The sequence below is a fragment of the Dendropsophus ebraccatus genome, chromosome 1 (assembly GCF_027789765.1).
Source record: "Dendropsophus ebraccatus isolate aDenEbr1 chromosome 1, aDenEbr1.pat, whole genome shotgun sequence".
NCBI classification, from domain to species: domain Eukaryota; kingdom Metazoa; phylum Chordata; class Amphibia; order Anura; family Hylidae; genus Dendropsophus; species Dendropsophus ebraccatus.
This window is the reverse complement of record NC_091454.1, coordinates 119,486,195-120,377,553: the sequence shown is the minus strand read 5'-3', so window position 1 is coordinate 120,377,553 and position 891,359 is coordinate 119,486,195. Positions and strand designations below refer to the sequence as shown.

Here is an 891,359-nt window from a genome sequence, read left to right as displayed (position 1 = left end):
TTAACACATATCAATTTACGATAGGTATTAAGGAGTCTGACACAGGACTTGCGCCTCCAGCCCTGTGGGATTTGGCTGCAGATAAACAGACTCTTCAGAGCGAGCAACCTCTTCAGGTGGCCAGGTACCAATCTCTTATCTGTTTATAATGTGGAGATGTAAGTACATTACCTCAACACAAGGAAATTACCTGACTAACCTTGCTAAACACTGTAGGGCAATGTATACCCCAACCTTGCACACCCAGCACCCCTCCTATTCAGCTGGTCAAAGAGGCTGGTGGTGCAAGGAACGGCTGCATTGTCCGATTCATGTGAAGTGGACAACAATACTAATAGTACAGTGCTGGGACTAGCACAAAAAAGCATTAAAAAGGCTGCAATGCTTGCATGAGAACTGTGGCCTTTTCAAATAGCTGCTGATATACCAGTGATTGCCTAACCAGAGGATAGTGAGGATAGGATATGAGAAGAGAGGAAACAACAGCAGCGCTCAAGCGTAGGGTTTAGGAAAGCCTTGCTGCTGAGATGACAGAAGACTTTACATTGTTTGGACAGTGCAGATCATTTTGAGGCTCACAACTTGCAGGCGCACAGCTCAGGCCCTTTCTCTGTCTTGCCGCCCCTCTCCTGCACAGGGCACTGCTTATGCCTAACCCCCAGTGCCGGTAATCTGTCCTGCTTAGTATGTTTCTGCCGACAACAGATTGCACAGAAGGGAGACACCTAGTGGTCAAGACTTTAGAGCTGTTTTTGTAGGGTAAGAAGTAAATGAAGTGATTTACAAAAATGTTAGGAATCACATAGGCTGTCGATCGGAGAGATGATGTTTGAAACCAGTGACCATCCAAAAGGGTACTGCGGAGGAAAAACATGTTTTCAGGTCAACTGGTGCCAAGAAATTCTTACAGATTTGTAAGTTACATAAAAAAAAAACACTCATCCTCCAGTACTTATCCGCTGCTGTATGTCCTGCAGAAAGTGGTGTATTCTTTAAAGTGACATGATGCTCCCTGCTGCCACCTCTGTCAGCAAATCCCCATAGAAAACCTCCCCTGTGCTAGAAAGTTCATGTAGTACCAGGCATGTACACCAGTTGTTTGGCACAAATTGCACCAGAAATCAGGAGCATTTACAACAGTAAATCTGCCTCATTTTCTCTTTATGCTGCTGTAAATGTGAATAACGTATAATGCAGCCATTAGTATTGTGGGTAACATGCATATTATGGGGAAGTTCCTTGTGCTGCATGAGGCTCATATACACTGCAGTTCCTTCAGCTGCCTATGTTATAGTTTTTTTTTAAGTGAGGAAGTCTATATACATTTTACAGTGTTTTGTTTTTTTCTTTTGTTCTTCATTTTTCATCTTCGCAGTGGACAGCTTCCCAGAGTCAGCCTGCAGTCAGAACTATATTGGTGTTTTTGCAGCTGTTTGGGGACTGTGCAATAAGTCTGCATGATCAGACATTAAAGGGGTAGTGCGGCGGTAAAGAATTATTGACAGAATAACACACATTACAAAGTTATACAACTTTGTAATGTATGTTATGTCTGTGAATGGCCCCCTTCCCCGTGTCCCACCACCCCCACCCATGTACCTGGAAGTGTGGTGCGCTATACATACCTGTCACGTGCCGACTTGTCTCCGATCTTCAGTCTGCGATGTCGTCTTCGGGCGGCCGGGCCGAATTCCTCCGAGCGTCCTGAGTGCCGGCTGCCCTCTTCAGCGTCATCGGCTGCTCAGCCGCGATTGGCTGAGCACAGTTATGCATAACTGTGCTCAGCCAATCGCGGCTGAGCAGCCGAAGACGCTGAAGAGGGCGTCATAATAAGATCATGTCTGGAGTTTAAGCCACCAGGAAATCTGCTCCCTAACCTAAAGATCCAAAATGACTCTCTATTGAGTAACTTTCTTCTTAGGGAACCTCCTCTTTTAGATGGATACATTTTTTCAATGCCCATAACTTTAAGATATTGCACATTGCCCCCATGTACCTCTCTAAAGTGTTTTGTTAGGGATGAGACATTTACCACCTCATTTCTACCTCATTTCTACAGTCAGAAATATGTTTACGTATTCTAGCCTTGAGGCTGGTAGATGTGCATCCCACGTACTGCAGGTTGCATTGTGTGCACATAACCACATATTCCACATATGTAGTGTTGCAGTTAATGTAGCTATGTATCTTATATGCGTTCCCATTTACACAAGATTTTATCTCCTTAGACACCGCAACATGTGAACATGTTACACATCTTTGGTGTCCACATCTGTAAGATCCCTTGATGTCCAGCCATGTTCTTTCTTGATCTTTGCCTCCTGTGTGCAAAGATGGAGATAGTGTCGATCCCAGAGTAGGGGCTCTTCTGGATACGACCTTGACTCCATTTTTGGTCATACTGTATAAAGTCTCATCTTGCCACAATAGTGGTAGATGTTTGTTAATGATGTTCCTTATCTGTGAGAACTGTTTGCTATACGATGTAACAAATATTATGTCATTAGTGCCATGTTTATTGCGTTTTTTGGAATGTCTCCTAGTGTGAGTATGTTCGGCCAATAGTTCTTCTCTATTTACCCTAGAGATTTTGTATGCTGCCTGATCTAATAACTCCTGCTTATATCCTCTCTCTCTAAACCTTTGCTGTAGTTTTTCCATTTCTGCAATATAAACATCATCTCTACTGCAATTACGTTTCAATCTAAGGCATTCACCATAGGGTATGTTATTAACTACATGTGGTGGATGGCAAGATGTGGCCATAAGGATACTGTTTCCAGCACACTCCTTCCTATATGGTAGTACCTCTATACATCCTTGGTTGACATTGGCCACAAATCTTACGTCCAGAAAGGTAATTTCATTATTGCCAAAATGTGCAGTGAACTTGAGCCCAAATTCATTGCCATTAAGGTAATCCACAAAGTTATGGAAGCAACTCTCACCATCTCTCCATATAATAACCAAATCATCTATGTACCTTCCTATCCATTGTATAGATCCAAAGAAGGGATTATCCTCCGAGAATATATATTTAAGTTCCAAAACTGACATAACGATGTTGGCGAGAGATGGTGAGAATTTCGCTCCCATACTAACTCCCTGTATAACTTTGTAATGTGTGTTATTCTGTCAATAATTCTTTACCGCCGCACTACCCCTTTAACAAAAAGGTGTTTCTTGCTCATGGGTATTCGCTGGTGCCATTAGAAAGCAACACTAAGCAAGCAAACTTACTGGACTGTGGACTAGCAAGGAAGATTGACGTTTAGTCTGCCACCTTGGCAGAATGACTGATGCCCTTTAAACAAATGCAAATTGTAACTGTTTCTTTTTACAATTTCAGATGTACAAAGATAATAAATGCTGACTCAGAGGACCCCAAATATATCATCAATGTTAAACAGTTTGCAAAGTTTGTGGTAGACCTGAGTGACCAGGTTGCACCTACAGACATAGAGGAGGGAATGAGAGTTGGGTAAGGGTTTTATTTTGTTATTTTTTGTTTGTTTGTTTTTTTGAATGGAAGTCAATGGAGAAACAGATGCACACAATTGCATTTTTTTCACCCATAAAATGTATGTGTTACATGGACTGCAAAAACGCAGTGTGAACCGAGCCTACCTTGTAATTTATTGATTGATATCTCTGTTTCTATGGTATGGAGTCCAGTGAGTGATCCTATCATTGAGTGACACTATTTAGTGGACTCCTTAACACAGAATGAGCAGGGATTTTAAGCAACATGTTACAAGTTATACTGAATCTTTTCCCATAAAGATGGTGACAGGTTCAGAATTCAGAAACTTCTCTGGGAGATGAGATTTGTCAGAAAAAGAAAACTGCACAGTGCGAGCAAATGTGGAATTTTTTTTACCATAGCAGCTCTGCATTATGTGTAACCAGTTAATTTGAATTCCTGACCTTCCTTAAAGGAGAAGTCCGGCCAAAAGTATTTTTAATATGTTATTACTTATGGAAAGTTAGACAAATTTTTAATGTACATTAATTATGGGAAATGCACATATACTGCTTTTTCCCTTAATTTATTAGATCATGGAGTGTTTGCATTCTCTCAGAAAGTGTGACATCACGACGAAGGGTGTAATTCCTATGGAGTGTCCAGCAGGGGACGCACTATATATAGAAGTCAATGAGTACCATTGACTTCTATATATAATGCGCTCCTGCTGGACACTCTATTGCATGGGTCTCCAAACTGCAGCCATCAGGCTGTTGCAAAACTACAACTCCCATCATGTCCGGACAGCTAAAGCTTTGGATTTGGCTCTGCAGGCATGATGGGAAATGTAGTATTGCAACAGCTGGAGGGCCACAGTTTGGAGACCCATGCTCTATTGAATTAATGGATGTGTATGTAAAAATGTTATGTACAGTACATTTTGATTAAATACATTTATGGAATACCTTGCGGTATACATTTGGAGGGCACCGAGCAGGGAGGGAGGGAGGTGCCTGTGCATCTACCTCCCCCCTCCTTCCCTGCTCGGTGCTGGACACATATACACAGTACTACTCCTCCCATCCTCTGCTCATAGTATGAGCAGAGGATGGGGGAGTAGTACCTGTGCTATCCCCATTATGCCGCCGCACAGCTGCTCATCACAAGGGCTTCATCATGCCCCCTCCGCCGCTCCCTCTCCTCCCAGCTTCCAATTTCTAACTATCCCGCCGCCAGCCACTGCTCTCTGCTCCCACACACCGCCTCCCGGTCCGCACTGCATGCCGGCCGGGGACAGGAAGCACTGGGAGCGCAGTGCTCCCTGCGGGGTGGGGGAGGGCTGACTTCTCCTTTAAGGGTCTTCATCATTACAAATTCCATTTAATGCTGGAGTTTACATTTATAAACTATGATGAAGGTGCTGCTAATTAGTAATAAGGGTAGTGTTCGGGTGTAGATAAGCCAGATGGCTTATGATACTTTTTATTTAATCGTATTATTCTTTATTTACAGCGTGGACAGAAATAAGTACCAGATCCATATTCCATTGCCTCCAAAAATTGACCCCACGGTGACCATGATGCAGGTAACTGGTTTTTATTGAATAAATTATACAGCTATTAGGTTCTGTTCACACCTATTTTTTTACTTCCATTTTACTGGATTTATCATAAATCCGTTATGATCTGTCTGGTGAATTTTCCTATGCTATGGCATTCTTAATGGTAAAAAGCAGAAAACTGATGAAAAAAAAATACCTGATTTAAATAAAGCCCTGGACATCTTTTCCTTCTTATTACAATTTTTTATATATATATATATAGGTGGAAGAGAAACCTGATGTTACATATAGTGATGTAGGAGGCTGCAAAGAACAGATTGAAAAATTAAGGGAAGTTGTTGAAACTCCATTGCTTCATGTAAGTACCCATATGGTAATATCTGTTATCATAGTTTTAACTAAACTGCTAATGTGGTTGTCCCATCTCCCAAGAATTCAACTCTGTACCCCTGCGTCCCTGTTCACATCCCAGTTCGCCGTGGGGGGAACGAGAATGGGACACAGCGACGCTGAGCTGAATCAGTTCGGCCATTGTGAATATTCATAAGGAGGCATGCTGCAGGAGTCTGCAGGCAGATTAATGCACAAAGCCTGCTGCTAAATTGCATTTACATCCTATCTAGATATCTACATGTCTAGCCATACTTTTAATTAGTTGTAAATTTCTTTCCACAGCCTGAACGATTTGTTAATCTGGGTATTGAGCCCCCAAAAGGAGTGCTTCTGTTTGGACCTCCTGGTACAGGAAAAACTCTTTGTGCTCGAGCTGTTGCTAACAGAACTGATGCCTGCTTCATTAGAGTTATTGGCTCAGAACTGGTCCAGAAATATGTTGGAGAAGTAAGTTGTTGTTTACCTGTCAAACTGTGATTACTGTATTTTACTTCCCTGACCTTTTTTCAAAATTATTATTTTTTTTTCTTCTCAGGGTGCACGAATGGTTCGTGAATTGTTTGAGATGGCTAGAACAAAGAAAGCCTGTCTTATTTTCTTTGATGAAATAGATGCTATTGGTGGTATGTATTGCTAGTAGCCTGTAACCATTGCAACATAACATACTACCAAAATCTTTGTTACTGTTTTGGTAGGACTTTGCTGACTTTGGGACATATTAGGAAAGTCTAATTGTTAAAAAATGTAAACTTGTAGACTAGACAGTCTAAAATGTGTCAAATTTATAATGGTGGCTCAGCTTGTTTAAAAATCTGTAGACTCTAGACTAAGTTTACACCATTTATTAGTTGGCTTTTACACCAAAAGAGCCTAATGCAGTAGTAGTGTCTGTTTTTGAGTTATGAAATCAAGAAACCTTGCAGATGTGAGCAGGTTGTAAGTGGTGTGGTATAACTTTTGGCTTAGTTTTAAGACAAAGGCACATATAGGGCTGCATTGAACTTCTTCAGCCACCGGTAATCAAATGCAGAGCATTTGGTTTGCACAAACCTGAGCATGCTAGAGGTTCACTCATCCCTAGTTTTAAAGCATAAATATCAAAAGAATTTTAATTAACTGCATGACAACACTTGCACCTCTCTGCTATGCCACTGACACTGTGCACCTCTCTGCTATGAACACACTGACACTGTGCCTGGGGATCATTTACAGTATAGATGGCACGTAGGGGCTAATAAAGGGGTATTCCGCTCAGAATGTGTTTTTTTTTTTTTTTTTTTTAATATGTTCAGTTAGTTATTGACTCTTAGGGCAGCACTGTGGGCAGTGATTGGCTGAGTGGGCTGTCACTGCCAGGCAAGTTCGTCTCGAAAATGGAGGCAGTCGTTCAGCTGGGGACCAAAGATGGCGTGGGAGAACACCAGGGCAGCACGGAGAGCTAAGAATAGGACTTTTTAATATGTTTCTGCCTAGGTACAGAACGGAAAGGAAAACAGCAGCAGGGCAGGGGTTACTTAACAAAAACAGCCCTGGTCTAAGCAGTTAACTGCTGCTGATAGCTAAAGGGGAACAGGAAAATAGCTAAAGGGGAACAGAAAAAGGGGATTACATTCAGGAGGAGCCAGCAGCACTATGTAAATGGTAAAAACATAAGTATTTTCACAAGTTAAAGTGGAAAGCTTTGATCTGTCTTTTTTTTTTTTTTTTCTTTCTAAAGCTTTACTGTCATTAAAATGTCATTTTTCTGGAATCAATAAGTATCAGTAGTACAAAACAATTTACCAAGACCTATAAAAAAATGTCCAGTCCAAATAGATATATAGTGATGAGGACTACACTGTCCTCTCAGAGGCAGAGGGTAATGGCTCTAGCTGCCCTTGCAATGCTGTGCTGATATATTATGGAATTGAGAGCAGATTTGAAAGGGGGAGGATGCAGTTTACCATCTGAAAGCCAAGAAGATTTCATCTTGTGCCATGTCAAAAGTTTTGATCTCTTAGGGTCTTGCTGCTGATCAGAAGAATGAACAGGGAACAGTATGCAGTAGACTGCTTCACATCCTCCTTGTCAGTCATCTTCATTTACCCACCTCCTTGACTTAAAAAAAAAATAATGAAAATGTATATTTTGAATATTATTATTGCTATTTATATATTTATTCATTCAGTGGTGCTGCCAGTCTTGGTACGTGATCAAGAGGTGACAGATTTACTTTAAAGAGGAATTCCGGTTGGGGGTAAAATAAAAAAATAAAAAAACACTACAGGCAGGGCGTGGGTGGAAATTGAAAAAGACACTATGCTTACTGGTCCCTGAGCCCGCGCATCCTCCTACTCTATTATATATGATCTACTGGTGCTGCTGGACCCCTTCTATTACCTGGTATATCAATATTGTTTGTGTCACTACTGCCATTTTGAATAGCAAAATGTGAGCAACATCAAATCTGTTTGACAGACAACAGTTACCCTAACAGAAAAAGTTATGGTGGAATATCTGCAGTACATTGATAAATCTGCCTGATATATGTTTCAATCAGTGTTCTGTTCTTTTAGCAATACATAGAATCACTTTGCTGCATGATTCAAATGAAAATTTAAAAAATGCAGGTAATGAATCTGTTAAGAATGTGATGTCTCCTTGCCTCCTTAGGTGCTCGCTTTGATGATGGAGCTGGGGGTGATAATGAGGTTCAGAGAACTATGCTGGAACTCATTAATCAGCTGGATGGATTTGATCCTAGAGGAAATATTAAAGTATTAATGGCCACAAACCGGCCAGATACCTTAGACCCTGCCCTCATGAGACCTGGAAGGTTGGACAGAAAGATTGAATTCAGTTTACCTGATCTTGAGGTAAACATAAGAAAACATTCCGGCACCGTATACCTAGCTTTCTCTGGCATTCTTAAATTGATATTCCAGAATACAGAATTTGACTGTATTCAAAATTATGTAACAAAGTAAAATTCCTCATTGTGTACTATACTACATCTTTTCCCATAAACACATATATCAATCCTCTCAGCGCATTCTGCTTTATAACATGATGACAATAGCTTACCTGCGGAAATTATCTAAATTATGAGACTGTGAGCTGTCAGATTAAATGAAATTCCCGGTATTTATTGTATCCTAACCAATTTATTTGTTTGCTTTTTAAGGGACGTACACACATATTTAAAATTCATGCCCGGTCAATGAGTGTAGAACGCGATATTAGATTTGAGCTGCTGGCACGTCTGTGTCCAAACAGCACAGGTAAGTCTTTTCTTACCAATATTTTATTATTGAGGTGTATTCACTAAATATTTTCATATGTCAAGCACAAAACTGTGTGGTGGTGGTCTGTTTTGCATTCGACAGCCAATGTCCATTCATTCAATGAAGCAGAAAACCTGATGCTGCCATGAAAATTTAAGCCAATGCGACTTTGTTTGCAGAGGTGCATTGATCATCTTTTAGCTTCAGAGCTCTATACACAGTAGGGTTTGTTGAACTATTTTATGGCATGTCTGGTAGTTCCCCAGTTTAATTTTGGCAGTGAGTTTTTCCACTGTAGCATGTTGTCTGCACATTTTGCAGTGGTGCAATTTGTCCACTCACAATATACTTTCATCACAGCAGCAATTTACAAACTGCGCAGTTCTAGAAAGCCAGCGACTATCCCTTCTTGCAACTTGCCCCTTTTACCCATAACAACATCAAGGATGTGTGCAGACAGCCTATGGCACTCCTTATATACTCACTAAGCCAGCCCTCGACACGCAACTTCATTTATGAGCTAAATGCTGCATCAGTTACAAATATAATGTGACTTGACTGTGTATATGTACCTTTTTTATATAGTACCAGCATATTCTGCAACACTTTATTTAAGACTATTATTACTTGCTACCTAGGTGCTGAAATCCGCAGTGTGTGCACTGAGGCAGGAATGTTTGCAATCAGAGCACGTCGTAAAGTGGCAACAGAGAAAGACTTCTTGGAGGCTGTAAACAAGGTTATCAAGTCATATGCAAAATTCAGTGCTACACCCAGATACATGACCTACAATTAAACCTTTTGTGACAGTGTGTTGCCAGACCCTGATTTGTGACCTAATTAAAACTGCAGATATTCCCTTTAGCATTTTCAAGTGTTACTGTATTTGCTCAAAATAAAATAGCTAAAAAAAAATTGTCAATTTATATTGCATACATTTTGACTTGTCACTAATAAAAACACAAACAAAAACTGTTGCCAAATGATTTTTATTTTGATTTGAGAAACAATTTTTCCATAATCTGTCATCTGAGCAAACAATATCATCATCTATGAAGGCAAATTCACTTGTAGTATTTAACAGAAAAATATATATCTAGAAAAATAGACTATTGGCAAATAACATACACACAGTTCAAATAATATTCCAGTAAACACAATATTTAGAATATTTATTAAAATGTCATCTTCAGCACTTTCATGTATGGTTGGCTGCTTGTGAGTGACTAAACTAACTGTGGCATGTAGAGCTGGATAGGCTTACTATTTTCTGGAATAGGACTGTTTTTCTGAAGAGTCTGTGCTGATCAGTGAGGCTTTTTACTGTGCTATAAGATCATGACAGTCATGTGGGATGCCTTAAGAACCAGAGCAGGTAATGTAGAAAGTTGAAACTTTAAAGCAAGCATCAACCTCTTAAACTACAAAAGAAAAAACTCTACAAAATAAGTCTTCCAGAGGACTATTAGCTCCTGCCTTAATTTCTATTATAAATATGTAACAGAGAATAAGACATTAATACTGTATTATTCACTTTAGAACAGATATTTTAGTAAGCAGCCTATGTAACATGAACCATTTTAATGCACCACAAAGACAAAGGTAGTTTAACAAAAAACCTTTGTATTCAAGAATTTCAATGATGCCAACTAGAGATGAGCCCAACTGGAGCACGCTTGAGTCCGATCTTTCGGCATTTGAATACTGGTGGCTGAAGTTGGATGCGGTCTTAGGGAGTCCGAGAAAACATGGATACAGCCTATGGCTGGTATTCAAATGCAGAACAATCGGACTCTAGCATACTCACCCTGCGCACCTCTCTAATACTGGCATTTGTCAGTAAACATGTAGAGAGTAATGGCTGCAAAATTAGGCTAGTTTCACACTGCATTTTTTTTTTTTTATATAGTGAGCCTGTCAACTGCTTTTTTTTCCCAAAGTGTGGCTGCTGGCAGTGCGTTGTAGGTAGCTAAAGGAAATCTGTCAGCTGTAATTCATGTTCCAAACTGCTGATGCTGTTAGGACAAGGAGACCATTCAATTGTCTATCTGTGCTTCCAGAATGTGTAAAAAAAAAAAAAAAAAAAAAAAAAAAACTTTCTCTGGTACAAGAAGTCAGAGGCTTTTCTAGGCTTCTGAATAGCAGCAGGCCCCCCTTCTTTATTGACACCTGAAAGAGTCCCAAGCAGGTTCTGGTGTGGGAGGGGGAGTGAGGAGGTGTTACAGCTTTCTTGCATTTAGAACCTCAGGAAAGTCTCTTTGACTCTTCTTGCTATATAATAAAAGCATTTTCTACTTTCTAGATATGAAAGGTACCATGTGTCTGCCTTATCTAACAGTGTCAGTAGTTTGAAATGTGAATTGCAGCTGACGGATTCCCTTTAAATAGTATATATATATATATAATCTCTATATATATCTGAGATGACTGCAGACATTACTTCTTGTGTAACATTCCAAAGACTCCAAATACTTCTTTTATATACAGCACCTCTCCTCCGTTTGGGTGTACATTTATAGCTCAGTTACATTGACGTGAAAGAAGCTTTACACACAACATGGTGTCAGGATGGTTCTGGTTTTTACAAGTAGCTGTGCTTTATCTACTTTATCAACTGATGTCAGAAAGGTATAAAGATTTGTAATTTACTTCTATTAAAAAACCTCAAGTATTCCCATACTTATTAGCTACTATATGTCCTGCAGGAAATGTTTTTGTTTTTTTTTCAGTCTGACACAGGGCTCTCTGCTGACCTCTGGCCGAGATAGGAACTGTCCAGAGCAGGAGAGATTTTCTATGGGAATCCATTTAGAAAACCTCTCCTGCTCTGGACAGTTCCTGTCCTGTCTGAGATTTTTTTAATAGAAGTAAATTACAAATCTATAGCACTTTGACACCAGTTAATTTGAAAGAAAGATTTTTGGTGGACAGCCCCTTTAAGAGATCTAGCTCTGTAGAACAGCACAGACATCTGTGCTATTCCATCCAGAAGACCCCAGCACATATGCTCCAAACCCAAAGGCCACAATTACACACTTTTAGCTGTTGGGTAAATGTGCCTGTATGGTTCCATTAAAGGGGTTATCCAGCACTACAAAACATGGCCACCTTTGCACCACTCTTGTCTCCAGTTCAGGTGTGGTTTGCAATTATGCTTCATTTACTTCAATGGAACAGAGTTTCAAATCCCACCCAATCTGGAGACAAGAGCAGTGCAAAAGTGGCCAAGTTTTTGCAGCACTGGATAACCCCTTTAAATGCGTGTACCAGGACCTGTAAATAAATGAATTTGGCTGGAAATTGCTTAATGCAGTGTGAAACCAGCCAGGCAATATTTCTTGTTGCACACAACAATGCAGCATCCCTTTAAAACTTTGATTTTTTAACAGCAATGTGAATTTTACTAGACCACCACTGCAGTAAATGGGATTGTAAAGTTACCACAGCTGCAAGCACCAAGCATACATGCAAAATGAACAATTTTTGAACAAAACATAAATTATCTTTAGGCTATGCTCACACAATATAAAAATAAGTACACAGTTTTTATTTATCCATATTTTTACATTGTGTGAACATTAGCCTTAAAGTGCAAATATTTGGCAGTTTTGCTGAGTAGTGGATACTTAGCTGTTAGATCATGAAAATCCTTTCTTAATCTATAGTAAACAATCTTATAGATAGACAAAGGGGGCACATTTATCATGAATACACCTTTTCCGTGGGGTACACCAGCCACAAGCTCCGCTCTCGTAAAGCAGGTGTAGATTTCTACGCAAGCCCTGCAACAGTTGCAGGTCCTGCAATCTTTACTAAGAGGTGTCGTGGTGTGTGGTGACATGGCATTTTTTGAAACAGGCATCCTTTAAAGGGGTTGTCCTGGCATTATTTACATTATAATATGCTGCATAGAAAATAAGAGGTGTACTTACAAGTCCAACTTCCCAGTCTCTGTGCAACCCTCTTCAATACTTCTCTTAATGGGCAATGCAGACAGGAAATGCCCACTCAGCACTGACAGCAGAAATATTGTAATTACTGAGTGGGCATATTCTGTCTGCACAGAAATACTGAAGAAAAGAATTACGGCAGAGATTGGATGGTCTACAAACAGTCTGCCAGTCTGGGCAAATATACTGTTTTCTTATTTTCTATGCTATCTAATTAGCATATTTATATATAAAAAATTGCCCAGACAACACTTTAAAGGGAACCTGTCACCCCCCATGCCGGGGTGACAGGCTCCCGACCCCCCGTTAGATAGAGCCCCCTATACTCACCTAATGCCGCCGGGTCCCGCTTCTGGAGGTGGTCGGGTGACGGAGATCTCAGCCGCTGCAGCCCGGCGCGCGCGCTGAGAGATGAGTCCAACACCCATAGAGAATGACAGGAGAGTCCAGCGCTCCGTCATTCTCTATGAGCGTTGGACTCATCTCTCAGAGTGCGCGCCGGGCTGCAGTGGCTGAGATCTCCGTCACCCGACCACCTCCAGAAGCGGGACCCGGCGGGATAAGGCGAGTATAAGGGGCTCTAACAGGGGGTCGGGGCCTGTCACCCCGGCACGGGGGGTGACAGGTTCCCTTTAAAACAGATAAACTAATGATGTAATGCTTGGCTCTCAATAGACATAACACACTGCTACAGATACATGGCTCTTTTTAGTTAAAATGGTTGTCCAGAATGATGAAGGCTGCTAAACTCACACAACTGTGGTACATCGGTCTTGGACTGTGTTTTGTAGCTTAGCATCAATAGCATGTGAGGCTGAGCTGCAATACCACATACAACCAGTAGGCAGGTATGGTACCGTGTTCAGCATGAAAGCAGCTATTTTACTAATCACGAAAGACCAATGATGAGGATTATTGTATACCTGTCATTAAAAACCACTTTTGATATGTCATAGAGACATATACAGTGTTTTATTAGTCGCTTAGCACTGCCTCCTAGCTCTGACTTGGATGGACTTATAATGTAAGTCTATGGGGCTGTCCAGGTCTCAGTATAAAAAGCTGCCAAGTGCTCCTCTCAGTGCTGTGTCTGATTGGTCAGGGTTTAAAGTGACTGTACCATCAGGCCCGGACTGAAGCACTAGAGGCGGGCCAACCCACTCCCAGTGGGAGGAACCTATGACAGGGCTCAATTGATTCTAATGGAGTAGTGTCATAGAGGGGCAGGGGTTTGCTCCCACTGGGGGTAGGTCAGCCCGCCTCCAGTGCTTCAGCCTGGGCCTGATAGTACAGTTACTTAAACACTCAGACCCCAAATATTAAGAAAAATGTCAAAAGTTTGTTTAATAACAGGTACACTCTAAAAATCACAGCCATAAGTGGCTAGCTTAGAGGGATTATCCATTATTGAAAAAGGAAAGCTACTTTCTTGCAAACAAAGTACCACACCTGTCCCCACGCTATGTGTGGCATTACACTTCAGTTCCATTTACTACAATGGAATGAAACTCCAAAACCACACCCAAACTGAGGACAAGAGTGCTGCTGTTTCTGGAAGAAAGCAGCCATGTTTTTGTAAGCTTGGACAATCCCTTAAATAAATAACCTTCAACAGAAAGAAAAATTTATTGACAAACTTCAGTATTACCAACTAGCAGCACAAACTAAAGGAACCACTCTCTTTCCAGGATGACCCTCAGAATATTTGCATTGCATTGATAATGTACAGTCTACAGACACAATTTCCAGGAATGAAACAAATGTAAAAATAAATTTTATATTTTCTTAAATATCATTATTAAAGTCAATCTTGGGTTCTAATCACCTCTATATATTTTTGCATCATGAATCTATGTTTTAGTGAATCCTTTTAACATATAAAATCAAATTTTAGGCTTGTTTACTATGAGCAGATTTTTTAGAGACAAACACACCATTTTTTTTAACTAATCCACAGCAGAAATCTACATCCACAACCTTGATTTCCTCATTGTGACATTGTAGTTTTAGGGCAGGTTCACACTACGGAATCTGCGTGGAGAAGTTCCAGTGGGTTATGTTGCTCGTAGCTGCTCACAGCAGCGCGCATCTCCGCCCGTGCCACAGACATCAATCTATGGCCGGACCGATTCCGCCATCCGTTGAAAGAATTTACATGTCAGTTCCTTCGGTGGACGGCGGAATAAAGTGGATTGCCAGGGAACAAGAAAAGGTAAGATCCTGGACAACCCCGTTTGTGGGATACACTAGAGCAGCGCTTCTCAAACTTTTTCTATTGGAGCCTCACCTAATAGACTAAATAATGCCTGGGCCTCACCAGACTGACCAAGAAGATGCTGGGCCTCACCATCTGTGATAGAAGTCCATGCAAAGATTTACCCTTCATTTGTCTCCTAACCTCTGTATAACATTAAATAAGCACAAAATGAGTCAATAATGTTCCTTAACCAGAGATTTTTGCATTTAGGGAAAGAACTGTGCAGCTTATAGTCACTTTTGTGAATACTGACTCCTCAGCTGGGCCTCGCCAACAACTAGGGGGCGCCTCACTGGTGAGGCCCACCTCACAGTTTGAGAAGTCCTGCACTAGAGCACAAAGAACTAACACAAACCTAATATATACATGAAAAGTAACCTAAACAATCAAAAAATATATATATTCATAGTACATCATAAATCAATCATCTTCATTTGTATTTTTACAATAAAAGCACTTTCCCCATAATGCTGACTATCTAAATTTGGTTCACACACAAACTTCAATTACAACTGCTCTGTAACAAACCATATACTCAGTAGTAACAAACAGCATTTACAAGTTGAATCCCCTTGTAACAACACATACAGCTTATGGCTGGGTTCACACTACGTATATTTCAGTCAGTATTGTGGTCCTCATATTGCAACCAAAACCAGGAGTGGGTTAAAAACACAGAAAGGATCTGTTCACACAATGTTGAAATTGAGTGGATGGCCGCCATTTAATGGCAAATATTTGCTGTTATTTTAAAACAACGGCTGTTGTATTGAACTAATGGCAGTTATTTACTGTTATATGGCGGCCATCCACTCAATTTCAACATTGTGTGACCAGAGCCTTTCTGTGTTTTTAATCCACTCCTGGTTTTGGTTGCAATATGAGAACCACAATACTGACTGAAATATACGTAGTGTGAACCCAGCCTATAAGTGTGTGGTTTTTTTTTTTGTTCCCACATTATTTTTAACCAAGTTAATAAAATCATATTTTCAAAGCTACAACATGAACATGTAAAATGCCTGGTTTTGGTGAGAAAAGTCACAGTCACACGGTTTTAAGGCATGTTTTGTTTCTGTATATTAGCAATTTTAATAAAATTGTTACCTCATGGTGAGCTGCAGCAGTAAGGGGTGACACAGGGCTCTCTGCTGCCATCAACGTTGTCGCTCCTTATTGCTGCTACTCAACGTATAAATTAACCCCCCTCCCTGTGCACCAAAACAACCTATTTGCATAAGGATTAAACTCTGAATATCTTGGAAACTGTGGAGAGGATGAAGGTAAAAAAAACTTGCCTTCATTCTCAGTGCCCCATGCACTATAGGGAGGTATCAGCCAGTTAAATACTTGTAACCTGCCAATAGTTTTACTTTAATTCTTAGGCTGATAGATATTTTTGCACTTACATACCCCAGCCCATACTTCTTTCAGGGCAGCTTTACACACACCGTATCACAGCGGATCTGATCTAAATAACTGAACACAGCATGAAATCTGCACCATCAAATCTTCTGCAGATCCGGTGTGTGTGAAGGCACCCTTACAAGGAAGCCTGCGTCCAGCAGTGACTACTACTCAGAAATGGTGCCTCTATTCTTTACTACCAAGCTGAGCATGTTACTTGGTTAATTCTAATCTGAGCTACACAAATTTAGATTAAAACACATTTTATGGACAGGTAATGGGATAGCAATAAAGTCATTTTGTTTATACAAACAAAAACTAAATAATTAGTATATTGACCTCTCTTATACCCTATTAGGTAAAAACATAGAGTCCCCTATTCAGGATTCTTGTATCTTGAAAAAAACAGTAACAATAAGGATCTATCACATTGGAGGACCTGTTTTGCTTTACCAAGACAACACACTTTTAAACCAACACAGTGTAATGCTTTATTGCCCCTGTGTTGGTACTACAGAGAAACTGAACAAGAACTGCTAAGGTTTCTGAAAGATAACAGATGGCCCAAGCTAGGAGGAAATTTGTGATCTACTTTAAGGGGTTGTGTCACAAAGTTTTAAAAAAAGTAACATGTAAGTTAAAAGAAAACAAAAAAGCATATTGCTGTACGGCATACTGCAGAATCCATCTTCCATTGACACTGATGGGGATGATTTTTATGAATACAAAAATATGGTTGACAACATTTTTCTTTTAGTTAAAATGAAATGTACAGAAACAAACAGATGGGAAAACCCAGTATGAGCCAAGCCTAGGTTGGGCCAATCATGCTCAGTTCAACTGACGTTTCCCGATCGGTCCCCCATTAGTACTGGCAGTTGGTTTTCACTTCATATGAAAGCAAGGGGGATCGTGGGAAAGTGTCTGCACTGTGGCATGGCAGCAGCAGGGTCACAGTTCAGAGAAGAAACAAAGAAGTGAACATGTCCATGGGGAGAACATAAATAAAGCAATGTACATTACTTTACTAAAAACAGCATTTGTTGTCCTTTACATATATGTATGTGATACACATCTGATTTTACCTTATTTGCTTTATGACACCACCCCTTTAAGGCTGCTATACATCTTTAATAATTGTCATTTGGCCGACCGTATTCTTTCAAGACCTCCCCATAGACAAAGCAAGAAATTTCTGACATCAGCTAATTTCTTTCAGAATAAAAGATTTGGGTGGCAGAAATCCAGCACAGCCGACCCTCCAGGGTTAGGGAGGCCGCCATACACCTTATACAGTTGATCGAACCTGCTGGTGGCAAGAGAACTTTCTTTTAAGCAAGTGCAATGCAAATAATCCCTTAAAAGGGAACCAATCATCATCATTACGCTTGTGAAGGCACTAGCAGTGCCCAATAAATATGGTCATAATGTTTCCTACCATATTGTCCTTTCACAATCCGGTAACTTCATTATTGTAATGGAGTTCTCAGGTTGTGTCTGTGTGTGCTGCGTTTGATGTGATTTTTTATTAAAAAAAAAGAACATTGTGGTATGGATGAGGCAGCTTTCAAAACAACGCTTCATATAGTAACAGTCACGTGTCCAATAAAATCATTACAACTTCCTTGTAATTGACTGGTTATTACATGACAGAGGAAAAAAAAACAACAACAACTGTCAGCTTATTTTCAGCACTCTGTAAACACGTACCTGCTAGACATTAGCAGAGGAAACAGTAAGAAAGGGGGAAAGATAGATTGATCAAAATTCTAGAAAAAAAAACCTCGAAATACACACAAATAAACATGTCTTTTAAATGGGATTAACTTGCTATATCATTGATTGAGACTCAGTTCTACAAATGTATCTTTACATGTAGGAGGACCCTCAACTTTCAAATGTCCATTCATCATGTGGCCAGAATAGCATAACATGATGTTCTATGTGTTAAATAGCTACCGGAAACCTGACATAAGAAATAGAATCAATTAATCAGGAAGTTAAAAACACAGATCACATCAGATCCCTCATTGCCTCTGTGAAAATATAGGCCACAATACCAGTTTGAACAGAGACTTGAGTTACACCATTGTTAAAAATATTTACCCTGTTTGGGGTAAATATGTTTTAACATCTAGCAGTAACTGAACAATGTGTCAAAAAAATAAATAAATTTTGATTTAATTATACTGGTCTCAGCTCTTATACTGGTCTAAACTCTTAAAAGAGCTGGTGCTATTTTATAAAGGCAGCAGTGAATAAAGGTATTTCTGCAACTTCCATTGTTTCCCCTTTCTCTAAAGCCCTTGATTCCCATGTAGTACCAGAGGCACTGTACAGAACCTTACAAATGGGACATATGCTTTATAAGAATAATTATAAAGCAAGAACAAGGCGATTTCCACATGAATGCCTATGCACAGATTAAAGCATTTAAAATGAAATAATATATCCTACAGAACCTCTAATCTTACACACTTATTTTGTGTATAAAGTCATAGTTTAAGCCAGTGGGATCAGACCTTCCTAGGAAGCTGAGCGGCTCAAAGTGCTATAATGAGTAGAGGGGGAAGGGGGGTTCTAAATACTACCCCATTTCTGCATGTGTGGTTGAAAATCTGAGGAAATATCTAAAAAGTTTATTGCACCATTCTCCTTTTTGAAAGGAAATATCAGATCTGGCTTTGTGTATCTGAGCTGAGGATTTGCTCTTCAGAGGAGGCGAGAGCCAATGAGGATGCTTTAAACCTGCAGTGGATCACAGCATCATGAATACTGTGGAACAGAATATCCTTTCTTGTTGATTGGTCAAAGAAATTCAACCTGGTCAAATCTTGCACAACCAGCCCTGTGTAAAAAAAAACAAACAGAAATGCACATTATATTATCAGGTTACAAAACCGATGTCTATTTTCTTCTGCATACTTTACATTTCATGCAAAAAAGAATACATTTATAGGGACAGAACTAAAATCTAATTGTATAATTAGACTGTGCAGCACAACTTCTGGCCAGTATAAGCCAAGGGAAATGACAATACCTGTGAGAGTCATTAGGTCACAGAGCATCAGGTGTTGTGCTGTTTCTCTGTTACCCTAAGAGGTCTTTCACATGGCCGTAGAATTCCGTCCATACGTTTAAACTGTTTAGGAGCTCCCAACATCATACTTAATTATGCCTAATCTGCAGGACACCATCTTTGTATGGACAGACTTCTATGGACGTGTAAATGACCCTTTACTAGTAATGTATGACTAAATAGCGGGTGTTACCAGCTGCGGGCATGTCCCTAATATGAGCCCAACTGGTAATACCCAGTTTTTGAAGGGAGTTTATCCAGGATTAGACAAAAACATAGCTGCCTTCATTCAAAAACCTACTTTGAGTAGAAATAATCTTTAAAGGGGTACTCTATCTGGGACCCCTTTTTCATCAATGACTGGGGAGGGGGTGGGTGAAAACAACATCCACTCACCTACCCGGCTTCAGCACTGCTGCTCACATTTCACCTAGTAAGTGGATGTTATTGATTTCACCCACCACCTCCCCTGGCGTCGCTGAAAAAGGGGTCTCTGACGAAGTACCTTATTAAGTAGTACACATGCAAAAGGTACCCATACATATAAATAACTATAGCTAAACCCAAAAAAGTGCATATAAGCTACAAATGCAGTCACACAGTGATGGTACACCATAATAGAATTACCATTAGTACTACTAGTGAATGAATATTTTCTAGAGCATCATTTATGACTTACCATTACACCCAGACAGGAAAATATCAACACCAATTTCTTTGTATTCTTTGATTATCTGTAGAACAACAGGAGCAAAATGAGTATAATATTAAAAGTAGTAAGCCTGTCATGTCAGCCAGGACTCTAGCCAGCCAATAAAAACATTATGATAGTATTTACTCTAATCCATTTGTCACCTTACTTAAAGCAAGATGCTGAATTTATATGTATGTAAACTGACGTAAATTAATCCTTTTGCATTACCCATTTCAGAGCTTTTTTGCCTGTTTGATATCCCTATTATTCTACCTGAGATCTGAAACCTACATATCCCATGAAGCCATGACATTGTGGGAGACGCAGTGTGGTATTTTAAAGCTGACTACAATAACTTGTATCAACCAGAACAAGTAGTAGAAACTTACTTTTGGTTTAGACAACAGGTATTAAACCTGCGGCCTTCCAGAAACTGCAACATCACAATTCCCATCATGCCTGAACAGCCAAGGTCAACTGGTCAAAGCTGGTCAAGCTTTGGCTGTTGAGGCATGATAGGAATTGTAACTTTGCAGCAGTTGGAGGGCCGCAGGTTTGACAGCACTGGTCTAGGCGGAAAGAATGTTCGAAAACAGTAGTCACAATTCAATCACATGGCATGAAGAAAGACGAACAGGTTGAAAAAGGAGGGGAAAAAAAGTTAGTAGCTTGTTAAAAAAAAAAAAAAAGGATTTAGATTGTTTTGTGGCCTATCCCCTGGAAAAAGCCATTGTGTCTGATGAGCAGGGTACAGACACCTAGCACCCTTGCTAAGCAGCTGTTCGGTCAAGCTGTGGCTTCAGCACATGCACTGAAAGCCGTGCACTGTTCATTGTGTAATGGTGGCTTAGGGCTACTGCAGCTTAGCTCCCATTCATTTCAGAGTTCAATAAGGTGATTGACAACTCACAGATTTTAGTGTTTTCACTCCAACTGAATCTATAAAGTTCACAGGTGTGAAGTCCAAAATGACTGAATGGGTGGTGATGACTGGATTCATAAAATACTCTAACTCTTCACAAGGTGAATTATGCAGGTTTCCATCTGCTGATCCATTTTTCACATTTCCCGACTCTGTGATTGGATCATCATTCATCAGTTCATGTTTCACAGCCATTTCCACGTCATTAGTCTGAAAAACAAAAAACACATGTATTATAGTGATGTGGCCAATACTGACAAAGAACAAACTGGTTTATCAAATAGCATATTAGCACAAAAAAAAAAATAGCATATTAGCACAAAGCTGTTTTATGTCGTCCTACAAAGTCATTGTATTTCATTATGAGGCTAAAGGGGTTGACCCCCGATCTAAATGACTAAAAAACAAAACAAAAAGAAGCTTGCCCTGATCTTGCACAATTGCAGGCTTTCACATCGCTGTTAAGCCAGCTCTTTTCACAAGGTCTCACCACAGCATCTTGGTTCTTAAAGAACAACTCTGGTAAAAAAAAATTTTTTTTCCATTTATTGAAACACATTACAAAGGTATATAAATTTGTAATGTGCTTCAATCACCTATCTGCCCTGCTTCCCTTTCTTCTCCCCCTTGACCCCCCTTCCCAGAAGGGTAGGAAACTCATACATACCTAATTACTGTCGACCCCTGGCTCGTCTGTCAGTGCCGTCTTGTGACGATGTTGTCATCAAGAGGAGGGCTGGTCTAAGTCCTGTTAGTCCAGCCTCCCTCTCCTGCCTTGTCCGATGACTCAGCTTGCTCAGCTCCATTTGGCTGAACAAGCTGCAAGCCATCTGACATTGTGCAGCAACAGAAAAGGCTGCTTGCTGTCAGTAAATAATTTCTTCTGCTTTTCTTTACTGTCTGGTCGCTGACTTTTTCTAGCACATAAAAAACTAAAGGGACCCCCCTCCCCTCTCCTCTCTCCCTCAGCCATAGGGTCCTATTCCATGGGCCGAGGAGGGCCCGATCAACGATGTAAACGAGCGGCGATCTGCTAGATCGCCGCTCGTTTACTGGGCCTATTCCATGGCCCGATGATTGTTGAGCGAAAGCTGCAAGGACATCGTTACCGATGTCCTTGCAGCCCTTGCAGCATCATACATTACCTGTCAGGGCTTCTTCTCTGCGCTGTCTTCATCCCCGGGTCCCGCGCGCTCTATCTTCAGAATGGCCGGTCAGCTGACAGGCCACACTCTGAGCGCTCCGTCAGCTGACCGGCCATTCTGAAGATAGAGCGCGCGGGACCCCTTTCCCCTTCGTGACTGTCTCCCAGCAAGCTGTCAGCTACACGGGCCCCCCTCCCCCTCTAAAACCCAGCAGAGAGGAGTTAGTAAGTGAAGGAGTCTTCCTATCTGCTTCTCTTTCCTCTGCATCTTATCAGCTACAGGGGACCCGCCTCCCTCCTCTCTCCCCCGGCCCTACAGCCCTGACTCTCACATTGCAATGTAAAAGTATGTGTGTGCAGCCGCTGTGTAGGCTGAGACCCTGTGTTTTTGGGCATGATAGAATAGAGAGAGAGGACAGTGTTTAGTGCACCAGGGGAAATGATTGGAGGGATAGGTACTTTCAAGAGGGGCGGGACTTGGACGTCACAGGAGCCAAAGTGCATCATGGGAAGCCTAAACCAGGAAGTAAAGAAGAAATGAAGATGCAGACCTGAGCTCATGGGGTCCATGAACGGCGGGAAATTCAAACAGAGACGGACTTAGGAGGAATGGTAACTATGAAAACTGTGTTTGTAACAGTTTTTTTTTTTTTACTAAGCGCCAGAGTTGTCCTTTAAATTCTGATCATAGATTTTCATTGTGGCCGGAGCTCTATTTTCTGAATTCCAGTCACCATTACAGGAGCTTAAAGTGTCACTGTTGTGAATTTTTTTTTGCAGAAATCAATAGTCCAGGCGATTTTAAGAAACTTTGTGATTGTGTTTATTAGCCGAAAAATGAATTTTTATCATGAAAAAGCAGTTTGAAGCTCTCCCCCCGTCTTCCTTGTTCTCCTATGGAGAGAGCTAAATAAAACACCAAAACAGGACAAACAAAGAGTTAATCTACAAATCCATCGCCCTTTATCTCCTCTGACAGTCACCACTGACCTCTCTAAACTCTGATTACAGCGTTCACCCAGCTCTAATCCTCTGTTATCTGCTTTCTGCTGTCGGCTAACTCCCTCCCTCCTTCCTCCCCCCCTCCCCTCTCTATAGAACAGACAGGGTTGTGTCTGATGCAACAAGTCACAATTTCCTGATTTTTGGCAGTAAATGGAAAAGAGGAGGGAGGGGGGGGACCTGGGAAAAGGCTTTTTGAATGCAGATAATGGCATATTTGGTTAATAAACCCAATTACAAAAGTTTCTTAAAATCGCCTGTACTATTGATTTTAACATTTTTAAAATATGACAGTGACTCTTTAAAGGAGTTGTCTAGCCCAACAAAAATCATCTGTAAATCTGCCATAAATGTATCAGCCTACTATGTTCAGAATAAGCACTGTGGGTGGAGCCAAAATTTGCAAGCGCAACAAGAAGCAACTAAGTATCTGGGTATGGGAGTTTTGGACTGGAACCCTGGTGCCTCCAGGATTGGTTAACATCGTTAAGTCCAAAGCACTTGCCCCAGATCCCCAGACTTTCAACTATATGCACATAGTTGGGCGCTAGACATCTGGCATAGGCAAATGACACTTATCACCGCCTGGGGTTATCTACTTACCTTCTGGTTAACCAACTTACCTAATGGATGATGTAACTATTTACTGGGATTAGTATTTGTATAGTGACCTATTATAGCATATGTGACTTGTGCTATTAGTAAAATATTTCACCATTTGCAGCCCCACTTTAAAATTTTGCTCAGAGCCACAACCTTACCTGACTGTATTATGATATATGAGTAAAAGCGGTAATAAAATAGTATGCAGTAAACTCCTAAGCTTCCTCTAGCGGTGGCTACAGCTACTACTGGTGCTCTGAAATCAGACAAACCACTATAAAATACATATATCAATTCAACTGCAGAAAATGCTAGAGCCAGGGATGACAAGATTTTAAAAAGGAGAATATTCACCATTTTTTCTCCTACCAGGTCGTTCTGAAGATCCAGAATTATTCACAGGGCTTATTAGTTCCTGCAGTCCTAGACAGTATACTAAAGCAATTTGATATATTTGTTGTTATCAGTCTGGCTGGCATTGGGGCCCCTGTTCAGAATAACTCACTTATATATTATTGTATCCTTGAGTGTGTCTGTAACCATGCTAGGTACAAACTAACTGTACAGGGTCAGTTACATTCTTCCTTCAAATATTTAGCACAATAAATATTCTACATCCTTGACTTGTACAGCATGAATCTTCAGCCAGGCAGGTACATCAGTGACTTACAAGCTTTAAAACTGCTCTTCTTTCATTTCTAGTAGATTTCTTGACTTCTTTGGCATGTCTCTTCTGAGCCTTTTTCTTTGCAATCAGTATTGCACCAGGATCAATTCCAGTCTACAAAGAGTAATAAAATATTTATATTAAACCAGTGTTTTTGTAATCAAACGTATCAGATCTATTTCCTGGAGGCAAAATCCATCTATGTGTGTTACATTATACCTTTTTCCTAAGAGCAGAAACATAGAGATCACTGTTGGCAAAGTACAAAGATGTGTTGGCCTGGAATATCTTTATACCAGGGTATTCTTTCACCTAGAAAACATAAATATTCAGTTATAGACCTAGATATAGATATAGATCTTGTGTTAGATATTTTATTTAATGGTTTATAATAAACAATCAAAAATAGGTTTAAATACAGAAAAGGATAGTAGTGATGGTGGGTGGGATGGTACTAACAGCATGAAGTTTGATTTTACTTATTATTAACTTTTTGGGAGTTATCAATGTATATTTTATTTTTACAAAAACGTATTAAAAAACAAAATGCAATTACTCATTTTTCCCCCCCTATGTACTATGCAATTGCTCTAGGATACCGAAGTAGTTGCAGCCACCAAGGGCAGTCATTGTTCGCAGAGCAATGGAGACTCATTTTCAGCCACCAGAGATGTTGGAAGAAGTCAGTCATTTAAGGCAGCGATAATCAGTGGCACGAGTGATTCTTTACAGTCTAATTGATTTTTTTTTTAAATTAACAAAATTCAGGTGATTATGAAATTTTCAGATATATTTTACTTGGTCCCCCTCTTTATAAAAATTTGCTTGAACAGACATGTCCCCAGATCTCTGCTGTACAACCATAGTTATGTGCGCATCTGCTGTAGCAATTCTAGGCGATGCAGGTGCAATGACACCACACCAGCCTGGAACAAGAAGCCCAAGAAGTCTAGAATGGACAGTGAGCATTCACAAGTTGTAAGCAGCATTGTCCAGCAGAGATCTATACCAGGGCCATGCTGGGGGATGGGAGGGGCAGAGAAAAAGACCCAAGAGGCATTGCAGGCCTAGGGCACGGGCGCTCTAGTCCCCACGTCCTTGAAACCGCTGCTGCAGAATAAAGGATTATTTTTCACCCAAAAGACAGCACCAGGAGCATTTTCAAAAACAAATCTGGAAAGGACTTCAGTTCATCAAATGAACTGTACCTGTGGTTAGTACTGTACATAATTTATTTTATATTTTTAACTGCCTATAGACAGGGATCAGGATGAAAAATAGAAGAACTCCTGGACTCCCCTCAGTTTGCTGCCACTCTGGTGTTTCCTGTCTGGATGTGCTGCAATGATGTCCCGTACATGGAGCATGTGACACTGTCATGTTACATCCTCAAAGTACAGAACTTCATTGGAAGACTTTCTGCAGGCGAAATCAGTGGGAACAGCTGTGAGTACATTGTTTTTTTTAAACCTTTAGAAAACCTCTTTAACCCCTTAAGGTCCAAGCCAATTTTCGTTTTTGCGCTTTTGCTTTTTCCATTTTATGTTTAAAAGTCCATAGCGCTTGCATTTTTTCACCTAGAGACTTATATGAGTGCTTATTTTTTGCGAAACCAATTGTACTTTGCAATTACAGGCATAATTTTTCCATAAAATATGTTGTGAAACCGGAAAAAAATCATTTGCGCTGTCAAATTGAAAAAAAAAACGAATTTGTTTTGATTTCGGGGAGATTTGCATTTACGCCGTTTGCCCTGGGGTAAAACTGACTTGTTATGCATGTTCCTCAAGTCGTTACGATTACTATGGTATATAACATGTATAACTTATATTGTATCTGATGGCCTGTAAAAAATTCAAACCATTGTTAACAAATATATGTCACTTAAAATCGCTCCATTCCCAGGCTTATAGCGCTTTTATCCTTTGGTCTATGGGGCTGTGTGAGGTGTCAGTTTTTGCGCCATGATGCGTTCTTTCTACCGGTACCTTGATTGCGCATATACGACTTTTTGATCGCTTTTTATTACATTTTTTCTGGATTTGATGCGACCAAAAATGCGCAATTTTGCACTTTGGAATTTTTTTGCGCTTACGCCGTTTACCGTGCGAGATCAGGAATGTGATTAATTAATAGTTCGGGCGATTACGCGCGCGGCGATACTAAATATGTTTATTTATTTATTTATTAATTTATATTTATAAAATGGGAAAAGGGGAGTGATTTGGACTTTTATTAGGGGAGGGGATTTTTTATTAATAAAAACACTTTTTTACTTTTTTTTTTACATGGACTAGAAGCCCCCCTGGGGGGCTTGTATATACACAGCAATGATCTCTCATAGAGATCAATGCTGTGTATATACACAGCAAAGATCCATGAGATCGGTCATAGATTGCTATGGCCTGCTGCAGGCCATAGCAATCTACTGCCGAGCCGGGATCAGCATCATTCCGACGCTGAGGCCCGGCACGGGCAGAAGAACAGATCTCCCCCCCGCGATCGCATCGTGGGGGGGAGATCCGACCCACTAGACACCAGGGATGTGATGTCTAAAGCCCTTCAATGCAGCTGTCAGGTTTGACAGCTGCATTGAAGTGCTTAATTAGCCGGCGCGGCAACGGGACCCGCGCCGGCTAACAGAGGCACTGCCTGGCTGCACGTGTCAGCCGGGATCAGCGCCGTTCAGAGCGGGGTCCCGGCGGGACCCCGCTCTGAACACCCCCCGCGGCGCCATGACGTATTAGATACGTCATGGGTCGCTAAGGGGTTAAGAACCCTAAGAGACTAACTGAGAAAGCAAATAACGTCCCCCGCAGGGCTAAATTCCTATTAATAAAACTCCTGGTTGATCTAGGGTTTACACTACGGTAACAGCCATACCTCCTCATATTCTTCTATATCACAGTATATATCTGTATTTGGAACCTGTCCAAGAATTCTGTACTGTGAACTGAAAAAGAAAATAATGGCATATTCATCTCATATTAAACTTATATCACAGTTTTCCATTAGGGTACAAACACACATGCCGTATACGCAGCAGATACACAGCAGATCTGCAGCAGATTTGATGGTGCAGATTTGATGCTGTGTTCAGTTATTTAGCTCTAATCTGCTGTGTATCGCAGCAGAACATACGCTGTGATACGGTGTGTGTGTGTTTGTACCCTTAGGGTAAAAGTTCAACAATCCTAAGGACTCAAATGCTCATGTACAGTGGGGAAAAAAAAGTATTTAGTCAGTCACCAATAGTGCAAGTTCTCCCACTTAAAAAGATGAGAGGCGTCTGTAATTTACATCATAGGTAGACCTCAACTATGAGAGACAAAATGAGAAAACAAATCCCGAAAATCACATTGTCTGATTTTGTAAGAATTTTTTTTGCAAATTATGGTGGAAAATAAGTATTTGGTCACCTACAAACAATCAAGATTTCTGGCTCTGACAGTCCTGTAACTTCTTCTTTAAGAGTCTCCTCTTTCCTCCACTCATTACCTGTAGTAATTGCACCTGTTTAAACTTGTTATCAGTATAAAAAGACACCTGAACACACCCTCAAACAGTCAGACTCCAAACTCCACTATGGTGAAGACCAAAGAGCTGTCAAAGGACACCAGAAACAAAATTGTAGCCCTGCACCAGGCTGGGAAGACTGAATCTGCAATAGGCAACCAGCTTGGAGTGAAAAAAATCAACTGTGGGAGCAATAATTAGAAAATGGAAGACATACAAGACCACTGATAATCTCTCGATCTGGGGCTCCACGCAAAATATCATCCCGTGGGGTCAAAATGATCACAAGAACGGTGAGCAAAAATCCCAGAACCACGCGGGGGGACCTAGTGAATGAACTGCAGAGAGCTGGGACCAATGTAACAAAGCCTACCATCAGTAACACACTACGCCGCCCGTCTGAAGTTTGCTAGAGAGCATTTGGATGATCCAGAAGAGTATTGGGAGAATGTCCTATGGTCTGATGAAACCAAAGTGGAACTGTTTGGTAGAAACACAACTTGTCGTGTTTGGAGGAAAAAGAATACTGAGTTGCATCCATCAAACACCATACCTACTGTAAAGTATGGGGGTGGAAACATCATGCTTTGGGGCTGTTTCTCTGCAAAGGGGCCAGGACGACTGATCCGGGTACATGAAAGAATGAATGGGGCCATGTATCGTGAGATTTTGAGTGCAAACCTCCTTCCATCAGCAAGGGCATTGAAGATGAAACGTGGATGGATCTTTCAACATGACAATGATCCAAAGCACACCACCAGGGCAACGAAGGAGTGGCTTCGTAAGAAGCATTTCAAGGTCCTGGAGTGGCCTAGCCAGTCTCCAGATCTCAACCCTATAGAAAACCTTTGGAGGGAGTTGAAAGTCCGTGTTGCCAAGCGACAGCCCCAAAACATCACTGCTCTAGAGGAGATCTGCTGGAGGAATGGGCCAACATACCAACAACAGTGTGTGCCAACCTTGTGAAAACTTACAGAAAACGTTTGACCTCTGTCATTGCCAACAAAGGATATATAACAAAGTATTGAGATGAAATTTTGTTACTGACCAAATAGTTATTTTCCACCATAATTTGCAAATAAATTCTTACAAAATCAGACAATGTGATTTTCTGGATTTGTTTTCTCATTTTGTCTCCCATAGTTGAGGTCTACCTATGGTGTAAATTACAGACGCCTCTCATCTTTTTATGTGGGAGAACTTGCACTATTGGTGACTGACTAAATACTTTTTTTCCCCCACTGTAATACAGTCGACAGACAATAAACTGGAATTTATAGCAGTCTATCGCCTGTAAATTATGTATTTTAAAAAAAAAGCATATCTTAAGTATTACGGTCATTTCCAGTAACTTCTAACAGTGAAAAGTTAGTGATCACACTGTGTTTTGGTCCTAAGACCCCCTGTGATCACGAGATACAGCCATCTCATTTGATCAATTAGAGTATATAGAGCAAACAAATCAGATGTCCCTGCTGGTCAGGGAGTTGAGTTCACAGCTGCTGTTCTGGGAGATCACAACATATCCCACTTTATGTCTATTAGGGTGCCTTCACACCTACTGTATCACTGTGTATTTATCACACAAAACTCGCATGAAAGTAGCTGCGTTTTTTGTGGTGTTAAACCCGCATGTAAAAATCATGTGCAAATCAAAACTCGCATGTAAAATTCGCACCAAACTCGCACATAGTAATACACATACATTGACATACACATACATTGACTTGATAGCGATCAGTATCACTGTGGATTTATGTGCGAGAAACTAGCAGCGATAAATACGCAGCGATACGGTAAAATGGTATGAGATGCAGCCCAAGATATTTTTGCTAAATGTTCACTGTCACGGACCTACAGCCTGAGGGTGGAATCACACATGGCAGGTTTTTTTTTTTTTTTACAACTGCCACTGCAGTTTTTGTGCCAAATCCAGAAGTGGATTCAAATGGAATAGAAAATACAGGGAGGACTTGTGCATATCTTTTCTGTTCAATCCACTTCTGGTTTTGGCACAAAACCTGCAGTGGCAGGTTATAAAAAAAACTACCTGTGTGTTTGCAGTCTGATGCAAGTTTCAAGATTCTAATACTTAAGTTCTGTATTGTTTTTTTCTGTCTTATATTTACAAGCCTGGGCTGTGATGTATGGTCCAATATATTGATACAATGTTGCAGTGGCCAATTACAGTATGGCACTTAAATAGCATCAAAGGACATGACAATATAAGACACGTCAAAAACCAAAATTATAAACAGGACATTTCCTGGACGTTCTGTGCAGGTGGTAAAGAGGTGCATTACTTTTTCCTAGAGATGGCTCTAGATCAGATGTGTCAAACTCAGGCCCTCTAGCTGTTTTAAAACTTGTAATTTTGCAACAGCTGGAGGGCCTGAGTTTGACTTCCCTGCTCTAGATGCTGGATCCATGCTCTAGACCAGTGCTTCTTAATTCCAGTCCTCAGGCCTCACCAACAGGTCATGTTTTGTGGATTTCCTTAGTATTTTACAGGTGATATAATTATACACGGTGCATCAGGTATTATCACAGCTTTTCTTTGTATGGGATATCCTCAAAACATGACCTGTTGGTGAGGCCTGAGGACTGGAATTGAGAAGCACTGCTCTAGACAGCATTGTCTGTTAAAATAAACCTTGCTGCAAGCTAGGTTTTAATTTACTAATAGTGCTTCCTATATACAGTATAATTTTTTTTTTACCAGAGGCATGATCAATAAAAAAAAAATCAAGGGTTAAAAAAACCCTGTCTTCTAATTTCTCTTCTTCACACAATTATCATTACAACTACTCAGCAATGCATAATAAAAACTACTCAGTGTAAACAGGACTTTAGCACGAGCACTACACCAGAAGGGCAAATAAATGAATCAAACCTTTGTGTGCGGTAGATGACTGTGATGATGGCAAATGCCACTGCAACAAGCAGACCGTAGTCAAGACCTAGGGAAACCGAGGCCAAAAACGACACCACCCAAATTGCCTAAAAGAGCAAGAATGTAATAAACTTTGTTGTGAATTTTAAAAAGAAAAAAAGGTTTCTAACATGATAAATGGAAGTAACAGAATATACTTGCTGTGCAATCTGACATATCAACTAATGTGGAATACCATAATGTATAATCATGTTAAATATATTAGCACGTAAAAGTGCTTTCTGTTTGCTACTTCCATTGGGGTGTTGTTTTTTTGTTTTTGTAATTTTTATTTTATTTTTTTGCTTGAAAGGGAATGTGTCCTCATAAAATTATCTACTGTTTAAGTCAAGTTTTTAGGTTTTTAAATTAAACATATGTTTTAAGAATTTTTGGTAATTTTTTTTTCTTCTAATTTTTCATTTTCCATAAAACAATCCTGAAATCTTGCAGTTTTCATTCTCACCATTAGGTTTAAAACTATGCTGAGACTTCCTGTTCTGTCTGTAGTGGTACAAAGTGGTCTGTACAGCATTACAGTACCAGGTGACACCAGCAGATAGGCAGCACCAGTATAAGACAATAGCAGCTCCCTGTGGAATGACCTCTTCAAAGGTTACAGAGCACGCTCAGTAATGTTTCACATTCATTTCAAGGGGACAGACTCCGTCCATTGTCATCTATGTCCATGAGGCTTGCTGTAAATCATGTCACTAAATGCTGTTAAAAACAGCTCAGGCAAGATGGCAGCCCCCATAACAATGTACAAAAAATTTAATTAAAAAATGACAGCCAGAAAATAGAAATAGATTAGAAAAATAGAACGTTTTAGTATCTGTCTCTAGGGTGTGTTCACACGTACAGGATCCACTGCAGATGCGCAGCAGATCTGATGGGGAAGATTTGATGCTGCATATATCAGTATAACCAAATGACTGAACACAGCATCAAATCTGCACCTTTGAATCTGCTGCAGATCCTGTACGTGTGAATGCACCCTTAGGCAATGTTCATACAGTATTGCTATACTGTATGCTGTATTCAATGAATAGCGGACACAGAAAACTGACATGTCAGTTTCTTGCGGCGCCGCTAGGGATCCTGGCCGGACAGTATACACTCCGGGCAGGATTCCATATACGGCAACAGAGACTGTAGTTTTACGAAAATATACGTAGTGTGAACATAGCCTTAATCAGTGAAAAGAAAATCTAGGTGATATGGCAATATGTGAAGTAAAACAGACATGCAGAGTGGAATCAGAGGGTATGAAAAAAATGCATAAGGCAAGCCACCTCTCACCTCCCAACTAAGTCTATTTCTGACTGAATGTCTCTCTCTTATGTTCAAAAATACACAGCGAGTCATGTATAAAAAGACTAGTGCAGGCAAAAAGTTGCGGAGCTTTCCATATACAACAGGGTCCGGATAAGAAAATGTAAATGATCCCCCCTCTTCTGCTATGGGAAACTGCTCCATTGTTTTTGCCCACATTAGTTTTATATTTGGTCCAAAATGTTTGGTGCGTAGTGTTAGTAAATGTGTAAACTAAACTTGTAAAATAATATATATATGCAATACAAGGCAATTTTTAAGGCAATACCAAGGAGCTTACATTCTAAGTACCTGAGGCAAAGGGAGATAAAGTGACTTGCCCAAGGTCACATGGAGCAGGTATTGAAACCAGGATGCCTGGTTCACAGTCCAGTGCTGTAGAGCCACTCCTCCTCCCTATGACAATCTGCATAAATAAATGTTAGTTTCTGTGAGGTGTATAAAGCTCAGCTACAATGTCATTATATCTGCCAACAAGTCAGGTTAGTAAAAATGCACATATGTCAGGAAATGCACATTTAATTACTTAGTGTTCAATAATAACCCTCCACTGAGATAAATAATTCAGATTATCAATCCATGCAAAGTGCACTGACAATCTCATTAACAGTTCAGCAAGATACTGCATCCTTACATCACATACTTAAAAATAGACTGTTAAAGTAAATTTTAACAATCTCTCTAGCTGAGGACTAGTGGCAAAATGTCTGTGTGGAAATGGTTAAAAGCATGCTAATTTATGTTCACACTTACCAGTTCTAGTCGACTTGTTCTCCATAAATGTGGGATATCGGCAAACTGCTTGAACATTCCTTTTAAGTTCACCATCACTATAGCTGCTAAAGCTGTCTAGAACAGAAATATAATTTTTTCATTCACATTATCTGATCAGAGAAAAAAGTATAACAAATTACCCTTAGGGTATGTCCACATAGGCAAAACCTGTGCCAGAAAACACATTTTCCCCATTTAATTGGGGAATGTTCAAGAAAAGCAAGCAGTTTCCAAAATAAAAAAACTGCACTGAAAAAGAAGGTACATGCCACATTTTCGAGAAGTTTTACATGAAAGTTCATATTGAAATCAATGGAAGCGTATAAAAAAAGGCATGAAAAACTGCACAGCAAACTTCAGGAGGATTAAGGTGAGTTTTTGCCCATGCAAACATATCCTAACACAAGTAAATGCAGTAATGTATATAGCTGCAAAAGTCTTAGTCATTTACATACAAATACATATTACCCAAGTGCACATCGGCAGGGCCGTATTACCAGCTGCTGCTGCCCTAGACGCTAAACCCGCAGACGGCCCATCTTCACTCACCAATTAGCATCATGATTTTCTAGTTTCTGATCATCATATTGATCTTTGATCAGTCTTAGGCTGAGTTCCCACATTTACTGTACGTCACCACATGCAGCTGAAACCAGACCCTCATGGGGTAACCAATAGGCGTATGGCCAATAATCCTGATAACAGCACATGATTACTAGGGACTACCATAACACCCCCCCCCCCCCCTCAAAAAGGCACCAGATTTATTGGCAAGTCTGAACAGAAGGCGGGAGACTATAAAAAATAAAAACAAAAAAAAGTTTTTTCCTCCCCCAGGCACCGGACCACGTGTGCCTAGTGGTAAATATGGCCCTGCAGATCAGACTCTGCACATGGGAATTCCGACAAGCACATTGGTGACACGTCAAACGTTTTTATGACTGTGCCTATTTAGGTGTTAGGTTGGCACAGAGGGCTTTTCTGTAACCTGCAAACAATATATAGGACTTTCACATCATTCCTTCCACGGTCCTTTCACATGGTCTATACTTTACCTATATTTACACACATAATAAAGACAAAATTTTTTACACACATAAAAAAGACAAAAAAATTACATACCTGGGGTAATGGTTCAAAGAGGTATCCAATGACCAATATAACCAGCAGCACCACAAAAGAAGACAACAAACCTGCAACCTAATTTCATATGCCATTCATTAACAAAACCACTCTACCAACAATATGTAATAAAAGTGCTTTCAAGTGCAAAGGTTCAATAGCTGCATACTCTTCTGTATCTTGTCTGTGCATTTTAATACTAATTATTCATTTTAGAGAAATGTACATGAATATATCAATATATCTTTTTACAATGTGCGCACAGACTGACATTTCTTCATAGACTATTGCAGAGACACGGTGCAGCAATTAGATTAGGTTTGCAACTTAGAAAAAGGGGGGAGAAAAAGTTTCAGCTCTGGGGAGCAGAAGGCTTCAACCATTTTCTGCTCCTCGGACCACCCCTTTAAAGGGGAACTATCATCAGGTTACAACAATCTAACCTGCTGATATCTCCCTATTGTCTACTGGGTGCAGAGGATGAAAAGTATGTTTTTTTAACTTCATCTGTTTCCATGCTATGAGGAGTTAAATCTCTATCCTATTTATCCTAATTCATTGGAATTGCAGCAAGGGGTGAATCAGTGCACGGGTGGGTTGTAGTATTAAATTCTTAATAGCAAAAAAACCCACTGATGATGAAGGTAAAAAACTTACCTTCATTCTCAGCGCCCTAAGCCCTATAGGGAGATATCAGTGGGTTAAATTCTTCTAACCTGCACATAGTTTTCCCTTTAAAGGGGATGTCTGGGGAGCGGAAAAGAGCTAAAGCCTTCTGCTCCACAGAGTCACAATACATTTTTATTCAATTTATGTTCAGGATATGGGTGGTAACACTTTTCCCCCTGTTAATTATTTTGCAAATATGTCACCAACATGAACAACACATACCTGTGTATTACCCCCAGTGCTCTCCTGAACGAGACTACGGGACATTGAGCAAGTCACAGCAAACGTTTGGAAAAAAGAGCCAAAAGAATTGCACAATCCTAGAGCAATGAGTTCCTGAAAACGAAAAAGCAGTTGAAATGTAATTCCCTAACAGTAGAAGAAACTTATTGTTGATTTACAGTATGTTGCACCATCATATTATGCAGCACTTTGATGTCAAGTATAAAAAGAATGTATTATTCACAATATCACTTCTAGTGTTGAGCGGATTAGCCAAACTGTTCAGGTTTGGCAACATTTTGAACCCAAAAACTTGGCATTTATCTCCTTGCCCTAGGGATCCGCATGCAGAATCCAGCTAGTCTCTGCTTAACTTCTTCACGTCCACAATCAGTATATACACACACATTTGTACTGCAGATGCCCCATGCAGTAGAAATGTATATAAACATTCCTGCTGTAAAGGGGTTTTAAGGTGTGTGCAAGGATGCTTTAGTCCCACACACACACATTAGTGTCCCAGGAGCTGTACATAATGACAGGCAGCCACAATCACGCTGCTTGTCATTAACCCCTTAAAGGCTGCGATCTATAGCTGTTGCAGTGTTTAAGGGAGACTCTGACAGGAGAAGTAGCTGTCACTGACTGATCAGGACCCCCATAGCATGACTTTCCCTGACAAGCGAGGGTATAATACTTACCTCTGTCCTGTCGGATCGGCATTCTTCTCATAGAGAGTCTGCCTCAAGCATACTCTATGGGAAGATTATATGCTATGGCATAGTATTGGTCAGTATACCAAATGTATTAATTGTATGTAATAGTTCACCATGTTAATGTGAACCTCAGGGAGAGGGATCTACACTGAAAATGGCCTCTCTTGGGCTAATACTAAACCATACATGGAGAGATGGTGAGATAGTACATACTAATTTATCAAATGGTTTGCTTACAATCTCATTTTTTTTTACATTTTCTATAGCAGATTTGCCACTCTAAACTTCTACTTTCTTAAACTTTTTTGCTTATTAAAATATTGAATGTCTTTGGAGCACATCTTTTTGGCAGTCCATTAGTGTGCTCCCCTATCCAGCAAGTTGAACCTGCCTACAAGACCTTTGGGACCCGTGATACTCACAAAACCCAAGGGGCTATTAGGTGAGCAATAATACACAAGGCGCCTGTGCCTGGTTTTTGTTCCTTTTTTCTTTATGAACAGATTGTGGTAAGCACAATAATACCTAAAGGGGGTTATCCAGGAACTGAAAAAGCACAGCTACTTTCTTGCAAAAACAGCACCACTTGTGTCCTCAATTTGTATGTAGTATTACAGTTAAAGTGATTCTGTACTCACAATCTGCCCACCCTAAACCGCTTGTACCGTCAGATAGCTGCTTTTAATCTAAGATCTGTCCTGGGGTCCATTCGGCAGGTGATGCAGTTATTGTCCTAAAAAACAACTTTTACACTTGAAGCCCTGTGTCAAAATGGTGTGGCTTAGAATACCCATGCCCTAGGATTGCGACACCCCTCTGTCCCTCTTCCCCGCCCCCTTCATCATTAGGAATGCCCCTAGAACAATTTCTCCTATCCACCACCTGTGTGAACGCTGCATGTGCTGGGTGGTTAAGGCACCTGTGCAGTGTTCAGACAGATGATGAATAGGAAAAATCCTGCCTGGGGGCATTCCTAGTGATGAGAAGGGCGGGAAGGAGGGATGGAGGGGTGTTGCAATTCTAGGTCACACACACTCTAGGCCATGCCAATTTGACACAGGGCTGAAAGTTTAAGGGTACAAACCCACTTGACGTATTTGCTGCGTGAATCAGTCTTAAAAATAAGCAGGCAAAACGCAGGTTGGCTTTATAAGATTGTTCTGCGTTAAAATACGCAATTGCGTATTTTTGAAGCGTGAAGCTTGTTGTTAGCAAAGCATCAGTTGTTAACAACCTGTGCGAAAAACGCATGTAGCTTCACACTTCAAAAATACGCAATTGCGTATTTTAACGCAGAACAATTGTATAAAGCCAACCTGCGTTTTGCCTGCTTATTTTTAAGACTGATTCACGCAGCAAATACGTCAAGTGGGTTTGTACCCTAAAAGTAGTTTTTTAGGACAATAACTGCACCATCTGCTGAACGGACACCAAGACAGATCTTAGATTAAAAGCAGCTATTTGACGGTACAAGTGGTTGCGGGGGGGGGGGGGGGGGCAGATTGTGGGTACAGAGTTGCTTTAAGCTCAATTTACTTTAATAGACCAGATCTGCCAAACCACAGCTAAACTGGAGACAAAAGTGGTACTATTTCTAGAAAAAAAAGCAGCCATGTTTATTAAGCCTGAATAACAACCTTAAAGGAAATCTGTCAGCTGCAATTCAGCGTATTTTAACTCTGTATAATAAAGACAACAATCAACCGATCAAGCTGATCATCATCTCATCACAGTCATTTAAACTTGCTTAAAAATCATCTTCCAGCTGTGCATCGCTACCTGTAGGGGTGTGTGGCCAACGGCTGTAAAAATAATACCTATTCTTCCTGGTTGTCCTGCAGCCTTTTGGCAGTGTTCCCTACTCACCACTGGAGAGCAATCCATCAGGTTGGAAAAGCCTTTTTAATAGTTTAAAAATACAAAACTCATGACAGGTTTACTTTAATAATATTAAAGGGGTTATCCAGCGCTACTCTTGTCTCCAGCTTTGGTGGGGTTTTGCTGCACAGTTTCATTGAATTGAATGAAGCTTAAAGCGACTCTGTACCCAAAATCTGACCCCCCCCCCAAACCACTTGAATCTTCGGATAGCTGCTTTTAAACGTTAGAGGATCGGGCCAATTTGCATTTTTGCACATCCGTTTTTTTCCTCTTTGTGCTTAAAAGGCTATAGCACTTGCATTTTTTCACCTAGAAACCCACATGAGCCCTTATTTTTTGTGCCACTAATTGTACTTTGCAATGACAGGCTGATTTTTTTTCCTAAAGTACACTGCAAAAGCAGAAAAAAATTAAATGTGTGTGAAATTGAAAAAAAAAAACAACACATTTTTTTTATTTGGAGGGTTTTTGTTTTTACGCTGTTCGCCCTGGGGTAAAACTGACTTGTTATATATGTTTCTCAAGTCATTATGATTACAATGATATGTAACATGTATAACTTTTATTTCATGTGATGGCTTTATGTGATGGTAAAAAATTCAAACCATTGTTAACAAATATATGTTCCTTAAAATCGCTCCATTCCCAGGCTTATAGCACTTTTATCCTTTGGTCTATGGGGCTGTGTGAGGTGTAATTTTTTGCGCCATGATGTGTTCTTTCTATCAGTACCTTGATTGCACATATGTGCTTTTTGATCGCTTTTTATTACAATTTTTATTTTTATTAGGGGAGGAGGCTTTTTATTAATAATAACACTTTTTTTTTTTTACACTTATACTAGAAGTTCCCCTTAGGGACTTCTAGTATAAGTACACTGATCTCTCATTGAGATCTATACAGTATATACTGCATAGATCAAAGAGATAGGCACTGGATTGCTTTCGGCTGCTACAGCCGAAAGCAATCGAGTGCTGAGCCGGGATCAGCGCCTTTACGGCGCAGACCCTGGCCGGAGCCGGATGTAAGGATCGCCCTTCTGTGACTGTCGCGGGGAGGCGTTCCAACCCACTAGACACCAGGGAAGGCTCACTGCATGTATTCAGATGCAGCTGTCAACTTTGACAGCTGCATCTGAATACTTAATTAGCGGGCCCGGCGATCAGACCGCTAATAGCCGTGGTCCCAAGCTACATGCAGCACCAGGGACCGTGATTGTTCGTACAGGTACGCCCAGGGTCATCTTGGGGTTAATCCAAGATCTGTCCTGGGGTCCGTTCGGCAGGTGATTGTCCTAAAAAACAACTTTTAAACTTGCAGCCCTGTGCCCTACGGGAGTATCTGTGCCCTAACTTTGCACCACCCCTCTGTCCCTCCTCCCTACCCTTTCCATCATTAGGAATGCCACTAAAACATTTTCTCCTGTCTGAACATTGCACAGGTGTCTTAACAATCCAATAGGAGACAATCTGCCTGAAGTATTCTTAATGATGAGGAGGGTGGGGAGGAGGGACAGAGAGGTTGTGCCAGCCTAACGCATACACAATCTAGGCCCCGACCGTTGGGCACAGGGCTGCAAGTTTAAAAGGTTTTTTTTACCACAATAACTGCATTACCTGCCAAAAGGATCCCAGGACAGATCTTGGATTAAAATCAGCTATCTGTAGGTACAAGTGGTTTGGGGGGGGGGGCAGATTGTGGGTACAGAGTTGCTTTAATTGCAAACCGCATTTGAACTGGAGACCAGAGTCGTGTTGTCTCTGAAAGAAAGTGGCCATGTTTTTGTAACACTGGATAACCCCTTTAACAGCTTTATTGCGTACCCACCTGATTTCCACTAACTGCATATCCATGCTTAAGTGCAAATATTTTGGCCATTGAAATAGTCATGGAAAATCCAACAACTGCTATAGCCAATGCATCTACAAAAACTGCAGAGAAAAGACTAACATCTGGGAGAGCTGGGGGACGAAACCTGCAAAATAATAAAAAAAACAAAACTTTAAATATTGACACATTTCCTTCCAAGATGGACACAAAAGCAATGTCTTTGTCTTTAGATATGTACATATACAGTAAACACACAGTTAGCCATAGTATTAGGAAACCTGCCCAATATTGTGTAGGTTCTTCTCAGGATATAAAAACAGCTCTGAGCCATTAAGGTAAGGACCTCTGAAAGTGTCCTATAAATTGTTGTGGTCTCCATGGATCAGACTTGTTTTTTTCCAGCACATCCCATATATGCTCAATTAGAATAAAATCTGGAAAATGAATACCTTTTGCTGTGTAACAGAGAGCATTATCCTGCTAATAGAGGTTACTGACATTAGGGAATAGTGTTGCCATGATGCAGTGTAACCAGTTTCCAACAACATTTAGGTAGGTGCAGGGCCGGTTTTAGACTAAATGTGGCCCTGGGCAAAGTTGAAGGTGGGGCCCCAAATGCTGAAATATTGTAGCAGCAATTTAAGGTTCCCATACACTTTTTGGTGGTACCTGCTGCTCGTGGTGGGTTCGGTCATCAGTGTAAGGTGAATGGGGCTCTTTGTACAGTCCTCTGACATGATATCAGTGGACATATGGGGTTGGGCTTGATGGAAAATCAACATCCAACCTCTTTGTTCTCAGAGAGACAAGCCGTCATCAGATCTGTCTGGCTATGGCTTACCCCTCCTATAGAGAACACAGAAACGCTCAGCTGTGCCGAACATTCCTGTGTATGGGGAGGATGGGGCCAGATGAGATTTTATATATATATATATATATATATATATATATATATATATCATTAGTGATGTGTGTGCAGCCCTTGCTGTATATAGTGAACAATGAAGATATATACTACCTGACCACATTCCCTGGTGTCCTCAGGCCTTGTCTGTGGGATCCCCCAGTCCCAGCTTTCACTTCTGGTCCTCTCTCTGAAGTGATCGGCCATTCAGCCAATCACTGGCCGTAACAAACAGACAAGGCCTGAGGACACCGGGGAACGTGATCAGGTAAGTACCAGCTTTATTATGTTATACGCACAATCAGCAGACAATGATTTTTACACTTGCCAAAAGACAATGATCATTTGATTACTGTTGTCTCTATATACACAGAGCGATATCGGCCAGGTTAGGACAATTTTCGCTCCGTGTATTATGGCCCTTAGTCACATTGAGTCAATTCAGAAGGTTACATGCCGGGACTGCCGCTACATGCCGGGACTGCCGCTACATGCCGGGACCGCCGCTACATGCCGGGACCGCCGCTACATGCCGGGACCGCCGCTACATGTCGGGACCGCCGCTAGTGGTGTAAACACAAAAACTATCTATATGCATGGTTTTAAAAAATAAAATAAAAAAAATCACTATATCAGGACCAAATATTACCTCCATACCGTTATTGATGAAAACATACTATGTATAGGCCAATATTACCACCATAAAGTGACCGCCCCATAATGACACTATATACACGCCAATATTAGCACCACACCATGACCGCAACATAATGATTCTATATACACTATATACAGACCAATATTACTACTATAGACTGACCATCACATAATGACTCTGTATACACTATATACAGACCAATATTACTGCCATAGAGTGACCACCACATAATAACTCTATATACACTATATACAGACCAATATTACCGCCATAGAGTGACCAACGCTTAATAACTCTATATACAGACCAATATTACCGCCATAGACTGACCACCGCATAATGACTCTGTATACACTATATACAGATCAATATTACTGCCATAGAGTGACCACCACATAATGATCCTATATACAGACTAATATTACTGTCATAGAGTGACCACTGCATAATGACTCTATATACACACTATATACAGACCAATATTACCACTATAGACTGACCGCCACATAATGACTCTATATACAGACCAGCACACACCATGACCACCACATAATGACTCCATATATACACCATATACAGACCAATATTACCACCATAGTGTGATCACCACATAATGACTCTATATACACACTATATACAGACCAATATCATGTGGCGGTCACTGTATGGCGGTAATATTGGTCTGTATATAGTGTATATATAGTCATTATGTGGCGGTCACTCTATGGCGGTAATATTGGTCTGTATATAGTGAATATAAAGAGTCATTATGTGGCGGTCACTCTATGGCGGAAATAACTCTATATACAGACCAATTTTACCACCATAGACTGACCACTGCATAATGACACTATACACACTATATACAGACCAATATTACCGCCATAGACTGACCACTGCATAATGACACTATATATACACTATATACAGACCAATATTACTGCCATAGAGTGATCACCACATAATGACTCTATATACACTATATACAGACCAATATCATGTGGCGTTCACTCTATGGCGGTAATAATGGTTTGTATATAGTGTGTATATAGAGTCATTATGCATTATGTGGCGGTCACTCTATGGCGGTAATATTGGTCTGTATATAGTGTATATAAAGAGTCATTATGTGGCGGTCACTCTATGGCGGTAATAACTCTCTATACACACTATATACAGACCAATATTACCGCCATAGACTGACCACCACCTTATTTTTTTCTCAATAAAATACACTGTGTTGCCTTAGTGACATCATCATACACTATACATAGGAGCTGCAGCCAATCACCGGCCTCAGTGGTCACCAGAGAATGGCTGCAGCTCCTATTTACAGTCTATTCACCTCAACACTTGGAGTCAGCAGTGCTTCTTATATACACACACACACTAATATTATATATATATATATATATATATATATATATATACACACATACATACACACACACACTCTAACACATCCATAAAAACACATTATGCAAATCCAAACCATCCAGTCCACACACTATACACATGACATGTAACAGACACTACAGTCATCCATTATACACCTACATTCATACACACACTACATGTACAGTATACTTACCCCCTCTAACAGCATGCTGGGTGTAGTTGTCCTTGTCCATGGCAGCAGCAGCAGGAGGTTCTGCTCCTTACACTGCAGCCCTCTCCTCCATCGTCCCGACAGCTCCACACCAGGAAGAGAGAGGAAATCACATGGTACAGAAGGGAGGGGGAAGCTACACACTCCGGAGCAGAGCGTCCTGTAGCCTCTGTGTGACCCCTGATAGCAGCCATAAGCTGCAGCCAGAGATCACTGCCAGAGGCTGCAGGACACTGTCTGTGCGCTCCTGCACCTAACACTCACTGTAACTGGGGCAGGGGGCCCCCGGGGGATGGGGGCCCTGGGCAACTGCCCTCTTTGCCCCCCCCTAACGCCGGCCCTGGGTAGGTGGTATGTGGCAAAGTAACATCCATATGAATGCCAGGTCAAGCTTTCCCAGCAGAACATTGCTCAAAAGGATCACACTGCCTACCGCTGGCTTGCCGTGTGCTATCATAGTGCATCCTGAAGCCATCAGTTTCGAAATCCTGAAAACACCCCATAGGTCCGGTCATTTGGAGCTACTCTGATCTAATCACGTAACTACTACAGTTGGGCCCTTGTCATGGTTGCTTTCCCAGCAGAACATTGTCCAGAGGATCACACTGCCTCCTGCTGACTGGCCTTGTCTTCCCCTAGTACATGGCACCATCAGTTTCTGTATGCTGAGAACACTCCATAAGACCTGTCATTTGGAGCTGCTCTGATCTAAACATGTAACTATTACAGTTTGGCCTTTGTGATGGTTGTTTAGGTCCTTACACTTACAGGGTACTGCCTCTTATAAAAAATTCTGACAGTGACATGGCAAGATTTTTAATTAGCGAAATAGCAAAGGTGCAGAGTGCTGCAAAAACTACAAACAGATTTAAAGGAGTACTCCAGAGAGTTAACTTTTTTTCCCAATACAGTGGTTTAAGAGTAACTCGGTTTAAGGGTGCGTTCACACGTACAGGATCTGCAGCAGATTTGATGGCGCAGATTTAAAGTTGCAGATTCAATGCAAAGTAACTCTGGGCCATCAAATCTGCTGCGGATCTGCTGCAGATTCAAATCTGCGCCATCAAATCTGCTGCAGATCCTGTACGTGTGAACGCACCTTAAGGCTGGGTTCACACTATGTATATTTGAGGCTGTATTTGGTCCTCATGTCAGGTCCTCATAGCAACCAAAACCAGGAGTGGATTGAAAACACAGAAAGGATCTGTTCACATAATGTTTAAATTGAGTGGATTGCCGCCATATAACGGTAAATAACTTCCATTATTTCAATACAACAGCCGTTGTTTTAAAACAACAGCACATATTTACCATTATATGGCGGCCATCCACTTAATTACAACATTATGTGAACAGATCCTTTATGTGTTTTCAATCCACTCCTTGTTTTGGTTGCTATACAGCCTCAAACATACAGCCTCAAATATACGTAGTGTGAACATAGCCTGTGGCTGGGTTCACACTACGTATATTTCAGTCAGTATTGCAACCAAAACCAGTAGTGGATTAAAAACACAGAAAGGATCTGTTCACACAATGTTGAAATTGAGTGGATGGCTGCCATATAACAGTAAATAACTGCCATTATTTCAATACAACAGCCGTTGTTCTAAAATAACAGCAAATATTTGCCATTAAATGGCGGCCATCCACTCAATTTCAACATTGTGTGAACAGATCCTTTCTGTGTTTTTAATCCACTCCTGGTTTTGGTTGCAATGCTGACTGAAATATACTGACTGAAATATACATATACTGACTGAAATATACATAGTGTTAACCCAGCCTAAGAGCGTTTTTGTTTAAGAGCTCAGTGTTTTTCAAAATTGTGACTTGGTTTAAGTGCATTGCTTTGGTTTAAAGGACAAGTGCCATGAAAACCTTTTTCCCAGTAATTGAAGCACATTACAAAGTTATATAACTCTGTAATGTGCTTCAATGACCTATCTGCCTCCCTTCCCTGTCTTTTCCCCCCTCCACCCCCCAGCAGGAAGTGTCCTGACTCACACAGACCTGATTACTGTCGTCACCGTCACCAAGCTCTTCTCTCAGCTCCTTCTCCTGTTACACTAGCCTCCCCCCTCCCCTGCCTTGTCAGGTGACAGGCTTGCTTAGCTCCCATTGGCTGAACAACTGCAAGCCATCACTTGTCACATGTCATGCTTATCTTCCCTCAGACTGACTCCGGCACATAGGCAGCTCCCCCCTCCCCTCATACCCTCTCTCCTGCTGCCATGGACTCAGTGAAGGAGTCATGTCACTAGAGAAGATAAGCTGACGAAGCAGAGTCACCTGACAAGGAGGGGGAGGGGGAGGCTGGTGTAACAGGACCTAGAGCAGCTCTCCTGCTGATGACTCATCCTCACAAGAAGGAGCTGCCTGGTGACGGTGACGACAGTAACCAGGTCTGTGTGAGTCAGGACACTTCCTGGTGGGGGGTGGAGGGGGGAAAAGACAGGGAAGGGAGGCAGATAGGTGATTGAAGCACATTACAGAGTTATACAACTTTGTAATGTGCTTCAATTACTGGGAAAAAGTTTTTCATGGCACTTGTCCTTTAAGAGCTCCCTGTACTAGGTGGGGGCGCAAGTGGGGGAGGGGCATGGTCTGCATAGCGGGGTCTACAGCACTGTACTCTGACCCAGGAAGTCTCCCTCACCTTCCAAATCATAGCAGATCCGCAGATCCACTTCAGGCTGGGGCTCACATCAGGGGACAGGACTGTACAGGTAATCTCTCCATAGCTGTAACCCCTCTCTTCTTGGACAGAGTGCTGCATTATGTGCCCACATATGTCCTGCTCATTCCTTCATGCTCCCTGCAGTGTCTGTCAGCCCTTGTGTTTCCCATCATCTCCATTACTGGACAGTAAATTATAATATCACATATTCAGGGGTTCTAAATGTTTGTTTCATTACTTTTACATTTACATCTACATCTAAATTACATGTTATTCAGAATAATAAATCATTATTTTTGTGGTGTGGAACCAATTGTCTGCATTTCTATGATTTCTTATGGGAAAATCTGCTTTGGTTTAAGAGTGGATTTGGATTACAAGAACAGTGCCAGAACAAATTATGCTCGTAATCCTAGGCACCACTGTACATTGTTTTTAGAAAGTTATATTATTTCATGAATATTAATAATAATATTTGTTTGTATAACACCTACTGATTCTGCAGCACTAACATAAATATATAGTTTCTTTCTGAACTACTCAACTTCTGTTGGGTGGCAGCAGTAAGAGCTACACAGGCCCCTCTGCTGCCACCATTTGTCTCGGGTTTGTGTATTATATATTCTTACAGTGGCTGCGAGGTAGGCTGCCCGACACTATTGCTGTGTGCGGCAGCCTCTACACAGCAAGGGGCTATTGCTAACATCGCTCACTCTGCTAAGCAGTGAGCAGTAATACCTTACAGCATGCAGCAACCTACTCCCCTGGGTAGTGTAGGAATATACAGTACACGGGGTGGCTGACATTAACTTGCTCTGTATAATGCGGTCTGTAAACTGCAGGGCCTAGATAGCCCTGCAGTTCCCAACATGACCATTGGTGGCAGCAGAATGGCCCCTTATTGCTGCCACTCAAGAGCAGTTATTAAAGCAATGTATTAATTTAAATAAAAACCCTCCAAAGTACCCCTTTAATAACTTTTTGTGCCCATACACTAGCATGCTTGATGCTTCACATTATTGCGGCTGCCAAAATATAGTTATCCACCCCTGATGAAAGCCAGAGATTAATATTTAGTCTAAAATATCTTACCCAGTTGGGATATTGCCAACCACGTTTACGTCATAGGACTTTTCTAGATTTAGTCCAGCTGAAACTCCAGTTGAAATAATCACCTTAAAAATAACAAGATGAAATAAAAAAATAATTCAGCAGTTAAAACATAAAAAGGTTATATTATACCTCTACATTTAACCCTTTCAGGACCAGTCCAGATAGCACCTTGAGGACCAGAGCCCATTTTTTTAATCTGACCAGTCTCACTTTATGCGGTTATACCTCTGTGATATTGTAACTTATTCTAGCAATTCTGAGAGTGTTTTCTTGTGACATATTGTACTTTAGGTTAGTGGTAAACTTTGGCCGATATCCGTACAATTTTCATGTGAAAAATGCCCACACATTTTATGAAAGAATGGCAAAATTTGTCCACCATAGGGACATTACTATCTGATTGCCTGATTACAGGCACATTACATTGCAATGCAGATCTGCATTGTTTTGTAATGTGCCTGTAAAACAGGCAAAGCTGAACAGCCTTAGCCACTATAGCTATGACACAGGAGGCTTCAGGGAATCCTCCTGGTGTCAAAGCAACCATCGAGGCCGTGTGATTGCTTCTGCATGGCCCTGATAGGAATAGAGGGAAGATTGTCCCTCTATTCTCCACTATAGGTGCTGCGATCAGCCTGATCGCAGCACCTATAGGGTTAACTGCCGATATCCGCGCTCGGCACAGGGGATGGCAAAGGCGCAGCTCCTGCGCCCGTTTCATCAGAGGACGTTACTGTATGTCCTTGAGCAGTAACTCGCTAAAAAAAAGTAGTTACGTCCTAAGTTCTAAATGGGTTAAGGCTATGTTCACACACAGGAAAATAAAAGCATATCATTTTGAGATTAAAATACAGTTGTATGTTCAATGTAATATTGAAATCTTAGGGGAAATGACCAGTAGAGATCTCAGTAGAGAATAACGTCCGTAATTAAGTATGGGCACAAAAACAATGAATATGCTCATTGTTTATGATCTGTTTAGCAAAAACTGCTGTTTTTTTTTTAACTTTTCCTATATTGTTTTATTTGCAATAAAAAAATTATGGCCATATTTTGGTAGTTTACTATGTGCAAACATAGGCTAAAGTACACCTAAAGAACCGTTCTTTGTTTTTGCACCTGGTCCTGATGTTGGTTTGACGAAACAGGCTTGGAGTATAAGATAGAAGGATATGAAATCGGTACAATATTAATTAGACTTATGTATAGAGAGCAGTAGTATAGTAACAATGTTCTTGTCTATAGGGGGCAGTTAAATTGTTGTTATATTCTTGTGTATATAGGCATTTTTTTTTTCAAACTCAATAGAACAAGAAGTATAAGAAGGAGGAGAGATATGTGGAAACTGCACACTACATGTCTTTTTTATTGTAATATCAATTATATATTTATTTCATTTTGACTACTAAACACATTTGAGTCAAAGATTTTCAGATTTTCAGATACAATGAATCAGATGTAATTCTTTTTGAAAACTGCAACCGAACATCACAATGGTAGAAAGACAGCTTGTAATTTCTGTCTATGGCTGGTGGGTACAAGCACTAATATTCCACACTCCTGAGCTCCTTGCAGAAACAATAAAAGGGAATAAAGCTAAGTACTTTTTTTGCTTTCAAATCAAGCTTTTCTGTCAATTTGTGGATCACTTTACAATCAAAAGGCTCACTGGCAAAAATCCACTAATCAACGCTAGATGGGATTGAGATCGGGGGATCTGGAGGCCAATTATACAATCACAACTTATTCCTTCGAGGCCACTGCCATCAGAAAATAACATTACCAAGAAGAGGTGTTCTCAGCCTGCAACAGGGTTTGAGTACATTGAGTCCCATGCATATATTCCACCTTGTCCAATAATGTGATGACTTGAAGAGTTGGCACAGTCCCAGTAGCAGATGTCCCCAGTGCCTCCCTTGCTGAGCATATATTACATACTGTGAGCATAACTTTTGGTAAAGATCATTTCTGCTCTCCCAGGGAATCCATTTAACCAGTTTACAGCACAATACTTACAACTATTAACTCCATAGGAATGGGAACTGGCAATTTCTTCTTAAATCGATCATTAACTTCCTTAGCACCCAGCAATAATACCATACATATGATCCCGATAATCAAGGTGGCAATATTTGTTGCTCCGATATTGGACAAGACTGCAATTAAACTCTAAAATAGACAAAGAGAAGTTAAAGGCTCCCAGACAAGTCTATAAGTAAAGGTATGGTTCTGCTCTACTAAGAACTTAAATGTTTTTGATTTTTTTTTTTTTTTTGGTACATTCTGATACAGAAATGTTTATTTGTATATTTAAAGCAAGATATAATGGAGAACAAGGTCATGCTATTTAACTTGTTCTAATGTTAGTGTCATTATTATTAGCAGTACCAATCCTAATGCAAAATGTATTCCCCACACAGAATTAATACTCAACAAACTTCTATGTATTGCATTATCAATGGCTGTTAACTGCTCCTTCCTATTATTTATACCACAACATAATACAGATAAAATATACTGTAGCTAAATGTATTACAGATAAAATAAAACTTACATATAAAACTGCTAGAGGACCGCTGTATCTTTTTGTTTGAATTCCCAAGAGGTATTTCAGCTGAGATATAAAGACATGAACTGCTGCTGCTGTTGTGAATCCTCGTACCAAAGGTTCAGTCAGGTAGATGGCTACAAAGCCAAATCTAAGTATACCTAGGCACAACTTATAACAAAGCACCACATCAGTACACAACCTATATAGTTACTTTGCCACATCTTATGTGAATTATGAACAAAAGTCCAAAATTGGAGCACATATCCAGCCATGGCTGGCTAGCTCTGTTGATATTAGTTAGCAGGGACAGTAGTTCCGCCCCAAGTGCACCAAAAAGACTTTTTAGCATAAGGATTAAACTGCTATTAGCATGATAATGGTGCCAAGGAAGAAGGTAAGAAACGTACCTTTATCCTCAGCGCCCTGTGCACTATGGGGAGATATAAGCAGGTTAGATACTTCTAACCTGCTGATAGTTTCCCTTTAACCCTTTGAGGACCAGGCCCAAAATGACCCAGTGGACCGCGCAAATTTTGATCTTGGTGTTTTCGTTTTTACCTCCTCCCCTTCTAAGAGCTCTAGCACTCTCAGTTTTCTATCTACAAGCCATGTAAGTGCTTGTTTGTTACAGGAATAGTTGTACTGTGTAATGGCGTCATTCATTTTACCATAACATGTATGACGGAATCCCAAATATATTATTTATGAAGATATAAATAGGTGAAATTGTAAATAAGATTGCAATGTGGTAACGTTTGGGGGGTTCCTGTGTCTACGTAATGCACTATATGGTAACAGCGACATGACACTATTATTCTATAGGTTGGTCCGAACACAACCATATGCAGGTTACACAGATTCTCTAATGTTATATATGTATTTTTTTTATGAAATCCTTTTTTTTGGCAATTAAATATTAATAAAATGGGCCTATTGTGACGCTTATAACAGTTTTATTTTTTCACCTATGAGGCTGTATGGGGTGTCATTTTTTTTCCATGATCTCTAGTTTTTATTAATACCATATTTGTGAAGATCGGACGTTTTGATCACTTTTTATTGATTTTTTTTTTAATATATAATGTAACATAAAATCGGTAATCTGCGCACTTTCCCCTCTTTTCGCGTACTCCGTTTACTGATCACAATGACGCTTGTTATATTTTAATAGATCGGACAATTACGCACGCTAAGGTATATTATATGTTTATCTATTTATTTATTTTTATATGTTTTATTTATATAATGGGAAAGGGGGGTGATTTAGACTTTTATTGGGGGAGGGGCTTTGGGGTAGTGTAATAGTGTTTTGAACTTTTTTTTTTTTTACGCTTTTGAAGTCCCTTTGAGGGACTTCTACATACAGTACTTTGATTTCTACACTGATGATTGCTAGGCCATAGGCATAGCATTGATCAGTGTTATCGGCGATCTGCTCATTGAGCCTGCCTGTGCAGGCTCAGTGTAGCAGATCGCCAATCGGACCGCACGGAGGCAGGTGAGAGACCTCTGGCGGTCCGTTTCAACGATCGGGACCCCCGCAGTCACACTGCGGGGGTCCCGATCGGTAAGTGACAGGGGACTCCCCCTGTCACTTACACTTAAACGCCGCGATTGCGGCGTTTAAGGGGTTAATGACACGCGGCAGCGCAATCGCTGCAGCGTGTCATTACCGGTGAGGTCCCAGCTGCTGTTTGCAGCCGGCCCCCACCTGCTATGAAGCGCGCTCCGCTCCGGAGCGCGCTTCATAGCGGGAGAAACACCCAGGACATAAGGTTACGTCATGGGTCGTCTGGGGACAGACTTCCATGACATAACCCTACGTCCAGGGTCGTCTAGGGGTTAAAGGGGTTGTCCAGAGAGCTGAGGATGTTTAAAACCTTCTGTTCCCCGGCGCTCACCTCACGTGATTCCACATCTGTATATTCCAATCATGTCGCCAGTGGTGACATCATGCATCTATTTGGGCATGGTTTCACCTGCACATGATGAATGAGATATACACCAGCCCCCTCCACATCTCCGAAGGCTTACTTCCAAGGGACAGAACGTGAACACTAAAGAGCAGAAGCTGTTATTCTGCTTACTGAACAACCCTTTAAGTTGGCACAATGCATTTCTTTTATACCAATTCCTATACCAAAACTACTATAATAGGGTAGCATGATGTTGGTATAAAAATAGATATTATTTCAATACATGTAAATACTGAGCAGTGAACAGCTGTAATAAGCAGTAAATGAGTACCTGAATAAGACCAGAAAGCAAAGTGATTGCTACAGCTACTCTCACTCGCATTGCATCTCTTTCTTCAATCTTTAGTGAGAGCTCTGTGCTGTTGGTGACATTGGTTCCCACTATATTAAACATTTCATCTGGGGCTATTCGCAATGCAACTCCACCAACCATGAGACTGATAACAGCAAATGTTCCTGTAATGTAGCACAAAACAGATGTGAATCAGAACCAAGGAAAAAAAATAAAGAATGAAATAGCCTAACCTAAGGTACAATTTTCCTGTCTCACATAGTTTGTCAATGTAGCATCAAAGGCATTTAGGCTGTGGATACATGCTTGCATGCTTGTTGCATCATAGCAAATAGACAATCTCATCTGGTCTTTCCTGTTATCTCTAACTATGATACCATGAGACAATGACATAGGACTACAGAGACTAAGGGCACTATTACACAGAACGATAATCGGCCGAATTATCGCTCCATGTAATAAATACAACGATCAGCCGATGACAACGATCATCGGCTGATCGTTGATATAGGTTCTGACCTATTTTCGCCGGGCGCCGATCGCGCGCCGCTACGTGTAATAGCGGTGCGCGACCGGCAACTGACGATATACATTACCTATCCACGTTCCAGGGCTGCTTCTTCTCCCTGGGTCCCGCGCGCTCTAACTTCAGAGTGGCCTGTCAGCTGTGGTCCCGGCCTGTGATTGGCTGAGCGGCCTGTCACTCTGAAGTTAGCGTGCGTGGGACCCGGGGAGAAGAAGACCGCAGCAGCAGCCCTGGAACGTGGATAGGTAATGTATATAGTTAAGCAAGGGCATCGGTAACAATGTCCCTGTAGCCCTTGTTTAACGATTATCAGGCCGTGTAATAGGTCCAGTAAACGAGTGACGATCTAGCAGATCGCTGCTCGTTTACAGGTATTATCGGGCCCCCATCGGCCCGTGTAATACCACCCTAATTCTGGCTCCAACATCACATTGCACGTTCTCACATGACTCCGGGCTTCTGCAGACCTCTAGAATATGGTAGGCCCTGGGGGATTAGGGACAGAACCACTCTTTCCTTTTTGCTGCCATGAATGTCTCTAATATTACATGACTTAAAATGAACATGGTGGTCAGGGCTTGGTACTAGCATCATTATAAACAATCTTTGCTTCCAAATAACACCAGGGTCAAAGCTTTACATGTAACATTCAAAGAAAGACACCTGTGTGAAGTCAGAAAGGAAGAAATCATTTTTAACTTTCTGGTTGTATGCCTGCAGTGGGGCAGGGGTTGTATAGGCAAGCTTATAGAGAAAGCTGTCAGGCACCAAGCAGGCTTACCAACATGACTATTTAAATGACAAGTTATCCAAAAACTTCTCCAACAAAACTATATATTAGCAATAGCAATTTCTGCTTTAAAACATGATGCCTAAAGATTTAAGTACATATTCAATGTAAAAGGTTTGCTTTAAAAGGTTGAGAACATGAGAAGCCGCCCATCCCATCAGTCCTGCACCTAATGTCATTTGTCATCCAGTTAGTTTTAAACATCCCCTTTTACACATGAAAACTGAGCACATTTTTAGTGGTGTTCAAAACCAGTAGTTTGATATGCTGGATTCAAACAAACTATTCATAGGCTGCAGCAACAGATGGCTGTCATCACTCACCTACGTGAACTATCGTATGTTTTTGGAGTGTGGCAGTACAAATGTGGGGAGGACATACAAAACCTTGGTAAGATTCAAACCAAGGACCCCAGCAATGCAAGGCCACTGAACTACTGTAATTCCTTGTACCAGAAGAGAATTTTAAACCCTCTTATCTGCATGGGAACCATAATGTTCTTCCTGACCCATGAAGGAATGCCAGAACTACACTGAAAAGTAGTAAAAGATAAATAGATAAAATGTAATGTCTTTCAGGATCTGTTTAAAGCTGGGTAGCAGTATAATAGCATCTATTATTGGATGTCATCCATTCATCTCTAACTTTTGTAGGAGGTCAAGATAAATCAGAAACTAGATCGAACAACTGCGACAAAAGATATTAGTTTATGAATGTACACTACCGTTCAAAAGTTTGGGGTCACATTGAAATGTCCTTATTTTTGAAGGAAAAGCACTGTACTTTTCAATGAAGATAACTTTAAACTAGTCCTAACTTTAGACAAATACACTCTATACATTGCTAATGTGGTAAATGACTATTCTAGCTGCAAATGTCTGTTTTTTGGTGCAATATCTACATAGGTGTATAGAGGCCCATTTCCAGCAACTATCACTCCAGTGTTCTAATGGTACAATGTGTTTGCTCATTGGCTCAGAAGGCTAATTGATGATTAGAAAACCCTTGTGCAATCATGTTCACACATCTGAAAACAGTCTAGCTCCTTACAGAAGCTACAAAACTGACCTTCCTTTGAGCGGATTGTGTTTCTGGAGCATCACATTTGTGGGGTCAATTAAATGCTCAAAATGGCCAGAAAAAGAGGACTTTCATCTGAAACTCGACAGTCTATTCTTGTTCTTAGAAATGAAGGCTATTCCATGCGAGAAATTGCTAAGAAATTGAAGATTTACTACAACGGTGTGTACTACTCCCTTCAGAGGACAGCGCAAACAGGCTCTAACCAGAGTAGAAAAAGTGGGAGGCCGCGTTGCACAACTAAGCAAGAAGATAAGCACATTAGAGTCTCTAGTTTGAGAAACAGACGCCTCACAGGTCCCCAACTGGCATCTTCATTAAATAGTACCCGCAAAACACCAGTGTCAACATCTACAGTGAAGAGGCGGCTGCGGGATTTTGGGCTTCAGGGCAGAGTGGCAAAGAAAAAGCCATATCTGAGACTGGCCAATAAAAGAAAAAGATTAAGATGGGCAAAAGAACACAGACATTGGACAGAGGAAGACTGGAAAAAAGTGTTGTGGACGGATGAATCCAAGTTTGAGGTGTTTGGATCACAAAGAAGAACGTTTGCGAGACGCAGAACAAATGAAAAGATTCTGGAAGAATGCCTGACGCCATCTGTTAAGCATGGTGGAGGTAATGTGATGATCTGGGGTTGCTTTGGTGCTGGTAAGGTGGGAGATTTGTACAGGGTAAAAGGGATTCTGAATAAGGAAGGCTATCACTCAATTTTGCAACGCCATGCCATACCCAGTGGACAGCACTTGATTGGAGCCAATTTCATCCTACAACAGGACAATGACCCTAAACACACCTCCAAATTGTGCAAGAACTATTTACAGCAGAAGCAGGCAGCTGGTATTTTATCGGTAATGGAGTGGCCAGCGCAGTCACCAGATCTGAACCCCATTGAGCTGTTGTGGGAGCAGCTTGACCGTATGGTACGCCAGAAGTGCCCATCCAACCAATCCAACTTGTGGGAGCTGCTTCTAGAAGCGTGGGGTGCAATTTCTCCAGCTTACCTCAACAGATTAATAGCTAGAATGCCAAAGGTGTGCAATGCTGTAATTGCTGCAAAAGGTGGATTCTTTGACAAAAGCAAAGTTTGATGTAAAAACAATGTTATTTCTAACCTTGTCAATGTCTTGACTCTATTTTCTATTCATTTCACAACGTATGGTGGTGAAAAAGTGTGACTTTTCATGGCAAACACAAAATTGTTTGGTTGACCCCAAACTTTTGAACGGTAGTGTATATGTATTTTATTCGAGTGAAATGGTCTTTTACAAAACATGCATTTTAGGATAGTTTGGTTATACTGTGGGGCACACTCATACTAGGCCAAGGAAGTCATAATTAGATTCACAGCACATGGATTTTTGATAACATTCGCTTTTAGAAATTTGGGTAAGTATATTTTGTCTTTTGTATCAGACAAAGTGGTACTCTAAACATATTATAGTGTCATTCCTTATGCAGAAAACGTGTCAGAGGTAACACCAAGTGCTATAGAGCTATCACTTAAATATTAGTAAATTGAAGATTATCCACATTTCCTGCACTGTAATTGGTATGTGTCAGTATCCTGGCGAGGCTAATGATTAACTATGCCACTGTCCACATTATGTTTATATGTTATCTAGCAACGTAAAATCATTTGACCCTATAAAACAACTATTTTGCAATTTGTAGTACCAGATACATTACTCAATCTGTTGTACTAGCTACATTACTCAGTTTGTTGTACTAGCTACATTACTCAATCTGTTCTGGTGTCCTCCTGCACCTGCTTTAAAAAGCATATACCCTCTAAATGATTCTCACCAAGGTCTTTTCACTGTGTGCAGCAAACACTACAACACCACAAGTTATGTTATTTACATGAATCCCGGAGCCCTCAAGATAGGTGTGGGTCACATATCCTGTGGATATGCTATAAGTGTCTTAGAAGGGAATATCCCTTTAACATATAGATAGACTAAGTAAGACAAGAACAAATAAAAGCAATACATACATAGCATGGATGAAAAAAAAACACATGTCCATTAAGTTCAACCAAGTTAAATATATAAAATAAACATAGAAAATATATTGAAAAAAAGTTACAGGTACACATGCATTACCTATAGATACATGTCTTGATGATGCAAAGAAAGTGTACAGGAACACTGGATAAAATGAGGAATATAATCCAAACACAGGAGGTACAGCTGCCAGCAAGGCATACGCTAAACCTGAAAGGAAGAGAAAATGATAATTACAATTTGATTTTTGGAAGCCTATGACAGCACCCTTCCTATTCCCACTCTTCATTCTTGCTGTTCTGATCCACAGGGTGTGTATAAAAACAAAAAAAAAAACAAAAAAAAAAAAAAAAAAGGATGTGTTTATACAGTTTATCTAACTCCTGGTGCTGTCATTGGCGATAAGAAAACAAGGTGTTACTTCTGAAAAAAAAAATGACAGTAAGTGTAGAACAGCGGGATGAGACGTGGAAAGCAGCGGGAAGGGCTGCCTGGATGATCCTTAGATTGTTCTGGCTGCCCTGAAATATGGAACGTGTGAATGCAGCCTAAACAGTTACCAATAGTGTCTTTTAAAATGCGCCTGGTGCCTTGGTTAGAGCAAAAAAATTATGTCAAACTGTCAAAAGTCAAACTGGTGTGACCTGAAGCATCTGTGCACCAGGTCTGCGCAGCCTCTCCTTTCTTCCTTCTATGGCATGTGCACGGTTTAGACAAGTGATGAACAGAAATCCTGCCTGGGGGCGGTCCTAATGATGAGGGTGGGGAGGAAGAAAGGAGAGACCTGGGACAAAGACACTCTAGGCCACACCAGTTTGACATTGCTGCTACAAATCAAAATATCATTTTTTGCTAACCAGGGCACCAGGCACATTTTAAAAGACATGAACGGTAAGGATTTACTTTCATCAAACAGATGGTACTAGCGGTTTGGTGGGGTGGATTGGAGGTTACTTTAAAACAATAAATTGCATACTATTTGCAGAGCAAACGATAAGTAAAAAGCCTTGTGCTCCCCGTATATCTAGGCAAGTTTAAAAAAATATATATACTAACCCTGGGGTAACTGCATGACTCCTGTACTCAGTCCTGATATGATGTCTCCTGTAAGGTACCCTTTCACTGGATAACGTGGTAGCCATTTAAAAATTGGTAGAAAGCTGTATAAGTGAGATTTAGCTTTTTTTGCAGTACATCTGTAAGCAGAACATATGTATAGATAAAGTATAAACTTTGCACTTTAATTGTATTCCTAATAAGACCCATTTAGAACAGCAGCAGTCCTGTACTGGGTGGTTAGCCACTAATAGGAGTGTCTGTGTGTGGCTTTGTTATGGGGTCACTTCAGCTAGCTCTGTTACAAGATACAAGATGCTCTAGTACATGGCTACATTATATGTACAGTGTGTATTTCTTTTTTTGACAAAAACAAGCACAGATCTGTTGATGGAGATAAGAAAGAAAACCTTACTATATAATAAATTTTATATTTTCTCTAAAACTAGGATTCAACACTATTTTGGCAAAATTTACTACTTGACCAAAAGAACCATCACACCTATATGAAGTTTGGAGTTGGGCCCCCTTTTGCAGATATAACCGCCACCATGATATGGCCTAGTTTGCTATCTGTATTTCCATTCATCCCAGTAGCGTTTGATGGGGTTCAGATCAGGGCTCCATGCAGGACACTTGAGTTCCTGCAAACCAAACTTATAAAACGATGTCTTTACGGACACTCGTGCTGAATTAGGAAAGGGCCTTAAACTAGTTGTCACAAAGTTGGAAACATATAATTGTGTCAAGCTTCAGCATAAAAAGATGCTTTAACAGTGCCATTTGGTAGAAATAGGGAACCTAACCAAGCCCTAAGAGGCAGTCCTAATGACAATGCACATAAAGCATTTTAAGACTTTACATCAAAATGCAGAACATCTGCAGAGAAAATAAATATGAAAAATACCCAATCCACACAATGCCTTAATTTCTGTGCAATGATGGAGCCAATAAATAATGTATAGTTACATTGTTGTTGCATACTTTCGTAAGTTTAGTACAGCAGATTAATGTAAGAAACAAAACATTTGCTTTAAAGCGACTGTGTACCTAAAATCTGACAACCCCCCCCACCCCCCCAAACCGCTTGTACCTTCAGATAGCTGCTTTTAATCCAAGATCTGTCCTGGGGTCCGTTCGGCAGGTGATGCAGTTATTGTCCTAAAAAACAATTTTTAAACTTGCAGCCCTGTCCCCAATGGGCGTGGCCTAGATTGTGTATGCATTAGGCTGGCACACCCTCTCTGTCCCTCCTCCCCACCCTCCTCATCATTAGGAATGCTCCAGGCAGATTGCCTCCTATTCCCCACCTGTGTCAGCACGGCACATGGGCTGGATCGTTAAGGCACCTGTGCAATGTTCAGACAGGAGAAAATGTTCAAGGGGCATTCCTAATGATGAAGAGGGCAGGGAGGAGGGACGGAAGGGTGGTGTAAAATTAGGGCACAGATATTGTAGGCCACAGCCGTTTGACACAGGGCTGCCAGTTTAAAAGTAGTTTTTTAGGACAACAACTGCATCACCTGCCGAACGGACCCCAGGACAGATCTTGGATTAAAAGCAGCTATCCGACAGTACAAGTGGTTTGGGGGGGGGGGACAGATTGTGGGTACAGAGTCGCTTTAACCCCATGAGGGCTCACTTTTTTTTGTAAATCACTGTTTTTGAAGAGTCATAGTATGATGGGATTTTTTGCCTAGTTGTATTTTTTTTTCATGGCGTGAGAAATAGAAAAAAAAAAAAAAATCGTAGTTCTGCAGTATGTCTTTTCCTGTTCACTGAGTATTATAGGGTTTACTGTGCAGAATACTGTTTACTGTATAGAGACATCAACTTTATTCTCTGAGTTGATACAATTACGATACAATAATTTATGTGTTCTTTTATTTTTTAATCAACATATTTTTGCTGGACAAGCTACACCTTCACAGGTACTATTTTTGCATACATATGACTTTTTATCCTGTGTTAATGGGAAGCTGGATGAATTTTTAAAAATACAATTTCAGCATCTTTGTACTTTCCTTTTTTTCCTTCAATCCCTTCAGGACTGGGCTAATTTTCGTTTTTGTGGTTTCATTTTTTCCTCGTGTTAAAAAGGCCATAGTGCTTAAATTTTTTCACCTACAGACCCAGATAAGCCCTGTTTTTTTGCGCCACTATTTGTACTTTACTACGGCATACTTTATTTTTCCATAAAATATGCTGTGAAACCAAAAAAAATAATAATAAAAATATATATATATTATATATATATATATATTTGCAGTGAAATTGAAAAAAAATTTGTTTTAATTTTGGGGGGTCTCGTGTTTACGCCATTCACCCTATGGTAAAGCTGACATGTTATATAAGTTCCTCACGTCAGTACGATTACAACGATATATCATTTATATCACTTTTATTTTATCTGACTGCTTTTAAAAAATTAAAACCTTTAAATAAACAAAATCTGTTTAAAATTGCTCTATTGACAGCCTTATAACACTTTTATCCTTTGGTCTATGGGGCTGTGTGGGGTGTCATTTTTTGCACCATGATCTGTACTTTCTATCGGTACCTTGCTTGCGTAAATGTGACATTTTGATCACTTATTACAATTTTTCTGGATTTGATATGACCAAAAATTGTTTTTTTGCGCTTACGCTGTTTACCATGCAAGATCAGGAATGTGATAACTTAATAGTTTGGGTGATTTCACACGCAGGGATACAAAACATATTTATTTATTTAGTTTTATTTATAAAATAGGAAAAGGGGGGTGATTCAGACTTTATTTAGGGGAGGGGATTTTTTATTAATAAAAACACCTTTTTTTTTACTTTATACGTTAACCTGCGGGACTTTCAGTATTACTGCAGTAATCTCCCATAGAGATCACTGCAGTATACTTTATACAGCAATGATTGATTAGATCATTGTTGTATTACTCTGGTCTGCAGCAGACCAGACACATCAATTCCCGACTCAGACTTGGGGTGAATTATAGAAGCCTGTCTGAACTCACAAATGGGCTAAAACTCCCATACTCCAATCTCATGCAGAAATTTAGTGAAAGCTGTTGTAACTGTAATAAGAAGCTGTCCTGGTACTTTTTTTTCCTTTTTAAAGAAAGTAAAAGCTAAAGGTACACTTACCGGCAAGATTGTGCTGCTTTATGGAGAAAGGATGTTGGCTCTTTCTTCCTCAAATGTAAATGTTCTTGCAAATATTCCTGGGAATATATGGGACGATCAACATAATACTTTTGTCTCTGACAGAGACATTCATCTTCCCCTGAAGCTAATTCCATAGCACATTTCACGTCCTTGTTGTATCCGAAGATCACTGCAGAAATATACCAACTTTAGTTTGTATTTGCAAAATAAAAACAGCAAATATCCAAAAAAAAAAACAATAAACGATCATCCCTGATGACTAAGCCCGTTAAATAGCATATTCATAAGCGGACAACTAGAATGTGTGATGGACTTAAGGCCCTATTACATGGGTCGATTTGGAGCAACAAACGAGCGCCAACCTGTCAGGTCAGTGCTCACTTGCTTCTGGTTCGTCGCTCGCTGCCAGCGCTATTACACGCGTCAACATCAAGCGGGTAAGAGCGGGGGAGCTGCCAGACAGGCTTGCCATCTCAGGAGATAGGAGCCAATAGGAGACTGCGAGACTGCTGCCAACACTCCTATTGCACAGAGCGACCGCCAGCAGACCGTTGCCATCATTCTCGTTTTTTTCATGTTAAAAGACAACAGGAAATATTACACCAAGCAATTATCGGCCGTAACGATAATCGCTTGGTGTAATAGGGCCTTAACATTTACAGTACAATAGGAATAGTTTTTTCACCACAGTCCTTTATTTTAGAAGTAAATCCACCATACAGGCACAGGGTGGAGGTGGAAATAACATAATTAAATCAAATATAAATGTTACAAATTCTAAACAGAGCAGAACGGTACAGCTCATAAATCAGACATTAAATACCCCAGTTAGCCATAGACATCAGGACACTTGCCAGAGGGCAATGTTTGAATTTGAAAATAGCGCCTTACAAACAGCTTTAGGTAAATTGCAACGACCAACTTGAAGCTGAATATTATGAAGCCTTCTATAGGCAGACAGGATATAGCTAAAGCCCCTATTACACGGGGCGATCATGTCAGCACTCACTTGCTTCTCGTTCCCTGCCGGCACTATTACATGTGCCGACAGTAAGCAGGTAAAAGTGGGGGGGCCACAGGGAGCTGTGGGAGGGGCTCCCTGGGCGATCTTTAGATCGTCTGGGGAGCCCAAAGGATATAGTTGCGATCTGCTGCCGCCACTCCTATTGCACGGGGCAACGGCAGCAGATTGTTGAAATCGTTGCCATTAGTCTTTCAACATGTTGAATGACGTTGAAAGAAAACGATCAGCCAGCATTGCGCATGTCAGCTGATTGCTGTCTATTAATACTCCAGCATAAGGTCTCACAAGGCGTCTGAGACACATGACAAGTTATTGAGACATTAACGTTTTTGTTGGTGTATAACCACCACTGTTGGCCTTTGTTTCAATAAATTACTTGAGATGAGGAAATCACCACTGCATGCTTCTGGTTAAATGGCCTACATTTATTATGTTAAATCACTGTAGCTTGACGTTTTCACGTTTTTCATAAAATTTCACCCACAAACTTTTTGTGAGTAGTGTAGAATACTGAGCACATTGAATAATGTTTTTCTTTATCTTGACACTAATGACTGCTAAAGGCCCTATTACACCAAAGTGATTATCGACCCTACTTGCCCGATTGCCAACCGTTTCGGACAATAATCATTTGGTGTAATAGCTTATGTTAGAAGGCAACGATGAGCTGACATGGATTATCCCCTGGTCGGATCTCTTCTACTCAACGCTTGTCTAAACAGGGCTATGCCTCATGGACTCTAACCAAGGCACCGGGAACATTTCAAAAGACACAAACGGGATGAACTTACGCTCATCAAATAGACAGTACTGGTGGTTCGAGGTGGGGGGGTTGGTGGACACAGTATTCATTAAATGGTGGCTATGATAGAACGGTGTCAGAATGCACAATGCATTATGCTTGCTACCTAAGGGCAGCATAGTTGGCTTTATTAGCTTGTTAATGTAAATGCATTTCAAGACAAATATGAACAATAGTGGGCTGCACAGACACTGAAGAAGACCTGTAGCCAACCCCCTAAAAATGAGATTTTACTGTAATCACACACCCTGATTACACACCTTTTGACAAATTATTGATATACCCTACCAGTCCTGAGATATGGTAAGAAGGCAATACACTTTCAATAACTGTTATCTCTACCATCCTCCCCATACACAGGAATCTTTAACACAGCCAATCGTTCGTATGTTCTCTATGGGAACAGGAGAGGTAAGCTTCAGTCAGACAGCCCAACCCCTATCTCCACTGACATCATCTGTCTTGGTAGAGCCCCATTCACCTTCTATTGATGACTGACAGACATGTACGGGGACCTTTAGGTTAAAGTTTGACTGGCAATTCAGCTGCTAGTCAGATGGACATGAATTTTATAATGCATGTAAATATCATGTGAGGGGAGTAATTAGTCAGGGTGTGTAACTGTATTGCATTAAAGGAGAAATCCAGCCATTTTTACAAATGGGCAGCCCCATGGGGTAATGCAATAATAAGTCCTAACCTACATATTCCCCAGCCCGCGTCCCTCAGGACCCCCGCCGTAAGGACTCAAAACTCGGGAAAAATGCCGTGCCGGCGGATGGGCAGTCTGCTCTACCAATCATTGACTGGAGTAACTGACTGGAGCCACTCTATCAGCCAGGTTGTAAAGTGTGCAATTCCGGAGATCCTGGAGCGGCGATCCGGGGCTGAAGAGGCATGGGGACAGATGAGTTAATACTATTTGTTACTTTCCCCTGTGCCCCTGCCTTTTTTTTTTTTTTTTTAAGTAACTCCAAGAAAATTTAATAGTAAAATCTTATATCTTTTTTTTTTTTGGGGGGGGGAGGGGGGGGATTGGCTACAGGTGCTCTTTAAAAGATACTAAAAGACACACTACCACAAAGGAAAATCCCATGTTCACAAATGTAGCATTAGAATTGCAGACATGCACATAAACAACAGGAAGTTTAGTCACACACTACTCAGGATGACTTGTTTCCGACCATAAAAGTGGTATTGCTAACTAATGTACACACGTGTATTCCTTCAATTCTCCCCAGGGCCATCATTAAGAAATATTCTTCCTGAATGAAACAATTTGTTTATTATAGGAAACGGGCCTGGCTATATGAAGCACGCTGCAGGAAACGCTTCAACTGCCTCCTTTACTGATTGCCCAAGAGTGTGTCCGTTACAATACTTACTCCATATAATATATGGTATCTCGCTGCTTTCCTGTAAAATGCTCCAGAAAGGAAAAAGATACCTACGTGCTTTTGCATGGCAAACATAAAAATTTAGGAAACAAATAAATGTTTTAGTTGCTAAATAAAATACATATACAATTTCGTATAATACACTACTAAAAAAAATAAAGGGAACAATCAAATAACACATCCTAGATCTGAATGAATAAAATATTCTCATTGAATACTTTGTTCTGTACAAATTTGAATGTGCTGACAACAAAATCACGCAAATCATTAAAGGGGGTGGCCGCGTCATCAGCCGCTCAGCCGCGATTGGCTGAGCACAGTTATGCTCAGCCAATCGCGGCTGAGCTTCAGATGACGCTGCAGAGGGCGGCCGGCACTCGGGAAGATCCGCCGGCCGCCCGAAGAAGACGTCACTGCTGAGAATCGGAGACCGTGGTCGGCACGTGACAGGTGAGTATAGCACACCACACTTCCGGGTACAAGGGTGGGGGTGGTGGGACACGGGGAAGGGGGCCATTCACAGACATAACATACATTACAAAGTTGTATAACTTTGTAATGTGTGTTATTCTGTGAATAACTTTTTAGCGCCGGACAACCCCTTTAAAAGAAATCAAGTTTATTAACAATGGAGGCCTGGGTTTGGAGTCAACCACAAAATTAAAGTGGAAAAACACACTACAGGCTGATCCAACTTTGATGTAATGTCCTTAACACAAGTCACAGTGAGGCTCAGTATTGTGTGTGTGGCCTCCACGTGCCTGTATGACCTCCCTACAACACCTGGGCATGCTCCTGATGAGTTTGCGGATGGTCTCCTGAGGGATCTCCTCCCAGACCTGGACTAAAGCATCTGTTATCTCCTGGACAGTCTATGGTGTAATGTGAAGTTGGTAGGTTGGAGCAAGACATGATGTCCCAGATGTGATCAATCGGGTTGAGGCCTGGGGAACAGGCGGGCCAGTACACAGCATCAATGCTGTCATCTTGCAGCAACTGCTGAGACACTCCGGCCACATGAGGTCTAGCATTGTCCTGCATTAGGAGGAACCCAGGACCAACCGCACCAGCATATGGTCTCACAAGAGGTCTAAGGATCTCATCTCGATACCTAATGGCAGTCGGGCTACCTCTGGCGAGTACATGGAGGGCTGTGCGGCCCCCCAAAGAAATGCCACCCTACACCATTACTGACCCACTGCCAAACCGGTCATGCTGAAGGATGGTGCAGGCAGCAGATTGCTCTCCACGGCATCTCCAGACTCATGTGCTCAGTGTGAACCTGCTTTCATCTGTGAAAAGCAGTGAGCCAGTGGCTAATCTTGGTCCATTACAGGCATTTCACGCCAGTGTACTGTGCGAGGAGCCTCAGATGCGGCCGGAGCGTGGACGAGGAAAAGTATCTTCCCGACGGCGGTGGTTGGGGGGGCTTGGTTAATGGGAGCAGCACTTAAGTACACGCAGCAGGATGAAATCCCGCTGCGGGTATGTAATCACATTGACACTGAGGGGTGAGGTATCCGCAGCGGATTTCGCTGTAAACTTGCAGTGTGAAATCTGCTGCAGATTTGTTACGTGTGAAGCTACCCTTACTTGGAGTTATATTGTGTTGTTTATGGGTTCTCTTTATTTTATGTGCAGTGTATATAGTTATGGCCCCTATACCAAGGGGTTAGTTCTACAGTAGCTATATTCTTGTCTAATGGCAGCATTATTATAGTCGCTATATAGCTATAGGGGCAGCATCAAATTCAGAAATCGCAGCCAAGATTTAGGGCCATATAAGACAGCCCAATGTGCCGGGTAAGCTTACACAGTCTATTATACGCATTGATTATTCTGTGGCAAGGGCTGCACAAATATTGTTTACATTGTCATCACTGTAAATGATAAAGTTGTATACTTACCTGTACAGGCTCCGTGAAGTCCTTTTAGCTTTCCCCTGCTCACCCCAGCCACCCCTGAGGCTTCTACACCCATCTCAGAAGTGAGAGGCTGCTCAGCCAATGACGGGACAGCACTGCCGCCAGTGATTGACTGAGCGGCGTGTCACTTCAGAGACAGATATAGAAGCTTCTGCAGCAGCTGCGGCGAGCTCCGCACAGAACTTTAGCTGTGTAACTTTTAATGTATTATGATGCACGGAGTTCTGACAGTTCAGTCTGTGCCATACAAGCTGCCTACAGACCACATATACGGAACGTGGGAATGCAGCCTATAGGTATGTGGACACTGAGTAAATAGGACGGAAAGTCCGTCGCGTAAGCCGTTGTCTGCCCGTGCCATAGACTCAATTCTATGCACGGGCGGATTCCTTCCTCCGCCCAAAGAATAATCAAGTTCATTCTTTGGGCAGAGGAAGGAATCCGCCCATGCATAGAATGAAGTCTATGGCACGGGCGGAGACACGCGCGCCCACCGCGAGCATCAGATTACGCAACGGATTTTCCATCCTATTTACTCAGTGTGCACATACCCTAAGGCTTTTTTTTTCCACATTTGTGTTTGAAATGCGCTCTGAACACCTCCAGAACCACGTCCCCATTTCTTAAGCAATATCATTCTTTGCTATATTACTTATAATTACAGCAATAATGGGGGTGAGGCTTCGGCCATATTGGAAACATAGTCTTATTTCTTCCACAAGAATTAGGTAAGTAGCAGCCAGATGCTGCTAAATATTTATCAGAAAGTGGGGTTACATTCTGGAGTGTTTCAACACTTCAGAGAAGCAATTGTTGCTGTCCATCAATTTGGCAAAGCTAAGGCTACATAGCAACTCCGGTTGCATGACATCCAAGTCACAACTTGTTGTCACATGACCTTTTTAGGGTATGTGCACAGTATGGAATTAAGCAAGGAATTTCAGCAGGTTTCCCTTGAATTTCCGCCTTTCCCATTGACTCAATATGATTTCTCAAGTGCAATCCGCGATCCACCCAAAGAACTGACATGTCATACAAACATCAACCAGCATAATTTTCTAATGCTTAGGCTCACCATCAATCAGGACCTCAGGATGCACTCCAGAGGGCCAACAAGTTGGCACTCAGTAGACTTCAGAAATGGAGATCTGACAGCATTAATAGATTTCATTTGTAGTTTTGGCAAACATACTATGTGGGAACGCAGTCTAAGACAGACTATCCATTTTGTGTGTACAAGGCAGGGAGAGCATGAGCATGCCAACACAAAGCTAAACTGTGAAATTTCAACAAGGGCGATTTCAACATAGCAAGCAACACATGAAGACGTTGTAATAGAATTTGTGACAGGCTATCAGTGTGGATTATAAAATGCAAGAGACTTTCTTCCATCATACTTTATTAGTCCTAAATACTTACCTACACATAACTTCCCTTGGTGCTGGGAGAGGGGCTGTCCGACACAATTGTGGGGCCAGCACTGCAATCACGTTGGACATCCTCTCTCCCCTTGTGCAGCTCCCTACATAAACGTTGGTGACAGCAGAGGAGCAGTGTCCCCCCTTACTTACTACAAAGTAATATACCTTTATTAAATCAGTGTATCATTTATGTCAGCATTATGCTGACAGGCAATCTACTCAGCCATGCCTCAGGCATTTCCATGGCAGGCCTGGGGGTCTTCAGAAGACCCCCGGGATCGCTATGTAAATGGATCAGAAGCCAGAAGACGCTGCTGGACTTTTGATTGATAAGTATGACAGCACCGTAACCTGTTAAATGCCGCTGTCATGATCTGACAGTGGTATTTAAAGCGTTAGACTAACCAGAGCAAAGGATTGTGTCCCCCACAATAACCTATGATGCAGGGGCACGGCATATCCTTATTCCAATCCTGACGAAAAAACACGTTTAGTTTGGAATAAGGCCCATTAGTGACTGCTGTGAAAAGGCATACTGGTGGTCACTAATGGGTTAATCATGCTGCTGGGGCTGCGAGGAACATAACAAACATGTACACTTATCCATCCTGCTGCCAATTTCCTGACCACCCGGTATCAGTCACCATCCTTTTCTTCAAAACTTTCATTGACAAATCTATGTTGGCTTTCCTGTCATTTCCTGGTCGCATGGCACATCTATGGAAATTTTGAAGAAGAGGACAGCAGGGGCGGCGGCAGCAGCAATGGGATAGGCAAGTATACACAATCTCTGCCTGAACCACCATATTGGTGTTTGACCGCCCTCTAGTCTAGTCTCTGTACTGGCGCCCTTTATAGCTGGAGATTATTTGGTAGAAGGGGGCAGATTTATGAGCCTTAGTAATCACTGAAGGCACGGCTATTGTGGTAAGGAATTAAAGGGGCACTTGGACTGGTTACTATGGGAAAGAGGTCGTCTTATTGACTGTTTTACCTTCAGCAGTGGTGTAAAATGCTGTCAGGTAACAACGTACAGAGACAATACCATCCAGTGATTCCGCCAGATGGTAAATGGCGCAGGTGGCAGCTACAAACACCAGGGCACGGGGACCATCACGCCACAGTCAGAAAACATTGATAAAACACAAGAGTGACAGCTTTCTACTGGTAATGGGCTGTCTCCTGAGTGACACCTTCTCCTGAGTGGGGCTGTCTCCTCAGTGACATCTTCTCCTGAGTGGGGCTGTCTCCTCAGTGACATCTTCTCCTGAGTGGGGCTGTCTCCTCAGTGACATCTTCTCCTGAGTGGGGCTGTCTCCTCAGTGACATCTTCTCCTGAGTGACATCTTCTCCTGAGAGACATTTGCTAGGAGACAATGTTCCCTTGCTGCCCTGGTCTGCCTCACACACTGATATGTCCCATACAGCAGCAGTAAATGGCAGATGAGTTGTACTAATGTCACCTCTCACTTCCCTGTAGGAATGGCAGCAGCTAGCAGAAGCGGCTCCTGCCGGTACCCTTACCTCAGCCCCGGGATGAGACGCCTCCTCCGGTAATGTTCAGCCCAGCAGCTTAGTGCACTGGTTACAATATAACAGAACAGTAGCAGCAGTCTCACTTGTGACTTGGATAAGTATCAGCTCCTTGAAATGTGAGAAGCAGATGATAGGACACCAGTACGCCTGTGTAACTGACAGACCCCTCGCGAGGGCTCACGGGTAATGTGGTCCTCTGCTAGTGCAAAATAAGGAGCAGCGCGGCATCGGAACTACAATGACCATAATGCACTGCGGTAGCGTTAAAGGTTAACCCTGGGAGCTATATCCAGGCCCCGCCCTCGTATCTATAGCGCTATGTGCGGGGAGTGCGTGTGTAGCTGTGTCATAGTGACCAGGCGGGGCTGGCGCTGTCACTGATGCTTGGGGCTCTCCTCAGTAATAAGGCGCTTGAAGATAACTACCTCATAGCTGGGATTTATAGGGAAGTCCCATAGGTAGCAAAGAGGTGACAGTGGGAAAATGGGCAATTCTCTTAGGATTTGGGGCAATGCTAAGCAGGATGACACATGAGAGGAACATCCCTGTAAGGCAGACCTGGTAAGCCCTAGGGCACTGACAACCTTAGATCGTGTTCATATTGAATGCAGCATTATGTTTGCCTTCAAAAATACTAAATAGGATGTTAGTCAGTCAGGATGTTATGATGCAGTGTCACAAGCCGCACATGACCCAATGCAGGTAACATGACCCAATGCAGGTCACCTGAAACTTCAACCGCTGTGCGATTTGGTTTTTACACCTCAATGTAACTGTAACAAATTTGCATCACCAAGTCACTGACAAATCACACAAATACTTTGGTCACATGACTTAGATGGGATTTGCTGCCACTTGACCAATGTTGCGGTGTAGCCCCGGCCTAAATGTCCTTTTTATGTGATAGGTGATGTGTAAATAGGTGTGCTGGTAATGGTCTCACCATTGGCTTTATTTTCTATATACAATCCTGTTCTGGTCCTGCCATTAGCTCATGTGAGTGCTGATCAGGCTCAATCTCAATACCACACCATCTACTGTGTGGACTGGAAGTGACTTTCTATTGCCCTGTGTGCCAGACTGACATTGAGCATCTCATAGATGTGAATCGAGGAAGTGACTGACATTTGGGCAATAGGGATGATTGAACTGGAACCACCACAAACCGATACAGGAACAATAACGCATCTGTTCGTGTATCTGTTTGCTGTTCGCAAATAAAGTTTGTTGAAACTTTATTATGAATGCATCCAATCAGAAAGCTTGTATGCGTCATAGTTGCCCTGTTAATGCCATATGCCTGTGGGGGAAAGCCTTGGAGAGGCGGGACATGTGACCCTGGTGAATATTAACGTTGATCACACGTCCCACCGTCATTCTGCTGCTGGATAGTGTAGGGAGAGGTTGGTGCTGCAGGCAGGGAGATCTAGGTAGGCCAAAAAAGCTTTAATAACTGCTGAGGGGCTGGTGGCTCAGAACGTCAAGTAGTAGCCAACGATCAGCACTCCAGTAGCCAAGGCGCCCAGGGAAAAGTGAAACAATTCAGATAAGAAATCCCAGTTCTGTCGATAAAGACGCCTGCAGTCAGGGGCGGGCTGGGCCGGGGGGCAGGGTGGCATCTGCCCCCCGGGCCGGCCTTCCCCAGTACATTACAGGGCCGTGCTGAGGCTGCTCACAGCCCCAGCGCTCTCCTCTCTGCCTGTGCTGCAGGGCCGGTCTGTGATGCCAGTTGCAGCTGAAGCTGCTCCCCGCCCCCGTTAAGCCCCGCCCCCTGTGTACCGTCCCATGTTCCTCCTGGCCCGGGACTTCCTGTATTACACAGTGTGGAGAGGAGGAGGCTGCTGCTAACCTCCAGCTACACAGCGTCCTCCAGCTCCAGGCTCCTGCTCCCTGACCATCCCCCTCGTGTCCTGCTCTCTGCTCAGCAGCTATAATGCAGGTACTTCGGGTTGTAGATAGGAGGGAGGTCGGGACAGAGAGGAGAGGGCTGTCTGCTGAGCTGGGCTGACAGAGGCAAACACACACACTAGCATCTGTTCCCCCAACCCCCTGTAGCTGCTGCCCTTTACCCCCTATAGCTGCACCCTCTTCCACAGGCTGCATTGCCCCTCTGCACCTGTAGCTGATATGTACCTCCTAAGGCCGCTGTGTGAGCCTTCCCCCCAGACTGCTGTGTTCTCCCCTTCAGGCTGCTTTGTCTCTCCCCCCCCCCCCCCCCCACTCCATATACACACTTCAGACTGCTGTGCCCCCCCTTCAGGCTGCTGTGCCCCTCCCCCCCCTTTCAGGCTGCGGTTCCCCCCCCCCCCCCCTTTTCAGGCTGCTTTGCCCCCCCCCCCCCACACACACACACACACACACATTTCAGACTGCTGTGCCCCCACACACAGAATGATACACACTCATAGAGAACAATATACGGTCATACAGAACCATACAGATCAAAACGCACCCATACAGAACAATACGCACCCATACAGAACAATATACACCTATACAGAACAATATACACCTGTACAGAACCATACAGCACAATATACACCCATACAGAACAATATACACCTATACAGAACAATATACACCCATACAGAACAATTTCCACTCATACAGAACCATATACACCCATACTGAACATACAGTACAATATACACCCATACAGAACAATATACACCTGTACAGAACCATACAGAACAATATACACCCATACAGAACAATTTACACCTATACAGAACAATATACACCCATACAGAACAATATACACCTATACAGAACAATATACACCTGTACAGAACCATACAGAACAATATACACCCATACAGAACAATATACACCTATACAGAACAATATACACCCATACAGAACAATTTACACTCATACAGAACAATATACACCCATACAGAACAATATACACCCATAAAGAACAATCTGCACCCATACTGAACAATATACACCCATACAGAATATACACCCATAAAGAACCATGCAGAACAATTTACACCCATGCAGAACAATATACACCCATACAGAACCATACAGTGCAATATACACCCATACAGAACAATACGCACTCATACAGAACCATACAGTACAATATACACCCATACAGAACCATACAGTACAATATACACCCATACAGAACAATATACACCCATACAGAACAATATACACCCATACAGAACAATACGCACTCATACAGAACAATATACACCCATACAGAACAATATACACCAATACAGAACCATACAGTACCATATACACCCATACAGAACAATATACACCTATACAGAACAATATACACCCATACAGAACAATTTACACTCATACAGAACAATATACACCCATACAGAACAATATACACCCATACAGAACAATCTGCACCCATACAGAACAATATACACCCATACAGAATATACACCCATAAAGAACCATGCAGAACAATTTACACCCATGCAGAACAATATACACCCATACAGAACCATACAGTGCAATATACACCCATACAGAACAATACGCACTCATACAGAACCATACAGTACAATATACACCCATACAGAACCATACAGTACAATATACACCCATACAGAACAATATACACCCATACAGAACAATACGCACTCATACAGAACAATATACACCCATACAGAACAATATACACCCATACAGAACCATACAGTACCATATACACCCATACAGAACCATACAGAACAATATACACCCATACAGAACAATATACACCCATACAGAACAATATACACCAATACAGAACAATATACACCCATACTGAACATACAGTACAATATACACCCATACAGAACCATATACACCTGTACAGAACCATACAGAACAATATACACCCATACAGAACAATATACACCTATACAGAACAATATACACCCATACAGAACCATACAGTGCAATATACACCCATACAGTACAATATACACACATACAGTACAATACTCACCCATACAGAACCATACAGAACAATATACACCCAAACAGAACCATACAGAACAATATACACTCATACAGAACAATATACACCAATACAGAACAATATACACCCATACAGAACAATTTACACTCATTCAGAACAATACAGAACCATACAGAACAATATACACCCATACAGAACAATATACACCAATACAGAACAATATACACCTATACAAAACCATACAGAACAATATACAGTACACCTATACAGAACCATACAGTACAATATACAGTACACCCATACAGAGCCATACAGTACAATATACACCCATACAGAACAATTTACACTCATTCAGAACAATACAGAACCATACAGAACAATATACACCCATACAGAACAATATACACCAATACAGAACAATATACACCTATACAAAACCATACAGAACAATATACAGTACACCTATACAGAACCATACAGTACAATATACAGTACACCCATACAGAGCCATACAGTACAATATACACCTATACAGAACAATATACACCCATACAGAACAATATACACCCATACAGAACCATACAGTACAATACACACCCATACAGAACCATACAGTACCATATACACCCATACAGAACAATACGCACTCATACAGAACAATATGCACCCATACAGAACAATATACACCTATACAGAACAATATGCACCCATACAGAACCATACAGTGCAATATACACCCATACAAAACAATACGCACTCATACAGAACAATATGCACCCATACAGAACAATATATACCCATACAGAACAATATACACCCATACAGAACCAAACAGTACAATATACACCCATACAGAACCATACAGTGCAATATACACCCATACAGAACCATACAGTGCAATATACACCCATACAGAACAATACACACCCATACAGAACCATACAGAACAATATACACCCATACAGAACCATACAGTACAATATACACCCATACAGAACTATACAGTACAATATACACCCATACAGAACCATACAGTACAATATACACCCATACAGAACCAAACAGTACAATATACACCCATACAGAACCATACAGTGCAATATACACCCATACAGAACAATACACACCCATACAGAACCATACAGAACAATACACACCCATACAGAACCATACAGAACAATATACACCCATACAGAACCATACAGTACAATATACACCCATACAGAACAATACGCACTCATACAGAACAATATACACCCATACAGAACAATACGCACTCATACAGAACAATATACACATTTTGTTGGGTATTTTGGAGCATATTATATAGTAGTCAGTATGTTGGAGGTCACCCAGCTTTCCCAGCATCTTGTAGTCAGTAAAATGGAGGTCACCCAGCTTCCCCAATATCTTTCACTCAGTATAATATGGTCACCCAGCTTTCCCACCATTTTATACTCAGTATATTATGGTCACCCAGCTTTCCCACAATCTTATACTCAGTAAGATGGAGGTCACCCAGCTTTCCCACCATCTTATACTCAGTGGCTGGTAGCCTCGGGGAGCTGCATAGTATATCTATACTGTGCAGCTGAAAACCATATCACCACAATTGTGCTTATTGGTTCCCTTTAAGTAACACTCCAGCCCTTACCTATTATTACCCTCCCCACATCAGTGCAGGGACGGTAGATGGCACCCCGGACCTGTACTTCTGCCAGTGGCGATGTTCCAACAATTCGGGTAACGTCTCCTTCCCTTCTGGTCATTTGTGACAGGGAATTCCTACTGCTCTGTGTGAAGGGGCCAGAAGTCACCTTGTCAATGTAAGTCTATGGGATGGTTCCGTGTCAGCGCTGAGCCGTCCCATATACTTATACAGTAAAGAGATCCCCGACCCCGTCACAGCGAGCAGTAGGAATTCCCTGTTTACAAATGACTGGAAGGGCTGAATGTGTTATCCGAAGTGTGAGAACAGTGCTACTGGAGAAAGTATTGGAGTGGGTGGCATCTACCTTCCCTGCACTGATGTGGGGAGCGTAATAAGTGAGGGCCTAGAGTGGGCCTTGAAGGATGGGCCGCTAGGCGGCTACTCATGGGCCAGTGCTGTGTGCTTGCCCCCCAGGCTAAAATTTGCCAGCCAGCCCCTGCCTGCAGTGAACCATATGTGTGAATAACACAGTCTTCTTAATTGCAAAACTTGAGTGCCGGGATTTTTTATCTGGATTGGCTCAGGACGTCAGTGGGACATAAGGAGGGTGCGAAAAACGTCCACACAATCAGACCTCTGTGAAAAGGTTTTCTAGTGTACTGCCCAAAAAAGCATATGCTGCATGAGAATAACCACTTATGGGCTCATTCAATAGGGTCAGAAGCCAGTGACGTAGCTTTGTCCAGTGTGTATAAAAAAGGCATTCTTCTCTAAATTGAACCACAATTGGGCTTATTCTTAACAGTCGGAGGCCAGTAATATAGTTTGACTCTCTGTACTAAAAAAGAAAAGGATTCTTCTTTCAATTGAACCACAATTGGGCTTATTTAGACCTAGTGGGCCTAAATTTGTCAGCAACCACAAAGTTGTATCTGTCTTGGCTAAATGAATGTGTTATATCTGCATTTTTTTGTCTTTTACCTATACTAAAATGTCTACCAGCTGACAGTATTGTTCCGTTTGTGATAAATGTGTCCAAGCATTTTAAAAGCAGCAGATGATGTAAAGTGTCTGCACTGAACAACTGGAGTGTCTGTGCCACTTCTTAAAGGGAACCAATCATGAGAAAAATACTGATAAAGCTATAAATATGTATCTATATGTTCCTCAGCACTGTTCCCAGGCATATAATTAAATGCTATGAGCATTACCTGTATGTTCAAAAAACATACCTGGTAAAATCTACCAATGTAGGCATGGGGGGGGCGGTCCAGAGATCCTAACTAGTCATGGCTAGTGGGAAATCTTGCCGGCAATCATACCTTCCTGGGAGTGAAAAAAATCAAGTGGAGGGACTGTGGTGAAGTTGCTATAATACGTCTTATAGCCAATATTTATTTACACACAAATAGACATACATACATTAAACACAGACATGTAGTTAACAAACTACAAATGTTTTGGACAAGGGTAAGAAATATGTCTTCACTGTCTCACTCTGCCTATTACTAGGATGGAACCCCCTGGTTTTAGGCGTCCCCAAATTTACCAGGAGGGACTGACCCTGTTCTCGGGTTTTGTTTATCTGTCCCGTCACTGGAGTCTTTTTTCATTGATTAAGATATGTAAATAACGTGAGTGAAAAATGGCAGGTATTCATATAGATTATCTCTCTCATTTTCCCTACTTCCGTTTTCCGTTTTCCAAGGCGTTTCCCTTGATCTGTAGCGACAAGTTCCTTAGGGAATAGGAAGGATGTTTAAAGGGGTAGTGCGGCGGTAAACAATTATTCACAGAATAACACACATTACAAAGTTATACAACTTTGTAATGTATGTTATGTCTCTGAATCGCCCCCTTCCCCGTGTCCCCTCACCCCCACCCGTGTACCCGGAAGTGTTGGTGCGCTATACATATCTGTCACGTGCCGACTCGTCTCCGATCTTCAGTCAGCGATGTCGTCTTCGGCCGAATCCCTCCGTCCGTCCTGAGTTCCGGCCACCCTCTGCCGCGTCATCGGCTGCTCAGCCGCGATTGGCTGAGCATAACTGTGCTCAGCCAATCGCGGCTGAGCATCTGATGACGCTGAAGAGGGCGGCTGGCACTCAGGATGCTCGGAGGGATTCGGGCCGGCCGGCCGAAGACGACATCGCAGACTGAAGATCGGAGACGAGTCGGCACGTGACAGGTATGTATAGCGCACCAACACTTCCGGGTACACGGGTGGGGGTGGGGGACACGGGGAAGGGGGCCATTTACAGACATAACATACATTACAAAGTTGTATAACTTTGTAACGTGTGTTATTCTGTGAATAATTGTTTACCGCCGCACTACCCCTTTAACTGTATGATGTATAACTAGAATATGCCTTTGTCAGGTCAGGTGTCTGATCCAGCAGACATAAATGATAATAAGATAACAATATTCGTCGAGTGGTCGGCTGTGGGGGATACCCCCTAGGTCCTGTTTTTGGCCGGACAGGTGTTCCGAACAAAGTACTGCCCCTTGTTTACAGTAAGGTATTAAGTCCTTCACTGGTTAGATGTGGACGAGTATCCACAGGTCAGCAGGTCAGTATATCGTGCAAGGAGATGCGCTGTAGATAGCTGGGTTGGAGCGGAGCTGCGGTCTTAGGGATGCTGAGTCATCTGCAGGTTGTATGGAGTTCGTGCCAATGGAAGCGCGCCCTCGTGCTATTCTCTTCAGTGTCCCTGGGAGTGGCAGTGTCACAGAGGGGCTGTCCCCAAGCACCAACGCTCCCAGGGAGGCATGATATCCGGCAAGATTTCCCTGATCGCTCATTGAGATCAATGCTGTGTATATAATAGAGCAATGATCCATTATAATGCTCTATTATAATGGTCTGCTGCAGACCATCTACATGGATTGCCGAGCTGGGACCAGCGTCATTCCGACGCTGAGCCCCGGCCGGCTCAGTACAAGGGATCTCCCCTCCGCGATCACATTGCGGGGGTGAGTGGGGGGGGAATTCCCCCCACTAGACACCAGGGAGAGGGGCCACCACCACTATTCAAATGCAGCTGTCAGCTTTGACAGCTGCATTTGAATAGTTAATTAGCAGGCCGCGGCGGCTAATACCCCCCGTCCCTGGCTACACATAGCAACCGGGGACCGCTGGCTGCAGAGAGGGCACACCCCGGAAGCCCTCTCTGTTTACCGTTAACGGCCACATGATGGGTATACCCGTCATGCGTCGTTAAGGGGTTAAGCAGTTCCCAGAATGCAGTACTGGTTCCAGAATGCAATGCTTTCCCTCAGCTGTTTATCAAAGTCCACAGTCCTTGCAGCACCTGCTTTTGGCCGGTCAAAGATGGTGAATCACTCAGGGGATTGGGGGATCCAGCCAAGCCTCCTGTGACATCACGCCCTGTCCCCTGTCTGCATCATCAGCCTGTGCTCATCAAACACACACAATGTGAGACAGAGGCATGTATTTTTTTTGTCTCTTAAGGTGGGAGAGTAGTGGGAGCAGGAGACAATGTGAATTGGCACAGAGGCCATTTTTCTTCACTTCCTGGATTTCTATCAGCTACCAGTGTGGCAGAACCGTACAGATATGGTAATACATTATATAGCTACATCTATATAACTTTTATTGTACTTTTAATAGAGAACAATTTTTTATGTGGAGTTCCCCTTTAAGGATACTTTGGAAAACTGGAACATTCCTTTTGCTTCCTCTATTGGCAGGAAAAATATGGTGAAAAGCCTAATCATCTTGAAAATACTCTACTTCCTCCTAACACTGCCGATTTCCATCCCCTCAGCCTTTTGGACATCATTACGCAACATGATTTCAAAATGTATCTGGAAATCTTTGCGCCCCAGGACAGCTAACTCTACCTTTATCAGACCGGACATATTACCTGACCTCCTCTAACAAAGTCTAACCAGCAGAATCTGCAGTGTACTGCTAGTGGATAAGCATAAGGGGTGGCTATTTAAAAAGTATATATCTGCCCCTTACCGTTGGAAGTGAACATGCTGCGCATGTACTTCTCCTGACTCACTATCACTGTCATTTCAAACATTTTTCTTCCATGTGATAATCTATTTGATTCCTAACTAGAGATGAGCGAACCGGGTTCGGATCGATCGAACCCGAACGTTCGGCATTTGATTAGCAGTGGCTGCTGAACTTGGATAAAGCTCTAAGGTTGTCTGGAAAACATGGATGCAGCCAATGACTAAACCCATGTTTTCCACATAGCCTTAGGGCTTTATCCAACTTCAGCAGCCACCGCTAATCAAATGCCGAAAGTTCGGGTTCGGATCGACTTGAGCATGCTCGAGGTTCGCTTATCTCTATTCCTAACATATTTGTAAATCATTTCATTTAGCAGAAATTACTCACACCAGAAACATACATTTAAACTCATGGCCACTAGGTGTCTCGTTTACTTTTACAATCTGCTTTCCACTGCCTGTTATTAGGGAAATTCCTTGTCTAGTAACAGTTACAGCAAGACAGATTACAGAAAGTGGAGGCCTGGCTTGGCAGGAAAAGGGTAAAAGAGATACCTGTACCTGTGTACCTGTAATCTTTGTCCATTCTCCATCTGCACTCTGTCCATTGTTCATTCTCTATCTATGTAAGCTAAATCAAGGCTTCCTTCCCATCTCAGCAGCAGTATTGGTGCCTAATGCAACCCCTTCCTTGCTGTGCTGATTCTGTGTTCATACAGTCCTGCCTTCAGTGTCTAATCTACACCTTCCTTTAGTCTGCATGTTTGGTCTCAGCAGCATCTCAGTGCTTAGTGTAGCCTCCTTTTTCTTTTAGACACAAATGACATTGATTTATCATGCGGAGGATACCTTATGGGTTTCTGTTGCATTTGCCCTTATTGTTTATTGTTATTACTTTTGTAATAGTCACAATAACAGAAACAAGAAACCACAATATGTGCTGACCTGAAGAAAACAGCTACTCACAACAGGATCAGGTTCACACAAACCTGAACAATCAGCATTTGAATTTGTATCCAAATTTACCAGGCAGTCCTTGTGCGAATGCGGACTTTTACTTTACTCATCTCTACTCATGTGTATGAGCTTTGCACATAGCAAACCGAAAAAAGCAAAGACTAGACATCAATCCAGAGTGCACTCCACTTACTGATTATGAGAAAATACAAATATGTTTTATTAAATTATATTGGAAATCACACAAGACACTACAAAACACAGTTAAAAACAATTAAAAGTTCCAATCAGGAACACAGAAATTCATGGTCTACCCAAATACAAATAATTATCATTGGGTGTATGACCTACAGGGGGTTATAAGCAAATAATGTTGCTACCATGACCCAAAATAGAGATATATAAAAAGATGTATAATGATAAATTACCCAGGCACGACGTGCAGTCAGAACAAATGACTAAGGACACCAGTATCATACAGTGAAAAAATAAATGAAGAGGATCTGTGCCTAATAAATATTCTATCTAAATAATTCAAAAATAAATAATTGTGTTATAAAGCCCACAGAGGCACAGAGCACATATGTATATAAGTCACAATATCTGTAGAGAATGAGACAAAAAAAAAACTGCACAGAAAAGAAAACCATATCAATTATATCACCCAATCAAAGAAGTGATGAGTGGTGCCTGGGTAGAAAAAAAAAGGGGGGGGGGGGGGGTCATGGGGCAAACACCCCTGAGAGGAAAGCTCCACGCATATCGTCACCTCTTTTCTGTGCAGTTTCTTTTTTCTCATTCTCTACAGATATTGTGACTTATATACATATGTGCTCTGTGCATCTGTGGGCTTTATAACACAATTATTTATTTTTGAATTATTTGGATAGAGTATTTATTAGGCACAGATCCTCTTCATTTATTTTTTCACTGTATGATACTGGTGTCCTTATATATTTCTATTTTGGGTCATGGTAGCAACATTATTTGCTTATAACCCCCTGTAGGTCATACACCCACTGATAATTATTTGTGTTTGGGTAGACCATGAATTTCTGTGTTCCTGATTGGAACTTTTAATTGTTTTTAACTGTGTTTTGTAGTGTCTTGTGTGATTTCCAATATAATTTAATAAAACATATTTGTATTTTCTCATAATCAGTAAGTGGAGTGCACTCTGGATTGATGTCTAGTCTTTGCTTTTTTCGGTTTGCTATGGTCATTACCTAGGCATTTGAGTGGCACCCCGTTTCATAATTATTCAGGTAGAGCCCCCTGTTTTGTTTTTTCATATGAGCTTTGCACAAATATTTTAAACTTATTTATACCAAAAACTGGCATAATCACATTGATAAATCCTCCTTGAAGTTAAAAAAAATGTTACACTACTCTCTGTAAGTGCCTGTTTGTGTTTTTCCTAATACGAAAAGGAACAGGACTTTCCCAGATTTACTCGCAGAACCAGCTCTGAGGATGAGTTTGCAAAAATGTAAAGCTATGAAGCCTGGTCTTGTCACCTTCAAAGTGTTTTGTCAATTGCCAAGTATTGCAGGAAATGGCTTTGTATTTACAAACCTCACTTGTCTCAGGACATGCCAACCTTCTTTTTCTTTTTTTCTATCTTACAGCCAAGGAAAACACAAAGGGGGATATTTACTAACAAATCTAAAAACACGATTTTGTCAAAGATGTTTTGGCATAATTTCAAATCTCTGGTGTAAGAACTCTACCTCTAGTGCAGTTATGGAATGGGTGTATAGCGAGTGCACTACTTGGCTGGCACCAAATGACCTAATTAGTATGTATAATTAGTAGGCTCTCTAGCAATACCCCTAAAATATTATCTCGAAGTATAATTAAATCACAAGTAAATATGTATATATAACACTTTATCTAAATCAAAATTAAAATTCATAAAAACATATAAACAAATGAACATGTAACTACACGCTTACAAAAAAAAAATAAAAAATCTCTGTATATAAATCTCATGCGGTTGCAAATGGTATAATACAGGATATAGGCTTGATTATTTGTAGGTTAAAATACATATAATGCGGTTGAAATTAATATAGTACGGTTAAGTCCGCATGTAGTTGTTGCATACGGTACGGTTAAAACCGCATGCGACTAGTGCAGGGCCCTTGCAAGTCGCCGCGGTTTATTACTACTATATTTGATCAAGTCAGTTATCACTGTTCTGTTTCAGTTCAATATAAATTGCAACAGTTAGTGGCGCTTATTAGCGTTTTCACAGAAATATGGTAAAATAGATTCGGTGGAAATCCACCTCTCACCGGTCTGAAGACTCTGATTCTATGAGGTCTGCGGCACTGCTCAGCTCTTTCCTCAGTAATGAGTTGCAACTCATTACTGAGGAAAGAGCTGAGCAGTGCTCTGAAACGCGTATAAAGAGTTGCTACTACTATTGAATAGATTGCGGAAATATACTGCCATAACCACCTACCACCGGTCCCATAATTTATTAGCTCACAGCATAGTGAATGCATACAAATACTCCTATGCTGACAGAGAACACGGGAGCAGCTCTTAAGGGTAAACACCCATCTGATGTCAGGAGAGACAACCGAGCACTGAGCATTCAGCTCCAAACCGGACAGTACTCTAAACAAGACCCCGTGCACGCGACACGAGGAACACTGAACATGAGGAGAGCTCCTGACAACATCTTCAAGTAAATAACCCTCTGTCTGCTCCCACCAGTCTGCGGCCGCAGACCTCATAGAATCAGAGTCTTCAGACCGGTGAGAGGTGGATTTCCACCGAATCTATTTTACCATATTTCTGTGAAAACGCTAATAAGCGCCACTAACTGTTGCAATTTATATTGAACTGAAACAGAACAGTGATAACTGACTTGATCAAATATAGTAGTAATAAACCGCGGCGACTTGCAAGGGCCCTGCACAGATAAGGTGAAGACAGTCCAAGGATTGCCTGGATAACATGTAAACAACCACAGGCTTTATCCATGTTTGCCAGACAATCTTTGGGCGAAAGCACCCAAAAATGTTTTCATGTTCACACTGTAAATAATATTTTTGGGGTTTCATCATACTTTTATGGTAAATTGAAAGGTGCTATTACCATGTACACTTGTTCACAACAAAAAATAAGCCCTTACATGGTCCCATAGATGGAGAAATAAAAGCACAATGACACTTGCTATGGCGAGGAGGAAAAAAACAAAAATGGAAAAGTGAAAATTGGCCTAATCCTTAAAGGGGTAGTGCGGCGTTTTTCTATTTCTGCTTAACATACATTACAAAGTTATATAACTTTGTAATGTGTGTTAATAAGCTGCCTGGCCCTGTTCCCCCCCCGACCCCTAAATGTCATCACAGCAGGGGGTGGTCCTGGTCTCCTTCCTCTTCGCTGTCTTACACAGCAGTGAATGGGTGAGGAAAAGGCACATGGCACCAGCAGCCTTTTCATTGGCCGGAGCGCATCACATGGCTTCCAGCTTGCTCAGCCCTGATGGGGCCTACTATGGAGGCAAAGTGAGACCTAACTACTATATGGGGGCTCAGAGAGGCCTTTAAGGAGTATTTCAGCAAAAAGATGTTTTCTTTCAAAGCAGCTGGTGTCAGAAAGTCTAATTTGTAAAAGTGATGTGTAACTTACTTAGTTAAAAATCTCCAGTCTTCCAGTACTTATCAGCTGCTGTTTGCCCTACAGGAAGTGGTGTATTATTTCTAGCCTGACAGAATGCTCTCTGCTGCCACCTCTGTGCATGACAGGAACTGTCCAGAGCAGTAGCAATTCCCTATAGAAAACCTCTCCTGCTCTCCAGACTGGAAAGATTACACCACTTCTGATAATTACTGGGACTGGAGATTTTTTAATAGAATTAAATGCAAATCTGTGGCACTTTCTGGCACCAGTTGATTTGAAAGAATTATTTTTTACTGAAGTACTCCTTAAATATTATATGGGCAGCACAGTGAGGACTATCTATAATATGGAGACACAGGGATCTAACTATTATATGGAGGTGCAGAGGAGCCAAACTAGAATATAGTTGCAGAGAGGAGACCTAACTACTTTATAAAAGCACATAAGGTGCCTATATTGAGGCAAAGTGGGGCCTTACTACTATATGGAGGCACAGAGCAGGTTAACTGCACTTTTAGTGTCTCCCACTCCCACACCACCTCCTCTCCTCGTCCCCTTACTGTTGGTGTTCCCCAAGGCTCTGTACTCGGGCCTCTTCTCTTCTCCATCTACACCTCTGGCCTGGGACATATCATAGAATCCCATGGCTTCAGGTACCATCTTTATGCCGATGACACTCAGATCTACCTCTCTGGTCCAGATGTCACCTCTTTGCTATCCAGGATTCCAGAGTGTCTATCGGCCATATCCTCCTTCTTCTCCTCCCATTTTCTAAAACTCAACATGGACAAAACAGAACTTATCATCTTTCCCCCATCTCGCTCCACCCCGCCTTCTAATCTGTCAATCACTATCAATGGCTGCACTCTGTCCCCTGTCCCCCAAGTTCGCTGCCTTGGGGTCACCTTTGACTCTGCCCTGTGCTTTAAACCACATATTCAGACCCTGACCACCTCCTGCCGCCTTCACCTCAAAAACATTTCCAGAATCCTCTCTTTCCTAACCCCTGACTCCACCAAACTGCTGGTACATGCTCTCATTATCTCCCGCTTGGACTACTGTAACATCCTCCTCTCTGGCCTTCCAGCTAACTCCCTTGATCCCCTCCAGTCTATCCTTAACACTGCTGCCTGACTAATCCACCGTTCCCCTCGCTTTCCCTCAGCCTCTCCCCTCTGCCAATCCCTCCACTGGCTCCCCATTGCCCAATGCGTTCACTTTAAATTGTTGACCATGACATACAAGGCCATCCACAACCTGTCCCCCTCCGTACATCTCTGACCTGATAACCCGCTACCGTCCCTCACGCAACCTTCGATCCTCCAGTGACCTCCATCTGCGCTCCCCCCTTGTTCGTACCTCACACAACCGCCTCCAAGACTTTGCCCAAGCCTCCCCCATACTCTGGAACTCGCTACCCCGACACATCCGTCTCTCATCCACCATCAAGTCCTTCAAAAGTAACCTGAAAACCCACCTCTTCAAACAAGGCTACAACATACAATAACTCTGCATCACACTTGAATGGCTGCACTTTACCTCCTGTTTCTCTCCCTATACCCTATAGATTGTAAGCCCTCGCGGGCAGGGTCCTCTTCCCCCATGTACCAGACTATCTTTTGCCTTCATGTAATGTTTTCTAAACTTGTATTGTTCCTGCCTGTTGCCTATCTATCTATCTATTGTATAGCGCTCTGGCATTAAGGGCGCTTTATAAATAAATAATAATAATAATAATAATAATAATAACTACTATATGGAGGCATAGCAGGTGCCTATTCTTATGGAGCAAAATTGGGCCCTTACTACTATAAAGAGGCACTGTGCATCTTCTATATAGAGGCACAGAGAGGGCTTATCTACTATAAGAGGACACAGATGAGAACCTTTCAGCTATGTGAGGGCAGAGAGTGGGCCTAAGTACTATTTGAGGGCCAAAGTTGGGCCTAAAAACTATATGAAGACACCAAATGGGCACTGTTACTGTGTGGAACAATATGGATAGGGAGTTTGTAAAGAGGTGAGGATGGCGCTGGAGCAAAGAGCCTAAATTGTTTGAAAGACTCTACTGAGATAAAGCATTGCAAGGAGGAATCTTTTTTATGGCTGGGCCAGATGGAGAATTAAAGGAAAAGTGCGTGAACACTACAACTCCCAGCATTTACTGACAGTCTGCAGCCTCAGGATGTGCTAGGATTGCCGGCACTGTAGAAGGAATTATTGTTTTACCTTCAGGACTTATGGTTAAAATGTTCCTAAAAGCTTTTGAACCACACATTGCAACCACTTGGAGCCTGTACACAACCCTCAGTTCACCTTTTTGTGTTTATAAAGGGTTGTCCTCTTAGAAACTGTTATCATACCCTGAACGCTTCATGTGCTTAGGGCATTCTGAGAGTTGTAGTTTGACTAAAAGCTTATTATTCACTTTTTCAAGGGAGTTGTGGACACAGATACAGTTGAATCCGGGATAAAACCGGGTCAGAATGGTGTTTCTCACTTGTTCCTAATTAATGGGCCCCTAGGATCAGTTCCACTGTTAGGGCCTAGGTACCCCAGATTGACACTTTGAATTGACATATCTTTCTCTAGTCCAGGGCACATTAATGGGACACATCCCTGATGGTTTGTGGCAGGGGAGGGGTTTACTGCCTCTAGCTCTAGTGGTCTAGGGCAGAGATGATTAGCTACAGGGTGACCAACCCTTTCCCCTGCATTCCATCCCCTTGAGCTCCTTAGTGCAATGTAGTGTCCTGGTACCAGTGGCCCACTACGTTTTGTGTTACCTAGGTACTAGGTAACTCTGTCAGGTGTCACACAAAGGGGATGGGGTGTGCATTTTCACCACTTGTTGTCTCTCCCTTGTTTGTATGAGCATGGCTGAAGGAAAGAGGTAAACTTTGCTGTTTCAAATTTTGCACTTTGGCGGGTTTTTGCACTTACGCTGTTTACCGTGCAAGATCAGGAATGTGATACTTTAATAGTTAGGGTGATTACGCATGCAGCGATACCAAATATGTTTTTTTTTTTTATTTATAAAATGGAAAAAAAGGGGTGACTTATTAGTGGAAGAGGAATTTTTTTATTACACAGCACTGATCTCCTATTGAGATCAATGTTGTGTATATAATATGGTAAACATATTTTCAAAGCATTTTTGGTGACATTTTTTCTAATTTTTCATTTTTGTCTATATTATAAAATAATCCTGATAATTTATAGTTTTTATTCTCACGACTGTGGCTAAAACTCAGCTTCAATTTGTATCTGTAGTGATAAGGGGAGGCTGCTCTAAGGGGAGGCTGCTCTAAAGTGATCTGTACAGCATTGCAGCGACATGTGACACTAGTAGCTAGTGGAGACAATAGAAGCTCCCTGTGGAATGACAAATGGAAAGGGTGGAGGTTCAAAAAAGGACCGCGGCAACTGCATGCCTGTGTCGGGCTGTTGATGTTAAAAAACAAAAAAGCGATGTACTAGTAGAACATTCGCTTTAAGGATATGTACATTTCACAGTGGTATTCCTACCTAGTAATTTATAGCATGTACCATAAGTTTCTGACATATACAGATCCCACCTCATCCTGAAATAAAGGGTCCCCCAGGCCCTTAGCAAGCTTGCTTGCAGTTACTAGAGGTGGTGGAAAGCAGAAAACAGGCAAACAGGCTTTTTTACACAGTTCACATAACGCTCATGGGTGTTTATGGGAGTTGCATGAACATCACACTGCTATTTATGCTGTTTCCATGATTAAGGACTTACAGAAACAGTGTACCTTGTAGAACAACACTGTTTGTGCAACTCCCATGAACCTCTATGGGAGTTATATCACCTAAGAAAAACGGCAGCATTAGTGGCCAAAACTATGCCAATGAGGCCAGAGGGGCCCACAATTTCCAGAGTTAGGACCCACATTTATGGAATATTCTGTGGATGTGTCATAAATGTACAAATGGGAATAACTCTTTTAGAATCAGTTACCTGAGAGAGAGATAATGTTCTTTGTGCATTTTGTTTATTACAGAAGCAATGCTCCCAGGGTAAATAAAGTGATACAATCAAAAGAAGGGACCGAAAGAGAGAGGGACCCTGCTTTTATCTCCTACTCATATGATCTCCTAAGCAGTCCGGTATGTATATTTGGCAGTTTATCTATTAGGATGTGCATTCTCTGTTTTTGTACTACCCTAGTATATTAGCTATATTCCTTTATCCCAGCACAGATTTGTTGAATATTATTCTTCCATTATTGAACGTTGCAATTATTGGCTCTTCATGATCTTACAACATGTTGGTTCCTTTTCTGCATATTATGATGTGATTCAAATATATTTTTGATAATCACTAGTCTTGCCCTATGTATGTTGCTGTCACCTTTATTGTTATGACACTATTTACTGCTAATTTTGCATTCTATGTAACTGCACAATATGATTTAAGTATACCACCTAATATATATTTTAACATATGTATAGGTGAGGTTCTGGATTCATGTTTTCCCTTTATTTCTCAATATTTGTTTACTTTTTCATAGATCTCAAGATCTTAGAAGACTGAAATTTTTAACAATTTGATACAATTTGAAAGCAATTGTGGATTTAAAGAACTGACAGTTAATTCAGTGGACTTCAGATCAGCATCAGAAATTTCCAGGCTGAAATTATCATGTGTCAGATTTGAATATGTTTCCAATACAGTGTGGATTTATCCTGAAATTAACCTTTAGGCCATGTTCACACAATGTATGTTGAGCATAAATCACGGCCGTTGTTGCAATTTGCTAAACATATGTTGTATGTGAATAAATGGAATCCCGGTCAGAGTGTATACACACAGTATATGCTCCGGCCAGGATTCCATCCGGCCGCACGAAAAACTGACATGTCATTTTTGTGCAGCCGCTCTTCATTGAATAGCGGCCACACAGAATATGCTCCGGCCGCTATCTGGTGAATTGGGATTCAGGTGGATACGGGTGCGCCAGCATTCACATTCACCAGAAATTAAGATCATTCGGCCTTGATCTTCAGTAACACTGGCCATTCTGTGACTCGGCCGAGTCAGAGAACGGCCAGTGTTATACGGCATGTTAACTTTAAACCTTGAGGCTATGTTCATACTACGTATTTGACCAGCCATTTCGTGACTCCGGCCGGGTCACGGAACGGCCAGTCTCAGCCCGGATCATCACGGCCGGTACTTAAGTACCGGCCGGATGATCTTTCCTCCGTGGAGCTCTGATGCGGGCGCATCAGCGCGCGCCCGCATCAGAGCTTCCCATAGCACAGAGTGAAGCAAGCGGCCGGAGCCACTCGATTCACTGTGTGAACTGACAGATCCTTCTGCGGGCGGAATTCATTGAATTCCGTCCGCAAATAATGGACCTGTTAGTTATTTGCGACGCCGAATGGGAACCGGCCAGAGCGTATGCGATGTGTGTACGCTCCGGCCGGGATCACATAGCAAATAATGAGAACTACGGCCGTAGATTTACGTAGTGTGAACATAGCCTGATACTGTAAATTCCACTCCTGCTGAGGGTTGTCACACAGAAAGAGATTGTAAACTCAATTTGGTCACAGGACGGGCATACTCCATACTGTACAGAATGTACAAAAGAAACAAACATTCAGAACAGTTTATTTCTGTATTAACATTAACAGAACAAAGAATTATATTTTCTATCAATATGTTCAGAGGGTCATGGTATATACAAATTAAGTAAAATGAAACAAGAGGGCACATCATCATTACAACTGTATTTAAAATCTGCAAATGTTTTTAGGTGTTCCTTTTTTGGGGGGCTGTTCATGTGATTAATGTGGACATGTTATAAAATTGACATACAGATCAGAAACACAAACAAGTGGACTATATCACTGGTACGGCATAACAGCCTATAACAGCCATTTACACCTTATGTGTATTCTTTTTTTGACAGGAAAACTGTAAAAATGTAGATTACTGTGCATGAAACATATTAAACGCAGCCATGTTACTGTTGCTTGTGGTAGTTACATTAGCAGAAGATACATTAAACTGCAGTAGGGACAAATTACAAATGGAGAACAAAGAACACATCCACAGGTTACAAACCACTCTATTATGCCACAGACACCACTATGCAGTTACTGTTGGGTTTATTGGCCTTCAAAACTAAAAACACTATCACTGCCAATAATAGAATATTGAGGCATCTGTTAGGGATATATTCACAATTCCTATAGGAAAACTTTCAAGATCACATTTCCATATTCTTATTAACATTTCAGCTATAACTTTTCACCAGTTTTATGATGCCATAAATGGAACTTTCAATGTTATAAGATATATCTTTAGCTACAATTCAGGGTTGATGACAGCTTACATTCATTGGGACATAAATCACACAAAACATTTTTACTGTATTTAATGTGACAGATGCCAACAAGTCATGTTTAAGGAGAGTACATAATAGACAAAAACATGATAATTTAATGTTATAAAATATGATACATAGATGAAATACAGTGCACTTAATATGTAAGTGGCAACATTTTGTTAAATACTGTAAATACTGAGCTTTTTAATGTTCCAAGTCCTTGTGCTTAATGATGATTTCATGTTAAACAGATTATATTGCTTAACTGAAATACTTCCAATAAAACAAGTACAAAGATCACATACTTTCACAAATACATCAACATTATGACATTTACTGATGAGAAAATAGGTTACTTCTCATTAGTTCACAGTGCGAAAAGTGGAGTATGGTCAGTCTTAAAGGAGGTTCTTAGTTATTTAAGCCAACTGCAGGAATGTTTGGAGTCTTGACGCAGTGTTATAATTGGATACAATGAAAAGCAAACACTTCACATGATGGCAGGAATTTTACATATTTCACTTCTTCATGGGTAGCGTCTCAAAGCCCTCCTTCGTCTGTTGTAGAAATGCCTGAGCCCATGTTGCCGTGAAAAATTCATCATGTAATTTTGTTTACGAGTGCTGCAAAAAAAACAAAAACAACATAAAATAATGAAATAGTGCTGAAGAGTAGAGATGAGTGAACTTGCCAAAAGTTCAGATTCGCACAAACCCGAAAGATTTGTCAGGTTTGCTAGTCCCTACTGGAGGGATTTTATAAGAATAATTTTCAGCAAAACTACTAATGAATATTTTAGATAATTTCAAACACAGCAATATATGTTCCACCTCACCAGCCTGCAGGAAACACTAGCCTTCAGTTTACTGATGCAGGTACAAGAAGTATTTAATTAATTAAATAAATGTGGTACCGTAACGCAATAAAAATAAAATGTCATGGTTAAGGTTTTGTTCCTACAACATCTTTTTAGATAAAATAATGGCCATTGTTTTATAATTGCAGCGACTGTTAATAACGGCCATCATTATGAAACAACGGTCGTTTTGTTTTGTTTTTTTGCCTAAAAAAAACATTTTGAGAACATGGACAAACTGTTATAAAAATATTTCTTTTAAAAGCTATGAAGACATTGTCAGTGATTTTTTTGTTGTTGTTGATTTGTATCCTGAATACAAAATGAGGCAACTCTCTTTCAAATTTCCTACAATTTAGCTGCTATTAAGCAGAAATCTCAGACAGACTTTCTGCTCTATCACTGAGAAAGCAGTGAGGGTGGGGGTTACTAATCTGATCAGATTATGCACAGGGGAGAGAATCTTTGGAGGACAGAAATAGATCTCAAAGTTGTAAAGGCTGTAAAAAAAACAAAATAATAAATTTTTTTTAAAAAGGCATAAAGACCTATATTTACATAGTTGATAAGGTTGAAAAAAAAGACAAGAGCACATCACGTTCAACCTATAACCCTACTGTGTTGATCCAGAGGAATGCAAAAACCCTCAGCACAAATAAAGGGACGAGAACTCCTCGGAATGAATCCCTATCACAATAAATCTAGTGCCCATAACTTTAATATTTTTCAAGAAAAGCATCCAAGACTCCCTTGAACTTTTTTAATGAATCAGCCACCACAACATGATGAGGCAGAGTTCCATAGTCTCACTGCTCTTACAGTAAAAAATCCCCATCTACGATGATGGTGAAACCTTCTTTTCTTTTGATGTAGAGGAGTCGGGGAGTCAAGTGCATGTTATTTTTTTCCTCCCCCTTCCTGGCACTTTTGAAAAAAAAAAAAAAAATGCCCCTGCCTGACTTCTACTTTTATTACCTTGGTTGCCCTGTTCTGCACCTGCTCTAGTTCAGCTGTGTCCTTTTTATATACAGGTGCCTAAAACTGTGCACAGTATTCCATTATCTATACCTCTTTTGATGCATCTCTTTTGAAGCACATTTTTGTACATGTTATTTCTATGGCCCAAGTGCATAACCTTATATTTATCCACATTAAACATAATTTGCCATTTCTCAGCCCAAGCCTGCAGCTTCTCCGAATCTCTCTCTAATATTATATTATCCTTTTCTGTGGCAATTACTTTACCCACTTTAGCGTCTGCAAATATGGAAATTCTACTCTGTAGCCCCTCTACAAGGTCATTAAACATAGTAAAGGGAAGAGGATCCAACACTGACCCCTGCAGAACCCCACTTGTAACTGTGACCCAATTGAGTATGTTCCATCAAAAATCACCCTTTGTTTCCTATCACTCAGCCAGTTACTTTGTAAATTTACATATGTTTTCCCCTTGTCCCAGCAACTATTCAGCTACTGGTACCTATAAGCATGTATGTGCAAACCAAAAGCAATATGTTTAAAATGAAAGATAACTTTATTACTGTAATAAATGCAAATAGTTCAAATTTTAGTTATACAGTTCTTAGCACTGCTACTTTAATAAGAATTCAGCAGGTTAGAGAGAATATCAGTTGCTTGGAACAAACTTCCAGCTGATATAATTCCAAATGTAGGAGAAGGTGAAGTTAAAAGGGTAGTCTAATGTGAGGGGAAAAAAAGCATTGCTTACCTGTCCTCCCAAATTCAGAATCAATCAAATATTTGTTTTGCCCACAGGTCTCTTCCTATGTCATATCACCAATGTGCTTCCTGGGTGGGCACTTCCTCAGCACTACAATATCCATAGTATATTGCTTCCCCTCAGCTTTTTTGGCATTGCCCTCCCACCCTGCCTACTCCACTCCCACAGCTCTCCTGCCAGCCCCCCCCCCCCCCCCCCCAAACACACACAGAATTTGCAGAACACAGCAGACGGTCTCCATGAGGGTATGTGCACACTGAGGAAAAAAGGCGGAAATCCTGAGCGGAATCCCCACTGTGAAATTCTGCCTGCCTCAGTGTTAAGTATAGGGCGCCTTTGGTCTCCGCTGAAAGAATGGACATGCCCTATACTTAACATTAACACTTAACATTAACACTTAACACTGAGGTAGGCAGAAATCCGAGTGGAGTACATGGCAGGGATTCCGCTCGGGACTTCCAACTATTTTCTTCATTGTTCACGCACCCTTAGGCTATGTTCACACTACGTAAGTTCCGCAGAAATCACGGCTGTTGTTACAACGGCCATGATTTCTGTGGTTATTACATAGTGCTGCAGGCTGAGGGAGTCCCGGACGGAGTGTAATCACATAGTTTACACTCCGGCCGAGATCCCTAGCAGCACCGTAGAAAACTTACATGTCAGTTCACACAATGGAGCGAGCGGCTCCGCCTGCACGCTTCATTGTGTGATGGGAGTTCTGATGCGGGAGCGGAACTCAGCGGCGCTAAAGATAATCTGGCCGGTACTGCAGTACTGGCCGGGATGATCTTTTCTGAGACCTGCCATTCCGTGACCCCGCCGGGTCATGGAACGGCCGGTCCCATACTACGTGTGACCATAGCCATACACAGGGGCGATCCCTACATCCGGCACTGGCCGGAGGCTGCACCATAATGACACTGATACCGGCAGCAGCCAAAAGCAATAGAATGCCTATCTCATTGATCTTTGCAGTATAACTACTGCATAGATCTCTATGAGAGATCAATGTGCATATACTAGAGGTCCCCCAGGGGGGCTTCTAGTATATGTGTTAAAAAAAAAAAAAGTTGTATTATTAATAAATAATCCCGCTTCCCTAATAAAAGTTTGAATCACCCCCCTTTTCCTATTTCATAAATAAAAATAAATAAATAAACAAACAAACATGTTTGGTATCGCCGCATGTGTAATCGCCCGAACTATTAATTTATTTAATTTCTGATCCCTCATGGTAAACGGCGTAAGCACAAAAAAATGCCAAAGTGCAAAATTGCGCATTTTTGGTCACATCAAATCCAGAAAAATTGTAATAAAAAGCGATCAAAAAGTGGCATATGCGCAATCAAGGTACCGATAGAAAGAACACATCATGGCGCAAAAAATGACACTTCACACAGCCCCACAGACCAAAGGATGAAAGCGCTATAAACATGGGAATAGAGATATTTTAAGCAACGTTTATTTTCTGTAAAAGGTTTTATTTTTTTTATAAGCCATTAATTAATATAAAAGTTATGCAAGTTGCATATCGTTTTAATCGTACCGACTTGAGGAACATATATAACATGTCAGTTTTTTCATAGGACACACGGCGTAAAAACAAATCTCCCCTAAAGAAAGAGAATTGCTGGTTTTTTTTTTCAAATTCACTGCGCATATAATTTTTTTCTGGTTTCACACCATATTTTATGCAAAAATTAAGTCTGCCATTGCAAAGTACAATTAGTGAAGCAAAAAATAAGGGCTCATGTGGGTTTCTAGGTGAAAAAATGCAAGTGCTATGGCCTTTTAAGCACAAGGAGGAAAAAACGAAAGCGCAAAAACTAAAATTAGACTGGTTAAGAAGGGGTTAATCCCTCCTTTTAACATTTTTAAAATAAATCTAATAAATAAATAAGCCTATTGGTACTGGTAGTAATAGTCGTAGTATGGTAGTATTTAGTCCTGGTATTATTTAGTCAGTATTTATTATTATTTCAGGTAGGACTAATCTCTGTATTCAGGTTCTGGTAGTGGGGCGCATAGTGCACACCAATGACCTCTTGGACGTGGCAGTGTGCTAATAAGCAGTTTACATATTTATCAACTGAGACACTAATAATGGTTATTTTTATGGCATTACAGAAAACAATTTTGCAGGTAATCTTCGAGAATCCCCACTAATGTTGGGGAAAAGGGGGTGTCCTTTGTCCTATATATATATAAATAAAAAAACAACTTTGTCACATCCTGTCTGTATGCAAACACACAGCCCATCAGTCACTCAGATTTTTACAGCCAAATCTAGGAATGGATTTGAAAAGAGAAGAAATCTCAGTCTTTCCTTTATGACCTGTTCTCTGTTTATAGTCTGTTCCTGTTCTCTGTTTATAGTCTGTTTCTGGCTTTGGCTGCAAAAATCTGTCAGATAATCTGTCAGATATCTGTTAAATTTCGCCTTTAATAACTATGGCTACACAAATCACATGGGGAAAGATTTATAATGCAGTCTTACAGTAGGAATGTTCTATATTCCCCATTGGCAACCAATCACAGCTCAGCCTTCATTTTACCATGGCTCATGAATAGAGATGGCTGAGCTGTAATTGGTTGCTATGGGCAAATGGACATTCTTACTTGATAAATTTCCCTTATGGGTCCTGGTAAGTAGGATCTTTTTTTTCTGTTCTTGTTAAGCATACACTTAATAACACCCTTAGGGCTTATTCCCACATTCCGTAAACACGGATGGCACAGACTGGGAAGCCCTGTAATGGGGTCTTTCACAGAATGTGGAACTAAGCCCTTAGGCTATGTTCCCACATTGTCTTTTTAGGCACAATAACGTCCATTGTTCTCAAATTAATGACCGTTATTTTATAATAACGGCTGCAAATAATATTCATGAACGTTATTTGCAGTTGTTATGTATTGAAAGACTTACAGATATTTTGTGCCTGTCCTCTTGTGTGAACATAGCCTTATACTTAAATGTTGCACCATTTTCAAAGTTACATGTACATAAGAGTAAGACAAAGAACGCACTTACCTTACTCTAGTGTAGAACCAATGAAAGCAAATAATGAAATATAACACAAGTTAGAAAATGCCTTTCTATGCATGCAGCACTGTGATTACTCATAAAAGACGGATGAAGATTAGAGGCAATAAACGAATTTTCATCTCTTATAAAAAGAGAAATTAGAGATATTATAGTTGTGGTTGCAGACATTCAATATATACTTGTTACGTATGCCATGCAGTATTTGCTCACAATACAAAGATGTACTGAACATTTATGATGTAATGATACATGTCTGGAGGTGACAGTGACACTTTATCTTTTATTAATATAAAATCTGTGTACAATAACATCTTACACAATTATAATTTAGGGCACATTATACAATCAGCCATATATAGATAGAAGTAAAGATCTCAAACAGAATACGGCTGTAAATTATTAGAACTGTCTGGAATTTCAGCGGTATCAAAATATAGATACTTTTTTTTATCTTGCCCAGCTGATAACAAGGTCTACACTCATACTTAACATATATGGGTGTACAAATGTTAAGGGAACATGTTCTCTCAGTTATGGCTCTTCTACATTGCAATAACTCCAGATGCACATGCACACATTGCGTGACTTTTTTTCCCATTTGGTGCAGCAGACAAAAGAGGGTGTTTTTAAGAGGAGGTACAGGGAAGATGTGCAAAGAATACACACAGGCAGTTCCAGCAATTTACAAGTGCATATACATAAATAGTGGTAGCATCTAAATGGACCTGCTTTGTACATGACATCACATCAGCCTTTTTTCCCAGAACACTGTGTCGGGATATATAAAAGGGAGGAGCAAACTAGTGTTAACAGCAACAGCAATACTTTCTAGATGAGAAAATAGAGGAATCCATAGATTGTCTGAATTGCAAAGAATGATCTGAGTTCGACTTACTGTTAATGGCTAAACATGTTAAGCAACAAGCACCTCAATCCGGGTATTTGTTCCAAATACAGTATAAGTAGCCATGATTATATAAAATATACATAAAATAAAAAAATTAAGTATATGGTGTGCCCAAAATTTATTATGTATTTGTATCAATTTTTATGCCTAAAGGGTTTAAAGGGGTAGTCCGGGTTGTTAATAATAAGCAATACTTACCATTACCCCGTCCCCTGACCTCTGGTCCACACTGTTCCATCACTGTAGCTGCTCCTGAGATGCATTAGAGCTGAACCCACCTGATCAGCTAATCACTGACCTCAGTGTTATATAAAACCAAAAATGGCGCACAAAGGAAGTCCTGTATGTCTTACTAAGCTTTGTTAAAGCACACAAAAGTCAGGGTCAGGTATGGGAGAGGGAGTAAAAAAGAAATGAAGCATTACAGCTCAGCACTTCAGAGGCTTGGGAAAGCTTTTTTGATATTGGTACAGAAAATTAAAAGCATTTTTCTATGTCCTTGAAGCAAAGGCAGACATCTGAGAGGTACTGTGTGTCTCCTTGACCTAACAACTATCTAACAGCATCATCAGTTTGGAATGTGAATTGCATCTTACAGAATCACTTTAAGAATATCTAGCAGAAAGCCTCTGTTTCAGAGCTCCTATTGATCCCAATACAAGCAGCACAGTGAGGCTGCCTGCTGGGTACCTATAATGTAACATACATACTTACCGTATCAGAAGGTGTATGTTCCGTTTCAACTGTTGCTGCTCCCCTGTCTATTCTTAAAAAATTATGATATATAGTAACATCCATGTGATGTCATATGTCAACACATAGATTTTATAACTGAAAGACTTCTTTAGTAGTCCACCCTAGTCTTATGGCGGTGTTACAGATGATGTTAAAATTTGGATGGATAGTGTCACCCGGTAGATGGCTTTGCTTTAAAAGATGAATAACCCAATAAATGTTGATGTACATAATTTCTCACACTAGATTTGACAGTTGCCCTTGAAGCAGTTTGCTAAGCCAAAGTCACTGTCTCTAGACTATAATATAGAGTGTCCGGGTGAGTATGGAGCATGGACAGGCAGCACCACCAGCTGTTACGAGGGGGTGGCAGGGGTAGCATCCGCACTCGGCAAACCGGGGCTCACCCAGCCACAGGGCACTCTCTGCCTGGCCTTTTAACTGTAAGCTTGAAATGAATGCTCACAGTTAAATAATGCAGTGCTGTGATTGGCAGAGCGAAGAGCCACTGGCTCAAATCACTCTTGTAAGACAGCAGAGAGCATTATGCCTCTGGCTGCAAATGATTAACTATGGGAGGGGGGGATTCTTCATAGTGGATACTATCTTCTAGGGCCTACCTGCAGAGAGAGGCCTGCTTACTATGTGAATGCACAAAGGGGACCTATCTACTACATAGATGCACAGAGGGGGGGCCTAACTACTATATGAGAGCCCAAAGGGGGCCTAACTACTATATCCACAGAGTTGTATTTAAAGGAGAGGTTCCACAAACACTAAAATCGTCAGGGGGAGGAGAAAATAACAATAAACTCACCCCTCCTCACGTCCCTGACGCAGTGATTTCCCACTCAACCAATTAGTGACTGGGGTGGCACAGCCGGGCTCAGCCAGGCCATGACGCTTCTGCTGGAAGATTGTACCCTGGTTCCAGCAGAAAATGACAGCTGGCTGCTATGAACGGGACCCAGGAATGGCTCAACGGAGACGTGGGGACGGGTGAGTTTAATTGTTTATTATTTTCTCTTACCCCCCTGTCTGCCTGACAATTTTAGTGTTTGTGGGACTTCCTCTTTAACTACCATATAGGAGCAAAGAGGGGGGCATAAGTACTATATAGGGGCAAAGAAAGGGCCTAACTACATATGAGAGCGCATAGTTGGCTTAACTACTACATAGGAGCACAGAGTTGGCCTAACTACTATATAATAATAATAAGGCACTTTTGTGGCCTTTGACACCTCATGAGGCTGAGTTCACACAGCGTATGACCCGGCCAGGTCACAGAACAGCTGCTGTCAGTGAAGTTCATCCCAGCTGTACTGCAGTATCGGTCGGAGGAACTTCATTTGTGCTGAATTGGGATGCAAATGTATCTGTGTGTGCCCGCATCCCAATTCACCATAGCCGACAATGGAGAGTGCAGCCAGAGCTGCACTCTCCATTGTGTGAGCTGTCAGTGTTATTCAATGAATAGTCGTCACAAAAAACTGACATGTCAGTTCTTCGTGCGGCCGGTTGGAAAACCATCCAGAGCATGTACTACGTGTATGCACTCTGGACGGGATCCCATTTATTTTTAATTTAAAGTATTTTTTTTTAATTAATCACGGCTGTTGTTGCAAATTGCAATAACGGCCGTGATTAATTCAAAAGATAGGTTATGTGAACAAGGCCTTCAAATGACTCCACCAGCGTCTTAATGATTTCATGCAGATCTGTCACAAATACGCAGCAGAAAATGCATAATATGTGGATTTTGTCGCACATTAACCATGGATTACAATTATTTTCAAACAGGTAAGAGCCAACCTATACGAGGTGACAGTGCAGAGTGCAGCATATTATGTCATCTGAGCTAAACACACACACACACAAAAAAAATGATGCACGGAAAAACTTAATCTCCTTATAAATTGAGCAGTATCCATATACAACAAAATATATTCCATAGTGGGTAACCACACAACTGCTATGGGGCCCGTGCGCCAGGGAGGCCCTTGTTCCCCCTTAGCAAAATGTGGCATGCCTCCAAGGTAGCTACAGCCCTTCCGGCACTGACACCCAGTGCCCCTCTTCTGCTTTTTATGTTTTTTTTTGTGTTGCAGCATGTTAGTGAACTTAGGGTTACTCACACACTGCAGTACATAAGGGGTTCAGCAGAAGGTAGTTTGCTTCTGCACCTATGTATTTAACCAGAAGAGCTCTTAATGGGCACTGTAAGTTGAAATGTGCTTCTCTGCACAGACAATGACATCGCTTGTGAGCCCTCCACCAGAGTACGGAAGGAAGAGAATGCAACAAAGCAATTTGTTTGGTAGCAGTATGGAGGTAATATTTCAGCACTGTGAATGCTAAAGTCTGTTAATTGTTTACTTAGGGTTTTGCCCTATACTTGCACACACCACTTTTTTTGTAGAAGCTGCGCTTAGATATTGCACAAGCATGGAAAACCATGAGTGCCATTGAGAAAAATAAAGAGTGTGCAAGTGTATATTAAAATGAATTTTAGGGGGTACAGTGTGTATTATAATAAATTTTGGTGTACAATGTATATTATAATGAATTACAGGAGGCACAGTGTGTCTAAAATTTTAGGGTGTACAATGTGTAATATAATGAATGTCAGGGGAGGGCACTGTGTGTAGAAACACAGAAGACTCAACAGAAAAATACCACATGGTACATCTAGTCTACTTTGTGTTATTTCCTTTATTATTATTATCTTAGGATAGATATATGTTTATTGTGTTTATGCATGTTTACATTCAGTTATTGTAAATTTGCCAACCACATCTGCTGGAAGTTTGTTCCGATTATCTACTACTCTTTTAGCAAAGTAATACTTTCTCGTGTTGCTTCTGATCTTTCCCCAACTAACCTCAGACACCCATTGTGTTCATTTTTTTTTTTTATTATTAAAAACATATTCCCCCTGAAACTTATCCCTCCTGAACATAGTTAGACTTTGTTTCCACATCTTTTGTCTGCCGAAATAATGGCAGTTATTTTATAATGATGGTCATCATTTGTACAATAATGGCTGTTATTTGGATAACGGCCAAAACAAGGCGTTGTAAAAACATAGCCCTAAACGTTTTATCATCAGGGGACCTTTCTCTCCAGACTATATAGATTTCTAGACTATCCCCATTATTTCTTAAGTTTTTTATGCCTAATCAATGTAATAATGACTACTTGGAGTTTTTCCAGACTTCTGTTCATTTCTTGGTGACTTTAGACAAGACCCACCTGTTCTTGGGATCTATGAGGGTCCTACCTATTGGTCACAACAGATCTAACTTTTATGACACGTCTAAATTATGTTTTCTTAGGATAACACCTTAAAATTTGGTTAGTATAATTACTAGCACATACAGGTTAAAAATGTGTGTGAATGGTGGATACTTACATATCCACACAGAGATAGATGAATGGATTTAAACTCTAGCAATGGATTTGGAATGTTTCTGTTTAACAGATATATGACCATAGCAGATACTCACAGTACAACTTCTACATGATCCAAAGCCCACTGATCATGACCTGATCCATTGTGACGTGGCTGCCACCATCTTAATAGAACTCCTTTCATACGGGCTTCTCTGCAGACAAAGAAAAGCATAATTCACTGCAAATCATAATTAATGACAAAATCAATACAAGGTTGAAATAAAGTTACTGAATCTTGTACAAAATGACCCCAAATAGAATTTTTGAAATGCAAATTGATAGCCTATGCTTAGAATAAGCCAATGATGTGTGATTTGTGATGTCCCTGGCTAATCAGTAAAACTGCAACGCCTTCATGCCCATATAGTTCCTGCTGCATATAAAGCAGCTGGCCACTTTCAGGGCCAGACTGGGAAAAAAAAAAATCAGCCCTGGCACACAAAGTACCCCACCAGCCCACATAGCAACATTATAATGTTGACATAGAATGTTGGCGTAGAATATTGACATAGACTGTAGGCTTAGCATGTTGTCATTGAATGTTGACATAGAACGTAGGTTTAGAACATTATGTCAACATTCTAAGTCAAAATTCTAAGCCAGCATTCAATACCAACATTCTATGTCAACATTCTAAGACTATATTCTGACATAGAATGCTGCAATAGAATGTTGTTATAGAGTGTAGGCTTAAAATGTTGGCTTAGAATGGTGTAAACTTACTGTACATTCTATGTCAACATTCTATGGCAACATTATAAACCTACATTCTATGCCAACATTCTGTCATAGCATGTTGACATAGAATGTAGGTTTTTAATATTATGTCAAGCTTCTTATTATGTCAACATTCTAAACCTAAATTCTATGTCAAAATAGCGAAGCTTCCTAACAGGCGCTTATCCCATTCCTTTTTCTGATGCAAAGGTCCTTAAAGCGCAACTATAAAATATTTTGACCATTCAGTTTTAGTTAGCTTAGGTCATGATAAGAATTTTTGCAATATACATTAATAACCTAAAATGAACAGTTTTTTAAATACAGAAGGCTGATTAAGCCCTTATAGCCCTCTCTGGCTGTGACTTATTTCTGCATTCCTGCTGGACACGCCCCCTCCCTGGAGATCCGTCCTGAGTGTACGGACTCTGACAGGAGGATCAGATAACAGCCCTGACACAGAGAGAAACATAAACAAAACCTCCTCCCCCACCTCCTAGCAGCACGTTCTCCCCCCTCCCCTCACAGAGGTGACTAAGCAGAGCTGAGGGTGTTGTGTGTGAGGAGCAGCGCAGGGGAAGAGCTGGAGCTGACATTATCCTACAGTGTAATGAGAGCCGATGACTGTATCTAATCCCACTGTGTGTGATACCATCGGCTGGGGCTCTGAATCTAATCTTACATTGTGATACTGTATGCTGGGGCTGTATCTAATCCCACTTTGTGTGATACATCTGCTAAGGTGCTGGTCAGTGAATGGAGGGACGCAGCCAGAGAGATGAGGGATAGGCCACGCCCACATTCTCTCAGCCAGAAGAAAAATTCATTTATTCCTCTGAGCCAAACAACTGGGGATATCTCAGCGAGCGTACACACTATCAACGCAGTTTAGGGCTCTTTTTAAAGGGTAACACGTGGGCTTTTTATTTGAGGAATTTCATTTTTTGGCTACTGAAATTATAGATACGCTTTAAGCTTTTAGGTGCTGATTGGCTCTGCTGAGTTCTAGCTATTGCTCAAGAACTTTATCACAGATTCTAGCTGCTTATAAGCCTGTGTAGTTTTTACCATGATTTGCACAAAATAGAGCAATATTTGATTCACTGGTTGGGAAAAGAAGAGTGACCCACAGAGGGCACAGGCCATCTGGCATTTGCCAGAACTGTCAGATGGCCAGTCCAGCCCTCACCAATTTATACTAAAGTTATTCACTGTATTAGAACAGCAGGTTTATGTTATTTTCTTACTGATCTATGTTCCTGCTGTGTCCTGTAGTGCAGATAGAAGCTGCCATGCTTGCTTGCTGTGCTATTCTTCCCAATCCTGTGATTGGCGATCCTATCTATGATATGGTTGTGCAGGGAGTAGCATGTGACATGCATATCACTCTGTGTCCTCTATTTTTCCTTTGTATGCTTGTGGAGGACGTCGAGTGACATGCATGTCACATGCGTCTCTGTGCACGACAATATCATGTGCAGGGTCACAGATTATTGTAGGACAGCAAAGAAAAGGAACGTGATAGCTTCTATTTGCAGTACGGGACACAGCAAAAACAGATGTAAGTGAGTGACAAAAACCTGCTGTTGTAATACAATGAATACGCTTAGTATAAAATGGCCAACCCCTTTTTCCATATAGACCTGAGCTGCAGGACCAGACACAACATCACATAAAGAGGAACAGCTAATATTAAAGAACGGTCTCAAGTGTTACGTTCATAAGTGGGTTCTGTGGGTTAAGAATAAGACATTGATATGTTTACCCAGAAAACTCCTTTGAGAACATACTGAAAAATGGTTACTTACAGTGGAATATTGTAAGACACTCTTTGTGCTTGTATAAAGTCTTTTGGCTGGTGCTGTGCAATGACTTGCCATGTTATTCCATTGTTTACACTGTACTGTAATAGCACTGCCTTATCTACAGTATTTGCATCACTTAAGTTAGTATTGCAGCTCTCTGTTTGTGCAATGCTTCCGATCTGAAGCACAAACATTATTTTGCTGTTAAGAGAAGCAGAAACAAAAAATGGCTTAAATACCGTACTAATTATTTTGTTTTTAAAATTTTGTATATTAGTGTAAGTAACAATCTGTCGTACCTGGCACGGGTAAGGTCAAGTAGTTTTGTTATGGCTTGTCTTATTTGGCACCCATTAAAATACAAGGAGTCTCCGTGAGCATAAGGTGCAAGCTGACCACATCCATTTCCAATTGTGCCTCCTTGAATATTTTCCCAATTAATTTCTGTCACCTTTTCAGATTCAAAATTATCTTTAATGTAACTTGGGAGGTCATGGTTAAACAATGAGCAATCATCACCTGCAAAAACAAAAACATCACCATATATTTCTACAATATCCAGTTGCTTCCTCATTATTAAGGGTCCAACTGTAGGGATCCTGATAATACATGGCACAATGTGCGGTTTAACATCTCATAGACTGGTGCTCATTTAAGGGGTTGGCCACTTCATAGTTACATTGTTCAGTGTAAAGTATTAGTACACACATTACTGACAGGAGCTCCCTGTGTACCCCATAGAGATAAAATCAGACTCCCCTCCTGCAGCCAGTGCTGTCCTGCTTTGTAATCATTCTGTCCATAAGATGGTCGACATGGAGGAGCATGTGACCATGCCTCGCCCTCTGTGTCCTCCATAGGAATGTACATGCTCAGTGGTGGACACTGGGGCATATTCACACGCTCCTCCATGCTCAGCCATCCTTTGGACAGACTCACCACAGAGCAGGGCAGCCCAGCCTGGAGAAGGGGAGTCTGATCTTAGCTCTGTGAGGTACACAGGGAGCTGCTGTCAGTAAGTGCTGTGAAAACAATTACTAAGGCCTCATTCACACATTCCTGATACGTAATTATGGACAAATTTAGAGCCAATTATTTCTATTGGTCTATTCACACCATACTTAGTTTTATGGGTCTGCAATCCATTCCGCAAAAACATAGGACATTAGAAGTCTATAGGATCCACATTTTTTGTGGATGTTACAAATGTTACATTCCCAATGTCTGCAAAACATACAGACATACAGACATATTTTTTTGTGGATTGCAGGCGACGATTGCAGACATAATATACGGTCCTGAAAAATAACTGAACATGTGAATGAGGCCTTATACTGTACACTGAGCGATTTTACTATAAAGTGGCCTGAGCCTTATGCGGGACGGACCACACATACGATTGCAGGATCATTTGTGTGGCCTTTTACTTTCTTCATTAGTCAGCCATACATCCCCTACTACATATGAAGATGTGTGCATGGCAGGTTATAGTTTTATAGAAGGATAAAACAATGCAATCAGCTGACAAACAAGTTTTGCTCATTTATTGGTTGATCATTGGCCCTTTTATACTGGCAATATTCGTCTATTCAGGTGAAAATCCCCACATGTAATAGTGCCCTTAGAATAACGGGATTATAGTGCTAGTTAAAGGGAGGGGACAGGACCCTGATTTATATTTATAGCGCCGTGTGGCAGAATTTGATCAGAGCAGGGGATCGGGAACTACAGGGCTTAACCTCTTAAGGACATAGGACGTACCGGTACGTCCTATGTCCTCATTAGCACTTCAAAGCGGGGCCGCGCGGCGGCCCCGCTTTGAAGTGCCGCGATCCCGGGTGCCGCGAGTAGCCCGGGACCGCTGCTATTAGCGGGCACGGTCCGATCGCCGTGCCCGCTAATTAGCTAATCGGAGGCAGCTGTCAAAGTTGACAGCTGCCTCCGATTACCGGAGGCAACGTTTCCCTGGTGTCTAGTGGGGGAGATCGCTCCTCCGGGACCTTGTCCCGGAGGAGCGATCTCCGTTACTGATGCCGGCCGGGGACGCGTCCAAGATGGCGCCGTCCTCGGCTCGGCACTCGTTTGTTTCCGGCTGCAGCAGCCGAAAGCAAACGAGTGCCGATCTCATGGATCTCTGCAGCATATCTATGCTGCAGAGATCTCTATGAGAGATCAAAGTGTATATACTAGAAGTCCCCCAGGGGGGCTTCTAGTATATGTGTAAAAAAAAAAAAAAACGTGTTGTTAATAGTAAAAATCCCCCTCCCCTAATAAAAGTCTGAATCACCCCCCTTTCCCCAGGTTTTAAATAAAAGTAAACAAATAAATAAATAAATAAACATGTTTGGTATCGCCGCGTGCGTAATCGCCCGAACTATTAATTAATCACATTCCTGATCTCGTACGGTAAACGGCGTCAGCGCAAAAAAATCCCAAAGTGCAAAATTGCGCATTTTTGGTCGCATCAAATCCAGAAAAAATGTAATAAAAAGCGATCAAAAAGTCGTATATGCGCAATCAAGGTACCGATAGAAAGATCACATCATGGCGCAAAAAATGACACCTCGCACAGCCCCATAGACCAAAGGATAAAAGCGCTATAAGCCTGGGAATGGAGCGATTTTAAGGAATGTATATTGGTTAACAACGGTTTGAATTTTTTACAGGCCATCAGATACAATATAAGTTATACATGTTACATATCGTTTTAATCGTAACGACTTGAGGAACATGCATAACAAGTCAGTTTTACCCCAGGGCGAATGGCGTAAAAACACATTTCCCCCAAATAAAAGAAATGCGTTTTTTTTTTCAATTTCACCACACTTTGAATTTTTTTCTGGTTTCGCAGTGTACTTTATGCAAAAATTCAGCCTGTAATTGCAAAGTACAATTAGTGACGCAAGAAATAAGGGGTCATGTGGGTTTCTAGGTGGAAAAATGCAAGTGCTATGACCTTTTAAACACAAGGAGGAAAAACCGAAAACGTAAAAACGAAAATGGGCCATGTCCTTAAAGGGTTAAACAGTACCTGTCACTACTTACTGCTGCCACTCAAAAGAAGTGGCTATGCAAAGTAAAAAGCACACATTTACTTTAATAAAGTTATATTTGTAAATATATATTAACAAAAAACTTAAGTCTCCAGAGCATTTGTTCACACATTTTGGCTGTACAGCAAGAAACCAGCTACTGTACTGTCACAATTTGTAAGATGGGAATAACCCTTTAGTACTGGATTTTACTATAAGGCCATGTTCACAAATTGTTTTTATGTCTGTATTATTTTACTGTAAAAATACCCTTGGATTCATTTTAAGTTTGTCACTTTCATCAGCTACTGTTCACACAACATCTATTTTTTGGCCAGGCCCCAAAATGACGGTTTTTCAAAAACGGCCAAAAAAAGACGAGTGTGAACATATCCATCTAGTGATTTATCTTAATTGATCTGTTAGAAAATAATCTAACTTTTTTAAAAATGTTTTATGGTCGACAAAATAAAACCAGGCATGAACAATTGAAAACATTTTTTTTTCTTTTTAATAAAGAAAAAAACAGGTCATAAAGACTGTACTCAATTATGATTGTTATTCTCTACTGTGTGTATATTGATGGTCAATAGCCCATGGACTTCAATAGAGTACATCTTTACATCAGAAAAATTACAGTGTTTTCCACTCAATTTTAAGGATGTGGTTTGGTAGTAGTCGTTATTTCACAATAACTAAAAATACCCCCGAAAAAAGACATTGTGGGAACATACCCTAAAAGCTATGGGAAAGATTTATCATGCCTGCACCAGGTGAATACCTGAAAATAATCACACATTTTTGTGCAGAGCAGACAATGTGTGCACCCTGATATTTTTTTATTGACTTTAAAGTAGCACATTATTAGATTCAAGAACAGGACTGCATTTTATACCTATATTGCTGTTGAAATTGGCTTGTATTTTACTGTGGCTAATACAGTTTTTTTTGTATTTATTACAACTAAAACATTACCTTGATATCCTTCATCACATATGCAAACAGCTCCAGTTGTACAGTATCCATGTCCACCACAAAGCTTAGGACACGCTTCCCCAATATACACATGATCAACAGCCCAGCTCTGCCTTTCTGTCTCATCCCCTTTCTGAATCCAGCGGAATTGTGTAGCACTTTAAGACAACAAAAAGAAATAGAACTTATTAGCCAATGTTAGTCTTCAGTAAAGGTAATGAAAGTTAGTTACAGTAAAGTTTTACCCACACCAATTTATTTGAGAATGTTTTTTTTGTAAAGCTGTAACAAACCAGTAGAACATAATCATTAATATTTTTTAAAGAACAACTTTGATATCAGTTTGTATACCACCAATTACAATAAAATTCTGAAATGCAATAGAGACAAGGACAGAAAAAAGGAGCAGTATCCAATAATTTCAACTGAACTTTTCCTTTTTTTGTTGTTTGTAAAGTAGTTTGTTCTGTGCCATTTGGCACCAAGATGTTACCAGGAGATTTTTTAAGTTGAGGCAGAGTCTTCATGGATCAAAATTGTTTTTACATCACATCACACGCTACAGGTGTTCAATTAGATTGGGGTTTGGGATATTTAGAGGCTGCTTTAACACCTTGAATTTATTGTTATGTTCCAGAGAACATTATCCTGCAGAAAGAGGCCACTGCAATTGGGGAAAACCATTACTATAAAGGGGTGTACTTGGTATACAGTATAATGTTTTTTTTTGTGGCAGTACATGTCAAAGTATTATCCACAAGTATGACAGAGAGCATCATACAGCAGTTATAAAAATAGTTTTAAAGCAGCATCATACAGCAGTTTTAAAAAAAACGCATAGGGTCCCCCCTATTTTTATAACCAGCCGGGTTAAAAACCAAACGACAGCAGCCTGGTAACACCAGGGTGGGAAGAGCCATTGGGTTAGGTCCTCCCCAGCCTAAATCTTACCAGCCTGCTGCCACCCGGTCCAGGAGCGCCAATTTTGACGCTCCGGGACCACTGGCACCCGGCTCTTCCCAGTACACCTGGTGGCATTGGGTACTGGGGTAATAATAGGGGGTTAGTGTTAGCCATTTTATACCGGCTAACACTAGGCCCCAACTTAGTAATGGATTCCGTCTATTAGACGGCTTCCACTACTAAGTCTATAAAGTAAAGAAATAAAGACAAGACACAAGTTAAAAAAATTTTTTATTCAAATAAAACCCCCCCCACACCCCTCATTGACCATTTTATAAAAAAACAACAAACAACCGCTGGTCATCGACGTAGTCCACGGAATCCGACGTAATCCCCAGGATACCGATATCTGAAAAACAAAAAGGGAGAAACACACAAAAAACACACAAACAGGAGCACAACACCCATCATTGTGAGCGGTGTTGTGCACCTTACAGTATGCAGCATCTTTACAGATCGCTGCTTACAGTCTGGCCCCCAAGGGGTTAAGGGAGGATGTATTGTGTCCCCCTTAACCCCTTGGGGGCCAGACTGATGTCAGACTGCACCCATCCCAGCAAGGAAGGGGTTAAGTGACCCCCCCCTTCCTTGCTGGGAGGGGTGCAGTGCTGGTGAGGGGGTGGGGAGAGCTCTTTACTCACCCCAATGTGTCCTCTTCGCTGGTCCGCAGCACAATGAAGTCACTGTGCTGCGGACCCGCTAATTATACGTGCGCTCAGCCGATCAGCCAATCAGCTGAGCGCACATATAATTCTAAATGTTTCTTCTAATAATGCTATTGTGATAACATAATTAGAAGAAACATTTGATGTTTTAATTAAAGTAAAGTGATGATTAGTACAGAAAGCTCTATTGCCGGCAATATGAATTAACGGCTTACTGGAGCTTCCTGTACTAATTAATATTTAATTAATAAAACACATTTTCGTTGAAATAAAATCAGTTTCGTTGTTCAATAATTTAATTCTAACGAATCCATTATTGTGCAATTAAATATACTGTCAAAAAATAAATATATATATAAATATACATTTATTTATATATATATATATATATATATATATATATATATATATATATTTTAACAGTATATTTAATTGCAAAATGATGGATTCGTTATTGAACAACGAAAGGGACTTTATTACAAAGAAAATGTGTTTTATTAATTTAATATATTAACTATTAGAGGCATCGGCATTCGGCATCATTGCCGGCTATTTTTGAAGTACTCCGTACGGACCGCCTGTCAATCCACGGCCGCATTTCCAGCCGCAAACAATGGTCTTGTTCATTTTTTACGGGTCCGTTTACGATAGGGCCGTAGATTCATACATAGTGTGCACTGTGCAGCCGTATATCGTATACTTTCCAGCGTACGCATGAACCACCAAAAATACCGCCGCACAATTACAGCCGCACAGTTGCATCACATACATGATTTTATAGAAATACAACTTTGGGGTAAATCTTATGATACTTTACTTTGTTGCCTATTGTTTTAGTTGTTTGTTTTTAACTTATTTTGAACAACTTTTTATTCACTGCTATCAATATGATGGGCTATTATATGGTTCCATTCAAGATGTTTATTTGCACTTAGAAGTATTTAACTAAAGTATTTAACTAAAATACAATTGCCCAGATTTATCAAACGGTGTAAAACAGAAAATTGTGTAAACTGATGATAAAAACCAATCACAGCTCAGCATTCAGCTTTGGCAAAATAAAAGATGAGCTGTCAGTAAAATGCCAATCAAATGGAAATCGTAATCATGTTAAAAAAATTACAATTGAAAGGAAATTTCAAAAGAACTATTGTTTTAGTATCCCATCACTACTATTTCATACCTGGAGGAAACATAGTCTGGAAGTTGCAGTGTAACTCTTTTCCACACTGAACTGTTGATAGAGTTATAGACGGTGGCTTCATGGAATTGGAATGGGGAGCAACCTATGCTATTTGATGAGGAAGGAAGACACTGTGTCTGAACCAGCTGCCACAAATCCGTTCTGTTAGAAAAAATAAACAGAAGAAAAGGTCAATTAGAGAAACATGATTCTACTGGAAACTGTTGCAGAGACTAATAAACTGTTATTTCCAACAATGCTAATCCCATGAGAAAAACTTAATTTAATTTTAACTTTGCCTATTGGCAATACATTGACTAGGATAAAGATTCACTCATCGCTTGTACTGAATATCAGTACATCTACATTGTCCCATATGCCTTGACTAATGCAAAAGAACCTGCATTTTATAAATAGAAAAGCATGAATACAAATGCATAAACGTATAATATATACTGACTACAAAATTTGTGACTCAAAACACTGAATGAGAGGCAATAGGTGATTGCATATACACTACTCACAAAATTTGGCATGCAGATGAAATTTCAGGACGAGCCTAAACTGCACTCTAACCTTTACAGGTGAACTGACGTGACGTTCTGTGAACTAACTGTTCAGTGTTTTAGTACTTTTTGCACAACTTGCTGTTCTTTAACAAGGAGCCTATTAGGTGGAAATTGGTGGTAGTGTTACAGTGTAGGCAGGTGTTTCTAGTCAATAGGGAACTGCCCTACACTTTGTGAATTGAATGGTACAGTCATAAGCCCATACTGCTTGAATAACATCATTTATCCAGCCATTGTGCCTGCATGAACAACAAATGCCTAATTTCATCTTCATGGAAGGCAATACTCCAGCTCACCAAGGTCACTTAATTAGGAATGTCTGCTGGGGACTGGGGTGCCGCAAATGGAGTGGCCTGCACTTTCCCCAGACCTGAATCCAAAAGAAAACCTATAAGATCAGTAGAGTTCCCATGTTGAGGCGTATAACTCTTTACCCCAGAAACTTAATGACCTGATGGACGCCCTTCAAGAAGAGAGGGATGCCATGCCTCAGCAAACAATAAGTTGAGCTGTGAACAGCATGAGATGTTGTTGTCGAGCTGTAATTGATGCTAAAGGACACATGACAAGTTAATGAGACACTGTAATTTTTTGTTGGGGGATACCCATCACTGCTGTTGGCTTTTGTTTCAGTTAATTGTTTGAGTAGAGGAAATCACCATTGCATGCCCCTACTTAAATGCCCTACTTTCTTGATATATTACTGTAGCGTAAACTTTTTATGTTTTCCATCAATTTCACCTGTAAACTAAATATCCCTAACTTTTTGTGAGAAGTGTATATGGGCAAGACCTGACTTTAGCAATGTGTTCCAATAAAACTGATATGTAACTTCATGTTGGTAATCTGCATGTATATCTGTGGGGATTATTATAACACAGGGATGGGAAACCTTCGTCCCTCCAGCTGTTGCAAAACTACAATTCTTATCATGCAAAGGTTTGGCTGTCCAGGCATGATGGGAATTGTAGTTTTGCAACAGCTTGGGGGCCGAAGGTTCCCCATTCTTGTTGTAACAGTTCCACTGCTAATTGCTTTTCTTACCTGGCATCCTTTGTATACTCAAGCATAACTGAATGAAGATCAACACATGAATTTGCTTCACAACCAACCACAATCTGAAAAAAAAAAACATACGAGGAAGTTATTGGAATGGACACTAAGGGGGATTTTATAATAGGTGTCATTTTTTATACCAATCAATTTTTTTTAAACAGTTTTTATTGAACAAATCTGTGGCAATGTGTTTACATTTAAATAGCTTGGGATTACATTTGTTGCTATATTTGTACAGAAATATATACAATCATGGCAGGATTTCAAAGTCCCTAATAAGAACTAAACTATAAGAGAATATGAACATTATAAAGTTTTACAATTTTTTTTTTATGACTGATGCGTATTCTGCTTTGAACAGTCGGTTGGTGAACAGATACGAATAAGCACAGCTCTGTCACTGAGATATAGCAGATAGTCTTGACATATAAGAATCTGTTATAATTGCCAAAATTAAACTTATTAAAAATATTGGAGAGGAAAAAAAAGTGGGAAGTGGGGAGGGGGTTGGGAAGGAAGGGATTGCCTGTGGGTCTCTGTGTGCTCTGGTGTTGCCCTGGAAATTGTCTGTTTTTTGTTTATTCCCTTGTTTTTTTTTATACTAGCAGATTGCCTGTCAGTTGTCTTGTTAGATACTATGTGGTATCCTGAAAAGTTTAATCCTGGTTTGGAGAGGGTAGTGTGAGGATAAAAGTTTCCCAGACAGTAAAAAAATTTTTTCTACTTCCTACGTTCCTTATGGATGTACGCAGTTTCTCTACAAATAAGTGGCGTGTGTAAGGGGGGTTTGGGGATTTCCATGCCAATCTAAATTTAAATTCCCTCCATTGTTGGGTCTGCTGGACTTATAAAAAGGTGGCAGCCTCAAAAATCCAGACGTACATTTTAGCCATAGTTTATGCCCAGCTGCAGCCTTGGGGGCCTTGCGCAAAATGTATGAATTTTCAAAGGACTGTGCTAGGCAAATGTCTAGATGAATAGAAATAAAAAATGGCCATTCAAATCAGTGGGTCCGTAGTCTATCTGCAATTGCGGACATATTTTAAGGACATCTAAATGAGGCCAAGGGGGAAGGGTAGGAGCTAACCCTTCAATTCAGCGCATAATGTTGGAGTTACTGTATTAAGAATCTAAATTTCAAAGACCTGGACCTAAAAAAGAACATGGTTAAAACATGGACATTCACTACTACATGTATATGGCTGAATATAAATCTTACCTTGAACTGCATCATATAACCAGGCTGTATAATGAGCTCCCTGGAGGACAGTATATTGTGTGTTTTGTCCTTCTTTTTGTTTGGCCAATAAAGATGAAATGATGGGTTGCCACAGAAACCAGCTGTTCTCACAGCATTGGGGTAGAAACTCCAGTGTTCATCATGGGACGTACCTTCTAGTAGGAGAACAAATATGAATTATTTTCTGATATTGCAAGTAGTTTAACGTTGTGCTGAGCAAATGGCAGTAAAACACTACTGATGATTTACAAATGCTACATGCTGATGATTTACAAATGCTACATGCTGATGATATACAAATGCTACATGCTGATGATTTACAAATGCTACATGCTGATGATTTACAAATGCTACATGCTGATGATTTACAAATGTTACAATGAATTCAACTCCACACTGCATATTCAGATCTATTGGGACTAAAAGTGCAATCATGGTGAGAGGGTGAGTGAGAACACACCACCTGTATTGCACTAACACTAACAACAGTGACTACACCCACTGAGAGCCTTTTTTTCTGATTTAATACTGCTAAGTGAGTGCACTGCTATAGGTTGTATATTTGTGTGTATGTGTATATATGTGTATATGTGTGTGTGTGTGTGTGTATATATATATATATATATATATATATATATTGTTATAACATAGTAGGAGCACTAAAACATATTGATTAGAGAATAGAGGAGCGCGATCAGACATTATAATATAACTGATTTACAAATGCTGTCTAGCATTAGCACCACCAGTAGCAAAGTCAGTAATGTAATAATGGCAAAGCATTGAAAAAGGTGAAGAAAGGTAAAGCTGGCATAAGAAGAAAAGAACGGAATTATCTATTCACAATGATAATCAACACAGTTATAAACATACCATCATCAAATGTGTCAACAAGTTGACTAGGGTTGATCTCCGCTCCCCCAATTAATATGTTATCAAGGGCCCACTGAGACCGATCAGGACCTGGAACCACATAACCATTGCTTATGGTAAAGGGTTGCCACCATCGCAGGCGAGTTGTGTTAGTTTGGGCATGTTCAGGAAGAAGTATGTAATCGTAGCGGACTGCCAAGTATTTCTGATAATCCATCTCATGAAGTAGTGTCCAAGAGATACCTAAAAAAATAAAAGTATTATGTATTTACTTATTTTGGTAATTTATATAGTGCCAACACATTCCACAGTGCTGTACAGAGATATAATATATAGTTTTTAATTTTAAGTGACTTTTCCGTCTTTTCTCAATGTAAATACGCATTCAATTATAAGGACCTAGAAGTGATGCTGATTTAGTGTACTATATTGAAGTGTCACTGTGGAAAAAAATAGACTAAATGCAGGAAGTCCCAGCCAGTACAGTGTCACTGCCTAATAACTAAGCATAACTAAAAAAATAATCAATGTAAATTGTAAACATTCTCTAATTCCCCTGTTGATTTTGAAAATTATGACAACAGTGACTTTAAACATTAAAGGGGTATTCCACTCAAATATCATTTTTGATATGTTGCTGCTCATGGTGAAACTAACAATTCCTTTAATACTTGTTATTATCTATTCAGTCTCCTTCCCCCAGTTCTCAGCTGTTGCTTTGTGCAGAAAACACAAAAATCTCTGTGAGCTTTTATCTCTGTCTCCCCCTTCTTTCTCCTTCCTACTGAGGCAGCTTATAACTGGATTTATCTGCAACATTGTAGCTCCTTTTTGTAATGCTGGGTTATTCTGAGGTCATGTTGCTAATAAACTCACTTTGATACAATGTTGCAGATAATGACAGTCAGGGACTTGTTTACATCAGCTGTCTCAGAAGGGAGAGGGGAGGATGGGGAGACAGAGAGAGAAACTTAGCTGAAATTATAAAGAGCCAGGAGATAACTAATGGGAGCCATGTCAACAGAAATCAGGCAAAGGCAAAAAGGCCTTGACAAAAAACATATGCAGCTTTATATAACTTTTTTTTTAAATAATTTCCTTTAATAATTTTTTTTTCTAACATAACCAACAAAGGTTTGAAAAAGAGCTTTTTTCTTCTTTGTGGCAACATATTTTCATTTAATCAGTAAAAACCTACCTCCATCAGTAGAATAATCTAAAAGAACACCTTCTTTCCTACACGTTGGTCTATGGCAAGATGTTATATTTTCACTGCCAATTCTTGCCCAATATTGAATAAACCTAGGAAAATAATATTTGTTTAAATTATTATTAAGTGATATCATTACATATATATCTTCTCTGCTGAAAACAATACAATTATCATTGTTATTTCAACAATTTTTGCAAAAACAAAAAAACAGAATGTCTTTAGATGGGTAGAAAACTGTTGTGGTTGTCCCTTTTTGTTGTTAAAATGATAAAAAAAAAAAAAAATACTACTTAAAAATATTTCTGTAGTACAATACAATTTCTCTGAACCTTACTTTGCTCCCCTTAAATCTAGATCCTGGGTGACTGTTTGCCGAACAGCAGATGATGAAAAATAAAGGGCAGTGTCTTCAGCTAGGATGCCGCAGTCGGTACATGTTTTCCCCCCCTCCATGGATAGCCAAGAATCAGGTTTCAGTTCATCACTGTCAAAGCGCTCCTTTAGAAAAGTCTGTAAAGTATAACATTAATTTTACAATGTATAGGATAATAATAATAATAATAATAATAATAATAATAATAATAATAATAATAATTCCTTTTTTCCTTTAGTGTTATTAACAAATAATGCGATGTAAACTGAGTTCATAAGTTCATATGTATATATACAAATTTAAAATATCTGTAATTGCCTTCAGAATTTGCATGGTTCAGTATCTATGTATAATGTTTTCATTAAATTGAGGCAGTGATGTGCACACAGGATTTTAGGTACTTTTGGGCACATTTGATTCCTCCTATTTAAACATATATTGATGTAAAAAGCATCTAAAACAAATGCAAATCTTGGAACCTGCCATGTACCTCACATTTCTGCACTTTGCACCACATTTCTTTTGCCTAGTACCGTATGTCTCCACCAATGTATGTATCATACTCACCTTTACTGGATGGGACAGATAACAGTTTGGCCCAGAGTATCCTGGGTCACAAATGCACTGCTCCTTCAAGCAATCCCCATGACCGTTACAATTGTCCAAGCAGCCAGGTCCAATGTATAAATTGTCAATTCCCCACTGCATATCTGAATACTTTTGGTAAAATCGAAACCTGACAGGACTGCAAGAAAATGTTCTGTTAAAAAGGGGCTACAGAAGGTATGGCAAAATGCTAGGGTACTGGGAAGGAGAAAGATGACACTTAAAGCCTTATTACACACACAGATTATTTTATAGATATCTGACAGATTCTTGAAGCCAAAGCCAGGAATGGATTTGAAAAGAGGAGAAATCTCAGTCTTTCCTTTATGACCTGTTCTGTGTTTATAGTCTGTTCCTGGCTTTGGCTTCAATGATCTGTAAGATAAATCTGTGTGTGAAATAGGTCCCTAACAAGTGGCAAACTAAAACTATGATCTAGGTAAGTAAAAGACATGCTACAATTCTGAACTGTATAAGAAAAACATCCAAAGTGAGGGCTCTTTTACATGGATAGATTATTGTGCAAAAAAATAATTGTTAAATCATTCGAATTTAAGCGATATTTTTTGTGTGTGTATGCAGACAACGATTGAATGACTAATAAAAATTCATTCATATGTCATTGATCACATCTTTTAAACTGACTATAAAATAATTGTTAATCATTTGCAAATCTTTCGGTTTATGTACACATCCTAAGTAGAAAATGTTCTACAAACTAAATATTTAAGAAACAGCACATCAAAACACACACATATATTACCATATACATTTTATAAGGTACAGTACTATAATGAATCACTGTAGGCAATATACAATTAATTATATGTGAAGCAATAGTTGTAAATAGACCCACTTACTCTTGTGCTGCTTCTTGTTAACTCATAAACAGCTCTTCTTACTGTCTGACATATGGCTGGTGTGCAACACACCATGCTGATATTATTTGCTCTGATACACAGGCATAAATCCAAAAAGGTAAACCTCTTTTGGTTTGTTACACGATTAAACATACTAGCTACTAGCTAGTTCTACTTCTATACAAACCTATATATTACCTGGGCTTATCTCATGGAGACAACCTATATCCATAAGTCATTAGAGGGCATATGTATAGAATGTCATAGAAGGATAGCCAACCTCCACAATATAGAGAGCCACTAGACTGCCTTCAGATCACCTATGCTTTATAAGCACAGTTATTAACATCTATGGCTACCATATTATATTTTATATCCCCCCGAAAATAGCTTTCCTTACTGACAGCAGCTACATGCCCAGTATTAGGTGCTGTATATATGACTTTATTTTTTTTTTTTTAAAAAGGACATTGTCAGGATTGTGCTGTAACCTGGTGTGAACTGAACCTGTTTTTGCTTCTGTGTGCCACACCTGCTTGCTTATCAGCTATCTGGCAATGCGGGAGTTAATCTGATTTTCTAGGAGACTTGATCTTTCCAGCTGAGTAGGTCATTAGACTGACAGGAATCTCTGCCTATCTGGAACCTGGATATCTGAGCGCCGGTCCAATGGGGATTCGGACTGGGCTCTGGTTCAGTATAAAAGGAAGCTAAGACAAAGTTCCAGTGCTGGTTATTAGCTTAAAACCCTGATCCCAGCTTCCCTTGTCTACTTCTGCGATCCCCACTCCTAATCCCTCTGTTTTGCTTGACTTGATACCTGACCTCCTGCCTGACTTTTTGACTACCCGTTTGCTTGCTGATTTTGTACTGCATTGCCTGTTTGGATTTTTGACCCGGCTTGTTTGACTATTCTTCTGTGTTGTTTGTCCGTCTTGTTCCGTGTGCATGTTCTGTGTTACAACCTTCCTCCGGGAAGGTTGTAAACTATTTTTTAGACTGTGTCCTCGCTCCTCAGGTAACGAGGCTCAGAGAGTGGGTATTGTTATGTCTCTTCTCCTGGGGCCCCCTCAGGAGTGGGCTTTTTCTTTGTCACCTGACTCCCCTGACTTGCAGACAGTCAACCGGTTCTTCTCTGCATTGGGACTGCTTTATGATGACCTGAAAAGTGCAGCCAATGCTGAGCGACGCCTGACTATGCTACGGCAAGGTGACCGACCGGTTGAGGACTACTGCTCGGAGTTTAGGCAGTGGAGCGGTCCTTCCATGTGGAACGACTCTGTCCTCCGGTTCCAATTCCGGGCCGGGTTGAGCGACCGACTTAAAGACATGTTAGTGGCCTACCCGACGCCTGGCACCCTTGAGGAAAGCATGACCCTGGCCATTAGGGTAGACCGACGATTGAGGGACCGACAGCGGGAAAGGGGTACTTTAGACCATACCAGAACCTCCTTCCCTAAACCTTCCCCACCTGTGATACCCACTCTGGGAGAAACCATGCAAGCAGACGCCAAGACCAGACGAGCTAACCGTCTTCTGAGCAACCTCTGCCTATACTGTGGCAAGGCTGGACATCGTGTAAGAGGATGTCCTTCCAGGCCGGTGCCACCACCAGAAAACTCCAGGCGCCTGAGTGACTATCGAGGGGGTCACTCAGGCGCACAGGTAACCTTCACCAAAAAGAACAAGCTCTTATTGCCTATTTCTCTGATGTTGGGGGGAAAATGTATTTCTGGGTATGCCCAGGTCGATTCTGGGTCTTCTGCAAATTTTATTAACCCCATTTTCTGGTCAGGTTTAGAGGTATGTCCCCTGCTGCTCAAGTGTCCAGTAAATGTCACTGGAGCAGACTCTGCCCCGTTTGCTCAAGGGAATGTACAGTATGTTACCCCCTGCCTTGAAGTTAAGGTGGGGTCTGTTCATGTTGAAACCCTGGATTTTCTTCTCATTTTCTTCTGATGTGATTTTAGGTTTACCCTGGCTAGAAGCACATAATCCTGTATTTGATTGGTCCAGCAGGGAACTTGTTCGATGGGGGCCTAAGTGTGCTTCCTATTGTGTTGCTGTGTCTCTTGCAGAATGTTCCCCTGGGGAGGGAGAAATTCCTGAGTTCTTGTCTGATTATGTGGATGTGTTTGATGAAAGTGCAGTGGACGGATTGCCTACCCACAGACCATATGACTGTTCAATTGATTTAATTCCTGATGCCAAATATCCCAAGGGTCGTATCTTCAATCTGTCTTGTCCTGAGAGGGAGGCCATGCGGGAGTATATTAAGGATAGTCTCCGTAAGGGCCACATTCACCCATCCTCCTCTCCTCTGGGGGCGGGATTATTTTTTGTGGGTAAAAAGGATGGTGGGCTTCGGCCCTGTATAGACTACCGGGAGTTGAACAAGATCACTTTTAAGAACCAACACCCGCTACCCCTAATTCCTGACTTGTTCAACCAGATAGTGGGTGCTAAATGGTTCTCCAAGATTGACTTGCGGGGAGCATACAACTTGATAAGGATCAAGGAGGGTGATGAATGGAAGACTGCTTTCAATACCCCTGAAGGGCATTTCGAATACCTTGTTATGTCTTTCGGCTTATGCAATGCCCCAGCAGTCTTCCAGCATTTCGTAAATGATGTATTCCGAGAGTATCTGGGTCATTTTTTAGTTGTGTATCTTGATGATATTTAAATTTTTTTCTCCCAATTGGTCCTCACACATCCTGCATGTCCGTACAGTCATGGAGCTTCTGAGAGCCAATAACCTTTGTGCGAAGCTGTCGAAATGCCAGTTTGGTATACAGGAAGTTTCATTTCTGGGGTACAAAATAACTTCAAACTCGTTTGGTATGGACCCCCTTAAGGTCATAGCCATCGAAAACTCGGAGCGACCCAATAACCTGAAGGCTCTGCAGAGGTTTTTGGGGTTCGCCAATTATTATAGAAAATTAATTAAGGGGTTTTCGCTTATAGCCAAACCCCTCACTGATTTAACCAGAAAGGGAGCGGATCTGGTAAACTGGACCCCAGACGCTATCAGGGCATTCAACAAACTAAGACAATGTTTCTCAGAGGCTCCAATACTGGCACAACCGGACTTTGAGCGTCCTTTTATTGTGGAGGTGGACGCATCTGAGGTGGGGGTAGGAGCGGTCCTGTCTCAAGGGTCAGCTACTCTTACCAACCTCCGGCCCATTGATTTCTTCTCTAGGAAGTTCTCTAAGGCAGAGTGTAACTACGATATAACAGAGAGTTACTAGCTATAAAAATGGCATTTGACGAATGGAGACACTTCCTAGAGGGGGCAAAACATAAGGTGCTTGTGCTTACCGATCACAAAAATCTAGTATACTTAGATAAAGCTAAACGTCTCACACCAAGGCAGGCCAGATGGGCCCTGTTTTTTACTCGCTTCAACTTCGAGATCACCTATTGGCCTGGCTCTAAAAATGTCAAAGCTGATGCTTTGTCTCACAGCTTTGACCTCGAGAGCACTCATAGGGACCATCCCGATACTATTCTGAACCCTGGTGTAGTAGTGGCCGTCTTACAACCTGACCTGTTGACTTTGATCACAGAGTCTCAGTCCCTTGCACCCCAGAATACTCCAGAAACTCTATTGTTTGTACCCCCGAATCTTCGTGTCTGGGTCTTGGAGAAGATTCATGGTTCGGTGTTGGCTGGTCACCCGGGGGTGGCAGGAATTAAGTATTTGCTCGCGCGTCATTACTGGTGGCCTTCCTGGGCCCGAGCACGAGTCAGCCTACTCTGGCGTCCGGAAACTGTCAACGCGTCAGCGTGCAGAGTCTTCTACCGAGCCGGCTCCTTCCAAAACCGGGCCATATGGACTCCACCAGGACATATGGGTGATATCATCAGAAGGTGTTGTACACATTATACAATCTGAATAACCATTATTGAATTGCGATACCGCACCTGTCGATACGTGGATCTGACTACTACCTGATATCTATTATGTATCACATAAGTGTTTATCATATTTTACTGCCTGCATATGCTGTTGTGCCATCCCGGATTTTCCTTCTCACCTCCTCTCCTTGTGTTTTCCACCCCTTCCCCCTCCCTTTTTGTCCCTCCCCTTGGGCTGGCTTTTCCAATGCTTTCACATATATATATATATATATATCCTGTTAGCACTGTATCTGTATGCTTGACGAAGGCCTATGGCCGAAACGTTGCAATTTTGTGCCCTGATGTGTGAATAAACACACTCTTTTTTGAATTTTGGATCCTGTGGGAATCCTTTTCTCTGATCTCAACCAGTGCTCATACCAAGGATTGTGAGCCCTTCTGCGTGCATCCCAATTTTCTACCCTGTGGTCATATTCGGAGTATCTCCAAGGTGCTGTTGGTCTTTTGTTGATGCTTGTGCGACCTGTGCTTGGTCTAAGGTTCCCCGTAGGCCACCTAAGAGTCTCTTACGTCCTCTGCCGGTGCCTACGAGACCTTGGTCACACATTTCAATGGATTTTATCACTGACCTGCCGCTGTCTAAGGGAAAAACTGTAATTTGGGTTGTTGTGGATAGATTTTCTAAGATGTGCCATCTCATCCCTCTGTGTAAACTGCCTAATGCTCGCACCTTAGCTACATTGTTTGTTAATCACATTTTTCGCCTTCATGGTATCCCTGAAAATATTGTGTTTGACCGTGCGTTCAGTTTGTAGCGAAATTTTGGAGAGAGTTCTGTGGGCGGTTGGGAATCTCCTTGTCCTTCTCGTCTGCCTTACACCCGCAGATGAATGGGCAGACCGAGAGAATCAACCAGTTTCTAGAGCAATTTCTGAGATGTTTTGTGGCTGATGCCCACGACAAACAGAGTTTCTTTTGCAATTACGGTTTTAACCCTAGGTACTCTTCTACTCACGCCGCAGATTCAGTTAACCCTTCGGCTGAAGCCTTGTTCACAAAACTGTGCACAGTTTGGGCCCAAGCTCATCAGAGCTTAGTTAAAGCCCAAGAGTTATATCAAAAACATGCTAATAAAAGACGCATACCTGGCCATCAATACGTACTGGGGGGAAAGGTCTGGCTCTCTACCAGGAATCTAAGGTTAAGAGTACAGTCTGCTAAACTAGCACCCAAATATATTGGTCCATATACCATTGTGGAAGGTATTAATCCCCTTCAGCAGAAGCATCCAATCACAACCACATGTATAGGATGGGCACTAAACTGGCTACTACAAAGAGATAGCTGTTAGCTAAACAGTGTGTATATCTATTTAGATGAAGAAAAGAAAGATACACAGTTGAGTCACATTATTACGACCACTTCCTACTTTCAGTGTTTGCATTGCATAGCTCAGGAATAAAGTCATGTGTTGTGAGCTGGCTTGGTGGGTATGTAAGGTGTAAAACAGGTTGCCCTCACACATATCCCTTGTTGCTGTCATGGGTACAAGGGGCAATTTATCAGAGTTGCAAAACAGGATAATTGCCCTTTAAGCCAAAGGTGGATTGTATGATGCTGCACAGTTTGTGAACTATTTGTGTCCTGCTGTGGTGTAGAGAGTGGACAAATCATGGCATCATTGTAAATAAGCGAGTGGACACTGTGGAGCTCCACGTGTCATTGCTATGAGAGGTGAATGTCAGCTATGAATGTGTGCAAGGACAGACAAGCTACAGTGGAGCAGCTCACCACCAAGATACAAGATTTGTGGAAAATAACAGTTCAACAAACCCTAATACAAGTAGGGCATCCAAATCACACGTATGATCATCCATTTTTCCATTCTTCCATTTTTTTCTTGCAAACTTATTTTTATTTAACATTTTTCTCTTTTCCAAAATGAGTCATACAAATACAGATAATATGAAAAGTGTAACAAAAAGAACACATACAAGTAAATGATGCCATTGCTGCCAATTTCAGCATATCTGAGGGATCATATAGATCTCCTGGTACATATGATCCCAAGCAATATAGTCGCAGAGAACTATATGAACTTCGAAAAAGTAAACAACCCCCCTCTCACCATCCCTCACAGGAATGAGGCCCCACGTCCTTTATGGCACACAGAGAACACTCAAAAGCCTCAATCTAGAAATCTAAGGGCTCAGAGGGAGTCTGCAATGTCCGCCCTCAAATATTATGCTGTATTACAAAAGGGTTTGACCACCCTATGTATTTCTGATTAACAATACATTTCTTCCACTTTTTAAAAAAAAAATGATTTGCGCTTTTTTCTCTTGCTTGGCATCCAACTGAATCAATAAATAATGCTTCATTTGTTGGAGCACATGCTCATTAGTAGGCTTATCACTCTTCAGCCACCTTGCCAGCAAGCATAGCTTTGCCACCTATATGAATGTAGTAGAAGGTAGGCTGACAGCTCAGGGGAAGAGAGGTGTAATAAAATGAGATGTGGGTTTAGGGGAAGGAGACCCTCAGCTTCACATTAAGTCAATCAAAGATTTCCAGAATGTCTGCACCACTGCACTATTGGACAGAGCTCAGTCTCTGAGTGAGACAGGGTTCTGGGAAAGATAAATCTGTAAGTGGGGCGATGCATGAGACAGAATTGGGATTCTCTTTATTATTCACATATGACCCCAGTCTGCACCCAGCACCAGCCTTTCAAGATCTGACCAGACAAATCGGGCATAGGCCACTTCTCTTTTCAATACTTAAACATAGACAATGCTAGCCTCTTTGTGGCTGCATACGTCAACAATAGATAGAGAACCTATAGGGTGCTGAGTGGACACTGTTATAAAAGTGGTGATAGGGATAGAAAAGTCTTCCATTTTCACAGTGATATCATAAATGGACCTCTGCTTATGAGCAAAAAATTGCCTTCATGAGTCACACTTTTTGTTTTATCAAGCGGATAGATGTTGGTGTGTCAGCTGAGAAACATCAGAGAACAGACACCATGCAACTATTGCTGAGGGGAACACAAGCTATTGGGGCCAGGTCTATAGTTTAAGCAATGTTTTTGTGGCATTTTCTGGGCCCACTAATCCATACGTAAGGCATTCTCAGCCAATTTGGCCATGAATCTATCCTTGCAGATAACATAAAACCATGCATGTTGATTGTCTTGCCCGGGGTGGATGGGATCCAACAATGCGACATGTCACACAGATAGAAATGTTGGTTGAAAGAGCATGATCAAGGCCTTCAAATGTTACCCTTGTCACCTAATTCCCCAGACTTGAACAGAATTAAAGGGGTTATCCAGCGCTACAAAAACATGGCCACTTTTGCCCCACTCTTGTCTCTACTTCAGGTGTGGTTTGCAATTAAGCCCCATTTATTTCAATGGAACTAAGTTTCAAACCGCACCCAATCTGGAGACAAGAATGGTGCAAACGTGGCCATGTTTTGTAGCACTGGATAACCCCTTTAAGCATCTGTGGGTTTACCTTAATCGTTGTGTTAACCCAATAAAACCTCACACACGCACCTTTCAGCAGCCGTGGGATGCACTGCAGTCAGTATGGTTTTAGATACCTGTGACAACTTACCAAAACATTATTGAGTTACTCCCAGGCCATCTAGCTACTGTCCCTACTGAACACAGCAGTTACTGTGCACAATAATAGCTGCTGCTCAAAAATAATGTGACTCAACTGTGCACATTGTCTGAAAAGTTGTCTGATGCCTGGTCCTTGTTTTCAGCTGACAGCTATCTCGCCTCTTCTCTGAGAGTAGTTCAACATGCCCAATCAGTCTACCCCCCCCATCATGTCGGGAGAGAATCAGGAGGCCCTTATACACATCAGATGGTTGGGCAGTCTCACTAAAATTGTCGGGTTTGACCAATACATATCTAATGCACCAGAGAATTTAAAAGCTCTGCTATCTTTCAAGTTTTGTTTTAACTGATCTTCAAATATAGCTTTTATGGAGTACTTTCAACTTAACAAAGCTCATTGATTTTAACTAGATTAGATGGCAAATAAAATTGTTGATAAAAAAAGTTTTCAATTAATTTTGATCAAAATCTGTTAGTTTAAAAACAAAACATTAACTCTGATTTTCCTTATTTGTTCATATATACAGTATTATACATACAGATGTCGCCAGGCTTAACATGAGTTGTAGCCAGGGTAACTTGCAATAATAACATATTTAACGTGACTTTCTAATTGACTTAACATAGCTCCCTGACACAATTGTTGCATCAGGGTTCAAGTTAACCTTGGCTACAACTCATGTTAAGCCTGGCTACATCCCTGGCTACATCTGTATATATTATATAGGTTGGAAAAGAAGAGACATCATGCAGTTTTTCTAGGTTGCATATTCCTAATTTTTCACAAAAGTTAAAACAAATCATCCTTTAGAGACTCACTTTCCGAAAAGGTTAACAGGCAGAGGATAGATGACACGTTTCCATCCCTTAGTTGGAAAAAATACTGATGGCTGTGACACGATCCCAGAGCATTTAGGGTCAGCAGGTAAACACTGTGGAACTAGGTAGCTCCAGCTTACACCAAAGTCAGTGGAATACTGAATATGTACATTGTTTGGCACATTCTTATCTGAGGTCTTGCAGCCAACTGCTATCTATAATTAAAAAAAAAGTAATTATTTTCATTGAAGTAGCAATTTGTTGTCAATGGTCACTTGTGTTGTAATGGCGAGGTTAGGAAGAACCATTCATATTTATAAGATTGACAAGCCGACAGCCAAGCCTAGCCAAGTGCTTTGCTTTGTTTGTACTGTAAATTTGCCGATCCCTAAATACAACACAAAAGCAGGTAATGGAAAACAGAATCAGCACATTTACCTTAAACTGCATAATCCAGTTTTCTGCAGGTGTCAGATCATGGGTTACTGTGTATACTTCTCTGCCGTCATGACTTCCACAGATCATAACACCATCAGGTGAGTCACAGAATCTCTCAATACTGCAGTCATCATGGAAAAGCCAATGCTCATTCACTAATAAATAAATAAAAAGTATACTCCTTGTGAAATAGCAAAACTTTACAAACGGTTATATGTAATAGGAGAGGTCACATTTTGTTACATTTTATATCTGTGTATATATGATGTTTAATAAATGCTAAACACTGTTTCATTACAAGATTTTAATTTTTTTTTGCAAAGGGTTGATAACAAATAAGTGTTTTACTGCTAAAACTGTGAGAATGTACCCATTCACAGTGGTGGTGTCAATGCAGCCAATTACTATGGAGCAATGAGCACATGTTTTACCACTAGAGATAAGCCTGACTTGAGCATGTAGAAGTCTGATTGTTCGGCATTTGAATACCAGTGGCTGGAGAAGTTGGATGCAGCTCTAGGGAGTACGGGAAAACATAAATATAGCTTTAGGGTGGAATCCAACTTCTTCAATCACTGGTATTCAAATGCCGAACGATCGGAACCTAGCATGTTTGAGTTGCACTCACTCCTATTTACCACAAATTGCAGTGAGCTATTGTTTGCATGCTCTTTAAGGGTATAACACATTTCAGTTGCTTCACAGCAAAATCACAGTAATTTACATGCATTTTGCAGAGCAGTAAGGGATACTTGGCAAACTACTGTATCTCTATAAGTACACCCAGCCTCAGTGATGCTAAACAAAATGTCATGGAGTTTAAATTATTAACTTGCTTTTCAGTGCCTTCCATCCATCTACTGCTTTGCACATGGGGCATATACTTATTGCTCTTGCAATGAAATGCTTTAGAGTATGTTCACACACGCCGAAGTTTCATTGTGTTATCGCAAATAAGGAAGGCTGGACGGCAATTAAATGATTAATTACTACAATGAAGTGATGTAAAAATGTAATGAAATTATGCAGAACTGCAATAAAATAATTACTGCAATTAAATGATACGCTTACATTGAGTTGTTACTGCATGTATGGACACAGCCTAAAATAACGTATAAAAAAACATAAAACAAATGATGGCAGCTAAAATCATTATACTATACTATTATACATTATATGTTAAATTACCTGCAGTTTTTTCTTCACCATAAAAATCAAAGGAAATCCTCCCAATGGGGCCAGCATCAGCTGGTGTGCGCTCATGTTGTGGAAGTGGAGCACTGCTGAAAGTGTCTAACATCACTGTACTCTGATCTACAGAACCAGATATCAACACATTGTCGATTGCCCAATCATTTTGGTCTAAGCCATCGTGTTTAGGCTGCCACCAGCGGAATCGAGTGCCAACTGTCTTAGCAGTGGGAGGTAGGAGAATATTTACAAAGCTGCAAGGAAAACAGTATTATTAAATAGCTTACAGTGGTGTCACATTTTGAAGTGTAAGAAATAGCATTTTTCAGAAACAGTATTTAAAGTAATCCATACATATTAAAGTGTAACTTTTCATTTCATGTGACGTTTCAGGATAACTTGTCCATTGCATGTATATAAGTAGCAGGACTATATTCGGCCATTCTATCACTAGTATATGTCATTTCCCCCTGGTTACGTTCCTTAAAATTCCATCTCTCTGCTTTCCCTATGCTCACCTGTAGTGTGGATACAGACTAACCTCTGTATTGGCTCCCATACACTATGTGGAAACTAAAATCAAGATCCTGTAATCCTACCTCACTGTAGCAGAATTAAACAGCCAACATGTCAATTCAGCTTTTTCTTTGGTTACAAAGTCTACAAACTGCATATGCTGTTTCTCAGCTCTTCCTGCTCACTCATCCCCCTTGGCCCCTTCCCCCTCCATAGGCTTTCATGGGCAGTGTAAACCAGTCTTCACTCTGCGTTACTCCTTTGTAAACTGTTTTCTCTTGATAATGGTGGTTAAGAAACTGCCTTGTGAGTACAGTAGGAAGCTCTTTTGCCTAATAAAATCTATTACAGAATCTATTGATTTCTGCAAGTTGCATATGGGTATACACCTATAATACAGATTCAAAATACAGTTGTATTACAGATTAAAATGGCATCAGTATTTCATCAGTATTGCTTCAATATGGCATCTGTATTTCTGCACTAATGGGCTGTCTTCTCGGGAGAAAACTTAATTACACCTTGAAAAATGAATACAAATGAAAAATGCACATTAGTTTTTTTTTAAATATGTGCATATTTTTATATGTGAATGTGAATAGCCCCATAGATTAGCTCCATGTTTGCAAAATATAAAGGGTAATATAGATGATAAAAACTATCATATAAAAGCAGCCTAAGGGCTTATCCATTTTTTGTTTTTGTTTTGAAATGCATAAAAAAAATGCTGTGTCTGCTTGTACTACAAGATGGGTGGATTTATCATTGCTGTGCCTGCTGTACATCGGCCAAAAGTTACAAATGTTTGAGCAACCACCACGATTTGCATCAAAATTTTTTTGATCTACACCATGCTCATCTGGCAGGTGGACAGTGGGGCGCAGCAAAACATAGAGAGGGCATGGCCTTCATCTACTATGGTGACCACCTATGACATAGATTTATTGAGAGGTATAAGACATGGGGGCAGGGATTTTGTTAAGGCCGGTATACGGATAGGGGCTGGTCTTCATAAATCATAATAGTTTTGTCCTTTTCAGGTGGTTTCCATTATTCTGCTGGACAAAGTAGTGCACACCTCTCTACTATTCCCTACAGCAGGATCCAGTCATTTGAAATTCACTGCAAATGTCAAAATGGATCTAATTGAAACTGCTTAAAATGTAAGTAGACAGCAGTTTATGCAGTTCCCTGATATATTAGTAATAGGGTCATTAAAAGATGTGCTATTTTATAGAATGACAGTAGGGGGAGCTGTGATATAACAATACAGAAGTGTGCTGATCTCCACAAGCGCAAACTTTCCACTGCCAGAGGGTAATACAAAGTATAAGGATTGGTGGGTTTCTCGTTTGTTCTTCGATGCTATATTTTTCTTTAAAATAATATAATCCTATTCAACACCATAGAGGAAAATATAAATACAGTGTGTATACTGGATTTTATTAAAACCATATAGGGCAAACCTAAAATTGATGTTGTTTGCCCATAATAATGTATAAAATATTATCTTGTTTTAGCAGTAATCTAATACATGAACTAAAAAATGAGTCAGAACAACTGTCAATGAGCTCTACCAAAGCAGCTGTTAACTTAGACAACAACACAAAGTATTACAGAGCACCCAATTCACAAGGTACTGTTGACAATAGGGGAGACTTTTAAATATGGTATAAAGTAAAACTTGCTCAGTTGCCCCTAGCAACCAATCAGATTCCACCTTTCATTCCTCACAGACTCTTTGGAAAATGAAAGGTGGAATCTGATTGGTTGCTAGGGGCAACTGATCCAGTTTCACTTTACACCATGTTTGATAAATCTCCCCCAATGAATTCCTGTGCTGATTGGTGCCTGTGCATGGGACTCTGCCGCCATGGGATGCAACTACGGGAATAGGATTTTCCAGCGTCAGCTGCAACTCCATGTCGATCTGTACAGTTTTTCGGCTAAAATTTTAGTTTTTAAATAATGTATTGCCCCCCAAAAGGTATACGAATCACCAATATACACTTATTACAGGAAATGTACATAAAGTGCCTTTTTCCCTGCTCTTACTACTGCTTCAAGGCTTCACTTCCTGGATAAAATGATGTCACAACCCGACTCCCAGAGCTGTGAGGGCACAGGGCACTGGAGGGACACTGAGCATCCCCCTGCCATCATCCTCTCCAGCAGCCACAGCCCGCATAGCTCTGGGAGTCGGGTCGTGACATCACCATTTTATCCAGGAAGTGAAGCCTTGATGCAGTAGAAAGTGCAGGGAAAAAAGCACTTTGTGTGCATTTCCCATAATAAGTGTATATTGGTGATTTGTATAACTTTTGGGGGCAATACAATACTTAAATAAATTTTCACCTTTAAGCAAAATGCAATGTGTGTATTTGCCAGTTATGTAATATATGATGGATGCAATCATATTTATAGATACATGAGCCATAGAAGGTACTAATTAATTGATAATTAGAACAAGAATGCCTAACTATTATAACGTGCCTAGTAAAAAGCAAAGAGCATCAGGTAAGTAAAAATAACAATATTACCAATGGCAACAGCTGCTCTGGTATCCCAAGGATGGTGTTGACCTCTGGAATACTGAAGCAGCTCTTGCTATTGGTAAATTATGGAGGAGATTCACGCATGCTTACAGCAGGAATGCTGTCCATAGCAACCAATCGCACATAAGCTTAAAAAGCTGAACTGTGATTTTTTTTGGTATAGACAACATAAAACATTCCTACTAAAAGACTGCTTGATAAATTTCCTTGATAAATTTAATGTTATACATTACTATGGTCAAGCAACATTTCTACTATGTTTCATATTAATTGTATTAATATTGATATTTGATATTGATGATTTCAAATACATACCCCGGTTTGCTATACTGATCATAAAATATTTCCATCAATAGGTTCCAGGTGATGCCTCCATTTACAGAATACTCCAGCAATACACCTTGATTACGGCTGTGAGGTGTTATTAGACAGCCATACATGAAATAAAACTGAATAAATTCAGCACTAGTGAGATTCAGGTCCACAGTCACCAAGAGACGGCTGCAACCCTGTGGAAAAAGCATGTTCATTAGTCAGCAAGAAAGTCTATAGACTAAAAAGAGACTACAGATCCAGGTTTCTACCTATTATTTATACACTAAACATGACCTAAGTAAAGGACACTGGTTCATATCTCCAGTATACAGAACAGCTTCCAAAACCATGACCTTTTCCTCACTTACAGTGTCCATATAAGGACATAGTCAGAAGTCAGAGTAAAGAATCATTTTTACACAAGTGTGAAACTTGACTCTGATACTCTGAGTATTGACAACTGACTTCTGATTACTGACTTTGACTACTGACTTTAACTACTGACCCCTGACACCTGGCAACTGACTTTTGACTCCTGACTACTTATACATGACTTCTGATCAGATAATGTGTGATATCTGATCTCTGAAATGTCAATAGTTAGGTATTACAGTTTAAGTTTCACTTTAACTTCAATTGATAGGCAGCCCCTAGCTTGCAGTATTCAGGTAACAAAATCAAGTTATATCCGATCTCTGACTGAAGTCCTGTCTTACTTGTTCAGAGCATGGGAGACTGGGGACTGCACGGGGCACCTGTCGCAGTGATTTGCTTTAAAACTAAGTGATAAGCAACAAATTTCTACCTCCAGCTAGCAGCATCAAGCTGTGGAGAAGCAGGTCCAGCTGCACACATCCCATCCCTGGCAGGGTCATCCCCGCAGCTGCAGACAGAGCAGTGGTGTCGGTATCCACTGAGCTCTAGTATGCAATCACTGTCTCACCGTCTCAAACGGCAGTAAAATCGGCCCTGCACGGATTTTTCATGCAGGAGAGCTTCAGGGCTCCACACATTCAGTCAGTGCTTATGCTCCAGGTCAGCAATAGGTCAGCTATTTGCAAAACTGAAACGAATACAATCTTTGAAACTCAGCTCAGCTGTATGCTATGACAGGATTTCTCACTTATGACTTTTACTTATGACAAGTCAGAGATCAGATATCCCTTCATTTTGTTACCTGAATAATGCAAGCTAGGGGCTGCCTAGCAATTGAAGTGAAAGTGCATCTCAAACTAAATAGGGACTTGTAATACTTAACTACTGACATTTCAGAGATCAGCTATCACACATTATTTGATCAGAAGTCAGGTATAAGTAGTCAGGAGTCAAGTCAGTTGTCAGGTGTCATTGGTGAGTAGTCGAAGTCAGAAGTCAGTGGTCAAAGTCAGTAGTCAAAGTCAGTTATCAGAAGTTAGTTATCAGAAGTTAATTGTCAATACTCAGAGTATCAGAGTCAAGTGTCACACTTGTGTCAAAATGATTCTTGACTTTGACTTCTGACTATGTCGTAATATGGACACTGTACTCACTGTACCAAAGAATAATTGATTCAGGGTTAACCTATAGCTACAAGGATTTAAGACAAATAGAGATATTTTATGGGAGCAACTAAAATGTACACACTCACCCCACTAAAGTGAAGAGCCATTCCTGATGCTACTGCACCACAGACACTGCTGAGTTTTCCACCGCTTACTGTCAGCCAGTTCTGGCTAGCTGGAGCTCGATTAAAAGTGTCCTTCAGTTGTGTTGGTAAAGCTACCTCAGGTTCATCACAGTAAATCCCACCCCAGTAGTCATCACACCTGTAAAACAAAAGCAACCCCAAATCTTAAGCATAATTAAATAGACATCATTCAGATTTATATTTATATAAAAGTGCCACTATGACCATATAAGATGCAAGAAACCTCTTGAATGCGAAGCCTATTACAGAAGGGTTATGTGCTTAGAAGATTATTTTTCTTCTAGTGCTATGTTCACACACTGCATGAACAATGGCCGCTGTTCGGCACTCAAACAACATGAAAAAATGGCCATTGTTGTGAGTATGAAATAATGGCTGTTGTTGCACTGAATATTGCATTGATTTCAATGCACAACGGGCTGTTGCTCAATACACTGTGTGAACAACGGCAGTTGTTTTAATTGATTTCAATGCAACTTTTTTAAGACACGATTGGCCATTGTTTCATTAGCGAACAACAGCTGTTGAGTGAACATAGCCTTGTAATGTAATACTAAATATCTTCAGTATGCCATTTACATCCATGTAATGTAGGTACCTATAAACCAATTTTGTGTCTAAAAGATGTGCCCATCAAGAGTTCTATCCTTGATGTGCTCTCTAGGTCTTGAAGAAAGGTACATTTGGCAAAATTATGGCGTCAAAGTAAGCCCATGACCATAAAGGGCTTGCTCCTTCCCTCTAAGACTGAAACATAGAAAAAGTTGGCAGAAAAAGACCACCTGGTCCATCTAGTCTGCCCATATATTATTTCATTTATTTTTTATCTTAGAATAGCTACAGTGTATTTTTTATCACATGTATGTTTACATTCATTTACTATGGATCTACCAAACACATGAAGCACAGCTACATGCTTGAGTGTGAACATGGCCTTCGAGAAACTACTCCCTGGTCGACAAGGTAGGCAATCTGGCACGAAGGGGCCAATTCCTCCCTAGTGTATGTATCCAATATAAAGAGACAATGATTATAAGTTTGTACCATACTCTGGCCATGCTTTTCCTAACTTGTACTGGTGGTGCCACTATTTCCCTTGCCCAATTTTTCACATATTTTGGGATTGCTCCTTAAAGAGGTACTCTAGCAAAAAAAGATTTCTTTCAAATCTCCATGCAGGGGTGACAGGCTCCCGACCCCCCGTTAGAGCCCCCTATACTCGCCTAATCCCGCCGGGTCCCGCTTCTGGATCCGGTCGGGTGACGGAGATCTCAGCCGCTGCACCCTGGCGCGCGCGCTGAGAGATGAGTCCAACGTTCATAGAGAATGACGGAGCGCTGGACTCTTCTGTCATTCTCTATGAGCGTTGGACTCATCTCTCAGCGCGCGCGCCAGGCTGCAGTGGCTGAGATTTCCGTCCCCCGACCAGATCCAGAGGCGGGACCCGGCGGGATTAGGTGAGTATAGGGGGCTCTAACGGGGGGTCGGGAGCCTGTCACCCCGGCACGGGGGGTGACAGGTTCCCTTTAAGGGGTAGGGTGGGTTTATAATGCTCTGCAGTTCATGAAACCCTTCATTTAATATAGACCCATCCTTCGGGTCATACGGACGTGTAAACAGGGCCACTGTGCTGTCTCTGCTTGCATCATCTCTATTTAACTACATGATTTACTTCCACAGGAGTTTTAAAGTGACGTAAGTTACAATTGCTTTATTACATCAATACTTACACACAGTTCCCTTGTACACAGCGACCGTGTCCACTGCACATATCTACACAACCATCTCCAATGTAAACGTTATCAATAGCCCAGGTTTGCTGCTTATCAAAAGGTGATGGTTGATTCCAGCGGAACCTCGTAGCCTGAGATCTAAAAAAAAAAAAGAAATAGGTAAATAAATAAATAAATATTAAACTTTATATATGTTGTATCTGCAAATAAAACATCAGAAAATTGCTAAGAGCAATTTATAAAAAAATTTATAGTATGGTACGAGTAATTTATTAACAGAAGGCCAAAAAGCAACTATAAAATACTAGTTGTGACTATATAAAGTAAGATTACATTTGATAACCTCATCACCTTCTTATAGACTTTTAACACCAGTGTAGAAAAATGTGGCCCTTGTCATATTCACTTGGATACTATTGCTTGCCCAATCCCCTTCTTCCAACATATCAACTTCAAGCGCTGACTATTCTCTGGCTGCCTAACATACTTTTTATTCTGAGTCAATGGTTTGGCTCCAGGCAATGAAGCATGGGCTCTTATTGAGAGTGATCTTTATGAATACCACTTAACATTAAATATATGACTGCATCTATTTCATTCTGCTACTTACCTACTGCTGCTGGGGCTGCTGAACTTGGATAAAGCTCTAAGGTTGTATGGAAAACATGGATACAGCCAATGACTATATCCATGTTTTCCACATAGCCTTAGGGCTTTATTCAAGGTCAGCAGCCACCGCTAATCAAATGCTGATCATTCGGGTTCGGATGGACTCAAACCCGAACCCGGTGCGTTCATCTCTAGTCATAATGCTTTTATTTTTCCACCTACAGGGCTGGTTGAGGTGTCATTTCTTGGGCCATGATCTATAGTGTTTATTGGTATAGTGATTATTGTTGTAAAATAATTTTTTTGATTGCTTTTTATAAATTTTTTTTCTGGTATATAATAAAGTAATCCTGGTTTCCTCTCTTTGTTAACACTGTTCAATGTGCAGAAACCATATCATTTTATTTTACTAGATCACACAATTCCGCACACTAGAATACCAAATATGTTTATTTATTTATTATTTTACATATTTTTATTTGTATAATGGGAAAGGGGGTGATTTAAACTTTTCACTTTTTAAAAAAAATATTTTTTTTACACTATATATTCTCATAACATAGCAAAATTATGGCATTGTTCAGTATTATCGGCCATTGTTCAGTATTATCGGCGTTCTGCACATATAGGCGTTTGACATTCTATGAGAAGATCGTTAATCCGACAGGATGGAGGTAAGTAGTTCTCCTCTACCTGTCAGGGAACACTGGAGAAATACTCACCTCCATCCTGCTGCAGGGGTCCCAGTCAGTCAGTGACAGGTACTTATCCTGTCACTTACTCCCTTAAAGTGGATGTACCACTAGGTACATCGTTTTGTGTATTTTACATGAACAGACCGGCACCTGCCTGGCATGAAGCACTGGGGGCAAGCCTGACGACTCCAGTGAAATCATCTCCCCTTCCCTCTGTCACATGGCTCCAGTGCTTCATGCCGGGCTGGTGCTTGGGAATAAACCGTCACCGTGCGCGGGAATCCCTGTGCCAGTCTATTCATGTAAAAAACACAAAGGTACATTAGCTTTGAATTCAGCAATTACTGTATATCGCAATGTTTAAAGGAGTTAACTACAGGCAGCTGCGTGATCGTGGCTGCCTGTTATTATGTGCAGCTCAAGGGACACCAATGTGTGCAGGGCTGATCACATTGAAGTGGCCCTACACACATTGAAACCCCTTTACAGCAGGAATGTTTATATACATTTCAACTGCACGGGGCATCTGCAATAGGAACGTATATAAACGTATTCCTGATGTAAAGGGGTTGAACGTATATATGCTATTTAGCTCTACAAAATACCTAAATAACTTCCATATTTTTTAAATAAATACAATTTCCAAAATTAAGGAATGAGGTTCCATACCAAAATAATTATCAACACAGTTATGTTTCTCTGGATTAACAAAGGCTAAAAATAATATTAAATGAAAAATGTTAACGTATTTTAATCTTATAATGTGACACATGTGTAAATAGCAATGTAATTCATGTACAAGTGTACGGCCCCAAATCAATTTTTATGTATTAGCTGATATACTCTAGACTAGATTTAACATTAAATGGTAAGTAAAATCTTATTGTTAGCCCTTCGGGAGAAAATCCAAATTAGCTGCTGAAAGGGACAAATAAGGAGCTTGCACCACAGTGAAAAATGCTCCTGTCAGTACATGGAAATTTCACACCCTCATTATAACTCATGCATATTAATGTTTGGCTCCAAAGATCAAATGATTCTCTTTCCAACTAACAGCATACAGCAGACATGTACCAGGCGGAAAGTAACCAGTAACTACAGCATATTTATTACTATTACAATCTCTTCAGATACTAGTTTAATATACAGCTCAGCGATTAGCTTGAATCATACATTGCTAGTTGTATTTTTGGACTTAAACACTAATAACCTTACAAATACTGGGACAAATTTATTAAATTTGTTACCTAGCCAGTAGAGACAAAGTAAGTCTTTTTTATAATTTAAATGGTGTAAAAGAAGGATGCATTACTGAGTAATTTAGGTATAAGTACAGCATCATATAGGATATGAGCTGTAAAGCACATCTGAACTTCCTATGTACTATTCTCAGAGAATATTGGCCAAACTGATAGCTGAGTTTTAAGTATGAGAAGGATGTGAAGAAGGTTGAGATCTTGAAAATAGTCAATTTAAGTATAATTAAAACATTTCACACTTCATTATACAATAGTAAGCTTTATTTACAAAAGACTAGACAAACCCTTTTTTGGACAGAAATCTTATGGCAGGAATTTCCTACAGCCTTAGGCTATGTTCACATTGCAATTTTGCAATCTCTCTCACTGTGACTGCTGTATGTGTGAAGGCAATAAACAAAGTTAGATTGCATTTACACTTTTGAAAATTTTACAGACCTACGGACGGAGAATGGCTGTCCTGGATTGTTTCCTTTCCTGGGATGATGTATCAACATCATGCTGACGGGGGAAAGTGTTTGAATCTCTGCAGCACTGTAAAAAAGCAACTGTATGGCTCTGTCACCACAGTGCCGTGGTAATTCAAACATTTTTCAAGCTGCCAGCATGATGTTGTTACATCCTGCCGGGCAGGGAAACAATCCAGGACAGCCATTCTCCGTCCGTAAGTCCGCAAAATATACGAACGTGTGAATGCAGCCTTACCCAAAGTTATTCAAGCATTAATGGCTGAGAATACAAGTCTCACTGAAGGTTCAAATAAAGATGACCACATGCTTTTACCAGAAAATATTGTAAACAATAATAAGAATGTGTTTAATTCAGTATTTATTGTGTACCTGGTATATTCAGGAAGAGGCAGTATAAACCTTGTCCATTTATTGAATGTGTCAGACACCAGAACTCTCTGAAGCTGATACTTATTACACTCCACATTTGTTGGAAGACAGTCTTTAAGTACAGGATTCCACGTAAGTCCCAGATCCACAGAATATTCTAGTTCAATGGCTAGGAATTAAAGCCCGAAAAAAGAGAAGTAAATATTACTTTTTTCAACCTAACATTGACGATTATCAACGTGTACTTGTCGACGCGGCTGCTGCCAGATTAGCTGCAATTTCCTCTCTTAATTCAGAAGTTTGGGTCTCCATAGTTATGAACAGTCAATGAGACTGTAATGTGTGCAACCTCCATTCTGATCCAATGGGGGTCATGCACATTTTTCATTGCATGTTCATATACATAAAGACTTGAACTTTGGCTTAAGAGAGGAAAACACAGCTGATCTGACAGCGGTTGTGCTGACAGGTGCACTTTAAAATGTTTGCTATATAGTATAGTAAAGTAAAGTGTAGGGAAGTAGTGGCGTAGGGGGTCAGGAACTCATTGCATGCACTGCCTTCACATTACATTTCATGGTAAGGCACAAAAATACAATATGTGACATATAAATTATAAATAATGTCCTATTTTAGTGTAATGTTAGCCACTAGTTAGCATTAGCCTGATACACTGTGTAGTCCTGTTAAATGAATAACAGTAATCACACGGATTTTAAAATGACTGATTTACAAAGGACAAGTGTGCAGGTGTCTTAATGATAACCCCCCCCCCAATATATACCACAGTATATGTCAGCATACCAAATTTCCCTGAATGTAGGTTAGTTAGTAGAGAATTTCTATGATTTTATCTGCAACCATCTGACAGAAAGGTTACTGTAAGGATGGTATTACACGGGGCGATTTTTTGGTGATTAACGATTAATGATAAACTATCTCAAACAACCGATATGACGAACGATCTTAATCTTTCACCCTATAACGCAGAGCGATGATTGTTACTTCCGGTCGTTCTTGCGCTCGTCCTTTCCTGGCTGATAGACTAGGGAACGAGCGAACGATACGTTACTACACCGAATGATGTTTGAAGGATTTGTAAACGATTAGCTTCTCGTTGGTCGTTTAATAGTTGCCTGCTATTACACGTAACAGTTATAGTTCAAATGTGAACGATCTAACGATTTTTGGAACGATATTAGTCCTGTGTAATAAGGGCATAACCCATGTATTGTAGTTATAGCTTTTTTTCTTTATATGCACCATATTGGTTTGAAAACCGCATACTGCTATACTTGGGGCCACACCTAACCACTCAGAGCACCAATCCATCTGCCCGCACACCCACTGCCGTCTCATGAATATTCATCTGACTCTGAAGTAACGGGCAGCCAACAGCTACTTCACTGCAGCATGTTGGAGGAGGCACCATTGCAGCAGTGGATGGGGGGGGGGGGGGGATTGCTGCATCAGGGGGTAAAGTACAAGCCCCAGTGCACTAATGCCTTAATTAGCATATTATTAAAAAGTTATCTTACACAAAAACTGTGCAGGGGAGAGGAATAAAGAAAAGTACAATCTTACTCAGTGTCCTCTGCCCTATTAGTCAATATCAGCAGGTTAACATTCTAACATCCATCAATGCACATGTTGTATGAAACGACAGCCATGATTCCAGCGTTGGAATTTTTTTTATACAATGTGTGTACTGACAGACCCTTTTCTACAGACTTAAACACAACACATTATTAGATTTAACTTAAACACTGCTTTTTATATCTTTTATAGCTTTTTTGGCTTCATTTTGCTGTGTGTAAACATAGACTTACTGTGGCTCAGCAAAAAAATGTAGGTCACATAAGGGACTAATCACCTGTCAGCATGTAGAGGAAGCTACTAAATTATATATTCTAAGCGGGTAGAACAGGACTGAAACCCCTAATGAATATGCAAAAACATCCTGGTTTTGATATACAGATGTTCAGTGTTAATTTATTAAAGAAAAGTACAAAATATTCTTATCATATACCTGTAAAAGGTACAGATGTGGTTTTAAAGAAGAAGTCAGTTGAAAAAATACTGTGCAGACAGGGGGCTGGTGGAATATAATAAAGAATGTATACTTACCATCCCCGGGCCCACGCGGCCCCTTATCACAAGCTCTCTGATAGCCACCAGAACTCATTTCCCACCAGCTTCCTGCTACATCATGACTTGGGGGAAAGTACCCAAACCGGCTGATGAATTGCCTGCTCAGCCAGTCAGTGATGCAGCAGTGTCTCACCCCAGTCACTGACTGGCTGCACGTGCAATTCATCAGCCAGGTCATGACCTTGCAGCAGTCAGCCAGCAGGTTTGGGAGCAGTGTTTCTGCGCTGCGGGGGCATTGGGACAGGTAAGTATACAAGTATTATAGTAAGTATTCTTTATTATGTTGCCCGAACCCCTGCCTGCACAGGATATTTTGTTTTATTTTCACCGGACTTCTTCTTTAACTATAATAAATATTATATATCATTAACACAATATAAAGCTTAGCTACAGTATTTACTTCTTATGTTGATTTGGGATTTTAAATGGTATTAAAGAGGTATTCACACCTCAAACATTTGTAGCATATCCATAATATGATTGATTATCCACAATAAATGTCTCATAGATATGTGCTACAACTCAACCCACTTCTGCAGAAGTGCCAAGCAGGCTCAGTGGTTTATGTGCTCTGGCACTAGAGACAGGCAGCTGTAAACTGCATGCCTCAATGAGGGCAATATAACATATGTAAAAGGCTCTCTTTAAGGCTATGTTCACACAACGTCCAAAAAAGGAAAAAGGCATCCGCTTTTTGTGTTTAAAAAGACGTCCGTTATTGCATCATTTTAAGTGACTTGAATAAAATGAATTAAAGTCTATGGATTAACCGATGTCTTTTTCACACATTGTGTCGAATGACGGACGTCTTTTGAGGCGGACGCTTCCAATACAATGTGTGAAAAAGACATCCGTTATTCCATAGACTTCAATGCATTTTAGTCAAGCCAATCAAAATTATGCAATAACAGACGTCTTTTTAAACACAAAAGCAGATGCTTTTTTCCTTTTTTGGACGTTGTGTTAACATAACCTAAAACAGTTTTATTTGATTGATTTGCTACGAATGTACTGTATATCTAACGTATAAATCAGTGATGCCATACACTGGTAATCTGTCTGGTCTGCATGTGGCTCAGAATACTCTAGAAATACTCTATGTATTTTTTATCATAATTTGTGAGGGCCTCTTTTTCGTTAGAACTTCTTACCATAGCAAGAGTCTGTAACAGAGCAAGAAGCGGCAAAATCCAGCTGCATGAAAGAATCTTCATTTACCACAAGGTCTGTCGTTACCACATAGCGAGTACTGGCTTTCTCAATAAATACAAGTGCATCACCACTAGATCCACAAACTGCCATTTTTGTGCCTCCAGGATGAAGAAGCCATTTCTTGTTGTCTAAAGTGGTGAAATCATCCTCTAAAACAGTGTTTCCAGATATATTTCCACCAATAAGAATCTAGAAACATAAAAATACATGTCTTGTAACCTTTTATTCCCTTTTTTCAATATTTTCTTCATTTTAATTGGAATGCACTCCGATTAGCCATAGCACACAATGTAAAGTTTTGTGTGGCCGCTGTTCAGTAAATAGCGGATGCACAAAATGGACATGTCAGTTTTTTGTGCAGCTGCATAGCACACCAGCCGTAGTGTGTAGAGTGTATACTTCAATGTAATCAAGCACTGTTCATTAACAACGCCTATTGTTGCAAAGCTGCAGCAACGGCCATTGTTTAAACCATACAGTGTGTGAATGAGGCCTTATAATGTAAGTCAATGAAAAATGGATTATGCAATATGGCACACAGCAGCATTCGTTTTGGACATCCATTTTTTCCCTTTTAACTTTTACCTAAGACAGCAAAAACACAGTAAGAACCTAGCCTAATGCAAATTACACTTGGAAAAACATGCTAGATATGACCCTGTCTAGACAAACTTACAATCTAAGATGGGTAGAAGGCTCTGTAGTCATAGGCTTCAGTCACAGATTCTAGCCAACATATGAATAGAGACCAATAAAAGTGTATTAAAAAGACACTCCCCCCCCCCCCCCCCAAACTCAAATGTTTTAACCATGTCTAAAAATCATGGCAATATGACTATAAGAAAGTTGGGATTTTGTTTTAATGTTAAGTTGAATATTATACTTATTAAAAGAATAGACAAAATGAGTATGTAACGGTAAATGTCTATGCAACTTGACATAGTCCAAAAACATGAATTTATGAACGAATGCAAACGTGTGGCTCCCATAGAGGTCTGTGGTATAAAAGTGAATTGTCTGGTTAGAAAGAGAGGTTGGGGAAGAAGAGTGACTATAATTAGAGAAGATGTCAACTTAGGGTCACTGATTTTGTAGTTTATTCTGTGTCTGATCCGTAAATCAGTAAAATAGGGGAGCCTAAATAACCAGAAACACCCTATATTTTATCGACTGTACTCTACATAATAAATACACGATTAGCACTAAAACCAAAGGCAAAAAAACCTAAAGGAAACTAAAATCAGGAAGAGATTAAAACCAATATCAAATACAAGATTGCACACCTCCAATTAATACAGTATGTTTGTGTATAGAAACCGAACGAAGTAAACATTAATGTACATTGCTTACCTGATCAATGACCCAGGGACTATAGAAATGTCCATTTTCTGATGGCTGCCACCATCGAAGACGAGTAGAACTAGAACGAGCTTTAAGGGGGATTTCCAAGGCTATATACCGTCCAACATTACTGGAGTTACTAAAGAGGAATTCCTGAAGAAGGTTCCATGATAATCCACCATCCAGTGAGTATTGCAGCAGCACTGGTTGGCTCCTGGGATCTGGCACTGCCTTTCCACATCCTAACCGCATAAAAAACTGGACAAACCTAGAAGGCATAAATATCTTTGGTTTTTAAATATGTTTTTTTTTGCCACAGGCCATTTCTGTGGTGGTTCTGTTACTGGATGTTTTGCTATAGAAGCCAGATGTGCCATGGTAGCCACAGGGAATTAATGAACTCCCAGTTACATATTGCACTGTATAAATACACAATATAGCACCAACCTCAATGTTTGATTTTGCCCATGACTTGTAAGGCCAAATAAAACAAGAACAGCTGGGGTGTTTGCTTGTTGCATCCTGTTTCAGTATCTTAAAGTGAACCCGTCGCATTGAACAAACATTCCCGTCTGACAGCATAATGTTACAAGCAGAAAGAACTGAGCAATTTTATATACAGTATTTGGGGAAAAGATTCAGTATATTTTGTATTTTATATATTTGAACCTGTAGTTATTTTGAGCTTAGTCCTGTGGGTAGTCCTAATAAGTGATAGACAGCTTTCTCTGTATGACTGATCACTGCTCTGTATCCCTTAATGTATAACAGGAGGCCAGTGGATTATTGGCAGCATTTTCATGTCGACAGGTTCCAGGTAAACCAAATGTTGACTATCATTACAGGAATACTCTATGAATGTATGGCACAATTCAATGATTGTCCACTTGACAGATAACATGCTAAACTTTAGTAACAGATTCCTAAATCCCTTCTGGGGTACCGAGACAATTTTACGCATCTTTGGGACTTACAGAAATAAACCAACATCTAAATACATGATTATTATAGGAAAAAAATTTCAAAAGCATAAATCTTACCGAGCTAAAGATAAATCCAGGTCTCTTGTTATCAGCATTCTTAAACCTTCATCACTAAAAAATAGATTGTTTCCACTGGACAGTATTCCACATTTCCTGGAAGGCTTTCCTCCACTTACTAACAGGAATCTATCTGATTCTAATTGACCTAAAAGGATAGAAAATATAATGGAGTACAGTATTTATTGGACACTTTTATGTACACAGTAGCTCCCTGCTAACCAGCTAAGCCAGGGGGATCTATGCAGAAGATTTTCACTTTCAACTTCAGTTAGGGATCAGATTACACTGTCCATAGGAGTCTACGCCGAGGAGCAAATGAGAGAAGAAAAGGAGTGTAGGGGTAGCAAGAGAGGTAGAAACATGGACATTTATGCTGTTGGCTTACGGTCTAAACTCAGAAATGGGTTCACAGCTTATACTGCTCAGTACTACTCTATAATGTCCTCCATGCTGCTGCTTCTGAGGATATGTACTGTAGCAGAAATAGTGGTGGAAGTTGGAACCTGTGGATCTTGAGAATCAAGGGAATGTGCACAGTAAAGCATCTAAAACATCACTGAGAAAAAGCCAATAGGGCTATAGAGAGAAAGTCTGAAAGACTGTATGTGTGTGAAAGCTAAAGTTGACATATTGGAAGCCAAAAATATGTCAGTCTATAGGCAAAACAAGAAAAAACTAAAATATTTACTCAGAGTGTGTGTGTGTGTGTGTGTGCAGGTGTTTTTAGAGTGGGAGGTGAGGTTACACAGTAACAGGAGATAAAAGCAAAATTTTGGAAGTTCTCTGGGATATACCCTTGTAAAAAAAAGACTCCTTTGTGCCAGGTATCCAAACAAGAAGCTGGTGCAGGGCTGCAAGTTACACCTAGGCAGTTTAGGTTGGACGGGGAGCCCCCCCCCCTTCCCCAAGAGGCACATAATATGACACCCCCCACCACTAAGAATTTGGGTCACTTTTGTGAAAATTGTAAAGCTATTCCTGAGCTAAAAAAAGGTTACTCATACTTTCTAGTAGGTAGCCACCTTTCTTTCAATAATATAATTAATAGCTACAAATGCATCTCTAAAAATATTTACATGTGTACTTTTTCATATTTTATGAAAGAAAAATATGGCAGGTATAATAAATATATTACATGCACCATTTGCACTTATCAGAAGCCAAAGTATGGAGCACAGGGAGGTAAAGGGATGGAACAGGTACAGGGTTCTGCATTACTTGAAATATCTTGCCTCACAAAGGAAAACATATAATATTAATTCAATGAAAAGCTGAGCTGTGATTGGTTGTGTCTGAGACAAAAATGTGTCAGACTCCTGTCTCAGATCTGGGCCAGTATGTTTTACAGTGTGCCTGATCACTGCTTTCCTCTCTTTTACTTTGTTTAAATTAGTGAGTAGTCTAATACTACTATTAATAACATTAATTTTTATCATTCTATCATAATTTTTGTAAAAAATGTGTAGCACAGTGGTACCTCAGTTTTCAAACATTTCTGAATTTAAACAGTTTGGTAATTGAGTGAAAAGTTTCCTAAAATTTATATTCAGTATGTGTTGTATTGTTTTTTTTTCCCCTACTTTTAGATTAAATACAGTGGTTGGTATAGTACTCCTGGCAGTGTGGATCAGCAGATATATGCTCACAATGATGTATGACATTCTTACCTTCAAAGTCATCCTTCAGGAAGTCTGGATTCTTAGTACTGACTTTACAAGTAGGGCCAGAGTAGCCTGGATCACAAATACATTTGGTCCCATTGACACAACTTCCATGACCATTGCACATTTCCTCACACTGAGGACCAATATAAATGTTATCAATAGCCCAAGTCACAGGTTTCATAGAAGTTGGGTAAAATCCTTGATACCATCTGAATCTAATGGAGCTTAATTAGCACAAAAATAACATTGTTAGCTTTATCTTTATCACTTTATGTAGCTGAGCAAAACAACAAAAAAACTGTTTTTTTTCAACTAAAGGGATACTCTGGAGAGTAATTTTTATTTTAATATATTGCTTTAATAAAGTTATATTACTTTATAATAAAACTTAATTAAAATAAATGTACATTTTATACTTCAATTTCCATGAAGTGGCAGCAATAAGAGGCACGCTCATGTCGGAAACTGCAGAGTTGCCTCAGCTCCCATTCCTCTGTTCTGGTCATGTGCTGCTGCACAACGCTATTGATATGGAGCAAGATCCCCACCCTCCTTTGTACTGTACTGTGGTCCTACAACATACGTTTGATTGAACTAACAATGGCTCTGAGGCCATTAGAATTTGAATAGAGCATCAGCTTATGGTGCTGCTCAATCAGTATGCTGGGGCATCACTGTTCTGAAGCAGCAGGGACTCCAGGCAGAGACAACACTGATAATAGCATCCCTGCATAATCAGTGTAGGCTATGCAGGGCCGGGACAAAGAGTAGGCAGGGGTAGGCGATGGCCTAGGGCGCCAAACGTCAGGGGGCGCCATCTGGATGGGTAAGTAATTTATTTACCCATCCATCCTACCCCCCGCTCGCCCCCCTGCCTGTCTACCGGCCCGCCCTGCACTGTAACTGTTACATACAGCAGCAGGAATAGAGTGTCCAGGAGGTGTAAAGGACCTTTGATGACATCATGCCCATGTGACCAGTGTGGGAGGAGCTATCTTCCTTTGCTAGGCTCTATGAGGCAGCTAGTTTCCTAGGCTGTTTATGAGGCAGTGAGGGCAGTGTATAAGATCAGCAGGAGGTAAGCCACACTGAGGGCACTGGTCAGCAGGGGGAGGGGTAGGGGTGTGTGTGTGTGCATAGATATGAGATGTTCTGCAGGAGTGTGTGTGTGCATAGATATGAGATGTTCTGCAGGGGTGTGTGTGTGCATAGATATGAGATGTTCTGCAGGGGTGTGTGTGTGCATAGATATGAGATGTTCTGCAGGGGTGTGTGGGTGCATAGATATGAGATGTTCTGCAGGGGTGTGTGGGTGCATAGATATGAGATGTTCTGCAGGGGTGTGTGGGTGCATAAATATGAGATGTTCTGCAGGGGTGTGTGTGTGCATAGATATGAGATGTTCTGCAGGGGTGTGTGGGTGCATAAATATGAGATGTTCTGTAGGGGTGTGTGGGTGCGAGATATGAGATGTTCTGCAGGTCAGGGGTGTGTGGTTGCATAGATATGAGATGTTCTGCAGGTCAGGGGTGTGTGGGTGCATAGATGTGAGATGTTCTGCAGGTCAGGGGTGTGTGGGTGCATAGATGTGAGATGTTCTGCAGGTCAGGGGTGTGTGGGTGCATAGATATGAGATGTTCTGCAGGTCAGGGGTGTGTGGGTGCATAGATGTGAGATGTTCTGCAGGTCAGGGGTGTGTGGGTGCATAGATGTGAGATGTTCTGCAGGTCAGGGGTGTGTGGGTGCATAGATGTGAGATGTTCTGCAGGTCAGGGGTGTGTGGGTGCATAGATATGAGATGTTCTGCAGGTGTGTGTGTGTGTGTGTGTGCATAGATATTAGATGTTCTGCAGGGGGGGTGTGCATAGATATGAGATGTTCTGCAGGGGTGTGTGGGTGCATAAATATGAGATGTTTTGCAGGGGTGTGTGGGTGCATAAATATGAGATGTTCTGCAGGGGGGGGGGGTGCATAGATATGAGATGTTCTGTAGGGGTGTGTGGGTGCATAGATATGAGATATTCTGCAGGGTCAGGGGTGTGTGGGTGCATAGATATGAGATGTTCTGCAGGTCAGGGGTGTGTGGGTGCATAGATGTGAGATGTTCTGCAGGTCAGGGGTGTGTGGGTGCATAGTAGTGAGATGTTCTGCAGGTCAGGGGTGTGTGGGTGTATAGATATGAGATGTTCTGCAGGTCAGGGGTGTGTGGGTGCATAGATGTGAGATGTTCTGCAGGTCAGGGGTGTGTGGGTGCATAGATGTGAGATGTTCTGCAGGTCAGGGGTGTGTGGGTGCATAGATATGAGATGTTCTGCAGGTCAGGGGTGTGTGGGTGCATAGATATGAGATGTTCTGCAGGTCAGGGGTGTGTGGGTGCATAGATATGAGATGTTCTGCAGGTCAGGGGTGTGTGGGTGCATAGATATGAGATGTTCTGCAGGTCAGGGGTGTGTGGGTGCATAGATATGAGATGTTCTGCAGGTCAGGGGTGTGTGGGTGCATAGATGTGAGATGTTCTGCAGGTCAGGGGTGTGTGGGTGCATAGATATAAGATGTTCTGCAGGTCAGGGGTGTGTGGGTGCATAGATGTGAGATGTTCTGCAGGTCAGGGGTGTGTAGGTGCATATATATGAGATGTTCTGCAGGTCAGGGGTGTGTGGGTGCATAGATATGAGATGTTCTGCAGGGTCAGGGGTGTGTGGGTGGACTGTTATGTGATGCTCTGCAGGGTCAGGGGTGTGTTGGTGCACTGTTATGCGATGGGGAGAGCGGCCTCTTGTGACCGCAGGTAACTCTGCCACAAGAGTGCAGTGAAGAGAAGACGCATGGCCCAGGTGAGTATAAGTGGGTTTTTTTGTCTGTTTTGGAGAATTACTGTTATATGGGAAGGGTTAGGGAGCACACAGGGGTCTATATATAACTGGAAGAGCACACAGGGGTCTATATATAACTGGAGGAGCACACAGGGGGTCTATGTATAACTGGGGGCAGCACACAGGGGGTCTATGTATAACTGGGGGCAGCACACAGGGGATTTATATATATATAACTGGGGGAGCACACGGGGTCTATATACTTCTGGGAGAGCACACAGGGGTTCTATATACTTCTGGGGAGCACACAGGGGGTCTATATACTTCTGGGGGAGCACACAGGAGATCTATATATTTATGGGGGAGCATTCAGGGGGTCTATATATTTCTGGGGGCAGCACACAGCAGTCTATACTATATTGGGGCTGCACAGAGGGGCTTTACTACAATACTGGGGCACAGGGACACCTTAAAACTATGGGGGCACAGAGGAGTGTAACTACTATATAGGGGTACAGAGGGGGCTAACTACTGTATGTGTTGGAGCCTAAAATGTTTCTCTGACAGATTCTGGAGAGAAGATTCACAGCCAGAAGACGACTTCTAGGTGGCCCAGGCTGGATGGAGGGAAAAAGAAAATGTGACAGATCGGAGAAGACGGCCCATGTGAGTCACTGGATGTAACTGCACAGTTATAGGGTTGTAGTGATAGGGGTCATGGTGTGGCGGTATTACGGAATGGTATCATTGGGGACATCTTTCTGTTCTGTTCAGTGCAGTTTTCATGTAATATGTAATCACTGTATGGTGGAAATAGTGTTATAAGGTAACTACTGTATGTATTGGGGCTCTTAATACAGTGTGGGGGTACATTCAGGGCATTATACTGTGCGAGGAGAACCAATTCTAATGTGGGGGGGGGGGGGCGCCATTTGCCTTCTCTGCCTAGGGCACCAAAACTCCTTGTCCCGGCCCTGAGGCTATGTACTTAATAGAGTTGAAAGAGGTTGGCAACTTTATAGTAAAATTGCTCAGTGTACAGTATTAGTAATTGTACTCACTGTATATACTGACAGCAGCTCCCTGTGTACCTCATAGAGCGAATATCAGACTCCCCTCCTCCAGGCTGGGCTGCCTTGCTCTGTGGTGTTTCTGTCCATAAGATGGCCGACATGGAGGAGCATGTGACCATGCCCCGTCCCCTAGTGTCCACCATAGGCATATACAGGCTTAGTGGTGTACACTTGGGGGCGGGGCATGGTCACATGCTCCTCCATGTCGGCCATTTTATGGTAAGTGATGGGATCTACTTTATACCCTCAATATGCTGAAATCCACCCTCACAAAGTGCACCCCCAATACACTTTATACTACCAACAGTCCAGGAGGAGAACAAGAGCAGCCCGGAGCTCCTGCACGCTGACATCATCCCTCTCCAAACGGCCGGCGCACTCAGCTGCATAGGAGCTGTTTGTTGAGGGGTGCACTTGGAGGATGCTGTGGGTGGTGCCAGTATATTGGAGTTGACTCGAGTTCCTGCACAATGAAAGCCTCCCTCCCCAGGTGGCTGGCACGTCTCCAGTGCAGCTTAGGGCACCGGCCGCCTGGAGAGCGAGGATGTCACTGTGCAGGAGCACAGTTTAAAATTGGGAAACCCATCATTATAACAGGGATCTCCACTCCTGTGAGCCTTAGTTATCTCCCCCAATTTTGTTCAGACACCAAACAGTATTTAAATACCGAACAAAGCTTCAGGGGGAAATTTTGTTCGAAAACTCACACACACACAGAGGTGTTCGGAAACGGAGGTATTACTGTAATAACCGCACATGAAGTGTTACATATGGAATAAAGCTGCCTGTATTTACAATAAATTTGCTAAATGACAGTGTAGTTGTCTAATGTTATCTCTAAACACATTACTTCTAAAAGAAAAAAATGTTCAATTATCAGAGAATAAAACAAATATGCAGTACAACTGCAGTTTGCTGTGAATGAGATACTTTTTAAAGCAGTACTTTGAGATTTAAGCATAAAGGCATGCATAACTATACAGGAGAAAAACTAGTAAGCTTTTTAATACCTACCCACAAATATGTAGTTTTCCAAAATTGATGACTTCTCTCCTCCAGCCTTGCATAGTTCCAGCATAGTAAATACTACTAGGGTGGTGCTCAGTGGTGCATAATGAACTGACATGGCTGGTACTGCTGTAACACAGAGGTAGAAGCAAGTGCCACGTTGCACCAAAATCTCTTGAAAATTCCAGTCTCACTGGGTCATCAGAACTACTGTCCGTTGTGCAACCTACATTGATCTGCATTACATGAAAAATATTTTATAGTAGGAAGTTCTTTATTTATTTAGTAAATTAAAGGAGCATAATAAGTAATACCAGTGTACTGAACTGAAAAAAAATAAATAAAGGCTATGGACAACTTTGGAAGCTCTCCCTGCTGCCAACCTTAACACGGAGGGAGCAGAAAGTCCAGATGATTAGAAACTAAATGTTAGGAATTTTAATGAAAACTATTTAGAGAGTTGCTTTATTTTTCATACAGAAAACAAATCAACAATACAAAAGGTGTCCATAGCCTTTTAGATGTAACATACTACATACATGCAATTATTCGTAATATTGTATAAAATACTGCATTTGTAATTTTTTTACAGGTCTGTGAGAGACTAGAAACTAAAGGGGTTATCCAGCATTACAAAAACAGGGCCACTTTCTTTCAGTGACAGCACCACTCTTGTCTCCAGTTTGGGTGGGGTTCTGTAGTTTTAAAATAAGGAGGCTTTGTAGACTTACTTCAAACTGAATAATAGTATTCTCGTCAACATCTAGATCTCTTGTAGTGATGGAATGCTCCCCTACTTCATTTGAGACAAACACCATGGCTGAATCTTCCTCTCTGTTCAAAAGCAAAGAAATATTTAGAGCAACATCACAAGGATATGTGCTGCACTAGCAAAAACTTTGACTTGATAAGGCTAAGTGCACACTGCATTTACACTCTAGCAGGAAAAGCTCCCAATATAAATGTAGATGTATTACAGGAGAACTATCAGCAGGTTAGAAGAATCTAAACTGTCGATAGCCCCATATGGCGCCCGGCTGCTGAGGAGGAAGTTGTGTGATACCTTCCTCCTTAGTGCCAGTCGCGCGCTGGTAGTCGGAGTAATCTTCACGCTGGTGCACTATTAGGAGCAATGCCATGTCATCCGGTCTGCCCGCTCCATCAATTATTATTAGAAGAGGAGGGCTAAATGTCGCGGCAGTGCCTCTAACAGTGCACCAGACCGAAGATAACTCTGAATAAGGGTCCATTTACACAGAAAGATTATCTGCCAAAGATTTGAAGCCAAAGCCAGGAATGGATTTGAAAAGAGGAAAAATCTCCGGCTTTCCCTTATGACCTGATCTCTGTTTATAGTCTGCTTCTGGCTTTGGCTTCAAACATTTGGCAGATAATCTGTCAGATAATCTTTCTGTGTAAATGGACCCTAAAGTATGTTACACTGAGAAAATGTAGCAGAATTTCCGCCTGCATCAGTGTGACACTCCCGTCGCTTTCCGCGCAAGGAATTGACATGGCGTGAAATCCCTCCCACTGAGGCAGATGGGAATTCCCCCACATTTTCTCAGTGTGAACATACCCTAACAGTGTGGGACCGGTGAAAGGGAGGAAGGTAACACCTTCCTCCTCAGCATCCCGGGCGCTATAAGGGGCTATCAGCATGCTAGATTCATCTAACCTGCTGATAGTTCCTCTTTAGTATGCTCCGATTTACTAAATGGGGACCAAGGGATACTACTGTGGAGTAATTGCAGTGAAAATCATCCTGCAGAGAATTAACAGAAATGTTCACAGTACTTGACACAATTATCAAAATGGACATCCTTGAATATGTGATAGCACAGTTGACCAAAAACTGTACCTTACATATACAAAAGATATATTAAGGCCATGTTCCCACACAGTATTTTTTCTATGTGTATGCCCTAGGATTGCAACGCCCCTCCGTCCCTCCTCATCACTGGGAAAGCCCCTAGGCAGGATTTTTCCTATTCATCACTTGTCTGAACACTACACAGGTGCCTTAACAATCTAGCTCATGTGCAGTGTTCACACAGGTGATGAATAGGAGAAATTGTTCTAGGGGCATTCCTAATGGTGAAGAGGGCGGGGAGGAAGGACGGAGGGGTGTCACAAACCTAGGACTTGGGTACTCTAGGCCACACCAATTTGGGGGGGGGGGGGGCAGACTGTGGGTACAGAACACATACAAGAGTCTCAGAACAGATGTAAACCAACTGGGTATTAACTTCTGTTATAAGAGAAACATTGTGTCCCTTAATTATGAGTAGCAATATTAAAATAGCAATCATCAGTAATACAGACTTACGGTGCTCCTTTTGAAGAGTAAGGACAGTAAAGACCAATATTGCCACCAGGGTAGAAAAACCAATTATCTTCTTTAGGACCAAAATCAAATGTTTCCATGAGGATATTAGGGTTGTTAATGTTATTTCCATCTATGACAAAGTCTTCAATGATCCAGATTTCATCCTTCTTTCCTATGACATGAATAAATGTTTAGGAGAATAACTTACAAGGAAAAAGACAAGTTAGTCTTATAAGCCTTGTGTGGAATATTTTAAAAAGCCTTAAATTCTGAACTACACAATTGGAAAATTAAACCACAACGTTAACCAAAGCCAGGATCTGAATCCTCTGATGGCTTGTCTATTTATCTCATCAGGGCAGCACGGTGGAGTTTGTATGTTCTCCCTGGGTTTGCATGGATTTCTCCCACAACCCAAAACATACCGTACTGGTGGCACTGTGTAACATATTTGCACTATAGAAATAAAGGAATTATCATTATTATATTACTTATTCTGGGTGCCCCTGCACACAAACACCTGAAGCCAGCCAATATCATGGCCTTGGTTAGAGTTAGCAACATATGTGCCCATACCTGAAAGGACTTACACTGCCTTTAATTTCCAATATTAAGATATAAATGATCATGAACATCAGTATTAATAATTGTCCAGAGGCTTTCAACAGTAAAAAGTGGTATCTGCCCTATGCCATGTATGTTTTAGCTACTTTTTGGACATCTAAGGTGGAGTATTTATTCAATCACTTTTGTGGATTATTATTTATTAAAATCAAATAAAAACATTTAAAAAAAAATGTCAGCTCTCATGATCCATGTAAATCCGGTGAAAACTACTTTTATGCATAAAAATTACTGCATGCTTTTGAGATTGTGGAATTGAAAGTAAATAGTTTTCTTCCACCTAGTTACTCACATCATTCTGATCAGTTTTGCATAGCTTTAGAAAAGATGCCAACCTCTATATAACATTCATAGCACCCCTGAAAGCCAGCTAAGGATAATTGTTTATACAAAAAATTATGTGTAAATGGATCTTATCCCAAGTAAAGGCTTTATATAACTACCAAGTCTTGGATCCCATATTTATGCACAACTGATAACCACAATGAAAAAAATCTCTACACTACCATAGAGCAGATAGAGTAGAGGTAACTGTGCTGCCTCTCATGCTGAAGGTTCCTGAGTTCGGAGCAGATTCTTTATTACTGTGTTTGTAGCCTGACTGACAATCATCATTAACAATTAACATAATTAATGATCAATAACAACACAGTAAATTGATGTGTAATATGTTGTTTGTAAATGTATAAATGAAGCAATTAAGAGTTACTGAACTGAATGGATCGCAAAGAGAACGGCAGAGGAGGGAGCAGCACGGCATTGGGATCGAATAGGAGGGGATAGCAGTGAGTATGAAATGTTTGTTAATTTTTTTTTTGTTCAGGGCCAGACAGAATGTAATGGAAAGGCTCAGGGAATACTTTTGGAGTAAAATTCAGGTGTTTTTTGTGTACAGATGTAAGGTACATCTTTTCACAAAAAACACCTTAATTTTATTCCAAAAGTATTCCCTGAGCCTTTCCATTACATTCTGCCTGGCCCTGAACAAAAACTTGTATGACGTGTATTCATATGTTTATATGTTTAGATTGTTACCTTCACTGCCTTCTCCTTAGGGAATTCTGGGCAGTGACTTTATACTGTACAGGGGGAGGGGGAGGTCTGCACATGGGGAGGGGGCTTCTAAAGTGATAGGGGAGGTGTTACATGGGGGAGGGGGAGAGAGAACAGGTCACAGCATAATGCTAATTGACTATATACAGTACTTGGCTACAGGGAGGGATTGTTTAAGACCGTTTGGCTGGTTCATTTGTACTGCCCTCCGCTACATACTAGATCGCTGTGTTGCTTTGCTTTCACATCAGCTAATCTATGAATGATTATGTAGAAGTTGCAATAAATGTAACAATATTATCATGTTACAGCCCCTGTAAGGTGTCCAACCATGATCAATGTGACAGCTATAAGGCAATGATCGATGGTGGACTCTGGTAACCAGAATCACTATCCCTGAGATGGTCTGTCAGACACTGCTACTAGTTGAAATCAGTTTTGGGCTGGTATGGTATGTGTGAGGAGTAGGGATTTACTGTCCTGACTGACCTGTGTACTTTATAGCGCTGCGGTGTTCCATCCCTCATTCAGCTATTCTATAGATAATAGTAATAGCCTAGTGTGGTGTGTGCTCGGCAGGGGCAAGTATCCAGCTCTAAGTAAGGGACCACTTTGTATATATTAGTCAGTAGTGGGCTTGGGTGGTTGTGAGATTACTGTACCCAGGGTAGCCTGTCAGACTGGGCAGCCAGTTTCATTGATAATGCAGACTGACAGAGGCTGCGGCCAGTTCCTTCATGCTGCAGACTGATGTCCTGTACAGTCATGGACTCGGGGTGATCATAGTTTCTGGTATCAGGTACAACCAGATGAGTGTTACAGGCCATCAGCACCCCTGTGGAAGATTGCTACAGATTGAGGTGAATAATGGTTGTAACTGCTGAGCCGATGTGAGACCGACCAGGGGTCCTCTGTGGGGGGTCTGGGGTTTACTATGTGCTGCCTGCTGACAATGAAATACTGAGGGTCTGCGGGCTGGGGGAAGTTCAGATGCAATATGGCACAGATAATAGGAATGAGCTCCTCCCCTGGTCTTACTGCATTAGCTGCTTATTTAGTAGTAGCACATTGTACTTCCCGAGAAATTAATCTTCTTATAGTTCTGAGTTAAGATGCTTTTCAGGAACAGCAGCCACTTTCAGATCTCAGATACGGCCATACAGTACTTTGCAACATGATAGAAGTACTCTCCATAGTTTGTACAGCACTATATACTCACTTATTATTTATCCTGAGGTTTACATAGAGAGAGAGCAGTCCTGTCACATATTAAGCAGCATATGCAGTACATTCATCTGCAGTACAGTGCCCTACAGTATGTGGAGACCCAAAGAGCATCCTATATACTGTATACAGATACGGCACCTAGAGGGAGTATTGACATTGATTCTTAAACCAAACCTGGACTCCGGACTGAAGATTGATCATCCCTGTAACAGTTTATATTTCATTATAAGAGCAAATTTTCGTTCTAATCATGTTATTTTTCGTTTACAATAGCAAAACTGAAATGGAAAAAATGATGTTTTAAGTAAATATATTGTTAATAAATGTCCTGCAGCAGGAAATGTTTTAACAATATATTTACTTAATACAGCATGTTTAGTTTCAGCCTGGCTATTGTAAACGAAAAATAACATGATTAGAACGAAAATTTGCTCTTTTAATTAAATATAAACTGTTAGAAGAAGCGGTAGGAGTCAGACCGCACTGCAAGGTATTTCACGGCATTAGGGATTTGTCAGAGTGAAATCCCATTGTACTTCATTATAGCTTTTATATTGCCACCTACTGGCCACGTCTTGAATTGCAGTTAGATCACTATTAACAAAGTTGCTGTACCAACATCCTGACGCATTAAAAGAAAAGTTTATCGCGTCAGGGATCAAGTTGAAAGTGGCTACATCTGTAGGTGAGAGTTTACAAAACATGGCGTTACAGTGGCAATGTCCACTGCTAAATGCTCTACACAAACCTGTGCTAGCAGAGTGTAAGTAAATGTTAAATCTATATTGCATTCAGTGCCCTGCAAACTGTGTGCTATACAAGTGTAGTTCCCAGGCTGACTGATATGTGTTGTTCTGGTCTAGCTGTGAAATATATCAGTATACTGTACATACCTGATGGATCCTCGGAATATCGTGGATTATAAACATCATGCACATCACCTGTACTAGAACTTCAGATCAAATCACCGGGCACAGTGCAAGTAAGTACTGGCAATTGAGTGGCACATTGATATGACATTTCACTGCTAGACCAGTACAATATATATCAGCCAGCCTGGAAACTACACTTCTAGGGACACAGTTTGTGGGGTGCTGAATGCAATATACATTTAACATTTACTGATAAACACAATGGGGGAGATTTATCAAGCTGGTGTACAGTAGAATTGTCTTAGTTGCCCCTAGCAACCAATCAGATTCCACTTTTCATTCCTCACAGATTCTTTGGAAAATGAAAGGTGAAATCTGATTGTTTGCTAGGGTCAACTAAGACAATTCTACTTTACACCAGTTTCATAAATCTCCCCCCAATGTTTACAATGTTTCTTCTGAATTTACAGTGTACCTGTCATCAGGTGTGTTAAAAAAAATGTAGGCTTGCATGGGCAGTGTCTGTGATCCTTCCTGGACCCTTTGTGTTTTTTTAATTACATTTTTGTAATATTTTGCTTTAGCAGTAATTAGCCCAATTCCTCTGCTCACCTTATCTGTAGTTCTCCTAAACTCTGCGGGAGTGTAAAGGAAAGCTCAATAGTAACTGCAGCACACATGCTACAGATTTTATATCACTCTCATATCATTTTATAAGCATATATACTATGAAAACTGTATATATTAGCTGCCTAGCATGGAGAAAAAAACATCCTTCATGATCTAATTCTCCCTCAGTAAAGCAAATTACCATCTATAACAATAAAACAGCAGCCCTATCCTCATAAATGTACCATAACCACTGGTGAAAAGCTTAGCAGTACTACTACTGCCAAATGACAAAAAAAAATATGTAGTCGTTTAATAGAAAACCGAAAAAAAATTGCACAATTATTTAGAAGTATAACAAAGTCCTTTATTTACATGTACAAAAAATTGATAAAAACTAGGGAATTTCATGGGAAAAGACACAGATAACACAAGGCCAGAGGGGGAGAAAGATCTCAGTGTGGTAAATCAATATAAAATTAGAAATTATAAGTGCTGCAATATCATGTATACCAATTGCAACACTACCATCTAGTGGTCACTGAAATTATAGCAATGACAAGTGTTTAACCTGCAATGCAGTGACAGCATGGATGTAGTGTAATATGATATAGTATAATGGAGGAAAGACTGTTTGTAACCCCTCAGCGGCCAGCCAGGTAATGAATAGAGCACCACAAGTAAGGCCCTACAGATTCCAATTCCTATGCGACCACACAAGTGAAAAACAAACCAACACTGAGATCTTACCCCCGTCCAGCCCACCAGCCCGATGCACGTTTCTCTCACTTCATCAGGAGCTAGCTGTAGGGCCTTACTTGTGGTGCTCTATTCATTACCTAGCTGGCCGCTGAGGGGTTACGAACAGTCTTTCCTCCATTATACTATATCATATTACACTACATCCATGCTGTCACTGCATTGCAGGTTAAACACTTGTTATTGCTATAATTTCAGTGACCACTAGATGGTAGTGTTGCAATTGGTATACATAATATTGCAGCACTTATAATTTCTAATTTTATATTGATTTACCACACTGAGATCTTTCTCCCCCTCTGGCCTTGTGTTATCTGTGTCTTTTCCCATGAAATTCCCTAGTTTTTATCAATTTTTTGTACATTTCGGTTTTCTATATGGTTTTGTTGCATGGTATATGTTGTTTAGGCAGGACTTTCTTTTGGGTTGTAGTCGTTTAATAGCTGTAGCTTGGAATCCACTAGTTTACATATAAATTTTACTAAGTTGAACATTTTCTTGTGTTTCCCCACTACTACATTACAGCTGTTGTGGCATAATAGAAAATAAATAAATATAACTGTTTGCATAAAAGTAAAATGTCCACTCATCAATGTAATAAAATGGAAATATTGCCAACTTGTCAAAACTGGAGTACCTGGGATGTGAACTCAGCGCTGTAAGGCTACAATTCTAACCACTGAGCCACCCTGCTGCTGATAGCAGCACACCTGCTACATACACACTCATCTAATTTCTGGGCAAACGGATGGGACTGCATATGTAACTTCCTGTGTTTAGTCTAGGAGGGAGCATGGGCTACAGATTGAAATAAAGAGAAACACATAGTGGCCACATGTTTAAGGTTGATTTAAGCATATAAAATGTAAAAAAAAAATGACACCTGTATGTTATTGCAAGTTACTTGCAATCACAGCCCCTATTGATTCATATAAAAATGTGACTTTAAATAAGGAAAATATCGTCTCAGTAGGGACTTCAGCATTAACACAGCATGAAAATAATATACACTGTAATTTCCCATACTGCTTCTAATATTACAAATAAAGGTGTAACAATACCATTGTGGTATGGTTGCCATAGCCTAAATTTGGTTGCATTAGTTTGTGCTGCTGGTGGTAGTGGAACATTGACAAACAGAACATCAGTAGTTTGTGTGAAGTAAAATTCATCCATGAGATGCCAGGTGATGCCCCCTGTGACAGAGAACTGCAGAAGAATAGAGTGTGACCTCTCTGGAGCACCTAAAACAAGACAAACATAAATGTGAACAAGTCCTATTGAATGCATTAGAGTATATTGGCAGTGCTAACGCAGCCTTTCATCTAGTAACAGTTCATTTAGCTATATCATAGCTAATAAGTTAAAAAGTGCTCCAACAAGAAAGTCTTGACAGACCGTATATATATAGATAGATAGAGAGAGATAACTCGTCAATTACGTTTAAAGTTATGGGATGGAATCTCTTTTCTGTGGACAGCTCTGCAAACATATGGAATAAAATCCCTAAAGACCATGATGACAGGTTTACTCATAGTCAGGGCATTCACTGTAAATTGGTCTTCAGCAAAGGTATTATCACATACATTGTGATTGTGACCAAAACTGACATCTGGGTCTTTAGGGATCACACTGCAGTAACTAAGGGCATGCTCTAGGCTGAATGTCAGTGTGGACTAACAGAAAAGTGTTTTTTTTTCTGATGTTTAAAATAAGTAAGGTAACATATTTATTTTCCATCAATAGCCAAGCTTTGAAAAAAGTCTGGCCCTTGCTGAAATCTAGCAGCCGGCAGGGGCAAACATAACAACTAGTCCTTACTACTCCCCATGCCTGTGATTCGCTGTGTGACCAGCCCTGGAACCCCCGCCGGAAGGCATTTTCCCCTGAGTTGTAATGACGTCAGGACTTGGGGGAAAATGCCCGTCCCGGTTTATGGACTGGACACTCAGCCAATTAGTGACTAAAAGAGGATGTACCATCAGGTACATCCTCTTTAATCTGACCCAGGGATAGAACGGCACCGTCACTGGGAAGTCAGTGTCACAGTCCGTTTTTTGAACCGCGGCCAGTGTACAGCGCGTTCTATCCACGGGTCTCGAACCGGGCTGAAGCACAAAAGGCTGGCTGGCCCGCCCCAGTGGGAGGAATTCCCCGCCCCTGTGTGATGCGGCTCCATTGATTCTAACGGAGCCACGTCATAGAGGGGAGGGAATTCCCTCTCACTGGGGGCGGGCCAGCCAGCGGGTCAAAAAATAGACCGCAGCACCGGCTTTCCCATGACAGCCCATTCTATCACTGGGTCAGATTAAAGAGGGTGTACCTGATGGTATATCCTCTTTAAGCTGCGTCCTGCCAAGTCGCTGATGGGCTAAGCAGCTAGTCCATCAGCCTGGTTGTGACGTTGGCAGCCCTGGTGGGAGTCCTAGAGCGGCGATGCGGCACTGAAGAGGCGCGGGGAGAGGTGAATTAGAACCCTGTAGCTGTAACTATAATCCACAGTTATCACATTTTTCAATGCTATTTTTTGGTATATGTTGGAAAAGCAGCAGAATGGGATGCTATTGTATACAACAGCATATGTCAGAAAAACTAATTGTCTAAATGTTTAGTCAGAATGGGGTAAGGGGGTACAAATGGAGTGTAAAATTCAGTTTCACTTTTAGAAGCCATAAATAGGGTCTCTAGTAAGTTCTCCTGCACTAAATAATAATTATACTATAGAGTCTGGAGCAATATAAATACAACTTACTTGCCAAGTCAGAAATATCTGGTAAAAAACTACTGGGTTTATATTGTCTGGAATCTGAAGCTTTAGAGATAGCGGTAGATAAAGGTATTTTCAGGGCTTATAACAAATAAAATTTGGATTACACCGTTTTGAATACATAGGCAGGCTCTGTATAACCAGCCCTTACACTGCCTACATTTTTATTAATGCATTCCTAGTCAATAGAAATCTTAAAAATCTTACCTTTAGTAATATACTTAAATGAGAACTGAATGTATAATGTATGGGTGCAGTCAAGATCTCTTGATACAAGCATTCTGGTTCCTTCCTGAAGATGAAAAAATATTTACAGGTAGCAATGTAATAGTAAAATTAGTATATGTATTTATAAATTTATGATCATGTTACTTTCTCTTGACACCAGGTAAATACCAGCATTTGTATTTTTTTAAATACACTGCTTTCACTTTGTAATTTAACTTCATTAAAAAATGTATCTTTTTTCTTTTATACATCATTTTAAGTTGAGAGTCGGGAACTGCAGGGCAATCAAAGCCCTGCAGTTCCTGGTCCCCTGCGCTAATTTAGCACTGCTGTACACATAGTGCTATTTATACAGAGCTCCTTATTAGAATATACAATACCCAGAGAAAAACTGTCTGTCAGTATTTCTCTGTGTGCTGCAGCCTCTGTACAGCGACTGGTGATTATTAACACCACTTTCTCTGCTAATGGTTCTAGCAGAGCGAGCAGTAATAGTATTTACTGCACTTACTAACAGCAGCTCCCTGTGTACCTCATAAAGCAAAAATCAGGCTCCCCTCTTCCAGGCTGTGCTACTTTGCGGTGAGTCTGTCTATAAGATGGTCGACATGGAGGAGCAAGTGACCATGCCCCACCCTCAATGTCCTCCATAGGCATATACAGGCTCAGTGGTGGACACTGGGGGCTGGGCATGGTTATATGCTTCTCCATGTCAGCAATCTTATGGACAGACTTACCACAGAGCAGGACAGCACAAGTTAGAGGAGAAGAGTATGACTTTAGCTTTATGAGGTACACAGGGAGCTGCTGTCACTAAGTGCAGTAAGTACACTTACATATACTGTAAGCTAAACTATTTTACTATAAAGCAGCCAAATCTTTTAAAGCAATGTATTAAAAAATATATAAAAATAATTCTATATTTGTAATGCAAATATACACATAATATGAAATAAAGGCAGAGACAACTCAGGCTGAAAAGACTGATATGGACAAAAAACTGTACTAACCCCCTTAACGACAAGCGCTGTTCCGGATTTAATTGTTTCTCCATTTAGATTTCCCCTTTCTGCTCCATACACTTCTGGCCACTGATCTGGATGTAGATTAGTGTTAAAATCATCTTTAAGAATTGAAGGTAAAGGAATGATTGGGACACAATATGAACCTCCAAAACCACGATCACACCTATAAATGTTAAGATTTGTATATGGTGTTAAAAACATGTTAGTAGCGGCAATTAAAATATTAAAATGTAAGAAACGTGGCATTTTTAAACTAAGCGCATGTTTACACAGGCAAAAACCTCATGTTAGAGTTTGTTCATTGTGTGTGAATTCGGCTGGAAGAACCAGCCGACGCCCAATATCTTTCTGACCCGATTCACACACATCATACTGTGCTGCCAGGGAGCCAACACCCAGCTTCATGCTTCTCCTGATTCCTCTTCTCTGGTGCTCATGGGGTTAAGCCTTCAGGTGTTGCTAGCTGTTCCCGAGGCTTGCTCCATTCAGAACACAGGAACTGCTCCCTGGCTGCTATTGGTCTCCATCTCAGCTGTCAGACTCCTTGTTCCTATCAGTGGCTGGGGCGGGAGTTCTGGCAGAATTTAGTCTGGACATTACTTACAGAAGTTGCCAGTGTATGTTTGGTCTCCAGCTTCACCAGCATATCCATTATACTGCTTGTTATTTGACACTTAGACTTGGACTAGACTTTGCCTCTGCCTCATACTTCTGTACTGCATTACGTATTGTGTTTGACCTTGGACTGAACTCTGTTTACCCTATACTTACTGATTTGGATTTTGACGTTACCTCCTGTTCCTGACTCGGACTGTCTGACCTGTTATTATATACCTGTCTGTGTGTTCTGTCTAACTCCCTGTATCCCTAGTTAGGCTAGGGACTGTTGCCCAGTTGCTGCCCTGGGGTTTAGCCCAGGGGGGCAAGTAGGCAGGGAAAGGGGTTGCGGGTTGAGAGAAGGGACTAGCATCTTCACGGACCCCAGGACTCCCTGACACCTCACAGCTTTTTCTTAGAGTGAGTTGTAAGAGGGTGGTGGCCGGCCTACCAATCCCCCCCCAGTAGCTAAATAGTGGCTTTTTTTTTTATTCAATCATCCAGTATAAAATGTTTATAATCTTAATAACCCATAAATTAGAGGACACAAACATACAAGTCACAAACATAAAATAGGCTGGATACCATTGTGATCGTACATAAGACTAATAAACCAATAAAAAAGAAATGGAACAAAGAAGGGGGAGAGTAAGTAAAAGCCCTATTACCGACCTGCTATATCAGGCTTCACTTACAGAGCCTATACACTCTCGATTATCATGCAGCAAGAGCTGCACGGATAATGTTATCGATGTCCACACAGGCCTTGCTTTGGTGTAAAACAATAAATATATATACTTACTTGATCACATTCCCCGGTGTCTTCAGGCTTTGTCTGCAGCTGTAGCTCTTACTTCTGGTCCCATCTCTGAAGTTACAGTCACTCATCTAATCAATGGCCGCATGGCTGTTCAGCCTGTCACTTCAGAGACGGGACTAAAAGTAAGAGCTGTAGCTGCAATAACCAGGGAATCCCACAGACAAGGCTGGAGGACACAGGGGAAAGGATAGCTTTATTATTTTATACACAATCATCATGATTTTGAAACTTGCCAAAAGACAACAATCAGCCAATGATTGGGTCTTCGGCTGATCATTGTCTTTATTACAAAGAGCAGTTTCGGTCTGATTTGGCTGATTATTCCTTCGTGTAATAGGATCCTAAGTAAATGGGAAAGAGGGAGGTGATCAACGAGTCAGCATGTAAGAAGACCTTGTGTAACGGTTAAGAGCAAGGTGGTAAAACACAATTCTTATTCCACAAATGAAAGGAAGTAGGCTACTAAATTTTACATGGAAGTGAATTTATATGTACTTGTTTAAGATTTTCTCTTCTTTTTTTTCTTTTTTTTAACGATTTGACTAATCAGTCTACAGGATGAAAAATATGCTCTGTGTAATCATTGAGATTTAACATAATTTAGTGATTTCTCCAAAGAAATATATACGGATAATAATAAAAGTATATTTAGTATCAACTAACTGTACGAGGAAACTTTAAAAACTATTGTACCCTTACTGGGGCAAAATATATGTGAGCTAAAACATTATTATGAATAAGCCTGGTGTAAAATGGATTAGTTATTTCAAATACAGTTAGCATTGTTGTTTTTTCTTTGTAATTCCTTATTTTAAAAAGAACTTTTAGAAAAATCTTAAGTAACTTAACTATAGGATCCTTATTTAGAACTTACACACAGTGGCCTGCGTCACATATCCCGTGTCCTGAGCACATCCAAGGACATCCTGAAGATAGAATAACGTTATCAAGGGCCCAGGCATCTGCGCCAGGCCCATAGTTATTCTGTATCCATCTGAAGCGAGTCCTTGGAGAGCTGCCGTAAAAATCAAAGCACATTTCAACAATTATTTCACAATCTGCAATCAATACTGCATGAGTACAGAGTCAATCATTTATTTATTTGCGAAACATATTTAATAAGCCTAGTGCTGACTCAAAAGTCTCATCAAAAGTAGTGAAATGTTTTAAGGGCCACAGCATTTCATCTAGTTAAAGAGTCACTGTCGTATTTTTTTTTTTGCAGAAATCAATAGTCCAGGCGATTTTAAGAAACTTTGTAATTGGGTTTATTAGCCAAATCTGCCATTATCTGCATGTAAAAAGCCTTTTCCCAGGTCCCCCCCTCCTTCCTCTTTTTCATCCACTCTGAAAAATCTGAAAATTGTGACTTGTTGCAGGAGTCGTACCCTGTCTGCTCTAGGGAGAGGGGAGGGGGGAGGAGGAAGGAGGGAGTTAGCCGGTAGCAGAAAGCAGATAACAGAGGATTACAGGCACGGAGCTGGGTGACAGCTGTAATCTGAGCTCAGACAGGTCACTGGTGACTGTCACAGGAGATATCCCGTGAGGGATTTGTAGATTAACTCTTTGTTGTCCTGTTTTGGTCTTTTCTTTAGCTCTCTCCATAGGAGAACAATGAAGACAGGGGGGAGAGCTTCAAACTGCTTTTTCATGATAAAAATGCATTTTTCGGATAATAAACCCAATTACAAAGTTTCTTAAAATTGCCTGGACTATTGATTTCTGCAAAAAAAAATTTCACGACAGTGACACTTTAAAGCCGTTTTGAATCACCATATAACTGTATACCATTCATGGGTTTTGTTACTGCTCCTGAACAGCTAGATAATAAAATCCCTCTATATCTGTTTGATATCAGCAAGGAGAAAGTAAAGGGCTGCAGTAATTCAAGCCTTCTCCGAATCTGCCCTACTTTTAAGGGTATGTTCACACTTAGCGGGAATTGACATGTCAATTCTTTGAGCAGAGAGCGGGGACGCGCAAGCCCTCCCCTAGAGATGCCTCCTGACATTGAGGCAGGTGAGATTCCGCAGCGGAACTCCGGCACATTTACTCAATGTGAACATACCCTAAGTGAATGAAATGTGCAGGCTGCAAGTAAATAGAGCTACTAAACAGCACAGAGCGATCAGTTGTTAGCTGTAGATTATAAACATAAATTTAAATACTGGGGAGTATTTAAAGAGTCTTTGTTGCAATTTAAAAAAAAATCAACAGGGGTTGTGATCGAAGCAGTTTTGCTATATATTTTATTTTTTAAGGTTTCCTGTTTTTGAAGGGGTTATCCAGCGCTGCAAAAACATGGCCACGTTTTGCTGCTCAGTAGCGCGAAACAAGCGCAGTAGCGCGAAACAAGCCTGTTACCCGCACCCAGCTGGCGTCTGCTCTGCAATGTCCGCACATGCATAAAAAATAAAGAAGTTGTCTTTCATGCCGGTGAGTGCAGTTTTCTCTTCTATTTTCCACTGTCTATATGAGTATAGTGCAAAACTGCTTGCAATCACAACCCCTGTTGATGTCTTAAAAAAATTTGCAACAGGTGCACTTTAAGGGTTTTTGCACACTAAAGAATCCAGGTGGATCACCCGCTGCGGATTCGTCAGCTTGCCCGCACTCGCAGCCACGTGCATCTCCGCTGGTCCCATAGACTCTATTCTATGGTCAGGCAGATTCCGCCGTACATCTGAAGAATGAACCTGTTCATTCTTCTGGCAGATGCCAGAATCTGCCTGTGCACAGGATGGAGTCTATGGCACGGGCAGAGATGCATGTAAGCAGCGGGATCTGCCCACATTCCTTAGGGTACACATACCATGAAAGTTTTTAGGGACTTGGCGGGAAAAACAGTAAATTTTACAAATATTCTTGGGATATAGAAATAATTACATATTCTGTTCATATCTTACAGGGCAAATTATTTAAAAACCTATAGACTTACATTGTAGAAGGTGGAAGGTAGACAGTAACTCTTTTCCAGGTTTGGAATCTTTCAGAAGGGTAGATAGAGCTTTCTGTATAGTGCAGGCAGCCAATGCTAGGGGGCACACACTCCTCAGTAACCTGGTGCCAGTTTCTTCCATTATTTAATGAGTACTGCAACTGAACTGTGTGGGAATCACTAAATGGTTTATTACATCCCATGCTCAACTCAAATTGTAAAGAAGTAGAAGGCATAACATGAAAATCCCATGTTTCAGCATACCGAGGTTTTCCTGTAACACAATTTAAATTTTATCAATAATTTCATCATTTACTATGTTGTAATTCCAGGGCAGAAAGAATGTTTTTAACACGTGTTATTTTTTTTATTTTTATTTTTTATCTTTGATTAACTTTTAGGTTTCAGATACTGAATAAAACATTAGCAGCCTAGCTGCCCCTCACTAGACCACAATAAAAGGTTCATGACTTTATTGTTACATTTAGAACTATAAAATCATTTAAAGGGAATCTGTCAGCTTCAGTTCAAACTGTAAACTGTTGACACTGTTAGATAGCTGTTAGGTCAAGGAGATACACAGTGCCATTAAAATATCCGTTCATGGCTCAAGAATATAAAAAAAATGCTTTTATTCTGCTGAGAAAAGTGTCAGAGAGGCTTTCCCAAGCTCTCGATCTTCTTAAGGCTGTAACACCTCCTCCCCTCCAATCCCTTGACCTGCTTGGAGCTCAGGTTGCAGGTGACTGTCAATCAAGCAGACTGGCCCTATTCCACCAACAGATCTGACGACAGATTATCTGCCAAAGATTTGAAACCAAACCCAGGAACAGACTAGAATCAGAGAATAGGGCATAAAGGAAAGACTGGATTTCTCCTCTTTTCAAATCCACTCCTGGGTTTGGCTTAACATCTTTGGCAGATAATCTGTCGTCAGGTCTGTTGGTGGAATAGGGTGGAAAAGGTATGGAAGGCGTAGTTAGGAAGTATTCCAGCTTGCATCAGATCAGGAGTTTGGGAAAGCCTCTCTGACACTTCTCACTGGAAAATAACAGAATTTTTTTATGTTCTAGAAGCAAAAACAGATATACAGTATGGACGGTAAAATGTATCTCCTAGACCTAACAGCTATGTAACAGTGTCAGTAGGTTAAAACATGAATTACAGTTGAAAAAATTAATTAAAAAGCTGAGCCAAAAAAGTAGGGAATCCACACAGTATATATCAATATATTAACATAACAGACTCTAAAAATGTTCAATGTACAGCATATGCATATTAATGTAATATCATGCAATATAACCTAAAAGTCTAATTCAACAAACTGACATACCCATAAACAATAACACAGTGTAAGGATATCTGAAATGACACTATTGGGTCTAGCAGATGATTTCATATACACTTACAACAAACCTCTGTTCAATTGTCTATCTATGTAAGTATAACTGTCCCCTTCTACAGTACAATACAATGACTTTCAAGTTGTATTAAACAGAGAATGACAGCAGGTATATACATATATCTGTGCTGCCAGTTTCCACTTACCTATTAGGCAAGCATTGCATACTGTAGGTATCTTAAAGAGAATGTACTATCAGGTACATCCTCTTTAATCTGACACACGGATAGATCAGCGCTGTCACGGGGAAGCCGATGCCGCAGACTGGACTGTGACACTTTTTTGCCTCACCTCGCTCTCTGTCTTCAGCCTGCTCTGCCTGATTGACTGAGAGCTGGCTGATCTTCGGCCACACTTGATTTCAATGTAGCCAAAGATGATAAGGCTGACAATCATCCTCAGAGGAGGTGAGGGGTGGGCCTGGAGAAAACTGTGGCTAGAGGTAACTGGAAACTGATATATAAGGTTTCCCCAAAAACAAGACAGTGCCTTATATTAATGTTTGCTTCTAAAGAGGCGCTATGGGGGAGATTTATCAAACTGGTGTAAAGTAGAATTGCCTTAGTTGCCCCTAGCAACCAATTAAATTCCGCTTTTCATTCCTCACAGATTCTTTGAAAAATAAAAGGTGGAATCTGATTGGTTGCTAGGGGGAACTAAGGCAATTCTATTTTACACCAGTTTGATAAATCTCCCCCACTGTCTTATTTTCAGGAAATGTCTTATTTGTGTCTCCAAGGCCTCCCCCCTCAGCTTTCTCCCCATCGTGGCTCTCTCCCTCCCGGCTTCCCACCACGGCTCTCTCCCCCAGGCCTCCACCCTGCGTCTCCCTCCGCCTGGAACCTTCCGGCATACTAACCAACGTCCTATAGAAGTGTAGCAGGACCAGGAGACCAGCAGTGTGCAGCGGGACGTCAGGACGTGCAAGGGCTGCAAGGCATTGCAAGGGATGTCAGGACGTGCAAGGACTGCAAGGCATTGGGACGTGCAGACAGACATAGGGGCCATGGACCAGTGTGCCTGCGGCGCCAACTGTCAAGGTCCACAAGGAAATTAGGTGAACGGGGGAGGGGGGCTGGGTCGCGTGGGTTGTTAGCAGCCTTATTAAGGGGGTACCTTAGTTTAGGTTGGGGGTGCCTTATTTTAGGCTAGCTAGGGTGTCTTATTTTAGGAGGATGTCTTATTTTTGGGGAAACACAGTATTTATTGGTTACATGTTTATTGTAGATCACATTGCTTGCCCAGTTGTGTCATACTTATCTCTGAATGTAGAATGTTCCAGTTTGTACTACAGTTAAGATATATATGTTATTAAGATATAACAAGGCAGAAGTATGAAACAATGGAATATATGGAATATATATATATATATATATATATGTGTGTGTATATATATATATATATATATATATATATATATATATATATATATATAAAAAAATACATACCTATATTCTCTGTAAATACAAGTGCGGTATCCATTGAAAGACAGTCAATGTCTACTTGGCCTCCTTGAATTCTGTACCAGTTTGCTTGTAAGTCAACAGATCCATCAAATCTATCTTGAAATCCTGTTCTAGAGCTGTCATTCATTCCAATGAGAACATCATCTAGTGCCCACTGACCAGACTGTTTTCCTGAGATAGGAAAACAGTAAAAACAACAAATAGGTCAAATCTCTGAACAGGCAAATGAACAGTAGTACATGGGCAATCACTGCATAATTGAAAGAAATCTGAATTTTATTAGATTGGTCATAATGTTAAAAACACAGACAACTATATTAGCAGCATGTATTCTTTGATTACGCTTTTACCAGAGGTAAAGTGGTCATTAGCATTTCTCAGTTTCTGACCATTTCTCTGGAATATTGCTGAGAGATTTATCTGACAGATTTTTGAAGCCAAAGCCAGGAACAGCCTATAAACAGGGAACGGGTCATAAAGGAAATACTGAGATTTCTCCCCTTTTTAAATCCATTCCTGGCTTTGGCTTCCAAAATCTGTCAGATAAATCTGCCTGTCTAAATGCAAAATACACTCACATATAAAGATAAGTAATGCTGTACCTGAAAACTTAGGGGGAGATTTATCAAACTGGTGTAAAGTTGAATTGTCTAAGTTGTCCCCAGCAACCAATCAGATTCCACTTTTCATTCCTCACAGATTCTTTGAAAATCTGATTGGTTGCTAGGGGCAACTAAGACAATTCTACTTTACACCAGTTTGATAAAACTCCCCTATATATATTTTTATACAACTAATATGTTATATAAATGCAGTGTCCCAATACAGGGTCCTGTAGCACAATAAACATCGGTTATCAGATATTTGCCCTGATTAGTAAGGTATATTACTTATGTTTGAGTGTTTTATGCTATTCATATGTGATATTTTTGTGTTATGTTGCATCTTGTTAGCCTAGGTTCACATCTTCCTTAAAGGGGAACTCCAGGTAGAGGTTAAAAAAATTGAAACTTCTGCAGAAGCATAACGCATTACTTACCTGTCTATCCCAGTTTTTGAAACTACCAAAAATCAATTGGGGGGGGGGGGGGGGGGGGGGGGTTGCTCTGTTTTGTGTTTCTGTCTTTCCTGGTTTAGCACTTCCCAGAATGCAATGCTTTCCCTCATGTGATCATCACAGCCCCCACCCATTACTTTCAGTAAAATTAGTGCAGCGGCTGCTTCTGGCCGGTTAGAGATGGTGAATCACTCAGGGGATTGGGTTATCCAGCCAAGCCTCCTGTGAGATCACGCCCTGCCCCCTGTCTGCATCATCAGCAAACAGACACAATGTGAGACAGAGGCCTGGAATACTTGTCTCCTAAGGGGGATAGCAGAAGGAGCAGGAGACAATGTGAATTGGCACAGGGGCCATTTTTTTTCACTTCCTGGATTTCTATCAGCTACCAGTGTGGCAGAACTGTACAGATACAGTAATAGGCTGCGTTCACACTACGTATATTTCAGTCAGTATATTTCAGTCAGTATTGCAACCAAAACCAGGAGTGGATTAAAAACACAGCAAGGATCTGTTCACACAATGTTGAAATTGAGTGGATGGCCGCTATATAACAGTAAATAACGGCCATTAGTTCAATATAACAGCCGTGGTTCTAAAATAACAACAAATATTTGCCATTAAATGGCGGCCATCCACTCAATTTCAACATTGTGTGAACAGATCCTTTCTGTGTTTTTAATCCACTCCTGGTTTTGGTTGCAATACTGATTGAAATATACTGACTAAAATATACATATACTGACTAAAATATACACATCTATATAACTTTTAATGTACTTTTAATAGAAAAGAAGTTTTTGTTATCCGGAGTTCCCCTTTAATGGCTCCAGCAGTAAACAGACCCAGCAGATACACTGCACAACAGATACCAATGGAGCTTGGCAGACCCCGATGACTTAAAGAGGATGTACCATCAGGTACATCATCTTTATTGTGACCCAGGGATAGAACAGCCCCGGCCCGGTACCCGTGGATAGAACGGCGCCGTACACGGGAACCGGGCCATGGTTAAAAGAACAGACCATGGCACTGGCTTGCCCGTGGCGGTGCCGTTCTATCCCTGGGTCAGATTGAAGAGGATGTACCTGATGGTACATCCTCTTTAAATGGAAATTATCGGGTTCCGTCTGGTGTCAGTTATTTTACTCCATTTTAACAAGGCAAAAAAATTGCGCTTGCTTATTTTTTTGTGCAGTTATTTGAATAGATTTTGCGATGGGGGCCCCAAACAGAGCCTCTAATGCAAATGTGAACCTGTGAGGTAGTCCATACACCAACAATGGCATATTGTGGGGGAAGTCTCCATAACCCACTATGACAGCCTAAGGGATTGTGGGAGGACCAATGAAACCACTTAAACCACTGTGACAACTGAGTCTTTACCAGTGACTCTTCTAGAGGGTTGGCCACTTTATGATAAAATTGTTTAGTGTACAATATTAGTAAGTGTGCTCACTGTACTTACTGCCAGCAGCTCTCTGTGTGCATTTTAGCACTGATATTAGAAGCTCCAGGCTCTGCCATCCTGCTCTGTATGCTGAACGGCAATCCCATCTATAAGATGGCTGAGCATGGAGATGGAAGAAAATGTGACCATGCCCCTACCTCTCCATCCTTCACAAGTATATACAGGCCCTATGGAGGGCACCTAGAGAAAGGCATGGTCATATATTCCCTCATGCTTAACCATCTTATGGGCAAGATCATCAGCATACAGAGTAGGATGGTGCAGACTGGAGGAGAGGCATATGATATCCGTGCAAACTGGGAGTTATTGTCAGTAAGTGCAGTGTGTACATTTACTAATACTGTACACAAGTTTACTATAAATTGGCCAACCCCTAAAGAACTATTGACTCTCAGCTAACATCCGGCCACAAGATTCTGGACCCCAAAAAACATAGTAATAAATAGGGTTTTTCTTCTTCCTCTAAAAATGCCTAGTCTGTGTCCAGCCTTAGACCTGATTCTGCAAGAATATAGTAACTAGGCTCAGCCACTAATCTGTAGTGCTTACGCCAAGCTGTGACGAACAGCTGATCAGCGAGGGTACAAATTTGTATAACTTTCCAACACCTGGTGATTTAAAAACCCTTTTTTTTTCTCTGGAGTACCCTTTTAAGAAAGTTCTTTTTCTTTAACCTACCATGCTGTGGTTGCCACCATCTGAAAGCAGTGGAAGATGTTTTGGCCTTTCGAGGTAACTCAACCGAAATTAATTGCGGATCCAGATAGGAAAGAAAATCCAGTTCACGCAACAAACTCCAACTGATGCCATTGTCATTTGTGTACTGGACAACAATACCTGAAATTGACATTGAAAAGACATGAATATAAAAGTAAATGCACATAATGAATACATTTACTGTAAACATGAAAAGACCTCCATAAATAAATATATATATATATACACACACAATTACATGGGACATATCCTAGCAAGTGGTAACATCCCTTTATTGAAACATATATAATTGTGCCACTCTCACTCTCACAATCTTTAAAGGGAATCTGTCAGCGCTGCAATTCACAATTTAAATTGCTGACACTGTTAGTATCTTTTAGGACACGGAGACACCTTTCATATATCTATCTGTGGTTCCAGAATGTAGAAAAATGCTTTCATGATATAGCATGAAGAGTCAAAGAGGCTTTCCCAAGCTCCTAAAGGGCAGCAAGCTATAACACCTCTCTCCCCCTCCCATACCTGACCCTGCTGCGACTTATGGTACTTTTACACGGTGCGATAATTCGCCCTATCGCACGATTAACGATTTTGAATGAACAATGTTTTTTTTATAACGATCAGCGTTTAGACGGAACGATACATCGTACGGAAAATTTGCTATGCGATCGTTTTGCGATCGTTTAAGCCTATCTCACACATAGGTGAAATCGCTGAAAGAATGTTTACACAGAACGATCTGCGAATTTTTTGCGAACGATCAACGATGATTTGAGAACATGTTGAAAGATCAAAATGAACGATTTTTTTGCTCGTCGTTTAATCGTTCTCAGCGTTTACACGTACGGTTATCGTTCGAATTTGACCGTTATCGTGCAAAAACGAACGATCTATCGTCCCGTGTAAAAGGACCATTAGCTTCCAGGTGTTAATCAAGCAGGGAGGGGGAGAGAGGAGACATTCCAGCTTGTACCTGTTTGGGAGCTGTTTGAGGGTAGCTTCACACACACTGCATCGCAGCAGATTTTCTGCTGTGGATCCGCAGCAGATTTGATTAAAATAACTGAACACAGCATCAAATCCGCACCATTCACACGTACAGAATCTGCAGCAGATCCACAGTGTGATGCAGTGTGTGAAGCTACCCTAACTCATTGTACTAGAGAAAAAAACATATATGAAAGGTAACAGCTATCTAACAGTGTCAGCAGTTTGTAATGTATATTACAGCAGACAGATTCCCTTTAAACAAATGTTAAAATTGATTATTTAGAAAACAAAAGAATAAATTCACACATTACATATTCGATTAAATGTCTAAGGGTCCGTTTACACACACAGATTATCTGACAGATATCTGACAGATTTTTGAAGCCAGGAATGGACTATAAACAGGGAACAGGTCATAAAGGAAAGACTGAGATTTCTCTGTTTTTCAAATCCATTTCTGGTTTTGGCTGCAAAAATCTGGCAGATATCTGTCAGATAATCTGTGTGTGTAAACGGACCCTAACTTTGTTCAATGCATTCTTTAACTCATCCTGTTCCACTTACAGTACCATTCTTTCATATCTATGTTCATATTTTTTTTATTAATAGACAGCTGCAAATAGTGATCATGATCAGTATTTGTGGCCGTCATTATCAATAGATAGCTGCCTTTCCCCACTAAATTATGTGAAAAAAATTCCAGTGTCCATGTTCCCTAATGGTCCTTTTACACGGGACGATTGATCATTCGTTTTTGCACCGAATTCGAACGATAATCGTACGTGTAAACGCAGCGAACATGTTCTCAAATCATTGTTGATCGTTCGCAAAAAATTCGCAGATCGTTCCGTGTAAACATTCTTTCAGCGATTTCACCTATGTGTGAGATAGGCTTAAACGATCGCAAAACGATCGCATAGCGAATTTTCCGTACGATGTATCGTTCCGTCTAAACACTGATCGTTATAAAAAAAACATTGTTCATTCAAAATCGTTAGTCGGGCGAATTATCGCTTCGTGTAAAAGTACCATAAGTGTTCTCCTCCACCACAGGTGTTGCAACACTTGCTCAATGCTGTGTATACACAGGGGAACTGACTTTTTGATGCTCTATAGCTTGGAGGTTGTTTTTTGCACCTAGTTTTTGTAGCTGTGTGCCAAAACAAATTTTTGTTTGCTCGCCACATTAGTGTTTTAGTTTAGTTCAGGTTTGCACCTCATGCAGTGTTTTTGTCACAAACTAAGCCAGCAGATAAACTTAGATTACAGACACGACGCCAGGTTAATCAAACACAAATAAAATAGCATGCTGATCTAAAGGCAGGCACAGACAGAAGCACAAACAGAAAATCTGTCCTACTCTGCTTACACAGACTGTGGGCAGTCACCATGATCTTTCACCTGCCTCTCTCCGACAACCCTCCATTAAACAGTGTTGAAATGCTGGTGACATAGACTCAGGGGGCTGGCTCGAATATAAGGAATGCATCAAGCTAGCCCCTCTGATCTGAAGGGAGTGGGGAACAGGAACTCCCCATCAGTCTCCAGTAAAATCTAGAAGTAATATAGAAATCACTAAAGAAGTTATAGAAAACTTGCCAAATATCAATTATTAGTACAAGCAAGTCAAGGGTTAGGCCAGTCTGGTGAAGAAAATTGAGAAAGAAAATTGTTGTGTCTCTTCTGTGCACGTTTAATAATATAAAATCTACTTTTAACCCACTTACAAATGACTTACGGCTTGCAGCAATTATACAAAACATGTTTGAAATACACTCTGTTTAATGTTTCACATTTTATATCCATTATTTACAGGGAAAAGCGGAAAAGCGCCTGTGGGATGCAAATTATGCATGTAACAAAGCAATTCAGAAATAGAAGGGTTTGCTTAGAAGTCCTGTTTGCCTCCTTCTGTTAGACAAAATCTCTGTGGTATCTGTTTGTGACTGTTACCATCACTACAAGAGAGGTCAATCTACTTTTTAAGTAGGGACCCACGCAGAGTTAATGGGTGTCGGATGATTCCAACTAAAAGCATACACTACTTCATTCTTGTCTTACTTATGTAAGCATTTTGGCAAGCATCTTTCTATTCTACTAAAACCCCCCCATAAATTTATAGTTAATACTAAGAATCACAATGGTTTATGCTGTGCATCTTGTTAACTACACATGCTTTAGGGAATGTTCACAAGTACTATTTATGACTTTAATAGGGAGAAGACTGTACTAAAACAGCAGTGACTAGAGATGAGCGAACTTTTCAAAAGTTCGTCCCGACTGGACTTCCAGATTTTTTCAAAAAGTTCAGTTCGACCGAATTTCGGATTTCTTCGGATTTCATAGTTTAAAGCATCTATATGATACGGGGGTGGTGTATTTGGTTGAATTTAGGGCTATACATGTCAGTAACATCATTATCTTTTTGATATCTCAAAGTCAATTTTTTTTTTAGACTTCAATATTCACCATTACAGGGTCTATGCAAGAAATTCCCCATTACTGGGTCTATGCAGGAAAAAGGTCACAAATGCAGTGAAGGAGCAGCAGTAGTCATTGGAGGCCAGTGGAAGTCCAGCAATAGTCATTTGAGGCCAGTACCGGAGCAGCAGTAGTCAACATGGAGGACAGGCATCAGCAACAGTAGTCAAGATGGAGGACAGACATCAGCAACATTAGTCAACATGTAGGCCAGGAAGAAGCAGCAGTAGCCAACATGGAGGTCATGCAGGAGCAGCAGTAGCCAACATGGAGGACAGACATCAGCAACATTAGTCAACATGTAGGCCAGGAAGAAGCAGCAGTAGCCAACATGGAGGCCAGGCAGGAGCAGCAGTAGCCAACATGGAGGCCAGGCAGGAGCAACAGTAGTCAACATCTAGGCCAGGCAGGAGCAGCAGTAGCCAACACGGAGGCCAGTACAGGAGCAGCAGTAGTCAACATGGAGGCAAGGGCAGGCACACCAGTAGTCAACCTGGATGCCAGTTAAGGCCCAGCAGAAGCCAACAAGGAGGCAAGGGCAGGCACAGCAGTAGTCAACATGGATGCCAGTTAAGGCCCAGCAGTAGCCAACATGGAGCCAAGAGCAGGAGAAACAGTAGTCAACATGGAGGCCAGGCAGGAGCAACAGTAGCCAACATGGAAGCCAGGCAGGAGCAGCAGTAGCCAACATGGAGGCAAGGCAGGAGCAGCAGTAGCCAACACGGAGGCCAGTACAGGAGCAGCAGTAGTCAACATGGAGGCAAGGGCAGGCACACCAGTAGTCAACCTGGATGCTAGTTAAGGCCCAGCAGTAGCCAACATGGAGGCAAGGGCAGGCACACCAATAGTCAACCTGGATGCCAGTTAGACTTTTATGCTATACACCTGCACCAGGTATTTTTGTCTCTCAGGATAAGACGGATGTGATATACACACTATCAGAAGTATATCTGTAGAGCACATTTTTGTTCCGTGCACCCTTTGCTGTCCTATGCCTAATCTATCTTTCGCCCTCTCTATATTTCTCTCTCAATCACTAGATGTTTCTCCTCTCCGCTTTCCTAATCTTTCCTTTCCTTTCCTACAATATCTTCTCAGTAGTCTGTAGTACACAACAGCAGCAGCAGCACCAGCAGAGTTTTGATAATCACGAGATGTGTGCACTGCAGCCAGTAACAACATCCTTCCTCTCTCTGTGCAGACTGCGTGGTGCGTTCATGTGATTGCTCCTCTTAAAGCAATACCGACGTCACACAGGGGGGGGGGGGGCTAGTGCAAGATCCCTGCTGATTGGATGTGTTCCGGGCATCATGGAAAAGCGCTTTTCCTTCCCGGAACACTTCCTGCTTTCTAGAATGGCGGCTTCCATTTTAGAAAGCAAGAAAAAAAAATCGGAGCGGATTTCCATAAATCCGAATCTGATCGGTCTCAGATTTTTGGAAAAATCCGAACCGGATCCCATACCGGCTCATCTCTAGTAGTGACACAGCTTCTTAAATTACAGTACCCTAATGCAAATGTGTAGCAGATATAGATATCACTTGACCAATTTTAATAATCAAACATAATGTTGTAATATTCTGTTAAGCATCCTACAAATAACTGGTTCATAGACCAGCGCTTCTCAAACTGTGAGGCGGGTGTCACCTGTAAGGCACTCCCTAGTTGTTGGTGAGGCACAGCAGGGGGGCAGTTCTCACAAAAGTGACTATAGGCTGCACAGTTCTTTCCCTGTCTGCAACAATCTCTGTTTCGGGAACATTATTGACTCATTTTGTTCATATATTAATGTTATACAGAGTTCAGAAGACAAATCAAGGATAGACTTCAATAGTTTTTATTTTTGCATGGACTTCTACCACAGATGGTGAGGCCCAGGCATCCTCTTGGTCAGTCTGGTGAGGCCCAGGCATCACTTTGCTCTGTTGGGTGAGGCTCCAGTATAAAAAGTTTGAGAAGCACTGATGGACAATGCTTAAAGCCTTCAGGGGATGAAGAAAGCTGCATACACACCATGCAATCCATTAATAAACAGAATAAAATACAAGCAGTGCAAGCAGTGACATCATGATCTCTAACTATATGTAAGGGCCCAGCTATGATTTCTTCCTTTTATACAAAACCAAATAAGATCTGCAGGCAATCAAATGATTTACCTTCATTTCTTGACTTTGGTTTGCTACATGCAGAGCCACCATTCTTGCTTCCAATCTGTATATAAAATTGCAGTAATCTGTAAAGAAGCAAATAGAAAAAAGATGACAATGTATGATGTGGATATGGACTAATACACAGTAATACTATTCTGTATTTATAAAATGTAATAATCAGAAAATCCATGATTAGGCTACAGTATGTTCCCCCATAGACAGCCAATAATAATGATCATAATCATTATTAGCAGCCATCGATATTACGAGACGGCTGCCTTTCCCTGCTATGTGGGAAGAAAGCCTCAAGCCTTTTTTTTAACATATTTTGTTAGTTTTACAAGAGAGGATATAAACACCAGCATAGTAGCCAAATATTACATCCCTGATAATAAATACAATAAATGTGTCATTGAAGTATCAATATGGAATTATACAAAAGTATAAATTATCATTGTACTGTACAATAGGTACCATCCATAACTGTGACTAATAATGTAGATACATAACAATGAAGGCTTATGCTCAGAGTAAACTATCTTGTATAGCATAAGAATTAGAGTGTAAAGCAAAACTAGCATACCAAAACAAATAAACCCAACAAAAAGAACTGTTACAACCAATCCGTCCAGCATCAAGTGTGATAGTTCTAATTAAGATTCATCATGTGCAGAATCGCCACCTTGTGATGCCACTTAATCCCTTAAGGACAGAGCCTGAAATGGCCTTAATGACAGAGACAAATTTTATGAATATGACCAGTGTCACTTTATTCATTAATAACTTTGGGATGCTTTTACCTATCCGGCTGATTCTGAGATTGTTTTCTCGTGACATATTGTTCTTTACATTTCTGGTAAATTGGAGTCGATACTCATAACGAATCTTTATGAAAAAACCCCAAATAATGTGAAAAAATGTGAAAAACTGCATTTTTCCAACTTTGAAACTTTTTTGCGTATACAGAAAGTAGTTATACCACATAAATTATATATTAAATAGCATAAGCAACATGTCTACTTTATGGTGGCGGCATTTATTAAACGATCTTTCATTTTTTTTAGACAATAGGAAGCTTAAAACATTAGCAGCAAATTTCCAAATTTTCAGTAAAATTTCAAAATCAGATATTTTTAGGGACCTGTTCAGGTTTAAAGTGTATTTGAGGGGCCTGTATGTTAGAAAGCCCCACAAAGCACCCCATTTCAGAAACTGCACCCCCCACACTCTGCAAAAGCATATCCAGAAAGTGTTTTAACCCTTTAGGGGAGTCACAGAAATAAAAGCTAAGTGTGTAAGAAATGTGAAAATTTTAATTTTCTGTGCAGAGATTTTATTGTAATCCAATATTTTTCATAATTATAAACCTATTACCAGAGAAATGCACCCCAATAATTATTGCCCCGTTTCTGCAGTTTATAGAAATACCCCATATGTGGCCCTATTGCGCTATTTGACGCAACCACAAGCCTCAGATATAAAGGAGCGCCTAGTGAATTTCAACGCCTCCGTTATATTTGGTCATTTCTGACTGTACCACTTCAGGTTGGCAGAGGCTCTGGGGTGCCAAAACCTAAAAAACACCCCTAAAGGGACATCATTTAGAAAACTACACCCCTCAAGGAATGTAACAAGGGGTGCGGTGAGCATTTGGACCCCACAGGTGCTTCACAGATTTTCCGAACAATATGGCGTGAAAAAAGAAAAATTTATTTTTTACACTAAAACGTTGTTCTAGCCTTCACTTTTTCATTTTCTTAAAGGGATAAGAGGGAAAAAAAGACATAAAATGTGTAGCGCAGTTTCTCCCGAGTACGGAAATACCCCACAAGTGGCGATAAAGTGCCAAGGGGGCGCAGGACGAGCCTCCAAAGGGAAGGAGCGCCAATTGGCTTTTGGAAGCTGAATTTCACTGGAAAGGATTTCAAGGGCCATGTCGCATTTACAGAGCCCTCGTGCTGCCAAGACACTGGAAACCCCCCACAAGTGACCTTATTCTGGAAACTACACCCCTCAAGGAATCTAACAAGGGGCACAGTGAGTATATGGACCCCACTGGTGACGGGCACAAATGTGGAACAATGTGACGTAAAAGTAAAAAATTTCATTTTTTTCACTTTCATGGCACAAATGTGCCCGTCATCAAGGGGTCCATATCCTCACTGCACCCCTTGTTAGATTCCTTGAGGGGTGGAGTTTCCAGAATGGGGTCACTTGTGGGGGGTTTCCAGTGTTTTGGCAGGACGAGGGCTCTGTAAATGCGACATGGCGTTCATCATCTATTCTAGCCAAATCCAACCTCCAAAATCCAAATGGCGCTCCTTCCCTTCGGAGGATTGCCCTGCGCCCACACGGCGCTTTATGTCCACATGTGGGGTATTTACGAACTCGGGGGAAATTGCTCTACACATATTGTGTGTTTTTTTTTCTTTTAACCCCTTGTGAAAATGATAAATTCAAGGCTAAACCAACATTATAGTGTAAAAAATGTAATATTTCATTTTCACACCACATTGTTCCACATTTGTGCCCGTCACCAGTGGGGTCCATATGCTCACTACACCCCTTGTTACATTCCTTGAGGGGTGTAGTTTCCATAATGGGGTCACTTGTGGGGGGTTTCAACTGTCTTGGCAACACAGAGGCCTTTTGAATGCAACATGGCCCCTCGAAATCCATTCCATCCAAATCCAGCCTTCAAAAACGAAATGGCGCTCCTTCCCTTCGGAGGCTTACCCTGCACCCGCATGGCGCTTTATGTCCACATGTGGGGTATTTCCGTACTCAGGGGAAATTGCTCTACACATTTATTGTTTTTTTTTATCTTTTAGCCCCTTGTGAAAATGAAAAAATCATGACAAGATTAATGATTTAAAGTAAAAACTTTACAAAAATTACACTAAATGTTGGTCTAGCCTTGATTTTTTCCATTTCCACAAGTGGTTAAAAAAGAAAATGAACACAAAACGTGTAGGGAAGTTTCCCCTGAGTACGAAAATACCCCACATGTGGGCATAATGTGCCATATGGGCACAGGGCAAGCCACCAAAGGGACAGAGCGCCATTTAGAGGCTGGAATGGAGGATGGAGGCCATGTCGCAATTACAAAGCTCCTGTGCTGCCAGGTCAGTAGAAACCCCCGACAAGTGACCCCATTCTGGAAACTACACCCCATAAGGAATCTAGCAAGGGGTGCAGTGAGGATATGGACCCCACTGGTGACAGTCACCTACGTAGAACATGTGCCGAGAAAATAAAAAATACCATTTTTTTCATTTTCACGTCCCAAATGTGGCCGTCACCAGGGGGCCATATTCCCGCTGCCCCCCTTGTTAGATTCCTTATTGGGTGTAGTTTCCATATTAGGGTCACTTGTGGGGGGTTTCTACTGTCCTGGCCGCACAGAGGCTTTGTAATTGCATCATGGCATCCTCTAATGGGAATGGCGGCCATACCTACTTAGCTGGGAAAAAGGGACAATTCTAATTTATTTTGGGGGTATTAGGCCAATTATTAGTTTATAAGGTTGGAAATGACAGGTGTCCATCAAATTCAATCTGTGTTGATCCAGAGGAAGGCAAAAAACCCTCGTGAGGCAGACGACAGTAGCCTCATCACAGGGGAAAAATTCCTTCCCGACTCCATAATGGCGATCAGAATAATCCCTGGACCAACGTGACCCCTGAAATAGGAATAAGGGACAGAATTTAGATAATGTAGAACTCCAATGATGTGTGGTGCGCCTTGGAGCGATCCAGTATGCAGAGGCCGGGGTGATCAGGAAAGGTGTCACACTGGTAAATGGTGTCCTTCCTGATCCCCCTGTTACGCCACACTCTGCGCTTCTTCTGGGGTCTCCTGTTTTCCAGTGTGGGGGACGTCACCTGGAAAATGTTGTCCTGGTGCGATACGGGGTCCTTCATATCCAGAAGCGCTGGGTCCGCTCCATGGCTGCTAAATATTAGGGCTCTATTACTGCTTCTGATATTTTCGGATTGTGCCGCAAGCTACAGTAGCTCGGGCAGCGAGGGACCGGAAGAGGGGGTGCTGGTATAAAGGTTATCCCCGTACAGGTGGTGGTAACCTTTATCCAGCAGTGGGAAGATCAGTTCCTGGACGATCTTTCCACTTGTTCCGAAGATGGGGGGGGGGCATCTGGGGGCTGGATTCGGGTGTCCCTTCCTACATACACTCTAAGGGTACGTGCACACTGCGGAATCGCGACAGATAACCCTTCGTGCATTCCACAGCTGGCACCCACCGGCGGACTGATGCAGGCGCACGTCTCCGTCCGTGTCATAGACTCCATTCTATGCACGGGCGGATTCCGCTCTCCGTCCAACGTATTCATTCTTTGGATGGACGATGGAATCCGCCCGTGCATAGAATGGAGTCTATGACACGGGTGGAGACATGCGCCCGCATCAGTCCGCCGGCGGTTGCCAGTTGCGGAATGCACGAAGGGTTATCCTTCGCCATTCCGCAGTGTGCACGTACCCTTAATCTGTAAGTGAACCCTGAGGTACGCTCACAGAGTTTGGAGAATTTCACACCATACCGTGATCTCTTATTGGGATGGTACTGGCGGAAAAGACGTGTCTGGGGGGCAGCGTATGCTACGCTACCCCCAGACACGTCACAGGATGATGAGGATGATGAGGATGATGAGGATGAAAGGAGGAAAGAAGGATCCCCCATTCATCCTCACTGGCTGTTTCGTTGTCGGAGGCAATAATAACGTATCCCTCTGACGCCGAAAACACCCTGGGGGTCATCTTTATACGGGGATTGGCATATGGGGTATGTAGTGGTGTAGTGTCAAACTTTATTCAATGTAGTGTGGTGTAATGTAGTGTTTTTTACGTGTTTTTTTTACAGTAAGTATAAAAAAAAAACCTACGCCAACAAAGGAGTTGCTGATAAATGCTGCACTTATGTGCGGCACTTATCAGCAGACCGTGGCAGTAGAATATAGAAAAAAAACATCCTACGCCAAAAAGGAGGAGTTGCTGATTAGCAGCGCACTTTCGTGCGATGCTGATCAACACTCAGCGGCGATAGGGTGCGGAAAATAGAAAAAAAAAAAATTTGGAAAGAAACAAAAACTTTTTCTAAATTTTGAACATCCCTGTAGTTGCTGATAAGTGTATTACACATATCAGCCGCTAGAGGGCAGCAGAGCGGAAAATCCGGAAAATGACGAGGCGGGAGCCGAAAATAGGCGAAAGAAGACGACGGGGACCGCCGGAAAGATCCGAAGACGCGCCGGAAAGACGGAGGACGCCGCGAACCCGGAAGACGCCGATCAGGACCCCGGGACAGGTGAGTAATGTACAAATACCTGCTCTGGAGCTAGGTAGCTGAGGGGTCCAGGGCAGGTATTTTTTATCTTGTGGGACTCTGATCGCCGTGCCACCGGCCCGATCGCCGTGAACGGCCGGCTGGCCGTTCACGGCGATCGGGCCGGTGGCACGGTGACCACTATTACTTTTTACAGTAATGGCGGTCGGTGCCTTCCTCGGACAGCACCGACCGCCATTTTTTTACGGGTCATCGGGTCACCGATGACCCGGAAAGGTTCCGATCGCCGCTATTGGCTGATCTGAATTGATCAGGCTATAGCGGCGATCGTAAGCACGGGGGTTGTTAACCACCCCCCGTGCCGAGAAGCTAAGATGGCCTGCTATGATTTATAGCAGGCCATCTTCCCCCATCGCTGTGTGCGAACACGCAGCGATCGGGGAAACATCGGGCGTAAATTTACGCCCTGATGCGCCATGTACCAGGGCGTAAGGTTACGCCCGATGTCGTTAACCTCTTAAGGACATATGACGTACCGGTACGTCCTATGTCCTCATTAGCACTTCAAAGCGGGGCCGCGCGGCGGCCCCGCTTTGAAGTGCCGCGATCCCGGGTGCCGCGTGTAGCCCGGGACCGCCGCTATTAGCGGGCACGGTCCGATCGCCGTGCCCGCTAATTAGCTAATCGGAGGCAGCTGTCAAAGTTGACAGCTGCCTCCGATTACCGGAGGCAACGTTTCCCTGGTGTCTAGTGGGGGAGATCGCTCCTCCGGGACCTTGTCCCGGAGGAGCGATCTCCGTTACTGATGCCGGCCGGGGACGCGTCCAAGATGGCGCCGTCCTCGGCTCGGCACTCGTTTGTTTCCGGCTGCAGCAGCCGAAAGCAAACGAGTGCCGATCTCATGGATCTCTGCAGCATATCTATGCTGCAGAGATCTCTATGAGAGATCAAAGTGTATATACTAGAAGTCCCCTAGGGGGGCTTCTAGTATATGTGTAAAAAAAAAAAAAAACGTGTTGTTAATAGTAAAAATCCCCCTCCCCTAATAAAAGTCTGAATCACCCCCCTTTTCCCAGGTTTTAAATAAAAGTAAACAAATAAATAAATAAATAAACATGTTTGGTATCGCCGCGTGCGTAATCGCCCGAACTATTAATTAATCACATTCCTGATCTCGTACGGTAAACGGCGTCAGCGCAAAAAAATCCCAAAGTGCAAAATTGCGCATTTTTGGTCGCATCAAATCCAGAAAAAATGTAATAAAAAGCGATCAAAAAGTCGTATATGCGCAATCAAGGTACCGATAGAAAGATCACATCATGGCGCAAAAAATGACACCTCGCACAGCCCCATAGACCAAAGGATAAAAGCGCTATAAGCCTGGGAATGGAGCGATTTTAAGGAATGTATATTGGTTAACAACGGTTTGAATTTTTTACAGGCCATCAGATACAATATAAGTTATACATGTTACATATCGTTTTAATCGTAACGACTTGAGGAACATGCATAACAAGTCAGTTTTACCCCAGGGCGAATGGCGTAAAAACACATTTCCCCCAAATAAAAAATGCGTTTTTTTTTTCAATTTCACCACACTTTGAATTTTTTTCTGGTTTCGCAGTGTACTTTATGCAAAAATTCAGCCTGTAATTGCAAAGTACAATTAGTGACGCAAGAAATAAGGGGTCATGTGGGTTTCTAGGTGGAAAAATGCAAGTGCTATGACCTTTTAAACACAAGGAGGAAAAACCGAAAACGTAAAAACGAAAATGGGCCATGTCCTTAAAGGGTTAAAGTGTAACTGTCATGTTTTTTTTTTTTTATTGCAGAAATCAGTAGTATAAGCGATTTTAAGAAACTCTGTAATAGGTTTCATCAGCCAAAAAAGCCTCCTTCTGTACTCAAGAAGCAATCTCCCAGCCTCCCCCCCCTGACTTCTTATCTGTGCATTATCAGGCAAACACGTCTTCATTACAGAGAAGCCAGTAAAGACGGGCTCTGCTCTCTCCATTGTAAGCCTATGAAGGGGGGAGGGGCTGAGGGAGCAGGAAGAGGTGACATGACAGTCTGCTGTTTCTAGACTGTCTGGGCAACTAAACCGCTAAATTCAGGTGTCAGAAAGGTCAGTGCTTATCTATGAACTTACTGAGAGAAGATTGCAGGGTGTTGTGCTGTGCAGAAATCCTCCGTACTCATTCCCTCCTAACAGCCCCTCCCCTCTCCATAGCCACATAATGGAGACAGAAATCCTGCTTCATCTGAAGTGAGGGGGGAGGCTGGGAGATTGCTTTTTCAGTCCAGAAGGAAACTCTTTTAGTACATAAAACCTATTACAGAGTTTCTTAAAATCGCTTGTACTGTTGACATTTAATGTTTTCAGAAAAATGACCCTGAAATGACAGTTACGCCTTTTCTTAAAATGTGAAATGGTTGAGGCCTCCATGAACACCTCTGCTTCTCAAGTTTGGCAAGCTCATGCAACTACATCCTTCAGATATTAGGTATATCACAACATCATATATACACAAACTCTCCTTTGTCAGATAATTTTTATGCAAATATTCATGTTCAATCAACTGTACAGTGAATAATACCTAACATCTGAAACATTTCAAGGGGACAGCCACCAATGTTTTTGAAGCATTCTCATAATATCTTGTAGCTGTTTGTTGCAGGGCCTACAGGGCCATACTAGGTTAAAGTTTTTGAACTGATCAGAGACAAACATGGGATTCTTCACATCAATAATTTCTGTAAACTAATTATGTGTTATTTGTGTGAATTATATAATGATGGCCTCTTAGTCCATGCAAGACTCCCCATAATTTCATGAGTGTCAGCCTGCTCAGCCAATCACTAGCTGTGGTGCTGTCTGGTCTCAGTCAGTTATTGGCTAAGCGGGCTGTCACTGCTCAGATGAGTTTGTCTTGGAAGTGGAGGTGGCTGCAATCAGCTGGGGACACCAGAGACCTGTAGGGGGAAACTAGGGGAGCGCAGAGCGCATACGTGCTAATAGGCTCTGGTGTTTGACTGACTTTTCTTTGGACAGCTGTCATCTCATGGCCAAATAATGGCCATTATTTCAAAACAATGGCCATTATTTCGCAAATAATGTCCATTTTTTTTAAATAACGTCTGTTATTTGGTCGCAAAATGATGGCTATTCAAAAAAAAGTCTGTTTAACAATCAGAAAAAGACACTGTGTGGCTGTGGCCTTTAGTTGCTTTTTCAATTTTTTTGTTTAAGAATGTAAAAAATGCACTTATGGCTATTGCCAAATTTTTCTGTTGCAAAACATCTATCATTATGTTAACAGTATTGTGAGCCTTGTTTGGGTGTGGCCATAGGGTGAGGCTATGGGGTGTGTTTATAGAAAATGACTATGGAGGGCATGGTTATGGGGGTTAAGGCACACGTGTCACTCTTTGCTCACTCGACATTTTGAATGTTTTGCTACCTCACAACCTAGAATTAAAATGGCTTTTTTGAGGGTTGGATCATTTAAAAAAAAAAAATGCCAACAACATTTTGTTGTCTTTTTATTGTCAACCAAACAACAAATAGGACAAAATAACTTTTGTGGCAATTACAGCCTCAAGTAGCTTTGGATAAGTCTCTATGAGCCTGCCATATCTTGTCACTGGGATATTTGCCCAGTACTGAAGGCAAAGGCGTCTGTACAAAAGAACGGCCTCAAAACGAACATTGTGTGAACATAGCCCAAGAACTATAGTGTCAAAACTTCTCATAAAAGCTCTTGCTTTTAATAAATAAAGAGCTGATAGAGTATATAAAGTAAACTATACTGAAATCTCACAAAGGTGCAAAAATGCAAAAAATTGAGCAAGCATATTCACCTTGTACTGACCAGACGTAGGCCTGCACCTGTTTGTGCGACTTTTTAAAAAGCCGCAAATGATAAATTGGGCGCTAATCCTGGATTATCCAAACTTTTTGGTGAATAATCAAAAAAGGCAGATTTTAAAAAAAGTTGCATCTAAAAAATATTCACCCGTCAAATACTGGTTTATAAATAGAACTTGAATGAATGAAAAATCCAATTATTCACCTTTTATTGTAACATAATGAATAGATATACATTAATTCAGTAATACATTAGTGCTAAATTCCAAAATCTCTTACAGTTTGAGGCAATGTTCACACATAGTATTTCTAGAAGTCTTTTGGTCAATCTTTTTTCAACCAAAATCAGAAGTTGAACAAACAGGACAAAATTATAATGGAAAGATTTGCACAGTTTCTGTGTTTTCAATCCGCAACTGGTTTTTATCCTGACCAAAAGATTGACCAAAATACTATGTGTGAACATAGCCTGAGGCTGGATTAACACATAGGCTCAGACTTATTAATCTATGTAAAACTGTGTAAATGTCACAGCTCAGGTTTAATTTTATTACATTACACATCATAGTACATCACAGTTCAGGTTTCATGTTATCAGAGAATGTTATGATATAAAAGCTGAGCTGTGAAACAGACTGGGTCACAGTATTTGGGGTCTTCTTTTCGTGAGTGGTTTTCCCAAAAGCAGGAATGGTCACAACACACATTAAGAGATGCAAATATTTTGCTCACCTGGTATGTGTTGTATCCAGTGGTGCAGTTCTTGCTTCTCTCTTTCCAGGCCCATTAAAATAGAGAGAGTTTCCATCAGATAGCAGCCCACAGCCGGTGCTCACCTGACCTCCAGAGATTTTATACCAGAGCTGGCTAAGTTTGCCTTCAAATCTATCAAACATCTCATTAGGATTGGGCTTGTTTGGAACACACATTCCATGTTCAGCTAAAGTAAAAGAAATATGTAAATACAGATCTAGTTGAGCATTCAGTATAGTTCTGAAAAATATTAAATATATCTTGAAAATCTGTTAGAAATCTTGCAGGGCTGGATTTACCATTCAACTTATTAGGCCTAAGGCTGGGTTCACACTGCGTTTTTGCAATCCGTTCAACGTATCCTTTTTTTAATTGGTTACTTTTAATGGACAGAAAAATGTAGTCAACACTACCTGTTAGTCAACACTATCTGTTAAAAAAATGCATCCGTTTCGATCCGCTGGGAAAGCCTGTACAAAAAAAGTGCAGTACCAGGACTGGGCCCCTAAAGGTGCTGTTGCCCTAGTAAGCTCGGTGCTGACGCTTACCCTGTTTACATGCAAGGGACAGGGCTTGTGCATGTGCCATGCAATTCCCAACACAGCCATTGGTGGCAACAGAGGGGCAAGCAGCCTCTTATTGATGCCAGTCAATGTAAAAATGTAAAAAGAAAATAAAAATTATATTTTCTTTAATATTTTATTACAAAGATTTGTTCGCCTGAACAGCAAACTCTGAGTATATTCGGCAGATATGATCCTTTAATCCAAAATATAATGGTTTTAAATGGCAAAAAAATATGCTACAAAATGTTTTTATTTTTAAGAAAAAAGTACATTGTACTGCAATATAACATACAGTTGCTATAGGAAATGTTACTTAAAAAAAAAGATGTAGTTTAAGGTTATTTGAGTACAGTATATGTGAAGTGAAGAAAAAAATACCTTAACATAACATGTAGTGTAGATTTTTAAGATTATGACTTTCATCTATAGTGACTTTGTAACAGTTCTTATTCATTTATGATGTTTCACAGGGACAGCATAAATAATTCAGTGCCTAGTGATGTTAACATGCAAATTAAAAAAAGAAAAAAGAAAAAAAAAACACCAACAGAAAAAAAATCAGTAAAGCTAAGTTTTCAGCACAGGGGACCATAACATATGTTAGTGCACAGCCACATGATATCTAAATTGCCCAGCACCATTAATTGCTGCTTCTAAGTACAGTAAATTCAAATTTCCTAGCTATGTTATTTGCAATGCTATTGGGTCAACAAAGTCCCAATAAGCCCTCTTAATAATGACCTCACTTCCTTGCTTCTTTTATCCTCTAAATATAGGATATATTAATAAGAGTATACACTATCGCCACTGTTTAATGTGTTTTGTAGTGATGAGCGAACATGCTCGTCCGAGCTTGGTACTCGTTCGAGTATTAGGGTACTCAATGGTACTCGTTACTCGGACGAGCATCTCGCGATACTCGAGAAAATCTCATCATCCGTTTCCTGTAAGTTTTGGCGCTTTTTTCAGTCAATAAACATGCAGGACACTCTTTGGTACATCCTGCGATCACGTGGGACACATACATGATGATAGCAGCGATTGGTTGGCCAGATTAGATGACCCTGCCATATAAAAATCACGGCCGGTAGTGCTCGCTTCTGATGTACAGGGGCAGATTAACTTTACCATAGGCCCTGGGCTGTTCACCAGGCCTTGGCCCCCCCACCCCAATGTAACTATGGCAGCACTAGCCTTGCGTTCATAGTACAGGACAGATAATGTCATGATGTCCTGATTTGTGCAAAATTGCCATAAAAAAAACTGATTTTTTTGCAAATCATGGCGGAAGTGTAGCCAGGAGACAGTACACCACTGAAAGTATAAGTCTTTTTGGGTGGTCATGGGCCCCCCAGGAACTCAGGGCCCCGGGCTGCCGCCCGAAACGCCCCTATTATAATCCACTACTGCTGACGTATGTTGGAAGAGATTAGGGACAGAGCTGCTGCTGGTCAGGGAGAGCGTTAGGGAGGGAATTGGCGTTCCAGTAAGCAGGGAATACTAGCGAAACAACCAAACAGCCCTTGTAGGGGCTTCAAATAGTTTTTAAATTGTATTACTACAGACTGCTGGCTGGGACGTGCAGCTACCATGATTTCAGCAGCACACTGTGGTGATCGGCTGCTGGCAGAAAGGGGACATTAGGTGTTGCATACAGACCCCTAAGAAGTGCTCAGTACTATTTTATTGGGACATCTAGTATATTTTCTGATTTCTGTATTTCTTACACAAGGCATATCTAAGTTCACTACTGCTTCCACAGTGTAAAGGGGGTGTTACAGAGTGTATAGGTGCAGCCACCAACAGATTGTACCCCACAGACCCCTAAAAACTAGTGGTCCCTCTACTATATTTCCTGATTTCTGTATTTCTTTCGCAAGGCATATCTAAGTTCACTACTGCTTGTTCAGTGGAAAGAGGGTGTCACAGAGTGTGTATAGGTGCCGCCACCAACAGATTGTATCCCACAGCCCCCTAAAAACTAGTGGGCCCCCTACTATATTTCCTGATTTCTGTATTTCTTAAGCAAGGTATATCTAAGTTCACTACTGCTTGTTCAGTGTAAAGGGGGTGTCACAGAGTGTATAGGTGCAGCCACAAACAGACTGTATCCCACATCCCCTTAAAAACTAGTGGGCCCTCTACTATATTTTCTGATTTCTCACGCAAGGCATATCTAAGTTCACTACTGCTTGTTCAGTGTAAAGGGGGTGTCACAGAGTGTGTATAGGTGAAGCCATCACCAGATGGTATATCACAGCCTCCCAAAAACTATTGGGACTACTAGTATATTTTCTGATTTCTGTATTTCTTACACAAGGCATATCTAAGTTCACTACTGCTTGCACAGTGTAAAGGGGGCATCACAGAGTGTATAGGTGCAGCCACCAACAGATTGTATCCCACAGCCCCCCAAAAACTAGTGGGACCACTAGTATATTTTCTGATTTCTGTATTTCTTACTCAAGGCATATCTAAGCTTCTTACTGTGCACTGTCTATAAAATGGTGAACCCCAGGGGTAAGGGTCGAGGACGAGGGCATGGGGTTCCAAGCTATGCAGTTGGCAGAGGCTGTGGTTCAGCGCAGGGTGACACAGCAGCACCCGTTGAGGAGGGAGCAGTTGCACAGCGCAGACGTTTACTCCCTAGCTTCTTCTCGTAACTTACGTGGTCTCGGGGTACACTACTATTGAAACCGCTGCAGCGTGAACAGGTGATCACGTGGATAGCAGATAATGTGTCCAGTAATTTATCCACCACCCAGTCTTCCACAGAGTCCACCCACGCTACCCAAGGGAGTGGAACCCTTGCTCCAGCAGCTCAGCCTCCTTCCCCACAGCCTGGCCCCTCCATGAAAGAAGGGATTCAGATCCACCACCATGCTCCCAGGAACTCTTTTCTGGACCCTTCCCTGAGTCTAAGCAACCGGAGCAGCCAATCTGTCCCAATGCCCAAACTATGCAGCTCACGCAGTCAGTCGGTGATGACAGTCGGGACTTGCAAGCAGGGTTAGAAGAGATGTCTGATAATGACGATGAGACCCGGTTGTCAGACAGTGAGGTTGTTGTCATGGATGTAACTCAAATTGGGGAGCAGAGTGAGAAATTGTAGGAAGAGCTGGTGGATGAGGACGAGGTGACTGACCCGAGCTGGGTGGATAAGCCTAGTGATGACAGTGATTCTGAGGGAGAGGCAAGTTTACCCGCAGGACCGGTTGGAAGAGGGGTGGGCAGAGGGAGAAGCAGGGGCAGAGTGAGTAGATCAGCAACTGTTTCAAGGAGTCAATTTCCCGTGGCCAGGCCTAGATGTTCCCAAATCAGCTTTTTTTTTAAAGAAAGTGCGGATGACCGACAGACTGTAGTGTGCAACATGTGCCATGCAAGGATCAGCAGGGGAGCCACCACTACCAGCCTAACCACTACCAGCATGTGCAGGCATATGAGTGATAAACACCCCACTCAGTGGAACCAAGGCCGTTCAGTCAGTGCAAGTCGCACCCCTGCTCCTTCCCCTGTGTCACGTGCTGGCTCTGTCAGTCCCCCTGCCCAGGCCCCAGGCACGAGCGCCTCCTCCCCTACACGCACTCCTTCACCTCCACTATACTCCACACCCTCTAGCAAGGTGTCCAAGTGCAGCGTTCAACTGTCCCTGCAGCAGACCTTTGAACGGAAGCGCAAATACACTGCCACTCACCCGCATGCACAAGCCTTAAATGTGCACCTAGGCAAACTGCTTAGCCTGGAGGTGCTGCCCTATCAGTTGGTAGAGACAGAGGCTTTTAGGAACCTCATGGCGGTGGCTGTCCCTCGGTACTCTGTCCCCATCCTCCACTACACCAGCACATGTCGGATAACATCATCCGTGCTCTGACCAACGCGATCAGTGAAAAGGTCCACCTAACCACGGACACGTGGACAAGTGCTGGCGGGCAGGGACACTATATCTCCCTGACAGCACATTGGGTCAACGTGGTGAAGGCTGGGACAGAGTCTGACCCTGGCTCCACTCATGTGCTGCCCACACCGAGGATTGCGGGGCCTACCTCGGTCGCGGTCTCTCGTGATTTGTATACTCTTTCTTCTCCTCTTCTTCCTCCTCCTCTCTATTACCCTCCACAAGCACGTCGCCTCCATTTGGTAGCGCTAGCTGCATTAACACTGCGGTAGGTAAGCGGCAACAGGAGGTGTTGAAACTGCTCAGCTTAGACGACAAGAGGCACACGGCCCAGGAGCTGTTGAAAGGCATCACGGCGCAGACAGATCTTTGGCTCGTGCCACGGAGCCTAAAACCAGGCATGGTTGTGTGTAACAACGGGCGGAACCTGGTGGCGGCTCTGCAACTCGGCTGCCTCACACATGTACCATGCCTTGCCCACATGTTCAACCTAGTGGTGCAGCGGTTCCTTAAGACCAACCCCAATTTGGCTGACTTGCTCACCAAGGTGCAGCGCATCTGTGCACATTTCCACAAGTCAACCACGGATACTGCCACCCTTAGGGCAGTGCAAAGGTGCTTGCAACTGCCGGCTCACAGACTGCTGTGCGACGTGCCCACGCGGTGAAATTCCACCTTCCAGATGGTAGCCAGGGTTTACCAGCAACGCAGAGCCAATGTGGAATGAGGAGTGGACGTGGATGACTTCTATCTGTCAGGTACTGGGCCCCTTTGAGGAGTCAACACAGATGGTCAGCGGCGATGCTGTCATCATCTACCTCACCATCCCGCTGCTGTGTCTGCTTCAAACCTCCCTGCTCAGCCTGAAGTCTGAGACTTTGCCTTTGTCTCAGGAGATGGGTGAAAAACATTGGCCTCTAGATAGCCAGACCACCCTGATGTCAGTTTCTCACCATGGAGTAGAGGATGAGGAAGATGAAGAAGAGGAGCAGACTGCTTCCGCGATCAAAGAGGGTACCCATGCTCAATCCTTAGTTGTTGAGCGTGTATGACCTGAAGAGTAGGAATTGGTGGAGGAGGAGGAAATTGAGCCTATAGAGGAGAGGGAGTCCTTGTGTGTTGGGACCCTGGCGCACATGGCTGACTTTATGTTAGGCTGTCTTTCCTGTGACCCTCGGGTTAAAAAATGGGCAACACCGATTACTGGGTGTTCACCCTCCTGGACCCTCGGTACAAACAGAACTTTTCCACTCCCATTCCTGCCGATGAATGCAGTAGAAGAGTGAATCAATATTAACAGGCCCTGGTAGAGAAGCTAAAAACGTACTTCCCATCTGACACCACTAGTACCAGAGGACGTAGTTCTGTGGTCCAAAGAGTGGGGGAGAGGAGGGGTGGAGCAGGCAGCTTGTCAAGGGGCAGGGGAACACTCTCCAAGGCCTTTGACAGTTTCATGGAACCCCAACAAGACTATGTCAACCGTCCCCAGTCTAGACAGAGTAGGGGGGAGGCCTTCAGAAAGATGGTGAGGGAGTACCTTGCTGACCATACCTATGTCCTTCCTGATCACTCTGCTACATACAACTACTGGGTTGCAAAACTGGATACGTGGCCCGAACTGGCGCTTTACTCCTTGGAGGAGCTGGGCTGCCCTGCCGCTAGAGTGTTGTCAGAGCGGGTCTTCAGTGCGGCTGGTGCCATCATCACTGATAAGCGCACCTGCCTGTCAACTGACAGCGCTGACAGGCTGACGTTTACAAAAATGAACAAAGCCTGGATTTCACCTGAATTAATCTGTCCACCCGGGGAAAACAGCTCAACATGAAGATTCTTGAAGATTCCCCTCCTCCTCCTCCTTCAATTCTCAGCCAACAGCCAAGTCTTCTTCCACCATGTTGTGTCTGGCCTAACTTTTTGGAGGCTCACTTGCTACCTCACTCACTTTTAATGGTTCTCTGTGTCCTCACTGCCAAGCTCTGACGTCACTACATCTGTGGAGGAGGGGGACTGGTTGCCATGGGCCCGCCAATTGTGTCCCCGGCAGCCAGCCAGCTGTGTAATCTTTTTTTGTGTAGCTGCGGCCAGGGCCTCACCACCCCCTGTTGATCAGCATCAGGTGTACCCTTGATGGTGACTGACAGCTGGCCTAGCCAGTTAGCTGTCAGCACCTAGGTTCGAGTCGACTATGAATCCCTGCCCCTGGCCTCACTCCAATTTTTTGGGAGGCTCACTTGCTTCCTCACTCACTTTTATTGGTTCTCTGTGTGCTTACTGCCATGCTGTGTCTGGCCTAATTTTTGGGAGGCTCACTTGCTTCCTCACTCACTTTTAATGGTTCTCTGTGTCCTCCCTGTCATGCTGTGCCTGGCCTAATTTTTGGGAGGCTCACTTGCTTCCTCACTCACTTTTAATGGTTCTCTGTGTCTTCTCTGCCATGCTGTGTCTGAACTAATTTTTGGGGGGCTCACTTGCTTCCTCGTTCACTTTTAATGGTTCTCTATGTGTCCACTGCCATGCTGTGTCTGGCCTAATTTTTGGGAGGCTCACTTGCTTCCTCACTCACTTTTAATGGTTTTCTGTGTCTTCATTGCCATGCTGTGCCTGGCCTAATTTTTGGGAGGCTCACTTGCTTCCTCAATCACTTTTAATGGTTTTCTGTGTCCTCATTGCCATGCTGTGTCCGGCCTAATTTTTGGGAGGCTCACTTGCTTCCTCACTCACTTTTAATGGTTCTCTATGTGCCCACTGCCATGCTGTGTCTGGCCTAATTTTTGGGAGGCTCACTTGCTTCCTCACTCACTTTTAATGGTTTTCTGTGTCCTCATTGCCATGCTGTGTCTGGCCTAATTTTTGGGAGGCTCACTTGCTTCCTCACTCACTTTTAATGGTTCTCTGTGTGCTTACTGCCATGCTGTGTCTGGACTAATTTTTGGGAGGCTCACTTGCTTCCTCACTCACTTTTAATGGTTTTCTGTGTCCTCATTGCCATGCTGTGTGTGGCCTAATTTTTGGGAGGCTCACTTGCTACCTCACTCACTTTTAATGGTTCTCTGTGTCCTCACTTCCATGCTGTGTCTGGCCTAATTTTTGGGAGGCTCACTTGCTTTCTTACTCACTTTTAATGGTTCTCTGTGTCCTCACTGCCATGCTGTGTCTGGCCTAATTTTTGGGAGGCTCATTTGCTTCCTCACTCACTTTTAATGGTTCTCTGTGTGCTCACTGCCATGCTGTGTCTGGCCTAATTTTTGGGAGGCTCACTTGCTACCTCACTCACTTTTAATGGTTCTCTGTGTGCTCACTGCCATGCTGTGTCTGGCCTAATTTTTGGGAGGCTCACTTGCTACCTCACTCACTTTTAATGGTTCTCTGTGTCCTCACTGCCATGCTCTGACTTCACTACATTTGCGGAGGAGCAGGACTGGTTGCCGGGGCCCGCCAATCGCGTCCCCAGAAACCAGACAGCTGTTATCTTTTTTTTGTGTAGCCTCACCACCCCCTGTCAATCGGCATCAGGTGTACCCTTGATGCTGACTGACAGCTGGCCTAGTCAGTTAGCTGTCGGCACCTAGGTTCGTGTCCACTATACATCCCAGTCCCTGGCCTCACTTCAATTTTTTGGGAGGCTCACTTGCTTCCTCACTCACTTTTAATCGTTCTCTGTGTGCTCACTGCAATGCTGTGTCTGGCCTAATTTTTGGGAGGCTCACTGGCTACCACTTCTACCTTGGTCACTATGTCCTCACCCCCATGCTGTTTAAGGCTAAATTTTGGGGTGGTTCAGATGCTATCTCTGTTTTTAATGGTTCTCTGTGTTCTCACTGCCATGCTGTGTCAGGCAAAGTTTTTGGGTGGTTCATCATATGCTACCTCTGTTTTAATGGTTCCCTGTGTTCTTACTGCCATGTTGGGTCAGGCTGAGTTTTATGGTGGTTTATATGCCTACCTCTGTTTTAACCAGGCTGTTGCCCAGAATTTGGCATAATGGTGCGATTAGGCAGCCTCAGAGGCATCCATACATGCTGCCCCTGCTGTTTCCTGTCGATTTCCATGGTGTTTCCATCATTTTCTGAGGTTGACAGGTTTTCACACGACCTTCCCTCTACTGAACTTGGGTCCCCTGCAAAAATGCTCCAGTTTCCCATTGACGTCAAAGGGGTTCATTACTCGAAATGAGCAGTGGAGTATCAGGAAATATTCATTTTGAGCAACGAGCACCCGAGCATTTTAGTATTTGCTCATCACTAGTGTTTTGTTTTGTTTTGCTTTTTTCTTTCCTTTTTTAAGCTTAATAAATTTTCCTGTCACCCTTTCCAAAGAACTTAAAAAAAAATATATGTGACCATATCCTGAGGGCCTAAATGGGCTCTTTTATTGGCAGAAATCAGGGTGCATTATTTATTCAAGGGGACACCAGTGCATAACCACATTGGATTTATGCTTCTTTATAATTCCTGATGTATCAAAGATACCGTATGCCCTCACTGAAATCTATGCCAGCTCCAAACTAGCATAGATTTTAGCATTGTTTTACGTCTGCTTACAGGCATAAATTGTGATGAATATGGCTCACATGGAATTCAACCCCCCTCTGTACACAGCTGCGTCCACTGTTCCGGCCCATCTAGGATCCCCGCTTAGGTTGCAAAAACTTTTTGCTATCTGAACCACCTCCACAGCATGATAACCCCCCATTTTTTTTAACCTATTTTGCTGTAGTTGTTTTTAGGTGCCATTTCGCAATACACATAAGGAACTGTTTCATTTAATTTAAAGTGCAACTGTTGTATCTAAATTAACAGTAGATGTGATATAAAGCAAGTTTGTAATTTACATTTTTTTTTCTGTTTTTAGTTATTTTGGGAAACACAGAACTTCCTGTGACAGTCTCTTTGAGAAAATAAAAGAGACTAAACCCATGAAATCCCAGTCATCTAAGCACTCACAAAGAAGGCAGACACTTGATTGACAGAGCTGTGACTCTCTGAACTGTCCGGAATTCCTGCGTTTAGTCTCTTTTTTAACCAGCACAAGACTAAAAAGCTGCCTTCAGGAGACTGGACGTGGAAACAAGCACATATAGCTTTATTTTAGAGCATGATAACTAAAAAATAAAAAAAATGAATGTAAATTACAAACTTGCTTTATATCTCATCTCCTGTAGATTTTAGAAAGTTATAATGACAGTGAAACTTTAACTTTTATTATAAGGGAAATGTAGAATAGATAGGAATGGAGTTCATTTGAACATAAAGATGCCTAACCAAAATCACAAGATGTGGTTTTAATGTGACCCACACAGTGGGACTATACTTCCATAATGTCTTTTTTTGGCAGGTGTATGGTCGCCTTTTTGGACGGGCGTCATTTTGGCACCACAATTTTGGTTTAGGGTGGGTTCACACAAAACGTATCTGCAGCGGATTTCACGCTGTTCGCAGCAAAATCCGCTGCGGATCTCTTCACTGTTACTTTCAATGAGATTACATACTTGCAGCGGAATTGTCATCCTGTTGCAAGTATGTAAGTGACAGCCCCCTTAACCCCCCGCAGCCTGGTACATACATTTCCTGGTCCATGTTCATACATTTCCTGGTCCTTGATTCGGGGGATCCCAATGTCAGAATGTCTCACTGAGCCAATCAGTGTGCTGCCCATCGCAGCAAGACGTCCAGACGCCTGGAACCTTGGAAGCAAGCTGGAGCACGGACTGGTAATGTATCTATTGGGCCCGGTCGGGTTAAGGGGCTGCCTTTTACATACTCACAGCAGGAGTATGTAATCTCAATGAAAGTAACAGTAAAGAGATCCCAAGTGGAGTTCGCTTCGACTTAGCAGCATGAAATCTGCTGCGGATACGTTATGTGTGAACCCACCCATATTAAGCAAATTACAGCCAAAAGAAGATGTTGTGGGAACTCCAGCAATTTAGATAAACTGCATGAAATCCACAGTGGCACTGCAGTGGTAGCCCCCCAAAAATTCAGTGTGTAAACACACAAGAGGAAAGCAATAGTAAACCTTAATGCTTTTCTAGACATATAAAAAAATTAAAGCAGCACATTCATTACTGTTTTATTGCACACCGGTATGTTGTAAATATACTGAAATTTATAAATCAAAATATAATTACTTTTACTAATGCACAACCCCCCCCCCCAAAAAAAAAAAAAAAAGATGTAAACACAAAAAGAAATATAAGAAGTAAACAAGGATCGCTTTACCACAATGCCAGAGACAGTGAGGACCTCACACCTGTAAAACACCCCAACAAACGTTTCGGTCGCCCTTTGTTGAATATGCCCACACATACACACATATTCTTCGATGTGACCATTTTACATCTTTCCTTTTTATATTAATATACTAGGATAGATACAAGATTTGCACACATCTTGCTGCTGATTTGTTATATATTGCACAAGGCACAATGCACTTTTCTATACAAGGATCAGGATGCAATATGTGTAATTAGATATATTCCTTACTTCGTCGTGAAGTAACCACCCCTGCTGCTATTGTTTTTTTTTTACCTCCAGTATGAAATAATCATGTTTTATTTGTCATTTGTATACATTTTTTGTGCATTAATAAAAGTAATTATATTTTGATATAAATTGTTTTTTGACCCGCTTATGTTATTGTTTGGTGGGTTGTTGCTATATGTAGCATAAGATTCTATATATTGTGACTTTCATGCTGGTACATTTTTTGCTGGTTGTGAAATTTACAAATGCAAGCAAATTTTTACCTGTATATCCACGATCACAGAAACAAACTCCAGAAATGCAGTCCCCGTGACCATTACAGTAATTTGGACAAGGTTCAGATATATAAACACCATCCAAACCAAAAGCTGGGACATTTTTTAAGGAGCCACTCTCTTGTATCCATCGGAATCTGGTTTTACTAAAATTATAAGAAAGAGATAAACATTACACTATATTTACATGTGCAATATGCTATAAATACACAAAATTGGATGAATTATGGATAATGTTACAGTAGCTATGGATTTATCTACACTTGAATAAATTTACAAGAAAAATTCAAGGAAATCTAAACAGCTTAGAAATGTTGCCTGCTTTTTTCAGAAGCAGCACCTCTTCTGTCCTCAATTTGGGTGTGGTTTTAAAGAGGATGTACCATCAGGTACATCCTGTTTAACCGGAACCCACAGATCGAACAGCGCTGGCACGGGGAAGCCGGTGCCGCGGTCCGTTTTTTGGACCGAGGCCCGGTTCCTGTGCACGGCGCCGTTCTATGCACCGGAACCGGCCGGTGCTCAAGCACTGGAGGCCGGCCGGCCCGCCCCCAGTGGGAGGGAATTCCCTCTGTATGACGCGGCTCCTTTAGAATGAATAGAGCAGCGTCATAGAGGGCAGGGAATTCCCTCCCACTGGGGGCGGCCGGCCGGCGCCGTTCGATCAGTGGGTTCAGGTTAAAGAGGATGTACCTGGTGGTAAATCCTCTTTAAAGCTCAGTTCCATTGAAGCAAATGGAACTAAATTGTAATACCACAAACCACCTGGGGACAGATGAGGTGCTGTTTTTGGAAGAAAGTAGCTGTGTTTTTTTTGTAATCCTGGATAACTCCTTTAATTTATTAGTTGTCTTTCGGCCTTTACACCCATAGGCTATGTTCACACAATGGTTTTTCAGCTCCGTTTAAAATGACGTCCGTTATTTTGAATAACGTAATTTAGCTGTCTGGCCTCCCCTTAGTGCAATGACTGGTGTATGCACATTATTTTAGTTTGGGATTACTTATTGCCTTTTGGGTGTGGCTAAATTGAAAAGTCCATTGAATTTAATAGTAAAAACGGAGAGAGAACAGTGACAAAAGAAAAACTGTGTTTGAAGAACTAATGAAAAATGTCCTCTGTTTGCAAAAGATGTCCGAAAATAATGATCATGTATGTTTATCATTTCGACGTCCGCGTTAAAAACGTTCATTATTCAATGCATTGTGTGCATTGGACGTCCGTCTTCCCATTGACTTCAATGCATTGCCATTGCAGTCAGTTAAATCGTGGTAAAAACGGACGTTTTTTTAAATATCAAAATTTCTATTTTTGACATTGTGTGAACATATCCAGACTTGTAGTTTCCTGATTAAATGGCGAGATGTCTCCATACTGAAAAGTCTGAAATATTAAGGCAATCTGCAGCTCCATATTAGATAGTATGATTGTTCATAAAAACAAGTGATGCATACTGCTCTTTTAGTTAGTAAATAAAGAAACAAATTATATTATATTGGTATAATAGCAGGCTAAGAACATAAAAGCAGCATACAGTAAAGTACTTGATTTGTGCCCCCAGCTGAATTGTTCATCATGAGTAAATCAGCAATAGTCAGGGATTATTTAATCACTGAATTTGTCTCATGTTTTCTACCACTATCAATAACTGTCATCAGGACCTTACTGTTGTTGTTTTATAGACTGTCGTAGAAAAAAGGGCATGTCATTATTTATGATCGCAAAGAATATTTAGCAAGAGAGAAATCAACACACATCATTTATGCAACATCATCATAATAAATCATTTCCACTAAGCAGAAACATTGTTTACACATCTTAAACAAAACTCATTTATCTAGCTGTGTACAGAAGCCCCCAACCTTTCTTTAACTGGCAAGTCACTTCCAAAAATATGACAGATGGTATTGAGCCCCACCGGGCATTAAAAATGAAAAAAAAAAAAAATCTATTAAAGATATCACAGTCATACTGCCAGTGGTATGGTTTTAATGTTAGTGCCAAGTCATTGTAATACTGTGACATCCTTTTGCCACTAAGGTGCAAGAGCAATAGCTGAAACCATCTGGGTAGCCAAATGTAAGAGCCCTGATATCCATATGTGGCTTGGAGTCACCAGTTTGGCAACACTGACTTACTACCATATTATATAGTGATAAATTCATGTCAATTAAAGAATGAGTGTCATGAAGTAAACACATTCCAGATGCATTATTACTGATATGCAGTATTTAACACTTAAATTTGAGCAGAATACCCTTTCCAAGTTTGTGTTATTAGTCTTTAAAATATATTTAAATGGTTCTTTAATACTACTGTAAAAATACTACTGCTAAAATGTGTCTGCTTTGTCCATAGAAACAAATCACAGCTCTGTTTCATTTTACCAGAGCATTTTGAGAAATACAAGTTGAGCTGTGATTAGTTGCTATGGGCAAACCAGACACATATTACTCTCATTCAGATTGATAAAATAATAATAAAATAAAATAATTTAGGCTATATTCACACACAGTCAAATAGATATAAAACAAAGTCATATTTTGAATCTAATAACGTGCTACATTAAAGTCTATAGAAAAATAGCAGTCTGTCACATTGTGATAAAAAATAAAACATATTAAGGCTTACACACTGTACAAACAACGTCCATTCCTCTTTAAACAGTCATTGTTTAACGCTACCTATGGCCGGAATTAATGATCAAGATTCATTGTTTGTTCAGTGCGTGAAAATAGCCTAAAAATGTATGCACAGAAGGCTGTTTTTCCATAAACTTTAATGTAGCATATTATTAGTTAGTGTTACAGTTGTACTTGGCTTTTACTTTACTGTTTGTGAACATAGCCCCGATGCTTGCTTGTACATTTTCTGGACTGGCATTACACTTTTTTTTTTCTAGAGACAGCTTTAATTAAATTTGCAGTGATGTATACTTCTCAACAAACATTTACTCATGGGCACCACCATAATCTGTTTTCTACATTTATAGTAAACCATAAACCAATAGTATACCATATAAAATTCCTAAAATTTACAGTTTCAAATGTTCTACAAAAGTTTTACAGGATATTATTGTTTCATAACTGTATTACAGTATTAGGTAAAAGTATGTGCAGACCGCGTATGAGACCGGCCGTTATGTGACCCGGCCGGGTCACGGAACAGCCAGTCTCAGAAAAGATCATCCCGGCCAGTACTACAGTACCGGACAGATGATCTTTGCAGCCGCAGAGTTCTGATGCGGTCGCATCTGTGCGCGCTAACATCAGAACTCCCCACTGCATACTATGGAGCGTGCGGGCGGAGCCACTCGCTCCATAGTGTACACTGACATGGAAGGAATGCGTTCATTATATGTCCTGCAACTTCATTACTGCCTATACATGCCTTCTAAACCTGGAGTTTCATTTAGAATAGCCTTAGAAACATCCTTGCACCAAGAAACTTCCAAAAAAACAAAAACCCCACCAACTACATGGTCATGGTCCAAAATACCAGGTAGTCATAAATGCGGCCTTTCTAGCTGCAAATTTGTTTTTACAAAACAAGAAGACTTTCAAATGAGGTCGTCAATATAAAAATGTACAGCTGTACAGATGTGATCTGTTAGATTGTAATTAGGGCCTTCTATGTATTGGCTGCACAGGCTGAGAAAACATCATCACTAACAGCTTCATGCTACAAAGTGTATCTAGAAAGAATAACATTTGCAGTTAGTCTAATTTTTCATACTTTACGCTATGTTCACACAGCGTAAAAGTACGGTCGTTGTTGCAATCGGCAACAACCACCGTACTTTGTACGCCTGGGAACGCTGCATGCTCTTTTATAGGATCCCGGCCGGAGCGTATACACATAGTATACACTCCGGCCGGGATCCCATAGGGCGCCGCAAACAACTGACATGTCAGATTTCTGCGGCCCCATTTTAGTGAATTGCAGCCGCAGAAAGCTCTGTCAGTTCACGCAATGAAGCAAACGGCTCCAGCCACAAGCTTCATTGTGTGCTGTGGGGAGTCCTAATGCGGGCGCGCGCTGATGCGCCCGTATCAGAACAATGCGGCCAGAAAGATCATCCAGCCAGTACTGCGGTACCGGCCGGGATGATCTTTTCAGAGACCGGGTCATGGAACATGGCCTTACAGTCAGTCCCATTGAACACATCCTCATTGAACACTTTCAAAAAGTTAAAAAACAAGAAAACTTTTGGATTTATAGATAAAAGACTTTGATTCCATTAGGTCTCAATGCTTTCTAATATTTCTGAATGTTTCTTATCATGTACTGTACATGATTTGCTAGCTGCTCTTCCGTAGTAGCCTGTATATGCTGTATGTTACCACATATACCTGTTTACTTTAAGTTTTTATTCAAATGTATGCTTATATCCCTTCTGTATTGATACCTATATATTTCATTTAGTTCTGATATACTAGTACATCATATTAATTTTGGTTAATTAATTCATTAATTTTCATATAATCTAATCATTTCTGTTTCTTGACTCCTGGGGGTCCAGTATGTTTACCTCCTTTGGCTACTTGTGTTATGATCTCTGACTTTTGTTTGTATTGGAATATAAAGGCCACTAGCTGTTTCCCCATTTCTTCATTCCTGGGGGTCCAGTATGGTAAACTTACCTCTTTCTGCTCCTCTAACCATGGTTAATGATTTTACTTTGCACATATATCCCTCATGTTTTCTATATGTCTGACCATGCTCCACACTGATTAGGGGCCACACCCCGAAACAGCTGTATGTGGATGGTTACCTAGCCTTGGTTTATCCCTTGTCATTACATTGACTTATAGGGCCACTTAATATGGTGGTTTTGGTGGTTTCCTAACAGGAGCTGCCCCTTGGCTGGGTCCTTCCCAGAGGGATATCTGGCTAGTCCTGTTTTTAAGACTCTTCAATGAGGCTCCACGGGCTCTTCTTTTGCATTACTCTATTTTATCACCCATCTTGCCTGTATTGAGCGCGGCAGTGTTGTCATTTGGCTGGTCTCCCTGAGTTCAGCAATTTGTTTCTCTTATGGCTCTACTAGGCATTGCTCCCACCTAGGCAGAATCCTGCTCCACACTGATGAGGGGCAACACCCCAAAACAGCTGTATGTGGATGGTTACCCAGCCACATGTATCGGCTGCAGGAATGTTCTTTTTTTCACAATTGATTTGCGGGCACCGTCGGGTGTGCCCACAAATCAATTAGCCATTCACCTCAATGTAATGTACGGCTGTCGCTGCACATTACATTGTGTGAACAGCTGATGTTTGACAGGCACAATATTCTAATGCCTGTTCTAAAGAGCGGGCGTTAGAATAACAATATGTGAACACAGCGGGTGGCATTGCATTGACTTCAATGCAATGCCGCCCCTGCAATAAAGAACGTACGATGAGGCCATTGCAATCAGAGTCTGTTCTTTACTAAAAAAAAACAATGTGTGAACATAGCCTACTCTGATGCATATACACCACGCTGCTTTCCATAGCAACCTCATAGTCCTACCTCCTATTGGCTAATTTGATAATACTATAGTACTATTTGCACCTCCCTTTATTAACACTACACAGATGCTTAGGCAACATTCTAATTTTTTTTTTTTTTTACCATTTATTTATACTGAGCCTTTATTTTGTTTCACTGCAATACTTGTAATGAATGTGACTATTTCTGTTGTAGTTACAAGTGTTTTGACCGTGACCCATCCATTGTGGGCACCATTTATGTATGTATTTATATTATGAATGTAGGACCACTATGTTTACTGAATCTGATAAAGGGAGCTTAGCCTTCTGAAATATGTCACAATCCTATTTATACTTTTATTTGTTTTACCATATTAATTAATATTTATTTTACATATCCTGAAACATACAGTATGAAGATTGCCTGACAGTGACGGTCACAAAGGTAAGTCTCTTTGATATTCTCCATATTAGGACCTAGTGAGTAGATTAAAGCCCAGAAGACCTTTTTTTTTTTTTTAAATGTACCTGTGACAAAGTCTGGACCTGGCGCAGTGTGGGTCACATGCATTACCGACCCAGCATATTCGTCTCCATAGATGCTCAAACTTCAGACAGCAAATGGATTGCACGCTGCATCAGTTCATGGCGGTACGCTTTAACCCCTTAAGGACGGGGCCAATTTTCGTTTTTGCGTTTCGGTTTTTCCTCCTTGTGTTTAAAAGGCCATAGCACTTGCATTTTTCCACCTAGAAACCCATATGAGCCCTTATTTTTTGCGTCACTTTGCAATGACAGGCTGAATTTTTGCATTTGGTACACTACGAAAACAGAAAAAAATTCAACGTCCCGGAGGAGCGATCTCCCCCACTAGACACCAGGGAATGGTTGCCTCCGCGGCACCCGGGACTGCGGCGCTTAAAGCGGGGTCGCCGCGGGGCCCCGCTTTGAAGTGCTAATGAGGACATATGACGTACGGGTACGTCATATGTCCTTAAGAGGTTAAAGGAGAAGAACGGCAATTTTTTTTATTAAAGTATTGTATTGACCCCCAAAAGTTATACAAATTACCAATATACACTTATTACTGGAAATGCTTATAAAGTGTTTTTTTCCCTGCACTTACTACTGCATCAAGCCTTCATTTCCTGGATAAAATGGTGATGTCACGACCTGACACTCATGATGGCAGGAGGACACTGAGGGACACAGGGCATTGAAGGGACACTGAGCATCCCTTTGCCATCATCCTCTCCAGCAGCCACAGCCCACACAGCTCTGGGAGTCGGGTCGTGACATCACCATTTTATCCAGGAAGTGACATCACCATGTTATTCAAGAAGTGTAGCCTTGATGCAGTAGTTAAGTGTAGGGAAAAAAAAACACTTTATAAGCATTTCCCATAATAAGTGTATATTGTTATTTTGTATAACTTTTGGGGGGCAATACAATACTTTAATAAAAATTTTCTCCGGACTTTTCCTTTAAGATAGTTGTTAATGTTGTCCACTCTTATTACCAAGATTTTATTAAATTTCATCATAAAATTAATTCTATTCTTCATGACCTCAATGCTATGTGGATCCTGGTAACCATGTGCATATATTGCAAAGCTTGTGTTATTGATCTGTATGGGCCAAAGGTTTATCACCTAATAGAAATACTGAGGGTAATATTGAGGGTAAGAATAATTTTTTTTATATATCATTGAAATTGGGTTAATTTTCTTTTACCAGAAAGCAGACACCACAGGGCAAGTCCAAATTTGGAGATGATTGTCCCCCCACTACCTATACTAGACATTTTACAACATTCACCAACCGCACTATATCTGTGTTGACACATATACTGGATAACCATAATTCCTGTACAGTTATTTCTATTTTCCCTACTGCATCAAATTAAACAGTGCTAAATATGATGTTGCTATATTAAGGTATTATCATTACATGTTGAGGCAATACTTTAATAATTTTCACAGCAACATAATTGTGCCTTAGCTTTGTGAGTATATAAATTGCATTCTGCAAAAAAAACCAAAAAAACAAAACAAAACAATTTCCCAGTCAGAGAAAAAGGCTGGCTATGGAACTGATATTTTATATAACCTTGTCAGGTGTACCTTTTTAATCATTATGTGTGCATGACAAGCTTTCATTCCTAATCCTCTCTTAAACAGTAAAATGTCCTAATAGAATGAGTATGTGTGGAGGTCCTAAGCATAATTTATTTTCATTTCATCTCATTTGTTAAGTCCCATCAACATGAACTGTCACTATGCCACATTTACTACTTCTTAATGGCTGCTGTGACTTTCAGCATATGACTCTGCAAACAAACTGCTGAGGAGCAGTAGAAATGATGGCACGCTGAGATGAATTGCACACAACAGTCAATCACTGGCTCCCCTTTCCAGCAGAAAAAAATGGGATTTAAACAGTATGTCCTTGCTGTGCAGGGCTTACTTGCCATCTGGAGATGTGCTGGTCCAAGAACATAGTTTCTGGGAAAGGACAACAAGCCTGAACTCCCAGAAGTGATAATTGCCAGGCAAAAATAAATAAATTAATAAACAAATAAAATAGTATTCTGCCAACAAGATTATACAAGATTTCTAAAATATGTCTTGCACATTAACCAAACATGTAAGGGATTGCTTACCTGCATTTACAGTCAAAAACCAAAGCTGTTTTAACTAAAGAAACAAATAAATAAGTGATAATATGATATAATGTGTTTTCTTCAATAAAAAAAATCAATAATCTTTTATTCTCTAAGTTCCATAATGATGGATAATAAACTGAAAAATTACATATGACAGTACGTTTAAAATTCTTGGTTATGCCACCACAATATTATATATATACGTGTGTAGTATACCAGAGCATAATTTCTGCGGCTGGGCTGAGGATGGCACCTATCAACAAGTATTTTATTATATATTCTAGGAGTTAATATGTCTTATATTAAACTGTTATGTGTATTTCTCTGTACCAGTGTAACTGGCAGGCAGAGAATGGGTTACATGCTTTTCACTGCACACCACACAAACAGCCACACCTATTGTCCTTAATGGGAACTGCTTAAGCTAGTGTTGTAAGCCTAGAAAGTGCTAGAAGGTGGGCGGAGTATGCAAATAGACCCCCCATAAAAGGTTGGCAGTTGTAGTGTTTAGCAGAGACAAGTGACTAGCTGTAGAAGGAACAACATGACCTCAGGAGATCACCACAGAGTTAAGCTGCTGAGGAGAACAAGAAGAAAGATTATTACCAACAGAGCAGCCAAAGAAAACAGCAGGAGGTGAGAGAAAAAGAGTGAGACTTTGAGAGACCGTTTGTCGGGTGCAACCTCAGGAAAGGGCCAGCACATATATAGTCAGTGGGAATTCTAAGGCCAAACACCCAAGTGGAAAGACTTGACTGTAAAAGGGAGCAAAGTTAACAAAGTACTCTGCACCCATCTTCCTGAATTCTGGAGGTAAGATTTATTAGGAACCCTGGATACCTCTGGGACCCGAAGGTTGTGGCCTAAGGCCTGGCTCAGTAACCAAAGCAGAAAGCTCCCTAGCTGACAGGGAGGGAAACAGACTCAAGCACAATTGGGGAAGAGGTCCACAGCATCACAGTGCCCACCAGCGTCCCACATGTACTGACAAGCCAAGATCTGAGGCAGATCATCTCTCCACACACCACCAGACTCTCCACAAGCACAGTAACCCAGTCAAGGCCCTTAGTATTAACAGCTGTATGCTACAGGACTGTAAAACACCTGCAAGTCCATCAGTAAAGGAGTTATTGTTAAACTGCCTCCCTCCTTGCCTCCCTGTTGTCCTGGTTTACCTGCACCACATCACCACCAAGGGCCATATTACCGGACAGCAGTATTAGGGGTTTGGCCCCGGGGGAACCACAGGTCCACACCATTGACCACCTCACACACAGGTGCAGCCCCCCTACAGGAACCTCTGCAGTAGCCCACAGAAGAGAAGGAGAATACCGGGAAGCGCCAGAGAGTCCCCTGTAGCTGTGGAAGCCCTCAAGCCCACCTGTGACCGGGACAAGTCTATCAGTACAGCACCCACTCACTCTGCAGCTCTCAGTACATCCCCTCACTCGGGAGCTCAGCGCTACACTCAGGAGAGGCATAACCACCTAACAGTCAAAGACTACTACCGCCATCATCCTCTCCTCATTCCCCTCACTCTCTCCTACAAGCACCCCGGCTCGCTGCATGTGTGTGTGTGTGTGTGTTCTCAGAGTATTCATTTTAATCTTCCTAAGGCCACAAGGGTAGTAACATAATAAAGAAGTTATATTTACCTGTCCCTGTGCCCTTGCAGGGCAGCATCACCGCTCATGGACACATGCCAGACTCCTGTAGCCCCCTATTCTGTGACGTCATGACCTGGCTCAGAAATGCCCACTCAGCCAGTCAGTGACTAGGGCAGGACATCTCTCTATTCACTGACTGGCTGAGTAGGGAGTTCTTGCCGTGTCATTCATGATGACACAGGAGGCTTAGAGAAACTGGAGACAGGAGGCTTACATTGAGCGGTGGCGCTGAGGCTGCAGGGGTACAAGGATGGGTAAGTAAAGATTCTTTATTAGTACTCTAAGTATAGATTCTTTACTGTATTATGTTACCACCATCCCCTTCCCACCCTGGATTTTCACATTTCCCTGTAGTTCCCCTTTCAATATAGGAAATTAAAGGGAATCAATCACTTCCAAAATCTACATACTATAGCGCTAAGTAACTGTGCCGGTACATCACCAAGCACACTTCCTAAACATAAACCTATTCCCTGTGCCCCTGTCCGGTATGATCAGAAAACTTATTTTGAAAATTTCCTGCGCTATATGTAAATGCAGGGCACCTAGTCATCTGGGTGTTGTAGTCATGTCATGTAATCATGTGTTGTAATTCACAGCGCTGTATCAGCCATACATTGCAGGAGACTGTCATCCAACTTGTTGGAGCTTCAATGGAGCTTCATCGCAGCAGACAGTAGGATACAATGCTGTACTGTGCATGTCTGCTGTAATGATGAGAATGGTGAGGAGTTAGAAGATGGCCTCCCACAGCGTATGGCTGATACAGCTCTGGGAAACACACCCAGAGGGCTTACACAAAAAGAAAAGGTTGTGATAACATTTGTAAGCCAATGATCATGACATTGATGCAGTCAAGTAACTATGTATATAAAATCATAATGAGTGATATATTGGTGCAGCCATACAGTTTACATGTGTTTACATGTGTATGGGGTTAAAAGTGACATGTTAGGTGGGGAATAGGGCAGATCTGCTCTCACCTCAACCTACTTAGACATTGCACCATTACTTTATCCCAACTGGGCAATGGTCCTTACACTAAGTGCCAGTATAACAACACAAAGTCTAATTGGTCCCTGCACTCCAACTGAGTATTCTGCCCCACCTCCTGCTCTGACACTCAGCCCCGCTGACATCAGAGTGGGCTGCCAAGGAGATAGGATGATGCTCCTGGCAGATCCGCATGCTCCAAGTCACTGCGTTAGTGAAGACAGGTAAATTACATCCAACTTCATAGATTTTTTGTTTCATTATTTACACTGGGTTTCTGTTAGAAAAATACCATTTATAATGGTGTTAGATATTTGTGTACTAGACATTTGTAAACTGACAATTTTGCCTCCAAAAATCAAAAAATATCTATGGTTCAACAAAAGCTTATTCAACCTCCAAATCATAAAATACAGTATACTTTAGAACAAGGTAAAGACACACCCTCAAAGAAATGTGTCAAGTACAAGACAAGCACAAGTCAAGGCATTTGGGATTTCTGAATAAGCAAGAAATTAAATATAAAAAATATTAACAAACAACAATAAAAACAATGGCGAAAGCTAGACAATACATGGGAGAGGTACATAGGACAGGGATCGGCAGCTAGTCTAGACCATTATAAACAGGCTCTAATCCAGGTTCTAGAAGGGATTGCAAAAGTAAACAACCACACCTAGAAAGAATAGGTTTTTCTAAAGAGGAGCCAGACGCACCAAACAATATAGAAAAAAGAGTATATATTGGTTGGTAAATGTAGAATAGAGTTCCTTTACAAGTGGTCCAATGTCTTAACTCACATGACACAGGAGGGTAAGTGGTTAATTTCCAAAGCCTGGAATGATCTGTCTGGCAGCTAAAAGAAAATGTCTCAAGAGGCCTTATTTGATGCAACCAGTAGAATAGAGGGCGATATACAGGGCAAAGACATCCAGGGCCAAAGGTCAGCAGCTCCTGAACAACTCCATCAAAAATGATACCAGTATTTTATATCAACAGGATCTGAGCATTTTGAATGGATGGCCAAACTTAACAAGACAAGTAACCAATACTTAAAATTCACGGATGAAAATTTTGTTTTGCTTTAATATAACTTGGCTGCTTGAACTCTATTAGCTAAACAGATGTGCAGAGATCTTAGGCACCTAAATTAATCCATATGTAGGGGATGATCATCCGAGACTGCTAGGTTACTGTAGGGCCAGTTTCACACAAGCATGTTACAAACAAATTGTTGTGTTCATGTAAGGCGTAATTTCTGGCATGACTGCAGGTCTGATGACCCAAACTGACTGCTAACATTTCTTTTCCTCAACCATAAGTTTCAGGTTTCTACTGTATTTTTATAAAAACATAAATAAGGTAACCATTATGTATATAGTCATAAATGTATAAATGTATTTCACAACTACATAATTTACCTTGAGGCAAGTGATCTTGGTATAACGATTGTTACCCTTGTCCAATCTTCATAGTCCCCTTGAGAGTAAGAGGTTGGCTCCACCAGCTCTCGAGAACTTCCCTCACAGTCTTTAATTCCCGGAGATGCAGGATAACACCCTTCCCTCACAAGTGTCCAAGACAGACCGGCATCATGGGAGTACTGAAGGAGGACTGGAGTTGTATTACTGAACTCTTTTGTGCACCCTGCATTTATCTGAAGCAGAAAAGGATACATGATCATCCATGATATATAAAAAACAATCTATAACTATATATATATATATATATATATATATATATATATATACAGACACACACACAGAGCCTTATGTGAGCCTTATTTTCAGCCATATTTCTGTTCACATACTGTTTATTTACACGTATGTTGCCTTTAAACTGTTTTCCCCAGCCATTTACAACTCAAAATGAGGCTCAGAAACAATGTGGGAACATAGCATTTATTGATTTGGCAAAACATACAATTACTGACAGATTGGACTGCACATTGAACTTGTCCACCTTCATGTGTGATGCATGGGTACTGACTATTCTTCCATTTCAATCTGTGTAAGAAAGACTAATAAAAAGTGGACACAGTTTCTAAGATGGTAAAACTAAAACTAACTAAAACCCAAACTAAATATAGTACCCCTTTTTGGGGCCTGTTTACAGTAATATCATAGCTTTGTAAAAGATTAAAAAATGTATAATGCATGGGTGGTGTCTTAGTGTTTTTTACTACACAGAATAGGCAAGCACGTGGAAGTCTAAACAGAGCCTTAAGTATCCAGGCCAAAACAATGAAGTTCAGTGAAGAACATCTTTAAAATAGCTAACTGCAGTTATTATTCCCTCCAGCAAATTCTGATTTGTTTTTAAGTTGATTGTAAAAGAAGGTATTATCATCACCACCCATCAGGTATTTATATTTAGCTTTCTACATAACACTGGAACAAGGTAATGGGCACTATTAAAGAATAGGATAGGCACAAAATATAGTTTTTAAGTATGCATGGACAGGCATAACAGGTTTATTAAAAGCTATTATAAAAAACAAACAATAAAAGAAAACAATAAAGAACAATAAAAAAGTTCCTTATGTAAAGGATTTTAATAACAGGAAATATCAGGACCTTGCAGCTGTTTTTGTTCTCTGTGCTGGTAATAAACACAGAGAAAAGCAAGGTTCACTGTGTTTCACTTTTATTTCAGCAAGAGGTCCTGTACATATTTCTCAATGAGATGTCTACTTCAAGGTTGACGCTGGTACTTTCTGAAGGTTTAAAAAAATAAATGATGAATTACTTCTTTATTTAGGTTGTATCGAGAAACCTTGTGAGTGATAACACCTGCCCAGCTGCTATGTCACAAGCTGTGCAGAGAATGTGTTAATGTGAAAGGTGTTGATGATCTTCACATTGCTGTTTAACACTTATTGAAGTAGGATTTTTTGCAATATATTAAACATAAAACCCAAAGCCTTATGGGGGCTATTCCTATATACCTTTACTGTATACCTGTATGTGGTTAGCAGAATAATTTTGTTTACTGTATGTCGATTTTTCATATGCCTTGGTTCAGACCTGTCTTTAAAAATGTCATTTCACTAATTTATGTTTATTGTCCCTCTTCTCATAGTATTATCACTCCAGTTCATTAGAAGGTATAGATCCCTACAAGATAGATTATCGTAATATTGTATTTGTAGTTCATTTTTATCACGCTCTGTGGGCTCATTTCACAGGCTAAGTTGGGGGCTAAGTTGTAAGCAGCAGCTATTGTGTGTACCTGTTATCTATATACCAGTTTCACCTTTAACTGTACTCCTGTTGATGGGAAAGGCACTGCTGGGAAATTAGCTGAACAAAACAGGAAATAGTAACTTAGTTTTAAGCCTAGTGGCCAAAATAAAAACTACAAGATTTCAGGGTTATTTTATAATAAACCACCATCAGGAGAATGGGAATTATGACTGGCATTATATGTTACAGTTACAGCAGTAGTCTTGACAGCTGTGGCAGGAGTTGAAGCCTGCTCAGCTTCTGAGCCCTCTACACTGCACATCATGACTTACCAGTACGTCATGGTAAGCAAAGGGGTTAATAAAGTGAGACAAAAGTCTACAATGAGTGCCACATCTCTTTAGGTTCTACAAATTGTCTAAGGAGATAATCTATATTATAAACTTTGCCTAGAATTAGTAAAAAAAAAAAATTCAAATCAACTGGTGCCAGAAAGTGCAAGAGATTTGTAATTTACTTTGAAAAACAATCTCAAGTCTTCCAATGCTTTTCAGCTGCTGTAAGCCCTGCAAGTGGTGTATTCTTTCCAGTCTGGAGAGCAGGAGAGGTTTTTCATGTGGATTTGCTACTGCTCTGCACAGTTCCTGTCACGGGCAGTGGTGGCAGCAGAGAGCACAGTGTCAGACTGTGGAAAGAATACAACACTTCCTGCAGGACATAGAACAGATGATAAGTACTGGAAGACTGGAGATTCTTTTAATAGAAGTAAATTAAAATCTCTGGAACTTTTTGACACCTGTTGATTTAAAAGAAAACATTTTTGCTGGAGTACCTCTTTAATGTTATAGCTGTCATCAGTATTTATGTTACTGTACCCATCTACTATGGATGTCTGTATTCCATTCGAAGGCTATGTTCACACAAATTTTTTTTAGCTCCGTTTAAAATGCCGTCCGTTATTTAAGACTCAGTCATTCAACTGTCTAGCCTTCCCCTAGTGCAATGACGGCTTTTGGTACATTATTCTAGTTTGGGGTTACTAATCGCCCTTTGGGTGTGTCTTAATTAAAAAGTCAATTGAATTTAATAGTAAAAACAGAAAAAACCGTGACAAAAGAAAAACTGTGTGTGAAGAACTAATAAAAAACGTCCGCTGTTAAAGACGGCTGAAAATAATGATCATGTTCATTATCTTGACATCCATGGTAAAAACATCCGTTATTCAATACTTTGTGTGCATTGGACATCCGTCTTTCTATTGACTTAAATGCATTGCCATTGCAGTCATTTTTTTAAATATCAAAATCGGCTGCCTTTTCTTTATTTTTGATGTTCTGTGAACATAGTCATAGGAAGCAATTCAGATTAGTGGCCAAGGAGTACAACAAATTGGACGAACATAGTTTTTATTGTAAGCCTCAGAAACAATGGCCCAGATTTATTAACGGGTGTAAAATTTAGACTAGTGTAAACTGCCCACAGCAACCAATCCCAGTTCTTTTATTTATTTACTAGAGCTGAAAGCTGAGCTGTAATTGGTTGCTGTGGGCACTTTGCACTAGTCTAAATTTTACACCCTTTAATAAATCTCCTCCAATGTGTTTAAGGGTTCCAGACTCCTTTTCCTCCTGTCTCTGCAAGAGATATGAGCAGACAGCACTGTGTCAGACTGAAAAGAAAACACCAGGGTATACAGCAGCTGATAAGTAAGGGAAGACTTGAGATTTTTAAATGGAAGTAAATGGCAAATCTATATAACTTTCTGAAACCAGTTGATTTGACAGAAAAAGAATTTCACTGGATAACCCCTTTAACCCCTTCGTGCTGCAGCTAGTTTGGGCCTTAATGACCAGGCTCATTTTTCAAAATCTGACCTGTCTCACTTTATGCGCTTATAGCTCAGTGATGCTTTAACGTATGCTAGCGATTCTGAGATTGTTTTTTCGTCACATATGGCATTTTATGTTAGTGGCAAAATTTGGTCACTACTTTGTGTGTTTTTTTTGAAAAACATCAAAATATCATGAAAAATTAAAAAAATTTGCATTTTATGAACTTTGAAATTCTCTGCTTCTAAAAAAAAGAACGTCGTAGCACATAAATTAGTTACTAAGTCACATTACCAATATGTCTTCTTTATTCTGGCATAATTTGGTAAACATATTTTACTTTTTTAGGTTGTTACGGTGCTTAGAAATTTATCAGCAAATTATCAAATTTTCGTGAAAGTTTCCAAAACTGATTTTTTTAGGGACCAGTTCTTTTTTTAAATGGACTTAGAAGTCTGGTATCCTGAAAACCCCCATAAGTGACCCCATTTTGGAAACTACACACCTTAAAGAATTAATCTAGGGGTATAATGAGCATTTTAACCCTACAGGGGCTGGAGGAAAGTATTCACAATTAGGCAGTAAAAAATTGGAAAATTTAAATTTTCAATAATATATACGTTTAGATTACAGTTTCTCATTTTCAAAAGGAATATGAGAGAAAAAGCACCCCAAAATTTGTAATGCAGGTTCTCTTGAGTACAACGGTACCCCATATGTGGGCGTAAACCACTGTATGGGCACACAGCAGGGCTCAGAAGGAAGGGAGCGCCAATTAGCTTTTCCAATGCAAATTTTGCTGAAGAAGTTTCTGAGCGCCAGGTGCGTTTGCAGCGCCCCTGTAGTGTCAGCAGAGAGAAAACCCCCCATAAGTCACCCCATTTTGGAAAGTGCACCCCTCAAAGAATTCATCTTGGTGTGTGGTGACCATTTTGACCCCACAGGTATTACAGGAAAGTATTCAAAAGAAGACAGTAAAAATGAAAAACTCGAATTCTTCCAATAATATGTTCGTTTAGTTTGAAATTTCTCAATTTCACGAGGAACAAGAGGAAAAAAGTACCCCAAAATTTGTAACGCAGGTTCTCCTGAGTACAATGGTACTCCATATGTGGGCATAAACCACTGTATGGGCACACAGGAGGGCTCAGAAGGGAAGGAGCGCCAATTAGCTTTTTCAATGCAGATTTTGCTGCAGAAGTTTCCGAGTGACAGGTGCGTTTGCAGTTCCCCTGTAGTGCCATCAGAGTAAAATCTTGCCATAAGTCACCCCATTTTGGAAAGTGCACCCCTCAAAGTATTCATCTTGGTGTGTGGTGACCATTTTGACCCCACAGGTATTAGAGGAAAGTATTCAAAAGTAGACAGTAAAAATGAAAAACTCAAATTTTTCCAATATTATGTTCTTTTAGTTTGAAATTTCTCAATTTTATGAGGAACAAGAGGATAAAAGTACCCCAAAATTTGTAATGCAGGTTCTCCTAAGTGAAAAGGTACCTCATATGTGGGCATAAACCCCTGCATGGGCACACAGGAGGGCTCAGAAGGGAAGGAGCGCCAATTAGCTTTTTCAATGCAGATTTTGCTGAAGAAGTTTCTGAGCGCCAGGTGCGTTTGCAGAGCCCCTGTAGTGTCCGCAGAGTAAAATCTCCCAATAAGTCACCCCATTTTGGAAAGTGCACCCCTCAGAGAATTCATTTTGGGGTGTGGTGAGCATTTTGACCCCACAGGTATTAGAGGAAAGTATTCAAAAGTAGACAGTAAAAATGAAAAACTCAAATTTTTCCAATAATATGTTCCTTTAGTTTGAAATTTCTCAATTTCACAAGGAACAGGAGAGAAATGTCACCCCAATATATGTAACGCAGGTTCTCCTGAGTACAAAGGTACCCCATATGTGGGCATAAACCACTGTATGGGCACACAGGAGGGCTCAGAAGGGAAGGAGCGCCAATTTACAGGAGCAAAACCGCAGCTAGTAATGGTTATTAGAATAGCGCAAATACTAAAATAAAAAAAATAAAAAATGAGATTACAGGTAATGTGGGGTGGTTACGGACAGCCTGGGGTGGTTACGGGTAATCTAGAGGTGGTTACAGGTAATCTGGGGTGGTTACGGACAACATGGGGTGGTCACGGGCAACCTGCTGTTGTTACGGCAACCTGGGGTGGTTACAGGCAACCTGCTGTTGTTACGGCAACCTGGGGTGGTTACAGGCAACGTGGGGTGGTTACAGGCAACGTGGGGTGGTTACGGGCAACGTGTGGTGGTTATGGGCAACGTGTGGTGGTCACGGGCAACCTGCTGTGGTTACGGCAACATGGGGTGGTTACAGGCAACGTGGGGTGGTTACAGGCAACGTGGGCTGGTTACAGGCAACGTGGGCTGGTTACGGGCAACGTGGGCTGGTTACGGGCAACCTGCTGTGCTTGCAGACAATCTGGGATGGTTACGGGAAACGTGGGGTGGTTACGGGCAACCTGCAGTGCTTACAGACAATCTGGGGTGGTTACAGGCAACGTGGGGTGGTTACGGGCAACCTGCAGTGCTTACAAAAAATCTGGGGTGGATACGGGCAACGTGGGGTGGTTACGGGCAACCTGCAGTGCTTACAAAAAATCTGGGGTGGTTACGGGCAACGTGGGGTGGTTACAGGCAATGTGAGGTGGTTACGGATAAACTGAAGTTCTTATAGGCAATCTGGGGTGGGTACCTGTAATCTGACATGGGCACCGCAATCTGGAGGGGGTCATTGGCAATTTGGGGTGGTCAGAGGCGCCGTGGCGTGGTCAGAGGCGACGTTTGGTGGTCAGAGGCGACGTGTGGTGGTCAGAGGCGACGTGTGGTGGTCAGAGGCGACGTGCGGTGGTCAGAGGCGACGTGCGGTGGTCAGAGGCATCGTGGCGTAGTCAGAGGCATCGTGGCGTGGTCAGAGGCATCGTGGTGTGGTTAGAGGCATCGTGGCGTGGTCAGAGGCAACGCGCGGTGGTTACGTGCAATCTGGGGGGGTTACATGTAATCTGGCATGATTACGGGGAACCTGGGGGGGGTTATGTGCAACCTGGAAGGGTTACAGACAATCTGGGATTGTTACTGATAAACTGAAGTGCTTATAGGTAATCTGGGGTGGGTACATGTAATTTGGGGTAGTTACGGGCAATCTGGAGGGGGTCACTGGCAATTTGGGGTGTTTACGGGCAATGTGCGGTGGTTACGGGCAACGTGCGGTGCTTACGGGCAACGTGCGGTGCTTACGGGCAACGTGCGGTGCTTACGGGCAACGTGCGGTGCTTACGGGTAATCTGGGGAGGGGTTAGGGGTAATTTGGGAGTAAACTGCAATTATTACTATAATAAAAAGTGTGTGTTTTATTTTTTTGTATGTTTGTCACTTTTTGTACTTTACATATTCATTTTCACTGTATTACTATGATTACTGGGATATTTTCTATCTCAGTAATCATAGTTCAGTGACAGAGACCAAATTGGTCTCTGTCACTTAAAATTTTCAGAGTTGGCTGGTTGTGAAGCACATGCGCACTTCATAACCAGCCAGGATGTCGAGGAGGACGGAGCTCCAGGATCAGGTGAGTATATGGGGAAGGGGGGGATGACTGGGGGACGGGGGTGACAGGGGGGGTGGGGGGCGACTTGGGGGGTGGGGGGACATCACTTTTTATCCCCTGTCACCAATTATTCATGGTGACAGGGGATAAAAAGTGCCGGGAGCACATGGTACAAGCGATCAGCGGTATATAGTATATACCGCTGATCGCTTGTACCGGGACCCCACAGGGGGGTCCCCGATGACTGCCCCATGCTCTCCGGTGGCGGAGAGCATGGGGCCTTCATTCATTTTAACTTTTGCATCGCTGTGAACAGACATTAGTGGGTTCACAGCGATGGCGGCGGCCATCTTGGAAATGATGGCCGCCGGGGGTGGGGGGTTAGTGATCGCCCTACTAGGGGGGGCTGATCTGAGGTCTGGGGGACACTTATTTCATCTCCCCCCCCGCCGTAGATTCACGGCGGGGGGAGATGAAAGGCGGCGGCAGCACCGGTAATCCCCATTACCGACGGCCGCCGCTATAACGTGAATAGCGGCGATCGTCGGTTAGGGGGGGGGGGCGGGACGGACCCCACACACTGCCCCAACCCCTCAGCTACCTCCGGTAGCCGGGGGGATGGGGTGGGGGCTGTCCCGGCCCCGCAGCCTTATTCTCTGCCATCGCCGTAAAAAGCTGATGGCAGCAGAATAAGGACCCTTAGTGACCGCCGTAAAAAGCCGTATCGGCGGTCACTAAGGGGTTAAGAGACATGTTAATAACACAAATCACAATACTTATCTGCATTCGTTTCTATCCCGGTTCCTCTGGCAAGGCACCACGGTTACTGAAGAGTGTGATGGCCGGGAGTGATTTCATGATACTAGATAGATAGATGTTTATCCCAGGCATGTTCAAATTCTGTTATTGTGGATTCACCAACCACATCTGCTGGAAGTTTGTTCTTCCAAGCATCTACATCACTTTCAGTAAAGTAATATTTTCTCTTTTTTCTATGTTGCTTCTGATCTCTCCTTCAACTAACCTCAGATTGTGCCCTCAGAACTGGACACAGTATTCCAGAGGTGGTCTCACTAGAGCTCTACACAGCGGGATCACAATCCCCCCTTTTCCTACTGGTTACACCTCCAGCTATAGAGCCCAGCAAATGATTTGCTTTTCCTACCGGCTGGATGCACTATTGACTCATTTTAAGGCTGTTTGAAATCACCATCCCTAAATCCTTCTTTTCTGAAGTATTTGCTGATGGCAGAAAATGTTTTTAAATGTAAAGCAATGCACTAGAAAGGAATCCTCGATCCATGTATCATATCAGTAGTTCTGTGTTGGCAAACAGACAAATCTTACCTACCAATCCTTCTCCTATGTCACTTACAGACATATTAAAAAGAATAGGACCCAGAACAGACCCTTGTGGCACACCACTTGTAACCAGTCTCTGCTCGGAATATACACTATTAACAACAACTCTCTGATATCTATCCTTTAGCCAACCACAAATCTGCTGAACTATCCAGGGATTAACTCCACGTAGAGGTATGCAGAAGCATATAGCATTGCTTACCTGTCTAACCGAGTGTTGTAACTACCAAAAATCCATTTGCTTTGGGGGTTCTTATTCTGTATTGTGTGCTTGTACTTTCTGGTTTATCAGTTGTACATGGCACTACAGGTTCCAGAATGCATTGATTTCCCTCAGCTGTTCATCACAGTACTCCACCGTGGCCATTCCCTGCCCAAATCTGTTGCAGAACATCTAGGCTGTGTTCACACATTGCAGTTTCATTGTGTTACTGAATTATTTGCAGTACTTAATCATTTTATTGTAGTCCCACCCACAAAGCATGCTGTATTCTCTACCTGTAACACCACAAAGCACGCTGTATTCTCTACCTGTAACACCACACAGCACGCTGTATTCTCTACCTGTAACACCACACAGCACGCTGTGTTCTCTACCTGTAACACCACACAGCGCGCTGTATTCTCTACCTGTAACACCACACAGCACGCTGTATTCTCTACCTGTAACACCACACAGCACGCTGTGTTCTCTACCTGTAACACCACACAGCGCGCTGTATTCTCTACCTGTAACACCACACAGCGCGCGGTATTCTCTACCTGTAACACCGATATATCTGTGAGATTAGTCAGACATGATCAGCCCTCAGTAAAGCCATGCTGGTTTGGATCCATCAAATTGTTGATATTTAGGTGATACGTTATCTTATTTTTTAGAAGTGTTTCCATCATTTTTTCTACTACAGATGTTAAGCTAACTGACCTGTATGATCCCATAGCTGAAGTCTAAAAATGACTTGGGCATTGAGGCATCAATGACCCATAGTTATGAAAGGGTTAAAGAGGCACTGGAATTTTTTTCCCAAAAGAAATTAACAGGGGGTGTGATCGCAACCAGTTATCCAATATACTCACTTTATTTTTTTTTAAAGTTTTCTATGTTTAAATCAATGTTTTATATGTGGTCAGACTGTGGTCCATACTCCCTCCAAGCTGATATTCGGTCTTCTCTGTTCAGAGAAAAGAGACCAAACACAGGAAGTCACAATCCTTTATGCGCTCACTCAAGGAAAGACACCTGTTTATCATGCAGGTTGTACATTAACTGGGGGGGGGGTTCTAATTACATTATTAACTATGCATGCACACCAGCAGACAATGTTTTTTGTTATGTAACAATACCGTTAGTATAATGTCACTGTGTGGTTACAGAGGTTTTGGTGCTGTGTGACAAGAGAGCTGACCATACAATATGAGCACCTCCAGGATTCTCTGCTACTGAATGTTGATATGCAGCAGCTGTACACACGCACAGTGAAGACTTGTCCCACTCCGTGCACGCTCAGGAATAACTGTCAATCAATACTTAGCCTTGTCTGTAAATGCGTAAAGGACTGGGACTTCCTGTGCTTTGTCTCCTTTTTTGAGAAAAGACCAAATATCAGCACAGTTTGACAGGAACGGAAACATCTAGTAGGCAAATGTATAATGTTGATTTAAACATAGAAAACGTGAAAAAAATTAAAGATGGTATATTGCTTGCAATTACACCTGTTGATTTCTTTGAAAAAATAATGACAGTACCTCTTTAAAATGTATTTCTGCCTCCAAGTTTGCTGTCCTATTTATAGAACTAAGGAAATGATCTTTGAAGGCTCCCCTGTAAACATCTGATCTATTTAATAATTCCCCTTGTAAATTATTCATCATTTGTATTCACCAATTATGTAAGGAGCATGTAGTGGTGGCTAGCTCATTAAAATTACATTTCTGTCTACCCCTGGAAATTCACAAATGGGAATTCATTATAAACTCAATAAAAATTTGATCAGGGTTTAGAGAAAACAGCTTGTCTAACCAAATAAACTACAATTTCAGATACACATTAGATTTTTTTATTTTTTTTTGCAAAACTTAAAGAGGACCTATCAACCCCGTGCCGGGGCAGAGCCCGGCCACCCCCCCCCCCCCCCCCGCTAGAGACCCTCCCGCCGCTGAGATATCACTGTCGGAAGCCCGGCGCGTGCATCAGAGAGTCTGACGCTCATAGAGAATGAATGGACCCATCACTCTCTATGAGCATCGGACTTATCTCTGATGCGCGGACGCCGGGCTTCCGACGGTGATATCTCGGCAGCGGGAGCGGCTCCAGGAGCCCCTCCCCCAATAAAAGTTTAAGTCACCCCCCATTTCCCATTATATAAATAAAACATATAAAAATAAATAAATAAATAAATATATAATATACCGTAGCGTGCGGAATTGTCCGATCTACTAAACTATAACAAGCGTCATTGCGAACGGCGTACACGAAAAGAGGAAAAAAAGGGTGCGGATTACCGATTTTATGTTACATTATATATAAAAAAAATAATAATAAAAAGTGATCAAAACGTCCGATCTTCACAAATATGGTATTATTAAAAACTAGAGATCATGGTGGAAAAAATTACACCCCATACAGCCCTGTAGGTAAAAAACTAAAACAGTTATAAGCGTCACAATAGGCCCATTTTATTAATATTTAATTGCCAAAAGAAAGTATTTCATAAAAAAAAAAATATAACATTAGAAAATCTGTGTAAACCTGCATATGGTTGTGTTCGGACTGACCTATAGAGTAATAGCATAATGTCGGTTTTACCATATAGTGCATTACGTAGACACAGGAACCGACCAAAGGTTACCATATTGCATTCTTTTTTACGATTTCACCTATTTATATCTTCATAAATAATATATTTGGGATTCCGTCATACATGTTATGGTAAAATGAAAGACGCCATTACAAAGTACAACTATTCCTGTAACAAATAAGCCATTACATGGCCTTGTAGATAGAAAACTGAAAGTGCTAGAGCTCTTAGAAGGGGAGGAGGGAAAAACAAAAGCGCAAAGATCAAAATTTGCGTGGTCCACTGGGTCATTTTGGGCCTGGTCCTCAAAGGGTTAAAGGGTCATTGTCGTGAAATTTTTATTGCAGAAATCAATAGTACAGGCGATTTTAAGAAACTTTGTAATTTGTTTTATTAGCCGAAAAATTTATTTTTATCATGAAAAAGCAGTTTGAAGCTCTCCCCCGTCTTCATGGTTTTCCTATGGAGAGAGAAAGTAAAAGCAGCAAAACACGACAACAAAGAGTCAATTTACATTCACATCCCGGGCTCTCTCCTCTGACAGTCACCACTGACCTCTCTGACCTTTAATTAGGCCTCTGAATAGCTCCCCTGCTGAGCAATCCTTTGTTCTCAGCTCTCAGCTGCCCGCTAATCTCCCTCCTTCCCCCTCCCCTCTTCATAGACCAGACAGATCCGACTGATGAAAAAACAGTCTAGATTTTCTGATTCTGAGGAGTGGATGACAGAAAGGAGAGGAGGGGGGACCTGGGAAAAGGCTTTTTACATGCAGATAATGGCATATTTGGCTAATAAACCCAATTACAAAGTTTCTTAAAATCGCCTGGACTATTGATTTCTGCAAAAAAAAAAAAAATTAACGACAGTGACACTTTAACCCTTTAACCCTTTAAGGACGTGGCCCATTTTCGTTTTTACGTTTTCGGTTTTTCCTCCTTGTGTTTAAAAGGTCATAGCACTTGCATTTTTCCACCTAGAAACCCACATGAACCCTTATTTTTTGCGTCACTAATTGTACTTTGCAATTACAGGCTGAATTTTTGCATAAAGTACACTGCGAAACCAGAAAAAAATTCAAAGTGTGGTGAAATTGAAAAAAAAAACGCATTTCTTTTATTTGGGGGAAATGTGTTTTTACGCCATTCGCCCTGGGGTAAAACTGACTTGTTATGCATGTTCCTCAAGTTGTTACGATTAAAACGATATGTAACATGTATAACTTATATTGTATCTGATGGCCTGTAAAAAATTCAAACCGTTGTTAACCAATATACGTTCCTTAAAATCGCTCCATTCCCAGGCTTATAGCGCTTTTATCCTTTGGTCTATTGGGCTGTGCGAGGTGTCATTTTTTGCGCCATGATGTGATCTTTCTATCGGTACCTTGATTGCCCATATACGTCTTTTTGATCGCTTTTTATTAAATTTTTTCTGGATTTGATGCGACCAAAAATGCGCAATTTTGCACTTTGGGATTTTTTTGCGCTGACGCCGTTTACCGTACGAGATCAGGAATGTGATTAATTAATAGTTCGGGCGATTACGCACGCGGCGATACCAAACATGTTTATTTATTTATTTGTTTACTTTTATTTAAAACCTGGGAAAAGAGGGGTGATTCAGACGTTTATTAGGGGAGGGGGCTTTTTACTATTAACAACACTTTATTTTTTTTTTTTACACATATACTAGAAGCCCCCCTGGGGACTTCTAGTATATACACTTGGATCTCTCATTGAGATCTCTGCAGCATAGATATGCTGCAGAGATCCATGAGATCGGCACTCGTTTGCTTTCGGCTGCTGCAGCCGAAAACGAACGAGTGCCGAGCCGAGGACGGCGCCATCTTGGACGCGTCCCCGGCCGGCATCAGTAACGGAGATCGCTCCTCCGGGACAAGGTCCCGGAGGAGCGATCTCCCCCACTAGACCCCAGGGAAACGTTGCCTCCGGTAATCGGAGGCAGCTGTCAACTTTGACAGCTGCCTCCGATTAGCTAATTAGCGGGCACGGCGATCAGACCGTGCCCGCTAATAGCAGCGGTCCCGGGCTACTCGCGGCACCCGGGATCGCGGCACTTCAAAGCGGGGCCGCCGCGCGGCCCCGCTTTGAAGTGCAAGTGCGGACATATGACGTACCGGTACGTCATATGTCCTTAAGAGGTTAAGGACGGGGCCCATTTTCGTTTTTACGTTTTTTTCGGTTTTTCCTCCTTGTGTTTAAAAGGTCATAGCACTTGCATTTTTCCACCTAGAAACCCACATGACCCCTTATTTTTTGCGTCACTAATTGTACTTTGCAATTACAGGCTGAATTTTTGCATAAAGTACACTGCGAAACCAGAAAAAAATTCAAAGTGTGGTGAAATTGAAAAAAAAAAACGCATTTCTTTTATTTGGGGGAAATGTGTTTTTACGCCAATCGCCCTGGGGTAAAACTGACTTGTTATGCATGTTCCTCAAGTTGTTACGATTAAAACGATATATAACATGTATAACTTATATTGTATCTGATGGCCTGTAAAAAATTCAAACCGTTGTTAACCAATATAGGTTCCTTAAAATCGCTCCATTCCCAGGCTTATAGCGCTTTTATCCTTTGGTCTATGGGGCTGTGCAAGGTGTCATTTTTTGCGCCATGATGTGATCTTTCTATCGGTACCTTGATTGCCCATATACGTCTTTTTGATCGCTTTTTATTAAATTTTTTCTGGATTTGATGCGACCAAAAATGCGCAATTTTGCACTTTGGGATTTTTTTGCGCTGACGCCGTTTACCGTACGAGATCAGGAATGTGATTAATTAATAGTTTGGGCGATTACGCACGCGGCGATAGCAAACATGTTTATTTATTTATTTGTTTACTTTTATTTAAAACCTGGGAAAAGGGGGGTGATTCAGACTTTTATTAGGGGAGGGGGCATTTTACTATTAACAACACTTTATTTTTATTTTTTACACATATACTAGAAGCCCCCCTGGGGGACTTCTAGTATATACACTGTGATCTCTCATTGAGATCTCTGCAGCATAGATATGCTGCAGAGATCCATGAGATCGGCACTCGTTTGCTTTCGGCTGCTGCAGCCGAAAACGAACGAGTGCCGAGCCGAGGACGGCGCCATCTTGGACGCGTCCCCGGCCGGCATCAGTAACGGAGATCGCTCCTCGAGCGATCTCCCCCACTAGACCCCAGGGAAACGTTGCCTCCGGTAATCGGAGGCAGCTGTCAACTTTGACAGCTGCCTCTGATTAGCTAATTAGCGGGCACGGCGATCAGACCGTGCCCGCTAATAGCAGCGGTCCCGGGCTACTTGCGGCACCCGGGATTGCGGCACTTCAAAGCGGGGCCGCCGCGCGGCCCCGCTTTGAAGTGCAAGTGAGGACATATGACGTAGGGGTACGTCATATGTCCTTAAGAGGTTAAAGCTATTTTTCTTTTTTTCTTAAAATAGTTATACACATTTGTATTTTACCTCTATTTAAAATCTCAAGTCTCCCTGTACTTATCAGCTGCTGTATGAACTGCAGAAAGTGGTGTATTCTTTCTAGTCTGACACAGTGATCCCTGCTGCCACCTCTGCCCATGTCAAGAAAAAAATGACTTGGGCATTAAGGCTCAGAATGTATGCTGGGGGAAAGGGGTTAAGTTATGATTCAATACAATAAGAATACAATATGAATTGTAAAGTGTTGTCTTGGGGTCTTAATAACCTGCGATAGATAGAAATCTCGACAGTTTTTTCATCAGTCGGATCTGTCTGGTCTATGAAGAGGGGAGGGGGAAGGAGCGAGATTAGCGGCAGCAGAGAGCCGAGAACAAAGGATTGCTCAGCAGGGGAGCTATTTAGAGCCCTAATTAGAGGTCAGAGAGGTCAGTGGTGACTGTCAGAGGAGAGAGCCCGGGATGTGAATGTAAATAAACTCTTTGTTGTCCTGTTTTGCTGCTTTTACTTTCTCTCTCCATAGGAAAACCATGAAGACAGGGGGGAGAGCTTCAAACTGCGTTTTCATGATAAAAATTCATTTTTCGGCTAATAAACCCAATTACAAAGTTTCTTAAAATCGCCTGTACTATTGATTTCTGCAATAAAATTTTAACGACAGTGACACTTTAATAACACTGTTGTTAGGCCAGGCTGTTACTTTCTAATAAACTAGGGAACAAAAGTAGCTACGCATTCAGCGAAGTGAGTGACTTGTACTGCAGATGGTACGTACGCAGGAACCTGCAGGAGAGCTTCTGAGTTATTTTCTTCTATGGCTCTCTCTATGCATATATTTTATGTGCTTTGATTCTGGACTGTTGACTACTTCTTTCCCAGGGTATACTATATATATATATATATATATATATATATATATATATATATATATATATATAATTTTCATGACTTTAGTTTTATCATTGAATTTTGGGGGGTTTCTTTTTATGGCATTTCTTTTTTTATAATTAGATAACTTTTTTTAAATTGTTTTTATTTCCCCACCCCCCCCGCATAATAAAAATAATCTCTTAATTTTTTTTTTGTAATCTTGAGCATGGGAAATGTAATGTAATGAATCACTTTTCTCTTTGTGACAGTCAGAAAAGTATTAGTTTGGTGAATGCAAGAAGAACAATTTCTACCTGACTGCACTGTGCCAACTTGTAAAGTTTGGTGGAGAAAGGATGTTTCTGCAGGTGATGGCTTAGGCCCCTCCGTTCAATTGAAGGGAAATCTTAATGTTACAAAGCCATTTTGGACAATCGAATGTTTTCAGCTTTGTGAGTGCAGTTTGTTCCAGCATAACTATGCACCAGTCCATGGTTGGGTAAATCTTATTAGGATCCAAGCAGTTTATTACCTATACTAATAAGTCGGTTAGACGTATCAACAGAAGTATAGAATTATCTAACCTGCTAATAGCTCCCTATTGCGCACAGGGTGCTCAGGATGAAGGTATGTTTCTAAGGAACAGCATTTATGTACACTGGAAGTCCCATAGACTTTCATTATAACTGTATAGTGCTCATTATAGCTGTTTAGAGATGAGATGAAGGGGTGCAATGCTTTTGCCCTTTATTCTAGTGATCTGTAAGGGCCCTATTATACAGCATGATTATCGTGCAAATTATCATTATATCTTTTGAGTATAAGCAATAATCATTTCATGTAAATGCAGGTAATGATCAAACGACCAATGCGAAACATAAATCATTGCTGTAATTTCACATTCATTTACTGTAATTCAACATTGGTTCACTAATTCCACATTGTTTCTTCATTTTCTGGGATCAGATGGAGTAAAAAATTGTAGGAATTATCATAGTAATGATCGTACCTAACAACCTCATTCTGTGTAATATGGTGAATGATTTCAGGTTAACCTTAAAACAATCTTGTTTCCGATGATCGATTCATCTAATTGGACCCTAAGGGTTTGAGAACCTTGATCGCCACTGATGACCCTCACTATGACATGTCAGAAGTTTGTCCAGATTATAGGTACACTTTAAATTATTAAATATTTCACTAGGCAAACAGGAATCTGTACGTATTGAATGAATATCTAAAGGGCCTATTACCCAACCTGATTTTTTGTGAACAAGTCAGCACAGACCTGTCAGGTCAGCGCCAACTTGCTCCTCGTTCCCAGCTCACTGACGGTGCTATTACACGCACACATCTGGCTGCCTCTATTACACGAAGTGACGGCCAGCAGACCTCTGCTATCTGCATCATTTGCTTTCAACGTGTTTAACACTAGCTATTACACCCAGCGATTATCGGCCTTTAGAAGTGTTTTCTTATCTCCAGAGTTCGTTTTCTAGGTAAAACTGGTTAACAGGAAAACTGCCCGGGGCCATCATTTACTATGGAACTTTCAAAGATGGGAGCTAAAGAGCTGAAACCATCCATTATTGTTTGGCCATGTATGGTGGTATTATTTAGGAAATGAACTGCAGTATGTAAAATCCATATGGCAGTTTGATGTGAGTTCTATGGGGAAATTATTTAATATATGGTTGTATTATGTGGGATGTACAGTATATGGCAGTATTATCTTGGTGCCTTATGGTGGCATTATGCAAACTGAAAATGGTAACTGTCTAAAAACAGCAAGCAGAGTTACTTGTTGCACACTTTACAATGCGCAAGTTTCCGTGTTCACTGTTTTTCAATAGTGTATCCTGAGGGATTTGTCTTATCAAATGTTCTGCATCAGTAACCATTTCCAGGCTGGGAGCAGCATGTGGTTGTGGAAGAAGGCTTCACCTAACAAGGGAATGTGGCTTCACAAGGTAGGAAATCAGCATTTTACACTGACTAATATATACTGATTATAAGTGCCATTTTTTGTTTCCAACTAATGTTTTTAGGCATAAAGTGAACAAAACCCAACAAAAAGACTTCTGGAATACCTTGAATTGCAGTACATATCCTGGTTTTAAAGTTAGATCCCGGGTAACAGCAAATCGATCGCCATCTGATTTTCCAAATATCATGGCAGAAGGAGTGATAGCGCAGAAGCTTTCATTTTTAACCATTCCTTCATTAGCCATCATTAGCCAAACACTTAGCTGATTCATTGGGTAGTCAAAAGCAGGCTTTTCATAAAAATTCTAAATGGGAAGAAAGTACAACAAATGTATTTTATATATATATCAAATCTATAGTTCAGTATATGAATCACAACAATAAATGATTAGCACGTGCTGCTATTTGAGATACCTGATGTTATGTTTTAAACAGAGAAAAATAGACATTTTTTCTTACTTTATGATTATTCTTTTTCTTTTTTTACTGTGCGTGATACCAGTATACCAGTATGTGTATAGTATGCGTATAGTATGTTAAAAAAACTACCTCTTACTGTGCAAATATGCTAATGTGTGTTTTCTTACTAAAGGGTTAGAATGGTTGATGGAGCAGTACTTAAGTGCTTGATGGGAAGACATTTTGTGCTTCTTTCTGCATCATACCTGTTTTGTGATATATACCAGTGGTTTTTGGCTTTTGTTATTACTGTCAAACCAAAATATGTCAAGATCATTAAAAATGTGTTCCTCCATAGTCACAAAGTAAAGATGATACCTGCATGTTCAGTAACAAGCACTTCACAAGCACTTTATTTCTGCTGACTAATGCAACTTACAGAAAGTAAGGGAGCACAGAGGGGTTTGCTCAAGCAGGGGGAAGTGACAAATGTTATGTGCAAAGTTTTGGATACACAGGGGTGGATCCTAACCAGTGGCCCAGGACCCCTTACCACTACCTGTCACTCTGCAGTTCTCCTAAATCAATTGTGATAATGGCAGCCGGTTCGGGAGAACTGTACTGAGCAGACTTGCAGGCTGCTCTCCCTCTATATTCAGTTGTATCAGCAATTGCTGATACAACAGAATAGACTGCTGGCAGGAGCCCTGTCCTCCCTCTCCTACCTCAGGACTTCTGCTCAGTGTAATGAGGAGCAGGGCAATTAGCTCCACCCCCATACACAGCAGCCAGACCTGAGCAGAGGAGCCAAGAACACCCAGAGAAGAGCAGGAACCTGAACATGTGAGATTATCCCTAGAATTACAACCCCAATCATGCCCTGCTAATAGTTCATGATGGGAGTTGCAGTTTTGCAGCCTGTGTCTCTTGTAGAACTACAACCCTCATCATGCCCTGGTGAAAGGTCATGATCGTGAGTTGTAGTTTTGCAGCCTGCGGCCATCCAGGTTGCAGAAACACAACCCCCATCATGTCTTTCTGACAGTTCTTGATAGAAGTTTTAGGTTGGCAGCATGTGGCTCTCCAGGTTGCAGAACTACAACCCCAATCATGCTCTGCTGACAGTTCAGGCTGCGAATTTTGGTTTTGCAGCATGTGGCTCTCCAGGTTGCAGAACTACAACACCCACCATGCCCTGCTGACAGTTCATGATGATAGTTGTAGTTTTAAAGCATGTGGCCATCCAGATTGCAGAACGTCTTCTGACAGTTCATGATGGGAGTTGTCGTTTTTCAGAATGTGGCTCTCTAAGTTGCAGAACTACAACACCCATCATATCCTTCTGACAGTTCATGATGGAAATTGTAGTTTTTCAGCATGTGGCTCTTCAGGTTGCAGAACTACAACCCCTATCATGTCCCCCTGACAGTTCATGATATGAGCTGTAGGTTTGCACCAAGGGGCTCTCTGGTTTGCAGAGCTACAACTCCCATCATGCCCTGCTGACAGTTTATGATAAGAGTTGTAGTTTTATAGAATGTAGCCACCCAGGTTGCAGAACTACAACCCCCATCATGTCCTTCTGACGGTTCATGATAAGAGTTGTATTACTAGCATGGTGATCAATAAAAAATGATAATGTCGCATTCAGACTATTACTGATCTCCATACTGACTTAAAGGAGAAGCCCCATCAAATTAGAAAAAAAGTTAGACAAGTGGAGGGATTGGTGGTTCGTGAGAAAATTATAAACAAATAAACTCACCCTCAATATAGTGAGTTTTAGCTTCAATTGTAGGAAACAAAGACATGTTGGGAGGGCAAAACGTTTAATTTTTAAAAGGATGCGGAGAAGAGAATATGGACTTACTTGTGGTAATGTTGGATAAGCAATTGGAATAATTTGTCTTTGGTTTTCCGACAGAATGATAACATCATCTATGGCCCACTGATCATATCCTTCTCCTGAGAATACAGGCTGCCACCAGCGAAATCTAGTGCAGGGTGTTTTTGCTGCACTAGGGAGCTCAAGATATACAAACCTAATAGAATATATAACATGAGCAAATATTTTACATATAACCATGCCAGAAGCTAAAACCTAACATACCCAATAGTAGCATCCTTTTCAAAATCAAGAGATCAAGAGGACACTATATTAAGAAGCCATTAATGTATTATTTATTTCATAAACCTTACATGTAAAATTAACTAATGAGAAATATAAAGGCATGCTTACAATGAAATAATTTGATCATCATTATTGCAGTATTTGATTCCTAAATAAGAACAATGAATATCTGTTACTTACTTGGGTTTTGTGAAGTCAGAGAAATACATTTCTGCCAGCAAATGCCAATTTATGCCTCCATTATTACTATACTGCAGTAACACTCCTTCTTCCCTACTATCTGCTTTATTACACGATGCGCTTTCTCCTCCAATTTGTATGTAGAACTGTATGAAATCAACCCATGTTGTATCCATGTCCCAACTAACCAGCTGTCTCCTTCCATCCTGTTAGAGAAAAGAAATACACAACTGTATCAAACTAAAGTGAGGGTGGGCAACCTTTTGCACTCCAGCTGCTGCAAAACTACATTTTTCACTATGCCTGAACAGTCATATCTTTGTTTTATGATGCTGTTTGTTTATCTTGACTCCAACACGGCTCATGAAATTACTACTGTATTGTGATGGAGAAGCATAGATCCTGTTAAAAAAAATTGCATATTAAAGAGACTATGCTAACCTGTCCACCAAGCCCTGGCAACGCAGCATAAGCAGCTCACTGAAAGCTGACGGTCTCCTGTTTCTCCTGGCTTCCTGCATTGTTACCTCCCGGCAGGAAATAACAGCTCAGCCACCCACTGGCACTGGCTGGCCGAGTGGGCATTTCTGAGCTGGCACAAATACTGAGCATAGCTTCTTTTTTATGTTACCCCTAACCTGCTGTGACCTGGGATTTTTAAGTTTCCCCAGAGTTCTCCTTTAAGTAGCTGTGTATATAGATTGATTATTTTAAACAAAACCAAGGGCAATGATACAGCAACCAAATGGGAGTGTGCAAATATATTTATATCATGTATGATGATATCTGTTAGTATAAGTGAGGCACAATGAGCTCTATTACATTTATATACAATCAATAGTGTAATTCTGGGTGCACTAACCAGGGCCCAACAATCCTTGCGTTAAACAAAAATACAAGAAAAAGGATACGCTTAAAAATCTATTTTATTATATCGAATATTAAAATGCCAAAATGAATAGGTGTATTTACAAATATCTCCAAAAGTATATAGTCATATAGAGGAGACGTCCCCAGAACGTCCTTCCTGATACGGGGGAGCTCTGTATAGGTCCACATTAAGCAGTCCCAAGTCCAGTACAACTCATGGACAGTCGGTTGTCCCTTTACCTCCAGACTATAAAAGTATACCAATGAACACAAACAATACTCCTAGATGTCACTGAACCATAATCATCCAGTTTGGACCATTCAAGGAGAACGAACAGACTACCTTTTTCAACGCGTTTCAGCACCAATGTCGGTATGCATCATCAGGGGCCAAAGGTCAAAAGGTCACAAAAGTCTGTATACAGTTAGTTTTACATCATAGAAACACATGTGATATGACAATTTTAGCACGCCATTGTTTAGCATGTGTGTAATGTGTTATGCATCACAATAACACAAGGTATATGGCAATTGTATTACGCCACTAGGTAATGTGTATGTGAAGAAAATAGTAGGTGCTGCTTAGTCCTGTACTCACTGTACCATTGTCCAGGATGACCAACAGGATCAATGTCCCACAAGATCAGCACCGTTGCTTAGACATGTGTCCTAATCTATGGTCTACATAGGTACAGACTAACACATTGGATAGGACAAATAGCAAGCGCTTCTATCAGGATATGTCCTCCCATTCTCCAGCATCGGCGGATGCATTTACCATTTTTGTGAAACGTTCTTATGTAGTATGCTGAATCTATGCATGCCTGTGCAACAGTAATTTGAAGTGGTCACATTCTAGCTGTCAGGACCCTTCAGGCTAAAGCCCTTAGAATCTGGCACTGTATTTGGTTTACATAAATCAGAATCAGTTATTTGGCAGATAAATATACATTTTGTTGGCCTTACATGAAAGATTCTCAAAGGTTTTGTTATGCATGAGGCTCGTAGATCAGACAGATCTATCTCTTAGAAGTGGCATCTTTGCGGTCTGCACAGGCTTTTCTAAAATATTACTGAATTATACAAAAAAGGCATTGTGTACAACTATTGATGACAATGTTTGTACAACTAATATGGTAACATATTTACAGGGAATATTGTCTACCTACAGAAAGAAGCACAAAGAAAGTATTATATTTACAGCCAACAGGGAGACTGATATGCCAGTAATATATGTGCACACACCTTTCAAGTATTATTTTTAACATCTGATACAACCAGGGTTTCTAAAACCCCATGTCTGCAGGTGATGGGAAAAACAAACACAAATAAGAGAAATTGAAAAATAGTTACTGTAGACACTGTATATTTTGGCTGTGTTAAGAAATAAAGATGTGAAATGTAATGTTTGTTCTGGAGATTAACTAAATTTTGCACAGCAAAATGTATAGACAATAAAACAAAACAAATGTTTAGCAATGCATACATTTTATGACTAAATGTAAAAAAAAAGGAATCTATATTGTCAGTAATATTAATTAAGGTACTGTATGCACTGGGCCGCGGAGGGTTAAGGGGTCAGTTAGGGTGCCTTCACACATAACTGATTTGCAGCAGACTTCACGCTGCAAATTCTTAGGATTCAATAGGATTACATTCCTCAGTGGAATTGTCATCCCGCTGCAAGTATGTAAGGGGCCGACCCCTTAACCTTCCGCGGCCCAGTGCATACATTACCGGGCCCAGTTATGTGTGCCTTCACACATAACTGAATTGCAGCAGATTTCACACTGCGAATTCTTAGGATTCAATAGGATTACACACCCCAGTGCAATTGTCATCCTGCTGCAAGTATGTAAGCGGCCGACCCCTTAACCCTCCGTGGCCCAGTGCATACATTACCGGTCCACGGTTGTTCTGTGGCTCCCTGCCTCTGGATGTCCCACTTAGCCAATCAAAGGCTGCGGTGAGACAGCGAACTCACTGGCTGAGTGGGAATAACACACACCAGGAGCCACAGAGACGGAGCACAGACTGGGTAAGGTATGCGCTGGGCTGCGAGAGGTTAAGGGGACTGCAACTTACATACTCGCTGCGAGCAAGATAACCTATTGAAAGTGACAGGAGGGGAATTGTAGCGAATTTTGCTGCAAACTTGCAGTGTAAAATCTACTGTAATTCCGTTACCTGTGAAGGCACCCTAAAGAGGTTTTCCAACTTAAAACAAACGTGTCCTCCTATCCACAGGATAGAGGACATGTAAGAGACCAGGGGGAGGGGGATGATCTTCAGATTGGCCACTAGCGCTTTTGTTCTGAGTAAAGACGTGAGTTGGCATGACACCCGCAGCTCTATTCAATCTCTATGGAGCCGAGTGAATGCCTTATGGCAGCTTCAGAATCTTTGACAACTTCTTTTTACTCTCACAGATGTGGACTGTAATGGTGATGATTGTACAAAGACCTACTGAGTGAGGGTATGTGCACATTAAGATCACCCACTGCGAATTCTGCAGTTCTCCTCCCACTCGCGCCTGTGCATCTCCGTTGGTCCCATAGACTCCATTCTATGATCAGGCAGATTCCGCTGTCCGCCCGAAGAATGAACAGGTTCATTCTTCGGGCAGATGACGGAATCTGCCTGTGCATAGAATGGAGTCTATGGCAAGGGCGGAGATGCAAGCAGCTGCGAGAATTCGCCCGGATCCCTTAGTGTACACATACCCTTATAGTTATTGAGATTCTCTATACTTTCTTTCGGATATATACAGAATTGTGGCTCAAAATAATCAATAACATAATACCTTGGAAAAGTACAGAGAAGATCCAGATGAAATAATTCCACATCCTTCTTCAGGCTTCACAATTTCTCCTCCAACTACTTCCTGCCAATCTGTTTCCCAGCCATTTAGTCCTTCAAAGTCTGACATTACAGTGGATGGAAGAGAATTTTCAGGAAGGCACTCTGAACCCTGGTACCCAGAATCACATCTGTAAGTAAATAAACCAGTATAGTGTTTTAATAAACTATAAATATAAATTAAACTTGATTAAATATTTTTTAAAAATTGTCAAGTGGTACACTTCTGCAGGAACCCTAATGTTGGGCAGTTTATTAAACTTTTATTTGCACACTGCCGAAAAACACAACACATATTTTCTTTCATGTAATAACATTTTAGATGTCTCCGGTGGCAGCAAAAAATTACAAATTTGTAAGTAATAACAATTATACTGCACTTCCTCAGTATTTGACCTATATCATGCATATATTTTATATGACTGCTATGACCTAGACTTATTTATCCAATAACACTGTTTTCCATCAACAGTCCTATGTCTGTGTTCTTTTGTTCATTTTCACCTTCTCCTTTTCTCTTTGCTAGACAGTCGAAGTAGCGAAGACTCATAAAAATATTAAAGAAGAAGTTCGGCCATCTTTAAAATCTGGCAGCCAGCAGGGGGGAATTCGATCAGGAGTACGAAATTACCTCTCCCCGTGCCTGTGGTGAGCAGCAGGACTGGCCTTGGGACCCCCGACCGAAGGCATTTTGCCCCCGAGTTGTCATGACATCACGGGGAAATGCCTGTCCCAGCTGATGGACTGACCAAAGAGTGACTAGAGCGGCATCCCTCCCAGTCACCGACCAGCTAAACGGCCAGTCCATCAAATCAATTCCTGGCTTTGGCTCCTAAAACCTGTCAGTTAAATGTCTCTATGTAAACACACCATGAGTTCCTGAGCACCACTTGGTATAGTCTTCACTTAAAAGGGTTGGCCACTTTATAGTAAAATAGGTCAGTACAAAGTATTACAGTATTAGTAGGTCAGTACAAAGTATTACAGTATTAGTAAGTGTGCTCAATGTATATACTGACAGCAGCTCCCTGTTTACCTCATAGAGCTAAAATCAGACTCCTCTCCTCCAGGCTGGGCTGCCCTGCTCTGTTTTGTTTCAGTCCACAAAATGGCTGACATGGAGGAGCATGTGACCAGGCCCTGTCCACTGTGTTCTCCATAGACATGTACAGGTTCAGTGGTGGACACTGGGGGGCGGGGCCTGGTCACATGCTTCTCCATGTCAGCAATCTTATGGACCAAAACACCACAGAGCAGAGCAGCCCAGCCTGGAGGAGGGGAGTCTGATATTAGTAAAATGTTGAGGTATAACCTCACACTAGCGTGACACTCAATTATGCTGCTCTTTGTCAGAGGAATGAACACCCGTCAGTTCATTAGGGGTTAAGTATAACAAAATAATGATAAAATTGACAGTGAGCGCAATATTGGGCAATCCTATGTATAAATAAAGGAATGAATTGGATTGGTTACCTGATTGTCCTTCTCAGTCTGATATTAGCTCTATGAGGTACACAGGGAGCTGCTGTCAGTATATACAGTAAGTACACTTACTAATACTGTACACTGAGCAATTTTACTATAAAGTGGCCAACCCCTTTAACAAAACAGCAGGTTGACATGTCTATTGAGACGGCTTTTTGATTTTCCCTTTTTAGTGTAACTTTGCAACTCTGTAAGGTTATGTTCATAAAAAAAAATTAGGTTAAAAACTGCAGTTTTTTTAAAATAATTGTGATCATTATTTATGCCTGCCAATATAAAATGTCATGATAATTGTTAACAGCCATCATTAACAAAAAATGGCCATTTTCACCTAAAAAAATGTTGTGTGAACAAAGCCTAAAACTGATAAATATATGTTAATGATACCAAACATGTGCATATGCACATAACATTGATACTCTAAATACTGTGTTGTTTTATACTGTATTTTAAGTTGAAAAGGTTGAAAAGAATTATCTGATTTGGAAAACCCATTTTGAAATACCCTATTGGAGAATTATGATTTATAGATGGGATTCCCCTGTCATTTTTCATATATATTAGCCAGAGAGAAAAGTGGTTAAATGTGCCTATTTTACAAATGTTACATTTTTTTCACAGATCATAGCTTTTTCTTTAGAAGTTAGTGGAGTTTTATTAAAGGGTTGTGGCCTGGGGCATTGCTAGCAGTCGGGGATATAAACTCAATTTTAGTGCCTGGTGCCCTGGATCTTCATATGACCTTCCTCTCACAATATACCATTGTATGGCTAGTTTATGTGAAGAATATTGATTATATAGGTCTATGTTGAACATGCAGTAAATGTGGTCATGTTTTGGAGGAATTTTGTTGCCCTTGTATTGTGCTGTTATTAAAGGAAAGACTATTTTACAGAGGTACAAATTGTACAAATCTTTTTAGATCCTAGCAACACCGCTGTGCAGCGGCGGGGCTAGGATTCATGGGGCCCCATAGCAAAAAAAAAATGTAAATATACATCGGTGATGTGGCTAAAAAATAAAATGTCTTGTGGCCAGAGGCAGAATCCTGGCTGCAGCCACAAGAGTGACCGATAGAGCATAGAGCCAATGGCTGCTTGCTCTGCCAGTCGACTGTATTCAACTATAGGGGCCCATTAGCAGCCCTTATGGTTAAATACATAAGTGCATAAGACTCCCTTCTGCTTAACCCCTTATGTACTGCAGTGTGTAAGTGACCCAAAGTTCATTAACATGCTGCAACACAAAAAAGGGTTTAAAAGCAGAAGACAAGGAGATCATTGCTTCACTGCTTGTGCACTGATAACCCCTGACCTCGAAGCTTGCAACGGGAGAACAGAGGTCAGGGGTTATCAGAGCAAAGAAGCAGAGATCTTCATGTCTTGTGCTTTTAAACCCTTTTTGTGTTGCAGCATGTAAATGAACCTTGGGTCACTTACACACTGCACTACATAAAGGGTTAAGCAGAATGACACAAGATGGCTCTTATCTTCCCTGTGCATCCCCGGGCCCCTCTCTGGCATGGGTCCCATAGCAGCTGCCAGGCCTGCCTCTATAGTAGCTACACCACTGCCCCAGGTGTGGCCTTTTTCAGACATTGGCATAAATTATAGCTGAAATTATAGCTCATAGCTGGTGTAGATTAAGGTTTTTGGTGCATGGGCAGCCACAGATGTAACAAACAATTAAGAGGCCTGTACATCGCAACTTTAATGTACACCTACGCTCCTGTAGCAGGTTCCTTTACAGATAACAGATTACACCCTCTTTAATGATAAAGATAAAATGATACATTAAGGAAGCATATTTATTTACCTGCAAATTCCATGGTCACACCAGCCATGTCCACTGCACATATTAGGGCATTGTTGTCCAATGTAAATATTGTCCAAAGCCCATTCATCTTCTGAGGTATAATATCGTTGGCTCCAGCGGAATCGCGTTGCACTAGACCTTAGAATTGTACAAAATTAAAATAAAAAGTCTTCTAGAAATTTAAACTGTAATTTTTTTTATTACTTTGTCTTTGTCTGCAGGAATTATGCTTATTGTAACATGCAGGGCTATTAATACTTAGGGAATTCATATTTAGGATGCGTTCACATGTACAGGATCTGCAGCAGATTTGATGGCGCAGATTTGAATCTGCAGCAGATTCGCAGCAGATCTGCAGCAGATTTAATGGGCCAGAATTGATTTGCTTTGAATCTGCAGCTTCAAATCTGCGCCATCAAATCTGCTGCAGATCCTGTACATGTGAACGCACCCTAAGGCTATGTTCACACTACCTATATGACCGGCCGTTCCCTGCAAAGATCATTCCGGACGGTACTTAAGTACCGGTCAGATGATCTTTCCGGCCACAGTAATCTGATGTGAACGCATCAGCGCGCGCCCGCATCAGAAGTTCACACAGCACACAATGAAGCTTGCAGCCGGAGCCGCTCGCTTCATTGTGTGAACTGACTGGTCTTTCTGCGGCCCCAATTTACTGTGTGTACATAGTGTCCAGCTCCGTACAATATACTCATCTGCTTATCCAGTGAATACATGATTTTATATATTTGTGATTAATTAATTCAATACAATTACTGTATATATTTTGGTAATGAAGTTTGATATATATATTTTTTTTTTTGGGGGGGGGCATATTTTTTTCTTAGGTGTATATAGCTATTTAATTATAGTAACATCTCTTTTTTGGGGTTGACTACCGGTCCTCTTTAAGTCAGTTCTGAATTGCTTGAATTTGTTGACATACATTTATAGCTTTTTTAAAAATCGTTATTGTAATATTCTTGTCCCAGGGAATTCATTTAAACAGTAGCCCTGCAGGAGCTTTTCAAATTATCTTGCCACACCAGCAAAATGAGAGGGGCATTTTAATCAATATTTACATTGTACAAAAGTTAAGTGCATAATGGACAAGCCAAATGTCCAAACACATCCTCTGATATAATCCCAATTTTCTCTCCTCTTAAACTCACCCTGCATCCACCCCACCTCCGATAAACAGAATACAGAAGGCAGAAATACTGAAGCATATCTGTCCTGTAGCAATATCTGTCAAGAACCTAATCACTTGGCCCATGCTGAAGAAAGAAAGTAACTCTCCCTTTTTGTACTGCACATTCGCTCCATGTCACCGTTTCAACAATCCATAGAGTAGTTTTTGAGCCTAAGTTTACAAAAAACAATACATGGCTATAGCTATGCTAGATTTATAAATAGCAGGATACCTGTATATTTTTCCTTCCCTTCAGGGAAGTCAACTTTACTTAATGCATTCATTGGTAAAAGGGTACTCTGGCGTTAAATGTTATCATTAAAATCAACTCAGAAAGTCATTTAGATTTGTAAATTACTTCTTTTTAAAAAATATATTTCAGTACTTATCAGCTGCTGTATGCCCTACAGGAAGTGGTGTTTTCTTTATCCTGTGACACATTACTCTCTGCTGCCACCTCTGTCCATGACAGGAGCTGTCTAGAGCACGAGGGGTTTTCTCTGGGGATCTGTTCCTGTGGACAGTTCTTGTCATGGACAGAAGTGTTAGCAGAGAGCAATGTGTCAGACTAGAAATACACCTCTTCCTGCAGCACATCCAGCAGCTGAAAAGTACTGAAAAATTTAAGATTTTTAAATAGAAGTACAGTGGTACCTTGGCTTAAGAGTAACTTGGTTTAAGAGCTCCCAGTTTTTTCAAAATTGTGACTTGGTTTAAGAGCATTGCTTTAGTTTAAGAGCTCCCTGTACTGGAAGGGAAGGGGAGTGGAGGAGGGACATGGTCTACATAGCATGGTCTATAGCACTGTACTCTGACCCAGGAAGTCTCCCTCACATTCCAACTCATCGCAGATCCACTTCAGGCTGGGACTCACATCAGGGGACAGGACTGTGGAGGTAATCTCTCCATAGCTGTAACCCCTCTCTCCCCGGACAGAGAGTGCTGCATGTATGTGCCCACATCTGCCCTGCTCATTCCTTCATGCTCCCTGCAGTCTCTGTCTGCCCTTTTGTTTGTCATCCTTTCCATTACTGTACAGTAACTTATAATATCACATATTCTGCTGTTTCTAATTGTTTTATTTGTTTTACATGTTATTCAGAGTAATAAATCCTTATTTTTGGGGTGTGGAACCAATTGTCTGCATTTCTATGATTTCTTATAGGAAAATTTGCTTTGGTTTAAGAGTGGATTTGGATTACAAGCACGGTCCTAGAACGAATTATGCTCGTTATCCAAGGCTGTAATTTACAAAGAATAGGACCGAAAAAAGATGTTATGTGAACATAGCCCAAGGGTTCTGTTTTATACAATAGCTCTCAGAGATATAGTAATTTCACCCGTTAACACAAAAACAGTGCTGATTCACGAACAAGTTATCTATTTTTTAATACAGTACCGCTAGATTAATAAAATTACTCTTTTAATGTACAGATATATGAAAACCTCAAAGAAACTATGTTTAGAAGAACTACTGGACCAAGACTTCAATTTTATTTATTATACTAACTGTTTAACTTACCAGGTCTTTTGAGGCAAAGGCAATGTTATCCTTCTCCACTGAGTAAATTCGCTTGAATGAAAGATGCTTGCTGAGGTGAACTCCTGGCAGCTGGGCATACTTGGGAGACATTCCTGGAAGATAGAATATTTACAGCTAAAATCCAAAGCAGTTATTGTACTAATGCATTATCTTCATATTAATAATAATGGGATATGACTAGATAACTATGACTCCCTACCTTGGCTTTAAGCTTCTTATACCCTAATAGTATTGCAGTGAATTATAAGTGATCACAGAATAGCATGTTCATTTTTCATAACGAGGCTAACAAATAAAAAGGTAATATAAAAAAAGGATCCAAAGGAAAAAGTTGAAGTAATGTGCACATGTATTAAAGCATTACTATTATTAACCAGTCACACAGCTATGTCAAAGTTTTGAACTGTTGCTGAGACCCCCACTAATAAAAAGGTATGGCTGATAGAAATGACTGGTGGCATGCAAGCATCCAACAATGCTTAGGCAAGAAAGAACAGGTAGAATGAGTTTAAATAGGCAGGTGGAACTGAATTTGCTAGAGGCAGAAATGGGTAGAGAAGCACTGGCCCTTTAAATACACAGGGGTCAAGCAGGAGCAGAACCCGAATGGCGCAGCCAACAGTAAGTACTTGCAGGGGTGCATATTGCCCTCATTTAGGCCCAACCTTTTACAGCAGCTCCTCATCTTTATTTAGCAAGGTGAAAAGGTGTTTAAAAAGATTAGACAAAATTCATGTAATTCTTTTGAGGCAAATTGCACTAGATTGTTGGCGCAGGTAATTTAATTTTGCACTAGATTATTGGCGCAGATAATTTAATTTATTCCCTCCTAATGTTCTACATTGATGCACATTATACACCATACAATTAAGCCATTTGGCTGACCATTTTGCAAGAGAAATGCAAAAGACTAAAATTGATCACGTAGTCTGTTGTAAACAATATGTCTTTAATATATCTAAAGACATATTGCTAAATTTAATCTTGAATCATATGCAATATTACTTACAACCAGGATTTACTGTACAAGGTAGTATATCTAAAGGGAATAGTGTGCCACAAGCAGAAAAAAAAAAAGAATTAACCTGTAATCCTGCCTTCCAAATATTTGTAATAATTGTATGTTTCTGAAAGAGTATAAAGCAACATCAAAACCTTTCTGGCTGAAAATGTTGTTTGCTGATTGAATTGTCCCCAAAAAGTCATTTGCGTTCATTATTATCCTTTTATCGAGAAAACACCTGGTGGTGTGGCAAAATTAATTAAGTGGCAGGCTTTCTGCTCAGCACTCAGTCATCAGGACCAATTTGAGATAACACAGGCACAATGGGACTAAATATACTGTATGTCATTCCCCTGTAAGGTGAACTCACAACTAAAAAAGCTGCAATGCACGTTTTTCTTTTTACAAAATAATCAGAGGTCTGCCTAAAAACTCAATTAATATACCATACAATAACATAAAACATTGCTTAATATATTTGTATAAATTACTATTTCAGAGTCAAATTAACATATAAAAATTACATTTTAAATTTGGAGTATCTGTTGAATGACTAAACACTAGTGTAGTAAGTCATGTCCTATATTTTATCCATTCATTATTTATTCATAAAGCTCTACATAACACAGGAATGGGGTAATTTTTTTCTTTCTTTTTTTTTTTACCACCGGACTATGTCTCCCAGGGACATTACATCATGGCAGGAGTTTATCCATCCCAGGAGCTGACCTAAGAACATCCTCTGTGGCTATCTGTGACAGTTTTGGATGAGTATTGGCTTTCTTTACTTATGGATCCTGATTGTTGACTTATTTGTTGTGGGTTTTCTACACCACATGTTTTGGACCATTTGTTTGGATGTATTATTACCATGCTCACGCAGATCACAGTGTCTGTCCTGGGAACCTAACATTGAGATCTCTGTGTATATTCTATTAATTAATTATTTTCTATTTGATTTATAATCCCAATATCTTGTATGTCTAAGGACTTTGCTGTCTCATTGGTTTGCTCCCCAATACCTACATTCATCCAGCAGCCCACAAGGGGTAGTGGTAGTGGTGCTGCTTTGTGTATTTGGCTCACTACCTTGGAGTTTTGTCATCGTTTGTGTTTGCACCAGTGTATCCCTGATGATCCTGTGGTTATAGCACAGGTGAAACGCGTTGGATGTTTGTATCAATTTTGGTGTGGTAGTTTTTCTATTTGGCTCACTTCTTTATTTGTTTGTTTGTTTTTTGTCCTGCACTTAGAATAGTACAGGGAACGTCATCGTGGTTGGGGCCACCCTGTTAAGGAGGTGGGTACCCCCAAAAGGCAGGGACAGCACTTCCTTGATAGGAGTGATTAGAATGCACTATGTTCCTCTATGTACACCTGTAACTATCTGACGGACTATTAGCCTGTGTTCCCTGTACACCGTTATCCCTATTGTTCTAGGTGCCGGAATTGGTCATTCACGTGGGTTGTGTTGTTTATTTGTTTTTCTCATAATAATTTTTAAGTTTGTTCAATTAAAAGTTATGTTTTAAGCCCATCTAGTGCCTGCCGTTCAGGAGTTGGATTTATGTCAAAACAAGAAAAGAAGAGAAAACAAAAAAAGACTCAAGTAGACTATACTAGATAAATGTGTTGCAAAAAAAGGTCTTTTTTATACTGCATAGGAATCTAAAGTTTGATGTACAATAATTGATCTGATTAGACATAGTAGATTGATGTATAAACAGGTAATTAGTCAAATATGGGGGGAAAATGTAAATACATCAGCTATTGCTATTACAGCTACAGCTATTACATTTTCTGCCACGAAATATAGGGAGATTGGCTAGGCAGTTCATGCAATGTTTATTCATTAATTATTAGGAGTGTTCATCTCTGAAGTATACCTCCAGCCAAAAATTAGATCTTAACAATTCTTCTAAAACCTTATTTGCTGTAACTTTATGAAGTATTTCTCTTGTAAGCTTTGCCAATTGTACTTTTATTTTATGACATCAGAAGAAGCTTTTTCATGTCGTACATGACATAGTACTGGCCAGGATTATCATTTTATACCTCAGCCTTATGCTGCGTTTACATGGAGCGATAATTCGCCCAATCGAACGATTAACAATTTCGAAGTAACAATGTATTTTTTATAACGATCAGCATTTAGACGGAACAATATATCGTTTGGAAAATGTGTTATTTCGATCGTTTTAAGATCGCTTAAGCCTATCTCACACATAGGGTAAATCGGTGAAAGACTGTTTACACGAAGCGATCTGCGAACGGCCAACGACGATTTGAGAACATGTTGAAATATCAAAATGAACGATATCTCGCTCGTTGCTTGATTGTTCGCTGTGTTTACACGAGCCGATTGTTATCGCGAAAATTCAAACGATAATCGTTCCGTGAAAACGCAGCATTAGGGGTGTGCAACCTGTATAGCTGAAAAGACTGCATCACTCCACCCACTGTACAGATAGCACTGTCGCTGCATGTCACTGTCGCTGTCATCACGCCTCCCACTATCCGAGGGACAACATAAAGTTGGGATGAAGTCATAAGAATTCACATTTATTCCCACCATGGATTGAAAAAAAAAGATTACTGATAAAATAAAACAGGTCCAAAGAGAGGCTACAAAAATTATATAGGGTGTCAGACATAAAACATATCAGGAAAGACTTAAAGAATTCCGGCAAAATTTTTTATTTAAGTATTGCCCCCCAAAAGTTATACAAATACCCAATATCCACTTATTACAGGAAATGCTTAAAAAGTGCTTTTCCCTGCACTTACAGTACTACTGCATCAAGGCTTCATTTCCTGGATAAAATGGTGATGTTACGACCCGACTCCCAGAGCGGTGCGGGCTGTGGCTGCTGGAGAGGATGATGGCAGGGGGACACTAAGGGACACAGGGCACTGGAGGGACACTGAGCATCTCTCTGCCATCATCCTCCCCAGCAGCCACAGCCCACACAGCTCTGGGAGTCGGGTCGTGACATCACCATTTTATCCATGAAGTGAATCCTTGATGCAGTAGTAAGTGCAGGGAAAAAAGCACTAAATAAGCATTTCCCGTAATAAGTGTATATTGGTAATTTGTATAACTTTTGGGGGGGCAATACAATACTTTAATAAAAAAATTTGACGGACTTCTTTAAGGATTCAAATCTGTATGGTCTGGAGGAAAGAAGAGCAAGGGGCGACATGATCAAAACCTTTAAATATGTTAAAGAACTAAATGAGGTTTAGGAGGGGAGTGTTTTTAGGTAAAAACTGAACTCAAGAACAAGTGGACATAGCGAGAGCTTAGTTGGGGAAAGATCAGAAGCAACGTGAGAAACTTTACTGAAAGAGTAGTAGATGCCTGGAACAAACTTCCAGCAGATGTGGTTGGTATATCTACAATAACAGAATTTAAACCTGCCTGGTATAAATTTATATCTATCCTAAGATAATAAGATGGGCAATACTAAAAGGGCAGACTAGATAACCCGGTGGTCTTTTTCAGCAATCTTCTATGTTTCTATGTTTCATTTGGCCAAACTATAGTTTTAGCAAACTAGGAAATCCACTTTGTACTTGTCACAAGAAATTTTTCCATAAATGTTTATAAGCAGATTATTTTGCTTATAATTCACTAAGTTAGATGTTTGATATCCTGCAGGTGTACATGTGATAGGATTCTAAGGTCAACTCGCCATTTTACTTGATATCATGAAGAAAATTATAAGAAATTTGCTAAGATGTCCCAAAAAAATGTTATGAACCTCCTCAAATCTGGTTCACCATTGGGAGTAATTTCCTGAAGGTACCACATTGATATGAAGATAATGATAAATGATAATATGTAAATTTAAACACCTTGGAAGATATAGTCTGTCTCTCAGAGATGAATTAGAGGGAGTTGGCTTGCTAGAGGTCCAGTGTTGCGAGAGATCCGGGGTGTAGAGGCATTGTTTGGTACAAAGTGGATTACTGCATGAAGGATCCACAACTTTTATTGTGGATGACGCGTTTCAAGGTGACCTTCTTCATAAGATTCATGTATTCTGTACACATACATTTATAACATTTTATGCCAACATGCTATCTCCCTCTAATTCTACACACCGGGGTCCCCCTGTTCCCATAGATGGGCAGCAGAAAGCAACCCTGACTACATCTTGTGAAAGGCGATTGGCGTTGTTGGGCTCGGAGCACGACCATCTTAGGTGAGTAGGCATCTTCGCCATCCTTTATGTCAGTTACAACTATTACACTATGTGTACCGCAGGCACCTTGTATCTTTCCAGTATTCATAGAGATGAATGTACTATAGTGCAAAAAATACAAATCATTCCAAGAACAGAAGCAAACAACCTTGTCAAGATGCTGAAGGAAACAAGTAAAACTGTACAACATGTCCTGTATTGACCTGACCTGAAAGGCAGCTTAGCAAGAGAGAAGTCACTGTTCCAAACCCACATGGGGCAAATAACAGCCCAACAATGAGGCATAGTGGTGGCAGCATTAGGTGGTGGGGGTGTTTCAATGCATTTCACAAAATGCATTATAAAGAAAGAAAGTTATGTGGTGATATTGAAGCACTATCTCAAGACATCAGCCAGGAAATATTAAGCTTGGGTGCAAATGTATTTTCCAGATGAATAATAACCCCAAGCACCCTTACAAGGGATATTCTTTTTACCTGCTCTATTCCGCTCTGCATTAATGCTCCCTGTTATCAATTCCTGTTTGTGTATCTCCCACTGAGACAGCTCCAGGGACAATCCACAAGCCCTGGAGCCATCTGTGATCTGAGTGGGAGAAATAGAAGCTCGCTGGGATTACTCATCAGCTAAAGTACGCTTCCCCTGGTCCAGCCACCTCAGCTACTTAAGCCCCTATTACATGGGTCAATGTGGAGAGCAAGCAAGCGCCAACCTATCAGGTCAGCTTGCTCCTCATACCCCTGCCCGCTGCCGGCGTTATTACATGTGCCGACAGAGAGCGAGAAGGAGCAGGTAATAGCAGTGAACTGCAGTGAAGCTGCATGGGCTATTGTCAGATCGTCCGGGCAGCCCATAGGAGACAGAGGAGCAGCGGCAGCAGCAGACCACCAATTACACGGAGTGATGGCAGCAGATTGTTGTCAGGCTGATTGTTAGCATTTCAGCCTGTTTAAAGACAACGATCAGCTGACATTGTGCATGTTAGTTGAACGTTCTCTTCTATTGCACAAAGCAATTAACGACCGTAACGGCTAATATTGGTGGAATGCAGCCAATAATCGCTTTGTGTAATAGGGCCTTTACACCAGTTCAAGATGAAGGGTCCAAAATTTAAGCAACATATTGTGTAAAGCTTGTGGAAGGCTATCCAAAATGTTTGACCCAAGTTAGACAATTTAAAGCCAATGCTACCAAATATTAACCATATGTGTGTAAGTTCCAGAGCCACTATACAAAGAATGGAGAGGCCTGTAATTTTTATCGTAGGTACACTTCAACTGGGAGAGACAGAATCTATAAAACAAATTCCCTAAAATCACATTGATTGATTGAATAATTTGTAAATAATTTAGCATTTTATTGCATGAAATAAGTATTTAATACAGTAGACAAACATAACTTAATATTTGGTACAGAAACCATTTCCTATAGTTCTTGACCAATTTTGCACACATTGCAGCAGGGATTTTGTCCCACTCCTGGATACAGATCTTCTTCCGATCTTTCAGGTTTTGGGGCTATTGCTGAGCTCCCTCCAAAGATATTCTATTGAGTGCTTCTTACAGAGCTACTCCTTAGATGCCATGGCTGTGTGTTTCAGGTCATTGTCATGATGGAAGACCCAGCCACGACCCATCTTCAATGCTTTAACAGAGGGAAGGAGGTTCTTAGCCAAAATCTTGCAATTCATGGCCCCATACATCGTTCTTTCAATATGATGCATTTATCCTGTCCCCTTTGCAGAAAAGTACACCTAAAGAATGATGTATCCACCCCCATGCTTCATGGTTGGGACTAAGTTTTTGGGGTTGTACTCATCCTTAATTTTCCTTTAAGAATGGGGAGTGGAGTTTGTTTTTGTTCTCACCTGACCACATGACCTTCTCCCAAGACTCATCTGAATCATCCAGATGGTAACTGGTTAACTTCAAACAGGCCTGGACAGTAGGGGGATCTTGCCTGCCCTGAAGGATTTTAATTTATGATGGTGTAGAGTGTTAATAATGGTAATCTTTGAGAATGTGGTCCCAGGTCTCTTCAGGTCATTGACCATGTCTTCCTGTGTTGTTCTGGGCTGATTCCTTACCTTTTTTAGAAGCATCCTTAACCCACAAGATGAGATCTTGCATTGATCCTAAGACCAAGCAAGATTGGCAGTCATCTTGTGCTTCCTCCATTTTTTAATAATTGCGCCAAAAGCTGTTGCCTTCTCACTAAGCCGCTTGACAACTGTTCTGTAGCCTATCCCAGCCTTTTGCAGGTCTTCAATTTTGTCCCTGGTGTCCTTAGACAGCTCTATGGTCTTGGCCATGGTGGAGAATGTGTTTTTTTGTTGTTGTTTTTTTTTATTTTTTACAGGTAACAGGTTCAAACAGGTGCATTTAATAAAGGTAATGAGTGCAGAGTAGGACTCTTAAAGTAGGACTTCTTAAAGAAAAACTAACAGGTCTAGTTGGTAGGTAATCAAATAATTATTTCAGGAAATAAAATGCAAATTAATTATTTAAAAATAATACAATGTGATTTTCTGAATTTTTTTTAATAGGGTCTGTCTCTCACAGCTGAAGTGTACATATGATAAAATTACAGGCCTCTCCAAATGCAAATGCAAATGTTTAGGTCATGGAGACACACAGTACATTTCATATATGCAGCTGTGCTTCCAGAACATAGAAACATGTTTTAGTTTTTTTTGCAATATTTTTTATTAGATTTTTCAAAATTTTAAAACATAGGTACAATAATACCTGACAACATGAAATATGTTGGAGATGGGTTAAGATACAATTTAACAAATGTTTTTTATTTTATTGTACAAAGAGTCAACGAGAATTTCCCTAGCTCCTGAGGCTGCTTGGGACTCTGCTTCCAGGTGTCAGTCAAACAGGGAGGGGGAGAGAGAAGCTATTCCAGGTTGCAGCTATTCAGCAGCTTGGAAAAGCCTCTTTGACTCCTTGTACCAGAGAATGAAAGCATTTCTCTACATTCTGGAAGCCTAACTAGATATATAAAAGGTACCTTGTCCTAACAGCTAACTAACAGTGTCAGCACTTTGGAACATGAATTGCAGCTGACAGATTATCTTTAAATGCTTTAGGCCATGTTCCCACACTGTATTTGTGGTCAGTATTTTGCAAAACCAGAAGGGGAATGAAAACAACGAAAGGCCATATTCATATAATGTTGAAATTGAGTGGATGGCCGCCATTTAATGGCAAATAATGGCTGTTATTTCAAAACAACAGCTTTTATTTTAAAATAACAGCAATTATTTGCTATTGGGACTACCAACAAAAGTTCTAAATGGAGCCTCTTGTAACATTGTTAACAAAAGTTTTGTGTTTTTTATTATTGCAAGCCAAAACAGTAGGAGTACCAAATGTAACCAAATGCAACTATTTTATGCCACAGCAATAAATCAATCAGCAATACAATTTGCAAGTATGATTTATTGAAGATTTAGGGTTTCACCAAGGAGTTTATGCATTACTAATAGAGATGAGCGAACCTTGAGCATGCTCGAGTCCATCCAAACCCGATTGTTCGGCATTTGATTAGCGGTGGCTGCTGAAGTTGGATAAAGCCCTGAGGCTATGTGGAAAACATGGATATAGTCATTGGCTGTATCCATGTTTTCCAGACAACCTTAGAGCTTAATCCAACTTCAGCAGCCCCAGCTAATCAAATGCCGAACGATCGGGTTCGGATGGACTTGAGCATGCTCGAGGTTCGCTCACCTCCAATTACTAATTATTAGCAACATGTATGGGTTGACTATATATGGTGATATTCACTTTCATTATGGGTAAATTATAATAACTCTAAAAGGCTGTATCCACACATTGTATTTCTGTTGTGGTTTTAATGAGCTTTGTCACAATTTTTCTACAATTCTGTGGAAAAATTGTGGCAAAACACATAAAAAACGCAACCAAAATGCCACATGTAAAGACAGCCTTAGCTTACGTTCATATGAGCTAAATCTTACCTCCTGAACAAGATGCCATGTAAGACCATGGTTTGTTGAATACTCCAACTTCACCTGATTATCCATGTGTGGAGTAAACTTTTCACCACATCCCATTACTAAATTAAACTGAATCATATAAGATGCTCCAATCTGCATGGATTGTGTCTCCACATAACGTGTACTGGTAGATTGCTTAGAGTCACCTGTAAAACTTTCAAGAACAAGACAGCATTGATTAATTCTTATAAACCAAAATACAGTATTTAAAACTCTGTAAGAAATAATAATGGACTACAAATTCAGGAATCTGGCCCATTAATAGAAGACAAATACTATAAATTCCATGAATTTGATTTGAATATAAATTACTTAAGGTGACACTGTCACATCTTTTTGCATTCTGACTTCTCTACACAGGTGTAATGGGTAAATTTAGTGGTTTTCATACTTTATTTTATATCATACGTCATGCTGCTTGTTCTAGTAAAAAATGATCTTTGATCAACTGCAGATTGTGTTTAGTGGGCGGGGCTTCACTGCATTAGTGCCACTTAGCCCCACCCACAGTTCCACCATTGGCCCGCCCCTCCATGTAGTCATAGGCACATAAGCCCCGCCCCTCATCGGCGATTGGAACAGGTTGGCCTAAAGGTCTAGGCCCCACCCTCTCTAGGTCGGCCCACCCATGGGCATCGATGGGACGGGCCTGTGTAGCAATGATGTCACAGAGGGGCAGGGCCAACGGCACCCACTTAACACAATCTGAATATGTTAATGTTTATCTCCTTTTTTCTTATCACTAGTGACCATTAGAGCCTCTCCCGCCACTCCAACCCCAGTTCCATACATTAGCCCCAGCTTTCCATCTACTCAGTCTTCTCCATCTTTATGGCAGTTGCCTTCCCCCTAGTCTTTAGTTTAAATACTCCTCTAACCTCTTAGCATCTTCATCCTCTTAACATCTTCTTCCTCAAGCTGAATCTGCATGCATATTCCGCTTGAATTTGCGCCTGTAAAATATATACAAAGCAATGTCCCATTGTGTTCAATGGGATCTCTGCTCTGTTGTTCACACTCTGTTGTTCCACTTTACGCCCAAACAATTGACATGTCAATTCTTTGGCCATGCTCACACATGGCAAAACAGTGGCTGCTGTCTGTGATGTTCAACCTGGTCCATACGTGAACATCCCTTCAACTTAATTGGAATGCAGGCACATTTGAGAGTGCCCACACTTCAATTAGCCATAGAACACAATGTAAAGTACGGTTTGGAGCAGTACTTTAGATTGTGTCCACAGTCTATAGACATTAAAAAGTCTATAGACATTAAAAAAGCCTTTGACAGGCTCTTCTGCAACTTCAAGTTTAAGCAACTCTGTACCCACAATCTGACCTCCCTAAACTGCTTATACCATCGGATAGCTGCTTTTTATCCAAGATCTGTCTTGGGGTCTGTTTGGCAGGTGATGCAGTAATTGTCCAAAAAAACAACTTTTAAGCTTGCCCTGTGTCAAATTGGCATGGCCTAGAGTGCCTGTGCCCTAGGCCTGCACCACCCCTCCGTCTCGCCCTCCTCATCATCCAACTATCCAGCACATGTGCAGTATTCAGCCAGGTGATGAATAGGAGAAATTGTTCTAGGGGGATTCCTAATGATGAAGAGGGTAGGGAGGAGGGATGTCACAAACCAAGGGCATGGGTACTCTAGGAAACGCCAATTTGACAGGGCTGCAGGTTTAAAAGTTGTATTTTAGGACAATTACTGCATCACCTGCCGAACGGACCCCAGAACAGATCTTGGATTTAAAGCAGCTATCTGATGGTACAAGTGGTTTGGGGAGGGGGGGTTCATATTGTGGATACAGCGTCGCTTTAAAACCCTTTCTAATATAGATTTCCAGAGCCCGTACAGACAGGCCCTCCACTCCCTTTACAACTTGCCTCAGTAGGTGTGAATGGAACTTGTTTCTGAGTTCTAGTCCCACCCCCTTAGTGGTGTTACCACCTCATACCAGCCTCTACATCCTACATCCACATTTTCCTTGTGGGGTATATATTTTGCAGTATAATGCCAAAAGCAAGTGAGCAGGTAGTCTGCTGTCAAATTAGATGTTCTGCAACAGCTCTAAATGGAGTACTGGCAGGAGTTCTGGGGAGGGGAGTAGATAGGGTAGGAAAACAGTGATAAAGAGTTGAGAGAAAGCAATTCATGATTGTAGTACTGGGCAACTGCTCAACCAAGAAGTACTCAACAAATACCCCCAAAACAAATACATTTTTAGGGGTTTCAGAACTGGGACAGTCAAATAAGCAATGCTATATGCTTTTGCAACATTTCTATTTTTTAACCTTATGTGAAAGTACATTAAGGTAGAATGCAATCCCTTGCTAAATTTTACAGAGTACAGGTACAAAGCAGTAAACTAAGCAATATCTTCAGGTAAAAGAAAATAGACTGTGTATTTATACCATATGTAGCATAATATTTTTAGCAGTTTGTCTTACATTGGCAAGATGACCTAGTCTTCATTTTCCATGCACATCAATAATCCACATGCATCTATTGCCATGTTGTTACCAGGGCCGTCTTAACAGCATTATGGGCCCCTGGGCAGAGGTGCGAATTACCCCCCCCCCCCCTAGCGGCCACCGCCCCTCTTATCTGGTAAGGTACAGTAGTACCTTGGTTTAAGAGTAAATTGGTTTAAGAGATCAGTTTTTCAAAACTGTGACTTGGTTTAAGAGCATTGTTTTGGTTTAAGAGCTCCCTGTATTGGGTGGGAGGGCGGGTGGAGGAGGGACATGGTCTGAATAGCGGGGTCTACAGCTCTGTACTCTGACCCAGGAAGTCTCCCTCACCTGCCAAATCATAGCAGATCCACTTCAGGCTGGGGCTTACATCAGGGGACAGGACTGTGGGGGGTAATCTCTCCATAGCTGTAACCCCTCTCTCCCCTTACAGGAGCGCTGCATGTATGTGCCCACATCTGTCCTGCTCATTCCTTCATACTCCCTGCAGTCTCTGTCAGCCCTTGTGTTTCCCATCCGCTCCATTACTGTACAGTAACTTATAATATCACAATATGTTTGTTTCATCTGTTTTACATGTTATTCAGAATAATAAATCATAATTTTTTGGGTGTGGAACCAATTGTCTGCATTTCTATAATTTCTTATGGGAATATTTGCTTTGGTTTAAGAGTGATTTGGATTACAAGCACGGTCCTGGAACGAATTATGCTCGTAATCCAAGGCACCACTGTATATTGCCTATAATAGTGATTGTCATATATGTTGCACACATACAGTATATCACTATTACAGGCAATATACCTTACCACCTATTTATCTACCATATAGATACAGGTATAAGGGTGGAGCAGTAGGTAGGTGGTTATATAGCCTATAATAGTGATATATGTGTACAAATATATATATGGGGGGTACAGGTATATGTGGGGTATACAGGTGGTGGGTAAAAGCCTAATTAATATATATTGGTGCCCCTCTCTATATATGAGACATGTTGCTGTCCCTCTGCATATACGCCATGTTGTCTCCCTGTATACTGTATAATACAGGGAGTCTGTGTATACTGTATTATACAGTATACAGGGAAACAACACGGCTTATATATAGAGAAGGGCAAAACAACATGTCTCATATATACAGAGGGGCAACAACATGACTATTATATATGAACCATGTTGTTTCCCTGTATATTGTATTATACAGTATATATACATACAGGGAAACAACATGGTTCATATATAATAGTCATGTTGTTGCCCCTCTGTATATATGAGACATGTTGTTTTGCCCTTCTCTATATATAAGCTGTGTTGTTTCCCTGTATATTGTATTATACAGTATACATACAGGGAGACAACAATGGAGTGATAGGTGAAGGATAAGTATATAATACACTGCTGTATACACTGAATGGAGATATATATACACACTCAGGAGGAGGATAAGTATATAATACATTGCTGTATACACTGAATGGAGATATATATACACACTCAGGAGGAGGATAAGTATATAATACACTGCTGTATACACTGAATGGAGATATATATACACTCAGAGGAGTTACACCCCCGATCCCTCCCCCTCCCTGTTTACCAGTTCACCCACGGCCCTGTCTGCATCCCTGCAGAGAGCACTCCCATGATTAACACCTTCCCTGCCAGCTAGCCTCCCCCCTCTGGTATCAGCACATACTCACTCAGGCTTTGTGCTTCAGGCCTCCAGCTTCTCCTTCCTCTCAGGGCTCTGCTGGTGACGTCACTCTCCTGCTCCGCACGGGAATGCAGGGGGTGAGAGAGACCTCTAGTGACCGGAAGCAGAATGCAGCTTCCGGCCACAAGAGCGAGCTGTGCACAGCCCCTATCTACCAGCGCTGATCAGGAGCACTCCCAGTTAAAGGGCCAGGGAATATGACACAGGGCAGGGGCCCCCTAGGACGCATGGGCCCCCGGGCAGCCGCCTACCATGCCCAATGGTTAAGACGGCCCTGGTTGTTACTACTTTTGGTAGGTACCAATGGCTGCATACTGGAAACACCAGACATCGGCTTAAAATATGCTCTGACCTAGCAGTCTAGATGTCATATTTTTTTTCTTTTTAAATTTGGTCAGTTCCTTACACTATCCCGTTTTTCTCCTCACAATAGAACTTCCAGAATTGAAAATTTATTCTACCACTTGACTTAGGCTGGCTGTATACTACCTGTTTTTTGGGGGGGTAAAAATGCCATGGCTTTATTTTTTTTTTTTTGTAAAAAAACAGGTGGTAAGATAGTTACTTGAAGTCAATAGAAGTTTATAATTTGCCTTACACACATGGGGAGGCATTTATTAAGTCCGGCGTTTTTTACGCCGGACTTAAAAATGCCCCCGCAGCTCCGGCGGTACGGGGATTTATGTAGAGGCGGACTGCCTGTACATAAATCCTGTGCGCGCCGGTGCGCACCGCCGAAAACCTACGCCAGCTGAGGACTGGAGTAGGTTTTCGGCGTACATTTGGGCGGAACGGATGATAAATCGGCCCACTTCCCGCCTACTTTCCGCCCCCTTTCCGCCCCCTGGCGTACTCGGCGGAAAGTGCCGATTTGCGAACATTTTATTCGCAAATCGGCCATTTGCGTATAAAAAAATACGCAAATCGGCACTTTCCGCCAAAAATCATCAGTTCGCCGGATGATACATGTGGCCCATGGAGTTTTTTTTTGTGTTTTTCTCCCCTGGGTGTTTTTGCCACTGGTTTGGTTTGGTTATGCCACATAAATTAGATATGAAATAGCATTAGCAACATGTCTACTTTATGTTGGCGGAATTTATTAAACTTGCCTTAAATTTTTTTTCTCCAAACTTATTTTATTGAAAAGGTCAGTTAAGCATATACAATAATAGAAAGCTTCAAAGTTTAGCAGCACTTTTCCAAATTTTCACAAGAATTTCAAAATGTGATTTTTCAAGAGACCAGTTCATGTTTGAAGTGTATTTGAGGGAACTGTATGTTATGAAGCCCCACAAAGCACCCCATTTCAGAAACTGAACCCCCCAAACTCTGCAAAAGCACATCCAGAAAGTGTTTTAACCCTTTAGGTGAGTCACAGAAATAAAAGCTAAGTGTGTAAGAAAATTGAAAATTTTAATTTTCTGTGCAGAAATTTTATTGTGATCCAATATCTTTCATAATTATAAACCTATTACCAGAGAAATGCACCCCAATATTGATTGCACTGTTTCTGCAGTTTATAAAAAATACCCCATATGTGGCCCTAATTCGCTATTTGACGCAACCACAAGCCTCAGATATAAAGGAGCGCCTAGTGAATTTCAACGCCCCCGTTATATTTGGTCATTTGTGACTGTACCACTTCAGGTTGGCAGAGGCTCTGGGGTGCCAAAACATAAAAAACACCCCTAAAGGGACACCATTTTAGAAAACTACACCCCTCAAGGAATGTAACAAGGGGTGCGGTGAGCATTTGGACCCCACAGGTGCTTCACAGATTTTCAGAACAATGCGGCGTGAAAAATGAAAAATTTAATTTTTTTCACTAAGACATTGTTCTAGCCTAGAATATTTCATTTTAACAAGGGGATAAAAGAAAAAAAAACACCAAACGTGTAGCGCAGTTTCTCCAGAGTACGGAAATACCCCACATGTGGACATAAAGTGCCAAGCGGGCACAGGACGAGCCTCCAAAGGGAAGGAGCGCCAATTGGCCTTTGGAAGCTGAATTTCACTGGAATGAATTTCAAGGGCCATGTCGCATTTACAGAGCCCTCTTGTTGCCAAAACACTGGAAACCCCCCACAAGTGACCCCATTCTGGAAACTACACCCCTCAAGGAATCTAACAAGGGGTGCAGTGAGCATATGGACCCACTAGTGATGGGCACAAATGTGGAACAATTTGACCTGAAAGTTAAAAGTTAAATTTTTCACTTTCACGGCACAAATGTACCCGTTATCAATCCATATCCTCACTGTATCCCTTGTTAGATTCCTTGAGGGGTGTAGTTTCCAGAATGGGGTCACTTGTGGGGAGTTTCAACTGTCTTGGCAACACAGGCCTTTTACATGCAACATGGCCCTCGAAATCCATTCCAGCCAAATCCAGCCTCCAAAAGCCAAATAGCGATTCTTCCCTTTGGAGGCTTACCCTGCGTCCTCATGGCGCATTGTGTCAACATGTGGGGTATTTCCGTACTCGGGGGAAACTGCTGTACACATTTTTTGTTTTTATTTATCTTTTAACCCCTTGTGAAAATGAAAAAAAAAATAAGACTAGATCAATGATTTAGTGTAAAAATTTAAAAATTTTTACACTAAATGTTGGTCTAGTCTTGATTTTTTTCATTTTCACAAGGGGTTAAAAGAGAATACAAATGCAAAACATGTAGGGTAATTTCCCCTTGAGTACTAAAATACCCCACATGTGGACATATTGTGCCATATGGGCACAGGGCAAGCCACCAAATGGACAGAGCGCCATTTAGTGGCTGGAATGGAGGAAGGAGGCCATGTCGCATTTACAAAGCCCCTGTGCTGTGAGGACAGAGAGAACCCCCCACAAGTGACCCCATTCTGGAAACTACACCCCTCAAGGAATCGAACAAGGAGTGCAGTGAGGATATGGACCCCACTGTTGACGGGCACATATGTAGAACATGTGCTGTGAAAATGAAAAATACCATTTTTTTCATTTACACGGCACGAATGTGCGCGTCACCAGGGGGCCATATCCCTGCTGCCCCCCCTTGTTAGATTCCTTATGGGGTGTAGTTTCCAGAATGGGGTCACTTGTGGGGGGCTTCTACTGTCCTGGCAGCACAGAGGCTTTGTAATTGCATCATGGCAAGTCTCTAATGGGAATGGTGGCCATGCCTATTTAGCTGGGGGAAAGGGACAATTTTAATTTATTTGGGGGTATTAGGCCAATTATTAGTTTATAAGGTTGAAAAGGACAGGTGTCCATCAAACTCAACCTGTGTTGATCCAGAGAAAGGCAAAAAAAAACCTCGTGAGGCAGATGACAGTAGCCTCATCACAGGGAAAAAATTCCTTCCCGACTCCATAATGGCAATCAGAATAATCCCTGGATCAACACGACCCCTGAGATAGGAATAAGGGACAGAATTTAGAAAATGTAGAACTCCAATGACGTGTGGTACGCCTTGAAGCAATCTAGTATGCAGAGGACAGGTGTCACACTGAAAAATGGTGTCCTTCCTCATTTCCCTATTACGGTACAGTCTGTACTTCTTCTGTGGTCTCCTGTTTTCCAGTGTGCGGGAGGTCACCTGGAAAATGTTGCCCTGGTGCGATACAGGGTCCTTCATATCCAGAAGCACTGGGTCCGCTCCATAGCTGCTAAATATTAGGGCTTTATTACTGTTTGTGATATTTTTGGATCGTGCCGCAAGCTACAGTAGCTCGGGCAGCGAGGGACCGGAAGAGGGTGTACGGGTGGTAACCTTTATCCAGCAGTGGGAAGATCAGTTACCGAACGACCTTCCCACTAACTCGGAGGATGGGGGGGGCATCTGGGGGCTGGATTCGGGTGTCCCTTCCTTCATACACTCTAAGGGTATGTGCACACTGCGGAATGATGACAGATTACCCGTCGCGCATTTCGCAGCTGGCACCCCCTAACGGGGTGATGCGCGCACGTGAGTCTCCACTCGTGCCAGACTCCATTCTATGCATGGATGGATTTTGCCTTCTGTCCAAAGAATGAACGTGTTCATTCTTTGAAAGGACGACGGAACATGCCCGTGCATAGAATGGAGTCTATGACACGGGTGGAGATGCACGCGCCCGCATCAGTCCGCCGGCGGGTGTCAGCTGCGAAATGCACGAAAGGTTATCCGCCGCCATTCCGCAGTGTGCACGTACCCTAAATCTGTAAGTGTACCCTGAGGTACTCTCACAGAGTTTGTAGAATTTTGCGCCATACCGTGATCTCTTATTGGGACGGTACTGGGGGAAAAGACGTGTCTGGGGGGCACTGGATGATGAGGATGAATGGAGGAAAAAAAGGATCCCCCCATTCATCCTCACTGGCTGTTTCGGTGTCGGAGGCAATAATAGCGTATGCGTCCAACGCCGAAAACACCCTGGGGGCCATCTTTATAGTATATGGGGTATGTAAATGTGTAATCTAGTGTAGTGTAAAACTTTATTTTGTATAGTGTAATGTAGTGTTTTTTTACGCTTTTTATTTAACAGTAAGATACATAGCTGAGGTGGTAAGAGCAGGTATTTATACACTTTGTAGACTAATATCGCCGTGCCGAACACGGCGATCGGGACGTGGCACCGTGGCCACCATTACTTTTAACAGTAATGGCTGTCGGTGCTGTCGAGGACAGCACCGACCGCCATTGCTTACCGGGTCATCGGGTTACCGATGACCCGGAAAGCTGAAGATTACTGTTATTGGCTGATCCGAACTGATCAGCCAATAGCAGTGATCGTCGGCACAAGGGGGGGGGGGGGTTAACCACCCCCGTGCCGACAGGGAGAGATAGCCTGCTATGTATTATAGCAGGCTATCTCCACCGATCGGGACCCAATCGGCCGCGGCTCCCCGTTAAAGGAGCCGCGTACCGGTACGTTATGGGTCCTTAAGTGACAGGGATCCATGACGTACCAGTACATCATGGGACCTTAAAAGGTTAATGACATGTGGGATGGGGGGGGGGGGGCAGGTTAACTTACCCTCCGGTCTTCTTGTATTTAATGGCTGCAGCCGGGACTTCTTTGCTGTAGTGTCATTTGAAGAGTTAGAGTCCAGCACACTTTTAGCTCAGAGTGCCAGGCTCTGGTAAAGAATGAAGACATTCGTGATGAGTATCAACAGGGCCCCCCTCCTCCCCCCAGCACTGCATCAATCCCAGCAAGCAAGGGGGCACTTAATCCCCTTCCTTGCTGGGATGGGTATAGTGTGAGATCAATGTGGCCCCCATAGGGGTAAGTGAGGACGGCATGCATCTGCTAAGATGCTGCATACTGTAAAGTGCAGCACACCTGTCAAAATGATGGGTGTTCTGCTCCTGGCTTCTTTAGTGGGTTTCTCCCTTTTGGTTTTCAGATAACGGTATCCAGAGGATTGCGCCAGATTTGAAGGACTACGTTGATGACCAGCTTTTTTTTTTTTTTTTTTTTTATATATATAAAATGGGGGTGTTATGTTTTGAATAAAGTACTCTTCTCTATTTTGTTGTATGTTCATTTTTTTTTATTACGGGCTTAGTAGTGGAAGCTGCCTGATAGATGGCATCCATAAGTCGTGACCTAGTGTTAGCCGGTATAAAATGGCTAACACTTACCCCTCCTATTATTACCCCAGTACCCACTACACCAGGGGTACTGGAAAGAGACGGGTACCAGTTATCCCAGAGTGGCAAAATTGGATTTCCTGGACTGGGCGGTAGCAGGCTGGTATGATTAACCTGAAAAATGGTCCTTCCACCATGGTACTAGGCTGCTGCTGTTCGATTTTTAAACCTGGCTGGTTATGAAAGTGGGGAAAACCCTATGCATTTTTTTCTAAATAATTTATTTATTAGAAAAAAAAACACACACACATAGGGTTCCCCCCATTTTCACAACCACCCAGGTTTATAAACCAAACAGCAGCAACCTAGTAGTAGTAGGATTTGAAGGGCCATTTTTGGGTTTCCCCAGCCTAATAATACTAGCCTGCTACTGCCCAGTCCAGAAGTGCCAATTTGACACTCCGGGACTACTGGTACCCAGCTCTTCCCAGTACCCCTGGTGCGGTGAGTACTGGGGTGATAATGGGGGGGTTAGTGTTAGCTATTTTATTACAAGAAGACAGGAAGAAGACCAGGGTAAGTTAACCATATTACAAACCCCTGGAACTGAGTACATGAACCCCCTGTGGGCCAGACTATGGGGTTCTGCGCCATCTGCACACACACACCCTAATGACCTGCCACAAAAAAAATCTGTCTGGCACCCACTTAACCCTTTTCTCTCTGGAGCTGTTGCATTCGGGTTGGTATTTTGACTTGAACACAGACTTCGGCAGTGAAATCCATGTTGGGGTAAAAAAGCTGAAGAAAAAACTGAAAAAATGCAAAAGCATGGGGAAAAAATGCCAAACAAAATTAATGTGTGAGGTCACCCTTGGGCCACTTTTCTTGATAAATAACCTCTCAGTGATTTTAATTTAATGGCTGATCAACATACACAGTTATTATTTTTAAAGCATAAAATTCTATACAAATAGTGTCAGAAACAGTTTATAATAATTCACATTTTTTTACTAGTGGACAAAAACTACACTTTGAATGTATTTAAAGTAATAAACAGTAATATAACATCAGCAAAGTAATAGCAGCAATAGTGAATATAATGGAAAAAAAGCAAACAAACAATCCTCAAGGTTTCCTAGTGAGGACAATTTTCATGCACATAAGTCTTTATCTACGTAAAAACCAGGGGTAAAAATGGTTGAGAGATGAATGGAAAAACAGCTGGAGGGAGGCAATGAAACTAACCCCAATTTTACCAAAGATAAAATGTGACCTTCATATAATCTGGAGAGAAAAGCAAGGTTAGAAATGGATTTTCATACTACTACTCATAGGGGGAAAAAATAATAATAAATACACATATATATATATATATATATATATATATATATATATATATATATATATACACACACATACATATATTTATGAAACATTTGGATAAAAAAGGATTGACTTACTATGAAAATGTAAACAAATTAATAAAGTGAACAAATGTAATAAAGTGAAGTAAACTACAATACTATATTTTTTTTATTCTATTTTGATTTGTTGATTAAGAAAATACAAGCACCGTGGTGCAAGTCATGTTGATTCACTTTAATGAGCTGTGAGAACTTTCCAAGTCCTTGTTAAAGTGGATAATGCTGCTTCCATAGCCCTATTATCACTGCTAGAGCACATTCTCTACAGCATGCACAGCTGACCCCCTTCAGATAGAAAGATAATCATGAAGTGGAATCAGATTGCTGTAATGTTCTAGGTGATAAAACTGCACTGCTGTTGCTCTAACAGCCCATGGGGATATGACTATTATTTTGGTTTCCTAAGGTGTGTTACAATAGCTCTGATTGTACTTCCTGTAAGTCAAGATGCATCACAATTACATAACTGAATGGTCTTGAATGTATATTAGGCACAGTTAAAACTTTGACTGTTTCAATAGTATGGCTCGGTGCACACACTGTCTTTTTTGGCTGTATGACGGCCCTTTTTTTACGTCTATTATTTTGAGGCCAAATAATGTCTGTTATTTTTAAATCACAGTCGTAACGGACATTATTTGGCCTCAAAATGAAGGCCAAAAAGAGGTCCATGGAATGACAAAAAAAAGTTGGTGTGATGATGGTGATATGTGATATGGTGTTCACACAACATATTTTTAAAATTACAAATGGCAGTTGTTGCAGATTGCAACATCGGCCGCTATTTATTGAAAAAATACATTGCATTTTTTTTATAGCATCCTGGGCAGATTGTATACACTCCGGACAGGATTCCATGCGGCTCCACAGAAAACTGACAGTACAGACTCCGGCTGGACTTTACATTGTCTGCAATGGCTAATTTGAAGGCGGGCACACGCTTATGTGCCCGCATTCCAATTCAAAAGAAATGAAGTTCATCCGGCTGGTACTGCAGGTTGAACTTCACAGACAGCGGCCATTCTGTGATACGGCCGTGTTACAGAACGGCCGCTGTCAAACATTGTGTGAATTTTGCCTAACTCTATATAGTGACTGTCTTTCAAATATCAGGGGGGCTGCAGCCAGGGGCATCCAGTCACCAGTGCAACCAGGCGGTGGGGAAAGCAAATCATATGCTAGGCTGTATAGCTAGAGGTATAACCAGTAGGAAGGGGGAGATTGTGATCCTGCTGTATAGAGCTCAGGTGAGACCACATCAGGAAAGACTTAAAGGGGTAGTGCAGCTCTAAGAAATTATTCACAAAATAACACACATTACAAAATTATACAACTTTGTAATGTATGTTATGTATGTGAATGGCCCCCTTCCCGTGTTCCCCGACCCCCGCCTGTGTACCCGGAAGTGTAGTGCAGTATACATACCTGATCCGTGTTGACCAACCCGTCTGTAATCTTGTCAAAGACGTCATCTTCGGGAGGCCGGCCGACCCGCTCCTGCCGTCCCTTATGCCGGCCCCCCTCTGCCTCGTCATAACTGTGCTCAGCCGTGATTGGCTGAGCACGGTTATGCTCAGCCAATGGCGGCTGAGCAGCTAATGACGCGGACGCATTGTTATTTTATAACAATGCCTGTTGTTTGTACGTTAACAGTCATTGTTATAAAATATCAGCTGTTATTTGCCATTAAATGACAGCTGTCCAATAAAAACGGACGTCATTTTGAGAGTGTGTGAACATAGCCTAATGCTGAATTAACTGTAATAGCCTCCTTATATAGGAAAAAGAAAAAGAGACTTTATGGGCCCCTTTAGGCTCCTGGGCCTGAATGCAAATGCACCCTGTGTATCCCCAATAGCTATACACACACACTGCATATGTGTGAAAAAATGTAGTGGTTTATTCCCAAATCAGCGCTGTTACAGGGTGCAAAACAGCAAAGCACGACGTGTCGGCCGTACAGCCACCATTTTTAAGTGCCCCACTGAACCGCTGAACCGTCGTGCTTTGCTGTGTTGCACCTTGTGGCTATGTTCACACTATGTATGTGTGCGGCTGTATTTTTTATGCGGCTGTAAATGTGCGGATGAAACTACGGCCGTGGGAAAAAATAGACATGCGGCTGAAAACATACGGTCATTTACTTGGAAATCTGGTTCAACTAAAAATAACTAATAAAATCTTAAGAAAGTGATGCAAACACCTCTGGAATGCATCTGGGAAAGCAGGGAAACAGTTTACATGAATTGCTATTACCGGGGTTTGCGATCCTCTGCAGTATGCCGATGCCGATGCCTCTCATGGCTAATATATTGAATTAATAAAACACATTTTCGTTGTAATAAAGTCCCTTTCATTGTTCAATAATTAAAATTAAACAATTCCATCATTTTGCAATTAAGTATACTGTTAAAATAAATATATATATAAATAAATGTATATTTATATATATATTTATTTTTTGACAGTATATTTAATTGCACAATGATGGATTCGTTTAAATTAAATTATTGAACAACGAAACTGATTTTATTTCAACGAAAATATGTTTTATTAATTAAATATTAATTAGTACAGGAAGCTCCAGTAAGCCGTTAATTCATATTGCCGTTAATTCAATAGAGCATTCTGTACTAATCATCACTTTACTTTAATTAAAACATCAAATGTTTCTTCTAATTATGTTATCACAATAGCATTATTGGAAGAAACATTTAGAATTATATGTGCGCTCAGCTGATTGGCTGATCGGCTGAGCGCACATATAAAGAGCCAGTCCGCAGCACAGTGACTTCATTGTGCTGCGGACCAGCGAAGAGGACACATCGGGGTGAGTATAGAGCTCTCCCCACCCCCTCCCCAGCACTGCACCCCTCCCAGCAAGGAAGGGGGGTCACTTAACCCCTTCCTTGCTGGGATGGGTGCAGTCTGACATCAGTCTGGCCCCCAAGGGGTTAAGGGGGATGCAATACATCCTCCCTTAACCCCTTGGGGGCCAGACTGTAAGCAGCGATCTGTAAAGATGCTGCATACTGTAAGGAGCACAACACCGCTCACAATGATGGGTGTTGTGCTCCTGTTTGTGTGTTTTTTGTGTGTTTCTCCCTTTTTGTTTTTCAGATATCGGTATCCTGGGGATTATGTCGGATTCGGATGGACTACGTCGATGACCAGCGGTTGTTTGTTGTTTTTTTTTTTAATAAAATGGTCAATGAGGGGTGTGGGGGTGTTTTTATTTGAATAAAAAAAATGTTTAACTTGTGTCTTGTCTTTATTTCTTTACTTTATAGACTTAGTAGTGGAAGCCATCTAATAGACGGAATCCATTACTAAGTCGGGGCCTAGTGTTAGCCGGTATAAAATGGCTAACACTAACCCCCCAATATTACCCCAGTACCCAATGCCACCAGGGGTACTGGGAAGAGCCTGGTGCCAGTGGTCCCAGAGAATCAAAATTGGCGCTCCTGGACCGGGCGGCAGCAGGCTGGTAAGATTTAGGCTGGGGAGGGCCTAAACCAATGGCTCTTCCCACCCTGGTGTTACCAGGCTGCTGTCGTTTGGTTTTTAACCCGGCTGGTTATAAAAATAGGGGGGACCCTATGCGTGTTTTTTTAAATAAATAAATAATTTTAAAAAAACGCGTAGGGTCCCCCCTATTTTTATAACCAGCCGGGTTAAAAACCAAACAACAGCAGCCTGGTAACACCAGGGTGGGAAGAGCCATTGTTTTAGGCCCTCCCCAGCCTAAATCTTACCAGCCTGCTGCCGCCCGGGCCAGGAGCGCCAATTTTGACGCTCCGGGACCACTGGCACCCGGCTCTTCCCAGTACCCCTGGTGGCATTGGGTACTGGGGTAATAATAGGGGGTTAGTGTTAGCCATTTTATACCGGCTAACACTAGGCCCCAACTTAGTAATGGATTCCGTCTATTAGACGGCTTCCACTACTAAGTCTATAAAGTAAAGAAATAAAGACAAGACACAAGTTTAAAAATTTGTTTATTCAAATAAAAACACCCCCACACCCCTCATTGACCATTTTATTAAAAAAAAAAAACAACAAACAACCGCTGGTCATCGACGTAGTCCACGGAATCCGACATAATATATTAAATTAATAAAACACATTTTCTTTGTAATAAAGTCCCTTTCGTTGTTCAATAATTTAATTCTAACGAATCCATTATTGTGCAATTAAATATACTGTCAAAAAATAAATATATATATAAATATACATTTATTTATATATATATTTATTTTAACAGTATATTTAATTGCACAATGATGGATTCGTTAGAATTAAATTATTGAACAACGAAAGGGACTTTATTACAAAGAAAATGTGTTTTATTAATTTAATATATTAACTATTAGAGGCATCGGCATTCGGCATCATTGACGGCTATTTTTGAAGTACTCCGTACGGACCGCCTGTCAATCCACGGCCGCATTTCCAGCCGCAAACAATGGTCTTGTTCATTTTTTACGGGTCCGTTTACGATAGGGCCGTAGATTCATACATAGTTTACACTGTGCAGCCGTATATCGTATACTTTCCAGCGTACGCATGAACCACCAAAAAAATCGCCGCACAATTACAGCCGCAAATACAGCCGCACAGTTACATAGTCTGAACCTAGCCTGTAAATGCGTTAATTTGAGAATAAACCACTATGTTTTTTTTCACTTACCTGGTGTACCGTGGATCATTGCTTTGCCTAACCACAGAAGTTTGTGGTCAGATCCACATCTGCTGGCACCCATTCGTTGGAACTTGTAGTGCCACTCAGATCCTGAATATATATATTTATATATATATATATATATATATATATATATATATATATATTTAAATTCTAAGAATCTTGCAATTACTGTATATATTATATACTGACAATTCTTGTAATAAGAATCTCACCATAGAGTCCAGTCATGTCCACAGTATGGCTGAACATTTCCCAAATAAAACCCAAGGGACTGAGTAACATCCACAAGATTTGTAAAATCCAGGCTGATACTGTTGAATAACACTGACGTCATAATGATCTCATCGATAGCCCAAACATCTTCTCCTTGTCCAGAGTGGTACGGCTGCCACCACCTAAATTGAATTCCAAACTTTTTTGCCTCCTCAGGTAGTTCCACAGATATAATTCTGAAGAAAAGAACAAAATGATCAAGAGACAACCAAACCACTTTATATATATATATATATATATATATATATATATATATATATATATATATATCTTTACATAATCAAAAATATTGAAATATATTAATTTGCTAATAACTGCAACAAAACAAGGGTTGCATGATCAGAAATTGATGGTATACTTTAAAGGGGTTGTGTGGCGCTAAACAATTATTCACTAAATAACATACATTACAAAGTTATAGGGAGAGTCACAGCGGTTTGGCCGCCCGCCCGAAGATTACATCATTGTCACAAGATGATGGACGGGGGTCGACAAGGATCAGGTGAGTATAGAGTACTACACTTCCGGGTCTAGCGTGGGTGGGGGGGAAACACGGGGAAGGGGGCCATTCACTAACATAACATACATTACAAAGTTGTATAACTTTGTAATGTGTGTTATTTGGTAAATAATTGCATACCGCCGCACTACCCCTTTAAGGCTATTTTCCCACTATGGGAACATACCATCACTTAGCCGGGAAAGGCGGCCATCTATTGATATTGACGGCCACAAATAAGGATCATGAACATTATTTGCAACAGTCATTATTAATAGCTGGCCCTCATTTTGCTATAACGTCCTGTAGTGGAAACATAGCCTAAAGAAGGCATATAATGTAGCAATGATCTAGTACACAAAGAGTGTTTCACTTGTTTCCATTAAAATTAAAATTGTCATTACTGTGTCATTGATGGAATTGGCTTGTATCAATATAGCTGGCTTTTATCAATATAGAATTGTCTTTTATCAATATAACCTACCATAAGACAACATGAAAAAAGATTAATCATGAATAGAAAATAGAAATAGAAAACTTACATATTTTTGAAAGACAGGACATCCAATTTTGCTACATTTCATAACATTACTATATTAAATCTTGTTTCTTAAAGTCTACAAAATTAAAACTTTACTGTCTGTGAGTGAGCCCATCTACAGCTTCTTGCTCATAGTAGAGGCTCACTTCAGTAGCTGCAGAGTGCTGCTGGAGCAACCTTAACATGCTCCCTTAACAATCCCCCTCCCCCTTCCCCCTCCTATGGTTCTATACACGAAAGGTCTTCTGTCCTTTTCCTGCTGGTGTAATATTACATTGCTTAGCAGTTGGGATAAAAAGGGACGGGAAGGAAGGCAGCAGGAAGCACCATGAAGCTCACAGTCCTGCCCTGGCATCTGTTGCTGCAATGCCAGCCAGATAAAAAAAAAATGTAAGCCAATCAGTCAGTCACTGATTGGCAGAGTGGGCTGTCCCTCTCATATTAATAATAATAATAATAATATAATTTATTTGTATAGCGCCAATAGCTCTCATCTCTGGAGTGACAGTCAGTTCAGCCAATCAGTGACTGTCGGCACTGACCTGTCTCAGTCAATAATTGGCACTGAGGGGAGCTTGGACAAGTATGTTGTGCATCAAAACTGCACTAAAACAGCTAAACATTTTTTTAGCTGTTTCAGGGGCAGTTCATTAAAGTCAATGTACCATCAGGTAAAATTTTCAGTACCTTATCAGCACCAGCATGGGCATCCTGGTGATTTGGTCCTTTTCTCAAAACGCTGCCCTGTTCCCGCTCTCGGGCTGTTTGTTTTCTTGTGCCCAGGCCCAACTCTATGCAATGGAGGAGGGCCTGCTTGATTCTAATGGAGGCAGTGTAACATTAAACTGGGGGGCACCCGGCCTGCCTCCAGTGCATAGGGCTGGTGCACAAGAAGAGAACAAAGCCAAATATGGGAACCAGACGTGTTTTGGAAAAAGGACCATGCCACCGAGATCCTTGCACCAGCATGGATAACTTACTGAAATTTTTTTTAATTGACCTGATGGTACGTTTGCTTTAAGGTTTGGTTTGCAAGTTTGCGAACCTGGCCAACAGAATTTTTCAAAACTTCGCTCATTGCTACATATATAGTATGTTGTGTTCTATTTTTTTTTTTTATAAATTGAGGAAATTTATCTGAACTTGTTGTTCATGAGCCCATAGTGCTCATGATTGCACTTACCATTGCACAGAACCATTGCACTCACCACTCCTTCTCCAACTGCAAGACGTAATTAATTTGCTATCCTGTGGAGTGAATGAGTAGGCCAGGGGAGTGAATTAAGCAGGTCTCAGGACTGTTTGGATGACATGTCAAGGGTTCAGATAAGTGACAGCACCATTGTGCAGCACCACTCTTTTCTGTCTAATTTGACATTCAATATGTAGAGAAACTGCTGCACTCCATGTGGCACTACTGCAAAGCTAACAATCTAATGCAGGTACAGTATTATGTATATGTCCTAACTGGAAGTGTATACAGTGTCTGCCAGGTGGTGGACGGGTGCTGTCACAGCTGTACCATCTGGTAGGCAGTGTGCAGCAGCATCTCTCAATGCCCAGTGTCTGATAAAACAGAAGAGAGGTGCGGCACAACTAATTTAAAGGTAAACTATCAGCAAGTTAGCAGAATCTAGCCTGCTGATATATCCTGCTAATATATTTACACTATTGTATGTTTCTTGCCTTTATATTCAGCGCAATTTCTGTGCTAGTAGGAGTTTATTTTCTATGCTAATTAGGCTTTTTGGCACCATCACTTGTGCACCAATCTGCCCCAACCTGCCCTTTATGCTAATTAGGGCCAGAGTGCACCAAAACACCTGATTAGCTTAGGGATTAAACTTCAAATAGCATTGAAACTCCACTGAGGATAAAGGAAAGAAACTTACTTTCATCCTTAGCTCCCTGTGTGCAATAGGGTCATGTCAGCAGGTTATATACTTCTTACTCCAATGTGTCTTGGAAGCAGCTACAAGTGGGGGACAAGAACTAGAAATTGTGAAAACAGGAGCTACGGGGGACCAGGATTGGTAAGTATTATTCATATTTTAATTTTATCAACTTTCAGGCCACCTATGATTTTTTTAAAATCCTGAGCTCCTGAATTGCAGCAATCTGTAACACCTCCTTACTTCCCATACCTGAACCTGCTTGGGAGAGTAGACATTTCAGCTTGTAAAGGATCATGGAAAAGATTGGAAAAGCCTTTTTTGACTCTTTGTACATGAGAATAAAAGCATTCCTCTACATCCTGGAAGAACAGCTAGATATATAGAAGGTACTATGTGTCTCCTTAGCCTAACAGCTATCTAATAGTGTAAGCAGTTTGGAACATGCATTGCAGCTGACTGATTCCTTCTAAAGGCCCTATTCCACGGGACGATTATCTTTCGGATAATCGTTAACAATAAACGATCTCAAACAATGGCTATTTCGAACGACCTGAAATCATTCACCCATTTACACGGAACGATGATTGTTACTTATGATCATTCTTGCGGTCGTCTTGTCGTTGCTATTGTGTTTGTCACTACTGCGAATGATCGAACAATGTCTTTTTCCATGCAAATAATTTGCAAATGAGCAACAATAAAAATAGGTCCAGGTCTCATTAACGATCAACGATTTCTTGTTCAGTGTTAAATCATTAACTACTATTCAACCGAGCGAATATTGCTTCGTTTCGAACGATTTAACAATTATCTAAACGATAATCGTCCCATGGAAAAGGGCCCTAACCCCTTAAAGCTTACCCATCATCAAAATGGGTCACTGGAACATGGTAAAAGTTTTGATTGATTCTCACTCCCGCATGCTGCATTTTCCTGATGTTAATCATCTTTGTCCAGGCAGCCTCATAGATTTATAATGAAACTGTCAAGACGAAGATGACTGCAAACCGGGGGAGCAAAATGCACTACTGTAAACTTTTACAGCTCAATGGATCTCTGTGGTGAGAAACGATGAAAGCTTTTGACATGCCTCTGTGACATTAAAAAAGAAAAAAGGAAGAGTCCAAGAGCACCAATAGGTCCAAACAGCAGATAGTAGGGGATGCATGCTGGTAATCCACAATCCCAAATGGTGGATAGTAAAATAGAAAACAAGTAGTCCAACAACATACAAGTAGAATAATCTTCAAAGCTTTATTGAGGAACCAAGTACAAATATGATGTTTCGACTCATCATGAGTATTTGTACATACTTGACAAAGACTTATGGTGACATGAAACATTGTATTAGAACTTGGTTCCTCAATAACGCCTTGAAGATTCGTCTACTTGGATGCTGTTGGACTACTTGTTTCATGTCCCTGTGACACATTAAAAGTTTTTTTAGGGTGCCTTCACACACACGGGATCTGCAGGCTGTGGATTCGCACCGAAATCCGCTGTGGATCCAGTGTCAATGTATCCCTATGAGAATACATACTCGCAGCGGGATTGACATCCTGCTGCGTGTATGTAAGTTAACCCCCCAGGTGGGGGGTGTAAATGTCCTTTTTTAGGAAACTAAAGGGCTTTTAAATTTAGCAGAAAATTTTCATGAAAATTTCCATTCATTATTTTAGGGACAAGTTCATTTCTGAAGTGGATGTAATGGGGGCTGTATGCTAGAAGCTGCTATAAATCCTTTGTTTTAAAAGCTGTAATGTTTAAAGAATTCACAACAGGGTCCATGAGCTTTGTTAATCCTTAAAGGGATTATCCAGCGCTACAAAAACATGGCCACTTTCTCCCTACTGTTGTCTCCAGTTTGGGTGGGGTTTTGAACTCAGTTCCATTGAAGCAAATGGAGCTTAATTGCAAACCACACCTGAACAGGAGACAACAGTAGGGGGAAAAGTGGCCATGTTTTTGTAGCGCTGGATAACCTCTTTAAGCTGGATAACAAGAATTAAAGCAAAGTGGAGGTAAACTTAAATGGTTTTTTTTCCATAACTTTTCGTAACAGCGGACTTAACAGAATTTTGTAAATTTTAGGACTTTCTTTTTTATATGTTTTTTCATGAACTACATTGGGTTTCAAAGTCATTGAGATGTAAAAACCATAAAAATACCCCCCAAAAGACCCTAACATTGAAAAATAATATTTTTACAATAATATGTAGTTTCAGCTTCAAGCATACCTGTCATCATGCTGCTCCCTGAAGGTCATGTTACTATGTTTATTTCCAGACCTGGAGAGTACCATACACAAGCCCTATCCTAACTCAATTCCACATACAAACTGGGAAACACAACCTAAGAAACGGGACTAGGTCTCTGGATCTGGTGTCAATTTATTTATATCCTATAACTATGTCTTATAGGAATGGAAACCTATTTCCTATCTTTTTACAGAGAAAGTGTGCAAGTGGTTATAGCATACAATATAGGCAATAAGGCATTGTACGATTTGGGACATCAGTTCACTAGAGACAGGCAAATTACCACAAATAGCAGTCAGAGACAGTGATACCATTCAAAGCAGGGCTTCTCCTGCTCTTTACAGAAAACACAGAATCTGTCATTCTTTGGTTTGACGGACGTCTTTTTTAAGGCCAAATAATGGCCGTTTTACAGTCATCTTTTTGCACAGCTGTCATATTGAGAAAGTATGGCTGTAGTTTGGTAGTTATGGGCGTAATTTCCATAATATTTTCATGTCAATATAACGGCCATCGAAGAAGATGTTGCCTTAATTATTTTTTAAATGATTTCTTTGATGCTTAATTTTATTTGTATACAATGTTCTAAGAATACTACTACTATATACATTAACATTTATCATAAATACTAATATTTTATGACAACCACAAATAAATCTGTGGAGTATTATAAGTCAGACTTCCAATCTAAGGATTTCATCACTTTGATAGCAGATTTATGAATGAGGCCAGTACACTTTGTGATACTTAACACAGCCTGCAAGCAGACACATGTGATCCAAAAGATGCATAATGCATGCCTTGCTCCTTTTTATTATGTGAAAAATATGAATCCTTTGTCGAACACACTGAATAATGTATCCTCATAGTACTGTATGATATAGGAAATAAATCCTTCACAGACTGATCAGTACTTTAGAGGTACATTGGCAGATTGCTTGACTGTGGCTTGTGGTCTACATAAAAAAGAAAGCCATCCTCTGGTTACACTGAAATAATCTTCCTGTGCAAATGTCAAAACAAATAAAATTGCCATATTATTTGAACCACATTGTAAAGGATTAACGTGACTGCCCAGTCAGGAGCTCAAAATGATAGAGGAGCTCCTGGATAACCCCTTAAAATGCAGCATTCTGCTCTTTTCCCTGCCAATGATTCTTGTGGCCCTGTGCAGTATTATAACAGCAGTCACAAGAGGCTGCTTTCTTTCCTGTTGTTTTTTTTTTTATTATTACATAGGGGGATGCCTACATGGGTGATTGTACCTACTGGGGAATTTACTACCTGGGGATTATTTACAGGGGATACCTAAATGGGAAGCTAAATACCAGGGGGTTTACCTACAAGAAAGAAACCTGCCTATCAAGGAGACTACCTACAGGGTGAGATAGCTACATGGGTATACTACCTACTGGGAGGCCTACTTACACAGAAAGGCCTAGCTAATACTAAGCTGAGGAGGAGCAGGGGAGATGTCCAATAAGGCATGGCAGGTCTAAGGCATGGGAGCCCTAGACAACATGTAAACTATGTTGAAGTTCATTGGCCGCATGAACATTTGCATCTACATACCTTGGCTCATGATAATTAAGATAAGAAAAATGCTCTAGCAACTTCCAAGTAATGCCATTGTCATGAGAGTAGTGGAGTAAAACACCTTCTCCTGGCTTGTTTGGGGCCTTGCATGTACTTAAGACAGATTTGCTTCCAATCCGTAAGGTAAACTGAAGGAATCTGTGGATAAAATTCTTAAAAACTTTAGTCCATACATTTTGTCCGATCATTTTTTTTTATATCTTAAGGGTTCATGCATATGCACTTTATGAAAACGCACTTATTTCAAGCCAAGGCCCCATATACTACATTGATGGGTCTCTAATTTCAGTTGCACTGCTTATATAGGGGAATATGGAGACCGCATACAGTGTAAAAAGGGGTTCCTAGATGTGTGAATACTGACCATGTGTCATTGTTCAGAATCCCTACATAGGACTTTTCCATATTTATGAACTTATATGAACAACATTTAAGATAATTTAATATTTCAGCACAGCAAATAAAATTAGCAAATATATTGGTCAATAACAAATGTTTTAAAAATAAAATAACTGCTAAATGTTTGTCAGATCAGGAAAAATATATGTGTCTATGTCTGCATGACATTTACAAACCTTACAATGGCATTTTTGGCTTTTTTATTTGAAGTACTACCTCCTCATGTTACCAGGACAAAGCATCCACCTATGATTACATATTAGATTTTCTTTCTTGTTTTTAAATAAAAAGGCTAAACTATAAAGCACACATTATAAAGCAATTATAATTAATTTGGGGCTCTCCTACAAACTCACCTGGACTGTGAGCTATCGAGAAAAGTAGTAATGAGCTGTCTTCTCCCATCTTTATTAAAAATCAAAGCTTTGCCACTAGCAAGAACACCACAACCAAAACTAACTTCAGCACCACGGATAGAGTAGAAATTGTGGTAAGAAGAAAGTCTAGAGCTGGTGAAGCTTTCTGAAATAAACATTGGGAAAGTCTGTGAAGCCATTTCACAAGCTGGTCCGGAAAAACCAGGCTCACACCTGTAATATTAAAAAAATGTTAACTGAAACATAGTTATATGATATTGACACATTTTTAAAATGTTGCCTCTATGAAAATTGCATTTGTGAGTGTTGTGCAGTATGCTAAGCATATAATAAGTATATATCATATTGCTAGTATGAATTATGTCACAGGAGGTAAAAATATGATGGTCCAGATTTATCAATCTGTGTGAAACAAAAACAGCTTAGATTGAGCTCAGAAAAAAAACGTGTTAAAACTGCAGCAGGTTAGGGGATCAGATAGAAGCAGAATCCAACTCAAAACTGCTGAATCTTCAGGGTACACATACGAATGAAAAATCAGTTGCTAATGCTAGGTGTAGGGGAGCTCTTGGCAACCTACACCGCTATTTGACACTACCTGTGATATGCAGGGAAGAGTACTTTACAGGTAGCAAAGCCTAATTTAGCAAAGGCATGCACAATGTCGGCCGATCCTTGATTTAAAATGTGACAAAACATCCTGATAACGATAGTGACCACTCTGTCCTATGGGCCACCCGGGCAGCCCCTCCTGCAGCTTCACGCAACATCCACAGCCAGCTTGATTTATTTGCATGTAATAGCACAGACAGTGAGAGGGAAAAAACGAGGAGGAAGCAAGCGCTGCCTTGACAGGTCGGCGGTCACTTGCTCCTAAATATCGGGCCTAATAGACTGCCCTTAGGGTGATGTCACAAGGCCGATAATCATTGTACATGAGTGCCGATTTGCTAGATCAGCGCTCACGTAAAGAGCCTATTACACAACTTGAGAATCATCCAGTGTTTGGCTGAGCTGCCTGTTACTGGACATCTGGGGAGCCTGACTAGGTAAATTGAATCTTTATTACTTTCTTTACACTGTTGTCAGCCATAGGAGTCTCAGTAGGGATGGGAGTGGGGGTCGTGGTCAGAGGGTTAGGGTCTCTGCTGACACCCCCACACATTGACAGTAGACTAAATGCCAGGGCCTCTGGTTTCTGCTCAGTGAATAATTTTTTTTAACTTTACATGTATCACAAGTTCATTTAAACATTATTATGTTTCATTTACTGTTTTTTGTTCATGTTTTTTTATTTTTTTACTTAAAGGAGAACTCCGAGCAAAATGTATTTTTTGATATGGTATTACATAAGGAAAGTTAGACAAATTCCTAATATACACTAATTATGGGAAATGTGCATAAAGTGCTATTTCCCTCAATTTAGTAGATCAGGCAGGCTTTAATTTTTCTAAAAAAAAATGTGACATCACAAAACGGTGTAATTTATATGAAGTGTCCAGCGGGCGGAGTATATGGAGAAATTACATTGTATGAATACACACAAAAGCTATTGTGGCCGACAGCTATTGTGGCCGACCTATCCACATCACAAGTGCCAGCAGCCCCATCCACGGCACAGAGCCCCTAGCTCACCCCCTAAAGACCCCCAAGGTACAGCCCGATCCTGTATGCAGCGGGGTGAACGCTGCCATACCTTAGTCCCCACTGTGTCTCTCCCACCGAAGAGAGTCAAGTACTGCAGCGGGAAAGGGGAGAGAGAAAGTGGGGAGACGTTGATTCACAGGAGGTGATTCTCCTCCTGTTCGTGCGGCTCGGATGCCAAGGGGAGGAGGTTAAGGGAGAGCTTGGTGGTCTTTAGGGGGGGTTTCACTGGTCTGGGGGCTGCTGGTGCGGGGGGGGGGGGGCAGCTGGCACTTGTGATGGGGGTAGTTTGGGGGTCTTCGGGGGGTGTTCACTGGGGGGCGGCCAGCGCGGGGAGGCAGCTGAAGGGGGGCAGCTGCACCACAAGTGCCAGCAGCCCCGTTCTATGTGCCGTTGACGGGGCTGCTGGCACTTTGGATGTGTTTGGGGTGGCTCAGGGTGAAGTTTGGGGTCCTTGGGGGGGACAACTTTAACACTACAGGCCGGGGGGAGGTTGGGGGGGCCACAATAGCTGTATTCTGTGAATAAAGCATAAATAAGTCCCTAGTTATTCTTACAATGTAATTTATCCATATACTCCGCCCCCTGCTGGACACATATGAATTACACCCGATTCATAACGTCACAGTTTTTTTTAGAGAAATTGAAGCCTGCCTGATCTACTAAATTGAGGGAAAGGATATACTATTCTTTAAGGGATAGTATATATAGTATACAGTATATAGGATGTTGGGTAGAACTGAAGTAAGTATATTAGTCTGGCCCTCGAAAACCATTCCAATTTCTCATGTGGCACCATGGGAAAATGAATTGCCCACCCCTGCTCTGTGCAGCACTGTATATATTAGTCATATTTCTAAAATGCATCAATTTTAAATTAGGTGCCAGAATGTTTCCGAGTGCCCATCCTGTCCATTCCCTGCTGTTTATAACTATGCACTGGGAGATGGAGCTTCCCACTTCGTCTCCATAGCTTCCATCTCCATCTTCCATCAATTTTATGTCTGAATAGTTAAAACATATATTCATTTACATGCAGCAGATGCTGACTTTTTGTAATGTATAATTTTGGCACTTATAATCTTTGTAGTAGCTTCATCTACTGATCAATGGTTAAATATTTAAACCTGATGTTAAAATTTTAATCCCACCCTTGCATACATGTGCATACATACATTGTAGCAAACATACAGCTTAGCTTTGCTTTTCGGTACTAATATGTAATCAAACACAGATTACAAGATAAGTGTCTATAAACATTGAGGAATCACACCTCCGGTGCAGGACACCATAGGTGCCTGGTAAATGTGTGCTTTAAACACAGATGACAAGAATAATTACACAATAAAGAACACAAAAAAAATCAATAAAGTGAAATCTCATCACTTCAAGATAAAGTGTCATGTGGGAGGTCTGACCTAGACTGCAGTAATAAGTACATCCAGCACCAGATGAGGTATTTACAAGATATATATGACACTTACTTGCATCCAGTTCTTGTACATTGTCCTCGGCCAGAGCAGAATTTCAGACAAGATGGTCCAATATAAACTGTAACAGAAATTTCATTTACACGTCAGTTGATTTGTGGAGAGAGAACGGTGTACTCTGATTACAACCAGTAAAGTGTGAGAATAAATCTATGATGAGGTGGTAATGGAAATAAATTTGGTAGCCCTCTAACACAGATCCCATAAATATCTGCTTAGCACACTATTGACCTTTCCAAAACCTTAAATCACAAGAGATATTCATCTCTATGCTATCAAAGGTGTATGGCATGTGAACAGCCAGTGGGAGGTTTGTACAGTATAAAGCAAGGATGTCCAATCATGCACCATCTTAAAGCCCGTATTCCACGGGTCGTTGGAGGAGCAAACGAGCGATGTCAGCGATCGTTTGCTCCTCGTTCGCCGCTCGCTGCCGCCGCTATTCAGCGCGGCTGCAGCGAGCAGGTGAGTGCGGGAGGGGGCGGCGGGGAGCTGCGGGGGGGCTGCCCGGGGGATCGCTAGATCGTCCGGGCAGCCCATAGGATATAGCAGCATCTGCTGCCGACGCTCCTATTCAACGGAGCGACGGCAGCAGATCGCTGCTATATCAGTCGCTTGTTTTTCAACATGTTGAAAAACAAGCGACTGCAACGATCAGCCGACATGAACGATGTCGGCTGATCGTTGCACTCTATTCCACGGAACGATTATCGTCCGTAGCGGTCGATATCGTCCGAAAATGAACGATAATCGTTCCGTGGAATAGGGCCTTAAGGGCCACATTTGCAGAGGCAAAGTTGTCTGGGGCCACACGTTAAGGCTATGTTCACACATAATATTTCTGTCAGTCCTTTGGTCAGTGGTTTTTCAACCAAAACCAGGAGTGGGTTAAAAAACACAGAAACTGAAAATCTTTCCATTATAACTTTGCCCTGTCAGTTCCACTCCTGGTTTTGGTTGCAAAACGACTGACTAAAAGACTGATGTAAATACTATGTGTGAACTTAGCCTAACAATTAAATAGATTTTTTTTGTATTTAGCAAAGCCTTATTTTGCATCTATAGGTTCTCATGTTATGTTATTTATAGATGCAGCATAGGGCTTTTCAGAACAATTGTTCAGAGTCCAGTATAAGTAAGTGCACAACCCATACTGACAGCTGTGTACCTCACAGAGGTAAAATCAGGCTCCTCTCCTCCATGCCGTGCTGTCCTGGTCAGTGGTGATTCTATCCATAAGATGGCCAACATGGAGGAGCATGTGACCATGCCCCACCCCCCGTGTCCTTTATAGGAATACACAGGCTCAGTGGTGGACACTGGAGGCAGGGCATGATCATATGCTATAGTACTCCATGTTGTCCATCTTATGAACAGAATCATCACATAGCAGAGCAACACAGCCTGGGGGAGAAAAGCCTATGAGGTACACAGGGAGTTGCAGTCAGTAAGTGCAGCGAGTATACTTACTAATACTGTACACTGAACGATTTTACTCTACAGTGTCCAACACCTTTAACTATATGGCTACATAGTCATGGCCTTTGATTGATAGATCTTATTTAATTGTAGCTAACAGCCATATAGAGTTAAAGAGGTACTCCGGAACTTAAAAATCTTTGATACTGTGCTGTCCTTATATAAAACATAATAAACATCTTATTCTTACCTATGTAGAAACCACAGTAGAATAAAGAAACAACGGCAACTCACCACACTGCTGAATCTCCTTTTTTGATGTTGGGTGAGGGAGGACAAACACACGTGCGTGCATAAACAGCCACGATCACTTCGTAAGCTAGGCACTCTTCATCTGGCAGCAGCAGATAAACACCCGGGGACACCTGTGGTGTCTCTGGGCCCCCCCCCCTGCCACATGTGAGTCAAACTTGTCTTGGCAGTGACAGCCTGCTCAGCCACTCACTGACTGAGAAGGGACAGGACTGTGGCAGTGATTGACTGAGCCGAGATGTATTTATCTCAGATATGGCGGTAGCTGCGGTCAGCAGAGAGACCTGTAGACACCACAAGAGGACACTGTGGGAGAGTAGTGAGGTATACATAAGCCGTTTATTATGTTTTATATAAGGGCAGCACGCCAGGGCCGTAGCTGGGGGGGGGGGCAAAGGGGGCAGCTGCCCCGGGTGCCGAGACCAGGGGGGGCATCATCACAGGGAGCAGAGAGAGGATGACAGTAGATGAGGCAGCCTGGAAGCGTCCTGCCCTCTGTCAGTGTGAGGAGACAGGGGACGATTTTACTTCATCAAAAGAGGTATTTCCTATACTGTACTGTCTCCTGGCTGCTGATTAGCTATAATTTGCGCAAAATCGCGATTTTTCGCAAATTAGGGCTAAACAGCAGCCAGGAAACAGTGCAGCAAAGTTACTGTGTAGATGGTGAAGGACCTTGACATGTGACTATGAAGTCACCGCAGGTCCTGTATGTACACTGCACTATGGAAGAGGAAGAAAGAAGATACAGGTGTGTGGGAAAGGGAGCACAATCAGGGGTTCACAGTCTGGGGAGGGGAGGGGGACAGGGGGGTACAGGGTGACACTTGTCTGGGATGGGGGGCACACAAGAGAGTGTCCAGTGTCTATTTAGGGGTCTGGTCTGGTTGTACATTATTCCATACTTAACTCCTTAATAACTGCCCTATCCAAATATCACATTTATATAAACCTTACCTACTATCTGCAGGCGTAGGGAACCCTGGCTCTCCAGCTGTTGCAGAACTACAACTCCCATCATGTCTGGACAGCCAAAGTTTTAGCTTTGACTGTACATGTATGATAGGAGTTTTAGTTTTGCAACAGCTGGAGAGCCAAAGTTCCCTACGCCGATCTATAAAGCACCTGTACCTGTCATTTTTCTAAATTATTTCTATTTTGAATTTGGTGATGGCATACCTTACTGGAGGTGTTACTGCTGTTGTCTCCGCTGCTGAGTGGAGTTGATGGAACCTCGGGAAATCCTAAGTTCTATAGCTCGAACATTAACGAACATGCCGCATTAGATTGCTGATGCCTTCCTGGTCTGTGGGGAAGGAGGAGACAGCCCGGGTACCACCTGGAATTCCGGGATTCAGCCTAGGTAATAGCCGGGCAGTCTCCTCCTTCCCCACAGACCGGGAAGGCATCAGCAATCTAATGCGGCAGGTTCATGAATGTTCGAGTTCAATCGAACCTAGGACTTTCACGAAGTTCGATCAACTCTATTGCTGAGCGTACCTGTGCATTAGGAGACGGCACCATAGAATCACATTACACTGGGTGTCACACTGGAGATAGATCAGGAAGCTTTGCCTCCTAATTCACAGGTACAGACAGCAGGGAGCGGAGACAACGGCGCCTCCTCAGGTACAGACAGCAGGGAGCGGAGGCAATGGCGCCTCCTCAGATACAGACAGAAGGGAGCGAAGGCAACGGTGCCTCCTCAGGTACAGACATCAGAGAGCAGAGACAACGGCGCCTCCGTTAAGGTACTTAGGGACCAAATTTTAAATCCATACACTTCATAAAGGCTACAAACACACTTGGGGTATCCGAGTCTCACTGCGGATCCCAGCCCTATACATTCAATGGCAGACAAACATGCAGCCCGCCCCTTTAACCCGCCGGCTGCCGGAGACTATACATTACCGGGCCCCGCTCCTGCTTGCTTCGGCGGTTCCTGGCAAGTCCCACCGCAGTGCACTGATTGGCCAAGCGGGACGTGAAGACACCGGGAACCGCCAAAGCAAGCAGGAGTGGGGACCCGGTAATGTATAGTCTCTGGCGACCGGCGGGTTAACGGGGCAAGCTGCGAGTTTGTCTGCCATTAAGTAAACAGGGATGGGATCCTTAGCGAGTTTCGCTGCATATTAGCAGCGAGAAACTCGCTGCGGATACACCAAGTGTGTTTGTGTGTGTGGGGGGGGAGGGGTCGGGGCAAATTGAATCTTTGCCCCAGGTGCAGGAGAGCCTAGCTACACCTCTGCAGCACACTATTAAAATACTAAATTACATAGCAAAGACCTATACTGTATCTATAGGTAACCTAGACTAATGCGGTACAGGGTTTTGAAAAATAATTTATTATGCTACTTCTCTGCCCCTTCAAATTGGAGTTGAAGAATCCAGATACTGTAGCTTCATTACTGAAGTTTATCTCATGTATGCCATATAGATGTGTATACTGTGGAGCAACCCAACACAATCTAAATCAATCTGTGTATTTAAATCAGTGATAAATGAAATATTCAGATATAAACTGATCTAGCAAACTGCACATAGAGTTACATGATTGTCTGTGTGTCAAAAGAGCTGATGCCTTTTATTGAATTCACACACCACCTCCGTAATCAGCAGCTCAGCTGGCAGCATGATATCAGAAGCCAGCAACAGACACATTGTTGCTTTACCTCCTGTTGTTACATTTCCCTCATAAACTACTAAAGTATTAAACCATGTGTTGCATGAGAATTTATTAAGATTGTGCAGTCTGTCGTGAATGTATGTTTAGGTTAACTATTCTATTCACCATTTAGGGACTGAACTGCAACCTTTTAATACAATGCATGCTAGAGAGCTTTGTTTAGATAGCTGCGAGAGCTTACCTCTGTTTTTCTTTTTAATTTTTATTACTTTTGATCAGGTCAGAAAATCAGTAAGGAAAACAAAGCACATCTATTGCTTATACCTATTATTATATACTTTAATGTGCAAGTCTTGGGGGTTCAGGGACCAATGGGTTTTCATCGCATTCTCAGGAATCTGGGTTTATCTCTCTTGCAGTAATGGCCAGTAAAATAGAAACAATATAAAGCCATGATTTTATGGCATTTTCAAATTTATTTCCAGACATTTTATTGCATGGGGCTATGTTCTCAAAGTTTTTTTCAGACATTTTTCTTTTTGTTTGTGGTCTATTTTGTCAGCTGTTTACAACAGCAAAAAATGCTTAAAATACTGTGGAGGGAACATAGCCCTAGGTTCACATGTAGCATTTTTGTCAGTATTTTAAGCAAAAAACAGGAATGAAACAGATGAAAACTCTAAAGAAAAGGTTTGCACTCAAAATACTAACCAAAATATTACGTGTGACCCCAACCTAATTGTAAAAGAATATCATCTGCAATAGAATATATATTTGAAAATTTTGATACTTTACGTTCTTTGATAGCTTAAATAAAATAGTTTAAAGCGTACCTATCATTACAACAACCTTCTACTTTAGCAGTGAGAGAGAAGATGAAGGGGCAGAGCTCGGCGGAGTTCTCAGCCCCTGACCCCCACCATTACAAACCTCTGACATGTCACTAAGACATGTTAGAAGTTTGTTTAAATGATAAGTACACGTTAACAATATTTATTTAATATAACTAAAATTATAGATCCCCCTTAATCTAACTTATTAAATTTGCTTCTTACTGCTGATAAATGCACACTATGAGTAGTTTGGATGCATAGCAGTCCCTAAAATGGACATCCTACTTAGGTTTTTATATCTGTTTCAAACAGTATCAATTCATGTGTTACCTGCCCATTTCAAGACCCTCCAGTGAGCAGCCATGTACTTCATCTGGTCGGCCTTACGACGAAGAAAGAGCAGATGTATCAGACCTTTAATTATATCTTGAAGCTGCAGTTCATGCTTGCTTGACTGGTCATGTAACACGTGGGTGATGTTGGAAAAGGTAGCTTCTCCCTCTAATCTTTTCCTGGGCTTATTTTGTCTCACACATGCTATATATTTGGGACAAATGAATTCTTAAACACAAAATTTCATCTGAGCCAGGTCTGATGACACCCCTATTTGGCCACGCTGCTTTTCCTTCCGGCATGTCTCCATGCACCTTTCTGGCATGACGTAGAACCCCTACCATGCGCCTCCAGCATGTGTTGCCTCAGGGCACCTTGCCTTTATTAGAATCCCAAGGGCTGCCTCGTCTGGGCTTTCCCTCTCATGGGACCTAAAGAGTCACTGTCGTGAAATTTTTTTTTGCTGCGTTCATTGTTCTCCTATGGAGAGAGCTAAATAAAAGACCAAAACAGGGCAACAAAGAATTAATCTACAAATACCTCACCCTGTATCTCCTCTGACAGTCACCAGGACTGCTCTGAGCTCTGATTACAGCTGTCACCCAGCTCCATGCCTGTAATCCTCTGTTATCAGCTTTCTGCTGCTGGCTAACTCCCTCCTTCCTCCTCCCCCCTCCCCTCTCTATAGGAACAGACAGAGTGTGACTTATGCAACAAGTCACAATTTTCAGATTTTTTGCAGTGGATGGAAAAGAGGAAGAAGGAGGGGGGGGGGCTGGGAAAAGGCTTTTTAAATGCAGATAATGGCATATTTGGCTAATAAACCAATTACAAAGTTTCTTAAATTCGCCTGGACTATTGATTTCTGCAAAAAAAAATAAAAAAATACGACAGTGACTCTTTAAGTCCTTCTTCCATGCTACTGTGTCTCAGGGGGCCCTGACTTTGACAAATGATTCCTCTACCATGCACCTACTGCAATCTCTCTGCAATGATACCTGAGCCCCTTTCTTCAGGAAAGCTTAGTCTTTGAAATTCAGCGAGGAGCAGATACAAAACATTTGTAGTCTTACGCATGGTCTTTCCATGGCCTTGGATGCAAAGAAGAGGAACCATACAAATGTTATCCATGTGGTATCACTGTCCCTCTGACATACATTGCCTTTGGAGATTGCTGGAAAAGTGGTTCTGGCGAGGGAAGTATCCTTCACACTTGGTGGGATTGCCCCATAATTAAGACATTTTGGGATCAGGTTTTCCAGGTATACACCGCTTACTCTGGGAAGCACATTGATAACACCCTCCAAGTAGCCTTGCTGAGTCTCCTTCTGGAACCCTTGTCAATTTTTAAAAAGGGTGTATTGAGGAACTTCCTGACGACCGCACATCTAGTCATACCCAGACACTTGAAGACTGATGGCATAATGCCATCAGTAGTAAATAATAGCGGAGGATCATGGTCATAATGAGGCATACTTGAAAGTATGGAAAAGTTGAATCCTGTTAAGCTATTCACCAGTGCTTCTACCTCTAATGCATTAGCTTCTGTAGTTGTATTTCGTTTAGGACTTCAGACTCCTGGGGAGGCTTGGAACACCTCCGGCGAAGAGGGGAGTCTTCCCTACAATTCAGATCTTTTATATTCTTTTGATACATAATGTGTGCCATTCCTACCCATATCTCCCCATCCCCACCTACTTTGTCTCTTTTCTCTTCTTTTCTTTAATACATGATTTTTTTCTGCTATTTCATGTCACATACTGCTTTACATTCTTTTGGCATATGGTATGTAGTAAACAATACAAATGTCTTGTCATATTTTTGCATTATTGTTGAGCTGTTTGTATCTTATTATTACACAACAGTATTGATTGATTTGTATTGCCACATAAAATGTTTAATAAAAAATAGAATACACATTTCATTTATTGGGCATTTATCTCATTAAGGGTGTGTTCACACATACAGGATCCTTAGCAGATTTGATGGTGCAGATTCGATGGTGTGTTCAGTTACTGCGGATCCGTGCCATCAAATCTCCTGTGATACGGTACATGTGAAGCTGCCCTAAAACATTATAAAAGTTATGCTTTGGACCACCCCTTTATTTAAGAGATAAATTAAGGTGCCTACATTTAAATATATCCCTTGAGGACCAGTTTACCATCAACGATGTACTGAAGAGCACAAGTGAAAAATAACTGCAACCTTTTAATACCAGGATTTCATATTATGTTTAATAAAATACATTAATACTAACTGTTATCAAGTGCCCACATGTTCCCAACAACGGGTCCATTCTGTCTCCATCGTAGTCTTGTGTCTTTAGTAAGTGCTGCATTTGGAAGAGGGGTTGTAATCCTACTCCACCTAAGTAATATAAATATCTATATTCATAATTCTGCCTCAAAATCAAATCATAATTAGACTAAGTAATTTGACAGAATACATGTTAGGGCTATGTTCCCAAACATTATTTTTGCTCAGTATTTTTGTCAGTATTTTTCAGCCAAAACCAGGAGTGGATTGAAAAACAGAAAGGCTATGTTCACACACTATTAAAATTGAGTGGATGGCCTTCATTTAATGACAAATAATGGCTGTTATTTTAAAACAACCGCTGTTGTTTTGAAATGACAGACGTTATTTGCCATTAAATGACGGCCATACACCCAATTTTAATAGTGTGTGAACATAGAGTTTCTGTTTTTCAATCCACTCCTGGTTTTGGCTGAAAAATACTGACAATACTGTGTGGGAACATAGCATAAGGAGTTATCAAGTGTCAGAAAAACATGACCAATTTCTCCTGTCTGCAGTTCAGGAGTGGTTTGCAACTGAAAACTGGAAGAAAGTGTCAAGACTACTACTTCTTTAAACTATAAGTAGTTAATCTGCCAAACTATGGAGTCCCAAAATCCACATGATATTAAAACAGATCTGAGACAAGGAGTAAGAATACACATAATTATAGACTATAACTAGAGATGAGCGAACCTTGAGCATGCTCGAGTCGATCCGAACCCGAACTTTCGGCATTTGATTAGCGGTGGCTGCTGAAGTTGGATAAAGCCCTAAGGCTATGTGTAATACATGGATATAGTCATTGGCTGTATCCATGTTTTCCAGACAACCTTAGAGCTTTATCCAAGTTCAGCAACCCTAGCTAATCAAATGCCGATCGTTCGGGTTCGGATCGACTCGAACCCAAACCCGGTTTGCTCATCTCTAACTATAACTCATATTTATCAAACTGTATGAAACAAAAGCTGGTGTAATTTGCCACAGCAACCAACCACAGCTCAGATTTTTTTTCACCAGAGTTTGTTAGGATACCAAAGTTGAGCTGTGATTTGCTGATATGTTCAATTTACACTAGGTTTTGTTTACACAGATTGATACATATGGGCCTATGATCCCACTGTATATTGATGCCAGCAAAGTAGAAAGGTAAACCCTGCAAAGTAAAGGTTGTCTTTTTTCCTTCTGCCTGTATTTAAAAATGCACAATATATTCAGGGGCAATCATACAAATTGCCTTGAAATTTTTTTTATACATAACAAATCAACATACATATAAATATATACTGTACATAGACCACTATAAGAAAAAGTCCCTGTAAGGGGGTTGGTTTAAATGTACCCCTATGGCCTCCAAACAGCCTCATTGGCTCTGACACATCACTCACATTATTGCAGTCTGACAAATTGGCAGGCCCCTTAGTGATGTGCAGTACTGCAGTGCCACTTCACAGTGGATGATGATGTGGGATGATGTGGGTATATTATGATCCACCCCTGCCCTGTAACACTGACAGATAGATTTCAAGTAAACCAAATATGTCAATTTCAACAGGATGGGATGACAATCTTATGTGTATACGGGTGGTATAGACTGATGGCAGTTGTCGAAGGAAAGAAGGATCAGGCATGCTGGATTCCATGGGAGATAACCCACTGACAAAGTTGTCTGAAAGTTGCTTATTCCCCTCTCCTTATTGAAAATACATAAATACTCAGCTGAACTGAAATGCATGTGTATATGGAAGCCAGGAAGAAAAGCTGCTGGCTAACAATGCTGACGTTATTTAAAATATAAAGTCTCCAGTTTCTTCTTACCCACTGTAGTTATCGGATGAATATATAGTGCTGTGTGGAAGATGAGGTCCAGAACAAAGCTCAGGCAGACATTCAGAATGCAGCAAGGACCAGCTCCTGCCATGATTCGTTGAAAATTCCAAACTAACACTATTAACAGATAAAACAAATACATAAATAAAAAATAAATAACAAAATAAATTAGAATGTAAATATATATATAATTAAGCGTAACCCTATGGAAGCTTTTCTATTGTTGGCTGATCAAAACGTAGATGCCGTGCGGAAAAGGCCTTAATGGACTTGAGGCCTCTAGTGACTTTCTATAATTAGTGCTGCATGTTGTAGATGTGCTGGAGAGAATGTTGGTGTGAATGGGGTGTGTGAGTGGGGTCCCCTGCCTGGGGAAGATGCAAATTGTTGATCGGGTATGTAACAGAACGTACTGATATATTTATACAAGATATATTTTTGTGATGACTGTGTTTTCTTGTTAAAACATGTGACGGGGAAGGGACATGTAGTCCTAAGGGTTGGGGGGAGGGGGAAGTTGTGGGAGGGAAGGGGTGGAAGGGTTTGTTGTAAAATTGAAAAATGTTTAATATAATAATATCTGATAAAAAAATATATATATATATAATTATATAAAGAAGTCTTAAAATAGCAGTATGTTCACACAGCCTAAAAAAAATGGGCACATTACAGCCATAACTTTGAGGTCAAAATACGTCCATATTTTAAATATAATAATGCAATCCATTGAAGTTAATGGGAAATTGGACATCAATGCATATATTGTATTGAATATTATCCATAAAATAACAAGCTCTTTATCTACAGATGTAATTTAGCAAAATATGGCCATATTTTCACCTCAAAATGGCACACAGTTGTTTGTCTTCTGCAGAAAGCTGCAGCTCAAAACTAGGGGAGGGATGCTGAATTGATAATATTAAGTATGAAATGAATTGTTAGTCTCACCATGGGCAGCAACATATCAAAAGATATGTTCATGTGGAATACCCCTTTAATGCTCCTTTTTCTTTTGATTGATGAGCTGGAGTTTTTGCATTTTGTTTCATTTTTGGGAGACAGGGTAAAAAATGTGGGCATTGTGGTGATGTACAGTGATGTTCACTGTATGGTTAAATATTGTTCTAAATTTAAACTTCGAGCCATTAGGGATGTTATGCAGGTTTTTTTAATATAATAAAGATGGAAACTTCCCCCACCCATTTTTACCTCTGTTTCATCATTTTTCTCTGAAACAACAATCACAGCTCTAGTTTAATTTTATCATAGGTTGTGGAAAAATTAGAGAGTGTGAGCTTTATGCTGCGTTTACACGTAACGATTATTGGCCCGATTAGAGATGTCGGATTTACGATTTTTTTTTTATAACGATCAGCGTTTAGATGGTACGATATATCGTACGGATATTCGCACTGCGATCGTTTTGCGATCGTTTAAGCCTATCTCACACATTGGTTAAATCGGCGAACGACTGTTCACACGGAACGATGTGCGGATTTTTTGCGTACGATGAACGACGATTTGCTGACCTGATGAAAGATCACGATGTACGATTTATCGTGCGTCGTTCGATCGTTCGCTGCGTTTACACGTACGATTATCGTTCGAATTTGACCGTTATCGCGCAAATTCGCACAATAATCGTTACGTGTAAACGCAGCATTAGACAGCTTGCTTAATTTAGGCCCACATGTGAATCCACCCAAAGGCTGTTTCTGCTGTGTTTTTTTTTTACCTAAAAAGTTCCAAGAAGATGCTTTTTGCTTTCTATCTGTTTCTTTTTTTTTTTTTTTTTTTTTGGGGGGGGGGGGGGGGGGGGGGAAGTTCTTTTAGCTGTTTTTTAGGCTGTTATTAAACCATCAGGATTAATTAGTAAAATACTTGTGTTTATTCCCTCTAATACAAAGTCTACAGATATTCAGCCACTCTAGCAACAGTACTCACATACATAGAGAGGAAGGTTACCTGTTTCCAGGTTGATGTGTTCCACATCCAAGATTAATAGAAAACTGTATCATGTGGGATTCAGTTGAAGGCAGAACAGGAAGCACATGGAAAAAGTCCACAGCCCAAACATTTAAGTTGTGTCCTCTGTGACTATTTTGCTTAAGACAAAACTTAGTGGCAGGAGTCTGAAGTTCCGGACTAATAATAGTAGAAACTAAAGATGGTGTCTTAAAAGAAAAATACATTTTAAATTAAATTGAATTGTAAACTCTAGTCAAAAGATTAAATGCAAGTAGTGATTGTAAATAGGCTCTTTTATTATTATAAGTGAGAAGCATAGTTAAAGGAGAAGTCCAGTGATTTTTTTAAATCTGTCAGGCATCAAGGGCAGGGGGTAACATAACACACAATCACTACTTGCCTCTCCTTGTGCCTTTGCAGTGCTGGCTTGGCACCCTGGGGCCCCCGCCAGGGTCCAGATCTCCTTTGACCAAAACATCACAACCCAGTTGCTGGATTGACCGCTCAGGGACCAGGGTCAGGTATTTTTCCCTCAGTCCTGACAACATCGGAAGTCGGGGGAAATACCTGTGATGCGGTGCTTCGCAGGCATGGGGAGAGGTAAGTAGTGATTGGTTATATTTCTCCTGCCCCTGCCAGCTGACAGATTTTAAAAATCCCTGGTCTTCTCCTTTAAAAAAGTTTTTCAATATAAAAAAAACTACAGTCTGTAATGGCTGCAGCCCAGCATTGCTACTCCTATTTGCTTCTTCTGGATGACCCACTTTGTGTTCTGCTGATGACATGTTCAGAATGACATGTGTCATCAGCAGAGCAGAGAGAATGTCATCCATGGAAAGTAAACAGATGCAACATGATGGTATGAAGCAGTGGAGTTGGACATAGAAAGCAGAATATGTGTGAGCATGGTGTATTTTGTTATTTTATAACCATTGAAGGCTACAATTTGTTTCATTTTTATCAGAAATCTCCTTAAAATTTAACTTCTGAAGTATATCTTCCCCTCCAGTCTTACCTAGGTGCTTTTGTTATATATTTACCTTGTAGGATGAATAGGAGAGCTTATCCATTACAAAATGGTCTTTCCTACCATCAACCTGTGCATAAAGGACAACATCATTTTCATGGGATTCTCCTGGGCTGCAAAGTCCACCTATGATATGATGACATGATGATATGATGATGAAATAAATTCAAATTGTATATATAAAAAAAAGTCATATTCAAATAATTTGGCACCAAAGTAGCTGAACACAAAAGCAATATAGATAATTGTATATGTTTTTAACTGTACATAACTGCTCCAAACCTTTAGGGTAGCTTCACACGTACCGTATCGCAGAGAGATTTGACCTAATGAATGAACTCAGCATCAAATCTGCACCATCAAATCTGCTGTGGATCCGCAGCAGAAAATCAGCTGCGATACGGTACGTGTGAAGCTACACGCAAAGGAGATTACAGATAAAATCCAACCAACAGAAAATAACGTAAACATATAAATATGCCAATGATCATGCTAGGTTATCTGCTGAGTAATGTGCATTTTTTGCAGTGTAACTTGCATATTATAATAAGTGGAAATCATTCACTTTTCACTTACAATATTTACAACATTTTTAATTTCAAAAGCTTAATTTTAAATGCTCAAGTGAAGTACCATTCTTGTCTTTTTTACATGTGACATCACCAGATCCTAAAGAGGTTAGGCAACCTAGGTAGTTTTAGCAAAAAGTGGATGCTCCTAGCATTATCATGCTAGGGCAGCATGTATACCATGTCAAAGATAGGAACACTCATAAATGATAAGGGATGAGCACACCAGCTGTAAAGCTTCCAACCAGATGTGTTTTTCAATGTGCACTGTAACTTGAAAGGTTTCAACGTCTCCACTGTATGACCGTAAAGTGTGCAGCATTTACAGCAATCTTGTTTAATGGTGTTTTTGGTATATTTTTTTTTCTGAAAGGGAGGGGAGAGGTGTCAGATAGGCTGCCACTGGACAACCAAGAATAGGACAGGAAGGACACAGACCAGCGTTTAAGGTGTAAAACATTAAACAAAGACAAGACAGACAAAACGCCAAGAATTGGTTGTTTTGGGCAAATGTAGTACAGAATACAAAAGTCAGAATTTAAAAGAGCAGTCGGAAGTACAAGAGTCGAAAACAGAATAACAATATATAGAGCAAAGACTACTTGACAAACAAACACTTTATAGAAGGCCAGTGACCTGGTCCAGCCCATGATTGGACCAGGCACACAGAACACAGACTGACAAAGCAAAGGATCAGTGGAAAGGTAGGATGTCAGTTACAAGCAAAACAAAGGTTATATCTGTTCAATGACCAGAGGAAGCTTAGCAGGAAAGAGATGGGTGTGGAGGACAATCAATTTATCAGAGCAGAAGGAATGAGCTGTGTTCAGACTGGTACAAATGAAACACTGAATTCAAATGCTAAATCATGGTTAAGAGCGCAGTCTTGTCCTTATAATACAAAATGAGGACCACATTGAGGTCCAAACAGGCACAGGCATGACAAGAGGATGATTTTTTTGTATCTCCTTGATGATTTTAGGTTGGATGTTTTATGGAATACGTACTGATACAGCAAAGGAGTGATCAACAGAAGATAAAAGAATCTAAACAGAAGATTGTAACTTTTGTCTAACTTACCCATAATGAAATAAAATCTCAGGTTTCCATAACCAGTAGTATCCATATAAGGAGTACATAATTTTCTTTCTCCATCTTTCATAAATACAAGAGAAGAGCCTGATTCTATTGTTCCACATTCAGTACCAATGACAGCTCCGGAAATTTCCCACCTGGTAACAGACAGACATCACAGTGGGGGAATAAACGTGCAGAATATATATGGCAATTATTTAGACAATTATATTTGCATAAGAATGAGTACTCAAAAAACAATTATGTTAGAAAGGGTGCTGGAAATGCTGATGCTGACGTTAGATATTTTAGTTTAACCTTATAGAGACCAGCTAGTTTTGGCTTCAAGTAGGTTGATGTATCTTTATGAGGGCTTTTTTTTTTCAACTTTACAGTTATACTACTTCAGGGTACACATAATTTATTGATTAACTAGAGGAAATAAAAAGAAAATAGCAATTGTGTTTTGCCTTTCTTATGTAATTAATTTTGCCCATTTGCTATGCTTCATAAATAACATGTTACCTTTTTGCTGTGGGTCGGTAGTATTACAGCTATATCAAAATTCGATATTTCTTTATGTTTTGCTACTTTTAAATAAAAATATTACATATTAATTGTTATAATTTTAAAAGTTTTTTTGTAAGGAAAAAGAGAACATTGGCACCAAGTAAACAAATAATATGGGAGAAAGAATATATTAAGAAGTGAGGTACTCCACCCAGGCTTCCCCCCCTCCCCTGTGTCTGCTGTGTCTGTCTGTTTATGTGTTTATGTTATCGGTTAAAGTGACCAATGCATCCCTGCAGCAAAGAAGCTGATATCTCCTCAAGTTGTAGCCCTTAGACCCCTGCTCTACATCTACTTCTCTAGGCGCATAATTGTTTTCTTTACTGTTTACTTGATCGGTGGTTAACTGATTTGTTGTCTATTTGCCGATACTTTTTCCTTTCTTGTAACTACTGCTCTTGAAAATGGAACCTTAAATAAACAATGTTTTAAAAAAAGAAGTGAGGTACTGTATCAAGATAGTTTAACCCCCTTAAAGACCAGCAAAATTTTAGGACTCTAAAACTTAATGCCCAAGACCCATTTTTTGTAGCTGACCTGTCCCACTTTATGTGGCAATAACTTTGTGATGCTTTACCTTATCTAAGTGATTCTAAGATTCAGAGTAATTCTGAAAAGATATTTTAAGATTTCTGTATATAAGCAACTTTCTACTTTCTGTGCCTCTGGAAGATTAAAAAGTAGCCTGATTAAATAGTTTGCATATACAGAAAAAGAAAAAGAAAGTAAGGCCAATAGCGGTGTCCAGAGTATGAAATAGCAAACTATTCAGATGCTTTTCAAATTGATAACAACTACAAGTAGCTATATATGTGTGCAGCAGAAAGGATACTGTATGGAAAGATAATGCATTTCACACTGTTGAACCCTTTGTTGAATAGGGCTAACTATATATGGTTTTGAAGGTAATTTGCCAGTAAGGTTTGGAAATGTGGCACATTAGGACTCTGTTGAGGAAATCCCTACTTAAGAAGGTCCAGTCGACTTATTTCCAAAGGCTACTGGTGCTCAAGGATTGGCCAAGTTGGTATACAGAGTGTACAACAGGATGCTTCCTTCGGTTTGCCTAGGCTTGTTGTCCTCTCCTATGGGAATGGCCTATAGAGCTTTTTTTTTACTTTAGAGTCAGGGACCAAAATACTTTATTTCTAGTTAGCTTAGTGGTCAGGTAGTACACATGGAATCAGGCTCTCACTGGGGACCATGGAATTTCCAAGTGGGCCCTGAGGCAGAGTGGGTATCTGGGCCACCCACAGCACAGAGTGGCTAAGTAGGCTCTCAAAGGAGCCTGGAAGCTGCAAGTAGTCCTTTAACTTTATGCACTGCTGATGAGTACTTGCAGTTAAATGAGGCACTGGGATTGATAAAGTGAAAAGCCATTGACTTCCTGCTTTGCTAATCACTCTTGTGGCTGCAGCCAGCATAATGCCTCTGGCCATAAGAGGTTGCTCCATGCTTCAGTGCTCCAGAGCAATAGTGACCTAACTTGTAATCTTTCACGGCAGGGAGAGGAGACACCAGAGGACTGCGGCATGGCAGCGGAGTGAGTATGACCTTTTTTTTTATATTATACAAAGGGATGCCTACATGGTGGGTACTATCTAAGAGAAGGAGGAGTTAACTAACACGGGGGTTACCTATAGGGAAATGCCTAATGGGAAGGGTGGCTAACTAAAAACAAAGAAAATTATTAACATAATAAGATGACCTGGTCCATCTACTGTATCTAGTCTGCCCTTTTAGTATTTCTTTTTTTATTATCTTTAGATCCTCCAGACTACACAGATTTAGATCCTTATAGCGAATGTGCAGTTTGCTAACTGAATTTTTTCCCCCTACCTTGTCGGCAACGGTGCAGGGATCACGGTGGCGCAGTCCATTTTTTTTAAAATGCTGCCCGTTTTCTGTGCTTGGCATTGGTATTCTTCATGTGCACGACCCACTGTAAGCAACTCCCCCAGTGTAATGTTATTCTCTCCCCTCTGTAATGCGCCTCCATTAGACTAAAGCCTGGCTGCGATATCTCGTTCCCTCGGTGATGGGGCCAGGCTTGATTTTTCTTTTTTTGAAGCATTTCCATCATCATTATTACTACTACAGATGTCAAGATAACTGGCCTGTACAACATTGGCCATTCTCCAATCATCAGGAACAGCAGGGATTGGTTATAGAGATCAGTCAGGGGTGCAGCACTCACAGATCTGAATTCTTTAAGAACTCAGGGGTAGACCAGAGTAGGCATCCCCCTATTACCTACAGGGGGATGCCTACATAGGAAAAACTTCATACTGGGAATGGGGGGCTTACTACTGGTGGGTGGGGGAGATTAGCTACATAGGGTACTGCCATCTGGGGGGCTACCTGCAGAGAGTGGACTTCTATCTGGATGCAGAGTGGGGGACCTGACTACAATATGGGTGCACTTAGGGGCCTAACTAGTGTATGGGGGCACAGAGGAGACCTAAACACTATATGAGGGCAGGGCACAGGGAGCCCCTATAATATAGAGAGGCACAGAGTGACCTAACTACTATATGGGCGCATAGTGAGGCCTTACTACTATGTGTGGGGTACAGTGGGCACCTATACTATATGGAGGCACAAAGGAACCTAACTACTATATGAATGTACAGAGGAGGCCTAATTACGATATTGAGGGGCAAAGAGAGTTCTAACTACTATATGCAAAACTATAAACTTATACTGTCTGCAGCTCTCAGGATATTCTGGGATTTGAAGGGGAACAGACAACTTAAGGGGTTTTCTTCTCAGCATACCCAGAGAGCTTCACAAGTGCTAGGCATCTAAGATTGTGATTAGGCTAAAAGTTCGATATTCACAAGGAAGTTGTAATCACAGATCTTGTCTTTGGAGGGGTTCTTCCTTTAAAGTGCATTTGCCTGCTGTCTCACTTCTTGGTGGAATCATGAATCCACAACATAATGAACATAGTGCAAATCTGCAGACAGGGACATCTGCAGACAGCCTTGAAAGTTTCTGGCCCCCAGCTGGCGCTGCAGTGCTAAAGGCACTGGTGCATGAGGGGGCCTGATGTGGTAATGGACCAGCCCCCCTGGGCTGGCCTGACTGGCAGCACCTGATGGCCAACAGGGCCTCTCAGGTGCTGTGCCAATCACTCTTGAGGCCACAGGCAGCATTATGCCTCCAACCACAAGAGTTCACTCCTACCCTCCCAGAGCTGTAGCGGTGGATGGAATTATAATAGATCCCTATGGAACTTCTGGTGCAGTAATGATCGAAAATTCCGTAGGGATCCATTATAATCCCATGCACTGCTACTTGAGCAGTAAGACAGAGATGAAGAGGCAGAGCGAGCGGTGCTGCACGTGTCTGTCATTCTAATGATCGGCAGGGGACTCCGCACCCGGAACCCGAGCAATACAAACCTCTGACATGTCGCTATGTCAGAAGTTAGTTTAAATAATAGGTACCCCTTAAGGGAGTAAAAGCACTAGACAATAACACTAGTATATTTATCTCTACTTGTCAAACGGGTCAAATATACAGATCATGTGCACATAGTTGCAAGGTGTTTATTTCTAATTAACATATTGTTTATTTATTTAAAATTCATTATTATGGTCTGAGAAATACCTGATATGAGAAACAGTAGTTACAAATAGCATTTAACATAGGTATTATATCATGTTGAGACTACTTAAGTACTAATTGGGTTATATCTCATTACAGCATTACTGTCAATTTAATCAATCTGACTGATTACAGGAAATAAGTTCTATAGACTATAACGGTGGCCGCATGCTTCACCTAGCTATGGCTAAGGGCAGTATTGCACCAACAGATTATCTGACAGATTTTTTTTTTTTTTACCAAAGCCAGGAATGGACTATACACATAGAAAAGGTCATAAAAAGACTGAGATTTCTCCTCTCTTCAAATCCATTCCTAGCTTTGGCTTAAAAAAATCTGTCAGATAATCTGTTGGTGTAATAGGACCCTAACAATTGAAGGGGTCTCAGCACTGAGAGCCATACACATCTTAAAGGGAAACTATGAGCAGATTCATGCATATAAACCTGCTGATATGTATCTTTAGTAGCAGAGCAGCATGTCAGTTGCAAGTTAAATGACAGTAACACTTTAAAATAGACAGCAATCTAAGTTACATGTTCTTCCTCCACCTGACTAATAGTAAAAGGGCAGACTAGATGGACCCAGTGGTCTTTTTCTGCCAACAATCTAACCAACTAAAAATCTATTATAATATGAAAGACATTAATGTTATGATCTATTTCTTTTTATTGCATTTTTCCATCATTGTTTAATTTTTTTGCCATGTACTTGTCACGGCCGCGGCGGCGTCCCGCGTTCCGGGCCGCCGCCGCGACCGCTTCCTGCCCCATGCAGCAGCCGGTGTCCATAGTCGGGGACCCGGCGCTGCTATCACCTCGGCCCCGGGGGGCGCCTCACCTCTCCACGCTCCTGTCTCCCGCTGTGCCGGCCGGCGCGCGCGTCCCCGCCTCCTAGGGCGCGCGCGCGCCGGCTGTCTCAGATTTAAAGGGGCAGTGCGCTCCTAATTGGTAGTTGCACCTAATCACTCCCCTATAAATCCCAGCATGCCCTGTCCCCTGGGTTGGAGCCTCTACATGCTTCCCATAGCGTTTGGCCCAGCTCCCTGTTGTTCCTGTGTCCTGTCCGTTACCTGGTCCCAAGTCCCTGTTCCTGAGTCCTGTCCGTTACCTGGTCCCAAGTCCCTGTTCCTGAGTCCTGTCCGTTACCTGGTCCCAAGTCCCTGTTCCTGGTTCCTGTTTCCCTGTCACTCCACCTGTTCCCGTGTCCAGCCTGTCACGTGCGCCCTCACCTGCAGACCATTGCCTGTGCCATCTCCTGCCACGCCTCGCCTGCCGACACCAGCAACCAAGCCAGGGGTAGCGACCTGGGGGTCGCCTGCCGCAGCAAGTCCATCCCGCCTTGCGGCGGGCTCTGGTGAAAACCAGCGGCCCCTTAGACTCCGCTCCCTGGTGAGGTTTGTGCCATCGCTGGTGCCGGTCCAGTGGATCCACTACTCCAGGCGTTACAGTAGGCTCCAACCATGGATCCCGGCGAGGTGCCTGATCTCCGTGATGTCGCCAGAGTGGTCACTCAGCAGGCGCAACAAATCCAGAAGCAGTCACAGCAGATCCAGCAACTCACTGCCGCCTTACAGCAGCAGACTACTGCCCAGCGCACACCACCTCCTGACGCTTCTTCTTCACTCCGACTGGCCCTCCCAAGCAAGTACTCTGGGGACTCTAAGTTGTGCAGAGGATTCTTGACTCAGTGCACCATGCACATTGAACTTTTGAGTAGTCAGTTTTCCACCGAGCGCTCTAAAGTGGCTTTCATCATCAGCCTATTAGAAGGTAGAGCCCTGGCCTGGGCCACGCCACTGTGGGACCGTGATGATCCAGTTGCTGCCAATCTCCGGGCCTTCCTATTCGAGTTTCGCTCCGTCTTTGAGGAACCTGCCCGTGCTTCTTCAGCCGAGACTGCTCTCCTCAACCTCTCTCAAGGCAGCTCCTCTGTTGGTGACTACGCCATCCAGTTCCGCACCCTGGCAGCCGAATTGGACTGGAACGAGGCCGCCCTATTGGCCACCTTCAAGAAGGGCCTGTCTAGTCGTGTGAGAGACGTGCTCGCTGCCCGAGACCTGCCTACCTCCCTGAACGAACTCATTCTACTGGCCACCCGAGTTGATACTCGTTTTTCGGAGAGGGAGGAGGAGGTTCGGCATGAACATTTACTAACCCGTTCCCGTCGCCATCCCCAGCTGGCGCCGGTTTTCCAGAATCCTGACCTTTCGATGTCCCAACCCTCTCCTGAGATTCCTATGCAGGTGGAACGGGCTCACCTGACGCCTGATGAAAGAATCCGGCGCCTGGAGCAGAATCTCTGTCTCTATTGCGGTGGTTCCGATCACTTCCGGCTGGGATGTCCCCTACGTCCCCAAACATCCGGAGAATGCTCGCACCTAGGTCCGGTGGGACAGGTGTCCCTAGGTGTGAATGCCACCATTCCAAGTCTGTCTATGCCAGTTTCCATCCGGACTCTCTCAGGACGAAATCATCAGACTACTGCCTTCCTCGATTCTGGGTCAGCAGGCAGTTTTATTGCGGCAATATTGGTCCAAAGATGGCGGCTACCCGTGACCCGACTAGCCAGGCCCCTGTCTATCTCCTCGGTCACAGGCGAAATTCTTACCGACCGTGTGTACTACCAGACCGCACCTTTAGTCCTCCAGGTGGGTCCTTTACATCAAGAAGAGATATCCTTCTACGTCCTGCCCCATTCTTCCCCCGCGGTCCTCCTGGGACTCCCGTGGCTGCAAGAACATGCCCCTCAACTGGACTGGAGAACCGGGGAGATTCTCAGTTGGGGTCAGGACTGTTCCAACCAGTGTCTCAGGTCACCTCAGACCAAGTGTACTATGTCGTTTCCTGTCCCAGCCAAGCCTCTACCCGACCTACCGGCAGAAGACCAAGACTCGGCGGATGCCTTCTCTGCCGAGGTGTACCCTCTCTCCGTACCCAAGACTAAGGTCGTGTCCTCTCACCACCGGGAGAACTTACAGAAGGTCCTCGTCCACAGACCCACAGTCCCTTGCCATGTTTTACCGCCTGATCGCCTAGCACCAGTCGTCACCTCCTCGCTTCAGAGAGTACCCCCCGGAAAGACTCATGTTCACCCTGCGCTTCGAAGAGGTATTTTGAAGTGGGGTCATTCCTCGTTGGAGGCCGGGCACCCTGGAGTCCGTAAGACCGGCCAACGGATCTCTCGCCACTACTGGTGGCCTAGTCTGTTTCAAGATGTCAAAGACTTTGTGGCTTCCTGTGCCATCTGCAGGCAAGAAAGAGGGGGAGGCCAAAGGGGGGGGTACTGTCACGGCCGCGGCGGCGTCCCGCGTTCCGGGCCGCCGCCGCGACCGCTTCCTGCCCCATGCAGCAGCCGGTGTCCATAGTCGGGGACCCGGCGCTGCTATCACCTCGGCCCCGGGGGGCGCCTCACCTCTCCACGCTCCTGTCTCCCGCTGTGCCGGCCGGCGCGCGCGTCCCCGCCTCCTAGGGCGCGCGCGCGCGCCGGCTGTCTCAGATTTAAAGGGGCAGTGCGCTCCTAATTGGTAGTTGCACCTAATCACTCCCCTATAAATCCCAGCATGCCCTGTCCCCTGGGTTGGAGCCTCTACATGCTTCCCATAGCGTTTGGCCCAGCTCCCTGTTGTTCCTGTGTCCTGTCCGTTACCTGGTCCCAAGTCCCTGTTCCTGAGTCCTGTCCGTTACCTGGTCCCAAGTCCCTGTTCCTGAGTCCTGTTTCCCTGTCACTCCACCTGTTCCCGTGTCCAGCCTGTCACGTGCGCCCTCACCTGCAGACCATTGCCTGTGCCATCTCCTGCCACGCCTCGCCTGCCGACACCAGCAACCAAGCCAGGGGTAGCGACCTGGGGGTCGCCTGCCGCAGCAAGTCCATCCCGCCTTGCGGCGGGCTCTGGTGAAAACCAGCGGCCCCTTAGACTCCGCTCCCTGGTGAGGTTTGTGCCATCGCTGGTGCCGGTCCAGTGGATCCACTACTCCAGGCGTTACAGTACTGTAAGGGTAAGCACTGAAAAGGGCTCTTACACATTTTCCAGGTAGAAAACAGATATATGTGATAATTGAAAATAATTTCTTATGTAAAGTAGTGCTGTAAGATGTAGTATTGTGTCCTCTTTAGCCAACCTCAGATAATGTCTTTTTTGACATATGACCTAGAGTTGCAGGTATTATTGAAGCTTTTATTGAGCTTTCACATGTCTACTGTATATAATTTAAGTATGAGTTAATGACAACCAGGGCTACTCTATACACAGCACTACTACATAATTTCCAAGTCACAGCTCTAAGTGACATTTAAATCGCTCTGTGGAGGAAGGGAATAGCCCACTGGGAAATGAAGCTCTTCAAGAATACTACAGTTGAAATAAATGCTTGATTTACTTGACAGACAATTAAGTTCACTGACTATACATATGGTCCATTTACTCCAAATGAAGTACATGTCTCGCCACTCACCCAAACAATAACCTAGGATTATAATTTAGAACATCTCAGCAATGTACAAAACAATGCACCAAAAAATAGGTAGCTTATCAGTTCCTCTTATAGTTAACATTTCTTGAAAGTTAACTGTAGAAAGCACACAGCTAGAAGACAGTTTTCACTCTGAGATAAAAAATAATAATTATATTGCAAAAAATAAATGTTAACTATATATTAAAGTGTCACTGTCGTTACCACTTTAAAACCTAAATCAACAGTAGATGTGATATAAAGCAAGTTTGCAATTTACATTCATTATTTTTTTTTATCATGTTATCTTGGAAAACACCACACTTCCTGTGTCCTGACTGTGTTCTGTGTTTTTTCAAAGAGTCTAAACACAGGAAGTCCAGTGTCTCCTGGGTCATTTGAGCGCTCACAGAGAGAAGGCAGTCATTTGACTGATGGATACATTGAGCGTTGACTCCCTGTACTGGCCTGAATTTAGTCTCTTTTTCTCAACCAGCACAAGTCAGAAAATCTGCCTTCAGGAGACTGGACTTTGATTTCTGGTAAGTTCAGCTTTGTTTTACAGCATGATAAAAAAAAAAGTAAAAATAAATAATGAATGAATTTTGCAAACTTGCTTCATTTCACATATACTGTTGATTTACATTTTGAAAGTTATAACGACAGAAACAACTAAGGAAATATAAGGTCCTATTACACGAAACAATTATCAGTCGTACTTGGCCGATTACCAGCCGTTTCATTTGATAATCGTTTGACAGGTCATGTTAATAGACCACGATTGTGCATGTCGGCTGATCGTGGTCTTTCAACAAGTTAAAAAATCATGATCATGTTAGCGATGGTCTGCTTGGCGTTCCGTGTAATAGGAGCAGTGGCACCAGACTGCTGCTCTTTTCAATGGGATGCCCGGATGATCTAAGGATCATCTGGGTAGTCGCTGCCACAGCTTTCAGCACAATGTCAGCTTATTGTGGTCTTTCAACAAGTTGAAAAATCATGATCATGTCAGTAATGGTCTGCTGCTCGTCGATCCACGTAATAGATGCTGCCACACACTGCTTCACACTCATTCTCCTCTTCAGTGAGGATACAGGCAGCCCCATAGATTATAATAGAGCTGCATAAATTAAAGGAGAAGTCCGACAAAATTTTTTTATTAAAGTATTTTATTGCCCCCCCCCCCCCCAAAGTTAAACAAATCATCAATATACACTTATTACGGGAAATGCTTATAAAGTGCTTTTTTCCCAGCACTTATTACTGCATCAATGCTTCACTTCCTGGATAAAATGGTGATGTCACGACCCGACTCCCAGAGCGGTGCGAGCTGTGGCTGCTGGAAAGGATGATGGCAGGGGGACACTGAGGGACACAGGGCACTGGATGGACACTGAGCATCCCTCTGCCATCATCCTCTCCAGCAGCCACAGCTTGCACAGTTCTGGGAATCGGGTTGTGACATCACCATTTTATCCAGGAAGTGAAGCCTTGATGCTGTAGTAAGTGCAGGGGAAAAAGCACTGTATAAGCATTTCCCGTAATAAGTATATATTGGTAATTTGAATAACTTTTGGGGAGCAATACAATACTTTGACCCCTTGCCTCTGCAGCCTGTTTTGGCCCTAATGCCCGGGCCTATTTTTTTAAAATCTGACCTGTCTCTCTTTATGTAGTGATAACTCTGTGATGCTTTTAATTATTGCGGTTATTCTGGGATTGTTTTTTTCGTGGCATATTCCTCCTTATGTTAGTGGTATACTTTGGTTGACACATTCAGTAGTTTTTTTGTAAAAAAACACATTTGAGCAAAAACTTGAAAAATTTATGTTTCTTTACATTCAAAATTCTCTTTTTCTAAGAAAGATAGTCATGCCACATGAACTAATTATTACTGTAACATCTACAACATGTCTACTTTATGGTGACGTAATTTGGTGAACGTCCTTTTACTTGTTAGGATGTTAGAGGGCTTTGAAATTTTGCAGCAATTTTTCAAATTTTCAGGAAAATTTCAAATTCTGATTTTATTAGGGACCAGTTCAGTTCTGAAGTCAATTTGTGGGGCCTGTATGTTAGTTACCCCATAAATCCCTCCACTGTAAAAACTGCACCCCTCAAAGTATTCAAAGTAACATTTCATAAGTTTATTAACCCTTTAGGTGTTTCGTAGAAATTAAAGCAGGTTGGAGGAGAAAATTAAAATGTAAATTTTTTTGGCAGATATTCCATTTTAATCCATTTTTTTCTTCTAACATAGCAAATACTAACTGAGAAATGGAACTCAATATTTATTGCGCTTATTCCAATGTTTCTAGAAATCCCCTGTTGAATTTTGGGGCCTTTTTTTATTTCAGTTTTTTTTTTAGCCATTATACCATGTCACAGAGGCCTTGCGGTGGTACAATTAAAAAACACAATTTAGCAGCTTTTTTTAATCATTTTTTGTACACTGTTTACTATATGTCACATATGACATGTTATCGTTATTCGTCAGGTCGGTACGATTACAGTGATATCCATTTTATATAACTTTTGTTATAGTTTATAGCATTTATACTATAAAAACTGTTTGTGCATATTGTAAGAGCAGTAATATTTTTATTTTTTTTTACCAATGGAGTTATGTGAGGGCTTTTTTTTTTTGAGCCATAAGCTGACGTTTTTAGCGGTACACCTTTTGGGTACATGTGACGTTTTCTTCCTATATTTTTTAGGGGGCGGGATTAACAAATTTTTTTTCTTTTTTAGTTGTTTTTTTTTTTACGGCGGTAATCGGGCGCGATAATTAATGTAACGTGTTAATAGATAGGGTCATTATGGACAGGCCGATACCAAATATGTGTATTTTATTCATGGGGGATTATTTATAAAGGGGGTGGGGAATGTGCATATTTATTTATTTGTTTACATTTATTTAGTTAATTAATTTATTTATTTATTAAACTTATTTGTTTGTTTATTTATTTATGTATGTATTTGTGTGTGTGTTTAACTGTAACTTTTGCAGGTACCTCTATACTTTTTTACAGCACATGATCAGTGCTGTAATGTATGAAAGAGTGAATGAGCTGTCAGAACACTGACAGCTCATTCAAACGATCAGACCCCTGACTCAGTGCAGGGGCCTTACCGTTATAATCCATAGCAGCCCAGACACATTAAGCAGCGTCTGGGTTGCTATGGTATCTCCCCCGGAGCCGTGCAATAACTTGCGCTGCTCAGAGAGGGTAAAGGGGGGTCGGAGGGACCGTGGGACCGCAGCGCCTATGGGTTACTGCCTAGGGAAGGGGGGGTGCGGCTCCCCTCTGGGCAGTGGCAACGGGAGGAGGCTGTGTGACACAGCCTCCTCCTGCTACCTGATCGCCACTAGGGACAGCGGGGGGAGGCAGGGACAGCAGGATTTACCTGCTATACATGATGTTCCGGGAACGTCATTTTGCAGCAAGGAGTTAATAACAAATTTTGTCAAACTTCTCCTGCCAGTCAAAAAATGAGATACATTCTTACCACACTCTTACAAAGTTTTTTTTTAAGACTGGTACCCTTTAAAAAAACAATCCTTACAAGACATAAAGCATATGTTTACAGCAATGTTTGTAGGAGCTTGTACCTTATGGAGTTTTATATAAAATAAATAATTAAAAATATTAAATGAATAGGCTTAAACCACATAATGAATGTATACAACAGGAATGACTACCATTGATGTGTACATGTATCAAATGTTTTCATTTGTATTTGCGAGAAAAATGCTTACCCAGCTGGCTGATTTTCAAATTCTTCTGACCACTGATCCTGGATGTCTTCAGTAGATAAATCAATATCCCTTGTTGTGGCAAAGCTGAATTCGCTGCCCTCTGTGCCATGGAAGTAAATGGAGTTGCCATCTGATTGACAGCTATGCTATGGAGACAAGAACGAAACATGGCACTCTATAAAACTAGGTTGGTCTGAAGAGTTAGGCTATGTTCGAAATGACAGCCATTTTTATTGGACGGCCGTCATATAATGGCAATAAAACAGCCTTATTATATGAATAACATCATTTGTTTTAAAATAACAGCCATCATTTTTATGATGTGTGAACATAGCCTTAAAAAGATCTACATATAAAAATATAAAATCTGTCCATCTTTAAAATGTAAATGGGCTTTTATTTTAACCCCTTCATGCTGCAGCTAGTTTGGGCCTTATAGACCAAGCTAATGTTTTTCAAAATCTGACCAGTCTTACTTTATGTGGTTATGACTAGAGATGAGCGAACCGGGTTCGGGTTCGAGTCGATCCGAACCCGAACGTTCGGTATTTGATTAGCTGGGGCTGCTGAACTTGGATAAAGCTCTAAGGTTGTCTGGAAAACATGGATACAGCCAATGACTATATCCAAGTTTTCCACATAGCCTTAGGGCTTTACCCAAGTTCAGCAGCCACCCCTAATCAAATGCCGAAAGTTCGGGTTCGGATCGACTCGAGCATGCACGAGGTTCGCTCATCTCTAGTTATAACTCCATGATGCGTTAATGTATGCTAGCGATTCTGAGAAAAAAGAAACTACAAAAACTGTCGCTGAATTGCAAGATCCATAGCATTCTTATCTTTTGCATGGCGGAGCTGGTTTGGTGTTCAGATGTATAGTTTTCACTGATACCAAATAGGGAGTGAATTTACAGTACTAGTGAAACACTTTCCTAGACACAGCTGTTGACTTGCCACCCTGCTGCCTTTGAACTCTGTGCCGCTTCCCTCAGGATTGGATACAGCTTTTCCAGGCACCCTGAGCGGAGCGCCACAGAGTTCAAAGGCAGCAAGCTCACAAGCAGACAGCCGAGCCTTGCGACACACTTCACTTTGCTTTTACTGTAAATTTGCTCATCGATAACACCAAGTTTTACATATAATGACTTTTTGATCTCTTTTATGATTTTTTTCTGAGGCAGATTAACAATATAAAGTTCTGGTGCTGTTTTTATTTTTATTTATTTATTTTTTGACAGCGTGCTCCCTGAAATATAAATTATGGTAAATTGTTATGGACATGGCGATACCAAGCATGTATAGCTTTTTGTGGGTTTTTTATGTTTTATGTAACAGTTTATTTTGCATGGGGAATAAAATGTAATGTTATTGTTTGTAGGGGTATGGGCTATTTTATTATGTTTTATTTCACTATTTATTTTTTTTACTTCTACACTAGTGTACATTACCACTGATCTTCAGATCCCTGTAACAATGTTACAGGATTCAAGGATTCTTCTCCTCCCACTTTTTAATACTCAACATGGACAAAACAAAACTAATGATCTTTCCCCCATCTTGTTCCACCCCTCCATCTAATCTTTCAATGACAATCAATGGCTGCACTCTGTCTCCTATCCCCTAAGTCCACTGCCTTTGGGTCACCTTTGATTCTACCACTTTTTCAGACCCTAACTAGACTTCTGCCGCCTCCACCTCAAAAACATTTCACAAATCTGCTCTTTTCTCACCCCCGACACCACAAAACTGCTGGTGCATTCTCTCATTATTTCCTGCTTGGACTACTGCAACACCCTCCTCTCTGGCCTTCCATCTAACACCCTTGCTTCCCTCAAGTCTATTTTTAACCCTGCTGCCCCACTAATCAACATTTACCCTCTATCTGCCTCTGCCACTCCCCTCTGCCAATCCCTTCACTGGCTCCCCATTGCCCAACAAATTCATCTGATATGGTTGACCATGACATACAAGGCCATCCATAACCTCTCCTTTGCATGCATCCCTTATCTGATATCCTGCTACCAACCCTCACACATGCTCCCCTCTTGTTCATACAATAGCCTCCAAGATTTTTCCCAAGCCTCCCCCATACTCTCTACCCCAACACATCCACCATTAAAGGGGTAGTCCACCCAAAATTTTTTTCTTTCAAATCAACTGCTGCCATGAAGTGACAGAGATTTGTAATTTACTTCTATTAAAAAATCTCAAGCCTTCCAGTACTTATCAGCTGCTGTATGCCCAACAGGAAGTTGTATTATTTCCAGTCTGGAGAGCAGGAGGGGTTTTCTATGGGGATTTGCTCCTGCTTTGGACAGTTCCTGACATGGACAGAGGAGGCAACAGAGAGCACTGGGTCAGACAGGAAAGAAAACACCACTTCCTGCTGGACATACAGCAGCTAATAAGTACTGGAAGACTTAAGATTTTTTAATAGAAGTGAATTACAAATCTCTGTCACTTTATGGCACCAGTTGATTTGAAAGAAAAATCTTTTGGGTGGACTACCCCTTTAAGGCCTTTAAAAGGAACCTGAAAACCTATCTATATAAACTAGGCTGCACCCTGGATGCCTTTTGACTGGATGCCTTTTAGCTTCTGTCTCTCTTCCCCCACCTTGTACATTGTATGCCCTCACAGGTAGAGTTGATCAAACCTCGGTAAAATCCTAGGTTCGATCGAACTCAAACATTCACAAACTTTTCGCATTTGATTGCTGATGCCTTCCCAGTCCGTTGGGAAGGAGGAGAGTGCCCGGGTACAGCCTGGAATTTCGTGATTCAGCCTAGGTAATAGATCGAACGAATAGATCGATCGAACCTAGGATTTCCCGAGGTTCGATCAACTCTACTCACATGCAGGGTCCTCCATCCTTATTTACCAGTCAGCCATTTACCTTATTCATGTTACACGTTTTAATTTTGCAATATTCTGTTTGTCAACCCCCCCCCCCCCCCCCACACACACACACACAAACACCCATTACTTGTATAGCGGTCTGGAATCAAGGGCACTTATTTATAATAAAAATACAATACACTGCACTACCACTGTGGTGCAGTGTATTGTAAATTTTAGAATTGTGTTGACAGACAGTCTACACAGTCATGTCCCTTGCATGAATATGCAAAAATGTCAAAGGAGCCTCAGTTGAGAGTTTCAAAACAGGGGACTAGCCAGATAACCTTTCGGGGAAGGACCTAGCAAAAGGATGAGTCCTGTAAGACCACAAAAACAACCATATTAAGTGGACCTGTCAGATAATATCCAACATAATTCCGAATCTGAGGATAAGAAAAGGGAAATACAAAAGCCAGGTATCCATCCACATACAGCTGTTTCGGGGTGTTACCCCTCATAGGTGTGCAGTAGGATTCTGGCTAGGCGGGACCAGTCCCTACTAGGCGGCTAGTTAAAGCACTCAACACAGTGAAATCCTAGGTGCATTGCCCCCAGGAAACATAAATATGCAGAAAAGTCCCAGAGCCTCTGGCATGGCTGTGTAGAGGCAGCTCTGTGGTGCCCAACTGCCGTGATGATGTTATGCTGGTGGTTGGAATATAGCTCAGCCAGTGATGGTACAGCTGTGACGCCAGTGCTAGTTCAGCACACAGGTGGGGTGTTGCACCTGCTTTTATGTTATGGCTGGCTATATTGTTCCCCAATGGTCGGTGACCTGCTGGGTTGTGATGGGTCCCCTGGGCTCTTGTCACAGAGGTCCAGAGTGGGGAGATAACCCACCCGGACTGTCGGTACAGCCACCCACAGAAAGGGAAAAATAACCCAAGGAAGGTGTAGCCGGTGTGTGTAGGTACTGGTGCAATGATCACTGAGTCCCAGTAGAATAAATAAAGCGGTTTTACTGATAGTCTCTGATAATACAGGATAACTTGGCAATGGATAACTTCTATTATACAGACTTGAAGTGCTGAGGTAGAGTAGCAGTCTTAATTGTTGAGGAGAGTAGAGAAGTTTAGAGGACTCTGTCGGGATAGCCCTAACCCAAAGTAGTAGTGTGCTCTGCCGGAACTTGAGAGAAGAGTACTTGAAGAAGAATACAAGAGAGAGAAGAGAAGAATAGTTGTGCCCGTGTTTTGCTAAACCACGTTCTGCCCTTCAGTGTCGGGGTACTCATCCTATGAAGGTGACACAAGCCCCTAACTATGTTAGCTGGGCGAAGCTAAGTGTCCGAAGGTGTCCCGGATTCACCTGCGCTGCGAGATAGGCAAACGTTGGTTAGTGTTGCTTTGCTCTATCCGGGTCAGTTCCTCTGTCCTAGGATACTGCCCTGCACTATTAAGAGAAGTTCTCGGCGTGGGCTGGGGTGATCTCTGACATAGTGTCTTTAGTTATAGCTTGTAGAAAGAATGTCTAGCTCTGCCCTAACACTGTATATCTTTAATATACATAAATAACAATATAGGGGGAGATTTATCGCAGCCTGTGCAGAGGGGCAGAGGAGCAGGTGACCATAGCAACTAATAAGAGTGCTTTTTTCATTTTTAAAAAGGCCTCTAAAAATAAAAGCGTCACTGTCGCATTTTTTTTTTTTGCAGAAATTAATAGTCCAGGCGATTTTAAGAAACTTTGTGATTGGGTTTATTAGGCAAATATTCCATTATCTGCATTTAAAAAGCCTTTTCCCAGGTCCCCCCCCCTCTTTTCCATTCACTGCAAAATATCAGGAAATTGTGACTTGTTGCATCAGACAAAACCCTGTCTGTTCTATAGAGAGGGGAGAGGGGAGGAGGGAGGAGGGACATGAGTCAGCAGCCAGAGTGGAGAACAAAGGATTACAGGCACAGAGCTGGGTGACAGCTGTATTCAGAGGTCAGAGAAGTCAGTGCTGACTGTCAGAGGAGACAGCCGGGTTATGTAGTTCTAAATTAACTCTTTGTTGTCCTGTTTTGGTGTCTCATTTCCCTCTCTCCACAGGAGAACAATAAAGACAGGGGGGAGAGCTTCAAACTGCTTTTTCATGATAAAAATAAATTTTTCGGCTAATAAACCCATTTGCAAAGTTTCTTAAAATCGCCTGTACTATTGATTTCTGCAAAAAAATTTTTAATGACAGTGACACTTTAAACCTAGAATCTGACTGGTCGCTATGGGCAACTGTTTCCCTGTTCCTCTGAACAAGTTTTGTTAAATCACGTCATAGTTCCTTTATTTATATAGCCTTAAAGAGGATGTACCACCGGGTACATCCTCTTTAAGCTGAACCCATGGATCGAACGGCGCTGTCACAGGGAAGCCGGTGCCACTGTCTGTTTTTCGGACCGCAACCTGGTTCCCGTGCACAGCGCCTTTCTATGCACCGGAACCGGCCGGTGCTCAAGCACTGGAGGTAGGCCGGCCCGCCCCCAGTGGGAGGGAATTCCCTCCTTTGTATGACGCGGCTCTATTCATTCTAAGGGAGCCGCGTCATAGAGGGGAGGGAATTCCCTCCCACTGGGGGCAGGCCCGCATACCTCCAGTGCTTGAGCACCGACCAGTTCCCGTGCATAGAACGGGCACCGGCTTCCCCATGACGGCGCTGTTCGATCCTTGGGTTCAGCTTAAAGAGGATGTACCTTGCGGTGCATCCTCTTTAACCTATTCTGCAGCGCTGTACAGGGATTGTAGTCACTCATCTTGGTACCTGTCCCCAATGGAGCTCACAATGTTTTGGAGGGTGTAAAAAATCCCTGCAAACACCGGTGGGACATGCATACAGCTGTTATCCCAGGACCCCAACAGTACAAAGCAACATGGCTAACCTCTGTGCCCCCCACAACATGGCTAACCTTTGTGCCCCCCAAAACATGGCTAACCTCTGTGCCCCCCACAACATGGCTAACCTCTGTGCCCCACACAACATGGTTAACCTCTGTGCCCCCACAACATAGCTATCAGCTCCTGGTCTCCTCCATTTCATGCTGCCCTTACTGCTGCAGTTTTTACTGGGCTCAGATGTTAGCTCCTCCTACAGGGGTGGAGCTAAAGAAATGTGGATGCATAACCCCACCCACCTGATGACTCACTGTTCCCTCACTGTCAGGAAAAGGAAAAAGAAAGGGAACGTCAGATCACAAGAAGTAAAGAAAACACAGGCAGAGCGGTCATGTGACTGAGCCTGAGAACACAATAAGTGCTCTAAATAAAAAACAGAAGTGTATGGACAATATGCAACACCCACAGAGGTCAATGCATTGCTAGTTTATTTGAAAAGTTTCTAGAAATGAGAAGTCCCATGAAACTAACAAATCTCAGGCAGGTAGGGGGGTGCAGGGACATAATAAAGAAAGTCTACTTACCAGTCCCTGTGCCCCAGTAGCACTTCCTTTACAATACCAGACAGCTGCTGGCCTCCTTTAATTTCTCCAGTTGCAATGTCAAAGACCAGCTGATCAGTGACTAAGGTAGGACACTGCTGCAGCAGGCAATCCATCAGCCAGTCTGTGACATTGCAGCCGTAGGAGTCTGGGCCATGACTTCTGGCGGCTGTAGGAGAGACCCAAGAGTGGTGCTACAGGGGCACAGGGAGTGGTAAGTATACTTTCTTTATTACGTTCCCTGACACCCCTGCCTGCCATTTGTTAGTTTCATGAGACTTCATCTTTGAAGTGAATCTATCACTAAGACATTGCTATCTAATTTATCACCATCATGTTATAAAGCATGAAGAACTGGGCAGATTGATATATATATATATCTTTGTGGGAAAAGATATAGTATAACTTGTGACATGTTGATTGCAATCCCTGCTCGTTCTGTGATAAGGAACACCAACCACCAACCAAAAATATATTTCTTTATTTAGACCAATAATAAATTACAAAATTATCACCATGAGATAAAAAGATAGAAAGAGGTACAAAAACTGGAGAGGGGAATGAATGTCAGTGGGGTATAAGTGACTAAAACAAAGTATATAAATTAACAATGGTCAAATTAGTGGATTTACTTTGTTCCACTATATGCACTTGTCTTTTCTGCCCTGTGTGTTGGCTCTGCTCATACAGGAGTTCATCTAACTTATATCCATAGTTGTGCCTTACAACTATGTGGCAGACTTTTTTGGGTTTCTGTGTTAAGGAGTCCAGTGGACAGTGTGACTCAGGTGACTGGACTCCTTATCATAGAAACATCAGATATTCAATAAATATAGTTATACTGAATCTTTTGCAACAAAGATATACAGTATATCAATCCACCCACCTCGTTCTGCTTTATAACATGATGCTAAAAGCATTGGGTAGCATTTTTATAGTGACAGGTTTCTTTTAAATCATCAGTCAGCTTTATCTCTTTACCTGTAACCTGTAATTCATTTTCCAAACTACTGTCACTGTTAGATAGCTGTTAGGTCAAGAAGACACATGGTACCTTAAAGGGGTTATCCAGTGCTACAAAAACATGGCCACTTTTGCACCACTCTTGTCTTCCAATTCAGTGGGGTTTGAAACTCAGTTCCATTAAAGTAAATGGCGCTTAATTGCAAACCACACCGAAACTGGAGACAAGAGTGGGGCAAAAGTGGCCATGTTTTTGTAGGTCTGGATAACCCCTTTAAATATATTTGTTTATGTTTCCACAGCATAGAAAATGCTTTTGGTAAAAAGAGTCAAATTGGCATCTCTAATGCTACGTTTACACGGAAAGATAATTCGCCCGATCGTACCATTAACGATGTCGGAGTAACGATTTTTTTTTCATGACGATCAGCGTACGATATATCTTACGGAAATTCATTTTGCGATCATTTTGCGAATGCTTAAAGCCTATCTCACACATTGGTTAAATCGGTGAATGACTGTTCACACGGAACGATCTGCGAAGTTTTTGCGAACGATCAACAACAATTTGAGAACATGTTGAAAGATCAAAAAGAACGATTTCTCGCTCGTCGTTTGATCGTTCTCTGCGTTTACACGTACGATTATCATTCGAATTCAATCGTTATTGTGCAAATTCGCACGATAATCGTTCCGTGTAAACGCAGCATAAACTCCTGAATAGCTGCAAGCTGTAAAGTCTCCTCTCTCCCCCCTCTCTGCTTAATTGACACCTGGAATCCCAAAAAGGTTTAGGTAGGGGAGGGGGAGTTACAAATGAGTGCAGATTACCTGTACATACACCTATACTTTATGTATATGTGTATATATATATATTATATATATATATATATATATATATATATATATATATATATATATATATAGTGTACACACATGCACAATACGTATATACACACGACATATACAGACATAAACAAGTGCACATTACATATATGCATAGGTAATACACACACAAGCACCATACACACAGACACACATACACACAGATTTACCTCTGGTAAATGACAGCACCAGGTACAGCTTACATGCAGCTCCCTTAGTTGCTCCAAGTCTACACTGTTCAAGCTGCAGCCCTTGTCCCTCTCCTCCTTCTTTGTCCCTACTAACGGACATATTCGGGACATTAATTTGCTGGGACTGTCTATACAAAATTTGGACAGTTCCTTGCATTTAACACTTTTTATCCTCCAATTATCTACTAGGGGTTCAGCATAAGGTGGTTAGGATCTTTATTCTGTTGAAACGTGATATTGTGATATTGAACCTGCTATTTTTAACCCCTTAAGGACAGAGCCAATTTCGATTTTTGCGTTTTCGTTTTTTCCTCCTTGTGCTTAAAAGGCCATAGCACTTGCATTTTTCCACCTAGAAACCCACATGAGCCCTTATTTTTTGCGTCACTAATTGTACTTTGCAATGACAGGCTGAATTTTTGCATAAAGTACACTGCGAATCCAGAAAAAAAATAAATGTATGGGTGAAATTGAAAAAAAAAACGCATTTTGTTTATTTGGGGGAAATGTGTTTTTACGCCATTTGCCCTGGGGTAAAACTGACTTGTTATATATGTTCCTCAAGTCGTTACGATTAAAACGATATGCAACATGTATAACTTATATTGTATTGGATGGCCTGTAAAAAATTCAAACCATTGTCAACAAATATACGTCACTTAAAACCGCTCCGTTCCCAGGCTTTTAGCGCTTTTATCCTTTGGTTTATGGGGCTGTATGAGGTGACATTTTTTGCGCCATGATGTGATCTTTCTATCGGTACCTTGATTGCGCATATACGACTTTTTGATCGCTTTTTATTAAAAATTTTCTGGATTTGATGCGACCAAAAATGCGCAATTTTGCACTTTGGGATTTTTTTGGCGCTAACGCCATTTACCGTGCGAGATCAGTAATGTGATTAATTAATAGATCGGGCGATTACGCACGCGGCGATAGCAAATATGTTTGTTTATTTATTTATTTACTTTTATTTATAACCTGGGAAAAGGGGGGTGATTCAGACTTTTATTAGGGGAGGGGGCTTTTTACTATTAACAACATTTTTTTTTTTAACTTTTACACTTATACTAGAAGCCCCCCTAGGGGACTTCTAGTATAAGTGCACTGATCTCTCATAGAGATCTCTGCAGCATACATATGCTGCAGAGTTCCATGAGATAGGCACTCGTTTACTTCCGGCTGCTGCAGCCGGAAGTAAACGAGTGCCGAGCCGGGGACGGCGCCATCTTGGAGCGGTCCCCGGCCGGCTTCAGAAACGGAGATCACTCCTCCGGGATAACATCCCGGAGGAGCGATCTCCTCCACTAGACACCAGGGAAGTGCTGCGTCCGGTAATCGGATGCAGCTGTCATGTTTGATAGCTGCATCTGATTACTGTATTAGCGGGCACGGCGATCGGACCGTGCCCGCTAATACCGGCGGTCCCGGGCTACAAGCGGCACCCGGGACCGCCGCGGTTCAGAGCGGGGTCGCCGCGCGGCCCCGCTCTGAACGTCCTTAAAGGCATCAGGGCGTAAATATACGCCCTATGTCGTTAAGGGGTTAAACCATCATGCAGCTAATAAATAAACAATCAATCTATCACTAACTTCTGGCGTCTTCCCATCTCTATACAAACATGCAACCATCACACCCATCCTCAAAAAGCCATCCCTTGATCCTACCTCCTTATCCAGCTACCGCCCCATCTCTCTTCTTCCCTTTGCCTCAAAACTCCTGGAACAACATGTCTACCATGAACTTTCCTCCCATTTTTCATCCAACTCGCTTTTTGACTCCCTGTAATTTGGCTTCCGCCCCCACCACTCCACAGAAACTGCCCTCACCAAAGTGGCTAATGACCTGCTAAAAGCCAAAACCTTGCGCCATTATTCTGTGCTCCTTCTCCTTGACCTATCTTCTGCCTTCGACACAGTTGACCATTTTCTCCTCTTACAAATCCTCTCATCCCTTGGTGTCACTAGCCTAGCCCTCTCCTGGATCTATTCTTACCTCTCCAACCGCACTTTTAGTGTATCCCACTCCCACACCACATCCTTTCCTCGTCCCCTTACTGTTGGTGTTCCCCAAGGCTCTGTACTTGGGCCTCTTCTCTTCTCCATCTACACCTCTGGCCTGGGACATATCATAGAGTCCCACGGCTTCAGCTACCACCTCTACGGTGATGGCACTCAGATCTACCTCTCTGGTCCGGATGTCACCTCTTTGCTATCCAGGATTCCAGAGTGTCTATTAGCCATATCCTCCTTCTCCTCCCGCTTTCTAAAACTCAACATGGACAAAACAGAACTTATCATCTTTACCCCATCTCGCTCCACCCCGCCTTCTAATCTGTCAATCACTATCAATGGCTGCACTCTGTCCCCTGTCCCCCAAGTCCGCTGCCTTGGGGTCACCTTTGACTCTGCCCTGTCCTTTAAACCACATATTCAGGCCCTGACCACCTCCTCCCGCCTTCACCTTAAATACATTTCCAGAATCCGCTCTTTCCTAACCCCTGACTCCACCAAACTATTGGTACATGCTCTCATTATCTCCCGCTTGGACTACTGTAACATCCTCCTCTCTGGCCTTCCAGCTAACTCCCTTGATCCCCTCCAGTCTATCCTTAACACTGCTGCCTGACTAATCCACCGTTCCCCTCGCTTTGCCTCAGCCTCTCCCCTCTGCCAATCCCTCCACTGGCTCCCCATTGCCCAATGTATTCACTTTAAACTGTTGACCGTGACATACAAGGCCATCCACAACCTGTCCCCTCCGTACATCTCTGACCTGATATCCCGCTACCGTCCCTCACGCAACCTTCGATCCTCCAGTGACCTCCGACTGCGCTCCCCCCTTGTTCGTACCTCGCACAACTGCCTCCAAGACTTTGCCCGAGCCTCCCCCATACTCTGGAACTCGCTACCCCGACACATCCATCTCTCATCCACCATCATGTCCTTCAAAAGTAACCTGAAAACCCATCTCTTCAAACTAGGCTACAACATACAATAACTCTGCATCACACTTGAATGGCTGCACTTTACCTCCTGTTTCTCTCCCTATACCCTATAGATTGTAAGCCCTCGCGGGCAGGGTCCTCTTCCCCCATGTACCAGACTGTCTTTTGCCTTCACGTAATGTTTTCAGATCTTGTATTGTTCCTGCCTGTTGCATTTCTATTGTATAGCGCTCTGGAATTAACCCCTTAACGACATCGGGCGTAAACTTACGCCCTGGCGCCCTGGTACTTGGCGCATCAGGGCGTAAATTTACGCCCGATGTTTCCCCGATCGCTGCGTGTTCGCACACAGCGATCGGGGAAGATGGCCTGCTATAAATCATAGCAGGCCATCTTAGCTTCTCGGCACGGGAGGTGGTTAACACCCCCCGTGCTTACGATCGCCGATATAGGCTGATCAATTCAGATCAGCCAATAGCGGCGTTCGGAACCTTTCCGGGTCATCGGTGACCCGATGACCCGGAAAAAAATGGCGGTCGGTGCTGTCCGAGGACGGCAACAGCCATTACTCTAAAAAGTAATGGTGGTCATTGTGTCACCGGCCCGATCGCCGTGAACGGCCGGCCGGCTGTTCACGGCGATCGGGCCGGTGGCATGGCGATCAGAGTCCCACAAAATAAAAAATACCTGCTCTGGACCCCTCAGCTAGGTAGCTGAGGGGTCCAGAGCAGGTATTTGTACATTACTCACCTGTCCCGGGGTCCTGATCGGCGTCTTCCGGGTTCGCGGCGTCCTCCGTCTTTCCGGCGAGTCTTCGGATCTTTCCGGCTGTCCCCGTCGTCTTCTTTCGGCTATTTTCGGCTCCAGCCTCGTCATTTTCCGGATTTTGCGCTCTGCTGCCCTCTAGCGGCTGATATGTGTTATACACTTATCACAAGCTACAGGGATGTTCAGAATGTAGAAAATGTTTTTTTTTTTTTTCCAAATTTTTTTCTTTCTATTTTCCGCACCCTATCGCCGCTGAGTGTTGATCAGCATCGCACGAAAGTGCGCTGCTAATCAGCAACTCCTCCTTTTTGGCGTAGGGTGTTTTTTTTCTATATCCTACTGCCACGGTCTGCTGATAAGTGCCGCGCATAAGTGCGGCATTTATCAGCAACTCCTTTGTTGGCGTAGGTTTTTTTTTTATACTTACTGTAAAAAAAACACGTAAAAAACACTACATTACAAAACACTACATTGAATAAAGTTTGACACTACACCACTACATACCCCATATACCGATCCCCGTATAAAGATGGCCCCCAGGGTGTTTTCGGTGTCGGACGCATACGTTATTATTGCCTCCGACACCGAAACAGCCAGTGAGGATGAATGGGGGGATCCTTCTTTCCTCCATTCATCCTCATCATCCAGTGACGTGTCTGGGGGGTAGCCTAGCGTACGCTGCCCCCCAGACACGTCTTTTCCGCCAGTACCGTCCCAATAAGAGATCACGGTATGGTGTGAAATTCTACAAACTGTGTGAGCGTACCTCAGGCTACTCTTACAGATTTAGGGTACGTGCACACTGCGGAATGGCGAAGGATAACCCTTCGTGCATTCCGCAGCTGGCACCCGCCGGTGGACTGATGCGGGCGCATGTCTCTACCCGTGTCATAGACTCCATTCTATGCACGGGCGGATTCCGTCGTCCATCCAAAGAATGAATACGTTGGACGGAGAGCGGAATCCGCCCGTGCATAGAATGGAGTCTATGACACGGACGGAGATGTGCGCCTGCATCAGTCAGCCGGCGGGTGCCAACTGCGGAATGCACGAAGGGTTATCTGTCGCGATTCCGCAGTGTGCACGTACCCTTAGAGTGTATGTAGGAAGGGACACCCGAATCCAGCCCCCAGATGCCCCCAGATGCCCCCTCCCCCCCCCATCCTCGGAACAAGTGGAAAGATCGTCCGGGAACTGATCTTCCCACTGCTGGATAAAGGTTACCACCACCTGTACGGGGATAACTTTTATACCAGCATCCCCTCTTCTGGTCCCTCGCTGCCCGAGCTACTGTAGCTTGCGGCACGATCCGAAAATATCAGAAGCAGTAATTAGAGCCCTAATATTTAGCAGCCATGGAGCGGACCCAGCGCTTCTGGATATGAAGGACCCCGTATCGCACCAGGACAACATTTTCCAGGTGACGTCCCCCACACTGGAAAACAGGAGACCCCAGAAGAAGCGCAGAGTGTGGCGTAACAGGGGGATCAGGAAGGATACCATTTTCCAGTGTGACACCTGTCCTGATCCCCCCGGCCTCTGCATACTGAATCGCTTCAAGGCGTACCACACGTCATTGGGGTTCTACATTATCTAAATTCTGTCCCTTATTCCTATTTCAGGGGTCACGTTGGTCCAGGGATTATTCTGATCGCCATTATGGAGTCGGGAAGGAATTTTTCCCCTGTGATGAGGCTACTGTCGTCTGCCTCACGAGGGTTTTTTGCCTTCCTCTGGATCAACACAGGTTGAATTTGATGGACACCTGTCATTTCCAACCTTATAATCTAATAATTGGCCTAATACCCCAAAATAACTTAGAATTGTCCCTTTTTCCCAGCTAAGTAGGTATGGCCGCCATTCCCATTAGAGCAGGGGTGGGGAACCTCCGGCCCGCGGGCCGCATCCGGCCCCTGAGACCTCCCGATGCGGCCCGCGGCCCGCAGCTCCCCTGTGATGCTCGCCGCTCTGCTGGGGAAGAAGCCGGCATACACCGCATCCTCCGGTGTCTGTGACAGCTGGCGGACACCGGAGGATGCTGTCTGTGCTGGCTTCTTCCCCAGCAGAGCGGCGCGTGTCTTTAGTCTCTTGCGGGCCGCGCGCGATGACGTCATTTTATCGCGCGCCGCCTGCAGGAGAAAGACCGGCACAGAGGACCTGGGAGAGAAGAGGACCTGGACTGCGTGGGAGCGGAGGTAAGGTGAGTGGGATGTTTATTTTTTTATTTGGGGGGTTAACTAGGATCCCAGGGACATGACTGATGGGGGGGGACAACTAGGCTACCAGGGACATGACTGATGGGGGGGGGGGACAACTAGGCTACCAGGGACATGACTGATGGGGGGGACAACTAGGCTACCAGGGACATGACTGATGGGGCGGGGACAACTAGGCTACCAGGGACATGACTGATGGGGGGGGACAACTAGGCTACCAGGGACATGACTGATGGGGGGGACAACTAGGCTACCAGGGACATGACTGATGGGGGGGACAACTAGGCTACCAGGGACATGCCTGATGGGGGGGGGGGATAACTAGGCTACCAGGGACATGACTGATGGGGGGGGACAACTAGGCTACCAGGGACATGACTGATGGGGGGGACAACTAGGCTACCAGGGACATGACTGATGGGGGGGACAACTAGGCTACCAGGGACATGCCTGATGGGGGGGGACAACTAGGCTACCAGGGACATGACTGATGGGGGGAATAACTAGGCTACCAGGGACATGACTGATGGGGGGGGAATAACTAGGCTACCAGGGACATGCCTGATGGGGGTTAACTAGGCTACCAGGGACATGACTTGGGGGTTAACTAGACTACAAGGGGCATCACTGGGGGTTAACTACAATAGCAGGGGCACTAGGGGAACAATACTATGCCTTGTCCTGGGTGCTGCAGACCCCCGCTACTAACTGCCGCGCACGGTATGCGGCCCTCGAATGATTTTATTAATGCCCGACCGGCCCTCGACATGGAAAAGGTTCCCCACCCCTGCATTAGAGGATGCCATGATGCAATTACAAAGCCTCTGTGCGGCCAGTACAGTAGAAACCCCCCACAAGTGACCCCATTCTAGAAACTACACCCGATAAGGAATCTAACAAGGGGGGGCAGCGGGGATATGGCCCCCTGGTGACGGCCACATTTGGGACGTGAAAATGAAAAAAATTGTATTTTTTATTTTCTCGGCACATGTTCTACGTAAGTGACTGTCACCAGTGGGGTCCATATCCTCACTGCACCCCTTGTTAGATTCCTTATGGGGTGTAGTTTCCAGAATGGGGTCACTTGTCGGGGGTTTCTACTGACCTGGCAGCACAGGAGCTTTGTAATTGCGACATGGCCTCCATCCTCCATTCCAGCCTCTAAATGGCGCTCTGTCCCTTTGGTGGCTTGCCCTGTGCCCATATGGCACATTATGCCCACATGTGGGGTATTTTTGTACTCAGGGGAAACTACCCTACACGTTTTGTGTTCATTTTCTTTTTTAACCCCTTGTGGAAATGGAAAAAATCAAGGCTAGACCAACATTTAGTGTAATTTTTGTAAAATTTTTACTCTAAATCATTAATCTTGTCATGATTTTTTTATTTTCACAAGGGGCTAAAAGATAAAAAAAAACAATAAATGTGTAGAGCAATTTCCCCTGAGTACGGAAATACCCCACATGTGGACATAAAGCGCCATGCGGGTGCAGGGTAAGCCTCCGAAGGGAAGGAGCGCCATTTGGTTTTTGAAGGCTGGATTTGGATGGAATGGATTTCGAGGGGCCATGTTGCATTCAAAAGGCCTCTGTGTTGCCAAGACAGTTGAAACCCCCCCACAAGTAACCCCATTATGGAAACTACACCCCTCAAGGAATGTAACAAGGGGTGTAGTGAGCATATGGACCCCACTGGTGACGGGCACAAATGTGGAACAATGTGGCGTGAAAATGAAATGTTACATTTTTTACACTATAATGTTGTTTTAGCCTTGAATTTATCATTTTCACAAGGGGTTAAAAGAGAAAAAAACACACAATATGTGTAGAGCAATTTCCCCCGAATCCGTAAATAGCCCACATGTGGACATAAAGCGCCATGTAGGCGCAAGGCAAGCCTCTGAAGGGAAGGAGCGCCATTTGGATTTTGGAGGTTGGATTTGGCTAGAATGGATGATGAACGCCATGTCGCATTTACAGAGCCCTCGTGCTGCCAAAACACTGGAAACCCCCCACAAGTGACCCCATTCTGGAAACTGCACCCCTCAAGAAATCTAACAAGGGGTGCAGTGAGGATATGGACCCCTTGATGACGGGCACATTTGTGCCATGAAAGTGAAAAAATGAAATTTTTTACTTTTACGTCACATTGTTCCACATTTGTGCCCGTCACCAGTGGGGTCCATATGCTCACTGTGCCCCTTGTTAGATTCCTTGAGTGGTGTAGTTTCCAGAATGGGGTCACTTGTGGGGGGTTTCCAGTGTCTTGGCAGCACGAGGGATCTGTAATTGCGACATGGCCCTTGAAATCCTTTCCAGTGAAATTCAGCTTCCAAAAGCCAATTGGCGCTCCTTCCCTCTGGAGGCTCGTCCTGCGCCCCCTTGGCGCTTTATCGCCACATGTGGGGTATTTCCGTACTCGGAGGAACTGCGCTACACATTTTGTGTCTTTTTTTTCCTCTTATCCCTTTAAGAAAATGAAAAATTGAAGGCTAGAACAACGTTTTAGTGTAAAAAATAAATTTTTCTTTTTTCACGCCATATTGTTCGGAAAATCTGTGAAGCACCTGTGGGGTCCAAATGCTCACCGCACCCTTTGTTACATTCCTTGAGGGGTGTAGTTTTCTAAATGGTGTCCCTTTAGGGGTGTTTTTTAGGTTTTGTTACCCCAGAGCCTCTGCCAACCTGAAGTGGTACAGTCAGAAATGACCAAATATAACGGAGGCGTTGAAATTCACTAGGCGCTCCTTTGTATCTGAGGCTTGTGGTTGCGTCAAATAGCGCAATAGGGCCACATATGGGGGAATTTCTATAAACTGCAGAAACGGGGCAATAATTATTGGGGTGCATTTCTCTGGTAATAGATTTACAATTATGAAAAATATTGGATTACAATAAAATCTCTGCACAGAAAATTAAAATTTTCAAATTTCTTACACACTTAGCTTTTATTTCTGTGACTCCCCTAAAGGGTTAAAACACTTTCTGGATATGCTTTTGCAGAGTGTGGGGGGTGCAGTTTCTGAAATGGGGTGCTTTGTGGGGCTTTCTAACACACAGGCCCCTCAAATACACTAAACCTGAACAGGTCCCTAAAAATATCTGATTTTGAAATTTTACTGAAAATTTGGAAATTTGCTGCTAATGTTTTAAGTTTCCTATTGTCTAAAAAAAATGAAAGATTGTTTAATAAATGCCGCCAACATAAAGTAGACATGTTGCTAATGCTATTTAATATATAATTTATGTGGTATAACCACTTTCTGTATAAGCAAAAAAGTTTCAAAGTTGGAAAAATGCAGTTTTTCACATTTTTTCACATTATTTGGGGTTTTTTCATAAAGATTCATTATGAGTATCGACTCCAATTTACCAGAAATGTAAAGTACAATATGTCACGAGAAAACAATCTCAGAATCAGCCGGATAGGTAAAAGCATCCCGAAGTTATTAATGAATAAAGTGACACTGGTCATATTCATAAAATTTGTCTCTGTCATTAAGGCCATTTCAGGCTCTGTCCTTAAGGGGTTAAGGGCGCTTTATAAATAAATAATAATAATAATAATAATAATAATAATAATAATAATAATAATAATAAAAGGCAGAAACAGATTTTGGCTATGTTTGGCTATATTTTTAATGCATAGCTGTCATTTAACATTAAATAATGTCTGTTATTTTATAAGAAATTCTGTTATATTTACAACAGCAGTTGTAATAAAATAATTGTCATTTGACAGTGTGTAAACATAGGGGGCATTTATAGTATGAAAGTATGAAAGCCAGGGCATACGCCAGGGAGAAGGCGCAGATGGCATACACTTGCCGTATCCCCCGCTCGCCCGATGCATGGGCAGGGGGGGCTTGAGGGGTGGGGTGGCAAGGCAGGGGGAGTCATGGCCTCCTCCCATGCCTCATTTATCATGATTTGCACCTGATCCAAATCTACATCTGCTTGAAGTAGGTGTAGATTCGGTACGCCAGGCAGAGAGTCAGACATGGCCGGCCGGCTTTACTAAGATGCGTCGGAGCCTACTTTAAGACCGTTGTACGGGTATGCCGGTCTTAATAAATGTCCCAATAGTCTTTAACTGTTTCTGCATATCCATTTTCACATGCACAGTGCTCTGGCAAAAGTGTGTATACAGCACAATGGCCAGCAGTATTGCTTCCTGAATTACTCTTGGTCATCAAGTGACTCTGTTATCACTGTGTTGTAATAAGAGTATTAGAGATCAGGAAGTAATGTCACATGATACAAACCTCACAAATACAGGGCTGTTATTGCAGTAGGCCCAGGACTAAATCTTTACAAATGTGGGCAAAGACAATAGCTCAAAAGTTTAGGTTTTATTTGCATAAATAGTACCAATGCAAAGAATATTGGGTACAATGTCAGCTGTGATATAGCTGAAAAGTACATTTAGTTAATAAATTAATTATTTTCTTTGTTATGTACTTATTTATCCTGATTAAGATAATAATTAAAAAACATTCACATCACAAGTGATTGACTTATTTGGCAATGACTATAGTCACAGCCACTATCAGAACGACCTAACATAACACTGTTTACTGTAAGGACACAGTTATTTTTAAAATGAAATGTGTTCAGCCAACAACCACTGATCCATGCGGTTGGCACATTTTCAAGAGCGTGGGTATCCTGCTAAAAGCAGATAAGTTGAATTGTGTATGGATGATTTTAATCCTTACATAATTCCTTGCCAGTGCATTTTCAATCTAAGCCAATTCTTGTCTGTATGCCATCGAAGTACTATAAAAAAAACTGACTTAATGCTTTACTAAAAGCTTTCTGCCAGGGACTTCGTGTAAGCTCTTATTTCCATTCATTGCTTTAAAGATTGCTTACATTATTCCAAGGATTTTAGAGTATTCCACTGTCATTGAGTAGTGTATCCTTTAGGATTTAGAATCCTCTTTGCCGTTGTCATGGTTCGTAACTATGGCCCATTAATGGCAGTGCTTTCCCAATTGTCATTATAAAGGGCATGTGACATACAGTAAGTGTCATTGCAGAATGCATTGTTATAAAAAATATACATGTCTTTTCATGTCCTTAGTATTAAACAGTATGAAAAGACTGTTTATTATTTCAGCAATTCCTAATCTACGAGTAGATACTACTCACCTGAACAAAATTCAGTGCCATGTTTCAGCCAGAATCTGCATCCCCAGCTGAATGCAACATCCAGCTGTTGGAAAACTGGTCCTCACCTGAGGAGGCCAGGCAACAGGCATCTGCTTATAAATTCAGTAAGATGGCTAGTTAAATGAAAATCAGGTTTAAAGGAGTACTCCTCTTAAAGGAGAAGTCCGGCGAAAATTATTTTTTTATATGTTATTACTGATGGAAAGTTATACAATTTTCTAATGTACATTAATTATGGGAAATGCTCCTATACTGCTATTTCCCTTAATTTAGTGTACCAGGAAGTGTTAGAATTCTCTCAGAAGCAGTGACGTCACGACGAAAGGTGTAATTCCTATGGAGTGTCCAGCAGGGGGCGCACTATATATACAAGTCAATGAGTACCATTGACTTCTATATATAGTGCGCCCCTGCTGGACACTCCATTGGAATTACAATGGATGTGTATGTAATGTAATATACAGTGTTTTTGATTAAATACATTTATGAAATACTTTGGGGAGCAAGTGTCCTTGCTCCCTAAAGTATTCCATAAATGTAAGCAATCAGTACATCACAGTAAGCCCGCCGCCCGCCGCTACCGAACGCCTGCCGCGGCCGCCACTGCCGCCGCTACCGAACGCCCGCCGCTGTGGACTACTCTCAACTACTACTCTCCCCACCTGCTCATAGCATGTGCAGGTGATGGGAGAGTAGTAGCCGGGTTATATGGCTGAGATCGCCGCCGCGATACCGCGCAGGGCATAGCTCTCCGTTCACACGTGCCGGCGGCCGGGCAGGAAGTCAGCTATCACATAGAGTAAGGAAGCAGCAGGAGGGGGGAGCGGAGGGGGATGATAGCTGCAGTGATGAGCGGCTCCCCCTGGGCGGCATCGTGGCGGCGATCTCAGCCATATAACCCGGCTACTACTCTCCGATCACCTGCACATGCTATGAGCAGGTGGGGAGAGTAGTAGTTGAGAGTAGTCCACAGCGGCGGGCGTTCGGTAGCGGCGGGCGGCGGGCTTACTGTGATGTACTGATTGCTTACATTTATGGAATACTTTGGGGAGCAAGGACACTTGCTCCCCAAAGTATTTCATAAATGTATTTAATCAAAAACACTGTATATTACATTACATACACATCCATTGTAATTCCAATGGAGTGTCCAGCAGGGGCGCACTATATATAGAAGTCAATGGTACTCATTGACTTCTATATATAGTGCGCCCCCTGCTGGACACTCCATGGGAATTACACCTTTCGTCGTGACGTCACTGCTTCTGAGAGAATTCTAACACTTCCTGGTACACTAAATTAAGGGAAATAGCAGTATAGGAGCATTTCCCATAATTAATGAACATTAGAAAATTGTATAACTTTCCATCAGTAATAACATATAAAAAAATAATTTTCGCCGGACTTCTCCTTTAAGAAAGATTTAACCCTATTCAATCCCCACCCATAATCTAAGCTTGTTTGTAATAGAATTCAATTACATGAATTGGTATATTTTTTTGCAGCACATCCTTGCCCTCTCCCTCCCTTCTGAGACCAAAGTCACATGATCTCTGTCTCTTCTGTTGCCACGTAGCTGTAATACCTCATCTGTAACCATGCCCACCACTGACATCACGCCAATCAGTGAGCACCCGGTCAAGGGGTGGGGAAACAACAGAACAGTGACAGCCTCCTGAGCAGTATAGGGGAAAGTAAACAGTTGTTTCAGCTCTTTTTCTTTTTATTTCTTATCTAGATAGATAGATAGATAGATAATCTGTTTACAGTGTAAAGCAGAGGCAGATTGATCCAGTGGTGAGGAAATACTACAAGATGAGGCAGATACTTGGCAGTTGGCACTGATGTGCAGTGAATGCTGGGAAATGTAGATTTCCGTCTGGCACCATCTTGGATATGGACCAGCTTTTAGAGAAACTTGTAACTCAGGAACGGCGGCAGCTAGAAAGACAACAGACAGCTCAAAATACTCAGGGTGACTAAGTGAGTAAGCTAGGTTTGGGAGCATTTAACTTTTTTAGCACTTGGGTGGAATACCCCTTTAATGCTGCCAACATGGTCAGCATGAAACACTGACAGGCATCCCTAACAAAACTATGATTCACTCTAAGCGTCTGCAATATTTCAAAGTAATAATAGTTTATATCTTAGGCTGGGAGTGGAGTTCAGTTATTGGGGAGATTTGATGTCTTGATTGACAGATCAATTCCTATTTGCATATAGGGAAAGATCTGTCAATCAAGTCCCAGGACTTCCCTAATGACTTGCCTGGTTGAAGATAAACTATGATTGTTTTGAAAGGCTGTGGTTGTTCAGAGTGACTCATAGATCATTCTGATAGGGAAGTCTGTCAGTGTTTCATGCTGCCCATAGACTGGGCAGCATACAACTAGTAACATGTTTACATTAAAGGGTTGTCAGTCTACGAAGTCTTGTCTGCGGATTTTGGTTTATACACTACTCAAAAAAAACAAAACAAAGGGAACACTTAGGGCCCTATTCCACTGGACGATTATCGTTTGCATATCATTAACGATTAACGATCGCAAACGACCACTATTGCGAAAGACCTGAAAACGTTCACTCATTTCCATTGAACGATAATCGTTACTTATGATCGTAATTGCGATCGTTTTTTCTTCGCTATTTATTCGCTATTGCATTCGTATCTATTGCGAACGACCGAACGATGTCTTATTCAACGCGAACGATTTGCGAACGAGCAACGATAAAAATAGGTCCAGGTCTTATAAAGCGATCAACGATTTCTCGTTCGGTCGTTAATCGTTAACTGCATTTCAACCGAACGATTATCGTTTAGATTCGAACGATTTAACGATAATCTGAACGATAATCGTCCAGTGGAATAGGGCCCTAAAAGACCACATCCAAGATCTCAGTGACTGAAATATTCCAGTTGAAAATGGTGACTAATTACATAGTGGAATACATTGAGAATAAAGATGAGTGAGTACTAAAATGCTTGAATGCTTGTCACTCCAGTTGAGTATTTTTAATTGCTCGATTCGAGTAGCGAACTTCATTTCACTTCAACTTTTTGATGGCATCTCCAGAATCATGTATGTCACATGTGCTCAATGTGAACTTGGTCTCATCCAAGCACAGGGCGCCAATGTTAAATCTGCCAATCTTGGTGGTCTCTGGCAACTATGCCAATCGCCCTGCACATTGTTGGGCTTACAGCCCAACACCAACTTGTGGACCTCAGGCCCTCATACCACCCTCAAGGAGTCTATTTCTGACATTTCGGAGCAGACACATGGATATTAATGGCCAGCTGGAGGTAATTTTGCAGGGCTCTGGTAAAAATTATGCTGTGTTGTGTCTTTTTTTTTTTTTTTTGCAGAAATGAATAGTTTAAGTGATTTTGGGAAACTCTGTAATAGATTAGGGGCCCCCACAATAGGAATGTCTTTATCCCCTTCACTCTATGTTAAAGACAAACCAAGAGCACAAACTTGGCTAGAAGTGAAGGGGTCTTATAAGTGCGGGCACCAGCGATGTATAACATGTTCACACACTGCGGTTTCTAAAGAAGTAACGTCATGCTCAAATGGCTACACATATAAAATACAAAGCTACATCAATTGTAACACAACATTTGTTGTTTATGTGGCCACTTGTACAGCTTGCAATGTACAGTATGTTGGATGCACATCCACCAGCCTCAAGATGAGAATCAGAAAACACATATCAGATGTGAGAAATGAGGTGGTGAATGTATCATCTCTAACTAGACACTTCAGAGAGGTTCATGCAGGCAATGTACAGCCCCTAAAAATTATGGGCATTGAAAAAAATCTTCCCCTTAAAAAGGGGCGGTTCTTTACATCGCAAGCTGCTGAATAGAGAATCCTTTTGGATTTTTAGATTGGGAACAAGAACTCCAGAGGGTCTCAATTCTAGACATGATCTAATCTTAACCTATTAAAGTTTCTTAAAGTTTCTTTGGAAGTGAGTGACCTAGACTTGCTTTATGCCGACCTGTCAGTTTTTGCACACATATTTTCTCTTTTTAGGTGTAACCGAATAATGTGATTCACAGCATTTAATGAGTTATTCGCTACTCTGTGATTTTTCCTGTAAGAGTTAACTGTTCCACTCTGTGACTTTCCCTGTAAGAGTTAACTGCTCTACATTGAAGTTACAAAGGGTTTTGAAACATGTGATATCAAGTGTTTTTAATTGATTGTGCAACATGAGATGTATGATACCACCCCTTAAATAGAGATATGGGGTTTGCATCCAGTGTGTTTAAGTTGTGAACAAGGCGCGAGAAGCGTTGAAACGCGTAAACTTTTTTTATTCACTGTACCTGATGTGAAGAATTACAATAAAGACTAAAGTTTATGGGATTTGCCATTTTGGTGCTGGACTTTTCCTTTTTGTATGCTGTGACCCTGGCTCTGGGTCTTACCGTGCACCAAGGGCAATACCACGGCAGGTGAGCTGGCCTTTAACAGACTGTTTATATGTTCCTGACTGTCAGAGGGTTTGATGTGTGCCGGACTGCTGCAGTGAGTTGTCCTGCACACATCAGGAGGATAATGATAGACATCCCGCAGCTACCTGTCATTAAATCCTTAAATGCTGCAATGCACAGTAATCGCGGCAGTTCAGAAAGTTAGTGAAAGGTTAAGCACATGTCACTTAGTGATCGGGACCCAGTCGAGGGGTGAATCACTTATCTCCATCCTGTCGGATGGACGCTCTGTGCATAGTCTGTGTGACTATGTATAGATCGTCAATAGCACTGATCTATGCTATGAGGCCTGAATTGTATGACCCTGAAACCAAGGAGCAGTCAAAAGAGTTGAGACATTGTGGTTCTCCTGATCCAAAGAATTTCAGGGTGCAAAAATCAACCACTAAGGTTATGGTGTCTGTGTTCTGGGATAAGGAGGGTATTCTACTAAAGCAGATGCAGCAAGTCCTTCAAAGGAATCTTGTTCCTGCAAGACAACGCTGATACTGAAAAATCGACCACTGCAAAACTAGTGAAGCTAGGCTTCCAACTCATTGAGCACCTACCAGATCTAGCTCCCTCCGACTATCATCTGGTTCCAAACACCTCAAGGGAACCAAATTTCACACCATTTCTGATACCATGAGTGCTACAGATGACTGGTTTGGGACACCACCAAAAGCCTTCTTTTTGCAAGGTTTACAGAACTTGGAATACCATTGTAAGAAGTGTGTTGACATCAGTGGATAGTATGTGAAATAAATGTAGTTTTATCCTATCACGTTTCTTTCTGGGTAAAGCCGAAGACTTATCAGCAGCCCCATAGACAGATAGATATATAGATAAACTTTTTATCATTTTCTATTTTAAACTCCAATATAAGATAAAATGCAAATACTGCACATTGGGCCATTCGGGTATTTTTACCTTGTTATAATGCTTCTTTCTCTAATATACTGCCCATGCTTTAAGTATGATTTATGTTTAACCTTTAAGTCTTTGATGTTGCTGCTGACTTACATCAGAAAGACTTCCTTTTTAATAATCTCTCCTTGGGACCCAATGGGCCAATGATTCTTACGGACATCTGTAGCCTAACAATTTATTTTTTTGGCGACATGTTTTTGATTGGATTGAGAACCTTGGGTATCTGAGATGGGCAGCTTGCAAAGGTCTGGTGGCAGATGGAAAGAAATCTGTCCACTTTACCTTCACCTTTACATGAACATAAAGTCATCAATTTCATCCATTAAGGAGTTGTCACTCAGCCCATCTGAGTGGAAGGCTTCTGGTAACCAAATTAGCTTATAAACAATGTGGATGCTCAGAACACTTTGGAGGCAATGGAAAAAAAGAGTTTATGAGTAGATTGAAAATGCAACAGCCAATTTCTGTAATGACTGTAATATTTTAAGTGATTATGTTTGCCACTTCTGATTCCTCCTTAGAGAGGACATTTTTTAATTAAAATCTAGGCAATAAGCACAGCTGAGATATGAAATTTAGAGGGGAAAATAGGAAAGAGATTAATGAGGAGTCGCTGTGGAATATTACAACATATCTGCATTATGATTAATTATATAGTAATTGAGATAAATACAGTCTCAAGTGTATATTGTGTACATTTTTCAAATATGTTTGTGTATTGGCAGTAATAATACATAAACTGATTTTATGAAAGTCTACATCCTACAAATAAGTTTAATGTACTCAGCATCAATATGATTTAATTTCAGAAAGACAAAATATTTACTGAATATCAGACAAATATACAGAGGTTGGATAGAACAACTAGAGCATCCCTATTTTTACATTATCAAGTAAAACTTATGCTGACACATATTCAATCAACTGTAATGCCCTCCCCCCTTTGTTTTTTATCTCTGCCACGTAGCTCATATTGCTGTTGTTAAACTTTATTAAAACACGGAAATAGCCAGAATCCTACTCCACATTGTCGAGGGGCATTATCCAGAAACAGCTGTGTGTGGATTGATGCCTGGCTTTGGTAAGCTCTTGTCTTGTCGCAATACTCAAGAACAACAGAGTTAGACTTTGACACAGAAGGGGCCACCCTGGTGTTTACCGGTTTATGTTCCAATACTCACAACTGAGTGGGACTTAAGGGGCTACGTATCAGGGTGGTTTAGTGATCTCTCCACTCGGAGGCACCCCTTGGCATCAGGTTTTCAATCCTTAGAGGGATATCTGGCTATTCCCGTGTTTTAAGACTCGCAACTGAGGCTGCACGGACCCCTTTTTTTGCATATTTATATTTATACAGGGCAATATATCAATGAAGACTCTTAAATGAGTACTTCATTGGATTTTATTCACTGATTTCCCTGAGCTCAGTGATTGCTGTTTTGTTAAACTATATTACTTGTTCTTTTGCAAAAACATTTTTTATCTGTTGTTACTGGTTGCCTGGTGTGGTAATCTGTGACCTGAGTTGTTGAGTTGATGGGTATATCAAGGTCTACTATTTCCTCAAATACTTCTCAGTATGCCAAGACCAGCAGACAGAAATAGTCTTAGTTTAAGCTTGAACGGAAGGACAGAAGAACACTTTGGAGAGTTGTAGTAGTCCATGTAGAGAACACAGAGCTATGGAACAACAATTAATTGCAATCAATGCAACTTTAAAGAAGTCCTGCGACAATTTTTAATAAAGTATTGTATTGCACCCCAAAAGTTATAAAAATTACCAATATACACATTACGGGAAATGCTTATAAAGTGCTTTTTTTCCCTGTACTTACTACTGCATCAAGGCTTCACCTTCCTGGATAAAATGGTGATGTCACATGCCAACTCCCAGAGCTGTGCGGGCTGTGGCTGCTGGAGAGGATGATGGCAGAGGGATGCTCAGTGTCCCTTCAGGGCCCTGTGTCCCTCAGTGTCCCCCTGCCATCATCCTCTCCAGCAGCCACAGCCCGCACAGCTCTGGGTGTCGGGTCGTTACATCACCATTTTATCCAGGAAGTGAAGCCTTGATGCAGTAGTAAGTGCAGGGAAAAAAGCACTTTTAAGCCTTTCCCGTAATAAGTGTATATTGGTGATTTGTATAACTTTTGGGGGGCAATAAATTTCTTTAATAAAAATTTTCGTTGCACTTCTCCTTTAAGGGTACCATGGTGAAAACTGTCAGACATACAATGCACAAAGATGATATTCATGGCAGAGTTGCAATAACCAAATCCTTGTTGGCACCAAAAAATGTCAAATAGCGTGTTTACCCCCTTGCCACAAAATGATGTTTGGGAAACGTCATGTAAAGCAGGTAGTTCCTGCGGTCCCCCCGGGCAGTTAACCCCATAGGCACTGCGGTCTATGGGGCAGTATCTATGGGGCAGCCGGAGGGAGATCCACTCCCTCTGCTCCCCCTCACCCCCCCCCCCCGTTCCTGCGGCTCTGAGGGGGTTACCATAGCAACCCAGACAAAATGTTAAAATGACAATTTTTTTGTTAATCCCAACCCCCTAAAATAAATAGATAAAAGCTATCAAAACATCACATGCACCCAAAAGGTGTACCACTAAAATGTCAGCCTATGCTGAAAAAAAAGCCCTTCATTGGCGGAAAAAAAGAATACTGCTCTTACAATATGCAAGACACAAACAGTTTTTATAGTATAAATGCCATAAACTATAACAAAAGTATATAAAATGGATATCACTGTAATCGTACCGACCTGATGAATAACAATAACATGTCAAATGTGATGTATAGTAAACGGCGTACAAAAAAATGGAGAAAAAAAGCTGCTAAATTGTGTTTTTTTAATTGTACCACCGCAAGGCCTCTGTGACATGGTATAATGGCTAAATTGTGCTAAATTGTGTTTTTTATTCATACCACCTCATAAAAAATGTAATATCAAATGATCAGTGTGCCACATGTCCCTCAGAATGGTACCGATGGAAACGTCAACTTACACAAATATTTTGGCACTGCAAAGCCGCTGTGACACGGTATACTAGCTAAAAAAAAACCTGAAATAAAAAAAGGCCCCAAAATTCACCAGGTCTCTGTCATGTCTGCGGAGTCAGGTGACGCACTTCGGTCACATACGGGGGATTTCTAGAAACATTTGAATAAGGGGAATAAATGGTGAGTGTTTTTTTCAGTTGGTATTTGCTGTGTTAGAGGAAAAAAAATAATTACAAAAGAATATCTGCCAAAAAAATGAACATTTTAAATTTCCCCTCAAGCTTAAATTTCTGCAAAGCACCTAAAGTGTTAATAAACTTATGACATGTTACTTTGAATACTTTGAGGGGTGCAGTTTTTACAGTGGAGGGATTAATGGGGATAACATACAGGCCCCACAAATCCACTTCAGAACTGAACTGGTCCATAATAAAATCCGGGACCGTGGCTATTAGCGGGCACGGTTCGATCGCCGCGCCCGCTAATAAAGTAATCGGATGCAGCTGTCAAAGTTGACAGCTGCATCCGATTACTTGATGCAGCTGTTCCCTGGTGTCTAGTGGGGTGGATTAGAGGTGGATGAGTGATCAGTGCACTTACACTAGAAGTCCCCCAGGGGGGCTTCTAGTATAAGTATAAAAGAAAAAAAAAAAACTGTTATTATCAATAAAAAGCCCCCTCCCCTAATAAAAGTCAGAATCACCCCCCTTTTCCCATGTTATAAATAAAAATAAATAAATAAACATGTTTGGTATCGCCGCGTGCATAATCACCCAAAATATTAATTAATCACACTCCTGATCTCGCACGGTAAATGGCGTAAGCGCAAAAAAATCCCAAAGTGCTAAACTGTGCATTTTTGGTCGCATCAAATCCAGAAAAATTGTAATAAAAAGCGATCAAAAGGTCACATTTGCGCAATCAGAAAGAACACATCATGGCGCAAAAAATGACACCTCACACAGCCCCATAGACCAAAGGATAAAAGAGCTATAAGCCTGGGAACAGAGCGATTTTAAGGAACATATACTTGTTAACAATGGTTTGAATTTTTTACAGGCCATCAGATACAATAAAAGTTATAAATGTTACATATCGATGTAATCGTAACGACTTGAGGAACATAAATAACAAGTCAGTTTTACCCCAGGGTGAACGGCGTAAAAACGAAAAAGAAAAAAAAAACAAATAAAGGAAATGCGTTTTTTTCTCAATTTCACCACACATTGAATTTTTTTCTGGTTTTGCAGAATTCAGCCCGTCACTGCAAAGTACAATTAGAGGGCTCATGTGGGTTTCTAGGTGAAAAAATGCAAGTGCTATGGCCTTTTAAGCACAAGGAGGGAAAAACGAAAACGCAAAAATTTAAATTGGCCCGGTCCTCTAAGGGTTAAATCTAAAGGATGTAAACAAGGCAAATCGAGTTGCAGACTGCTGGAAGATGAGCAAGATGCCATACAAAAAAATAAATGTTTTAACAAATACTATTGATTAATTAAAAAACAATACCAACAGTTAAACAAAGGTAATTTAGAACTCCATTTGGTATGAATATCTATGAAGCTCTAAAATATATATAATACCAAAAGTTTACAAAAAATAAAAATACAGTATAAAACACTTTCATTACAACATAAAGTCAGGATGTTTTCTATTATTTAATACAATTCAATGTCAAACAAAGTAACTCCAACGAAACAGTGTTAATAATTACTACTTTTCAGGGTAAAAAAGATATTTGACAAACTAGAGACAGGATGCAAAGAACCAAGAGTGTGTTATTATGTCAACCTTCCAACATGTCAGTATAATATTTAATTGGCTCGTCTTCAAACTCTCATACTACAATAATCTAGGTGACTGTGACAAGTACACTGGGAACCAATCTATAATGAAACACTATTCTGTAAGTCGCTGTCAGGCTATATAGGGGATTGTATATGTATAAACAATTATAATGAGTAAAAAACACACTGTCAATTATACTGACTAACATTTATCTTCAGAATGTATATTAACATCAACAACATAGTAACATAAACATTTAGTGGAATAATGCAGAAGATGCATTGTGCTTTTTAATTTAAAATTAACTGAATGTAAAATGTTGCTAACCATATAATCATATAATCAAGAGTATAATAGGCATAAATAATAGCATAAATAATTACTAGTGTATAATATATTAATAAATGTAAACTTTTTATTTATCTTTTTATATTAGCTTTTACTCAATAGTCCAAAAAATACCTGTCCCTTTATTGATCACAGCATTATCTCAAACATCCTCTAAGAACATTTAGAAACATGTTTGCGAATTATGGCGGAAGACATTTTATAATCTTTACATTTAAAAGGTTTTACTATTGGTTTAATGCATATTTAAGCACACAGACTAAGATAAATGGAAAAAAAATGCACAAAGCAAATCTGAAAGCATCTGTGACCTAAATGCTGTTTTGCTTTGGAACAACCTTTTTGAAGTAATATGAATGACAGAATAAATAAACAAATAAATAGATTTTAGATGCTCTGAAAGCATTTTACCTATAGATGCTTGTATACCAAGTGAAAGATTATTTAGAAATTAGTTTTTTATTTTGAGGACTTTAAATGTTGTTTTAATATATATATATATATATATATATATATATATATATATATATATATATATATATATATATTTATTTTATTCTTGCAGTATTAACCCCTTCCCCCAAAATGATGTCCTGAAAAGCAGTGCCATTCTGCATCACGACGTCCCTGAACGTCATACTATCTCTGCCTCCACCCTCTATGCCTAGCTGAGATCCGGCGGAGGGAGGAGGCTGCCGCACATTGCCTTCTCATGCCACCACTGCTGTGCTCCCCCTTTCAGCCGAAGTCGGCATCCTCCGGCGGAAAATCCCAAAGTGCAAAATTGCGCATTTTTGGTCGCATCAAATCCAGAAAAATTGTAATTAAAAACGATCAAAAAGTTGCATATGTGCAGTCAAAGTACCAATAGGAAGAACACATCATGGCGCAAAAAATTACACCTCACACAGCCCCATAGACCAAAGGATAAAAGCGTTATCAGCATGGGAATGGAGCGATTTTAAGGAACATATATTTGTTAACAATGGTTTGAATTTTTTACACGCCTTCAGATACAATGAAAGTTATACATGTTACATATCGTTGTAATCGTAAAGACTTGAGGAACATATATAACAAGTCAGTTTTACCTCAGGGTGAACGGCGTAAAAAGGAAAAAAAAAATAAAAGAAATGCCTTTTTTTTTCAATTTCACCACACATTGATTTTTTTCTGGTTTCGCAGTGTACTTTATGAAAAAATTCAGCCCGTCTTTGCAAAGTACAATTAGTGGTGCAAAAAATAAGGGCTCATGTGGGTTTCTAGGTGAAAAAATTCAAGTGCTATGGCCTTTTAAGCACAAGGAGTGAAAAACGAAAACGCAAAAATTGAAATTGGCCCGGTCCTCTAAGGGTTAAAAGACAGGGCAGAGTCCAAGGTGACCCCCACGGCAGCGGAGTTGGGGGACAGGGAAAAGAGTGCAGCCATTGATAGTGATTGACAAATTAAACGGCAGGGTGGAGCGAGATGGGGGAAAGATGATTACTGTTTTGTCCATGCTGAGTTTTAGAAAGAGGGGGGAGAAGTAAGTTATAACCGTTAGACACTCTGGGATTCTGGATAGCAAAGAGGTGACCACCGTACCAGAGAGGTAGATCTCAGTGTCATCGGCGACGCCAACAGTGAGGGGATGAGGAAATGAGGTGGTGTGGGATTGGGAGACACTAAAAGTGCGGTTGGAGAGGTAAGAGGAGATCCAGGAGAGGGCTGAGCAAGTGATGCCAAGGGATAAAAGAGTTTGTAAGAGGAGAGAATGGTCAACTGTGTCGAAGGCAGAAGATAGGTCAAGGAGAACAGAGTATTGGTGTGAGGTTTTGGCGGGTAGCAGGTCATTGGCCACTTTGGTTAGGGCAGTTTCTATGGAATGGTGGGGATGGAAGCCAGATTGCAGGGAGTCGAAAAGAGAGTTGGATGAAAAGTGGGAGGAGAGTTCATGGTAGTCATGTTGTTCCAGGCAAATGGGAAAAGTAAGATCGGGCGGTAGCTAAAAAGGAGGTAGGGTCAAGGGATGGCATTTTAAGCATGGGTGTGATGGTTGCATGTTTATATGGAGATGGGAAGATGCTAAGTTATAGATTGAAAAGAGGAGTTAGTGCTAGGACAAATGCTGAGGTAAGGTTGGGGATAAGGTGGGATGGGATTGGGTCAAGTGCACAGGTGGAGAGGTGTAATGTGGAGAGTAATTTGGAGAGGTGTTCTTCAGTGATGGTGGAAAGGTGAGTTAGTGGGGAGGAGTACTGACCAGGTATGAGGGGGAGCTAAGGGGACTGTTAGGGGAAACTTACTCTGATCGTCATTGTTTTTCTGTTTGAAGAATGTGGCAAAGTCCTTGGTAGATATGACATGTGGAGGGTGGCAGCGGGGGATGGAGAAGGGAGTTGAAGGTGGAGTGTACTTCAAAGAAGGTCAAGGTGAGGGCAGGGAGAGGAGGAATTGGGGTAAAGGAGCAGTTGTCCATTAGCAGTAGGCCAACCCCGCCACCCTGTTTTTTTGCCAGGGTGTGAGGTGTGAAAAAGTGCAGCAGGGGAAGCAGTGTCAGTAGGGGACAGCCATGTTTCAGTTAGGCCTAAGAATAGGTTCTGCTATCACACTTAAATGGCTCATTAAAAATGGGCTGACAAATGACCAGGGTCCCATTTGACCCAGGCTCTACAATATATATAGTGTTTCATACCAGGTATGAAACATGGAGTGGGGGATCACATAAACCACAATGATAAAAAACAAACAATTAAGGTTCAATGATTAAGAGGAACAATAAATGCTAATACAGATAAGAGAAAAGACAGGCATACCAAAACTATACACAACTCTTTAAAGATCAATAAAATGGTGAGGGTAGTAGTGGGAATTCCAGGGATAAAAAAGCTGACATACCAAAACTATACACAACACTTCACAGATCAATATATATGCTCAACAACAGTCATTCGCTATATTGGCCACTTATTCCTTCCCAATATACAAAAATACCTGTACACCGTATTGAAATTCCCCTGACCACTGAAATATTCTTCAGTCTTATACAACTGTTAGATATTTGCCACAATATTGCCTTCATTTAGGTAGCTTACAGAATAACTGTTGCCTATATTAAACCTTACACAATAATCTTGGTTATATTAATCCCCTTCCCTACACAATCTGCAATCCATTTGGGCCTGATATCTAGCCTACCTGTAGTTTTGCACTCCCTAATCAGATCCGCCCAAGCTATTTCAGCAACATTAGTGACACACACAGAGCTAAGGATAAGAGCTGCAATCACTTCCAAAGCGATAGTATGACCACCTTCCTGTTTAACCCCAAGTCTCGCTCTGGCTTAGATGTAGCAAACTTTTATGTTGGATCACCTTTATTGGGTCAATGACTATGTATTGGAGGGTTAAATGGCAATCAATCAGACTCTATGTGCGCGTATTTAAATCTGAAGATGGAAGCCTTCCTTGCCCTTTCTGATCAGTACTGACATATATGTAAGGGCCATACCTTATTTGTTGTTTTGATGTATATTGTATTTTTCTGTATAGTTTATTGCTTTGGAAACAAGGTATATGGTATAATCCTAACTTTGTATCTGGCAGCACATATGTGACCTTATTATGTCACCCCATATTCCTTCACACACAGTGACCCTAATGCAGGGCTTTATTACACCCACCGCTGTTTCTCCTGAAGTATAGAGATTACTGGGAAGGAATAGGTATCCTCTGCGGGACAACCTTTATTAGGGCAACCACTCCCCCTAGGAAAGGGAGATCCTGGCACATCTATAATACAGTAATGGAGTTATCATGGGAAACACAGCACTTCCTGTGCTTAGACTCTTTGAAAAAAAGAGACTAAACACAGGAAGTCCAGGTCATCTGTGCACAGTGAAGGCATTAATCATTTGATTGATGGACACAATGAGCTGTGAGACTCTGTACTGGCAAAGGAATTCCTGTGTTTAGTCTCTCTCTTTTTTTTTTTTTTTCAACATGCACAGGACTAAAAAGCTGCCTTCAGGAGACTGGACTTGGTTAAGTGGGTAAGTAGAGCTTTGTTTTAAAGCATAACACATAAAAAAAACCCAATAATAATAATGAATGTAAATTGCAAACATGTTTTCTATCACATCCACTGCTAATTTAGATTTTAAAAGTTATAACTACATTGAAACTTGTTTAGTGTGGGTGATCTATCACCTTCAAGGGAATCTCTACTAGGTTTATGAGTCCTTAACCTCTTCAGGACCAGGCTAATTTTAATTTTCTTTCCTCCTAGTGTTCAAAAGGCCATAGCAGTTGCATTTTTTCACCTACAGACCCACATAAGCCCTTTTTTTTGCGCCACTAATTGTACTTTGCAGCGGCAGACTTAATTTAGTATGCTGTGAAATAAAAAAAATATTTGTACAGTCAAATTGAAAAAAGACAACAAAGGAATTTGTTTTCATTGGCCTGTACGGTATGTTTCTCAAGCCGGTACGATTACAAGGATATGTAATTTATATCACTTTTCTTTTATCTAACAGCTTTTTAAAATTAAAACCTTTTTTTTTAAAGTATGTTTAAAATTGCTCTATTACCATGCTTATAACACTTTTATCCTTTGGTCTATGGGGCTAAGTGAGGTGTAATTTTGTGCACCATGATCTGTACTTTCGCTACCTTACTTGCATATATGCGACTTTTTGATCACTTTTTATTACAATTTTTCTGTATTTGATGTGACAAAAAATGCTCAATTTAGCACTTTGGCGTGTTTTTGCACTTACGCCAGAATGTAATAATTTAATAGTTTACGCATGCGGCGATACCAAATATGTTTGTTTATTTTTTTTTTTTTATAAAATGGGAAAAAGTGGGTGATTCAAACTTTTTTTTACAATATACAGTACATTAACTTTTAGTCCCCCTGGGGGACTTTCAGTATTACTGCAGTGATCTCCCATTAAGATCACTGCAGTATACTTAATAAAGCAATGATCGAACAGATCATTGCTGTATTGCTTTGGTCTGCAGCAGACCAGATGAATGGATTGCCGAACCAGGATCAGCGTCAGTGCAACGCTGAGGCCCGGCCCGGTAAGCAGAAGGGATCTCCCCTCCGCAATCGCATCACGGGGGGGGAATCCCACCACTAGACACCAGGGAATGGGGCACTTAATGCATTTAAATGTAGCTGTCAGTTTTGACAGCTGCATTTAAATGTATAATTAGTGGGTGCGGCGATGGGACAGCGCCTGTTAGTAGCCACGGTCCTGGGCTGCACATAGCACCCGGGATCGCAGCGAGGCCGCCGTAGCCCCCTATGAACCGCCCCTTCAGCATCAGGACTTACAGTTACGCCCTGATGCGGGAAGGGGTAAAATGAGGGCAGCATAAACTGCATAAAGGAGAGGATTAATCACTCACCTCCCAGCTTGAAAAAAGTGACTACAAGACTCCCAGTCAAGCAGCACCTCCGATATCCAGCCCAGGTGATTACACCTCTCCAGGAATCTTCACTCCTATTGTGTTGTCTTACTGCGGGTGTTGCTATCCTTTACACCCCTCGTAAAAGTCTGTACTTGTTTGTGGTATTGTCACAGCTACAGTGTTACCAAAGATGACCACTAGATGTCGCTGTATCGTATAACTATAGTTTAGAAGCTGCACAGCTGAAGTATCCTAAAGGGTTATTGTTTGTGTAAGTCCCAGATTCTGTTAACCAGTAGGATTTCTCCTTTCTTCTCTTCTATCCTCTCTTTTTTATCCCATTTCTCTATTGCACTCTTTCCACCCAAACACAGCGCATCTTACATGCTGGTTAGGAAGTTAGTCCATTGGGTGAAGGAGGAGTCTTAACTGAGCTTTGGTTGAGAAAGGAAGCAACTGAGATAGCCGTCCACCGTGGTTCTACCTGAGCCCTGGCCCTCTGTCAGGTCCCCTCTACAAGAGTCAGTCTTAGTCAGTACCCTCCATGGGTAAGACGTAGAACAGGGCCCTCTGACAGACCTTATTCTTGAAGCACATGCTGTGTGATGCACTGTTACGCCCTTCAATGCGAGTGCACTTAGGAAATCATCACCATTCCACTCATCACCCATTGGTACGGTTCCGCCAAAGCTAGTGGGCATCAGGTGGTGTGAAGACTATAGGAAAGGTCAAAACATAGGCACAGGTTGTTTCTTCTTCTTCTACAAGTATTCTTCACTACACGACAACATCCTGGCAGAGCACATTACTAATTGGGTTGAGACTCTTACGGTACTCTCCTCTCTACTACTATCTCAGTATCATCTTCTCAACTCTACTATATCCTACTCAGCACTTGCACGGATCTGGTGGTTCTACATTCGTGTATTTATTGGAACTGTATCAAGTGCATTTCAAAATTCGTGGTATTACCTGCTGCACGTTACCAAGTAGTAAACTAAGTTAACGTTATAACCTGAGTCTGTGATTATTCGCCACCACCTGCACAGCATTTTCACCACAACCTTGGGACATTTCCCCTTTCTGTGGGTGGCGGGTCCTACCACTATTCGGGAGGGTTACTACACCACTCTGGCCATCCGTGACATAATCCCAAGGGACCCTGCAGCATCCACTGACCACAGGGGAGAAGGGTACAACCTGCCTTATTCTCTAAAAGCAGGCGTGCCATCACAACTGTGCCCACAAGGCACTGGCGTCATGTGACAAAACCCTTAAGGTCCGGCTGTGCCTTGGCCATTCACCACCATGAGTGGTGTCGCACTTCCATCTAGCAAGTGACCAGCCATCCCACAGCTATAACATCATCTAGGGGCACACCACACTTTACTCAGAAGTATGAAAAGTAAGTGCTAGAGTAAGTGCTAGACTCCAAGCATAAAGTATAACACGTTTATTGACAGATCCGACGCATATCTGGGATTAATGCCCCTTCCTCAGGGATAATACAAAGACAATGAATGCAGCCATATTCAAATTACAACAGAAATAAGGTCCTACTTCCCATTCATTAGCCCTCCCCAAAACCACATTATCTCTAGCCCCTCTCCACATAAAATCATAGTCTCCTGATATCATAAAAATTCATACAATTTACTATAAAAGAATCAATTTAAAAATACTCTGTGGGGGAAGGGGGCCAGACCGGGCATTTAACCACATTACAAAGTTATATAACTTTGTAATGTGTGTTAAATAAGCCAAAAAATTTTTTCGTGGGAGTTGTCCTTTAATTTAAATACTCAAAAACTTTCTCACCAACATAACTTTGCAGACCTATGTAACTGTGGTTTTATTTATTTAATGGATAAACATTTAGCAAACTACCGTCCACGTTATGACATTGTGCAAAATGGCGCGACACATTATGTTTGCTAAAGAGATGTAGAATATTGAATCTTTGGGTATCAACCTTTTTACATAAGGTCTGTGTTCTACCCACATACTGGAGGCCACAGGGCAATCCAGCATGTAAATCACACATTTGTTACTGCAGCTAAGATAATCTGCAATTACAATGTTGTCTCCTGTTACCGGCCCCTTGATACTTTTTGTGTTATTCTTGACATATGAACATGTTTTATATGTGTTTTTTCCACACCTGTATATACCTGACGATCATCTTTCGGCCTTTTTCTATTGCGATCTTCAGAAAGTGATCCTGAGTAAGGATGTTCCAATCATTTTTTTATACTTCTGACATCGCCATGGTTCGATGAGAATTTTGTAATGAACATAATTTCCTGCTCTTTTTTATTATTTCCTTCTTGTTTCTTTTTCTTACTTTCTTTCAATTGCCCTCATGCTACCAGCTGTATATTCCTATCTAATCTTTCAGCTTTTTACTTTACTCCCTCTATAATTTTATTTGGGATTTTTTTCTCTAGCAATATATCCTCTATTATTTTAGTCTGAGCTAAAAACACATCCTTTTCTGTACAACTTCTTACTTGTACCATCTGGCCAAACAGGATATTCGTCTTCCAGTTTTTTTATGTTCTCTCCCAAAGTGCAGATACAGTAGCTGTTTGCATCGAAGGGTTTAAAAAAAATCTTAGTATTTAATCTTATCATCCCTAATATAAATACTTAAAACTACAAAGGAAATTTCAGATTGACTAATATTTGCAGTAAATTTTAAACAAGTTAATTAGTTTTTGAGTCTTTAAATTAAATATGTTAGTGTGAAGTGGTTTAAAGGAGATGCTGGAAAGAATATAGTTTTAATTGTATTCTTTTTTAGTGAACTGAATGAATTTTTATTATATCAGGAGATGGCTGCATTCATTATCTTTGTATTATTCCTAAGGAAGGGGCATTAGTTCACGAAACGTGGCTGATCTGTCATTAAACATGTTATACTTTATGCTTGGAGTCTCTGGCACGTACCTTTCATACTGTTGAGTATAGGAGTGAAGAATCCTGGAGAGATGTAATCACCTGGGCTGGATATCAGAGGTGTTGCATCACTGGGAGTCTTGTAGTAATTTTTTCCAGGCTGGGAGGGGAGTGATTACTCCTCTCCGTTGTGTAAAATAAGGGTTACCAATACACTATTACCTGCTACAATCAGAATAAATGTTTGCACCTTATAATTTTCATTGTTTTGTGTCACTCACTGCTTACAATGATGTCACATAGCAGGGTGGTCATATCAAAAGACCTCATTTTAAGACCCCAAAGAAAAAGAAAAATACATTTAACAAAAATTAGATACATTAAAAAAATATATATTTATATAACAAAATCTATGCAATGCATCTATGCTATGCTATGCATCTATTGATTGCATGTGTTACAGTGTAAAAAAAATGTGATAAAAAAAAGTTTTTAAAAGTATTAAAAAAACATTATAAACTCCCCTTCCAATAATAGTTTAAAATATCCCCTTGCCCATTATAAAAATTAAAATATAAAAATAAATAAATAAACAATATACAGTATATCGTAGCGTGCGGAATTGTCCGAGCTATTAAAATATAACATTATTGTTCCCCCATGGTGAATGAAAAACCTGTGGAAAAAAAAACACACCTGGATTGCTGATTTTAAAAAATTATACATCAGAAATTTTTTTTATAAAAAGCGATCAAAATTTTTCTGGTACACCAATATGGTATTTATAAAAACTATAGATCATGGCGCAAAAAATGACACCCCAACCAGCCTTGTAGGTGGAAAAATAAAAGCGCTATGACTCTTAGAAGACAAGGAGGAACATTGCATTAATTTGACCCGGACAGCCGTGCATCAATGGGCTCTGTCTTGAAGGGATAAATGACCATCATCATTATCAAAAAATTTAAGTTTTTTTTTCACCTTTTCACCCCCTCCCCAATAAATAGATAAAAGAATAGCAGTACTACAAGAATAAAAAAAAAAGACTTAGGAGCCAATTACAGTATTTAAAAAGAACTACCAAGCTACACCCCTTGCTATCCCATCAGATCAAGTAAACTGCCCATACCCAGAATCTACCAAAACATTTAAAGTTGGAGCTTTCTGTCCTGACACCCTGTCTCTCTGAAGCTCAATACCTGGACCAATAAGAGCAAGACCGCATCCTCCATAAGGCAGTTTGAGTCCCTGATGAGAGTGGTATCAGGGCAAGGACCGTATGGGTTATATGTGGATTGTGTTACAAATTCAACATGAATCTCACCACTATACACAGAAAACGATAAAGGGGGCACTCGGGCAAAAAACCTTTTCTTTCAAATCAACTGGTTTCAGAAAGTTATATAGATTTGTAATTTACTTCTATTTAAAAATGTTAAATTTCCCAGTACCCAGTATCAGCTGCTGTATGTCCTGCAGGAAGTGGTGTATTCTTTCCAGTCTGACACAGTGCTCTCTGCTGCCTGCCACCTATGTCTGAAACAGGAAGTGTCCAGAGCAGTAGCAAATCCCCATAGAAAACATGATGGTGATAGCTTTGTCTTGGTTACAGGTTCCCTTTAGGGTAGCTTCACATGTACCGTATCGCAGTGGATTTTCTGCTGTGTATCCGGAGCAGACCAGCAGCAGATTTCACTTAATGAATGAAAACATCAAATCCGCACTGTTAAATCTATGTAAGATTTGATGCTGTGTTCATTCATTTAGTCAAATCTGCTGCGGATCCGCAGCAGAAAATCCACTGCAGTACGGTACATGTGAAGCTACCCTAAAGTATTATTTATATTTAAATCCACAACCACATTCTGAACATTTTTGAAGTAATGATTTTATGATTTTTTTTTGAGGTGGATGCAATAAAGCTATTGATAAGAAACAGCAGGCTGGACTATATTAATATAATTTCTTGAATTTCCGGTGATAGGAACATTTTATTTAAATAAGTGTTGATATAAAAATATTCAGACTCTGGAGATTAAACTTACTATAAACAATACTCTTTGTGGACAAGCCCTTTATTATTTGTGTAAACATTTCTTAATAACCTTTGTATTTTGCTAATTATAATATATTAATATTTTCAAAGATGGTGTATGTCATAGGTGTCAAACTTGGCTCCCAGCTGTTACAAAACTACAAATCTCATCATGCCAGGACAGCCAAAGCTTATGGCTACGTTAAAGAGTCACTGTCGTATTTTTATTTTTTTTTGCAGAAATCAATAGTCCAGGCGATTTTAAGAAACTTTGTAATTGGGTTTATTAGCCAAATCTTCCATTATCTGCATGTAAAAAGCCTTTTCCCAAGTCCCCCCCCTCCTTCCTCTTTTTCATCCACTCTGAAAAATCTGAAAATTGTGACTTGTTGCAGGAGACGTACTCTGTCTGTTCTAGGGAGAGGGGAGGGGGGAGGAGGAAGGAGGGAGTTAGCCGGCAGCAGAAAGCAGATAACAGAGGATTACAGGCACGGAGCTGGGTGACAGCTGTAATCCGAGCTCAGACAGGTCACTGGTGACTGTCACAGGAGATATCCCGTGAGGGATTTGTAGATTAACTCTTTGTTGTCCTGTTTTGGTCTTTTCTTTAGCTCTCTCCATAGGAGAACAATGAAGACAGGGGGGAGAGCTTCAAACTGATTTTTCATGATAAAAATGCATTTTTCGGATAATAAACCCAATTACAAAGTTTCTTAAAATCGCCTGGACTATTGATTTCTGCAAAAAAAAAATTCACGACAGTGACACTTTAAGATGTCCGCAATTTTGCGGACCTTATGGATAGGGAAGCCCTGCAATGGATCGTTTCCCTGCCTGGCATGATGTATCAACATCATGCTGGCAGCAGGGAAATGCTTGAATCTCCGCTGCGCTGTATTGACAGTGCCGCAGAGATTCAAACATAATCCCCGTTGCCGGCATGATTTTGATACATCATGCCAGGCAGGGAAACAATCTATTACAGGGCTTCCCCATACAAAGGTCCACAAAATTGGGAATGTCTGAATGCAGCCATAAGCTTTGGCTATGATGCCATGATTGGAATTGTATTTTTTCAGCAGCTGGAGGGCCCGTGCAGTAGGAATGTATATATACGTTCCTGCTCTGACGGGGCTTTATGATGAGAACGGGATTGCTGCAGAGATAGCGATCCCGCTCTCATCTGAGTGAAGCACCGGAGATAATGAGAATCAGCTGCGATCCCGCAGCTGACCCCCATCAACCCCTTAGTGACCGCCAAAACGGCGGTCACTAATGGGCCGGTGCCGCCGCTGTATTTCATCTCCCCCCTCCGATTCACGGTGGGGGGAGATGAAATAAGTAAAATCAGACCCCAGATCAGCCCCCCTAGTGCCCCGGTAATAACCCCCCCTCCCTGCGGACGGCCATCAGATCCAAGATGGCCGCCGCCATCACTGTGAACAGACTAATGTCTGTTCAGTGATCAAAAAGTAAAAATGAATGAAAGCCCCATGCTCTACGCCACCAGAGGTAGCGGAGAGCATGGGGCAGTGATCGGGGACCCCCCTGTGGGGTCCCGGTACAAGCGATCAGCGGTATATACTATATACCGATGATTGCTTGTGCCATGTGCTCCCCAGCACTTTTTATCCCCTGTCACCATAAATGATTGGTGACAGGGGATAAAAAGTGATACTGTGCCCCCCCCCAAGTCGCCCCCCACCCTCCCAGTCCCCCCCGTCCCCCAGTCACCCTCCCCTACCCCATATACTCACCTGATCCTGGGAGCTCCTTCCTCCACGACGTCCAGGCTGCTTCTGAAGTGCGCATGGCTCCAGAAGCAGCCAACTCTGAAAATTTAAAGTGACAGAGACCAATTTGGTCTCTGTCACTGAACTATGAGTACTGTGATAGAAAATATCACAGTAATCATAGTAATACAGTGAAAATAAATGTGTAAAAGTGAAAAAAGTGAAAAACATACAAAAAAATAAAAACACACTTTTTATTATAGTAATAACTGCAGTTTACTCCCAAATTACCCCTAACCCCCCAGATTACCCGTAACCACCGCAGGTTGCCCGTAACCACCCCAGGTGGTCCGTAAAAACCGCACGGTGCCCGTAACCACCGCAGGTTGCCCGTAACCACCCCAGGTGGTCCGTAAAAACCGCACGTTGCCCGTAACCACCCCAGGTTGTCCATAATCACGTCAGATTGCACGTAACCCCCCAGATTACACGTACCAACCGCACGTTGCCCGTAACCACCGCACGTTGCCAGTGACCCCCTCCAGATTGTCCGTAATCACCCCAGATTGCCTGTAACCACCCCAAATTACATGTACCCACCCCAGATTACCTATAAGCACTTCAGTCTATCCGTAACAATTCTAGATTGTCTGTAACCCCTCCAGGTTGCCCGTAACCACCGCAGGTTGCGCATAACCCCCCCAGGTTGCCCGTAACCATGCCAGATTACATGTAACCCCCCAGATTGCACGCAACCACCGCAGGTTGCCTCTGACCACCGCACGTCGCCTCTGACCACCGCACCTTGCCTCTGACCACCGCACCTTGCCTCTGACCACCGCACCTTGCCTCTGACCACTGCACGTCGCCACTGACCACCGCACGTCGCCATTGACCACCGCGCCTCGCCACTGACCACCGCGCCTCGCCACTGATTACCGCGCCTCGCCTCTGACCACCGCGCCTTGCCTCTAACCACCCCAAATTGCCAATGACCCCCTCCAGATTGCCCGTAACCACGCCAGATTACAGGTACCCACCTCAGATTACCTATAAGCACTTCAGTTTATCCATAACCACCCCAGATTGTCTGTAACCACCCCAGATTGTCTGTAACCACCCCAGATTGTCCATAACCACCCCAGATTGTCCATAACCACCCCACGTTGCCCGTAACCACAGCAGGTTGCCTCTAACCACCCCAGGTTGTCTGTAACCACCCCAGGTTGCCGTTACCACAGCAGGTTGCCCGTGACCACCCCATGTTGACCGTATCCAGATTAACTCCAGATTTCCCGGAACCACCCTAGACTTTCCGTAACCACCTCCAGATTACCTGTAATCTCATTTTTTTATTTTATTTTATTAACTGTGCTATTCTAATAACTATTACTAGCTGCGGTTTTGCTCCAGCAAATTGGCGCTCCTTCCCTTCTGAGCCCCGCTGTGTGCCCATACAGTGGTTTATGCCCACATATTGGGTACCGTTACCGGTACCGGTACTCAGGAGAACCTGCGTTACAGATTTTGGGGTACATTTTTTCTCCTGTTCCTTGTGAAATTTAGAAATTTCAAACTAAACCAACATATTATTGGAAAAATTCAAGTTTTTCATTTTAACTTGCCAATTTTGAATACTTTCCTCTAATACCTGTGGGGCCAAAATGCTCATCCTACCCCAAGATGAATTCTTTGAGGGGTGTACTTTCCAAAATGGGGTGACTTTTGGGGGGGTTCTATTCTGTAGACATTACAGGGCCGCTGCAAACGCACCTAGCGCTCAGAAACTTCTTCAGAAAAATCTGCACGGAAAATGCTAATTGGCGCTCCCTTCCTTCTGAGCCCTGCTGTGTGCCCATACAGTTGATTATACTCACATATGGGGTACCGTTCTACTCAGGAGAACCTGAGTTACAGATTTTGGGGTGAATTTTTTCTCCTGTTCCTCGTGAAATTGAGAAATTTCAAACTAAAGGAACATATTATTGGAAAAATTTGAGTTTTTCATTTTTACTGTCTACTTTTGAATACTTTCCTCTAATACCTGTGGGGTCAAAATGCTCACCACACCCCAAAATTAATTCTTTGAGGGGTGCACTTTCCAAAATGGGGTGACTAATGGCAAGATTTTACTCCGCTGGCACTACAGGGGCACTGCAAACGCACCTGGCGCTCAGAAACTTCTTCAGCAAAATCTGCATTGAAAAAGCTAATTGGCGCTCCTTTCCTTCTGAGCCCCGCTGTGTGCCTATGCAGTGGTTTATGCCCACATATGGTGTACCATTGTATTCAGGAGAACCTGCGTTACAGATTTTAGGGTACTTTTTTTCTCTTGTTCCTCGTGAAATTGAGAAATTTCAAACTAAACGAACATATTATTGGAAAAATTATCATTTTTATAGTTTTCATTTTTACTATCTAATTTTGAATAGTTTCCTCTAACACCTGTGGGGTCAAAATGCTCGTCCTAACCCAAGATGAATTCTTTGAGGTGTGCACTTTCCAAAATGGGGTGACTTATGGGGGGTTTTCTCTCTGCTGACACTACAGGGGCTCTGCAAATGCACCTGGCGCTCGAAACTTTTTCAGCAAAATCTGCAATGGAAAAGCTAATTGGCGCTCCCTTCCTTCTGAGCCCTGCTGTGTGCCCATACAGTGGTTTACGCCCACATATGGGGTACCGTAGTACTCAAGAGAACCTGCGTTACAAATTTTGGGGTGCTTTTTCTCTCATGTTCCTTTTGAAAATGAAAAACTTTAATCTAAACGTATATATTATTGGAAAATTTAAATTTTTCATTTTTTTACGGCCTAATGGTGAACACTTTCCTCCAGCCCCTGTAGGGTTAAAATGCTTATTATACCCCTAGATTAATTCTTTAAGGTGTGTAGTTTCCAAAATGGCGTCACTTATGGGGGTTTCCAGTATACAAACCTCCTAAATCAACCTAAAAAAAGAACTGGTCCCTAAAAAAATCAGTTTTGGAAACTTTCACAAAAATTTGATAATTTGCTGATAAATTTCTAAGCCCCGTAACACCCTAAAAAAGTAAAATATGTTTATGAAATGAAGCCAGAATAAAGAGGACATATCGGTAATGTGACTTAGTAACTAATTTATGTGATACGACTTTCTTTTTTTACAAGCAGAGAATTTCAAAGTTCATAAAATGCAATTTTTTTAAATTTTTCATGATATTTTGATGTTTTTCACAAAAAACACACAAAGTAGTGACCAAATTTTGCCACTAATATAAAGTGCCATATGTGACGAAAAAACAATCTCAGAATCGCTAGCATACGTTAAAGCATCACTGAGCTATAAGCGCATAAAGTGAGACAGGTCAGATTTTGAAAAATGAGCCTGGTCTTTTAGGTGCAAATAGGCTTGATCTTGAAGGGGTTAAATATCTATTTGAACAGTACTTTATATAAATGTAACATACCTTGACAGTAGCTCCTGGGAAGAAAAGCCAGTTTCCAGTGTCCATTGGATCAAGATTATCTTCTAGTATAACCTGTCTATGCGCAGCATTGATTATAAGTATGTTGTCCAGTGCCCAGCATGCTTCATACACATCGCCTGCCTGTGAGGGTTCTTGTGTCCACCGGAACCACACATTGTCACCTTTGGCTTCATAAGGAAGATAGATAATGTGGATAATTGTACTGACATTTGAAGGAGGGCTGGAAGACGACAATAAAATAAACATTAACACCCATAAATATTCAACAGATGTTTCTCAATATCTCAAATATTTTAGCATGTATTTAATTGCCAGCAGATGACCCAAATCAGTATACTGTAAAAGCGGCTTTCCTGGTAAAATGTGCTGATGACTACAGATGAGCAACCCTAACCTATCAAACCCAGGTTTCGAACTTTGCCAAAAATTCAGTTAGTTAACAAACCGAATTTTTGTCCGAGTTCGATTGAACCTTAAAAAATGACATTTTAAAAGGTTTTGAGATGTTTTAGGACAGTGGCATGAGCATGGGAATATCCCTAAACCTTTTCTTATTGTAATTCCTGCTCAAAGTCTCCCCCTTACAGTGTCCATATTAGGACATAGTAAGAAGTCAGAGTGAAGAATCAATTTTACACAAGTGTGACACTTGACTCTGTGTTTTGATAACTGACTTCTGATAACTGACTTGTGACAACTGACTACTGACTTTGACTACTGACTTCTGACTTTGACTAGTTACTTTGACTACTGACTAGTGACTTTGACTACTGATTTCTGACTTTGACTACTGACTCCTGAATTTGACTACTGACTTTGACTACTGACAACTGACTTTTGACTCCTGACTACTTATACCTGACTTCTGATCAAATAATGTAAGATATCTGATCTCTAAAATGTCAGTAGTTAAGTATTACAAGTCCCCATTCAGTTTGAGTTTCACTTTTATTTCAATTGCTAGGCAGCCCCCAGCTTGCAGTTATGACTTCTCATGTGAGAAGTCCTGTCTCACTTGTTTATAGCATACAGAGCTAAGTTTTGAAACATTGTATTTGTTTCAGTTTTACAAACAGCTGATCTATTGCTGACCTTGAGCAGAAGCACTGACTGAATGTGTGGAGCCCTGAAGCTTTTCTGCATGAAGAATATGTGTCTGTGCAGGGCTGTTTTTACAGCCATGGAAGACTGGGGACTGCACGGGGTTCCGGTCGCAGTGATTAATTTTAAAACTAAGTGAAGTCAGAACTCAGTAGTCAAAGACAGAAGTCAAAGCCAGAAGTCAAAGCCAGTAGTCAAAGTCAGTAGCCAGTAGTCAAAGTTAGAAGTCAGCAGTCAAAGTCAGTAGTCAAAGTCATCAGCCAAATCAGTAGTAAAATCAGTAGTCAAATCAGTAGTCAAAGTCAGAAGTCAAAGTTAGAAGTCAGTAGTCAAAGTCAGAAGTCAGTAGTCAAAGTCAGTAGTCAGTTATCAATACTCAAAGTCAAGTGTCACACTTGTGTAAAAATGATTCTTCACTGTGTTTAAATTAACTGATGTCATAAAGCCCATTAAATGTGTAATTTTTATGATACTTATTTTGTTAAAAACAAAACAATGGAAACTGATAAAATGGACCCTAAATATTATTGTGCTGCTTCTTTTGTGTTTAGAAATACTTCCACTATTCTGGCTGGGCCTAATATGGAGGGAGCACTCTGACTTTTCTGAGATTCCACATTTTAAAGAAGCAAATATGATGATGAGACTTGGATAAAAGTGAAATACATGACTTAAGAATTAAGCAATGTTAAAATCAGAAGCAATGTTATGGTAGAAGAGTCTGAGGGTCATAGACGGCCCGATGTGTAGCAGCAAGTGAGCGCCTAGCTGTCAGGTCAACTTGTTCCCCACCCACTGTCTGTGCTTTTACATGCATAGACATTGAATGGGTGGAGGCCAGGGAGATGCAGGAGGGGCTGCCCGGACGATCTTTAGGTCGTCCGAATGACCCATAGGAGAGAGTGCCAGTCTGCTGTCACTGCTCCATGGAGCAATGGCCAGCAGACTGTTTCTTTAGTTATCGGGATTTTAGGTCATGTAAACTAGGCTGGTAATCTGCCAAGTACAGCTCCATAAAATGGCTGACATAGAGGAGCATGTGACTAAGCCCCGCCCCAGTGTCCTCCATACGTATATACAGGCTCAGTGGTGGACACTGGGGGCAGGGCATGGTCACATGCTCCTCCATGTTGGCCATCTTATGGACAGACTCACCACAGAGCAGGGCAGCCAAGCCTGGAGGAGGATATTCTGATTTCAGCTCAATGAGTTAAATAGGGAGCTGCTGTATAATTACTAATACTGTTCACTTAACTATTTTACTATAAAGTTGCCAACCCCTTTAAGCATTTGAAGTACTTGAAAAAGGCTCTGTTTCAACATATGCGCTCACAATGTGTTCCGAATGCGTTAAAAAAACACAATCCCATTTTCCCCCAAAAGCTGCACAATGTTGCAGATAATCTCAGCAACAATCTTATAGAACAGTTGTGGATTTGTAGGTATAGGCTATGTTCACACACTGTCAAAATGAAAGCCACTTTTATTGGCCGGCTGTTATTTAACAGCTAATAACGTCCATCATTTAACAGCGGCCGTTATTATCCGAATAACAGTCATTGTTGTAAAAACAAAAACGTTATTTACTGTTAAATGATGGCTGTCCAATAAAAATGGCAGTAATTTTGACAGTGTGTGAACATTGCCATAAAGTACAGTATTTTTACCAGCATGTCTAACTGTTAGCCTTACATAGGAACACACCTGATTCTCTTTAGTGCTATCCACGTGGTAGCATTGTTCTTGGCATAGGAAATAACAATACCAGGATCTGAGTAACTGAATCGGCATGAGCCTGACCCTGTAAGATAAACCATATTTTAAAAATTTTTTATAATGGGACAAAAGGCCTTCTTTATTACCTTAAAACACAAATGGCAATTGACCCCTGCACACAATGCCCATTTTTTTATGTTAAATTACTAAATCAATAATAAAATGTCATAAGAACTGTTGCTGAAAGTAACCAACAGATTTATCCATGCTTAAGATGCCAGAATTGATATAAAAGTGATAAATCACAGCTGAGCTGTGTAACATATTTTAGATTTCCCTGGGGAACAATGTGAGTGATATGCATTCTGTAAAGTTGTACATGTTACAGACATATGACCTAAATATTACTGACAGCAGAATCAATACATTGTACTACTTCATACTACCTTTAAATGTGCACAGTATAATGTGCATATGTATAAATACATGAAAAGGTTAAAAATATATGAAATAATATGATGATTATGAGAATGTAAAATGATGAGCAACACAGATTACATTATGCAGTGGTCTATTAAGAAATAATTTGCATAACTGAAATATGATACAGTTTATTCTGAGGTATTCATATTTTGTTCAGTAAATGGTGTTTTGCAAAAACATTACAAAGATTAATCCCACATAACACTGGTACAGGGCAGATTTTATTATGATTATATAAAAGGAGTAGTTTAGTAAAAATAAAAAAAAATCTTTTAAATCAACTGGTGCCAGAGATTCGTAATTTATTTCTATTTAAAAATGTCAAGTCTTTCAGTACTTAACAGCTGCTGTATGTCCTGTAGGAATTTGGTGTATTCTTTCTAGTTTAGAGAGCAGGGGATGTGCTACTGATCTCAACAGAGGTGTCAGAAGAGAGCACTGTGTCAGACTGGGAAGAATACACCACTTGCTACAGGACAGAAGCTGATAAGTACTGGAAGACAACATTTTTTAATAGAAGTAAATTACAAATATCTGGCACTGGTTGATTTGAAAGATGTTTTATTTTTTTTTTGCTAAACTACCCCTTTAAAAGTTTAAAATGCCTACTGACTTTCTTAAAATAAATAAAAAAACATTATAAATAAGCAATAGTTTAAGGTACTGTGTTAATAGTAGCAGACATAAATGATATTGTGATGCTTTTCAAATATACTGTGTTTAGTTTTAGGGAAAGCTACTTTGTGATTCATAATTAAAGCAAATAATATTCTTCCAAAGCAGAATTTCAGTGTAGTTATTGCTAATTATATAGTTCAAAGTATTAGAAATTAACCACTTAACAGTTCAATCCAAGCTGAACTCAGGCTCATGGAAAAAGACAATACAGTTGTGCAATACAGTGCAAGGAGAGCTGGGAATGAGCAGCAACTGTCTCCGTTACTTCTTCGCATCCTGCTGCGAGTATTTTAAACTCAGCGCCATTATCCCCCACGGCCCGGGAACATACTGTACTGGGTCCCCGCTCTGGCTTGCTTCGGGGGCTCCGGGCATCTTCCAGCGGTAAGCCAATCAGCACTGATTGGCTGACCGCCAGGAGATGGCAGGAGCCCCCGAAGCAAGCGGGAGTGGGGACCCAGTACAGTATTTTCCTGGGCCACAGGGGTTAATGGCGCTGAGTTTGACATACTCGCAGTGGGATGACAATCCCACTGCAAGTATGTCAGCCCATTAAAGTAAATGGGCAAGTATCCGCAGCGGATTTCACTGGGAATTTGCAGCAAGAAATCAACTGCGGATACATTGTGTGTGAAGCTACCCTTAAGCAGTTTTATGACACCAAGAGGATGGGAGAAGTTAAGGAAGTAAGAAACATACAAAATGAAAGAAGGAATGTTGGCAAACACAGCATATAGCTGTATACTCTGGTTTGTCTTCTAGTCTTCTATGCAGGGCTGTATTCACCACTAGGCACCCGCGGTCAGTAGGCACCCGCCTAGGGCAGTACCTTGCAGGGGGGCAGCAACAGGAAGCAAGAAAATATATTTTTATTTTTTTATTTTTCTTAGTCTCCCACCTCCTTTTCTGACTTGCCAGTAAATCTGTTGTCTTGGGGGATTACAGAGTGAGTGAGACTGGTATGATGGTGTTATCCAGTCACAGTGTGGTAGTGTTATCCAGTGACAGTATGGCGGTAATGGTCAGGTCTGGTGTGGCGGTGTTAAATGTGATGCCTGGAGTTTTTACCTACAAACAGGGTTGTATTTACCACTAGGCACCTGTGGTCCAGTGCCTAGGACAGCACCTTGCAGGGGGGAAGCACCAGGGAGCAGGGGGAGGGAATTTTTTTTTAATTTTTTTTTAGTCTTCCACCACCTGTTCAGACTTGCCAGTAAATCTGGTGTCTTTCGAAAGGGGAAGGGGGGTATGGTGGTGGTATTGTTCAGGTCTGATGTGTCAGGGTTATCCAGTCAGGGCATGGCAGTATTGGTCAGGTCTGGTATGGCAGTGTTATGTAGTCACAGTACTGTATTGTTCAGGTCTGGTATGGCGGCGTTATCCAGTAACAGTATGGCGGTGTCATTCAGGTCTGGTATGGCAGTGTTATCCAGTCACGGTATGGCCTGAATTTGGTCAGGTCTGGTGTGGAGGTGTTATCCAGTCACAGTATGGTGGTATTGATCAGGTCTGAGTAAAAAGAAAAAAGTCGGAGGGCACTCACCGCTCAATTATTCTTTTATTCTTGTGTGCTCCACATAGACACAAACGCCGTGTAGATGGCGGGGGTGCCTCGTGCAAGACGATCTGACGAGTGACAGCTGTTTCGCAATTACTGTGCTTCTACTGACTCTGAGTCAGTAGAAGCACAGTAGTTGCGAAACAGCTGTAACTCATTAGATCGTCTTGCACAAGGCGCCTCCGCCATCTACACAGCGTTTTTGTCTATAAGGAGCACACAAGAACAAAAGAATAATTGAACGTGAATACCCTCCGATTTTCTTCTTTTTACACTTACTGGATTGTGTCTACCCATCAAGTGAGAGTGAGTGCCCCATTTTAGCCTGTTTGACCCCGCAAAGCTTTTTATCTGAGTAATGTCAGTCTCTTTTCCTATATGATTGTTGAGCAGGTCTGATATGGCGGTGTTATACAGTCACAGTATAGTGATGTTTTTAAGGTCTGGTATAAATTACGGATTATGGATGCAATATGGATTACGTATGCAATACGGATACAGACAATTTTTTGCAGATTGCGTATAAAGATTGTGGAAGATTACAGACATCATATGTGAATGATTGCAGACATATTCCTGAAGTAGGAACATTGTCTATGCCTATGTTAAAACATAGGGCCTCATTTACGAATAATGCGTCAATTTCATGCCGTTATGCTGTTGTTTGTGCCAGGTTTTTCATGGCAAATTCATTTAAGGGGTAATCCGGGCCAGCTTTATAATCCGTATCTGGCCAGGGAGGGGGTGGAAATAGAAGGCTCTGGTGACTTATCTCCCCGGTTCCAGCGCCGGCTCGCGGCGCCCTGCACTCCTGTCCCGCGGCCGCTTTCTGGACTGAGCTGCGGCTTGAGACGTGACATCTCAAGGCAGCTCAGCCATTCAGCAGTCGTAGCAGAGTCCCGCCACGGCCGCTGAATGGCTGAGCTGCCTTAAGACGTCACGTCTCAAGCTGCAGCTCAGTCCAGGAAGGCATATTTCTGTTTTTTTGTTCAGTTTTTTTTTTTTTGGGTTGAGAACAGAGAAACTATGCAAATCTTTCCATTACAAGTTTGCCTTGTCAGTTCCACTCCTGATTTTGGCTGAAAAAATACCCGCTAAAAGACTGACGGAAATACTGTGTGTGAACATAGCTATATTCCCACATCTTTTTTTTTTTAAGTGGCTGTTTTTGTTTAAAATAATGATGGCCATTAGTAATTACTAGAGATGAGCGAACCGGGTTCGGGTTCGAGTCGATCCGAACCCGAACGTTCGGTATTTGATTAGCGGTGGCTGCTGAACTTGGATAAAGCTCTAAGGTTGTCTGGAAAACATGGATACAGCCAATGACTATATCCATGATTTCCACATAGCCTTAGGGCTTTATCCAACTACAGCAGCCACCGGTAATCAAATGTTCGGGTTCGGATCGACTCGAGATTTGCTCATCTCTAGTAATTACCATGATCGTTAAAAAAGGCCGTCATTATAAAAAAAACTGGCATCTAAAAAGGACATTGTGGTAACATAGCTATGGTCTATAATGCTTTGAAATATCAAGGTTGCTATATGGAGATATATATATATATATATATATATATATATATATATATATATATATATACATTGAACACATGAAGGTTAGTTTTGATATCAATTTATAATTATTTTGAGCCCATCTGCTTCCACTGTCTGTGTTCCAGTGAATGAACATCTGCCGTCCATCTATGTACCATTCCTCACACCAGGGCTTCAAATTGTAATCATATTCATTTATTTAACTTAAAAGAGCCACATTCAGAACCAATCAACCTCATCTTTAGTTTGTCAAATACATTCATTCAGCATAAGTGATGAAGCTAAACATAATTCTATACAGTAGAATGAATAGTCACATAATGAGAGGAAGATTAAGACATCTCCCGCTATTTTAATTAGCAAAATTCTGCATCCCTGCAAAATCGCTATTAGTTGTTTCGGTAACTAAAACACATAAGTGAAAGTCACCAATGTCTTGAAATGAATGTCAAAAACAGTAATTTTTAAATCATTTATATGATTTTTAAATTTAACTAATAAAGAAAACATAATGTCACAATATCAACAAAATATGGCTATGTTCAAACAACGTCAAAAAGGTGGCCACTTTTGCTATTTCAGGCTATGTTCACACAACGTAAAACTACGGCCGTAGTTCTCACCGCAGAACTACGGCCGTAGTTTTGCGGAGTTGAACATAGCCTTGTGTGCAATTGGATCCCGGCCGGAGCGTACACACATCGTATACGCTCCGGCCGGGATCTGTGCGGCCGCAGTGAATTCCGGCCGCAGAAAGACCTGTCAGTTCACACAGTGAAGTGAGCGGCTCCGGCCGCTCGCTTCACTGTGTGCTATGAGAAGCTCTGATGCGCCCGCATCAGAGCTCTGCGGCCGAAAAGATCACCCAGCCGTACCGGCCGAGATGATCCAGCCAAAGACCGGCCGTTCCGTGACCCGGCCAGGGTCACGGAACGGCCGGTCTCATACGTAGTGTGCACATAGCCTAAAAAGACATCCGTTTTTGCAGCAATGCAATGCATTTAAGTCAATCGGACGAAGGACGTCCAATGCAGAAAATGTATTAAATAACAGACGTTATCTGCACGGACATCAAACTAAAGACCATTACAATTATTTTCGGACGTCTTTTGCAAACACTGGAAGTTGTTTACGCACAGTTTTCCTTTTATCACCGTCCTTACACTGTTTGTACTATTAAATTCAATAGACTTTTCAAATAAGCCACACCCAAAGGGGCAATCAGTCCACCTAAACTAAAATAATGTACCAACGACCGTTATTGCCGTTATTTGGGAGGCCAGACAGCTAAATGACATCCGTCATTTTAGCCACAAAATGACGGGCGTCATTTTAAACGGAGCTGTGAAAACGTAGTGTAAACATAGCCTATATCTGTATACCATATTGTGCAGACAAAAATACAAAAAGTGCAACAGCAACCCACAGGTGCAAGATCTTCCTGTATATACTCCTCTCAGTGTACACATGATAAAACCTGCTCTGTAGATATTGAAAAATATCTATTTGATCAAACAGAGTGTACCATATCACCACGTTAAGGTGTCCTCAGAGACATGGTCCCTACTCTAGCATCTTCACACTAGCAATGGCCTCTCTTGGGCTGAACAAGCCTAAAACTGGGCAGAAAGGATCCAAATGATCTCTCTGTATACCATATTGTGCAACATTTTATGTAATTCGGCCAAGCCCACACTTTTCAGTCATGATGAGACAAATCTGTGAAATGTTTGCATTGCTATGTTTGGAATAAAGAAATAATTTAAATCAGAATCATGGGAGACAAGGACAGCTGGTAGTGTTCCACAAGGCAACAGCCAGTTTGCATGGTTTTGCATATGTCAACAGAAGTCCTGCTGGCGTTCCAGCTACGACTAATCTACCAACCTGACCCTGAACTGCATATGCAATGATAGTGATATGGCATCTCTACCCCAACACAAAAAGACCTATAAATCAAACAATGCAACAGAAAAAGTATTACTCTGTGAGGGTTTGGTTGCAAGGTTATTAACCCCTTCATGGTCATTGATGCCTGAATGTCCAGGTCAAATTAATGTAATGTTCCTCCCCGCCTTCTAAGAGCCATAACACTTTTATTTTTCCACCTACAGGTCTGGTTGGGGTGTAATTTTTTTGTGCCATGATTACTAGTTTTTATTAGTATCATATTGGTGTAAAAGAAAATGCTTAATTATCAATTTTTTTGTGATATGTAATTAAAAAAAAATTCTCCATTTACGCCATTCACTGTGCGGGAACAATATTGTTATATTTTAATAGATCAGACAATTTTGCACGCTAGCATAGCATAGATCAGTACTATCGGCGATCTGTACATAGAGCAGACTCTATGCACAGACTGCCCATCCGACAGGACAGAGGTAAGTGGTTTACCCCCACCTATCTAACCGATCACTGACTTCTTTAAGCGCTGCGATTGCTATGCATCGTGGCGTTTAAGGGTTTAATGACAGACAGCTGCGGAAACGCAGCTGCCTGTATTATTCTCAACTCCGGGGACACTAATGTGTGTGGGGATGCTCACACTGCAGCGGTCCTGGACACATCAAAAACAGTCAGGCAGCAGGAACGTATATAAACAGATTGCTGATGCAAAGGGTTAAAAACCATGCTTTCTTGGTGCTTTTTTTATGCATTTTTTGGTGTGCTTTTGCTGAAAACGCACTTGTCACTCATGTGTCACTTCATTTTAAGCTTGGCTTTAAAGGTTGCTTTGTAGATGCTTCTCCCATTGAAATAAATGGGATAAATCCTTGTCTACATGAAGCAGGCCTTCAGCCTGGAAAGCATTCCATTTGTTTGGATAATCTCTGAGCCATTCTAACTACCCCAAAGGAGTTGGGTAATATGAGTAAGGCGCAAGGGGCACACAGATAGAGATGCAGTGTACAGGATAACACAAGGTGCTTTCTTCCTGTATAGAAAAATATTAGTCTATGCAAAAATGATTTAAGAAAAAAACATATTTTACAATGTGTGCACAATGACTGACATTTTATCGATATACGTTATTGTAGCACATTATTACATTCAAAATACAGCTGCATTTTATACCTGTTTTAGGATATGTTCACACATAGTATTTCTGTAAGTTTTTGGTCAGTATTTTAAACCAAAACACAATTTTTTGGGTTGTTTGTTAGCAGTTTTTTTTACACATCATGTTGTGGCCTAATAACAGCAGTTATCTTAAAACAACGGTTGATATTGTTGGAAATATACTCGTCCAAAAAAGTCAAACGGAAAAAAATAGACACGTGGTCATTGCCAAACTGTGCCAATCTTTTCATTATACTTTTTCTCTGTTGGTTATACTTCTAATTGACCAAAATAACATGTGTGCACATAGTCTTACTGTCATAGTTTGCTTTAATTTTACTATTTTACAAAGCCTCACAATCACTTAGATACGTTAAAGCATTACAAAGTTACTAGCATATAAAGTGAAACAGGTGACAGTTCAAAAATTGTCTTTAAGCCGAAAGGCTGAAAATTAGCATGGTTAAAAAAAGTAGCATAACATGCAGTAAACTCAGGACCGTATTAACAGCTGCTGCTGCCCTAGGCACTAAACCTGAAGACGCCTCATCTTGCGTAGCGTGGAGGAGAGTGGTTTCACCCACATGCATTTCTCTACATGAAGAAACATTGTCTGAATCGCATTTTCATGGTTTTTAACTGCTTAAAACATAAATTTCCACATTGAATCAATGATTAGAGCAGTCTGCATATTGTCTGAAGGAAATAGGTAGGTAATAGCTCAAGGCATCACAGCCATACCAGACCTGAACAACACCTCCACACCAGACCTGACCATACCTACCCCCCTACCCCCCTCAAAAACACACCAGATTTACTGGCAAGTCTGAACAGGAGGTGGGAGACTTAAAAAAATAAAAGCAAAAAAAAAAGTTGTTTTCTTCCACCTGCTCCCTGGTGCTGCCCCCCTGGAAGGTGCTGCCCTAGGCACCGAACCACGGGTGCCTAGTGGTAAATACGGCCCTGAGTAAACTTAAAATGTTATGCACAGATTTTAAGGATATGAACATGTTACGTGTCAGGTAACAAATCAGTCACATATGAAACTCACCCAATGTAACATAAAGTGTAAATGTTATTTGCTAAAATTATTAACATGTTATAATGACAAAAAGTAAGTCAGCCTAACCAAACAAAATGAAATAAATCCACAGATGCATGTTGCTATGGCTGCAATACAAAAGCAAACACACAAAATAATCAGTAGCATACTGCAAACACAAGACATATGTAGACATTAACTACATATATTTTATTATATAGCATTACTGCTAATGTAAAAACTAGATATGTGGACCTACTGTGCCACCTAACTGGTTTGACTTTGGGCCACTACTGCAGGAGTTGTCTAAGTGGTTGGTTGATTTTCACCACTTACCCTTTGGCAGGGATCTGGACTATGCTACAGAGAACCGCCACAGCCCTACCTCTAGGAGGGGTCCCAGTAAAGGTGGCAACTTGCTTTTGGGTCAAGAGACACTGAGACACCAAGAGATGAGTGAGGGTCCTGCTATAGCTTAGGCCTGGACTGGAGTTCAATCGTAGTCAACAAACTCGCAAATAGGTCAGGTCACAGTAGGCAGCATAGGTTCAAAGGTTAGAAACATGCTAGAGTCAAACACAGGAGATCTTGACAGTACATGACAGTACATGAGTTTTGTAACAAGCTGGGATCATACACATTAATGGAATCAGAATACAAAGGAACTGTTTAGTAGGAGTTAATATGCTAAGAATATTATTACTCAGGAAAGTTGAAATAGGAGTGTTCTAAGTGACCATTGGGTAATGGTTTAGGGTGCATGCATAGGCCATTTAACAGACAAGAAGAAGGGGTCTCCCATCCTCATATAGAAAGCAAGACTTACCAATAGAAAACTGCAACACAGATGCTGTAGTTGTATTAAGGCTTGTTGTTATCTAAAAAAAAGAAAAAGAAAAGACTTACACATTTCTTTTACTATTATCATTACTAAAATCTACACATTTCAGTTATAGTATTTATATCACTGCTGTTTATGTAACAAGCCAAGCATTTTAATGTTCATCATATGACTGGGACAGATTTTTATTCTCTGAGAGTAAATATGGGAGATTGTAACAGCATGTTTTTTTCAACATGTTCTCATTTGAGAAGAAAGTGAAATCTATAATTATTACAGCTGGGTCCAAAAGTATTTTCAGAACAATGCCACCCATCACCACCTGTATGTGACTGAAGTTTAGACTTTCTTCTTTAAAGAGGTTTTCCGAATAAATTTTTCTCCCCAGAATTTAGGGATTGCAAGGGAAAATTAAAAATAACAAAAAAAAAAAAAAGACTCGCTGTCCCCAGCGAAAGTGCCCCAATGGCATCCTATACATTCTATAGAAGAACAGAGAGTAACAGAAGGGCTGATAATAGTTTTTCAATAAGTCCTAACAGTTGAATGACAATTATGTCCCTCATGCACAGCCTGATTTATATAATCATTTAGTGTATTAGTGATTATCCAACACAATAGAAAAACTGTGTGCTTATACCATGATAACTTTAAAAATACTTTGGGGCTACATTCACACTGCGTATGTTTCCATCCGTAGTGCAAACCGTAGTATACGATATACTCCCACACAATGCACACTACGTATGAGCTTACGGCTGGATCGTATACGGTGCCGTGAAAAATGAACAAGACCATTGTTTGAGGACGGAAATGTTGAAACTCACGGCCAAGGATTTCAGTGCGGTCCCGTACGAAGTACTTATTTCAGCCAAATTGAACTTGATTTTTTGATCCAAAAGGTTCTGTGAGTTTTATTGGGCTGGGCGAAGATTTCCAAGTAAATGACCTGTTTCAGATCGCTACGAAAAAAGCTAGGGAAGCATAACTGTACTATGGGCGTATGTTCGCGGTTCGTACGCATCCGGCCGCATGTCTACTTTTCCCACGCCCGTAGTTTCAGCCGCACATGTACGGCGGCGTACGAACTACGGCCGGACTCATACGCAGTGTGAACATAGCCTAAACGTAGAATAATAATGGAAATGGATATAAAACTGCAAGGAAAACATAGTAAAATAAAAGCAAAGTAGTACAAATAATTTAATTCCTAGGCTAGAATATTGACTTACGATCTCTCTTGGACCATATGGATCACAAAATGTGACAGCACTTCCATGCATGATTACACCACATAGCTCTCCAACTTCACAGTTTTTGCATGGCATCCTGCATAAAAAAACAACAACAACAAAGAACATTATTTAAACACAATATTTATTTAGTGAATATGTTCCCTGTTGTTAGCTAGAAAAATATTGGAACTTTGGAAAAGTGTCTCCATGCTACCCTCTGCATATCTCTAGAGTAGATGAAATTATTACATTTTAAATGCACTGTGCTGTTTCTATCTTTTGCATCCCTTTAGTAACACAACATTATATGATAACAAAGGCCGTTCTGCCGTGAACGTCAGTTGTCAATCACTACCTGTGTCCTGAATTAACGATCATGATAGTTAATTCCGACCGTAGCGTTAAACAACGACGGTTGTTTGTACAGCGTGCAAACATAGCCTGTACACTGTACACTTTTCCTAAATATGTTTCCCTTTTGTCCAATGCATGTTGGAATATTGGTTTATTCTTCTAATGGATGAGAACAGTCTGCCATCAGTTTACAACTGTTGCAAAACAAAAAAACTGATGAAAAAAAATAAGTGTACCAGTTTATCAATCCAGGATTTAATTATTTTTTGGGGATTGTTGATAGATGGCCATATTTTTTTTTTTATAAATAAATACATTCTTAACCCCTTGAAGACCAAGCCCAAAATTACCCAAATGACTGTGCCAATTTTCATTTTTGCATTTTCGTTTTCTCCTCCTCGCCATCTACAGGAACAGGTGTACTTTTAATGGCGCCTTTCTTTTCACCATAACATGTATGATGGAACACCCAAAATATTATTTATGAAAATATAAATTGGTGATATTGGAAAAAAGAATGCAATATTGTAACTTTTCGGAGGTTCCTGTGTCTATGCAATGCACTATATGGTAAAAGCGACATGATATTATTATTCTATAGGTCAGTCCGAACACAACCATATGTAGGTTTACACAGATTGTTTTTTTTTTTTTTTTTATAAAAACCTTTATTTTTGCAATTAACTATTAATAAAATGCTGCTACTGTCACTTACATTTGAATGCCATGATTGCAGCCGGCCCCCACCTGCTATGAGGTGCGCTCTGTTCCAGAGCGCGCTTCATAGCACATTAAACGCTCAGGACGTACATGTATGTCCAGGGTCATCTGGTGACAGGAGGTCAAGACGTACATATACGTCCAGGGTCATCTAGGAGGTAAATTTACTAATATTTATCATTCAACATCTAAAGGCCCTTATTGTTGTGACTGCACCTCAAAACTACATTGAAAGGAAACATAATTATCCAGGGTCATTGATTCATCATCTTACTTTCTTTTTAATAGTTTTTATTTATGCTTTTAAAAAACAATAGAGTACAAAACATTGTAAGACAATTAGTCTCAGTCTGGAGCGATGATATCAGCTTACAATAGCGTTCTGCTCAATTATGCTTCAAAAGTATACTAGAGAATAAAAAAACTCAGTTAGAACAATAAAGACATTGGGTATTGCATTTGGATTCGTAGCTGACACAAAATACATTCACTCACTACATTCACTCATTGCTTAGGAACTGTGCCTCATCCCTCAACCTAGCCAGTGTCATTTGAGCAGACAACCATGGCTCCCAAATATGATGCTTGCCCATCTTAACCAGCTTATCTGGTGTGAGATATACTCTATGAAGCCATTTAGCTTGGATTAACTGATCTCTTGCACAAATCACCATTTTTTTTCCCAATGGTTTGCCAATTCTTTAATTTGGTGGCTCTCAAGGGAGGGAATATAAGCTTGCCACTTAGTGAATGATCTGCCAATCAAGGGGTCTTGCATAAATATAATGGCCATGTACAGTGATGAAGGCCAGGGGGTCTCTACAATTCACCTTTTCCACTATTTCACAGTCTAGCTCAATATGTTCCCCCCAAATTACGCCCAACAGGTGTGCCTTAGTTGACAGTAAAGGAATGGGGCAGACTGAGGGAGATTAAACCTCTGTTTAAGATCTGAAAATGTGGATAATACACCCTCTGGATAGAGTTGTACCAAATATTTAAGCCCGCGTTGGGCCCAGTATGTGAAGTCAGTAACGGTATATAATTCAGATAGGTGGTGATTGGCCCACAATGGGATAGAGGGTGACCAGACACCCTCCTCACCATCTCTGGGATACAGAGTTGCAAACTATTGCCATGCCTGCGAAGTGGCAGTCATGTTAGTTGTAACGTGGGGAATATAAGCAGCACCCTTGCTGTAAATAAGATTCATAACCCTTTCATATCCCCTTAAGGACAGAGCCTGAAATGGCCTTTAAGAACCGAGGCAAATTTTATGAATATGACCTGTGTCACTTTATTCATTAATAACTTGGGAGTGCTTTTACCTATCCATCTGATTCTGAGATTGTTTTCTCGTGACATATGGTACTTTACATTTCTGGTAAATTGGAGTCGATACTTATAACGAATCTTTATGAAAAAAAAATAATAATAATAATGTAAAAAATTGCATTTTTCCAACTTTGAAACTTTTCTGCTTATACAGAAAATGGTTATGCCACATACACTACCGTTCAAAAGTTTGGGGTCACATTGAAATGTCCTTATTTTTGAAGGAAAAGCACTATACTTTTCAATGAAGATAACTTTAAACTAGTCCTAACTTTAACCCCTTAAGGACAGAGCCAATTTCGATTTTTGTGTTTTCGGTTTTTCCTCCTTGTGCTTAAAAGGCCATAGCACTTGCATTTTTCCACCTAGAAACCCATATGAGCCCTTACTTTTTGCGTCACTAATTGTACTTTGCAATGACAGGCTGAATTTTTGCATAAAGTACACTGCGAAACCAGAAAAAAATTCAAAGTGTGGTGAAATTGAAAAAAAAAAACGCATTTTGTTTATTTGGGGGAAATGTGTTTTTACGCCATTCGCCCTGGGGTAAAACTGACTTATTATATATGTTCCTCAAGTCACTACGATTAAAACGATATATAACATGTATAACTTATATTGTATCTGATGGCCTGTAAAGAATTTAAACCATTGTCAACAAATATATGTCACTTAAAACCGCTCCATTCCCAGGCTTATAGCGCTTTTATCCTTTGGTCTATGGGGCTGTTTCAGGTGTCATTTTTTGCGCCATGATGTGTTCTTTCTGTCGGTACCTTGATTGCGCATATATGACTTTTTGATCGCTTTTTATTACAATTTTTCTGGATTTGATGCGACCAAAATGCGCAATTTTGCACTTTGGGATTTTTTTGCGCTGACGCCGTTTACCGTGCGAGATCAGGAATGTGATTAATTAATAGTTTGGGCGATTACGCATGCGGCGATAGCAAACATGTTTATTTATTTATTTACTTTTATTTATAACCTGGGAAAAGGGGGGTGATTCAGACTTTTATTAGGGGAGGGGGCTTTTTACTAATAATGACACTTTTTTTTTTACTTTTACACTTATACTAGAAGCCCCCCTGGGGGACTTCGAGTATAAGTGCTTTGATCTCTCATTGAGATCTCTGCAGCATAGATATGCTGCAGAGATCCATGAGATGGGCACTCGTTTGCTTTCGGCTGCTGCAGCCGGAAACAAACGAGTGCCGAGCCGGGGACGGCGCCATCTTGGAGCGGTCCCTGGCCGGCTTCAGTTACGGAGATCGCTCCTCCGGGACCGTGCCCGCTAATACCAGCGGTCCTGGGCTACAAGTGGCACCTGGGACCGCCGCGGTTCAGAGCGGGGTCGCCGCATGGCCCCGCTCTGAACTCCCTTACCGGCATCAGGGCGTAAATTTACGCCCGATGTCGTTAAGGGGTTAAACAAATACACTCTATACATTGCTAATGTGGTAAATGATTATTCTAGCTGCAAATGTCTGGGTTTTGGTGCAATATCTACATAGGTGTATAGAGGCCCATTTCCAGCAACTATCACTCCAGTGCTCTAATGGTACAATGTGTTTGCTCATTGGCTCAAAAGGCTAATTGATCATTAGAAAACCCTTGTGCAATCATGTTCACACATCTGAAAACAGTCTAGCTCATTACAGAAACTACAAAACTGACCTTCCTTTGAGCGGATTGTGTTTCTGGAGCATCACATTTGTGGGGTCAATTAAACGCTCAAAATGCCCAGAAAAAGAGAACTTTCATCTGAAACTCGACAGTCTATTCTTGTTCTTAGAAATGAAGGCTATTCCATGCGAGAAATTGCTAAGAAATTGAAGATTTCCTACAACGGTGTGTACTACTCCCTTCAAAGGACAGCACAAACAGGCTCTAACCAGAGTAGAAAAAGAAGTGGGAGGCCGCGTTGCTCAACTAAGCAAGAAGATAAGCACATTAGAGTCTTTAGTTTGAGAAACAGACGCCTCACAGGTCCCCAACTGGCATCTTCATTAAATAGTACCTGCAAAACTCCAGTGAAGAGGGATTTTGGGCTTCAGGGCAGAGTGGCCAAGAAAAAGGCATATCTGAGACAGGCCAATAAAAAAAAAAAAGATTAAGATGGGCAAAAGAACACAGACATTGGACAGAGGAAGACTGGAAAAAAGTGTTGTGGACGGATGAATCCAAGTTTAAGGTGTTTGGATCACAAAGAAAAATGTTTGTGAGAGGCAGAACAAATGAAAAGATGCTGGAAGAATGCCTGACGCCATCTGTTAAGCATGGTGGAGGTAATGTGATGGTCTGGGGTTGCTTTGGTGCTGGTAAGGTGGGAGATTTTTACAGGGTAAAAGGGATTCTGAATAAGGAAGGCTATCACTCAATTTTGCAACGCCATGCCATAGCCAGTGGACAGCGCTTGATTGGAGCTAATTTCATCCTACAACAGGACAATGACCCTAAACACACCTCCAAATTGTGCAAGAACTATTTACAACAGAAGCAGGCAGCTGGTATTCTATCGCTAATGGAGTGGCCAGCGCAGTCACCAGATCTGAACCCCATTGAGCTGTTGTGGGAGCAGCTTGACCGTATGGTATGCCAGAAGTGCCCATCAAACCAATCCAACTTGTGGGAGCTGCTTCTAGAAGCGTGGGGTGCAATTTCTCCAGCTTACCTCTACAGATTAATAGCTAGAATGCCAAAGGTGTGCAATGCTGTAATTGCTGCAAACGGTGGATTCTTTGACGAAGGCAAAGTTTGATGTAAAAACAATGTTATTTCAAATACAAATCATTATTTCTAACCTTGTCAATGTCTTGACTCTATTTTCTATTCATTTCACAACATATGGTGGTGAATGGAAAACCCCAAAACTTTTGAACGGTAGTGTAAATTAGATATGAAATAGCATTAGCAATATGTCTACTTTATGTTGGCAGCATTTATTGAACTATCTTTCATTATTTTTAGACAATAAAAAGCTTAAAACATTAGCAGCAATTTTCCAAATTGTCTGTAAAATTTCAAAATCAGATTTTTTTAGGTACATGTTCAGGTAAAAGTGTACTTGAGGGGACTGTATGTTAGAAAGCCCAACAAAGCACCAAATTTTTAGAAACTGCACCCCCCCCAAACTCTGCAAAAGCACAACCAGAAAGTTTTTAACCCTTTAGGTGAGTCACAGAAATAAAAGCTAAATTTGTAAGAAACTTAAAAAATTTAATTTTCGGTGCAGAGATTTTATTGTAATCCAATATCTTTCATAATTATAAATCCATTACCAGATAAATGCACCCAAACATTTATTGCCTTGTTTCTGCAGTTTATAGAAATACCCCATATGTGGCCCTATTGAGCTATTTAACACAACCAAAAGCCTCAGATACAAAGGAGCGCCTAGTGAATTTCAACACCTCTGTTATATTTGGTCATTTTTGACTGTACCACTTCAGGTTGGCAGAGGCTCTGGGGTACATAAACATAAAAAACACCCCTAAAGGGAGACAATTTAGAAAACAACACCCCTCGATGAATGTAACTAGGGGTGCAGTGAGCATTTGGACCCCACAGGTGCTTCACAGATATTCAGAATAATGTGGCGTGAAAAATGAAAAATGAAATTTTTACACTAAAACGTTGTTCTTGCCTTCAAAACGTGTAGTGCAGTTTCTTCCGAGTACGGAAATACCCCACATGTGGACATAAAGTGCCAAGCGGGCGCAGCATGAGCCTCCAAAGGGAAGAGGCGCCAATTGGCTTTTGGAAGCTGGATTTGACTGGAATGTATTTCAAGGGCCATGTCGCATATACAAAGCCCTCGTGCTGCCAAGACACTGGAAACCCCTCACAAGTGACCACATTCTGAAAACTACACCCCTCAAGAAATCTAACAAGGGTTGCAGTGAGCATATAGACCCCATTAGTGACAGACACAAATGTGGAACAATGTGACGTAATAGGGAAAAATTTAATTTTTTCACTTTCGCGGCATAAATGTGGCCATTATCAAGGGTACTAACTGCACCCCTTGTTAGATTCCTTGAGGGGTGTAGTTTCCAGAATGGGGTCACTTGTGGGGGGTTTCTACTGTCTTGGCAGCACGAGGGCTCTGTAAATGCGACATGGCGTTCATCATCCATTCTAGCAAAATCCAGCCTCTGAAATCCAAATGACGCTCCTTACCTTTGAAGGCTTGCCCTGCACCCACATTGCGCTTTATGTCCACATGTGAGGTATTTATGGACTTGGGGAAAATTGCTCTATACATATTGTATGAATTTCTCTTTTAACCCTTTGTGAAAATAAAAATTTCAAGGCTAGACCAACATTATACTGTAAAAAATGTAATATTTCATTTTCACGCCATATTGTTCCACATTTGTGCCAGTTACCAGTGGGGTCCATATGATCACGACACCCCTTGTTACATTCCTTGTGGGGTGTAGTTTCCATAATGGGGCCACTTGTGGGGGGTTTCCAGAGGCTCGGCAACACAGGGGCCTTTTAAATGCAACATGGCCCTCGAAATCCATTCCAGCCAAATCCAGCCCTCAAAAGCCAAATGGCGCTCCTTCCCTTTGGAGGCTTACCCTGCATCCGCATGGCGCTTTATGTCCACATGTGGGGTATTTCTGTACTCAGGGGAAATTGCTCTACACATTTTGTGTTTTTTTTAACTCTTTTAACCCTTTGTGATAATGAAAAAATCAAGACAAGATCAATGATTTAGTGTAAAAATTTTACACTAAATGTTAGTCTAGCCTTGATTTTTTCCATTTCCACAAGGGGTTAAAAAAGGTAATGAACGCAAAACATGTAGGGTAATTTCCCTTGAGTACAAAAATACCCCACATGTGGACGAAATTTGCTATATGGGCACAGGGCAAGCCATCAAAAGGATAGAGCACCATTTAGAGTTTGGAATGGAGGATGGAGGCCCTGTTGCAATTACAAAGCCCCTGTGCTGCCAGGACAGTATAAACCCCCCACAAGTGACCCCATTCTGGAAATTACACCCCATAAGGAATCTAACAAGGGGTGCAGTGAGCATATAAACCCCACTGGTGACGGGCACATATATAGAACATGTGGTGCGAAAATAAATACTACAATTTTTTTCATTTTCACGGCACAAATGTGCCCGTCACCAGGGGGCCATATCCCCGCTGCACCCCTTGTTAGATTCCTTATGGGGTGTAGTTTCCATAATGGGGTCACTTCTACTGTCTTGGCAGCACAGAATCTTTGTAATTGCATCATGGCAAGCCTCTAATGGGAATGGGGGCCATGCCTATTGAGTTGGGGAAAAGGGACAATTTTTAATTGATTTGTGGGTATTAGGCCAATTTTAAGTTTATAAGGTTAAAAAGCACAGGAGCCCATCAAATTCAACCTGTGTTGATCCAGAGGAAAGCAAAAAACCCTTGTGAGGCAGACAACAGTAGCCTCACACAGGGAAAAAATTCCTTCCCGACTCCATAATGGCAATGAGAATAATCCCTAGATCAACGTGACCCCTGAAATAGGAATAAGGGGAAGAATTTAAAAAATTTAGGACAGGTGTCACACTGGAAAAAGGTGTCCTTCCTGATTCCCCTGTTACACTACATTTTGCACTTCTTCTGGGATCTCCCGTTTTCCAGTGTGGGGGGCGTCACCTGGAAAATGTTGCCCTGGTGCGATACGGGGTCCTTCATATCCAGAAGCGCTGGGTCTGCTCCATGGCTGCTAAATATTAGGGCTCTAATTACTGCCTCTGATATTTTCGGATCGTGCCACAAGCTACAGTATAATGACCACAACTTTGTCCGCATGCACTTCTTTTATGTTAATTTAGTCCCCAAAAATTTATAGATGATTTTATGCATGAAGTCTTCACACTACGGGTACAAACCCACTTGACGTATTTGCTGTGTGAATCAGTCTTAATAATAAGCAGGCAAAACGCAGGTTGGCTTTATACAATTGTTCTGCGTTAAAATACGCAATTGCGTATTTTTGAAGTGTGAAGCTTGTTGTTAGCAAAGCATCAGTTGTTAACAACCTGTGCGAAAAACGCATGTAGCTTCACGCTTCAAAAATACGCAATTGCGTATTTTAACGCAGAACAATTGTCTAAAGCCAACCTGCGTTTTGCCTGCTTATTTTTAAGACTGATTCACGCAGCAAATATGTCAAGTGGGTTTGTACCCTACTACAGAAAAAATGCTGAACTTATGTAGCCAAACAAATTAATCTTTATTAAATATACATATTAAAATACAGTTAAGAAAGAGATACCAAACATTAAAAGAACAGTGGCTATCCCGGAGGAGGTTACAATGTAAGTACTTGGTCACATATACTGAAGTCCCTGACTAGAAGAATACATTATTATCCAGGCAGACGGTAAAGAGGCGTTTACCGGATGGTTAGTGCATTATAGTGTTATAAAGTGCTAGTGCCAGACAGTACATATCACTGCATCTAGCACTAGTGCCTATACTGTTATAAAGTACTAGTACCTATCCAACAATACACATCACTGCATCTAGCGCTAGTGTCAGACAATACACATCATTACATCCCAATAGCTATCCTTTTGCCGAATTGCCATTTAATATTATCAACCCCGCTGTCCTAGGGACACAGCTAGTTAAATACCTATAAGGTCCGTTTTCAGTACGTATCCTCCGGGACGCCACCACTCTGACGCGCGTTTTGTTGCCTTCGTCCGGGGGTCAGGCAACGAAACGCGCGTCGATGATGTGCAGCAAATAGGAATACATTTAGACCGCTGCATGATTACCTGAATTGTACTTGTAAAAGCACTGCCACATAAGGCCACCAAAAAGGATCCCTATAGTTTTAGCTTAGTTTTATATGGGCTGATTATCGTCATCAAGTGTTTCTAGGAATGTTCATTAACCATATAATTGGCCTATGATAAGCTATATTAACACAAAGGGCCACATGTATCATCCGGCGAATGGATGATTTTCGGCGGAAAGTGCCGATTTGCGTATTTTTTTAAGCAAAAATGGCGGATTTGCGAATAAAATATTCGCAAATCGGCACTTTCCGCCGAGTACGCCAGGGGGCGGAAAGGGGGCGGAAAAGGGGCGGAGAGTGGGCGGAACGGAGGGCGCAGACTCAGAGTCCGCGCGATTTATCATCCGTTCCGCCAAAATGTACGCCGAAAACCTCAGTCCTCAGCTGGCGTAGGTTTTCGGCGGTGCGCAACGGCGCGCACGGGATTTATGTAGAGGCAGTCCGCCTCTACATAAATCTCCGTAGCGCCGGAGCTGCGGGGGCATTTTTACGTCCGGCGTAAAAAACGCCGAACTTAATAAATGCCTCCCAAAGCATTTAATTAGCGCTATTGTGTGCAATTTGCTGTAAAATATTACTATTTTTGCTGTGGTTTTCACAGAATAGCACTAATTAAAGCAAATTAAATGCTAATTAAATGCTATGTGTTGTCATCGGCTGATCGTTGATATAGGTTCTGACCTATAATCGTTGGGCGCCAACCGTGCACTGCTACGCGTAATAGCGGCAAAAGAGGAATACATACCTATCCAGGTTGCAGGGCTCCTCTTCCTCTGAGCTTCTCACCGGGTCCTGCGCGCTCCGGCTTCACAACGGCCTGTCTCAGCTGACAGGCCGCTCGGCCAATCGCAGGCCGGGACCGCCCCGGCCAGTGATTGGCTGAGCGGCCTGTCAGCTGAGACAAGCCGTTGTGAAGCTTGAGCACGGGACCCGGGGAGAAGCACAGAGGAATACAGGTATGTATACAGTTTAAACAAATGCTGCAAGGACATCGGTTATCAGCCTGTGTAATAGGCCCAGTAAACGAGCGCCAATCTAGCAGATTGGTGCTTGTTTACAGGTATTGTCGGGCCCCCATCGGCCCATGTAATACCACCCTAAAAGGGCCAGCGATCAGTCACTCACCAGGTAAAAGGAGAAAAGGGCTAAGAAAGTGAGAGGATATAGGCTTATTAGCAGAGAGCTGAGGAGCGCTCCAAGTGCTCTGTGCCCTAAGGTTACCATGTTAACTGTGTGTCTTCATTTTTAAGTGTTGGAATAAAAACAAGTTTGAACCAAATAGCTGATGTTATGACAACATGGATTGCTGTTTTCATTGTTCTGAACACCATGGATACAGAAATGACTTAAGGTGAGCTGGAATAATTTGGAATGTGGAATCTAACTTGCTATATTAAAATAAGGCAGGAGACGCTGATTACTAATGAATGTTCACTACCGTGATTTGCTGCAACTTTTTTTTGTAAAACCTTACTTTTTATTGATATGTTAATGAAGTTGTTTGGTGCACTGGGAGCAGTACTTAATCTTCATGTATATTAATGCGCTGTGCACCTAGGCGGAGGACAGAAGTGCAGGGACAACCACACCACACCAAGATCAACACCAGATGGGGTTGAAAGGGGAGTGGACTGTGCTAATTCAGCGTGACGGGGTGTGTGGTAGTAGTTTTTGGCTTGAGGGTGGTTATGCCTCTCCTGTGTGTAGCGCTGAGCTCCTGAGTGATGGGATGCACTGAGGGCTGCAGAGTGAGAGGGTCCTGTACCTGCAGGATGGTTGGGTCCTGTAGTGCACCGCAGCCTTACTGACTTTTCACAGTCTCAGGTGGGCACGAGGGCTTCCACAGGCACAGTTTACTCTCTGGTGCTTCCCGGTATTCTCCCTCTCTTCGGTGGCCTACTGCAGAGGTTTTTGTAGGGGGGCTGCGCCTATGTGTAAGGTGATCGGTGGTGTGGACCTGTAGTTCCCCCGGGGCCAAGCCCAAATACTGCTGTTCGGTAATATGGCCCTTAATAGTGATGTGGTGCAGATAGACCAGGACAACAGGGAGACAAGGAGGGAGGCAGTTTAACAATAACTCCTTTACTGAAGAACTTGTAGGTGTTGTTACAGCCTGTGGCATACAGCCGTTAACACCAGCGGCCTTGACTAAATTACTGTGCTTGTGGAGAGTCTGGTGGTTGTGTCGAGAGATGATCTGCTCCAGATCTTGGCTTATCAGTACATGTGGGATGCTGGTGAGCGCTGTGATCCTGTGGACCTCTTCCCCAATGGTGCTTGAGTCTGTTTCCCTCCCTGTCAGCTAGGGTACTTTCTGCTTTAAGGTTACTAGGCCTTGCTTGGGATACTGTGTCAGCACTGCTGTGCCCACTCACAGCTAATAGGGTAAGTTATTTTGACCTAGGAATCCCAAAGTAGCTTCCAGTAAAAGAATTTTGCTGGGTTTTATCACTGTGTTTTTTTTTTTGTCCCTATCAAGTTAAGGCATTTTCAGATCTGCTGTTGTGGAGAAAACAGGAGAAATTCTGTGACTATAAAAACACAGCAAAAATACCAGATACCAAAATGCTGTGTATGCAGTCTTATCAGTCGTTTTTTATTTCTATAGAAATTGGCAAAATTCAAAAAGGCTTTGAAAATTCCCCCATTATCTTGACTTTATAGACAATTTTGGTAAAAACATTTCCATTTTTTTCATCACTGTCTTTCATCCAATAGTCACAACTTTTTCTTTGATTCTGCTGACAAAATAGTTAAAAAAAAAAAAAAAAGATGGAGTTTCACAGCGATCAGTGCTCCATCGCCCTCAGGTGTAACAGCTCTCACTGATTGAAGTCGACCCTCATCCCTAGTTCCTTACCACTTCAGCTTGTATTGGGAGTCAGTTCCCATAGAAACCTGCAAAGGCACAGCACAATCACGAGGTGAGCAAACCAGCATTGCTGAGGTTCCTCTGCCTCCCTGCATGTGTGCAGGACCTATCGGACCTGATTTCCAGTCTAAGGGTTTCAAGCAGGTGTACTTTTTTTGTGATGACATTGCCCTTTTAATGTACCATACAATGCATTGAAAAACTATTACATTTTTCTAAATAAAAAAAAAAACATCTCAGTATGATTGCAATTATATCACATTTTTAAAATTTTTGATTTTTTTTACTGTCAAATTGGTGTATAAACAACCACAATTATCTTTATTTCACTACTGGTGGCAAGGTAACAGGAAATAGACTGTAGTATATTCTATACACTATGTATGAAGATAACCTTAAAATGCTGTGTGTGAACCCAGTCAAATGAGAGATGCAAGAAAAAGCTGTAACATGGGCAATAGTCAGTCCATGTTTTTAGGATAAATATACCCTCAGTTATCGTTCTTGTGTGCACTAGACTTTTCCTGCATTCTTTATCATGCTAAGCATTTCCTGGCACCAGAGCTGATAATTCCTCTCGGCTTCACTTTATCTTAAATTCACAATGTCACTGAATCTATTAACACGTTTTTAGGTATGAAAAGACACTAGATTTCCAACCATTTACCGGATGATATCCCTGCCCAGTTCACCTCACTAAACAATTTAAAGGAAGGGAAACATCTGTTATTTCTCACATATTCTTACAGTGTCATTTCATTTTAATAATACGTATGAAGTACAAAACAGAAAAACACTATAAAAAAGTTCTCCAAATACAGTAATTTTTTCGTTAAAAAAAAGAAAAAGAACAAAAGGCGGAGGAAATAATTTTTTAAAGGCTTTTAATACTGGTGGTGTTGTAACTGCCCTGCACTTTGTACTTCTGCGAGCAGGGGCCAGATGGACCAAATCCCACAGCCAACTTGCACCCATCACTGTCCCACATGGTGTTCCTCACAAGCCATATCTACTTTGGTTTTGCTACAGTTTTATCTCTGCTTCAATTACAGAACAAAGCCCTAAATGCCATTATGACCTCTTAATCTAAAAAATCGCAATGATTTCTGTTTATTATTCCAATGCAAAAATAGAAAATTAAGCAATATGGGCCCCTGGGAACAAAGATATACAGGACAAATGAGCCCTATAGCTAACACCCCCCACGCTGTCACTACCTACTTGCCACAATCCGCCCTAAGATAGCGGCGAGCAACTGGGCGGCGTTCCCTACGCTGCAGTACGTGCAAACATAAAACAAGACAAGACAAAACTCACACAATAAAAGAATAGTCGTCGGGCAAAGTTGGCAACAAACGGGCAGCAGAAGTACAGAAGCAAAATCCGCAAGAAAGGTCAAGGTCATGAAATCCAGGTCAGAATCACTAATACACACGGAAAGGAGATACTAGGACAAGGCACTAAAACAGACAGTAGGCAAGGTAAACGGTAAAACAGAAGCCAGAGACAAAACATATGAACTGAGAACAGAGCAAGGAACACTGAACCAAAAACAAAGACTAGAGAGAAACAGGCAAAGGAATCAGGAAACCAAGGAAACAGGCAGTATAGCAAAGGCTGGATCTAGCAGTACAGACTAGCTGGACAAAGCTATCAAGAGCCCAGAATGAAGGGAGGGAGAAGCTTATAAGGAGGCAGAAGTCCCGGACTCCAAGCAGGCTGAGCAGGAGAAACACACAAGAGAAACACAGAAAGCCAGAGGTGAGGAGACCTGTCAATAACAACACAGCAGACACAAATAGTGAAAAGACCACAACAAGGAAAGTGCAGGGAGAACAAAGAAAACATGGACCGGATCACCAAAGACATAAGCAAAGAACATAAGAAAACCAGGCACGGACTTAATGCCAAAAGCGCAGTCTTTGGCAAGAGGTCGAATCTTGGCAACAGAGTGTGGCACTGATGTCTTTTCAGGCACAATCATGACAACAATCTAATAAAAAAAGTTCTACCATTTTGTGTTTGTAGCTCATATACAAAATAATCTCCCATTTTATTTGTTCTATGTTTTGCTAATAGATAGGGTGGCAAGAAGTAGGGGGAAGAGTGAGAAAAGTATGACTTCAGCATCAGGCTACAGTGTTTATGGTCTGTTACCATGGAACTATAGACACAAAATTATATTTTATTCAAAGGCCATTTGTTGAATTGATTCATGTTTTGTTTTAGGTTGGAACAATTTGTACATAGACTTTAATAAAAACATATTAATTCTACTATAAAATTAATGAATTATTTAGATAATTATTAGGCAATACCATATACCTTTTAGTTAGGTGGTTCGACTCTGATTTCATCAACCATAAAGAGCCTATGAGTCTTGTATGTCTTGACTGACAATTAAGAATCCACCACGTACTGGTACACTAGAGGGTCCAGGGGCTGAGCCCACTTCATAGAGGGTGAGGACTGGCTGCTATCAGCAGCCAGGTCCTAACTGTTAATGATGGGCTGCCGTGACCGTGCTGCCAGCCGTCATTAACCCCTCAAATGTTGCTGTTCGCTGCATTTAAGTGTCAGTGACCTGTCACTGATTGATTGTCCTAATTATTTGCCTTGACTTCTGGAGGAGTAACACTTTCCTCCATGCAGTCAGATCTCCACATAGGGTCTGACAAAGGCAGACTCTATGTGAATATCGCTGATATCACTGATCAATGTTGTGCAGAAAAAAAATTAAGAAAAAGCAAACCAAAATGTCCCATCTACACAAATATGCTACCAATAAAAACTAGAGATCGTGGCGCCAAATATAAGACCCAAAAAGCCCTGTTGGTTAAAATAAAAGGCTGGGGGAGGAGTATGAGGCGGAGCTAAGACAAGCCTCTCCTATGGTACCTCGTGGATCCGGGTAACTCCATGTGGTGGTCAGCGTTTGCCTGTGGTGTGTAGCCTGGAACCTATGCTGTTTTCGGGCATCTTTGCGGGAAGCCGGCCGGTGATGGTCCTTGGTTCTCTGATGCCGTGAGGAGAGGGTATGTCCCCCTGGAAGCTGCGTTGGACCTAATCTGAAGCCTAGACCTGGTGTGGTGAGGAGACGCTGCCGGGACACTACTGGAGAAGGGAGGTCCCAGTCTGAGAGCTCTGGTCATGTGATAGGAGCCGGGCAGCGCGAGATCTGGATCCGGGGTGAGGACACGCCAAGATAGTGCCGCGGCTCCTGGGGAACAGGAGTGCGGCCGGCTCATGGTGCCCTGCCGGCCTGGAAGTAAGCGCCTGGACTGGGTAAGGTGACTGTTTCTACCCTGTTTTTGGTACTGGTCCGGCTGCAAAGTTATATGCTCGAGACATTGCTGGAGACTTTCTCTGCGCTTGTTTGGGCACAGTTAGTGCGTTCAGCCCAGTCTGGAGGAAGGAGGAAATTTCCAGTTTATTACAAGGGGAAACCTCGCTAACAGGCGGCTTACTGACTCTTTGTCTCCTCTGGAGGCAGTGAAGGTGGTAAAGGGTGTAGTGGCAGTGCACTCTAGAACTGTTTTGGGCCACCATAGAAAACTCATATAAAGTGCTGAGGACGTGCAGGTGGAGACTGTGGCAGGGTCTCTCCCTGCGTTGCCGCTAGCAATCAGTGTTTGTATGGCTGACTGATTGCAAAGGGTAAAATACAGGTTGAGTGGTCAGGGGTGCAGTGGCAGTGTACCCCTGAACTGTTTTTGCCCAGAGAACAAGCAGTTTAAAACGAGCCGGGTGACACACCGAGAGGGATTGTGGCAGGATCTCGTCAGGTGTTGTGGCAATTAGCAGAGACAAGGTGTCTGCTTGGGACACGGTAAGAGGGTGTCTGAAGAAAGCAATAATATGTGACCTCTTTGCATTACATACTACGTAAGGAACTTTATTGTAGAGTAAAAATCTCCTGTATACCTGCTGGAAGGAAGAAAAATCTTTCCCTATCTCTGTACTACGCGTGGACTAACAAACTGTTCTTTGTGAGTCATTAGGATCGAGGAAATAAAAGCGGGACTCAAGTGAATTACTAATTTCTCTACCGGTTCTGCTTGATATAATTCTCTTCAACTAAAACTAACTGCTCTGTCAAAGGTTTTGCTGTGTAAAGCTAACCATCTGTTTATAACTAACCTGTATAATTCTGACATAATTTTCTTCAACTAAAACGAACTGCTCCGTCAAAGGTCTTGCTGTGCAATGCTAACCCTCTGTTTATAACTAACCTGTATAATAATTTTTCTACGGTCTGCTGAATTACAATTAGAATTTTTTTTTTCTTTTTCTTCTTTGAAAAATGGCCTCCAAAAGAAAAAACAAAAATAGTAGTCCTAAACAGGAGAATAGAAAAAGCTTGGAACAAATTGATAAATTGTTTAACTCCCCTGCTGGTGGCAAAAAGGGGGAGGGAGGGGCTTGTGGTGATGGTGAAGGTCAGCCCCCATGGATAGCAGACATTTTAACTGCTATAGATAAGTGTAATGTCTCTATTTCTGCTGTGGCGGACCAAGTGGGAGTGGTTGGATCAGATATCAACCTATTGAGGGCTGACCTAAACAAAGTGAGGGAGAGATTCGAGGAAGCAGAAACCCGAATCAGCTCCCTGGAGGATAATATGACAAAGATCCAGGGAGAGGTGGAAACCTTTGTAAAAGAAAACGAGACATTGAAAAGGAAAATGGTAGACCTTGAAGATCGGTCAAGGAGAGCAAATATCAGAATAGTGGGCCTACCGGAAGGAGTGGAGGGAAAAGGGATGGTGGCTTTCCTGGAGAAATAGTTGGTTTCCACAGTGGGACAAAAAGGTGGTGTTGTGAAATATGGTATCGAAAGAGCACATAGGGTGCCAGGGAAGCCTCCCCCTCCCGGTGGTTACCCTAGAGCAGTTTTGGTTAAGTTCTTGTCCTTTCAGGACAAGGAAATGGTATTAAGGATGGCAAGAGAGTTAGGAGAGGTAAAGTTTGATAACAACAAAGTGTCAGGAACCGGACAGCAGGACAAGACAACACAGTGAGCCCTAAGCTCAGCCCCGCCCACTGTCCTCTACCTATTTGCCACAATCCGCCCTAAGATGGCGGCGAGCAACTGGGCGTCAGTCTCTGCACTGGCTAGGTGGGACACAAGGACAAGACAGACAGACAAAACACAATAAAGAATGGTCGACAGTCCGGGTCACAACAATCTGGCAGAAAAAGTACAAAATCACAATCCGAAGGCAAGGTAAAAAAACAGGCAGTATGGTCAGGGGCAGGCAGCAAGCAGGAAAGGTCAGAAATACAAAGCAGAGTCAGAATAAACAGAGCAAGAATAGCAAACACAGAACCAGGCAGAGACAAGCTCAATATCCGGCCAAGATATCCCAGACTGAGGTAGTTATATAGGAGGCCAGGGTTCTGATCCAGAACATAATTGGACCATCCCCCTGAACTCCAAGCACAGACAGCTGAGAACAAAACAGATCCACTGGCAGGAAGACCTGTCAGTCACAGCAGAACCAAAACACAGATTAACCCTGACATGGCCAGACAGAACTCAGCAGGTAAAGTCGGGTGTGTCTCTCAAGGTGAGCAAATAACCAGTGTTCACACACTACGAAACAAAACACAGAAACAGAATGCAAGAAAATCAGCACCTTCTCGGCCGCACAGCATGAGCAGAGGGACGCATGACGCTCCGCAAAGATACCATCCTGACAGTACCCCCCCTTTTATGAGGGGCCTCAGGACCCTCACCAGACGAACCAGACCTGGGAGGAAACGGACCTCTTACAATACATGTCTCAACATCGCTAGAGATCTCATCGTCCGTCTCCCATTCATCAGAATCAGACTCCAAGTGATGGACAACTGGTCTCCTGACAGATCTCCCATAACCGCTCAAATCGGTACCAGACACAGAGCCAATTTCAGCATTACATGAAGACAGATATGGCACAATCACCAGGATATACAGAGCCAATTTTCACCTTACACAAATCAGCAGACTTGGTATCCTCGGCGGGACACACACTAACTACACCCACCTGGGCGCCCAGATGACCCTCCTGGTAGTCACCTGGACGCTGATGATCTGGCCTCGAGGGACGCATGGCACAAAAGCTGATGTAGTGTCCACTTTCGCCACAATAAAAACAGAGTCCATTCCTTCTTCTGTGTTCTTTGCGGGCCAGGGATCTATTAATTTTGCCCAGTTCCGGAGGTTCCTCCAGGGTGACCAGAGGACAAGTTATAGAAGGCAAAGGTTTAGAGGGGACAGAGGAAGGAACATCAATGACACAGGGGTGGTCATGGCATGGTCTATTTTCATTATGATCCCTTAGCGTGCGATTGATAAAAATCGCCAGGGAAATGGCCTCTTCAAAGGAGCTAGGGGTGGGGTGACTAACCCAAGCTTCTTTAAATGTCAGATATGTGTTCAGGTCCCCTGCACACTTGTCAGGCTCTTTGAGCGTGACCACTGGGGTGGCAGGAGTGGTAGCTGGTAGCTGCTGGGCTAATAACTGAACTTGCTTGGCCAGCTCAGAAACGACGGCCGCAAGACCCTCAAAGTGAGCAGACAACTCCTGTGCTGAGTCCATACTAGCCTCAGGTAAGGAGTAAAAATTTTTTAGGCTGGATATTCTGTCAGGAACCGGACAGCAGGACAAGACAACACAGTGAGCCCTAAGCTCAGCCCCGCCCACTGTCCTCTACCTATTTGCCACAATCCGCCCTAAGATGGCGGCGAGCAACTGGGCGTCAGTCCCTGCACTGGCTAGGTGGGACACAAGGACAAGACAGACAGACAAAACACAATAAAGAATGGTCGACAGTCCGGGTCACAACAATCTGGCAGAAAAAGTACAAAATCACAATCCGAAGGCAAGGTAAAAAAACAGGCAGTATGGTCAGGGGCAGGCAGCAAGCAGGAAAGGTCAGAAATACAAAGCAGAGTCAGAATAAACAGAGCAAGAATAGCAAACACAGAACCAGGCAGAGACAAGCTCAATATCCGGCCAAGATATCCCAGACTGAGGTAGTTATATAGGAGGCCAGGGTTCTGATCCAGAACATAATTGGACCATCCCCCTTAACTCCAAGCACAGACACCTGAGAACAAAACAGATCCACTGGCAGGAAGACCTGTCAGTCACAGCAGAACCAAAACACAGATTAACGCTGACATGGCCAGACAGAACTCAGCAGGTAAAGTCGGGTGTGTCTCTCAAGGTGAGCAAATAACCAGTGTTCACACACTACAAAACAAAACACAAAAACAGAATGCAAGAAAATCAGCACCTTCTCGGCCGCACAGCATGAGCAGAGGGACGCATGACGCTCCGCAAAGATACCATCCTGACACAAAGTCTCCTTTTATCGTGATTATGCATACGAGACGCAAAAAAAGAGAGCAGAATTTTTTCAGATTAAGAAGAGATTACAGCAGAAAGGGATTAAATACTCTTTAATCTTTCCAGCTAAGCTAAGGATTCAGTTTGATGACAAGGTTTGGTTCTTTTCTTCACCTAAGGAGGCTACCACATGGCTTGATCAAAAGGGAGTCTGATGTATTATGATTGTTAAGAGGTACCTAGGTTCTATACTCAGGTGTACGGGTCACAAATGGGGGTAGAGGGTGGGGGGTTCGCAAGGGGGTGGGTATTGGGAAAGGGGGGGGGGTAGGGAATTGGGCCCGCCGAGGATATTGGGAGAAATGTATTCATTTTTTTTTTTTTTTATTTATTTATTTATTTATTTTTTTTTTTTTTCTTCCCTCCTTCCTTTTCTTTCTCTTTCTTTGGCATTTTGGGCTAGATGTCAGTAACTAAGGTTATTACTTGGAATGTCTGGGGATTAGGGGATAGGAGGAAACGGGTGGCAATGCTAGACTATATAAGATGTTATCTGCCGGCTGTGATCTGCTTGATGGAAACTCATTTTACTAAAGAAAAGGAGCATAAGTTGAGCAGACCTTGGTGGGCAGATCAGTATCACGCCACCTACTCCAGCTACTCTAGGGGGGTAACGGTACTAGTCCATAAAAAGATCAATTGGGAATTATATGGAAAAAAAATTGATGTGGATGGAAGGGTTAATATGCGTCCTGGCCTTCGTCTATATTCCTCCTCCTTTTAATACTTACGTCCTAGAACAATTATTTTCATTTACAAAAAATTTTCTAAATACACCAGTTTTGGTTATGGGAGACTTTAATGCAGTAATGCACGAAGATAAGGATAGGTATAGGGGTAATAGGGTACTATTAAAATTGCACAGGTCAGTATTAAGGGATATGATTGTGGAACACGGATTATATGATATATGGCGGGATAGAAACCCAGATAAAAAGGAGTACACTTGTTGGAACAGTGCAAAAGGTACACTATCAAGAATAGATATAGGATTTGTAAATGGGCTTATGGCACAGAAGGTTAAAAATGTCAAACACTTAAGTAGGGGTCTTTCGGACCATGCACCACTTATGTTTGAGTTATTCACAGGGGGTATAAGTAGAATATTTAATATTAGAATAAATAGTCACTGGTTGAATCTTATCCCTAATATAGTAGAAGTGGGGAAAGAGTTTGAAGAAATATGGGACATTAACGTTAATTCATCTTCATTACAGGTAGTATGGGATACACTTAAAGTGGTAATTAGAGGGAAATTTATGGAATAATTAGTGGTCTTAAAAAGGGATATGGGGTTAGAGAAAGAAAATTAGAAGAGGACCTACGGTTAAAGGAGGAGGAATATAAGAGAAATGGGTCGGACGATGCAATTATGCAGTTGGAAGCAGCTAAGTTTAATTTGGATAATTATCTTTTAGAAAAAGCCAGGAACCAGATGGCGTTTTTGGGGAAGAAATACTATTTGGAGTCTGGGACTCCAAATAAAGGCCTGATGGCCATTGTAAAGAATCAGTTGTCCAGTAGGGATATTCAGGCAATTAAAACTGCCTCTGGTGATATAGTTAATGATACGCAGGGGATATTACAACAGTTTAGGAGCTATTTCTATGAGGTATATACACCTGAACATACCATTTCCATTGAAGAGGTTAGTAATGTATTGGATAGGTGCTGTCTCCCCAGATTAAATTTAGAACAACAGGCGGAGTTAGACGCTCAGATAACCTTGGAAGAGTTAAATAAAGCGTTGGATCTCTCACCAGGAGATACGGCACCAGGAATAGATGGTTTGCCCTATGATTTGTATAAGAGGCATCGTGATTTTCTCTTGCCAAGACTGCTGAAGTGATTGAATCCTCGGTCGAGATCGGGCGGTTACCGGCATCAATGGAGGAGGTGGTTATATCTCTTATTTTAAAACCTGAGAAAGATAAATTAGTTATGGATGCGTACCGCCCGATCTCGCTGATGAATGTGGATGTGAAAATTTTGGCAAAGCTCTTGGCATCTAGATTGCAGAAAGTAATCCCTGGGTTGGTCCATGAGGATCAATGTGGTTTTATACCAGGTAGGATGGCCAAAGATAATATAAGAAGGGTGTTTGAGAATTTGCAATTGGTGAGGGGTCCGTGTTCCCACTCCATCCTGTCCTTAGATGCCACTAAGGCGTTTGACAGGGTGGAGTGGGGATATCTGTGGGAGGTGCTGAAGCGTTTTGGCATAGGCCCTAAATTTATTGAATTGGTGCAGTTGTTATATAAAAATCCCAGGGCAGCGGTATTGGTTAACGGGGAGAAATCTGAGTTTTTTTTCGTTAGGTCGAGGCACTAGGCAGGGTTGCCCCCTCTCCCCTCTACTTTTCACCCTTAGCATTGAACCTTTGGCTTAATTGATTAGATCAAATCCTGATATAATCGGTTTTGGGGCGAGGGGTGGAGGGGACAGGGTGTCCCTTTATGCCGACGATATATTGTTGTTTTTGGAGGACCCCCGAAGGAGTGTGCCAGTAGTTATGGAGTTGATCAGAGAAATTGGATATGTATCAGGATTGAGTATTAATTGGAGTAAGTCAATTTTAATGCCATTAGGTAGGGGACTGTCTTTTTCTTTTCCACAACTGAAGCTATTACAAGAGAATGGTAGCTTTAGATATTTAGGTATTAGGGTATCTAGAGACCTCGAGGAGTTTAATGAGCTAAATCTGAAAGGAATAATAGAGGAGGTAGAGAGAAAAAGTGTGGTATGGCAAAAACTACCCATCTCTAAAATGGATAGAATGATGTTATTTAAAACTATTTGTCTCCCCAAATTCCTCTATGTCTTTGGTGTAGCCCCAATTTGGATACCGGACAGCTATTTGAAGAGGGTTAGGATAGTAAATAATTCATTGATTTGGGGTAGGAAAAGGGCCCGAATAAAGTTGGAGATCTTTACTCTTCCCAAATTTAAAGGTGGTTTGGACTTTCCAGATTTAAATATGTATTTTTTGGCCTCACAGGTTTTTTGGTTGGTGAGGGGTCGTGATAGTAGGTTCTTCCAGCAGTTGTGGCAAGAGAAGGACGCTGAGTTATTTAGTTTATATGAAATCTTAGAGATGGGAGTATGGAAGAAAGGTGTAATGGGAAACTTAACCCTGGTAAAGACTGCAATTAGAACTTGGGAGACGCTGAAGAATATATTGAATTTAAAATCTGTCTTTGAGTTCACTCCTATATGGTGGAATGAGAGTATCCTAGAAGTACGGAGGATTGGTGTACTAGATAACCTGGTGAGAAAGGGTATTTTAAGGTTAGGGGACATATATGCAAATGGCCAAATTAAAGATTGGAATAGGATTAAGGGACAATTTGATTTAACAGATAATCTTTGGTTTGATTACATTAGGCTGCATCATGCAATGGAAAACACGGTATGGCTTAAAAAGGTGGAGTTCGACCTGGACATTTTAATGGAGCAAATGATTAAGGGAACAATAAAAACTAAAGTGGTCTCTTATGTTTACTCTTATATAAAAAGAACTATAGATGTAAGTTATAACAGTAGAAATAAGTGGGTTAAAGATCTGGGACCAATTAGTGAAATTCAATGGCGTAAGATTTATCAAAATGTTGGTACGGTGTCCAGGTCGGGCAATCACCGATTAATCCAATTTAATATAAATCATAGGCTGTATTATACCCCAGCTTTCTTAAATAAGATCAATAAAAGACAGGACGGGAAATGTCCAAGATGTGGGTCTGGGGACTCTGATTTTTTGCATATGTTGTGGGCTTGCCCTCAGATCCAAAATTATTGGTTAGAAGTGTATAAAAGGACCAATGAAGCATTCTCAATTAAATTGGTCCCATCTCCGTTTCTTGCTGTGTTGGGAGATTCAGGTGGGATCAAAAAAGGGAAAAAAATGATGAATAAAATAGTAAGATGTTTTTTTATGCCAGATTGCTGCTAATAAGAAAATAAGATTGCTGCTAATAAGAAAATGGATTAGTTCGGAAGTACCAAGCATTCTACACTGGGAGAGATGTAGGATTAGATATGAAGAATATTACCAGTGAATTGGATATGGTCCTAGGGTGATAAGAGAAGGAAGGGTTATTGTGTTTTTTTTTTTGTTGTTTTTTTTTTCTCCATTCATCTGATACCTTCGGCGGGGTGGGTTATTCAAGTGTTTTTATGTGTTTGTATGTATTGATATTGTGTTTTTTTGCTGTTGTAAATTTTGTACTTTGTTGGGAAAAATAAAGAAAATATTAAAGTAAAAAAAAAATAATAATAATAAAATAAAATAAAAGGCTCTTAGAATGCAAGGAGGAAAAAATGAAATTGCAAAAAAAAAATTGTTAGGACTCGGGTCGTGCGCTCGGCTCGGCTTTTTCAGCCATAATGCTTCACATGTTTTTCACATACTCAGCTCTGCTGTTCTTTGTTATAGCAGAGGCCAGGGTTTCACTCCCCTGGCTGTTCAGCATAGGTGTTGGGTGTGTGCACTGATTATTGATTGACAGCTGACTTACCAGTTAGCTTTCTGTATCTGGCAGGACCTGGAGCCTCAGCCCCAATCAAGTCTGGGGCTGGGACTCCAGGCTGAATAAATATCAGACCTGTGGTCTCATTTTTTGCCTGGGATAGAACCTGGTTCCTCCTGTGTATCTTGACCTAGCATTACTCTGACTTTGTACTTCTGATACCTGACCTTTTGGCTTGGACCTCGACTATTCTTTGGATCACGATTTTGTACCTATACTGACCGGCTGTTAACGACTCGGACCTCTAACTTTCCCTTGCTTGTTTGTTAGTCTTGTCTCTATTTTTCGTGTATGCACTTTGCCAGGTTAGGGAACGCCGCCCAGTTGTCCGCAGCTGTTAAGAGCTGTCGCGGCAAGCAGGTAGGGCCAGCTGGGGTGGGTGCCAGTTCTAGGGCTGCACTCGTCTTGTTTTCCCAGACCCCCTACCTGACATTATCGCAGGCCGTTACCTAAGTCACTCCCGGCGGTTCGGCATGAGTACTGATACTACAGTCGCTGACCGCCTTGATGAGTTGACCACCCAGCTCAAGGGCGTAGCCGGTTTAGTGGCTCAGTTGTCCAGCCGTGTGGACAATCTGTCTCAGGCTACGTCTACGTCTCCTGTGACACAGACCCCTGTGACAGCACCGGTTCAGGTAGTACAACATAAGACCAAAATGGTACTACCTGACCGGTTTGATGGAAATACGGACAAATTTCGGACTTTCAGTGAGTCATGCTATCTGTATTTCCGTTTTAACCCTTTCGTCTCGGACGCTGAAAGGGTTGCTCTGGTCATTTCTCTCCTTCAAGGTCCGCCCCAGGATTGGGCCTTGGCCCTTGCTCCTGGGGCTCCGGAGTGGAATTCTGTGGAAACATTCTTTTCCTCCCTGGGCCAGATATATGATGATCCAAACCGGGTCGCCTTGTCAGAATCCCATCTTTTGACCATCCAGCAGGGACGTCGCACCGCGGAAGAATACTGCTCCGAATTCCGCCAATGGTGCACCCTGACTGGATGGCAGGATTCTCCCTTGAAGACCTTGTTTCGACAGGGTCTCTCTGACCCCATAAAAGATGTCATGGTTAGTCACCCCACCCCTGACTCCCTTAGTGCTTACATGACGCTAGCCATAACCATTGACCGAAGACTAAGGGAGAGGAAACGAGAAAAGATGGGGGTGACTAACATACAGTCAAGGTCCAGCCAGCTTCCCAAACCCTTTCCCAAAGTGACAGAGACATCTCCTCCTCCCATGACCTCTGACGAGCCTATGGTCTTGGAATCTGCCTCAGGTGGATCAGTTAAATTTCGTACTCCTGAGATTTCCATGCAGCTTGGGTGTCTTCACCGTGAAGAAATTTCTTTCTTTGTTTTAGATAAGCTAGCTGCTGATATCATACTAGGATTACCATGGCTACGTCAACATAACCCGGTATTTGACTGGAGGACCACCGAGCTAGTTAAGTGGGGTAGCTTCTGTGGTTCTCATCTGTTTCATGTTGACCCTGTTGTCTGTACTGTGAATGATCATCACGTTCCAGAATTTATCTCTGATTTCTCCGATGTGTTTGATGAGGCCATTGCTGACGCCTTGCCTCCCCACCGTCCGTATGACTGTGCCATCGATCTCGTTTCAGGGGCCAAGTTCCCTAAAGGAAGTATTTTTAACTTGTCTCCCCCTGAGCGAGAGTCGATGCGCCAGTACATACAGGACAGCCTGAGGAAGGGTCACATTCGGCCCTCGGTGTCACCCATGGGTGCTGGCTTCTTCTTCGTAGAGAAAAAAGATGGTGGTTTGCGTCCCTGTATCGACTACAGGGAGCTAAATAAAATCACCATAAAGGACCAACACCCCCTTCCCTTGATCCCCGATCTTCTGAACCAGGTGGTAGGCGCTCGTTGGTTTTCCAAAATAGACCTACGGGGCGGCTACAATTTGATCCGGATCAAGGAAGGTGATGAATGGAAGACGGCATTTAACACTCTCGAAGGGCATTTGGAATATCTGGTGATGCCCTTCGGGTTGAGTAATGCCCCCGCTGTCTTTCAAAGGTTTGTCAATGACCTATTTCGAGATTTGTTTGGCCAATATGTAGTCATTTACCTTGATGACATTCTCATTTATTCCCCCGACTGGGAATCTCATGTTAAACATGTCCGTGAGGTGTTATCTAGGCTTCGGAAAAACTCTCTTTGTGCTAAGTTGTCTAAGTGCCTGTTTGGTGTCAAGGAGGTTGCATTTTTAGGGTACATTTTAACGCCAGAGTGTGTACAAATGGACCCTAAAAAAGTGTCAGCGGTTCTGGAGTGGGCGCGGCCCACCACTTTGAAAGAGGTCCAAAGGTTTTTGGGGTTTGCAAACTTTTATAGAAAGTTTATCCGAAACTTCTCACTAGTGGTAAAACCTCTCACAGAGCTGACAAAAAAGGGTGCAGATCCAACCTCCTGGTCTCCTGAGGCAGAACAAGCCTTTACTAAACTGAAAAAGAGTTTTTCACCCGCTCCCGTATAGGTCCATCCTGACCTAGATCTGCCATTCGTGGTAGAAGTGGATGCGTCTGAGACGGGGGTCGGAGCAGTGTTTACTAATCTGAGACCAGTTGCGTACTTTTCCAGGAAATTCTCCACCTCTGAAATGAACTACGATATTGGTAACCGGGAGCTGTTGGCCATCAAGTGGGCCTTTGAGGAGTGGAGACATTTTCCTGGAGGGGGCAAAACATCAAGTAACTGTTTTAACGTACCATAAAAACCTGCTATACCTAGATAAGGCAAAGAGGTTAAACCCACGTCAAGCCCGCTGGGCTTTATTCTTTGCCCGTTTTAATTTTATTGTCACATATCGTCCTGGGTCAAAAAATGTCAAGGCGGATGCCTTATCTCGGAGCTTTGGTGTTTGTAATGTGCCTGAGAAGGAACCCGAAAACATCCTATCTCCAGGTATTGTGTTTGCCAGTGTGTCTGTTAATCTTAAAGAGGAAATTTTGAGATCTCAAAATGATGCGCCTGCTGATTTACCTTCTGATAAACTGTTCGTCCCTGTACACCTTAGATTAGCAGTATTAAAGGAGATACATGCGTCTACACTGGCTGGTAATCCAGGGATAGCTGGGACTGGTTATCTCTTGTCTCGTTCTTGCTGGTGGCCTTCGTGGCAGAGGGATGTACGGGAATACGTTAAATCCTGTGACGTATGTGCCCGAGCAAAAACCCCAAGATCCCTGCCTGAAGGTCTGCTCCAGCCTCTGCCATTGCCGGCTCGCCCCTGGTCCAATCTATCAATGGACTTCATAACCGATCTTCCCCCTTTAAAGGGTAAGACAGTCATCTGGGTGGTTGTAGATCGATTCAGTAAAATGTGTCATTTTATTGCTTTAAAAAAGTTGCCTACTGCCAAAACCCTGGCCAAACTGTTTACTCGTCACATCCTCCAGTTTTACGGGATACCTACCAACATTGTCTCGGACCGAGGGGTACAGTTTGTGTCCAGGTTTTGGAGGGCCTTCTGTGAACTGCTCAACATATCTCTGTCATTTTCATCTGCATTTTATCCTGAAACCAATGGCCAAACTGAACGTACCAAACAGTCCCTGGAACAATATTTAAGATGTTTTATATCTGATAATCAACACACGTGGTCTGAATATTTACCCATGGCAGAGTTTGCTTTAAACAACCATGTCAACACTTCCACTCAACAAACCCCCTTCTATTGTAACTATGGTTTTCATCCTAGGTTCTCTGCGGTACCTAATCTAGAGTCACACTTTTCTTCTGTCCAAGAACTGACCAAAAAACTGTGCAAAGTTTGGGCGGAGAGTCTGACGACTCTAACCGTGTCCCAGCAAAAACAAACACAATATGCTAATCGCAGACGCCGTCCTGGTCCTCAGTATGTGGTAGGAGAAAGGGTATGGTTATCGACAAAGAACTTGCGTCTACGAGTACCTTCAGCCAAATTTGCCCCCAGGTATATTGGTCCCTTTTCTATAGTGGAAATCATAAATCCTGTACCTTTTAAATTACAGTTGCCTCAGTCATTGAAAATTCACCCAGTATTTCTTAAAAGCCTGATCAACAAATACATTCCTCCAACAGTTACTAGTCCTCCGCCTCTTCCAGTTGTAGTCCAAGGTGAACTCGAGTATGAAATAGAAAGAAGTTTAGACTCAAGAAGGGTTCGCAGAACCATACAATATCTGGTACACTTGAAGGGGTACGGCCCAGAGGAGCGCACACGGGTAACTGCACGGGATCTCCATGCCCCGGATTTGATAAAAAAATGTTATGATAAGCATCCCACCAGACCTGGAGGTCCTTGTGAGGGTCCGGAGGGGTTCTGTTAGGACTCGGGTCGTGCGCTCGGCTCGGCTTTTTCAGCCATAATGCTTCACATGTTTTTCACATACTCAGCTCTGCTGTTCTTTGTTATAGCAGAGGCCAGGGTTTCACTCCCCTGGCTGTTCAGCATAGGTGTTGGGTGTGTGCACTGATTATTGATTGACAGCTGACTTACCAGTTAGCTTTCTGTATCTGGCAGGACCTGGAGCCTCAGCCCAAATCAAGTCTGGGGCTGGGACTCCAGGCTGAATAAATATCAGACCTGTGGTCTCATTTTTTGCCTGCGATAGAACCTGGTTCCTCCTGTGTATCTTGACCTAGCATTACTCTGACTTTGTACTTCTGATACCTGACCTTTTGGCTTGGACCTCGACTATTCTTTGGATCACGATTTTGTACCTATACTGACCGGCTGTTACCGACTCGGACCTCTGACTTTCCCTTGCTTGTTTGTTAGTCTTGTCTCTGTTTTTCGTGTATGCACTTTGCCAGGTTAGGGAACGCCGCCCAGTTGTCCGCAGCTGTTAAGAGCTGTCGCGGCAAGCAGGTAGGGCCAGCTGGGGTGGGTGCCAGTTTAGGGCTGCACTCGTCTTGTTTTCCCAGACCCCCTACCTGACACAAATATTGGTATGGTCCTTCAGTTCAGCCATATGGCTATACACGTTTCTGCTGCACATGCAGGAAAGTATATAAACGTTCCTGAATTTGAAGGGGTTCGACCCTGCACACATTACTGTCCTCAGACCCGGGCATGACAGGCAGCCACAGTGCAACAGCTGCCTGTCATTAACCCCCTTAAACGCTGCGATGAACGGTGATCCCATTGTTTAAGGTAGTCACTCCTTTATGCTGAAACTTGTTCACAACCTTCTGCTTCAATGTTATAGGTTATGTTTACATGACGTTTTTTTGCTGTCCCATTTTTTTTTTTTTTTTTTTTTTATTAAAATGACATTCAAGTCACTTCATGTTTTGTGCGCCTGTCATTACAATGATGGCTGTTGGTACATTACTCTAGTTCAGGTCCTTTTGGGTGTGTTTTTTTTTTTTTTTTGAAGGCCCATGGAATATAGTAGTGAAGACAGTAAAAGGAGGGTTGCAAAATAACATCTGCAAATAATTGTCATAATATATTGTTATATTGTTGGATGAATGGCAAAATACCAATAAAACATTTAAATATAATACCATCCTTATATCAATTGGTCTGGTTTAACACTGAAGTCTTTCCTAGAACATATTCCTACCCTGTGCCCCAGTCATGCTCTACTAGTGTTGAGGAGGTGAAAACACAGGCTGTGTACTGTAATTGGCTAGTGAAGGGAAAGAGTTACTAGACTACACCTCAAGGACTTAATTATAAATGAGAGAGTTTATAGAATTGCAGTGTACCAAAACCATAATGTTCTTTAGCATATGTATAATTAATAGTGGGGGAGTGGTGCTCTTGCTCAGGCACCACCCCAACCTCCATACTGGGGTCGCCCCTAGTCAGCTTCAGTGGCAATTAGCCAATACTCTCTGTTGTGATATCACAGAACACGGAAAGAAAGCCAAAAGTGGATACATTTAATTGTCACAGATTGCTTATCAATAACTGGAGGTTTTTCTTTAAAAGAGGTTACCAAGGCTTAGAAATGGCCGTTTTCCTTAAGAAACCGCACCTCATTTGTCCTCAGTCTGGGTGTGGTTTTGCAGCTCTGTTCCAGTAGCCCAATTGCAATACCAAACACAACCTGAGGACAAGAGTGGTTCTGTTTTTGCAATGAAGTAGCTGTGCTTCTTCTAATCTTGCATACATATTATTCTTACATTTTTTCTCTTCGTGGCCTTCTTTTTGCAGTGCCAACCATACTTTTTAACTGTACCCAACATTTTACACGAAACATATGAGGTCATGTGAAACATGTGAGGTCATACTGAAAAAAGACCCACAATTCAGCAACATTTTTGGGAATTTTGTTTTTATACTGTTCAGTGTAAGGTAAAACTGACATGTTAATTTTATTCTGTGGGTCAGTACAAGTACAAGTTTTACTAGTTAAAAAAAAACATCTATGGAGCTGTATGACAGCTCATTTTTGTGTGGTAACTAGCTTTAATTGGTACTATTAGGGTTTTTTTGGATGTCAGGTGATCAAAAAAAATTCTTGCATTGGGTATTTTTTGATAGCATTATAGGGCAATTGTTTCGGCATATTTTGTGTTTTTGCGCAAGGCATAAAATTTTATCCATATTGAAGCAGTTAGTGCTATTTTTAAGCAGTTAACACCAATTTTTAAGCCAAAGAAACTGTTAAAAAAAATTGTGCAAGCACACAAAAAAATATGCAGATTCATCAAGGCCTGTGTGCCTAATAATACACTTTGAGAAGGGTTTGTGATTTTTTGTACAGCACGTACAATGTGCACAAATGCAAAAAATGCACAAATAATAAAGAGACCCCTATATTTTGATTAAAAATAAACATTATGTTATTATTTTTTGTGTTTACATTTTTTTTTAAATGAAGCATTTTTTTTTTCTAAACTTTGTAATCACTGATCATAAGTACAATACATGGAATGTCAGCCAAGGGTGTCTGCCATGACAACTGCTCATATTATCTGAGGGCTGGATGAAATCATTGAGATGCTGCAGATGCCAATGACTGTGCCCTTTAGGTGGTTAAAGAGACCCTGTCAGTAAGTTTATGCTGCCCTATCTAAGGGCTGCATAAACTAGTGACAGAGAAGCTGAACATCATGATGTACAGTATCACTCACATTGTTCGGTGCAGCTGATTGAGAGATATACTTCTGAATAACGAGCATTGTGCACTAGTGCATTCCATTATGTGCATGTTCTAAGTAGTCCTGGATATTCATGTGCAGCAGCTTCCTCTGTCCTCCTGCCACTAATTGGCAGTTATCTGCCTATATCTAATTGTAGGCTCTCAAGAAGCTTGGGTGCTGTATTTACATGAATTAATGGGTACTGTTATTTTCTATCCAAATTAGGTCAATGGTAAAAAACATATAAAGCAAATATAAAAACCCATTATGTTTATGGGGAGACAGCTGTAAATCGGCAGCCGGAGGGTGGAGGTAGAGGTGTAGCACAAAGCATATTCTCCTGCATATAAAGAGAATGATTTAACAGACTAATGTAAGGGTCCCTTTACACAGAAAAGATTATCTGACAGATTATCTGCCAAAGATTTGACGACAAAGCCAGTAACAGACTAACCCTGAGGTTTGTCCTTTTTTCAAATCCATTTCTGGCTTTCGCTTTAAATCTTTGGCAGATAATGTCAGATAATGAACCCTTAAGACCCTATTATACGGAACGATTATCGGTCGAATTCGGCCGATATCGGCCGTTACGGACGATAATCGTCCTGTGGAATAGAAGGCAACGATCAGCCGGCATCGTTCATGTCGGCTGATCGTTGCAGTAGTTTTTCTATCAACCATGTTAAAAAAACAAACGACTGCTGCTGCTGTCGCCCGTTAAACAGGAGCGGCGGCAGCAGACCACTACTATCCTCTATGGGCTGCCCAGTCGATCTAGTGATCACCTAGGCAGCCCCCCCGCAGCTCCCTGTGGCCCCTCACGCACTCACCCGCTCTCTGCCAATGTGCGTAATAGCGGTAGCAGCGAGCTCTGGTTTGCTCCTCACTGTCGGCCCGTGGAATAGGACCTTAAGTGATACATCACTTTGTTCAGCATTTCTGTCACTTGTTTATGCTGCCCTCATTTAAGGCAGCATAAACAGGGCTGATTCTAGCTTTTCTGCTGCCTGAGGGGAAAATTAAAATGGCGCCCCCCCCCCCTCCCCCGATACTAGAATCAATTGTGTAGGAACTATTCTCATGTATTTTCACCTCGATACCTCAGCTATTAGTAAACTTATTTTCTCATTATGTATTATGATGTTCTGCAGAATCTCATCATACACCTCAGCTGCTGCAGAACCTCATTATACACCTCAGCTGCTGCAGAACCTCATCATAAACCTCAGCTGCTGCAGAACATCACACTACACCTCAGCTGCTGCAGAATTTCATCATACACCTCAGCTGCTGCAGAACATCACACTACACCTCAGCTGCTGCAGAACACCATCATACACCTCAGCTGCTGCAGAACATCATAACATACATACTGCAGCACCCTAATGTATTCAAGTGGTGGATTTAGGGATTAGGGATGCACATGGCACAATGACTTTATTAAACTGCAGGGTTAATAAAGTCACTGTGCCATGTGCATCCCTAAAACTCCCCACCCCACAAAATACATAACATAAGGGTGCTGGAGGGGTTAACAAGGAGAGAAGGACTGTTATATATACAGTATACAGGACATATATGAAACAGCAGACTATATATACACTGTATAGTGGATGGAGTATTATATATACAGTAAATATATGATATAGCAGTTAATGTATACACTATATAGGGGAAAGTTGTTCTATATAAAGCACACATATGAAACAGCAGACAATGTGTACACTATATAAGGGAGGACTGTTATATATACAGTACATATATGATATAGCAGGGGTCAGGGCCGTTTCTAGCTTTTCTGCTGCCTGATGCTAAAAAAATAAATGGCGCCCCCCCCCCCCCCCCATCAATTCATCAATTGTGTACTATTGGTAAATTAATTATTTTCACATTGTGTATTATGATGGTCTGCAGAACCTCATCATACACCCCATCTGCGGCAGAACATCATAATACACCTCAGCTGCTGCAGAACATCATACTACACCCAATCTGCTGCAGGACCTCATACTACACCCAATCTGCTGCAGGACCTCATACTACACCTCAGCTGCTGCAGAACCTCATCATACACACCTCAGCTGCTGCAGAACCTCATCATACACACCTCAGCTGCTGCAGGACCTCATCATACACACCTCAGCTTCTCAGGTGATATATAGCAGCACAAGTGGATATACATGTACACTATGCCCCAGTCTGTACATATACAGTATATATCACATGTGCTGCTATATACCACCACCTCCAGCACTATGCCCCAGAGTACATATACAGTATATATCACATGTGCTGCTATATACCACCACCTCCAGCACTATGCCCCAGTGTACATATACAGTATATATCACATGTGCTGCTATATACCACCACCTCCAGCACTATGCCCCAGAGTACATATACAGTATATATCACATGTGCTGCTATATACTACCACCTCCAGCACTATGCCCCAGTGTACATATACAGTATATACCACCACCTCCAGCACTATGCCCCAGAGTACATATACAGTATATATCACATGTGCTGCTATATACTACCACCTCCAGCACTATGCCCCAGTCTGTACATATACAGTATATACCACCACCTCCAGCACTATGCCCCAGTGTACATATACAGTATATATCACATGTGCTGCTATATACGACCACCTCCAGCACTATGCCCCAGAGTACATATACAGTATATATCACATGTGCTGCTATATACCACCACCTCCAGCACTATGCCCCAGTGTACATATACAGTATATATCACATGTGCTGCTATATACCACCTCCTCCAGCACTATGCCCCAGTCTGTACATATACAGTATATATCACATGTGCTGCTATATACCACCACCTCCAGCACTATGCCAGTGTACATATACAGTATATATCACATGTGCTGCTATATACTACCACCTCCAGCACTATGCCCCAGTGTACATATACAGTATATACTACCACCTCCAGCACTATGCCCCAGAGTACATATACAGTATATATCACATGTGCTGCTATATACCACCACCTCCAGCACTATGCCCCAGAGTACATATACAGTATATATCACATGTGCTGCTATATACCACCACCTCCAGCACTATGCCCCAGTGTACATATACAGTATATACCACCACCTCCAGCACTATGCCCCAGAGTACATATACAGTATATATCACATGTGCTGCTATATACTACCACCTCCAGCACTATGCCCCAGTGTACATATACAGTATATACCACCACCTCCAGCACTATGCCCCAGTGTACATATACAGTATATATCACATGTGCTGCTATATACCACCACCTCCAGCACTATGCCCCAGAGTACATATACAGTATATATCACATGTGCTGCTATATACCACCACCTCCAGCACTATGCCCCAGTGTACATATACAGTATATACCACCACCTCCAGCACTATGCCCCAGAGTACATATACAGTATATATCACATGTGCTGCTATATACTACCACCTCCAGCACTATGCCCCAGTGTACATATACAGTATATACCACCACCTCCAGCACTATGCCCCAGTGTACATATACAGTATATATCACATGTGCTGCTATATACCACCACCTCCAGCACTATGCCCCATTGTACATATACAGTATATACCACCACCTCCAGCACTATGCCCCAGAGTACATATACAGTATATACCACCACCTCCAGCACTATGCCCCAGAGTACATATACAGTATATATCACATGTGCTGCTATATACTACCACCTCCAGCACTATGCCCCAGTGTACATATACAGTATATACCACCACCTCCAGCACTATGCCCCAGTGTACATATACAGTATATATCACATGTGCTGCTATATACCACCACCTCCAGCACTATGCCCCAGTGTACATATACAGTATATACCACCACCTCCAGCACTATGCCCCAGTCTGTACATATACAGTATATATCACATGTGCTGCTATATACCACCACCTCCAGCACTATGCCCCAGTGTACATATACAGTATATACCACCACCTCCAGCACTATGCCCCAGTGTACATATACAGTATATATCACATGTGCTGCTATATACCACCACCTCCAGCACTATGCCCCAGTCTGTACATATACAGTATATACCACCACCTCCAGCACTATGCCCCAGTGTACATATACAGTATATATCACATGTGCTGCTATATACCACCACCTCCAGCACTATGCCCCAGTGCACATATACAGTATATATCACATGTGCTGCTATATATCACCACCTCCAGCACTATGCCCCAGTCTGTACATATACAGTATATATCACATGTGCTGCTATATACCACCACCTCCAGCACTATGCCCCAGTGTACATATACAGTATATATCACATGTGCTGCTATATACTACCACCTCCAGCACTATGCCCCAGTGTACATATACAGTATATACCACCACCTCCAGCACTATGCCCCAGTGTACATATACAGTATATACTACCACCTCCAGCACTATGCCCCAGTCTGTACATATACAGTATATATCACATGTGCTGCTATATACCACCACCTCCAGCACTATGCCCCAGAGTACATATACAGTATATATCCCATGTGCTGCTATATACCACCACCTCCAGGACTATGCCCCAGTGTACATATACAGTATATATCACATGTGCTGCTATATACCACCACCTCCAGCACTATGCCCCAGTCTGTACATATACAGTATATATCACATGTGCTGCTATATACCACCACCTCCAGCACTATGCCCCAGTGTACATATACAGTATATATCACATGTGCTGCTATATACTACCACCTCCAGCACTATGCCCCAGTGTACATATACAGTATATACCACCACCTCCAGCACTATGCCCCAGTGTACATATACAGTATATACTACCACCTCCAGCACTATGCCCCAGTCTGTACATATACAGTATATATCACATGTGCTGCTATATACCACCACCTCCAGCACTACGCCCCAGAGTACATATACAGTATATATCACATGTGCTGCTATATACCACCACCTCCAGCACTATGCCCCAGTGTACATATACAGTATATATCACATGTGCTGCTATATACCACCACCTCCAGCACTATGCCCCATTGTACATATACAGTATATACCACCACCTCCAGCACTATGCCCCAGTGTACATATACAGTATATACCACCACCTCCAGCACTATGCCCCAGTCTGTACACTATAGTAATGAAGGGGCTGGAGTCCAGCACAGGCAGGAGGAGGAGGAGCATACACTGACAGGATACAACTTGCTGGAGGAGCCGAATCTTGTGTTTGCTGCTATTATCAGTCTGTTGTCACAAAGATGGATTATGTGCTTTCTTCAGTGTGCACACTCTCCTAGAAGCACACTGCACTGCCTGTAGCTCACACATCCACACAGAGCACCACACAGTTGTAATCCCAGAGCTACAGACCTGGCACATGGCTCCCTCCTGGGTCTGAGACCTGCTCCCCCACCCCCAATTGTCGGGACCCCCCTCCAGACCCTCCCCCTTCCCCCTTACAAACAATCATGACCCTCAGCCACCAGCCTCCCCCCTTTCCCTCGTTGTTATACTCACTAGTACTGGGGAGGAGGAGGGATCAGCATGTGGAGCCACTGTGGCCGGCTGTGCAGGCTCCTACCCAATCCTCAGGAAGTTCCTGGGGAGGGCGGCAGGGGGCGGCCAGGCACTCCGCACTGATAGGGGTCGGGACTGCTGTCATTTTAGTGAAGTTAAACTTCACTAAAATGACAGTGGCAGAGAAGATTGTGCCACCCCCTGCAGGAACACAGGAGCTGCCGCCTGAGGCTGAAGCCTCAGTCTGCCTCATGGCAGGAGCAGGCCTGGCAGGGGTTAATAAAGCAACTGTGCTGCAGTGCAAGGTATAAGGAACTAACTGTGCCATGTGACACCCCCACAGTGACCCCTGCACTGCAGCACCCTCCAAAATGTATTCAAGTGGGGGAGGGGGTGCACATAGCACAGTGACTTTATTAAACTGCAGGGGTTAATAAAGTTACTAAATACATAACATAAGGTGCTGCAAGGGTTAACTCACCAGCATCAGGCTCAATGGAGGAGGTCCAGGAGGAGGAAGATGATGGGAGGGATTGTTTCTCAGGTAATCGGCTTGCCACCACACACAGACAGAGCAGCACACAGTCACAGTGACAGACACAGACAGCAGCACACATACAGTGAAGGACACACAGAGCAGTACATATACAGTGACAGAAAGTACAGGCAGACCCAGCACCACACACAGGTACACAGCAGAGACAGCACCACAACAGGAGGGCAGCTGTCCAGGACACACACAACAGCACACACACACCACACTAGACACACGCCAGTGCTGTACAAAAGATGATCTCCTCCTCCTCTGGGCCGACAGCGTCCAGCCATGTGTGCAGTCACTGCTCTGACACTGTGAGCGGCTGCTGCCCTCAGTGTCTCTCAGCGGCCCTCCTCAGCAGCGTGGCAGCAGGCAGCCTCTGCACTATTAGTTATTATATTAATACAGTAATTAAAGTATGCAGACCGGCGGCCCCCTGCAGTGCAAATCAGGCAGCAAGAAGAGGAGGGAACAGCATGTGGAGCCGCTGTGGCCGGCTGTGCAGGCTCTTACCCAATCCTCAGGAAGACTGCCGGGTGACGTCACACATCACAGAGACGAAGCCCGGCAGTTCCTGGGGAGCGCGGTACGGACGGCCAGGCGCTCAGCACTGTTAGGGGGCCGGGACTGCTGTCATTTTAATGAAGTTAAACTTCACTAAAATAACAGTGGCAGAGAAGATTGTGCCACCCCCTGCAGGAACAGAAGAGCTGCCACCTGAGGCGGAAGGCTCACTCTGCCTCATGGCAGAGCCGAGCCTGAGCAAAAACCTAGTGACAAATTAGCTTTAAACTTCTAGGACTGGAGCTAAAGCCAAAGCAGGTTGATGTCAGCAACTGTAAGCTTCTGAGCTTGCTCCATGTCTTCACTGAGCACATTAGTATTTGCATGCCGGATATTGCAGAGATGTTAAAGAGATTGTCCAGGAAAAATTCACTTTTCCCCTATCCACAGGATAGGGGAAAAGAAGGAGGTCACAAGGGGAAAAGTGAATTTTTCCTGAACAACCTCTTTAATCTTTTTGTATTTCAGCACTAAAGTATATATCATTTTATATTTTAATTAAAGTCAGCCATGTGTATGATAAAAACATAATAATGTCAAACATATTTATAAACAATAGAAAATCCACCTACCAAATATTAGGGTTCAATTCTTGCTGCTTGTAGGAATCAAAGTCATCTCTTAAAATAATACTTTCGCCATGGATTTCAGCTGAAATATTAAAGTGTGCTTTAAATGTATTTGTTGTATCATAAATTAAACAACATCTATTTTTAAAGTAAATCACTGGTTAAAATGTCATCATTAGTAAAAATTGATCTAATGGGTCATTTAAAGGGAACCTGTCTGCCTGGATGCCGTGGTGGAGCCCACTCAAAACCCCGGTGGAGCACGGCATAGGTAACCATTCCGCTGCTGGATAAGGTCCCTGGGCGGAGAAATCACGGCCTGAAACAGAGCACGCGCCTTATGCAAAGAAGGAGAGATGAGTCTGAAGCCCATAGAAAATGACTGCTCCAGTTATTTTCTATGGACATCGGACTCATCTCTCCTGCTTTGCATAAGGCACACGCTCCGCTTCGGATCGTGATTTCTCCGCCCAGGGACCGGATCCAGCATCGGGACTCCGTGGGATGGTCACCTATGCCGGGCTCCACCGGGGTGTTGGGCGGGCTCCGCCACGGCATCCCGGCTGACAGGTTCCCTTTAACATACTAAGATCATTAATACTATCACACTGGTACTTGAACTGCAGGTTTCTAGTGTGCTCTGTATACTAGAGGCCATTAAAGGGTTTTCCATGATTAGAAAAACATACCTGCTTTCTGACTAAAACAGTGCCACAAAAGTGTGCTATTACAATTTGGCTGTATTCACTTCAATCGAACTGAGCTACAACACAACAAACAAACTGAGGACACGTGGGCAATTTTAATGTCTAGCAATATTGAAGAAAACTTTGGGTTGACTAAGAGCAGAGCCACAAGAACTGGGTACAAATTTATTAAGAGTAGTGGTAGCAACTGAGGGTGGGCCTCATCACTATTGCTAAGAAGTAGTTAGGTAGGTGGTGTTCAGATTAAAAAAAAAACCTCTATGTCAGGCTTAGAAATCTTCAGTTTCAGATTTGAGTAGAAAATAGAAGTTTACAACAAGTGGATATACAGTATGTGTCGTTTATGTTACAGACACCCCATCAGGATCGGGTGGATAGTCAGCCACTCATTCAATTACTAGGCTCAGAAAGGATGAAGTGAGGAAAAAACAAGGCATGATATAGAAGAATTTTTAGGGTTGAGCGTGTAGGGTTTTAAGCAGCTTGTGAGTGCCCCATATGTACTAATGTTGCATCTTGAGGGGAAGGGGGGGGCATTGGGCAGGTGCCTCAGCAGGAACACCTGAAGATGATTTTATTTCTGGTTTCACTGCAGATTTTATGGAAAAATTAAGTTTGCAATTGCAAAGTACAATTTGTGTCGCAAAAAAATAAGGGCTCATGTGGGTCTGTAGGTGAAAAAATGCAAGCGCTATGGCCTTTTAATCACAAGGACCTGAAGGGGTTAAAAGGTAATTACAAAGTGGTGCATGATCTCTAAAACAAAAACAAAAAATCTTTGGAGTTTTGTTTTTATTTAATAAAATTATAGAATAAACAGGTCAAATAAAATAGGTCAAGTCTGCATTTGGTCTGTTATGTATTTTGTTAAAAGAACATTGTACTTTATCCTTTTATTTCTTTGTTAAATGTGAATTTTCAGAATGTTAATGCACTGACAGAGGAGTCATTATTATATACAAAGCCTAAGGATTGATGAGATCTAAGATCAACATATATAAAGCTTTTAACCCTTTGAGGACCCGGCCAATTAAAATTTTTGCATTTTCGTTTTTTCCTTCTTGTGTTTAAGTGCCATAGCACTTGCATTTTTCCACCTAGAAACCCACATGAGCCCTTATTTTTTGCGTTACTAATTGTACTTTGCAATTACAGGCTGAATTTTTGCATAAAGTACACTGCGAAACCAGAAAAAAATTCAAAGTGTGGTGAAATTGAAAAAAAAAAACGCATTTCTTTTATTTGGGAGGTTTGTGTTTTTACGCCGTTCGCCCTGGTGTAAAACTGATTTGTTATATATGTTCCTCAAGTCGTTACGATTAAAACGATATATAACATGTATAACTTTTATTGTATCTGATGGCCTGTAAAAAAATCAAACCATTGTTAACAAATATATGTCACATAAAATCGCTCCATTCCCATGCTTATAGCGCTTTTATCCTTTGGTCTATGAGGCTGTATGAGGTGTCATTTTTTGCGCCATGATGTTTACTTTCTATCGGTACCTTGATTGCGCATATACGACTTTTTGATCGCTTTTTATTACAATTTTTCTGTGTTTGATGCGACCAAAAATGCGCAATTTTGCACTTTGGGATTTTTTTGCGCCTACGCCATTTACCGTGCGAGATCAGGAATGTGATTAATTAATAGTTCGGGCGATTACGGACGCGGCAATAGCAAACATGTTTATTTATTTATTTGTTTATTTTTATTTATAACATGGGAAAAGGGGGGTGATTCTGACTTTTATTAGGGGAGGGGGCTTTTTACTTATAACATCACTTTTATTTTTACTTTTACATATATACTAGAAGCCCCCCTGGGGGACTTCTAGTATATGCACTCGGATCTCTCATTGAGATCTTTGCTGTATAACTATACATGAGATCGGCACTCGTTTGCTTTCGGCTGCTGCAGCCGAAAACAAACGAGTGCCGAGTAGGGGAAGGCGCCATCTTGGAGCGGTCCCCGGCCGGCAGCAGGTACAGAGATCGCTCCTCCGGGACAACGTCCCGAAGAAGCGATCTCCCCACTATACCACCACCGATCATCTGCAGCTGGTAATCGGAGGCAGCTGTCATCTTTGACAGCTGCCTCCGATTACCTGATTAGCGGGCACAGTGTGATCTAATAGCCGCGAACCCGGGCTACACGCGGCACCCGGGATCGCGGCGGTTCAGAGCGCGGCCGCCGCGCGGCCCCACTCTGGTCGCCTAAGGGTTAAGCATTGATGTGAGGTCATCAATAAATAGTATGCAAAAGAAATGTTTGATAATAATTCCTAGACAAAGTTATTTCACAGGTGAAAACAGCAATGCTGTCTGATTACTTACTCTCATCATTCTAATATTAACTAATACTTACCTAAATTTGGACGTAAAGGCGCTTCAGTTGGAGCTACAAAAAAAAAAAAATTAACAAAATAAATAGGTAAAAACATGCTTAGTAAAAATGTATAGATCAGTATAGATTATTACAAGAGAATACCCTTATGGACATTCAGTTACATTACATTTTTCAGAACCATTCACTTTAACCTGAATGACCAGTTAGATTCAATGACCAGTTAGATTCAATGTAACCCATTGTATATAAGATCAGGTTTATCAGATATAGAAGTTAGGGACTAGAGATGAGCGAACATCGAGCATGCTCGAGTCCATCCGAACCCGAGCGTTCGGCATTTGATTAGCGGTGGCTGCTGAACTTGGATAAAGCTCTAAGGTTGTCTGGAAAACATGGATGCAGCCAATGACTATATCCATGTTTTCCACATAGCCTTAGGGCTTAATCCAACTTCAGCAGCCACTGCTAATCAAATGCCGAACGATCGGGTTTGGATGAACTTGAGCATGCTAGAGGTTCGCTCATCTCTATTAGGCACATTTAACACAGTACATGGGGGGGCAGGGGGCCAAAGCAAACACAGTACAGGAGGCGTAACCGTTTACTGTACAAGGGATGACAGCATATAAGATAAAGGGTATACAGCAGACAATATACAGTACTTAAAATGATCTGGAACAGCATGGCCAGTATAAGGCTAGGTTCACACTGCTTTTTTTTGCATTCTGTTGCTAAGTACTACTTTTTTTGTTTTTTGGTTGTGCACATTAATTATTAAAACAGGATGCAAGAAGAAGATTGATATGGATACTCTTTTTTTGTAAAAAAGAAGTCAATGGCAACAAGATGCAAAAATAATAAATAAAAATTAAATAAACAGGATGCAGAAAAAAACAAGATGTGAACAGAGCCCTACAGGGCCACTTGTGCAGCTAAGCAGACACAAACCCTGGCAATAGCATGAACAACAGTGCAATAGTAGAGCTAGCTGCATAGCAACCTTTTTCCCACAAATGAGCCCTGTAAAATACCTATATATATCCCTGTCAATTTCTTAGTATTTCTATACACTGGCTGTAAGCATCTTAAAGCAAATGTACCAGCAGTACATTCACAAGTTTTTCACATGTATAAAACGGCGCCAGCACGGCACAGCTGGTCCTTCTTTTGAACTACATCGGGCATCGGCTGGGGGTGAAGCACTGGAGGTGGGCCAGCCCGCCCCTAGTGGGAGGAAACCCCCACCCATACGTGCCGTATGCGGGGAAACGAGCCGCGGTTCAAAAAAAAGGACCGCGGCATCGGCTTCTCCACGCCACAATCGTTCTTTCCGTGTGAAAAACTTAAAGCGAATGTATTGATGGTACATTTGCTTTAAAAACTATGAGTGTTTACAGTCACAGGCTGATATCTGATGTTATAATGTGATGCTTACACAGACACATATTTAATTAATTGTGTATTCAAAAGTTTTTTATTTTTTTCTGGAGCTTTTATTTCACATGATTTAAATGTTTTCATTACTAATGTACCTGAGCTTTGGTGTGCGATGAACATGTCCTCCATACAGATTTTTAGCCTGTGTATGTAAACAATAATGGCCCTAATCACTGACAGTAAGCATTGATCTTAAAAGTGGTAAAACATTTGGCAAATCTGTAAATGCTTATTATACAGTTAATAATCTTTTTTTTTAAATAAAGCCATTTTAATGCTAAATCTTGTCACAGCAACATCATTTAATAATGAGCCACATGTCTAGGACTGTTTGAAAAGAATGCTTCAACTCTTGCTCATCTGGTACAAAGTATGCTTAAAGAGGTTGTCCAAAATTTTTTTCTTATTGGAAATGTGAATAATTTGTAATCTGTCCCTTTACCTTAGTGGTTTTCTCTAACCTTTTTCCCCTCTGTGGCCCTGGGCCTCCTCCACTGCTGCTGCTTTTTGGATTTGTGTTTGTTTACATAAAGAACTTTCAGGTCACAGGGGTCAGAAGGGACATCACAACTCTGCAAGCCCATAGCTCCATGCCCTCCTCTCTGAATCTAGCTCCACCCCCTCTACCTATAGGCAGGAAATGTATGTATTAGTAGAAGTGCCTTTTAAGCAGCATGGTGTCTGACAATTACTTATGTTATCAAATCAACTAGTTTTTTCACACTTTTATCTGTTGTAGGACTAAAAGCCCCAGCACACATGTACATGATAGGAGTTGTAGTCCTGATTACATATACACTACAGTAGCCATCCTACAGGTGGGCGGGGTCTCAATGAGGCAGGATTCTGTTACAAGTTTACCTCAGCAAGAAATAGAACGGTGACTGAAATGAGGGGAAGCAGCCTCTCTCCTCTCCATGTTACACACAGCAGCAGCTCTGCCCTAACACTGTATCACCTAACACCTATGCCCTAACACCTATCTTTACACTACAATAGTAACAATATAGGGGAAGATTTAGCAAAGCCTGTGCAGAGAAGCAGGGGAGCAGTTGCCCATAGCAACCAATCACATTGCTTCTTACATTTTTAAAAAGGCCTTGAAAAATGAAACCTAGAATCTGACTGGTTGCTATGGGCGACTGCTTCCCTGTTCCTCTGCACAAGTTTTGATAAATCACCCCTATAGTTCTTTTTACTGTTTATAGCTCCAACCAATGCTGTAGTGCTGTACAGAGATTGTAGTCTGTCATGCTGCCCTTACTGCTGCAGTTTCTTCTGAGCTCATATGTTAGTTAGATGTTAGGGGTGGGGCTAAATCCATGTGGATGCATAACCCCACCCACCTGATGAATCACTGTTCCCTCACTGATAGGACCAGGAAACAGAAAGGGAACGTGACATCACAGGAAGTAAAGAAAACACAGGCAGAGTGGTCATGTGACTGAGCCTGAGAACACAGTAAGCGCTCTAAATAAAAAATAGAAGTGTATGTAGAATATGCAACACCCACAGAGGTCAATGCAATGCTAGTTTATTAAAATATCCCGGACAACCCCTTTAAGTATACAGAATAAACTATTGTCAATCATTGGTAGCTCAGCTATGTTTTTATGCCTTTTTTTCAATCTATTTCTTAATGCCTGTTTTTGTATAAGTTATCTATTGGTTGGTGTATCAGAATCAAGACTATTAAAAGAATGGTTTGACTCTCAAATTTGAAAAAAAAAACGGTGAAACGACGGTGAAAAAATAAAAAAAAGGCAGCTGTTTGCAATCGATGGATGATAATAATTGTCATGATCATTATATTGACGTTTGCACAATATCTGTCATTTTATACATTCTGTACATTGGATGTCCGTCATTGCATTGAAGTCAATTAAATGGCGGCAATATAGGATGTCTTTTTAAATAGAAAAAATGGACGCCTTTTTTTTTTTTCGAAGTTGTGTGAACAGAGCCTTTAAGACACACCCCAAGGCCAATTAGTCCACCTAAAGTAGAATAATGTACCAGCAGATGTTATTGCACTGTTGGAGGGCCAATGGACAAGAAAAAACACTGTGGGAACATAGCCAATGGCTGAGAAATGGGGTGTGGTTTTGGCAAATGCAGATAAATGCAACTGTGGAAACAAAGCCTAAGGCAGCAGTCAACAGGTACCATTTACAAAAGCTTGGATTCAGAGAATGTAGAGAAGAAAGGTTATAATGCAAAAATGTGAAGAATAGCCCCTAGATGCTCTGTATTTACAGAGAGGTATTTATATTATAAATTAATAGTAAGTAATCAGTTTATAAACAATGCCTAGTCCCCAATCCTTGCCATAAAATAACTACTGAAAAATTTTGTATATGTCGATTGTTCCTTGACATGTCTGTGTCTTTCATTAGCCTTAAAGCTGAAGTCCCTTGGTCCCTCATTAGTAAAGATAAAAGGTAACAGATCCAATGAATGTGAGAGGACAAGTGCCTTAAGCATATACAAAAAGATGAGCTACATTAGTCTTTGATCAATAGAAAAATCCCCTACAATGAATATTTGAATTATGAACACCACTGCAAAAAGAAAACATATACATAAAAATTAAATCTATAAAGTTTCTTACCTCCTTGCTCACATAACTGCTGTGCCAGAGCATCTTTGAATATAACCTGGCCTCTGTGAGTAGCTGTAGCCCTAAAGACAAAAAAGGGAAAGTAAAGATTGTGTATTTTTGAATACTGTAAGACTATATCAATGCATCTATTTTATATTTTATCGGCATTGATTTCTGCTGTTCAACAATCTATCTTTATATCTAGCTAGCTATCTGTTGTACACACTAGAGGTTATGAATAACATTTGACTACTACTTTCGATACTTTTTAGCATACACACATGATCAGAACATCACATTTAGGCTATGTTTCCACAAGGTACTAAAGACTGGAAAGAAAGGCCATGATCATGATTTCCAGACAGACATCATTTTAAACTCTAAATGGATGTCATTTTTTCTTTTAAAAAATTTAAAGGAAAAAATGTGTGAACATAGCCAAACCAAGACATACAAATATGCATTATGGGGATTTTCAGATTTAGAGCCCAAGGAATCATCCACAGGTGCCGAGACCAGGGCTTGCCAAGCCTCTCCCAGGCTAATTGTCAGTATCAGGCTAAAGCTATGATCTCACTTTGGGAACATATTTGGAGAACTGTCCGTCAAAAATAAATGGACGGGCCCTAATAAAATTATGTTCTTTATTAGCATCTGTCTTTTTTATGAGATGGTCACATTCCCCTGCTATGTTTCCACAATGTCATTATAAAAAAAAGACAGATTTTTCGTCTGAAAAATATGTTGTGGGAACATAGCCTACAACTGACAATTAGAGATGAGAGAAGCATTCATTGAGGTGTTCAGGGTCACCCTTAAAACAAGGATACAGCTATAGGCTATGTTCCCACAATGTAAAAATAAGAGCAAATAACAGCTGTTGTTGCAAAACAACAGCTGTTAATAATGATCCTGATCATTAATAAGGACTGTTGTTTTGCGCCAACGTCCGTTATTGGCCCTTATTTTTACACTGTGAAAATGTAGCAATAGGCCGTATCCATGTTTTCAAAGTGTCTCCACCTTTTCCACGGAGCAGCGAGACATTGGGATTCAAATGCTGAGCGTTCTGCTTCGTATAAAGCTCCATGAAGCACTCTTCACTAATCTCTACTGACACTTATACTATTCTGCAGTACAGATATACTGCTTTGTGGTATAATAGGTTCAGCACTGTATTCTTTGCGTTGAAACACAGTAACTGCGATTTTGCTACCATTGGGAACCTATATATATACATTATTATCAGTAAATCTCAATTAGAACTTCACCTTTATTGATATGCATTAAAACCAAAAATATCAGTAACGCAAAACACAGATGTCATATATGGCCTAAAATTCAGCCAATGATCATTACTTTAATAAACAGGAGAGATCTAAGATCACCCCAGATGGAACCTATACAAAGGTCTGCCTGACATAGCAAGATTGCTGGCCTAAAAGGAGCATACCCCTGACGTCAAATAGCTGCTTTTAATTTAAGATCTGTCCTGGAGTCCGTTCGGAAGGTGATGCCGTTATTGTGCTAGAAAAACAACTTTTAAACTTGCAGCCCTGTGTCAAATTAGTGTGGCCTAGAGTACCCATGCCCTAGGCCTGCACCGCCTCTCCGTCCCTCCTCCCTGCCCTCTTCACCATTAGCAATGCCCCAATCAGGATTTCTCCTAATCACCACTTGTCTGAACACTGCACAGGTACCTTAACGATCCAGCCAATTTGACACGGGCTGCAAGTTTTAAAGTTGCTTTTTAGTACAATAACCGCAGCACCTGCCGAACAGACCCCACGACAGATCTTGGATTAAAAGCAGCTATCTGACAGTATGAGCGGTTTAGAGGGGGCAGATTGTGGGTACAGAGTCGCTGTATAGCTATGTTCACACATTGTTTAACAGCGCCCGTTGCATAGCTGTATGGCTATGTTAAATGATGTGTGAACATAGCCATACAGCGACTCTGCACTCTGTACCAAATAATTGACAGGCACATTATTCTAACGCCTGTGCTTAAGATTGGGCATTAGAATAACGATGTATGAACACAGTGGACGGCATTGCGTTGACTTCAATGCAATGCCGTACCTGCAGTAAAGAACAGACGCTGAGGCAATTGCAATCAGCGTCCATTCTTTACGTAATAAAACGATGTGTGAACCTAGCCTTAGGCTATGTTCACGCAACATTCAAAAAAGGAAAAAGGTGTCCGTATTTTGTTTTATAAAAGACATCCGTTATTGAATCATTTTAATTGACCGCAGTAAATTGCATGAAAGTCTATGGAATAACGGACTTCTTTTTCACACAATGAATTGAAAGACAGACTTCTTTTGAGGTGGACTTCATTTAATACACTGTGTGAAAAAGACATCCATTATTCCTTAGAATTCAATGCAATTTATTAAGGTCAATTAAAATGTTGCAATAGCAGATGTCTTTCTTAAAACCTTCTGTAAACATAGCCTAGGGTGTGTTCACACATGACGTTTATTTTGGAATTGATAGTGCATTTTTGCCATGATTTTCAAGCCATGTTGCTATAGATTGTTCAATTGTGGTAAAATAGTGCCATTTTTGCTCTGATTTTGAAAAACCCATCATTAGTGCAAAATAAATGCCATGTGTAAACACACCCGAAATGATGGGTCCTATTGCTATGACTAGAAAGGAGACCAGTTGAAATATGGAAAAGATAATGTAAAAAAATAAATTGCATTTACAAGCAACATATTTTAATATAGTGTACAGTTTACCACAAGAACAACAAAAATCTTAGTGTGGATAGAATGACTATTTGTTATACATGGGCCACAGCAGACCGGCAACATGAAGGAATAAATGTTAAAGAAAAAAAATTAATAATGTAAGTGGCTGTAAATCAATGCTACACAGAAAGATCAGTCAAAACAACTACTTTGATGCAACATAACATCCATAGGCTATATGTACTCTATACAGGAGAGACCATCCACTAGAGTCATAGTATAATAAAGAATCCAACATAAGAAGTTTAAGTCTAAGGGCCCTATTCCACAGGAGCGACATTCGGCCGATTTTCGCTTCATGGAATAGAGAGAACGATCAGCCGATGATCGTGTCATCGTCCGATCGTTAATTTAAGCTTAGACCTAAAATCGTTCGCCACCAGCGCATCGCTACGGTTGAATAGCGGGGCTGGCTGTCTGAACTGATGGAAACGCCGCGGCCAGTGATTGGCTGAGCGGTCTGTCAATCAGTGATTGGCCGCGCGGGACTGGGAGAAGAAGACCTGCAGCCCGGACAGGTAATGTATGAAACAAGGGCTGCAAGGACATTGGTAACGATGTCCTTGCAGCCCTTGTTTCATGATCATCGGGGCCGTGGAATAGGCCCAGTAAACGAGCGCCAATGTAGCAGATCGGCACTCGTTTACATCGTTGCTCGGCCCGTGGAATAGGGCCCTTAGGCTGTGCTCCCACACAGTATTTTTGCTCAGTATTTTGCAACCAAAACCAGGAGTGGATTGAAAACACAGAAAGGTTATGTTCACACACTGTTGAAATTGAGGGGATGGCCACAAATTAATGGCAAAAAATTCCCGTTACTTTAATACAAGGGATATTATTTGCCATTAAATGACAGCCTTCCACTTAATTTCATCAGTGTGTGAACATAGCCTTACTTTGTTTTCAATCCATTCAATCCACTGGTTTTAGTTGAAAAATACTGAACAAAAATACTGAACAAAAATACTGTATGGGAACATAGCCTTAGTAGCATAACAGGAATTAGACAATAACAACTTGAAAAAAAACATAGTAACATACAGTAGTTATCAGCCATGACAACATCATGTGGCAGAGAGTTTCATAGTCTCATAGTATCATCTGCAAAAATGGAGATTCTACTCTGTAGCACCTCTAAAAAGGTCAATAATAAAAATATTAAAAAGAAGTGGACCCAACACTGACCCCTGTGGTACCCCACTAGTAACTAAAACCCAATCAGAATATGTTCAATCAATGACCAGCATCTGTTTTCTATCACACAACCAGTAAGTAACCCATTTGCATATATTTTCCCCTAGTCTCAGCATCCTCATTTTATAGACCAACCTTTTATGTGGCACAGTTTCAAATGCCTTTGAAAAGTCCAGATACACAACATCCACAGAACATTCACAGCCTCCCCCAAGTCCAGTCTATAATTGACCCCCTCATAGAAGCCGATCAGATTAGTTTGACAGGAGCGATTCCTCATAAATCCATGCTGGTGCTGCGTTATTAGATTGTTTTCATTAAGACACTTTAGTATAGCATCTCTTATAAACCCCTCAAATACTTTACCCACTATAAATCTTAGGCTTACAGGCCTATAGTTTCCAGGATCACTCTTTGACCCCTTCTTGAACACTGGTACCACATTAGCTTTGCGCCAGTCCTGTGGAACAATCCCTGTCATCTGTTATGGGATTCTCCTCTGTGAATACAGTAGAGAAGAATGTATTAAGTAGATTGGACTTTTCCTTTTTCCCCACCACCATTACACCCAGATTGTTTTTGAGGGGACCAACATCTTTAGTTTTAAGTCTTTTGTTGTTTTACTTTCGTTTTACTTTCTGTGGCAATCCTTTTTGTTGCAATTTTTGCTTCTTTTATTTTTTTTTACACGTTCTATTCTTCTGTTTATAGTTGCTCCCCCACTAGTTTCTTGTTTTAGTAGTCTGAATGCTTGTTTCTTATCATTTATTGCACACCTAACAGCTGTAGTTAACCACATTGATTTTCTCCTATTTCTACTACTTTTATTCCCATATGGTATGTGTCGTTCCCACAATCTTTCCAGGATAACCTTAAATATGTCCCATTTCTCTTGTGTACTTTTATTTCTGAAGGCATCATCCCAGGAAGGCTACAGTATGTTCACACAATGTAAAAAAAGAAGAGAAAAGGCATCTGCTTTTTCTATTTAAAAAGACGTCCGTTATTGCCACAATTTACAATTGGAATGCATTGAAGTCAATGGAATAACGAACGTCCAATGCACACAGTGTATAAAATTACAGATGGTATCTAGGTTTGACGATGATCATTAGTTTGACATCTGTGCAGATAACGCCAATCATTTTATACATTGTGTGTAACCAGTTAAATTGCGGCAATAACGGACGTCTTTTTAAATAGAAAAAGAGGACGCCTTTTCTCTTTCTTTGATGTGTGAACATAGCCTAAAGGCCCTATTCTGCGGAACGATTATCGTCCGTATTCGGCCGATATCAGCCGCTACGGACAATAATCATCCCGTGGAATAGAGTGCAACGATCAGCCAACATCGTTCATGTCGGCTGATCGTTGCAGTCGCTTGTTTTTCAACATGTTGAAAAACAAGCGACTGATATAGCAGCAATCTGCTGCCGTCGCTCTGTTGAATAGGAGCATCGGCAGCAGACGCTGCTATATCCTGAGGGCTGCCCAGACGATCAGCGATCACCCAGACAGGCCCCCGCAGCTCCCAGCGGGCAACGAGGAGCAAACGAGCGCTGAGAGCGCTCATTTGCTCCGCTAAACGTCCTGTGGAATAGGGGCTTTACAAAGACAAATGTAAAGTAGACACCATCAGCACAGCTGTGGCATACCAAATAATGAATTTATAAAGCACAATGAAAAAGGCATATATCAAGTCGTCACACCAAAAATATATAAATGTAATCTTTGTTAGTCACAAAAATATATATATTTTCAAATTAATTTGTCTGTCCCAAATTAAAAACATTTAAATTAAAAAAATGGACCAGGGGTTGTACTGGTATGACATGACCTCAAGACCCATATTGCATAAACTTTATTCAGCAAGTGCAGAATAAAATGTAATATTGCAAAAACAACTGAACAATTGAAAAATAAAATTGTATGCAAAGTCAACAAAAAAAAAAAAATTAGGATATCACCAAAGTATAGTCAGGAGAGTATGGGAGTTGGAGTCTTCCAAGGAAGTCATGGTGTGTAACATGAATGCCTGATGCTTGGAAGACTCCAACTCCCCAATTCCCAGACTAGTTGGGGTCATGTCACACCAGTAACTCCTGGTCCATTTTGGGGTTTAAAATGTTTTTCATTTAGGACGAATTGCTTATTGCTTTTATTTGATTGCTTATTTCTGGTTTGGTTATTTATATCAAGGTATGCCCCTGGCAGCCAGATAGCCCCCTCATAGCCAAGTGTGTACTCTGCAGCAAGATATGTACCTCGTAGCCAGATGTAAGGGCCAATCAATGTCGCTTCTGAGGTAGTCTGTCCTGGGTCTTGCTGACAGAGACCGACATCCTGCAGCTACTCCAGCTGCAACATCACATACGCAGCTGATGGATTGTCCACTCAGCCAATGAGTGACTGGGGAGGGACACTGCTCTAGTCACTAACTCAAAAAAATAAGACATTTTGTAGGTCACCTGAAATGGGGTGAGCTGTAACATTGGAACTCTCACCTTAAGCAGTTGTGCAAATGGGTGAGGTACAACTCTCAATAGTGCATAGGTCAGACTGCAGCCACTCCTGATAATCCACTAGAAATCACAATAGACAACAAAACCTTCCTTCACTCGACATCGGGTATACCGGGCCGGGGAGAAACAAAGAGAAAGGTGCAGATGTTATAAAAAATTTATTAGACACAACGCATTTTGAAGCCGGACAGGCTTCTTTTTCAAGTGTCAGGTGTGACACTTGAAAAAGAAGCTGGTCCAGCTATGAAACACTTTTTTGTGTTTTCTTTTTTCCCTCCTCCCCTTCTAAGAGCTCCAGCATTTTCAGTTTTCTATCTACAGGGCCATGTAAGGGCTTGTTTTTTACAGGAGTAGCTGTACTTTGTAATGGCGTCTTTCATTCTACCATAACATGTATGATGGAATCCCAAATATATTATTTACCAAGATATAAATAGGTGAAATCCTAAAAAAGATTGCAATATGGTAACTTTTGGGCGGTTCCCGTGTCTACGTAATGTACTATAAGGTAAAAGCGACATAATACCATTATTCTATAGGTCAGTCCGAACACAACCCTATGCAGGTTTACACATATTTTCTAATGTTATATATTTTTTTAATGAAATACTTTTTTTTGCAATTAATTATTAATAAAATGGGCCTATTGTGACGCTTATAACAGTTTTATTTTTTCACCTACGAGGCTGTATGTGGTGTCATTTTTTTCCGCAATGATCTCTAGTGTTTATTAATACCATATTTGTGAAGATCGGATGTTTTGATCACTTTTTATTAACTTTTTTTTAATATATAATGTAACAAAAAAAATCGGTAATCCTGGCACTAGTGATGACGCTTGTTATATTTTAATAGATCGGACAATTATGCACACTACGGTATATTATATGTTTATTTATTTGTATATGTTTTATTTATATAATGGGAAAGGGGGTGATTTAAACTTTTATTGGGGGAGGGGCTTTAGGGCAGTGTAATAATGATTTTTACTTCTTTTTTTTTTTTTTTAAACATTTTAAGTCCCTTTGGGGGACTTTTACATACATTTGTTTGAATATTCACATTGATCACTGCTATGATCATAGGCATAACATTGATCAGTGTGATAGGCGATCTGCTCATTGAGCCTGCCTGTGCAGGCTCAGTGAGCAGATCGCCGATTGGACCGCGCGGAGGCAGGTGAGAGACCTCCGGCAGTCTGTTACAATGATCGGGACCCCCCCAGTCAGTTACACATAAATGCCGCGGTGTTTAAGGGGTTACTGACACGCTGCAGCACAACCGCTGCAGCCTGTCATTAATGGTGAGGTGCTGGCTGCTCACTACAGCCGGCCCCCACCTTATATGAAGCACGCTCCGCTCCGGATCGCGCTTCATAGGTCAGGGCGTACAGGTACGCCCATGGTCATCTGAGCACAGACTTCCAAGGCTTACCTGTACGCCCTAGGTCGTCTAGGGGTTAATAGTACATGCACCCTTCACTTTGTTTCCCCGGACCGGGGCCCGGTATACCTGATGTTGAAAGAAAGGAGGTTCTATTGTCAAGTCATTCACTGACAGCGGACAATCCATAAGCGGGGCCGTGACAAAGCAGCTGGAGGAGCCAGGTACATGATATACCGGGATACTGGACGGGAAATGACTGCCGGCAGCCATGAGAGAGAACCGGGTGCAGCAATATGGGGGCATGGGGATGGGTAAGTATACTTTCTTATTTTCCCAACCCCCCTGCCTCTTTAAAGATGTTTCTACACCTTGATTGGAGTCTGATTGAGGTGAGTTTAGTTGACTGGACATGATTAGAAAAAACACAATCATGTCTATATATGGTCCCACAGCTGACAAGGCATATCAGCACTAAAATCATGCCATGAGGTAGATAGACCTGCATCCAGAACTAAGAGACAGGGCTGTGTAAAGAACAGATTTAGAGAAAGGAACAAAAACATTCTGCTGTGCCTAAAGGAGAAGTCCAGCAAAATGAATAACTATACTGTGTGCAATGGGGGGGGGGGGGGGGGTGGACATAATAAAGAACCTATGCTTACCAGTCCCCATGCCCTCACAGCACCGCATAACTTGGCTACCGGGTCCCACCAGATGTCATCTTCTCTCCATTTCCTTGTATGTCACAGATTGTCGGAAAAGGGTGGGATACAGCCCCAGCCACTGACTGGCTTAGTGGGGTGTCCGTTAGCCAAGTCATGATGTAGCGCGGGAGGGGGTGGAGAATCCCATCAGGGGTCCAGGAGCAGAATGTGGCACTGTGAGGGCATGGGCTTATCCCTTGCCCGTTTGGTTAATTTTTATTTGCCCAGACTTCTCCATTAAAGCTTCCAAGAACACAGTGGCCTCCAAACAGGCTGCCAAACTGAGTAGTTTAAAGATAAGAACCTTGGTAAGAGAGGTAACCAAGAACCCAATGTTTGAACTGTGTTCAGATCCTGCGTGCAGAATAAAGAAACGTACAGAAGGTCAACTAGAGAGAAGCCTCTCCTTAGTGTTAAACACATGAAATCCTGTCTGGAGTTTGGAAAACATAGCACATAAAAGATTCTAAGACTATATAAATTATGATTCTCTAGTCTGAACCAAGATGACACTTTTTGGCCTCATATCATCCATACAAAAAAAAAAGCATGGTGGCAGTATGATACTGTAGGTGTGTTTCTCAGTGGCTGGAATAAGGTTGAGGCAAAGCTGGATGGGTCAAAGTACAGAGATATTCTTTATAAAAATCTGACCTAGAGTACTCTGGACCTCAGATTAAGAGGAAGGTTCACCTTTTAGGAAGACAATGATCATAGACGCATAGGAAAAAGACAGCACAGGACTGGCAACTCCATGAAAATCATGGAGTGGCCCAGTCAGAGCCCAGACTTAAACCCAAAATTATCTCTGAAGAGACCTGAAAATAGCTATTGGCCATGTTCACACGTCAAAAATAGAGATACTTTGATATTTTAAAAAACGTCTGTTATTGCCGTGATTTAACTGACTGCAATGCAATGCACTGAAGTCAATAGAAAGACGGACGTCCAATGCACACAATATATTGAATAACGGATGTTATCGCCATGTATGTCAAAATAATGATCATGACAATTATTTTTGGACATCTTTTGCAAACAACGGACGTTTTTTAGTGGTTGTTCACAGTTTTTTTTTCACCATTCTTTCTTCATTTTTACTATTAAATTCAATGGACTTTTCAATTAATACACACCCAAAGGCAAATTAGTAACCCCAAACTAGAGTAATGCACCAACAGCTGTCATTGCACTAAGGCAGGGGTCTCAAACTTGCGGCCCGTGAGCCAACTGCGGCCCTCGGGACACTAGTTTGCGGCCCCCACCTCAATGGTAATTTTACTGTAAGTGCGGCCCAGCCCCGGATTAAATGCCTGCCGCCCCGAATCTTTTTTTCCCCGGTATCTTGCCGCGGCTGCCCCTCCGCCTCACACACCGCCCACCCGACGTAGCGAACAGACGTCCTTGTAAGGCTGGTAAGATTTAGGCTGGGGAGGGCCTAAACCAATGGCTCTTCCCACCCTGGTGTTACCAGGCTGCTGTCGTTTGGTTTTTAACCCGGCTGGTTATAAAAATAGGGGGGACCCTATGCGTTTTTTTTTTTAAATAAATAAATAACCTCTTCGATGGTCCGCAGCACAATGAAGTCACTGTGCTGCGGACCGGCTCATTATATGTGCGCTCAGCCGATCAGCCAATCAGCTGAGCGCACATATAATTCTAAATGTTTCTTCTAATAATGCTATTGTGATAACATAATTAGAAGAAACATTTGATGTTTTCATTAAAGTAAAGTGATGATTAGTACAGAAAGCTCTATTGCCGGCAATATGAATTAACTGGCTATTAATATTTAATTAAGAAAACACATTTTCGATGAAATAAATTCAGTTTCGTTGGTTAATAATTTAATTCTAACGAATCCATCATTGTGCAATTAAATATACTGTCAAAAAATAAATATATATATAAATATACATTTATTTATATATCTATTTATTTTAACAGTATATTTAATTGCAAAATGATGGATTAGTTTAAATTTAATTAGTGAACAACGAAAGGCACTTTATTACAATGAAAATGTGTTTTATTATTTTAATAGATTAACCATGAGAGACATCGGCATTAGTGCAGAGGATCGCAAACCCCGGTAATAGCAATTCATGTAAACTGTGTTCCCTGCTTTCCCAGATGCATCCAGAGGTGTTTGCATCACTTTCTTAAGATTTTATTTGTTATTTTTAGTTGAACCAGATTTCCAAGTAAATGACCGTATGTTTTGAGCCGCATGTCTATTTTTTCCCACGGCCGGAGTTTCATCCGCACATTTACAGCCGCATAAAAAATACAGCCGCACAGTTACATAGTGTGAACCTAGCCCAATTTTGGGAAATGCTCATACACTAAATTAATGGAAATAGCAGTATATCAGGAAGTGTTAGAATTCTCTCTGAAGCAGTGACGTCACGACGAAAGGTGTAATTCCTATGGAGCGTCCAGCAGGGTGCGCACTATATATAGAAGTCAATGAGTACCATTGACTTCTATATATAGTGCGCCCCTGCTGGACACTCCATTGGAATTACAATGGATGTGTATGTAAATGTAGTATACAGTGTTTTTGATTGAATACATTTATGAAATACTTTGGGGAGCAAGTGTCCTTATGGCTGACTCCCCGCCCGGCCGCCGGCACGTGTGATCGGAGAGCGGCGGCCGGGCGGGAAGTCAGCCATCAGATGGGGGGAGCGGGGGAGCGGAGGTGGATGATGGCTGCAGTGATGTGCGGCACCTCTGCACGGCAGCATCAGCGGCGGCGAACTACTACTCTCCACACCTGCTCATAGCATGCGCAGGTGATGGGAGAGTAGTAGCCGGATTATATCTCTGAGAGAGTAAGGAAGCAGCAGGAGGGGGATGATGGCTGCAGTGATGTGCGGCTCCCCTGCGCGGCATCAGCGGCGGCGGTGGCGATCTTGGAGATATAACCCAGCTACTACTCTCCCATCACCTGCTCATGCTATGAGCAGGTGGGGAGAGTAGTAGTTCAGTAGTCCAGAGCGGCGGGCGTTCGGTAGCGGCGGCGGTTCGGCGGGCTTACTGTTATGTACTGATTGCTTACATTTATGGAATACTTTGGGGAGCAAGGACACTTGCTCCCCAAAGTATTTCAAATATGTATTCAAGCAAAAACACTGTATACTACATTTACATACACATCCATTGTAATTCCAATGGAGTGTCCAGCAGGGGCGCACTATATATAGAAGTCAATGGTACTCATTGACTTCTATATATAGTGCGCCCCTGCTGGACACTCCATAGGATTTACACCTTTCGTCGTGACATCACTGCTTCAGAGAGAATTCGAACACTTCCTGATAAATTAAGGGAAATAGCAGTATAGGAGCATTTCCCATAATTAATGTACATTAGAAAATTGTATAACTTTCCATCAGTAATAACATATAAAAAATAATTTTTGCCCGGACTTCTCCTTTAAGGAACTGTCAATACAGACATTTGAATATGAATAATAATAGTTAAATTTCTCTAGTCAGCAACTATATGTGGTTTTAATAGATGAAAAGATAAAAACATTTGATGACATTGGAATGTTTTTGTAAGAACTTTTCTTGTGGAAAACCTGATGCGGCCCAGCCTCACCCAGACTCTACCTCCAGCGGCCCCCGGGTAAATTGAGTTTGAGACCCCTGCACTAAGGGGAGGCTAGGCTGCTAAATTACGTCCCTTATTTTAGACTCAAAATAACAAATATAATTTTAAACAGAGCTGAAAAATGTTGTGTGAACATAGTCATTCTATAGTCATAGAGCTTTAGAACTACAAAGAGGAATGGCAGAAATTCCCCAAATCTATGTGGGCATACCAAAAACGACAGGAGACTGTAATTGCTGCCAAAGGTTTTTAACACTGTTTTCATCATGAGGTATTGAGTGGAGAATGATATACAAAAACTTGATTGTTTTATTTTACCACAAGACCACAACATTACAAAATGTAAAAAAGGGTTTGAAGACTAAATCTTAATGCACTGTGTATAGATAAACTATTATTGTTGTGCACATATTATATAAATACAACAGTATGTAACATAATACGTATAAGTAGAATGTATCTTGGTGTATGATTCTATGTTTGACATAATGCCAAATGCATGCTAGTTCTTGCTTTTGAAGAATATGATTTGGTAAGCTTATTTTAATGTGTGCTATAATCAGGTTTTTTTGTTTTTTTTTCTACAGGCTTTTAATACAGGAGACCCTCTTTGGAGACACCAGCCTCAAGGATTTAGAATTTTACCGTTCCACAGCTGTCAGCTTCATTCTACTGCAGATGTACATTGTGCTTCTTTAAAGCACTAAAATGTGTTTTATCCCTCTTGCACATAACTCCTTGGAGAACAATACTTTTGCTCGAATGCATAGCTAAGAGCCACATTCCACATTGATTCAAGGGTCCCCACTTTCATTGAATTGCTAATAGACAAAAAAAAAAAATACTATTTCTTTGGCTTTATTAATATTGTTTGAAATACAAGAAATTTATAAAATTTGCAGTTGAAAACTATATCAATGCTTTCAATTGAAGAATATTTGTTAGTACTTGCCCTTTTATGTTTATTTTTGTAATAGATTCATGCATTTCCAATTACTTCTACATTTTATTAGATTTTCAAAAGCGTTTTATAAATGTCACATACAAGCTACAACAGCCTTGTAATTTGTACATTTTGAGCTGCTAAATATAGTTAGCACCTGGCTATTTTATTTAAAAGCATAATTGATGCTAAATGGCTCAGTCATGTAGGGCTTAAGGCAGCATGATGATCTGACCATAACACAGTATTAATTGTCAATAATACTAAATCATTATTCATATTATTGTTTAATAGCTAGGCCGGTTTGAAAACAATTATGTTTACAGGAACATAATCATTTATTAAATAATAATGAATAAAAATGTAATTACGAAGAGACATGTACTTTGGTATTGAAATACAGTTGTTTTAAAGACATGCTAAAATACATTAGAAAATCATACAGATCACTGTAAAATGTTGTGTTGTCCCATATTTAGTAACATCATCTATGTAATTTGTGTAGTGAACATAGACACAATTTATTTAAGAAAAAAACATAGTAGAGGGCAATTAATCTAATAAATGTGCATTTACTGCAAGTGTTGTCAGGTCACATTAATCCAAAGCTTAGCTATGAGCTAAATGGTGTTGAATCAAATTACCTTTATCATCTCTTAATTCACTGTCACAAACTGTTTCATTTAATTAGGGTAGGAGCCATCATATTTATGAATATATTTGAGACTTTTTGAGTCAAAGATTTGTAGTCTTTGATATACCCTTGTCATTATGTAGAAATAAGCTGTGTCATTATTGGATTAATAGCAAAAATAAAAATCAAATAGAGTTCAATAGATTGTCTCAATCTATTTTTTTAGTATGCAATGTACTCATGGCAGCTTGACAATGAAATTTAGATCAAATGAGAGAGTGTTTTCGAAAAAAATATAACACATTACGAAAGACAGTTCATATATTTTTATTAACGTCATTTAAAAGTCCATAGAGCATATGTTTGGTATTATCAGTGTTTCTTTAATCTGTGTGAATGTAGCCCTCACTGTTGAACAACTATAGCAAAAAGGTTTTCAAAGACAGGATGATCAATACTTGTTGGTGTGCACTACACTTATTATACTCATCCCACTTATTTTGCCAATTTACTACATTTAGGCTAGTTTTACACTAGTTTAGCAAAAATTCACAATGGGATCTGTAAATCTGCACCAAATCATGCAGATTTTAGAGTAGATTTGTTGCTTGTTTGCTTGTGTGCATAAAGCTGCACATATGTAAATGTAAAAAAAAATAGCAATACTGCAGATTGGGGCTGGTTTAGACATTGGCAAAACTTTTTGCAAAAACGCCAAAAATCGGCCACCTTTTCAATATTTTTGACGTTGTGTGAACATAGCCAAATTGTGAACAAATTTCGCAGAAGACCTGCAAAAACAATGGACATGCTGGGGATGTAAAATCCACACTGCAGGGCAATTTCTACTGCAGCTTATGTGCATGTGAAATAGAATTTTGGAAAAAAAACACTGAAAACATAGGTACTTTACTCTAATGTGGATTTTTTTCAAAATAATCCACAGGGTGAAATACAGTATGCAGTGGATACAACCTATGTGGAAATAATCTAACAGGGTCAAATGTTTTTTGACCAGTCATCAACACATTGGCATGACTGCAGGATTAGACTACACATGGTTAGTTTGTAGTTTGTTAATGTTGACTGTCCGTGAAATAAGGATAGGATGTTCAGTACAATGAAAAAAATCAGGTCGGTAGCCCTCTCTGTCATATACATGCATCATCCCCTTTTTTTGCATAGATCGGCACTCATTTAAAGATCTTATTACAAGGCTCAAGGAAAGCTGGATCATTCATGCAGCCCATTGCTTCCATCATTTGTTGCTTACACAACCTGTATCACACAGGGAGATGTAAAGCTGAAAAGTGGCAGACCTTTGGTAGGTTAAAATGAGGCGATCAGCCAAAGGCTCTAAATAACTACAATTGGTGGTTGTGGTAGTGGAATTGGGAGAACTTTTTTTTTTTTATCCTTAAAGGGAACCTGTCACCCCCCGTGCCGGGCTGACAGGCTCCCAACCCTCCGTTAGAGCCCCCTATACTGTCACGGCCGCGGCGGCGTCCCGCGTTCCGGGCCGCCGCCGCGACCGCTTCCTGCCCCATGCAGCAGCCGGTGTCCATAGTCGGGGACCCGGCGCTGCTATCACCTCGGCCCCGGGGGGCGCCTCACCTCTCCACGCTCCTGTCTCCCGCTGTGCCGGCCGGCGCGCGCGTCCCCGCCTCCTCGGGCGCGCGCGCGCCGGCTGTCTCAGATTTAAAGGGGCAGTGCGCTCCTAATTGGTAGTTGCACCTAATCACTCCCCTATAAATCCCAGCATGCCCTGTCCCCTGGGTTGGAGCCTCTACATGCTTCCCATAGCGTTTGGCCCAGCTCCCTGTTGTTCCTGTGTCCTGTCCGTTACCTGGTCCCTAGTCCCTGTTCCTGAGTCCTGTCCGTTACCTGGTCCCTAGTCCCTGTTCCTGGTTCCTGTTCCCCTGTCACTCCACCTGTTCCTGTGTCCAGCTTGTCACGTGCTCTCTCATCTGCAGACTATTGCCTGTGCCATCTCCAGCCACGCCTCGCCTGCCGACACCAGCAACCAAGCCAGGGGTAGCGACCTGGGGGTCGCCTGCCGCAGCAAGTCCATCCCGCCTTGCGGCGGGCTCTGGTGAAAACCAGCGGCCCCTTAGACTCCGCTCCCTGGTGAGGTTTGTGCCATCGCTGGTGCCGGTCCAGTGGATCCACTGCTCCGGGCGTTACAGTAGGCTCCAACCATGGATCCCGGCGAGGTGCCTGATCTCCGTGATGTCGCCAGAGTGGTCACTCAGCAGGCGCAACAAATCCAGAAGCAGTCACAGCAGATCCAGCAACTCACTGCCGCCTTACAGCAGCAGACTACTGCCCAGCGCACACCACCTCCTGACGCTTCTTCTTCACTCCGACTGGCCCTCCCAAGCAAGTACTCTGGGGACTCTAAGTTGTGCAGAGGATTCTTGACTCAGTGCACCATGCACATTGAACTTTTGAGTAGTCAGTTTTCCACCGAGCGCTCTAAAGTGGCTTTCATCATCAGCCTATTAGAAGGTAGAGCCCTGGCCTGGGCCACGCCACTGTGGGACCGTGATGATCCAGTTGCTGCCAATCTCCGGGCCTTCCTATTCGAGTTTCGCTCCGTCTTTGAGGAACCTGCCCGTGCTTCTTCAGCCGAGACTGCTCTCCTCAACCTCTCTCAAGGCAGCTCCTCTGTTGGTGACTACGCCATCCAGTTCCGCACCCTGGCAGCCGAATTGGACTGGAACGAGGCCGCCCTATTGGCCACCTTCAAGAAGGGCCTGTCTAGTCGTGTGAGAGACGTGCTCGCTGCCCGAGACCTGCCTACCTCCCTGAACGAACTCATTCTACTGGCCACCCGAGTTGATACTCGTTTTTCGGAGAGGGAGGAGGAGGTTCGGCATGAACATTTACTAACCCGTTCCCGTCGCCATCCCCAGCTGGCGCCGGTTTTCCAGAATCCTGACCTTTCGATGTCCCAACCCTCTCCTGAGATTCCTATGCAGGTGGAACGGGCTCACCTGACGCCTGATGAAAGAATCCGGCGCCTGGAGCAGAATCTCTGTCTCTATTGCGGTGGTTCCGATCACTTCCGGCTGGGATGTCCCCTACGTCCCCAAACATCCGGAAAATGCTCGCACCTAGGTCCGGTGGGACAGGTGTCCCTAGGTGTGAATGCCACCATTCCAAGTCTGTCTATGCCAGTTTCCATCCGGACTCTCTCAGGACGAAATCATCAGACTACTGCCTTCCTCGATTCTGGGTCAGCAGGCAGTTTTATTGCGGCAACATTGGTCCAAAGATGGCGGCTACCCGTGACCCGACTAGCCAGGCCCCTGTCTATCTCCTCGGTCACAGGCGAAATTCTTACCGACCGTGTGTACTACCAGACCGCACCTTTAGTCCTCCAGGTGGGTCCTTTACATCAAGAAGAGATATCCTTCTACGTCCTGCCCCATTCTTCCCCCGCGGTCCTCCTGGGACTCCCGTGGCTGCAAGAACATGCCCCTCAACTGGACTGGAGAACCGGGGAGATTCTCAGTTGGGGTCAGGACTGTTCCAACCAGTGTCTCAGGTCACCTCAGACCAAGTGTACTATGTCGTTTCCTGTCCCAGCCAAGCCTCTACCCGACCTACCGGCAGAAGACCAAGACTCGGCGGATGCCTTCTCTGCCGAGGTGTACCCTCTCTCCGTACCCAAGACTAAGGTCGTGTCCTCTCACCACCGGGAGAACTTACAGAAGGTCCTCGTCCACAGACCCACAGTCCCTTGCCATGTTTTACCGCCTGATCGCCTAGCACCAGTCGTCACCTCCTCGCTTCAGAGAGTACCCCCCGGAAAGACTCATGTTCACCCTGCGCTTCGAAGAGGTATTTTGAAGTGGGGTCATTCCTCGTTGGAGGCCGGGCACCCTGGAGTCCGTAAGACCGGCCAACGGATCTCTCGCCACTACTGGTGGCCTAGTCTGTTTCAAGATGTCAAAGACTTTGTGGCTTCCTGTGCCATCTGCAGGCAAGAAAGAGGGGGAGGCCAAAGGGGGGGGGTACTGTCACGGCCGCGGCGGCGTCCCGCGTTCCGGGCCGCCGCCGCGACCGCTTCCTGCCCCATGCAGCAGCCGGTGTCCATAGTCGGGGACCCGGCGCTGCTATCACCTCGGCCCCGGGGGGCGCCTCACCTCTCCACGCTCCTGTCTCCCGCTGTGCCGGCCGGCGCGCGCGTCCCCGCCTCCTAGGGCGCGCGCGCGCCGGCTGTCTCAGATTTAAAGGGGCAGTGCGCTCCTAATTGGTAGTTGCACCTAATCACTCCCCTATAAATCCCAGCATGCCCTGTCCCCTGGGTTGGAGCCTCTACATGCTTCCCATAGCGTTTGGCCCAGCTCCCTGTTGTTCCTGTGTCCTGTCCGTTACCTGGTCCCTAGTCCCTGTTCCTGAGTCCTGTCCGTTACCTGGTCCCTAGTCCCTGTTCCTGGTTCCTGTTCCCCTGTCACTCCACCTGTTCCTGTGTCCAGCTTGTCACGTGCTCTCTCATCTGCAGACTATTGCCTGTGCCATCTCCAGCCACGCCTCGCCTGCCGACACCAGCAACCAAGCCAGGGGTAGCGACCTGGGGGTCGCCTGCCGCAGCAAGTCCATCCCGCCTTGCGGCGGGCTCTGGTGAAAACCAGCGGCCCCTTAGACTCCGCTCCCTGGTGAGGTTTGTGCCATCGCTGGTGCCGGTCCAGTGGATCCACTGCTCCGGGCGTTACATATACTCACCTAATCCCGCCGGGTCCCGCTTCTGGAGGTGGTCGGGTGATGAAGATCTCAGCCGCTCCAGCCCGGCGCTCGAGAGATGAGTCCAACACCCATAGAGAATGACAGGAGAGTCCAGCGCTCCGTCATTCTCTATGAGCGTTGGACTCATCTCTCAGCGCGCGCGCCCCGACCACCTCCAGAAGCGGGACTCTGCGGGATTAGGTGAGTATAGGGGGCTCTAACGGGGGGTCGGGTGCCTGTCACCCCGGCACGGGGGGTGACAGGTTCCCTTTAAGGGTATAAACCCACACAATGTATATGCAGCGTATTTACTACTGCGATACGCAGCAAATACGCAGCAAATACGCAGCAGATTAGATCTAAATAACTGAACACAGCATCAAATCTTTACCATCACATCTGCTGCGTATTTGCTGCGTATACGTTGTGTGGGTTTGTACCCTTAAAAAAAAAATTAGCTGCACAATTCCCCTGCTGATATCTCATTTGGAGACAGGAACTGTTCATAGCAGTAGCAAATCCCCATAGAATACCTCTCCTGCTCTGGAGATTTCTTGTCTCTGACAGAGATGTCAGCCAAGAGCACTGAGTCAGACTGAAAACAACATTTACTGCAGGACATACAGCAGCTGATAAGTATGGGAAGACTTGACATTTTTAAATAGAAGTAAATTACAAATCCATATTACTTTTTGAAAACTGTTAATTTGAAAGAAATTTTTTTTTAGTAGAAAACAGTCTTATTAATGGAATCTTGCTTTCTGCTATGCTCAAAATAGTTATTTCACACATTTTTAAACACATTTCAGTATGGGAAAAAGGTAAAATTATGTACAATTTCCACTATATATTTACATATGTACTGCATATGCACCAAACAACTGTGGATCATAGACACTAAATAAATATATGCTAATTTCTTTTTATTCAAGTTGCTCATGTTTTAAAATTATGGTGCCTTTACACGTAACGATTATCGTGCGAATTTGCGCGATAACGATCAAATTCGAACGATAATCGTACATGTAAATGCAGCGAACGAACAAACGACGAACGAGAAATTGTTCATTTTGATCTTACAACGTGTTCTCAAATCGTCGTTTGCAAAAAAATCGCAGATAGTTCCGTGTAAACAGTCGTTCGCCGATTTAACCAATGTGTGAGATAGGCTTAAGCGATCGGAAAACGTTTGCAAAACGAATTTTCCATACGATGTATCATTCCGTCTAAACGCTGATCGTTATGAAAAAAAAAACGTTACTCCGACACCGTTAATTGTACGATCGGCCCAATTATCGTTTCGTGTAAATGCACCAAACTGGTTTCTTACATACAGCTGTAAATTGACTAGAAAAAAAAGGTTTAGTTAAAAAAAACTGACTAGTGAGTCAGAAAATAACATGGCTGCAGTGACATAATTATTTGTACCTCAATGCATGTTCTCTACCCATATTTATGAAAGTACATAAGCTCATAAGAGTTCAGGTCCCAGCAAACATAGAAAACGCAGCCAGAGTGCTGATTGATGATCTGGATAGCAGCCCAGAAGCCTCTGCTGCTTGCCTGTGTTCTTTAGTTTCCAACAAACAAAATCAATAAGGCATAATAAAATTAAAAATAATACTTCCGACTGATGACAAATTAGATGGTGAATTTTCAAGCAGCAATTAAAACAAACTTTGTGCTATACATTTGGAATGCTTCCTGGTGTAGATTCATTTAATGTAGGAGTATGACCAAAGTAAACAGATGATACCTAGGTGGTGGTTAGTCGCCATAGCACAGCACGTCAAAATGGAAATGCTCTCTACACGTACATTAAATCTACATGCCTAAAACAAGTTAAAACGACTCTGTTCCCACAATCTGCCCACCCCAAACTGCTTGTACCTTCAGATAGAGCCTTTTAATCCAAGATCTGTCCTGGGGTCCACTCGGCAGGTGATGCAGTTATTGTCCTAAAAAACAACTTTTAAACTTGCAGCCCTGTGCCAAACTAGCATGCCTAGAGTGTCTATGCACTAGCCTGGCACCGCCTCTCCGTCCCTCCGTCCCTCCTCCCCGCCCTCTTCATCATTAGGAATGCTCCAGGGAGATTTTCTCCTATTCCTCAACTGTGTGAACACGGCACATGAGCTGAACCATTAACGCACCTGTGCAGTAGTTTTCACTGCAGAGGAATAGGAAAAAATCTTGCCAGTGGCAGGAGGGTGGGGAGGAGGGACGGGGGGGGTGGTGAAAAGTAAGGGCAAGGATACTCTAGGCCACAGGCATTTGACACAGGGCTGCAAGTTTGAGAGTGCGTTCACACCTACCGCATCCGCAGCTTATTTTTCCGCGGAAATCCGCAGGTCTGGTAGTGCAGATTTCAACCTGCGAGAAATCCGCATATGTGTGCGTTTTGCGGTTTTTCTGCAGCAAGTTTATCACAACTGAAATGTCAGTTTAAAATGTCTCTCATTCTAAACGGACATTTCAGTTGCGATAAACTTGCTGCAGAAAAACCGCAAAACGCACACATATGCGGATTTCTCGCAGGTTGAAATCTGCACTACCAGACCTGCGGATTTCCGCGGAAAAATAAGCTGCGGATGCGGTAGGTGTGAACGCACCCTGAAAGTTGTTTTTAGGACAGTAACTGTATCACCTGCCGAACAGGCCCCAGGACAGATCTTGGATTAAAAGCAGCTATCCGAAGGTACAAGTGGTTTGGGGGGTACATGGTCGATTTAACGTACAGGAAGACTGCACATCAAATAATCTTTATTAAGAACAGTTAGGAATGGTCCTCAATTAAGATTTGATGTGCAGTCTTGATGTGTATATGCTTTTTTCTTGTGGTTGAGTTGACTAACATAAGCGTCCTGTAAATTGTAATGTAACAAAAATCCAATTATTAAAGAAGTTAAATTATTTCAGCAAACAATTAAGTTCAGATCAAAAAGAGTGTCTTGGAGAAGTTTATTAGGAGAAAAATAGGATGAAGCTACTACTCACGTACAAGCATGGTCATTTCCTTCTGAAAAAAGACATCTTGGGGGAGATTTATTAACCTCTTAAGGACATAGGACGTACCGGTACGTCCTATGTCCTCACTTGCACTTCAAAGCGGGGCCGCGCGGCGGCCCCGCTTTGAAGTGCCGCGATCCCGGGTGCCGCGTGTAGCCCGGGACCGCCGCTATTAGCGGGCACGGTCTGATCGCCGTGCCCGCTAATTAGCTAATCGGAGGCAGCTGTCAAAGTTGACAGCTGCCTCCGAATACCGGAGGCAACGTTTCCCTGGTGTCTAGTGGGGGAGATCGCTCCTCCGGGACCTTGTCCCGGAGGAGCGATCTCCGTTACTGATGCCGGCCGGGGACGCGTCCAAGATGGCGCCGTCCTCGGCTCGACACTCGTTTGTTTTCGGCTGCAGCAGCCGAAAGCAAACGAGTGCCGATCTCATGGATCTCTGCAGCATATCTATGCTGCAGAGATCTCAATGAGAGATCCAAGTGTATATACTAGAAGTCCCCTAGGGGGGCTTCTAGTATATGTGTAAAAAAAAAAAAAAAGTGTTGTTAATAGTAAAAAGCCCCCTCCCCTAATAAAAGTCTGAATCACCCCCCTTTTCCCAGGTTTAAATAAAAGTAAACAAATAAATAAATAAATAAACATGTTTGCTATCGCCGCGTGCGTAATCGCCCGAACTATTAATTAATCACATTCCTGATCTCGTACGGTAAACGGCGTCAGCGCAAAAAAATCCCAAAGTGCAAAATTGCGCATTTTTGGTCGCATCAAATCCAGAAAAAATTTAATAAAAAGCGATCAAAAAGACGTATATGGGCAATCAAGGTACCGATAGAAAGATCAAATCATGGCGCAAAAAATGACACCTCGCACAGCCCCATAGACCAAAGGATAAAAGCGCTATAAGCCTGGGAATGGAGCGATTTTAAGGAACGTATATTGGTTAACAACGGTTTGAATTTTTTACAGGCCATCAGATACAATATAAGTTATACATGTTATATATCGTTTTAATCGTAACGACTTGAGGAACATGCATAACAAGTCAGTTTTACCCCAGGGTGAATGGCGTAAAAACACATTTCCCCCAAATAAAAGAAATGCGTTTTTTTTTTTCAATTTCACCACACTTCGAATTTTTTTCTGGTTTTGCAGTATACTTTATGCAAAAATTCAGCCTGTAATTGCAAAGTACAATTAGTGACGCAAAAAATAAGGGGTCATGTGGGTTTCTAGGTGGAAAAATGCAAGTGCTATGACCTTTTAAACACAAGGAGGAAAAACCGAAAACGTAAAAACGAAAATGGGCCATGTCCTTAAAGGGTTAAAGATGGTGTAAACTAAAACTGGCTCAGTTGCCCCTAGCAACCTATCAGATTCCACCTTTCATTCCTCACAGACCCTTTGGAAAATGAAAGGTAGGATCTGATTGGTTGCTAGGGGCAACTGAGCCAGTTTCACTTTACACCATTTTTGATAAATCTCCCCCCTTGTTTACATTTTATGAAAAGAAAACGAGTAAATGTGGAACAGGACATACTTTAATAGATTCTCCCTCTTAATTTTTGACTATGTTCACATTATTTACAAGAACTTAATAAAGATAATTAAATTGGCATAGTGTTCAATTAACCTAAAGGGGTTATCCAGCTTTACAAAACTGATGGCCTATCCTGATGGTGCGTTTACACAGAGAGATTTTTCTGAAAGATTTTTTAAGCCAAAGCCAGGAATGTACAGTATTTGAAAAGAGGAGAAATCTCAGTCTTTCCTTTATAACCTGTTCCCTGTTTATAGTCTGGTTCTGGCTTCGGCTTCAAAAATCTGTCTGTGTAAACGCATCTTTAGAATAGGCCATCAATGTTAGATCATCAAGGGGTTGACTCCTGGAACCCCCACTATCTGCTATTAAAAGGATCATTGAAGTAAATGGGGGGGCTGTTTTACTGTGTACTACAACTACAAATAGTGAAGTAGTTATGAATAGAGATGAGTGAGTAGTGAAATATTCAAATTTACTCCAAACACAATGTAACCTCTATGTAAAGTGGAAAAAATACATGGAAACCTTCTTTCCTTTACAGTAGTATTTACAGGAAGACACATTTTAATTCAAGAAATATTTTCATGCACTCCTTTAAATCACGTTGCCTATGGCAACCTCAGATGGCATACATAGGCAAGGGTAAAATCAAACAGCACCCACCGCTAACTGTCATTGTGTGAGAGATGCGGTCAGACATGTCCTCTTTAAATTTTCAAAGTCATCTGTCACTTTCATATGCCCTTATTACACATAAGGGAGTGAGGGTCTCATGGCACACAAGGAGTATACAGCTGTATACCCTCTCTATGACTAATTAGAATGCCCTACAGCAGGCAACAGGCGTTAAACTTTATTTTGCGCACAGCACGCAGAAAAGTAGTACCACACTTTATTTTTTGCCTTGGCACAAAAGGAGTATACAGCCGTATACCCTCTCTGATGTATAATAAAAATGCCCTACAATAGGCATTCAACTTTATTATGTGACGCACAGCACGCAGAACAGTAGCACCATGCTTGGATTTTTTGCCTTGGCACACAAGGAGTATACAGCCGTATACCCTCAATGTAATGCAAGAATGCCCTGCAGCAGGCAACAGGCGTTTGACTTTATAATGTGCCACACAGCACCCAGAACTAAGGCAACACACTTAGATTTTTTTGCCTTGGCACACAAGGAGTATACAGCCGTATACCCTATACCAGGGGTCCTCAACTGGCGGAGCATGGTCTGAACACGGACCATGGAGGCAAGCTGTCCGGACCCCTGCTGCAGCTCAGTATACCTGTATACTGAGCTGCGCTCTGCATAGTAACTAGGAGCGCTCATAACGTTACCGTGCAGCAGCACTGACAGAGAGGGAGCCATTGGCGCACAGGGAGTCTATATACTACTGGGGGAGCAACAGGGGGGCTATGTACTACTGGAGGCAGTCACCCGCTTTGTACCTAATTTCAGGGCCGGTGAGAGAAAAAAAATGCCTGTTTTCCAACTAATAAGCATTTATTTTGTATGTAAATGTTTGTGAAAAGTAACAAAACACGTTTACTACTGATGATCAGCTCGGACCTTCACTTGACAAAAGACCCCGGTAAGTGGACCTTCACTAAAAGTTGTTGAGTACCCCTGCACTACAGGGGTACTCAGACAGATACACTGCAGCCTATTCCTCACACTGCTCTCCAGCTGCCTGTCTGAACACACCTATGTTTATTGTGCTGCTAGAAGGTTTTTTAGCTGTGTATCTTTGACTAAATGTGTTTTTTTTCTATAATTTTAGCCCTAAAAAGGGCTTTTAGGGGTCTTTCCTGCATAATATCACCTAATACCTGACTGGCCCTGCTACACACAGTCTCCCTCTCTTGCTCCAAGTCTCATCTGAAAACAAATCTCAAATCCACCATTTGATTACTGTGAAGGTCACATGGTTTAGCCAGCCAATGAATGAAGGTGATTTTTTTCAGTGCCTGTGTGCTCCTAGTGCCTGACCCCCCCCCCCCCCACTCCCCCTGCATAGTTATTGGTTAAACAAAAATGTCAGGGAAGGTAGGAGGGGAATGAAATTTTTACTGGGGTTTTGATCGAATACTCGATCAAAATCAAATATTTTGAATAGTGTATTATTCAATAGAATACCTACTCAATTGAGTAGTACTCGCTCATCTCTAGTTATAACCACTAATAAAAATTAAAAAGGATGTGGAGCTTGCATGAGCACCAGGAGTTGAATCCTTTGCTGAGCTATCCTTATGACAGGCCATACATTTTATAAGGCTAGATCACCCCCTTTGTTTTATTCCTTGTCATGATTAGAGATGAGTGAACCCGATCGATCAGCATTTGATTAGTGGTGGCTGCTGAACTTGGATAAAGCTCTAAGGTTGTCTGGAAAACATGGATACAGCCAATGACTATATCCATGTTTTCCACATAGCCTTAGGGCTTTATCCAACTTCAGCAGCCACCGCTAATCAAGTGCCGAACAATCGGGTTTGGATGGACTCAAGCATGCTCAAGGTTCGCTCATCTCTAGTCATGATCGAAGTGCTTTTTACTGACTAGTATCCAGGAAATTATGTTATTAAACAACTTACATGCCAACCAACCCTACATGCCTAGATTTATTTACTACTGATACTTTCCTACTGGATAATATCTATATATATTATGCAGATGACACTTCTGAGGTAAATATATCACAATGGAGAATTAGTTTCACTACACGATTATTGTCAATTCAATGTTCATAAGTGCAGCATTAAATTAAAACAAGAAAATATCTTTTAAAGGAAAACTGAAAAGACAACAAACAACAAGCTTTCATGGCTGTCCGCATCTCCTCATCAGTTATAGTTATCAGGCCGATTAAGAAATTAGTCTTGAAAGCTTGCAATTTACCATAATCTATTCAGTTAGCTAGCAAACAGTATCAACTGAGGCCTCTCACTTTTTATCTCTTCTATCTTCTAGCAAACATGGCACAAAAGTCTTTTTTCCTTTAGCAAGTACTTCAGTTTATTCCACATGAATGTAACTATTGTTTAATCACAGAAGGAGCAGTAAAATGTATTTATGGCACCTTTTAACCTTACCTCCACCCACTCAGGATAGAAGAACACCTTATAAATAATACATAAATCTTATTTATGTTCTCAGCCTTACTTATCAAAGCAAAAATTGCCAACTACTGGTGTCACTGAATTCATTTAAAGATATTGATGTTTCATATCAATAATAGAATTTGAGGCATTACATACAACACCGGTGGTCACATAAATCACTGTTTTGCAATAAGAAAAGTAGAATATTAAATATAAAAAAACAAAACAAATATAAGGCACCAGCCTGGCATTTATACCCTTGAGGTACAGCTACATTTATCTTGGCCATAAAAACACAGTCTGGGGAAAGCGTACACAACACCTGTCAAATTGCCAATACATTTAAGAATTATTACTGGTCTACATATAGCATTAAGGGTCATTACTAGAGATGAGCAAATAGTGAAATATTCGATAATTCAAAATTCTATTCATATAGCTCCAGATATTAATATATTCAAACGAATATTGAATCCCATTATAGTCTATAGGAGAAAAATACTTGGAACCTAGAAATCAATATTTGACCACTAGGAGGTCACCAAGTGCACAATGAAACCTCAGGAAATGATGCCAACACCTCTGGAATGCATATGGGACAGCAGGGGAAGCATGTTATAATATATAATATAATACTGTATATATTAAAATGAAAGAGCTGTTCAACTCCTTTACAGGATGCAGACTGCACAAATCAGTAGTAGCAAGATAACAGGTATTATCCCGCAATCACAGTATACAGCTGTATACTGGATATATAATTGTTTTTTAAAATAATAAAAAGGAAAGAGCCCTTCAACTCCTTTACAGGACGCAGACTGTGCAAATCAGTAGTAGCAAGATAACAGGTATTATCCCGCAATCACAGTATACAGCCGTATCAGTAGATGTCTGAACAGGCCGCCTGTCTCACAAGAGCTCCTAAATATATTTTAAATTATACTTTTAGCCTTAACAAGGGCTTTTGGGGGTCCCTTCCTACCTAAATTAACCTAAAAGCTTTCTCTCCCTGGTATACAGTCTGTCCCTCTCTAGCTCCAACCAAGTCCTGCCTATTCCTAGTGCCTGTCACTCCCCCCTGCATGTTTACTGGCTGTAAAAAATCAAATTTTTACTGCATTACTGTTCGAATATTCAAACGCAATCGAATAGCACGAATAGCGTACTATTCGATCGAATAGCTATTCGATCGAATACTATTCGCTCATCACTAGTCATTACGATTACTTGTCCCAGTCAGTTTTAGATATCAAAATCAGAAAATATATGACACAGACTGATTTGCGAGTCTTTAACCCCTAGGCAACCCTGGACGTACCCTTACGTCCAGGGCCGCCTCCACGTGTTCAGAGCGGGGCCGCGTGGCAGCCGCACTCTGAACCGCCGCGGTCCCGGGTGCCGCTCGTAGCCCGGGATCGTGGCTATTTGCGGGCAAGGTGCCGCTAATAAAGTAAGCCGGAAGCAATCGATGTGCCTATCTCATTTATCTATGCTGCATATCTATGCAGCATAGATCTGTATGAGAGATCAGAGTACTTATACTAGTAGTCCCCCATGGGAGCTTCTAGTATAAGTGTAAAAGTAAAAATAAAAGTTTTGTTATTAATAAAAAGCCCCCTCCCCTAATAAAAGTTTGAATCACCCCCCTTTTCAATGTTATAAATAAATATAAATAAATAGACATGTTTGGTATCACCGCGTGCATAATCGCCCAAACTATTAATTAACCTTTCCCCATGTCCTGAGTACCTGCCAGGAATACGGCGAGGTGTCAGGATTTGGGATCAACTGGTCTAAATCGCTACTGATGGTCTTACCCGGGACCCCACAAAACCCGCTGAGGGAGTACGGACTACAGCTGGCGGAGGGATCAATAGAATATCTGGGGATAAAGGTACCCAACGAGGTTGATCGCTTTACTGACTACAACTTAAAGCCCCTCCTTTACAGAATAAGGAAAAAAAACAGAAGCATGGATAAGGCTCCCACTATCTATGGCGGACCGGGCCGCCTTGATTAAAATGGTCTTACAGCCTCAAATTAATTATGTTCTAACAGCTGCCCGATCTGGATAGCGGAGAGTTTTTTTTAGGGCTCTTGAGAGAATATTAAATAGCCTTCTATGGAGGGGAAAAAGGCCTAGAATTAGATACAGCACATTTACACCACCAAAAAACAGTGGAGGAATAGCGCTTCCAGATTTTAAGAATTATTTTATGGCTATCAATATGCACCAGATGGTGCGGAAAAATACATCCGCACTGCGGGAATGGATTGTTAAGGGATCACATAATGGGTCACAGCCCCTAATCAAACACTTGGAAAGTCGAGCTGCACAAAAATCAAAATCTATCACAATCACTAAGATAAAACTATGGGATAAGGTATGGAGGACGGCTAAAAAATGTGCACATATAGAAGGTACTAACATGTTCACTCCACTCTGGGATAATGACACATTTACAGAATTTCTTAAAATTAAATAATCACATATGGAAGAGCAAAGGGTTAAACAACGTAGCACAGTTTTTTTCGCAGGGTCAGTTGAGACCACTACACGAGCTCAGAAGTGAATATATGCTAATGGGTACACATAACTATTCTTATTTACAGATAGCTCACGCAACACATAGCACAGAAGATAAAGAGAAATTTAAGGTAGACAACTCAGCACTGTTAAATGTATTGAATAGCAACAAGGCAAGTAGGAAAGGTGGGATAAGAGTTATTTACAATGCTATCCGGAACTGTAAACAAGTAACGGCTAGCGAAATTAAGAAGCATAGGTGGGAGTCTGATATTGGCCCAATCTCAGATGAGTATAAGGATACTGACTTTATACCCTCTTTTAATGTGTGTACGCTGAATTGCTATTGGAAAAATAAATGGAAATTTACAAAAAGTCGCATATGCGCAATCAAGGTCCCAATAGAAAGAACACATCATGGCACAAAAACTGACACCTCACACAGCCCCACAGACCAAAGAATAAAAGCGCTATAAGCCTGGGAATGGAGCGATTTTAAGAAACATATATTTGTTCAATGGTTTGAATTTTTTACAGGCCATCAGATACAATGAAAGTTATACATGATACATATTGTTGTAATCGTAACGACTTGAGGAACATATATAACAAGTCAGTTTTACCCCAGGGTGAACGGCATAAAAACGGAAAAAAATAAATAAATGAAATGCATTTTTTTTTTTTCCAATTTCCCCACACTTAATTTTTTTTTGGTTTCGCAGTGTACTTTATGAAAAAATTCAGCCTGTCATTGCAAAGTACAATTAGTGGCGCAAAAAATAAGGGCTCATGTGGGTTTCTAGGTGAAAAAATGCAAGTGCTATGGCCTTTTAAGCACAAGGAGGGAAAAACGAAAACACAAAAATTTAAATTGGCCCGGTCCTCTAAGGGTTAAGGCATAACATAGAGTCGCTTTGGGCACCCGCTTTTTTGACCTGCAGCTCGATATCGCCATTTAGCCCCTAAAAATTACCAGATCTCAAGACAAGATAGGTACCGCTGCCAACCTTTTATTTGATTCTCAAATCTATTTTCCTGCTGTTGTAAGTGAAAACATTCAGTAGCATTTCTCTACCCTGCCCTTCCCCAGGCCTTTAACAGGATGCTTTTTGAAAAAAATCTCTCTTGCAGACAGACATCAACTAATGGCCCTATTTCACGGGTCGTCTAGAGGAGCAAACTACCACTCTCAGCGCTCGTTTGCTCCTCATTCCCCGCTCGCTGCCGCCGCTATTCAGCGCGGCTGCAGCGAGCGGGTGAGTGCGGGAGGGGCAGTGGGGACCTGCGGGGGGGGGGGGCTGCCCGGGTGATCGCTGATCGTCCTGGCAGCCCATAGGATACAGCGGCGTCTGCTGCCGATGCTCCTATTCAACGGAGCGACTGCAGCAGATCATTGCTGTATCAGTCGCTTGTTTTTCAACATGTTGAAAAACAAGCGACTGCAACAATCAGCCGACATAAACAATGTCGGCTGATCGTTGCACTCTATTCCACGGGACGATTATCGTGGCCCTTTATGCAGATTGAGTTCAAAAGATTTGAGGAAACTAAGCAATTTAACTTGCCTTCTCCCGCCAGTGTGCCTACATCAGACAGAGGCTCTACCTGATCGGCTCTTTTTCACTAAGTACATCTTGTGTATTCTGGACGAATGGGTTGCCAGACTACATATATATTATCGCCTGGGGAATATGACACCTATTTTTGGTATGAGCCCCCACTTGTTCTATTAATGGTGAAATACCTCTTACCTCCATAGCCATGAAGCCATGGCTCTCTGTACAGGCCAGACTACATGAGTTTGGTCACTTTTTTTCCACCAGCACAAGACTAAAAATTTGCCTTCAGGACCTGGATTTCTGGTAAGTACAGCTTTGTTTTACAGCATGATAACAAAAAAAAAATTAGAATGAATGTATATTGCAGAGTTGTTTTATATCATATCTACTGTAGATTTAGATTTTGAAAGATATAATGACAGGTACTTTTTAAACTTACCTAAGTGATTCTGAGATCGCTTTCTCATGCCAAAAAGTACTCTATGTTAATTTGTTATGTTAATATGTTAATTTTGGTTTATAAAATATGCATTTCTCAAGGTTTGAAGCTCTCTGTGTAACAAAGACAGTCATGCAACACATGAGAAAGTAATTAAAATTTACAATATGTCAGCATTATTTTGTAAAGGTACTTTTACTATAGAGCTTAGGGCTAAGTTTAGCACCATTTTTTTTTAACCTTCTCTTACAGTAACAGCAGCAACAATTGGGCATAGTTACAGGAGCAGTGATTGCGTACTATAACAGTGGGCATAATTAGATACACTACAGGAGTGAAAATCACATAGCAACAGAGGACAGGGAAAAATATTACTTATAGTGACAGGGGCGACAATAGGTATAGTAATGAAGGACAATTGATAAAGGTAAAGCAACAGGGTACAGGATACAGCAATAGATACAGCAACAAGAGACAGAAGATTGTATTTGTTACAGGGACAGCAGACAGGGATGACTGTTAGGTAAAGCAGCAGGGATGAGTATTAGGTACAGTAACAGGGATCAGGGGGTGACTATTACATACATCTACAGGGCAGGGGGCAATCGGGGCAGAAAGGAGTAAATATATGTGTCGCGCTTAAAGGGGAACTCCGGATAAGAAAAACTTGTTTTCTATTAAAAGTACATTAATAATTAAATAAGAAATATGCAGAGTTGCTAAAAGGCACTGTGTGGCTCAAGGCTCAGGTAGGGTGCTCCGCCTCACAGTCCCAGACCCAGGTTCCAAAGGTAACACAAAAAGTAGGCAAGAGGCGGCACTCCGAACTTAAGTGAACAAAAAGTGGTTTAGTTTATTCACCCAGTATGAATGTATATATAAATATATGTGTCTATACAATATATTACTGTATCTGTACGGTTTTGCCACACTGGTAGCTGATAGAAATCCAGGAAGTAGAAAAAAGTGGCCCCTTTGCAAATCCACATTGTCTCCTGCTGCTTCTGCTATCCCCCTTAGGAGACAAATCTTCCATGCTTCTGTCTCACATTGTGTTTGCTGAAATCAGGCTGATGATGCAGACAGGGGGCAGGGCGTTATATCACAGGAGACTTGGCTGCATCCCCCAATCCCCTGAGTGATTCACCATCTCTGACTGGCCAGAAGCAGCTGTTGCACTGATTTCACTGATTGTGCAGAAGTGTGCAGTGAAATTAGGGCTGTGTTCACACATGTTGGAGTGTCATCGCAGTACTGCAGCGTATTCACAAAAATGATGCAGTAACACAAGTAAATGATACTAAACGGCAGAGAGGATCAGAGCCTTATTGTGGGGTTCAACTTCAAAGATAACAGATGCTTGATCATAATATGTGTGTGGAAATGAAAAGAAGAAAAAAAAAATCAAAAAGTTCTTTACTTTATTCCAATATCAGTGTTACAGGTAGAGAATACAGCGTGCTGTGTGGTGATACAGGTAGAGAATACAGTGTGCTGTGTGGTGTTACAGGTAGAGAATACAGTGCTGTGTGGTGTTACAGGTAGAGAATACAAGGTGCTGTGTGATGTTACAGGTAGAGAATACAGCGTGCTGTGTGGTGTTACAGGTAGAGAATACAGCGTGCTGTGTGGTGTTACAGGTAGAGAATACAGCGTGCTGTGTGGTGTTACAGGTAGAGAATACAGTGTGCTGTGTGGTGTTACAGGTAGAGAATACAGCGTGCTGTGTGGTGTTACAGGTAGAGAATACAGTGTGCTGTGTGGTGTTACAGGTAGAGAATACAGTGCTGTGTGGTGTTACAGGTAGAGAATACAGCGTGCTGTGTGGTGTTATAGGTAGAGAATACAGTGTGCTGTGTGCTACAGGTAGAGAATACAGTATGCTGTGTGGTGTTACAGGTAAAGAATACAGTGTGCTGTGTGGTGTTACAGGTAGACAATACAGCGTGCTGTGTGGTGTTACAGGTAGAGAATACAGCGTGCTGTGTGGTGTCACAGGTAGAGAATACAGTGCTGTGTGGTGTTACAGGTAGATAATACAGTGTGCTGTGTGGTGTTACAGGTAGAGAATACAGTGTGCTGTGTGGTACAGGTAGAGAATACAGCGTGCTGTGTGGTGTTACAGGTAGAGAATACAGCGTGCTGTGTGGTGTTACAGGTAGAGAATACAGTGTGCTGTGTGGTGTTACAGGTAGAGAATACAGCGTGCTGTGTGGTGTTACAGGTAGAGAATACAGTGTGCTGTGTGGTGTTACAGGTAGAGAATACAGTGCTGTGTGGTGTTACAGGTAGAGAATACAGCGTGCTGTGTGGTGTTATAGGTAGAGAATACAGTGTGCTGTGTGCTACAGGTAGAGAATACAGTATGCTGTGTGGTGTTACAGGTAAAGAATACAGTGTGCTGTGTGGTGTTACAGGTAGACAATACAGCGTGCTGTGTGGTGTTACAGGTAGAGAATACAGCGTGCTGTGTGGTGTCACAGGTAGAGAATACAGTGCTGTGTGGTGTTACAGGTAGAGAATACAGTGTGCTGTGTGGTGTTACAGGTAGAGAATACAGTGTGCTGTGTGGTGTTACAGGTAGAGAATACAGCGTGCTGTGTGGTGTTACAGGTAGAGAATACAGCGTGCTGTGTGGTGTTACAGGTAGAGAATACAGTGTGCTGTGTGGTGTTACAGGTAGAGAATACAGCGTGCTGTGTGGTGTTACAGGTAGAGAATACAGTGTGCTGTGTGGTGTTACAGGTAGAGAATACAGTGCTGTATGGTGTTACAGGTAGAGAATACAGCGTGCTGTGTGGTGTTATAGGTAGAGAATACAGTGTGCTGTGTGCTACAGGTAGAGAATACAGTATGCTGTGTGGTGTTACAGGTAAAGAATACAGTGTGCTGTGTGGTGTTACAGGTAGACAATACAGCGTGCTGTGTGGTGTTACAGGTAGAGAATACAGCGTGCTGTGTGGTGTCACAGGTAGAGAATACAGTGCTGTGTGGTGTTACAGGTAGATAATACAGTGTGCTGTGTGGTGTTACAGGTAGAGAATACAGTGTGCTGTGTGGTACAGGTAGAGAATACAGCGTGCTGTGTGGTGTTACAGGTAGAGAATACAGTGTGCTGTGTGGTACAGGCAGAGAATACAGTGTGTTGTGTGGTGTTACAGGTAGAGAATACAGTGTGTTGTGTGGTGTTACAGGTAGAGAATACAGTGTGCTGTGTGGTGTTACAGGTAGAGAATACAGCGTGCTGTGTGGTGTTACAGGTAGATAATACAGTGTGCTGTGTGGTGTTACAGGTAGAGAATACAGTGTGCTGTGTGGTACAGGTAGAGAATACAGCGTGCTGTGTGGTCTTACAGGTAGAGAATACAGCGTGCTGTGTGGTGTTACAGGTAGAGAATACAGCGCTGTGTGGGTGGGACCACAATGAAATCATAAATTACTGCAAATATTTCAGTAACACAATGAAACTGCAATGTGTGAACACAGCTTAGATGTTCTGCAACAGCTTTGGGCGGGGAATGTGCAGGGTGGGGGACTGTGATGAACAGCTGAGGGAAAGCATTGCATTCTGGAACCTGTAGTACTGTGTACAACTGATAAACCAGGAAGTGCAGAAACACAAAACAGAACAAAAACCCCCAAAACAAATGGATTTTTGGTAGTTTCAAAAATGGAATAAATAGGTAAGTAATGCTTTATGCTTCTGCAGAAGTTAATTTTTTTAACCTCTACCTGGAGTTCCCCTTTAATGTATTGTAACTGTAACTGTGTCATTTACGCCGTTCGCAATGACGATTGTTATATATTTTTTTTTTAATTCAAAAGCAAAAGTTTTATTACAAAAGTATGCATACATGGGAATCATACATGAAGGATAACGGGATGAGAGAGAGGGATGCCTGTGCAGTGTCGTCCAACACAGGCTGTATCTGAACAATCCAGGCATTAAAGTCCGTTACCTCTCAGATCAGGGTGGTGCTTAAAACAAGTACTCGATTTCCAATAGAGCATACCAAATACAGCAAGATAACAGAACTAACAAATGGGTTTGACAGGTTAGTCCAACTGGGACACAATATAACAATCACAGAAGAACCTAAACAACACCATGGGCAAGAAAGCCAACGAGAGGGCAGACAGAGCAGGTCCTCGACTCCATACAGGAAATCGGGAACTCCGGGGAAAAGGACCGGGGGGGGGGGGGAGGAAGGGAGGGGGTTCACAGGACATCAAGCAGGCCCGTCCAGTGACGCGGACCGGTACTCAGGGGTGTCAGTGAATTCCAGCCATTGTCTCCATACCTTATAGTGCCGGTCCGAGGTGTCTTTTGTGTCTAATACCAGTTCCTCCATTCGGCAGAGATAGAGGATCTCCTTAAACCATTCTGTAATGGTGGGTGCCCTATCTGCTTTCCATAAACGTGGGATCACTGTTCTTGCGGCTTGTAATAGGAACCTCACCAGGCCAGTGGCTAGGGTTTTCAGCCTACCCGGTATCATGGATAGGAGGAGAGGAGCTGGGTCATTTTCTAGGAGGGTCCCCGTGATAGAGTGAACGTATTTAATCACAGCCAGACAGAAGGGTTGGAGTTTCCTACAGCCCCACCATATATGTACCATTGTACCCCTCGCCTCCCCACATCTCCAGCACAGGTCAGGGACAGTTGGATACAGCTTCTGCAGCAGGGTAGGAACACGGTACCACCTCGACATAATCTTAAAATTTGTTTCCTGAGCTCTGCTGGAGACGGAGAATTTATGGCAGAGGACAAAGGATCTGTTCCAGTCTGCTAGTTCAAATGTGCGGCCAAGCTCCCTCTCCCAGCCTCTAGTGTAGGAGGGCAGACCTTCAGAGCCAGCGCTGAGAAGGTGAGTATAAATCAGTGAGACTGTGTGAGAGGGGGGTGTGGGTGCGGAACACAGCTCCTCAAAAGGAGTGAGGGTGCGAGTCGGGTGGAGATGCTGGAGATTGGATGAAAGAAAGTGCTGAAGCTGTCTGTATTGTAGCAAGAGGTGCGGTGTGCGTGCATGTGCCGGTACCAGGTCGTCGTATGGTTTGGGAGTCCCATTATGCAAGACGTGACACAATCTCAGAGCTGGAAGTCGATCCCGGCCCAAGAAGGAAGAGCGAAGTGAGCCCGGAGGAAAGTCAGGGTTTCCCAGGAGGGGAGTGAGAGGGCCTCCCTGGAGCGTCAGTCTTGTGTTCTGAGCCTGGTGAAGGAAAATCTTCGCCACAGAGCGGGAAACTATAGGCCAGTGTTGGGTTCGGCTAGCATGCAGAGCAGAGTGAGGGAGCCAAGGTATGGTGGCGGGATCCATCCTGAAAAGAGAACGTTCGAGCTGCACCCACTGCTTACTTGAGCCGTGGTGAACGCAATCAAGAACCCTCGTGGCTGTTGCTGCCGTGTAATACAGGAAGCAGTCCGGCAAGGCCAGTCCCCCCGCCAGTTTGCGTCTCACCAGGATGGACCTCGCCACTCTCGGGGAGCCCCCCGACCACACAAAGGAGCGGAAAAGTTTATGGAGATGGAGGAATTGGGGCCGGGACAGTTTGGAAGTAATACAAGAGGCGTGGGAGAATCGTCATTTTGAGGGAATTGATCCTTCCCAACCAGGAGATGTTGCCTTTATCCCATTTCTCCAGGTCGGCTTTAATAGTCCGAAGGAGAGGTGGGTAGTTGAGGGCATATATGGAGTCCGGATCTGAGGGAATCTGGATACCTAAGTATTTAAAAGAGGCTGGCTGCCATTTGAAGGGGTATGATCTTTTGAGGGACAGGGCTAGGGACTGCGGGAGGGAAACGTTCAAGGCCGTGCTTTTGGAGAAATTAATTTTATAGTTACTAAATTTGGAGAATTCTGTTAGTTCGGACATGATAGCAGGGAGTGAGGAGCGGGGGTCGGTGATGTAGAGAAGCAGATCGTCAGCGAAGGCGGCGCACTTGTGCTGGGTATTGGTCGGCGTATGGAAGCCGGTGAATTGAGCATTATTCCGGAGGGCTGTCAGGAGGTGCTCCATGCAGAGGACGTAGAGTAGTGGGGAGAGAGGGCAGCCCTGGCGGGTACCATTACGTATCGGGAAGGGTTGGGACAGGGCGCCGTTTATTTTAAGCTGGGCTTGGGGGTCATTATAAAGTGCGCGGATTCTCCCCAGCATAGTCGGTCCCATACCTATCTGGGTTAGGGTCCCCTCCAGAAATCCCCAGTCCACCCGATCAAAGGCCTTCTCCGCGTCTAGAGATAACATCATTAGTGGAGCGCCTTGCCGTTGGGAGTGAGCGAGAATGGAGAACGTACGCAGAGTGTTATCGCGAGCCTCTCGTGACTGTACAAACCCCACTTGATCTGGGTGGACCAGGGAAACCAGCATGGGAGCCATCCGCTGCGCAATCAATTTGGCGAAGAGCTTCGCATCCAGGTTAATTAGAGAGATGGGCCGATAGCTCGAGCAGGATAGTGGGTCTTTCCCGTCTTTGGGCAGGACTACGACATGGGCAAGGAGGGTCGCGGAGGGGAAGGGGGAGGCGAGGGAAACATTATTAAAGACCGATAGTAAAATAGGAGCTAGCTCCGATTGGAGTGATTTAAAGAAGCGCACCGTGTAACCGTCGGGGCCCGGGCTTTTACCACCAGGCATGGAGGAGATAGTTGCCTGGAGCTCCTCTAGGGTGAATGGGTCCTCAAGTGAAGCCATCTCATCCGCAGAGAGCGTAGGGAGGGCGGTATCAGAGAGGTACTGATGCAGTGTACGGGTGGGGGAGGGGGGGCGGAAGCGTCGGGTGGAGGTAGGTTATAGAGTGCCTGGTAGTAGGAATGGAAAGCTGATAGTATGTCGCTAGTCAGGTGGCTAACCGTAGAAGGGGCGCTGTTGATGGAGGCAATATATGTAGAGGATCGGCGGTCTCGCAGGACCCTAGCCAACATACGACCAGATTTGTTCCCCCACTCGTAGACCGACTTGTGGCATAATTGTTGATATCTCTTATATTTCTGATCCAGGAGTGCTTTTATCTCATGGCGCACCTGGATGAGATCCCTAAGCGTCGCCTCCAAGAGAGAGCGCTTGTGAAGCGTCTCCAGATCCCCCAGTTTTTTGAGAAGGAGCTTTAACTTAGCCGCTGCAGCTCTCTTTAGGCGGGCTCCGTGCTTGATCAGGACTCCCCTCAGCACACATTTTAGGGCTTCCCATTTCACCTGGGGCGAGGTGGGGTCAGAGACATGATCAGTTTGAAAGTTGGAGATGGTAGCTTTCAGGTCCGCCACACACACGCTGTCCTGGAGGAGAGACTCGTTTAGTCTCCACGCAAAGGCCCGTCTACGAGATGGGGGAAGTGATAGAGTGCAATGTACCGGAGCGTGGTCAGAATGAAGGATTTGCCCTATGTCAGCGGAAATAAGAGAGGATAGGTGGTGGTGCGACAGAAAGATGTAGTCTAGTCTACTGTATACCTGATGGGGGTGTGAGTAGAAGGTGAAGTCCCGGTCTTGCGGGTGGGTAAGCCGCCACACATCGCATAGTTGATGTAGGTGTAGGTGGCGGCGTAGCTTATTAAGCTTGTTGTGAGGAACAGTGGAATGGCCCGTGGAGGTGTCCTGAAGAGGCTGGAGAGGGAGATTGAAGTCGCCTACCAGGAGGAGCAGGCCGTCCGCGAAGGCGGCTAGATCATCGAGGACCTTTAACCCTTAGGGGACACAGCCAGTTTTCATTTTTGCGTTTTCGTTTTTCCCTCCTCGTGTATATAAGGCCATAGCGCCTGCATTTTTCCACCTAGAGACCCAAATGAGCCCTTATTTTTTGCGCAACTAATTGTACTTTGCTAAGGCAGATGTAATTTTTGCCTAAAATGTGCCGGGAAACCAGAAAAAAATTATATGTGTGGTGAAATTGAAAAAAAAAACGCATTTCTTTTATTTGGGGGAAATGTGTTTTTACGCCATTCGCCCTGGGGTAAAACTGACTTATTATGCATGTTCCTCAAGTCGTTACGATTAAAACGATATGTAACATGTATAACTTATATTGTATCTGATGGCCTGTATAAAATTCAAACCGTTGTTAACCAATATACGTTCCTTAAAATCGCTCCATTCCCGGGCTTATAGCGCTTTTATCCTTTGGTCTATGGGTCTGTGTGAGGTGTCATTTTTTGCGCCATGATGTGATCTTTCTATCGGTACCTTGATTGCGCATATATGACTTTTTGATCGCTTTTTATTACAATTATTCTGGATTTGATGCGACCAAAAATGCGCAATTTTGCACTTTGGGATTTTTTTTGTGCTGACGCCGTTTACCGTGTGAGATCAGGAATGTGATTAATTAATAGTTCGGGCGATTACGCACGCGGCGATAGCAAACATGTTTGTTTATTAATTTATTTATTTATTTTTATTTATAAAATGGGGAAAGGGGGGTGATTCAGACTTTTATTAGGGGAGGGGGTTTTGTGTTATTAAAAATACTTTTTTCTTTTACTTTAGACATATACTAGAAGCCCCCCTGGGGGACTTCTAGTATATGCACTCTGATCTCTCATAGAGATCCATGCAGTATAGTTATACTGCATGAATCCATGAGATCGGTGTTCTATTACTTTTGGCTGCTGCAGCCAAAAGCAATAGAATGCCGAGCCGGGATCAGCGCCATTACGGAGCAGACCCCGGCCCGGTATGGATGCAGGGATCGCCCCCCCGCAATCGCGCCGCAGGGGGGCGATCCCCCCACTAGACCACCAGGGATGTATAACCGCAAGTATTTAGAAGCAGCTGTCAACTTTGACAGCTGCTTCTAAGTACTTAATTAGCGGGCACGGCGATCGGACCGTGCCCGCTAATAGCCGCGAGCCCGGGCTACTCGCGGCACCCGGGATCGCGGCAGTTCAGAGGGTGGTCGCCGCGCGACCCCCCTCTGAACTCCCATAGCGGCACGAGGACGTTAAATAACGTCCTGGTGCAGCTATGGGTTAAAAGAAAAGAAACCTGGTTAACGTTTGGGGCGTATACGTTGGCAATAGTGACTACCTGCCCCTCTATGTTGCACTTAACAAATAAGTACCGAGCCAGAGCGTCTGAGAGGGTGTCCAGCACTGTGCAAGGTAATGACTTGTGGATGAAGATGGACACCCCCTTAGAACGACTCTCAGGGTTAGGGTTATGAAAACAAACTGGAAAGTACCTATTCCTCATCGTGGGGACGTGATCCACCTTAAAATGGGTTTCCTGGAGGCAGAGTATGTGGGTTTTCATTTTATGGAAAGAATATAGGATCTGCGCTCTCTTCTCCGGGGTATTAAACCCGTTCACATTAAGGGAGGATACTTTGAGTGCCGCCATGTGTCGGGTCTCGGGACGTTGGGCCAAGGCGGGGGAGGTGGGGGGGAGGGGTCAGAAGAGAGGACCTGCTCTGTGATAGAAAAGGATAGGGATAACCAGAGACCGTTACAGTCCCTCTGTTACACGGAGGGGGAGGGAAGATAAGAAAACAGAAACACGAACAAACTAAGCAACAATATATATGAAGTTGCAAAGGGTCCTAAAACGTACAGCACGAATAGCTGATTCAACGTCGCGAGCAATGTCGCGTAAGTACCTATTGGGGGTGGGGTACTGACACTGGATAGGGATTGAAATGTAAATGATAAAACCGAGGGAGGGCAATTTCCGGCTCTATGAGCATAAGAGTAGATATAACCGGGGGGAGATTAGACAAATGAAGGCAGTAAAGCCTATGTGTTTGGGGAAAACAGGTGGTAGGGCCCGAGCAATCAGGTCCAGGCACCTATATTGCCCAAACTAGGTTCAACAGGATACCAATCATAGTTACAGTTCACATTTCCGACATCTGGGACGGTTCCCTTCTGATCCGTCTGGGCTGGCGTTGAGGCATCGGTGAGGACCTTCTGGTCCTGGGGGGGCCCGCCATCGAGGTAGGGGCGCCGTTCGGGCGCCGCTGAGGCGCATGAGGGTCTGCCAGGAATGCGGACCACCCTGAGAGATCCGGGGTAGGGAGGTGCAGCGCCCTGAGAAAGTCCGGAAGATCCTCAGGGTTTCGCAGGGTTAGCGTTCTGGATCCATCCCTGACAATCAGGGCGAACGGGAACCCCCATCTGTACGGTATGCTTCTCGTTTGCAGCAAGGAAAGTAGAGGTTTTAGGGCAGCCCTCTGTCGCAGGGTCCGGAGCGAGAGGTCCGGGAACAGCTGGAGTTGTGCACCATCAAAGTCAATTGACCCCTGCAGACGTGCTCTTTTCATTATCTCTTCTTTAGTAGCAAAGTGGTGCACTCGGCATATGACATCTCTCGGGAATCTGGGGTCTGCACTCTGGGCGCGTAGAGCCCTATGAGCCCTGTCAATTTCCAGGGGTGCGTCCACAGGTTTGTTTAGCAAGGTGTTAAAGATTCCGGTGAGGGTCGGCATAAGGTCCTGTGGATGGGTAGCTTCCGGGAGGCCTCTCAATCTAACATTGTTGCGGCGGTTCCTGTTCTCTAAGTCGTCAAGGTGCTCCGCCAGCTGGTGTTGAGTAGAGCTGTGGGTCACTGAGGCAGTCTGAAGGTCCTGGATGGAGGACTGGACCGATGTCTTAAAGGATTCCAAGGCCTCCACCCTGGTCTGCAAGGCCTGGAGGTCTGTATGGACAGCAGTGAGATCTTTGCGCCATGCACGCTTTAGGTTGAGGGCTAGGGAGTCCATATCAGCTTTGGTAGGCAGCAGGGCAAGTAGTGCTTTCAGTTCTGGATGCCCATGGAGTATAGATAGGGCCTCTGCGGGTGGCGGTAACTCGGAAGCCAGGGTTCCCATCGGGTGGGTGGTAGGGAGCATGGTAGTCTGGGCGTCCCCACTTAAAAGAGAGCGCCGCGCTACTCTGTCCGGCAACCAGGGTTCTGTGGTCGCCTCATTTCCCGGCGCGGACGGGGGTCTGTGTATAGGGAGAGTTGAGAGGCGTTTGGAGGGGGGGCTCCCGTCCCAGGCCTGGGACAGGGTTAGGTGTTGGCCGGGGCTGACACTGTCCTGGGTGCTCTCGCCGGGGCTGCTCTGTGAGGCAAAGATGGACGGCAGGCCCGGAGATAGCGGCCGTCCCCTGTAAGACTCAGCCTCTGTGCCTGAGAGGATCTGCAGGGGGGGGTGGGTGTCCCTGCTGGTCGTCGGTTCACCATCCGACCCCTGTTGCCGTACCTGGTGTGTGGAACGCCGGTCCCCGAGAGGCTGAGAGTCATCGCCGGCCGGAATCCCCAGCAGAGGTGGTGAGGAGGAGAGGGGCAGCCCTGCTCCCGAGTGTCCGGGCGCCATCTTGAAAGCGTCGGGTGTCCGGGCGGAGGACGCTTGCAGACGCTGCGGCTGCACCGTCAGATCTCCCGGTGACACGTGGCCGTCCGGTGACGGGGTAAGCCGGGCAGCGTCCTGTCGGTGGGTTGCAGGTGAGTCCGCAGGCTGTTCCCTGCGCGCCACGTGTCCGGGCGCCACGACAGAGGCCTGCAGAGCCAGAGTTGAGGCCGGAGCTGTGTCCGGGCGCTGCTGAAAAAACGCCGAAATCGGCTGGAGGTCTGCCGGGTGGTCGGCTGGCACTTGTGTGGCCCTCCTGGTCCTTGTTTTCCCCATGGATGCTGGGTATATGCCCCCTTATGAGCGGGTATGTGCCGGAGCTCCTCTTCCTAGCTGCTGCTCTCCAGCGCGCCTAGCCACGCCCCCCACGATTGTTATATTTTAATAGATCGGACAATTACGCACGCTACGGTATGTTATGTTTATTTATTTTTGTATGTTTTATTTATATAATGGGAAAGGAGGGTGATTTAAACTTTTATTGGGGCAGGGGCTTTGGGTAGTGTAATAATTAACACATTTTAAGTCTGGGGGACTATTACATACAGTACTTTGCTGTATTACATACAGTACATAGGCATAGCATTGATGAGTGTGATAGGCAATCTGCTAATTGAGCCTGCCTGTGCAGGCTCAGCGAGCAGTTGACCGATCGGACCGCACAGAGGCAAGTGAGAGACCTCCGGCGGTCCGTAACGTATGTGTAAGTGACTCCCCCTGTCACTTACACTTAAAAGCAGTGGTCGCGCCGCGTTTGAGAGGTTAATGACACGCTGCAGCACGATCGCTGCAGCCTGTCAGTAACGGTGAGGTGCCGGCTGTTCACTGCAGCCGACCCCTACCTCCTATGACGCGCGCTCCACTCCGGAGCGCGCTTCATAGCAGGAGAAACACCCTGGATATACAGTTACGCCCAGGGTCGTCTGGTGACAGACTTCTATGGCCTAACTGCACGCCCAGGGTCGTCTAGGGGTTATCAGCAGTAACCCCGGACGTACATAAATTTTAATTTGCGGGAAGGGGTTATAAAACAAAAACACAAATAAACTTTAATGGGAGATGGTAAACCCTACGGAAAGGAAATGACATGTCAGTTCTTTCCATATAGTTCCACTCTTAAGTTCCCTATATAGACAATTTTCCATACATGATAATGACTCTTAATAGGTCAAACAACCAAATAACACTAATAAAAGAGGGGTAAATATTGTCACCATATATACTACCATAATACTGTTACTGACTTAATCCAGTATACTGAAGACCAATTATACTGATAGTACCAATTTACAAGGGACAAATAATGCTATCACATCGTGGCCACATATTACCATCAAATAATGACTAATAACACTGCACTACTACTAAATAAAATCCACCATACAAGGACCAATGTTCACCCCCCATACAGCAGTTACATCCATTGAGTCACAGGAGGCATCTTCTCTAAGTAGCTCTAGATAGAACAGTAGCTACCGGCACTGCCGAACCTAGGCCACCACACTGATGGGTCCCACGGACGGACTGAAACGGATCACTGATCACTGGTTGGTGCTCACTACGAATAAAGACATCTCTTATTCAGCAATACCGTGAGAAGAAAGATGAGGGCACTCACCGCTTATGTGATCTTCTTATTTATTTCATCTCTTTACGTGCAAAACTTACAGGGCAAACTGGGCTTAGCGTGGATGCCAGACACCCACCGAGTCGGGTAACAGCTGTTTCACGCGCATGCTTCTCTAAGTAGATTACAGGTGACATCTTCTTTGATTTCCTTTTCTTCTCTTTCCAGCCCTGGTCATCATGAAGAGTCCTCCTGATCATGACTCGTCTCAGCATATTTGCCAGACAAACATTTAAGGCTCCTTACTTAGAATGGAATTAAGCACCTTCTAAGCAGGCCCAATATAGTAGATGATCCCCATACAATACAAGGCCTATGATGTTTCCCCCAATGTTTTTCTGCACAGTCCCTCTATAGTATTAGGCCCCTCTGTGCAGCCACCATATATTATTAGGCCTCTCTATGCAACACTCATATAGTATTAGGTCCATCTGTGCAGCCTCTTTGTAGCATTATGCCCCTCTGTGCTGCCCCCATATAGCAATAAATTCCCTCTATGCAGCCCCATATAGTATGTACCAAAAGCTTATCTTTTTTGCCTCTTTTGCTCATTCAACTCTGCCTCTTTTGCTCATTTTACTCATTTGCTTGTGTGTTTGTGTGTGTATAACAAATCAGTCTATCTGATGCGTTTTGTGTCGCTCTGTGAGCTTGGGGGAACTGCCTGGGAGTAAGCTTGTTTTGAATATCTGTACTGTTATGGCAATGGAACTTGAAGAATCCACACATCATAGCAGCTGCATATGGAGCGTGAGAAAAGATTGGTTGGTTGGTCCATATGCTGGCTGATCTAAAGGATAAGTGGCAGTAAGTTTAGAGTAACATAGTTGGTATTGAGTAGATGTGGTGTACATTCTTAAATCTCTGAATAAATATTGTGTAAAGTGTGCTTTGTAGGTTATGGTAGTAAGGAATTCCTTGAAATGTACTTATGCGGCTGCCAGGACAACCTAGTCTGGTGCAAAGCAGAGATTGGTGTAACCTCCAATATCTGCTTATAGCTGGGTTAGAGAGTTCCCCCTCAAAGACCCATATTCGAAAATTAAGATGGGGTAAGTGCTGACACTTTGGTGCAACCCACCTCAGTGGATCCCTGGCATAAGGGCTGATACCTATTCTTAGTAAAGGACAGTCAGAAAATAATTTCTACTGTTTTGGGGGGAAAGTATTATTGAGGGGGTTGTCCAGGAAAAATTCATACTTAGCCATGCTGCTGAAGCTATAGAGTACATGTCAGTAATGTATACTTACTTGTCCCGCTCCCCCACCTCTGCCAATTCACAAGCCACCTGATTTGTGCTGGAAATCTATGGGCATCTGTGAGGATCTCAGAGTCTATGCTGACTGGCAATTTCCTATGGGAATGGGATGTCATCAGATGTTATGAAAACACTAATAGCGTTGCATAGCGGGCAGCTGGGTTTAAGGCAGCAGCTAGGGGGAGTAGGACAGATAAGTATACATCCATGTAATTTCCCACGCAATCCTGGCAGTATGGTTAAGTAAGAATATTTCCTGGACAACCCCCTTTAGGAGGGCATACCCTTACAAGTGTAAGAAGTCCGGTGCAGGGGTAAAAATAATTTTGAGCAGGGGGTGGAAGGAACATAATAAAGAAAGTTATATTAACTGGACCTTGTTCCTGTGCTGTGCCACATCGCTAGGCTCATGTACCCTGACAGATGTCACTTTCAACCCGGCTGAAACATCACCAAAGAGTGGGATTTAGCCCACTCAGCCAATCAGTGACTGCAGCGGTGTCCCGCTCCAGTCACTGACTGGCTATGCAGGGCATCCATCAGCTGGGTCATGACGTAGCAGCAGGGGAGATATGCAGACTGTCAGTGGGGTGCAGGAGCAGGTCGCGGCACTGAGCTGGCATCAAGACAAGTAAATGTAACTTCTTTATTATGTTCCCCTCACCTCCTGCCAAAAATGTTTTTTTTTCCCCCCCGTGTTGGACTTCTCTTTTAAGTCTTCTTGAAATGGGAACCCCCAGTGTCTTCAATACTAAATCATTAAAAGAAATTTAATGAATCCACAGATAGATGATTTGTTTGTAAGCTTTATTTAAAACAAAAAGCACTCCTAAAAGTAGTTTACCATTTTTCAATTCTGGGAAATCCCTCATACATGCCTGTTTCTTAAGTTATAGAAAATTTTAAAACTTTTTACCAATACCATTTACTAAAACGGCACATAAGCATACTTAATTATACAATTATGGTAGTATAATTACATCTAGACATCCAAGTAGCAGTTTAAAAATGGTAAGCATAATGTGGCAAATGACTTCATAAAACTATAGTATGAACTGTAATATGTATGCATAGGAAACTCATAAGTAATGGACAAGGCAATCCCAGCAGCAAACCAATTATGATATGGAAAAAAAGGAATAAAAATATGAAGTTAATATTGTATCACAGCAGGATTTCTACTTGCTTCTTACAATGTGACGCCAGAAAACCTACTGTGTCTCTGATTTAACAATCTCTTATGCCCTATCTAGAAACAGCTTGGTAAATACCTCAAACTGTAGTTACATAGTTGTTGGCATACATCTTATAACTATGTACTGTCACACTGTGAAAAAACTACATTGCTACAGTAAATCTGACCATAATTTAAATGTTATCATAGGCATTTGTACAAAAGCATGAGTGAGACAATCCATTATTAATTAAAAAAGGAAATATGAATTATCTATAAAAAGCTTTAGAATAAAGTAATGTTGTAAACTAGTTTAAAATAGCTTGGTGAAAAGTCTAAACGGGAATCACAGTCAGTTATGTCCTAAGGGTAGGTGCACACGTAATGAGTCTGCAGTGGATTTCACGCTGCGCATATCACAGCAAATTAATGGCAAAACAACGTCCGTTTTGTGTTTTATGCTGCCTTTACACATAGTGATAATTGGCCCAATCGTACGATAAACAATTCCGTTTTGCGATCACTTAAGTATATCTCGCACATAGGTTAAATCGGTGAACGACTGTTTACCCGGAACAATCTGCGAATTTTTTGCGAATGACCAACGACGATTTGAGAACATGTTCAAAAATCAAAATGAACGATTTCTTGCTCGTCACTTGATCGTTCGCTGCGTTTACACATACGATTATCGTTTGAATTTGATCGTTATCGTGCAAATTCGCACGACAATCGTTCCGTGTAAACGCAGCATTATGTATTGTCTCTAGAGATGAGCGAACCTCGAGCATGCTCGAGTCAATCCGAACCCGAACTTTCGGCATTTGATTAGCGGTGGCTGCTGAACTTGGATAAAGCCCTAAGGCTATGTGGAAAACATGGATATAGTCATTGGCTGTTTCCATGTTTTCCAGACAACCTTAGAGCTTTATCCAAGTTCAGCAGCCCCAGCAAATCAAATACTGAACGTTCAGGTTCGGATGGACTCGAACCCGAACCCAGTTCGCTCATCTCTAATTGTCTCTTTAAATCTATGTGGATTACTAACGAACAGGTGGGAATTTTGTGGGAGGTATTTTGTAATGATCCCCCTATTTATGTTACTTTCTGACCAGTTTTACACTGTCTATCTGTCAGGAATGTGCAAAAGCCTGGTGTGAACTGGACCTGTTTTTACTTTTGTGTGACATGCCCGCATGCTTTTCAGCTTCCTGGCAATGCAGGAGTTAAGCTGATTACTGCGGGACTTAATTTATGCAGATGAGTAGGTCTTTAGGTTTCTCTGCCTATCTGGAAACTGGAAGATCAGAGCGCCTATCCAATAGGGATCAGGACTTGGCTCTTGGCCAGCATAAAAGAAAGCCTCCCAGCGCTGGCTATTAGGTTTCATACCCTGGTCCCAGCTCCACCTGTCTATTCCTGCGATCGCCGTTCTAACTCCCTCTGCTTGCTCGACTTTGTTACCTGACCTCTGGCTTGACTTTTTGACTATTCAATTGTAACCTGATTTTGTACTACGCTGCCCATTTGGTTCTGACCTTGCTTGTTTGACTATCTGATATTTTGATTGTTGGATTGTCTTGTTCTGTGTGCACGTATCTAATACAGGGAACCTCTTTGTGGTTGTCCACGGCCGCCTAGGGCCTTTTGAGGCAAGTAGGTAGGGACAGTTGATGGGTTCAGCATCAGGGCTCACTGTCGTGTCTTGTCCCTGCCTCCTCGTCTCTGACAGAATAGCCAGCCAACTGGTTTTGCCTTACCATGGACACCATGACCACCATAGTGGACCACATGCAGCAGCTCAACACCATGGTGCCGGAGCTGGCTAAAAGGGTCCAAGAGCAGGAGACGGCCCCTCGACGGCTTACCAAGACCTCCACGGTACCTCCTGAGCCTCTTGTCCAGCTCCAAGACAAATTCAAGGGGGGCAGGAAAAGCTTCCACACTTTCCAGGAGGGTTGTAAGCTGTTCTTTCGACTGTGTCCTCGGTCCTCTAAAGAAGAGTCACAGATGGTGGGCTTTGTTTTGTCCCTCCTCCAAGGACCACCTCAGGAACGGGCATTCTCCCTGTCACCTGACTCCCCGACCTGCAAACAGTTGACCGGTTTATCTCTGCATTGGGCCTGCTGTATGATGACCTGCATTGTGCAGCAACAACTAACCAGGTTACAGCAAGGTGAACGTCCAGTAGAGGACTATTGTTCAGAGTTCCGGGAGTGGAGCGGCCCTTCCACTTGAAATGACTCTGCCCTCCGGTTCCAATTCCAGGCCGGGCTGAGCGACTGACTGAAAGACATGTTAGTGGCCTACCCGACTCCTGACACCCTCAAAGAGAATATGACCTTGGCCATTCGGGTGGATTGGTGGTTGAGGGACCGACAGAGGGAAAGGGGTTCCCCAGACCTGACTAGAACTTCTTTGTCTCCAACCTCCTTCCCTAAACCTGCCCCTCCTGTTGCACCTCCTCGGAAGGAGCCAATGCAAGTGGACGCCACGGCCAGACGGGCACACCGTCTACAGAACAAGCTTTGCCTGTACTGTGGAAAAGCGGGACAAAGAGTACAGCAATGTCCCTGCAGCCCTGAACCATCGCCAGAAAGCTCCAGGCACCTGAGTGACTATCTCAGGCGCACAGGTAACCTTCATGAGAAGGAACAAGCTACTGTTACCTATCTCTCTGGTGTTTGGGAATAGATGCTTTTTTTGGGATTGGCCGGGTTGATTCTGGGTCTTCTGCTATTTTCATTAACCTCCTGTTTTGGTCTGGGTTGGAAGCATGTCCTCTTGGGCTCAGGTGTCCACTGAATGTCACTTGAACTGACTCGGCCCCCTTTGCCCAAGGGGACGTACGGTATATTACCCCCCGCCTTAAAGTTAAGGTGGAGTCTGTGTTTATGTCGAGACCCTGGATTTTCTTCTGATGTAGGATTTGTCTTCTGATGTGATCTTAGGGTTTGCCTAAGAGGGGGAGGTTTCAGAATTTTTTGCTAACTACGCAGATGTGTTTGATTAGAGTGCAGTGGAGGGGTTTCCCCCCCCCATCGACCTTATGATTGTTCCATTGAGCTCATTCCAGGTGCCAAATATCCTAGAGGACGCATATTCAACTTCTCCTGTCCTAAGAGGGAGGCCATGCAGAAGTGTATAAAGGATAGTCTACGTAAGGGCCACATTTGTCCCTCCTCCTCTCCTTTGGGGGCGAAATTCTTTTTTGTGGGCAAAAAAAGACGGTGGGCTTCGGCCCTGTATTGACTATAGGGAGTTAAACAAGATCACAGTTAAGAACCAGCACCCGCTACCCCCTATCCCGGACTTGTTTAACCAGATTGTGGGTGCTAAATGGTTTTTAAAGATTGACTTGCGAAGAGCATATAATTTGATAAGGATTAAAGAGGTTGATGAATGAAAGACTGCTTTCAATACCGCTGAAGGGCTTTTCGAATACCTTGTTATGCCCTTTGGGTTATGCAATGCTCCGGCAGTCTTCCAACATTTTTGTGAATGATGTATTCTGCGAGTACCTGGGTCGTTTTTTGGTGGTGTATCTTAATGATATTTAAATTTTTTCTCCCGACTGGTCTTGTCACATTTTGCATGCACGTACTGTCATGGAGATTCTGAGAGTCAATCTCTGCGCCAAATTGTCCAATTGTCAATTTGGAATTCAAGAGGTTTAATTTTAATGGTATAAGATAACCTTGGATTCTTTCAGTAAGGACCCTCTGAAGGTTGGGGCCATTAAAAACTGGGAGCGACCCAATAACCTTAAAGCTCTGCAGAGGTTCTTGGGGTTCACAAACTATTATAGGAAATTCATCAAAGGGTTCTCGTTCATAGCCAAACCCCTTACTGACCTAACTAAGAAAGGGGCGGATCTTTTAAACTGGCCCCCCGACGCTATTATGGCATTTATCCAACTCAGACGATGTTTTTCAGAGGCTCCAGTACTGACACAACCAGACTTTTAACGTCCTTTTATAGTCGAAGTAGACGCATCCAAGTTGGGGGTAAGAGCTGTGCTATTTCAAGGGTTCGCAGCTCTTACCAACCTCTGACCGGTTGCATTCTTCTCTAGGAAGTTCTCCAAGGCCGAATGCAACTATGATATAGGTAACAGGGAGTTTTAAAATGGCTTTTAATGAATGGAGACATTTCCTAGAGGGTGCAAAGCATAAGATTGTGGTTCTTACCGATCATAAGAACCTCATGTACCTAGACCAAGCTACACGTCTAACACCACGTCAGGTCAGGTGGGCCTTGTTTTTTACCCGGTTCAATTTTGAAATTACCTACCAGCCCGGGTCCAAGAATGTCAAGGCTGACACTCTGTCTCGCAGCTTTGTCGAGACCACTCCCGGGGTCCAGCCTGATACTATTCTGTCCCCTGGCGTGATAGTGGCCATCCTGCAGCCGAATCTGGTGACTCAGATCGCTGAGTCTGAGTCCCTGGCACCCCGAACACTCCAGAATCAGTCTTGTTTGTACCCCCGAATCTTCGCCTCCGGGACTTGGAGGAGATTCACAGCTCTGTGTTAGCTGGGCACCAAGGGGTGGAAGGAACAAAATACTTACTCTCACGCCACTACTGGTGGCCTTCCTGGGCCTTCGTGGAGGCATGTGAGACTTGTGCAAGGTCAAAGGTCCCTTGGAGGCCAGCTGAAGAGTTATTACACCTTCTACCTGTGCCTACGATACCATGGACCCATATCTCAATGGATTTTATAACTGACTTGCCTCTGTCCAAGGACAAAACTAATTTGGGTGGTCGTGGATAGGTTTTCTAAGATGTGCCATCTTTTCCCTTTTTTTCAAATTACCTAATGCTCGCACTCTGGCCACACTGTTCATTAATCACATTCTGCGCCTGCATGGTATTCCAGAGAACATTGTGTCTGATAGAGGTGTTCAGTTTGTTGCTAAATTCTGGAGAGAATTCTGTGGTCGATTGGGTGTCTTGTCCTTCTTGTCTGCCTTCCATCTGCAGTCGAACAGGCAGACGGAAAGGATTAACCAATCTCTGGAACAATTTCTGAGGTGTTACGTGGCTGATGACCAAGATAAATGGAGAGACTTTATATCCTTAGCAGAGTTTGCCTTAAACAATCATGAGCACAGCTCATTAAAGATGTCACCGTTCTTCTGCAACTATGGTTTTAACCAAAGGTACTCGTCTATTCATGCCGAGTCAGTTCACCCCTTAGCAGAGGCTATTTTTTCAAAACTGTGCACAGTTTGGGCCCAGGCTCATCAGAGCCTGGTTAACCCTTAGGGGACACAGCCAGTTTTCATTTTTGCGTTTTCGTTTTTCCCTCCTCGTGTTTATAAGGCCATAGCGCCTGCATTTTTCCACCTAGAGACCCAAATGAGCCCTTATTTTTTGCGCAACTAATTGTACTTTGCTATGACAGATGTAATTTTTGCCTAAAATGTGCCGGGAAACCAGAAAAAAATTATATGTGTGGTGAAATTAAAAAAAAAAACGCATTTCTTTTATTTGGGGGAAATGTGTTTTTACGCCATTCGCCCTGGGGTAAAACTGACTTGTTATGCATGTTCCTCAAGTCGTTACGATTAAAACGATATGTAACATGTATAACTTATATTGTATCTGATGGCCTGTATAAAATTCAAACCGTTGTTAACCAATATACGTTCCTTAAAATCGCTCCATTCCCGGGCTTATAGCGCTTTTATCCTTTGGTCTATGGGGCTGTGCGAGGTGTCATTTTTTGCGCCATGATGTGATCTTTCTATCGGTACCTTGATTGCGCATATATGACTTTTTGATCGCTTTTTATTACAATTATTCTGGATTTGATGCGACCAAAAATGCGCAATTTTGCACTTTGGGATTTTTTTGTGCTGACGCCGTTTACCGTGTGAGATCAGGAATGTGATTAATTAATAGTTCGGGCGATTACGCACGCGGCGATAGCAAACATGTTTGTTTATTAATTAATTTATTTATTTTTATTTATAAAATGGGGAAAGGGGGGTGATTCAGACTTTTATTAGGGGAGGGGATTTTGTGTTATTAAAAATACTTTTTTCTTTTACTTTAGACATATACTAGAAGCCCCCCTGGGGGGCTTCTAGTATATGCACTCTGATCTCTCATAGAGATCCATGCAGTATAGTTATACTGCATGAATCCATGAGATCGGTGTTCTATTACTTTTGGCTGCTGCAGCCAAAAGCAATAGAATGCCGAGCCGGGATCAGCGCCATTACGGAGCAGACCCCGGCCCGGTATGGATGCAGGGATCGCCCCCCCGCAATCGCGCCGCAGGGGGGCGATCCCCCCACTAGACCACCAGGGATGTATAACCGCAAGTATTTAGAAGCAGCTGTCAACTTTGACAGCTGCTTCTAAGTACTTAATTAGCGGGCACGGCGATCGGACCGTGCCCGCTAATAGCCGCGAGCCCGGGCTACACGCGGCACCCGGGATCGCGGCAGTTCAGAGGGTGGTCGCCGCGCGACCCCCCTCTGAACTCCCATAGCGGCACGAGGACGTTAAATAACGTCCTGGTGCAGCTATGGGTTAAAGCCCAAGAGCTTTTTCAGAAACATGCTAATAAAAGACGCATACCTGGCCATTAGTACATAGTAGGGGGAAAGGTTTGGCTATCTACTAACCTAAGGTTACGGGCACAGTCTGGCAAACTGGCACCCAAATACATTGGTCCGTACACTATTGTGGAGATCATAAATTCTGTAACATTTAAATTGAAATTGCCTGCTTCATTTGGTATCCATAATGTGTTTTATTAAGCATTCCTGAAAAGGTACGTTCCTCCAGTGTCTACATCTACTCCTCCTGCTCCACTGGTCATCCAGGTGGAGCTGGAATATGAGTGTGGAGAAAATTCTCAATTCTTGTTAGGTACAGGACTACATACAGTATCTGGTCCACTGGAAGGGCTTTGGTCCAGAGGAATGTACATGGGTTTCTGGGAAGGACGTGCATGCCCCACGTCTAGTTCGGCAATTTCATGAGTGTAATCCTTCCAAGCCTGGTCCATTGTATAAGGGTCTTAAGGCCCCTTGTTAGTGGGGGGTGGGGGTACTGTCAGAAATGTGCAAGAGCCTGGTGTGAACCGGGCTTGTTTTTACTTTTGTGTGACATGCCTGCATGCTTTTCAGCTTCCTGGCAATGCAGGAGTTAAGCTGATCACTGCAAAACTTGATTTATGCAGCTGAGTAGGTCTTTAGACTGATTGGTTTCTCTGCCTATCTGGAACCTAGAGAATCAGAGCGCCGGTCCAATGGGGATTCGGACCGGGCTCTTGGTCAGCATAAAAGAAAGCTAAAGGCAGTCTCCCAGCGCTGGCTGTTAGGTTTCATACCCTGGTCCCAGCTCCCCCTGTCTATTCCTGTGATGTCCGTCCTAACTCCCTCTGCTTGCACGACTTTGTTACCTGACCTCTGGCTTGACTTTTTGATTATTCGATTGTAACCCTATTTTGTACTACGCTGCCTGTTTGGTTCTGACCTTGCTTGTTTGACTATCTGTGTTGTTCTGTTCTGTTGTTCTGTGTGCACGTATCTAATACAGGGAACGTCCTTGTGGTTGTCCACGGCCGCCTAGGGCCGTTTGAGGCAAGTAGGGACAGTTGGTGGGTTGAGCATCAGGGCTCACTGGCGTGTCTTGTCCCTGCCTCCCCTGTCCTGACACTATCGTTAAGGGCCAGTCGGACAGAAACTCATCAGATCTGCGTGATGTTTGTATTTTTGTATTCACCGTGGACATTTTCACATTTCAATGGATTGAAAATAAATTATAACAAAAAAGTTTAAAAATAAAATCGAAGTGTTGACCTCTTCTGTTGTTTGTATGATCTCGAAGAATAGAGAAGTCCACTGTTCATGCATCTGCTAGGTGTGCTGGAAACTGCTTATTTTGTACTTCTATAAGAAATACTTTAATTGCTCATAGAGATCAATGCAGTGCCTATGTACTACATTGATCCATTATCTCAGCACTCGATTGCTACAGCCTGTTGAAGGCAGGTTTTAGCAATCGCCGTGCCATGCACCAATCGTGGCCTAGCTGAGGCCATTGAACTACCATTGACAGCTAATTATAAAGTTTAACACCCTAATGTTTAGACCGAGCTTATTTTCATTTTTGTTTCGTTTTTTTCCACCTCATGTTTAAAAGGCCATAGCACTTGTATTTTTTACCTACAGACACATATGAGCCCTTATTTTTGTGCCACTAATTGCTCTTTGCAGTGACAAACTTAATATTTCCATAAAATATGCTGAGAAACCACAAAAAAAATTATTTGCGTGGTGAAATTGAAAATAAAAAACATTTTTTTAAGGTGGTTTTGTGTTTTTAGCCATTCACCCTATGGTAAAACTGCCATGTTGTATGTTGCTCAAAACGGTACAATTACAATGATAGGCAACTTGCATAACTTTTTTTTTATTTGACAGCTTTTAAAAAATGAAAGCCTTTAAAAAAACAAACAAACAAAATAATCCTTAAAATTGCTCTATTACCATCCTTTTAGTGATTTTATTTTTTGGCCAGCTTTGTAATTGCGACATGGCCTCCATCCTCCATTCCAGCCTGTAAATGGCGCTCTGTCCCTTTGGTGGCTTGCCCTGTGCCCATACGGCACATTATGTCCACATGTGGGGTATTTTCGTACTCAGGGGAAATTACCCTACACGTTTTGCGTTTATTTTCTTTTTTAACCCCTTGTGGAAATGGAAAAAAATCAAGGCTAGACCAACATTTAGTGTAATTTTTTTTAAACATTTTTGCTCTAAATCATTAATCTTGTCATGATTTTTTCATTTTCACAAGGGGCTAAAAGATAAAAAAAAAACACACAAAATGTGTAGAGCAATTTCCCCTGAGTACGGAAATACCCCACAGGTGGACATAAAGCGCCATGCGGTCGCAGGGTAAGCCTCCAAAGGGAAGGAGTGCCATTTGGTTTTTGGAGGCTGGATTTGGCTGGAATGGATTTCGAGGGGCCATGTTGCATTTAAAAGGCCCCTCTGTTGCAAAGACAGTTGAAACCCCCCACAAGTGACCCCATTATGGAAACTACACCCCTCAAGGAATGTAACAAGGGGTGTAGTGGGCATACGGACCCCACTGGTGACGGGCACAAATGTGGAACAATGTGGCGTGAAAATGAAATATTACATTTTTTACACTATAATGTTGGTCTAGCCTTGAATTTATCATTTTCACAAGGGGTTAAAAGAGAAAAAAAAACACAAACTGTGTAGAGCAATATCCCCCGAGTCCGTAAATACCCCACATGTGGACATAAAGCGCCATGTGGGTGCAGGGCAAGCCTCCGAAGGTAAGGAGCGCCATTTGGATTTTGGAGGTTGGATTTGGCTAGAATGGATGATGAACGCCATATCGCATTTACAGAGCCCTCGTGCTGCCAAGACAGTGGAAACCCCCCACAAGTGACCCCATTCTGGAAACTACACCCCTCAAGGAATCTAACAAGGGGTGCAATGAGGATAGGGACCCCTTGATGACGGGCACATTTGTGCCGTGAAAGTGAAAAAATGAAAGTTTTCACTTTCATGTCACATTTTTCCACATTTGTGCTCGTCACCAGTGGGGTCCATATGCTTACTGCACCCCTTGTTTTTTTTTTAAAATCAGGTAATTTTTTTATTATTAAGATCCGTACAATACAGTATATGAGTAACATAGTCATACAGAAGATTCTCAATGATACAATGACAAGAGGTTACATGCAGGTAACATTCAGGAAGGTACAGTTCCTAACTTTTTTCTATTTTATTCATTAAACGGGAACCATTCATATGTAGTCAACAGCACATACCGGAGGTAGAAGAAAAGGAAGTTCTTCTACTAACAGTTTCATGGTCCCATAGTAACATAAAAACCACAAAAAGAAAGATACCAGAAACTAAACCTCGTGCCATACCTCTCAGATCGCGTAGTACCTCCTGCCGTCTCCAAGTACATTATATCTAACTACATTTTCATCCAGTCAGGTTATCAGGATAGCTATAGTGTCCCCACCAATGCCTGCATAGGGCTTCTACAGAGTTGCAAGAGGGAGCGTGATGGTAGTCCCGGTGTATCCACCCACTTACCCCAAATTGCTTCAAATTTGCGAGGGCAACCCCGTTTTAGATACTACTGCACCCCTTGTTAGATTCCTTAAGGGGTTTAGTTTCCAGAATGGGGTCACTTGTGGGGGGTTTCCAGTGTTTTGGCAGCACGAGGGCTCTGTAAATGCGATGTGGCCCTTGAAATCCATTCCAGTGAAATTTAGCTTCCAAAAGCCAATTGGCGCTCCTTCCCTTTGGAGGCTCGTCCTGCGCCTGCTTGGCACTTTATGTCCACATGTGAGGTATTTCTGTACTCAGAGAAATTGCGCTACATGTTTTGTGTTTTTTTTTTTTCCTTTTATCCCTTTGTGAAAATGAAAAATTAAAGGCTAGAACGTTTTAGTGTAAAAAATACTTTTGTCTTTTTTCACGCCATATTGTTCGGAAAATCTGTGAAGCACCTGTGGGGTCCAGATGCTCACCGCACCCCTTGTTACATTCCTTGAGGGGTGTAGTTTTCTAATTGGTGTCCCTTTAGAGGTGTTTTTTAGGTTTTGGCACCCCAGAGCCTCTGCCAACCTGAAGTGGTACAGTCAGAAATGACCAAATATAACGGAGCCATTGAAATTCACTAGGCGCTCCTTTGTATCTGAGGCTTGTGGTTGCGTCAAATAGAGCAATAGGGCCACATATGGGGTATTTCTATAAACTGCAGAAACGGGGCAATAAATATTGGGGTGCATTTCTCTGGTAATAGGTTTATAATTATGAAAAATATTGGATTACAATAAAATCTCTGCACAGAAAATAAAAATTTTCTAATTTCTTACACACTTAGCTTTTATTTCTGTGACTCCCCTAAAGGGTTAAAAAACTTTCTGGATGTGCTTTTGCAGAGTTTGGGGGGTGCAGTTTCTGAAATGGGGTGCTTTGTGGGGCTTTCTAACATACAGTCCCCTCAAATACACTTTCACTGAGGCTGGGTTCACACTACGTATATTTGAGGCTGTATTTTTGAGGCTGTATAGCAACCAAAACCAGGAGTGGATTAAAAACACAGAAAGGCTATGTTCACATAATGTTGTAATTCAGTGGATGGACGTCATTTAATGGCAAATATTTGCTGTTATTTTAGAACAACGGCTGTTATATTGAAATAATGGCAGTTATTTACCGTTATATGATGGCCATCCACTCAATTTCACCATTGTGTGAACAGATCCTTTCTGTGTTTTCAATCCACTCCTGGTTTTGGTTGCTATGAGGACCTGACTTGCGGACCAAATACTGCCTGAAATATACGGAGTGAGAACCCAGCTAAACCTGAACAGGTCCCTAAAAATATCTGATTTTGAAATTTTACTGAAAATTTAGAAATTTGCTGCTAATGTTTTACGCTTTCTATTGTCTAAAAAAAAATGAAATATAGTTTAATAAATGCCTCCAACATAAAGTAGACATGTTGCTAATGCTATTTAATATATCATTTATGTGGCATAACCATTTTCTGTATAAGCAGAAAAGTTTTAAAGTTGGAAAAATGCATTTTTTCACACTTTTTCACGCTATTTTGTTTTTTTTTCATAAAGATTTGTTATAAGTATCGACTACAATTTACAAGAAATGGGAAGTACAATATGTCATGAGAAAACAGTCTCAGAATCAGCCGGATAGGTAAAAGCATCCCGAAGTGTTAGGACTCGGGCTATGGGTTTGGCTTGGCGTCCTTAGCAGCCAGACTGCATGTCAGGTTTTGCTCTGCTCTGCTATTCATGTTGTAGTAGTGGCCAGTATTCACTCCCTGACAGATCAGCATAGGTGTAGTGAGTTCACTAATCAATGACTGAAGGCTGACTCACTAGTCAGCTGTCAGTATCTGGGACACTTCATCAGAGATTGCCCGACAAGACCAAGCCAGAAACCGGGAAACGCCAGTGCCTGAGTGATTGTCAGGAGGGTCACTCAGGCACACAGGTACCTCCAAATATTATTGATAAGATCCTGTTACCTGTATCACTATTTTCCAATACTTTGCCTTTTCCTTGTCAGGCTATGATTGACTCAGGTGCCGCCCTGAGCTTTATGCGCACTTCTCTAGCCTTGTCCATGGGACTTGAGTTAGTCCCTCTATGTGTCCCTTTTTTAGTTGCTGGTGCCGATTCTGCTCCCTTAAGTGGTGAAAAAGTTAAATTCCGAACCTCAGAAGTTACTATGAGGGTGGGGTGTCTTCACCATGAAGACATATCATTTTTTGTTATGGATAAGCTGGCCGCAGATATTATCCTTGGTTTGCCTTGGTTACGTTTGCATGACCCTTTTTTCAATTGGAAAACCACGAAACTAATTAAATGGGGCAGTTCCTGTGCTTCTCACCTAACCCAAGTCAATCCATTGGTGAGTTCAGTTAGTGATTCTGTTTCTCTCTCAGAGTATGTCTCAGATTTTAGAGATGTTTTTGATGAAATTGTCGCTGACTCCTTACCTCCCCATCGTCCTTATGACTGTGCCATCGATCTTGTGTCTGGGGCCAAGTTTCCTAAAGGGCGGATTTTCAACTTGTCTCCCCCAGAACGAGAGTCGATGCGCCAGTATATACAGGACAGTTTGAGGAAGGGTCACATCCGCCCATCTGTGTCGCCTATGGGTGCTGGCTTCTTCTTTGTTGAAAAGAAGGACGGAGGGTTGCGCCCCTGTATTGATTACAGGGAATTAAATAAAATCACCATAAAAGACCAGCACTCACTTCCCTTGATCCCGGATCTCCTGAACCAAGTGATAGGTGCTCGTTGGTTTTCTAAGATCGACCTTCGGGGTGCCTATAATTTGATCCGGATTAGGGAGGGTGACGAATGGAAAACGGCCTTCAACACCCCCGAGGGCCATTTTGAATACTTGGTGATGCCATTTGGGCTAAGTAATGCTCCTGCTGTTTTCCAGCGATTTGTTAATGATATTTTTCGTGATTTGTTTGGACGTTATGTTGTTATTTACCTTGATGATATTCTGATCTTCTCTCCGGATTTCAGGTCACATCAGACACATGTGCGGGAAGTATTATCTAGGTTACGCAAAAATTCTCTGTGCGCAAAGTTTTCTAAGTGTTTATTTGGTGTCCAAGAGGTGGGATTTTTAGGTTACATCTTGACCCCTGATTCTATACAAATGGACCCAAAAAAGGTCTCAGCTGTTGTGCAGTGGGCAAGGCCCACTACCCTGAAGGAAATACAGAGATTTCTGGGTTTTGCCAACTTTTATAGAAATTTCATCCGAAATTTCTCCCTGATAGTTAAACCCCTTACAGAACTGACTAAAAAAGGGGCTGATCCCTCCTCTTGGACGCCAGAGAACGAACAAGCCTTTGAGATTTTAAAGAAAAGTTTCTCCTCAGCCCCAGTGCTAGTACACCCTGATCTTGAAATACCATTTGTGGTAGAGGTGGATGCCTCCGAGTCTGGTGTAGGAGCGGTTCTGTCCCAAGGTAGGGAACCGTACACTAATTTAAGAGCAGTGGCATTTTCCTCCAGGAAGTTCTCCACATCCCACGTCAACTATGACATAGGGAACCAGGAGCTGTTGGCCATTAAGTGGGCATTCGAGGAGTGGAGACACTTCCTGGAGGGAGCTCGACATCAAATAACTGTTCTCACAGACCATAAAAATCTTCTGTACCTAGATAAGGCGAAGAGACTGAATCCACGCCAGGTACGCTGGGCTTTGTTCTTTGCAAGGTTCAATTTTAAAGTTACCTATCGCCCAGGAAATAAAAATGTTAAGGCTGATGCTCTGTCCAGGAGCTTTGGCGTTAAAGAAGTTCCTGAGGGTGAACCCGAGAGTATCCTAAGTCCAGGGGTAGTGGTTGCCAGTCTCTCTGCTGAATTGAAGTCATCTATTTTAGAGTCTCAGAATCTTGTGCCTGCAAGTACACCTACTGATAAGTTGTTTATACCCATACATTTAAGGTTGGAAGTACTGAAAGAAATCCATACTTCCAGACTGTCCGGACACCCTGGTATTGCAGGTACCAGGTATTTGTTGACTCGCTCCTGTTGGTGGCCTTCGTGGCAGTGTGATGTACAAAATTTTGTTAAGTCTTGTGAAATCTGTGCTAGGGCAAAAACTCCTCGGTCTCTACCTGAGGGGCTGTTGCGGCCACTACCGCTTCCCAGCAGACCTTGGTCCCATTTATCCATGGACTTTATTACAGATCTTCCTCTCTCCAAGGGGAAAACAGTAGTCTGGGTTGTAGTCGATCGTTTTTCCAAGATGTGCCATCTAACTGCTCTAAAAAAATTACCCAATGCTAAAACTCTTGCCCACCTGTTTATCCGCCATATATTAAGACTTCATGGTATACCAATGAACATTGGGCCACATGTATCATCCGGCGAACGGATGATTTTCGGCGGAAAGTGCCGATTTGAGTGCCGAAAGGGGGCGGAAAAAGGGCGGAAAGTGGGCGGAACGGAGGGCGCGGACTCAGAGTCCGCGCGATTTATCATCCGTTCCGCCAAAATGTACGCCGAAAACCTACTCCAGTCCTCAGCTGGCGTAGGTTTTCGGCGGTGCGCAACGGCGCACACGGGATTTATGTAGAGGCAGTCCGCCTCTACATAAATCTCCGTAGCGCCGCAGCTGCGGGGCATTTTTACGTCCGGCGTAAAAAACGCCGGACTTAATAAATGCCTCCCTTTGTGTCTGACAGGGGTGTACAGTTTGTGTCAAGGTTCTGGAGGGCCTTCTGCAGTAAATTGGGTGTCACGTTATCCTTCTCATCTGCTTTTCAACCAGAGACTAATGGACAAACCGAAAGGCTTAACCAGTCTCTGGAGCAATACCTGAGGTGTTATGTTTCTGACTGTCAAGAAAAGTGGTCAGAATTTTTACCTATGGCAGAATTCGCTTTGAACAATCACGTCAGCTCCTCGACACAATTGTCCCCCTTCTATTGCAATTACGGATTCCATCCCAAATTCTCCGCTGTACCTAATCAGGAGACTCAGTTTTCATCAGTAAAAGAGGTCGCTAAAAAACTGTGCACAGTTTGGGCCGAGAGTCTCAAGACTCTCGAACACGCCCAGCAAACTCAAATAAAATATGCCAATCGTAAAAGACGTCCCGGTCCAGATTACATGGTTGGAGATAAGAGTTTGGTTATCCACAATAAAAAGCTACGCCTTCGTTTACCTTCAGCAAAATTTACTCCTCGATACATTGGTCCGTTTTCCATTGTTGAAATTGTTAATCCTGTTTCCTTCAAACTGCAGTTGCCCCGATCACTTAGAATTCATCCGGTGTTCCACAAATCATTGTTCAAAAAATACATTCCGCCTGCTATACCTAGTCCTCCCCCTTCTCCTGTGGTTTTACAAGGAGAATTAGAATATGAGATTGAGAAAATTCTAGATTCTCGTAGGGTCCCTAACACCATACAGTACCTAGTTCATTGGAAGGGTTATGGACCAGAAGAGCGTACATGGGTCACTGCCAAGGATCTCAATGCTCCCGACTTGGTAGAAAAATTTTATTTGTCATGCCCTACCAAGCCTGGAGGTCTTTTTAAGGGTCCAGAGGCCCCTTCTCAGGGGAGGGGTTCTGTTAGGACTCGGGCTATGCGTTTGGCTCGGCGTCCTTAGCAGCCAGACTGCATGTCAGGTTTTGCTCTGCTCTGCTATTCATGTTGTAGTAGTGGCCAGTATTCACTCCCTGACAGATCAGCATAGGTGTAGTGAGTTCACTAATCAATGACTGAAGGCTGACTCACTAGTCAGCTGTCAGTATATGGGCAGGACCTGGAGCCTCAGCCCCAATCACGCCTTAGGGGCTGGGACTACAGGTCCCATAAGTATAATCCCCTGTCTCAGTATCTTGCCTGCGATAGAGCCTAGTAATCCTAGTGTTTCTTGATCTCGCGTTTTCCCTGACTTAGAAACTCCTGTGTACCTGACCTTTTGGCTTGTATTTTGACTATCCCTTGGACATGTCTTTGTACCTCGCCGCTAGACTGTTGCTGACCCGGAATTCTCACCTCGCTCTTGTTGTGTGTGTCTGTCTTGTTTTGTTTCGTGTTGCACCCTAGAAGTACAGGGACTGCCGTCCAGTTGTCCGTTTGCCACCTAGGGCATCTGGGGCAAGCAGGTAGGGCCAGTGGGGCGGGTGCCAGCTTCAGGGCTCACCTGTCCTTGTGTCTCCCTGTCCCTATCCTGACACGAAGTTATTAATGAATAAAGTGACACAGGTCATATTCATAAAATTTGCTCCGGTCCTTAAGAACATTTCAGGCCCGGTCCTTAAGGGGTTAGAAAATTAATTTCAAGTCCCCCTGGGGGACTTCTAAAACAGCTAGTATAGTATACATTATACAGTACTGATCGATGAGATCAGTGCTGTATTACTCTGGGCTGCTGCAGCCCAGATCTATAGATTACCGTGCTGGGATCAGCCCCATTCTGATGCTAAGGCCAAGGCCAGTAAGAGGAAGGGATCCCCCCTCCGTGATCACTTTGCGTGGGGAGGGATCCATCCAGTAGACCACCATGGATGCGCTATGGAGGGCATTTAAATGCAGCTGTCATGTTTGCCGTGGTCCCTGGCTACTGATAACAGCCGGAAGCATGGCAGTCATGGTCCGGCCCCTCTCTAAACTCCTCTAGCGGCGCCATGATGTAAATATACAACACAGGTCTTTATAGGGTTAAATACAGCTGCCAGAATTGACGGCGGCATTTTAACAGTTAAAATAGCAGACAAGAGAGATCACCCTGTGTCGGCTATTAGCCGTGGCCCTCGGCTGCTTACAGCAGACTCTTTATCAAAACCATAACGTAACTGTACATTATGGTGAAGGTAGGGGTTGAACCTCATGGCGACATGGCACATGAGTGTAAGGTGACACTGCCTGGACTTTAAGAATGGGTGCCATGAATGTATGTCACACTATTGCAGTTAGTCTATAAAGGGAGCTTAGCTTGCTTCATGGATGGTTAGTACACCTGGTGGCAGCCATTACAGTCAACAACCAGCATCAGTAATCAGGCTTATGTCAGTCATTTAACCCCTTAAATAAAATGTACATTACAGACTTTCTTTTAATGGTTGCAGCCAGATACTAAAACATGTTCTTTTTCTAATCTTTTTCTATTTTCAGATTTTTTATTAATTTTTTTTTCTTTGGGGCTCCCATCTTCTCTGAGCGAAGGGCTCTATTCCACGGGCCCGATCAACAGTGTAAACTCAGGCTCGTTTACTGGGCCTATTCCACGGCCCGATGATCGTTTAGCAAGGGCTGCAGGGACATTGTTACCGATGTCCTTGCAGCCTTGCAGCATACATTACCTAGCAGGGCTTCTCCTTCGCTCCATCTTCCTCCCCAGGCCCCCGCGGCGCAGCATCAACTCCCGGCCAGTGATTGGCTGATCGGTCTGACAGCTCAGTCAGGCCGCACCGAAGCTGATGCTGCGCGTGGGATCCGGGGAGGAAGACGGAGCTGAGGAGAAGCCCTGCTAAGTAATGTATGGTGCTTCTCAAATCGTTTTCTCTATTCCACCGAGCGAATTGGCCCGATCGGCCGATTAACGCTCCGTGGAATAGGCCCCTAACTTAGCTGAGCTACATGCTAAATGCTGCCAATTGTCTCCACATAAAAGCCCAACTGTGATAGGAAGTAACTAAGTGCGAGTGAAGGTACAGAGGGAAAGACAACTGGAATTGAGACTGGAGAGAGTTCAAAGGAACCAATCAGCCCAATTGGGCTGATATGGTTCCCTGGAGCAATGTATAAAGCTCCTGCAGCAGCTGCAGCACGTGCCAGCCATGGCTGCAGCAGGAGCTTTATATCGCGGAAAAATGACTTTTATTCCCCCAGCTCGTGACAGACACAGGCGTGAAAGTAGTCATCTGGGCGGCTCCTCGCCAATGTCTAGTCACAGCGCTCTGTCTGTCAGCAGGCTCGGCGGGATGATTGACAGGCAGAGAGGCGAGTAACGGACCTCTCTGTCTGTCAATCATTCCCGCGGGGCAGAGCTCTGACTAGAAACGGGCAGGCAGCCACCCAGATGACTACTTCCCTGTCTGTGCCTGTCACGAGCCGGGGGACTAAAAGTTTTCCCCCGGTATAAAGCTCCTGCTATGCGCATCGCATAGAGACACTTGGACATTTCTAGGAGCTGTTTTAGTTGGGTTCTGACCTGTTCAGAAAGCGCTCTAGCTAAAGGGAGGGAACTAATTAGCCCCAAATAGAAATAACAGTTATTACAGATTTATTAAACATGGTGTAAAGTGAAACTGGCTGTAAGGAATGAAAGAGTCTGTAAGGAATGAAAGGTGGAATCTTTCACTTTACACCATGATAAATCTCTCCCGTAGTGTATATTTGCGTGAACAGATTTTAAAAAAATAGCCATATGTTGCGAAAGCAGGTCGGTAAATAATAAGCATGTTCATTATTTTGAAGTGGGTCAAAGGGATACTAGTTCTCCTTAAAGTGACACTGTCACCCCCTTTGTGCATTTTGACATCTCTACACAGGTGTAAAGGGTAAATTTAGCAGTTTTCACACCTTATTTTCTATCATACGTCATGGTGCTTGTTCAAGTAAAAAGTCATCTTTTATCAACTGCAGATTATGTTAAGTGGGTGGGGCCTCGCAGCATTAGCGCCACTTAGCCCCGCCCACGACACCACCATTGGCCCCACCCCCTCACCAGCCATTGGCACAAGCTGGCCCCGCCCACTTAACACAATCTGCAGTTCATAAAAGATCACTTTTTACTTGAACAAGCACCATGACGTATGATATAAAATAAGGTGTGAAAACTGCTAAATTTACCCTTTACACCTGTGTAGAGATGTCAGAATGCACAAAAGGGGGGTGACAGTGTCACTTTAAGGAAAGTCCACCATAAAGACGTGTGGAGACTTAAAGGTTAGATGGTCGTAATTAATTATGGCTGTTATTTTATACTGTGTGTGCACTGCTTCCCACTGACTTCAATGGAACCCATTATTGGGCTGTGTTCCCACGCCTTGTTTTGGCCATTTTACTGCTGTCTCTTGGACCACCTTCATGATAAGACCCAAATATGGATGTAATATACAGCTTTAATTGTAGGCCAAAATAACAGCTGTCCAAAAAGACGGCTGTAAAACAGCCAAAAGCAGATGTTATGTTTACATAGCCTTATAATCAATATACAACCATACTTCTACCTCAAAATTGCAGTCATATTTTCTCTTATTTTATGGTGTGTGAATATAGCCTTAGGCTAGGTTCACACATAGTGGGGGAGATTTATCAAACATGGAGTAAAGAGAAACTGTCTCAGTTGCCCCTAGCAACCAATCAGATTCCACCTTTCATTCCTCACGGACTCCTTGTAAAATGAAAGGTGGAATATGATTGGTTGCTAGGGGCAACTGAGTCAGTTTCACTTTACACCACATTTGATAAATCTCCCACAGTATTTCTATCAGTCTTTTTTCAACCAAAAACAGGAGTGGGTTGAAAAAACTGTTACTGTGCAACTCTTTCCATTATAACTTTGCCCAGTCCACTACTGATTTTGGGTGAAAAAAAGATGACCATAAGAATTGAATTTTGAGAAATCCCTCTAATTTGTTAAACTGTTTATATTTTACAGCTGGAAGTTTTTAAATTTAGAAAACATACCTAATTTGAAATACGGGTGGAATAATTTTGATATCAACAGTAGTAAACAGTAATACATTTCAATGTTAATAAAAATTATTTAAGTAAATTTATTTTACTTGACACATTGTAACGCTATTTATCTTCTTACTAAGATATACCACACATTGACAGGTGGTAAAATAATTACAAGTCAATAACTTTACTTTAGCTCCTCACTGAATGCTTCATGGGTTTTACAGCCATCCTGTCTTTGCTCTATAATCTCCCTGTGTTTGAATTGTGAATTGTAATGTGAATGTGAACACCTCTCGTCTAGTACGAAGACTTTCTCTAGGGATCACTTGAAGGAAATAGGACATTGAGTCCATAATTAAAGTAATCTCTTTCTAGGCAGATGCTTCCATTGGCGCTGTTATCACATATTACAGATGGCATATTGAGGCCTATAAAATGTGAATCAAATGGTTTTAGTGATGGGAAACATCATTTTTCCCCGCTAATTCTGATCCATGCTCCTGCAAGTACTGCCTTGCTACAATTTGATTATAAGCCAAGTATCTATTATGGCAGATGAAATAAGCCTGACAGCTACCAAAATGAGCTTTTATATTCTCAAAGTCAGGAAGTCCCTGTCAAATCATACATACAAATATGCCTGACTAGGTATACATATTTACACAAACAAAAGCTTTGGTAGAATCAAAATTCTTATTTTATGGCCATAGTGGTTAACTGTACATAGGAGTAGACTAAAAAGTCTGTTGCTGTCTAATGTAATTTGACTTGTGCTACATGTGTTTTTTTATAGCCTTTTTAGCCAGTGCAGTTTTTTATGCGTTCTATAGAAATACTTATGGGAATAAAAGCATTATTAAAAAAATGCTAAACCAGGACCATGCTGTGCTTGATAAAAATGCTCTGACCCAACACTCCAATTATCCAACATGCTTGCAGCTTAGAATGTGGTGTCCCACCACAGGTGTTGCTATTGGTTTCACCCTTCGTAAAAGCCTATACTTTTCAGAGTAAGTGGTAATGTAGTAGTACCAGCGTTTTGCCACAAGATGTTGTAACTATAAGTATGTATACCTAGATATTGCACGGCTGTAGTACCCAAGGGGTTATTGTTTGTGTACCACATGGATCTGCACCCCAATGAGAGTTCTTTCTTTTCTTAACCTATCATCTCTCTCTTTGCTTCTTACACATACACTCCTCTCCCACTCACAGCACACCTTAGATGCGCTGTAGGAAGGAAGTCACATGGGTAGAGAAAGTGTAGGGTCTTTTGCCCTTGGATTCTGTGGAGGAAGGATGCAAGCTAGAACGCTCTCTACAGCAGTCCAGTTGGGCCCTAGTTCCTGCCAGGTTCCTAGTCTAAGTTGTGCAGTCTAGACGTAGACCAGAGCACATGCAGCTAGACACATTTTTCTCTCAAGTAACACTATTCAACGCTATGCAGTGTTAAGCTTCCACTAGAGAGAACAGGTCAGGGATCATCCTAACCCACGCTGTGGACAAGGAGAGACACAGTGCAGGACAATATCCATAAAGAAGTAAGGAACTGATCAGGATAGAGCAAAGTTGCTAGAAGCCTATGAACTCTATCTCGCAGAGCGGGGGTAAGGGGGGAACCCACAGCATTCCACTTATCCCAGGTAACAAGGTCTGGGGCTTGTGTCACCCTCTAGGATGGGTTACTCGACACTGGTGGGCAATAGGTGGTGCAAAGACGAAAGAGTCAAAACACAGGCATAAGTATTCTATTTCTACCTCCAAAGTTCCGGCACAGCACAGTACTACTTGGGTTGGGACTCTCACAACATGTTCCTCTCTACTCTTCTGATCCTCTCTTCTACTTCTCATCATGCAACTCAGTCAGCATGACTGAATCACCCTTCTACTCTCAGTGCAGATCTGAACTCTAAAGTATTAAGTAACTTATCAAGTGTAAAGTATTGCATCAAGGCAAAGTTGCTGCCTACCTCAAGTATCTTCAGAGTAAACCAGATTATTTAATGCTAAAGAGACTCTGTGATTCCTTGTCAAGCACCGACACAGCACACACACCTTCCTTGGGTCATCTCCCCTTTCTGTGGGTGGCAGTACCAATAGTGCACATGGGTCACTACTTTACTCCGGACCCAAGGGACCCTGCAACAACCCGGCAAGTCACTGTCCACAGCCCATTCAAATAAAAGCAGGTGTGCCACCATACCTGTGTGCCCAATCGGCACTGGCGTCACAACACAATACCACTGGGCAAGGCAATATCTCGGTCAACCACCATAGAACTGGCATCACACCTAGCCATCTGGCAAGTGACCGGCCGCTCCTTTACACCAGAAGTCATCACAAGTACACTGTTATAAAATTTACTTAAAGTGACTCTGTACCAACAATCTGATCCCCCCAAACCGCTTGTACCTTCAGATAGCTGCTTTTAATCCAAGATCTGTCCTGGGGTCCGTTTGGCAGGTGATGCAGTTATTGTGCTAAAAAACAACTTTTAAACTGGCAGCCCCGTGCCCTAGGGGAGTATCTGTGCCCTAACTTTGCACCACCCCTCCATCCCTCCTCCCCACCCTCTTCATCATTAGGAATGCCACTGGAACATTTTCTCCATGCTGAACATTTGCACAGGTGTCTTAACGATCCAGCCCATGTGCCGGGCTGATACAGCTGATGAATAGTAGGTAATCTGCCTGGAGCATTCCTAATGATGAGGAGAGCGGGGAGGAGGGACAGAGAGGTTGTGCCAGCCTAATGCATACACAATCTAAGGCATGGACTGCCAGTTTAAAAGTTGTTTTTTAGCACAATAACTGCCTCACCTGCCGAACGGACCCTAGGACAGACCTTGGATTAAAAGCAGCTACCTGAAGATACACGCGGTTTGGGGGGGGTCAGATTGTGGGTACAGAGTCGCTTTAAATAAAAAGATTGTTTAAAAATGCTAAAAAAAAGTATACTATATCTGGATTTTGGGCACGCCTTTTTATTGGGCTGGCTAACCCTGGGGTCTTGCCGTGTTAAGGACGGGACACCCCCCACCCCCACACTTGAGCGTCATTTACATATTAATAAAGAGGCTGAAAATAATTGGAAATAATGAAATGAAAATTATATATTGCTGCATTATTATCTCAGAGCAATGTAACTGAAGGTGAAACGCAGGCGGCATTGGGCCTCCCAACACTGCGATGTACCCAAGCATACCTCAAAGTACACTACAACTTGGTTTCAGAATAAGTTCTGGAAGATTCTGGAGTGACTGTCACAGTTGCTATATAGATAGATAGATAGATAGATAGATAGATAGATAGATAGATAGATAAATAAATAGATCTCTCCCATACGGCACTAAATCCTATCTATAAGAGGGTAACATATTAATATACAATACTACAGACACTGCAAACAACAGCTGTGTCAAAAAACAACCACTGTTTTACATAGTGTGAACATATCCTTAGGGTAGCTTCACACGTACCGGATTCGCAGCGTATTTCACGCTGCGAGTTTGCAGCGAATTCCGCTACAAATCCATGTACTGTGAAGTTGAATGGGTCACACACCCGCAGCAGAATTTTAATTCTGCTGCCAGTATGTGACCTGACCTCTTTAACCCCTGCAGTCCGTAATAAAATTATAAAATAAAGAAAAGAAGAAAAACACCCAATGATTCATGATTTATGAAAACTGCATTTTGCTTTTTTTTTAACATAATGCTTTCCTGCAATTTTACATGTACTGTAGCCAAGAAAATGACACATGAGAATACACCCAGATAAAGTTAAAAAAGAATGTACAACTAGGTAAATCTCTTTAAGTTTCTTGCTAGCGTGAGGATGCCAGAGGCGCAGTTCTCTCTTTGAACCGCCGCCCAGTTCCCACACATGGTGCCAGTCTATTCCTGAGCACCAGCTCGGCATGAAGCACTGGCCCCCAGTGTGATGATCACCCCTGCCCTCTGTGACACAGCTCCATTAGAATCAATGGAGCCCTGTCACATAGGGGAGGGTGTTTTTGCCACACTGGCGGCCGGCAGGACTGCTGCCAGTGCTTAATGCCAGCGCTTGGGGATAGACCGGCGCCATGCGCAGGAACCAGGTGGCAGTTCAAAAAATGGACTGCACACCGGTATCCCTGGGCCAGTGCCGATCCATTCATGTAAAAAAAAAAGTGATGTACCTGATGGTACATTCTCTTTAAAATAAGGACAGCAATAAAGAAAAACGCACCTGATCATGATTTATAGGTTTTTAGAAGCATAAACTTTAGATTTGGAAAGAAAAATGATAGGAATAACAGATTGTCTTTCACTGTGTTATTCATTCCTTCACAGTGTTAATTGGTCCTGTGTTTCAGAAAGACTTTTTATTGTGCTGTTTAGAAATGGGTGGTAATTAATGCAAAAATGTTTGTTAACTGTGTTCTGTTAAAATTCACAGACAATGTGGCAAGTGCCCACATTCTGCCTCTGTTTCTGTCTCCCCCACTCTTTCTTATGATGTCAGTAAAATATAGCTGAGACTGAAAAAGCTGGGACAGTAATGTTGGTGATGTGAAAACAATAAGTGCCTGCTTGTTATATTTACAACATTAGAGAGAGCACAGGGAGTACAGTCTTCTGAGACTTCAGCTTTTTTCTTTATTAAATAATAGCTTCAGCTTTTATAAGATCTTCTGGTGCATCTGCTGTGTAGCCTAGCACTTTCAGAGGCACCGAGTACAATGCTAAAGTGGATGCAGTGCAAAAATTTTAAGTATAACTTCATATTTAAAATAATGTTTCTGTATTTTAGATAATAAACTATTATTTAAGGGGTTAATGGGGTTATATGTTCTATAATGGGGTTATAACTTCTAGGCTCCAAAGAGGTAAAATAAAACTCCTTTCAAAGCACACTATTTCTACACCGCTCTTTTACCAATGATTTATCTGTGGAGCACTTACAAACAGCAGCTCTTGTTTAAAAACACCTTGGGCATCTGATGCGCTTTTATGGGTGACTCCACCTTCTGTGATGGTTGGTCGGTTTTATACAGCTTAACCAGTGATGGTACTGTTGTGACGCCAGTGCTTGTTCAGCACACAGGTGTGATGTGTCACGGCCGCGGCGGCGTCCCGCGTTCCGGGCCGCCGCCGCGACCGCTTCCTGCCCCATGCAGCAGCCGGTGTCCATAGTCGGGGACCCGGCGCTGCTATCACCTCGGCCCCGGGGGGCGCCTCACCTCTCCACGCTCCTGTCTCCCGCTGTGCCGGCCGGCGCGCGCGTCCCCGCCTCCTAGGGCGCGCGCGCGCCGGCTGTCTCAGATTTAAAGGGGCAGTGCGCTCCTAATTGGTAGTTGCACCTAATCACTCCCCTATAAATCCCAGCATGCCCTGTCCCCTGGGTTGGAGCCTCTACATGCTTCCCATAGCGTTTGGCCCAGCTCCCTGTTGTTCCTGTGTCCTGTCCGTTACCTGGTCCCTAGTCCCTGTTCCTGAGTCCTGTCCGTTACCTGGTCCCAAGTCCCTGTTCCTGGTTCCTGTTCCCCTGTCACTCCACCTGTTCCTGTGTCCAGCCAGTCACGTGCTCTCTCATCTGCAGACTATTGCCTGTACCATCTCCTGCCACGCCTCGCCTGCCGACACCAGCAACCAAGCCAGGGGTAGCGACCTGGGGGTCGCCTGCCGCAGCAAGTCCATCCCGCCTTGCGGCGGGCTCTGGTGAAAACCAGCGGCCCCTTAGACTCCGCTCCCTGGTGAGGTTTGTGCCATCGCTGGTGCCGGTCCAGTGGATCCACTACTCCGGGCGTTACAGGATGGTGTACCTGCTTTTAGTTGTGGCTGGCTATACTGTTCCCCAATGGTTGGTGACCTGCCAGGTTGTGATGGGTCCCTTGGGCTCTTGTCACAGTGGTCCAGAGTGGGAAGATAACCCACTTGGACTGTCGGTACTGCCACCCACAGAAAGGGGAAAATAACCCAAGGAGTGTGTAGCCGTTATGTGTAGGTGCTGGTGCAATGATCACTGAATCCCAGTAGAATAAATATAATGTCTCTAGTGATACAGGATACTCTGGTAATATACAACTTCTTGTGTACAGACTTGTGCTCACTGGATCTGTGCTGGGAGATACTTTAAGTGCTGAGGTAGGATAGCAGTGCTTGCATAGCTTAGTGTTGAGCAGTGAAAAGACAAGTAGAGGAGTTTGTCGTGAGAGCCCCAACCCAGGGTAGTAGTGTGCTCTGCCCCCACTTGAGAGAGAGATATTTGTGAGAAGAGAAGAATACTTGTGTCCGTGTATTGACTATAATGTTGCTAAACCACCTTCTGCCCTGCAGTGTCGGGGTACCCATCCTGTCAGGGTGACACAAGCCCCAGTCTTGGTAACCTGAGAGTAGCTAAGTATCCGAAATTATTTATTGTCACCTGAGCTGCGAGATAGAGTACGTAGACCTTCTTATGGTAGCTTTGCTCTATCTAGGTCAGTTCCTTTGTCTTAGGATACTGCCCTGTACTGTCTAAATCTCTGACTTGTCTTTCGATAGGGTCTAATACTGCATAGTGTCTGTAGTTATAGTCTTGGAACTAAAAGTCTCTGGGTTCTCCATACACGTGTGTCTCTGACTAACACTCTGGATCACAATGCACTAACTTCCTGTCCCCAAGCGGCTAGCTAACTCTCTCCCAGGGGCTGTGTGTGTGAAGAGCAGGGATAGATCAGAGAAGAAAGAGTATCTCCTGTTGGTCAGCACAGACCATGTGGTACAGAAATACAGTAACCCTTTAGTGACTACAGCTGTACAATATATAACAAAGTTTAAACGTAACACTTAAAAGTAAAATACAAGGGGACAGCACTCCATAGCGCGGATCAAAGGTATAAAGACAGGGAGGAAACAGCGTGTACGGAGACCCTCACCTGGTGGGGTTGTGCTATAGATAGAGGCACAACACTCATCAAGGTATGTATAAAAGACCGCAGCCACCCCCGCTATCCCAAGGGAAAGATATACATAAAAAACCTCCAACACCACAAATCACGGATCAAGGGGCGCAGGTCCAGAAGGAAAAGATGAAGGTAACGTGTAAAATAAATTAAATAAATTTAATGAGACTCTTAGTCTGAGACTCTGAGTCTCATTAAATTTATTTAATTTATTTTACACGTTACCTTCATCTTTTCCTTCTGGACCTGCGCCCCTTGATCCGTGATTCGTGGTGTTGGAAGTTTTTTATGTATAAACGTAACACTGGCACCTAGTGGTGAAACTAAAGAATGCACCTTCATCACCAGTGAAGGGATAACTTTGTCAACAGGTGCCATATAAGGAACGCAAATAGTGGGACACCACACATCCACTGATATCAATGGATATGCCTTTAGGCTACCATCACACTTCCTCTTTTTCTCAAAAAAAGCCAATAAAAATGCCATAGTGGTCCCCCCCCCCCAAAAAAAAAAAAATGCATGTGGCCAGATATTAGCTGGGAATCAATGGAAGTTTATGATTTCCCTTGCACACATGGCCTTTTTATTTTGTGGTGTTTTTCTCTCCTCTCTGTTTTTGTAGCTCTGTGGCAGTTTTTGAAAAACGCAGCAGGCTAAGGGTTTGGCGTTGTTGTTTTTTTTCAAACTGAGTCATTTTTCTCCCACAAATTTTAATGGAAGTCTTCAGCTCCACTAAAAAAAACCCATAGCCTATGCATATGGCGTTTTTTTAGTTGCACTTTTCAGGGAGAAAAGCACCACTGTCTGGTCCCCAGGGGGTTAACTTAACCTACTGTGGACCAGACTGTTCAGGCAGTGACAGTCTTGTCCCCAGGAGGTTAAATGTTTTAAATAAGCCAATTCATTTGTTTAGCACCAAACAGTTCACATTTCAGCCTTAGGCTATGTTCCCAGAATGAAAAATAAGGGGCAAAGAACATCCGTTGTTGCGAAACAATGGGCGTTATTAAAGGGGTAGTTCACAAAAAAAAAAATTCCTTCAAATCAACTGGTGCCAGAGATTTGTAATTTACAGTACTTGTACCGTGTTTCCCTGAAAATAAGGCATAGTGGAGGATTTACATGATAGGTAAGTGTTCCGGGCAGAAAGTGTTCTCACAGAATTCCACGTGGAATCCACGTGGAAAATGTTCTGCCCGGAACCACCTCTGGCGGAATGCTGTGCAAATTCATTTTTCATTTAATCAAATTCATAAATTTTTCCAATTCCTTGTGGATTCCACACTGAATTCCTTCAAGTATTCCGCAATGAAAAATTTCAGAGCAGACACTCACTGCTCAATTTATTTCAATGGGATTCCGCCAGCGGAAATTGCCAGAAGAATTGACATGTCTGTGGCGGAAAGCAGATCTGCCACAGAAAATTCAGCACAGAAATTCCGCTGTGTGATTTGCAGAGCGCAAATTCCATTGGCTCTGTGATATATTTTCAGGCAAAATTTTCAGTGATGACTGATTCCTTAGTGTGAACTGGCCCTTAGGTTGCAACAGAACATATAACATAGCTCTGAGGGGTGATATCAGAATCCAGGGGACAGATTTAACAAACTGTGTAAAGTAGAAACTGGTGTAAATTGCACATAGCAACCAATCACAGATCACCTTTCATTTTACCAGAGCTGAAACCTTGGCTGTGGTTGACTGCTACAGGCAGTTTACACCTCTATTTTACACAGTTTAGTAAATGGGGGCTCTCTTTCCCTTCATATAACCTTCTCCTTGCTTTGTACCTTATTGTTTCCTAAAATTGCACCGTCACACACCAGTCCTTGATTTGCAAGGTTTTCCTTTTTTGTCCTGCTGTGCTTTGACTGGAGAGATGAATGGAAGGAGAGCAAAGTGCCTGTACTTCATCAGACACAGGTGGCCAATAAACCACTACTGCTGCCTGCCAGGAATAAACTCTGTCAAGGCCTCAGCAAGACATTGTTTCATGTCCTTTCAGAGTAAAATAAGGTCATTGCATACCTAGAAGACATTCTATTATCTCTAAGGTACTACTTGTAACTTGGCAAAGGGCATGTTTTATAGGGGTTAATTTAAAAGAGACATTTTATATTTTTATGCCAAATTATAAAAAATATGTATAAGGTTGGGGAAGAGTAGTTGCCTGCAGTACTTCATCTAGATTACAATCATACTTCATCTACATATAAAGGTATTCTGCCCTATAGCACAAACACAGACTGAGCCTCTCCATTTTTCATAGAAATTTGTAAACATACTGTATACTGTGTAAAGCATATACTTTTTATATACTACAGGTGTGCAAAACTTCTTACACAATGTTACCCTTGTACTGTTATCAACTATTATTGTATCTATCCCAAAATACAGTGATATGCTTACATAATTCAAAATTAGGCTGCTCTTATAGGGTGATCTTACAGGGGATCACAATAGTGATTGCTTATCCATGTTTGATAGCGTATCCTACTGACCTGAACAGATTAATGACTAAGGCCTTATTCACACGGGTCCTCCCGCACAATCCGGAAAAAAAATTACGGATTGGGCATCCGTATTGCATCAATGATTCAACCGTATTTCCATAAATCCGTTTTTTTTTACTGACTGCACAATACCAGTTAATAAAATTGTGTAGGTTAAAAAAAAAAAACTAGCACCGGTATGCCCAACCCCAAATATAAGTCACATTATTGCTTGTCAGCCATTTTGCTATTTCTGATTTACTATATGCTATGTTTACACGGAACGATAATTTGCCCAATCGATCGTTTAACGATTTTGAAGCAACTATTTGGTTTTTTACAACAATAGCATTTAGACGAATAAATCGTTAGAAAAATCGTTTCAAAATTCTTAAGAAAAATCATTATTGCGATCGTTTTCACATAGGGTGAATCTTTGAAAGACTGTTTACATGAAGCGATCTGCGAACTTTTAGCAAACGACGAGTGACGATTTGAGAACATGTTGAAAGATCAAAATGAACGATTTCTCGCTCGTTGCTTGATCGTTTGCTGTGTTTACACGGAACATCGTTATTGCAAAAATTCTAACGTTAATCGTTCCATGTAAAAGCAGCATTCTTGTGAGACAGTTCTGTTAATTAATTAGTTAATTCTCTTTCTGTTTGCAAGCACATGTGCTTCTGCAGCTCCTTCTTCCTGGTTGTGGTTGCTTAGAAACACAACCTTATGACCTATGATTCATCCGTATTTTTTACGGAAATACGGATGCCAAACAGGTAACAATTCATAAAAAATAGCGGATCTTATTGATTTCTATGAGAGGATCTGTAAATCCTCAGCACTAGGGCATATAGACTTCATTGTCCTGGCATTTCTGGCAGGTTTTTTTCCCCCTCTCATTTAACCCCTTAATGCTGCAGCTAGTTTGAGCCTTAAAGAAAAAGTTCAGCCATTTAAAAAAAAAACTCAGCCGCCAGGTGCAGGGGGCAACATAATAACCAAAGACAACTTACCCCTCCACGTTCTGCAGGCTCCAGGACCACTGCCAGAAGGCATTTGCCCTGAGTCCTAATGATGTCACAACACAGGGGAAAATGCCCACCCAGCTGGGTTGCGCGCTCAGGCAATCAGTGACCAGTGGCCAGTCCATCAACTGGGTTGTGGTACCAGCTCAGAAATAATCCTGGAGAGCAGTGGGGTCCCGAAGCAGCAGTCCAGGGCTGAAGAGGCAGGGGTACAGGTGAGTAATGATAGTTTATTATGTCCCCTGCCGCCCATGCTTTTTAAAAAATTGTTAGCAGTTCCGGAATTCTTCCTAAACCCCTTGCCTCCGCAGCCTGTTTTGGCCTTAATGCCCAGGGCCTATTTTTCAAATCTGACCTCTCTCTCTTAAAGTAGTGATAACTCTGCCATGCTTTTAACTATCACGGTTATTATGAGATTGTTTTTCGTGACATTCCTCTTTATGTTGGTGGTATACTTTGGTTGATACACTCAGTAGTTTTTTGTAAAAAACAGAACATTTGTGCAAAAATTTGAAAAATTGACATTTCTTTATATTCAAAATTCTCTTTTAGTTCATATGGCATAACTATATTTCTCAGAAAGCGTATGTGCACACTGATTAATTTTGACGGAAACTCCGTCGCGGAATTCTCAGCTCTCCGTCCAAAGAATGAACTTGATCATTCTTTGGATGGATGAAAGAATCCGCCCGTGCATACAATGGAGTCTATGACACGGGCGGAGACGCCCGTGCCCGCTGCAGTCTGCAACTGGGTGCGAGCTGAGAATTCCGCGACAGAGTTTCCGTCAAAATTACTCAGTGTGCACATACGCTTTCTGAGAAATATAGTTATGCCACATGAATTAATTATAACTGCAACATCTACAACATGTCTACTTTATGGTGACGTCATTTAGTGAACGTCCTTTTGCTTTTTAGGATGTTAGAGGGCTTCGAAATTTTGCTGCGATTTTTCAAATTTTTAGGACAATTTCTAATTCTAATTTTATTAGCGACCAGTTCAGTTCTGAAGTGGATTTGTGGGGCCTGTATGTTAAATACCCCCATAAATCCCTCTACTGTAAAAACTGCACCCCTCAAAGTATTCATAGTAACATTTCATAAGTATATTAACCCTTTAGGTGTTTCGCAGAAATTTAACCAAGTTGGAGGGGAAATTTAAAATTTTCATTTTTGGGGGGGGGGGGGGCAGATATTCCATTTTAATACATTTTTTTCTCAACACAGCAAATACTAACTGAGAAATGGAACTCAATATTTATTCCCTATATTCCAATGTTTTTAGAAATCCCCCATATGTGGCCGCAGTGCGTCACCTGACTCAACCACAGGCCTTAGACATGACAGAGGCCTGTTGAAGTTTGGGGCCTTTTTTTATTTTAGGATTTTTTTTAGCCATTATACCATGTCACAGAGGCCTTGTGGTGGCAAAATATTTGTGTAAGACAAGTTTACATCTGTACCATTCTGTCGGAAATGTGACACCCTGATCATTATTTATTTAATTTTCTATGAGGTGGTATGAATAAAAAAGACAATTTAGCAGCTGTTTTTCAGCATTTTTTTTGTACGCAGTTTACTATACGTTACAAATGACATGTTATCTTTATTCGTTAGGTCGGTACGATTACAACCATATACATCGAATGAGCTGTCGGTGTTACAGACGCATCGGGCAGCGTCTGGGCTACTATGGTAACCAACATCCCCAGTCACGTGATTGCTTGCGTGCCTTGGGGGGGGGGGGGGACATGTGGACAGGACGGGAGCAAAGCAAGAGATGGGGGCCGCAGAGGGAACATCACCGTAGTGGCGGCAGGAGGAGGCAGTGTGCCACAGCCTCCTCCAGCCACCCTATCAGGAGGCAAAGGATCTCCCAGGTTAACTGCCCAGAGGGGAGCATGGTTCCTCTCCGGGCAGTGGCGGCGGGAGGAGGTTGTGTGCAGCCATCTCCTCCCACTGCCAGATCTCACCTAGGGACAGCGGGGGGAGGCACGGAAAGCATGACGTCCAGGGACGTCATGATGTAGTCTGGCACTGCTTTTCAAGACGTCCCTGAACGTCATTTTGGGGGAAGGGGTTAATGACCAAGCTCATTTTTCAAAATCTGATTTTATTTTATGCGGTTATAGCTTAACTTATGCTAGTGATTCTGAGAGTTTTTTTTTGTGACATATTGTACTTTATATTAGTGGCAACATTTGGTCACTATTTCATTTAAAATTTAATGAAAAATTTGCTTTTTACAAACTTTGAAGTTTTTAAGTATTTAAGTCACATTAACCCCTTAGGGACCAAGCCTATTTGGGCCTTAATGACCAGGCTCATTTTTCAAAATCTGACCTGTCTCACTTTATGTGCTTATAGCTCAGTGATGCTTTAACGTATGCTAGCGATTCTGAGACTGTTTTTTTTTTTTGTAACATATGGTACTTTATATTAGTGGCAAAATTTGGTCACTGTCTTGTGTGTTTTTTGTACAAAACATCAAAATATCATGAAAAATTTGAAAAAATTGCACTTTACCGACTTTGAAATTCTTTGCTTGTAAAAAAAGAAAGTCACATGACAAAAATTAGTTATTAAGTCACATTATCAATATGCCCTCTTTATTCTAGCTTCATTTCGTAAACATATTTCACTTTTTTAGGGTGTTACGGGGCTTAGAAATGTATCAACAAATTATCAAATTTTCATGAAATTTCCAAAACTGATTTTTTTTTAGGGACCAGTTCTTTTTTAAGTTGATTTAGGAGACTTGTATACTCGAAACCCACATAAGTGACCCATTTTGGAAACTAGACACCTTAAAGAATTAATCTTGGGGTATAATGAGCATTTTGACCCTACAGGGGCATTCACCATTAGGCCAGAAAAAAATGAAAAATAGAAATTTTCCAATAATATATTTGTTAAGATTAAAGTATCTCATTTTCATAATAAACATGAGAAAAAATGTACCCCAAATTTTGTAACGTAGGTTCTCGTGAGTAGAATGGTACCCCATATGTGGGCGAAAACCACTGCATGGGCACACAGCGGGGCTCAGAAGGAAAGCAGTGCCTATTAGCATTTCCAGTTCAGATTTTGCTGAAGAAGTTTCTAAGCGCCAGGTGTGTTTGCAGTGCCCCTGTAGTGTCAGCAGAATAGAACCCCCCCAAAAGTCACCACATTTTGGAAAGTACATCCCTCGAAGAATTCATCTTGGGGTGTGGTGACCATTTTGACCCCACAGGTATTTGAGGAAAGTATTCAAAAGAAGACAGTAAAAATGAAAAAATAGAATTTTTCCAATAATATGTTTGTTTAGTTTGAAATTTTTCAATTTCACGAGGAACAGGGGAGAAAACTCACCCCAATATATGTAACTCAGGTTCTCATGAGTAGAACGGTAAGCCATATGTGGGTATAAACCACTGTATGGGCACACAGCAGGCCTCAGAAGGAAGGGAGCGCTAATTAGCATTTTCAGTGCAGATTTTTCCAATAATATGTTTGTTTAGTTTGAAATTTCTCAATTTCACGAGGAACAGGGGAGAAAACTTACCCCAATATATGTAACGCAGGATCTTCTGAGTAGAATGGTACCCCATACGTGGGCATAAACCACTGTATGGGCATACAGCCGGGCTCAGAAGAAAAGGAGTGTCATTTTAGTTACAGGCAATATGTGGGTGCTAACTGGTTATCTGGGGGTGGTAATGGACAATCTCGGGGTATTTACTGGCTATCTGAGGTGGCGACAGGCAATCTGATGTGGTTATGGGTAATCTGTGGTGGTTACGAGCAATCTGTGCCAATCTGGGGTGGTTACAGTCAATCTGGGGTGGTTGTGAGCAATCTGGGGTGGTTACAGGCAATCTGTGGTGGTTACGGGCTGTCTGGGGTGGTTATGGGCAATCTGGGGTGGTTACGGGCAATCTGTGGTGGTTACGGGCAATCTGTGGTGGTTACGGGCTGTCTGGGGTGGTTATGGGCAATCTGGGGTGGTTACGGGCAATCTGGGGTGGTTACGGGCAATCTGTGGTGGTTACAGGCAATCTGGGGTGGTGACAGGCAATTTGGAGTGGTGACAGGCAATCTGGGGTGGTGACAGGCAATCTGGAGTGGTGACAGGTAAACTGGAGTGGTTACAGGTATTCTAGGGTGGTTATGAGTAATCTGGAGTGGTTACAGGTAATCCGGGGTGGTTACGGGTAATCCGGGGCACTTGACTTTGGTGACAGGGGTACAAAAAGTGCCGGCACCATTTGGAACAAGCGATCAGTGGTATATAGTTTATAGGTGGTCCCCGATCATTGTCCCATGCTCTCCACCATCACCGGTGGTGGAGAGAATGGGGCTTTCATCATTTTTAGGAATCCATCACTGTGAACAGAGTCACTGGATTGTCAGTGACCAGGTCACTAGGGGTAATTCTGGGGACAGGGGGGACATGTTTTAATCTCCTCTCACCGTCGATTCAGGGTGAGAAGATATGAAAGCGTTCAGCTGCGCTGGCAATGACTGTTACTGGTGGCCGCTATTATACTGTTAATAAGGGTGATCACCGGAGAAGGGACAGGCTGGGCCTGACCCCACAATTTGCCCCAACCCCTCAGCTACCTCCAATAGCTGAGAGGAGGGGGCTGTGGGCCTTACCAGCGCCACTGCACTATTCTGTGCCATCGCCATAAAGAGCTGATGGCAGCAAAATAGAGCCCATTAGTGATTGCCGTAAAAATCCGTATCGGCGGTCACTAATAACATAATACATGTATGCTCTGGGTCACTACGGTTACGGCGATACCACATTTGTATAGGGTTTTTTAATTATTACCACTTTGGCGCAATAAAAAACTATCTTCCTAGCAAAAACCCACAAAAACTGTTGTCACATTGCAAGATCCAAAGCATTCTTATCTTTAGCGAGACAGAGCTGGTTTTGGGCTTATTTTTTGTGGGAAGATCTGTAGTTTCTATTGATATCAAGTTTTATATGCATATGACTTTTTGATCTCTTTTATGACTTATTTTCTTAAGTGGATTGATAAAATACAGCTATTCTGGTACAGTTTTTTTAATTTTTTTTTACAGCGTGTGTCGTGCAGTATAATTATTGATATTGTTTTATAGATTGGGTCGTTACGGACGTGGCGATACCAAATATGTATAGGATTTGTGTTTTTGATCAGTTTTATTTCACGTTTTAGGTTAGGTTCACACTATGTACTGTATCTGTGCGGCTGTATTGCGGGCGGTAAATCATCAGCCGGATTTTTCCAGTTCATGTGTACGCTGGAAAGTATACGATATACGGCTGCACAGTGCACACTATGTATGAATCCTCGGCCCTATCGTAAACGGACCCGTAAAAAATGAACAAGACCATTGTTTGCGGCTGGAAATGCGGCCGTGGATTGACAGGCGGTCCGTACGGAGTACTTCAAAAATAGCCGGCAATGATGCCGAATGCCGATGCCTCTAATAGTTAATATATTAAATTAATAAAACACATTTTCTTTGTAATAAAGTCCCTTTCGTTGTTCAATAATTTAACCCCTTGCCTCCGCAGCCTGTTTTGGCCTTAATGACCAGGCTCATTTTTCAAAATCTGACCTGTCTCACTTTATGCGCTTATAGCTCAGTGATGCTTTAACGTATGCTTGCGATTCTGAGATTGTTTTTTCGTCACATATGGCACTTTATATTAGTGGCGAAATTTGGTCATTACTTTGTGTGTTTTTTGTGAAAAACATCAAAATATCATGAAAAATTTGAAAATTTTGCATTTTATGAACTTCTGAAATTCTCTGCTTCTAAAAAAGGAAGTCATAGCACATAAATTAGTTACTAAATCACATTACCAATATGTCCCCTTTATTCTGGCATAATTTGGGGAACATATTTTACTTTTTTAGGCTGTTATGGGGCTTAGAAATTTATTAGCAAATTATCACATTTTGTGAAAGTTTCCAAAACTGATTTTTTTTTAGGGACCAGTTCCCCATTTGACCCAAGTGACCCCATTTTGGAAACTAGACACCTTAAAGAATTAATCTAGGGCTATAATGAGCATTTTAACCCTACAGGGGCTGGAGGAAAGTATTCACAATTAGGCCTTAAAAAAATCGAAAATTTTAATTTTCCAATAATATATATGTTTAGATTAAAGTTTCTCCTTTCCAAAAGGAACATGAGAGAATCTGCACCCAAAAATTTGTAACACAGGTTCTCTTGAGTACAACGGTACCCCATATGTGGGCGTAAACCACTGTATGGGCACACAGCCGGGCTCAGAAGGGAAGGAGCGCCAATTAGCTTTTTTAATGCAGATTTTTCTGAAAAAGTTTGAGCGCCAGGTGCGTTTGCAGTGCCCCTGTAGTGTCAGCAGAATAGAATCCCCCCAAAAGTCACTCCATTTTCGAAAGTACACCCCTCAAAGAATTCATCTTGGGGTAGGATGAGCATTTTGACCCCACATGCATTAGAGGAAAGTATTCAAAATTAGACAGTAAAAATGAAAAACACGAATTTTTCCAATAATATGTTCGTTTAGTTAGAAATTTCTCAATTTCACAAGAAAAAAGAGAAAAAAAGTACCCCAAAAATTGTAACGCAGGTTCTCCTGAATACAACGGTACCCCATATGTGGGCATAAACCACTGTATGGGCACACAGCGGGGCTCAGAAGGGAAGGAGCGCCAATTAGCATTTTCAGTGCAGATTTTGCTGAAGAAGTTTCTGAGCGCCAGTTGCGTTTGCAGCACCCCTGTAGTGTCCGTAGAAAAGAACCCCCCCAAAAGTCAACCAATTTTGGAAAGTACACCCCTCAAAGAATTCATCTTGGGGTGTGGTGACCATTTTGACCCCACAGGTATTAGAGCAAAGTATTTAAAATTAGACAGTAAAAATGAAAAACTCGAATTTTTCCAATAATATGTTCGTTTAGTTTAAAATTCCTCAATTTCACAAGGAACATGAGAGAATCCGCACCCCAAAATTTGTAACGCAGGTTCTCCTAAGTACAACAGTACCCGATATGGGGACATAAACCACTGTATGGGCACACAGGAGGGCTCAGAAGGAAGGGAGCGCCAATTAGCATTTTCAGTTCAAATTTTGCTGAAGAAGTTTCTGAGCCCCAGGTGCATTTGCAGTGCCGCTGTAGTGTCCGCAGAAGAGAACCCCCCCAAAAGTCACCCCATTTTGGAAAGTGCACCCCTCAAAGAATTCATCTTGGGGTGTGGTGACCATTTTGACCCCACAGGTATTAGAGGAAAGTATTCAAAATAAGACAGTAAAATTGAAAAACTTGAATTTTTCCAATAATATGTTTGTTTAGTTTGAAATTTCTCAATTTCACGAGGAACAGGAGAAAAGCTGCATGCCCAAATCTGTAACGCAGGTTCCCCTGAGTAGAACGGTACCCCATATGTGGGCATAAACCACTGTATGGGCATCCAGCCGGGCTCAGAAGGGAAGGAGCGCCAATTAGCATTTTCAGCGCAAATTTCTCTGAAGAAGTTTCTGAGCGCCAGGTGCGTTTGCAGTGCCCCTGTAGTGTCAGCAGAAGAGAACCCCCCCAAAAGTCACCCCATTTAGGAAAGTACACTGTTCAAAGAATTCATCTTGGGGTGCAGTGAGCGGTTTGACCCCACAGGTATTAGAGGAAAGTATTCAAAATAAGACAGTAAAAATGAAAAACTCGAATTTTTCCAATAATATGTTCGTTTAGTTTAAAATTTCTCAATTTCACGCGGAATGGGAGAAAAAATGTACCCCAAAATCTGTAACGCAGGTTCTCCTGAGTACAACGGTACCCCATATGTGGGCATAAACCACTGTATGGGCACACAGCAGGGCTCAGAAGGAAGGGAGCGCCAATTTGCTGGAGCAAAACCGCAGCTAGTAATGGTTATTAGAATAGCGCAGTTACTAAAATACAATAAAAAAATGAGATTACAGGTAATGTGGGGTGGTTACGGATAATCTGGGGTGGTTATGGGCAACCTGCGGTGGTTACGGGCAACCTTCGGTGGTTACGGGCAATGTGGGGTGGTAACGGGCAACGTGGGGTGGTAACGGGCAACGTGGGGTGGTTATGGATAAACTGAAGTGCTTATAGGTAATCTGGGATGGGAACCTGTAACGTGCGGTGGTCGGGGGCAACGTGCGGTGGTCGGAGGCAACGTGCGGTGTTCGGGGGCAACGTGTGGTGGTCGGGGGCAACGTGCGGTGGTCGGGGCAACGTGCGGTGGTCGGGGGCAACGTGCGGTGGTCGGGGGCAACGTGCGGTGGTCGGGGGCAACGTGCGGTGGTCAGAGGCAACATGCGGTGGTCAGAGGCAATGTGCGGTGGTTAGAGGCAATCTGGGGGGAATTACATGTGATTAGGGGCAACCTGGGGGGGTTACAGACAATCTGCGGTGGTTATGGGCAACATGGGGTGGTTACAGACAATCTGCGGTGGTTACGGGCAACATGGGGTGGTTACAGACAATCTGGGGTGGTTACGGATAAACGGAAGTGCTTATAGGTAATCAGGGGTGTTTACATGTAATTTTGGGTGGTTACGGCAATCTGGAGGGGGTCACTGGCAACGTGTGTGAGTTAGAGGCAACGTGCAGTGGTTAGAGGCAACGTGCGGTGGTCAGAGGCAATCTGGTGGGAATTACATGTGATTAGGGGCAACCTGGGGGGGTTACAGACAATCTGCGGTGGTTATGGGCAACATGGGGTGGTTACAATCTGCGGTGGTTACGGGCAACATGGGGTGGTTACAGACAATCTGGGGTGGTTACGGATAAACTGAAGTGCTTATAGGTAATCAGGGGTGGGTACATGTAATTTTGGGTGGTTACGGCAATCTGGTGTGGTTACGGGCAATCTGGAGGGGGTCACTGGCAACGTGTGTGAGTTAGAGGCAACGTGCAGTGGTTACGTGCAATAGGGGGGGTTACGGGCAATCGGGGCTGATTACGGACCATCTGGAGGGGCTCACTGGCAATTTGGGGTGGTTACAGGCAACGTGCGGTGGTTATGGGCAACGTGCGGTGGTTATGGGCAACGTGCGGTGGTTATGGGCAACGTGCGGTGGTTACAGGCAACGTGCGGTGGTTACAGGCAACGTGCGGTGGTTAGAGGCAATGTGTGGTGGTTATAGGCAACGTGCGGTGGTTATGGGCAACGTGCGGTGGTTATAGGCAATGTGTGGTGGTTATAGGCAATGTGTGGTGGTTATAGGCAACGTGCGGTGGGTATGGGCAACGTGCGGTGGATAGTGGCAACGTGGGGTGGTTAGTGGCAACGTGCGTTGGTTATGGGCAGCGTGCGGTGGTTCTGGGCAACGTGCGGTGGTTATGGGCAACGTGCGGTTGTTAGTGGCAACGTGCGGTGGTAATGGGCAACGTGTGGTGGTTAGTGGCAACGTGTGGTGGTTAGTGGCAACGTGCGGTGGTTAGTGGCAACGTGCGGTGGTTATGGGCAATGTGCGGTGGTTATGGGCAACGTGCATTGGTTATGGGCAACGTGCGGTGATTACGTGCAATCTGGGGCGGATACGGGCAATCTGGGGCGGATATGGGCAACCTGCGGTGGTTACGGGTAATTTGGGGGGGCTAGGGGTAATCTGGGAGTAAACTGCAATTATTACTATAATAAAAAGTGTGTTTTATTTTTTTGTATGTTTTTCACTTTTTGTACTTTATACATTAATTTTCACTGTATTACTATGATTACTGTGATATTTTCTATCACAGTAATCATAGTTCAGTGACAGAGACCAAATTGGTCTCTGTCACTTTAAATTTTCTGAGATAACTGATTCTGGAGCGCATGCGCACTTCAGAATCAGCCTGGACGTCGAGGAGGACGGAGCTCCGTGGATCAGGTAACGTATGTGGGGAAGGGGGGGTGACTGGGGGACCCCCGACTGGGGGGGTGGGGGGCGACTTGGGGGGGGGGCACGGTGACACTTTTTATCCCCTGTCACCAATGATTTATGGTGACAGGGGATAAAAAGTGCTGATCAGCACTGGGAACAGGCGATCGGCGGTATATAGTATATACCGCCGATCGCCTGCTCCGGGACCACACGGGGGGGTCCCCGATCACTGCCCCATGCTCTCCGCTACCTCCGGTGGCGGAGAGCATGGGGCTTTGATCACTAATTAATTTCCATCCCTGCGAACAAACATCGTTTGTTCGCAGGGATGGGGGGCGACCATCTTGGATCTGATGGCCGCCCGGGTAGGGTGATCGGGGGGCTGATTTGGGGTCTGAGGGGACATTTTTCATCTCCCCCCACCGTGGATTCACGGTGGGGGGAGATGAAAGCTATCGGCAGCGCCGGTAATGCCCAGTACCGGCGGATCGCCGCTAAAACAGTAGTAACGGCGATCCGCCGGTATCGGGGGACGAGGGGAGGGGGCCACGGGACACAGATTGAGTGGCGGTGGGGGGAGGCAGCGTTCTGTAGCCTCCCCCCGCCGCCCGATCGGCGGGGGACACTGAATCTCCCCATAGACGCTGCGGTCGCAATGACCGCGGCGTTTATGGGGTTAACTGCCCGGGGGGGGAGCGCGGCTCCCCTCCGGGCAGTGGCAGCAGGAGGAGGCTGTGTGACACAGCCTCCTCCTGCTGCCCGATCTCACCTAGGGACAGAGGGGGGAGGCAGGGAAAGCATGACGTCCAGGGACGTCATGATGCATTCTGCCACTGCTTTTCATGACGTCCCTGGACGTCATATTGGGGGAAGGGGTTAATTCTAACGAATCCATCATTGTGCAATTAAATATACTGTTAAAATAGATATATATATAAATAAATGTATATTTATATATATATTTATTTTTTGACAGTATATTTAATTGAACAATGATGGATTCGTTTAAATTAAATTATTGAACAACGAAACTGATTTTATTACAATGTAAATGTGTTTTATTAATTAAATATTAATAAGTACAGGAAGCTCCAGTAAGCCGTTAATTCATATTGCCGGCAATAGAGCATTCTGTACTAATCATCACTTTACTTTAATTAAAACATCAAATGTTTCTTCTAATTATGTTATCACAATAGCATTATTAGCAGAAACATTTAGAATTATATGTGCGCACAGCTGATTGGCTGATCGGCTGAGCGCACATATAATTAGCGGGTCCGCAGCACAGTGACTTCATTGTGCTGCGGACCAGCAAAGAGGACACATCGGGGTGATTATAGAGCTCTCCCCACCGCCTCCCCTGCACTGCACCCCTCCCAGCAAGGAAGGGGGGTCACTTAACCCCTTCCTTGCTGGGATGGGTGCAGTCTGACATCAGTCTGGCCCCCAAGGGGTTAAGGGGGATGCAATACACCCTCCCTTAACCCCTTGGGGGCCAGACTGTAAGCAGCGATCTGTAAAGATGCTTTATACTGTAAGGTGCATATCACCGCTCACAATGATGAGTGTTGTGCTCCTGTTTGTGTGTTTTTTGTGTGTTTCTCCCTTTTTGTTTTTTAGATATCGGTATCCTGTGGATTACGTCGGATTCCGTGGACTACGTCGATGACCAGCGGTTGTTTGGTGTTTTTTTTTTAATAAAATGGTCAATGAGGGGTGTAGGGGTGTTTTTATTTGAATAAAAATAAATTTCACTTGTGTGTTGTCTTTATTTCTTTACTTTATAGACTTAGTAGTGGAAGCCGTCTAATAGACGGAATCCATTACTAAGTCGCGGCCTAGTGTTAGCCGGTATAAAATGGCTAACACTAACCCCCCATTATTACCCCAGTACCCAATGCCACCAGGGGTACTGGGAAGAGCCGGGTGCCAGTGGTCCCGGAGCGTCAAAATTGGCGCTCCTGGACCGGGCGGCAGCAGGCTGGTAAGATTTAGGCTGGGGAGGGCCTAAACCAATGGCTCTTCCCACCCTGGTGTTACCAGGCTGTTGTCGCTTGGTTTTTAACCCGGCTGGTTATAAAAATAGGGTGGACCCTATGCGGGTTTTTTTTAATTATTTATTTATTAAAAAAAACAAAACGCATAGGGTCCCCCCTATTTTTATAACCAGCCGGGTTAAAAACCAAACGACAGCAGCCTGGTAACACCAGGGTGGGAAGAGCCATTGGTTTAGGCCCTCCCCAGCCTTAATCTTACCAGCCTGCTGCCGCCCGGCCCAGTACCCCTGGTGGCATTGGGTACTGGGGTAATAATGGGGGGTTAGTGTTAGCCATTTTATACCGGCTAACACTAGGCCACGACTTAGTAATGGATTCCGTCTATTAGACGTCTTCCACTACTAAGTCTATAAAGTAAAGAAATAAAGACAACACACAAGTGAAATTTTTTTTTTATTCAAATAAAAACACCCCTCATTGACCATTTTATTAAAAAAACACCAAACAACCGCTGGTCATCGACGTAGTCCACGGAATCCGACGTAATCCACAGGATACCGATAGCTGAAAAACAAAAAGGGAGAAACACACAAAAAACACACAAACAGGAGCGGTGTTGTGCACCTTACAGTATGCAGCATCTTTCCAGATCGCTGCTTACAGTCTGGCCCCCAAGGGGTTAAGGGAGGGTGTATTGCATCCCCCTTAACCCCTTGGGGGCCAGGCTGATGTCAGACTGCACCCATCCCAGCAAGGAAGGGGTTAAGTGACCCCCATCCTTGCTGGGAGGGGCGCAGTGCTGGGGAGGGGATGGGGAGAGCTGTATACTCACCCCGATGTGTCCTTTTCGCTGGTCCACAGCACAATGAAGTCACTGTACTGCGGACCGGCTCTTTATATGTGCGCTCAGCCGATCAGCCAATCAGCTGAGCGCACATATAATTCTAAATGTTTCTTCTAATAATGCTATTGTGATAACATAATTAGAAGAAACATTTGATGTTTTAATTAAAGTAAAGTGATGATTAGTACAGAATGCTCTATTGCCGGCAATATGAATTAACGGCTTACTGGAGCTTCCTGTACTAATATTTAATTAATAAAACACATTTTCGTTGTAATAAAATCAGTTTCGTTGTTCCGTTGTTCAATAATTTAATTTGAACGAATCCATTATTGTGCAATTAAATATACTGTCAAAAAATAAATATACAGTGGTGCCTTGGATTACGAGCATAATTCGTTTCGGGACCGTGCTTGTAATCCAAATCCACTCTTAAACCAAAGCAAATTTTCCCATAAGAAATCATTCAAATGCAAACAATTGGTTCCACACCCCAAAAATAATGATTTATTATTCTGAATAACATGTAAAACAAATGAAACAAACATTCAGAAACAGCAGAATATGTGATATTATAAATTATTGTACAGTAATGGAGAGGATGGGGCACACAAGGACTGACAGAGACTGCAGGGAGCATGACGGAATGAGCAGGGCAGATGTGGGCACAGTATAGCAGCACTCACTGTCTGGGGAGAGAGGGGTTACAGCTATGAAGAGATTACCTCCACAGTCCTGTCCCCTGATGCAAGCCCCAGCCTGAAGTTGATCTGCTATGATTTGGAAGGGGAGGGAGACTTCCTGGGTCAGAGTACAGGGCTGTAGACCCCGCTATGCAGACCATGTCCCTCCCCCACTTGCGCTCCCACCCAGTACAGGGAGCTCTTAAACCAAAGCAATGCTCTTAAACCAAGTCACAATTTTGAAAAACTGTGAGCTAGTTACTCTTAAACCAAGGTACCACTGTATATATAAATATACATTTATTTATATATATATTTATTTTAACAGTATATTTAATTGCAAAATGATGGATTCGTTTAAATTTAATTATTGAACAATGAAAGGGACTTTATTACAACGAAAATGTGTTTTATTAATTAAATATATTAACCATGAGAGGCATCGGCATTACTGCAGAGGATCGCAAACCCCGGTAATAGCGATTCATGTAAACTGTGTTCCCTGCTTTCCCAGATGCATCCAGAGGTGTTTGCATCACTTTCTAAAGATTTTATTTGTTATTTTTAGTTGAACCAGATTTCCAAGTAAATGACCGTATGTTTTCAGCCGCATGTCTATTTTTTCCCACGGCCGTAGTTTTAGCCGCACATTTCCAGCTGCATAAAAAATACAGCCGCACACATACATAGTGTGAACATAGCCTTATAGTGTATGGGGAATGTAATGCATTTTTGTTATTGGGGGGGCTGCTGGGGGGGTGTTTTGTGTGTTTGGTGCACATTTTTTTTTATTTTTATACTAGTGTACATTATTGTACACTAGTGTACTACTAACCAGTGATCATTGATCACTGATACAGTACACTGCATTACTGCTATAATGCAGTGTATTATGTCTGTGTCAGCTACTTGCTGACAGGCATCTGGTCGGCCATACCTCTGTATGGCCGAGCAGAGGCGTATCCATGGTGAGCCCGGGGGCCTTCATTAGGACCTCTGATCACGTGAGTATACCCGTGGCGCCGTCTGGGACCCGTTAGATGCCGCTGTCATGCTTTGACAGCGGCATTTAACAGGTTAAACTGCCCAGAGCGGAGAATCCTCCGCTCCGGGCAGTTCCAGGGGGAGGTCAGCTATCACGCTGACAGCTGATGCCCTGCACAGCCGCCGCCGGGCGGCAACTCATTCCGATGCGTCAGCCGTTAAAAGGCGTACGCATCGGAATAAAGCCCATTAGTGACCGCCGTGAAGAGGCAGCATGGCGGTCACTAAGGGATTAATAATACTTCTACTTTATTCTGGCATCATTTGGTAAACATATTTTACTTTTTTAGGGGTTTACAGGGCTTAGAAGTTTATCAGCAAATTGTCAAATTTTCATGAAAGTTTCCAAACCTGATTTTTTTTAGGGATCAGTTCATTTTTGAAGTGGATTTAACGCCTTCCTGTCAGTAATCCGTATATATACGTACCTACTGCACATATTCTGTGCGGTAGGAATATACATATACGTTCCTGACTTCAGGGGCTTACTGATGTGTGCGGGACTGCTGCAGTGAGAGCAGCTGCGTCTCATTAACCCCTTAAAAGCTGAGATCTATAGCGATCGCAGTGTTTAACGTACTCAGTGACAGAACAAGCTTCTGTCACTGAGTGATCGGGACACCTGCAGCCATGCTGCGGGGGTCCTGATCGCATGTACCAACAGACGTGGGTAAGTCACTTACCTCCGTCCTGTCGGATCAGCGATCCATGTATAGAGTCTGCTCTCAGGCAGGCTCTATGCACAGATTGCCAATAACACTGATCTATGCTATGCTATGGCATAGCATAGATCAGTACATGCAACCTAATGATTGCATGTTTTATAGTGAAAAAGAATGAAAAAAAAAAGTGTAATAAAAGAAAAGTTTTTAAAAGTAATAAAAACCCCTTATAAACCCTCTTCCAATAAAGGTTTAAAATACCCCCTTGCCCATTATAAAAATATAAAAAATAAATATATTACATAATGTAATATATAGCGTGCGGAATTGTCGGATCTATTAAAATATAACATTATTGTTCCCGCACGGTGAACAGTGTAAACGGAAAAAAACACACGAGGATTGCTGATTTTATTAAATTATATATTAGAACAAAATTAATGAAAAGTGATCAAAATTTTTCATTTACACCAATATAATATTAAACCTTTGAGGACCAGGCCCAAAATGACCCAGTGGACCGCACAAATTTTGATCTTAGTGTTTTCGTTTTTCCCTCCTCCCCTTCTAAGAGCTCTGGCACTCTCAGTTTTCTATCTACAAGCCATGTAAGGGCTTGTTTTTTACAGGAATAGTTGTACTTTGTAATGGCGTCTTTCATTTTACCATAACATGTATGATGGAATTCCAAATATATTATTTATGAAGATATAAATAGGTGAAATCGTAAAAAAGAATGCAATATGGTAACGTTTGGGGGGTTCCTGTGTCTACGTAATGTACTATAAGGTAGGGCTGGGCGATAAATATCTGCGGTATTTTTGTATTTTTTCTGCTGCTCCTCCACCACTGACATGCCGGCGTCTCTGCACACAGGGACGCCGGCATCAGAGCGGGAGGTGGAGGAGCAGCAGCAGGGCCCAGGTGACAATGCCGTCCGACCCGCCCCCCGCCCGTCCGAGCACCCTCACCCGTCCAGTCCCCGTCCTGCCGCACCTGTCCATCCATGCGCCCGCCCAAGTCCGGTCCCGTCCGGCGTCCCTGCACACACAGCACACTGACATTGCCCTCCCCGACACCAGTCCCGTCTGAGCCCCCCCCCCCCGGCCGGCGAGCGCTGCACATGTCAATGTGCTGTGTGTGCAGGGACGCCGGACTTGACGGGTGGGCGCATGGATGGACAGGTGCGGCGGGACGGGGCCTGGGACTGGACGGGTGGGGGTGAGGGCGCTCAGACGGGCGGGGGGCGGGGCGGGTCGGGCGGCATTGTCATCTGGGCCCTGCTGCTCCTCCACCTCGGCTCTGATACCGGCGTCCCTGCACATGTTATTGTGCTGTGTCTGTGTGCAGTGACGCCGGCATGTCATAGCTGGAGGAGCAGCTGTACCTGTAGTCCCCTCAGTAACAATACAGGGCTGTAACATAGGAGGAATAATGGGCTGCAGCAGGCAGGATAACTTATAGCTGTGTGTGGTATCCTGCCTGCTGCAGCACATCCATTCCTCCTATGTTACAGTCCTGTATTGTTACTGAGGGGACTACAGGTACCAGCATGCACCTCCCTGTATAATACTCTCCTATCCGCCTGCCATCCTTATGTGCCCCCTGTAAAGTTACACGCCCCTTTTCACCCCTCCGTATAGTCATACCCCCCTATCCGCGCCCCCCTGTTTAGTCATACACCCCTGTCCGCCCCCGTTTAGTCATACGCCCCTATCCGCCCCCCTATGTTTAGTCATACACCCCTGTCCGCCACCCCCAGACAGTCATACACCCCTGTCCGCCATCCGTATAATCATACACCCCTGTCTGCCCCTATCCGCCCCCCTATGTTTAGTCATACACCCCTGTCCGCCACCCCCAGACAGTCATACACCCCTGTCCGCCATCCGTATAATCATACACCCCTGTCTGCCCCTATCCGCTCCCCTATGTATAGTCATACACCCCTATCTGCCCCCCCTGCATAGTCATACACCCCTATCTGCCCCCCGTATAGTCATACACCCTTGCCCCCCCGTATAGTCATACACCCTTGCCCCCCCTGTAGTCATACACCCCTGCCCCCCCCATATAGTCATACACCCCTGCCCCCCCCGTATAATCATACACCCCTGCCCCCCCATATAGTCATACACCCCTGTGCGCCCTCCCTGTATAGTCATACACCCCTATCCACCCTCCCTGTATAGTCCTACACCCCCGTCCGCCATCCCTGTATAGTCATACACCCCCGTCCGCCATCCCTGTATAGTCATACACCCCTATCCACCCCCTGTATATAGTCATACACCCCTATCCGCCCCCCCCCTGTATAGTCATACACCCCTATCTGCCCTCCCTGTATAGTCATACACCCCTATCCGCCCCCTATCCCTACGTGCTGCCTGTATAGTCCTGTAACCCGATCCCAACCTCCTGTATAGTAATACACCCCAATCCATCCCCCCCATATAGTCATACACACCTATCCCTCTGTGACCTGTGTATACCCTGTAGAGGGTGTATACCTGTATATACACATGTCCAGGTCTCTGCTGAGACCCCCTAATAATGACAAATAATAATAATGATAATAGACTAACCATGGGTTGCTGCTCAGTGAGTTCTTTTTAACTTTTTTTGAATCAAAATATCGCCAGTTTGGCACGGCAAGTGGGTGTGGTTTGCAAAAAGGGGTGTGTCATAATTATCGTTCAATTATCGTTACCGCGGCTACATGTGCGATAAACCGCGATATTGATTTAGGCCAATATCGCCCAGCCCTACTATAAGGTAACAGCGACATGATAGTATTATTCTATAGGTCAGCCCGAACACAACCATATGCAGGTTACACAGATTCTCTAATGTTATATATATATATTTTTTTATGAAATCCTTTTTTTTTGGCAATTAAATATTAATAAAATGGGCCTATTGTGACGCTTATAACGGTTTTATTTTTTCACCTATGGGGCTGTATGGGGTGTCATTTTTTCCGCCATGATCTCTACTTTTTATTAATACCATATTTGTGAAGATCGGACGTTTTGATCACTTTTTATAGATTTTTTTTTATATATAATGTAACATAAAATCGGTAATCCGCGCACTTTTTTCCCTCTTTTCGTGTACGCCGTTCACCGATCACAATGACGCTTGTTATATTTTAATAGATCGGACAATTACGCACGCTACGGTATATTATATGTTTATCTATTTATTTATTTTTATGTTTTATTTATATAATGGGAAAGGGGGGTGATTTCAACTTTTATTGGGGGAGGGGTTTTGGGGTAGTGTAATAGTGTTTTGAACTTTTTTTTTACACATTTGAAGTCCCTTTGGGGGACTTTTACATACACTAGTTTGATTTGTACACTGATGATTGCTATGCCATAGCCATAGCATTGATCAGTGTTATCGGCGCTCTGCTCATTGAGCCTGCCTGTGCAGGCTCAGTGTAGCAGATCGCTGATCGGACCGCACGGTGGCAGGTGAGAGACCTCCGGCGGTCCGTTTCAACGATCGGGACTCCCCCTGTCACTTACACTTAAACGCCGCGGTCGCGCTGCAGCGTGTCATTACCGGTGAGGTCCCGGCTGCTCACTGCAGCCGGCCCCCACCTCCTATGAAGCGCGCTCTGCCCCGGAGCGCGCTTCATAGCGGTAGGACCACCCAGGGCGTACAGTTACGTCCAGGGTCGTCTTGTGACAGACTTCCATGACGTAACTCTACTTCCTGGGTCGTCTAGGGGTTAATAAAAACTAGAGATCATGGCACAAAAAATGACACCCAAACCAGCCCTGTAGGTGGAAAAATAAAAGCGCTATGGCTCTTAGAAGGTGGGGAGGAACATTGCATTAATTTGACCAGGGCATGAAAGGGCTCTTTCTAGAAGGGGTTAAGAGGCTTGAATACTAGAAACCCTGATAAGTGCTATATGGGGCATGCACAGAGGGTGCCATCTATAGAGAATGCAAAGAGTGCACACAGATGTGAGCACGCTCATTGCTCTATTAGGGTCCCATGTCAGTGTGCCTGTGCACTGGGGCTAAGGGGGTGCCAAGTTGGGTGGACAGCCCACAACCCAAGGTACTTTTAATCCGCTACTGAACCCATGTTATTAACTAAATAGGTTTCAGTGAAGTGGTTCTGAAACTAACAACGGACATTAAAGCCCCGCTGGCTTCAACAGTGTCAGCCATATTAAATCAGCTGCAGAATACTGTTGCTGCACATGAAGACCACACAGAAGGGGTAGAACTAAGGCTGAGCGAAATTGACCTAAATCAATTGTACATGTAGCGATAACGATAACTGAATGACAATTATGCCCCTTTGTAAGCCACACCCACTTGACTGTGCCAAACTGGCGATATTTTGTTTAGATAAAGTAAAAGAAAAAAAAAAAGGAATTCACTGAGCAGCGACCCGTGGCTGGGCCATTTAGTCTATTGTCATTATTTTTATTTGTCATTACTAGAGAGTATCAGCAGAGACCTGGATGTGTATATACATGTAATACAGCCAATACAGGATGTGTATATACAGACATACAGGTATGTACAAAGTACAGAACATGTATATACAGGTATACAGCTATGTACACACTACAGGATGTGCAATACAGGTAAACAGCTATGTACACACTACAGGATGTGTATATACAGGTATACAGCTATGTACACAGTGCAGGACATGTATACACAGGTATACAGTCACTACAGCACAGGTATACAGCCACTACAGCACAGGTATACAGCCACTACAGCACGTGTACATACAGGAATACAGCTATGTAAACAGTGCAGGACGTGTAAACACAGGTTCACAGCCACTACAGCACGTGTGTATATACATATAGGTATGCAGCTATATACACATAGCAGGACATGTATACACAGGTGGGCACATAGGAATAGAGGTAACATAGTAACATAGTAAATAAGGTTGAAAGAAGACAAGAGTCCATCAAGTTCAACCAAGGGAAACCATACTGTATTAATTCAGGGGAAAATGTGTAAAAATGTGCGCAAATGCCAGAAGGGCCGATGGCCTCCGGGGGCCGGTCCCGTGCTCCTCCTGACCCGGGGACTCCTTTGCCCTAACGTAGGGAAAAGGTGTCACCGGGCCAGTAGGAAGACAGGACCGGCCCACAGCGCTCCGTCTGTCCCCCGTATTATGCGCGGCTGCCGGGGATGTCACATCCAATCCCCGGCAGCGCACGCATCATAGAGCTCCCTATGCGCCTATAACTTCCGGTACGTGCCGGAAGTCGCAGGGAGCTCTATGATGCGCCAAGGATAGGACGTGACACCCTCGGCAGCCGCGCATCATACGGGGGACAGACCAGGAGGACAGAGGATCGACGGGGGAGCGAGTTGTTAGGTGATTTGTTTTTTCTACTTTATATCTTTCTATCTGCTTTTTGGGGGGAGAGAGGGGGACCATCTATAAAAGGGGGGAGAGAGGGGGACCATCTATAAAAGGGGGGCCATCTTTAAAAGGGGGGAGAGAGGGGGGGTATCTATAAGGGTAGGGGAGGGGGGGGCATCTATAAGGGTAGGGGAGAGGGGGCCATCTAAAGGGTAGGGGAGAGGAGGCCATCTATAAAAGGGGGGAGATAGGGGGGCATCTATAAAAGAGGGGGGCGAAAGAGGGGGGCCATCTATAAGGGGAGGGGGAGAGGGGGGCCATCTATAAGGGGAGAGGGAGAAGGGGCCATCTATAAGGGTAGGGGAGAGGGAATCCATTTATAAGGGGAGGGGAGAGGGGGTCATCTATAAAAGGGGGGAGAGAGGGGCCATCTATAAAAGGGGGAGAGAGGGGGCCATCTATAAAAGGGGGGAGAGAGGGGGCCATCTATAAAAGAGGGGAGAGAGGGGCCATCTATAAAAGGGGGAGAGAGGGGGCCATCTATAAAAGGGGGGAGAGAGGGGGCCATCTATAAAAGGGGGGAGAGGGGGGCATCTATAAAGGGGGAGGGGAGAGGGGGGCCATCTATAAGGGGAGGGGGAGAGGGGGGTCATCTATAAGGGGAGAGGGAGAGGGGGGCCATCTATGGAGGGACATATACTATAGGGGATGCACAGAGGGTGTCATCTACTATAGGGGAACTACACAGAGGGGGGCTCTCAAGTAGATGCACATGGAGCCATCTATATGGAAGGATGAACAAGGGGCCACCTATAAGGTGGCTACATAGAGGGGGGGCATATACTATAGGGGATACACAGAGGGGGGCCATCTATGAGGAGGCTACATAGAGGGGGGCATATACTATAAGGGGGTCACATAGAGTCAGCCTACCTACTAAATGAGTGTAAAGCGGCCAATACAGATGTGCAGTTTGTAGAGAGATGAGGATGGTGCCAGAGTGTGCAGCCTAATATGTCTGTCTGGCAGATTCTGTGGATTTGTGGCACGGAGAAGTTCTAATGGCCCAGGGCAGATGGAGAAGAAAAAGAAAAGGGAAGAACTCTGATCAGAGAAGACATCCCCTGTGAGTCACCTTATGTAACTGTACTGTAATGTATATGGTTTACAGAACCTGTGTGGAGCTGGGTCTACCTCTATATAACTGTATGAGGTGATATTGGTCTTTTTAAAGTGGATTTTATTCAGTAGCATTGGCGACATTAGTCAGCATGCGGTGGTATTAGTCAGTATGCGGGGTTATTAGTCAGTATGCGGTGGTATTAGTCAGTATGCCGTGGTATTGGTCCGTTTGCGGTGACATTGGTCAGTATGCGGTGACATTGGTCAGTATGTGGTGGTATTAGTCAGTATATGTGATGGTATTAGTCAGTATATGTGATGGTATTAGTCAGTATGCGGTGGTGGTGTTAAACTCAGCATGGTGACCGGGGCCGGAAGCAGTTTGTACACCGTGTAGTGGTGAGGACCTGTAACTGCAGCTCAGTTACACTGTACAGAGACAGAAGCTTCTGACCCCATTTACTGTGTTATTACCTGTAATTCCAGTCATGGCTGTGATGATACAGCATGTAGCCGTGCTGCACTCACAACATTGTTTCATAACTTTTCACCGCGCGGCGAGTGGGCCTGAGTGCTCTGAAATGCCAGGGCTGATTTTCAGTCCCAGTCTGGCCCTGGCTGGCACCACAAACAATAGTAGAAGGAGTGATAGTTTTTACAACCTAAACAGCATGCAAAACTACCAACAAATAAATGGCTGGATAAAGTAAACTGCTTCCCAAACTATATACAATCTTTATTTATTTGACATATACTGTATATGCGAGGGACAAACATTTAAAATCATTTAAAAACATACACATTACTATTCACCGGTTCCAATCCAACACGGTAAAAACTGACCTATCATAGACAAATGCAGGGAGCAGCAGCATAAATAATGAAAAAATAACAATTATCATTTCACTATTTGTATTTAGTACTTAATTCTTTTTGGATATTGGGGTATTAGGATTAATGGTCTGAGTTTCATCACATTTTGGTTATTTTTTAATTATTTATTTATTTTTAATTATTTATTATTCATGCATTTGTCTATGATAGGTGTTGGTGTTTTACCGTATTGGATTGGAACCGGTGAATAGTAATGTGTATGTTTTTAAATGATTTTAAATGTTTGTCCCTCGCATATATGTGAAATAAATAAAGATTGTATATATTTTTCTACTATCAGGAGGTGCAGTTTACTTTTTCCAGCCAATTTTTTGTTGGTAATTAAGGCAAAACCCCATATGAGGCAGATGACAATTGCCCCATCACAGGGAAAAAATTCCTTCCCGATTCCAATGGCAATCAGAATAATCCCTGGATCAACATATCACCGGAAATCTAATGCCCATAACTTGTAATATTATATCTTTCAAGAAAAGCATCCAGGCCTCCCTTGAACTTATTTAATGAATCGGCCATGACAACATCATGTGGCAGAGTTCCACAGTCTTACCGCTTGTACAGTAAAGAACCCGCGTTGATGTTGATGGTGAAATCTTCTTTCCTCTAAACGAAGAGGATGCCCCTTGTCATGGTTACAGACCTAGGAGTAAAAAGATCACTACAAAGATCTCTGTAATGTCCATTCATATATTTGTACACTGTATTCCGATCGCCCCTAAAACGTCTTTTTTTCTAGCATAAATAACCCCAAGTTTGATAACCTGTCTTAGTACTGTAACCCACCCATTCCCTTAATGACCTTTGTTGCCCTCCTCTGCACCCCCTCCAGTTCTGAGGTGTCCTTCGTATATACTGGTGGCCAAAAGTGTACACAGTATTCCATGTATGGTCTGACCAGTGATTTATAAAGAGGCAAAACTATGTTCTCATCTTTAGCATCTATGCCTATTTTTATGCATCCCATTATTCTATTAGCCTTGGCAGCTGCTGCCTGGCACTGATCACAAAAGTTGAGTTTACTGTCCACCAATACCCCCAGGTCCTTTTCGGAAGCAGTTTTACCCAGTGTTTTATTATTTAGCACATAACTGTACTTATTATTTCTTCAGCCCAAATGCATAACCTTACATTTATTCACTTTAAACTTCATTTGCCATTTCACCGCCCAAGCCTCCAGCTTCTCCATATCCCTTAGTAATATGATATTATCCTCCTCGGTGGTGATTACTTTACCCAGTTTAGTATCATCTGCAAAAATGGAGATTCTATTCTGTAGCCCCTCTACAAGATCATTAATAGAAATAATAAAAAGAAGTGGACCCAACACTGACCCCTGAGGTACCCCACTAGTAACTAATACCCAATTTGAATATGCTCCATCAATGATCACCCTCTGTTTTCTATCACTCAACCAGTTACTTTCCATATGCATATGTTTTCCCCTAGTCCCAGCATCCTCATTTTGTAGACCAACCTTTCATGCGGCACAGTATCAAATGCCTTTGAAAAGTCCAGATACACAACATCCACAGCCACCCCCAAGTCCAGTCTATAACTGACCTCTTCATAGAAGCCGATCAGATTAGTCTGACAGGAGTGATCCCTCATTAATCCATGCTGGTGCTGTGTTATAAGATTATTTTCATTAAGATACTCCAGTATAGCATCTCTTACAAACCCCTCAAATAATTTACTCACTATAGATGTTAGACTTACGGGCCTGTAGTTTTCAGGATCACTCTTTGACCCCTTCTTGAATACTGGTACCACATTAGCTATGCGCCAGTCCTGTGGAACACTCCCTGTCATTATAGAATCTTTAAATATTAGGAATAATGGTCTGTCTAACACAGTACTTAATTCTTGCAAAACTCTAGGATGGATACCTTCTGGGCCCGGTGACTTATGGATTTTAATGTTTTTAAGGCGTCTCTCCACTTCTTGTTGGGTTAGGCAGGTGAGATTTATGGGAGGATTTACATTATCCCTAGTCATGTTGTCTGTTATGGGATTCTCCTCAGTGAATACAGTAGAGAAGAATGTATTTAGTAGATTGGCCTTTTCTTGTTTCTTATCATTTATTGCACCCCTTACAGCTGTAGTTAGCCACATTGGTTTTCTCCTATTTCTACTACTTTTATTCCCATATGGTATGTGTCGTTCACACAATTTACCCAGGACTCCCTTAAATATGTCCCATTTCTCTTGTGCACTTTTATTTCTGAAGACATTGTCCCAGTTTATGTCCCCAAGGTCCTCTCTTAGTTTTTGGAAATTAGCCTTCCTGATATTTAATGTTTTTGTAGCCCCTCTACTAATCATTTTATTGAAGGATACTTGAAAACTTACTATGTTATGATCACTATTTCCTAGGTGACCCCAACCTCTATTTTTGAGATTCTGTCTGGCCTATTGGTTAAAATCAGGTTCAGAAGTGCTCCCCCTCTTGTTGGTTCCTGTACTAGTTGGAAAAGGTAATTATCTTTTACTATTTCCAAAAACCCACTTCCCTTGCTGGAGGTGTATGACTATGCGGGGGGGGCACATAGAGATAGGGGTGTATGACCATAAAGGGTGCACGGCCCACTGCAACTCTCAGCAATGCTCACGGGGAATGCTGGAAATCATAGTAATCAGCTGCCATGATAGTTCAGCCAGATAAATATTTTTGGTAGAAATTTTACAATTCTCAGCAGGGCTCACAGTGAATGCTGGGAGTTGTAGTTTAACTCTCTTGCATGATAGATATTTCATTAAAGGGGTTATCCAGCGCTATAAAAACATGGCCACTTTCCCCCTACTGTTGTCTCCAGTTTGGGTGGGGTTTTGAAACTTAGTTCCATTGAAGTAAATGGAGCTTAATTGCAAACCGCACCTGAACTGGAGACAACAGTAGGGGGAAAAGTGGCCATGTTTTTGTAGCGCTGGATAACCCCTTTAAAGATGTGCAACTTGTGGCCAACTACAACTCTCAGCAGCAGGAATCTCAAAGAATGCTGGGGGTTGTAGTTAAACCACCTTGCATGGGATAGATATTCCATTACAGATATGCAACTTGTGGACCTCTACAACTCTATTTAGGGATCCTAATGGATGCTGGAGGTTGTATTTCACTCAACTTGCATGATAGATATTTTATTAGAAGTGTGCAACTTCAACTCTAAGCAGCAGGGTTCTCAATGAATGCTGGGAGTTTTATTTCCACCAGCTTGCATGATAGATTAATAACTAGATATTTGATTGACAGAAAAATATAACCGCAGCACTCCAGTTGAGGTGAATCAAACGGTGAAAAATTTATTTTGAAGCATCACATTCGGACTGTTTCAGTCTGAATAGAAGGACTGAACCGTCGCTGCTGTTTTTCTGTGTGATGCTTTGAAATAAATTTTCACCGTTTGATTCACCTAAACTGGAGTGCTGCGGTAATATTTTTCTGCTATATACGACACCGGTGGATCTGGTGATACCGCAGGCACCCGCCTGCATTATTTAGCATCGAGTGCCGCGTTATTTTCAAATTTTTTTGATATTTGATTAGAAATGTGCAACAACAACTTAAGCAGGGATCTCAATGAATGCTGGGAGTTGTAGTTCAACCAGTTTGCATGATAGGTATTTCATTGAAGGTCTGTAACTTGTGGCCCAGTGCAAATCTCAGCAGGAGCAGCAGATCTCCCAGTGAATGCTGGGAGGTGTAGTTCAGGAACAGCCTGCAGAGCATTGCTCCCTTGTGTAATAAGAGCCCCTTTACACAGTGCAGCTCCGGCCATTTCTATCACTGACCCACTCCTCTTTTCCTCTTTTTTGCTGTCATGGGGCTTTGTGTTCAAAACTATCCTGATCTCAGTGTCAGGCAACTCCCGGTAACAAGGAGAGAAGAAGTGGGGATGGTCAGTGTGTAGGAGTTGGCGTCCCCTGTACTGGATGCCATGGGGACGCTCTAACACGCCTGGCCGTAGTGGGGGCGCGCTCTGACATGCCAGGCCGGCCCATAACAGATGCCGGGGGGGGGGCGCTTTGACACGCCAGGCCATAGTGGCCGCGCACTGATATCCCAGGCCAGGCCGTAGTGGGGGTTGGGGGCGCTCTGACACACCAGACCGTGCCGTACTGGGGGTGGGGTGGGGGTGGGGGTGCTTTGACACTCCAGGCCTACTGGGGGCTCTCTCTCTGTCAAGATGTGCTAGGTGCTCCGACACATGCAGCGCTTACAACTCAGGCAGGGACATAGAAATACCTAAAATACCGTCCTGGCGAAGTTGAGGTCGGTTAACTGACGCCAGAGATGGTATCTGTATTTTTGCGGTATATTGCCCAGCCCTAAGTAGAACAGATAATCACACTTTGTGGAAGATGAGTCAGTAAAGGCATGCCACAGAAGACCACTGCCTTAAAAAAGGGTCACAAGTGAACAGATTAAAATTAGTAGGGCCCCCTGTGCCTATAATTGCCAACAAATTTAAAAAGGTGTAAAAACAATATATACCACAAGGGCCTACATAACATAACATAAGAAAAGAAAAAAGAGACTAGAAACTGGAAATGCCCCAACAGGGCAGGACCATCACAAAGGCCTACACAGGTTATAATACAGTTAGGGCTGTATTTGCCATTAGGAGGGCAAAAGTGTTGATGGGTGGGCAGCACTTGAGTAAAAAAAAAAAAATAATAATAAATTAAATAGGTTAATGAATAAATTTAAAATACACAAATACTTTTGAAGTAGCTGCTGCCACCGTGCTGTGGCCTGAAGAAAAAAAAAAATCTAATTGAATCCACATTCATCAGAGCTTGCGGTGGGTTTGGCCATCAGTATAAGGCTTATGGAGCTCTTGCCCGCAACCCCTTTGTTCTGGTAGAGATAAGCCACAGCTAGAGGTTTCTAGCTGAGGCTTAAAAGGAACCAATAACCACCAAAATGTCCATAAACCTAAATATATGTATGTAAAACAGAGTAGCAGAGCCGGCAGCAAAGGACTCAATTCATACACACACAAAGGCTAGTGAATGAATGGACAAGATACATCAGACAATTCTGGCCACAGAATAGCAACAGCGGGTTGCACAGACACAATCCAAAGGTGGTAAATGTATGCAGGTAATAAGAGAAGTCGGCACCAGTCCAGTTCCAAATATTAGTCTATTTATTACAAAAATTTTACATGCACAAAGTAAGGAGGGGAACACAGGAGAGCCCCAACAACAGCAATTTTGCTGTGTGAACATAGCCTAATATTTAATGTAAAATATCAGACCTTAGTTTGGTATCTGAGACTCCATTAAACCCTTTATGATGTTCTGGACCTTGATGCCAGAGAAAAAATGTCATTATCTGAAATGAAGTATTCTAAAGGCTCATTGATAAAGTAGGCCCAGCTGCAAAGAGTCACATAGTTTCGGTATGGAGCAGCAACTAAAAAATACAAACCAAGAAACCAAGCCATTTTAAATGGTCATAATAGAATATTCAAATACTAAGATACCAAATATTCCAATTTTAGATCTGTTACACAATGGATACTGGAGTCGAAAATACTTTATTGGGTTTTGCTGAGTGCATTATTCTAGGAGGGAAAAATTGCATTGCATGCAGTACTATTTTTCCATCAAAAATACTGCAGACTCTACAATGAAGGCTCCAAAGAAGACTTTTAGAGTAGCTTCACACGTACCATATCGCAACGGATTTTCTGCTGCGGATCTGCAGCAGATTTGACTAAACGAATGAACACAGCATCAAATCTGCACCATCAAATCTTTTGCGGATCCGCAGCAGAACATCCGCTGCCATAAGGTACATGTGAAGCTACCCTCAATGTAAATGTGAATAGTGCCTACTGTAAATACATTTACAAAATAAATTCAACCTCACTAAAATAAACAATAGCATTACTAAAAGTAAATTGTACCCTGATCACTGTTTAATAAAAAGTTACTTCTAATGTTGAGGAATTTACTTACATGAAGTTGACGCATCCTGTTCCAGCAGGTGGAGCGATCCATACAAAGCTGAGGTTGGTTGTTGGCAGGTGGCTTATGTGTGAAGCCACAACACTGCACATAAACTGAGTTCCAAATTGGTGGTCAGACATTATACCTGTAAAAATATAACAAATGGCCAATGAGGTACTTTTTCTACATTCAACGGAAAATTATGAGCTCCACTTTATCTTCAATGTATCTCACCCACTGATTTACATAACATCTACAATACGTATTTCCAATAAAATGGTAGTTATGAGTTTTACTAAAACAACTTAATGTCCAAAAGTGTCCCCTATAATTCCACTCACTAAAGGTGAGTCACTGAAAACAGAGTACTATTAGTAGCTCAAGATGTCACAACCCATTGAGAGGACATATTGTTTTACAACCTTACAGAATTCAAAACATATATCACTGAAAGATTAAAATTTTACTTTTTTATTATTTTAATGAATACAGGTAAAAGTAAAGTTTTATCCTTTCAATTATTGTTTTGGTTGTCTTATATGTTAAACATATTTAAAAATGTTAATGATGTTAATTATAATACAAAATTTTAATAGTTTTTAAATAATCCTGAAATCTTCAAGCTTCCATTCTCCCTACTAAGCCTAAAATGATTTCTATTTTGTATGAGATGATAGGGATGTCACATCACATCCAGACTAATTGTAATAAAAAGTGATCAAAAAGTTGCATATACACAAGTAAGGTACCGATAGAAAGTACAGATGATGGCACAAAAAATGACACCTCACACAGCCCCAAAGACCAAAGGATAAAAGCGCTATAAGCCTGGTAATAGAGTGATTTTAAGGAACATATATTTGTTAACAATAGTTTGAATTTTTTAAAAGCCATCAGATAAAATAAAAGTTATACAAGTTACATATCGTTGTAATCGTATTGACGTGAGGAACATATATAACAAGTCAGTTTTACCCCAGGGCGAACGCTGTAAAAACAAAAACCCTCCAAATAAAAAAAATGCATTTTTTTTTTCAATTTCATCACACATTTAATTTTTTTCTGGTTTTGCAGCATACTTTAGGCAAAGATTAAGCCTGACATTACAAAGTACAATTAGTGGTGCAAAAAATAAGGGCTCATGTGGGTCTGTAGGTAAAAAAAATGCAAGCGCTATGGCCCGGTCAAGTTAAAATCTTTGAAAAACATCAACAAAAATGCCATGGTGTTTTGTTTTGTTTTTCAAAAATGACAGCGTCCAGATGTTAGCTGGAAGTCAATGGAAGCTTACGATATGCCTTACATACATGTCTTTTGGTGTGGCATTTTTCTCTCCTTGGCCTTTTTAAGGCTCTTAAGGTTAAGGTTTTTTTTTCTCCACTGTTTTTGTCGCCTTTTGTGGTCCAGCAGCTAGGTCATGTGATGGCGGAAGTAAAAAAAAAAAAGGGTCAGCACACAAAAACGTCTTAACCACAAAAAAGATCATTCACACATAAAGTCGAAACCGACAGAAAAAAATAGGATTTTTGGGGGGTACCTCAAAAACACTAGACAAATAGGATGTGTGAGGGCACCCTTAGGTCTGTAGGAAAAACTGTTTTTGTGGAAAGTACATTGCTCCCATGAAACATTCTTTAAATAACTCAATGGGGTGGCATTTCCCATACTAGTCTTCAGTAAATTCTCATTGACATTGGAATCTAAAGCCTTGTTAAGAGGCACACGCCACCTAACAAATCTGTCACTGAGGCTGCTGCTCAAGCACTGCATGCAGAAGTCTGTGCTAGCTCCAAGCTAAACTAAATAGTTTACAGTACTAGCAGGAACTACCATATATTTGCTGGGCCATGTAGGCCCTTTACCCCCTTTTAGGCTAATCCCCAGTCCTGTCTTTTAATATGGTGTAAATATTATGATAATTTCCTCCCAATGGTATTACTCAACAATACTGAATGGTACTTTAAAAGGCCACATTGAGGCCCTGATAAAATAAGAATAAGATACAGGACACCCAGACATTTGTACAGTAGGTCCAATCTGAACAATAAATCAATGCACTGTGTTTCCTTATTAAGAGAATTCAGAAAAACCTTAAAAAGTTCATTATCTTTTCACTCTAGGACAGACATACAGTGGTGCCTTGGATTACGAGTATTATCCAAATTGGATTACGAGCATCCAAATCCCTCTTAAACCAAACCAAATTTTTCCATGAGAAATTATTGAAATGCAAACAACTGGTTCTACACCCCAAGCATGAGGATGGGAAACACAAGGGCTGACAGAGACTGCAGGGAGTATGAAGGAATGAGCAGGGCAGATGTGGGCGCATAAATGCAGCACACTCTGTCCGGGGAGAGAGGGGTTACAGCTATAAAGAGATTACCTCCACAGTCCTGTCCCCTGATGTAAGCCCCAGCCTGAAGTGGATCTGCTATGATTTGGAAGGTGAGGAAGACTTCCTCGGTCAGAGTACAGTACTGTAGACCCTGCTATGAAGACCATGCCACTCCCCTTCTTGCTCTCCCACCCAGTACAGGGAGCTGTTAAACCAAAACAATGCTCTTAAACCAAGTCATGATTTTAAAAAACTGTGAGCGCTTCTTGCAAAACGCTCTCAATCCAAGGTACTCTTAAACCAAGGTACCACTGTATGTTAACAATTATACAAAGACTATTTTATTATATGGTATTCTACATATATAAAAGGACTATGATACAAAAGTAGAGACTTTGGAGCAAAATTTGTAAAATATACACTGGTGTAAACCGCAACCAATCACAGCTCAGCTTTCAGCTCTGGTAAAATGAAAGTGGAGCTGTGATTGGTTGCTGTGGGCAGTATACACCAGTCTATATTTGACACCTTTTAATAAATCTAGGCATATATTTTTAGAAATTCATAATCGTAATATACTGGGTTTGCGCTTACGCCGTTTATGGTGCGAGATCAGGAATGTGATAATTTAATAGTTCGGGCAATTACACATGCCGCGATACCAAATACGTTTGTTTATTTTATTATTTATTTTTATTTATAAAATGGGGAAAGGGGGTGATTCAGACTTTTATTAGGGGAGGGGATTTTTTTTTATTAATCAAACTGTATACTGTAACTTTTAGTCCCCCTGGGGGACTTTCAGTATTACTGCAGTGATCTCCCATAGACATCACTGCAGTATACTTAAAGGACTAGTGCCATGAAAAACTTTTCCCCAGTAATTGAAGCACATTACAAAGTTATATAACTCTGTAATATGCTTCAATCACCTATCTGCCTCCCTTCCCTGTCTTTTCCCCCCTCCACCCCCCACCAGGAAGTGTCCTGACTCACACAGACCTGATTACTGTCGTCACCGTCACCAGGCAGCTCCTTCTTGTGAGGATGAGTCATCAGCAGGAGGGCTGCTCTAGGTCCTGTTACACCAGCCTCCACCTCCTTTGTCAGGTGATTCTGCTTGCTCAGCTTATCTTCTCTAGTGACATGACTAATTCACTCACAGTCCACAGCAGCAGGAGAGAGGGTATGAGGTGGGGGGAGGGGAGGGGCTGCCTATCTGCCAGAGTCAGTCGGAGGGAAGATAAGCATGATATTGTGACGGCTTGCAGTTGTTCAGCCAATGGGAGCTGAGCAAGCCTGTCACCTGACAAGGCAGGGGAGGGGGAAAGGCTGGTGTAACAGGAGAAGGAGCTGAGAGAAGAACTTGGTGACGGTGACGACAGTAATTAGGTCTGTGTGAGTCAGGACACTTCCTGGTGGGGGGTGGAGGGGGAAAAACACAGGGAAGGGAGGCAGATAGGTGATTGAAGCATATTACAGAGTTATATAACTTTGTAATGTGCTTCAATTACTGGGTAAAAGTTTTTCATGGCACTTGTCCTTTAATACAGCAGTGACCGATTAGATCATTGCTGTATTAGTCTGGTATGCAGCAGACCAGAGGAATCAAATGCCGAGCCAGGATCAGCGTCAGTGCGACGCTGAGCTTTGGCCGGTTCATTAGAAAGGATCTCCCCTCCGCGATTGCATAGCAGGGGCAGAGATCACCCTACTAGACACCAGGAAAAGGGGCCAATAGTACATTTGAATGCAGCTGTCAGTTTTGGCAGCTGCATTTAAATGTATAATTAGCGGGTGCGGCGATCAGACCACGCCGCGTTAATCGCTGTGGTCCCAGGCTACACATAGCACCCAGGATAGTGGCGGTTTAGAGCGGGGTCGCCGCGTAACTCTTCTCTGAACACCCCCACCTGCATCAGGACGTACAGTTACGTTCTGATGCAGGAAGGGGTTAAAAAGCACCCTCAGTATTACTAATTTGAGCTAAATTCACACATAGGACTTCCATCAGTCTTTTGGTCAGTATTTTTTCAACCAAAAATCAGAAAAACAGAAAAAAATTATACGTGCAGTGAAATCGAAAAAAAAGGTGCAATTCCTTTTATTTCGAGGTGTTTCATATTTACACAGTTCGCCCTATGGAAAACTGACATTTTATCTATGTTGCTCATATCAGTACGATTACAACGATATGTAACTTGTATAACTTTTATATTATTTGATGCCTTTTAAAAAATTTTAACTTTTAAAATCGCTCTATTCCCATTCTTATAACCCTTTTATTGTTTGGTCTATGGGGCTGTGTAGGGTGTCATTTTCTGCGCCGCAATCTGTTCTTACTTTTGGTACCTTGTTTGCATATATGCAACTTTTTGATCGCTTTTTATTACATTTTTTCTAGATTTAATGTAAACAAAAATGCACAATTTTGTACTTTGGCGGGTTTTTGCGCTTACGCCGTTTGCCGTGGGAGATCAGAAATTAAATCATTTAAACCGCTAGCCGCTTTTAATCCAAGATCTGTCCTGGGTCCGTTCAGCAGGTGATGCAGTTATCGTCCTAAAAAGCAACTTTTAAACTGGCAGCCCTGTGCCAAACGGCCGTGGCCTAGATTATGTATGCATTAGGCTGGCACACCCTCTCTGTCCCTTCTCCCCGCCCTCCTCATCATTAGGAATGCTCCAGGCAGATTGTCTCCTATTACTCACCTGTGTCACGGCTGTTTGACACAGGGCTGCAAGTTTAAAAGTTGTTTTTAGGACAATAACTGCATCACCTGCCAAACGGACCCCAGGACAGAGCTTGAATTAAAAGCAGCTATCTCAAGGTACAAGCGGTTTGGGAGGGACAGATGGTGGGTACAGAGTTACTTTAACAGGAGCCATGTAGACAGGGCAGGATGCTCCATCTCCTAATGCATAGTTATATGCATCAGGGAGCAGGGAGAACGGGCACTTGCAAGTCTTTTCCCCCACCAAATTCAAAATTGCAGTGATTCAGAAAAATGACTACTGTGCACAGTGCTACAGCAACACACAGTCCATAGACAGCAACACACAGTCCATAGTCTATTGTGAAGTGATTGATGTATTGAAAGTATGTCAGACAGGCAAGAGAGGCTGATTAAACAGACAAACATTTTAGGACTTATTCACTGAAAACCATACAAGATTTTCAACCATTGAACATACATAAAAGAAGTCCAGATGTTAGTCAACAAAGAGCACCATAAATGCCACTTGTTCATTTTACACCCATTGACATGAAATAGTTTCCTTTCAGGAAGCAGTTTTTCTAGACAAGTTGAACATACACAAAACTAAACATAATTAGTAATGCACCTTTTTTGCCCTAAACTACGTGCTTACAATGATATCTTGCAATCATGTCTAGGTGGTCTCACATACCAGGGGAAATTTCATGTTGCATGGGTGATGCAGACAGCAAAAATTTGCAAAAATGTTGCAGCTTGTTATCTGTGCTGCTCACACCAGGGAAATGGGGGAACAATAAATATGAATGCTCAGAGAGTGTGCCCTCTGCTCTTTTCGTATTTATCATGTTTCATCAATTTATCAATGTTTCATGAGATATAAATTGTTGCTGAAATCTATGTCAGCTCAGAGATTTGGGTCAGTTTTTTTTTAAATCTAATAACGTCTTTGTGAAAAGCGGCCATTAGTGGACATTTTGGTCCAGAGTTATCAATCTACCCGAAACCTAAACTGTCTATTTTTGCCTAAAGCAACCAATAAAAACTTAGCTTTTATAGTATCAGAGCTGGTTAACACATAAAAGATGAGTTGATATGATTGCTATGGGCAAAGAAAACCAATTTTGGCAGATTGATAACTCTGGGACACAGTATAAAAAACTGTTGTCTTTCAATACTGGTCCATTTTCAGAATGTAGTGCACAACTCAAAAACTTGGTATGCTGCACTTTTGAGCCCTGCAAAATAAAAGTATAAATTCAGAAAATGGACTGAAGGTAAACACTAGTAGGCTATGTTTGGTAACTTAAAGGGGTTATCCAGCGCTACAAAAACATGGCCACTTTCCCCTAATGTTGTCTCCAGTTTGGGTGGGGTTTTCAAATTCAATTGCAGACTGCACCTGAACTGGAGACAACAGTAGGGGGAAAAGTGGCCATGTTTTTGTAGCGCTGGATAACCCCTTTAAAGGAAATCTGTCACCAAGACAATGCTATCTAATTTATCATCATCATGTTGTAGTGCAGGAGGAGAAAATTGTTATATCTCTTTGTAGGAAAATATGTAATATAACTTGTAACATGTTGACTGAAATCCCTGATCATTCTGTGTTAAGGAGTCCAGGGAACAGTATCATCAAGTATCATCAGTTTAAGGCTGTGTTCACACTACGTATATTTCAGTCAGTATATTTCAGTCAGTATTGCAACCAAAACCAAGAGTGGATTAAAAACACAGAAAGGATCTGTTCATACAATGTTGAAATTGAGTGGATGGCCGCCATATAACAGTAAATAACTGCCATTACTTCAATATAACAGCCGTTGTTCTAAAATAACAGCAAAAGATAAGAACGCTATGGATCTTGCAATGTGGTGACAGTTTTTGTGGGTTTTGGCTAGGAAGATAGTTTCTATTACGCCAAAGCGGTAATAGTTAAAAAAACCTATACAAATGTGGTATCGCCGTAACCGTAGTGACCCAGAGAATACATGTATTATGTTATTAGTGACCGCCGATACGGATTTTTACGGCGATCACTAATGGGCTCTATTCTGCTGCCATCAGCTCTTTATGGCAATGGTGCAGAATAGTGCAGCGGCGCCGGTAATGCCCGCAGCCCCCCGGTTGGGGCAGAGTGTGGGGTCAGTCCCGGCAAGTCCCCTCACCGGCGATCGCCGTTATTATCAGTATAACGGCGGCAATGGACATTGCCAGCTCAGCTGAACATTTTCATCTCTTCTCACTGTGAATCCACAGTGAGAGGAGATGAAAACATGTCCCCCCCTGTCCCCAGAATTAACCCTAGTGACCTAGTCACTGACCCTCCCCTCCCAGGGCAGCCATCTGATCCAAGATGGCAGCCCCCATCACTGTGAACAGACTCTGTTCACAGTGATGGATTAAAAGCTTCATTCTGTCCACCACCGGTGTGGTCCCAGTACAAGTGATCAGCGGTATATACTATATACCACTTATCACTTGTTCCAAATGGTGCCGGCACTTTTTTACGCCTGTCACCAAAGTCAAGTGCCCTGGATTACCCGTAACCACCCTGGATTACTTGTAACCACCCCAGATTACCTGTAACCACCCCAGATTGCCCGTCACCACCCCAGATTGCCTGTAATCTCCCCAGATTGTCCGTAATCTCCCCAGATTGCCCGTATACACCCCAGATAGCCCATAACCATCCCAGACAGCCCGTCACCACCCCAGATTGCCCGTCACCACCCCAGATTGCCCGTCACCACCCCAGATTGCCTGTCACTACCCCAGATTGCCTGTAATCTCCACAGATTGCCCATATCCCCCCCAGATTGCCTGTAACCACCCCAGATAGCCCATGACCATTCCAGACAGCCCGTAACCACCACAGATTGCCCGTAACCACCCCAGATTGCCACAGACTGCCTGTAACTACCCCAAATTGCCTGTAACCACCCCAGATTGCTCGCAACCACCCCAGATTGCTCGCAACCACCCCAGATTGCCCGTCACTTCTCCAGATTTCCCGTCACCACGCCAGATTGCCCGTTGCAACCCCAGATTGCCCGTTGCAACCCCAGATAGTCAGTGAACACCACCAGATTGCCCGTCACCACCCCAGATAGCCAGTAAACACCCCAAGATTGCCCATAACCACCCCATACAGCCAGTAAACACAACCAGATTGCCCGTAACCACCCCAGATTGACCGTAACCACCCCAGATTGGCACAGACTGCTCGTAACCACCCCAGATTGCCCATAACCCCACCAGATTGCCTGTTGCCACTCCAGATAGCCAGTAAACACCCCGAGATTGTGCATTAACACCCCAGATAACCAGTAAACACCCACATATTGCCTGTAACTAAAATGACACTCCTCTTCTGAGCCCTGCTGTGTGCCTATACAGTGGTTTATGCCCACATATGGGGAACCATTGTACTCAGGAGAACCTCCGTTACAAATTAAGGTGCTTTTTCTCCCCTGTTCCTAGTGAAATTGAGAAATTTCAAACTAAACAAACATGTTATTGGAAAAATTTCATTTTTTTTATTTTTACGGTCTAGTTTTGAATAATTTCCTCTAATACCTGTGGGGTCAAAATGGTCACCAAACCCAAAGATGAATTCTTTGAGGGGTGCACTTTCCAAAATGGGGTGACTTATGGGGGGGTTCTATTTTGCTGACACTACAGGGGCTCTGCAAACGCACCTGACGTTCAGAAACTTCTTCAGAAAAATCATGCACTGAAAAAGCTAATTGGCGCTCCCTTCCTTCTGAGGCCCGCTGTGTGCCCATACAGTGGTTTATGCCCACATATGGGGTACCGTTCTACTCAGGAGAACCTGCGTTACATATATTGGGGTGAGTTTTCTCCCCTGTTCCTCGGGAAATTGAGAAATTTCAAACTAAACAAACATATTATTGGAAAAATTCTATTTTTTCATTTTTACTGTCTTCCTTTGAATACTTTCCTCTAATACCTGTGGGGTCAAAATGGTCACCACACCCCAAGATGTATTCTTTGAGGGGTGTACTTTCCAAAATGGGGTGACTTTTGGGGGGTTCTATTCTGCTGACACTACAGGGGCTCTGCAAATGCACCTGGCGCTCAGAAACTTCTTCAGCAAAATCTGAACTGGAAATGCTAATAGGCGCTCCTTCCCTTCTGAGCCCGGCTGTGTGCCCATACAGTGGTTTACGCCCACATATGGGGTACCGTTGTTCTCAGGAGAACCTGCGTTACAAAATTTGGGGTGCATTTTCTCTCATGTTTATTATGAAAATGAGATACTTTAATCTTAACAAATATATTATTGGTAAATTTCTATTTTCCATTTTTTTCCGGCCCAATTGTGAATACTTTCCTCCAGCCCCTGTAGGGTTAAAATGCTCATTATGCCCCTAGATTAATTCTTTAAGGTGTCTAGTTTCCAAAATGGGGTCCCTTATGGGGTGTTTCCAGTATACAACCCTCCTAAATCAACTTAAAAAAAGAATTGGTCCCTAAAAAAATCAGTTTTGGAAATTTCATGAAAATTTGATAATTTGCTGATACATTTCTAAGCCCCGTAACACCCTAAAAAAGTGAAATATGTTTACGAAATGAAGCCAGAATAAAGAGGACATATTGATAATGTGACTTACTAACTAATTTTTGTCATGTGACTTTCTTTTTTTAGAAGCAAAGAATTTCAAAGTTCGTAAAGTGCAAAATTTTCTAATTTTTTCATTACATTTTGATGTTTTTCACAAAAAACACACAAGACAGTGACCAGATTTTGCCACTAATATAAAGTACCATATGTTACGAAAAAAACAATCTCAGAATCGCTAGCATACGTTAAAGCATCACTGAACTATAAGCGCATAAAGTGAAACAGGTCAAATTTTGAAAAATGAGCCTGGTCATTAAGGCCCAAATAGGCTTGGTCCCTAAGGGGTTAATATGTTATTACTTACGTAAAATTAGACAAATTTCTAATGTACATTAATTATGGGAAATGCACATATAGGGCTATTTCCCTTAATTTAGTAGATTAGGGAGACTTCAGATTCTCTAAAAAGAGATGACGCCACGAAACGGGGTAGTAATTACAATGGAGTGTCCAGCAGTGGCGCACTATATTAAGAAGTCAATGAGTACCATTGGGGGAGGGGGCAGGGGGAGCTCATCACTGTGCAGCTATCATCCCCCTCCGCTCCCCCCTCCTCCTCTGGCCAAACTTTACACTATGTGATGGCTGACTCCCCGCTCGGCAAAGCTCTCCGATCACACATGCTGGCCGGGGACACCAGGAAGCACCGGGAGCTGGCATGTGTGATCGGAGAGCGGCGCCGGGCAGGGAGTCAGCCATCACATAGTGTACAGTTTGGCCGGAGGAGGAGGGGGGAGCAGAGGGGGATGATAGCTGCACAATGATGAGCGGCTCCCCCTGCGCCCATCAGCAGCAGCATCAGTGGCGGCGGCGATATAACCCAGCTACTACTCTCCCATCACCATGAGAGTAGTAGTTGAGTCTAGTCCAGAGCAGCGGGCGTTCCGCAGCGGCGGTGGCTCCACAGGCGGGCGGCAGTTCCGCGTGTTACTGTTATGTACTGATTGTTACATTTATGGAATACTTTGGGGAGCAAGGACACTTGCTCCCCAAAGTATTCCATAAATGTATTCAATCAAAAACACTGTATACTGTATTACATTTACATACACATCCATTATAATTACAATGGAGTGTCCAGCAGGGGCGCACTATATATAGAAGTCAATGGTACTCATTGAATTCTATATATAGTGCGCCCCTGCTGGCGATCCATTGTAATTACACCCCCGGTTCGTGACGTCATCTTTTTTTAGAGAATCTGAAGTCTCCCTGATCTACTAAATTAAGTGACATAGCCCTATATGTGCATTTCCCATAATTTATGTACATTAGAAATTTGTCTAACTTTCCGTAAGTAATAACATATTAAAAAATAGTTTTGGCCGGACTTCTCCTTTAACATATATTCTATCCTAAAATCTACTGGAGCTAGCATTATACTATATATAGCTATGTTCACACAAAATAACAGCCGTTGTTTCATAACGGCTGTTCATGATCACTATTGACCGCCGTCATTGTAAAGTAACTGCTCTTATTTTAAAAACAAGGGACACATTGTGTGAACATAGCCTATAGGTGCCACACATAACTTCATTATATAAGCTGCCAGAAGCCCCAGTGCTGCAAGTCTGGAACTCTAGGTGAATTAAAGGGGTACTCTGGTGAAAAAGTTTTTCTTTCACATCTACTGGTTTCAGAAAGTTCTATAGCTTTGTAATCTGCTTCTATTTAAAAATCTCGTCTCCTCATACTTATAAGCTGCTGTATGTACTGCAGGAAGTGTTTTCTTTTCAGTCTGACACAGTGCTCTCTGCTGACATCTCTCTCGAACATAACTGTGCTCAGACAATCGCAGCTGAGCAGAGGGGGGCGGCATGAGGGACGGCTGGAGCGGTTTGGCCGGCCTCCCGAAGATGTCGTCATTGTCCCAAGATGGCAGCCGGGGGTCGACAGTAATGCGGTGAGTATAATGCATGACACTTCCGGGGTGGGGGGGAGAATGGGGAAGGGGGCCATTCACTTACATAACACACATTACAAAGTTGTATAACTTTGTAATGTGTGTTATTTAGTGAATAAATGTTTAGCGTTGCAATAACCCTTTAAGTGGGTCTGTAGGTGAAAAAATGCGAGCGCCATGGCCTTTTAAAGCCAATGAGGCAAAAATGAAAGCGAAAAAATAGGCCTGAGAGGGAGGAGGTTAAAGGGAACCTGTCAGCTGTAATTCACCTTTCAAACTGCTGACATTCTTATATAACTGCTAATTCAAGGAGATATACGTGGTACTGCATATATATGCAGCTGTGCTTCCAGACTGTAAAAAAAAGGGTATATTCTCTGGTATGAAGAGTCTAAAAGCACAGAAGGGGGTTGTGGCTCTGCTATTCACCCCCCCCCCAATGCCCTGATGTCATGCCTTGTACTGTGTGGCCCTTGAAGCTGGGTCGCTGGAAGTGGAGCTAAGCCAATGGGAGTCTAGCCCTGATGAGACAGGATTCGCCAGCGGGGGGTCTGCTGGTGGTGAGAGTGCTGCAGACCAGACATTGTTTGGGTGATGCTGGTGGATGCTAGAAGAGGCTGTGATGGAGGAAGGGACAGAGCAGGAGCTGTGCGCTGCAGGACGCTAGTGGCTCCTCCGGCTTGTAATCAGGACTGCCAGGCCTGATGTTCCCCTACAGGACGTAAGTGCTGGAGCTGGGCTGGATTATGAGTGGCCGGAGCATGGCAGTGGTCTCCAGAGGTGGTTGGGCCCCTTTGGGAGAGGGGGAATGTTGCGCTGCTTAACTGTGGCTTTCTGTCCTCCTTCCTGGTCGTGCTCCTCTCCGGCTCTCCTGAAGTGCCTGGTTGCCGCTTGGGGGCCCTGCTTATGGGGGTCCCCTAAACTGCACAAACTTTATGAAGAAGACATTATGCGACTCTTATGAGAATAATAGCTCAGGCTCTTAGAGATGAATAATGAACTATGGTACAAACACAGAGTTTTGTCTATTGATATTTCCCGTATTTACATACTCTGCCTCTAGAAAGAACATCTCTGTTACGTAAGTCCCTATTTTATGGGATTGGATACATACTGTACATCATCTGCCTCCAGAGAGAACATATTTGCTAAGCAGGTCCTTGCTCTATAAGATTGGATAAATACACTATCTGTTTCCGAAACAACTCTATGCTAAGCAGATCCCTGTTTTTAGGGTTTTGTCAGGAACCGGTGACACCAGACACACAGAGACAGTGCACCCTAAGCTCAGCCCCGCCCACTGACTCTACCTACTTGCCCCCCTAGGCTAAACTCTAGGGCAGCAACTGGGCGGCGGTCCCTGCACTGGCTTAGTGGGACACAAAGACAAGACAGACAGACAAAACACAATAAAGAATGGTAGACAGTCCGGGTCACAACAATCGGGCAGCGCAGTACAAAAACACAATCCAACAAGCAAGGTCAATAAACAGGCAATATGGTCAGGGGCAGGCAGCAAGCAGGGATAGTCAGAATACAAGGCAAAAATAGTCAGAATAAACAGAGAACTAAACAGAGGCAGAAGCAGGCCGAGACAAGCTCAATATCCGGCAGTGAGAGGCAGGCTGGCAGACACTATATAGGAGACCAGAGGTCCAGTGCAGGAGCTGATTGGACCAGACCCCTAATCTCCTCAGAACACCTGGGGCAAGAGCAACCTGACCAGACAAGCTAACCAGCAACAGAGTTTACTCCGAAATGGCCAGGAGTATCTCAGGCGGGTGTGGCTGAACAAACACAGAAGGAAATAGGCCAGTGTTCAGACAAGACCCAGGACACCGCACAAACATACAAAAACACTGAATATCAGCGCCATTTCAAACCCGCAGCACGAGCCAAGGGGCGCACAGAGTTCTGCACAGGCACATTCATGACAGGTTTAGATATGAACAATGGTGGCATGGATGAAAATCAAGCAATTTTACAGTCATTAGGTGAGTAAACTTTTTGTTTAACCCCTTCAGGACTGGGCTAATATTCATTTTTGCGATTTCGTTTTTTTCTCGTGTTTAAAAGTCCATGACGCTTGCATTTTTTCACCTACAGATCCACATGAGCCCTTATTTTTTGCACCACTAATTGTGCATTACAATGGCAGACTTAATTTTCCATAAAGTATGCTGCAAAACCAGAAACAAAATATTTGTGCAGTGAAATTGAAAAAAAGGAGTTTGTTTTAATTTTGTTTACGCCACTTGTTCTATAGTACAACTGACATGTTATATATGTTCCTCAAGTTAGTATGATTACGATATGTAATTTATATAACTTTTACTTTTTCTGACTGCTTTTAAAAAATTAAAATCTTTCAAAAAAACTAAATGTGTTTAAAATTGCTCTATTCCCATCCTAATAACCCTTTGGTCTATGGGGCTGTATGAGGAGTAATTTTCTGTGCCATGATTTTTTCTTTCTATCCTTACCTTGATTGTGTATATGCGACTTTTTAATCACTTTTCATTACCATTTTTCTGCACTTGATGTGAAAAAAAGGCGCAATTTGGCACTTTGGCGGGTTTTTGCGCTTACGCGATTTATGGTGCGAGATCAGTATTCTGATAATTTAATAGTTTGAGTGATTACGCATGCAGTGATACCAAATATGTTTGTTTATTTATTTATTTATTTATTTTATTTTTATTTATAAAATGGGAAAAGGGGGGCGATTCACACTTTTATTAGTGGAGGGGATTTTTATTTATAAAAACACTTAAAAAAAACTGTATACTGTAACTTTTAGTCCCCCTTGGGGACTTTCAGTATTCCTGCAGTGATCTCCCATAGACATCACTGCAGTATACTTAATACGGCAATGATCGATCAGATAATTGCTGTATTAGGCTATGTTCACACTACGTAAGAGACCGTCCGTTCCGTGACCCCGGCTGGGTCACGGAACAGCCGGTCTCTGGCCGGATCATCTCTGGCCGGATGATCCTTTCGGCTGCAGAGCTCTGATGCGGGTGCATCATCGCACGCCCGCATCAGAGCTTCCCATAGCGCACAGTGAAGCGAGCGGCCGAAGCCGCTCGCTTCACTGTGTGAACTGACAGGTCTTTCTGCGGCCGGAATTCACTGAATTCCAGCTGCAGAAAACTGACATGTCAGTTGTTTGCGGCAGCGTATGGGATCCCGGCCGAAGCGTGTACGATGTGTGTACGCTTCGGTACTATGAGGCCATGTTCACACTCTGTAAACAACAGCCTTGTCAAACAACGGCCAATGTTGTTTGAACATGGCCTCATAGTAATATTCGAGTGTGCCCGCACTCCAATTAGCCAAAGGCCACAATGAAAAATACGACCGGGAGCCATATTTTACACTGTAGGCACAGACTATCTTGTACGGCCACTGTTCACTAAATAGCGGCCACACAAAATACATTAGACCTGTTAATTATTTTGTGCGGCCGCAGAGAACATCGGCCATAGTGTATACTCTACAGCCATTAGCTAGGGATTATTCTGGTTGCCATTGCAGTCGGGAGGGAGTTTTCTCCCTGTGGTGGGACGATTGTCGTCTGCCTCATGGGGGTTTTTGCCTTCCCTGGATCAACTAAGTAGGATTTCCCTAGGTTGAACCTGATGGACTCTTGTCTTCTTTCAACCTTATTTACTATGTTACTATGTTAATATTGTTACATATACCCTAATGTAATTTCAGATTGGTAATTAACAGCGTCTGTTGTTGCAGCCTGCAATAACGGCCGTTGGTTATTGCAAAAATACAGTGTGTGATAGTAGTTTTAAAATGTATGTGTTAATTAGGTTTTAATTTGAAATAAAAAAATTTCATTTTTTTTATAATTCATGACCCAGGGAAGAAACATACCATGATCCTGTAACTTTGAAATTTTAAAAAGCAATCTAATTGGAGGGCAGAAAATATACTCAATGTCATAGCTGTAATTATCATTATGACCTCAACTTTCAGAAGCTCAGGACTAGGAATGAACAAACCTTGCTGCAAGCATAATTCTATATTAGGAAACAAGAAATTAAAATTTCAAATGAAATGTCAGGTTAATATATTTAGTAAAGGTGCCATATAAATCATAGAAGCTAAGAATGCAAGTATGTTTACAGGATTATCTTGTTTTTCCCTCTAAGGCTATGTTCTCACACGGTCAAAATGATCGTCGTTTTTACCGGCAAATATGGCCATAATTTTACAACAATGGCCGTTGTTTTAAAATAGTGGACGTTACTTGCTGTTAAATGCAATAAAAACAGCTGTCATTTTGACAGTGTGTGAACATAGCCCTAGGATATGTTCCCACTACGTATAACAGTTATGCTATGCAACAGACAAAGCTGTACTGCCGGACAGCGTTCGATACAGCGGTATTGGCTGCAGGAACATTATCTTTTTACAACTGAATTGTGGGCACACAATTTAATTAACCATTGACTACAATGTAAAGTACGACTTCCAGTCGTACTTTATGTTGTGTGAACAGCTATTGTTTCCGGATGCTGTTCAGATACTGTCAGGAAATAATAGATATGTTCATTATTTTAACATTAAAATAACAAGATGGGAACACAGCGAATTGAATTTAAGACAATGCCGCTGCTGCAAAAAAGAATGGATGCTCATTTCATTGCAATCAGCATCTGTTCTTTTCTAAAAAAACAAAACAAAAAAAAACATAGTGGGAACCTAGCCTTTTGCTATTACACTTTAGTTTCTTAAATATAACAATAATATTTCCATACAGTGAATGGTGTAATGAAAATATTTAAAAAAAACGCAAACTTTGTAAACTTTTTGCTGCAATATATATATATTTTTTAAAGTGATAAAAATGTTCCATCTACATACATTTAATACCAGTAAAAGATTATGGCACACTACTTCTAGCCTACTTGTGTAGGATCAGCCTGCTAAAAAGTGATCTGCATAGAACAGAAACACTCAGCATAATTTAAGGCTTAGTATTTAGAAATGCAAGCTTTCAGGATTAATTTAAAATATGGTAAAAATTGAAAAACATCACCAAAGATTTTTAAGGAAATGTGTTTAACCCTATAATTTAACTTAAACCTAGGAGCAGGACATTTTCTAAGGTATAAATAAATGCTTGGTTTTCTGAAGCCTAGGTTATGTGATTTAAATTAGCTATATCAATCCAACTTTGTGGAATTTTTAGTACAAACATAAATACCTATTTATTCTTTTTTGTATATTTACTGGGTGCCCAGAAGGCAAACTTTAAGGCTTGGTTCACACACAGTATATTTCAGGCAGAATTTGGTCCTCATGTCAGGTCCTCATGTCAACCAAAACCAGGAGAGGATTGAAAACACAGAAAGGCTATGTCCACATAATGTTGTAATTAAGTGGATGGCCGTCATTTAATGGCAAATATTTGCTGTTATTTTAAAACAACGGCCGTTGTATTAAAATAATGACAGTTATTTACTGTTATATGGCGGCCATCCACTCAATATCAACATTGTGTGAACATAGCCTTTCTGTGTTTTCAATCCACTCCTGGTTTTGGTTGCCATGAGGACCTGACATAAGGACCAAATACTGTCTGAAATATACTGTGTGTAGACCCAGCCTAAAACAGTCCAATTTTTTAAATATTGGGAATGTAAATAATAAACATGATTATTAACAACCATTTTTTTGTTTAAAAAAATACATAAAAACCCTCACAAAAACCATACTGGATGGTTCGTCAGTACTTAAGGCAGTGCTTAATGAAAATTGGAGGGAAACACAGTTTAAGATAATTCATCAGGACACCTATGGTTTCACCCTCCCAAGAACTTTAGAGTGACCTGAGCGTATTGAGGCTTGCCTGTATTGCAACAGTAAGGGAACGGATAAGGCTCATTGGCTGGTGTCCTGCCCAAGACACTTTTGGGTTAAAGTGAAAGATCTCATAGCTAACAATTTAATTATAACTATATAGTTAGACCCTTTATTTGTTCTGTTTTATATTCCGCAGCAGAAAGGGTGACTCTTCTCATACACATCTTTATTTTGAAAGCCAAAAAGTGTCTTCTGACAAATTGGTTAGTACCTAATATGCCCTCCCCAGAGGATGTGGTACGACAAGTTAAAAGGAGTATGTATCTTTACCAGTTGGAGGTAATGAGAACAAAATAAAAGTCTATCAAAGAGTTTTTAAAGAAATAGAAAACTTTTATTTGTTACATACTGTAGTTACACAGTATGGTTGAAAAACAAAACAAAACACATGGCTATCAGGTTAAACCAAGGAGGGGATGGATTAGGGGAAGGGGGTGAGTGATGGGTAGGTTCTATACATATCCATTTATTTTATTTTAATCTAACAAATTGTCTTAGCCTGTTTTGAATCCCTCCACAGTTTTTGCTGACACCAGATCCTGGGGTAGACTGTTCCACAGATTCACTGTTCTCATGGCAAATAAGTCGCCTCTGGAAATTGAACCTTTTTTTCTCCACCTGCCCCCTTGTCTTTTGGGGGGTGGGGGTGTACCTGAAACATCTTTTCCCCATATTTCATGTAGTGACCACTTATATGTTTAAATAAACGAATCATATCTCACATTATTCTCAAGACTAAACAAATTGAATTCTTTTAATCTGTCTACTAAGATGCTCTATTGCCCTTATTAGTTTAGTTTCCCGTCTTTGTACCTTTTCCAGCTCTAGGACATCTAATCTATGAATTGGGTTCCTAAACTGAAGAGTGTACTCCAGATGAGGCCGCACCAAAGCTTTATAAAGCGGTAATATTATATCCCTGTCCCGAGAGTCTTTGAGAGTAAAACCATGTTGGTTATAACTTGTAATACTACTACTCACTACATATTCCTGTATGTATTCCCTTATAAGCCCCTAAAATAGTTTCCCCACAATGGACATTGAGCTTGCCAGTTCACAGTTCCATGGGGAAGTCTTAGAGCCCTTTTTGAAGATTGGTAATTCAAAGACATTGTATGGTATCTAACAAAAGATGTAGCTGGGACTTTAGGGAAGCTAAAAATTAATGATTAATACATGTTTCCAAGATAATTTGCTTTGATGTCGGACCGTGCCCAATGGCTGTCATGTTGGAGGACTGTGAGCGTAGTGGGTGGGTGGAGAAGTGATGTTTTATTATATTTCATTTGTTTGAAATTAGTATGTGTTTTATCTCTCAAAAATTAAACAGAATTTTATCTGTAGCTCATGAGACTTAGCAGCTGCTGCGTAAAGGGACAGATAAGTATACTGCACTATTATGTATATATATATATATATATATATATATATATATATATATATATATATATATATATACACATTGTAATTCCCCTGATCTGAAGAATACTGATAGGCTATGTTCACGCATAATATTTCTGTCAGTTCTTTGGTCAGTATTCAACCCACTCCTGGTTTTGGTTAATAAAATACTGACCAAAAGACTGATGAAAATACTTAGCAATTACATGTGAATTTTAAAAAAACAAAAATTATAAAAAACAGAACACCCTAGGTTCACATACACAGTAAAATAAAAGCAAAATATGATAACAAAATAGGTATAGGCTATGTAAAAATAAGGGCAAATAACAGCCATTGCTGGAAAACAATTAATGGTTATGAGTATTAAAGTGAACCTGTTATAATTTTCATAATCTAAATCAACAGGGAATGTGATATAAAGCAAGTTTGCAATTTATATTCATTATTTTTTTTTCAGTTATCATGCTATAAAACAAAGCTATACTTACCAGAAACCCAGGTCCAGTCTCCTGAAAGAAGATTGTTAGTGTTGTGCTGGTTGAAAAAAAAGAGACTAAACACATGACGTCCCGGCCAGGCCAGTACAGAGAGTCACAGTCACATCACTGACTTCTCTGTGAGCGAGCAGATGACCTGGAATACACTGGACTTCCTGTGTTTAGACTCTTTGGGAAAAAAAGTCTAAAAAGTGGCATGTTTTCCATGATAATAATAATAAAAAATGAATGTAAATTGCAAAACTTGCTTTATAGCACATCTACTGTTGGTTTAGATTTTGAAAGTTATGCAACAACAGCTGTTTAACATAACAACATGTATGCACCTCCCTGGCTCCAGCGCAGGGATCCACTTTCCTCTGCTTTGATTTCCGGTCGCCCAGGACATGACATGTCAGCCCTGCTCAGCCAGTCACCAGGCGAGATGGGACACCGCTACGGCTGCTAACTGGCTAAAAAGGCCACTCAGATCAGTACAAAAGGGTATGAAGACATGGCTATCGTTGTGTTCGGACTGACAAACTGAATAAAGATAACATGTCAGTGTATTTTGACACGGGAACCCTATGCATGATCATCATTAGCGGTAGTCTATACTACAAGACAAAGACCTTTTCCTTCTATGTTTCTGTAGTGGGAAAACTCTCTGTGGCACTAAGAATTCTAGCACTGGACTCCCACAGCGAATAGATGAGGCTTACATGCCCCAGAAAGAAGAACACCACAGCCACAGGAATTCCATCCAGCTACCAAGTGCACCTGCATCCAACAATGCTGACAAGGAGTTATAAGTGAGTTAATGTGAGACATGTAAATGACACAGTGTTATGAGGCAATGGCATACAAAACAGAAAAATACAATGGATAAGACACTTGTATGTAATATCAAGAGTGGAGGGAAGAAGAAATATTTTCTGTAGTATTGGATACAGACAACTCATTTTAAGTGAATAATTCTAACCAGTGTGACAGGGTGATTAAGTTTTATATGTTACTTATAAATTGTATAAGCAGAGATGAACAAACTTTTAAAAGTTTGGTTTGGCAGGGTTCGCCAAACTATAAAGAAAAGTTGGGGTTTGTCTGAACTGAACCTTAAAAGAACTACACTAAAACAGATAAATGACTGCAGGCGTTTAGCTGTTTTAACGTGGTTCAACAAGCCACTCGCCTGGTGTCCTCCACTGATCGCAGCTGCCTTCACCTCCTGACTGAGACAAGAGTAAAAGCCCACTCAACCAATCACTGGCCATGGTGCTGTCCCGTCTCAGTGAAGTTTGGTTTGTTCGTCTCTAGTTATAAGGTTCACTTTAAACACAGATATTTCAAAAAACATTTTAATGTGATAGTAATGTAAGACAAAACATTTTGCGGAATTTCTAAAGATATTGTGGAATTTTGTTTCTTATAAAAGATATATTAAAGTTAATGCTTAAATGCTTAACTTAGTGTTACAATCCACTTATCCCTTATGACCCTGTGCTTTTTAAAATATTATTTAAACCCACTGTTCTGAAATAAGGGTTATACATGGACTAGTGCACTTGTGAATTTGAAAGTAAGTCTAGTATTGTTTCATGTCTGTGTGACTAGTGGTATATATATATATATATATATATATATATATATATATATATATATATATATATATATATATATATATACTGTGTATATATATATATGTATATATTGCAGTGAAATTACAGAATCAGATAATTGATCAAATCACTAAGGGATTTGATCAAATCCCAAGAAATGATGAAATGGCCAAGCCTCAAATCACTGACTCCTTTCAGGGAAATGATGGAATGGAATTCTATCATTTCCCCTGCAGCATACCTCCTGCTCCCAGCTTGCAGTGTAATGCTACTGATGCTGCCTCCTGCTCCCCTGTCTACCTCCGTTCCCGCGTGCTGTGTGATGATGCCTCCTGCTACCGGCTCTGCTCCCCTGTCCGCCTCTCCGGTCCTGTGTGCTGTGTGGTGATGCCTCCTGCTCTCAGCTATGCTCCCCTCTCCGCCTTCGGCCCTGTGTGCTGTGTGATTATTCCTCCTGCTCCTGGCTCTGCTCCCCTGTCCGCCTCCGGTCCCATGTGCTGCATGATGATGCCTCCTGCTTCCGGCTCTGCTCCCCTGTCCGCCTCTCCGGTCCTGTGTGCTGTGTGGTGATGCCTCCTGCTCTCAGCTATGCTCCCCTGTCCGCCTTCGGTCCTGTGTGCTGTGTGATTATTCCTCCTTCTCCTGGCTCTGCTCCCCTGTCCGCCTCCAGTCCCATGTGCTGCAAGATGATGCCTCCTGCTTCCGGCTCTGCTCCCCTGTCCGCCTCCGGTCCCGTGTGCTGTGTGGTGATGCCTCCTGCTCCCAGCTATGCTTCCCTGTCCGCCTCCGGTCCCGTGTGCTGTGTGATGATGCCTCCTGCTCCCGGCTGTGCTTCCCTGTCCGCCTCCGGCCCCTGGTGCTGAGTAATGATGATGCCTTCTGCTCCCAGCTCTGCTCCCCTGTCCACCTCCGGTCCCCTGTGCTGTGTGATGATGCCTCCTGCTCCCCGCTTATCTCCCCTGTGCGCCTCCGGTCCGTGTGCTGTGCGATGCCTCCTGCTCACGGCTCTGCTCCCGTCTGCCCCGGTCCCGTGTGCTGAGTGATAATGCATCCTGCTCCACACTCATCTCCCCTGTCTGCTTCAGATCCCATGTGCTGTGTGATTATGCCTGCTGCTCCTGGCTCTGCACCCCTGTCCGCCTCTGGTCCCTTGTGCTGAGTGGTAATGCCTCCTGCTCCACGCTCATCTCCCCTGTCTGCCTCAGATCCCATGTGCTGTGTGATTATGCCTGCTGCTCCTGGCTCTGCACCCCTGTCCGCCTCCGGTCCCTTGTGCTGAGTGGTAATGCCTCCTGCTCCACGCTCATCTCCCCTGTCTGCCTCAGATCCCATGTGCTGTGTGATTATGCCTGCTGCTCCTGGCTCTGCACCCCTGTCCGCCTCCGGTCCCTTGTGCTGAGTGGTAATGCCTCCTGCTCCACGCTCATCTCCCCTGTCTGCCTCCGGTCCCGTGTGCCTCCTGCTCCTTAAAAATTATCAGCTTAGCTACCTGTTTTAGCTTCCTGTTTCCTTTGTTAATTAGTTTCTAATAAATAATTTTCGTTTCAATTACTATTGTAGTGTTACTTAATAAATCTAGCGTGCAAGTTTTTGATCTGAAGTGTGTTTTTGTCTCAAGTGTGGGACTTTAATATTCTGGGAAGGAGTATATAACATATCTGTTACTGAGTGATATCTGTCCTTACTGGTTTATATATAACAAATCCCTGTACACATATAGTATATAGCAAGGTACTGTAGACTAGTTTATGTGTATTTATTTTGCTAGGGGTTATATACATTGTATCTGGTTTACTTGGGACACATTACTATAGCCTGTATACATACAAGCTTGCTGGGTGTAACACAGGTGGATGGTCAGGGGTATTGATTGCTAATTAAGAGTTGATAAATTACATCTGTGTGAAGCCTCCCAGTCCCTTCCAACACAGGAGCCAGAAACAGCTATCTCTGCAAGCTAAGTTCTTTTATATTGTATTTGTGAGCGAGTTTTGGAGCATGCGAGTTTTTGATCTGAAGTGTGTTTTTGTCTCAAGTGTGGGCCTTTAATATTCTGGGACTTTAGATTCAGGGAGTTTCAGAGGAAAACAAATTGTTAATTTGCTTTTGAACACATTGTTTGCTTTTGTTGCTTTTGTTTTGTTTAGTTATACATAATATCCCCATAAAAATAAGCGCCATGTTTGACAATGCGGCCCAATGTACATCTTGTGCGATGTATGCAATCCCTGATCAACCGATCGAGGGTGCATACCATTGTGGGAGATGTGTGCATGTTGCTCTTTTGGAAGCCCAGATCCTGGATCTAAATGAGCAGCTGCGACGATTGAGATGCATTAGCAAACTGGAAAGGGGTCTGCTGCTCACTGAGCAAGCGCTCCAAGGGGTAGATGGGGGAGAGAGTGATAGCATGGAGGTACAGGAGGAAGAGGCAACTAGTTGGGTCACAGTTAGAAAACGGGGTAGAGGGAAGAGTGTGAGGGAGGCCAGTCCTGATCTGGCACACCCCAACAAGTATGCCAAATTGGCGGATGAGGGGGATGTTGATTCAGGGGTTGCATTGCTGCAGCAGGAAACTGCCTCTGAAAGCCAGGGGGGTGTCTGCTCCAGTAAGCTGGGAAACAGGAGTTCAGGGCAGGCCAGGCAGGTACTGGTAGTGGGGGACTCAATAATTAGGGGGACAGACAGGGCAATCTGTCACAAAGACCGGGATCGTCGAACAGTGTGTTGCCTTCCTGGCGCTCGAGTTTGTCACATCGCGGATCGGGCTGACAGATTACTGAGAGGGTCTGGCGATGACCCAGCAGTCATGGTGCACATTGGCACCAATGATAAAGTTAGAGGTAGGTGGCGGGTCCTTAAAAACGATTTCAGGGACTTAGGCAGGGAGCTTAAAACTAGGACCTCCAAGGTGATATTCTCCGAAATATTACCTGTACCACGAGCCACACCTGAGAGACAGCGGGAGATTAGGGAGGTAAATAAGTGGCTCAAGAGTGTAGGGTAGGGTAGGGTAGATTGATTCGGGTTCATGGAGAACTGGGCCGACTTCTCGTTCGGTTACAGGCTCTACGGTAGGGACGGGCTGCATCTCAATGGGGAGGGTGCAGCCGTGCTGGGGGAGAAGATGTCTAAGAAGTTGGAGGAGTGTTTAAACTAGGGACCGGGGGGGGGAGGGCAACTACAATATAGTAAGTGAAGACAGAGTAGATGGAGAGCTGGGCCTAGATTATGGAACTGGGGGTTGAGCGGCGAGAGGGGTTAGAACAGTCACTAGTGACAAGAGGAAAGGGAATATGGACAAATATATTAAATGTATGTATACTAATGCTCGAAGCCTCACTAATAAAGCTGAGGAATTAGAACTCATAATGGTTGAAGAGAAATATGATATAGTGGGGATAAGCAAGACATGGCTGGATGAGAGCTATGACTGGGCTGTTAATATCCAGGGTTATAGTCTATTCAGAAATGACCGTAAAAATAAGAAAGGGGGAGGGGTCTGTCTATATGTTAAATCCTGCCTTAGGCCCATTCTGCGGGAGGATATAAGTGATGATAATGTGGAATCTCTTTGGGTAAAAATAAGGGGAGGGACGAAGAATAATAAAATTCTTATAGGAGTGAGTTATAAACCTCCAAGTATAGTGGAAGATTCAGAAAATCTTCTTGCGGCAGCGAAGCAGGGGGAAGTCATTATTATGGGGGACTTTAACTACCCAAATATAAACTGGAACGCAGAAACCAGAAGCTCCAGCAAGGGAAGCGTGTTTTTGGAAATAGTAAAAGATAATTACCTTTCCCAACTAGTACAGGAACCAACAAGAGGGGGGGCACTCCTGGACCTAATCTTAACCAATAGGCCAGACAGAATATCAAAAATAGAGGTGGGGGGTCACCTAGGTAATAGTGACCATAACATAGTAAGTTTTCAATTATCCTTCAATAAAATGATTAGTAGAGGGGCTACAAAAACATTAAATTTCAGGAAGGCTAATTTCCAAAAACTAAGAGAGGACCTTGGGGACATAGACTGGGACAATGCCTTCAGAAATAAAAGTACACAAGAGAAATGGGACATATATAAGAGCATCTTGGGTAAATCGTGTGAACGACACATACCATATGGGAATAAAAGTTGTAGAAATAAGAGAAATCCTATACTGGTGTATCCTAATGAAAATAATCTTATGATGCATGAGGGATTGGTCCTGTCAGACTAATCTGATCGGCTTCTATGAAGAGGTAAGTTATAGACTGGACCTGGGGGTGGCTGTGGATGTTGTGTATCTGGACTTTTCAAAGGCATTTGATACTGTGCCACATGAAAGGTTGGTCTACAAAATGAGGATGCTGGGACTCGGGGAAAACGTATGCAAATGGGTAAGTAACTGGTTGTGTGATAGAAAACAGAGGGTAGTCATTGATGGAACATATTCAGATTGGGTTTTAGTTACTAGTAGGGTACCACAGGGGTCAGTGTTGGGTCCACTTCTTTTTAATATTTTTATTAATTATCTTGTAGAGGGGCTACAGAGTAGAATCTCCATTTTTGCAGATGATACTAAACTGGGTAAAGTAATCAGTACAGAGGAGGATAATATCATATTACAGAGGGATTTGGAGAAGCTAGAGGCTTGGGCAGTGAAATGGCAAATGAAATTTAATGTGGATAAATGTAAGGTTATGCACTTGGGCCGTAGAAATAATAAGTACACTTATGTGCTAAATAATAAAACACTGGGTAAAACTACTTCCGAAAAGGACCTGGGGGTATTGGTGGACAGTAAACTTAACTTTAGTGATCAGTGCCAGGCAGCAGCTGCCAAGGCTAATAAAATAATGGGATGCATCAAAAGAGGTATAGATGCTAAAGATGAGAACATAGTTTTGCCTCTTTATAAATCACTGGTCAGACCACATATGGAATACTGTGTACAGTTTTGGGCACCAGTATATAAGAAGGACACAGCTGAACTGGAGCGGGTGCAGAGGAGGGCAACAAAGGTCATTAAGGGAATGGGTGGGTTACAGTACCAAGACAGGTTATCAAGCTTGGGGTTATTTACGCTAGAAAAAAGACGTCTTAGGGGCGATCTGATCACAATGTACAAATATATGAATGGACAGTACAGAGATCTTTGTAGTGGTCTTTTTACTCCTAGGTCTGTAACCATGACAAGGGGGCATCCTCTACGTCTAGAGGAAAGAAGATTTCCTCATCAGCATCGTCGCGGGTTCTTTACTGTACGAGCGGTAAGACTGTGGAACTCTCTTCCACATGATGTTGCCATGGCTGATTCACTAAATAAGTTCAAGGGAGGACTTGATGCTTTTCTTGAACAATATAATATTACAAGTTATGGGCATTAGATTTCCATTGATACTTGATCCAGTGATTGTTCTGGTTCCCATTGGAGTCGGGAGGGAGTTTTCTCCCTGTGATGGGGCAATTGTCGACTGCCTCATGGGGGTTTTTGCCTTCCCTGGATCAACACAGTAGGGTTTCCCTAGGTTGAACCTGATGGACTCTTGTCTTGTTTCAACCTTATTTACTATGTTACTATGTTAGAGCCAGGCAACTCATTCATTCCATCATTTCCCTGAAAGGAGTCAGTGATTTGATCAAATCACTGACTTTCTTCAGGGAAATGATGGAAGGGCTCGGCCGTTTGATCAAATCCCTAGTGATTTGATTAAATCCATGAATTCTATCATTTCACTGCAACATATATATATATATTATATATATATATATATATATATATATATATATAGTGGGCAATAGAAAAAGAGCACTCCAATATGTGCTGCGTTTAGCTGTATAAGAGCTTGTTTTTTGTTTTTTTTTCCCCCTTCGTTATTGTGGATAATTAATTAATGTTTTTAATTTTTTTCTTAGGGGTCCAAGGCATGCATTATTTTTTTCGATTCTCTTGTAGAATTTGCATAAATGTTTTGGACATTCTGAAATTTATTTTCAAATACATTAGAGAAATCTTAGAAATTTTGACCTGAAACAGAATAGATAATCTCTGATAGCATGCCGATTTTAATGCAGATTATTTAAAGGGGAACTCGCGGTAGAGGTTAAAAATTTTTTACTTCTGCAGAAGCATATAGCATTACTTACCTATCTGTCCCAGTTTTGAAACTACCAAAAATCCATTTGTTTAGGTTTTTTTGTTCTGTATTGTGTGTCTGTACTTCCTGGTTTAGCAGTTCCCAGAATGCAGTACTGGTTCCAGAAAGCAATGCTTTCCCTCGGCTGTTCATCACAGTCCTCCACCCTACACATTCCCCACTAAAATCTGTTGCAGAACATCTAGGCTGTGTTAACACATTGCAGTTTCATTGTGTTACTGAATTATTTGCAGTACTTTATCATTTCATTGTGGTTCCACTCACACAGCACACTGTATTCTCTACCTGTAATGCTGATATTGGAATAAAGTAATGACCTTTTTGAATAATTTTTTTTTATCTTTTCATCTCCACAAACATATTATGATCAAGCATCTTTTATCTTGAGGTTGAGCCCCACAATAAGGAGTTTATCCAATACTATCTAACATGGGATATACTGTTTATGCCTTGTTTTTTGTCCAGGTGGGATTGGCAGTGCCGGCTCTGATCCTTTCTGCCATTTAGCATAATTTACTTGTTACTGCATCATTTTTGTGAATATGCTGCAGTACTGCAATGAAACTCCAACATGTGTGAACATAGCCCTAATTTCACTGCAGACTTTTGCACAATCAGTGAATTCAGTGCAGCAGGTGCTTCTGGACGGTCAGAGATGGTGAATCACTCAGGGGATTGGGGGATCCAGCCAAGCCTCCTGTGAGATTACACCCTGCCCCCCTGTCTACATCATCAGCCTGTGCTCAGCAAACACACACAATGTGAGACAGAGGAATGGAATATTTGTTTCCTAAGGTGGAAGAGCAGTGGGAGCAGGAGACAATGTGAATTGGCACCAAAGCCATTTTTGTTCACTTCTTGGATTTCAAACAGCTACCAGTGTGGAAGAACCGTACAGATACGGTAATACATTGTATAGACACATCTATATAAATTTTAATGTACTTTTAATAGAAAACAACTTTTCCTTTAGTGCCGTTCCCCTCTAATGACTTAACCAAGCATAAAACTGAGATAGAATCAGAAACAAATCCAAATTTGGAAATCTATAGCATAAGAACAATCATTTTATTTGTATAGAACCAATATATTCTGCAAAACTTAACAATTCTAGGGGTACATAGACAAACTCACAAATTACAGAGAAACACATGTAACCATCAAGTCAAACATGAGGAGTGAGGGCCCTGCTTTTAAGATCTTAGAATCTAAAGATCATCATGCCATGTAAAAGGCATGCACATTTTTTTTCTACAGTGTAGTTTGAAAAAACCCACTCACATACATTGTACTGCTTTTTTTCGTTGCTGCAAATTTACATTGATAATAAGCAATAAGTAAACCAAAAAATAAAAGAAAAAAAAATAAGAGCTACTGCTGACTTAGGAACATACTGATTGTATTCCTGAGGGCAGTGTTTGGCTATGTTCACACTACGTTTTTTTCTTGTCCGTTTATAATTTTTAAAACGACATCCTTCATTCTGTGTCTAAAATTATGTCCATTATTTTAAGGATTGGCCGCCAGTCAGTGCAATAATAGTTGCTGGTACATTACTCTAGTTTGGGTTACTAATTGTACTTTGGGTGTGTTTTTAATTGAAAAGTCAATTGAATTTAATAGTAAAAACTGAGAAAGGACGGTGACAAAAGAAAAACTGCGTGTGAACAACTTAAAATAACGTCCGTTGTTTGCAAAAGACGTCCGAAAATAATTGTATTTTGACGTCCGTACAGATAACATCCGTCATTTTATACATTGTGTGCATTGGATGTCTGTCATCCCATTAATTTCAATGCAATGCATTGCAGTCACTTAATTCGCGGCAATAACGGACGTCTTTGACAACTGTTTATGGCAGCTCCAGTCACAGCACTGTCAACAAGTGTCTTTAACACAATTACAGTTTTTATACCGTGAAATAAATAGTTTGGGTTGTGGAAATCATTTGCCATCCCACACCCATTCTCCTCAACGGCTGTTCTTAGCAGATGCTGGACTAAAGGTTCATTTACACAGAAATATTGAGATTAGGCCAAAGCCAGAAACAGACTATAAACAGAGAACAGGTCACAAAGGAAAGCCTGAGATTTTTCCTCTTTTCAAATCCATTCCTGGCTTTGGCTTTAAATTTTTGGCAAATAATCTTTCTGTGTACATGGACCCCTAGACTCAACTCCCTGGTGCAGCTTACGCTATCGCTAGCAGCAGTTTTGTGAATCCACGACTTCAGTCGCTACACAATATAGGTGTGTTCCCATCTTGGACATTTATGGCTGGTGAGTTACACAATTTGCATGAATAACATTGACTTTAACCCCTTAAGGACAGAGCCAGAATACTGTAAGTCCCTTGCCCTGGAGTGGGGACCGAAAGAGGTATTAGGAAATTTTGAGGACCTTATAGGTCCCAGGTCGCGCCATGATTCACTCTTACACCCATATGGGGTCCTTTGGAAACAAATATTAATAAAGGAGAAGAGAGATCTCTTCAAGAAGTGGGAATCGGAACTAGAAGATGAGGAAATCTCGGTCCAGTTACTAAAAGGATGGGAGGGGGTACGAAACACATGGTTAATGAGCAATGGCGGGAACTCTTTAGAATACTACACAGAGCAACATATGCATTCAATTTGTCGTTCAGAGATGCACCGGCGCACTACCTGAGAGAGTGCCCAAAATGCAACTTACCTTGGGCCAATTTAATGCATGCGTTGTGGCACTGTCCCTTTATTCAACCCTTTTGGGTGGCAGTTCAGCGTTATCTGAAACAAGTCTGGGGGTGGAGGTACCTCTACAATTGCGTACACTGATTTTCCATGACTTAGCGCTAGACCAACCAGACCTCACTCTAGGGTCCACTGGAGCTAAAATGTTGGTCTAGCGGCGAAGAAATGCATATTACGCCATTGGTTACAACCTGAAATCCCCACACTTGAAGAGCTGAAGTCCATCGTACACAGACTTCTATTGTATGATAAAGTAGGGGCGCTGAGACACAAAGAGAAGGAGACCAAAAAGTTTTTTACCAAATGGAGAGCTTTTATTTGCCACCATTTTACACGCAAAGAAATAGACGATCTTATGTATAACTTCAGAAGTACTGGTTGGTACAATATGGAAGCATTGCAAGGCACATTGGGAGCTTTAACGTTTCAGGGGGCGGGGTGACTGCCGGGGAAGGGGGGGGGGGGGGGAAGGTTTGGGTACTTATTTTTTGCTGTATGGCAGTTCCTTTATTTCTTTTGTGTTAACATACGAACTATATTCTCGAATGATCTGTCCAGTCACTATAAGGTGGTAGGATGATGCTGCATTATTATGGTTTCACTATTATATCCTGTATGCTCTGCTACTTTCACTGGATTCTTGCCCCACTAGTCGGCAGTTTACCCTACAGTTTAGGGGGACCACTCAAGCATATGAGACTAAGGGCCCTATTCCACAGTAACGCTAATCGGACGGATAGGCCCCATTTGACCCGATTCAGCCGATTATTGTTCGGTGAAATAGAGAGAACGATCAGCCGATGATCGTGTCATCGGCTGATTGTTCATTTAGGGCCAGACCTAAAATCATCGTTCCCCCGCCGCGCATCTGTACGTTTTGAGAAGCAGCAGCAGCAGTAATACATTACCTGTCCAGGCTTCTTCTCCCCGCTGTCTTCATCCCCGGGTCCGGCCCGCTCTATCTTCAGAATGGCCGGTCAACTGACGGAGTGCCGTGGCCTGAGTGTGGCCTGTCAGCTGACCGGCCATTCTGAAGATAGAGCGCGCGGGACACGGGGATGAAGACAGCGCGGAGAAGAAGCCTGGACAGGTAATGTATGATGCTGCAAGGCCCGCAAGGACATCGCTCAACGATCATCGGGCCGTGGAATAGGCCCAGTAAACGAGCGGAGATCTAGCAGATCGACGCTCGTTTACATCGTTGATCGAGCCGAGGAGTAGGACCCTAACTGTTATCACATGACCTCGTCGACCCCCCTGTGGGAGAAGGATGTGATTTGGTCAGTGCTTAATGTACAACACTTTCCTTTCTGGTTGTAATTCTTTCTTGTACCCATGCAATTTTCCTGTCATATCTTCAACCGACTTCCCATTTGAAAACAATAAACATATGTTTGGAAAAAAAAAAAAAAAAAGGACAAAGCCAATTTGCATTTTTGCACTTCCATTGTTTTCTCCTTGAGCTTAAAAGGCCATAGCAGTTGCATTTTTCCACCTAGAAACCCACATGAGCCTTTATATTTTGTGCCACTAATTGTACTTTGCAACAACAGGCTGATTTTTTTTCATAAAGTACACTGCAAAACCCCCAAAAAATTCAATATGTGGTGAAATTGTAAAAAAAAAAAAATGCTTTTTTTTAATTTGGGTCGTATTTGTTTTTTCGCCGTTCGCCCTGGGGTAAAACTGACTTGTTATATATGTTTCTCAAGTCATTACGATTACAAAGATATGTAACATGTATAACTTTTATTTTATGTGATGGCTTGTAAAAAATTCAAACCATTGTTAACAAATATATGTTCCTTAAAATCGCTTTATTCCAATGCTTATAGCGCTTTTATCCTTTGGTCTATGGGGCTGTATGAAGTGTCATTTTTTTCGCCATGACGTGTTCTTTCTATCGGTACCTTGATTGCCCATATGCGACTTTTGATAACTTTTTATTACAATTTTTCTAGATTGGATGTGACCAAAAATTGCGCAATTTTGCACTTTGGAATTTTCTTGCACTTATGCCGTTTACCGTGCGAGATCAGGAATGTGATTAATCAATAGTTCGGGTGATTACGCACACAGCAATACCAAACATGTTTATTTATTCATTTTTATTTATAACATGGGGGGTGATTCAAACTTTTATTAGGGGAGGGGGCTTTTTATTAATAATACCTTTTTTTTTTTTTTAACACATATACTAGAAGCCCCCCTGGGAAACTTCTAGTATATTCACACTGATCTCTTATTGAGATCTATGCAGTATAGTTATACTGCATAGATCAATGACATTGGCACTGGATTGCTTTCGGCTGCTGCAGCCGAGAGCAATCGAGTGCCGAGCCGGGATCAATCCCAATACGGAGCAGACCCCGGCTGGGTGAGGAAGCAAGGATGGCCCCTCCATGACTATGTCGCGGGGGGGGGGGGGGCAATCCACCCCACTAGACACCAGGGATGAGGCTGCAGTAAGTTTTCAGATACAGCTGTCAACTTTGACAACTGCATCTGAAAACTTGATTAGCGTCACAGCGATTGGACCGTGCCCGCTAATAGCTATGGCCCCGGGCTACATGCCTCACCCGGCACCGCGACGGTTCAGCTCTGAACTCCCCGAGGCGACCACAGGGCGTAAATATACGCCCGCAGACGTTAAGGGGTTAATGAGAGTTGTGCAAATGGTGTAGCCCCACGAGCTACACTATTTACATAAATCCAGGTGATATGTAAACTGTGTAACTTACAGGGCTACATCTTGTGCTCAACTCTCTTTACAGTAAATCAGATTTATGCAAGATGCTTGCCACTCGGCTGTTACTGACTTCCCAACCATCTCTGGCAGCCATAAACAGGCCAGAGCCATATTGAAAACACATGGGAACACTCCATTAAGGTGGTTTCCCACAAAACATATTTGATAATATGTAATGCACTGATGTGCCAGGTCTGTTGGGGTGAGAGGCACTCCAAGGCTAGGACAACATTAAGAGGTTTTATAGTGCTATCGTTCTGCCTCACTGCACAACTTAAGTGAGAATTTTGAACGGATCAGCAGTCGAGCATGTATTCAGTCAAGCTTCTTTACTCAAATTCTATAGCAGTGATGGAGAAATCTGAGTACAAGCTCAGATTTCTCCTCAGACTCAGTATAAAAAGGACTTAGGCAATACTCACGTGGTTTACTTGTTGCTGATTGTCAATGTGAGTTCTGCACCAATGAGAAAAACAATACAATGGATGTGAGTGGGGGGGTTTCAAACTACACTGTAGAAAAAAAAGATCTGCATGCGTATGAGGGCATACAGACCTTTAGTAAAATCTTGAAAGTAGGGCCCTCACTCCTCATGTTTGACTTAATGGTTACATGTGTATCTATATAATGTCTAACTATAATTAAATTGGTGTGAACAATAAAATAATAAACAACTATTCTCACAAGCATCCTCACAAGGAAAAAAAATAATTATTTTACTATTTCCCATATTGGCACAGCTGCATAACAGCTAAGCATATTCTCACATCTGCAATAAAAGCCCTGTTGTAGCCTTTTTTCCGCTTCCATCATATGTAGTCTTCTTGTCAAAAAGATGGACACCTCAGTGAAATCCAATGCATCACACAATAAATGAATGGGGCCCTTTTGTGCACTGGTGGTGTCAGTCATTAAAAATTGAAACCATGACGCAATTAAGAATAAAAATCACTGCTCCATATAAAGATGGAATATGACAATATTTCATGCAAACAATCAATGTTGTGTTTTTTTTCCTGTTTCTGAACGTGCACAAATCTAATGAAAAAAAAAATGTTTTAAGATATTAAAAACAGATAATCCAGAGATCAACACAAATGGCAATTTCTTTTGTCAGAAAAAAAAGCCTACACAATATGATATTCTTGTGGGCCTCTAGACACCCTAAACAACTAGATCACAGGTAGAGCCACTTCTAGGTCAACCTACTGTCTCTGATGTTCACAGCCTGGCGAACATGCCCAAATGAATCCTGTCAAACTACCAGGACTACCTAGAGATTTGAGTCTTTGCTTACTGGATTTCTTGTGAGCAGGGAATGATTATAACTGAAAGCATTTAAGAAATAATCTTTCTGTTTCTGTCATTAATAACAGTAAGATACATTACTGTGCACTTCCAGAAGTTTGATGAGTATGAGCAGAGAGTGTTTAAATTACACTCATGCAGTAATCATGTTTATGGCAGTACAGCAATTTACAAGAGGAAAGACTTCAGAAAAAAAAATTAAATCTTTCATGATTACATATCTTGTCTGACTTGCAGCAAGTTAAGGCCTCAAACCTCATAAATATAACGATGGCAATGAGACAAGCATACAGGAGCAATGTAAATCACATTGACTTGTGCCTCATTTGTCAAATACTGTGACACTGGCTACAGTTCTTACCTGACATAATGGAGGGATGGGAAGCTGAGGTAGCAGAAGATTAAAATCCTTAACAGAGATTTACAGAGTCATTTTCATAAGACTGCAAGCAGTCCTTATAATGAAGGTTATCAGTCCTCTTTTTGGCATTACAAAGAAAGATAAATGAGCCTAAAAATGTACTCTTTCTTATTCATGCAAATGAAAATGCATAGACATAACTCAGACCCATGTGTTAATAAACAAAGAGCAATAATTTTGTGGAGCACATTTTAGACATGTTTTTACATTCATTGCAGTGTCTGCTTATAAACGGCAGCAAATTATAAAAGTGTAAAATTACAATCTACAACAACAGTTTAAAATGATTTTTAGCACAGAAAGTAAAAGAGCTTTTATCAAGGTTTTTTTTTTAAAGATAATTGAAGGATATATATATACAGTACTTATATATATATTTATATCATATTAGTAGTTAAAGGGGTTGGCCACTTTATAGTAAAATAGTTCAGTGTACAGTATTAGTAACTGTACTTATTGTATATACTGACAGCAGATCCCTGTGTACCTCATAGAACTTAAATCAGACTCCCTTCCTCCAGGCTGTGCTGCTTGTAACGCCCGGAGTAGTGGATCCACTGGACCGGCACCAGCGATGGCACAAACCTCACCAGGGAGCGGAGTCTAAGGGGCCGCTGGTTTTCACCAGAGCCCGCCGCAAGGCGGGATGGACTTGCTGCGGCAGGCGACCCCCAGGTCGCTACCCCTGGCTTGGTTGCTGGTGTCGGCAGGCGAGGCGTGGCAGGAGATGGCACAGGCAATAGTCTGCAGATGAGAGAGCACGTGACAGGCTGGACACGGGAACAGGTGGAGTGACAGGGGAACAGGAACCAGGAACGGGTACTTGGGACCAGGTAACGGACAGGACTCAGGAACAGGGACTTGGGACCAGGTAACGGACAGGACACAGGAACAACAGGGAGCTGGGCCAAACGCTATGGGAAGCATGTAGAGGCTCCAACACAGGGGACAGGGCATGCTGGGATTTATAGGGGAGTGATTGGGTGCAACTACCAATTAGGAGCGCACTGCCCCTTTAAATCTGAGACAGCCGGCGCGCGCGCGCCCTAGGAGGCGGGGACGCGCGCGCCGGCCGGCACAGCGAGAGACAGGAGCGTGGAGAGGTGAGGCGCCCCCCGGGGCCGAACGTGTAGCAGCGCCGGGTCCCTGCACAGGGACCCCGGCAGCTGCATGAGATGGAGGGAGGTCGCGGCGGCGGCCCGGAGCACGGGACGCCGCCGCGGCCGTGACAGTACCCCCCCCCCTTTGGCCTCCCCCTCTTTCTAACCTGCAGGAACCTCTTGATGAGATCTTGGTCCAGGATGTTAGCCTCGGGTTCCCAGGACCTCTCCTCAGGACCAAATCCTTTCCAATCCACCAGGAAGAACCTTCTCCCTCTGACAGTCTTCATGGCCAGAATGTCTTTAACAGCGTAGACGTCGTCAGAGACGGCTTGAGGAGCAGAGAACGAAGACTTATCTGAGAACCGGTTCAGAACCACTGGTTTTAATAGGGAAACATGGAAGGAGTTCGGAATCCGCATAGTGGGGGGTAGGCGGAGCTTGTAGGTGACAGGGTTGATGCATCTTAGCACCGAGAAAGGACCGAGGAATCGAGGACCCAACTTGTAGCTGGGAATCTTGAGTCGGACATATTTGGCCGAGAGCCAGACTTTGTCACCTGGGAGAAAATTTGTGGCAGGTCTCCTCCTCTTATCAGCCTGATCCTTCATGCGTTTAGAGGCTTTGAGTAATGACTGTCGAGTTTGTTCCCAGATCGATTGCAGGTCAGATAACAACTCCTCCACGGCTGGGACCTCGGAGGATGGAGAGAGAGGCAGAGGAGGACGAGGATGATGCCCGTAGACCACATAGAAAGGAGACTTGCCTGTGGAAGTCGAGTCCAGATGGTTATATGAGAATTCTGCCCATGGGAGTAGATCGGCCCAGTTGTCTTGGCGGCTGGAAACAAAATGGCGTAGGTAGTTACCCAGAATCTGATTGACTCTCTCCACTTGCCCGTTAGTCTGAGGATGATAGGCCGAAGAGAAGTCCAGCTTCACTTGGAGTTGCGAGCAGAGGGCACGCCAAAACTTAGAGACAAATTGAGAGCCTCGGTCGGACACAATGTGAAGAGGAAGTCCATGCAGGCGGAAGATGTGTCGGAAGAACAACTGAGCCAGACGAGGAGCAGAGGGCAGACCAGGAAGGGCCACGAAGTGAGCCATTTTGGAGAAGCGGTCCGTCACCACCCAAATGACTGTATTGCCCGCAGATGGAGGTAGGTCTGTGATAAAATCCATCCCAATGTGGTGCCAGGGATGGTCCGGGACTGGCAAGGGCAAAAGTAGGCCGGCAGGTCTTTGACGGGGAGACTTATTCCTGGCACAAACTGCACAGGAAGCCACAAAATCCTTGACATCCTGGAGGAGATTGGGCCACCAGTAGTGACGGGAGATCAATTGCCCGGTCTTTTGGGTTCCTGGATGCCCGGCTACCAAGGAGGAATGCCCCCACCTCAAGATGCGTTTACGGAGTGCGGGGCGCACATAAGTCTTCCCGGGAGGCAGTCTCTGCAGAGCAGAAGTGGCAACTGGTACTAGGCGGTCGAGAGGTATTATGTGACGAGGAGATTCCTCTTGCCCCATGACATCGGATGCTCGGGATAATGCATCGGCCTTTAGGTTCTTCTCGGCTGGACGGAAGTGGATGGTATAGTTGAACCGAGAAAAGAAGAGGGACCACCGAGCCTGCCTGGGATTGAGGCGTTGAGCCGATTGGAGGTAGAGGAGGTTCTTGTGGTCCGTGTAAATGTTAACAGGGTGTTTAGCCCCCTCTAGTAGATGACGCCACTCCTCCAGTGCCAACTTAATGGCCAGGAGTTCGCGGTCCCCAATGGTATAGTTCCTCTCGGCAGGGGAGAAAGTCTTGGAAAAGAAGCCGCAGGTTCTGGTCTTGCCTGATGTGTCCCTTTGCGAGAGAATGGCTCCTGCGCCCACAGAAGAAGCATCGACCTCGAGAGAAAACGGCCTGGAGACATCCGGGCGGACTAGAGCAGGAGCAGAGGCAAAGGCAGACTTGAGGCTATTGAAGGCTTGTTCGGCCTCTGGAGGCCAACGTCTGGGGTCCGCCTTCTTTTTAGTGAGAGCCACAATGGGTGCGACCAGGGTAGAGAAGTGAGGGATGAATTGCCGGTAATAGTTGGCGAAGCCCAGGAAACGTTGGATAGCTCTAAGTCCCACAGGGCGTGGCCATTGAAGGACAGCTGCGAGCTTGGCTGGATCCATTTGTAGGCCCTGATCGGAGATGATATAGCCAAGAAATGGAAGGCTGCGCTGATGGAAAACACACTTCTCAAGCTTGGCGTATAGATGATTGGCCCGTAGTCTTCGTAGAACCTGACGCACTTGTGCCACATGAGTCTGCTGGTCCGGGGAGAAGACCAAGATGTCATCCAAATAGACAATGACGCAGACATAGAGGAGGTCTCGGAAGATATCGTTCACGAATTCCTGGAAGACCGCTGGGGCATTGCATAGGCCGAATGGCATGACCAGATATTCGTAGTGCCCATCCCTGGTGTTGAAAGCGGTCTTCCATTCGTCTCCTTTACGAATTCGGACCAAGTTATACGCTCCCCTGAGATCCAGCTTGGAGAAGATCTTAGCTCCACGAAGACGGTCGAATAATTCCGGAATAAGCGGAAGAGGATAGCGGTTCTTAACAGTCACCTTATTTAAGCCCCGATAGTCTATGCATGGGCGGAGGGAACCGTCCTTCTTCTGAACAAAGAAAAATCCGGCGCCAGCTGGAGACGTGGATTTACGGATGAAGCCCTTTTGTAAGTTCTCCTGTATGTAGGAGGACATGGCTTCAGTCTCGGGCACAGAGAGAGGGTATACTCGACCACGTGGAGGAGAAGCCCCTGGAAGGAGGTCTATAGGGCAATCATAGGCCCGATGGGGTGGTAGTGAGTCTGCCTCCTTGGCCGAGAAAACATCGACAAAGTCTTGGTAGTCCTCCGGTAGCCCGGATAGAGGCTTGACATAAGCAGGTGACCTTGTAGAGCACTTGGGTTGAGGAGATCTCAGACACCGGTTATGACAGTCCTGACCCCAGCTGAGAACCTCCCCAGTTCTCCAGTCCAGCTTAGGGGTATGGAATTGCAGCCAAGGAAGACCCAGCAGGAGGTTGGAAGAGGAGTGGCGCAAGACATAGAAGGAGATCTTCTCCTGATGTAAGGCGCCCACCTGGAGGACTAGGGGTGCCGTCTGGCTGTACACAGCTTCGGAAAGAATCTCCCCCGTAACCGAAGAGATAGACCGGGGTTGGGCAAGCTGGATAACGGGTAGCCGCCATCTTTGGACCAACGAAGCAGAGATGAAACTGCCAGCAGAGCCAGAGTCGATGAGGGCAGTAGACTGAAAAACTTGCCCTGAGGGTGTCTGGATAGAGACGGGCATAGTCAACCTTGGAGAGGTGGCATTCACACCTAGGGAGGCCTCTCCCACCGGACCTAGGTGCGAGCGTTTCCCGGACGCTGAGGGCGTTGGGGACATCTCTGCCGATAGTGATCCGCGCCACCGCAATAGAGGCAGAGATCTTGGGCCAGTCGACGGTTCCTCTCATCAGTCGTCAGGCGAGCACGTTCCACCTGCATAGGAACCTCTGGAGGCGACTGAGACATGGGAGCCACGGGATTCTGGAACACCGGTGCCAGCCGGGGATGGCGACGGGGCAGACTCAGACGCCGTCCTTGCCGGACCTCCTCCTCTCTCTCGGCGAACCTGGTGTAGACTCTGGTAGCTAGTAGGATAAGTTCGTTCAGGGAGGTAGGCAGGTCCCGGGCAGCGAGCACATCCTTCACTTGACTGGACAGGCCCTTTTTAAAGGTGGCAATCAGAGCGGCCTCATTCCAGTCTAGCTCCGCAGCCAGGGTGCGGAACCGGATGGCGTAGTCACCAACGGAGGAAGTACCTTGGGATAGATTGAGAAGAGCAGTCTCAGCTGAAGACGCACGGACAGGTTCCTCAAAGACAGAGCGGAACTCGTCCAAGAAGATTCGGAAATTGGCAGCAACCGGATCATTACAGTCCCATAGTGGTGTGGCCCAGGCCAGAGCTCGACCTTCCAATAGGCTGATAATGAAAGCCACTTTAGAGCGCTCGGTGGCAAACTGACTGCTTAAAAGTTCGATATACATAGTGCACTGGGTCAGGAATCCTCTGCACAACTTGGGGTCACCTCCATATTTACTTGGGAGAGCCAGTCGTAGTTTTGAAGAGGTTGCCGGGGGTGATGACTGCTGAGCTGTGGTATGCTGCTGTACGGCTGCGGTCAGTTGTTGGATCAGCTGTGACTGTTGCTGGATCTGTTGAGCCTGTAGGGCGACCACTCGGGCTACCTCACGGATATCAGGCACCTCGCCGGGATCCATGTTTGGAGCCTACTGTAACGCCCGGAGTAGTGGATCCACTGGACCGGCACCAGCGATGGCACAAACCTCACCAGGGAGCGGAGTCTAAGGGGCCGCTGGTTTTCACCAGAGCCCGCCGCAAGGCGGGATGGACTTGCTGCGGCAGGCGACCCCCAGGTCGCTACCCCTGGCTTGGTTGCTGGTGTCGGCAGGCGAGGCGTGGCAGGAGATGGCACAGGCAATAGTCTGCAGATGAGAGAGCACGTGACAGGCTGGACACGGGAACAGGTGGAGTGACAGGGGAACAGGAACCAGGAACGGGTACTTGGGACCAGGTAACGGACAGGACTCAGGAACAGGGACTTGGGACCAGGTAACGGACAGGACACAGGAACAACAGGGAGCTGGGCCAAACGCTATGGGAAGCATGTAGAGGCTCCAACACAGGGGACAGGGCATGCTGGGATTTATAGGGGAGTGATTGGGTGCAACTACCAATTAGGAGCGCACTGCCCCTTTAAATCTGAGACAGCCGGCGCGCGCGCGCCCTAGGAGGCGGGGACGCGCGCGCCGGCCGGCACAGCGAGAGACAGGAGCGTGGAGAGGTGAGGCGCCCCCCGGGGCTGAACGTGTAGCAGCGCCGGGTCCCTGCACAGGGACCCCGGCAGCTGCATGAGATGGAGGGAGGTCGCGGCGGCGGCCCGGAGCACGGGACGCCGCCGCGGCCGTGACACTGCTCTGCTCTGTGTTGAGTCCGTCCATAAGATAGCCAACGTGGAGGAGCATGTGACCATGCTCCGTCCCCCCAGTGTCCACTACTGAGTCTTTATATGCCTATGGAGGGCACTGGAGGTGGGGCATGGTCACATGCTCCTCCATGTCAGCCATCTTATGGACAGACTCGCCACAGAGCAGCACAGCCTGGAGGAGAGGCATCTGATTTTAGCTGTATGAGGCACACAGGGATCTGCTTTTATTAAGGGCAGTGAGTACAATTACTAATACTGTACACTGACCTATTTTACTATAAGTCTATATGCACACGAAGAAAAATTGCCAGCCTCCGCAGCAGATTTTATTGCTGCTAAATCTGCTGCGGATACTTGCCCATGCATTTCAATGGGCTGACATTGTCATCCCGCTGCGAGTATGTAAACTCAGTGCTGTTCACCCCCACGGCCCCAGAGCATACATTACCTGCTCCACGCTCCTGCTTGCTTCAGGGCCTCCCGGCATCTCCCCCCTAAGGAAGCAGGAGCGTAAGAATGCAACCATCGGGGATGCCCTGAATAGCAATAGAAATGAGAAAAAACCTAACCCCTGGTTGTACCACCAGCAATAGACGGCGTAAACAGTGTAAATACTGTCCGCAGCTACTTGTTAGAGCCTTTATTTGCCTCAATGGGAAAGACTGTCAGGTTAAAGAATTTATTACCTGTAAAACCCCTTATACAGTTTATACTATAGTTTGTATAGTTTGTCTGAGTAAACACCTTTATAGGGAAAACTAAAGGAGCACTGTGGACGAGGTGTAAGGAGCATTCCTACTTCGTGAGGTCCAGGAAAAGCATCCCCCGGCTCATTGAGCATGTGAATGCGGTCCACACAGGGGATACTAGTTCCCTGTGTTTCCTAGTTTAGGAGAGAGTGGATTGTGCTAAATTTGTAACTGTTTTTGCACTATGCACTTAATGCAATTGTATGCAAGTCACCTCCCCCAGCACTGACATGAGCTTCTGACTCGAGAAAGCGCTGAGGTGCAAAACAGCTGTCATCGGAGACGCTCCCGCACCTATGCCATCTCCCGTGCCTATGAGCAGGACGTCCACACGCCGGGAGTCACAAAACAAGCTGAAGTGCGGACCAGATAATGTATGCACCAGGCTAAGGTGACTGCTTACATACTCACAGTGGGATGACAATTCCGCTGTGAGTATGTAAAACTACTGAAAATGACAGGAGGGGAATTGCAGCGGATTTCGTAGCAAACTCGCAGCATAAAATCCGCTGTGATTCTATTATATGTGAAGCTACCCTCAGTATAAAAATCAGTCTTGAGGTTGTCATACGACTGCTGGAAAACAAAACAAACATATATCTAAATGTGTCCTAGAGAAAGAGAGAGAGAGAGAGAGAGAGAGAGAGATCCTTGGCACAAGTGCCAGCATAATGTCATTATAATAACCATCCTAGTATTCGGTCTCATCAGCAAGAGCAGAACTAATTCCAGTGTGTCCAGCCATCTTGCCCACAGTCCTTCATATATGGTGAGTGTACTCCTTTTATTATGTGTTTTAGTAGTAGAAAGGCATTTGTTCAACCAGTGCTGGGATATCAATTTCCGGACTTCACATAACATGTAGCTAACTGCTAATTTAGAGCAATCATTTATAGAAATAACTTCCAAGAATCCCAGAATATATTAACCCCTTCAAGACCAAGCCAATTTGCACCTAAAAGACCAGGCTCATTTTTCAAAATCTGACCTGTCTCACTTTATGCGCTTATAGCTCAGTGATGCTTTAACGTATGCTAGCGATTCTGAGATTGTTTTTTCGTCACATATGGCACTTTATATTAGCGGCAAAATTTGGTCACTACTTTGTGTGTTTTTTGTGAAAAACATCAAAATATCATGAAAAATTTAAAAAATTAGCATTTTATGAACTTTGAAATTCTCTGCTTCTAAAAAAAGAAAGTTGTATTACATAAATTAGTTACTAAGTCACATTACCAATATGTCCTCTTTATTCTGGCTTCATTTCATAAACATATTTTACTTTTTTAGGGTGTTACGGGGGTTAGAAATGTATCAGCAAATTACCACATTTTCGTGAAAGTTTCCAAAACTGATTTTTTTAGGGACCAGTTCTTATTTTAAGTTGATTTAGGAGGCTTGAATACTGGAAACCCCCATAAGTGACCCCATTTTGGAAACTAGACACCTTAAAGAATTAATCTAGGGGTATAATGAGCATTTTAACCCTATAGGGGCTGGAGGAAAGTATTCACCATTAGGCCGTAAAAAAATGAAAAATTAAAATTTTCCAATAATATATACATTTAGATTAAAGTTTCTCATTTTCAAAAGGAACATGAGAGAAAAAGCACCCCAAAATTTGTAACACATGTTCTCTTGAGTACTACGGTACCCCATATGTGGGCGTAAACCACTGCATGGGCACACAGCGGGGCTCAGAAGGGAAGGAGCGCCAATTAGCTTTTCCATTGCAGATTTTGCGGAAGAAGTTTCCGAGCACCAGGTGCATTTGCAGAGCCCCTGTAGTGTCAGCAGAGAGAAAAAAAACCATAAGTCACCCCATTTTGGAAAGTACACCCCTCAAAGAATTCATCTTGGGGTAGGATGAGCAATTTGACCCCACAGGTGTTAGAGGAAAGTATTCAAAATTAGACAGTAAAAATGAAAAACTCAAATTTTTTCCAATAATATGTTCCTTTAGTTTGAAATTTTTCAATTTCACGAGGAACAAGAGAAAAAAAGTACCCCAAAATTTGTAACGCAGGTTCTCCTGAGTAAAAAGGTACCTCATATGTCGGTATAAACCACTGTATGGGCACACATCAGGGCTCAGAAGGGAAGGAGCGCCAATTAGCTTTTTCAATGCAGATTTTGCTGAAGAAGTTTCTGAGCGTCAGGTGTGTTTGCAGAGCCCCTGTAGTGCCAGCGGAGTAAAATCTCACCATAAGTCACCCCATTTTGGAAAGTGCACCCCTCAAAGAATTCATTTTGGGGTGTGGTGAGCATTTTGACCCCACAGGTATTAGAGGAAAGTATTCAAAAGTAGACAGTAAAAATGAAAAACTCGAATTTTTCCAATAATATGTTGGTTTAGTTTGAAATTTCTAAATTTCACAAGGAACAGGAGAAAAAAATCTACCACAAAATCTGTAATGCAGGTTCTCCTGAGTACAACGGTACCCTATATGTGGGCATAAACCACTGTATGGGCACACAGCAAGGCTCAGAAGGGAAGGAGCGCCAATTTGCTGGAGCAAAACCGCAGCTAGTAACAGTTATTAGAATAGCGCAGTTACTAAAATACAATAAAAAAAATTAGATTACAGGTAATGTGGGGTGGTTACGGACAGTCTGGGGTGGTTCCAGGTAATCTGGTGGTTACGGGCAGTCTGGGGTGGTTACGGGCAGTCTGGGGTGGTTACGGACAGTCTGAGGTGGTTACGGGTAATCTGGGGTGGTTACGGATAATCTGGGGTGGATACGGTCAACATGGGGTGGTCACAGGCAACCTGCTGTGGTTATGGCAACCTGGGGTGGTTACAGGCAACCTGGTGTGGTTAGAGGCAACCTGGGGTGGTTAGAGGCAACCTGGGGTGGTTATGGGCAACGTGGGGTGAATACGGACAACCTGCTGTGGTTACAGACAATCTGGTATGGTTACAGGCAACCTGCTGTGGTTACGGACAATCTGGGGTGGTTGCGGACAATCTGGGGTGGTTACAGGCAACCTGCTGTGGTTACGGATAAACTGAAGTGCTAATAGGTAATCTGAGGTGGGTACCTGTAATCTGGCGTGGTTACGGGCAATCTGGAGGGGGTCACTGGCAATTTGGGGTGGTTAGAGGCAAGGTGCAGTGTTCAGAGGCAAGGTGCGGTGGTCAGATGCAAGGTGCGGTGGTCAGACGCAAGGTGCGGTGGTCATAGGCGACGTGCGGTGGTCATAGGCGACGTGCGGTGGTCATAGGCGACGTGCGGTGGTCAGAGGCGACGTGCGGTGGTCAGAGGCGACGTGCGGTGGTCAGAGGCGACGTGCGGTGGTCAGAGGCAAGGTGCGGTGGTCAGAGGCAACCTGCGGTGGTTGCGTGCAATCTGGGGGGTTACATGTAATCTGGCATGATTACGGGCAATCTGGGGTGGTTATGCCCAACCTGCGGTGGCTAGGGGCAACCTGGAGGGGTTACAGACAATCTAGAATTGTTACGGATAGAGTGAAGTGCTTATGGCTAATCTGGGGTGGTTACATGTAATTTGGGGTGGTTACAGGCAATCTGGGGTGATTACGGACAATCTGGAGGGGGTCACTGGCAACGTGTGGTGGTTACGGGCAACGTGCGGTGGTTATGGGCAACGTGCGGTGGTTACGGGTAATCTGGGGGGTTACGTGCAATCTGACGTGATTACGGACAACCTGGGGTGGTTACGGGCAACGTGCGGTGGTTACGGGCAACCTGCGGTGGTTACGGGTAATCTGGGGGGGGTTAGGGGTAATTTGGGAGTAAACTGCAATTATTACTATAATAAAAAGTGTTTGTTTTATTTTTTTGTATGTTTGTCACTTTTTGTACTTTATACATTCATTTTCACTGTATTACTATGATTACTGTGATATTTTCTATCACAGTAATCATAGTTCAGTGACAGAGACCAAATTGGTCTCTGTCACTTTAAATTTTCAGAGCTTGGCTGGTTGTGGAGCGCATGCGCACTTCATAACCAGCCAGGACGCCGAGGAGGAAGGAGCTCCGTGGATCCGGTGAGTATATGGGGAAGGGGGGGTGACTGGGGGACGGGGGTGACAGGGGGGGTGGGGGGCGACTTGGGGGGTGGGGGGGACATCACTTTTTATCCCCTGTCACCAATCATTCATGGTGACAGGGGATAAAAAGTGCCGGCGGCACATGGCACAAGCGATCAGCGGTATATAGTATATACCACTGATCGCTTGTACCGGGACCCCACAGGGGGGGTCCCGATGACTGCCCCATGCTCTCCGCTACCTCCGGTGGCGGAGAGCATGGGGCTTTCATTCATTTTTCTTTCTTGATCACTGTGAACAGACATTAGTCTGTTCACAGTGATCGCGGCGGCCATCCTGGATCCGATGGCCGCCGTGGGAGGGGGGGTTAGTGACTGGGGCACTAGGGGGCTGATCTGGGGTCTGATTTTTACTTATTTCATCTCCCTCCACCGTGGATTCACGGTGGGGGGAGATGAAATACAGCGGCGGCACCGGCCCATTAGTGACCGCCGTTTCGGCGGTCACTAAGGGGTTAATGGGGGTCAGCTGCGGAATCGCAGCTGATCCTCATTATCTCCGGTGCTGTACACAGATGAGAGCGGGATCGCTGTCCCTGCAGCGATCCCGTTCTCATCACAAAGCCCCGTCAAAGCCGGAACGTATATGTACATTCCTACTGCACGGGGCATGTGCAAAAGGAACGTATATATACAGATGGCTGACGTGAAGGGGTTAAGGGATGTAATGGTACGGTAAGATTGTATAGGGGAACTGATTATGTACAGCATAATTTCCCAGTATTAAACGAATTTCAGAATATCATATGGGTGAGATCGCATGATGATTAAACACAGACAAGTCTTGTACTCTTATATGTAACCGGATTCACACAAAGTATTGTGGGCCTAATTTTGGTCAGTATTTTACCAAAACTAGGAGTGGATCCTAAATACATGTGAGAAGGTACAAGGTGTCATTGTAGATGACAGATACGTGTTACCGAGGTGCCTGGCCTCTGAAGTGAGACGGTACTCTGTATTCATTTGAAAGTGAATATTCTACTTGTAGCTGACAGAATTGCTTTAGTTTCTGTTTATCAGTAGTATGGTTTTCGAATTGGCAAGGTGTGTTCCATATGGTATTATATTGTGTACAACCTTCTATCCCCTGACGTGTTCCTTATCCTCCACCATAATCTGTAAGTAGAATCTATTTTACTCAACTATCATTTGAAAGAAAATATCAGAAACCTATCCCATCCTTATCCCAACCCATGGATGAGAGCGAGGTCTTAAGAATTGCATGCCCCCCAGCAGCTAATAATAAGTTGATATAGATATAAATTATTTATCATTGTTACTTATCTTCTGTTAGACTTTGTAGAACGGACAGAGTCCCTTGTGACTGCTGCCATAGATGTCATTCATCCTGTGCAGCTATAATAGGCTGTGTTCTTTTTTTCCTGCTTTTACCCATTCACATGCTCCCTTATACAGGCACAAATTAAAACTTTTTATTCTTAACCCAGTACTTGATAGAGTGATGTGCCCTAAATATTACACCTAGAGCTTTGATCCTAATTTAAGCTGTTCTTAGACCTAAGATTCTGAAAAGCTCTGATTCTACTCATGGCATTTGCTTCAAATTATACTACATGTAATTACAGCAATAATGTATTGCAAAGGATAAAATCTGCAAGAAGGTAATCTGTCTTTGCAAATATAAAGCATATGTACAATCTATATTATTATTATTATTCTGTAACAAAGGAGCTTTGTTTAACCCCTAGACGACCCTGGACGTAGGGTTACGTCATGGAAGTCTGTCCCCAGACGACCCATGATGTAACCTTACGTCCTGGGTGTTTTTCCCGCTATGAAGCGCGCTCCGGAGCGGAGCGCGCTTCATGGCAGGTGGGGGCCGGCTGCAAACAGCAGCCGGGACCTCACCGGTAATGACACGCTGCAGCAATCGCGCTGCCGCGTGTCATTAACCCCTTAAACGCCGCGATCGTTTTAAGTGCGGCGTTTAAGTGTAAGTGACAGGGGGAGTCCCCTGTCACTTACTGATCACACTGCGGGGGTCCCGATCAGTGAAACGGACCACCGAAGGTCTCTTACCTGCCTCCGTGCGGTCCGATCGGCGATCTGCTACACTGAGTCTGCACAGGCAGGCTCAATGAGCAGATCGCCGATAACACTGATCAATGCTATGCCTATGGCATAGCAATGATCAGTGTAAAAATCAAAGTAGTGTATGTAGAAGTCCCCCAAAGGGACTTCAAAAGTGTAAAAAAAAAAAAGTTAAAAACACTATTACACTACCCCAAAACCCCTCCCCCAATAAAAGTCTAAATCACCCCCCTTTCCCATTATATAAATAAAACATATAAAAATGAATAAATAGATAAACATATAATATACCGTAGCGTGCGTAATTGTCCGATCTATTAAAATATAACAAGCGTCATTGTGATCGGTAAACGGCGTACACGAAAAGAGGGGGAAAAGTGCGCAGATTACCGATTTTATGTTACATTATATATTAAAAAAAATCAATAAAAAGTGATCAAAACGTCCGATCTTCACAAATATGTTATTAATAAAATCTCGAGATCATGGCGGAAAAATTGACGCCCCATACAGCCCCGTAGGTGAAAAAATAAAACCGTTATAAGCGTCACAATAGGCCCATTTTATTAATATTTAATTGCCAAAAAAAAGGATCTCATAAAAAAATACATATATAACATTAGAGAATCTGTGTAACCTGCATATGGTTGTGTTCAGACTGACCTATAGAATAATAGTATCATGTCGCTGTTACCATATAGTGCATTACGTAGACACAGGAACCCCCCAAACGTTACCATATTGCATTCTTATTTACGATTTCACCTATTTATATCTTCATAAATAATATATTTGGGATTCCGTCATACATGTTATGGTAAAATGAATGACGCCATTACAAAGTACAACTATTCCTGTAACAAATAAGCACTTACATGGCCTGTAGATAGAAAACTGAGAGTGCTAGAGCTCTTAGAAGGGGAGGAAGGAAAAACGAAAACACTAAGATCAAAATTTGCGCGGTCCACTGGGTCATTTTGGGCCTGGTCCTCAAAGGGTTAAACCATATTCACTTATATATTACGGTATGAGGCTATGTTCACACAACGTCACGGAACGGCCGGTCTCTGAAAAGATCATCCCGAACAGTACTGCAGTACCAGCTGGATGATCTTTAGAGCCGCAGAGTTCTGATGTGGGCGCATCTGTGTGCGCCCGCATTAGAACTCCCCACTGCACACTATGGAGTGTGCATCCAGAGCCGCTAGCTCCATAGAGTGCACTGACAGGGTTTTCTGCAGCTGCCATTCACTGAATAGTGGGCGCAGAGAGCTGACATGTCAGTCTTCTACGGCGCTGCGAGAGATCCCGGCCGGAGCGTATGCCATGTGTATATGCTGCGGCCGGGATCCCATAGATGGCAAGGCAACGTATATTTTCGTACAAAGTATGGCCGTTGTTGCCGACTACAACGGCCATACTTTTACGAAAATATACGTTGTGTGACCATAGCCTTATGCTGTGAAATTTTGGAATGGATAAAACATGACACATCTAAAAAAAGGATCTCACCCTCATAAAAAAAATTAAAATTACCCAAAGTAAACAAAAACAAAAAAAATCATCTACACCACGTATGAAATGGGGTAAAAATAATAAGCCACAGTTGATTTTCATCACATCATATACCTCAGAAAAAAAAATGGAATAAAACGTGATCAAAAAGGTCAATCTACACTGAAATGGTACCGATGAAAACATGAGCCCTCTAACAACTCTGTATGTAAAAGAATAAAAAAGGCATAAAGGTCAGAATATGACAGTTTAAAGATTTTTTTACAATTGGATTTTAGTAAAACATAACAAAAATTAAACAAATTGGGTATCAATGTAAATTTACTAGCCTGAAAAACACAGATAACATGTCAGTTTAACCACACTGTAAATAGTGTAAAATTCCACCCCAAGCAAGCAAAATCGCATTTTGTTTTCAAATATTTTTCTTCGGTTTTGTAGTATATTTTATGGTAAAAGGTAGGGTGTCATTAAAAATTACAAATGGTCCTGCGATTCACTACTGTGCCCTCAACACAATATTATGACAAGAGATTGTAGATTATAAGTAGAGATAAGTGAACCTCGAGCATGCTCGAGTCCATCCGAACCCAATCGTTCGGCATTTGATTAGCGGGGGGCTGCTGAAGTTGGATAAAGCCCTAAGGCTATGTGGAAAAACTGGATATAGTCATTGGCTGTATCCATGTTTTCCAGACAACCTTAGAGCTTTATCCAACTTCAGCAGCCACCGCTAATCAAATGCCTAATGATCGGGTTCGGATAGACTCGAGCATGCTCGAGGTTCGCTCAGCTCTAATTATAAGCCCTCACAGGCAGGGTTCTCTATACCTATGTACCAGTCTGCCATTTACCTTATACATGTAACATGTTTTGATTTAGTAATGTTCTGTTTGTCACTATCCCCTATTGCTTGTAAAGTGCTCTGGAATCAAGGGCACTTTAAAAATAAATAATAATAATGATAAAATAATAAAGAGCTGCAATAAAAACATTTCTTTAGGTAACTGCAATTGGCTGAGTGGGACGTTAGGGAGCCGGGAGCCACAGAAGCAGGCCGGAGTGTGGTAATGTATTAAACGGGCAGCGGTGGGTTTAGGGGAATGGGGCTTTACATAATCAAGCGGAATGAAAAATCTGCTGTGAGTATGTAAACCCAAGTAATAGCCAACGATCGGCACACCAGTAGCCGAGGTGCCATGGGGAAACCGTAGAAATCTAAAGAAGAAATCCCGGCACTCTCGTATTTGCAATAAAGAAGTAGTGTTTATTAACACATGTGGTTCGCTGCACGCGTTCTGACCATAAGGTCTTTATCAACAGAAGGTCTGTTAATAAAGACCTTACGGTCGGAACGCGTGCAGCAAACCTCATGTGTTAATAAACACTACTTCTTTATTGAAAATACGAGAGTGCCGGGATTTCAAGTATGTAAACCCATGCAGAATGGCAGGACACAGGATCGCAGCACATTTCGCTGCAGAATTCGCACCCTAAGGGTATGTTCACACTACGTAAAAGTTGCCAAAGGCAAAAACGGCCATACTTTTGGCGGGGTGGAATAATGCCTTACTTTCAATGGGATCCCGGCCGGAGCGTATACACATGGTATACGTTCCGTCCGGGATCCCATACGGGGCCGCAAATAACTGACATGTCAGTTTTCTGCGACCGGAATTCAGTGAATTCCAGCCGCAGAAAGCTCTGTCAGTTCACACATTGAAGCAAGCGGCTCCGGCCGCTTGCTTCACTGTGTGCTATGGGAAACTCTGATGCGGGCGCGCGCTAATGCGCCCGCATCAGAGCTCTGCAGCCGGGAAGATCCGGCCAGGGTCACGGAACGGCCAGTCCCTTACGTAGTGTGAACATAGCCTTATAGTAAACAAGTACACATAATTTTTAAGCCAACTTATATGCTTTATGTGGATAATCTGTAAAGCTAAATGTTCTACGTATTTCTGTAACCTATAGGTAAAATAACTATAAAAGTCATATTTGACTCACCAAATCCAAATGCCTTGGATCCTCCGATACTTTGAGATGCTTGTATACTAGTAGATGTATATAATCCAGTCACTAAAAGGCCATCAAAGTAGGTACTCGTTGATATAGTCACTGTTAATAAATAACACACATTTATTACATAGAAAATAGTAGAAATAGCTATACTAACAGAAGCAAACAGACATCTATCCAATAGCCTTTTCATACCCCGAGTTATAAATAATATAAGGAGAATTCAGCACATCTAGAGCAAAGAAAGTTTAAAGGCTTTACATTACCAAGCACAATACCAAGTGGCAGATGGATAAAAGGCTCTTTTACATTTACAATGAGATAAATGGATCTTTTGTGTGGCCAGGAAATCATCACTATTGACTACATATGACCCTATGCAAAGAGGCGATGTGTAGCCAACGGTGATGAAGTTTAAAGGTAACATGAACAATCAATCGAGTGGTGTAGCAATAAGGGTTGCAACCAGGGAAGAGCAGGAGCCATAAGAGGTGACCATTAATATGGGGGAGGAAGATTCATATGGGCTATGGATCTCCAGGCTGTAGAACTATAACCCCAAACATGTCCTGCTGACAGCTCATAATGGAAGTTGTAGTTTTGCAACCTATGGCTTCCCAGGGTGCAGAACTACAATCCCCATAATGTCCGGCAGGCAGTTCATTGTGGAAGATACTTTGTAATATGTCTAAAAATGCTTCCTCCTTTTATTCTCAAATATTCTCTCTTCACTGTCTGGAGACAGAGGATGAGACAGATCTATAAAAAAGAAATGTCATCCCAGGGCTTTATACATAGTTTAGACTGCTCACTACAGCTTTATCATGATTTTCATGCTGCTGCTTTTTAGGCCCTAATACATGGAGCAATAATCTGCCAAATCTGGATGTTTTGGCAGATTATCGATCTGTGTAATAAAGACGATGATCAGCTGATAAAACGATCATCGGCTGATTGTTGTCATTAATTCCAAACCAAAAATCATTGTCCGCCAGGCCTGGATTGCTACAAGTGATAGCAATGTGCAGCTGATCACTGATAACTGTAAAAAAAAGTTTATAAGTACTTCTCCACACTCTCTTAGAGCTTGTCTTTCAAGTGACAAGCCACTCAGCCAATAACTGCCCAAGACGGGACCACCGCGGCCAGTGATTGGCTGAGCGGCCTGCCACTTCAGAAACCGGCTTGAAATTCCACCAGTGGCTGCGGACAGAACACCATAGAGAGGTATGTATAAACTTCATTATTTTAAACTTTTAAAACAAGGGATGCACAGACATCACTAACAATCTAGCAGATCGGAGGTGGTTTACATTACTGATCAGACCAGGTAATACAGAATGCAGAACAGAAATCTGCAAAATAACATATATAAGAAATATGATCACCAGATATAGTGCTAATCCTCATGAATACAACCAATGACCACTTATCCTTAAAGAAGAAGTCTCTTTGTTTAACAAGTGCTGGGGAGGATAAAATAAATAATGTGCTCTTACCTCCCCTCAGCACTGGGGTGGGGGGTAAGAGCATGTTATTTCTTTCATCCTCCCCCTCCTCAGCACTTTAAAAAAAAAAAAAAAAAAAGCTTTGCCCGGACTTCTTTTTTATAAAAGTTATCTGATAGGACAGGTATGGTTTAAGTCTATGTAAATTAGAAAAATGTAGAATTTCCTATTGTTTACATAATAAAAAATAATTAAAACGACCTGTGAACGACATTTTAACCCCTTCAGGTGGTGGCTAATTTTGGCCTTAAATGTGCACTGTCATTACCAATAAATAATGTTAACTCAGCAGGAAAGGTAATATACTACATCTTGCAATTTACTTCTTTTTTTTTTTTTTGCCTATTTTCTATTTGAAAGATAATGTTATAAAACTGGCCACTAGGGGTCTCACTTACTGCAAAACTGCAGTCAAGGACCTGTCACTAAAGCCATTTGGTCTTTAGTAACAGCAAAAAAAAAGAAAAAAAACAGACCAAATGAAGGAAGTGACCTCAGGTGTCCCTCTGCTCTGAACAGAATGGCCCAGTGAAAAAGAATACTGATTGGCCAGCAGCTGCACAACCTGTACACTGCGGCAGCTAAGAAAAAACAACAGCATACATAAGGCAAGCATTAATTATTTATCTTCTGTTTTTTATTTTTCATACGTTATTACAGGTACACTTTAAAGGGGTATTACACTCGAATTAAACTTTCAATGTTCTGCTGCTCCTAGGAAGAAAATAACAGAAAACTTATTCTTATTTTTCCACGCTCCCCCAGTGTCCTCCTTCGTGACCCAGCTAAACAATCCCATCTCTACTTCCGAGACACTCATTTTGGTGACAGCTCACTCAGCCAATCACTGACTGAGACATCACTGACTGAGACAGGACAGTGCCACAGCCAGTGATTGGATGAGCAGGCTGTCACCCCTTGAGAGAAGTCCATCTCTAACTTGGTGGCGGGATCATTCGTCCAAGACCCAAAGATGACATAGGAGGACATTGGGGGAAAGTAAAAAGATGGCTGTTTATTATGTTCTCCCCAAGGACAACAGCATATTGAAAGGTTAATTTGACTGTGTGTCTTATTTTATTTTTTAGTGTTTTTTTAGTTACATTATTTTACTGTCCCACTAGGGAACTTATGTAATTGTTTGATGACACATATAAACTAAGCCATGTCAGCACAGTAGTGAGAAGATTTAACTACATTGTAGCTGTTGGCATTATCATGAATGGTGATGCCAGGAGTTCTGAAATCCGGTCTGTATCACATAGTCCATAAACATGGTATTTGCATGGAACACGTAAATCAGGTCTTATTCTTTTTGTGTGTAAGCAGCAAAATCCCAATATCAACTAGACACCAAGATTTTTTTATTTACACTTATTTCTCGAAAAACCCCACCCACCCATTTACCCCTTCTTCCTCCTCCCTGGTTTGTACTTGTCTCATGATTTACTATAATTATTGTTATTATATCTTAAGTAAACAATGCATCTATCATCTGTTAACTGAAAAACATTACATACACGTGAGATAATCATCTGTATAAAGGTGAAGTAAACAGCGCAGAAGATATTCAATAAGCAAAATATGGGTATTAAAATTTCATGAGATGCTCACAAATATTCTGAATTAATCAGCTACTGCACATTTATTGTTTAATATTTAATGCCCCTGCTTCTACAATCCTTTAGAAGAATTCAGTATTATTATACGCTTTTACAAATAAAAAGCAGCCTTCCTCTCTGGTGCTGCATGTTAACAGGGGCAATATGTAATTATTTGTTATGTTGCTACACAGAATGAAATGTATTGCTTCATAACCTAGAAAAGAGTAATGGTACGGAACTAAGGGCTGCTGTCCACATATCATTTCTATAACGGATTACAAACATTAGCTTAGTAAGAACATAAATGCCAAAATCCCTAAGGTCACAACAAAGTATACTCCACTGTACTGTAATACTGCCTACTACAGGGAGGAATTTACTAATCATATACAGGACTGGCTGTAGTCATCACAAATTTGCACCTTTTAGTTTCTTTACAGATCCTAGTTTATGCTCTACACATAGGTATTCACTGACTGGTAAGTGAGTGCTCTATATATAGGTATTCTTTGACTGTAAGGATCATTTAAATACTACAACCACTTTGAAAAGTCTCAAATTTGCGCAATGTGATTTCCACCCAGAGCACACTTACTGTAAACTTGGAAATTCACACTCTAGTTAAGCATATACTTGTGTGCAACCAATTTATCAAACAGTGCTTAATATTTAGTGAATTGGTTGTATCTAAGTACCTTATTCACATGCATACAAACGACTGTACAAAAGAGGCAAAATTATACCCCTCCTCAGTTTGTTTTTGACCCAACACTTTGTGAACATAGTCTGGGTTTTCGGAGTTTCCAATCCACTCCTGGTTTTGGTTGCAAAATATAGCCTGATAGTACATTTAGTGCATAGTGCACCTGATCAGTTTTGTATTCTGTACTATATTCAGCAGTGTGATAATACTTTTCAGTGCACCTATGTATTATGCATTATACCGTTCTTTGTGTAGTGCATTTTGAAATGAGTGGCAAGGGTTGTAACCTACCTTAGTAAGTTGGAGTTTGCCACAGCTTACACTGTGTTCTGTATTAAAGGGGTACTCCGGGCCGGGGGGTATTTTTGAGGATCGCCAGGGAGGGGGTGGAAATTGAAGCCGGGCGCCGGTGCTGGAACGGGAGAAGTAAGTTACCTCCGGCTTCAATTTCCACCCCCTCCCTGGCGATCCTTAAAAATACCCCCGGCCCAGAGTACCCCTTTAACCTCTTAAGGACATAGGACGTACCGGTACGTCCTATGTCCTCACTTGCACCTCAAAGCGGGGCCGCGCGGCGGCCCCGCTTTGAAGTGCCGCGATCCCGGGTGCCGTGAGTAGCCCGGGACCGCTGCTATTAGCGGGCACGGTCTGATCGCCGTGCCCGCTAATTAGCTAATCGGAGGCAGCTGTCAAAGTTGACAGCTGCCTCCGATTACCGGAGGCAACGTTTCCCTGGTGTCTAGTGGGGGAGATCGCTCCTCCGGGACCTTGTCCCGGAGGAGCGATCTCCGTTACTGATGCCGGCCGGGGACGCGTCCAAGATGGCGCCGTCCTCGGCTCGGCACTCGTTCGTTTTCGGCTGCAGCAGCCGAAAGCAAACGAGTGCCGATCTCATGGATCTCTGCAGCATATCTATGCTGCAGAGATCTCAATGAGAGATCCAAGTGTATATACTAGAAGTCCCCTAGGGGGGCTTCTAGTATATGTGTAAAAAAAAAAAAAAAAAGTGGTGTTAATAGTAAAAAGCCCCCTCCCCTAATAAAAGTCTGAATCACCCCCCTTTTCCCAGGTTTTAAATAAAAGTAAACAAATAAATAAATAAATAAACATGTTTGCTATCGCCGCGTGCGTAATCGCCCGAACTATTAATTAATCACATTCCTGATCTCGTACGGTAAACGGCGTCAGTGCAAAAAAATCCCAAAGTGCAAAATTGCGCATTTTTGGTCGCATCAAATCCAGAAAAAATTTAATAAAAAGCGATCAAAAAGACGTATATGGGCAATCAAGGTACCGATAGAAAGATCAAATCGTGGCGCAAAAAATGACACCTCGCACAGCCCCATAGACCAAAGGATAAAAGCGCTATAAGCCTGGGAATGGAGCGATTTTAAGGAACGTATATTGGTTAACAACGGTTTGAATTTTTTACAGGCCATCAGATACAATATAAGTTATACATGTTATATATCGTTGTAATCGTAACAACTTGAGGAACATGCATAACAAGTCAGTTTTACCCCAGGGTGAATGGCGTAAAAACACATTTCCCCCAAATAAAAGAAATGCGTTTTTTTTTTCAATTTCACCACACTTCGAATTTTTTTCTGGTTTCGCAGTGTACTTTATGCAAAAATTCAGCCTGTAATTGCAAAGTACAATTAGTGACGCAAAAAATAAGGGGTCATGTGGGTTTCTAGGTGGAAAAATGCAAGTGCTATGACCTTTTAAACACAAGGAGGAAAAACCGAAAACGTAAAAACGAAAATGGGCCATGTCCTTAAAGGGTTAAAGGGGCACTCCGGCAAAAATATTTTTCTTTCAAATTAACTGGTTTCAGAAACATATAGATTTATAATATACTTCTATTTACAAATCTCAAGTCTTTCCATACCTACTAGCTGCTGTATATCCTGAAGGAATAGGTGTATTCTTTCCAGTGTGACATAGTGCTCTCTGCTGCCACCTCTGTCTGATACAGGAACTGTCCAAAGCAGGAGAGGTTTTCTGTGGGGATTTGCTTCTGCTGTGGACAGTTCCTGACATGGACAGTAGTGGCAGCACAGAGCAGTCTGTCAGACTGGAAAGAATATACCACTTCCTGCAGGGCATACAGCAGCTGATAAGTACTGGAAGGTTTGAGATTTTAAATAGAAGTAAATTACAAATCTGTATAACTTTTACCAGTTGATTTGAAAGGACGATATATGCCGGAGTACCCCTTTAAATCCGTTATGTGGGCCGATTATTGGCAAGGAGTATTGCTAGAAATGCTCCTTCGCCTGATAATCAGCCTGTGTAAAAGGTCCTTAACACAGAAACCTCGGCTGATCTTACATTATCTTTTGTGCGGTAAAAAATATCGCTATCGCCCGCACATCTCACTGGCCAATAGTAATATATATATATATATATATATATATATATATTAATGGCCACATGAAGAATACAGTGATTGTTCGTGCGGCACAGATGCTCAATTAATCGTACCTTCTGAGGGCACTGCAAATAAACGCCGGAGTATTGTATGTAGGCTGGTAGGGTTTGTCTGCCAAGGCTGCTTTTTAGTCCCAGGCTGTGGAGCCGGTAAGCCCCACCTCCGACTCCAACTACGAGTCTTGAATTTTATCAGGACCGACTCCGACTTCAGCTCCCTCATAAATGGCAAGTTAGATACCAAGGGAGTTATTTTTCACACTAATGTAAAGAAGAACTGGCTTAGCATCTTCTTCCTAATGTCCTACATGATCCTGGTGCAACTTCTGAGTGAATAAGGGAAAGATATAAAGCAGATTCTCCTGTGTGTGTGCAGTGTATGAACCTAGTCTCCAGCCACCATGTCCTGAACAAAAGTACTTAAAGCTCACCTGAAGAGATGAGTCTTCAGGGCACGCTTGAAACTTTGGGTGTTGGAAATAAGTCTGAGGTCTTTGCAATGCCCTTCCCAAAGACCTCAGACTTATTTTCAACACCCACAGCTTCAAGCATGCCCTGAAGACCCATCTCTTCAGGTGAGTTTATAACATTCCCTAATCTCATCTCCCTCTCTGCAATCCCATCTCCATCCTCTCTATAACCTCTTCTGTGCCATCTACATTGTACTTGCTACCTGAACTCAGAAAATGGAGTGTGACTGGCTCGCCCAATAACCTATAGGCACTTTGAGACTTTATGTACACGGACTGGAATACTGGCAAATAAAGCACTTGTTGCCTCTCGTATCACCCTCAGTCCTCCTAGTCTGTATGCTTCTGCAAGCAGGTCTCTAATTATGTATTGTTTATTTTAATTTATTTATTGTATAATTTAATATAAATATAACGACTTTTGGTTCCAACGCGGTCATGTAAGGGCGCGCATCAGAGGAGCTCCCGGTGTGAGGCGGCATTGTACCTTACAATTCCGCCGCCGACGGCGACAGACCAGCCCGGGGGGACACGGCAGCAGGCGGCCATCAGGGGGGCGAACAGATGGAGCGTTATCTGCTCCGCAGCACCCAGAAACAGCCTCAGACGCCGGGCCTCATGGCGGCAGAGGGACCCAACATGGCGCCGGAGGAGGAGCGCACAGCATCAGACGGCTCCCAGCAGGCAAGCGAATACTGGCGGGGCACAGACCCGGGACAGCTGCATCATGCCCACGGATCACCAGTGAGCCCGGCACATCCTCCCGACTGCACTAGGGGAGAGAGCACACTGGAAGCCGGCCAGCAGGCATTACAATCCGGCATCAGGGAGGCAGCAGCAGATGCAAGCGCTGGTAATTATGTTCCCTTTGTGGGAGAGACTCAGCATGTAACTGCAGCTCTGAGGGGTCCCTATCAGCAACAAGTCCCTGCAGACAGTCTTGCATTCCCACCCCAGACCCCACTGCAGGGAAATGAGACACAAAGCAGAGTCCGGGATCAGTTGCTGGATTATGCTGGGGGAACAGGCAGGGATGTTAGCACTGCTAATTATAACTACTCACAAGGAGGACAGTCGCCTGCAATTGACTATAAGCTATTGGCAGCTGCAGTTACACAACACATAATCCCAAATATGCAAAAACTAATAGAGGAAGCTTTTAAAACCTCTCTATCTCAGATACGCAAGGAGGTTACTGATCACGGCACCAGACTAGAGGCTGTAGAACAACGAGTTTCTGCCCTAGAAGATGAAAACGACTTCCTTCGCTCCCGTGTACGCCAATTATACAATGAAACTGAGGTTATGGAAGATAAAATAGACGATTTGGAGAATCGTTCCAGAAGGAACAATTTGCACATTATAGGGATATCGAAGAAAGTTGGCACAGCTGACCTACAACCGTTCTGTGAGCGGGACATACCAAGGGCCCTAGACCTGCCCCATGCATGCAGAATTGAAAGGGTGCACAGATTGGGCATGCCCCCCAGTACCCGTGAGAGTGTGTGGGATCAGGTGAACACAAGGCCTCGTCCAGTTATCTTTAGATTGTTAGACTTTAATGATAAAACAGCCATCTTAAGAGCTTACAGGAAGAGGTCACAGCCCCTGGAGATAAAGGGCATGCGTCTTATGATCTTTGAGGATCTCTCTGCAGAAGTCACGAAGCGGCGCAGGGCTTTCAGTAATGTTTGCACAGCATTATTCAAGGCGAAAAAGAAATTCCAGCTGCAATATCCGGCAACCCTGCGCATTTTTCATAACGATGGCTCAGTGTCGACTTACAAATCACCCAAACTGGCGGAAGACGCCATCAGGAGAAATGAGCCTTCCCATGGGTCACAGCCATCTAGTCAACGATCACAGGGCCGACTCACCCAGGGATCCGCCTTTCGTCCGGAGCAATCTTCACCCAAGGAGCAGCGCAGACGTACAAGACGCATCAGGCGCGTCAGAAGCCGCTCCAGGTCTCCTCCACCTGACTGAGTTTGCTGCTGGAGGGGTTGGAACCCCGCTGCTCGAAGGACATTAGCAAGTATCTCACATGCACCTAATTAGATGGTTGTCTTTATCATTTAACTCTGTTTTTCTTTACATAGCAAAGGACCTGCTGATACCTCGATCCTCGGGGCATAACTTTTTGTTTACTTATGTAATGGTGCCCCCACGGGAGCCTGTTACATGACTGAAAAAAGAGAAGTCTCATACTCAGGGATGGAGGGACAGCCCCTTATCATCAGGCTCCCTCACGAGTTGACAAAACATTTTTGTTTGGTTATGTTCTGTTGTTGTTTTTATGTGTTCCTAGTTTTACTCATGAGAAACACGGTATATGGCATTGGGGTCAAATGTTTTTTTCATATGCTTTCGGGGGGAGAGGGGAGGGGGGACCTCAGCTATGAGCTAAGACAAATTTGTGGTCACCATGTACTCAGTGATGGACTTATTCTCTCTGTGGCTGTCTTCTTATTACAATTTATCCTTGCATTCTATCTTTGTCCTATCGTAACATGGAACGTCAAGGGGTTGAGGTCACCTAATAAGCGAGTGCAGCTACTTCGCTTTCTGAGGAGATACCGCCCCGACATTGTAATGATGCAGGAAACCCACCTCTCAGCGGAGGACATGGATAGAATGCAATGATTTTGGGTGGGCAATGTTTACGGGTCTCCATCGGTAGATGGTAAGGCGGGAGTCCTTACGCTGATCCACAAATCTTTCCAATTTAAACTAGTACCTCATACCAATGATGCCGAAGGCAGGGTCTCGCACTTGATTATAGACCACCAGGGGGAGCAATATAGTGTTTTTAACATCTACGCCCCCAATGGGGACAATAAGAGCTTCTTTGCGGGGCTGGCCAGAAGAAGATGGTGGGAGGGGACTTTAATACAGTCCTCGACCCAAAGGAAGATAGAAAGGGGACTTCAGCAGACCCTACACAACCCCGCTCTAGGGATAAAGTGCTGCCGGGTTTCCTGGAACAAACGGGTCTGGAGGACGCGTGGCGCCTCGCACATCCAGCTGACAGGGATTTCACACACTTCTCACACCCCCACCAATCCTGGTCTAGAATAGACTACATCCTAACCAGCCCGATACTCAGTCGCAGGATAGAGTCGATAAAACACGGGGACCTAGTTATTACCGACCATTCACCAGTTGTATTGAACCTGTTCCCTTCCAGTCCCATGGGAAGCGAGTATATCTGGAGGTTTCCCTCCTTCATGACGGAGGATGAAACGTTCATTGAACTCCTGAGAGGGTGGTGGACGGAATTCGACTATTATAATGCAGAACATAAGTCCACTCCTCAATTATTCTGGGAAACAAGTAAAGTAGTCCTTAGAGGCAAATTAATATCCCATATTACCTCAATGAAAAAAAAACCCGCCACCCAGTACAAAAAGGCAAGTGACAACCTCAGATGTGCCTATACAGCCTTCCTGGGGGACTCATCTGACTCCAACAGGGAGGCCTGGCAAGTAGCCAAGGCTGACTATGAGCTCTGGCTTGACAGACGGGATAGGATGTACCGTTCCCAGGGCGAGGTGGAATTTTTCCGCCACAGTAATAAGGCGGGCAGACTCCTGGCTAGGCTAGCTAAAGGTAGACACCCCCCGGCACATGTGCTAGCACTGAGAGACCAACAGGGGACCCTGCACACCACCCCGACCCAAATAAATAAAATTCTGGGGGATTATTACACGTCACTCTATTCCCCGCCCCCCTTGGAAACGGGTGCCTTGTCTACCTTCCTGGCAGATCTATCACTCCCCTCCCTCTCTGAGGAGCAGCAGGAGGTCCAAAATTCGGAAATCACAGAGGAGGAAGTTCGTAGGGCTATAAAGGCCTCCTCCAATGGCAAGGCTCCCGGACCCGACGGGTTTACGGGGGAATTTTTTAAAATGTTAATAGATCAAATCGCACCTAGCCTTACTAAGCATTTTAATTCTATGTTTGCCACTGGCAGTATCCCGGCAGGAGCAAAAATGGCGTATATAAAAGTCCTTCCTAAGTCGGGCAAAGACCCCACAGACCCGGGATCATACCGCCCAATGTCGCTAATAAACCATGACATTAACCCTTTAAGGACATGGCCCATTTTCGTTTTTACGTTTTCGGTTTTTCCTCCTTGTGTTTAAAAGGTCATAGCACTTGCATTTTTCCACCTAGAAACCCACATGACCCCTTATTTCTTGCGTCACTAATTGTACTTTGCAATTACAGGCTGAATTGTTGCATAAAGTACACTGCGAAACCAGAAAAAAATTCAAAGTGTGGTGAAATTGAAAAAAAAAACGCATTTCTTTTATTTGGGGGAAATGTGTTTTTACGCCATTCGCCCTGGGGTAAAACTGACTTGTTATGCATGTTCCTCAAGTCGTTACGATTAAAACGATATGTAACATGTACAACTTATATTGTATCTGATGGCCTGTAAAAAATTCAAACCGTTGTTAACCAATATACATTCCTTAAAATCGCTCCATTCCCAGGCTTATAGCGCTTTTATCCTTTGGTCTATGGGGCTGTGCGAGGTGTCATTTTTTGCGCCATGATGTGATCTTTCTATCGGTACCTTGATTGCGCATATACGACTTTTTGATCGCTTTTTATTACATTTTTTCTGGATTTGATGCGACCAAAAATGCGCAATTTTGCACTTTGGGATTTTTTTGCGCTGACGCCGTTTACCGTACGAGATCAGGAATGTGATTAATTAATAGTTCGGGCGATTACGCACGCGGCGATACCAAACATGTTTATTTATTTATTTATTTGTTTACTTTTATTTAAAACCTGGGAAAAGGGGGGGTGATTCAGACTTTTATTAAGGGAGGGGGATTTTTACTATTAACAACACTTTTTTTTTTTTTTTTACACATATACTAGAAGCCCCCCTGGGGGACTTCTAGTATATACACTTTGATCTCTCATAGAGATCTCTGCAGCATAGATATGCTGCAGAGATCCATGAGATCGGCACTCGTTTGCTTTCGGCTGCTGCAGCCGGAAACAAACGAGTGCCGAGCCGAGGACGGCGCCATCTTGGACGCGTCCCCGGCCGGCATCAGTAACGGAGATCGCTCCTCCGGGACAAGGTCCCGGAGGAGCGATCTCCCCCACTAGACACCAGGGAAACGTTGCCTCCGGTAATCGGAGGCAGCTGTCAACTTTGACAGCTGCCTCCGATTAGCTAATTAGCGGGCACGGCGATCGGACCGTGCCCGCTAATAGCGGCGGTCCCGGGCTACACGCGGCACCCGGGATCGCGGCACTTCAAAGCGGGGCCGCCGCGCGGCCCCGCTTTGAAGTGCTAATGAGGACATAGGACGTACCGGTACGTCCTATGTCCTTAAGAGGTTAAATTGCTGACAAAAATACTGGCGGACCAACTAGCCAACTACATGCCTGACCTAGTGGGGGAGGCACAGGTGGGATTTATTAGAAATAGGTCGGCGGTTTCTAATATTAGAAAAGTACTAGTGGTCTTTGATAGAATCCGACACCGCCCTCAGCCAAACGACAACCCTGCTTTATTGTCTCTAGACGCGGAGAAAGCGTTTGATAATGTTCGTTGGGATTGGCTGTGGGCGGTGTTGGAAAAATTCTCAATTGGAGGGCGCTTTCGGACGTTCCTGGGGGGCCTATACACTGAGCCGGTGGCGAGGGTTCACACCCCGGGGCTCTTATCAGCCCCAATTCCATTAGGAAGTGGCACCCGACAGGGATGCCCACTTTCCCCCCTATTGTTCGACTTGACCATCAAACCTCTAGCCAAATATCTAGAAACCTCGGGCGTGTTCGAGGGCATTCAGGTGGGTGACAGATCAGTTAAAACGACCCTCTTCGCAGACGACCTCCTAATTTTTCTCAACAACCCCCATGACAGCTTACCCACTCTATTTTCTTTCCTGACTGACTATGGCAAACTTTCAGGATATAAAATAAACTTCACAAAGAGTGAGCTTCTCCCTCTGGGCCCATCTCCCCCTCCCTGGACACGTGCAGCCAGACCGTCTTCAATACAGGTGGCCAGGTCGCATATAACATATTTAGGGATCAAGGTGGGGAAAACACCAGATTCTCTGTACTCATTAAACTACCCCCCATTGTTAAATAAAATCCATGCAGAACTACGTAAGTGGGCACAGTTGCCAATTACCTTTATGAGAAGATGTCACCTGGTAAAAATTGTCAGTTTCGCGCGGTTGTTATACCCACATCAAACCCTCCCTCTGCTTATAAAACATACTGATATAAATAGACTTCGCCAGGCTTTCTCCAAATTTATATGGGCGGGTAGACGCCCAAGAATTGCCTTCCAAAAATTAGCTCTGGGTAAGTCAGATGGGGGGGCTAAATTTTCCAAATGTTAGGGGGTACAATGTAGTCTGTCTTCTTCGTCACGTTATTGACTGGCTCCACAGCTCCTCCTATCACTCCAACTTTCCCCTTGAGTCAGCACTTCTTCAGCCTTGGAACCCGGTAGCACTTCTCCACACCTCCCACTCCCGTATGCCGCCACAACTCAAAAGCTTTGTCATATTAAAAGATACAGTAATGGCATGGAGGGAGGCGCGAAAGATATTCAAACTTCCTTTCCTGTTATTCAAAAGGATGCCTCTCTTTGGACATCCAGAACCCCCCTGGGGAAGAGCCCCTGGGTGGGCTATGACATGGATGGCCAGGGGAGTTACCCTGGCGGGGCATTTAATTAATTCTGAGAGCAAGCAGTGGTTCACCCCGTCAGAAATTATGTCCAAATTTGATCTTCCTCAGTCTCACTTTCTCTATGTTCAACAGGTGTATGCTTTCTGTTCTACCAGATTACGGAATTTGGGGGAGGAGGCTCAAAGCCATACCTTAGACTGTATCATGGGAACCACTCCTGGAAAGACCTCTATCTCGGTGTTATATAATGCCCTCAGAAACTCTTTTTCCTAAAGATTGATAGGACAGCCCTGTTCCCGATCTGGGCCAAATGGACCTCAGATCCACAAATTCAGGAACACATCTTACAGGGGTGGCACAAGGTCAGGAAGTGCATAATTAATGAGAGATGGAGAGAGACTTATTTTAAATTAGCGCATAATGCACTATATGGCTTCAATATACTTCCCTCTCCGCAATTCCCTGACAGAATCACAGCCTGTCCAAAATGTGACCAGCCCCTTACTAATTTGTGGCATGGGGTATGGAGCTGCTCACATACCCAAGCATATTGGCGGGCCATAGCCAACTATATTCACATTCACTGGAAGATAGAGATATCAACCTCCCCGCAGGCCTTCCTCTTCCATCAACTACGACCCCCAGAGGAAGATACGATAGTAAAGGTACCGGACGTAGTCCACATAGTCATTCATGTGGCATTGCGATGTCTCTTCCAGGAGTGGCTCTCGAGTGGGGCCCCAGATGTTCCTATGGTAGTATCTCAGATGAAAAGATATTTTGGGATAGATACGGTATATGCTGAGAGGCACAAACACACAGGGATCAAGAGATTTTTTGACCGTTGGCGCTCCTTCTTGGAAACCCACTATACTACTCAGGAAATACATGACATAATGTACCCTTTTAGATATACTGAGTGGTACTGTCAGCATGATTTGGGGGGTACTCTGGGGTGCTTGCATGTCCAACAGTCAACACTGGCAGCTCCTAATAGTAATGTATCTCCTTAGAAGGCTTTACGTCCCAGAAGGAGTCTGAGCGGGGGGGCAGGGGAGGGGAGGGGGGCAGGGGAGGGGAGGGGGGGGGGTCTTTCCATTTACCTGCTACTGTACCAAGATAAGAAATAGCATTGTATACAGGCTTAAACATGTATCCTGCCTTACTGTATTGACCCATGATATGTCAGATGTATCTACACCATGTGTTTCCAATTGTGTTTTATGTATAGTTTTCCATTTTATGTTGTTCTTCCCTTTTTCTTTTCTTGGAAGAAGGCTTGTATGCAAAAAATGAATAAAAATTTATTTTGGCACGATACAAATAAATATTATTATTATTATTATTATGATTATTATTATTAAAACTAGACTAGATGGAGCAGGTGGTGTTTTCTAACTAACTATTCACCATACACAAAGAAAAAGTGCTAACAATGCCAGATACCTATGATACAGAGGTCAGCCATAGTGGTATACAGGGGCCAGCCAGGCCCAGATTTCTTAGCTCTCTGTCAGCGTCCGCTCTCTTGAATCATCGCGGCCCCACAGGAACTACCTGCTCAGCCAGTCACTGACTGCAGCTGTGTCCTGCGTCACTCACTGATTGGCATTTTTGAGTGGGGCATTAACATTACAGAATTGGGAGCCCCAGGGGGGGATAAGCTGTGATGCTGCACTATGGGGGTACTGGGATGGGTAAATAGGACTTCTTCATCATGATCCCAGCACCCCCTGTTCCTCCTGGACTTTTGACTCTTGCCCAGAATATGCCTTTAATTTCTTCCTCTCCCTAACACACAGGCTGTTGCAGCCATAGCACACACACACACAGCCTGCTGCAGCCATAGAGCATACACACAGCCTGCTTCAGCCATAATGTGCGCGCGCACACACACACACAGCCTGCTGCAGCCATACTGTGCACACGCACAGCCTGCTGCAGCCATAGCACATACACACAGCCTGCTGCAGCCATAGCACACATACACACACACAGCCTGCTGCAGCCATAGCACACATTCTGCTATAGCACACACAGTCTGCTCTAGCCATATCACATAAACATACATATACACACACAGCCTGCTGCAGCCATAACACACACACACAGCCTGCTGCGGCCATTGCCCACTGAAGAAAAACACACAATCTTCTCTCAAAGAGAAAAAAACACATTGAGGACAGGGGTTATTGCTACACTAATTATGGCTCCTCCTCCTCCTCTGTATTACATAGGATATCTTCATTTTACACTGCTGCTCATATACAATCATCCAGTAAGAGCAAAACACAAATCCCCCCCCACACACACACACAATGGATTCTTCCAGATTAGAAACATACTGCCAAACAGTGACCGACAACCTCTCCCCGACCACCCTTATCTAATAGGACCAGTGCTTTATTACTGATATATGGAGGAAACTAAATGAATGTGAGAAAGTGTTTAACTGGTTGTTATAAATACGAAAATTAGATTGAAAGAACATAAACTATAATGATAATTAACATTTATAATAGTCATATGAAAATTCAATTAAAAAATTTTGAAAGATTTTTTTTTAAATGGAGTCGGAACATTTTTTCCGACTCCAGCCAAAACTAGCTCCAACCCCGACTACATGATTCCAACTCCACAGCCCAGGTTCATAGTACTGTTTTCAGATTAAAGTGAATTTTGCATATAGTCTGAAGGAGTAGAGAGGCACAATCTAAGCTATGGAGAGCCATGTCATCTGCTGGTATTGGTCCACTGTGTTATGTCAATTCCAAAGTCAGTACAGTCATATATCAGGAAATTTTAGAGCACTTAAAGGAGAATTATTAGCAGGTTAGACGAATCTAACCTGCTGATAGCTCCTGATTGCGCATGGGGCACTGAGGATAAAGGTGTGTCTGTTAACTTCACCCTCGGTGCCGTTCCTGTCCTCTGCCTGGTGTAATAACTGGAGCCATGGATCCACTGTATCACCACTAGTGATGACGTAAGGGTGTAAAATTTAGACTGGTGCAAACTGCCCACAGCAACCAATCACAGCTACTCTTTTCTTTTACCAGAGCACCAGAGCTGGAAGCTGAGCTGTGATTGGTTGCTGTGGGCAGTTTGCACCAGTCTAAAGCCCTGCCCCCCGCAGTGGTCAGTAATCCAGAATTAGAAAAAGCACAGCTAATTTCTTACAAAAACAGTACCACACTTGTCCTTAGGTTGTGTGTGGTACTTTAATTCAGCTTAAATCACTTCAATGGAACTGAGCTTCAAAAACAAAAATTATCATATGTTGTTGCCCATGGTGACACTAACAATTCATTCTATACTTGTTATCTATTTAGTCTCCTTCCCCCAGTTCTCAGCTGCTGATTTCTGCTGCAGACACTAAAAACTGTGTGCAAGTTTTTCTGTACATCTCCCCCCCCCCTTTCCAAGATGGCTAATGTAAACAAGTCCCTGGCAGGCTGTGGCTATGTTCACACAACATCAAAGAGGGTGTCTGTTTTTTCTATTTAAAGAGATGTCTGTTATTGCCACAACTTAACTGATTGCAATGCAATGCATTGAAGTCAATGGGATGACGGCTGTCCAATGTACAGTGTATAAAATGGCGGAAGTTAACTGCGCAGATGTCAAAATAGTGTTCCTGTCAATTATTTTCGGACGTCTTTTGCAAACAGCGGTTGTTATTTTTTAGTTGTTCATACAGTTTTTCTTTTTTCACCGTCCTTTCTCCATTTTTACTATTAAATTCAATGGACTTTTCAATTAAAGGCAATTAGTAAACCCAAACCAGAATAATGAACTGGCAGCTGTTATTGCACTGAGGGGCAGCTAATCTTAAAAATAACGAATGTCATTTTAGAATCAAAAATTTTAAAAATTATAAACGGACAGGAAAAAAAAATTGTTGGAACACAGCCTGTATCTGCAACTTTGTAGCTTCTTTGTAATGCTGGGAGGATTAATCACAATGCGGGAGATTTATCAAAGGGTGCCAAATTTAGACTGGTGCAAACTGCCCAAAACAACCAATGACCGCTCAGCTTTCAGCTCTGGTAAAATGAAAGAGGGGCTGGGATTGGTTGCTGTGGGCAGTTTGCACCCGTCTAAATTTTACACACTTTGATAAATCTCCCCCAATGAGTTCATCAGCAACTTGACATCAGATTAACTCTCCCAGCATTACAAAGAAGCTACAAAGTTGCAGATAGGGACTTGTTTACATCCGCCATCTTAGAAGGGAAGGCGAGGAGGGGGAGACAAAGAGAAAAGCTCGCACACAGTTTTTTGTTTCTTCAGCAGAAAGTTGAAACTCAGAACTGGGTGAAGGAAACTGTTAAAGTGTCACTGTCGTTAAAATTTGTATTGCAGAAATCAATAGTACAGGCGATTTTAAGAAACTTTGTAATTGGGTTTCTTATGAATTTTTATCATGAAAAAGCAGTTTGAAGCTCTCCCCCTGTCTTCATGGTTTTCCTATGGAGAGAGAAAGTAAAGGCAGCAAAAACAGGACAACAAAGAGTTAATTTACATTCACATCCCGGGCTCTCTCTCCTGTGACAGTCAGCCCCCACCTCTCTGACCACTAATTAGGGCTCTGAATAGCTCCCCTCCTGTGCAATCCTTTGTTCTAGGCTCTCAGCTGCCCACTAATCTCCCTCTTTCCCCCTCCGCCCTACCCTCTTCATATAACAAAGAGATCCTACTGATGAAAAAACAGTCGAGATTTCCTGATTCTGAGGAGTGGACAGCAGAAAGGAGAGGAGGGGGGGACCTGGGAAAAGGCTTTTTGAACGCAGATAATGGAATATTTGGCTAATAAACCCAATGACAAAGTTTCTTAAAATCGCCTGGACTATTGATTTCTGCAAAAAAATTTTAACAACAGTGACACTTTAACCCCTTAAGGACAGAGGCTGAAATGGCCTTAAAAGGGTTATCCAGCGCTACAAAAACATGGCCACTTTCTTCCAGAGACAGCACCGCTCTTGTATACAGCTTGGGCAGGTTTTGCTGCTCAGTTCCAATGAAGTGAATGGAGCTTAATTGCAAACCGCACCTGAACTGAAGACAAGAGTTGTGTTGTCTCTGAAAGAAAGTGGCCATGTTTTTGTAGCATTGGATAACCCCTTTAAGGACAGAGACAAATTTTATGAATATGACCAGTGTCACTTTATTCATTAATAACTTCGGGATGCTTTTACCTATCCGGACGATTCTGAGACTGTTTTCTCGTGACATATTGTACTTTACATTTCTGGTAAAATGGAGTCGATACTCATAACGAATCTTTATGAAAAACACCAAAATAACGTGAAAAATTGTGAAAAAATGCATTTTTCAAACTTTGAAACCTTTCTGTTTATACAGAAAATGGTTATGCCACATAAATTATATATTAAATAGCATTAGCAACATGTCTACTTTATGTTGGCGGCATTTATTAAACTATATTTCATTTTTTTTAGACAATAGGAAGCTTAAAACATTAGCAGCAATTTTCCAAATTTTCTGTAAAATTTCAAAATCAGATATTTTTAGGGACCTGTTCAGGTTCAAAGTGTATTTGAGGGGCCTGTATGTTAGAAAGCCCCACAAAGCACCCCATTTCAGAAACTGCACCCCCCAAACTCAGCAAAAGCACATCCAGAAAGTTTTTAACCCTTTAGGGGAGTCACAGAAATAAAAGCGAAGTGTGTAAGAAATTTGAAAATTTTTATTTTCTGTGCAGAGATTTTATTGTAATCCAATATCTTTCATAATGATAAACCTATTAGCAGAGAAATGCACCCCAATATTGATTGCTCCATTTCTGCAGTTTATAGAAATACCCCATATGTGGCCCTATTGCGCTATTTAACGCAACCACAAGCCTCAGATAGAAGGGAGCGCCTAGTGAATTTCAACGCCTCCGTTATATTTGGTCATTTTTGACCGTACCACTTCAGGTTGGTAGAGGCTCTGGGGTGCCAAAACCTAAAAAACACCCCTAAAGGGACACTATTTAGAAAACTGCACCCCTCAAGGAATGTAACAAGGGGTGCAGTGAGCATCTGGACCCCACAGGTGCTTCGCAGATTTTCAGAACAATGTGGTGTAAAAAAGGAAAAATTCTATTTTTTACACTAAAATGTTGTTCTAGCATTCATTTTTCATTTTTACAAGGGGATAAAAGAAAAAAAAACAAACAAACATGTAGCGCAGTTTCTCCCGAGTACAGAAATACCCAACATGTGGACATAAAGTGCCAAGAGGGCGCAGGACGAGTCTCTAAAGGGAAGGAGCGCCAATTGGCCTTTGCAAGCTGGATTTTACTGGAATGGATTTCAAGGGCCATGTCGCATTTACAGAGCCCTCGTGCTGCCAAAACACTGGAAACCCCCCACAAGTGACCCCATTCTGGAAACTACACCCCTCAAGGAATCTAACAAGGGGTTCAGTAAGCATATGGACCCCACTGGTGACGGGCACAAATGTGGAACAATGTGACATGAAAGGGAAAAATTTCATTTTTTCACTTTCACGGCACAAATGTGGCCGTCATCAAGGGGTCCATATCCTTACTGCACCCCTTGTTAGATTCCTTGAGGGGTGTAGTTTCCAGAATTGGGTCACTTGTGGGGGGTTTCCAGTGTTTTGGCAGCACGAGGGCTCTGTAAATGCGACATGGCGTTCATCATCCATTCTGGCCACATCCAGCCTGCAAAATCCAAATGGCGCTCTTTCCCTTCGGAGGCTTGCCCTGCGCCCACATGGCGCTTTATGTCCACATGTGGGGTATTTACGGACTCAGGGGGAATTGCTCTACACATTTTGTGTGTTTTTTTTCTCTTTTAACCTCTTGTGAAAATGAAAAATTTAAGGCTAAACCAACATTATAGTGTAAAAAATGTAATATTTCATTTTCACGCCATATTGTTCCACATTTGTGCCCGTCACCAGTGGGGTCCATATGCTCACTACACCCCTTGTTACATTCCCTTTGGGGTGTAGTTTCCATAATGGGGTCACTTGTGGGGGGGTTCAACTGTCTTGGCAACACAGGGGCCTTTTAAATGCAACATGGCCCCCCAGCCAAATCCAGCCTCAAAAAGCCAAATGGCGCTCCTTTCCTTTGGAGGCTTACCCTGCACCCGCATGGTGCTTTATGTCCACATGTCGGGTATTTCCGTACTCAGGGGAAATTGCTCTACACATTTAGTGTTTTTTTTATCTTTTAACCCCTTGTGAAAATGAAAACATCAAGACAAGATCAATGATTTAGTGTAAAAATTAAACATTTTTTACACTAAATGTTGGTCTAGCCTTGATTTTTTCCTTTTCCACAAGGGGTTAAAAAAGAAAGTGAACACAAAACGTGTAGGGTAATTTCCCCTGAGTACGAAAATACCCGACATGTGGATATAATGTGCCATATGGGCAGAGGGCATGCCACCAAAGGGACAGAGCGCCATTTAGAGGCTGGAATGGAGAATGGAGGCTATGTCGCAATTAAAAAGCTCCTGTGCTGCCAGAACAGTAGAAACCCCCCATAAGTGACCCCATTCTGGAAACTACACCCCATAAGAAATCCAACAAGGGGTACAGTGAGCATATGGACCCCACTGGTGAAGGGCACATAAGTGGAACATGTGCCATGAAAATAAAAAATACAATTTTTTCATTTTCACGGCCCAAATGTGGCTGTCACCAGGGGGCCATATCCCCACTGCCCCCTCGTTAGATTCCTTATGGGGTGTAGTTTCCAGAATGGGGTCACTTGTGGGGGTTTTCTACTGTCCTGGCCGCACAGAGGCTTTGTAATTGCATCATGGCATCCTCTAATGGGAATTGCGGCCATACCTATTTAGCTGGGGAAAAGGGACCATTCTAATTTATTTGGGGGTATTAGGCCAATTATTAGTTTATAAGGTTGAAAATGACAGAAGTCCATCAAATTCAACCTGTGTTGATCCAGAGGAAGGCAAAAAACCCTCGTGAGGCAGACAACAGTAGCCTCCTCACAGGGGAAAAATTCCTTCCTGACTCCATAATGGTGATCAGAATAATCCCTGGATGATTGTGACCCCTGAAATAGGAATAAGGGACAGAATTTAGATAATGTAGAACCCCAATGATGTGTGGTACAGGTGGTAACCTTTATCCAGCAGTGGGAAGATCAGTTCCCGAACGATCTCCCCACTAACTCCGAGGATGGTGGGGGGCATTGTGGGGGCTGGATTTGGGTGTCCCTTCCTTCATACACTCGGGGGCTCGGTTCACACGTTGTAAGAGTGCGGCTGTATTTGCGGCTGTAATTGTGCGGCGGTATTTTTGGTGGTTCGTGTGTATGCTTGGAAGTATAGGATATGCGGCTGCACAGTGCACACTATCTCTGAATCTACGGCCCTATCGTAAACGGACCCGTAAAAAATGAACAAGACCATTGTTTGTGGCTGAACATGCGGCCGAGGATTGACAGGCGGTCCGTACGGAGTACTTCAAAAATAGCCGGCAATGATGCCGAATGCCGATGCCTCTAATAGTTAATATATTAAATTAATCAAACACATTTTCTTTGTAATCAAGACACTTTCGTTGATCAATAATTTATTTCTAACGAATCCATCATTTTGCAATTAAATATACTGTTAAAAAAAATAGATATATAAATAAATGTATATTTATCTATATATTTATTTTTTGACAGTATATTGAATTGCACAATGATGGATTCGTTAGAATTAAATTATTGACCAACGAAACTGAATTTATTTCAACGAAAATGTGTTTTATTCATTAAATATTAATTAGTACAGGAAGCTCTATAAGCCGTTAATTCATATGCCGGCAATAGAGCATTCTGTACTAATCATCACTTTACTTTAATGAAAACATCAAATGTTTCTTCTAATTATGTTATGACAATAGCATTATTAGAAGAAACATTTAGAATTATATGTGCGCTCAGCTGATTGGCTGTTCGGCTGAGCGCACATATAATGAGCCGGTCCGCAGTACAGTCACTTCATTGTGCTGCGGACCAGCGAAGAGGACACATCAGGGTGAGTATAGAGCTCTCCCCACCCCCTCCCCGGCACTGCACCCCTCCCAGCAAGGAAGGGGGGTCACTTAACCCCTTCCGTGCTGGGATGGGTGCAGTCTGACATCAGTCTGGCCCCCAAGGGGTTAAGGGGGATGCAATACATCCTCCCTTAACCCCTTGGGGGCCAGACTGTAAGCAGCGATCTGTAAAGATGCTGCATACTGTAAGGTGCACAACACCGCTCACAATGATGGGTGTTGTGCTCCTGTTTGTGTGTTTTTTGTGTGTTTCTCCCTTTTTGTTTTTCAGATATCGGTATCCTGGGGATTACGTCGGATTCCATGGACTACGTCGATGACCGGCGGTTGTTCTTTGAATTTTTTTTAATAAAATGGTCAATGAGGGGTGTGGGGGTGTTTTTATTTGAATAAAAAAATTTGTAAACTTGTGTCTTGTCTTTATTTCTTTACTTTATAGACTTAGTAGTGGAAGCCGTCTAATAGACGGAATCCATTACTAAGTTGGGGCCTAGTGTTAGCCGGTATAAAATGGCTAACACTAACCCCCTATTATTACCCCAGTACCCAATGCCACCAGGGGTACTGGGAAGAGCCGGGTGCCAGTGGTCCCGGAGCGTCAAAATTGGCGCTCCTGGATCGGGCGGCAGCAGGCTGGTAAGATTTAGGCTGGGGAGGGCCTAAAACAATGGCTCTTCCCACCCTGGTGTTACCAGGCTGCTGTCGTTTGGTTTTTAACCCGGCTGGTTATAAAAATAGGGGGGACCCTATGCGTTTTTTTTAAATTATTTATTTATTTTAAAAAAAAACGCATAGGGTCCCCCCTATTTTTATAACCAGCCGGGTTAAAAACCAAACGACAGCAGCCTGGTAACACCAGGGTGGGAAGAGCCATTGTTTTAGGCCCTCCCCAGCCTAAATCTTACCAGCCTGCTGCCGCCCGGTCCAGGAGCGCCAATTTTGACGCTCCGGGACCACTGGCACCCGGCTCTTCCCAGTACCCCTGGTGGCATTGGGTACTGGGGTAATAATAGGGGGTTAGTGTTAGCCATTTTATACCGGCTAACACTAGGCCCCAACTTAGTAATGGATTCCGTCTATTAGACGGCTTCCACTACTAAGTCTATAAAGTAAAGAAATAAAGACAAGACACAAGTTTACAAATGTTTTTATTCAAATAAAAACACCCCCACACCCCTCATTGACCATTTTATAAAAAAAAAATTCAAAGAACAACCGCCGGTCATCGACGTAGTCCATGGAATCCGACGTAATCCCCAGGATACCGATATCTGAAAAACAAAAAGGGAGAAACACACAAAAAACACACAAACAGGAGCACAACACCCATCATTGTGAGCGGTGTTGTGCACCTTACAGTATGCAGCATCTTTACAGATCGCTGCTTACAGTCTGGCCCCCAAGGGGTTAAGGGAGGATGTATTGCATCCCCCTTAACCCCTTGGGGGCCAGACTGATGTCAGACTGCACCCATCCCAGCAAGGAAGGGGTTAAGTGACCCCCCTTCCTTGCTGGGAGGGGTGCAGTGCCGGGGAGGGGGTGGGGAGAGCTCTATACTCACCCCGATGTGTCCTCTTCGCTGGTCCGCAGCACAATGAAGTGACTGTACTGCGGACCGGCTCATTATATGTGCGCTCAGCCGAACAGCCAATCAGCTGAGCACACATATAATTCTAAATGTTTCTTCTAATAATGCTATTGTCATAACATAATTAGAAGAAACATTTGATGTTTTAATTAAAGTTAAGTGATGATTAGTACAGAATGCTCTATTGCCGGCATATGAATTAACGGCTTATAGAGCTTCCTGTACTAATTAATATTTAATTAAGAAAACACATTTTCGTTTAAATAAATACAGTTTCTTTGTTCAATAATTTAATTCTAACGAATCCATCATTGTGCAATTAAATATACTGTCAAAACATAAATATATATATATAAATATACATTTATTTATATATATATTTATTTTAACAGTATATTTAATTGCAAAATGATGGAATCGTTTACATTTAATTATTGAACAATAAAAGGGACTTTATTACAAAGAAAATGTGTTTTATTAATTCAATATATTAACCATGAGAGACATCGGCTATAGTGCAGAGGATCGCAAAACCCGGTAATAGCGATTCATGTAAACTGTGTTCCCTGCTTTCCCAGATGCATCCAGAGGTGTTTGCATCACTTTCTTAACATTTTATTTGTTATTTTTAGTTGAACCAGATTTCCAAGTAAATAACCGTATGTTTTGAGCCGCATGTCTATTTTTTCCCACGGCCGTAGTTTCACCCGCACATTTACAGCCGCATAAAAAATACAGCCGCACAGTTACAGCGTGTGAACCCAGCCTTAGTGTACGTGCACACTGCGGAATGGCGAAGGATAACCCTTTGTGCATTCCGCAGCTGGCACCCACCGGCGTACTGATGCAGGCGCGCGTCTCTGCTCGTGTCACGCTCCATTCTATGCACGGGCGGATTCTGCCCTCTGTCCAAAGAATGAACGTGTTCATTCTTTGGACAGAGGGCAGAATCCGCCCGTGCATAGAATGGAGTCTATGACACGGGTGGAGATGCGCACCTCCATCAGTCCGCCGGCGGGTGCCAGCTGCGGAATGCAAGAAAGGGTTATCCTTCGCCATTCCACAGTGTGCATGTACCCTGGATCTGTAAGTGTACCCTGAGGTACTGTCACAGAGTTTGTAGAATTTCACGCCATACCGTCATCTCTTATTGGGACGGTACTGGCGGAAAAGACGTGTCTGGGGAGCAGCGTACGCTACGCTACCCCCAGACACGTCACTGGATGATGAGGATGATTGAAGGAAAGAAGGATCCCCCCATTCATCCTTACTGGCTGTTTCGGTGTCGGAGGCAATAATAACGTATGCCTCTGACGCCAAAATCTTTATACGAGAATTGGTATATGGGGTATGTAAATGTGTAGTGGTGTAGTGTAAAACTTTATTTCATGTAGTGTAGTGTAGTGTTTTTTACGTGTTTTTTTGACAGTAAGAAAAAATATCCCTTCGCCAAGAAAGGACAGCAGACAGTGGCGGTAGGATATAGGGGGAAAAAACGCCCCTACGCCAAAAAGGAGGAGTTGCTGATCAGCGGCACACTTACGTGTGATGCTGATCAGCACTCAGCGGCGTTAGGGCGCAAAAAAATAAAAAAATAAAAAAATTGGAGAAAAAAAATATATCTTTTTAACCCAAAGCAACTGATCAGTGAATGATATTCACTGATCAGACGCTAGGGGGCAGTAGAGCGACGCTGCCGGAGATTGCCGAGACCCGCCGAACGCGAGTGTTTCCGAAGATTTCCGACGCTGGACGACCGAACCCGGAAGTAAAGCGAAGAAGACGCAAGGACGGCGCGGACCGCAGATCTTCGCTCCGGACACCCAGATCAGGTGAGTATGGTACACCTGCACCACACATACCTGTTCTGCACCCCTCAGCTACCTAGCTGAGGGGTGCAGAACCCGACAAAACTGCTTTTTTACAATTTGATCGCCATGATGGGCCGGCCGGTACTGGCCGGCCTATCACGGCGATCGTGGGGGTGGCATCGGCGCCATCTTTCCACAGTACACTAATGGCGATTGGTGCTATCTCGGACAGCACCAATCGCCATTGCTTTCCGGGTCACCGGGTCACCGATGACCCGGAAAACTGTTTTCAGCTGCTATATGCTGATCTGTATTGATCAGCATATAGCAGCGATCGTCGGCACGGGAGGGGTTAATCACCCCCCGTGCAGACGAGCAGAGATGGCCTGCTATACATTATAGCAGGCCATCTTCCCCGACCGCTGTGCGTGAACACACAGCGATCGGGGAAACATCGGGCGTAAGTATACGCCCGTTTGCGTTAAAGCCCACCCTGCGGGGGCGTATACTTGCGCCCGATGTCGTTAAGGGGTTAAGGTAATAATTATGGAAGGAATTGTTAATCTCACCATGGGTAGCAACATATGAAAAGTTATGTTTCAGTGGAATACCCCTTTAAGGGCGTATGCATGTGCTTTGTAGATCAGGGCTACTATGGATTGTGAAGCTGCAGACTAGCATCGGGAACTTCCAGGGTCATGCAGCATTATAACGCTGTGAAATCCAAACCTATTCAAATCTACTGTAGTTGCACAGCCACATATTATCTGCCAGTATTACATTTGTGATAAACTGGCATAAAATACCTGGTAATACATTATTTTTGTGTCTGTTTGTTTTTAGGATGGCGAGGACTATGTATTTTTCATAACTGTACCGAAGTGTAGCTCTTCAGCTGTTGCAACAATCCTATCATGCCCTGACAGCTGAGAAAAGTTGTATTTTTGCAAAAGCCGGAAAGCAATAGGTTAGGGATCACTGCATGAGGATGCATTCACGCGTACCATATTCGCAACGGATTTCATGCTGCGAGTTTCGTGGCAAAATCTTCTGTGATACTCGGTACCATTATGGCCTATGGCTGTTATTTGGCACCCACAAAAATGGCCATTGTTGTGTCAAACAATGGCTGTTTTCTACATCAATGCTGTTGTTGAAATCAATGCACAACGGCTGCAAATAATTGACATGTCAATTATTTCAACACCTGTTGTTTAATACAGTGTGTGAACAACAGTGAACAACAAATGACAAGAATGGTCATTGTTTTGATTTAAAAAAAAAAAAAAGTCTGTTCTTGTCATAAAAAAATGCAGTGTGAACATAGCCTTAATACCAACATACAAACAAATACACAGAGCTTTGCTACCCACAGACATACAGCTTTAGGCTATGTTCACACAACGTATATTTTGATAAAATCACAGCCATGATTATTACGAAAATATATGTTACCTAGCTGTCTATGGGATCCCGGCTGTAGCGTATACACATAGTATAAGCTCCGTCCGGGATCCCTAGCGGCACAGCAAAAACTGACATGTCAGTTTTCTGCGGGCGCTATTCATTGAATACCGGCTGCAGAAAACCCTGTAAGTGCACACTATGGAGCGTGCGGCTATAGTGTGCTGTGGGGAGTTCTGATGCGGGCACGCATGGATGCGCCTGCATCAGAACTTTGCGACCTTAAAGATCATCCGGCCGGTACTGTCAGTCTCTTTTCAGAGTTCGGCCAAGTCATGGAACGGTTGGTCCCATACATAGTCTGCACATAGCCTTACTAAGCACAAATGCCCATGTTAACAAACTCTAAGGTAATGCTGTAAAACTGTAATGCTGTAGATAAGGGTGCTTTCACAACTACAGGATCTGCAGCAGATTTCATGGTGCAAATTTGAAGCTGTAGATTTGCTTTGAATCTGCAACTTCAAATCTGCTGCAGATTCTATATGTGAGAACACACCCTAAACCCACATATAAAAATCATCAGCATAGTGTAGTTCACCAAATCCATCGACTGCGGACAGGTAGAAAAGTTCAAATTTGTACTAATTATGATATGAGAAGAGTTTATTTAAGTTTTGAAGCATTATTTGTCTCCTGTTACTTTCATTATGGACGGCTTTCCCAGTATTTTAGTATGGACTGCTAATAGGATTGGGGAATCCTGTTAACAGTGGAGACGAGCGACGAGCTGCAGGTCCATATGTCTTATTGGTTTAAATGCTGTAATTATTTCCTGTTTTCACATAGAACAATCTGCTACTGAGCCACTGCTCTGCTGTTCCCTGACTGCACAGTTTTCTGATCAGAATATAAAAAATGTGCAACCAGAGACATGGATGAATTGGAATGAACCCGGGAGCAATTTAGGCAGCAAGGAGAGAAGAATACAGGGTGTGACATCTACCACCGAGAACAGAAGAGAGAGAGATAAACACCAACAGCATGGTCATTATCATACTGCATTTACACCAAAAAGGTATCCAACCTTTAAAACTAAGATAGGCTATTAATATTAGATCAATGGGGTCCAACTATCATCTCCCATCAATCTCTCATCTATCATCAACCAGTTCATCAGTATCATCAACCAGAAGACACTACAGTGTTCGTGACTGTTTCATACTTGCAAATGTTGTACTATTGTACTGGCAATGCAAGGTGCTATAGTACTGTTATATTCAAGTTATTGGCTCAGTCCAGCAATACCTTCTACTGCCACTACAAATATCATGGTGTTTGCAAGTATGTATTCCTCCACTAATGAAAGCATAGAAGAGGATACAACACTTGTGTCTCCAAACAGCTGACTGTCCAGGGTACTGGGAGTACCAGTATGTACAATTTAATATTGATGCCTTATCCTGAGAATATTCAGAATAGTAGTTGAGGATAGGCTTTCAATGCCTGTCTTGATGCTCATCATAAGACACATATACACTATAATGTAACAGTGAAATCACAATAATTACATGCAAAAAAGCAGTGAAACCTTCTGGGAAGTGTTTTGCTCAGGTTAGGCATTGTTAGTATAGCCCAATGAAACCAAAACTGCTTCTACAGAAGGCAGGAGCATCGCTAGCACCGGGCAACGTCTGGTGCAATAGCTGTCCTGCTGACTGCCTACCCTGACTGCATTTCCCACCTTTGCCAATTACTCCTTGTGGTCAAAGGCAGTGTTATGCCTATGGTCAAAAGAGGCCGCTCTCTTCTCTGTGATATATTAAAAGGTTTTTTATTTTACTGATAGGTTTAAACATTTAAACCATCAATTCAAATAATCTCTTGGTAGATGCTATCCACTTTGTCCAAGAGATTAGTGTCCTGAATAGGGAACACTTCAGAATTCTCTGCACCTCTCCAACACCCACAGTTTTTTTTTTATTTTTGTGTCTCTGTTTTAAATGGGAACTCCACATAAGAAAAACTTGTTTTCTATTAAAAGTTACATGAATGTGTCTATATAATGTATTACTGTATCTGTGCGGTTCTGCCACACTGGTAGCTGATAGAAATCCAGGAAGTGAAGAAAAATGGCCTTTGTGCCAATTCACATTGTCTCCTGCTCCCACCGCCCTCCCACCTTAGGAGACAAATCTTCCATGCCTCTGTCTCACATTGTGTGTGTTTGCTGAGCACAGGCTGATGATGCAGACAGGGGACAGGGCGTGATGTCACAGGAGGCTTGGCTGGATCCCCCAGTCCCCTGAGTGATTCACCATCTCTGACTGGCCAGAAGCAGGTGCAGCAAGGACTGTGGACTGTGATGAACAGCTGAGGGAAAGCATTGCATTCTGGAACCAGTACTGCATTCTGGGAACAGCTCAACCAGGCAGTACAGAAACACAACACAGAACAAAAGCCCCTAAAACAAATGGATTTTTGGTAGTTTCAAAACTGAGATAGATAGGTAAGTATTGTGTTATACTTCTGCAGAAGTTTTTTTTTTTAACCTCTACCTGGAGTTCCCCTTTAAGTCCTTGTAATTTAACAAAACTTCTAACATGTCACACTGTGATTTCCATCCAACTGCAGGGAACATGGTGCACAGACTTAAAACAGAGTGAGTCTCCTGAAACTGGACAGAGCTCACAGTGAGCTGAGGAGTGAAGTTCGCAACCACATACTTCTCCCAGATTATTCTAATGGTTAGGGTCTGAACACCCAGACAATGACTGATCAAAGCTTTGACATGTCAGGGTCACTTTAAGCCCTATTATGACTATGCTGGATTTTGTTACAAGGAACAGACACTAGTTTAGAAACAAGGAAGAGAATTTATTAAGACATGCATCTCACATGCCAGTCTTAAAAAATCCCCCACCCGCCATGGGCAATTCAGGGGCATCAGATATTCCCATATGCTTCCAGTGAAATTTGCACTAGTTCTGCGTTGGAGTAGATTTCCCAAACAGCCTCCCCCAGCGAGCCAGTATAAATTGTAATAAATGCAGTTTACAAGGAGGCCACGCCCCACGCCCCTTGCAACCGCGACAATTCTCTGGTCTAAGCAGCAGAGAGGGCAAAACTTTTCAGTTTTTGCGCAATATTGGCATTTTCACAAAATAACATGCAAATGTTTGCCCTCTCCATCACTGATGCTCACTATAGCATTTAGTGTAGTGACTTCACTACATTGAGGGATAACTCTAGGTATTTGCATGACATCTCCAATGTACCAACATAGATCAAGAGAATGATTTAGTGGTAATTTGTAAAAACTGCACATACAGAGTATATGTTATGGGTTAACCCTGCTGTTCTGTTCGGTCAAAAATGACCGAATTTGAAATTTGATATTTTTTAAAATAAACTTGTGGTTCATTGACTTTTCCTCATTTGAGGGGTTCTTACTAGTAGCAGTTTTTATTTATTTATTTTTTGTTTACTTTTTGCTCCACGTCTTTTTTTACTCTTGTACTGTTCAGTCAAAAATGAACGATAGCCTTTTATACTAATCTCCAGCCATTTTTTGAAAAAAGAAAAGGAGTTATAATCTCATTTTGGTAAATCAGTATCAGACAACAGAAAGCCAGACATGATTTTACATTACAAAGCCACTAAATGGGCAGTTAATACTCTAGATCAACTCATAGGCACTTACACCTGTAAACGCAAAACTAATCGGTGGCCAATGGTTGTTTTTTACAATATTCTTGATGTGTCGGCGTACAATGCATTTGTGTTATGTTGTGAAATAGATCCAAATTGGAACAAAAATAAACTGTATAAAAGAAGAATGGGAATTTTTTTTAGAGGAATTGGGAAAACCACTGGTTAGCCCATATATTGAACAAAGAAAAGTAACACCCAGAGGTGATGGAGCTGCAGCCATTGTCCACAGGATCCAACAGCATGCTGAAGAAACTGAACCAAGGGCTTCCACTAGCACTGCGATGATGGCCACAGCCACCACCAGCAGTGCAACCAGCCTAAAATGGAAATGATGCGCCTTTTTTCCAACATCAAGTAATCACAAATCAAATGTGATATGTTGCAAAGTGCAAAGTACTTATGCAAAAGACATGTAAATTATACTTGTCACAAATGCAAATAGTAAATTTAGCACCTTGAACCTTATTTCACATTTTATATAGAAAAAAACTAGACTTTTTATTTATTTTTATTTTTTTTTTAAATATATATATATATATATATATATATATATATATATATATATATATTTACATACAGTTTGATGAAGACTTTTTTTGTGCAAATGTGCAATATGCATGAATAATGCAATAAGGCCATGTAACATTTTTTTGACACAAAAAAATATATAAATTAAGTTTTTTATTTAATTTTTCATTTGTTTATGAACAACCATGTTCACATACAGTATTATAATGCAAAAGATATAACACTAGTTAGTTAATAATCCAGACCTTAATATGCCCGGTCAAAAATGACCGAAACATTATGGGGGACATATATCATCTGGCGTATCTTTGATTTTTGGCGGAAAGTGCCGTTTTGCGAATATTTTATTCGCAAAATGGCCATTTTGCAAATAAAATATTCGCAAAACGGCACTTTCCGCCGGGTACGCCGGGGGAGCGGGGAGGGGGTGTGGAGGGGGTGGAACAGGGGCGTGGACTCATAGTCCGCGCGATTCATTATTTTTTTTCTCTTAAAGTTACGTTGAAAACCTACTCCAGCCCTCAGCGGGCATAGGTTTTCGCCCGCGCACACCGGAGCGCACAGGATTTATGTAGAGGCAGTCCGCCTCTACATAAATCTTGGTAGCGCTGGAGATGCGGGGACATTTTTAAGTCCGGTGTAAAAAACGTCGGACTTAATAAAAGTCCCCCTTTATGTGTAAAGTAGAACCGAACAGAACAGTAGGGTTAAAGATAATTAAAAGGAGTACTCCAAGGTAAAATTTTGAATTATAGCTGGAGATACATTTAGTGACTCTCAATCTTTTATCATTGTCCTATATATGTCCAAAAATTATTACTGGCTACTTTGTTAAAGCATACTTATAGTTACTAGTTTTCCCCTCTATACGTTTCAGTTGTCTATAAACTAATGGGCAGAGACTAGCTGCTGTGATGTCTACCATATACTGCACAAACATAGAAGATTCAGTTTTACTTTATTTCTATAACACACTTTGAGAAGCAACAACGGCATTGAGAAGACTTACAGAGCAGTAATGAGTAGAGTAAGATTTGATTTAAGTACTGGGGTGAGATATATAGTAATACTAGAGGTATTAGTCATATCTTTGTGTTTCTCTCCCTGTGTCACTCTTGCAGCTCCCTTCCTCTACCCTCTTCATAAGACTTCTATGTGCAACATAAACCTGATACTTCAGTGAGCCGATCCATCTATCATTTAGCTTATAACATGTGGGTAATATTTATCCTTTTTTTGTCGGTACCTAAATGAAATAATTGTTTGCTTAATTTTGTTTTTAATCCTATACATGTGCAATCTGAAAAGATTGATATTTTATTCATGTCTATAGCAGCAGTTATTAGTTTATTTTATATTACTTAAGTTAAATTACAAATACCGTAATACCTTACAACAAATGAATACTATTTGATGATCAATGCTTTTCAGAAATAACTGTTTTGAAGGAAATATGGAATTGTCTAAGCCAATTGAAGGGTTATGCTTTTACAGCGACAGCTGTTTCCTTCTAAAGTTTATGAGGTTCATGTAATACTTCCATTCCCAAGATTTACTGTGCTTCCTTCCTTTTACTCTATGCCTAGACTGTAGGCTCTCTAGCTGTTTCATTTTACATAAAGGTTGTTGAAAACATCTAATCTCTTCCTATTTTTTGTTTCTTTTTTTTGGCATACTCGACTCTAAAAGTTATTACAGTGCTTTTCTACATTTCACACTATCTCTGCACTTCCTGTATAGAAGCTATGCTGCCAGGAACTGGATACCCCAGTCAGTCATATTTGAGAATATCTATCTCTAAATTTATTTTGCAAGGTTAAAATGCCAGTGGAACTACACAGGTATCCACTGTATCTTATAACCTTATATGGATAAGGTTTTACAAATCTCATACATATGTTGGGGATGTACTTTGCCCATCAAAATTGAGCATGTTATGAATTATCAAATCGGCATCATGGCATTAATGTTATAGATTTTATCCCTTTCAGTTCTGCACCGGTAAAATCCACACTGTCCTTTACGAGTCGTGCTCTCAAGTCTGTAGGTTGTTCTGCAATTAGGCACACTATACGGTACTTTAATGAATATTCCGTAATAAATCATTTACCAATATCATCATAATATGACTTAGCTAACATGACCTCGTAAACACTTACTAGGATAGTCCTCTTTGATATTACTTTTTTTTATACCTCCTGATGGCAAGCTGATCAAAAAGATTTTCTAGGATATTTAAAAAAAAAAATGGCTAAATGGTAAATGCTATAAAATTCAAACATCCATTACTCACCTGATAAATCCCCTACTGCTTCAGCACTGGTCCTCTTCGCTGGTATTTGTTTGACTGCAGTGATAATGTGTCTATGAATACTGCAATGATTCCTGCAGCCAATCACTGGCCTCAGGGTTAGGCCAATAAGGCTAGTGACTGAATGCAACAGTCACATGGATATAGAAGTACATCATTGTTGTAGTCAAGTCAAGTAAAAACAACTTAGACGCCTTAGATGCCATGGTCACCATCAATTGCAGCATCTTAGTGTTCAAATGGAGGGATCAGAATTAGATTTGATTCAGGCTGGTGCAACAGGATGCTAAAGTTTGACACATAGCTCCTTATCCCACACCATCCACAAAATCTAACTGTACATCATGGTGAGCAATGAAAGGCACTGACATAAAGTTATGCTGCAATGCCTAAAGCTATTAATTACATTTTTAATCACATGTAATCTCTTCTAAATACTCAATTATACTCTTGGAATGCTGAAAGCAAGTAACATTTTTTTAATCCATGTTGACTGCTGGGGCATCACTACAAACAAACATACTAATGATTAGCAACCATATTACTCCAAAGAGCTTCAACCAAATATCACAACAAAGTGAATATAACCTCATTCAACAGCAGCACTAACCCCCTCAGCATCTCTTCTACTAGCAGCATTGACCCCTTAGCACCTCGTCTAATAGCAGCACTGACCTCCTGGGTACCTCATCTAATAGCAGCACTGACCTCCTGGGTACCTCCTCTAATAGCAGCACTGACCCAATGTTCCCCTTAAGCTGTGCGGTCACTCAGCTCAAAAGGAAGCCCCACTCGCTGCTGCCAGCCGCCCACTTAGTGTCACAAAATTCTGCCCCCCTAAATGTAAAGTTAATTGCAATGTGTACTGTGTACACATTGCCACTCATCTCAGGAGCAGGAAATCCAGAAGTAAATCCCTGCTCCTGTACATACATTTTAAAGCGTACCTTGCAATATACGTAAAGAAGCAGGGACTCCCTGGTCTTGTACACGAGAGCAGCGCACATCTTCTCCAGCAGGCAATGCATGTTGACGTAGTTTTGTCGCCTGTAGAAGCCGCAGAGACTACAGTAGGGGGCATCCTGGAAAGGGCACAGGGTTAATTACAATGCTAGGGGCATCCTGGAGGGGGCAGGGTTAACTATAATAGGGGCATCCTGTAGGGGGGTTAACTGCAATACTAGGGGCATCCTGGCAGTGGAGGGGTTAACAATAGGGCATTCTGGAGGGGGGCCTTAAAACAATATGGGGACACAGTGGTTCTTCCTGTGCTGGAGCAAGGAACCTAAAATGTTCCTCTCACCGATTCTGGAGAGAAGATTTGTGGCCAGGAGAAGTCTTAAAGATGGCCCGGCCTGGTTGGAAAGGAAAAATGAACTGATCAGAGAAGACACCCGTGAGTCACTGGATGTAACTGCACTGATCTGATGCTCTGTAAACCAATATAACTAAATTTCTAAATATTGCATCAAATTTGCAACCGATGTACATGTAAAGGTACAATAACTGTTCCACTAGAGTTCATTTGCTAACTTACATTAGAGTAGACCAGATTCGTTACGAACTTTACAAAAAGAGAGTTCATAACAAATCTAGTTAAAACAACAACAAATAAAATCACAGAATAGACCAGGATACAATTGATTATTACTCCTATAATCCCTTGTATCCTGGTTTTCTGTGAATATCAAGATGTGTGACGTCCCCCTGTTAGAGTGAGACCTTAAATTAGTCTCCTCAGATATACCTGGGTGCTGCCTAATCAAAAATGTAATGTGACAGCTGTCTGTGTGTATCAACCAAGACACATAAAAGCAACTTCAATGTTCAAGCTGATCTACTTTATTAAGTCAAAATCTCAGTTTATATCTTTACAATAAAGCTTTAGGGTACAAACCCACTTGACGTATTTGCTGCGTGAATCAGTCTTAAAAATAAGCAGGCAAAACGCAGGTTGGCTTTATACAATTGTTCTGCGTTAAAATACGCAGTTGCGTATTTTTGAAGCGTGAAGCTACATGCGTTTTTTGCACAGGTTGTTAACAACTGATGCTTTGCTAACAACAAGCTTCACGCTTCAAAAATAAGCAATTGCGTATTTTAACGCAGAACAATCGTATAAAGCCAACCTGCGTTTTGCCTGCTTATTTTTAAGACTGATTCACGCAGCAAATACGTCAAGTGGGTTTGTACCCTTAAAAAATTAATAGGAGAACCCCGTTTAGCGGCAACCAAAATTTTTTATTTTTTAAAAAAAACAGTCCAAAAAAAGTCCCATCACTGTCCCAGGAAAAAAAAAGAAAGCCCCATCGGTGGTCCCATCACTGCACAGTTGTGTAGAAAAATGTTGGCAAATCATTGGGATTCTTGGTGTCCAAGACCGTGCACCCCAGTGCTGATGTCTGGTCCTTTAATTATGGGCAAGGGCAGTACATTTCTGTTACTGCCCATTGGGTCAACATCCTCCTAGAAGACCATCAGAAAGTTACCCCATTCTTGCCACTGTCACCTCCCCGGTGCTTTAGGGGGCCAGTTCTGCCTCCACCACCCTGCAACCATCCGCCGCTTTGACTGCAGTCCAACCTGCCCCGGTGTCTTACCAACGATGTCAGGCCCGGAACTCTAAGGCTGTCCTCCATTTTGTGAGCCTGGGTGAACAGAGCCACAGTGGGCAGGAGCTCCTACAGGCCATCAGGGAGGAGATATATGAATGGCTGACCCCAGGTCAACTAACGGTGGGAAGTGTTGTAGCCCACAAAGGAAGGAACATTGTCTCTGCAGTGCAGCAGGGAGGGCTGTGTCATACACCTTGTATGGCACATGTGATAAACCTCATAGTGCACAGGTTTCTACTAGCATGTCCTGCCAATTGTTGATCCCTTTTGAGGACGCGACTCTGTTTGTGAGCAGGCATTACTATGGGATCAACAACATCATCCCACTCGTCTGTGTTCTGGAAAGTGCACTGAACAACATCAGCGAGGATTCCCAGGCCACCACTCAAAGGCTGAACATCCTCCTCCTCCGTCAATTGTCTGTTCTCAACCATACTGGCCTGAGTGCAATCAGCGACTGCCTCCTCCTCCTCCTCAAATAGTCTGTTCTCAACCATACTGGCCTGGGTGCAATTAAGTGGTGCCGCCTCCTCCAATAGTTTCTTTTCAACCATACTGGGCTGGGTGCAATCAAGTGCTGCTGCCTCCTCCTCCGTCAATTGACTGTTCTCCACCATACTGGGTCTAATACAGTACTATTACTGCTCCTGGTTCCACTGTCAAATGTCTGTTTTCCACACCCAACTGGGTCCAAGGAACTTTGTGTCCTATGTCCTGTGTAATCACTTACACCTTGGCTAATTTTTGTTCACTATTTTTGCACTTAGATTTTTTCCACTTTTTTCATTGTAATAGCAACTGCAACTAAACAAAACTATACCCTATCAGACTCCCACTATTGTATCTGCAATTATTCAGCCGTTATACCAAGGTTCCTTTTAGGTTCAGTTCGTACAAATCCAAACCTCACGAAAGTTCGCCAGATCGAACCAAATCAAACTTTTTAAAAGTTTGCTCTTCCCTAGACCAAGGTATTGACGTTCCTGTGTTAAGTTTTTGGTTTGCCCAACTTGGTTTGCCCAAAAGTACTCTGATGACTCTGCAATAGTAGGCCTCATCACAGGTGAAGACGACAGGAAGTGCAGAGAAGTTGATTGGTGCCAGCGGAACCACCTGAGGATTAATGCTGAAAAGACCAAGGAGATGGTGGTGCATTTCCGCAAGCACAAATTTCCTCCAAATCCAGTGGAAATCCAGGGGACGGACATTGAGAAAGTGAACACGTATAAATATCTAAGTGTGTTCCTCAATAATAAGCTGGACTGGGCTGATCACATGGACACACTGTACAGAAAGGGCCACAGCAGGCTCTACCTGCTCAGGAGGCTGAGGGCCTTTGGAGTCTAGGGGGCACTTCTTAGAACCTTCTTAAACTCTGTAGTGGCATCAGCCATCTTTTTCGGAGTGGCCTTCTGGGGGAGCGGCATATCAACCAGCAATAGGAACAAACTGGACAAGCTGATCAGAAGGGCCAGCTCTGTCCTTGGAAGCCCCCTGGAACCAGTGCAGGTGGTGGAGGAGCGAAGGATTTTGTCAGTGGTCAGCTCCATACTGGAGAATGACTCCCATCCTATGCACGAGATTGTGATAGCACTGGGCAGTACTATCAGTGACCGTTTAATTCACCCAAAGTGCGAAAAGGAGCGATATGGGAAGTCCTTCCTTCCTGCAGCGGTAAGGCTGTACAAGCAACACCGACCCATGCAGAGATCACTCCATAAAAAGAACTAAAATAGTCTAATGTTCTTATTGTATCTTTTTTACCTCTTCTTCTCCTTGCCTACTTTAATCGTAATGCCTTTACTTTACCTTTACCTTTTTGTATGTGTAGTATCTATGCTGCTGTAACACACTGAATTTCCCTTAATTGCAAACTGCTTAATTGCAAACTGCACCTGAACTGGAGACAGTAGGGGGAAAAGTGGCCATGTTTTTGTAGCGCTGGATAACCCCTTTAAGCTTACTCTGGCCGTGTGTCTTGTATACTATACATGAAAATGTTTAATAATATATGTTAAAAAAAACACCTTATTATACATACAGCTCCCTGCAATCAAGGGTGCTTTAAAAATAAATTATAATTATAATTAGCCGCACTGAATGACAATAGGCTACTCCTTCTGCTGACAGGCTAGGTTCACACACAGTAAAATAAAAGCAAATTACAGCTGTAAAATAGGTATAAAACGTGGGTGTATTTATAATCTAATAATGAGCTATATTAAGGGCTATAGAAAAATGTCAGTCTGTGTGCACATTGTAAAAACAAACTTTTTTTTACAATGCATGCACTGGCTGTTTTTTCCTAAATTTTATGTAACACATTATATTCAAAATACAGGCATGTTTAATACCCATGTTAAGACTTAGATATCTGCCACAGATCGTGTGGTAAAATATGTGTTAAATCTAGCACATGTGAGCACAAGCGCGGCGGAATTTGTTGGCACTATTATTATTAACATAGGTTCACAAGTATGGATATAGTAAAAAAAGAAGTACCAGGTTCATGTATAAAACACATTACTTACTAACACATAAAAAGAATTTTATTCCAAACTTCCAAACTAGCATTGTTATCACTAAAATCTCTTCATGAAAAGGACTTTTTGGGATAGCAACCATTCCCAAATGAGAGCCCCTATTAGCTATACGCCTCAGGCTAAATTTTTTTAAGCCGTAAGATCAGCCCTTGTCATGTCATATCTTTGGACACCAAGCCTCCAGCCTAGATAGTATGTCAGTTCAACTCATTATTATAATTTTAATTATATTTCCCTATTGCCACTTCAAATTCCCTTACCTCCTATGATATGCTGCTGTCAACAATCAACTGCCAGTGTACATTGTTGTGCTACTAAGTTTTTGTATCTTGTACTCATTCACTGAAAAATTAGAAATTTATAATTCTCTAATTAAACTTGGGGAAAAAAGGAAATGTAAGGATTTTGAACATATGTCATCCATCAACATATGATATTAATTGGTTCCAGGATGACCATTGTATGTTAAAATGGTTGTACAGTGTGTAGAGACCATAACTCTATGAAAAATGGGTAAGTGTTTCTGAAGGCCCCATACTATCATCCTAAAATTGAACAAAATATGAAGATTTAAAGAAAAATAAGCAGGTAACTAATATGTATAAAGCAAGTCCTTATATACAACAGTCACAAGAAGTCAAAGAGTCTCCATTACTTTATAGGTAGATGACTAGAGCATTTCCAGGATTCTGTACAGATAACAAAGGCTCCCAGAAAAATAAACTTAAGCCATCCTCACCTGGTGCCCAAGAGGCAACTCATCCTGGCCCAGGTAAAGAGCAGTACAGAACATGTAATATCACACTGTACTGTCAGGAGGAGACACTAGACAGCCAGTCACTGCATGCACTTATGTAATACTGGGGTTTTACCAGTAAAATGGCCAATTTTATTTGTCTACAATCTAGCTATTCACATGTGCCGCAGATCCTGACTGTTTGTAGAGTTGTATGTTGAGTCTAGTCTCAAGTTGCCATGGTCCAGAAAGGAACATTGTATGTTGAAAATATTGTAATCTGAGGCCATTGTAGGTTGAGGGATCACTGTATTAGTAATAAGTTTTCTTTACCTATCCCACACAGACAATATGCAAAGCCAACATAAGGAAGTATGAAAAAAAAAGCTTTAGACTGAGGACTTGCGAGTATAAAGACTGGATGCACACATAGTAATTTGGTAAGTATTTGTGTCAGTATTTTAAGTCAAAAACAGAAGTAGTACTAAATTAACATAACAATTCTAATGGAAACGTCTGTACATTCTTCTGTGTTTTGTATATGTAAATGCTGCCCCCCTTAACTCCCTGCTGCTGGGAGCATACTTTTACCTGCTCCACGCTCCGGAATGTATCTCAGGTTCCCGGCGGTCCCAGCCAGCCAATCAGTGACTTCAACAGAGCCGTGCACTGATTGGCTAAGCATGACCTAAGGGGATTGGGAGCCTCAGATGCAGCCGGAGTGTGAATCAGGTAAAGTACGTTGCGGGCAGTGGCGGGTTCAGTGGGGCGGCATTTACGTGCTTGCAGCAGGATAAAAATCCTGCTGCGAGTATGCCATCTCATTAAAGTGACAGGAAAGGTATCCTCAACGGATTTCACTGCGTACTTGCAGCGTCAAATACGCTGCGGATATGGTACGTGTGCACCCACCATAAAGAAGTTTTCTAGATAAAATGTGCTGACGAGCTATCTATATCTTATAGATCAGGGGTGTCAAACTCAGGCCCTCCAGCTGTTGCAAAACTACAATTGCTATCATGTCTGGACAAAAGCTCTGGCTGCCCAGGCATGATGGGAATTGTAGTTTTGTAACAGCTGGAGTACTGAGTTTGACACCTGTGTTATAGATCTCCAATCACTAATGGGAGGGGTGCCAACACCTGGCACCGCAGCTGATCAGCAATTCGGCACTCACACTACACATTGAATCCCCATTCAATGTGTATGGACCACTTAACACTGAGGAATCAGCGATGAAGCAGCGAGGAAAGTGTTTTGGGCGCAAAGTGTTCTCGCTGAATTCTGCACTGAATTTAATTCTGCAAGGAAAGTGTTACGCCCGGAATCACCTTTGGCTGAATTCCGCACAAATAAATTTTTCATTTAATCAAATTCATTCTTTTTTTCCAATTCCGCGCTGAATTTCCACTAGTATTCTGCGCGTAATCTGCACTGTGATGTAAGTAGGCATTAGATGCTGTGAAGTGGTGTAATTTTATCTAATTTTGTTTTTAAATTATGTTATCATGTGAATTTTTAATTAACTACCACTGTGACGTCCCATTCCTGCACATCACGATTGTGGGTGTATAAACCTATGACGTGCAGGAAGGGGCGTAGACTGACGAAGCATGGAAACGCGAAATAGCTGTCTGCTGAGGGTGTACGGCTTCCTCTCTGCTGCCTGCTTTTTAATCATGTATTAAAGCAACACTGAAATAAAGATACAGCACAATCTTGGTGAAGTGCCCCGTGCATCCTTCCTTCTTTGAAAGAATGCATAACAAGTCAGTTTTACCATAGGGCGAACGGCGTAAATGCAAAACATTATGTTATGGACAATATGTTATGGAAAAATAATGCCTGTCATTGCAAAGTACAATTGGTTTTGCCAAAAATAAGGGCTCATGTGGGTCTCTAGGTGAAAAAATGCAAGCGCTATGGCCTTTTAAACATAAAGTGGAAAAAGCAAAAGTGCAAAAACGCAAATTGGCTTTGACCTTAAGGGGTTAAACAAAGAAACGTATGTAAACATGTACCTTTACACCTGGCTCTATCTGCCATTGAATTGCATTCACAAAAGTGTGTACACTAGCAGCAATGATTTTTGTTGTTTCCTATAGTTTATTACAATACAGCAGCCTATGCTTTCCAGTTATATAAAAGGGATTTTCGGATACAAATTTTTATTTTCAAATGAATACTGACAGCTCTATGGGGAAATGTGTGAAAAGAGCCAAATATACATTTTAAGTCATCAAATTCTAGCAGTTGATTACAACTTGATCAAAAGCACACCTGCAATGATTATGCTGCCTCCTCAGAGATGTCATTTCATTCAGAGATGTCATTTCATGATATATATCAGCCTTATCCCAGGGGGGCTTCTAGTATATGTGTAAAGTAAAAGAAAAAAGTATTTTTAATAACACAAAGCCCCCTCCCCTAATAAAAGTCTGAATCACCCCCCTTTCCACATTTTATAAATAAAAATAAATAAATAAACAAATAAACAAACATGTTTGCTATCGCCGCGTGCGTAATCGCCCGAACTATTAATTAATCACATTCCTGATCTCACACGGTAAACGGCGTCAGCACAAAAAAATCCCAAAGTGCAAAATTGCGCATTTTTGGTCGCATCAAATCCAGAATAATTGTAATAAAAAGCGATCAAAAAGTCATATATGCGCAATCAAGGTACCGATAGAAAGATCACATCATGGCGCAAAAAATGACACCTCACACAGCCCCATAGACCAAAGGATAAAAGCACTATAAGCCTGGGAATGGAGCGATTTTAAGGAACATATATTTTCTTTAAAAGGTTTTAATTTTTTACAAGCCATCAAATCAAATAAAAGTTATACATGTTACATATCGTTGTAATCGTAACAACTTAAGGAACATATATAACGAGTCAGTTTTACCCCAGGGCGAACATAGTAAAAACAACCCCCCCCCCCCAAATAAAAAAAAAAAACATTTTTTTTTTTCAATTTCACCACACATATAATTTTTTTCTGGTTTCCCGGCACATTTTAGGCAAAAATTACATCTGCCATAGCAAAGTACAATTAGTTGCGCAAAAAATAAGGGCTCATTTGGGTCTCTAGGTGGAAAAATGCAGGCGCTATGGCCTTATATACACGAGGAGGGAAAAACGAAAACGCAAAAATGAAAACTGGCTGTGTCCCCTAAGGGTTAATCTATTGTGGGTATACATTTTCAGGATGGCTTCCTTATCTGTTATCTTGGGCCACTACAAAATGATAGGCTTACATGAATCAATTATATTTTTGCATTATACATTTGCTTTTTTCTTATATAGCAAGGGTGATGTATTATGTTTTGTGGTATGCTGTTCTCGACCGGCCACTTACTAAGTTGTCCCTGGTGACACCACTTCTGTGGTGGTTGGTCAATGATATAGTACAGCTCAGCCGGTGATGGTACTGTCGTGATGCCAGTGCTAACTTGGTACACAGGTTCGGTGTTACACCTGCTTTTGACTGTGGCTGGCTATACTGTTCCCCTGAAATGGTCCGTGACCTGTCGGGATGTGATGGGTCCCTTGGGCTCTTGTCACATTGGTCCGGAGTGGAAAGATGACCCACTCAAACTGCTCGGTACCGCCACCCACAGAAAGAGGAGAATAACCCAAGGAATGTATAGCCGGTATGTGTTGGTGCTGGTGCAATGATCACTAGGTCCCAGTAGAATAAATAAAATGGCTTTACTGATAGTCTCTTGCAATACAGATTAGCTTTTCAAAAGGTGACTTCTGTGATACAGACTTGAGCTCACTGAATCTATGCTGGGGGATGCTTTAAGTGCTGAGGTAGGATAGCAGTGCTTGTTTAGTTTAGTGTAGAGAAGAATAGAGGAGTTTGTCGGGAGAGCCCCAACCCAGGGTAGTGGTGTGCTCTGCCGGAACTTGAGAAGAGAATACTGAAGAGAAAAAGACTTGAGAGAAGAATACTTGTGTCCGTGTTTTACCAAACCACCTTCTGCCCTGCAGTGTCGGGGTAACCAATCCTACGAGGGTGACACAAGCCCCAGACTATGTTACCGGGGCAAAGCTAAATGTCTGAGCATGTCACGGTTTCACCTGCACTGCGAGATAGAGTAAGTAGACCTTGGTTAAAGTAGCTTTGCTCTATCTGGGTCAGTCCCTCTGCCCTACACTTTTAAGAGAGGTTCAAAGCGTGGGCTGGGGTGATCTCTGACTTGTCCTCATTTAGGGGTTTAACACTGCATAGTGTCTGTAGTTATAGTCTTTGGAAGAAAAGTCTCTGAGTTCTCCATACACGTGTGTCTGACTACTTCACAGCTAGTCTGTCCCGGACAAGGAACCTGGCAGAGCCAGGCCCTGGCTAAGTACAGAGGGTATGCCTGGTCTGTGTGTGTCCTACTCCTCGGAGAATCAGAAGAAAACTCCCTGACTGACTGACGGTACACTTCCTCTCCCCATGTGACTACTTCCTACAGGGTGTGTAAGAGTCTCTGTGAGTGGAGTGGTGGAGAAGAGAGTTTGCAGAAAAAGGAGAATAGGGATAGGTAGAGAAGAAAGAAGCATTTCCACTGGCCCACAGAATCACATAACAAAAACAGTAACCCTATAATGACTACAGCTGTGCAATACATACAAAGTTATACATAGAACACTGACATCTGGTGGCGTAACTCATACACAACCTCATCATCTTAGGTTTGACTACTAGGCTTTTGCGACTGGTGCCCAATAAGGAACACCCGTGGTGGGACACCACATGTACAGACCAGTCATGGTAGTTATGTGGGTACACTGGGTAAGCCCATGAAAACCACTCTGGTGTATACCTAGAGGGCAGCATAAATGCTATTTACCTTAAAGTGCCACCTCCAGTCAGCTTAGTTCACAGTTCTGGATGAAAAGCATTGATACCATCAATGACATCGCTGTGTCATGTCTGCTCTGTCACATCCACTGACAAACAACAATAACTATCCAATAAAAATCTATGATATCCCTGATTCTGATAGGAACGTGCATAGTCAGCGACAGCAGTGTAAGACAGGGCTGGACTGTAACTAAAAGAAATTAACAAAATAAGGTTGGTAATTTGCACCAAATTTGCTTTTATTTTGATTAACTGCTCAGTCTTAAGACCAGTGTTTTGGCTATTTAGGATATAGACATTTATGGCATATCCACTGATCCAATGATTGCTGATACCTCTATTGATTGTAAGAACAGAAGTCCCTTGACTCAAAATAGCAGAGAAGAGAAAGACTGATTATCACTTTTGTCACATATATTAATGGGAAGGGACAGAAAAGGCTTAAAGGGAATGAGTCACTAGAAAATGACTTATTCTTTAAAAAAAAATTTAAGTTGATAATTTTTTGTGACTTTTTTAATTTTTCCATGTTATAAAATAATCCTGAAATCTTGCAGTTTTCATTCTCACCAGTGGAGTTAAAACTATGCTGAGACTTTCTGTTCTGTCTGTGGTGATAAGAGGAAGCTGCTATGATCTGTACAGCATTACAGCGACATGTGAAACCAGTAGATAAAAAGGACAGTAGCAGCTCCCTATAGAATGACCTCTTCAAAGGTCACAGGGTGCGCTCAGTAATGTCTCACATTCATCTCAAGGGGACACTGTCTATTGTCATCTATGCCCATGAGTCTTGCCGTAAAACACGTCAATAAATGCTGTTAAGAACAGCCCAGGAAATATGGCAGCCCATATAACTGTGTACAAAGAGTGAAATAAAATAAAAAATTACAGCCAAAAAATAGAAAAACATTGGAATACACAAACAAGTTTTCGTACCTGATTCTAATCAGTAAAAGAAATTTTAGTTGACACACCCTTTAAGGAAAATATTCAGAATTAGAAAAACAAAGATGCTTTTTTTTCTAAAGCAATGCAACACCTTTCCTCAGTTTGTGTGTGCTACAGCTCATTTCCATTGAAGTGAATGGATCCAATTTGTAATACCACACACCATCCGAAGATGATTATTTTGGATAGCCTCTTTAAAGGCAGGGTTTTTATCACTCCCTGCTGACTGAAAAGTTATTTGCATGCAAAGTAAAATTGTCAATGGACACATAATAAGTTTTGGGTCACTCACTCTTTAAAGATTAATGGCATTTGCTGTAGAGTAACTATTTTTAAATGGTACTCTGTATGACAGTAGGATTTACTACTGAGTTAGGATAGTGGCATTAAAAGTAATAAATGTGGCAGCATTAAATATGCCAAATGTGGGTGGTGGTATTTATTGTACTGAAGGTGGCTGTGTCCTTAATTATAATGTGGGTGGGTTTTGACATTAATTGTACTGTCGGTTAGTGGGGCATTAAAGGGGTAGTGCGGTGGTAAAGAATTATTCACAAATAACACACATTACAAAGTTATACAACTTTGTAGTGTATGTTATGTCTGTGAATGGCCCCCTTCCCCGTGTCCCACCACCCCCACCAGTGTACCCGGAAGTGTTGGTGCGCTATACATACCTGTCACGTGCCGACTCGTCTCCGATCTTCAGTCAGTGAAGTCATCTTCAGTAGTACCGGCCGCCCTCTGCCGCGTCAATCGCGGCTGAGCAGCACCTAAGTTAATTGCCCTCCATTTATATACAACCTGCAGGATGAACAGCTTGTCTTTCCTTGCATGAGCGCTCAAAGGACTGTGACTTCCTGTGTTTTGTTGGGGTTTTTTTGGAACAGAGAAAATACCAAATATCAGCAAAGAGTGAGCATGGACAAGAGTTTGACCTGCTTGTGAACACAACCCCTATTGATTTCTTTTTAAAAAAATCTCGTAACAGGTACGCTTTTAGGCTATGTTTACACTGCGTATGATTCCGTCCGTAGTTTGTACGCCGCCGTACATGTGCGGCTCAAACTACGGGCGTGGGAAAAATCGACATGCGGCCGGATGCATACGAACCGTGAACATACGCCCGTAGTACAGTAATGCTTCCCTTGCTTGATTCGAAGCGAACTGAAACCGTTCATTTACTTGGAAATCTTCGCCCAGCCCAATAAAACTCACAGAACCTTTTGGATCGAAAAATCAAGTTCAATTTGGCTGAAATAAGTACTTCGTACGGGACCGCAAGGAAATCCACCGCCGTTAGTTGGAACATTTCCGTCCTCAAACAATGGTCTTGTTCATTTTTCACGGCGCCGTATACAATCCGGCCGTAATCTCATACATAGTGTACATTGTGCGGCCGTATATCGTATACTTTCAAGCGAACGCATCAACCTCAAAACTACGTGCATATATTCGAGGTTCACACTACGGACGGAAAGATACGTAGTGTGAAAATAGCCTAAGGGTGCGCTCACACGTACAGTATCTTCAGCAGATTTGATGGCGCAGATTTGAATCTGCTGCAGATCCTGTATGTGTGAACCCAACCTAAGAATAGATTCACACACTGCTTATTTGTTGCAGAATTTCTGTTGTGGAATCCATACCAAAATTCTATGACAAAGTAGAGCACACTATTAGTAAATGAGGTTTTAACAAACCCAATTAAACGTGCAAAAATTCACAGCAGATTTAAAGTGTCACTATGTTCAGACCTGGGAGAACAAGTCGGGAGAAGACCTCCTCTCCTGGCTCTGTATCCCATGATCAAAACTTTTGATGTGTGTCTATGACATCTCAAAAGTTTTTACAAGAATCAGTGACACTTAAAGGCTATGTTCACACAACGTTTTTCAAGCTGTTAAAATTTTAAGTCTAAAATAACAGACGTTATTTAGCTGTCTGGCCTCCCCTTGACTGCAATGACTGGTGTTTGCACATTATTCTAATTTGGGTTACTAACTGAACTTTGAGTGCGTCTTAACTGAAAAGTCCATTGAATTTAATAGTAAAGACGGATAAAGGACGGTGACAAAAGAAAAAATGTGTGTGAACAACTGATAAAGAACATCCGCTGTTTGCAGAAGACGCCCGAAAATAATTATCATGTTCATTATTTTGACGTCTGCGGCAAAAACGTCCATTATTCAATACATTGTGTGCATTGGAAGTCCGTCTTTTCATTGACTTCAATGCATTGCCATTGCAGTCAGTTAAATCACGACAAAAACGGATGTTTTTTAAGTATGAAAATCGGACGCCTTTTCATTAATTTTGACGTTGTGTGAACATAGCCTAAGGTATGCTGTGGATTTTATTATTTACAGAACGCTCTAACTCTGGGCCTCTCAAACTAAGAGTTACCCCTCACTGTTAGGTGTGACACAATGGCTGAATGGGTTTGAGGTCCCTGCCTGTGAGAAGATAAAGCTAGCCCTGCAATATCAATGGAGTTTCCATGGTAAGAAAGGGTAAGGGCGAGCCACAGATAAGGAAGGTGAGCTCTTTGGCTTTCTCTATCTCCTACTTCCAGCATCTCCTGTTCTTTGCCATAAGTTTCCAGTAAGATGGCCTTCTCTAGTTAGCACATGCTGCTGGAGAGGTATTATGGGCTGTACTGTGATATCTGGTGCTGCTTAAGCAGTATTTTGTGCTGCACTCTGCTAATTGGTGTTGCTGGTAAGGTATGCTGTGCTGTAGTATTTGGTGAATGTTACATGATATTATACTAAACCCAACAAATGCTAAAAACGTTGCCCCACATATAAATATTCTTTGACCACTAAGAATCATTTACATACTGAGACTTAAAAAAAAAAAAAATCAACTTAGAGCACACTTAAAGTGAACAGGGAAATTCATGCTCTGATAGGCAACAAAAGCCAAAGCATATACTTACACACATCCCCTTCAGTAAACATTGTGCGACTGTAAGTAAATTACTTACAGGTATAAGAAAGGCTGTACAAAATAGGCAAATGATAAATTCTCTCCCTATGTTCTGAAAATGACCTAGTCCTGTACCACTCCTTTTACATCTACTCCTGGCTTCATCTCAAAAAATCAGCAACTGCGTGTGATTCCAATAAAACCCCAGACAGTTAAGAAATAAGAGAATAAAGATAAACTTGTACAAATGAGAGCTGATCAATGATATATCAATGATATAGTGGGCTATTATAATCCAGAAGATTTTATGCATAACAAGTTTTTTCATTATTTTCATAGTAGGTCTTTCCTCCTGTCTTCTCTGCTGACTAGGAAATATAATATCTACAAAAAAATTTTATGCTATCATAAAAGATCCTGTTAATGGCAAACAGGTTATTTGTCACTGATCGTGTAATCGCCATACATGTTTAGACTGTACAAGGATTGCATATATTTTACTTACTAGAATAATTTTTTATGATTATGACCCCATGTATAAGGGCCCTTTCATTTAGTAATTCGCACAACGATAGGGAGGAATTTATCAATGCTTGCATGCCAGTTTTCCAATATATATATATATATATATATATATATATATATATATATATATATAATTTATTTGTGTGTGTGTGTTTGTGCAAGCCCCATGTTGGTCAGAAATTGCCAACATTTCTGTGTTTTGTGCAAAATTTGCAGGCGTTACACAATAATTTGCAACTTTCTTTACACCTGTTTTCTGCTGTAAGCATTGAAACATTTCACAATGAGTGCCCAGAAACAATTGGTGTTTTGCATTGACCTGTGTTTGCAAAGCTGATTGTCTTAGACTGTAAGAGAAATTTTCAAATTCAGGAAGGTATTTGGGAAAAATGGCACCATCTATTGGAACAATCATACAGTCCCTGCACAGTTTTTTTAAGAGCATATGCATCAAAGAAAGGTTATTATAGCTGCACATTTCTTAGGATATGTAAGAAGTGTTGATCTTATTGTAGGACAATAAATGATTCCACCCAAGAACTATTGTGGCCTCCTTGTTTCCTCTCAGAAACTCTTTTTCAAGTGCATGGCCAGCAATAATAATACAGGTCAGTGTGCAAAGATCTTTTTATTTCATGTACAAAAGAAGAAAACGGGGCTCCCATTTGGAAACTAATAATTCCAGTAACCTAGATAGACAAAAGCAGACTGAAAATTCAGCGGGCAAAGGCAAATGAACAGTGACTTCAAAGGCTGACTGCAGGTAGCAACTTAATAAACCCGGTGGGACTCATGTATCGGCCTTTCTACATCATAAAAGGGTGCAAATACCACCACTGCAAATGTGTGCCCTATTTATCAATGTTTTCTTCCATTCTTCTGCAACATTGACATTTTTTAGGAAACAAAGGGTTGCCACAATATAGTGACATATGTATTAACTCTTTAAGCTGCTGATGTGTCGGCAACAAGGGCTCCTATAAAACTAGGGGTGCCAGTCATACAGCAATCTCCAGACATGATGAATTTGTTTCAATGTAAAACATGTTGAAACTATGTAGCAATTTTGGGAACATAGAAATAAATATGTCAAACAGGCGACAGATCTCAGATGTATAAAGCCAAGTGGAACAAGCCATCACACCCCAGAACTGTTATTCTAAGGACTTGGGGTCCTAATCCCCTCACCTCCCACCCTGCCATCATCTATAAGGCTGGCTTCGCAGATGGGGTTTGGGTATATATTTTTAGCCACAACAGGAGCCTAAATTCAAATCTTTCCATGATAATTTTTCCTTTGAGTTGGTTCCACTCCTGGTTTTGGCTAATAATACAGTCCAAATGCTATAGGGGTGAACCCAGCCTTCTTTTATGATCATAAGGTAATATTATAGTATGGTTCCTATTCCAGGTATTGCTGCTACTTGTAGTCCTGCCCTGACAACAATACACACAAGGCTGCTGAGCTCCTCCTGTGGGGGGCGCTACTCACCGTGGTACTCCTGTCCAGGTACGTAGTAGCTGGGGTTCCCGGCCAGGTGCAGGGAGATGAGCACCTCTCCCTGCTCTCCATCGCCCTCCAGCTCACCATGGTGGGTGCAGAGGAAAAAGAAAGGGGAGAACCTAGGGTAATAACCGACTGCTCCTCGCACAATGGCCACACACAGCACCCCAAGCAATAGCACAGTCCACAAGCTGCTCCGGTCCATGGCGGGGACACCCCAAGGCTGCTGCTACTTATTCTATACGCTGCATAAGTGGCTGGAGGGAGAGCGGGCAAGACAAATAGGAATAAAAGTTTACAGGGGAGAAAGTAGATGCAAGTGTCGCCTCAGTGACTGGTGACGGACAATTCAGGAGAAGAAGGGCTGCGTGCTCCGTGCACCTTGTACTGACAGCACCGGAGCCGGGAGTCAGGTGGCAGAGACGAGCCCGAGATGAAGGTCCCCCACACAGAAGCTGCTCGCCTCATCTACTCATCATGTTATCTGTGCGGCCGGACCCGCCCCCCACAGCTCATTGGCCCGCTACCTGTCTATCACCTCCTGCTGGGCGGGGCTTGGAAAGGTGAATGGTCCTCGTATAACATGATAAATAATAGGCGCTAAACGTGTCCATGGCCGGCCGCTCTATCTCCCCGTCAGGTTACAGTGTGGCAGTAATGTCGGCTCTTGTTCTCCGTTATTGTCACTCATTAAGAAGCTGTGGTGACAGAGCAGCTGCTGGGATGCGCACCCCCGGGTCCTAGGACCATGTCAGGAGAACAATGTCAGCAAAAAGAGCCAGAAGAATAACACGTCTGTAGTGGTCACTAACATTTACCTCAGGAAAGGGAGAGGTCATTGAGGACCAAGAGTGGCAGCAATGTGCCACCAAACATCTCCCATAAGAAATGGAGCCCATCCATATTATTAATTATAATGACCATATAGACATTTCGTGCTGTGAATGGAGATCACTAAGGCGCCACACATAGGTTGACTCCAGTGACACTGCCTGCAGGCTGGGACTGGGGGACCGAGGGACAACAATGAACAACCAGTGAGAAGCCGCATGCTGACCCAGTCCTGGATTCAGCCCTTCCATGTTTCCCTGAAAATAAGACAGTGTCTTATACTAATTTTTGCCCCCAAAGATATTCTATGTCTTAGGGCCCTATTTCACGGGACGATTATCGTTCGCATAATCCTTAACAATAAACGATCCAAACGACCGCCATTGCGAAAGACCTGAAATCGTTCACCCATTTACATGGAAAGATAATCGTTACTTATGATTGTTCTTGCGGTCGTCTTGTCGTCACTATTTGCGTTCGTCACTATTGCGAACAACCAAACAACGTCTTATTCAATGCGAACGATTTGCAAACGAGCAACGATAAAAATAGGTCCGGGTCTTATAAAGCGATCAACGATTACTCGTTCGGTTGTTAGTCGTTAACTGCTATTCAATCGAACGATTACCATTTAGATTCGAACGATTTAACGATAATCTGAACGATAATCGTCCCGTGGAATAGGGCCCTTATTTTCAGGGCATTTTCCATGAAGAAGAATTAACACTTATTTTAAACAAAAAGAAATGAACATTTATTATATACTGTATAGTGGTTGTCATCACAAACCAGCATAACTAGACAAAACCAACCACCTTTCCCCCACCTCCCCTTTGCGGCGTGGCGTGGGGGTCTTATGTTCAGGGGATGCCTTATTTTCAGGGGGATGCCATATTTTAAGCTATCCTCTAAATCCTCCACTGTGCCTTATTTTCGGAGGATGTCTTATTTTCAGGAAAACAGGGTATCTGTGTCCACATCTCCCTTGTGAATAACAAGCTTGTAGTACAACTCTCAATTTCCTAAACGTATGACACTCTTAGGGAATACTGGGAGTTGTAGTTTATGAGAGGACAACCCTCTAATACATTGTGGTAACATAAAAAGGAGACCTGGGGCTCCAGCAATAAATATCTCTATGGTGCCAATGGTTATAATGGGATTGTCTATTCATGTGTACTTCATATCCCAGCATAACATATAGTGTAAGTAAATGCTGGGAGTTGTGCTGCGAATACTACAATTCCCAGCATTTACTGAAGTCCTGCAGCTGTTGTAGTTAGAGGGTCATAAGTGCACCGTACACTGGATGCTTTGTGGAAGACAGGAATTGAGGTATATTTGTACGGGATGCATGATCTATGAAGATTTCTTATACACAGTCATTTAAAGGGAACCTGCCGCCCCCCCATGCCGGGGTGACAGGCTCCCGACCCCCTGCTGGAGCCCCCTATACTTACCTGATTGCGACAGGTCCTGCTTCTTGAACCGGTACGGTGACGGAGATTTCAGCGGCCGAAGCCCAGCGCGCGTGCTCCTGAGATGAGTCCAACGCTCATAGAGAATGAATGGAGCATCGGACTCACCATTCATTCTCTATGAGCGTCGGACTCATCTCAGGAGCGTGCACACCAGGCTTCGGGCACTGAAATCTCCGTCACCGGACCGGATCAAGAAGCGCGATCAGGTAAGTATAGGGGGCTCTAGCGGGGGGGGGGGGGGGGAGTCGGGAGCCTGTCACCCCGGCATGTGGGGCTGACAGGTCCTCTTTAAGCATACACGGAAAATCAATGCAGAACTGACTTAGACTATATTTACACATCCAGAAGTGCTGTTCCACTACCACAGATCCATGATTGCGGACAGCACTTTGTGTCTCCGTAGTGGTCTGCAATTTACAGACATTCTAGGCAGTGATCCGTGCCACAATTGCAGATCAGCACTATGACATGTCCTATTTTTTGGCGTCACGGATCACTGCCTATTCACAGATGCACAAAAATTGCAGATGTGTGAATAGGCACATAGAAACCTATTGGTCACAATTATGGAAGAAATGTGAAATGTGCTTACATAGTGTGACATAAGAAAAAGCTTTTGCACGTTGGAATGTGTAAGATGGACATCTGTGGTGACAGTACAGTGAACCTTATAGAATAAATTTGGTAAATGTGCTCTGCATAGAAATGAAGCAGTTCAAACCTTTGGGTGTTAGTGTCATGTGAAAAGTCCAGACCATCCAAAGAGGTTAAAAGAGACAGACTGATAGTATTTAACTACAGGTGCCACAAACCACAGTATTGTGTGTCTTATGAAAATGTCTGCATTATAATCAATCATCTTAAGGTGATGAAACCAGATGACAAACCGAAACGATATGGCCTAGATTTATTATTGCTTCTCGGTCTTTTGGCTATGATCAAGTGTAGTATAGCCTAGATTTATTAAACTGCCCACTACCCATAGCAACCAATCATATTTCACCTGTAATTTACCAGAGCTGAAAACTGAGCTGGGATTGGTTGCTATGGACTGTTTACAACAGTTTGATAAATCTGGTCTTATGACTTTTGCCTTGACTTGAAGGGCTGATTGTAACAGGTAGGAGTGGCTATTGACAGTATCCTTGGCAAAAAAAAAAAAAAAGCATGGGAGATTTATCAAACATGGTGTAAAGTGAAACTGGCTCAGTTGCCCCTAGCAACCAATCAAATCCCACCTTTCATTTTCCAAAGAGGCTGTAGGAATGAAAAGTTTAATTTGATTGGTTGCTAGGGGCAACTGAGCCAGTTTCACTTTACACCATGTTTGATGAATCTCCCCCATAGACTTTCCATCTGCTCATTGCAGAAGACACACTTACTTTGTGTGCTTGATGAGAGCACATAAACACCATGCTTTCATGTCTGCTTTGCACCAGTGTGCTCCTGCATTGCATCTCCAGGTCCGCACACACTCACAGCCTGCTTAGCCAATCACTGCACTGAGCTGCCGCAGCCAGTGAATGGCTGAACGGGCCATCACTTAGCAGGGACCCAGGGTAGCATGCGGGAGCGTGCCGATGGAACGTGGACAGGTAAGCAGATAAACAGTAATAATATATAAGACCAAGGGGGGATATATCATGCTGCTTTGCACACACAAAAAAAAAAAATTACTTTTGGCTGTTTGTTCTGCTCATGCCAAAGAGGGAAAGGGGGCAGCTGACCAGGATCTGCTGCAGATTTGATGCAGCAGACATCAATGTAAGTAAATGATTAAAGGGGTTATCCAGCACTCGCGCATTTTTGCATCTTGCTGTCATATAATAAATCACAACAAACATTATATGCTTCTTCACGCTCTTCCGGTGTCCCAATGCGGTTGATGATATACCCAGCTGTCTGGTGCCACCGTTACTTCAGAGACAAGCTCGTCCACAGAAATTTGAGGAACACTAGTGACCACATCGGGACACTGGGGTTGCGTAGAGAGGTAAGAATATAATATTTGTTATGTTTTCTTATATGGCAGCATACCGACCGGCCGTTCCGTGACTTAAGTACCAGCCGGATGATGCAGGCGCATCAGAACCTCCCACAGCACACTATGAAGCAAGCCGGCCGGAGCTGCTCGCTTCATTGTCTAAACTGACAGGGTTCAATGAATTGCGGCCGCAGAAAACTGACATGTCAGTTATTTGCGGGGCTGCACGGGATCCCAGACAGAGCGTATATGATGTGTATACGCTCCGGCCGGGTTCCAATAGATCAATAGGCAGTATTTACAGGTGCATAATACTGTGCACGTACTTATATGCAGTGTGAACATAGCCTAACATTGATTTGCTGTAAATACATAAATAAATAAATAAAAGCCTGTCCTTAATAAACATTCAATTCACCCCTTTTCCTATTTTACAAATAAAAACTTAAAAAAAAAAAAGGAAGCATATTCGGTATCTCTGTGAGCATAATTGTCCAAAGTATTAAAATATAACGTTACTTGTCCCGCAAGGTGAACGCTGGGATTTATTGTCATATCATATATCAAAAAAAATGAATAAAAGATGATCAAAAAATTCCATTTACACTAATGTGGTACTATTTTTAACTACAGATCATGGTCCTCAAAAAGATCACTCAAACAACTCCATTGGTGAAAATTTGTAAGGGTCAGAATATGTCATTTTTTTTTTAAATGTAGAAGCGTACCTACGTTACGTGAAACAACTGTCACGCTGCCACACTAATTAGGAGGTACTGGTGTCCTTCGCTACCACTTATCCTGCGATGGAGTTTTTAAGAAGATTTGAATAAAGAGTAAAGTTTTAATGGTGAGTGCCCTCTCCTACTTTTTTTTATATTTAAATTTAAAGAGGTTTTCAGGATTTGTATTAATTAATAGCTTATCCTTAGTAGGCAGGGGAGTTGCTAGGGTCCTAAAACAAATCCAATTTTCTTTTAATACAATGAGAAAAATAAAAAATAATGATATAGCCAGGACAGATTCTAGCCTTAGTACAGCCTGAGGCGAAAACTGAATAGCACGCCCCCCCCCCCCCCCAAAAAAAAAAAAAAAACACAAAACAAAAAAAAACCCAATAAAGACAAAAGTACAGTTTTAAGTGCATATAATGTTCAGTATGCAACAGTATCAGCACAGCTGAGTGCATACCTCTAAATGACAATCATACAGTTACCAAATTATACCACTATACAAAGAATAAATATCACCATACATATTACCATCATACTGCTACTGAAAAAAGCCACTTTACTAAGATCAACATCATATAAACACCGAATAATACACACAATGACTGCATATTACCACACCAAAGTGACATCACCAATATTCAATGTAAACACACGAATGCAGTTGTGATTTTTTCTTTTTTATATGCACATTTTTCATATCTTACATGCGGTAAACATTTTCACCCTTGGTGCAAATATCGCTTGTAAACGGGGAAGAGATAAATAAAGTCCACGGCTCACATAGAGCTCTTACAGTCCTCTCGGAACAGGGTCTTGACGTCCGCGTTCACATGCTGCGACATTTCGAGTGCACTCACTCTTTCTCTAAAGTGTCTTTCGAGTGTACTCACTCTGATGCTTGAGAAAGAGTGAGTACACTCGAAACGTCGCAGCATGTGAACGCGGACGTCAAGACCCTGTTCCGAGAGGACTGTAAGAGCTCTATGTGAGCCGTGGACTTTATTTATCTCTTCCCCGTTTACAAGCGATATTTGCACCAAGGGGGAAAATGTTTACCGCCTGTAAGATGTGAAAAATTTGCATATAAAAAAGAAAAAAAATCGCAACTGCATTCGTGTGTGTGTTTACATTGAACATTGCTATTGGGGTGGCAGGCCCCTAATTTGCACGCACTTTAATCCGGGGAAGTGGCAGCTTTCATTTATTCACATTACATCACCAATATTACCACTACTCAAGGGAAAAATAATACTGCCACATTTTGACCATGAATGAAAAATACCACCACAGTACTGCTGCTAAAGTTCAGCATTACCCCCACATAGTGACAGTATAGGGATAAGGGCGTAGTTACATCTAGTGACTCACAGTTGGTGTATTCTCTAATCAGTGTTGATCACTTTTCTTCTTTATTCGGTGCAGGCCATCATAAAAACTTATTTTAGTCATGACTTGTGCCTGCAGCATCTACAGGACAAACATTTTAGGCTCCACATGTTTCCAACACTCTCATCACCCCTATACAATAGTGCCCCAAACATGAATGGCTCACCCATTGGACACCCACACAGTAATTAGCCCCTTCTATTCCTCCATGGTGTAAATACCCCACTCTTGCCCTGACACTTTATAAGATCACAACTGTGCCACCACACTATTGTAGTTCCCCCTTTCTTATTAAAATGAATTCCTTATTTGCCCTCAATTAACAATAATCATCCTCCTGTGCCTTCCAGGTAATAAAAATCCCCCTCCTGTACCCCCAAGTTACAATAGTTCAAATTACTGTGCTCCAAAGTAGCAGTAATCCTCCCAAGTAGCAATAATATCCCTTCCTGTTTTCCCAAGTAGCAATAATCCTGCCTCCAGTGCCGCAAAGTGTCAAGAATTCCCCTCCTGTGCCCCTTAGTATTAATAATACCCTTTTCTATGTCCCCAAGCAGTAATAACCCCATCTCCTTTACCCCCCAAGGAGTAGTAATCCCCCCCTCCCCTCCGCCCATCTCTTTCCATTGGCTGAATATAGCTCCTAGTCCATGATACACTGTGAATGGAATCTTCCTGGCATCAATAGATGTAGTACACATAGTGAGCACTATATAACTGTAGCAGAGCTGTATGTCATTTGGCACAGTTATTAATATAAACCTACATTCTGTGCAACAGTGCAAGTGCAAGCAATGCAACCTGCAGAGTCAAGTGACAAACTGTACTCTGCTAAATCGTGCATGGCCCCTGACATTAAGACACAGTAACTCACATGAAGAGCAATATAGATATGTAGCAGAGCTGAGTAATTAATTGAGTAGAAAGACAAACCAGCTACTCACCTCTCCAGTCGCTCCCACACTGCTGTCTCCCTCTAGATGCTTCCTGCTGCAGGCTGCTTTCCGATCTCATGGAGCAGCTTAACCAGGAAGACATTACTAGCTGCTCCAGATCACTTCTAGATCAGAGGCATAACGCAACCTGTGGTCTAGAAGAGAAACATACAGGGCCACATGTATCATCCGGCAAACAGATGATTTTCGGCGGAAAGTGCCGATTTGCGTATTTTTTTATATGCAAATGGCCGATTTGCGAATGAAAATATTCGCGAATCGGCACTTTCCGCCGAGTACGCCAGGGGGCGGAAAGGGGGCGGAAAAGGGGCGGAACGGAGGGCGCGGACTCAGAGTCCGCGCGATTTACCATCCGTTCCACCAAAATGTACGCCGAAAACCTACTCCAGTCCTCAGCTGGCGTAGGTTTTCGGCGGTGCGCAACGGCGCGCACGGGATTTATGTAGAGGCAGTCCGCCTCTACATAAATCTCCGTAGCGCCGGAGCTGCGGGGGCATTTTTACGTCCGGCGTAAAAAACGCCGGACTTAATAAATGCCTCCCGCAGAGCAGAGAGCTGATCATTTCCTACTCTGTTCCTCTTGTCAGCTGTGTCTGCGTGCTTACCAGGACACAGATGACAGCAGGGGCGCCCCATACAGCACAGGAGCAGGGAATCCGCATCCTGCTGCCTGTGGTGGTGGGGCAAGCAGCAGCTTCACCTGATATTGCAGCTCATCCCATGAAAGTAAATGAAATTAAAATACCAATTACAGCTCTACCAGATGTATGGCAATATGCCTGTAGATCAACCTACAGATTTTTAATTTGATTCAGGTATGGGCTCTGACTGGGCCATTCCAAAACTTTGATCCTCTTCTGGCAAATGCTATTCTTCTCTTGGTGTCCTTTGTTGACTGATATTTTGAAATGTTCATAGTACCTCCTGCAGTTTCAGCTGCAGAAGACAGCCTAAAAGCATAATGTTTCCTCCACCATGCTTCACTGGTGGTATGGTGTTCTTGCGATGATGCACAGTTTTGGCTTTGAACCAAACATATCTTTTTGAATTATGGACAAAAGGATTCAACTTAAATCTCATCAGACCATAACACGTTTTCCCATATGCTTTTGGCAGACTTTCTTCACAGCTTTTTTTTTTTTTTTTTTTTTTGAAAACATGGCTTTTGGCTTGGATATTTTTCATTTCTCAGATACTGATTGCCTATCCTAAGGATAGTCCTTCAAGCAAAAAAAAAACAAATCTGGGAAACCTATTTAAAGAATGATGTGACCATGATAGGTCATCACTGAATGTCTTGAAGGAGTAGTGTGGTGTAAAACTTTTTTTTCACTAAATAACACACATTACAAAGTTATACAACATTGTAATGTGTGGTATTTATGTGAATGGCCCCCTTCCCCATGTTTCCACCCCCAAAGCTTGACCCAGAAGTGTAATGTTGCATACTCACAGAATCACTCTCGACCCCTTCAGTCCTAGCCGCCATCTTGGGACGATTATGTCACTTCAGGAGGCCGACCTGACTGCTCCAGCTCTCCCTCATGTCGGGCCCCCTCCAGCGAGTCAGCAGCTGCTCAGCCGTGATTGGCTTAGCATAACAGACGACATCTGGGGCTACAGCCAATTAAAAGGCTGCCAGTGCGCATGATTGGCTGTAGCCCCATTTAGTGAAAAAAAGTTTTACACTGCACTACTCCTTTAATAATCAATTTTTTCCACAAAATTTGTGAACTTCATGAACTGAACTTAACAAAGGTATACTCACCTGTCTGCACTCCTCTGGTGTCCCTATACATGTCCTCTGCCGCCTCCAGCCTGATCAGGCAATCACTGACTGTGGGACAGCGCTGTGGCCAGTGATTAGCTGAGTGGGCTGTCACTCTTGAGACACAAGAGTGACAGCATGCTCAGCCAATTGCCGTCTGTGGCGCTCTTACTTCTCAGTCAGTCACTGTTTGGTTGAGTAGGCTATCACTCTACGCTCAGCCAATTACTGGCCATGGCGCTGTCCCTCGGTCAGTGATGTCAGTGGACATCTAAGAGGACTCCGGGGGAGTGCTGACAGGTGAGTAAACCTTTTTTTTTTTTTACAAATTTTCATCAACAAAGCCAAATTTTCTTTACTAAATTCGCTGCAAATCCAGTTTTATTTGATTCATGTAGCTCATCTCTACTCAAAAGCATTTGTTTGTCCTTTATTACTTATTGTTTATAACTGTTAAGAATTGTGCTTTATAATACAGTTAGGGCTGCAGTATTTCCTATCTTCTATAAATATATTCTAAATGGACACTCTCCTGGCATATACTAGGCCAAGTTGGTGTATAAATTGGGAGATTTTCATATATACACTGAAGTGCACCACTTTATGTTATTTGAGTGTTAGCAATCACAGTAATTGTGATGAAGAAAGGACATATATTAGAATGTTTCGAATGATATCTATCAAACTACATTTTTGCTACCACATAAACCTGAAGAGGGTATCCCATAACATACAGCCAATATGATAACATTAACCCTTATATAAAACTGATCTGGTACTCAGGATACAACATAAAATGTACATTCTTGTGTTACGTTACCATGATCATACTGCAGTAATAAATACTTTATCTACAAATTCTCTCCTACAAAATGATGAAAGAACAGGAGCTATCAGTTTACTTTCATTATGAATGTAGGTATTTTAAAGGGTTATAAAATTACCCGAGATTCCTTTTCTTTAAAAACGTCAGCAAAGAAAGACCTTGATGGAGTGGTTTATGATATGATACTGAATTGATCAATCAGGTCAAGGTATTGCACTCAGTTATCAGCAGCAATGTGTGCTATGACTAAAAGCTGGTTGAAAATTGATATTCCTGTTACTATAGTACAAGCGTAATGATGAAAATGATAAATGATAAGCTCAAAAGCATCTTATCTAAGTCTACCAAAATGTATAGTGTCACATGAACCATGTACTAATGATAGAACATACTATAGGTTCCTTTCTAGCTAGCTTACCACAATAAATGGATGTGATGCCTTAGGGAGTATATTTTATATTTAAGCTTTGCAAAGGTCTTTGACAAAACCTGTTGGTGAATTTTTATATGTAGGTTCTACAAATTTTTAAATGTTTATTTTACAATATTTAATGAGGGCATGAAGATATTGGTATTTGCTTAGTCTCATCAATCCTTGCATCAATCCATTCCAGGCATTCCCTATAGAGCATCTGTGATTTATGTATGTAAATGTTCCTTTGCATAGAACACATAGTAACTGGAGATAAGTTAAAGCTATGATGGAAATATTTGATCTGACTGCTGCTGTGTTATGGCCATACAATAACAGCAATAATACAACACATTTTTGGCCTAGTTCTCATTTCACTTTTTCTTTACACAGAAGCACAAAAGTAACGGAGAACAGCTTGCATAAAATAAGAGGTGGACTATATATGACTAGCTGATGTTTTCTTTATCTGTGATGACTGATCTCTTCCCCTGCACCTGACTTCTACAGTTCTCCCTGTGGTATTTGTATTGTTTGCTGTGCATCAACAACTCTAGTTGAATGTTCATTTCCTGCCAGGACAGACAAAGACACTAACAAATTAGATATAGAGAGTAGCAAGTATCATTGCCACTAACCTTTGAAAATGAACAAATGATAAAATAAATTCCTAAAGGGAGTTATTAGTATATATTTTTGATTTTTATATAAATATATTTTTTTCTTTTTAGTATTTACCTTTTTAAAAAAAAGAGATTGTGGATTTACAAAGATTTTGTGCAATTGGATAAAATAAAGCATTATGTCCTCCATTCGTGAATTGTAGATGCAAGCCCTGTGCATTTATACAGGTCACTGAACTCTCAGGTCACTCCTACTATATTTAATCATTTATAGCAGGGAGTACATTATTGCTTGTAAGACATGCCTTAGCTGCTGCAGAACCACTTAGAAAAGGAAAAAGAGGACATTTCTGTCCATCTGATTTCTTCAAAACTCCCTCAACAATTTCAGGAAAATGACCTGCTGTATTTTATGGTCTGTGGCAGTTTTTGTATAATACACAGTATTGCTGCTGAATAGCCTCTTCTTCAGAGAGTGAAGGAGCACTACATGCCAGTCAGTCAATGGCTGGCACAGGGATTGCATACAATAGTAATCTGTGACTTCAGAAAGAAATAAGCAGTGCCATTGCAGCACCACTTAGAAGCCGGACAGATGTTAGCTTGGAGTCAACAGGAAAATCTAAAAACCCACATGGCATTTACCTTAATGGCATTTTTTTACAGTTTAGTGGCGTTTTTAGGCTATGTTCACACTATGTATGTGTGCGGCTGTATTTTTTATGCAGCTGAAACTACGGCCGTGGGAAAAAATAGACATGCGGCTGAAAAGATACGGTCATTTACTTGGAAATCTGGTTCAACTAAAAATAACAAATAAAATCTTTAGAAAGTGATGCAAACACCTCTGGATGCATCTGGGAAAGCAGGGAACACAGTTTACATGAATTGCTATTACCGGGGTTTGCGATCCTCTGCAGTAATGCCGATGCCTCTCATGGTTAATATATTTAATTAATAAAACACATTTTCGTTGTAATAAAGTCCCTTTCATTGTTCAATAATTAAATTTAAACGAATCCATCATTTTGCAATTAAATATACTGTTAAAATAAATATATATATATATATATATATATATATATATATATATATATATATATATATATAAATAAATGTATATTTATATATATATTTATTTTTTGACAGTATATTTAATTGCAAAATGATGGATTCGTTTAAATTAAATAATTGAACAACGAAACTGATTTTATTACAACGAAAATGTGTTTTATTAATTAAATATATTAACCATGAGAGGCATCGGCATTACTGCAGAGGATCGCAAACCCCAGTAATAGCGATTCCTGTAAACTGTGTTCCCTGCTTTCCCAGATGCATCCAGTAAGCCGTTAATTCATATTGCCGGCAATAGAGCATTCTGTACTAATCATCACTTTACTTTAATGAAAACATCAAATGTTTCTTCTAATTATGTTATCACAATAGCATTATTAGAAGAAACATTTTGAATTATATGTGCGCTCAGCTGATTGGCTGATTGGCTGAGTGGCTGAGCGCACATATAAAGAGCCGGTCCGCAGTACAGTGACTTCATTGTGCTGCGGACCAGCGAAGAGGACACATCGGGGTGAGTATACAGCTCTCCCCACCCCCTCCCCAGCACTGCACCCATCCCAGTAAGGAAGGGGGGTCACTTAACCCCTTCCTTGCTGGGATGGGTGCATTCTGACATCAGTCTGGCCCCCAAGGGGTTAAGGGGGATGCAATACATCCTCCCTTAACCCCTTGGGGGCCAGACTGTAAGCAGCAATCTGTAAAGATGCTGCATACTGTAAGGAGCACAACACCGCTCACAATGATGGGTGTTGTGCTCCTGTTTGTGTGTTTTTTGTGTGTTTCTCCCTTTTTGTTTTTCAGATATCGGTATCCTGTGGATTACGTCGTATTCGGTGGACTACGTCGATGACCAGCGGTTGTTTGGTGTTTTTTTTAAATAAAATGGTCAATGAGGGGTGTGGGGGTGTTTTTATTTGAATAAAAAAAAATGTTTCACTTGTGTGTTGTCTTTATTTCTTTACTTTATAGACTTAGTAGTGGAAGCCGTCTAATAGACGGAATCCATTACTAAGTCGGGGCCTAGTGTTAGCTGGTATAAAATGGCTAACACTAACCCCCCATTATTACCCCAGTACCCAATGCCACCAGGGGTACTGGGAAGAGCCGGGTGCCAGTGGTCCCGGAGTGTCAAAATTGGTGCTCCTGGACTGGGGCGGCAGCAGGCTGGTAAGATTTAGGCTGGGGAGGGCCTAAAACAATGGCTCTTCCCACCCGGTGTTACCAGGCTGCTGTCGCTTGGTTTTTAACCCGGCTGGTTATAAAAATAGGGGGGACCCTATGCGTTTTTTTTTTTTTAAATAAATAAATAATTTTAAAAAAAAAGCATAGGGTCCCCCCTATTTTTATAACCAGCCGGGTTAAAAACCAAGCGACAGCAGCCTGGTAACACCGGGTGGGAAGAGCCATTGTTTTAGGCCCTCCCCAGCCTAAATCTTACCAGCCTGCTACCGCCCCAGTCCAGGAGCGCCAATTTTGACGCTCCGGGACCACTGGCACCCGGCTCTTCCCAGTACCCCTGGTGGCATTGGGTACTGGGGTAATAATGGGGGGTTAGTGTTAGCCATTTTATACCGGCTAACACTAGGCCCCGACTTAGTAATGGATTCCGTCTATTAGACAGCTTCCACTACTAAGTCTATAAAGTAAAGAAATAAAGACAACACACAAGTGAAAAATTTTTTTTATTCAAATATAAACACCCCCACACCCCTCTGACCATTTTATTAAAAAAAAAAAACACCAAACAACCCCTGGTCATCGACGTAGTCCACGTAATCCAACGTAATCCACAGGATACCGATATCTGAAAAACAAAAAGGGAGAAACACACAAAAAACACACAAACAGGAGCACAACACCCATCATTGTGAGCGGTGTTGTGCTCCTTACAGTATGCAGCATCAGCCTTACAGATCACTGCTTACAGTCTGGCCCCCAAGGGGTTAAGGGAGGATGTATTGCATCCCCCTTAACCCCTTGGGGGCCAGACTGATGTCAGACTGCACCCATCCCAGCAAGGAAGGAATTAAGTGACCCCCCTTCCTTACTGGGAGGGGTGCAGTGCTGGGGAGGGGGTGGGGAGAGCTGTATACTCACCCCGATGTTGTCTCTTCGCTGGTCCGCAGCACAATGAAGTCACTGTGCTGTGGACCCGCTAATTATATGTGCGCTGAGCCGATCAGCCAATCAGCTGAGCGCACATATAATTCAAAATGTTTCTTCTAATAATGCTATTGTGATAACATAATTAGAACAAACATTTGATGTTTTCATTAAAGTAAAGTGATGATTAGTACAGAATGCTCTATTGCCGGCAATATGAATTAACGGCTTAATGGAGCTTCCTGTACTAATTAATATTTAATTAATAAAACACATTTTCGTTGTAATAAAATCAGTTTCGTTGTTCAATTATTTAATTCTGACGAATTCATCATTGTGCAATTAAATATACTGTCAAACAATAAATATATATATATAAATATACATTTATTTATATATATATATATATATATATATTTATTTTAACAGTATATTTAATTGCACAATGATGGATTCATTAGAATTAAATTATTGAACAACGAAAGGGACTTTATTACAAAGAAAATGTGTTTTATTAATTTAATATATTAACTGTTAGAGGCATCGGCATTCGGCATTATTGCCGGCTATTTTTGAAGTACTCCGTACGGACCGCCTGTCAATCCACGGCCGTGAATTTGCACATTTCCAGCCGCAAACAATGGTTTTGTTCATTTTTTACAGGTCCGTTTACGATCGGGCCGTAGGCTCATACATAGTGTGCACTGTGCAGCCGTATATCGTATACTTTCCAGCGTACGCATGAACCGGAAAAATGAACCGGAAAAATACGGCCGATGATTTACCGCCCGCAATACAGCCGCACAGATACATAGTGTGAACCTAGCCTTAGGCATTTTATTAAAATCACCGAATGCTCCAGCTATGCCATTTTTGTAATCAAGAAATAGTGATATTTTTCTTTACATAGACTTCTATATGGGAAAAAATGGCAGAAAATCTGTATCTATATGTCTAATGTCTATATGCAAGGCATTTTGTTCTGGTATATTTTCCTCCAGTTCTTCAAAAGATATATAAAAGATAAGAAAAGCTGCCAGAAAAAAGATGCAGGAAAAACAGCTGGCAGTCTTTTGGGCGTGGGAATGTGCCATCATTTAGCGGGGACAGGCGTCCGTCTATTGATAATGGGAGCCACAAATAGCGATCATGATCGGCACATTCACATAGTAGGAAACTAGCCATAGATCTCCACATTGTGCATGAAGCAGAAAACATACCTCCTTTCAGTCACCAGTTGCGGTGCTATGTTTTACCGGTAACCCTGGCAACATCGCATAGCTGTTGGTGAAGAAAATTGAGTATTGTAGATCACAAAAATGTTGAAACGTTGCCTTATGGTCAGAATATAATGTTTATATAAATATTATTTATTGGCAAATCAAATTATTTTTATTACAAATATGTAAAGTATGAATCAACTTTGTCAGCTAAATGTAATAAATGTTTTTACAATTTATATTTACAAATCACAAATTATTATACTATACTATATGAAAATTCGGTGTGAAGTGGTGATCACTTGTCTATAAGGTTTTCAATTAATTCACTATTGCTAATTAAATGCAACACAACATGAAAATTGGTGGCATCCCTTATTTATAGCCTGAGTTGATTTCAAATTTATTTGTTATATCTTATTAAACAGTGGATAACTAAAAAGAATAAATCAGGCTTTCAAAGTATGGATAAACCATCAAGGCTTATTAATGTCCTGTGGGAATATTGGATTCGATCAGAGGTTATCCAACATGCCTCAAAAATATATGTACAGTTTTCTACTGGGAATATGGTACATACTTGTGTTTCAGTGACAAGAGGTTAATGAAGTGAAAGAAGAAGAAGAAATGTCAATTATTGAAACAATCACAGCAAGCATCTGCAAGCTTTTATGAATCTTTTTAGACACAGTGAACCTGGGGAAGGTGGGGGGATGAGTGTTTCTAGGTGGTCTATTTATATAATCATATATATATTCCAATTATAAGAAATAAAAAAGGAAAGCACTCACCCCAAAATTTACTAGCATTTATTTTAAAAACATCACAAGGAGGGAGGAAAAGATCAGTACAAGCACGCACCTGGAGTGAGAACCATTTAGCATCAACTGATGCTTTTGCCATTAGAAACGTCAGTTTGACCCAGAACGATCGTCCTGACAGTGAGGAGGGGAAAACTGCATTGTGCATCAATGACCTATGGTGAGAAAGGGGTTAAATAAGCATTGTGGGTTTTTTCCCCAGCAATTTTAACTCTTTGGCAGTTTGGACAGTGACTTTACCTTTTTCACTTTTCATATATTTTTTTTTAAATTGTTTATTTTTTGGCCAAGAAAACATAGATACAGCACTAGGGCAGCTTTCACCTTTAGACACCGTAAGTAAAATGCTAAACAGTAATCACAGGGGGTGGGTGTGAGTCTGCCATTTCATTTATTTTCTTGGTCAGTACAATTAGGACAATATCAAATTTATACAGTTTTTGTTATGATTTACTACTTTTATGTAATAAAACAGTCTGAAACCCGTGTCTTTTTTAAATTTAATTTAATTTGTGAAATGAACAGTACTTTTTATTGGAACCATTTGAGGCTATGTTTTGTCAGTATTTGTAGCCAAAATTAGGTGCGTATGTTATGACAGGCAGGCGTAGACAAGACAAAAGACAGTGGGCCCTAGATCTGAACCCACCCACTGTCACCTGCCTACTTGCCTCAGTCGACCCTAAACGGTCGTGGACAACCACGGAGTCGGTCCCTACACTGCGTAGGTGAATACACAAAACGTAGACAGACAAACAAAACACAATAGAGGATAGTCAACTAGCAGGGTCAAAACCAAACAGACAACGCAGTACAAAATCAGAAGGAGAGCGGATAGTCAAATGTCAGGCAAGAGGTCAGAACACGGGTAGAGCAATAGCAAGGGGATTAGGACAGGGACCGCTGGGAAAGGAGCAGGGGAGCTGGGACTAGTAACAACTAATAGCCAGCAGGGAACTGAGGGATCTGACTGCTTTTTATCCTGAATCAGAGACTAGGTCCAGCAGCTGATTGGACCAGCCCTGATCCCAGCACCAAGCTCAGCTGAACAGATCTAGCAGTGCAGTAACCCCTGCACAGCCAGAAGTCTGACAGGCAAGGTAGGTGTGGCTGGAAAGTAAAACACAGTTCATTCAGTGCAAACACAGACAGAAATTCAGCGCTTCCTCGGCCGCCCGGTACGGACTGAGGAGCGCAAAGTCACATTTCTAACAGTACCCCCCCTCTTATGAGGGGCCTCAGGACCCTCACTCAAAGGACGAGGCTTAGAGGGGTTACAATTATGAAATTGTCTAATGAGACGGGGAGCGTGGACATCTCGGCTTGCCACCCAAGTCCGTTCTTCCGGGCCGAACCCCTTCCAATGAATGAGGTATTGAACGGAGTTCTGCACCCGGCGAGAGTCCAGAATTTTCTCAATTTCAAACTCAAGCTCCCCTTGAATGACCAGGGGATCTGGAGGAATAGACGGCAACACAGGAGTGATATACCTTTTCAATAGAGCCTTATGGAACACATTATGAATTTTCATGACTCTTGGCAATTGCAACCTGAAAGAAACAGGGTCGATTATCTCAGTGATGACATATGGCCCAGTGTATTTGGGTGCCAGTTTTCCAGACGGAACCCTAAGTTTCAAGTTTTTGGTGGAAAGCCACACCTTGTCACCCACTAGGTATTCTGGGCCAGATATGCGTCTTTTGTTAGCTTGTTTTTTCGATAATTCCTGGGCTTTAACCAAGTTCTCAAGAGCTTGGGCCCAGACTGTGCACAGTCTTCTATAGGTTTTTTCAGCTGACGGGTTAACAGATTCAGCAGCATGCGCAGATGAAAACCTCGGATTAAAACCATAATTGCAGAAAAACGGCGACATTTTGGTAGAATGATTTTCTCTATTATTGAGGGCGAATTCTGCCAAGGACAAATACTCCTTCCATTTGTCCTGGGCACTAGAAACAAAGCATCTTAGAAATTGTTCTAATGATTGGTTGACTCTTTCAGTCTGCCCATTAGTCTGAGGATGGAAGGCAGATGAGAATGCCAATGAAGTCCCCAATCGACCACAGAACTCCCTCCAGAACTTAGAGACAAACTGCACCCCTCTATCAGACACAATGTTCTCTGGAACCCCATGAAGTCGTAAAATGTGATTGATGAACAGAGATGCTAACGTACGTGCATTAGGGAGTTTCTTAAGGGGAATCAGATGGCACATTTTAGAAAATCTATCAGTTACGACCCAGATAACAGTCTTCCCTTTTGAAGATGGCAAGTCAGTGATAAAATCCATTGAAATGTGGGTCCAGGGTCTCTCAGGCAAAGGGAGAGGATGTAGAAGACCTTCAGGTAATCTACGAGGAACCTTGGACCTGGCACAGACCTCAACAAACAGTTTAGTATCTCTGGCCCAAGACGGCCACCAATAATACCGTGAGAGCAGATACTTTGTGCCAGCAATGCCCGGGTGACCTGCTAAAACTGAACAGTGGGTCTCTTCAAGAACTCTGAGTCGAAGGTTGGGGGGTACAAAGAGTTTTCCCTCCGGGATGTTCCTAGGGGCTAGGGATTGTGAATCTACCACCTGGGCGGCAAGGTCAGGTTGGAGGGTGGCAACGACCACACCTGGTGCTAAAATAGTTTCAGGTTCTTCCCTGGGGGCATTGCTGGCCTCAAAGCTGCGAGACAGAGCATCCGCTCGGACATTCTTAGAACCCGGACGGAAGGTAATTTCAAAATGGAACCTGGTAAAAAATAACGCCCACCTTGCCTGTCGAGGAGTAAGGCGCTTAGCTTTATCAAGGTATAAGAGATTTTTATGATCAGTTAAAACCCTGATCTTATGTTTAGCCCCTTCAAGGAAGTGTCTCCACTCATCAAAGGCCCATTTAATGGCCAACAACTCCCTGTTACCAATGTCATAATTACACTCAGTTTTAGAGAACTTCCTTGAAAAATAGGCTACAGGTCTAAGATTAGTGAGGGTCTCGGAACCTTGTGAGAGGACCGCTCCAACCCCCACTTCTGAAGCATCTACCTCGATGATGAATGGCTGATCTAAATCCGGCTGAATAAGCACTGGGGCCTCAGAAAAACATTTTTTCAACTGTCCAAATGCCTGTACAGCTTCGGGACTCCAGTTCACAAGATCAGCTCCTTTTCTGGTTAAGTCAGTCAGTGGTTTGGCAATGACTGAGAAGCCTTTAATAAATTTTCTATAATAATTGCCAAATCCTAAAAATCGTTGCAGGGCCTTTAGACTAGTAGGTCGTTCCCATTTCTCAATAGCAGCCACCTTCAGTGGGTCCATACAGAAGGAGTTAGGGGTGATAATGTAACCCAGAAAAGAGACCTTTTGGATCCCGAACTGGCATTTGGACAGTTTAGCGTACAGATGGTTCAATCTGAGCAATTCCATAACCTTACGAACATGACCTATGTGTGAGGCCCAATCAGGAGAGAAGATTAAAATGTCATCCAGATAAACTACTAAAAATTGCCCAAGATATTTACGGAAAACATCATTAACAAAATGTTGAAAAACTGCCGGCGCGTTGCTTAACCCAAATGGCATAACCAGATATTCAAAATGCCCTTCAGGCGTATTAAAGGCAGTTTTCCACTCGTCCCCCTCCCTTATTCTTATCAGATTGTAGGCCCCACGTAGGTCAATCTTTGAGAACCACTGGGCGCCCACAATCTGATTGAATAGATCCGGAATTAGGGGAAGGGGATGTTGGTTCTTAATGGTAATCTTGTTTAGTTCACGATAATCAATGCACGGTCTAAGACCACCATCTTTTTTCCCCACAAAAAAGAACCCAGCCCCTAAGGGAGAGCAAGAGGGACGAATGTGACCTTTGCGAAGGCTGTCCTGGATATATTCTCGCATGGCCTCCCTCTCAGGTCTAGACAGATTGAAGATTCTTCCCTTAGGATACTTGGACCCTGGCATCAAGTCAATCGCACAATCATAAGGTCGGTGTGGCGGTAGCACCTCCACAGCCTTCTCATCAAAGACATCAGAAAAGTCAGATAAAAACTCAGGAATTGCTCCCTCCACAGGAGAACAATCTGTGACATTCAGCGCAATACAATGAGAAGCACAATTTGTCCCCCATTTAATCAATTCCCTGTTAGACCAGTCAAACACAGGATTATGCTGGTCCAACCAGGGCAAACCCAAAATAATGTCAGAGGATAAGTTATCCATAACCAGAAAATCAAGATTTTCTTTGTGAACTGATCCAATTTGCACCTCAAGATGCAGAGTGATGTACTGGATTTTACCCCGGGCCAAAGGGGTAAAATCAGCACCAGTAATAGTTAATGGACATTTAAGCAGAAGAGGGCAAATTCCCAAGCATGACCAAAATGCAGAGCTAATAAAATTGGCAGAAGCTCCAGAATCCACATGAGCATACCCAGAAATACACTTATTACCTAAAAACAACGAGATGGGCAACATCAATTTGTTCTTATTTTCTAGAGGTACCTGTGCGCCTGAGTGACCCTCTCGACAGTCACTCAGACGCTGGAGTCTTTTCGCCGGTTGACCAGGCTTGGATGGACATTCTTTCACCCAGTGACCAGACTTGCCACAGTACAGGCAGAGATTGTGCTGTAGCCGAAGAGCTCGTCGGGTCTGGGTGTCAGCAGCACCTAGTTGCATGGGGTCTTCTTGTGACAACAGAGGAACAGAAGGATTAGACTTAGGAGTAGAGTTAGGGAAAGAAAGAGATTTAGAAGCATCAGAGGCACTCTTTTCCCCACGTCTGTCTCTGAGTCTCCTGTCAACCCTTATTGCCAATGTCATAGTCCCTTCTAACGTGTCAGGGGTAGGGTACACCACTAATAGGTCCTTAAGTTGGTCAGACAACCCCATCCTAAATTGACACCTCAATGCTGGATCGTTCCACCCTGAAGGAACACACCACTGACGGAATTCTGCACAGTACTCCTCTACAGGTCTCTTACCCTGTCGCAGAGAAGTCAGCTGTCGCTCTGCCACAGCGGTTCTGTCTGGGTCATCATATAGTAACCCCAGGGCATCAAAAAATTGGTCCACTGAAGATAATTCCATAGAATCAGGGGGTAACGAAAAAGCCCACTCCTGAGGAGGACCCTGCAAGAGAGACATGACAATGCCGACTCTTTGGGTTTCATCTCCTGAGGAGCGGGGACGTAAACGAAAAAATAATTTGCAACCTTCCTTGAAGATCCTGAAGGCCTTCCTGTCCCCTTTAAATTTTTCGGGGAGCAGAATCAGAGGTTCCAGAGGCATTGCCGCAGTCATGGTCACTTGCCGTGGTGTGGACTCCTGCTCCTGCACCTGTTCTGCAAGATTCTGAACTAGCCTGTTCAGACCTTGCATTTGCTCAACCAGAGCTTTCACAGGATCCATGATGATCCGCAAAAGAAAAAAAAAAAAATTTTTTTTTTTTTTTTTTTTTTTAAAAGGCTGGCTATTCAGTTATGACAGGCAGGCGTAGACAAGACAAAAGACAGTGGGCCCTAGATCTGAACCCACCCACTGTCACCTGCCTCAGTCGACCCTAAACGGTCGTGGACAACCACGGAGTCGGTCCCTACACTGCGTAGGTGAATACACAAAACGTAGACAGACAAACAAAACACAATAGAGGATAGTCAACTAGCAGGGTCAAAACCAAACAGACAACGCAGTACAAAATCAGAAGGAGAGCGGATAGTCAAATGTCAAGCAAGAGGTCAGAACACGGGTAGAGCAATAGCAAGGGGATTAGGACAGGGACCGCTGGGAAAGGAGCAGGGGAGCTGGGACTAGTAACAACTAATAGCCAGCAGGGAACTGAGGGATCTGACTGCTTTTTATCCTGAATCAGAGACTAGGTCCAGCAGCTGATTGGACCAGCCCTGATCCCAGCACCAAGCTCAGCTGAACAGATCTAGCAGTGCAGTAACCCCTGCACAGCCAGAAGTCTGACAGGCAAGGTAGGTGTGGCTGGAAAGTAAAACACAGTTCATTCAGTGCAAACACAGACAGAAATTCAGCGCTTCCTCGGCCGCCCGGCACGGACTGAGGAGCGCAAAGTCACATTTCTAACAGCGTATCTGCAGAGAAAAATTATAATGGAAAGATTTGCACAATATCTGTGTTTGAGAATAAAAAATAAAAAAATCCTCATATTATTATTTTATAGGGCATTAACCCCTTTCCTCCTCAGCCACTTGACATTTTTATTTTTTCCTTCTCATGTTTTTAAAACATTTTAGTGCTTGCACTTTTTACCTACAGACCCATAGAAGGTCTTATTTTTTGCAACACCAATTGTACTTTGCAGTAACACTTTATTTTTCCATAAAATATGCTGCAAAACCGAAAACAAATTATTTGTGCAGTAAAACTGGAAAAAAAAGCATGGGGGGAGTTGTTTCGTCTTTACAATGTCGTAAAACTGACATGTTCCTAGGGTCAGTATAATTGCAACAAGGCAATTCATATAACTTTAATTTTATTTTACTGCTTTTAAACAATGTAAACTTAAAAAAAATGTGTTTAACAGTAGTTTCACACACACCGTATAGGCAGCATATTTTCTGCTGCGATACGCAGCAGATTAGATCTAAATAACGAACACAGCATCAAATCTGAACCATCAAATCTGCTGCAGATCTGCTGCGTCTACCGTTTGTGTGTTTGTACCCTAAAGGGGTTATCCAGCAAAAATCTTTTTCTTTCAAATCAATTGCGGCCATCGGCAACAACGGCCGTAGTTTTACGCCTAAGGCTATGTTCACACAACGTCTTTTTATCCCCGTTTAAAATGACGTCTGTCATTTTGAGTCTACAATAATGGACCTTATTTGGCATCCTGACCTCCCCTTGGTGCACTGACGGCTGTTGGCACATTATTCTAGTTTTAGTTACTAATTGGACTTTGGATGTGGCTTAATTGAAAAGTCCATTAAATTTAATAGCAAAAAACGGAGACAGAACGGTGACAAAAGGAAAACTGTGTGTGAATACAAATAAAAAACCTCAGCTGTTTGCAAAAGACTCCCGAAAATCATGTTCATTATTTTGACGCCCGCAGCAAAAACGTCCGTTATTCAATACGCTGTGTGCATTGGACCTCCGTCTTCCCATTGACTTCAATGCATTGCATTGCAGTCAGTTAAATCTCGGCAAAAACGGACGTTATTGTAAATATGAAAATCGGCTGCCTTTTTAATATTTTGACGTTGTGTGAACATAGCCTAACACTAGCAATTAATAGATTGCATGTACTGATCCTAGATCAGTGTTATCGCCGATCTATGCATAGAGCCTGCCTGAGAGCAGACTCTATTCATAGATTGCCAATCCAACAGGACGGAGGTAAGTGACTTACCCCCGCCTGTCAGCAAAGCGATCAGGACCCCCGCAGCTTTTTCTGACCCTGAGTACCTCATTGTACCACTGTGTCTCATTAACCACTTAAAGAAGCAGTTCATTTTTTATTTTTTTCGCCCCCCCGGGTAGCCGCTGTCAAGTATACTTACAAAAGATGATCGGTGTCCCGTTCCCGTCGGTCAGTTCCGTCCCGCGGTGCCGTTCACATCGGGCGCGCGCTCACTTCCGCCGGCGCTGTGACTCCTCTTCTCTCCCTTGTCATTTGAACGCCGGAAGTCACGCGCTTCCATAGAGAATGCATGGAAGCGAGTGACTTCCGGCATATAATCACTGGGCAGAGAAGAGGACTCGCAGCAGCCGGCGGAAGTGAGCGCGCGCCCGATGTGAACGGCACCGCGGGACGGAACTGACCGACGGGAACGGGACACCGATCATCTTCTGTAAGTATACTTGACAGCGGCTACCCAGGGGGGCGAAAAAAATAAAAAGTGAACTGCTTCTTTAAATGCCGCGATCTAAAGTGATCACAGCATATAAGGGGTTAATGAGACACAGCTGCATCTCATTACCTTTCGGCCCCAGACACACTGACACATCAGTAAGCCCCTCATTTAGCAACGTATATATACATTCCTACTGCACAGGGTTTACCATACGAGATCGGGAATGTGATCTTTTATTCTTTTTTTGTTTTGTTTTAAGTTTTAAGATAAACTTTTTTTAACACTAAGGCTGGATTTACACTGTGTTTTTGCAGTGCGATTTTTACATCCATTTTAGGCAAAAAAACCTGCATCCATTTTGATTGTTTTTTCCATTTACTTTTATTATAAAAATAAACTGATCAAAAAACTCATCAAATTGCATTCTTTTTTAGGGTACACAAAAATGTGGTTGACCACATTTTTGTGTATGCTAAAAATGGATGCGTTTTGATCCATTTTATCCCCATTTTATCCCCAATAATTAATGGGGATTGATTGTATGATAGAGGAAGCAACCTCCTTATGTCATACCACCTAGATTCTACAGTTGCTATTTACTGCGGCATCTAAGGGGTAAAACATCTGCTGTAGCATAGTAATCAGCTGTTTATCGAGCAGCCTCAGCTCCTGAACCTGACATATTTAATCACTACCCCTACCACTGTAAGTGTATGGCAGAAGAGACTAAGGTGTTAACCCATCCCTGACCCATAATGTACAGTTAAGTTGGGCTTGCATGATTGGCACATGCTTAGGAGCTGAACAAGCTCCATACACAGCAGGTTCCATCTGCTATCTGCTGTCGATTCCCATTGTTAATGTCTGGCAAAGGCAATCTGTCCAGTGTTGGTCATTTACCTACTGTATATAGCTGTCATAATTAACAATTATGGCCATACCTCCCAAGTGACCATGTTTTGCATTGACGTTTTTTTGTGGTGTAAAAAAAAGCCCCCAAAAAACAAAGTGTGAGGGCACCTTTATTGAAACAAACTTTAAAGCGTGTTTGGGACGAAGCAACCAAAAATAACTACCAGTGTAGTATATGTATTTGAAAGACTGTATTCCTGACTAACACGGTAGCATGTAAAATTTTGTGTGTGTGTATATATACACTACCGTTCAAAAGTTTGCGGTCACCCAAACAATTTTGTGTTTTCCATGAAAAGTCACACTTATTCACCACCATACGTTGTGAAATTAATGGAAAATAGAGTCAAGACATTGACAAGGTTAGAAATAATGATTTGTATTAGAAATAACATTGTTTTTACATCAAACTTTGCTTTCGTCAAAGAATCCTCCTTTTGCAGCAATTACAGCATTGCACAGCTTTGGCATTCTAGCTATTAATCTGTTGAGGTAAGCTGGAGAAATTGCACCCCACGCTTCTAGAAGCAGCTCCCACAAGTTGGATTGGTTGGATGGGCACTTCTGGCGTACCATACGGTTAAAGGGAACCAATCACGCCGAAAATCCATCTTAAGATAAGGAAACGTGCTGGCACATCACCCAGCACGTTTCCCAAACATCCCCCTGTAACCTCCATCAGTCAATTATCTTACTTTGAAGAAGTCCCGCGCTGTATGTAACTTTCCGGCACGTAGTCACGGTGGGTGGATTTAGTCATGGTGGGCAGAATCAGTCACAGGTCCTGGGCCAGTGGCGGAACTACCGCAGTAGCAGCAGTAGCCGCTGCTACGGGGCCCGCCTTATCAGGGGGCCCGGTGCCCGATCCTGTAAAGGACCGAGCCCCCTGAGAAGACACTCGCAGCACCCGACCGCCGAGCGGGCCTCATGGGTGCTGCAAACGGCAAGTCGCAGTGTGCCATGAGGCCCGCCCTCGTCCTCAGCGTCCCCTGCGGCACCCGCCCCCTCCTTCCCTTGTCCTCCGCACCCACTTAGCTGCGTGCACCCCCGGCCGCCCGCTCAGCCCATCACCTGCCCCTCTGCCCCATCACCTGGCAAGACTGCCCTCCGATCGCCTGCCCGTAGCTCCGCCGCCCACCGATAGCTCCGCCCCCAGCCCGCCCGTAGCTCCGCCCCCGGACCGCTCCGACTCAGCCGAGCACATGGAGACATCTCCCTCCAGCAGCGCAGTGACGTCATGGAGAGAGAAGACGTTGCAGGGGCGGCAGTGGAGGAGGAGAGGGACCGCGGTATGCCAGAATAAGGTGAGTATAATGTGTTTTTTTTTTTGTGTGTGTGTGTGTTTGCCAATGCAGGGGGAGCAGAGGGGATTAGTAGTATGGGGGGGGGGGCACAGGGGGGATTTTTTTTATGGGGACAGCATGGAGGAATTACAATGAGGTCAGCACAGGGGAATTACAGGGGGTGGTCACCCAGTTTTCCCAGCATCCAGTATGTCAGTATAGTGGAGGTCGCCCAGCTTTTCCAGCATCCTGTATGTCAGTATAATGGAGGTCACCCAGCTCTCCGCATCCTGTATGTCAGTGTAATGGAGGTCACCCAGCTTTCCCAGCATCCTGTATGTCAGTGTATAATGGAGGTCACACAGCTCTCCCCTAATCCTGTATGTCAGTATAATGGAGGTCACCCAGCTTTCCCAGCATCCTGTATGTCAGTGTAATGGAGGTCACATAGCTTTCCCAGCATCCTGTATGTCAGTGTAATGGAGGTCACCCAGCTTTCCCAGCATCCTGTATGTCAGTGTGTAATGGAGGTCACCCAGCTTTCCCAGCATCCTGTATGTCAGTGTAATGGAGGTCACACCTTGCAGACTTTACTGCACCAAGCAGCAGAATTACTACAGTTTAGGAGCCTATAGGAGGGAAAAGGGAAGGAAGTTGCCGGAAATGTGCAGAGCCTGAGATGTCTGTCTGGCAGGTTCTGAAGACATGAATTGTAGCTGCAAGAAATCATCATGGTGGTCCGGGCCGGATGGAGGAAAAGGAAAATGGCGCCTCAGATCAAAGAAGACGTCACCTGTGAGTCCCTGTACGATGATTTTGTATTCAGTTGAACTCTTAGGGGTGCAATGCTTTTATCAAGATTCGCCCTGTTGCCAAAATGATCTAAAAACTGCCCTGGTCCTGCGGCACCCGTCCCCTCCTTCCCCTGTCCTGCGGCTCCCGTCCTCCGCGCCCCCTGCGGCTCCCACCCTGTCCTGTGTCCCCCTGCGGCCTCTGTCTCCATCCAGTGTCCCCCTCCAGCCCGTGTCCCCGTTCTGTGTCCCCCTGCGGCCTGCGGTCTCCGTCCCGTGTCCCCCTGCAGCCCCCGTCCCCGTTCTGTGTCCCCCTGCGGCCTCCGTCTCTGCGGGGTCCCTGTCCCCTACCATCAGTGCCCCCACAGACCAGAGAGAAGAGGAAGGTGGGCACAGAAGCCACACAGGACCAGAGGACAGAGCAGGAACCAGGACAGGTGAGATTACCCCAGAGAACTACAACCCCCATTATGTCCTGGTAACAGTTCATGATGGGAGATGTAGTTTTACAGCCTGTGGACATTCAAGTTGCAGAACTACAACCCTCATCATTTCCTATTGATGGTTCATAGTGGGGATTGAAGTTCTGCAGGGGATTAGAGGTTGACATAGTATAGGAGGGGGGAGGCAGTGGCACAGTAGAACTACTTCTCCCAGCATGCTGTGTGGTAATATGCAGGACTACATCCCCCAGCTTTGTGTATAGGGTGGGCTGTAGAACTACATCTCCCATCATGGTGTGTGGTAACATACAGGACTACATCTCCCAGCATAGTGTGGGGTAATATACAGGACTACATCTCCCAGCATAGTGTGGCGTAATATACAGGACTTCATCTCCCCGCATAGTGTGGGGTAATATACAGGACTACATCTCCCAGCATAGTGTGGGGTAATATACAGGACTACATCTCCCAGCATAGTGTGGGGTAATATACAGGACTACATCTCCCAGCATAGTGTGGGGTAATATACAGGACTACATCTCCCAGCATAGTGTGGGGTAATATACAGGACTACATCTCCCCGCATAGTGTGGGGTAATATACAGGACTACATCTCCCTGCATAGTGTGGGGTAATATACAGGACTACATCTCCCAGCACAGTGTGGGGTAATATACAGGACTACATCTCCCCGCATAGTGTGGGGAAATATACAGGACTACATCTCCCCGCATAGTGTGGGGTAATATACAGGACTACATCTCCCAGCATGGTGTGGGGTAATATACAGGACTACATCTCCCCGCATAGTGTGGGGTAATATACAGGACTACATCTCCCAGCATAGTGTGGGGTAATATACAGGACTACATCTCCCAGCATGGTGTGTAGTAATATACAGGACTACATCTCCCAGCATGGTGTGTGGTAATATACAGGACTACATCTCCCAGCATAGTGTGGGGTAATATACAGGACTACATCTCCCCGCATAGTGTGGGGTAATATACAGGACTCCATCTCCCCGCATAGTGTGGGGTAATATACAGGACTCCATCTCCCCGCATAGTGTGGGGTAATATACAGGACTACATCTCCCAGCATAGTGTGGGGTAATATACAGGACTATTTCACATAATAGGAGTTGTAGTTTTGCAACAGATAAGACGATGACAGGGTACACAAGGGGGAGATGGTGGCACAGTAGACTAGCGGCTATGTGGGTGCATGTGTATATGTAGGGCTTGCAACACATTGCCAGAGGCAGCATTCCTTCCAGGAGTATGCTGAGGAGGGGGGCCCCATACAGTTTTTTGCTAGTTACGCCCCTGTCCTGGGCGTCTGTAATGGCTGTAATCACGCCCAGAGGGGCGTGATTGAGAGGTCTGCCTTACATCCACGTGACCGGGAGGCTTGTGTTTCACGTCGGCGGCGCGCTGACGTCATCCGCACGCAGCGCCGAGGTCTTCCTGAGTCTGCGCATGCGCAGACTCCAGGAGGCGTCGGCATCAGCGCGCCGCCGGCGTGAAACGCAAGCCGTCCGGTCACGTGGATGGAAGGCAGACCTCTCAATCACGCCCCTCTGGGCGTGATTACAGCCATTACAGACGCCCAGGACCTGTGACTGATTCTGCCCACCATGAATAAATCTGCCCACCGTGACTACGTGCCGGAAATTTACATACAGCGCGGGACTTCTTCAAAGTAAGATAACTGACTGATGGAGGGGGGCACGGAGGTTACAGGGGGATGTTTGGGAAACGTGCTGGGTGATGTGCCAGCACGTTTCCTTATCTTAAGATGGATTTTCGGCGTGATTGGTTCCCTTTAAGCTGCTCCCACAACAGCTCAATGGAGTTCAGATCTGGTGACTGCGCTGGCCACTCCATTACCGATAGAATACCAGCTGCTGCTTCTGCTGTAAATAGTTCTTGCACAATTTGAAGGTGTGTTTAGGATCATTGTCCTGTTGTAGGATGAAATTGGCTCCAATCAAGCACTGTCCACTGGGTATGGCATGGCGTTGCAAAATTAAGTGATAGCCTTCCTTATTCAGAATCCCTTTTACCTTGTACAAATCTCCCACCTTACCAGCACCAAAGCAACCCCAGACCATCACATTACCTCCACCATGCTTAACAGATGGCGTCAGGCATTCTTCCAGCAACTTTTAATTTGTTCTGCGTCTCACAAACGTTCTTCTTTGTGATCCCAACACCTCAAACTTGGATTCATCCGTCCATAACACTTTTTTCCAGTCATCCTCTTTCCAATGTCTGTGTTCTTTTGCCCATCTTAATCTTTTTCTTTTATTGGCCAGTCTCAGATATGGCTTTTTCTTTGCCACTCTGCCCCGAAGCCCAAAAACCCTGCAGCCGCCTCTTCACTGTAGATGTTGACACTGGTGTTTTGCAGATACTATTTAATGAAGATGCCAGTTGGGGACCTGTGAGGCGTCTGTTTCTCAAACTAGAGACTCTAATGTGCTTATCTTCTTGCTTAGTTGTGCAACGCGGCCTCCCACTTCTTTTTCTACTCTGGTTAGAGCCTGTTCGTGCTGTCCTCTGAAGGGAGTAGTACACACTGTTAGGAAATCTTCAATTTCTTAGCAATTTCTCGCATGGAATAGCCTTCATTTCTTAGAACAAGAATAGACTGCCGAGTTTCAGATGAAAGTTCTCTTTTTTTGGCCATTTTGAGCGTTTAATTGACCCCACCAATGTGATGCTCCAGAAACACAATCTGCTCAAAGGAAGGTCAGTTTTGTAGCTTCTGTAATGAGCTAGACTGCTTTCAGATGTGTGAACATGATTGCACAAGGGTTTTCTAATCATCAATTAGCCTTCTGAGCCAATGAGCAAACACATTGTACCATTAGAACACTGGAGTGATAGTTGCTGGAAATGGGCCTCTATACACCTATGTAGATATTGCACCAAAAAACAGACATTTGCTAGAATAGTCATTTACCACATTAGCAATGTATAGAGTGTATTTGTTTAAAGTTAGGACTAGTTTAACCCCTTAACGACCGCGGGCTTAAGTGTACGCCTCCAAAACCCGTGCCTTAACGCAAACGGGCGTACATTTACGCCCGCGGTTTCCCCGATCGCTGCGTGTACACACGCAGCGATCGGGGAAGATGGCCTGCTATAATGTATAGCAGGCCATCCCTGCTTGTCGGCACGGGGGGTGATTAACCCCTCCCGTGCTGACGATCGCCGCTATTGGCTGATCAATTCAGATCAGCATATGGCGGCGATCTGCAGCTTTCCGGGTCACCGGTGACCCGATGGCCCGGAAAGTAATGGCGGTCGGTGCTGTCCGAGGACGACACCGACCGCCATTACTGTTAAAAGTAACGGTGGCCACGGTGCCACGTCCCGATCGCCGGGACCGGCCGGCCAGGAGCGGCCGGCCGATCACGGCGATATAAGTACCCCATGAAAGGGTTAAATACCTGCTGTGGACACCTCAGCTAGGTAGCTGAGGTGTCCAGAGCAGGTATTGACCCATACTCACCGGATCCAGCGTCCCGATCACGTCTTCCGGGTTCCGAACGCGACTTCCGGGTTCCGAACACGTCATCGTCTTCGTCGGCGTCTTCGTCTTTTTCCGGCGGTCCCCATCGGTAATCATCGGCTCCAGCGTCGTCAAACTTCGGCTTTTTCCGGAATTGGCGTTCTACTGCCCCCCTAGCGGCTGATAAGTGTATATAATACACATATCAGTAGCTATAGGGTTGAAGAAAGATTATTATTATTTTTTTTTTTCCCAATTTTTTTTTTTTTTCTATTTTCCGCACCCAATCGCCGCTGAGTGCTGATCAGCATCGCACGTAAGTGCGCCGCTGATCAGCAACTCCTCCTTTTTTCCTATATCCTACAGCCACGGTCTGCTTATAAGTGCCGCACATAAGTGCGGCATTTATCAGCAACTCCTTTCTTGGCGTAGTTTTTTTTTTTATACTTAATGTTAAAAAAACATGTAAAAAACACCATTACACTACACGGAATAAAGTTTTACACTACACCACTACATACCCCATATACCAATCCCCGTATAAAGTTGACCTCCAGGGTGTTTTCGGTGTCGGACGCATACGCTATTATTGCCTCCGACACCGAAACAGCCAGTGAGGATGAATGGGGGGGTCCTTTGTTCCTCCATTCATCCTCATCCTCATCAGCGTACGCTGCCCCCCAGACACGTCTTTTCCGCCAGTACCGTCCCAATAAGAGATCACGGTATGGCGTGAAATTCTACAAACTCTGTGAGAGTACCTCAGGGTACACTTACAGATTTAGGGTACGTGCACACTGCGGAATGGCGAAGGATAACCCTTTGTGCATTCCGCAGCTGGCAACCGCCGGCGGACTGATGCAGGCGCGCCTCTCCACCCGTGTCATAGACTCCATGTTATGCTTGGGCGGATTCCATCGTCCGTCCAAAGAATGAACACGTTTGACGGAGAGCGGAATCCGCCCGTGCATAGAATGGAGTCTATGACACGGACGGAGACGCGCGCCCGCATCAGTCTGCCGGTGGGTGCCAGCTGCGGAATGCACAAAGGGTTATCCTTCGCCATTCCGCAGTGTGCACGTGCACTTAGAGTGTATGAAGGAAGGGACACCCAAATCCAGCCCCCAGATGCCCCCCCCCCCCATCCTCGGAGTTAGTGGAGAGATCGTTCGGGAACTGATCTTCCCACTACTGGATAAAGGTTACCACCTGTACGGGGATAACTTTTATACCAGCACCCCCTCTTCCGGTCCCTCGCTGCCCTGTAGCTTGCGGCACGATCCGAACATATCAGAAGTAGTAATAGCGCCCTAATATTTAGCAGCCATGGAGCGGACCCAGCGCTTCTGGATATGAAGGACCCCGTATCGCACCAGGACAACATTTTCCAGGTAACGTCCCCCACACTGGAAAACAGGAGACCCCAGAAGAAGTGTAGAGTGTGGCGTAACAGGGGGATCAGGAAGGACGCCATTTTCCAGTGTGACGCCTGTCCTGATCACCCCGGCCTCTGCATACTGGATCGCTTCAAGGCGCACCACTCGTCACTGGGGTTCTACATTATCTAAATTCTGTCTCTTATTCCTATTTCAGGGGTCACGTTGATCCAGGGATTATTCTGATCGCCATTATGGAGTCGGGAAGGAATTTTTTCCCTGTGATGAGGCTACTGTCGTCTGCCTTACGAGGGTTTTTTGCCTTCCTCTGGATCAACACAGGTTGAATTTGATGGACACCTGTCATTTTCAACCTTATAAACTAATAATTGGCCTAATACCCACAAATAAATTAGAATTGTCCCTTTTTCCCCAGCTAAATAGGTATGGCCGCCATTCCCATTAGAGGATGCCATGATGCAATTACAGAGCCTCTGTGCGGCCAGGACAGTAGAAACCCCCGACAAGTGACCCCATTCTGGAAACTACACCCCATAAGGAATCTAACAAGGGGGGCAGCGGGGATATGGCCCCCTGGTGACATTTGGGACGTGAAAATGAAAAAAATTGTATTTTTTATTTTCCCGGCACATGTTCTACATATGTGCCTGTTACCAGTGGGGTCCATATGCTCACTGCACCCCTTGTTAGATTCCTTATGAGGTGTAGTTTCCAGAATGGGGTCACTTGTGGGGGGTTTCTACTGTCCTGGCAGCACAGGAGCTTTGTAATTGCGACATGGCCTCCATCCTCCATTCCAGCCTCTAAATGGCGCTCTGTCCCTTTGGTGGCTTGCCCTGTGCCCATATGGCACATTATGTCCACATGTGGGGTATTTTCGTACTCAGGGGAAATTACCCTACACGCTTTGCGTTTATTTTCTTTTTTAACCCCTTGTGGAAATGGAAAAAAAAATCAAGGCTAGACCAACATTTGGTGTAATTTGTTTTAAATTTTTACTCTAAATCATTAATCTTGTCTTGATTTTTTCATTTTCACAAGGGGCTAAAAAATAAAAAAAACACAAAATTTGTAGAGCAATTTCCCCTGAGTACGGAAATACCCCACATGTGGACATAAAGCGCCATGCGGGTGCAGGGTAAGCCTCCAAAGGGAAGGAGCGCCATTTGGTTTTTTGAGGCTGGATTTGGCTGGAATGAATTTCGAGGGGCCATGTTGCATTTAAAAGGCCCCTGTGTTGCCAAGACAGTTGAAACCCCCCACAAGTGACCCCATTATGGAAACTACACCCCTCAAGGAATGTAACAAGGGGTGTAGTGAGCATATGGACCCCACTGGTGACGGGCACAAATATGGAACAATGTGGCGTGAAAATGAAATATTACATTTTTTTACACTATAATGTTGGTCTAGCCTTGAATTTATTATTTTCACAAGGGGTTAAAAGAGAAAAAAACACACAAAATGTTTAGAGCAATTTCCCCCGAGTCCATAAATACCCCACATGTGGACATAAAGCGCCATGTGGGCGCAGGGCAAGCCTCCAAAGGGAAGGAGCGCCATTTGGATTTTGGAGGTTGGATTTGGCTAGAATGGATGATGAACGCCATGTCGCATTTATAGAGCCCTTGTGCTGCCAAGACAGTGGAAACCCCCCACAAGTGACCCCATTCTGGAAACTACACCCCTCAAGGAATCTAACAAGGGGTGCAATGAGGATATGGACCCCTTGATGACGGGCACATTTTTGCGGTGAAAGTGACTTTCACGTCACATTGTTCCACATTTGTGCCCGTCACCAGTGGGGTCCATATGCTCACTGCACCCCTTGTTAGATTCCTTGAGGGGTGTAGTTTCCAGAATTGGGTCACTTGTGGGGGGTTTCCAGTGTTTTGGCAGCACGAGGGCTCTGTAAATGCGACGTGGCCCTTGAAATCCATTCCAGTGAAATCCAGCTTCCAAAAGCCAATTGGCGCTCCTTCCCTTTGGAGGCTCGTCCTGCGCCCGCTTGGCACTTTATGTCCACATGTGGGGTATTTCCGTACTCGGGAGAAACTGCGCTACATGTTTTGTTTTGTTTTGTTTTGTCTAGAACAACGTTTTAGTGTAAAAAATACTTTTGTCTTTTTTCACGCTATATTGTTGGGAAAATCTGGGAAGCACCTGTGGGGTCCAGATGCTCACCGCACCCCTTGTTACATTCCTTGAGGGGTGTAGTTTTCTGAATGGTGTCCCTTTAGTGGTGTTTTTTAGGTTTTGGCACCCCAGAGCCTCTGCCAAGCTGAAGTGATACAGTCAGAAATGACCAAATATAACAGAGCCATTGAAATGCACTAGGCGCTCCCTTATATCTGAGGCTTGTGGTTGCGTCAAATAGCGCAATAGGGTCACATATGGGGTATTTCTATAAACTGCAGAAACGGGGCAATCAATATTGGGGTGAATTTCTCTGGTAATAGGTTTATAAATATGAAAAATATTGGATTACAATAAAATCTCTGCACAGAAAATTAAAATTTTCAAATTTCTTACACACTTAGCTTTTATTTCTGTGACTCCCCTAAAGGGTTAAAAAACTTTCTGGATCTGCTTTTGCAGAGTTTGGGGGGTGCAGTTTCTGAAATGGGGTGCTTTGTGGGGCTTTCTAACATACAGGCCCCTCAAATACACTTTATACCTGAACAGGTCCCTAAAAATATCTGATTTTGAAATTTTACTGAAAATTTGGAAATTTGCTGCTAATGTTTTACACTTTCTATTGTCTAAAAAAAATGAAATATAGTTTAATAAATGCTGCCAACATAAAGTAGACATGTTGCTAATGCTATTTAATATATAATTTATGTGGCATAACCATTTTCTGTATAAGCAGAAAAGGTTTAAAGTTGGAAAAATGCATTTTTTTTACAATTTTTCACGTTATTTTGGTTTTTTTCATAAAGATTCGTTATAAGTATCGACTCCAATTTACAAGAAATGTGAAGTACAATATGTCACGAGAAAACAATCTCAGAATCAGCCGGATAGGTAAAAGCATCCCGAAGTTATTAATGAATAAAGTGACACAGGTCATATTCATAAAATTTGCTCCGGTCCTTAAGGCCATTTTAGGCCCGGTCCTTAAGGGGTTAAGGTTATCTTCATTGAAAAGTACAGTGCTTTTCCTTCAAAAATAAGGACATTTCAATGTGACCCCAAACTTTTGAACGGTAGTGTATATATATGTATCAGAACTGTTTTGTATTAGAATCCAGTATTGATCTCTCCTGTGCCTTGTTCCCCAGTAAGCATTATCTATTTCTACAATTTCTTAGTGCCACATTTACATATATCTATGCCAGATTGTAGTCACTGATGAGGAGCAATGGTTTTCTGCAAAGCTCTATTACTGACGCTTATGAACAGAGCAGCCACTTCTCTATCATGAATAGACTCTAAGGGCCACATGTATCATCCGGCGGACGGATGATTTTTGGCGGAAAGTGCCGATTTGCGTATTATTTTATAATAATCGCAAATCGGCACTTTCCGCCGAGTACGCCAGGGGGCGGAAAGGGGGCGGAAAGTAGGCGGGAAGTGGGCGGAACGGAGGGCGCGGACTCAGAGTCCGCGCGATTTATCATCCGTTCCGCCCAAATGTACGCCGAAAACCTACTCCAGTCCTCAGCTGGTGTAGGTTTTCGGCGGTGCGCACCGGCGCGCACAGGATTTATGTACAGGCAGGCCGCCTCTACATAATTCCCCGTACCGCCGGAGCTGCGGGGGCATTTTTAAGTCCGGCGTAAAAAACGCCGGACTTAATAAATGCCTCCCTAAGAGTATGATCATTCAAAGTTTGATCCTCCTTGCTCTATTTTGTTTTAATTCTAGCTTTAGTTAGATTGCAAATGATGATTGCTTTAAAGGTCTGCAGAATGAACATGAGATTAATTTACTACATATTTTTGTGGTTATCATGAATGATGTATGTACTTTATTTAGAACATAAGCAATGTATTGAAAAAACATACTATAACTGCACTTGTTGCCTTTGTCTTTTTTCCAGCAAGCATACTTCTAATATCTGTCACATTAACAGCTTTCATTCACCATTAACCTTTCTTTTCTCACAGACTCTATGGAAAATGAAAGATGGAATCTGATTGGTTGCTAGGGGCAACTGAGCCAGTTTCACTTTACACTATGTTTGAAAAATCTCCCCCATAGGGTATATTCACACGGACAGGCTCGCAGCGAGATTCTCGCTGCGAGCCCGGCAGGTCCTGGCAGTTCCCATACACTACATACTTGCTGCGGTCTAAACGACCGCAGCGCGTATGTAATTATACCGCCCTTAACCCCTTCTGCTCCCCCGCTGTAAGCATACTTTACCTGTCCTTGCTGCAAGGGTCCGGCGTCCTGCTCTCCCGCCCGGCCAATCAGTGTGTTGCCCAGCCGCAGCCACTGATTGGCCGGGCGGGAGAACAGGACGCCGGACCAAAAATGCACAATTTTGCACTTTGGGATTTTTTTGTGCTTACGCCGTTTACCGTGCGAGATCAGGAATTAAATTAATATGTAGGACGATTACGCATGCGGCGATACCAAACAAAAGGGGGTGGCCAATTTCAATTTTTGCAGTTTCGTTTTTTCCTCCTTGGGTTTAAAAGGCCGTAGCATTTGCATTTTTTTCACCTAGATACCCCCATGAGCCCTTATTTTTTGCGTCAGTAATTGTACTTTGCAATGACAGGCTGAATTTTTTCATTTTTGGGGGGTTTTACGCCGTTTACCGTGGGGTAAAACTGTCTTGTTGTATATGTTTCTCAAGTTGTTATGATTAAAACGATATGTAATATGTATAACTTTTATTTTATGTGATGGCTTGTAAAAAATTCAAACCGTTGTTAACAAATATGTTCCTTAAAATCGGTCCATTACCATGCTTATAGTGCTTTTATCCTTTAGTCTATGGCGCTGTGTGAGGTGTCATTTTTTGCGCCATGATCTGTACTTTCTATCGGTACCTTGATTGCGCATATGCGACTTTTTGATCGCTTTTTATTACATTTTTTCTAGATTTGATGCGACCAAAAATGCACAATTTTGCACTTTGGGATTTTTTTGTGCTTACGCCGTTTACCGTGCGAGATCAGGAATTAAATTAATATGTAGGACGATTACGCATGCGGCGATACCAAACAAAAGGGGGTGGCGATACCAAACAAAAGGGGGGTAATTCACACTTTTATTAGGGGAGGGGGCCCCCCTGCGGGACTTCTAGTATAAGTACACTGATCTCTCATTGAGATCTATGCAGTATAGTTATACTGCATAGATCAATGAGATCGGCACTCGATTGCTTTAGGCTGCTGTAGCCAAAAACAATCAAGTGCCGAGCCGTGATCAGTGCTATTACGGCGCCAACCCCCGGCCGGGTAGGGACACGGGGATCGCTCCTCGGGCGGGGGCGATCCCTCCACTAGACAGCAGGGATAAGGCTGCAAGAAGGATTTAGATGCAGCTGTCATCTTTGACAGCTGCATCTGAAAACTTAAATAGTGGGCACGGCGATGGGACCGTGTCCGCTAATAGCCGCGGTCCCGGGCTAGAAGCAGGGCTAGAAGCAGTCCCCTAGGCGGCCCAGGACGTACGGGCTGCAGCCTGTCATTAACGGTGAGGCACCAGCCCCCCACCTCCTAATAAGCGAGCTCGGCTCCGGAGCGCTGTTCATAGCTCAGGACGTACCGGTACGCCCAGGGTTGTATGGGCACAGACTTCCAGGGCATACCGGTACGTCCTTGGTCATCTGAGGGTTTAGGGAATCTGTCACTATGTTTATGTGTCCTTAAATAAGGGAAGCATAAACTAGTGACAGGAATGCTGAACAGATCAGTTTATTACTTAGATCATTCTGTTCAGCTGTTCTCCTAATAAGCAGGAGAATAGTATTCTTGCCACACCCCTCCCCCAACCCAGCTGCTAAATGACAGTTGACTGCCTATACACAGCATGGATAGATAACTGCTACCAGTAGATGATGGGCGGAGTTTTCTGCTTCTCATAATTATCCAGGACTAGTGGGCTCATGTACATAATGGAGAGGATTACTTGTCTATGTTATTCAGAAAGATTTCTTTGGATCAGCTGCACAGAACAATGTAAATGATACATCATCCTGATCAGCCGTTCTATCATGCCTCTCGCATGACTGTGTAGTGGCTTCACCCTGGCAATCCCAGGGGGCCTTTAGAAGGCCCCCGGATTACCATAACGATGATCGGAGGCCCGGACCTTGCCGCGGGACTTCCGATAAGGTGACTATATTACTGCACCATGACTTGACAGCGGCATATAACGGGTTAAAACTACCCGGAGTGGTAAATTACCTCTCTGGGTAGTTGCAGCAGGAGATCCGCTGTCATGCTGAGCTGTTGCATAATTTATGCATAAAATGAATTGCATTTTTTTTTCAATTTCACCATACATATAATTTTTTTTCTGGTTTCACTGTTTATGCATAAATTACGTCTGCCATTGCAAAGTACAATTATCTGCGCAAAAAATAAGGGCTGATCTGGGTCGCTAGGTGGAAAAATGCATGCGCTATGGCCTTATATACACAAGAAGGAAAAAAATAAAGTGCAAAAATTAAAATTGGCCAGGTCTTCTAAGGGTAAAAGATTAACGATAACCGATTGCAAGCAAGATTGTTTATCATTAACCTGAAATTGTTCACCATATTACACAGAACAATATTTTTTAGTTATGATCATTACTACGATTGTTACTATGATCGTTTTCTCCATCTGATCCCAGCAAAAAAAGGAATGATGTGGAATTATGCTGCGTTTACACGGAACGATTATCGTGCGAATTTGCACGATAAAGATCGTAATCGAATGATAATCGTAAGTGTAAACGCAGCGAACGATCAAACGACGAACGAGAAATCGTTCATTTTGATCTTACAACATGTTCTAAAATAGTCGTTCGCAAAAGATTCGCATATCGTTCCGTGTAAACAGTCGTTCACCGATCTTTCCCATGTGCGAGATAGGCTTAAGCGATCGCAAAACGAATTTTCCGTACGATATATTGTACCGTCCAAACGCTGATCTTTATGAAAAAAAATAGTTACTCCGACATTGGTAATCGTACGATCAGGCCAATTATCGTTTCGTGTAAACGCAGCATTACACTGAATTTCTGATTCTGCACAGTAAGCAACATAAGCGCAATAAATTAGTGGTTTGGTGATACCATGTATCAGAATTTGTTTTAAAAAAAAGTGATAAATGAATACATAAGTGAAAGTGGTGCAGGTAACAAGTACAGCTCATGATGCAAAAAAGAGCCCCCATACTGCCCTGTAGACTAAAATAAAAAAAAGTTATAGGGGTCAGTTTAGGGCAATTTTAATCATATTTATTTTTGTTTAAAGGGGTTATCTGGATGAATGAAATTGTGTGGCACTGAAAACAAAATTCCAAATAATACAGGAATGCAATGTGGTGTAACAATGAAATATGCACCATTTTTGCACTCCTATGGCACTCACCCACCTGAAGCACTGGAAATGTAGCCAAATCTGTACTACTTGATCGCCTGCACTCCCCCCTCTTATTGGAGACAAGGAACATTTCTCCATTTTCTAAAACAGCCAACATAGTTGCCAGAGTTGCACAATGCCAGGAGTTGCAGTTTCTCAGTGGTGTGTGATACAGCAAGATAGGCAGCTGAAGGAAAAGTTTACATGGGGCCACTGGAGCAGTGGAAGGAGTCAATTTCTGCCGCAAACATGTATAGGTGGGTTGGTGAGTGCACCAATGTGCTTATGGAGCATCTTTGTTTTTAATTCAGCCATCGGATAACCCCTTTAAGTTTGAAATTTCGAAAAGTAGTAAAATAAAATAAAGGGTACATTTGGTTAACACTGTAATTGTACGAACCTAAAAATATAGACATAACATGTCAGTTTTATGACACCATAAATGACATAAAAATAAAACCTCCCCAAAATTGAAAAATTGCAGCATTTTGCAATTGCAGCATAATTTATGGGGGAAAAAATTAAGGGTGTAATTATAATTTACATTTGGTCCCCCAAAAAAGTCCATTGTATTGTTCTGTGTATGAAAGTTATGATTATTAACAGGCAACAAGGAGAAACAAAAAAGTCCAAACACAAAAATTGGCTGGAACATTAAAAAGTCAATTTTAAAGAGGGAGAAGCAATGTCATCCTAAACATTCTTATTAGCCAGATGTTCCATTCTGTGCCAGCACCCCAGTGACGTCCAGAACATCTTTATTCCAAATACCCCCGGATCAGCTAGGTAGGTGGAGGAATGTAAGGCAAAGGTCAAGCAGAGAGGAGACAGCTCCTATACCTTGCTGTCCATGATGTCCCACTTTTAATTTATTATGGGGGAACACATTTTGTTTGAGCTGCTTGCAAAACCATTTAGAGAAACACTTTGCAGCTAGCCCCATGAACAGAGTACAATAGACTACAGTCAACCCTGTTCACTTTAATGGGAGAGATTTCTAGGCATGTTTTGTGACTTGTGCAGAGGATATTGTACAGGGAGCATCACCCACTGGCAGTATCATTTACCCTCTTTTATACCCTCCCCCACTGATAGAAGTATTAGCATTCACCCCACTACTCCCGCACTGACAACAGAATTCTCCCTTTTCATTCCACTTGACTACTGGAAACAGCAGCAGTACCCACCTTTCCCCCATTAACAACATTCCTTCCCCACTGGCAGCTACATTCCCTCTGTATAAGTACTTCTAGTAGCATTCACCCTCTACCCACTGCTTCTGAACTGGCAACAGCATTGAAATCCTTACCACCTATTCACTTAATTGACGGCAACTCTCTCTTCTACCTCACACTAATAGCATTTTATGTTTTGCCATATCGTCCCTGCTGGCAGCAGCATTATACTTTTCCATACCCTTTTCCACTGGCAGCTGCCACCTTTCTTAATATTTTTTTTTTTAAACAGAGATAATACATTCACATGGCAGGCATGTTTCATAAAGTAATAACTGGAAACAAATTCTGTGCGTCTGGATGGTGTTGTTTTATAGTATGTGCTCAGATTTTTACAAACCCCCATGAATTAAATGAAACTGTAGCGGATATTACTTTAGGGTATAAACCCACACACCGTATACGCATCGTATTTACTGCTGCGATACGCAGCAAATACGCAGCAAATACGCAGCAGATTAGATCTAAATAACTGAACACAGCATCAAATCTGTACCAACAAATCTGCTGCGTATTTGCTGCGTATTTGTTGCGTATCTGCTGTGTATACGGTGTGTGGGTTTGTACCCTTAAGAAATCATTTCTTGTAGACAAGGTAAGGTGGGATGCATACCATTCCATGCAGATTAGTATTGTAAGGGATGTAAGCTGTAGGATGTTATCTCAGATAACACGTAAGTTTGTTTATGCTCTATTTGTATAAAATAGTTTATGCTAAATGATTATTGAAAAATGTGTTTTCCATTTTAATATTTTTCATTTACATTAGCAAAGACAAATGATTATTTTAGATTCAGTGGATAGAGCAAACTGATATTAAATATCTGAAGCTGCCACAAGTAATATGTAATGCAAAAGTGAGTTACATTTGTTGAATGCCATGAATCATTTTGATAGGAGAATCCTCACCCATTAGTCAAACATTGATGGACGCTCACTGATATTATGCATAATATTAAAAATTAAGAATTTTATATTGATGGATAGCTAACATTAAGTGATGAAAGAGTAGCTTTAAAGCCATATGTTCCACAAATTAAAGTATTATATAATTGAAGGCAAAAGTTGCTAAGGAAACTACATGTTTTACTGAACACTGGAAATACCACACTGATGTAACAATATTAAAGCTTACTTCTAAAATTAAATGTATTAACGGTAAAAACAATTTCATTTAGCAGCCACAACATTGGCATAGACTTTTATTTTTGGTGCATTTTTACAGTAATGTATAGCAATATTATCACTAATTAATTAAAGAATAGTATCCAAAGTAAAATATAACTTTCAATAGATATGCAATAAAAGTATAAATACTAATGACACCTGTAGTGCCCACCTCCACCATTACAGACTGTGCACCTTAAAGGCTACATATAGAAAAAATGGCAAAGGGTACACAATATATAAGGTGTGGAGGCCGTACGGTGAGGACGTACCTGGGCATCTGAGGTTGATGTCTACATCAGCTGTGAGCTTTGTTACATGCTGCATCAATGTTCCAAATAAACAAAATTGAAGTTTCAGTTGGATCCATGATAACAGCGATCAGGTTTTTTCCTCCATACCTTATACAGTATATTGGATACAGTTGTTAAAGCTGGACTGGTGGAGTGGAGGTTGCTAATAGCTAATTTAGTGCGGACTTTGCATTGTTTTGAGAAGTTTGTGTACACAGTCACCAAACCATCAATAATCAAGCTCATGGAGATAACAATGCTGATGGTGGTGGAAACATGTCTGTCCCTTCAACGGGTCACGCAATGTGGAGGCAGATACTATCATAAATTGCAGATACTTATTTCTCCAATCTACTCCTACTTGTCAAGGGATCAAGCAGGGTAAATGCCCTAATAATGGTGGCCCTTTACCAAAGGCATTTTACTTACCCTCTGAAAGCCCTACATATTTTATCCAATAGGACACATACAGTACCTGGGAGCTTCTTGCACCAACCCTCAATAAATATTGTCTCTTGCCTAAAATTATAAATATTCCCACTATTATTTACTATTTATTATACAATTAAAAGGGTTATCCAGAATTAGAAAAAAACACAGCTATTTTCCTGTAAAAACAACACCACCCCGTCCCCTTGGTTGTGTGTGGTAATACAATTCAGCTCCATTCACTTCAAAGTACCTGAGCTGCAAAACTGCAAAACAAATTACGGAATGGGGAGAAAAATTGATGGAAAAAACTGTGAAAGAATTGCTGCTTTTCCCATTTCCATATAAAAAATGATTAATGTCAATCCGTTAATGATATGAACTCCAAACAATATTAAAGGGGAACTCCACATAAGGAAAATTTATTTTCTATTAAAAGTACATTAAAAGTTATATAGATGTCTATACAATGTATTACCATATCTGTACGGTTCTGCCACACTGGTAGCTGTTTGAAATTCAGGAAGTGAAGAAAAATGGTCTCTGTGCTCCCACCTATGGAGACAAATATTCCATGCCTCTGTTACATTGTGTGTGTTTGCTGAGCACAGGCTGATGATGCAGACAGGGGGCAGGGCATGAGGTCACAGGAGGCTTGGCTGGATTCCCCAATCCCCTGAGTGATTCATCATTTCTTACCGGCCAGAAGCAGGTGCTGCACAGATTTTACTGATTGTGCAAAAGTCTGCAGTGAAATGAGGGCTATGTTCACACATGTTGGAGTTTCATTTCAGTACTGCAGTATATTCACAAAAATGATGCAGTAAATTATGCTAAACGGCAGAGAGGATCAGAGCCGGCACTGCCAATCCCAACTGGAGAAAAAACAAGGCATAAACATTATATCCCATGTAAGATAATATCGGATAAAGTTCTTATTGTGGGGCTCAACTTCAAAGATAAAAGATGCACGATCATAATATGTGCGTGAAGATGAAAAGAAAAAAAAATTCAAAAAGTTTTTTACTTTAGTCCACTATCAGCATTACAGGTAGAGAATACAGTGTGCTGTGTGGTGTTACAGGTAGAGAATACAGTGTGCTGTGTGGTGTTACAGGTAGAGAATATGGTGTGCTGTGTGGGTGGGACCACAATGAAATGATAAAGTACTGCAAATAATTCAGTAAGACAATAAAACTGCAATGTGTGAACGCAGCCTAGATGTTCTGCAACAGATTTGGGCAGGGTGGAGGACTGTGATGAACAGCTGAGGGAAAGCATTGCATTCTGGAACCAGTACTGCATTCTGGGAACTGCTCAATCGTGAAGTACAGAAACACAATACAGAACAACACCCCCCAAAACAAATGGATTTTTGGTAGTTTCAAAACTGGGATGGATAGGTAAGCAATGCTATATGCTTCTGCAGAAGTTTCTTTTTTTTAACCTCTACCTGGAGTTACCCTTTAAGATGTTGCTATGAGAAAATAATCTAATGGTACAGATACAGATTTTTTTTCATAGCAATGTTTTCTTTCAAAGTGTTATTGGGGCAACTTGTTTAACACAGAAACTCTGATCCCATAACATACTGTAACTTTTAACACAATAGCCCCAATAGAAACAGAAAACAGAATTTTTGGAAAACCAGACAGATCAAATGCTTGAGTTTTTTTTGTTTGTTTTTTTAGATAGAATCCATACACTATAAAATGTCTTCATGTTGGAGTATACCAACATACCAAAAGGTCAGGGCAGTAAGGGGTCATACAAAGTCAATAAGAGGTCAAAGGTTCACACATAGTATATATATACAAGTTGTCACACAAGACCACGTAAAATAAAGCTTCTCTGAAAATCTATACTAAACAGGAGATACTATACTAATCTATACTAAACATGATATAACAAAGAAAATACCCAATCCTACAGTACCTTCTTCCAGGTGACATAAATAGCAAAAAAGCAAGCAAAGCTTGCTTCCTCATTGCATTCAAATAAAAAATAAATAAATTAAAAAAAATAAATAAAATAAAAAAAAAAAATATATATATATATATATATATATATATATATATATATATATATATATATATATATAAAATAGTTTACCATCCATATCTCCAGTACAAGTTTTGGGCGAGTGAAATCATTTACCGCAGGCTTTCTTAGTTTTTATGACTAAATTAAGATCTAAATTTGACTTTCATTTCTGCCAGTAATTGCATTCATTTCTATTCTAGTCAGAAAGCTGAATTAGGCCATGCTTCTATTTTTACTTACATTTATTGAGCTGGGTTGGAAAATAAAGGGGTACTCAGACTTCATGGGTCTTAGTTCTATAATTCGTGGCTGCACTTCCTGGTTAAGTATTTGCTCAGTACTAAAATTCCTAGAAAACATCGAAGCATTGCTTTCCCTTTGCTTTTCATCACAGTTCTTCCACAATACCTACTCCCCTTTTCTTGTGTGACCACTGCCTTAAGGCCCTATTGTCAGAAAGTGATCTGCCATATGTCCAGTCTAATAGAGGATTTGCAGTCGGTGGCTTATTAATGCTAGGGTCACACAAACAAGTGATTGATCAAATGATTGTTCATGCAGATTGGCTCTTGTTTACAGTTTTTTTTTATGAAGATTTTGGAAATAAAGGTGCATATTGTTCTTTAATTAATGAGTTCTGGACTTTTCCTACAGTACTTGTGCTGAGCTACTGGTCTGTACAACAAGGCAGGATGCCTTGTTACATACAAGCAAGGATAAGCTACATGCATTTCTATTTTTTTTTCTTTCAAGGGATTAAACCTGGTTAAAATCTGCTTTTAGGGTGCCTTCACACCTACCGACTCGCAGCGGTAATAACGCTGCAAGTCGGCTAGGTCCTGGCAGATCACTGTCAGTACATACACGCAGCGGTCTGAATCTGCAGGCCGCTTAACCCCTTCTGATGCCGGCTGCCTCCCGCTCTGTATACATACCTCCTCGCTCCACGGGGTTCCCGACGTCCTGCTCTCCCGCCCGGCCAATCAGTGGCTGCGGCAGGGCGACAGTGATCTGCCAGGACCTAGCCGACTCGCAGCGTTATTAACGCTGCAAGTCGGTAGGTGTGAAGGCACCCTAAGGATGTATTCCCATCATGTGTTGGCTATATGCTGTCAGTATAGGTCAAGATAACCATCAAAAAGGTATTCTGATGTATTCTGTGATGTGCCTGTGGCATGCCATGTGGTGCAATTGAGCATGCAGTCTCCTTGTGACTATTTTTGTCCTATTTTACTCAAGTAGGTCTTATTTGTGGGAAACATATGCATAGCCTACACAAATAATACATAAAGTACTGTAAAGTAATTCAAATATAGTCATAAGTAAACTACGTTTAGTTTATTTAACCCTATGGGTATGCTGCTGTATATGTCCAAATACTTGTTTGATGGTAACCCTATGTATACACGTGGCATATAGCCAAATATGATTGACTTAAAAAGGGGTTATTCTAATAAATAAATTAATATAATATACAAACATTTAGAAATTGGTAATATCCTAATGAATTAAAGAGGTTGTCTAGGCAAAACAAACTTGTCCCCTATCCACAAACCTCCACCGATTGATGGCTACAAGTTTGTCTACTGGCTAGTTTGAAACTCGAACTGGTTAAAAAATGACCACTGGACCTTACAGATAGCAGCAGCCTGTTGCCATACCTGCTGCCATCACCACTTGTGTCTCAATTTCTCCCACCTTTTTAATTAGTTTTGCCGCTGCCACTTGTAATACCATGAGAAGGGCCAGATTTTGTATGTTTTGACATATTGAATTTTTCAATAAAAAAATTAACCTGACAGTTTCTTCACAGAGTTAAATTGAAATAGTTGAATGACTGCTGTACAATCATGGTTTTTATCCTGCCAGACATGGTTTTAAGAGATCACTGAAGATGTCACCTGACAGGTGATTTAAAGGGTTAAAATCACCCAGTAGAGCTGCAGATACCTTGTAGTGACACACAAAGTGACAGGAGCGATTTCACAGCTACACAGAATACACAACTAACTTCCTCAGATTTTCTTGCATCTCTACCTAACCTTACCTTTAACTATGTGCGGCTGCCATTTTAAAGGAACCTGTGTACAAACTTTGGTTAGTTTAGAAAATTTAGTTAGTTCGCAAATTAAATTGTTTACAAAGTTTGTAAAGAATCTTGGTTTGGGAAGTTTGGTTTGCTCATCTCTAGTAACTAAGAAAGAATATTAGTATTTCCAAACAGATATGTCCTTTGTACGTTTCTTTATGTTTTTTTTACACAAAAATGAATAAGTGCATCTACTGGCCGTTGTATTAGTGCTCTCCTATAAATGGATTACTGCCTCTAGAATTTCAGACTTAAAAGTAGAGTTTATAGTGATAGATTTGTACACAAACTGTTTGCGTTACCTGTCCTGTCTCATCTAAACATCACAAATTGAGCAAAGTTTTGGAATTTTTGAATTGAGAATACAAACAATTTGAAAAGAAAACCACCTTTAAATAACTTGCCCTTTTACATTGCGCATTCCTATTTTAAAATTGGACAATGAACACAAGTGGCACACAGAACCCATTAAGCTACAAAGGGGTCTATTAAAGGGGTTATCCAGTGCTACAAAACATGACCACTTTCTTTCAGAGACAACACGACTCTTGTCTCCAGTTCAGGTGCAATTAAGCTCCATTCACTTCAATAGAACTGAGCAGAAAAACCCCGACCAAGCTGGAGACAAGTGTGGTGCTGTCTCTGGAATAAAGTGGCCATGTTTTTGGAGCGATGGATAACCCCTTTAAGTGCCACCAAGGCACCATTTTGACAGGGAACATAGAGTTGCGTGGAGTGCTATTTTGTCCCATACAAAAAAAAAAGGCTCTAATGATAGGCTCTAAGCTGAACACAGCCATAAAGGGGATCTATCAACATGTTAGTCAAATCTCACATTCCCCCTATAGCACACGGGGTGCTGAGGATGGAGATAAGTCTCTTACCATCATCCTCAGCACTGTTCTCATGCAGTTTGTAGGGTAATCCTGCGTCTGGTAAGACCATTTGGCCCCTTGAAGACATGTATATACTATTTAACAATATCTTCTGTTAAGAAAAAAAAATCTATATTATTTAACAAGCAAAGATACACTTATGATATAGGCAGATTCATGACAATTGTATGAGCAAACTGAGATGAAAGGTTGGATGGGAAGAATGAATTGAATTAATAGTCAGAGCCTGCATACATTCTTTTATCCCAAAAATCAACATGCTGTTTACTCAAGCAACTTTAAGATATTCTTTTTATTTTTCACCTCTTCCAATGTGCATATCTTCAACAAATGTGTTTCAATTGCTTTCCTGTTATTATTATATGGGGGAAAATAAATAAATAAATATATATATATATATATATATATATATATATATATATATATATAGATATATAAATAATTTTTATTTTTATTTTTTTCATATAATAATAACAGGAAAGCAATTGAAACACAAATTGCATTTAAATGTACCTCCACACTTCTGTAGATACAGTATGTACATTTAATAAAGATCATTGCTTTATATTTCAGACTGGGTTGTTAATGGAATAGCATTCCTGTTTTAAGAGTATACGCCCCATTCATCTCTGCAACAATGTAAAAATGACTGACTGTGTTATCTAGACCAGATGAAATCTAACAAACCTTCCTAGATATTTTTTTGCAGAAGCATTAACTACTATTCTTGTCTTAGGTGGTAGAATACTTGTTAATTTATGGGTGGTGAAAAGCAAAACTTCATAGTAATATTATTAAATACATTGAATTTGTAGATTCTCTTTTTAAAACTCAACACTAATCTTGTATTGAAATTAAAGTAGTATTTGTTTGCATGTGTTTTTTATGCCTATTATTTACCCTGATTATAAATGTATTTAAAATACCTTAAATATACATGAAAATATTGTTTTAATAATAATAATAATAATAATAATAATAATAATAATAATAATATTGCCAAGGTACCTTGCCAATGTAGTCAAGCAGGGGGAAATTGAAGGGTAATGACCTAGAGTGAGCAAAGCCCTGCACAGAACTGTTATCTTAGATAAATAAGGATAGTATTACAATGCATAATAATAATAATAATAATAATAATAATAATAATAATAATAATAATAATTATTATTATTATTATTATTATTATTATTATTATACATTGTTATACTATCCTTATTTATCTAAGATAACAGTTCTGTGCAGGGCTTTGCTCACTCTAGGTCATTACCCTTCAATTTCCCCCTGCTTGACTACATTGGCAAACAGCTACAAATTCTGTATGAGTTGTTAGATTTAAGAGGGTCGACAAGCTAAGTATGCTGTACAATCGATCTGCATAAAAAAAAATCTGTTGTAAAAACACCCCCTAAGAATCATCCCTATCTTGAAAAATGTCTGTTAAAGGAATGGTGATGTGCAGTGGGCATGTGAAAGACAACACTGTATTATGAAAACAATCTTCACTATAATTATATAATAAAATACCTTTAACTATAGATAGCTATTGTTGATATTTTAATTAAGGATTTATTATTTGTCAGTGGTTATATCCTCAATAAGTGCATTTGCTGTATATATTTGTGTTATGAATTTGGTTTGTATCTGAATAGCAAACATCTTTTGTGGAAGAATAAATAATTGTTCAAGGTCTTGGGATGACCTTGGTACATTGAAAGTGCTCTAATTTGGGTATTTATACAAGAAAATTACATTTTGAGAGATCATGGCAATGTGCAGCAGCAGCACACAGCTTTTTTTCTATACACCAGAATAATTTTTAATTGAAGACCACTTTTAATTGTATTGCTTCTTATTAATCAGCACTCTCCAGATGGTAAACAGAGCGCTTTAATTTTTGTGCAGCTACATCCCTGCCCTTCCCAGAGTCATTAGATGTACATACTTACATCATGAGGCATGTATAAAGAGCCTTTTGTCAGTTACAATGGTTAAAAATATATAAAGGTTAAGAGACATTTGCTAGCTTACAAAAATAATTTTCTCAGAGACTAAAGTAAGCCATGTGATTTCTTTTGTAAACACCAGACACAAGTACAAGCTAAGGATATGTTCCCATTTCAGGAACATATTGTCAGAAATGTGCAGTAGCCTGGTGTGAACTGGGCCTGTTTTTACTCTTGTGTGACACACCTGCTTACTTCTCAGCTTCCGGCAAAGCAGGAGTTACACTGAGCTCTGCCAGACTTGATTGCCGCAGCTGAGCAAGTCTTTTGATTGACGTATTTCTCTGCCTGTCCAGAACCTTGAGGATCAGAGCGCCGATCCAATGGGGATCTGGACCGGGCTCTTGATCCTCATAAAAGAAAGCTGAGCCAGTCCCTCTCTGCTGGCTATTAAGGTTCATTCCCTGATCCCAGCTCCCCCTGTCTATTCCTGCAATCCCCCTACCTAATTCCTCTGCTCCATTTACCTTTTACCTGACCTCCCGCCTGACCTTTGACTATCCATTTGCTTTGTACCGCGATGCTCGTTTGGTTCTGACTTGACTCCCTGACTCCCCTTTATAGTGTGTGTTTGTCTGTCTGTCTTATTCTGTGTTGCACGTATCCAGTACAGGGAACGTCTTTGTGGTCGTCCGCGGCTGCCTAGGGCCGATTGGGGCAAGTAGGTAAGGACAGTGGGTGGGTTCATTATCAGGGCCCACTGTCTCGTCTTATCTTTACCTCCCCATCCTGACATATATTGGGCAAAGGCGGCCGTCCTGTTATATAGACGGTTGCTAATAAAGATCACAATCGTCTATATAACAAGACACCTTTCCCTACTATGTTCCCGAACTTGGAACATAACCAAAAATATTTTGATTATTCCCATTAAAAGGGTACTCCAACATCAGCTAAAAAAATGACATGCTTCAGAAGCATATAGTATTCCTCACCTGTCTAAAACCACCAAAAATCCATTGTTTAGTTGTGTATTTAATAGTTTTATGTTCTGGTTGAGCAGTTGCATGGTACTAAAATTCCCAGAATGCATTGCTTCATCACCCCTCTTCCCACCCTGCCAACTCCCCTACCTCAGCACTCCTGCCAGTTCTCTGCCCATAGCCATTGCTGAATGTTTTATTTCACTGTACACTATTGCGCACTGAAGTTGCAGCACCTGCCATAATGCCATTAAAAAATACAACCTGCTCATCAAAATGACAGCCACTACAAATAAATAGAAGGCAGTTAGTAAGTTAAAAAATACTCTAATCAAAACTTGGAATAAGTTTATGTGTGTATTGTGTTGATGCTTACTGTGACTTTTTGAGTCAGGGTTTTAACCCTACATTGAGTTATCGCTGAAGTCAATGTTCGGGTCCAAACGATGACCCAAATGCAACTGCTCCAGAAAGGAGTTTAGTGACCCCTTCCTTGCTAGAGAGGTCACCAGACCAGACACACAGATTTTTTCGTGTGCCGGGGCACTGAGGTGTGGGATAGGGGGAGACCTGACAGCCTAGTCCCCAGGAGGCTAACTATTTGAAAAATTGCTGCATACTGTAAGGAGCAGAACACCTGTAAAATGATGGGTGTCCTGCTCGTGCCTTTTTTGTGTTTTTCAGATATTGTTATGCAGAGGATTACGTTGGATTCATTAGACTATGTCGATGATCAGCATTTTTTTATATAGATAAAATGGTCAACAAGAAGTGGGGGTGTTTTTTTTTTTTTTAAAGGGTAGTACAGAAAAATTTTTTATTAACTAGTGCCAGAAAGTGCCAGAGGTTTGTAACTTGCTTCTAAAAAAAACCCTTGTCTTGCATTACTTATCAGTTGCTGTATGTCCTGCAGGAAGTGGTGTATTCTTTTCAGTCTTCCACTGTGCTCTCTGCTGCCACTTTTGTCCATGTCAGGAACTGTCCAGAGCAGTAACAAATCCCTATAGAAAACCTCTTGTGCTCTCCAGATTGGAAAAAATATCACTTCCTGCAGGACATACATCAACTAAAAGGACTTGTGATTTTTTAATAGAAGTAAATTACAAATCTTTTTCACTCTGTGGCACCAGTTGATAAACTGATAAATGGCATCCATTATTAACCACCACCACCCCATTATTACCCCAGTAAACACCCAGGTGTACTGGGAGGAGCCAGGTGCTAGTAGTTTCAGAGCTTCTGGACGGGACAGGGTAGGCTGGTATTATTAGGCTGGGGAGGGCCAAAATTAATGGCCATTTCCACCTTGGTACTACTAGGCTACTGCTGTTTGGTTTTATAACCTGGATGGCTATGAAAAGGTAGGGGGCCCTACATGCTTTTTTTCCCCTAATTATTTATTTTTAAAAAATGAGTGTTCCCCCAGTTGTTAGAATCAGCCAGGTAAATAACCAAACAGCAGCAGCCTAGTAGTACCAGGGTGGAAAGGGTTATTTATTTTGGCCCTCCCCAGCCTAATAATACCAGCCTGCCCCCATGCTGTCCAGGAGCGTCAATTTTGATGCTTCAGGACTACTGGCACCCTGCTCTTCCCAGTACCCCAGGGACATTATCAGACGGTTTTCACTATTAAGTATAATACTATAAAGTATTAATCATGATCATTATTAGCACCTGTCTATCTTTCCCCAAAATTTTCTTAAAGTGGGAACACAGCCTATAGATGGCGCTTTTTTCACCTTATGTTTAAAAGGCCATATTGCTTGCAGTTTTTCACCTACAGACCCAAATGGAGTCTTATTTTTTGTAACACCAACTGACACACTTAATTTTTCCATAAAATATGCAGCGAAATCGCAAAAGAAATGATTTTTTTTTTTTATTTGTGTGTGTGGTTATTTTTTCCCCTCATGTTTATGTCGTTCACCCTGTGGTAAAACTGATATGTTATCTATGTTCCTCAAGTCAGTATGTTTACAACAATAGGGAACTTATATAACTATTTATTTTATTTTAATGCTTTTAAAAAAATGTTACTTTTTAAGAAAAAAAAGTGTTTAAAATTGCTATACTCTGATACCTATGAGGCAGGTCCTGAACTGGCTAAAAGTGGCATCGGCAGTTTTTTTTGGGTGTGAAACCAGCATTAAATTGGAACAATTTCTGAAATTATACTTCTTGGGCTATATTCCAACTATGGGAACGTAGTGGGGAAAGGAGGTTGTCTCCTAATATTGACAGTCCCAAATAATGTTCATGATTGTTATTCGCATCCATCTATATTACGAGACAACAGTCACTGTTTTACTTGTTTCAAGGGTAGGGTAACACATTGCATATTTACTATGGATATTACGCATGGAAATTCCATGTAGACAATTCACAGCATTTAAATTGACAATGAAGTGAATATGATTTTTAAAACATGTCTGCAAGATAAGCATAATAAGCATATGTTGCATCCTGTTAAACCATCCTGTTTGGCTGAGTTTTTTTTAACAAAATTTGAAACTAAGTTTAACACCATATAGGCTGTTTTCACACCACCAACAGATGCCGCTAACATTTAGCTACTGTATGATGGATGCCACCTTGTGGAATGTGTTATATATAGACTCCTATTTTTTTTAAAAAAGTATACTGTGTGGTTTATGCTTTTTGTAGACAAATCCTGTTGGGAACAAACCAAAGGTCAAAATGATACTATTCTATACTTTACAAAGTAATTGGGGTATATGAATTTGCTTGCCATACGCACTGGGAGACTTCCCAATGTATTCAAAATGGCATCATAACAAAAAGTGGCTCTTAAAATGCCTACTGTTGCTTCCTGGACATTTCCACGAGATCCAAAACCATCATGTGAACAGAACCTTAATGCTAACTTTTTAATCCAGGACTGGAAAAACAAAACTACTTTTTTTTTTAGGTAACATTCCACTCTAGCTTTGTGTGTGGTATTACAGATCAGTTCCATTAAAGGGGTTGTCCAGCGAAAATCTATTTATTTACAATCAACTGATATCAGAAAGTTATATAGATTTGTAATTTACTTCCCATACTTATTAGCTACCGTATGTCCTGCAGGAAATGTTTTATTTTCAGTCTTACACAGTGCTCTCTGCTGACATCTCCGGCCGAGACAGGAACTGTCCAGAGAAGCAGAGGTTTTCTATGGGGATTCATAGAAAACCGAGACAGACTTCCTGTCTCGGCCAGAGATGTCAGCAGAGAGCACCGTGTCAGACTGAAAATAAAACAACATTTTCTGCAGGACATACAGTAGCTAATAAGTATGGGAAGAAGTGAGATTATTTTTTGAAGAAGTAAATTACAAATCTATATAACTTTCTGATATTAGTTGATTTGAAAGAAAAAGATTTTTGCTGGACAACCCCTTCAAAATAAATGAAGCCAAACTGTAACACCACACACCACAAGGCCATTGTTTTAAAATAACACCAATTATTTTCTATTAAATAGCGGCCATCCACTGACAGTTTGTTAACATATCCTTTCTGGGTTTTCAGTCAACTCCTAGTTTTGGTTGAAAAATACTGACCAAAATACTGAGCAAAAAAATTGTGTGTCATTATAATTTTCAAAATCTAAATCAACAGTAGAAGTGCAATAAAGTAAGTTTGCAATTTGCAGTCATTATTTTTTTTTTTAGTTATCAAGCTTTAAAACAAAGCTATACTTACTTGTATCCAGGTCGAGGCTCCCTAAGGCAGCTTTTTAGTTCCAGCCAGTACAGAGTGTCATGCCTCAATGCATCCATCAATCAAATAACTGCCTTGTGGCAGATGACCAGGACTTCCTACGTTTAGTCATTTTTTTCTCATCCAGCACAACACTAAAAAGCTGCCTTCAGTAGACTGGACCTGGATTTCAGATAAGTATAGGTTTTTTTTAACCCCTAGACGACCCTGGCCGTACCCGTAGTCCAGGATTGTCTACGGGCGTTCTGAACTGTTGCGGGCCCGGGACCGTGGCTATTAGCGGGCACGGTCTGATCGCCGTGCCTGCTATTTAAGTAATCAGATGCAGCTGGGTCTCCATTTGGATTTTATTACAGTTTGCCCTTAATCCGTGCTTTTCAATATCAGGACTTGATGTCAATGAACTCCTTTTATGCAGTATATAATGGACTTATTTATACTCCTCTGGACTTGATGCCTTTGTATATTTATTGTTCCACCATTGATATGTACTTAATTTGTATAAATATATTTATATGTTGCAAACTTTACTAAAAACGTTTTGTATTGGATATTTTCAGTAACCTGGTTACCTATATCCAAAATGTTATATAGTATCCATTCATGCCCCTATGGTGTGTGGCGGCCCGGTGTTAGGGGATGTGTTTTTTCCTTTTTTTCACCCCTTTTTTCCCCTTTTTTCTTTCTTCTTTAGTTTGCTATTATTTTATTTTTGGTAGTATAAACAAGATCTATTAACTTAGTGCAGGTACTCCATGGGCCCTGATATTTACACTTATGCTGCTACCCAGCAAATATAATGCATTATCATAGCTTTGACTCCAGAATGTATTGTGTGGAGTCGTACCTGGGTATGCATACTATCGAGGGTTCATATGTTTTTTATTTTCAATCTAAAAACAGTATATTATATGGCGCCTGTGCATATCTACACCGGGCAAGTGCTGCATCACTATCTCTCTATATTGCGTAGGATTGGTTTGTGTGCATGCGCATGACTGAGTTTGTATTGATATTCCATTTGCAAAAAGGGCACGTTTACCCATATTCGCACTGTGCCTGTGCCTGTGCCTGTGCATGTTTAGGCTATGTTCACACTATGTAAAACTACGGCCGTTGTCCTCGCCGCAAAACTATGGCCGTTGTTTTGAGGTTTATAACTTGGCTGCAATATATACGAACTACGGTTGTACAATGCACACTACGTATCAGACAACAGCCGTTGTTTATACGGCTCCGTGAAAAATAAACATGTCAATTATTTCCGGCCGGTAATGCTCCAACAACGGCCGTGGATTTCAATGCGGCCACAAACTTAAAACTTATATCTGCCGAATTAAACGTAATTTTCATGTAAAAAAATTTCTGAGTGGTTTCTTGGGCTTGGCGCAGTATTTAAAGTAAATGACCTGTGTCAGCCCGCTTAGAAACATGCTAGGAAGCAAAATTAAACAATGGCCGTAGTTTCACAACTAGCCCGTATGCTCGTATTTCTACTGCCGTAGTTTCAGTCGTACGTGTCCGGCCGGGTAAAAACAACGGCCGTTAATTTACACTGTGTAAACATAGCCTAATGGTAAACAGCGTAATGACATAACTCGTTTCTTATACGCCAGTTCTGTTCATTAATTCTTTACGATACGGCATATATTTAATAAATAGTTTCTGCATTACATGCATTTATATTTATGTATGCGCTTCACTAAGCCTACATTGGTTTTTCATTTGTATAATGGGCATGTTTTCCCTTACTGTCATTGCGCTTGCGCATGGCTATGTCGGATAACGTGATGATGTAACACGCTCCTAACATGTTAGTTTATGCCACATGGAGCCTGCGCACTATGCTCTTTGGGACGCCGCGGACATTTTTTGATTACTTAGATTAGGTCCTGTGATGCCGGGACGTCGCACATCAGGGGACAGGTAACACACGTGTCTAATTTGTATTATATGAATTCATGTATAAATATGGGCACTTACCCCCGCAGTAGCAATCCCTGACGAAGTTCCAGTAGGGAACGTGACGCGTAGGGTGTACGGACTCCAACCCCTCTGCTCCGGCTGTTCACTTTATATGGCATGGTGATATCTGTTTTTTGTGCTTGATTTGACGCAGTTCATAGTTTGGGTGGTTATCCACTTTGACTTTATTTTGTTTCATTGTTAGTTACTTTAGGGCATTACATTCTCACACTTGCACATGTTACCTTTTGATTTTCATTCTTATTCTTTGTTACATCCGGAGTAGCTATACCATGTAGGTTGTTACATGGTTAGGTACCTTTATATTCTATAGGTCCCTGTGTTGTAGTCTTTAGTTGGTTTTAACTTGATAGGGGGTCTTTGTGACCATATGCTTGTTTCATGCACATATATGTGTTTTTTCTATTGTATATTATGTGAATAAAGAATTATGTATTTTTTCTGAATTATACTCGTGTGGGGTGTGCTGTACGTACTCATTACATACCCCTGTTGTTTCTCTTGGGTTTGGTAGCTGCATCTGATTGCTTGCTGTCAGCCATCCCTGGTGTCTAGTGGGGTGGATCGCCCCCCCCCCCCCAGGGACGTTGTCCCGGAGGGGCGATCCACAAATCTTTCACTGGCCAGGGTCAGCAGCCGAAAGCAATCCAGTGCCTATCTCATTGATCTATGCAGTATTACTATACTGAATAGATCTCAATTAAAGATCAGAGTGCATATACTAGAAGTCCCCCAGGGGCGCTTTTAGTATAAGTGTTAAAAAAAAAGTGGTGTTGTTAATGAAAAGCCCCGTCCACTAATAAAAGTGTGAATAACCCCCCTTTTCAAATATTATAAATAAAAATAAATAAATAAATAAATAAACATGTTTGTTATCGCCACGTGTGTAATCACCCAAAGTATTAATTTATTTCATTCCTGATCTCACACGGCACAAAAACAAAAAAAATCCCAAAGTGCAAAATTGCGCATTTTTGGTCACATCAAATCCAGAAAAATTGTAATAAAAAGCGATTAAAAAGTCGCATTTGCACAATCAAGGTACCGATAGAAAGAACACATCATGGCGCAAAAAATGACATCTCAAACAGCCCCATAGACCAAAGGATAAAAGGGCTATAAGCCTGGGAATAGAGCGATCATATATTTGTTAACAATGGTTTGAATTTTTTACAAGCCATCACATAAAATAAAAGTTATACATGTTACATATCATTGTAATTGCAACGACTTGAGGAACATATATAACATGTCAGTTTTAACCCAGGGTGAACAGCGTAAAAGCAAATACCCCCCAAGTAAAAGAAATGCGTTGTTTGTTTGTTTTTTCAATTTCACCACACATTGAATTTTTTCCTGGTTTCGCAGTGTACTTTATGAAAAAATTCTGCCTGTCATTGTAAAGTACAATTAGTGGCGCAAAAAATAAGAGCTCATGTGGGTTTCTAGGTGAAAAAATGCAAGTGCTATGGCCTTTTATGCACAAGGAGGAAAAAACAAAAAGGCAAAAATTTTAATTGGCCCGGTCCTCTAAGGGTTCAAGCATGATAGATAAAAATAATAATGAATGTAAGTTGTAAACATGCTTTATATTACATCTATTGTTGATTAAGATTTTGAAAGTTATAGGGACAGGTACATTTGTATCTTTCCATTATCAGATTTAGTTCACCCTAGAGGCAATATTTAATCAATTTTTGTTATCTTCTCCTTTTTGTATTCTAAAAAACAGAAACAATAACAAAAGAACAAAAATGTAGACCTTGCAGCTAATTGTCCTGTTAGAACAGCTGGCACTTAAAGGGATTGTTTCACAAAGACAACCCTTTTTAAATAGAAGCCAGATCTGCAATTAGAACTGATGGCTATGGACCTGGCCTCTTGCAGATCACCTGTTATCACCAAGGGAAGCCCTGTCTGGCTATATGGAAAGTGGTTGCCTTTATGAGACAACCCTTGTCCATCCATCAACATAATTATACTTTAAAGTGTCAATGCTGGTTAAATAGAAACCTTAAATGAGGACAAAGGCAGTGTTTGTTTTTTTAATGAAATATTCCATCTTCAAGTTAAAACATTAAAATGATCAATGTTTCTCACAGTGGGACTTAATATATATTTGAGGACATATATATAAACAAATGAATACATTTTCCTACATATGGATCTATATAGCTATACTTTATAAATCAGCTTCACTAAGACTGCATACCTTCTAATGTAAATGTATTCAAAATGTTTAAGCCACTACTCCTAAAATCAGGAAGCTTGAAATATAAAGCAAATCTGCTATTGGACTTTGTAACATGGTCTACTCTCCTATAGAACAAAATAGAACAAAAAATATTGTGGCTAAGGATCTGGCATATATGAAGAATCAGAGAATACACTGCACAATTAGTTTACGAGTTCAGTATATATGGGTTGCATCCCCTCGTCCTTCTGATGGTGATTAACAGTAAGGCCTTATCCTCATGTTCTGTGCACAGTATATATATACGGACGGTGTGATATGGACTAGACTCTGGAACTCCTGGCAATAGTAACGCCTGGAGTAGTGGATCCACTGGACCGTCACCAGCGATGGCACTAACCTCACCAGGGAGAGGAGTCTAAGGGGCCGCTGGTTCTCACCAGAGCCCGCCGCAAGGCGGGATGGACTTGCTGCGGCAGGTGACCCAAAGGTCGCTACCCCTGGCTTGGTTGCTAGTGACGGCGGGCGAGGCGTGGCAGGAGCAGTAGGCAGGAGATGGTGCTGGCAGAGGCCTGTAGGCGTAACCGCAGGAGTCAGGCTGAACATAGGAGCAAGGGTATGACAGGGGAGCAGGAACCAGGAACAAGGACTAGGGACCAGGTAGCGGATAGGAATCAGGAACAACAGGGAGCTGGGCCAAACGCTATGGGAAGCATGTAGAGGCTCCAACACCTGGAAGGGGGCAGGGCTGGAACTTATAGGGGAGTGATTGACAACCAGACCAATTAGGAGCGCACTGCCCCTTTAAATCTGAGACAGCCGGCGCGCACGCCCTAGAAGGCGGGGACGCGCGCCGGCCGGCACAGCGACGGACAGGAGCGTGGTGAGGTGAGGCACCCCCCGGGGCCGAAGCAACAGCAGCGCCGGGTCCCTGCCTGCGGACACCGGCTGCTGCAGATGTAGGAGAGAGGGTGCGGCGGCGGTCCGGAGCACGGGACGCCGCCGTGACCCTAACAGTACCCCCCCCTTTGGCCTCCCCCTCTTTCTGGTCTGCAGGAATTCCTTGATGAGATCCCGATCCAGGATATTAGACTCGGGTTCCCAGGATCTCTCCTCAGGACCAAAACCTCTCCAGTCCACTAGGAAGAAACGTCTTCCTCTGACAGTTTTCATCGCTAAGATGTCTTTAACAATGTATACGTCGTCAGAAACAGCTTGTGGAGTGGAGGAAGAAGCTTTATTGGAGAATCGGTTGAGAACCACTGGCTTCAAGAGGGAGACATGGAAGGCGTTCGGAATCCGCATAGTAGGGGGTAGGCGGAGTTTGTAGGTGACAGGGTTGATGCGTTTTAGCACCGAGAAAGGACCAAGGAATCGAGGACCCAACTTGTAGCTGGGAATCTTGAGTCTAACATATTTGGCCGAGAGCCAGACTTTGTCACCTGGGAGAAAATTTGTGGCAGGTCTCCTCTTCTTATCAGCCTGGTCCTTCATGCGTTCAGAGGCTTTGAGTAAGGACTTTCGAGTTTGTTCCCAGATCGACTGCAGGTCAGATAACAACTCCTCCACGGCTGGAACCTCAGAGGATGGAGAGAGAGGCAGAGGAGGACGAGGGTGATGCCCGTAGACCATATAGAAAGGAGACTTGCCTGTGGAAGTCGAGTCCAGATGGTTATATGAGAACTCCGCCCATGGAAGTAGATCGGACCAGTTGTCTTGGCGGCTGGAAACAAAATGACGTAGGTAGTTACCCAGAATCTGATTGACTCTCTCCACTTGCCCGTTGGTCTGAGGATGATAGGCCGATGAGAAGTCCAGCTTCACTTGGAGTTGCGAGCAGAGGGCACGCCAAAACTTTAAGACAAATTGAGAGCCTCGGTCGGACACAATGTGAAGAGGAAGTCCATGCAGGCGGAAGATGTGTCGGAAGAACAACTGAGCCAGACGAGGAGCAGAGGGTAGACCAGGAAGGGCCACGAAGTGAGCCATTTTAGAGAAGCGGTCCACCCAAATAACTGTATTGCCCGCAGATGGAGGTAGGTCTGTGATGAAATCCATCCCAATGTGGTGCCAGGGATGGTCCGGGACTGGCAAGGGCAAAAGTAGGCCGGCAGGTCTTTGACGGGGAGACTTATTCCTGGCACAGACTGCACAGGAAGCCACAAAGTCCTTGACATCCTGGAGGAGATTGGGCCACCAGTAGTGACGGGAGATCAATTGCCCGGTCTTTTGAGCTCCTGGATGCCCGGCCACCAAAGAGGAATGCCCCCACTTCAGGATGTGTTTTCGGAGTGCGGGGCGCACATAAGTCTTACCGGAAGGCAGTCTCTGCAGAGCAGAAGTGGCAACTGGTACTAGGCGGTCGGGAGGTATTATGTGACGAGGAGATTCCTCTTGCCCCATGACATCGGATGCTCGGGATAATGCATCGGCCTTTATATTCTTCTCGGCTGGACGGAAATGAATGGTAAAGTTGAACCGAGAGAAGAAGAGGGACCACCTGGCCTGCCGGGGATTGAGGCGTTGGGCCGATTGGAGGTAGAGGAGGTTCTTGTGGTCCGTGTAGATGTTAACGGGATGTTTAGCCCCCTTTAGTAGATGATGCCACTCCTCCAGTGCCAACTTAATAGCCAGGAGTTCACGGTCCCCAATAGTATAGTTCCTCTCGGCCGGGGAGAAAGTCTTAGAAAAGAACCCGCAGGTTCTGGTTTTGCCTGATGTGTCCCTTTGCGAGAGGACGGCTCCTGCGCCCACAGAAGATGCATCGACTTCAAGAGAAAATGGCCTGGAGACATCCGGGCTGACTAGGGCAGGAGCAGAGGCAAAGGCAGACTTAAGGCTATTGAAGGCTTGTTCGGCCTCTGGAGGCCAACGTCTGGGATCCGCCTTCTTCTTAGTGAGAGCCACTATGGGTGCGACCAGAGTAGAGAAGTGAGGGATGAATTGCCGATAATAGTTGGCGAATACAAGGAAACGTTGGATAGCTCTAAGTCCCACAGGGCGTGGCCACTGGAGGACAGCTGAGAGCTTGGCCGGATCCATTTGTAGACCCTGGTCGGAGACGATATAGCCAAGAAACGGAAGACTGCGCTGATGGAAAACGCACTTCTCTAGCTTGGCGTATAGATGATTGGCCCGTAGTCTTCGTAGGACCTGTCGCACTTGTGCCACATGAGTCTGCTGGTCAGGGGAGAAGACCAAAATGTCGTCCAGATAGACGATGACGCAGACATAGAGGAGGTCTCGGAAGATATTGTTCGCGAATTCCTGGAAGACCGCTGGGGCATTGCATAGGCCGAATGGCATGACCAGATATTCGTAGTGCCCATCTCTGGTGTTGAAAGCGGTCTTCCATTCGTCTCCTTCACGAATACGGATCAAGTTATACGCTCCCCTGAGATCCAGCTTGGAGAAGATCCTAGCTCCACGAAGACGGTCGAATAGTTCGGGAATTAGCGGAAGAGGATAGCGGTTCTTAACAGTCACCTTATTCAAGCCCCGGTAGTCTATGCATGGGCGGAGGGAACCGTCCTTCTTCTGAACAAAGAAAAATCCAGCGCCGGCGGGAGACGTGGATTTACGGATGAAACCCTTCTGTAAGTTCTCCCGGATGTAGGAGGACATGGCTTCAGTCTCGGGCACAGAGAGAGGGTATACTCGACCACGTGGAGGAGAAGTTCCTGGAAGCAGGTCTATAGGGCAATCATAGGGCCGATGAGGTGGTAGAGAGTCCGCCTCCTTAGCCGAGAAGACATCTACGAAGTCTTGGTAATCCTCCGGTAGTCCAGTCAGAGGCTTGGCGTAAGCAGGTGACCTCGTAGAGCAGTTGGGTTGAGGAGACCTCAGACACCTATTTGGACAGTCCTGGCCCCAACTGAGAACCTCCCCAGTTCTCCAGTCCAGCTTAGGGGTATGTAATTGCAGCCAAGGAAGACCCAGCAGGATGTTGGAAGAGGAATGACGCAAGACGTAGAAGGAGATCCTCTCCTGATGTAAGGCGCCCACCTGGAGGACTAGGGGTGCAGTCTGGCAGTGCACAGCTTCGTTAAGAATCTCCACCGTAACCGAAGAGATAGACCGGGGTTGGGCTAGCTGAATCACGGGTAGCCGCCATCTTTGGACCAACGAAGCAGAAATGAAACTGCCAGCAGCGCCAGAGTCGATGAGGGCAGTAGTCTGGAGAAGCTGCCCTGAGGGTGTCTGGATGGAGACTGGTATAGTCAACCTTGGAGAGGTGGCATTCACACCTAGGGAGGCCTCTCCCACCGGACCTAGGTGCGAGCGTTTCCCGGACGCTGAGGACGTTGGGGACATCTCTGCCGATAGTGATCAGCGCCACCGCAATAGAGGCAGAGATTCAGGTCCAGTCGACGGGTCCTCTCATCAGTCGTCAGGCGAGCTCGTTCCACCTGCATAGGAACTTCTGGAGACGACTGGGACATAGGAGCAATGGGATTCTGGAACACCGGTGCCAGCCGAGGATGGCGACGGGGCAGACTCAGACGCCGTTCTTGCCGGACCTCCTCCTCTCTCTCGGAAAACCTGGTGTAGACTCTGGTAGCCAGTAGGATGAGTTCGTTCAAAGAGGTAGGCAGGTCTCGGGCAGCGAGCACATCTTTCACTCGGCTGGACAGGCCCTTTTTAAAGGTGGCAATTAGAGCGGACTCATTCCAGTCTAGTTGTGCCGCCAGGGTGCGGAACTGGATGGCATAATCACCAACGGAGGAAGTTCCTTGGGATAGGTTGAGGAGAGCAGTCTCAGCCGAAGACGCACGGGCAGGTTCCTCAAAGACAGAGAGGAACTCGGCCAGGAAAATTCAGAGATTAGCAGCCACAGGATCATCACGGTCCCACAGTGGTGTGGCCCAGGCCAGAGCTCTACCTTCCAATAGGCTGATGATGAAAGCCACTTTAGAGCGCTCGGTGGCAAACTGACTGCTTAGCAGTTCGATATGCATGGTGCATTGGGTCAGGAATCCTCTGCACAACTTGGGGTCACCTCCATATTTACTAGGAAGAGCCAGTCGTAGCTTAGCAGAGGCTGCAGGAGGTGATGACTGCTGAGCGGTGGTATGCTGCTGTACGGCTGCAGTCAGTTGTTGGATCAGTTGTGACTGTTGCTGGATTTGTTGAGCCTGTAGGGCGACCACTCGGGCTACTTCGCTGATATCAGGCACCTCGCCAGGATCCATGGTTGGAGCCTACTGTAACGCCTGGAGTAGTGGATCCACTGGACCGTCACCAGCGATGGCACTAACCTCACCAGGGAGCGGAGTCTAAGGGGATGCTGGTTTTCACCAGAGCCCGCCGCAAGGCGGGATGGACTTGCTGTGGCAGGCGACCCCTAGGTCGCTACCCCTGGCTTGGTTGCTAGTGACGGCGGGCGAGGCGTGGCAGGAGCAGTAGGCAGGAGATGGTGCTGGCAGAGGCCTGTAGGCGTAACCGCAGGAGTCAGGCTGAACACAGGAGCAATGGTATGACAGGGGAGCAGGAACCAGGAACAAGGACTAGGGACCAGGTAGCGGATAGGAATCAGGAACAACAGGGAGCTGGGCCAAACGCTATGGGAAGCATGTAGAGGCTCCAACACCTGGAAGGGGGCAGGGCTGGAACTTATAGGGGAGTGATTGACAACCAGACCAATTAGGAGCGCACTGCCCCTTTAAATCTGAGACAGCCGGCGCGCGCGCCCTAGAAGGCGGGGACGTGCGTGCCGGCCGGCACAGCAACGGACAGGAGCGTGGTGAGGTGAGGCGCCCCCCGGGGCGGAAGCAACAGCAGCGCCGGGTCCCTGCCTGCGGACACCGGCTGCTGCAGATGTAGGAGAGAGGGTGCGGCGGCGGTCCGGAGCACGGGACGCCGCCGTGACCCTAACAGCAATATCATTCATTATTATGCCATGAGCTCCAAAACTGTCTAAATCTCTTAATTGCTGTACTGACACAGCTGTGTCAGTACAGTAGCACAGAAAAAAGCAAAAGTCGGCCCAGGAGAGGCCATTGCTAGTGTGAGAATGCTATAGTAGGACCATCTCTCTGAGAAAACCTTAATGTGGTGACATGGTACACTCTGTGTGATCAAATGGTATGCTAAGATTCTCATTTTTTAACATCTATAAAGCAGGTTTTTATTGTGTGTATTGCTATGTTCACACAACGTTTTTCCAGCTCTGTTTAACATGACGTCCGTTATTTTGAGTCTAAAATAACAGACGTCATTTAGCTGTCTTGCCTACCCTTGTGCAATGACTGGTGTTTGCACATTATTTTAGTTTGGGATTACTAATTGGACTTTGGCTGCGTCTTAATTGAAAAGTCCATTGATTTTAATAGTGGAAACGGAGAAAGAAAGTTGACAAAAGAAAAACTGTGTGTAAACAACTAATTAAAAACGTCTGAAAATAACGATCATGTTCAATGACGTTATTCAATGCATTGGACGTCTGTCTTCCCATTAAATTCAATGCATTGCCATTGCAGTCAGTTAAATCGCTGCAAAAACGAAAGTTTTTTTAAATATCAAAATTGGCTGCCTTTTCTTTATTTTTGACGTTGTGTGAACATAGCCTATGCTGGGGGGAGTATATACTGTAAGCACTTGCATCTGTAGGTTGTTGTTGCACTTTTTGCTTGTACTTTAGCCACATGCATCGTGCAGCCTACAATGTGAACAGAAACATAGGAGTGCTAACGACTTTTGCTTTTTTCTGTTGTATGTGGAGTGTGTGGCTACCTTCTGTTGGCTTGCACTCCACCAATGTCCTATGAGTTATTAGGCTCCTAACTGCCCAGTTGTAGGCTTATTGTTAGCCCAGGAGAGGCTGTCTATGAGGACACCTTAACGTGGTGACATGGTACACTCTGTTTGATCAAATGGTTTGCTAAGAAGATTCAAATTTTTTAATATCTATAGAGCAGTTTTTTATCATGTGTACGCTGGGGGGAGTATGTACAGTAAGCACTTGAATCTGTAGGTTGCTGTTGCTTTTTGTTAGTTCAGTAGCGCAAAGATTTAACTCTTTTGCAATTCACTGCATCATAAGAAATTATGATGCTAAGAGTTCCAGAGCCCAGTCCATAGCACATCGTCTGTATATATAGGCTGTGCATGGAAAGTGTAAATGTAACCTTAACCCTTGGAGAACCAGGCCCAAAATGACCCAGTGGACTGCGCAAATTTTGAGTTAAGTGTTTTCGTTTTTCCCTCCTCCCCTTCTAAGAGCTCTAGCACTTTCAGTTTTCTATCTACAGGGCCATATAAGTGCTTGTTTTTTACAGGAATAGGTGTACTGTGTAACGGCGTCTTTCATTTTACCATAACATGTATGACAGTGACAGAATTCCAAAATTACTATTTATGAAGATATAAATAGGTGAAATCGTAAAAAAGAATGCAATATGTTAACTTTTGGGGGGTTCCTGTGTCTACGTAATGCACTATACGGTAAAAGCAACATGATACTATTATTCTATATGTCAGTCCGAACACAACCATATGCAGGTTACACAGATTCTTTATTTTTTTAATGAAACCTTTTTTGGGGGGGCAATTAGTTATTAATAAAATGGGCCTATTGTGACGCTTATAACGGTTTTATTTTTTCACCTACGGGGCTGTATGGGGTGTCATTTTTTATTAATACCATATTTGTGAAGATCGGACATTTTGATCACTTTTTATTAATTTTATATATATATATATATATATCTTAAGAAATGTAGGCAGCACCTTGAATGCACGAGATAGGTGCCCGCAGACGGGTCCTGGACAACGGACCGAAGTAGTTATGTAGCAAAAATACTCTGCAGCACTCGGAAGTTCTTGAGCAAACGTGACGTGGGTTTATTTGAACATCGTAAACACAGCAAACAAGAAGTAAAGAGACACGACGTTTCGGCGTACCTTACGCCATTTTCAAGTGTACTAGTGCCACAAACAATCACAGCTTAAATACATTTGTGCTAAGTAGTTGCAAAACACGATACGTGCAAAATTCTGTCAATCACAGTGAAAAGTTACTCCCATTCCACTCCTCTCCATCACCTGATTGGAGTGTGCTAATGTCCATGTTTAAGAGCCTATACGGCATAATAGATTAGTAAAGTGTCCATTCATAAAAGTGATCACCAAAAAAGTGAAAAAAACTTGAATCGGCATAGTCCATCATAAATTTGTATAGACGATATATTCACTGGAAGGCAATCCCAAATTGTTCTCAATCCAAGCCAGTTGCACATACTTAAATTACCGCAAGTATACTCTCAGACAGGTCTGAACGAGGCATAGTCTTCAGCTACGAAGCCGCTTCCTCCTGGAGTTGCCGGGGACCCTCCTCCCATAGGGCGAGAGATCTCCAGTACGACTCCAGCCCTCCCACCGAATGTGAATCCACACCAGCGGGCAGCCGGAATCACCTCCCGGGGTTGCGGCCATTTTCTTCAGACTAGCCGCAATGTGAACGCACAATGTGAATGGCCACCGGGCCGCGAGCTGTAAATACTTGTAAATGATGAACTTCTTGTGCAGGCTTGAATGTTTCAATCTAAAGGGTATTGCCTTCCGTGTCACAATCATTATAGTCATGAATTTCTATAAAAGGAGAAAAGGAAAAACAATTATTAGAAAATTTCCAAAAAAGCTAAGAAATAAATTCAGATTGTTTGTGTACATATGATACTCCCTTACATTGCGGATACATGAGGGTATATAGAAGCATATGGAGAGGTAAATAACTACTTAAACATATGGTTATTGATAATGTATTCAACGTTTAAACCACACGGGGATAAAGATTGTAGCTCGTGAATCCAATATAATTCCTTACGGAGGAGCAACATTTTTCTGTTGCCACCTCTCTTTGGTTGTAACACTCGATCAATAAGCATGAATCTAAGGTCCCCTTCAGAATGACCAAACTTGGTAAAATGACAGGAGACCGGTAGATCCAATTTCTTTTTTCGGATGCTGTATCGATGCTGATTGATGCGGGTTTTGACATCCAATGTCGTCTCACCCACATAAATCAGATCACACGGACACATGAGAATATAAATAACCCAGTCACTATTACACGTCAAGTATTGTTGAATACGGTATTGTTTCTTAGTTTTAGGATGTGTGAACACATTTCCCTTGCACATGTACTTACAATTAACACACACCCGGCACGGATAGGAACCCTTCCCCCCTGGTGTCAGTACACGTTGTCCATCGCCTTGTGTGTGTCTGATGTCCGTGCGTACCAATTTGTCACGAACATTTTTAGCTCTCCTGTATGAGAACAATGGAGGACTCTGAAATTCAGGTACATTGTTGTGTTGTTCCCTGACTATATACCAATGTTTAAGAACAATCCTGTTTATGTCTTTAGACGCATGTGAATAAGTGCTAACAAACGGTATACGATCCATTGTGTGAGCCGCGAGCTTGGGTTCCAATAGTTTCCCTCTCTCTATATTTTTTACTTTGTTTTTACACATTTCCAATAGTCTCTTAGGGTATCCCCTCTCCTTAAACTTGAACTCCATCTTATCTAAGGCTGTCTCCAAGTTATTCTCTTCCTCCACTATTCGTTTTGCCCTCAACATCTGCGAGTAGGGCAGGGATTTCAACATGTTGTTCGGATGGCAGCTGTTAAAGTGTAGAAAATTGTTGCAATCAGTATCCTTTGTATAGATATCTGTCGTCAATTTATTGTTCTCAATGGTTATCTGCACATCCAGATAGTGTATGGTGTGGAGATCCATATGAGCCACAAATTTTATTGTCTCGTCAATGGTGTTCAAATAATTGATGAAGTCACATAAATCACTCATGTTCCCAGACCACAGCATGAAAATGTCATCTATAAAGCGCCACCATGACGTCACATTACTGTAATGGTGTGCTGCATAGATTTGAGTGTCTTCCAAACGGGACATGACGATGTTGGCATACGTAGGGGCCACATTCGCCCCCATCGCCACGCCCCGTTGCTGTAAGTATATTTGCCCATCAAAGGAAAAATAGTTACTGGTTAAGACTAACCCCAACAATCTCAAGATAAAATCTCGATCTTTTGCACTGTAGTCCAATGATACGAGAGATTCAGCAATAGCCTGCATACCTCTCTCGTGATCAATGGAAGTGTACAAACTTGTTACATCCAATGTCACTAGTATAGTCCCCTCAGGTACAACCAAGTCTGATATTTTATTCAGAAAGTCCGTCGTGTCTTTCAGATAAGATCTAGCACCAGTCGCTAACGGTCTCAAAATTTTATCAAGATAAATGGAAATATTACTCAGGATGGAGCCCCTACCGGACACAATAGGTCTGCCCGGGGGGTTCTGAACATCCTTAAGAATTTTGGGAAGTAAGTATAACATCGGTAATACAGGATGAGTGACCTTCAGAAAGTCCACTGTTTTCTCATCTACAATGTTTTGATTTAATGCTTCCTGTAATATCCCATCAATTTTCCTCTGTATGTCAAATTTTGGATCGGTGTGCAATTGTTTGTATACTCTTGTGTCATTGAGTTGTCTATACGCCTCTTGTACGTATGTGTGTCTATCCATTATGACGATGGCTCCGCCCTTGTCCGCGGGTTTGACAATGATGTCTTTCCCACGGGCAAGGGTGTTGACAGCATCAAGTTCGCCTGAAGTGAGGTTAGGATTAATCACATCATGATCACCAACCTTATCTCGTAATTTTTTTATATCCTGTCTCACCAGATTCAAAAATGTTTCAATCGCTGCAGATGCCATAGGCGGCATAAAGTCGCTCGGGCTTCTCAAAGAGAGATTACCTATGGACAACTTACAACCAGAAGAACGATCAGGTACGTCACCCGCAGATTGATTCTGAAAGTGAATTTTCAAGTTAAGTCTTCTAACAAATTGAATTAAATCCATATCAATTTCAAACCATTCAACTTTTTGACTTGGACAATAGTTTAACCCCTTTGAAAGCAACAATTTTTCATCATCATTTAAAATATAAGAAGAGATATTTACCACATTAGTATCAGAGATCACGCTTTTTTCTTGGAGACAGTCTTGGGTGTTGTATTGCGGTTCATTTTTTGAGCCCTGGTTTTTCCGACTTCGATTTCTCTTTCTGCCCCCTCGGCGAGATCGTCGGCCTCTCGGGGGCGCTGGGATAAAAAATTCTCACTGGTGGAAGTCGGTCTTGTCACACTTTCAGTCCTTTTGTTTTTCCTCTGCACAGGCGGATTTTTATTGTCCGAAGACCACACATAAATGCGGCCGGTTTTATAATCTTGAAGATCTCTGTACCACTTATGGCGCTTTTCCTCTTGTAGATCACTTTTAAATTTATCCAGAAATTGTTTTTGTCGGGTAGTATATTGTGTATATTCATCAGCAGTCATTATAGCCTGTAATGTGTCCTCCACTGCTTCCATCGAGTTGGTCACCTCCGAAAACTGTCGTTGCATCGACTCAATATGTAATAAAATCAAGTCCAGAGCATATTTATTGGAAACCAATTCATACATCCTCCGAAATTCAGTATCCTCTAACAGCATTGTGGGCTTCAAACGAGCCCTCATCCCTCTAGGTATACGTTTAGCTCGATAATATTCTCCCAATGTGAAGATATGTAAGTCTAAAGTCACCATTTTTTTAGATAATTGTTCATAATTACGTTTAATATCAATATGCGAGAAAGTTTCTAGGTAGTTCTCACCCCTTCTGATGCCTCCAATAATACGCTCCGCATCACCCTCCGTAAGGGAATGGCCTTGTGCTGTGGCAGCAACGCTGGTCAGATTCTGTCTGGTACGTTGTTCCATGTTCCTCAGTAATCACCAATATACAGAGAAGAGTCGGGTGCCAGCCGGTGAGTCTCAATGAATATCTTAAGAAATGTAGGCAGCACCTTGAATGCACGAGATAGGTGCCCGCAGACGGGTCCTGGACAACGGACCGAAGTAGTTATGTAGCAAAAATACTCTGCAGCACTCGGAAGTTCTTGAGCAAACGTGACGTGGGTTTATTTGAACATCGTAAACACAGCAAACAAGAAGTAAAGAGACACGACGTTTCGGCGTACCTTACGCCATTTTCAAGTGTACTAGTGCCACAAACAATCACAGCTTAAATACATTTGTGCTAAGTAGTTGCAAAACACGATACGTGCAAAATTCTGTCAATCACAGTGAAAAGTTACTCCCATTCCACTCCTCTCCATCACCTGATTGGAGTGTGCTAATGTCCATGTTTAAGAGCCTATACGGCATAATAGATTAGTAAAGTGTCCATTCATAAAAGTGATCACCAAAAAAGTGAAAAAAACTTGAATCGGCATAGTCCATCATAAATTTGTATAGACGATATATTCACTGGAAGGCAATCCCAAATTGTTCTCAATCCAAGCCAGTTGCACATACTTAAATTACCGCAAGTATACTCTCAGACAGGTCTGAACGAGGCATAGTCTTCAGCTACGAAGCCGCTTCCTCCTGGAGTTGCCGGGGACCCTCCTCCCATAGGGCGAGAGATCTCCAGTACGACTCCAGCCCTCCCACCGAATGTGAATCCACACCAGCGGGCAGCCGGAATCACCTCCCGGGGTTGCGGCCATTTTCTTCAGACTAGCCGCAATGTGAACGCACAATGTGAATGGCCACCGGGCCGCGAGCTGTAAATACTTGTAAATGATGAACTTCTTGTGCAGGCTTGAATGTTTCAATCTAAAGGGTATTGCCTTCCGTGTCACAATCATTATAGTCATGAATTTCTATAAAAGGAGAAAAGGAAAAACAATTATTAGAAAATTTCCAAAAAAGCTAAGAAATAAATTCAGATTGTTTGTGTACATATGATACTCCCTTACATTGCGGATACATGAGGGTATATAGAAGCATATGGAGAGGTAAATAACTACTTAAACATATGGTTTAATTTTATAGAAATTCATGACTATAATGATTGTGACACGGAAGGCAATACCCTTTAGATTGAAACATTCAAGCCTGCACAAGAAGTTCATCATTTACAAGTATTTACAGCTCGCGGCCCGGTGGCCATTCACATTGTGCGTTCACATTGCGGCTAGTCTGAAGAAAATGGCCGCAACCCCGGGAGGTGATTCCGGCTGCCCGCTGGTGTGGATTCACATTCGGTGGGAGGGCTGGAGTCGTACTGGAGATCTCTCGCCCTATGGGAGGAGGGTCCCCGGCAACTCCAGGAGGAAGCGGCTTCGTAGCTGAAGACTATGCCTCGTTCAGACCTGTCTGAGAGTATACTTGCGGTAATTTAAGTATGTGCAACTGGCTTGGATTGAGAACAATTTGGGATTGCCTTCCAGTGAATATATCGTCTATACAAATTTATGATGGACTATGCCGATTCAAGTTTTTTTCACTTTTTTGGTGATCACTTTTATGAATGGACACTTTACTAATCTATTATGCCGTATAGGCTCTTAAACATGGACATTAGCACACTCCAATCAGGTGATGGAGAGGAGTGGAATGGGAGTAACTTTTCACTGTGATTGACAGAATTTTGCACGTATCGTGTTTTGCAACTACTTAGCACAAATGTATTTAAGCTGTGATTGTTTGTGGCACTAGTACACTTGAAAATGGCGTAAGGTACGCCGAAACGTCGTGTCTCTTTACTTCTTGTTTGCTGTGTTTACGATGTTCAAATAAACCCACGTCACGTTTGCTCAAGAACTTCCGAGTGCTGCAGAGTATTTTTGCTACATAACTACTTCGGTCCGTTGTCCAGGACCCGTCTGCGGGCACCTATCTCGTGCATTCAAGGTGCTGCCTACATTTCTTAAGATATTCATTGAGACTCACCGGCTGGCACCCGACTCTTCTCTGTATATTGGTGATTACTGAGGAACATGGAACAACGTACCAGACAGAATCTGACCAGCGTTGCTGCCACAGCACAAGGCCATTCCCTTACGGAGGGTGATGCGGAGCGTATTATTGGAGGCATCAGAAGGGGTGAGAACTACCTAGAAACTTTCTCGCATATTGATATTAAACGTAATTATGAACAATTATCTAAAAAAATGGTGACTTTAGACTTACATATCTTCACATTGGGAGAATATTATCGAGCTAAACGTATACCTAGAGGGATGAGGGCTCGTTTGAAGCCCACAATGCTGTTAGAGGATACTGAATTTCGGAGGATGTATGAATTGGTTTCCAATAAATATGCTCTGGACTTGATTTTATTACATATTGAGTCGATGCAACGACAGTTTTCGGAGGTGACCAACTCGATGGAAGCAGTGGAGGACACATTACAGGCTATAATGACTGCTGATGAATATACACAATATACTACCCGACAAAAACAATTTCTGGATAAATTTAAAAGTGATCTACAAGAGGAAAAGCGCCATAAGTGGTACAGAGATCTTCAAGATTATAAAACCGGCCGCATTTATGTGTGGTCTTCGGACAATAAAAATCCGCCTGTGCAGAGGAAAAACAAAAGGACTGAAAGTGTGACAAGACCGACTTCCACCAGTGAGAATTTTTTATCCCAGCGCCCCCGAGAGGCCGACGATCTCGCCGAGGGGGCAGAAAGAGAAATCGAAGTCGGAAAAACCAGGGCTCAAAAAATGAACCGCAATACAACACCCAAGACTGTCTCCAAGAAAAAAGCGTGATCTCTGATACTAATGTGGTAAATATCTCTTCTTATATTTTAAATGATGATGAAAAATTGTTGCTTTCAAAGGGGTTAAACTATTGTCCAAGTCAAAAAGTTGAATGGTTTGAAATTGATATGGATTTAATTCAATTTGTTAGAAGACTTAACTTGAAAATTCACTTTCAGAATCAATCTGCGGGTGACGTACCTGATCGTTCTTCTGGTTGTAAGTTGTCCATAGGTAATCTCTCTTTGAGAAGCCCGAGCGACTTTATGCCGCCTATGGCATCTGCAGCGATTGAAACATTTTTGAATCTGGTGAGACAGGATATAAAAAAATTACGAGATAAGGTTGGTGATCATGATGTGATTAATCCTAACCTCACTTCAGGCGAACTTGATGCTGTCAACACCCTTGCCCGTGGGAAAGACATCATTGTCAAACCCGCGGACAAGGGCGGAGCCATCGTCATAATGGATAGACACACATACGTACAAGAGGCGTATAGACAACTCAATGACACAAGAGTATACAAACAATTGCACACCGATCCAAAATTTGACATACAGAGGAAAATTGATGGGATATTACAGGAAGCATTAAATCAAAACATTGTAGATGAGAAAACAGTGGACTTTCTGAAGGTCACTCATCCTGTATTACCGATGTTATACTTACTTCCCAAAATTCATAAGGATGTTCAGAACCCCCCGGGCAGACCTATTGTGTCCGGTAGGGGCTCCATCCTGAGTAATATTTCCATTTATCTTGATAAAATTTTGAGACCGTTAGCGACTGGTGCTAGATCTTATCTGAAAGACACGACGGACTTTCTGAATAAAATATCAGACTTGGTTGTACCTGAGGGGACTATACTAGTGACATTGGATGTAACAAGTTTGTACACTTCCATTGATCACGAGAGAGGTATGCAGGCTATTGCTGAATCTCTCGTATCATTGGACTACAGTGCAAAAGATCGAGATTTTATCTTGAGATTGTTGGGGTTAGTCTTAACCAGTAACTATTTTTCCTTTGATGGGCAAATATACTTACAGCAACGGGGCGTGGCGATGGGGGCGAATGTGGCCCCTACGTATGCCAACATCGTCATGTCCCGTTTGGAAGACACTCAAATCTATGCAGCACACCATTACAGTAATGTGACGTCATGGTGGCGCTTTATAGATGACATTTTCATGCTGTGGTCTGGGAACATGAGTGATTTATGTGACTTCATCAATTATTTGAACACCATTGACGAGACAATAAAATTTGTGGCTCATATGGATCTCCACACCATACACTATCTGGATGTGCAGATAACCATTGAGAACAATAAATTGACGACAGATATCTATACAAAGGATACTGATTGCAACAATTTTCTACACTTTAACAGCTGCCATCCGAACAACATGTTGAAATCCCTGCCCTACTCGCAGATGTTGAGGGCAAAACGAATAGTGGAGGAAGAGAATAACTTGGAGACAGCCTTAGATAAGATGGAGTTCAAGTTTAAGGAGAGGGGATACCCTAAGAGACTATTGGAAATGTGTAAAAACAAAGTAAAAAATATAGAGAGAGGGAAACTATTGGAACCCAAGCTCGCGGCTCACACAATGGATCGTATACCGTTTGTTAGCACTTATTCACATGCGTCTAAAGACATAAACAGGATTGTTCTTAAACATTGGTATATAGTCAGGGAACAACACAACAATGTACCTGAATTTCAGAGTCCTCCATTGTTCTCATACAGGAGAGCTAAAAATGTTCGTGACAAATTGGTACGCACGGACATCAGACACACACAAGGCGATGGACAACGTGTACTGACACCAGGGGGGAAGGGTTCCTATCCGTGCCGGGTGTGTGTTAATTGTAAGTACATGTGCAAGGGAAATGTGTTCACACATCCTAAAACTAAGAAACAATACCGTATTCAACAATACTTGACGTGTAATAGTGACTGGGTTATTTATATTCTCATGTGTCCGTGTGATCTGATTTATGTGGGTGAGACGACATTGGATGTCAAAACCCGCATCAATCAGCATCGATACAGCATCCGAAAAAAGAAATTGGATCTACCGGTCTCCTGTCATTTTACCAAGTTTGGTCATTCTGAAGGGGACCTTAGATTCATGCTTATTGATCGAGTGTTACAACCAAAGAGAGGTGGCAACAGAAAAATGTTGCTCCTCCGTAAGGAATTATATTGGATTCACGAGCTACAATCTTTATCCCCGTGTGGTTTAAACGTTGAATACATTATCAATAACCATATGTTTAAGTAGTTATTTACCTCTCCATATGCTTCTATATACCCTCATGTATCCGCAATGTAAGGGAGTATCATATGTACACAAACAATCTGAATTTATTTCTTAGCTTTTTTGGAAATTTTCTAATAATTGTTTTTCCTTTTCTCCTTTTATAGAAATTCATGACTATAATGATTGTGACACGGAAGGCAATACCCTTTAGATTGAAACATTCAAGCCTGCACAAGAAGTTCATCATTTACAAGTATTTACAGCTCGCGGCCCGGTGGCCATTCACATTGTGCGTTCACATTGCGGCTAGTCTGAAGAAAATGGCCGCAACCCCGGGAGGTGATTCCGGCTGCCCGCTGGTGTGGATTCACATTCGGTGGGAGGGCTGGAGTCGTACTGGAGATCTCTCGCCCTATGGGAGGAGGGTCCCCGGCAACTCCAGGAGGAAGCGGCTTCGTAGCTGAAGACTATGCCTCGTTCAGACCTGTCTGAGAGTATACTTGCGGTAATTTAAGTATGTGCAACTGGCTTGGATTGAGAACAATTTGGGATTGCCTTCCAGTGAATATATCGTCTATACAAATTTATGATGGACTATGCCGATTCAAGTTTTTTTCACTTTTTTGGTGATCACTTTTATGAATGGACACTTTACTAATCTATTATGCCGTATAGGCTCTTAAACATGGACATTAGCACACTCCAATCAGGTGATGGAGAGGAGTGGAATGGGAGTAACTTTTCACTGTGATTGACAGAATTTTGCACGTATCGTGTTTTGCAACTACTTAGCACAAATGTATTTAAGCTGTGATTGTTTGTGGCACTAGTACACTTGAAAATGGCGTAAGGTACGCCGAAACGTCGTGTCTCTTTACTTCTTGTTTGCTGTGTTTACGATGTTCAAATAAACCCACGTCACGTGTCACGTTTGCTCAAGAACTTCCGAGTGCTGCAGAGTATTTTTGCTACATATATATATATATATATATATATATATATAAAATGTAACATCAAATCGGTAATCCGCACACTTTTTCCCCTCTTTTCGTGTACGCCGTTCGCAATGATGCTTGTTATATTTTAATAGATCGGACAATTACGCACTCTACGGTATATTATGTTTATTTATTTCTTTTTATATGTTTTATTTATATAATGGGAAATGGGTGTGATTTAAACTTTTATTGGGGAAGGAGCTTTGGGGTACTGTATTAGTGTTTTTAACTTTTTTTTTTACACATTTTTTTTTACATTAGTTTGATTTCGTCACTGATCATTGCTATGCTATAGGCATAGCATTGATCAGTGAGATAGGCGATCCTTCATAGCAGGAGAAACACCCAGGACATACTGTTACGTCCAGGGTCGTCTGGTGACAGACTTTCATGGCATAACTGTACGTCCAGGGTCGTCTAGGGGTTAATCTCTGCTAAAAGGGGAACAACTTTATTTGTAAATACACTGAACTATGTTTAGTATATGCTCTGACCTAAAAAGCAGGATATTTTGTTTGGGTAATTTTGGCTCATATGGGAGCAGACCGTACATAAAGCAGTATAGTCTGATGACATATCTACTTTAGCATGCCTTAATTTCCTAGAGAACCAGAGGTACTGGGGGAATAAAACAAATGATGCCACTGTCTTTGCAGATGGCCATTTGCAGAGTTAACATATTGCATTTTTCTTTGAAAGCTAAAATGCCACAGATTTATATATATGTATTGGGTCTTGCCATTAGTGGTGAGCTGTAGCATTTTTTGTGTTTTTAGGCTGTAAAAATTTAGAGCTATTTTAAAAAAATAGTAAAGTGTAAAATTAGAAAAAAATAAGTCATAAAAAAACCCTAAAAAATGTGTAACATTAAATTGATTTAAACAGTATGTTATTTTAGGTCATTTCTGATTCAAGAGCCCAAAATGAATAGTATATCATTGTTTTGCTTTGCACGTTTACCATGAAGCATGGTTTTGGCATTCTTTAGAGCATCCATAGAAGTCATGTTTCACTTGAGATGACACATCAGATTCCCCAGCAAAATCCTAACTTGCTGATTGCAAAACCTTTATCAATATTGCAATTCTCCTAAAAGGAAAGTTCAAAGTCCTGTTTACTAGAGAATTAATTATTATCTTGTCATTGATTGACAGCATAGCACTAGGCTACTGTCTCCTGATATTTTTCTTTGCATAGAATATATTTATCTAAGCTACTCAGAACTGCACTAAGAATAATCTGCCCCCAGGCAATAAGGGTTACAGGCACTGTACTACTCATTATATTAGTATATTTGTTTAATATACAACTTTTATTTTTTTTCCTATGATCTGTTGTCATCTAGGCCACAGTTTCTATGCAAAATAGTAATCTAATGTCACATGGCTGCTTTGTCCATTGACATGGGGTGTTACATCTTAAGGGAGGGAAGATCACTGTGGTAAATGTCATCATGGCCTGCAGCAATTATATGATGCTGCCACATGGGATAACTCATTGTCATTGCAGCCTGATCAGTGCACTAGAACACTGGACACATTTTTGACAGTAATTATTTTAGATTTGTTTCTACTGTTGTAGGTTGGCAGTTTTTGTGGTCCCAGAAACAGCAAAATATATCATTATAAAGGATAGGACCTCTGGTCCTATCTCCTGTTTCTCTGAACAGTTTTATCACACTACGTATATTTCAGTCAGTATATTTCAGTCAGTATTGAAACCAAAACCAGGAGTGGATTAAAAACACAGAAAGGATCTGTTCACACAATGTTGAAATTGAGTGGATGGCCGTCATTTAATGGCAAATATTTGCTGTTATTTTAGAACAACGGCTGTGGTATTGAAATAATGGCAGTTATTTACTGTAATATGGCGGCCATCCACTCAATTTCAACATTGTGTGAACAGATCCTTTCTGTGTTTTTAATCCACTCCTGGTCTTGGTTGCAATATGAGGACCACAATACTGACTGAAATATACGTAGTGTGAACCCAGCCCTAAAATTATGGGTACCTGCAGCCACCACTAAGGGAGTATATTATATACAGATTTACTGTATATAACCACTAATCCACTGATTAAACAATAATTTTCTTCTTTAGGTGATGATGATATCTCTGTATATCCGATAATATATGTTCTATGGTTTGCATGTGTGCCGTATATCTTGTACTACAAAAATGGTTATCTTATAGACACACTTATTTTCTAGACACTATATGGACAAATGTAGACCCCACTAGTTGTTTAGTTCAATGACTGGGCAAATTATAGTTTTTTGCGCTTTTGTTTTTTTTTCCTTGTGTTTAAAAGGCCATAGCGCTTGCTTTTTTTTCACCTACAGACCCACATGAGCCCTCAATATTTTGAGCCACTAATTGTACTTTGCAATAGCAGACTACATTTTTCCATAAAATTTGCTGCGAAACCAGAAAAAAATTATTTGAGGGGTGAAATTGTAAAACTGACATGTTATTTCTATTCCTAAAGTCGGTAAGATTACAACGATATGTAACTTGTATAACTTTTATTTTATTTCATGGCTAGTAAAAAGTTAAAACCTTTTAAAAAATTTAAATGTTCCTTAAAATTGCTCTATTACCATTTTTATAATGCTTTTATCCTTTGGTATATGGGGCTGTCTGAGGTGTTATTTTTTGCGACATGAATTATACTTTCTATCGGTACCTTGATTGCATATATCAATACTGAGGCCTGTTGGAGTAAGTTGAATGGATAACATCGCGGTGGGAAGCGATCCCCCCATTTGACCAACATGTATAAGGGAAAACAGCTGTTTAAATGCAGTTGTCAGTTTTGACAGCTGCATTTAAATAGCTAATTCGCGGGTGGGGTGATCGGACCCCACCTGATAACTGCCGCAGTGCCCTACCCAACACAGGATGTACAGTTACGTTTTGAGTAGCGAAGAGGTTAAAGCAGGGCTTCTCAAACTTTTTTTTTACTCATGGCTTGCACAGCAGACCATAGATAGTGATGCCTGGCCCTCACTAGCTAAACCAGAGATTATTGCAGCCCGGAAAAAAATTTACTGCTGATAATATCTTTTGTTAAAACTGCATCCCCAGCTCCGCCTCACATAAAAACGAGAGGGCTTCACTGAGGCATGCATCACATTTTATGAAACATTGGTTTAAGGTACATCAATTGCAATTAGGTGCATATAGTCAAGCAGAAAACTATAGAATCTTAAAGACAAACATTTGTAGTAATATGGATTATGCTGCAGTACCCCTTCCTGGTACCAATAAAAACTACAGCTCACTCTGCCTTCCAATAACCCTTAAACAGGTTAATTGATGAAAAAATAGTTTGAGTCTTATAATTGTGATGCAAAGCAAATAAGCATTTTTTAATATACTAAACTTTAACACTATAAGGCTATGTTCACACTGCGTATGAGGCCGACCGTTCCGTGACTCCGGCCGGGTCACGGAACGGCCGGTCTCAGCCCGGATCATCACGGCCGGTACTTAAGTACCGGCCGGATGATCTTTCCTCTGTGGAGCTCTGATGCGGGCGCATCACGGAACGGCCGGATTTTCACGTAATGTGAACATAGCCTTAATCAGGCGGGATAATTAATGTAATGGGTTAATAGATGGGGTCATTACAGACGTGGCAATACTAAATATATATGTATTTTATTTATACGAGATCATTTATATAGGGGGATAGGAAATGTGCATATTTATTTATATTTATTTATTTAAGTTATTTATTGATTGATTGATTGATGTAATTGTGTGTGTTTTAACTTACTTTTGCAGGTGTATATATAATACATTACATAATGAATGTATTATAGAGTGAATGATCTGTGAGTACACTGACAGCTCATATCGATCAGACCCCTGCCTCATTGCAGGGTCCTGATCGTTACAACCATAGCAGCCCAGACGCACTGGGCTTCGCACAGCTTCGGGGGGAGAAGGGGGGTTCGGAAGGAGTGAATCCCCCTCCGGATTTCCCATAGACGCTGCGGTCCCATGGACCGCGGCACCTATGGGGTTAACTGTTCAGAGGGAGCGTAGCTCCCCTTTGGGCAGTGGCAGCAGGAGGAGGATGTGTAAGATAGCCTCCTCCCGCTGCCAGATTGCCTCTAGGAACAGCGGAGGGAGGCAGGGACAACATTACCTTCCAGGAACGCAGGGTCGGATTAAAGAGAGGGCACCAGGGGCACGTGCCCCGGGGCCTCCACCACTAGGGGGCCTTCACCAGACCAAACCTAGAAGTAGGGTTTGTGGAAAAAAAAGCAAACAGTAGAGGATACAGAACCTCACACAGAGTGTTGTGTATCCTCACTGTTTGCGGCTAACCATGGCTGCAGCAGCCTGTGTGTCCTGTGACTCCTGCTCCTCCCTGTGAGGACTGTGATATGGCTGGGAGACAGGACACCAGGGCAGCTGCAGAACGGGATACCTGGCTCAGTGTGGGCTAAAGGACCTGTGATGATGTCAGGCCCATGTGATGAGGGAGGAGCCAGACTGTGTATGGAGAGGAGCTCATGTCCGTATAAGCAGGTAACCGGCCCTTCAATGTACACACACACCACAGCAAAGCACTGCCTGTTAGACACACACACACCTGCCTGTTACACATACATATTTTTTATGAATGCTTACACACATACAGCTCTGCTATCTGTACTTTCACACTCTGTACTTTTACACATTGCCCCCTTAATGCCACCCCCCCACAGTTTCCACAACAATGCCCACATTTTGTGGTGAGACCCACTACCCCTTCAGTGGCACAGTGCACAGTATTGCTGTACTGCTGGACAAATAGCCTCTGTCCCCATTACCACATGATGTCTGCCATGTTGCTGTTATATAGTATCTAGATTAACCAGGCTGAAGTTGGTTTCTTATTCAGCAGTTTCTTATTCAGAGGATTTTTATTTTTAATATTCATAACCTGCTTGTAAGTGAGGAGCCCTGAGGAGACTCGTGATAAATATGGCCAAAAAGACCCCACGGTTGGCATAAAAATGGGCATCAAAGTAAAAACACTAAATTATGATTTCAAAATAAAATTGACTTTGGACCACTGATCTCACACTGCGTACACAGGGAGAGGGGGGACCCCGCATCAAACTGATACTACACAGAGAGGGGGGACCCCACATCACACTGATACTACACAGAGAGGGGGGACCCCACATTACACTGATAATAGAGAGGGGGGACCCCACATCACACTGATACTACACAGAGGGGGGACCCCGCATCACACTGATAATACACAGACAGGGGGCACCCCACATTACACTGGTAATAGACAGAGAGGGGGGACCCCACATCACACTGATAATAGACAGAGAGGGGGGACCCCACATCACACTGATAGTACACAGAGAGGGGGGACCCACATTACACTGATAATAGACAGAGAGGGGGGACCCCACATCACACTGATAATAGACAGAGAGAGGGGACCCCACATCACACTGATAATAGACAGAGAGGGGGGATCTCACATCACACTGATAGTACACAGAGAGAGGGGACCCCACATTACACTGATAATAGACAGAGAAGGGGGACCCCACATCACACTGATAATAGACAGAGGGGGGACCCCACATCACACTGATAGTACACAAAGAGGGGCCCCGCATGAAATTAAATAAAGACTGACAGTTTTCAACACTGAATTTGAAAGAAATGAAACGTACAAACATTTTCACTACAAGAGCTCGTGTCACAGCCGTGTATAATGTTCATGAACATTATAAATCCCCTACAGTAAGGCAGCCATTTGTATGGATGACTGTATAGTGTTTTGGTTTTTTTTGGGGGGGGGGGGGAGAGAGGCCCCAAACAAAATTGTCGCCCAGGGCCTCCACCAGCCTTAATCCGGCCCTTTTAAGGGGTTATAATACAATGCAGTGGCCAATAAGTTCATATACATACAGTATGATGAGCCGGATCTATATATGTTTGGCCATATTTTGTTTCCTTAGATTTAGGCCACTCATTTCTTATTCCCCAGATGAAGTGGTTAGGCAATGCTGTGAGACCTACCCCTAAAATTGCATTTTGAGGGAGATTTATCAAACTGGTGTAAAGTAGAATTGTCCCAGTTGCCCCTAGCAACCAATCAGATTCCACTTTTCATTCCTCACAGATTGTTTGAAAAATGAAATATGGAATCTGATTGGTTGATAGGGGCAACTAAGACAATTCTACTTCCCACCAGTTTGATAAATCTCCCCCATTGTGTTTTGTCCATTCTAGCTACAGTATGTAACTCTAATTCTGGTGTCTTAAAGGGAACCAATCAGTGTGATCCAGCTGATGAAAGCACTAGGCAAAGCAGTGCCTAAGAGATTTTGTAATAACTTTTCCATGTTTTTTTTGTGTGCTTCGGTAACCTTACATGCAGAAAAGAGGTCTCTCAATATGGCGCGGGGTATGCAAATCCCTGCTATCACATTCTGCTGGGACATAGAAGCTTTTTTCCCGTCAATTACTCCCGCAGTGCACACTCACAGGTAGAGACCCATCACTAGTCACGACCCAGTCTGCCCTGATGCCTACATAGCGGGATTTGCATATCCCATGCACCAGATTAAAAGATCTCTGCATCTAAAATTACCAAACCACACAAAGAAGATATGGTAGGAAAGGTTATTTAAACATCTGTTAGTGCTTTTATCAGCTGGATCCCGGTGTTTGGTTCCCTTTAAAATATAATATTTTCAGTGTGAAAGATAATTTGACTTCTTAGACCCTATTTTTACAAAGTATTTTGCTTCAAATGCACTTTGTTCATATTGTTGGCTGACAGACTTCCTATTGTGCTTTGAGGATTGTATTATTGGTTTGTAAAATAACGACTGTGTGCTGTGAATTTATATTCATATACAGATAAAAGCTTTTTCTGTAAAAGAAATGAAATCGCAATGTGTTTCATTACTTACCTCAGTCAAATATTCTCAACTTTCATGTTCAATCGTCTTTCTGGTAAAAAAAAAAAAAAAGTTTTAAGTGAATTAATGTTTAACTACCTATATATCAGATGCATTTGGAAATATTTTTGATTAACATGTCTTGTTGTCAGTAGCAGAAGAGTTTAGTGGTGGATATTAAATGGGAATGTATATACATAGTTACATAGTTACATAGTTAATACGGTTGAAAAAAGACACATGTCCATCAAGTTCAACCAAGGAGGGGATGAATACAGGGAAGGGGGGGGGGTGATAGGTTCTATACATATGCATTTATATTATTATGGTCTAAGAACTTGTCTAGCCCTGTTTTGAAGCCCTCTACTGTTTAACATTTTTTATTAGGGCCAGAATTTATAAAATGGGCAAGGTTTAGCATAGAGGTGCCCGACACATTTACTATAAATTATGCCAGAAATTGGTCTAAATTATAGAGAAATTTATTCCAGCTCATAGCTGTGGTAGATTATAGTGTGTGGTACATGAACAATTACAGATTTGTTAGGGGGCTTATGCCTCTAAAAAAAAGTGGTGCATCTTCCTCCAGCACCCTTTGCTTTAAAGTATAATTATCATTTATAAAAATGTTTGACATGTCATAGCGACATGTCAGAAGTGTGCATCAGTGGGGGTCCAGGTGCTGAGACTGCCGCCGCTAGCTAGAACAAAGGGGCAGACACTCTGCCTCTCCTTCTTTGCCATAAACTGCTAATATGAGCAGTGCAAGTTATAATGGGATCATAGGAAACTTTCAATATGTGAAATTGCTGGAAGCTCCAAAGACTCCCATTATAGTTCTCTTGACTGCTCATATTAGCAGTTATAGCAGAGATGAAGCAGAAGGGCAGAAGCGCTGAACGCATCTGCCCCTATTTCTAGTAATCGGCAGTGGTCTCCCGGAACCCCCCATTGATGCAAACTTCTGACATGTCGCTATGACATGCCAGAATTTTTTTTTTAAATGATAGTTACACTTTAATCATAATTTATGTAGGTATACCAATATACTGTCATCTAAAACCTATGTCAAAAAGTTGTAGGGCAAAACAGTTTTGTTGTTCTTAAAGCTTCATTAAACGTATACAGAAAAACTGCAGTGTGAACCCAGCCTAATTCTTTAAAATGCAGTTAACCTAATGTGTCAGCAGTCAGTATCGGGTGGCTTTTTAGTTTTTTCATCCTCATCTTTTAAGAGCAATAATCTTTTTTTTTCTGTTAACATAGCTGTCTGTTTGTTTTTTAGAACAAAGTAGTTTTTTTCTTAACATATTTATTTAACACTCAGCACAGAAAAGATTTCCATTAAAATCTACATTCACATACATAAAGATAACTTCTTTTTTTACACCTCTGGTGCACAGCTTGTTATACGGTAAGCATATGTGCACACTACGGAATTTGGGCGGAAATAATGGTATAACCCATATTCCAGTGAGTCAAAGTTAAAGGGTTATTCTGTGAAAAATTTACTTTTCCCCTAACCACATAATAGGGGAAAAGTAGGAGATTGCAGGGGGTCCGACCCCTGAACCCCCGAAGACACGGGGCTCTATTCATAACAGAGACAGCGGGGTCCAATACGGAGATCACCGGAGGGTTCAGGGTTCGGAACCAACCCCCCCACACCCAAAACCCCCCTCCCGCAATCTCCTACTTTTCCTGTATCCTGTTTCCTGTGGATAGGGGAAAATTTATTTTTTCCCAGAATACCCCTTTAAAAAAGAAAAATTAACTAAGAACTCTGAAGAATGGGGCAGAATCATCCATATTTATGGACATTTATATTATATATTAGTGATAGAGATTGCATTATTCTTCTTATTCACTATCTTATTTTATTTTAGAAATCTCTATTTTGCCCCTTACCTCTTGACTCCTATAAAACTGTGTACCCTAAATTGTATCTTCCAATAATGACTTTATGTATGTTGGAATGTTGCTGCATTTTTATTTTATATCTCTCAGATTAAAGGGGTTGTCCAGGCCAATCATGTTCTAAGAACACAGAGCTAAAGGTTTTGTTGTTGCAACTTTCTGTTGATACTTTTTGAATCACACAAGATCACAAAAAACATTTTTGAGTGCTGGATACAAAGCTCTACAAGAGCATGGTATTCCCTTGCTTCTCATGATTGATAGGGGTCCCAGAGGTTGGACCCCCACAGATAATAAAGTGTATGCCAATGCTTTGTATGGGTATTTGCACACTACGGAATCCCGGCAAATCACCCGCTGTGGATTCCGCAGCTCGTGCCCGTTTGCAGGTGCCGGCGTCAGCGCTCATCTCTACTGCTCCCATAGACTCCGTAAGAAAGGTTTGCACAAATAAAATCTGCAGTTTACAACAGTGCCAGCAAAGCTGACTGTATACTGCATATAATAGCCATGCAATTACTAAATAATACCACTATACTAGGAACAAGCATATATGACTCATACTGAGCAAAACCCACTGCACTGTGATCATTATGGTTCATTGATTTATATAGTACTACAACAATACATTGAACTTATTTTCTTTTATTTATTTTTTTTTAGGAAAATTCTCTATCCTTGCATTTAAAGGGAACTTGGCAGAACCATGAGCAGCATAAAATCTGAGAAAAACTGCTATGTTTGCTTCTGTCTGCTCAGCATGGCTCGATTAACAGGTCTCATCCTACTTGTGCATTTGTGTATAATAGGGGAAACATGGCTCTTTATGACAAAGGAACTTGTTGAGATTTGGCAAATACATAACGGATCACTGCTCCAATCAGGGACACACCTGTGCAGGGATTCACGTGGTGAAAGCAGCCAGGATACAAATAAAGAATTTAACATCCAGCAACTTTGATGTATTCCAGTTAATTTGCCTTTATTAGAACATAAAATCACATACCATATGCAGATATCTGGCGTGTTTTGGGTTTGGTAAACCTTAAAATTAGTGTCCTTTGTTCATATGAAACGTGATTTTATGTTCTAATGTTCTAAGACAAGCGGGACTGGACACATAGAAGTTTCTGGATGTTAAATTTTTTACTTGTGGGGATTTCATGCTGCCAATCTCTTAGCAGGTTCCTTTGAAAACTTTCTGATCCTGGGAGCCTTTCTTTTACTTACCCTCCTGTTCAAACATATTGCACTGCTGTTGCATGTAGTTCTCTACTCTGGACAGAGCCATGATCCAATCATCCACTCTATATCCTTATGCCATTTGGCTACTTACATGCACAAATTATTGTTAATACAAAAATAGTAATTTGGTCACACGAAGAGGCGTGCAGTTAATGTGTAGGGCTCATGGATGAAGAATGGATGGAATAGAATATGATCATGAGTATTGCGTGCAAAGCTCATTATTCTAACATTAGTATAGATCCTAAAATTCTTTCTCTAGGATAAAAAGCATTGACATAGTATAGCAGAGAAATATGCTAGATTTCCCAAGAGCTTTTTTCTGTGGTCATTGTTTTGTTTTTCATTTTCAAAAAATCTGTCACTGTATGGTACAAACTGTAAACCAATGAATACAAACGATGATGGAGTAGTCTGCAGGGCCTTTATGTAACTATGTATACAACTACAATCTATCAGTGAGCTCATTAGAAGTAATTCTAAACTATTTATACACAAATATTAAATAAAGCAAATCCTACAGTTATGAAACTAAGAATGAAGTAACATAATAATTATTTACAAATATATTATAAAAAGAAAAGAATAAACTTAAATACTACATTCCATTAAAATACATAGGGGGACATTTACTAAGGAGTCTATTGTGAGCGACCATTCTAATGCAGACATGGAGAGAAAGGAGCTGCTGCACCTCACACCTATGGCTGACACTAATGCTTCTCGGCTACATTTAAAAACCAAGGCCAGGATGTTGGTATATAATTTGATCAAACCATATTGCCTCATGCCTCATTGCCTCATATTGTACCATGTGCAGGTCCCCTGGCCCACAAATTGTATACCAAAATCCTGGTGTTGGTTTTTAAATGTAGCTGAGAGGAATTAGTGTCAGCCATAGGTGTGAGGTGCAGCAGCTCCTTTCTCTCCTTGTCCATATTTTACTTTTCTTCCTTTTCTGAGTGGCTAGCACTCCTCTTGGTAAGACCCATGGGACCCCAATTAGCAGGAAGCACCTGTGCACTCATGGTAAGTACCTCCTATTTCTCCCATTCTACCTCCGGTGCAGTGGTGAGTAGTAAGACCTTGTTCACACTTGTGTTGCTTGGTGGCCGCTTTCTCCGCTGTCGGCACCTGCTGGGTTTGGGGGGGCCCTTGGGGTTTGGTTCTGTGACAGTGGGGTTGCAGGGCCATTCCATGGCCTCCCTTCCCTGCTCGCGCTCGCTTTGCGGGGTTGGCGGTCGCTGACCGACACAGCGTTGGTTTAGTGTAGCGACTCATGTGGGCCAGGAGATCGGCATGTGGTACATGAGGCAATATGGTTTACTCAAATTATATACCAACATCCTGGTGTTGGTTTTTAAATGTAGCTGAGAGGCATTAGTGTCAGCTATAGGTGTGAGGTGCAGCAGCTCCTTTCTTTCCTTGTCCAGATTCTAATGAGGATTGGTGTATATTTTGTTCCAATATCTTGTGACTGATTTATTAAAATGTAGCATTGCCATAGTAAATGTATCTAAGTAAAAAGTCGCACAAAAAGTCACAAAAATGCATAAATTGCACAAACATATTCACCTGTTTGTGCAACTTTTTAAAAAGTTGCAAAAGATAAATTTGGTGCTAATCCCGGATTATGCAAATTTTTGGGTGAATACTCAAAACAGGCAGATTAAAAAAAGGTTGTAATGAAAAAATATTCACCTGTCAAATACTGGTTCATAAATAGGACTTAGACCAAAAATGGGTGAAAAATACAATCATTCACCTAAAAATAGGGGCAACGCCCTTGATAAATTTCCCCTATAGTTTAAGGGATTTTGTATACCTAAAGAATGACATTGTTGCATTCCCTGTCTGCTCAATGTTCTATTTTGCCATAGCCACTTTACCATCAGTACTCAGGGCTATTCAGCCAACCATTGTGTATGGAAGCCTATTTGATCTGGGTTCCAGCTAAGCATCCAATCCTGCTCCTGGTTTATATAACTGAATTCAGTAGGTGCCTGAGATGGTTATATATCTCCTGGCTCAGTATACGTGTCTTCTGGCTTCTGACCTTTAGACTCTCTACCATAACCTGGTAACCCTGCTGATTCTGTTTGCAAGTGACTATCTGGTTATAACTATTGTACTGTTAATCCACAAACACTCAATCCGCTGAATTTGACCTCTTGGCACCTGACCGCTGTATTGTCATTGATTATTATTCTGCCTTTGGATTTTGGCCTCATGACATCTGGTATAAAATCAGCTAGATGACCATGCTATTCTCCTTCAGGGATTCTGCGATAGAATAATGTTGCAGGGCACAAGGCATCAAACTATCTCAGCAACATTTGCATTTGAGAACTGCAAAGAAAACACATTAAACTAAAAATAATCTGAAAAAGCAGCAGCGGGTCAAACATGACTTATTACACCAAGGCATTATTGGCTGTATTTGGCCGATTATCACCTGTTACTAACGATAAACGCTTGGTGTAAAAGTTCCTGTTAAAAGGCAACGATCAGCCACTGTGCATGTTGTCGGCTTATCCTTGTCTTTTGATGTGTTGGAAAAAAACTAGAACGAAAGCAATGGTCTGCTGGCCATTGTTTTGAGTAACAGGAGCGGCAGCAGTAGCCCGTCTTTGGACCTGTTCTATTTTATCAATGTACTTTTTTAGGTGAGGTCTCCAGAACTGGACACATTATTCCAGATGTGGCCTCACCTAAGCTCTATACAGCAGGATCACAATCTCCCTCTTCCTACTGGTTATACCTCTAGCTATACAGCCCAGCATACGATTTGCTTTCTCCACCGCCTGGTTGCACTGGTGACTCATTTTAAGGCTGTCAGAAATGACTACCTCTAAATCCTTTTCTTCTGAAGTCTTTTCCAACACAAAACTGCAGATGTGATACTCGGATAGAGGATTCCTCCTCCCCAAGTGCATTATTTTACATTTGGAAACATTGAACTTTAATTTCCAATGTTTGGACCACTTATCTAGCTAAATCATTTTCCATATTACTGACACCTCCAGGAATATCAACCCTATTACACACTTTTGTGTTGTCAGCAAACAGACAAACTTTACCTACCAAACCTTCCCCTATGTCACTTACAAACATACAAGCACAACAAAAACTCAAAGACTAAAGACTCTATTACATGAGGCGATGGAGAGGAGCAAACGAGCACTGTCAGTGCGGGTAAGAGCCAGGGAGGCCAAAGAGAGCTGCGGGGGGCCGCCCAGGTAATCGCTAGATTGTCCAGGCAGCCCACAGAAGATAGTGGCGGTCTGCTGCCGCCGCTCCTATTCCGCGCAGTGACGGCAGCAGATCATTGCTATCTTAGTCGTTTGTCTTTCAACATGTTGAAAGACAACAACAGACAACGATCCGCCGACATCGTTCATGTAAGCAGATTGTTGTCTTCTATTACACGAGACAATTATTATTTAATCATTTTCGTGTAATGGGGCCTTAAGGCTACCCCATGACCTAATTGGAGCCTTTCACAAGATCAGACAGACTTTGTTGCTAGGGATGCAGGTTGTACCTATATTACTACAGCTGCTACTTATCAAGATCATTTTTTAGAAATTTAAAAAAACAAACAAAAAAACATGCATTTCTTTTAATGTGTTTTCTTTGCAGTTCTCAAACACTCATGTGGAAATAAAGCCTAAGGGTATTATTACACGCTGATATCCGGCCGATTATCGTTCCGTGTAATAAACACAACGATCGGCCGATGATCGTTGTCATCGGTTGATCGTTGATATAGGTTCAGACCTATAATTGTCGGCCACCGACCACGCACTGCTACGTGCAATAGCAGTGCGCGGCCGGCGGCTAACGATTTGCAAAAGAATACATTTCCTATCCATGGTCCAGGGATCCTCCTGCTCCTCTTTGACTGGGTCCTGCGCGCTGCAGCTTCACAGCGGCTAGTCCTAGCTGACGGCCGCTCAGCAAATCACAGGCCGGTACTGCCGCGGCCAGTGATTGGCTGAGTGGCCTGTCAGCTAAGACAGGCCGCTCTGAAGCTGCAGCGCGCAGGACCCAGTGAGAAGAGGAGCAGAAGAAGCCCTGAATCCGGCATAAGTAATGTATACCAGTTTATCAAGGGCTGCAAGGACATCAGTAACGATGTCCCTGCAGCCCTTGTTAAACGATTTCCGGGCCGTGTAATAGGCCCTGTAAACAAGTTGTTTACCTTTATTATCGGGCCCCTATCGGCCCATCTAATAGTACCCTAAGACTCTGCCGATGTGAGTTAAGTATTGATTGCTGATTTTGGTCAGTTGGTTGTCATTCAGGATCAGACTACATAACACTCATTACAAAACATGCATGTTTAGCAATTTCTTTGTTCCAGGCACCTAAAACTAACTTGGAATAACTCAAAAATGTCTTCAGTTTGATATGGTTCAACATTCTTTTTAAACTGTTTTTATTCAGCTCATTGCAAAGAAAAGGAGATCACATATATCGGCTAAGTAGAGCAAACCAAAGGTCAAATAATCCTTGATGCAATGCATAGGATAAAGGTAACAGAGAATAACAGTAAAACAATATGAGTATGGCGGCACTTAGAGGGGGGGTAGCTCATGGGTTTTTGCATGCTCCATAAATGCAATAATGAAAAAAAAAATGCCAGAGACCTTACAGCTCCAAATAGAAGTGAGGCACTTACTATACATTATACTCCACATGCTAATTGCTATACTGTACAGTAACTTATAATATCACATATTCTGCTGTTTATAAATGTTTGTTTCATTTGTTTTACATGTTATTCAGAATAATAAATCATTATTTTTAGGGTGTGGAACCAATTGTCTGCATATCAGTGATTTCTTATGGGAAAGTTTGCTTTGGTTTAAGAGTGGATTAGGATTATAAGCAAGGTCCCGGAACGAATTATGCTCGTAATCCAAGGCACCACTGTATTTGTAAGACTCTCGGTAGTTCACCAGTACATTCTCCTCATCTCCCTGTGTCTGGTTTACATCACACCTACACCATCTCTGGTCCCCACCATCTACCATCAGCTAGATTAAAGGGGTATTCCAGGGAAAATCCATAAATTAGCAATGGAAAGGGTTAACCAAGGTTAACCCTTTCCTAATATACTTACCTGTCCGTTTTTGGCCCCCCAAGGAGATCTCCGGTCCGGTCACGTGATGGTCCGGGCTGCAACTCGCGGATCCTCTTCTTCCGGTTCGGTGACGTCACCATAGCGGGCCGGCGTCGGCTCTCCTATTAGCAGCAGAGCACTAAACCCTGACTGGCTTGGTAGCGTGTAGCCAATCAGGGTTCAGTGCTCTGTGTCCCTGCTGTACCAAGTTAGCCGGGTGCTGATGTCCCCGGCCCCCCTCCTTCATGTATTATCACCCCGATCTCTCCCCCGGCCCTCTGTATAATTACCCCGATCTCTCCCCCGGCCCCCCTCCTTCATGTATTATCACCCCGATCTCTCCCCCGGCCCTCTGTATAATTACCCCGATCTCTCCCCCGGCCCCCCTCCTTCCTGTGTATACAGTCCTATTCAAAGATCGCTCAGCCCCCGGTGTAACTGCTGCCTGCGCTGGCCCCGATCTCCGCACCTGTACTCAGCTGACAGACGCTGTGTAAGTGAGTGCAGGAGAGATTTCTTCCTTGCTTCGTACACAGCGCCTGTCAGCTGAGTACAGGTGCGGAGATCGGGGCCAGCGCAGGCAGCAGTTACACCGGGGGCTGAGCGATCTTTGAATAGGACTGTATACACAGGAAGGAGGGGGGCCGGGGGAGAGATCGGGGTAATTATACAGAGGGCCGGGGGAGAGATCGGGGTGATTATACAGAGGGCCGGGGGAGAGATCGGGGTAATTATACAGAGGTCCGGGGGAGAGATCGGGGTAATTATACAGAGGGCCGGGGGAGAGATCGGGGTAATTATACAGAGGGCCGGGGGAGAGATCGGGGTGATAATACATGAAGGAGGGGGGCCGGGGACATCAGCACCCGGCTAACTTGGTACAGCAGGGACACAGAGCACTGAACCCTGATTGGCTACACGCTACCAAGCCAGTCAGGGTTTAGTGCTCTGTTGCTAATAGGAGAGCCGACGCCGGCCCGCTATGGTGACGTCACCGAACCGGAAGAAGAGGATCCGCGAGTTGCAGCCCGGACCATCACGTGACCGGACCGGAGATCTCCTTGGGGGGCCAAAAACGGACAGGTAAGTATATTAGGAAAGGGTTAACCTTGGTTAACCCTTTCCATTGCTAATTTATGGATTTTCCCTGGAATACCCCTTTAAGTATTGGGGGTGCCTGAGAAAAATATCCATGCCATCAACACATTGGTGCTGCCTCTTGACCTCTGTACCAGCCTTTAAAGAGGGGAAGCATAGTGGAGCCATTGACCTCTGGAAGCCCTTGTTGCCTAGCAGTTACCATAACACATCTCTGGCAGACGAGCACCTCAAGTCCCAGCCAGCCTGCAGTTGAATCATCGTTCTTCCACCACAGCTTGTCGACATCCTCGTCCGAGCTGAGTGCTATATCTACCACCAAGAGCTGTTGCATTACATATCATCTCTCTGCAGACTATTGCATCAATCAGTGACATTGCAGCATCTGCTGCATTAACTCCATGTCTGCTCTTTGTCTTACAAGGACACATGCTGTAAAGGCACCTTACTCTCTCTAAATGTCCCAATAAAGATATATATCTGTATTTGTGTACATGACAGGGAGATGTGATCTAGGATGCAGGGTCTGGTCAGAAATAGGGACACCCCTCAGGGCTGGGGTTAGAGCCCAGAGACAAGATCCATCCAGGTTTCCTGTTACATCAGGGGATGGTGCAATGTCTTTGGAGAGAGGGAGGAGCCAGGGAACTGGAAACAATACCACAATTTGTAATTCTACTTTCCATTTTCTGTCAGGGTTAAATTGTGCAAAAACACACTACCACTGTATTAGCAAGTTCTATGTTTTAGGTAATAATTTTATTTAAATACAATTTTCTGTTACTGGAGTACTTCAATAGTTCAGGAGTGCAGCTGTTTGTCCCTGCTGCACAATCATCCTTTCAAATAATATATATAAATATAATATAATATATATATATATATATATATACACTAGCGTTCAAAAGTGTGGGGTCACCCAAACAATTTTGTGTTTTCCGTGAAAAGTCACACTTCTGGGGGGCGTGACAAGCTATGGTTGTGTGAGGACGCATCCCTCTGAGCTCCTCCAGACCCACACCTGCATCCATTGGCATCGGCCCTAATCCTGATGGGGAAAACAGCCATGAAGAACAGGGGACACTCCTCTACCCGTTCCTCTCCCCCCCAGGGAGATATCGGGTCATATTTCATGAGCCCGCAGGCGCCATCCTCCTCACAAGAGACAGAGCTGCAAGGCCCTGAAAATGGCCGCCGTCATGCAGACATGGCGCTCCGTCCACCTACCGTGGCCTGCACAAGATCATCCACAGCTGCGGCGCTGACAACCACCTCGGACGAGGCCGATATTCCCCTGCAGCGGCCACAACATGCCGCCCTGCTCTCCTCCCACCCACATACAGCGTCTGCCATGTGCCCCGGCGGCCAACTTGCCTCAGCATCCGACAAGACACACAGCCCTCCAGCAGAGCAGCAACACCAGGAGGACATGGGCACGGATGCCCGGCAGGTACATTCACCCACCTGTGAGGCCCGGGACTCTGAATCACCCCCCCTAGCGTTACCGCAGCGTCGGCCTCCTGGCGGCCCCCTTTCCTCCCCAGCTGTGGCCCAGATACAGGCTGCCACCCCAGCTCTTAACCCACAGGTACCAGTGTGGGTACAGGGCGCCCCGGACCGCTCCTGGTTTGCCCCCCCAGTGTCCTCATCGCCCCCTCAGGAGGATGATCTGTCCCCATTGTCACTTGCTCAAGAGGGACCCCCCGCAGCCTCCTCACGTCACTGGTCCACTGGCTCATCATGGAGTGGCTGTCCTCTTCACAATCCGTCTGCTGTCACTCACACTGTGGCCCTCATCCATGCCCCTGCGGTGGTGTCTTCCCCCAAAAGCCTTACTGTCTCCCCCAGGAGACTGCCAGACATACCTGTGCTGTCTACGATTCCTGGACTGACTCTGCCTTTGTCCTCCAGTTATGCCTCAGCTTTAGATGACAACAGACCAGCATCGCTGGCGGACCTTAGGGTCCTTACCCAGTCTCTTCCAACTAAGAATGATATCTCCATTTTAGCCAAACAGCTGGTGGCTGAATGTAAACAGGAATTTGCGCAGTTCCGCACTGAACTCACAGCAGTCTCTGCTGTGGATGCGTTGGAAACTGCACAGGCATCTGCCTCTACCACTCTCTCTGCCCTGCAAACCACTGTACAATTGCACTCTGACGCCGCCGCGGCCGTGACACTCACTTTGGACCCCTCTTTAGATAATTCCACGGGTCGTTCTTGTCTCTCATATGCGGCCATTAAGAAATTTAAACGAGCCTTGCTCCAACTACAACTTTACAATGCATGGAGGCTTCTACACTCAGCCGATCGTGATTATAGCTTTTATTCCAACCCGCACGGGACATACAGTCGCATTGACCATATACTAGTCCAACACAGTGCATTGCCGTGGTTGGGATCAGCCTCCATAGGCAATATACTTTGGTCAGATCATGCCCCAGTCTTTTGTTCCCTTACTTTACCCTTCTTGTCCAAAACCGTTTGGACTTGGCGTTTGAATGAATCTTTATTATTGGATGTGGCCTGTCTTGCCGACTTGAGGCAAACTGTCTCACACTTTCGTGCTGATCATGCTACTGATGCTACCTCCCCTATCATTCAGTGGGAGGCGCTTAAATGCGTCCTGAGAGGTGTACTTATTAAACTTGGCTCTAGACTTAAGCGGGAGAAGGCTGCCTCCCTCCAAAAGGCACTTGCCACTGTCTCTTCTCTGGAACTGGCCCACAAGCGAGCTCCGACCCTCCCCATACTTAGGGAACTACAGACGGCGCGATTGAAAGTCAAACGCCTCCTTGAGGCGTCTTGGGGTCGCCTACTTCAGACGTGCCGTAGTAAATTTTATGAATACGGCAACAAATGTGGCCGCATGTTGGCCAGGGCCCTAAAGAGCAGACTGGCACACTTACATATTGGTGGCATCAGAAAGCCTAATAATGACCTCACACATCTTACACCTGACATTGCTTCCACATTTCATGACTACTACTCTACCTTGTATCATCTCCCCACCTCTCGAGATTCGGCTCCTGGACCCTTTTCTCCTCCTCCTCTTACGACAGGTCTCTCCACTGAGGCAGTAGCTGATTTGGAGGAGCCGTTTGCTGTGCATGAGCTTGCCTATGCTGTTTCGCAGCTCCCTGGAGGGAAGAGCCCAGGACCTGATGGCCTAACCGCGAAATTCTATAAGGCCCTCTTAGAATCCCTCTCCCCTGTCATGTTGTCTGCTTTTAACTCAATCTCCGATTCCACCCCTTTTCCATATCTCACCATATCCCTCTTATGATACTTTCCCTAGATGCCGAAAAGGCCTTTGATCGGATCTCGTGGACCTCCCTGGTACAGACCCTACAGCACATCGGTATAGGCCCCTCGTTTCTGACAAAAATACTAGCCCTTTATGACACCTCCTCAGCCCAACTGAAAGTAAATGGGGCACTTTCTGCTCCCTTCTCCATTTTGAGTACCAAATGTTTCAACCCAATTTGTTCTATCGGTTTCAGCATTTTGAGATTTCCAATACTCCTTTAAATTCCAGTTTCTTTGATCTGTATTATGCCAATCTCCCCCTTCATAACCCCCTCCACCTACTTTTGGACCACCCTGTATATATATTTCAGAGTATAGTTCCCATTAATAATGTACATGTGCACAAATTTGTGATAAAGGGTTAAAAAGAACTCCTACAGTAATAAAAAAAAGGAAATAGCCATATAGCCATTTTTTTTTCTTTTTTTTAAGGCAACACACAAACAATTTGAGCTGCAATATGAAGTTTTCAATTCACATTAGAAAATCAACTGGGGGTAAAGCAAATAATGGCCAAAAATCTTTACCTCCCAGCATTTGTCAAACTTAAAATTCTACACAATACAAACAAGCTGCTGAGTGCCTTTTTCTAATTTAGGCTAATGTATTTTGTTGAAAATAACTTTATTGTTTGTGCAACTGTCAGAAACAGATGGATGAAATGTATTTTTTAAAATTAACTGAACTTCTGTTTGTTTACTTTTTATTTCATATTCATCAACAAATTAACAATTGAATAAGTATATTTATGTTTTTAATTAGCATGATAAAGTGCATTTAGCTGCACGTATTTAAAGCGTTACTGTCATTTGCAGTAACTTTTGACATGTCACAGACATCTAGGTAGCAAATAATCTCCAAAAATGTACTGAATATCCAAGTACACAAGTGACATTCAACCCTTTAAAGAGCATACATAAGGCACATGCAAGTGGGAATATATGTATGGCAAAATACATATAAATGATCAATGCAGTGACCCAGAAAAGCTAGGTGGGTGGTACCACAAGTGTGTAGGGAAAAGTGAAAACAAGGAAAAATAAAGCCAATTAATATACCAAATGACACATAGGCTCAGATTTATCAATCTGTCTGAGACAAATATGTGTCTCACTTTTGTCTCAGAGAGCAACCAATCACATTCCATTTTGAGAAACAAGAGCTAAGCTGTGATTGGTTGCTATCTGTATGAGACAAATGTGAGACATATTTTTGCCTCGGATAGTTTCATAAATCTGGGCCATAAAGTATACCAATTGTAATCACATAAGAAGTTTATGTGTCAGCAGATCATAAGTACATGGAGAGCCTAATAAAGCAATGTGTAGGAAAATGTCCTCCTTTGGAAGGATTTGTCATAAGCCAAAGGAGGAAGGAGTTACATCAGCTTCAGGTAGGGGTTAAATATATAGTAGTTTGTGCTGCTTATATATATATATGTGTGTGTGTGTGTGTGTGTGTGTGTGTGTGTGTGTGTGTGTGTGTGTGTGTGTGTGTGTAAAATAAATGTTGTTGTTTTGCATATCATGTAATAAGTTTTGTTTCACTTTTTTTAACTTCTTTACCTGTGACTTTGCAAAACAAAAAAATCTAAATTGAATATTTAATTTAAATAAATACTTAGCATGTTTGTGTAACATAGCAAAACATTTAATATTCCTTTTAAGCATTTCATGTAGTAATAAGCAGGCACCAGCTTGAATTTAAATATGCACTTAGGTTATTATAATTTTCTGTATCAATCTCTTAAAAGGCCAGCCTTAGGAAAAGCTGCTTTGGCAGACATCTGCAAGCATCCCTGTAGAGAGGTCTAAAAATGCAAACAAGCACTGCTTCCTATGCTCAAAGCACATGGAATAACTCAAAGGGTAAAATAGAGCCACATGTAGATGAGTTGTAGGCAGATTTAGAACTAAGATAACATCATTATGAGTAGAACATATTGTATTCACATCCCACTGTTTATAATTGACACATTGCTTCCAAATACGCCAGGGCCTGTGGAAAATAGTGTTCTGTGCAGCATTACCTAGCCCAATCAGCCTGCATGCTGGGACAGCACCTGTTTGAACAAGTCCAGTAGAGCCAAAATACTTCTCAGCTTAGCCAGATAAATGAATGGCCGAATGAATCTTGGCATAGTCACTGTCAAACATCCACATGGAAAGAAATTACATTATATTATGCTTTAAAGGTTTTCGTATCCCAACACTGACAAGAAAGAAGCTTGAGATCCCTATAGAAGATCCACATTTGGACAAAAAAATATATTATGATTATACATATATAGCGGAGGATGTATCTCCTGTGCAGCCAGTCTGGCTGCACAGGGGCCTGGGGCTGGTCACAGTGGAAGAGTGCATCTGTGTTATGTCCCACTCTCTTTTATCTTGTTATGGCTTAGCTGGAGGGGAGGGTCACTGTGGGATGATAAAAGAAAGAGAGCAAAAAAACACAGGCACCGGCGCCTCGTGTAACACCTTAGGATAAATGGGATAGTGGGTAGGGAGATGTTGCACTCACCTAAGAGCCACTTGGGCTTGATGCGTATCACCCAAAGAGGGTTAAGAAGTGTAGAAATGTCCAGATCCCGGTAGCTGCTAAGCTAGACGTACCAACGGACGGGATGCTCCCACCGGGGGCCCGTATAGGAATGATGCAGAGAAAGTGATAAAAAACACAGGTACAGTGACTGCAGCGCTGCTACCGTAGGACCATCACAGGATTCCGATAGTTAAGATCATAGAGGATTTATTTACAAAACAAAGCATGAGGTTAACATGTTTCGGGAAAAAGCTATCCCTTCCTCAGAACCAGTATGCAACCAGTAGCAGCGCTGGAGTCACTGTACCTGTGTTTTTATCACTTTCTCTGCATCACTGTGGGATGATGGCAGTGCAGTGTCAGTGCCAGAATATGTGTGCATGTGTGCACATACGACCACTCTATTGTTCATTTGTCCATTAAAAGTCATTGTTATTGGCTGCACATCTCCTGTTTCCACAAAGAGATGTGCGGCCAATAATGGTAAATCAAAAGATCCAATCATATGATCAGCGGCTGTTTTCCTGCTTGTCAACTGATCGCTGGCACTTTTACACAGGCTGATCATTAGCTGAGGAACGGTTGTTGCTGGCAATAAATGAAACCAATCAGCACAGAGGCTGGTCAAATCATGTTGATATGGTTCCAAGCAGGCTCAGTATAGGTCAGGGATGTCAAACTCAGGCCCTCCAGCTGTTGCAAAACTACAATGCCCGTCATGCCTGGACATCCAAAACTAAGGGTCCTATTACATGGAGCGTTTTTTAACGATTAACGACTAACGATAAACAATCGCAAACGAGATTGTTTATCGTTAACCTCAAATTGTTCACTATATTACACAGAACGATAATCGTTAGTTTACAATGGGCAATGTAAAATTACACTGAACGATTAGTGAAAAAAAACGCGGAACTTGAGCGAACGAATGGGGAATTACAGCGAAAGATTAGCAAACAATTAACGATAATTTTAGGTTCAGATCTAAATCAACGATCAACAACATACGAACGATTTTTGAATCGTTGCCTGCAATTACACAAAACGATTATTGTTTAAATACGAACGATTTAACGATTTATAGCACGATAATCGGCCTGTGTAATAGGGCCCTTAATCTCTGGAACTTTCTGGCACTAGTTAACTTGCAAGAACATTTTTGTTTGTTGAACTACCCCTTTAACAGAAAAGGGTTGAACTTTGCCTTGGAAGAAGGGAGTGTTGTACTGTTCAGGGCACGTCCCTAGTGAATACATGTATATTTAAAGTGACACTGTCACGCCCTATTTGCATTTTGACTGCTCTCCACAGGTGTAAAGGGTAAATGTTACAGCTTTCATTACTTATTTTATATTATACCTCATGGTGCTTGTTCTGGTAAAAAGTTGTTTTTATCACTTGTGAATTGGTATATGTAGGTGGGGCCTCAGGGCCTTTGTGCCACATCGCTCCGCCCCATGCACCACTTAACCCCGTCCCCATCCTTGATGTCATCACTGCATAGGCCCCGCCCCCTCAGCGGCCATTGGTGTGGGACAGTCTAGGGGGGTGGGGCCTAGAGCTTTAGGCTGGCCCTTGCAATGGCTGCTGAGGGGGCAGGGCCTTTGTGGTGATGACGTCACGGATGGGGCGGGGCTAAGTGGTGCTAGGGGCGGAGCAATGTGGCACAAAGGCCACAAGGCCCCGCCCACATATACCAATTCACAGGTGATAAAAACAACTTTTTACCAGAAAAAGCACCATGAAGTGTGATATAAAATAAGTAATGAAAGCTATAACATTTACCCTTTACACCTGTGAAGAGCAGTCAAAATGCAAATAGGGGGTGACAGTGTCATTTTATTGTTAGTATGCCTGAGGAAAGCCTAGTATAATCTATGAGCTGAAACACGTTGTGTTTTTTACAATTTTACAATCTGTTTTTGTTTACACTGATCAAGTGAAAGAGCCTCTGTTTTTTTTTTTTTTCCCTTGGAGATATCCTCGGTCACCTGCGTTGGCTAATAGTAGGAGCATTCTTACCTAATCACCTGGTCTGAATGAGCTATTGGTAAATTGTCCACGCCATAGAATTCTCCTGTGGTGTGTCTCTTGTATATGATAGTGTTATGCCTAGCATTTGCACAGCCAACGTGAGTGCCTTGTCTAAAAGGATAACTTGTCTAAAAGGAAAACTGTCCTTGTTGCCCATAGCAACCAATCTGAGCTCACTTTTCACTCCTTTAATGGTTACTGGTGTTTCAACAAACTTTGCAAAGACCAATAGTACAAGTAAATGTAAGAAACTTTGTAATATATCTTATCAGTCAAATATGCTTCTTTCCTTTTTTTTTTTTATTAAACTTCTCACCAGCAACTGTAATCTGTCTCATCCCTATTAGTATCCTGACTCTATTGCCGGCTTGTTGACCACGTGTACTCAGCCCTGTCCCTGGTGCCTAGCACTGCTAGTAAAGTTCTATAATATGCCATGATAATCTAACCTATTGCGCATGTGCTATTTTTGACACTTTTCATGTTTTATAATGTGTTTAAATAGATGAAGGAGACTGCACTTTGAAGGAATTAACACTTGTAATCACACCAATTGCATTGGTGTGATTACAAGTGTTAATACCTTGGAAGTGCGGTCTCCTTCATCTACTTGGATACTTCATACGAACCTGGGTCCGGTTTGGTGAGACCAGGGGCGGATTAAAGGTACCATGGGCCCCGGGCAGTTTTGAAATTGTGGGCCTCCTGACTACCACGCCCCATCTAGCCCTGCCACCACACCCTAACCACGCCCCAACTAACCCTGCCTACTAAACAAATACAGTATCCTGGCTGAGGGGGCTATATAACATGTCCTCAGGCTATGTGAACTATAAATGCTGCACAGAGATTTTCTGTGGCCATAAACCGTATAAATTACTACAGAAAAACTCTATACAGCATCTGTAGGCCACATAGCCTGAGGACATGGTATATAAATCCTTCAGGTTATGTGACCTATAAATGATGAATAGGGCTTTGCTGTGGATATATACTGTATATATATATAGGCCATATGTTTAGCATATATACCAGAATCCTTTGTGTAGTACCCCCCTCTATGTGGCATCCCCCTATATAGAATAGCCCCTCTGTGTAGCATCCCCTATCTAGAATAGCCCCCTCTGTGTAGCATCCCCTATGTAGAATAGCCCCCTTTCTGTAGGTAGAACAGTCCTCTCTCTGTAGCATCCCCTCCTATATAGCATAGCCCCCTCTCTGTAGCATCCCCTCCTACATAGCATAGTCCCCTCTCTGTAGCATCCCCTCCTATATACCATAGCCCCCTCTCTGTAGCATCCCCTCCTATATAGCATAGCCCCCTCTCTGTAGCATCCCCTCCTATATACCATAGCCCCCTCTCTGTAGCATCCCCTATATAGCATATTCCCCTCTCAGTAGCATCCCCTCTTATATAGTATAGCCCCCTCTCTGTAGAATCCCCTCCTATATACCATAGCCCCCTCTGTAGCATCCCCTATATAGCATAGTCCCCTCTCAGTAGCATCCCCTCTTATATAGTATAGCCCCCTCTCTGTAGCATCCCCTCCTATGTAGCATAGCCCCTCTCTGTAGCATCCCCTATATAGCATAGCCCCCTCTCTGTACCAAACCCTCCTATATACCATAGCCCCCTCTCTGTAGCATCCCCTGCTATATAGCATAGTCCCCTCTCTGTAGCATCCCCTCCTATATGGCATAGCCCCCTCTCTGTAGCATCCCCCTATATAGCATAGTCCCGTCTCTGTACCAAACCCTCCTATATAGTATAGCCCACTCTCTGTAGCATCCCCTCCTATATAGTATAGCTCCCTCTCTGTAGCATCCCCTCCCATATATACCATATTCCCCTCTCTGTAGCATCCCCTTCTATATACCATAACCCCCTCTCTATAGCTTCCCCCCTCCCATATATAGCATAGCCCCCTCTCTGTAGCATTCCCTCCTATATATTATAGCCCCCTCTTTGTAGCATTCCCTCCTATATAGTATAGCCCACTCTCTGTAGCATCCCCTCCTATATAGTATAGCTCCCTCTCTGTAGCATCCCCTCCTATATACCATAGTCCTCTCTGTAGCATCCCCTCCTATATACCATAGCCCCCTCTCTGTAGCTCCCTCCCCTCCCGTATATACCATAGTTCCCTCTTTGTAGCATCCCCTGCTATATAGCATAGTCCCCTCTCTGTAGCATCCTCTTCTATATACCATAGCCCCCTCTCTGTAGCATCCCCTCCTATATAGCATAACCCCCTCTCTGTAGCAACCCCTTTCTATATAGTATAGCCCCCTCTCTGTAGCATCCTCTCCTATATACCATAACCCCCTCTCTGTAGCATCCCCTCCTATATAGTATAGCCCCCTCTCTGTAGCATCCCCTCCTATATAACATCCCCTCCTATATACCATAGCCCCCTCTCTGTAGCATCCCCTCTTATATAGCATAGTCCCCTCTCTGTAGCATCCCTTCCTATATAGTATAGCCCCCTCTCTGTAGCATTCTCTCCTATATACCATAGCTCCCTCTCTGTAGCATCCCCTCCTATATACCATAGCCCCCTCTCTGTAGCTTCCTCCCCTCCCGTATATACCATAGCCCCCTCTCTGTAGCATCCCCTCCTATATAGCATAGTCCCCTCTCTGTAGCATCCCCTCCTATAAAGTATAGCCCTCTCTCTGTAGCATCCTCTCCTATATACCATAACCCCCTCTCTGTAGCATCCCCTCCTATATAGTATAGCCCCCTCTCTGTAGCATCCCCTCCTATATAGTATAGCCCCTCTCTGTAGCATCCTCTCCTATATACCATAACCCCCTCTTTGTAGCATCCCCTCCTATATAGCATAGCCCCCTTTCTGTAGCATCCCCTCCTATATAGTATAGCCCCCTCTCTGTAGCATCCCCTCCTATATACCATAGCCCCCTCTCTGTAGCATCCTCCTCTCCTATATACCATAGCCCCCTCTCTGTAGCATCCCCTCTTATATAGTATAGCCCCCCTCTCTGTAGCATCCCCTCCTATATAGCATAGTCTCCTCTCTGTAGCATCCTCCCCTCCTATATAGTATAGCCCCCTCTCTATAGCATCCCCTCCTATATAGCATAGCCCCCTCTCTGTAGCATCCCCTCCTATATACCATAGCCCCCTCTCTGTAGCATCCTCCCCTCCTATATACCATAGCCCCCTCTCTGTAGCATCCCCTGCTATATAGCATAGTCCCCTCTCTGTAGCATCCCCTCCTATATGGCATAGCCCCCTCTCTGTAGCATCCCCCTATATAGCATAGTCCCGTCTCTGTACCAAACCCTCCTATATAGTATAGCCCACTCTCTGTAGCATCCCCTCCTATATAGTATAGCTCCCTCACTGTAGCATCCCCTCCCATATATACTATATTCCCCTAACTGTAGCATCCCCTTCTATATACCATAACCCCCTCTCTATAGCTCCCCCCCTCCCATATATAGCATAGCCCCCTTTCTGTAGCATTCCCTCTTATATATTATAGCCCCCTCTTTGTAGCATTCCCTCCTATATAATATAGCCTACTCTCTGTAGCATCCTCCCCTCCTTTATAGTATAGCTCCCTCTCTGTAGCATCCCCTCCTATATACCATAGTCCTCTCTCTGTAGCATCCCCTCCTATATACCATAGCCCCCTCTCTGTAGCTTCCTCCCCTCCCATATATACCATAGTTCCCTCTTTGTAGCATCCCCTGCTATATAGCATAGTCCCCTCTCTGTAGCATCCCCTCCTATATAGTATAGCCCCCTCTGTAGCATCCCCTTTCTATATACCATAGCCCCCTCTCTGTAGCATCCCCTACTATATAGCATAACCCCCTCTCTGTAGCATCCCCTTTCTATATAGTATAGCCCCCTCTCTGTAGCATCCTCTCCTATATACCATAACCCCTCTCTGTAGCATCCCCTCCTATATAGTATAGCCCCCTCTCTATAGCATCCCGTCCTATATAGCATCCCCTCCTATATAGCATAGCCCCCTCTCTGCAGCATCCCCTCCTATATAGCATAGTCCCCTCTCTGTAGCATCCCTTCCTATATAGTATAGCCCCCTCTCTGTAGCATCCTCTCCTATATACCATAGCCCCCTCTCTGTAGCATCCCCTCCTATATACCATAGCCCCCTCTCTGTAGCATCCCCTCCTATATAGCATAACCCCCTCTCTGTAGCATCCCCTCCTATATAGTATAGCCCCCTCTCTGTAGCATCCCCTCCTATATAGTATAGCCCCTCTCTGTAGCATCCTCTCCTATATACCATAACCCCCTCTTTGTAGCATCCCCTCCTATATAGCATAGCCCCCTCTCTGTAGCATCCCCTCCTATATAGTATAGCCCTCTCTCTGCAGCATCCCCTCCTAAATACCATAGCCCCCTCTCTGTAGCATCCCCTCCTATATAGCATAGTCCCCTCTCTGTAGCATCCCCTCCTATATACCATAGCCCCTCTCTGTAGCATCCCCTCCTATATACTATAGCACCCTCTCTGTAGCATCCCCTCCTATATAGCATAGTCCCCTCTCTGTAGCATCCCCTCCTATATAGTATAGCCCCCTCTCTGTAGCATCCCCTCCTACATAGCATAGTCCCCTCTCTGTAGCATCCTCCCCTCCTATATAGTATAGCCCCCTCTCTATAGCATCCCCTCCTATATAGCATAGCCCCCTCTCTGTAGCATCCCTTCCTATATACCATAGCCCCCTCTCTGTAGCATCCTCCCCTCCTATATACCATAGCCCCCTCTCTGTAGCATCCCCTCCTATATAGCATAGTCCCCTCTCTGTAGTATCCCCTCCTATATAGTATAGCCCCCTCTCTGTAGCATCCCCTCCTATATAGCATAGTCTCCTCTCTGTAGCATCCTCCCCTCCTATATAGTATAGCCCCCTCTCTGTAGCATCCCCTCCTTTATAGCATAGCCCCCTCTCTGTAGCATCCCCTCCTATATCCATAGCCCCCTCTCTGTAGCATCCCCTCCTATATAGTATAGCCCCCTTTCTGTAGCTTCCTCCCCTCCCATATATACCATAGTCCCCTCTCTGTAGCTTCCTCCCCTCCCATATGTACCATAGCCCCCTCTCTGTAGCATCCCCTCCCATATATACAATAGCCCCCTCAATGTAGCATCCCCTCCCATATATACCATAGTCCCCTCTCTGTAGCATCCTCTCCTATATACCATAACACCCTCTCTGTAGCATCCCCTCCCATATATACCATAGCCCCCTCTCTGTAGCATCCCTTCCTATATACCATAGCCCCCTCTCTGTAGCTTTCTCCCCTTCATGGAGAATAGACAGCCCCCATGGGAAAATCAAATTAAAAAAAGTAAACTCACCTGTCACATCGCTCCCCAGCAGTGTATCTCTCCTCCCGCAGCGACGTCTGTGTCCTCTTCTCTCCCGGCCTCTGCTCCTCCGGCATGGCTGGCGTCCAGGAAGTGACATCAGCTAGGCCAGAGGACGCTGTGGCAGACGTACCTACGCGCAGCACGTCTGCTGCTAAAGAAGAATATTTTAAAGGGGCAGAGCAGCCAGAAATAGATGCGGCGGCTGCGGTCGTTCGGAGCGCTGGGGGGACCAGACCAGGGGGCAGATGTGATCGGCGGCGTACATGTACATGTGTAATTTATTTTGTATGATGTAAATATACACAACCTAACCTCCTACCTTAACCCCTTAGGAAGTTCTCCTGTAGAACAGAACGCATGGGGAATCTTCTCCTCCACTCACCTCGGTGAACACTAGCCATGTTGCCTTTTTATCTGTTAAATCTTTGTTGGCCTAGTTGGCTTGTCCTGTGGATCGTTTGCACTTACACTTTATTTGTTATTTGATGTACTTTAGGCTTGGCCATGTAGCTTATCTTTTTTGTATATGGTTATGTATTTACAGATATATGTAATTATTGGCATACATGTGCAATAATGATACTGCTATGTATTTACCTTTGTACCAGTAGGGGGTGAGTGGTGACAAACTGTGTTGTATGTGAGCCACAAATGGAGTTTTAAGGCCGGGTTTACATATGTCCGGCGGTGCGGCGGCGTTTCTCTCCGGCACAGGAGAAAAGCGCCGGAGGGAAACGCATCTTTGAACTGATCCCATTGTTTTCAATGGGATCGTTCAAAATGTGCGGCGGTGAACTAGTGGCCGCCGCATCGCCGGACCGTCGGTGCGTTAGGACGCATCTTGCAGCGTCCTGGCGGACCGCCGCTCCGGTGATGCGGCGCCGCACCAATTCAATCGAATAGAGCGCCGGATGCCTCGCCGGGCAGGACGCATGCCGTTCGGCTCTGGCATCCGGCGTTCAGGCAAATAGTAACACAAAATAAACATATATCTCCCCCTGTGTGCTCTCCCCCTCCCCTATAGTCCCCCCTTGGTCCCCCAGTAGTATATCACCCCCCTGTTTCTCCTCCAGTAGTATATAGCCCCCCTGTTGCCCCCCCAGTAATATTTAGCTTCCCTGTGTGCTCTCCCACAATTAGTATACAGCATTGCTGTGTGCTCTCCCCCAATAGTATATAGCCCCCCATGTGCGCTCTCCCCCTCCCATATAGCCCCCCTGTGCGCTCTCCCCCTCCCATATAGCCCCCCTGTGCGCTCTCCCCCTCCCATATAGCCCCCCTGTGCGCTCTCCCCTTGTAGTATATAGCCCCCCTGTGAGCTCCCGCAATTTAGTATATAGCCCCCGTGCGCTCCCCCGCAAATCCCATTGAAAATGACAGGAAAACATACTGGGGAAAAAAATGTCAACTGATGAGCGCAACTTGTGACAACTGATGACAACTGATGGAAACTGATGGCAACTGATGGTTTTTAATGAAAAGACGGATAGAAAAACTGATCACAACTGATGCATTTTTGGCATCAGTTGTGACATCAGTTGTGGTCAGTTTTTAGGCAAAAAACGCAACTGATGCCAACTTATATATGTAAACCCAGCCTAAGTGTTTTTAAGCTTTTGGAAGTTTTTGTATAATTGTTAATAAAGCATGCTGATATTTTTACATAATCGTGGTTGTGCAGTTCATACATTCCTGCTTTCCTTTTGGTTGTTTTTTAGCTGTTTGATGGCTTTTTGGACGTCCATCATTTCAAGGCCAAATATCATGCGTTATTTTGAAAACATGGTTGCCATTGTAAAATAACAGATGTATTCGGCCTCAAAAACACGACTGTCAAGCGGTCAGAAAAAGATGGTGTGTGAACATAGCCTATGACTGACACCATAGTCTTTAGGCTTTAGCCACCGGGTTAGAGACAACTGAAAATGACAGAAAAAGCCTTAAATATGATGAAAATGCCATATACAAGTGATATAATGGCTGGAAAAAGTGCATGTCCTCATTTACACACACATGGCAGCTTATCCTGAAAAGTTACCTGAAATCACAGCTATGGTGTAAACAGAATTAGTAAAATGAAAGCTAAGCTTTGGTTGCTATAGGCAACAAAGACATTTTTTCTTTCAGACATTTTGATAAATCTTCCCCACTATAATGGTTCTTAAATAGCCAATATAATAAAAGTCTGTATGTACATAGATGTTCCATAAAAAATATAAATGCACACTGCCACCTGTTCTTTTTATTACTAACAAAAGTTCCATTTATTCAAATTTGCTGCTTTTATTCTTCATTTATTGTGACATATATGTGTTTCTAAATCTGAAAATTCCAAAAACTCCTACACAAGAGAACATACGCTCTGCTTTCATAAATGAATACTTTGAAAGCAGCAGAATAAAACATTTACTATAATAAGATACACAATGCATTTTTTCCTCACCAGCAATTATTTGGCATAGTGAAATTACATTCTCAGAAGGATCTTTTGTTAAATTGAGGGTATCCATTTTCAAAAGAATAACAAGTTTAAAATAAAGGGTTGTAGAAAATGGAATACTATAATAATGCATTGAATCCATTGTGTATAATAGCACTTTTCAAGTTAATGGGTAAATTAAACCATTATGATAATCAAATATTAATTGAGAGAGTCTTATTTAATTTATAAAACACCTTAACCAAACTTTTAAAACTTATATGTGGTAAGGATTAAAAAGATAGAAATAACTTTAGATACTAAAAAATAACCTCTCATAAATTCACCTAGTCCAGAAATACTCTATATTTGCATGTACAATCACTCTAGGTAGATGGTCTCAGTTCATACAACAAATGAAATCAAATTCTGCTAGCACACATATTAATATTCAGCCTCTGGTATTAACACCAATCTGTATTGGTAAAAACACATAATCAGGTTGCAGGGAAGAACATAAGCTCTGAGATGCCACAGCACGGCAACAGCTGTTTTGCAGTAAAACCCGCTCTGACACAGCAGCCCCTGAGTCAACCATAGCGTTGTAAGCAAAAGTATTACAGTTAGAAACCAAAGTAACTGTATAGATAGAAAAACCTATCTATACAGGTCCAATCAGGGGTCTCAGGAAGAAGAGACAAGTTGCAATCCTGAAAGGGACCCTGTACAAGAGACATTACAACAGCTACTTTTTTTGGCTTCAGAAGGGAACAAAGTGATCCGGCAACAATATTTTAGGTTTATGTCGGATGCTCTGCATGGGAAAAAACAGGGTAGATTGTGTTGCAGGAGAAGCAATGCACAATAATAGAGAGGTCAGCAAGCCAGGCCAATAAATATCAGGCAACAGTACCGTACTTCCCCCTTTGCCGACCCTTTTCATGATAAGATCAGGCCTTGATTTTAACCACTTCAGGGCCTCAATTTCCACACAAAACAAATTATTCTTTATTTTAAGCTAAATTAGTGGTTTAGTGGTGAATAAATCTTTGGCACCTCCTAGTTCTACTGGGTGGGTGAAATGTAGATCGATTACCTACTGTAAAGTTTTTTTACTTCTACCATATTGGTATTAGTGTCTACACCTAATGCTGCATTTACACAGAACGATTAAAGTTCGAATTTTCACAATAACGATCACAGTTGAGCGATAATCGTTCTGTGTAAACACAGCAAACAATCAAGCGACTAGCAAAAATTCGTTCATTTTGATCTTTCAACATCGTCAAATCGTCGTTTGTCATTCGCTAAAAATTCGCAGATCACTTCGTATAAACAGTCTTTCAAAGAGTCACCCTATGTAAAAGATGGGCTTAAGCGATCTTAAAAACGATTGCAATAATGATTTTTCTTACGAATTTTCTAACGATTTTTCTAACGATTTATTTGTCTAAACGCTGATCGTTATAAAAACCAAATCATTGCTTCAAAATCATTAAACGATAGATTGGGCCAATTATCGCTTTGTGTAAATGCAGCATAACTCTCCCAGTTTCATGAGAATATTAACATGAATAAGATACAGGTATAGATTGGCACTATACTGGTACTGTGTCTTATACAACTGCACTTATAATGAGCTGTGCTGGGTGGTGGGAGCTCACAGTAAGGCAAAATCCAAGGTCGCAATGATTGAAGAAAAAGTAGCTGCACTCACCATTCAGCTGAAGAAACGTTCCTTTGTTCATATAAACATACTGGGGGAGATTTATCAAAGGGTGTAAAATTTAGACTGGTGCAAACTGCCCACAGCAACCAATCACAGCTCAGCTTTCCTTTTAGGCAGTGCTGAAAGGAAAGCTGAGCTGTGATTGGTTGCTGTGGGAAGTTTGCACCAGTCTAAATTTTACACCCTTTGATAAATCTCCCCCACTGTATGCAGCCTGTCACATCCATCTTGCTGGCGTCTACCCACACATTGTCTGCACTTTTTATGCATATGTTTTTATGACTAAAGAAATGTTTCTTTAGCTGAATGGTGAGTGCAGCTACTTTTTCTTCAATCATTATTAACACTTTTATGTTCCTCATCATTAGTCCTCCACTGTACTAAAGCTCAATGGGCCTATTATACCTGGTATCTCGCCCTCTTTTTTTTTTTTACTTCTTTCCCTTTGACAATAAAAAAAATGTATGCAGGTTTATTTTGTGCATAGCCTTATATTAGCTGTGTATTTAAAAAAAAAAGACACAAAAAGAAGACACGGCGTCCGCGGCGTTTAAGTGTAAGTGAGCCCCCTGTCACTTACCGATCGGGACCCCCGGATCGTTAAAACGGACCGCCGGAGGTCTCTCACCTGCCTCCGTGCGGTACGATCGGCGATCTGCTGCACTGAGCCTGCACAGGCAGGCTCAATGAGCAGATCGCCGATAACACTAATCAATGCTATGCCTATGGCTGTACTGTACTGTATGTAATGTACAGTATGTAAAAGTCCCCCAAAGGGACTTCAAATGTGTAAAAAAAAAAGTTAAAAACACTAACACACTACCCCAAAGCCCCTCCCCCAATAAAAGTTGAAATCAACCCCCTATCCCATTATATAAATAAAACATATAAAAATAAATAAACAAATAAACATATAATATACCGTAGCATGCGTACTTGTCCAATCTATTAAAATATAATAAGCGTCATTGCGAACGGTGAACGGCGTACACGAAAAGAGGGAAAAAGTGCGCGGATTACCGATTTAATGTTACATTATATATAAAAAAATAATTATAAAAAGTGATCAAAACATCCGATCTTCACAAATATGGTATTAATAAAAACTAGAGATCATGGCGGAAAAAATGACACCCCATACAGCCCCGTAGAGGAAAAAATAAAACTGCTATAAGCATCACAATAGGGCCATTTTATTAATAATTAGTTGCCAAAAAAAAAGGATTTAATTTAAAAAAAATATATATAACATTAGAGAATCTGTGTAACCTGCATATGGTTGTGTTCGGACTGACCTATAGAATAATAGTATCATGTCCCTTTTACCATATAGTGCATTACGTAGACACAGGAACCCCCCAAACCAGGGCCGGCTCCAGCTTTTTGTGGGCCCTTGGGCGACAGAGCGTCGGCGGGCCCCTTTGAGGAGCAAATCATGGAGAAACAGGCGAGGAAAGATTTGCAGCAAAAGAAACAAGCGGCTGCTGCATATCTTTCTCCTCCTGTATCTCCTGATTTCTGTGGTAGTCAGGACTCTGGAGGAGTCAGACCCAGTCACAGGATTATATATATATATATATATATATATATATATATATATCATACTGGTGCTGCTAGTTCTCCTGTATACAGCTCCTGCTGTGTGTGTGTGTATATATACTGTATATCACTGCAGGACCTGTATATAGGAGAACTAGAGGTCTCTCCATGTTCATATGATAGATAGAGATAGATAGATAGATAGATAGATAGATAGATAATTAGATAGATAGTTAGATAGATAGACAGATAGATAATAGATAGATAGGTAGATAGGAGATAGATAGATAGATGATAGGTAATAGATAGATAGATAGATAGATAGATAGATAGATAGATAGATAGATAGATAGAGAGATCTAGTTGTTTTGTGTATAGAGGTCCTGCTGTAATATATATATATATATATATATATATATTACAGCAGGACCTCAATACACAAAACAACTAGAAGCACCAGCACATACAGTAGACTATTAGTTTGCAGAGCCTACTGTGCTGCCCTCTATCAGGTCAGGTGTCCAATCACATGACCCGTGACATCATCAAAGGTCCTTCACACTCAAAGGTCCTCTTTCCTACTCGGCTGTAGGGAAGATTTGTGAAGGAAGACAGGTGCCCGGGAACCCCAGTATGTATCGGCGGGCCCCTAACTGCCACATGTGGCCTCTAGGGGCCCAGTCCCCTTTGTTACTACACTTTTTTTTTTTTTACTAACAAAAAATGTAGTAACAGACGGGACTGGGCCCCTAGAGGAGCTGTGGGCCCCGGCATTTGCCCTAGTTAGCCGGGTGCTGACGCCGGCCCTGCCCCAAACGTTACCATATTACATTCTTTTTTACGATTTCACCAATTTATATCTTCAGAAATAATATATTTGGGATTCCGTCATACATGTTTTGGTAAAATCAAAGACGCCATTACAAAGTACAACTATTCCTGTAAAAAACAATTCCTTACATGGCTTACATGGCTTTGCGCGGTCCACTGGGTCATTTTGGGCCTGGTCCTCAAAGGGTTAAATTTGTCTGTAATGCCAAAATTTTGTCATTTTAATAACAGTCTTCAGTCTTTATTTAATGGTACTCATGATTAGTTTTTTGTTTTATCCCTTCAGTAGGTATAGCATCCGATAAATTAGAATCTGATTCTGTCGTTCCAAAATCCGAGCTTTTGGTTTATTTGATATCGGAAATCTCTGCTTCTTAGTTTTGTTGAACCATATACATATGTGATCTGTGTCATAATCATTTTTATCTATCATATATTTCTGTCTCTTTTTTCCTTTATTTCAGCTTGTACTGCTGTGAGAAGTTTTATTGTTGTTTTTTTTTAGAAAATATATTAATTTGTGTTTCTGACATCCTGGTACATTGCACAGTTCCATTACAACTGACTGTTTCGGATTCTTTTTTATTTCTTTCTAAGACTAGATGCATTAGGTGTACAGAATGGTCCATAAAGGCGTGATTCCAATCTGCTGTGAATTCTTCATCTTCTTGGAAAACTGAAGGGGCCCTATAGTTTCTTAATCCCCTTGGTACTCTCTGATACTATGTGAATAGGATTGTAATGATTTAACTGTCCAAAACAGATGCATCTCTCTTTCAGCCAAGGGAGTTTCAGTTCCAGAGACTTCAAGCTGAGGATTTGTACCTCATCCTTTTCAGTGCATAACGCAAAGAAAGCGCATGCGTTCCCTCTGCCTGTATTTAGTAGGGTGTCTAAGCTAATATTTGCTGTCCCTATATTAATATCCATTCTTTTCTCTTTCTGTCACTTTCTGTGTGTTCTGGAAGAGAGAGTCCATTTAGAATCCAATGAAAGAGAATGCAAATCTGGCACTACTAACTGAACGACTGTACTGGGGCTTAAACCATTAAGACAACTGTCCGTGAGTGGTGCTCTATTTATGTCAATAATAAATTCTATCAAAAGTCTATCCAAGTGATGTGATATGGTAATGACCAACTAAAAATTTTAAATGTCATAGTCACAATTAAAAAAAAGTTACAATACACAGAGCAGGCTATTAAAAACCTACCTCCACTAATGTTCTTCAACACTATTAAAATTCCTACCCACTTAAAAGGGCTGTCCTATATGGATGACTTTTACATCTTAAGGCTATGTTCACACTACGTATCTTTCCGGTCGTAGTGCGAACCGCGAATATTCGCCCATAGTTTTGAGGTTAATGCGTACGCTGGAAAGTATACGATATACGGCCGCACAATGCACACTACGTATGAGTTTACGACCGGATCGTATACGGCGGCGTGAAAAATGAAAAAGACCATTGTTTGAGGACGGAAATGTTCCAACTCACGGCCGTGGATTTCTATGCGGTCCCGTATGGAGTACTTATTTCAGCTAAATTGAACGTGATTTTTAGATCCAAAAGGTTCTGTGTGTTTTATTGGGCTGGGCGAAGATTTCCAAGTAAATGACCTGTTTCAGATCGCTTCGAATCAAGCTAGGGAAGCATAACTCTACTACGTGCATATGTTCGCGGTTCTCCCGCATGTTCGCAATCCGGCCGCATGTCTATTTTTCCCACGGCCGTACTTTCAGCTGCACATGTACGGCTGCGAAGGAACTACGGCCGGACTCATACATAGTGTGAACATAGCCTAAATGTATAATTAGTTATTATTCTACATTCCTCAAATAAGCAAATTACCTCATGGATAGATTAAAAGAAAGAGTTCAGTCTTGGAACAGTGATCGCTACCACCACTACCCCTACTCCTACAGTGCAGCCTGTAATCCCGATGGGAGAAGGAGTATGTTAGTACGTTACATAGGAGGTGCACCAATCCACAGAAACATCAGTCGATATCCACACTTCAAAAGGTAGAGAAATGGAGGGCAATCACCAAAACCTTTAGTGACGATTTAGCAAAAGTTAGACATACAATCCAGCATGTCTTTGGCTAAGTTCACAGAATGTTTTTTCCTCTTAGTTTAAAATGACGTCCATAATTTTGAGATGACATCATTTTGCTTCAACAAAAAACGTTTAAAAAATCTACTGAAGTCAGCAGAGAACATCTCTTAAATTCATACTCTAAAAAATAAAAAATAAAAAGATTCTGCTTTTTATTTCGTAACACCCCATTAGGCTATGTTCACACAACGTCAAAAATAGAGAAATTGCGTCCGATTTTGATATTTAAAATAATATCCATTTTTGTTACTACGGCCAATACTGCAAAATTACTGGAACAAAGCCGTACTTTACACTGTGTGCACTGACTATTTATCTAGAAAATAGACATAGCAATTATTTTCTGTAAGCGCACTGAGCAACGGCCGTAGGGCATACAGTGTGTATACGCTATGGCAGTTGTCCCATTCAGTGGCATTGTATTCATTTCATTAAAGGAGAAGTCTGGTGAAAATTTTTATTTAAGCATTGTATTGCCCCCCAAAAGTTATACAAATCACCAATATGCACTTATTAGGGGAAAGTCCTTTTTTCCCTGCACTTACTACTGCATCAAGGCTTCACTTACTGGATAAAATGGTGATGTGACGACCCAACTCCCAGAGCTGTGCGGGCTGTGGCTGCTGGAGAGGATGATGGCAGAGAGATGCTCAGTGTCCCTCCAGTGCCCTGTGTCCCTCAGTGTCCCCCTGCCATCATCCTCTCCAGCAGCCACAGCCCCCACACCTCTGGGAGTCGGGTCGTGAAATCACCATTTTATCCAGTAAGTGAAACCTGATGCAGTAGTAAGTGCAGGGAAAAAAGCAATATATAAGCATTTCCTGTAATAAGTGTATATTGGGGATTTGTATAACTTTTGGGGGCCAATACAATACTTTATTAAAAGTTTTCGCTAGACTTCTACTTTAACAACATCTGTTCAAAGAATGGCTGTTGTTAATGAAATTAATATATTGTGTGAACATAGCCTAAAAGTGATCCTGCACTTAGAGGGTTTGTCCAGGATTTTACAATAAACTAGCATTGCATTGACTTCTGTGGGTGTTGTATGTTCTAAATACACTTTAATTTTTTATTTAGAATGCTTATTGTGTTCTCAGGCTCAGTCACATGGCCATTCGGCCTGTGTTTACTTCCTGTGATGTCACGCTCCATGTCTGTTTCCTGTTCCTTCCAGTGAAGGAACAATGAGTCATCATATGGGTGGGGCATGTGTCCACATTCAATTAACCCCATTGCTGTAGGAGGAGCTAACATCTGAGCCCAGTAGAAACTGCAGCAGTAAGGTTAGCATGACATGGAGGAGACCAGGAGCTGATAGCTATGTTGTGGGTGGCACAGAGGTTAGCTATGTTACTTTGGAGTGTTGGAGTCCTGGGATTAAATGCCACCAAGGATAATAGCTGCATGTATGTCCTTATGTTTGCATGGATTTTATCACACACCCCAATAAATTGTAAGCCCCATTGGGGACAGGGACCAATATGGTTGACTACAAGCCCTTCACAGCACTGCAGAATAAGTTGAAGCTATGTAAATAAAGGAATAATTAAAAAAAAAGCCAGCACACCACACTAACACTTGTTCACACTATGCAGTTTGCACGCAGCCGTGGCTAACAAAGAAACAAAAAGAGAAAATTTTTAAATTGGTTAATGAGGTTCTAAGCAAACCATTGGATCAAATAGAATGTACCAACTCACCGCGTTTAGGTGGCCTCAGAGAGTTGAAACCTACACTAGCATTGGCCTCACATCACATAAGCCTATAAGTCTACATATCTGGCACATATCTGGGCATATAGGATCAACTGAACTCTATGTAATAAACCTACAGAAGCTGGGTGGAGTATACAACTATAAATGAGGTAGCCACACCCCCACATGTGACACAAAAAAAAGCAATCAAAAGCCAGCACACCATACTAACACTTGTTCACACTATGCAGTTTGAACGCAACCGTGGCTAACATGGAAACAAAAACAGAAAATTGCTGCAGCAAACTGTAAGTGCCATATAGAATTGGTACATTCTATTTGATCAAATGGTTTGCTAAGAACCTCATTTTTTCAATAAAGGAACAATATTGTTATTATTGTGATATAGCGGTAGAGTGCAGTCGGCACTGTCAGCAATGCTAGCAATAGAGAACGTATAGTAAAGGAACCAACCTGATGCGCTTGTACTTGTGGTGCTCCCAGACTAAAGGGTAAGAGTTAGCAATGCAACAACGGGAGAAGAGAGAGACTGGGGCACTCACCGATATTCCAAGCAAAAGTCTTTATTCCGATAGACTAAAGTCCATGGTGGAGGGAGGACAGATGGAATGGCGGACGTCTATACCGCGGAACGACGTTTCACGCCCACTCGGCGCTTCTTCCTGCCGGGAAGGTCCCGGCAGGAAGAAGCGCCGAGTGGGCGTGAAACGTCGTTTGGGGTATAGGCGCCCGCCATTCCATCTGTCCTCCCTCCACCATGGACTTTAGTCTATCAGAATAAAGACTTTTGCTTGGAATATCGGTGAGTGCCCCAGTCTCTCTCTTCTCCCGTTGTTGTATTGTTATTATTGTACTGTAAAGATGTACAGTGTCCAGGCAGTGTAATATGGAGAGGAGAGATGCCACTTCAACTCATGTCACTCACCATTCTATTTATTTATTGCTGAGGGAAACATGCAATAGAATCCTGGCTCGTTTAAGCTCCACCCCACTTAAACCACACCCACCTGCAGGAGGGCTACTAAAGTGTATATGTATTCAGGGACTACAACTCCTAACATGTACGTGGTGGGGTTTGTAGTCCTACAAAAGATAAAAGACTCAGAACTCCAGGAAAATAGTAAAATGGTGGGGTCTCCAGCAACCATAATCTGGCCCTGTCTACATGTATATGATTTCTTTACCTTACACAGTATTTTCAAGAGACCAAAATGCCAGCTATCATATAGGGGAATTTTGGTGACATTCCTTATCTTGCACGGTAAACAGTGTAATCGCAAAAACCCACCAGAGTGCAAAATTGCAAATTTTTTTGTCACATCAAATCCAGAAAAATTGTAATAAAAAGTGATCAAAAAGTTGCATATATGGCAAGCAAGCTATTGATAGAGAGTACAGACCATGGCGCAAAAAATGACACCTCACATAGCCCCATAGACCAAAGGATAAAAGCGTTATTGGCATGGTAGTAGAGAAATTTTAAAGAACATTTATTTTTCAAAAAAGTTTTAATTTTGTTCAAAGCCATTAAATAAAATAAAAGTTACACAAGTTACATATCCTTGTAATCGTACTAACTTGAGGAACAAGTCACAATGTATAACGGCGTAAACACAACCTCCCCCCAAATAAAAAAAATGTGCTTTATTTTAAATTTTCACCACACATATAATATTGTTCTGGTTCCGCAGCGTATTAAATATACAGCCTGCCATTGCACAGTACAAGTAGTGGTGCAGAAAATAAGGGCTCATGTGGGTTTCTAGGTGAAAAAATACAAGCACTATGGCCTTTTAAGCACAAGGAGGAAAAAAACAAAAGCGCAAAAATTGAAATTGGCTCTGTCCTTAAGGGGTTAACTTACTTACTGTAAGAATTAACTGTTATAAAATTAACAAAGCTGAAATATAACGTTTTGGATATCATTTACTATGCAAAATAAACATGTTTGAAATAAACGCTTTATTAATCTAAAAAACTAGTGAGCACAGAGGCAACACAAAGTCATGTACAATAATCAGCTGCAATTCATAATTAGCTAAGAACTGCTGGAAAATAGCAAATGTTATATATCCAGCTAGGATATGCCCAGAACGTTCCTAATTAATTTTTCTTATCTTACAGATAAAGCAGATGCATTGTATAATCTCTTAGATTAGCAGATTTCTGGCTAGTAAAACAATAGGTATTCTTGTACCACCTAGTGTTAGTAAGTCTGACAGCCTATTTCCCACCGGTTGCATCTTGGTTTCCCGCTGTAAAAATAGCATGAATCAGTCTCTGGAAAAATTAAACATCTTCTTTCTTTTAAATGCTTCCTCATAGAGAAATGTTTAATACATTTTAAAACAGTTTGATACCTGCCCCTGAATTGTTCTTCTTTTTTCTCTATAATATTATTTAATACACAATGAAAGGTGTAAAACACACTGATGAGTTAAGCATAAAATATGAAAAAAATGATTTTGCTTCATACACAAAAAGAAATTAAATGTCTATTTATGTCACCTAAATCACAACATATCTTATCCCCTTTTTTTGTAAATGGTTCAAAACTGAGAAAGATGGCGAAAGTATAATAGACTTCGGGGGGCATTTACTAATGTGTGTGACTATTCTAATGTGGGTTGCTGTTTAGTTCTAGAGATGAGCGAACCTCGAGCATGCTCGAGTCCATCCGAACCCGAGCGTTTGGCATTTGATTAGCTGGGGCTGCTGAAGTTGGATAAAGCTCTAAGGTTGTCTGGAAAACAAGGATACAGCCAATAACTATATGCACGTTTTCCACATAGCCTTAGGGCTTTATACAGCCAACGCTAATTAAATGCCGAATAATCAGATTCGGTTGGACTCGAGCATGCTCGAGGTTCGCTCATCTCTATTTAGTTCCAATATATTGTGTGTGATTTATGGGAAAAGTCACTCTGTCTCATGATGCCTTGAGAAAGTGTCAGATAGGCGTGAAACGGGGCGTGGCCTAACTGTCATGGTGTGAGGACACTTGTGCTGGAGCTCCCGGCTGTATCCTGAGTTATATCCCGTCTCCTGAGGGGGAAAACGAATCACTCCCTCACCTTCTGCTGCAGGCTATCCTCTGCTGACGACCTAAGACCTGCTGAACCTTCTCTGGTGTCCGTTTATTGCTGGGACTCAGGGAGACTGCAAGAGCCCTCCTGTGACTTTGCTTTCTCCCTTCACCTGCGAGGTGGGAGAGCAGTGGCAGCCTCCTCCTGTGTAGCTGCATGCTTCAGCCCAGTGGCGTAACTAGAAATTGCTGGGCCCCATAGCAAACCTTTGAATGGGCCCCCCCTCCAGTCACGCCAATAATATTAATAGTACTACTTATATACTTACATACAGCCAGGACAGCAGTGTGTGCGTTATATACAGCCAGGACAGCAGTGTGTGTGTGTGTGTGTGTGTGTGTGTGTGTTATATACAGCCAGGACGGGGGTGGGTGGGGGGAATGTTATATACAGCCAGGACAGCAGTGTGTGTGTGTGTGTGTGTGTGTGTGTGTGTGTTATATACAGCCAGGACGGGGGTGGGTGGGGGGGAGTGTTATATACAGCCAGGACGGGGGTGGGTGGGGGGGAGTGTTAAATACAGCCAGGACGTTATATACAGCCAGGATGGAGGTGGGGTGCTATACACAGCCAGGACAACAGTGTGTGTGTGTTATATACAGAAGGGGAGGGGGAGGGGGATATACAGCCAGAACAGGGGTTTATATACAGCCAGGACGGGGGGGGGGGGGGTTATATACAGCCAGGGTAGGGGGGATGATATATACAGCCAGGACAGGGGGGATGATATATACAGCCAGGACAGGAGGGGGGTATGTACAGCAAGGACAGGAGGGGGGTATATACAGCCAGGACAGGGGGATGATATATACAGCCAGGACAGGAGGGGGGGTATATACAGCAAGGACAGGAGGGGGGGTATATACAGCCAGGACTGGGGAATGATATATACAGCCAGGACAGGGGGATGATATATACAGCCAGGACAGGAGGATGATATATACAGCCAGGACAGGAGGGGGGGTATATACAGCCAGGACTGGGGGATGATATATACAGCCAGGACAGGGGGATGATATATACAGCCAGGACAGGGGGATGGTATATACAGCCAGGACAGGGGGGGGGGTATATACAGCCAGGACAGGATGGGGGGGGGGTTTAAAAACAGCCAGGACAGGACAGGGGGATGATATATACAGCCAGGACAGGGGGGGGGGGGTATATACAGCCAGGACAGGGGGATGATATATACAGCCAGGACCTGTGTGTGTGTTTCCTTACCCTCCTGTCTGTCCCGACACAACACTGCAGCTGTAGCCACAGATCTCAGGCAGGAGATTATGCTAATGAGGCTGCACAGAGCTCCGTAGCCGGGATACTCACGTCCCTGCTGGTCTCCCATCCCCCGAGCTGTCCGATGCCTGTGAGGAGGCCGGGTCCGGAGAAGGAGATTCCTCACTGCTGCCGGCTACTGACACACACTGTAAGTGGGGATCAGTGTGTGTCAGCTATTACCTGCAAATGGTAGCAGCAGGGATTCGGGGCAGGGGGCATAGCCCAGCACTAGGGCCCAGGGAGGGGATGTAGTTGCACTGCAGGGGGGGACCTACCTACGTACACCTGCTGTGGGGGTGAGTGAAGAGACAGCACCAGCGCCGGAGGAAGTCCCCGCTCTGCTCACCCAGCGGTATCATAGGAGCCAGGAGACAGGAAGTTCGGAACAGGTCGGCCCGGCTTCAGAACACACTATTCTGCCAGGTTAGCTGATGTCAGGACAAAGGTCCTGAACAGCTAACTGGGAACATGACAGCCTGGCCGGGCCCCCTGATGTGCCGGGCCCCGTAGCAGCGGCTACGGCTGCTACTGCGGTAGTTCCGCCCCTGCTTCAGCCTCCATCCTAGGTGCTTGCCTGGACGGTTCCCAAAGTGGGGTGAGTGCCTTGAGGGGAGAGCCTTTGCTGCAGGACATACCAGTGTGTCCTCCCAGTGCACGAGGAGCCGCCATATTGCTCCCACACGTGGGACCAGAGGCAGCCCCTGGCGGCAGCCTGCCTCTGAACACTCTGCTCCTCATCTCCTGCTGGGAATCACACCACTGGGGGATAGCCCTCTTTAGTTCATCCTGCAGGGTTTATGTGACAGTTACACAAGTGCTCCTTGCAAAATACTTGTCCTCCACGTGAGCACTTAGTCCGGCAGCTCTGTCTGACTGATAATCTCCTGCCTTTGTCCAGTCTGCATGTCGGCACTTTCTACAGACATTAACTCCTGCACTGCTGAGCTCCTGTAAGCCTGCTAGCTCATATCTCATCACCCTCAGCTGTCCAATGAGTGTTAGGTACCTGCAGGGCCGATTCAAGGGTTTCTGCCGCCTGAGGCAAACCTCAGGCGGCCGTCCCGAGTGATAGCCGGCATCCCCCCGGACCACCTCCCCCCCCCCCGCCGCCGCAGCAGCAGCCATCTACTCACCTGTCCCACACCGCAGCCGGCCCGCGATCTCTGCTGTCTCCACATCCCGTCAGGTCCCGCGATGTCACCCTGCAGCTGTCACGGACCTCCAGGCTGTGGTGAGTGAGTGGGGTGATCGGGTCGCGCGGGGCGGTCCCGCGCGACCCGATCCCCCCAGCGCGTCCCCCACCGACCTCGGGCACTCACCACAGCCTGGAGGTCCGTGACAGCTGCAGGGTGATGTCGCGGGACCTGACGGGATGTGGAGAGCGCGGGCGACGGGACAGGTGAGCGGCCGCTGTCATTTTTGTTAAGTGATACTTAACAAAAATGACAGCAGGGGGGACATAATGCCGCCCCCTGCCGGACCGCAAATTCTGCCGCCTGAGGCGGAAGGCTCATTCCGCCTCATGGCAGAAGCGGGCCTGGGTACCTGCATTCCTCTCCATCTACTCCTGCATTCACTCTGATTAACCCCTTCAGTACCAGTGATGAGTGTTCTGTGAGTGCTACACTCCACTTTCTGTGACTTTTCAGACAATAAGAAAGTTAATCCCTTGATTAAAAGACCTTCTTTGTGGTGTCTCATAAGCCACATTACACCTGCTTCTGCACTCACTGTGATTAACCACCTCTTGACCCTCTGCTGGATTTACCTTATACTTACTGACAGCACTTGTACCTGGAAAGATAGGCGTGAAACGGTCATAGGCCGGGAGGGAGCATCCTCTTGTTTTCCTGTAAAGAGTGTTTATATTTCAATAAAAGTGAATTTTATGGTGAGTGCCACTAAAGATTATTTTTTACATATGCTGATATGAATGGACTTTTGCAAGAAGAGAACGACCTACACCTGTGAAAGAGGGAAGTGTCACTTTGCACATATAGGCTATGTTCACACTACGTATGTTTACGGCCTTAGTGCAAACCGCGAATATACGCACGTAGTTTTGAGGTTGATGCGTTCGCTTGAAAGTATACGATATACGGCTGCACAGTGCACACTACGTATGAGCTTACGGCCGGATCGTATACGGCGCCGTGAAAAATGAACACGACCATTGTTTGAGGACGAAAATGTTGAAACTCACGGCCGTGGATTTCCATGCGGTCCCGTACAAAGTACTTATTTCAGCCAAATTGAACTTGATTTTTTCGATCTAAAAGGTTCTGTGTGGTTTACGGGGCTGGGCGAAGATTTCCAAGTAAATGACCTACCTCAGATCGCTTCGAAACAAGCTAGGGAAGCATAACTGTACTACGGGCTACGTGTCTATTTTTCCCACGCCCGTAGTTTTAGCCGCACATGTATGGCGGCGTACGAAATGCGGCCGGACATGTATGCAGTGTGAACATAGCCTTATATTGTATGCTGGGATCTGTAGTGCCGGTGATTTCTCATATCGGACTATTAACCCCTTAGCGACCCATGACGTGTCTGATACGTCATGGTGCCGCTCGGGGTGTTCAGAGAGGGGTCCCGCCGGGACCCCGCTCTGAACGGCGCTGATCTCGGCTGACACGTGCAGCCGGGCAGTGCCTCTATTAGCCGGCGCGGGTCCCGTTGCCACGCCGGCTAATTAAGCCTCTAAATGCAGCTGTCAACCTGACAGCTGCACTTAGATGCTGTGCTCTCCGTGTCCCTGGTGTCTAGTGGGACGGATCTCGCCCCCGCGATGCGATCGCGGGGGGGAGATCCGTTCTTCTGCCCGTGCCGGGCCTCAGCGTCGGAATGACGCTGATCCCGGCTCGGCAATAGATTGCTATGGCCTGCAGCAGGCCATAGCAATCTATGACCGATCTGATCGATCTTTGCTGTGTATATACACAGCATTGATCTCTATGAGAGATCAATGCTGTTTATATACAAGTCCCCCAAGGGGGCTTCTAGTTAAAGTTAAAAAAAAAGTAAAAAAGTGTTTTTATTAATAAAAAATCCCCTCCCCTAATAAAAGTCCAAATCACCCCCCTTTTCCCATTTTATAAATATAAATTAATAAATAAATAAACATATTTAGTATCGCCGCGCGCGTAATCGGCCGAAATATTAATTAATCACATTCCTGATCTCGCACGGTAAACGGCGTCAGCGCAAAAAAATTCCAAAGTGCAAAATTGCGCATTTTTGGTCGCATCAAATCCAGAAAAAATGTAATAAAAAACGATCAAAAAGTCGTATATGCGCAATCAAGGTAACGATAGAAAGAACGCATCATGGCGCAAAAAATGACACCTCACACAGCCCCATAGACCAAAGGATAAAAGCGCTATAAGCCTGGGAATGGAGCGATTTTAAGGAGCGTATATTTGTTAACAACGGTTTGAATTTTTTACAGGCCATCAGATACAATAAAAGTTATACATGTTATATATCATAGTAATCGTAACGACTTGAGGAACATGCATAACAAGTCAGTTTTACCATAGGACGATGCAAAACTCCCCGAAATCAAAACAAATTCGTTTTTTTTTCAATTTGACAGCGCAAATGATTTTTTTCCAGTTTCGCAGCATATGTTATGGAAAAATAATGCCTGTCATTGCAAAGTACAATTGGTTTCGCAAAAAATAAGCGCTCATATACGTCTCTAGGTGAAAAAATGCAAGCGCTGTTGACTTTTAAACTTAAAATGGAATAAGCAAAAGCGCAAAAACGAAAATTGGCTTTGACCTTAAGTGGTTAATATAGATATCAATTATAGGTTTAACGAGAATCAAGCAAGTCTGTCTTTTGTTAAATATAATGTTATTACCATTATGCAATTTAATAAAACATAAATATACATTAATACATATAAAATAAACAATAACAAATAACAAATAAAATGATTAGTATTTTAACCCCTTACCCTGACTTCAGGGGGAGCAGCCCCGCACACATCAGAGTCCAGGGAGGCAAGGGTAATGACAGGCAGCTGCGATCCCACAGCTGCTTGCCATCAACCCCTTAAACGCTGCGATCTATAGCAATCGCAGCTTTAGGCTATGTTCACACCACATAACTTTTTGTAAAAGTACGGCCGTTGTTGCAATCGGCAACAGCGGCCGCACTTTTTACGAAAAGCTACGCTGCTTAGCCTTCTATAAGATCCCGGCCAGGGCATATACACATAGTATACACTCTGGCCGTGATCTCTCGCAGCGCCGCAAAGAACTGACATGTCAGTTTTTTGTGGCCGCTATTCAATGAATAGCGGTCACAGAAAGCTCTGTCAGTTCACACAATGAAGCGAGTGGCTCCGGCCATTTGCTTCATTGTGTGCTGTGGGGAGTTCTGATTCGAGCGTGCAAGGATGCGCTCGTATCAGAACTCTGCGGTCCGAAAGACCATCCAGCCTGTACTGCAGTACCGGCCAGGATGATCTTTTCAGAGACCGGCCGCTCCGCGACCCAGAACGGCCGGTCTCTTACGTCATGTGAACATGGCCTTAAGGTACTCAGTGACAGAACAAGCCATACTGCAGGGGTCCCGATTGCTTCTGCTGACGTGCAGGGGTAAGTCACTTACCTCCGTCCTGTCAGATCGGCCATCTATGGATAGAGTCTGCTGTCAGACAGGCTCTATGCATAGATAGCCGATAACACTGGCATAGCATAGATCAGTATGTGCAATCTAATGATTTCATGATTAAAGTAAAAAAAAAGTTTTTTAAAAAAAGTGTAATTAAAAAAAAAGGTTTTTAAAGTATAAAATTCTGTAGTGCTGGATAACCCCTTTAATTTGACCCGGGCACGAAAAAGACTGATTTTCTGAAATACCTAACTTACCTATTCACACTACGTTCTTTTTGAGTTAAGAACAAACGCTGTTTGCTATGGAATTAGCATCCATTCTTTACTGCAGGGGCAACATTGCATTGAAGCCAATGCAATTCCGTCTGCTGTGTTCACAAATCGCTATTTCTAAAGAATGGGCATTAAATAATGTACCTGCCTGTTATTTCCGGATGCTGTTCATCAAACAGTGTCCGGAAATAATAGCTGTTCGTTCACACAACGTAAAGTTGGCCGACGGACCCACTTAACATTGTAGTGGCTAATTTATATGGTACCTTCAAGTCAATTGTAAAAAAAGAAAGTTCCTGCAGCCGATACAGAGGTATCAACTGCAGGAACATCCCATTTGCAGCCCCGTGGTCGGCAGTTTAATTTAGTTAAATGTAGTGTGAACATTTGTAAAAACTTTTGATATGTTATCTAGACACGTGGAAGGTTTTAAATCCTGATTACAAGGGTTGGGCTGACCAAGTGTCTGTGTTCTTTAATTAGTCAAATTGGGCAGTCAGCTGGGAAGGGCACAGCCGTGGGCTTTACCTGGCTGGCTATACATAATGATCACAGCAGGTCTCAGGACTGAGACCCAGTGCAATCTAAACTTTTGACATGTCTTTTTACAAATTACACTAACAAACATTCTCCATTATTAAGGCTATGTTCACACAACCTTTTTCAGCTCCGTTTAAAATGACATTCGTCATTTTGAGTCTAAAATAACGGATGTCATTTAGCTGTCTAGCCTTCCCTCCCAGCTGCTGGTACATTATTCAACTTTGGGTTTACTAATTGCCCTTTAGGTCCTTTGAATTTAATAGTAAAAACAGAGAAAGAAAGGTGAGAAAAGAAAAACTGTGTGAAGAAGTAATAAAAAAAAGTCCGCTGTTTGCAAAAGACGTCCGAAAATAATGATCATGAACATTATTTTGACGTCCTCAGTAAAAACGTCCGTTATTCAATACATTGTGTGCATTGGATGTCCGTCTTTCCATTGAATTCAATGCATTGCTATTGAAGTCAGTTAAATCGCGCCAAAAACGGATGTTATTTTTAAATGGCAAAATCAGCTGCCTTTTCTTTATTTTTGACGTTGTGTGAACATAACCTCAAGAAGACACCTGCTGGACTTCTGGAATATAATATAAAGGTTCTCGTGTCTAAATTACATTGTTGACCATTTTATTATTTTTCTTTCCCTTTGATATGGTTTGCCTCATGTAGCCCACATCTTCAATTATGCCTTTGGCTTTACAAAAGTGAGAGGACTCTTACTACATAGCACTTGTACTTTTTGTTAAGTGTTGCAAGTTTTCAGTAAGTAAAAGATACTGGTGTACTGGCTTCCTGTACTTAAAAAAAAAAAAAAAAAAAACTCTGGACTAATTGTTAGCATTATTAATGAGGGAAGTTGCTTCGGAACTTGGTTCGGTTTTGCATTTGACTTCCAGTGCCTGGAGAAGTTGGATGTAGCTTTAGGATTGGCTGAGCAAGCATTTCCTCCAGGGTCAACATTCCAGAGAAAGTGTGGAGTAACATAGAGCAAGGAAATATCTGCTACAGATGATCAGGGCAAGTGAATTAAATTCCACTTCAGAGGATGGCTCAGAAGTGCCAGTGGCGGCTGCAGGGAGTGGGCAGAAGATAGAAGGACATTGGCTAGTTTGAACAGGTATGTATAAAGTTTATTATTTTGCACTTTTAAAGCAAGGACTCCACAGACATCGCTAACCTCCGTGCAGCCATTGCTGCATGATTATCAAGCCGTGTAACAGTCTCAGTAAGTGAGCGTCGATCTAGCAGATGAGTGCTCGCTTACACTAGTCATCAGGCCATAGCTTAGCTTTGCCATAGGCCAACAAAGCATTGCACCTTGTTTGGTAATTGCCATAAGGTTTAAATTAGTTAACCTAAAGCCTCAAACTATTTTCTTGTTTCTGTTTGAACCCTATGCTTGCTTGACAGGTCTGCAGAATATGAACTCTGTAAAGAAGCTTTTTAATCTAAAGGCTTGATTTTTTTACCATACTTTATACCCTCTAGACCACAGTGTATGTGAAATTATGGGTTAATATTAAGACGCACTCATGTTTTACTTGAAAAATGATGAGCAATAAAAATCCAGATATTGCTTTTAACATAAAACATTAGTTTGACCAATAGCTCAATAAATGAATACCATTATATATTGATGTTAATCTTATATTTATATTAAAAAGTAATGAAAACTGTGGAGAGAATTTTATTAATTTCCAACAAGCAAAGACATTACAGCAAAGCTGCAAAATACCCAAGACATGAGTCTACCATTAAGGCATCTTATAAGGACCAACTGATCAGTCCAACACACAGGGTAAGATATAGGCTACTTCACATAGGGAGGCATTTATTAAGTCCGGCGTTTTTTACGCCGGACGTAAAAATGCCCCCGCAGCTCCGGCGCTACGGAGATTTATGTAGAGGCGGACTGCCTCTACATAAATCCAGTGCGCTCCGTTGCGCACCGCCGAAAACCTACGCCAGCTGAGGACTGGAGTAGGTTTTCGGCGTACATTTTGGCGGAACGGATGATAAATCGCGCAGACTCAGAGTCCGCGCCCTCCGTTCCGCCCACTCTCCGCCCCTTTTCCGCCCCCTTTCCGCCCCCTGGCGTACTCGGCGGAAAGTGCCGATTTGCGAATATTTTATTCGCAAATCCGCCATTTTTGCTTAAAAAAAGACGCAAATCGGCACTTTCCGCCGAAAATCATCCATTCGCCGGATGATACATGTGGCCCATAGTCTTCTTTTATGGTGCTTTAAATGCATGGCACTTTTTAAATGTAACATGCACTATTTTGTTCACACAATTTTTATTTGTCAAGTGCCATGCTGCTTTTAGACAAAAAAAGACACTGGCCCAAATAATGCCACCAAAACACCACAAACCAAAACTATTTATCTGCAAAAATTTTAAAGCTATATGTGGTACAGATGGAAAAAAAATCATAAGGTATTATGTGACCCATCTAGTTAATGCAAAATTTTTTGAAATTTTGCTGATCTATTTCCTGATCGCCAGGGACAGATGGGAAATAGCCTCCTCCTTCACCTGATTTCACAAGTTTTACACTAGCCTTCAGAAGTAAATCGATTTCTGAGGCTGCCACATGGCCTTGGGAGCGTCAGATTTATTGAGAGGCGTGCATCTTTCAATACATCTGGCATGTGACAAAGGGGTGAGGATTTAGTTAAGATCGGTGTACTCCAGTCTTGATAAATCCCCCCCTTGTATGTAGTGAATGTTATATTTTACTGTAGACTTTAAAGCAACATCTCACAGCAAAAACAATAAAGAAAAAATCAAACAATCCTTCGGAAAACAAAAATGAATATGTGGTGTTTTCCAGAAAAACGCTAATTGTGAAACCAGCCTTAAAAATAACATGAGTACACACATGCTCGGTGATAGCCATTATATTTCAGTTTAGAAATGTATGCACATAATGAAAGCTTATATTACTAATTCATGGTCCACAGGTACATGCATAATTGAGAAATATCTCTTGCATATCCGTGCTCACAGTATGAAGCAGGGAAAATGGCTGAGATAGCTCTTTCACAAAAAGGGAAAATTAGTATTTCTTCTTTAAATCTCTCCAATCTGAACACTGTCAGTTGCAGTTCAAGGGTTTGCTTTTACAAACAATGGTGAAGATGAAGAACCAAGGGCTTCCACGTAGATGCATATCTGCTGCCATTTGACCTAACATCGCTTTGACAAATTGCAATGGCTAGAGGACACCAGCACCAAGGAATAATGAGATACTATCCCCAAAGATTGTGCTTGCTTGGAATATATATTAAAAGATAATAAAGCCTTCCAGAAATACATTTGAAATTGTAACTAGCCAGGAAGATCATGCATTTTACAAGAATGAATTCCTAGATATATCTTGCTTTACGAGGTATCCTACTATATTTACTATTTCTATGGCCTCTAGATGCTTTTGGAATAAAATAAAAAATATTTTTAGCACTTCCAGGTACATGCTGCTAACATGAACAACAAACACTACAAATATAAAATGCCACAGCTCTGTACACATCAGTCATTTTAAATAACTATAGTACCATCCAAGCACACAATATATCACATGTGGCAAGGAAAAAAACCTCACTAGAGAAGTGGAATTTAATTTAAATTGTATATTCACTGGATGAATATTAATGACAATCCTTGCAAGGAAAGTATTCAAAAATTAAACCAATTGATTAACTGTGAAGATATGAAATTTAAATATCACATGACTTATTGTGTAAGCACTTGAGGACCAGGCTATTGTTGAACTTTAGAACTGAAACAATTGACATTATCCATTTACATTCTATCAGTCATAACTTTTTGTTTTTGTTATATTTGATGTAGCTGTATGAGACTCTTTTTGTTTGTGGGACACAGAGACCTATATTTAACATTCCATCCCTGGCTGCTGGTATTTTCAAATTTTTTTTCAATGCACACAACATATGTCAAATATTTGCGTGCTAGTGTGGCAAAAATATTTTAAAATGTTGACTTCACCATAATTTTCTGTCTATAGACAAAAAGTGGGTGTTCTAGTGGGGGGGGGGGGGGGAAACACCAGATTTTTGTTGATTTTCTGAGAAATCCATCCACTGGTGGAAAAGACACCAATTACGAGTTGGTCTAAAATCATTGTAGGGCTATGTTCTCACTTTAACCACATATTGGGGGAAGGCGGCCATCTCGTTTAATAGATGCCTGCTAAGAATTATCGTGATCTTTATTAGCGACCATCTATATAATGAGACAGCTGCCGTCCCCGATGTGTTTCTGAAGTGGGAACATTGCCTTGGTTTGTGTTCCTTAATTTTTTTTTGTTTCTGTCCCATAATGGTGGCAATGTTCTTTCATGTGTGTATTGTAATGTAAATGATGTTAAAATATCATTTATACCTTCACCACTAAATGCTATACATATATTACTATATACACATCTATAAACAGCTATACAGTATATGTTGGTGGTTGTTAGGAGGTGTAGGGAATGGATTCATGAGCTGAGCCCGCTACATACACAGCCAGTACCAGCTTGTATTACTTGTTATAAACTGTTGACATATTAGAAAAAACTACTCTAGGTAGAAGCTACAGAACAACCAGCCATATTGCTGCTGTCTTCTCCACTAGAGATTCAAATTTCTTTTTTTTTGTCTCCAGACAATTGTAGGTGACTGCCAAAAAAATGTCTGTACATCAAATTAATAAATCCATTCTATTTCTCATAGGAAAATCAAGTTATTTGAGCAACTTAGAATACGCCATAGTCATCTTTGAGTTTGTGGGCTTTCATGTTTCATGGCTGAGCTGTTGTTACTCCTAGGTGCTTAAATTTTAACATAAACAGGGCTTATCTATCAAATAACTTCATAAACTGATTTGTGGTAAAGCTGGTATCCTTTGATTGCGTAGCTGTGTGTTGATTTTATGCACCACTTTCTAATGGGTGTAGGTGTCCACATTGTAAGGCCATACAGTATATTACCTTGTTTAGATAATCTGCTTACAATTATAATTTTGGTGCAATATTATGTAAAACTGTGATTATTGGGAGTCCATCATTTTTCTGTGTTTTTAGAATCCTGGAATTCTGCTATGCAGAAAACTATGCCAATAACAGCAATGAGATCACTAAAATCACCTTTTATAAAATCTTTTAAATGACAGACACGCTTTATGCAGATTCATTGTGATCTGTATGTCTGTTTTTGATGGTGAGCAGACATAAGTATCATGTCGGCAATGCTTATTGCTGAAAAAAGCTGTTCTACTTTGTAGCAGAAGGAACATCTGCAACAAAGTTCACAATAGATATGAATTTTAATCTAATTGCATAATTATTTACTTAAGTAAACTCAGTGTGATGGTTCCAATTAGGACTGCATGCTTACAATGCCGCTGCTTATTTTCTTTCTCGATGCCTCAGTTACAACTTTCCCAGTTAATTACTTTAAATAAATAAAACCTCAGTGGTGCTCTTTGTATCTAGTCCATTAAGAATTTAATTTATTTGTTGAACATAAGGGTAAACAAAGGAAAAAATTCTTCATAATGTGGCGCACTGGGCAATGGGTATTCTACTTTATGAGTAGACTGTGCAAACATGCTTACCTAGCAAAGGGACAATGACATTATATTTCCTTATGGCAGAGGTCACAACCTCTATACTGTAACTTGTTGGTCACAAAAAACTTTAAATGGTAGTGACGTCCAAAATATTAACACAAAACATGAAAAAAACACAAAATCATGACATTTTATATTTATTTTCAAACATAACAAATATTTTTGACATGATGGTAGTAAACCTTCCAAACTGGCATACCTGCAATATGGTAAAGGGGGTATTCCCACTTCAAGAAGTTAAAGGGGTTGGCTACTTTGTAGTAAAATAGTTCAGTGTAAAGTATTAGTAACTGTACTCATTGTATAAACTGACAGCAGCTCCCTGTGTAACTCATATAGCTAATATCAGACTCCCTTCCTCCAGGCTGTGCATAAGATGGCCGACATGGAGGAGCATGTGACCATGCTCCGCCCCCAATGTCCACTGGGGGAAGGGCATGGTCACATGCTCCCCCATGTCAATCTTATGGAGGAAACACCACAGAGCAGGACAGCCCAGTCTAGAGGAATGGAATCGGATTTTAGCTCTATGAGGAACACAGGGAGCTGCTGTCAGTATATACAGTAAGGGCAGTTTCTGGTTAATTTTGACAACAGGGTGAATTGTGATAAAAGCGCACCCCCCCCCCCCCTTCCCCTCCGGAGTGATGTCTGGGGGGGAATGAGTGGGTGTTGGATTGGGTTGTTGCTAGAAAAAAGAAGTGTGTGTATTATGACATAGAGTAGTGTTACCTTTGAAAAGTCACTCAGGTGACGTTTTCTTTGACCTGAGGCGTCACTTTCCTTTCCCTCTCCATCTGGCCTGGACCACAATGATTATTTCTTGCAGCTACAATTCATCTCTTCAGAACCTGCCAGACAAACATCTTAGGCTCTGCACTTTCACAACAACTTCATTCCACATTTTTGTGTCATATACAGTAAAGTCAATAGGTATGTGGGTAGCCCCCTGCATGTAGGATCCCCTGCTGTGCCCCAATATAGTTATAATGTCCCTGCTGTGCCCCATATAGTAATAATGTCCCTGCTGTGCCCCTATATAGTAATAATGTCCCTGCTATGCCCCATATAGTAATAATGTCCAATTCTCTGCTGTGCCCCCACCTATAGTAGTAATGCCCCCTGCCCTGATGTGCCACCATATACTAATGATACCCCCTGCAATGTCTTTATGTAATATTAACTCCTATGTTTCCCTCCGTATAGTAATAATGTCCCCTGCTGTGCCACCATATAGTAATAATACCCCATGCTTTGCCTCCATATAATATAAATGCCCCCTGCTGTGTCCCACCATATAGTAATAATGTCCCCCTGGCCTGCTGTGTCCCCATAGTAATAATGTCCCCTACCCCACTTTGCCACCATAGTTAATGTATACTTCCCTGCTGTGCCACCGTAGTTAATGCCCCCTTCCCTGCTGTGCCATCATAGTTAATACTCCCTTCCCTGCTGTGCCCCCATAGTAACTGCCCACTGTCTGGCTATGTCCCCATAGTAATAATGCCCCTTCCCTGCTTTGCTGCCATAGTCAATGCTGACTGGATGCGGGCGACGTAGGAAGGTAGTTGGCGCCCAGATGAGATGACATACGACCTTTTTGACTTAACTTTTTATCATTTTTTTTCTGGGATGTGACCAAAAATCTGCTATTTTGCACTTTGGTGGGTTTTTGCACTTACACTGTTTACCATGCAAGATCAAGGATGTTATAATTTACCGTGTTTCTCCTAAAATAAAACCTGCCCTAAAAATAAGACCTAGCTTAATTTTCCATTATTTTTGGAGTAGGCTTGAAATATAAGCTCTGCTCCAAATATAAGCCCTAGTTGAAGTCAGATGACCAGATTCCTGATACTGGATGGGTGAGCATCAGACAATCAGTTTCAGACTTGTCATGCTCTTTACCCACCTGCTCAGCACAAGCTACAGTGGAAGCAGGAGTGGTAAGAAGATGCATAGTAGGGAACATTGAATACGAGAGGATAGAGGGTACATGGGCCAACTACAAAGGGGAGGTGTAAAGTATGGGGACTACCTGCAGAGGGGGAGTGTATACAGTATACATTCAGGGGAATACAGTACAGGGGAATAACTACAGAGGGGAGAGGGTATGGGAAGGTTCTTAATGCAGGGGGGATGTAAACAGTATGAGGGAAGATGAAACAGAGAAACACAATAATAATTTGTGAGATTCTGGATGCGGCGATACCAAATATGTTTTTTTTTTTATTTATTTAAAAAATTGGAACATGGGGGGGGGATTTTGCTACAGGATAGATTGCTTTTATATATTAAAAAGCATTCTTTTTTTCATAATTTTTCTAGTCTCTCTAGGGGACTTCTATGAGCAATAAACTGATTGCTCATAGGGATCAATGCAGTATATATGTACTGCATTCATCCATTATTCATTATGCTTTATTGCTTCTGGCAACCCAGGAGGCCTAGCAGAGGCTTTAGGATGCTTTTAGAATGGATCGTCTCCCCGCAATTTTGCAGCTTGGAGCCACTGCGCCACCAATAATGCTTACTGGAGCCATTTAAATGCCACTGTTTTGACAGTAGCATTTAAATGGTAAAATAGCCAGCTCAGAAAATCAATTTAATAGCAGCCAGGAGACTATGGGGAAGATTTATCAAACTGGTGTAAAGTAGAATTGTTTTAGTTGCCCCTAGCAACCAATCAGATTCAACCTTTCATTTTTCTAAGAACCTGTAAGGAATGAAAGGTGGAATCTGATTGGTTGCTAGGGGCAACTATGACAATTCTACTTTACACCAGTTTGAGAAGAGCTTGCATCATAAGCCCCCTATATACCCTGTTACCAGTGCTATGACATATGTGGTATGTAATGGTGCTTTAACAGAGCCAATTTTTGCTTTTCGCTTTCATTTTTTCCTTCTCATGTTTAAAAGGCCATAGCGCTTGCATTTTTTTTTATAGGATGGGATTTTTTATAAATTAAAAAACTTTTAGCTTTTTTACATACTATGGGGGACATTTATTAAGTCCGATGTTTCTTACACCGGACTTAAAAATGTCCCCGCATCTCCGGCGCTACGGAGATTTATGTAGAGGCGGACTGCCTCTACATAAATCCTGTGCGCTCCGGTGCGCACGGCTGAAAACCTGGAGTAGGACTGGAGTAGGTTTTTGGCGTATCTTTTAGAGAAAAAAAAATAGTTCCACCCCAACCACACCCCCCCCCGCCCCCCCCCCCCGGCGTAAAGCGCCAGTTTGCGAATATTAAAATATTCGCAAATCGTCTCTTTATGCCGAAAAACATATGTACGCCACTTGATACATGTCCCCCTATAACTGTCCTCCTGGGGGACTTTTATAACTACTGTACTGATCTCTTATAGAGACTGCATTGATCTATGAGATCAGTGCTCCATTACTATGGATTGCTTACTGCCGGCCCGGACAGAAGCATGGATTGCGCGGGGGGTGATCTAGGCTAGTGCTTTTCATTGCATTTAAATGCAACTGTCAGTTTTAACAGCTGCATTTAAATGGCAAATTAGCCAGGCACGGCAATCGCCCGCACCCGCTAATAGCCCTGGTCCCCGACTGCTATCAGTGTGAACCCATACAGGTAAGTCATCAGTCCTTAAGGGGTTATGGAGTTAATGCCAGATTCCTTTTTTAGTAAACACCAGTATATATATTTTCATATGACTTCATTTATGTTTGATTTTGGTAGCCACTGGTGTTATTTTCCCTTTAGTTTTATCAATGTATTCTAAAGTCTCTAGGTTTTTAACAATACTTTGCTTTTACATATATTTGAGACTCACTGGGGGAGATTTCTTAGGACTGGCATACTCACATAAAGTCTTGCACCAGTTAACCTGACCAATTTTACTAAGAGGTGCATGCCTGTTAGTAAAGCTAGCCAGACCTGCACTTGCAAAAAATTTACATCTGTTCCAAAGCAGGTGTAGATTTTTGCATGGTTTACACCTATTTCCAGACATGAACCATGATAAAACAAAATAGTCCCAGCACTCATTATTTCCAACTGTGCTAAGGCCTTTTCTGGTCAGGTCTGCATCCTGTGTTATGTGCTGAATGTTCCTGAATCTGCTGTCATTATAACAGCCAAATTAGAAGAATAGCAGAACATCATGTGGTAAGGGGGCCCCCTGGCATGCAGGTCCAGTTGCAATAGCTACGTTATTTATGGATCACTTTTGTTCTTGTCATACCTGCCTGTTTTTGAGGTTACTCACCCTTGTATGTATTTATATTTTGTTTTTGTTTTTTATCCTTGCTAAAAATGAATAAAAAATTTGTTTAAAAAAGGAATATGAAAAAGACAGAAGAAAAAAAATTGACAATAACTCCAAGATGGAGTTGACTAGTTTAATTATGCCAAAAGTTAGCATTTTAACCAGTGTGCACAACAGCAAGGAAAAGGGTACACCAAAGGAAATTTTTAAGCTAGAATGCCACCACTCTGCACCCCTACCAATAAGCTGTTCAAAGAGCTGCAAAAGCTATATCTGTGCGGAAGATAGTGCAAGGAGTTGGCTCTGTTCACTGTGTTGTTGCAGTGCCTGGTATTGCAGTTTAGCTCTTGTTTACTTCTAGCCCCTTTAACACATAGATCCTACCATGGCACCCCACTGATCAGATTGGTGGCTTATCCTGTGGATAGGCTATTAGTCATTTTAGCCCAGAAACCCCTTTAAATCTAGCCTTAAATTTGGGAAGAAAGAGTAATTTAAAGAAACAGAATTTAAGAAGAAGAATTTAACAGAAGTTAAGACAATACCTTTTTTGCTAATGTTATTTTTGAACGTAAGATTTTAGGTATTGGGTATAAGATTTTCAGGTGTTACATTAGTAATTTAGGCTATATTTATATAGCATCCCTAAATGTATTACTTGAACAGTTACTGTATTCTCCTTTTAAGATTCAATAAAATTTTATGTAGAATGGAACTTACTAAACCATGAAGGAAATATTGGCCCTTGTAAGTGCTGAGAAATAGCAGATGAGAAGTGTTATCTCTGTGGATGGTGGGGTAGATGTGTTCTAAGCAAACCTTACACATTTATTTTGCTTTACTTCCTTAGTCTTCTTCTGATCTAAAGGTCACATATACAGTCCCTGCATGCCATCAGACAGTGCCCTCATGGGTCCATATTGCCATATATCACCATATTAGTCCTCCATCCCTTATCTTCATCTACAGCTCATCTCTTTCCTCCCCTTATAAAAAAAAAAACTGATCTAATAACATATTATTACAAAATACTGTATAGAAATGATAATATATCACTTGACTGCACATAGTAAGGGAATCTCTGGATTACAAACCCAAAGAACATTATTTATTATAAGATTTTTTCATTGCCATTTATAGCAAATATTACATTTCCAAGTGTTTTATCAAGATTTGTGCAATACTGCCATCTAGTGTAAATATATTTATAGCCAGCAAAAATGATTATTGTGGAGAAAAACAAAACATCATGCTAGGTCATGCTACATACAATGCTAACATACCATGTTGCAATTACAAGTAAGGTATATAAGTATAGACCCCTTGTCCCCCCCCAAAATTTAATATATTGAATATATATATTGAAGTGATCGAAAATATGTACCCCAAAATATTATCAACAAAAACAACAAAGTGAGTGGTACAATAGTTAAAATGTAAGACATACACAGTTTTTTGTTAATTCTACATCTATGCTAAACATATGCCATTAAAAATTACTGCAGCGAGGGAAGAATGTCGTAGGTAAATATACAGTAACTGATAAACATATATCTATACTAAGATAATGAGAAATGAATTACTAAAGGGCAGACTAGATTGACCAAGAGGTCTGTTTCTGATGACAATCTTCTATGTTTCTATGCTTCTATCTGCACCCTAGGTTTATCACATAAGGCCATAATCCAATTACAGATTCTGGGACCCAGCCCAATTGCACGCAGGGTCGCTTTCAGAAATCCCCCGAAGATACAAGGAGACCCTCGCACATCTGTGTGAGATGAGGGGGACTGATTTTATTGTTTTGTCTCTGGATTCACAGCCAGGGCAAAGGCCTGCAAGATAATCATTGAACTTGGACATATAGCTGTCCAAAGAACCCTGAGAGTTCGAGGGCAGATTGTGCAGTCTCTTTGAACAATAAGGGAATTTCTCTAAGATGTTGAAAGGAAGGCAATACGTAGAATAGTAGTCTGGGGGAGCCAAGGGTGTAGCATTCTCATCAGCCATTTGCCACATTTGTCACTGTATTAATGATAACTTTTCATTGGATTTTTCCTGAGCCATAGATACTGTTTTTTGCAAGCTACCAAATATTTGGTATCTGAAGGAAAAAATTTTTATCTGTATATCAAATAAAGTGGTAGTTTTGTTTTGCAGTCTCTTTTGCTGTCAGGGAAGCATATGAAAGATTAATGTTTATGAGAGCATTTCTTCTTAAGTCTAGTATAAAGCATCTACGATGCCTGTCTGAGGGAGGGGGGGGGGACACTAAGTCATAGAAAAGAAAGAAAGTACAAAGTTGGTCCACAACAGTAATGGCAGAACTCTGTTGTCAACCCTTATGAGGGAGTCGTGGGAGAACCAGGCAGGTTAGAGCTTTCTACCATGCCTGTCTGTGACCCCTAGGGATTTTAAAAAACATGCTATACATCTTGAGACAATCAGATTTTTTTTTTTATTAGCAAAGACCAATATTCCCCTAATACAGTGCCAGTAGAATGGTACATAGGTGATTACGGTGCAGTTACTTCTAGTAACTCACAGGGGTGTCTTCAATAAAGAAATCACTGGTGATGTCTTCTCTTATAATATTTGTTAATTTCTGTTTCCCTTACGTCCCATTGGCATCACAACATATGGGGTATATTCGCCCCTGCGAATCTCCTCCTCCAGGTGGTATAAATAGGCTCCACCCCCCTTAGGCATCAGTCTTTTTTTACTTCGCTTGTCTGCAGCCCTAGGGGACTTTGTCCCTCCTCCTTAAATATTATATTAGCTACCTGTTGGATTCAGGTTTTTTCTTTCAGGTTAGCCATAGTGGTTACTGCAGGATCAGGTGCCCAGGTTGTATTGCAGAGCTATTTTCTTCTCTTAGTCCTGTTTTTTCTGTGTTTGTTGTACCTAGTGCTCGTGGAACGCAAATTGCGTATCTCCGAGCCGCCGCTGCCACTTCCGGTTCACGTCTAGGCTTTGGAACGCAACCTGCATTCCAGTGCTGTGACGTCACTACTTAGGGCGACCAGGAGGTGAGTAGTTCTGGCTTCTGCTGGTCTGTGACTGCATTATCTAGCTGAATTCACTCAATATTATTTGAAGAGATTCTGTGATTCTATCTCCTAAGCTACAAGTAAGTGTATTTGCTGCCATCCGGTGGCAGTTTTTGGCATCCCTAGCTATGCTGGAGTTTTTTTGCTACTTATACTGGATCATTATAGTAGTGTTTTTTTTCAGATGTCTGAAATTGATACCAGCCCTGCGGGCAAGAAAGCATCTAAGACGAATCACTTTACTTGTGCTGACTGTGAAACCCCATTACCGGACGGCTATGAATACCGTAAGATATCATCCGATTTAGATAAGAGTCATTTCTTCTTTCTAAGATATTAACCCCTTAAAGACAGAGCCAATTTCGATTTTTGCGTTTTCATTTTTTCCTCCTTGTGCTTAAAAGGCCATAGCACTTGCATTTTTCCACCTAGAGACCCACATGAGCCCTTATTTTTTGCGTCACTAATTGTACTTTGCAATGACAGGCTGAACTTTTGCATAAAGTACACTGCGAAACCAGAAAAAAATTCAAAGTGTGGTGAAATTGAAAAAAAAAACAACGCATTTTGTTTATTTGGGGGAAATGTGTTTTTACGCCATTTGCACTGGGGTAAAACTGACTTGTTATATATGTTCCTCAAGTCGTTACGATTAAAACGATATATAACATGTATAACTTATATTGTATCTGATGGCCTGTAAAAAAAATTCAAACCATTGTCAGCAAATATATGTCACTTAAATCGCTCCATTCCCAGGCTTATAGCGCTTTTATCTCTTGGTCTATGGGGCAGTGTGAGGTGTAATTTTTTGCGCCATGATGTGTTCTTTCTATCGGTACCTTGATTGCGCATATATGACTTTTTGATCGCTTTTTATTACAATTTTTATGGATTTGATGCATCCAAAAATGCGCAATTTAGCACTTTGGGATTTTTTGGGCGCTGACGCAGTTTACCGTGTGAGATCAGGAATGTGATTAATTAATAGTTCGGGCGATTACGCACGCGGCGATAGCAAACATGTTTATTTATTTATATATTTACTTTTATTTATAACCTGGGAAAAGGGGGGTGATTCAGACTTTTATTAGGGGAGGGGGATTTTTATTAATAATGACACTTTTTTTTTTAACTTTTACACTTATACTAGAAGCCCCCCCAGGGGACTTCTAGTATAAGTGCACTGATCTCTCATAGAGATCTCTGCAGCATAGATATGCTGCAGAGATCCATGAGATAGGCACTCGTTTACTTCCGGCTGCTGCAGCCGGAAGTAAACGAGTGCCGAGCCGGGGACGGCCCCGGACGGCTTCAGAAACGGAGATTGCTCCTCCGGGATAACATCACTAGACACCAGGGATAAGCTAAATCCGGTAATCGGATGCAGCCGTCATGTTTGACAGCTGCATCTGATTACTGTATTAGCGGGCACAGCGATCGGACCGTGCCCGCTAATACCTGCGGTCCCGGGCTACAAGCGGCACCCGGGACCGCCGCGGTTCAGAGCAGGGGTCGCCTCGCGGCCCCGCTCTGAACTCCCTTGCCGGCAATAGGGCGTAAAGGGGTTAATGTATGCATATATGTTTTCAGTACGCTGTGCTTCTTGCCAACTGAAACCTAATGAGGAACCTGATGTGCAGGATGTAGTGATATGGGTCAAAGACTATGTTCAAAAAACTTTAGCGGCAAATGAGTCTCTCCACCGGTGTCCTAAGAAAAAGACCAAATGGAGTATTTCGCCTGTGAGTATATTACTTTTCTGGCTGTAAATATATGTTTTTTTTTCCGTTAAGAAAGACAAAAAGAATATTTTCACCCTAGGGGTCTAATTTACTGCGATTGACGAAGTAAAGTCATCCTCTTCGTCTGAATCCTCTTCTACTTCAGAAGATGAAAAAGAATTGTTCAAGGGGTATTTCACCGCTAATAGAATTTGCAAGCTCTGTAAGGCTGTGCAAGCTGAAATACACCCTGAAGAATTAGAAGAAAAGGGTACATCCTCCTCAAAAAAGCCAAGGGCTTTTTCTGTAGGAGAGACTTCGTTATCTATGTTACAGGCAGAATGGAAGAAGCCGGAAAAAGCTCCGGTTCTGAGCAAGAGGTTCAAGACCTTATATGTTCTTAAAGAAGAACAATGTAAGGACTGGATTGAGCCTCCTAAGGTGGACACGGCCATAGCTAAGCTGTCTAAGCGTACGGTGCTACCTGCGGAGGATGGATCCAATCTTAAGGATCCTATGGATAGAAGAGTAGAGGTAGCCCTAAAGAGGTCTTTCACAGCAGCGGTAGCCCAAGGGGCAGTCTCTATATCTTCTTTTGAGGTTTCTAGAAGCCTAAGAATATGGCTGGCCAAGGTCCAAGAAAATCTGGAGTCTGGAGCGAGCAGGGACAAGGTCCTTCGCTCCTTCAAAAAGGTCAATATGGCCATAGACTTCCTCTGTGATGCCGCATCTCAGGGTATCAGATTGGCTTCCAAGACTATGGTGCTTTCGACCACTGGACGAAGAGTGCTATGGCTAAAACCCTAGTTTGGGTATGCCAACTCCAAATTTCAACTATGTAACAGAATTCCAGCCAGGAAGACTTTTTGGCGCAGAATTAGATAAATTAATGGAAGAAATGTTGGACAAGAAAGGGAAGTCGCTTCCGCTTTCATATAAAAGCTGTGATTCCTTTTGCAGAGCAAGATCGCCTCAGCCAGGCAAGGGGATATATCAATACAGAGGTTGAGGAAGAAATTATTCCAAAAGAGGTTCAGGAAAACAGCAGAATAAGGACACCAATAGGAAACCAGACTTCTGACGCCAGAAGCATCCCTGTGGGAGGAAAAGGAAATTCTTCACATCTTATCTATAGAGGCTTTAGAAGATGTTCCCCTGTCCAAAGTCGGACAGGGAGTTTACTCCCCAGTGTTTCTAGTGCCGAAGCCATCCGGAAAGTGGAGGCTTATTATAGATTTGCGGTATATAAACAGGTTTATCGTAAAGAAGAGGTTTCGCATGGAGAACATAAAGTCGGTAAAGTCGATCCTCCAGGAGGGAGATTTCATGGTGACTACAGATCTGCAGGACGCTTATCTGCATATTCCGATTCTGAAGGCTCACAGAAGATTTCTAAAAATCACCATCCAACTCCAGGGGAAGGTAAGACACTTACAATTCAAGGTTCTTCCATTTGGGATAACCTCTGCACCCTTTGTCTTCACAAAAGTGGTTTCGGCTATGATGGTTCTGTTCAAGGGATAAAGATTATCCCTTACCTGGACGATTGGTTGATTATGACTCAGACTCAGGATCTTCTGAAAGCTCAGTTGAATTATGTCCAGAACATACTGTACTTCAACAGTTGGGTTGGCTCATCAACATAGAAAAATCAGATCTTATTCCATCCAGGACCAAGATCTTTCTAGGTTTCTTAATAGACTCTGCTCAGATGAGATTGTTTCTCTCAAATCCAAGAGTGGCACGCATCCAAGCGGGAGCTCAATTCCTTTTTCCTCCTCGACAGGTATCTATAAGAACTTTGATGTGATTCCTGGGGCTCCTTGCATTAGCAGCGGATGCTGTGCCATAGGAACTATAGCACATGAGACTTCCTTAGAGAGAAACTCCATCAATCTGGAACCCAAGATTAGAGGATCTGGATGCGATTCATGCCCTGTCTACACAAACAAGACAGTCCCTGATGTGGTGGAGACAAGTCAAACATGGAGTTTTAATTTCAGAACCACATTGGGTAACCATCACGACAGACGCTTCAGGAACAGGTTGGGGAGCCCATCTGACAGACAGTACAGTTTCGGGAACATGGAGCCGACAGGAGTCTGCCCTTCCCTCCAACGTGAGGGAACTCAGGGCGATTTATCTAGCTCTTCTTCATTTTTCTCCGCTCATTTTACACAGAGCATCCAGAGTCAGGACGGACAACATGGCCTGTGTTGCGTACCTAAACAAGCAGGTAGGTACCAGATCTCCATCTCTCCTCAAGGAGGTTGAAAAGATTTTTTATTGGGCAGAAACTAGAGTAACCAGGCTGTCTGCGATTTATATCAGAGGCATACACAACACATTGGCAGATCGTCGGCAGAGTCGCGGCCTTACAGTTCCGAAGGAATAGTCTCTCTCAAGGAGAGTGTTCATTCAGTTAACCCAGAGATGGAGTTTACCTCAGATGGATCTCATGGCATCAGCAAGCAATGCCAAACTGAGGAAATTCTGTTCCCTTTACACAGGCCCGCTTCTGCCATGAGGCGGAATGAGTATTCCGCCTCAGGCGGCAGATTTTGCGGTCCTGCAGGGGGGCGGCATGCCCGGCTGATAATCTGGCGGACCGGGCAAATGCCCACTGGGCCGCCCAGATTATCAGTTGTAGGGCTGCCTGCCGGGCCCCTCCAGAACATACACTACCGCCCCCACCTCCCTGGAACACCCAGGGGACGCGGCCGCCGGAGCTCTTCAAGGCGGATCTGCCGCTTTAAAAGCAGGGGGCTCCGCTACCGCTAGCTGTTCTATCCAGTCCATTGAGCTTCCGGGACAGGTCACCTGATGCACGCCGGCCCCGTAAGCTCACAGCTCCAGCCCCGTGCGCCGCACCTCTCCCGCGGTCCTGTGCGGTCAGCTGTTGCATGTATGCCACCGAGCAGGAGAATAGAGAGGTGCGGCGCGCGGGGCTGGAGCTGTGAGCTTACGGGGCCGGCGTGCATCAGGTGACCTGTCCCGGAAGCTCAATGGACTGGATAGAACAGCTAGCGGTAGCGGAGCCCCCTGCTTTTAAAGCGGCAGATCCGCCTTGAAGAGGTCCGGCGGCCGCGGCCCCTGGCTGTTCCAGTGAGGTGGGGGTGGTAGTGTATGTTGGTGGTGGGCTTGCGCGCGGGGGGGGCGGGGGGGGGGCGGGGGGGGGGGGGGGGGGGTGGGGGCGGGGGGGGTTCGAGTGCCAGTGAGGGGGGCGGCAGCCTGAGGTTTGCCTCAGGCGGCACAGACCCTAGAATCGGCCCTGCCTTTACACGTCGGACAATCCCACAGTAGTGGATTAATCTGGTAATCCCACAGTAGTGGATTCAATGACAATTCCATGGACATTCCAACTAGCCTATATCTTTCCTCCCATAGCCATGATTCCCAGAGTTCTGACGAAGATCAGACTAGATCAGGCGTCAGTAATAATAATAACTCCTTTCTGGCCGAAGAGATCATGGTTCACCCTGCTCATGAATATAAGCAGGGGGGGGATTTGGGAAATTACCCCTGCCCCCGATCTGATATCCCAGGGACATCACCTATGCTGGGACTTACCCAGCCTCAGTTTAACAGCTTGGAGGTTGAGGGGACAGTATTGAACTCTGGATTCTCTGAGAAAGTATTGCAGACTTTTTCTCATGCTCGTAGCAATGCCACAAATAAGTCATAATCACGTATTTGGAAGATTTTTCAGGACTGGTGTGCCGGCAGAGGTATTGACTGACTCAAACCTTCCACTCCACAGTTACTAGAATTTTTACAGGAAGGATTTGATAAAGGACTGAAGCCCAATTCCATGAAGGTGCAGATAGCAGCCCTCTCTGCCCACCTAAACTTACGACTATTCCAGGTCATGGACGTAAAGAATTTTGTCAAGGCCATTACCAGATTAAGGCAGACTCTGGTGAAACAGTTAGACACTTGGGACTTCACCTTTGTTCTGAGACGCTTATGCCTTCCTCCATTTGAACCTTTGGAGGAAGTGGACTTTAAGTTTCTTACTTTTAAGGTCTCTTTTCTGCTAGCGATTACCTCTGCCAAGAGAGTTAGGGAGCTGCAAGGCCTTGGCTCCGCTCCCCCATACGTGATTTTATTCCCAAGACAAGGTGATCCTTAGGTTCCTTCCAGGATTCCTTCCTAAGGTGGCATCGTTTTCCAACATCAACCAGCAGGCGGTGTTGCCTATATTTTTGCCTGCTGGGTCATCTCAGGAGGACTTGGATCTCTCTCTATTGGACGTTTCTAGAGCTATTAGAGTGTATCTAGAAAAAGAGTAAATGATTTCCGTAAAGAGGAAAATTTTTTTATCCTATTCGCAGGAAGAAATAAAGGGAAGAAGGCTTCAAAGCCTTAAATATCCAGGTGGATCTGTTATACCATTGCCTTATGTTACTCCTCTGCAGATCTGGACCCACCAGAATTTACCAAGGCTCATTCTACCAGAACTGTAGCCTCCTCTTGGGCAGAGCATGCCTCTGTTCCCCTTGAGGACATATGCCAGGCAGCCACCTGGTCTTCTCTTTCTACCTTTGTTAAACACTACAGGTTGGATACTTCTTTCTCGTCAAGAACAACTTTCGCAAGATCTGTTCTTAATGCGGCAGTAATAGATAACCCTCCCCATTGGTGAGCATACTTGCTAATTCCTCATATGTTGTGATGCCAATGGGACGTAAGGGAAGCTATTTGTTTTCCCTCAGACCCATTGGCATCACAAGACTCCCTCCCAATGATTTTGTTTTTCTTCATAATTTGACTGATGCCTAAGGGGGGTGGAGCCTATTTATACCACCTGGAGAAGGGCATTAAAGATTTATTGTTATTTTCATTAAATATTCCTTTGTCCCAGGGGCTCACAGGGGCGAATATACCCCATATGTTGTGATGCCAATGGGTCTCATTGGCATCACAAAAAAAATTAACATAATAATTTTAGCTTCTTCTCCGCCCAGCCCAAGCTATCATGAAGACTTCTTTAAGGCCCTTTAGGTTCACTTCTGTTCCCCATATGTTTGTAAATCCCCTTCTGTGCACTCATGTAGTAGTTAGGCCCCTCTATGCCACTACAAAGTAATAGGCCCACCCCTTATGGTACTAGCCCCCCTCTGTGGATCCATATAGTAATAGGCACCCCATTGCATCCCATCTCTGCCCCAGATATAGTGTTAGGCCCTCCGATATAGTATTAGACAACCTATATGTTCTCATATACTGTTAGGGCAACTTCTGTGCAACTGTATTATGCCCCCATCATCAATCCATTGACATCATCGATGCCATCATAGATCTGATGACATAATCAATTACATCAAACTAATGATATCATCGATTATATAACTGATGACATTATCGATAACATCTTCGATTACATCAGCTATCCGATGACATCACAGATTACATAATCGATGACATAGTTTATAACTAGGGATGAGCGAACCGAACCGGTACGAACCGGATTCGTTACGAAATTTGCAAAAAGTTCAGTTCGGTACCGAACTGAGGAAGTTTGTTACGAATCTGGAAAAAATAACAACGGTGACGCAAAATTGTACATTTTTCACAGAATAGACCAGGATACAAAGGATTATTACTCCTATCATCCCTTGTATCCTGGTTTTCTGTGAATATCAAGATGTGTGACGTCACCCCTGTTAGGGTGAGACCTTAAATTAGTCCCCTCAGATATACCTGAATGCTGCCTAATCAAAAATGTAATATGACAGCTGTCTCTGAGTATCAACCAAGACACATGAAAGCAACTTCAATTTTCAAGCTTATCGAATTTATTAAGTGAAAATCAGTTCATAGCTTTAAAATCAGGTTAAAAAAAATAGAAGTAGAACAAAAAGTTAAAAAAAACCAACTCCAAAATAAAGTCCCATCACTTTCTCAGAAACTAAAAAAAGTCCATAAAAAGTCCCATCACTCTCCCAGACACAAAAAAAAGTCCATAAAAAGTCCCATCACTGTCCGAGAACCAAAGAAAAGGCCAAAAAAAGGCCCATCACAGTCCGAGAAAAAAAAAAAAAAAAAAGTCCCATCGGCTCTCCCATCCACTGCACAGTTGTGTAGAATAAGGTTGGCGACTCATTGGGATTCTTGGTGTCCAAGACCATGCACCCCAGTGTGGATGTCTGCTCCTTTAATTATGGCCAAGGGCAGTACATGTCTGTTACTGCCCATTGGGTCAACATTCCCCCAGAAGACCACCATAAAGTTAGCCCATTCTTGCCACTGTCACCTCCCCGGTGCTTTAGGGGGCCAGTTCTGCACAAGTTCTGCCTCCACCAGCTTGCAACCATCCACCTCTTTGGCTGCAGTCCAACCTGCCCCGGTGTCTTACCAATGATGTCAGGCCCGGCGCTCTCAGGCTGTCCTCCATCTTGTAAGGCTGGGTGAACAAAGCCACAGTGTAGTGCAGCAGAGAGTCATACACTTTGTATGGCACATGTGATAAACCTCATAGTGCACAGGTTTCTTCGAATATGGCGTGCCAATTGTTGATCCCTTTTGAGAACGCGACTCTGTGAGCAGGCATCAAGGACATCATCCCACTCGTCCATATTCTGGAAAGTGCGGTAACCAACATCATCAGAAAGGATTCCCAGGCCACCACTCCAAGGTTGAACATCCTCCTGCCCCATGACTAGTCTGTTCTCAATAATACTGGCCTGGGTGCAATCAGGTACTGCCTCCTCCTCCTCCTCCTCAAATAGTCTCTTTTTAACCATACTGGGCTGTTTGCAATCAAGTGCTGATGCCTCATCCTCCCCCTCCTCCCCCTCCTCCACACTGGGTCCAATACAGTACTATCACTGCTGCTGGTTCCACTGTCAAATGTCTGTTTTCCACCCTACTGGGTCCAAGGAACTTTGTGTCCTATGTCCCGTGTAATCACTTACACCTTTGCTGTCAATGAATGGAAACACCCAGTGTCCTTGTTTGCTGTCACTGAATGGGAACACACAGTAACCTTGTTTGCTGTCAATGAATGGAAACACCCAGTGTCCTTGTTTGCTGTCTCTGAATGGAAACACACAGTGTCCTTGTTTGCTGTCACTGAATGGAAACACACAGTAACCTTGTTTGCTGTCACTGAATGGAAACACCCAGTGTCCTTGTTGCTGTCACTGAATGGAAATACACAGTAACCTTGCTTGCTGTCACCAATTTTGGGATGGTTCATATGCTACCTCTATTTCACTATTCGCTCATCACTAGTGCGGTATTATTGCTGGCAATTTTTTTTTCACAATTTTTTCATTGTAATAGCAACTGCAACTAAACGAAACTATACCCTATCACACTCCCACTATTGTAGCTGCAATTATTTAGCCGTTATTGCAAGGTTCGTTTTCGGTTCGGTTCGGACGAAGCCGAACTTCACGAAAGTTCGCCGGATCGGACCAAACCGAACTTTTCAAAAGTTCGCTCATCCCTATTTATAACATCACAGACCACATCATTGAGCTGATGACTTCATCAATGACATCATCAATCTGATTACATAATCGATAACATAATCGATTACATCATCGATCTGATGACATCATCGATCACATCAGCGATCTAATGATATCACCGATGATATTATCGATCCAATGACATCATCGATCAACCCACAGAATCCTGCAGAACATCACATAACAGTGCACCCACAGACCCTCAAACCTACAAAACCTCATATTAGTGCTCACACAGCCCCTGGCCCTGCAGAACATCACATAACAGTGCCCCCACAAAGCCCTACAGATAATCTCATAACCGTGTACACATACCCACTCACCCTGCATTACATCACATAACAATGCATCTACACACCCCTCACACTGCAGAACATCACATATTAGTGCACCCACACACCAATGATCCTGCATTCCATCACATAACAATGCACCTACACACCCCTCACCCTGCAGAACAGTGGCCTCAATGTGGCTCACCTCCTACTGATTATATACACTGCACTCACTATACTGCAGCCTCATACATCCCCCATAAAACGCCTGGGAAACCAACTGCCTCATAGAAAGCCAAGCAGACTCCTCCCACACATGAGACTGGTCACCTGGGCATGACCTCATCAAACCTTTCACCTACCTCTGGCATCTACATTCTAGCCTCTACCAGAGAAAGAGGGAAAAGACTGAGTTGCAATTGCTGCATGTCAGTGTCAGTCAGTCAATCAGTGTCTGAGTGTGTCAGTCAGTCAGTGTCTGTGTCAGTCAGTAAGTGTCAGTAAGAGTCAGTCAGTGTCAGTCAGTGTCTGTGTCAGTCAATGTTTGTGTCAATAATGTGTCCTTGTGTATGTTAGTAGTGTTTCAAGTGATTGTGCATAGTGAATGGATGAGGGGCCCGCTAAGGATCTGTCGCCAAGGGTCCACAAAAAACTGAAGCCCTGTGTCTCTGTACCAATGGGGTACCCCTTAAAGGACAACTCCGGCGAAAAAATTTTTTGGCTTATTTAACACACATTACAAAGTTATATAACTTTGTAATGTGGTTAAATACCCGGTCTGGGCCCCTTCCCCCACTTTCCGACCCCCCACCCCGGAAGTTAAAGAATATATACATTACCTATTACGGTCGTCACGGTCCTCTTCTCTGGTGTCGGGTGATGTCAGAGCTGGGGGCGGTCCGGGTCTTCTTCCTCCTCGGCGTCTTCATTGAGAGTGAATGGGAGAGAAAAGGCTGCTGGTGCACATGCGCACCAGCAGCCTTTTCATTGGCTGGAGCGCATCACATGGCTTCCAGCTTGCTCAGCCCTGATTGGCTGAGCTTGCTGGAAGCCATGTGATGCGCTCCAGCCAATGAAAAGGCTGCCGATGCGCAAGCGCGCTGGCAGCCTTTTCTCTCTCATGGACCCGGAAGAAGGAGACATCGCTGGACAGCGGACGCAGGTGACGGTGAGGCGGCCGGCGGCCGAATGGAGTGGCGATCGTCACCGGAGGGATGGTGAGTATGGTGTCTGTGTGTGTCTGTGTTTTTTTTTTTTTTTGGGGGGTCCCGCCGGAGTTGTCCTTTAAGCTGGGGAGATCGTAGACACCGCTCCCTGTGATAACTTTTTATTATGGCTGGGTACTCCTCCTGAACAATGACAGCAAAAAAACTCATTTTGAAAGTTAAAGGTAAACTCCATGTAATTGTTCTGCAGAAAGGCTTTGGCTATCAAGGAAACCATGGTTGGATATTACAGCTGTCATTTGCTATAGCAGATTAGAGAAAGAAAGCAACAGTGATGATGTTGGTTGCTAGGGGCAACAACTCCAGCATACATATCAGAAGGTGCCCTGTGGGTAGTACCAGGCCATGTATCACAGCCTGGCGGTAGGCAGACAAATTGCTTGTCCAGACAGCACAGGTCTCCCCTCCACCTACTATGGATTGTTCAGCTTATCTCCATGACAACAAACGGTAGCAAAACACCTACCTAGACATCTATATCTCACAGTAACTGAATTCTGACTGTAGTGTCACACTCCCGTAGTGGCTGCATTTTAGCCGCTCATTTGTATAATAATACTGTGAGCACTTCCCTACTTTCCCAAGTTCACATCCCTTGTGGACTTTACCAACAACAACGCACCTACATGGGCTTATCCTGCTACTAAACCCATCTAATATGCCTTAAAGGGAATCTGTAACTAGGTTTATGCTACCTTAAATGAGGGCAGCAAAAACTAGTGAAAAAAAGTGCTTGACGGATCATTGTATTACTTGTATAAATATGTTCAGCCATTCTCCTAATATGAAGGAGAATAGGATTCCTGCTGCAACACTCCGGCCACCCTCCAGCTGCTGATTGTCACTTGAATGCCTATATACAGCATGGTGGATAACTGCCAATCAGCAGCTGGTGGGCCGAGTTTTCTGCTTCTCATGAATATCCAGGACTGCTGGGCTCATGCTTACAATGGAGAGGACTACTTATTGTCCTTGTTATTGCGAAGAATATCTGCACAGAGCTATGTAAGTGATACATAATTCTGTTTAGCTTCTCCGTCACTAGTTAATGCTACCCTAACTTAGGACAGCATATACCTACTGTCAGTCTCTACTCTGAGGGTGCGTTTACACGTACAACATCCGCAGCAGATTTGATGGCCCAGAGTTATGCTGCGTTTACACGGAACAATTATTGTGCAAATTTGAACGATAATCATACGTGTAAACATAGCGAACGATCAAGCGACGAGCGAGAAATCGTTCATTTTGATCTTTGAACATGTTCTCAAATTGTTGTACAGTAGGTCTTTCACTAAAAATTCGATCGTTCCGTGTAAACAGTCTTTAATAGCGGCATATCAACAGTTTCTGCACTGTCCCGGGCTGCGAGCAGGCTGTCAGTTCAGCGTCATGGGAGGGGGCGGGCCGAGCTGGTGGGACAGTGCGGGGGACACTCTTCTGGCACATGAATGCCGATCAGGAGGCCAGGAAAGTATGCTGCTCACTGCTACAGTTTGCATATAGCAAGAACACGATCGGCGCTGGGAGCCTGGGCTGAGCTTTACCATCCAGCTCAACCCAGGCTCCCAGCGCCGATCACACTGCTGCTATATGCAAAATGTAGCAGATAGCAGCCTACTGTCCTGGGGTCCTGAACGGCTGACATACGGTATGGGAGGGGGCGGGCTGAGCAGCACGGGGAGATGCTGCCTATGTGAGCTACACTGGAGGGGAGGGGGCGGGGGTACGGGACAGTTGGGGGCAGACTGAGCCGGACGGGTGGAAGCTATGCAGGCTCAAATAGACTTAGAGGGGGCGGCACAGGAGGGGGCGGACTGGGCGGGACATACTGATGCTCCCAAACCCAGGCGCCCCCCCCCAATGGTCTTCGGCCCCTAATTTGCATAGGGGCAATTAGCTATTTTCGGATGATTGCGGAGGCGCAGAGGAGAGGTTCTAACTGCAATCAACTTCTCAGGTAAAGGGCTCTTGCGGCATATCAGCAGGTTCTCTCAGCAGAACCTGCTGATATGCCGCTTTAAGCGATTGCAAAACGATTATTCCATACAATATATCGTTCTTTTTAAACGCTGATTGTTATGGAAAACACAACGTTCTTGCGAAATCGTTAATCGTACGATCGGGCCAATTATCGCTACGTGTAAACCCAGCATAACTTTGCATTGAATCTGCACCATCAAATCTGCTGCAGATCCTGTACGTGTGAACGCACCCTTAAAAGGATATGGACAAATTTTTCAGTTCTCCAGATGAACAAGAAGCAGTACCAAATCTACCACATCTTCAAATTCTTGTCAACCAACTCAGCACAAATGTAAACAACCTAAGGTAAAACCTCCTCACCGGGAAATGTCTTTTTCCTCCCCAACAGGGAAAAATGTCTGTTAAAAATTTGTCTGCAACTAGGGCCCGCCTTACACTATCCACAAACAAATAAGTGACCCAGAAGCCTGATATTTTTTTTTTTAATTAATTATCTTTTTATTGATATAGAAACAATGATAATAACCACAGAGTTACATTACAGTAGGATGGTGAAATACAGTGATTCTGGTAACTTCTTAATGGTCTTAATGGTGCGTTCACACCTACAGGATCTGCAGCAGATTTTCTGCAGCAGATTTCATTTAAATAACTGAACACAGCATCAAATCTGCTGCAGATCTTCTGCAGATCCTGTAGGTGTGAACGCACCCTCACAGTGAAAGTAAAGTTTAGAACAAAGTGTCCAATGCATAGTATTGAAAATGGAGAATGGGCTTAATCTGAATGGGGCTGGTACGGACTAGAGGGCAGAGTTCGTGAAAGTGGACAGTAAGGGTCTTATTAGATTAAACAATTTTTAGTTTTCAACAATAAACAATAAACAGTGGCAAATGAGCGTTTTTGGGAACAGCCTGAACTTGACCATAACACACAGAATGATAGTCGTTAGTTACTATCATTACTGTAATCGTTTACTCCTTCTGATGCCAGCAAAAAAACAATTGGTGTGTACATACATGGAAGATTAGCAAATATTTAGCAAGCATTTAGCGAACGAATTACAGCGTCTAAGGGTCAGCTTAAAAGATGCAATCAAGGACACAAAGGATTTTTCGATCATTGCCTGCATACACAAGGAACAATTATCGCTTAATTTTGAACGCTATAATGATTTTTCACACGAAAATCGTCCTGCATAATAGGGCCCTAAGTGGAGGAGTATTTAGAGATCAGCCAGGGTTGCCATGTTTTGAGGAATGTGTTGTGCATTCTGGTGCACCAGCTTGTAAGCTTCTTAAGGGTGTGTTCACACGTACAGGAACTGCAGCAGATCTGCAGCAGATCCGCAGCAGATTTGATGGCCCAGAACTGATTTGCAGGTACGTTCATACGTACAGGATCTGCAGCAGATTTCATGGTTTTTGATTTAAAGCTGCAGATTCAAAGCAAATCAATTCTAGCCCATCAAATCTGCTGCGGATCTGCTGCAGATTCAAATCTGCGCCATATCCTGTACGTGTGAACGCACCCCAAATCTGCATATTTGATTAAAATGGCTGATCTATTCTTAGAGTTTGGGAGGTGTAGTCTGTCTCCACTTTAGTGGAATGAGAAATCTTAGACCAGTTAGTGAATATGAAGGTTTAGTATGTAGGGTTTACAGAAAGAAAGGGGAGATTCAGAGCAATGATTGCCATAGTTTGATTGACGTGCTTGTAACTGAATTAATAGTTTCCCCTACATTCTCCCAATAAGCTACCAGGTCTGGACAGCTCCACCAGATGTGTGTGAGAGAAGCATCTCCAACATTTGTACTCAGGGGAGAGTTTATAAGCGTAGGGCCACTCAGGGGTATTGTAACACTTAAGTTTGAAGCCAGCAGCACACCGTGGAAAAGCCATGTTAGTCGGCCAAGATAGTTTGCGTCTCTACATCGGATAATGAAATTTGTGCTCTCTTTCCCAGGACAACAGATATCCTGAGTTAGTGAGGTGTGCGGAGGACATGAGGAGCTGATAAAAGTTAGAGATGGAGCACTGTTTGTGTTGGGGGGTAGTACACAGTTTCTCAAAGTCTGTTAACTGTCTGGGAAGTGGATCACTTGCTAGGAACTAGGTAAAGCATTAGTTAGATGTGCGCTATATGCAAGAAGGTAAGTTTGTATGATGCTAATTCCTCTCTTTATATCCAACTTTGAATTGTCCAATATCAAAGAAGAGAGGGAGAGGAGAGTCAATACATTAGGAAGTCATCATCAACATCAGTCTAATTCTGCTCAGTTTATTGTGCTGATTAGCAGTTTGTGTGACAGACATGTTCTCATCCCTTTCCACAAGAAAAGGGAGAATATTGAACATACTGTCTGGAAAAAGGTAGTTGGAAGCGCTATGGGTACCATTTGCAGGATATAAAGTATTTTGGCTCCTGTGAGCCCGATGTTTATCTTGATATTACGATTCATGATCATAGATACCTGATCCTTAACATCTATGCTCTGGCCCAAATGCCCCCTTCTTTTACAATAAATAGTTCCATCCCCTCATTGTGGGGGTTGGGGGAGGGGGGAGACTTTAACATCACACTGGATCCCGTGGTAGACAGATCTGACCAACTGATGCAGGTCCCACAGACCAACCAAACACTGTTTTCTGTCTTAACCTAACAATCCCTATATGACCACTGACACAGATGATAAAGTTGACTACATATCAGCCTCCTGTGATTTTTGTACGCAGATGACAAAGGGAATCTGCTAGAGACAGACCAGCCTCCTGTTTGTAACAAAATACTTTTTTTCCCATGTCCCTAACTCCTCCTCCAGATCATATCTTAACTTCCACATCCTTGTAATCCCCCCCCCCCCCCACACCTTGATTCCACAATACACAACATATAAGCATGAAGCTTTGGTCTTCATGTATCATAACGCTGGGAGTTCCTGATACCAGCCCGCGGCTTCACAATCCATATCATCCGTGATCTACAGAGTGTGTAAATGCCCCCTAAGAATTGACACATTTCCTCCTATTTCTGGGGCACTGTCCCATGCCTTTGGAAAACCATATAACACATTCTAAGAGGACATATTATAGCATAGGTCTCACATAAAAAAAAGAAACAATTATCTTTATTACGGCCCATGCCCACCATCTTGCTAATACCCCAAACTCCAAACAACAATATTTAGGTGCCATAAGTCAGCTAGACACTATTTTGCTAGGTCAGGACTAATGGTCACTTGACTCCTCTAACAATAAACTCCTTAGTTCAGGTAACAAAATTGGAAATCTCTTGGCTAACCTCACCAGACCACCAAAACATAAACATACTATTCTACTTCTTTCTGCTTCAGGTACATACACCACTCTACTTAAAGACATTCAACGACTATTACATTATCCTATATATGGAAGTTCCACAAGACTGATCTTGATCCTGATCCTTCTTACACATGGTTAATACCTCCAAATTTAACTTATCTCATGGGGATGCCCTATCCACCCTGATTACCGTAGCAGAATTATTATCAGTAATATGTCCCTCCTACAAAACCCTAGATTCCAAAGGCGTCTCAGAAGAGTATTATAGGATTTTTAAACCCCATATTACTGATATTGCAGTTTACATATTTGAGATCTGTGCAAGGCACATGAAGACAAAGAAAAACGCCTTGAGGCCTTGAGGCGTGGACCTTGCGCCCCAGCAGGACGTCTCAACTCTGAGCATCATTCTCCACTGAACTCCTCCACTCCTATCTGGAAGAGGGACACCTACCTCCATCCAGTTGCCCATATCCCTACAATCAACACTTCCCTGGACATCATCAGTAAAAGGCTGTAGCCTGCACCTGTGCGCTGATTAATGAAACCTGCACTGCATCTCGAAGCTCTGGAATCCATTACCTGTCTTACCCATCGGCATACATATACCATGGCTGCAATTTTCACTCATAACCATCATAGTCATCACTATGTACCTACAGTGCTGACTACTCAAGACTTAAGTTGATTATCCAATAAGAACGACACTACATACCATAGTGGTGCTTCTGCAACCCACAATGACTGCCATCTTTGTTCTCACCATCCATACAGAATCTCATTAGAGATACTACAGACCTTCATTTGAGGACAATATACATCTCCACAATATTCCCTGATGAACCTATGCACACCACATAGGGGAAACGCGTTGGAAGTGGAACAACCCTGATTACCTGTCTCTCCAAAATAATTTGTTTAGACTATATGTCCTCCTTTCTATGCACGTTCTGATTCGTTCTACCTCACCGGACTGCAATACTGCATTCCCCTAACACAAATACCTGACTTCAACCTATCTTGACAGCCTGATGATGGTTTTCTAGTGTAGGGGCATCCTCCATCTGGCTAAGGGACGCCTGACCCAGCGGTTTTCATCTATGCTAGGCAGGGTCTTACAGGGTTATCTCCCCGACAGAACCTTAGCCTTTTTTCTTACCCATACCCTCTACTGTACAGATTTGTAATACTTGTATATACTCTTTGTGCACTTAATAAATATCATTTTGTACCATCCTCTGAGCAACCACAGTAGTAATTTCTAATTTTTCTTGTTTGTTTGAATAGACTTGTGGAGACCAATTTTCTATTAATTAGTCAGGTACTCTCACTTTGTATATACTACACTATATTGAATTGGCACATTCTTTTATAAATGATCTCAGAGTCCTTATCACCAGAAACCCTCATAGACCCCCTTTTCCAGACACAATTTTCTCATTTCTCCATTTAATAAAGCCTCCACCAAATGAACAAACAGGCATATATGGTGCAGTAAAAACTTTTTATTTGTGATACACATTAAGGCTATGTTCACACTACGTATATGTACGGCCATAGTGCGAGCCGCGAATATTCGCCCGTAGTTTTGAGGTTGATGCGTACGCTGGAAAGTATACTATATACGGCTGCACAGTGCACACTACGTATGAGCCTACGGCCCGATCGTAAACGGACCCGTAAAAAATGAACAAGACCATTGTTTGTGGCCGGAACTGTGCAAATTGACGGCCGTGGATTGACAGGCGGTCCGTACGGAGTACTTAAAAAATAGCCGTCAATAATGCCGAATGCCAATGCCTCTAATAGTTAATATATTAAATTAATAAAACACATTTTCTTTGTAATAAAGTCCCTTTCGTTGTTCAATAATTTCATTCTAACGAATCCATCATTGTGCAATTAAATATACTGTTGAAATAAATATATATATAAATAAATGTATATTTATATATATATATATATATATTTATTTATTTATTTTTGACAGTATATTTAATTGCACAATGATGGATTCGTTTAAATTAAATTATTGAACAACGAAACTGATTTTATTACAACAAAAATGTGTTTTATTAATTAAATATTAATTAGTACAGGAAGCTCCATTAAGCCGTTAATTTATATTCCTGGTAAATAGAGCATTCTATACTAATCAATACTTTACTTTAATTAAAACATCAAATGTTTCTTCTAATTATGTTATCACAATAGTATTATTAGAAGAAACATTTTGAATTATATGTGCGCTCAGCTGATTGGCTGATCGGCTGAGCGCAGTACAGTCACTTCATTGTGCTGCGGACCAGCGAAGAGGACACATCGGGACATGGGATGGTGAGTATAAAGATCTCCCCACCCCCTCCCCAGCACTGCACCCCTCCCAGTAAGGAAGGGGGGGTCACTTAACCCCTTCCTTGCTGGGATGGGTGCAGTCTGACATCAGTCTGGCCCCCAAGGGGTTAAGGGGAATGCAATACATCCTTCCTTAACCACTTGGGGGCCAGACTGTAAGCAGCAATCTGTAAAGATGCTGCATACTGTAAGGTGCACAACACCGCTCACAATGATGGGTGTTGTGCTCCTGTTAGTGTGTTTTTTGTGTGTTTCTCCCTTTTTGTTTTTCAGATATTGGTATCCTGTGGATTAAGTCGGATTCGATGGACTACGACGATGACCAGCGGTTGTTTGGTGTTTTTTTTTTTTTTTATAAAATGGTCAATGAGGGGTGTGGGGGTGTTTTTATTTGAATAAAAAAGTTTTTTTTCACTTGTGTCTTGTCTTTATTTCTTTACTTTATAGACTTAGTAGTGGAAGCCGTCTAACAGACGGAATCCATTACTAAGTCGGGGCCTAGTGTTAGCCGGTATAAAATGTCTAACAGTAACCCCCCATTATTACCCCAGTACCCAATGCCACCAGGGGTACTGGGAAGAGCCGGGTGTCCCGGAGCGTCAAAATTGGCGCTCTTGGACTGGGGCGGCCGCAGGCTGGTAAGATTTAGGCTGGGGAGGGCCTAAACCAATGGCTCTTCCCACCCTGGTGTTACCAGGCTGCTGTTGCTTGGTTTTTAACCCGGCTGGTTATAAAAATAGGGGGGACCCTATGCGTTGTTTTTTTTAAATAAATATATAATTAAAAAAAACCGCATAGGGTCCCCCCTATTTTTATAACCAGACGGGTTAAAAACCAAGCAACAGCAGCCTGGTAACATCAGGGTGGGAAGAGCCATTGGTTTAGGCCCTCCCCAGCCTAAACCTTACCAGCCTGCGGCCGCCCCAGTCCAAGAGCGCCAATTTTGACGCTCCGGGACACCCGGCTCTTCCCAGTACCCCTGGTGGCATTGGGTACTGGGGTAATAATAGGGGGTTAGTGTTAGCCATTTTATACCGGCTAACACTAGGCCCCGACCTAGTAATGGATTCCGTCAGTAGACGGCTTCCACTACTAAGTCTATAAAGTAAAGAAATAAAGACAAGACACAAGTGAAAAATTTTTTTTTATTCAAATAAAAACACCCCCACACCCCTCATTGACCATTTTATAAAAAAAACAAAACACCAAACAAACGCTGGTCATCGTCGTAGTCCATCGAATCCGACGTAATCCACAGGATACCGATATCTGAAAAAGAAAAAGGGAGAAACACACAAAAAACACACTAACAGGAGCACAACACCCATCATTGTGAGCGGTGTTGTGCACCTTACAGTATGCAGCATCTTTACAGATTGCTGCTTACAGTCTGGCCCCCAAGGGGTTAAGGAAGGATGTATTGCATCCCCCTTAACCCCTTGGGGGCCAGACTGATGTCAGACTGCACCCATCCCAGCAAGGAAGGGGTTAAGTGACCCCCACTTCCTTACTGGGAGGGGTGCAGTGCTGGGGAGGGGGTGGGGAGATCTTTATACTCACCATCCCATGTCCCGATGTGTCCTCTTCGCTGGTCCGCAGCACAATGAAGTGACTGTACTGCGGACCGGCTCTTTATATGTGCGCTCAGCCGATCAGCCAATCAGCTGAGCGCACATATAATTCAAAATGTTTCTTCTAATAATGCTATTGTGATAACATAATTAGAAGAAACATTTGATGTTTTAATTAAAGTATTGATTAGTATAGAATGCTCTATTTACCGGGAATATAAATTAACGGCTTAATGGAGCTTCCTGTACTAAGTAATATTTAATTAATAAAACACATTTTTGTTGTAATAAAATCAGTTTCGTTGTTCAATAATTTAATTTAAACGAATCCATCATTGTGCAATTAAATATACTGTCAAAAAAAATAAAAAAATATATATATATATATTTATTTCAACAGTATATTTAATTGCACAATGATGGATTTGTTAGAATTAAATTATTGAACAACGAAAGGGACTTTATTACAAAGAAAATGTGTTTTATTAATTAAATATTAATTTTATTTGTTATTTTTAGTTGAACCAGATTTCCAAGTAAATGACCGTATGTTTTCAGCCGCATGTCTATTTTTTTCCACAGCCGTAGTTTCAGCCGCACATTTCCGGCTGCGTAAAAACTATGGCTGGAAATATACGTTGTGTGAACATAGCCTTAGGCTATGTTCACACTACGTATATGTCCGGCCGCATATTTTTCGCGGCGGGACATATAAGTGTAAAACTCCGGCCGGGATTTACGCAAGTTGCGGCCGGCTACGTATGGTCCGCGAACTTACGCCCGTAAGCTACGTATGCTTCCCGAGCGGTGTACATAGCGATCTGACAGTGGTATCTTACTTGGATATCTTCGGCTAGCCCCGGACACCCCACAGAACTTTTGGATCGGCAAATCAAAGTGTAAAAATGAAGAAATCACCACTCCGTACGGGACCACATGTTACGCTACGGGCGTAAGTTACAGCATTTCCATTCCGAAACAATGGTCTGGTTAATTTTTTACGGCGCCGTATACGTTCCAGGCGTAAGTTCTTACGTAGTGTGAACTGTGCAGCCGTAGATCGTATACTTTCCATTGTACGCAAACTACGTAAATTTCCGCCCGCTTATTCACGGAGCGCGCTACGGCCGGAAACTTACGTAGTGAGAACCTAACCTAAAAACAATTAGAAAAAAAAACATGAGAAAACATGAAATTCTTACAGAGGACAAGGTAAGATGCTAAGTACCTGAATGCCCTCTAGTATATGATAATAAAATCATGGAGTAACAAACAATAAGTGAAAATCACGTTCGTAGTACAGGTAAGTATAAAGTATAAATAATGCAAAGTTGGCAACTCCTAAGCCTGGGTCAGCGCGTTTTGTGCATCAGGTCTGTTGTGAGGTCTCCTGTGCCTTCTGCTTCGTATTATACTTTATTACTGCTTTGTCCAGTTTTTTAGTTTCTTATGCTTTGTCCTCATATTCTTTACGTTGGTGGGGTTAATGAGAACTTTGCTTTTATACACTATGTGGTAACTCACTGTTGTTGCGTTTTCTTTACGGCCTATCCGACCCCCCCCCCCCCCCAATGTATTGATCGTATCAAGGATGGTACAGTTTGTAAATGCTATTTGGGCTATAGGAGGGTTTTAAGAAGGCTCTAGATGCATATTATGGATGGTTTAACTTCTGACACCCCTTTTTTTGCACAGATGCTGTTGCACTTCATGTGAATTGGTTTATGACTGTGCAATACTAAAGTATTAGTAGTGCTGACTCAGGAGTAGCCAACTTTGCATTATTTATACTTACCTGTAATAGGAACATCATTTCGACTTATTGTTTGCTACTCTATGATTTTATTATGATATACCAGAGGCATTCAGAAACTACATATGTTTTTCGCAGTTTGTGAACTGGTTCTCTGGAAGTATTCCATGTTTTGTCACTTTTTATAGAATTGTTTTTAATGTGTATAACAAATAAAAATACAAAAGTACAGTGGTGCCTTGGATTACGAGCATAATATTCGTTCCGGTACAGCGATTGTAATCCAAATCCACTCTTACACCAAAGCAAAACTTCCCATAAGAAATCATAGAAATGCAGACAATTGGTTCCACACCCCAAAAATAAGGATTTATTATTCTGAATAACATGTAAAGCGAATGAAACAAAAATTCAGAAACAGCTGAATATGTGATATTATAAGTTACTGTACAGTAATGGAGAGGATGGGAAACACAAGGGTGGACAGAGACTGCAGGGAGCATGAAGGAATGAGCAGGGCCGATGTGGGCGCAGTATAGCAGCACTTTCTCTCCGGGGAGAGAGGGGTTACAGCTATAGAGAGATTACCTCCACAGTCCTGTCCCTCATGTAAGCCCCAGCCTAAAGTGGATCTGCCATGATTTGGAAGGTGAGGGAGACTTCCTGGGTCAGAGTACAGGGCTGTAGACCCCGCTATGCAGACCATGCCCCTCCTCCACTCACACTCCCATCCAGTACAGGGAGCTCTTAAATCAAAACAATGCTCTTAAACCAAGTCATAATTTTGAAAAACTGTAAGCTCTTAAACCAAAACGCTCTTAAACCAGGTTACTCTTAAACTAAGGTACCACTATATATATATATATATATATATATATATATATATAAAAATATACAGAAAGTTGCCCGTCGTTATAGTTAGTACCTGATGTCCAGTCCCATTCCCAAAAAGAGAAAATCATAAGAAGATACCACACTGTATTTGTAATGGCACATGGTCATGTCCGTTACCCCCCACCTGCTAAGGTTCACACTGCATTGTGATCATCTCCCTTTTCTCTCGGCCTGCTTCTCCTGTGACAGCATTCTTGCTTTAAAGCGACTCTGTACCCACAACCTCCCCCCCCCCCCCCCCCCCCCCAAACCGCTTGTACCTTTGAATAGCTGCTTTTAATCCAAGATCTGTCCTGGGGCAGGTGTTGCAGTTATTGTCCTAAAAAAAACAACTTTTAAAATTGCAGCCCGTGCCAAACAGGAGTATCTGTGCCCTAACTTTGCATCACCCCTCTATACCTCCTCCTCATCATTAGGAATGCTCCAGGCAGAATGCCTCCTATTTATCAGCTGTGTGAATACTGAACATGGGCTGGATGGTTAACCACCTGTGCAATGTTCAGACAGGAGAAAATGTTCCAGAGGCATTTCTAATGATGAAGAGGGTGGGGAGGAAGGACGGAGGGGTAGTGCAAAGGGCACAGATACTCCCATTTGGCACGGGCTGCAAGTTTTTTAGGACAATAACTGCATCACCTGCCGAACAGACCCCAGGACAGATCTTGGATTAAAAGCAGCTATCTGAAGGTACAAGTGGTGTTGGGGGGTCAGATTGTGGGTACAGAGCCGCTTTAAACTGACCTCCTGCTGGTTTTGGCAGCATGAGTCTGATCTCCTGCATTTATAGCCCAGTCCACAGGCTTTGGACTTTTCTGGCAAGTTCTACTGAGGGTATATATAGTCTTCACCTCCATCCCTCTTTGTAGTTGGTGTTGATTCCCAGCATCCACATCTTTGCTACCTGGTTTTCAGCCTCTTTCAAGCGATCTTCAGTTATCTGGATCTCCATTCCTTTCCAGCTCCAACCCAGTTCTGTCTGAACTATCTCCTATTATGGATGCACCTCAAGAGTTCTGTCATATTGATTGTCTGTTGTGAATCATAAGTTATAAAGTTTATAGTGCCCACTGAGAACCAAACGCCCTGACACACTGATGGTTAAAGGACAACTCCGGCGAAAATTTTTTTTGGCTTATTTAACACACATTACAAAGTTATATAACTTTGTAATGTGGTTAAATACCCGGTCTGGCCCCCTTCCCCCACTTTCCGACCCCCCACCCCGGAAGTTAAAGAATATATACATTACCTATTACGGTCGTCACGGTCCTCTTCTCTGGTGTCGGGTGATGTCAGAGCTGGGGGCGGTCCGGGTCTTCTTCCTTCTCGGCGTCTTCATTGAGAGTGAATGGGAGAGAAAAGGCTGCTGGTGCACATGCGCACCAGCAGCCTTTTCATTGGCTGGAGCGCATCACATGGCTTCCAGCTTGCTCAGCCCTGATTGGCTGAGCTTGCTGGAAGCCATGTGATGCGCTCCAGCCAATGAAAAGGCTGCCGGTGCGCAAGCGCGCTGGCAACCTTTTCTCTCTCATGGACCCGGAAGAAGGAGACATCGCTGGACGGCGGACGCAGGTGACGGTGAGGCGGACGGCGGGCGAATGGAGTGGCGATCGTCACCGGAGGGATGGTGAGTATGGTGTCTGTGTGTGTCTGTGTTTTTTTTTTTTTGGGGGGGTCCCGCCGGAGTTGTCCTTTAAGGTGGATCTCTTTTATTCAAGGATGGCATTATATATATCCTGGGGGCATGTTCTTCTACTAAGGTTTATGTCACGACTTCATTGGCTAAGGTGCTAATAGAGTTACTTGTGTAAAAATAGCGTTTACTTTTGTAATTTTTAAGGAATGTAAACATCTCTACATGTTTAGAAGGTCAGTGCCATATTGTAATGGCTTCACTAAATGTACAAAATATGACATCATCAAAAGCAGATGACCTTTATCTCTAGGTCAAAAGGCTAACAATCTGTTCCACTGTGTGTGTTCCGAGGTCTTGACTACTTTGCAGACAATATTTTAACCTCTTAAGGACATAGGACGTACCGGTACGTCCTATGTCCTCACTTGCACTTCAAAGCGGGGCCGCGCGGCGGCCCCGCTTTGAAGTGCCGCGATCCCGGGTGCCGCGTGTAGCCCGGGACCGCCGCTATTAGCGGGCACGGTCTGATCGCCGTGCCCGCTAATTAGCTAATCGGAGGCAACGTTTCCCTGGTGTCTAGTGGGGGAGATCGCTCCTCCGGGACCTTGTCCCGGAGGAGCGATCTCTGTTACTGATGCCGGCCGGGGACGCGTCCAAGATGGCGCCGTCCTCGGCTCGGCACTTGTTCGTTTTCGGCTGCAGCAGCCGAAAGCAAACGAGTGCCGATCTCATGGATCTCTGCAGCATATCTATGCTGCAGAGATCTCAATGAGAGATCAAAGTGTATATACTAGAAGTCCCCCAGGGGGGCTTCTAGTATATGTGTAAAAAAAAAAAAAAAAGTGTTGTTAATAGTAAAAAGCCCCCTCCCCTAATAAAAGTCTGAATCACCCCCCTTTTCCCAGGTTTTAAATAAAAGTAAACAAATAAATAAATAAATAAATAAACATGTTTGCTATCGCCGCGTGCGTAATCGCCCGAACTATTAATTAATCACATTCCTGATCTCGTACGGTAAACGGCGTCAGCGCAAAAAAATCCCAAAGTGCAAAATTGCGCATTTTTGGTCGCATCAAATCCAGAAAAAATGTAATAAAAAGCGATCAAAAAGACGTATATGGGCAATCAAGGTACCGATAGAAAGATCAAATCATGGCGCAAAAAATGACACCTCGCACAGCCCCATAGACCAAAGGATAAAAGCGCTATAAGCCTGGGAATGGAGCGATTTTAAGGAACGTATATTGGTTAACAACGGTTTGAATTTTTTACAGGCCATCAGATACAATATAAGTTATACATGTTATATATCGTTTTAATCGTAACGACTTGAGGAACATGCATAACAAGTCAGTTTTACCCCAGGGTGAATGGCGTAAAAACACATTTCCCCCAAATAAAAGAAATGCGTTTTTTTTTTCAATTTCACCACACTTCAAATTTTTTTCTGGTTTCGCAGTGTACTTTATGCAAAAATTCAGCCTGTAATTGCAAAGTACAATTAATGACGCAAAAAATAAGGGGTCATGTGGGTTTCTAGGTGGAAAAATGCAAGTGCTATGACCTTTTAAACACAAGGAGGAAAAACCGAAAACGTAAAAACAAAAATGGGCCATGTCCTTAAAGGGTTAATGGGATTACACAAAGGAAAGTCAAATTCTCGTCTATTCCGGTCTAATATGGAAGCTATAGGGTGGCCTCGCTTCTTCTTTGTTCATTGGCTTCAGGCTCTTGGATTCTTCTTAATCATCTGAGAAGGAGAAATCAGCATACATAGATGGAGTTGGTTCTTCAACATCTGGAATGGCTATAACATCTGACTGTCCCTCTAAGATGTGTTGGTCTTCCTCCTGAAAAAAATATCTATAAGCATCAAGTAAGTTTCAACCCCTGATTCACCAGCCTTAAAAATAGTTCCCCATAAAGACATGATAGAAAAGTTCTTTCAATATGGTTGTAAGTGACATATGCAAAGGTTGCTGATGACACACTAGGCAATAGGGTTAATATTCCTAGAGTTGTTAATAATGCAGAAAATGATACAATGGATCACAACAAAAAAATTGACAGCTGAACAACAATAATTTAAACATTTGTTGCTTTTCCTAAGATGGGGGCACCATGTTGGAGCAGGGGGCCCTCTACCATCATTCAAAACAGTACAGCAAGTGATTCCATCTGTCTAACACAATCCCCACTTGGACATCACTTCCTCTAGTTTAATCTTCTGTTCTTATATGTTTGGAACTCTTTAATGCTGCGCTGTCTGACACATGCCCCCCTGCCACAGACTTTCACAAGGGCCAGATGGTCCTGAAAGGCCATAATACAGATAGGGACCTAGCTGATCTACTACTCATTTCATTGCCTCTCAGGTGTATTTCATAAATTGCTGTTGATTGTAATATAAGTGGTTTATCAAATCTACATTCTTATTTACCCTCATGATAAGGATCAATTATTATGTGTAATCTGATTTTATTGACAACCATGCAAAGGTGACAGATACAAGTCCATGAATCAAACAACAAAATGCGACCTGCAAGTCGCACGGTGTCAGGTTTTCTATTAAAACGAAAGAAAGTTAACAGTCATAATATCGTAGCAGGGTGCCCAGGGACACCATAGGGAAACAGCATAAAAACAGCAACAGTATAAATGCAAACACAAAGAAAAAGGGTTAGAGAAGATCAGAAAAGGAAAGAAAGAAATAAGGGAAAAGCAGAGAGGGAGAAGAAGAGGGCATGGGATGGAGGAATGGACACTGCCGCTGATTTAGCTTAGCAGCCTAAAAATTCAGAGCTCCTGCACGCCAGGGGCTATCGAATAAGAGCAAGAAACTCCTCAGAGTCGATGTACAGGCGCCAAGGAAACCACATTTTCTCGAATTTGTCCGATCTGTCATGGGCCTCAGCCACCAATTCCTCCTTTCTGCCAAGATCCCCGAGTTCGCCAATCCATTCTGCTATGGTGGGCATAAGGGGAGATTTCCAATGTCGGGGGATAACCGTGCGGGCGGCGGTCAGATAATGTCGCAGGATTCCCTTTTTGGTCTTAGAGAGGGAACCGGGAAGTTTAGACAGCAAGGCCAATTGGGGCGAGTTGACGACAGTCTGTCCAGAATATGCATTGTATATCCCTAAGACCTTGTCCCAAAAATCACGGATTCCCTGGCAGGCCCACCAGATGTGTAACATGTCACCTGCTTCCGTCAGACATCGCCAGCAGCGATCAGATGTCTCAGGGAACATTTTATGCAAAGTGACCGGACAGTAACACCACCGAGAGATGATTTTGTAATTCTTTTCTTTAGCCTTAGCAGACATAGAGATACCATGAGTCAATTTGCACATTTTCTGGACAGACTGAGCATCAAACGAAGTAGCAAGGACAGCTTCCCATTTAGCAAAGAAGGGGGCTCTGTCAGGATTGGCAGTACTGATCAGGATCTGATACATAACCGAAATGCAATGTGGGATGGCAGAAGCAGAGACAGCCAGGTTTTCAAAATCAGTGAGCGCAGGTGTATAGGTGCCCCGCGGGAAGAGGGCCGGATGAGACCAACTGACCATATTCCAGCCAGGAAAGCCGACCCCTTGTAGACTGGGCTTGAAGGAAAGCCAAGGAGGAAACGGTTCCACCCGCCATGCAATCCCGCACTCTAGGACACGTGAACAGGTCCCACAGCAGAAACGTGTGTGCCTGCCATCCGGGCTGGAATTTCGGGTTTTGAAGTATTGGGGAAAGTGGCCCAGGGACAGCAGACAACCCAGGTGGCCCAGGGACAGCAGGGGGTATCCAGGGAAGGACGGAGGGGCTAACCGGGCACAGAGAAAACATCACGTCAACCCATCTCTTCAGGCCTCTATAGTGCACCCAGTCCAGGAATCCACGCAGAACCGCCGCTTCATGGTAGAAGCGCAAATCAGGCAGACCCATGCCCCTCAGAGATCTGGACTGCGTAAGAACTGCATCCGTGGCCTGCTCTTACCCCACACAAATTTTGAGACAGCTCAACGCAGAGTCCTGAAGAAGGCCACTGGCACCACAATGGGAACAGTCTGGAAAATGTACAGTAGTTTGGGAAGAATGTCCATTTTCACAATAGCCATCCGCCCAAACCAGGAAGCCGGTTTCAAGAAGTAAGAGGACATCTCCAAGAGGACCTTGTTCAGCATGGGCATATAATTCAAAGTTAAGAGAGAGCTAAGAGCAGAAGGGATTCTAACACCTAGATAGACGATAGAATCCTCCCGTCACTGAAAAGGAAAGGAGGTCTTGACTGTGCTAAATATGTCGGGTGGGATTGAGATGTTGAGACCCTCAGTTTTCGACAGATTAACCTTGAAATTACTAAGGTCACTAAACCGTTGGAATTTCTGGAGAATAGAGGGGAGAGAAGTGACGGGGGAAGATATGTATGAAAGAAGATCATCTGTGTAGAGAGCCAATTTGTGGTGGTCCTGCCCAACTATCGCCCCTTTGATCGCAAGATTCTGCCGAAGGGCTACAGCCAGGTGTTCCATCGTGAGGATGTAAAGCATGGGAGACAAGGGACAGCCCTGGCGCGTACCATTATGGATTGCAAATGGGCTAGAGAGTATGCCATTGGCCCGTACCCGGGCTGACGGGCAAGAGTACAACGCCATAATCCTGTCCACAAAGTGCGGGCCCAACCCCACCCCCGCCAGAACCGAACAAAACCAACCTGGTCATCATGAATGATTTGAGGGATGAGGGAGCTCAAATGAGAAGCCAACACCTTGGCATAAAGTTTAAGATCGCAATTGATAAGGGAGATAGGGCGGTAATTTTTGCAATGTTTAGGGTCTTTACCAGGTTTGGGCAAGACCACCACATGTGCCTCCAGGGATTGGCGAGGGAAGAGACATGTCACAGAAACGCTGCTGAAGCATTTGGTCATAAATGGTAATAGCAACTCTTTGAATGTTTTGAAGAATCCAGCAGTGAAGCCGTCAGGCCCCTTTGGCCTCAGTGACGGCCGTCCGAAACTCTCCCTTGGTAAAGGGAGTCTCCAACTCCTCAGCCGACTCCGCAGGAACAGTAGGTAGTGCCGTATCTAGCAGATAAGCAGACACCCTAGTCTCCCTTTCCTCCACTGGCAATTCTGAAAAGCGACTTTTAATGTTGTATAAAGAAGAGAAATAGGAGCGGAAAAGAGCTGTGATCGCTTTAGGATTATGTACCTCTTTGCCGCGATGGTCAAGGAGACCAGGTATGTGTGTGACCTGCGTCCTCGGATGTATTAGCCGAGCCAGCGTTCTGCCGCTTTTGTTAGCGTGTTCATATAGGAAGCTACAATACCGCTCCTGCTGAGAGGAAGAGGACTTAGCAAGGCTATCCTTAAGCTGTTCCCTAGCCAGAGTCAGCGCCGTCAGAGTCTCAGTGGTGCCATTATGTTTATGGTCCGTGGAAAGTGCTTCGACCCGACCCAACAGTGCAACAATTTTCGCACTTTTCTCTCTCTTAAGCCGGGCCCCCTGCTGAATCAAGGTCCCCCTGACGACACACTTGAGAGCCTCCCATTGTAAAGGCAAAGCAGTAGCATCGAATACATGGTCCCGGATAAAGTCCTGTATAGTCTGGGACACGGCCGCCTTACAAGCCACATCCCGAAGAAACGTCTCATTCAGCCTCCACGACCATTCCCTGGGTACCAGCCCCGGCAGCTGCAAGGACATGAAGATAGGAGCGTGATCCAACCATAATATGTGCCACCATGAACATATCTAATCTGCCATAGGTGCGGTGCGTGACAGAATAGTAAGTAAAATCCTTATCCGCGGGATGAAGGATTCTCCAAACATCAACTAGATTGTGTATACTCAGGATCGATCGTGCCAACGCATATTCTGAACGTGGCACAGCAGTCTTTCCGGAGGTAGTATCCAGGGAGGGGTCCATGACCAGGTTAAAGTCACCCCCCAGAATTAACAGGCCATCAATAAAGGTAGAGGCAGCCCTGAGGATTGTACGCAGAGTGCTACCTTGATTGGAATTAGGGAGATAAATATTTCCAATGGTGTAGATCCGGCCCTGTATTTCTAATTTGAGAAAGACATATTGTCCTTTGGGGCAAACTAGAGAATCCAGCAGTTTGTGTGGCAGGGATTTATGCAAAGCAATAGACACGCCCTTGGATTTGGCAGCGGGATTAGTGCTGTGGGACCAGACATTATAGTAATTAAGTCTCATGCGAGGAGTCTGAGAAGTCTTAAAATGCGTTTCCTGCAGTAGCAAGATATGAACTTTTTGCCTGTGCAGGGAATAAATAATTTGTGATCGTTTCTGTGGGACATTCAGTCCCCTGACGTTGAGAGACGCCAGCCTAATGTCCATCCCCGCCACCCCCACACCCTCAAAGAGAGGCCCCTGAGAGAGGGAGAGAGAAGAAACTAGAGTAAAAAGAAAGAAGAGAGAAAGGAAGAGAAAGATAGAAAAGGCCAGAGCAGAGGACTGAACCTGCAGTCAGAAATAGAAGGTTTCCAAGGAGGAAAACCTCCAAATCCAGGTAGTAGCTACACTACCCGGAAAAAAACCCAACCGGGTGTATCAACGCCTAGAGCGTCTTAAACTAGTGAGGGACGGACTAACAGATGAAGGTCTGCGAGTCCGTGACAGGGCACCAAAAATGAAAATTCTTAGAAAGCAACACCCCTTTCAAAAAACAAAAAGTAAATGCCAAAGTAAAAAAACACCCCCCCGGTGACAGCCAAGCAAGGCCGAAGAACCCTCCCCGCAAAGGCAGCAGTCTGCTGCAAAGTAAGGGCCCTATTCCACTGGACGATTATCGTTCAGATTATCGTTAAATCATTCGAATCTAAACGATAATCGTTCGGTTGAAATGCCGTTAACAATTAACGACCGAACGAGAAATCGTTGATCGCTTTATAAGACCTGGACCTATTTTTATCGTTGCTCGTTCGCAAAACGTTCACAAATCGTTCGCATTGAATAAGACATCGTTCGGTTGTTCGCAATAGATACAAACGCAATAGCGAATAAATAGGGAAGAAAAACTATTGCAATTACGATCATAAGTAACGATTATCGTTCCATGGAAATGAGTGAACGTTTTCAGGTCATTCGCAATAGCAGTCGTTTGAGATCGTTAATCGGTAACGATTATGCAAACGATAATCGTCCGGTGGAATAGGGCCCTAACTCTTTAAATTAACTACATACTGGCAGCAACAATATAATGCGAACACACTAAACACAATGCAGCTGCAAGAAAAAAAAAACAACAAACAAAAAAACCAAAAACAAAATGGAGCAACCAGCAAAAAGCAAAAAAAAAAGATACATCTCAAGTAGGTAAGGCACTGTAGGACACGATGATGCCGAGTCTCGTAGCGACCTCAATCATCTGGGGCCGAAGCTCCACTTGGATGGACCGGCCTGCCAGTAGGGAGTGGCATCAGCGGGTCCCAGTCAGGCAGAGTTATTTGGGGAAGGTCCAGTGACATCAGAAAAGAAGGTAGGTCATCCGGAGTGTGGAGCTCAATCCGCTTGCCATTTTTACGAACCACCAGTTGAAATGGGAAGCCCCAGGAATATGGTATGTCATGATTTCGTAGCAGTTCCAGTAGAGGCTTGATTGCTCGCCGTTGAGACAAAGTAGCTCTGGAAAGGTCCTGTAAGAAGATCAATTGAGCTCCATCAAAGTCGACAAAGTCCATGTCGCGTACCGCCCTCATGATCTCATCTTTTATCCTATAGTGGTGGAGCCTGCAGATGACGTCACGAGGCCTAATCACATTACTAAAGACTGGGCTCAATGTGCGGTGAGCTCTGTCAATTTTGAACTCCGCACCCGGTGGTCGTTTGAGGATGGAGGCAAACAAATCTTGGAGAGACAGAATGAGATCATTTGCTCTAGTTGCTTCAGGCAACCCTCGGATCCGGATGTTATTCCGCCGACTCCTATTCTCAGCATCTGGCCTACTATAAAACAATTAGGGTCACTTATAATAACCAATCACAATCTTTAGTATAGGATTGTCCACTTTTTGTGTTTAATAATTTTTTTCTATTTAATTTTTATCTACAAAACATCTTTAGAATATAGTAATGCTGCGTTTACACGGAGTGATAGTTCACCCGATCGTACGATTAACGATTTCGAAGTAACAATTTTTTTTAAATAACGATCAGCGTTTAGACGCACATAGGTTAAATCGGTGAACGACTGTTTACACGGAACGATCTGCAAATTTTTTGCAAACGACCAACGACGATTTGAGAACATGTTCAAAGATCGAAATGAACGATTTCTTGCTCGTCGCTTGATCGTTCGCTGCGTTTACATGTACGATTATCGTTCAAATTCGATCGTTATCGTGCAAATTCGCACGATAATCGTTCCGTGTAAACGCAGCATTAGTCTAACTTATCACTGTGTTGCCGCCACAACCGCTCTCTTAGCCAACTGTCTGCTGCAGACGCCAGAGCCCACATGCAGGGGCTCGGCACTGCTGTTGCTTCGGTCAATAGGGGCACCTCACTAATCCACGGTCCTGCTCCCCGCTGTCCCAGCCAGTGCGTGCATCCCTGCCTCCTAGGTTGCACACGCCTCGGCTGTCACAGATTTAAAGGGGCACTGCATCCCTAATGGGTTAGTTCACCAATCACCTGCCCTATAAATAAAGCACCTGTCCTGACACTCCCTGCTGGAACCTCTGAGTGCTTCCCATAAGTGTGTGGTCCCAGGTCTTTGTGATTCCTGCTTTAACTGGTTCCAGCTACCTTTGGCTCTGCCTATTCTGGTTCAGCTATTCCAACTTGCCTGCCTTTGTGTCTCCAGCTGCACCTCGCCTGCCGCCGCTTGCAAGCAAAGTCAGGGGAAGCGACCCGGGGGTTCCTTGCCGCAGCAAGTCCATGCCGCTTGCGGTGGGCACTGGTGAAAACCAGCAGCCCCTTAAGGCCCTATTACTCCAAAAAATGTCTGACAGATTATCTTACAGATTTTTTCAGCCAAAGCCAGGAATGGATTTAAAAAAAGGTCTTAACTTTACGACCTGTTCTCTGTTTATAGTCCGTTCCTGACTTTGGCTTTGTAATAGGGACCTTAGACCTGGTCCTCTTCTCCCGGGCGCCATCTTGGGTCGATGTTGTCACAGAAGGGGGTGGTCCTGGTCTCCTTCCTCTTCACTGTCTTTCACAGCTTTGGATGGTAAAGGAAAAGGCTGCTGGTGCACATGCGCACCAGCAGCCTTTTCATTGGCTGGAGCGCATCACATGGCTTCCAGCTTGCTCAGCCCTGATTGGCTGATCTTGCTGGAAGCCATGTAATACGCTCCAGCCAATGAAAAGGCTGCTGATGCGCAAGTGCACCGGCAGCCTCTTCTCTCCCATTCAGTGCACCCGGACCTGGAAGTGAGGACGGCGGCCGAAGATGGTGGGGACGCGGCCTGCGGGGAATTGGAATGGCGATCGTCACCGGTGGGATGGAATCTATATTTTCTGTGTATGTCTATGTTTGGGGTTTTTTTTGGAAGTGGGGGACAGGGGACAGGACTGTGGAGGTAATCTCTCCATAGTTGTAACCCCTCTCCCCAGACAGAGTGCTGTATGTATGTTCCCACATATACTCTGCCCATTCCTTCATGCTCCCTGCAGTCTCTGTCCGCCGTTGTGTTTCCCATCCTCTCCATTACTGTACAATAACTTATATCACATATTCTGCTGTTTCTGAATGTTTGTTTCATTTGTGTTACATGTTATTCAAAATAATAAATCACTATTTTGGGGGTATGGAACCAATTGTCAGCATATCAGTGATTTCTTATGGAAAAAATTTGCTTTGGTTTAAGAGTGGATTTGGGTTACAATTAGAGATGAGGGAACCAGCCGAGGTTCGGGTTCGTATGAACCTGAACTCTCGGCTTCTGATTCCCGCTGTCTGCCCGCTCATGTAGAGGGTGGATACAGCCTGAGGACCGCCTGGAAAACCTCGGCCGGTTCGCTCATCTCTAGTTACAATATTAGGGATGTCACAATACCAGAATTTTGAGTTCGATACCGATACCAGCTTTTTTATTTCGATACTCGATACCAATTCGATACTTTATGAAGTTTGGGGGAAAAAATGCTTAAAAATACAAATATAATGCCCCCCCCAGAGGGCGGAGGTAATGCCCCCATGTAGCATATTTTTATTTATGTGACTTTGAAATCACTTTTTTGTTACATTTTACAGTTTGGATAATTATGCATGTAATGGTGCCAAATATGTTGTTTTTTTTTTACTTTTTAAAAAAAAAAAAAAAAAAAAGGGAAAAGGGCGGGGGATTATTAGAACTTTTATTATGAATTTTTTAACATTTTAAACACTTTTTAATTCCACTCTACCTCCCAGCATAACTCCTTGTGCCACAGGAGGTATGCTGGGAGTTGTAGTGCCCAAGCAGGCATGCTGGTAGTTGTAGTGCCCAAGCAGGTATGCTGGGAGTTGTAGTGCCCAAGCAGGTATGCTGGGAGTAGTTGTTGTGTCAGTTAGCTGCTGCTGCACAACTGAAACTCCCAGCATATCTTCTTGGGCATTACAACTCCCAGCATACCTCCTTGGGCACTACAACTCCCAGCATACCTCCTTGGGCACTACAACTCCCAGCATACCTCCTTGGGCTTTACAACTCCCAGCATACCTCCTTGGGCACTACAACTCCCAGCATAACTCCTTGTGCAAAAGGAGGTATGTTGGGAGTTGTACTGCTCAAGAAGGCATTGCACTGTATCTTATTTGCCCATATCAGAGTTAAACTTCACTAAATGGCAGAAGCGGCCCTGGTTCCAGCATACCAACTGGTTCCTAGAAGTCACTCTCTACCAACCCTCCACTCTGAACTATGTTGGTGCTCATCTAACTCCCTGAAAAGTCCCCCTAGAGGGTGACTTGCAGTCACTATTGTTCACAACTTTCCACCTATTTAACTCAGTTATTACTGTTTCCATGTTTTTAGTTAAACTTTCCCAGGTGACACAGGGATGTGTTTATACGTGCATTGCCTTTAGAACCTTCTAGTCAACATACTGCATATAGGTCCAATCTACACTTGACTAGTAGCCGTCACATACAATAAAAACTGACAGTGGCATTTAAATGGTGTTAAAAACCTAACTGCGTGATCACAAGGGGTGACACTTACCTGCAGGGACCTCTGACACTGTCCCTAACTCAGCGATTGCTTCAGGCTCCTTAAAGTATTATATTGTCCCTTCCTGTAGGAGATACAGTGGTCCCTCAACTTACAATGGCCTCAACATACAATATTTTCAACATACAATCGTCCTTTCTGGATCATCGTAACTTGAGACCAGACTTAACATACTATTCTACAGTCAGGATCTGTGGAACATGTGAATGAGTAGATGTTCGACCAATAAAAAGTGGCCATTTTACTGGTAAGACCCCAGTATTAGTGAACTGCATGCACTGGTTGGCTGTCTAGTAGTGATTCACTAGAGTACAGTGTGATACTACATGTCCTGTGCTGCTCTTTACCTGGGCCAGGATGAGTTGCCTCTTGGGCACCAGGTGAGGGCGGCTTCAGTTTATTTTTCTGGGACTCTGTGTGATCTGTACAGAATCCTGGAAATGCTCCAGTCCTCTACTTAGAAACTAATTTACAGTCTCCAGGTGCTCTTTCTGGCTGTTGTATATAAGGTCTTGCTTTATCCATATTAATTATCTTATTTTTTTCAACATACAATGGTCGTCCTGGAACCAATTAATAGTGTATGTTGAGGGATCACTGTATAAGGAAAGTTGTTATACTTCCATTCCTGTAAGTGATATAGGCAAAGGTGTAATACTGTCCCTTCCTCTAGGACAGTGATTTTCAACCAGTGTGCCGTGGCACACTAGTGTGCCGCGACACATGGTCGGGTGTGCCGCGGGAAAAGTTCCCCAAACTATGGTGCCCCTGTGAAACAGGAGAAAACAATGGGGGAGAGAAACCTGGGGATGGGGGAGAAACAGGGGAGAGAGAAACATGGGGATGGGGGAGAGAAACAGCGGAGAGAAGCAGGGGAGAGAGAAGTTTGGTGGAGAGAAGCAGGGGGGAAGAGAAGTATGGTGGAGAGAAGCACAGGAGAGAAGCAGGGGGGAGAAGCAGGGGGGAGAAGTATGGTGGAGAGAAGCACAGGAGAGAAGCAGGGGGGAGAAGCACAGGAGAGAAGCACAGGGGGGAGAAGAAAACAGGCCCAGGTTTCACACTGAGTGAGTATAAATACATTTAGAATCTATATTATTAACTATATGTATAATATGTACTGTTTTAGTGTCATTTTGGTTGGTGGTGTGCCCCGGGATTTTTTAAGTATAAAAAGTGTGCCGCGGTTGAAAATCACTGCTCTAGGAGATATAAGCCCCTTCCCGCTCAATCCACTTCCGGCTTTTACCATAATTTCTGCTGCAAAACATCTGCATTATTTCTGTGTCATCCCATGATTGTGTGAACAGCATGGCTATGGAGGCGGCAGCGCACATGGCAGGTAGCTGTCCCTACAGTGCGGTAACGGCCCTGGCTACCAGAGGTAGCAAAAGTTCAATCCCCAAAAGGGTAATGGGCTAAATGCGTATCCTGATGGTAAAGCCTTCCGGCTTGCCACAATTATTTGGCCGCAGTTTGGTCACACTGTAGACCACTGAAGAGATGGGCGCTGGAGTATTCCCCTCTATGGATACAGCAGATGATTGGCCTGTCTTCCTATACGGTCAGCCTCACTAGCAGATGGCGCCATTATTCTTAGCGCCCTGCACGTTCCATAATGACGGGCTCACTCTTCAGCCACAGACGAGAACTGTGAGATGGAGCGCGGCTATATTTAGCGGCAGCCCCGCTCCTCACCTCACACTTCCCGCGCCCCCTCGTCACTAACACGTGCCCTGGACTCGCTCACACACAGTACCGATGGGGGGGATGCGGAGGGCTGTCATGTGGTACCCTCCTGTCATCTCTGCTGAGACATCCTGCACACGTTACTGCGTTGGCCGCTCCCCTCGCAGCACGCCGTGGTACCGTCTGCTCCTGACACATTAGGATGCAGCTCTGCAGCAGGTCGCAGTGACCGTTATCGGTCTGCGGAGGGAGCTCGGCGGACGGCTCGGCTGCGTGCAGAGAGGGGATCTCCATGAGGCGCTGTGTCTCCCAGCAGCATCCGTCTCGCTCCATGCCGCCGCTGCTGCTGCTGTGATTTGTCTCCTCGGCCATCACCCCCTCCCCACCTCCTCCGCGACGTCCTCTTGTCCGGGTGTCCAGGATGCCAGACCCCAGCCTAGCGATGCTGTCCCCCCAGGAGGCGGCCAAGATCTACCATGCCAATTACATCCGCAACTCGCGGGCCATCGGGGTGCTGTGGGCGATCTTCACCATCTGCTTCGCTATCGTCAACATTGTGTGCTTCATCCAGCCCTACTGGATAGGGGACGGGGTGGACACCCCCCAGGCCGGCTATTTCGGACTCTTCCACTATTGTATCGGGAGCGGCTTCTCCAAAGAACTAAAATGCACCGGCAGCTTCACGGATTTCTCCACCATTCCCTCCGGAGCCTTCAAAGCCGCCTCCTTCTTTATTGGCCTGTCCATGACGCTCATCATCGCCTGCATCGTGTCCTTCGTCCTGTTCTTCTTCTGTAACACAGCGACCGTGTATAAGATCTGCGCCTGGATGCAGCTCTCCTCAGGTGAGTACCGGAGCACGGGCCCTGGGTCCTCAGGAGGGGAAGTCCTGCAGCCAGAGGTGGCTGGCAGCTCAGCTGCACTGGGTCACCCGGTAGGTGAGTATGCTGGGACCTCAAGGGTCACGTGGACTAGAAGTATTTCATAAATATATGGAAAAAACATCAGGGCTCATGCCTAAACCCCAGTGTATTGCCAATGGCAACCAATCAGGACACGGCTTTCTCCTGATAACTTGCTCAGGAGAATGATATCAGGAATCTGATTGGCTGCTATGGACAATACTGACTCTTTCTGCTAAATTCCAGCAAACAGTATGTTGATGTATGGCGGTGTGCAGATACTACTTCACTAGGGAAATCAAAGTCTGCAGGAAATTCGACAACAAATCTGCAGGACATCAACATAACCTATTGCTGTACAAATTAATGCAAATAAATATGAAGAGCAGCATTTGTAATGTAAGACTGGATTCACTCTGCATTTTACTGCTCCTATGTTAAATGGACACCAAGGGGAGATTTATCAAACATGGTGTAAAGTGAAACTGGCTCAGCTGCCCCTAGCAACCAATCAGATTCCACTTTTCATTTTCCAAAGAGTCTGTGAGGAATAAAAAGTGGAATCTGATTGGTTGCTAGGGGCAACTGAGACAGTTTCACTTTACTCCATGTTTGATAAATCTCCCCCTTGCAAAAGTTCCCACGTAGCGAATCGCAGTAGATTTAATGCTGCGAATTCTGCAGCAAAATCTGCTACTGTGAATTTGAATGGGGTTACATTCACACTCGCATACAGGGCCCCGCCGCAATCACAGATTGGCTGGACAGGAGCCTCAGATGCAGCCAGAGCGCAGACCAGGTAAAGTATGCTCCAGGCAGCGGCTGGTTAAGGGGGCCGGATTTTACATACTTGCAGCAAATAAAAAAAATTCCGCTCCGTGTATGTAACCCCTGATTAAACTAACAGTAGTGGGAATCACAGCAGATATCACTGTGGAACGTGCAGTGTGAAATCCGTTGCGATTCGCTATGTGTGAAGCCACCCTTACCCTGCAATCTCACATATGTCTGAAACCATGCTGGCTTTCATTCTCCAATGACTGTGTGATGTTGCTGGGATTATCAGCAACACTATGTAGCCATTTACAAATCCAAGGAGGCGTGTATTTGCATGCTTGTGGTAACACAGCCCCATGTGTTCACACATTTACAGTTTTGTTGTGTTCATTAGAGCCAATTTAATTATGTGGGCTCTGCAATTTTTTTTCTAAATTGACTACCTGGACTTTGTCATGTGATCAGCCTTACCAGGCTCAATCGGATATTTTGTGACAAGGAAAACACCTGCAATGAAGCCTGGTAATGCTAAACATATGGCAAGGTTTGGGTTTTCCAGCATAGGTTTGTAATTAGGAGCGAGAAAAATAGGTGGCCTTCTTTGAGCATTAGATGTGTATGACAGCCCTCACTGTTTCCCTGTCCTGGTGTCCAGAATAGCCATTTGCCATTCAAACTTTTTTACTATTTTTTTTTATAATGGAAGGCATTGGAAAACGTATACATAAAACGTATACATTAAACGGGCTGCAAAAACATAGTGTGAACCCAGCCTTACATAGCAAAGGCTGATGGTACATACACCGCAAATAATACATTATACCTTATGTAAATATGATGGTATCACTGTAATCTTAATTATCCACTATAAAGTTAAAGGGGTTGTCTAGCGAAAATATTTTTCTTTCAAAATAACTGGTGTCAGAAAGTTATATAGATTTGTAATTTACTTCCATTAAAAAGTCTTCCCATACTTATTAGCTACTATATGTCCTGCAGGAAGTGTTTTATTTTCAGTCTGACACAGTGCTCTCTGCTGACATCTCTGGCCGAGTCTGGAACTGTCCAGAGCAGGAGAGGTTTTCTATGGGGAGTCATAGAAAACCGAGACAAGAGTTCCTGTCTCAGCCAGAGATGTCAGCAGAGAGGGCTGTGTGAGACTGAAAATAAAACAACATTTCCTGCATGACATACAACTGCTGATAAGTACTGGAAGACTTGAGATTTTTTATTAGCAGTAAATTACAAATCTATATAACTTTCTGAAATCAGTTGTTTTGAAAGAAAAAGATTTTCGCTGGACAACCCCTTTGTCAGTTGTCAGTTTTGCAATTTCAGTAAATTGGATTTTTTTCCCAATTTTTCCCATTCTATGGTATATTAAAGGCTTCCATTACTAGGTTCAACTTGTCCCACAGAAAAAACTAATCTTTATAATGCCATGCCCATGGGAAAATCAACAAGTTGGGACAGGCAGGCAAGTTATGCAGTTCCCAACACAAATGGTGGAAGCAGAGGGTCCGTGTCACCTCTTACTGCTGCCGCTAAACGGAAGTACATATGCATATATAAGTATATATGCATATAAATAATAATGAAGTTACATTACAAATTTATGTAACTTTATTAATGCAATTTATTTAACATAAAATTTTGGTCTCTGGAGTATCCCTTTAAGCTAATTTTACACATTGCTGTACGGTGTCTGTCAGAGGTATATATCAGGGTAACTCGCTGACTTAAACACCCAATATAGCTATGACCAATGCCAGTACGGCTTGGTTCACACTGTATTTTTGTTTACATTTCACAGTTTCCATTTTCTAAGGTTTAACTCCTTCATGACCAAGCCCAAAATGGCCTAAATGACCAGGCCAATTTTAATTTTTGCATTTTTGTTTTTTCCTCCTCGCCTTTTAAGAGCTATAGCACTTTTACTTCTCCATCTACAGGGCCATGTAAGAGCTTGTTTTTTTCTGGGAACAAGTGTACTTTCTAATGGCAGCTTTCAATCCACCATAAAATGTATAATGGAACCCCAAAAATATTATTAATGGGGGGGGGGTGTAAATAAAAAAAGACATGCAATTTTGTAACTTTTGGCGGGTTCCTGTGTTTGCATAATTTACTTTATGGTAAAACTGACTTGATATCTTTATTTTGTATGTCAGTCCAAACACGACAATAAGCATGCTTGCATAACTTTTCTAATGTTTAATTTTTTTTTGCAGTAAAACTTTTTTTTTGGCTAATAGCTATGATTAAAATGGCCATATTGTGACTTTTAGAACGCTCTTATTTATTCACCTATGGGGTGTAAATTTTTGCGCGATGATATAATTTGTATAATTTTTGTGTAGTTTAGACATTTTGATCTTTTTTTATACGTTTTTTATATATATATATAATGTGAAAAAAAATCAGCAATCTTAGAGTTTTTTCCCTCTTTTTGTCTGCACGGAGCGGGCAGACAGCGGGAATCTGATGCCGAGCGTTCGGGTTCATACGATCCCGAACCTCGGCAGTTTCGGACCATCCCTAACCATCAGGTACATCCTCTTTAATCTGATGCAGGGATAGATCGGTGCCGTCATGGGGAAGCCGGTGCCGTGGTCCGTTCCCATGTACGGCGCCGTTTTATCCACGGGTCCCGGGCTGGAGCTGAAGCAGAGGAGGCGGGCCAGCCCGCCCCTGTATGACACGGCTCCATTGATTCTTACGAAGCCACATCATAGAGGGGAGGGCATTCCCTCCCACTGGGGGCGGGCCGGACCACCTCCTGTGCTTCAGCTCCGGCCCGGGACCCATGGATAGAACAGCGCCATACACGGGAACCGGGGCTTCCCCGTGGCGGCATCGGTCTATCCGTGGATCAGATTAAAGAGGATGTACCTGATGGTACATCCTCTTTAAGGAGGTCTGTGCTATTCCACCCTTCCACCCAACAAATAAACCTAAACCCCAAAGAAAACTACACAAGTTATACCAAAATGACCACCTTTTGGTGTCCATCAGATAATAGGGTTTAGGAGTCTAGGCATACATGTTGCATATGCGTCGTGTCACGATGTGTATGGTAATCGTGGTATGAAAGTCTTAAAAATCTATGTGTACAATTTACAGCACTTCCTACTAATAGGCTACCATCCATGAATCTGGGAACAACATTCTGAACAATGACAATCTGTTCACAATGATGAAGGCCAAGAGAAAACTATTAAAAATGAATAGATCTCAAATCTTTAAGCTTGTGAAGTAGGCTGATGGTTCCCTTGTAACAGATGTCCTGCTTCTTTAACATGCTGATCAATTCAAGAATAATTAACTTAAAGGTTAACTCCCTCCTAAGCAATTCCACTGGTTTATTGGTTAGTCAGATAAATGAAACATAACTAACATTACTCCTTTGAAATATTTTACACCTCTGTACACAGTTTCTTTTCTTGGATTCCTTTTTAACTGCTTATCAGTCGGTTTTATTAACGTTGGATTTGTGCCATTGTAGGAACTGAATAAAGTGCCACATTGATTCGGTGAGTGCTGCGACCTGTATGTTTTTCACATGGCTTATACAGATTAAAGGGGTTGTCCGGCGAAAAAAATTATTCACAGAATAACACACATTACAAAGTTATACAACTTTGTAATGTATGTTATGTCTGTGAATGGCCCCCTTCCCCGTGTCCCACCACCCCCACCCGTGTACCCGGAAGTGTGGTGCGCTATACATTACCTGTCACGTGCCGACCACGGTCTCCGATCCTCAGCAGTGACGTCTTCTTCGGGAGGCCAGCGGATCTTCCCGAGTGCTGGCCGCCCTCTGGAGCGTCATCCGAAGCTCAGCCGCGATTGGCTGACCATAACTGTGCTCAGCCAATCGCGGCTGAGCAGCTGATGACCTGGCCGCGTCATCAGCCGCTCAGCCGCGATTGGCTGAGCACAGTTATGCTCAGCCAATCGCGGCTGAGCTTCGGATGACGCTGCAGAGGGCGGCCAGCACTCGGGAAGATCCGCCGGACTCACGAAGAAGACGTCACTGCTGACGATCGGAGACCGTGGACGACACGACATGCGGTGAGTATAATGCACCACACTTCCGGGTCTAGCGTGGGTGGGGGGAAACACGGGGAAGGGGGCCATTCACAGACATAACATACATTACAAAGTTGTATAACTTTGTAATGTGTGTTATTCTGTGAATAATTTTTTATCGCCGGACAACCCCTTTAATGCTGGGTTCACACTACGTATATTTGAGGCTGTATGTTTGAGGCTGTATAGCAACCAAAACCAGGAGTGGATTAAAAACACAGAAAGGCTATGTTCACATAATGTTGTAATTGAGTGGATGGCCGTCATTTAATGGCAAATATTTGCTGTTATTTTAAAACAACGGCTGTTATATTGAAATAATGGAAGTTATTTACCGTTATATGGCGGCCATCCACTCAATTTCAACATTGTGTGAACAGATCCTTTCTGGGTTTTCAATCCACTCCTGGTTTTGGTTGCTATGAGGACCTGACATGAGGACCAAATACAGCCTGAAATATACATAGTGTGAACCCAGCCTTTAGCAGAAGGAGGCTGTATATCATCAGAGTGGTGAGATTGCTCCAATTTATTAATTGCTGGGACATAGTGACCTTGGAGGAGTTAAAGGGGCTCTCCAGGATTTAAAAAAAACACAGCTACCTCTTTGCAAAAACACCTGTTATCAGGTCTTATTCATCTCAATTCACTTTAATGCAACTGAAATGCAAAACCACACCCACACTGAAGAAAGGAGATGTGCCTTTTTCTGGAAGAAAGCAGCCATGTTTTTCTTAGCCTGGACAACCTCTTTAATAGTTGGGAGCTTTGCCTGGACTGTGCTCTTGTTCAGGGATTAAATATATGCTGGTGAATTGGGTTTAGGAAAGTGTAAGGGGAGTCTGAAAGGGCTTTATCAGGATTTTGGGTCTGTATTCAAGTACAAAGTTCAATTAAAACGCCCCATCACTAGAGATGAGCGAACCTGCCGATGTTCGGGTTCGTATGAACCTGAACTCTCGGCGTCTGATTCCCGCTGTCTGCCTGCTCCGTGGAGAGGGTGGATACAGCTTGAGGACCGCCTGGAAAACTGGGATACAGCCTATAGCTATGGCTGTATCCCAGTTTTCCAGGCGGTCCTCAGGCTGTATCCGCCCTGCGATGTGCCACGGCGGGAGGAGGCTGCGGCACATCGCAGAGTTATTACCACAGAGACAGGTCAGATTTAGAAAATATGCCCTGGGCATTAAAGGAGAAGTCCGGCCAAAATAATTTTTTTATGTGTTATTACTGATGGAAAGTTATACAATTTTCTAATGTACATTAATTATGGGAAATGCTCATATACTGCAATTTCCCTTAATTTAGTGTATCAGGAAGTGTTAGAATTATCTCTGAAGCAGTGACTTCACGACGAATGATGTAATTCCTATGGAGTGTCCAGCAGGGGGCGCACTATATATAGAAGTCAATACGTATCATTGACTTCTATATATAGTGCGCCCCTGCTGGACACTCCATTGGAATTACAATGGATGTGTATGTAAATGTAATATACAGTGTTTTTGATTGAATACATTTATGAAATACTTTGGGGAGCAAGTGTCCTTGCTCCCCAAAGTATTCCATAAATGTAAGCAATCACTACATCACAGTAAGCACGCCGAACCGCCGCTGCCGAACGCCCGCCGCTCTGAACTACACTCAACTACTACTCTCCCCACCTGCTCATAGCCGCCGCCGCCAGCTACTACTCTCCCATCACCTGCTCATGCTATGAGCAGGTGGGGAGAGTAGTAGTTGAGATCACCGCCGCTGATGCTGCGCAGGGGAGCCGCTCATCAATGCAGCCATCATCCCCCTCCACTCCCCCCTCCTGCTGCTTCCTTACACTATCTGAAGGCTGACTCCCTGCCCGGCCGCCACTCTCCGATCACAAGTGCCGGCGGCCGGGCTGGGAGTCAGCCATCAGATAGTGTAAGGAAGCAACAGGAGGGGGGGAGCGGAGGGGGATGATGGCTGCAGTGATGAGCGGCTCCCCTGCGCGGCATCAGCGGCGGCGGCGATCTCGGAGATATAACCCAGCTACTACTCTCCCATCACCTGCTTATGCTATGAGCAGGTGGGGAGAATAGTAGTTGAGTGTAGTCCAGAGCGGCGAGCGTTCGGTAGCGGCGGTTCGGCGGGCTTACTTTGATGTACTGATTGCTTACATTTATGGAATACTTTGGGAAGCAAGGACACTTGCTCCCCAAAGTATTTCATAAATGTATTCAATCAAAAACACTGTATATTACATTTACATACACATCCATTGTAATTCCCATGGAGTGTCCAGCAGGGGCGCACTATATATAGAAGTCAATGGTACTCATTGACTTCTATATATAGTGCGCCCCTTGCTGGACACTCCATAGGAATCACACCATTCGTCGTGACGTCACTGCTTCTGAGATAATTCTAACACTTCAGGGCTCCAGATGGCGACCAAAATGGTCGCCAATGCGACTGACATTTTGCAAATGGCGCCCAGATTTATTAATCTGGGCGCCATTTGCGACTGGCCCCGGCGGCGGCGCGCTGTCTATTTAAGTCCGGGCCCCCGGCTGATGCGCGGCTGCCGGGGGTGTCCCGTCCTATCACCGGCAGCGCGGCGCATCAGTGAGCTGCCTGGGGCCCTGACTTCCGGCACAGGAAGCGCATGTCAGAGACGCTTCCTGTGTCAGAAGTCACAGCCGGGACACCCCCGGCAGCCGCGCATCAGCCGGGGACAGCGCCTGAAGAAGAAGAGGATCGCCGGGGGAGCGGGTTGTCAGGTGAGTTTGTGTGTTGTTTTTTTTTAAATACTGCTTAGCATAGAGGAAAGGGGGGGGCATCTATAATGGGGGGAAGAGAAGGGGGGGCATCTATAATGGGGGGAGAAGAGGGGCCTTCTTCAAGGGGGGGAGAGGGGGCCATCTATAAGGGGAGGGGGCATCTATAAGGGGGGGAGAAGAGGGGGCATCTATAATGGGGGGGGAGAGGGGGCATCTATAATGGGGGGAGGAGGGGGCATCTATAATGGGGGTAGAGGGGGTCATCTATAAAAGGAGGGGGTCATCTATAAGGGGAGGGGGCCATCTATAAGTGTAGGGCAAACTGGCTGCAGACACTGGGAGATAGATATATGCACAATTATTATTATCAGGGCCCCTCAGGTGTCTGTATTGTAGGGGGTCACTTGCATTAGTCACTAGGTGAGAGATATATCTATTTATATACACATCTTGTGGGGGGTCACTATGGCTGCAGTCATAAGTCTAGCTCAGTATGTATAGACTGTTGCAAGCTTTTAAAGGGAACCTGTCACCCCCGTTAGAACCCCCTATACTCACCTCATCGCGCCGGGTCCCGCTTCTGAAGATGGTCGGGTCACGGAGATCTTAGCCGCTGCAGCCCGGCGCGCACACTGAGTGATGAGTCCAACGCTCATAGAGAATGACGGAGCGCTGGACTCTCCCGTCATTCTCTATGAGCGTTGGACTCATCTCTCAGCGCACGCCGGGCTGCAGCGGCTGAGATCTCCGTGACCCGACCATCTTCAGAAGCGGGACCCGGCGCGATGAGGTGAGTATAGGGGGTTCTAACGGGGGGTTGGGAGCCTGTCACCCCGGCACGGGGGTCGACAGGTTCCCTTTAAGTTCAAGTTCAGAAGAGTAAGCCTCATTAAAAGGCTAGCCAAGTGAAGCTGAAGTACTGAGTCAGACTGTATATGGTTGTCAAGTTGCAAGTTTCCATGTTGAACGTTTTCAAACTAAGAAAAGAAAGGATCTAAAGGAGGATGCTGCCGTGGCCTCTGCACACAGTAAGTCCCATTTAACATAACATTAATTTTACATGGTTTAAAATGTTGGCGACCAAATATTCTATTTGGCGCCTAAATTTTTCAGGTTAGGAGCCAATGGCTCCCAGGTAAATTTTTTAGTCTGGAGCCCTGCACTTTCTGATACACTAAATTAAGGGAAATAGCAGTATATGAGCATTTCCCATAGTTAATGTACAATAGAAAATTGTATAACTTTCCATCAGTAATAACATATAAAAAAATAATCCGATCGCCGTGCCCGATAATACAGTAATCAGATGCAGCTGTCAAACATGCTTATCCCTGGTGTCTAGTGGCGGAGATCGCTCCCCCGGGACGTTGTCCCGGAGGAGCGATCTCCGTTACTGAAGCCGGCCAGGGACCGCTGCAAGATGGCGCCGTCCCCGTCCCGGCACTCGTTTACTTCCGGCTGCAGCAGCCGGAAGTAAACGAGTGCCTATCTCATGGATAGATATGCTGCAGAGATCTCTATGAGAGATCAAAGTGTATATACTAGAAGTCCCCTAGGGGGCTTCTAGTATATGTGTATAAAAAAAAAAAAAGGATTGTTATTAGTAAAAAGCCCCCTCCCCTAATAAGTCTGAATCACCCCCCTTTTCCCAGGTTTTAAATAAAAGTAAATAAATAAACATGTTTGCTATCGCCGCGTGCGTAATCGCCCGAACTATTAATTAATCACATTCCTGATCTTGTACGGTAAACGGCGTCAGTGCAAACAAATCCCAAAGTGCAAAATTGCGCATTTTTGGTCGCATCAAATCAAATAAAAAGCGATCAAAAAGTCGTATATGCGCAATCAAGGTATCGATAGAAAGTAAACATCATGACGCAAAAAATGACACCTCATACAACCCCATAGACCAAAAGATAAAAGCGATATAAGCCTGGGAATGGAGCAATTTTAAGGAACGTATATTTGTTAACAATGGTTTGAATTTTTTACAGGCCATCAGATACAATATAAGTTATACATGTTATATATCGTTTTAATCGTAACGACTTGGGGAACATGCATAACAAGTCAGTTTTACCCCAGGGCGAATGGCGTAAAAACACATTCCCCCCAAATAAAATAAATGCGTTTTTGCGTTGAAAAGTACAATTAGTGACGCAATAAATAAGGGCTCATGTGGGTCTGTAGGTGTAAAAATGCAACGGCTATGGCCTTTTAAGCACAAGGAGGAAAAAACAAAAACGCAAAAACAAAAATTTGCCTGGTCCCGAAGGGGTTAAGTACAAAGCATAGACAATTATGATCTGGTTGAAAGTGCATTTGCCTATACTGTTTCTGTACTTTATGGAACTTTGTTGCAGGAATTGAGGTCTGTGGGTAAATAGAATCTGTCAGCTGCAATTCACATTCCAAACTGCACTGTTAGATAGCTGATAGATCAGGAAGACATGTGTTAGTATCTGTTTGTGATTCTAGATATAGAAAAATGCTTTTATTAGTTAGTAGGAAGAGTCAAAAAACGCTTTCCCAAGCTTCTGAAGTGCAGCAAGCCGTAACACCTCCTCAGTCCCACTTCCATACTTGACCCTGCTTGGGGGTCAGCTTCCAGATGTCAATCAAGAAGGGAGGGGGAGAGAGGAGACATTCCAGCTTGCAGCTATTCAGGATCTTGGAAAAGCCTCTTTAACTCCAGAGAATAAAAGCATTTCTCTTCATTCTGGAAGCACAGCTGGATATATAATAAATACCATGTGTCTCCTTTTCCTAAGAGTGTCCGCAGTTTGGAAGATAAATTACAGCTTTACAGCTGACAGATTCCCTTTAAGTAATGTATTTATTTATTTTTACAAACTTTTTTTTATTCTATTTGCTAAATATATTTTTACAACATAACCTAAAGGGGGGGGGGGGGGGGGGGGCTGACAGTGAAGTTAGCTTTTCTAAAGAGATGTATAGGGTAGGTATGTGTGTGTGTGTGTGTGGGGGGGAGAGACACAATCAGGTTTGCAGAATCATTTTTCTGGCTGCCGCAGAAGTACAGAGCAGGACGCCGGCATATTTATGTGGGAGTAATGTTTCTGTTTCAGGGAGTCAGCAAAAGAGGGCCCAGGCTGGCTGTAAGGGAAAGGAATGGGGGATGAGTGTGGTGGCAAATAAGTGAATTCTGCGACAAAATGTCTTCACATGGGAACAATCCCAAAGGCAGTGGAAGTGGTCAGCGGTGGTCTCCCTGTAGCTGGAGCAAGCCGGGGTGGGAGGATTGTCCTTGAAAACATTGCGCTGACAAGTTATGTAGCCCCTGTGAAGGATTTTTGGGGACATATCTCAATAGGATAGGGACGAAATATACCTAAGCGTCTTATAGTGATGTTTAAGAAGCTCTGGGGGAGAAAATCGAGGGTCATGGGTGGACCACTTTGTGATACCATAAGTAGTTTCTGTGTAGTCAATATTGGAGCAGAGGAACAAATAGTTACTGGAAATGAATCCCTCAGTTTGAGAGAAAGAGGTCAAGTTGAGACACAGCTAGTGATCCCATCCCATTGGTGGCAGAGAGTGAGCTACCAATGTAGCAAAGCTTTGAGCTTGTAAGAAGTAAAACATATGAGGTTGAAGGAAGTCATCTTTCAGGCAAGCTTGTGAAAAGAATAGAGCTTTTCTATTGACTGGATACACAATATCAGCCACAGGTTTTAGTCCACTGGACTGCCACTGCCGGAATATAGGGTGAGGTTTGCCCTGGTGGAAGAGAGGATTGTCGTAGAAGGGTTGGTGGAGAGACCATTGACCAGACTTACCCTGTTTATTCCGTATTGCATTCCATAACCTCCACACTGATATAAATAGGGGGTTTGCCCTATATTCCTCCGAAAGTGAAGTATAAGGAGAATAGAGTAGGGCTTGAGGGGATAGATTACAGCAAAGCACAGCCACAAATCTGCATCTGTTCACACTATGCATTTGTGTGTTATCAGTGGTCTGCTAGGAGTGTTCTATTCATGCATTCATTACCATCTTGCTCAGCTGATGATCTGAGCCCAGGTCTTGTCTTATACACTATGAGGATTTTCTGGATGCCGTGTATGATTTATTTAGCAGTAATTTTTTGTATAGAATGACTTCATCATTTACAAGCCCCTTTTATCACGTTTGCTTTTCACTTGAGGGGATATGAGTAGTGTTTTTGTGTATATCTACTCCTTACTGTGGACTCACATGGACTCACCAGGACACGATGGAGTTAATTTTCACCTGCAAAAAGGACACTTGATGGACACTGCTGCAAACCAATAGAATGTCTTGCTTTTTTGTTTCACTTGTATTTAAAGCTGATTCACATGTTTACTGACCGTGCTTGAAAATGGCGAAGGTTGTTCGCTGAAACGTTGCTCCGGTTTTTCTTTTGTATGCTGCACCTTGCTTTTTTATCACACTTTGTTTGGAATGAATATTTTTCACATGGAATAAACTCACAAGCTTTTTTCACTACCAACGAGTGCTGTGGATTATCTCTTCCTATATTTACTACAGCCTTTGGTCAAGGCAAGATCCGCTGGCACCATCTCATTCATGGAGTGCTGCTGAATTATCTTTCTAAATATATATATAATATATATTTATATATTAATAAAAAGTGATCAAAATGTTAGGTTTACACAAACATGGTATTAATAAAAGCTAGAGATCATGGCGCAAAAAATGACACCCCACACAGCCCCATAGGTGAAAAACTAAAATCGTTATAAGAGTCACAATAGGGCCATTTTTTTTGCAATTACAGGGGTACTCCAGCGTGGGGGCTATTTTTTGATCTGGCCGGGTAGGAGGTGGCTGAGAGAAAAGAAATCCTCTCACCTTCCCGGTTCAAGCGGCGGGTCCTGTATCGCGGCGCTCCGGTTCCCGGCCGCTTTCTGGTGTCTGACGCGGGCCCGAGACGTGACGTCTCAGGTCCGCTCAGCCAGTCAGTGACAGAGGCGGGATCTGGACTTGAAACGGATCCCGCCTCTGTTACTGACAGGCTGAGCAGGCTTAAGACGTCACGTCTCGGGCCCGTGTCAGACACCAGGAAGTGGCCGGGGACCGGAGTGCCACAATACGGGACCCGCCGCTGGAACCGGGAAGGTGAGGGGATTTCTTTTCTCTCAGCCACCTCCTACCCGGCCAGATCAAAAAATAGCCTCCACGCTGGAGTACCCCTGTAATTGCAAAAAAAAATGTCATTAAAAAAAAATAATTAGAAAGTATGTGTAAACCTGCATATGGTTGTGTTCAGACTGACCTATAGAATAATGGTATTGTCACTTTTACCGTATAGTGCATTACGTAGACACAGGAACCCCCCAAAAGTTACAATATTGCATTCTTTTTTCCAATTTCACCAATTTTTTATTGTCATAAATAATATTTTGGGGTTCCATCATACATGTTATGGAAGAATGAAAAGCGGTATTACAAAGTACACTTGGTCCTGAAAAAATCAAGCCCTTGCATGGCCCTGTAGATAGAAAAAGGAAAGTTCTAGAACGTTTAAAAGGGGAGGAGGAAAAAACAAAAACGCAAATATGAAAATCGACACGGTCATTTTCAGCTGGGTCTTAAAGGGGTTAAAACACCTCCTTTTTCCATTTTATAAAAATAAATAAACAAAAAACATATTTGGTTTCACCTCGTGCTTAATCACCTGATCTATTAAATTGTCGCATTTCTGATCTCCCATGGTAAACGACATTAGTGCCAAAAAATTCCACAATGCTAAATTGCAGATTTTTGGTCTCATCAAAGCCAGAAAATTGTAATAAAAAGTGATAAAAAAGTTGCATATAAGCAGGCTTCTGTTAGAAAGTATGCTGTTAGCCCTATAGTAAAACTGGCATGTTATCTATGTTCCTCAAGTCAGTACGATTACAACGATATGTAATTTATATGCCTTTTATTTTATCTGACTGCTTTTTAAAAATTTAAAACCTTTAAAAAAAACTCAATGTGTTTAAAATTGCTCTATTCCCATCGTTATAACTCTTTTATCCTATGGTCTATGGCAGTGCTTCTCAAACTGTGAGGCGGGCCTCACCAGTGAGGCGCCCCCTGGTTGCTGGTGAGGCCCAGCTGAGGAGCCAGTTTTCACAAAGTAACTATGATCTGCACAGTCCTTTTACTGTTCGCAAAAATCTCCATTTTAGCAACATTATTAATTTATTTTGTACTTACTTTGTTAGTGTATAGAGCTTGGGAGATGGGTGAAAGGTAGCCCTAGCATTACTTTCAGCTTTTAAATGGACTTTTACTAGAGATAGTGAGGCCCAGGCACCCTCTTGGTCAGTCTGGTGAGGCCCAAGCATTGCCTTGGTCTGTTGGGTGAGGCTCCAATAGAAAAAGTTTGAGAAGCACTGGTCTATGGGACTGTGTGAAGTGTCATTTTTTGCACCATGATCTTTACTTTCTATCGGTACCTTGATTACGTATATATGTCACTTTTTATAACAATTTTTCTACATTTGATGTGGCAATAAATCTGAAATTTTGCACTTTGGCGTGTTTTTGCGCTTATGCCGTTTACCGTAAGAGATCAGGAATGAGATAATTTAATAGTTCTGGCGATTACGCACGTGGCGATGTCAAAAATGTTTGTTTATTTCTATTTATAAAATGGGAAAAGGGGGGGGGGGGATTCAAACTTTTATAAGGGTAGGTTTTTTTTTTTATTAATAAACACTTTTTTTTTTTTTACTTCACACTTTAACTTTTAGTCCCCCTGGGGGACTTTCAGTATTACTGCAGTGATCTCCCATAGAGATCACTGCAGTATACTTAATACAGCAATGATCGATTAGATCATTGCTGTATTACTCTGGTCTGCCGCAGACCAGGTAGATGGATTGCCGAGCCAGGATCAGCATCAGTGCGATGCTGAATCCCGGCCCGGTAAGGAGAAGGGATCTCCCTCTTGTGATCGCATCAGGGGGGGGGGAAATCCCCCCCCAGACACCAGGGAAAGGGGGACATAATACATTTAAATGCAGCTGTCAGTTTTGACAGCTGCATTTAAATGTATAATTAGCGCCCGTGGCGATCAGACCATGCCCGCTTATAGCCACGGTCCTGGGCTACAGATAACCATGCTCTGAACCGCAGCATCAGGACTTACAGTTACTTGCTGATGTGGGAAGGGGTTAAACACAAGGAGGAAAAAAACAAAAGTGCAAAAGGGAAAATTAGCCTGGTCCTAAAGGGCTTTAAGACATATATACTAAACATTTTTTTTCTTCAGATCTTTGGAAATACACTTATACCTCTGTGCTATTTGTTCTCTGTCTGTGTTTCTAAGCTGATAAAGAATTTTTGAATGTTTTCTATTTGTACATTCATGCAATATTTCTGGAGGTTTAATTAACACTTTTGAGCTTATCCTCTGAGGCATTTTCACAAATGGTAGATTTGTGTCTTTTGCTTGGTCTTCATTTCTTCTGTTTATCATTCCAATCGAGTTTGCTGTAAAATGCTGATAATACACACATTCCATGAGGCGGTAAATCTCAATCTTTCAGTGGCTTGCAGAATGAATCCAATTACCTTTTTAAAGTTAAGCTGTTGGTTTAAAATGCAATCAAATCCAAACCATGAATGATAATTTGAGAGCAAGGACTTTGTTAGATGAGGCTTGTCAAAAAGTGGTCCAAGAAATTTTAACCGTATCCAAGCCATAGTACTTCATAAATCATACCATATCTAATTTTTCATCCAGAAGAGACAAATCACTAAAACAAAAGTGGGTTGTACAGTAAACTATCACAGTGTAGATTTTTAGGAAAACTCCAGAGAGTAAATTGTTTTCTTAAAATTTTATTACTTTGTAATAAAAATAAATGTATAATCTTGAATCGGCTAATATATGTTAAGTGCTACCAAGGGTTATGTCGGGACCTGTCCAAGCCCTGGTCCCCGTTCTGCTCCAGACTCTGCTACTGATTGACTCCTTTCAGCTTAACCTCTTTCCAATTAAAATTTACTTATCCCTATCCAGAGTGCTGTACTCGGCTCTCCCAGACGGCTTCATAGAGAATGAATAGAGCTGTGGGTCACATGCCGAAACGGTGCTCTATTTAAAACAAAGGAGCCAGAGACCGATCTGGAGATCACCGGGAGTCATGAAGGTCGGACCCCCCTCAATCTCTAAGTTCTTCCTTATCCCTTACATAGAGGACAAGTAAGTTTTAATCAGAAAACCCTTTTAAAGGACACAGTGGATTTTAGTCTTAAAGGGGTTGTCCAGCGAAAATATTTTTTCTTTCATATCAACTTGTTTCAGAGAGTTATATAGATTTGTAATTTACTTCTATTTTAAAGTCTTCCTATTAGCTGCTGCATGTCTCTGCTGACATCTCTGTCCGAGACAAGAACTGTCCAGAGCAGTAGAGGTTTTCTATGGGGTTTTGCTGCTGCTCTGGACAGTTTGTGTCTCAGGCAGAGAGGTCAGCAGAGAGTACTGTGTCAGACTGAAAAGAAAACATTTCCTGCAGGACTTGCAGCAGCGGATAAGTATGGGAAGACTTAAGATTTTTTTAATAGAAGTAAATGACAAATCATAACATTCTGAAACCAATTGATTTGAAAGAAAAAGAGTTTCGCTGGGTAATTCCTTTAAGGCTCAGGCCAATTTTTTTTTCCTCCTTGCCTGTTAAGAGTTTTAGCGCTTTTATTTTTCCACCTACATGGCTGTTTGGGGTATCAGTTTTTGCACCATGATCTCTAGTTTCTATTGGTACCATATTTGTTTAGATAGGAATTTTTGATTGCTTTTTAATTTTTTTTCTGTTAGATAATGTGACACATGATTAGCAATCCTCACTCTTTTTTCCTCTTTCTGTTTAGATCTTTTACTGTGCAGGAAAGGGTTTGTTATTTTTTACTAGATCGGACAATTGCGCATGCTACACTACCAAATATGCTAAATAAGTTATTTTTAGATGTTTTATTTGTAAAATGGGAAAAAGGGTTGATTTAAACTTTTACTGGTGGAAGGGCTTTGTCATGTTTTAAAAAAAATTAGAACATTTTTCTTCTACACATTTTGAGTCCCCCTTGGGGACTATTGCAAGCAATTATTAGATTGCTTATACTGGTCAGTGCTAAGCCATTGCATAGCGTTGATCAGTGTTATCTGTGCTTTTCTCATAGTCTGCCTGAGTAGTTGACGATAGGACTGCACAGAGGTAAGTATTATATCTGCTGGAGTCAGGAAAACCGATTGGACAGTGACAGAGGTCACTGCTGTCACTAAAACTTAAACACCAGAATTCGCATGTGTAAGGGGTTCATGATGGGTGGCAGTGTGATCACTGCTGCCTGTCATGGACTGTGAGGAATTTGTTTGCACATTTTTTTGCAAATATTTTGCAATGTGGTACCGGCCGCTCCAGCCTCTTCACGCTCTCGCTCTCGATTTAAATCTCAATTTTTCTTTTTTTTTTCTTTTTGCTAAATAAACAGGACATTTTTCTCCCTGCAGCATTAGATACTATCTTAATTACGTTTGAGACAACAGTATTGCTTCCTAGTGTGACAGTGCTCCCCCTGTGCCCCATGTAGTGGACAAGCCCATTGTGTGCCCCATATAAGTAGTTTTCCCAAATATGTGCCCCATATAGTATAGGAGATCTTCTTTGTGCCTCCATCTAGGTAGGGAGTAGTAGTGGGGGTATAGTGGATAAGGGGTGTAGTAGTACAGGTAAACATGAGGAGTGTAGTGGTAGTTGTACAGTTATAGATGAGGGGTGTAGTAGTACATGTATAGAAGAGGGGTGTAGTAGTACAGGTATAGAGGAGGGGTGTAGTAGTAGTACAGGTATAGAGGGAGGGGTGTAGTAGTAGTAGTACAGGTATAGATGAGGGGTGTAGTAGTACAGGTATAGATGAGGGGTGTAGTAGTACAGGAATAGATGAGGGGTGTAGTAGTACAGGTATAGATGATGGGTGTAGTAATAGTACAGGAATAGATGAGGGGGACTGGGGCAGCTGAGGGGGACTGAGTGGGACTAGGGTGACTGAGGGGTTATGAGGAAGACTGGGGGTGACTGAGGGGGTATGGGGCAGACTGAAGGTATGCGGCAGACGGGGTCACTGAGGGGGTATGGGGCAGACTGGGGGTCACTGAGAGGGTATGGGGCATTCTGGGGGTCACTGAGGGGGCATGGGGCAGACTGGGGGTCACTGAGAGGGTATGGGGCATTCTGGGGGTCACTGAGGACCGTGGCACCGGCTTTCCCGTGACAGCGCCGTTCGATCTGTGGGTTCAGCTTAAAGAGGATGTACCTGGTGCTACATCCTCTTTAAGGCAAGGTTCAAACTATGTAAAAATGATGTCAGTCTTTCATAACAATGACCATCGTGCAAATAATGGACATTATTTCAAAAATACTATTTTATTTGCGCAATGACAGCTGTTATTATGAAATATGTCCATCATTTTTACATTGTGTGAACCTAGCCTAACAGCGGAACAATGTATTAAGCAAGTGGAAATCTCCTAGATTGGCACATATTTACAGAACAGTGATTGTGTGACCAGGGCTGCACTAAAGATCGCTTGATCACTCAAGAGGTCTTCTGCTTTAATCAGCTATTAGCTGCACATCCCCTATTGCACAAGGAGATGTGCGGCCATCGATTGTTAAGCAAGACTCAATTGAGCATTCATCTGGAGATTGCTGGTCCTGTTACACAAGGCTATATCAACCTGATTTGACTGACAATTGGCCCGTTAGATAGGGCCTTTAGAACCGTGAATCTGGAACACTGTATCTCAAGACCTAGTCACAGCAGAAACAGCTGAGAGTATCAATAAAACTAATTCTCAGACCAAAATAACATCAAAGCGTCACCTGCCGCTATAACTTTCAAAATCTAAATCAACAGTATATGTCAGTGTTTCTCAATTCCAGTCCTCAGGACTCACCAACAGGTCATGTTTTGAGGATTTCCTTAGTATTTTACAGGTGATATAATTATACTCAATGCATCAGGTATTTTCACAGGTTTTCTTTGTATGGGATATCCTCAAAACATGGCCTGTTGGTGAGGTCTGAGGACTGGATTTGAGAAGCACTGGTATATGTGATACAAAGGATGTTTGCAATTTCCATTATTTATTTTTTCTTTTGTTATCATGCTGTAAAACAAGCTATACTTACTCGTATCCAGGCCCAGTCTTATGAAGGCAGATTTTTAGTCTTGTGCTGGTTGAAAAAAAAAAAAAAAAAAGAGATGAAAGGCAGGAAATCCCATCCAGTGCAGACTGTCACAGCAAATAACTGTCTTCTCTCTGAGCACAGATGACTGGGACTTCCTGTGTTTAGTCTCTCTTTTTCTCAATTAGCACAAGACTAAAAAGCTTCCTTCAGGAGACATGACCTGGATACAAGTAAGTATAGCTATGTTTTAAAGCCTGCTAAAACAAATTAAAAAAGAATGAAAATTGCAAACCTGCTGTATTTCACATTCCTTTTTTATTTAGATTTTAAAAGTTAAAACTGCAGTACTCATTTAATGCATGTTTTTTTTCCCCACTCTTTACGACTTTGTAATGTCTTTTACATGCCTTTCTCTATTTCTTCTGCCCCCAGCTGCTTGCCTTGTACTTGGTTGTATGATATTTCCGGATGGTTGGGATGCAGACGAAGTCAAGCGTATGTGTGGTGAAAAAACCGACAAGTATTCCCTTGGTGCATGTTCAGTGCGCTGGGCGTACATTTTGGCAATCATTGGAATTTTGGACGCACTCATCTTATCTTTTCTGGCCTTTGTGCTAGGTAACAGATTGGACACATTAATGGCTGAACAGCTCAAACTTGAAACAAAAGGTAAGAATTTTATTATACAAAAAGATATGTTCAACATTTACAAAGACACCATGTGCACAGCTAATTTTGTTACAAATAAAATTATATGTCACCCATACAATTAAAATATTCACTGCATGAGTGGTGCATTTTTAGCATCAGATGAGCATTTGTACTGTAATGCAGCTAAGTATAACACAGTGGGTTCTTTATGAGAAGAACATCCGTCATTTTCAATTAAAACAACGGCCATTTTTGTCATAGAGAAATGTGTTGTATTGAAGTGATTGCAAACAGCAGCTGTTTACTTAATTGAACTTGATACTTATTGAACAACGGCTGTGGAAATAATTGACATGTCAATTATTTTTGGCTGTTCTACATTGATTTTAATGCTATTTATGATACGTGATATTTTAATGCTATTTATGATACGTTTGTATTGCTTTTAAAGCGACTCTGCACCCACAATCTGCCCACCCTCCCTAAACAGCTTGTACCTAGAACAATTTTTTCTATTCATCACCTGTGTGAACACTGCACATGTGCTGGATCATTAAGGAACCTGTGAAGTGTTTAGTCAAGTGATGAAAAGGAAAAATCCTACCCAGGGGCGTTCATAATGGTAAGGGGGGCGGGGAGGAGGGACAGAGAGATGGTGCAAGCCTATGGCATGGGTACTCTAGGCTACGCTAATTTTACACAGGGCTGCAAGTTTAAAAGTTGTTTTTTTAGGACAATAACTGCATCACTTGGCGAACGGAGCTCAGGATAGATCTTGAATTAAAAGCAGCTTTAATAGCTGTTAGCATTTGGGAGAGTGGGCAACAAGTCTACTATTCCTCACCAATATTTATGCAGTTTTGAGCATCTCAATACTGAACCTTGGGTATTTGAAAAAAATGTTCAAGAACCATTTGATGCATAATTAAAATATCCTATATAATTTTTTATTATGTGACATTGATCCAGAAATATTTTCCCAGATTGCTTCAGTAATATTTAATTTAACTATTATTCATTTGATTTTGTTTGAAAGATTCCTAATGGCATTTGCAGAGTTATTTTCTACTTAATAGCAGTCTATAGCTGTCCATCCAGCACATACTTTTTATCTGCATTTTACTTATCTATATAGTTACAAAAATTGAAGCTTGAAGTGTCACTGTCGTTATAACTTTCAAAATCTTACTCAAAAATAGATGGGAAGTAAAGCAAATTTGCAATATACATTCATTATAATTTATTTGTTGTTGTTACGCTGTAAAACAAAGCTGAACTTACCAGAAATCCAGGTCCAGTCTCCTGAAGGCAAATTTTCTGCTGGTTGAAAAAAAAAAAAAAAAAAACTTATCACAGGAAGTCTGACCTGTACAGAGTGTCACAGCTCAATGTGTCTCTGACAGTATTTTGGTCAGTATTTGTAGCCAAAATCAAAAGTCAACCCAACAAGCCAAAATTAAAGTGGAAAGATTTGTACAGTTCCTGTGTTTTCACCCCACTCCTGGTTTTGTTTGAAAAAATACTGAGAGAAATGTGTGAACATTGCCTAAAGGGGTTGTGTCACAAAGAAAACTAGGTCTATACTGATGCAGTATGTTAAATAAAACATATTCCACATTTTCAAGCATTTCCTAAAATGTAGCATGAGAGATATAGACTCACTAATCCCCCATGTGCTGCTCAGTTTCATAACCTTTTACCCTTGGTAATGGCCCACCAGGCATTCACTTGGGACACTCACGCTCAGTTCAATCCCAGTTACATGATCTGTCTGATTAGTACTGGTAGTTGGCTTTCATTTCACATGCAGCACGGGGAAGAAAAATGGTACAGCGATGTAAGTTACTTCACTAAAAACAGCACATTTCTTCTCCTGTACATAAATGTATGTGGTACACATGTGATCATACCTTATTTGCTCGTGACATAACCATTTTAACATTTTGTGCACATGCTATGCAAATAAATTTAAATTTTCTTATAGAACAACGATTATTGCACCAGTAGAAAACAGCTTTTTTCATGATGAAATGTAATTTAAAGAGAACCAATGATCACTATTCTGCTTATAACACTGTTAGCAGCTCCTAATAGAGCTGCTAAAGTGGTCTCTTGGCATATCATGTGTGCAGTGTTCAATAAGGGTATCATAAAAAATGTGCTTTTAATCTGGCACTCAGTACAGGCAGCGTGCTCTGCAGGGGTGATTGACAGGTAAATAGGCCCGTTAAAAGTGTAGTGATTAGTTACCGCCTAGACTCCACTCCCGATGCCTAGTTCACAGCGCTCTGTCTGCACGTTTTCTTAGATATACCTTTATTGAACATTGTACACAAGATATGGTAGGTGACACTTTAGCAGCTCTATTGTTTTATCTGGTATCATCCATTCAGACCTCTAAAGCCTGAATGAAGTGGCATATATGACCGATACTTCACTCATACCAGGCACCCAGGACCCCTGCTCTTGTGATCAGTAGGCAGGGGCGCCGCAATCATGAGGCGACCTGAGTCGTCTGCCTCAGGCGGCGCCACCAGCTGTCTTCATGGGGCCGGCATTCAGTGGCAGATTATAATATGAGCGGTTCGGGCGGCCGCCCACATTATAATCCGCCACTGATTGTACCATGTACCGGAGTCCCCCCGCGCCCGGACAGCATCTGTAATGAGATGCTGTGAGCGGGGGAGACTGTATTCATAAGCGCCGCGCTGTAATAAATCAGCCGCGCGGTGCTGTTACTACAGCGCAGCGCTTATGAATACAGTCTCCCCCGCTCACAGCATCTCATTACAGATGCTGTCCGGGCGCGGGGGGACTCCGGTAAATGCATTCCACGTCCGTGATCCGTCAGGATCACGGAACGTTGGAATGCAGCCTTAGTCCCCCGGCTGATGTGCGGCTGCCGGAGGTGTCCCATCCTGTCTCCGGCAGCGCGCGCATCAGAGAGATCCCCGTGCGCCGGAAGTCACAGCCACAGGCACACGGGGAGCTCTCTGATGCGCGCGCTGCCGGGGACAGGACGGGACACCCCGGGCAGCCGCACATCAGCCGAGGCTCGACGGGGGAACGGATGGCAGGTGAGTTGTGTGCTGTTTTTTGTTTTTGTTTTATCTGCTGTGCAGGGGGGGGGGGAGAGGGGGACCATCTATAAGGTAGGGGGGAAAGAGGGGGACCATCTATAAGGGGGGGCCATCTATAAGGGAGGGGGGAAAGAGGGGGACCATCTATAAGGGGGGGCAGGAGGGGGACTGTCTATAAGGGGGGAGAGAGGGGGACCATCTATAAGGGGGGGGAAGAGGGGGACCATCTATAAGGGAGGGGGAAAGAGGGGGACCATCTATAAGGGGGCATCTATAAGGGAGGGGGGAGAGGGGGACCATCTATAAGGGGGGGAGGGGGACCATCTATAAGGGAGAGGGGACCATCTATAAGGGAGGGGGAGAGGGGGACCATCTATAAGGGAGAGGGGACCATCTATGAGGGGGACCATCTATAAGGGGGGGGGGAGAGGGGGACCATCTATAAGGGGGGGAGAGAGGGAAGAGGGGGACCATCTATAAGGGGGGGGAGAGGGGGACCATCTATAAGGGGGGGGAGAGAGGGAAGAGGGGGACCATCTATAAGGGGGGGGGGGAAGAGGGGGACCATCTATAAGGGAGGGGAAAGAGGGGGACCATCTATAAGGGAGGGGGGAAAGAGGGGGACGATCTATAAGGTAGGGGGGGAAGAGGGGGACGATCTATAAGGGGGGACCATCTATAAGGGAGGGGGAGAGTGAAGAGGGGGACCATCTATAGGGGGGGGGAAGGGGACCATCTATAAGGGAGGGGGGAAAGAGGGGGACCATCTTTAAGGGGGGGCCATCTATAAGGGAGGGGGGAAAGAGGGGGACCATCTATAAGGGAGGGGAAAGAGGGGGACCATCTATAAGGTAGGGGGGGAAGAGGGGGACGATCTATAAGGGGGGGGAAGGGGACCATCTATAAGGGAGGGGGGAAAGAGGGGGACCATCTATAAGGGGGGCCATCTATAAGGGAGGGGGGAAAGAGGGGGACCATCTATAAGGGGGGGACCATCTATAAGGGAGGGGCGGGAGGGGGACTGTCTATAAGGGGGGGGAAGAGGGGGACCATCTATAAGGGAGGGGGAAAGAGGGGGACCATCTATAAGGGGGCATCTATAAGGGAGGGGGGAGAGGGGGACCATGTATAAGGGGGGGAGGGGGACCATCTATAAGGGAGAGGGGACCATCTATAAGGGAAGGGGAGAGGGGGACCATCTATAAGGGAGAGGGGACCATCTATAAGGGGGGGGAAGAGGGGGACCATCTATAAGGGGGGGGGAGAGGGGGACCATCTATAAGGGGGGGAGAGAGGGAAGAGGGGGACCATCTATAAGGGGGGGGAGAGGGGGACCATCTATAAGGGGGGGGGAAAGGGGGACCATCTATAAGGGGGGGGAAAGAGGGGGACCATCTATAAGGGAGGGGGGAGAGGGGGACCATCTATAAGGGAGGGGGGAGAGGGGGACCATCTATAAGGGAGGGGGGAGAGGGGGACCATCTATAAGGGGGGGGGGAGAGGGGGACCATCTATAAGGGGGGGGGACCATCTATAAGGGGGGGAAGAGGGGGGCCATCTATAAGGGGGGAAGAGGGGGACCATCTCCTAAAAGATCAGCACCCTCCTCTCCTGACATCCTCTGTGCTGCTGTGACCTCTCCTAAAAGATCAGCACCCTCCTCTCCTGACATCCTCTGTGCTGCTGGGACTTCTCCTATAGGATTAGCACCCTCCTCTCCTGACATCCTCTGTGCTGCTGGGACCTCTCCTATAGGATTAGCACCCTCATCTCCTGACATCCTCTGTGCTGCTGGGACCTCTCCTATAGGATTAGCCCCCTCCTCTCCTGACATCCTCTGTGCTGCTGGGACCTCTCCTATAGGATTAGCCCCCTCCTCTCCTGACATCCTCTGTGCTGCTGGGACCTCTCCTATAAAGTCAGCCCCCTCCTCTCCTGACATCCTCTGTGCAGAAAGGGACCAAACATTATGTTTATTGGGGACAGCAGTGGGGGGGGGGGGGCAGTAGTGGATTATAATGTGGGCGGATTGACGGGGGGGGGGCCTCATTCTATAGTTCGCCTCGGGCAGCAGAGAGGCTAGAATCACCCCTGTCAGTAGGGGTCCAGCAGTCAGACCCAATCAATCACTTATCACTTATACTGTGGATAGGTGGTAAATTATAGTCTCTAGATAACACCTTTAGGCTATACTCTCGGCCGCAGGGTTCTGATGTGTGCACATCAGAGCGCACCAGCATCAGAACCTCCCATAGCACACAGTGAAGCGAGCGTCCGGAGCCACTCACTTCACTGTGTGAACTGACAGGGTTTCCTACGGCCGCAGAAAACTGACAGCCGTACTTTTACGTAGTGTGAACATAGCCTTAAAGGGGTCATTTCCCCCCCCCCCCCCCCCCCCCCCCCCCCCCCCCCAAAAAAACAAAACAAAAAAAAAACCTGCTCTCCAGACGGGAAAGAATACCACTTCATGCAGGGCATCTAGCAGCTGATAAGTACTGGAAAACTTGATTGAGATTTTTAAATAGAGGTAAATGACAAATCTCTGTCACCAGTTGATTTAAAAGAAAAAAAATATGGTGAAGTACCCTTTTAAATATTTTTAGTGTACAAAAGTAGTAAAATAAAAAAGTTGCAAAAATATATAAAATAACAAATTTTCAAATGAGGCCTAAATTTATATTGTGGCGCAAGCGGAACACAGCATATGATGCACTTAATTGGCATATATTTGCAGAAAAATTGCAGTTCTCACTTTGCACCATGTGATGGAAAACTTGCACCATGTGATGTAGGGTGTCAGTGCTCACTATACCAGCCCACTCTACTGGTATCTCAGGGGTTCTCCATCTGTGGCATGACACTCTAAAACCATTCCTGCAAAATCTGCAATAATAAATAATAATAATAATAAAAAATAGTATATTTTGCACAATAATATCTCCTGCACAAAAATCTCTGGTCCATGCCCTAAAATTATCATTAGGAACATGGACCTTGATAAACAAGTCTTGCACTTTTTGGGGTGCTAAAAAAGGCTAACAAACTACACCAGGGTCTGACTGGAGTACTGCTGCACAATTATTTTTGCTCAAAACAAAAAAAATTACACATATTCCGGCTTTAAAAGTAGCTAACATAAAACCACACCCCCTCTGAGTGAAAAACTTCAAAAATTGCGCAACCAGCGTAAACTGTTCAAAAATAGGGCAAACAGCTTAATAGCATGTACGCTGTGCACAAACAATGATACATTCCCCCCAAATTTTTTAATTTCATCCTTTTTGGTGTTTTCTGTGAACCACCTAAATGGTTAATAAAGTTTGTACATGGTCCATAATTACAAATGCTATGCTACAGAACTGACTTTGGGACTCCAAACATTATCATTCAGTTTAAATCTGTGTGCTACTGTACTGACACAGCTGTGCTGATGTTAGTACAGTTGCACAAAGATTTAAACTGTTTCAGGGCTCGATGCAGAACAGATTCCAGTCCATAGCACATCGTCCATGCAAGGACTGTAATTATGGAATTTGTAAATGCCCCCTTACAGTCCATCATCCTTCTTCTTGGTTTATTGAGAATATCCTAGAGGTCTTCTTTTTCTACACCTTTTGTGGTTACTAAAGCCAGTGCCTCTGAACTTTTTTTTTTTTTTTTAATATCTCACAGAAAACCAGTGGGTTCTTTACCTATGACAACGTGTGTGTTGGGGGGTTCCTCAAAGCATTACTGTCATTTGTACATATTGCTGGGTGAGTGAGTAGCAGAGTGCCAGAGTGGGCATTTTGTAAAAAAAAAAGTTTGGTTATATATTTATTTTAGTAGCCTCTGGTACCCCAACTACAAGTACCAAGGTAAAAGGATTTTACTACTTGGCTGCAATTCTGTAAATTTTTCCCAATAAGTGGTAACTATAAAAAAAAATGTGATTCTTAGGTTGGGGTGGGGTAATTCTTATGAAATTTACGCAGATTTGTAAATAATTGCGTAGATTTGTTACCAGATACTGAAATCTTTTTATTTCAAGAATGGGGTTGGGTAGAAAAACAGAGATAAAAACAGTTATTCCATAGTTACATAGTACGGGTGAAAAAAGACACATGGCAATCGAGTTCAACCAAGGAGGGGATGGATGATGGGTAGGTTATATGTTATTTTGATCTAAGAACTTGTCTAAGCCTGTAGTGAAGCCCTCTACTGTTTTTGCTGCGGGCAGATCCAGGGGTAGACTGTTCCATATATTCATGGTTCTCATAGTAACGAAGGCTTGTCACCTCCAGAGAGTGAAGCCACCTTGTATTTTTTTTTATTTTTTTTTTTTGGGGGGGGGGGGGCTCGGGGGGGTCATGGTAACCTGGATTATCTTTTCCCCATATTTCTTGTAGTGGTCATTTATATACTTAAGTTAATAAGAGCTCCCCTTATACATCTCTTTTCAAGACTAAACTTATTTAATTCCTTTAGGTCTTCTTCACACATCCTGATCTGGATGCTTTAGGAAACCATCAGGATTTCCTTACAGTAATCAGTTTTTACATTCAGGCAATCATCAGGAGTGCCTTCAGGATTTCCTGATGCTCCTATGGACTTTTATGGGGGCATCTGTTCAGGAACTTCTGACGAAAATAGCACAGGTTTCTGATCTATTTTCCTGAACTGACATACTTCAGGAAAAATCCTGGAGGGTGTCAGTCCAAATGCAACCCTATGGTCAGGAAATTCTGACAGGAATTCCTGATAATAAATCTAGATGGATTGTCCTGAACTGTAAAGGGGGCCTTCATCTTTCCTCATAACTACAGTAAGATGCTTCATGCCCCTTATTAGTTTAGTTGCCCACCTTTTTACGTTTTTCAGCTCTAGGGCATCCTTTCTATGAATTGAACAGCATACTCTAGATGAAGCTGCACCAAGGCTTTATAAAGCGGTAATATTATGTCCCTGTCCCGAGAGTCTATGCCTGCTTTAATGACATTGTGTGTTACTTATCATTAAGTGCCACAAAGTGCAAGTGCATGTAATGGAATAGGACAAAGCAATATCCTAAAGAGAGAAGAAGAAATAAACAATAAAGTGAAAAAATACAAATGAGAAAATAGATAAACAATTAATATAAACAATTACATGTGCTATCTCACGGATGGATCAGGCAGATTAACCCCACACGTTCCGTCACGTGGACTTCATCAAGGGTCTGTATCTCTGTATTATTATGTGAGGTGGATCAGTTTCTCACTGTGCCTTATTGGGGCCAGGGGTAGGATCATGTGTTTGTTTTTTAAAGTTTTTTTAATTTTGTGTCTTTTGATTGGATTAAAATAAAGATTATTGAATATATTGTGGAAGTGCAGGCCTTGTTTTTCCAGATCAAATTCTTTTTTGTTTACTATGGTTGTCCTGGGTCTGGATAGGACTAGCACTCTGGTGTTATTGTATGTGGTGCCTGCCTAATGTATATAGTATTATCTACAAGTACACCCAGATCCTTCTCTACCAGCGACTCTCCCAGTGTTACTCCCCCTAGGACATGTGTATGTGGGTTATTAGTACCCAGGTGCATAACTGTACTGTACTGTACTACAAATCTTTTGGTGGAGAGACAGAGGGCAGCCATATACCTTTTATTGTTAGCCGAACCTGCTGATGGCAGGTGGTTCAGCCAACTTTAGTATAGGGTGTATGGGCACCTTTAACCTGATGATGTGACTGCTCCTGTCCCAGTAAGAAAACTGGAATGTTTCAGTACTAGAAATTCTGACTATCTTCGGACTTTTCTTTAAACCAAGACCTATATAAATTGTGGCAGTTTCTGTTATTTAAATGAGTTTTTTTATGATCCAGATATGTTTCTTACATATAATTGTTTAGTGTAATAAAACACATACATGCACAGTAATGATAGCAGGTTGCTGTTTTGCACAAATTTATATTTTCCCAACATTTGGTTTGCTAACAAAGTTACACCCTAACAAGCATGTTTTCCCTTCTTCACAGATGATGGAAATGCCTAAAATTTGTGAGGTATGTACGGTATAAGGCCATTAAATGTCTAAGCATGACACACCAATGACCACATTGTGAATTGTTTATACGTGCTTCTGCTTTTATATTTGCATGGCTTATTGTTAATATTGTATGCTAGTGTTAGACACTTTGTATGTTTTATGTGTTACAACTTTTATAAACTCCTGAACCAACAGGAACAAATTGATGAACCTTTGTAAATTATAAAACAAAACCACAAGTCACTTGGACAACTTCTTTTGCTGCTTGGGAACAACCACTTATACACCACAGCAGCATCTTGTGGAGTACCCTGCAGGGTCATTACTAAGTATTACTACATTTTCACTTCTGGGCACACTTCTGCCACATACATTGGCCACAGACTATGGGGAGATTTATCAAACATGGTATAAAGTGAAACTGGCTCAGTTGCCCCTAGCAACCCAATCAGATATCACATACAGATATACATCTTTATTATTTTTTTAATGTTACCACGTGGGCCCTGCAGATGTCCCATATATTTGCAGTAAATGCATTTTAATCACTGTTCTATATTACATATTTAAAGCGACTCTGTACCCACAATCTGCCCCCCCCCCCCCTTCCTAAACCACTTGTACCTTCAGATAGCTGCTTTTAATCCAAGATCTGTCCTGGGGCAGGTGTTGCCCTAACTTTGCACCACCCCTCCGTCCCTCCTCCCCACATGGAACATTTTCTCCTGTCTGAACTTTTCACAGGTGCCTTAACGATCCAGCCCATGTTCAGTATTCACACAGCTGATGAATAGGAGACAATCTGCCTGGAGCATTCCTAATGATGAGGAGGACGGGAAGGAGGGACGGAGAGGGTGTGCCAGCCTAATGCATACACAATCTAGGCCACGTCCGTTGGGCACGGGGCTGCTAGTTTAAAAGTAGTTTTTTCGGACAATTACTGCATCGCCTGCCAAATGGACCCCAGGACAGATCTTGGATTAAAAGTGTTTTTTTTGTTTTTTTGTTTGTTTTTTTTTGGGGGGGGGGGGGGGTGTCAGATTGTGGGTACAGAGTCGCTTTAAGTTACTTTGAGGACTAGTACCCCTTGCTGTTGTTTTACTTGTTTTGATGTATTGGGTAGTATGTGTTTGTCCGGTTAACCTCAGTATAGAGTATTTAGGGGTGAGCTGTGCCTATATGCTGTATTCATGTGTAACTGTTGCCTAAAGTTTAGCAGATAATTTGAAGGTGAGATTAAGGTGGTCATAGACCTTCAGTAACAGACAGCTGAACAATTGTTCAGCTATCAGTTTTGGACCCCTGTCCTCCCCATACACAGGAAATTTCAACACAGCCTGCGGGTTAGAGCGGCCTGGCTTCGGATTCTCTCTCTGAGAACAAAGGGGTCGGGCGGTGGGTTTCAATCATGTCCAACCCTTATCTCCACCAATATCGTCTGTTGTTGGTGGACTGGGAGTGCCCTATACACATTACACTTATGACCAAACCGACTGCTCACCAACAAAAGAATAAGGTGTATGGGGACCTTTAGAGACTAGATTTAAACCAATGGGGTGACAATCTGTAGGTGATTCATTGATAATGGCAGCTGGAGTTGCCTCATTAAGCAGCAGTGAAACCAGGTGCCTGACGCATTTATAAGGGAATTAAGGAATGTAAAGTGCTAGTGGCTGTTAGCCACCAGCACTCAAGATTCCTGGACTTTACATTGCTTTAAGAGTCACTGTCGTTCAATTCTTTTTTTGCAGAAATCAATAGTCCAGGCGATTTTAAGAAACTTTGTAATTGGATTTATTTGGCAAATATGCCATTATCTGCATTTAAAAAGACTTTTCCCAGGTCCCCCCCTCCTCTCCTTTCTGTCATCCACTGCTTAGAATCAGGAAATCTCAATCAGACTGGTCCTGTCTGTGCTATGGAGAGGGGAGGGGGGAGGGAGGAGGGGGATTAGTCGGCAGCAGAGAACGAAGGATTACACAACATGAAACCCGCTGAAAGCTCTATTCAGAGGTCAGAGAGGTCAGAGGAGAGAGCCTGGTTATGTAGCTTTAAATTAACTCTTTGTTGTCCTGTTTTGGAGCCTCTTTTCTCTTCCATAGGCAACAATGAAGACAGGGGGGAGAGCTTCAAACTGCTTTTTCATGATAAATATGCATTTTTCGGCTAATAAACCCAATTACAAAGTTTCTTAAAATTGCCTGTACTGTTGATTTCTGCAAAAAAAAAATTTTTTATGACAGTGACACGTTAAAGTGGCAACTCCGGAATAGTAATCCTTCAATGTCTGATCTTTGCAACACATTTTAGGAAGTATAAAAAAAATTTATAAAAAACAACCGCGCTCCTGATAGACACAGTAGCTCGTAGGTTACCAGTGTCCGTATAGCTGCAGGCTACCAACAAGTGGTTTCTGCTCCTACTCAATAAAACAATAGTATAAGGTAATAATAGTGTGCCGCGCTAAAAAGTTACCATATTATAATAAAATGGTTAACTAATCCACATACTCTCTTCCATATATTGTTAAAAATAGTCACTCACCACATTGGTGTACTGGTTGTGCTCTGACTTGTAGTCCTCCGTATCAGCAGATACAGCATCCGATAGATTTAGTTTCTTTCAAATTCCTTTAAAGTCCACGGAATAGGTTAGGGTTCTCTACGTCCTTTGTAGTTGTTTTTAACTCCTTTGCAAAGCGTGCGCCCCGGCTGGTAGCGCGTGAACCACTTGCTGGGATAATCCTGGTTCAGGATTATCCCAGCAAGCGGTTCACGCGCCACGCAAGCGGTTCACGCGCACGCTTTGCAAAGGAGTTACAAACAACTACAAAGGACGTAGAGAACCCTAACCTATTCCGTGGACTTTAAAGGAATTTGAAAGAAACTAAATCTATCGGATGCTGTATCTGCTGATACGGAGGACTACAAGTCAGAGCACAACCAGTACACCAATGTGGTGAGTGACTCTATTTTTAACTATATATGGAAGAGAGTATGTGGATTAGTTAACCATTTTATTATATTATGGGAACTTTTTAGCGCGGAACAACACTATTATTACCTTATACATTTTAGGAAGTATTATGGCATGAACACTGAGGTTTCTGAGACCCTCAAAAATGAGTTGTTGGTGCTCATCAGGCTGGAAAGGTTTACAAATCTATATCTAAAGACTTTGGACTCATTGGACACATTTTGGTCACAGATTGATGAATTTGTGACATTGTGTACAAATGCAGGAAATTCAAGACCATTATACCCTCTCCAGAAATGGTCAACCAACAAAGATGCCAAAACCAAAGCATATACAAGTGTACAGGGTCACAAAGCAACCCAAGGTAACCTTTAGGCAACCAAAGGCCTTTTCCACATTAGATAATGTTAATGTTTATGAGTCCACAATCAAGAGGGCACCCAACAACAATGGTGAGCATGGCAGAAGGCCACCTCTCTCTAGAAAACATTGCGATCTGTCTGCAGTTTGCTAAAAAATCACCTGGACAAGCCACAAGGCTATTGGAACAGCATTTTAAGGACAGATTGGTTTAAAGTAAACAGTAGCTAGAAAGGTTTGTCTTCTACAAATGTTTGTATGACAAATACTGTAGTTTTGTGTAGATACTCCGTAAATCACATCAATACATAAACAATACATTAAAAATCAGTGCGTAAAAAATCCTGCCATATTTAACTGCAGGGTCCAAATGGTAGAGGCAATATCATGTCAGATCACTACATCTTAGAGTGTGTAGCAGTATGGGCTGACATAAAAGGCCTAACTATTACATTTTTTACAACTCATGAGGCTTAAAGGGGTTATCTGGTTATATAAAATATATGCTGAATAGATGAGCGAACCTCGAGCATGCTCGAGTCTATCCGAACCCGAGCATTTGGCATAGCGGGGGCTGCTGAAGTTGGATAAAGCTCTTAAGCTGTCTGGAAAACATTAATACATGGATATGTTTTCCACATAGCCTTAGGGCTTTCGCTCATGTCTAATGCTGAATCATCCCCCTTTTGGACACTAGCAATTCGTTCCATACATGTCTTTACCTTTTTATTCTTCTTACCTCAGTTTTGAGCCTGCTGCTTTGTGCTAAAGACACAAAAAATTGTGTTTAAGCTGTCTCTGCTCTCGACCCCCTCCTTCCTTCCGAGATGACTATTGTAAACAAGTCCCTATCTACACTTTGTAGCAACTTTGTAAGGCTGGGAGGTCTAATCACAATGAGTTCATTAGCAAATTGACCTCAGAATAACCCTCCCAGCATTAAAAAGAAGATATCTTGGTTATCTGTTGCAGGATAATAGGTGATATAGCTATTCTCAGTGACTCAGTTTGCATTATTGGTCTTCAATAGTAATCCCTGGTGGACTATTCTGTGACAGCAAGCAGTAGAGGGTGTGTTGCGCCGGAATTGTGCTGAGAGCCGTGCATTCTCTAGATCCTTGGCACTCTAGCTTCACTATTTTGTTTGTAGATGGTTGATGGGCCCATTTTTTTGCTTTCTGGGTGGCACCACCTAGGAGGAATCAGCGCCACTTGGTCCTGATCTACGAGCTAGACTGGTATTGCCAGCTTTATTTGTAACTTGTTTACATCTGTCATCTTGGAAGGGAAGAAGGGGTTGAGAGCAGCATGCTCAAAACTAAGGGAAGGAGACATAAAAGGTAAAGACGTGTACGGAATGAATTGTTAGTTTCCAGGAGGGGCGCTGATTCAACATATATTTTACCTAACCAGCTAACCTTTAAATATGAAGTTTTTACAACCAGCAAAGCTTAGTTCATTGAGAAATATACACGTCAGCACATATCCATAGTCAATGGTGTCAGTGATGGAGATGATCTCCTTAAATTATGTGATGTGACTGGCAAAGGGGGAAGTCATCTGTGTAACGTCTGAAACCAAGTATGAGCCTGGCTGCTAATAGTTTGTCCATTGGCGGCAGTATAAAGAGAAAACAGGAGAGGACCCAGAAAAAAAATCAGTTTCCTTTGTTTAGGGTTTTTTTTGTTTTTTTTTACTGATTTTTCACTTAAAATAGTTTTTTCACTCAATTATGGCCGTATTTTACTGTGTGTGAACATAGCACAATTACATATCACAATGTTGTTGTGGATATCTGGAAGTCTGTTGTACATGTAAAAGTACCCTAATATAAAGGGGTTATCCAGTGCTACAAAAACATGGCCACTTTTCCCCCTCTCTTGTCTCCAGATTGGGTGGGGTTTCAAACTCAGTTCCATTGAAGTAAATAGAGCTTAATTGCAAACCACATCTGAACTTGAGACAAGAGAGGGGGAAATGTGGCCATGTTTTTGTTGCGCTGGATAACCCTTTTAAGCAAGGGCTAGAAAACAACTTCAGTTGGTTTATTCATAGTTGAGAGAGCAGATTGACTGAAGTCATATGCTGTAACTGGTGTTCAATTTAAGTTGCGTGTTTACCCTGGCTAAGTCTCACTGCATTAGAAGCAAATGAAAGGTTACACAATGCTTGTCTCTAAAATACTTGCAAATTAAAATAAACATGGGGGGAAATTTATCAGTGGTGTAGTTGAGGTTTTCTGTGTGAAACAGGGCCAGTGTCAGCAACTGGATTACTTGGGCAAGTGCCAGGGCCCACGTTACCTCTAGGGGACGAGTGAAAACTGTCAGCCAGCCTGTGTGAGCATCCTCATTGGTGAAGGAGGAGCAGTGTGACCTGGGTCCCATGAGGGGCCGGGGCACATGGCCCTGAAGCAAGATGAGAGCGGACCAACTGGTGGGTGCTGCAGGCTGGAGGTGCATGTCATGTTTCCCTTTGCCCTGTGAAGTGGGCAATACAGGGAAACCCATGGGTTAATCCCCCTTCCCATGCGCTTACTGCCCCTATGGCCTCCATATGAACCTGCTTCTATTTCTGCTAACGTGTCTGTAGTAGTAGCAGGCAGCCTTTTCCTTGAAGACTCTCCTATTCCTGCCTTTTTCAGTCCCGACTGACAGTGCTACTGCATCATGTTACAGCAGAAGGTTGGTTCATGTGAGGAGGACATAGGGGGCTAATGTTGCGTTTACACAGACAAATTTATCTGTCAGATTTTTAAAGCCAAAACCAGTAGCAGATTATAAACAGAGAATAGGTCATAAAGGAAAGACTGAGGTTTCTCCTGTTATCAAAACCATTCCTGGCTTTGGCTTAAAAAATCTGTCAGATAAATCTGCCTGTGTAAACCCACCATAAGTGGTGGGGAAGGGAAAAGGGGTTAACTGATAAGTGCTCAGCATTGTAGTCTGCATAGGAGGAAGAAGGGAGGAAGATTAACTCATAGGTGCCCAGCATAACAGTCTGCACAGGAGGAAAAAGCAGGGGTGGGGAGATTAAAGGCCCTTTTCCACGGAACGATTATCGGCCGTATTGTCCGTTACGGCCGATAATCGTCCCGTAGAATGGAAGGCAACGATTAGCCATGACCGTTCATGTTGGCTGATCGTTGCTGTTGTTTGTCTTTTAACCATGTTGAAAGACAAACGACTGTGATAGCAGCGATCTGCTGCCATTGCTTCGCGGTATAGGAGCGGCGGCAGAAGACCGAAACTATCCTCTATGGGCTGCCCGGACGATCTAGCGATCACCCAGGCAGCCTTCCACGGCCCCTCCCGCACTCACCCGCCACGTGTATTAGCGGTGGCAATGAGCGCAGAACGAGCGCTCGTTTGCTTCTCACAGTCGGCCCGTTGAATAGGGCCTTAACTCATACATGCCCTGCATTGAAGTCTGCACAAGGAAGGGAGGGGAGATTACCCCTTAAAGGGGTAGTGCGGCGGTAAAGAATTATTCACAGAATAACACACATTACAAAGTTATACAACTTTGTAATGTATGTTATGTCTGTGAATGGCCCCCTTCCCTGTGTCCCACCACCCCCACCCGTGTACCCGGAAGTGTGGTGCGCTATACATACCTGTCACGTGCCGACTCGTCTCCGATCTTCAGTCAGTGATGTAGTCATCGGCTGCTCAGCCGCGATTGGCTGAGCACAGTTATGCTCAGCCAATCGCGGCTGAGCAGCCTATGACGCAGCAGAGGGCGGCCGGCACTCAGGACGGTCGGAGGGATTCGGCCTGGCCGTCCGAAGACGACGACATCACTGACTGAAGATCGGAGACGAGTCGGCACGTGACAGGTATGTATAGCGCACCACACTTCTGGGTACACGGGTGGGGGTGGTGGGACACTGGGAACGGGGGCATTCACAGACATAACATACATTACAAAGTTGTATAACTTTGTAATGCGTGTTATTCTGTGAATATTTCTTTACCGCTGCACTACCCCTTTAAGTACCCTGCATTGCTGTCTGCACAGATAGAAGAAGACTTAAATAATAGCCTCTATTTCTGAAAATGTCATATTGGTCACATGTTTTTGTTTTTGGTTGTTTTTTTTTGCTGCAGTTGTGTAAACTATGTGCAGCATGCAGTGCAATGAAACAATGGTTTAGGTGCCCATAGGAACAAGTAGATTTAGGCCATGTTCAACCTGGGCAATACTGCAGTATCGGCCTGATGGACATCACCTTAAAGGGAACCATTCACCCCGTAGCCCCCGGCAGAAACTGACATACAGTGACATAAAGTTCAATATACTTACCACATCGCTCCCGGTCCCGTCCCGGATCCCGTTGTTGACACGGAGAAATCGCCGATTCTTCTTCTCCCGCCCATTATGGTAATGAGCTGAGATGAGTCCAACGTCCATAGGAAACGACGGACGAGTCCAACTTATTCATGAGGTCCTCTTCTCGTCGCCGCCCATCCACGCCTCCTGGAACTTGATTGACGTCTTCAGTCTTCTGACGAATTCCCGCGCAGGCGCCGTTGCGATGGTCGCGTCACCTCTTCTGCGCCTGCGTGGTAAACCGGATACGTGTTCGAGACAATCGGCGCACGCGCAGTAAACACTGAAGCTGCGGAGCGGCTTCAATTGTGAACTGCGTATGCGCCGAAAACGATGTCACGGCGCCTGCGCGGGATCCGGCGAGAAGAAAGAAGACGAGGAGGAAGAGGACCCGGCGTCAATCAAGTGTCGGAGGCGGGGAGAGGGCTGGACTTCGGACCCGGCTGCACTCATTACCATAATGGGCGCGAGAAGAAGAATCAGCGATTTCTCTGTGTCAACAACGGGATCTGGGACGGGACTGGGAGCGATGTGGTAAGTATATTGACCTTTATGTCACTGTATGTCAGTTTCTGCCGGGGGCCACGGGGTGAATGGTTCCCTTTAACTTAATTGGAATGCAGGCACATTTCGGTGTGCCCGCACTCCATTTAGCCATAGGATATAATGTAAACTATGGCCAGAAGCCGCATTTTACATTGTGCGCACAGTCTATTTCATGTGGCCACACAAAACAGACATGGCAGTTTTCTGTGTAGCCGCATGAAATCCTGGCTGCAGTGTATACACACTGTATACACTGCGGCCGGAATTCCATAGTGGTTAACGCAATCAGCCACTGTGATTAAACAATGACTGTTGCAAAAATGCAACAATGGTCGTTGTTTAATCAAAAATACATAGTGTGAACAAGGCCCAAAGCTTGAATATGTTGCTTTTGTGAACTCCTCCATTGTTCCTTTGCACAAAATGTGCAAGGGGGTATTCTTGTTTCGGCTTGTTATCCACTATCAAAAGGATAGGAAATAATAAGATATTCCCCCCTTGTATACTGGTAATATATGGGTCTGGGTACCCTGGATTTGGTCTGTTCCAGTCAATGGTTTACTGTTGCCACCTGATTTTCTTCGCAATGTGAAAAAAAATTTTTTGTCAGGGACGCGTGGTCCTCTCCTGCTGTATGTCTGCTGTGCGAGGAGACATGCCCCATAGACTTGCATTATGGGGTCGTCTCCTCATGTGAGTTGGGAGAGGACTGCTTTGAGTTCAACTTCTCTCCGCTTATTCTCCCAATCTGTCCCAGTCTGAACACTCAGAACCTGACCAATGAAAATTTTTGATTTGTCTCTCTGACATATCAAAAGTAATTTTTGTTCACAGTGCCACTTTAAGTTCCAAAAGTGTTGTAAAGCTAGAAAAAGCTCACAGAGGTAATTTGGCACGGTTGGCATTGTTGGTTTTGTACGTATATACTGTTGCAGTTAATCAATGTTTATAGAAAAAGTGTAATTGTTATGGTTGGAGTGAGACTGTTGACATATGGTATTTTGATGCATTTTACAGCAGTTGCACAACTTGCAGCATAATTGTGGGAAAATTGCATCAAAAATGAAATTAAAGCGACTCTGATCCCACAATCTGACCCCCCCCCCCCCCCCAAACCACTTGTACCTTCAGATAGCTGCTTTTAATCCAAGATCTGTCCTGCGGTCCGTTCGGCAGGTAATGCAGTTATTGTCCTATAAAACAACTTTTAAACTTGAAGCCCGTGCCTAACGGGCGTATCTGTGCCTTAATTTTGCACCACCCCTCCTCCCCACCCTCTTCATCATTAGGAATGCCACTGAAACATTTTTTCCATGCTGAACATTGCACAGGTCCTTAACGATCCAGCCCATGTGCCGAGTTGACACAGGTGGGGAACAGGAACGCAATCTGCCTAGAGCATTCCTAATGATGAAGAGGGTGGGGAGGAGGGACAGAGAGGTTGTGCAAAGTTAGCGCACAGATTTAGCACAGGCTTCAAGTTTAAAAGTATTTTTTTAGGGCAATCACTGCATCACCTGCCGAACGGACCTCAGAACAGATCTTGGATTAAAAGCAGCTATCCGAATGTACAAGCAGTTTGGGGGGGGGGTCAGATTGTGGGTACGGAGTCGCTTTAAACCACCATGTGTGAACGCAGCCTAAGGCTGGGTTCACACTACGTATATTTCAGGCAGTATTTGGTCCTCTTGTTAGGTCCTCATAGCACCAAAACCAGGAGTGGATTGAAAACACAAAGGATCTGTTCACACAATGTTGAAACTGAGTGGATGGCCGTCATATAATGGTAAATAACTGCCATTATTTTAATATAACAGCCGTTGTTTTAAAATAACAGCAAATATTTGCCATTAAATGACGGCCATCCACTCAATTACAACATTATGTAAACAGATCCTTTCTGTGTTTTCAATCCACTCCTGGTTTTGGTTGCTATACAGCCTCAAATATACGTAGTGTGAACCCAGCCTAAAGGTTCTATCTTACTGATCGATATTCTGCCAAATCTGATCTGATCATTGTCTTTTAGCAAGTTTAAAAATCATCGGCCACGCATCGATACATTTAATAGTGATGTGTGGCCGTTGGCTGATAACAGTGAACAGAAAATAATAAACATTAAACTTACCCCTCCGCTGTCCTGCTGCCCTTGCTGCACGATCATCAAGGCTTTTAATAGGTTCTGTAAGCAAACGTTGATCTAGCAGATTGGTGTACACTTACTGTGCCGATCAGGCCTTCTGGTTCGGCCCTAAGTGTTTTATAATATTTACAGATTATACATCTATTCAGTCTACATTTATAGCAGTTGGTAGAATCTATGATAGTTTGGGCTATCTCATATTTCTTAAATTTGTTGAGTAGCCTCATTGGGATAATCTCCTAAAAATACTTACATTTGTGAGTATAGTCAGGTTTTTGTTCAAAAAAATTTCCCTGTAAGGAAGTTTCGTTCTGCCATGATTCTTCTGTTCCTACAAAACTAACTGCATTAGTTGGCATGTAGTTAACCTCATTGAGTGCCAATAATGCCAGTTGCAATATGTGGGCTGAACAAACTGTAAATGAAAAACTAGAATCATTGAACACATTTCTTCTCTTGATATGGTGAAAAAAGATTGCTTTCAGGAGCAGCCCAACATTTTTTGGAATTTCATACTGGTAATGTCACAGTGTTAATAATTACTGAAATTTACAAATCAATGGCCTAAGATTTATGCTAGAAAAGCAGATAAAAATTCTGAAACTAGATCCCAGACTAGGCTGGGTCCACACTGCGTTTTCAGCATACGTTTAATAGATCAGTTTTTTAACGGACAAAAAAAAGGGTCAGCAACGGTTTTGTGTCTGTCAAAAAAACGGATCCGTTTTGATCCGTTTTTTTATAATGGAAGTCAATAGAAAAACGGATCAAAACGGATGCACACAAATGCATCCGTTTTTCAAACGGATGAAAAAAACGGATTGCAAAAACGCAGTGTGAAGAGCCTTACAAAACTAGTTTGAACCCAAATGTATTTATCTAAACAATTATGATGCTACCCTGCTGATAGGTTTCCTTTAGGGGTTGAATCGAATCTGTCACCCGGGACACGGGTGCAGAGCCCGCCCGACCCCCCCCCCCCCCCCTGTGCAGTCCTGGATACTTACCTTTCCTGCAAGTCCCGCTCCTGAAACCAGTCCCAGGACGTTAACCGCGCGTTCACACCGTTAACTGCGCGGGGACAATATTGTTTTATTGTAATAGATCAGACGATTATGCATGCTACGGTATATTATATGTTAATTGACTTTAATATTTTTATGTGTTTTATGTATAAAATGGGAAGGGGGGAGTGATTTTCACTTTTATTGGGGAAGGGGCTTTAGGACATTTTTTTTTTTTAAACGTGTGATTTTTTTGTTTTTACACTTTTATAGCCCCATTAGGGGACTTTTACATCAATACATTAGATTGCTAACACTGATCCCTGCTATAGCAGAGCAGGGATTAGTGTTATCGGCGATCTTCTGCACGGAGGTAAGGATTAAACCTACGGCAGTTAGGCAGTGCGATCAGTCCAGTTCGGTAAGTGACCGGAGATGCTCCAGTCACTACACTTAAACGCTGCAGCATTTAGGGGGTTAATGGCGGGCAGCTGCGAGATCATGGTCGCCCGCCATTGAGGGTGAGGGCCTGGCTGCAGATAGCAGCCAGTCCTTACCTGCTATGGGGCAAGCCTAGCTCGTGAGCCCGCTCCATAGCCCGGGACCGTGGCAGGGCGTACATTTACGTCCTCCTACCCTAAGGCCCAGGCAGTGGGGGCGTAAATGTACACCCGTGGTCCTTAAGGGGTTAATCTGGTTTTGAATATTTTTTATGTTTTTAACTGTTTTACAAAATATGCTTTACAGCAAGTCCCATAAATATACACACAGTGGCCTGGAGCAGACCCTATTCTTTGAATGGGGGAAGTTGGTAGGCATGCTCATTGACCCATGCATGGGAAGGGGAAGGTTGGGCTCTGAGCTCAAGCTTTTTTAAAGATCCAGTTTTACCTATTTATTGGTGTCACCTCACATTGTACTCTTTTCTGTGATGATGGGGAATTCTCAGTTTAGTTTTATTTAGGCTTAGCAAAAGGCAGGATAATCCGTCAAAATCCTGCCACTGCATTCATTTGCAGGCATATGCCAGAGACAAATTGTTTCGGCAGCAGAGTTGATTGCATTGTATACAATGGCGCTGCTGGAGGAAATCTGTCCCATGCTTTTAGTTAAAGAAGACAGAGTACCACCCAGCAACAGCCCCAGCACTTGCCGGGTGCTGGTGCTTACCTCTTTTGATTGAAGTGGTGATCTCTGTGCGGTCGCACACTCCCGAGGCAGGAACTGCTTCTACCAAGGACCTTTTTCAGGTTTTCCTGTTTTGTGTATCGGCTTTTCCCATTGCATGGTTTTAACAAACCCAGGGTGTCATTATGCTGAAACATTGTTTTTTTTATTTTATATGTATACCTAGTTAGGTTCTGTCCAATGCTGTCCAACATTTGTTTTTTTTTTTACTGCTGCTGGTGCATATAAAACAATAAACATCTTATGCTTACCTCTGTGCGCTTCCCCAGTGTCCTCTTCTGGTGTTGCCGATGTCCCCCACTGACTGCAGAGCCTCCAATTGCAAGACATACTTGTCTCGGGAGTGACAGCGAGTATGTATTCACAGGGACCTGCCAGGACCTTACCTCGTAGCGGATCTTGCTGCAAAACTCGCAGCGAGATTTTGCGCTGAGAGTCGTCCTGGGTGAAGGCACCCTTAGGCTATGTTTACACAACATACTTCTTTATAAAACAACTGCCGTTGTTTGCATTCAACGCAACGGAAAAGATCAGTGTTAGAATACAAAGGCCGATTCTGCACACAATGTAGTGAACAACAGCCATTGTTCACCAGAGCCGCAAAAGAAGTAATAATTACAATTATTTCCAGCCATTCGCATAGACTTCAAGGCTATTTTTATTTAATACAACAGCCGTTGTTTGATACTCAAAACAACGGCCATTGTTTTCAGTGCCAATTAACGTCCGTTGTTTATACATTGTGTGGATATAGCCTAAAAGAGAAAAAATCTGATACACTATGAAAAAAAATAGTCAATGCTGGTATTTGTCTTTTTTTTTTGTTGTTTACCATGCACATATTGATACCAAATATGTGTATTTTTATTTTTGTTTACACTTATTTTTATTTGGAAAAGGGGGTGATTTGAACTTTGATCACTATTATCATTTTCTAAATATTTTATTACATATTATTTCATTTTTTTTTTACTTTTTCTATTTTTTATTTACACTTGAATTCCCTTTAAGAAATTTTTAAAAGCAATTATAAGATTGTCCATACTGATCCATGCAATGCTATGGTCAGACTCTATTAACTAAGGTTCCATTTACACAGAAAGATTATCTGACAGATTATCTGCTAAAGATTTGAAGCCAAAGCCAGAAATGGATTTGAAAAGAAGAGAAATCTCAGGCTTTCCTTTAGGACCTGATCTATGTTTATAGTCTGTTTCTGACTTTGGCTTCAAATCTTTGGCAGATAATCTGTCAGATAATCTTTCTGTGTAAATGGACCCGAATGCTAAAGGCCCTATTCCACCAACAGATCTGACGACAGATTATCTGCCAAAGATTTGAAGCCAAACCCAGGAGTGGATTTGAAAAGAGGAGAAATCCAGTCTTTCCTTTATGACCTGATCTCTATTTGTAGTCTGTTCCTGGGTTTGGCTTCAAATCTTTGGCTTCAAATGTGTCGTCAGATCTGTTGGTGGAATAAGGCCTTTAGTTTACACGGAGCGATTATCGGGCGATTTTTTGCGATAACGATCGAATTCGAACGATAATCGTACGTGTAAACGTGGCGAACGATCGAAAAATCGTTCATTTTGATCTTTTAACATGTTCATAAATCGTCGTTCGTAGTTCGCAAAAAATTCGCCGATCGTTCCGTGTAAACAGTCGTCGCGCGATAGTCCGGCCGCCCGGTCCCCCGCTCATCTGCAGCCCCCCTGCGCTGGCTCGATCGGCACCCCCGCCGCCCCGATCGGCACCGCCGCCGCTCCGATCGACCTCCCCCCCCCCCCCCCACCCGCCGCCGTCGCGCCCAAGAGCATACGTTACCTGCTCCGCGTAGCAGGTCTTCGAAATCCCCGGCTCCCCTCTTCAGTGCACTGATTGGCTGAAGAGGAGAGCCGGGAATTTCAAACTGTTCCTCTTCAGCCAATCAGTGCTCCTCTTCACCACTGATTGGCTGAAGAGGAGCCGTTTGGAATTCCCGGCTCATCTCTTCAGCCAATCAATGCGCTGAAGAGGGGAGCCGGGGATCTTGAAGACCTGCTGCGCGGAGCAGGTAACGTATGCTCTTGGCCGCAGCGATGGGGGCTATCGGAGCGGCGGCGATCGGAGCGGGGGGCGCGATCGGAGTGGCGGCCGGGCTGCGGGCGCGCGATCGCAAAACTATTTTTCCATACGATATATTGTACCATCTAAACGCTGATCGTTATAAAAAAAAACGTTACTTCGAAATCGTTAATCGTACGATCAAGCCAATAATCGCCTTGTGTAAACTTAGCATAAGACACATCAGCAGGCATGAAGGGTAAGTAAAGGCCTCCAGTTGCAGAAGTAATTGAATATATTTATATAGCATCCCATTTTATTCACACCTGCAGCATTTAAATACAACTCTGCCGATTAGCAAAGTTTTCCCAGTGCGTCTGATCACTAGAGGCTACCAAGAGAAGAGGGCGGCAGAAAATAGACTGTAGGCGTGAACAGAAGGTGCACAGGCTTGTTTTTGTTCACTGGAACGGCTGAACCACCCTGGGCTTTTGCAAAGGAATGCCCCGTAGGCTGTATGTACATTTTTGTTTATGAAATTAACATATCTTGGGACTGGAGGCTCATTTACATAACAAGTATTGTTAGATTTAGGGCATTGAATTATCTTCATATGCTTAGTGCACTGGCTAAAATCATGCTAATAGGTTCCCTTTATAGGAGAAGTCTCATGACAAAAAAAGCAGAAATGCAGGGCAGGGGTGCGGTAACATAATAAACAAAGTTTACTTACCCCCCTTTTTTTTTAGTTTTAATTGGACTTCCCATTTAAGGCTATGTTCACGCATAGTATTCTGATTAGTTTTTGCACATCTTTTGTGTTTTTGAACTACTCCTATTTTTTGTTACAAATGCTGACCAAAATACTAGGTGTGAACATGTGAACTACGTGTGAGCCTAATGATCTGCTTAAGTTAGTTTAAGTTTAAATATCAGGTATGCATCATAGGCCTGAGTTTGATGTAACAATGTAAAAATAACATTCTTTGGCCATGTTCACATGGCGTAAGGCCGGGTCACAGAACGGCCGGTGTCGGAGAAGATCATCCCAGCCGGTACAGCAGTACCGGCCGGATGATACTTACTTTTGATGAATTGTGTGCAGTGGCTGCACACTATGGATCCGGCTCTGGCTCCTGCTCCATTGTGTGAACTGACAGTTTCTGACTTGTCAGTTTTTTTGCGGTGCCGCTAGGGATCCCAGCCGGAGCGTATACTATGGGGGAGATTTATCAAAGGGTGTAAAATTTAGACTGGTGCAAACTGCCCACAGCAACCAATCACAGCTCAGCTTTCCTTTCAGCACTGCCTAAAGCTGAGCTTTGATTGGTTGCTGTGGGTTGTTTACACCAGTCTAAATTTTACACCCTTTGATAAATCTCCCCCTATGTGTATACACTCCAGACGGGATTCCTTCAGCTGCAGCACATTGTAGGTAAAGTATTAATCACAGCCGTGTTGCAAATCGGCAACAACGGCAGTGATTAATACTTTACCTACGTTATGTGAACGTAGCCTTTATGTGCAAATCTATTGATGTTTAACATATTTAATTTTGGGGTTTTTTTAATAATTTTTTTTTTTACATTTCTTTTTTTTTTCCCTCCAGTTCTCCTGAGCTAATATGTCTGACAAGCACAAGTGCAAACCCATGGAAATGATTCTGTACACCATCATTGTGAAAGAAGAAAGTTCAGTGTACAAGGAGGTTTCAGACGTAACCTTTCCATAATAGAAGTTGAGGAATATTCATCTCTGTATATTGTTCTCATTTCTACATTTTCTAGTAATAGTAATATATAACTGTGACCACATGGCAGTGACAAGGCATTGTTAAACATAAACGGGTAACAAGTCCTGTAAAAACAGTGCCCAAAAAGTTTACAGATTGTAGATCTCCCTTTAGAGGTCTTATTTGGAATGATTGATAAGATGAATCACATTACGTGCCAATTAAATTATGTTTGCATAAGATATATCAGATGGTCTTGAGAAATAATTTAGTTCTCTGTAAGATTTTTTCAATGATTGTTAAAGCAGCAACCAGTTAGCCTCATAGACACAGAAGTCATATGTAACAACATGGATATATTGCCCCGTGAATAAAATCACTGTACACTCTAGCTAGATATTTTAATAAACCATAAATCAAGTGTTATTTTTGGTCTTATACTGTACCCTTCCACATGTGAATTTCAGTTACACCTGAGAGTAAAATATAAGCCTTGTAAACTTTAGCCAAAAATCTATTATATTAATTATCCAACAGAAGTTGAAATAGACAATGTATTTTACCAAGTGGGTAGCTCTTTATTTTTGGAGCCTGTGTCCTTAATACGTAGTCATTGGCTATTGATTTAATGTTTCTTTACATAAGGAAACTTGCCTTGTTCTCAACCAATGAACAGCTTGCATTATGTGTTGGATCATTAGTAGTCAGGTTCTTTGAATGTTACTCTAAATGTTAGTCTAACTGTGAAGACATGGATTTAACAAGATTAACCAAGAGAAATATGTATTAAACTACAGCCTCTATGATTGTTACATGTAAGTATTAACCTTTGCATTCTAAACAGTTTTTTGGTTGTGGTCATAATATATAACTTTTGTCATTTTATCATTGGAATATACATTTCTGAAATTATGTATTGTGTAATAGAAATTATACTTTTTATACACTTGACAGGCACTTAGAAAAATGGCTTATTTAAATATCAAAAACCTAACGTTTGTTGGACTCTTCTTTAAGGAGCCTTGATTGTATATGGTGATGTTCTGTGTTCTTAGATACTTAAGATAGTTCTGTAAATAGTTTATAACAAAGAGGTTAAATTTGTACTGTTTAAATTGCCTGTAAATTATATTGTCATACTCATTGAATAGTGATGCTATCACTTACAAGCAGAGGTTAATGATATAACTTGTGTTATTTTACCATACCCTCAAATACAATGGATATTTTAAATCACTATGGAGTTAATGAGTGGAACTTTATCTTGTGTTTTTATTATACAAGGCAGGGGTTATGTTTTTTCAAATCTTACTCAGAACTAAGACGTCAGAAGGGGAATCTACACAAAGGCTACATTGCAACTTAAAATTGCTTATATATTATAGTAATATATATTATATATATTTTAATATATATTATATATCAATTAATTGCTTATATTATTATATTATTTCCAAGAGGGAGAAAATTCCTTCTGATTTGCCACTGTAATAGAAAGCCAGTACATGTTGGAAATTTAAATGAATTAAGGGGAATAATAGAAATCGATTACATACAAAGTTTAAATACAGTCCTAATAATAAAGTTGCAAATAAATTATTTATATTTTTGTAAATAAAACCTTATAAAATATATCTTGTTAAACATAAGGATTGACCAGTGTATATGTGAGGGAAAAAAATATTGAGAAGGAAAATGATAGTTGTTTTTGGTCTGGTCCTAAACAAATGTGGTTAAAGGGGTCTTAAGGCTGTATTAGATGGCCCGGCTCAGGCTGCAAGCAAGCACAGATCTGCTAATAATCGCATGGTAAGGGCTGCATGAACATTGCTAGAGATGTCCATGCAGCCCTTTGCTTTAATCAGCCATTGGCTGCACATCTACATTGAGAGATGTGCAGCTGACGGTGAATTATCTTCAAACATGTTGAAAGACAGCAAACAGCTGTTTGCTCGCTCATCTTTGGATCACTGGCTTTATTACACAGTGATCTCTGCCTGATTTAGCTATCAGGTCAGAGGGAGTCGAGCTCCAGGCTGATAGAAGGGACTGTAGCACTTGTGTAAAACGTGCTGTAGTGAATCAGCCGCGCGGCGCATATATGTACAGTCTGTACAGGCATATCTATACAGCACGGACATGGAATGCCTGTAACGGACTTCTCCCCCACCTGGGCAGCATCTGTGAGCTGGGAGCAGGGGAGAAGTCCGTTACAGGAATTCCACGTCCGTGCGGAACACGGAACGTGTGAATGCAGCCTAAGACCCATCTTGCAAGGGTGCTGTCTTTAAAACATGTTTACCACAACATTCTTACCTTTCTTTCCAAGCATAAAGTAACTGCATTGTAAAGAACAATGCATTAATATACGTAGGTAGAATGTGTGCCAGTCAACATTTGGTGGTGCGTGCACTGAATTATTTTGTGTGTGTATATATATATATATATATATATATATATATATAATCTCTCTCTTTACGCATCATCGCCTTGATAACAAAGTTAAGGTTGCTTTCAATGCAATTTTCTTTTAAATAAAACTAATTTTGTCTCCAGGATACCTCAGTTGTTGTTTACTGTCTTGATTCTGTTAAAGATCATATAAAAAAAGAATACCTGTTATGCATCTTTTTAAAATAAAAGATCAAAATTATGTGCAGTATATGTAATGCAGACAGAAATGTTTTGTGGGTACCTTTCCACAATCCAGGCAAAATAATGGGTACCTTTCCACAATGCATTCTGTAAATATGAATATTTTCTCTCTGTGCTTGTTAGATCAGTGGGCACTTTCTGGTCTTAAAGTGACACTGTCACCCACTTTTTGCATTTTGACTTCTCTACACAGGTGTAAAAGGTAAATTTAGCAGTTTTCATACCTTATTTTATATCATATATCATGCTGCTTGTTCAAGTAAAAAGTGATCTTTTATCAACTGCAGATTGTGCCCCGTCCACAGTGCCACAGTTGACCCTGCCCCCTCCATGACGTCATAGGCACATAGGCCCCCAGCCCTCGCCGACCATTGGAACAGGTTGGCCTAAAGTTCTAGGCCCCATTCCTCTAGAATGGCCCATACAAATAGGCAGAAGGGGGGTTCACAGTGCCACTTAAAGCCTAAAAGGGGTTATCTGGAGATCATAAAAGGTCTTACCTCTACTGCTCTTTGGCGTTGCACTTCTTCGCTTTTGCTGTCACGGGATCATAACTTCCGAAACAAGCCATGGTTTCACCCGTAGACAATTCTGCAACATGCTGCCGCCCCCCAGTTATTTTGGAAGTTACCATTCGAGATGGCCAGAGGGAGAAAGCGCAAAACTGGAGAGCAGTAGAGTAAGACCTTCTCTGCTCTTCGGATAAGAACTGTGTTGTTTGCCCTAACCAATCAGCAGCATCTCCATGCTTTACCTAGAAAATGCAGCGGCTAGATGTTGGCTTGGAGTCAATCGGGAAATATGAGACGCCATATCTGCATGGCTCTTTTCTTATTGGAATTTTTAGGCTCAGTGGCATGTTATCAAAGCTGTAGCATGTTCAGAATCTGGTGTTTTTTTGTTTTTTAAGAATGGTGTTTTTCCTAGCATAGACTTCTATGGGGGGGACTCTATAGTGGAGATTTATCAAACTGGTGTAAAGTAGAATTGTCTTAGTTGCCTCTAGCAACCAGTCAGATTCCACTTTCCATTCCTCACAGATTCTTTGAAAAATTAAAGGTGGACTCTGATTGGTTACTAGGGGCTACTAAAACGATTCTGCTGAAAAACCTCCCCCCTTGTCTCTATGCATGTTACCATTTTTTTCCTCCAATTCTTCAATAGAAATCCAAGAACCACATACAGGGGGTAAAACACCAAGTCTCAAATAGACACTGAAGAGATGACCCCCCCCCCCCTAAATCACCCCCCTTTTCCCATGTTATAAATAAAAATAAATAAACAAACATGTTTGGTATCGCCGCGTGCGTAATTGCCCGAACTATTAATTTATCACATTCCAGATCTCGTACAGTAAACAATGTAAGCGCCAAAGTGCAAAATTGCGCATTTTTTGTCGCATCAAATCCAGAAAAATTGTAATAAGCGATCAAAAAGTCGCATATGTGCAATAAAAGTATTGATAGAAAGAACACATCATGGCGCAAAAAATGACACCTTACACAGCCCCATAGACCAACGGATAAAAGCACTATAAGCATGGGAAAGGAGCGATTTTAAGGAACATAAATTTGTTAACAATGGTTTGAATTTTTTACAAGCCATCAAATAAAATAAAACTAATACATGTTACATATCATTGTAATCGTAACAACTTGAGGAACATATATAAGATGTCAGTTTTTCCATAGGACACACGGCATAAAAAAGAAGCCCCCCCCTAAAAAAATAATTGCTTTTTTTTTTTTAATTTCATCATGCAAATAATTTTTTTCTAGTTTCGCAGCATATTTTATGCAAAAATTCAGCCTGTCATTGCAAAGTACAATTAGTGACGCAAAAAAAAAAAAGGGCTCATGTGGGTCTGTAGGTGTAAAAATGCAACTGTTATGGCCTTTTAAGCACAAGGAGGAAAAAAAGAAACCGCAAAAACGAAAATTAGCCTGGTCCAGAAGGGGTTAAATCCCTTCCATAAACACATAACTATGGACTTCAGGTTCTGACGTGTGCAGAAATAATCTTCGGATTGTAGGGCTGCCAGAATCTATACCGGCTCATAAACTTGCACAGATCTGCACAATGGACATACTACAAGCACTCGGCCTCTATATGTACAGGGTAGGCCCAGTAAGACAACCTGCTCCTTCGTCCACTACTTCTACACGTAAAGCAAGACAAGCCATGGTGCGCTATTTCGCAGAGAAGACACTGATCCTGCCAACTTTTAAGAAAATGTGTGCTCCGCTGACTATTTAAGATCATACTTTCCGGGGACCACTTAGCAGAGGTGGCCAAAAAACATAGAGCATTTGCTCCTATATGTACAACGCTGGTGCAACATCAGCTGTGATTCTTCTTGCAATTTCCTGCCACACTGCAGGTATACTTAAGTGATGGTTCCACTAAGACTTTCTTCTGCCAAGATGAGGCACAGGTTTTCTTGCAGTTGTACCAAGAGAAGACTGAGGAACAGGAGGATTCAAGAAAACGTAGAGAGGAGGCGGCTTCGTTATTGGCTTCAGTGGACTGAGCCAAATCATGCTTATTGGCACCAAATCCACTAGTCTGGAGGACAGGGGGCCCCTTCTCTTGTCCACAGAATATAGCTTGTCTCACCTTACCATTTGACGCTTTTATGTCTAATCTAGGCAGTGAATTCTTGCCCAGACCATTCTACAAATAGTCCATTAATAAATATAGTTACGTTGAATGTAAAAGGTCTCCGTTTTCCAAATCAGAGAATGAAAGTGTTGTGCCATCTTAAATGTTTAAACGTTGACTGTGTGGTTCTACTAGAAATGCATGTAGAGGAAGGTGATTTCTGCAGAATGTACAAATTGTGGGTGTCTCATGTACTAGGATTACCAGCAAGAAATGGCAAGCCCTAAAAGTAAGACTCTGTGTTAAAGTCATGTCCTACGGGAATGTTACTTTCAGTCTTTGATCCCCAGGAAGACCGCACGAAGGAGCCGGGCCATGGTTCAGAAAAAGGACTGCAGCACCGGCTTCCCTGCAACGGCGCTGTTCTATCCATGGGCAAATCTTAAAGTAAATGTACTGATGGTACTTTCGCTTTAAACCAGTGGCGTCGCTAAGCACAATCATTCGGGGCTGAAGCCCCGAATGATTTCAGCCTAGCCCCGAAAGTTTTTCTGCTCCCACCACCTGCCTACTGCCTGCACCAAAATGACAGCAGCCGCTGTGATCCCTGGCCTGTTCTCACCATGTATTGCCCGCTCCATGTACCTCCCAGACGCTGTTAAAGTGACGTCACCCGTCACTTGTTCACTGGATGCCGGCGCCACACTCCTGCCCCGCACACTGTTTACACTGATGTTCAAATTCTTAGCAGCCCGCGCGGGCCAAGCATTGCTTGTTCCTGATTGGATGGGGCAAACAGAAGCGGAAGTGTCGCTCTGTTGTTGCCTAGGGCTGGGAGAGGAGCCTAATGAGAGAGTGCTGATGGCGGGGAAACGATATAACAGACGGGAGAAGAGATGTAGAACAAGAAGAGAGGTAATGTCGGCTATCAAGAGGGAGGGAGAGGACTGAGGCAGTGTCGGACTGGGCCACCGGAGGATCCTCTGGTGGGCCCCCAGTACAGCACCTGTGCACACTGAATGTGACAGTCCCAGGCCCCCTGCTGCAGACATTGTCACAGCGGCACAGGCAGTGTATGCCCCCTCGCAGGACCCGATGGTTCAGTACTTTCCCCTGAACAGTAAGTCGGCACTTGCAGGATTGAGGCCCCCTCCCCCAGCCCAGATCTGAGTCCCTGATCTTTACCTGTCTGCTGCATAGCTTCTCATGACTTGGGCCTGAGAGAGGAGCTTTAACCCTGCGAGTGCCGACTGGGGAAGGGAGCAGTACACTGAAGAGTCGCGTTGTGTGAGTGAGGGGAGGGGGGGAGCGCTTTCTCCTCCTGTCACTGTCAGGCCTGCAGGAGGAGAAGGAGATAAGATAACCCTCCAGCTGCCCATACAGCCTGCTAAACTCTGTGCTGTGTAGTCTGTGTGTGTGAGGCAGCTGTAGGGTTATCTTTACAGGCCGTGCTTCCCTGCAGTGTGGTGACCTCTGCACAGCCTGTGTGCCTCCTCCCTCCTCCTCTTCAATCTCCCTATGCAGCCTCCAGGGTCTTCTGTCTCCCTCTCTCCATGTCTACCTGTGCCCCTATCTATCTATCTCTCCTATCTATCTCTCTATCTCCTATCTATCTACCTACTTATCTCTCTATCTCCTATCTACCTACCTATCTATCTCCTATCTATCTATCATCCATCTATCTCTTATCTATCTATCTCCTATCTATCTACCTATCTATCTCCTATCTATCTATCTCTATCTCTCTATATCTATCTCTCTCCTATCTATCTATCTATCTATCTATCTCCTATATCTATCTTCCATCTATCATCATAGATAGGAGGGAGATAGATAGATAGATAGATAGATAGTCAGAGTACTTCTACTACTCTTTAGTGTCCCATAGTACCTGCAAGCAAAACATAATGTTAGTTTATGTATTCATAATCCTTGGAAAGCTGAGTTGGGGTACATGAACACTGAGCAAAACAGGTTGAAATTCCTTGTGGAGCCCACGCCGCAGACTCCGCTGGGAATCTCGCCTGCCTCACTGACTCAATGTCATGTCTCACGTGCCTCCGCTTAAGGAATTGACATGTCAATTATTTTAGCGGAGAGCAGAGGTGTGCAAGGCATCACAATTAATCAGTGAGGCAGGTAAGATTCCTGGTGTCTTGCTGGTTGCTTTTGGTGGGCCCCAGGTACCCCAGTCCGACAATATGAGGAGGTGTAATGTGGAGGAAGGGGACTGAGGAGGTGTAATGTGGACGAAGAGGACTGAGGAGGTGTAATGTGGGGGGAGAGGACTGAGGAGGTGTAATGTGGGGGGAGAGGACTGAGGAGGTGTAATGTTGGGGGAGAGGACTGAGGAGGTGTAATGTGGGGGGAGAGGACTTAGGAGGTGTAATGTGGGGGGAGAGGACTGAGGAGGTGTAATGTTGGGGGAGAGGACTGAGGAGGTGTAATGTTGGGGGAGAGGACTGAGGAGGTTTAATGTGGGGGGAGAGGACTGAGGAGAATGGAGGAGGTGTAATGTGGAGGGAGAAGATGGGTCAGGTAGTGTGTGTAGTGTGGGTGCGGATGGGTCAACTGGGATCGTGTGTGTGTGGGGATGGGTCAAGTGGCGTAGTGGTTGGTGAGTAATGTAGCCGGGATGGGGGGGGGGGGGGGTAGTTGCGGGGGCCCGTGCCCCAGATGTTTTAGGAACCTAGCAACGCCCCTGCTTTAAACTATAGATCACTGATCTCAAAAATTATATCTGAGTTGTCCTAATGGTCAGATCTTCCCCTGTCTCTTATGGGCAGAGATTATCTTCTAAAAATGCTGAGCTTTGCTTGCTTGTTATACCCCTTACAGATGACTCTTTTTTGTTGAAGCATGCAGATTATCAGATGTTACAATCTGCCTACAGTTTCTATGGCATAACAAATGGCTAAGGATCACATATGATAAGCTAGCCCTACCTAAATTTCATGGGGGTCTACAAATACCCCTTTTGAGGGGCTATAATTTAGCAGCCTTAACCTCTTAAGGACCCATGACGTACCGGTACGTCATGGATCCCTGTTACTTAAGGACCCATGACGTACCAGTACGCCGGCCCTTTAACGGGGCGCCGCGGCTGGCCGGGTCCCGATCAGGGGAGATAGCCTGCTATAATAAATAGCAGGCCATCTCTCCCTGGTTGGTTAACCACCCCCGTGCCGACAATCACGGCTATTGGCTGATCAGTTCGGATCAGCCAATAACAGTAATCTACAGCTTTCCGGGTCATCGGTAACCCGATGACCCGGCACCGACTGCCATTACTATTAAAAGTAATGATGGCCACGGTGCCACATCCCGATCGCCGTGATCGGCCGGTCGGGACTGGCCGGCCGATCACGGCGATATTAGTCTAAAAAGTGTATAAATACCTGCTCTGATCACCGCAGCTATATAGCTGAGGTGTTCAGAGCAGGTATTAGCCCATCCCGACGTCCGGATCGGTGTCTTCCGGGTCCCACGGCGTCTTCTTCCGGGCAGCTGTGTTTGGCTTTTTCCGGCTGCCGTCGTTTGTCTTCGTTTTTTGCCTTCTACTGCCCCTAGTGGCTGATAAGTGTATATAATACACTTATCAGTAACTATAGGGTTGAAGACAGTTTTTTTTTTTTTTTTTTCATTTTCCGCACCCTACCGCCGCTGAGTGCTGATCAGCATCGCACGAAAGTGCGCCGCTGATCAGCAACTCCTCCTTTTTGGCGTAGGTGCTTTTTCCCCCCCCTATATCCTACCGCCACTGTCTGCTGATAAGTGCGGCATTTATCAGCAACTCTTTTGTTGGCGTAGTTTTTTTTCTTACTGTTAAATAAAAACGTAAAAAAAACTACATTACACTACACAAAATAAAGTTTTACACTACACCACTACACATTTACATACCCCATATACTAGTCCCCGTATAAAACGCATACGCATACATTATTATTGCCTCAGACACCGAGCCAGTGAGGATGAATGGGGGGATCCTTCTTTCCCCCATTCATCCTCTTCCTCATCATCCAATGACGTATGTGGGGGTAGCGTAGCGTATGCTGCCCCCCCAGACACGTCTTTTCCGCCACTACCGTCCCAATAAGAGATCACGGTATGGGGTGAAATTCTACAAACTCTGTGAGCGTACCTCAGGGTACACTTACAGATATAGGGTACGTGCACATTGCAGAATGGCGAAGGATAACCCTTTGTGCATTCCGCAGCTGGCACCCGCCGGCGGACTGATGCGGGTGCGTGTGTCCACCCATGTCATAGACTCCATTCTATGCACGGGCGGATTCTATCGTCTGTCCAAAGAATGAACACGTGCATAGAATGGAGTGTGACACGAGCGGAGACGCGCGCCTGCATCAGTCTGCCGGCGGGTGCGAGCTGCGGAATGCACAAAGGGTTATCCTTCGCCATTCCGCAGTGTGCACGTACCCTTAGAGTGTATGAAGGAAGGGACACCCGAATCCTATCCGCCCCCCCCCCATCCTCCGAGTTAGTGGGGAGATCATTTGGGAACTGATCTTCCCACTGCTGGATAAAGGTTACCACCTGTACGGGGATAACTTTTATACCAGCACCCCCTCTTCTGGTCCCTCGCTGCCCGAGCTACTGTGGCTTGCGACACGATCCGAATATATCAGAAGCAGTAATAGAGCCCTAATATTTACCAGCCATGGAGCGGACCCAGCGCTTCTGGATATGAAGGACCCCGTATCACCCCCGGGCAACATTTTCCAGGCGACGTCCCCCACACTGGAAAACAGGAGACCCCAGAAGAAGAGCAGAGTGTGGCGTAACAGGGGGATTAGGAAGGACACCATTTTACAGTGTGCCACCTGTCCTGATCACCCCGGCCTCTGCATACAGGATCGCTTCAAGGCGCACCACACGTCATTGGGGTTCTACATTATCTAAATTCTGTCCCTTATTCCTATTTCAGGGGTCACGTTGATCCGGGGATTATTCTGATTGCCATTATGGAGTCGGGAAGAAATTTTTTCCCTGTGATGAGGCTACTGTTGTCTGCCTTACGAGGGGGTTTTTTCACAGGTTGAATTTGATGGACACCTGTCATTTTCAACCTTATAAACTAATAATTGGCCTAATACCCCCAAATAAATTAGAATTGTCCCTTTTCCCCGGCTAAATAGGCATGGCCGCAATTCCCATTAGAGGATGCCATGATGCAATTACAAAGCCTCTGTGCGGCCAGAACAGTAGAAACCCCCCACAAGTGACCCCATTCTGGAAACTACACCCCATAAGGAATCTAAAAAGGGGGGGCAGCGGGGATATGGCCCCCCGGTGATGGCCACATTTGGGACTTGAAAATGAAAAAAAAAGGAATTTTTTTACTAGGTTTTTTTTTTTTTACCAGTGGGGTCCATATGCTCACTGTACCCCTTGTTAGATTCCTTATGGGGTGTAATTTCCAGAATGGGGTCACTTGTGGGGGGTTTCTACTGTCCTGGCAGCACAGGAGCTTTGTAATTGCGACATGGCCTCCATCCTCCATTCCAGCCTCTAAATGGCGCTCTATCCCTTTGGTGGCTTGCCCTGTGCCCATATGGCACATTATGTCCACATGTGGGGTATTTTCATACTCAGGGGAAATTACCCTACACATTTTGCATTTATTTTCTTTTTTAACCTCTTGTGGAAATGGAAAAAAATCAAGGCTAGACCAACATTTAGTGTAATTCTTTAAAAAATTTTTACTCTAAATCATTGATCTTGTCTTGATTTTTTCATTTTCACAAGGGGTTAAAAGATAAAAAAAAAACATAAAGCGCCATGCGGGTGCAGGGTAAGCCTCCAAAGGGAAGGAGCGCCATTTGGTTTTTTGAGGTTGGATTTGGCTGGAATGGATTTCGAGGGGCCATGTTGCATTTAAAAGGCCCCTGTGTTGCCAAGACAGTTGAAACCCCCCACAAGTGACCCCATTATGGAAACTACACCCCTCAGGGAATGTAACAAGGGGTGCAGTGAGCATATGGACCCCACTGGTGACGGGCACAAATGTGAAACAATGTGGCGTGAAAATGAAATATTACATTTTTTTACACTATAATGTTGGTCTAGCCTTGAATTTATCATTTTCACAAGGGGTTAAAAGAGAAAAAAAAACACAAAATGTGTAGAGCAATTTCCCCCAAGTCCGTAAATACCCCACATGTGGACATAAAGCGCCATGTGGGCGCTGGGCAAGCCTCCAAAGGGAAGGAGCACCATTTTGGAGGTTGGATTTGGCTAGAATGGATGATGAACGCCATGTCGCATTTACAGAGCCGTCGTGCTGCCAAAACACTGGAAACCCCTCACAAGTGACCCCATTCTGGAAACTACACCCCTCAAGGAATCTAACAAGGGGTGCAATGAGGATATGGACCCCTTGATGACGGGCACATTTGCCGTGAAAGTGAAAAAATGAAAATTCACTTTCACGTCACATTTTTCCACATTTGTGCCCATCACTAGTGGGTCCATATGCTCACTGCACCCCTTGTTAGATTCCTTGAGGGGTGTAGTTTCCAGAACGGGTTCACTTGTGGGGGGTTTCCAGTGTTTTGGCAGCACGAGGGCTCTGTAAATGCGACGTGGCCCTTAAAATCCATTCCAGTACAATCCAGCTTCCAAAAGCTAATTGGCGCTCCTTCCCTTTGGAGGCTTGCCCTGCACCCACATGGCGCTTTATGTTCACATGTGGTGTATTTCTGTACTCGGGAGAAACTGCGCTACATGTTTTTTGGGTGGTTTTTCCTTTTATCCCTTTGTGAAAATGAAAAATTGAAGGCTAGAACAACGTTTTAGTGTAAAAAATACTTTTGTCTTTTTTCACGCTATAGTGTTCGGAAAATCTGTGAAGCACCTGTGGGGTCCAGATGCTCACCGCACCCCTTGTTACATTCCTTGAGGGGTGTAGTTTTCTAAATGGTGTCCCTTTAGGGGTATTTTTTAGGTTTTGGCACCCCAGAGCCTCTGCCAACCTGAAGTGGTACAGTCAGAAATGACCAAATATAACGGAGCCATTGAAATTCCCTGGAGCTCCTTTATACCTGAGGCTTGCGGTTGCGTCAAATAGCGCAATAGGGCCACATATGGGGTATTTCTATAAACTGCAGAAACGGGGCAATAAATATTGGGGTGCATTTCTCTGGTAATAGGTTTATAATTATGAAAAATATTGGATTACAATAAAATCTGCACAGAAAATTAAAATTTTCAAATTTCTTACACACTTAGCTTTTATTTCTGTGACTCCCCTAAAGGGTTAAAAAACTTTCTGGATGTGCTTTTGCAGAGTGTGGGGGGTGCAGTTTCTGAAATGGGGTGCTTTGTGGGGCTTTCTAACATACAGTCCCCTCAAATACACTTTAAACCTGAACAGGTCCCTAAAAATATCTGATTTTGAAATTTTACTGAAATTTTGGAAATTTGCTGCTAATGTTGTACGCTTTCTATTGTCTAAAAAAAATGAAAGATAGTTTTTTTTTTTTTTGTATTTTTATTAGACATTTTACATTTTATACAGTATACACATATATAGCCAAATACCATTTAGAAGGCAGAGGGAACAATGCCCGTAGTGCAATCTTACTTACAATAAAATGCATTGTTAACTCAAAGGCTCCATAAAATTGTGCTTTGTTGAAAAGTAAGTGACGAATTAACCTCAAACATTGCATGGTGAACAAACAGCAGTAACCAAGGTAAAATAAGTTGTAAAAGGGATGGGGAGACAAAACAACAAGACAGAGATACAGAAGGAAGGGGAAGTAGAACAGCGGGTCGCATCCTCTACACCTGTCCAGCCCGCGGGATCCGGACATGCGCTGACTCTCTTTCAGCCCAGTATATATCCCATAGAGACCAGACTTGCTTAAGGTAATCTAACCTGTTGTTGAGCATAGCAGTCAACTGTTCCATATTCCTAACATCTAGGATGCGAGCATAGAGATCATTCCTGGTGGGTACTACTGCTCTCTTCCAGAATCGGGCCACCAAGCATCTTGCTGCCGTGAGGATATGGAGCAACAATTTCATGGTCTTCCGGCCTATTTTTGTAGGGGGCACATTAAATAAATAGAAAACCGGATCCAGAGGGATCTCTAGATTGCTGAGTTCCTTAATCAAGTTCTGCACCATTTCCCAGTACGGAGTTATCAGAGGGCACGTCCAATATATATGTTGGATAGTGCCCACTCCCCCGCCGCATCTCCAGCATGTCTTGGGTAGCGCCGGATTCATGGCATGTAAGACTTCGGGTGTGTGATACCAGAGCAACATCAGCTTATACTGGTTTTCTTTATAGGTCGTACATATAGACGTCTTGGCTGCCCTGTCCCATATCACTTGCCAAACAGTTTGGGGTAAGCGCCTCCCAAAGAGAACCTCCCATCGCGACATGTATGGGTATCTAGTCTCGTCATCAGGGGGGGGACCCTTCAAGATGCTATAAATATCGGAGATTAAACCTTTGGTGGAAACCCCCGTTTTGCATAATCTCTCGAATGCTGTTGGTAGGGAGACCGTAGTGGAAGAGAAAAGTGTAATCATAAAATGCTTAATTTGGAGGTACTGATATTGTGCTGCTGGAGGTAGTTCATGTTTGGCGGCTAGGGTTGAGAATGGCAGGAGGGTTCTATCTCTAGGGTCTACAATATCAGCAAATCTAAATAGTTTGCTAGCTTGCCAGACCCTAGTCAAATCGCTAGTCACACTGGCCGGGAAGTCTGGATGGTACAGGAAGGACGTCATAGGGGAGTTTTTAGAAGCTAGAGGGAACTTTTTTATACACGTTTGCCATATTCGTCGAGTGTGTACTATGGGCCCCAGAATTGGACCCTGCAAAGGCGTGTTCGGGGTGGTCCACAGGAGGGAATTAGGGTGTATCGGGGCGATCCAGAGCTTCTCAAGCATCATCCACTTCGTGTAGGCCAGAGGCGCTGACCAAGCTTGGATATGGCGTAGATGAGTCGCCCAGTAGTAACAGGTAAAATCAGGCAGGGCTAATCCTCCCAGAGACTTAGGAGCCTGTAGGATGTTTTTGGCAATTCTATGTCGCCTGTGTCCCCACACGAAGCGCAGGACGGAGGTCTGGATTGCCTTTAGTGCACTCGTAGGCACGGGAATTGGGAGGGTCTCGAAGTAGTAGAGGATTTTAGGAAGGATCGTCATTTTGATTGCCGCTATTCGCCCCAGCAAGGAGATGGGTAACGTATTCCATTTGTCCAGCAAGGATCGGATTTCGGCAAATAATTTCGGGAAGTTATGTGCATACAGGGTTGGGTAAGAGTTTGTAATTTGTACCCCCAAATATTTCAGAGAGGAATCCTTCCAATTATAATTGAAATTCACGCGGAGGGTAGACAGGAGAGGCTCAGGTATATTTATGGGAAGGGCTTCAGTTTTGGAGGCATTTATTTTGTAGCCAGATATATGGCTAAAGGTAGACAGAAGTGTATGGAGGTTGGGGAGGGAGATATGTGGCTGGGTAATGGTCAATAATATATCATCGGCAAAGAGGGACAGCTTGTAATCCCTCCCCCGGATGTGGATCCCATGTATGTCAGGGTGATTGCGTATGGCAGCCGCCAGGGGCTCAATGCACATTACGAAGATTAGCGGCGAGAGGGGGCACCCCTGGCGGGTGCCATTATGAATAGGAATCGTACGTGACATGGCATGAGGAAGTTTGATGGAGGCACTTGGAGTAGAGTAGAGGCCCCCGACCGCCCTGAGAAAAGCCCCCCGGATGCCAAACGTCTCCAAGACCCTCGTCATAAAGGGCCATCCCAGACGATCGAAGTCCTTCTCCGCATCAAGGCCTAGTAGTAATGCAGACCCGTGTTCTTGATTGACTGCGTCTATCAAATCTATTACTCTCCTGGTGTTGTCCCCCCCCTGTCGACACGGAACAAAGCCTACTTGGTCTTTATCTATAATTTGGGGCAACCATCTCGACAGGCGGGAAGCAAGCACCTTGGCGTATAACTTCAGATCTGCATTTAGAAGAGCGATAGGACGGTAACTTCCGCAATCAGCCGGGTCTTTCCCTGGTTTAGGGATTAGGGAGATATAAGCATGGGTCAGTGTTTTAGGGAGTGGTACACCTGACAAGAATGCATTGAACATAGAAAGTAAGTGGGGGGTCAAGATGGGAGCAAAGGTAAGGTAATACATATAAGTAAACCCATCAGGTCCCGGGGATTTGCCCGTGGGTCAGGATTTCAAGATATCTCCCAACTCTTCCCCCGATACATCTGCATTCAGGTCCTCATGAGCCTCCGGGGGCAGCGCGGGTAGCCGACAAGCAGAGAGAAAGGAGTCAAAAAGTTGTGTACGCTCTGTGTGGTCCTCAGGCAACGTGGAGGGTAGATGATACAGGCGGGCAAAATAATTTTGAAATTTCTCAGCAATGGCCGAGGGGTCATGTATCATAGTACCGTCACTGTCCCGTATCACATGAGGTGTTTGCTGTGCAGTGCGGTCTCTCAATTGCTGAGCAAGAAGTGTATGGGCTTTATTACCTCTTTCGTAATATTTCTGCCTCGTATATAAGAGTAGTTTCTCTACCTTATGTAAAATGAGGCTCTTAATGCGCGCTCGAAGGCTGATAACCGTCCTCAAAAGAGACAGGGAAGGGGTTGCCAGTAGTGCAGCTTCTTGCTTTTGCAATTGGGCAGACAGCTGTTCCAACATGAGGTTTCTATCTTTTTTCAGTTTGGTGCTCAGGGAGATACAATGACCTCTCATCACCGCCTTGTGAGCCTCCCATAGTACCACCGGGGACCCCACAGAACCAGTATTTTCCGCAAAGAAAGCTGAAAGGTGGGAGGAGAGAGATTCTCTTAAGTGAGGGGTTTTCAGGAGGGTCTCATTGAGTCTCCAATGGCAGGACCTGGCAGGGGTGATAGTGTCTTTCAGTTCCAGAAAAATGGGGGCATGATCGGACCACGTAATTAGGCCCATAGAGGCGTCTGCCATGTTCCTTAACCCTAGAACGTTTCCGAAAAAATAGTCTATTCTCGTGAATGTACTGTGGGGGGATGAGTAATATGAGTAAGATTTGTCTCTAGGGTGGTTGATCCGCCACATATCAAATAAGGAGTATTTACGGAGCAATTTGCGGAAGTCCCTTGCTAGTGCGATGGATGAGGGTGGAGTTCGTGGATGAGCCAGGGAGAACCGATCTATTTGTTCTGAAAAGATCATGTTAAAGTCTCCTCCCAGAAGAAGCATGGAGGGAGGTAACCGGGAAAGTTTGAGAAGGAGTCTATTTAGGAATCTAATTTGGTGGGAGTTAGGGACATATACATTACACAAAGTTATAGGCGAGCCTCTGTACGAGCCTTGCAGGATGATATATCGTCCACCAGGGTCAGGGATGGTGGTCGTGATTTGAATAGGACAATTGCTTGAAAGCAAAATCGCAACACCTGCACGTCTTCTGTCACAACTAGCTGAGTAAGAGACAGGAAATTTGTGTTTGGCAAAATTAAAATTACCTGTTGCATCGTAATGGGTCTCCTGTATGAAGACTACGTCTGCCTTAGCTGCAGAGATCTCAGTTAAGGTCAGTCTACGTTTAGTATTGGAATGTAGCCCATGTACATTTAGGGACAGCAATCGTACCATTGAAAGATAGTTTAATAAATGCCACCAACATAAAGTAGACATGTTGCTAATGCTATTTAATATATAATTTATGTGGTATAACCATTTTCTGTATAAGCAGAAAAGTTTTAAAGTTGGAAAAATGCTTTTTTTCTAAATTTTTCAAGTTATTTTGTTTTTTTTCATAAAGATTTGTTATAAGTATCGACTCCAATTTACAAGAAATGTGAAGTACAATATGTCACGAGAAAACAATCTCAGAATCAGCCGGATAGGTAAAAGCATCCCTAAGTTATTAATGAATAAAGTGACACAGGTCATATTCATAAAATTTGTCTGTGTCCTTAAGGCCATTTCAGGCCCGGTCCTTAAGGGGTTAATGAGACATGCAAGAGATTGGCTTTAAAAAACACACAACACTTTTCTAATTTGCCATAAGAGCAGGCAGTAGCAAAGGGATATAACCTTAGGGCGCTGCTTCATAGGATCACATATGCTAAGCTAGCCCTACCTAAATTTCATGGGGGTCTACAAATACCCCTTCTGAGGGGCTATAATTTAGCAGCTTTAGGGTATAAACCCACACACCGTATATGCAGAGTATTTACTGCTGCGATACGCAGCAAACTCGCAGCAGATTAGATCTAAATAACTGAACACAGCATCAAATCTGTACCAACAAATCTGCTTCGTAATTGTTGCATATCTGCTGCTTATACGGTGTGTGGGTTTATACCCTAAATGAGACATGCAAGAGATTGGCTTTAAAATAACACTTTTCTAATTTGCCTTTAGAGCAGGCAGTGGCAAAAGAATATAACCTTAGGGCGCTGCTTCATTATAAATTCTTTGAGCGCCCATCTCAGGTAAAATCTAGTGTGCTCCTCAGAGATTCCATACAGGCTTGGAAGGCGGTGCAGGGGTTGTATGGATTGCCACATTGCTTATCCAAATATATGCCCTTCTGGGCTAATCCGCTTCTTCCATAAGGAGTGCAACACAGGGCCGGACTGGGACTGAAAATCAGCCATGGCACTCACACCTTTCCAGCCCACATACCATATCACACTTAGGTCCTTAGGTTGTTCTTAGGTTGTGTTGTGTTGTATTGCAGCTCAGTTCCATTGACTGGAATGGTGCAAAGTCTATTTATCTATCTATCTATCTATCTATCTATCTATCTATCTATATCCTATCTATCTATCTCTCTATATCCTATCTATCTATCTATCTCCTATCTATTTATCTATCTATCTCTCTATATCCTATCTATCTATATCCTATCTATCTATCTATCTATCTATCTAAACAGCAGAATGGAGTGCACTCACAGAAAAAGTGATTGGAGTGCCAGCAATGGAGACTGGAACCACGTCCCCTATTCAAACAAATTCAAGAATTCGTAGCGCTTCCATATGGTGAAAAAACTTTTGTTATTTTTTAAAAAAAATCATCAGCTAGTGCAACATTTCTGTCTCATCATGAGACCTTTCTCAAGAATGCTGTGTAGCCAGCCCCCACATAGCCCCAAAATATTATTCCCCCCCCCCCCCCCGGTGTAGCCCCCCACATAGTATAGGTCCCTTTGTAGCCAGCCCCCACGTAGTATAACCGCAACCTATTATTCCCGCCCCCTGGAGCCCCCCACATAGTATAGGTCCCTGTGTAACCAGCCCCCACATAGTATAGCCCCCAAGATATTACCCCCCCCCCCGTAGGCCCCACATAGTATAGGTCCCTGTGTAGTCAGCCCCCACATAGTATAGCCCCCAACATATTATTTCCCCCCCCGTGTAGGCCCCCACATAGTATAGGTCCCTGTGTAGTCAGCCCCCACATAGTATAGCCCCCCAACATATTATTCCCCCCCATGAAGCCCCGCACATAGTATAGGTCCCTGTGTAGCCAGCCCCCACATAGCATAGCCCCAAAATATTACCCCCCCATGTAGCCCCCCACATAGTATAGGTCCCTGTGTAGCCAGCCCCCACATAGCATAGCCCGAATATATTACCCCCTCCCCATGTAGCCCCCCACATAGTATAGGTCCCTGTGTAGCTAGCCTCCACATAGCATAGCCCCAATATATTACCCCCCCATGTAGCCCCCCACATAGTATTGGTCCCTGTGTAGCCAGCCCCCACATAGCATAGCCCCAAAATATTATTCCCCCCCCCCCCCGGTGTAGCCCCCCACATAGTATAAGTCCCTTTGTAGCCAGCCCCCACGTAGTATAACCGCAACCTATTATTCCCGCCCCCTGGAGCCCCCCACATAGTATAGGTCCCTGTGTAACCAGCCCCCACATAGTATAGCCCCCAAGATATTACCCCCCCCCCGTAGGCCCCACATAGTATAGGTCCCTGTGTAGTCAGCCCCCACATAGTATAGCCCCCCAACATATTCCCCCCTCCCCGTGTAGGCCCCCACATAGTATAGGTCCCTGTGTAGTCAGCCCCCACATAGTATAGCCCCCCAACATATTCCCCCCCCCGTGTAGGCCCCCACATAGTATAGGTCCCTGTGTAGTCAGCCCCCACATAGTATAGCCCCCCAACATATTATTCCCCCCCCCCCGTGTAGGCCCCCACATAGTATAGGTCCCTGTGTAGTCAGCCTCCACATAGTATAGCCCCAAAATATTACCCCCTTCCCATGTAGCCCCCCACATAAGATAGGTCCTTGTGTAGCCAGCCCTTACATAGCATAGCCCCAATATATTACCCCCCCATGTAGTATAGGTCCCTGTGTAGCTAGCCCCCACATAGTATAGCCCCAACATATTACCCCCTTCCCATGTAGCCCCGCACATAGTATAGGTCCTTGTGTAACCAGCCCTTACATAGCAAAGCCCCAATATATTACCCCCCACATAGTATAGGTCCCTGTGTAGTCAGCACCCACATAGTATAGCCCCTAACATATTACCCCCCCCCGTGTAGCCCCCCACATAGTATAGGTCCCTGTGTAGTCAGCCCCCACATAGTATAGCCCCAACATATTAACCCCCCCGTGTAGCCTCCCCACATAGTATAGGTCCCTGTGTAGCTAGCCCTGACATAGTATAGCCCCAAACATATTACCCCCCCTGTAGCCCCCCACATAGTATAGGTCCCTGTGTAGTCAGCCCCCACATAGTTTAGCCCCCAACATATAATTCCCCCACCACCCCCGTGTAGCCCCCACATAGTATAGGTCCCCGTGTAGCCAGCCCCCACATAGTATAGCCCCCAACATATTATCCCCCCCCTCTGTGTAGCCCCCCACATAGTATCGGTCCCTGTGTAGTCAGCCCCCACATAGTATAGCCCCAACATATTATCCCCCCCCCCCATAGTAAATGTGGCCCTCTGTACAGCCCCCACATTGTAAAAAAAACAACAAAAGTATACTCACCTCGGATCCAGCAGATTCTTCCTGGTCCTCTCTGATCCGGAGCCGTTAGCTGCTTACATTTTCCGTCATCAGCAGCCCGATGCAGACCGGCCCCGGAGTCTCCCAGCTCCAGCCCCGCGGCGCCTGCACCTCTCTCATCTACTGCACGTCGGCGGACGTGTGACGTCATCCGTTACTGCCGGCCACAGCAGTAGATGAGGGTGCAGGCGCCGCAGGGCTGGAGCTGGGAGACTCCGGGGCCGGTCTACATCGGGCTGCTGATGACGGAATATGTAAGCAGCGAACAGCAGCAGATGCAGAGCGGCCGCACCAACTCCTTGACCTGTGCGATGTGTGACGGCGGCGGCCGGTAGGGCTAGTGGAGGGGGGTTGGTCGGCGGCCCTCGGATTGATAATCTGAGCAGCCGAGCGGGCATTTGCCCGGCCTGCCAGATTATCAGTCCAGGCCTGGTGCAACATGTATGGTTTCACCAATGGAAGCAGAAATAGATAACAGTGTTGGGAGACACGCTGCAGAAAGTTTCAGGGCAGCTTGAAACGTGGGAAACTTTTTCCATGAAATATGGCTTGGGACCTCAGCACTGTCTGGCTTACGTACAGTTAAAGCGTAACTGTCACGTTTTTTTTTTTTTTATTTCAGAAATCAGTAGTATAAGCGATTTTAAGAAACTCTGTAATAGGTTTCATCAGCCAAAAAAGGCTCCTTCTGTACACAAGAAGCAATCTCCCAGCCTCCCCCACTGACTTCTTATCTGTGCATTATCAGGCAAACACGTCTTCATTACAGAGAAGCCAGTGAAGACGGGCTCTGCTCTCTCCATTGTAAGCCTATGAAGGGGGGAGGGGCTGGGGGAGATGAGGGAGCAGGAAGAGGTGACATGAAGGTCAGCTGTTTGTAGACTGTCTGGGCACCTAAAACGCAAAATTCAGGTGTCAGAAAGGTCAGTGCTTCTCTATGAACTTACTGAGAGAAGATTGCAGGGTGTTGTGCTGTGCAGAAATCCTCCGTGCTCAGTCACTCCTAACAGCCCCTCCCCTCTCCATAGCCACATAATGGACACAGAAATCCTGCTTTATCTGCAGTGAGGGGGGAAGGCTGGGAGATTGCTTTTTTTAGTCCAGAAAGAAACTCTTTTAGTACATAAAACCTATTACAGAGTTTCTTAAAATCGCTTGTACTGTTGATATTTAATGTTTTCAGAAAAATGACCCTGAAATGACAGTTACGCTTTAAGGGACTTCTCCCGCTCAAGAGTCAGGATGTTGACAGCGGCCGAGATCCAGGGTGACTTTCATGACTGAAGAAGCGTCTGATCCATAGTGAGGAGGACGTATTCTAAAAGTGGGCTAAGGAACTAGATGATGCTGAGCTCCCGGACCATATTCTGAAGGGATGCGGAAAGCTGTGGTTAATGAGCAGTGGCAGGAGATGTATTATTGGATCATAAACAAGGAGACTTACACCTTTGACTTGTCCTGTGCCGATGCCCCAGCCCATTATCTAAGTGCCTACCCCTCCTGTGGGCTTGAGAAAGCTAGTCTGTTGCATGGTCTCTGGTCATGCCCTAATATAGTGAAGGCCTGGTCGGAGGTATATGCATATGCCAAGAAGGTGTGGAAGGTAACTCTGCCGTTGACTTCTTAGACAGCTGTCTTTCATGTGCTCTCCTTGGACACACCAGGGTAGAACTTAACAAGACGCCAGTTCTCATTATTCATACCCTTCTCCTTGTAGTGAAAAAAATGCATACTAAGGCATTGGTTACAGGCCACAGTTCCCACATTGTCGGAGATCACTGATACAATGTGCCATATGTTTTATTTATATCGTACTGAAACTGAGAGACACACAAAGAGAGAGAGAGAGAGCGAGGCAAAAACTTTTTTTCCGTAAATGGAGAGCCTTTATTGAATATCACTTCACTTCAACAGAAATAGAGGAACTCATGCAAACCTTCATATACAGAGTGGTACAATAAAGAGGCGTTGAGGGTTTCACTTGGGAAATTACAAATCCCGGATAGGAGTGCCCAGTAATGTGAGTTATGTGTGGATGAGAGGGGAAGGAAAAGTTGGGGGGGAGGGGAATTGGTTATTGGATTTAAAGGGGAAAAATGTAGGCAGAATTTTCTTGTTTCATGGTGCAACCTTAATAATGTCGAGGGGACGTGGAGACACTGAGGAGAAAGAAATCGTAGAAAGTGCTTCATGATGGTTATATTGTCTTTGACCTTTGCTGGTCTCCCCTTACAGCCTCATCACTGTGAGATCGAGCCCCATTCACACCACAGAAGTTGGCAAACTACTACTCTTTTTTTCTCAGATATAATGACCATGCTCTTACTGGTCCTGTGACCCCTCTTAGGTCACTACTATCACAACTTATCCTCACATCCAATACACTCTTAAACTCTTACTGGTTCAGCTTTCTCTGCCAGGGGAATCGGCGAGACCACCCTTTCACTATACCCACTATCGTTAAAACTACTCCAAAACTCCCAGGCGTCCAAGGACCATGTCTCCAGGTTACACATGGTACCCCCTCCATACCTCGACTGACTAATATCCCTCATTGCATAATAGATTCTTAATACAATACAGATCTACTATCTGTAAGATTATTCTTAGCCAACACGTACACCTCTTCCCAAAATTGTTTCTATCTCCAATCACCTTCTACCATTTTACCTGTGACAATAGTATCTCTCTATTTACTCCTCTCTCACCCAACTACCTATAAATTTTTGCCAACACCCCTTTCATGTTTTCAGACAAATTAATTATATTCCTAACTAAATAAGACTTCACCACAAATCTTCCTGTTCATCCCAAAACACATGTTGTGTCCCCCCCCCCCACACACACACACACACTCCCTCTATCTCCTCAGTCTCTCTAAGATGTTCCCATACGTTACAAAATGCCCTTTATATTGAATACCTGGGGTATTTATGACTCACCTTAATTTCTAACAGCTCATATACATTATTCGCAACCCCCTCTTGCATTTTGACCCAATCTGACAGAAAATTCACCTTCTCCCATTTTAGCTTCCAAGATACCACTGATGCTATATAATAACAAAAAAAAGTCAAGCACCGCTATCCCTCCTTGATTCTCTGGTAGGGTCATACACCTGATTTTCAATCGGACTCTCTTTCTGTTCAAAATCAATTCATTAAGGGCTCTCTTCGTTCTCTTAAACACAGACCTTCCTAACCAAACTGGTGCACCTTTTATTATATACAGCAATTAGGGTAGCCATACCATTTTTATCAGCCCGATCTTATCGGCTTTAGACAAGTTCAACGTATTCCAGACAGTTGTTTGCTACTTCATTTTCTCATTTTTTCCAGGTACAATGTTTATCTCTACATATTTACTTGGATCAGCCATCACCTAAATACCCAAGTATTTACAGGCGCTGTTCTTGTCTAATACCTGCAGATTGGTGTCCACTACCACCTCAACCTCTAGTGGCAATAACACTGACTGGCAGTTTATTACTAATCCTGAGTGAACTCCAAACAATTTAATCTCTTGCACAGATATACCCAGCCCTTTTTGTGTATCCCAGCGAAACAGGAGGACATCGACTGCATATAGGGCTATCTTCTCCTCTCTCCCCCCAACTCCAAACCCCTCAATCTCTGCATTGTATATTCACCTAGCCAGCGGCTCCATAGCCAGAGCAAAGAGCAGGGGAGGATGTTCCTCTCTGCAATCCAAAGTACTCAGACATCTCTCCATTAAAGGGGAAGTCCAGGCAAAATAATGTTAAAGCGTAACTGTCATATTTCTTTTTTATTGCAGAAATCAGTAGTATAAGCAATTTTAAGAAACTCTCTGTAATAGGTTTTATCAGCCAAAAAAAGCCCCCTTCTGTACTCAAGAAGCAATCTCCCAGCCTCCCCCCCTGACTTCTTATCTGTGCATTATCAGGCAAACACGTCTTCATTACAGAGAAGCCAGTGAAGACGGGTTCTACTCTCTCCATTCTATCCTTATGGAGGGGGGAGGGAGCAGGAAGAGGTGACATGAAGGTCAGCTGTTTGTAGACTGTCTGGACACCTAAACCGCAGGATTCAGGGTAAAAAAGAAGAAGGAAAGGAGGGAAGGGCGCTTCCTAGTGCAATATCTGGGTTACTAGATAGCAATAATGCACAAGATCGTCAATGTGCTCACCTTTTGAGGTTGTGCAATGATAGGCACAACACTATATCAGACGTAATATCAATACCGCAGCTTAGCCGAGGATCATCCACACAGCGTGTGGAGCAGATACACCGGGAAGAAGCAAGGTCCTTAAAAGACTATAGGGCCCACAAGCGATCCTTCAGACAGCATAGCGCAGGTATTAGAGCCAGGTGGTTAGTAAGCTATGTGCTGCTGGCTACCAATGGATGTGACTCACCAAGCCAGATAAGAATGCCAAGATAAGTTTATTTAAAAAAGCGACGCGTTTCGGCACACTAGTCTATCAGTGCCTTTCTCAAGCACTGATAGACTAGTGTGCCGAAACGCGTCGCTTTTTTAAATAAACTTATCTTGGCATTCTTATCTGGCTTGGTGAGTCACATCCATTGGTAGCCAGCAGCACATGGCTTACTAACCACCTGGCTCTAATACCTGCGCTATGCTGTCTGAAGGATCGCTTGTGGGCCCTATAGTCTTTTAAGGACCTTGCTTCTTCCCGGAAGGATTCAGGGGTCAGAAAGGTCAGTGCTTATCTAGGAACTTACTGAGAGAAGATTGCAGGGTGTTGTGCTGTGCAGGACTGCTCCTAACAGCCCCTCCCCTCTCCATAGCCACATAATTGAGACAGAAATCCTGCTTCATTTGATGTGAGGGGGGAGGCTGGGAGATTGCTTTTTCAGTACAGAAGGAAACTCTTTTGGTTTATAAAACCTATTACAAAGTTTCTTAAAATCGCTTGAACTGTTGATATTTAATGTTTTAAAAAAAAATGACCCTGAAATGACAGTTACGTTTTAAGATATGTTATTGCGCAACAAAAGTTATGAAAATTACTAATAGACACTTATTATGGGGAATGCAGCTATAGTGCACTTACTGTATACAGCATGGCGTATTCAGGTCTCTGTAAGGTTGGTGATGTCACGTCACATAATCTGCCGACTCCTGCTGCAGCGGTGAGACAGACTGGAGCAACAGGTGTCGGCAGTTTATGTGACGTGACATCACCAACCTTACAGAGACCTGCATACGCCATGCTGTAGTAAGTGCAGAGAAAATGCACTATAGCTGCATTCCCCATAATAAGTGTCTATTAGTAATTTTCATAACTTTTGTTGGGCAATAACATATCTTAAAATTATTTTGCCCGGACTTTCCGTTTCACTAAGATTTTTGCCCTAGGACATCTTTATATCATCTTTAGTCACCTTATAAATCCCTCTCCGATGTCAAACCTCTCTAGTGTGACCCAAATATAGGGCCACTCCACACTGTCAAATGCCTTGGCAGCGTCAAGAATAGTATCTTGCTCATATAAGATGGAATGGAAGGAGGCCATTTACTTACATAACACACATTGCAAAGTTGTATAACTTTGTAATGTGTGTTATTTAGTGAACAATTTTTAAACGCCTCACTACCCCTTTAATAGCCAGGGCCTAATTTTCAAATCTGACCTGTCTCTCTGCTTTAACTATCACGGTTATTCTGAGATAGTTTTTTCGTCACATATTCCTCCATATATGTTTGTGATATACTTTGGTTGATACACTCAGTAGTTTTCTGAAAAAACAAAACAAACACATTTGCGCAAAAATTTGAAAAAAATTTACATTTCTTTGTAATCAAAATTCTCTTTTCCTAAGAAAGATAGTCATGCCACATGAACTAATTATTAATTTGGTGAACATTCTTTTACTTGTTAGGATGTTAGTGGACTTCCAAATTTTGCATCGATTTTTAAAATTTTCATGAAAATTTCAATTCTGATTTTATTAGGAACCAGTTCAGTTCTGAAGTAGATTTGTGGGGCCTGTATGTTACCTCCATAAATCTCTTCACTGTAAAACTGCACCCCTTAAAGTATTCAAAGTAACATTTCATAAGTTTATTAACTCTTCAGGTGTTTCACAGAAATTAAAGCAAGTTGAAGGGGAAATTTAAAATTAAAATTTTTTTGGCAGATATTCTATTATAATAGATTTTTTCCTCTAAGGCCGGATTCACACTAAGTAAAAAACACGGCCATAGTTTATAACAATGGCCGTTGTTTGCGCAACTACTGCGGTTATGAAATAGGGCCGTGTTTTTTACGTAGTGTGAACATAACCTAACACAGCAAATACTAACTGAGAAATACCACTCACTATTTAGTCCCCTGATTCAAATATTTCTAGAAATCCCCCATATGTGGCCGCAGTGCGTCAACTGAATCACCACAGGCTGCAGACATGACAGAGACCTGGTGAATTTTGGGGCCTTTTTTTATTTCAGATTTTTCTTTTGCCATTATACCATGTTTTTCCGACTCCAACTCCAGCCAAAGCTAGCTCCGACTCCACAGCCCTGCTACTTGGGCGGGGTTTTTCTGCTTGGTTCCATTGAAGTGAATAGAGCCTAATTGCAAACCACACCTGAACTGGAGACAAGAGTTGTGTTGTCTCTGAAAGAAAGTGGCCATGTTTTTGTAGCACTGGATAACCCTTTTAAATTTATGCAGCTCTCAGGGTACACTGGGAGTTGTAGTTTCCAAGAGGACAACCATTTAATAAACGGCGATAACAAAAATAAGGGTTTTGTAGAGGCTACAATCTGTGGTTTATAGGCTTTAAGGAAAAGTACCAGAACCAGCCTAGAAGGTCCATCAATAAATCTTTCTACAGTTAGTTATCAGAGGATTGTTCATTTGTACTTCAAATCCCAGCATATCCTGAGGGCTGTAGATTTTAAGTAAATACTGAAAGTTGTAGCTACAACTCCCAGCATGTACTTAAGGCTAGCAGTTGTAGTGGGAGGGTCATAGGTGCATTGCACACACTAGTTATTTTATGAAAGACTAGAATACGTCTTTCATAACATACATTACTGGAACGAGTAATGGATGGTGCTTGAGTAAAATTGATAGTCTCCTCCCTGCATATTTGGCTGCTTTAATTAGCCAATAAACATGTAGGGAAGGAGCTAGGAGATTCATCAGGTGACCTGGGTGTATATAGACCCAGGTCACCTGATGCTCAGTTCACTTGCGGTCTGTTAGCTATCAGTAAGAGATGCTAGTGCAGGGAAAAAGCAAGGGCCTTATTACACTGGACGATTATTGTTCAAATTATTGTTATATTGTTTGAATTTAAATAAGGATTTTGTGTAAATGCAGACAATGATCTAACGACCAACAAGATATCGATCCATTGTTCGTTTGGTGCGGACACTAAAATCATTGTGTCAGGAAACTGGCGGGGTAAGACACAGACTGTGCAAGCCCTAATACTGAGCCCGCCCCAGCTGTCCCTACCTACTTGCCACACTCTACCCTAGGTAGCAGCGGGCAACTGGGCAGCTTTCCCTATACTGCAGCAGCGGAAACGCAAAATGCCCACCATAAAAAATGTCAGTGGTCCAAGTCGGCAACGTGCAGGAGCTGAAGTACAAAATCGGAGTCCGGGAGAAAAGTCGAGGTCACAAAAAGTCAAACATCAAAGATACACAGAATAGCAAAGTCAGGAAAAGCTACATCAGGGCACTAGGAACTAGGCGCTATCACAGGCAAAGAACTTGAGACAAGTGAAAGACTTATAGGACTAGAAGACTCAGCCCAGATACCGACAGCTAACTGGGCGAGTCAGTTGTCAGTCAAATCACTGTGATCACAAACACCTAGTGCTGATCAGCATGTGGAGTGCAACACTGGATACTGCTACAACCAGGAGCAAAAGAGCAGAGTATAGCAAAAACATAAGAAGCATTCTGGTTGCTATTAGAGATGAGCGAATTTGCCGAAGTTCGGGTTCGTATGAACCTGAACTATCGCCTTCTGATATCCGCTGTCTGCAGCCTCCGTAAACAGGGTGGATACAGCGTATGGACCGCCTGGAAAACTGGGATACAGCCTATGCCAATGTCTGTATCCCAGCCCGGTCCGTACGGCTGTATCCACCCTGTTCACGGAGGCTGCAGACAGCAGGAATCAGAAGCCGATAATTCAGGTTCATACGAACCCGAACTTTGGCAAATTCGCTCATCTCTAGTTGCTGTGGACACCGAGCTGAACGCACGGCCCGAATCCTAACACATTGTTAATTGTTGGCTAATAGTTCCCTGTAATTCCAAATTCGATCACTAATCGTTCACTGTAATTGCACATCATTCCTCCATTTGTTGGGATCAGATGGAGTAAACAAACATAACTAACATCTATCGTTCTGTGTGATATAGTGAACGATTGCAGGTTAACAATAAACTATCTTGTTTGCGATTGTTTATCACTAAAAATAGCTTTGTCTAATAGAACCCTTACGGGTACTTCTATATAGAGCGATAATTCGCCCAATCGCACGATTAACGATTTTGAATGAACAATGTTTTTTTTATAACGATCAGCGTTTAGACGGAACGATACATCGTACGGAAAAATCGCTATGCAATCGTTTAAGCCTATCTCACACATAGGTGAAATCATTGAAAGACTGTTTACACTGAACGATCTGCGACTTTTTTGCGAACGACCAACGATTATTTGAGAACATGTTGAAAGATCAAAATGAACGATTTCTCGCTTGTCGTTTGATCGTTCGCTACGTTTACACGTACGATTATTGTTCGAATTGGAACATTATCGTGCAAATTCGAACGATAAATCGTTCCGTGTAAAAGTACCATTAGTGTGGTTAGTTAGGTGGGCAATTAGCTTACAAAAACAGCCAACAGTGCTTTAAAGGACTAGTAAAGTCTCAGTGGGGGGACATTTATGAAGACCTGCATACTCATACACCGGTCTAAAATTACACATGCCTCCTAGAGAATGTGGCCTGACCTGCGCCTGTCATACAGCAGGTGCAGGAATTTACACATTCTCCCTGGTGTACACCAGGGGCGCAGCTTTCATAAATATCCCCCATTGTCCACAAAACATAATAAGGAATTGTATTAAAGCATTATAGGGAATGCTGAAAGTTCCCAAAAGTTGCCAAATACCCAAAAGTTCTTTTTAGAAGTAGTGTTATGCCTGTGTGGAAAAAAATAAAAATAAAAAAGCATCTGCTATACAATATGGTGAAAGAGAGCCTGCTGCTGCTGAGGAAGAACAAGAATACCACTCATGCAGGATCCCTGGTAATTGCTCCATTTGCAGGGATGCACACTGTGCCACCATTGAACCCTCAACAGTATGAGCAGGTGTTGGCGTGGATGGTGGATCATGCAGGCAGTCAGTTTTCCACCGTGATGACTGATTCCGTACTGGGATCCTCTCAGGAAATCCTCTAAGGTCCCTTCCCTGATGGTGAAATAATACTTTAGGTGGCATTGAAGGAGATTGTGTGCACTGATGCCCCAATCGTTCACCTTCCGCTGTCTCAGAGTAGTGATGATGGTGGGCAAACAGCACACATCAGCAAAGAACCTAACAAGGAATGAAGGCCATGCGCCTCTATAAGCACAGTCACCACCAGGCTCTTTCCCACTATTATAAGTAGAGTCACACCGGGCTCTCGCCACAAATCCGCAGCAGTTTACAATTTTGATCCTTTACATTTATCTCTCAAAGATAAATCAATACAGGAACTGTCCTCATTCAAATTATATTTAAGAGGGTCACCACCAGGCTCTTGCTCATAATTGGGAGGAAGTTCACGACTAGGGTTTCAGCCAAAATTTTTCAGGGAGTCACCACTAAGCTTTCTCCTCTAAATATAAAGAGGGTCGCCACCAGGCTCTTGCACAAAATTTTCAGAGCCTGCATGAGGCCCTGCTTTATGTGAAATGAAGGACGTATGGGAGTGCCTCTTTCCTTTAGATTTTTGGCAGACACATAGGTTTGATGAATCTATGAGTACATCCTTCAAACTTTAAACAGGATGGGTCTGACCATGTTACATACATGCACAACAGTTAACAGTTGGTGTACTTTGACTCCCCCCTCTCCTCCGGCATCTATGCATGTCAGAAATGACAGGAACTAAGGTGACCGATGGACCAGCTTTAAGGTTTTTTTTTTTTATTTTCATTTTTGGTTTCTCTACAAGTAAATGTACTGGAAAAGGTATATCTTAACCTTTTTTCCTTTTTAACTTGGACTCTCATGGATTGTGTGTGCATTATTGCCAGTCTGTGACCTCAGAGTCTTAAATGCATTCAAAGCATGTTGTCCAACAAAAAATTTTTTCTTTCAGATCAACTGGTGTCAGAAAGTTATATCGATTTGTAATTTATCCAAGTTAATATGTATAGTCTTAGATATATATTGTTTCTGGTTATGTCATAAATGATTGATTATAATAATATAATAGTATAATAATATAACCAGAAACTATATATATCTAAGACTATACATATTAACTTGGATAATTTAACCCATAGCTGCACCAGGACGTTACTGAACGTCCTCGTGCCGCTATGGGAGTTCAGAGGGGGGTCGCGTGGCGACCCCCCTCTGAACTGCCGCGATCCCGGGTGCCGCATGTAGCCCGGGATCGCGGCTATTAGCTAATTAAGTACTTAGAAGCAGCTGTCAAAGTTGACAGCTGCTTCTAAATACTTGCTCATATCCATCCCTGGTGGTCTAGTGGGGGGATCGCCCCCCTGCGGCGCGATTGCGGGGGGGCGATCCCCGCATCCATCCCGGGCCGGGGTCTGTGCCGTAATGGCGCTGATCCCGGCTCGGCATTCTATTGCTTTTGGCTGCAGCAGCCAAAAGTAATAGAACACCGATCTCATGGATTCATGCAGTATAACTATACTGCATGGATCTCTATGAGAGACCAGAGTGCATATACTAGAAGTCCCCCAGGGGGGCTTCTAGTATATGTGTAAAGTAAAAGAAAAATTTATTTTTAATAACACAAAATCCCCTCCCCTAATAAAAGTCTGAATCACCCCCTTTCCCCATTTTATAAATAAAAATAAATAAATAAATAAATTAATAAACAAACATGTTTGCTATCGCCGCATGCGTAATCGCCCGAACTATTAATTAATCACATTCCTGATCTCACACGGTAAACGGCGTCAGCGCAAAAAAATCCCAAAGTGCAAAATTGCGCATTTTTGGTTGCATCAAATCCAGAATAATTGTAATAAAAAGCGATCAAAAAGTCATATATGCGCAATCAAGGTACCGATAGAAAGATCACATCATGGCGCAAAAAATGACACCTCACACAGACCCATAGACCAAAGGATAAAAGCGCTATAAGCCTGGGAATGGAGCGATTTTAAGGAACATATATTTTCTTTAAAAGGTTTTAATTTTTTACAAGCCATCAAATCAAATAAAAGTTATACATGTTACATATCGTTGTAATCGTAACAACTTAAGGAACATATATAACGAGTCAGTTTTACCCCAGGGCGAACGGAGTAAAAACAACCCCCCTCCCAAATAAAAAAAAAAACATTTTTTTTTTCAATTTCACCACACATAATTTTTTTCTGGTTTCCCGGCACATTTTAGGCAACAATTACATCTGCCATAGCAAAGTACAATTAGTTGCGCAAAAAATAAGGGCTCATTTGGGTCTCTAGGTGGAAAAATGCAGGCGCTATGGCCTTATATACACAAGGAGGGAAAAACGAAAACGCAAAAATGAAAACTGGCTGTGTCCCCTAAGGGTTAAGGGAAGTTACGCTAGAGAGTCTACTACTTCTATTACTCATATTTGCTGGTTCTTGGTGCCAACCAAGTAGTGCACTCGCTGTACACCCCTCTTCCTAGCAGTACTGTTAGATTGAGTTCTTACACTAGAATATTTCATAGATTTGTAATTTACTTCTATTTAAAAATCTCAAGTCTTCCCATAATTATAAACTGTTAGATGTCCTGCAGGAAGTGTTGTTTATTTACATTCAGAAACAGTGCTCTCTGCTGACATCTCTGGCCGAGTCAGGAACTGTCCAGAGCAGTAGCAGATTCCCATGGAAAACCTCTCCTGCTTCTGAGTTCCTGACTCGGCCAGAGATGTCAGCAGAGAGCACTGTGTCTGAATGTAAATAAACAACACTTCCTGCAAGATATGTAGTAGCTTATAAGTATGGGAAAACTTGACATTTTTAAATAGAAGTAAATTACAAATCTAAGTTTCTGATACCAGTTGATTTAAAAGAAACAAAATCTCGCTGGACAACCTCTTTAACTCTTTGAGGACCAGGCCAAAAATGACCCAGTGGACCATGCAAATTTTGATCTTTGCGCTTTCGTTTTTTTTTTCTCCTCCCCTTCTAAGAGCTCTAGCACTTTCAGTTTTCTATCTACAAGGCCATGTAATGGCTTGTTTTTTACAGGAATAGTTGTACTTTGTAATGGCGTCTTTCATTCTACCATATCATGTATGACGGGATCCCAAAGTTATTATTTATGAAGATATAAATAAGTGAAATTGTAAAAAGAATGCAATATGGTAACTTTTGGGGGGTTCCTGTGACTATGTAATGCACTATATGGTAAAAGCGACACAATACCATTATCCTATAGGTCAGTCCGAACACAACCATATGCAGGTTTACACAGATTATCTAATGTTATATATATTTTTTTAATAAAATCCTTTTTTTGGGCAATTATTAATAAAATGTGCCTATTGTGACGCTTATAAAGGTTTTATTTTTTCACCTACGGGGCTGTATGGGGTGTCTTTTTTTCCGCCATAATCTCTAGTTTTTATTAATACCGTATTTGTGAAGATCAGACGTTTTTATCATTTTGTATAGATTTTTTTATATATATAATGTAACATTAAATCGGTAATCCGCGCATTTTTCCCTCTTTTCGTGTACGCCGTTCACAATGACGCTTATTATATTTTAATAGATTGGACAATTACGCACGCTACGTTATATTATATGTTTGTTTATTTATTTTTAGATGTTTTATTTATATAATGGGATGGGGGGGTGATTTCAACTTTTATTGGGGGAGGGGCTTTGGGGGTAGTGTATTAGTGTTTAACTTTTTTTTTTACACATTTAAAGTCCCTTTGGGGGACTTTTACATACACCACTTTGATTTTATACACTGATTATTGCTATGCCATAGGCATAGCGTTGATCAGTGTTATCGGCGCTCTGCTCATTGAGCTTGCCTGTGCAGGCTCAGTGAACAGATCTCCGATCAGACCGCACGGAGGCAGGTGAGAGACCTCCGGCGGTCCGTTTTATCCGGAAACACATCAGTTTTCCAGTTTTCCAAAACACATCATTTTGATTAAGTGGGTACGTCCTAGAATTGACAATGGTAGAGATTCCCATCTCTGGAGATCTTGTTTTATTCTCTTAATTATAGGGCAATAGATATTTGCCCGCTGGAGTGTCAATAAGAAGATGACATATCCTGCCTTCATCATCTTGATATTGAGATAATACCATACAGGCTAAATTTTTATGTGTAAGAATAACTACCCCGCCTTTACGGTTAATAGCTGGTGAACCATAAACTGCACCCACCCAAAAACGTTTGAGTCTGAAATAATCTGATTCAGTTAAATGTGTTTCTTGCAATAATACTATATCGGCCCTAAGTCTCTTATAGTGTTTCAGTATAGAAGTCCTCTTAGATGGGGAACGTAGTCCCTTAACATTCCAAGTGATTAATTTCATAAAATATTAATAGAAGAGGAGGTGTTAAGAAGAGACCCTGGAAGCACAATAACATAGTGGGTAACCCTTTCAGGCAGAAAAAGAGGATAGCATGTAGCATTTTCAGACAAACTAAAGGTGATATACGTAAGAATAAAACAGTTAACAATATAAACTAAGCGAATAAAGTGAGATGTGGACTTCACTTTTTTCGTATTGTCCAATGTTCGGAGCATTCGCAAACCCTGCATTATGGAGAAGAAATAAAGAGAAAGAAATAACTGGTGGAGAGGTCACATCAACCTCCGCACCACTAAATGAGTATATATTAAAATTAAAGACATACACATCCCTACCCTTCTGAGAAATGTGTGAGTTGTCACAGGGAAGCAAATAAAATAAAATAAAATAAAAGGAAGAACCAGTATATGATTAGTACTTAAAGAAGTTGTACTTAAACCTAAAACCATACAAGGTGGAATTATACATATACATATACATGCACACACACACACATATACATATATACATACATAAATACATGCTTACACACAGACACACACACCATCAAATGCATTACTACCTAGACTAAAGAAAATAATAATGTAGTAACAAGGTGTCCCTAATATAGTATTTAGTCAACATATATAGGGCTAAATAGAGAAAAAATACTCAGTTTTAATGAGCAGCATAGCGTCCAACAGAATAGAGATGGAGTTCATAATCATTCCATTTTTTCTACCGTGTCAGCAGGACCATCCAAACGTCGTCTCTTGTGCTTGTCTTGGATAGGTGGAGTGAGACCCTTTACATCTTTAGGCTGGGTTCACACGCTGTAACTGTGCGGCTGTATTTTTTATGCGGCTGTAAATGTGCGGGTGAAACTCCGGCCGTGGGAAAAAATAGACATGCGGCTCAAAACATACGGTCATTTACTTGGAAATCTGGTTCAACTAAAAATAACAAATAAAATGTTAAGAAAGTGATGGAAACACCTCTGGATGCATCTGGGAAAGCAGGGAACACAGTTTACATGAATCGCTATTACCGGGGTTTGCGATCCTCTGCACTATAGCCGATGTCTCTCATGGTTAATATATTGAATTAATAAAACACATTTTCTGTCTAATAAAGTCCCTTTTATTGTTCAATAATTAAATGTAAACGATTCCATCATTTTGCAATTAAATATACTGTTAAAATAAATATATATATAAATAAATGTATATTTATATATATATTTATTTTTTGACAGTATATTTAATTGCACAATGATGGATTCGTTAGAATTAAATTATTGACCAACGAAACTGAATTTATTTAAACGAAAATGTGTTTTCTTAATTAAATATTAATTAGTACAGGAAACTCCATAAGCCGGTAATTCATATGCCGGCAATAGAGCATTCTGTACTAATCATCACTTAACTTTAATGAAAACATCAAATGTTTCTTCTAATTATGTTATGACAATAGCATTATTAGAAGAAACATTTAGAATTATATGTGCGCTCAGCTGATTGGCTGATCGGCTGAGCGCACATATAATAAGCCGGTCCGCAGCACAGTCACTTCATTGTGCTGCGGACCAGCGAAGAGGACGCATCGGGGTGAGTATAGAGCTCTCCCCACCCCCTCCCCAGCACTGCATCCCTCCCAGCAAGGAAGGGGGGGTCACTTAACCCCTTCCTTGCTGGGATGGGTGCAGTCTGACATCAGTCTGGCCCCCAGGGGGTTAAGGGAGATGCAATACATCCTCCCTTAACCCCTTGGGGGTCAGACTGTAAGCAGTGATCTGTAAAGATGCTGCATACTGTAAGGTGCACAACACCGCTCACAATGATGGGTGTTGTGCTCCTGTTTGTGTGTTTTTTGTGTGTTTCTCCCTTTTTGTTTTTCAGATATCGGTATCCTGGGGATTACGTCGGATTCCGTGGACTACGTCGATGACCAGCGTTTTTTTAATGTTTTTTTTAATAAAATGGTCAATGAGGGGTGTGGGGGTGTTTTTATTTGAATAAAAAAAATTGTAAACTTGTGTCTTGTCTTTATTTCTTTACTTTATAGACTTAGTAGTGGAAGCCGTCTAATAGACGGAATCCATTACTAAGTCGGGGCCTAGTGTTAGCCGGTATAAAATGGCTAACACTAACCCCCTATTATTACCCCAGTACCCAATGCCACCAGGGGTACTGGGAAGAGCCGGGTGCCAGTGGTCCCGGAGCGTCAAAATTGGCGCTCCTGGACCGGGCGGCAGCAGGCTGGTAAGATTTAGGCTGGGGAGGGCCTAAACCAATGGCTCTTCCCACCCTGGTGTTACCAAGCTGCTGTCGTTTGGTTTTTAACCCGGCTGGTTATAAAAATAGGGGGGACCCTATGCGTTTTTTTTTTTATTATTTATTTATTTAAAAAAAAAAGAAAAAAACGCATAGGGTCCCCCCTATTTTTAGAACCAGCCGGGTTAAAAACCAAGTGACAGCAGCCTGGTAACACCAGGGTGGGAAGAGCCATTGGTTTAGGCCCTCCCCAGCCTAAATCTTACCAGCCTGCTGCCGCCCGGTCCAGGAGCGCCAATTTTGACGCTCCGGGACCACTGGCACCCAGCTCTTCCCAGTACCCCTGGTGGCATTGGGTACTGGGGTAATAATGGGGGGTTAGTGTTAGCCATTTTATACCGGCTAACACTAGGCCCCGACTTAGTAATGGATTCCGTCTATTAGACGGCTTCCACTACTAAGTCTATAAAGTAAAGAAATAAAGACAAGACACAAGTTTACAAATTTTTTTATTCAAATAAAAACACCCCCACACCCCCTCATTGACCATTTTATTAAAAAAAACATTAAAAAAACGCTGGTCATCGACGTAGTCCATGGAATCCGACGTAATCCCCAGGATACCGATATCTGAAAAACAAAAAGGGAGAAACACACAAAAAAAACACAAACAGGAGCACAACACCCATCATTGTGAGCGGTGTTGTGCTCCTTACAGTATGCAGCATCTTTACAGATCGCTGCTTACAGTCTGACCCCCAAGGGGTTAAGGGAGGATGTATTGCATCCCCCTTAACCCCCGGGGGGCCAGACTGATGTCAGACTGCACCCATCCCAGCAAGGAAGGGGTTAAGTGACCCTCCTTCCTTGCTGGGAGGGGTGCAGTGCCGGGGAGGGGGTGGGGAGATCTGTATACTCACCCCGATGTGTCCTCTTCGCTGGTCCGCAGCACAATGAAGTCACTGTGCTGCGGACCGGCTTATTATATGTGCGCTCAGCCGAACAGCCAATCAGCTGAGCGCACATATAATTCTAAATGTTTCTTCTAATAATGCTATTGTCATAACATAATTAGAAGAAACATTTGATGTTTTCATTAAAGTAAAGTGATGATTAGTACAGAATGCTCTATTGCCGGCATATGAATTAACGGCTTATAGAGCTTCCTGTACTAATTAATATTTAATTAAAAAAACACATTTTCGTTGAAATAAATACAGTTTCGTTGGTCAATAATTTATTTCTAACGAATCCATCATTGTGCAATTCAATATACTGTCAAAAAATAAATATATAGATAAATATACATTTATTTATATATCTATTTTTTTTAACAGTATATTTAATTGCAAAATGATGGATTCGTTAGAAATAAATTATTGATCAACGAAAGTGTCTTGATTACAAAGAAAATGTGTTTGATTAATTTAATATATTAACTATTAGAGGCATCGGCATTCGGCATCATTGCCGGCTATTTTTGAAGTACTCCGTAGATTCATACATAGTGTGCACTGTGCAGCCGCATATCCTATACTTCCAAGCATACACACGAACCACCAAAAATACCGCCGCACAATTACAGCCGCAAATACAGCCGCACTCTTACAACGTGTGAACCGAGCCTTAAGGGAAGAAATGGCTTCCTCAGGAGAACTGTAAAGAGAGGCTGAACCATCCGATTTGAAAATTTTCAGTATGGCAGGATAAAGAAGAGCAAATCGTATTTGATTTTTTACCAATGTCGAGCAAATGTGTGCAAAAGCTTTACGTTTTTGAACCACTGCTGCGGAGTAGTCATTAAACATGAGGATTTTGTGGCCACGAATTGCAACATCAACTGTACATTTTTTAAAGCTTTGTAAAATGTTGTTTTTATCATTATAATTCAGATACTTGACAATCACTTGTCTGGGTTTCTGTTCCTTTTGATTTGCATCTTGCTTTTGTTTCGCTGGTGGGGGTCCCACACGGTGAGCTTTTTCCACAGTAATGTGACCGGGGATACCCAAGGCTTGGGGAATTTCTAAAGAACATATAGCATGTAATTGCATGGCTGGAATGGATTCAGGTAAACCTATAATACGTAATCTGTTGCGCCTAGAGCGGTTCTCTAGATCATCAGTCTTTGTTTGTAATGAAGCTGTGACATTCATATTCTGTTGTAGTTTTATTTTTGTAGAATGTATTTCATCTTCTAACAGGCTGACTCTCTCCTGAAGTTCAGTAATCTGTGAGGTATGCGTTGCTATATCTCCCTGTATGGTTGCTAGGGAGGAAACTATAGTGGCCTCAAGAGAGGATTTTATGTCATTTAATATCATCTTGGACACTTGAATTGTCAGTGCCTTGCAAGACATATTTAGTCCTGGTATCATGGTGTCACAGAGGTCCGGCACTGGGGTTTGTGAGGTATGTGTTTCCTCTGTGTGTGCCTCAGCAGCAGCACCTTGTGTCGGCGCCATCTTAGGTGTCCCTGTGACAGAGCTGTGAGATAAATGAAGGAGGGCTTATGGGGAGGTGTATAACTGGTTCCCCGCTTAATGAAGTGGTGCCTCCGACTCCTCGGCACTTAGAGAAGTCAGAGATGTGGTCCGGCAGGGCAGGTAATGTCAGGAGTCAGAGCGAGGAGCGATATTATGAGCGGAGGGTGGAGGAGCTCACTCACACTGCTGCCATCCCATACGCGCCGGAACCGGAAGTCGCACTTAGAGGCTTAATTAGCCGGCGCGGCAACGGGACCCGCGTCGGCTAATAGAGGCACTGCCCGACTGCACATGTCAGCCGGGATCAGCGCCATTCAGAGCGGGGTTCCGGCGGGACCCCGCTCTGAACACCCCTCGCGGCACCATGACGTATCAGATACGTCATGGGTCGCTAAGGGGTTAAGGAGTTAATGGCACGCTGCAGCAAGTTCATACATGCCTCACAAGTGTGCATTACAAAAAAAAAGACAAAACTGCAGGAATTTAGTTGACAGTTTTTGCAGTTCCTTGTCTCTATACAAACTCCAACCCTAATAAATAACCATAAATTACATGGCTTTCAGTCAAACATATAGCTATCGAAAGCAGTACATGTATTCTACTACTTTGGGCAGTTCCTGACATGGACAGAGGTGGCAGCAGAGAGCACTAGTCAGATTGGAAAGAATAGTCTATTTTTTGTAGAAGATACTACATCTGATAAGTACTGGAAAAATTTAGAGTTTTAAAGTAATTTACAAATTTATATAACTTTCTGACACCATTGATTTTAAATTATTTTTCCCCCAGGGTTCTCCTTTAACATGTCTGCTGTGTTAGTACCATACTCGGCTACATTATCATTTGGTCACATGATATCTCTCAACCAATGAGAGCAGTACCTTGTCCAGGCCCTTCTAACGTGGAAAAGTGTGAAATTAGGGTGAAGTCTAATTAGATTAAGCTTTTGGCCTGTTCACATCTGCTAACTCATCTCCATAAGATATAATTTTCTCATAGAAAGAGACAAACAAATAGTGATATTCCAGAAGTTCCAGCTCCTCAAAATTGTCTCTGAACTCTACCTGATCATCTGATATTTGAAGCAAAAAGAGGTCTTCCTTCCTGCTACAAGCAAGTCACTACTCCAGTCCATGTTACGAGGATAAATATTCAGCAAAAAAACTACTTTTAGGGTAAATTCACACGGGTGGATCCGCCGGGAGTCTCACGCACTAAATCCGCAATACACGTATAATTCTTATTATTATTAATACGTGTATTGCGGATTAGCTGCGGATTTTGTGCGCGAGACTCCCAGCGGATTCCCCGTGTGAATCTACCCTTAGTCTCGGGCAGTAATGGCTAACCTTGACACTCCAGCTGTTTCAAAACTACAATTCCCATCATGCCTGAACAACCAAAGATATGGCTTTGGCTGCCCAGGTATGATGGGAATTGTAGTTTTGCAACAGCTGGAGTGACAAGGTTAGCCATCATTGGTCTAGGGTTGTAGAAATTCCTCAAGGATTGAGGCATTGCTGTCCTCTATTAGGCCTCTAGTGCAAGACTGGGCTGGTCACCTTCCATGTCAGTGATCATGCATCCCTCTGGGTACCGTGTGACTGATTTGCAGAGCTCTCCTGTGATTTCAAATGTTTCCTTCCTAGCCTCAGCCAAACGATTAAGATCTTCATAAACAGATTAGTCTAATTAGACAGTTTCTTTTAAGTAGATCCGTAACCTGGGGCCGTATTAACAGCTGCTGCTGCCCTAGGCACTAAACCTGAAGACGCCCCATCTTGGGGAGCGTGGGGGAGAGGGGTTTCAGAATCACGTTTCATGGTTTTTAACTGCTTGAAACATAAACAAATTTCCACATTGAATCAATGTTAAGAGCTGTCTGCATATTGTCTGAGGGAATTCTCACCACAGGATTAGTAGATTGGTAGGTAATAGCTCCAGGCGTCACATTTAACACTGCCACACCAGACCTGACTAATACCGCCATACTGTGACTGAGTAACACTGTCATACCAGACCTGACCAATACCACCATAACCACCCCCCCTCCCCCCTCAAAAAAACACCAGATTTACTGGCAAGTCTGAACTGGAGGTGGTGGATTTAAAAAAATAAAAACAAAAAAAGTTTGTTTTCTTCCCCCTGCTCCCTGGTGCTGGAGGGGAACAGAGTTTCAGCTGATCCTGTACTGATCACACCTGCCAAATGGTTCCAAGTTCAGTACACATAAACATTTGGCAGCTCCAGAATCAGTGTTCCCTTTAAAATGCACGGCGCGCGACCACACAGCTTAAAAAGGGAAGCCCTGCTCAGTCTGGGATCGTTGAGTGGCGGCTGGAAGAGCTCACTGTATCTGCATCCTCCTCCAGACACAGGTACAGTTAGGTTAAATGGTGGAGTGAGTGATACAAGAGCCTGCTCTGCTATTCGCTCTCATAGAATACAGGAACCTTGGTCCTGCAGCCTATGAGAAGCATGAACGTGATCCTTGTGTTCTGGTGGCACAATGAAATGACGTCATTGCACCTGCCCGGGGATCCTGTCCCCGCTGACAGATCCGAAAGAGTCAGAGAAGAGGTGCCTGAGGGCGACTTGTCACAAGTAAGTAGTACTGTTTTTTTAAATTATGATTGCCATTGTAGATACACTGAGGAGGCCTTTAATAAATGGGTGGAGACTGCACAAAGGGAGCCTGTACTATATAAGGGGGGGGGGGGGGGGGCTGCACAGAGGAGGCCTATACTATATGGGGGAGGCTGCATAGAGAAGTCCAATACAATATAAGGGGGTTGAACAGAAGGGGTCTGTACTATATGAGGTGGACTGCACAGAGGGGGCCTATACAATATTGGGGGTCTGAACAGATTAATCCAATACTAGGTACCTTTTAATGTAAAAGCTATAAACATTCCTGTGTTAAGTTTTTGGTTTGCCAAACTTTGCTTGAACATTGCCCAGCTTGCCCTTGCCATTCCACTCAACAGCAGCTGAAGCTTAGGGGGAACATTGCCCATAATAAATACATTTGAGCACAGAAATTATAGTCTGTGGGAGAGGTTTCACTGTGTATGGAACACTTAATGTACAAAATAGCCACATGATGATTAGTCTCTATAGAGCCTCCAAAAATTGTGTGTTGCTTAAAACATTTCAGTCTTACAATTAAATTGCAATAGTATGAGAAACTTTTTTTTTTTACGTTCATCATGCTACTGTGCCATACAACCACTAGATGGCAACAGAAATCAAAGTTTGAGCTAGCACAGACATATATAGTGTGTGTGTGTGTGTGTGTGTGTGTGTGTGTTTTTGGTGGTGGTTGGGTACATACATACACACCCTGACTGGGAGTGAAGGGGACTGCATGAACAAATAAAGGTACAGTATATGCATATATTTCAGTTTACTACATAGTAATTACAGCAATAACCACTGTATATAACTTTTGTTTTAGTACTTAAGGGTAGAAACCCACTTGACGTATTTGCTGCGTGAATCAGTCTTAAAAATAAGCAGGCAAAACGCAGGTTGGCTTTATACGATTGTTCTGCGTTAAAATACGCAATTGCGTATTTTTGAAGCGTGAAGCTTGTTGTTAGCAAAGCATCAGTTGTTAACAACCTGTGCGAAAAACGCATGTAGCTTCACGCTTCAAAAATACGCAATTGCGTATTTTAACTCAGAACAATTGTATAAAGCTAACCTGCGTTTTGCCTCCTTATTTTTAAGACTGATTCACGCAGCAAATACGTCAAGTGGGTTTGTACCCTTAGGGTACGTTCACACATACCGGATTTTCATCTAAATAACTGAACGCAGCATCAAATCTGCTGCAGATCCTGTACGTGTGAACTAGAGATGAGCGAACCTTTCAGACTTTTGGTCCGAAAGCAGTTCGCTCGATCGTGATGCCTGTGATCCCGGGAATATGCGGCCAGGATATTCCAGGGAATCGATTTGGAATTCCCTGGAATATCCTGGCCACATATTCCTGGGATCGCAACTATGCACCCAGGATCACAGGCATCACGATCGAACGCAGATGCCGTCAGACCAAAAGTCCGATGGTCCACGCATCTCTAGTGTGAACGCACCCTAAGGGTGCCGGATCCGCAGCGAATCTCACTTCTGCAGATCCGCAGCGAGATCAGTTGCGGATCCAGTATCAATTCACCCCTATGATAGCACATACTCGCATCGGGATTGACATCCCGCTGTGAATATGTGCTTTAACCCCCCGCTGTCCGCAGCCCCATCCCCGGACGCCGAGAGCATACAGTACCTGCTCGGTGGCGCGGCTGCAGTGAGGCTGCCGGCTCCGGTCCCGTTCAGATCAGCGGAGCAGGACCGGAGCTGGGAGCCTCATTGCAGCCGCGCCGCCGAGCAGGTAATTGTCGGCGGCAGGGTGCAGGATGCGGCCGGGGATGGGGGATGCGGGCGGCGGGGCTGCGGACAGCGGGGGGGTTAAAGCACATATTCACAGAGGGATGTCAATCCCGCTATGAGTATGTGCTATCATAGGGGTGAATGGTACCGGATCCGCAGCGGTTCTCGCTACAAATCTGCAGAAGTGAGACCTGCTGTGGATCCGGTAGGTGTGAAGGCACCCTATGGGTACAAACACACACCGTATTTGCAGCAGATTTGCAGCAGATTTGATGGTGAAGTCTTCATGCTGTGTTCAGTTATTTAGATCTAATTGGCTGCGTATCGCTACAGTAAATATGCTGCTTATACGGTGTGTGTGTTTGTACCCTATGGGTACAAACACACACACCGTATACGCAGCAGATCTGCAGCAGATTTGATGGTGCAGATTTGATGCTGTGTTCAGTTATTTAAATCTAATCTGCTGCGTATTTGTTGCGTATTTGCTGTGTATCGCAGCAGTAAATACGCTGTGTATACAGTGTGTGTGTGTGTTTATACCCTAAGGGTACAAACACACACACACCGTATATGCAGCGTATTTACTGCTGCGATACGCAGCAAATACGCAGCAGATTAGATCTAAATAACTGAACACCGCATCAAATCTGCACCATCAAATCTGCTGCGTATCTGCTGCATATATGGTGTGTGTGTGTGTGTACGCAAACAGTATTTCTCAACTCCAGTCCTCAAGACTCACCAACAGGTCATGTTTTGAGGATTTCACAGGTGATGTAATTATAGTCAGTGCACCAGTAACTGCCACAGCTGTTCTTTGTATGGGATATTCGCAAAAAAATTAGCTGTTAGTGGGTCTTGAGGACTGGAGTTAAGAAACACTGACTTAAAACCTCTTTATTTTATTTTTTAATTAACTTTTTTTCTTCTTCTCTTGATTAGAAGAGATGGAAGGCGATGTGATCCATTGGCTGATCAGACATCCAACAGATGTCAATCAACTAATCATTCATCTATTTAAATGCTGCAATCACATTACATCATGGCATTGAAAAGGGTTAAACAGCTGCTACCAGCAAAATCTCTGGCGTCAGTCTGCTATGTATAGTGTAGGCTTAGCTCCCGAGCCCACTCCATTCACATCAGTCGACGTATATAGCCATATGGCTGACATGAAAGGGTTAAAGCGCAAGTATAATTTAAGTAGCCAAAAAATGAAGCGCTCCACAGCACTTCACCCTGCTATAGCTCAGGATTGCAGCAGGCCTCATGAGTGAGGACCAATATGATCTTTACCTTTTGATATGCCTGACAAGATTCCAAATTAGAATAGAGCTTGTGCACACAAAATTGCCTGCAACCCAGTCCTTTTGGGTAAGCTGCATCTCTCCATGTTGAACTGCAGAGAGCACTAGTCCCCTGGAGCCTTTTACACGGGTCGATTATTGGTCAGGTGCTTTGCAAGAAATGCTCCTAAGGCCGTTAATCAGCCCGTGTAAAAGTGACAGCAATCAGCTGGGGATGGGAAAACAACGTTCATGTCTTTGAGCCTGCTTCAAAATTTGTTCTTGTCTGTAAACAGGGAAAGTAAGGCCAATAACTATAAGGGCAAACTGACAGTATGGATATGCTGCTCTCCTGCTGTGTCTTCAGACCGCCACCTCCTCCAGAATGATTGACAGCCAATGGAGGCTGGGCCTTAGGGTATAAACACACACACCGTATACGCAGCGTATTTACTGCTGCGATACGCAGCAAATACGCAACAAATACGCAGCAGATTAGATCTAAATAACTGAAAACACAGCATCAAGTCTTCACCATCAAATCTGCTGCAGATCTGCTGCGTATCTGCTGCATATACGGTGTGTGTGTTTGTACCCTGAAAGTGACTGTACCACCAGGCCCAGGCTGAAGCACTGAAGGTGGGCCGACCCACACTTAGTGGGAGGAAACCCTAGCCCCTCTATGATAGGGTTCCATTGATTCTAATGGAGTTACATCATGAAGGGGCTGGGGTTTCTTCCCACTGGGGGTGGGTTGGCCCACCTTCAGTGCTTCAGCCTGGGCCTGGTGGTACAGTCACTTTAAGACACAGCAGCTGGACAGGAGAGCCAGAGAATCGGATGCCAAATCAGCAAGAGCGCTAGTATCCTAGTATCAGGTCCCAGTATATTACACACTCCACTTTCAGCCCGCCAGTATATTATGGACCCCAGAATAAGGCCCCCAGCATAAAAAAAAAAAAGACCACAGTATCAGGCCCCCAGCATAAAATAAACCACAGTATCACGCCCCTAGCATACTACAGGCCCCAGTATCAGAGTGTGTTCTCCAGCTTTTCACAATGTGCCACCACCCCTGGAAAAGTTGGGTGATCACCATCATACAGAGTACAAAATACTGGGAAAGCTTGATGATCACCAACATACTGAGTATAAGTTGCTGGGAAAGCTGGGTGACCTCCATTATACTGAGTATATGATGCTGGGAAAGCTAGCTCACCCCCTTTATACTGAGTATAAGATGGTGGGAAAGCTGATCAGCTTTCCGCCAGAAGAATTGACATGTCACTTCTTCTGACAGATTTCGCTGGTGAAATCCTATCAAAATTAGTTAAAGGGGTACTTCGGGTGTGGGTTATTTTTAGGGTACGGCCGGGTAGGGGGTGGAAATAAAGGCCGCCGGTCACTTACCTCCCCAGTTTCAGCGCCAGGTACCAGATCGTGCCACCCTGATCTCCCGTCCAGCCGCTGCTTCCTGGTCTAAGCTGTGGCTTGAGACGTGACGTCTCAATGCGGCTCAGCCATTCAGCGGTCAGAGCCCCGCCTCGGCCACTGAATAGTTGAGCTGCCTTGAGACGTCGTGTCTCAAGCCACAGCTCAGATCAGTGAGTGACGGCCGTACGGGAGAATGGGGCGGCGCGATCCGGGACCCGGTGAGGTAAGTGACCGGCGGCCTCTATTTCCACCCCCTCCCCAGCCATACCCTAAAAATAACCCCTGCTGGAGAACCCCTGGGGGCTGCTTTCACGCTACGTACATTTCAGTCACTATATATTAGTCAGTATTGCAACCAAAACCAGGAGTGGATTAAAAACACAGAAAGGATTTGTTCACACAATGGTGAAATTGAGTGGATGGCCGCCATATAACAGTAAATAACTGCCATTAATTCAATATAACAACCATTGTTCTAAAATAACAGCAAATATTTGCCATTAAATGGCGGCCATCCACTCAATTACAACATTATGTGAACAGATCCTTTCTGTGTTTCTAATCCCCTCCTGGTTTTGGTTGCAATATGAGGACCACAATACTGACTGAAAAATACTGACTGAAATATACATATACTGACTGAAATATACTGACTGAAATATACATATACTGACTGAAATATACGTAGTGTGCACGCAGCCTCAAGCAGTAAGTTTCTGCTCTGAAATTTTTCAGTGTATATTCCGAGCGCAATGCTTGCGTAGATTAAGCGCAGAATCGGAAAATGAATGAATCTGATTAAATGAAAAATGACTTTTGCACGGAATTCAGCCAGAGGTGATTCTAGGCGTAATGCCTTCCTCACAGATTCCATGAGGTATTCCATGAGAATTCTGCAAAAACACTTTCCTCACTGATTCTTCAGTGTGAACTGGCCCATACTGAGTTTAAGATAATGGAAAAGCTAGGTAGCCACCATTATGGGAACTGCTGGGAACTGTACTGAGACATGCCCTGCACACTATCCGCTCTGCGTCCAACCTCTACTAGTGGCAAATACAGCCCCATACAGTACAAACACTCTTCCCATGTACCCTTCAGGACCTAGTAAACAGTAATCAGAGAAGGGGGAGGCGATCCTGTATGATACAGTACCCCCACCCCCTTCACTGTTCAGGGCCTAATGCCCATACAGACCCCCCGCATATATAGGCACCAGCCCTTGAACAGTCTATCGCTCGGTGGGGTTTATGACCCTGCCCCATTAGGCTTCTCCCCCACAACTTTGGTCCCACCCGTAACCCCTTCTCTTTTTTCCTTACCTTAGCCATGCTAAGAGGTCCTACTCTCCTTCAGGCCCAGGCAGTCCTGCAGGAAACGATTTCCCATCTTCTCTTCTCTGGCAGTTCTCAGTTCCTTCCTTCACTGGTGGAGCAGGGAAGCTGTTTGAGCTGTGCTGTCTGCTCTACTACTGAAGCAAGATGCTGACTCAAGTGAGAACTCTACACCCCCTCTCCCCCAACCGCAATTGTGGCCCCACCCACTGTTACCTGCAACAATGTTCAGAGCAAAAAAAGGGATTTTTCTTTTTTTTTTAAGGTGCCACCCTGGGCACCGCACCACAAGTGCCTTGTGACAAATACAGCCCTGGTGGTGGGGTGTGTTTTCATAGGAGACTATGAAATGCATATCTCCCTTCAGTGACAATATTTTTGGAGTTCCTGTGGAATTATTTCCAGATAATTGGCTACTGTAATTTTCTGAACTAAGGAGGTGTGGCCACCTTACTGAAAGTCTGTAAAGGGGTTGTCCGACCTTTTCTTATTAGAACAGACCATCATTTGTAATCCGTTGCCTTCTGCAGAAGCATATAGCGTTACTTACCTATCTATACCAGTTTTGAAACTACCAAAAATCCATTTGTTTTGGGGGGTTTTGTTCTGTCTTGTGTGGTTGTACTTCCTGGTTGAGCAGTTGTACACAGTACTACAGGTTCCAGAAGAAATTGCTTTCCCTCAGCTGTTCATCACAGTCCCCCACCCTGTGTTCACACATTGCAGTTTCATTGTGTTACTGAATTTTTTGCAGTACTTTATCATTTCCTTGTGGTCCCACCCACACAGCACTCTGTATTCTCTACCTGTAACACCACACAGCACGCTGTATTTTCTACCTGTAACACCACACAGCACACTGTATTCTCTACCTGTAACACCACACAGCACGCTGTATTCTCTACCTGTAACACCACACAGCACGCTGTATTCTCTACCTGTAACACCACATAGCACGCTGTATTCTCTACCTGTAACACCACACAGCACGCTGTATTCTCTACCTGTAACACCACACAGCACGCTGTATTCTCTACCTGTAACACCACACAGCACACTATATTCTCTACCTGTAACACAGATATTGGAATAAAAGAACTTTGAGGGTAGGTTCACACCTACAGGATCCGCAGCAGATTTGATGGTGCAGATTTGATGCTGTGTCCAGTTATTTAAATGAACTCTGCTGCGGATCCGGTAAGTATGAACGTACCTTTAGAAGTTATTTTTTTCTTTCATCTCCACGCACATATTATAATCAAGCATCTTTTCTTTAAGGTTGAGCCCCACAATAAGGATTTTATTCGATATTATCTGACATGGGACATACTGTTTATACCTTATTTTTGGCCAGGTGGGATTAGCAGTATCGGCTCTGACCCTTTGTGCTGTTTAGTATCATTTAAAGTGACACTGTCACCTCCTTTTTGCATTCGGACATCTCTACACAGGTGTAAAGGGTAAATTTAGCGGTTTTCATAACTTATTTTACATCATACGTCATGGTGCTTGTTCAAGTAAAAAGTCATCTTTATCAACTGCAGATTGTGTTAAGTGGGCGGTGCCTCGCGGCATTAGCACCACTTAACCCCGCCCACAACGCCAGTTGGCCACACCCCCTCACCTGCCATTGAAACAGACTGACCGAAAGGTCTAGACCCCACCCCCTTTTCGTCGGCCAACCAATGGGCATCAAGGGATGCCGTTGTGGGCGGGGCTAAGTGGCGCTAATGCCACGAGGCCACGCCCACTTAATACAATATGCAGTTGATAAAAAGGACACTTTTTGCTTGAACAAACACCATGACGTATGATATGAAATAAGGTATGAAAAACGCTAAATTTACCCTTTACACCTGTGTAGAGATGTCAGAATGCACAAAGGGGGTGACAGTGTCACTTCAAAGGGGTTTAACCCTTAGACGACCCTGGACGTAGGGTTACGTCATGGAAGTCTGTCCCCAGACGACCCATGACGTAACCTTACGTCCTGGGTGTTTTTCCCGCTATGAGGGGCGCTCCGGAGCGGAGCGCGCTTCATAGCAGGTGGGGGCCGGCCGCAATCAGCAGCCGGGACCTCACCGGTAATGACACGCTGCAGCGATCGCGCTGCCGCGTGTCATTAACCCCTTAAACGCCGCAATTGCGGCGCGACCGCAGCGTTTAAGTGTAAGTGACAGGGGGAGTCCCCTGTCACTTACCGATCGGGACCCCGATCGTTGAAACGGACTGCCGGAGGTCTCTCACCTGCCTCCGTGCGGTCCGATCGGCGATCTGCTACACTGAGCCTGCACAGGCAGGCTCAATGAGCAGAGCGCCGATAACACTGATCAATGCTATGTCTATGGCATAGCATTCATCAGTGTAGAAATCAAAGTACTGTATGTACAAGTCCCCCAAAGGGACTTCAAAAGTGTAAAAAAAAAAGTTCAAAACACTATTACACTACCCCAAAGCCCCTCCCCCAATAAAAGTCTAAATCACCCCCCTTTCCCATTATATAAATAAAACATATAAAAATGAATAAATAGATAAACATATAATATACCGTAGCGTGCGTAATTGTCCGATCTATTAAAATATAACAAGCGTCATTGCGACCGGTAAACGGCGTACACGAAAAGAGGGGAAAAAGTGCGCAGATTACCGATTTTATGTTACATTATATATTAAAAAAAATCAATAAAAAGTGATCAAAACGTCCGATCTTCACAAATATGGTATTAATAAAAACTAGAGATCATGGCGGAAAAAATGACACCCCATACAGCCCCGTAGGTGAAAAAATAAAACCGTTATAAGCGTCACAATAGGCCCATTTTATTAATATTTAATTGCCAAAAAAAAGGATTTCATAAAAAAATACATATATAACATTAGAGAATCTGTGTAACCTGCATATGGTTGTGTTCGGACTGACCTATAGAATAATAGTGTCATGTCGCTGTTACCATATAGTGCATTACGTAGACACAGGAACCCCCAAACGATACCATATTGCATTCTTATTTACGATTTCACCTATTTATATCTTCATAAATAATATATTTGGAATTCCATCGTACATGTTATGGTAAAATGAATGACGTCATTACACAGTACAACTATTCCTGAAAAAAACAAGCACTTACATGGCTTGTAGATAGAAAACTGAGAGTGCTAGAGCTCTTAGAAGGGGAGGAGGGAAAAACGAAAGCACTAAGATCAAAATTTGCGCGGTCCACTGGGTCATTTTGGGCCTGGTCCTCAAAGGGTTAAAATAGGTCAGTGTACAGTATTAGTAAGTGTACTCACTGCAATTACTGACAGCAGTTCTCTGTGTACCTAATAGAGCTAATATCAGACTCCCCTCCTCTAGGCTGAGCTGTCCTGCTCTGTGGTGTTTTGGTCTATAAGATTGCTTACATTGGAGGAGCATGTGACCGAGCCCCGCCCCCCAGTGTCCACCACTGAGCCTGTATATGTCTATGTATATGGAGGACACAGGGGACAGGGCCTGGTCACATACTCCTCCATGTCGGCCATTTTATGGACAGAAACAAAACAGAGCCGGGCAGCCCGGTGAAGGAGGTTTGATTTTAGCTCTATGAGGTACACAGGGAGCTGCTGTCAGTATGTACTGTGAGCACACTTACTAATACTTTGTACTTACCTATTTTACTATAATGTGGCCAACCCCTACTGCATCATTTTTGTGACGCAATGAAACTCCAGCATGTGTGGACATAACCCTAATTTTACTGCACACTTTTGCACAATCAGTAACGTTGCAGCAGCTACTTATGGCCATTCAGAGATGGCGAATCACTCAGGGGATTGGGGGATCCAGCCAAGCCTACTGTGACATCACGCCCTGCCCCCGGTCTTCATCATCAGCCTGTGCTCAGCAAACACACACAATGTGAGACACAGGCATAGAATCTGTCTCCTAAGGTGGGATAGCAGAGAGAGCAGGAGACAATGTGCATTGGCACAGAGGCCATTTTTCCCTCACTTTAATTTCCCTGGATTTCAATCAGCTACCAGTGTGGCAGAACCGTACAGATATGGTAATAAATTGTATAGACACATCTATATAACTTTGAATAGAAAATTTTTTTCCTTATGTGGAATTCCCCTTTAAGAGCCTTTTACATGGGCTGATAATTGGCAACGAGTGTTAAATATCAGCTGAAGGAGGTTTTAATCGCCTGTCTCAAATTGATATTGATCAATTGAGGATTGGGCATTCCCCCACCCATGCTTGGTTGATCAGGTGTTCAGAGCAGGCTTTTAAATGTAAATGTATCATTGTCGGCACATGCCATCCTGTGTAAACAGGGGATGTGAGCCTGATAACAATAAAAGAAAACTGACAGCACATATGTATATATCTGTGCTGTTTTGAAGATCACAAGCAGCAGTTTATACTTACATTTGCGCTGCTTGCGATTTGGCACATCTCCTCTCTTCCCCTAAATCTTCAGGCCCTGCCTCCTCCAGAATGATTTAACCCTTAGGGGACACAGCCAGTTTTGGTGTTTATGACACGGCCAAATTTTTCAAATATGACATGTTTCACTTTATATATTAATAACTCAGGAATGCTTTTACCGATCCTTGTGGTTCCAAGATTGTTTTTTCGTGACATGTTCCACTTTATGTTAGTGGTACATTTGGGCCACTACCTTTAAGTTTTTTTGTAAAAAACTCCAAAATGTTGTGAAAAATTGAAAAAAAATTGCATTTCTCTAAATTTGAAAGTCTCTGCCAATAAGAAAGATAGTTATACCATATAAATTATTGACTAATTCATATCTAGAACATGTCTACTTTATATTGGCAGCATTTGGTGAACATGCCTTAACTGTTTTAGGATTTTAGAGGCCATGATTGTTTAGTAGCAATTTTCTACATTTTTGTAAAAATTTAAAACTCAGAATTCTTTAGGGACCAGTTCAGTTTTGGAGCATATTCTAGAGGCCCATATATTAGAAACTCCCATAATTCACCCCATTTTGAACTCTTCACCCTTTGAAGTATTTAAATTGACATTTAAAACTGTTTTTAACCCTTTAGGCATTTCACAGGAATAACTGCAAAATAAGCGTGAAAAGTAAAAATTTCCATTTTCTTTGTAGACATTTCAATTCAATTCTATTTCTTTCATACCGCACAGTTAAAAAAAAGTGAAATGCAATAAAATATTTATTCCTCTGAATCTGCAGTATTTACAAATACCCCATTTGTGGATGTAAAGTGTTGTGTGGGCACACAGCACGGCTCAGAAGAGTGGGAGCACCCTTTAAATTTTGGAGTATGGATTTGGTTGGAATAAATGTAGGAGACCATGTTACAGTTACAGAGCCCCCCTAGTGCCGAGACAGTGAAACCCCCCCACTAGTGACTCCATTTTGAAAACTACACCCCATAAGGAATGTAACAAGGGGTACAGTGGGCATTTGGACCCTACGAGTTTTTCACAGTTTTTTGCAAAAGTGGGCCATGAAAATGAAAAATTGCATTTTTCACACTTATACATTGGCAAATTCCCAAATTTTTCAAATGCTTGGAGGAGTAAAAGCCCCCCGATATTTGTAAAGCAATTTCTCCTGAGCACAGAAATACCCCATTTGTGAACATAAAGTATTGTATGGGCGCACAACAGGGCTCAGAAGAGAAGGAGCACCTATGTCTGTGTGTGCACAGACGTTTACTGACACTTACTAATGGACACTGACTGATGCTTACTTTCGGATGCTGACTGACAAATTTTCAAATCCATTTCTGGCTTTGGCTGCAAAAATCTGGCAGATATCTGTCAGATAATCTGTTTGTGTAAACGGACCCTAACGGATGCTGATTGATGCTCAGTAACGGACATTGACTGACTCTTACTAACGGATGTTGACTGATACGTACTGACGGACACAGACACTTACTGACGCTGACTGACCCTTACTAAGGCACGCTGATTGGCGCTTACTAACGGACGCTGATTGACTCTTACTAACGAACACTGACTCTTACTAATAGACGCTGACTGACACTGACGCTTCCTAACAGACGTTGACTCTGACGCTTCCTAACGGACGCTGACTGACGCTTACTAACGGACGCTGACCGACGCTTACTAACGGACGCTGACCGATGCTTACTAACGGACGCTGACTGACGCTTACTAACGGACACTGACTGACGCTTACTAACTGACGCTGACTGACAGACACTAAGATCTCCCTTATTACTGGGAGGGGGCATTTTTTATTATATGTGTGTGTGTTTGTATGTGTGTTTTACAGTATATGGATGCAGGCTCTGATCTCCTCACAAAGTGAGGGATCAGAGCCTGCATCCATGATCAGATACTGTGATTGACAGCTCTGATCACAGAGCTGTCAATCACAGTATATAGCAGCATGTACCAGCGTCACTACACAGACGCTGGTACATGCTGCTGCAGCAGGAGGGGGTCACAGCAGATGTCTCTCCTTCCCCCTCCTCCTCGCAGCACTGGCTCCCGGGTCCCGGAACTCTGAGCTCCGGGATACAGGGAGCCAGTGCTGCCAGGAGGAGGGGGAAGTTGAGACATCTGCTGTGACCCCCTCCGGTGAGTACCGAAACAGCGGCGGCGATCCGGGGGTGGGGGGATTGCTTCATACTGGAGGCAGAGGGAGCCCGGCATCAGGGGGGGGAGAGAGAGAGGTCCATGCTGCAGCAGGAGGGGGGTCACGTCAGAGATCGCTCCTTCCCCCACCTCCTTGCAGCACTGGCTCCCCGGTCCCAGAACTCATTGAGCTCTGGGACCGGAGAGCCAGTGCTGCAAGGAGGAGAGGGAAGGAGCGATCTCTGACGTGACCCCCCTCCTGCTGCAGCATGGACCTCTCTCTCCCCCCCCCCCCCGATGCCGGGCTCCCTCTGCCTCCAGGATGAAGCAAGTCAAAGACCATCCCCCCCCCCCCGTTCGCCGCTGCCACCGGATCGCCGCTGCCGCCGGATCGCCGCCGCTGTGCTGTGGTAAGCACCGGCACATGAAGATCGGGGGACAGCGGGGGGCAGGGATTGTGTGGCAGCAGCTTCCCCCGGATCCCGGCAGAGACCGGGACCGGGGGTTTACTGCTTGCTTCACCGGGATCAGTGGATCGTTACCGATCCACTGATGCCGGTGATCGCCTGTGCTGGACCCCTTCAGGGGGTTCAGCAGCAGCAACACTAAACTGTCAGCTATCAGCTGACAGTTTAGTTGTGGCTCCCGGTCACTGTTTATGTAAACAGTGAGCACCGGGAGCCGGGAAGTTATAGTACGTCCTGGTGCGGATAGTAACCTCCTGCCAGGACGTACTATAACGTCCTAGTGCGTCTAAGGGTTAAAGCTAGAAGAGTGGGGATTGAAAATACAGTTGGTGGTTGGAGTGGAGGGGACATGTCAGATCACAAGCAGCGTATAGACATTCCTATAGCAGCGTATTACATTCCTGATCTTGCACAGTAAAACGGCATAAGCGCAAAGACCCGCCAAAGTACAATAATTGCGCATTTTTGGTAGCATCAAATCCAGAAACATTGTAATATATATACACAATCATATACACATATACACAATCAATGACAAAAAAATGACAACTCAATCAGCCCCATAGACCAAAAGATAAAGGCGTTATAAGCATGGTAATAGAGCAATTTTAACCCCTTAAGGTCAAAGCCAATTTTTGTTTTTGCTTTTTCCATTTTATGTTTAAAAGTCCATAGCGCTTGCATTTTTTCACCTAGAGACTTATATGAGCACTTATTTTTTGCTAAACCAATTGTACTTTGCAATGACAGGCATTATTTTTGCATAACATATGCTTCGAAACCGGAAAAAAATCATTTGCGCTCTCAAATTGAAAAAAAAAAAAAAAGAATTTGTTTTGATTTCGGGGAGTTTTGCATTTACGCAGTTCGCCGTATGGTAAAACTGACTTGTCATGCATGTTCCTCAAGTTGTTACGATTACAACGATATGTAACATGTATAACTTTTATATTATGTGATGGCTTTTAAAAAATTCAAACCATTGTTAACAAATATATGTTTCTTAAAATCGCTCTATTCCCAGGCTTATAGCATTTTTATTCTTTGGGGCTGTGTGAGGTGTCATTTTGTGCGCCATGATGCGTTCTTTCTATCGGTTTCTTGATTGCACATAAACGACTTTTTGATCACTTTTTATAAAAAAAATTTCTGGATTTGATGCTACCAAAAATGCACAATTTTGCACTTTGGAATTTTTTCGCGCTGACGCCGTTTACTGTGCGAGATCAGGAATGTGATTAATTAATAGTTTGGGCGATTACGTGCGCGGCGATACTAAATATGTTTATTTATATTTATAAAATGGGAAAAGGGGGGTGATTTGGACTTTTATTAGGGGAGGGGGCTTTTTATTAATAAAAACACTTTACATCAACTAGAAGTCCCCCTGGGGGACTTGTATATACACAGCACTGATCCCTCATAGAGATCAATGCTGTGTATATACACAGCAAAGATCGATTAGATCGGTCATAGATTGCTATGGCCTGCTGCAGGCCACAGTAATCTATTGCCGAGCCGGGATCAGAGTCATTGCGACGCTGAGGCCCGGCACGGGCAGAAGAACGGATCTCCCCCCTGCGATTGCATCGCGGGGGGAGATCCGTCCCACTAGACACCAGGGATGTGAGGTCTGAAGCACTTCAATGCAGCTCGGCAACGGGACCAGCACCGGCTAATAGAGGCACTGCCCAGCTGCAGATTGCTGCCGGGAGCGGTGCCGTTCAGAGTGGGGTCCCGGGCCCCGCTCTGAACACCCCCCGCGGCACCATGACGTACCAGGTACGTCATGGGTTGCTAAGGGGTTAAGGAACTTTTTTCCTGTAGTTTTTTTTTTTTTAAAGCGATCAAATATAAAAAGTTATGCAAGTTGCATATCGTTTTAGTCGTACCAACTTGAGGAACACGTATAACATGGCAGTTTTTCCATAGGACAAACGGCGTGAAAACGAAACATTTTAAATTTCACCGCGCATATAATTTTTTTCTGCAAAAATTAAGTCTGCAAAAATGCAAAAATTAAGTCTGCCATTGCAAAGTACAATTAGTGACACAAAAAATAAGGGCTCATGTGGGTTTCTAGGTGAAAAAATGCAAGTGCTATGGCCTTTTAAACACAAGGAGGAAAAAACAAGAACGCAAAAAACGAAGAGTGGCTCAGTCCTTAAAGGGGTATTCCCCCCAAAATTATTTTTGCATTAATACGTTGCCCACCCAAAGCTTTCAATCTTTCCAATATAAAGTTATAACGGATTCTGCACAGTTTTGCTGTTATCTAAAAGCTCTCACCCCCACGGATTGCATAGAATCATCAGCTCTCAGTCCACTCTGACACGCTCCCTGCTCCTGGCCCGCACCCTCCGAGACGGCATCACGTGTCCTGCATCTCTTCAATGGGCCGGGTTAGCACTTCTATCCCAGCCAAACAGAAGTGATGGACGACACTGACTATCACTCACGGCACCCGTCATATACAGACGGCGCTTACCAGCGGCAACCCCCGTCACCCGCGGCGGCGATTATCGGCAACCGCCCTCCGCCCTCCCGCTGGTATAATTTGCGCCACCGGCGCAACCCCCCCCACACACGGGCCGCGGGTGACAGAGGTGCCGCGGTACTCAGGGGTGCCGCGAGTGACCGGGTCTGTGTACAATCATAAGAGGTGAGAGTGTGCTGTTGTTATCCGCGGCACCCATGTTATCCGCCGCTCACCCGAGCATACCGGCGGCTGCACCCCCCCGCATCCGGAACTCGCCCGGCCCCCAGAACCACTCCCCCCCCATAACTCACCTGCA

The 891,359-nt window shown here is 42.6% G+C and overlaps 4 protein-coding genes and 1 long non-coding RNA gene across 11 annotated transcripts in view; 3 read left to right on the top strand and 2 right to left on the bottom strand.

Moving 5' to 3' along the window:
- The window catches only part of PSMC2 (proteasome 26S subunit, ATPase 2), a 14,708-nt gene extending 5,051 nt beyond the window's left edge, over positions 1-9,657 (top strand). Inside the window, exons 4-12 of the mRNA XM_069977888.1 lie at positions 25-124; positions 3,350-3,481; positions 4,979-5,051; positions 5,290-5,385; positions 5,703-5,867; positions 5,956-6,043; positions 8,073-8,275; positions 8,584-8,680; positions 9,322-9,657. Of these exons, the coding sequence (XP_069833989.1) occupies positions 25-124; positions 3,350-3,481; positions 4,979-5,051; positions 5,290-5,385; positions 5,703-5,867; positions 5,956-6,043; positions 8,073-8,275; positions 8,584-8,680; positions 9,322-9,479 (1,112 nt within the window). The 3' untranslated portion in view covers positions 9,480-9,657. The remainder of the gene's footprint in view (positions 1-24; positions 125-3,349; positions 3,482-4,978; positions 5,052-5,289; positions 5,386-5,702; positions 5,868-5,955; positions 6,044-8,072; positions 8,276-8,583; positions 8,681-9,321) is intronic.
- A 6,179-nt stretch (positions 9,658-15,836) lies between these two features.
- Positions 15,837-68,062, bottom strand: SLC26A5 (solute carrier family 26 member 5). Of its 3 annotated transcripts, XM_069977851.1 has the most exons (19): positions 67,898-68,062; positions 59,784-59,973; positions 56,647-56,786; positions 55,690-55,800; positions 51,168-51,352; positions 48,924-49,088; positions 48,386-48,538; positions 46,349-46,431; positions 39,403-39,550; positions 34,979-35,092; positions 34,088-34,165; positions 32,945-33,040; positions 30,818-30,924; positions 27,292-27,361; positions 24,628-24,720; positions 24,412-24,522; positions 20,981-21,202; positions 20,056-20,110; positions 15,837-19,145 (listed from the first exon to the last, which is right to left on the bottom strand). In XM_069977851.1, exons 2-19 carry the CDS (start codon positions 59,936-59,938, stop codon positions 18,970-18,972), a joined length of 2,262 nt encoding a protein of 753 aa, XP_069833952.1. In that variant the 5' UTR covers positions 59,939-59,973; positions 67,898-68,062; the 3' UTR covers positions 15,837-18,969. The 3 variants fall into 3 exon arrangements, 2 of the variants coding, with proteins under 2 accessions (XP_069833952.1, XP_069833964.1); XR_011363949.1 differs by lacking the exons at positions 15,837-19,145; positions 20,056-20,110; positions 20,981-21,202; positions 24,412-24,522; positions 24,628-24,720 and adding an exon at positions 32,483-32,597; XM_069977863.1 differs by lacking the exons at positions 15,837-19,145; positions 20,056-20,110; positions 20,981-21,202; ... (1 more) ...; positions 24,628-24,720; positions 27,292-27,361 and adding an exon at positions 32,472-32,597 and having other exon boundaries at positions 30,871-30,924.
- Positions 68,063-68,337: 275 nt separating this feature from the next.
- Positions 68,338-87,051, top strand: LOC138776562 (uncharacterized). The gene is made up of 3 exons (XR_011360741.1): positions 68,338-68,470; positions 86,106-86,211; positions 86,616-87,051. It is a non-coding gene; the product is annotated as an uncharacterized lncRNA (long non-coding RNA).
- A 654-nt stretch (positions 87,052-87,705) lies between these two features.
- RELN (reelin) lies at positions 87,706-612,392 on the bottom strand. Of its 2 annotated transcripts, none has more exons than XM_069977829.1 (64): positions 611,900-612,392; positions 561,418-561,528; positions 510,541-510,676; positions 405,873-405,943; positions 401,843-401,875; positions 398,769-398,847; positions 360,406-360,502; positions 359,159-359,210; positions 349,940-350,036; positions 347,114-347,354; positions 301,588-301,733; positions 289,201-289,352; positions 287,565-287,677; positions 286,522-286,730; positions 284,545-284,673; positions 282,686-282,795; positions 274,897-274,963; positions 271,748-271,981; positions 270,969-271,130; positions 264,143-264,379; positions 248,015-248,207; positions 238,795-238,907; positions 236,081-236,218; positions 232,725-232,911; positions 229,052-229,257; positions 228,611-228,782; positions 226,446-226,646; positions 208,722-208,957; positions 196,489-196,646; positions 185,259-185,466; positions 175,364-175,440; positions 169,698-169,856; positions 166,474-166,662; positions 163,624-163,897; positions 161,560-161,700; positions 159,254-159,431; positions 158,223-158,307; positions 156,310-156,492; positions 150,105-150,276; positions 148,507-148,609; positions 147,782-148,011; positions 142,885-143,105; positions 141,215-141,362; positions 140,184-140,442; positions 138,773-139,022; positions 135,471-135,639; positions 132,066-132,206; positions 130,276-130,453; positions 128,649-128,842; positions 125,260-125,516; positions 124,072-124,226; positions 123,634-123,848; positions 114,415-114,592; positions 113,809-113,984; positions 113,460-113,563; positions 112,262-112,504; positions 111,368-111,543; positions 110,137-110,210; positions 108,524-108,685; positions 105,713-105,870; positions 102,005-102,224; positions 101,709-101,906; positions 99,237-99,335; positions 87,706-89,065 (listed from the first exon to the last, which is right to left on the bottom strand). In XM_069977829.1, exons 1-64 carry the CDS (start codon positions 612,114-612,116, stop codon positions 88,969-88,971), a joined length of 10,368 nt encoding a protein of 3,455 aa, XP_069833930.1. In that variant the 5' UTR covers positions 612,117-612,392; the 3' UTR covers positions 87,706-88,968. The 2 variants fall into 2 exon arrangements, with proteins under 2 accessions (XP_069833930.1, XP_069833937.1); XM_069977836.1 differs by having other exon boundaries at positions 111,368-111,540.
- A 176,168-nt stretch (positions 612,393-788,560) lies between these two features.
- On the top strand, positions 788,561-836,673 carry LHFPL3 (LHFPL tetraspan subfamily member 3). 4 transcript variants are annotated; one of them, XM_069956138.1, is made up of 5 exons: positions 788,561-789,328; positions 808,632-808,694; positions 808,818-808,868; positions 817,931-817,957; positions 834,143-836,673. In XM_069956138.1, exons 1-4 carry the CDS (start codon positions 788,905-788,907, stop codon positions 817,945-817,947), a joined length of 555 nt encoding a protein of 184 aa, XP_069812239.1. In that variant the 5' UTR covers positions 788,561-788,904; the 3' UTR covers positions 817,948-817,957; positions 834,143-836,673. The 4 variants fall into 4 exon arrangements, with proteins under 4 accessions (XP_069812239.1, XP_069812240.1, XP_069812234.1 ...); XM_069956139.1 differs by lacking the exon at positions 817,931-817,957; XM_069956133.1 differs by having other exon boundaries at positions 808,632-808,868.
- The last annotated feature ends 54,686 nt before the right edge of the window (positions 836,674-891,359 follow it).

Coding starts and splice junctions, on each gene's coding strand:
- RELN (XM_069977829.1), bottom strand. CDS start 612,116: ATGGACCGGAGCAGCTTGTGGACTGTGCTATTGCTTGGGGTGCTGTGT. Junction 229,258..232,724: donor CTTCTCTGTACTTTTCCAAG/GTATTATGTTAT, acceptor TTTCTCTAACAG/GATGGAAGGAGACAGCTGGT. Junction 175,441..185,258: donor CTGGATACAACACATACCAG/GTGAGCAAAATA, acceptor GCTTCTTTACAG/ATTACTGCAATTTTATATAC.
- LHFPL3 (XM_069956133.1), top strand. CDS start 788,905: ATGCCAGACCCCAGCCTAGCGATGCTGTCCCCCCAGGAGGCGGCCAAG. Junction 789,329..808,631: donor CTGGATGCAGCTCTCCTCAG/GTGAGTACCGGA, acceptor TTCTGCCCCCAG/CTGCTTGCCTTGTACTTGGT.
- SLC26A5 (XM_069977851.1), bottom strand. CDS start 59,938: ATGGAATTAGCTTCAGGGGAAGATGAATGTCTCTGTCAGAGACAAAAG. Junction 51,353..55,689: donor ATCAAGACATGTATCTATAG/GTAATGCATGTG, acceptor GCTACATTACAG/GAACATTTGCTGTTATCAGT. Junction 33,041..34,087: donor TCTTTGAACCATTACCCCAG/GTATGTAATTTT, acceptor TTTCTGTTCTAG/ACAGCTTTAGCAGCTATAGT.